This window comes from Pongo pygmaeus, chromosome 2 (genome assembly GCF_028885625.2).
Source record: "Pongo pygmaeus isolate AG05252 chromosome 2, NHGRI_mPonPyg2-v2.0_pri, whole genome shotgun sequence".
NCBI lineage: Eukaryota > Metazoa > Chordata > Mammalia > Primates > Hominidae > Pongo > Pongo pygmaeus.
The window spans coordinates 164,678,007-165,746,116 of NC_085930.1; the positions used below are offsets into that span (position 1 = coordinate 164,678,007).

At 40.1% G+C, this 1,068,110-nt stretch overlaps 9 protein-coding genes, 1 long non-coding RNA gene and 3 pseudogenes across 22 annotated transcripts; 4 read left to right on the forward strand and 9 right to left on the reverse strand.

Annotated features, from left to right (window-relative positions):
• Positions 1–8,302: 8,302 nt before the first annotated feature.
• Positions 8,303–79,306, reverse strand: C2H3orf33 (chromosome 2 C3orf33 homolog). Of its 6 annotated transcripts, none has more exons than XM_054479524.2 (5): positions 79,230–79,306; positions 54,549–54,608; positions 21,478–21,625; positions 13,173–13,333; positions 8,303–9,603 (listed from the first exon to the last, which is right to left on the reverse strand). In XM_054479524.2, exons 1-5 carry the CDS (start codon positions 79,296–79,298, stop codon positions 9,202–9,204), a joined length of 840 nt encoding a protein of 279 aa, XP_054335499.1. In that variant the 5' UTR covers positions 79,299–79,306; the 3' UTR covers positions 8,303–9,201. The 6 variants fall into 6 exon arrangements, with proteins under 6 accessions (XP_054335499.1, XP_054335498.1, XP_054335501.1 ...); XM_054479523.2 differs by lacking the exon at positions 79,230–79,306 and adding an exon at positions 58,146–58,339; XM_054479526.2 differs by lacking the exon at positions 79,230–79,306 and adding an exon at positions 58,079–58,105.
• On the reverse strand, positions 78,745–109,528 carry SLC33A1 (solute carrier family 33 member 1). 3 transcript variants are annotated; one of them, XM_054479521.2, is made up of 7 exons: positions 107,597–109,528; positions 96,945–97,135; positions 88,417–88,601; positions 88,028–88,145; positions 84,275–84,490; positions 82,775–82,970; positions 78,745–79,311 (listed from the first exon to the last, which is right to left on the reverse strand). In XM_054479521.2, exons 1-6 carry the CDS (start codon positions 108,369–108,371, stop codon positions 82,803–82,805), a joined length of 1,653 nt encoding a protein of 550 aa, XP_054335496.1. In that variant the 5' UTR covers positions 108,372–109,528; the 3' UTR covers positions 78,745–79,311; positions 82,775–82,802. The 3 variants fall into 3 exon arrangements, with proteins under 3 accessions (XP_054335496.1, XP_054335495.1, XP_054335497.1); XM_054479520.2 differs by lacking the exon at positions 78,745–79,311 and having other exon boundaries at positions 81,923–82,970; XM_054479522.2 differs by lacking the exons at positions 78,745–79,311; positions 88,028–88,145; positions 96,945–97,135 and having other exon boundaries at positions 81,923–82,970.
• A 12,877-nt stretch (positions 109,529–122,405) lies between these two features.
• LOC134739103 (serine/arginine repetitive matrix protein 2-like) lies at positions 122,406–128,185 on the reverse strand. The gene is made up of 2 exons (XM_063661326.1): positions 126,314–128,185; positions 122,406–124,376 (listed from the first exon to the last, which is right to left on the reverse strand). Exon 1 carries the CDS (start codon positions 127,678–127,680, stop codon positions 126,568–126,570), a length of 1,113 nt encoding a protein of 370 aa, XP_063517396.1. The 5' UTR covers positions 127,681–128,185; the 3' UTR covers positions 122,406–124,376; positions 126,314–126,567.
• GMPS (guanine monophosphate synthase) lies at positions 126,717–194,038 on the forward strand. The gene is made up of 16 exons (XM_054479527.2): positions 126,717–127,137; positions 150,139–150,320; positions 154,504–154,618; positions 160,465–160,562; positions 162,778–162,881; positions 167,308–167,501; positions 167,731–167,896; positions 171,031–171,182; positions 172,650–172,823; positions 175,887–175,992; positions 178,841–178,956; positions 181,879–182,004; positions 186,172–186,287; positions 191,317–191,447; positions 192,654–192,826; positions 193,916–194,038. The coding sequence occupies exons 1-16, from the start codon at positions 127,111–127,113 to the stop codon at positions 194,015–194,017; spliced, it is 2,082 nt and encodes a 693-aa protein (XP_054335502.1). The 5' UTR covers positions 126,717–127,110; the 3' UTR covers positions 194,018–194,038.
• A 52,937-nt stretch (positions 194,039–246,975) lies between these two features.
• On the forward strand, positions 246,976–287,959 carry LOC129032943 (vomeronasal type-2 receptor 1-like). Its single transcript, XM_054480862.1, is given in 8 exon segments — positions 246,976–247,060; positions 262,679–262,773; positions 270,307–270,539; positions 276,599–276,890; positions 279,130–279,322; positions 282,197–282,294; positions 284,162–284,294; positions 286,977–287,959. Coding segments are annotated over 8 exon segments (2,112 nt in total).
• LOC129034498 (small nucleolar RNA U3) lies at positions 259,586–259,665 on the reverse strand (annotated as a pseudogene).
• Positions 287,960–292,450: 4,491 nt separating the features above from the next.
• KCNAB1 (potassium voltage-gated channel subfamily A regulatory beta subunit 1) lies at positions 292,451–779,514 on the forward strand. 3 transcript variants are annotated; one of them, XM_054480674.2, is made up of 15 exons: positions 292,451–292,905; positions 366,908–369,583; positions 659,853–659,896; positions 691,102–691,139; positions 695,641–695,720; positions 698,015–698,059; positions 701,906–701,950; positions 703,831–703,874; positions 712,926–713,012; positions 752,704–752,789; positions 753,434–753,554; positions 754,646–754,740; positions 762,198–762,318; positions 769,793–769,881; positions 775,123–779,514. In XM_054480674.2, exons 2-15 carry the CDS (start codon positions 369,306–369,308, stop codon positions 775,210–775,212), a joined length of 1,263 nt encoding a protein of 420 aa, XP_054336649.1. In that variant the 5' UTR covers positions 292,451–292,905; positions 366,908–369,305; the 3' UTR covers positions 775,213–779,514. The 3 variants fall into 3 exon arrangements, with proteins under 3 accessions (XP_054336649.1, XP_054336650.1, XP_054336651.1); XM_054480675.2 differs by lacking the exons at positions 292,451–292,905; positions 366,908–369,583 and adding an exon at positions 391,725–392,185; XM_054480676.2 differs by lacking the exons at positions 292,451–292,905; positions 366,908–369,583 and adding an exon at positions 529,047–530,189.
• LOC129032797 (double-strand break repair protein MRE11-like) lies at positions 360,135–362,887 on the reverse strand (annotated as a pseudogene).
• Positions 687,288–694,053, reverse strand: LOC129032800 (uncharacterized). The gene is made up of 5 exons (XR_008501465.1): positions 693,870–694,053; positions 691,816–691,942; positions 690,743–690,816; positions 689,649–689,722; positions 687,288–688,968 (listed from the first exon to the last, which is right to left on the reverse strand). It is a non-coding gene; the product is annotated as an uncharacterized LOC129032800 (long non-coding RNA).
• Positions 779,418–793,425, reverse strand: SSR3 (signal sequence receptor subunit 3). Of its 2 annotated transcripts, none has more exons than XM_054480679.2 (5): positions 793,073–793,425; positions 791,771–791,897; positions 787,027–787,125; positions 782,421–782,552; positions 779,418–781,382 (listed from the first exon to the last, which is right to left on the reverse strand). In XM_054480679.2, the coding sequence occupies exons 1-5, from the start codon at positions 793,203–793,205 to the stop codon at positions 781,316–781,318; spliced, it is 558 nt and encodes a 185-aa protein (XP_054336654.1). In that variant the 5' UTR covers positions 793,206–793,425; the 3' UTR covers positions 779,418–781,315. The 2 variants fall into 2 exon arrangements, with proteins under 2 accessions (XP_054336654.1, XP_054336653.1); XM_054480678.2 differs by having other exon boundaries at positions 781,118–781,382; positions 786,988–787,125; positions 793,073–793,311.
• Positions 793,426–916,916: 123,491 nt separating this feature from the next.
• Positions 916,917–920,090, reverse strand: LOC129032944 (uncharacterized). The gene is made up of 3 exons (XM_054480863.2): positions 920,007–920,090; positions 919,268–919,896; positions 916,917–917,185 (listed from the first exon to the last, which is right to left on the reverse strand). Exons 1-3 carry the CDS (start codon positions 920,088–920,090, stop codon positions 917,059–917,061), a joined length of 840 nt encoding a protein of 279 aa, XP_054336838.1. The 3' UTR covers positions 916,917–917,058.
• TIPARP (TCDD inducible poly(ADP-ribose) polymerase) lies at positions 919,441–951,803 on the forward strand. 3 transcript variants are annotated; one of them, XM_063661324.1, is made up of 7 exons: positions 919,646–920,444; positions 920,704–920,812; positions 922,686–923,643; positions 939,056–939,224; positions 940,895–941,055; positions 948,455–948,733; positions 949,714–951,803. In XM_063661324.1, exons 3-7 carry the CDS (start codon positions 922,727–922,729, stop codon positions 950,159–950,161), a joined length of 1,974 nt encoding a protein of 657 aa, XP_063517394.1. In that variant the 5' UTR covers positions 919,646–920,444; positions 920,704–920,812; positions 922,686–922,726; the 3' UTR covers positions 950,162–951,803. The 3 variants fall into 3 exon arrangements, with proteins under 3 accessions (XP_054337480.1, XP_063517394.1, XP_063517395.1); XM_054481505.2 differs by lacking the exon at positions 920,704–920,812 and having other exon boundaries at positions 919,441–919,857; XM_063661325.1 differs by lacking the exon at positions 919,646–920,444 and having other exon boundaries at positions 920,628–920,812.
• Positions 951,804–1,052,471: 100,668 nt separating this feature from the next.
• On the reverse strand, positions 1,052,472–1,057,832 carry LOC129034274 (proliferation-associated protein 2G4-like; annotated as a pseudogene).
• Positions 1,057,833–1,068,110: the final 10,278 nt, after the last annotated feature.

Consider the following 1,068,110-nt stretch of genomic DNA (forward strand, 5'->3'; position numbering starts at 1 on the left):
CAGTGTTTGGTCAGGTGCGGTGGCTCACCTCTGTAATCCCAACATTTTAGGAGGTCAAGGCCAGCAGATCACTTGAGCCCAGGAATTCAAGACCAGCCTGGACAACATGGCGAAACCCGTATCTACAAAAAACATTTAAAAATTAGCTGGACATGGTGGTGCTGGTGCGCACCTGTAGTCTCAGCTATTCAGGAGGCTGAGGTGGGAGGATCAATTGAGCCCTGGAGGCACAGGTTGCAGTGCGTTTAGATCATGCTACTGTACTCCAGCTTGGGCAACAGAGCAAGACCCTGCCTCAAAAAAAAAGAAAAACAATGTTCCAATGTGTTCATTAAAAATGAACAAGAAGCAAAGCAGTAATACTCAGAACAGAACCAAGTGAGATCAAAAGATTCCCAAAGACCTACATCCTGCCCAGTAAATTGGCAAATCTCATAACCATATAAGATTAAGTCTCTGGAAGAATAAAAGTCCTTTGATTCTCAACTCTTTAGCCATTCCTGGGCTTCTCAACCTGTATCAACAGAAAAAGGTGGATCTGCTCCAATGGCTATTTTTGAAGAGGTCATGGAGGATAAGGATGATCTTACAGAGAACAGAACTGAGGCACCCAGATGGTATGACCAAGAAACGCACACAACTAGGACCTGGGGCTATCATTATTCCTCTCTAGCAGGATAAGACAGAGCTGTGGACTACTGACATTCTATTTTCCCTCACATTATATAGTGGATGCATTGACATTTGAACTAAGGCTTCCAGATCATGAGGAACTACCTCTAGACCTGACCAAAAGGGAATACCTCTCAGAGATCTCAAACAAGTGGATGGGCTTTTTGGATTGTAATTGGGTAATCCCACCCACTTACTTACTAGATAAAGCCTACCTTTTTTCCTGAAGTATAATAATGAACTCAAGTCATCTGTATCTCGGTAAAATACCACCTCATCATAATTTGCAAAATGTTAAAATATCTAGCTAATTAATGATACCTTTCCTGATTTTCCATCATTAATATCGTTTTTTAATTTTAATATTTAATAGTTTGATGTAATTTTAATGGGAGGAATGCAAGTTAAAGGAATGAGCCCAAATTGCCATCTTGAAAAAGAAAATATAGTTTGTTCATTTAAAAAGCATTTTTACTATTTTACTGTTAAATTTCTGTTCTTAACCTTTTTTTTTTTTTTTTTTTGAGACAAAGTCTGGCTCTGTTGCCCAGGCTGGAGTGCAGTGGCACAACAATCTCAGCTCACTGCAACCTACGCCTCCTGGGTTCAAGCAATTCTCCTGTCTCAGCCTTGCAAGTAACTGGGATTACGGGTGCCCGCCACCATGCCCGGGTAATTTTTGTATTTTTAGTAGAGACAGGGTTTCGCCATGTTGGCCAGGCTGGTCTCGAACTCCTGACCTTAGGTGATCTGCCCGCCTCAGCCTCCCAGAGTGCTGGGATTACAGCTGTGAACCATCTCGCCCAGCCTTGTTCTTAACCCATTTTAATTATTTGTTTGTTTGGTTGGTTGTTTTTAGACAGAGTCTCATTCTTTCACCCAGGCTGGAGTGCAGTGGCATGATTTCGGCTCACTGCAAGCTCCACCTCCCCAGTTCAAGCGATTCTCCTGCCTCAGCCTCCTGAGTAGCTGGGATTACAGGTGCCCGCTACCACACCCGGCTAATTTTTATATTTTTAGTAGAGACAGAGTTTCACCATGTTGGCCAGGCTGGTCTCAAACTCCTGACCTCAGGTGATCCACCCACCTTGACCTCCCAAAGTGCTGGGATTACAGGCGTGAGCCACCGCACCTGGCGTTAACCATTTTAATTTTAATCTTGAGGTTTTTTATTTTCTTCAGCCTTTTCTATTAATAAATTTGTATTAGTTTCTCCCTGTGATTTGCCTTCATAGAAATAGCTGCCTCGGTGGCTGGGCGCGGTGGTTCATGCCTGTAATCCCAGGACTTTGGGAAGCCGAGGTGGGTGGATCACCTGAAGTCGGGAGTTAGAGACCAGCCTGACCAAGATGGAGAAACCCCGTCTCTACTAAAAATACAAAATTAGCCAGGCATGGTGGCACATGCCTGTAATCCCAGCTACTCAGGAGGCTGAGGCAGGAGAATCGCTTGAACGCGGGAGGTGGAGGTTGAGGTAAGCCGAGATCATGCCATTGCACTCCAGCCTGGGCAACAAGAGTGAAACTCCGTCTCAAAAAAAAAAAAAAAAAGAAAGAGAAAAAAAATAGCTGCCTTGGTAGTGACTTTAGAGAAGCTCCATATCATGAAGAAACCATCTCCTAGGAAACCAGCTCCTCCTCAGCTATCCCAGCAGTGTAGCCAGTCCCTTAGTATAGCTGTCATTTCTTTTTTCTTTTCTTTTCTTTTTTTTTTTTTTGAGGAGTCTCCCTCTGTCACCCAGGCTGGAGTGCAGTGGCACGATCTCAGCTCACTGCAACCTCCGCCTCCTGAATTTAAGCAATTCTCCTGCCTCAGCCTCTGGAGTAGCTGGGACTACAGGCGCTCGCCACCACGCCCAGCTAATTGTTTTATTTTTAGTAGATACGGGGTTTCATCATGTTGGCCAGGCTGGTCTCGAACTCCTGACCTCAAGTGATCTGCCCACCTCGGTCTCCCAAAGTGCTGGGATTACAGGCGTGAGCCACTACGCCTAGCCCTGTCATCTCTTTTAATGGTGGCTAAGCAATACTGTTTCTGTCGGTGCCCGGAACGTCTGGAACACTGCTGTTTCTTGGCTTCTTGAACCATGTAGTCTCTTTATGTCAATGTGTTACCAGGAAGTGTGGGAATCTTCAGTTCTAGTCTAACTTGGAAGAAATAATTCAGCCAAGATACGCATAGCAAGGGTTAAGTAGCAGAGTTTATTGAAGGAAGATAAAGTACATTCCTAGAAAGGAGTGAAAAACAGCTCTAGGTTGCTCCAGCTGGAAAAACAGTAGTAGTAATGTTTAAGTAAAGAGACAGTACATGCTGAAATAAGAAGCCAGCAGCAGGCCAGGTGCGGTGGTTTACACCTGTAATCCCAGCACTTTGGGAGGCCGTGGCAGGTGGATCACTTGAGGTCAGGAGTTCAAGACCAGCCTGGCCAACATGGTGAAACCTTGCTTCTACTAAAAATACAAAAATGTAGCTGGGTGTGGTGGTACGTGCCTGTGGTCCCAGCTACTCGGGAGGCTGACGCAGGAGAATCACTTGAACCCAGTAGGCAGAGTTTGTAGGGAACTAAGATGGTGCCACTGCACTCCAGCCTGAGCGACAGAGCAAGACTCTGTCTCAAACAACAACAACAACAACAAAGCCAGCAGCAGCTAGTGCTGGAGGATTCTCTTTATGAGAATCTTACATGATTATTCACAAAGGGGCATGAGGGGAATGTTACTCGCAAGCATGTTTCAGGAAGTCTCTCTGGGCATGCATGCTCTGTGGTTGTTACGTGCCAGTACACATGTCGCACGTCTCATTAGCATTTAAAATCTCCACCCAGGAGTGTGTTTTTTACTATTATAATGAACAAAAGGCTACTCTAGGGTGAGTTTTTGGAGAAGTGCACATGCTCATCAGCAGGGAAAGTTTCTACCATGGTTATCTCTGGCTTGGGCCCTATACATACCCTTTAGGAACGGAGGAGACTAACCATAATGAGGCCAGAAGTAGCCAGTGTAGCCACTGGGTTTTTTTTGTTGTTGTTGTTTTTGTTTTGTTTTTGCTGACTGTGAGTGGGCAGTGCTGATTATTAGTGGGCAGCATCTCCAGGACTTCTTTTCTCAGAGGAGCTCCTTTGCCTGCTCATTTCTGGCTATCTGCCTACTTTAACAAATGGTAGCCAGCACATATAACCACTGGATTTGGGACAAACTGTGTCAACAATATGCCCCTTGACAGCACATAGAGTTTAATTACCCAAGGGAGGGTCTTAAAGCTCAAAGATGCAGTCCTTACATTGTTGAGGAGCCAAATGATGCTGGAGCAATTCAGAAGAGGATAAAACTCTTGCATAACATTATCTGCCTGCCTCAGGTGCAGTTAATTCTTTTTTCCTTTTTTTTGAGATGGGATCTTGCTCTGTCGCCCAGTCTGGAGTGCAATGGCACGATCTCAGCTCATTGCAACCTCCGCCTCCCAGGTTCAAGCAGTTCTCTGCCTCAGTCTCCCAAGTAGCTGGGACTACAGGCACCTGCCACCACGCTCGGCTAATTTTTGTATTTTTATTAGAGACAGGGTTTTACCATGTTGGCAAGGCTGGTCTCGAACTCCTAACCTCAAGTGATCTGCCTGCCTCAGCCTCCCAAAGTGCTGGGATTACAGGCATGAGCCACCATGCCCAGCACAGTTAATTCTCTAAAAGCAGGTTTGCAAGTGTATTAGGTTGGTGTGAGGTACTGACTGGGATCTCTACTAGACTCTAGGAGTTACCAGATATAGCAGGCATAACAGCAGCACTGTTGGGATCCATGGCTCTAATTTTCCTTTGAGCCAAGTTTTAAGAAGACAGTATTTCAGGTAGCAGTATCCCCAGATATCCCAGTGGTGGGAAAAGTCAAGCTGATTTAGGTTTCACAAGTACCAGCTATGAGAAGAGGTCTGGGAGGAAGGAGGAGTGGAAAAGTTAGAGTCTACAGAGCAGCAACCATCCCTTCCATTTCCTGTTCAAATGGGGGAAGAGATTTGACATGAACACTTCCCTTCCCTTTTTACAAGGCTGAGGACATTACATATCCCACTATCCTGAGAAATCATGATTGTCTCTCCTGAAATTTGCTAAGCTACTGGACCTGCCAGCACTTCATTTTCCTGAAACAAGAAGAAAGAGGCATGATTTAAGAAGTGAGGCAAGAGAGAGGAAGTGCCTGGATAAGAGCCGACATTCCCATCACTTAGTGTAAGAGTACCTATGTTTCCGGCCAGGCACAGTGGCTCACGCCTGTAATCCCAGCATTTTGGGAGGCTGAGGTGGGCAGATTGCCTGAGGTTAGGAGTTCAAGACCAGCCTGGCCAACATGGTGAAAACCCATCTCTACCAAAAATAAAAAAATTAGCCAGGTGTGGTGGCACACACCTGTAATCCCAGCTGCTCAGGAGGTTGAGGCAGGAGAAACGCTTGAACCCGGGAGGTGGAGGTTGCAGTGAGCCGAGATCATGCTGCTGCACTCCTGCCTGGGTGACAGAGTGAGACTCCACCTCAAGAAAAAAAAAAAAGTATCAATGGAAAATGAAAAACCCCAAAAAAGGAAACATAAATTAAAGAGAGACTGAAAAGGACCAAAAAATCCAATCCTTTAGAAATAAAGAACTAAATTCATTTGATAGAAACATATTTTAAAAGCAAGGAAGTCTAGATACCCAAGGTACCAAAAGAAAAGAAGGCCAAAAGGAAAACAAAGTGGGCATGGACCCTGTTGTTTTAAAGACAAGATTGTAGGGGAAAATTGTAATATATTTTCCTCACTCATTGCAAGGTTCATGACTGACATCCCTCATAAAAGACAGATTGACAAGAGAGAAACCTATAAAAAACTTATTTAATATAAATTTTATATGACACAAGAGCCATCAGAAATGAAGACTCAAAAACCCAGGGAAAACTGTGTATATTTATGGGCGATCATGCAGAGGACAAATGGGTATGACCTAATGGTATTAAACTCGGGGGAGCTGGCCGGGCACGGTGGCTCACACCTGTAATCCCAGCACTTTGGGAGGCAGAGGCACGTGGATCACCTGAGGTCAGGAGTTCGAGACCAGCCTGGCTAACATGGCAAAACCCTGTCTCTACTAAAAATACAAAAATTAGCCAGGCTTGGTGGCACATGCCTGTAATCCCAGCTATTTGGGAGGCTGAAGCAGGAGAATCACTTGAACCCAGGAGGCAGAGGTTGCAGTGAACCAGGATCGCGCCATCGCACTCCAGCCTGGGTGACAGAGCAAGACCCCATCTCAAAAATAAAAATACTTAAATAAATAAATAAAGTTGGGGGGGCAAGGCCTATTTGTTCAGATTCTTCTTGGCCTCTGGGGATAGAGCAGGCTCCCTCTGAAATGACAGTCTTTTGATCTACTTTCAAGAGAGGCAGGTCAGAGAATTCTTTTATGGCCAGCTTGAGGAAAGAAAGGTGGCAGAAGGTCAGAGAGTGACCTTCCTGCTTCTGCAGTGTTCTCAATTTCCTTCAACTTAAAATACTCAGTATGCCAAGCTACCACATTTTGGGGTTTCATGTTCTGAGCCCCAATAAGACCAACAAGTAGTGAATCCTCTATTTAAGAAAGGCAAAGAGCATGGGCTTTGGTCTGATATCCAGCCTAACATTGACGTTTTACTTTTTCAGATGGCCCTGTTATAACCATCCCAGTGACAAAGATCTAGCTTTTCTAAAATTACCCGGTTCAGCTTGCCCTTGGGTTATCCAACAAGCTGGTCTACAATACTAACCAGAGACAAGCTGAAAAAGTGAATGCCGGCCCAGAAAAAAGCTGCCAGCCAATGGAAATTCTCCACCCAAGAACCACATGATCTTCACGTAGGTGTTAATACTGCCACCATCTAAGTGGAGCACAAGAATAGTCAACAATGGTGACTGCGCATGAGAGGAGACCCCTTGATCTGCATTTCTTATTGCTCATCTTGTCCATAAAATCAGGGTTCCCTACTGCATCATCAAGGGAAAAGTTAGATGAAGTCACAGTATGACCTACATCAGTCTCACTTTTATACGGCTTAACTGGAAAGATAGTGGTATGCTGGCTGAGCTAGTAGAGGCCATCAGAACTAACTACAGTGATAACTATGATAAAATCTGACATCACTGGAAGACAATTACTTAGGCCCAAATTCTGTAATTCACAATGCCAAGTTGGAAAAGCAAAAGGCTCAAGAGCTTGCCACAAAACTAGTTTAAATATACTCCGTTAACTTCCTTGTAAATAAAAATAAAACATCCCCTTAAAACAAAAAGCTATTGAGGCATAGAAACCAGGAAATAAAAACTAGGATGTGACTTCCTATCCTATCCCAAAGAAAGGTAATGAAATAAAACCATATTCACCCACAAAATCTTTGGAATATTTGGGACCTCACTGAAAATAAATGTTTAATTTCTAAAGGTTGCAGAATCCATTTTCTTATGTTCTAGGAAGGAGTCAGGGCCAGGCACAGTTGCTCATGCCTGTAATCCCAGCACTTTGGGAGGCCGAGGCAGGCGGATCACGAGGTCAAGAGTATGGAGACCATCCTGGCCAACATGGTGAAACCTCGTCTCTACTAAAAATACAAAAATTAGCTGGGCATGGTGGCGTGTGCCTGTAGTCCCAGCTACTTGGGAGGCTGAGGCAGGAGAATTGCTTGAATCTGGGAAGGGAGAGGTTGCAGTGAGCCAAGATTGCGACCCTGTACTCCAGCCTGGCGACAGGGCAAGACTCTATCTCAAAAAAAAAAAAAAAAAAAAAAAGGAGTCAGGCAGCAGCAGCAGTATACTTCTCATTCTGTGCTATTGACTCTAACAGGAGTCAACTATCTGGACTAGATGATAAGTCTGACTTTTCTCAGTATCATAAACCATTAAAAAAAACTTGTATAGACTTTGTGGATGTAGTGGATTATTGCTGGCCTGGCGAAAGCAGCTTACACTGTCAAGATGATTTTATCAGCAAGTTTGTGTGTGTCAAATCCTAGAGCCAACTTCAATTGGCTTTAAATGTTTTTTTTAATTGCTATCTCAAATAACAAGAAATTGGGAAGCAGGGCAGTTCAAGCATTGGCTACTTCAAGGGCTCAACAATGTCAGGCATCTCAGTTTTTTCTATCCTCTGTGCTGCCATCCTCAGTATGTTGTTTTTTTGTTTGTTTGTTTTGTTTTTGAGACAGAGACTCACTCTGTCACCCAGGCAGGAGTGCAGTGGCACGATATTGGCTCACTGCAACCTCCACCTCCCAGGTTGAAGCGATTCTCCTGCCTCAGCCTCCCAAGTAGCTGGGATTACAGGTGTGAGCCACCACATCTGGTTAATTTTGTATTTTTAGTAGAGACAGGGTTTCACCATGTTGGCCAGGCTGGTCATTGGTCTCGAACTCCTGACTTCAAGTGATCCACCCACCTCAGCCACCCAAAGTGCTGGGATTACAGACTTGAGCCACCATACCCAGCTAGTACATTGTTTTCGTCCTCTGGATTAGCCCCCTCATCTAACAACAGGTAGAAATTAGCCATTCTTTATTACAAGGAATGGTCTAAGAGACCCTGCCCCCAAATTCACAAGCAATTAGAAAGCAGTTAAGAGAAAAAAGCTACTTTGGACATAAAGCATAAAGAATTCCTTTATTATAAATAGTGAAAGGTAATAAAACTGGAAACATAAACACATATCTTTTCTAAACAAAAATTCAATATGGCAATACAAAATTTAGCCAGGCTTGGTGGGAGCTCCTGTAATCCCAGGTACTTGGGAGGCTCAGGCAGGAGAATCACTTGAACCCAGGAGGTGGAGGTTGCAGTGAGCCAAGATCACGCCACTGCACTCCAGCCTGGGTGACAAGAGCAAAACTCTGTGTCAAAACAAAAAAAGCCAGGCTTAGTAGCTCACGCCTGTAATCCCAGCACTTTGGGATGCCAAGGTGGGTAGATCATCTGAAGTCATCAAGAGCTCGAGACCAGCCTGACCAACATGGAGAAACCCCGTCTCTACTAAAAATACAAAATTAGCTGGGCGTGGTGGTACATGCCTGTAATCCCAGCTACTCGGGAGGCTGAGGCAGGAGAATCGCTTGAACCCGGGAAGCAGGAGGTTGCAGTGAGCCAAGATCACACCATTGCAGTCCGGCCTGGGCAACAAGAGCAAAACGCCTTCTCAAGACAAACAAACAAAAAATTCAATATGGCTGCCCAAAATAACTAAAAACATAGTGGTGAAGAGTTAAACTTTCTCTTCACACATTAGCACTATATATGTAAATCATTTAGCCTGGTAACTTCTCATAAAGTGTTTCATCTTTCCTAAAATCATATTACATTAATTATAATTTGTTTAAATTAATTCTGACATTATACTTATAATAATCGTCTCTTTTTAATATTTAAATACCATTAGACTAACACTTTGATCATTTGGCAAAACTTCCATTTTGAGTCAATGAAAAACATCCATATATTTACATATTTTACTCTTTGGAGAAGGTTACCTCTAGATCTCTTGACCGTTTCACCCTTTTCTACGAAAGTGTATGCGACTTATAAGTTCTCTGAACTTCAGTATTAAGGAGTAGTTGTTCATGTTGTCTTTCCATGTTTCATAAGTCCTTTTAAGTTTGTCATAATAACTTTCTTTTTTCAAGTTGAAATCTGATCCTGTTGTTTTTAAAAAACTGTCCTTTTTCCATATTTCTCTCCAGGAATCTTTGAATTTTTCCAAATAACTTTCTTTTTCAGAGTCTTCCTTCCATATTCCTTCTCCTTTTTTTAAGGCTGTTAATTCGGCTTTAAGTAAGTTTCTGTGAACTTTCCAATAGATTTTAGAATCATATTTAAGCCCTTTAACAAGAACAGTTTTGCCAAGGCCTCTTCTTAAAATTTCTTCATTCAGATTCACGCTGAAATATCCACCCTTGAATTTAAAAATAATACAAACCAATTATTTAAGATAATTGTTGTTATACCCATCACATCTTATTTACTTTAAAAATCAGTCATTCAACAATTTTAGTCCTCCAAAGAAAAGGCAAAAATGGTCCCCAAGGCTCCCCCAAAACAGCTCTTGCTAAATCCAAGGATTTTTATTACTAGAAGAGACCCTTGCTCAAAATCAGTTGACTCTTTTATAACATGGAATTCTCCACAGACTCACTGTTCTCCTAACCCAAAGAGGTGAGGAAGCAATAAAGTATGAAAAATGTGTTTTTGGTCTGTTGGTGGTTCTGTGGAGGGGAAGTGGGACACACAAGATAGGCAGAGTGACAGTAGGACCAGCAAAAGAAACTAAGAGACGAAGAGAAACTAAACTAAAAGTAGCCAAATGCAAAATGAACTGAATCATCACTGAACTGTCAAATTAGGCTCAGAATTCCAGTGTTTTGGACAGCACTGGCAAGTAAATACATTTTTAAAAGACTTCCCTCAAAATAATTAACATAAAAATAGTCTTGGCCATTGAGTCTTCATCCTACAGGAAATTTCATTCGTGGAATACCTCACCTCCTAATGAAACTGGATAAATGGGATTTTTTTTTTCATTAATTTACTGTATAAAGGAGATCCTGGCGGGGCGTGGTGACTCATGCCTGTAATCCTAACACTTTGGGAGGCCGAGGAGGGCGGATCACAAGGTCAGCAGTTTGAGACCGGCCTGGCCAACATGGTGAAACACCGCCTCTACTAAAAAAATACAAAAATTAGCCAGGTGTGGTGGCAGGCGCCTGTAATCCCAGCCACTCAGGAGGCTGAGGCAGGAGAATTGCTTGAACCCGGGAGGTGGAGGTTGCAGTGAGCCGAGATTGCGCCACTGCACTCCAGCCTGGGTGACAGAGCAAGGCTCCATCTCGGGAAAATAAATAAATAAATAAAAGGAGATCCTGCCTAGGTATTTCTACAATCCTTGTGGGATTTTAATCTTAACAAAGTGTTAATAAAATTTTGTTCCTTCAAATTGAGAAATTTTTAGTACATGATAACAGTTACAAAGCAATTATCATATTTTTCTAAATCTTTCAAATCTTATAAGCTCATTCCCTTGAACCAAACTCAGAATAATTAAAATTCCACCTCACACATTAGCAAAATTCAAATAGGAGAAGTAAATTATCACTCTATGTGTATAGCATAGTTTGGTCACCCAGGAAGCAAGATAAAATAAAGATATGCTTATAAGATGAAGCGTAGGCTCAGAAGCCAGGAAGAGTTGGGTTTGGATACAGGCTCTTCTTCCAGGTTACCCTGACCAAGACAATCAGTTTCCCTAAAAGTCCTACCAGAAAGTGGGAATAAAAGCAACAACCTGTAGAGTGGTTCTGAAGATAAGTGACATAATATAAGCATGGCACCTTAGCTCAGTGTCTGGCACATGTTGACCCTCAAAATATACATAATGGCTACCTTTATCATCGTGATAATCATCTCCTTTTTTTGGTAATTATACTCTTTAACTTAAAAGCTAATATTTTTGTAAGGCCATTGGGATGTTTTATACAACTTTGTATTATTAACTTACTTTTTTTGTTTTGTTTTGTTTTTTTGAAGGGGAGTCTCATTCTGTCACCCAGGCTGGAGTGCAGTGGCACGATCTCGGCTCACTGTAACCTCCACCTCCAGGGTTCAAGTGATTCTCTTGCCTCAACCTCCTGAGTAGCTGGGATTCCAGGCATCTGGCACCATGCCCAGCTAATTTTTATATTTTTAGTAGTGATGGGGTTTCATCAAGTTGGCCAGGCTGGTCTCGAACTCCTCACCTCAAGTGAACTGCTGGCCTCGGCCTCCCAAAGTGCTGGGATTACAGGCATGAGCCACTATGCCCAGCCTTTATTAACTTACTTTTAAACTTACTTTTAAAATACAAGATACTTCAATCAATTAGTTTTAGATAATTCTTATTTTGAAAGTACTGAATATCATCTGGACACGCAAAAATTAATGAATTTCATTAAGCTTTCTATTAATATTTCAAAAAGCTTTTAAGAATTAAAATGGTTAAAATTCTAATCATCTTATTTTATTTAAAAGCAGGGGTCTCTCTCTGTCGCCCAGGTTGAAGTACATTGGTGCGATCATAGCTCACTGCAGTCTTGACTGCGTAGGCTGAAGCATTCCTCCCACCTCAGCCTCCTGAGTTGCTGGGATTACAGGCACAAGCGACTGTACCCTCATAATTATAATTTTAAAAGCTGAATATCATAGAAGTGATCAAGGTATGAAAACCTATCTGATGGCCCACCAAAAAAATCTGGAGTAAGGCACATCTACATCCAGGGATTCAGGACAGTGATTCAGCAACAAAGATGAAACTGTCATTTCCAGTTATCCAATGGCTATGGCCAATCATAAAGGTAAGAAAACTCTGAGGCAACATCTTTAGATGACTCATCACTGATCAGAACTAGTACTTAAGAATGTTCAACTTTACAGTTCAAAGATTTATACACTTAGACCTATCAACAACATATTGGACCAGACTAAGCAAACCCTCAGAAAACACCCTGGCTGTTTGTAGTTTCCAGCTGACAAGCCTCACTCAACAAGTGGTTTATAGTAACAAGCATGATGTAATATACCCACAGATAAATAAACATATAATGATACTCCCTAAATTAGCAATGCCCAGAGTCATTAATAATTTGAAGTTTATGGCCACGATGGCTCATGCCTGTAATGTCAGCACTTTGGGAGGCTGAGGCAGGCGGATCACCTGAGGTCAGGAGTTCGAGACCCGGCTGGCCAACATGGCAAAACCTCATCTCTACTAAAAATACAAAAAATTAGCCAGGTGTGGTGGTGTGCACCTATAGTCCCAGCTACTCGGGAGGCTGAAGCAGGGGAATTGCTTAAACCTGGGAGGCAGAGATTGCAGTGAGCCAAGATCATGCCACTGCACTCCAGGCTGGGCAACAGAGTGAGATTCTGTTTCAAAAAATAATAATCATAAATAATAGGCCAGGCACAGTGGCTCATGCCTGTAATCCAAGCACTTTGGGAGGCCGAGGTGGGCAGATCACAAGGTCAAGAGATCAAGACCATCCTGGCCAACATGGTGAAACCCCATCTCTACTAAAAATACAAAAATTAGCTGGGTGTGGTGGTGCGCATGTGTAGTCCCAGCTACTCAAGAGGCTGAGGCAGGTGAATCACTTGAACCCAAGAGGCAGAGGTTGCAGTGGCCGAGATCGTGCCACTGCACTCCAGCCTGGCAACAGAGCGAGACTCCATCTAAAAAATAATAATAATAAATAATAATTTGAAGTTTTCCTTTTTTCTTAATTTTATTTTTTTCTATATTAAACATATATTACATATGTAACTAAAATAAAATTTGTATACAAGACACCTATGCATAATCACTATCAGCAGCAGTTTAAAAGGCAAAAAAAGTCAGTCCCATTATATATCCAAAGTTCTAATTAAATAAGTGTTTACATATAAGTAATAAGAAGAATAAGATATTGCTAGTTATTTCTTCACATTGCTTACCTTATTCACCAAAAGATAGCAAAAGAGTGCTGAATTCTCCTTTCCAAGAAGTTGGAACCACAGTAATTGGGAAGGTTTCAGCTCTTTTTGTAACCATGCCTTCCCAGTTTCAGCGAGTTCTACTCCAGCCAACTTAACCAGCAAAGCACCACATGGCTCTTCTAAAAAGGTTAGGTAGAAAAGAGTTTAGCCTTAACAGCATGTTGTAAAAGCAAATTCCAGTCAGTTGGCCTCCAAAAAACAAACAAATATATTATGCTTATTTATAAATACCCAGTCTCTCTAACTGTAGACCCATTTATTTCTATATTCAAGTTTTCTTTTAAAACAATACAAGTATATATAACAGAGTAATTTCAAAAACTCATTTTTTTTCTTTTTTCTTTTTGAAACAGGGTCTCACTCTGTCACCTAGGCTGGAGTACAGTGGCGCAATCTCGGTTCACTGCAATCTCTGCCTTCCAGGTTCAAGTGATTCTCGTGCCTCAACCTCCTGAGTAGCTAGGATTACAGGCATGCACCACCATGCCCGGCTGATCGTTGCATTCTTAGTAGAGACGGGGTCTCATTATGTTGGCCAAGCTGGTCTCGAACCCCTAGCCTCAAGTGATCCATCCACTTCGGCCTGCCAAAGTGCTGGGATTACAGGCATGAGCCACCACGCCCAGCCTTCAAAAACCCATTTCAGTAAGCTTCAGAACAAGTAGTGAGATTTAACCAATTTAACCTTCTTTTTTCAACCTCCCATGCTTATTTTTACACATACACACATAAAGCTATAGGCCTTCAGTTTAATAATATGGGCTATTACCACCAAAAGAACCACAGAAACTGCTTTTTCGCTTAACTTATTGAAGATATCTTCCCATCTCAACAAAAATATTGATCTACATCAACACTGTTATGCTTATACATTTTGCAAAACTGACTTCTAGACAGGATTTTATCAATTGATATTCTAAGTAGCACGATATGAAGACCTGTTTACCCAAACCCTTGACAGAATTTTAACCAATGTAATTTTAATAAGATTTTACTTTAGAAAAAGTTTATAACTTTCCAAAAAGGGATAACAGCTGACAAAAAAAACTTAGTGTCTTTAAAAAAAATTATACACTTAACATACATTAAGCTCTTACATAATGGTTGAAAATATAAAGTTAAATCCATCTATTCTCCAGGAAAGAAATAATACTTTAGTTCAAGAAGATATCCTAGAACACTGTTATATTATTTGATAAAAAAATAAATTTTATTAGGATATGGGCTTCTTAAAACCTGTCCTAGAATTTTAGTTTGAGAAGCACCAAAAGCTATAAACAACTGCACTACTGCACTCCAGCCTAGGCGACAGGGCAAGAACTTATCTCAAAATAAAGAAGGTCAGGTGCGGTGCCTCACGCCTGTAATCCCAGCACTTTGGGAGGCCAAGGTGGGCGGATCACCTGAGGTCAGGAGTTCAAGATCAGTCTGGCCAAGATGGTGAAACTTCATCTCTACTAAAAATACAAAAATTAAGGCCAGGCGTGGTGGCTCACACCTGTAATCCCAGCACTTTGGGAGGCTGAGGCAGGTGGATCACTTGAGGTTAGGAATTCGAGACAAGTCTGACCAACATGGTGAAACCCTGTCTCTACTAAAAATACGAAATTAGCCAGGCATGGTGGCACATGCCTGTAATCTCAGCTACTTGGGAGGCTGAGGCAGGAGAATTGCTTGAATTTGGGAGGCGGAAGTTGCAGTGAGCCAAGATCATGCCATTGCACTCCGGCCTGGGCAACAAGAGCGAAACTCCCTCTCAAAAACAAAAAAAAAAATACAAAAATTAGCTGGGCGTGGTGGTGCATGCCTGTAATCCCAGCTACTCAGGAGACTGAGGCACGAGAATCACTTGAATCTAGGAGGCAAAGGCTGAAGTGAGCCAAGATCACGCCACTGCACTCCAGCCTGGGTGATAGAGTGAGACTGTTTCAAAAAAAAAAAAAAAGAAGAAGAAGAAAAAATAAGGTATTTGTAGAATGATCATACTTTTACAAAAACTTTGTGTTACAATAATACACAAATTAGATTAAGGCAGTACATCCAACAAAGATTAAATTATGTCAAATCATTAGTACATAATGAGTTACAGAAAGCCTGAAAATTCTGAGGTCCCTCTCCAATCCTGTAATGTTGCCAACACCACCAATCCTCTTCCAGTAAGACATGCTGATAGCGGCAGGCGGCAGTCAAATTCCCAGGAAGATAGGGGCAGGTGCCTGGTGAAACCTGACCTTCAAACCAAAGACAGTTTAAAGCCTAAAAACCGAGCTACAAGTCTCAGATAAATCCATCAACTGGATAGAGAGCCTCTCTTCTTATTTGGTGCTCTTTCCTCTGATTGATCCCCACCCTTCACCTATTTTACATATAGCTACCCTTCCCTAATTGGTTTTTGCGCTGTCATGCCCATCTTTTAGTGGTGCACTTTTTTTTAGCCTTTTTTGCATACTCACAAACCAATCAGCATGTACCCACCCATTCTGAGCCTAAAAAGCCCCAAACTCAGCCACACTTTGAGACTGCCTGTCTTCGGGCAGGGGACTACCTGACTTCAGGTGGCGGGGGTTGGGTTGCACAACTCAGGTTCCCTCTCTGCTGAGAGCTGTTTTATCACTCAACAAAACTCTTTGCCTTGCTCACCCACCAGCGATCAGCTAACCTCATTCTTCTTGGATGTGGGACAAGAATCGAGACCCACTGAACAGCAAGTGCAAATGAGCACAGGGTCAGACCAGGGTGCAAGCCAAGTGCAGCCCACCAGGCCAAGTGGGCAGAATACCTCCTGTGGCAAGCCTGGGGCCAAGCAAGGTCCAGGCAGGGGCATCACCAGCTGTGGATGTCTCTGGCGAAGCAGAGCCAAAAAAAATCCTGTGTCAACACCATAGTCTTTGAGACCAAAGCTTTTGAGACCAAAGCTTTTGGGACCAAAAACTTGAAGTGGATGGTCCATTAATCTAATGAAACACTATTGACCTAAATATTAATATCCTAATTATTTACTTGACAAAGGTCACTGCATTCCTTTAAATTAGCAAATTCCCCATTGAGTATTTAAAATATAATATGATCAATAAGAATTTAAAAATAAATCTTCCAGAAACAAATTGCTTTTTTGAAAAAGCAAGTGTTACCTTTATTTTTTATTTTTTTGAGATGCAGTTTCTTTCTTGTCACCCAGGCTGAAGTGCAGTGGTGCAATCTTGGCTCACTACAACCTCTGCCTCAAGTGATTCTCCTGCCTCAGCCTCCTGAGTAGCTGGAATTACAAGCACATGCCACCACACTCCCACCACCACACCCAGCTAATTTTGTATTTTTAGTAGAAAGGGGGTTTTGCCGCATTTGCCAGGCTGATCTTGAACTCCTGACCTCAAGTTATCTGCCCACCTCGGTCTACCAAAGTGCTGAGATTACAGGCATGAACCACTCTGTGTGTGTGTGTGTGTCTGTGTGTGTGTGTGTGTGTGTGTGTGTGTGTGTGTGTGTGTGTGTTGAGACATAGTTTTGCTCTGCCACCCAGGCGGGAGGACAGTGTGTGTGTGTGTGTGTGTGTTGTGTGTGTGTGTGTGTGGTGTGTGGAGACATGGTTTTGCTCTGCCACCCAGGCTGGAATGCAGTGGCATGATCATGGCTCACTGTAGCCTCAACCTCCCAGGCTCAAGCGATCCTCCCATATCAGCCTCGCAAGTAACCAGGGCAACAGGCACATGCCATCAGGCCAGCTAATTTTGTTGTTTATTTGTTTGTTATTTGAAATCAGCTCTCACTCTGTCACCAAGGCTGGAGTGCAGTGGCACAATCTTGACTCACGGCAACCTCTGCTTCCTGGGCACAAGCAATCCTCTCACCTTAGCCTCCCAAGTATCTGGGACTACAGGCCTGCACCACCACACTCAGCTAATCTTTGTATTTTTTGTAGAGACAGGGTTTCACCATGTAGGCCAGGCTGGTCTCAAACTCCTGGACTCAAGCGCTCCACCTGCTTCAGCCTCCCAAAGTGCTGGATTACAGGTATGAGCCATCGCTAATTTTAAATTTTTTTTGCCGAGACAGGGTTTCACAATGTTGCCAGGGCTGTTCTCAAATTCTTGGGCTCAAGGGATCCTCCCGCTACAGCCTCTCAAAGTGCTGGAAATACAGGCATGAGCCACCACACCTGGTCTTTGATTTCTAATCTATGAATTTTTTAGTTTTGTGTTACTGTGACGTGAATCCCTCTATCTTCTGAGCCCTTCAATAAATCTTTTATATAAACATCAAAAATAAGTAAATAAAACCCAATTCATAATAGATGGGATGACACAGTAGATGCTGGTGAGGAGGGGAGAACAACTTACGCTCCAGTGGAGTAGGCCAAGGGTACTCTATCAAAAAGGTAGAACTTGGCCAGGTGCAGTGGCTCAGCCTGTAATCCCAGCACTTTGGAAGGTAGAGGTAGGCCGATGTCTTGAAGCCAGAAGTTCAAGAAGGGCATGGGCAACACAGCGAGACTCCCTTTCTACAAAAAAAAAAACTTAAAAATTAGTGGACATGATGGTGAACTCCTGTAGTCCTAACTGCTTAGGAGGCTGAGGCAAGAGGATAGCTTCAGCTTGAAAGGAGGAGGCTGCAGTGAGCCATGATCGTACCACTGCACTCCAGCCTGAGTGACAGAGCAAGACCCAGTCTCAAACTCAATCAATAAATATAAAGTGGGACTTGGATGTTTCAAATAAACAGAGAAGCAGAAGGGAGTAGAGAGTGACTATGTCAAGTAAGGGAAGGATCATGATTATCTAGAAAAACTACAGACATGAGATGAAAACTGAAGCAAACCCCAACTAGGGAGTCTGTTATATTTCTCCCTCATGAGATGGGTGGGAAACTTTGTGGCTAAATATTTTTAAGGTTTTTAGAGAGATAGGATATAATACAAAAAGTGATTTTTTTGTAAACAACTCTGGATCTACAAAATACTATCAGTGGATTCATGACAATGTACAACTTCATGAGACACATGAAGTTGTATGACAGCAGAATCATCTACACCTGTGTCAAAAACATTTTTTTTTTAACCATCAGGGATAAGAGAAGCTTTGAATAATTTCCTCACTAGACAACAGGTTTTATGACTACCGTAGGCATGTGCCCATTTTCTTTGCCACTGTACTGAGACAGTAGCAATAGCGCAGGCATTCAGTAATAATTGGAGGAATGAAGTATTCTAAATGTTTCAGTTCATAAAATTTTTAGGGTGTGTGTGTGTGTGTGTGTGTGTGTGTGTGTGTGTGTGTGTGTGTGTGTGTGTGTGTGTGTGTGTGTGTGTGTGTGTGTGTGTGTGTGTGTGTGTGTGTGTGTGTGCCTCCTCATTCATACATACCAAAAATAAGATAGCAGGATAGCAGAAGGGATAGGTGGCACAGAATTGTCATTAGGAAGGAGTCTTAGAAATCTTATAACTTTCTTGTTCGATGGTGGTGGGAACCACAGACCAAAAGTAGAAACAGAACACAGCTCCACACACCAATCTGTGTTCTACTACACCATGCAGCCTCTACTACTATGTTGAGTCATTTGAACCAAACCTTCTTAGTAAGAGTGACCTCCATTTTTAGGACCTGGATCTTAGCCCTCCTCAGAAATAGAATAAACATCTATTTCTATTACATAAACCAAGAAGTAAAAATAGTGAGAGGAACACAGGCGCTTTTAATTAACTATTTTAAAATGAAGACTATGCTCTAGCAACTTATTGTAACATTCAAAATGGTGTTTGGGTAGCAACTTTCTAGCTCTAAAACAATTTTACAGGTAAATAGGTTTCATGTCTGAAAGTGCAAAATGATCTTTTTTCACATAAGCAGTTTATGTTAGTCATAAAACAGGCATTAGCACTATCATGACATTTGTAGTGGTTAATATCTGTTGAGAGGTATAAGACATTTAACATCTGTTTCTTTAACTTCTACATGTCTACAGAACATGCAATTCTGAACTAAGTGATGGAAAATCTGTTTTCTAGCTTTGATTTCATCATTATTAGCTAGATGGCATTTAATCTCTATAGAAAATATTAAAGTAAGTGGAGGAGAAAAGTGGGAATTTAAGGACTTCTAAGGCTCCCTTAGGCTCTAAAATTCAGATTCTATGTACCAAATTACATAAATACTTTATTATTTGTATGAGATCCCTTAATAATAAAAATCATACATGGCAATTACAGTGCTGTGGCATTGCATGATTTCAGGAGGCAGATTTCTATGGAATATCACCCCTGTAGACATGCAATGCATAGCCTGGACAACCACAAGTGATGATCTGGCTGGCTAAGCTCTAACGAGTCATTACTATCAGATAGGAGAGATTTAAATTATTACAGCAACTGAGAAGCTAAAGGACTTGTGAAGTGTAAATCCTGCTTAGAGCTGAGATGGCCAAAAAAGGCCATCCTTGGTAATCTCTCTTCAGGGAGCAACACTCATTAAAACTGTATAAGTTCTCTTTGGTTTATTAAAAGAATTAATTGTATCAAGTATGTTTGGGGGGAAAAATCAATCTTGTTCCTTTACAGTTGTACATTATTGAACAGAGTGATATTCGTTCATCTTGGGATTTTAAAAAAGCAAGAACTCCTTTCTTCATAAAATCAGAATATTAAGAAGGGCCATAAATAGAATTAAATTAATTCATTTGACAAATTTTACCAAGTCTCTATTGGCTAATAAGTCTTTTTCTAGGGACTTTGAATACCAAAATAAAAAGGAAAAACTCCTTGCCCATCAGGGGCTCACAGTTCAGTAAGGAATATAAACCTAAATACATAATAATAGCAGAAAAAGGTGAATAAGTACTATAATTGCAGTGTATCATAAATTGTTGTGGGGTATAGTAAAGAAAGAGGCTAATTCAGCTTGGCAGTTAAGGAGGCTTCACAAAAGAGCTGACAGTTGAGCCGGATCCTAAAGAATCAATTGATGTTCAACAGAGGCCAAGACACTCCAAGCAAAGAGCCAGGCCCAGGGTTATGAGAATGCATATAAGCAGCAGGAAGGTCTGTGTGCCTGGGGGCTTTGATGTGAAGCAAGGAGAAATGGGAATTGCACCAGGAAAAGTGGCATCTTACACCAAACTTGTCCAGTCTGCAGCCTGTGGGCCACATGCAGCCCAGGATGGTTTTGAATATGTCCCAACACAAATTTGTAAACTTTCTTAAAACATTATGATATTGTTTTGCTTTTTTTTTTTTTAGCTCATCAGCTATCATTAATGTATTTAATGTGTAGCCCAAGAAAATTTTTCTTCTTCCAATGTGGCCCAGGAAAGCCAAAAGATTGGATACCCCTGTCTTACACCCTCCTCCTGTGCCTCAGTCACAGGAGTCTTGGTATGTCTTGTCAAAAGCATCATGCTCTTTCTCACCTATCCTCTTCCTAGCTAGCCTCCTCTTAATTCTTCAGGTCCCTGATTAAATAACAACTCCTCAATGAGGCCTTCTCTGACTGCTCTCTATATATAGATTCCATACTGCCATCCCCAAGACCACCCAGAATTATCCTAGTATCCTGCTCCTTTTCTTCATAGCTCTTAGGACAACTTTTCATTTGTTTGTTGTCTATCTCCCACTTAGACTGTAAGCTTCAAGGGTTAAAGGAGCTTTGTTTTACCCAACATTATACAACTTTGTACAATTAGCTTAGGACCATAATAGGTGCTCAACATTTGTGAAATGAATGAATGCTTGAATGAATGATTGAATAGTTCAATTTAAAAAGCAGTGAAGGGGCGGGATGTGGTGGCTCAGGCCTGTAATCCCAGCACTTTTGGAGGCCAAGGTGGGCGGATCACGTGAAGTCAGGAGTCCCGAGACCAGCCTGACCAACATGGAGAAACCCTGTCTCTACTAAAAATGCAAAATTAGCTGGGCGTGGTGGCGCATGACTGTAATCCCAGCTACTCAGGAGGCTGAGGCAGGAGAATTGCTTGAACCTGGGAGGTGGAGGTTGCAGTGAGCCGAAATTGCACCATTGCACTGCAGCCTGGCAACAAGAGTGAATCTCCATCTCAAAAAAAAAAAAAAAAAAAAAGGAGCAAAAGAAGAAAGGAAATCTGAGCCAAATTAAGCACCTCCTTATATATAAAGCCAAGAATTGAGACTTTCTCAGGGACAATGGAGAGTTATTAGGAATTAAAATGACTTTTTTTTTTTTTGCTATTTTATAAATAACTTCTAATAAAAGAAGACCACAACAGTTATTTAGTTTCATTAATCTTGTACCTTACTTACTTCTCAATGAAGCTATAATAGGTAAAGTAATAGGTATATGTTCAATTTCTAAACCATTCTCAGTTATTCGGCGTAATCGTCCACGTAGTTTAACATTTCTTCTTATAAATTCTACTGGAATATCTGAAGAGCTTGTAAATTTTGATGTCTATTGATTTACAAGGAGAAAAATATAACCACTTATTATTATTGTCATTTCAAAATTTAAAATGCCAAATTATCAAAACATTTCACAAGAATACATAACCATGAACATTTTAAAATTTAGTTCCTAATTTTATATTACTTTAATATGATTTAATCAAAAGTGTTTATGGAAACATTATTTACAAATCATTATTCACCATTTTCAAGCCACCACATAAAGACATTAACAGACTCCTAACTTCTAAAAGCTTATAACCTCAAAATATGACACAATTCATCAAAAGACATTGAGTATCTATGTGTGCCTGGCACCACACAAATCTGGTTAAACAGTCTCTAGCTTATTCCACATAAGTACAATCTATTCATGCATATACTGATGGGAAAACTTAAACAAAGCTCAGTCAAATTAAATTAGAACCTTAACCAACCAGGTTTTTTTTACTATCATTTTTTTTATCTTGTAGGAGAAAAGGCACATTTAAAAAAGAAAAAAGAAAAAAAGGCCAACATTAGGAATGTACTACAATCTCTAACACTTACGTGATATCCTGGGATCGATCAACACTTTATGCCTATTTTTTCCACATTAACAATACTATAAGCTTTGTTCATAATTATGGCTAGTTAAGAGGCTCACATAACAGAAGGAAAAGCCAGGCATGATGGCTTATGCCTATAATCCCAGCACTTTGGGAGGCTTAGGTTGGAGGGTTACTTGAGGCCAGAAGTTTGAGACCAGCCTGGGTAACAATAGCAAGATACCATCTCCACAAAAAAATGTAAATATCAGCTGGGCATGGTAACACAGAACAGGAGGGTCACTTGAGCCCAGGAGTTTAAGGTTACAGTGAGTCATGATAGCATCACTACACTCCAGCCTGGGTGACAGAGCGAGAACCTGACTCTGTCAAAAAAAAAAAAAAAAAAAAGAATAAATTAGTACCCAACGTCCTATGACAGTAAGGTTGAACTGAAGATTTTTATAACCAAGAATAACGTAGGAGATAAACCCAGAATGTGGAATATACTATAGAATAAATCACTTGGTTTTCCCGACAAATCAATGGCATTGGAAAAAAAAGGGTGGCAAGGTATTATAAAATAAATGAGATTTAAGAAATAAATAAAATATATAGACTATTTGAATAGATTATCTATTTTTAAAAATCATAGTGACAATTGGAGGGGCGCGGTGGCTCACACCTATAATCCCAGCACTTTGGGAGGCCGAGGCGGGAGGATCACCTGAGGTCAGGAGTTCGAGACCAGCCTCAACATGGAGAAACCTCGTCTCTACTAAAAATACAAAATTAGCCGGGCATGGTGGTGCATGCCTGTAATCCCAGCTACTCAGGAGGCTGAGGCAGGAGAATTGCTTGAACCTGGGAGGCAGAGGTTGTGGTGAGCCAAGATCACACCATTGCACTCCAGCCTGGGCAACAAGAGCGAAACTCCGTCTAAAAAAAAAAAAATCATAGTGACAATCAAGATCTTCTGAATACAGACTGGGTATTAGATGATTCTAAGAGATTATTGTTAATTTTATTAGGTATGATAATATTAAAGGACAAACTAACATTACAGATCTTTTTTTTTTTTTTTAGACAGGGTCTCGCTCTGTGGCTCAGGCTGCAGCTCAGTGGCATAATCCTGGCTCACTGTAGCCTCGACCTCCTGGGCTCAAGTAATCCTCCTGCCTCAGCCCCCCAAGTAGGACTACGGGTATGCACCACTACACCTGGTTAATTTTTAAATTTTTTGTAGAGATGGGGTCTTTACTTGTCTCCCAGGCTGATCTCAAATTCCTGGGCTCAAACAATCCTCCTGCCTCATGAATTTTGATGTCATAAACTAGGAAGTACATATCATCACCTTCTTGCCAAAATGCTTAGGCTGAATCTTACAAGGAAAGCAACTAATTCAGATTATAGAACATATTACAAGACAACTGGCTTGGACTCTAAAAATGTCAGCATCATGAAAGACGAAAATTGTTTTTAAGTAGGGGTAATGGCCAGATGCGATGGCTCATACCTGTAATCCCAGCATTTTGGGAGGCTGAGGAGGACAGATCACGAGGTTAATAGATGGAGACCATCCTGGCCAACATGGTGAAACTCCATCTCTACTAAAAATACAAAAATTAGCTGAGCGTGGTGGTGCGTACCTGTAGTCCCAGCTACTCAGGAGGCTCAGGCTTGAACCCGGGAGGTGGAGGTTGCAGTGAGCTGAGATCGTGCCACTGCACTCCAGCCTGAGTGACACTGCATTTCAAAAAAAAAAAAAAAAAAGTAAGGGTAATATTCTAGATTAAAGGAGTCTAATGAGACATAACAACTAAATATAATGCATGATCCTTGATTGAATGTTGGATTGGGAAAAAAACAATAAAGGACATTTTTTAGAAAATACATCTGAATATGAACTTTATTTTATGTAAGATTGCTGTAGAAATGTTAAATTTATTAGATGTGCTAATATTAATGTGGGTATGTAGGAAAACATCCTTGTTCTTAGGAAGCACGCTATGAAGTATTTATGGATGATGTCTCATGATGTCTGCAACTTGCTTTGAATTGGTTTCACAAAGAAAGAGAGAACACAACTGTAGCAAAATGTTAACAACTGGTGGATCTAGGTGAAAGGAAAATGAATGTGACAAAATTTTTTAGGAGAAAAAGTTGGGAGGAAAAAGATTCTGGATCTACTGTCAATATTCATTCAAGAATGTGAAACATGCAGAATATAAACGAAAGAGAGGAGAAATGCTAAATCAAACCACAAAGAATTTGAATCACAGGACAAAGTTGCTTATGACAAGTTTATGGGAAAAACAGAGAAATACAGATTAAATATCCACATAGTCAGATGGTTCCCAACATGGTTTAGTGAAAACACTAAGGGAATACCAATGAATTAATCAATATCAATGGAAAGCGGTACTCTAGGGGTAATCTATGGAACTCTGACCTCCAGTTTAATAAGATCATGAATGACTTGAATGATAGCATAAGGAACAAACATCAGGATGGCTGGTTGTTTGGAAGGATATGACTGCTGGAAGTCAGGATAAGTATTCAAAAAGATTCTGACAACCAGAATAATGAACTAAATTGTAAAGACTCCTCCTGTACTCCCCAAAACTAATGAAGGATGGGAGAGAACAAATTAATACCTATAGTGCTTATATGGGTGATATTTAGAGATTTTAGGGAACTGTGAACTCAAAATGAGTAAAAGTATAACATTGCTGCTAAAAACAAACACACAAAAACAGAAAAAGTGCAACCTGGTCTCCTCACCACCAAAAAAAAAAGTTCAACCTAAGGTAACATTTTTAGGAACAAAATCTAGAGCAAGAGAAGTGAGAGACAGATTGTCCTAAAACAGGCCCTAAGGAGAATATATTGCACTACTCTGGAGGTCTTTTTTTTTTTTTTTTTTTTGAGACAGAGTCTCGCTCTGTTGCCCAGGCTGGAGTGCAGTGGCGTCATCTCGGCTCACTACAATCTCTGCCTCCCGGGTTCAAGCAATTCTCCTGCTGCAGCCTCCTGAGTAGTTGGGATTACAGGCATGCGTCACCACACCCAGCTAATTTTTATATTTTAAGTAGAGACGAGGTTTCGCCATGTTAGCCAGGGTGGTCTCAAACTCCTGACCTCAGGGGATCCGCCTGCCTCAGCCTCCCAAAGTGCTGGGATTACAGGCCTGAGTCACCGCGCCCAGCCATGAGATCATATTTCATAAAAGGCTTTAACAAACTGGAACAAAGCCAGAAAAAGAGAGAAAAAAAAAAAATAGGCGCCTGGAAACCATATCACCCAGGAGAACTGACAGTACTTTGCCCAGGGAAAGAAAGAGTTAAAAGAAGTAGAATGGCCATTAAAGATGTCTTCGACTACTAAAAGTGCATCCTTTTTAATTCTGGTGTGTTTTCTTACAATATACATAAGAAGGTCAAAGAGTGCCTTAATGTTTGGAGTTTTATAAATTATTAAGAAGCCGAGGGAGGAAATCAAAGGAGCACCAATGTTGCTGCTCTCAAGGAGCTCACAGTCTATGTGAGAAAGATCCCATTGCATCCATTTACTTTATATCCCACAACAACAGAAAGCTCAAAGTTGTGCTTCTGTAACACAGCAGGGACCATTTGGAAGACGAACAAAAAATATACATAAAACAACCAGAATATAACTGTAGAGCAATACATGAATAGGTTTAAGATAAAGCATATATCAAAGGGGACAAAAAGGGATAGATCCAAAGGATAAGAACAGATAAGGAGGCTGTCTTTACAGGAAGTAAATCCTGAGCTTGTGACAAACACAACCTACTCTCTAGGAGAGGCAGAAAGATGATGCTGCTACAAGGATGCTGTGTCTAAGCTTCAGACGGTGAAGAAGAAGTCCTAAAGGCAAAAAGATAAATGCTGGAAGCATCCTGGTAAAGACAAAGAAAATAAGGGTTTCAAATTCAAGACATAAATTTGAAATCCAGCTCTGCCATTTACTAGCTGGATGATCTTGTGAAAATTGTTTACCTCCTTTAAGTATCTACTTCGTCATCTATAAAAATCAACCTTGATCAAAAGATTATTATAAGCATTAAATGAAATTATGTTTATAAAGTGCTGGCACAATGCCAAACTCAATAATCTTTTTTTATTTTTTAAATATAAAATTTGCAATTATCAACCAGTAACTGAAGGAATATAAGAACTTGATAAATAAACTCTCAGAGGGAAGAAAATCAGCAATACAAAAAGAACACTGAAGCAAGACTAACACAATATTTATTGCTAAATCCCTTCTCCTTTGCCACCATGCATTTTAGGGATGGGAAAGCTAAATGGTCACTCTCCCTGCATCCTTTACAGGTAGAGGTGGCTATGTGATAGAAGATGTAAACAAAATTCTGCTGAAGGCTTCTGGGAAAAACGCTTTCCTGATAAAAGGAAAAGTTGTGGTTGGTACTGTCCTTTTCCTCCATTTCCTGCCTTGATCATGAATATGATATTTGGAGCTACAAAAGGCATCCTATGCAATAAGAAAAGGCCAAAAAACTACATAGACTTAAGCCCTTATGTCACTGAGGCAAGGAATCACTGCCAGCAGCCTACCTCTAGACTTCTTATGACTTGAGAAAAATAAAAAATTAACCCATTACATGGTGAAGCTGCTGTTACTTGGGGTTTCTCTTACTTGCAGCCAAACTTATCTGTAACACAACAGACGTTTTTGTTTGCTTGTTTTTGTTTTAATCACTTAATGTTTCAATGTTCTCTTCCTAGCACCTAGCTTGCCCTTCTCATCACTAGTAAGTCACTATTACTTAAAAATAGTGGGCCGAGGCTGGGCGCAGTGGCTCACACCTGTAATCCCAGCACTCTGGGAGGCCAAGGCAGGCAGATCACGAGATCAGGAGATCGAGACCATCCTGACTAACACAGTGAAACCCCATCTCTACTAAAAATACAAAAAATTAGCCAGGTGTGGTGGCACACGCCTGTAGTCCCAGCTACTTGTGAGGATGAGGCAGGAGAATTGTTTGAACCCGGGAGCTGGAGTTTGCAGTGAGCCGAAATCGCACCACTGCACTCCAGCCTGGGCAACAGAGTGAGACTCCATCTCAAAAAAAAAAAAAAAATAGTGGGCCAGGTGCAGTGGCTCATGCCTGTAATCCTAGCACTTTGGGAGGCTGAGGCAGGCAGATCACAAGGTCAGGAGATCAAGACCATCCTGGCTAACACGGTGAAACCCCGTCTCTACTAAAAATACAAAAAATTAGCCGGGTGTGGTGGCATGCGCTTGTAGTCCCAGCTACTTGGGAGGCTGAGGCAGGAGAACTGCTTGAACCCAGGAGCTGGAGGCTGCAGTGAGCCAACATGGCAAAACCCCATCTCTACTAAAAATACAAAATTAGCCAGGTGTGGTGGTGGGCTCATGCAATCCCAGCTACTCAGCAGGCTGAGCCGAGATCATGCCAATGCACTCCAGCCTGGGCGACACAGCAAGACTCCGTCTAAAAAAAAAAAAAAAGATAAATTATTGAGTCTGCATAACAGAAAGAAAAAAAAAGATTGAAGAAAAAGGAACAGGGCCTAAGGAATCTATGGAACACCATTAAATGAACCAACACATGCACTAGAGGAGTCCCAGAAGAAAAAGAGAAACAAGTGGGAGAGAGACTATTTGAAAAAAAAACCCATGACTGAAAACTTCCCAAGTTTGATGAAACAGACAAATATAAACATCCAAAAAGCTCAACAAACTCCAAGTAGGATGCACTCAAAAAGACTCACACCAAGATATAAGCAAACTGAATAAAGACCAAGAAAAAACTTTGAAAGCCGCAAGAAAGAAGCAATTTGTCACATAAAAGGATCCTTAATAAGATTATCTGCAGATCTCTCATCAGAAACTTTGGAGGCTATAAGGTAGTGGACTGATATATTCAAAGTGCTAAAAGCAAAAAAAACTATAAACCAAGAATATTATATCCAGCAAAACTGACCTTCAGAAGTGAAGAATTCAAGACATTTCTGGATAAATACAAGCTGAGAAAGTTTGTTACCACAGACTTGCCCTGCAAGAAATGCTAAAACTAGTGCTACAGGTTGCAATGAAAGGACACTAGACAGTAACTTGAAGCCATATGAAGAGATAAAGATCTTGGTAAAAGTAAATACACGAGCAATTATAAACACTAATATTATTGTAACAACAGTTTGTAACTCCACTTTTTGTTTTCCACATAATTTAAGAGACTACAGGTTGAGCATCCCTAAACCACAAATCTGAACTGCTCAAAAATCTGGAACTTTTTGAGTGCCAACCTGACACCAAAAGTGGAAAATTCCACACCTGAAAAATAAAAAAATCTGCGCTTATTTGTTATTGTTCTTGTTTAACAGCCAATACTGGTATCCTGCTGATGCTACTGTTCTGCTCAGTTAAATGCTTTTGGTCCCAAGAATCTTGGATAAGGGATACTCAACCCATTCTACATTTTTTTTTTTTTTGAGATGGAGTCTCATTCTGTCGCCCAGGCTGGAGTGCAGTGGCACAATCTCGGCTCACTGCAACCTCCGTCTCCTGGGTTCAAGCAGTTCTCCTGCCTCAGCCTCCCAAGTAGCTGGGATTACAGGCGTGTGCCACCACACTCAGCTAATTTTTGTATTTGTAGTAGAGACACGTTTTTGCCATGTTGGCCAAGCTGGTCTTGAACTCCTGACCTCAGGTGATCCACCCACCTCATCCACCCAAAGGGTTGGGATTACAGGCATGAGTCACCGCGCCCGGCAAACCTGTACTACATTTTTTTTTTTTTTTTTTAGAGACAGAGTCTCGCTCTGTCGCCCAGGCTGGAGTGCAGTGGCACGATCTCGGCTCACTGAAATTTCTGCTTCCCGGGTTCAAGGGATTCTCCTGCCTCAGCCTACCGAGTAGCTAGGACTACAGGCACATGCCGCCACACCTGCTAAGTTTTTGTATTGTAGTAGAGACAGGGTTTCACTGTGTTGCCCAGGCAGGTCTCAAACTCCTGAGCTCAGGCAATCTGCCCGCTTCGGCCTCCCAAAGTGCTAGCATTACAAGCATGAGCCACCTCACCCTGCCTATACTACATTTTTAAAAGAGACAATAATTAGTTTAAAACTTAGTATTATTGTAACTTTGGTTTTTAAGTCCATATTTTGTTTTCTACATAATTTTAAAGACTTGGATATTTTAAAAATTATTAGTTTATGGGTTGGTTTTGTTTTGTTTGTTTTTTTGTTTGTTTTTGAGACAGAGTTTCACTCTTGTTGCCCAGGCTGGAGTACAATGGCACAGTCTTGGCTCACCACAACCTTCGCCTCCCGGGTTCAAGCGATTCTCCTGCCTCAGCCTCCCAAGTTGCTGGGATTACAGGCATGTGCCACCAGGCCTGCCTAATTTTGTATTTTTAGTAGAGACGGGTTTCTCCTTGTTGGTCAAGCTGGTCACGAACTCCCAACCTCAGGTGATCCTCCCACCTCGGCCTCCCAAACTGCTGGGATTACAGGTGTGAGCCACCGCGCCCAGCCTAGTTTATGTTTTCTTTATATCCACAATGTACAAAAATGTAATTTTGTGATATCAAGAACTGAAAGGAGTGGGGATGATGTTCAAAAGGAGTAGTTTTTGTATTTTATTGAGGTTAAGTTGGTATGAATTTAAATTAGAGTGTTATAACTTTAGGATGTTAATGGTAACCTAGAACAAATAGTTATGCAATACACAGAAAAGGAAATAATATAAAATTAAAACACTTCAGCCGGGCATGGTGGCTCACGTCTGTAATCCCAGCACTTTGGCAGGCCAAGGCAGGTGGATCACTTGAGGCCAGGAGTTCGAGACCAGCCTGGCCAACACAGTGAAACCCTGTCTCTGCAAATAAAACAAAAATTAGCTAGGCGTGGCAGTGAGTGCCTGTAATCCCAGCTACTTGGGAGGCTGAGGCAGGAGAGTCACCTGAACCCGGGAGGTGGAGGTTGCAGTGAGCCGAGATGGCACCACTGCACTCCAGCCTGGGTGAGAGAGTAAGACTCTGTCTCAAAAAAAAGAAAAGAAACTAAATAAATTAAGTAAGTAAGTAAAATAAAACAAAAAATTCTACAAAATACAAAAACAGTAATGCAGGAAATAAGGGACAAAAAAACCTATAAGGCATATAGAAAACAGATGGCAAAATGACAGAAGTCCCTCCTTAACATTAATTACTTTAAATGGTAATGAGTTAAAGTCTCCAATAGAAAGAGAGAGATCAGCCTAATTTATTTAAAAATTATCATTCAACCATATGCAGTCTACAAGGGATACACTTTAAATCCAAACAAATAGGTTGAAAATGAAAGGATGGAAAAAAATATTCCATGCAAATAATAACCAAACAAGAGCAGGGGTACCTAAACCAATATCAGAAAAACTAGACTTTAAATCAAAAAAAGTTACAACAGAAAAAAATAGGACATTATATATTAATAAAGTATTCAAAAAAAGCAAGAAGACATAATAATTATAAATATTTATGTGCCAAATAACAGACCTGCAAAAATGGTGAGAGTTGAAGGGAGAAATAGATAATTTTGCAATAACAGAGACAACACCCCACTCTCATAATGAATAGAACAGACAGACAGAAGATAAGTAAGGAAAAAGAGGACATAAAGAATAAAATAAATTGTTTAGATCTAACAAACATATACAGAATACTCTACCCAATGACAAGAGAATATATATTATTCTCAAATGTACATGGAACAGTCTCCAAGACAGACCATTTGTTAGGCCACAGATTAAGTCTTAGTAAATTATAAAAGACAGATGTCATACAAAGTATCTTCTCTGAACACAACAGGATGAAATTATAAATAAATAACAGAAGAAAAAATTTGCAAATCTGTGGCAATTAAATGCACTCAAACAGCCAATATATCAAAAAACAATCACAAGGAAAATTTAAAAGTACTTAGAGATCAATAAAAATTAAAACACACCACGCCAAAACTGACAGAATACAGTGAAAGCAGTGCTAAGGGAGAAATGTGTAACTATAAATGCTTAACTAAGAAAGAAGAAAAAGAAAAATAGTCCAGATGCAGTGGCTCATGCCTGTAATCCCAGCACTTTGGGAGGTCTAGGTGGGCAGATCACCTGAGCTCAGGAGTTTGAGACAATTCTGGGCAACATGCCAAAACCCTGTCTACTAAAAAAATACAAAACATTAGCCAGGTGTGGTGGCACACACCTGTAGTCCTAGCTGCTCAGGAGCCTGAGGTGGGAGAATCACCTGAGGCAGAGAAGTCAAGACTGCAGTGAGCCATGGTAGTGCCACTGCACTCCAGCCTGTCTCAGAAAGGAAAAAGGGAAAGGAAAGGAAAAAGAAAGGAAAAGGAAAGGAAAAAGGGAAGGAAAGGAAAAAGGGAAGGGGAAATGGGAAAGGAGAAGGGGAAGGGGAAGGAGAAGGAGAAGGGAAGGGAAAGAAAGGAAGAAGGAAAGATTGATCTCAAATCAAAAACCTAACTTTATAATTTAAGGAAATGGAGGGAAAAGGCCACACTAAACCCAAAGCTAGCAAAAGAAAGGAAATGCTAAATATGAGAGTACAGACAGGAAAGAGAAAAACAATAGAGAAAAATTAACGAAACTAAAAATTGGTTCTTCAAAAAGAACAATAAAGCTGACAAATCTTTAGCTAAATGGACTAAAAAAAGAGAGAAAGGACTAAAATTCCTAAGTCAGAAATAAAAGTGGGGACATTACTACAAATTCTACAGAAATGAAAAGAACTATAAAAGAGTACTATGAACCACTGTACACTAACAAATTGGATAACATAGATGAAATGGATAAATTTGTAGAAACAAAAAACCAGGCCAGGCACAGTGGCTCACATGTGTAATCCCAGCACTTTGGGAGGCCGAGGCAGGCGGATCATCTGAGGTCAGGTGTTTGAGACCAACCTGGCCAACGTGGCGAAACCCCATCTCTACTAAAAATACAAAAAAAATTAGCTGGGCATGGTGGCAGGCACCTGTAATCCCAGCTACTCGGGAGGCTGAGGCAGGAGAATCACTTGAACCTGGGAGGCAGAGGTTGCAGTGAGCTGAGATCGTGCCACTGCACTCCAGCCTGGGCAACAGTGCAAGACTCTGTCTCAAAAAAAGAAAAAAATAATAACCTTCCAGGATGGAATCATGAAGAAAGTAAAAATCCAAATCCAAGTAGACCTAAAACTACTAAGGAAGTTAAATCATTAATCAAAAATCTCCCAACAAAAGGAAGCCCTGGATCTGACAGCATCACTGGTCAATTCTACCATGGATTTAAAAGGGGACTAACACCAATCCTTCTCAAACTTTTCCCAAAAATTAAAGAGGAGAGAATACTTCCTAACTCAGTCTATGAGGCCAGCATTACCCTGATACCAAGCCAGACAAAGACACTGCAAGAAAACTATAGACCAATATCCGTTATAAACATTGACGAAGAAATTCTCTACTAAATCATAGAAAACCAAATTCAGCCACTCTTTTCTTTCTTGAAACAGGGTCTCACTCTGTTACCCAGACTGGAGTGCGGTGGCTTGATCATGGCTCAATGTAGCCTTGACCTGCTGGGCTCAATCGATCCTCCCACCTCAGCCTCCTCAGCAGCTGAGACCACAGTTACGCTTTTTTTTTTTTTTTTTGGAGGCAGAGTCTTGCTCTGTCACCCAGGCTGGAGTGCAGTGGCATGATCTTGGCTCAACTGTGCAACCTCTGCCTCCCGGGTTCAAGCAATTCTCCTGCCTCAGCCTCTCGAATAGCTGGGACTACAGGTGCACGCTGCCATGCCCAGCTACGTTTTTGTATTTTAGTAGAGACAGGGTTTCACTGTGTTGCCCAGGCTGGTCTCAAACTCCTGAGCTCAGGCAATCCGCCTGCCTCAGCCTCCCAAAGTGCTATGATTACAGGCGTGAGCCACTGTGCCCGGCCGTATGCCCAGCTAATTTGTTTGATCTATTTATTTATTTTTTTGTAGAGATGGGGTCTCTCTATGTTGCCCAAGCTGGTCTTGAACTCCTGGGTTCAAGTGATCCTCCCACCTCAGCCTCCCAAAGTGCTGGGATTACAAGTTTAAGCCACCACACCCAGTCTTTCAGCCACATATTTAAAGGATTATACATTATAACCTAGTGAGATTTATTCCTGAAATGCAAGAATGATCCAACATATAAAAATCAACCAGTATAGGCCAGGTGCGGTGGCTCACGCCTGTAATCCCAGCACTTTGGGAGGCCGAGGCGGGTGGATCATGAGGTCAGCAGATCGAGACCATCCTGGTTAACACGGTGAAACCCCGTCTGTACTAAAAATACAAAAAATTAGCTGGGCGTGGTGGCAGGCACCTGTAGTCCCAGCTACTCGGGAGGCTGAGCCAGAAGAATGGCGTGAACCTGGGAGGCGGAGCTTGCAGTGAGCCGAGATTGTGCCACTGCACTCCAGCCTGGGCGACAGAGCGAGACTCCGTCTCAAAAATAAAAATAAAAATAAAAATAAAAAAATCAACCAGTATAATACACTGCGTTAATAGAATAAATTTAAAAAACACATGGTTACCTCAACTGATATAGAAAAAAACCTTTGACAAAATTCAATATTTCTTCATGATAACACTTAACAAACTAAGAATAGAAGGCAACTACTTCAACATACTAAGGTCACATATGAAAAAACCATATTCAGCCGGGCGCAGTGGCTCATGCCTGTAATCCTAGCACTTAGGGAGGCTGAGGCAGGTAGATCACGAGGTCAAGAGATCGAGACCATCCTGGCCAACATGGTGAAACCCTGTCTCTACTAAAAATACAAAAATTAGCTGGGCATGGTGGCGCAGCCTGTAATCCCAGCTACTCAGGAGGCTGAGGCAGGAGAATCGCTTGAACCCAGGACGCAGAGGTTGCAGTGAGCCAAAATCGCAGCCACTACACTCCAGCCTGGGCAACAGTGAGACTCCATCAAAAAAAAAAAAAAAAAAAAAAAAGAAAAAACCGTAGTGAACATTATATTCAATGATGAAAAACTGAAAGCTTTTCCTCTAAGATCAGGAACAAGTCAAGGATGTCCATTCTCACCACTTCTATTCAACAGAGTACTACTGGATGTCTTAGCCAGAGCACCAGAGCACATAGACAAGAGAGAAAAAATAAAAGGCATCTAAAATAGAACAGAAGAATTTAAATACCTCTGTTCACAGATTATATGATCTTATATGTAGAAAACTCTAGAAAAACTATTAGAACTAACACATAAATTCGACCAAGTAAAAGAATACAAAGTTAACACACAAAAATCAGTTGCATTTCTAACATTAACAACAAACAATCTGAAAAGGACATTATGAAAGCAATTCCATTGGCTGGGTGTGGTGGCTCACGCCTGTAATCCCAGCACTTTGGGAGGCCAAGGTGGGTGGATCACGAGGTCAGGAGTTTGAGACCAGCCTGACCAACATGGTGAAACCCTGTCTCTACTAAAAATACAAAAATTAGCCAGGCGTGGTGGCATGCGCCTGTAATCCCAGCTACTCAGGAGGCTGAGGCAGGAGAATTGCTTGAATCCAGGAGGTGGAGGTTGCAGTGGGCCAAGATTGCGCCATGGCACTCCAGCCTGGGCAACAGAGGGAGACTCTGTCTCAAAAAAAAAAAAAAAGAAAGCAATTCCATTTATAATAACATCACAAAGAATAAAATAATTAGGAATTAACCAGGACAGTGAAAGATGCATACAATAAAGCTACAAAACATTGCTAAAAGAAATTAGAGATGACGTAAATGAAAAGACATCCCATGTTTATGGACTGGAAAATTTAATATTGTTTAAATGTCAATATTACACAAAGTTATCTATAGATTCAATACAATCCCTATCAAAATCCCAATGACTTTTTTTTTCAGAAATAGGAAAATCCATCCTCAAATTCATGTGGAATCACAAGGGATCTCAAATAGCCAAAATAATTTTGAGAAAGAAGAACAAAATTAGAAGACTCACACTTCCTGATTTCAAAACATATTTAGAAGCTACAGTAATCAAAACAGGGTAGTACCGGCATAAAGACAGACATACAGATCAATGGAACAGAGAGGCCAGGAATAAATGCTCGATAGACATACAGATCAATGGAACAGAGAGGCCAGGAATAAATGCTCACATATACAATTAAATGATTCTCAACAAGGGTGCCAACACCACTCAATGGGGAAAAGACAGGCTTTTCAAAAATGGTGCTGGGAGGCTGGGCCTGTAATCCCAGCACTTTGGAAGGCCAAGATGGGTGGATCACTTGAGACCAGGAGTTCGAGAGCAGCCTCGCCAATACAGTGAAACCCCATCTGTACCAAAAAATACAAAAATCAGCCATATGTAGTGGCGCATGCCTGTAGTCCCAGCTACTGGGGAGGCTGAGGCATGAGAATCCCTTGAATCCGGGAGGCAGAAGTTGCAGTGAGCCGAGATCATACAACTGCACTCCAGTCTGGGTGACAGAGTGAAACTCCGTCTCAAAAAAAAAAAAAAAAAAAATGGTGCTGGGAAAACTGAATATTCACGTGCAAAAAAAAAAAAAAAAAAAAAAAAATGTCGGGCCCTTACCTAACACTATATAAAAAAATTAACTTGATAGAGCAAAGACCCAAACTCGAGAGCTAAAACTATAAAACTCTTTAGAAAAAAATATAGGGCAAAAGCTTCATGACAGTGGATTTGCCCATGATTTCTTAGATGTGACACCAAAGGCACAGGCAACAATAAAAAAAAAAAAAGAAAAATAGGGCAGAGAAAAATGGCTGAATCATGGATCATCCTCCCCACAGGAATACCAATTGAACAACTATCCACACAAGAAAGCACCTTCATAAGAACCAAAAATCAGGTGAGCAATCATTTCTTAACACTGAATAGAACAGAAAAGACAGTCTTGAACTGCTGACGCAACCCCCCGCCCCCATCCCTTTGCAGCAGCTGCGTGGCATGGAGACAGAGTCTATGCACTCGGATGGGGGAGAGCACATTGATTATGGGATTTTGCATTAGAACTCAGTGCTGTCTGTTACAGCAGAAAGCAACACCAGACAAAACGGAGCCGGGGCCCATAGGGGAAGTATTTAGACCAGCCCTAGCCAGAAGGGAATCATCCATGCCAGCAGTCGGAACCTGAGGTCCTTCAAGCCTCACCACCATGGGATAATATATTCTGGGGTCCTAAATAAACTTGAAAGGCAGTCTAGACCACAAGGCCTACAATTCCTAGGCAAATCCTGGTGCCGTGTTGGCTCAAAGCCAGAGAACTTGGGGAATACATGACCCAGTGAGACACCAGTGAGGGTGCCCAAGTGAATACTTGTGCCACACCTCTCTCCTAACCCCAGGTAGCATGGCTCACAGCCCCAGGAGAGATTCCTTCCTTCTACCTGAGGAGAGGAAAAGGAAGAGTAAACAGAATTCTGTCTTGCAACTTGGAAACCAGCTCAGCTACAGTAGGATAAGGCACTAGGCAGAGGACGAAGACGCCCATTTCAGGCCCTAGCTCATAGATGACATTTCTAGATACACCCTGGGCCACAAAGCAACCCACTACCTTGAAGAGAAGAACCCAGTCCTGGCAGGATTCATCACTTGCTGACTCAAGAGCCCTTGGGACCTGAATAACCAACAGCAATACTCAGGCAATACTCGCTGTGGGCCTTGGGTAAGATTGAGAGACGTGCTGACTTCAGGTGTGACTCAGCACATTACCAGCTGTGATGGCTATGGTGAGGGACTCCTTCTACTTGAGAAAAGGAGGAGGAAGACTAAGGGGACATTGTTATGCAGCTTAGGTATCAGCTTTGCCACAGTGGGGTAAAGCACCACATGGCCTCTTGGGGTCCCCAAGTCCAGGCTTAGGCTCTTGGACACCATTTCTGGATCTGCCCTGGGCCAGTGGGGAGCCCACTTCCCTGATGGGAGAGTCCCAGGACTGGCAGCATTCACTACAAGTTGACTGAAGAACCCTCAGGCCTTGAATGAGTATCAGTGGTAGCCAGGCAGTATTTGCCGCAGGCCTGGGATGGTGGTGGCCCCAGGGAGAGACTCTTCTGCTTGTGGAAAGGGGAGGGAAGAGTGGGAAGGACTGTCTTGTGGCTTAGGTCCCAGCTCAGCCACAGTAGCATATAGCAGCACCAGGTAGATTTTGAAGATTCACTACTCCAGGCCCTGGCTCCCAGATGACATCTCTGGACCTATCTGAGACTGGGAGAACTCACCACCCAGAAGGGAAGGACACAAGCCTGGTTGGCTTCACCACCTACTGATTCTGGAGCCCTAGGATCTTCAGCGAACACAGGTGGTGACAAGGCAGCGGTTACCATGGGCCCTGGGAGAGACGCAGTGCTGTGCTGGCTTCAGGTCTGATCAAGTACAATCCCAGTGTTGGTGGCCACAGGGGTGATTATGTCACCCCTCCTCCAGGTCCAGGCACCTTGACACAGACAGAGAGACTCTACTTGTCTGGAAGAAAGAAAGGGGAAGAACAAGAGTCTCTGCCTGGTAATCCAGAGAATTTTTGCAGATCTTATCCAAGAGGGTACATCTATTAGACTATAAGAGCCACAGCGTTACTGGGCTTGGGATGCCCACTAATACAAATATGGCTGCAGTGACCAAAAACTTAGATGACAACACCCAAGTGCATTCAAATACCTGGAAATCCTTCCAAAGAAGGACAGGTCCACACAAATCCAGACTATGAAGACTATAATAAATACCAAAATCTTCAATGCCCAGACCTCAATATCCACAAGCACCAAGAATATACATGAAAACATGACCTCACCAAAAAAAACTAAATAAGGTACCAGTCACCAATCCTGCAGAGACAGAGATATGTGACCTTTTGAAGAGAAAATTCAAAATGGCTGTTTTGAAGAAACCTACAAAATTCAAGACAACACAGTGAAAGAATTCAGAATCCTACCAGATAAACTTAACAAAGAGAGAAACAGTTAAAAAGAATCAAGCAGAAATTCTGGAGCTGAAAAATGCAATTGACATATTGAAGAATGCATCAGAGTCTCTAAACAGCAGAATTGATCAAGCAGAAGAAAGAATTAGCAAGTCTGAAGACAGGCTATTTGAAAATACACAGTCAGAGGAGAAAAAAATAAAAAAGAATCAAACACTCTTACAAGATCTAGAAAATAGCCTCAAAGGGGCTAATCTGAGAGTTATTGGCCTTGAAAAAGAGGCAGAGAGATAGGGGTAGAAAGTTTATTCAAAGGGATAATAACAGAGAATGTGCAAAACCTAGAGAAAGATACTGATATTCAAGTACAAGAAGGTTATAGAACACCAAGCAGATTTAACCGAAAGACGATCACCACAACACAGTTAATAATCAAACTCCTAAAGGTCAAGGATAAAAAGAATCCTAAAAGCAGCAAGAGAAAAGAAACAAATAGCATACAATGGCGCTCCCATACATCTGGCAGCAGACTTTTCAGTGAAATCCTTACAAGCCAGGAGAGAGTGACATGGCATAAAGTGCTGAAGAAAAGAAAATATATATATGGCAAAAAAAAAAAAAACTGTAATTACTTTTGCACCAACCTAACAAAATAGTATAGCCAGTCAAACATGAAGGAGAAATAGACTCTCCTAGACAAACAAAAGCTGAGGGACTTCCTCAACACCAGACATGTCCTACAAGAAATGCTAAAGTGAGTGCTTCAATATGATTTAAAAAAAAAAAAAAAAAAAAGAAAGAAAGAAAAAAAAAGGATGTTAATGAGCAATAAGAAATCATCTGAAGGTACAAAACTCACTGGTAATAGAAAGTACAAAGAAAAACATGGAATATTATAACACTGTAATTGTGGTATGTAAACTACTGTATCTTGAGTAGAAAGGCCAGGCGCAGTGGCTCACACCTGTAATCTCAGCACTTTGGGAGGCCGAGGAGGGCAGATAACTGAAGGTTAGGGGTCCAAGAACAGCCTGGCCAACATGGTGAAACCCCGCCTCTACTAAAAATACAAAAATTAGCCGGGCATGGTGGTGCGTGCCTGTAGTCCCAGCTACTCAGGAGGCTAAGGCAGGAGAATCTCTTGAACCCAAGAGGCAGAGTTTGCAGTGAGCCGAGATCACACCACTGCACTCCAGCCTGGGAGACAGAGTGAGACTCTGACCCAAAAAAAAAAACAAAAAACTAAAACAGCTTTTCTAGACATAGACAGTATAATAAGATATAAATAGAGACATAAAGTTTAAAAGTCAGAGACAAAGTATAGAGTTTTTTTATTAATTTTGTCTTTGCTTCAGTGTTAGTTTGCTTGGTGGTGGTGGTTTTTTTTTTTTTTTTTTTTGAGACAGAGTCTCACTCAGTCTGGCCCAGGCTGGAGTGCAGTGGTGCGATCTCAGCTCACTGCAGCATCTGCCTCCTGGGTTCAAGTGATTCTCCTGTTAGCCTCCCAAGTAGCTGGGATTAAAAGTGTGCCCCATCACACCTAGCTAATTTTGTATTTTTAGTAGAAACAGAGTTTCACCATGTTGGCCAGGCTGGTCTCAAACTCCTGACCTCAGGTGATCCACCTGCCTCGGCCTCCCAAAGTGCTGGGATTATAGGTGTGAGCCACTGCACCCGGCCTAGTTTGCTTGTTTATGCAGTCAATGTTGTCATCAGTTTAAAATAACAGGTGATAAGATATTATTTGCAAGCCTCATGGTAACCTCCGATCAAAGAACATATAACTGATATACAAAAACTAAAAAGCAAAAAACTGAAACACACCACAAGAGAAAATCATCTTTAGTAAGAGGAAGATAGGAAGGATGGAAAGAAGGAAGAGAAGACCACAAAACAAACAGAAAAAAAATTTTTTTAATGACAGGAGTAAGTCATTACTTATCAATAATAACATTGTAAATGAACTAAACTCTCCAAAAGACATAGAGTAGCTGAATGGATTAAAAAAACAAGACCCAACAATCCTTTGCCTACAAGAAACATACTTCTCTTAATAAAGATACACATAGATTGAAAATAAAGAAATAGAAAAAGATACTCCATGCAAACAGAAACTGCAAAAGAGCAGCAGTAGCTATATTTATGGCAGATTTACAGACAAAATAGATTTTAAGATAAAATAGATTTCAAGACAAAAATTATAAAAAGAGACAAAGAAGGTCATTATATAATGATAAAGGGGTCAATTCAGCAAGAGGATACAACAATTATAAATATATATGCAGCCAACACTGCAGCACCAAGAGCAATTAATATTAGAGCTAGAGCTAAAGAGATAGGTCCCAATATAGTAATAGCTGGAGACGTGAACACCCCACTTTCATCTTCCAGATAGAAAATCAACAAAGAAACATCAAACTTAATCTGCACAATAGACCAAATGGACATAGGATATTCATAGAACATTTCATCCAATGGCTGAAGAATATACATTCTTCTCCTTAGCACACAGATCATTCTCAAGGATAGACTCTATGTTAGGTCAAAAAACAAGTCTTAAAAAATGTCAAGCCATGTGCGGTGGCTCACGCCTGTAATCCCAGCACTTTGGGAGGCTGAGGTGGGTAGACCACCTGAGTTCGGAAATTTAAGACCAGGTTGGCCAACATGGCGAAACCCTGTCTCTACTAAAAATACAAAAATTAGCCAGACGTGGTGGTGCATGCCTGTAATCTCAGCTAATCAGAAGGCTGAGGCAGGAGAATTGCTTGAACCCAGGAGGCGGAGGTTGGAGTGAGCCGAGATCACGCCACTGCACTCCAGCCTGGGCAACAGAGCAAGACTTCATCTCAAAAATAAATAAATAAAAATAAAAATTTCAAAAAAATCAAAATTATATCAAATATCTTCTCTGACTACAATGGAATACAACTAGAAATCTATAACAAGAGGAATCTTGGAAACTATACAAACGCATGGAAATTTGAAACAATGTGCCCCCGAATGACCACTGAGTCAACAAAAAGATTAAGAAAGAAATTTAAAAGGCCGGGCGCAGTGGCTTCAGCCTGTAATCCCAGCACTTTGGGAGGCCGAGGCGGGCAGATCACGAGGTCAGGAGATCGAGACCATCCTGGCTAACACTTTGAAACCCCGTCTCTACTAAAAATACAAAAAAATTAGCCGGGCGTGGTAGCGGGCGCCTGTAGTCCCAGCTACTCGGGAGGCTGAGGCAGGAGAATGGCGTGAACCCGGGAGGCGGAGCTTGCAGTGAGCCGAGATCGCGCCACTGCACTCTACCCTGGGCAACAGAGCGAGACTCCGTTTAAAAAAAAAAAAGAAATTTAAAAATTTCTTGAATCAAATGGTAATGAAGGCTGGGAGCGGTGGCTTACACCTGTAATTCCAGCAGTTTGGGAGGCCAAGGCGGGCAGATCACCTGAGGTCAGGAATTCGAGACCAGCCTGGCCAACACGGTGAAACCCTGTCTCTACTAAAAATACAAAAATTAGCCAGATGTGGTGGTGCACGCCTGTAATACCAGCTAATCAAGAGGCTGAGGCAGAAGAATTGCTTGAACCCAGGAGGCGAAGGTTGCAGTGAGCCAAGATCGTGCCATTGCACTTCAGCCTGGGCAACAGAGCAAGACTCCATCTAAAAAATAAAAAATAATAATGATGAAAACACAACATATCAACACCCACAGGATACAGCAAAAGCAGTATTAAAAGGAAATTTTATAGCTATAAGCACCTACATCAAAAAAGTAGAAAAGCAAACAGGAATCCATTTAAAAGAATTAGAAAAGCAAGAGCAAACCAAACCCAAAATTAGTAGAAGAAAAAAAAATAATAAAGATCAGAGCAAAAATAAATGAAATTGCAGTGAAGGAATACAAAAGATTAGGGATATGAAAAGTTGGTTTTTTGAAAAGATAAATAAAGCTGACAAACCTTTAGCCAGACTAAGAAAAAAAGAGAGGAGACTCAAATAAATAAAATCAGAAATGAAAAAGGAGACATTAAAACCAATACCACAAAAATTCAAAAAATTATTAGAGGCTACTATGAACAACTATATGCCAATAAGTTGGAAAATCTAGAGAAATAGCTAATTCCTAGATACGTACAACCTACCAATATTGTAACATGAAGAAATCCAAAACCTGAACAGATCAATAACAAGTAATGAAAACAAAGCCATAATAAAAAGTAATGATATCAAAGCTGTAATAAAAACTCTGCCAGCAATGAAGAGCCCAGGACTCAATGACTTCATTGCTGAATTTTACCAAACCTTTAAGAGAAAAATAAATACCAATCCTACTCAAATGATTCAAAAAATAGAGGAAGAGGGAATACTTCCAAACTCATTCTACAAGGCTAGTATTATACTGATACTAAAACCAGACAAAGACACATCAAAAAAGAAAACTACAAGTCAATATCCCTGATGAACATTAATGCAAAAATCCTCAAAGAAATACCTGCAAATCAAATTCAACAACATATTAAAAAGATCTTTGACCAAGTGGGATTTATCCCAGGGATGCAAGGATGGTTCAACATACATAAATCAATCGATGTGATACATCATATCGACAAAATGAAGGACAGGCCTGGCACGGTGGCTCATGCCTGTAATCCCAGTACTTTGGGAGGCCAAGGCAGGCAGATCACCTGAAGTCAGGAGTTCGAGACTAGCCTGGTCAACATGGCAAAACCCTGCCTCTACTAAAAATACAAAAATTAGCCAGGCGTGGTGGTGGGTGCCTGTAATTCCAGCTACTTGGGAGGCTGAAGAGAATTGCTTGAACCTGAGAGGTGGAGGTTGCAGTAGCCGAGGTCACACCACTGCACTCTAGCCTGGGTGACAGAGAGAGACTCCATCTCAAAGAAAAGACAAAAACCATACAAACGTGAACATTTCAACAGATGCTGAAAAAGCATTGGATAAAATCAACATTCCTTCATGATAAAACCCTCACAAAATGCTACAGAAGGAACATACGTCAACACAATAAAAGCCATATACAACAGACCCACAGCCCTAGTATCATAAGGAATGGGGAAAAACTGAAAGCCTTTCCTCAATGATCTAGACTATGACAAGGATGCCCACTTTCACCACTGTTATTCAATATAGTATTAGAAGTCCTAACTAGAGCACTCAGACAAAAGAAAGAAATTAAGAGCAACTGAATTGGAAAAAAAGAAGTTAAATTTTTCTTGTTTGCAGACGATATGATCCTCCTGTATTCGAAAAAACCTAAAGACTCCACCAAAAGACTATTGGAACTGATAAACAAATTCAGTACAGTTGCAGGATACAATATCAATATGTAAAAATCAGTGGCATTTCTATATGCCAACAGTGAACAATCTGAAAAAGAAATCAAGAAAGTAATCCCGTTTACAATATCTGGAAAGAAAATTAAATACCTAGGAATTAATTTGCCCAAAGAAGTGAAAGATTTCTACAACGAAAACTATAATACACTGGCTGGGTGCAGTGGCTCATGCCTGTAATCCCAGCACTTTGGGAGGCCAAAGTGGGCAGATCACTTGATACCAGGAGTTCAAGACCAGCCTGGCCAATATGGTGAAACCCTATCTCTACTAAAAATGCAAAAATTAGCCGGGCATGGTGGCACATGCCTGTAATCCCAGCTACTTGGGAGGCTGAGGCATGAGAATTGCTTGAACCCAGGAGGTGGAGGTTTCAGTGAGCCAAGATTGTACCACTGCACTCCAGCTTGAGTGACAGGGTGAGTATCTGTCTCAAAGAAAAAAAAAAAAAAAGGCTATAAAACACTAATGAAACAAATTGAAAAGGGTACAAACAATGAGAAAATTTTCCATGTTAATGGGTGGACTGGAAGAATCAATATTGTTAACATGCCCATATTACCCAAAGCAATCTACAGATTCAATGCAATCCCTATCAAAATACCAATGGCATTCTTCACAGAAACAGAAAAAACAATCCTCAAATTTATATGGAGCCATAAAAGACCCAGAATAGCCAAAGTTATCCTGAGTATAATGAACAAAACTGGAACCATCACATTACTTGACTTCAAATTATAAGAGCTATAGTAACTAAAATGGCATGGTACTGGCATAAAAACTGACACATAGACCAATGGAACAGAATAGAGAACCCAGAAACAAATCCATACATCTACAGTGAACTCATTTTCAACAAAGGTGCCAAGAACATAAATTGGAGAAAGGGCAGTCTCTTCGATAAGTGATGCTGGGAATACTGGATATCTATACGCAAAAGAATGAAGCTAGACCTCTCTCTCTCATCATATACAAAAATAAAATCAAAATGCATTAAAGACTTAAATCTAAGACCTCAAACTATAACTCTCCTATAAGAAAACATTGGGAAAACTCTCCAGGACATTGGACTGAGCAAAGATTTCTTGAAAAATACCACATAAGCACAGGCAACCAAAGAAAAAATAGACAAACAAGATCATATCAAGTTAAAGAGCTTCTGCACCACAAAGGAAACAATCACCAAAGTGAAGAGACAACCCACAGAACAGGAGAAAATATGTGCAAACCATCCATCTGACAAGGAATTAATAACCAGATTATATAAAGAGCTCAAGCAACTCTACAGGAAAAAAATCTAACGATCTCATTTAAAAATGGTCACGAGATGTCAATAGGCATTTCTCAAAAGAAGACATACAAATGGCAAACAGGTGCATGATAAAGTGCTCAACATCACTGATCATCAGAGAAATGCAAATCAAAACTACAATAGGATATCATCTCACCCCAATTAAAATGGCTTTTATCCAAAAGACAGGCAATAACAAACGCTGGCAAGGATGAAAAGGAAACCTTCGTACACTGTTGGTGAAAAATGTAAATTATTACAACCGTTATGGAGAACAGTTTGAAGGCCCCTCAAAAAACTAAAAATAGAAGTACCATATGATCCAGCAGTTCCACTATTAGATATATACCAAAAGAAAGGAAATCTGTATATCAAAGAGATATCTTTAATCCCACGCTTATCACAGCACTATTCACAATAGCCATGATTTGGAAGCAAGCTAAGTGTCCATCAACAGATGAATGGATAAAGAAAATGTGGGCTGGGTGCAGTGGATCATGTCTGTAATCCCAGCACTTTGGGAGGCCAAGGCAGGCAGATCACTTGAGCCCAGGAGCTGGAGATCAGCCTGGGTAACATGGCAAAACCCTGTCTCTCCAAAAAGTACAAAAATTAGCTGGGCATGGTGGCTCACACCTGTGGTCCCAGCTACTCAGGAGGCTGACATGAGAGGATCACTTGAGCCCGCAAGATCAAGGCTGCAGTGAGTCATGATCACACCACTGCACTCAACCTGGGTGACAGAGTGAGATCTCGTCTCAAAAAAGAAAAAAGAAAATATGGTACATATACATGGTAGAATACTATTCAGCCTTAAATAGAACTGTTGTTTGCAACACCATGGATGGAATGGAGGTCATTATGTTAAGTGAAGTAAGCCAGGCAGAGAAAGACAAACTTTGCATGTTCTCACTTATTTGAGGGAACTAAAAAATTTAAAAATTGAATTCATGGAGACAGAGAGTAGAATAATGGTTGCCAGAACCTGGGAAGGGTAGCTGGGGATGAGCAAGAAGTGGGGTTGGTTAATGGGTATGAAAATATAATTAAATAGAATGAATAAGATCTAGTATTTGGTAGCACAACAGGGTGACTACAGTCAACAATAATTTATTGTACATTTTAAAATAACTAAAGGAGCATAATTGGATTGTTTGCAACACGAAAAAAGAAATGCTTGAGGTGATGAATACCCTATTTACTCTGATGTGATTATTATGGACTGTATGCCTGTATCAAAATATCTCATGTACCCCATGAATATATACACCTAGTATGTACTCACAAAAATTAAAATGAAAAAAGGAAAATATAGACAAATTGGACTTCATAAGAATTTAAAACTTGCACATCAATGAGCACTATCAACAGAGATTAGAAAAAGTAAACACATAGGTGGGGTGCAGTGGCTCATGTCTGTAATCCCAGCACTTTGGGAGGCTAAGATGGGAGAAATGCTTGAGGACAAGAGTTCAAGACCAGCCTGGGCAGCACAAAGAGGCGCCACTGCTACAGAAAAATTAAAAATTAGCCAGGCATGGTGGCAGGTGCCTTTAGTCCTAACTACTCAGGAAGCTGAGACATGAGGATCACTTGAGGCCAAGAGGTTGAGGCTGCAATGAGCCATGATCATGCCAGTGCACTCTAGCCTGGTCAACAGAGTGAGACCTTGTCTCCAAAAAAAAAAAGGCAACATACAGAATGAATGTGAGAAAATATTTGCAAATAATTTACCTAATCAGGGACTCAGAATGTAGAGAACTCCTAAAATTCAACAACAAAAAAACAACCCCATTCAAAAAGGGGCAAAAGAGCTGAATAGACATTTATACAAAAAACATATATGAAAGGCCAATAACCACATGAAAAGATGCTCAACATCACTAATCATTAGAAAAATGCAAATCAAAACCACAATGAGATACTACCTCAAACCCATTAGGATGACTACTAACAAAAAACCAGAAAATAATAACTGTTAGTAAGGATGTGCTGAAATTGAAACTCTTGTGCATTGTTAGTGGTAACGTAAAATAGTACAGCCACTGTAAAAAACAGTATGGCAGTTACTCAGAAAATTAAAAATAGGCCGGGTGCAGGGGCTCACGCCTGTTATCCCAGCACTTTGGGAGACCAAGGTGGGTGTATCACTTGAGGTCAAGAGTTCGAGACCAGCCTGACCAACATGGTAAAACCCTGTCTCTACCAAAAATACAAAACAATTAGGTGTGGTGGCAGGTGCCTGTAATCTCAGCTACTCGGGAGGCTGAGGCAGGAGAATTGCTTGAACCCGGGAGGCGGAAGTTATAGTGAGCCAAGATCACACCACTTCACTCCTTCCTGGGCGACAGAGTGAGACTCTGTCTAAAAAAAAAAAAAAAAAAAAATTAAAAACACAATGACCATCTTTTGGGGTGGAGCCAAGATGGCCAAATAGGAAAAGCTCCAGTCTACAGCTCCCAGCGAGAGCGACGCAGAAGACGGGTGATTTCTGCATTTCCATCTGAGGTACCGGGTTCATCTCACTAGGGAGTGCCAGACAGTGGGTGCAGGACAGTGGGTGCAGCGCACCCTGTGTGAGCCGTAGCAGGGCGAGGCATTGCCTCCCTCAGGAAGCGCAAGGGGTCAGGGGGTTCCCTTTCCTAGTTAAAGAAAGGGGTGACAGACGGCACCTGGAAAATCGGGTCACTCCCACCCCAATACTGCGCTTTTCCAACAGGCTTAAAAACCGGCGCACCAGGAGATTATATCCCGCACCTGGCTTGGAGGGTCCTACGCCCATGGGGTCTCGCTGATTGCTAGCACAGCAGTCTGAGATCAAACTGCAAGGCGGCAGCAAGGCTGGGGGAGGGGTGCCCGCCATTGCCCAGGCTTGCTTAGGTAAACAAAGCAGCCAGGAAGCTCAAACTGGGTGAAACCCACCACAGCTCAAGGAGGCCTGGCTGCCTCTGTAGGCTCCACCTCTGCGGGCAGGGCACAGACAAACAAAAAGACAGCAGTAACCTCTGCAGACTTAAATGTCCCTGTCTGACAGCTTTGAAGAGAGCAATGGTTCTCCCAGCACACAGCTGGAGATCTGAGAACGGGCAGACTGCCTCCTCAAGTGGGTCCCTGACCCCTGACCCCCGAGCAGCCTAACTGGGAGACACCCCCCAGTAGGGGCAGACTGACACCTCACACGGCCGGGTACTCCTCTGAGACAAAACTTCCAGAGGAACAATCAGACAGCAGCATTTGCGGTTCACGAAAATCTGCTGTTCTGCAGCCACCGCTGCAGGTACCCAGGCAAACAGGGTCTGGAGTGGACCTCTAGCAAACTCCAAAAGACCTGCAGCTGAGGGTCCTGTCTGTTAGAAAGGGGATTAACAAACAGAAAAGACATCCACACCAAAAACCCATCTGTACATCACCATCATCAAAGACCAAAAGTAGATAAAACCACAAAGATGGGGAAAAAACAGAGCAGAAAAACTGGAAACTCTAAAAAGCAGAGCGCCTCTCCTCCTCCAAAGGAACACAGCTCCTCACCAGCAACAGAACAAAGCTGGATGGAGAATGACTTTGACAAGTTAAGAGAAGAAGGCTTCAGATGATCAAACTACTCTGAGCTACAAGAGGAAATTCAAACCAAAGGCAAAGAAGTTGAAAACTTTGAAAAAAAAATTAGACGAATGTATAACTAGAATAACCAATACAGAGAAGTGCTTAAAGGAGCTGATGGAGCTGAAAGCCAAGGCTTGAGAACTACGTGAAGAATGCAGAAGCCTCAGGAGCCGATGCGATCAACTGGAAGAAAGGGTATCAGTGATGGAAGATGAAATGAATGAAATGAAGCAAGAAGGGAAGTTTAGAGAAAAAAGAATAAAAAGAAACGAACAAAGCCTCCAAGAAATATGGGACTATGTGAAAAGACCAAATCTACGTCTGATTGGTGTACCTGAAAGTGACGGGGAGAATGGAACCAAGTTGGAAAACACTTTGCAGGATATTATCCAGGAGAACTTCCCCAATCTGGCAAGGCAGGCCAACATTCAGATTCAGGAAATACAGAGAACACCACAAAGATACTCCTCGAGAAGAGCAACTCCAAGACACATAATTGTCAGATTCACCAAAGTTGAAATGAAGGAAAAAATGTTAAGGGAAGCCAGAGAGAAAGGTCGGGTTACCCACAAAGGGAAGCCCATCAGACTAACAGCGGATCTCTCGGCAGAAACGCTACAAGCCAGAAGAGAGTGGGGGCCAATATTCAACATTCTTAAAGAAAAGAATTTTCAACCCAGAATTTCATATCCAGCCAAACTAAGCTTCATAAGTGAAGGAGAAATAAAATACTTTACAGACAAGCAAATGCTGAGAGATTTTGTCACCACCAGGCCTGCCCTAAAAGAGCTCTTGAAGGAAGCACTAAACATGGAAAGGAACAACCAGTACCAGCCACTGCAAAATCATGCCAAATTGTAAAGACCATCGAGGCTTGGAAGAAACTGCATCAACTAACGAGCAAAATAACCAGCTAACATCATAATGACAGGATCAAATTCACACATAACAATATTAACTTTAAATGTAAATGGACTAAATACTCCAATTAAAAGACACAGACTGGCAAATTGGATAAAGAGTCAAGACCCATCAGTGTGCTGTATTCAGGAAACCCATCTCATGTGCAGAGACACACATAGGCTCAAAATAAAAGGATGGCGGAAGATCTACCAAGCAAATGGAAAACAAAAAAAGGCAGGGGTTGCAATCCTAGTCTCTGATAAAACAGACTTTAAACCAACAAAGATCAAAAGAGACAAAGAAGGCCATTACATAATGGTAAAGGGATTAATTCAACAAGAAGAGCTAACTATCCTAAATATATATGCACCCAATACAGGAGCACCCAGATTCATAAAGCAAGTCCTGAGTGACCTACAAAGAGACTTAGACTCCCACACAATAATAATGGGAGACTTTAACACCCCACTGTCAACATTAGACAGATCAACGAGACAGAAAGTCAACAAGGATACCCAGGAACTGAACTCAGCTCTGCACCAAGCAGACCTAATAGACATCTACAGAACTCTCCACCTCAAATCAACAGAATATACATTTTTTTCAGCACCACACCACACCTATTCCAAAATTGACCACATAGTTGGAAGTAAAGCTCTCCTCTGAAAATATAAAAGATCAGAAATTATAACAAACTGTCTCTCAGACCACTGTGCAATCAAACTAGAACTCAGGATTAAGAAACTCACTCAAAACCGCTCAACTACATGGAAATTGAACAACTTGCTCCTGAATGACTACCGGGTACATAACGAAATGAAGGCAGAAATAAAGATGTTCTTTGAAACCAACGAGAACAAAGATACAACATACCAGAATCTCTGGGACACATTCAAAGCAGTGTGTAGAGGGAGATTTATAGCACTAAATGCCCACAAGAGAAAGCAGGAAAGATCCAAAATTGACACCCTAACATCACAATTAAAAGAACTAGAAAAGCAAGAGCAAACACATTCAAAAGCTAGCAGAAGGCAAGAAACAACTAAAATCAGAGCAGAACTGAAGGAAATAGAGACACAAAAAATCCTTCAAAAAATTAATGAATCCAGGAGCTCATTTTTTGAAAGGATCAACAAAATTGATAGACCGCTAGCAAGACTAATAAAGAAGAAAAGAGAGAAGAATCAAATAGACGCAATAAAAAATGATAACGGGGATATCACCACCGATCCCACAGAAATACAAACTACCATCAGAGAATACTACAAACACCTCTACGCAAATAAACTAAAAAATCTAGAAGAAACGGATGAATTCCTCGACACATACACCCTCCCAAGACTAAACCAGGAAGAAGTTGACTTTCTGAACAGACCAATAACAGGCTCTGAAATTGTGGCAATAATCAATAGCTTACCAACAAAAAAGAGTCCAGGACCAGATGGATTAACAGCCGAATTCTACCAGAGGTACAAGGAGGAACTGGTACCATTCCTTCTGAAACTATTCTAGTCAATAGAAAAAAGAGGGAATCCTCCCTAACTCATTTTATGGGGCCAGCATCATCCTGATACCAAAGCCGGGCAGAGACACAACAAAAAAAGAGAATTTTAGACCAATATCCTTGATAAACATTGATGCAAAAATCCTCAATAAAATACTGGCAAACCAAATCCAGCAGCACATCAAAAAGCTTATCCACCATGATCAAGTGGGCTTCATCCCTGGGATGCAAGGCTGGTTCAATATACGCAAATCAATAAATGTAATCCAGCATATAAACAGAACCAAAGACAAAAACCACATGATTATCTCAATAGATGCAGAAAAGGCCTTTGACAAAATTCAACAACGCTTCATGCTAAAAACTCTCAATAAATTAGGTATTGATGGGACGTATCTCAAAATAATAAGAGCTATCTATGACAAACCCACAGCCAATATCATACTGAATGGGCAAAAACTGGAAGCATTCCCTTTGAAAACTGGCACAAGACAGGGATGCCCTCTCTCACCACTTCTATTCAACATAGTGTTGGAAGTTCTGGCCAGGGCAATCAGGCAGGAGAAGGAAATAAAGGGTATTCAGTTAGGAAAAGAGGAAGTCAAATTGTCCCTGTTTGCAGATGACATGATTGTATATCTAGAAAACCCCATTGTCTCAGCCCAAAATCTCCTTAAGCTGATAAGCAACTTCAGCAAAGTTTCAGGATACAAAATCAATGTACAAAAATCACAAGCATTCTTATACACCAATAACAGACAAACAGAGAGCCAAATCATGAGTGAACTCCCATTCACAATTGCTCCAAAGAGAATAAAATACCTAGGAATCCAACTTACAAGGGATGTGAAGGACCTCTTCAAGGAGAACTACAAACCACTGCTCAATGAAATAAAAGAGGATACAAACAAATAGAAGAACACTCCATGCTCATAGATAGGAAGAATCAATATCATGAAAATGGCCATACTGCCCAAAGTAATTTATAGATTCAATGCCATCCCCATCAAGCTACCAATGACTTTCTTCACAGAATTGGAAAAAACTACTTTAAAGTTCATATGGAACCAAAAAAGAGCCCGCATCACCAAGTCAATCCTAAGCCAAAAGAACAAAGCTGGAGGCATCACGCTACCTGACTTCAAACTATACTACAAGGCTACAGTAACCAAAACAGCATGGTACTGGTACCAAAACAGAGATATAGATCAATGGAACAGAACAGAGCCGTCAGAAATAACGCCACCTATCTACAACTATCTGATCTTTGACAAACCTGAGAAAAACAAGCAATGGGGAAAGGATTCCCTATTTAATAAATGGTGCTGGGAAAACTGGCTAGCCATATGTAGAAAGCTGAAACTGGATCCCTTCCTTACGCCTCATACAAAAATTAATTCAAGATGGATTAAAGACTTAAACGTTAGACCTAAAACCATAAAAACCCTAGAAGAAAACCTAGGCATTACCATTCAGGACATAGGCATGGGCAAGGACTTCATGTCTAAAACACCAAAAGCAATGGCAACAAAAGCCAAAATTGACAAATGGGATCTAATTAAACTCAAGAGCTTCTGCACAGTAAAAGAAACTACCGTCAGAGTGAACAGGCAACCTACAAAATGGGAGAAAATTTTCACAAGCTACTCATGTGACAAAGGGCTAATATCCAGAATCTACAATGAACTCAAACAAATTTACAAGAAAAAAACAAACAACCCCATCAAAAAGTGGGCGAAGGACATGAACAGACACTTCTCAAAAGAAGGCATTTATGCAGCCAAAAAACACATGAAAAAATGCTCACCATCACTGGCCATCAGAGAAATGCAAATCAAAATCACAGTGAGATACCATCTCACACCAGTTAGAATGGCAATCATTAAAAAGTCAGGAAACAACAGGTGCTGGAGAGGATGTGGAGAAATAGGAACACTTTTACACTGTTGGTGGGACTGTAAACTAGTTCAACCCTTGTGGAAGTCAGTGTGGCGATTCCTCAGGGATCTAGAACTAGAAATACCATTTGACCCAGCCATCCCATTACTGGGCATATACCCAAAGGACTATAAATCATGCTGCTATAAAGACACATGCACACGTATGTTTATTGCAGCATTATTCACAATAGCAAAAACTTGGAACCAACCGAAATGTCAAACAATGATAGACTGGATTAAGAAAATGTGGCACATATACACCATGGAATACTATGCAGCCATAAAAAATGATGAGTTCATGTCCTTTGTAGGGACATGGATGAAACTGGAAATCATCATTCTCCGTAAACTATCACAAGAACAAAAAACCAAACACCGCATATTCTCACTCACAGGTGGGAATTGAACAATGAGAACATATGGACACAGGAAGGGGAACATCACATTCTGGGGACTGTTGTGGGTTAGGGGGAGCGGGGAGGGATAGCTTTAGGAGATATACCTAATGCTAAATGGCGAGTTAATGGGTGCAGCACACCAGCATGGCACATGTATACATATGTAACTAACCTGCACATTGTGCACATGTACCCTAAAACTTAAAAGTATAATAATAATAAAATTAAATTAAAAAAAAAACACAATGACCATCTAATCCACTTCTGGGTATATAACTGAAACTCAAAATAACTGAAAGCAGGATCTCAAAGAGATATCTGTACATGCATGTTCATAGCAGCATTATTCACGACAGCTAAAATATGGAAGCAACCCAAGTGTCCATCAACAAATGAACAGAAAAGCAAAACGTGATATACACTTACAATGGAATATTGTCAGTCTTAAAAAGGACAAAAATTATGATATATGTAACAACATGGATGAATCTTAGTAATACCAGGCTAAGTGAAAAAAGCCAGTCACAAAAAAATACAATATAATGCCACTTACATGAGATATCTAGAATGCTCAAAATCATAGAGACAGAAAATGGAACGATGGATGCCAGGGGATGAGGGGAAAGGGAAGTTGGAGTTATTGTTTGTTTTGTTTTGTTGTTTGAGACAGAGTTTCACTCTTGTTGCCCAGGCTGGAATGCAGTGACACAGTTTCAGCTCACTGCAACCTCTGCCTCCCAGGTTCAAGTGATTCTCCTGCCTCAGCCTCCTGAGTAGCTGGGATTACAGGCACCTGACACCACACCTGGCTAATTGTTTGTATTTTTAGTAGAGACAGGGTTTCATCATGTTGGCCAGGCTGGTCTCGAACTCCTGACCTCAGGTGATCCACCCGCCTCAGCCTCTCGAAGTGCTGGGATTACAGGCATAAGCCACCGCCCTGTCCCCTGGAGTTGTTTAATGGGCATAGAAAAAATATTATGTCTATTATGCTACCAATAAAACATTATTGAAAGAGCTAAGAAAATGCGCTAACTGGAAGCACAAATTATTGAGTGCTAAGGGACATAATTCAACTGTGGTCTAAATCAAAAAGCACCACAAGAAAACACTTTAAGATATTCTACAGTGTTTGAAATGCAAATTTAGTGATTATAACATTCTAGCAAACTAAATCCTTTTCAGATTCCTTTTTAAGCATGAAAAAAAGTGATTATGGAAATATAAACCATGCAATTACTTTCTGTAAAATCCTGTGGATGTGTTACATTTAAACCAAGACCTTAAAATATGTTCATTGTTCTAAAATACTATTGAAAAGCTACCAATACGAGTAACAATATGATACACTGTTTGAGATAAAAATTGTCTGAAATGGGAATAAACTACCTACCGCTTGTTGTAATGTCTTTTTCATTTTTTAACTTACCAGTCGAATGCTTCTCAGAAGTAACATTATTCCAGCTATGGCCATTCCAGTGCTGATGTTCTACAGAAAGAGATTTAAGGGTTAACCCTCACTAATTATTAGTCCCAATAATGAAAGCACTAATTAGAAGGTGGAAAAAAAGAAGACTGTCCTCTCTATATCTAATTGTACAAACAATGTATGTCTTTCAAATAAAGGCCCACTTCTTCAAAAACTGTCCACTCGTTCATTATGATGAATTCTTTTAACTTTTATAGTACTCAAATTCTTTCCCAATCTGGCACACAGAGACATTTATATATATATTTAAACATATACACATACATATATATGTAAACATATACACATACATATATATGTAAACATATACACACACATATACACACCCACCCACCTCGATACACAGATACATATATGTATATAGTATTAGATGGTTCTCTACTGATCGTATTATTTAACTATCAGTTCCATCAATATATGAACTGGTCTAGTACTTCCTATACAGTACCCATAGTAATTAGTATAACCTTGCATCCATAGTGGGAATTTAAGTATTTGGTAGAAAATTTTATCACTAAAGCCTTAATATACAGTACCTTGGCAAATGTGGGTAAATGGCTGGGGAATACTAAGTGATGTTTTTTAAAGTGTTTCATTTAAACTGGGGTAGGCCTAAAGGAGTTAATGAAAAATTAAGAATCCTGCAACTCTCTCAGAAAGAGTAATAATCTAACACACTTTCCTTCCATCAGTACAACTAGGTATATAAGAAATGAGATTGGCTGGGCGGGGTGGCTCACGCCTGTAATCCCAGCACTTTGGGAGGCGGAGGCAGGCGGATCACGAGGTCAGGAGATCGAGACCATCCTGACTAAAACGGTGAAACCTCGTCTCTACTAAAAATACAAAAAATTAGCCGGGCGTGGTGTGGGCGCCTGTAGTCCCAGCTACTCAGGAGGCTAAGGCAGGAGAATCGCTTGAATCCGGGAGGCAGAGGTTGCAGTGAGCCGAGATTGTGCCATTGCACTCCAGCCTGGGCAACAGAGTAAGACTCAGTCTCAAAAAAAAAAAAAAAAGAAATGAGATTGAGGCCAGGTGTGGTGCCTCACACCTGTAATCTCAGCACTTGGGGAGGCCGAGGCAGGTGGATCACTTGAAGTCAGGAGTTTGAGACCAGCCTGGCCAACATGGTGAAACCTCATCTCTACTAAAAATACAAAAAACTAGCTGGACGTGGTAGCACACATCTGTAATTCCAGCCACTCAGGAGGCTGAGGCACGAGAATCGCTAGAACCCAGGAGGTGGAGGTTGCCGTGAGCCGAGATTGTGCCACTGCACTCCAGCCTGGGCAACAGAGTGAGACTCTGTCTCAAAGGAAAAAAGAGGCCGGGCGCAGTGGCTCGTGCCTGTAATTCCAGCACTTTGGGAGGCCAAGGCGGGCAGATCACCTGAGGTCAGGAGTTCGAGACAGCCTGGCCAACATGGTGAAACCCCATCTCTACTAAAAATACAAAAATTAGCCAGGCTTGGTGGCAGGCACCTGTAATCCCAGCTACTCAGGAGTGTTAGGCAGGAGAATCACTTGAACCCGGGAGGCAGAGGTTGCAGTGAGCTGAGATCACACCATTGCACTCCAGCCTGGGTGACAAGTGGGAGACTTCGTCTAAAAAAACAGAAAAAAGAAATGAGATTGAAAATATGCACAAAGGTACATACTCTGGGTTCTGTGATTGGATTATTTGTAATATTATAACTATGTTCTAATTTACACAACTTCCTCCCATAATCCTTCTGAAGTCATTTTTTAATTTGAAATAACCCATGCATCTATTACTGCTTAACTGGAAGAAATGAGTTTTCACCAATTAACACATATATTATTTACCATTCAGTGATGCTACAAATATTTATCTAGGACTTACTAAGTAGCAGGCATTACTCTAAGAACTGGGGCTACAATGGTGAGTGAAAACAGGCATGGCTTTGGACTTTGTGCTGCTTGGCTGCAGAGCATTTGCAAAGTTATCTTACTCAACTTTTCAGTATTATTTTTTAAAGTTAATGATTCCTTCTGAAAACATTTTCTTCACTTGGCTTCTAGAACACCTGGCTGTCCTGACTTTCTTACTACCTCACTGTCTGCTTCCTATTAGTCTTCGCCGACCTCCTCTTTACTCCCAGATTCTCAATTTTATAATCCCCCAAATTCTAGGGCTTCTTCAGTAGCTTTTCTCACTTGCTCTGAGATGTTATTCAAGCCCACGGCTTTAAATGCTACTTAAGGTTTATGCAGGTCATTCCCAATGTTCTACGTCAGGTTCTGATCTCCCTTCAACACCGGACCCCATATCCAGTTGCCAAGAACAGCATCTACAATTCTGCTTAGAAGTCTAATAACGATCTTCAAATTTGCACATCTCCATGTACGTGTCCAAAAAGTTCTCTAGATTTTCCCCAATAAATCATTTATTCCAACTCCTTCTCCTTATCAGCAACTATTACCAGCCTCCTTGGACCTCTTTCTTTGTACCTCACACCCAAACAATTCATATCACCACAATTCTGTGTCTTAGCCACAACCCTCTCTTGCCTGGTGGCCTAACATGTCCGTCTCTTGCTTCAACTCCAGAGGCTTAGTGCTTCACTTAAAAAAAAAAAAAAAAAGGCAGGGCACCAGTGGCTGATGCCTACAATCCCAATGCTTTGGGAGGTCGAGGCGGGCAGATCTCTTGAGACCAGGAGTTCAAGGCCAGCCTGGGCAACACAGGAAGACCTTGCCTCTACAAACAAAAAACAAATTAGCCTGGTGTGGTGACAAGTGCCTTGTAGCCCCAGCTACTCGGGAGCCTGAGGTGGGAGGATTGCTTAAGCCCAGGAAGTGGAGGCTGCAATGAGACATAATGGTGCCACTGCACTCCAGGCGTGACAGAGGGAGACCCCGTCTCAAAAAAAAGAAATCTATTCGGGAGGCTGAGGTGGGAGATCACTTGAGGCCAGGAGCTGGAGGCCAGCCTGGACAACATAGCAAGATTCCCAGTCTCTAAAAGAAAGTAGTCGATGGGGTAGCGCAACCTGTGGTTCCAGCTACTCGGGAGGCTGAAGTGGGGGCCGAAGGGGGTGGAGCAGCAGCAGTGAGCTATGATCGCGCCACTGCACTCCAGCTTGGGCCAGAGAGGAATACCCTGTCCCTAAAAAATAAAATTAAAAATAAATAAAAATTAGAAATGCTCTCTCCCAAAGCGTACAGGACTTCCCTGCTCTTCCTCGGTCTCCTCTCTGGGCCTTCCCCAAATGCTCTAATGGACCAGGTGGCATCCCCGAGCTGGGCTGCGTCTCACCCTTTGAGGTGCCCCCCACAGCCCAGCAAGGATCCAGCACAGTCCTTGTAATAATGAGGCGAACTGGCCCCCTGGCCCGCCCCCGGCCCTCTCCGCACACACGACACTCGCGATGTCGCCCTCTCGAGCTCACTCCCCCGCAGTTTTCTGTCGCTCCCCGGCCCCGGCGGGATCCACGCCTGAGGCCTCACGTTGTTCTCAGGGTCGCTCTGTGCCGCCCCGCGCCCACCACCCGTCCAGACTGCGTGGCCGCAGTACCCGGACTAGGCGCAGGTGGTCGTCTGCCCACTGCGAGATCCGAGCCACGACGTTGGTCTCCATTCCGTCCTTGTCGGCAGACGGCGAGCCAGTGGCCGCGGGCTGCCCCGCCATGTTCCCGGCCTCCTGCGAGCAGGCCCTGCGCTCCTCCGGCTGGCGGCAGGGGGCGCCGCGCACCTCGGGAAGGCGGCGGGGTCGCCTTCCCCGCGGACCGGGGTGGCCCTGCGACCTGCAGTCGCCAGTGGGCGGGCCCCAGGTATCAGACGTCTTAACAGTGCCCCAACCGCTTTTATGCAGGGTGAGTCCACGATGCAGGCGATCTCAGAGCAGCACTGCGGGGGCTGAAGCATTCCCGATCAAGTTAGTAGGGTGATTATCAGTTGGTGACTTCAATTCACCCAGCCGCAGGGCGGTTTCCGCAGGTGCCACACAAGGAAGGAAATTGAAGTAATTCATTCCTTCCACCTGCTCCCAAGGAAAAGCATATGCATATTTTTTAACCAAATACGGCCTGTCCTTGAAACCTATGCATATTTCTTATACTCGAATTGTGCTTTAAAGTTTTAAGAGCTGCTCTGAAAACCTAATATCGCATGCTCTAAATCTTTGAGCTGTTAGAAAACAGTAGTTAATACATTTTAAATAAAACAAAAATTAGATACAGAGCAGTGCAAATAATATGGTAACATTTGTGTAATAAATATGGTAACATTTGTGTAATAAAAATATATATTGAGGCCGGGTGTGGTGGCTCCTGCCTGTAATACTAACACTTTGGGAGACCGAGGTGGGCGGATTACTTGAGGTCAGGGGTTCGAGACCAGCCTGGCCCACATGGCGAAATTCCGTCTCTACTAAAAATACAAAAATTATCCGAACGTGGTGGTACGCGCCTATAATCCCAGCTACTCAAGAGGCTGAGGCAAGAGAATCGCTTGAACCTGGGAAGCGGAGGTTGCAGTGAGCCAAGATCATGCCACTACACTCCAGCCTGGGTAACAGAGCAAGACTGCATCCAAATAAATAAATAAATACTAAATACTATACAAGAAACTAGTAACAGTGACTACCCCTGGGAGAGCGAAGGTAGGAAAGGGCAAGAGGTTTCACAATTTGCCAGCTCTAATAAACATTTTTCAGTGATAGAAATGTCCTGTAGATTCATGTGGGTATTGCCTGCATGAAATGTGGCTACTGAAATCAAGGAACTGAATTTTTAACTTTATTAACTTTAATTAATTTAGTCACATATGGCTAGTGGCTACCATATTGGGGAGTGCAATTATACTACTGGAGCTTTTATTTTTTTTACTTTATGCAAATATTACCTTTAAAAGTCAAAACAGACTATGTTGTATTCCTAACAATACATATTATGAGTTGTGGCTTCAAGGAGTGTATTGTCTCTGTGTTATAGCCAATAGAAAGTAAACAACGGCCGGGCGTGGTGGCTTACCCCTGTAATCCCAGCACTTTGGGAGGCTGAGGAGGTTGAATCATGAGATCAGGAGATCGAGACCATCCTGGCTAACACGGTGAAACCCCGTCTCTACTAAAAATACAAAAAATTAGCCAGGCGTGGTGGCACGCACCTGTAGTCCCAGCTACTCAGGAGACTGAGGCAGGAGAATCACTTGAACCCAGGAGGCAAAGGTTGCAGTGAACCAAGATTGCACCACTGCACTCCAGCCTGGGCAACAGAGCAAGACTCTGTCTCAAAAAAAAAGTAAAGAAAGAAAGTAAATAACAATCATTGACACTTGGGTCTTGCTTGCTATGTGCCAGGTATTGTTCTAGGTGCTTTTCAGACATTAACTCTCTTCATCCTCCCAGCAACCTTATGAGGTAGGCACTATTATTAACCCCAGTTTTACAGAGCAAGTATGCACAGAATGATTAAGGCAGTAGCTAAGGTCACCTAGCCAAGAAGTGATAAACTGGGATGTTGTGCAGGCATTCAACTCAGCCAGTTGGCTCACTCTGTGCAGTTAACCACAACACTGTCTCTTATACAGGCAATTGTCCAAATCACAAAAATACCTACAAATTTCCATCAAGGGTGGAATACAAATAATATTGGGGAAAATCCATCTACAAAGATACATATTAATCCATAATCACTATTTCAAATAAAAATATCTCTGTGTTAATAGATTTAAAATAAATTTAGTTAATAAAAGGAAAAGAAGTGTGGATTTCTTTACGGGCAATCATTTGCCTAACATTACTCCTTTTGGTTTTCCAATGTCCCATACCTCTTATCTCCTATCTGCTAGCATTTTCACTGTCCTAGTTGAAGACAGGTTAGTCCATTCTCCCTACTTTCCATCCCAAAGTCTTTCTTAATATTTAAGATGTCAGCCACCTGGACATCTCTAAGTCCTCTAAATGTCTTTAAGTCTCCTTCAATAATGTTTCAGCATCACCTCACTAAGCATTGATGTGAGAAATGTAGTGCTTGTTCCAGGACTTCTGCAGATTAATCAGAGACTTATGCTCCTGAGTTAGCTCCACTAAGGAACACTCTTCCTTTTCCTACTGGTAATTTCTGAGAACTCACTGAATAAGATGATTACATGACCTCAACAGAGAGATATACATGAAAAGACACACTTAGATTCACTGCCCCATCCCTTAATTTCCTACTGAACATGAATATATCTGTAATAGACTCTTACTGAATGTTTGAAATTAATGAGGTGGAATTATCATTTAAAAAATTGATTGGAGGGGTTGGGCATGGTGGCTCATGCCTATAATCCCAGCACTTTAGGAGGCCGAGGCTGGCAGATCACCTGAGGTCAGGAGTTCAAGACCAGCCTGACCAATATGGAGAAATCCCATCTCCACTAAAAAATACAAAAAAATTAGCCAAGCGTGGTGGCGCATGCCTGTAATCCCAGCTACTCAGGAGGCTGTGGCAGGATAATTGCTTGAACCCGGGAGTCAGAGGTTGCAGTGAGCTGAGATAATGCCATTACATTCCAGCCTGGGCAACAAGAGCGAAACTCCGTCTCAAAAAAAAAAATTGATTGGATACTAATGTAAGTGTTCCCAGAGACCAAAGAAAAAGAAAAAAGTTGAATATTTCATGAGACTCTCACCCCAGTTTCTAGCCTTGGTTCCCAGTTTCAAAGTCAACCATTCTATTTTTCTTACACAACATACCTCAGGATCAGATGAGGTCATGATTTCCTTGCTCTTCAAACTATTATCACTTTTTCATCCTCTTCAGGATTTCATTGGGGCTGTGATCTTGTGATTTCCCATGACTCCCTCTTATTCACTGAAGATTTTACATCTGACTTAAAGACTTTATCTTCATCTCAATTCCTCTCATTATTCTGATCTCTTAGTTGTTTGACTGTCATGCCCAGTGACCTTTACTTCTTCCCCACTTCAGCCATCCACTTCTATAGTCACACCTTGGAACTTTTCTTCACCAGAAATTACCACATCCACAATCACAGTGCTAACACCTCACTCTCCTGCAACAACTTTCAGTTCTTCTGGCTCACTTGTAAAAATACCCGTTACAAATAATCCTTTGAGTTAATTGAGATGCCAGTCCACTGAACCACCATGATCTATTCATCACCTCCCTCTAGAATTCAGTTGCCATATTACCCAGCTTGGACTCAATAGTTTATCCTTACAATTACTCCCTTGAAAGTATTCTGACCTCCCATCTTCCTCTGCCTCTTTTGCACTTGCCTGGCAAAACCCCAACATGGGACTATACCCAACTTCCACCAGTTGGAGTAAGATATGGTGAGATCTTCAGCTTTTTAAAAGAGAAGCTGGGGCTGGGCGCGCTGGCTCACGCCTGTAATCCCACCAATTTGGGAGGCCAAGGAGGGTGGATCACCTGAGGTCAGGAGTTAGAGACCAGCCTGACCAACATGGAGAAACCCTGTCTCTACTAAAAATATAAAAATTAGCTGGGTGTGGTGTGTAGTGCCTATAATCCCGGCTACTTGCGAAGCTGAGGCAGGAGAATCCCTTGAACCTGGGAGGCAGAGGTTGTGGTGAGCTGAGATCGCACCATTGCACCCCAGCCTGGGCAACGAGAGCGAAACTCCGTCTCAAAAAAAAAAAAAAAAAAAGAAAAGAAAAAGAAAAGAAAAGAAAAGCTGGAAATCTAGATTTTTTATATGATATCTCCCTGTTTTAAAACTAAAATTAAGGGTTGGCACCATACTGCACTAAGTATGGATATGCCCTGAGGCAGAAACTACATTCTTTTAGTCTATTATCTCTGCTTTAAGGGTACTCCATTGCTCAAGACCGGCCTGACCAACATGGTGAAACCCCATCTCTACTAAAAATACAAAATTATCAGGGCATGGTGGCAAATGCCTGTAGTCCCAGCTACTCAGGAAGCTGAAGCAGGAGAATCGCTTGAACCTGGGAGGCAGAGGCTGCAGTGAGCCGAGATGCGCCATTGCACTCCAGCCTGGGCAACAACAGTGAGACTCCATCTCAAAATAAATAAATAAATAAATAAATAAATAAAAGTCAGGGGGGTACTCCATTGTTCTTTGAGTAAAATCAAAACTCCTCAGGTTCACACGCAAGGCCCTGCATGATCTAGACCCTGCCTGTCTCTCCAAGCTCATCTTTCCTACTCCCTACTTCATTCGTTATGCCTCAAACATACTGACCTTTTCTCTTTTCTTCACAATGCTAGATTCACCCCTGTCTGAAAGCCTTTACACTCACTGGTCCCTCAGCCAAGAATACCCTGATCCTTCTACCTTTATGTTTTCCCATAGCCCCTCACCACCACCACCATCACCAAGCTGCCTCATTATCCTTCATATCTCATTTTAAACATCATATCCACAAGAGGTGTTTTCTAGCACTCTCTCAAGTAAGTCTGCACCATCCATAACACAAATTTATAATTTTAGGATTGATATGCTTTTTTTCCCCCTTTCTCCCCCATTGTAGAACAGGGACTGTGTCTTTTTACTATGTCTCTCTGTCTATGACTTAATACCCAGTGTTGAGCATAGTTCCTGATACATAGGAGACTCTAATTAAGTATTAGCTGAATGAAAGAGATACTTTTCAATTATCTAAACTGCAAAATGTCTACCATCCTTCCTTCTCTTCTAAGATGAGTCTATTTCTGTCCTCATCCTCTTCCCTTCCATTCCCTTCCATTCTCTACAGCCATTAGAGAGCAGAGGTAGTAACTTGAATCCACACTAAGAATTAAAGAGTGCCAGTAGAGGTAACTAAACAGATAAATACAAAATACAGTATAAATGTTTTTGTTTATAGTTCTTTCCTTCTCCTATATGATCTAAAGGGCAACTGGAATAAAACCATAATCATAAAACTGTGTAGATGGGCTTATAATAAAGATATAATTTGAATGGCAATAAAAGCTCAAAGGATTGGGAGAGGGAACAGCTATATTGGAGCAAAGTTTTTGTATCTATTAAAATTAAGTTGATATTCATCTGAACTAGATTGTTTTAAGATAAGATGTTAATTGCAATCATTAGAGTAACCACTAAGAAAATAACTCACTCTATAATTACCAGAGTAACCACTAAGGAAATAACTCACAAAATTGTCATCACTACAGCAACCACTAAGAAAACAACTCACAAAACCACTAAGAAAAGGAAAAGAAGGCCAGGCTCGGTGGCTCACGCCTGTAATCCCAGCATTTTGGGAGGCCAAGGCAGATGGATCACGAGGTCAGGAGTTCAAGACCAGCCTGGCCAAGATAGTGGAACCCCATCTCTACTAAAAATGCAAAAATTAGCCAGGCCTGGTGGCGGGCACCTGTAATCCCAGCTACTTGGGAGGCTGAGGCAGAGAACCGAATTACTTGAACCCGGGAGGAAGAGGTTGCAGTGAGCGTAGATCACACCACTGCACTCCAGCCTGGGCAGCGGAGTGAGACTCCGTCTCGATAAAAAAAAAAAGGAAAAGAAATAGAAAGGTAATTAATTTGGCCTATTAGAAAATATCTTTTAACACAAAGGAAGGCAATAAGCCACAAACACTGTTCCCCTTGTCAGGGAGCAGAAGTTTATGATCCCTACGAATACTATCATTAACCTATCTTCAGCAACTCTATTTTTGCCTCACTGGGTATTTCTTATTCTCCTTCCTCTACTAACACATACATGGTATCTCTCCCATACAACCTTCTAAAAAACTATTGTAAAAATTGATTATATGAATTAGAATAACTCCTGTCACACTCAACTATACCAGAATCAAGGGACCAGGGGTAAAAAGCCCCAAGGCACAAAGCAGTTCCTCTAGGAACTGTCTGGCAGCCTCTCCTTAGCTTCTGAAACAACATATTATAACCTTAAGACTAATTTTACCTAATAGCTGCCAAAACAACCTGAGACTAAGTAATTGCAGTTTTTGACATTACTTTCAATGGCAATTACTTTTACCTACCGCCCTCACTCACCCATCAGAGCTTGCCAGCTCCCAAAAGACTTCGCCAGCACCTGTTAACTCTTTCAAAACATTTTATGTTACATTTCTCTTTCCCAATAAAACCTCAACATATTCCTTTTTTTTTTTTTGACATTCTGAAGACCATTCTGGTCTGTTCTTATGCCCCAAATTGCAATTCTATTTTTATCTATATTCCCGAATAAAAACTTTTGCTTAGAGATTCATTTCTATATTTTATTTTATGTTGACACTATAATTGGTCTAGTCATTGTCATCCCTATCAAGCAAAATTATCATGCCAGACCACCTAATGGGCTGCTAGCTGATCTATAAACTGGCTATCGTCTCTCAGGGGCTCACCCCTCCAGCACAATCAGCTTGGATCACTATGACAATGCCAAGTGGACAAGAACATGGCCACTTAATCTTTTTTTTTTTTTTTAGACCGCGTTTCGCTCTTGCTGCCCAAGCTGGAATGCAATGGTGCGATCTCAGCTCACTGCAACTTCCGCCTCCTGGGTTCAAGCGATTCTCCTGCCTCAGCCTCCTGAGTAGCTAAGATTACAGGCACGCCCCCACCACACCCGGCTAATTTTTTGTATTTTTAGTAGAAACAGGGTTTCACCATGTTAACCAGTTAGCTAGGCTGGTCTTGAACTCCTGACCTCAGATGATCCACCTGCCTCGGCCTCCCAAAGTGCTGGGATTACAGGTATGAGCCACCACTACAGGCCAATTTTAAGAAAAGATTAATCTTAATCTTAATCTTAAGAAAAAGTTAATCTTAAGAAAAAGTTAGAGTTGCTTTGCTCAACCTGGGGCTCTCCGCATGTCATTTGTCCTCAGAAGTGAGTGTGACACATATATAGAAGATACAACCTCCTCTGCAAGGCATTCCAGACAAAATTAATCAGTCTCCTTAGTTCTCTCATTGCCCTTTCTTTGCTCAGCAAATTATAAACCTCTAAAGGGTGAAGATATGTGAAGAAATTTATGTTCTTTGTACAATGTGCACTTTACAGAAAAGATAGTCAATAAATGTGTTGAATCAAAGTAAGATACAAAGATCTTCCCACCATGGCTTCGCAATGTGTTGAGATTATAGGTGTGAGCCACCAGGCCCAGCCTCTATTTCTTTAAGAGATAAATTGAGCCGGGCGTGGTGGCTCACGCCTGTAATCCCAGCACTTTGGGAGGCCAAGGCGGGCAGATCACAAGCTCAGGAGATCGAGACCATCCTGGCTAACACGGTGAAACCCCGTCTCTACTAAAAATACAAAAAATTAGCCGGGCATGGTGGCAGGCACCTGTAGTCCCAGCTACTTGGGAGGCTGAGGCAGGAAAATGGCACGAACCTCAGGAGGCAGAGGTTGCAGTGAGCCAAGATTGCGCCACCGGACTCCAGCCTGGGTGACAGAGTGAGACTCCATCTCAAAAAAAAAAGAAAAAAAGAGATAAATTGCAAGAAAAATAAAAAAGATAACAGGAGTACCTATAGATTATAAAACTCTTAGCACCAACCAAAACATCTGGATTATGATTCAAACATATACATGTTAATATACTTGTTAATATACATGCATAAATCGTGAGGAGACATCCAACAAACCAAATTGAGGGACATTTTTCAGGTTTCTTTTTTTTTTTTTTGAGACAGAGTCTTGCTCTGTCGCCCAGGCTGGAGTGCAGTGGCGTGATCTTGGCTCACTGCAGGCTCCGCCCCCCGGGGTTCATGCCATTCTCCTGCCTCAGCCTCCCGAGTAGCTGGGACTACAGGTGCCCGCCACCACGCCCGGCTAATTTTTTGTATTTTTAGTACAGACGGGGTTTCACCGTGTTAGCCAGGATGGTCTCGATCTCCTGACCTCGTGATCCGCACGCCTTGGCCTCCCAAAGTGCTGGGATTACAGGCGTGAGCCACCGCACCCGGCCTCATTTTTCAGGTTTCAAGAGCATCAAATACAAAGAATGACTGGGAAATTCCAGATTAAGGAAAACTAAAGAAACATAGAAACTAAATATAATTTGTAATCTTAGATTAGATTCTATACTTAGCCAGAATCTAATTGGGTCTATCATCAAAATTTGAATGAGGTTTGTAAATTAAATGATAAAAATGTGTGAATATGAATTTCCTAAATCTGGGGGTTGTACTGTGGTTACATAGGAGAGTGTTCTTGTTTTTTGAAAATGCACAGAGTATTAAGGGATAATTAAGATATTACAGGAGCCTCATTGGTGCAATGTATTCTGAATAATTGTGAAAAATAGTTCTGAAAAAATTATGTGTTTATATGTATGGCTAGATAGATAAAGACAAAAAGAGGATAAGGAATATGGGGTAAAATACAAAAATTAGGATATCCACATGTGGTCTTGATCCTATTTTTGCCATTTTACTATGTTTCTAAATTTTTGTTTGTTTGGAGACATGGTCTCACTCTGTTGGTCAGGCTGGAGTGCAGTGGTGCCATCATAGCTCACTGTAGTCGACCTCCTGGGCTCCAGTGATCCTCCTGCCTCCATTTCTCCAGTAGCTGGGGCTACAGGGGTGTGCCATCAAACCCGGCTAATTTTTTAATATTTTGTACAGACAATGTCCTGCCATGTTGCTCAGGCTGGTCTCAAATTCCTGGGCTCAAGGAATCTTCCCACATCGGCCTCCCAAAATGCTGGCATTATAGGTGTGAGCCATGGCACCTGGCCTCCACATATTTTTAATGGAAAACAATATAGAAAGGGAAGGTGGTTGGAGATATACTTGTTATTGAAGCTGAGTAATGGGTTATATAATATAGATTTTAAGTCAGGGCTGGCCTTTGCTCTTTCTTTGCCCCGGTAATCTCTAAACCCTCAGCATATCCTGCCTGATAAGAATGTCCGTTATCTTGGGAATTTGGATCACACAAACTCATTTACAGTGGAGGCTTTGAGTCTTGGGATATCAGTTTGACCTCCAGAGGAGCTAGAGACTGAGGTCAGCTGTATAGTCAGTCAAGCATGATGTCCCAATAAAAACTGTGGACACCAAAGCTTGGGGGAGCTTTCCTGGTTGGCACTGCTCCATGTGTCTTGTCATACATCATTGCTGGGAGGGGTCAGTGTTGTCCATGACTCTACAGGGAGAGGACAACTGGAATCTCCACCTTTAGAATCCTTCTGGCCTCTGCCCTATGCATAGATCAAGTTTCCAAATCAGTGCTAGATCCTTTGTAGATTTTAATCTGTATCCTTTCCCTGTAACCCACCATTACCATGAGTATAACAGCTTTAAGTGAGTTCTGAGTCGTTTTAACAAATTATCACACCTGAGGGTGGTCTTAGGCTCCCCTGAACTCTGCAGTTTGTGTCAAAAGTATTGGCGGTTTTGTGGACGGTTCTATTTAACTCTTCATGGGCTCATTGTTACTCTGTCTACTTTTATATGTTCAAATTTTTCCATAATAAAGTGTTAACGGGCCAGGCGCAGTGGCTCACACCTGTAATCCCAGCACTTTGGGAGGCCGAGGCAGGCAGATCACCTTAGGTCAGGAGTTCAAAACCAGCCTGGCCAACATGGTGGAACCCCCACCTTCACTAAAAATACAAAAATTAGCTGGGTGTGCTGGCAAGTGCCTGTAATCCCTGCTACTCAGCAGGCTGAGGCAGAAGAATCGCTTGAACCTGGGAGGCGGAGGTTGCAGTGAGCCAAGATCACGCCATTGCACTCCAGCCTGGGCGACAAGAGTGAAACTCTGTCTCAAAAAAAAAAAAAAGTTAACAAATAATTTTTAAAAAATATTCCTTATCCTACAGAAGTCAATTCAAAACACAATATTGTAGCTCAGTGGTATTCTTACTGATATGAATGAGATTGGTATATTAGACTCACTTGTCAAGTTTTATTTTGTTCTCCAAAATTACATGTCCAAATAATGTGCATATGTGTGTGGATGCACACATGCATATATATGTGTTAAGGGCATCAAATACAAAGGACGACTTGGAAACTGTTCTAGAGAGAAGTTATCTGAAGTAACTCTTACACCCTAATATGTTTTCTTGAGTGGTAAACTGACAGTGAAACAGCTAGTCCTTCAGGGATTACAAATAATTAGGTATGCTTTCAGGAGTGAATGTCTTATCTTGTCTCATCACCACAGAAATACCTTTGAGATCAATTGTTCTAGAATCTCTTGCTCCCATACTCCCGGCCTCAAGTGATCCACCCGCCTTGGCTTCCCAAAGTGCTGGGATTATAGGCATGAGCCATCTCGCCCAGCCCCCTTGTGCCATATCTAGAGGGCCAAGTACTATGGCTAAATCTTTTTAACACTAAGACTTCCCTCTTAGAAATTTTTTTTTTTTTTTTTTTGATATGGAGTTTCGCGGTTTGTTGCCCAGGTTGGAGTGCAATGGCGTGATCTCAACTCACTGCAATCTCCGCCTCCCGGGTTCAAGTGATTCTCCCGCCTCAGCTTCCTGAGTAGCTGAGATCATAGACATGCACCAACACGTCTGGCTAATTTTTTTGTATTTTTAGTAGAGATGGGGTTTCTCCATGTTGGTCAGGCTGATCTCGAACTTCTGACCTCAGGTGATCTGCCCACTTGGCCTCCCAAAGTGCTGGGATTACAGGCGTGAGCCACCATGCCCAGCTCCCTCTTGAAAATTCTAAGAATTGCTGGAAAAGGATCAGAAAACTAGGCTGACTAGTTCTACCTCCAGATCTCCAGATTATACTACCTAAACTCTAAACTCAGGCTTGATTCCTTTCCAGTTGATTCCTTCCCACTTATCCGTATCTCAAACCTCTTCTGTCCTTTCAGTTGAATCTTATCCTTCAGTTTCTTTCTGACCTTATATTTACTTATATCAAAATACCTACCCAATTTTTTTTTTTAGATGAAGTCTTCCTCTGTCGCCAGGCTGGAGTACAGTGGCACAATCTCGGTTCATAGCAACCTCTGCCTCCTGGATTCAAGCAATTCTCCTGCTTCAGCCTCCTGATTAGCTGGGATTACAGGTGCGAACCACCACACCCAGCTAATTTTTTGTATTTTTAGACGGGGTTTCGTCACGTTGGCCAGGCTGGTCTCAAAGTCCTAACCTCAGGTGATACGCCTGCCTCAGCCACCCAAAGTGCTGGGATTACAAGTGTGAGCCAGCCACTGTGCCCCTCCCCTACCCCAAATTAATTTCAACCTCTTTCCCCTCTCCATCAACATTTTCTTACACGTCCTCGCGTATTCTCCCCATCTCCAGGTTCAGAGTATATGTCTCATTTGGTTAAAATTCTTATCCTTGACAAGCAATTATCTTCAATAAAAGGCTACTTTTAAAAGTATTTCAGCTGGGCGCAGTGTAATCCTAGCACTTTGGGAGCCGAGACGGGTGGATCACTTGAGGTCAGGAGTTAGAGACCAGTCTGGCCAACACGGCGAAACCCTGTCTCTAGTAAAAATACAAAAATTAGCCAAAAATCGCTTGATCCCGGGAGGCAGAGGTTGCAGCAAGCCGAGATTATGCCACTGCACTCCAGAATGGGCAACAGAGTGAGACTCTGTCACACACACACACACACACAAAAAAGTATTTCAAATATAGGATGCGCCATGAACCAAAGGATATAAACTGGAAACTGGAGTATTAGTCCAAGAATTAGAGCTCCAACTATCCCATAAGGAACTGTCATTATTTGAGAATTTTAATTGCACAAATGGTTCAGAATAGAATAATGTTGAGCTATGAGGTGTAATGAGTGAGATGGTTATGGGAGCACAGCATTAGTGATTTAGTGGTACAAGTGTGAACCTTAGTTGGAATCTGATTCTGTTAAGCAGTCTGACCTTGAACAAATCACATACTTTCTCCACACCTTTGTTCTTGTGTAAAATAGAAATTACAATAATACTTACCTTTTGGATTATGAATCCTCAAGATTAAAAGATAATTTATGTGAAGAGTGTAGAACAGTGTCTGGAATGAAGAAAGTACTAAATAAGTGTTGGCTGTTACCGTTATTAATATTTTAGGAACCTGTAATGATCTTGACACTGGATTGCTGTGGTTTTGGCAACTGTCAAAGGAAGAGCCTTTCTTTTTATTTTATTTTATTTTTTATTTTATTATTATTATACTTTAAGTTTTAGGGTACATGTGCACAATGTGCAGGTTAGTTACATATGTATACATGTGACATGCTGGTGTGCTGCACCCGAACTCAAACAAATTTACAAGAAAAAAACAAACCCCATCAAAAAGTGGGCAAAGGACATGAACAGACACTTCTCAAAAGAAGACATTTATGCAGCCAAAAAACACATGAAAAAATGCTCATCATCACTGGCTATCAGAGAAATGCAAATCAAAACCACAATAAGATACCATCTCACACCAGTTAGAATGGCAATCATTAAAAAGTCAGGAAACAACAGGTGCTAGAGAGGATGTGGAGAAATAGGAACACTTTTACACTGTTGGTGGGACTGTAAACTAGTTCAACCATTGTGGAAGTCAGTGTGGCGATTCCTCAGGGATCTAGAACTAGAAATACCATTTGACCCAGCCATCCCATTACTGGGTATATACCCAAAAGACTATAAATCATGCTGCTATAAAGACACAGGCACACGTATGTTTATTGTGGCACTATTCACAATAGCAAAGACTTGGAACCAACCCAAATGTCCAACAATGATAGACTGGATTAAGAAAATGTGGCACATATACACCATGGAATACTATGCAGCCATCAAAAATGATGAGTTCATGTCTTTTGTAGGGACATGGATGAAATTGGAAATCATCATGCTCAGTAAACTATCACAAGAACAAAAAACCAAACACCGCATCTTCTCACTCATAGGTGGGAATTGAACAATGAGAACATATGGACACAGGAAGGGGAACATCACACTCTGGGGACTGTTGTGGGGTGGGGGGAGGTGGGAGGGATAGCTTTAGGAGATATACCTAATGCTAAATGAAGAGCCTTTCTTAGTTGTCTTCCACAGTTTATTTTTAATTAAAAAATTTTTTTGGAGACAGAGGCTTGCTCTGTTACCCAGGCTGGAGTGCAGTGGCGTGATCTTGGCTCACTAAAGCCTCTGACTCCCGAGTTCAAGTGATTCTCGTGCCTCAGCCTCCTAAGTAGCTGGGACTACAGGCACGCACCACCTCACCCAGCTAATTTTTTGTATTTTGGTAGAGATGAGGTTTCACCATATTGCCCAGGCTGGTCTTGAACTCCTGACCTCAGGTAATCACCTGCCTCGGCCTCCCAGAGTGCCAGGATTACAGGCATGAGCCACCATGACCAGCCTATAGTTTAAATAAACAGTTTAAGTTGTGGTGCTGTGGATAAGAGAGTGATTAAAAGCCCACCACTAATTTTAGAAGAGGAATGCCTTTAGGACATTGTCTTGAATTTGGGGGTAAGTATACAGTGATTCTCAAATCTGGAGTTCTCTACTTACTGCATTGGGATATAGAATGTACAATGGACAGAGTGTGTTGAAATGTGTGACTACATCATGATGATTGGTTTTAACACTGAAGGGTAACAATTGTTCTAAAGAAAGGAGTTCATATTTTCTGACTGCATTTGAAAAGAACTCTTTAATACCTGTCATAAGTCAGAAGAACCGAGAGTATAGAAGAACCATTGGAAGGCACAATTCTAGATTGAAAGGGAATCAGCATCTCAGAAAGTAATATTGACCATGAGGAATAGGAGTTTATATAACAAAACTCTTAACTTTCAATCTTATTTCCATCAGGACTGAAGTAATGAGTATACCTTTTAATTTTTTTACAGTAATAATTTGTTAAATTTTTTAAAAGGATACTATTATCTTCACACAGTCTTCTCTAGAATTTTGCCCTACAAATTGCCCCTTTCTCTTTTGCATTCTTACTGGCTTTATTTCCTTGGCTCACTACCTTGGTTCATTCAAGAGAATGCTCAAATTTCAACTTCTTAGAAATAAAGTATTTTGAAACAAGCCCCTATTCCTACCCATACTACCATCTTCTAAATACTATCATCTTTTAATTAACATGGAAAGCTACTCCACCGACATTTCCTACAATCAACTACACTCAAAAGCTCATGCTTCCTAGAGGCAATCTATTGTCCTTATAATTCACCTTTACACTCTCTAGAATCCATTCCTTTTCCTTTTCTAATGCTACCATTCTAGTTTAGTCTCTGTTTACTATACAGACCTTCTGCTGGGCGCGGTGGGTCACGCCTGTAATCCCAGCACTTTGGGAGGCCAAGGCGGGTGGATCACAAGGTCAGGAGATTGAGACCATCCTGGCTAACACGGTGAAACCCCGTCTCTACTAAAAATATAAAAAATTAGCCAGGCATGGTGGCGGGTGCCTGTAGTCCCAGCTACTCAGGAGGCTGAGGCAGGAGAATGGCGTGAAGCCAGGAGGCAGAGGTGCAGTGAGCTGAGATTGCGCCACTGCACTCTAGCCTGGGCGACAGAATGAGACTCCGTCTCAAAAAAAAAAAAAAAAAAAACCTTCTAACCTTACCTCCAATTTCATTTTATTAGAAATTGGCAGTGGAAGAAGTCATCATTAAAAATCAATGCTTATAAACCAAAAAATTTACAAGCTTTTGCATACTTTGGCAATATATAGATGATGACCCATGGACCAATTTCTCAGTGCAAGGCAGTATTTGATCAGCAATTATAAAAAATTGAGTTAGAACTAGAAATAAATGAATTTAAGAAGTAAAAATCTGACTTTTTCTTTGATCTTAAGTTAATAACTTAATAAAAATGTTCAAAAACCTGTAAAAGTGTTAATTTGAAATAGTTTCATTTCATTAAAAAAAAAAAAAACCACCACCAGCCCAGAGTGTTTCTTTCTGCTTTTGTAATAATTTACATTTCCTGACTTGCAGGGTATGATTTCTTCCAATTTTTGCATTAACTCACAGATTGCTACTAAAATAAAATTTTCTCTACTCATAGAAGTGGACTTTTTAAAAATTATCACCTTAACTTGAATTATTTGGATAATTTGCCTCATTTAGACTAGGAGAAAGCATCCAAGTTTTTAATTATCACAGGCCTCCTGACCATAATGTAATGAAAAAGTATGAGTTAACTAGAATACAACTTCAATAAACATCAGATAAAATGTCTATAATTTGTATTGTGCTGAAAGTAGACACGAAGTCTCTGGAGCAGGAAGAGACTTAATTATTATTACTTAAATTCTCTTTGGGAAGGATCTTACCCTTTGGAATATAAATGCATATCTCTAGGGAGAAGACAAGACTAGTGTCTCCGTAACTACAACAACCAGAGAAGTCTTCACGGTCCCAGGTCTCATCGCCCCTTGAAATGAGCATACTGGAGAAATAAATATCTCTGTGTAATGGAATGAACTGTGCTCCTCAAAATTTATATGTTAAAGCCCTAAACACCCAATTACTGTATTTGGAATTAGGATCTTTCAGGGGATAATCAAGGCTAAGTGAGGTCATAAGGGTAGGCCCCTAAGCCCACAGGACTAGAGGAAATATCAAAGATGAATGCACACAGAGGAAGGGTTATGTGAGGACACAGCGACAAAGTGGCTGTTTCCAAATGAAGAAGAGAGGCTTCAGGCTGGGTAGAGTGGCTCATGCCTGTAATCCTAGCACTTTGGGAGGCCAAGACAGGAGGATCATTTGAAGTCAGGAGTTCAAGCCCAGCCTGGCCAACAAGGTGAAACTCCGTCTCTACTAAAAATACAAAATTAGCTGGGTGTGGTGGCCGGCATCTATAATCCCAGTTACCTGGGAGGCTGAGGTAGGAGAATTGCTTGAACTTGGGAGGCAGAGGTTACAGTGAGCCGAGATCAAGCCACTGCACTCCAGCTTGGGCAACAGAGTGAGACTATGTCTCAAAAAAAAAAAAAAAAAAAAAAAAGAAATTCTTCAAAATTGTAAACATCAAAGAAGCCCATACCCAAACACAACTGCTTTAAAACTAACAGATTTTGTAATAAAAGTTCCCAGTAAAATTCTTTTTTTTTTTTCTTTTTTGAGATGGAGTTTCGCTTTTGATGCCCAGGCTGGAGTGCAGTGGTGTAATCTCAGCTCACTGCAACCTCCACCTCCCAGATTCAAACGATTCTCCTGCCTCAGCCTCTCAAGTAGCAGGGATTATAGGCGCCTGCCAAAACTCCTAGCTAATTTTTATATTTTTAGTAGAGACAGGGTTTCACCATGTTGACCAGGCTCATCTCAAACTCTTGACCTCAGGTGATCCACCCGCCTTGACCTCCCACAGTACTGGGATTACAGGCGTGAACCACTGCACCTGGCCGAAATTCTTAATAATTCCAAATAAAGAAAAAGCGCCATGCTTCTACCTGCTCTCCTCTTTGCCCAGACTTTTTTTTTTTTTTTTTTGAGACAAGGTTTCACCATGTTTGTCAGGTTGGTCTTGAAATCCTGACCTCGTGATCCACCCACCTCGGCCTCCCAAAGTGCTGGGATTACAGGCATGAGCCACCTCGCCTGGCCCCTTATCTTTTATTAATAGTCTGGGTGGTGGCTCATGCCTGTAATCCCTGAACTTTGGGAGGCCGAGGCAGGTGGATCACCTGAAGTCAGGAGTTGGAGACCAGCCTGGCCAACATGATGAAACCCCATCTCTACTAAAAGTACAAAAAATTAGCCGGGTGTGGTGGCACCCACCTGCAATCCCAGCTACTCCAGAGGCTGGGGCAGGAGAATCGCTTGAACCCGGGAGCTGGAGGTTGCAGTGAGCCAAGATCGTGCCATTGCACTCCAGCCTGAGTGACAAGAGTGAGACTTTGTCTCAAAAAAAAAAAAAAAAAAGATAACAACAATTAACTGAAAAAATAATTGAGGATGGCTTCATAAATAAAGAAAACAAAAGATTTGTTAGTAAGTGTAAGTTACTTGAAACTACTGCCGTTGGTTCTAATTATGCCAATCTACTGTAATTTTAACATAACTAATTTGAAAGTAAATTTAGCTACTACTTAATAAAAATGAAAACAAGCTATTTCATTAATGTTTTATTTTTTAGAGAATCACTTTAAGCAATTAGATAACTATTTATCTAAAACACTGGATAATTTATTTCAAATATATTCCAAATACTTAAACACTGCATAAATATTAAGGTTTAACACACATCTTTTAATAAATTAACCAAATATAACTAACAGTTCAGATATACTCAAAACATACCATACAAAACTATCAAGGCTAATGCTAGATATTCCAAAAGTGGTAACAGAAATAATTGTGTGCTGTGTATCTCTAATTCAAACCCGGACATAGGCACAATAATTTCATAAAGATCTCAACAATGACAGCTGTCAACATTGAGTATTTTTTCCAATTTTACACTAATTCTTGCAAAGGCAATATCTGGGGATGACAACAGTTATAGACTCACTAATATAATTTGACAGTGGTAATTTATCAATTTACCAAATATGCCACTTCCTTTTTTTTTTTTTTTGAGACAGAGTTTCGCTCTTGCACCCAGGCTGGAGTGCGATGGTGAGATCTCGGCTCACCGCAACCCCCGGCAGCGATTCTCCTGCCTCAGCCTCCCGAGTAGATGGGATTACAGACATGGGCCACCACACCTGGCTAATTTTGTATTTTTAGTAGAGATGGGGTTTCTCCATGTGGGTCAGGCTGGTCTTCAACTCCTGACCTCAGGTGATCCGCCTGCCTTGGCCTCCCAAAGTGCTGGGATTACAGACGTGAGTCACCGCACCCTGCCGCTTTTTTTTTTTTTTTTAATTGAGACTGAGTCTCACTCTATTGCCCAGGCTGGAGAATAGTAGCACAGTCTCAGCTCACTGCAACTTCCCTCTGCCAGGTTCAACTGATTCTCCTGCCTCAGCCTCCCAAGTAGCTGGGATTACAGGTGCCCACCACCATGCCCAGCTAATTTCTGTATTTATAGTAGAGACAGGGTTTCACCATGTTGGCCAGGCTGGTCTCAAACTCCTGACCTCAAGCGATTCTCCTGCCTAAGCCTCCCAAACTAATGGGACTACAGGTGTGAGCCAACACGCCTGGTTCAAATATGCCACTTTCTTAAATATCAAATTTTTTTCCAATCTTATATTTCTCTAATTTTATAGGGGCAGGTGATAAAAAAATTTCAATTTCACTAACTCTTGACTATAAAATTAAACTTTTCCAACATTTAAGATCATTTCAAGGAAAATAAGAATAGGCTTTATATATTTATATTAGTGACTGATTAATTGTAGCTGACTAGGGTATTCAATTTTAGAAATTTAAGATAATTCCCGCCAGGTGCAGTGGCTCACACCTGCAATCCCAACACTTTGGGAGGCGAGGCGGGCAGATCACGAGGTCAGGAATTTGAGACCAGCCTGACCAACATGGTGAAACTCCATCTATACTATACAAAAAAATTAGCCAGGCGTGGTGGCAGGCACCTGTAATCCCAGCTAATGGAGAGGCTGAGGCAGGAGAATCACTTGAACCCAGCAGGCGGAGGTTGCAGGGAGTAATGCCACTGCACTCCAGCCTAGGCGACAGAGCAAGACATCATCTCAAAAAAAAAAAAAATAGAAATTTAAGATAATTCCCTAAGGATTGTACCTGTACCTTGTGCATTTCAGTCATGCCATTTAATCATTATTCTTCACATAAAATTGTTATAAAGTTATATTGTCTATATTGACAATAAAAATACTATTAAACTGTAGCAACCTTTTTCTAAATGATTCGACTTCTTGTGAGCTATGCAAATTAATATTGCTGATATTTAAATATGATCTCTTTCATTATACATTTGGGCAAAATTTTTTTAGAGTAAAAGTGATTAGTCATAGAACTTTCTTTCTTTTTCTTTCCTTTTTAATTAAAAATAGAGATGCGGTCTCCCTGGTCTCGAACTCCTGAGCTCAAGCAATACTCCTACCTTGGCATCCCAAAGTGTTGGGATTAAAGGTATGAGCCACTACACCCAGCCCATAGACTTTCCACTTACTATATAAAGTCTTTTTCTCCTATAAAATATCCATTCTCCTTCCCCAAAATAAACAAGGCTCCTTAAAGGCAATCTTTAAATCCATAGTCAAATAAAAGTTTTTATTCACTTAAGCAGGAGGGAATGAGTTCAGTACATTAATTAGTCTGCCCTGCTATAAGACCTGCCTCTTCCAAAACATAATTCCAGTAAGGAAAATAAGCTATCCATGCTGACTCTACCTTGCTAACAAATTGGGGTAGTAACATGAAGACTCTAATAGTGGTCTGACTGGTAGAAAATGAAAGAGCTCTCAGTCCCAAACCAAATGGTGATTACATAAAAAATTTGGCATTGTCAAATCAGGCAGATACAATCTAAAGTAAAAAGAGCCAGGAGCAGTGGCTCACGCCTGTAATCCCAGCACTTTAGGAGGCCAAGGCGGGAAGATCACCTAAGGTCAGGAGTTTGAGATCAGCCTGGCCAACATGGCAAAACCTCATCTCTACCAAAAATACAAAAATAAGCCGGGTGTAGTAGTGCACATCTGTAGTCCCAGTTACTTGGGAGGCTGAGGCAGGAGAATTGCTTGAACCTGGGAGGTGGAGGTTGCAGTGAGCAGCTTGGGCAACAGAGCCAGACTCCATCTCAAAAAAATAATAAAATAAAATAAAGTAAAAAGAACATGGTCTGCAGTAGGTGTTTTTGTTTTGTTTTTGTTTGTTTGTTTTTGAGACGGAGTCTCGCTGTCACCCAGGCTGAAGTGCAGTGGTGCAATCTCAGCTCACTGCAACCTCCGCCTTCCGGGCTCAAGCAATTCTCCTGCCTCAGCCTCCCTAGCAGCTGGGATTACAGTCGTGTGCCACCCTACGCCCGGCTAATTTTTGTATTTTTAGTAGAGACAGCATTTCACCATGCTGGCCAGGCTGGTCTCAAACTCCTGACCTCAAGTGATCCGCCGACCTTGGCCTCCCAAAGTGTTGGGATTACAGGTCTGAGCCACCATGCCCAGCCTGCAATAGGTATTCAAAATCCTCCCTAAGAGAAAATAATTGTGCCTCGCTATCTACCAAAGACATTGGTTAATAAAAAGTCTCAGCAGTTACAATGTACAGTATCACCTTCCCTTCTGTAACCAAAATGCTTCCTATTAAAATATATGAATGCTAGTTATCAGATTATTTTAAAAGTTTATTTTCTTTCTCTAATAATAAGGTAAAATACATTTTGGAAATCTGCATGGAATGTTCCCAACAAGTTATTTCATTTTAACAGGGTCTATGATATACAGCTTTAGTCATTCTTTCAATTACTTGGAAACACAGGATTCTCCAAAATACAAAAATAAAATTTTCAGCTTTTATATCAAATAATGGTCTCAACCATTTAATACAAAGCAACATACTTTCTCGGGTTTCTGTTAATAAGGCAAAATAAAAGTCACTCAGAAAAAAAAGGTTAAATGATGAAGATTTCTCTTTTGTAGGATATAATTCACCCTTATGGTTTCTCTTCTACCATTAATGTCTTATCTACTCTAATTCCTTCAAAGTTTCAAGTTCAATACAGTACAACATATGCAGAGATTTTATAGTTTTTATCATAGATTTTTTTTTCAACATTGTTTTCAGGATGCTTTAAACACTTTCACAACTATTACCTCAGATTTGTGATTATGGCTTATAGTACAGTCCACTTTCAAAACCATGATTTTTCGATCATAGCCCATCCAAGATTTTACTCTGTTCAGAAAAAGAAAAAAAATTACATATCCAGAGTTTCACAAGCAATTCAGGGGTTTCCCACAGACACCTAGATAAAAAACCTTGCAATAAAGCGGTGAAATCCAACAATTACTTTAGATTTCAAAGGTTTAATATTTTTAAAAATTGAGAAATCTATTTAAGGTGTTGAATAAACTTTTTATGACTTATCAGGCAAAATTAAAATATTTATCATGGGCAGGGCACAGTGGCTTATGCCTGTAATCCCAGCATTTTGAGAGGTCAAGGCTGGACGACTGCTTGAAGCTATGAGATTGGGACTAGCCTGGAAAATATAGTGGACCCCACCTCTATAAAAAATTATTATTTTTTTTTATTAGCTGGGCATAGTGGTGTGTGCCTGTAGTCCTAGCTACCAGAGAGGCTGAGGTGGAAAGATCCTTTTTTGTTGTTGAGACAGGGTCTCGCTCTGTCACCCAGACAGGGAGTGCAGTAGCACAATCACTGCTTACTGAAGCCTTGACCTCCTGGGTTCAAGTAACCCTCCCGCCTCAGCTTCCCAAGTAGCTGGGACTACTGGTGTGTACCACCATGCCTGGATAATTAAAAAAAAAAAAAAGTCATAAAGATGGGTTCTTATTATATTGACCAGGTTGGTCTTGAACTCTTGACCTCAAGTGATCCTCCTGCCTTGGCCTCCTAAAGTGTTGTGATTACAGGTGTGAGCCACAGCACCCAGCCTAAAGAAGATCCCTTGAGCCTAGGAGTTTGAGGCTGCAGTGAGCTATGATTGCATCACTGTACTCCAGCTTGGGCAAAAGTGAGACCATGTCTCTAAAAAAAAATAATAAAATAAAATAAAGTATTTACAATGGAAGGAATCTGTGGTGTTACTTTTAGGTAATCTCAGAAGAACTTTTCAAACTCAGATGTATATATGCGGCAACCAACGTGCAAATGGAGATACTGACAGAGAGAGAGAAAAATGTTCAATCTAATATTAGCCAGTAAACATATGATGCATTTACTGGAGGAGTTAAAAGTCCATACTTGAAGGTACTGTTTAATTTATCAGGATCAATCAATCAAGAAAAACACCCACACATAAAAACAGGGTGGTATTTTTTAGTACTACTGATTTATAATAAACAGATCCTCAGATTTAGGTAGATCATTTTAAAATGCCATTAGTGATCAATGTATGCAACAAAGTTGCACATAGCTATTAACAAGTTATTTTGGCATGCATTACGAACATGTATTCAAATTAACTATAATTTTTTGTGTTTATTTCTAGAGCAAATTAATTAATGGCTTTCACCTTAAAGGCTTAAAATGTTTTAAAACCTCAAGTCATTAAAGATGTACTGACATTAAAACTATGTTGGAAGGCTGGGCGCAGTGGCTCATGCCTGTAATCCCAGCACTTTGGGAGGCTGAGGTGGATGGATCACTTGAAGTCAGGAGTTTGAGACCAGCCTGGCCAACATGGTGAAACCCCATCTCTACTAAAAATACAAAAATTAGCCAGGTGTGGTGGTGTGCGCCTGTAGTCCCAGCTACTCAGGGGACTGAGGCAGGAGAATCGCTTGAACTCAGGAGGCGGAGGTTGCAGTGAGCTGAGATTGCACCACTGTACTCCAGCGTGGGTGACAAAGCGAGACTCTGTCTCAATAAAAAAAAAAAACAAAAAAAAAAACTATGTTTGAAAGTATATATGATTTGTAATAATATACACGGGAAGAAATAAAAGGTTATTATGGCAATCTGAGTTTCTTAATCCAAAAATTAAAAATCAAAACACATTTCATATGTAAGAGTTAAGTGGGTTTTTTTCTTTATTCAAGTAATCATTTAGACTATAACACATGATAATGGACAACCATGTGACAAAGTACTGTAGTGTATGGTTTGGTGTAGCCTCCTTGCCTCTAGGATGGGATTTTTTCCAGGTGATTCTTCAGGATCTGACATCAATGCCCAACACAGGCTTTCCAATGCCAATGCATGAGTTCTAGAGGTCACTGCCCCATCTTTCTTCAGGTGCTGTGTGCCATTTTCTCCCACCCATTTTATCCTCCATTACTTATAAAAACCCCACTCTAAAATTCAACCTATGTTATAAAATTAACAAAATCAGGAGTTAGTACACATTTTTCCACAATGATAAAATTAAGACTCATAATGTACTATCTTGTTTCCTCTAACTTTTGAAAGATTTATATAATCTCTAAAGAGTCAGGGTAATACATAACACAAAACATGCAAAGAACCTTATCACTGGGTGTATGTAATATGCTGGGAATTGCTAAAGTACTCAAAAGCTTAATTTTCTTGGAATAGCAACTGTCCACTGAAAACTACAGTATTCAAACAAAAGGTTATGTGTTAATACATGAAAATACAGTACCTGATTTGGCATAAATTGTGAGATCTTTTTCACTAGTAAAGTGCTTAATTAAGAAACATTTTTCCATTATTAGATTTAATGTGTCAAAGGCACAAAATATCTTTGTCTCTCTCTTTAAAGTATTTGTTTTTTAAATTATGGTACTGCCCATTTAAATTTTACTTAATCAGAAAGCTTTACTGTTTTTTTTCTCTCAGCAATTAAAAAAAAAAAAACTACTTGAAGAAAAACGTTTAATTTTTATTTTCAAAACGTTGCCATAAACATACATACAACACTGAATTTGATCCCCTCCATTGGCTGGCTGTGTGCCATGAAGCACTTGTGACAGAAAACATATGTAAGCTTAGGGTAAAAGTTTATAAGGAATCAAAATATCTTCCAAAAAGACGGGGTAGGGGCAAGAGGAATCAATAAGTTTAAAAATCATAACTTTCATTTTATAAAAAATAGTTTGAATAATTTTCTTATAAATCTTTAATGCTTACAAAAGCAGGAAATACATTTAAAATAGTCTTTTTAACACAGATTCATTTGTACAATGTGGTCATAAGAAAAATAACTAAAATGACATTTCATTAGTCTATATTCTCTTCTCAGCAAATTCCACATAAAATTTAACTAATTTACAATTCAAAATAAGATTTTAACTGCCAACAATGTCAGACTAGTTGTGGTTAGTACCTGAATATCACGCTCTTCTCCATTTTACATATTGTACAAAAATTTTAAATATAGCTCAGCAGTGATAGGTACTAATAACAATACCTGACTACATGGTTACCACCCATGACTACTGCATTGCAGCTTAAAACATGCTTTGGTCAGTAAATTTAAAAGATATAAATCAAACAACAAGGCCAGAAAAGTTGTTTTAGAATTTCCTGACCTTAAGTAAACTTTAAATACATCGACAAGGCAAAAAAAAAATATGATCAAATATACAGAAAGGTTTCTATTTTTTCAACCATTTGGCATTTTATATTATTAATTTCGCCGTTTAAAACAATATTTTGTACTCCTGTGCACTGATTATCATTGCTCTCTGAATTAAAACTAAACTACAATTACCTTTCTAGAATGTCCAGTAGTGTATATATTAATTGTTCCTTCTGCATTTCCATGAAGATGATCCTTCATCCTGTAACTTTTTAAATTTTGGACCAAGAAAGAACCACCAACCAAATCCAATGAAAACACAAATAATGGACTCCACATAATAACCATCCAGGGCTGTAACACATGAGCCACCCAGTTTTTTGCAAAGCTGTAAAAATAAAACTATAATAAATACTCCACAATTTCAAAATGAAAGTATTTAGCAATTAACATGCTTCTACTTTATAAAGAATTAATAAAAATATATTTTTCTTAAAACATTTCAGTATTTCACTGAATTCCAATGACAAAATATGTTAATGTATCTTAATCTCTCTAATGCTACTAACAGGATTAAAAACAATTTTCAGTTCTTGCTGTAAACAATACTCATTTTCTTTTTTAAGACAGGGTCTCACTTGTGGCCCCGGCTGAAATGCAGTGGTGTGATAATGGCTCACTGCAATCTCTGGCTCCTGGGCTCAAGCAATCCTCCCACCTCTGCCTTCTGAGTAGCTAAGACCACAGGCATGCACCACCATGCCCCATTAATTTCTATATTTTTTGTAGAGATGGTGTTTCACCATGTGGCCCAGGGTGGTCTTGAACTCCTGGGCTCAAGCAATCTGCCTGCTTCAGCCTCTCAACATGCTGGAATTACAGGTGTGAGCCACCACACCCAGCCAAATATCTGTTTTTTTTTTAGAGACAGAGTCTTGTTCTGTCGCACAGGCTGGAGTACAGTGGCGCAATCTCAGCTCACTGCAACCTCTGACTCCCAGTTCTAGCAATTCTCCTGTCTCAGCCTCCTGAGTAGTTGGGACTACAGGCACACACCACCCCGCCCGGCTAATTTTTTGTATTTTAGTAGAGATGGGGTTTCACCATGTTGCCCAGGCTGATGTCAAACTCCTGAGCTCAGGCAATCCACCCGCCTCGGCCTCCCAAAGTGCTAAGAATACAGGCGTGAGCCACTGCATCTTGCCCGATTATCTATTTTCACGATGCAGCTTTCACATTCGGAAATGTGAAGAAATTTCCAGTCCATCTACTGTAGAAGTAGACTAATGTCACTTTGAAAGAATTTATCAACAAACAACTCACTAGTCAGGTTTAGTTATAACTGTTACAGGAACAGCCAATGGACATTCCCTTTTTCTATCACTACAAAACTTAAGCTATTAATTATGCATTTATATAGTGCCTGCTGTGTAGGACAGTGATCGTCAAGATGGGGGGAAAGAGAGATCGCCTCTCCTTTACTGAGAAATGCCTTTAAGGGAACTAGTCTTGCTGATTTGAATAATTGTAACCCTCAGCCTTGATGTGAAAGAAAAAATATATGTAGATTTCTATACCAGAACCTATGGACAGATACGATTTTTAAAAAAGATATAGTACTTCTAGAGACAAAACAAAAATATTAATATCTTAGTATTAGCTTAATGTTATCTAAAATTAAAACATACTTACCTCAACAGCATCAGGTGTTCGACAATTCTGGTTTGATGCTCCTACACACTCTTTTACTGTGAGGGGATCTACAAGCCAAAGAGCTACTGTAGAAGGCCAGTTTCCTCCCAGATTGGACACGGTATTTAAAAGGGTCATGTATGTTCCTCCAATAAGTGGATCACTAACCTTTGCATTGAAAGCCATTATAGAAACATACATGCTGTACACTGTAACCTACAGAAAAATGTAAAACATCTTTAGTATGATTATAAAGCTTATAAAGCTACAGTCTAAATTAAGAACATCAAAATCATAAACCTGAAAATTAATTTTCATGATATTTATTAAACTCAATTCAACAAATAAATCAAGCACCTACTATAGGCCAGGCTTTAAGATCACAGCAATACAGGCCCGGTGCGGTGGCTCACACCTGTAATTCCAGCACTTTGGGAGGCTGAGGCGGGCGGATCACGAGGTCAGGAGATCGAGACCATCCTGGCTAACACGGTGAACCACCTGCCCCGTCTCTACTAAAAAATACAAAAAAAAAAAAAATAGCCAGACGTGGTGGCTGGCGCCTGTAGTCCCAGCAAAAGGAGGCTGAGGCAGGAGAATGGCGTGAACCCAGGAGGCGGAGCTTGCAGTGAGCCGAGATCGCGCCACTGCACTCTAGCCTGGGCGACAGAGGGAGACTCCGTCTCAAAAAAAAAAAAAAAAAAAAAGATCCCAGCAATACAAAGATGTGACCTTGGTCCCTCCGTGACATTGAAGAATTTATTCTAGGCTGGAAAATAGGGAACAAATAATTACAAATACAGGAAGTATTGTAAATAGAAGTGCACACATTGTGTTATTGGGGCATAAATATAAACGAGAGATTAATTCTACCACAAGTAGTCAAGAAAGACTCCACAGAGAAAATGTTAGATGAGGTGGCATTAAAGGATACATAATGCATACAGCAAAATGCAAAACCTCATATTTGTACTGTACCTAAACATATATCATATATTGCATGTGTATATATACATATTTATACGTATGCCTTTATTACACATATAAATACTCAAATATTTAAAGAAATAGGAATATATATATTTTTCTCCTACATATACACAAGAAAAGTATTTCAAAATTTATGTGACAAACTGGAGAAAAACATCCTTAAGAGGCAAAAAGTACTTAAAAGGCAAGAATTAACCTTTAATTTAGAAAGATGGAAACAAACTGTGTTTCCATAATGGTATTCTTTGAATACTGTTTTTGGGGGTGTTCACAGAAAAAGGAGTTCCAAAGTCAAATAAGACTGAAAGACATTAACTTACACAAAATTGAAAAGGTTCCTTTCATTGTATGCCTTTTGAAATATTTACAACATAAACTCCTTGAGGGCAGGGATTTTGGCATGATTTATTCAGTTATATTTCAGTACTCAGAATGGTTTCTGGCAGGGAATAGGTGTTCACTTAATATTTGTTGAAGAAGCTGGGTGCGGTGGCTCACGCCTATAATCGCAGCACTTTGGAAGGCCCAGGCGGGCGGATCACCTGAGGTCAGGAGTTCAAGACCAGCCTGGCCAATGTGGTAAAACCCATCTCTACTAAAAATACAAAAATCAGCTGGGTGCAGTGGTGCTCATCTGTAATCCCAGCTACTTGGGAGGCTGAGGCAGGAGAATCACTTGAACCTGGGAGGCGGAGGTATCACAGTGAGCCGAGATTGTGCCACTGTACTCCAGCCTGGGCAACAGAGTGAGACTCTGTCTCCAAAAAAAAAAAAAAAAAAAAAAAAAAATTTGTTGAAGGACTCATTAAGGCACTACTTAGAGAAGGCTTATGTCATACATCATTTCTCGAATTTACTTGGCCTTGTACTTTTTTCCCCCATAAAGCATCTGGTTATCTGAGTTTCAGTGACTACACTTCAGGAAATTCTCAAATGAAATCCAAAGCCAAATAAATACTTTTTGGGCTATAACATACCGACAGAAATACTGAAGCACTGACTAGTTAAAGTACTTCTTTAACCTTCTATTACATATCTAGCCTTAACTAAGCAAGTGCAAAACAGAAAAAAAAAATTATATTTGACAGTTTGGCCTCAATAATTTTATAAGCATAGAATTTAGTCAGACATGATCCACTACAGATTTCTCCTAAATAATTTACTGTATGCACAAAACTACTGAGATTACCTGGTAGTCATATTTTTAGGTTTCAGTTAAAAATTAATTCATACATTAGCAAATATAACTTTCAAAGGATATAAGCTAGAAAAATCCAAAGTGATTCAGAAATATGCATTAGCAATACCTGCAGTTAAGTCCCAAAGGTTACTTCTGGGCCTTTGCCATTTACTTGAATCACTTGCATCCAGAACAAAAAAATCTCATTCTGGGCCAGGCGCGGTGGCTCACGCCTGTAATCCCAGCACTCTGGGAGGCTGAGGTGGGTGGATCACCTGAGGTTGGGAGTTCTAGACCAGTCTAACCAACATGGAGAAACCCCGTCTCTACTAAAAAAAATACAAAATGAGCCGGGCATGGTGGCGCATGCCTGTAATCCCAGCTACTTGGAGGCTGAGGCAGGAGAATTGCTTGAACCCTGGAGGCGGAGGTTGCGGTGAGCCGAGATCGCGCCATTGCACTCCAGCCTGGGCAACAAGAACGAAACTCTGTCTCAAAAAAAAAAAAAATCTCATTCTGCAACAGCAGCTTAGGCTAGAGCAAAGTGGGGATTCCTTCTTTTAAGGATTACAAACATATCTAACAAAGAAAGAAAAAGCAGCTTGACATAGCTTTCAAAATCATAAAGAATAAGTCATAACTTTCAATATAGAAGCTAAGCCAGGGCCGGGCATGGTGGCTCACTCCTGTAATCCCAGCACTTTGGGAGGCCAAGGTGGGCGGATCACTTGAGGTCAGGAATTCAAGACCAGCCTGGCCAATATGGTGAAACTCTGTCTCTACTAAAAATACAGATAATTAGCCGGGCGTGAGCAGTGGGCAACCAAGCCAGACTCTGTCTCAAAAAAAAAAAAAAAAGGAAGCAGAAGCTAAGCCAGAAACTAGGACCTCTACTATTTCTCAATACTTTCAGAAAGAAAAGATATTAGGAATTCAAGAAAGAATGAACTGAAACCTACGGATAAACTGAGAAATACTTAGCAAGAGTAGAATTTGCTAGCTTTGGAATCAATTCTAAAATGTAGCAAATACTTGTTGAATAATTTTTTTTAAATGAATGAATGAATAAGAAAGTCTCTTTCAGCCGGGCGCAGTGGCTCGCACCTGCATTCCCAGCACTTTGGGAGGCTGAGGCAGGTGGATCACAAGGTCAGGAGTCAAGAACAGCCTGGCCAATATGGTGGAACCCTATCTCTACTAAAAATACAAAAATTAGCCAGGCGTGGTGGCATGTGCCTGTAATCCTAGCTACTCAGGAGGCTGAGGCAGGAGAATCGCTTGAACCTGGGAGGTGGAGGTTGCAGTGAGCCGAGACTGCACCAGTGCACTCCAGCCTGGGTGACAGAGCAAGACTTCATCTTGGGGGGGAAAAAAAAAAAAAAAAAGAAAGTCTCTTTCTATGAACAGAACTCATTAAGTGAAAAGTCATAAAGTTTAAAGCCCACCGTCAATAATTTCTTCAGTGTCAGATTCATGCTTAAATCTTAAAATTTATTATCATTATTTTAAGGCAACTGTAGAAAGCTGTCTTCTTTATTTTACACAGAACAGTTTATTTCCTGAGAAAACCACTGCAAGCTTACCTGATGTAAAGCATAACTCAGCAGGACTATGATATAGTAATATATAGGGAATCCCCCTTGATGTTCTACTTTAGGAGTCCACCAAACCAGTAGTGCATATTCTAACCCAAGCAATAATCTATAGAGAAAGAAACATTGAGTTGACTTCCATTTTAGCTTAAATAACAACAACAACAAAAACAGAAATCCATGTGCCTACCATATGAAAGAAGCTGTATCTAAACCTGTTAGGAGGTTAAAAAGATAAAAGTGCATATAAATAATATTGAAAAAAGATGCTTTTCAAACCTTTTTCCATATATATAATTCTACACTCAGATATTAGTGATATTGATGAATGTTCCTCATTTTACCCTTTCTTATTTAGTAAGGTTTTATTTCATTTTTACCTGTAGGGCATGGCTTTGTAAAATGTGTTTAATGGCTGGGGACCTGCAGTGTATTTGCTGATAATCAGAGGCAGTATTATCTGCAAAGGAACCATTGGAACTGCCAATAAGGCTAAATGTTCTTTGGGTACTCCCTCTTCTACCAATTTCAGTCCTGTTACAGCATCTGCTGCTGAAAAACCAATCTGCAATATAAAAACAAAAAAGTATTTTAATTCGTGACTTATGAAATATTTTCCTCCATGCATATGTAAGTTCTTCAAGAACCTCAATTTTATTACTGACCCATGACAGTTACAAGTGAGCATCATATTATTATACCTGGTATAACAATCAAGTTATACGAGGCACATTTTGCCTTATGGTTTTCTAATAATATTAAGTGAAAACAACTGAAAATCCAGTACTGGTAGGGATGGTAGATGGCTATAAATACAACTAAATTTCCACTTCAAAAAGTCCAATCTGTTATAGTAAACAGGGCCAAAAATCCAAATTTACTGATCTGTAAGTTTTAGGTTTAAAAGAACTTAAGCCTTTAATTGACCCAAATCAATCTGGTTACAATGAAGCATAACTGCCATATATATATACATTTTTAATGATTTCTGACTGACCATAATAAAATTTCCTAAGTTCATCTAATGTTTCAAAAGTAATTCTGAGAAAACATATCTGAGAAATTGAATAAAATGAAAGGGATAAAGTATAGTTAGATTAATTCTTAAAAACAGCACAAAAAAGAGTAAGAATTAAATTAAGACTATTTAGATAGCCTCAAAGTATCTCCCCATGAGTCAGTTTTTAATTACAAAAGAAAAAATAGTACTTTTACAACAGATTAGCAAAGCAATTAAAGTTAAAAACAGCAGTTAAAGGGATAAAGAGACATGATATGGCTTTCAATATAATTCCCTGCAGACATCAAAACATTACTTCTTTGATCTTCCTGTCTTATATACCTGAATAACCTCAACCCAAACAAGAAGAAACGTGAGAGAAATGTAACTAGAAGCCCATTCTACAGAATAATTGGCCTGTATTCTTCAAAAATGTCAAGGATATTAAGGACAATGAAAGGTCGTACCAACTGAATGCAGTGTGTGATCCTAGATTAGATCCCCAACAAGAAAAAAATTAAAGTTATAAGGACTGTTATTGTGTAAAATTTGGATATGGACTATAATTAGATAATAATATTATATCAATTTAAAATTTCCCAATATTGAGTTGTGGTTTTATAAGCAGAAAACTTGTTCTTAGGAAATACATACTTAAGGTACTTATGGATAAAAGTGCATAATGCGTACAAATTACTCTAAAGTATTTCAGAAGACATATGTAATGGATATACATAGAAATAAAATCTACAGAATAAGGAAAGTGGAGCTAAATGTTAATAATTAGATAATCTGGATAAAGGATATAAAGGAGTTCTACTAATACATTTTCAAAAACTGAAATTATATTGATACAGTAGGCAGAAAGAAATTATTTAGGCAGATAGTGAGGGCAAAAGAGACCTCGGCAGAGCTTCCCTTCTAACAAAAAGCAGCCCCCAAAATCATTTCTTTTCTAACAAAGAGCAGCCTGAAAAACTTGAGTTGCAAACATAGATAAGCAAGCTGGAAGCTTGCATGGGGGAATGCCAGCAGCTGCACCAACAGAAAATGGCTACCTGGGAGCCAGGCATGTCCACCACGAAAGCTCCACCTTCTCTTTTTGGTTAGCATGTGTACAGTAAAAAAATGGGCAACATGGTGCAGCTCAGGCAGAGAACCTGCCTGCATAATAAAAAATTAAGGTAGGGGCTGCCAGAAATTCATGCCCTATGTAAATGGTGCACCTGGACCTTACCAGTTTTTCATGCCCTATTTAAATCAGACACCACCTCCCCACTAGCTCATCTAAAAAACCCCTTGCATTTCACCACAGATCTGGCAACGCATTTTTCCAGGACATCTCTCTGTAGCACAGAGCTATTCGCTCTCTCACCTACTAAACTTCTGCTGTTAACCTCACTCTTTGTGTGTCCACGTCCTTGATCTCTGTGGCTGTGAGACAACAAACCTCAGGTACTACCCTAGACCACGAGGCCACTTCAATATCACACAATTTTTTTTTTTTTAAGAAATTATAAGGCCGGGCGCGGTGGCTCATGCCTGTAATTCCAGCACTTTGGGAGGTCAACGTGGGCGGATCATGAGGTCAGGAGATTTGAGACCATCCTGGCCAACATGGTGAAACCCCATCTCTACTAAAAATACAAAAACTAGCTGGGTGTGGTGGTATACACCTGTAGTCCCAGCTACTCAGGAGGCTGAGGCAGCAGAATCGCTTGAACCTGGGAGGTGGAAGTTGCAGTTAGCCGAGATTGCACCACTGCACTCCAGCCTGGTGACAGAGTGAGACTCCGTCTTAAAAAAAAAAAAAAAAAAAAAAGAAAGAAAGAAGGAAATAAATTATAAATAGTATACACTGTAACTTCTTGGAATAGAGCCAAAGAAAATTTCACCATAAAAAAATTAAAGGTAACATATATTTCACTTAAGTCCAGAAAATAATTTCACGTATATTTTATTCATTCACTTTGTAAAAATAAGACATACAAACTGATTTTAATGTTTAATCTTAAAATGTTAAAAAAAAGTCTTAAAAGTTATATAGTAGGAGATATTTGTAATACACATATCTAATAAAAGGCTCAAATTCAAAATATATTTTAAAAAGTTTGGTCTGGCACAGTGGCTCACGCCTGTAAGCACAGCACTTTGGGAGGATGAGGCAGGAGGATTCCTTCAGCCCAGAAGCTCAAGACCAGTCTGGGCATCATAGTAAGAACTCTTCTCTACAAAAAATTTTTTTAAATTTACTGGGCATGGTGGTGGCACATGCCTGTACTTGGGCGACTGAGGTTGGAGGATCACTTGAGCCCAGGAGGTCAGGGCTGCAATGAGCTGTGATGGTGTCACTGCACTCCAGCCTAGGTGACAGAGATCTCATCTCAAACAATGAAATCTAAACAGAAAGAACAACTTTACAAATTTAAAGAAAAGGGCAACTTTGGATATTCAAATGGTCAATAATCACATGAAAAGATACTCAATTTCTTTTGTCATTAGGGAAATTCAAATTATGGCAATAACAAGATGCCATTACACAACCACCAGAAAGGCTAAAATTAAAAAGATAATATACGCCAGGCGTGGTGGCTCACGCCTGTAATCCTAGCACTTTGGGATGCCAAGGCAGGTGGATCACAAGGTCAGGAGATCGAGACCATCCTGGCTAGGTAAAACCCCGTCTCTATTAAAAATACACAAAATTAGCCAGGCGTGGTGGTGGGCGCCTGTAGTCCCAGCTACTTGGGAGGCTGAGGCAGGAGAATGGTGTGAACCCAGGAGGCAGAGCTTGCAGTGAGCCGAGATCGCGCCACTGCACTCCAGCCTGGGGGACAGAGCGAGACTCCGTCTCAAAAAAAAAAAAAAAAAAAAAAGATAATATGTGTTTCCAAGGATGTGAAACTCCTTGAAATCAGAACTCTCTTACACTACTGGTGGTAGGGAAAATTGGAACAACCACTTTGGAAAACTATTTGGCAGTACATAATACTATGCATCTTCTATGAACCAGCAATTCTATTCCTATATATTTACCAATCAGAAATGTGCACCTATCTTCACCAAAAGTCACATATGTGAATGTTTGTAGAAACACTACACATAATAGCTCTAAAAACCTGTTGATGGAATGGATAAATTGTGGCATATCCATACAATGGAATACTATACAGTAATGAGATAAACAAACTATTGCTATAAATAAAAATATGGATAAATTCCACAAATACAATATTGAGCAAAAGAACATACGCATCAAACATAAAAATATATACTGTATAGTCCATTAACATATAATTCAAAAGGAAATAAAATTAATCTATAGTATTAAAAGTTAGGAGAGATGTTATTAGGGGAGAAGTTTAAAAGTAGAAAACAGTATTAGAGATTTTGTAACTGAAGTACCTCCTTATATATTGCTGGAGACAGTATAAATTAGTATAACGTTTTGAAAAGCAATTCAGCAATCATATTACATTCATTGACCCACTAATTGCCTGCTTAATAATCTATTGGCCGGCCAGGTGCAGTGGCTCACACCTGTAATCCCAGCACTTTGGAAGGCCAAGGCAGGCGGATCACCTGAGGTCGGGAGTTCGAGACTAGCCTGACAAACATGGAGAAACCCTGTCCCTACTAAAAATACGAAATTAGCCGGGCATGGTGGTACATGCCTGTAATCCCAGCTACTCAGGAGGCTGAGGCAGGAGAATCTTGAACCCAGGAGGCAGAGGTTGTGGTGAGCTGAGATCACGCCATTGCACTCCAGCCTGGGCAACAAGAGCAAAAATCCGTCTCAAAAAAAAAAATCTATTGGCCAGCCTGTGTAGCAAAATGAGACCCCCATCTCCACAGAAAATTTAAAAATTAGCTGGGTGGGTCAGGCACGGTGGCTCATGCCTATAATCCCAGCACTTTGGGAGGCCGAGGCAGGCAGATTGCCTGAGCTCAGGAGTTCGAGACCAGCCTGACCAAAATGGTAAAACCCTGTCTCTACCAAAAATACAAAAATTAGCCGGGTGTGGTGGTGCACACCTGTAATCCCAGCTACTCCAGAGGCTGAGGCAGGAGAATCGCTTGAACCCGGGAGGAGGAGGTTGCAGTGAGCGGAGATCCCACCACTGCACTCCAGCTTAGGCAACAGAGCGAGACTTCGTCTCAAAAAAAAAAAAAAAAAATTAGCTGGGTGAGATGGCAAGCAGCTATAGTTCTAACTACTTGAGAGGCTGAGGTGGGAGTCTGTCTTAAGCACAGGAGTTTGAGATTACACTGAGTTATGATCATGCCACAGCACTCCAGCCTAGATGACAGAGCAAGACCTCATCTAAAAAAAAAATAAAAAATAGGCCAGGTGCAGTGGCTCATGCCTGTAATCCTAGCACTTTGGGAGGCTGAGGTGAACAGATCACCTGAGGTCAGTAGTTCAAGACCAGCCTGGCCAACATGATGAAACTCTGTCTCTACAAAAAATACAAAAATTAGGCCAGGTGCAGTGGCTCACACCTGTAATCCCAGCACTTTGGGAGGCCGAGACGGGCAAATCACCTGAAGTCGGGAGTCTGACACCAGCCTGACCAACATGGAGAAACCCCGTCTCTACTAAAAATAAAAATAAAAATAAAAATAATTAGCCAGGCATGGTGGTGCATGCCTGTAGTCCCAGCTACTCAGGAGGCTGAGGCAGGAGAATCGCTTGAATCCAGGAGGCAGAGGTTGCAGTGAGCTGAGATCATGCCATTGCACTCCAGCCTGGGAAACGAGTGAAACTCCACCTCAAAAAAAAAAAAAAAAAAATTAGCCATTTCACTCCAGCCTGGGCAACAAAGAGAGACTCTGTCTCCAAAAAAAAAAAAAAAAAAAGTCTATTGGAAGGAAATATCCAGAAAATCACAGACTTATGCACAAAAATATTTGCTAGTGCGTTTTTATAATTTAAAAACATAAGCAAAATAGACAACAGAAAAATGAGATTATAGAAAATTTAAATTTACACACTAACTATATCATGTAGCTACTAACAAGTATGTTTTCAAATACGTAATGCTATAGAAATGTTTGGTATAAGACAGAAGATAAAAAATTATATATGATTCAATTCCACTTTTAAAGTAAATAAGTAAATAGGCTGGGTACAGTGGCTCACACCTGTACTCCCAGCACTTCGGGGGTCTAGGCAGGTGGATCACTTGAGGTCAGGAGTTTGAGACCAGCCTGGCCGACACAGTGAAACCCCGTCTCTTCTAAGAATACAAAACTTAGCTGGGTATGATGGTGTGTGCCTGTAATCCCAGCTACTAGGGAGGCTGAGGCAGAATTGTTTGAACAAGGGAGGCAGAGGTTGCAGTGAGCAGAGATCATGCCACTGTACTCCAGCCTAGGCAACAGAGTGAGACTCAGTCTCAAAACAAAATAAAGTATATGAGTAAATAAATATATGAAGTATATGTATACACAGATACATGCACACACACATATATAGGGAAAAAAGGGAGGTTCAAAGGAAATATACCAAGAAGGTCAATACTGTTTTTTTAAAATTAATTAATTAATTTATTTTTGGGATGGAGTCTCACTCTGTCACCCAGGCTGGAGTGCAGTGTGCGATCCTGGCTCACTGCAACCTCTGCCTCCCAGGTTCCAGCGATTCTCCTGCCTCATCCTCCCGAGTAGCTGGGCTTACAGGCGCCTGCCACCACACCCAGCTAATTTTTGTATTTTTAGTAAAGACAGGGTTTCACCATGTTGGTCAGGCTGGTCTCAAACTCCCAGCCTCAAGTGATCAGCCCACCTCGGCCTCCCAAAGTGCTGGGATTAAAGGCGTGAGCCACCACATCCAGCAAATACTGTTTATCTTAAATGATAAAATTATTGAATGATATAATTAGATAATATTGTTTGGCCAGCTGGGCGGATCACCTGAGGTCAGGAGTTCAAGACCAGCCTGGCCAACAGGGTGAAACCCTGTCTTCATTAAAAATACAAAAAAATTGCCAGGCGCGGTGGCTCACACCTGTAATCCCAGCACTTTGGGAGGCCAAGGGCAGATCACCTGAGGTCAGGAGTTCAAGACCAGCCTGAGCTACATGGAGAAACCCCATCTCTACTAAAAATACAAAATTAGCTGGGCCTGGTGGCATGTGCCTGTAATCCCAGCTACTTGGGAGGCTGAGGCAGGAGAATCGCTTGAACCCGGGAGGTGGAGGTTGCAGTAAGCGGAGATAGGGCCATTGCACTCCAGCCTGGGCAATAAGAGTGAAACTCCATCTCAAAATAAACAAATACAAAAAAATTAGCTGGGCATGGTGGCGCACACTGTGGTCCCAGCTGCCCGGGAGACTGAGGCAGGAGAATCGCTTGAACCCAGGAGGCAGAGGTTGCAGTGAGCCGAGATTGTGCCACTGCACCCAGCCTGGGTGACAGAGCAAGACTTTGTCTCAAAAAAATATATATATATATTGTTATGCTCCTTGAAGTTTTCATATTTTCTGAACTTTCTATTCTTTTTTTTTTTCTTGAGACCCCTGTCTCAAGAGAAAAACAGACCCCTGGCTCTGTTGCCCAGGCTGGAGTGCAGAGGCATAACCATGGCTCACTGCAAACTCCACCTCCCAGGCTCAAGCTGTCTTCCTACTTCAGCTTCCCAAGTAACTAGCACTCCAGGCACATGCCACCATACCCAGATAGTTTTTTTATTTTTTGTTTCGCCATATTCAGGCTGGTCTTGAACTCCTGAGCTCAAGAGATCCTGCCTTGGCTTCCCAAAGTGCTGGGATCACAGGCATGAGCCAGCACATCTGGCCTTCTATCATTAAGAGGAAAAAACACTCACTATTTAAAGTGAAAACAATGAGGCTAATGGTTCCTTCAAAACTGTCAAAAGATAGGTGTAAAGTGTTTACATACATAGATTTAAGTACATAAAATGAAAATCCTATAAGATTGCAGATTTTAGAAATATTAACTCCAACACTAGCAATAGTTCACAGTAACAAAATATACTTACCTTATTCTAGCCTAACATGTTAAAAATATTTTTAGAACTATAAAATTGAGACACCTTAATATAGAATAAAAGTCACCAGTAATCCCCGTTTCTCTTATGGTATAATTTTCCTTTCAGTACTTAAATAATTCAATGGATTTTTAAAAAATTGACTTCTAATACTCATATACTTCTATATATTTTTATTTATTTATTTATTTATTTATTTATTTATTTATTTATTTATTTTTTATTTTGAGACAGAGTCTCGCTCTGTCGCTCCAGCTAGAGTGCCGTGGTGCAATCTTGGCTCACTGCAACCTCCGCCTCAGGAGGGTTCAAGTGATTCTCCTTCCTCAGTCTCCCAAGTAGCTGGGACTACAGGCACATGCCACCATGCCCGGCTGATTTTTGTATTTTTAGTAGAGACAAGGTTTCACCATGTTAGCCAGGCTGGTCTTGAACTCCTGACCTCAGGTAATCCACCTGCCTTGGCCTCCCAAAGTGCTAGGATTACAGGCGTGAGCCACCACGCCTGGCCCTATATCTTTTTACATCACACTCTAAGTAAATAATTGTATTACTCCAACATTAAATGTATATTCATTATAAGAAGACAGAGCTATTGATTTTTAAAGATATTAATCTCCATTCCAAGCATTAATATCATTAAGGTTCACATTTACTAACAATTCTCCAAATGGACATAATTCTTTACAATACTCCAAGACATTTAGCTTACTTTAAAATTAAAGTTGATAACATTATGTCTTTTCAAATACATTTAATAAACAGAAAATATTGTTTTTCATTGTTAAATTCTAATGGTAGTGGAAAGGGACCTGTGATATGAAAAAGGCATTGAAAGTATTCCATGATATTGATACCTATAAGAAAATGATAAATTTGATTTATAAATCTCTTACCTTTGCAGTTAGAATCAGAAGGCAAAATGTCAGAACTGCTGGCATTTTTATAATTGCAAAAAGCAGCTTGTAAGTATCTGTGATCCCTTGTGTTTCTTCTTTTACTACTGATACTTCTTTGTTTTCTTTTTTCAGAAGGGCAACCAATGTTGTTGTTATTAAAAATATAGTTCCCCAGAAAAGAAGGAAATCTGAAAATGTTTTAAATCTATAATTAATTTTTAAAATTACATAATTTCATTGATACTAAATAATTCTATATATAATAACTTTCAATTAAAATGTTATTTAAAAAATTAGCCAAGTACAGGGGCTCATGCCTGTAATCCTAGCACTTTGGGAGGCCAAGGTGGGAGGATTACTTGAACTCAGAAATTCAAGACCAGCCTGGGCAACATAGTGGGACCCTGTCTCTACAAAAAATAAGAAATTAGCCAGGCTTGGTGGTGCACATCTGTAGTCCCAGCCACCTGGGAGGCTGAGGACTACCTGAGCCCAGGAAGTGGAGGCTGCAGTGAGCTGTGATTGTACCACTGCACTCCAGCATGGGCAATAGAGTGAGACCTTGTCTTAAAAAAAAAAAAAAAAAAAAAAAAAAAAAGTCAACATTTAGGTACCTCTTTATTATATTCAAGGCATTGTACCAGGCACAGCAAATGAACAAAACAATCCTGACTCTTAAATGCAGAGACCCAAAATAGACAGTGACAACAACAACAAAAAAGGCAGGGGGTGGCAGGGGTGGGGGGGGCATTACATTTAGCGTACAACTGAGTTGAATGAACAAAAGCCTATCATGTCACTTTATTCAAGGAAAGTGCTAGGCGTGGGAAATGATTTTCATATCCCCTAAGGTCCATCAGTTATATTTCTTATGTACCCAAGCTTTTTCAGTTCTTTATTAAATTTGACAACAGGTGATTATTTACATCAGATTTTCTTCCTTGTATTTTTAAACTTTCTAATGCTTTCAATCTGTTTAAGAATAACCTTCTTATCTCAATACTATGATACAAAAGGCATTTGCTCACACTCTTAGGTGCAGAATGAGGACACATGAAGAGTACTGTCTGGGTTGTTTCAGTGAAAGATAGTTGAGCCATTAGCTATCACCTTGAACAAATTTAGTGGAGGGAGTGCATAATGGTCTGGAAGATTCTGCTAAACAGCTAAAAATAATAGTAATAATGGAGGTATCATTTATTGAGTGCATACCACGTGACAAAAATATGCTAAGCATTTTACATGTATCAACTCCTTCACCTCAACAACCCAATAGATCCTTTACTTCACCAGTCCAAATTTACAGGTGAACAAACTAAGGCTTAGGGAAGTCAAGCTGTCCAAGTTACATTCTAAGTCAGTGGTAAAATTGTGATTTCACACCTTATAAGTACAACTAATTTCAAAACTTGTATCTCATTAACCACCCTGAGAATTGCAGTTTAGTTTGCCACTAGAAAACTTATTAGATAACCCTGTCTTAGTTTCTTCATCTGTAAAAGAAGATTTGGCTAGAAAATCCTTGCATTATAGCTCAAACATTCTAGACTTGTGCTCCATTTTAGATGCTTTTACTTTTTATTTTATGGTGTATGTGGCACAGCTGATCAAGGACTCTAGTCACCTCTTCTCAAAAACAATTAGAATATTCTTCAGTCAGGGTTTTTCCTTAGATTGAATCTTGCTCTTGCTGCTGTGCTCACTGAAGGTGATCACTACAGTTTGAACCTCACTTATGAGGGAGAAATACAGCATTATTTGTTTAGCTCAATTTCGCCTTGGTATTTAAATATTCCTTTCTTATATGTTATCTCATTTGATTCTCATAGCAAACAGGATAGGCTAAGCATGTGTTATTACTAAATACAGATACAGGAAAAGAAACTCAGAATACTTAAATCTTTACCAAAGGTAAAATCACTAAGAGGCAGAGGCGGAGGTAGAACTTGAATCTCAACCTCCTGAAGTTGAGTCTTACATTCTTTTCACAATTTTACACTGCCTACATAAAGGTATATATATCTATATATAGATATATATAGATATATATACGTATATATATATCTATATATAGATATATATAGATATATATACGTATATATATATCTATATATAGATATATATAGATATATATACGTATATATATATTTTTTTGAGACGGAGTCTCACTCTTGCCAGGCTGGTGTGCAGTGGTGCGATCTCAGATTACTGCAACCTCCACCTCTCAGGTTCAAGCGATTCTCCTGCCTCACCCTCTGTAGTAGCTGAGATTACAGGCATGTGTGCCACCATACCCAGCTAATTTTTGTATTTTCAGTAGAGATGGGGTTTCACCATGTTAGCCAGGCTGGTCTCAAACTCCTGACCTCAAATGATCTGTCTGCTTTGGCCTCCCAAAGAGCCAGGATCACAGGTGTGAGCCACCACGCCCAGCATAAAATAACATCTTAACATAATTTCTAGCATTTTGGAATCTGGTTCAAAAGGAATGAACAACAATGTATTAATAACATTATCCTTATAAGTGAGGCTAATGTCCACTTTTTTTTTTTTAGTTTAAGTAATAAATGTTTAATCAAAGAATTTTACATATTATTAACAGCATTCACTTGGCATGTCCACTATTTATGCATTCTTAATTCCATCTGCAAAATGAGATGAATAATGACTTGTTTACAGTTTCACATTCAATATTATTCTCATTGAGCAGGGTTTTGTTCATCATCTGTTTTAAAACAGTTGTTTAACAAGCCCTGAAAAAAAAATAATTTTCGCTGTCACCAAAATTCCAATTAATGTTAAGCGAAAAGTAAAAGTTTTCCAGTTATATAAGACTTAAATAGTTCCATTTTTCTAGGCAAAAGAATTGTAAATTTGTTTAGCATAGTCTCCCAATTTTAATAAACACAGTCCATCTAAAATTTAAATTCTTTGATACCAATACCAAGAGAAAAAACAAGAAGAAACTAAACAGGTTTCAGCAATGTTTGCAGATAAGATTATTTCTTTTTTTCTTTTTTTGAGACAGGGTCTCACTCTGTCACCCAAGCTGCAGTGCAGTGGTGCAAACTTGGCTCACTGCAGCCTTGACCTCCTAGGCTCCAGTGATCCTTTTGCCTCAGCCTCCCAAAGTGTTGAGATTACAGGTGTGAGCCATGGTACCCAGACAAGGATATTTCTAATTTATTTGTGCTTTCAGGAGAAAATACATAAAAAGAAGGAAGTAGTGACAATGGGTCAGTCACAAAGCCCTAATTCAAAGGGTTTCCATGTCTCACACATGCAGAAGAATGAAAAAGCCTATTAATAGCTCAGAGAGGCCAGGAAATATATTAAGAAGTTTTATGAACACAATTATCACAAATCAGACCAGTGTTAATAAATGATAGCCAGTAGTCTTATTAGACTTATTAACATTGCTTTGATGCTAGAGACATCCATAGCCTGTTATGCCAACAACCATAAAGAAACATTATTACCAAAAACATGGAACTATTTCATTATTAACATTTTGGTTAATTTTGATTTATGTATTTTATCATTATTACCAAAAATATGGAAATATTTCATTATTAATATTTTGGTTAAATTTGATTTGTGTATTTTATAAACTTAAGCATACATGGTATATAAATGTATGATCAAGATATCAAAACTGATGTTCAAGTTTCATAAACATGATTTTCGAGTAAAGACCTAAAAAACAGACTAAATATTCTGAAGTGGCTGCAAGATCTTGTCCAGTGCTTTCATGAATGCAGAAATTAAGAGCATGTAACAATTCATTAGTAACCAATAAAGGTACAATAGCTAGTACCTGAGTGTCTATTACAAGATCTGGGAAAAAACAGAGGACATCTCATTTAAATCCCAAAATCACTTTCCAAAATAGGCATTATTACTCCTACTTTATATACAAGGAAACAGAATCACAAGCCAGAAAGTGCCAGAAATGGCATTCAAACTCCGGTCTAGTTCTAAAGCAAGAAATGTTTTCCATTATATCATCCAGATACTCACATATACCCACAGCAAGTAAGCTCTCTTTTCTATCAACTGGACACCGCTGAGGAAAAAGGTTCATATTTTAGCTCCAACCATGAGGTCTGGAACATAGATACTTTCCCACACTTCCCTTTTTTTTTTTTTTTTTTTTTTTTGAGATGGAGTTTCGTTCCTTTTGCCCAGGCTGGAGTGCAATGGCGCAATCTCAGCTCACCGCAACCTCCGTCTCCCGGGTTCAAGTGATTCTCCTGCCTCAGCCTCCCAAGTAGCTGGGATTATAGGCATGCACCACCACCCCAGCTAATTTTTGTATTTTTAGTAGAGACGGGGTTTCTCCATGTTGGTCAGGCTGGTCTTGAACTCCCGACCTCAGGTGATCCACCCACCTTGGCCTCCCAAAGTGCTGGGATTACAGGCATGAGCCACCGTGCCTGGCTCCCTCACTTCTTTAAACTGACTACTTGTATTCCCCCTTCTCACCTCCGTCTCCCCATATGGTGATATGCCAAAGGAAATTCAAATGCACAGGATAAACAAACTTGATGTATCTTCCTAAAGAATTCATTTTATTCAATAAATTATAGGGAGATTACTTTAATGAGAATAAATAGGCTGGGCACGGTGGCTCACGCCTGTAATCCCAGTACTTTGGGAGTCCGAGGCAGGTGGATCACTTGAGGTCAGGAGTTCAAGACCAGCCTGGCCAACATGGTGAAACCCTGTCTCTACTAAAAATACAAAAACTAACCAGGCATGGTGGCACATGCCTGTAATCCCAGCTACTTGGGAATCTGAGGCATGAGAATCGCTTGAATCCAGGAGGCAGAGGTTGCAGAGAGCGGAGATTGCGCCACTACACTCCAGCCTGGGTGACATGGCAAGATGCTGTCACAAAAAAATAAAAAAGGAATACAGTTTGTCTTTCTGAGAATGTAGGGTAACATTTTAAGCCTAGACATGAATGCTAAAGAATGTATTATAGCCTATATAAGAATACGTGGTCTATCTAGAAATGGGTCAATTAGTCTTTTCCAAATTCTAACAGGCATTTTGAGTCATATAAATTATGTGTTCTGAAAGCAGGACACAGAAATTTGTCATCAGGTAGGAATTAATAGTCCTGCTCTCTTTCTAATTTAAAGCATCAATGTCTTACAAATACTGTTTTTATTGTCATTAGTTTGGTTAGATTCATGCTTATAGCATCAACTTTTTCAAAGCAACACTTCTCTCATTTATTCCTGTATGTGCGTGCCTATTTACAAACAAACTGATTTATAAACTCTAATACCTTTAGCTCTCTTCTCTGTCATTAAACCATCTTGCTCCCTGCTCCTAAACCCAAATATGCCGCTCCCTATTCCAATCACTTCTAATTGTTACTACTGCTGCTAGAGGAGAGGGTCTCAATTACCAGTTTACAGGCTAGATCTGGCCTGAAGACATAGATTAGATAGATGACAGATAGATAGATGATAGATTAGACAGATTTTTTTTAAAGATGGGTCTTGCTATGTTGCCCAGGCTGCAGTGCAGTGGTTATTCACAGACACTATTATAATGCACTGCAGCCTCGAACTCCTGGCCTCAAATGATCTTCCCATCTCAGCCTGTCAAGTGGCTGGAACTACAGATGCATGCCCCTCTACAGATGTGTGCCACTGTGCCCAGCTAAAGACATGTTTTTATATGAGCCTAAGAAGTGTTTTTAAAATTAGGAAATAAAAAAGGAATTTCTAGTTTCTCTTGAGTACTCCTAAGATCTAGCAATCTTGCTGGGCACGGTGGCTCCCACCTGTAATCCAAGCACTTTGGGAGGCTAAGGCAGGCAGATCACAAGGTCAGGAGATCAAGACCATCCTGGCTAACATGGTGAAACCCTGTCTCTACTAAAAATACAAAAAACTAGCAGGGCGTGGTGGCGGGCACCTGTAGTCCCAGCTACTCGGGAGGCTGAGGCAGGCGAATGGTGTGAACCCTGGAGGTGGAGCTTGCAGTGAGCAGAGATCACACCACTGCACTCCAGCCTGGGCGACAAAGCGAGACTCCATCTCAAAAAAAAAAAAAGATCTAGCAATCTTGGGATCCTACTGTCACAAAACTACAACTTACTAAGTTGATGCTCCTCACCTTTAGAGGGGCATGGATTTCTCAAATTATCTCTGTCCCCTCCAACTCAGATAACTCATTTACATTATCTATCTACCCAATATATTCCATCTCCACTTATCTGTAACAATCAAAACTGTTAATTACAGACAGTATTTTATTTATTTTTTATTTATTTATATTTTTTGGAGATGGAGTCTTTCTCTGTCACCCAGGCTGGAGTGCAGTGGTGTGATCTCGGCTTACTGCAGCTTCCACCTCCCCAGTTCAAGTGATTCTAGTGCCTCAGCCTGCAGAGTAGCTGGGATCACAGGTATGCGCCACCACACCCGGCAAATTTTTTGTATTTTTAGTAGAGCTGGGGTTTCGCCATGTTGCCCAGAGTGGTCTTGAACTTCTGAGCTCAAGCAATCTTCCCACCTCAGCCTCCCAAAGTGCTAGGATTACAAGTGTGAGCCACTGCATCTAGCCAGAACATATTTTAGAACTAAAAAAACAAAAAACAATTATGCTTCCTTTTAATACTCGGATTTTCTAAACATTGCCTCAGTGTTTAGCTCCTCTTTAATCACCTAAGCAATTATATTTCCGTCATATAATTCTTCCTGTGCTACATAACTTTTTCAAAACCACTGGTTTTTCTTAGTTATCCTATTAATAAGTTCCAGAAAGAACAATGTTATAAATGTGGTATGTTCAGTCATAAAAAGGAGAATGAAACTACAGGAATTGTAACTTTCAACTAAAATGTTTGAACCAGAAACAGCAGTCCACTACAGATATAAACAGTTGAATTAAAAAGTAAGCTAGTTTTAGAATCTACTGCAGAACAAAGTTCAAATTCCACAGGAAAAAAAAAAAGGCAATTCAAAATAACAAGTGACGGCCAGGCGCAGTGGCTCACACCTGTAATCCCAGCACTTTGGGAAGCCGAGGTGGGCAGATCACTTGAGGTCAGGAGTTCAAGACCAGCCTGGCCAACATGGCGAAACCCCATCTCTACAAAAAATACAAAAATTAGCCAGGCATGGTGGCACACGCTTGTAATCCCAGCTACTAGGGAGGCTGAGGCAGCAGAATAGCTTGAACCCTGGAGGGGGAAGTTGCAGTGAGCTGAGATTACACCACTGCACTCTAGCCTGGGCAACAGAGCGAGACTCCATCTCAGAATAATAATAATAATTATTATTATTATTATTATTCACTGCCTAGAAATACTTTGTGAATGCATACTGTCTGTTATCAGTTTGTTGCTTTTTTCTTTTTTGAGATGGAGTCTTGCTCCGTCGCTCAGGCTGGAGTGCAGTGGCGCGATCTCAGCTCACTGTACCCTCCACCTCCCAGGTTGAAGCAATTCTCCTGCCTCAGCCTCCTGAGTAGCTGGGACTACAGGTGCATGCCATCACACCAGGCTAATTTTTGTATTTTTAGTAGAGACAAGATTTCACCATGTTGGCCAGGATGGTCTTGATCTCCTGACCTTGTGATCCACCTGCCTTGGCCTCCCAAAGTGCTGGGATTACAGGCGTGAGCCATCGCGCCCAGCCAGTTTGTTGCTTTTTATGTGTCTGCTTTTCATTTTGTCCTGGGACTGCTGTTTATATCACCACAGAGGATTAAGGAGATGATGTTACTTAAGATGAGAAAGGCTCAGTGAAATCAAGGTTTAAGAGGCTATGGAAACTAAATTGCTAATTGGCTAAATTGGAACTTTCTCGTAATGTAAGAGTGATTGGTAAAACATCATTCCAGAGAATGCTGTTATGAGTTCAAGAGTTATTATATTTATACTCCCTTAGCCACAACTGTTCCCTAATGGATCAAAATTATGCCACTGGATTTTAATTTACACTGACTTATTCTTTTTTTTTTTTTTTGAGATGGAGCCTTGCTCTGCCACCCAGACTGGAGGGCAATGGTGCGATCTCGGCTCACTGCAACCTCTGCTTCCTGGGTTCAAGCGATTCTCCCCACTCAGCCTCCTGAGTAGCTGGGATTACAAGTAAATGCCACCACTTCCAGCTAATTTTTGTATTTTTAATAGAGAAGGGGTTTTGCCATGTTGGCCAGGTTGGTCTCAAACTCCTGATCTCAGGTCATCCGTCCACCTCAGCCTCCCAAAGTGCTGGGATTACAGGCGTGAGCCACTGCACCAGCCTTGACTTATTTTAATTGTAAATAATTTATTTATTTTGGCTGGGCGCGGTGGCTTACGCCTGTAAGCCCAACACTTCGGGAGGCCGAGGTGGGCGGATCACAAGATCAGGAGATCGAGACCATCCTGACCAACACAGTGAAACCTTGTCTCTACTAAAAATACAAAAATTAGCTGGGTGTGGTGGCACATGCCTGTAATCCCACTACTCAGGAGGCTGAGGCAGGAGAATGGCTTGAACCAGAGAAGCGGAAATCGCAGTGAGCCGAGGTCGTGCCACTTCACTCCAGTCTGGTGTCAGAGGGAGACTCCATACAAAAAAATATATATATATACATATATATATACACACACACATATATATATACACATATATATACACATATATATGTGTGTGTGTATATATATATATATAATTTTAAGACAGGGTTGCACTCTGTTGACCAGGCTGGGGTGCAATGATTGGATCATAGCTCATTGAAGCCACAATCTCCCGGGCTGAAGCAATCCTCCTGCCTCAGCCTCCTGAGTAGCTAGGGTAACAGGCCTTCGCCAACACACCCAGCTATTTTTTTTTTTTTAATCTTTAGTAGAGATGAGGTCTTGCTGTATTGCCCAAGCTCTCTACCTCATCAGCTCAAGCAGTCCTCCCACCTCAGACTCCCAAAGTGCTGGGATTACAGGTGTGAGCCACTGTGCCCAGTCATGACTTATTTTTATTTTATTTCATTTATTTATTTATTTTTGAGACAGAGTCTCAAAAATGGGGTTTCGTCATGCTGGTCTCGAACTCCTGACCTCAAGTGATCCTCCCACCTCAGCCTCCCAAAGTGCTGGGATTACAGGTGTGAGCCACTGCGCCTGGCCAGCAGTGAATTATTCGTAAAGCAGGAGTGGAACCCCAAAACACTGAGACAAATCTACCTGGGTGCAAAGCAATTATCTCTCAACCAAACAACTGAGGAAAAAGTACTATCACTATCATTTCACCAGTAATAGTGGCTCACTCACTAGCAGTTTGAGGAGGGGTACATAAGGTTAGATGTGTGTGGGAATGAATAAGATTGCAGGAGATTGCAGGAAAATAGTGTAGCTGTGACACCTACTACCACCACCCACATACCTGGACATTTACTCTACTGGGAATTTCCAAGGTAGCACAGAAGCTGAGAAGTTCAGTTGCTTAAATTTCAAAATAGAATCCCCTAAATTCATCATCACTGACAGAATGAAGAATTTCACTATATTCCTGACATTGTTATTCCTGATATTGGTCATTTTACTTGTTTTCTAGTTGTTACAAAAGTTAAAAAATAAATAAATAAATAAATAAAAAAGCTTAGGCCAGGTGGGGTGGTTCTCACTTGTAATTCTCAGTACTTTGGTAGGCTGAGGAGGGGGAGGATCACCTGAGGCCAGGGGTTCGAGACCAGCCTGGCCAACACAGTGAGACACCCCCCCCAACCCCCAATCATCTCAATTAAAAAAAAGAAGAAAAAAGAGAAAAACTTACACGTGTTTTACTCATGCAGAGAAACGGGGAAATTTTTTAGAACTTACCCTCCATTACCTACAGGACAAACTTTAAACTGTTTTCCCATAGTAATTAAAGAAAATCTTACTAATTTAGTCACAGCCTTTCTCAGCATGATTTCCCAAACCCAGTTCCACAATTTAGGCAATGTCCTGTACTTTTTTGTACTTTCCTGCCTCAGTGCACTTTTACTTTGTGCATTCTGGTGTGCCATTTCCTGGCCTCGTGGAATCTTATTCAAGAACAAAGTCAAATGTTATCTGCAATGTGAAGCCTGACTCCCAAAGGCAGTTACTAACTGGCAACTCTGAACTCTCCTAAAATGTTCATCTTCCCTATTTCTTGAGTGCAGAACTCTGCCTTATTCATTAGAGGCCTTAGAATCCCGTCCCTTAGCTGACTCAATAATGTTTGAACGAATAAACCCTGTTCCATTCACTAGAAGGCTGGATTCTGGGTACAACGGTAGGGGTAGAAATGGATTAGAAAGTATAGAGGTAGAAACCTAAAACCAACAAGACAAAAGGAAAAATGTGAACCATATGAGCCACACTTTTTAAAAGTGTGCATTTGTGTATTAAGCAAGTGGCATGAATCCTTGGACTCGGTTGTGTTATTTGATGGGTTGCCTCTCCCTGTTAACCGCATAGTGATCATTTGATTGCTCTAATATCATTCATTTTGGCTTTAATATTTCAAAGAAGCTCATTTGGACGAAACAGAAAACTTACCTTGAGTTATCTCCCATACAATGATTTCCAGTAAATTAATGAGCTTCCCTCCAACGTCACACACTCTTTCAAAAGGATAAATAAACCCAACACCATAATAGCTTAAATACACTACCTGAAAGAGTAACGATTCCTCTGGGTTGAGGCTGAAACCGCAAATATTTGTTACAAAAGTCGGCAGATTCAAGGGCCAAAAACAAAACATTGCCCAAAAAGTAACCTGCTGTTTGGCCCACCGAATTGCAAGTAGAAGCATAACCCACATTTTCCCTGGATAACATAGTTAACGCCCAACCATCGACGGCAATGTCCTGAGTGGCGGCCAAGAATTCAAACAAAAAGAATGACACAGTGAGAGCAATCACGTCGGGTGTTCTGCCATCGGTATTCCCAAGCAAACGGTCCACCTGAGTGGATAAATAGATCATGAAGAGTCCTAGTATATACTGTGTCGGGACAAGCCAAGATTTGCGACGACCGAAGTTCTTAACGTAGACCGCATCAACCAACGGGGCCCAGAGTAATTTGAGACTGAAGGGCCAAAAGACAAAACTGAAGAAAGCTTGGTCTGTATAGCTAACATTTTTGCTTTGCAAAATGAGTGGGATGCTTCCCGCCAAGCCCAAGGGAATACCCTGAAGCACGTAAAGAAAGAGTAGCAGCAAAATGCTGCTTAGTTCGGCCCGGAAGCTCCGTGGGGCTTTTAAGAAGTCGCCAGTGCCGGTATCCCCCAGAAGAGCTTCTCTATCCCCTTCCCGGCCCGCTGAGTCCAAATGACTGTCATCCCAACCGCCTGGCGGCAGAGGACCGCTCTTCATATCCAGAGAGTGACTGAAATTCCCTGGCCGCCGTTGCCGACTGCTGTCCTTGTGGGAGATGGTGGGTGACATATCAGAGACGATGCAGAGCCCCGTCTGTGGGGGGCCGAGGCTGAGCGTTTTGGATCTGTCCAGTCCCAGGTCCAAGGCTGTCGCGCTGGACCAGGGTTTCGGTGGTTCACGGGATGGTGGCAGGGCTCAAAGCGATAAGGGCACTTCTTACTGCAGCCCGGAGTGCTGAAGCCGGGAGCCAGTCCTCTGGCTAGAGGCCCAGAGGATGCCTGGATAGGTGCCCCCTGGAACGGCGTGAAAGAGCCTGAAGGAGACCCCCGGGCAGTAGCGCCGGGCTCGAGGCTGGAGGTGTGTGCCGTGGTGCCGGGATGGAAACCAGCTCCTACCTGCGGCGGGATCGAACGGCCAGTCTCCCGACCCAACACCTCCAGCTCTCGCCGCTATCGATGCGGCAGAGAGCACTTTCTCTACAGGACTCCAGAAAAAGCATATAACTTCCTGCCTTGCGCTTCAGGAAGTGGTCCCAGTCTCTAACAGGTCCCTTCCCAGCCTCCAGAGCAAGCCAATCAGGGACACGCTCTCGTGGCCCAGTTCGGAAACAATGCTTGGTGGGAACCTGCAATCTTGGCTGCCGGAACCTTCGGGGAGGATTAACGCCGGCGCACCGTGCGGCCGGGGCGGGGCGCCGCCCAAACTCAAGCTCTGTGACAGCGCCTGTGGAGGTCTGGAAAGCGTGGGCCTCGGTCATTGGGCACGAGCGGTCACGTGACTGCGGGTTCCTCCAGGCCAGCGCCGGTGGTTGAGTGATGTAATCACGCGGGGTCTGAAGTCTCCGTGGGTGTAGGTTTCTTCGTTATGCTGATGACAGGCAGTGCCCGAACTCTAGGCTGGGAGTTGTGCCATGCTGCTGCTTTCGTGGGCTGACCAGAAAAGGGTAGAAGGATTGACGTTTACGAAGTTTTTGAATCAGGAGGCAAGGTCGCCTTGTGCCCCCAAAAGGGTAGAAAAAGGCCTGGCAAACTGGAGAATCGCGTCCTTACGGTGCCTACATATTTATGGTACGAATTAAACTGCTCAACGGGTGCTAGGTTTGTCTGCAGTCCGTTTCTCCCTCATGGTGGAAGACGCGTGGGGAAACTTGGTAACCAACTCTAATTACATTGGTGATTGGATGACTCGTTACATCCTGTTTTTATGTGGCAATAAAACGTCTTGTGGCCGGGCGCGGTGGCTCATGCCTATAATCCCAACATTTTGGAAGGCCGAGGCGGGCGGATCACCTGAGATTGAGAGTTCAAGATCAGCCTGACCAACAAGGAGAAACCCGTCTCTACTAAGAGACGTACAGGAATTTGAGAATCTGATTAATTTTTTTTCTGCTCTCTCACCTCTGGCAGAAAGATTATTTTTTTTTTCTTTTGAGAGGAAGTCTCACTGTCGCCTGGGCTGGTGTGCAAAAGGGCGATCTCGGCTCGCTGCAGCCTCCACCTCCCTGGTTCAAGCGATTCTCCTGCCTCAGCCTCCCGAGTAGCTGGGACTACAGGCACGCGCCACCACGCCCGGCTAATTTTTGTATTTTTAGTAGAGACGGGGTTTCACTATGTTGGCCAGGCTGGTCTCGAACTCCTGACCTCGTGATCTGCCCGCCTCGGCCTCCCAAAGTGCTGGGATTACAAACGTGATGGCAGGCCAGGCACGGTGGCTCACGCCTATAATCCCAGCACTTTGGGAGGCCGAGGCGGGTGGATCACGAGGTCAAGAGATTGAGACCATCCTGGCCAACATGGTGAAACCCCATCTCTACTAAAAATACAAAAAATTAGCTCGGCCTGGTGGCACGTGCCTGTAGCCCCAGCTACTTGGGAGGCTGAGACAGGAGACTCGCTTGAACCTGAGAGGCGGAGGTTGCAGTGAACCGAGATCGCTCCACTGCACTCCAACCTAGCGACAGAGTGAGACTCCATCTGAAAAAAAAAAAAAAGGGCAACTGTAAAGTCCTCTAATCTTTGTTAAGTAGAAGAATAGATTGCAGAAAAGAACAGTGTTGGCCGGGCATGGTGGCTCACATCTGTAATCCCAACACTTTGAGAGGCCGAGGCGGGCAGATCACTTGAGGTCAGGGGTTAAAGACAAGCCTGGCCAGTATGGTGAAACCCTGTCTCTACTAAAAATACAAAAATCAGCTAGGTGTGGTGGCTCATGCTTGTAGTCCCAGATACTCGGGAGGCTGGCGCTGGAGAATCACTTGAACCCGGGAGGCGGAGGTTGCAGTGAGCCGAGATCATGCCATTGCACTCCAGTCTGGGTGTCAAAGAAAAGAACGGTGTCATTTAAGTCCAATCAAGATTCAACCAAAACAACCATGAGTGGGATTTAGATTGTGCTGGATTCAAACCCTGGCTCTAACAGTAGTTGTGCCTTGGACAAATCACTTAACCTAAGCCTCCATTTTGATGAAAATAAAATAGAGTTCATAACATCTATTTCAGAGAGTTGTGGGAGTTAAAGGAAGCAGCCAATAAAGCCATTCACAGTCAGTAGGTGGGTTTTTTTTCCAAAAAAAGGAAATATTTGATGAGTTTGTATGTCTTGTGTTTGATTTTTTCCCCTTCTTTAATTTGAAATAATTATAGATTCACAGGAAATTGCAAATATAACAGAGTCCCATATACCCTTCACCCATCTTCCTCTGATCATAGCCTCTTACATGATTATATTACAATATTAAAACCAGGAAACTGATATCTGTAAAATATTGTTAACCAGACCACAGGCTTTATTCCAATTTCACCAGTTTTTACATGCAGTAGCTTGTGTGTGTGTGTGTGTGTGTGTGTCCTGTGTTACCCTTTCATAGTGCTATCCCTTATAGTACTACACATTAATAGTTGCACCAGTCCACTGTCCTCCTCCCTGTTCTTTGGCAATCACTAATTTGTTCTCCACGGCTACACTTACGTCCTTTCAAGAATATTATAAAGCGGAATCATATAGTATGCAACTTTGGGGATCAGCTTTTTTTTTTTTTCATCCACCAAAATGTACTTGAGATCCATTTAAGATGGTAATATATCAATATCAATGTATGTCCGTCTTTCTTTTAAATCACAGAGTATTAGTCCATTGTATAGATATCAAATCAGTTTTGGGTTTTTTTCATTTTTTTTTCTTTTTGAGATGGAGTTTCGCTCTGTCGCCCAGGCTGGAGTGCAACAGTGTGATCTCGGCTCACTGCAACCTCCGCCTCCCCGGTTCAAGCAATTCTCCTGCCTCAGCCTCCTGAGTAGCTGGGACTACAGGTGTGTGCTACCATGTCCCGCCATGTCAGTTTTTAAATAAGGAATCTTCTTGGAAATAATTGATTTCTCCCTACATATAAAAGTGATTCCCCTTTAGTGGTTCAAGTATCTTCCTACGAAATGTTAAATCTTTAGATCTATGCAGGCAAGAGTTACAAACAATAGGAAAAATTACTGGAGCCAAATATCAGGAAAAGTGTTTTTCATGTTACTCCAATTCCATGTGTATGCATTATTAAAGTGATAAGGTGGGCCGGGGCAGTGGCTCATGCCTGTAATCTCAACACTTTGGGAGGCCAAGGCAGGTGGATCACTTGAGGTCAGGAGTTCAAGACCAGTGTGGCCAAGATGGTAAAACCGTGTCTCTACTAAAAATACAAAAATTAGCTGGGTGTGGTGGTGAATCCCTGTAATCCCACCTACTTGGGAGGCTGAGGTAGGAGAATCACTTGAACCTGGGAGGTGGTGGTTGCAGTGAGCCAAGACTGTGCCACTGCACTCCAGTCTGGGCAACACAGTGAGAAGAGAATCCTCCAGCCCCAAGGTGAGCCACCCCTGCTAATGCGAAATGAAGAGTAGAGACAAGTATTCATTGCTAAGCCATGCCCAAATTGCTGTTGTCTTCTTAGAAGACTTAGTGGTAGTATCTTTCCAACACAAACTAAGACATTTCTATACAAACCTGGGAACACCACCCCCACCAGGCCCTCAGTGTCCCTCAGCAAATGTGGAACAAATGTCACTATCACTATGAAAACAAAACTGATACTGCATGGGACCTTCAGCCCATACTGTCATGAATAGCTGTTTTTGTTTTTTGTTTTTGTTTTTTTTGCATTTTCAACTCCCCTAACTCACTTCAGTTAATATCATTTCCCCTTTCCTTTGGAATACTGGTGTTCCCTGATTGATGTGTTTTGGGGAAGCTGGTGAAACTGCCAAATATAAAACCGTCTGGTGGTCGCTGTGATCCTTTCTTGCTTTTTTTTTTTTTTTTCTTGTCCCTTTATAGGTATTCTGTGTTTTCCAGTTGAAAGCCTGTGAAAATTCGCTTTATCCTTGAAGTTCAGAATTTTCACCAGGATGTATGAAGGTGTGTATTGTATAACACATATATGTTTTTCTATTAATCTTGTTCAACATTTATTAGGTCTTTTTTAACAAAGTTTCAAATCTTTCTTGATTTTAGAGAAATTTTCCTTAACAATATCTTTGCTTTTTCATTTTTTCCTCTTCATTAATTCCCCCTAAAAGTCCTAGTAAACTTACATTTTGTTTACTGGAATTACCCCTTAAGCTTTTTCTCATAATTTTCCTTTTTCTTTTTACTCTATGTTCTTAGAAACTTCCAAACTAGGTCCTTCAAAAACAAATTGAAATTACACAGTTAGAATTTCTGCATTTCAAAATACGTTAGAGTTTTATCTCAAAAAACAAACAAACAACTATAAAAAAACTATTTGCATGGGGATTGGTGGTCATGGAGGCTTGAATTTAAAATGGCAGATTATCAAAGACTATTGAAGCTTGGTGATAGGTACACTAAGGGTTCATATGAGACCATTCTGTTTATTTTGTACATATTTAAAATTCTCCATAAAGGAAAATGAGAACAAAAACAACAACAAAAACCTCAAAACAGGCCGGGCATGGTGGCTCACGCCTGTAATCCCAGCATTTTGGGAGGGTGAGGTGGGTGGATCACCTGAGGTCAGGAGTTCGAGACCAGCCTGGCTAACATGGTGAAACCCCATCTCTACTAAAAATACAAAATTAGCTGGGTATGGTGGCACATGCCTGTAAACTCAGATAGGAGGCTGAGGCAGGAGAATTATTTTTATTTTTATTTTTTTGAGATGGGGTCTTGCTCTGTCACCCAGGCTGGAGTACAGTGGCGTGATCTTGGCTCACTGCACCTCCTCCGCCTTCTGGGTTCAAGCAATTCTCCTGCCTCAGCCTCCTGAGTAGCTGGGATTACAGGTGCATGCCACCACACCCGGCTAATATTTGTATTTGTAGTAGAGACGAGGTTTTACCATGTTGGCCAGGCTGGTCTCGAACTCCTGACCTCAGGTGATCCACTCACCTCGGCCTCCCAAAGTGCCGAGATTACAGGCATGAGCCACCATGTCCGGCCAGCAGGAGAATTATTGAACTCGGGAGACAGAGGTTGCACTGTCTCCGAGATCACGCCGTTGCACTCCAGCCTGGGCAACAAGAGCAATACTCCGTCTCAAAAAACAAACAAATTGGTTAACCACCACTATTAATGCTGCTATTCAGTCTGTTTCAGAAACAAAACAAAACTGAAAGAGAGAATTTTACTGGAAGGATATTGATGGCCTCCCAGAATCAGTGGAAGGCCAGGACACCTGGCTTAGCAAAAACACAAAAATCAAGGTGACAATACATTAGGAATTACAGCAATAATCTTCAAGAACATTTTTCAAAAAACTACTCCACTGCCACGCCTGTGATGTCTTTGCTTCGTTTTTCTAGGCTCTTTTACAAAAGTTAATACCACCATCTAGTGGACCCTTCATATACCTATGTCTGATTGTAGATTTCTTCTCTGGTTTTCCAGTCATTTCACTAAGATCTGAACTGTATCTTCTATATATGCCTCAGAATTTTAAAATTGTTTATTTTTGAGGTGGGAATCAGGTTTATTGAGGTATAATTTATATCCAGTAAAATTGGCCCTTTTTAGTGTACAGTTCTGTGAGTTTGTTTTTTGTGTGTTTTTTGTTTTGTTTTGTTTTTGAGACAGAGTCTTGCTCTGTCACCCAGGTTGAAGGACAGTGGCATGATCTTGGCTCACTGCAATCTTCACCTCCTGGGTTCAGGCGATTCTCCTGCCTCAGCCTCTTGAGTAGCTGGGATTACAGGCGCCTGCCACCACACCTGACAAATTTTGTATTTTTGGTAGAGACTGGATTTCACCATGTTAGCCAGACTGGTCTTGAACTCCTGACCTCAGGTGATCCACCCACCTTGGCCTCCCAAAGTGCTGGCATTACAGGTGTGACCCATGGCACCTGGCCTTTTGTTTTCTTTTGAGACAGAGTCTCACTCTGTTGCCCAGGCTGGAGTACAGTGATGCGATCTTGGCTCACTGCAACTTCTGTCTCCCAGGTTCAAGCGAGTCTCCGGCCCCAATCTCCTGAGTAGCTGAGACTACAGGCGCATGACACCACACCTGGCTAATTTTTGTATTTTTAGTGGATATGGGGTTTCGCCATGTTGGCCAGGCTAGTCTTGAACTCCTGACCTCAAGTGATCTGCCTGCCTTGGCCTCCCAAAGTGCTGGGATTACAGACATGAGCGACCATGCCCAGCCCTATGAGGTTTTTGGGTGTTTTGTTTTGTTTTTTAATTTCCATAGGTTTAGGCTAGGCACGGTGGCTCACGCCTGTAATCCCAGCACTTTGGGAGGCCGAGGCGTGTAGATCACTTGAGATCAGGAGTTCCAGACCAGCCTTGCCAACATGATGAAACCCCATCTCTACTAAAAATATAAACATTAGCCGAGCATGGTGGCGCACACCTGTAATCCCAGCTACTCGAGAGGCTTAGGCGGGAGGATTGCTTGAACCCGGGAGGTGGAGGTTACAGTGAGCCAGGATTGCACCACTACACTCACAGCCTGGGCTACAGAGCAGGACTCAATCTCAAAAAAAAAAAAAATTTTTTTTTTATAGGTTTTTGGGGGAATGAGTGGTGTTTGGTTACATGAATAAGTTCTTTAGTGGTGATTTCTGAGATTTTGGCGTACCCATCACCCGGTTCTATGAGTTTTAACAAATAGATAGTTATAGAACCACCACCACAATCAAGTTATGGAATAGGTCCGTCAACTCCAAAAAGTACATACCCTTGTGCCCATCTGAAGTCAACCTCTCCACCCATTCCCCAACCTCTGATAACCACCGATCTATTTTCTCTCCCTGTAGCTTTGCTTTTTCCAAAGTATCATGTAAATGGAATCATACAAAATGTAGCTTTTGAGTGTGTCTTCTTTCAGTCAGCATAATGCATTGAGATTCATTGATATCATTGTCCCGCATCCCCACCTCCTTCTTTTTTCTCCCCAGTAATATTCCATTGTATGGATGTGCCAGAGTGTATTTATCTACTGACCAGTTGAAGAACATTTCGATTGTTTCCCATTTTTTGTATGAGTAATGTCACTATAAACATTTGCATACAGGTTTTTGTGTAAACATATCTTTTCATCTCTCTTGGGCAAATACCTAGGAATGGGATTGTTAGGTCTTATTGATACCAGTGGGTTAGGGAGGTCCCCAAATGCCGGTAGGGCCTCAACCCCAACCAGTGTCCAGGCTCTTGACACCTTCCCAAGAAGCAATTCAAGGATTAGTTGGAAGATAATGAAAGTGAAACCATCACTGCAAGATTATAACTGAGACAGAGAAAGAGATCTGACCTGACCAATTCCATCTTGCCTCTGACCATCAAGCTGTCCTAGTTCATTCCTGGGCATGGGACAAACTAGCTTTAGGAGGAACTTAGTTTGTAGTTTATAGTTTGAGGCAGAGATGATAACAGCCTTTTCCCAAAACAAATCCCCTTCTTGCCTGGGGATTAGACTGCCTTTGTAGGAGTAACATATTAGTCAAAAGATTATAAATTATGGTTTAGGAGTCATGCAGCTGGAGGCTACAAGATTCTGACACTCCCTAAATTGCTCCTGGGGATAAAAATCACTATTATAGGCTGGTGCAATGGCTCACGCCTGTAATCTCAGCACTTTGGGAGGCCGAGGTGGGCAAATCACCTGAGGTTGGGAGTTTGAGACCAGCCTGACCAACATGGAGAAACCCTGTCTCTACTAAAAATACAAAATTAGCCAGGTGTGGTGGCACATGCCTGTAACCCCAGCTACTTGGGAGGCTGAGGCAGGAGAATCACTTGAACCCAGGAGGCTGAGGTTGCAGTGAGCTGAGATGGCGCCACTGCACTCCAGCCTGGGCAACAAGAGTGAAACTCCGTCTCAAAAAAAAAAAAAAAAAGAAAAGAAAGAAATCACTATTATAAAACCTAAGACCATAAGACCAGTGCTTGGGATATTTTGTAGACCCTGTCCTCGATGGATCACCTGGCACCACCCAGATGGATAAACTGGCTCATCTGATCTTGTGGCCCCCATCCAGGAAGTGACTCAGTGTAAGAAGACAGCTTCGACTCCCTGTGATTTCATCTCTGACCAATCAGCACTCTCGGCTCACTGGCTTCCCCCAACCCACCAATTTGTTCTTTTTTTTTTTGAGACCAAGTCTCACCTGTCGCCCACGCTGGAGTGCAGTGGCGTGATCTCTGCTCACAGCAACCTCCACCTCCTGGGTTCAAGAGATTCTCCAGCCCCAGCCTCCCGAGTAGCTGGGATTACAGGTATGCGACTCCATGCCCAGCTAATTTTTGCATTTTTAGTAGAGACAGGGTTTCACCATGTTGGTCAGGCTGGTCTCAAACTTCTGACCTCGTGACCCACCCGCCTCGGCCTCCCAAAGTGCTGGGATTACAGGCGTGAGCCACCGCGCCCAGCCAATTTGTTCTTAAAAACTCTGATCCCTGAATGCTTAGGGAGACTGATTTGAGTAGTAATAAAACTCTGGTCTCCCACACAGCCGGCTCTGTGTGAATTACTCTTTCTCTATGGCAATTCCCGTCTTGATAGATTGGCTCTGTCTAGGCAGCGGGCAAGGTGAACCCACTGGGCGGTTATAAAAGTATGGAGGTTTATTGCAAAGAGAAAATTACATATTCAAGAAAGGGGAGTGTGAACATACTCAAGAGTCACACAGCCCGATTTGAGGTTTTTATCTTTATGGATTTCTTTAACCAAGGAATGGAATATTCACGAAGAATCCTGGAAAAAGGTGAAGATTTCTCAGAACTGTGGTGCCATCCATTTTTTAACCAAATATGGGACTGTCATGGCACTGGTGGGTGTGATTTAGTACGTTAATAAGCATATAATTAGGTCCTAGGTGAAACCTAGGTCAAATCCAGCGCCATGTTGTGTCCTGTCAGCCTTAGCGAGTTTGGCTCACACCCTGGTTTTTAGAGTCTTATCAGCCTCTACCTTATGCAGCTATTTTAACAGATTTTTTCCTTGTTAGTTACGTGAAACTGCTGCCTGGAATTATTAAATTTTTCTGCAACCACCTTGTATTATTCCTGTCTCATTTTCCCCTCTCAGAGATGACTACCTTTTATTTTTCAGGATTGATGAGGGAGGAGGTCAATCTTATGTATTTACTTTCTGTTGAATGGCGCATTAGCCCTGCCTATCGAGGGTATGGAAATCTCTGGCTGCTTGGTCTGAGGGTCCCAAGGGTGGATCATCAGGAGAGTCTGAATATGAGGCAGGAATCGGCTGCAATCTTTGTATGACCATTATTTAGGCATTGAACTGCGGCAACCTAGAAGACACAGACTTTACAAAGAGGTTAAACAAGCAAGGACCAAAATTAGTAGTAACAAGATAGTTATTAAAGCTCCTAGGAAAGGCAGGAACTATGTCACACTTGGTAGGTATCCTTTGATGAAGTCCCAGATAGTTCGAGTAGTGGAGCTATTGAAATTATGTAGCCAGGTAGCCTGTTGGTAAATATTTTGAATTTGTATTTTAACTAATACTGGTTTAACTAGTTTAATATTAGTTTAACTAATTTGTAGTTTAACTAATTGAGTTGTTAATATAAGAACAATAGGTGTGGTTTATTATTGTGCAAACCCCTCCTTGTTCAGATAAAACCTCTTTTTTTTTTTTTTGAGACGGAATCTCACTCTGTCCCCAAGCCTGGAGTGCAATGGTGTGGAATCTCACTCTGTCCCCAAGCCTGGAGTGCAATGGTGTGATCTCAGCTCACTGCAACCTCCGCCTCCTGGGTTCAAGCAATTCCCCTGCCTCAGCCTCCCGAGTAGCTGGGACTACAGGCGTGCGCCACCACGCCCGGCTAATTTTTTGTATTTTAGTAGAGACGGGGTCTCACCATGTTGGTCATGGCTGGTCTTGAACTCCGGATCTTGTGAGCTGCCCGCCTCGGCCTTCCAAAGTGCTGGGATTGCAGGCATGAGCCACCGCGCCTGGCCCAAAACCTCTTGTTTTTTTGACCATTTAAGTGGTTTATGCTCTGGCCTTGTTAGGGCCTTATACAACTGCTTAGGAATGAGCCCAAATCCTGGGATCCAAATTCTGTAAAATCCTGCCATATTCAGGAAAGTTCTGAGTTTTTTTTGTTTGCTTGTTAAAGTTCTGTTTTTTAAGATAGTCTCTTTTTTGCCTGATGGACAAGGTTCAATATCCTGGGCTCAGGATGTACTCCAGATATTTTACTTTCAGTTTAGAAATCTGGGCCTTGAGGCTGGGCGCAGTCGCCCACACCTGTAATCCCAGCACTTTGGGAGGCCGAGGCCTGTGGCTCGCCTGAGGTTAGGAGTTTGAGACCAGCCTGGCCAACATGGTGAAACCCTGTCTCTACTAAAAATACAAAAAATTAGCCTGGTGAGGTGGTGTGTGCCTATAGTCCCAGCTACTCCAGAGGCTGAGGTAGGACAATTGCTTGAACTAGGGCAAGGGAGGTTTCAGTGGGCTACTGCACTCCAGCCTGGGTGACAGAGTGAGACTCTGTCTTAAAAAAAAAAAAAAAAAAAAAAAAAAAGAGGCCAGGAGCGGTGGCTCACGCCTGTAATCCCAGCACTTTGGGAGGCCGAGGCTGGCGGATCACCTGAGGTTGGGAGTTCAAGACCAGCCTGACCAACATGGTGATACCCTGTCTCTACTAAAAATACAAAAAATTAGCCAGGCGTGATGGTGGGTGCCTGTAATCCCAGCTGCCTGGGAGGCTGAGGCAGGAGAATTGCTTGAGCCCAAGAGTTGGAAGTTGTAGTGAGCTGAGATCGTGCCACTGTACTCCAGCCTGGACGACAAAGTGAGACTCCGTCTAAAAAAAAAAAGAAAAGAAAAAGAAAATTTTCCCAGTGATGCTTGTGCCTTTTGAGATTGTTTGGTTAAGTATATTTGGAATGTTTAACAAACAATATAAAGGCTAGAACCAGTTAGCTTGGTTTGAATCTCAGTTTTGTGGCTTACTACCTATGTGGGCTCAGGCCTCAGGCTAGTTAATTTCTCTGTTTTCTCAATCATAAAAGGGTGACGAAAGTTTAGTAATATCTAGACCAGGCACGGTGGCTCAGGCCTGTAATCCCAGTGCTTTGGGAGGTTGAGGAAGGTGGCTCACCTGAGGTCAGGAGTTCGAGACTAGTTTGGCCAACATGGTGAAACCCTATCTCTACTACAAATACAAAATTAGCCAGGCATGGTGGTACACGCCTGTAGTCCCATCTATTCGGGAGGCTGAGGCAGGAGAATTGCTTGAACCCCGGAGGTGGAGGTCGCAGTGAGCCAAGATTGCGCCGCTGCACTCTAGCCTGGGCGACAAGACCGAAACTCCCTCTAAAAAGAAAAAAAAAGTATAATAATATCACCCATTGTACATGAATCTTGTGAGGATTACTTTTTAAATTATTTATTATTATTATTATTATTATTTATTTTTTTGAGACAGAGTCTCACTCTGTCGCCCAGAATGGAGTGCAGTGGCACCATATCGGCTCACTGCAACCTCCGCCTCCTGGGTTCAAGTGATTCTTGTGCCTCAGCCTCCCAAGTAGCTGGGACTACAGGCATGCGCCACCATGCCTGGCTAATTTTTATGTTTTTAGTAGAGATGGGTTTTCGCCATGCTGGCCAGGCTGGTCTCAAACTCCTGGCCTCAAGTGATCTGCCTGCCTTGGCCTCCCAAAGTGCTAAGATTACAGGTGTGAGGCAACACACTCAGCCTATTGTGGCTAATTTTATTTTCCAAGTATTGCACCATGATTTCAGTTCCAGATGTTCTTCCAGAACACTCTCCTTGAATCTGGGTGGGTCTTGTGATGCATTCAGTGAATAGAACGCAGGGAAGTAAACCTGTGTGATTTTTAAGGCTAGATTAGAAAAAAACACACAGCTTCTACTTAGTGCTTGATATCTCACTGCCCATCCCTCACCACTCACCCCCACACTTTCCCTGGGAGTCCTGAGCTGACACATAGGAAATGCAGTTAACCTGAAGTAGCTGTGATAGAGAGACCACATAGAGGTAGAGATGCCAGGAGGACTACAACTGTTCTAGCCCTCAGCTGTTTGAGTGTCCCAGCCCAGGTATCAGAGATGTGAGCAAGAAAGCCTTCAGATGATTCCAGTTTCCAGCCTTTGAACTACTCTAGCTGAGGCCTAGTGGGGTTGGGCTTTGGGCAATGCCAGCTGACACAACAGGATGAAGAAAAGCTGCCCCTGCTGAAGCCTGCCCAAATAGCAGCAAAATAGTGTTGTAGTTTTAAGCCACTAGGTTGGGGGTTGTTATATAGCAACAGATGAGTGGAACAATTACAGACTAGCTATTTTATGGATCATGGCTCAATTTGGGTTTGTCTAATGTTTATTCATGATTAAATTCAGGCTATGCATTTTAGGCAAGACACTACTAAGATAATACTGTGCACATCTCACTGTATCCATCAAGTGACACATGATGTTGATTTATTCCATTACTCTTGATGTTAATTTTGATCACTTGAGTAAAGACATGTCTTCATGTTTCTCCATTGTAAAGTTACTCTTTTTCCTTGCATAATTGATAATTATTTTGTGGGGAGATACTCTGAGACAACATAAATGAAACCTGTTCCCTCATCCATCTTTCCCCCACTAATTTTACTATCCATTGATGTTTACTGCCTTAATTTATTATGTTTATGATGGTTGCAAAATGATGATATTCTAATTCAATTATTCCTTATATGTTTATTAGTCAACATTCCATTATAAGGATGAACTTTCTCTTTCCATTTAATCTTTCATTTGTTTATATTGGCATAGACTGATATATTCCTAATTGATTCAGTGGATATAATATTTACTACCATCGTCTATTTTGACATATTGTTTTTGATTTGGCCAGTAAAAGCTCTTTCAAGCTAACTTCTGTGTCCTTCTGACATGTCCCCATGATTCCTTGAGTACTTCCTTACTTCTGGTACAAAAAGTTGTTCCTAGTCATCTTATCTCTTCCTTGGTCCTGAAATCAGCCATTTCTCTAAGAAGCCCTGGTTTCTTTTGCTGGAGAATGGTATTTAGAAACCAGTATTTGAGTGCTGGCTTTGCTTATTGCTATTGAGGTGATACTGTTGTCAGGGTCTCTCTGTGGACAGAGACAAGTGAACACATAAAAGCAGTAAAAGGAAGGCTGGGAATGGTGGCTCATGCCTGTAATCCCAGCACTTTGGGAAGCAAAGGCAAATGGATCACTTGAGGTCAGGAGTTTGAGACCAGCCTGGCCAACATGGTAAAACCCTGTCTCTACTAAAGATACAAAAATTAGCCAGGCATGGTGGCGGGCACCTGTAATCCCAGCTACTCGGTAGGCTGAGGCAGGAGAATTGCTTGAACCCAGGAGGTGGAGGTGGCAGTGAGCCGAGACTGCGCCACTGCATTCCAGCCTGGGCAACAGAGCGAGACTCCATCTCAAACACAAAACAACAAAAACAAAACCAAAAAAAGTAGAAGGTGGCAAGTATTAATGAAGAGGAAAGGGTTATGAGATCACAAGAGGAGGAGACATGTAACCCAAGACTTTAGAGTTGTGGGGAGGGAATCAGAAATATTCCACACAGAAGATATTTATGTACAAATGGCCCACGTCAAGAGAGAACATGTCATGTTTATGGAGTTGAAGCAGTTTAATATGGCTAGAGAGTAGAGTGATGGGGGCAGTGGTAAGAGAGCAGGCTGCAAGGTAAATAAGGGCTAGCCAAACCTCCAAGTGCCTAATAAGAAATGCTAGAAGTTTGGAGTTTTTCCTGAGAGCCGTGGGGAGCCATAAAATGATGACATTTGTATTTTAGAATGGTTGTCTTCAATTAAAAAAAATTTTTGCTGGGAACAGTGGCTCATGCCTGTAATCCCAACACTTTGGGAGGCCGAGGCGGGTGGATCACTTGAGGTCAGGAGTTTGAGACCAGGTTGGCCAACATGGCAAAGCCCCATCTCCACTAAAAATACAAAAAAATTAGCCAAAAAAATTAGCCAGACATAGTGGTGCACACGTGTAATCCCAGCTACTCAGGAGGCTGAGGCAGGAGAATCGCTTGAACCCAGGAGGTGGAGGGTGCGGTGAGCCAAGTTCGCACCATTGCACTCCAGCCTGGGTGACAAGAGCGAGACTCTGTCTCAAAAAAAAAAAAAAAAAAAATTAGCCAGGCATGGTGGTGCGCACCTGTAATCCCAGCTATTTGGGAGGCTGAGGCAGAAGAATGGCTAGAATCCAGGACGCAGAGGTTGCAGTGAGCCGAGATTATGCCACTGCACTCTAGCCTAGGCAACAGAGTGAGATTCTGTCTCAAAAAACAAACAAACAAACAAAAACCTCACATACTGCCCTAAAAGAATTTTGCACAACTGTGTACCTCCTTCCACATCTTAACAACTAATATTTTTCATAAGTTTAAAAGTTAATTTTTTGTTAATGGGAGGTTGAAAATATTAAACATTTTGAAAGATGAAATAAGGTAACCATGTATTATGCCTGAAATACATATTTTATGACATGATACATACCAAATCTGAAACATTGTATGAAATTTCTATCTGTGGGTTTTAGCAACTGTATTTTGAAAAAATGTATTGGTCCTAGAAATCATACAATTGCATTTAAAGGACTCAACATCACTATTCTATGCTGCCTAAGTTTTTTGAATTCAAGGCAACCTTGTCCCTTAACAAAAATATTTATATGACAGGTAAAGAAGGAAGACCTTGTAGGTTGAAGCTGCCTCCATGTATCATTAAAAGAGACTTCCATTCAGCAGGCATGGATCTACAGGAACAACAACAAAAAAGGTTTCCAGACTTCTGCTTCTATCAAAGAGGAGGCAACAGGGATTGGATTTACCCTCCTGCCTGAACCAAACAAAAAAACTCAGACAAAATATATGAAACAGGGCCAGGCACGGTGGCTCATGCCTGTAATCCCAGCACTTTGGGAGGCTGAGGCGGGAAGATCACTTGAGGTCAGAGTTCGAGACCAGCCTGGCCAACATGGTGAAAGGCAGTCTCTATTAGTAATACAAAAATTAGCTGGGCGTGGTGGCGCACACCTGTAATCCCAGCTACTCGGGAGGCTGAGGCAGAAGAATTGCTTGAGCCCAGGAGGTGGAGGTTGCAGTAAGCCAAGATTGCACCATTGCACTTCAGCCCAGGCGACAAGAGTGAAACTCCATCTCAAAACAAACAAACAAACAAAAAAAGCAACCATTGTAATTTAACACATTCAAAAACTGAAAAAAGAAAAGCTATATAGTCATTTGAATAGCCACAGAAAAAGCATTTGACAGCATCCATTCTTGACCAAAACTCTCAGCAAAATAGGAATAGAAGGAAACTTCCTCAACTTGATAAAGGGCATCTATGAAAACCTACAGGTTATTGGTGAGAGACTGAATGTTTTCTCCCTAATAAGTGTCAATGAGTAGCCAGGCGTGATGGGGGCGGGCCGGGGGAGGGGGGAGCGGTGACGCTGTAATCCCAGCTACTCGGGAGGCTGAGGCAGAAGAATTGCTTGAACTCAGGAGGTGGAGGTTGCAGTGAGCCGAGATTCGCCACTGCACTCCAGCCTGGGCAACAAGAGCGAAACTCCAACTAAAAAAAAAAAAGAAAAAGAAAAAGTAAGTGTCAATAAGAAGTTTGGGAAGAAGTTTTGTTTTGAACTTGTTGAGTTTGCGGCCTAATATGACATTGACAATCGAACTGAGGATGAATATAGTTATCTGGGTCTGGAGCACAGAACAGAGTTGTTAAAACATAGAGCATATTAAGGGTATTTTAACAACAAGTCCATATTTTATTTATTTATTTATTTATTTATTTTGAGGTGGAGTTTCACTCTTGTTGCCCAGGCTGGAATGCAGTGGCATGATCTTGGCTCACTGCAACCTCCGCCTCCCAGGTTCAAGAATTCTTCTGCCTCAGCCTCCCGAGTAGCTGGATTACAGGTGTCCACCACCACGCCTGGCTAATTTTTTGTATTTTTAAGTAGAGACAGGGTTTCACCATGTTGGCCAAGCTGGTCTTGAACTCCTGACCTCAGGTGATCCACCCGCCTTGGCCTGTCAAAGTGCTGGGATTACAGGTGTGAGCCACCGCACCTGGCCAACAAGTCTATATTTTTAAACAAGTGCTCCAAGGAAGAGTAAGATGAGAAAAGGATTAGGAATAGAAATACTGAAGAAATCCAACACTTAAAGCTCCTGAAGGACAGATATAGGAAAAGGAGCTAGCAAAGGCAACCAAGAGCAATCACAGAGATGAAAAGACAACTTGTTGGTGCATTTTAAGGAAAATCCAGTTTCAACAAAGAGGGATGGGTCAATAGAGTCAGAAGCTAAAGAGGAAAGAATATCAGGATCCTATATTGTGTGCATGCCAACATTCTTAGCCATTAAGCACAGGTGACCACTAGAATTTATTTATTTATTTATTTTGAGATGGAGTTTCACTGTTGTCGCCCAGGCTGGGGTGCAATGGCATGATCTTGGCTCACTGCAACCTCCACCTCCTGGGTTCAAGCGATTCTCCTGCCTCAGCCTCCCGAGTAGCTGGGATTATAGGCACATGCCACCACGCCTGGCTAATTTTTGTATTTTTAGTAGAGACGGGGTTTCATGCTGTTGGCCAGGCTGGTCTGGAACTCTGACCTCAGGTAATCCACCCGCCTAGGCCTCCCAAAGTGCTGGGATTACAGGTGTGAGCCACCACGCCCAGCCTAGAATATATTTAAACTAAGCATTGTTTAAGATAGATGGGATTTACCCAATCCTTAATGCCAGTATATCACATCACATTCCTTTCCATTAGAGGTGGATATTTATGTAAGTTGAGGTTCTCCTATTGGTTACTACACTCTTCTTTAGATTGTGCATACAGACCTACCCAGAGAAGCCAGTATCCATGGCTTTGGAGAGTTCAAATATTCAATTTTCCGTTCAAAAAAGGGTAAGCGAAATACTTGAGTCTCAGGCCCACTAGGACCTTAAGGCTATCGTTTTTGTAAATATTTCACTGATAAACTGTCTACACTTTCCCAGATTGGGCAGGCCTTACATTCTATACTGAGAGGCACATTATCTCACTAAGCCTCAATTTCCTCATTTGTAAAAAGGATAAGAACATCAATCCTACCTTACTACTTTCACGGGATTGGTTAAAGTTAGCTTTTAAAGTGTTTTCTCACTCTGGCTCCTTAATACCCTAACTACAGTCTGACACAAGAATGACTGCAGCAAAATGTTGGCTGTATTATAATAACAATATTTGTGGAAAGGCTTTGTTAGCTGGAAGCCATCTCAAGTATTATTCTTTATACCCCAATCTCGATTTAGGCCTCTAGGTAACCAAATTCAAAGTAACACCTCATCTTGATGGTTGCCAAGGGGTAGGTGGAGGGACTGCAGCCCCTTCCCCACAAACAATTCCAATAAAAACACTGTTGTGCAAACAGAGCTTCACGACCAGTTCCCTGGGCCAGCTGCTCACCAGATTACCACTCCCAAACTCCCTTTTCTTTGGAAATACTGCACCTGCTGTAGAACTTTTTGTGGGGAGTTGTATAACTTTTGAAGTATCTAAGTGATCAGTTCCTACAATGACATCCTTGAGACATGGCCACGGAACTTTCCAAAGCAGCCTTGGCCTCCCTCATGTCCAACAACCTGAGATAAGGCCACGCCACCAGCTAAGAGTCCCGCCAGGGGCCCAGCTCTCAGGAGGCCTCTTCGGTGCCGCCAGCCTCCCGCAGTCGTCCAAGGTAGCCGGCAAATCCGGTAGCAGCAAACTAGCTCGGATTCGGCTTCGGTTTTTCTCCTGGCCGGCGCCACAGGCCCCTCCTCCCGGGGCGGGCTCCTCGGTGCGAGGGCAGGAGAGGCGGAGCCGGTGGATGCCGCGGGCTCCTCCTCCCAAGGGCGGGCCGCCGGAGACCCGGCCGGCTTTGCCGGCGGGGACCGGGCTGGGGGCGGGGCCGGGCGCCGCGAGCCCCTCCTCTCGAGGGCCGGCCGGTTTGGCGGTGGCTGCGGAGGGTAGCTGAGGCTCGGCTGCCAAGCCGAACGGGCTCTGGCTCCTCCCAGTGGCCGGCCGGGGCGGAAGCAGGAGGCGGGGGCAGCGTGCGCGCTGCTGGTCTTCTCTCCCGCGGCGCTGGGGCCCGCGCTCCGCTGCTGTTGCTCCATTCTGCGCTTTTCTGGCGGCTGGCTCCTCTCCGCTGCCGGCTGCTCCAGGACCAGGCCTCCTTCTCAACCTCGGCCCGCGGCGCCGACCCTTCCGGCACCCTCCCGCCCCGTCTCGTACTGTCGCCGTTACCGCCGCGGCCCCGGCCCTGGCCCCGATGGCTCTGTGCAACGGAGACTCCAAGGTCAGCGTGGGGGTCCCTGCAGCACCGCATCCCGGCGGAGGCGAGGCTCCCGAACCGGGGAGCCACCCCGCGGGGCCCTTCCCCACCCCCTTCCCGCAGCCCGTCCGCGCAGCCCTGCGGCCCGGGCAGCCACGCGTCGGAGAGTCCCTGGTCGGGGCCTGTGGCATGTTTTTTCTCGGGAGCGGCGATGCTTTGTTGATTCTGTCTGCGTGTCGAGGTCCGGGCGTCGGGGAGGGCATCAGCTCCCCGTGGCCGCGTCGCTGGCCCCCGCCTCCCCCGCGCCGCTGTGGGGCGCAGAGCCCGCGAGCGCGGCGCGAGGGTGGGGGTAGGGAGGCGAGGGGGCTTGTGTGTCTGCGTGTCGGGGTGGGAGCTTCCTCGGCTCCCACCGCGTCCCTTTGGGAGGCTGGGGGCCCGTTGTGGCGATCCCGGGGCCCGCCGAAGGCAGGGCAGGGTCGGGGCCTCCTGTGCGGCGTTGGAGCTGGGCCGGCCTCTGGTCTTCCCGCCACCCCATTTCCCGCCTGCCCTCGGCGAGGCCCGCTCCATTCCCCCCGCCAGCCCTCCGCGGCGGTTAGGCCGGTTCTGGACGAACCCTGCGGAGCTGCACCGTCTTCCCCCAACCCCCACGCCCCTGCAGGCCCGCGTGAGGGCTGGTGGCTCCAGGGTCGCGCACTCCGTTTTCCCTCCCCGCTTCCTTCTCAGAGAGGAAAGGGTGTGTGTCCAGGTCCCGCCCCCGTCCAGCTTGCTCCCTGTTGAGCTTGCTGGTTTGCGGGGTAACCCGCTTCCCCGCCTTTGGGGTCCCTCCCCGGGACGCGAGCCTTGCCAGCTCGCCCGAGGGCTGGGCAGTCCGGAGTTCCGGAGGGCTGGGCAGTCCGGAGTTCCGGAGTGCTGGAAAAGTTACCGCCTTGACGTACCCGGCGGGGAGAGCACGTTTGACCGCTTCTGCTCATCTCGCCTCCAACTCACTTTTTTCTTAGACCGTTCCTCTTACTTTCGTCCCGCTTCTGAATTGGGCACCTTCGCTTTCACCTCTGTATTAAAATTTTCATTGACCTGGAGTTCTTTCCGACCTTCACTAAGTCAGTTTTGCCAGCGGGAAACCGTGCAGTTTTGAATTGCGATTTGAGTAAGATATACCTCCTCCTGTACGCTGTTGAGGGCCTAGCTTTAGGAAAAAACTTAATTAAATTTCATCCGGGGGGGTGGGATTATATACTTCGAGTGGGATTTGGTGCTCTACGTCAGATAGTAGTGCCTTGTTCAGGCAGAATTGTAACATTGTTTTTAAAAGGTGGTGCTCAAGGGTCACATCTTAGGAGGTCCTCTTGAACGGTTGCTTAGCACCCGGTAATCATTCAAAAAGTATTTGTCGAACAGTGAGTAAAAGATTATAAGGTAGCTGATTTTAACTCTTTTAAACCAAGGCACCAGTGGTGCTTAGGTCCAGGGAGCTCTTAAGACACAAACCTTTAGTTTCTGACCTAAGGAGCAAATGTAAACCCCATTGTCCAGCTCTTTCCCGATTACTAGTCGACTTGCAAAGCATTTTTCTGCCTAGTTTTGAGCCTTACAACTCATTGGAAAGATTCGTGTTTATGCTGATAGATGAAATAACTGGTGTTAGAAGGACTGAAATTTAATTTATGGGCTTTGAAAAATACATAGTGCATTTGAGAGGAGTATTTTCACAAAACTAAGTGACAGGAAAGTATAAGATTTGTTTCCAGAGTATATAAGAGGATTTTTCTTTTTCCTAACTGGTATTTTTTCTTTATTTTGCTCGAGTTGGAATGACAAAGATAATCTTATCAGTTTGCTATATTTGAGCCTAAGGTGAATTAATTTTATTTCAAGGTTCTTTATGTTTTATAGCATAATTAAACATTTTAAAAACTATGTTAACAATTAATTGTGGACTGAATTGGAAGCATTTTCAAGAGGAACTTCTGGAGAATTAACATATTTCATCAAATCTGTGACTATTATATGTACCCCTGAGGAATAAAGTCCTGACAAACCATAACATGCCATTGATCATGAACATTTTAAGTAAAGAGATATTAAATATGGGGAAATACCTTATATCACCTACTTTATTATGCCTATTTCTAAGAGGCCCACCTGGAAATAAGTAGGAGTCTTATTTTCCATAGCCTACCACTGAACCACCTTTCCCTTGGGAGGAAAAGCTTACTTTGTGCATTGATTGGGCCTTTGCTGTGTGTATCTTAGTTCATAAATTAAAAGTTGGGCAAGAGCTGGTTTTGATTCCTGTTTCTGGTACATTTCAGTTATCAGGATTTTCTAAAACAGCATTTTTGCATGATAGAAACTACAGAGGGGCCTAAAAGCTATAAAAGCATTTGGGTTATTTTAAGTATTTTTTATACACAATATTTTATTTAATTTTTAATTTATATTATTTTTTTGAGACAGGATCTTGCTCTGTCACCCAAGCTGGAGTGCAGTGGTGTGATCACAGCTCACTGCTGCCTTGACTTCTTTAGCCTCCTGAGTAGCTGGAAGTACAGGCGTGGATCATCCTGCCCTGCTAATTTTTATTTTTTGTAAAGACAGGTCTCGCTATGTTGCTCAGGCTGGTCTGGAACTCCTGGGCTCAAGCTATCCTCCCACTTTAGCGTCCCACAGTGCTGGGATTACAGTAGTGAGCCACTGTGCCTGGCCAGCATTTTATTTATTTAAATTTTTTATTTCCGTATGTTATTGGGGAACAGGTGTTGTTAGGTTACATGAGTAAGTTCTTTTTTTTTTTTTTTTGAGATGGAGTCTAGTTTTGTCGCCCAGTCTGGAGTGCAGTGGTGCGATCTCGGCTCACTGCAAGCTCTGCCTCCTGGGTTCACGCAGTTCTGCTGCCTCAGCCTCCCAAGTAGCTGGAACTACAGGTGCCCGCTACCACTCCCGGCTAATTTTTTTGTATTTTTAGTAGAGACAGGGTTTCACCGCGTTAGCCAGGATGGTCTTGATCTCCTGGCCTCGTGATCCGCCTGCCTCAGCCTCCCAAAGTGCTGGGATTACAGGCATGAGCTACCACGCCCGGCCATGAGCAAGTTCTTTAGTGGTGATTTGTGAGATTTTGGTGCACCCATCACCCGAGCAGTATACACAACACCCAGTATGTAGTCTTTTATCCCTCACCCGCTTCCCACCCTTTCCCCCTGAGTCTCCAGAGTCCATTGTGTCATTCTTATGCCTTTGCATCCTCACAGCATAGGTGATCAGCTTTTCTTTAAAAACTTTTTATTATGGCAAGGGTGTATTTGACATAGTAACTTGAGTTTTATTAAGGCAGCATTATCAGAAGAGTGCTTTGGGTGACTTGTCAAGTTTCCTACTCTTTTCCCCTGTCTAAGGGTGAAACTCCTCGTTGGAGTAAAGGTGGTACCTGTCCTATCACCTTCATTGAGAGGTTATCACTAGGTTATATCATACTTGGATGAAAGATGTTTTATAAACACTCCCTTAGTGATTGCATGTGATACAGAATCTTTAATGGCATTTAATAATGTTAATTTTAAGTTTGGAATTTCCAAATTTAAGATTTTGAATGGAATGGGAGTATAACTTGGGATTTTTATCTGGGATGTACTGAGAATTAAACAACTGTATCACCTTTTGTCACAACTTAGTACATTTTTTAGTTAGATAAAAGTTAGATTTTTCAGATTTTATTCCGTTAGGCTATTCATTTACAGTGGAAGAACTGCTGCAGACAAAAGGAATGGTTTTTAGTGTAGTATGTTCTTAGACCTGAAAGGTTTTGAAGTTTCTCCAGGAATCTCGGATGACATTGCCTTTAGCGTGGGCCAACTTGTCACTTAAGGAAAATAATTCAGTCTTTTAAGAATTTTTACAAAAAGTATAGACTTGTCCTATACTTGTACAAATGCATTTGATACTTTTTTAAGGTTAATGAATTACATTCCAAAGGATGTTGTTTGAAGTAAAGAATAATTATTTGCTACCCAGAATAATCAAATTTTACTGTTGTGGTACATTCTTAAACTTTCTTTTCTTTTTTTTTTTTTTTTTTTTGAGACAGTCTGGCTCTGTTGCCCAGGCTGGAGTACAGTGGCACGATCTTGGCTCACTGCAACCTCCGCCTCCCTGATTCAAGTGATCCTTGTATGGTCCTTGTACCTCCACCACCCAAGTAGCTGGGATAACAGGCGTGTGCCACCATATCCGGCTAATGTTATATTTTTAGTAGAGACAGGGTTTCACCATGTTGGCCAGGCTGGTCTCGAACCCCTGACCTCAAGTGAGTCGCCCACCTTGGCCTCCCAGAGTCGTGGGATTACAGGTGTGAACCACTGTGCCTGGCCTTAAACCTTGTGTTTTGTTTTGTTTGTTTTTGAGACAAAGTCTTGCTCTGTCACCCAGGCTGGAGTGCAGTGGCATGATCTCCCCTCATTGCAACCTCCGCCTCCCAGGCTCAAGCAATTCTCCTGACTCAGCCTCCCGAGTAGCTGGGACTAAATGCGCATGCCGCCGTGCCTGGCTAACTTTTGTATTTTTAGTAGAGATGGGGTTTCACCATGTTGCCCAGGCTGGTCTCGAACTCCTGGGCACAGGTGATCTGCCTGCCTCGCCTCCCAAAGTGCTAAGATTATAGGCGTGAGCCATTGTGTCTGGCCCTGACCTTAAACTTTGTTTTTATGCCTCTTTCTAACCTAAACCATATTTAGATGCTGAAAATGAATGAAAGTGTCAGGGTTAATGCATAATTCTGAAGCACTTTGTGAATCAACAGAAAAGTAATTGTTTCATAGAATTTTAAATCTTTGTGTGGCATATACAATTCTAGGTTGTGTAGAATATTTTTTTCATGCTTATTGTGGAATAAAGATGCTTCTGTATTTGCTCAAGAATGATGGCGGTTAGAAAAATTGCCTTATTATAGTAAAAACATAACAGTCAATTGGTTTTCTTGTTGGTGGATCCTTGCTATGGCTGAGGTTTATGGTTTTGAGGACCTAGGAGATTATATAGTTAAGTCTATACGCTCATTAAGATTGTTATAATGTGAAAGGGAATAAGATCTCTAAATTGGGGCACATTAGCATAAAAAAAGAAGGTGTGGAAAATTTAAATTTATAATAATTGCTGCAAAATAAAATATTACATACAAAAAATTGTAGATTTACACAATACAATTAGTAAGTTAATGGTAAAACTCCTGTAGCAAGAGTGTTCAGATTACTGTCTTCTGGACATTATACACAGGGACATATAACATCTCTTTCCTGCATGTGTTACACAAATACCCCATATTTCCCAGTGACCCAGCTTATAATGGCTTCGAGGCTCCTTTGCATCTTGCAAGGTGAGGAGTGGCTGTAACACAACTGGGAGGTACACTGAGTAGCCGGCAGGAACAGCAACTTCAGATATTTCTCCTGTCATCACCCAAGACTAGATAGAGTTAGCTATCCTTAATTGCCTGTGTCCAAGAGTACTTGATTTTATTAGAAAAGAGTCAGGAAAGATGTGTTACCAGTATTTGGCATTCAGACTGAACGAGAAGTTAAAAATGAGAACCATGTTTACTATGCTTGCAACCCACACAACACTAGACAAAGCCATAGCCGAAGGTGGTATTAGATATAAGGTGAAAGTTTAACAAACCTGTCCTATTTTACTTTAAGGCAGTTATTCATAGTATGTTGTTAAAAAGGAAAATCTGAGACAAATGTTAAGCTGGGTGGGATATCGGAATAACAGATGTACATCAGGAGAGTCCTGGGCAGACTGGACCATATGGTCACTCCAGTTATAGAGCACATATTGTTCTGAGTTTGGCTCTGATTTCTCCCCAGTGATGTGTATTTAAAATTTGGCTAAAATTTAAGTCTAGTGTGTATACATTAGCATTATTTTTCTGAGTGAATTATATAATGAGTATTATTCTAAAATTCTTGAAAATTGAGTGTCATTAATTATCTGTGTTTTAAAAGTGGTGAGCCAGCAGTACTGAACCTGACCGAAAGGTAAGATAATCTTCTCTAGTCTGCTATAACACTTGCAAGGGATGTTTCCCAAACCTTTAAAGCTGCCTGGACATGTGAAGTTTTCTGTTTAGTTACTCCTGTTTGTCACTGGAAAAACAGTAACCTTTTAATCTCAAAACTCACAGCGGTCCATGTAAATTTAATTTCTACCTCATTTGCAATTTGGAGAACAAGTCTCAGTAATTCTCCTGAATCCTATTATGAATGTAAATTTAGGACTCCAGATTTCTAAAATTCTACTTTGGACAAATTTTGGATCAACGATCTCTGATTAATTTGGGAAATTTTAGATGAACAAAAGTACCTGTAGATATATCATTATTTTGATGTTATTGGTAGTAGTAGAACTTTATTATACTTATTATTTGGCAAGCAAATTAAAAGAAATTTTAGTCAACATCCATGTCCACAATCTGGATTCTACCATTTACTTTTCCTAAAAAAATTTTTATAACAGCTTTATTGAGATATAATTGACACACCATGTACTTTGCTTATTTAAAGTATCCAACCCCATGGTTCTTAGTGTATTCACAGATTTGTACAACCATCACCCCCCATTTGTACAGTCAATTTTAAAACATTCTCATCCCCCCTCCCAAAAAAAAACCTCTACCCTTTAGCAAGGGTCCCCATTTTCCTGCAACCACTCCTCCCTCCCAATCCTAGTCAACCACAAATTCATTTTCTGTCTGTAGATTTGCCAATTGTCTTAGTCTGTTGGGGCCGCTAAAACAAAATACCAGAAACTGAGTGGCTTATGAACAACAAAAATTTCTCACAATTCTGAACGCTGAGAAGTTCAAAATCAAGGGACCTGCAGATTCAGTGCCTGGTGAGGGCCCACTTCCTGGGTCATAGAAGTGCTTGATGCTGTGTCCTCACCTTGGGGCTTTTTTTTTTTTGAGACAGAGTCTCACTAGTACAGTGGCGCGATCTCAGCTCACCGCAACCTCCGCCTCCTGGATTCAAGCCATTCTCCTTCTTCAGCCTCCCAAGTAGCTGGGCATGCGCCACCATGCCCAGCTAATTTTTGTATTTTTAGTAGCAACGGGGTTTTGCCATGTTGACCAGGCCGGTCACGAGCTCCTGACCTCAGGTGATCCACCCGCCTTGGCCTCCCAAAGTGTTAGAATTACAGGCGTGAGCCACCGTGCCCAGCCCCTAGGGCCTTTTTTATAAGGGTACTAATCCTACCCGTGTGGGCTCTGCCCTCATGCTCTACCCACCTCCCAAAGACCTCACCTCTTAATATTATCACATTGGTGATTAGGTTTCAACATACGAATTTTAGGGGGACACAAACATTCAGACCATAGCACCTATTTTGGACATTTTGTGACTAGAATCTTAAAATATATGGTGTTTTGTGGCTTTCACTTAGCATAATGCTTTCAAGGTTCATCTTGTAGCATGTATAAGTACTTTATTCCTTTTTATTACCTGCTAATATTCCATTGTATGTATACCACCTTATATTTATCCACTCATCAGTTGATGAACATTGGGTTGTTTTCACTCTGAATATTATGAATAATGCTGCCATGGACATTTCTGTATAAGTTTTTATCTAGACAAAAGTCTTCATGCTCTTGATTATATACCTAGGAGTGGAATTTCTGGGTCATATAGTGACTCTGTTTAAACTTTTAGTGAACTGTCAAAGACTGTTTTCCAAAGAAGCTGCAACATTTTATATTTCTGTCTGCTGTGTAGCAGTTTATGTCAGGATTCTCCAGAAAAACAGTAGGCTATAGATAGATAAATAGATAATAGATATGTATATAGAGAGATATATGAGAGGAAATTTGTTAGGGGAATTGGCTGACGCGATTATGGAGGCTGAGAAGTCCCACGATAGACTGTCTGCAGGCTGGAGAACCCACCAAGCTGGTAGCATTACTTAGTGTAAGTCCGAAGACCTGAGAATCGGGAGTCCATGGTGTAATTCTCAGTCTGAGTCTGAAGGCCTGAGAACCTTGGTGGGAGAGGGATGGGGGGAGGGTGATGGGAGAGTGGCTGCTGGTGCAAGTCCTAGAATCCGAAGGCCACATCCTGAAGTTCTTATATACAAGGGCAGAAGGTGTCCTAGCTCCAGAAGGGAGATAATTCGACTTTCCCCTGCCTTGACTTTGTTCTGCCCTAGTCTCAGCTGTTGGATAATGCCTGCCCACATTGGATGAGGGTGGATCTTCCTTTCTCAGTCTACTGATTCAAATGCCAGTCTCTCCTGGAAACACCCTCAGAGACATACCCAGAAATAATCCTTTACTAGCTATCTGGGTATTATTAGTCTAGTCAAGTTTATACCTGAAATTAGCCATCACAATTTCTCCACATCCTTTTCTGCACTTGTCTTTTTTTTTTTTTTTTCCGAGACAGAGTCTCTGTCACCCAGGCTGGACTGCAGTGGTGCTATCTCGGCTCACTGCAGCCTCCACCTACCCAGTTCAAACGATTCTCCCACTTCAGCCTCCCAAGTAGCTGGGATTACAGGCATCCACCACCACACTGGCTAATTTTTGTACTTTTAGTGAGTTGAGGTTTTCCCACGTTGGTCAGGCTGACCTCGAACTCCTGATCTCAGGTGATCCGCCTGCCTCGGCCTCTCAAAGTGCTGGGATTACAGGCATGAGCTACCACGCCTGACCCACTTGTCTTTTTGATTATAGCCATCAGAGTAGCTGTGAAGTGGGATCTCATTTTGGCTTTGATTTGCATTTCCCTAATGACTGGTTATGTGCATTTTTTTCACGTGCTTATTGGCCATTTCTGTATTTTCTTTGGAGAAATGTCTGTTCAGGTCTTTTGCCCTTTTTTTTTTTTTTTTTTTTTTTGAGGGGGAGTCTTGCACTGTTGCCCAGGCTGGAGTGCAGTGGTGCGATCTCGGCTCACTGCAACCTCCACCTTCTGAGTTCAAGCAATTCTCCTGCCTCAGCCTCCCAAGTTGCTGGGATTTCAGGTGCCTGCCACCATGCCCAGCTAATTCTTTTGCCCATTTTAAAATTGGATTATTTTTCTTTTTTATTGAGGTTTTTTTTTTTTTTTTTGAGACAGAGTCTCGCTCTTTCGCCCAGGCTGGAGTGCAGTGGTGTGATCTCGGCTCACTGCAACCTCTGCCTCCTGGGTTCACACCATTCTCCTGCCTCAGCCTCCGGAGTAGCTGGGACTACAGGCGCCCACCACCACGCCCAGCTAATTTTTTGTATTTTTTTTAGTAGAGATGGGGTTTCACCATGTTAGCCAGGATGGTCTTGATCTCCTAACCTCGTGATCCGCCTGCCTCCCAAAGTGCTGGGATTATAGGCGTGAGCCACCACGCCCAGCCTTTATTGAATTTTAAGAGTTTTTTTTTTTTAAGTATAGAGATAAGTTTCTTATCAATATGATTAGTGATTATTTTCTGCCATTCTGTAGATTATCTTTTTACACTTTCTTAATGGTGTTCTTTGAAGCACCAAAACCTTTAATTTTGAGGCTTAATTTATTTATTCTTTTGTCACTTTTGTTTTTGATGTCATCTAAAAAACTGTTGGCCTCATTCAATACATATCACAAAGATTTGTGTAATTACCTATGTTTTCTTATAAAAGTTTTATAGTTTTTGCTCTTATTTATGTCTTTGTTTCATTTTTAGATAATTTTTGTATCTTTTCTAAGGTGGGTTTAATCTGACTTAGGGTTTTTTAACAGACTGGCTCTTAGATTTGGATGATTGTTGGCCTTGTTATTGACCATGGCAGAGCTTGACCATGAGTGCCCCGAAGGCTGAGGGTAACAGTTGCTCATTGTAGTATCTTTTTGTATCAGTTTTTCATCTTTAGTATCAGTTTGTGGAGAGAGGTGGTAGTTTAAAAAACTCACTAATAGGTGTTTTGTTTTGCTTGTTTTTATTGTGGTAAAATGTACGTGCAGTGAAGTACATAGATCTTTAAGTATGTAGTTTGAGTTTTGACATATATATGTACTCATGTAACCATCACCCCAATCAAAATATAGAACATTTCTGTCACTCACAACATTCCCTTGAACAATAAATAGAATCAGAAGCACTCTGGATTTAACGAAGTTGTTTTTAAAAAATGCAAACTTGGTATTGGTGCAGTATTTTTAAGTTAAAAGTTTTTTCAGTTATTAAGAAAATCTCTATCGGTTTGTCTGTTAGGCGTATTATCTTGCCTAAGGTGGTACATCTTGGGTTAACCACGTCTGGCTCTCTAGAGGTTAATAGTGCTTCTCAGTGGTTTCTTTTCTCTGATGTCTTTCCTTCATTAGTTACCCTCTTATTAAAAGAAAAACATGTGCGTTTGTATTTTAATGTCTGAAGCTAAAGAATCAGTGTAATGTTTATCATAAAGACAAAGTCACAGAGAGATGACCATAATTATAGACATTTTGTACAGTTTTGACTTACATTCTTATGTATTTCTGTTAGCAAAGGCAGAATCAAAATATGTTATTAATATTTATTTATTGTATATACTTATGGGGTACAATGTGATGTTTTGACGAAGTGTTATTAATTAAGAGCCTGCTATGGATGCTTTGATATTAGTTTTTTGTTTGTTTTTTCTTTTTGAGACGGAGTTTTGCTATTGTTGCCCAGGGCGGAATGCAATGGCGTGATCTTGGCTCACTGCAACCTCTGCCTCCCGGGTTGAAGGGATTCTCCTGCCTCAGCCTCCCAAGTAGCTGAGATTACAGGCATGTGCCACCATGCCCAGCTAATTTTGTATTTTTAGTAGAGACAGGGTTTCTCCATGTTGGTCAGGCTGGTCTCAAACTCCCAACCTCAGGTGATCCGCCCACCTCGGCTTCCCAAAGTGCTGGGGTTACAGGCGTGAGCCACTGCTCCCGGCCTGATACTAGTTTTTTAAATGTTACTTAAGCTGGTGGTAGAAATGTCTTCACAAAGGCATATGATGATACTAGTTTTTAAAATTGTACTGTGGCATTTCAGTTAGCTATTGCCACGGTAATGCTGATTAACAATCACAAAATGTAAGTGGCGTACAAACATAAGCACTTATTTTTTGCTCATGAGTTTGTGGGTCAGCTGACATTGCTCAGCTCCACTTGATCTTGTCCTTTTCCTGAGACTAGTACACTCATGATGTTCTCATGGTGGCAGAAGTCTAAGAGGCAAGTGGAAACATTAAGACTGCTTAAAGCAGCACGGCCTGGTGGCTCACACCTGCAATCCCAGCACTTTGGGAGGCTGAGGTGGGCGTATCACTTGAGCTCAGGAGTTTAGAACAGTCTGGGCAACATGAGGAAACCCTGTCTCTACTAAAAATACAGAACATTAGCCAGGCGTGGTGGTGCACTCATGGGTGGTCCCAGCCACTTGGGAGACTGAGCTGGGAGGATTGCTTGAGCCTGGAAAGCAGAGGTTGCAGTGAGCTGAGGTCGCACCACTGCACTCCAACGTGGGTGACAGAGTGAGACCCTGTCTCAAAAAAAAAAAAAAAAAAATGAAGACTGCTTAAGACTTGGTGTACTATGACTTCTGCCCTCATTATATTGGCCAAAGCAAGTCTTGTGCTTGATCCCAGTGACAAAGGTGAGGAAGTATGTTCTATCTATAACAGGACAAGCTGCAGACTTAAGTGATAAAATCATGGGTACAGGGAATGATGAAGAATTAGGGCCAACGATGTTATATACGGAAAATTGAAAACATTTGCATAAGTACAGTGAAGAGTATAATGATCTCTCATGTCCCTATCCAGTTCAGCAGTTATCAACATGTGACCAGTCTTTCATTCATGTTTATGTAGTGCATCACGGTAAGAGAGTTACATATGTCTGGTTGTCTGTTTTTGTATGTTAAGCTGCACTGGTTTGAGATGTTACTAGCTTATCCATCATTATCAGTTTTCTCATTAACCTTTGACTTAATGGTTTTAATAGCCACCGTTCAGTGCTTCTCAAACATCTGCAATGAAGACCATGTAAAAAACATTTCCAGTACTGAGGACTGCTACTTTTGTAAAATACAATAAATTTCTAGACAAATGAAAATTTAAAATCTAATATATTTTAAAAGCTCCCAATTTTTATTATAGATGCAACAGAAATAAAATTACTTTGTCAACTTGTTATGCAAATTTATGGATGCTTATATAAAACTTATGGATTCTTTTTTTGTCATGAACTGGTAACAGTTTGCTTAAAAACGTTCCTTCACTAACTGTGTGGTTACCCTAGTAGAGTCAGAATACATGCTTGATTCATTCTCAGTATTAATATTATTTTACCAATTTTGTAAATAGTTTTTTCAGATTTTATTCATTATTTCCAATGATGCAATTAATGTATGCTGTATAATAGAAAGGGTCGTATGTAGAAAAGAGACTGCGTTTATGAAGTACAGAAACATCTTGAAAAATGGACCACATACTACCACATACTAAATATTTGTGAAATTGTGACACTCTATTACTTGAAGTTTAATTTTTTTTCTTTTTCTTCTTGAGAAAGAGTCTCACTCTGTCGCCCAGGCTGGAGTGCAGTGGTACTATCTCAGCTCACTGCAGCTTCTGCCTCCTGGGTTCAAGCCATTCTCATGCCTCAGGCTCCTGAGTAGCTAAAACTGTAGGCGTGCGCCACCACGCCTAGCTAATTTTTTTTGTATTTTTAATAGAGATGGGGTTTCACCATGTTGCCCAGGCTGGTCTCAAACTCCTGAGCTCAAGGGATCCACTCGCCTCAGTCTTCCAAGGTGCTAGGATTACAGACATGAGCCACTGTGCCTAGCCTAATTTTTTCTTAAGGAAAAAAATGTATAAATGTGCTAATATTTTAGGAATAGTGATCACATGATAATCAAAATTGAGAGTGTTCACCAATTCAGTATATTTAGAAAAATATAGCCCTTTGATTATCTTTCATCTCTTCATAAAAACTGTCTTGTATTTTAAGGTCATCTTTATTAGTGCACTGATAGTATGGGAAGACAAACTGAAAAGAACGAGTCAGAGTTTGGGTATCCATCTGTATTGTTTTCATTTCTTCGCTTCTTTGCAAGATGCCTTTGGTTCTTCATGCAAACAGGCTACACATGTGCACATACTTGAAATCACCTTCAAAAGTAATTTTTGTTAAAATACTAGATCTCAGTCACCTCAGGAATGCAGAGTGAGTCAGGACAACTAAAGGTGAATGTAAGAAAAAACCCGAGGAGTTTAACAGAACAACTAATCAGACTGAATATAGTTCAGAACTTTTCCTTCTAGTATTTTAATAGTTTGACAACAGTTTTTACTGAATGTTTACCCTTTTCAAAATTGTGTATGTTGCCAGCTTTAGGAAACAAGCAGGTTGATTCGGGCTGATTGATATTGGTTTAAACCTACCCAAAGATAACCTTGTTCCTCAGTTGGCTAATGCTTGTTATTGAATAGAAAAACTAGCTATAATAAATATTTTAATCTTTATTATATTAATATATTAATATTAAAAGGATTTAAATATCATGAGGCAGGCCAGGCATGGTGGTTAACACCTGTAATCCCAGCACTTTGGGAGGCTGAGGCGGGTGGATCACCTGAGGTCAGGAGTTCAAGACCAGCCTGGCCAACATGGTGAAACCCCGTCTCTACTAAAAATACAAAAATTAGCTGGGCATGGTGGTGGACTCCTGTAATCTCAGCTACTTCGGAGGTTGAGGCAGGAGAATCACTTGAACCTGGGAGGCGGAGGTTGCAGTGAGCCGAGATTGCACCACTGCACTCCAGCCTGGGCAACAGAGCGAGACTCTGCCTCCAGAAAAAAAAAAAAGAAAAAAAATCATGAGGCAAAGAACAGTATACTTTCATTTTAGTCAACAGTGCCAACTTTTTGTAGTTACTTGAGAACTGGTCACATACGTATATTGTGTCAACAAAATAGTATTGCCTTAACTTTCTGGAAAGACAGGTCTTAGGATAATTGAAACTCACAGGTCTTAGGATAATTGAAACTCGAGGGGAAAATAGGCTTTGATTTCAAAGATTAAAAAATCAGATTAGAAATTGTGGCCCTGGACCAACTTTAAATTTCCCCTCAAATTTGAAGAAAAAGATAATAGAGAATTGTTCTATTTTCTTACCCCTAGTGTTCATAATGTACACATTACATACAGTAGAACTGTATTCAGTTTACCTGAGAAGATAGAATTCGTCAACCCAATTCCATGGTTAGGGTATGTGTATGGGGTTCTGGCTGTCTTTAGGTGGGTGCTAGAACTGGTATCTAAGTTGAAGCTAAATTGCTTTTTAGTTCATTGATTTAGATAGTGCATTCAGCTGTTCGTTATATTCTGGGAAGGTGCCCACATGAACTTGAAAGGAGCTATTGGCCCTTTGTAGATAGGGTAGAAGAGAGTCTGGATTACTTTGAAAAACTAAGAGATGTGTTTGGTTAGCAAAAGAAGATGAAGCTGCAGTCAGAGGTACAAACTGGCTCAGTTAAGGAGGAAAAATAATTGAATTTGAAACAATATACATAACACGTAGAAACTAAATAGTAGTCTTTAACTAGCTTGAAATCTCATTAGGTAAAAGAGTTTTCTCAATGTATGAAGTTATTAACCAAGAGCAGTGAAAAGCTGAGATAACATATGTCAGTAGAGACTTGTATTTCCCAAGTCTATCAAACATTGAAAACTTAAACATAGTAATTTATTGAAGGCATTCCCATAGAATCCTATGTGTTGTGTACTCAGATTAAAGGAGATAGTGAAAATGAACTCAGATGAATTAAGTGATTGAAATTTTTGTTTATATTTAATATTTACACATTTGTTAATATAAGACTAATGGAACAAAAGTTAGTGATCATAATTTAGGCAAAATGAAACAGTTGGTAATTGGTAAGCATTGTTTATATGACCAAATGTAGATCTAATATTGTACATTATTACATCAGGGTATGTCTTGTGACTTCCAGATTTTTCTCAGGTATAAACACAGTTTTCTAAAGGCATTTTATACATTTGTTACCTAAAATGAACAACTGTGTAACTGTCAGCTATACCTAGAATTTTTTATCAGAAGTATTTCAGATTTTGGATTTTGGAGTATTTGTATTATACTTACTGTTTGAGTGCCACTAATCCAAAAATCCAAAATGCACCAGTGAACATTTCCTTTGAGCATCATATCAGTGCTCAAAATGTTTCGGATTTTTGGATTAAGGATGTTTAACCTGTATATAGAAAGAGACTTACTTAGACAAACTTGAAAGACTCATGTACTACTTACACATAGCGTTTTGTTTTGTTTTGTTTTATTCTATGTTTTGAGAGAGTCTCGCTCTGTCACAGCCCAGGCTGGAGTGCAGTGGCATAATCTTGGCTCACTGCAGCCTCCGCCTCATGGATTCAAGTGATTCTAGTGCCTCACCCTCCGGTGTAGCTGGGATTACAGACATGTGCTACCACGCCTGGCTAATTTTTCTATTTTTAGTAGAGATGAGGTTTTGCCACGTTGCCCAGGCTGGTCTCAAACTCCTGGCCTCAAGTGATCCTCCCATCTCAGCCTCCCAAAGTGCTGGGATTACAGGTGTGAGCTATGGCGCTCAGCCTTCAGTCGGTTTTTAAATGTTTTGCTGACTAAAATATTAAGGGATTGCACTTGTCCATTCATAATTGTAGGAATAATAAGTTGCTACACTTTTCTAGGGATCTTACTCAACTGTTTACAGAATACATAGAGAAATGGCGTACTTGGTGAGTTATATAAAAATCTAGCATGTCTGGCTGAGTGCGGTAGCTCACACCTGTAATCCCAGCACTTTGGGAGGCCGAGGCAGGTGGATCACGAAGTCAGGTGTTTGAGACCAGCCCAGCCAACACAGTGAAACCCCATCTCTACTAAAAATATGAAAAATTAGCCGGGCGTGGTGGCAGGTGCCTGTAATCCCAGCTCATCAGAAGGCTGAGGCAAGAGAATTGCTTGAACCTGGAAGGTGGAGGTTGCAGTGAGCTGAGATCGCGCCACTGCACTCTAGCCCGGGCTACAGTACAAGAGTCCATCTCAAAAAAAAAAAAAAAATTTAGCATGTCTATTCCTGATGACTTTTTTTTTTTTTTTTTTTTTTTTTGACATGGAGTCTTGCTCTGTCACCCAGGCTGGAGTGCAGTGATGTGATCTCCGCTCACTAGGTTTCACCATGTTAGCCAGGTTGGTCTCGATCTCCTGACCTTGTGATCCGCCCTCCTCGGCCTCCCAAAGTGCTGGGATTACAGGCGTGAGCCACCGTGCCCGGCCTCCTGATGACTTAGCTGGGCTCACCTCTGTTTCTTCCCTTGAAGCCTTGGGATGTCTTCCTGTTCTATGGGAAATTCCTTGAGACACACTGGGAATCCCTTTCCCTTAAGGAAAAGCTTTTCTGCAACTTTATGTAACTCAATATGAGTTAACATAATATTAACAATGGCAATGATAGTTGTGTCATTGGACTAGTGGAATTTTAAGATATTAATATTTAAGATATATTGTAATTTCAGAGATGTGTGGCTTCTTTCACTTGGCAAGTTTGAAATGATTCATTTATGTTTTGGGGATTTTTCAGCCGGAAAGGACAGCATACCACTCTGGAGCAATAGAGAATTTTAAAAGAGCAGTTTTGGCTAAAGAGTAGGCCAGGTTCTTATAGGTCTTGGGAAATATTTTGAGCTTTATTGAACAGTCTAAGGGGAAGTCACTGTAAGGTTTTGAGCAAAGGAAGATTTGAATCTGATTTTTTTTTCTTTCTTTTAAGCACACTGGCATGTTATCCAAACTCAGTATCACCAGTAATGGAACAAAATGACATTGTGTCTTTGCCACTGTATCATATCAACAGGAGGCATGATAACATTACCAATGTAAATTTCTTGTCAAATGTTTATCTAGAATCTGATCATGATACAACAAAGAGATCCAGTGTGGGACATTCTACAAAAAGCTGGTCTGATCTTTAAAAAAGGTCAATGCCATAAAAGACTATAAAAAGGTGAGGAGGTGAATGGTTGAAGGAGACAATGTATGACAATGTGTGTACTGTGTGTGTGGTCCTTGATAGATTATGGAATTTTTTAAAAACCATAAACACCTTGTTTTTGACAATTGGGGAAACTTAATATGTAGATAATTATCAATGTTAACTTTCTTGGATGTGATAACGATATTGTAGTTACATAGGAGATTGTCCCTGTTTGTAGGAGATGCATGCTGAAAAGGTTTTGGGGGAGTGAAAGGTATACAGTTTATTTTTAAGTCGTTCAGGTGGAAAAAAGTATACGTAGATGGAAATAAAGCAAATACAGCAAAATGTTACTGATCATTGATATAGATGAAGAGTGGTGTTTATTGTACCAAACTTTCAACTTTTCTTTAGGTTAAAAATTTTTTAAATAAAAAAGGATAGGGTAGAACAACAGAACTACAGAGTCTTACTTTTTGATTTAACACTTTAGGTTCCAACTTCATTCAGTGTTATATGTGAGATGATGGCCTCTTATGAAAAACCTCAGTAAAATTGACCAACATTCCTTTATTTTAATTATTAAAAAATTTTTTAAGAGATAGGGTCTTGCTGCATTGCCCAGACTAGTCTCCAATTCCTGGGCTCCAGTAATCCCCCCTCCTTAGCCTAAAAAATTATGTGTGCTTTTAATTTAAAATACCCAAAGGCTTTTTTTTTTTTTTTTAATCTAGTAATTTTGTTGGAGTATGTCTTAGGGTTGGTCATTCTGAGTTCATAGACTAATTTTGATTCATGTTCTCTCTTGCCTTGTGTAATTTTAAAAGTATCTTTTAGCTACTATAGAAATAGTAGCTAGTTTTGAGCTGAGGATGTCTTTCTTGCTTATTCTCATAGAGACATCATTGTGTTCTTTATTCCCTCTCTTTTTTATTTTTATTTTTTTGAGACAGGGTCTCGCTCTGTCACCCAGGCTGGAGTGCAGTGGCATGATTGTGACTCACTGTGGCCTCAACCTCCTGGGCTCCTCTCACCTCTGCCTCCCGAGTAGCTAGGACCACAGGCACATGCACCCACTCCCAGCTAATTTTTTTTTTTTTTTTGAGATGGAGTTTCACTCTTATTCAGGCTGGAGTGCAATGGTGTGATCTCAGCTCGCTGCAACCTTCACCTCCAAGGTTTGAGCAATTCTCCTGCCTCAGCCTCCCAAGTAGCTGGGATCACAGGCATGCACCACCACACCCAGATAATTTTGTATTTTTAGTAGAAATGGGGTTTTACCATGTTGGCCAGGCTGGTCTCGAACTCCTTACCTCAGGTGATTCACCCTCTTTGGCCTCCCAAAGTGCTGGGATTACAGGTGTGAGCCACAGCACCTGGCCTAATTTTTGTATTTTTTGTAGAGACAGGATTTCTTTATGTTACGCAGGCTGGTCTCGAACTCATGGGCTCAAGCAATCTGCCTCCCTCCACCACCGCCTCCCAAAGTTTTGGTATTACAGGCTTTAGTCACAGGGACGTGGCCTCCCTTTTTTTTTTACTTTTAGTAACTTTGTATGGGATTTAACTTCTATACTTTGTTTCCTTTTTGTGTGAATTTAGTTTTCCTCAACTTTTAAAAGGAAGCTAGTCAAGATAACGTTTCTAACTTCATATAACTTCCTCTTCTGTTAAAAAATTATGGCACTTGTCTGCTAAGGATTCCTGGCTCTGTCCCTGTGCCCCATGTTAGTCTGTTCCTTCTCTGTTCCTTCTCCTTTTTTCCTGTCCTGTTAATTTTGATCATCTCCCAGCAGTGGCTCTTCATAGCAGGCCCTCTCCTGGAAAGGATCTCTGACTGGTTAGTGTCAAGGGTTCATGGGGGTTAAACTCCTCTGGCCCCTTTATGTCTTACCTTGGGTTCCCTGCCACTTGTGTACTATTGGTGTGAGCAAACCTCCTCCTAGCGTGCTGCGGTTCTCTAATTGGGTGCTGTGCCTTCTGGGTTGTACCTCTTGGGTGTTGGGAATTCTCCTGTTTTCAGGTCCTTTAATAAGGCTGGATTGCTTCCCACATAGGTGCTATAGATAGCACTAGGGTTTGTGGCTGTGGTAGTTTGTCACCACCAACTTGTATTTTGGGGTTCTTGTAAATGTCTTTGCTATCTAGTTGTTCAGTGATTATGTGGGATCCAAGAAAATCCCAAAACATTTCCATAAACATTTCCATCTCCACTTTTCCAGAATCTGCTAGATCTTCTTGCCCTATTCTTAAAGAGTTTACTGTATATGGTTTAATTTTTTCCTTAATATTTTTTCTTTATATCTTAAAATGTATCTATGAATATTGCTTACTTTATTATGATGCACTCAGGGCAGTGAGGGATATTCACCTTAAGTCTTTAGGCATTTGTCTTTTTAATAGCTTTATGTAAATAGATATGGTAGATTTTTCTGTCTTGTGATGCTGAATTTTGTCTCTGCATTGATGTGACTAAGTTTCTTTTTTCTCATTAGGATGGTTTTCCTAATCTCTCGAATCTAATTATCAAACTTTACAACTGTGTGTGAAGTGGGAGCAAATAAATTCCAGGTTTTGAGGAAGAGGAAGTTTGCTTTTACTAGTGGGAGCCTTTTTGTTTTCTCCTGAATTGTCAAAGCTGTGACAGTTGCTGCATAGGCAAGGTCATACCCACGGTAGAAGGAAATAGGGCAAGGATTCAGTTTCTTCAGTAACCTCTTGTGTCACAGAATTGAACATTTATTGCTAAGGAAACAGGAAAATTCTTTTAAAATACATTTTTTGAGTAAAGATTAGTTTACTTAAATAAATACAGGCAGTCCTTGCTATGCAGGATAAGTAAAACAGCTAAAAATAATAATGCAAGCTGAAACCATGCAAAGCAATTTTAATAGTGGGAAAATTACAATTGTTTTGTGATCTTTAAACATTTTTGTTAAAACACTAAAAACTTTTGTCAATTACAAAAGTGTAGGGAAATAAATAGTAAAACTACTGTTTACTACAGTATAACTTAAAATACTAGGAACATTGAGAATTAAAGTATTTTATTTCTTTGTAAAAAGCTTATCAATAGTAGTTTAAACAGCACTTCTCTGTGTCTTTTCTGTGCCTTGGTTGCTTCCAACATTTTATCCTTTGCAGTTTTAATGTCATGAAATATCTCCTAGAGTTTCTTTAATGTGAAGTATTTTCCTGGAGTCACTTCCTTTGGGACGTTGCCATTCTTTCCATCACAACCAGTTTCCTCACTGATATTGGTAAGTTCTGTGGCTGTGTATCTAGAGGCTCTCAAACCCTGTCAGCCTTGCCACAGTCAGTATTTTCTTCTGTAACTCCATATATTCAAATTTCACTCCAGCATTATCACTTTTCATTTCTTTGCTGCACTTTCATCTTTGTTGGCCAGCCCCCTGTTTGGATTATCTGTATTTGTAAAAAGTCCTTTGGGGTTTATCACTGTAAGACAGGCAACACACTGCACTCTTGGCTGTTTGTTGTCCATTGACCAATCACCAATAGAATGAAAGAAGGGAGGTGATTGGTCACTGATCCTGATGTTCATCTGTTATTTACATGGTGGTTTGTGGACTAAAGAACTGGCAATGAAGTTTGTCCTTTATATAATTACTCACAGTAATGTATGATAACTGAAATTTGAGCCATGTTGTTGGGGACTGGTAATTAACTAAACCTTGGTATAAACCATGGTAATTGAAATTTGTGCATATTAGGATTATGCAAGGCAAGAACTCTGCCTGTAATGTAAAAAAGCATACTTAGATTTGGTAAAAATGGTAAAGATAATAATGGGACTGAGTCTGAGAAATTTATGCAATAATGTAGTGTTTAAAAATATTTTTTAAAAAGTTAAGATTAAGGAATTATAGAGAAAATCCATGAAGGGGTGTGTGTATGTGTATACATTAATACTAAGTAAGGGTAAAGGTTTGAAAGGACAAAGTTGTAGTTTGTTCTGTGATTTCACTTTTCTACATTATTAAATATTCATATGACCAAAACCTTCATTTCTATGACCTGAGTAATTTCTTCTGGCACTGGATTGGCTCCCTCTCAGAAATCCTCCTCTGTAGATGACTGACTTGCTTGTTACTTTTTGTTTGTTTGTTTGTTTTTTGAGATGGAGTTTCGCTCTTGTTGGCCAGGCTGAAGTGCAATGGTGCGATCTTGGCTCACGGCAACTTCCGCCTCCTGGGTTCAAGTGATTCTCCTGCCTCAGCCTCCCGAGTAGCTGGGATTATAGGCGCCCACCACAATGCCTGGCTAATTTTGTATTTTTAGTAGAGGCAGGGTTTTTGCATGTTGGTCAGCCTGGTCTTGAACTCCTGACCTCAGGTGATCCGCCTGCCTCAGCCTCCCAAAGTGCTGCGATTACAGGTGTGAGCCACCATGCCTGAACGCTTGTTCCTTTTTGCAGCAGAGGGAATAGTGGTGTTGTAGGTGAGGCCTGCATTTATTTTTTGCAGATAAATGGAGAAAGGAGGAATGATGGAAAAGATTACACAAGTGGCTAAAGGACTGACTTAAGGTTTTTATGTGCAAATTTTACAACTAGAGGGAGAAAACCTCCCTAAATATGTTTGTTGTAAACATTTAGGACATATTGAAGAGTATAAAGAAATAAAAATATAAAATCACTTATAGTTCCATTACTTAGATGAACTGCTTCATCACTCTTAATATTTTGGTGTATGTCCAGCCATACTCTTCCTTTTTTATACATGTATACAGACTTTTGCACTTTTATACAAGACATATTGAAGTGGCATTGTACTGTACATGCTTCCTATAAGTGGATTTCCAGGGTACACACAAACTTTTAAAGCGTTTCTTTATGTAAAATTTAAAATATACAAACAAACAAACAAAAAAACCCCCAGGATAGAAACCAGACTAGTACAATGAGCTTAATGTACCTATCACCCAACTTAAGTGATTTCAGTACACGGGCAATCTCGTTTCATCCATAGCCACCTACTTTTGCATTATTTTGCAGCATCTTCCAGGTATGTATTTCAGTATATTTCAGTTAAAAACTTGACATTTTGCCAAATTAACCTTCCAGAAAAGTGTTATCCATGTATACCTGACAGCGATTAGATTTAAAAAGTCTTTTTATTTTTATTTATTTTTGAGACAGAATTTTGCTCTTGTTGCCCAGGCTGGAGTGCAATGGCATGATCTCAGCTCACTGCAACCTCCACCTCCGGGGTTCAAGCGATTCTCCTGCCTCAGCTTCCCCGGTAGCTGGGATTACAGTGCCCACCACCACGCCCAACTAATTTTTTGTATTTTTAGTAGAGACAGGGTTTCATTATGTTGGCCAGGCTGGTCTTGAACCCGTGACCTCAGGTAATCCACCTGCCTTGGCCTCCCGAAGTGCTGGGATTACAGGCGTGAGCCACCGTGCCCGGCCTAAAAGGCCTTTTAAAAATCGTAGTGTTATGAGTTAGATGCATATATATCATTTTCCTCAGATAATACACAAAAATCCTAACACAGTGAATTTGGCCGTGCTTATACTCTAGCATCAAACTTCTAGTTTCCCCATCAGTATATATCCCTCATAAAAATGTCATGACTATTGATAGGGTGACCAAATAACTTATTGTCCAAACTGGGACACTTTGAGATTGAAAGGATGCACTGTTAATAATAATGCCCATGTAATGAACATAAACCAGGACTATATTTTGGCACAGCTGGATTGTATGCTCATCCTACCATTAGATCATGCATGTAAGATATATATACACATGATCACTATATTACATAGTCAATAAGTGGTAGCATTTATTAAGTTTAAGTGTTTAATATATGCCCATGCATGGATATATATTAAAATCTTCCCTTTAAAAGGGGTATTTTGAATTGGTAACTCAGAAAGTCCTAAGTTTTCATTCCCATGTGTTTTTGGAGCTGACAGTGATCATTAATTTTTTTTTTAAGTACTGTAGCTTTAATTTTCATAATTGAGACTTTGTATTTGTATTGATATTTGCAGCTGGAGAATGCTGGAGGAGACCTTAAGGATGGCCGCCACCACTATGAAGGAGCTGTTGTTATTCTGGATGCTGGTGCTCAGTATGGGAAAGTCATAGACCGAAGAGTGAGGGAACTGTTCGTGCAGTCTGAAATTTTCCCCTTGGAAACACCAGCATTTGCTATAAAAGAACAAGGATTCCGGTAGACTTTTCACTAATCTTTTCATGAGGAGATTGAACTTAGATTGTGGAATATTTTATTATTAATTTGCTTGAGCACTGAATTTTTCTACAAAAATAAGATATGGAATGGTTTTATGAGAAATTTCCCATGGCTCTGATTTGGGGAGAAAAAGGAAAAATTTAAGCTTTCAGTTTAAAAAGATTAATTTTAATTGCACAGTTAAAACAACTTATTATCATTTGAGTATTTTATGTTTTACAGGATTTGTGGGTCAGAGTTAGATGTAGCTGTTGTGGCCATTCATTCATTTACCCAAAAGCATTTCATCAAAGGAAAGTAGGAAGTCGGCTAGAATACTCCAAAGAGAAGAAATCTGTGTACAATAAGTGTTTTTGCTTCCTATCCCAATAGACTAGTTTCTAAAGTATGGAGAAGATTTCTTAAATCTAATATATGGGCTAATTTTGACAGCTTGTACCCTTAGAGCTAGTCAAAATAACAGCCAGCTTATGTAGTTTCTTCCTTTAACAACTATTTTTGGTTAATGTCATGCTTTCTTTTTTTTTGAGACGGAGTCTCACTTGGTTACCCAGGCTGAAGTGCAGCGGCACGATTTTGGCTCACTGCAACCTCCACCTCCAGGGTTCAGGTGATGTTTCTGCCTCAGCCTCTCGAGTAGCTGGGACTACAGGCGCATGCCACCACACTTGACTCATTTTTGTATTTTTAATACAGAATGGGTTTCACCATGTTGTCCAGGCTGGTCTCGAACTCCTGACTTCAGGTGATCCGCCTACCTAGGTCTCCCAAAGTGCTGGGATTACCGGCGTGAGCCACCATGCCCGGCCAATGTCATGCTTTTTAATGCTTTTTTTTTTAATTGTTGTTTTTTCTTAGATTAAGACTGTTACGTAGAAGCAAGCAACTGTAGTTTATGTCCTTAATTGGCTCTTAAACTCTAATATTAGATGTACTATGCTTCTCCCAAAATTTAAAATTTTATTTTTCTTAAAAGAATTGTCTTTCCAGTGTGAAAGTGGTTAAAAGAACTTTTAAAGACTTCACAGACATGTGTGCATTATCCTGTGTTTTGTTGGTTCTGAAGTAGAGTGAATTAGAAATTAGAAAAGGCGGGTTTAAATTTAACTCTGCTCTAGTGTTAGGATACAGATAACAAATGACTCTTTCTTTTAAACTATGGAATTTTAGAGTAATAAGGGACCCTTGAGTTTATCTAATTCAGCTGACTTTATTTACCAGTAAGAAGTAGTTTTTTAGAGGGATCAAAAAACTATATGATAAATCTGAATGGCTCTCTGTCAAATCAGAGCTCCATCATTCCCCTCACCCAAAACAAACAAAAAATCCCCAGCAAACTAACAGACTGAACAGATACTAGAATAGGATAGCTGAATACTTGGCAAGAGAAATCTAACGGTGTTTTATGTCACTTGATCATAAACAGTGTCTAGGTTAGCTTGTACCTAGAATTTCCCTTATGTAGTAGGAGAATAGGAACTATACTGCTGTGGCTTTTATTACTGTAATCCTTTCTCTAGAAATAACTATTTGACCACCCCTTTTCTAGAACATTTTGTGACATGAGAGACATCTTAACCTACCTATTTTTATTTTTATTATTATTTTTTTGAGATGGAGTCTCACTCTTGCTCAGGCTGGAATGCAGTAGTGCGATCTTGGCTCACTGCAGCCTCTGCCTCGCAGGTTCAACCTGGCAGATTCTCCTGCCTCAGCCTCCGGAGTAGCTGGGATTACAGGCATGTGCCACTACGCCTGGTTAATTTTTCTATTTTTAGGAGAGATGGGCCATGTTGGCCAGGCTGGTCTTGAACTCCTGACCTAAGGTAATCTGCCCGTTTCAGCCTCCCAAAGTGCTGGGATTACAGGCTTGAGCCTCCCTGCACGGCCCACCTATTTTTAGAAGCTTGATCTGCCTGATACATAAAATTGGTATTTGGAATGAATTACGGCTTATTGGGCCTTGTGACTGCAAGTTACTTTCAGAATAGCAGGGTAGAAATGGAAGACTCAAAGAGTGATTAGCTTTTAAAGATTTGTTGAAATAAGACTTTCTTAATTGGTTTAAGTACTGCTTGAGTTTTATCCTTAACTAAGTCCATGACTTTTTTGTTTTTTTAATAGCACTAAGAATCTTATATCCTTGAGTTCTTTAGCAGATTAAGGGGTACTGGGCTGTCCCATGGTGGTTATCCTTTGTGAAACTAAATATAATATAATAAAATCTAGAGGTCTTGATTATTAAGTATGTGTTTTATAGAACTTAAGCTTCTGGTTTTTTTTTCTGAGACGGAGTCTTGCTCTGTCGCCCAGGCTGGAGTGCAGTGGTGTGATCTCTGCTCACTGCAAGCTCCGCCTCCCAGGTTCACACCATTCTCCTGCCTCAGCCTCCTAAGTGGCTGGGACTGCAGGCAACTGCCACCATGCCCGGCTAATTTTTTGTATTTTTAGTAGAGACAGGGTTTCGCCATGTTAGCCAGGATGGTCTCGATCCACGTGCCTCCCAAAGTGCTGGGATTACAGGTGTGAGCCACCATGCCCGGTGTTAGCTTCTGTATTTTTAATGAGTTAGGTTATAGATCTACCCTTAGGGGTAACCCCATCCCCCTTTAGAATTGTTATCTTAAATATCTCATATTTATCATCTGAGTAGGTTGTCTTCCATCTCTCTTTTGCAGGACACACGCTAACAAATGTTTACCACATCTCAGGTTGCCCATACAAAGTTCAAAAGGTGCTTTTGAGCTCATTGAAGTTGCTGTTTTTTTTAAAAAATGATCTAGCTTGCTGAGTATTTTTTTTTTCTCTCACTGTTTTGGTTTTTATTTTTTAAAATTTTTTGTAGACATGGCGTTTTGCCATATTGCCCAGGCTGGTCTCGAGCTCCTGGGCTCAAGCAATCTGCCCGTCTCTGTGTCCCAAAGTGCTATGATTACAGGTTTGAGCCTCCATGCCCTGCCTTACTGAGATTTTTTTTTTTTTTTTTTTTTATAAATTTGACTTACGTTGTATTATTCTTCTGGATGTATTATAAATCTAGCAATATACTTTGTATATTTTTATATGACAGGGAATCACTATTTAAAAAGTGTGTTGCAGTCCAAATTTGTAAGTAAGTTTTGATGAGATTTTACAGTGCCTTTTTCTTTGAAATACAGATAAATCAGATTTATCTGCAAACTCAAAGTGAGTTAGAGAGTACCTTAAATTGAATAAAGGGCGCCTAAGTATACCTTCATTGTGTGAGTGGGCATGTGTGGCAAACTGGAGAGCATGTGTAGCTTGAAGATGCAAGCCTCTTTATGATTCCAATTCATTGTAGTTATGCAGGAGTGAAGGCCCAGTGTTTCCAGATTTTTTTTTTCCCTAAAGAAATTCCAGAAATCTGAATTTTTGTGAAATTCTTGATATTAAAATGTTTTAGTTTTTTTGAGTGAATACTGATGGCCAGTGTAGATGTATTAGTGGCCAGGAGAGGAACATAGGCCTCAGTTGGCAGTTTTCCCTTATTATAGTAGTTTGACTCCCAAGTTAACCCATGCTCTGCGAATTATAAGGTAGCTAAATTATACTACTGACCTGATTTCTGAGAGCAGGGCATGTGGGGCAGAATTGTTATTAGCTCCCTTTCCTGGGCTCAGGGAAAATTGTTGGGGATGGTGGATGCTGTAAACAGGCAAAGTTAGGTAATTTATACTTTCTATTCTGCCATCTTTTGTTGTAGAGTATTTTGCTCTGAGCCATCCAGGGCCTTCATAATACCTTCAGTTGTTGTTCTGTGACCTGCTAGGCTCTGAGAAGACCTGTATTTTCACCATCTCTAGAATTCTTACGTACTTCTTCCATTGATAAGGAAACAAGTAAAACAAATCCATGCTAAGTATCACAGATAGAAACATTGGTATTACCTATTTGGAAGTTTGTGCTTATTAACAAGTAAATGCTGAATTGATAGACTTCTAAACATTGCAGTAAAGTACAGTAAAAATAATTAAACCATGTAGGATGATAATTTGCTGTGATATAATTAGAATTTGCTACATTCTACCAAAAACAACGCAATTTATCGATCTGTGTTGTTTCCCTCAGTGGTACAAGGGAGAGAGGGCATAGACCTTGTATAAAAATTAACAGAGATTCTTCACTGTTCCTTAAATCACAGTGCTATTATCATCTCTGGAGGACCTAATTCTGTGTATGCTGAAGATGCTCCCTGGTTTGATCCAGCAATATTCACTATTGGCAAGCCTGTTCTTGGAATTTGCTACGGCATGCAGGTATGTCAGCAAATTTGTTTTGAAAGCTTACTTATATTTTATTCTGTTTGTGAGTCATACTGTATTAGCATTTTCTCTCTTTAGGATATTTAGGATACTTAGTTGGATGAGATAACTTGTGCATATTATAACTATGTGAATTGCCACACTAGTATGGCAGAACTGGCCTGATAGGGAATCTATTTTCAAAGTAGTAAGTACACTATTTCATGTAACAAAACACTATCCATTTGAAAAAACCTTGGACATGCAAATTTACATAAAATTTTCAGAAATAGTACACAGAGCTCCTGTATACCTTTACCCAGTACTCCAGTTGTTGACATTTTTGAACCATTTGAAAGTTGCACACATGATGCCCTGTTACTTATATTTCCTAAATATTAGGACACTCTTACTGCATAACCACAGTACAACTATCCAGGTCAGAAAAGTTAACATTTACTCATTGTTAGAATCTAATCCACAGACTCCTTCACATTTCACAGTTTGTCTCATTAATATCCCTTATAGGCCACAGATCAGTCAGGACTATGTGTTGTTTTTAGTTGTTGTTTCTTTAGACTCTTTCAGTCTGAAATAGTTCCTCAGTGTTTCCTTCTCTTTCATGACCTTGAAAGTATTTTTAAAAAGTATGTGTTAGTTATTTTGTAGAACATTTCCCAACTTTGGTTTCTGTGATGATTCCTCATTGTTAGATTCAGGTTATGAACTTTTGGCAGGAGTATCACAGAATTGGTGCTGTGCTTCTCAGAGCATCTTATCAGGAGGCACACGGTGTGGGTTTGTGGCATGACGGATGATGTTAACTTGGATTATTTGGTTAAGATGGTGTCTGTCAGGTGTCTCCACTGTAACATTAATTAATAAGTGTATGTACCTTGGTTTTATATCAAAAGTAAGAATAGGCCAGGCGTGGTGGCTCATGTCTGTAATCTTAGCACTTTGGGAGGCTGAGGCAGGTGGATCACCTGAAATCAGGAGTTCGAGACCAGCCTGACCAACATGAGGAAACCCTGTCTCTATTAAAAATACAAAATTTTGGCCAGGCGCAGTGGCTCACGCCTGTGATCCCAGCACTTTGGGAGGCCGAGGCGGGTGGATCACCTGAGGTCGGGAGTTCGAGACCAGGCTGACCAACGTGGAGAAACCCCCGTCTCTACTAAAAATACAAAATTAGCTGGGCGTGGTGGCGCATGCCTGTAATCCCAGCTCCTTGGGAGGCTGAGGCAGGAGAATCGCTTAAACCTGGAAGGCGGAGGTTGCGGTGAGCGGAGATCATGCCATTGCACTCCAGCCTGAGCGACAAGAGCAAAACTCCTTCTCAAAAAAAAAAAAAAGTAAGAATAAGTAGGACTTACTGAGATCTTGAGATAAGATACTCTTCTTTTCTTTTCTTTTTTTTTTCAATTACTTTGTTTTTAGAGGGGTTTTAGGTTCACAGCAAAATTAAGAAGGTACAGAAATATCTTTTATACCTCCAACCTCTACACATGCATAGGTTCTCCCATTATCAACATCCCACACCAGAGTGATACATTTGATATAACTGATGAACCTACATCAACACATTATTATTCCCAAAGTCCTTAGTTTAGATTAGGGTTCATTCTTGATTTTTGTACATTCTATTGTTTTGGACAAATGTATAATGACATATATCTACCATTGTAGTATTATACATAGTATTTCGACTGCCCAATCCTTTGTGCTTTACCTGTTCATCCCCCAAATCCTGGCAACCACTAATATTTTTTTACCATCTTTATAGTTTTGCCTTTTTCAGCATGTCATGTAGTTGGAATCATACAGTATGTAGCCTTTTCAGATTGGCTTCTTTCACTTAGTAATGTGCATTTAAAGTTCTTCCATGTCTTTTCAGTCTGGGTAGCTAATTTCTTTTTAGCACTGAATAATACTCCGTTGTATGGATGTATCACAGTTCATTCACTCACTCATTCAGTAAGTGACAGTTTACTTATTCATCTACTAACGTCTTGGTGACTTCCAAGTTTTGGTAATTATGAATAAAGCTGCTATGAACATCCATGTACAGGTTTTTGTGTTGACATAAATGTTCAACTTTTTCAGTATATTCTAAGGAGAGTGATTAGTAAGTTGTTAAGAGTATGTTTAGTTTTGTAAGAAACTGCCAAAACTGTGTCCCAAAGTGGGTGTACAATTTTGCATTTTATAGTAAAAGCCTCTTTTTTCCTTTCAAAGTTCTTTGAAAAGTGTTTGATTATGAGTTTGACTTGGCAAAAAGAAAGATTTTTTCCATCTAGTAGTCTTAGAAGAGCCTGCACCCTGATTGAGTTGAATATTGGATATTGGCTGGCTTCTTTTTTTTTTTGTCCCAGGGTGTAATATATTTATATAATTTATTGATTTTCTTTGTCAGAGTACTCAGTGTTAATCATATAGCACAACTTATAATTATATTAAATGGTTGTTAGTATATTGAGAAGCATTGTAACATTTTCTAAGGAAGAATCTCACAAGATATATTTTTAAGGCCTACTTATAGTGAAATATGTCTGAAAAATGCTCCTTTAATTTAAGAGATAATGGCTTAGTGTTTCCCCATTATGGCAGTTTCCTGATATAATTATAAGGCCAAATTGTTCTGTCATTCACTAGGATTTCTTATAGCCAAAGCCAGGCCTGCTGATGTTAAATGCGTAACAATTTTTGCCTTTATTATCATCTGAACTTTTGTAGTAAGATAATGGGATATGCTGATCTTGGTTATTTGGGCAGAATTTGTCCTTCCATAAAATAATGATATATAGATGATGCCATCTAGCTAACGTGTTGTTTGTAAAGGACTGCCACTTAGTGACTAGGTTGGGTAATTTTAGGACCTAGGTGTATACCTTTGCCTCCCATGACATTCTGAAATTTGAGCAATTTCAGTGTCTTATATACCATCTTTTCCCACTAACTGGACTCTCCTGACAGAGGCTTTCTAACTGCTTCCTGGTGATTCTTTGCTTTAGAAGAAAAATGTCTATACTGCTGCCTTTATATCTCTTACTGATTTACACCCCCCAGCCTAAAAAATAGAATATTGGTAGAGCTTTTGAAACTTTCTTTGTATGTCTCCATTCACATTCTTCTCTTCCTATCAGAGGTGACCAACTTTCCTGAATTTTGTTATTCATTCCCTTTCTTTTTTTTATAGCTTTATACATATGTTTATATTCCTAAATAATATGTTAGTTTTGCCAATTGACCTATATATAAGTGAAGTCATACTACCTGTATTATTTTCAACTTTGGTTTTGAGATTCATTCATGTTAGTACATTTTATTGTAAATTATTCATTTTCACTATTGAATTTGTTTGAATATAGCATGTTACTTTTACATTCCAGTGTTCATAATGTTGGCTTTCTAGTTTCTTTCTATTATAGACAATATTGCCATGAATATTTTTTTACTTGTTTTCTAGTGTTGTACATACACAAAATTTTCTCTAGAGTAACTGGCAGTAGGAATGCTGGGTCATAATGTACATTTTCAGCTTCACTAGGTAAATGATATTTTTTCCCCTCAATTTATGTTCCCACAGCAATATATAAAAAATCTTGTGCTCTATATCCCTGCCAACCCTTGACATGATTAGATTTTTTTTTTTTTGTATTTTCTTATCTGCAAAGGTATTAAAAGGGGGTCACGTTGTAGTCTTAAAGTTAATTTCCTTGTTATTGTAAGATTCATACGTTAATTTGCCATTTGTGTCTGCTTTACTATAGACACTTGTTCATTTTTATATTAAATTATCTTTGTTATTGTGTTGTGGGAGCCTTTATATATTCTGGATACTAAACTTTTCCCAACTATATATATTGCAGATACCTTCTGGATTGTGACTCGTCTCTTCACTCTTTATGGTTTACACTTGGCTTCTTTATGTACTCCCACAAGATTTTGTCAAATTATTTTTACTGGGCAGAATTTCCTTCCCTTTCTCCCTTCCCAATCTAAAACTTATAAAACTTTGACATATAAGAAAGATAAGAGGAGCTGATCTGATTAGGTGGTGGACCTGGAGTACTATATGGGTTTCTTTGAGGCAGTTAGAACCTTGGGGTTTATCCAGGAATCCATACTGGCCACATACTTTGCTAGGGCCCTTGGGCTGTGAAGAGACCTGAAGACATGGAGGAGAGAACATAGTCTATTTTGATAATCACTTTAGTTTGAATGGACTGGAGTAGGAAATGAGGGGGAAGGTGAATCCAAAAATTAGACAAGGGCCAAGTAAGGAAGTCTTGTGTTTAATATAAGGAACTTGGATTTTATCTTGTAGACCAGGCATCAGTAAGCTATGGCCTATAGACCAAATCTGGCCTACCACCTGTTTTTGCATGACCTGCAAGCAAAGAATAATTTTTTACATTGTTAAATGATTGGGAAATTGAATAAAAATTATATTTTGTGATGTGTGAAAATAAAATTCAAGTCTGTGTCCCTGATAAGGTTTTATTGCAACAGTCACACCCATTTCTTTATTATAAGTATTGTCTATGGATGCTTTTGAGCTACAGTGGCAAGAGCTGAATAGTTGCTACAGACACAGTAGGGCCTGCAGAGGCTAATATTTTTCTCTGGCCCTTTAAGAAAATTTACCAACCCTTGCTGTAGATGCTAGAGGGCTAATGAAGAATTTAATCATAGACTAACACAATCATCTTTATATTGTAGTGGCTAACATTGGTAGGTCTCTAGAATATTGCTGGAAGATGGGCAAGACTAGAGTCAAGGGAACTGATTAGACTGTAGCAATGTTTATTAAATTGCATGTTAGTTAATGTGCTACAGAAGAGAGTTTTGTTTCTGAGTCTTTAGTTTGACAAATACTGTGTTAAACAAGTGCTAGCAGGTGTTTTTACTGCTGGAGTGAGCTCAAACCTTTATTGTGGGACAGTTTACTGTGAATGCCTAAGAGGAGAATGTAGAGGGCACCATTTGCTAATGGTTTTGAAGAATATGCTACTCTGAGTTATAAGAATGAACATTTATTTAAGTCATCTGTCTTATTTTCTGTCAGGGGCTGGGTCAACCTGCATTACACATTGTTAAGGCAGATATCTTCTGATACCTGTTGTGGAACAGATGCACTAAGATGAGTAGGAGTGTTTATATCACTGCAAATTTAATGTTTGCAAAAATCTTGTGTATATTTATCTGATGTGGGAAGTTTGGAGCATGTAAATGATAAATAAGAAAAGAAGATTGATTAACAGTGGAGGTGCTGAATTGAAGAGACCATTTGAAATCAGTCTATAAGCGTGTGGGACTTGAACAGATGAGCTTAACTGAAAGGCCAGATTTTCTTGCTTATCCCATCTCTACAGCACAGCCTTCGGCAGGCTTTCAGACTGTTCCTTTGGAGCCAAAGATTAAATAGCTTGGAAAAATTTATTGTCTAATTCTTGTTCTGGTACAAGGTTCTTGTTGTCTGCTGTATCTTTTTCTAAACTCAGAATACCTTTTAAAATGCTTTTAAATCAAACTCAGATGTAGGTAATTAAGATATCTCTATTTTTAAGCAGATGAATTCATTAAAGTACACTAAGTGGAAAATCTGCCAGTGTTTGATAGAAATTAACTGCAGGTCAAATTTTGAATCCAATTTTGTTTTATAACAATGCCTGTTAATAACTGTATAGTTATATATAACAATACCAAATGATCTACATTTATTAAACTCCTTTTATTTTGGGGATTCAGGTATATCAGGTGTTCTGAAAAGAAATAATATAAATTATTAAATCAGTATAACAAAATGAGTATTTTTCTTTTGATTTCCATTAACATTAATTTTTTTCTTTGAACAGATGATGAATAAGGTATTTGGAGGTACTGTGCACAAAAAAAGTGTTAGAGAAGATGGCGTTTTCAACATTAGTGTGGATAATACATGTTCATTATTCAGGTATTACATTTTTAGATGAATAAGAACAATAGTAATTAATTTAAAGTTGATAATACTATTATTTTTAACAATTAGAGATTCTATAATTCATAAACAAAATTAAGGGTATAGTAGTGACCACAAGTGTAATTGTCATATTTGCCTTCCAGTTGAGTGTCAAGACAATGTGGGATGGTGGTGATGTTAATAGGGAATAAGGAAGGTATTTAAGAAATTTGGAAACACCTGTGCAGTTGTGGAACCCTACTTGGAATAGTATATTGTGATACCAACATTTGTATTTTCCCTTTTCACTCTTTGATCTGTTTTTAAAGATTATTATTTTTCTTTTTCTTTTTCTTTTTTTTTTTTTTTTGAGACGGAGTCTCCGTCTGCCACCCGGGCTGGAGTGCAGTGGCACCATCTCAGCTCACTGCAACGTCCGCCTCCTGGGTTCAAGCGATTCTTCTGCCTCAGCCTCCTGAGTAGCTGGGACTACAGGCGTGAACCACCATGCCTGGCTAATTTTTGTATTTTTAGTAGAGACAGGGTATCACCATATTGGCCAGGTTAGTCTCAAACTCCTAGACCTCGTCATCCGTCCACCTCGGCCTCCCAAAGTGCTGGGATTACAGGCGTGAGCCACTGTGCCCTGCCGAAGATTATTATTTTTCAAAGGAAGATTAATAAAAAAGCCAAGGTTGCTCAAAATAATTTTTTAAACTGAAGTTAGTCATTGTCAAAATGAGTTTGAAATCCAGTGCTTGTTCAGCTTCATAATGGAGAGGTGTTGACACTTACATTCATCCTTATTTCATGTGACTCATCTTGAGAAACATTTCAGGAATCTTGTATGTGATATACCAGAAGAAGCTTTAAACATAAAGATTTGGTTAAGATTTGACATTTTTCTGTCTTTCTAGTTCTAAAATTCTGGGACTCTATCACAACCTATACTATTCCTAAACAACGATGTCAACAACAAACCCCAAAATATCTTTTTGGCATTAATGTACTTTATCTTCTTGCTTTATTTTTAATTTACATTTTTATTCCTTAGTATTATTTATTTTTTTATTTTGTAATTTAATTTAATTTTTTTTTTTTGAGACGGAGTCTCACTCTGTCGCACGCCCATGCTGGAGTGCAGTGGCACGGTCTCGGCTCACTGCAACCTCCGCCTCCCGGGTTCAAGTGATTCTCCCACCTCAGTCTCCCACGTAGCTGGGATTACAGGCGAAATTTTTTGTATCTTTAGTATAGATGGAGTTTCACCATATTGGCCAGGCTGGTCTTGAACTCCCGATCTCAGGTGATCTGCCTCGGCCTCCCAAAGTGCTGGGATTACAGGCATGAGCCACCGCGCCTGGCCGTTCCTTATTATTATTTAATATCGAGTCCTTAGTCAGATTTTCCATAACGTAAACAGTATATTTTTATGGTTGATTTGTTTGAATCAAGGTCCAGAGAAAGTGTACACATTACATTTGATTAATGTTACTTAAGTCTCTTAAGTAACACTTTGTTAACGAAGTATCGTTAATTTGTTTGGCACTAGAGGTCCACATTGGTACTGGGTTGTAATTGTTTCTAGGACTTCTTGATAACAGAGTTGGGCAGTACCTAGTCCTTTAGAATTAGAAAACAGAATCGTTAGTGTATACTTATTTCCAGTTAAAATGAAAGATTATAGGGTTTTTACCTAACTCGTTTGATTTTGTATCTCTCTACTCTTAAGCTGAAAATGTTGATTGCTAATTATATTATTTGTTTTAACCTATGGTATGCCTGTATCTATACTGTACTTACACTTACAGGATAACAGTTTCAGTACTAAGTCCTATTACTACTTACATAAAACTACCGAATGAAGTGTTAAGATCTTTGAAATACCTCTGTTCTTAACATAAATCTCAACAGATATATAATGTTGAAATTATTGTTCTGTAATCTCTTGAGATTATTCCTGTGTGTCTGGTTATACTACCAACTTCATATATTTATTTGTTCTAGTTTCCTTCCAATTTTTATGGATTGCCTTTTTTAAGGTTTAACGTTTTTTATTGGCTTTATTTGTAATGGACGTAATATTTGAATTCTAGCAGTATTCCATTGTCACTTTTTTTTTTTCTGTTTTTCTAATCATGTATGGCAAGCTTGTGTTTCTAAAACAAAAGAACCCATGAATCATGTTTTTAATTAAGATATTTGTGTGTTTTATTTTTTGTACGTTTAGGGGCCTTCAGAAGGAAGAAGTTGTTTTGCTTACACATGGAGATAGTGTAGACAAAGTAGCTGATGGATTCAAGGTTGTGGCACGTTCTGGAAACATAGTAGCAGGTGAAAATTCTAAAAATTTTGCAGAGTTCATTTAAAAAACTTTATCTGAAGAGTAAGCATATGCTTCTGTATGAGGTACTCTTTGATTTTTCCTTTTTCTTCTGATTTTTCTTCTCTTTTTTTAAAGATAATAATGAATGTAGGATTAACTGTTATGAAGGGAATTTAATAATAGGAGGGTTATCCAGAAGTCTCTCACTTACTGGTTTACTGGTTTGCTTTGAAATACGTTGAAAAATGTTCATCCTAATATAAGCTTTTCAAACATAAAACACTATACTTTTATAACTCAGGAAAAATTTGAGAACTCGCTGTCTTCATACCATACTATATTCAGAGTTACTTGTCTTTTATTCCTTTCTTAAGTATATATAGCCCATAGCACCCAAATAAGTACTCAAGACATTTCCCTGAACCGGGGTTGGCAAACTGTGACTTGTGGGTCAAATCTAGTCTTTGCCTTTTTTTAATGTCCAGGAGCTAAGAATGATTTTTACATTATTAAAGGGTTGTAATAAAATACAGGGACTGTGTATGTTGCACAGAGCCTAAACTATTTACTCTCTAGTCCTTTGCAGAAAGTTTGCTGACCCATGCTCTTAAACCATTTTGTTCTCTAATTTTTTGAGGAAGGGGAATTGACTTTCTGGCTGATTGGGGTTTTGACTTGCTTACCTGAATAATGTAAATGGTCACTAATATTCCTGGAAGTTAGTAAAAGAAAAAGGTGGGTTTATCACTAAAGTTCTCTTTGAGATGCCACACCTAAATAATAAGTTGAAAAAAAGATTTGTCATGGATATGCTGAATTTAGTAATCTGCTTGCAGTTACTTAACAGACATTAGCATAATGTATGCTAATACATTAGCATAGGAATGCTCAAGAATGGCTTTTTACTAAAAAGTTTTTACTTCATAAAAAAAGATCAGCAGTGGTAGATAAGCTTGTGTATTTTTATTCATCCAACAAACATTTGAGTACCTATTATGTGTCATGCACAGTTCTAGGTGTCAAGGATTTAGCAGTGAATAAAATAGGCCAGGTGCGGTGGCTCTCACCTATAATTCCAGCACTTTGGGAGACTGTGGAAGGTGGATAGCTTGAGGCCAGGAGTTCGAAACCAGCCTGGGCACCATAGTGAGACCCCATCTCTACATAAAAATAATTTAAAAAAAAATTAGCCACGTGTAGTGATGCACATTTGCAGTCCTAGCTACTCAGGAGGCTGAGGTGGGAGAATCATTTGGCCCTAAGAGATCATGACTGCGGTGAGCTGTGGTTGTGCCCCTACACTCCATCCTGGGCAACAGAGGAAGACTCTCTCTCCTAAGAAGAAAACAAAACCCAAAACCAATATAGCAAAAATGCTTGTTTAACACTGGAAAAAGGGAAAGTAAACAATAAAGAAATACAGAATATGTCAGAATCAGATAGTGTTTACATTGAAAAAACGGGGGAAGAGGGTATTCTGGAATATGTATGATTAGGGTTGTTGCAATTTTATAGGCTATTCAGGGAAGGCATTCCTATAAGATGACATTGGACATGAAGAAAATAAGTGCTAACCTTTTTGGATATTTGGGGAAAGAGGAAACAACAGTACAGAGATTCTGGGTGGGGACCATATTTGAGGAGCAGCAGGCATCCATGTGGTTGGAGCAGAGTAAGCGTGGCAGGGAGAGTGAAAGAAGGTGAAGTTAGAGAGGTAGTTGGATGCCAGAACACAGGACCTTTGGGCCACTGCAATACTTTGGCTTTACTCATAGTGAGGTGGGGTTTTAAGTGAAGGAGAGATGTGATCTAATTTAAGGAGTAAGCTGGGATGAGGAGAAAAGATACAGGGGGAAAGAGAAGCAAGAAGACAAGCTAGGAATTTATTGTAGTAATCAGGAGAGAGACAGTGTTGTCAGGATCAGGATAGTAGTGATAGATGCAGGAGGAAGATAAAGGAGAGGGTACCTGGAGAATCTCCCACCAGCCTGCCTACTGGGAAAACAGGGTGGAGCCACAGGAAGTTCTCACCCTTTGCAGGAGGGAGGAGCCTGGCCTTTCCTGTTCCTGTGTGGTGACCTCGGATTCAATCTGTGAGATGGGGGCCTGTTAACAGGAAGCCTTCTCACTTTGCTGAGAGTTTTTTTTCCTTTTTTCTCAATAAATTCCGTTCCCCCTTACCCTTCAAAGTGTCTCTGTGCCTAACTTTTCCTGGTCATGTGAAAAGAACCCGGTTTTTTCTACAGCAGTAGAAGAGGAAGTTGTTAGGACCAGGGTGGCAGAGATGGAAGTTGTCAGGACTAGGGTGATAGAGGTAGACATTGTTAGGAGTGATTGGATTCCACTGTTTTGAAGGGAGAGACAGAGGATTTGCTGTTAGATTGAATATGGAGTGGGGAAGAAAAAGTAGAATCAAGTTTTAGCTCCCAAGTTTTTTTGCCTGAGGAACCAAAAGGAAGATGTTTCTATTTACCTGATTGGAAAGACCTCAGGAGTTTGAGTTTGCATATTAAATTCAAGATGGTTTATTAAACATCAAAACAAAGGTGCTGAGTAGGCAGTTGTATATATGAGCTTGGACTTTAGAGGAGAAAACTGGGCTGGAGGTATAAATTTAGGGGTTTACCAGCATACAGACAGAATTTTAAGGTGATGAGAGGATGAGATCTCTTAGAATATTTAGAAAAGAGATTTAAGGGCTGAGGACTGAGTAACTTCCATGTGTAGAGGTGGGCAAGATGAAGAGGAACCAGCAAAGAGATTCAGAAGGAATAGACAGTAAAATAAATGAACCAAGAGAGTGGTATGCTGAGAGCCAAATAAAGTGTGAAATACTGTGGTATAGTAGAATGAGTATGAGTTTGGGAGCCTGTCAGGCCTGATTTAGTTTCTTAATTACCTGAGAGTTCATATAAATTTCTTGATATCTCAGAGCTATAAAATAGGGGTAACACATGCACGTGTAAAATACCTAGCCTAACATCTATTGCCCCATAGGTAATATTTGCCAGAAACACATTAGTCAACTAGGTGAATATATATTTGTGGTTAATAGTAGTCAAGAAAGAAACAGTATATTCTGACAAGTCTAATGTATGAGATTCTTTTAATATAAGAACTTGGTAGCTGTACAATGCATTTGAAAGCCATGTGCAACTGAGAACCAAAATTGAATTATCAATGCACTAGACAGACAAGGCAACTGAAGTAACTTGGGTGGAGAGGTGAGAATACTGTGAAACAATCTCTGTGTGGGACTTAATGTACCGCCCTATACCTCAGTAATTGCTGTGTCAAGAAAGACCTTTATAAAGAAAGGTTATAGCAATGTAGTTTTTGTCTTTGTTATGTATTTCCTTTTCCTATAGCTAAAAATCCACTGAGACATACCAGTTTTAACATTTATAGAGGAAGAAGGCTGGGTGCAGTGGCTCACACCTGTAATCCCAGCACTTTGGGAGGCTGAGGCAGGAGGATTACTTGAGCCCAGGAGTTCAACAGGCAACAAGATAAACCACATCTCTTCAAAATATTTAAAAATTAGCTGAGTGTGGTGGCACGCACCTGTTGTTCCAGCTACTCAGGAGGCTGAGGTGGAAGGATCACTTGAGCCCAGGAGATTGAGACTATAGTGAGCTATGATTATGCCACTGCACTCCAGCCTGGGTGACAGAGCAGTAAATACCCTGTCTAAAAAATAAAATAAAATAGGCCGGGCGTGGTGGCTAACGCCTGTAATCCCAGCAGTTTGGGAGGCTGAGATGGGTGGATTACAAGGTCAGGAGATCAAGACCAGCCTGGCCAATATGGTGAAACCCTGTCTCTACTAAAAATATAAAAGAAATTAGCTGAGCGTGGTGGCAGGCACCTGTAGTCCAGCTACTCGGGAGGCTGAGGCAGAAGAATAGTTTGGACGTGGGAGGCAGAGGTGACAGTGAGCCGAGATCGTACCACTGCACTCCAGCCTGGGCAACAGAGCGAGACTCTGTCTCAAAACAAAACAAAACAACAAACAAATAAAATTGGCTGGGAGCAGTGGCTCATGTCTGTAATCCTAGCACTTTGGGAGGCTGAGGCAGGTGGATCACTTGAGTCCAGGAGTTTGAGGCCACCTGGCCAACATAGTGAAACCCTATCTCTACTAGAAATACAAAAAATTAGCTGGGCGTGGTGGCACACGCCTGTAATGCCAGCTACTTGGGAGCCTGAGGCATGAGAATTGCTTGAACCCAGGAGGCGGAGGTTGCAGTGAGCCGAGATCATGCCACTGCACTCCAGCCTGGGCGACAGAGTGAGACTCTGTCTCAAAAAAAAAAAAAAAAAAAAAAAAAATGAAATCATAGAGGCAGAGATTGTGAGAAATTAATTGTGGTTATTGCTTGAGTCTTTTCAGCATGAAAAAAATTTTAATTTGTGACTATTTTCTCTATAAAGGCATAGCAAATGAATCTAAAAAATTATATGGAGCACAGTTCCACCCTGAAGTTGGCCTTACAGAAAATGGAAAAGTAATACTGAAGAATTTCCTTTATGATATAGCTGGATGCAGTGGAACCTTCACCGTGCAGAACAGAGAACTTGAGTGCATTCGAGAGATCAAAGAGAGAGTAGGCACGTCAAAAGTTTTGGTAAGCAAATTATTATCTGGAAGTCTACAAATTTATATCAATAATACTGGAATCCAGGAGCTAGAGTCCTCAACACAGCCCTTAAATGTTCTACAGTTTTAGAGTGCTTTTCCAGTTACCATACATATCTTTGGTATAAATAGCACTTTTAGGTAAAGATTTAAGCTGATAGTGTTTATTTTCGTTTTGCTTGTTTTGCTCAGTTTGATTTTTTCATTTTACCCTGTAGGTTTTACTCAGTGGTGGAGTAGACTCAACAGTTTGTACAGCTTTGCTAAATCGTGCTTTGAACCAAGAACAAGTCATTGCTGTACACATTGATAATGGCTTTATGAGAAAACGAGAAAGCCAGTCTGTTGAAGAGGCCCTCAAAAAGCTTGGAATTCAGGTTAAAGGTATTGAAGAACCTCAGAAAAGTTAACTTACATGTTAGGACTTGTTTAATCAAATCTAGTCTTATGGTTTAAATGAGCACAGTTACAGTTTTCTCAGTATGCTCAAGGTTGAAAATGTTTTTTATTTTTACAATTACCTCTGATGTAAGAGAGGTCTCAGTATAAATTTTTAAACTATTGATTCTGCTAATTTTATACATAGATTGATAAATTAACATTTTCCAGCTACTGTTCAGTTCTCTTCTAGTCATTCACTTTTGAAATTATCTTTTCCTGGCCAGGCACGGTGGCTCACGCCTGTAATCCCAGCGCTTAGGGAGATCAAGGTGGGTGGATCACCTGAGGTCGGGAGTTTGAGACCAGCCTGGCCAACATGAAGAAACCCCATCTCTACTAAAAATACAAAAAATTAGCCAGTCTTGGTGGTGGGCGCCTGTGATCCCAGCTACTCGAGAGGCTGAGGCAGGAGAATCACTTGAACCTGGGAGGTGGAGGCTGCAGTGAGCAGAGATCATGCCACTGCATTCCAGCCTGGGCAACAAGAGCAAAACTCCATCTCAAAAAAAAAAAAAAAAAAAAAAGAAACAAATTATCTTTTCCCACTCTATTTAATGATATTTGTGTATGAGGCTACCCAAGCCCTCCTCAGGTATGGGTATACAGATTATTTTGCAAACAGAAAAGCTTATTGTGGGAGAGGTAAAGATTCTATACTTTTTTTTTTTTTTAGATGGCCACTAGTAAACTTCTTAGTCCTTAATAACGTTTACTTTTGTAGATACCTTTTATACTTTTTAAAAAAGGTGCAATTGATAGTTATAATGAAATGAGGTCAGTAGTTTAATAATACAAGTTATTGTACATATTATGGAATTAATTGGAGTTGATACCAAAAGGCTGAATAAAATGAAGACTTGTAGGTAAGTATGACGTGAACATGAGTCTATTTCTTTGAAACTTCTCTAAAATAACAGTAAAAGCATAAAACAGTGTAATACCATAAGGATGTGGGATAGAGGAGATGACAGAAGACAGATGGTTTCAATAAAATGTTGAAAAGTGGAAAGCAGATGGGTAGAGGTGGATTTTCTCTGTTTAAGCTAGGGGGGTCTCTCCCAACATCCTGGGAAGGTCCCCAATGGTATCTTCACATGGTGATATGTTTTTGTGAAATTTGCAGGATATTTTGATAATTTGTGGTTGTTTATTTTCTTTCAACTCTGACTTGTTCTCTGTTAGGTGGTGCTGGAATGGCTGTGGGCATTTTGAGATCAGGCTAAGACAAAGATGAGCTGGGGATGTGCTTAGTATGGGTTTAGTGGTATATGTGTGATTTGCAATTATTTCTGTGTATAGTTAAGTACTTGTTAGCCATCCCAGTATAACTTAACGATTTTTAGTATCTTATTTGTTATTCTGTTTCTTGAAGGAGTCCTTCAAATTGTAAAACTTGGATCTGTCCCTGGTAACTGACATAGCAGAATGGAGGAATTCACAACCTTGGGGTGGGATGGGAAGGAAGCCAATAAAAAGCAAGCTGATTTGTGCTGTAGACTTCTGGGGAGGCTCAGGAATTTGAAGCATTGGGTTCTTTTTGGGACATTGGTCTCTGGGTTAGCCTAAAACAGGGATTAGTTAAAAATCTGAGAAACAGATCCTCTTCCTTAGCACAGGAGCAAACTGCGCTCTCCTTCCCCATCAGAACACTGTGGATGTATTCTCTAGAGGGGCTAAACGAGAGGTTCTGGGCTTGAGCCTACTAATACCCAGGCATAGTTGAGGGTGGAGATAAGACTCTACATTAAGAACAGGATTAAGTAAAAGTCTCTGTGCTGAATGGTGATTCCTTCTTCCTACCACTTCCTCTGTTTAACTGCCAGAATGCCAGTAGGCAGGAGAGTAGATACGTCTTCTCTGGGTAGTTGACCAGGTACGGGAAAGACCTACAAATTCACTGGCTTTTCCACAATGAAATAGGCAGCTGCCTTGTCAATACGGTGAAGGCCTTCAGTAGCTAAGTTTTATTAGCAAATAGAGATCTTAGTTTTTAGTTTCTTGTCATTAAATAAAAAGCCAAGGATTGTTAAATGTATGTTCATTTAGTTTTACAAGACACTAGGGTGTGACTCCAACAACTTTGACTCCGTTTAGGAGCCGGTACTTTTGACTTCTTTGGGCCTAAGCTTCTTGCTGTGGCTTCTGCTTGTTGCTCTGGTGAAGCACTGAACAGAGGGAAAACAATCAGCATAATTTTTTTTTTTTTTTTTTTGAGATGGAGTCTTGTTCTGTTGCCCAGGCCAGAATGCAGTGGCACAACCTCGGCTCACTGCAACCTCTGCCTCCCAGGTTTAAGCAATTCTCTTGCCTCAGCCTCCAAGTAGCTGGGGTTACAAACATGTGCCACTACGCCCCGCTAATTTTTGTGTTTTTAGTAAAGATGTGGTTTTGCCATTTTGGCCAGGCTGGTCTCACACTGCTGACCTCAAGTGATCCACCCAACTTGGCCTCCCAAAGTGCTGGTATTACAGGTGTGAGCCACTGCACCGGCCCTAATCAGCATAATTTGTGATGTCATGGCCCTAGATCTAAATGCCAGGAGATTCTCACAGAAACAAAATTTAATGAGTGCCTGTATCTGAATTCTCTTACTCAGGATTTATTGATAGTTCTTTTTCTTTTCGAGACGGAGTCTCGCTCTGTCACCCAGGCTGGAGTGCAGTGGCACAATCGCTGCTCACTGCAAGCTCTGCCTCCCGGGTTCACACCATTCTCCTGCCTCGGCCTCCCAAGTAGCTAGGACTACAGGCGCCCGCTACCACACCCAGCTAATTTTTTGTATTTTTAGTAGAGATGGGATTTCACCATATTAGCCAGGATGGTCTTGATCTCCTGACCTTGTGATCCGCCTGTCTCAGCCTCCCAAAGTGCTGGGATTATAGGCATGAGCCACCGGGCCCAGCTGATAATTCTTGAATAATGAAAATTTATTGAAATCTGTAGGCAGATTTAGGGGAGCTCAAAGGACTGCTCTTCAGCCTGGGAAAGAAACAGCTTTTCTTTCTGTGTTTTGACTTGTTATTTTTGATTAAAAAACATGTTATACCAATTTAAAATGCTTCTCCCCTTTCCTCCAGTAATAAATGCTGCTCATTCTTTCTACAATGGAACAACAACCCTACCAATATCAGATGAAGATAGAACCCCACGGAAAAGAATTAGCAAAACGTTAAATATGACCACAAGTCCTGAAGAGAAAAGAAAAATCATTGGGGATACTTTTGTTAAGGTACCTTTGTTTTTAATATCCTCAACATGTACTATTTTTGATGTGAATCTTAGTATTTGTTTTTCCTTGTCACTATATCAAATAACCAAATTTGCTAATTTTAATCCTTTTTCTTATGTGGCTGAGAGTTTTATTGTATGTTGTCATTATATTGACCAGTAGAAACTGTTTTATGTTTTTTTGTTATTGTTTTTTTTTGGGTTTTTTTTTTTTTGTTTTTTTTGTTTTGTTTTTTTGAGACAGAGTCTCACTGTGTCACCAGGCTGGGCTGGAGTGCAGTGGCATGATCTCGGCTCACTGCAACCTCTGCCTTCTGGGTTCAAGTGATTCTCCTGCCTCAGCCTCCTGAGTAGCTGGGACTACAGGGGTGCACCATCATGCCCAGCTAATTTTTGTACTTTTAGTAGAGACGGGGGTCTCACCATGTTGGCCAGGATGGTCCTGATCTCCTGACCTCATGATCCGCCCTCCTCAGCCTCCCAAACTTCTGGGATTACAGGTGTGAGCCACTATGCCCAGCCAACTGTTTTATGTTTTAATAAACATGTTTGCTTACATTGCCAGGCTGTTATTTTAAGAATAGATGTCTTTAAGAATAGATATCTTCAGCTTATCATAGACTTTAATTCATTGGTTATCTCAATGGCTAATTTCAAGCTCTTGAATGGAATGTTCACATACCTTTGTTTTTTTTTTTTTTTGGAGGTGGAGTTTTGTTCTTGTCACCCAGGCTGGAGTACAATGGAGTGATCTCGGCTCACTGCAACTTTCGCCTGCTGGGTTCAAGCGATTCTCCTGCTTCAGCCTCCCGAGTAGCTGGGGTTACAGGCATGCACCACCATGCCCAGCTAATTTTTTTTTTTTTTTTTGAGATGGAGTCTCACTCTGCCGTCCAGGCTGGAGTGCAGTGGTGCAATCTTGGCTCACTGCAAACTTTGCCTCCAGGGTTCAAGCGATTCTCCTGCCTCAACTTTGTGAGTAGCTGGGATTACAGGCGTGTGCCACCATGCCCGGCTAGTTTTTGTATTTTTATAGAGATGGGATTTTACCATGTTGGTCAGGCTGGTCTCAAACTCCTGACCTTGTGATCCACCTGCCTTGCCTCCCAAAGTGCTGGGATTACAGGCGTGAGCCACCACGCCTGGCCACTGATTTTGTATATTTAGTAGAGATGGGGTTTCATCATGTTGGCCAGGCTGGTCTCGAACTCCTGGCCTCAAGTGATCCGCCCCACTCAGCCTCCCAAAGTGCTGGGATTACAGGCGTGAGCCACTGTGTTCGGCCTCATGTACCTTTTTGAATCATGTTAGAGGATATGTTCATAAAGGAGTTTATTTTGGGGATTGGTGGATTTTATTTTCCGATCAGTATTTCTAAAGGACTCTAAGAGGTTTAGCTGAAAGTATAAACTTTTGCTTTTAAAAAAAGTTATCTCTTACAAGGCTGTTTTACTCCTGTTGATTATAGATTGCCAATGAAGTAATTGGAGAAATGAACTTGAAACCAGAGGAGGTTTTCCTTGCCCAAGGTACTTTACGGCCTGATCTAATTGAAAGTGCATCCCTTGTTGCAAGTGGCAAAGCTGAACTCATCAAAACCCATCACAATGACACAGAGCTCATCAGAAAGTTGAGAGAGGAGGTAAAAGTTTATGAGAACTTTTTCATAAAGTAGATACATGGAAAGTCTTCCATTCTTCCCTCCTCTTCCCTCCTAATATTCACAGAATTGCACAACCATCATCACATCTAATTTTAGAACATTTTCATTACCCTAAAAAGGAACCTTATACCCATTAGCAGTCGCTCCTCGTTCTGCCTGTTGTTGTCATTGTCATCCTGCCTCCACCCCCCAGCTCCTCCTTTCCTCCTTTCTTGCCAGCTCTAGGCAGTTACCAACCACTAATTTATTTTCTGTCTCTATAGATTTGCTTATTTTGGGCATTTTATATAAATGGAATTGTACAATATGTGGTCTTTTATGACTGGCTTCTTTTTTAATGTTTTCAAGGTTCATCCATGTTGCTGCATGTATCAGAACTTTATTCCTATTTATTGCCAGATAATATTCCATCTTATGGGTATAAAGCATTGTATTTATCCTTTGATCAGCTGATGGGCTTTTGGGTTATTTCCACTTTTTGGCTGTTATAAGTAATGCTGCTATGAATATTGGTCATAAGTTTTTGTGGATATGTGTTTTTATTTCTTTTGGTATATGCCTGGGAGTAGAATTGCTAGGTCTTAAGGTTTAACATTTTGATGAACTGCCAAACTATTATTTAACATGACGATACAATTTTACATTCCCACTAGCAATCTATGAGATTCAAATTTTTCCACATCCTCACCAAGACTTGTTGTTATCTCTTTTCTTATTGTGAAAAACACATAACATAAAGTTTACCATCTTAACCCTGATTTTTCTTTTTTTTTTGAGACAGAGTCTCACTCTATTGCCCAGGCTGGAGAGCAGTCATGCGACCTCGGCTCACTGCAACCTCTGCCTCCCGGTTCAAGCGATTCTGCTGCCTCAGCCTCTCAAGTAGCTGGGATTACAGGCATGCACCATGAGGCCCGGCTAATTTTGTATTTTTAGTAGAGATGGGGTTTCACTATGTTGGCCAGGCTGGTCTTCAACTCCTGACCTCAGGTGATCCACCCGCCTCTGCCTCCCAAAGTGCTGGGATTACAGGTGTGAGCCACTGCGTCCAGCGTCATCCTGTTTTTAAGTATACAGTTCAGTAGTGTTAGGTGTATTCACATTGGTGTATTCACATTGTTGTAAAACAGATCTTCAGAACTTTTCATCTTGCAAAACAAACTCTATACCCGTTAAAAAACAACTCTCCCTTTTTTCTGGCTGCCACCCTCTGGTAACCACCATTCTGCTTTCTGTTTCTATGTTTCACTACTTTAAATACCTCATATAGGTGGAATCATACAGTATTGCTGTGGAATCATACAGTATTGCCTTTTTGTGGCTTGCTTATTTCACTTAGCATAATGTCCTTAAGGTTCATTCATGTTGTAGCATGTGACAGAATTTCCTTCTTTTTTAAGACTGAAAAATGGGCCAGGCACGGTGGCTCATGCCTAGCGCTTTGGGAGGCTGAGGCCGGTGGATCACCTGGGGTCAGGAGTTCGAGACCAGCCTGGTCAACATGATGAAACCCCGTCTTTACTAAGAATACAAAAATTAGCCAGGCGTGGTGGTGGGCATCTATAATGCCAGCTCCTTGGGAGGCTGAGGCAGGAGAATGGCTTGAACCCTGGAGGCGGAGGTTGCAATGAGCCAAGACTGCCATTGCACTCTAGCCGGGGCAACAAGAGCGAAACTCCGTCTCAAAAAAACAAACAAACAAAAAAAGCAGACTGAGTAATGTACTACTATATGTATATACCACATTTTGCTTATCCATTTTTGTTAATCTTTTGGATATATGCCCAGAATTGGGATTGCTGGATCATATGGTAGTTCTCTTTTTAATTTTTTTGAAGAACCTGTTGTCCATATCAATTGCACCATTTTACAGTCTAACCAAAAGTACATAATGACTCCAGTTTTTCCAAATGCTTACAATTTGTTATTTCCTATTTTTTTATGGTTGTGTTATCTGACTTTTAAAAATTTTAGTCATCTGGCTCAGCACAGTGGCTCATGCCTATAATCCCAGCACTTTGGGATGCTGAGGCAGGTGGATCACTTGAAGCCAGGAATTTTGAGACCGGTCTGGCCAACATGGTGAAACCCTGTCTCTACTAAAAATACAAAAAAATTAGCCAGGTTTGGTGGTGCATGCCTGTAGTCCCAGCTACTCCGGAGGCTGAGGCAGGAGAATTGCTTGAACCTGGGAGGCAGAGGTTGCAGTGAGCCAACATTATGCCACTGCACTCCCGCCTGAGCAACAGAGCGAGACTCTGTCTTTAAATAAAGTAAATAAAAATATTAGTCATCCTAGTGTATATAAAGTGGTGTATCTCATTTTGATTTGCATTTTCCTAGTAGCTAATGATGTTGAGCATTTTTTCATGTTCTTGCTTATTGGCCATTTGTGTATGTTGGAGAAATGTCTATTCGTATCCTTTGCTCCTTTTTTTAAAAAAAATTTTAAGTTCGAGGGTATAAGTGTAGGTTTGTTACATAGGTAAACTTGTGTCATAGGGGTTTATTATACAGATTATTTCATCACTCAGGTATTAGGCCTAGTACCCATTAGCTTTGCTTTTTAATTGACTTATTTATCTTTTTATTATTGAGTTGTAAATGTCTTTATATATTCTGGTTACGAGTCTTTTATCAGATATATGATTTGCAAATGTTTTCTCTAGTTCTGTGAATTGTCTTTTCATTTTCTCAGTGATAACATTTGGAGAATTATAATTTTGGAACACTAGTATATTTTCTAATTGCTTTGTATTCTAATGAGAACTAGATCAGAGATGATGGATTGGTTTACCCTGATTTATTTATATTTAAAAAGTTTATGTTTAAAATGTGCTTCGAAGAGAAATAATACCACTAAAATATTCATCTAATTCCTTATAGGCACTTAGGAGCAAATACTTTAAAAGATGCATTTTTAATAATAATCTGTTAGTCTAAGAAAAGTGGTAACAGGAAAAGCCAATAATTTATTATGCTTTGTTTTCCATGTCATCTTGGTTACTAGTTTATATTGGTTGGCTTCTTTCCTCCCTGTAGGGAAAAGTAATAGAACCTCTGAAAGATTTTCATAAAGATGAAGTGAGAATTTTGGGCAGAGAACTTGGACTTCCAGAAGAGTTAGTTTCCAGGCATCCATTTCCAGGTAAAAATTAGAACTGAATTTTGTTTGATTCATCTTTAGACCTTCATGTTGAAGAAAAATCAATTCAGACAATTCTGAAATAATCTGTCATCTCAGGGAATATGTAACATGAGAGAAAGGAAAGGATGGTTAGGGAATAATTGAAATCTTTTGAATATCTACTGTATTTACTTCATTTTATTAAATACTCATTTTCCATTGTATCTGCATTTAAGTGTTACATTATCCTTGGGAGTCTGGCATCTGATGTTGCCATCAGATGAGAAAACCAAGACATAAAGATATTTTAATAATATTGCCACACAGTCCTAGTAGTAGAGCTAGGATTTGTTATATTATTTGTACCATACCGTAGTGCGTTCCATGGAAGATGTGAGGATTTAAACTTAGCTCTTTAAAATCCTTGTCCTATGTCTGACTTGTTTGAATGGATGAACCACTTATTCTGTGCAGAGAATTCTTGGCACAATGTAACTAATTCCTGAACAAATAATACTTCATTTGCTGTCATATAGAAAAAAATTAGAGGTGATACTTGTTTAAAGTTAGGACTGCAAGTCTTAACCTATTTTTGTTACTAGTTCTTGAGAGGTTGGGCAAATCTGTACCTCAGGTTCTAGCTCACTGTAATAGTGATTAGGGGATGATTTGGGAGAATGACCTAATTGAATTGAAAAGCATAATAATAGCCAACATTTCTTAAGTACTTTCTGTGTGCTAGGCACTCTGCTAAATACATTTTATTGTCTTATTTAATCTTCACAATGGAAACTAGTATTATCCTGTTTTACAGATGAAGAAACTTAGGGACAGCGACGAATTTGCCAAAAGTTATGCAGATTGAAAGGAGTGGAGCCAGAATGATATCCCCAATAATTTTTATCTCAGAGTTTATACTCTTAACGATCATATTGGCTCCATAAACAGCTTTACAAATGTATAAACTATGTGGTGATTAGCACTTGTTCTCAAATCTAGTAATCAGATTGAGATCTTTAGTCCCTAACCTGCATGCCGGCAAAGAATGGTCTGTGGACCGGCGTGGTGGCTCATGCCTGTAACCCTGAGTCTACTAAAAATAGAAAAACTAGCCAGGTGTGGTGGCAGGTGCCTGTAATTCTAGCTACTTGGGAGGCTGAGGCAAGAGAATCGCTTGAACCCGGGAGGCAGAGGTTGCAGTGAGCCGAGATTACACCACAGCACTCCAACCTGGGCAACAGAGCACGACTCCATCTTAAAAAAAAAAAGGAAAAAAGAAAAGAATGATCTGTGAATGTAAGGGAGGGAAGCCAAGTGTTCTATGTCCTTGGTCATTATTTCATCTAGACTCACTTGATGTTTTAAAAATCTATTTTGTATGTTGAGTTTTCTATTATGTAAGATTTCATTGGCAAAAATGGTTTTGCTGCTTTAAAAACTATCTTAAATATGCTGTTTATTCTAAAGGTAAAGAATGGACTAGGGAATTAATTGGACATAGCTGAGGTTTTGCCTATAACTAGGCATCTCAAGTGATGCCTTTTCTGTTGTAGTAAAGCAGCAGGATCCAGTTTTCCATAGATCTATGCACACCTTATGTTTTTACCAACTTTTAAGTATTTGGTAAAATAGAGGTTGGGTGCAGTGGCTCATGCCTGTAATTCCAACATTTTGGGAGGCCTAGGCGGGGAGATCACTTGAGGTCAGGAGTTCCAGACCAGCCTGGCCAACGTGGTGAAATCCAATCTCTACTAAAAATACAAAAAATTAGCTGGGGATGGTGGTGCATGCCTGTACTAGGTACACTGGTGGCTGCTAGGGGAGGGTAAGGCAGGAGAATCTCTTGAACCCGGGAGGTGGAAGTTGCAGTGAGCTGAGATCGTGCCACTGCCCTCCAGCCTGGGTGACAGAATGAGAGTCTGTCAAAATAAAATAAAATAGAAATACCAGTTCACATTTTTTGGTATTAAAAACTCACATTATTTATTAGATTATGTATATATTTTAACAGTATAATACCATTCCTAAAATTAGATTGATAGTTGAAGCTGGATGATGAGTAAGGTAGTTAATTATACTGTCCTCTTTATGTATATGTTGGAAAATTCCCTTACTAAAAACTTTGAATAGATGGGCACATATGTTATAAACTAAAAATATTTACTGGATAATTTTGTGATACTTAATACATGGACTGTAAAAATAGGATAGGCCAAGTGCAGTCAGTGGCTCATGCCTGTAATTCCAGCATTTCCAGAAGCCGAGCTTCTGGAGTTCAAGACCAGCCTGAACAGCATAGTGAAACCCCTATCTTTACTGAAAAAATTAGCCAGGCGTGGCTGCCTGTCCTTGTAATCCAAGCTATTTAGAAGGCTGAGGTGGGAAGACTGCTTGAGCTCAGGAATTTGAGGCTGCAGTGAGCAATGATTGCACCACTGCACTCCAGCCTTGGTGACAGAGCAAGACTCTATCTCTTAAAAAAAGGGAGATAGGAATGATAGGGAGAGAATTAAACATACTGTCTTATTTGAGCCTCACAATGGAAACTATGATAGTATTATCCTGTTTTATAGATGAAGAAACTCAGGGACAGAGATTAATATGCCAAAAAGTTATGCAGACTAAAAAGTATGCATAACTTAAATGTTACAGCATTCTAAATGTTACAACATTTTTAGAATGTTGAAGCATTCTAAAAAATGCTGAGTTGAATGGGAAACTAATAGCTACATTTGGATACTTATGATGGGCAGATGGATTTTAATTTTGGAAAGGTTTTATATTTTGAAAATAGTGGCATTTTTATATTAGATTTTTATATTAGAAATATAACATTAATGTTAAATACTGTTGTTACTCTTACCTTTAGGTCCTGGCCTGGCAATCAGAGTAATATGTGCTGAAGAACCTTATATTTGTAAGGACTTTCCTGAAACCAACAATATTTTGAAAATAGTAGCTGATTTTTCTGCAAGTGTTAAAAAGGTAATCTTTGATACAGCTAATCATTACAAGAAATTGAATGGATTCTTACTATATACCAGCATTTATAATGAAATTTTTAGGGTTTTATTATTTGAAAATTTGGTGTAATATAACCTTTGAAATGACTGTGGAGAAAATATTCCACAGATATTCTTATATGCACATTTTTCTTTCCAGCCAAACAAGACTGGATATCCTGAGTCTCTAAAAATGTCAGATAAAGTATTTTAAAGCACTCTTTTATGTGTATTTCAAGATCGTAAGGGAAATCCTTTGAGTCAGGAATTTATTGGGAGCATCATTTCAAGAAACCAAAGCTGTCTGCTCCTCTGAGGACAGCTACTAATCCTTTGTGTGGTCTAGGATTTGGGTTTTAACAATTTCATTCATGTACAGGTGTCTCAGTATGAGACTGGGTCCAAGAAGGGCCAGAGATTGGATCAGATATCTTCACACTATGCAACCCTTTAGCTCCAAATTGAAGATGGATGGAAAAATTCCCCAGTCTACTTTATTCTACAGATTTGGGGTTTTAATTTATGTAATGTGTGTGGTCTGAAAATTGCAACATAAGAATTTTAAAGTGGATCTGGGTTGGTAGTGCTTATGGGAGTTAGACAAGGAAAAATGCAGATTCTCTTTAGAATATCTTCACCCAGGTCCCAAAGGATTCTCATAGATAGATTTCCAACAAATATGAGGTTATAATAAAAAATACAAATCACATATAGAAGTATGGCACCATGAACGAGAAAGGAAAAAACTGTCAGAACAAGACCCTCAAGACTTTACTGGAATTAACAAGCAATATGTAAAGTAAATAGAAATAAGCTATTCATAATAAGAATAATGTATAAGAGACTACTAAAAATAACTGGGCAGATTTGAAAATAATCTAAGTTCTGGGAATGAAAATAATAACTGAAAAACAGCTGAAAGAGAGAATTAATGAACTAAAAGAAAGTTGTTTAGAGATTTTCCAGAAATTAGGACAAATCATCATAAAGAAAATATGGGTAGAAAAGGTTAAGATAGAAGGATAAGGCAAGTGCTAACATATGTCCAGAAGGAAATAATAGACAAAAATGTATTAATTCCTCCACACTGGTAAAAGACATGATGGCTCAGATTCAGGAAATGTAACACATCTCAAGCAGAATAAAGGGAAAGAATTTGACACCTAGTAAGCACATCTTAGAGAAATTAAAGACTGCCAAAGACAGAGCAGCTGCAGAGAACAGATCAATTACCTACCCAGGAAATTATACTGAAACAGTAAAGGCAAGACTTCAAAATACCAAGAGAAAATAATTAACTGTGGTGAACAGCTAAACTGTCTTTTAAAAACAAGGGCAAAATAAAGTTATTTCGAGATTAAACAGAATTTACTACCAACAGTCCCTTACTTAAGAAACTAAAGGCAATGATTTTCAACGCTGGCTGTAAGAATCATCTGGGGAAGCTTTTGAAGTATACTATTCTTGACATATAGCCCTAGAATTTAATTGGTCTGAGATGGGACCTGGGCATCCCAAGTAATTTGTGCAGTTAGGGTTGAGAACCATTGTTTTTTTTTTTTTTTTTTGAGATGGAGTTTTGCTCTTGTTGCCCAGGCTGGAGTGCAATGGCACGATCTTGGCTCACTGCAACCTCCGCCTCCCAGGTTTAAGCGATTCTCCTGCCTCAGCCTCCCGAGTAGCTGGGATTACAGGCATGTGCCATCATGCTTGGCTAATTTTGTATTTTTAGTTGAGACGGGGTTTCTCCATGTTGGTCAGGCTAGTCTCAAACTCCCGACCTCAGGTGATCCACCCGCCTCGGCCTCCCAAAGCGCTGGGATTACAGGCGTGAGCCACTGCGCCCGGCTGAGAACCATTGTTTTAAAGCACTGACTTGAGGAGAAGCAGCAGGATGCCAGGAGAAAGTCGTGAGATACAGGAAGGAATGCTAAGCAAAGAAAATGGTAAATGACTAAAACTGAAACAAACATGGACTGTATAAAATGATAAAAATAATTATAAAATCGAGAGTAGAGGTAAAAATGATATCCACTTCTTCCTGTTTATTAGAAAATATGTAACAATGTTTAGCTGAAGTAACATGTAAGCCACAAAGGGATTGATTTGAGCTAAGGAATTCAAAGATGTCTGTGTTATTTGCCAGAAGGACTGAAGATTGATTATCTTTTAAGTATCCTTGTTAACACTTAAGGGCAACTACTGCAAGAACAGAAATAGAGGATTTAACTTCAAAACTGGTAAAGAGGAAATAAATGAGCTGGGAGAAATCACCAGTTCAAAAGACAGCAAGAAAGGAGTAAGAGTAAAAAATGGGATAAATAGATAATTACAGAAAAAGATTGTAGAATGAAATTCAACTATATTAACCTATAATTAATTAAAAGGACTAACATCCCTAGTTAAGACATAGACGGTCAAACTAGATTGAAAACTAAAATCTGCTTAGTATAGAATAGTAGATATGAAAAGTATAGTCTAGTCACAACAGGCATTACTAATACCTGGGGATAGTAGGAGTGAAAATTAAAGAATGGAAAAACATATACCAGGTAAATAAAAAAGAAATGGCTAGAGCTATATTAATTTCAGACAAAACTGACTTTATGGCAAAAAGCATTAGAGATAATATTTGACTCAGATAAGGTGCATCATTTGCTGGTGACAGGGTACTAAAGCCTGAATGTATGTAAATATAATCGGCATTTCTTATCCTAAGACTTCTTCATAGTCCTGGCCCTCAGGTGTGAATTTCTGGCATAGTGCATAGCACCCACAACTCAAGCAGATACCAAATACAATCCACTGCTAAAAACCAGTAAAATACATAAGATAGTAGTAGATAATAAAAGAGTGAATACCTTATTTCTTAAAACTGAAAAAATGCCTCTTTGGTTTTTCTCAGCCACATACCCTATTACAGAGAGTCAAAGCCTGCACGACAGAAGAGGATCAGGAGAAGCTGATGCAAATTACCAGTCTGCATTCACTGAATGCCTTCTTGCTGCCAATTAAAACTGTAGGTGTGCAGGTGAGTTGTGTGAATTCATTCACCAGTGATAGACTTTTTTTTTTTTTTTTTTCTTTTCTTGAGACGGAGTCTCGCTCTGTTGCCCAGGCTGGAGTGCAGTGGCGTGATCTCGGTTCATTGCAACCTCCGCCTCCCGGGTTCAAGCACTCTTTCTACTAATATTGAAATAAGGATTACTTAGGAAAATGAAATATGTAAGTATATATACCAAGTTTAGAGAAATAAGAAGGTAATTTTTTATAGAATGTTTAGGGAGTGAATAGTTACAGGAACTAAATAGTCAGGCTGAGATTTTGTAGTTTTGGAACATCTATGAACTCTAACCAAAGGTAAATATTGAAAGCAACCCTTTCCTATAGGGTTGGCATGCTTACTTCTGCCTTGTAGGGCAGGGATCAAGAGGTCATGTATCCTTCTAGGTGTGAAATATACTGTGGTTTTAGAAGTCTTTAACTGCAGGAAGGCCTCCAGATGAATAAGTTACACCATTTAGGTGTTGTTCTCAGCGTGTGTATTCCCTGTACTAGGGAACATGTTCTACTGATGTTTTTTGTGTTTATTCTGCCTTTCTAGTTGTAAAAGAACATGAGAATAATATCGTTCTCAATTATAAAATACTACTTGCAAAATGACTAATAACTAATAAGATAGTATGTTAATTTCTCCTCTTTTTTTCTGGAGACAGGGTCTTGCCCTGTCGCCCAGGCTGGAGTGCAGTGATGTGATCATGGCGTACTGTAGCCCTGAATTCCTGGGTTCAAGCAACCCTACTACCTCAGCTTCCGAAGTAGCTGGGACTACAGGCAAGCACCATCATGCCTGGCTAATTTTTAAATTTTTTTGTAGAGATAGGGTCTCCCTGAGTTGCTCAGGCTGGCTTTGAAATTCTGGCCTCAAGTGATCCTTCACTTTGGCCTCCCAAAGTGTTAGGATTGGAAGCCTGAGACACTGTGCCCGGCCTTCTTTATCTGATCGTCAAATGAGTTTTTGGGGAGCAAAAGTGTGGGAGGGTAGGGAAGAGGAAGGTTATTTTCTTTTATTTCAAGTTTGTGGGTAAATGGAGACACTAGAAGAGGTGTCAGGAGTTCAACTCAAAAATGGTATAAGTGCCAGTTATTGGGTTAATGTGTTTATAATGTCCTCTTACAGTAAAATTATGTGTAGAAAGAAATTCTACTGTTTCAGAGATTATTGTTCTAAAACCTAATAAGCATTTTTTCTAGATATACAAATCTGTCAGTTTAAATTCTCCTTTGCTCTGAATTCGTACAGTTCTGCCTGTAAATAAAACAAGATAAAAATTGATTGTTGCCAGGCGCAGTGGTTCATGCCTGTAATCCCAGCACTTTGGGAGGCTGAGGCGGGCGGATCACCTGAGGTCGGAAGTTCAAGACCAGCCTGACCAACATGCAGAAACCCCATCTCTACTAATTAGCCGGGTGTGGTGGTACATGCCTGCAATCCCAGCTACTCGGGAGGCTGAGGCAGGATAATTGCTTGAACCCAGGAGGCGGAGGTTGCGGTGGGCCAAGATTGCGCCATTGCACTCCAGCCTGGGCAACAAGAGTGAAACTCCATCTTAAAAAAAAAAAAAAAATTGATTGTTATTTTTAAAGTAAACTAAAATATTTTATTTCATGAAAGTGATAGAGCCAGCTATTGGGTTAAGGAACTCTTGCCTTCCTTTTAAAGGCCAAATGTTGTAAGCTGCTTATGTTGTTTTAAAATCACTATTGAAATAACCTTACTTGGAGTTACTGATACTTTCTTTCAGTGGTTTATGGATTATCTCATTCATGTATAAATTTATTTTGAAATTTGCAGTGATACTTACAGGCAGTATTACCCTAATATATAAAAATAGAATTGTGGACAGGTTATTTAATTCTTAAAAGTTTCCCAGTTTTAAGTAGATTTGTTATAGAGAACTTCCACGTCTGTGTGCTAACTGCTGCTACAAAGGGAGTTGAAATAGTTCCCCACTCTTCTTTCTAGAGAATTGTTACAAAAAATAGATATTTGAGATAATTTGATGAATGAATGATTTCTTTCTTGAAAATGAAACTTATTCAGGCTCTACTACTTTTCCCACCAAAATAAAATTTCCTTTTGTTATTGGATAACTGAATTTAGTCTCTTACCCTTTGAAGCTTAGACCCTTGCAAGCCCAGATGAAAATGATGGTTCATGGTTAGTATAACATTGCATTTTATTTTCTAAATACCAAGGTAAACCGTATTTGTAAAAAATGAAAATACATTAAAAAAAATTATTTGTATTTCTACTCTCCAGTTTTGTATGTGTCTTTCCAGAAACACTTTAAAAAGAAAATAAAAGAGGGGATTTGTGGTACACATTGTCAACTTTTTTCTTTTAACTGAACATCATGAACTTACCTTTCTGTGCCTTTCCAGGTAGATTGTTCTTAACTGTTCCCTCATATTCTATGCATACCATCATTTATTTAACTATTCTTCTAACCAATGGGCATTTAAACTGTTCTCAGTTTTTTATTATTATAGGCATCCCATCAGTTATCCATGTATTTATATAGGATCATTTTCTGTGCATGTGCATTTTACACTTTTTTTTTTTTTTTTTTTTTGAGATGGAGTCTTGCTCTGTTGCCCAGGCTGGAGCGCGGTGGCTTGATCTCAGCTCATGGCAACCTCCGCCTCCCAGGTTCAAGCGATTCTCCTGTTTCAGCCTCCTGTGTAGCTGGGGGTTACAGGCACACTCCGCCATACCCGGATAATTTTTTGTATTTTAGTAGAGACGGGGTTTCACCACGTTGCCCAGGTTGGTCTCGAACTCCTGAGCTCAGGCAGTCCACCCGCCTCGGCCTCCCAAAATGCTAGGATTACAGGCATGAGCTACTGTGCCCAGCCCGTTTTACACTTTTATAGATACTATCACATTAGCATTCACATATGTTGAATTTTCACATTCTTAGTACCTGCCACTCTGGGCATTAGGTACTTCTCTAATCTGTTACTTTTTAAAATTGCTTTTCATAAAAAAAGCAAATTACTTGGATTAAACAGGACACAGGAAAAGAGAATAAATTATCAGTTTTATTTACTTATTTTAAAATTAACTTTTAAGCTGATACTTAAACACGTTGATAAGTAAATGTTTATGAATTGTTTTTGTCTCCCACTTAAGAATTCTTTATCCACTCAAAAAACACGGGCAGATCTTGTCTGCCAAATTATAATTTTTCATAATTTTATTTTATTTTTTTGAGATGGGGTCTTACTCTGTTGCCCAGGCTAGAGTACAGTGGCATGATCACTGCTCACTATAGCCTCGACCTCGCTGGGCTCAGGTGATCCTCCTGTCTCAGCTTCCTGAGTAGCAGGGACTACAGGTGCATGCCACCACACTGCCCAGCTAATTTTTGTATATTTTGTAGAGACAGGGTGTTGTCATGTTGTCCAGGCTGGTCTCAAACTTCTGGGCTCAACTGACCCACCCACCTCGGCCTCCCAAAGTGCTAGGATTATAGGTGTGAGCTTCTATACCTGGCCTTGTCTGCCAAATTAAATATGCTGGTTATCCACAGTTATGCAGGTAATGGGAATGTTGAATACTTTTTTTTTTTTTTTTTGAGACAGAGTTTCACTCTGTCACCCAGGCTGAAGTGCAGTGATGCGATCTCTCAGCTCACTACAACCTCCACCTCCCAGGATCAAGCGATTCTCCTGCCTCAGCCTCCCGAGTAGCTGGGACTACAGGTTCATGCCACCTTGCCTGGCTAATTTTTGTATTTTTAGTAGAGACGGGGTTTCATCATGTTGGCCAGGCTGGTCTTGAACTCATGACCTCTGGTGATCTGCCCACCTCGGCCTCCCAAAGTGCTGGGATTACAGGCATGAACCACTGTGCCCAGCCTAAATTCTTGCTATTACCATGATACTTTATGTATGTCTTAACTGATTCAGGTAGGATTTTAATATGGGATTTTAATTTGGAATTTATTTATACCATTAAAGAAGCATTTAGTATATATTTTCATTCAAATTTCCAAAAATCTATTAATAATGTCACCATGCATAAGATATTTTTCAATGCATCTTTTTTTTTTTTTTTAAAAAAAAGCTTTGTCAAGTTAAACTGATGTATCTTTTGACTATTAAAAATTATTGATTATCTTTTTATTTTCAGGGTGACTGTCGTTCCTACAGTTACGTGTGTGGAATCTCCAGTAAAGATGAACCTGACTGGGAATCACTTATTTTTCTGGCTAGGCTTATACCTCGCATGTGTCACAATGTTAACAGGTGTGTTTCACAGGAGCTAGGGTGGGGGCTTGTGTAATGGAAGGATGTATTTCTTAAGGGCTTTCAATTAATGGAAGACCAAAAGGCTCAAATGTAGATATAGGTAGGTCATGTAGATAAGAGTAAATGGCTGTGTGTGTAATTCAAATATGCACATAGGTTGCAGTTAAGTAGATATTTAATATTATCTTGTGTTTTGACTCTTCATCACAATGTAATCATCTGTTAAAAATTATTTAAAGGAGAAAGATTTTTATTTTAGTGTAAAATATTAAAGACAGCTGTAAAACATCTTCTAAATTAGTGGCTTATATTAGCTATTGGTTTTATGGTAACATGTTTTATTCCAGAAGGACTGAAAAAAGTATGTCCAGGTTACAGAATTACAAATAAAGTAACACACACACACACACACACACACCCCCCTACAAAACAAACAACCCCCACCCCAAACAAAAATGGAGACTTGGTTAATTTAGTAGTAACCCCAAGGAAGAAAATCAAAGAAAAGAAATAGGTATGTGCCAGATAGCATTAAAATAGTTACATTTAAATATATAATTTACATTTAGATAAATTTTCCTTTAATTTGCATATTAATTTCTTACATTGGATGTATCAACAGCTGATTTATAATCTATTTCTAATCCTCAATTTCATCGTACCTTATATAGTTCAAAAATTCACTTATTTTGTACTAGATTGCTAATTAAATGTTCTTATTTCACAGTTATTCTCTCTCTTCAATTTTCTTCATGGGTGTTAGGCAGTTAACAACCAAAAAGAATTACTTGAGGTTTCATTTTACTCAAATTGCTGCAGAAATCAGAAGCTTACCTTTTAATATTAACCTAGCAGAGTCTGTATAGTTCGAGATAAGGAGTTACAGGAAAGCTGTGTTTTTACCGATGGGAACATGCTCATTCAAAGGCTTACTCAAATGAACGGAAGACCCTCAAATACAGAAGCATCTTTAATATGCTGAAAAATAGAATTATTACTATCTTCAATAATGGGGGCCAGGCATGGTGGCTCACGCCTGTAATCCCATCACTTTGAGAGGCCAAGGTGAGTGGATCACTTGAGCCCAGGAGTTTGAGACCAGCCTGGGCAACATGGTGAAACTCCATCTCTACAAAAAATACAAAAATTAACCAGGCATGGTGGTGTGTGCCTGTAGTCCCAGCTACTCAGGAGGCTGAGGCAGGAGAATGGCGTGAACCCGGGAGGCAGAGCTTGCAGTGAGCTGAGATTGCACCATTGCACTCCAGCCTGGGCAACAGAGCGAGACTTCATCTCAAAAACAGGAAAAAAAAAAAAAAAAGAATCTTGGTGAACTTTAGATTTCTTTGCTGGGGTCTTTTTGATGAATTGGAGTTTAAAAATATTCTTCCATGTTTGCCAGTTTTTTTCCTTTTTTTTTTTTTTTTTTTTTTTTTTTTTTTTTTTTTTTTTTTTTTTTTTTTTTACATATGGTGTGATTTCATTTATACAACATTTTTGAAATGACAGAATTATAGAGATGGAGAACAGATCAGTGCTTACTAGGAGTTAGGAAGGAGGGAGGTAAAAGGGATATGTGGAGTTACAAAAGGACAGCAGAAGGAATCCCTGTGGTGATGGACTTGTTCTGCATTTTGACTGTGATGGCCAGTACAGAACCTTTACATGTAATAAAATTGCATTGATGATTACATGTATAACTGGTGAAATCTGAATATTGTTGGATTGTGTCAGTGTCAGTTTCCTAGTTGTGGTATCATACTATAGTCTTCTAAAATGTTACCTTTGGATAAGGGTGCAGGGGCTCTCTGTGTATTCTTGGTTACAACTGCATGTGAATCTACAATGATTTTTAATTAGAAAGTTAATTTTTTTTTTTTTTTTTTTTTTTTTTTTTTTAAATTTATGAAGTATTTATTGATCGTTCTTGGGTGTTTCTCGGAGAGGGGGATATGGGAGGGTCATAGGATAATAGTGGAGAGAAGGTCAGGAGATAAACACATGAACAAAGGTCTCTGGTTTTCCTAGGCAGAGGTCCCTGCGGCCTTCTGCAGTGTTTGTGCCCCTGGGTACTTGAGATTAGGGAGTGGTGATGACTCTTAAAGGGCATGCTGCCTTCAAGCATCTGTTTAACAAAGCACATCTTGCACCGCCCTTAATCCATTTAACCCTAAGTTGACACAGCATATGTTTCAGAGAGCATGGGGCTGGGGGAAAGGCCATAGATCAACAGCACCCCAAGGCAGAAGAATTTCTCCTAGTCAGAACAAAATGGAGTCTCCTATGCCCACCCCATTCTACACAGACACAGCAACAATCTGATCTCTCCTTCCTTTCCCCACACTTCCTCCCCTTCTCTTCAACAAAACCGCCATCGTCCTCATGGCCCGCTCCCGATGGTCGCTGTCTCTTTGGAGCTGTTGGGTACACCTCCCAGACAGGGCAGCCAGGCAGAGGCGCTCCTCACGTCCCAGACAGGGCGGCCGGGCAGAGGCGCTCCTCGCTTCCCAGACGGGGCCGCCCGGGCAGAGGCGCTCCTCTCCTCCCAGACGGGGCGGCCGGGCAGAGGCTCTCCTCACATCCCAGACGATGGGCAGCCGGGTAGAGGCGCTCCTCACATCCCAGACGGGGCGGCCGGGCAGAGGCGCTCCTCACTTCCCAGACGGGGCCGCCCGGGCAGAGGCGCTCCTCGCTTCCCAGAAGGGGCCGCCCGGGCAGAGGCGCTCCTCGCTTCCCAGACAGGGCTGCCCGGGCAGAGGTGCTCCTCACTTCCCAGACGGGGCCGCCCGGGCAGAGGCGCTCCTCACTTCCTCCCAGACCGGGTGGCAGCCGGGCAGAGGTGCTCCTCACCTCCCAGACGGGGCGGCCGGGCAGAGGCGCTCCTCACCTCCCAGAGGGGGCGGCCGGGCAGAGGCGCTCCTCACTTCCCAGACGGTGTGGCGGCTGGGCAGAGGCGCTCCTCCCTTCCCAGATGGGGCAGCCAGGCAGAGGCGCTCCCCACTTCCTCCCAGACGGGGTGGCGGCCAGGCAGAGGCGCTCCTCACTTCCCAGAGGGGGCGGCCGGGCAGAGGTGCTCCTCACTTCCTCCCAGACGGGGTGGCAGCCGGGCAGAGGCACTCCTCACCTCCCAGACGGGGCAGCCGGGCAGAGGTGTTCCTCATCTCCCAGACGGGGCGGCCGGGCAGAGGTGCTCCTCATCTCCCAGACGGGGCGGCCGGGCAGAGGTGCTCCTCATCTCCCAGACGGGGCAGCCGGGCAGAGGTGCTCCACACTTCCTCCCAGACGGGGTGACGGCCGGGCAGAGGCACTCCTCACCTCCCAGACGGGGCGGCCGGGCAGAGGCGCTCCTCACCTCCCAGACGGAGTGGTCAGGCAGAGGCGCTGCCAGTTTTTTTCCTAATTTGGATGAGGGAATCTTTGTACAGGGAGGGACTGTTCCAGTTTTACGTTCATATATAGTGTGGGTAAATACCTGTCCCAGTACACTCTAGTGATTACTTTTGTTTGTAAGAAATGAGAAGGTGAAAAGAGCAGGTTGATGGCATTCTCTTAACTTTCTCCTGTAAAGATCTTTTATGAGCTTTAGGAACTATATTGTTTAGAAAAAGTATAACTTACTGTCTATACATGGGTCAAAAACCTTGCTTCTGTTGTAGTATGTTTGGAAGGAGACAATAAAGTAGTTGGTGATACTGGTGGTTTTGTGCTAATATGGTTTTCTTTTGTGTATTTTACCTAAGTACATGTTAAGAAAAGAAGAAAAAACGTTAAACTTTACCATGATAGTTGCCGGGGAGATTTATTTTCTTTGCTAAAAAGAGGACTAAGGAAAAGTGACAATTGTCTACTTGCTGGAGTAGGGAGAACTAGCTAAGTGGCACTCATATCTCTACCCTGATTCCCTCCTGTTTTCTGGGTGAAGATTGTGAAACAGATCCCTTCAAACCAGTGGCCAGCTACACTTCAAGTTGTTAAAATTGTCTGATTCTAATTTCCTCAAGTTATGTTCCAAACTGTACTCTCATTAACATGAAGATATTTGTGGTGTATATTCATGTCTTTCAAACAGACATTTATATAAAACAGTAATGAATCATTTTTTTGGAAGGAAGTAGTAGGATACTAAGTCCTATTTCAATGGCCTTTTTAATGAAGTGCAAATGAGAATCTCTCTAGAATCATTGTTTCTCAAGTAGAGAAAAAAAGATGAGTTTACTAATTTTGGGAAATTCACTGTAGTTTCCTCTTGGAGATTTCCAGTGCATGTTAGCATAGTATATTAATAGTTTCTGAAGTCTTGTCATAAAGACACCTATTTTTAAATTTTAACTAAGTGTATTTGTTTCCTAGGACTACCCATAACAAATTACCACAAACTAGGAGGCTTAAAACAACAGACATTTATTCTCTCACAGTTTAGGAGGCCAGAAGTCTGAATTCAGTGTTGGCAGGGTCATATTCTCTCTGAAGACCCTAGGGGAGGATCCTTCCTTGCTTCTTCCTACTATTGAGTGGTGGCAGCATAATCCAGTCTGTCTTTGTGTTCACATGACCCTCATTCCCCTGTGGGTGTCTGTGTATCCAAATTTCCCAGTACTTGGAAGGGTACTAGTCATTGGATTAGAGCCCATCCTAATCCAGTATTACTTCATTTTAACTTGATTACATTTGCAAAGACCCTTTTTCTCCCCAGAGATTCTGGGTGGACGTGAAGTTTTGGGTATACTCTTCAACCCAGTACATTAAGTGAAAAGAGAGTTGTAATAATCACTTATATCTTTGCACATTCTGAAATACAGAATATTCCAGAGAACACACTTTGAGGAAAGCATGTAGAACACAGACCTTCCTATAATCTTATATCTTGTCCTATCTGTCTGGGGAGTTGAAGTGGGCAGGAGAAGGGCCTAAAACTAAGTGGGAAATGGAAAGAATGTTACTGTTCTAAGTGCCTTGCTTCTCATACTAAAATGTAATTTCTACATTTAAAATGTAATTGCTCTATTATTTTTACCTCTGTTTCCAGAGTTGTTTATATATTTGGCCCACCAGTTAAAGAACCTCCTACAGATGTTACTCCCACTTTCTTGACAACAGGGGTGCTCAGTACTTTACGCCAAGCTGATTTTGAGGCCCATAACATTCTCAGGGAGTCTGGTAAGTTGCTCATGTTTTTGAATGCTACCCTCTGAAACTAGTTTTTGGAAGCTTGACATTAAGAGTAGGAGGATGTGGCTTTTGCTTTTTAGATGCTTTTGTTTTTATTATTTAAATCTTTGAATGTTCTATGATGTTGCTTTTTTTTTTTTTTTTTTTTTTTTGAGACAGAGTCTGTCTTGCTCTGTCACCCAGGCTGGAGTGCAGTGGCACAATCTTGGTTCACTTCAGCCTCCGCCTCTTGTTACCAGTGATTCTCCTTCCTCAGCCTCCCGAGTAGCTGGGATTACAGGCACCTGCCACCACACCTGGCTAGTTTTTTGTATTTTTAGTAGAGATGGGGTTTTGCCATTTTGGCCAGCTGATCTCGAACTCCTCACCTCAGGTAATCAGGTCAGGAGTCAGGTCAGGCCAGCCTTGGCCTCCCAGAGTGTTGAGATTACAGGCGTGAGCCACTGCACCTGGCCTATAGTGTTGCTTCTAAATAAAATATATTCACCTTTGTGGCCATTTGTGGACATGCACAGAGCAGCAGAAAATTTGAATTTCCAGACTTAGATGTTCCCAGCTGAGTTTGAACAAGGTGACGCTATGCCTTCTTGTTTCAGCTCTCATAATGTGAACAAGTCTTTTTCATGGTCTCCTTGATGCTATATCTTTTGCATTTTTATGTCTTTTGTTGGTGATTTTGCTGTTTAAAATGGATCTCAAGTATAGTGTTGAAGTGCTGTCTGGGTTCCTAAGCACAGGAATGCTGTGAGGTACCTTACAGAGAAAATCTGTGTGTTAGATAAACTTCATTCAGGCATGAGTTAAAGAGCTGTTGATTGTCAGTTTAGTGTTAATGAATCTATAATAAATATTAAATACAGTGTCTTAAATCAGAAACACATAAAACAAGGTTATATATTAATCAGTTGATGAAAACTATACTGCAAATTATAATAGAGAATAATGAGACCGGACTGTTTCTGTTTATAGCACATCAGTGAAACATCACTGATGTGATCAAATTCTGTTTTTTGCATTTGTGATTAAGTCCAATTAAAATGCTCTGCGAGTAGCTGAAATCAATGCATGATGACAGTCTTAACTACGCTGTGTGTGTATATGTGATTTCAGATATTGCCTGGGAGGATTTAATTGAACTGAGTTAGAGTGCTTTTCTATGGTGCGGTGATTGGTTCTACATATACCTTTCTCTAGGGTATGCTGGGAAAATCAGCCAGATGCCGGTGATTTTGACACCATTACATTTTGATCGGGACCCACTTCAAAAGCAGCCTTCATGCCAGAGATCTGTGGTTATTCGAACCTTTATTACTAGTGACTTCATGACTGGTATACCTGCAACACCTGGCAATGAGATCCCTGTAGAGGTAATTTATATATTTTTTTCTAATGCACGTTCTCAGTACCTCTTACATTTTATAACGTGGTGAATGGAATAGGCTATGCCAGTGCTGTATTTCTTATGTTGGTTTTCTGTTCATAAGATAGGCTTTTTTTTTTTTTAATTTTCACATATTTGATTAAGACACTGGGGCAGAAGAAGGCCTTAAGTTATATATGCTCTCCAAATGTCTGATTACTATATAAAAAGTAATTGATTGTAATAATTTTATCTAATCCTGCCAATTTCTACTTTACAAATAGTATTTCCCAAATAAAGAAGAAAACTCTAGGAGTGAAGAAGAGTTTGTTAGAAATAAGGATGCAATTTGATAGCTTTATGGCCAGACACCGAAGAATTGCCTAAATGTTCTCCCTACTACCAATTCCAACTCAATTTTTGATGCTTCTTTGTCTTCACCAGAACATTCCAAAGGAGCTACTTGCATAATAGCAAGTGAAAATCAAAGTGAGACTCTATTAGTTGGGCCACTGCCCTCCAGTGCACTAATGCGAGGCTGTCGTGATAGCTAGGTAGATGGGTTGGTTCGGAACGTGGCTTAGAGTCAGTTTTCTCTTAGGCTCAAATTTGCCAAATTTGACAAGTGAGCAGGCTATCTTCTCCTCCTGTATACTTGATAATGATTATTACAGTGTACTCTGTGCCACCTCGGTGGCCCTTAGAGTTGTATGTTTAAGCTGCAGATAATTTGCAGAGCATTGGCTGAAACACATAAAATCACATGCTTGGATGCCACAGCAATGTCAAATCGCTATATGTTCTTAAGCACTTGTGGCTCAGTCACAAACACAGCTTGCAGACTAGCACCTGTTTGTGGATCACACTTTGAGTAGTACTGAGTTTAAGTCACTAATATTTTAAACCTTAATAACTTAAACCTATCCCTGCAGAGGGGAATAGGTTCATTATATAAGATTAATCAGAAACCATCCCATATACATGGAGGACAATAGTGCAAATAGTCAAATTTTAATTTTAAATTACAAATGTAAGCCCTCTAGGACTGCTGGACATGCAGTGGATACTGACTTTTCTCTATAATTTTTTTTAATAGGTGGTATTAAAGATGGTCACTGAGATTAAGAAGATTCCTGGTATTTCTCGAATTATGTATGACTTAACATCAAAGCCCCCAGGAACTACTGAGTGGGAGTAATAAACTTCTTGTTCTATTAAAGTACCGTGTGCAGTTTAAATTGATTAGAAATCATTCCCATTATTGACATGCAGTACTGTGAAAAGAGTTACTGGAGCAGCTACATCACATCTGAGTTCTCCACAGCAAAAATCTACGGCTTAAGAGCTGAGTTGGGGATAACCAAAAGGGACTGAAGAGTTTGTACGGGTAAATAATCAAAGCACCATTGCCTACACTCAGACAGATTGATACTGCTTTTGCCTTTGCCTCACTTATTCTTTATGTATAAATTCACTGTTGATGTCTCTGTGAAGATATATGAAGGTGGGTGAGTTTGGGGGTAATTATGGGCTTCTGTCTCCTTACCAGTTTCTAAGAACTGTTAGAAACACCCATTATTTACCAGTGTTACTTAACTATGTATATATACTTTTTGGAGAATCAGTTTTCTTATAAGTAATCTTATTTCTCCAAAGGGTGAAAAAGAGATGAACATATCAGATAAAGGTATAGCCGAGCTATTCCAGCCACTTTTGAAGGACACTGAGGGTATAAAATGTAAGCTACCATAAGATGGAAAAGCACCAGGAATTTGTTGATGTACTTTTGAATTTTATTTCACAGCCTTGGGAGGAAGAAACTATGAGTGGTCTCAGATGTCTATGAATGGTCTTAAAATGTTCTCAAACCATGTTGCACATAGATGCCATGTTATGCAATGTCAGCTTGTTCATTAGTAAGGAGCTTTATCCTCCTAGCCTTATATTACCAGCCCTCCACAGCCTTGCATAGAAAGTTTCTGTTATCTCCTTAGAAGAAACTGGCTCAATGACATTTCTGGTGTAGTGCAGATAGAGGTCAAGAGGAGCATTTTCATCTCTTCTTTTGCTGGTCAGAGAAACAGTTCTGAGATCACAGAAGCCATGGTGCATACCTACAGCTTACAAATGGGAGAGGAAAAATGTTTATATCATCTAGTAAACGGTTGTAAAATGAGCTCTTTAATCTATAGACATATTATTCATTGCTCAGACACCTGTGAAGAGTCTTGATCCATGCAAGATGTTTGCCAAACTTTGTAATCCTTTCTACTAGCTATAAGAGAGGATTTAAGAACTGGTGCAGGACTTGTTGCCATTGCCACCAGTTTCTAACAGATCTTTTATAACATTCACATAAGTACTGTAGACAGTAGTAGACTTAAACTCTCCGTTTCTCTCAGTATTTTAGCTAAGAATGTTACCATATTTTTCTCTTAACAATTCCATCTCAGGTTGCTGCTGCTTTTCTAGTTTAAAAGGTCAGATCTATTAATCAGGTATGAAATTTTATTTGGGATTCAGTGTTAGATAAACAACAAAATGATGCGTGGCAGAAGTCATCTTTTTATTCTGGCTGGTCCAGGGAACAAGAAAACTGCTGCTAGACCAGCAAGGGAAGAGTTTCTGTCTGTTTTAACAGAAATCTGTCCCCAAGACAAAGGGGTACTTGACTCCTACAAAACTTAAAGGGTACATTCTCTATCCTGATGAGGAGGTACTCATTATGGCCTTCTGGAAAGAGGCTATGGTAGTGATCTGGTCTTTAGAGATTTAGAGTCATGTTATTTGAGAGCTAGGATAGACAACCTATAAAATGCTTACCAACATGTGTCAGTACACGTTTATGTTTATATGAAAAAAATTTTCTAGCCACAGTGTCTTATGATTTTGTGTTGAAGCAAACAGTAGGAATTTTGGAAAAATAGATAGTAAGAATGTGTGTTCTATGGAACACTGCTCCCCTGAGAAGGTCCATGTAAAAAGGATTAGGTGGTCATATAAGTTTGGGGAAAATAAGCTCACTTGTCCTTTCTTGGAGATTCATGGTATATAATATTCAAAGCTCTGAGAAATTCTGAAGTTAAAAACAATTGTTAAATTCTGCTTAATTTAGTGTTTTCCTGATATTTGTTTTTTGAACACCTTTTATATAATCCCTCCTAATATATACTTAGTATATACTTAATATAATATTGGGAAAATTGTTACTCCAAAACACATCTTGACATGACATAGTTTCTTAAAAATCTAAATTTTTTGGAATTCAGAAATTTCCTAATATTTAGCACACTGTCTTCTTTTGCACAGCACTTTTTGCTTTGTGCCATATAGCATTACTCTGTACCTTCACAGTATTTCATCTGAGCCACTAAGGAAAGTTAAAGGTTGCACTTCCATTTTACAGTTAAGAAAACAAGCTCACCTTAGGCATGGTTACTTAATTAATTTCAGAATTAAATTTCAGGTCTCCTTAGTCCAGATTGTCCTTTCCTTATGTGTATTCTGACACCTAAAATTATATAAACTTATGGGATGCTTATTTTTGACTAAGACTAGAATGGTGGCTACCTGGCTAATAACATGCATCATTGGTTATTCTGGGCATATCATGACTTTATTCCCATTGCTTACCATCTACCTGGGACACATCTCTCTTTAATTAAATATATTCTTTTTCTTTGTACCTTTTAGGTAGACAGAAGAATGCAGATCATTGAAAGCATTATTTATTCCTAAGATTGGCAGGCACAGAATCATTTTTAAGAACCAAATACCCAGTCCTGCCTTAAAGGCCCCATCTATGATCATCAGCTCTGTTAGAAATAACAGCCTGGCATAATTCCTAAATACAGGTCTGTAGATATATCCAGGAGATAGGGTTACACTGTTTTCCAACCTTTTTTAAATCCCTTAATCTTGAGGTAAACTGCATGCATTTAGTCAAACAAGCATCATAAAAGTTTGTTTCCTCACTGTTTGGGCTTAACCTCCTGATAGCCCGTTTTACTGAATAACTTGACCCTAACCTGTAGAGAATAAGGGCATTCAAATTAGGAAGGCAGGACTATCCATCTTTAGTGCTTTTCCTGCCGGTTTGTAAACAACAATGTGAACTTGGTCAAGTCATTTCTGTTCTTTATCTGTGACATGAGGTAACTATTAAATTTTCAACATCAAATCCAGCTATAAATTTGTATTTTATAAACAAGAAAAAGCAAAGCAGGAGACAGAATGGAGAAGCTGGATAGTGTTTTTTTTTTTTTTTTAAGGTTCTTTTATCATCAGATATGACACAAAGGGAAACATCAAAATGCACCGTAAAGTTAAATCCTAGTTACTTTTTTTAAAGCTGTTGGCAAGGTTTGACCACTTGGGGAATCTTCTGCTGTGAGATGACACTTGAAAAACACCCATCAAAGTTTTCCTGGTAGGAATCTCTCTTTACTGCGTGTTTTTTTGAAAAGCTGACAGAGAATATGCTTTGGCTTTGACACTAATGAAGTCACCCATCATCAATTACATACAGCTAATTGTTGGGAACTAGAGCTAGAATCCAAGCTTTCTGATTCTCTGCATGGAAGAGGTAATGCTCTAGGGCCCTTCAGGGCAAATCTTAAAAGGAAGTTCTTAGTGTCAAATTGACCATCAGGGATAAATGGGCTTCGAAAGTGTTAAATTATCTCCTTACTTACAGTGAGTTTCTAGAGATAGCCCTGTCTTTCAGAAATTCTCTGACATCTGCTTGCCCAATGTTATAACCACTTTTCCACACTACTCCCCTCCAGAAATCTCACTGATATGTGGCGAGGAACACCTTAGCTATCACCCCAATGGATGCTTCTTTCATTGACCCAAATCCGGAATGTAATGGGGAACTGAATACAAGTTGGATGTCTCCACGCTTGGAAAGCACATCTTTTGTTCTTACTGAAGTAGTTTAACACCACCAGATGATTGAGGGATCAGGGTATCTTTTTAATCACTGAAGGACTTTGACAGCAGTAATAGCGGCATTGTTGACTCTTAAATTTCTGAACTTTTCACTTAATGGCAAGTGAAGAGATATAGAATCCCCCAAAGAGTGTCAAGATGCTAACTTCCAACCCTATTTTATGTACTGAAGAGGCCTCAGTGACTCACTGAACTCTAACCTTTTTGTCAGTGTTCCTCAACACTGGATGCCTATTATTACATAACCTGAGGAGTTAAAAAATACAATAACCAGATGTCCAATTAAATAAAATTAGAACCTGGAGGTAGAACTCAAGCATTTACAGTTTTTTTGTTTTTGTTTTTTGTTTTAAAGACAGAGTCTCGCTCTGTCCCCAGGCTGGAGTGCAGTGGTGCGATCTTGGCTCACTCCAAGCTCCGCTTCCTGGGTTCACACCATTCTCCTGCCTCAGCCTCCCGAGTAGCTGGGACTGCAGGCGCCTGCCACTACGCCCGGCTAATTTTTTTGTATTTTTTAGTAGAGATGGAGTTTCACTGTGTTAGACAGGATGGTCTCGATCTCCTGACCTCATGATCCTCCCACCTCGGCCTCCCAGAGTGCTGGGATTACAGGCGTGAGCCATCGTGCCCGGCAAGCATTTACAGTTTTAAATCTCCCAACCAGAATAAATTCTTATTGAGGGCCATACCTAGCCTATCTTCATCAAACTTATAGGTGAATCTTTGTCAAACCTATAGGAGAGAAATGCAGGCCATAGAGATGGTCTTGCTGAAGGTCTTATAGCTAAATTAGTTCAGATCCAGGAACCAGATTCTGGAACTGATTGTACCTATATTATGTTGTGTGTCAGACACTTGCAGAACCTGTTTGGTAATAATTAGGACAGCTGACATACTTGTTGCTAATTTCAAGATCTGGGCAACAACTGTGTAGGCTGCTGTTTCAACCTTTTTCTTCCTACTTTACTTTTCCTTCAGAGAGGAGAAAGCCACCCCTGTTCTGTAGCCACCGCTCCAATTCTGACTCTAGCTAGGTCATGAAACAGACTGAGCTATTATTGCACCAACACATAAATCCTGTCATTTGGGTATTATTCTTTAGAGAACTAGAGATTACCTACCTGCAACCTAAGTTTCCTGAATTAGAATCATTTGAGCAGCACCATCTTAATTAACTCATTAACATTTGTGGCCAAGCGCGGTGGTGCATGCCTGTAATCCCAGCACTTTGGGAGGCTGAGGTGGGCGGATCTCTTGAGGTCAGGAGTTCGAGACCAGTGTGGCCAACATGGTGAAACCCCATTTCTACTAAAAATGTAAAAATTAGCTGGGCTTGGTGGCGCGCGTCTGTAATCCCAGCTACTCGGAAGGCTGAGTTGTGAGAATCACTTAAACCCGGGAGATGGAGGTTGCAGTGAGCAGAGACTGGCCACTGCACTCCGCCTGGGTGACAAGAGTGAGACTCCGTCTTAAAACAAAAACAACATATTTGTTCACTTTTGAACCCTGTGGTGTCTTTTAACTTTGTTAAGGGCCCTTGGTTAGCAAAATTTTGAGAGTTTAGGAAATTTGGCTATTTATTGGGTATATTAAGTACACCTACAAAATCCTCTTGAGTTGTCCAGGAAGCCTAAACCTTGAGCAGTATCTTATTCAAGTGGAGTATATATCTTCAAGAATACAGATTTTTAAGGTAAGTAGTTTTCCGTCTTTGCATCTCCTAAGACCATTGTTACAACCTTGATATTAAACGAAGAAGTGAATGTAAACCTCCTTTTGAACATATTTTTTATAAAGAAATATTTTGTTAATTGGAGTAAGTAGTATTGTTATGAAATCACTGTGTAATTGTTAATTGTAAACTGCAATGTCTATTTTGTGTTGTAACAATGTTGCCATAAAATAGCTTTGCTAAATGTGAAATGACTTTAATCCCTTTTGTCTTCAATATACTTCATAAAGGAGGAAATGATGATTTTCACAATTTGTCACGAAGCTTCCGTGTTTATGAGAAAGTCCAAGAAGTAAGAGCCAAGAGGACAGATATTATCAGAATATGGGACATAAGAAATTGCATATAGTGTCAGGGGTTTCTATATAACAACTTACTTTATTTCCCTTGCATATATAGGAGGGGTTAACATTTTGCTCAGTGTTAACGGGGGACATAATGGACATAAAACATTGGATAGCTTTTTATTTAAATGATGAGCTAAAGGTGTGCATATACACATGCATTTATAAAATTAAAGTCATATATATGTATATACACAGACTTATGTGACTTATTGCATATTCATTTACATTTGATCAAATCTTTTGTCAATTTCTCAAGAACAAATTAACCCTTATTTAATACATAAATCAGATCCTTTTAATTGTTTGGAACTATGTTATCAGAGTTGATTAAACCCATCAAAGTAAGTGTACTAGTGAGTCATCAATATGAAGATTAGAAGAAATAATCACGCTGAGAAACTGAATTCCATAGTTACTTTCAGGCAGTCATGTTACTGTGGTTTGTTTCCCTTCAAGTCAGTGCCCTTGCCTGGCCTTCTGCTATCTGAGGAGACTGTATTTGAGACAACTATATTTTGAAAATTTTTTTACTGTTTTAGCATAACTCATAACAAAAGTATTAGGTTTTTAATCTTGAACTCCTATATTTCAAAACTGACATTCTGTCTCTTAATACTCCTTTTATCAAAAGCTATTAAACACCACACAGCTGTTTTTGTTTTTGCTTTTTTTTGGTAGATTATTAGTTATTCTAATGAATTTATATAGATTATATTCTAAGAAAAGCAGCTAGGAATCTTATGTTAACCTCACTGTTTTCAAGTAGTGTGTCAAATTCTAACCATTAAATCCTTTTTTTATATTTCAGAATGCCATTCCATGTGTATATATTACTGTTCTTTTAGGCAATATGAAACCTGCCAAAACATTCTTTTTTAAAAAATAACATTATTAGAGAAAGCTTTTTAAAATTCCCACTTAATATGGCTACATAAATGGTGTGGAAAACACGAACCTTTTGTCAAGATGTCCTTATCTAATTGCATTAGGATGATTGATATTCTGAATAAGAAGAAAGTTTCAGTGGACTAAAAATGTATCTGGCTAAGAAAATCTCATCTTTTGATTCTTTTGGAAAACAGCTTCTATTTTATTGTGAGTAGTAGTGAGGATGTAATAGATTGAACTGCTTATTTATATTGCTTATTTTGTTTATGGGAGAGTACCAAGAATTATGTATATCATGATTATTAGGTGTTCAACGACCTTTTTAAAATTATTGTGAAAATGCTCAAGCAGGCTGGGCGTGGTGGCTCACGCCTGTAATCCCAGCCCTTTGGGAGGCCGAGGCGGTGGATCACGAGGTCAGGAGATCGAGACCATCCTGGCTAACCCGGTGAAACCCCGTCTCTACTAAAAATACAAAATATTAGCCGGGCGTGGAGGCGGGCGCCTGTAGTCCCAGCTACTCGGGAGGCTGAGGCAGGAGAATGGCGTGAACCCGGGAAGCGGAGCTTGCAGTGAGCCGAGATTGCACCACTGCACTCCAGCCTGGGCGACAGAGCGAGACTCCATCTTAAAAAAAAAAAAAAAAAAAAAGAAAATGCTCAAGCATACACAAAAGTAGAATAATGCAATTAGCACACCCCAGTATTCCTATTACTCAGACTCAAGAATTAGAATAACATGATTTCTTAGTGACTGAATTTGCCATATAGCACACGGTTGAGATTTCTGAAAAGTTGGCAATAAGTACCCAGAGATTTTTTGTTTTTTTCAGATGGAGTCTTGCTCTGTTGCCCAGGCTGGAGTGCAGTGGTGTGATCCCGGCTCACTGCAGCCTCCACCTCCCAGGTTCAAGTGATTCTCCTGCCTCAGTCTCCCAAGTAGCTGGAACTACAGGCGCAGGCCACCACTCCTGGCTAATTTTTGTATTTTTGGTAGAGATGGGGTTTCGCCATGTTGGCCAAGCTGGTCTTGAACTTGTGGTCTCAAGTGATCTACCTGTCTCAGCCTTCCGAAGTGCTGGGATTATAGGCATGAGCCACTGTGCCTGGCCAGTACCCAGAGATTTTTTAAAGAAATGAGATGGCTTGGATAAGTCATTTACTTAATTTAATGGTTATGCTGCTATCCTGGCCTATTTTCCGTTAGATTTTGCTTAAAGAGAAATTTAAAGATTCATCATTGAATAAAATACATTTTGAATGGCATTTTTTACTTGTGTTTTCTTTTTCTGGTCAGGCTGCTAGAGTACCTGATGTGAATTTAGTATACAGGTTCCCAAACTTTCTCCTTTGACAGTTGCCTTAGTAATTTTAGTAGTGTCCCTAGGCCAAAATAAGTAACAGTTCCATTTATTAATAGTTATGAAACAACTTAAAAATGTGCTAACAACATAGCCATTTGAAAAAATATTATATGTAAATGAAAAAATTCATTCTTTTCATTCTTAAACTGTGAATGGGATATATGCATCTGTTGAGCACTGTATAGCTTATCAAATCACTGCCATCTTCATTTTCTGTTTCATGCTGATTTTTGCACCATACATGTTTTTAATCACCACAGCCACTGAAAACCCAGCCAGCGTTGTAAACATGACATCATTAAATGGAATGTAGCATGATGCTGTGTTGAAAACTGACCACAAGCTAATAGTTCACTTCGTGTCTATGTGAGTTTGTTACAGTGGCTTGGAGTTGCATTGGTGCACAGTTTGGGAACCATGGTGTCTGATTATTGTGATTTTTTTTTCTTTTCTCAATTTTTCTTAACTTTGAAGGATATATCTTAAAATATATATGTGTCCTTGGCTGGCTGCAGTGGCTCATGCCTACTGTAGTCCCAGCGTTTTGGGAGGCTAAGGCAGGTAGATCGTTTGAGCACAGGAATTCAAGACCAGCCTGGGCAACATGGCGAAACCCCGTCTCTACAAAAAAACACAAATATTAGCCAGGTGTGCACCTCTAGTCCCAGCTACTTGGGAGACTGAGGCGGGAGAATCACTTGAGCCCAGGATGTCACGGCTGCAGTGAGCTGTGATCATGTCAACTGCACTCCAGCCTGGTTGAGAGAACGAGACCTTGTCTCAAAAGAAATATATATGTATCTCCTTAATACTGAAAGTGTTGTCTTTGCTGTTTTGACATTTAAGAGTTGGAATATTTTACAAAAGTATAGATACTTAAGAATCTTATTGCATCTTCCTGGCGTAGAGGTACAGACATCCCATATATTTCTTAAAGTAGACATGTACAGAATGTCCCTAGATCCACATTTAAAGCCTACTTAAATTCACTTTGGAGCTAGCTTTGTCAGGTAACTGGTATTACTACAGAGATTTAAAACTATCTCCTACCTTTTAGACCATTATGACAGAAGTGAATATTCTAATATACTGGATTTAGAAAAGGCCAGATATGCTATTTACAGTTTTGTTACTCTATTGGTTTCCCTTTGTAAAGTAAGGGGAAATGGTCACCACATGTATTTTTAAATTTTTCCTGTTAAGTAAACAATAATGGCCATCCTTTGGATATGTTTGAGTTTAGAGATGTCGTTCAGTAAGGCAGAGAGGGAATCAGCATTGCTCACATTAGTTTGGAAATAAGTTGCACTTCAAAAGCTTACTAAAGAAGCATAACTATCTTTATATTTTCCTCTTTGTGTGATTTCTTTACCCTGAATTTCAGAAGAAGACCATTATAGAAAATGTAAAAATTTTATCTCTGAGAAATAGGAATGAGGCATCTTCAGAGTATCAGTGACATAAAAATAAGATTCCTGGTTGAGTTAGGTATAATCTTGGGAATCTATTTTATCTAATATTTGTTCTAGTATGTTAGAATATTCACTCATAACATGTAGGTCTAAATCTGTTGGTAAAACATTGGCGTGAAATCCAGTATCTTATTTCTGACTGACTCCATGTAGCCGTGTAACCCTGGGTAAGGCAACAATCTCCTTGGCACCAAATCACTCATGTAGGAATAATACTGCCTCTGTGGGTCAAGTGAAAGAATGTATAAGGAATTGATTTACCAGTACATTAAGTATAAAAATATGCATGAGAATATGCTTTATGTATAAAATAAGCATAATATCTTATTTAAAACATGGCAGTGCAGATGAAACGAGTGCTGTAGGATTAATAATCTCATTGTGCTCAATTAGCTGGGACAAATCAAATAAATTTAGACTATGACAGAGTCCCAGATTTTGAAGGTGGTGTGGGGTCACTTGCTTTGAACTATATGGGGCTTATACTTGCATCATTATGAAATTTATGCCACATGATATTAACCCTAACAGAACAGTATACAGACTCCTGTCTCCAAACTTGCATGCTATTCTCCATGCTATCATATTTTAATTTACAATTCAGACAATCTGCCAAGGCACAGATTGTCTATGTAGAGTTCTGAAAACAAACAAACAAAACAGCATTGCACTTAGGGCTGTAACAGAAAAGGCTGAAGCTATACATAGGGAAAAAATATAAGTGGGTTTCCTTTTTGGTGAAGTGTGAAGCCAAGGATGCAGGCTAAGTCCTGCCCACGTTCAGCTTCTTCACTTAGGTGTCTAATACTTGGAATTCTACTATTAGACATTTATTCCTTTGATGTAAGCCTTGCCCTCTTCTTGCAGGTCTCTTTTAAAAAGCAGAAACTGCCAGGTGCAGTGGTTCATGCCTGTAATCCTAGCACTTTGGGAGGCTGAGGCGGACGGATTGCCTGAGTTCAGGAGATGGAGACCATCCTGAGCAACATGACGAAACCCCATCTCTACTAAAAATATAAAAAATTAGCCAGGCATGGTGGCGTGCGCCTGTAATCCCAGCTACTCGGGAAGCTGAGGCACTAGAATTGCTTGAACCTGGGAGGCGGAGGTTGCAATGAGCTGGGATTGTGCCACAGCACTCCAGCCTGGGTGACTGTCTCAAAAAAAAAGAAAATAAAAAGTACATAAAAATAGAAAATAAAAAGTACATAAAAATAAAAAGCAGAAACTCCTCAAAGAGATCATAGATTTGATCTCTAATACCTCACTGTAAATAAGCTTGTTCATTTATTCAGTTTTTACATTTTATGAACCAGGCTCTGAGAGTTCAAAGACAAGTAAATTACTGACCTTGACTTGAAAAATGTTTAGTTTAGTTTGGGCTTGGCATAGTGGCTGACATCTGTAATCCCAGCACTTTGTAAGGTCGAGAGAGAAGGATTGCTTGGGGCCAGGAATTCGAGACCAGCCTGGGCAACACAGTGAGTCCTTTTGTGTCTACAAAAATTAAAATATCCAGGCATGGTTATGCGCACCTGTGGTCCCAGCTACTTGGGAGGCTGAGGTGGGAGGATCACTTAAGCCTGGGAGATTGAGGCTACAGTAAGCCTGTTCACACCACTATACTCCAGCATGGGCAACAGCAAGACCCTGTCTTAAAAAACAAATAAAAATAAGCTAGGGGATTCTGAAACACTGAGTTATATAGGGGCATGAGAACTAAAAAAATCAGAGTGAGTCTTGAGAGGCCATGTTGGCACTGTGCAAGGTGAGGTTATGAGTAAGCAGGGTAAGACGGTCAAGTGGGAGCAGAAGAGATACACAGAAAGGGGCAAGGGATTCCGGGAGGAAGGGGATGGTGGTGGGAGAAAGATTTCTTGCCACCAGAAGACATCGTGGTAATGTGGGCTTTGTTGTTCTTACCTCTCCTAGGGCTGTGACAGTCTAACTAGTGTTAACTGGCGTGCTTCTCCAGACAGGGAATTACTGCAAAATTGTCTGCAGTGCAATTCCCGGATCCACTTGCCCCAGGACTCAGTCCTGTCAGCATTGGAGAGGAGTGGCAAGAGCAATATTTGTTCTTTCTGGGAGGCTCACATGTAATCACTTGGGGCACCAGAGTACAGGGTGCTGGGCTGGTGTATTCCAATCATGATTCCTGTGATGGGTGGGAACTTGGCATTATTATCCAAAAGAACCAAGCCAGAGAGCAAAGGATCCACAGATGAAGGAATGTAAGTTGACATTAAATGAGGCTGCAAGTGTTGAAAATGTGGGTGACAGAAGGAAAAAACTGAGTTTTGCAGTTTAGGATAATCAAACTCATCATCCTGGTGTAATAGTTAAGAAATAATGTTAAGGTTTACCTGAGTTCTCTTAGCACAAGAGTTAAACACCTCCCAAATCTCCAGCTCCTCCAGTGCACCCCTCCCCCACACCCTCCCGGACCCCCTTGCTCTAGAGAGGCACAAAACCTTACCTGCTTTATTTCTGATTCTACCTGGAAAGGAGTTTCCATTTTAATTGGTTCCTTTTCTTCATCTTTTAGTAAAAAGCCAGCCTGCCTTCATTTAAAATAAATTTGCACCACCGATATCTGAGGGGAAATAAGTGAAGTCAGGTTTTGTGTTTTTGTTTTTGTTTTGTGTGTGTGTGTGTTCTTTTAGATCTTTGTGGTTTCCTAGGAAAAACAAAAATAGGGTATATGAATTGGTGAGTGCAAGCTGTTGAAGCTAGCATAGTATGACTTGGTCCAATTATAAGTTTAAAGTGCGTTTTGGTATCTATCCATCTGAAAGCTATGCAGTCCTAATTATGCCCCGTGCCCTCTGTCTTCTTACTGCCTAGCTATTGAACTGCTCCTTTGTCACTGAGAAGGAAAGGCATGAAAACACAAGCTGTAGTTGATTCTTGAACAACATGGGTGTGAACTGCGTGGGTTCACATATCCCTGGATTTTTTTCAACCAAATGTGGATGGAGAAATAGCATTCTCAGGATATGAAACCTATGGAGGGAGGATTGGCTTTTCATATACCCAGATTCTTCAGGGCTTACTGGAGGACCTGAGTATGCATGGATTTTGGAATACACGGGAGTCCTGGAACCTTATATACACAAGCGTTGACTATAGTTTTATTTCTTTTTTTTTTGAGACGGAGTCTCGCTCCGCCTCCCAGGCTGGAGTGCAGTGGCGCGATCTCAGCTCACTGCAAGCTCCGCCTCCCGGCTTCACGCCATTCTCCTGCCTCAGCCACCCGAGTAGGTGGGACTACAGGCGCCCGCCACTGCCCCCGGCTAATTTTTTGTATTTTTGGTAGAGACGGGGTTTCACCGTGGTCTTGATCTCCTGACCTCGTGATCCGCCCGCCTTGGCCTCCCAAAGTGCTGGGATTACAGGCGTCAGCCACCGCGCCCGGCCTAGTTTTATTTCTTGATAACTTCAGCCCAGACATAGTTTGAGTGGGGGAGGAAATACACTATTGGCCTCAAGGTTATTTGAGGCTTATCTCTAGTTCTTTCAGATTTCTAAAAGATGGGAATTGGTAAGGACCCAGGAAAACCGTTTAGTTTTATCCCGTAGGGCAACTAAGTTTCCAGCAGTGGAAAGATTGCATTCTGGTTAAAGCTGGAGCTGCAAAGAAAACTCCCATCTTGGGACTCCTGCCTGGGAGCACTTACCACTATATTAGACCGCCTGCCGGGCTGCCCTGAAGATCCTAATGGTCAGGGTAGACTTCCCCCAGCCCCCTCCTAGCACATTTGAGAGCAAATACCTCTTTCCATTGGTCAATCTTGTCTATGTCTTGGGTCATTGCTATATTGTTTATATGCCTTTGCTTCCCCTTCCCCCCATCAAGTTCACTTTAAAAATAAACTCATTCTGCTTCTTTCTTAGAAAGACCAGCGTCCTTTTAGCAGACAAACATCACCTGAAAAAGTTTTTCTTCCCCCTTCAAGCTAATCTGTATCAGATCATAGGGACTGATTTTTCAATGTTAGAAGTCTTTTAGAAAGCAGAGTTCTAAAAAGAGTTTTAGAACTTTTAAAGTGTTCTTATTCTAACTTTTTAAGTGTTTGAAGAAAAGAGCAATTTAATGCCTTCAGAAGCTAATTCATTTACTTATTTAACCAACATTTGAATGCCCAACTCCATGCTTCAGTCACCTCATTATACTGAAATAGAAGAGTCATAACGTGGTTCTCAGATACTTTGATGCTGCTTTAGACAGAGCTATGGAGGAAGTGATGTTTCCTTTATTAACTCATGCAGCTTTTTGATGAGGCCTCCTGGGATCTCAGTAGCGGGCCTGGATGAGACAGAGATAAGCCTCCGACATGAGGGCAGGGTCAGCTTCCATAATTAGGGTTACAGAGAGGCAGTGTGGTTTGGTGGCTAAAAGAACGAACTGTAGAGTCAGACAGGCCTGGGTGCATTACTGTGTGGTACATTTATAACAGTTAAGGAACTCATATTTGTGCATTAGTAACCAGGCACATTTTATTAATAGTTCACTAGATTTTTCCTAATTTCCTTTTTCTGTTCTAGGATCCCATCCAGGACACTATATTACATTTAATTTTCATGTCTCTTCAGTCTCCCCTTGTCTGTAACAATTTCTAAGACTTGTTTATAATGACCTTGACAGTTTTGTTTAGTACTGAAGTGGCGTGGATGTCATTTGTCTGGGGAAATACCTGAGGATCGTTGTCTTATGCCAAGGAAATTGAAGACTTAGACACACAGGAGTGGTTTTAGGAGCAGAGGTTCAATAGGCAAAAGTAAAAGAAAGGAGTATAGCTCTCCCTCCTGCAGAGAGAGGGGTGCTTGAGTGGGACTTCTGGTCCACAGCTGAGAGTGCACAAGATTTTATAGACTGGCTTGAGAAGGCAGTGTCTGATTTACGTAGAACCCAAAGATTGGTTGGACCAGGTGTGATGTTTACATAGCACACAAAGAAGCTGCCCACCCAACCCTAAGATTTTTATTTTGCAAATGTGTTTTCTACCTGGCTGGCACCATGTTATCTGCTCCTTACTGTACACATGGTTGGCAAAGAAGAGGGAAGATGGAGCTGCCATGTTGAACATGCCTAACCCCCACATAGCCTTTTCCTATTGGTACAGCTGCTAGCATTCACCCATGCAAGCTTCCAGCTTGCTTATCTGTGTCAGCAGTTTGATTTTTACAGGCTATTCTTTGTTTTGGGGCAGCTTTTCATTAAAAGGAAAACCTTACCGAGGACTTCCTTACCCTCACTATCTACCTAAGTAATTTCTTTTTACTTCCTATATCAGTACTGGTCAGGTACTTTGTTGAATGCGCCTTGTTTTGTTTTCTTTTTAATAATTTTATTGCGATAGAATTTACATAACAGAATTCACCCATTTAAGGTGTACAATTCAATGGTTTTAAGTATATTCACAGAGCTGTGCAACCATTGCCACCATCAATTGTAGAACATTTTCTTTTTTAAAAGATATGTCACAATTTGTTTATTCACCAACTGATCGACATCTGGGTTGTTTCTAGTAAGGGGCTGTGATGAAAAGAGTTGCTATTGTAATTGCCCATCGGGTTTACCTTGCCTGCTGCCTACACAGAGCCAATTTATCAAGACAGGGGAATTGCAATAGAGAAAGAGTAATTTACACAGAGCCAGCTGTGCAGGAGACCAGAGTTTTTTGTTACTCAAATCAGTCTCCCAGAGCATTTGGGGGTCAGAGTTTTTAAGGACAATTTGGTGGGTAGGGGGGCCAGCGAGTTGGGAGTACTAATTGGTTGGTTGGAAGATGAAATCATAGGGAGTTGAAGCTGTCTTCTTGGGTTGAGTCAGTTTTTGTGTGGGGGCTACAAGATCAGATGAGCCAGTTGATGTATCTGGGTGGTGCCAGCTGATCCATCACATACAGGATGTGCAAAATATCTCTTGGGAGCAGTTTAGGAGGGTCAGAATCCTGTAGCCTCCAGCTGTGTGACTCCTAAACCATAATTTCTAATCTTTTGGCTAATTTGTTAGTCCTACAAAGGCAATCTAGTCCCTAGGCAAGAAGGAGGTCTCCTTATTTTTATTTATTTATTTTTTTGAGACAGAGTCTCGTTCTGTTGCCCAGGCTGGAGTACAGTGGCGCGATCTCGGCTCTGCAAGCTCCACCTCCCGGGTTCACGCCATTTTTCCTGCCTCAGCCTGCCAAGTAGCTGGGACTACAGGCGCCCACCACCACACCCGGCTACTTTTTTTGTGTGTGTTTTTAGTAGAGATGGGGTTTCACCATGTTAGCCAGGATGGTCTCGATCTCCAGACCTCGTGATCTGCTCGCCTTGGCCTCCCAAAGTGCTGGGATTACATCATCTTTGTTTTAAACTCTAAATTAAGTTCCTCCCAAAGTTAGTTTGCCCTATGCCCAGGAATGAACAAGGACAGCTTGGAGGTTAGAAGCAAGATGGAGTTGGTTAGGTCAGATCTCTTTGGCTGTCTCAGTTATAATTTTGCAATGGTAGTTTCACTATGACGTTATATAAGCTTTCATGGATATATTCATTCATTCATCTTGGGCACATTCTTAGAAGCGAAATTGCTGTGATATATGTTTAACTTTTTAAACGTTATCCAGTATAATTCTTATTTTATTTATTTTTTCTTTCTAAATTTTATTTTAGTTTTAGGGGTACATGTGCAGGTTTGTTACATGGGTAAATTATGTGCTGTGGGGGTTTGGTGTACAGATTATTTTGTCACCCAGGTAATAAGCATGGTACCCGATACATAGTTTTTTGATTCTCTCTCTTCCCACCCTCTACCCTCAAGTAGGCCCTGGTGTCTGTTGTTTCCTTCGTAGTGTCCATGTGTACTCAGTGTTTAGCTCCCACTTATAAGTGAGAACCTGCAGTATTTGATTTTCTGCTCCTGCCTTAATTCACTTAGGATAATGGCCTCCAGTTCCATTCGTTTTACTTCTGGGGACATGATTTCATTCTTATTTATGGCTGTGTAGTATTCCATGGTGTACATGTACCACATTTGCATTATCCAGTCCACTGTTGATGGGCATTTAGGTTGATTCCGTGTCTTTGCTACTGTGAATAGTGCTGTGGTAAACATATGCGTGCATGTGTCTTTATGGTAGAACAATTTATATTTCTTTGGGTGTATACCCAGTAATGGGATCGCTGGGTCAAATTGTAATTCTGTTTTAAGTTCTTTGAGAAATCTCCAAACTGCTTTCCACAGACGCTCACTAATTTACACTCCCATCAGCATAAGTATTCTCTTTACTCCATAACCTTGCTACTATCTGTTATTTTTTGGACTTTTTAATAATAGCCATCCTGATGGTGTGAGATGGTATCTCATTGTGGCTTTTTTTTTTTTTTTTTTTTTTTTTTTTGAGATGGAATCTTGCTCTGTCACCCAGGCTGGAGTGCAGTGGCACGATCTCGGCTCACTGCAACCTCTGCCTCCTGGGTTCAATGTCAGTATCCTGCCTCAGCTTCCCGAGTAGCTGGTACTACAGGTGCCCGCCACCATGCCCAGCTAATTTTTTTATATTTTTAGTAAAGACGGATTTCACTGTGTTAGCCAGGATGGTCTCAATCTCCTGACCTCGTGATCTGCCCACCTCGGCCTCCCAGAGTGCTGGGATTACAGGCGTGAGCCACTGTGCCCAGCCTCATTGTGGTTTCGATATGCATTTTACTAATGATTAGTAAGCTGTTGAGCAACAATGTGCTTCTTGGCCATGTGTATTTCTTCTTTTGAAGTGTCTGTTCATGTCCTTTGCCCGTTTTTTAATGGGGTTATTTGTTTTTTGCTTGTTGACTTAAGTTCCTTATAGATTTTGGATATTAGACCTTTGTTGGATGTATAGTTTGCAAATATGTTCTCCCATTCTGTAGGTGTCTGTTTTCTCTGTTGATAATTTCTTTTGCTGTGCAGGGGCTCTTTAGTTTCATTAGGTCCCATTTGTCAATTTTTGTTTTTGTTGCAATTGCTTTTGGAGTCTTAATCATGAAATTTTTCCTAGGGCCTATGTCCAGAAAGGCATTTCCTAGGTTTTCTTTTAGGGTTTTTTTTTTTTTTTTTTTTGAGGCAGGGTTTCATTCGGTCCCCCAGGATGGAGTGCAGCGGTGCAATCTCGGCTCACTGCAGCCTCTACCTCCTGGGTTCAAGCAATTCTCATGCCTCAGCCTCCTGAGTAGCTGGGATTACAGGTGTGCGCCACTATGCCTGGCTATTTTTTGTATTTTTAGTAGAGACGGTGTTTCGCTATGTTGGTCAGGCTGGTCTTGAACTCCTGGCCTTAAGTGATTTGTCTGCCTCGGCCTCCCAAAGTTCTAGGATTACAAGTGTGAGCCACTGCGCCCAGCCTAATTTTTTATATGATGAAAAGAAGGGGTCCACTTTCAATCTTCTGCATATGGCTAGCCAGTTATCCCAGCACCATTTATTGAATAAGGAGTCCATTTTCCATTGCTTGTTTTTGTCAACTTTGTCAAAGATCAAATGGTATGTGTATGGCTTTATCTCTAGGTTCTTTATTCTGTTCCATTGGTCTTTGGGTCTGTTTTTGTACCAATACCATGCTGTTTTTGTTATTGTAGTCTTGTATTATAGTTTGGGTAGTATGATGCCTGCTTTCATTCTTTTTGCTTAGGATTACTTTGACTATTCAGGCTCTTTCTTGGTTCTATATGAATTTTAGAATAGTTTCTTTCTAATTCTGTGAAAAATGTCATTGGTAATTTGATAGAAATAGCACTGAATCTATAAATTGCTTTGGGCACTGTGGCCATTTTAACAATATTGATTTTTCCTATCCATGAGCATGGAATATTTTTCCATTTGATTGTGTCATCTCTGATTTCTTTTGGCAGTATTTTGTAATTCTTATTATAAAGATAATTGTAGAACAGTTTTATCACCCCTAAAAAAAACTTCAGTAATAAGACTGACCACTTGAAAAAAATAAAAATAAATAAATAAAAAGAAACTCCCTACCCATTAGTGGTTATTCTCAGTTTCCCCTCAAACTTCCCTACCCTAGGCAACCACTAATCTACTTTCTGTCTCTATGGTTTTTAGGGCTGGGGCAGAAGATTGTCTATTCTGGACATATCATACACATGCAATGAGATATTGTGTAGTCTTTTGTGACTGCTTTCACTGAGCATGCTTTCATTGTTTATCCACATTATAGATTGTACCAGTATTTCATTTACTTTTATTGCCAAATAATATTTCCTCAATTTTGGTTTGCATGATATTTCTTTCAGAATGAAGTTATGGATTTTGTAAGGAAAACCACAGAGGTGAAGTGCCTTCATGATGTCATTTCGGGAGGAACATGCTATCTCTATGACTTGGCACTGGTGATGTTAACCTTGACTATCACGCCAAGGTAGTGTTGGCCAGGTTCCTTCACCATAAAGTTACTTATTCTTTCCTTTCTATACTCTACTCTTTGGAAGCAACTGGGGGAAGAGAGTGGATGGTGGGAGTATCTACATAAAGTAGAGTTCTCTACAGGAGATTTGGCTCTTTTCTCCCATTCAGTCATTTGTTTAGACCAGTATGTACTCGTGGATATTTATTTTATTATACTTTGGGACTATGTTATTTATTTTGCTGTTGAAAGTGTTCCAACTTTGGCCACTGGGAGCTCTTATAGGTTGGCACCTTTGTCGCTTTAACATGTCTGATCTTTTTTTCTTTTTGTAAAGCCTTTCTTTCTGTACTATTCCAGGTTCATCTTATATATTCCCTACCCCAGCCCTAAAATCAGCCACTTCTTCAAAGAGCTCTGGTTTCTTTTGGAGAATGGTATAGAAACCAAGATCTAGGAGCTTGTTGCTACTGGGGTGTGTGTTACTGCCTCCAGGCCCTCTCAGTGGACAAGCTAGGAAATATGAGTGTATATTAGCCCATGTGTATACACATGGTTCTAATTGTTTTGATATCTATCTAACTGTGTCTATCTTAAGGTAAACATGGCTTTGAAGTAACGTCACTTTTAAATAAACACATTGTGAGATGGGCAGACACCTCAAGAGAGGTTTAGTGTTTAAACGCTGTGGCCTCTTAACACAGGATAGGACTGTTCGTTCCATAAATGGAAACACAGTTCCAAAGAATCCTCCACCTGATATAACCTATGCATTTCACACTTAGCTGTAAAGGCACTGTGATTCTCCTCAATGGGAGAGAACTCCCATCACACCATGGGCTCCTGTTCTCAGGGTCTCCAGTGGGGTGTCTCTTCTAGGTGCAAATTCTCAGAGTCCAATAACCTGGGACAGCAGCATATTGGTTAAATGAATTAAAGTACATCCATGTAATAGATTATGAAAATTGATGTGATAGAAAATTGTAATCACAAGAAGATACTTTTCGTATATGAAACATTATGTAGTAGTTAAGCTTATTTCTACAAAAATATGCATATGAAAAAAATTTTAAGGATGTTCATTAAAATGTTTTTGGTGAGTTATTGCAGGATAATGAAATTAGAGAGTATTCCAATTTTCCCCCCTTTTTGGTTTGAATTTTCTAAATTCCCCACAACACATGCTACTTTCATAGGAGAAAAAAAAATATTCCCCAAATGATACTCCTCTGAGTATAATTTTTATTTTATTTTTTTTTGAGATGGAGTCTTTCTCTGTTGCCCAGGCTGAACTACAGTGGTGCGATCTCTGCCCACTGCAACCTCCACCTCCTGGTTCAAGCAATCCTCCCGCCTCAGCTTCCCTAGTAGCTGGGATTACAGGCACATGCTACTGTACCTGGCTAATTTTTTTGCATTTTTTAGTAGAGATGAGGTTTTACCATGTTGGCCAGGCTGGTCTCAAACTCCTGACTTCAAGTCATCCACCTGCCTCAGCCTCCCAAAGTGCTGGGATAACAGGCGTGAGCCACCATGCTCGGCCAACTAACAGCACTTTAAACCGTAATTTTGTTTAACCAGTACCTGAAGAAACCAGGAATAGGACTTTTAGATAGAATTAATGGTTTAAAAGTGATTTGCAGAGCCTTGGGGACATGTGAAAGGGAAGTCTTGATAAAAGCAAAAGATTTTGGTACTTGCAAGGGAGCATAAGTTCTTGAAAGCCGAAGAAAAAGTGAAAACACTACAGAAAAGCAGTTGCCTACCAGGAAACCCCAATCTTGTGGTTTGACTTAATGACCTTGTTGGACCAGGTGTTTTGAACTAAATAGGTCTCGGGAAGCTGGGCACCTTGTAAGGTGAAACGAGCTCCATGTTACCTAACTTGTATAAGTAAATCCACAACTAGAAGTCACACCACTGGGGACCTGTGTTAGAGAGGGGAAAACCATGAGTTATCTGCCTGCAGGAGAGACAGCTCAGGCCTCCAGGAGACTTGAACATGCATTCTGTAGCAGGTAAACAGTGACTCTTGAGAGGTGCACATAATTGGAAATGGATGTGTTTGTGAGGGGGTGGGGGGCGATGGTGTACACCTAACGATATACTACAACACTAATTGTTTTATCTTTGGTTAGTTTGTTTCTTGACTTTAATATTGGGTCACTGTCAATAATTAACATGTGATTAATAGTTACCCTAATCAGAGAAATTTATTCAGAAAAACACAAACTGGTTTACATTGATCTAAATCCATTGTAAGCTTCAGCAAACTTTCTTTCCCAGATATCAAATTTTGTTGTCATATGAGAGTTAAAGGGAAAAAGCTTTCATAGTTTCTCAAACTATTTTAAAAATTCCATAGTTTTTTCTTCTGGCTCTCCTAACTTTTTTAGGTTTTTTTTTCATGATAACATTTTAATTCAAGATTTAAATATTATTAGCCAGGCATGGTGGCAGGCACCTGTAGTCCCAGCTACTCAGGAGGCTGAGGCAGGAGAATAGCTTGAACCTGGGAGGTGGAGGTTGCAGTGAGCTGAGATCTTACCACTACACTCTATCCTGAGTGACAAGAGTGAAACTCTGTCTCAAAAAAAAAAAAGATTTAAATATTAAATTTCTTAAATCATAAATTTCAACTGAGCACTCAAGAACAAGTGCTAGAAAACTTGGAGACTAGTAAAGATGGGATTGGATAGAACTTCTAGGTCCCATCTAATCTCCATCATAGTGAAATGGAGGACTGAATGAACCAGTGGTTAAGGGAAACAGAAAAGGTTGAACCCAAAGAAGATGAAGCATGGCTAAGTGACTCTACCACGCAGTAGATACGGCAAGGTTGAACCCAAAGAAGATGAAGCATGGCTAAGTGACTCTACCACGCAGTAGATACGGCCTCAGACAAACTTACTTAACCTCATATAACCTCACAGCTCTGTCAAGTAGGTGTAATTATTTTCATCCCCAGTTTGCAGATGACAAACAGGCAATGAGGGCAAAGCCTTTAGAATACAGCCTGGGCTATAGAAAGTTCTACATAAGTGTTGTTTAAATAAATGCACACAAAAAGGTAATTGGTAGAAAAATTTAATGAGCCAATTGAGACCATAATGTGTCTGTGACCTTGTCTGTGCCTCAAAACTCTGCTTGTGACTCTTACAGCCTCCAAGGAGCAAAGATGGTTGATGTCAAGTTATTTTCCAGACTGATAAATTTAGATCCTCAGCTGCTTCCTGATGACTGGATACTGCATATTTTTATAAATGTAGCCTTAAAGGAATTCCAAGTTTGGCAACTAGTGCTGCAGGAGATGAGAAGAGAGGATAAACTATCCCTCATATGTGATATCTACCCTGGCTTCATACAAGCTGGCTCATGTATATAGACAAAAATGTAATGTACTTTCCAAAGTATTTTGTAACAACATTTGGCTGGGCATCGTGGCTCATGCCTGTAATCCTAGTACTTTGGGAGGCCGAGGTGGGCGGATCACTTGAAGTCAGAAGTTCGAGACCAGCCTGGCCAAGATGGTGAAACCCCATCCCTACTAAAAATACAAAAATTAGCTGGGTGTGGTGGTGCGTGCCTGTAATCCCAGCTACTCTGGAGGCTGAAGCAGGAGAATAGCTTGAACCCGGGAGGCGGAGATTGCAGTGAGCATAGATCACACCACTGCACTCCAGCCTGGGCAACAGAGGGAGACTCCATCACAAACAAACACACAAAAAGTATTTTGTAACAATATTCTAGAAGCTAGGGGATTGCAGGACAAGGGTATTGTTCTATGAAATTTAACTCCTGGTTTGTAAAATCTAAAAAGCCATTTTCTCTAGTCCACAGTGTGTGTATATATATTTAACTGAAAATTCGGAAAATAGGGAATTTGAGGAAAGTTTCTGCTGCTATATTTTAATATATATTATATATATTAATAAGTATATTTAAAATACACTAATTATACTTTAACTTCTGGGATACATGTGTAGAACATGCAGGTTTGTTACATAGGTATACATGTCCCATGGTGGTTTGCTGCACCCATCAACTTCTCATCTACATTAGGTATTTCTCCTAATGCTCTCCCTCCCCTAGCCCCCGACCCCATGTGTGTGATGTTCCCCTCCCTGTGTCCATGTGTTCTCATTGTTCAACTCCCACTTATGAGTAAGAACATACAGTGTTTGGTTTTCTGTTCTTGTGTTAGTTTGCTGAGAATGATGGTTTCCAGCTTCATCCATGTTCCTGCAAAGGACATGAACTCATCCTTTCTTATGGCTGCATAGTATTCTATGGTGTATGTGTGCCACGTTTTCTTTATCCAGTCTATCATCGATGGGCATTTGGGTTGGTTCCAAGTCTTTGCTATTGTGAATAGTGCCGCAATAAACATATGTGTTCATGTGTCTTTATAGTAGAATGATTTATAATCCTTTGGGTATATACCCAGTAATGGGATTGCTGGGTCAAATGGTATTTCCAGTTCTAGATCTTTGAGGAATCACCACACTGCCTTCCACAGTAGTTGAAATAATTTACACTCCCACCAACAGTGTAAAAGCGTTCCTATTTCTCCACATCCTCTTCAGCACCTGTTGTTTCCTGACTTTTTAATGATCGCCATTCTAACTGGCGTGAGATGGTATCTCACGTGGTTTTGATTTGCATTTCACTAACGACCAGTGATGATGAGCTTTTTTTCATATATTTGTTGGTCACGTAAATATAAACTTGGCAAATTTACTCATATTTTTGGACTTTCGAAAGCTGAGATGCTTTATTTCAGAAAATGTATTTCGAAGTGAATTATTAATACTGTGTCCATTGAACTTCTGAAAGTGTAAACATTTTATGTCTCTTCCTTTATCCCTCGCTATTTCTCCCTGTTTCTCTTTTGACTGTCTTCCCTATGCATTCCAGAGAAATGATGTCTGTTTTGACAATACTTTAATATATTTATTAATAAGTGTGTTTCTTGGTCTTAATTCTATTAGTACATTTCACAATTCTCTTTATAAAAGAAAACTATTCAGTTGACCTTAATTCTACATTTCCATAAGTTTCCATAATTATTCATAGACATGCAGATCCTTGATTTAGATAATGATGATTATGAAGCAATGTTCTTAAATAAAACAGGGTAGAAAAAAAAATCTCATTGTCCACAGAAAAATGGTCAAATAAAGTAGGGTTCATTTATAATCGAGTATACATGTAGCTGCTTAAAATAATACAAAGTTCCATGGGCTGATGTAAAAATGTATAGCAATCATATTTATATTTGAAAAAATATGTAAATGCCTAGAAAAAAACCATAAACTTTATAAAGTAGTTATCTTTGGGGTAGATGAGTAGAAGAGATAAGGGAATTGGGGCTTTAACATTTTACTTTGTATTCTATATGATAGAAACTTTAAGAGGATAAATTAATAGGTTATTTCTATTTCTGTATTACTTTTAAAGTCCACAGTAGCAATACAATGTTTCTGGCTTTTTGTGTAGATGGATAGAATGTGGCACAACAGAAGAAAAGTTTGTCTTCCACTTGAAATTCTTTTTCCCACCCCTTTTTCTGAGCACATGTGTCACTTTTCTCCACTGGCCTGTAGCTTCTGCAGATCTTCTTTTGTGATGTGAATACTTCAGATTTATTGCTGCATTTTCTCCCATCAAAATTTTACCTGCCCATTTCTCTTTCTCCTGAAGCTTTCCTCCCATTAAATGAAAATGGGAACTTAGTATCAACAAAAAGCTACCTCAAAAGCCTTTTGGAAACAGAGTGTCAATCAATAATATATTAAAAAATATCTTTATATGTTTCCTGGTAATGTTAAAAATTATGAACTTTCCTCAACCTATTTAAAAATTCCATGTAACACGAATGCCTGCTTTAGGCTGCACCAGGTTGGCATTTTGTGATGCTCCAGCTGGCTCAGCTACACCCACAACTTAAGTACAGATAGAGAATCTCCTCTCTGACCCCACACCCTGCAGTGTTTAAAAAATGGAGATAACAGGAAGAGAAAAGAAAAATATGATAACGATTCATGGTATTGAAAATGGAATGAGAAAGGGCAAGAAGCCAAGAGAAAAACACTGTGTCAGACATGGAAGAGAGCCGAAGAAACAAAAATACATTTCCAGGTCCTTACCCAGTGTGGGCACTAACACACTGATTCTCTTGAACTTCCCTGTGTGTAAAGGCTTCCTGGTGTAACCACGCCACCACTAGATGTGGGATGGTGTGGGTCATTTGCACCTATAATGCCTGGGAGCTGGGTGGCCAGGTCTCTGAGCATAGGCAGTTCAACATTTTTACTCCAGGAATGGCAACCTCTGGTAAGTCGACCTCGAAATGTGGGGTGAGAATCGAATCTGTGACCCTTCAGAGACTTTAGGCTCTGGGAAGTGGCTCTCACAGCTGCCCTCCCACCCTGCTCTCCTTGGCCTTTCTGCATAGCAGACTCACTTTCCCAGCTTCAGGGATGAGCTCCCTGGTAGTTAAATCTTTGGTTATCTGATCCTTTCTCACTCTGCCATTCCTTCTTAATTCCTCTTAAAAGCTTGATGTCCATCTTACTAGTGGTTTACTATTGTACTCTCCCAAGTGTTAGTCCCAAGCAATGACCCACAGTGCAGAGAGAGAGTCTTATTTACATTTTATAGCCAGTACTTACCTTGACATATAGTGGCCACTCCATGATTGTTAAAAGAAGGGGGAAAAAAAAAAAAAAAAGGAAGGCAGGAGTGGAGGAGAGAAAGAAATTTATTTTTATTTCTTTGGCTCTCTTCCATGTCTGACTGACAGTGTTTTTCTCTTGCCTCTTTGCCCTTTCTCATTCCATTTTCAGTACCACTAATCTTTACCATATTTTTCTTTTCTCTCTCTGTATCTCCATTTTTCTTCTTATTCTCAGTGTTTACTTCAAGTCTGTTTGTTTGAAGCTGCTTCTTTCTGTGCAATAAACCCTTGCTATGTCTCACCCTATTACCTTAAAACAAATTGTTTTTAAACTATAAGAATCAGACCACATGGAAAATATCATTTGACCAACCACAGGGGCAGGGCCCACAGCAACTCAATAGGTTGAAGAAACTAGTTCTTTCCTAACCTTGTTCTTTTGAATCTAATTGGCCATCTAGGTTTTGTCCTAACCCAATTTCTCTTTAGGCTTCTCTCTAGTCACCCTAAAGCTTTTCCAACTACCATCAACAAAGAAACTAACATTTTAGGGTACCAGATCCTTACCCAGTGTGGGCACTAACTAGCTGGTCCCTATAAATAATTGGTCATCCAAGTTTGGCCTACTATTTGATTCCAGTCTCATTAGTTATCCTAAAGCTCTCCCAATTGCCATCAACAAAAGGACCAACATTTTCTGGTACCCTGTTCCTCATTCAATGTGGACATAACCAGGCTTATCCCTATGGATAAAAATTTATCAAGTTTTGTCTTATCAAATATTTTGTAAGACATTACAGTGAAAAGAGTGCCAGTTTCCCCAATTCAACAGTAACCTTAAAACATTTCCGGTTATCATCCACAAACGAACTAACATTTTCTGACTCATCCCTATTAACTAAGATTGGTTACTGAAGTTTTGTACTGCCACAGTTTCATTCCACATCCCTCAGTAGTCTCTTTTACACTCCTGCAGTTAACAGTAATAGGTGAGCCAACATTTTCTAGGGTCCAGTCCTCACTAATGTGGGCCCCGCCTGGCTCTCTGGATTGAAGTATACCATTTTAAATAGGCAACCTCAGGCACAATTCTTAGCCCAGTTAAGATCCTAGTTCTCTACAAGGACTTCCTGCCCAACACCATGGCTTCGTTACATTCCTTATATTCCTATTCATGCTCAGAAATCAACCCATCAATGTTGACACTTGTCAGTCCAGTGTTTCTGGACTTAGTTTGGATGATTCCAATCTTCTAGGTATCCTCCCAATGGTCCCAGAGGTGATACTCAATAAGGGGTAAAACTAGGACTCTTGTTAAGTACCCATCATCTGGCAGTTTCTCTTTCTCTTTGTTATCTCATTGTTTTCTTATCTCACTGCTTTCTTAGCTCATTGTTTTTGACACTCTTGTAACTTTCCCTCCCTTTGCCTTCATAGGTTTCAGAAGTGACACCAGAGAATCTCTCCCATTACAGTGAAAAGAATGCCAGTTTCCCCAATCCAACAGAACAGTTCCTGATGTTCTGGTCCCAGACTTAAAAGGAAGTAGCCATCTCTCCAAAAGTTAGTCTGGGACTACTTCATGCTTTAGCTGTTTCTTATGATTCTCTAACAGCCATAAGTCTTATTCTATCCCCCTCCATCATCCCATATGTCTTATTCTATCCCCCTCCACCATCGCCTTTGTCTTCTCTTTATCATGAGTAAAGGCAAAATTCAGACACTTCATCTCCCTTTCCTGGCCCAGCCTACTGCTGCTGAGTCCACAATTATCCTATGGCCCTTCCTTTCCACAAAGCTATCTCAGATGCCTGGGAAGCTCTGCCTTCTTAAGGGGGAGAGGGGGACCCTAAGATTCTGGAGCACCAGCCTCCATGTCCTAAGGCTGGCAACACTTTTCCTCCTGGGGAGAGGGGAGCTCCTTAACCACATTATGTGTTCTGTCTCTCTCTCTCTCTCTTTTTTTTTTTTAATGTCTCAATACCCAGCTCAGGCCTCAGAATTTTTCTTCCCTGCTTAGAGAAGAGACACCTAGTGCTATGGTTTACATCTGTGTCTCCACCCAAATCTCAGTTGAAATGTAATCCCTAATGTTAGAAGTGAGGCCTGGTGGGAGGTGATTGGATCATGGGGGTGGATCCTTCATGAATGATTGAACACCATCCCTTTGGTGCTGTTCTCATGAAAGAGTTCTCATAATATCTGGTTGTTTAAAAATATGTGGCACCTTTCCCCTCTCTATCTCTCTTCCTGCTGCTCCAGCCATGTAAGATGTGCCAGCTTCCCCTTTGCCTTCTGCCATGATTGTAAGTTTCCTGAGGCCTCCTCTGTAGCAGAAGTTGCTATGCTTCCTGTACAGCCTGCAGAACCATGAGCCAAATAAACCTCTTTTCTTTATAAATTACCCAGTCTTGGGTGTTTCTTTATAGCAATGCAAAAACGGACAAATAAACACCTAGGAATCTCAGATCTCACAGGTAACGTTCTTCTACATCAGTCAGAGCTAAAGCAGCTTGGGTATGGAACTGACCATTAATATACATACACCCAGATGGTGAAGTGAATTGAGATTAGAGTATTTTGCAATGAATTCACTATTTACCATGAATCTCCTTCCTCTGGAACAGTTTTAATTGCAGTCTGTGGGTCTTGACCAGCCACACTCCGTCTAGTTCCAACTGCCTTCATCAGCCCAAACCTTATAACATTTCTTAGTTGGATATGCTGCTCCCTCATAAACTGTTGATTAAAAAGAAATCAATCTCTGCCTCTTCTATTGTTCCAATAGGAAAGATGGGAAGGACACTCACTGGAGGTATTGAGACCTGAGATATTCCCATTCCAAAGCCTGTAGTGTCAAGTGCAGTCCGGGAAGATGATTACAGGATATGCTTACAGTACCCTCTGAGATGACTCTCTCCTGGAAAAGTTGGTTTTCCACACATAGGTCGGTTTTCAGTTTCCAGGGTAAAGCGCTTTTCTGGCTGCGAGGTTCCAGCAGAACCCATAGCTCTGTATCCACCTCTACAGTCGCATGGCTGGGGCAGTTCCTGACAGGTTCCCCAGCAGTGGTCCTGGTCTAAGCTCCCTCAGAGAGTGTGTTCAGGCTTTTCCTGATTGGTGTTAGGGACCAGACGTCTTTTAAATTTTCCTTTAAGCTCTCCTTTTGCTGTTCTCTGAGCCAGTAAATTAAAAAATTTAAAAGATGACTGGTCTCCAGATTATCCTTGCCTCTATGGAACTCTCCTATCCCCAAAGATATACTCCGGATTCCATAGGATAGAGCTCAAGAAAACAATTATGGAATACTAGAGTCTACAGTGGCCTCCAAGGTATGAGAATTTGGAGGTCATTCAGCCAATCACCAACTCTACTCAGTTCTACCCTCTTGGTCTATTTACTTTTCCATCCCTCTTTTTTTTCATCTTGGGTGTAGAATCCCACTGACAACCACCCAAAATGAGTGGATCCTTTGAACGGCTGCATTTTTTATTCAAAGTTATTCTTCATTATGCTGTGTAATTTTGTAATAGTGTGAAAAGAAGGTTCTTATATAGTATTAAATGAAAAAACCCAATATTATATTCACCCTATCATCATGTCTGTATAAAAATGTGGATGCTGTTGGAGCAGATCTAGAAAGAAATACAAAACTGAACCAGGTGGTATGTTAGGAAAGTGGGTTTGTGAGTGATTGTATAATAGTACAAACTGATTATGCTTTTCTTTTGTGATTACGATTTATTCTTTTCTTTTTCTTTTTCTTTTTCCTTTTCTTTTCAAGACAGGGCCTTGCTTTGTTATCCAGGTTAGAATGCAGTGTCATGTTTATAGCTCACTGCAGCCTTGAACTCCTGGGCTTAATTGATCCTCCCACCTCAGCCTCCTGAGTAGCTAGGACTATAAGCATGTACCACTTGGCTAATTCTTTAATTTTTTGTAGAGACAGAGTCTTGCTTTGTTGCCCAGGCTGGTATTGAAATCCTGAACTCAAGTGATCCTCCCGCCTCAGTCTCCCAAAGTGCTGGGATTAAAGACGTAAGCCACCAATCCTGGCCTGATACAAAATCATATACAATGTAATCAGAAAATAAAATGGAAATAAGGGGAGAAGAAATTGGAACAAAAGGGGAAGGAGGTTGGAACTGTTGGCTAAGCTCTTGTAATTACTGCAGCTCTGCAGATCCAGTGAATGATGGAGAGCCATGAAGTACAAAGAGCACAGGACCTGGTGTCAGAAGACAGGAATCTGAGCCCCAGCTAAGTGAGAAACAAGAAGGTAGACCCTGACAGCTGTCAGCTGGGAGCTGGCCTGGCATGGGGTACTCTTGTTGAATGTAAACAATTTCACACAACACCAATATCTGATAAGGTCGTTGTGTGTCCACAACAATGGGAGATGAAGGACCACACTTATAATCATGTCTGGTCACTGACAAAAATAGAACATTGTACAAAATGCAAAAATACTAAACATCCCCTCACCTGGCTCACATGAGTGACCACTGCTTCTCTACCCATTATAGCATTAGCTCTGGCCTGCTAAATAAGAATTATCCAGATATCCAAGTATAGAATTGCTCCCATTATGTGAGAGCACCCAATCCAGAAAAAACAAAACACAATGTGCTTCATCAATACAAGCCCAAATCACAAAATAAGCACTTGCTAAGAAACTTTTATAAAAGGTCCCATGGCTTTCCATTCTTACAAGTATATCATTAAACCCAGTTTTGTTCAATTACAGGTGTGTTCTTGGCCATCTTTGGCTGCATTTTACTTGCTGTGGGTTCTTTCTTCCTTTTCTTTTTTTTTTTTAGACAGAGTCACGTTGTTGCCTAGGCTGGAGTGCAATGGCATGATCATGGCTCACTGCAGCCTTGACCTCCTGGGCTCAAGCAATCATCCTCAGCCCCCTGAGTAGCTGGGACTATAGGCATGTGCCAGCACACCCAGCTAATTTTTAAATTTTTTGCAGAAGTGAGGTCTCACTTTGTTGCCCAGGCTGGTCTTGAAATTCTTGCTTCAAGCTCTCTTCCCTCCTTGGCCTCTCAAATTGGTGGGATTACGGAAGTGAGCCACTGCACCTGGCCTGCGCTGGGTTCTTGAGCAAAGCATTCAACCTTGTCATTCTTTGCTTTGATCTGGCCAGTGGAAAAAAAGATAATCTCTGGAAGATAAAGTAAGAAATTGCATGTGTAGTACACTGTACACCCTACAATGTTGCCTACCCTTTACTTCCAGTTCTCTGAAAGCATAATGTTCTCTCACTTGCCTGGCTCTGCACATGCTGCCACTGCTTGCTCTGCCTGGAAAAACATTCCCCAGCTGCCTATAAAACTGCTACTCATACTTTGGCTCTAGGTGCTGGGAATATTAGTGTATTAATTTCCTATTGCTATTGTAACAAGTTGCTACAAATTTAGTGGCTTAAAGTAACACGAATTTACCATCTTACAATAGTGCAGGTCAGAAGTCTGAAATGAGTTTCAACGGGCTAAAATGAAGGTGTTGACGGGACTGTATGCCTTCTGGAGGCTCTGGGGGAGAGTCCATTCCCTTCCCTATTCTAGCTTCTGGAGGTTGCCTGCATTCCTTGGCTTGTGGCCCCTTTATTTTCCAAGCCAGCAGCAGCCAGTTGAATCTTTCTCACATGTTGCTGAGGGTGCTATTTTTTTTATTGGATGGCCATATAAGTTCTCTCTGATTGAGTGGTATGTGAACCAGGACCTGAATGAAGTGAGGAAAGAGAGCTGCATGCATATCTTGGGAGGAAAGATTTCTGGCATGGAGGATGGGGAGAGCTACAGGAGCCAGGTCAGGCAAGTAGCTGAGTAGGCCACATGCAAGCACCCTACTTATTTCTGAGTGCTTACCAGCAAGCTGACTGGAGGTTAATTTCTCAGGATCAGTTTCCTTGGTGCACTCTCCTAGCAAAGCAAAGCTTCACACTTCCCTGGAATCTATTCCTCCAACCCCCAGCCAGGCTGTAAACCCCCAGAAGTGGGACTGTTTTGTTTACTGTTGCATTTTGAAAGGTCAGCATGGTGCCTAGGCTCTCCATAAATGTCTGTTGTACAAATGGGAGACTATACTGATTCAATTTAGTGTAACCAGGCTTGAGGCAGAAATGGAACTGCTCTGGATGGGTTTGGATTTGAAATAGGCATGTGCCTCCTGATGTTTGTGAGACAGACAGGTGGGAAGGGCTCCCTGGCAAAACTCCAGTTGCCTGTGCACAGGGAGGAGTGCACACTGGGGTGGAACACAGAAGTTCATGCCCTTTGCAGCAAGAGGAGGAGCCTGGCCCCTCCTCTTCCTGGGTGGAAACTGGAATTCAAACTGTGAGGCCAGAAGTGCACCAGTGGGGACTCTGGCTATGCAGAGGGTCCCTGTTTACCTTTTTTCCCCTTTTCACCCAGTAAAACCTTACTTTACTCACCCTTCAGATTGTCTGTGAGTCTAAGTTTTTGTGGCCGTGTGACAAGGACCCTGTCTTTAGCTGAACTAAGGAAAAGTCCCGCAACATTTGGAGGACCAACTTTGCTCTGTCTGGATGAGGAGAAGGGCCCTAGGACTTAGGTAGAAGACAGTGGGTGGGCCTGAGGGGTGCTGTGGCCAGAAGCAGTGCTAAGGAACTGCCAGTCCCACTGCTGCCTGAGGTGGTAGCACAATAGCAGCAACATTGGTTAAGAGAGGAACAGGAATGGCTGCAGCCACAAAAATGGCAGCCACCTCGTGGTGGGGAGGCAGCCCTGTCAGCCATGGTGGCAGGGCTGGCAGCCAGAGGCACCATCCCAGACTCCATTCCAAAAACATAAGAGATGGTCACAGATAGAGAGGGCTGAGGTGACAAGTGCTGAAAGTCCCCCATTATGGAACAGAAGAGCCAATGGGTAGACTCCTGCATTCAGGCTGGTGGGGGTCAGCAAAAAGCTATAAATTTTGTCACCTTGTCTTAATAGCACCTTGAGATTACTGGTGGTGAGAAAGAACTAATTACATGAATAAGTTATGTCACAACCAGACTCAACAATGGGATCCTCCCTGTGACAGCCTACAAATTCCCCAGGCGTCATTGCTGGGAGAGGTCACTTGGTGAAAGCATATCTTATTATTCTAGTCTCTGCCCCCCACAATTCCTTCCCTCCCTCCCGTCCTCCCTTCTTTCCTTCCTTTTTTTCTTTCCCTCTTTCACTCAACCCACTGGTATGCTGAAGCTGGCTCTCGCAGCTGGCAAGAGCCGACTGTGCACATCTTTCTCCAACCCTATGTTCAGTGATGTCATATTGGTAGCTTGAAATTGGCTACCAGTTGGTAGAGATGTAAGGGGGAAAATGCAGTATTAGTATGGCCCCAGAACCAGGTTACCTCCATTTGAATCCTGGTTTTGCCACTGCTAGCTTTGGTATGTCAATGAAGTTACTTAATCCTTCTGTGCCTCAACTTCTTCAGCAGTTTAGTAGGGATAATAATAATACCTGTTTGGGGGCAAGTTTTGGTGAGTAAATGAGTTAATATGTGTAAAGTGCTTGGAATAGGGCATAGCACGTAGAAAGCACAGATACTGTTCTAGGTGCTGTGAGAGCTAGTGTTTGTTAGTGGTCATTTCATATTTTCACCTTATAATGAATACATTTCAGAATTTCAGCTGCTGGAAGCCTACTCCCAACAATGGTTGGAGATGATGGGCTTTGCTTGCATATGTGAATTCCTGGTCCCTGTACACAACATATATGTCTCTGGTCCCTTCTTGACACATTTTTTTCCCCAACATTGAGGAGGATGCATGGCATGGGCATCTTTTGAGCCCTGCCGCTGGTCTGTACATCCTGTAATTGCCCTGGCACCCCGAGGCACTCCTTGGCCTTCAGAGCTCTTAGAATAGGGCAGACGGCTGCCAACATCTGTACAAATATCTGCTGAACATTTGCTTCCTGCTTTCCATACAACAGGCTAAGATATACTTAGAATGACCTTCTTTTAAAAGGAGGGAGCCTGTACTCTGTTTAGAAGGGTAAGTCCAATATCCAGGTCAGCCTTGTTTTATTGTGGAACCCAAATTATTTTATTATGAAATTATAGGGAGTAAATGGTATACAGGAAAAAGCACTGTACTAAAAGTCAGCTTAATCCTGAAAGTTTAATTCTTGAGTCCTGGTTCTGTCATTCCTTGTGTATTTGATCAAAATTTGACCAGAATGTAAGTATTTGGTGGTTGAATTAACCCAGATTATCTTAAAGGGCTCTTTCCCTTAGGACATGTTTTTAGGAAAATCACATAAGTGGAATATTCTTGTTCCTTCAGTCAGACTCATTTAAATTCAGGATGCAAAACAATTTATGACAAAAATAAGAAATATTTCTTGTAAGGAAGCCTTAGATGGTGGCCCATATTTATGCGGCCAGTGAGTTATGAAGATTTGAAGCTATCGTGGAGTGATAAAGGTTAGTCTCTTAGTCCCTGAGGCTGGAGGGAAGGGACACACTTGCTGGGAGTATTGGGTTTGATCGTTCTGGGCAAAGCCTAGTGACAGTGGTCAGAAGATCGTTTGATAAAAGAGGAATTGAGCTGAAACGTCTCTCCCTTGAAGAAATTCTGGTACAGAATAGGTGCAAAAACCTGATCTTTAAACATTCAAATCATACAGTCAGTGGGTCCCAATTGGGGAACAGTTCTTACAGAGACATTGATTGTGACCCATGGTCCGGAGCCCTTGGAAGCTTAAAAGAGGCAGTGGGCAATATTCTGTGTGCTTTCTCTTTTGTTAATGCAAACGATTTCCTTCTCAGCTTTTTCTTCTTTCACTTCTGGAGTCCAAGTCATTATGTCTGTATTGTTTCTCCTTTCCCTCCACTTTTTCCTTCCCTCTCCTCTCTATCGCCTCTCTGCCTGCAGTTACTCATTATTGTTAATATGGTGCTAGTTTCTTTGAGTTATTTGGTGACCTGAGTTAGTAAGAGTCAGCCTTTGTACAATTAGCATCTTTATTAGTTTGCTAGAGCTGCTGTACCAAAATGCCTCCAGGCTGGGTGGCTTAAACAACAGAAATTTATTGCCTTACAGCTCTGGAGGCCGGAAGTCCAGGGTCAAGTGTCGGCAGGGTTGGTTCCTTTTAAGGGCTGTGAGGAGGAATCTGTTCCATGCCGCTTCTCTAGTTTCTGGTGCTTTGCTGGTACTTTTCGGCATTCCTGGTCTTGTGGATGCATCACCTCAATCTCTGCCTTCATCTGCACATGGCATTCTCTCTGTGTGCGTGTTTATCTCTGTGTTCAAATTTCCCCTTTTTATGAGGACACAGTGACATTGGATAAGGGCCCGCCCCAATGATCTAATTTTAACTTAATTACCTCTGTAAAGATCACATTTTCAAATAAAGTCACATTTTGTGGTACTGTGGAGGGATGAAGACTTCAACATGTCTTTCTGCAAGGAGACACAATTCAACCCATAACAGCATCTGAGGGAATATCTGTGCAGCAAATAGATGTCTAAATTGTTCAATAAAGTAATTACAAATGTTACTGAGCATTTCCTATGGGCTGTGTAAATGTATGAGATATATATGTTATCTTATTTACTTGTTAAAAAAATGAGATAGATACTACTGTGAACTTCGTTTTACAGATGAAGGGTGTGAGGCCTTGAATAAGTGATTTGCCCAAGGCAACACATACGTTACCTACCAATACAATGTTTCAAGCTTAGAACTGTCTAATTCCAGCATCTGAACTTGTAGGCACATGCATAGTGCTTCCAGAATAGACCACTGAGCCTGTCAAAGAAAAATGTCCCATGCTCCTTACTTAATTTTTAAAAAGTAAAATCTATTTTTCCCTTTCTCCAGTTCTGCTAGTAAAGTTGAGACCTGCTTCCCCCTCCATTATTTTGTTTATTAAGGTGTTCTTTTTTTTATTTTTTATTTTTTGAGACAAAGTCTCGTTCTAGTAGCCCAGGCTGGAGTGCAGTGGCGTGATCTCGGCTCACTGCAACCTCCGCCTCCTGGGTTCAAGTGATTCTCTTGCCTCAGCCTCCCAAATAGCTGGGATTACAGGTGTGCAGCACCACACCTGGCTAATTTTGTATTTTTAGTAGAGACGGGGTTACGCCATGTTGGCCAGGCTGGTCTCAAACTCCTGACCTCAGGTGATCCCTTCCTAGGCCTCCCAAAGTGCTGGGATTACAGGCATGAACCACTGCGCCCATCCTAAGGTATTCTTTTGATGGATTTTGGTAACTGTACAAAATCATGTAGCCACCACCATAACCTAGATACAGAAGAGGTTCCTTATCCTAAAAAGTTTCCTCCTGGTCCTTTACAATTGAAGCTTGCCCACCACCCCGCCCCAGACCCAGACCACCAATCAGCGTTTTGTCTTTGTAGTTTCCTACAAGCTGAGTTTTGCTTTATAATGATAAAGTCCTAAAAAGAGCAAGTCTTTGTTAATAACCAAAAGAGTCTGAGAAAGAGATGAAGAGGAAGTCTTCTCTTACAGTTACAATGGGAGGAATAACTTCCGTATATTAAAACTTGTTAAAATAATCTGATACGATAAGAGTTAATTTGCTAACATTCATGATATTATTATTATTATTATTATTTTATTATTATACTGTAAGTTTTAGGGTACATGTGCACAATGTGCAGGTTAGTTACGTATGTATACATGTGCCATGCTGGTGTGCTGCACCCATTAACTCGCCATTTAGCATTAGGTGTATCTCCTAATGCTATCCCTCCTCCTTCCCTCCACCCCACAACAGTCCCCAGAGTGTGATGTTCCCCTTCCTGTGTCCATGTGTTCTCATTGTTCAATTCCCATCTATGAGTGAGAACATGTGGTGTTTGGTTTTTTGTCCTTGCGATAGTTTACTGAGGATAATGATTTCCGATTTCATCCATGTCCCTACAAAGGACATGAACTCATCATTTTTTATGGCTGCATAGTATTCCATGGTGTATATGTGCCACATTTTCTTAATCCAGGCTATCACTGTTGGACATTTGGGTTGGTTCCAAGCCTTTGCTATTGATTCACGATATTATTAATTTTTCTTTTCTAATGTAAAATGGAGACTTGTAAGAACAGTCGTTATTGCTCAGTTGTCTAACCTTAGTGCTTAAACACAATGTCAACACAGGACAGACACTCAATAATTATTAATTCCATTAATGAATGAATAGGAATTAATGTTGAAGATCTTCCTATCTTTAAAGGAGCCAGATAGGAATCACTAGATTTTCTAAGGCTTTCTTTTTCTCTTTTTTGCCCCGATGAACTGGGAGTTTATAAGGAGTAAGAAAGTTCAGTTTATCATGCAAGCCATTTGCCTGGAAATTGAAAATACATACTTTGTTTTACATCAGAGGCTCTTAAACTTTTTTGGTCTCAGGACCAATTTATACTCTTTTTTTAAAAAAATTATTTTATTTTAAGTTCTAGGATACATGTGCAGGACATGCAGTTTTGTTATGTAGATAAACATGTGTCATGGTGGTTTGCTGCACCTATCAACCCATCACCTAGGTATGAAGCCCCGCATGCATTAGTTATTTATCCTGATGCTCTCCCTCCCCTTACCCCTCCAACAGGCCCCAGTGTGTGTTGTTCCCCTCCCTGTGTCCATGTGTTCTTATTGTTCAGCTCCCATTTATAAATGAGAACATGTGGTGTTTGGTTTTCCATTCCTTTGTTTAGTCTGCTGAGGATAATGGCTTCCAGCTCCATCTATGTCCCTGTGAAGGACATGATCTCATTCCTTTTTATGGGTGCATAGTATTCTATGGTGTATACGTACCACATTTTCTTTATCCAGATCATCATTGATGGGCATTTGGGTTGATTCCATGTCTTTGCTATGGTGAATAGTGCTGCAATGAACATACACGTGCATTTATCTTCACACTCTTCAAAGTAATTGAGAGCTCCAAAGACATTTTGTTTATGTGGGTTACATCCAGCAATATTTACTCTTTTAGAAATTAAATGAGGAGTTATAAAACTGTTTAGCTGTTAATTCACTTTAAAAAACAATAAACCCATTACATGTTAACATAAATAATATTTTTTCATTAGAAATAATGATTTTCCCCAAATAAAAATAAATTTACCAACAAGGGCAGTACTGTTTTACATTTTTACAAATCATGGGGTATTAGAACACAGATTCTCACCTCTTCTGAATTCAGTTTGTTGTGATGTGTTGTTTTGGTTCAAGTATATGAAGACAATGCAACCTAACAGAAATATGGAGGTGGAGGAGGCTGAGGCAGGAGAATCCTGGGAGGGAGGAGAACCTGGGAGGTGGAGACTGCAGCGAGCTAAGATCACACCACTGCACTCTAGCCTGGGCAACAGAGTGAGACTTAGTCTCGAAAAAAGAAAAGAAATATGGAGGTGGAAAAATTAGGCTTATTTTAGTGGCCTTTTCAATTAATTGTGGGTATTCTTTTTTGATACTATATCAAAGCTTGGCAAAGCTTGGTAGTTTCTTAAATGTTGGTTGTGATGTAGAATTTGAAATCATGTCATTGGCCTTTTCCTACTCTGTTACTTTAAAATTAATTGGTCTATTTTGCAGTTTGAATTGACGTTTTAACATCATGCATTGGTCATTTGGAAAATATTGGTTTGCTGAGTTATACAGATCATCCAAATGTGGCACAGTTCATTTTACAACATAAGAAAATTATATTTGTTAGGCCAGCCATGGTGGCTCATGCCTGTAATCCCGGCACTTCAGGAGGCCGAGGTGGGTGGATCACAAGGTCAGGACATCGAGACCATCCTGGCTAACACGGTGAAACCCCGTCTCTACTAAAAATACAAAAAAAAAATTATTCGGGTGTGGTGGTGGGCGCCTGTCATCCCAGCTACTCGGGAGGCTGAGGCAGGAGAACTGCGTGAACACGGGAGGCAGAGCTTGCAGTGAGCTGAGATCGCGCCACTGCACTCCAGCCTGGGTGACAGAGCGAGACTCTGTCTCAAAAAAAAAAAAAGAAAATTACATTTGTTAATATCAGCACTGATCTCATCAGAGAAGCCTTTGAGTATTGGGAAACTTTTCAAGTTCCTGGTAGCAGTTACAAGTTCTAAAATATTCTAATTTCAACTTTATATTTTGATTTGTATTATTAGGAACAAACACTGTCAGTTGTTTTCCTTGAAGTGACGGGCTCACTTAGTTCGTTTTTGAGAGAATGTCTATCAAATACCCAAATCTGAATGGCCTACTTTATCTGTCAGCTCTTCTTTCAAGTAAAAATAGTATTCCATGGGAAAAGCAGTTCAGCTTGCAAAGCAAACAATCGCACAAATACTCTTCCTCGAGATAACTATCAAAGTTGGATATGAAGCTGAAGGCTTCCATGTGTACTTCTCATTTCATCCCACAGAATATTAAAAAGACATGTACTAAACGGGTGAGATACAATAAAATGTGGTAGTTTTTACTGCTTCATCAAAGACATTTGTAAGTGAAACTGGCTCCTAGGCCTCATGCCTCACTCCCTGCTAATGCATGCTGGTGAAGAGTGCAGCAGCTACTGGCATAGTTTGCTCCTACACTGATTTATGCCAAGCCACCAATAGTTTCGCCCACCATTGCTGTTACACCACCAGTGCAAATGTCAACACAATTAAAAATGCAAATAATGTTTTAGTGTTATTATGGACATAGTTTTGACCTCACAAAATTTCTGAAAGGGTCTTGGGGCCTCCTAGGAATCTGAAAACCACATTTTAAGAACTACTCATCCAATGGAAACAGCAAAAACCAGAGTGAGCCTCTAATCAAACAATATGTTCTCAAGCCAGTAACACACATGATATATGCACATGCTTACTTGTACAAGATAATGTCATAGGTGATGAGCTACAGCATTATATAAAGAAGACATATTAAAATTCTCAGAAAACAGAGAAGAGTCACCTTATAACCATAAAAAATGTGATCAATTGAAGAAGAATTTTCAAAGGAAAAACAAGAACTTCTTACTTTATCAGTGGTTCTTAAAACCCTCAGCAATAAAAATTCAGGTTACAAGTAACAGTGATATGTTTCAAGAGTCAGGCCAGGCGTGGTGGCTTACACCTGTAATCCCAGCACTTCGGGAGGCCGAGGTGGGTGGATCACCTGAGGTCAGGAGTTCATGACCAGCCTGGCCAACATGGTGAAACCCCGTCTCTACTAAAAATACAAATTAGCCAGGCATGGTGGTGGGCATCTGTAATCCCAGCTACTCAAGAGGCTGAAGCAGGAGAATTACTTGAACCTGGGAGGTGGAGGTTGCAGTGAGCCGAGATCGCGCCACTGCACTCCAGCCTGGGCAACAAGAGTGAAACTCCATCTCAAAAATAAATAATTAAATAAATAAATAAATAAATAAAATAAACAAAAAATAAAGAGTCTTGTATAGTGAAAGATTGAGGAGTTGCCATTCTTCATGAGGATCTTTCAGAACTCAACTTCAGTTTGAATTTTCTCAGGTCCAGGCTATTGTCAATCAGAAGTCAATCTGATATTTGATTATATACAAACATAGAGAGCATAGATATAAGTTACATGACATAATAATAAAATAAACACTGATAAACCCACCATCTAGTTTAGAGCTGGAACTTGGCCAGTGCTCCTTAACCCATCCATATTCTTCTCTCCCGTTCTGTCCCTCTGCTTCCCCCACCAGGGGGAGACATTATCCTAAATTTTGGATTATTATCCTCTTGCTTTAAAAAAATGTTATATCACGTATATATTTGTCATTAAATCATATTTCATTGGGTTTTGTGATTTATAAATGGTTTTTGTACTGTATGTAGTTTTGTAAAACATGTTTTTTTAATTCACTGTATATTTCTATGATTTATCCATGTTGTTGCATATAGCTGTGATCCACTCATTTGCATTGCTGTACAGTATTTCATTGTATGAATATACCACAATGTACTTATCTGTTCTCCTGTCAATGGTCATTTGAGTGTTCCCAGTTCCTTGCTATCATAAACAATGGTGATGTAAAAATAATTGTACATGTCTCTTGGTACATCTGTGTAAGAGTTTCTCTTGGGTATATAGATGGGGTAGAATTGCTGGGTTGTAAGATACACACAGACTTACCTGTACAAGATAATCTCAAATTGTCTTCTAAAGTTTTTGTACTAATTTTAGTTCCATGTAGGAATGTATAGGAGTACAGCGATTTCCACTGGTCTACTTCCTTCCCGATACTTGCTACTGTCATTTAATCTAGTTGATGTAGAATGGTGTCTTGATGTGATTTCACTTTTTATTTTCTAGGGAAGGTTAAACGTCTTTCTACATGTATATTCACCATTCTTGCTTCCTCTTCCTTGAAATACCTATTCATATCTTTTGCACATCTTCCTATTTAACATTTTTCTTATTGATTTGTAGTTCTTTGTGCATTCTTGGTATTGATTATTTGTCCAATATCATCATGTGTTGCTTAACAATGAGGGTATGTTCTGAGAGATGCGTTGTTAGGCGATGTTGTATTTATATGAAGATCATAGAGTGTATTTACACAAACCTAGATGGCATAGCCTGACTATACTTATACCCAGGCTATGTGGTAAACTTTCTTCTTGGCTACAAATCTATACGGCATTTTACTGTCATGAATACTGTAGGCAATTGTAACACAATGGTAAGTATTTGTGTATCTAAGCATATCTAAATATAGAAAAAATACCATAAAAATAAAGATAAAAGATAACAAATGGTACACCTGTGTAGGGCACTTAGCATGAATGGAGCTTGCAGGACTAGAAGTAGCTCTGGCTGAGTGAGTGAGTAAGTGAGCAGTGAATGAATGAGAAGGTCTAGGACATTACTGTATACTACTGTAGACTTTAGTAACACTGTACACTTAAACATTTTTGTTAAAAACTAAGACACAAACACACACATTAGGCTAGGCCTACACAGGGTCAGGATCATTCATATCACTGTTTTCCACCTCTATATCTTGTCCCACTGGAAGGTCTTCAGGGGCAACAATATGCATGGAGCTGTAATCTCTTATGATAACAATGCCTTCTTCTGTAATACCTCCCAAAGGCCCTGCCGGAGGCTCTTCTTGAGGAAGTGTTACTCTTTTCCAAAATATGTCTGTGATGGTTTACTTGGTTTGTTTCTTTTATTTGTCATAGATTTGCTTGTAAGCAGATAATGCACCATGAACTTTCCTCTCTATTAATGAAAACCTTTTCGTTTGATGTCCGTCTTTTCAGACTTTTTAAAGAGCTTATTGAGGTCTGCAAAAGCTCCTGCTAAGCCCTATACTGTGAGTTTTCTCTTTTTTTCTTTTTCTTTTTTTTTCTTCTACAGTTCCCTTTTCTCTTGGCTCTTCTTCAGCTATGTATTCCTAGGTGATAAGAATTTTTCAGCTCCATTATAATCATATAGCATCATTATCATATATGCGGTTCATCGTTGACCAAAAAGCCATTATGTGGTGCATGACTGTATATGTGTTGCTAGTGTATTTTCCCAGTTTGTGGCTTGTTTGTTCACTTTTAAAGTTATCAATGTTTGGTTTTATGGACAGGACTGTTTTTTTGTTATTGTTGACAGTCTTTATCCTGAGGTCATAAAGTGTTCTCCTTTTAATCATCTGGCTGAGGTCTGCCATACAGAGTTGAATTGAAGCAATGGTTGAGGATATAGTAGCTACTGTGTTAGTATAGCTTGGGCTGCCATAACAAAACACCACAGACTGTGTGGCTTAAACAACAGAAAAGGTTTTTTTGTTATTGTTGTTTGTTTGTTTGTTTTTGAGATGGAGTTTCTCTCTTGATGTCCAGGCTGGAGTGCAGTGGCATGATCTTGACTCACTGCAACCTCCACCTTCCAGGTTCTAGCAATTCTCCTGCCTCAGCCTCCTGAATAGCTGAGACTACAGGCACACACCACCACACCTGGCTGATTTTTATATATTTAGCAGAGATAGGGTTTCACCATGTTGGCCAGGCTGGTCTTGAACTCCTGACCTCAGGTGATCCACCCATCTTGGCCTCCCAGATTGTTGGGATTACAGGCGTGAGCCACCATGCCTGGCCCAGAAATTTATTTTCTAACAGATCTGTAGGCTACAAGTCTCAATTTGAGGTGCTGGCAAATTCAGTTTCTGATAAGGATTCTCTTCCTTACTTGCAGACAGCCACTTTCTTGCTGTGTCCTTATCTGGCCTCTTCTTAGTATGCACAGAGGGAGAGTGAACTCTGGGGCTTCTTCCTATTCTTAGAAGGATGTCAGTTTTATTGGATTAAGGCCCCACTCTATGACCTCACTTAATCTTTATTACCTTCTTATAGGTCCTATCTCTGAATACAATCACATTGGGAGTTAGGGCTTCAAAATGTGAGTTTGTGGCAGGGGTTAGGGGTGGGAGGGGTGTATACAATTCAGTCCACAACAGATTCTATCTTTATTTGTTCTTTGAAGAGAATCCTTTTATCACTAAGAATTAAGTTTGTGCTTGGTATCTTTTATCAATGCAAGCAAGTTCTCTTTCCTAGTTTATTTTGGGAATAAGTCATGTCTGCATGTTTAATTTTGTCAAATGCTTTTTCTGCATCTATTTAAATAAGTATATGTAAGTTTTCTCTCCTTTAATCTGTGAACATGAAAAATACATTTGTAGATTTTCTAGGGTTAAACTACCCCTGAATTTCTGTTATAAACCAAACTTGGTCAAGATATGTTATTGTTTTTATGCCCTACTGGATGTGTTGTGTCAATATTTTGTTTAGGAGTTTTGCATTTATGTTTATAAGTGAGATTGGCTTGTAATACTTCTTTCTCATATTGTACTTCTCTTTTTTGATGTTGAGTTTATACTCACCTGATAGAATACATTAGGGGAGTATGCTCTCTTTTTTTCCTTTCTGGAAGAGGCATTATGGTACAGTGATAAGGAGCATGAATTCCTAAGGTGCCACAATGCGTGCTGATGGGTCATATAGCTGTAATTCCAAGGTACAGTGAGAGTAACTTGGGATGAGGCCAGTGGGCCTATGTTACCCAAACTCAAATTCTTTTACAGAAATACCTGTATGATGATGTCATCAAGTTAAAAGCTAGAAAAAATAATTTGTTTTTAAGCCCTTAAATAGTCAAGTTCTATTCACTGTTGAAGGATACTACTGGCTACGATCCCAATGGCCTAAATTTTCTCAATATTTCCATTTTTATCACGAATGTGGACTATTATAAACCTTAGAAATGTCACTGTAAAAATGTAAACATGATCTAGTATCCATATAAAATGGCTATAGAATGTAAAAATACTTACTCTAATAACTGGATGCCCACAGAATACCCTCACTCCTCAGGAGGCCAGATGGGAAATAAAGGAGAATTTTCGGAAATGCAAATTCGAGAAAAAACCTCACAGATATTTAACTTCACTTGCATGAGATTTCCTTTGTATTGCCCTGTGTTTCTCTGGCTGTCTAAGAGAAACCAAAATTGTACTTGTTGGCAAAATTGTCCTGAGCTTTAAAACTAAGTAGATGTTGGGGGTAGTATTGTAAGTTGCTTTACTAGTGTTTCCGGGCTTCACTTTCACTGTGTCTCTTGCTCCTTTACTTTAGAGGGTGACAAATGCAACAAGGGGAAACTTTACTCTCTGTTGTCAGGAACAGTTGTTGGAGTATTCAGAGCTGTAATTGGCTATGTTTTTCTTTTCCCCCAGATTTCTTCCATCTTATAATTTTGAATGAAGCTCAAAGGGAAGCTGCACTATAAAGCTAAAACTTTGAAACTCAAGGATTCCAAAGGGAGATGTTTCAGACTTGTGTATATTTTTACACTTAAAAACCCCATGCTGGGCATGGTGGCTCACACCTGTAATCTCAGCACTTTGGGAGGCTGAGGCAGGTGGATCGCGAGGTCAGGAGTTCGAGACCAGCCTGACCAACATGGTGAAACCCTGTCTCAACTAAAAAATACAAAAATTAGCCAGGCATGGTGGCATGTGCCTGCCTGTAGTCCCAGCTACTCGAGGGCTGAGGCAGAAGAATCACTTGAACCCGGGAGGCGGAGGTTGCAGTGAGCCGAGATCGCTCCACTGCACTCCAACCTGGGCGACAGAGTGAGACTCCATCTCAAAAGAAAAAAAAAACACACAAAAAACAAAAAACCCAAATAACAGGACTCTTGCCATGTTCTCAAACTCAGAAATTCTTTCCTCAGTTGTGCCTAATCTACCAATGAACCCATATAAGGCATTCTTCCTTTCCATTACAGTGTTTTTGATCTCTAGCAATTTTTAAATTTTTTCTTAAAATTTCTATCTCTCTGCCTTCATTACCTAGCTGTTCTTACATGTTGCCTTCTTTTCTATTAGGACTCTTTGCTTATTAATACAGTTGTTTCATTTTTATTTATTTATCTATTTTTTTGAGATGGAGTTTTACTCTTGTTGCCCAAGCTGGAGTGCAATGGTGCTATCTCGGCTGACTGCAACCTCTGCCTCCCAGGTTCAAGTGATTCTCCTGCCTCAGCCCCCCGAGTAGCTGGGATTACAGGTGCCTGCCACTACACCTGGATAATTTTTGTATTTTTAGGAGAGATGGGGTTTCACCATATTGGTCAGGCTGGTCTTGAACTCCTGACCTCAAGTGATCTGCCCACCTCAGCCTCCCAAAGTGCTGGGATTACAGGCATGAGCCACTGTGCCCGGCCTACTCTTGTCTCTTTGAGAGGTAGCATGAATCTCCAATTCTCCACATAACATGTAGGTGGATTAAAAACCTTAATATGAAAAGTAAAACTTTATAGTTTATGGAAGAAAATACAGGTTGCTGTCTGAGGACAGTCTAATTACACAAGACTCGAAGTAGTAGATACTATAAATTAAAAATTTATTTTCATCAAAATTAAGAATTCTTATTTAACAAAGTTCATCACAGACAAACAACCTACAGGGAAACAGATTGGAAAAGTTATTTTCAATGTATAAAACCAATAAACTATTTAGAATATTCAGGGAATTCTAGCATATAATTCTAACTTGTAGCAAGAAAAAGTCAGAAAACAGAATATTAATAAGTAGTTAACAGAAAGGGAAACTTATGTAAGCATTATATCTCTTAAGTGAATGTAATACGAAAAATGAGTTTAGAATAAATTAACTCAATTTTCTCAAATCAGGTTGACAAAAATGAAGTCAGATAATGTCAAATACTGGCCAAAGATGTGAGGACATGAGAATCCTCATCTATGGCTGGTGGAAGTATAAACAGTCATTCCAGTGAGCCATTTTAGCAGTGCAAAGTGAAATTAAGAATACATAAACACCATGCCTAGAAATTCTATGCCTGGAGAAATTTCAACATCTGGAGAATCACTCGCATAGAGTTTTACAAAAAGATGTCCTCAAACAGACACGTGATAATGTTCATAGCAGTATTACTTGAACTAGCAAAGATCTGAAATTACACAGGTGTCCATCTCTAGAGAAATGTTCAAATAAAACAAGGTACATACATTTAAAGGAATATTATGCAGCAGACAGATGCTCCATATAAATAAGATTTATATATCACAATGTAAATATATATGCATCAAAATAAATATTCATGAAAGATGGTTTGAAGATCAAACTTTAAATATAGTAGAGTGGGTGTCTATACGTGGAAAGAGATTGGGATTGGAAGGAGGAATAAAGAAAATTAACATAAAACAAATTGAAATAGAATACAATAGCCTTGCAGGGGCCACCAATGATAGCATACTGTGAATTCAGGAATATTATCCATTCAGTTCTGTAAACCTAAAGTTATAAAAGACTTCAAATAAAAAAAAAAAAAAAAGAGCTACTACAGTAGTCTCCCGTTACCTGCAGGGGATATGTTCCAAGTCTCCCAGGAGATGCCTGAAACCTTGGATAGTACTAAACCCTGTATATACAGTTGTACCTTGCTTTACAATGGGGATACATTCAGAGAAATGCATCATTAAGCAATCGCATCATTGCATGAACATAACAGAGTGTACTTACACAATCCTAGATGTCAGAGCCCACTACACACCTAGGCTATATGGTATAGCCCTTAGCTCCTAGATTGCAAAACTGTATAGCAAGTTACTGTACTGAATACTGTAGGCAATTTTAGCACAATGGTAAGTATTTGTGTATCTAAACATTTCTAAACATAGAAAAGATCCAGTAAAAAATATGGTATATATTCTTATAGGACCAGCATAGTATGTTTGGTCTGTCATTGACTGAAACATCTTTATGGGGTGCATAACTGTACTATGCTTTTTCCTATACATACATACTTATGATAAACTTTAATTTATAAATTAGGCACAGAAAGAGATTAACATCAGTAACTCTTAATAAAATGGAACAATTATAATAATATATTGTAATAAAAGTTATGTGAATGTGGTCTGTCTCTCAAAATACCTTGTAATGTACTTATCCTTCTTCTTTTTTTTTTTTTAGACAGAGTCTTTCTCTGTTGCCAGTGTGGTGACACAATCTGGGCTCACTACAACCTCTGCCTCCTGGGTTCAAGCGATTCTCCTCCCTCAGCCTTCCCAGTAGCTGGGATTACAGGCACAAGCCACCATGCCTGGCTAATTTTTGTATTTTTAGTAGAGACAGGGTTTTGCCAGGTTGGCCAGGCTGGCCTCAAACTCCAGGCCTCAAGCAATCCACCTGCCTTATCCTCCCAAAGTGTTGGGATTACAGGCATGAGCCACCACGCCTAGCCTTATCCTTCTTATTGTGATGAAGAGGGAACAGAGTGGAATGACATGAGATTTTATCATGGTACTCAGAACGGTATACAATTTAAAACTGTGAATTGTTTATTTCTTGAGTTTTTCATTTAGTATTTTCAGACTGTGGCTGACCACAGGTAACTAAAACTAAAGAAAGCAAAATCATAGGTAAGTCAGGGATTACTATATTTCTTTACATTTTGGCCAAAGACAACTCCTCTAGTTATTTTTTTCAAACTTGTGAAAATGGAATAATCCCATTGTTAGGCCTGATCTGAGCTCTCCAATGCCAAACATTAATCTAGTTGTTGCAGTTTCCTGTTACCCAGGGACACATTTGCGGTCTTCCTATTTTGTTTTCAGTGTGTTAATCATCTCCACTCAAAATCCTCCTGAATGAAACTGTTGGATGACCTACACCACCTTTGCCTAAAAAGTGTGTTTCTGGAAAGCCAGAGGGAAAACTCCTGCAAATGAGCCACCCTAGTGCTGCTGGATTTGAAGAGGCAGATGGTGGTTGGATTTTACAAGGCCCCTTTGTTCTCTTTCTTCATTTTCTGCCTGTTTTTACATAAATTGTCTTTGTGCAGATCTAGCCAAGTGTGTGAAGCACCTTCAAGGAGGTGCGTTAATGATAAGCTGAAATCTGGGTCACTAAAGAGTTTCACTGACTTTCATTTGCAGAGTCTGAGAAGCCCCTTCTGGCCTTTACTATATGAAAGTTTTACAGCAACTGTGATATTTAGAGAAAACACACACAAAGGATGGGAATGGAAGCCTCGTCAGTCTTCTCAGCAGAGGGCCTCCCAGCAGACTGGATTTATTGGACTTTTCATTTTCCCTCACCATTTGGATTTTCAAAGACTTTTTATTAGTTCAGCCTTTAAAGCAGAAAAATTCAGCCAATTTGTTACAAACCACTGCAGCTTCAGTCCCCCGAAGCCAAGAACAACCACTCAGCTCTTCCAACTTGGCTGCAAAGCAACATCTGTTAAGTCTCCTGTGCTCACCTCCCTAGCCAAAGAGACATCACACCTGCAGTGCTGGGATTTTGTGAAAAAAATGGAAATAGCGTATCATATACATCTTTTTTTCCAATATCTTTTGCTTTATGTTAATGCTTCTAGTTCAGGAGTGTCTGAAGTATTTCACAATGCTTAACAGAGCAGGGTTTGTCCCTTAGTTTTGGGTCATTTGTTAATTCAGTAAGTATTTGCTGAGCATATGTGTAAGACACATGTCTCTAATTTCCACCAGGTAGTTGTTAGGTTGGCCTCTTTCTTTTGTGATGAGATCTTGTGTTTGTATTTTTTTTTTGGACTGCTCTGATCATGGTTCTATCAGATAAACAAATGCTGGAAATTAGTTGCCAGTCTGGTCAATTTGTTAGGTGGCTTTTCAAATTGTTACATAGGGAGTTGATGTTCTTGGAAACAGAAGGAAGAAGTATGGGTGCCTTATGAACCATTAGGTTTCAGTAAATAGCACCTGCTTTTCACACCATGCTGGGGTAAGACATAGAATGAGGCATAGCATAGATATGGTATAGCATACCTGGTGGTGTAGGTCATCCAGCAGTTATGTGCAGGAGGATTTTGAGTGGAGATGATCAGCACACTGAAAACGACAAAATAGGCAGACCACAAATGTGTCTCTGGGTAATAATATACTATAGTATAGTGGGTGGATCTTAGATTCACCTGAAATCTTAAGCATCAACTGCATTTTCTAGCCTTGGGATCATGGGTGTCTCAAATTTCTGAGCTCGAGTTTACTGAAAGTAATAGGAATGTTTGTGCTTGGAGTTGCTGAAAAAAAATTAAGTGAGCTACTGTAGGTGCTCATTAAATGTTGGCCTTTGCTTATGGCCACCTAAGAGGAAAATAAAGGAAGTAGAAAGGTCATTTCTAGTACTCAGAAGCTGGCAGTTCAGTTAGGGAGATGAGACACAGACTCTACATAAAACCACCAGAGTAAATGCCTCTGAGACAAAACTGAAATGGCATGAGTTAACATATTCTGTCCCCTCATCACCGCCAATTCTGGAAATGAAAGACTGACCTTTCTTTAAAAAATGTGTTTATGGGCCAGGCGCAGTGGCTTACGCCTGTAATCCTAGCACTTTGAGAGGCTGAGGTGGGCAGATCACGAGGTCAAGAGTTCAAGACCAGCCTGGCCAACATGGTGAAACCCCGACTCTACTAAAAATACAAAAATTAGCCAGGCATGGTGGCGTGTGCCTGTAGTCCCAGCTACTTGGGAGGCTGAGGCCAAGAATCTCTTGAACCCGGGAGGTGGAGGTTTCAGTGAGCCGAGATTGTGCGTGGGCGACAGAGCAAGACTCTGTCTCAAAAAAAAAAAAAAAATGTGTTTATGCTTTTTTTTTTTTTTTTTTTGAGACATGGTCTCGCTGTCTCACCCAGACTGGAGTGCTGTGGCACAATCATGGCTCACTGCAGCCTCAAACTTGGGGGCTCAAGCAGTTCTCCCACCTCAGCCTCTGGAGTAGCTGGGACCACAAGTGCACGCCACCATGCCTGGCTAATTTTTAAAATTTTCTTGTAGAGATGGGATCTCCCTGTGTTTCCCAGGCTGATCTTGAACTCCTGGGCTCAACTGATCCTCCTGCCTCGGCCTCCCAAAGAGCTGGGATTACAGGCATGAGCCACTGTGCCCAGCTGTGTGTTTACGCTTGATGTCCAGAAAGCTTTTTATAAAGCAAAATCCCTTCTCTTTAGAGGAAATCAAATGCTTGGGTTTTAAATTAGGCTGAAACACACATCCTCACAAATGTGCACACAAATATTATAGTGACTTTAAGGCTCCATTAGGATGTTCAGCTGAGAGTTGTGCAAATGTTTGACCCATCTGGTGACAGCTCATAGAATGTGTTATTTCCAATGTTTGCAAATAACAATCTAAATAGAAATATGCTTGAAGAGATTCCATTAATGTGTGTGCACTGAAAAGCAATTTCCTTTCCATATTATATATTAAAAGAATTGAAACCCTCCCTTGTATTTGCAATTGTATAAATGTCTTCATGCTATTTAAGGTGCAGGTCACGGCAGGAGAGTGTGAATGTGTCATTTGATAGTTCTTGGTCAATGCGGGTATAGTCTCTAGCAGTGACCTCTTTTTGAAGTATTTCAAATTTTCATTGGTTTTATGCCAGCCAGTGGAAAAAGTAAGGGCTTTGCAGCTAGTGAGACTTAGGTTCTAATACATATCCTTTGGAACAAGGTATTCAAAATTTGCTGGGATAATGATGGTGACATTTGCATAGGAGACATGGAATCTTCTGCTACCAAGGATTGAGACCTTTTCCTTCTCATGTTAACTGCTATTAAAACATCTCTGGGGGGCCAGGCGTGGTGGCTCACGCCTGTAATCCCAGCACTTTGGGAGGCCGAGGCGGGAGGATCACGAGGTCAGGAGATCGAGACCATCCTGGCTAACATGGTGAAATCCTGTCTCTACTAAAAATACAAAAAATTAGCTGGGCGTGGTGGCGGGCGCCTGTAGTCCCAGCTGCTAGGGAGCCTGAGGCAAAAGAATGGCATGAACCCGGGAGGCGGAGCTTGCAGTGAGTCGAGATTGTGTCACTGCACTCCAGCCTGGGTGACAGAGTGACACTCCGTCTCAAAAACAAAGCAAAACAAAACAAAAAAACTCTGATGATTGAAATTGTTATTAAATGGAAAGCAGTGTAAAAAAGGCCACTTGAGACCTCCCCGGGGGGGATTTACCAGAAAGGCGAACCCCAGTGCCATGCCAGTGCCTCGGATATCTTGGGCGAAGGAGACAGCTTGTGTCTGAAGCTGGAATCTGAAAGTTTATTCTTAGGCAGGGAGCTTAGCAATGTTTTGGAGGAAGTCTTAATGACCAACTGGGGTGTCTGTTGACTTTACATCTCACAAAGTTTCTGGTCTCATACATGGGGTAGTGTAGCTGCAGGTTGTTAGGTTAATTAGCTTCTGGGGCAGTTGTGCTATTCTGAAGCCTCAAGGTGGTGCTCATGAGCTTTACTCCATTTGTGAAATTGGGGGAGGGATGTGGAGGTTGGAGGGTGAAGGGCTGGGAATAAGGTGGATCCTGGTGTGGTGCTAGCTAAAGAAGGGGACTGATGGAGTGTTAAAGGAGTCAGGGATTGGAGATGTCTGATCACTTGTCTTCTTGGAGAAGCAATTAAATTAATTAATAGCATTGTTGGAACTTGTTCTGTCATGAGTTCTGATTTTCTCTATAGTCTTGAACTCCTGGGCTCAACTGATCCTCCTGCCTCGGCCTCCCAAAGAGCTGGGATTACACTTTCTCCTAGGTTCATACATATATCTCATTAAATGTACATACATCTCATTCATCATCTCATTAAAAGTGAGATGATGTATGTATGAACCTAGGAGAAAGAAAAAGGAGTAAGTTATTTGACTAGCCTTCCACTTAATGTGGGACTGCCCATTGCTCAGGTGTCAGTGGCCACTATTCCTGAACCCATGTGCATTCCAATCGAGCTGCCCCTCTGGGAGCTCCTGCATCAGTCAGTGTATTTTTTGAGGAGATAAATGTAAATTTTTGGCCTTTTCATTGATCACTTTCCCTGTGTTAGATTGTTCTCAGGGGTAGAGAATTCAGAACTCGACATGGCGTTGCTCACAACTTTCTGAATGAACTCAGGCAAATCTCAACCTTAGAGAGTGTTGAGGACAAAAACATTAATTTTACCTGCTTTAGATGTTTGATGCTAAATTAAAGTGAGAAAATGCATATGAAAATGCATTGCAATATAACTCTTTATTAGACATGGAAGGACACAGAGCATGCAGAGGGAAGCATTTTTAAGCGTTACTAGAAGACCAGAATCAAATTTAATATTCCCTTAAAGTAAATAAGTATTTCTACATTAAAGCCCACCAATGAAGGACCATCAGGAACACATTTATTGTAGTACAAAGAAATTACATGTATTTTTCTTGCTGTTGCAAGACTGAAAGCACCTTAAATAAATGAAGAGGAGTTGGAAGAAGCTTGTCATAGTAGGTGAGTGTGTGCTGGATGATTCAAGGGAGGATTGAGGAGGTGGGGAGCAATTCCGAATTGGATGTTTCAGGAAGCAGGAGCAATTTTGTGACTGAATATCATAATGATTTTTATCTATAAGATAGAAGGACGACAGTGGATTTCCTTGGTGAGGTAAAGGAGAAGCAGTCACTCATGTTAGACAGAAGAGGGGGCTGTTTTACTATTTTTGTGGTTTCAGAGTGGACTTATCTGTGTCTCATTCCAAATACGGGCTTGGAATGGACTTGTTTAGACATTGTTTCTATTCTGTGATTGTGGTTTATATTCAATTGGAAATATCATGGCCTAGTTGCCAGCAGGTCTGCTCTTCATTTTCTTACCTGGTTTCAGGTATGAATATTTACTTTATCCCCTTTTCTGGAAGGCAAAGAAAGAACTCATATTCTAGATGGGGGCCAAGCCTGACCACTAAGATAGAGGGTCTCCACCTGGGCTTTGGAGATTAGTAAAGGATAAGAATTAAGTTACAAGAGCAAAATGGTAAACGAGTAATGGTAAATGCTCAAGGAGTGAAGCATACCAGAGAAGGTGCATGGAAGATGGCCCTGAAGAGGCTGAGTGTAGCTTCTCCTGCAGGTGTGTTTTTACACAGGTACGCGTAAGGAGCACATAGGTTCTTATGAGAACCACACAGATACATACAAGGAGCCCACGAATATGTACAGGGAGCACACAGGTATGAATAAGGAGGCCACAGGCACTTCTAAGGAACACATGGGTACATGTAAGGAGGCCATAAAGAGTGAATAGAGTTTTTGTTTTCTGACTTCAAATGCAACAACTAGACTCCCACCCCAATGCCAAAGTTTTTAATTTTACCTCCATATTACCTTCCTGTGATTCCTTACTTATAGTTTTTACCTATATATATAATGTTCATTTTAATCTTTAACATTGGTTGCTTTTGGGAAGTGATACCAAAGTGTTTAGGGAGGCGTCATCACTCTGCTTTATATACTTATACATTGTTTAAACTTTATGGGCTAATTTATTTATAATTAAATTAGTACACTAAAACCAAAAAAGAAACAATTTAATAGTGGTGGTGGTGGAGGATCATGTGATTTTTTTTGGTAATGGTCTCTGAAGGATGATTTTCTAATTAATCTGTTTTTTTTTTGAAGGGAAATTCAAAATTCCCTCTTATGAAGGGGGTGGTGTAGGTGTCTTGGATCTGTTGAAAAGACAGTTTTGAGGAGAATTATGATTATGATTATGATAAAATTATGATTCTAATACAAGTGTAAAATGAAAAATGTAAATGATTTTTATTTAATTCATTAATTAATAGGAACCAGTAACATGTACAAACAATTCAGGAGAATTCAAAGAGCAGACACATATATTGGCAATGAGGAATTCTGAAATAAATTTGCTTAATAAATGCAAAACTGGCTTCTTGGAAAATAATGGATGTCATTTTGCACTTCTCCCTGGCAAAATTCATTTGCAGTCTGTGAACAGGAGTCATTTGCATTGCTTGCAGTGACCTATGTTTACAGAGCTGTCTGGTTGCAAGATGCACCACTGGACAAGACACCCAGTAATCTTATTTGCCCATTTCAAAGTTTTCAACACTTTTTCCTGCCAGCGCAGAATAACATTTGTTAAAATTCAGTCATTCCTCACTGGGCGCAGTGGCTCACGCCTGTAATCCCAGCACTTTGGAAGGCTGAGGCGGGCGGATGACTTGAGGTCAGGAGTTGAGGCCACCCTGGCCAACATGGCGAAAGCCTGTCTCTACTAAAAATACAAAAATTAGCTGAGCGTGGTGGCGGGCACCTGTAGTCCCTGCTAGTTGGGAGGTTGAGGTGGGAGAATTGCTTGAACCCAGGAAGCAGAGGCTGTACTAAGCCAAGATTGTGCCACTGCACTCCAGCCTGGGTGACAGAGTGAGACTTCGTCTCAAAAAAAAGAAAAAAAATTCAATCATTCCTGCCTAATACCTGTACTTAAGATTACATACATAAAAAGAGAAAATGGGCCAAGTGTGGTGGCTCACGCCTGTAATCCTAACACTTTGGGAGGCCAAGGTGGGCGGATCATGAGGTCAGGAGTCAGGAGTTCAAGACCATCCTGGCCAACATGGTAAAACCCCGTCTCTACTAAAAATACAAAAAATTAGCCGGGCATGGTGGCACGTGCCTGTAGTCCCAGCTACTCGGGAGGCTGAGGCAGGAGAATGGCGTGAACCTGGGAGGTGGAGCTTGCAGTGAGCTGAGATCGTGCCACTGCACTCCAGCCTGGGCGACAATTGAAGACTCCGTCTCAAAAAAAAAAAAAAAAAAGAAAAGAAAATAGAGAATATTAAATGAAATAATAAATTGATTATTTGTTATAATTTTATTCTGATGTTTATTTCTGTTGATAAGTGACCAATCCAAAATGATTGTAAAAGAAAAATTTCACTGACTTCAAGGATGTTAATGACATAATTATCAGCAAATAGTTTTAAATTTGCTTGTATTTTCTCTTTTTATACTTTAAGTTCTGGGATACATGTGCAGAACGTGCAGGTTTGTTACATAGGTATACACATGCCATGGTGGTTTGCTGCATCCATCAACCCATCATCTACATTAGGTATTTCTATCTATCCCTTACCTATCCGTTCAATCCCTGATGGGCCCTGGAGTTCACTCCATGTGTCCATGTGCTCTCATTGTTCAACTCCCATTTATGAGTGAGATCGTGCCATGTTTTGTTTTCTGTTCTTGTGTTAGTTTGCTGAGAATGATGGCTTCCAGCTTCATCCATGTCCCTGGAAAAGATATGAACTCATCCTTTTTTATGGCTGCATAGTGTTCTATGGTGTAAATGTGCCACATTTTCTTTATCCGGTCTATCACTGATGAGCATTTGGGTTGGTTCTAAGTCTTTGCTATTGTGAACAGTGCTGCAATAAACATATGTGTGCATGTGTCTTTGTAGTAGAATGATTTATAATCCTTTGGGTATATGCCCAGCAATGAGATTGCTGGGTCAAATGGTATTACTGGTTCTACATCCTTGAGGAATTGCCACAGTGTCTTCCGTAATGGTTGAACTAATTTCCACTCCCACCAACAGTGTAAAGGCATTTCTGTTTTTCCACATCCTCTCCAGCATCTGTTGTTTCGTGACTTTTTAATGATCACCATTCTAACTGGCATGAGATGGTATCTCATTGTGGTTTTGATTTGCATGTCTCTAGTGACCAATGATGATGAGCTTTTTTTCATATGTTTGCGGGCTGCATAAATGTCTTCTTTTGAGAAGTATCTGTTCATATCCTTCACCCACTTTTTGATGGGGCTGCTTTTTTCTTGTACATTTGTTTAAGTTCCTTGTAGATTCTGGATGTTGGATCTTTGTCAGATGGCAAAAACTTTCTCCCATTCTGTAGGTTGCCTGTTCACTCTGATGATAATTTCTTTTGCTGTGCAGAAGCTCTTTAGTTTAATTAGACCCCATTAGTCAATTTTGGCTTTTGTTGCCATTGCTTTTGGTGTTTTAGTCATGAAGTCTTTGCCTGTGCCTATGTCCTGAATGGTATTGCCTAAATTTTCTTCTAGGGTTTTTATGGTTTTAGGTCATATGTTTAACTCTTTAATCCATCTTGAGTTAATTTTTGTATAAGGTGTAAGGAAGAGGTCCAGTTTCAGTTTTCTGCATCTGGCTAGCCAGTTTTCCAAACACCATTTATTAAATAGGGAGTGGTTTTCCCATTGCTTGTTTTTGTCAGGTTTGTCGAAGATCAGATGGTTGTAGATGTGTGGCATTATATCTGAGGCCTCTGTTCTGTTACATTGGTTTATATATCTATTTTGGTACCAGTACCATGCTGTTTTGGTTATTGTAGCCTTGTAATATAGTTTGAAGTCAGGTAGTGTGATGCCTCCAGCTTTGTTCTTTTGGCTTAGGATTGTCTTGGCTATATGGCCTCTTTTTTGTTTCCATATGAAATTTAAAGTAGTTTTTTTCTAATTCTGTGAAGAAAGTCAATGGTAGCTTGATGAGGATAGCATTGAATCTACAAATTACTTTGGGCAGTATGGCCATTTTCATGATATTGATTCTTCCTATTTATGAACATGGAATGTTCTTCCATTTGTTTGTGTCCTCCTTTATTTCCTTGAGCAGTGGTTTGTAGTTCTCCTTGAAGAGATCCTTCACATCCCTTGTAAGTTGGATTCCTAGGTATTTTATTCTCTTTGTAGCAATTGTGAATGGGAATTCACTCATGATTTGGCTGTTTGTCTATTATTGGTGTATAGGAATGCTTGTGATTTTTGCACATTGATTTTGTATCCTGAGACTTTGCTGAAGTTGCTTATCAGCTTAAGGAGATTTTGGGCTGAGATGATGGGGTGTTCTAAATATACGATCATGTTATCTGCAAACAGAGACAATTTCACTTCCTCTCTTCCTATTTGAATATCCTTTATTTCTTTCTCTTGCCTGATTGCCCTGGCCAGAACTTCCAATACTATATTGAATAGGAGTGGTGAGAGGGAGCGTCCTTGTCTTGTGCTGGTTTTCAAAGGGAATGCTTCCAGCTTTTGACTATTCAGTATGATATTGATTGTAGGTTTTCCATAAATAGTTCTTATTATTTTGAGATATGTTCCATCAATATGTAGTTTATTGAGAGTTTTTAGCATGAAAGGGCTTTGAATTTTATTGAAGGCCTTTTCTGCCTCTGTTGAGATAATCACGTGATTTTTGTTATTGGTTCTGTTTATGTAATGGATTACATTTATTGATTTGCGTGTGTTGAACCCACCTTACATCCCAGGGATGAAGCCGATTGATCATGGTGGATAAGCTTTTTAATGTGCAGCTGGATTTGGTTTGCTGGTATTTTTTGGAGGATTTTTGCATCGATGTTCATCAGGGATATTGGCCTGAAATTTTCTTTTTTTGTTGTGCCTCTGCTAGGTTTTGGTATCAGGAGTTGCTGGCCTCATGAAATGAGTTAGGGAGGAGTCTCTCTTTTTCTATTGTTTGGAATAGTTTTGGAAGGAATGGTACCAGCGCCTCTTTGTACCTCTGGTAGAATTAGGCTGTGAATCTGTCTGGTCCTGGGATTTTTTTGGTTGGTAGGCTATTAATTACTGCCTCAATTTCAGAACTTGTTATTGGTTTATTCAGGGTTTTGACTTCTTCTTGGTTTAGTCTTGGGAGGGTGTATGTGCCCAGGAATTTATCCATTTCTTCTAGGTTTTCTAGTTTATTTGTGTAGAGGTGTTTATAGTATTCTCTGATGGTAGTTTGTATTTCTGTGGGATTAGTGGTGATCTCCCCTTTATTCCTTTTTATTGTGTCTATTTGATTCTTCTCTCTTTTCTTCTTTATTAGTGTGGCTAGCAGTCTATCTATTTTGTTAATCTTTTCAAAAAACCAACTCCTGGATTCAGTGATTTTTTGAAGGGTTTTCATGTCTCTATCTCCTCCAGTTTGGCTCTGATCTTAGTTATTTGTTGTCTTCTGCTACCTTTTGAATTTGTTTGCACCTGCTTCTCTAGTTCTTTTAATTGTGATGTTAGGGTGTTGATTTTAGGTCTTTCTTGCTTTCTCCTGTGGGCATTTAGTGCTATAAATTTCCTGCTAAACACTGGTTTAGCTGTGTCCCAGAGATTCTGGTACGTTGTGTCTTTGTTCTCACTGGTTTCAAATAATGTATTTATTTCTACCTTAATTTTGTTATTTACCCAGTGGTCATTCAGGAGCAGGTTGTTCAGTTTCCATGTAGTTGTGCAGTTTTGAGTGAGTTTCCTAATCTTGAGTTTTAATTTGATGGCACTGTGGTCTGACAGACTGTTTGTTATGATTTCCATTCTTTTGCATTTGCTGAGGAGTGTTTTACTTCCAATTATATGGTTGATTTTAGAATAAGTGCTATGTGGTGGTGAGAAGAATGTATATTCTGTTGATTTGAGGTAAAGAGTTTGGTAGATGTCCTTTAGGTCTACTTGGTCCAGAGCTGAGTTCAAGTCCTGAATATACTTGTTAATTTTCTGTCTTCTTGATCTAATATTAACAAAGGGGTGTTAAAGTCTCCCACTATTATTGTGTGGGAGACTAAGTCTCTTTGTAGGTCTCTAAGAACTTGCTTTATGAATCTAGGTGTTCCTGTATTGGGTGCATATATATTTAGGATAGTTAGCCCTTCTTGTTGCATTGATCCCTTTACCATTATGTAATGCCCTTCTTGGTCTATTTAATCTTTGCTGGTTTAAATTCTGTTTTATCAGAGACTAGGATTGCAAACCCTGCTTTTTTTTTTTTTTTTTTTTTGCTTTCCATTTGCTTGGTAAATCTATCTTCCACCATCCCTTTAATTTGAGCTTATGCATGTCTTTGCACGTGAGATGGGTCTCCTGAATACAGCACACCAATGGGTCTTGACTCTTTATCCAGTTTGCCACTCTGTGCCTTTTAATTGGGGCATTTAGCCTGTTTACATTTAAGGTCACTATTGTTACGTGTGAGTTTGATCCTGTCATTATGATGCTAGCTGGTTATTTTGGCCATTAGTTGATGCAGTTTCTTCATAGTTTCGATGGTCCTTACATTTTGGTTTGTTTTTGCAGTGGCTGGTACTGGCTTTTCCTTTCCATATTTAGTGCTTCCTTCAGGAGCTCTTGTAAGTCAGGCCTGGTGGTGACAAAATCCCTCAGCATTTGTTTGTCTGGAAAGGATTGCATTTCTCCTTCGCATATGAAGATTAGTTTGGCTGGATATGAGATTCTGGGTTGAAAAACATTTTCTTTAAAATGTTGAGTATTGGCCCCCACTCTCTTCTGGTGTGTAGGGTTTCTGCAGAGCAATCTACTGTTAGTCTGATGAGCTTCCCTTTGTGGGTAACTCAACCATTCTCTCTGGCTGCCCTTAACATTTTTTCCTTCATTTCAACCTTGGTGAATCTGATGATTATGTGTCTTGGAGTGCCTCTTTGCAAGGAGTATCTTAGTGGTGTTCTCTGTATTTCCTGAATTTGAATGTTGGCCTGTCTTGCTAGGTTGAGGAAGTTCTCCTGGATAATATCCTGAAGTGTGTTTTCCAGCTTGGTTCCATTCTCCCCATCACTTCCAGGTACACCAGTCAAACGTAGGTTTGGTCTTTTCACATCGTCCCATATTTCTTGGAAGCTGTGTTCATTCCTTTTCATCCTTCTTTCTCTAATCTTGTCTTCACGCTTTATTTCATTGATTTGATATTGAATCTTTGATATCCTTTCTTCCACTTGATTGATTCAACTATTGATACTTGTGTATTCTTCACAAAGTTCTTGTGCTGTGTTTTTCAGCTCCATCAGGTCATTTATGTTCTTCTCTAAACTGGTTATTCTAGTTAGCAATTCCTCTAACCTTTTTTCAAGGTTCTTAGCTTCTTTGCAATGGGTTAGAATATGCTCTTTTAGCTTGGAGGAGTTTGTTATTACCCATCTTCTGAAGCCCACTTCTGTCAATTCTTCAAACTCATTCTCCATGCAGTTTTGTCCCCTTCCTGGTAAGGAGTTGTGATTTTTTTTGAGGAGAAGAGGCATTCTGGTTTTTGAAATTTTCAGCCTTTTTGCACTGGTTTTTCCTCATCTTCATAGATTTATCTACCTTTGGTTTTTGATGTTGGTGACCTTTGGATGGGGTTTTTGTGTGGATGTCTTTTTTGTTGATGTTGATGCTATTGCTTTCTGTTTGTTAATTTTCGTTCTAACAGTCAGGACCCTCTGCTGGAGGTCTGCTGGAGTTTGCTGGGGTTCCACTCCAGACACTGTTTGCCTGGGTCTCACCAGTGGAGGCTGCAGAAGAGCAAAGATTGCTGCCTGCTCCTTCCTCTGGAAGCTTCATCCCAGAGCGGCACCCACCAGATGCCAGTGGCAGCTCTGCTGTATAAGGTGTGTGTCGACCCCTGCTGGGATGTGTCTCCCAGTCAGGAGGCATGGGGGTCAGGGACCCACTTGAGGAGGCAGTCTGTCCTTTAGCAGAGCTGTCCTTTAGCAGCTACTTGATCCACTGCTCTCTTTAGTGCCGGCAGGCAGGAACGTTTAAGTCTGCTGAAGCTGCACCCACAGCTGCCCCTTCCCTCAGGTGCTCTGTTCCAGGGAGATGGGAGTTTTATCTATAAGCTCCTGACTGGGGCTGCTAACTTTCTTTCAGAGATGCTCTGCCCAGAGAAGAGGAATCTAGAGAGGCAGTCTGGCTAGAGCGGCTTTGCTGAGCTCTGGTGGGCTCTGCCCAGTTCCAACTTCCCAGTGGCCTTGTTTATACTGTGAGGGGAAAACTGCCTACTCAAGCCTCAGTAATGGTGCACGCCCCTTCCCCCACCAAGCTCAGCCATCTAGGTCGACTTCACAATACTGTGCCAGCAGCGAGAATTTCAAGCCAGTGGATCTTAGCTTGCTGGGATCTATGGGGGTGGGATCTGCTGAGCTAGACCACTTAGCTCCCTGGCTTTAGTCCCCTTTCCAGGGGAGTGAATGGTTCTTTCTCCCTGGCATTCCAGGTGCAACGGGGGTATGAAAAAAACTTCTGCAGCTCACTTGCTGTCTGCCTAAATGGCTGCCCAGTTTTGTGCTTGAAACCCAGGGCCCTGTTGGTGTAGGCACCTGAGGGAATCTCCTGGTTTGAGGGTTGTTGCAAACACCGTGGGAAAAGTGTAGGATCTGGACCAGAATGCACTGTTCCTCAGGGCACAGTCCCTCATGGCTTCCCTTGGCTAGAGGAGGGAGTTCCCCAACCCCTTGCACTTCCTGGGTGAGGCGATGCCCCACCCTGCTTCAGCTTGCCCTCCGTGAGCTGCACCCACTGTCTAACCAGTCCCAATGAGATGAGCTGGGTACCCCAGTTGGAAATGCAAAAATCACCCACCTTCTGCATTGATCTCGCTGGGAGCCGCAGACTGGAGCTGTTCCTATTTGGCCATCTTGCCAGCCACCCTAAATTTGCTTGTGTTTTCTTTCTTTTCTCCTCGTTTCCTTTCCTTTCCTTTCTTTCCTTTCCTATCCTTTCCTTTTTTTCTCTTTTCTTTTCTTTTCTTTCTTTTCTTTTTGAGACAGAATCTCGCTCTGTCACCCAGGCTGGAGTCCAGTGGTGTGATCTTGGCTTACTGCAACCTCTGCCTCCTGGGTTCAAGTGATTCTTCTGCCTCAGCCTCCCAAGTAGGTGGGACTACAGGCATGCACCACCACGCCCATCTAATTTTTGTATTTTTAGTAGAGATGAGGTTTTACCATATTGACCAGGCTGGTGTCAAACTCCTGACCTTGTGATCTGCCTACCTCAGCCTCCCAAAGTGCTGGGATTACAGGTGTGAACCACTACGCCCAGCCCTATTTGCTTGTATTTTCTATTTTATTTTTTGGGATAGGCAGGGAATATCTATTATGATAAACAGGATAATATACTAAAAAACTGCTCAACTTCTTTTTAATGATGACTTCCTCCTGTATTGAATTGGGCATGTTTTTCAGGGACAAGTGGATATACTACCCATTAAAATAAATGAACATTCTTATCGTATCTTATTCACTTAACCAGAAGAATTTCATTCCTTCCCTAGATCTGAAGATTATCCACATATATTTGCTTGGGTCTTTTTTAAGTTAGCGCACACACACGCATACACCAATCATTCTCCTAATGGAAGAAACTTTAGAATTTTTTATCCAATTGCAACCTGAGGGGTAAGCTGTGGGGTGGGAAGTGGAGCTGTTGAGGAGAGGTGAGTAGGGAGGGAGTCATAAAACAACACTTATGCCCAGCTGATCACTTTGAAAAAAATATCAAGAGATTTGATTTGTCACCCTTGCTTTTCCTGTTCCTTCCTTGTTATTTATTTGCTATTTTTTTATGTCACTGCAAGGCATGCATATTGGGTGCTCTAATGTTTGTGTCTATAGTAAAAAATTAATGAAATCTTATTTGGAAAAGAAAAATTAGAAATTTGGGAAAGGGATGGGAGAAAATGGGTAGAACAGAGATTTCATAATTTCTTCAGAGAGGAGCACTAGCCACTCTTCCCCCACACCAAACCAAACCAAATAAATGTATTACCAAAGTACATTGCAGAAAGGAATGTCTACATTCCCCCTGATTATGGAAATTTAAAATGAAGTATAAAGGACATATTTGAGTTAGTATCAGTTAGATTCTTCCCTTTGTTTATTCGCTGCATGGAGACAGTACCCCTATGTCCCAGCACTGGGTGGTGGGGTGGGGGCAGGGAGGAGCAGCAAAGTGTTTTTTTTCAAGTCCTGTCTTTGAAAGCATTTGCTTAGCTTTGAAAGAGTCCAAAGTTTCAGAAAGCTTTTGCTTATTAGATGGGATTTTGTTCCCACTTCCTCAAATGTAGACTGCAAAACCAAAACAGGCAGTGTTAATTCTGAAGACAGAGACCCTCCAGGGGAATAGCTCTGCCTCTGGTTCTAAATGCTATGAAGTCTCACTAATTTGAGCTCCACACATTCTTAATTGCATAGAGACTAGTCTGAGGTTTGCTCTGCAAACTCTGTTTTCGTAGAAGGTGAAGATTAACACTATAAATAAGACTCTGGTAATATCTGGGGTGGTAGTGCCTTATATTCATAAAAGCAACTATATTCCAAGCATCTTAGAAGTATCATTTAGATATTTAGTTAAATTAAACACATATGTATTATTTAGACTGACAAGCTCTGAGAGGAAAAGGGAAATTTTTGCATTCTGGTGTGGGTCATTGGAGTTGCAAATCCGGCTTATTTTGAATCTCTCTCTCAACGGTAGTTTAAATGAATGAACCAATGAAGAAAGGAATATTGCAGCACAATTTTAATTCCTATATGTATCTCACTAAATTTAATAAAATTTCTTTTATGACCAAAATCTCTCCATAATGGTAGTTTCTAAAGAGTTAAGTTGTTTCAAGGTATAGTTGTGTGATAGCATTTTGTTTTTCAGCAAGCATTTATTGAGAGGGCAGGACTATAAGCCAGGTAAATGTTTTAGCTTGTTTTGCTGAACTGTGTTTGAACAACCAGATAAATTACTTTAACCAGGTTTCAAAGTGCTTCTGATTCATTCAGAAGTGACTATTAAGCCACAGTAATCAGCTGTTACTAAACACTTGACAGTTGTATATAGAAAACTACGTACTGACAATGGCACTTTCTGAAGTATTAAAAGAGACATTTTCAATGTTAATAAGACATTTAGTATTAAATAGACCATTTAAAATGTGAAAATAGCTTTTTAGATATATTTTCTGGTTGATTTGAAGAGATTGTGGGCCAAGTGCGGTGGCTCATGCCTACAATCCCAGCATTTTGGGAGGCCGAGGTGGGTGGATCACCTGAGGTCAGGAGTTCAAGATCAGCCTGGCCAACCTAGCAAAACCCTGCCTCTGCTAAAAATACAAAAATTAGCCAGGTATGGTGGCTTGCACCTGTAATCTCATCTACTTGGGAGGCTGAGGCAGGAGAATTGCTTGAACCTGGGAGGCAGAGGCTGCAATGAGCCAAGATTGTGCCACTGCACTTCAGCCTGGGCAACAGAGTGATATTCAATTTCAAAAAAAAAGGGAGAGATTGTGTATATGTGTGTACGTGACAGACCCTAAATTTTCACCTAACATTTGATTAAGTGGATTTAACTATGCCCTTTTTCAGAAAGGAAGAATCCACTCTCCAGGGTCTTAATGAAACCTGCCCAGTGCAACATTGCCATCCAGTGTTAGGCATCTCAGCAATGATCTTCTGCAAGGGATCTAAAAAGCTGGAGGCAGAATTTTGTGGTTTTGCAAGAAAATAAAATAATGAGCATCCTTTCTTTGTTTAGTGTTCTATTTTGCACATGAAATTCAATAACTTAAATGAATGACTACCTTAGTAGCTAAGGGACAAAGAAACACCACTAATTTCTAATGTTAGCTAGGCATTTCATTGTATACTAGCAACTATGTCGAGTGCTACACCTGCTTTATCTTATTTAAACGTCATAACAAGCTCAGTGTTATCTATTTTTTTTTTTCACATAAGAGGATACTCAAGTGTAGAACAGTTAAATGACATATCTAAGGCTGGACAGTTAGTGAGTGGTAGAGCCATGCTTCAAACCCTAGAGACAGAGCCTAACACTTAATTACTGCTATTATTAGAAACTGATATTCTTGAAATAATTACTAATATATTTTCCCCTTGGTAATTAAAAACAAAAAAACTTCTGTAGTCCTTCTAGCATAAGGGCCAGATTATGAAGGTTTTAGAGTTAAGGAAGGGAAAAGATATCTACATGGAGCAAAGACACCCATGGAGTTGGTAAGAAAGAGGCTATTACATAGGAAAGTTGCTTACAGAAGGAAAGGGAAAGTGAACAGAAAGTCCTGGTGCTGGGAAAAGGGGGGAAGTTGAGAAAGAGAAGAGCGCCAGGTAAGAATTTCCTAGTTCTCCATGTCCTTAGGGTTGAGCATGTGGCAAGTGTGGTTAAACATCCAAACAGGTTTGGGGCTGTCAGAGACTCTCCACGCTGGAGAGATTGCAACAAGCTGAGGGAAGCCTTAGGTTTTTTGTGGTACCTTATTGAACATGGTGCCATCCTACGGGCTCGGTTCAGAAGTGATGTTGGAGAGAGGTGTTTCCATAGTTGGGCCTAAACTAGTTCCCCTATTCCCCATGGCCTGAACCATGGTGCAGTGGAGACTCACAAGTACTTGAAGGCTGTGTGTGATTCGAAAGGAACATGTGAACTGAGAGGACTGGTAGGCTAGAAGAAGCCGGCAGTCATGGAAAAAGGTCACAGAGTGAAGGGGCCTTGTACATGAAGTCATGACTAGAGATCTACAATCTTTTTTTTGGGGGGGGTTTCTATTATTTTACTTTTTTATCATTTTAATTTTAACTTATTATACTGTAAGTTCTGGGGCACATGTGCACGTGTGGTTTGTTACATAGGTATACATGTGCCATGTTGGTTTGCTGCACCCATCAACTTGTCATTTACATTAGGTGTTTCTCCTAATGCTATCCCTCCCCCAGCCCCCTACCCCCTAACAGGCCCTGGTGTGTGATGTTCCCCTCCTTGTGTCCATGTGTTCTCATTGTTCAACTCTCACTTATGAGTGAATAGGAGTGGCGAGAGAGGGGATCCTTGTCTTCGGTGCTCTACACATTCAGAGAAACTTCTCTAGTAACAAACTATAGAAATGATCCCTGAAAGTATAGTCTAGATATCTACAATCTTGTCAATGTCTATCAACATGGTAGCTGTGACAATGACCAAATGAATTGAGGCTGGCAAGGACACAGAATGTGGCACATGGACCAGAGGCTCTTCCCCACATTGTAATAAGCTTTCCATGGGACTCAGAGGAAGGGAGAATTGGACTGGGAAGTTCCTTAGAAGGAGAGAAACCACTGTTATGAAGTGTATAAATCTGAATTACATTGAGTCTTTATCTGAAGACAGTATTTAGAAAGAGATGCTGTTACCCTTCTTCAGCAGAATCAAGTGTTCCTCCTTGATATGGTTTGGCTCTGTGTTCCCACTCAAATCTCATCTCCAACTGTAATCCCCACGTGTCAAGGGAGGTAGGTGATTGGATCATGGGGGCCCGTATGCTGTTCTCATGATAGTGAGTAGGAGCTCTCATGAGATCTGATGGTTTTATAAGTGGCAGTTTCCCCTGTTCTTCTCTCTTCTGCCATCTTGTGAAGAAGGTGCTTGCTTCCCCTTAGCATTCCCCCATGGTTGTGTTAATAAGTTTCCTGAGGCCTCCACAGCCATGTGGAACTGTGAGTCCATTAAGCCCCTTTACTTTATAAATTACCCAGTCTCAAGTATTTATAGCAGTGTGAAAACAGACGAATACACTCCCCAACACCATTTCAACTGTACCTTGATGACCATCAGCAGGACTGTAGTCAGAGCCAGCTGGAGCAAGATGGGGACAATTGTAGAAAATAAAGTTGCATTTAGTGCACTTTGGAATTATTACAAATTCTCATTCTGCCACATCATAACAGTGTTTAACACAAATATTGTAAGTCACTTCTGGCAAGTTGAGCAGTAACCTACCTTTTTTTTTTTGAGACAGCGTTTCACTCTGTTGCCCATGCTGGAGTGCAATGGCATGATCTCAGCTCATGCAACCTCTGCCTGCTGGGTTCAAGGTGTGAGCCACCCATCGCACCCAACCTGGTTTTCTTAATGCCTTAAAAAAAGATCTGAGAGGCTGTAAGTGGATAGGACAATCAGTATTCTTTATGCTATTCTTTTTATTTGTTTATTTCATCTTCAGTGAGCCAAAGGCTTCATTGTTTTTGTAATAATAAAGGAGAAAGATCAATAAAAGAAACTTAAGCAATGAAAGGAACAATAAGAAAATACAAGGAAAGGATCTGGAGTTTTTAAGAGCCTGAGTGGATAGTATGATTTCTTAATTTCTAATTTATATGCATCCAGCTTCTCCTGTACTATTTGTTCCACAATGTTTTTGAGAACATTTCCATCTTGTAAATTGGTTGAAAATGAGTATTTCTAATCACTGGTTCCCATTTTTACAGCTTTTGTATGTACTATAAATACTATATAATAACCTCTACTACTATATTTATGTGCTGTAAGACAAAGTTCTTGCCTAGAAATGATCATTTAGATGGTGAGAATCAGTAAAACTAAGTAAAATAATTGGAAAATGAGGCAATCTGCAATAAAATGTTGAGTTACACATCTTGGATTTTAAGGGAATGATATGTGGTGGTTCATAAAACCATAAACATAGCTTTCCATGTGCTTAGATTATTTATCCACATCAGCATCTCCAACTGTAAGTTCAAAATATACCAATTAACAATTACATTACTAGCAATGATAACAGTACTATTAGAATAAAAGTATCTTATATGCCACAGTATAAGTGTCTCATTGTTCAGCAACCCTTACAAAAGCCATGTGCAGTAAACATACTTCACTATTATTTATACTTTACACATGAAGAAGCTGGAGCTCAGAAAAGTTTAGCAATATGATCAAGGTCACAAAGCTCCTTAGTGACTTAGATGACTTTTCTATTTAGTGACCTGCCCATGGGAGGTACAGATATCCCAGATCCCCATCTATCTCTAAGAATCAAAGATAAAGAGAATCACCAGTAGCTCCCCTACTCCACTGGGGATTTCCAGCGAAGAGGAAAATGTGGCAAGAACTTTCTGAGTGACAGCTGCTCAAAGCTCAAGGAAATTTCTTGCTGAGTTCATTGCTGTGATGCCTGACACTGGATGGCAGTGTTGCACTGGGCAGAATTCATTAAGTGCCTAAGGGTCACGAAGGTCCATTTGTTTTTTGTTTTGTTTTGTTTTTAATTGTATATATTTAAGGTGCACAATTTTTTTTATATTAGTCCATTTGTTTTTAGAAGTAGGTACTGTTGGCCGGGTGCGGTGGCTCATGCCTGTAATCCCAGCTTGGGAGGCCAAGCCAGGAGGATCGCTTGAGGTCAAGAGTTCGAGACCAGCCTGGCCAACATGGTGAAACCCTGTCTCTAATAAAAATACAAAAATTAGTTGGGCGTGGTGGCACATGCCTGTAATTCCAGCTACTCAGGAGGCTGAGGCACGAGAATCACTTGAACCCGAGAGATGGAGGTTGCAGTGAGCCTAGGTTGCGGCACTGCACTCCAGCCTGGGTGATGAAGAAAACCAAACCACACCTATTCGTCTGAAACTTATCAGAATCTATATAACCAGTTTCTTCCTGTGGGCATATAGGTTGTTTCCTACTGGCATGTTATTGTATATCCAAGTTGATTCCAACTAGCCCCTTTTGTTGGATGTTAGGTTATTTACAACTCATTACTATTGTATTACCTTTAGCTGCTATAACAGATTACCACAAATTTATTGGCTTAAAGCAACACAAATTTATTCTTTTACAGCTCTGGAGATCAGTTTCTGAAATCAGTTTCATTGGGCTAAAGTCAAGATGTCAGTAAAACTAGTTCCCTATGGAGGCTATGAGGGGAGAATCCAACTACGTGCCTTTTCCAGTTTGGAGAGGCTGCCAACTTCCCAGACTCTGCTTTCCTCACATTTTCTTCTCTTCTCTGTAGTATCTCTCTCTGTTTCCCTTCTATAAGGACACTTGTGATTTCGTCTTTGAGCCCACTTGGATAATCCCGGTTAATCTTCTCATTTTAAAGTCTTTAATTTAATTACATCTGTAGATTTTCTTTTTGCCACAGAATATAACATATTCCCAGGTTTCAGAGATGAAGACATGGACACCTTGAGGGGCCATTATTCAAACTGCATCAACCATTATAAACAGGTCCAACAGGTATGAACAGGTACAACCGATTGGAGGAAAATACTAGAAAAAAAGGAAGGAAAATATTTTCTCCAAATCCTGAACATTTTGTAAAGGTTATAAAAATGTTTAAAGACACAAGAATAGTTGTAAAACTGCCCAAATTTCTAATACTGCCTAAAACAGGGACTAGTGATGTTCATTTCAATCAAGACATTTCAACCAATTTGAAGTCTTGAACAATGTTTTCCATCAAATAAACTAAAGTCCACCATGAAAGAACAAAGGCAGGCAAGTCATGTAGACCATGGGGAGCTGCATATCTCAGGATGTGAGTCTCAGAGAAAGTGAAAAGGAACCTGAGACATGAAGGAAAAGAAGTGAATCAGGGATGGGGCACAAGGGAGAAAGCCCCTGACACAGAGAATGTGCAGTGTATGGGAGTGAGGACAGACCTGGAGATAAAAGAGAGCATTACATATTTAAAGAACCAAAGGCAGGTTTATGGCGGATAGTGTATTTTGTGGTGGCAATGGGAGGGGGTGCTGCCAAAGAGGCAACTGGTTACTTAACTAGGGGCTGGATCAAGATGGACCTTGTAAGACCTGTTGTGGGTGGATTTGATCTAAGGCAGATGAAGAGCCCTTGCAAATGATCTGAGTCTTCTGATACGTAAACTTAATATTAAGATGGCAACACTTCCAAAATTGATCTACAGATTCAACACAATCTCTGTCAGACTCCTAAGCTGGCTGAGGATTTCCAGAAATTGACAAGCTGATTCTGAAATGCACATGGAAATGGAAAAGACCTGGAATTGTTTAAACACTTTTGAAAAAGAATAAAATTGGAGGACTTACATTTCCTATTTCAAAAATCACAACAAAACTACAGTAATGAAGGCAGCACAACACTGGCAAAAGGATAGACATATAGAGCGGTGGAATAGAATTGAGATTATAAATCCTTACATTGGCAGTCAATTTATTTTTGTCAGGGATGCCACAATAATTCAATTCAATGTTGAAAAGAATAGTTTTTCCTACCAATGGTGCAGAGACAGTTGGTTATTTATAAGAAAAGGAAAAAAAGGGAAAAAAGAACTTAGGCTTTACCTTATATCACACACAAAAATTAAGTCAAAATAGATCATAATCCTAGATGTGAGAATTAAAATTTGAAAACATGTAGAAGAAGGCATATAGCGGCCGGGTGCAGTGGCTCACGCCTGTAATCCCAGCACTTTGGGAGGCCGAGGTGGGCGGATCACGAGATCAGGAGATCGAGACCATCCTGGGTAACATAGTGAAACCCTGTCTCTACTAAAAAAAAAAAAAAAAAAAAAAAAAAAAAATTAGCTGGGTGTGGTGGCACATGCCTGTAATCCCAGCTACTCAGGAGGCTGAGGCAGGAGAATCGCTTGAACCCAGGAGGCGGAGGTTGCAGTGAGCTGAGATTGTGTTACTGCACTCCAGCCTGGCAACAAACCTAGACTCCGTCTCAAAAAAAAAAAAAAATCAGAAAGCATATAGCTTTCTCTGAGTCATTAGCTGTAAGGGAGGTGCCAATCAGGACCACAATGAGATACCACTTTATAAGCACTAGAAGGGTTATAATAAAACAGGAGAATAACAAGTGGTGGTAAGGATGTAGAGAAATTGGAACCCTCATACGTTAGTAATGGGAATGTAAAATAGTGGAGCCACTTTAGGAAACAGTTTGGCAGTTTCTCAAAATGTTAAACATAGAGTTACCATGTGACTTACCAATTTTACTCCTGAATGTGAGAGAATATATGTTTATATGAAAATCAAAATGTTGAAAACATATGTTTACACAAATACATGTATAAGAATGTTCATAGCAGCATTGTTCATAACAGCCAAAGAGTGTAAACAATCCAAATCTTCATTAACAGATAAATGGATAAATAAAATCTCGTGTATCCATACAATGGAATATTATTTGGCAATAAAAAGAAATCAATAAAAAGGAAGAAGGTACCGATACGTACTAAGACATGAACAAACTTTGAAAATGCCATGTTAAATGAGATAAGCCAGTAATAATGACCACATATTTTATAATTCCATTTATATAAATGTCCAGAATAGGAAATCTTTACCAACATAAAAGTAGATTAGTGGTTATCTAGGGCTGGGGGTGGTAGTGGACAGAAAGGGAAATGATTCTATATTCCAAAATTAGTCCATGGTGATAGTTGCAACTCTTTAAGTGTACTAAAACCCATTAAATTGTACTTTTCAATTGGGTAAATTTTATGGTGTATAAATTATATCTCAATAAAGATTTTTTAAAATGAAGTACTAATATATACTACAACATGAATAAACTTCAAACTATTATGCTGTATCAATAAACCAGACACAAAACTCCCATATATTGTGTAATTCCATTTAAATAAAATGTCCAGAATGGACAAAACTACCAAGACAGAAAGTAGAGTAAGTGGTTTCCTAAGGCTTGGAGTGAGGGATGAATGGGACATAATTTTCCTTTTCATGATGATGAAAGTGTTCTAAAATTAGATTGAAGCGATGATTGCATAACTCTGTAAATATACTAAAACAATATTGAATTGCACATCCTAAATGGGTCTGGTGTGTGGTATGTAAATTATATCTCAATAAACTGTAAAAAATGTAAAAAGTGGTCTGAGATTGATGTGGTCACTTTCTTTCAGTGTTGGAATAGATTAAAAGGGAAGATTGGAGGCAGGCAGGCATGCTTAATTTTTTAAGTGATAATTACAGCTGGTCAGTTTTCTTTATTTCAAATTTTTTTAAAAATAGATGTTTATTCTCTACAAGGCTGTGATTATAACAGTTTTCCACCTTTAGTCAGTTGCTTACCATCTTCACGATTTTTGTTGCAGCCGCAGCACACTATAGCTCCATAACATGCGATGCTTCCAAGGAGAAAGAGGATGCTCTAAGTTCTGTGTGGTAAGAGTTGCTGTTTTTGAGTCAGCTGATATTGAGGTAGGAGATTAATCAGGCTGTCAAATTGTTTTCCTGAAAATAGATGCAGCAGACAAGGTAGTAACCTGCAGCTTTCTCAATTCATCAAGGCAGCTGTTTAAAGATTTTTATGCCTGCAGTGTCTGAGTGTCTTTCTCCTTTGCTATAATTGAGGGCTTTCTCTGTTTAGACACACAGGGCCTCTTCTGTAACAAGTGATTACTATTGATGTGTTAAAAAATCCAAAATCCCACTTTTTAGTAGGCTTTAACGAGAACCCCAAGGCCTCTCATTAATAACTTGAATATCATAATAACAACGCACTTATGAAAGCTGATTTATTTTTAGTCTTTTTTTCTTCTTACAATAAAGATACAGGCAAGCCATAATGTCATAATGTCACAAAATTCATATTATAGGTAAACATTTTTTAACTGTTGGAGACATACATCTAAAAAACCACAGTTGACTCTTGAACAACATGGGGGTTGGGGTGTTGACTCCCTCCCCTGTGCAGTTGGGAATTTGTGTATAACTTTTGACTCCCCCAAAACTTAACTACTAATAGCCTACTGTTGATTGGAAGCCTAACCGATAACATGAACAGTCAATGAACACATATTTAGTATACATATTAGATAGTGTATTCTTACAATAAAGTAAGCTAGAGAAAAGAAAATGTTATTAAGAAAATCATAAGGAAGAGAAAATATATTTACTATGTATTAAGTTGAAGTGAATCATTACAAAGTTCTTCATCCTTGTCATTGTCACACTGAGTAGGCTGAGGAGGAGGAGGAAGAGGAGGTCTTGCTGTCTTGGGGGTGACAGAGGCAGAAGAAAATCCATGTGAAAGTGGATCCATGCAGTTCAAACCCATGTCGTTTAAAGGTCAGCTGTAATATACATTTTGCCAAGAAAAAACAGCAATTTAAATACGTGTAACTAGGTGTTATGTTCACTTCTTGACTGGGTAGGATGGCTCTGCATAGGAAATAAAACAAAGTAGACTAGTGTGTTTATTCATCTGCTGGTATGGCATGAGCATTACCTAGGATTCCAAGTAACATAGAGAAATACAAAAGTCAAATGACATCTGACAAACTGTGCCTGACCGAATGACTGTGACCCAGCTGTAAGTGCACTGGGATGGCTGTAATGCCCCAGTTTCTCAGAAGCACTCAGCAGTGTTTATCTGCAGTAGATTTGGGGCTTGAGCTTTTCCTGGAAACCGTATAACAGCCTTTAAATAGTCTCAGCCTTCGTTAATAACATGGGTCCAGAGTCTTTAGGAGCTCAGGTGTTTTCTTTTGCTTGAAGGTGAAGACAAGTCTGGACAGAATGTGTTGTTGTCCCTGGAAGGAAGCCTAACTTTCACCAGGGTCCTTGGAGAACCACAAGGATCAAACACGTCTAGGGGAGTGAGGTAAAAACATACAGCTCGTAGTCTCAGGCCTAGGAGTCTTGGTGTGGACACATGGGATTAAACACCCACGGCCTTTTGCACCGACATTCGTCTGGTGTTTTTTGCCTTGATCAGGGGTCCTTGAAGTCAGAGTCGTGTGAAAATGGTAATTAGGTTCAAAGTATTCTTGAGAAAACAATTTCACCCAGATAGTCAACGAAACAACTTGCTACTGCTTGCTCTGGCAGCACACTATTAAGCTATCATTGAATTTGAGCCTTGGAATGGCTCACTCAGAACCGTAACATTGCTGACTCTGTTAGGACCCTTAAGAAAAAAAAGCTGTTTAGTCTGAAGCTCCCTATTTGGTGATGAGGGGCCTGAGGTCAAACAGAGGGAGAGAGGATCACACAGTGAAAAAGCCACACCTCCAATTCTTGCTCCTGGACTTAGTCCATGTCCTTTCTCTCTACCCCTAGGCCTCTGAAAGGATATGAGCTTTGGTGTCTGCACTTTAACATACGCTGGATCTGTGAGCTCATGATTCTTCACTCGTAAAGTGAACAAAAAAAACCAGCCACATAGAGTGTTATGAGGTGTGAATTATCCATCACCGTGCATGCAATAAAGACCTTCTGCCTAAGAGCATGGATGTTATTTTTCCTATGCTTTGTCTCATCTCTGATGAGTCCTACTACATTTGGAAGACGTAATCACCATGGCCCCGGTAAAATATACTATCATCCCAGGAATTACAAAAGCACTGGACACCAGATGCTGCTGCCCAAATCAGAAACCTCATCAACACTGAATTTAGTTCCTGACCTACAGGAATAATAAAGTATGTGAAAACAATTTGTAAAATGTAAAACTCAGTAAAAATGCTAGCTTTTTGTTCTTATTAATATAACATAAAATCATCTATTTTAATGATTTTTTTATAGGCTTGAGCACAGTTTTTTTTTACTAGAGGATTAAGACAAATCAGCTTTGGTGATAAACATACCTTTGTGCAAGGGTAGCCCTTGACAACAAGAGAGAATTGCTCAGAAACAGCTGCCTTCTGGTAAGAAAGAGAGATAACAAATGAGGGAGGAATAGTTCCAAATAGGTCTGAGAAAAGCCATGGACTAAACCCTTACAGCTCGAGAGAGGGATTCTCAGGCTGTTAAGGAGGTGTAGTCTATCACCCAGAGTGTCCTTTTATTCGGATGAAACCAAACTCTGAAGAGATTCCCCTGGGAATCAGTCTTTCCTTTAAGACTTGTCAGCATCATTTTGAAAGCCTGAGGGTGGAACCTGTGGAGCATCCACACTTTAGAAAACTGAGACTCGTGAGACACTTGACAGACTGTGATGTCACTCAGTCAGGGCCCAGGGCTATGTCATCTGCTAGCTCACTTGTAAAGGCAGATGGCTATGGGAAGACTGAGGCACAGGCCTAGGATTTCACCAATAAGTAGTAATGGGAGACCCTTTTTTGGGATTTCTCAGGTCAGGTGGAGATTACACTTAGACAACAAATAGGAAATCCTTCAGTGGGGATGAGGTGAAGGAGATGACCTTCCTGTGGAAGGGGAGGTAGGTCCCAGCTGACTGGTAATATTAATAGTATCAGGATGGTGAATAAGTGGGGAGTATAATTGTGTTGTAGAACAGATGGGGAATGTAGAAAAGTGTAAAGATGAAAAATTAAAATCACATAATATAGCACTAAAAAGCACTGCATGACTGTCATTTTGAACTGGAAACGAACATAGAAACGAAAATGATTGGTTTGTTAAGGTAGTGGGAAAGGTAATTTTTTTCCTTTCTTTTGACATCTGGTTTGCAGTGGTTTCTTTTAGTTCTTTTAATGGAAACATATAGGTGAAAGACAGCTATAAAATATTGCTACATTTTAGAAATGTAGAATGCCATTTTGTTTGTTGCTTTTAAAATTGGTTATCCTCACTTAAAGCATATTGTGAACTTTTCCCTAATGCATAAACATTTGTCCAAAATATGATTTAAATGGCTCCTTTGCATTACATCACGTGAATAAATCATAATTGATTTAAAAATTCCCCATTGTGTACATTGAATTTGCTGCCTTTTTACCATTATAAATCAAACTGTAGTCGATATCCTTATACATCATGTTTGTGTGGATCTCCGTTGCTTCCTTGAGATAAATACTTTGAGGTAAAATCACATGATCAAAGGGTATACAGATTTTTCATATATTGGTGGATTGTGTTCTGAAAATATTTCTGTGAATTTATACTCTGAGGAGAAATGTTTGAGAGGGGCAAAGAGCAAGACAAGGGACCGGAAATCCATGCTGAGTTGACCTGGAGAAAGATTGGGGGACACCTCTAGGAGAGGCCTGGCAAGAAAGGGAGGAGAGGGAGCTCTCAGGGAGAAACCCAGGGACATGAGCCTCACCAGTGACACACGCAGCGATGTGAGCTGAGGGCAACACTTTGCCTTAAAGTGTAGGTTAAAGAAAATGATGCATACAAAAAAATGTTCATTGACCTCTTATGGTCGTTACAAAAGTTTCTAAGGTAGTTTGTTATCCCCTAGTCACAGAGGCAGGAAGGGAGGCACAGAAATTAAGTAAGTTTCCCACCACCACACTAATGAAAGTGGCAGAACACAGACAAAAAATGATGTATTCCATTCCAAATCTCATGGTTTTCCACTCAACTTTTTCTATACTCTGAAGGAGAGCGATTGGCCTGATGTCACCTTTTTTATACTCTGTGATGAAGCAGGATGCCCTTCCTCACCTTTGGGGCAAGAGAAGCTCCCACAAGAGAGGCCGAAGTGAGAATGATTGAAGCTGACATATGTTAAACAAGAAAGGAACAATTTCTAGAAAATGAAATGACTCTTTTAAATGCAAAACCTACTATTATATTATTATATATTATTTCTACGTATAAAAGAGGCTTTTATGAGTCTCTTTTCAAAAGGATTGCTTAGCTCCTAGTCCAGATCCATACATTGCAAGCGAGTGTGAGGCTCTCTGATTGATTGAGACATGACAATTATGTAGCAAATAGCAGCAAACGGAGTCCCCCGGGATGAGGCACAGTCACTGTAAAGCTCTATCAAGGTGCCTCATTAAAACTTGTATAATTTCAACACTGGTCACTTCCCGCAAACTCACCTTATTAAAATGGCCGCCAGAGGAAATGCTTGGTTCTAGAATTTCTTGCATTTTTATGGGCTGAATTGGGCTCTGAAGCCAAAGAAGAGAAAGAAGAAGAACAGACCTGCCGGTTGCTGGGCAAGTTTGATTTGAATGGGTATGTAGATGCCGAAAACCATTCCCTTGTTATTGGAGGACTGTTTCCTATTGACTCCAGGACCATCCCAGCAAATGAGTCTATTTTGGAGCCAGTATCAGCAAAATGTGAAGGGTAAGCCATTCTTTAACTTTCTTTTTACATCAGTTGCAGGTGGTGGGTGTAGGGGGTTAGAGTCTGGAACTGGCACCTGTGATACTAGCCTGGACTCCGACCCTATCTCTTTGATGCAGGATAGGTACTTCCTGTTACTAGGCCTCAGTTTCCCTTAGGTGGACATTCTAGGATTATTTAGAAACTGGAAAAGCTTGGTCTCAAGTGGGTCATTTTCCACTTCTGTATTTGAGACAGAAAAAAAGGTGGATTTTATATGATGCAGAACCTTGCTCCTCAGAGGGTGGTCTGTGGGCCAGCAGCATCAGTTTCACCCAAGACTGTTAGAAATGTAAAATCTCAGGCTACATTCTCAGACCTGTTGAATCAGAATCTGCATTTGGACAAGACCTCCTGGTGATTCATGTACACATTAAGATCTGAGAAGCCCTAATGCAGAATTGCAGTGTTGCAGGTTTATTATTAATTGTTACAGGCTAAACTCTCATCAAGTGAAAATACACAGTGTGGGAACACTAACTTATTTCTGAGCTACTGTTAATGGCAAGATTCTTTCCGCTGCTGTGAGGGTTCTGCCCTGCACTCCCCTAACTCCAAGTTGTCATGTAAAGAAATGGGAACCATGACTGATAATCAGAATTTGCTAGTAATCAATTATAATAAAGGCAAACATATGTTAGATCACTCCCCAACTTCAGCTATAAAAAGAACACTAGAAATTAAAAATTAAACATTTATCCACCATTCTACTCACATAACAAACCAGATCTTTTCATTTTCCTATATGCTTTCTTAGCTCTTTATACAAATGCATCCATAATTTGTGCATAGTTGTGACCACAGCACAGACACAATTTTATATTTAGCATTTTATATTGTGTAGGAAGCATTTCCGTGATGCTGCATGGCTATTATAATTGTAAATGCATATTGTAAAAAAATTTAAATAATTTCTTACACATTAAATCTTTGCTAATTACAACTACAGTCCTTTGATTATCTTTTATGCTCCATACTTGAGATATCATTAGTGGATGGAACAACCATAATCTTGTTGGCAGAAAGGATTGTAATCAGTCTCTACTTATCTTTTTCCTAGATCTTTTAATTCTTTTCTTACTGTGAAGCAAAAAGAAGAAAGATGAGAAAGGCTTTTGTTTACAGCTACATTATGGTAGACTCAGTTCATTATTTATCACAGTTTTTCTCTTCTTTGATCCTTAATAACATAAAATGAAAACTTAAAGTTTGACAAAATATATGCACTAATATTCATAAACAGAATAATTTAATTTGTTACCTGTTCTGCATTGGAACTTCTGAAGGTTATTTTCCTAGAGGGTTAAATGGAAAAGCCAATACACATGTTTTAAAATTAAACTCCACTCCTCCTCATTAAAAATAATTTGACATATACATTGTGGTTGCAATAGTGATGAGAAGTAACTACATCCCATTCTGAAAATAATTCATTTATCAGGAATATTTTGGGATTTGCATAATCAATGCCATCAGGATTTGAGTGGCCACTGCTTGGCTTTACAATATGCATTTGATATATGTGTACATGAAAGAAAATACAATGTGCTTTTAATAAGTTAATAAGTGATATAAGACAAACCTACCTAATACAGGTATGTAAAACAAATAATAGTTGCAGGAGTTAGAAATTGTGAAAACAGGCAAAGTACCAAATTTCTAAGCTGTGACTTCTTGTTTATTGTCAGGAAGAAGTGGAGAGTAAGATACAGGAGAGCACTAAGAGTCAGCACCACAGCCTTTAAGCTGGCTTTTAGTGCTAAAAATTCTACAGTTTATTGGCAAGTGACCAGGGCAGACAGTGACTACTAGTTATTCACCCAAAAGGATGAGTTATTTTTCAGTTGGTCCTTCTCGCTATAAGGGAATGGAAATGTGGGGAAGGTGGACAGTGAGAGGAGGACAGGACATTTTTGAAGAGAATTTAGGGAGACAGCTTGCCTGATGAACTACCATGGTGGAAGACCAGAAGAGTCAGAGAATAGTACAAGAGGCAGAGGCATTTGGAATGACAGACAAGAAAGTGGTAAGCGCTAAGAGTTGAGAAAGAGAAAGATAAAAAGGCATTGTATGGAAACAATGAGAAGATTTACCTTCTTCAGAAATCTGTAAAGAGTTGCCTCTGCTTTCTCTCATCTTTTGAGAGATCACATATAAAGTTTTTCTCTTGAAAATATAACAAGAAAGGAAATGGAAGGATGCCAGTTTGTCCCATAGGATGGGGGCCAGGAATGGATACAGCTTCAATATTCTCCCAGAAGTGGATATCTGGGAGCAGGAAACAGAAAAGGTCGACAGTGAGGCCAGAGAGTCAGCAGGGCCCATGGAGATGAGGGCCTGAGCTCAGAACCTGCCTCAGAGAGGTATAAGTAAGGTGATTTCAACCTCTTCATAAAATTGTGAGAAAATAAGCAATAGCATTTATTTATTTCATGTATTTGTTATTTGGTTTTCTTGACACTCTGGACATTAAGAAAATAAAATAATAATTTGGATCTGGGCCTGTTTTTCTGGGATGAAGCTCTTGAGAAGAGAATGTTTCTTCAGTGCTAACTCATTCTTAGGTACAGAAGACATCCCATTTAATCTTAAAAACAGCTGGTTGAAGATGTTATATCCATATTTCAGATGAGGAAACCAAGGCTCAAAAAAGTTAAATGGCTTACACAAGATCACATGGAAAGCATAAGGCAGAGTTGTGGTTTTATTTCAGGCTCTCAGAATCAGCCAAGTGTTTTGCATGTCCACCTTAAGAATATTTTCCAAACGGATAAATTCTCCTTGAAAAAAAGATTCTGGGTTCGGATAAAATTGGGTAACTACCAAGACATCATAAAACATTTAGTATATGACAAGCATTGTGAATGTCTAAGAAAGGGCTAAGCATGCAGCACTTCCCAAATTTATTTGATATCAGAACTCTTCATTTGGGGAACTCTACACTGCCCCACATTGCCTCACGTATAGAAAGTTGGTTTAGTTGGTGCATGTGCAGGTGCAATGAGCTGTACAGAGGAGGTAGGTAGTAGAAGGAGTAAAGCAAGTTATCTTTACAATAGACAGGAGTTATGGGGTATATCAGAGCTCTTTGGGACACAAAGAGCACCTGCCATCGGGATTCCATCACAACAGAAGAGAAGGAGTGGAAGATGAGGTAGCGGTTGGGCTGGGCCTGAAGCTCTGCAGGGCAGATTTCACAAAAGGATGAACTAAGCTGAGTGGTCTTCCATTTCTAAATTTTTTATTAAAAAATAGCTTCTATTTCTTTGCTGAAACTTGTATTTTTACATTTGCTTTAAGAGGGTTTTCCCTCACCTTATGGAACAGTGTTGTAATAGCTGCTTCAAAGTCTATGTCTGATCATTCTGCAGCCCAGTCATCTTGGGGTTGGTGTCTACTGATTGCCTCATCTCTTAAGAGTGGTTGCATGTGGTCCGGGCAATCTAAAAAGCCAGATCCTGGTCCTCAATGTGGATCCGTTATGCAAGGCATTGTGTGTATTCTGCTTGTCTCCCAGCTTGATTTGTCTGAAACCCAAATTGCTCATCTTTATAAGACTCAAATGTTCTTCAGCATTTTAATCAATCCATTCTAAATATGTGTTATGAATATCAAAAACATTTCATGTCTTAAAAGTTTTTGATATAGTTCTTCAAAATTAGAGCCTATATAATTCATTTTCACATATAGGAGTCAACAGTTTCCTCCCATCTGTACCTTAGTGTTTTCCGAGCCTCTCTACTCCTCCACGAGATGCAGCTTCTCCAGTGGGAGAGTTCTCATGGGAGGCCTGGCCTACAAGGTACTTAGAAGCCAGGCTGGGCCTAAGCTGATAATTTCACTTTGGCATTGTTAACCTTCACCTATAACTGATCTAGAAATTCAAATTGGAGTTTGGAGAAATTTCATTCTGAAACCCACAATTTTAACAATATGTTAACTTTGACTGGCCATAAAAGTATGGCCAGACTTTAACTATAACTTTAACTGGTCTTAAATATGGCCAGAGAGGAAGACTTGCTATTATTTTGAAAATGTTGCTTAGAAAAGAGAAAGGCAGTAAAATGGAAGGAGGAAGGGAATATTTTAATTTTGTTTTCATTAATCTAAACAAAGGTAGGACATAGAGAAATTTCCTGAGGAAAAAAATGTAAGCATTGTATAATAATACTGTGAATATCATAATGGAAATCAATGAATCAAAGAAAAATTACCCCAAATTCCAAGTAATTATCTTGTGCTCATTTAAAAAAATTTCTCTGTTATCCTTATCCAAATGTTAGTATACTTTATACATGTAGTTTTAATTATAGTATGGAAACAACTTTACATACTGCACGTTTCACAATATTATACATATACTGCTGTGTAATTTCTCTAATAGTTTTAAAATAATGAAAAATGTTTCCATCATGTAAGTTCTTTCCAGTTTTTCAATATTATAAATAATTCTGTAATGAACAGTTGGGGCATATTACTTTTTCCTTTCGGAAAAACAGTTTGTTCAAATAAATTTTCATGGATGGAGGAATTACAGCCAGTGCGTATTTTTCTAGTTCTTGAAATGTATTGCTATTCTAATTTAAAAATGATATTGCTATATTTATTTCAAAAATGTATATTGCCATTAGTGTAAATTTGGAAACTAAGTATCTTAGGATGATAAAGCCCTTCATGTTCTGGCACCTTCTGGTTTTCCAGTTTCCCCTTTCATTGTGCCACAGCCACTCCCACCCTGACTCTTCCAAACATACTGGTCTTTGCATTCCTTGAATGTGTCATGTTCTCTTGTTGTAACGCCTTCGGGCATGCTGTTTGCAGCACTCTTCCCCTGTTCTTCTGTCATCCTTTAAGCCTCAGCTTGGCTGTTAATTCCTTCAGAGCTGGGTGCCCCTTCTTTGTATTTCATAGCTCCCAGGTTTAACCCATCACTGTTTTTATAATTTTGTGCTGAAATTGCTTGGCTACTTTTCTATTTCTTTGCTTAGACAATGCTGTGTTTATCTTGTTCCTGACTGTATTTACAGTGTCTATCACCAGAGGAACTCAATAACTACATATTAAATGAAAAACAAAACAAAACTAATAACCCAATTAAAGAAACATGGAGAAAAATTCCACCCTGCCAAGAGGGCTATTTGCTATCACATATTAAATTTAAAAAGTACTTATGGAATAGAAGACATAGAGTTAGATACTATAGCCACAGAAGATAGTAAGGAAAGAAAGTCTTGGGGAAATTGCTCTCAAATAGGTTAAGATTTGGTTAACACTGGGAAGATAGAGTTTGCAATTAAATGTTAAATGTTTTTTTTTAATGGAGAAGGAATTAAAAAGCAAATGTGGTGATGGACTGCAAGAGAAATACATTCCCCTTTTAGTGGCTAGGAAATGGAAAGGGGGAGGTATTTTATTTATGGTTATATCTAGGAGTGGTAGGAAAAAGACATTTTCAATTAAAAACCTCTTAATGTTAACAATGAAATCACGGATAGAAAAATTATTGTAATTGGAGTCATAGTATATATAAATTTTATGTACTGCTTTTAGGTACTCCTAGCATAAGTATTTCCTTGTATTTACATATTTTTTATAATTATAATTAATGTCCAGAAAAAAGCAAAAGAAGGTAAGTAGGAGAGAGAGAGGAGACTCATATGACACCAGGGACTTCCAATGAATGGGGAAAATGTATTGAGGGATCATTGGAGGCCCTGTTTGGTGAATAGAATTATGAATATAAGAATATTTTTGTGAAAAGATATAGGAGTTTAAAGAGATTATAGCATATGAAAGATATACAGAGCAAGAAAACATCCAAAAATTGTACTTTTCAGCCCAAATCAATCAACGATGAATATGATTCATACTTGAATCTTTCAAGTTTGTAATATCATTTAAGAAAAACTAACATACTCAGAAAAGTGAGGTGCCCACTGATGTTCTGGCAAAATGCTTCAAAAGCTGCTTTTCCCCTCAAAGACCCACCTAATCACCTACAAAGTCTATTTCTTTTTCAGGTTTAACTTTCGGAGAGTCCTCTGGATGAAAGCCATGATCCACATGATCCAGGAGATTAATAAGAGGAGGGATATTTTGCCCAACATCACTTTGGGCTATCAGATCTTTGATACCTGTTTTACCATCTCCAAATCAGTGGAAGCAGTCTTGATATTTCTTACAGGGCAGGAAGAAAACAGGCCCAATTTTAGAAACAGCACTGGAGCATTTCCGGCAGGAATTGTTGGAGCAGGTGGATCATTCTTATCAGTTGCTGCTTCAAGAATTCTAGGATTATATTATTTGCCTCAGGTATCTCCGATTATTGTGCTGGGTACTAACTTAAAAAAAACAACACAACCATGCTTGTGGAAACTGCAGCAGATAGCAAGGTGCTCAGGTGAGGCTGAGTTAAGTTGCAGAGACAAACAGGGATGGTGGTGATGCTGCTGTCCCTAATTACTATGTTCAGTCAGGCCTTAGCAAGTGTGAATTGATGTCTACTTAGAGGCGATTTGAGACTCTTCTACATCCCTTGGCATGCTACTTTAATTTTTGGCTTGAGATTGTGACCCAGTGATTTGTATGTTGACAACTCACTAGTCATAATACTCTATAGCACTGTGTGGAGCACAGTGTAGGTGATCAATAAATATGTGTTGGTTGGTCAATGGATGGTATTAGAAACTCACTTTGTTTCTTGCTTATATTAATGCTTATTATTCATGACCGTTATGATTCATGCACTAACATGCTGGAACGGGCCTGGGAATTATGCAAGATGGCTAGGGTTTTGAGGATGCTAACTTTACAGGTTATTTTAAATTCGGAGACAATGACACATTTCAACATAAGAAGAGATAATTTTAGGAAAAATTGATTATTAAGGAAATATAAATACAGCTCTATCATTATTTCTAAGGATGGATCATTAAAGTATCAGTTGTCATGACTTATTAATGTGAATGATGATAAGCTTATTTGTGTTGCTGAAGTAATGAGAGAATTTGAAATAATTGTATAAAGTAGCATTTCCAGAGTATTTCTTATAAAGCTGCAAATACGGATGTAGAGGGAACAGGAAAGTACTGAGAAATAGAACCAAGAAGAGAGGTTGGGTGACACAACTGACACCTTAGGTGTGGGCTTCGTGCAACTCAAACTGCTGCTGCTGTGAGCTCTGTCTTCCAGGCACTGGCTGGAAACCTCTAGACAGATTTTCTCATTAAATGCTTGCAGTAAATATCCAACAAAGGTAAAAGAAATCTGTATGATGAACATTTTCACATTTGTTATCTCATTGAATATATTGAGCAATCTTAAAATGTAGATATCATTACCCTGATTTCACTTATAGGGAATCTGAGGTTCAGAAGGTTTAAGTAACTTCTCTAAGATCTTACAGTGATAAAATATATATCCAGAATTAGGTATCAGGTGTCTCTGCTTCTTAAATAAGATTATTTCCTACATAGGGCTTCCAATGTTGCTGCCTGCATGGTTCCAAAGAAGAATGTAAACTTTAGCCATTGGAGTGAAAATAGGGGTAGAGGAAAACAGGAAATAAGAATATTCTGGTACTTATAAAGAAATTGACAATCTTGTGCTTTGGAATTATAATATGGGCAATCCTACTGAAGGTGGTGTGTTAATATTATATCATGAGATGGGAATGTGATGGGATAGGGAAAGATTGTCCATATGTTCTTAACTGTAGGGTCAGTGAGGTTGAGGGTAAGCTATAGTGGAAATGCATATAAAGTGGTAAGGAATTCATGATCACTTGACCTCTATTCTTAAGTTCCTACTATTGGAAAATACATACAGAGATCACTGGCAAAATGGGAAAAAAGTGTCTCTTCATTTATCTAGACAAATGCCTACAAAATTAGGGCTTCTATCTCTGTTGGATGACAGGGCTTAGATGCGAGCCTGAAGTGGTGCTTTCTACTACCTTTCTCAAGTTAAGTCTTGGGATCTACATACTCATCAGTTTTTCTCCTGGCAGAGAAAAACAAGGAAAGAAAAGTGGTGATAGGAGGGAGGGAAGGGAGGTGGAAGATGGGGGGCGGGGGTGGAGAGAGAGAAGAATTGGGCTTGCCAAATGGATTGTGGGTCTACTCACTCCATCATCCATGTGGATGAAAAGTAAAATCTGAGGAAGAGCCTGGATGGCTTGATTCACTCCCCTCGTCTGTGGGGTGCATAGAGGAAAAAGCAAATGGCCTCCTTTTCACTGCTGTGATCCCACTTGTGAAAAGTAGGGCATTGAATGTCTTATTAATAATCAGCTCCTCCGACTCCTGTGGGGCGTGGGGAAGTGGATTTGAAGGAGTCCATAGGGAGGCCCAAAGTGTTCCCTCCAACACTCCACACTCCCATCCACCGAGCAAGGAAAGGATCAGAAATCCTTTTGTCTAAAGAAAGATGTGAAAATAAAGGGAGAAGAACTGTTAAGTTCCCTCCCTCCCCAATAAAAATATTCTGAAAATGTGTAATTTGAGATTTGGCTATTGCTTTCTAATAACTGCATGAATATTTTCAATTGTAGGTGGGCTATGCCTCTACCCGCGTGATTCTTAGTGACAAATACCAGTTTCCACCTTATCTTTGTGTAATAGCCAGCGATAAGATCCAGTCGAAGGCCATGGTAAAACGTATCTAACACTTTCACTTTCTCACTATGTCGCCCAGGCTGGAGTGCAGGGGTGCCATCCTGGCTTATGGCAACCTCCGCCTCACAGGTTCAAGCAATCCTCCTACCTCAGCCTCCTGAGTAGCTGGGATTACAGGTGTGTGCCACCATGCCGGACTAATTTTTGTATTTTTAGTAGAGACAGGGTTTCACCATGTTGCCCAGGCTGGTCTTGAATTCCTGGCCTCAAATTATCTGTCTGCTTCGGCCTCCCAAAGTGCTGGGATTACAGGTGTGAGCCACTGTGCCTGGCCCAGTATTATAGAGCTTTGGATAATCCAGTTCCATGTTTACTTCCAGATAAACTGTAGAGTTACAGTAAAGCAATAGGGTAGTGAAAAAGAATTGGCAATTTCATCTTCCATGTGAATCTCAGAATGGAAGAACCAGGAAAAGTGAGAGAAATGAAAGTGATGTCAGCATAGCCAGAGAATGCTTTTTGTTTGCTGACACAGTACTTTCTTTTGGAGGAAAGGGTGTCTTTTTTCCATCTTGTTTATTTTTCATGTACCTTCCCTCTTGAGCTCAGATCTGAGATCCCCAATCAGTCTTCCAAATCATGCTGGGAAAGCATCTAAAAATAAGTGAAAAAAACCCTCAAGATTTCTGAGTTCCTATGCTGTACCAGACACCTATGAGATCTTTATCTGTCAGACTATTCCTCTCTGCTTTCTATGTGTAGCAATAAACATCTATAGACTTATATATGCTCACAAAAGAATACAGACATGCACACATACACAGTAGTTTATTGGTCTATCTTTAAGAAGCACTTGAATATATTTTGGCTAGATGTAAAAATAGCCACTTGTCAGTGTTTACCACTGTAGGGGCCAGAGCTCTCTGCAGCATTTTATGCCTTTGATCCAGAACCTGCTCTGCCCAATACGGTAGTGCCTAACCACAGATAGCTTTTTTTTTTTTTTTTTTTTTTTTTGAGACGGAGTCTTGCTCTGTCACCAGGCTGGAGTGCAGTGGCATGATCTTGGCTCACTGCCACCTCTGCCTCCTGGGTTCAGGTGATTCTCCTGCATCAGCCTCCCAAGTAGCTGGGACTATAGGCGTGCATCACCATGCTCAGCTAATTTTTGTATTTTTAGTAGAGACGGGATTTCACCATGTTAGCCAGGATGGTGTTGGTCTCTTAACCTTGTGATCCACCTGCCTCAGCCTCCCAAAGTGCTGGGATTACAGGCGTGAGCCACCACGTCTAGTCACAGATAGTTTTAAAATGCAAATTAATTAAGATAAAATAAAAGGAAAATTCAGCTCTTAGTCACATTAACTACATTTCAAGTGTTCAATATCCACATGTAGTTAGGGGCTATCATATAGAACAACAGAGATATGTAACACTTCTGTCATTGCAGAAAGGACAGAGCTGCCCTAAGTCTAGGCTATAAGCATCTTATGTGGCCCAGAGCTCTCTCTGAATGGTGAGCTACTTGATGAATGGACTTGAGACTTCACTTTTGTATTCCTTTTGGTAGGTATATAGTAGGTCCCCAATATACTGTTTTACATGAAAAAAGAAGATGTTGGCCGGGCGCAGTGGCTCACGCCTGTAATCCCAGCACTTTGGGAGGCCGAGGAGGGCAGATCACAAGGTCAGGAGATTGAGACCATCCTGGCTAACATGGTAAAACCCCATCTCTACTAAAAAATACAAAAAATTAGCTGGGCGTGGTGGCAGGCGCCTGTAGTCCCAGCTGCTCGGGAGGCTGAGGCAGGAGAACGGTGTGAACTCGGGTGGCAGAGCTTGCAGTGAGCCAAGATCGCGCCACTGCACTCCAGTCTGGGCGACAGAGTGAGACTCCGTCTCAAAAAAAAAAAAAGAAAAATAAGATGTTATTCTTTGCATATACATGGTTCAAAGAATGCTTGCTCTACTGAAAATTGACAGAAAAATAGTAAAATCTAATAGTAGATTTTTCTTTTAATAATCTTCATTAGGGTATAGTATTTTTCTTATCTTCTACATTAAACTTGGGATTAGGTTTGCATAATGAAATTGCTTCAAATGTAATTCAATACAAATTTACTAAGCATCTACTATAAATCCAACTCTGGGTTAAACATTGCAAAAATAAGGCCACTGCCCCTAATTAACTGAGCAAATATTTGTTGAGAACAGTAGCATATGTGCATAGGAACTGAGGATACGTCAGTGTACAAAACAGAACAAGCCCCGACCTAATGGGATCAACATTTCAGTGGAAGGAAGTAAGCAACAAACAAGACAAATAGAGACATTATACTGTATCTTAAAGGATGTTAATGTCAGGGAGAAACAAATAGTAGGACTGAGATAGGGAGTGCTGGGGGTGTGTTGCACTGAAATTCCATATAGTGTGGTCAGGTCAGGGAAGGCCTTGCTAGAGTGACATTTGAACAGAAATTCAAACGAAAGTGTGTTCATGCATTATCTAGGGGAAGAATATTTCCGGCAGAGGGAACAGCAACTTCTAAACCCTGAGGCATGCGTGCTTGGCACTTTGGAGGAACAGTAAAGAAGTCAATGTGGCTGGAAACAGTGAAAGAGAGGGAGAGCAGGAAACGAGGTGAGAGAGGTTAGAGAGGGACAGATCATGCAGGGCCCTGTTGGCTTTTGAAGGACTTTGGCTTTTATACTGAGTGAGAAAGGAAAGCTTGAAAATCTTGACAGAGGAGGGCCATGATCTGACTCAGGTATCATTCTGTTTGCCATATTGCAAATCGGCCAAAGGAGTAGGGTGGAGGGGCAAGAACAGAACCAAGGAGACTGTTAAAAGACCATAAAATCATCCAAAATAATGAAGGTAGCTTGGCCCAGGACAGATGTGATGGAGGTGGCAAAAAATCATTAGATTCTGGATATCTTATAGGTAGAAGACATCAAATTTGCTGATGGATTGGACCTGGAAGTGTTACATCAAACAATTAGAGGACAATACAAATAATGATTTAAGTCATAATGGTAAACTGAGTCTGGCGGTTGGTGAGAAGGTGGACTTGAGTGGAAGAGAGGGTCCATACAGGCAAGTAATATCAGGTTGGAGATGATGGATAGGAATGGTGGTGTTGATGACAGAAATGAGGAATAGGGTTTATGGGATAGTTTTGGACGTGTTGAACTTGAGGTGATGGTGGAATCTTAATGTAGGAACATATTGGAAGTTTAGAATATGGAATTAAATAGAGATCAGGTGGGAAAGGTTAGTGTTAGAGATCAAGATTTGGGAGTACTTCTATAGAGATACTGGTTGAAGACAAGAGAATGAAGGACCTGCTTTACAGTAAGAGAGAAAACCAGAGGACCAAGGACCAAACCCAGGACCCAAGGGAAGCCAAGGTAGCTTGCATTTCAAGGAGGGGCTGATCAAAAGTGTCAAGTGTTGAAGAAAGCTGAAGGAAAATGTGGCCAGAGGAAAATCTCTCAGACATGGCAACAAGAGTTTTAGTGAGTTGAGTGGGTTGGCAGCTAGATCACAGAGGTTGAGAAGGGAAGGAATACTGAGAAATGGAACAAAAAGGTATCAGCTCATTGTTAATGATACTAATAGGCCAGGCGCAGTGGCTCATGCCTGTAATCCCAGCACTTTGGGAGGCCGAGGCAGGCGGATCACAAGGTCAGGAGATCGAGACCATCTTGGCTAACATGGTGAAACCCCGTTTCTACTAAAAATACAAAAAATTAGCTAGGTGTGGTGGCGGGCGCCTGTAGTCCCAGCTACTCGGGAGGCTGAGGCAGGAGAATGGCATGAACCCGGGAGGCGGAGCTTGCAGTGAGCCGAGATGGCGCCATTGCACTCCAGCCCGGGTGACAGAGGAAAAAAAATGATAATAATAATAATAATCATAAGGGAATATTGAGAGCTCTTTCCAGAAGACTGGATCAGGGTAAGGAATTCTAGTTCATTCTGTGATGATTTTATTGTTCATCTTTCAGAATTTGAGAATGCCTTGCTATCACTCCTTCCTGTAATAGCTACTCCTTAAAGTGCATTTAAAATATGATTTTACAGATATATATGTATAAAACATATAAGAAGCTTATCTATTGTGTATACATACTTCTGTAATGTTATGTACTATAACCTAGCTCAGAGATTGGTAATATTTTCTATGTTATTTAATTCAGATTTACTCTGGAAAACTCAACATATGAAAATTCTGATTTCTAAAATAAATATAAATGTAATCATGCATCTTCCAAAATGATTCTTTGCCTAATGGAAAAGCATTTTATTTCTTAAACAGGAAACTCCCTAATGGATTAAGAAATAAACTATTTACAAACCTTGCATTTATTCTGGGTTTCAAGGTGCACATCCATGTAGAATGTAAAAGGAGGCCTGTGTTTACTACTGAGATTTTGAAATTCATTTAGCAAGAAAATATTTCAATGCTATGCCTTGTCTGCTTTTCCTTTTGCCCTCCCCATTTTTCTGATAAAGCAGATCTTTCATTGTTCTTTTCTACTGACCCTTCATGACACAGCTTTGATTTTAAGACTATTTTGGGATGACCTTGCAGAGGGAAAATATTTTTTAGGCTTTCAAGATGATTCTTGGAATCATAGGTCCTTCACAAGCAGGAACAGACCTGTCAAATGATCTCATCCCCAGAGTCCTGTAGGCATGGAGCCTGGTCTGGATCCCCAGAGTTAGAAAGAAGAGGCTTAGAATTAGCTTTGCATTTCTAGAATCAACAAGGAGACTCTCCTTTAGCAAAATTCTTCTCTAGGTTCTCCATGTTGTTATTTTCTTTGTTCATTATCTTCACTCAGGCATCCTGGGTTTCCCAGGAAATCGCAAAGCTTCCATGGAAATTCAAATGGGAACTTTCTCAGCCTCATGAGTACTAGAGAAAAAGGGCTTTGTCAATACATCATGTTTGTCTTTGCTAGCTTCCCCATTCAGTGTGTACTGATGTGTGTCCTCCTGGGACTTGGAAGGGGATTGGTTCGGGGGAACTAATATGCTGCTTTGACTCCATCCCATGTGCTGATGGACATGTGTCACAGAAACCAGGATGAGATGGTAATTTCTTCATTGATATGAGGATGCTATTAGATCAAACATGTTTTTGCAAAGAAGGCCTAAGGAGCCTTCTTTATAAATAGGTATGAATAACTTATAATAAAAATAATTAAAATACATCAAATTATTGGATGTTTTGTGCACTGTGAAAAAAACATAGTATTGTGTTTCAGTTCTAAAGCTTCTACAGTTGGGAAAATACCTACAACCTCGACGTTAATAGAGGAAAATGCAAAATAAAATATATGAAATGTGAAATATGAGTAGGATTCATAAAAAATATTTAAAATTATTTGTTTCTGAAATAAATTAAATGCTAGTTATATTCATAATTGGAAGACAGGGGACTTATAGTACTATGTTTTATTTAATTAGCTCTAATTTGGAGTTATAAGATCTAAAATTTCATCTCTAAAGGCAATTGGCTTAAGGTCATAAGTACTCAAAGTTTGTAGGACATATGATTTCTGTAACTACTGCTCTATGAAATCTTCACTATGGCCTGCCAAATTGCTGCTCTTTATGACCAGAATTTTGATTGGGTTTAGTGTGCTCGGTCTTGTGAAACATGTTGGAGCAGGTTTATTTTTATCTCTACCTTCTGTTAAAGATAACACAAAGTGTACTTGTCTTTTGTCAAATGGCCCTCAAAAGCAATTCTTTATAAAAGAATTTTGAGGGCTGGGCGCAGTGGCTCACGCCTGTAATCCCAGCACTTCGGGAGGCCGAGGCGGGCAGATTACGAGGTCAGGAGATCAAGACCATCCTGGCTAACACGGTGAAACCCCGTTCTCTACTAAAAAAATACAAAAAATTACTGGGCACGGTGGCAGGTGCCTGTGGTCCCAGCTACTCGGGAGGCTGAGGCAGAAGAATGGCGTGAACCCGGGAGGCGGAGCTTGCTGTGAGCTGAGATCGCGCCAGGGCACTCCAGCCTGGGCGACAGAGCGAGACTCCGTCTCGGAAAAAAAAGAAAAACAAAAAAAAGAATTTTGAAAATGTATCATTTTCCCAAAATGGAAAACAAGAACTATGTAACCTGAACAACTCCTTGGACCCTACACAGCCCAGTCTCTGCATAGAGTAACATCAAGGGAAGTCCAGTACAGCAGTCAAAAGTGATTAAACAGGAATTGCAATCTTTCCTGCATCTTTCAAAGACATTAAAGAGATCAATTTCAGTCTACTATAAACTCATATCAAATAGCCTTTTCTTATGTTCTGACATTCTCCCTTAGAGCCTCCACCCAGCTAAATGCTCCAAACCTTCTCAGTGTCAAGCACCACGTAGGTTCTTCTCCTTTTCCTTCCCCTTACCCATCTTCTTCTCTTTCTCCTTTTCTCCTTCTCCTCCTCCTCCCCCTCCTTCTTCTCCCCCTCCTCCTCTTCCCTTCCTCCTAGTTCTTCCTCCTCCCCCTCCTCCTCCCCTTCCTCCTCCCTCCTCCTCCTCCTTCTTCCTCTCCTTCTTGTCTTCCTCCTCCTCCTTCTTGCTTCTTCTTCTCTTTCTTCTTCTCCTCCTGCTCCTTCTTCTTCCTCGTCCTCCTCCTCCTTCTTCTTTTTCTTCTTCTCCTCCTTCTCCTTCTTCCTTGTCCTCCTCCTCCCTCCTCCTCCCCCCTCCTTCTTCTTCCTTCTTCTCTTTCTTCCTCCTTCCTCCTCCTCCTCCCACCTCCTGCTTCCTCCTCCTCCTTCTTCTTATTCTTCTTTCTTCTCCTCCTCCTTCTTCTTCTTCCTCATTTTCTTCTTCTTCCTCCTCTTTCTCCCCCTTCTCCTCCACTGCTGCTGCTTCTTTTCCCTTCCCTTCCCTTCCCTTCCTTTCCCTCCCCTCCCCTCTGAGTCGGAGTCTTGCACTGTCGCCCAGGCTGGAGTGCAGTGGCACCATCTTGGCTCACTGCAAACTCAGCCTCCTGGGCCCAAGTAATCCTCCTACCTCAGCCTCCCAAGTAACTGGGACTATAGGCATGCACTATCACTCCCGGCTGATTTTTTGTATTATTTGGCAGAGACAAGGTTTTGCCATGTTGCCGAGGCTGGTCTCGAACTCCTGGGCTCAAGTGATCCACCCACCTCAGCCTCCCAAAATGCTGGGATTACAGGCCTGGGCCACTGTGCCCAGCCTTGTTTTCCTTCTTATCCTCAGTTACTCTCTACCTATTCCTTCAAATCTGCATCTGGAGGGTGAAGAGGGGAAAAGCTCTGAGTAAGCAAAGACAAAATTCTCTTTCATAAGGGTGATATTGAATGAAAGAAAACATTTGTATTTTAATCAACCTTATTCCTGTTACAATTCTCTCCATTGTTTTGCCTCAGTAACTTTAATTTTTTTACATTTTTTTTTTCATTTGTGGATTGTTCTTGGGTTTATGAGGGTACATACCACTCTTCTCAATTAGCTAACTGGAGTAGTAAGAAAGAAGCTTATTACTGGAAAAGGCCAATGCAGAAAAGCCTGAAACTGAGAAGGGAAACTGACTTTCCAAAACTGAAAATAATTCTCAATCTGTAATATTATCTTTACACTCTAAGGTCATTTTATCACTATTTCTTTTGAGATATTATACATATTCTATATAAAGGGATTTTCAACAAGTCCCCACTCTAGAACTATGAGGGCTCTGGGATATTCACAGTGGAAGGGGACAATTGGATTTCTTTACAGTCAATTCTCTGCTCTTCGTTCAATAGGTGAAAGGGAGTGTGAACAATGTAGTGAATACTATTGGTCAAATGCACAAAAGAGTGAGTGTGTGCTGAAAGAGGTGGAATACCTCACTTATGATGAGGCCCTGGGATTCACACTTGTCATTCTTTCTGTCTTTGGGGCATTTGTGGTCTTGGCAGTCACAGCTGTGTATGTGATACACAGCCACACTCCCCTGGTGAATGGCAATGACCGGCAGCTGAGCTTTCTCATTCAGGTTTCTCTGATCATCACGCTGCTGTCGTCCATGCTTTTCATTGACAAGCCACACAACTGGTCCTGCATGGCCGGCCAGGTCACTCTGGCACTGGGCTTTTCTCTTTGCCTCTCTTGCCTTCTTGGAAAGACTAGTTCACTGTTTTTAGCCTACAGAATTTCCAAATCCAAAGCTCAACTTACATCCACGCGCCCCCTTTATCGGAAGATCATTGTGCTCATCTCTGTTCTAGTGCAGATTGGCATATATACAGCCTACTTGGTATTGGAACCTCCCATGGTGTACAAGAACATGGAACCTCAAAATACAAAGATCATTCTGGGATGCAATGAAGTTTCCATAGAGTTTTTGTACTCAATGTTTGGATTTGATGCCTTCCTAGACTTGCTACGCTTTCTTACAACTTTTGTGGCTCGCCAGTTACCAGATAATTACTATGAAGGAAAATGCATCACCTTTGGGATGCTTGTCTTTTTCATCATCTGGATCTCTTTTGTCCCTGCTTATTTGAGCACCAAAGGCAAGTTCAAAGTGGCTGTGGAAATATTTGCAATCTTGGCATCCAGCTATGGCTTGTTGGGTTGTATATTTGCTCCTAAATGCCTCATTATTTTGCTGAGGCCACAGAGGAACACCAATGAAATTGTTGGTGGAAGAGTCTCCACCACAGATAATTGCATCCAACTGACCTCAGCTTCTGTGAGCAGTGAGCTTAACAATACCACAGTGTCAACTGTTCTGGATGACTAGAGTTTTGATTTACATGTGTCCTTTGAAGCTGCAATGATGATGTGGTTCAACATTCCCTTTCAGGATGCTCCTACAGCAGCTGCCTAATACTCTCAGGTAACATTGAGGATTTGGGTTCTGGTGGTGTAGTCTTAGCATGGTACATCAAATCTTGTACTGTAAGATACCATTTAGCATGAACCAGAATACCTTTTACAATTGAAAAACTATTTTATTCAAACACTTCAAAATACTTTGGTGTAAGGACTATGTAGTAGAGGATATAGTAGGAACCAGTTATCTAAAATGATAGATAAGGCTGGGTGTGGTGGCTCACGCCTGTAATCCCATCACTTTGGGACACCAAGGTGGATGGATCACTTGAGGTCAGGAGTTCAAGGCCAGCCTGGGCAACATGGTGAAACCCTGTCTCTACTAAAAATACAAAAATTAGCAAGGAGTGGCAGTGCATCCCTGTAGTCCCAGATACTTAGGAGGCTGAGGTGAGAGGATCACTTAAACCTGGGAGGTGGAAGTTGCAGTGAGCCGAGATCGCACCACTGCACTCCAGCCTGGGAGACAGAGAGAGAGACATCATCTCAATTAAAAAAAAAAAGACAAAAAATTTAGCTCTTGAATGTTCTTGTTCTTATATCATGGATGTCTGATCTAGAAATTTACCTAAAACAAAATCACTTAGTGGGGACCAAGAGAGACATTTTGTTCTACATTCTGTTAATGTATCTCTGAAATACACAGCTTTTCTCTGATTGAGGTAAGAATTATAGCCCATGGAGCAGGGGGTTTGGAAGATAATTTATGTTTCAAAGGACTCTGTGACATACAGAGAATATTGAAGGAATTGCGATGTCAACAAAACTCAGTTATTTTCTTGAACACATATAGAAGTAGACAAGTTTCTCCCAGAGAGAAGGCAAGTCTACAAATCTATCTGCTACAGATTTTCCTGGGGGAGAATATGTGGTAAAGTACCTGAGTTTTAAAACATCCTTCTGCTTGAAAAAGAAAAACAAAGGGAATTAAGAGTCGGCAAAGCAATTATTAAGTAGATTAGATAGCGAAGACATGAACAGCAAAAAAACAGATGTTTACCTATGACATGCATTGTATTACAATGCAAGATTTTTTTAGGATAAATTGAGTGATAGATACTTGCCCTCTAATTACGTAGAGTTACCTGGAATTTAATTTCCATGTGAAAATGTTATAAAATATTTCCAATCTTTTTCTAGATATGAAACTTTGAAAATGACCTATATACATTTATGTGTATATGAATATGTGTGGAAAAACAAAATTTATAGAAATGCTGATAAATAAAAAATGCATGTTTATATTTAACTCTAGAAGTCTGACAGGATCAGAAAGAACTCTCTCTTCAAGATAACTTGATGCTTGTGAATTTCAGTTAAGAAATCTGGGCAGAGATTCCTGGAGGCTCATGGGAGCAGAAAGTGAAAGTGTGATGACTAGTTTAGCAGAACAAGTCTGTTGGGAACTTATTTACTGATTTTTTTTTTAAAAGAATGATCATTCTAGACCAGACAAAGGGAATGAGCTTCCTGTAATTTAAATAGTGAGTTTACCTCAAGGTTCAGCAAAGCTTAAAATGATCCCTTTATTGAAGAGCCAGTGGTAGTTCCAGGACTTTCTGGGCAAGCATCTATTCACACATCCATCTCCCAACACTTCTACAGCCCTTAGAATTGTTAGAGGAGAGCCTATATCACAGCATGAAGAATGGGGAAACTGCTTTCTTTGGCCCTTCATTTGACACAGGGAGGAACACTGGAAAAGAAAGAACGCTTTGTCAAAGTATGGGGCAATAGGAAAATGAGAATCCGTGAGTTAATTTCTTATTCAGGTATACATTCAGCTTGAGTATTCTCAATGATTTACCTTGAGATTATAAACAAAAGCTAAAAGATGGCTCGTGTCTAGTGACTTGGTTTACTTTTGTCTTCAAAATATTTTAATATCAGGGTAATCCTCTTCTTTTCTGAGTTGTTGATTATTGAACATATGGTCTCTAAAAAGATAATTCCAGAAGTCCATTTGGGTAATATCAAAGACTCCATTATCTCATTTCATTTAGCATGGCTTAGTAATACTGTCTTGCCAGACTTGTGTTCTTTGCATTTTTTTTTTTTTGATCAGCAATAGGTTTGGGAAATTAGAGAAAATAAATGTCATTGAAAACAAAATATCAACTGAACTTGCATGTTTAACGTTAATATTTACTTACACAACTTTACAATTCTAAGATACAATTTTCATCAAAATAGCTTGAAGTTATCACTTGTTGATTTGGTACTCATGTATTGTTATAGAAACTGGCTTATGGCAGTTAAAATGAATAATATTGTCAAAGGATGATGGTCTAATTTGTATTATTGTTTTATTCTTTGTAATTAATTACTTATTAAAATATTTCCCATAAATGGAAAAATATTTTCTCTTTGGATGAATGCATCATGTAAAAGTCATTTCTAGTGAACAAACAACGATAGAAATCTCTATTGGCACATGTTGCTTTGTAAGAGAATCTCATTTAGAAGTTGCTAGTGACACTCCCTGCTGTGGATGAGCACTTGCTGGCAACTACATACTGGGCCTTGGGGAGCAGCTCAGAATTAGTTTCAGGTGTTGCATCAAAATTATGTAGTTGCTGGCTTGGGGAGTAGTATAAAGATTAACTGCTTGGAAAAAAAAAAAGGATACTTTATTCAGGGCTGACATACACACATGCAGGATTGAGCTCTTTTTGGTAAACGAGATGTTTACCAGGGCTGCTCAAACCCACCCCATAAGATTAATTCTTTGCATTAAGGCAAAGATATTTCCTGATAGAAAGTGAATATACTTTCAAAAATGATAAGATATTCCCATTGCCAGGTTAATTTCCTTAAAACTCTGCTCTGATCTCATCTCTTCCCTGCTCATCAACTCCCAGTGGTTTTCCACTATCTACAGCGTGAGTTTAGCTGTCATAGTCTGACATTCAAAACTCTCAAAACACTTTTCCATTTTCTATGTTCAACAGTTGTCACCTGCCACCTTCCTGCCCATATCCTTTTAACACAATTCAACTGCACTCCTGCAATTTCTGAAACTCACCTCTTATTTTTTAGATTTCACGCTAGTCACATGGTTCCCTTTTTCCTCGAATGCTCTAATAGCACTTCATCCCTTCCTGCCTCTCTCCCTCCCTCATTCCTTTCCCTCTCTGCTTTCGCCCTTCCCTCCTTAAGGGCTTCATGTACACCAGACTCAAAGTTAGACATAGAAAATACACAAAGATGAGACATTGTTCCCCATCTCCAGGTGCTTGCCATCTTTTGGGGTGATAGGTAATAAACCAATTACACTATGATGTGATAAAGCTGTGATTGTGGTAGCATAGAGGAAAGGCAGGGCGAGTTAAGATCAAGGAAGGCTTCCTAGGTGAGGTGTCACTTGAACAAATTCCAGAAGGACAAGAAAGAACTAGCCATATTGAGAGGTGACAGCATGCTGGCAGCCCTGCAGCCCTGGCTCGCTCTCGGCGCCTCCTCGGCCTTGGCGCCCACTCTGGCCATGCTTGAGGAGCCCTTCAGCCCACCGCCGCACTGTGGGAGGCCCTTTCTGGGCTGGCCAAGGCCGGAGCCGGCTCCCACAGCTTGGGGGGAGGTGTGGAGGCAGAGGGGCGGGTGGGAACCGGGGCCGCGCGCTGCGCTTGCGGGCCAGCGCGAGTTCCGGGTGGGCGTGGGCTCGGCGGGCCCCGCACTCGGAGCGGCCTGCCGGCCCCTCCGCCCCCGGCAGTGAGGGGCTTAGCACCTGGGCCAGCAGCTGCTGTGCTCGATTTCTCGCCGGGCCTTAGCTGCCTCCCCGCGGGGCAAGGCTGGGGACCTGCAGCCCACCATGCCTGAGCCTCCCCAACCCTGCCGTGGGCTCCTGCGTGGCCCGAGCCTTCCTGACGAGCGCCGCCCCCTGCTCCACGGCGCCCAGTCCCATCGACCACCCAAGGGCTGAGGAGTGCATGCGCACAGCAGGCAGCTCCACCTGTGGCCCCGGTGCGAGATCCTCTGAGTGAAGCCAGCTGGGCGCCTGAGTCTGGTGGGGGTCTTGGAGAACCTTTATGTCTAGCTAAGGGATTGTAAATACACCAATCGGCACTCAGTGTCTAGCTCAAGGTTTGCGAATGCACCAATCAGCACCCTGTGTCTAGCTCAGGGTTTGTGAATGCACCAATTGACACTCTGTATCTAGCTACTCTGGTGGGGACTTAGAGAACCTTTGTGTCCACACTCTGTATCTAGCTAATCTAGTGGGGAGGTGGAGAACTTTTGTGTCTAGCTCAGGGATTGTAAGTGCACCAATCAACACCCTGTCAAAATGGACCAATCAGCTGTCTGTAAAACAGACCAATAGGCTCTCTGTAAAATGGACCAATCAGCAGGATGTGGGTGGGGCCAGATAAGAGAATAAAAGCAGGCTGGCCGAACCAGTAGTGGCAACGCCCTGGGGGTCCCATATCGGTACAGTGGCAGTGTTGTTCTTTTGCTACTGCTCACTCTGGGTCCGCACTGCCTTTATGAGGTGTAACAGCCACTGCAAAGGTCTGCAGCTTCACTCCTGAAGCCAGCGAGACCACAAACCCACTGGGAGGAACTAACAACTCCAGACGTGCTGCCTTAAGAGCCTTAACACTCACCACGAAGGTCTGCAGCTTCACTCCTGAGCCACCGAGACCACAAACCCACCAGAAGGAAGAAACTCTGAACGCATCCAAACGTCAGAAGGAACAACCTCTGGCCATGCCGCCTTTAAGAACTGTAACACTCACCGGGAGGGTCCAAGGCTTCATTCTTGAAGTCAGCGAGACCAAGAACCCACCAATTCCGGACACAATATGAAAGAAGCCTAACTAATGTTTGCACTCTACCTAACCTACTACTTGGAGCATGGTAAGTGTCAGCTTCCCATCCTCTTTTGTTTGTTTTGGGATTTTTTTTTTTTTTGGTTTGTTTTTTGTTTCTCCCTTTTTTAAAAAATGAAGCATTGTAGGACTTTATCTGTGATTCTTGGATGTCACTGACCATTTTCTGCTGCTTACTAGGATTATCTACTTTCATGTCCTGGGTCTACCTCTACATTATAAATTATTTCGTGAAGGGAACTTGAAATCTATTTAGGTATGCATCTATCTATCTATCTATCGTCTGTCCATCTTTCTTTGTGGCCTTTTCATATAGAATGTAACTTGTACTTAATTGGCACCTAATCTTTTTATATGAAAAATTTTTAAACCTTTATTTTTAGGTTCAGGGGCATGCGTGCAGGTTTGTTATATAGATAAACTCATGTTGCAGGGGCTTGTTGTACAGATTATTTCATCACCCAGGTACTAAGCCTAGTACACAATAGTTACTTTTTCTGCTCTTCTCCCTCCTTTCACCCTCCACCTTCAAGGAGGCCCCAGTGTCTTGTTCTCTTATTTTTGTCCATGAGTTCTCATCATTTACCTCCCACTTGTAAGTAAGAGCATGCAGTATTTGGTTTTCTGTTCCTGTGTTAATTTGCTAAGAGTAATGGCCTCCAACTCCATCCATGTTCCTGCAAAAGACATGATCTAGTTTTTTATGGCTACATAGTAGTCAGTGGCATATATGTACCACATTTTCTTTATCCAGTCTATCATTGATGGGCATTTAGGTTGATTCCATGTCTTCGCTATTGTGAGTAGTGATGCAATAAACATACGCATGCACATGTCTTTGTTATGGAATGATTTATATTCCTTTGGGTATATACCCAGTAATGGGATTGCTGAGTTGAATGGTAGTCCTCTTTTTAGCTCTTTAAGGAATTGCCACACTGCTTTCCGCAATGGTTAAACTAACTTATACTCCCACCAACAGTGTGTGTTTCCTTTTCTCTGCAACTTTGCCAGCATCTGTTATTATATTTTATTAACTTTTAAGTCAGGGGTACATATGTAGGTTTGTTATATAGGTAAACTTGTGTCATGGGGGTTTGTTGTACAGATTACTTTGTCACCCAGGTGTTAAGCCTAGCACCCATTAGTTATTTTTCCTGATCCTCTCACTCCTCCTACCCTTCACTCTCCAACAGGCCCTGGTGTGTGTTGTTCTCCTCTATATGTCCATGTATTCTCATCATTTACTCTCGCTTATAAGTGAGAACATATATTATTTGGTTTTCTGTTCTTGTGTCAGTTTGTTGAGGATAATGGCCTCCAACTCCATTCATGTTCCTGCAAAAGACATGATCTTGTTCTTTTTTAGGGCTGCATACTATTCCACAGTATATATGTACCACTTTTTTTAATCCAATCTATCATTGATGGACTTTTAGGTTAATTCCATGTCTTTGCTATTGTAAATAGTGTGTAATTAACACATGAATGCATCTGTCTTTATAATAGAACAATTTATTTTCCTTTGGGTGTATACCCAGTAATGGATTGCTGGGTCAAATAGCATTTCTATTTTTAGGTCTTGGATGATTTGCCACAGTGTTTTCCACAATGGCTGAACTAATTTACACTCACACCAACAGTGTATAAACATTCCTTTTTTATTTTTTGACTTTTAAATAGTAGCTATTCTGATTGGTGTGAGATGGTATCCCATTGTGGTTTTGACTTGCATTTCTCTAATGATCAGTGATGATGTTTTCTTTCACATGTTTGTTGGCTGCATGTAGCTGCTTTTGAAAAGTGTCTGTTCATGTCCTTTCCCCACTTTTTACTGGGGCTGTTTGTCTTTTCCTGTAAATTTAAGTTCCTTATAGATGCTTGATATTAGACCTTTGTCAAATGCAAAGTTGCAGAAATGTTCTGTCATTCTGTAGGTTGTCTGCTCACTCTGTTGACAATTTCCTTTGCTGTGAAGAAGCTCTGTGGTTTAATTAGATCCCATTTGTCAATTTTTACTTTTGTTACAATTGCTTTAGGCATCTTCATCATGAAATCTTTGCCTATACCCGTGTCCTGAGTGGTATTGCTTAGATTGTCTTCTAGGGTTTTTTACAGTTTTGGGTTTTACATTTAAGTTTTTAATCCATCTTGAGTTAATTTTTATATGTGGTATAAGGAAGGGATCAATCTTCTGCATATGGCTAGCCAGTTACCCCAGCACCATTCATTGAATAGGGAATCCTTCCCCCATTGCTTGTTTTTGTCTGGTTTGTGGAAGATCAGATAGTTGTAGGTGTACAGCCTTATTTCTGGGTTCTCTATTCTGTTCCATTGGTCTATGTATCTGTTTTTGTACCAATACTATGCTATTTTGATTACTGTAGCCCTGTAGTATAGTTTCAAGTCAGGTAGTGTGATGCCTCCACCTTTGTTCTTTTTGTTTAGGATTGCCTTGGTTATTTGGGCTCTTTTTTTGGTTCCATATGATTTTTTTTTCTTTTTTGAGACGGAGTCTCACTCCGTTGCCCAAGCTGGAGTGCAGTGGTGTGATCTTAGCTCACCACGATCTCAGCTCACTGCAACCTCTGCCTCTTGGGTTCAAGTGATTCTCCTGCCTCAGCCTCGCAAGTAGCTGGAATTACAGTCACCCACTACCACACTCAGCTAATTTTTGTATTTTAGTAGAGACAGGGTTTCATCATGTTGGCCAAGCTGGTCTCTAACTTCTGACCTCAAGTGATCCTTCTGCCTCGGCCTCCCAAAGTGCTGTGATCACAGGCGTGAGCCACCGTGCCCAGACCCATATGAATTTTAAAAGTTTTTTCCAGTTCTGTGAAGAATCCCAATGGTAGTTTAATACAAATAGCAGTGAATCTATAAATTGCTTTGTGCAGTATGGCCATTTTTATATTGATTCTTTCTATTCATGAGTATGAAATGCTGTTCCATTTGTTTGTGTTAATCCCTAATTTATTTGAGAATGTTTTGTAGTTATCCTTGTAGAGATCTTTCCCCTCCCTAGTTAGCTGTATTCCTAGGTATTTTATTCTTTTTGTGGTTGCTGTAAATGGAATTGTGTTCCTAATTTGGCTCTCAGCTTGAGTGTTGTTGGTGTATAGGAATGCTAGTAATTTTTACACATTGATTTTGTATTCTGAGACTTTGCTGAAGTTGTCTATCAGCTTAAGAGGCTTTGGGTGAGACTACAGGGTTTTCTAGACATAGGATCATGTCATTTGCAAACAGGGATAGTTTGACTTCCTCTCTTCCTACCTGGATGCCTTTATTTTATTTTCTTCCCTGATTGCCCTGGGCAGAACTTCCAATATTATGTTGAATTAGGAGGACATCCTTATCTTGTGCCAGTTTTCAAGGGGAATGGTTCTAGCGTTTGCCCATTCAGTGTGATGTTGGCTGTGGGTTTGTCATAGATGGCTCTTTCCTTAAATACCTATTTTACAGAGAGTTTTAAACATGAAGCCATGTTGAATTTTACCAAAAGCGTCTTCTGCATCTACTGGGATAATCATGTGGTTTTTGTCTTCAGTTCTGTTGATGTGATGAATCATATTTATTGATTTGCATATGTTGAACTAACCTTGCATCTCAGGGATCAAGCCTACTTGATCATGGTGGATAAGCTTTTTGATGTGCTGCTAATTTCAGTTTGCCAGTATTTTGTTGAGGATTTTTGCATCAATGTTCACCAAGGATTTGGGGTTAAAGTTTTCTTTTTCTTTTTTGTATCTCTGTCAGGTTTTGGTTTCAGGATGAGGATTTGTTATTTTCTTGACTTTTTTTTTTTTTTTTTTTTTTTTTTGAGATGGAGTCTCACTCTGTCGCCCAGGCTGGAGTGCAATGGTGTGATCTCAGGTCACTGCAATCTCTGCCTCCTGGGTTCAAGCCATTCTCCTGCCTCAGCCTCCTGAGTAGCTGGGACTACAGGTGCCCACTACCACGTCTGGCTAATTTTTGTATTTTTAGTAGAGATGGGGTTTCACCACGTTGGTCAGGCTGGTCTCAAACTCCTGGCCTCAGGTGATCCGTCCGTCTCAGCCTCCCAAAGTGCTGGGATTACAGGCATAAGCCACCATGCCTGGCCTTGACTTTTTAATGATAGCCATTCTGACTGGTGTGAGGTTTTATCTCGTTTTGGTTTCGATTTGCATTTGTGTAATGATCAGTGATGTTGAACTTGTTTTCATATGCTTGTTGGCCACATGTATGTCTTCTTTTGAAAAGTGTCTCTTCAGTGGGGTGTAATGGCTCACGCCTGTAATCCCAGCCCTTTGGGAGGCTGAGGTGAGTGGATTTCCTGAGGTCAGGAGTTCGAGACCAGCCTGGCAACATGGTGAAACCCTGTCTCTACTAAATATACAAAAATTAGCCAGGCGTGGTGGTGGGCGCCTGTAATCCCAGCTACTTGGGAGGCTGAGACAGAAGAATTGCTTGAACCTGGGAGGTGGAGGTTGCAGTGAGCCAAGACCATGCCATTGCACTCCAGCCTGGGCAAGAAGAGCGAAACTCCATCTCAAAAAAATAAAAATAAATAAATAAGTAAATAAAAGAGTCTATTCATGTCACTTGCCCACTTTTTAATGTGGTTGTTTTTGTTTTTTGTCTTGTAAGTTTGTTTCAGTTCCTTGTAAGATGCTGGATATTAGACCTTTGTTGGATGCATAGTTTGCAAAACTTTTCTCCCATTCTGTAGGTTTTCTGTTTATTCTGTTGATAGTTTCGTTTGCTGTGCAGAAGCTCTTTAGTTTAATTAAATCTCATTTGTCAATTTTTGCTTTTGCTGCAATTGCTTTTTTGGCATCTTTGTCATAAAATTTTTGTCCATTCCTATGTTCAAAATGGTATTGCCTACGTGGCACCCAATCTTTTTAATAGATGAAGAATAAAGTTATAAAAATAGGTAACCACTCATGTAGCAAGGCATAGGGACAGTGTGTCAACATAAGATGAGGAAGAAAGGCTTTGGGCCTGGAGCACAGCAGGAATGGAGGAAGGTGGAAAGAACCTGTGTTCAAGATAGTAGGGGCTAGCTTCAGAGTAACAGGCATTTCCATTGAGGAAAGAGGATGGAGAGTGGACTAAAAAGAAGGAGGCAAGTTGAAATGGAATAGTGAAGTCTTGAAAAGTTTTTCCGTCATATTCATTTAATTATTTTCCCACAGTATTTTCTATTCCTTATGTTTGCATTTTTGAATAAAAAAGACTTTTCTCATTTCCCCCTACTCTGACCTCCCACACACAGTGCCCTCCCTTTTAAGCTGCCATTGTAAACAGCAGCTCTTTCAAATATCTACAGGCAGAATAAGTAGCTACAATTTCAAAGTAGAATTATTAACAATTTATGTAAACAATCTTGCTAAAATTCACGTATTTACATTTTTAGGGGATTGTTATTTATTTCCCCTGATAGTTTTTGGAAAACCAATTTGGATACAAAAAGGATAATGCGAAAATCTAAATAGACCAGTTATATTAGTTAAGGCAGGTTAACTTTTGGAACAAACAATCTCTAAATCTTAGAGGCTTAGCAGATAACGCTTCACACACACTAAGACTAATGCTGGTGTTACTGGTCAGGCTACTTTCCTTGACACCCCTCCTCTAGGCAGTGACTCAGGGAGTCTGTTGGATGTTGTCTATTTGCCCCTTCTCTGCCTTCCCCTCTCTGCTCTATCACCTCTATGGACTGCATCACATAAACTCCTTTGCCTGTGGCTTCCAGTGGGTTTTGCCAAAGGGAGGCACTAATAGGAGACTGGAGGTGAGAGGAGAGGCCCACTCAGGTCTTTGTTGTTTCACTCATGGTTCATTTCTGTATCTGTGGCCACTCTCCCATGGCTACAGCTCTTACTAGGTGACATTTATGTGAATCCCTCCCCTTCTCCTTCCAGACTTGGGTGTGATAACACCTTCCTACTGTTCCTGGCCCTGGGTGTTTCACCATCCTCTGTTAAATCCTGTCACTTTGCCCACTCATTTCAATAGTTGCTTCTTTAAACTGTCTTATTTTTTGGGTGCCCCAGGTATTTACTGCTGGGATCCTAAGTCATAGAGTGATCCAAATTATTTTCGTTTTATGATACTGCCATCCTTGATGCAAGCCATACATGGTTCCTGCTAAAGGGGAAGAGGACCTGTGAGGTCATCTGAAATGAAAGTGTGAAGTCTTGGGGAAGAGAACATGAGCATGTAAGATACTCAGCCATCAAGGCCCATAAAGTGACACAGATCATTTTTGTTCACATTCTGTTGGCCAGAAGTCATCACATGGCCCCATTTTAAGGCAAGAGAGCTGGTAAATGTGGCCCCTGGTTAAGAAGCCATATTCATCAACAATTCCACATTATGGAAAGGGAACATGAATCTTCAGTGATCAGTTAGCCATCCAGAGAATAAAATCAAATAGCCTAAAATAGACAGAGGTATTCATAGAATGTTTCAAATAATGTACATAAAAAATAAGGACATGTAACAAATGAAGACATAGGGAGATATGTAGAAGATTTTGGAAAGATGGCAGCAGTCATAGTCGTTGAACCTACCAGAACACCACTCCCCAACAGAGTAACCAGAATAGCAAGGCCAAAACCCCATGAAAGATATTTACATCATGACTAGGTGATACGATATCCCCATGTACACCCACATACTACCAGGTAGGAGCAAAAGCTACAAGATCTGTGTGATATCAGAAATAATGTGGGAGGAAGTAGAAAGAAGTTAGAGGTACTCCTGATACTCTGAGAGCTTGGAAAACCCCACAGCTGCTATGAGGCAATCACTGGAAGCTCAGCAGGCCATTCTGAGCTCAGCAGCAGGAACTGCTGAAAGAATAGGAAATAGGGGTAAGACTAAATAAAAATGCAATGTCAATTGTCACTTTAAAAAGTTATTTGTGGTATTCACTGAAGAAGAACATGTGTATATATTCACTCCAAGGAATATACCTAACTAAATATACCTAACTAAAGTATGCCTGTATGCATACCAAAAAGATGAATACTAGAAGATTTGCAGTAGCATTAAACTACTCAAATGTCCATCAACAGTAGAATGGATCAATAAACTGACATATACTCACTCAATGCAATAGTGTACAGCAATAAGAATGAATGGGCCGCTTTGTAGAGAAAAGAGTATGGGGTGGTAAGATTGGAAGCTGGGAAGTGATTTGGAAATTGGTAGTGATTACTGTCATCTAGGCAATAGCTTGTGATGGCTTGGCCGGGAACAGAGCTCTCAACAATTTGGGGTGAGTTTAACCGTCACATCAGATTTGCTGACATCCTTTAGACATCTGACACTTGCACATTTGAAGCACATGTTCAAATAAAAGGGTACACATTAGCTACAATTTAAACACTTAAAATCACTTCCAAAAATAATCCTATTGAGAGGTGACAACGTGTTAGCAGCCCTCGCTCACTCTCAGTGCCTCCTCGGCTCGGCATCCGCTCTGGCCATGCTTGAGGAGCCCTTCAGCCCGCTGCTGCAGTGTTGGGAGCCCCTCTCTGGGCTGCTGGAGGCTGGAGCCAGGTCCCTCGGCTTGCGGGGAGGTGTGGAGAGAGAGGTGCTGGCGGAAACCTGGGCTGTGCACAGCACTTGCAGGCCAGCATGAGTTCCGGGTGGGCACAGGCTCAGCGGGCCCCACACTCAGAGTGGCCGGCTGCTGGGCAGTGAGGGGCTTAGTACCCGGGCCAGCAGCTGCAGAGGGTGCGCCTGGTCCCCCAGCACTGCTGGCCCGCCCGCACAGCGCTTGAATTCTCACTGGGCCTCAGCTGCCTCCCCACAGGGGCAGGGCTCGGGATCTGCAGCCCACCATGCCCTCCCCTCTGCCTAGCTCCCCTGCACCCCCTCCCCTGCCCCCCTCTCTCCCCCACTCCCTCCTCCCTCCCCCTTCCCTCTCCCTGCTCCCCACCCCCCCACCCCTCCCCCCTGCCTCCCACCCCTCCCCCCTGCCTCCCACCCCTCCCCCCTGCCTCCCACCCCTCCCCCCTGCCTCCCACAACCTCCCCCTCCCCCTCCCTTCCCCCCTCCTCCACCACTGCCACCCCACCCTCCCTCCCCCCACCACCCCACCCTCCCCCACCCTCCCCCCACCCCACCACCCCCCCACCCTTCCCCCACCCTCCCCCCCGTGGGCTCCCACACAGCCTCAGCCTACCTGACTGGCACCGCCCTCTGCTCTGCGGTGCCTGGTCCCATCTACTGCCCAAGGACTGAGGTGTGCAAGTACGTGGTGTGGGACTGGCGGGCAGCTCCACCTGTGGCCCAGGCGCTGGATCCACTAGGCGAAGCCAGCTGGGGTCCTGAGTCGGGTGGGGTCTTGGAGAACTTTTATGTCTAGCTGGAGGATTGTATATGTACCAATCAGCACTCTGTCTAGCTCAGGGTTTGTGGATGCACCAATCAGCATTCTGTATCTAGCTATTCTGGTGGGGACTTGGATAACTTTCATTTCTAGCTAAAGGTTTGTAAATGCACCAATCAGCACTTTGTGTCTAGCTCAAGGTTTGTAAATGCACCAATCAGGACCCTGTGTCTAACTCAAGGTTTGCAAACGCATAAATCAGTGCTCTGCATCTAGCTAATCTAGTGGGGACTTGGAGAACTTTTGTGTCTAGCTAAAGGATTGTAAATGCACCAATCAGCACTCTGTGTCTAGCTCAAGGTTTGTAAACGCATTGATCAGGGCTCTGTGTTTAGCTAATCTAGTGGGGACTTGGAGAACTTTTATGTCTAGCTAGAGGATTGTAAACCCACCAATCAGCACCCTGTCAAAACAGACCAATCAGCTCTCTGTAAAATGGACCAATGAGCAGGATGTGGGTGGGGTCAGAAAAGGGAATAAAAGCAGGCTGCCCCAGCCTGCCGCAGCCACCCATTCGGGTCCCCTTCCATGCTGTGGAAGCTTTGCTCTTTAGCTCTTTGCAGTAAATCAATACTGCTCACTTTTTGGGTCTGCACCCACCTTTAAGAGCTGTAACACTCACTGCGAAGGTCTGCACCTTCTCTCCTGAAGCCAGCAAGACCACGAACCCACCGGAAGGAACGAATGACTCCAGACGCGTAGCCTTTAAGAGCTGTAACACTCACCGCGAAGGTCTGCAGCTTCACTCCTGAAGTCAGCGAGACCACGAACCTACCAGAAGGGAGAAACTCCGGACACATCTGAACATTTGAAGGAACAAACTCCGGACACGCCATCTTTAAGAACTGTAACACTCAGTGTGAGGGTCCGCGGCTTCACTCTTGAAGTCAGTGAGACCACGAATCTACCAGAAGGAAGAAACTCTGGACACATCTGAACATCTGAAGGAACAAACTCCGGACACACCATCTTTAAGAACAGTAACACTCACTGCGGGGTCCGCGGCTTCATTCTTGAAGTCAGTGAGACCAAGAACCCACCAATTACGGACACGCTATCACATTGTATTAGCTTCTACTGCCCTTTGTATTTCTGATTAATAAGGAAATCATTTAACTTGATAAAGCCGTCTGGGTAGAAAATGATTTTGTCGAAATGGCTGCCTGAGCTTGCTAGTAGTTGAAAAACATAAATGAAAAACTTTCCTGCTGCTTCTTTCCCATTTAAAAGTTTAGAGTGAGTAAACAAACCTTTTTCCTTTCTGTCTTTATTTTGTTTAGTAATGCTTTACAAGTGCTGTTGGAGAAGACAGCCATATTCTAGGAGGTGTCAAGAGAGTAAAAATGGATATGGGATGCAAATGCTGTTTCTGTTCTTTAAAAAGCAACTAGCTAACCCAGAAACCATTGCTTGGTACACATGTGCGTGAAACAGAAAGACACAATCTCTTTGGGTCATTTATTGATATGGTGAGATGCAAAGCAAAGAAATTAGAGTTACAGCTTAACCAGCACCTGGCGTTTTCTTCCTCCCTAAACCTTGATTTCTAATTTTTATCTAACTTTATCTTTGAAGTTTCTCTTCATGATGCTCCTATTTTTGCGATGGAGTATATTGATTTATAGGTCAAGCACATGAGTTTCTTAAGGCAAAGCACAAATTACTTACTACTTTGTTGTTTTTTTGTTGTTTTTGTCTTTGCCTTACCAACTTCAGTTTAAAAGTAAATCTTTCCACAGTGTAAAGTAGACTGACAGAGTGGCCAGCATCCTCAGTGATGGTCTTGATTGGGAAGACAAACGCAAGGTGATTTACTTTAGTGTCCTGGTCTCAGAACTGGTTGGAGAAGGTGGAGCAAAATGGCTAATACCAATGATTTTAGAAAAACAATGGCTTGGCGCTGATTGTGTACTTTCTTGCTGTGTAATCGCAGGTCAATTACTTTACCTCTCTAAGCACTAAGCCTGGCACATAGTAAACATTCAACAACTGTTAGCTGGTTACACTAGTTGTAACAGAGAGAATTTGACTATCAGCTATTAGTATTGTTATTAGTAGTTGCCCCTATGTGTATTTATTCCAGACCCATGGATTGGGCATTTTATTTTATTATTTGAGACAAAGTTTCACTTTGTTGCCTAGGCTGGAGTGCAGTGGCACCATCTCGGCTCACTGCAGCCTCCGCCTCCTGGGTTCAAGCAATTCTCATGCCTCAGCCTCCTGAGCAGCTGGGATTACAGGTGCCTGCCACCAGGCCTGGCTGATTTTTTGTATTTTAGTAGATACAGGGTTTCACATTGTTGCCCAGGCTGGTCTCGAACTCCTGAGCTCAGGGAATCCACCCATCTCGGCCTCCCAAAGTGCTAGGATTACAGGCGTGAGCCTCTGTGGAATTGGGCATTTTAAACCCCAGTGGGACAATGAGCCCTTCCTTATTTCCTATGAGTGTTAGTGGCACTTTTGGGCCATATAGTTCCAGAAATCAGAAACCTGGGAACCATCATTAACAATTCTTTTTCCTTCCACTGTCACCTCCATTCTCCTTCCAAACCCCACATGTGGCACATGCACAACAGCCAGCGAATTATCTGCTAATTCCTGTCAAATTCCAGCTTTGATTTGGCTCCCAGACCAGGTTTTTCCTCTTTATTCACCCCATCCATCAGCAACCTTGGCCCCAGCATTGTTGTCTCTATTATCTTGGTTCTCTCTGTCTCTCTGTCTCTCTTTGTTTTGTTTTTAGAAACAAGATCTCACTCTGTCACCCAGGCTGGAGTGCAGTGGCACAATCATAGCTCATTGCAGCCTTGAACTCCTGGGCTGCAGTGAGCTATGATTGTGCCACTAAGATGGGAGGGCTCAAATGATCCACCTACCTCAGCCTCCTGAGTAGCTGGGACTACAGGCAAGTGCCATTGTTCCTGGCTTAACCTGGTTCTGTCTCTAACACTCATCTCTCTCTATTAGATATACACATTTTAGGCCAGGCGTGGTGGCTCATGCCTGTAATCCTGGCACTTTAGGAGGCCGAGGAGGGTGGATCACAAAGTCAGGAGATCGAGACCATCCTGGATAACACGCTGAAACCCCATCTCTACTAAACAAAATACAAAAAGTTAGCCAGGCGTGGTGGCGGGCGCCTGTAGTCCCAGCTACTCCGGAGGCTGAGTAGGAGAATGGCATGAACCCGGGAGGCGGAGGTTGCAGTGAGCCGAGATCGTGCCACTGCACTCCAGCCTGGGTGACAGAGCAAGACTCCGTCTCAAAAAAAAAAAAAAGATGTGTACATTTTTTTTTTCTCTCTCTCTCTAGTGTTTACTGCTGTATTCCCAGTACCTAGAATGGTGCCTGGAGAATGTTAAATAAACTTAAATATTACCTGTTGAATGAAGGAATGAATGTAGAGAGGAAAGGAATGAAAGAATAAATGCCAAGGCTACTCCCCTCTTTTAGGCCAATATCACATGCATTTGGATTTCTGCAGTCATCTCCTAAGGGTCTACCTGTCTCCAGGCTTGCTTTCTACCTTTTATTTTCTGCACTGTAGCCAGAGTTGTTTTTCTAAGAGGCATATCTAATTTTGCTACTTCCTGGCTAAATTTCCTAGCAGCCTTTGACCCTCTGCCCTTGTTCCTTATTTACCTTTCTTTCCTGGCACTCTTCTTGACCTTTTGTGGCCTCCCTTCCCTCCAGCTACATTATTTACCATTCCCTGAATTCATCTCTTTTGAGAAAAGGTGGCTCCTTCTTCCTGGAATATTCCTCCCTTCCCTGTGCCTCTCTGGTCAGCTACCTTCCTCCAGCCATTAATGACTCAGGGAACATACCACTTCTCTGTGGAAGCTTTCTGATCAACCTCTGTCGACTAAGTTGACATTAGGCACCTTTCTTGGTGTTACCGTAGCACTCTGGCTCCACTGATGACAGCATTTACCATTTTGTGTTGTAGTGGCCTTTGGAAGGGAGCACCTTGAGCTCAGCGTGCTCTGTGTTGTACGTCTCTGCATTCCTTATTCCTCGCAGAAAGACTGACACATGATAAGTGCTTAATAAATGCTTTCTGAATGTCACTATACCATATCAGGTGACTGCTGAACTGGGAGGTCAGTGTTTTGGGTCAGTGTAATCAAGATACAGATGGAACTGTACACGATTAGTTTTTGTTCATTTTTAAAGTTTCTAGGCAGTACTGGCATGGAGTTGTATATTAGTCCAAGGTTGTGGTTTTATTGAAGCTTTTTCAAATATGGCCATTCTCTCTAATAAATGCCATATGAAGGCTACTTTAAATACCATTACAGAATCTGAGATAACTTGCTTCTAGAGAAACAGTCTTTAGCCTGTGGACAGAGCCACCATAAGCCACAGCTACTCACCATGGTCAACACAGCATGCTGCTGGCTTAGGGCCTTCCATCCACTGGTGCAGGTCGTGATAGGTAAAGCTGACTTAATGTAACCACTAAGACCCAAATGCCTTGCCTAACCACCACAGCACAAGGTTCATGGACACATTTCCTGGCCCTATTTAATGCCTGTCTGCCTAAATATTTTGCTCTCCCCCAATTCCATGCCTTTGCTCAATTTTTGGTGTGGAATTTTCAATTCCAAACCTATGAGATGTTGCAGTCATTGAGAATGCACCAAACAAATTTTATCCTTATTTTCCTCCTGGGTGTATAACAAAATAGAACATAAGTCAAAGATTAGCAAATGGGAGGCCAAAATGCCATCTTTATTATGATAAACACTGAGTTGAAGCTGTAACTTATTGTGAGAATCAATTGGGTTTCCTAAATCTGATCCCAAGAATGAAGTAGCCTCACCCAGTCAGAGGTGATGCAGGACTTGGAAGGTCTCCTCATAATGAAGATGAGACATTGGAAAGCAAGGGAACGTTCCCATACCCTGTGGGCAGCTCACGCCTGAAGAAAATGCTGGACAAGGTATCTGGCTCAGCTATGTCACTCCACTTCCCCTTAGGCGTTGGTAAAGCAGTGGAGGCAGGCCAAGGGTGTTATCCTACTTGAGCTCCCTCAGTATGGAAGGAGTGAAGAGTGGGAAGAAGTGTTCCCACCCTGCATCATGCACATAATAAGGGCTGAAATAACTTTTATGACTTAATCAATAAAACATAGATTAGGAGGTGCTACTGTCCCACAATAGGATTTTGCTCCTTTGAGTTCCTATAGTTGCCTGCTGTACTGGAACACATATGGATGGTAATTTTTCACTAGTAAAGAGAAGACTGGGTGAATCATTTATGGATGGCATATAATGAACTCTAATGATGGTCACATAAAATGTCTGCTGTATTTCTTGACTGTATTGTAATGCTACCCATCGCAATACAAATTGAAGAAATAGCCATTAAATTGACTCAATTTATTTTCAAACTGTAATCCCTTTCAGACTTCTAAGTTAAAGGCCAGTAATGGATACATTGCTTTGACCTTAAGGCATTAATGTTGCATTTTAAAAGCTGGCTAATATGGGTCCATGTGATGTTTGTCAGATTTAGAAGCTTGATCACTTAATAATGTCATGGTCCCTATCACTGTACAGTATCAAATGTCCTGCTGAACTGGAGGCTGGTGTTTTGGGTCAGTGTAACCAAGATACAGAGAGAAGTGATGAGGATAGCTGACCTTTCAGAAAGTCTTAGGATCTGTGATGTAAAACTCTGCCAGCTTACAGGTTTACTTACCCACGGCTCCCAGAGAAAGTACAGGGGTAGTGAAAAAGAGGGAAACACCGTGCCTCTCTATTTGCCTATTTATGGCTGGTGGTCATTTCCATGGCAGAGTGGGATATAAAATCTAGGGTTGGGCCAGGCGACTCATGAGGCCCTTTTTGGCTGTTAATGGCAAGCGTTAGGAAGATTCCACTGTTCAGTTTAAAAAGCCACCAAGTCCTTGCTCTGTGCTTGATGTGACCCAGTGGTGAAGTCTATTGCCTACCTAAGGAAGGGGTACGGGGAAAGGAAGATGGAGAGATGAGAGAGTGCTGTGGAAGATTGAGGAAATGGCCTCATCTTGAGGAGTTCACATTTAAGCTAAGGAAACAGCAGATGCACGCAGTCATTTGAAGAAGACCAAAAGTTTGGTCAGTAAAAGAGACAGTTTAAGGACATATAAAATACCCTTGTCACATCACTTAAAGACCATCTCTGAGACTTCTTTCTGTATCTCTACATCCTCATTTGTTATCAGTACCTATCTTATGGAATTAAGAAAGGGTTATATGAGATGATGCTTACAAGTTTCTTACTGCAGTGGCTGGCCCATAATAATACCTTTATGAATGTTGGCTTTCAAAAATAATACTACCAGACTTGCATCCTTACATTGTTGTCAAACAGTGTGCCTGGATCATGTTTTCCTTGGTCCTTGAAGAAAAGTTTTATTGAGTTGACATTTAATGTTACAAGCATTTTGTACAGAGTTGGCATGAGAAACATTTACTTTCCCCAAAAACAGCGTTTTGCATTATCCATCATATGAGTCTTCTGTAAACACCTGAGTGATAAATCCTTCTAACTCTAGAAGTCAAAAAGAAGAGGATATGAAAAGGAAACTCACAAAAGAAAAAATACAAATGGCTAGTGAATACAGGAAAAAGGTAAAGATAACATTAGTAAATAAAAACTGAAACTTCAATGAGACATGATTTTCATGGATCCTATTGTAAAGATTGAAAGAGTAATTCTCAGTATAAAAGGGAGAAATGGGCCTTCTCATACTGGTTTAGGTAAAAATTGGTTCAAACTTTCTGGAAAAAAACTTGATATGTATCAAGTAGTCTAAGGTTTTTCTTGGCTCTAATCCAACAATTTCACCGATAGAAATTTATCCTTTGCCTGAGCTTAGGAGTTCGAGACCAGCCTGGGCAACACAGTGAAACCCCATCTCTACTAAAATACAGAAGAAAATTAGCCAGACGTGGTGGCGTGTGCCTGTAGTCCCAGCTACCCAGGAGGCTGAGGCAGGAGAATTGTTTGAACCTGGGAGGAGGAGGTTGCGGTGAGCCAAGATCGTGCCATTGCACTCCAGCCTGGGCAACAGAGCAAGACTCCATCTCTTAAAAAAAAAGAAAAAAACAAGTCGTGTGTGTGGAAAAAACCTATCTTCAGCATTGTTCTTATTTGCTGTTTCCTCCCCCAAACATCTTTAAATCTCAGATAGGATGTTGGTTAAATAAATTATGGTATGCAAATACAGTGAAATAGTACACATGTATTTTAAGAGCTATTCAATGGTGAAATGCTTTCTTGATATGTTGCATGAAAAAGATCGAGGGGTAATTGAGATTTCATTAAAAGTCTGTACTGGAAAATGACACTCATAATTAAGATTCCAATTATGTGGAAAAATGTTCATAATATGTCATGTAGTTAAGAAAATGGGTTACACGATCACATTACAGGACAATTATAATTTTACATAAAAGTATATTTTCTATGATACTGGAACTATACACATCAGATATGAAAAATGATTATTTTTGGAAGCTGGCATTATGTATGATTTAAATTTCATTATTTGTGTTTTTCTGTATTTACTGATTTCTCTTTTAAAATACGGTTTTAGTTACACAAGTAATAGCACATATTCACTGTAATAAAATATTGAAACAAAACAGAAGTACATACTAAAAAGTGAAAGTCTGTCTTCCATTGCACTTCCCCTAAGTTCCCCAAACACTGATGCCCTCTTTAGAGAAATGACCATAGTTTTGAGGTATGTTTCCAGAACCCTTTCTAGGGGGTTCAGGAGCTTCATGCTGCTGAACGCTCTCAGCCATTTATCCTGGGCTCTTTTGCATGTAGCGTGCTACTGAATGCCGGGCTCCTCCGAGAGGCTGTCAGTATCCTCTGGCTACACTCAGGGAATAGGGACTCTCTGGGAGTTCTTCTGACCCTCTCTACCCTTCTTTCCCCTCCATTTTAATGACCCTAAGAACATCTAATTGTGTGTCTGTTTCTCTCCTTCTCTCAGCAATACTCCTCCTTTTGAATTCTCTTTACCTTTGGATTTTGAAAACGTGATGCTCAACTTGCTGAGCCTTGGTTTCTAAGGAATTTTTAGGATAATAGAATTCATTGTCAATAAATCTTGGCTTTCAAGACTTTTTTCCCTCCCTTCCTCCCTCCCTTTCTCCCTCCTTCCTTTCCTCCCTGCCTCCCTCCCTGCCTTCCCGCCTTTCTCTCTTTCTGCCGCAGACTAAAACATCTTTACGTATAAGTCCTCTGCCTAACACTGACTCCTTTCATTTTGTATTTTCGCTAAGACAAGTTCCAGCCTCTAGCTGAATTGGGAGAAGGTCAAATATAAGGAGGGCAAAAGACAGAAGGATACAGTAATATATTTCTAAAAATTTCTTATCAAACTATAGATTTAAAAAAGTTACACTGTACATGCAGATTTTTTAGGTCAGATTTATTGAGGTCTGATTTATGGTTAGTAAAATTTACCCCTTTTAGGTGTATAGTTGATGATCCTGGTCAAAGACCAGCCCTGTAATCAAGACTACAGCCAATAGATAGAACGTCTCATCACCCAAACCCTTCCTTAATGACACTTTGTAGTGTCTCTTCTCCTCACCCTTGTTTCTGGCAATCATTGATGTGATCTAGTTTTGCCACTTCTAGAATGTTATGTAAGTTACAGTGTGTAATTTTTTGAATCTGGTTTCTTTCACTTAGCACAATGCTTTTGAGATATATCCACATTGTGTATCAGTAGTTCAATCTGTCACCAAGTAGTATTATATTTTATGAACATACAACAATTTGGTTATCCATTTACCAGCTGATGGACATTTGGGTTGTTTTTAGTTTTTGGCAATTATAGATAAAGCTACTATAAACATTCATGTATAGTCGTTTTTGTTGTTGTTTATTTTTTGAGACAAGGACTCACTTTGTTGCCCAGGCTGAAAAGCAGCGGCAGGATCATAACTCAATGCAGCTTCAAACTCCTGGGCTCAAGTGATCATCCCACCTCAACCTTCTGAGTAGCTGGGACTACAGGTGAGCGACAACATACCCGGATCAACATTTACATATATTCTTTCTCCAGACACATATTTTCATTTCTCTTAAGTAAATATCTAGAAGTGGGATTGCTGGCTAGTGTGAGTGTATGATTCAGTTCAAAATATACTAAAATTTTTTTTCCATAGTGGTTGTACCATTTTGCATTACTACTAGCAATATGAGAGTTTCAGTTACTCCACATTTGAACTAGCCCTTGGTATTGCCAGTTTTTTCTTTCATTTTTCCTTTAAAAAAAAAATCCTAGCTTTTCTACTAAGTGTGTAGTGGTATCTCATTGCAGTATTAATTTGTACTTATTTTTTATATTGAGCATCCTGTTATGTACTTATCTGTCATTCGTATCTTTTCTTGGTGAAGTGTCTATTTAAGTCAATGCCCACTTTAAAAATTTTGTTTTTTTTGTTTCTTATAATTGAATTTTAAAAGTTTTAAAAATATATTTTAGATACAAGTCCTTTATGTGTTTTGTGAATATTTTCTTCCATTCAGTAGCTTGTCTTTCACTTTTTTGGCAATGCTTTCCAAAGAGCAGTAGTCCTTAATATTAATGAAGTCCAATTTAGTAATATTTTTTCTTTTATGGCTCTTGCTTTTTGTATCATACCTAAGAAAGCTTTGCCTTGCCCATGGTTGTGAGCAATTTTTTCTCTTCTTCTTCTCTTCTTCTGGTTTCTTCTAGAAGCTTTATAGTTTTAGATTTTGCATTTAGGTGTATGACCATATTGAGTTAATTTTTGTATATATGTGGTAAAGTTTATGTTCAAGTTTTTGCATATAGAGGACCAGTTGTTCAAGCACTATCTATTGAAGAGACAGTCTTTTCTCTATTGTATTACCTTGGGCCTTTGTCAAAATTCGATTGACATGTAGGTTAATTTCCAGACTCTTTATTCTGTTCTGTTAATCTACATGCCCTTGTGCCAATACCACATTCTCTTGATTATTATAGCATCATAAGATGTCTTGAAATCAGGTGGTGAGAGTCCTCAAACTTTGTTTCTCCAAAATTATTTTGGCTATTCTAAGTCCTTTGCTTTTCTCTACAAATTTTAGTCATCTAGTCAATTTCTACCAAAAAAAGGCTGAAATTTGTATTGGGATTGCATTAAATTGATAAATCACATTGAAGAGAATTGATCTTTTAACAGTATATCGGGTTTTCCTACCTATGAGCACATACCTTCGTCCATTTATTTAGGTGTTCTTTAATTTTTTCATCATTGTTCTGTGATTTTTAGCATTCAAAGAGTGCACATATTTTGTTAAGTTTATCCCTAAGTATTTTATGATTTTTGATGCTATTATAGATGGCATTTTATTTAAAATTTAAGTTTCCAAATTTTTATGGCTAATTCATAGTAACAAAATTGACTTGTGTTTTTTAGCTTTGCTAAACTTGCTTATAGTTCTATTAGAATTTTTTTAAAAATTATACTTTAAGTCCTGGGATACATGTACAGAACATGTAGGCTTGTTACATACATGTGCCATGGTGGTTTGCTGCACCCATCAACATCAGGTGTTTCTCCTAATGCTATCACTCCCCTTGCCCTCCACCCCAGACAGGCCCTGGAGTGTGATGTTCCCTTCCCTGTGCCCATATGTTTTCATTGTTCAACTCCCACTTATGAATGAGAACATGTGGTGTTTGGTTTTCTGTTCCTGTGTTAGTTTGCTGGGAATGATGGTTTCCAGCTTCATCCACGTCCCTGCAAATGACATGAACTTATTCCTTTTTATGGCTGCACAGTATTCCATGGTATATATGTGCCACGTTTTCTTTATCCAGTCTAACATCGATGGGCATTTTGGTTGGTTCCAAGTCTTTGCTATTGTGAATAGTGCCGCAATAAGCATATGTGTGCATGTGTCTTTACAATAGAATGACTTATAATCCTTTGGGTATATACCAGTAATGGGATGGCTGTGTCAAATGGTATTTCTAGTTCTAGGTCCTTGAGGAATCGCCACACTGTCTTCCATAATGGTTGAACTAATTTACACTCCCAACTAACAGTGTAAAAGCGTTCCTGTTTCTCCATATCCTCTCCAGCATCTGTTGTTTCCTGACTTTTTAATGATCATCATTTTAACTGGTGTGAGATGGTATCTCATTGTGGTTTTGATTTGCATTTCTGTAATAACCAGTGATGATGAGCTTTTTTTCACGTTTGTTAGCCATGTAGATGTCTTCTTTTGAAAAGTATCTGTTCATTGGGAGGCTGAGGTGGGCAGATCACGAGGTCCGGAGTTTGAGACCATCCTGGCTAAAAGGGTGAAACCCCGTCTCTACTAAAAATACAAAACAAATTAGCCAGGCGTGGTGGTGGGCACCTATAGTCCCAGCTACTTGGGAGGCAGAGGCAGGAGAATGGGGTGAACCCGGGAGGTGGAGCTCGCAGTGAGCTGAGCCGAGTTCACGTCACTGCACTCCAGCCTGGGTGACAGAGCAAGACTCCGTCTCAAAAAAAATAAATAAATAAAGTATCTGTTCATATCCTTCGCCTGCTTTTTGATGGGGTTGTTTGTTTTTTTCTTGTAAATTTGTTTAAGTTCCTTGTAGATTCTTGATGTTAGACCTTTGTCAGATGGATAGATTCCAAAAATTTTCTCCCATTCTGTAGGTTGCCTGTTCACTCTGATTATAATTTCTTTTGCTGTGCAGAAGCTCTTTAGTTTAATTAGATCTCATTGTCAATTTTGGCTTTTGTTGCCATTGCTTTTGGTGTTTTAGTCATGAAATCTTTGCCCATGCCTATGTCCTGAATGGTATTGCCTAGGTTTTCTTCTAGGGTTTTTATGGTTTTAGGTCATACATTTAAATCTTTAATCCATCTTGAGTTAATTTTTGTATAAGTTGTAAAGAAAAGGTCTAGTTTCAATTTTTTCTGCATATGGCTAGCCAGTTTTCCCAACACCGTTTATTAAATAGGGAATCCTTTCCCCATTGCTTGTTTTTGTCAGGTTTGTCAAAGATCAGATGGTTGTAGATGTATAGTGTTATTTCCGAGGCCTCTGTTCTGTTCCATTGGTCTATATATCCGTTTTGGTACCAGTACCATGCTGTTTTGGTTACTGTAGCCTTGTAGTACAGTTTGAAGTCAGGTAGCGTGATGCCTCAGGGTTTGTTCTTTTTGCTTAGGATTGTCTTGGCTATATGGGCTCTTTTTGTTTCCATGTGAAATTTAAAGTAGTTTTTCCTAATTGTGTGAAGAAAGTCAAATGGTAGATTGATGGGAATAGCATTGAATCTATAAATTACTTTGGGCAGTATGGCCATTTTGACGATATTGATTTTTCCTATCCATGGGCATGGAATGTTTTCTCATTTGTTTTTGTCCTTTCTTATTTCCTTGAGCAGTGGTTTGTAGTTCTCCTTGAAGAGGGCCTTCACATCCCTTGTAAGTTGGATTCCTAGGTATTTTATTCTCTTTGTAGCAATTGTGAATGTGAGTTCACTCATGATTTGGCTCTCTCTTTGTCTATTATTGGTGTATAGGAGTGCTTGTGGTGTTTGCACATTGATTTTGTATTCAGAGACTTTGCTGAAGTTGCTTATCAGCTTAAGGAGATTTTGGGCTGAGATGATGGGGTTTTCTAAATATACAATCATGTCATCTGCAGACAGAAACAATCTCACTTCCTCTCTTCCTACTTGAATACCCATTATTTCTTTCTCTTTTCTGATTGCCCTGGCCAGAACTTCCAATACTATGTTGAATAGGAGTGGTGAGAGAGGGCAGCTTGTCTTGTGCCAGTTTTCAAAGGGAATGCTTCCAGTTTTTGCCCATTCAGTATGATATTGGCAGTGGGTTTGTCATAAATAGCTCTTATTATTTTGAGATATGTTCCATCAATAACTATTTTATTGAGAGTTTTTAGCATAAAGGGGTGTGGAATTTTATCAAAGGCCTTTTCTGTATCTATTGAGATAATCGTGGTTTTTGTCATTGGTTCTGTTTATGTAATGGATTATGTTTATTGATTTGCATATGTTGAACCAGCCTTGCATCCCAGGGATGAAGCCGACTTGATCGTGGTGAATAAGCTTTTTAATGTGCTGCTGGATTCAGTTTGCCAGTATTTTATTGAGGATTTTCATATCGATGTTCATCAGGGATATTGGCCTGAGATTTTCTTTTTTTGTTGTGTCTCTGCCAGGTTTTGGTATCAGGATGATGCTGGCCTCCTAAAGTGAGTTAGGGAGAATTCCCTCTTTTTCTATTGTTTGGAATAGTTTCAGAAGGAATGGTACCAGCTCCTCTTTGTACCTCTGGTAGAATTCAGCTGTGAATCTGTCTGGGCCTGGGCTTTTTTTGGTTAGTAGACTATTATTTACTGCCTCAATTTCAGAAATTGTTATTTGTCTATTCAGGGATTCAACTTCTTCCTGGTTTAGTCTTGGGAGGGTGTATGTGTCCAGGAATTTATCTATTTCTTCTAAATTTTCTAGTTTATTTGCATAGAGGTGTTTATAGTGTTCTCTAATGGTAGTTTGTATTTCTGTGGGATCAGTGGTGATATCCCCTCTTTTTTTATTGTATCTATTTGATTCTTCTCTCTTTCCTTTTTTATTAGTCTGGCTAGTGGTGTATCTATTTTGTTAATCTTTAAAAAAAACAGCTCCTGGATTTATGGATTTATGGATTCATGTCTCTATCTCCTCCAGTTCTGCTGTGATTTTAGTTATTTCTTGTCTTCTGCTAGCTTCAGAGCTTGTTTGCTCTTGCTTCTCTATTTCTTATAATTGTGGATGTTAGGGTGTTGATTTTAGATCTTTCCCGTTTTCTCCTGTGGAGATTTGGTGCTATATATTTTCCTCTAAACACTGGTTTAGCTGTGTCCCAGACATTCTGGTACATTGTGTCTTTGCTCTTACTGGCTTCAAATAACTTACTTATTTCTGCTTTAATTTCGTTATTTACTCAGTAGTTATTCAGGAGCAGGTTGTTCAGTTTCCATGTAGTTGTGCGGTTTGAGTGAGTTTCTTAAACCTGAATTGTAATTTGCTTGTACTGTGGTGTGAGAGATTGTTTGTTATGATTTCCGTTCTTTTACATTTGCTGAGGAGTATTTTACTTCCAATTATGTGGTCAATTTTAGTATAAGTGCTATGTGGTGCTGAGAAGAATGTATTTCTGTTGATTTGAGGTGGAGAGTTCTGTAGATGTCTTTGTTAATTTTCTGTCTCGTTTATCTGTCTAATATTGACAGTGGTGTGTTAAAGTCTCTCACTATTATTGTGTGGGAGTCTTAAGTCACACTGTTGGTCTCTAAGAACTTGCTTTATGAATCTGGTGCTCCTGTATTTGGTGCATATATATTTAGGATAGTTAGCTCTTCTTGTTGCATTGATCCCTTTACCATTATGTAATGGTAAGAACTTCTTGGTCTTTTTTGATCTTTGTTGGCTTAAAGTCTGTTTTATCAGAGACTAGGATTGCAACCCCTGCTTTTATTTTTTGCTTTCTATTTGCTTGGTAAATATTCCTCCATCCCTTTATTTTGAGCCTATGTGTGTCTGCATATGAGATGGGTCTCCTGAATATAGCACACCAATGGGTCTTGACTCTTTATCCAATTTGCCAGTTGATGCCTTTTAATTGGGACATTCAGCCCATTTACATTTAAGGTTAATATTGTTATGTGTGAATTTGATCCTGTCATTATGATGTTAGCTGGTTATTTTGCCCTTTAGTTGATGCAGTTTCTTCATAGTGTCGATGGTCTTTACATTTTGGTTTGTTCTTGCAGTGTCTGGTACTGGTTTTTCCTTTCCATATTTAGTGCTTCCTTCAGGAGCTCTTGTAAGTCAGGCCTGGTGGTGACAAAATCCCTCAGCATTTGCTTGTCTGGAAAGGATTTTATTTCTCCTTCACTTATGAAGCTTAGTTTGGCTGGATATGAAATTCTGGGTTGAAAATTCTTTTCTTTAAGAATGTTGAATATTGGCCTCCACTCTCTTCTGGCTTGTAGGCTTTCTGCCAAAAGATCCACTGTTAGTCTGATGGGCTTCCCTTTGTGGGTAACCTGACCTTTCTCTCTGGCTGCCCTTAACGTTGTTTCCTTCATTTCAACCTTGGTGAATCTGACGATTATGTGTCTTGGAGTTGCCGTTCTCGAGGAGTATTTTTGTGGTGTTCTCTGTATTTCCTGTATTTGAATACTGGCCTGTCTTGCTAGGTTGGGGAAGTTCTCCTGGATAATAACCTGAAGTGTGTTGTCCAACTTGGTTCCATTCTCCCCATCAGTTTCCAGGTACACCAGTCAAACACAGATTTGGTCTTTTCACATTGTCCCATATTTCTTGGAGGCTTTGTTTGTTCCTTTTCATTCTTTTTTCTCTAACCTTGTCTTCATGCTTTATTTCATTAAGTTGATCTTCGGTCTCTGATATCCTTTCTTCTGCTTATCGATTCAGCTGTTGATACTTGTGTATTCTTCACGAAGTTCTTGTGCTGTTTTTCAGCTCCATCAGGTCATTTATGTTCTTCTCTAAACTGGTTATTCTAGTTAGCAATTCTTCTAACCCTTTACCAAGGTTCTTAGCTTCCTTGCATTGGGTTAGAACATGCTCCTTTAGCTTGGAGGAGTTTGTTATTACCCACCTTCTGAAGCCTACTTTTGTCAATTCATCAAACTCATTCTCTGTCCAGCTTTGTTCCCTTACTGGCAAGGAGTCGTGATCCTTTGGAGGAGAAGAGGCATTCTGGTTTTTGGAATTTTCAGCCTTTTTGCACTGGTTTTCCTCATCTTTGTGATTTATCTACATTTAGTCTTTGCTGTTGGTGAACTTCAGATGGAGTTTTTGCATTGTCATCCTTTTTGTTGATGTTGATGCTATTGTTTTCTGCTTGTCAGAAGTAATAGTCAGGCCCTTCTTCTGCAGGTCTGCTAAAGTTTGCTGGGGTTCCACTCCAGACCCTGTTTGCCTGGGTATCACCAGCGGAGGCTGCAGAACAGCAAAGATTGTTGCCTGCTTCTTCCTCTGGAAGCTTCGTCCCAGAGGGGCACCCGCCAGATGCCAGGTGAAGCTCTCCTGTATGAGGTGTCTGTCGACCCCTGTTGGGAGGTATCTCTTTCTCAGGAGGTGTGGGGGTCAGGGACCCATTTGAGGAGGTAGTCTGTCCCTTAGCAGAGCTCAAGCGCAGTGCTGGGAGATCCACTGCTGTCTTCAGAGCCATTAGGCAGAATTGTTTAAGTCTACTGAAGCTGCATCCACAGCCGCCCCTTCCCCCAGGTGCTCTGTCCTAGGGAGATGGGAGTTTTATCTATAAGCCCCTGACTAGGGCTGCTGCCTTTCTTTCAGAGATGCCCTGCGCAGAGAGGAGGAATCTAGAGAGGCAGCCTGGCTACAGTGGCTTTGTGGCACTGCGATTTGTTCTGCCCAGTCCAGACTTCCTGGCAGCTTTGTTTACACTGTGAGGAGAAAACCACCTACTCAAGCCTCAGTAATGCTGGACACTTCTCCCCATACCAGTCTCGAGCATCCCAGGTCCACTTCAGACTGCTGTGCTGGCAGCGAGTATTTCAAGCCAATGGATCTTATATGGGGGTGGGATCTGCTGAGCAAGACCACTTAGCTCCCTGGCTTCAGCCCCCTTTCCAGGGGGAGTGAATGGTTCTGTCTCGCTGGGGTTCCAGGTGCCATTGAGGTGAAAAAACAAACAAAAACTCCCACAGCTAGCTCAGTGTCTTCCTAAACGGCCATCTAGTTTTGTGCTTGAAGCCTAGGGCCCTTGTGGTGTAGTCACCCGAGGAAATCTCCCAGTCTGTAGGCTGTGAATACTGTGGGAAAAGCATAGCATCTGGGCCGGAGTGCACCATCCCTCATGGCATGGTCCCTCATGGCTTCCCTTGGCTAGGTGGGTTAGTTTCCCAACCCCTTGTGCTTCCTTCCTGGGTGAGGTGATGCCTTATCCTGCTTCAGTTCGCCCTCCGTGGGCTGCACCCACTGTGTAACCAGTCCCCGTGAGATGAACTGGGTCCCTCAGTTGGCAATGCAGAAATAACATGCCTCCTTCATTGGTTTTGCTGGGAGCTGCAGACCGGAGCTGTTCGTTTTTGGTCATCTTGCCTGGAAAAATCTCTTATCAGAAATTTTGTAGGTTGTTTGGGACTTTCTTTGTAGACAGTCATTCTTTATTTCTAATCTTTTATTTTATCTTTCTGCTGTTTCTTACTGATGAAGCCCTCTAATACAATATACAATAAATATACAGTAAGAGTAGCAAGAGCAGACATCCTCAATATGACTATTATTACTCTTTTAAATTATTGTCACTTATTTATTTATTTATGTTTTGAGACAGGGTCTTGCTCTGTCAGCCAGGCTGTAGTGCAGTGGCATGATCATGGCTCACTGCAGCCTTGACTTCCTGGGCTCAAGAGATCCTCCCACTTCAACCTCCTGCATAGCTGGGACCACAGGCAAGCACCACCATGGCTGGCTAATTTTTTATTGTTTGTAGAGATAGGGTCTCCTTATGTTGCCCAGGCTGGTCTTAAACTCCTGGTTTCAAGTGATCCTCCTGCTTTAGCCTTCCAAAATGCTGGGATTACAAAATGCTGGGATTACAGGCATGAACCATGGCACCCAGCTATTGTCACTTTAGTGGATGAAAACGGTGAATTATTGTTAGCATTTGAATATTACTGGTTACTAGTGAAGCTAAATATATGTATTAACCATAGTATTGCACTGAATAATGATGTTTTGGTCAATGATGAACTATATATTAGACAGTAGCCCTGTAAGATTATAATGGATCTGAAAAGTTCCTTTTACCTAGTGACATAATGTCTTAGTGCAACACATTACCTTTTCTATGTTTAGACACACAAATACCTACCATTATGTTATAATTGCCTACAATATTCAATATAGTAACATGCTTTCCAGATTTGTAGCGTAGGAGCAATAGGCTATGCCCTACAGCCTAAGTGTACAGTAGGCAATACCATCTAGGTTTGGGTAAGTACATTCTGAGGTTCACACAATAACAAAATTGCCTAATGACACATTTCTTACAATGTACCCCTGTTGTTAATGTTACTGAATGCCAGCGGTTTGGTCTAGGTCCTGCTGCTGGCTGCACAGCAAGCCAATGACTGAGACAAGTATTGCCAAGGAAGAGGGCTTTATTGGGTGCTGCAGTCGAGGAGATGGGAGATCAGTCTCAAATCCATCTCCCTGACCCACTAAAATTAGGGCTTTATATAGCAGGGAAGAAATATAACAATGTATTGGAAAATAGAACTAGAGAAGTGTAAGGAAACAAAATGAGGGGTCTGGCATCTCATTGGATGCAGTGATCTGGTGAGTTTCAGTTCTTCGATTCTTTTTGAGAAGCCTGGGGGGTCCCTTCTTGAGGAAGGAACTCAGATAAAACAAATGTAAGCTTTAAGACCAGAGGGTCAGTTTCTATGTTTATCCAAAATAACTGTCTATGTGAGGGGTCTCCAACTCCCAGGCTGTGGACCAGTACCAGTCAGTGGCCTGTTAGGGACCAGGCTGCACAGCAGGAGGTGAGCAGCAGGCAAGCCAGCATTACCGCTTGAGCTCCAGCTCCTGAACAGTGGCATTAGATTCTCATAGGAGAGAACCTAGCAAATTCTATTGTGAACTGTGCATGCTAGGGGTCTAGGTTGCTCAATCCTTATGAGAATCTAAAAATACATTTAATGTGCTTGAGTCATCCTAAAACCATCCTTCCATTTCCACCTCAACCCCTTCAACCCCCCTTCCTGTGTGTAGAAAGATTGTCTTCCACAAAATCAGTCCCTGGTGCCAAAAAGGTTGGGGACTGCTGGTCTATGGGACTATTGGGGTTGTGTTCATTAAGTGATGAATGACTATATTTGTATTTTTTGATAATTACCTCCATATATCCTTCGTAAATTTTTACATTGGTTACTTAGTTGCTTTTATTTGATTTGTAAGTAATCTCTAGGTAATGAAGTTATTAATCTTGTGTATGTTGTAACTATTTTCTCCCAGTATGTTACTCATCTTAATTTAATATGGTGGGCTTCAGGGTATAGAAATTTTAAATATTGTAGAGTCACATGTGTCAGGTTTTTTTTCTTTTATGATTTCTGGGTCTGTAGCTCACTTAAGAGGGCCTTTTTCACTCCAAGGCAATACAAATATTATATTTTTTCTTATACTTTTATATTTTTGCTTTTCAACATTTAGTTTTTTAATTCATCTGGAATTGCTCTTTCTGTATGGTGTGTGAAAGATGTAGCTTTATAATTATATAAATGGCTTACCAGTTGTTCTAACACTCATTTAATTAAATGTCTCATACTTTTTTCACTTGTTTGAGATGCCATATTTATCTTTTACCAAATGTTCATATATTAATGATCATGTTTTTGGATACTGACTTTTGTCCCTTTGAGGGACAGGATTCCTCCTGTGGTGGAATTCTACTATGGCAGTTTCTGCAGAGGGGCTCTTTCAACATTGAATCCAGTTCCTTTCAAATGCGAGAAGGCTAAAAGCTACACTGCACAGCTTCTCTTGCAGTTGCAGTTCTGTTTGAGATTTAATATTTGGAAGGAGAAAATGGAACACAGTGTTTTGGAGGCTGCTCTTTGCCATCTGCTGGCAAGCACAGAGGAGGGTGCATTTGAGTTTTCTACCACAACTGTGGCGGAGGTGCCCTTGTCTGGCTCCACCTTGATATGGATTGTGACAAATGGGAGGCATTATGCAGCCAGTAACTTCCTGATTCTGCGAGGCGCAGCTGCTTTCTTGGTGGCTTGATTGAGGCTTTGGGAGATGTTCCTGGAAACTCAGCCTAAGTTCTGTTTTGTTCGCTTTCCCAATGGTTCTGGAACTGTACTTCATATCTAGAATGATTCTTCTTATGCTAATTAGATAGATTCTGTTTTCTGAAAATCAGCACTGACACAATACATCTGTCATCATGTTTATTTTTTGCCAGAAAGTTCTGGTTAGGCTGGGCACAGTGGCTCATGCCTGTAATCTTAGCACTTTGGGAGGCTGAGGCGAGAGGATTGCTTGAAGCCAGAAGTTTGAGAGCAGCCTGGCCAATGTAATGAGAACTTGTCTGTACAAATAAAGTGAATTAACTGGGAAAGTTGGTGGGCAACTGTAGTCCCAGCTACTTGGGAGGCTGAGGCAGGGGGATTGCTTGAACCCAGGAGTTTGAGGCTGCAGTGAGCTATGATTGTGCCACTGCACTCCAACCTGGGCAACAGAGCAAGACCTCATCTCTTAAAAAAATTCTTGTTATTCTAAAGTTTTTCTAAACTGATAAATTTTTAAATTATTTAGTTAGGTTCTATTTTAAGAAATATTGTTGGGTATTTAAGTGCCATTGCCTTACATTTAAGATTAAATTTGTGGAACTTATATCCTTCAAATACAAAAACTTTTTACCCAAAATATAGTATTGAGAGGTGACAGCGTGCTGGCAGCCCTTGCAGCCCTCGCTCGCTCTCGGCACCTCCTCTGCCTGGGTTCCCACTTTGGCGGCACTTGAGGAGCCCTTCAGCCTGCCGCTGCACTGTGGGAGCCCCTTTCTGGGCTGGCCAAGGCCGGAGCCAGCTCCCTCAGCTTGCAGGGAGGTGTGGAGGGAGAGGCGCAGGTGGGAACCCGGGCTGCGCGGGGTGCTTGCGGGCCAGTGCGAGTTCCGGGGGAGCGTGGGCTCCGCAGCCCCTCACTTGGAGTGGCCGGCCGGCCCCGCCGGCCTGGGCAGTGAGGGGCTTAGCACCTGAGCCAGCAGCTGCTGTGCTCAATTTCTCACCGGGCCTTAGCTGCCTCCCTGCGGGGCAGAGCTTGGGACCTGCAGCCCTCCATGCCTGAGCCTCCCCTCCCTGCCATGGGCTCCTGCATGGCCCGAGCCTCCCCGACGAGCACAACCCCCTGCTTCAGGGTGCCCAGTCCCGTTGACCACCCAAGGGCTGAGGAGTGCCAGTGCACGGCGTGGGACTGGCAGGCAGCTCCACCTGTGGCCCCGGTGCGGGATCCACTGGGTGAAGCCAGCTGGGCTCCTGAGTCTGGTGGGGACTTGAAGAACCTTTATGTCTAGCTAAGGGATTGTAAATACACCAATCAGCACCATGTGTCTAGCTCAGGGTTTGTGAATGCACCAATGGACACTCTGTATCCAGCTACTCTGGTGGGGACTTGGAGAACCTTTATGTCTAGCTAAGGGATTGTAAATACACCAATCGGCACTCTGTATCTAGCTCAGGGTTTGTAAACACACCAATCAGCACCCTGTGTCTAGCTCAGGGTTTGTGAATGCACTAATCGACACTTTGTATCTAGCTACTCTGGTGGGGACTTGGAGAACCTTTGTGTGGACACTCTGTATCTAGCTAATCTAGTGGGGATGTGGAGAACCTTTGTGTCTAGCTCAGGGATTATAAATGCACCAGTCAGCACCCTGTCAAAACAGACCACTCGGCTCTCTGTAAAATGGACCAATGGGTAGGATGTGGGTGGGGCCAGATCAGAGAATAAAAGCAGGCTGCCCAAGCTAGCAGTGGCAACCTGCTTGGGTCTCCTTCCACACGGTGGAAGCTTTGTTCTTTCGCTGTTTGCAATAAATCTTGCTGCTGCTCACTCTTTGGGTCCACACTGCGTTTATGAGCTGTAACACTCACCGTGAAGGTCTGCAGCTTCACTCCTGAAGCCAGCGAGACCACGAACCCACTGGGAGGAACGAACAACTCCAGATGTGCCGCCGTAAGAGCTGTAACACTCTCTGCGAAGGTCCGCAGCTTCACTCCTCAGCCAGCGAGCCCACGAACCCCACCAGAAGGAAGAAACTCCGAACACATCCGAACATCAGAAGGAACAAACTCCGGACACACCGCCTTTAAGAACTGTAGCACTCACCGCGAGGGTCCGCGGCTTCATTCCTGAAGTCAGTGAGACCAAGAACCCACCAATTCTGGACACAGTATGCCTATTTATTAATGTCTCTACAAGTTCTTCAACTTCAAAGTATTATAACTTTCTTCATTTGTGTCTTGCACATTTTATGTTGAGTTTATTATTAGGCATTTTAAAGCTTTGGTTATTATTGTGGATGGCAATTTTTCCTTATATTTTTGTAAGTAATTTTTCTTAGTATATTAATTGAAGTTAAATTGGTATAATAAAGAGACCCCAAGTAGAATAAAGGATCAAGTAAGGTAGAAGTTCATTGCTTTTTCACCAAACATTCTAGCTGACCTAGGACTAGGTTCCATGAAGCTATTTGTGGATCCAGGTTCCTCACATCTTGTTGCTGTATCATTTTCTAGGGTGTTATTCTCATTCACATGGCTAAATCTGAGTTGCTGCTTTGTGAATTTTAACACCAGTTTAGGGGTTGAAATGCACCCTAAAATGTCCAAGCCCAGTTAAAAAGTCCAGGGCCAGACATGTCTTTTTAATTAAATGAGATAGAAGTAGCCTGTAATATTTCCTCTTGGAATCCAATAGTGAGAAATTAGGCACATGGCCATAGCTAGCCATAAGAGACTTTGGGAATTGTAGTCTATAGCTGGGTTGCTCTCAGCAGTTAAAACTCTATTCATGGGAGAAATGGAGAGAAATAATTTGAATGGCAACCCTCCTAAAAACAATCCCTAAGACTAAGACTTGGGTGGGGAAGAGGAACTTATTTCGGAGGAGATTCCAGGAGGCAATGTGAAGCAATAGGAAAGAAAGAGAGGGTAGGAAACCAATATGAGTACATCTGCGAGTGGGATACTGCTTAGACAGCTGGGGCTCACCTCCCCTGGGAACACTGATAAACTGTGTAGAACACCCTCAGAATTGATATGCAAAGGAGAGGAAAAGCTCAGGTATTTATCCATGAACTCCCATTCCTTACTGGTTAAATGTGGCTCCTGGGGCATCAACTTCTGTGGCCCGACTGGTCCGTGGCAGAGAGCATCCTAAGGCAGACAGGCACAGGAAGCCATTGGCATTGTTGAGAGAAGTCAACAGAGGTCCTCCCGAGAGGGCCAAGAGGATGAGGATAGTGCAATAGCAGCATTTGCTACAGTCAATGGGGGCAGCACACCTTTCCTGTAAAGGGCCAGATAGTATTTTAGGCTTTGTAGGCCATATAGTTTCTGTCACAACTACTCAAATTTGCAATTGTAGAGTGAAAGCTGCCATAGACAATATGTAATATAAATAAGCATGGCTGTGTTCTGATTGTACTTTATTTCTGGACGCTAGTATGTTAATTTCATATACTTTTCACAGGTCACAAAATATTATTTATTTTGTTTTATTATTTTTGTGCATACATAATACATGTATATATTTATGGGGTACATAAGGTACAAGCATATAATGTGTAATAATCACATCACATTAGGGTAAACAAAATATCCATCACCTCAAGTATTAATCCTTTCTTTGTGTTACAAACAATCTATTTATACTCTTTTAGTTATTGAAAAATGTACAATAAATTGTTGTTGACTATAGTCACCCTGTTGTGCTATCAAATACTAGGTCTTACTTATTCTAACTATATTTTTGTACCCATTAACCATCCCCAGTCTTCCCCCACCCCTGGGCTCACTATCCTTACCAGCCTCTGGTAACCATCATTCTATGCTCTATCTCCATGAGTTTAACTGTAATTTTTAGCTTCCACAAATAAGTGAGAACATGTGAAGCTTGTCTTTCTGTGCCTGGCTTACTTCGTTTAACATAATGACCTCTAGTTCCATCCATGTTATTGCAAATGACAGGATCTCATTCTTTTTCATGGCTGAATAGTACTCCCTTGTGTATATGTACTACATTTTCTTTATCCATTCATCTATTGATAGACACTTAAGTTGCTTCCAAATCTTGGCTATTGTGAATAGTGCTGCAATAAACATGGGAGTGCAGATATCTCCTTGATATATTGCTTTTTTAAAATATTTTTTCCTTTTGGGTATATACCTAGCAGTGGGATTGCTGGATCACATGGTAACTCTATTTTTAGTTATTTGAGGAACCTTCAAACTGTTCTCCATAGTGGTTGTACTTAACTTACATTCCCACCAACAGTGTATGAGAGTTTCCTTTTCTCCACATTCTCACCAGCATTTGTTATTGCCTGTCTTTTGGATAAAAGCCATTCTATGAGATGATATCTCATTGTAGTTTTGATTTGCATTTTCTGATGATCAATGATGTTGAGCACCCTTTCATATACTTGCTTGCCATTTTTATGTCTTCTTTTGAGAAATGTCTATTCAGTTCTTTTGCCCATTTTTTAATGGGATTATTAGATTTTTTTCCTATAGAGTTGTTTGAGCTTCTCATATAGTCTGGTTATTAATCCCTTCTCAGATGGGTAGTTTGCAAATATTTTCTCCCATTCTGTGAGTTATCTCTTTGTTGATTGTTTCCTTTGCTGTGCAGAAGCTTTTCAACTTGATATGATCCCATTTGTCTATTTTTGCATTGGTTGCCTGTACCTGTGAGGTATTGCTCAAGAAACCTTTGCTCACTCCAATGTCCTGGAGAGTTCCCCACAATGTTTTCTTTTAGTAGTTTCATAGTTTGAGATCTTAGATTTAAGTCTTTAATCCATTTTGATTTGATTTTTGTATATGGGAAGAGATAGGGGTCTAGTTTCATTCTTCTGCATATGCATATCCAGTTTTCCCAGCACAATTTCTTGAAAAGATTGTACTTTCCCTAATATATGTTCTTGGAGCCTTTGTCAAAAATGAGTTCACTGTAGATGTATGAATTCATTTCTGGGCTCTCTATTCTGTTTCACTGACCTATGTGTCTGTTTTTATGCCAGTACTATGCCATTTTGGTCACTGTAGCTCTGTAGTATGACTTGAAGTCAGGTAATGTGATTCCTTCAGTTTTGTTCTTTTGCTTAGGATTGTTTTAGCTATTCTGGGTCTTTTGTGGTTCCACATACATTTTAGGATTGTTTTTTCTGTTTCTGTGAAGAATGTCATTGGTATTTTGATAGAGATTGCATTGGTATTTTGATTGTAGATTGCTTTGGGGAGTATGGACATTTTAACAATATTGATTCTTCCAATTTATGAACATGGAATATCTTTGCATTTTTTTGTGTCCTCTTCAATTTCTTGCATCTATGTTTTATAGTTTGCGTTGTAGGGTTCTTTCACTTCTTTGGTTAATTCCTAGGTGTTTAATTTTGTTTGCAGCTATTGTAAATGGGATGGCTTTCTGGATTTCTTTTTCAGATTGTTTGCTGTCGGCATATAAAAAATGCTACTGATTTTTATATGTTGATTTTGTATCCTGCAACTTTACTAAATTTGTTTATCACTTACAATAGTTTTTTTGTAGAGTCTTTATGTTCTTCTAAATATTAAATCATATCATTTATGAACAAGGATAATTTGACTTTTTAATGTGTTGCTGAATTCAGTTTGCTAGTATTTGGTTGAGGACTTTTGCATAAATGTTCATCAGGGATATTGGCCTGTAGTCTTTATTTTTATTTTTCTTTTTTAACGTTTCTTTGTCTGGTTTTGGTATCAGGGTCATACTGGCCTCATAGAATAAGTTTGAAAGTATGTTCTCCTTCCCTATTTTTCAGAATAGTTTGAGTAGGATTGGTATTAGTTCTTTAAATGTTTGGTAAAATTCAGCAGTGAGGCCATTAGGTCCTGGGCTCTTCTTTGCTGGGAGACTTTTTATTATGGTTCGATCTCATTATTTGTTATTGATCTGTTCAGGTTTTGGATTTCTTCATTGTTCAATCTTGGTAGGTTGTATGTGTCTAGGAGTTTATCCATTTCTTCTAGGTTTTCCAATTTATTGATGTACAGTTGCTCAAAGTAGCCTCTAATGATCGTTTGCATTTCTGTGGTATCAGTTACAACATCTCCTTTTATGTCTCTGATTTTATGTATTTTGGTCTTCTCTCTTTTTTTTCTAAGTCTGGCCAAGGATGTGTTGATTTTATATTTTAAAAAAACTAATTGTTTGGGGTTGGTCTTTTGTATTGTTTTCTTTACTTTAATTTCATTTATTTCTGTACTGATCTTTATTATTTTTCTTCTATTAATTTTGGGTTTGGATTGCTCTTGCTTTTCTAGTACTTTAAGATGCATTGTGAGGTTGTTTATTTGAAGTTCTTCTACTTTTTAAATATAGGCACTTAATATCTATAACCTTTCCTCTTAGTTGTGCTTTTGGTGTATCCCATACATTTTGGTATCTTTTGTTTCCATTATTATTTGTTTGAAGAAATTTTAAAATTTCCTTCTTAATTTCTTATTTTCATGTGTTTACTTAATTTCCAAAATTCCTGTTGTTACTGACTTCTAGTTTCATTCCATTGTGGTCAGAGAAGATACCTGATATAATTTTAATTATTTTTGGATTTTTTAAAGGCTTGTTTTGTGGGCTAACATATAGTGTCTATCCTTGAGAATGATCCATGTGCTGAGGAGAAAAATGTGTATTCTGCAGCCATTAAATGAAATGTTCTGTGAATATTGATCAGGTCTATTTGGTCTACAGTGCAAATTAAGTCTGATGTTCCTTTGCTGATTTTCTGTCTGGGAGATCTGTCCAATGCTGAAAGTGGGATGCTGCAGTCGTATTGTATTGTATTGTATTGTATTAGGGTCTCTCTCACTTTAATAATACTTCCTTTGTGTATCTTGCTGCTCCAGTGTTGGGTGGAGTGCCATCTACTGACACTCAAGTTACAAGACAAAGTCCTTCGTACCCTTCCATCCCCTTTCCAGAAGCAGAGGAGTCTCTCTATGGCTACCACCAAACAAGGTGCACAGTTAGTACTACCTGACTATTGGTGATGCCCATTTGATTCCCCCAGGCTCTTCAGTCAGCTTGTGGTGAATGCTTCCAGGCCTGGAGCTCTGTTTTCTGGCCATTAAACTCTCTTCTGGCCTTGGACCAGAAGAGGTCCTGGAATCATGGACCCTAGGAGCCCTCTCGGTGCTCTACCCCTATGTGGCTGAGCTTGTGCCTAAGCTGTGAGAGAAAGTCCTCCTGACTCTTCTCTCTCCTTTTATCAAGCGGAATGACTCCCTCCCATACATACAATATGTATGTATTTTATCCATATACAATACAACATACATATACAATTATATGTATGTTAAAATTCTAGAAGTAAACCTGGGTTTATATCTTACACTTTAATTTTGAAAATATGGCCAAATTCTTCTAAATAAATATTGTGCATTTTATGCTACTATCAGCAATGTGTTGATATATATATACAAAATGATATATATATATACAAGAATAGTCACTCTAGCATTATTTATGATAGTAAAAGAATTGTAAACCAGCCAAATACCCATCATATTTAAATATTAATAATTTATTATGTGACAGCCATATTGTGGAATATTATGTAGCTGTAAAAAGAATAAAACAGATCCATGATAATTATAAAAATAACAAGTGGAATGTTTGTTAAAGGACAAATAAAAATGGCATCTGTTTGTATCTTTCAGGAGGGGAACTTATTGGCTGGAGGATAGAGTGTGAGAAAGACATAATTATTGTAATGTATACTTTTGCCTTTTGTGCCAATGCATACATTATCTATTTTACTACTGTTAATAAAATCTAAGTCCGTAAAACATCTGTGAGTGTTGAAAATTTTAATGCAGATTTTGTAAGGAGATTTACTAGACTACTCTTTGCATACTTCTTGGAAAGATTTAAGCAGAATCCTCCAAAGAGACTTTGGTTCTCCTCCCAAAGTTCTTCTTCACTGTCAGTTCCCAAAGTCCTTTCACAGTCCTTTCCCCACTGGCCTGTCTTGCCTTCTGAATCTCTTAATCTCCTCTCCTCTTCTCACATGGTATTTGATTAAAATATTTCAATATTAAAATACTTCCAGATAAACAAACCCATAGAGAGATTTTTTTTTTTGGAAAAAATAAAATAAACCATACAGGTGTGCTCTGTTTTGAGTAACTGGTGTTTCTCAGCAAAGGACTTAAAACTCAAAGCAGTAGTTGGAAAGTGTCGCATTTCTCAAATTTGCATGGAAAGACAGAGGGCTGAGTCACCTTGCCTTATGATTAAAGGGAGCCAAGTGATTAGCTTTCTCAGGACGTCTCTATGCCAGTTATTAAAATATTGTCTTTAAGATCCAAAACCGTCACCTTCAGGTACACCAATCAAACGTAGATTTGGTCTTTTCACATAGTCCCATATTTCAGAATGGGAGAAAATTTTTGAAATCTATCCATCTGACAAAGGGCTAATATCCAGAATCTACAAGGAACTTAAACAAATTTACAAGAAAAAAACAACCCCATCAAAAAATGGGCAAGGTATATGAACAGACATTTCTCAAAAGAAGACATTTATGCAGCCAACAAACATATGAAAAAATGCTCATCATCACTGGTTATTAGGGAAATGCAAATAAAAACCACAATGAGATACCATCTCATGCCAGTTAGAATGACGATCATTAAAAAGTCAGGAAACAACAGATGCTGGAGAGGTTGTGGAAAAATAGGAACGCTTTTACACTGTTGGTGGGAGTGTAAATTAGTTTAACCATTGTGGAAGACAGTGTGGCGATTCCTCAAGGATCTAGAACTGGAAATACCATTTGACCCAGCAATTCCATTCTATGATAAAGATACATGTACACGTATGTTTACTGTGGCACTATTCACAATAGCAAAGACTTGGAAACAACACAAATGTCCATCAATGATAGACTGGATAAAGAAAATGTGGCATATATACACCATGGAATACTATGCAGCCATAAAAAAGGATGAGTTCATGTCCTTTGCAAGGACATGGATGAAGCTGGAAACCATCATTCTCAGCAAACTATCACAAAATCAGAAAACCAAACACTGCATGTTCTCACTCATAAGTGGGAGTTGAACAATGAGAACACATGGACACAGGGAGGGGAACATCAGACACAGGGGCCTGTTGGCGGGTGGGGGGCTGGGGAGGGATAACATTAGGAGAAATATCTAATGTAGGTGATGAGTTGATGGGTGCAGCAAACCACCAGGGCATGTGTATACCTATGTAACAAAACTGCATGTTCTGCACATGTAACCCAGAAGTTAAAGTGTGTGTATGTGTGTGTATATGTATACGTGTATATATATGTATATGTGTATATATATGTATATGTGTATATATGTATATGTGTGTATATATGTATATGTGTGTATATATGTATATGTGTATGTGTATATGTATACGTATATGTATATGTGTATATATATGATCCCAAACCATGCCACGCTTGTTTGCTCTGTGACACTGGGGCTGGGAGTGGTAACCCCATTTCTGCTTTGCTAGCTTAGCTGGCTCTCTGCTAGACTCTGTCGTTAGGTGATGCCTGGTAGTTGGAGAATGGAGAAAGACTTGGCTTTCTGCTTGCTTTCTGATTCTGAGAACATCATCCTAGCAATAATACATCTTTACCCTGGCAGGGAGAGTTTATTCCGTTAGTAGCAGTTGAGTTCAGTTTGCAGTTTTTCTAATATAAGCAAACCCAGTTTTATTGTATGCTCTCAGAGACACCAGTACCAGCTGGCTGATATCCTTAACTTGAGATCTGGGTCCTGTGAGTCTCATCTCTGAACTCAGGGGCACTAGCAGCAGCCAGCAGTACCTACTCCTCAGAGGCATGAGGCTCAGCTCCAAGGAGCCCCTCCTCTAATCGTCTACATATTAATAATTCCAACCTCTTCCCTTCATACCCTTAAGGCCTCCAGGTGGTAGCTTCTTACTATGTTTGCTTCCTTTAAGAGTGCTTGCTTTCTCTAAGACAATTTTTCAGTATCGCGTTAACAATTTTTTTTTTTTTTTTTTTTTTTTTTTTTTGAGACGGAGTCTCACTCTGTCGCCCAGGATGGAGTGCAGTGGCCTGATCTCGGCTCACTGCAAGCTCCACCTTCCTGGGTTCATGCCATTCTCCTGCCTCAGCCTTCCGAGTAGCTGGGACTACAGGCGCCAGGCACCACGCCCAGCTAATTTTTTGTATTTTTAGTAGAGACGGGTTTCACCATGATGGCCTTGATCTCCTGACCTCGTGATCCACCCGCCTCGGCCTCCCAAAATGCTGGGATTACAGGCTTGAGCCAACGCGCCCGGCCGAGTTAACAATTCTTTACATTAAATTCTCTCTATTGAAATAACTAGTGAAACTAGTCCCTCACTGATACAGCAGTAGTGGTGTGTCCAGGATCTGAAAGTAGAAAGGATGAAATGTAGGTTCTCACTGTGTTCTGCAAACAGTGTGAAGAATCTCATGTGAAACGTCCTCTCCATAAACTGTGTATAGTTGACATAGAAAGGAACAAATTCCTTAAACAAGATAGTGCTGCTGTTTTTGTAATGTCTCACTCCATTTTAGAGATACCACAATTTTCTAGTTTTCCCACCGTGGCAGGGGTCCCTCTCTCTCAGTCTGTGTTGCAGACTCCTCTCCACTCTCCCCAACCTATAGTGGTGGAGTACTTAGCACTAAACCACCTTCTCTTTTCTATGTATTCTGTTTCCTTAGGTGTTTTTATCCTGTTCTGCGGCTTTACGTAACATACGCATACCAGTATCACCCAAATCTGTATCTTTAAACTCTCTGGAATTCCGGTAATATATATCCATCTACCTACTTAGCATTTCCACTTGGATGTGCAATGGGCAGCTAAACTTTTGCATGTCCAGAATACTTCTCTTGACTTCCATCCTCTCAAACCCTTTGCCCACCATCTTTTCCTTCCAAGTATAATTACCCTGTTGCTCAAGCCAAAAACTCATGTGTCGTTCTTGATTCCTCTTGTTCATCCACATCACACAGCCAATTCATCAGAAAGTTCTGTCTGTGATGTCTCTGAAACACATCTGATACCCAGCCCCCTCTCTCCATCTTACTTGCCATCACCTGAGTCCAAGGCACCATGACCTCTATTCTGGACAGCCACAGTAACCTCCTGTTGGCGTCCCTGCTCCAATCATGTCTCCTAATAGTCTTTCCCGTATAGTAGTCTGAGAGCTGATAGCCTAATCATGCCTTCTCTTCCTTAAAACCCTTCCACAGCTTCTCACCACTCACAGAAGCAGATCCAAACTTTCTTCTGTAGCCTAAAATGTCCTCATGATCTCGCCCAACACTTTCTGTCTTCTCAGACCATTCTCTAGTCGTGTCTTATTTCTTAAATATGTCAACTTTATTCTTGCTTTTATTCTTTGCATTTGCTCTTCCTGTACCTGAGATGCTTTTTCTCCAGCTTTTTCCAGGGAGAAAAATATCTCATATTTTAGGTTTCAAGTCAAATGTCATTCCCTCAGAGTGGCCTTCCTTAACTGCTAAGTTACAACCCTTCGCCATCCCAAGGGTTTCCAGCATCCTGCTATTTCCTTCATAGGAACTTCTATCCTCTGACATTATGTTGTTTACTAAAGTATGTTACATTGTTTCCTTATATATATTCTTATTTTTATGTTGCGTGTCTTCCCTTTACCAGAAAAAGGGCAGAATATTGTCTGCCTTGTTCACTATTGTATCTCCAGCACCTAGAACAATGTCTGGCATAGAAAATGTGCCTAATAAATATTTAATGAGTTAATAAATTTAGACAGACCAGAAAATTGGTAGATTTCAAATATCAAAAAAGACCCTCCTCCCACAAATCCAGACACTATCTTTGGGGATTTGCACTAATCTTACAAAAGTAGTTATTAATTATCCTAGTTTTGGATGAGAAAATAAAGTCTCAAAAGACTTAAGTATCTCAAGTAACTTACACAACTTTACCAATCTTATAAACAACAGAATTGGGGTTTAAATTCTGTTTCTGACTCCTAAACCTGGGTTCTATTCCCTCTGTCCTATAACAACTGTGATATTTTAAAGGTGAAGAAGAGTCATTGACAAGGTATATCTATTCTGATGTTACACAATGTATAAACTAAGGGTGTATAATTATGAGGGCTAAACATTTCTTAGAAATAGTGGTACTATAATTTTCATATAGCAAGTGAAAACTAATAGAAATTGATGATGAAGGATGCTTTATTCACTCCGTGAGAATGATCAGCGGCATGCATTCTGGGGAGTCAGGAGATGTAGGTTCTATTTCTGGCTCTGAGGCTAATTAGCTCCATGACTTTGGGTATGCCCATGACCTCACCGTATTTCATTTCTCTTGTCTATAAGGTGAGGGAGACAGTTTTCTGGGACTTCTAACACACACACACACACACACACACACACACACACACACCCCACGCAGAATGTAGTATTGTAATTTGGCAATTCTGTATATGATATAAAAACGAACCAGCTTAGCTTATCCCATTCAGACAACGGGAGTCGTCTAAATATAAGTCAAATAATAAAGAAATGAAGGCATAGACTCACTATTCTTCCATTAAAATGTTAGTATTGCCACACATGAAAGCCTATTTTTATAATTTATGATGTGTGTTCTAAAAAGAAATTTGAAAAAAAGTTAAGTAATGTAACACTCTTTTTTTAAAGCTTGAGCTAGCTAGCTTGAGGGTGAAATGATTCCTTAAGGTCTGCTGTTTAGAAACGATTTATTATTCACATTGAAAAACAGAGGATTCTGTTTTCTTTTCTGTTACTTGCATAATGGAAGGAGGGCCTATTGGGAGATTAACCCAATTAAGTGAATGAAGTAAGACATCCTGTTTATTTTTCCTTGAATTGTTTCTAAAAGGAAGCACTTGATTAAATACTCTCCATTTTGTGGCTTTGTAATTCAGCTATTATTTGGGGGAGATATTAGAAAGTTTGAGAAAAATGACTCAATCAGTTAATTAAAAGGAATAGTCACACTAAAAATTAAACTCTATGAAATCTTTGTGCATTAGTTAAGCTTCTGGGAGACTCTTGACATTCTCATGGATTTAGGGATCCCCAAAACCTGTGACTGCTGTATAACACAGGTAGTAAAGATGCTGCTTCTCTTCCCCCAAGGGTTCTACTTCTCCTTTCCACCGCCAGGGGAGATAGTGGAAGGGAGAAGGGCAGAATTTCAGTGGAAAGGGCCCTGGGCTGGGACTCGGCAGTCCTGAATTCCTTTTCTACCTTTGCCAGGGATCTGCTGTTACTTTGGGCAAGTGACCACCTTTCTCTGGGCCTTATCTGTAAAAGGAAAATGAAAGCAAAATACCCCTGAGACTCTTGCTAAGTCTACTAGTCTATGATTTTAGAGATGAATTTTGAGGACCTGTGTGGTCCATAGAGACTGGATAAAGGTGCGGGTGTTTGAAGGAGCTGCCTCAATAGAGGGCCATGATGAGCGAGGAATATTTGAAACTGAAAAGATGGAGAGCCCACCACTGTGGAGTCTTCTGATGGCTGTGCAAGGTCCCCACTCACACACAGGCCCACAGTGCAGGGCTACCTTTGGTTGGCTTTGTGCTGCAGATAGATAAGGCTGTCTGCGGTGATTCTAACTGAGGCCTGTCTAGGCTTTTCCAGGGAAGGCAAGAGAGGGTTTTAATCTGACATAGGCTATTGGCCAATTAGCTTTGCAGATCTTGTTCTAGGTGTAGCAGAACAAGAACCAGATCTCCTAGGGGGCAGAGGTACTAATTTTTGAAGCAGTTATATTTAATAACGCAAGACCTCCTGGGACAGAATCTGATACAAGATGTTATTTATTCCTCCTTTACAATCCAAAGTATCACATTGTTCTAGGTCAAAACTTGTCGTTATTTTCCTCCTGATTTTAATGCAGATGATATCTAATATTTAGTAGTCTTCAAGAATCCTGCCTATCAAGGAGAGAAAGAGAAAAAAGGACTATACACAGAACACCTTAGCTCACACATTTTCAAATTACATTTTTATGGAGGTGTTTGATGCAGTGAAACTAAGTATTCAGATAATTATACCATTCATTTTAGATTTTTAATCCATTTGTTATAGTATAGTTAGTTTTGTTGAAGAGTCCTGGACCTTGGGGCCTTTCAGAGACTTTCTAATCCATGGTGTGCTGGCCAGCTGGCTCTCTAAAAACAAAAGTCCACATTTATAGCATCTGCTGATTTCTGTGGTGTACATACTTTCACCATAGCAAATATCAAAGTATCAATGTGACATTACTGAATGTGGAATTGGGGGAGGAGATGCATAGAAGTGGCTCTTGTGGTCTGGTAGGAGCTGGTTTCAGCACACCCCTAATCTTTGTCAATCAACAGATACACAGTTGCTGAGGATGTGAGGATGATGTAGATTTATTAATGGAGGATACCTCAAAACCCTACAGGATTTAGGGAGTGGGCAGCTTCTAGGAAAAGGACTGCAGGAAAACACAGAATCAGAATACAATCAAAATGAAAGCTGCAAGACTGAGCAAACCTGAGTTTCTGGGCCTAGACCTGCTAAATATCATCTTAGCTAGTAGGCAGATGAATGGAATCAACCTGCTGAGAAAAAGATGTTGGTATGCATCATATTTGACACAGGATGAAGGTGGTGTCCCAATCAGTGGAAAAGAGGCATATATATTAATCCCATATTATACATATTTATAATATATGTTGAATATACTTAAACTATATTTATTTATACCTTTTATATTTACATACCATTATGTGACAATTATAATAATTAATATGGCTTATAAATTTCTGTTTTCCCTGAGAGTAGAAAATGTAATCTGGTTACTACTAGGTAATTCAGTCACTTTTCATGTAAACTCAATCTCTTAGGGATTTTATTGCCTCTACTTTTCCTTCACACTGGGACCATAAAGTTCTCTCAGGCATGGGCATGGCATCGGGGCACAGAGGCCTGGATCTAAGCTCATCCTCTGTCCTGTTGGCTTCATTATGATGGAGTTTGCACTGCCAGTCTGGGTGGTTGATTTATCTGTCCACAGCATCTGCTCCATGTGTTCCTGGCTGAGGAAGCTATGCTCTGTCCTCCCAGAAACAGTCACTCTTCCATGAGGGGCGCTGTCCCTCTTTTGACTTGGGCCAGCCTCACTGCAGCTGGCATCCGGCCTGGCTGTCCATCCCACAGCCCCTGCTGCAGGCCGACCTTGCCGTAACAGCAGCGAGCCCTCAGCAGCCATGCTGGCCTTTGATTCTCATATCTTTTCAGCACATCTCTCAGAAGCCAATGGAAGGTATCTAAATCTCTTTTTCACCCCATCAGGAGCATTTGTGGAGGATGCTATTCTTAAACTGAGAGTGCTGCCATTTCTACTCTACTGTGGCTGCCCCAGGTGGCCCTGGGCACTGCAAACCTGCATCCTTGGAGAGTTTGCTTTTTGCAGACTTAAGTAAGCTTCTATCTCGCTACTCATTTTTTTTGAGGTGGAGTTTCACTCTTCTTGTCCAGGCTGGAGTAAAATGGCGCGATCTCTGCTCACTGCAACTTCCGCCTCCCAGGTTCAAGTGTTTCTTCTGCCTCAGCCTCCCGAGTAGCTGGGATTAAAGGCATGTGCCACCACATCCGGCTAATTTTGTATTTTTAGTAGAGATGGGGTTTCACCATGTTGGCCAGGCTGGTCTCGAACTCCTGACCTCAGATGATCTGCCCACCTCGGCCTCCCAAAGTGCTAGGATTACAGATGCTAGCCACCATGCCCAGCCATATCTTGCTACTCTTGTGATTGTCTTCGAGCTCCTCCCAGTTCAGAGAAACTTCTTATTTCCACCCTTATGAGATCTCTCTGGTGCTTCTCTACTTTCTGGTTCATGATTTAAAATCTGTGTCCCAAGTCTTTCAGGCTTTTGCTCTTTGAACCCAAAGCTTTTACCTCTTGAAATATTCAGCTCTTAAAAAATCTAAAGGACTTTCCCTTCAAGATTGCTGCTTCCACTCTGAATTTATAGAGCTTACTTTTGTATTCAAAGCCAAGAATTTGGATATTTTTTATCATTTTGTTTGTATTTATCTGTTTTGGAATCCTCTCTTGCTTGATGCAATAAGCCAATGTGAATTTTAGGTGTCAAAAAAAAAATAAAACTATACAAAGCATAAAGATCACAGAGGTGACTTTAAATGTTTGATCCCAGGATAAAAAACGGTTTTCTAACTTAAAAGCAATAGAAAAAAATCACAGGAAAAAATAGCGATAGTTTTGATTACATAAAAGCTAAACTCTTTAGTGTTAAGCAAGCACATAATATTGAACTAAAAAAAAATTGGCTGGGAAGCCCATTACCTAAATAAATATGAGAGACAAATGATTAATATACTTAATATATGAAGATTCATAAAAATAAATTATAAACACAAATGCCCCATAAAATAAATATGCAGAGCACATAAACATAAGAAGGAGATACTAATGACTAATAAAATCATAAATCAAATATATGCAAATTAGGAGAATATGTTAAAAATATATAGGTACATTCTCATATTGCTAAAATGTGTGCAAATTGATATAATTCTTTCTGGAAGGCAAATTGAAGTCAGGATCCTTGAAAAAATTCAGGCCAGGTACAGTGGCTCACCTTTGCAATCCTAGTATTTTGGGAGGCCAAGATGGGAAGATTGGTTGAGCCAAGGAGTTTGAGACTAGCTTCGGCAACATAATGAGACCCTGTCTCTACGAAAAATAGAAAAAATTAGCCGGGCATGGTGGTGTTTGCCTGTAGGTGCAGTTACTCAGGAAGCTGAGGCAGGAGGATCGCTTGATTTTCCCCAGGGAAGTCAAGGCTGTAGTGAGCTGTGATTTCACCACTGCACAACTCCAACTTGGGTGACAGAGTGAGACCCTGTCTCAAAAGAAAAAGTTCAAACTCTTTAATTTTATAATTCTAGGAAGTTGGAAGTTAAAAAAATAGATGGATATAAGGTAGAAATAAAAAGTTGGTGAGATAATAGTTCATAAATATGGAACATTCATTTGCAGAATATTATATAACTGTTAACATTTCTAGAGTTTAAATGACTTTACTTTTCAGTAGAGAAAAGAATGAATGATCATATATTGCTTTTGTAATTAGAAAAAAGTATTAAGCTAAGGGCGGAAAATTGTACTTTCTTTTGGGTAAACTTTGAATGAGTTTCTATAAAGTGCTGTTTTCTTTCAATATTCCAGTGATTAGACTATTTAGCTCTCTGTCAATAAGATAACCTCTACAATCTATAAACATAGAATAATACAAGCTGTGAACAATGGTACTTAAAATTACATGGGTGAGAAGATTTCAAAAAATGTTAAAAATGAACACCTTTTAAAATGTAAATGTCTTTGATATCTGAAAGAACAGTCTCAAATCTTCAGCAAGCTATCGAGTGACCCCATCTATCTGTCAAATTGAGCAGCATTTGTGTTTTGCTTTACCCTTTACAACACATGTGTGCACTCATGGTATCATTTCTTTGTTAATCCTCACAACACTCTGGGGCAGGAATAACTGTTATCATTCTTCAATGTATCAGTAGAAACCTGGCTCAGGGGTTAAGTAACTTGTCAAAGGACCAAAACACCTCTTAGGTGTAGAAGCGTGATTCAAATCCTAGCCTCCTCCTAGGGAATCCCCAGCTCACTCCACTGCACCATGTAGCTTCTCTACAGCTTTCCAGTAACCCAGTAGAGTCCTGGCAACAAAACAGAAGTGTTAAAAAGAAACATTTTTACAAGATTTTTCAGATTTGAAGCTCCGTTTTAACTTTTGAGAATGTGATGCCATCTGGAAGTGGTATCCCATTTTAAAGCTGAGACAGTGATTCATGATTTCCTGACCCATATATACTGTTTACTAGTTTTATTTTTCCTTCTTCCAAGACATTTTCTACAGACAGGAGACAGATGGCTGAAACACTGCAACATCCAAGGCTGCTTCATTGCACGACTCCAGGAGCTCCTTTCACATCATAAACTGTGTGAAGGGCACTGTCTGGAATTCTGCAGTGTCTAGCCTGTGCAGCTGTACATGGCCCTCTGCCTTTTGTTAAGGTACTCAGCTCAGGTAGTGTTAGTTCTGAGGATGGTGGCCAGCATAGGAATCTGAATCATCACATCCTGAATTTCACTCCATCTACTATAGCCATAGCACCCTCTCTGAGTCCTAGGTGATATATATAGCACAGAAGATACTCTAAGAAAACAAATATTTGATTATTAGCTAAGCTACAGCTCTCTTCCCCTAACTCAGTGATTTTCAACCCTGGGCACACTGGCAATGTCTAGAGACACTTTGGGTTGTCACAACTGAGGATCTTGTAGGTAGCATCCAGGGATGCTGCTAAACATTCCAAAGGGCATAGGATAGCCCCCTCACAACAAAGAATTAACTGGATCAAACTGTCCTTATTAATGCAGAGCCCTAAATGGACACCCTTTCCAATGAGTTGGGCTGATCCATGTGTGAAACCTTGAGGATTTTCTTGGCTCTTTCAGTCAGGTCTGGAATAGGAACAGCTTAGGGGCTCTTTTCCCTTAAGTCCACACGATAGTTTCCTCTTGAAAATTTTCCATTCCCTTTGTGAGAAAAAGAAGCAGGGTCCTTCCTGCAGAGAGCTTATCTAAATCATTCACCCAATGCCTTTTTTCCCTGTAAGGTTTGATGTAGCAAACTCCTTAGGGCAGAAAAAGCACATGGCTGGAGTAGAAGTCATGGCCTTGAGTATGCCCTGAGAGTTCTCTCTACTTTCATCCCCGAGGCACTTCTGCAGGGAGAGAAGAAGGCATGCACTCCTGTAAGGAGATGGAGAGCCTGGCCTGAAGCAGGTCATTGACATATCTGTTGCTCTTCTAGTTTTATCTCAAAAATATATGTGAATTTTTATTCTAGTCTGTAATATATCCATGTTAACTTTTATAGAATTGTTTTAAATGATCAGATACTTTCCACATTTTGTTTCTCCAAGCCTTTGAATAAAATGAAAACTCCATGAACATGCATGTATTTACCCTGTTGCTTTGCTTATATAACCATCTAGAGTTTTTCTCCATTGCCCTTCTTCTGGGGACTTGGCAAAAGGTCTTTGGACCTTGAACTCCTAAAGGATCCTAGTTGTGAGAATCTGAGGACTCCTAGACCAAGCCAAGGTTGTGATCACAGGCATAGAGGTGTCGAGCACAGATGAAGGTCTGGCCTGTGTATGTGTCTTAAGGAGGATCAATTTCAGCATCTCTGCTCTGCATACAGGAGCCATGAACTAGATTGTGTATCATATGAAAGACAAGAGCCTGAGAGAGCCACTTCCAACAAGGTCTAGCCAACAGACACTCAGGATGGGCCTGAGAAGTTTTGACTTCAGTGATTCCTCTGGTCCTGAGAAGTGGGAGGCAAACTAAAGTAGAAGCTACTAGGCAGGGGCAAGGGATGCAGCTTGTGGAAGGACATACAGTTTGTGGCAAGCATTACAGCACTGGGTAAAGTTACAGGACTGTGTTCCTTTTGAGGTGTTTTCAAGTACAGCTGCTCTATTAGGAATCAGTTATATAAGGAGAATATTATAAGCTTCATAATGACATTCCAGGGTCTAGACTGAGATAGATATGGATTTGAATTCTGATTCTGCCACTTACTGGCTCTGCAACTTCAAGTTATTTTGTGTCCCACAGACTCAGTTTCTCATCTATAGAATGTGAATAATGGTAATACGACATTTCTATTTATTTATTTATTTATTTATTTTTATTTATTTATTTTTGAGACAGAGTCTTGCTCTGTTGACCAGGCTGGAGTGCAATGGCGTGATCTTGCCTCACTGTGGCCTCTATCTCCTTGGTTCAAGCAATTCTCCTGCCTCAGCCTCCCAAATAGCTGGGATTACAGGCACCCGCCATCATGCCTAATTTTTGTCTTTTTGTAGAGACTAGAGATGAATTTTTGTAGAGACTAGAGTTGGGGTTTCAGCATGTTGGCCAGGCTGGTCTTGAACTCCTGACCTCAGGTGATCTGCCCACCTCGGCCTCCCAAAGTGCTGGGATTACAGGCATGAATCATCGCACCTGGCTATATTTCTTAAGGCATTTCTCCCTATCACTGGTAGGTAATGCTTCTCAGATCTTCTTCTCAGCTCTTCTCTCTGATATCTCTTTTGGAAACTGATACTTTGATGACATATGTTGGGTGGGCGCAGTTCTGTCTTTTAAAAAATGCCTCTATTCAATCCAGATGATGAATTTATGTGCTTGGCTCACGTAAAGAGGACTGGGTGGTATTCATAATCAAAGCTTGAACATCTCTGTGGGTCTGCAGCCTTCTCTCTTCCTGGAAAGGTTAGAGAAGAAATGAATTCAAATTTCTAAATTTAAATCTGCCTGTCCTCCTTATAGCGTTGAGTGGTGAGTGGGTCATTTCCTCACAGGGTATCAATGTCAAATGGCTTTTTGAAAGAACATTGAGAGATTTCTTCTTGAGTAGTCTAGTGTAAAACAAAACAGACTACTGGTCTATTTTTTTGTAAGTGGACAGACTCTTCTATTTGAACACCTCTCATTCTTTTAAATATTTGGAGTACAAACTAGACTTACGTACTTTAATCAATAACATGTCCTTTGAGGTTAGTGATTACACAGAATGAAGTTTCATTGTACCAGTTTTTGGATTGGAGATCATGAAGTCAATGAGAAGACACATCAGCATTCCACTCAGTGCTTTCTCACTAAAATCCAGTTTGGAATGAACTAAAAAAGCTTTTCTGAAATAATTATAAATGGCTATAAATACATTAAGGTGATGAAACAAGCTATCTCTTTGGAAAAGAGCAAAGAATAAATTAGTAAAGAACTGTCTTAAAATATCAACAAAGAGAATTAAAGTATGCTTCTCATTTTCCTTTGCTTTTTTGTCTCCAGTTTTTGTGATTGCTTAATGCCTTTTCAGCTTTAGATACTTGAGATTAAAGAAGTTACTTTCTATATTGTTTCTTCTGATTCCTTGACAGCTATTTCTCTGGGTTTCATTCCAGGAATTCTTCATTGTGAAAAGGAAGATTTGACACTATCAAAACAACATGAACAACATTCATTTAATTTATTTATCTCAAATTACTAAACATTTATGTGGATTCAGAGTTGCTTTGTTAAATTTGATCTCTGAAATGTAATACTGGTCTAGAGAATCTGAAGTTTACAAGAATTGTGTAAACTTCACATGTTTAACACTCTTTTGTCCTCTAAAAAGGATCCACATCAAGTTCCCAAGAGTCAACAGCAGTGGCCCCCAACCTTTTTGGCACCAGGGACTGGTTTCTTGGAAGACACTTTTTCCATGGACCAGGGTGGTGGGGATGGTTTTGGGATAATTCCAGCATATTACATTTATTGTGCACTTTATTTCTATTATTATTACATTGTAATATATAATGAAATAATTATATAACTCACCATAATTAGAATCAATGAGAACTCTGAGCTTGTTTTCCTGCAACTAGACAGCCATCAGGGGCTGATGGGAGACAGTGACAGATCATCAGGCATTAGATTCTCATAAGGAGCATTCAACCTAGATCCCTTGCATGCGCAATTCACAAAAGGGATTTTGCTCCTATGAGAGTGCTGCCACTGCTGATCTGACAGGAAGCAGAGCTCAGGTGGTAATGTGAGCAATCGGGGGGCAACTGTAAACACAGATGAAGCTTCACTGGCTTGCCCACCGCTCACCTCCTGCTGTGTGACCTGGTTCCTTACAGGCCAGGGACTGGTCCCAGGGGGTTGGGGACCCCTGGTCAACAGTAGCTGTTGCCTGGCTGCTAGAGCACCCGTCCAGAGTCCAGCTCACTCATGCTTTCTTTCTGCATTTGCAATTTTTTTCCTCTCCTCTTTCTCTAGCCTATTTAAGCCATCACCTTCTGCCCAATGTCTTAGCCTTCAAACCTTATAGTAGTAAACATTGCCTTCTGCTTTCCTGTCTTTCTACCAACCCAATTAGTCACCAAGCACAGTGTTACCCATCAAATATCTGTCTAAATAACAACTATATTAGAGCCATTCCTGTGAACAAAAAGTTTCAAAGTTCTATATTGCTTACACAATAATGACCTAACTTGTTTGCCTGGCATTGTGAGATCTCCCTGTATTCACCCTAGCCTACCTTTGTCTTTATGTCTAATTCACTCGTATATTTACTTTATGCTCCCAGGAAGCTAAGATTATAGAGGTTTCCTGATTATATCCACTGCTAACTTGTGCCAATTTCTACCATTTAATTTAAATTACTTTAAATTTAAAAAATTATACAGCAACACATGATGATTTTAGAAAACATAGAAAATGTAGATGAGCAAAATGAAAAAAATAAGTCAAATTCCAGAGATAATCATTGCCAACATTTTGCTGTATTCTCTTTCAGACTTTTATCTATGCATACTTATACATATGTAGATTTATAAAAATAGAATTTTACTACATATACTATAATCTGATGTTCAATAACTATATCATTGAACATAATTCCATGCTTATACTTTCCTGTCTTGTCTATCAAAGTATTGATGTGTAAAGATATGATCTCCTATTTTGGTCACTTGTTTTTAATTTACTCTTTTTATAATTTAAAATAATGCTTCTATAAACTTTCTTGTAGCTAATCTTTTGCACACATTCTTAATTAATATTTTTGGGTAATTCCTACTAGTGAAATTGTTTCTCTAATATCTTTAATGTTTTCTTATCACTCCTATCTTCAAATCTTAATAATTTCTATTTTTCTTCTTTGGGCCCCTTGTGACTTCATTCCATTTTTATGAAAGTTTGAAAATTAAGCTCAGACCTAGTAATCTAAGAAAGGATTGGACCAGAGTTAAGGACAAGATAGGAATGACTTTCCACCTCTTAGAGCTCATAATCCTTGTTAATTCTAACCAGAATTACATGAGCTAACAACAAAACTTACTTTTTAGATGGTTTATATTGAGTTGGCCCTCCATCTCCTCATCTCTTTTTTTTTCTTATTATACTTTAAGTTCTGGGGTACATGTGCAGAACGTGCAGGTTTGTTACATAGGTATACACGTGCCATGGTGGTTTTCTGCACCCATCAACCCGTCATCTACATTAGGTATTTCTCCTAATGCTATTCCTCCCCTAACCCCCCACCCCGTGACAGGCCCCAGTGTGTGATGTTCCCCTCCCTGTGTCCATGTGTTCTCATTGTTCAACTCCCACTTATGAGTGAGAACATGCGGGGGGTTTGGTTTTCTGATCTCGTGTTAGTTTGCTGAGAATGATGGTTTCCAGCTTCATCCATGTCCTGGCAAAGAACATGAACTCATCCTTTTTTATGACTGCATAGTATTCCATGGTATATATGTGCCACATTTTCTTTATCCAGTCTATCATTGATGGACATTTGGGCTGGTTCCAAGTCTTCACTATTGTGAACAGTGCCGCAATAAACATACCTGTGCATGTATCTTTATAGATTTATAATCCTTTGGGTATATACCCAGTAATCTCCTTTTACTGAATCAGCTCAGTCACTTTCCACAGAGCTATGGATCAAGTTTAAGTTTTGTTATGGTGACATAAACTTTATACATTTAGGTTTGCCTGGCTAGCTTCCAGAGGCTGTTTTTTCAAAGAGATATTTTGTCTATCATTCAGGTAATCTTCCACTGATTGGCTGTTAATTTTATTCTGTCCTATGTAATGAAAAAACATTTATTAAGCCTCTTTGGTGTAGATGGCTTTGTGTTAGGTGATGAATAGGACGGTTTCTCCCGAGGAGCTCATGGTTTAGCAGGGGAGACGGACTTGTAAATACCCAGATTCCTTCACTGTGACATGCAACAGAATCATGTGCAAGGTAGAGGAGCTAGTAACTCTTTCTAGAGGGGTCAGGGAAGTTGTCCTAGAAGAGGTAACAACTGAGTTGCATTTTTGTAAGATAAACAGGGATTCCACAGGTGATTGTGCAGCAGGAAGGGTGGGGAACAGAGAGCACTATTTTCAAATGTGATGGAGCCCAGAAAAATATGGTGTATTTAGGAAACCATATGCAGAGTGGTATGACTAGAAAATTCGCTATGGGGAGAGGAAAGGGGTGATGAACCTGAAGGGGAGGATAGTGATTAGGTCAGGAATAGCCTTGGGCTATTGTGCCCTTAAACTTGACTCTGGAGGTGTTAAACCCCTGACTTGATGAGATGGGTGTTTTAGAAAGATATACAGCAACGTGATGCCTGGATTTCAGGAGGAAGATATTGGAAACAAGGAGACCAGTTAGGAGACCATTGTAATTACTCATGAAAGAAATTAAGAAGATGGAGACAGGAGAGTGATGATGGCATAAAAGAAGAGATGCCCAGGGTGCTGGACCAGGACAGGGGCCTTGGGGGTTGAATGGCACAGGGCTGTGAGAGGACTTAAAAATACAGAATGCTTGAATGATCCAAGAGAGTTTAGTGGAGAAACCAAAACTGAGAGTCAGTTATTCTAAAAGAGGCATCAACAGGAAAAATATGAGTAGGGAGCAAAAGCTACATGAGATACAACAGGCTAGGCCCTAGGAACAGCAAAGAATATTCCAGAGATATGAAAATAATCAACAGATTTTCTAAGTAGAGCAAACAAATAACATTAACGGAATATTCACAAATAGACCACAAAGTAAAATTTTCCTCCAACCCAAAAATCTGGTAAAATCCCAGCAAAAGAGAAGTCCTGGAGGGGAAAAAAAATGCTGAATTGATTTCAAGTAATTTTGAACTGAATGTGAAAATCTCATTTAGAATAACATGTTCAAATTTCATGGGCAGCTCTAATAGGCACTAAACACTTCCCGTATTTTACTGGCTTTTTGTTCCTGGCAGGGAGGAATGTGTATACTTGTCCATATCCTTTACTGGAGAAAATAGGCAAAAACGTGTTATTTATAGATGCTGAAAACCATCCTTCTAAGTAATAATATTTGGCAGTTGTCCTCCTCTGTTTGACAGGAATCTTTTACATCCTTTGGTTTGGACTATGTTCTAGTTATGCAATGCCATGGAACAAATCACTTCAAGACTTAGTGGCTAAAGACACCAATATTTTACTTATGAATCTGTAACTTAGCCAGGGCTTGGGGAGAGCACCCGGTCTCTGAGCCACCTGATACCAGCTTTGGCAGCTGAAGGTGGAGGAATGAAATTATCTGAATGTTCCCTACTCATGTGTTTGGTGGTTGATGCAAACAACAGAGGTCTGGAACAATTGGTGCCCTATGGCCATCTGTCTCTCTTTCTATATGATTTCCCCAGTAGGGTGGCTTCAGAGTAGCCAGATTTTTTTCACATGTTGATTTGATTGGAAACTCCCAAGACATGTCCTTCAAGAGAGAGACAAAGCTAGGAGGGAGCTGTGTTGCTTTTCTAACCTACCTCAGAAGATACTAAGTGTCTCTTTTGCTACATTCAAGTTATTAGAAATGAGTTGCCAAAGCCAGCCCACATCAAGGAGGGAGAATTAGACTGCATCTTCTGTGGGAGGAGTATCACATGATTTGTTTTAAAACCACCGCTGTATGGATGAACAGTTTGAAGGAAGTCAAATGATCCCTCTCCTCCAGACCTATCATTGTAGACATAGTTTGGTTGTATACTCTTTATTTTAGGGACTTCTACCAGAGGCCTTTTTTGACTCCATTCTCTATTTGATTTTCACCTAATCCAATCTTCCCAAGTTCAGGTCTTTTTGACTTTTGATGGGCCCAGAGCCACATGGTATAGTAGAAAGCAGTGGTGTTCAGAGTCAGAAGGACCTGATTAGTAACCTCCTGATCTCAAGTCTGCTGTTGACTTGCTGTGATCACCTTGTGACTCAGACAAGCTTTCCACAGCATGTGGTATTAATTCAGACCACAAATAGTGTAGTTTTTCTTTTAATTAAAATAACCATAAGATTTATGTGTGGAACAGTTAACAAACTTTATTGAGCTCTTCTTACATGCAAAATGCTATGCTGGGATCTATGGATGTACAAAGACTGGCCTAAGGGAAAGTAGAGGCTGGTGTTTAGCAATAAGTGGAGACAGTTTGCAGATGGAGGTCAATAGTATGCTTAGACCTGGGCCACCAGGGTTTTTGCCCCAGGCTCCATGTCATCCACTGTCCTTCCCCCAAACCCCAGCCTCAGGGACTCCTGTGCTCTGAAGTCCCTTCGTCAAAGTTTTCTAAGTGCCCTTCTGGTGCTTAGAACTTGCCAGGGCTGGCAGTGCCATCTGAGCAGGGTACTCTGAACCCAGATGAGGCCCAGTGTAGGCCCTGGCCTTCCTTTCTCACCTTCAGGGTGCTCTCTGACTCTTCACACTCTCCTATTTGTGGGGTTGACCAGTTGTCTCACAGGAGCTTCAGGACTCACACCTATGGGGTTATTTCCCTCCATTTCTCAGTTCTAAAAGGGCATCCTGGCAAGCAGATAGCTTCCACTGGATGGCATGGTATCTCTCTTATAGGACGCCATGAGATCAGGCCACCAGAATGATGCTGACATGCTGATTCAGAGGTCTGATAATTTTAATTTCTAACAAGTTTCCAGGCGATATTGATGCTTCTGGTGAGGAAAACACTTTGAGAACCAATGATTTTTTTGTGAAACTGTGTGTCTTGTGAATGGTTGTATTCTTTGTAATCCTTTGAGATATTTTGTTCTTACATTACTGCAATATTGATAAAATGCCTAGCTCAAGAGCAATGCAGATCTAAATTTTATCATCTAAACACCAGATGCACACAGTGATATTGATTCAGGCATTGAGAGGTGACAGCGTGCTGGCAGTCCTCACAGCCCTCGCTCGCTCTGGGCTCCTCCTCTGCCTGGGCTCCCACTTTGGCGGCACTTGAGGAGCCCTTCAGCCCACCGCTGCACTGTGGGAGCCCCTTTCTGGGCTGGCCAAGGCCGGAGCTGGCTCCCTCAGCTTGCAAGGAGGTGTGGAGGGAGAGGCGCGGGGGGGTGGGGGGGGGGTGGGTGGGGAACCGGGGCTGTGCGTGGTGCTTGCGGGCCAGCGCGAGTTCCGGGTGGGCGTGGGCTCCGCGGACCCCGCACTCAGAGCGGCCAGTTGGCCCCTCCGCCCCTGGCAGTGAGGGGCTTGGCACCTGGGCCAGCAGCTGCTGTGCTCAATTTCTTGCTGGGTCTTAGCTGCCTTCCAGCGGGGCAGGGTGCGGGACCTGCAGCCCGCCATGCCTGAGCCTCCCCACGACTCTGTGGGCTCCTGTGCGGCCAAGCCTCCCCGGCGAGTGCCGCCCCCTGCTCCAGGGCGCCCAGTCCCATCGACCACCCAAGGGCTGAGGAGTGCGGGCACACAGCACGGGACTGGCAGGCAGCTCCACCTGCAGCCCTGGTGAGGGATCCACTGGGTGAAGGCAGCTGGGCTCCTGAGTCTGGTGGGGACGTGGAGAACCTTTGTGTCTAGCTCAGGGATTGTAAATACACCAATGGGCACTCTGTATCTAGCTGAAGGTTTGTAAACACACCAATCAACACCCTGTGTCTAGCTTAGGGTTTGTGAATGCACCAGCCTACACTCTGTATCTAGCTAGTCTGGTGGGGACTTGGAGAACCTTTGTGTGGACACTCTGTATCTAGCTAATCTGATGGGGATGTGGAGAACCTTTGTGTCTAGCTCAGGGATTGTAAACGCACCAATCAGCACCCTGTCAAAACAGACCACTGGGCTCTACCAATCAGCAGCATGTGGGTGGGGCCAGATAAAAGAATAGACGCAGGCTGAGGAGACAGCAGTGGTAACCTGCTCTGGTCCCCTTCCATACTGTGGAAGCTTTGTTCTTTTGCCCTTTGCAATAAATCTTGCTCCTGCTCACTCTTTGGGTCCACACTGCCTTTATGAGTTGTAACACTCACTGGGAAGGTCTGCAGCTTCACTCCTGAGCCAGTGAGACCACCAACCCACCAGAAGGAATAAACTCCGAACACATCCAAACATCAGAAGGAACAAACTCCGGACATGCTGTCTTTAAGAACTGTAACACTCACCGCGAGGGTCCGCAGCTTCATTCTTGAAGTCAGTGAGACCAAGAACCCACCAATTCCAGACACAGCATCATCCTCTAGAATACCTCTCTGTAAATGTCCTATCGGACTAATCTGCACTGTTGGTCACTACATAGTTAATGCAATGGCTTCTCATCGATGTAGCTCACATGAACACCAAGAAGGCCATTTGGCTTAAGGAGCAGAAAGGCAAATCTATAGCTCTGGGACTGCCTAATTCTTACTGTGGCTGAATACCACAGGAGTGGGTACGAATATCCCTTCCTTTATATATTGTTCCAAAATCTTTGGTGAAAATGAAATTTAAAAGAGTAAAATCTAATCCCATGTTTATTGAAGGAAGTAGTTCTTCAGAGGAAAATATAATGGATATTGGGGGTGGGGGATTGCTTTGGGAGTTTGGATTTTATAGAGGGGACTGATTATGGCCCCGATTCCTAAAGGGGCAGAGTCTGAAGTCTCCCAAAGGTGACCAGTAGGCCAAATGACTCATTAATAGATTTGGGAGTTTCCAAGGACATTTGTAGTTTCCATGATTGAAGACAGCAGGAGATCCTTAACAATCAACATTTGCTGCATAATCGGTGAGTGACAAGTCCACCCCGAGATGTGGATTTTGCAGAACGAATAGGCCCCCAGGGAGTCACATTATAGTACCCCTCTCCCCACATCTCCCATAAGCCACTAAGAAGCATTGATGAGCAGGGAGGGATCTAAAAAGGGTGTCAACCAGGCACCACTGAAATCAGAGGAGGGAGATGTGTGTAGGAAAAAATATTATAGAACATGGTAAGAGTTCTGAAACATTATCTTAGTTGGCTCCCAATTTCTATTTGGGAGGGAATATTATTCCTCCTTTAAAAATGGGGAAACTAAAGCTCAGAGACTTGCCCAAAATTATGCAGCTAGTATCACAGAGCCAGGATACAAATAATCTATACACATATGTTGTATATAGAAAGGTACATTAGGAACAGGTGATCTGTGTCAAATCATCACTCAATCATCTACTAGCTATAGTCTAGTTACTGAATTTCTCTGAGTCCTTAGTTAACTCTTACACAAAATAGGGCTGTCTTATAGAAACCAGGCTTACGGTGAAGAAGAGATAAGAAACAAAGTGTCAAGTTCGGTGTTGGTCACATAGTAGATGCTAAAAAGACTGACTTCCTTCCCTTCCTGCCTCATCTCCCCCAAGATGGCTCCATGCTGGAGGCACAAAACAGATGTTTCTCTCAAACAAATTACTTTACCTTTCCAAGACTTAATTTCCTCATTTATAAAATAAAGATAATGGGGGCTATCTACTTTATAGAGTTGTTGTGTCATTTATTTTATTTTTTATTTTTTTGAGATGGAGTCTCATTCTGTCATCCAGGCTGGAGTACAGTGGCGTGATCTCTGCGCTGCAACCTCCGCCTCCTGGGTTCAAGCGATTCTCCTGCCTCAGCCTCCCAAGCAGCTGAGATTACAGGTGTGTGCCACCATGCCTAGCTAATTTTTGCATTTTTAGTAGAGACAGGGTTTCACCATGTTAGCCGAGCTGGTCTCGAACTCCTGACCTCAAGTGATCCACACACCTTGGCCTCCCAAAGTGCTGGGATTACAGGCATGAGCCATGGTGCCTGGCCTGTTGTGGCATTTAAATGAGACGATGCACATTAAATACATAGAATAATGCATAGCACATGCTTAGTGCTCAATAAATGTTAGCTATCATTTATAATAACAGAAATGAACATTCAAGAATCTAGGGTTCTTGGAGTCAGAGGGACAATGTGGCTGCTCTTTGATTCTGTGCCTTGCAACTGGCAGCGCTTTAAAGCTGAGTTGGGGAAGGCCCATGCCCAGGAGGAAGTCTGGAGGCCCCAGGGTGAAATTGGGCTGTTTCGATCACCGTGTTTTATCTCCTGTGCATGGCATACAGCTCTTGCCAAGGAGATGGCAGGATTTTCTTTCAAATAAAACCGAATTTTGCATAGTCCTCAGAAGAATTTTTTCTTCTGTTGCTGAATAGAGCTTCTAGAGGGCTTTTTGCAGAAGTGAAGAGAATGAAATCGTTGACTTCTCTATCATAGCCCCTGGTTTAATAATTAGACATTCTGGGAATAACTGCTTTGGCAGAAGTCAGCTACATTTTATTTTGACAGGGAGAGTCTTTTGTTTTCCCTTTCCTTCCTGTTCCATCATACTCATGGAAGAAAATATTCGGAAGTTTGGAGTTTTTGTAACATATTTCACTGCTTAAGGCTATAGCGTATGGTAAAATATTCCTTAAAGGTCACAGTGAGAAATATTTTATGGTGGAGAGATTATTGGAAAGACCAGCTTCCAGTATAATCCAGACAGTATCTACTTGGGATATCTTAAAATTAAAGCTATATTATAACTCTTCTTCAGATTTTTATTCTATCTTTGGAATGGGGAGCTAACGCTGCAGAGTTTAAAAAAGGCAGGAGGGTGCAGGGCGTGGTGGCTCATGCCTGTAACCTCAGCACTTTGGGAGGCTGAGATGGGTGAATTGCTTGAGCCCAGGAGTCTGAGACCAGCCTGGGCAACATGGCAAAACCCTGCCTCTACAAAAAAAAAAATACAAAAAATTAGCCAGGTGTGGTGGTGAGTGCCTTGCCTGCAGCCTCTGCTACTCCAGAGGCTGAGGCAGGAAAATCCTTTGAGCCCTGGAGGTCGAACTGCAGTGAGCCATGATCATGCCACTGTACCCTAGCCTGGGTGACAGAGCAAGACCCTCTTTCAAAAACAAACAAACAACAAATGTGGGAGGGCATTGAAGCAGAGAGACCAAGGCATGCATTCCAGCTCAGCCATTAAATTGTCCCTGGCAAGTTATTAAAAATCTGTGATCCTCGGCATCCTCATCTGGAAAATGGCAGTAGTAAGCCCAGCTTTGCAGGGTGGTTTGGAGAATGAGGGGACATTTGTAAAGCTCACAATGTGGCACATGGTGATTGCTCAATACATTTAGATAAATATTAGGTCCCTTCCCCGGCCTCCTCCAGTGCTTTATAGTTGAGTGCCCATGGGCAAGTCTCTGAGACTTCCTGGTCTCAGTTTACCCATCTGTAAAATTAAGGGGCTTGGCCAGCTCTTCACACACTGTAATTTGTATCAGGCCTGAAAAGTCTCTGAGTCTCTGATTCTTTATGTTGTCATCATTCAATGACGCTGAATTGAATTAGCTCCAGGTGAAAGGTGGAATGACCACAGGTATCTGGGTGGCCTGGGTGGTCTTCATGGCAGAGTGACTTTCGACTGGGCCTGAGGAACTTTCAAGTTAGAGGGACTCAGGGTAGGTAACATCCTGAGTCCTTCTGGCCAGGAGAACAGCCCAGGGAGGTTCAGCCCAAGCCCTACATGGAGTTCCGAATAACCAACCAATTCCAGGACCAAGCTAGGCACTTGTGACAGGTCCAGACTATTGTATTACTCAGCTTCCTTTTGGTGAGAAGCAGCAGAAACCCTACAAAAACCAGTCGGAACCCTGTAAAAATCAGCATAAAAGGGACTTTATTGTCTCATCAATCTTGGCAGTCAAAGGGATAGATCCATACACTACTGGATTGAGGACCTTAAATGATGTTGTCAGTGCATTTTATCTCTACATCTTTTTTTTCTTCTTGTCTGTCTTTTTGAATGTTGGTCTTATATTTTTCCTCCTGTTTCTGACAGATTTTTCTCCACCTGAGAGCCAAGCTGGACCTTGGCAGACCTAGGCTTGCAGACTTTGGCTTACAGTGCCATAGGGATACAATACAGTAGAATACAATACAGTAGAATACAATACAATACGATACAATACGATAAGACACAATACAACAAGAATAGAGGTCTTCTCTCTCCCCTTGTCCACACGTCAGTCCTGTGGAAGGGCTCTGATTGGATTTTGTTAGCTGTGTGCTCATTCCTTGGATGAGCATGTGGTAGCATGTAAATGGCATGCTACAGTGCTCAAAATCCAATGCCCTGGACGATGTGGTCACCAGTGTGACTGGGAGCCAGGTGGGCATTGTGACTTATAGTCTGATGATACCTATGTGGAATATAGAAACTGCTGTTCACCAACACAAAAAGATGTGCCAGACAAAAACAAACCAACACGACCTGAAGAGATGCTCGTGACAGGAGGAGGCTCAGCAATAGAAATAAATCCCTGTTTTGGCCCAGTTTCCTGTCCACTCAGAGACGCTGTGACTCTCCATAGACTGCTGAGAAGCACAGCAGTGTACCCCTGGGTCTCACCTCCAGGAATTTGACTTTTTTTTTCTATTAGTAGCTTCTTCTTTTCAATATCTTATTCACAAACATTACATGTCATTAATGTCACAAACATTACATGTCCATCACTGTTATTTTTCCAGTGTCAAATTCCTCACCTCCACTGTGCTTTCATTTCTCCTGCTTGCAAAACTCCAAGTCAGCCAAACCATCCCATTTCTCCAGGCTTACAACTGGACTTCTGGGCACTCCAGGAGGTAGTCACAGGTCTGCACTGGCAAGTACCACTATAAATTCATGGCCTCCAACTTCAGGCAGGCTCCATTCCCAGGCAGCTCCTTCATCCACTGTGGAGACAGTGGCCATTTTAGAACATCCTCCACTTGCTGATTATTCAGTTTCTCCTGCAGATCCATTCTCTACCTATGTCTTTTCTGTGCCTTGATTGTCCAACCTCTACAGACTATCATCTGGCTCCCTTGGCCTCTGGCTTCCTGTTGGACTTGGCCAAGGGAAGCACCAGCAGAAGAATGAGAGGGCAAGAGGAGAGGAAAGTTGGGCTGCTTATTTTCTGGCTTCCTCCCTACCTCACCATGCAATCTCCACAGCCTCACCTCCTATTTGCCAAGGATAAAACATGTTCTGTCAAGCTCTGAATGGGTAGCATATCTGTTTAAAAGATCATACCAGCCAAGTGCGGTGGCTCACGCCTGTAATCCCAGCACTTTGGGAGGCCGAGGCAGGCGGATCATGAGGTCAGGAGATCGAGACCATCCTGGCTAACACAGTGAAACCCCGTCTTTACTAAAAATACAAAAAATTAGCCAGGCGTGGTGGTGGGCACCTGTAGTCCCAGCTACTTGGGAGGCTGAGGCAGGAGAATGGTGTGAATCCGGGAGGCGGAGCTTGCAGTGAGCTGAGATCACGCCACTGCACTCCAGCCTGGGGGACAAAGCGAGACTCTGTCTCAAAAAAACAAAACAAAAAAAACTTGAAAAGTTATATTTCAGGAAGAAAATGGATTAAGAAACTGATTAGTTTGTCAAACATTGTTAATGCCAACATTCCACAGTTACTTTTTAGTTATAACTCACAAAAGAAATCAATGGGAAAATTTAAATATGGTACATTAGCACTTAATAGAGGATGCTATGGTCAGAATGGGCATCAAGACAAAGGAAGGTATGTTTCATGTACCATTGAGGCAGGAAGCAGTGTCTTAAGAAGCTCAAGGCTAGAAGCAGGTCTTAGGGTTTGAGACAAGGAAAATTCACATATAGTCTTATTCTATTAATAGAAGAGTCTGTGCTGCATTATGGGGAAATTACTTGCCCTGGTTTGAGTTTTATTTCCATCCCTACTCCCACTCTCCCTTCCCCCAACCCACCTGGGACGATCTGTACTAATCCTGCTAACCACTATTTGTCTGGAGGAAATTTTATATAGAAAACATATGTATTCAACAAAATCAGGCACGTTCAGGGTGGTATGGCCGTAGACGAAGACATATGTATTCTTTAACAGGCATGCAGCTCAAGTTTGAAGAGTTCCTATTTTTTAAGTAATGAAAATTGTGGAATAATAGTGAAAGAGCATGGATTTTGGAATCATTCAGGGATAGGTGCACTTAGAAAAGTTACTAAAACTCTGTAGGTCTCAGTTTCTTCTGTACTACTCAAATTATGGCTTCTCCACCCTGTTCAGCTACTCCATACACACAGTACCCCAATATGTGCAGACTAAAGCCTCAAACTTCAATGTGCATACGAATCAACTGAGAAACCTTATTAAAATGCAGATCCTGATTCAGTAGGTCTGGGGTGATCCTGGGGTGATTCTGCGTTTCATTTTTTTTGTTTTTTTTGTTTTTTGTTTTGGTGGAGTTCTCACTCTGTTACCCAGGCTGGAGTGCAGTGGCATGATCTTGGCTCATGGCAACCTCCACCTTCCAGGTTCAAGTGATTCTCCTGCCTCAGCTTCCCAAAGAGCTGGGATTACAGGCATGCACCACCATGCTTGGCTGATTTTTGTATTTTTAGTAGAGACAGGGTTTCACCATGTTGGTTGGGCTGGTTTTGAACTCCTGACCTCAAGCAATCCGCCCGCCTCGGCCTTCCAAAGTGCTGGGATTACAGGCATGAGCCATCACTCCCGGCCAATTCTGCATTTCTAATAAGCTCCCAGGTGCTGCCCAGGCAGCTGGTTCTTGGACCACACTTTGAGAAGCAAAAAACTCCTTGTGTGGATAATCTGAGTGTGAAAATGAGCCAGTGTTTTTTTTTATAGCAACTGAAAGTTCCACAATGTGCCCTAGCCTTTTCCAGGACTCATTACAGGAATGGTGGAAGTGCTGTGAGCAGCTCTGAGGAGTCTGCAGCCCCGCAGATGCTTGAGTCCCTCTGGTTGCTTTATTCTTAGTGTGGTCAGGTCTGCTGCCACTACTGGCCCTGTCTCTCGCCTTCCCCTAATTTATGTCGTAACTAATCACAGCACCTCAGCCCTCTTATGGTGCCTTAAATAGTTATAGGGGAACCTCTATGCTTCCAGTCTCCTCACCGTTAACCAGCCTGTGCAAAGTGTATCCTAAATCAGGCCACTGATATTTTGGAATGAAGAGTTCCCTGGTGATATGGCCTAAACTTCACAGGTACTGGGTCATCACTGTACAAATCAGCTTTTAGAAGCTGGAAAAAAAATTGGGTCAAATGCTTCAGTGTGCATTACATTTAAATAAAACGTGTGGACGCTTTGACACATTTTAAAAACACTCTAGGTGTTAAAATGGAAATAATATAACAATGAATGACAAGATGTTTCATTTATCACTTACTATGACTGGATGCTTTATATTCAATATCTATAATCCTCACAGAAACATTGAATCTGTATTTTTCTCTCGTGCCAGTGGGGACACAGGAACTCAGAAAGGATCAATTACTTGCCTGGTTTACACAGCTCATATGCAGCATAGCCTGGGTCCACCCGCCTCTGTCTGATGCCTGTTAAACACCTTCTGCCTCTCCAGATTAACAGTTCTCTCAGGCACCCTTTTCATTAGACAACCGCTTCCCTGAACACATGCATTGTTTTAGTTTTGCTATTTACTTTTTCATTCCCAATATCTGTGGTTTTTATTAATAAGGTTCCCCTTAAGGCAATGTGATCATCATGTTGGAAAATATTAGTGGGAGGTTTCTTCGAAATATTTAGTCAAGTTTAAACCCTACACAAAATGATATTCTTCTATGTCAGGAATGGGTGACAAATGAAGTCATTTCTTTTTTCTACCAGGTAGCAAGGCAGTATCAGTGTATAAAGGATGGGAATAATGCATTCAAAATGTGGGTCGTTATTTGTTTTCTCACTGTAGGGCTGAAGAAATATTTAAGTTTGTACTGAGTCACACATAGCCTCAGTGTGTTATTTTTATTGGGAGTGATTGAATTTTTGTGACTGAATTTATTTGAGTGATTGAATTGTGAGTGATTGATCAGTCCCTAGGATTGAAACTAAGGCAACGTGACATAAACAATAACTGGACCAAAGTAATCACAGCATCAAAACTCTGACAAGGGAGAAACGGATTTAGATACTGGACCCCCAAAATAGTTTTTGTGAATTAGAAATGTCCTTCGAGTCTGTTAATAAAGGGCATTTCAAGTTTTGAAAAAAGAACTTTGAGAACATTACAGCAATAAAAGGGCATTAGTTGGGCCAGGCTTACTGATAGTCTGACATCCCAAATGTTTCCTGTAAGATGACAAAATGTCATCGATTCTGGTTGCCTGATTATTATCACAACTTGTCTACCTTTAAAAACAAGAAAATAATTTCTTCCCATTTTACACACTCTCTACTTTTCCTTTTTGGGATCATGCTCAGTTCTTTTTCTCTTCCAAAGGAGAGGAGGTGGTGAAGAAGCAGAGGATTTCTATAAGAGGCTGCTAAAGGCTCACAGAGAATATTATTTTTTTCTTGATGTTTCTTTAAAGCAGTGATAGCAAGGACAGCATAGCCTTTAGCACATATTTTGCTGATGGCTTCAATGTGTTTTCTTTATTTGCCAAACACTTAAATATTTTTAGAGAGAGTTGCTCCATGCTTTATAAATAGCGATGTTCTGAAACTTACCAACATGAACTGTGTTTTCTTTCAATGATGATGATCTAAAAGAAATGTGTGGCATATTTATGCAGCAAAAATGCTGTAAAAATACAAAGCAACTCCTTACACAGTGATAAGTATGTAAAAGGCGATAAAGATGACCAACAGTAATTCATGTTTAGCAAATTAACAGGAAAGAAGAAATCTTTTTTTCTTTGCCTGTACCAGACGGGTAAGGAAAAAATCCAAGGCATTAGCCGAGCAAATAGCCAGTGTGCTATCTACCAATACCATTAAGTGAGAGTGAAAGGAATTGATCTCTCAAAACATAGTTAATGCACAGAGTTCTTTCATGGCTGGAAGGATTCCATACTCTTTGTGTGGGAAAATACCCTTCTCTATGCTTTTGGGTGGTGGTCCTTGAGTCAGCAGCTGGGGCACCTGGAAGGAATATATGGACAGTGAAACACAGCATAAGGGTTTGGGTCCCTGAAAGCTGCTTAAAGTAGAGCAAGTCATACAACCTATTTGGGCTTCCATTTCCTCATCTAAAAATGGAGAACGAAATGAGAATACATGTAAAAATGGTTCAGATCCCAAACTAGATGGGTATTAGTTATTGTGATGATTATTGCTGTTATTCCGACTGTATGTAGCAGCCCTGGTTTGAACTTCTTTGTGCTGAGACTTGGAGGTCTGTATCGTCATGCTCCTCCCGCTAGGCTCTGCCCATCATGGTCTATATCTACAACCTGCTTGTCTGAAGATGTGTGTGTTTTACTTACTTGGGAATAGTCTGATGTTCTACCAAGTTCAGAGGATGCGGGGGACATTGGAAACAAATGTGGATCATCTTAGAACGAAAATTGAAATAATTTTACATTTTACACATCATGGTGGCCAGGAATACAAAAACATCACTCATTCCTCAGTGTCTAGCTCATGAAACCTTAATTCGCATTGATTACAGAATAAAAATTCTGGCAATTCAAGATAAACAGTCACCTTTGAAGGTAAACTCAGTCAGTTTTGGATTCTCTCCTCGCCTCCCTTCTCCATAGGGGTGATCTGTGATCTAGGCCGGGGCAGAGCACCTGGTCTCTGTGCCATCCTCAGTCCTCAGGTGCCCATATTACAGGGCTGCTAATCCATGCCCCCGGGATGAAACTTTCTCCCCTCACATCTGTGGGCCTCCAGGGCCCCATTTGTGCACTTTGTATCCCCTCGATCTCAACCCCAGCTTTCGCAGCTGCTGGCTTCCTCAGGCACTCCTGCACGACTTTTGATGGCAGGGACCACTGCTAGAGAAACTTTTGGATGCTGTCCCACATCATGCTGGGGGGATGCGTAGGATGATTATACCTCCTGGTTTGCAGAAGACTTTGCCAGTTTTTGCCTGTTGTCTCTATGTGACTATTAATAGCACTCTTCATGCTCAAAAGTGTCCCAGTTTTGCAGTACATTCTACAATTGCTCAGGGTACAGGACTCAGGGAGGCTGCCCTCAGGCCTACATTGCTGTAATCTTCCACTTCCCTTTCACTTGGATACTTCCTTGGACACAGGGTAGGTCAGGCCCAGTGGCAACTCAAACCTTATCCAGTCCACTCGGATCCTTTCATCCTGCCTCAAGTTTCTTTTTGGCCTAAGGGAAAGGAGAGAAGGAAAGTAATACTTACATAATCAAATATTATTCTCCACTCCATGCCTTTATGCTCTAAGCTTTCTCCTTACTATTTTTTTTTGTGGTTATTCTACTCTTTTAATAAAAACGTATCTGTTCAAACCATAAGTTACTTCTAATCATTCAGTCTTTTAGGAAGCATTAGAAAAAAACACACATAGTAATGAACAGTGAGTTCAGGCCCAGGTTCACATAGTTTGTTTTACTTTCAGGAAATCCAGAACCTCTAGGAAATTATTATATTATGAAGAAGTTAAATTTTATAAGCTCTTTCCCTCAACTTTGGCTAAATGCAACCATTTATATAGCTACATTTAGAAAACTAAATGATCATGAAGCAGAAATGTAAAATGGTAGATTTATTTTAATCTTTACTCAAGAATGATGTTTAGGGGTGGGGTGGCTCACGCCTGCAATCCCAGCACTTTGGGAGGCCAAGGCAGGTGGATCACCTGAGGTCAAGAGTTCGAGACCAACCTGGCCAACATGGTGAAGCCCCGTCATCTCTAATAAAAATACAAAAAATTAGCTGGGCATGGTGGAGCACATGCCTGCAATCCCAGCTACTTGGGAGGCTGAGGCAGGAGAATTGCTTGAAACTGGGAGGCGGAGGTTGCAATGAGCCGCGATGGCGCCATTGCACTCCAGCCTGGGCAGCAAGAGCAAAACTCTGTCTCAAAACAAAACAAAACAAAAAGAATAATGATATTTAAACAAAGCTCTTAATATAACAACCCAGTTAAAAAACAAGGTGAATCAATGCTGAGAAATTTCTTACTTACGGAGTCATGCTCAGGAAGCAATACTTAAAATCTTAAACTGTAAACTCTTAGCTTGCAACGTTTTGATTTTTCCTGTATCTTGCAAATTTCTCAGTGCCACTAAATATATTATCTACGATTTCTTCTTAAAGAACTAATGTTCATAAAAAGGATCATCATCGTCATCCTCATCTGATTCAAAATCAACCCCTTTCAATACTTGGGTCTGGGACATGTTTTTGCTGGATGATGTGCTAGACCACTTTTGATCTGTCTGTGAAGTGGTAGGAAAAATGTCTTCTTCCACATCTGATTCATCTACCTCAGTCACCTCTGAATAATTTTTAGTGACATTTTGGGAAGGCTGCTATCTTGTAGATTTAAAGGCCTCTATAATAGACATATTTCTAGATGCTGGCACAGTGGTCTTTGAGTTCCTGCTATGAGTAGAAGTCTCCAGACCAGTTCCTGCTGTTCCTCTTTGAGACCCTCCTCTGATGCTGAATTCTGTCCTCTTCCTCCTCTTCCACCTCTTCCTCAGCCTCTTTGTTGGTTGCTGCTGAGATGCTAACATCAGAGTCGTTAGCCATCTGTTCTGCTAAATCTATACTCATAAGGTCATCAGCACTAAAGGCAGAAGCAGGTTCCTCTGATTGAGATCTGAGAGCTCTGGCCCTGTTAATAGCCTCACGGACGTCATCATCTTCACTAGTATTTTTTTGTCTGTTTTCTCTGAAATGACATACTTCCTCATTGATTTTATCTTCTAGGGCATCAATATGACGTTCTTAAAGAAATTGCTGTGTTTTTTTTTTTTTTTTTTTTTGAGACGGAGTCTCTCTCTGTCGCCCAGGCTGGAGTGCAATGGTGCGATCTCGGCTCACTGCAAGCTTTGCCTCCCGGGTTCACGCCATTCTCCTGCCTCAGCTTCCAGAGTAGCTGGGACTACAGGCGCCTGCCACCACACCCGGCTAATTTTTTTTCTATTTTTAGTAGAGATGGGGTTTCACTGTGTTAGCCAGGATGGTCTCGATCTCCTGACCTCGTGATCCACCCGCCTTAGCCTCCCAAAGTGCTGGGATTAGAGATGTGAGCCACCATGCCCAGACGAAATTGCTGTGTTTTTTACAACTGACATTTCATTAATTCCTCAATGGCATCTTTCTCCTCCTCCTCCACAAATTCTTGTACTGCTTCACCCATCCCTCTTTCTGTTAGCAGTGAGAGTGGCACATTCTTCTCTTCAGTTTGAAAATACTGTTTTACAAGATCTTCTACCCTTAAAGCTGTTCCTTCTGAAGAAGGTTTTGTGGTAAGTTTCCCAAAGTTGATCTCTTCTCCTGTTTTTTCCTTTTGTTCTCTATGCCTGAAAAAATGGATAATGTCTTTTGGATTAGCTACCCTATCCACAAATTTCTGGCTAAAGCGAAGAACGTTGAAAGGTTCAAAACCTCCACTATAGTCCACTCGCAGTGGTGTAAGAGGCTTCTCTGGCTGGTGAGAATTACCTAGATGTTCCTGTTCAGCATTTTCAAGCATTTCTTCAATCTTCACCACACAGAAGCTTTGTATGGCTTGGTTTACTTTAGGATTATCTGGGTTAAAAAATGTCTGGATGATTAGCCAGAACAACATCCTCTGTGAAAAACTACCGCACTGTGTGAAGAGGAATTTTCTGCATATTCATTTTCCTCTCTTTAATACACAGCAAACCAACGTGTTTCTTTACAGCTTCTCCTGGGGAAAAAGAAGTAACCACTGAGTTTCCAGGTTGTGAGGTATAAAACAGTTGTTGTTCATTTTTGTTTTTTGTTTTTCTTTAGATGGAGTTTCACTCCTGTTGTCCAGGCTAGAGCGCAATGGTGTGATCTTGGCTTACTGCAACCTTTACCTCCCAGGTTCAAGTGATTCTCCTGCTTCAACCTCCCAAGTAGCTGGGATTATAGGCACGCGGCACCACGCCCAGCTAATTTTGTATTTTTAGTAGAGACAGGGTTTTACCATGCTGGTCAGGCTGGTCTCGAACTCCTGACCTCATGTGATCCACCCACCTTGGCCTCACAAAGTGCTGGGACTACAGGCATGAGCCATTGCGCCTGACCTGTTGTTCATTTTTGGTTGGAGCTATTTTACACTCATGTGCATGTCCCCAGATAACAAGATCAATGAAGTCATCCAAAAATTGTTCTGGACTGAAGTTAGTACTTAGCCATGTTTACTCCTGTAATCACAAATAATCACAAATAAGATAAACCAAGAGTTTTCATCTTCTTTTGATCTCAACATTGTTACTTTCTTATTGACAAACATTCGAGAGAGCCTTTCATCTGGAATGGATCCTAAATCATAGAGTGCAATCTTTGTGCTTCCTTTTTGAAGCAAAACCAGACTAATGTCTGTCTTCTCCATGGACATTGAACATCCAAAGTGATTTACAAATCCAACACAACTTAAAATGTCCAGGGCACAGCGTGCATCTGTCCCCATGGGGTCATCATGATTACCATGAATACTAAACACTGGAATTGAAATGTTGAGATTGCCATCTTGATAGTTCACCCACGGAAACTTACTGAAACCAAAGTTGACTGACTGATCACTGAGAATTTCAAACTGGACAGGCCTATCACCCATACCGCATTTTCTTAATAACTTGTGGCAGGTATGTAATGTTTTCCTTGAGGGCTTTTTTCATGAAAAAGATCACCACCTAACAAAATAAAATCCACTTCATTTTCCTGGGCAAGTTTTAAAATTTCATCAAGTGTTACACATGTATCATTTCCTCTGACTGCATCTTTCTCCATAAATCCAAGATCAATATCTGTTGCAACTAAGATTTTAAACGAGTTTTAATCATCAAGTGCTTCTGCAGGACTCATTTTTATGGTCAGTCAAGCTCCTCTGGGACCAAGTTCTTCTCCAAGAACTCCTGGGTCCTGTACTCAAATGTCAGAAAATTCACTCGATTCCAAATTCTAGAAATTCCCATTCCTGGACTCTTCAAAGCCCCACCCATCGGGACCCGAGGCTGTCTTCTTTCCAGGAAGAAAGGGTGGGATCTGTGAGAAGAAAACAGCATGGTCAGAACTTGCCTCTGAGAACCCGTAGGGCCATAAACCTGAATTCTCTCCCTACTATTTTAACAGAAGTTTCTAGAAATCAAACAAAACAAAACCTTTCTATTTCAGGTTTCTGGTTCCACCACCGGCCTTTAAGATATCTTGTTGATGTTAAGGGGAGAAATCCAACATCATGTCGAATGTTGCTTCAGGATGCTGAAAGTGTGTGTGAGAGGTGGACTAAGGGCAAGTGAAAGGGGCAAGGCGTACATTAAAGGAAGCAAGATAATCCAAGACAGCAGTAGATGACTTGTTACCAAGCCATGTGACCAAGGTGACCATATTAGTTCAGACAGTAAAGGGATGAGAATAGCAGTGAAGGAAATTCTTCCTCCATACTGTGGTGCTAGAGGAGGCCTTATGACAGCCTGGAACTTCAGTGAGAAAACTGTAAATTGGGTAGGTAGAGTTTTTCATGGGGGAAAGGAAAAGAAATATAAAAACAAGGAGGCATAAAATAATAGGTACTTTAAACGAACAGGAAACAAAGCAGAAGTAAACCAAAATAGTTGAAACTCATTCTTTGTGCAGAAAAACAGTTGGATATGGCCGGGCATGGTGGCTCAGGTCTGTAATCCCAGCACTTTGGTAGGCTGAGGCAGGCAGATCACCTAAGGTCAAGAGTTCGAGACCAGCCTGGACAATATGGTGAAACCCTATCTCTACTAAAAATACAAAAATTAGCCCGGTGTGGTGGCATGCTCCTGTAATTCCAGCTACTCAGGAGAGTGAGGCAGGAGAATCGCTTGAACCCGGGAGGCGGAGGTTGCAGTGAGCCAAGAGCCGAGATCGTGCCACTGCACTCCAGCCTGGACAACACAGTGAGACCCTGAAAAAAGAAAAATGAAAAGAAGGAAGGAAGGGAGGGAGGAAGGAAGGAAGGGAAAGGAAAGGAAGGAAGGAAGGAAACCAGTTAGATATAAAGTTGACAAAGTAGGTTGGAAGCCTTTAAAATCAGTTTGGTGGATTTCGATATTATTCTTGGGTACAAGGGAGCCACTGAAGGACTTTGAGCAAGGGAGAGAGACATATTTAGATTTAGATTTCCCTCACTCCATTTTTTAAAGGGAAATATGTGTGTCAGGTAGGTAGATTGAATACGATTTTGGTATAATTAGAAACGGAAAGAACAGATAAGGATTTTAAAGTCAGCTTTTATAACTATGCTCAATGACGTAAAGAAAAATATACTTGCAGTGAATGAAAGATAAGCAATCCTATCGGAATAATGGAAACTATAGAAAATAACCAGATGACAATTCTAGAACTGATTAATATATTATTTGAAAAAATTTAAAAAAGTCACTGAATGCACTTACCAGAATGGAGATGACAGAGTGAGCTTGAAGACAGATCAGGTATTATCTAATCTGAAGAATAAAGAAACAAGAATGAAAAAGATGAACAGAATTCCAGGTACAGAGTTGAAAAAAGATATTTTTAGATAAAGAAGAATTTGTTGCTCTTAGATATGTAATGCTAAGGGAAGTTCTTCAGATTGTGGAAAATGATAATAGATGGAAACTTGTATCCTCAGGAAGAAATAAAGAGCATCAAAACATGGTGAATCCGTGAACAAATACAAAACAACCCTTTGATTACTCCACACCTACCCAGAAAAATTCATCCTCCTGCATCTTCCCAGTCCTGGCAAGTGGCTCAGGCCATGATCCTTTGGGTCATTCTCAACTCCCCTTATTCTTTTGTATTATTTTTATTGTACCAATCAACCAGGAAGTCCTATCCTTTCTACTTGCAAACTATATATACACATTGACCTCCAGTGTTCACCAACCTGTCCTAAGCCATCCTCATCTCCACCAAGATCATTGCAGTAGCCTTCAAATCACCCTCCTTTCTTCTTCCCTTGACTCCCAATGGCCTGCTCTCAGCAGCATAGCCAGAATGATTCTTTGAATATGTAACTGATCGTTTCACTCCTCTGTCATAGCCTTCTAAGAAGCTCTCCATCTCATAGCTGGGGGTGGATACATCATCATTTTTATATTTATATTTAAAAATGTATCATTAACCTAGTATTAGATCAGTAGGGTTACTATAGTTTACAATAATGTATTGTGTATTTCAAAATAGCTGGAAGAGAAGAATTTCAATGGTTCTAGCATAAAGGAAAGAAATATTTAAGGTGATGGATGTCCCACGTACACTGATTTGATCTTTACAAATTAAATGAATGTATTAAATTATCACATGTACCCTGAATTGATGTACATCTATTATGCATCAATAATATATACATATATCATTTTAAAATGACACATCACTGTGATTTTTATATATATTTGAGAAGACTTTAAAAGAACTGAATGATTTTATTATAATAAGACAGTTCCATTTTTATTAAGTTATTTATGTAAACAAGATTTCTCACAACAGGTACTTTTAGAAATGAAAAAATAAAGGGAATAGAATTAATGCTTAATCCTACCTGTCTCAGTCTCCCAATAAATAACATGCCTCCATGAACACATGACCTAATTCAGAAAAAATATCGCAGCCCTATACAAGCCATTAAAAGACAGATTTCCAAAAAAATGTTATTTTTTATGTTGAGCAAAGTTTATCAAAATTTATAAAATCTGCATTTGATCAATTACGTCTGATTATAGTTGTCAAGATAACACGATCCCTAAGATATCTGATAACAATCTTACAGTCATAAAAAATAATTTAAATTTTTATTTATATTAATACTTTCATTGCATCAAAATTATTTGACAGGGTCATCTGTGAGACATTTTCAAGCATACAAATATTATATATTAAAATAAAATTCTGGGTGAGAAATTGACTGGAAAAAAATAGCTCAGGGAGAAAAAGGAAGAATGTTAAATTTCCAGCTGCTAAAGAAGGGCTTGTTCATGAATTTTTAAAATGGATAATGATAGATATCTAATAGCTATGGGATTTAAATTTCATTGGATACATTTACGATAGTGATGTAACCACTTTATTTAAAAATAATAGTATGTACAATATGCTAGACATTGCATCCTTTGCAACTACAGTCATGCATTCCTTAACAACAGGATTACTTTCTGAGAAATGCCTCCTTAGGCAATTTCATACTTGTGGGAATATCATAGAATGCACTTACACAAACCTAGATGGTATAGCCTATTCCATACCTAGGCTATATGGTAGAGCCTATTGCTACTAAGCTACAAACCTGTATATCATATTGCTGTACTAAATATTGTAGGCAATTATAACACAATGGTAAGTATTTGTGTATTTAATACAGAAAAGGTAATGGTTGTACTACAACATTATAACTATGATGTCACTAGTTTATAAAAATTTTTCAGCACCATTATAATCTTATAGGACCACCATGGTGTATGCAGTATGTCATCGACTGAAATGTCATTATGTGGCTCATGACTACTTAATTTATGATGAAAAATGTTGTTTGTATACCTAAAAGTGTTGAAGTTAATACTTAGCTTTCCAAATTTTTAAAAGGGAAGCAGAAGCAGAAAGTTTGCATTCTACTGATGCAATGGTTTCTAACCTGGAGAATAAATATTAATACTTATTGAATGTTAATAATGCTAGACATTGTTCTAAGTCTCACACATATATCATTAAATGTTTATAATAAAGATAAAAGTGTTCTTATTACTACTCTGCACTATAAAAAATCCCAAAACTTAATGGTGGTGTTAAAGCAAACATTATATTTAGCTCACAATTTTGTGGGTTAGGAATTTGGGAAGGGTATGAGTTGGTCATTGTAATTTGGGATGTCTTTTGCAGTTGCAGTCAGACATTGGCTGGGACCACGGTCATCTAAGGATAGTGCTCAAGCTGGCTGTTGTCTGGAAACTCACCTGGGGCTACTGATCAGAAAACCTGCATGTGGCTGTCCAGCAAGGCAATGTTAAAGGTAATCAGGTTCCTTACAGAATGAACATCTCAAGAGTGGTGGGTGAAAGCTGCATGGTCTTTCTGACTTAACTGTGAATGTTACATAGTATCACTTCCACCACGTTTTACATCAAAGTAGTGTGAAGCTCACCCAGATTCAAGGGACTGAGAAACAGGCACCACCTCTCAATGAAAGGAGTGTCAAAGAATTAGTTTTAAAACTGGCACAAGTAGATAATTATCTCTATTTTTATAGATGAAGAAAATAAAGCATATGGGAGTTAAGAAATTTGTCTAGGATCACCGAACTGGTACGTGATGGAGTTAGGATTTGAACCCAAGCAGTCTGACTCCAGAGCAGAGCTCTTAAACACAACAGCACTGCAAGCCAAGGACGTTGGGAAGCCCACTGTCTCCTTGGCTGAATGGGCATAGTGCCCTTTCCACAGTTCCAGTGCAGAGCCCCCTATTGAAACATCTCCAAGAATATTAAACTGGGGGGATTATCTCCAGTCTACACTTTGGGGAGTCTGGTTGCTATGCATATAATGTTGCCAGAACTCTTCAATGACTCAAGGGATGGGAGCAAAGAGAGTAGTTGAAGAGGCTGTCGCCTGCTGGTGCTAAAAGTTCCTAAGACCCCACAGCGTCAGATGGGACTGACCCTGCTAGTTGGTATCAGTTGCCTCCTTTGATCTATGCTTCAGGCTGCACGTTACTTGGTGGTCACAGTTGTAACCCTAGACTATCCTGGACAGTAATATCAAACGGGTTTCACCCAAATGTGCAAGAGCCCACATGGCTGTTAATTGGTTAATATTGATATTGGTTAATTAACAGCCATAGGGATCCTCAAAGACCTTGACAGGTCTTTGAGAGTGAGAGTGGACTAAGGGCAAGTGAAAGGGGGCAAGGCGTACATTAAAGGAAACAAGATAATCCAAGACAGCAGTAGATGGCTTGTTACCAAACCATGTGACCGAGGTGACCACGTTAGTTCAGACAGTAAAGGGATGAGAATAGCAGTGAAGGAAATTCTTCCTCCACACTGTGGCGGCAGAGGAGGCCTTATGACAGCCTATTGACAGAGTTTCCAGAAGAGCTAACTGCACTTTCCTATCTTTTTAAGAAGGCATGCTTCTTTCCTCCTTCCTCTCCTGTTCTTCTCAGGGACTCTAAGGCCTTGCTATAACTCTATAATTTTTAACTTACGGTTTTGTCCTGGAAAGAAAAATTCATGCACCTTCCCAAGTTCTTTACCTGCAGCAGGCACTGAGATAGTTGATCCAGAAGAGACTTAAGTTAATTGAGGGGGAGGGTACCTGGTGCTTAACGGGTCACTAAACAACTCTGTGATAGACCCCTAGGTGGACACTGACATCATTATCTCCTAAACTAAAACAGAGTCAGATCCATGGGTGTGTGTGGGTCAACCCCATGCATCTTAACCATAGGGCCATCAACTTGGTGTGCTTTCTTTCTCCCAAACTAGTTTTCACGTACACTGGGCACACACATACACATCCATGTACATACAGGTTCCCACCATTCCCTCCCACTCTTCGGTTTTTTCACACCAACTTTGGCCTTCATCTTCCCAATTATCAGATGATTCTCATGGCTTCCATTTGTCAGAAGTGCTGGGAGGGGCAGTTACTGAAACGGTTATGAGGGATTACCATTCTCACATTAGGAATGAAAGAGTGCCTGACATACATTATGTGGTTCACTGACATTCAAAGAAATATAAAATATATTTAAAATGTTAAGGTTTACACAAGAGAAATAATCTTCCCCTTGCACTGATACTGCTAAACTTATTTGAGGAAATTCACATTAAAACTTTTAAAACTCCAAAGGGACTCTAATCAGGAATGGCTAATGAGCCTCCAGAAATCTTTTATAACTCTAACATGATTATCAAATATAATTTACCAAACCCATATGACCAAAGGTTCAGAGTTGTCACTATTAAATAAAGCAGAAGTCCTAACTTTGCAGAAGAAACAGCCACTGCCAAACTTCAGTATTACATAGTTGTTGGGAGTTGTTTTTAAAATTTCCATGTTCCAAGATATCACAGGTAGTGGCCACCTTACCTCTTCATTAGGAAAGGTTAGAGATACATTTTCATCCCAAGCCACAGACTGGGCTCAGTTACAGCTTTGTGGCAGGATAAGGTTAAGAGAGGTGGAGTGGGCAGGGACGAGGGAGGGAGGCAGAAGCAGAAAAATCAATTCAGATTACTTTGATGACAGTGACTTTCAGTCTTCTCTGAAAGATCTCCATGATGCTGGCAGCCCGGACAGGGGCAGCGGGGAGTCAGATCTCAGAGGAGAACACCAAGTTAAGGAGACAGTCTGGGTTTTCTGTAGCAGGGAAAGACAAATCTCCCAAGAAAGCCTCAGAAAATGCTAAAGACAGCAGCCTTAGTCCCTCAGGGGAAAGCCAGCTCAGGGCGCGTCAACTGGCTCTGCTGCGCGAAGTGGAGATGAACTGGTACCTAAAGCTCTGCGACCTGTCCAGCGAGCACACCACCGCCTGCACCACGGGCATGCCGCACAGGTAAGCTGCCCCTGCTCTGCGCGGGCTTTGGGAGACGGCATTCGAAGGTGCTCTGGAGAGTGCTTTGATTTCTTTTCCTCTGCAGCTGGAAGTCTTAACGGCTCTAATTGCCTTAGAGATGATTGGCACTTCAGAATGTGTAACCACAAAGAGCAGGATCTTGGTGCAAATGGCAAATAATGTTCCCTGCATTGTTACTCAGAAAAGACCTCTTACGAGGAGGCAGTAGATGCTTAGGAGCTGACAGGACAAAAGAGCATTATGATTTTTCTTAAGTAAAAATCAGAGGAGTTAAGAGATGGTAGGAAAGTGCTCCCTTCCAAAATAACTACAAAAAAGAGTTTGCAATCTTTCAGCATTTCCTTTGCTCTGAGAACTTGGGGATGAGGGAAGAACATTTGTTTTTCCTGTTTGAAAAGTGTGAGTTGAGTAGTGTGAACTTGTTGAATGAGGGATCAGGCTGGCCATAGGGATGCAGAATGGGACATATTGACTACCAATATAGGGAGCTGAGCCCCGTGTCTAAGACAGATAACATCAGGAGAAAAAGGTACCTTTTAAAAAAGAGATAAATGTAAGGCAAATATCTATGGGTTTTCTTTCTGTTCTTTACTCAGCCTCAGCTTCAAATAAAGCAGAGGAAGGATAATTTCACAAATCCCAGTGTTGCAAGGCAAAATGTTCTGAGTAAAAAGTGTCTGGAGTCCTGAAATTTAAGGATGCTGTTTTCTATAATTTGTGCAAAAAAATCTCTTAGGAATGAAAGATAATTTTGAAAGAAAAAATACTGTGATAATAATGCCTAGAATAGCTATGTTATTAAATGGTAATAAAAATTCCTTTGAGATGAAAAATGGTTCCAATTACATGGTCAAAGTATGGAAAACTCCTTTTGTAGAGACTGTATGGTAGCACTGAAATTCTGCATTGCAGCCTGTATCAAAGCATCCAGTACACTCTGAGCTGCCTTTCTGTCTATATTTCTAATTCCAAAAGACACTGCAGAAAAACTTATTTAGTAATTGAATTAACTTGTGCATATAGACTAAAAACTTGTACCATACATTTTAAAAGTCCTCAACTAACTTTCATTTTCTCTTTTTCAAGGCAGCAATAAATAGATATTTTAAAACCTAAACTATTATTCAAAAATCAACATTTAAAAATTAGCACAAAATAAAGCTTCTGGAAATGTTCTATGAAATACATTTGGTATTCATGGCCAGAGTGGTTTGTCTGAAGCTCTTGTATATGCTGTTGGGCCCACATTTGGGGTACATGGGAGGAAGACCCAAGGAGAATAGTCTCGTTTAAAGAAAGTTTGAATGAGCTTGTTAGTGTTGGGGGTGTATCTCATTACATATCTCATATTTCTAACTATTACATATCTCACATCTACAAATCTTAAAGCTATTATTAAAGATCCTCTAGGAAAAAGAGTTAAGTGGCAAAGGAAAGTATTGAAAATGGTTTTCTTCCATAACGTTTTCCTTGACTTACGATACACCAGAAATTTCCTTTAAAGAGTCTAATACAAGACCACAGAATTCTTTATTATATGACATTGGAACAACATTGAACAAGTCAGAGTGGCATATTAGTTAAGGTAACCAGGTTTAGCAAGAAACTTTTGGGGAAAAGCAAATATCTGCTCTTTTCTGCTTCACTTAAACAATAATATTTTGTTCTGTAATCAGAAAAGACTAGATTAGACATGTTCCAGAATTAATGTCTCCTATGATAATCTGTGGGGTAGTGTTATTAATCACTGATTGACAAATAACATAGTGTTTCCTTGTTTAGTAAAAGGGTTGAGAAAGAGTGAAGATATGTCTGCCATACATGATCAAAAATTAAAAATATCTCATCCTCCTTTATTATTGCAGCATGATTATTTCCAGGAAGAAACGAGTATGTGTAGTTGGAACTAACTCTATAAATTAAATACATTTATTACAGAGTTCAATGTTTGCATAGCTCAGGAAATTAAGGCAGTTTTTCTCATCGCCAGCAACTTTTTTACCTCTCAAATGTTGGAACTACATTCCTCTGTTGAGTCCTTGACATTCCTGGACAGTGACAATGTCTGATGGTGCAATCTCTTCCAATTTTAATGTAAGCGATAGAATGTGCGATCCCCCAAGTCACCCAAATTTTTCTTTCATTTGTAAATGTCAGCGGTTGAGAAGTCACAGAAAATTTTCCTGGACTTCCAGTTGTTCTTTCTTCCAATAACATGGCCCATGAGTGATATCTCTATTAGAAACTTGTGTGTAGAAGATAAATATGATTAACTTATAAAATACTAACAAATTTGTCCACCTGTGAAGCATTACTTACAAGACAGAATATGAAATGTATTGAAGAGTCCTTGAAGACATCACACATTTGCTATTGGAAATAATTCTGTGGGTCTTTGGTTAATGTTCATCAATAAGGAATTGCTAGCGAACTCAAACTTGTTTCCTTTCTTGGAAGATGGAATTAAAATATTTTACATCAGGTTAATTCTAGTTCCTGAGGAATTGGAGGATTGCTTTATGTCCAGATTCTATGGTAACTTGTGTTTGAAACAAAGGATATTATTAAATGATTGGAAGAAAGCGTTAGAGATGGGGGAGATTCAGCAGTCCTGGTATATTTAAGAAGTAAAATTGCAGGCAGCAGGATAGGGAATGCACATTAGGTTTGTGGTAAGTAGTTCTGACTCCTTTTCTGGGCTGTATTTACATATGACTATATAATGAAACAATCTAATATACTTTACTTAATACAGACTTATTGTTCATCTAGAGTTGACTGATAACTCTGTGATACTGATTTTTTTAAGATGACAGCTCAGGGCCCTGCACCTTGAGGGAGGATGGGGCAGGGGCCAGAGTTCTAGAGTTGAAGGCAAAGGATTGGCTTTTCTTCTTACTGCCTGTAAGTGTGGGCATGTATTTTTAAAAAATTATTGTTTTTGAATAAAATTTTTTTTCTGTTTACAAAAGTAACATCTGAACTTCGTAAAAAAGTTTGAAAACAGGAAAATATAAAGCAGAAAAGGCTACCATTGTTGATATTTTGGCATGCTTTCCCCAGCGTTTTGAATTTGGGTCATGGGTAAAAGTCAGAATATGATCATATCATTCATTTTTTCACTTAATATTACACCAATCTATTTTATTATCTTAAACACTATTTAAAATTTTCTAAGGACTACATCTTATGACCATAATATTGCTTAGCCATTCTTCTTTTATATACTATTTATCATTATTAGATGTAATATTACAATAAATATCTTTGTATCAGATTTTAAAAAACCATATTTCTGCTTATTTTCTTAGGCTCTATTTCTTTCTTTTTTTTTTTTTTTGAGATGGAGTCTCACTCTGGTGCCCAGGCTGGAGTGCAGTGGCGGAAACTCAGCTCACTGCAACCTCCGCCTCCTGGGTTCGAGTGATTCTTCTGCCTCAGACTCCCAAGTAGCTAGGATTACAGGTGGGTGCCACTACGCCCAGCTAATTTTTGTAATTTTAGTAGAGTCAGGGTTTCACCATGTTGGCCAGGCTGGTCTTAAACTCCCGACCTCAAGTGATCCGCCCGCCTTAGCCTCCCAAAGAGCTGGGATTACAGGTGTGAGTCACCGCGCCTGGCCGAGGGTCTATTTCTAGAAGTGCAATTAATGGATGAATGTATTATATATGTGTATATTTACACGTATACATATACACATATACAGAGATATGCAAATACATATTTATTTATTCTTAATGAATATTATCCAATTGCTTTCTGGAAACATTTTTCTCATTATATCTTCTCACTGGCAATATTCAAGAATGCCTACCTTATTGCTTTCTCTGTTCTACATAATGTTTATATGGAATCTTTAACATTGAGTTTTATGGTTTAACAACTTGTTGGGTTATTTAATGAACTTTTCCAGGTCTCAATTTCTTTAACTGCAAAAGGGTACTAACACCATTATAAAGAAGTGTCGTAGGCCAGGCATGGTGGCTCATGCCTGTAATACCAGCACTTTGGGAGGCCAAGGCAGGCAGATCACAAGGTCAGGAGTTCAAGACCAGCCTGGCCAACATGAGGAAACCTTGTCTCTACTAAAAATACAAAAATTAGCTGGGTGTGGTGGTGCACGCCTGAGGTCCTAGCTACTCAGGAGGCTGGGGCAGAAGAATTGCTTGAACCCAGGAGGCAGAGGTTGCAGTGAGCCGAGATTACTCCACTGCACTCCATCTCAAATCAAGACTCCATCTCAAAAAAAAGAACCATTGCAAAACTTAAATGAGATAATGTGCAGTGATTTGAAAGAGTAATGTGCTTTGTTTTCACACTGTAAAATAGGGCTTGAGATATAACCCATACTGTACATGGTGTATTTAAGGCCTATGAAGAAAATTAAGGATGGATGATTCCAAAAATCCCCAACAAAAGTATATACTTCACCTAGCACCAAGAGCTGAGCATCCCGCTGTGCTCAATTAATATTTCATAAGAGACCTTTGTGTGTCCTCACTAAAAGCTTTTTAAGGGTTTATAGGATACCACCCTCCTGAGGAAAAGTGACTTGGAGATAGAATACAATGAGCTTTTACATACTATCAGTATTCACATTTCAAACGATAGTTGACTGAACCTATTAAATTAAAATTACTAGGAACATTTAGTAGGGCAAACTGACATGTGAGTGAAAATTTAGCTATAGCATTTTGATACTGATTTTGACCACCTTAATGAATGTTTCTTATTATCTAGGACAGTAGTTATACTGAGACTAGCTCCTAATATTTTCTCTCTCTGCTCTCAAAACTGCTTGACTTCCAAGAAAGTGTTTACTCACACTTGCTTCTAGAAGGCTGAATGTGGTTCTACGTGAGAAAAGGCAGTTAGTTTTCCAGGTGAGTTTGGTAGACTTGATTCCTGCCAACAGGCAGCAGGAGATCCAAGAGCTTAGAAGCTTTTGGCTGAGTTTATGAAAGAATCTGAATTGATGCAAGAAGTTTATGCAAGAAGATATTCTTGTTAAGAATCAAGCTGGAGGTCAGTGAGTAAACATTCGACAGCCATTGATTGAGATTCTTGTTTGTACAAGGCCCTGTAGGTGACACAAAGATGAAATTAGAAAAGATTCTAGTTGCTTGCAGCCTAGGGGTAATTGGGTATGGACTTGGAAGATGTGCAGGATTTGAGCAGGAGGAGATGGGGAGGGGAAGGCAATCCATGTGTAGGGAAGAGTGAGCAGAGGTGCAGATGAAAGGGGCAGGAAATGAAGACAGAGAGCTGCTTCTGTTCATGAGGCTACTGACAGCATCCTTCAAAGTTTCTTGCAGGCTGGATCTGGGAGTGTGGCCAGGAGAACAGGAGGAGAGGAGGCCATTTGACTACTTTGGAGACTGGGGAGTTGGGCAGAGAGCAGGCGTGGAGGAGAGGCAGTGTGTGCAGGCCACTCTCAAGAAGAGGCAATGCAGAGGAGGAGAGAGGTTGATAGTTGAAGTCTGTAATAGAGTCTGGGGGGAAATTTGTAGGAGAAAGCTGATCTGTGGATGTTTTTAGGCAAAGGGGAGGAGTCCAGGGGAGGGAGAATGTGTGTAATGCAAATAATAGAGCAAAATCGTCCGCATATCCCCAAGGAGGGGGAGCCTCTTGGGTATCAAATGCAGGTATTAGCTTTGGCAAAGTGAAGTGTAGTTGGGCCTGGTGATGAAAAAGCTCTGGAGTCTGGTGGCCTGCAGGCTGCATCTCAGCAGTATCACTTACTAGCCTGGAGGCTCTGGGTAAGCTCCTTGCCTGAGAGAAGCAGTTGGTTTTGGTTGAGGCCACAGATCCTGGAGCTAGGCTGCTGGGTTCAAGCCCTGGCTCTACCACTTATCATCTATGTGATTTAGTCTTCTCAGCTATAAAAAGTGGGTAATGATGGCAGTAATACCTTAGGGTTGTTATGGGAGCTCAAATGACTTAAGTAAGTATAGCTCACAGAACAGCAGTGGGCACATATAGTAGTAAATATGATATTATACAAAGGTCTTGGCATCATTCCTGACGCATGATCTATGCCCTTGCTATTATCATGAGACTGTTATTGGAGATGCCAAAAGTAGGGATGCCTCTCTTTTCTGGAGTGTGCTCACACTGGTACTGTAAATGGGCATAAAAATATCTAGCTCATAAGACTGCTATAAGGATTCCATGAAATGATGTAAATCATCTGGTGTAGATTAGACACTCAATCGATTTTGGTGCTCCCCTCTGCCACTTTCCTCCTTTTCCACATTCCTGGAACATAGTGGACAGTATCAGTAAGATGGTATCAGGGATGGAATATGGAACGGTGGAAGTGAGCTACAATGGAATAACTCTAAATTATTCAAACCAGTATTTTTTTTCCTAGAAAAAGCTATTAATTCATTTTTTGTTGTTGAAGAGAAAGCTCTTCCTTTTCTAAAAGATATCTATTTCTTAGAGCAGGCACATTCTCCCTAAGGCTGTAATTCTTGTCATGTTTGTATGAGCAGTCACATAGAAGTATTTTTTTCAGAGATACTGGAATATGAGGACATTTTTATGTAGTTTACTGTGATTTTAGTTATATGCTAGAAAGATTGCCTCCTAGCTCATCGTTCTGTTGTTTTGCATATTGGAGAAAATCTTGGACCACTGAATGATTGGGCTAGGAGTGGGAGGGTGAACCTCAACAGGACAGGATTTAGGTAGCCAGAGAAAGTTACAGCATCCTAGCAGCAGCCTCTGGGGAGGGCTAGGGTTGCCATGGCCACTAAAGATGGTGATGATGTCCTTTGACTTGGCCATGAAGCTGCCATTGCCCTGTGTAGCTGCACCACTGGGGTGGTGAGTTGGAAGTAGACATCCCTGGACAGGCACATCCACTCCACAGGAGCAGCCAAATGCACAGGGGCTTGGTTCAGTCTGCACCCCTGTGACTGCTTTTTTGGTTATTTTGACAAAACTGAGCCAGTTTCTCAGTTTTAGATTTCTCTTCATTTGGCGTCTCTGTGTGTGTGTGTGTGTGTGTGTGTGTGTGTGTGTGTGTGCCTGGTTTCTTCTTAATAACTGTGGACACCTGGAAGGCAGTGCCTCTGTCTTGGTCTTCTGACTTGCCCATAGGGTTCTTTCCTAACTGGACGTTGATAAATTAGGTAGAGCATCAGCTCTGGCTCCTCTTTCTCTGAGATCTGTCTGCCACTACAGGGAATGGGCTCATGTGACAGTAGGAAAATTGGTTGAGGGGCCAGGAGCCATGATTCAAATCCCATTTTGCAGTGTGGTCATAAGTAAGGTTTTTAAAGTTCTCCAGAACTCAGTGCTCCTCTGTAAAATAATGAGACTAGACGAGATGATCCCCTGAGCTTTGTCCAGCTTTGAGCCTGTGGAGTATGATGACATAAACCTGACCAAAGGGGCACACTGTGTTGTTTATAGAGACAGTGCAATTGAAGTATCTCTGAAAGAAGAAGAGGACGAGGTGATACTTTGTTTTGAAGTTGTAGGAGAAGGAGAAAAATTCTCTTTGATTTTCAAAGTGTGTTATTTTAGTGATTGGTTGATTACTGACAGATATGTTTAATTTTTTAAAAAGTGTTCTTTAGTAGAAGGAGACAGAGTAACACAAATACCTACAATTTGTAGTATCCTTGTTTATAAAATGTCTTCTTGTGCAATATCTCATTTGCCTTCACGCAACGTAGAGCAGGTGTTCTCCTTCTTTCCTATGAGGGAATGTGCCTCATAAAGGCGACATGCATGATCATCTAGGCCCAGATCCCAGGTCTCCTGGTTCCTTGTCCAGGCTTCTTTTACATGCTTTCAATGTTTCCCAAACTATGGCACTCTAATTGTGCCAAAGATAATTTTTGGGGGCATGTGGAAATTAAATCTTTCAATGGGTTAATAATTTATTTTCATGAATATTAGGAAGAAAGATATAACATACACCTAAAATCTATAAATTCATGGCTATGATAGCAGGGCACAAGGGTAAGTTTTAAAATAAATGAGTCAATTTAGAGGAAAACATTCACTAACTGTAAGTAGTGGTGCAATTGAGATCTGACAAAAATCCTCAAGGTGATACACAAAGGACTATTTCTTTCATCTCCTTCATAATTATCAAGCATTTATTAAAGCATCATGCCATCTTCCTGGGGCTTTTTATAGTCATTCTGTTTAATTATACAACAACCTCATAGTCTTGTTACAACCCATATCCTTCAGTGAAGGAGAGTGTGGTTCTGCCTATTCATTTCTGTCAATTGTTGATTTTTTTTTCTTCTTTTCCCATTAAGGGGATGAAATATTCCCTGAGCTACCTTCCTGCTGAGTATGCTTAAGTATGTTCCAGGTTATCTCTTTGAGCCTTTGTTATTCTACTCCATATCGAAGGTCAACCTTTCTAGTTCTGTCTCTATGTACCGAATACTCTGCTTCTCTGGGGTGTGGTGGTATCATACCATGAGTTTAAAATTTAGCCTTAGTTATACAGCTTAGTTGTATTTTATACAGCTTGGTTTATTAAGTTTTCACATTTACTTTTCAGGTTGTTGTGCAGTTGTGGTATTAGCCAGTTAGAGACATTGTGCCTCTTGCCTTCTCTGTAAGTCACCACAGATATATAAACTGGGGACATGTTAATATAAGTTCTGATGTCAGGCTGACTTAGGTCTAAATTCAACCCCTTACAATCTATGTGACCTGGAACCTCAGTCTTCTCACCAGTAAAATCAGAATAACAGGGTTACATATTCATAGAGTTGAGAAGATTAAATGAGATAATATCCATACAAGTTTCAGCACAATGCTGAGTGCATAGGAAGGGGCCTTCAGCAAAAGCCGTAATTACTATTCCCCTTTGAAGTGCCATCAGGCCATCTGTTATTTTGCCTCCCTGATCTTCCTTTAGCTAAGAGTCTCTCTATGAGCCCCTCAAGCTTGGGAAAATTCTCCAAGCCTTAGCAAATGGTCTTGACATGCTGCTTCCCTCCTTGCTTAACTTAGAAACTTGTTCTAAGATTTTCATTCATTCCCTGATTTAAAATCTTTTCTGATTAACATGGACCAAACGCCTTGTCTGTCTCACACTTCCTCTCTCCATGCACAGTGGATCCATCTCTTGACTCTGGAATAAAAAGGCCTAGGTTTAAATCCTAGCTCTGTTTCTGGCTGGTTGTGTGGATTTTACCAAAACACCTCTCCTTTCCAAGCCTTGATTTTGTCATCTATATGGTGGAAATGAAAACATCTGTGTTATCTATCTTCTAGGATTTTAAAGATTAGATTTTAAAGATTTTAAAGATTAGATCCAAAGTATATAGATCCAGAGTATAACTCTCTATGTTATATAAACCACTATCTATGTGTTCACTATTATTTTTATTACCTTCTGCACTGGACATAGGCTCTAAGTCAGCTTAGAACATGGCTTAAGAGCATGGTTACCCCTAATCTGTTTTTCTAGTAAAAATAGGGGTAGATGTAGCCTTCATTCCTTCATTCTTGACCTTGAACAAGCCTTTCTGGGTGAGCTGACCAAAGTCCATGACATATGCCTTCTTTTCCTAATATCAACAACTGTTTATTGAATATTTATTATACAGCTAGCACATTCCTTAGATAGTCCATTGATTCCTTCCGAATGATCCATGTGCATGTGATGCCTATTTTTATGATCTCCACTTTGTGGAAGGAAATTGAGCCTTAAAGATGATCCTGCCCAACGTTAGCCACTTAAGTATGTGATAAAGCCAGTACTTGAATCTGGAGAATCAGGCTGCAGACTGCAGATGCACATCTTAACTCAACAGAATGTGTCCCCCCCTAGTTTGGGTTGATTATTCATCACTACAAAGATGTCATTTTAGTAATTTCACTTTTCACCTTCACTTTCCACCACACTATAGGTTCTGTAACTCAGGATGTGGCAGTCATGTCTTCCCCTCCCATTTGAAGTCTTTGCTTCTTGCCCTGCACCTGTCTATCAAAAGGCTGGAAGGCTGGAACGTTGGGAAGTCACTCAGGTGGATAATAAAGGTTTGTGTCATAGGATGCACTATGGCTTTTTATATTTCCTCAGGCTTTTCTCCCACAGAAGCTGTTTCCATCGAAAGAGCTATGTAAGTGCAGAGGCCTGAAGAGGCAGCCAAGTGACATCCCTTATTAGATAAATGTAATTCAATTTCTGAATTTGAGTTTAAGTCGTCTTTGGCCATCTCCTTCTCATCCTAGCTCTGAGAGCTAGACAGCAATAGCTGCCCAGGTCTTTCAAATTGTAGACTGTGGTTGTCACTGAATGGCATGTGCTAATGTCCTACCAGGGATTTTTTTACCATTGTATTGTGTGTTTTTGCTGCATGGGAGGAGAAAACAACATGGTTTTGAGGAGCACTTACTCATATTTCTTTGGAGATGGCAGTTGAAACAACAGCTTTCCCCAGCAGTCTCCCCAGGTATGTGAAATGTCATCAGGTGTCAATTTTAGAGAAAAATCTCCATTCTATGGCAAGAGAAATTAGGAGCTTTTTGTGCATTGGTACACACATTGTGACCTAATTTCAAACAGAAACTTGCCAAATATTTCTTCAGTCTCCAAAAAATTAAACTAGGCTTCCCGCCAGATATCTGGCTCTGGTTCCTAATCCAGGAATGGCTCCCAAATGCTTATTGTGAATAGGCTGTAGGTGAATGCCTTTTACAAAATAAAGTGCATTGTTTTTATTAAAGGTAACCCTAGCTGCAAAATCCTGAAACCTTAATACATTGAAATCAGAAAGTTTATTTCAAGCTGGGTACAGTGGTGGCTCACAATGGTAGTCCTAGCTACTCAGGAAGCAGATGTGGGAGGATTACTTGAGACCAGGAGTTTGAGACCAGCCTGGACAGCACAGTGAGACCTTCTTTCAAAAAAGAGAAAGTTTTTTCTTACTTATGTAGTCCGACCAGGGATAGGAAGGGTCCAATCAGGTGGGACTTGGGCTGATGAAAATTCTGTCATCTTCATCTTTTGTTTTTTAAGCTGGCCCATAGCTGAGCATTGACATGGATCAAGAGAGGAGTATGGGAGGAGTAGGTGGAGGGCCCATTTTGTGGGCCAGACCTGTAAGTGGTACCTGCAGGCAGAGGCAATATTGACTGGAATTCAGCCACATGACCACATTCAACTGTAAGGGAGGCTGGGAATTGTAGTTATAAATGTATGCCTTGGAAGGAAGAGAAGTGGGCATGGTGAATCCCAGGTCCGTTTCTGCCACAGAGCTGTGTTTGAAACAGGGTTAGGGAGCTTCTAAGGTAGAGTTTGGCTATTTTCCATAACATGGAGAGACCAAGGTATTCCTTTACTTTCAATGTTATTCCCCTTGTTCAAACTGGACCCCTTGACCTGACCTTTCCTGAGCCACATGGTGGGTCAATCTCTTCTGGCTTCTTTGTTTGGATCTCAACTTTCCTGTTTCACTGAGAAGGCTGATGACACTTCAGAGACCTGTAGATGGTCATCTGATATCCACCTGGCAGTGCAACACTGATGAAGTAAGCAGCCTTCCTTATGTCAGTCTATGAGCATCAGCTCTCATTTTGAACCTGTCAGAATTTTTCTCATTGCCCCGAGACTCACTTATGGCTGGATGAGGCTCTCGGCAGCTCGTGTTTTATTCCTCCTGCATTCCATTGTGAGATGGAGTTGCTGCAAGGCCATCCCTTTCCATGGTAACAGCCACAGACTCTGGTGCCACAGACATGGGCTGATGTCTCAGGAGGCAGGATCAGGCACATGGAAACAAGGGTCAGGGAGCACTTGTGGAGAGCCAGGAGAGCTCACTAATTCAGTCTGTTATTTCAGAACAGATAAGGTGTGTGTTTTTAAGAGGAGCTTCTACAACATTGTGTTCATTTAAACAATGTAATCATTACACATGTTTTTCTATAATGTACTTCCAGGATTCATAACAACAGACAAGATAATCACTTTGCTCCCAGAAGCAGGAGACAGTGCGGTTTTGAATGTAATGTTGTTAAATAAAATTACATATCCTCAATGATATTCTGACATTCTTCTCTGAATCACTATCCTCAATGAAGGTATATTTACATTTTTGTGCAGAATTAATAAGGAATTTGGAGAATAATAGGTTAAGAAAATATGGTTTGTATACAAGAGACTTTTTATTACAAATATCTCCAATTTGAAATATTTCCTTAAAAAATCAAAGCCTAAGGTATATTTTGTAGCTTAATCTTCATATTTAATTTGATTACAGCAATGGACATTAAGTATGAAACAAGCTGTCCAAAGGGCTGTTGAATTATTTAATTACCTCTGGGATTAAGGAGATGAGAGTCAGCACAAACAATTCCACAAGTGGGATGTGTTAGAAAGATCAGCTCTTTCTGTTTCCAAGCTTAGTAATTTGAATGATGTGACTATCCAAACACCAGTTGCTGTTGAACAAAATATTAAATGCTTAAATCTGTTTGCAATATTTTACATTCCAGATAGTCATTTATCCAAAAGAAGTACTGAATGTGTTTTAAAAGTATTTTCAGTTAAATGAATTTTCAATGAAGTTAACATTCAGAATTAGTTTTTTAAAAGGAAAAAATATACTTACATTTAAGGACGTTCTTTCATTACCATATATGTAACATTGAAATAGTTTCTAACAATCAAACTAGAAAATTAAACAGAATTTATTAAGGAAGTTTGAGCACCTACCATGTTCTAGTTCTGAGGATACAGGGATGCAGAGTCAGGGCTTCTTGCCCTGAATGATCCTGGAGTCTGTTCAGGGAAGACAACACTACAGTCAAGTTTTTTGGTGTGATATTAGAAGTGTGAAGGAAATGCTATAAAATTCAGGTAAAAGGGCGATTAGTTATGCCGGGAGACAGGGAGACAGGGAAGAGAAGCATCAGGAAAAAATACACTTAAGATGCACCATTTCAACTAGACTTATACAAGAATGCATGGGGGTTTGTGGGAATGCAAACCAATGAGGAGGCAGGTAAGAAACGGCTGAGGGAAAGAAACATGTAATCGGCAGCTTGAGAACAAATTGGTTGACTTTTTTTTTTTTTTTTTTTTAGGCTAACCCACCAAATTGCTATTAATGGGAAAAAAGTTATGAGGATGGGCCTGATAACATTTCTAAATGCAGGAAATATTCCCAATTAAGCCTCATTCCTCTGACATTGTCAGAGAATGAAAATTTTCACCCAAGTGATTTTTCTAATACCTGAAACTTTCTAATTTAAGTGTCAAGGCTTTATTTTAACTTTCTAAACCTGAAGAAACAACTTGACAACTCTCATTTATCTTAATAAATGTCAACTATTGTGCTATGTTAAAATATCCTCAGGGGCTATTAAAGCATATGGATCTATCTGCCTTGAAAATTGGAGGCCTCATTTTGCTATTTTATTTTTAAATTTTGGCTTCTGAAATTTTTCTTCCTCTGTTATTTTTTTCTGTATCCTCACCTTGCTGTAAGCTTTTCATGCTGCTGTCAGGATGCCTGCCTTTAATAGTTCTCTTAATCTAATTTGCTATCATTACTTTAGGGAGGGGTGGGAAATAAGGAATCCAGTCTTGCTCAAATTATGACCAAGAAAGAATACATGGTTTATGAATTGAGGTACTCAACCAGGAGGTTTGAAATACAGGCTTTAGGATATCTTATTTGTTCATTTGTTCATTCTTGGTTGTGTTTTATCTGGCAAGGTTTCTAAAAAAGGTGATCTCTAAAAATTCATTGTTACTCTATTTGAACTAACATTTCAATCTGTTTGGGAAAATGTCAAATGCTGAAATTATTCAAGTTTATGTTTATCTTGGAATAAACCATAGAGATTTTATAAAAGCAAACCATGTAGAACACAGTATTTCAAAATATTGATGAGATGCTTGTAGTCTACATTTTATAAATTTCTCAGCCAAAGAAAACATTCTAGCACAAATAGAGTAACCAAAGTGAAACTATTCATTTGTCTTCTATAGCAGAGACACACTGAGGGCTTTTCAGTGGATTGTTTTTCAACAGTTTTGCCTTGGAACTTTGGCGATTAAACGTTTACAATTATTATACAGTGAAGTGGCATTTCAAGAGGCAGGATGGTATATTTGGGAATTCAAAATATATAAAATGATTTAGTTTTCTTTTTACATTTTTATTTTTTCTTCACGACGGAGTCTCACTCTGCTGCCCAGGCTGGAGTGCAGTGGCATAATCTCACCTCACTGCAACCTCCGCTTCCTGGGTTCAAGCGATTCTCATGCCTCAGCCTCCCGAGTAGCTGGAATCACAGGCTCCTGCCACCACACCCAGCTAATTTTTGTATTTTTAATAGAGACGGGGTTTCATCATGTTGGCCAGGCTGATCTCAAACTCCTGACCTCAAGCGATCCTCCTAGCTCGGCCTCCCAAAGTGCTGGATTTACAGGAATGTGCTGCTGCACCCAGCCTGATTTAGCTTTTTTTCCCCCATTTTTTTCCCTAGAGGAAAAGCTAATAACTCAGAGAGTATTCAAATCATGCAAGTATTAGGCTGCCAGGCAAAGATTTAAGTCCTTGTCCACTAAGCCCGTGCTCCTGGAAACTTACACTTTATTCCAGTCCTTACAATAATGACCGCTTAATAGCGCCAATTTACCTGGATGTCTATTACCTTATTTGTAAAACAAGATAATTAAATCAGTTTATGTTTAAGAGTTCTTCTAGCTCTAGTTAGACTCCTAGATGTTTTAGATTAATCGTAAGTGCCTGGAAGACGAAGAGAGAGATTGCTTGGATGGAGTGATCCCAGTGAGACTTCTTAGTGCATATCACAAAACTGAAAATATAAAATTTTAGGCTTGCTTTTGTAGCTGAGATTTACTTTTCATGATGCCATTCTGTACCCCAGCCTCTAAGGCCTTGTCATGGACAAGTTCCAGACCCCATAGAAATAACGTGTCAAAGAAGATAGATGAGCCCCATGGCAGAGCATGTGGCACCAGTGTCAAAATATGTGGAGTTCTTTGCAACTTTCAAAACTGCTTTCTGAGTAGGCACTTAAGGAGTGACAGAGGTATTTCTTGCTAGATGAGGAACAAATAAGCATCATTCAGATAATCTCTCATTTCTCTTTGGCAAGGGAGAAAGTCATATTTAAAGCCATCTCCATCCATTTTGTAGTCATGCAGCCTGTAGCATTGAAGTGCCCTGAACATTATTGCTTGTTAGAAGTCTAAGTCTCCCACGTATAACTGTGCATGTTGTGCACTGCACAACACTAGGGGGCACAATCCACATGGGTTAAAATTTGGATGGCAGTCCTTGGAGTTGTGCAGTGTATGTGGTAACCCTTAGACACTGACAGCCTTGCAGGCATTATAATAATAATCACCATTTATTGAGCCATTTATTCTATACTAGTTACATCAAATACAATATTTCTTATAAGTTTCACAACAACCTATTAGGTAATATGATGAGCTGTAGTTTCCAGGGGAAGAAACTGTGACTCAGAAAGTGCCCACTGGTAGGCTGTAGTGGCAAGATTTGAACCCAAGCCTTCCTGATTCATAGCTTGTGCTCTTTCTACCATACTCTACTCTCTGTGGAAATTCCCCTAAGCCAGGCCAGTGCAGACTGGAATAAAGGAGAAGGTGATCTCAGCACCGTGGAAGCATTACTTCAGTGTTAACTTAACAGCATGAGACCACAATACTGTCATGATCTCAAACCTTCTATGGCTCAACATTACTTAAAAAGAGAGCCTAGAGCCTAAATAATGCGACTGAGGCCTCATCTCCCATCCTTTCCACGCCGCTCACCTACCTCTCCTCCAAAGTAGTCATTGCTTCTAACTGCCACGTTTTGAGGTATTTCTGGCCACATTGTGCGCTTTTGCACATCTGGGCCCCATGGACCATTTCCCTTCCTTTAGCTTTGGACTAAGGCCACATTTTGGCATCTTTTGGGAACTTTTGAATAAAGAGCAAGAGAGTCATGCCCAAAGTAGGTGAGGAGAGTTTTTGCTACAAATGCCAGAGCTCTACTCAAAGATGCTTTCTAGTTGAGGACTGTGGGACCAATGCAGAATAGTAGTTAAATCTCAAGGGCCAGTCTTGCCCACAAATGTTCTATGCCAAGGTAGAGATCTATAGACGTAGTCACCAATAAATATGCTCATTTTTTTCTTTTTTTTTTAACTTTTATTTTTGGTTTGGGGGTACATGCAAAGGTTTGTTACATGGGTAAACTTGTGTCACAGGGTTTTGTTGTACAGGTTATTTCATTTTCTAGGTACTAAGCCTAGTACCAAATAGTTATTTTTTCTATCCTCTCACTCCTACTCATTTTTTCTAAAGCAAGGTTATAATGTGTATGTATCATACATTGGGGAGGGATTGTTTTTATGCTATAACATAGGAGTATACAGTAGATAAGCAGTAGGGATAAGGAAAAGGAATCAGGTGAGACTGAAGATGCTACCTTTGGGTCCAGGGAGAAGGAGCTAAGGCTGACTCAACAGGGGCTCTCCATTAGTCATGTGCTGTACTCCCATGCACTGTAACACGCACCCCCTCGCCTATCCTACCAGGACTGTTGTGTTGTATTCGCTGGGAAAATCTAGACTAACAGGAGATGTGAGGCATTGCCTAGAAAAGCACCAATGAATGATAGAGACATTTAACATTAGATTTCTTGATGGATTGCAAACTACTTCTTCTTCTTTTTTTTTTTTTTTTTTTGAGACAGAGTTTTGCTCTGTCACCCAGGCTGGAGTGCATTATCTTGCGTGATCTCACTGCGACCTCCGTCCCCCTGGGTTCAAACAATACTCCTGCCTCAGCCTTCTGAGTAGCTGGGATTACAGGCGCCCGCTACCACGTCTGGCTAATTTTTTTTTTTTTTTTGTATTTTTAGTGGAGACGAGGTTTCACCATGTTGGCCAGACTGGTCTTGAACTCCTGACCTCAGATGATCCACCCACCTCGGCCTCCCAAAGTGCTGGGATTACAGGCGTGAGCCGCTGTGCCCAGCCTGGATTGCAAACTTCTGAAAGAACTCCCTCCACTTCTCCCACCCTTTACCTTTACTGCTGATGTTGTCCCAGGGTATCTTCTCTGACCCTCTGCTCTTTTCCCAGACTGGGTTTAGCCTCAGTGATTGCTTCTATCTTTGCTCATATCACATCACTTTGTAATCTTTACTGGTTTCTCTCCTCTCCTCCACTGAGAGCTCCTTGAGGTCAAAGGCAACGTTTTATGCATTGTGTTTTGTTAACACAACACACACATACTCTACTTAGCTGTGGTCTCGCCACATACAGCTAGACCCCAAGGTAGCTCTGGCAAAGGTGAAGAGAAGATGGCAGTGACAGGAGGAGCAATTCCTCTAGATGGTTCCCAGTGAGATGAAGGCAGACGTCTCACGGCATCACCTGCAGAACACTAGTGAGCAAACACATGAAGAAGAGCAGAAAGATGAAGTTCCTGTAAATAATCAGAATAGAAAAATATGCTCTGGGCTGTAGTCTGGTGTCCCTTGTCCAAATTGACCTGGGTGGTCCCAATACTTCTCCACCCTGGCAGTGGCAGTGCATTCCTACTCCTCTAGCTCCACCAGCTCTGGCCTCAGTTTTTATTTTAGACCTGGATGTTCTTGGATGACTGCGACATGTCCAAGATATACACTGTTCAACAAATCACCTCCTTAGCCAAGAAAAAATTTAAAACTAGGCTATAAAGATGTTTGCTATATTCCAAGAATAACATAAATCTCACGAGCCTGGTATCTTTCATAACTAGTGAATAATTCATGGACTCCAAGTCTCGCCAGTTACACAGAAGGAAGGATCATCACCTCTATAGCATGATTAGAGCAATTACTTTTTAAGATACACAGAACATCAGATGTAGATTAGAAGAATCTTAGAGATTACCTAAGTCTGAGCCAGTAAAGAAACTAAGGGGTCAGAAAGGTCAAGACCTGCCCAAGGTCACACTATTGTTTATGAATCCTGAGCAGGTGTAGATGAAGTCTGCTTGCCACCCAGAGCTGCGTGAGCTTCTATATGTAGCTTCTGTGTCCCAGGCCTCCCGTGCCCCATCAGCAGGACCGGGTAGGCAGCACCTGTCTTATCACATGGCCTTGTTGCTTTTTCCTACACTCTATACTCTGCTGACCATGTGATTGCACAGTACTTAAATATTCTAAAAAGAATATGAAAATCATCGCTCCTGAGATACAGAAGGAAAGCAAGAAGGACATTAACTGTCCTTCTCAGCTGCTCAGAGGCATTTCTTACAGTCTTACCACATTGAGCTTAAAATTGATCTTAGTTTGTATTGACAACCAAAGAGATAAATAGTTCTTTTATTAAATATAGTTTCTATCCTCCACCTTTAAACTGGGACCTTTTATGACATTGACCTGCTTTTAGAACTTTATGAAAAGAAATTTCAGTTCCAGACAAATATTGGCTTTCTCATTGCTCTCTCCTTTCCTGGGCCCAGTTCCAAATTTAGAGGACAAAAAGAGAGGGACACATGGGAGAGGGCTCATGCCCCATGTTTTAGAAACTGCTTTCCTGGTTCACCTGTGTTTCTTCCTTGGCCCTCCACTGGCACCACTGCCTGAACCTCCAGGTGTTCTCAGCCCTGGAGGAACCACTTTCATGACTCACATAGTCAGATTGAACTGGTGGCTACCATAAGTGATGTCACTGGTGCAACTTTACTTGGGAATGCTAATTTCTCCCTAACTCCATTGTACTGTGGGTTTTTTTTTTTTTTTTTTTTTCCCTAGCTTTTCTGGCCTTTTCTTTATAAGCTCTTATTTCTTCTTTCATGCTCGGGGCTTTGGCTGCTAGGGTGAAAATGGAAATAGGTTTATGAGAGAAAAGGTAGCTATTGGGAGTTTAAAATTAAAGCAAGGAAATTGTTAATCTCTATGCAATGTTGATTGCGCACAAAGCATCATTCTGATCATTATAACTGGAGTTTACAAGCTTGTATCAGATACAGTCCCTTCTCTAAAAGAGTTTATAATCTGGATGGGGAGTTAAGAGGTACACTTGCAAGAGAGGTATCTCATACTCTGGAACAGCATATTATGTCTTTGTTTCCCAAAGGAGGTACAAGTACCACTCATACGGCATTAAATAACTGATTCACTTTGTAAATGTAGTATATTCCTGTTTCAATTTCCTTTCATTTTTTTCTCATTATCTAAAAAGAAGGGAAGAGAAAATCTCAGATTTGTGCTAAATTATCTTTAAAACCTCTCTAATATTTTTAAATCTTTGTCAATAAAAGATAAAAAGAGTTAAGACTCTGATCCCAAGCCTCTGGACACTAAGTATCCAGCTGCAATGTAATAACATTCTTCATTTTTATTGCATTTTTTACAGACTACATTCTATTTTATTACAAGTGATAAGGTTTTTCTGTTTATGGTGGTAGTAATATAATGTTTCCTGACTAAATGTCTTAGTTCAGGCTGTTACCATAGACTTAATGGCTTAAAACAATGCACATTAATTTCTCACAGTTCTAGAGGCTGAAGTCTGAGATCAGGGTGCCAGCGGGGTCAGGTTCTTGGTAAGGGCCCTCTTCCCGGTTGAAGGGCCACTGCTCTCTCCTTCCAGTGTTCTTACATGGTGAAAAGACGGCAAGCTACCTTTGGCCTCTTCTTATAAGGGCACTAATCCCATTCTGAGGGCTCCAAGATCACAACTTGCTCACCTCCCAAAGGCCCTATATCCTAATATCATCACACTGGGGGTTAAGATTCCCACATATGAATTTTGGGAGGAATGCAAACATTCAGTCCGTAACACTAAAAAAATTCATTTAGGTAGAAAAAGCAATTTAATTCCAAATAGTAAATAAATAATGGTATAGGATATACAAAAATATGGCAGAAATCACAGGGGGTGTGCAAGTGTTTGTGAAACAGTTTAGAAGTATCAAGTGAGGGCTTTAGGTTTGAATTGCAAGTGGAATTTCAATGAATAATCGTGTACTGGGGCTGGGAAGAATTCCTAGAGGAGGTGAGCTTTGAGGGAGCGTGTGTGTGTGTGTGTGAAGATTCATGTCAGCAGAGATGTAAGATGTGATGGCAGGTGGGAGGTGTGAGTGTGAAGCTATTAGACCGAATGAACAGTTTATGTCCAGAAGTCACGGTTGGAGGAGAGTCACAGCTGGAATCATGTGGTGGAAAAACCCATATGTGAGGAGTTTCTTTGCTTTTTTTTTTTTTTTTAAACTCTCTATTTTGAGATAACTGTTTATTCATATGCAGGTATAAGAAGCAATAGAGAGATTCCATATATCCTTTGCCTAGTTTCCCCAGATGATGGTATCTTGCCTTGCCACAGTTCAATAGCACAATCAGGAAACTGATGATGATACAAGCCCCTGCCCTTATTCAGATTTCTCCAGTATTATATGCACTCATTTTTGTGTAATTTATGTTTAGTTCCATGCAGTGTGGTTACATGCATTGCTTGATGTGACCACTACCATAATCAAGACACAACAGTTCCATTACAAGAATCCCACCTCTACCCGTTTTATAGCCACAGCCATCTTCTTCCCTTTCGTCTTTTCTAACCCATGGCAATTATTAATTTGTTCTTCCTCTCTAGCTACAATTTTGCCATTTCGAGAATGTTATATATATGGAATGATACAGATTCCAAAATGCGACCTTTTGGTGTTAGCTTTTTTTTTTCCCCACTTAGCATAAGGCTCTCGAGATTTATTCAACTTGTTGTTTTGACCAATAGTTCTTTCCTTTTACTTGCTGAGTGGTATTTCATAGTATGAATATGCCACAGTTTAATCATTCACCCATTATGGAATATTTGGGTTGTTTCTAGATTTTGGCTGTTGTGAATAAAGATACCATAAACATTTGTGTGCAAGTTTTCATGTGAACATCAGTTTTCATTTCTCTGGGATAAATACCCAACAGTGTGATTGCTGTGTCATATAGTAAGTTTGGAATGTTTAGTCTTATAAGAAACTTTTCTGGAGTGGCTGAACCATTTAACATTCCTACCAGCAATTTATGAGGGATCCAGTTTCTCTGACTCTTTGACAGCATTTAGTGTTATCACCATTTGTATTTTAGCTATTGTGATAGATGTGTAGTGATCTCTCATTGTGGATTTCATTTGTATTTCCCTAATGGCTAATGATCTTTTGATGCTCTTATGTGCCATCTGTATATCCTCTGCAGTGAAATGTTTGTTCATATCTTTTGCCTGTTTACCAATTAGCTTGTTTATGTTTTTATTGTTGAGTTTGGAGAGTTCTTTGTATGTTCTAGATATAAGTCTTTTGTCAGATATGTGGTTTGCAAATATTTTCTCCCAGTCTGTAATTTGCTTTTTAAAATCCCCTTCCGGTGGTATTTCATAGAGCAAAAGTTGTTAATGATGAAATCTAATTTATGAGTTTTTCCTTTTATGGATTGTGCTTTTGGTGTCAAGTCTAATAATTCTTCACTTAACTCTAGGTTCTGAGGATTTTCTCCTGTTTTTACCTACAAGTTTATAGTTTTACATTTTACATTTAAATCCATGATCAATTTTGAGTTGATTTTTGTATAAAGATGAGGTTTAGGTCAATGGTTCATTTATTTTTGTTTGTTGCTGTTCTGCTTTGCCTCGCTTATGGATATCCAGTTGCTCCAGCACCATTTGGTGGAAAAGCTATTCTTCCTCCACAGATTTGCTCTTCACATTTGTCAAAAATAATTAGCCATATTTGTGTGGACCCTTTGCCTTTTACAACCACTTGTTGATATTTTTCTATCATTTGACAGCAACATCTGAAAGAGGTTAATGGACCTTTCACCCAAATTAATCATTCCACTAGTATAAAAAATTATTTGATTACAAAATATTTAATAATTTAGAGAAGTCTCATTACATACTCATGAATCATCCCTAAGGCTTTATGGTCCTTAAAAAAACAGATTGGCCCAGATCCCACCAAAATATTTCCTTTTACCTAAATAGAAAGACATGGGAAAAAGTTCCCATATTTTTTTTCCCCAGGGCCAATACATAGTTGCTTACGTTTGACTCTGCATACTTTAAAGGGATGAGAAAAGTGATTGGCCACCAAAAGGCTCCTTATGCACAGGCCTGGGCAGGGACACACAACCAACAGCTCTGTTGGGAACTTAGGAGCCTGCTCGCCTACAAAAATGATAAGAGAGATCTAAAGAAAACAAGCTAATCCTTTTGAGGGACATACTGAAGCCAGATAACCCAATATTCACAGCAAGATACAGTGAGTCTTAAAGCTAAGCACCGTGCAATTAGCTTTGCTTCCTTGGGTTTTCGAAACATGCATCTGTATAAACCTGCCTGCGCAGACATCCCTAGCCCCAAGCTGGGTCTGCCAAAATGCAGTGAATCGGCTCTAAAATGTAGATGGCACCTAGCAGTGACCAAGACTCAGCCTCAGGCAGCCTGCAAACCTGTGAGGCCCAGTGGAGCAGCCGAACAGAAATATCTGGAAAAGTTTCTACGTGTTCATGGAATTTCGTTGCAGGAAACCACCAGAGCAGAGACGGGCATGGCATACAGGTACTGCTGATTGCAAAGTCATCCAACCAGGGCACTGCACTGATGTCAAAGGTTGTTATTAAAGAAATAAGGACTGAAATAGCAAGACAAAACCCTATAAGAAAAAGAAAGAAAAATGCAGTGAGCCCTTTTCTTGGGTTGCCTTGTTGTTGTTGTTGTTTTTAGCTTTAAGCGTTCTCTTTCCTCAGAGGGTTACACAAAAGACAGTCAAGTTCACCTGTGGAAACTCCTAACCATGTGCTGCCAGAAGAAGTATCTTTGGCTCTGAGTAGGGAGGTGATTTAGCAGGTCAAAATGAAGAATGGGGACTCCATTCTTCTTAAGGGAAAGAGAATTTATAAGTTAAGAGTAGAATTTTTTTTTTTTAATGCTGCCTGGGATTCAAGACTTATTTTCTTCTAAACTTGATTCATGTGGTCTGTACTAATAGCTAATAAAGTAGTTCAAGTTCTCCTTGAAATGACAGCACTTTATTTATTTATTTATTTTTAAAATCAATGTTGCCCAAGATAAATTACTGGTTGTACACTAAACTTCCAATACCATTATTTATTTTATGAAAGATTAACAAAAAGGAGAAATGTTTTCCTGGTATAGGGTTGGATGTGTAATCTTTATAAGTTGCTCTGCAATGGGAAGAATCTTTCCTTTTCAGAGCAATTATTGCTCCTGCACAAGTGCTTCCTTTACCTACGCCTGGAGTTTTAAATAGCCCAGAAGCTGAGTAAAAGCTATTCAGAAGGACAAGGGTACTGAAAACTGAAAAAACAATTTAGCAATTGTAAGAACAGTTGTCCTAGCTCAAATCAAAACTTCTGTACAGCATAAGATTGTTTTTCATGCACAAGATGTCCCCAGTGATTTCATTTTTCCATAATCTGAAGGGAAGGTCTATTTCAGTGTAGTAGCTGCTGTTCTAATTTATCAGCTAATTATATTCATAAAGCAATTTGCAATGATATGGCTCCTCTCTGGAGAGCAAAGTATTTTACACAGACTCTATGTAATAAAAGGCTTGTGCAGAAAAGAAATGAACTCTTCTCAATTTATAAGGAGGATAGGACAGCCTACCACATCCTGCTTTAGAAGGGGAGCTCACCTTTTCATGGTAGCTCATGGAATGAGGAGGGATGGATGAGGAGGAGATGCTGCTGTTTCTTTCTGAATCTGTCTGTCACCGGAAGGAGCCTACTTCTCTATCCCCCCACGTTCTCTCTTCTCCGTGTTTCCTCGCCCCTCAGTGGTGGTAGTGATGGTGATGTGAACACAGATTGGGCGAAGGGGAAGATGGACCGTTTCACTTTTAAAAAAGTCTGCCTCCATGTCTTTGTCATAGGAGTATTACCATGTATTACTTTGTCATAGGTGGTATTACCATGAATTGTTACATAAACCTTCAGAGGGCATACCTTTCTCTCTCAAAAGTCTAGTTTAAATAACAATTACAGATCTGTGCTGTGTGCCAATGTTCAGGTGAAGGTATGTTCTAGGAAAGTGTTTTTCAAAGGATTATGAAGTAGAGGAACACGTTCTTCAGACAGGTGAAAGCAAAGCTGCCTCAGCTAAAGGTGGGAGCTTGGAGCCCACCTGCTTGAGGGGAGCAGTCATCCCCCAGCCTCTTCTGAGACATCTATGTGGATTCCATATTCCACATAGGTTTGGGGCGACTCTTCATGATGCCTTGGTGGGTAAGGCTCTGTTACCTTGGAGATGCCTTGGACAAGGATGTATGCTACCATATCACACCCTAGTAAGAAATGGGACTTAGGGGAATGTTGCTCCTGAATAATTTGAGGGGAGAAAAGCACAGTTTAATTGATCATTAACCCTAAGAAATAGCCAGGGCTCTAAATTATGATGAGCTTGTGCTCTGACACATCTTCCTGACACATTTCTCCGTTACCCACTCCCCAATGTCCTTAGTGCTCTGTTTATTCTCCCTTTAAGACACTCGCTTACTACTCTTATTTAAGACATTCTCCTGCAACCATTTGGAAAGGATTTTTAGGAAAGAGAACCAGGGTTCTCTTGGTTCCTCCCCAACTTAGCTTTAGACCTTGATTTCTTATAAACATAGTTGGGGTTAAGAGAGAAGCTGACTTTCATATTCTTACTTCTTTATTATGATTTTTTCCCCCTCAGGAAAAAGAGGGTGGGCAGGGGACCATGGCTATGTTAAAAAAAAACCTCTGTTAAGCCTTGTTTTTTCTATTTTCTTTTTTCTTGTAAAGTTGAAAGAAAATGGGCATTGAAGTTAAACAGACCAGAGTTCAAATTCAAGCTCTGCCTGTTTTAGAACTGTGTGACATTGGGCCAGTCATGACATAGAAATGCCTAATACAGTAGGTGCTCACTGGGAATGGAGGTTTTCTTCCCACTTACTCTGTAGTGTCTGTCCATCAGTCTAAGTGGGGGAGGGATTGAAACCCTTTAGGTGAAGCATATAAAGGGATAAGAGAATATTCTCAAAAGGAAAAAAAAAGAATAAGACAACCCACAGTAGTTCACAATCTGTGTAGGTTTCCATGCTCAGCTTTAGAATTCTGAGAGGTCTGGAAGAGCCGGGTAAGCTGTTTTCCATTCCGAATTTGGTCAGACGCCATTGCAGACTTTAGCCCAATATCAGCTGCTTGGGTCCCTCGATCATCTGTGAGAGAGCATTATGTTGTGTTTCCATGGAGACTTCGTTTTATTTCTAACTAAGGTTGACCAGGAGGAGAAAAAAAATAAGTAAATATGCAAACACATGCATCAATTGAAAAGAAACTGGAGGACATTGAATGTGGTGTAGAAAGTGCCAAGTTGCTGTGTAGATCCTTCTGTTGGCTTAGAAATCTCACAAAAATAGAAGTTTTAAAATTCATTTTATCAGTGACTATAAAATGGTTACCTAAGAGGGTCTTCAATTTACTTCTAAGAGGCTGAAAATTAATTGTCTTTATTACATAGCACTGAACTCTAAGCCAGACAGTAAACATGAGCCTGAGTCAAGGTTAAAATACACTGAGGAGTAGTTTTATGAGAAAAACACCAAAAATATCTAGACTGAGTTAGGATGTAGCAAATACCTAGCTTTGAAGCAATCTTATGATACTAACATTGGCAGGAGAAACTTAAACAGATATAAAATGAAGCTCTAATCCAAGGACAACACTTTTCCTGTAAAAGGCTAGATAGCAAACATTTCATGCTCCAGGTTCGTATCTGCCTCTGTTACATCTACTGACCTCTGCTATGTAGGGTGAATGTGGCTATTGATGATATGCAAATGAGTGGGCACAGCCATGTTCCAATGAAATTTTATTTATGGACACGGAAATTTGAATTTTATACAGTTTTTGCATATCACAAATCTTATTTTTTCCTCCAAACCACTAAAAATGTAAAAATCATTCTTAGCTTGTGGGCCATACAAAAACAGGTGGCAGGCTGGGTTTGTTCAGCAGGCCATAGTTTGCTGACCCCTGCTTTAGAAAGCAAGGCCTTCAGTTGCTCAGGTTATTTATTTACTTGTTTGTATTTATTTATTTTTAAACCTTTTTGTTTCCAGAGGTATTTAAGGAACGCAAATGCATATAATTGAGAAAGATAAAAATAAATTATAAAGAAGATGGAAAAAACAGAGCCAAGAAAGACCAAAAGAGCAGGAAGGGAACAGAGAGCCGGGGGTGAGGGAGCAAGCTGTGTATAAGCCAGTGTGTTGGAAGAATTAGACCTGGATTTGGCTCTGTGCTTTCCAGCAGCATTAAATTGTGAAGAGGGAAACTGAGCCCTTTACAAAGTTACAGGGTCCTTGAGTTAGAGACAAGCCAGTTGCTCCATAATGGCACACCTCTTCCTGATCTGTAAATCAGAGAGAAGTTCCTTTTGAGGTTCTTCTTTGTGTAATGAATAATATCCTTGCAATATCCTTATAGCAAACACAGCAGTAAGGTTCCTAGAGGATCTTTCCTATGGAGCCCCTAATATTACTATCACATTAAATAGTAACTCAGTAAAGACAAATAGGTGCATAATGGAAAAAAGTGACATTGGTTAAATAGAAACCACATTGGCCACTTTGGGCTGTGCTTTAAGAATTTTCCAATAACAAAAACACAGATTTCTTTTTTTTTTCTTTCTTTAAGAATGACAGGGCTTGTCCAGGTTTGTGGAATGAAACAATTGTTTCTGGAAAAATAAGTGTTATTTGCCAATCAAGGATAAAATTTTCTAAAGCCTTGAGCTGATGGCAGGGAGAAGGCGATAAAAGAAGAAAGGGAAAAGTAGAGAAACTCTTGGAATTCTTAACTTGGGATGGGCCTTAAGGATAATCTGCTCCAATTTCTGGTCTTACAGCTGAAGAAAATTGAGGCTCAGAGATGTTGAGTGTCTAGCCTGAAGTTGCACATCTAGCTAGCAACAAAGCTAGGACTAGAACCCCTGTCTCTTGGGTCTCACTCCAGTGCTTTCTTCAAGCTTTTCATATTTATTCCCAGCTCCCCAACCTCCATCCCACCACGTGCCAAGACACACACACACACACATGCGTGCACGCACATACAAACACACACCGCACCCTGGAGATACTGCAGATCCAGCCATATTCACCGCCCTGCTCTGTCTACTTTTCCAGGCTCCCCGTTATTGTGCTTTGTGACCTGCTCAGTCCTGCTGCTTTGCATGCTTACCCTCCACTTTCTGCCAGAATCATTGAGTCTCTACTCATCGTTACTTTTCCTACCTGGAATATTCTTACACATCCCACTTGCCTAGGTAACCCCAACCCACAGGGTCTCCTTCTGCCCCTACAGCATTGACCACCAGTCTTTTCTCTATATAGGATATAGATTGTTAGTTATTTCTGTGTGTGTGTATCTTATTATCAAAATTGTGCATCATGACCTTGAGGATGAGGACTAAAACTTATAATATTTTATACTTCTTCAATGCCTTTGCACTTAGAAAGTGCTGGGTACATACTTGTTGCTTGATTGAGGTGCATCCATTCAGAAGCTGGGAAAGAGAGAAACCAAAGAGCAAGTAGGAACTTTCATTTTCTCTACTAATAGTGCTCTAGCCCCATCTTTTCTCCTGTATCTTAGGTACAATATGCTACTTAATCTTGTTAAGCCTCAGCTTCCGTATCTGTAAAATGGGCCTAATTTAACTTATTTCACAGTGGCATTGTAAGAAATCCATAGTCACATATGTGAAAGTGCTTGGCTCACTGCCTGCTAGAGTGGGAACCTAAGCGTTTCCTTGCTCCAAGCTCCTTTTTAACCAGTCCTAGGAATCTATCACTTAGGCATCTTTGGCATTTCCAAAAAGAAGTGTGTGTCTATCTATAAAGGATAGAGGGACAGAAAACACCTAAAATTGAATATTGCCCAGTTCTGAACACATCACCCTCCTTTCCTCACTTGCTTTTTCTTTTCTTTTCTTTTTCTTTTTTTTTTTTTTTTTTTTGCTGTTGCTATTAGGATCTACTCAGAAAGTGTTTGTTTTTCTTTCTTTTTATCTCACACATGGGCTCCTATTTAATCAGCTTGGCCTCAGGAAGTGTGGGAATAAATAACTCTTCAAACGATGTAATACGAAGGTATCTTTTATAAACCGCTGCATTTCCAGTGCCTGGCATTGTGCCTAGAACAAAAATATTTGAGCCAGAATGAAATGAAAAGGACTGAAACTTCCACCAGCTTGCAGTGTCTCTCCCATCAGCTTGCCCCAGTGTCCGAAGATCTCCCTAGACTGGAGACATCAGTTCTCAGAGACTTCTGTTAAAAGGGAAGTGTGCTTGCTGAGTGGTGGCCACGCTAATCTAAGCTACTAGATGGTAGACCAAGAAGGAAACAGGACATAGTCCAAGCCTGACCTAAAACAAGAGAAAATAGGAAGGAAGCTTCTAGGCTAGATCAACAGAAAAGCTCGAGTATCCGAGCATGGTACCTTGCTATGGACTATCCATAGAAGCAGGAGGGATGGAATTGAAAAAAAGGGGAAGGAAAACTAGAGAGAAACCTCACTCAGCTACCAGCTTTTCTCAAAGATGTCAGGGCAGAGAATTTGAAGGCATAAATGAGAGTTTTCATTGATCATTAAATGAAGACTCCAAAGATAAGTAGGAACAATTTTTCACCTGAACCCCTTTCTGTGGGTTCTGTCACAGTGCAAACATGATGTTTTAGCAGAAGGATTTAAAGACAAGCTTCCTCCCTCCTCTCATCCCCTGCTTCCTTATCTACAAAATGAAGCTGAAAAACCCTACTTCAAAGGGTAACACCATCCACTCAAAGAGGCATATAGTGGACACCCAGGAAAGACTATCCCTCTTGCCCTTTCTCCTTTTCATTGTATTACAGGGTTGACATATGTGGAAGTTGAAAATTATATTTGTTCCTAAATTGCACTTACTGTCATCCTCCCAGGACCCTCCAAACCCCACCAAAAACACCCTTTCATCATGTGTTCTTGTGACCTGCCCTTTTCATGAGACACTTGGCACACTCAGACCTGCTTGAAAAGTATTAATAGCTAGGGCTGTGACTGTGAAAATCAATAGCCTAGAAAAATGCTACTCATGCAGGGGGTTGTATTAAAAAATGTCCACATGATTTATTTTAGATGACCTAATTTGGTAAGTCTCCGGGCCTGTGCTAATTTGCTATGAGCTCTCTGGCTGTTTTTCTCCTTGCACCAGTATTTCTGGAGGAAAGTAGATGACACCAAGATGGCTCGGGCTCAGGACGTATGTGATGACTTGAAACCTGAATAGGCTGCTGGTGAAGGGCCGAGGAGGCGTAGTGAAAGGGGCTTATTCAAAACAAACAGAACGTGTTATTTCCTATTGAATGGAATAGAAATTCTAAAATAAGTATGTTTGGAAAGTGTCAGTTTAGATAGAAAATGCTTAGAATTTAAGCAAGAGTGAGAGATGAATGCTGCTTGGGTTTGAAATATTGTTGAGAGGGGCAGATATTCAATCTGTTTTGAAATTTCCACTTGGGGTTTTCCAGGATAAAAGTTGCTTTGTTTATACAGCATGACGAAAATACTGGAAATTCAGGGCTTGAGAACAATACTGGGTTACAGGGATTCATGCTTTCTTATATACAAGTTGTTGACAGCGGTTTCATCTGAAAAAAAGTGACCATTTTGAAATCTGATTTTCCTGACCGAGGAGTAACTGTAGGCCAAAGATGTTTTCACCCAAGAGAAAAACAATTCCTGAATTTCCCTGCAGTGCCTTTGAGTGCCACTAAGATGTGCTGTTTCATAAAGAAAAGGAAGCTCTTCTGTTCCCTGAAATGCTTCTAGCAGGAAACTATTCAGACAGTCCTAGACTCGAACTTAAATTTGAATCTATGTATTTACCTTGATTGTAATGGGAAATTTTATATAGTGAGAAAAAAATTAAAAAGGTAAGACCAGCATATTCCTAAGGTTCTGAGAAGCCTTGATTCCATAGCAAGCCTATGTTATTATAACCTAACCCAGTTAGATATTTTATAGAGCAAATTTTCTATGTCTGGGAGTTTTCTAGCGTAGGGGGTTCTGAGCTACACCACAGATCTCTGGGCATGGCTGGTGAAGAAAGGAAAAGTAGACATCTCATCCCCTACCATCTTTCAGAGAATATTCTGTTGGTGTCAGCCCCACCTCAGGTGCAGGCACCTTGTTGCACAGTTAAGATGGAGCAGACGTAGTGAATCTGGAACGTGTGTGCTATCTGGACTGCACGGGAAAAGGCCATATCAAAGCCTGTCAATGCTCTCAGAACCATGGTCTTGCGGACCTGGCTCACCACCAAGTTAGGAGATGGCCCTCCTCTGTACCCACTGTTTGTTTTCACTTATCACGTGTCACCTCTCCACACTGGATGCAAGTGGCTCCCATCCAGTGATTCCTCTTCCTCTCCTTATCTAGTTACCAACCAGTTCTCCCTAAGTTTTAAAATATAGATGCTTTTTAATAGAGTGTCTGCAAAATATATCATCCAAAGAAATGAATCCCTAATGATGGGAGTACAGGTAGTAAAGGAGTTATTTTTAGACAAACTGTCTAGTACTTAAGGCCAGAACTATTTTAAAATTTTTATCAGAAAATAATTTCAAACATAAGGAAAAGTTGTAAAAATAACATAAAGAACACATCTGGGCTATTTATTCCTTAACATATTGTTAACATTTTGCCTCATTTGCTTTAACTTTTGTTCATGCTCTCACATGCTCACTCCTTACAACCCACCTCCCCATTTATTTTTCCAAGCTTTTTAAAACTAAGTTGCACACATCATGGCTTTTTAGTCCTCAATATCTCTTAATAGTTATGATATTTTCTTATCTCCAATACAAGTAACAACTTTGGTAAAATTTACATAAATATGATATTTTAATCTACCATTGTATTCTAATTTTGTCAGCTGACACAATAATGCTCTTTGTGGCATTTTTTTACTCCAGTTGTACAGGATCAATATTGGATGGCAATATTTTGTTGTCATGTCTTTTAGGTCTCCTTCAATCTGGAACAGTTCAGGAGAAATTAATTTTAGTATAGGAAGGAGGTCAAAGGAAAGACTATGACTAATTGCAAGTCTGCCTTGGGATGGGAGGTGGCGCTGTGGTGCCACACAATTGTTATGCCTGCAGGAAGGTCTCCTGGATATTGTTACCATATCCCTGCCAACGACTGTGTCTCCCACAGCTACCCAACGAGGGCTACCACATTTTCTTCTGGAACTTTAGGCCCAAAGCTGAGGGATCTCATAGGCCTACTGACCTTATCAGCCTACATAAATCCGGTCCCTGTGCTCAGCACATCCCCTGAGTCCTGTGTCCCTGTGCTCAGCACATCTCCTGAGGGGTGAGTGTTAGTGGTAGGTGTGTTAAAAGAGAGTCACCAGGCGTTAAGAGAGGTAAGGCCCTCTGAGCACTGATGGACCACAGACATGGTTACCTCAGGATTGTCCAGCCCCTAAGTCAGGTGCCCATAAATGAACTGGGTTAGGAAACCATCCTAAGAGGCTGAAGCGGCAGCCAAAGGAGAGGCCTGATACCAGCTGGATTCAGAGCGACGGGAGTATGGATTCTGGCGTTAGCTTCTGGTGAACCCACTGTGGGAGGGATGGGAGCTTCCAGAAAGATGCAGTTCTCAGTAGGCTAGATGGAACATTTTTAGACAATGGATTTTGACCCAATTGTCTTCTGTCATTTTCTCCTTCATGATATTCCTCTTAATTTGCTAAGGCAGACAAGATAGAAGCTCTGACAATTGTAGAGTGTGGGTGTAAAATGTGCAGCTTATTAAGTATCCAAGCTCTCCGTTTAGCATTTGAAGGGTTTGTAACAGGTCAGTGATTCACCCTGCTTTTGGAATTTTACGGCACTCTATAACTCAGTGCATAGTGACAATACATGCATCTAGAAGCTGGTTATGGTTTCAAAACACAGCTATGATTACTTCCAGAGATGACCATTGTATAAGATGGGCACCTTTATACATAACTTCCCAAAAGGTTAACTCTCGTTGTAACTTCTTTGTAACATTCCGTGCTAGCACTTTCTTCCTCTACCTCTGTTTTTCCTTTTGGCACACTTATTTGTTTATTTCTGTATTGTCTGTCTCTCTCACTGGAATGTGAATTCCAAAAGGGCAGGGATTTTATCTGTATAGTTAATTACTGCATTCCCAGAATCTGACATCTAGTGTAGAGCTCAATAAATATTTGCTGAATAAATAAATTATTAAGCAGGAGTCTAACAAATAAACCTTCAATGTTCACTGGAGGACAAGCTGCTGGATATCAGGCACAGGGCACCACTTCACCAGGATCCATAGTCTCCCCAGCACTCACTTCCTAACTTTCTCTCTTTACCAAAAACCCAAGTGTCCTTATTTGAGAGAGTGGTACTTGAGGATGACATTATTCTCGTAGGAAATAGGTCCTTAAATCTTGGAATTTAAGATGCTTTGAGGCGACCATATCATACTCATCATGACATAGCCCACTGTATGTTTGTTTCTCCTGAGATATCCATTTTGTTTAACCTTAATTTGCTCATTTATTTCAATCATTCATTAAGTTTGTGATGGTTAATTTTGTGTCAGTTTGACTGGGCCACAGGGCGCCCAGACATTTGGTCAAACATTATTCTGTGTGTATCTGTGAAGGTGTTTTCGCTTGAAATTAACATTGGAATTGGTGGACTGAGTAAAGCAGACTGCCCTCCCCACTGTGGATGGGCGTCATTGAGTCATTTGAAGTTGAACAAAAACGCTGACCTGCTGACTTCTCACAAATAGGAGGGTATTCCTTCTGCCTGATTGTTGGATCTGAGACATCGGTCTATTTCTGCTTTCAGAGTTGAACTGAAACATCAGCTCTTTTTGAGTCAAGTCTTGAGCCTTCCGGCTTTTGGGTCCAAACTTACACCATTGACCCTCCTGATTCTCAGGCCTTCAGATTTGGATCAGAATTACACTATTGGCTCGCTTGCATCTCCAGCTTGCCAACTGCTATTCTTGGGAGTTCTCAGCCTCCACAGTTGCATGGTCTAGTTCCTTACAATCAATCAATTAATCAGTCAATCCCTATCTATCCATTTATCTATCAATTTATCCATCTCCTGTTAGTTGTGTTTATCTGGAAAACTCTAAGTAACATAGCTTTCTCACTGTACTTTCCTCCAAAAAAGTTCTCTGTGTGTTGCTGCCCAGCCCTATTCATAGTGGGGCCTTGAGTTACCTTGACCAGAATGAGACACTCGTTGCTTTCACTCAGTGTGAATTCCTGTTTCCACTTAGAGGTAGTGCTTTCTGAGGGAGGTTTAGCTGATTACAGTCTGACTAAGATCACCAGAAGTAGTGCAGATGTCTAACACACTCATATTACAGAGCCATGGGCCTCTCCTTCTCCACTCCTCTTACCACCAGCTAGCTCTTCTTTCCCTTTCTGCCAGTTGTCCCTCAGTTCCACTGGCAAGTCCTCTTTAAGTTTACTCTTTTCCTCATTTCGCATTTCCATCTTATTACAGGAGGGGTCATCATCTCATTGTAACAGCCAGTTGTCATCTTCCAAATGATGGGGGACAAGTGTGGAAAGCTAGCTTACCTGTTGGGATTCCTAGCTGACTCATCCTCCTAGATAAATGCACTAGAGGATTTTCTGTCTATTCAGTAATTGTGGGTGAGTATGGGTTCTGGTTAGACTTCTTGTTCTTGGTATAGATCAGACTTTCCCATCAACTATTTGACCTATAACTGAAACACTCTTTCACTGGTAATTAATAGTTGCAGGCTGGTCCTTGGTGGTATCATCAGATCCGTGGGTTTTCTTCCTTAAGTCTGCCCTACTCTACCACTTCTGCAAGACCCTGGCCCATTTGACTCAGCAAAGGTAGTCAGTGCTGCTGGGACTGGGCAATGGCAGTGGAAGGGTCATGCGTTTCTACTTCAGAGGGTTGGTTACCTGCAGGAGCCTGGGTGAGACTCATTACAGTGAAAAGAATCCAGCTATCTTCTTTCTGCCCCTTCTTCACAGGTACCTCTCCAAGGGCCTTCCATTTCTGACCTAATGTTCACCACTTCTTAGGTTCTGGATCCTGTATGGGTTAAATATTTTCCCTAATATGTCTCGTGACTGTCTCATTTAAATTGTTGGATAATCCAAAACATATTCTTATACAAGATGGAAAAACAGGTTCATGCAGCCAAATTTACTAATACATATTATATGATACATTGGTGACACTCTTTACAAAACTATTTTGTATGACCACTAGTCAAGCCTTGCTGTTTTTGGTACACTATCTATTTTTACTGAACCATCTACCTATTCCCCCTGCCCCGCCACCACCTCTCACACAGATTCATCCAGCAGCTCTCCATTGAGTGCTCACCTTGAGTTATGCACAATTCCAGGCATTGGAGATACAGCAGTGAACACCTAGGCTAAGTTCTCTGCTTTTTAAAGGATTTAATTCTAGTGGGGATGTGCCAGTTAATGAACAAAAATAAATAAATAAAATTTATAATACTTTAGAAGGATAAATTCTCTGGAGAAACACAAAGCACAGGAGGAGGATGAGTATGTGTGCCAGGGAGCAGTTGCAATTTTAAATAATGTAGCCAAGGAAGGCCTCACTGAGAAGACAGCATTTGAATAAGTACCTGAAGGAGGTAGAAATGACAATCATTGAAGTTTCTGGGGAAAGAGTATTATAGACAGAAGGAACAGTATGTGCAAAAGCCCAGTGTGAAAGTCTGTAGAAAGAAACAAAAACAGCCAGTGTGTCAAGGGCAGAGTGAATGAGTGGTAGAATAGTAAGAAGTGATGTCAAGGAGGTAAAGGGGAGAATTGAAAGTTCAGGAGGTCCTCAAGAATGCTCTCAGGTTCAGTGATTCACTAGAAGGACTCACAGAACTCAGCAGAGTCATTATGCTCATGGTCGTGGTTTATTACAGCAAAAAGATACAGATTAAAATTAGCATCAGGAAGAAGTACCTAGGGTTGGGTCCAGGAGAACCAGGAATGGAGCTTCCAATTGTCCTCTCCCAGTGGAGTTGTGTGGATAGTGCTTATTTCCCTCAGGAACTGGGAAGCTTACCTGAACCTTGGTGTCCAGAGTTTTTATTTGGGTTTGGCCATGTAGACACAGCTGACTACCTGTTTGACCTTAGTCTCTGGTTCCTCTGGAGTTCAGGCTGATACACTGTGGCCCAAGACTCCCACCACAAATTAAATACTTAGCCTAGACCATCTCATAGGGCCTTAGGCCCCCAGATAAACAAAGACATTTTTATTGGGTAGGGCATTCCAAGGGCTTAGAGGTTAACTCCCAGGAGTTGGGGGCAAGGAGCTAGATTTTTCTTTGGGCAAGATTAATTCTTTACTGCACAATAGCCACATTGTACAAAAATGTGTAGGCCATTTTAAAGGTGGTGGCTTCTAGTCTGAGTGAAATGGAAGCTTTTGTGAATACTGATCAAGGGTGTGACATGATTTGAATTATTTTTTAAAAGGATTGTCTGAATGCTAAGTTGGAAAATAGGCTGAAAAGTAGAAGTAGGGTTACTGGTTAAGAAGTTACCATAATTGCCCAGGAAGGAGGTAACAGCAGCTTAAACCGAATGGAAATGGTGAGAAGTAGTTGGATTCTGGATCTGTTATAAAAGTAGCATCAGGAGGATTTGAAAAATAAATGGATATGGTATGCAATAAAAGGAATACTTAAAGATGACTTTAAGCTTCTCAGCCCAGGCAATTGGGACCAACAAGTTGCCCTTAAATTAGATGAGAAAGATTTCAGGGGAGTGGATCTGGAGGGAAGAAGAGTAGGAACTCAGTTTTTAGACAGGTTGGGTCTAAATGCCTATTAGAGAACAGGGTCAAGTTGATAAAAGTTTGAAGTTCATGGGAGTGGTATGGACTGGAGATTCATGCTCAAAATATAAATATAAATATATAAATCTTGGAGCCATCAGTATATTGTGAGAACATAAAGCCATGAGATAAGCAAGTAAATGTAGAGAGAGATTATAACAAAAGCCCCAGGACTACAGCCTAGGCTCTCCAATGTGAGGAGGTAGGAGAGATGAAGAGGAACCAGCAATGGAGACTGAGAATGAGTGTGTAGAAAGGCAGGAGAGAAACAAGGTAGTGGGGTGTCAGGATCAAATAAAAGAGAGAAAGATCAACTATGTTCAATACTACTGCTAGGTCAAGTAAGATGAGGACTGAGAGAGACCATTGGATGTAGGAACATGGAGACCACTATTTATAAGAGCAGAGAGAAAAATGTATCTTACTTTATACACAGCACTTAGCTTGACAGGAGAAAGCAAAGACCCATATATGCATGTAGGAACATTTTAAAATTTAATTCCAAACTCCTACTTAACAGAACTCTGACTACCATCCATTGAGCAGCATCTCTGAATTTCCTACTTATGAACATATAGAAAAAAATCATAAGAAATTGGCCCTATCTATGAGCAGAATACAGAAAGGTTTTCCACAAATGATGATGCTTATAAAGCTGGATTATTAAAAATAATACTCATAAGTTATCTATGTTTGTCTCATGAAACAGCATCTCTGCCCCCTGATTGAGAATAGAAAGACATTGTGCTCTTTTTCTACTGTATATTTTAAACTATAGTGCTCCCTTTGTTTTGACAACTGGACATGTCCCTTTATAGGTTATAAACTTGCATTTAAATTAATTTTGTTATATTTTATTCAGGAATTCTATTTGCTTGAGGTTTGTATGCGTATGCATGTGTAGAATGTTCCACATCAATTAAATCTTTTATATTGACCCACAGTTCAATTTTTCAGTCAAAATACATAGATATTATGCTTAACAGTGAAAATGGATACCATTAAATTATAAAAGTCACAACAAAAAGAACAGGATGAAAAACACACAAATATTAGCAGTTGTTATTTTTAGGCATTAGAAAGGTAGATTATTTTTTTCCCTCTCCTCTATTCCAAATGCATGTGTATTACTATAATAAAAGGGCCGCCTGTAATCCCAGCACTTTGGGAGGCCGAGGCAGGCGGATCACGAGGTTGGGAGATCGAGACCATCTTGGCTAACACGGTGAAACCCCGTCTCTACTAAAAATACAAAAAAAATTAGCCGGGTGCGGTGGCGGGCACCTGTAGTCCCAGCTACTTGGGAGGCTGAGGCAGGAGAATGGCGTGAACCCGGGAGGCGGAGCTTGCAGTGAGCAGAGAGAGCGCCACTGCAGTCCGGCCTGGGCGACAGAGCAAAACTCCGTCTCAATAAATAAATAAATAAATAAAAGGGCCAAAAAATGTAATTAAAATAAAATTTAACATCAATTCTATTAGATTTTAAGAATTTAAGATATATGGTTTTGAAGTTCTTTTTGAGATAAAGTGAGATAGCTCAGATCTAAAACCAAAACAAGTATTGGGATTCGTTAGTCACATCTCAACTGAGGTTTACAAATAAATACTCTTGCACTGAAATTAACCCGGAGAAAAATTTGGGCTCTCATGTAAACAAGACACTGAAATGCATTCTATCAAAGTGCTTCTATTTTACAGATAACCTTGGATCATATAGACTATTTTTTTTTTATCAGATATGACTTGTTTTTTTGCAAGTAACAGAAGACCTAACACAAACTGGCTTATATAATAAAGGAAACTTACTGGCTCATCCAACTGAAGAGTCCAGAGGTAGGGAAAAATTTCAGATTTAAGATGCAAACAATGTGGACAGGACTCTGTTTCTTTCTCTCTGCATCTATGGACTTTCTTTCTGGATAATGGCTTCACTCTCAGCTCCACATGGTGGGTCTGTGGCAGCTTCAAGCCTTCCTCTCATCTGCAATGTGGCCTGTGACTGACAACTCTCAGGATTACACCCTACCTCATTCACTCCCAGAAAGAAAAAGCAAAGGCACCTTTCATTTCCCAGAAGCTCTGGCTTATGATTCTTTAGTTTTGATTGGGTTCATTGTTCATCTCTGAACCACTGACCTTATCTGGGAGATGGGAGAAGCTGAATGACTTCTGTAGCTTCTGTGCTCAACCCCTCCTAAGCTGCCCCTCTGAGAATGAAGACTCAGAATACTCTTGGTGGGAGAAGAGGGGAGTAGTTTATGGAGAGGCAACCTACATATGTCCACCACCCCCTCTAATAATTGAGTCTGGAGGGCACAGATGTAGATGAGCTAATGTGGTGGTAAACTCATGGTAGTGAAGATTCCAGGTGGCCAGTCATCTGGAAATTGGGAATGACACTACTCTATGCTACCTAGTTGCGTGTTGTTTCTATTTCTTGAGCTTTGAGTCTTATTCTTAGCTCTCTTCTTGCTCTAAAACTCTGACTTTTTAGAGGTAGGGGAATATTTTCCTCTATTAGTCTATGTCCCAAGTGGTTTGTGCTGCTTAGTCACATGACTAAAATGAGCAGAAATCTTATCTTATCTAACTAAAAGTAAGAAGAGAAACTGGCTTTAAATGATATTTAATTTAGCATGGAAAGTAATGCATTTTTAATAAGGAACACATTAAAAACTCATAAAGTATTTTATTTATAAGGCGGGTAGCCTCCCCTTGCCCATTGTTCCAATAAATACCATTAAGTTCCATCAACTCTTCAGTAAGTACAATTATACAAGTGCCACATTTCATTTTGCATTTGATTATGGCAGTGCCCCCTCCACATATGTTCTTTGTATGCGAAGACTAAGTGCACAGAATTTTAGAATCTGAGGAGATATTAGGAATAATTTTGCATACCCCATTCTACTAACTAATTTTACAAATAAGTTTTCTGAGGCTTGAAGAAGTTAAGCCACCTGCTAACAGTCACATAGATGGTTTGCTACCCTAGTTAAGAGTTTAATCAAAGGCTTTTGATCCACCAGTTTTCTCTCTGCACAATAGAATTGTTCAAATCAACAAGATTCACTGAGCACCAGCTGTGGGTGTGCCCTGGGCAATATCACTGAGTTTACAACAGTGAAAGACATAGTTCCTTCTCTAAAGAAATTCTAAGAGCAGTCCAGCAGAAGAAAGAGCCATGACAACCAGATAGTTAGAGTCTGGCATAATACATATAATATTGCTTTTAAAAACACAGTCATAACATAGTAGAGCAAGTGATGAATGCTCTCTTGATAGTCAGGGATGACTTCTTAGAGGCAGAAAATCATTCACAGGGTTTTGAAGGATGGATAAGAGTTCAACAAGTGGCCTAAGACTAGAAGAGAATTTGATGTAGAGGAAACAGCATGTTTGAAGGCCCAAGAGGTAGGGAACCAAGGCGATGGTAATAAGCACAAGTTTTAGAGACAGGCAGATCTGCACTAAATGCTTGTTTTAAGTCTTGCTAGGTGAGTGACTATACAATTTAAATATCCTTTCTGAACATTGACTTGTTTGCATCAGAAGTAGAAATAACAATACCTATCCCGTAGGGTTTGGAGAAGTTTAAATAATAGAACAACTATAAAACACATAATATAGTAGGAGCTCAGGAGCAGGTAGCCACTCTTCTCCATCTCCTCCTCCTCCTCCTCCTCCTTTTTCTCCTTGCTCTCACCCCACCCCTCAACCCTTTTGGCGAAGAGAGTGTTAGAAGATGAGGTTAAGAGGCAGGGAAGAAAGAGATCAGTGGAGGTCTTAGAAGCTGACCATGAAAAACTGTTGAAGGATTCTTAGGTAAGAAGTGACAAGATCAAACTGCCTTCCAAAAAAGGTATTTCTGGAAGATCTGTGCATAGGAAACTGATAGGAAGTGATTTGAATAATCTAGGTGAGAGAGCTTGAAGACGAGTAACAGCAGTAGAATGGAAAGCATGGATCGAGAGACATTGGGGAAGTTAAATTAGCAGGATGTGTTCTGCATAGCTTTGTTCGCTGCATTCTGGCTTTCATTTTCACACATACATTAAGAGGTTGTCTAGAAGGGAAAATGCTCATTGATCTAATTAGGCCCGGAGGTAGTCATTGTGGCATGAAGGAAGGAGGCAGAAGGGCAGTACTTTGCAGCAGCTGTAGCTGCTTTTGGCTCTTGTGTCTTTAAAATGCTTCTACAGAATCACTTAAATCATCCTCTTATTCTCATTCACATGAAAGGAAATCTCAGAGAGCCCTTGAACTAGAAAATCTTTTCTTTCTTTTCTGACTTTAAAGCAACTCCCTAAACCACTCCATTTCTGAGGCAATTATCTCTTCACTACAATTTATTAACTGAGAGTAACCTCAAATCCTTTACTTTTAAGCAGCGCAAAACTTTCCTCCAAGGCTGTCTGTGTCTGCCCTTTAAGAGGTATTAAAGGTCCCAGTGGGGGTAGGCCTGGCCCCTGGGGGTGCTCACCAAATCCTGTGGATCAACTGCATCACCTCCCTGCCTCGTCATTCACCGTGTACTTCCTTTTAAAAATCCTGTGGTCTTTACCACGTTTGTTTTTCTTGTTTCAGAATGATTTTAATGACCCCTTTTATTGATGAACTAACTGAAAGATGGAAGAATTTGTTCACACACACAAACCACTCCCATCCAGCCCCCAACCCTCCAGAGGACTGATTTCAAGAAGAATGTAGTTATCTGACATTTGTGATAAGCTCAGCTGACAGGGAGTTTCCCCTCACTCTTCCTCACTCCATTTCATGCTGATTTTGGATCTAACTAGTAATTCAGTTTCGTTCATATTTTCTTTTTGAATATAGATAACTGTCTATATATTTTTAAAATATTTTAATTCTACCCACATACGGGTTTCTGCATAATCTGTGAAGGCTGGTCCACATAAACAAAGTATTGCGACTTTACACTTTACATAAAATAACTGGTTGTTGACTTGTCTACAAAATACTTATGTATGTGAGCTCAGATGAAAATGAATGAAGAATTATTGATAAGGGATTTTAATTTTTATCCATAATAGTATGTTTACATAATAGTATTGTCTACAAAATACTGATGCATGTGAACTCAGATGAAAATGAATGAAGAATGATTGACAAGGCATCTTAATTTTTATCCATAATAGCATGTTTTGCTTATGTTAAAAACAAAACCAAAACCGAAAACTACTCACATAACATTCTTAAATATGACAGGGTTTTGAATTTTTTGGGCTCGATATTGAAAGCATTCTAAGAATTCACAAGACTTTAGAATAAACATTTAGAACACTGTGCGTGGGATGCCTGTTTTTTAGGGTTGGGCACATAACAGCCTTTGAAGAACTCACATCTGAAGTGCTTTCATACTTGAAATCATAGAATGGCTTTCTAAACATTGCCCATGGCCAAATTGAATAGAAAGAGTATTTAGGACATATTTATACTGGATTTTTTTTTTAATTTTTAGCAAGGAAGACAGAGAAAATGGTAGCAATATCACTATACCTGTTTATTTTTGTGCATTATGTGAATCTGATGTTTCTTCCCATTTTAGGTATTTGACCACCTGCTATGTAGAAAATATTAAGCTAGACACAAGTTAGGACTAACTACGTCTCGAAACAGAACCTTCCATTAATCAGTTGCCGTCAGTCTCCTTACTCCTGATGGTCTTGAGAGAACAGTTGTCTTATTTTCATTGTATGTTCAGCTGTATCTTGAGGTTGGAGAGAATCACAGATGTTATTGAGACATGGAGTCTCTTGCTTAAAAAGGATAAGGTAATTGCTAACATCTCTCATAGACCTGTGATGTCTGTGAAATTCCTTCAGATAATTTCTGCTGATGACTCAAAGTGAGGCGATTTGCCAGCCAGCATCATGACATCTTCAGTAACTCTTACCTTTGGTTTTAAAAAAAACAAACACCAAAGAGCTTGACCCTGGGACAGCCTGGGGAGAAATCTGCCCACCCTGCTGGCTCCAAATGCATGAAAACCACTCTTTACCTCCTTCATTTGATTAGCTGCTTCAAATTTACACCGAAGGAAGCAAAAATCCTCATTGACTTGACACTTGTTTTGGACAAAAATAAGATCAGAAAAGCAAGGGAAACCATTTCACAAAGCCAATTATATAATTCACAAAACTTCGGTGCTCTGAAGTCCGTAACTAATTGCAGAGGAATTATAATTAGGTAGCTTAGAAAATTGCTTTTAAAACTCAAGTTTAGGTGTGGTTTACCGAACAGTATTTGAAAGTAAGATTCGCACTATGCTATCCTATATGGTAGTCACTAGTCACGTGTAGCTAATTTAAATTAACATAACAGTAAATTAAAAATTCAGTTCCTCAGTGGCATTACCCATATTTCAAGTGCTCAATACCCATATGAGGCTAGTGGCTACTGTGCTGGGCCATGCAGATATAAAACAGCCTTATCATACAATAAAAGAGATGGGGATTATAAAATACAACTCAAGGCAAAAATCTCAGATTCAACATCCTTAAGGTTGTCTTTGTTTTATGGAATTTTTTTTAGGTTTTCAAGTGAGCTACGGCACTTAAAAACTGCCACATAGTCCCCTTACCTTGAGTCATGCCAGATAGTGGGACCTCTGGTTGTTACCCAGTGTCAACCTCACGGTAAATGTGTAGGAGTTATGATCAATAAGAATCAGATTACTACCTGGCAGTGCAGTTGAGTTAGTAACTTGTAAATAAAACTCAGTTATGGAAAAGATGTCAGTACGTACCTCACCAAAAAACATTTTGATGTATGCTCTTCTGTATATTCAGCTGTTGTTCAAGTTACTGAGAAGCATCTTGGTCTTGGTGATTAAATTTCTGCAATGAGCGTATTCCTGGCACCAGCTGAATCTTACGATAAGAGATATATGAATTTTGTCTTTATTCTTGTTGATTCATTTCCAGCCATAACCTTTTGCTGGCTGTAAACACAGATGAAGAAGCACTTCAAGTCAACTTTTATCTTGTTAATTCATTACCCTTTGTGGCAATGGCAAACTTTGTACAGAATTATAAATCAAGTCCAAATGTTGCACGGATGCCATGGCATGAAGATTCATTTAGTGTGGATACAACCTTGATGATCTACAAGGTAATTCATTGCTTTTTATCCTGTCTTCCAACTGAGGAGTTGGATGCTGGTGCATACTAATGTGCAAGAGTTAATGCTAGGCATCAAGACTGCAAAGTCTTGCATACTATCTTTCTCAGTTCTGTTTCTTAACCCACTGGCTACAGGGAGTGGTGCCTTTCAGAATCAATTACATAAATACAGTGAATTAATCTGAGTAATATGAAGAATGACTTGGCCTCCCTCCTCCCCTCTGCCTGTTGATGGTTTGCCTAACTTTATAGTTTAGATGTGACTAAATAAGAGAGGCAGAAAATGTAAGGTGAATGCTTGAGAGAATAAGAGAGCATTATACCTTTCACAGTGCTTTCGCAATATATTATACCCCATTTGATCCTCACATCATTCTGTATACAAACAGAGAAGGCTTAGATGTTACAAATGAGGCCGCTCTCTTGAGAAGAATTGATCATTTTTCCATCAGTGTCCCATTGGCTTCATTCCTTCCTACATGCCCCTGTTTTTAAATTATTTGTGTACATGACCATCTCTTTCACTAGACTTGAAGCTGCCTGCAGGGAGAGACCATATTCTTATTCATTTTGTTTTCCTGGCAAATAGTGTGATGCCTGGTGCATCAGCTATTTATTTTCCCAGAAGAAAGGCGAATGTAACACAAGATCCATGAAGGAATTATGATGTTTGTTCAGGGAGAAAAACATGCTGGATTTTGTCAGTTTGGGTGTTTTCCCTGTCCAAATTGAAAAAGATGTTATTTAGCCTGGTCCAGGCCTCAGTACCAGTGATGGAGATCTAGGGCTCAGGACTCTTTTCACAATATGTTTCTCATTAAAACTTTCTCTTCTTTTTATACCATTGTGCTTTATTTTAAGACACTCCATCTCTTTTTGTAGTTAGCCCAGCAAAAGGGAAAATAAATTTTACTTGCATTCAGAATAGAAATGGATTGCAAGTGCTTAAATAGGAAGAATTGAAAAGCTGTACTGCTGTTTACATTTTTGTTACTGGGGATGATGTCTAAAACGCTTTTGATGTTGAAAGAAGATCCTAATGAAGGCAAATAAGTGAGTAGAGCATTATACTCTAAACTGGACTATAAACAGAAACGGAGTGGTGAATTTGCTGCTAACTGATGGACTCAGGCCTGTGATATTGTGTGTGGTCAGTGGATGTGCAGTTTGCAGACCTGCACCAAAGGTCTTGCTCTGTGCTCAGTCTGGCAATTTGAGAGAAGAGGGAGGCAGAGCTTAGATGAACAAAGCAGAGGAGACTGAAGAAGGGAGCAGTCTCCACAATCAGCATTACTGTGTTTCATGTATTGAGTCAATACCCCTAACTAATAAAAGATAGCATGAAGTTTTACTCCATTGATCAACGCCTTAATTTGCTTACAGATCTTTTATATATTACATTTGCCTTTCTCTTCTAAGCAAATAATGTTTTGTTATAGTTAATGTTTTTATTTGTATTTATCTTTAACATTTTATCTATATTGTGGCTTTATTCGCTTTTGTTCTTCTGAGCTCTCCTGGTTTTTCTTTTCAATGTAAATAATTAGTTCTCACTTTTCAAATGTAAATGATTAATTCTCACCATTTTGAATCTCCTTAAATTGGGGACTTGTTTACTGTGTTCTCACAAGGGCACCTCTCCCTTCTTGTTGGATCACAGAGTAGTTCCTGGAAGGTGTATATGGGATTCTAAGGCTGTGCTCATGTGCAAAAGAAAGCCTTTGCGATGTTGGAAACTGTGGCGTGTGAATCACCTGATTTCTGGCTGGAGCTTGGGCCCCTCATTTTTTCCATATTCAGATGTTCAGCGAACATTTGTATATTACAAGAGAAAGAGAGAAATGGCCTTACTTAAGGGAAAGTAATATGCCACGATAAACAGCAGAAGTAAGGAGAAAGACTAATGTCTCAGATGATATGCTGGGCTTTACTGTTAAGTGTAGTGTTGAAAATAATTCTCAGTGTCATGCCATGGGCATGAGGCAGAGATGAGGCAGCACATCTCTCTTTTCTGAAAGTCCCAAGGTCTGTGGAGGCACACACTCAGTTTTTAGTACATAAAAAGGCTCTAGAAATCTTATCTTTGAAAAGGAACAGGGGAGCAAAGGATGCATTTGAAAACAAACAGTAATATAAGGAGCTATAAAGAAACTGTGTAGCAGTACTAGAGAGATACTAACAAATTAAGATTGAACACGCAATCCCAAAATAAATGTAAACATGTTATTTTTATCATTGTGCTAGACAAATTAAAAAATATATATATATACACACACACACAGGGAGGCAATATATGGTATACTTTAAAACAGTCCTTATTCATGAAAATCAGCAAGATCCTTGTGCTTCTTATATGGGTTTAAATCTTTTAAAGCATTTCCAGATTTCATTTGTTAGCTGTTTGCAAACATTCTCTTTGCTTTTGTGGTAATTGCACTATTGTACAGACTGTTTCAACTAAATGTCTAGTGGAATTGGTAGAATGTATGGAGTGAATAAATTGGTCAACAATTTTATGATAAGGGATTGTATTCCATTTAAGCATCTCCCCTTCTAATAAAATTCTCGTAGATGATTGGGCTTTTCATGTAACGTTTTGCGAAGGCTTTTTAGGATTTGTAGGAACCGGTTTATGTTTATAGCGGTTTAGTGTGGCAGGACATTTGAAGTCATCCTGGACATGGGCACCTCTTGGTTGTGCTAGACTGTCCCTGAAGGGCAACAAGTCTCCATCCCTGACCAGTACTGCTCTAGAAGTCCAGCACCCTACCCTGGCCCCAACAAGACAGAGTCTATGGGACCCCAGGGATGTGCCCAGCTATCTGCATCCCCTTTCTGTACCACCATCTCTACATGCCCAGAATCCTGGTATTCCCTCACTGAATGACTTACACAGCCTCTTTAGATCTCTTCCTCTAAGAGTGGACAATGCCCCAGACCACAGGTGGCCAAGCTTGAGGGTGTGGATGTGTGGGCTGGCATGGCTATCAGACGGTGGCGTGTGAGACTTCTTGCAAGGGCTGAAGGAGCAGGGAATGGAAAAGGAGGGGATTCCATCTACAGTTATGAGGCATGAACTGGTCCCCAAGCCACACCCACTACATGACAGTGGCAATACAGTTATTGTTATGATCAAATCACTTCTGGAAATTTCTGAAATAACCTCTGGGAAGCAACAGTGCTACTGTTTTAAGCAAGAACATTGGGTTTCTTTTTTAACAGATAAGCTTTCTCTGAAGATGACCTAAAACAAACCCCAAGGGTGTTTTATGCTATGACAACATCAATAGAATAAAAATATCATTTTTAAAGGTGCTTACTTTGAAGAAAAACTCATTGACATGTATAAAATATAACGTTTATTGAAAACGAAACAGCCAGTTTCAACAAACTTTTTAACAACAACAACAACAACAAAAATAAGTGGAGATTGAGATTGAATTATAAGATTTTTGTAGTATAAGGTGATATGGTGTGGGGTATTCAGCTAAGAGTCAGAAAAACTGTGCTTTAGTTCTAGCATTTCCATGGAGCAGCTGAGTTATTTGGGGCACAGCCTCTTAGGATCTCATTTTTGGTATCTATTAAATGAGAGGGGTTGGACAGAATGCTCTCTATACTTTCTTATATGTTTGAAAGTCCTGGCTGGGCATGGTGGCTTATGCCTATAATCCCAGCACCTTGGGAGGCTGAGGTGGATGGATTGCTCAAACTCAGGAGTTAGAGACCAGCCTGGGCAACATGGTGAAACTCTGTCTCTTCAAAAAATACCAAAATTAGCCAGCTGTGGTGGTGCACACCTGTAGTCCCAGCTACTTAGGAGACTGAGGTGGGAGGATAGCATGAACCCGGGATGCAGAGGTTGCAGTGAGCTAAGATCATGCCACTGCACTCCAGCCTGGGTAAGAAAGTGAGATTCTGTCCCACCCCGCACCCCCCCAAAAAAAGTAAGTCCTAAATGTGTAAAAACCATGTTCTCTGTTAGCTATACAGCATATAAAGTATCTATCAAACCAAAGATACTATCAATTGTGTGGTGCACCATTAATTTGTGTACTGTTAAGAAAGAGACACACTGCCTATTATCATTTAAAAAGACAACAATAAGAATACTGTTTTAAAATTTTAAAAATTTAAAAGACTGTAAGAAACATTCCAGTTTAGAAATGTGAAAATATAAAAAAGTATATCTTAGAGTCTCTAATACATAGTGATTATTATTTTATTCATCTAAATATTTTTCACAGAGTCTTGCACAGTACTTACCATATCTACTAAAAATCCATGTATTCATTCAACAAGTGAATATAAATTTGGTGCCTATTATATGTTAAGCAATACAACATGGATACATCAAAATGTACTGAATAATGGAATTTTTGAAGTACATTTGCTTTTTGTAACATCAATGTGCTCATGAATCTAGTGATGCTGTTGAGAAATCAGCTCAAGAAAACAGCGAGATGTTTTCTTTTTAGGATAGCAGAATTACCAAAAACTTGATCTCTAATGTAGACATTTGCTCCAAAGAAATTTGTACTGAGAAATGGAAGGCAGATAAACAAAAGTTCTCAGATCAGTTTCTTAGTCATCCAGGGACTTCTGTTACTTCTTTCACATTTCTCTAAAAATCTTGTTGAAAGAATCACTTCTTGCCTCCATGACTCTGATGAAGATATTCTTTCAGCTGTAATTTCTTTTCCAGTAGAAATAAGGCAAGGAATAATTTTCTATGAACACTTTGATGCTATATCATATGAAATATTTTTATATGATTTATTATTGTAATTTACTGTTAAATTGATTTTTTTTACACTTAAGAAATCTTCATATTATCCACTTGTATCTAATAGTATCCTAAGACATAAATAAGTTCCCAAAAGCAACATTTTTAAAGGAATATTTCCCTGATAAGCTCTCCCTCACAGTCAGAATCTTGAGTGCAACAAATGACAAATAAAGCTCATTTAGTCTCAATATCTTTATCTACAGGGGTTATTATGCTGAAGACCTTAGGAAAATGGCAAAATAATGAGTTGAAATGCTTGAGCTCAATCTGTATAATGGAAACCATATGCAATGTTATGCAGTGATTTTAAACCTAATTATATTCAACAGTGATGTTTGGACCCTCCTCAGGAAGGAACTGACAAGAAATTTAGTCAGGAATGACTGAGAGAACAGTTTTTGTTCTTGTTCTCTTTGGATTTCCCTTCTTGAGCCGTTCTTGCCTTATGGGCTATCTAGGTATTTCTGTTTGGTCTTTAACATGGTTTGGCTCTTTGTCCCCACCCATATCTCATGTGGAATTGTAGTCCCCACATGTTGAAGGTGGAGCATTCTGGGAGGTGATTGGATCATGGGAGTGGTTTCTAATGGTCAGCACCATCCCTCTAGTGCTGTCTCGTGATAGAGTTCTCATGGGATCGGACGGTATGAAAGTATGTGGTGCTTTCCCCGCTTACTCTCTTTCTCTCCTGCTCCGCCGTGATAAGATGTGCTTGCTTTCCCTTCGCCTTTGGCCATGATTGTATGTTTCCTGCAGCCTCCCCAGCCATGCAGAACTATGAGTCAATTAAACCTCATTTTTTAAATAAATGACCCAGTTTGAGGTAGTTCTTCATAGCAGTGTGAAAATGGACTAATACAGTTTCTGTTCTTTCAGTTTCTGTTCAAAGTTCATTTTCAGTACAGTGCCCTGATCAATCATATTCCCAAAGAGGCCCTTTTTCCCTCTACTGCCCAAGGCTACTCATCTTGAGACTGGCTTTTCTCTGGGCTCAGAAGGCTTCCCAGCTTCCTGTTTCTCCTGGGGCCAAGCACATTGTGTTTTCTGACCAGCTGAATCTCTTCTCCAAATTGGGATGAAGAGAGGAATTAGGATCAATTGAACAATTTGTTCCTATGGGGCCTGCGGGGCCAATTGTCGTGGGTTTCCCTTCCTAAGGAATCGTTTTTTTTTTTTTTTTTTTTGCTAAGTGCAACATTTCCCTGAAAATGTGGCTTTACCTATTCTTACGGTTTTATGAAGTCATAGAGAAAACAGCAACTGCAATTATTGGCATTCCGGCTACTGCTGTGGTTGATACCTACAATTTCTGTTGCGAAGTATGCTTGTCCAAGAATACTTAGAACTATATCCAATACAGCTTGGAGGTACAGGTCATTACTTGCAAATTGCCAAGTCCTGTTTTAAGTCACAAAATGAAGCGTCATCCTGGCCGTGCTCCAGAAAGGGCAAATATGGGTTTTTGTATGATAGATACTACCCATCAATCAGCTATTTGTTGTCTGGAAATTGCTGGTGACAATTGTATCCAAACTTTGCCACCTGTTTTGCAGTGCACGGTTCTGCCTGGTTCTACCGTTCCCTACAATTCATGGGTTACATATAATAATATTCAGCCTCTCCTTGGTTTCCAACATGCTCCAGTTAGACATAATGCTCCCAACTTCTGTCTCATGTCATTACTTGGCGTGCACACCCCAAACATTGAGTCCTATTGGAACAAATGTAAAGCAAAGTGCAAGACCACAAGAGGAGTTTGTCATGATATGCTGGACTCATATATGGCCAAATTTATGTGGTGTGATTGATTTGGAAATGTTTTCAATTCCCTTTTGCTGCACATAGCAGAACAATTTCCTGTTAACTAATATGATGTTTTGACTCTTGGTTTTAGTATGTTTTGGTACAAATATCCAAAGACAAATTTTTCAGTTGAATACATCTGAGAAACAAATTGTTCAATTGATCCAGGAATTACACTTTTTATGGGTGAGTGGGCTTTTACCCAACTATGTATGTCTACTTTTGTGTGAGCTACACGAGGATAAGAATTTATAGTTGATTAAATATGTTGCCTCAGACCATTTCTGTCAACTCAGCACTGGCTCATAGTTAGAAACTTCACTCACACACACACACACACACACACACACTGAAATCAGTTCCCATTTATATCATTTTAACCTGTGTCACCCCTTGCGGGAACATCCATTGTAAGAGTAAGAATAGTCTATATTGGTTTCTCTCTTCTATAAATGTTATTGAATAACTGCTTTCCTGAAGAACCCTAATCCATATGACTACATTTTAAACACAAATTTCTCCCCAGTGGTCCTTTGGCAATGGAGAAATTAGCATTAAATATAAAGCAGAGTGCTTGAAAGAATTTCCTTGAGGGAAATTGGGATAGGAGGAAGGAAAGAGATTTATACTTTTCATTTAGTGGCAATATGTACTTTATCCAATTTTATATCATTAGGACCATTAAAGGGCAGGAATGTGAAATATGTCTTCTCTGAAGACAGTTCTTCATATTTGTATAACATTTTCTGCTTTAAGAAGCCAATTGCAAGAAAGAGTCCAATGTGAATGTACTCTGCTCTTCAAAGTGTTTATTTCCAGGGCTCTTCATTTCCCCAACGCCCTCCAGAGAGTTAAAACACTACATGGCCTCTAATCTCTAAGTACATAAACAACTCTCTTCTCTGGACAGTCAGTTTCTGAAATTTCTTTTGAAATCAGTGACAAAAATGCCTAGCCTATTGGTGGATTCCATTTTGTAAGCTTATTTTTACAAATCACAGACTTCTCTAGTATCTTTGTAATTATTCAATCTGACCAAGTGATTTCTGGGAGTAAAATATATTTGAGGCTGTGTATATCAGCCAAGGGTGTTCTTTAATGAGAAATCTTATCACACACACCTTCTAAATGCATTTCAACTGCACACAGGACTGGGTTTTGTATTTCTTGGCATTATGCCAAGAAAAATCTCTAGGAACAAGGTGAGCATTTGATGCCCAGTGGATTCACACGTAAACTTGTCAGTTTTCTTTGTATCTGTATTCATCAGAAGCTGTTATTAAACCACATACTATGAGCAAACACACTCTAAGTCCCTCGGGTGGGGGATGTGTGACAGACAGAGGGACAGCAGAGTTTCATAACAGAATTTTGAAGCCTTGCCCTTCTGCATAATTCAGATGGCATTTTTTTTTTTTTTTGAGACAGTGTCTTGCTTTATTGCCCAGGCTGGAATGCCATGGTGCAATCTGAGCTCACTGCAACCTCTGCCTCCCAGACTCAAGCAATTCTTGTGCCTCAGCCTCCTGAGTAGCGGGGACTACAGGCACTCGCCACCACACCCAGCTAATTTTTGTACTTTTTTTGGAGACAGAGTTTCGCCATGTTGGCCAGGCTGGTCTCAAACTCCTGACCTCAAGCAATCCACCCTCCTCGGCCTTCCAAAATGCTGGGATTACAGGCGCAAGCCACCACATCCAGCCATCAAACGGCATTTTAAAAAAGGGAATGAGGATGGTGACATGATTGGTTACTTATTCCCAGGTCAGTGGTTAGTGGCAAGTGGCCACTGAGAGTAGATAGGGGCCTTTCTAGGTAATCGGAGGTGGTCAGCATGAAGTCATAGAGTAGACAAGACAAGGGGATAAAACCATAGGCCAAAGGACTGAGGTAGGTCCTGGAAAGTCCCAGGGGAGTACTGGAGGCAGAGAATACTCTCTGAGCTGGGTTTTGCTAGCCATGGAGAGAGCCCAGGGCATCTAATGCCTTTTAAGTTAGAGCAGTTCCAATCTACCCATGTGGCCCCACACAACTTTGCTAACACCTCTGGATGTAAAGGTCCTTCTGTCATCGGGCAGTTTCTTTCAGAAGCCAGTGTGGATATTTTATTGACTTGTAGACCTTCAACATTTTCCTTCTAGGGAAAGACATGTAAGGCTCATTGAAAGCACCTGGCAAGTGTTTAGAAAAGGCTTCTCCTCTGGAGAGAAAGAAAAGCCTGGAAGAAGATCTGAATGTCGGATGCCTCAATTCACTGCGGTCAACGTCTAAGAGGGGCAGGGACCCTGCTCACAAGGCCCTGCCACAAAATCTGTCAGTTGGGTAGAAATTGACTCAGCACTTTTCTTCTTCAGAAGCTCAGCCCTGATTTCACTCTCAGGGCAACAGAACCATTATCAAAATGGCCAGTGAGTTAACCAGGGTGTTTCCTAGATGAAGGAGTGAGGGTGTAATAAGACAATGGGAAGAAGAGGGTCTAAAAATCACAAAAAAAAACAACGTCTGGAAGTGAAACTCTTCCTAGTTTTAACTAATTAGTTATAAATGTTAAACACACTGGAAATGGGTTATGAATCATTCAGGTAATAACAGCAATTACCGTCCACTGGTCAGTAGGAAAGAAAATAGCATAGTTCATCTGGGTTTTACTTCCGTGTCTATCCAACTGTCAGTGGGAGTCTCAAGTCAAGCCCCTTAACCTCTCTGGGGACCTCAGTTTCCCCATCTTTAAATGACAGCATTAATTCTAAGTTCTTATCCAGTATTATTAACACTCTATGTAACCAAAAAAAATGCAACAAATTGTATGTGATGGTTAATTTTATATGTCAACTTGACAGGGCCACAGGGTGCCCAGATGTTTGTTTCAGTGTTATTTCTGGATGTGTCCGTAAGGGTGTTTCCAGTGAGATCAGCATTTGTACCAGAGGACTGTGTGAAGCAGATTGCCTTTCCTGATGTGAGTGGCCATCATCCAATCAGTTGAGGACCTGAATAGAACAAAAGATGGAGGAAGGCAGAATTCACTCTCTTTGCCCAGTTGATTGAGGTGGGACATTGGCCTTCTGCCCTCAGACAGTGACATATACCATTGGCTCTCCTGGTCCTCAGGCCTTCAGACTCATACTGGAACTACACCACCAACTTTCCTGAGTCTCCAGCTTGCAGACTACCGATTATGGGACTTTTAAGCCTCCATAATCATATGAACAAATTCCTTGTAATGATCTCTTTATATCTACCTCCTATTAGTTCTGGTTCTCTAGAGAACTCTAATACATTATACATTTGGGGACAAAGATATTGCTCAAGGCTAGCCTTCTTATCTCCAGTTTTACTCAAAATAATTTTAGGAATTAAATACTTGGTATTTTCTCTCTTTGTTCCCTTCAAGTAATAATTAATTTTTAGTGACTTGTTCTTGGGTAGGAATTAGAAACATTATGTAGCTGACAGACGGCTACATGCAGAGCTTATAAGGAGGAGCTGCTTTCTGCAGCCAGTTTCTTGATGAGAATTCAGCAGGAGGAGCTCTTTAGCTGTGTGAACATCCGTCAGAAGGGTGGGTAGTTAGCAGGATCTACAGTATTCAGCAAAATAAAATTCTCCCAGCAGAGAATGCCATGCTTCTTTACTCATTAAGGAATGGGTGAGCCCTTCCCTGACACCCTGACTGTTCCAGCCTGTAGTCAAAGTATCAATGGGAAATCAGGGACCCACATACCTACCAAGTCCTTTTTTAGGTCTCTTCTTTAAAGCTGGTTAGCTACCCCATACATCAGTGTGCCTGAGGTCGAGAAGAGCTGGAGGGGCTGATATTTAGCCAATGTGGTCGCTTCCACTGACCACCTTGTTCTCATAGCAGCTCAGCCTCCCATCAGGAGGCATGGAGCCACCAACGCAGGGGTCTAAAAGACCTTCTGTAATTGCCTGGGAAATAACTAATGTGAATTTGAATTTGTGGTTTGTTTGTTTGTTTATTTATTTATTTATTTGAGATGGAGTCTCTCCGTCGCCCAGGCTGTAGTGCAGCGGCGCAGTCTCGGCTCACAGCAAGCTCCGCCTCCCAGGTTCACATCATTCTCCTGCCTCATACTCCGGAGTAGCTGGGACTACAGGCGCCCGCCACCCCACCTGGCTAATTTTTTTTGTATTTTTAGTAGAGATGGGGTTTCACCGTGTTAGCCAGGATGGTCTGGATCTCCTGACCTCGTGATCCGCCCGCCTCGGCCTCCGAAAGTGCTGGGATTACATGCGTGAGCCACTGCGCCCGGCCGGTTTTAATTTTTTTGAGAATTTGTCAAAAGCCATGGATCCTAATCCCATTTAAATGTATACAGGCATGCATATCTTTTTTTTTTTTTTTTTTTTTTTGTGATGGAGTCTCGCCGCGTCGCCCAGGCTAGAGTGCAATGGTATGATCTTGGCTCACTGCCACCTCCGCCTGCCGGGTTCAAACGATTCTCCTTCTTCAGCCTCCCGAGTAGCTGGGATTATAGGTGCCCGCCACCATGCCCAGCTAATTTTTGTATTTTTAATAGAGACGGGGTTTCACCATGTTGGTCAGGGTGGTCTCAAACTCCTGACTTCGTGATCCACCCACCTTGGCCTCCCAAAGCGCTGGGATTTCAGGTGTGAACCACCGCACCCGGCCCATATCCAAATTTTACATACAATTTTAGGAAGGGTCACCAGACTTCCTAGAGCTTATCTTGGGATGCCAGGGTTAAAGAAAGTTTGGTATTTGAAGTAAGGAGACCTGGATTCGAGTTTCCACTGTGATTTTAGGCAAGCTTTCCGTGTTCCTGTGAACCTGCTTTCTTGCCTGTAAAAGGAAAACCATAGACTCTATCAGTGGTTTTCAACTAGATATAAAACTGCAGGAATATATTGATCCTCACACTCATTTAGAAACTGAGGTTGAGAACTATGAGGCAAGGAGACCTCTACGATGACCTCTGGCTCCAGCATTCTTTGATTCTGAGTTTTTATTCCAGAAATCTCCACAAAGTTGAGAAGACACTCCTTCTACCCCTAGTGGGGAAAAGAGAAGATGTAGCACGACAGAGATGCCCAGAAGCCTGACTTCACCTTTCTTTCCACTCTGCTCCATTGTTTCATGGGAGAAAATGGAAGAAAGGGAGGAGAGCCCTTCTAGAGTTAATTCTCTTTGCATTAAGAGTCCATTGGATTGGGGGAGGATTTATCTATTCAACCTTGAAAGGATAGAGAATCTAATTTATCTTTATTTTTTGAGAACCTACTTGGCATATGGTAGGTACAGAATGAATGTGTTTTTTTACTTAATAAAATTATTTCTCAAGATTTATTATTATTATTTTTTAACAAAGTAATTGTAATGAGCATCTGCTTCTCCACTCTGGTGATTCTTTGAGAATCACCAATATAATATTACATAAGGTTTTATTTTTCCTGAAGTCATTGAAATAGATACGAATTTATTGATGAATTGAAATTCAAGGAATATTTACTAAGCTTTTATTATGTGCTTGACACAGTTGACTTTTCAAAATAGTAAAGATTTAAGAAAAGGGTTTACAGTTCCATGCTAATACTATATATATATATATATATATATATATATATATATATATGTAAATACTACTTCTGAAAAAAATTGTAGTCCATTTATACCTTTCCTTTCCATTCCAGAAGGGGGGATATAAAATTTTATAAAATTAAAAACAATTTAAAAATATTCTTCATTATTCCCTGGTTTGGAACCACCCCCCCACCCCTCACCCGCCACGTTCTTCCCCTGCGTTCTTCTGGCTAATTACTCTTGTTATTTCACGTGGAAGGACCCAGCCACATATATGTGTTTTGGGGTGGGGAAGCAGCCCATTTTGGACTCCCTCAGAAGGCACCTGTCATGGAGCTGAACTGGCTTCACTAACAGCTTTACCTTCTTGTCTACCTTTGCATGAAATGACTCTGTAAGTAGAGTTCTGGCTGCATGCAATGAGGGATAACCCCAGGCACCAAAAGCAACAATAGAATGGACCGAAAGTGATGAGACTACATATTGCTCTGTCAGTGCTGTTGCTCAAAACTGTTTTCACTCAGGAAAAGACTGAATTGCTTCAAATACTGAACTTCTCCCTTAGAAAATGTACAATTGACTGAGTATAAGGAAAAAACCACTTTTCATTCATGACCATAGTTATGTTTTTAACGTAAATCATCCTAGTGTAAGTAATATTAATAAATATGATTTATTGTATATTATCTGTGTGGTATGGTAGGCTCTGTATTAGTCACTTTAATGCTGACATTGTATCGCATAACATATATTGAACATTTACTGTTTCAGATACCCAAGTAATTCTCTCAGCAGGCTTATTAGCTTGGTACTATTATTGCCATCATCCTCCTTCTATAATTGAGGAAATGAAGGCTTAGAAGGTTTAAATAACTTGTCAGAGGTCACTCAGCCGATAAATGGTCGAAAGCTGGGATTCCAATCCAGCTTCTCTAATCTTATTTATAATTCAATCCTCATGCCAATCCTATAAAGTAGTTACGGACATTTCCATTTTACAAATAAGGAAGCAGACTTGGAGAGGTGAAATAATCTGATAATGGTTATATAGGAAGTAAATGGTGGAGCCAAGCATGGAACCAGATTAGTCTGACTCATAAACCAATGTTTGTTTCATTGTGCCATACAGACTAGTTGTGGATTTAAAGCATGTTACCATGTAAAAAGGGAGTTACTTAGCTATTTAAACTTTTAAAAGACTAGACATTTATTTTGGTTTGCCTAACAACTTTCTTTTCTTGGATATTCAGTATCAGAGGAAAATGCCTGGTACCTGGAGAATACCAAAAACAAAAAATTATGACTTGTTTATTACTGCTTACAATGATCCATTTTCAATTTTTTTACAGTAATATTTAAGTGAATTATTCTGCAATAAATTTTTTTAATACAATCCAATAACTGCTTTTTGAACACCTACCACTTGCAAGGCTCTGAGTTGGGTGCAATGATGACGATAGAGATGAGTAAAACATCATCTGTCCTGAAGAACGAGGCAGGATTCATGCCTCACCCAGGAGAGTAGATAGGCAAATAAGCCATAGCAGAGTGTCATGCAGGTCCCAGGGAGGGAGAACAGAAATGTCACATGAAGAAGGTGGAAACAAAGATTGGCCTTGAAGGTGATACATTAGTTTGTTTGGGTTGCCACAGCAAAGTACCACAGACTAGGTGACTGAGGAACAGAAATTTATTTTCTCACAGCCCTGGACAATGAAAGTCTGAGATCAAGGTATGGGCAGGGTAGGGTTCTCCTGAGGCCTCTCTCCTTGGCTTACAGAGAGCTGCCTTCTGGTTGTGTCGTCGTCACATGGCCATCCTTTACTCTGTGTGTCTGTGTTGTAATCTCCTCTTCTTCAAAGGACACCAGCTATCTTAGATTAGAGCACACCCTAATGATCTCATTTTAACTTAATTACCTCTTTAAAGGCCCTATTTCCAAATACAATCACATTCTGATATACTGAGGATTAGGCCTTCAACATATGGGTTTTGAGAGGAACAAAATCCAGCTCATGACAGATGAGTAAACTATCAAGAGAGGGGAAGTCTAGGCAGAGGAAACAAAACAAGACAGAGGTTAGAAGGGAGCAGCGTGAAATGCATTTGGGGGAGAAATTAAGTAACCCAACATGATGGAAAAAATAATGGCATTTATGAGGGTCCCGAGTGCCAGGTTGAGGAGTTGATGCTTACATTGGTGGGCACTGGAGTGATTTGAAATTCTCTAACAGTGGAGTGATTTGATAAAGCTCTCCTTGGGGACTATCAATCAAACAATGATGTGTTGGATTGGCTGGAAAGAATACAGAGAGAAGGTAAGGATGCCCTCTAGGAGGCTTATCTGGGAGTCCAGTCACAAAGAGATGAGGGTGTGAATGAGCAGGCCAGTAATGGTGGTAGGTACATGAACACAGTGAATCAGAGGGACTCCATCTTTGAATGACTCCATGGAGGCTTACCTCAATGAACCTGGTCACTAGTTGGCTGTGTGTGTGTGGAGAAATGGAAGGAGGAGTTAAAAAAGGCTATAAGGCTTGATGAGTCAGTGGCTGGTTTCATCATTACCTGAAAGAGAAAAGGCAGTGAGGTGGGGGTAGGGGGAGTAAAGATGTTGAACTCAATTTAGGACATGTCAAGCTTGATGTTCAATAGACAGGAATTTGAATAGATGGGTCTAGAATATGGGAGTGACATTGGAGTATATAAAAGATTATTAAGTTATATGAAAAGTTTTACCAGGGAAGAAATTGGAGAGTTATTCACGAAAATGTTAAACTAATTGTATTTGGGAGGCAGACTACAGTTTATTTGTATTCCTTCTTTTTAGTTTTTAGTATTATTCAAAATGTTTATCATGAGCAACTTTAATAACTTTATAATTATATTAGTGTAAGGTATGCATGTTTCTTAAGTCCCTATATAAGATGGGTTTAAAATCCCTATTCCCTCACTCATCATGAGTCTAATACCTTCCGCAAGATATCTAAGACTTTAGGAGCCTTTCACCCAATTAGTTTGTGGATTGTCTAAAACTCACAGGCCCTGCTCCTATTTTGTATCTCATTTTTCCAGATATTGAATCAGAATTTTGCTTATTTTGTGAAGAAGAGATCATAAAAAGGCTCATGAAAATCCTTGGCTAATACTAGAATTTATTAAAATTCAGGAGAGATTGTGGGGCTTTACATTGCAGATATGCAAATAACCTAACATTGACCTAGGGGCATCCTTCTTAAAGAGTCCCTCAGCCATTTCTACCAACTTAGCCTAAGTTTATGCCACTCATCTCTACTTTTCCTCTGGTGGACACTTCTCCTTCACCCTTATTTTCCAAATTCCTTCCATTTTCTTAAGAAAATCAATTTAGCCTTCTTTATATTCTACTCCTTCTTTCCAGGGTTTTTTTTTTTTTTTTTTTTTTTTCCCCTGGGTCTTATCTTTTCTACCCAAATGTCCCAACAAGGTATCTTCCTAAAGTAAGACAATTTCTTTTCTTTTTCTTTTTCTTTTCTTTTCTTTTCTTTTTTTTTTTTTTTTTTGCGGAGTCTCACTCTGTTGCCCTGGGTTGGAGTGCAGTGGTGCCATCTTGGCTCAAGGCAACCTCTGCCTCCCAGGTTCAAGCGATTCGCTTGCCTCAGCCTCCCGAGTAGCTAGGATTACAGGTGCCGCCACTATGCCCAGCTAATTTTTTGTATTTTTATTACAGACCAGGTTTCACCATGTTGGCCAGGCTGGTCTTGAACTCCTGACCTCGTGATTCACCTGCCTCAGCCTCCCAAAGTGCTAGTATTACAGGCGAGAGCCACTGTGCCCAGCCGACAGTTTCATTCTTAAGAAGAATTTTAGTTCTGGCCTTTAATATGTTTTTTGCCATACAATAATTGATTTAAAGAGTACTTCAAAAATAACTAAATGTTGGACATCATGGAGAGAGATGAGACCATCTGGGAAGAGTATACAGAGTGGAAAGAAATGAGGCCTTGAGGAGCGCCCACGACGAGGGGTGGAGTTGGGGCATAGGGAACCCCAGGAGGGAGACAAGGAAACACAAGGTAGGAGGATCAGGAGGGTGCAGAGCCAAAGTGAGGGAGGTGAGGACTTTGAGAAGGGGTGGGAGATAAGTCTCAAGGGACAGGGTTCCGAAGAATAAAAATGGAAACAAAGTCATTGAGGCCATGGGATTTGGTACAGTGGTGATATTAGGACCCAGACCCAGGATCCCTGTTGGGATTGTCACATTCACTGGAGGACTTGTGACTGCCTGAAAGAATGGGGACACTCCAGAAATCCTACACTAACCGTATAAAACCGGCAGTGCGTGGTTTGTGTGCTGCCAGAGAACCCCTGAACATTGAAGTTGACTTGGCTGAACGTGTGCTCAGCTGTCCCTAGCAGCTCACCTAGTAGCCAGCCTGGCTTCGTGCCCTGCTGTTTGCCCATAGCAGCCTCAGATGCCAGTTTCTCTCACTCATCTCTCCCCAGTTGCAGGGATTTGTAGTACAGAACCTAGGTCCTTGACTCTGCAATTTCCTGACTCTGTGAACTCAGGCAACCACTTCATCTCCTGGACTCAGTTTCCTTATTTGTTAGTGGTAATGAGCATAATTGTACGTGTCATCTGGGCCTCCCAGGGTCATTATGAGAGTAACATGAGAAAAAGTATAAGTATAAATGCTCTGTAAGTGCTATTGACTCAGGCTGCCTGGGCTCGGCCACCACTTACAAAATACATGATCTTCAACAAGTTATTTAATTTTGGTGACCCTCAGTCCCCTTATTTGTAAAATGGGGATAATAATTATCCCTACCTCCTAGGATTATTGTGAGCTCTAAATAAGTTAGTATACACAATGACCATAGAGCAAATTGTGACGCTTAGTAAATGCTATACATGTGTTAGCTATTATTATACTATTACTATCATTGTACAAGTGGTGATGTATTTATCTATATACATACCATTTTTTTGTCCCCCATAGGATTCAAGACAGTCCAAAGCTTATACAATACAGAGAGATGACTTAAATTAGAATTGGGTGAAAGATGGTTATTCATGCTCCTGCCTCTATTCTGCAACCACCTTCCATTCTGTTTCCTGCCAGTTTGATTCTGCCCCTGCCAGGCCTGGCTTGGATCAGTTTGTAGCATCTCCAGGCTCCCTGTTCTACCAAAAAGAATCTTATATTCTGTCCAGCTCTGTTTTGGGCCAGAGTGTGATTAGTAAGGAAGTGGAGAGAGACCAACAGAGCTCTCAGGGCTGGGAGGCAGGCTGGGGAGAGTCTCTTAAGGAAGGAGACACTGCAGGGTGTTTGGAGGCTAAAAAGAAGTTGCCAGTGGAGACAGAGGAATGGAATATGCCGGCTAGACAGATAATCGATGGAAAGAGTGCCTGGAACAGCCAAAAGGGCATGAATTCAAGGACACACGTGTCTAAGAACAAAGTTGGCTGGATTTTAAAAACAGTCTTCATAAATCAAGTGAAACAAAGCTGTCTACCTTTGCAACCTAGGATGATCAAAATATCTTTCAGGGTAACTCCTCTTTGCCTTCCTCCACTTGAAGGTAAGTAAGGTCAGTTCTAAGCAAAACTGGGAAGTCTGCCAAAGTGTATCCCCTCCTTCCCCATACCTGTTTTTTCCTGTCTCTTGACCCATACTGGTTGGGCCATTTTCTCTCCCATCCCTGGGCTCCTATGCTCCACAGGCTCATGTCTAACATGCCAGGCTCCAGATCCAGTCAATACTGATGGAGACCAACTAAATGGCAGGAATTCTCATGCATGTTATTTAACATTACAGTACCTCCATATCTCTGTTCTCATAGAGGAGACAAAAAACTCAGAGAGGGTGGGTGTAAAGCTCAAGGCCACACAGAAAGAAAGTGGCAGGGGTAAAATTAAAACCCAGGATTCCTGAAGACTGGTCTAGAGGCCTTTCCACTATTCCCCACTAAGTCCCCACCCGTTGTCTTCAGTGACCTTCATTGACACTCCACCCACTTTAGCAAAGCTCTTCCCCAGCTCATGTGACCTTCAGTCTTCAGGGCTGAGCATCTTCTATGGTTCCAGGCTCTGATATCCCTTCTTCCACTCACAGCCACCTTTTCTACTAGCAGACCTATGCCCATGTCCCTGTTACCTCTATAGCCACCTTCCCGCCTCACCATCTCCGAATTATCAACAATTTCCTGGGCTTCACTTTCTCCCCTAGCCAGCCGGGGAGGCACAACTTTACCTCTATTCTCTTAGAGTTTTTCTGATTAGCCTGAGAATTAAGTTGATGTCAGATAGGAGAAAAACATACCAATGTATTTAGTGTCACTTTTATGTGGTATGGAAGCTTTCATAAGGAAATGAAGGCCCAAAGACCCAGCCTGAGTTGAATGCTTATATAATGAATTGGAGAAAGATCAGTAAATTGTGAAAATGTGACAAGGCTAAGGGGCTTGGGCTAGGGCAGTTAATTGGGTAGAGAAGTAACTAGGAAGATAAGGGTTAGTGTAACAAGGTTTGTACAGATTTCCCTCAGCCTCAACTTCCCATCCTCGATGATAGGAGTATTTTTTTTTTTTCTGGTATAGGGAGGACACCTTTCAGATGGGAATTTCATCTTCTATTTTTAAGAAGAGGAAGAGTGATCTTCTTGTACCTTCTGTTTTTCAAGTACCTTTAATTCAAGATTGTCAATATGCCAGTTGGTGCCTTTTGGGGGCAATGTGTTCTGAACTTCTGTATAACTAAACACATATAGGCCATCCCTGCAACTTCTGTACTGATATCTTCCCCACTTCCTTCCTTTCCTTCCTTTGGCCTTGCAAATCCCAAGTTTGAGAAATCTAAATATTCTCTTCTCTGCATCTACATAGGAGCAGCTACTGAGCATAGTGCAGAAAAATCTCACTTTGCCAATCAATTGCTCACAAGTCTCCAATGACCAGCCTTGCTGGGGGGCTCAATTCAAACCGATGGTCCTTTTCTTGAGGTCTTCAGTTCTGTTTTACTTGCTACTTTAGTGTTTCATCTCTCTTTTCAAGTTCCCTTCTTTTGCCCAACTCCAGGACTCCAATCTGAAGAACTTGCCTATTTTTTTCTGGGGAGAAATTAGAGCCCATCTTTAAAGGATTGCCTTTAAAATTTAGCTTTTTAATCCACAAAATTGTCTGTATTAGTTAGTCATTCCTGTCCTATTCCTTTCCACCTCTGTAGCATCAGTGGTTCCCTTCCTGTTCAAAGCTGACATCTCCCTCCCAGGCTGTGCTGTGGACCACATCTCTCCAGACCTGGCAGCCTCTGTTGTCTTTATTCCTTGTTCCTGCCTTCTGTCACTGCCCTCTCGGAATACAAGCCTGTGCAAGTGTTTCCTTTTTACAGACAAAACGAAAACTCCTCTCCTTTTGCACTCTCTCCCACTAGCTGCTGCCTGTCTCCTTCCTAGACCTGTCCTACCTGCTTCTGCCTTCTCATTTCTGTTCAACCTCTTACCTCCTTGCACCCTAGCTTTCAGTCTCCATCCCTCTAGGAACACTGTCCTCTACAAGGTGATGTGTACTTTTACTAATAGCTAAGGGAGAGGTTTCAGGCCTGGCTCTCCTTGTTCTTTGAGCCCTCCCTCCCTTTTATACTCCTCTCTTGACTTTTAGGGCATTGTTTTTCTGACCCTTCTTAGCATCTTTTTTTTCTTTCTTTCTGGAGATGGAGTCTCACTCTGTTGCCCAGGCTGGAGTGCAATGGTGTGATCAGAGCTCATTGTAGCCTCTACCTCCTGGGCTCAAGTGATCCTCCCACCTCAGCCTCCCAAGTAGCTGGGACCACAGGTGTGCACCACCACACCTGGCTAATTTATTTTTATTTTTTGTAGAGACAGGTTCTCCCTATGTTGCCCAGGCTGGTCTAGAATTCCTGGGCTCAAGCCATCCTTCTGCCTTGGCCTCCCAAAGTGTTGGGATTACATGCATGAGCCACCGTGCTGGGACATCTCAGTGTCTTTGACTCCATCTTTGAATGAGTTCTCTTTCATCACTGACCCTCCACCTTGGTATTTCTCAGAGATTCATGCTTGGCTGGCTTTCTTTTCCCTTTATACACTCCCCATGAGTTGACTCACTCACATTCTTGGTAAATGAACTACCACTTATAACTCATAGCTCTGAAATCTTTGTCTCTTGTCCATTTGTCTTTTCTGACTGCCACATCCATATTATCATTTTTACATATCTGTGAACTGGATAATTCTGCCTGGATGATTCACAGTCACTTCTATTCAGCATGTCTAAAACATAATATTTCCTTATCTCCCCATTCCATCCTGCTTCTTGAACCCTCCATCCCTATTTTCTGGAAAACAGTATGATGAGGTACACAACCACTCAGATTGGAAACTTGGGCATCCTGCTGGACTCATCCTCAGCCCTGACCCCTGCCCTCTGTGCATCTGGCAAGTCATCCAGTCCTATTGACTCCACTTCCTAATGATCTCTTGCATCCACATTCATCCTCATGACTTCTTACTTTAACCATCGCAAAGCCTGATCTCTTTTATTTCAGTTTTGCCTCATTTTACTCCATCACCCATGGTGAAGCCAGTGATTTCAAATGCCAATCAAATCAGGTCATTTCCCTACTTAAAATCCTCAGTGTCTTTCCTGGCTTACAGCTTCAAGTCTGGGTTTGCTAGCACAGTATACATTCCCCTTCATTGGTTCCCTAATTTATAGCTTAATTTCTCATCAATTTCACTCCTTTGTACTTCACAAGCTTATCATGCTGAACTATGTGGCATTTTGGGGACAGAAACATCTGTCTCCAAAATGTACAGGCAATATGGGACCCTTCGTGGGCAGAGCAATACACCATTCATTCTCTTTTATAGCTTCATGTCCTTTCACACATTGTTCCCTCAGAGAGCGTTCTCCCATTCCCTTGGTGAATTTCTGTTAATATTTTGGGCATCTCAAGATTACCTACTTGGATAAGTCTTTTCCCAGCTTCCCTTGGTAAGTTTATATTTTATGGGTTATCTCATTCTGGGTTTTTTTTTCTGATTATAAATGTCATCACTCTAGAAAATTTTGGAAAATATGGAAAAATAAAAAATAAAAATTGCCTACAATTCATTCCCCCAGAAATTAATTTCTTGGCATTTTAGTGGACCTCCTTTTGGTATATTTACCATAAATATTTACATATATTTAGAAACCAGTATTATACTATATATTGTTCTATAGCCTGCTTTGTTAAAAAAAAGTCATGGTAAATATTCTTCAAAGTCTTGACATTTAATTTAAAAAATTGATTCTTCTATTTCAAAAGAAATGCATGCTCATGTAAATAAAAATGGAAACAGTACAGAAATTTACAATTTAGGAAAGCAAAGTCCTTCATAATCCTGTCATAGGTTTTAAACAGTTTGTTAGCATACTCTTTCAGACTTTCCTATGCTTCTACTAATTTCAGTATACATTAAAAATTTATATTGTGGGACAATATGCTTCATCTATTTTGAAACTTTCTTTTAAAATATACTTAACGTATGTTTGAAAATGTAAAAAACGAACTTTAATGGTGTCTCAGTTGTAATCATCATTTTGCATTTTTCTCTTCTACTATACCCTGAGGCCTTAGAAGCTGTTTTCCTGCAAGTGAACTTAATTTACTGTTTTCTGAGTAATTTGGGAGAATATTAGACAGATAGTTGTGATCACTTCTCCTCAGAGAACTCCTTGCCCACTGGAGGAGGGTAAGTTGTGGTGGGCCCTGGGGACTGACCATGCTTTGCAGCTGCTGCTGGAGTTGGCTGACAAAGTCTCTCCTTGGATATGGAGCCTACCTTGACTCAAGACAGGTTCCTCCAACCACAAGCCCGAGGATGCCCTTCTCCTGCTCTCTAAAAGTGCTGGTGACACTTTGTCCATGTTGAATGGTCCTCTTGTCCCATGATTCCCTTTATTTGACACATTCTCAGCTTCTTTTTCTTACTAGGAGCTGTAAACTTATAATCCCTCTGTTTGGTTAAGAGGAGAATCACTGGAGCCCAGCTGATGGGATCACAGGGCTAAGGAGTCCAGAGTTATTTGAATCCCTGTGTAGTCCAGCTAACCTGTTCCATGATGAGAGCTGCCTGCCTAGTCCAGGGAGCCACCCCAGAGACAAAAGCCTTCCTTCATCCCAAAGAGAGGGTGTGTGAGGAAGCAGCCACCCACTGGCATTGCCAGAAGAAACAATGGATGGTGGGTGAGGAGCTCCTTGTTTCCACAATGGACAAAATGCTGTTATTATGGCCAGTGTGTGCTATATCACATTGCCAAACCCAGTGTTTCATTAAAGGGGTGTTGGGGGACAGGGTGTCGGGGATGGTGCTCATGTATTGATAAATCAAAGTGCTTCTTGCCCTTTCTAATCTTTTGCATCTCCTGTTCTGTTTTCCTGCCATTTAAATCTCTAGTGTACCCTAATATGACAGTGTGGTTAAATAAATGTGGTCATGAAATTCAGAGACAGGAAAGCTTATTCTTTTTAGTAATCGTTAGTGAAAATTGCACAATGATACATGCTTTATACTTTTCAGATACAGGTTAGGAAACATCTGTCTCCAAAAGGTACAGGCAATATGGGAGCCTTAGTAGGCAGAGCAAACACATGCTAAGGTCATTTTGTTGGGTCAGGGGTTGAGGGGGGCATTGTCATGGGCTTTTTAACAAAACAAATCACCAATCAAATATCTTCCAGATTCTGATACCCATGCTGAATTGAAGGGCCTTTTTGACAGATGTAACATTTGGCCAAATACTAAACCAAAAGCAATTATTAAAACAATTAATACTTTAAAAATGTTTATTTTAAGAAAATTTGTACAAGTATACAAAAGAAGTTCAACTACAATTAGTTTCTGAGTTATGTTGACTCATTAATCAAAAGCTTCAGTCCTGAGGAATTCTGTGAAGTTCACCACTGCACTTTCCCTGCATCGCTTTTGTGGTTTTCCCAGGCATCTTCCTAGAGCATTTGAAAGTAACTTTCCTTCCGCCTGCTCCCCCAGTGCCCAGGCCTCTTACCTTTGTATAGCTGCAAATGATTTGCAATTGCCAACCTGTGTTTTCCTTACCACTAGGACCAGTAGACTGTGATATTTTTTTTCTTATTCTGTGTTAAACATAAAAAAATTAGCTCTAAATATAATTGCATCCTTCATTTGTAGAAGTTGATACGCTCCTCATGACAGCTCAGAGACATAAGAAGCGTCAAAAGAAAAAAAAGAATCAGTGTAGACCATTTCTAAATATAGTCAGTCACTTATAAAGTACAAACAAGAAATAAAGTAAATAGCTGGTACTTACTGAACAATTAGGTGTCTTGTAGCTTATTGTGAGACGGAGGGCAAATCACTAAACGTCCTTGAGCCTGGTTCCTCATCTGCAAAATGAGAACAGTAACACCGGCCCTGCTGACTTCATAAGACCCTTGGGAGGCCCAAATAAGGTGATGTCTAGAAAATAGGAAAGCACTTTTAAGATTTTTTTTTTTTTTTTTGGACACAGAGTCTCGCTCTGTCACCCAGGCTGGAGAGTGCAGTGGTGTAATGTCGGCTCACTGCAACCTCTGCCTCCCAGGTTCAAGAGATTCTCCTGCCTCAGCCTCCCAAGTAGCTGGGATTACAGGTGCTACCACCGTGCCTGGCTAATTTTTGTATTTTTAGTAGAGACAGGGTTTAGCCAAGTTGGCCAGGCTGGTTTCGAACTCCTGACCTCAAGTGATCCAGCCATCTCAGCCTCCCAAAGTGCTGGGATTACAGGCTTGAGCTACCGCGTATTTTTAAATAATAAAAATACAAGACAGAGTGGTAATATAAAGGCATGCCTCCTCCAAAATGCTGGAGCAGAGGCTCATAATTTAAGGATGTTTGTCCTTGCTAGAGATTTGAAGAGATGGATTCACATGTAGAAATAAACAAATATCCACTGGTTAGATCACAGAGGAGAAGCCTCAGAACATCAGATCAAGAACATGTAGAACATGCAGAAAAGGCCTCAAGGCAAGAGTTTGCTTTGCCTGTGCAGCAGCCTTATAAGAGTTCATGGTTTTCCAGTGTCAGTATCTTAGATTCTGTGATCTGTCACTAGGGAAACTACTCTGCCATGCTGGCAAAGAAACTAACCTCCCATCCCAGGGCCAATTTGCTTTACAGAACATTAGCACTGTTCTTGCCTTGGGGCTTGAGCATCACTGGAAAATGGCTTCACGCACAGGAATGCTTCCTTGTACGGACTTTTAAAATGCTCTTTCGTCTTTTGTTCTTCAAACTGGCTATTCCTATCAGTAAAGCCTATATGCAACCCCCATGTTTTTCATGAATCCAATTTAAAGACACACAATACAATTCTTGTAAGTGAGAAAGTGAGAAAATGTCATAGAGGGGCTCAGTCAGAAGTTGACAAAATGTGCCTGGGTTCTTACAGCTATTGTGGTTTAAGGGCAATACTTAAACCACATAGTATTTTTTTGAAAATACTTTCAAAAAAGTCTTCTTTTTCCCATAGATATAATGCTAAATGAAGAGCTGCCAGCTACTGATGACATTTGCTTTTGCTGCATTTTTACCCCTCAATTTGCTTGTTCATTCCCTGCCTCATTTAATGCTATCCCCATGAACAAAGAGAGCCAAAGGCACAATCCCAGGTGATGCCCAAGGCAAGCCTCACAAACGAGACTGAATTTGATGTGAAGGAAAAGGACTCTGATTCTCCAAATGTTTTCCTTTACTGTTGGCTAATATCTAAGGTTTTACAGCTAGAACATCCTTTTTTTGGAATGTCCCTCTCTGTCCCTCTTCTCTATTTCCAGGCACCACTGATCTGCTTTTTGTCTCTATAGATTAGAGAATTTGAATTTTATAAAACTGAGTTTGAATTTTATAAAACTTTATATAAATGAAATCATACATGTGTACTCTTTTTTGGTCTGGCTTCTTTGATTCAGCTTAATAATTTTGAGACTCATCCATGTTGTTGCCTGTAGCATGAGTTCATTCTTTTTATTGCAGAGTTGTGTCCCATTGTATGGATCTATTGAAATTTATTTATTTACCTTTTGATGATTTGGGGTAGTTTTAAATTGCCATTAACATTCTTGTCTCTTTGAGGATTTTTAAAGAGATCTTGTTACTTGTTTTTAATTTAATTGCAAGAGGATTAGATTTGAATTTTTAAAAGTTTATTGAGACTTTTAAAATATAGCTTAGAATATAATTTATTTTGGTAAATGTTCCTTAAACACTTGAAAATAATGTGTTTTGCTGTTGTTAGGTAGGGATTTTTATAAAGGTCAAACGATAAACTGGTGGATAGTGCTGTTCAAGTCTTTGATATCACTGCTGATTTCTATCTCTTTGTTTTATTAAATATTAAAAGAGGGGTGTTAAGTTCTCCAAATGTGATGGTAAATTTGCCTTTTTTTGGCAATTCTATCAGTTTTTGTTTCATGCATTTTTGACGTTCTGTTATTAAGTACATGAATATTTAGGTTTGTTATGTCTAGTAAATAAATTGGCCCTTTTATCAATATGAAATGAGCTTCTATAACCCTAGTAATATTCTTTGCTTTGAAGTAGGCTTTTTCCAATATTAGTATAGCTAATCTGGCTTTCTTTAGATTAGTATTATGATAGTAAATCTTTTTCAGTCCTTTTAGTTTCAATCTATTTGTGTCTTTACAGCTAAAGTAACTCTCTTGTAGGTGGGAGATTGAGTCTTGGTTTCTTATCCAATTTGACAATCTCCATACTTTTTAATTGGGTTTAATTAAATGTAAATTAATTACATTTCATTGTTTTTAATGTAATTATTGATATGGTTGGATTTAAATCTACCATTCTTGTATTTGTTTTCTACTTGCCTTATCTATTCTGTGTTCCCTTTTACCTCTTTTTCTGTCTTCTTTATGGATTAATTATATTTTAATGATTTTTTTTCCTTTTTTAGTTTATTAGTTATAACTCTATTTTTGTTATTTTAGTCATTGCTTTAGGGTGTTTAATATATAGGTGGTTCTTAACTTATGAAGATTTGACTTACAATTTTTTGATGACACAAAAACAATACAAATTCAGTAGAAACCATGCTTTGAGTACCCACCATACAACCATTCTGTTTTTCACTTTCAGTGTACAGTATTTAATAGATTATGAGATATTCAATGATTTAATAGATTACGAGATACTTATTATATAATAGGTCTTGTGTTAGATTATTTTGCCCAACTCTAGGCAAATGTAAGGGTTCTGAGCATGTTTAAGGTGGGTGTATTAGTCTGTTTTCACACTGCTATGAAGAACTGCCTGAGGCTGGGTAATTTATACAGAAAAGAGGTTTAATGGACTCACAGTTCTACATGGTTGGGGAGGCCTCAGGAAACTTACAATCATGGCAAAAGGGGAAGCAGGCACATCTTACATGGTGGCAGACAAGAGAGAGTGAAGGGAGAAGAGCCCGTTATAAAACCATCAAGATCTCATGAGAACTCACTCACTATCATGAGAAAACATGGGGGAAACTGCTCCCATGATCCAAACACCTCCTACCAGTTCCTTTCCTCGACATGTGGGGCTTATGGGGATTAAAATTCTAGATGAGATTTGGGTGGGGACACAGCCAAACCATATCAGTGGCTAGTATGATGTTTGGTAGGTTAGGTGTATTAAATACATTTTCAACCTATGATATTTTTAACTTACAGTGGATTTATTGGGACATAACTTCATCATAAGTTGAACAGCATTCATATATCTTTAATTTATTATAGTTAACTTTCAAGTGATAATACACCACATAAAGCAAAAGAATCTTAAAAATATACTTGTGTTTCTTACCTCCCATCCTTTTGTACAATTGTTGTCATACATTTTACCTCTCTCTATATTATAGAACCCATAATATATTGCTATTACTTTTATGTTAAATATTAAGAAAAAATTTAATATTTACCTATAACAACCCTTATAGTTATTACTTCTCATGCTTGTCATTCCTTTATATAGAACCAGGTTTCCATTTTTTTTTTTTTTTGTTACTGAAAGGCTTTCTTTAGCATTCTAGTGTTGCAAGTCCGATGATGATGAATTATTTCAGCTCCTTTATAGCTGAAAACTTTTTGATTCTCACTTTGTTTTAAAAATAGATTTTCACTTAATATAGAATTACAGATTGAAAAGTTTTTCCTTTTGGTACTTCCACTATTTTCTGGCTTACATTGTTTCCTATAATAAATCTATTGTCATTCTTATGTTTCTTCCTTTGAATACAATGTGTTTTTTCCCTTTGGCTTCTTTTTAACATTTTCTTTTTGGCACGGATTTCAAGGAATTTGATTATGGTTTGACTTGGTATAGCTTTCTTTAAGTTTCTTACTTTTGGAGTTTATTTATCTTCTTGGATCCAAGGATTTACAGTTTCCATCAAACTGAAAGTTTTCAGCCATTCCATTATTTTTTTGATTTTTAAAATTCCCACATCCCCCAGTTTTCAGGGATTTTAATTATACATATATTAAGCTACTTGAATTATCCAACAGCTCACTTATGCTCGGTGCATTCATTTTTAAATCTTTTTAAAAAATTTATTATACTTTAAGTTCTGGGATACATGTGAAGAATGTGCAGGTCTGTTACCTAGGTATACCTGTGCCATGGTGGTTTGTTGCACCCATCAACCCATCATCTAGGTTTTAAGCCCTGCATGCATTACGTATTTGTCCTAATGCTCTCCCTCTCCTTTCCCCCAACCCCCAACAGGCCCTGGTATGTGATGTTCCCCTCCCTGTGTCCCTGTGTTCTTATTGTTTAACTCCCACTTATGAGTGAGAACATGCAATGTTTGGTTTTCTGTTCCTGTGTTAGTTTGCTGAGAATGATGGTTTCCAGCTTCATCCATGTCCCTGCAAAAGACATGACCCTATCCTTTTTTATGGCTGCATAGTATTCCATGGTGTATATGTGCCACATTTTCTTTATCCAGTTTATCATTGATGGACATTTGAGTAGGTTCTAAGTGTTTGCTATTGTGAATAGTGCTGCAATAAACATATGTGTGCATGTGTCTTTATAGTAGAATGACTTATAATCCTTTGGGTATATACCCAGCAATAGGAATGCTGAGTCAAATGGTATTTCTGGTTCTAGATCCTTGAGGAATTGCCACACTGACTTCCACAATGGTTGAACTAATTTACACTCCCACCAACAGTGTGAAAGCCTTCCTATTTCTCCATATCCTCTCCAGCATCTGTTGTTTCCTGACTTTTTAATGATTGCCATTCTAAGTGGTGTGAGATGGTATCTCATTGTGGTTTTGATTTGCATTTCTCTAATGACCAGTCATGATGAGCTTTTGTTTCATGTTTATTGGCTGCATAAATGTATTCTTTTGAGAAGTGTCTGTTCATATACTTTGCCCACTTTTGGATGGGGTTGTTTGATTTTTTCTTGTAAATTTGTTTAAGTTCTTTGTAGATTCTGGATATTAGCCCTTTGTCAGATGGATAGATTGCAAAATTTTTCTTCCGTTCTGTAGGTTGCCTGTTCACTCTGATGATAGTTTCTTTTGCTGTGCAGAAACTCTTTAGTTTAATTAGAGGCCATTTGTCAATTTTGGCTTGTGTGGTCATTGCTTTTGGTGTTTTAGTCATGAAGTCTTTGCCCATGGTTATGTTCTGAATGGTACTGCCTAGGTTTTCTTCTAGGGTTTTTATGGTTTTAGGTTTTATGCTTAAGTCTTTAATCCATCTGGAGTTAATTTTTGTATAAAGTGTAAGGAAGGAGTCCAGTTTCAGTTTTCTGCATATGGCTAGCCAGTTTTCCCAACACCATTTATTAAATAGGGAATCCTTTCCCCATTTCTTGTTTTTGTCAGGTTTGTCAAAGATCACATGATTGTAGATGTGTGGTGTAATTTCTGAGGACTTTGTTCTGTTCCACTGGTGTATATACCTGTTTTGGTACCATTACCATGCTGTTTTGGTAACATTACCATGCTGTTTTTGTTACGGTTGCCATGTAGTATAGTTTGAAGTCAGGTAGCGTGATGCCTCCAGCTTTGTTCTTTTTGCTTAGGATTGTCTTGGCTATACGGGCTCTTTTTTGGTCTCATGTGAAATTTAAAGTAGTTTTTTCAAGTTCTGTGAAGAAAGTCAATGGTAGCTTGATGGGAATAGCATTAAATCTATAAATTACTTCCGGCAGTGTGGCCGTTTTCATGATATTGATTCTTCCTATCCATGACATGGAATGTTTTTCCATTTGTTTGTGTCCTCTCTTATTTCCTTGAGTAGTGGTTTGTAGTTCTCCTTGAAGAGGTCCTTCATGTCTCTTGTAAGTTGTATTCTTAGGTATTTTATTTTCTTTGTAGCAACTGTGAATGGGAGTTTACTCATGATTTGGCTCTCTGCTTGTCTATCATTGGTGTATAGGAATGCTTGTGATTTTTGCACATTGATTTTGTATCCTGAGGTTTTGCTGAAGTTGCTCATCAGCTTAAGGAGTTTTTTGGCTGAGACGATGTGGTTTTCTAAATATACAATCATGTCATCTGCAAACAGAGACAATTTGACTTCCTCTCTTTCTATTTGAATACCCTTTATTTCCTTCTCTTGCCTGATTGCCCTGGCCAGAAATTCCAACAGTATGTTGAATAGGAGTGGTGAGAGAGGGCATCCCTGACTTGTGCCAGTTTTCAAACGGAATGCTTCCAGTTTTTGCCCATTCAGTATGATACTGGCTGTGTGTTTGTCATAAATAACTCTTATTATTTTGAGATACATTCCATCAATACCTGGTTTATTGAGAGTTTTTAGCATGAATTGCTGTTGAATTTTGTCGAAGGCCTTTTCTGCATCTATTGAGATAATCATGTGGTTTTTGTCATTGGCTCTGTTTATGTGATGGATTAAGTTTATTGATCTGTGTATGTTGAACCAGCCTTGCATCCCAGGGATGAAGCTGACTTGATCGTGATGGATAAACTTTGATATGCTGCTGGATTCGGTTTGCTAGTATTTTATTGAGGATTTTTGCATTGATGTTCATCAGGGATATTGACCGAAATTTTCTTTTTTTGTGTGTGTGTCTCTGCCAGGTTTTGGTATCAGGATGATGCTGGCCTCATAAAATGAGTCAGAGAGGAGTTCCTCTTTTTCTATTGTTTGGGATGGTTTCAGAACGAATGCTACCAGCTCCTCTTTGTACCTCTGGTATAATTTGGCTGTGAATCCATCTGGTCCTGGGCTTTTTTTGGTTGGTAGGCTGTTAATTACTGCCTCAATTTCAGAACTTGTTATTGGTCTATACAGAGATTTGACTTTTTCCTGGTTTAGTCTTGGGAGGGTGTATATGTCCAAGAATTTATCAATTTCTTCTAGATTTTCTAGTTGATTTGTTTATAGTATTCTCTGATGGTAGTTGGTATTTCTGTGGGACCAATGGTGATATCCCCTTTATCATTTTTTATTGTGTTTGTTTGATTCTTCCCTCTTTTCTTCTTTATTAGTCTGGCTAGTGGTCTATTTTGTTAATCTTTTCAAAAAACCAGCTCCTATATTCATTGATTTTTGAAGGGATTTTCGTGTCTGTATCTCCTTTAGTTCTGCTCTGACCTTAGTTATTTCTTGTCTTCTGCTAGCTTTTGAATTTTCTCTTGCTTCTCTAGTTCTTTTAATTGTGATGTTAGGGTGTCGATTTTAGATCTTTCTCGCTTTCTGATCTGGGCATTTAGTGCTATATATTTCCTTCTTAACACTGCTTAACTGTGTCCCAGAGATTCTGGTACATTGTGTCTTTGTTCTCATTGGTTTCAAAGAACTTATTTATTTCTGCCTTGATTTTGTTATTTACCCAGTAGTCATTCAGGAGCAGGTTGTTCAGTTTCCATGTAGTTGCATGGTTTTGAGTGATTTTCTTAATCCTGTGATTGCACTGTGGTCTGAGATACTGTTTGTTATGATTTCTATTCTTTTGCATTTGCTGAGGAATGTTTTACTTCCAATTATGTGGTCAATTTTAGAATAAGTGTTATGTGATGCTGAGAAGAATGTATATTCTGTTGATTTGGGGTGGAGAGTTCTGTAGATGTCTATTAGATCCACTTGGTTCAGAGCTGAGTTCAAGTCCTGAATATGCTTGTTAATTTTCTGTCCCATTGATCTGTCTAATATTGACAGTGGGGCGTTAAAGTCTCCCACTATTATTGTGTGGGAGTCTAAGTCTCGTTGTAGCTCTCTAAGAACTTGTTTTATGAATCTGGGTGTTCCTGTATTGGGTGCATATATATTTAGGGTAGTTAGCTCTTCTTGTTGCATTGATCCCTTTACCATTATGTAATGCCCTTCTTGGTCTTTTTGGATCTTTGTTGGTTCAAAATCTGTTTTATCAGAGACTAGGATTGCAAACCCTGCTTTTTTTTTTCTTTCCATTTGCTTGGTGTAAATATTCCTGCATCCCTTTATTTTGAGCCTATGTGTGTCTTTGCACATGAGATGGGTCTCCTGAATACGGCACACCAATGGGTCTTGACTTTTTATCCAATTTGCCAGTCTGTGTCTTTTAATTGGGGCCTTTAGCCTATTTACATTTAAGGTTAATATTGTTATGTGTGAATTTGATCCTGTCATTATGATGCTAGCTGGTTATTTTGCATATTACTTGATGCAGTTTCTTCATATTGTCATTGGTCTTTATATTTTGATTTTTTTTTTTTTTAGTGGCTGCTACCAGTTTTTCCTTTTCATATTTAGTGCTTCCTTCAGGAGCTCTTGTAAGGCAGGCCTGGTGGTGACAATATCCCTCAGCATTTGCTTGTCTGTGAAGGATTTTATTTCTCCTTCACTTATGAAGCTTAGTTTGGCTGGTTATGAAATTCTGGGTTGAAAGTTCTTTTCTTTAAGAGTGTTGAATATTGGCCCCCACTGTCTTCTGAGTTGTAGGGTTTCTGCAGAGGTATCTGCTGTTCATCTGATGGGCTTCCCTTTGTAGGTAACCTGATCTTTCTCTCTGGCTGCCCTTAATGTTTTCTCCTCATTTTAACCTTGGAGAATCTGAAAATTGTGTGTCTTGGGGTTGTTTTTCTCGAGGAGTGTCTTAGTGGTGTTCTCTGTATTTCCTGAATTTGAATGTTGGTCACCTTGCTAGGCTGGAGAAGTTCTGGATAATATCCTGAAGCGTGTTTTCCAACTTGGTTGCATTCTCCATATCACTTTCAGGTACACCAATCAATTGTAGGTTTGGTCTTTTCACATAGTCCTATATTTCTTGGAGGCTTTGTTCATTCCTTTTCATTCTTTTTTCTCTAATCTTGTGTTCATGTTTTATTTTATTAAGTTGATCTTCAGTCTCTGATATCCTTTCTTCCACTTAATCGATTTGATTATTGATACTTGTGTATGCTTCACGAAGTTCTTGTGCTGTGTTTTTCAGCTCCATCAGATCCTTTATATTCTTCTCTAAACCAGTTATTCTAGTTAGCAATTCTTGTAACCCTTTATCGAAGTTCTTAGCTTCCTTGTATTGGGTTAGAACATGCTCCATTAGCTCAGAGGAGTTTGTTATTACCCACCTTCTGAAGCCTGCTTCTGTCAATTCATCAAACTTATTATCCATCCAGTTTTGTGCCCTTGCTGGAGAGAAGTTGTGATCATTTGGAGGAGAAGAGGCATTGTGGTTTTTGAAATTTTCAGCACTTTTGCACTGTTTTTTTCCCCTCAACTTCCTGGATTTATCTACCTTTGATCTTTGATGCTGATGGCCTTTGGATGGGGTTTTTGAGTGGGCATCATTTTTGTTGATGCTGATGTTATTGGTTTCTGTTTGTTAGTTTTCCTTCTAACAGTCAAGACCCTCTGCTGCAGGTCTGCTGGAATTTGCTGGACTCCAGACCCTGTTTGCCTGGGTATCACCAGAGGAGGCTGCAGAACAGCAAAGATTGCTGCCTGTTCCTTCCTCTGGAAGCTTCATCCCAGAGGGGAGCCTGCCTGATGCCAGCCAGAGCTCTCCTGTATGAGGTGTCTGTTGACATCTGCTGGGAGGTGTCTCTCAGTCAGGAGGCATGGGTTTCACAGACCCATTTGATGAGGCAGTCTGTGCCTTAGCAGAGCTTGAGCGCTGTGCTAGGAGATCCACTGCTCTCTTCAGAACCGGCAGGCAAAAAGATTGGTTTGCTGAAGCTGTGCCCGTAGGCACCCCTTCCTCCAGGTGCTCTGTTCCAGGAAGATAAAGTTTTATCTCTAAGCCCCTGACTGGGGCTGCTGCCTTTCTTTCAGAGATGCCCTTCCCAGTGAGAAGGAATCTAGAGAGGCCCTTCCCAGTGAGAAGGAATCTAGAGAGGCAGCCTGGCTACAGCCACTTTGCTGCACTGTGGTGAATTCTGCAGAAATTCCCGAGGGCTTAACACTGTGAGGGGAAAACCGCCTACTGAAGCCTCAGTAATGGCAGATGCCCCTCCCCTCACCAAGCTTGATCGTCTCAGGTCAACTTGAGACTGCTGTGCTGGCAGCGAGAATTTCAAGCCAGTTGTTCTTAGCTTGCTGTGCTATGTGGGAGTGGGACCCGCTGAACGAGACCACTTGGCTCCCTGGCTTCAGCCCCTTTTCCAGCGGAGTGAACGGTTCTGTCTTGCTATGGTTCCAGGTGCCACTGGGGAACCAACCAAACATACAAACAAACAAACTCCTGCAGCTTCCTCAGTGTCTGCCCAAACAGCCAACCAGTTTTGTGCTTGAAACCCAGGGCCCTGGTGTGTAGGCACACGAGGGAATGTCCTTGTGTGGTCTGCAGCTTGCAAAAACCATGGGAAAAGCATAGTATCTGGGCCAGATAGCACAGTCTCTCATGGCATCCCTTGTCTGGGAGAGAGAGGCTTCCTAGCTTTTGCACTTCCTGGGTGAGGCAACACCCCACCCTGCTTCTGCTCACCCTCCATGGGCTGCACCCACTATCTAACCAGTCCCAATGAGATGAACCAAGTACCTCAATTGGAAATGCAGAAATCACCTGCCTTCTGCGTTGGTCTTGCTGGGAGCTACGGACCTGGGCTGTTCCTATTCGGCCATCTTGCCAGATTCCCTGTGCATTAATTTTTTATTAATAGATATAATTTTAGAACAGCTTCAGATTAATAGCAAAATTCAGCAGAAACCACAGAAAGTTCCCATGTACCCTATCCTCCCCACCCCAACAACCTCTTTCACTATCCACATCCCACACACAACAGTTAATTTGTTACAATCAATGAATCCACACCAACACATCATTATCACTCAAAGTTCATAGTTTAGGGTGAGTGGGTCTGCTGTAGCATAGTCAGGGTGAGTGGGCCTGCTGTTTTCCTTGCCTAGCTCTGCTCCAGCAGCAGTGTCAGTGCAGGGGTGGGGGACTAGCAGGGGCAGGGCTGACAGGCTCCATGTCCACCAATGCTCTGATGACAATGACATTGTGGCAGGGGAGGGGAAGTGCAGTGCACTCATGCCAGCAGCAGTGGCATGGTAGGCTGCATGCATACACTCATGCTGGTGGAGAAGGGAAGGCAAGGTCCATCCATACACACATGAGAGGTGGCCGTTGGTGAGTGCAGGTATGTAAAGTGGCATGTGGGAGGCTGCGGTGTGGGGAGGGCTCAGGCAGGCTAGTGCATGTCCATGAGGGCTGCTTTGCTGGAGCACTCTGCTGGTCAGGTGCATTTGCCAGCACAGGAGCTATGATCTAGGCCCCCAGGAGGTATCTGGGTGCTCTATTGCAAGCAGGCACAATTGGGCTGGGGCTCCCGCAGAGGCGAGCAGACCAAGGGGTTCTCAGGTTGGACAGGGCTCATCTCATTGGCAAGACTGCCCTGCAGAGTTCAGGTACAACAGTTTCTCTGGGGCTAAAGTCTCCTATGGGAGCAAGTTGAGCCTGTGGGGATGGCTATCCCTGGCCATGCTCCGCTACAGATGCTTCCGCACCAAACCCTCTAGGCTCAACACTGGCTGGAGTTCTGCTCCTACCACTTCTCTAAGCAGCTCTCCCTGCCAACTCAAGTGTCTGTCATGGTTGAGGAGTCTCCTCCTGCTGGGATTCTAGAGGCCTGTGGTGAGAGTGGGTTGCTTTTTGCCTGTTCAACTCACCTTTTCACCCCTTCCACAGAAGTCACTGGGGGCCAGGAACAAGTCTTGGGTGTGTAGTAGCCCTGTGCAGGGTTCTCAGCTTCCTCCTCCTTCAGCCTAGCATCTGTTTCTTCCCTCCATCCACTCTCAAACGCCTTTTCTCTAACGATCTGCTAGGAGTGCACCAGTCTTCCTAATGTCCCTGTTCCTCAGTGGGAGATGTTCTTTCTGGCTATGTCTAGTCAGCCATCTTGGAGCAGGAATCCCTGGCATTTCTTTTCAGTTCTTTCTTAGAATTTCCATCTCTCTGCTTACCCTACCTATCTGTTCTCGCATGTTGTCTACTTTGTCCGCTCAGTGCCCTTAGTATATTAATCATAGTTTTATTTATAATGTCAACAGTTTTTTGGTCATAGATATTGTCTGTCATGTTAAGGTAATATTGTTTATTCCTACTGTGCCAGTGGTATTATTTTTTAAATTGGAAATCAATGCTGAATTCTGAAAAAAAATTCTGAGTAAATAATATATCATTTATTTAGATTACTACAACTAACAGAGTTTTTAAAGTTTGAGTAAAAACCTCCTTACATTACTGAAATAAACTGTACTTGGTCACTGTGTACTAGTCTTTTACTTGCTATAAGTTTTAATTTGCAAAAATTGTATTTGTAGTTTTTACCACTATGGTTATAGTGAGATAATTTTTTAAAATTTTTAGATTATCTTTGACAAGTTTTGGTATTAGTGGTGTGATATTTTAACATACACACAAAAGATGATCTTTTCATCTTTTGTATGCACAGTTGGTAAACTATGGTATGACCCATATGACAAATTCTTCCCATCATTTGCTTTTACAAATAAAATTTCACTGGGAGATATTCATGACCATCCATTAATGTATTGCCTGTGGCTGCTTTCCCACTGCAGTGGCAGGGTTGAGTAGTTACAATAGAGATTGTATGGTACACAAGGCTGAAAATATTTACTCTCTGGTCCTATAGAAGTTTGCTGATCTCTGATTTAGCATAATTTAGATAGCATAGAAATGCTGTCTGTCTCTTGATGATCTAGAGGAGCTCACTCCTGAAACAAAAGCATGGGCTCTAGAGTAAGATAGCATTGGGTTTAAAACTCAGCTCCAGCCCACGTTATTAATGATGTGCTGCTGGGCAACATACTTAACCTTCCTACGGACCGTTTTCCTCAACTATAAAATGTAAATAGTAATATAATAATACTTGCTTAAAATAGTAATATCAAGAATGAAATATGTTAACACATGTTCAAAATACTTGTCAGAATGCTAGGAATGCATACATTCTTAAATACAAGTTATTGTTATGTTTTTCTTGGGAGAGTTTTTTGATACTGCCGTCAAATCATGGTTTGTTTTCTACAGTACCCAAAGGCTATTTGCGCCGAAGATGTATTCTTAAATTAAGTAAATTAGTTTTTTATCTGAAAGTATTTTTTCCAATCCAGATTCTTTCTTTTTATCAAATATCTTTTTCAAATCTTACAGAAATAATATTTTCTAAAGTTTACTCTGTCTTTTCAGCAAGTCTCTTTCATAGTTTTGTATTCTTCCTTGCTTTGATTCTTCAGATCCTCTTCTAAACTTCTGTGATTCCCCATATATTCAGTGATTGTTTTTCATTTGTGCTTCAGGGGGAATCATCTTTTGCTCATTGCTGGGATTGCAGATAGGTCCGGATCATACTTATTTGGGTCTTTCTCCAAAATTTCAGGTCTGGGCACAGGGTGAAAAGAAGAGCTCAGAGTAGAAACCAAGATGTCAGTGGGAGTAGGAAGACAGCTATTGTTTATTTAAGCTGTAAGGCTGAAAGATTTGCTTGTCCAAAAAAGTTTATTTTCTGTGACTATTGCATTCATAAGTTAGCTGAGCACTTTCCAACCACTGTATTTACTGAATTATTAGGAGCCATGCACTCCCAGGTGGTGCGGGATTGAGATTTTCCCTCCTACTGATTGCTGCATGGCCTTCTCTTGTCTCCAGCTCCTGTCACTTGTAGAGGTTTGGCTCAGGGTCTCATTTACTAACTTCCCAGGTGGGAAATTACTTTTTAGGTTATGACTCAGGGGTTGGTAAGCTCCTTTTAAAATCTAGTCTTACATGTATTTTATCTTATAGGCATTCTCAAAGTTACCAGCATGTAGAAGACACACTTCCTTCTGTTTAGAACTGACATAAATTCTCTATCTCTATCCATTTGAATAGAAATAAGGGGCAAGCTGGCCGGCCATGGTGGCTCACACCTGTAATCTCAGCACTTTGGGAGGCCGAGGTGGGTGGATCACTTGAGGCCAGGAGTTTGAGACCAGCCTGGCCACCATGGTGAATCCCCATCTCTACAAAAAATACCAAAAAATTAGCTGGACATGGTGGCACATTCCTGTAATCCCAGCTACCCGAGAGGCTGAGGCACGAGAATCGTTGGAACCCAGGAGCCGGAGGTTGCAATGAGCCGAGATCGTGCCACTGCACTCCAGCCTGGGTGACAGAGTGAGACTCTGTCTCAACAACAACAATAATAACAACAATAAAAATAAATAAATAAAAATAAGGGGCAAGCTAAGTTGGGCAGCTAGGATGATGGACTTGAATCAGATGTCAATTGATTTTCTTATTTTTAAAAGAATTGTGGTATTCAAACACAAGAGAAAACATTTCTATGAAATAGCCAACATGTAGAACACAAAAATTATGTATCTCTTAAATACCTTGGCAATTGATAATTATATTTTTAAGTGAGTTTTGTGAATTACTTGAAAAGATAATTGTAAAAAGACTTCTTTTCTTTGCCAACTCTGGGGTAAAGAAGGGATTCTTAGAAAGAACATTTTCATGGAGAAGGCATAATTCCAAGTTTCATTTCTCGAGCTTAATTTTTATAGATTGAGCTATATTGGTTCTATATCTGTGTCCATAAGTCAGTTATTCAGATAATGAAAAAACATTTAAAAATCCACCTTGGTATGAATTTTTGGTTACCGTGTTTTAATTTAAGCCAAAATATTTTGTGGCTTGAATTTCACCCCAAATTATTTCACTATTCCACTTTGCTTTGCATGTGTGAATTAAGCCAGTGGAAACTTCAGGTGTAATAGAATTTGATTGTGTTAATAAATATAAAAATGAATTTGCACAAAAAATATGAGATGAACAGTAGGAACACCTGGCATGAGACAGAACATCCTTGTTAGTATGCAGGTAATTCAGTTACTTTCATTTTCTGTTCTCCCCTATACATTTGTTGTCAGGTCCAATCGATCATCAAGTCCAATTTTTTCTTACACCTCGCTCTGTCCCCAAACTACCCACTCCTTCCTCTTCACTGAGACTTAGTATCTTGCCCCTAAATTCAGTGGCCTCTGAAGAGGTGCTTTTATACTCTGCCCTCCTCTAATCCCCATAGTCTGTCCTACATTGACTTTCTAAAATATGGACCTGGCCTTGTCAATACCCTGACTAGATGCTTTAATGCCTTTAAGGATAAGACCTGAAATCTTTACCATTGCAAAAAGTGGTCTCAATCATCTGTGCAATCTGAGACTTTCCCCAGGCCCTTCAGACCAGACACATGGAAAGTCCTGTTGTTCCTAGAAGACGTCATGCTCTTTTGTGCCTCTGTGCACTTGTACATGCTGTTTTGTTTGCCAGGATTACCTTTGCCCCTTTACTACATTACCGTGCACTGTCCTATCATATTCTACCTTCAAGAATCAGGTAAAACATCACCAAGCCCATTTGGGGAGTTTGCGCTCCCCAGTTTTTGGCCTCTGGAGCATTTGCATGTATCTTTATTTGATGATGGTTCCCTAGCATTCATTCCCTCTTTCTTTGACCAGTGGCTCTCAGATCCCTGGGGATCTGTCTCTCCTCCATTTTCAGGTTATGGGGATTGGCTTGACCTCACACTCAACCCAAATGATGGCTCTCACTGACTTAAGAGTATTTCACTTTCCTGGCTCCAGTGACTGGCTCAAGGGTGATCTGAGCCAGTCCAATCAGCATGAACCCAAAACCGTACTGTGGTTGTGACACACAGACATCACTTCTCTTCTGGGTTTGGTGGTGTGATGGTATGAGGCTTAGATTCCTATCATCATCCCCCTGCAACAAGGAGAACCTTCCTGAGGCTATAAACAAGCACTTTAAGGAGGAAGAGTTGAGAGAAGGAGCCTAGAAACATCAGTGAACCCCCAAATCAGGGCAAGGCTAAAGCTAGTTCTGCCTTCTAAACTACTCTTCATGAGCCAAAAACAAATAAAAGCTAACTAACTGAAACTGACTAACCACTGTTTTTTGGATAACCCAGCATAGGTAAAGATTGTTTATTTACATTTATCTTTGCATCTCAACATATTACAGCCACCTGGGGACATCATAGTTATTCAGTAAGCGTTTATGAAAAGATGGGAAGGAAGGAGACTTGTAGTTTTTCCTAAGTATTTTCTGCTTGGCTATGTAAGTAGCAAAACTTTGCTCTGATATTTTTAGATTTCAATCCTTTTGTATTTTATTTCTTGGAAAAAATATGGAAAAAATGTTTCAGTAAAAGCAAAGGACTTACACAAGAAAAAAATCAGGAATTTCTGTTTCTCATTTATTTTCACCAAGAAGCATATCAGAGAATTTGCAGGACGTGACATTGTCTGTCCCTGGAACGCACTAGAAATTGAGGGACTGTAAATTTGCAGAGGTTGAAATAAAGTGTTAGATTTTGGTTTTTAAATAATACTCTATTTTGTGCCAATTATCTTCTTTCTCCAGATGCACTCCCTTTGCTTCTCTGCCCTGCTCTGCAACCCAGAAGGCAGACCTGCATGGCCTACATCAATAGGAGGCCTTATCATTTGGTTTGGCCAATGGGAAGCCCCAGCAGGTGGCAGGGTGGGAGTAGTGGGTAGGAGTAGTGGGTAGGAGAAGAAGAAAATGTGGTTGGGGTATTTATGTCCCCATTGGGTATTTATACTCTCCTTGCAGGGGATCATCTAAGGCTGACTGTGTCTCTTGACCAGAGGTAGTTAGTCCGTGATAATGGGCTCTAGGCAGCCTACTCTTCATGACTCTCTACCTTGGTTCTAGCAACTACTCCCTCCTCTCTTTTGCAACTCACCCTAGGTTACTGCAGCAACCCTTACAATTCTTCTACACCTTTGCAAATAAACTCATTTGAACTGCCTAATTTGAGTGTGCCATCTGTTTTCTGGTGGGAACCCAAGTGATACATATATATTTCAGAAATAAAAAAATTAAACAGGAAAAATACAAATCTAATGCACTTTATGCTGCTACATGAAATATTATCTTTTAAGATTGGTGGAAGAATAGAATCCATGTTAGCCGTGCCCATATTAAAATGACTAAAAAGACAAATCAGAGAGGAGAAATGCTTAGAGGGCTTTCTTGGTTGTATTCAAGCAGGTCTTCCCATTGCACAACCTCAGGGGTGTCATTCACAGGATAATTCAGGCTAACTTTAGGAAATTTTGACAAGCAGAACTATTTCTGTTTAATATAAAGAGACTGAGAGGAAATCAAGTACCTTTATTTGGGTGAAATGAGGTTAAAACTGGTACTAACAAGAACCACAAAGAGAAAAAGAAATCTCCAAAACAACTCAGCTTCTTTTGGCCTTGGGTTTTGCTCCTTTAGTGTAAAACTTCTGAAATAATACAGACAAAGAGTTTGTGATTCAAAGTAAGAAATTTTGGTTTAGAGGTTTGTTCAGGTCAGAATACATGATTTTTTTTTTTTTCTAGCACCAATTGGCAAAACTACCAGTTTCCTAAGGCTTGTGCTATATCATTGTCTAATTCTTTAGTCATGACTGGGACCAAAGTTTGGGAACTTCCTGCATCCTAGTTTGGGAAAGGGTGGATCATCATGATTTCCCATTCCTGAAGGTTGCCGCTGCTCCGACTTGATCTTTGCAACAGTTGTGTTCTCTGAGAAGTGTTTCTGACTTCTCTCCCAATGTCTACCCTTCTTTTTGATGCTCCTCCTTTTTCACGGCCATGCTTCCCATCTTGTGAACAGGGCTGTGCCTCTATCTCAGCTTGGCTTTCTCTGAAGTGCAGCTGTAGCAGTGTGGAGTTAAAAATAACGACATCTTGTGAGACTAGGAAGGAGGGTGAGAGTGGGGAGCAGGAAGCATGTTCATTAATGGCTTTTAAATTTCCAAATGACCCCTCTGAGTCATTAACAGACTTGGCTAAGAACATCTCTGACAGCTTGGAGGGGGAAAGAGGTGTTTCTATGTTGTACTCTTGAGTGTGTTATGAGGGTTTATGTTAACAAGGAGGGAAAAAAATACTTGCCCATACTGACAATGAGCTGAATTTCATGCTGTGAGAAACCAGAAGAAACTGTTAATTCTGGTGTAAGTCAGCTGTCCAAGAATCCTGCATCCTGACTGCTTGCCCTGGTATCACAATGTTCACTAATTAGCCAGCATTCTTACTATGTGGGCACGTGTTCTATACACAGGGCAAGCCAAAGGTTCTATAGTGAAACCTCACTCATTCATACCTATTGGAAGTGGCCATCAGGCTTAATGAGAAATCTGTTATGGGATAGTTATTTCAGGTGTATAGTTCTCAAGAATACATAATAATATAAATGCATAACATAAGAAATGCAAAGACAGGTATTTTTCTAGCCCCACTTTAATGGATAAAAATCCAGGGTTATTCATGTATTTATTGTTAAAAGAGGCGTAAGATACTATGTTTTTTAAACTTAATTTTTTTTAAAGGCCCAGTCAAGTGGAGAAGTAAATTTGTATACAATCACATTTAGAGATGATGAGTTCCATAATCAGAGTGTGTATGGTATTAATGGTGCAGAGAAGACACAGCTTGGCTTGGTGGAAAGAGGGGCAAGAGCCAGGGAATGCTTCTGGAAGGAACATGGGAGTTGAGTTGGAGTTGGATTAGGATGGATACTCTAGGCAGAGCAAATAGCATGTGCAAAGGTACTATGGCAGGGAAACAGACTGTACTTATGTTAACTGGTATTTTGTTTGCAGTTTATTCAAAATAATGGAGAATGCTCTCCTTTAGAGAAGGTCGTGAAAGGGCTCCTGTCTATGTACAATACTTACCTTAATTAATAAGCCAACACTCACGTCAATGAACTTTAGTCTAAAAGCATAATGCTTTGAAGAAAAAAAAATTTCCAAATATTTCCTGAACATTAAAGACAGGTGTTACGGCTTTGATAGTTTAGACAAAATATAGACTGCATGCATTTCAGTTCATCTTGATACAGATACTTTCAGGAATCTGAAAATATCTGTACTTTCAGGTCACAGATGTGAACAGAACACAAGATGTCTGGAAAATTCCACCGTAGCACAGAGGCATAAGGAAGTATGTTGTGTGGGGGCTGACAAACATGCTCAATATTGGTGTGTCTGCAAGTCTACTATATTTATTTCAAAGAGTTTATTCTCTTATCAAGGTTAAACGCCTTCAGCATCTTGTTCAAACTATTTATTGCATAGCAAACATTTCTCCAGAATGGCAGAAAGATAAGGGCTTGGAGCAGTGATGGAAATCAAATGAGCTAATTTCAAACCAGTGGACTTGCATTCCACATTAGACATTAGAGACGATTTCTTGAAAAAAAGATCTTAAAACTGTTACCTTGATATTAATTTAAAACTACTAAATCATCAATACATTGTGCCAGTTTCCCTGCTTCCCTGCAGGACATGTACAGTGATCTGCACTCCTCATGGCTGCTCACTAAGCAAACTGTCAAACTGCACTGGGTTATTGAATTGGAGTGGAAGAAGCACAGGCTGAGACTGTCGGTGAGCTGAGGGTTGCTGCTCAGGAAGGCGTGGGCAGCTCGCTGACCAGAATGCCTCTGCCTCCCCTTTCTTTGTTTGAGAACTTGGCCCTGCTCTGTGGAGCCAGTTGTGCCTCCGTTTTGCTTGGTGTACATTTCACTTTTTCTGAAGTGTTGTGTAAAGAACAGAATTTAGGCCAGATATGAACGTATACAGATCTCATTCTTAGTTTTCACACTATCTTGGGTTATAATTCTGGATTGTATCTGTAGTACAGAAAATTTGAGTGATAGCCTATGCATTCTGTTTATGCTTTCTGGAGGTCAGAGGGCTCCAGCAGATAGAGATTATTTCCTCAGCCTGTGCTAGAGAGAGCCAGTCATCATGATATTTACAGAACACTCGCATCATCCATTCATCTCCGCATGCAAAAGGTAATTATTGATCACCATGATGTGCCTGACAGCATGCTGAGAGCAGCCACGCTAGCTAAAATGGCACCTCACCCATCACCAAACTGGGTCCAGAGATGGTTCTAAAATTCAGGAGCAAGTGGCAGCACTGACACTAGAAGCTGTGTCTTTTGATCCCAGACCTTGTGCTTTCTCTGCTCCCCACAGGGTTCCCTGGGAATGGGCTGGGACTGCCCCTGGCAGGCATCTGCATCTGGAAGCCATGCTTCAGTGTCTCTTGGCTGGGTATTGCCCTTCTGGAAAAATCCCTTCCACTTTCAAAGTTATTTTATTCTTTACCTGCTCAAAGAGGACATGGGGTAACAAATTAGTGGGTGGGTGCCTTATAGTATGATTTTCCACAGGGTTTGGTCCAGGAAGCAGAGTTGGCCAAATGCAATGTGGAGATTTCAAAGATTTTTTTAAAAGAGAGAAAAATTCCTTTGTGAATGATAATGAAATCCAAGCTGTCAAGCTGTGTTTGGTGTCAAACAGAGATTTGAGATGGTCCTCAGTATGAGTGTGGGCAGTGAAAAAAGGGGTGCAGTGGAGTGTCCTCTCGTCCATGCTGAGAGAATATTGAAGAGGAGTCAGAAATGAGAATCAAATTATCATGACTGAAAATTTTCATACCTTATTCTGGGGAACTGTATATCAAAGGGGGAGAACAAAAAAGGTCACAAAATGAATTACTAATTAGAAATTGTCTTCAAGGTTTGCTTACTGCCTGATGCATTCCAGCAAATTATTACTTTTGAACTTGTTAAATAATTATCTGCAATGGTTAATATTTGTAATATGCAAACATGCATTAGTTTTAGATATATGGCCAATGCAATGGGTTGGATTTCTGGGTAATCATCAGTTGCTTCGTCTGGATATTATCAAAAGAGGTAGATGCCTTTCAGCCCTAATATAATTGACTAAATTCTAAAATCAATCTCTCAGCTTAATAACCCCAGGTGCTATGCCAGTGCCCACACACAGGATGATCAATTAAGCACTATTGTGGAAAAGGCATTCAAAGGGCAGTTTGTTCCTTGCTATCATATTATGCCCCATGAAGATGGAAATAGATGATGCAGTAATGGGAAACTCAGCCAATTTACTTACCCATGGCCAAGAGACTGGCTTACTTTGACACTTCTCGTAATTCTGTGGTGATTACTCAAAGGAAATGAATGACTCCAGGAAACTGAGGGATACGTCTATCTATGTGACAATCCAGGTGGTATCTGAACTTGTGGCAGGTTGCCCAACAGAATTTCTTATCTGAGATCTGGAAAGCCCAGCAAGAGCTGTTCACAGGAAGAGGCTCTGAGGAGGAGCTAGAATTAGAGGAAGAGTTTGGGCTGTCAAGTCAAAACCGGAAGGGAAACAGGGCCAGAAAGGGTGATGCTGGCTAATGTGGCTGCACAGAGAGTTTTGTCCTCCAGATTTCAGGTATCTGATGATACTGATGAGCTCTTTACTGGGGTACAAGGAAACCTTGTAAGGGAACTTCATGATCCCCCACCATGTTAGTTCAGTGAATCAAGCATCTTCCTGGTTCCCGGTTTTAGTGGTAGTTCATCCTGTAGATGCAGCTATAGGAGGTGGAGTGATAGAAAGAACAGAGGCTGTGTGCAGACCAGGGAAGAGGCAGCACATTCTTCACCTGGAACACTCAAGTCCAAGCAGAGAAAAATTTTCTAACCTTTCCCAGGGGTATTTTCAGTTTATTGATCTCTCTAGAAAACTTGAAAATCCTCAAAGGAATAAAGTGTTAGTGATGGTTTCAGATTGATGGGGTAGATTTCTTTTATGAATAAAAAAATGCTGTTTCTCCTTCAGTCATTCCACAATCAAGAGCTAATTATGAAATCCCTACTATGTGCAGGCAGTAGGCCAGGCTTTAGAGATAGCTACAATGGAGCAGAAACAGACTGGTTGGAGGTGCTCCTGGATTTTACTGGCTATGTGGGGGATGCAATGGGAGACAAGCAGACAAATGATTGTAAACTCACACCCACTACAAGGTGGCAAAGGATGACACTTCTGACTCCTAGAGTTTATTGCAGAGGTCTGACCTAAGCAGCTAGGACCTCCAGGAAGTGATGATTGGGTTAAAATCAGAAGGGTAGGCACAGAGGGGAGGCGAGCACTTCACGCAGAGGAACTGCAAGGATGCACGTCTGGGATGGGAGGAGCTTGAGGAAGGCAAAGCTCTGAAAGTGTGTCACATGGAAAGGGCAAGAGGGAAGGTGGTGAGAGGTGCTGCTGGAGCATAAATCCTGGGACCTCGTAGATAGTGCAAACTTGTGACCGTGTCAGCAGAGTAAGTGGGGAGGCCGTGGAAGGCTTTTAAGACAATGGGGAGTGATGTTTCCAAACAAAGACACTCTGACCACTATTTGGAGAATAGATTTGGTGGGACGAGTGGGGAAGCAGGGAGATCTGGGCCAGATTGAACAGCTCACTTAGTAACTAACACCAATATGATCGGATGATGGGCTGAGTATGGGATAAGGAGGAAGGTGCTGTCCTCTTGTGTCTGTTAGAAGTGCCAGTATTCTCTTAGTTACCCAAATAAAACATTGTGGAGTCCTATCGGTCTCTTTCACTTTTTTTTTTCCTTTTGAGACAGAGTCTCGTTCTGTCACCCAAGCTGAAATGCAGTGGTAGGGTCATGGCTCACGGCAGCCTCAAATTTTTGGGCTCAAGCAATTCTCTGCCTCAGCCTCTGGGGTAGCTGGAACTACAGGCATGCATCACTATGCCTGGCTAATTTTTCTTTAGTAGAGACAGGGTCCCTCTATGTTGACCAGGCTGGTCTTGAACTTCTGAGCTCAAGTGATCTTTCTGCCTTAGCCTGCCAAAGTGCTCAGATTACAGGAATGAGCCACCTTGCCCAGCCTTTTTCCCTTTCTTAAGCTCCATCTCAGTTGCAAGATTCTGCCAAGGCCACGACACACCCACATTGCTAAAGTAGCTTCTGGGGGAAATGAGTGATGTTCTGCTGTCCTCCATGCAGGGTGGGGATTGTTGGGGAAACTCTTGTCAGCCTTGTCATCTGCCTTTGTTTTGGAGACTCTGGTCATATGTAATAAGCAGTATCCCTTATCTATTTCTACCTGTAACATAAGAAATTTATATTTGGTCTTTGCCCCCAGTTCCTGACACAGAGGTCCTAAAACCCTTGGAATTTCTGGAATGACAGGAGTGTCTTTTGTTCTAGTGAGGCAACTCTTTAGAGTTCCTGAGTAGCTTCAGGATGGGGCCCTTCACCAGGAAGGCTAAGCCATGATTAGAAGCTTGGGACTTTCAGGCCCATCCACCATCTACCAGGGAGGGGAGAGGGGCTGGAGATTGGGTTGATAATCAATCTTGCCTACGTGATGAAGCCTTCTTAAAAATCCCTAAATGAAGTGGAGAGCTTCTGAGTTGGTAAACATATCCATGTGCCAGAAGGTAGCACGCCCCAACTCCACGGGGACAGATACCCCTGTGCTTGGGACCCTTCCAGACCTTGCCCTGTGTACTTCTTTCTCTGGCATTTTATTTGTATCCTTTAATAAACTGGTAAAGTAAGTAAATTTCTTTTTTAGTTTTATGAAATGTTACAGCGAATTATTGAATCTGAGGAGGCGGTTATGGGAACCCCCAATTTGTACCCAAGTTGGATGGAAGTGTGAGTAGTCTGGGAAACTGCTACTTATGATTGGCATCTGAAGTTGGGGGCAGTCTTGTGGGACTGAGCCCTTAATCTGGGGGTCTATGCTAATTGCAGGCACTTAGTATCATCCGGTTGGCATCCACAGAGAATTGGAGAACTGCCTGGTGTGGAAAACCCACACGTTTGGTATTAGAATTGTTGTGTGAGTAGAGAATACTGAGTGTTTTCTTTTGCCACCCAAGACAAAAATGGAAAGACTCATTAAAAATCAGTCCCCAAACTTCCTGTATTGCTCTCGTTTTTGGAAGATGGAGAGATTTTGTCAGCTGACAGCAGGTAGTTACCTGACTGCAGTGATCTCAAGGCAGGGCATTCAGCTAAATGATTCCAAGGCCATCTACAGGCTGAAAAGGATCAGGAAACCACCCGACCATATTCTTGAATGGTAACAGAATGAAATGATTTAACAAGTTTTCACAGCTCAATTGAAGCCAAAACTCTAATTTCTCAAAAGTTCCGATCTAGTCATGTCTTCCCAGTGAGTATGATAAAGGTTGAAATATTCATTCTTGTCACCAGGGGATAGTGGGATTGACATGTTTGCACCAAACACATCAGGCTGTCACCCGCCACAAGCAGGATCTTCACACTCTGGTCTTTCAGGGTATACAGGCTTCTTTGGAAATGTCTATTCCTTATCCACCTCTAGCATTATTCTTTCTTTAAACCTATTACCTATGAGTTAATTGTTAAACAGATAATCATAATTATTATAAGAGTAACTAAATTGTAATTGTTCTAATTTCTGAGTGCTTACTTCATGACAGGCTAAGTATGTTTTCTACATTATTTCATTTAATTTTTATAACAATTCTGAGAAGTAGGGACTATTAGCTCATTTGTTTGAGATGAGAAAAGAGAAGCTATGGAAGTTAGGTAACTTGCAGAATGTATTCAGATATTAATGGCAGAGGTGGGAGTCAAACAAAACCTATGCTCTTGAGCAAGGCGTAAGTCATGGAGAGTTACCTGTGGCCCGCAAGCATCACTCAATTCAATCGACATGTAATGACCTCCTAGTATGTATGCAGTATAAGAGACGTGAGATGGATAAATTTAGTTTCTTCTTGGTAGGCCTTAAAATCTGTTGGGGAATTAAACCTATATGTCCAGTTAATAGAACAAGATAAGTTTTATTTCATCCTAAAGTAGAGGTCAGGCAGAGGTTATGAAAGTGCTGAGGTGGTGGAGGTAAATTTTGACTTGGGGGATGGTGGTGCATGAAGGCACTAGGGAAAGCTTAGGAGAGGTAGTGTCCTTTCACTTCCATCTTGAAAGATCAGCAGGCATTTGGCAGTTGGTAGAGACAGACAGGGAATTCCACATAGATGCAGCAGCTTGACTGAAGACCCTGAGGTGAGAAAATGCACAGCGTGTTCAGGGAACATCCACCACTGCAGTGGCATCACAGCCTACCTGGGGAGGAAGAAAGGGAAGGATCAGAGAGAGGCTGAACTGAGGTAAGAATGGCCTCCACTGCTGCCTACAGGATTCACGTAGAATGGGTGGCCGGGGAAGATTTTTCAAGGAGAGAGAGATGACATAATTCCTTTCATTATGTGGGAGAGTAAAGCATTCAGGGTTTGTTAGCTGGTGCTCAGTGTGGTATTAGATTGATTTATATGAAATTGCTGTCATAGGACCATTTCAAAATACAAAAATCACAATTTCATATGGTTCAACCTAACACAGTTCAAGATTTTGCTTTGCTTCTGGAAAAGCCTTTGGATATAGTAGGTAGCTACAAATTTGGGGTCTCCTGGCCCTCGCAGATCCTCAGAAGCACCGTTGAGGTCTGCTGACTATTTTATTATTTTACCTTGGGCAATACATCAATGAAATAGAATCTTATTTATTTCAAACTGGAATTTGATTAAGGATGGTAACCTTAGCTACTTCATCCTGATCCAAGCCCTTGATTAGTTGTAGATGAAATCATTATTTCTAGTATTTATAGGGAGGAGGTAGATGGGAAATGAAGATTTAAAAGGTCTCTGATGGTAAGAACTACTGGCTGCTGCAGATTGCTGCTGAAAGCCGGCATGAACATAGGCATGCCATGTTTCCAGGCAACCTTGGGTGGTCCTGGGCTTGCAATTACATTCCATCATTCTTCAAATGTTTTCTGAGTGCCTAAATGCTTTGTGAACAGTTCTAGGCACTGAAGAGATGGTTGGAAATAAGCTAGATAACTTGTTCATCTGGTCCTTAGGTTTTCCGCCCAAACTAGAATGAATAACATTTGACAAAACTGTTGTTAAGAAAGACTGTCTAGTACTAACCCTGTGCATGAATGGGGCAGAGTAGACTCTGGGGGAAGATAGGGTGGGATGGGGGCAAGAGGAACATTCAGTAGTCCCTACTTAGTGCCAGACACTGGGCTTTTAACTCATTTTCTCCTTTAAATTCCCCTACTTCTGGACAATTAGGTAGTTTTATCCCTGCTTGACAGATGAGGAAATTGACTCTCAAAGAAATTGAGAAAATTGCTGCCTGTTGCCCAGCATGAGGGTGGTGGAGCAGAGTTTAAGCCCACATCTGTTTGTCCAGCACCTGAGTTCTTTCCATCAGCATCCCCAGTATAAAGTGATTTTAGGTTTTACATGAGTGACCTGGAGGAGCAAATGCTTATTTGTTCAGAGGCTTATTTTCTTTTCAACTAGAGTTGAACCGTCCAAGTGTAATCAGGTCCATTTGTTGACAATGGCAAGGCAAGCCGTAGAGATGAAATTAGAGTGTCAAGGCCAGGTGACTGATGTTTGCCAAAGGCATGAAAACAGCATTTTACACCCAAGGTAATGATGCCACAGATTCCTGCGTGTCAAACAGACTCTATTGCTATGTTTAGAGAAAGTACGATAATATTATTCAGAGTCAGCAAAGATAATGTGCATCTGGTCGCAGTTCTGATGAATCTGTAAAAGTTGCAGTCCAGATATTGTGCCATTAATTTGGGTGACATGATTATTATTACTTTGGCCTCTCTTTTCCAAATATGTTCACAACAGCAACAACAACAACAAAAAAGTTAATATGATTTAAAGTTTCATGTCACATTATGTTTTGAGACATAAAATCAGGAAACCAGAGTGATATACGAAAAAAAATCACTTCCCTAGTTTTAAAAATGACTTTCTTAAGAGCTGAGTAAAAAGAGGCTGTCCTGATGAGCTCATTCACTCTCAGAGATTTTTTTTCTTTTGAAGTCATTGCATTTCCACTATGGGTTTAGTATGAACAAAGAAAATCAGGAACTCTTTTCTTACTTGAGTTCCAGGGGTGTAGAGACTATAGAGCTTGTTTTCTTCTTGTCATTTTAAAAATGTACAAGTCTTGGAGCTGCTTTGGCATTTATTATTGATATAGAAAGAGTGCTCATTATTTAACATGCCTGTGCCTCCCTCCAGGGGATGGCAAATACCTGTTATGGTGTCTCTGGAAACAAGCTGGTCATAATGTCCCATTTACAATGGAGAGTTGTGTGCCTCCAGTTACCTGGAACAGGTAACGCCAGTATCAGGAATTGAAAATCTCCAGTCTAGGGATTAAGATGGCAAATAGGAGGCAGGACTAGCTTGTAGCTCCCACTCTGATGGACTGAGTGGTATGTGGAGACTCACATCATAAACTTGCTCCAAGAACTACTGCAGGAACATACCAGAAAAGCTGAGGGAATCCACAGACCCTTTGAAAGAACAGAATCACTGCTGCAGGCTCCCTGAGATGTGGAAAAACTGAGTCGGCTTGCTTTCTTCACAGGGAGGCTCGTGGTCTGGGGCAAGTTCTCAGCCCTGGTCACCGGCTACCAGACTTGGTGCTGTTGTGGGGACATGGTGGGAGTGAGACTGGCCTTTAGGACTGTGGGCTGTGTGAGAGCGGGTTGAGGCCAGTGACTGCTGGCTTTTCCCCACTTCCCTGGTGACCTGTATGACTCAGCAGAGGCAGTCATAATCCCCCTGAGAATATAACTCCACTGCACTGGGAACCACATTGCCATCCCCCACAGCGGCCACAGCAAGCCCTGCCAAAGGAGAGACTGAGCTCAGACATGCCTATCCCAGCCCCTAACTGGTGGTCTTTCTCTACCTGCCCTGGTAGCTGAAGACAAAAGTTATAATCTCTTGGTAGCTCTATAGCCCTGCCCACTGCCTGAGAAACTTGAATACTTAACCAGTTGTCCCTAGGGCAAGTTTGCATCATCCCTATAGGACTGCAGCTGATGCGCTCTTAAAAGCGCCACCTCCTATCTGGAGGCCAACGAAAACAAAACCAGCACACTAAACAAAAACACAACCAAGGACCCTTACAGAGTCCATTTCACTTCCCCGCTACCTCCACTGAAGCAGGTGCTGGTATCCATGGCTGCAAGACCTGAAGACAGATTACATCACAGGACTCTTTGCGGACACTCTGCAGTACCAGCCTGGAGTTCCATAGCTCTGCAGGGTGGCTAGACCCAGAACAGCAATCAATCAATCAATCAATCAATCAATCAATCACTGCAGTTTGGCTCTCAGGAAGCCCCATTCCTAGGAGAAGGGGGAGAACACCACATCAAGGGAGCACTCTGTGGGACTAAAGAACCTGAACAGCAGCCTTTGATCTCAGGTCTTCCCTCTGACAGTCTACCCAAATGAGAAGGAATCAGAAAAACAATTCTGGTAATATGACAAAACAAGGATCTTTACACCCCAAAACGGTCATACCAGCTCACCAGCAATTGATCCAAACCAAGAAAAAATCTCTTAATTGCCAGAAAAAGGATTCAGAAGGTCAATTATTAGGCTAACCAAGGAGGCATCAGACAAAGGTGAAGTCCAACTTAAAAAAAATCAAAAACATGATACAGGGTATGAAATGAAACTTCTTCAGTGAAATAGAGAACATAAATAAAAAAGAATCACAACTTCTGGAAATCAAGGACACATTTAGAGAAAAGAAAAATGCACTGGAAAGTCTCAGCAATAGAATCAAACAAGCAGAAGAAAGAACTTCAGAGCTTGAAGACAAGGTTTTTGAATTAACCCAATCCATCAAAGACAAAGAAAAAAGAATTTAAAAAATGAACAAAACCTCCAAGAAATTTGAGACTATGTTAAATGTCCAAACCTAAGAATAATTGGCGTTCCCAAGGAAGAAGAGGAATCTAAAAGTTTGGAAAACATATTTGAGGGAATAATTGAGGAAAACTTCCCAGCTTTGCTAGAGATCTAGACATGCGAATACAAGAAGTTCGAAGAACATATGGGAAATTCATCACAAAAATGTCATCACCTGGGCACATAGTCCTCAGGTTATCTAAAGTCAAAAACGAAGGAAAGAATCTTCTTCTTCTTCTTCTTCTTCTTATTATTATTATACTTTAAGTTCTAGGGTACATGTGAACAACGTGCAGGTTTGTCACATAGGTAAACCTGTGCCATGGTGGTTTACTGCACCCATCAACTTGTCATTTACATTAGGTATTTCTCCTAATGCTATCCCTCCCCCAGCCCCTAACTCCCCGACAGGCCCCAGTGTGTGATGTTCCCTGCCCTGTGTCCAGGTGTTCTCGTTGTTCAACTCCCACCTATGAGTGAGATCATGTGGTGTTTGGTTTTCTGTCCTTGTGATAGTTTGCTTAGAATGATGGTTTCCAGCTTCATCCATGTCCCTGCAAAGGATATGAACTCATCCTTTTTTATGGCTGCATAGTATTCCATGGTGTATATGTGCCACATTTTCTTTATCCAGTCTATCATTGATGGACATTTGGGTTGGTTCCAAGTCTTTGCTACTGTGAGTAGTGCCATAATAAATATACGTGTGCATGTGTCCTTATAGTAGCATGATTTATAATCATTTGCGTATATATACAGTAATGGGATCACTGGATCAAATGGTATTTCTAGTTCTAGATCCTTGAGGAATCGCCACACTGTCTTCCACAATGGTTGAACTAATTTACACTCCTACCAACTGTAAAAGTGTTCCTAGTTCTCCACATCCTCTCCAGCATCTGTTGTTTTCTGACTTTTTAATGATCGCCATTTTAACTGGCATGAGATGGTACCTCATTGTGGTTTTGATTTGCATTTGTCTGATGACCAGTGATGATGAGCATTTTTTCATGTGTCTGTTGGCTGCATAAATGTCTTCTTTTGAGAAGTGTCTGTTCATATCATTTGCCCACTTTTTGATGGAGTTGTTTGATTTTTTCTTGTAAATTTGTTTAAGTTCTTTGTAGATTCTGGATATTAGCTCTTTGTCAGATGGGTAGATTGCAAAGAGTTTCTCCCATTCTGTAGTTTGCCTGTTCACTCTGATGATAGTTTCTTTTGCTGTGCAGAAGCTCTTTAGTTTAATTAGATCCCATTTGTCTATTTTGGCTTTTATTGCCATTGCTTTTATTGCTTTTATTGCCATTGTCATGAAGTCTTTGGCCATCCCTATGTCCTGAATGGTATTGCCTAGGTTTTCTTCTAGGGTTTTTATGGTGTTAGGTCTGACATTTAAGTCTTTAATCTGAATTGAGTCAATTTTTGTATAAGGTGTAAGGAAGGGATCCAGTTTCAGCTTTCTACATATGGCTAGCCAGTTTTCCCAGCACCGTTTATTAAATAGGGAATCATTTCCCCATTGCTTGTTTTTGTCAGTTTTGTCAAAGATCAGAGGGTTGTAGATGTGTGGTGTTATTTCTGTGGCCTCTGTTCTGTTCTGTTCCGTTGGTCTATATCTCTGTAGCCTTGTAGTATAGTTTGAAGTCAGGTAGCATGATGCCTCCAGCTTTGTTCTTTTTGCTTAGGATTGTCTTGGCTATGTGGGCTCTCTTTTGGTTCCATATGAACTTTAAAGTAGTTTTTTCCAATTCTGTGAAGAAAGCCAGTGGTAGCTTGATGGGGATAGCATTGAATCTAAATTAATAAATTACCTTAGGCAGTATGGCCATTTTCATGATATTGAAGGAAAGAATCTTAAGAGCTGTGAGGGAAAAGCATCAGATAACCTATAAAGGAAAACCTATCAGATTAACAGCAAATTTCTCAGCAGAAACCATAGAAGGGACTGGGGTCCTATCATTAGTCTCCTTCATCAAAATAATTATCAGTCAAGAATTTTGTGGCCAGGCCTGGTAGAAGCTCATGCCTGTAATCCCAGCACTTTGGGAAGTCGAGGCGGGTGGATCACCTGAGGTCAGGAGTTCAAGACCAGCCTGGTCAACATGGTGAAACCCCATCTCTACTAAAAATACAAAAATCAGCCAGACATGGTGGCAGGCGCCTGTAATCCCAGCTACTTGGGAGGTTGAGGTGGAGGAATTGCTTGAATCTGGGAGGCAGAGGTTGCAGTGAGCTGAGATCGTGACATTGCACTCCAGCCTGGGCGACAAGATCAAAACTCTGTCTCAAAAAAAAAAAAAAAAAAAAAAAAAGGGTTTTGTGTTCAGCAAAACTAAGCTTCATAAATGAAGGAAAGATACAGTCTTTTCCAGACAAACAAACACTGAGAGAATTTGCCACTACCAAGCCAGCACTGTAAGAACTGCTAGACGGAACACTAAATCTTGAAACAAATCCTCAAAATATACCAGAATAGCATCTCCTTAAAGCATAAAGCATAAATCTCACAGGACCTATATAACAATAATACAATGAAAAAACAAAACAAAACAAGGTATTCAGGCAACAAAAAGCATGATGAATTGAATAGTACCTCACATTTCAATATCAACATTGAATGTAAATGGCCTCTAAAATGCTCCACTTAAAAGATACGGAATGGCAGAATGGATAAGAATTGACCAACCAAATTTCTGCTATCTTCAGTAGACTCACCTAACACGTGAGGACTCACATAAACTTAAGGTAAAGGGGGGCCAGGAAGAAGATATTCCCTGCAAATGGACACTAAAAGTGAGCAGGAGAAGCTATTCTTCTATCAGACAAAACAAACTTTAAAGCAACATCAGTTAAAAAAGACAAAGAACACTATATAATGATAAAAGAACTAGTCCAACAAGAAAATATCACAATTCTAAATATACATGCATCTAACACTGGAGCTCCCAAATTTATAAAACAATTACTACTATACCTAAGAAATGAGCTAGACAGCAACACCATAATAGTGAGGGACTCTAACACTCCACTGACAGCACTAGACAGGTCATCAAGACAGAAAGTCAACAGATGAACAATGGACTTAAACTATACCCTACAGCAAATTGACTCAACAGATATATTTATGGAACATTCAACCCAACAACTACAGAATATACATTCTATTCATCAGCACATGGAACATTCTCCAAGATAGATAATATGATAGGCCACGAAACAAGTCTCAGCAAATTTAAGAAAATTGAAATTTCATCAAGTACTCTCTCAGACTACAGTGGAATAAAATTGGAAAGCAACTCCAAAAGGAACCCTCAAAACCATGCAAATATATGGAAATTAAATAACCTGATCCTGAATGATTGTTGAGTCAACAATGAAATCAAGATGGGAATTAATAAATTCTTTGAACTGAATGATAATAGTGACAAAACCTGTCAAAACCTCTGGGATGCAGCAAAAGCAGTGCAAGAGGAAAGTTCATAGCATTAAATGCCTACATCAACAAGTCTAAAAGAGCACGATTAGACAATCTAAGTTCTTACCTCACAGAACTGGAGAAACAAGGACAATTCAAACCCAAACCCAGCAGAAGAAAAGAAATAACGACGATCAGAGCAGAACTAAATGAATTGAAACAAACAACAACACAAATACAAAAGATAAATGAAACAGAAAGCTGATTCTTTGAAAAGATAAATAAAATTGATAGACCATTAGAGAGATTAACCAAGAAGAGAGAAGATCCAAATAAGCTCCATTAGAAATGAAACGGGGGATATTACAACTCATACCACATAAATACAAAACATTATTCAAGGCTGCTATGAACACCTTTACATGCATAAACTAGAAAACCTAGAGGAGATGGAGAAATTCCTGGAGAAATAACCCTCCTAGATTAAATGAGGCAGATATAGAATCTCTGAACATAACAATAACACGCAGTGAGATTGAAATGGTAATTTAACAATTGTCAACAAAAAAAAGTTCAGGACCAGACCGATTCACAGCTGAATTCTATCAGACATTCAAAGAAGAATTGATACCAATCCTATTGACACTATTCCAAAAGATAGAGAAAGAGGAAATCCTCCCTAAATCATTCTATGAAGCCATAATCACCCTAATACCAAAACCAGGGAAAGACATAACAAAAAAAGAAAACTACAGACCAATATCCCTGATGAACACAGATGCAAAAATCCTCAAAGAAAATGCTAGTGAACCAAGTCCAACAACATATCAAAAAGATAATTTACCATGATCAAGTGTTTTCAAACCAGGGATGCAGGGATGGTTTAACATACACAAGTCAATAAATGTGATACACCACACAAACAAAATTAAAAACAAAAATCACATGATCATCTCAATAGATGCAGAAAAAGCATTTGACAAAAATCCAACATTGCTTTATGATTAAAATCCTCAGCAAAATCGGCATAGAAGGGACAAACGTTAAGGTAATAAAAGCCATCTATGGCAAACCCACAGCCAATATTATACTGAACTGGGAAAATTTGAAAACATTCCCCCTGAGAACTGGAACAAGACAAGGATGCTCACTTTCACCACTTCTACTCAACATAGTACTGGTAGTCCTAGCCAGAGCAATCAGACAAGAGAAAGAAATAAAGGTCGTCCAAATTACCACTTCTACTCAACATAGTACTGGTAGTCCTAGCCAGAGCAATCAGACAAGAGAAAGAAATAAAGATCGTCCAAATTGGTAAAGAGGAGGTCAAACTGTCGCTGTTTGCTGATGATATGATTGTATACCTAGAAAAACCTAAAGACTCATCCCAAAAGCTCCTAGAACTGGTAAATACTCAGCAAAGTTTCAGGATACAAAATTAATGCACACAAAACAGTAGCTCTGCTGCATACCAACAGCGACCAAGCTGAGAATCAAATCAAGAACTCAACTCCTTTCACAATAGCTGCAAAAAATAATAATAATAAAATACATAGCAATATATCTAACCAAGGACATGAAAGACCTCTACAAGGAAAATTACAAAACACTGCTGAAAGAAAACATAGATGACATACAAATGGAAACACATCCCATGCTCATGGATTCAATATTGTGAAAATGACCATACTACCAAAAGCAATCTACAAATGCAGTGCAATTCCCATCAAAACACCACCATCATTTCTCATAGAACTAGAAAAAAAAATCCTAAAATTCATATGGAACCAAAAAAGAGCCCACAGAGCCAAAGCAAGACTAAGCAAAAGGAACAAATCTAGAGGCATCACTTTACCTGACTTCAAACTATACTGTAAAGTCACAGTCACCAAAACAGCATGATACTGGTATAAAAATTGGCACATAGACCAATGGAACAGAATAGAGAACCCAGAAATTAAGCCAAATACAGTTAACTGATCCTTGACAAAGCAAATAAATACATAAAGTGGGGAAAGGATACCCTATTCAACAAATGGTGCTGGGATAATTGGCTAGCTACATGTAGAAGAATGAAACTAGATCTCTACCTCTCACCTTATACAAAAATCAACTCAAGATGGATCAAAGACTTAAATTTAAGATCTGAAACCATAAAGATTCTAGAAGATAACATCAAAAAACCCTTCTAGACATTGGCTTAGGCAAGACTTCATGACCAAGAACCCAAAAGCAAAGGCACCAAAAACAAAGAGAAATAGATGGGACTTAATTAAACTAAAAAGCTCCTGCACAGCAAAAGAAATAATCAGCAGAGTTAACAGTCAAAAATCTCAGAAATCACCACTAAAGAACTTATTCATGTAACCAAGCACCACCTGTTCCCCAAAAACCTATTGAAATCAAGAAAAGGAAAAAAGAAAAGAAAAGAAAAGCTCATCTGCAAAGCTTGTGAACACCTTTCCATGTTTTGGCGGTGATCCTTTTATTCCAGTTTCAGAAAACACCCCACAGCCAAGCCCAGCACTCCTCCTCTCTCTTGTGTAAGCGATAAGCACCATTAATAGTCCTGTCAGTCTTGATTAATTCTGTGCACAATGATCAAGAGAGTATTTTGACTTTGGGGCAAATCAAACCATGGTGGACTATGACACAGACATAAGGGATAAACATTTACTAAAAGTAAAAAACACAGAGCCTGGAGCTTGTAAGGATTCCATAGAAATAAAAGCATATGAAGAATGAATTCCAACTATAGATTTTTTACAAAGCTACATGATGATTAAGTGCCTTTGGGTTATTCTATTCTATAATATTTAATGGTTTCTAAATCTAACTACTTCTTGGTCACAATGTTGTTTTTAAAAAGTTATCTATTAGGTCTTTGTGTGAACAAATGTAGGCCATTACTCCGCTGATCAGTAACTAATGCAAGGAAAAAGTTTTTTTATTCTTTTACAACATGAACTCCTGAAACGACTGGCCATTTGCAAGAATGAAACTAATTTAAAAAGCAAAGACAAAGGGCATTGTTCTCAAAGGTATTTAATAGGCCCTGAAAGTTTGACTTAGAAAAAAAGTGTTTGGAATCACAATCAATGTTGCAATAAAGTGGGACAATTCCAAGCAACTAAAAAAGACTTTCTCTCCGATTTCAGTGAGAATTGTCTTTTTCTCATGATAGTCTGAATCTAGTGTATGTGTACTATTTTTATATGCAAATTAGAATATGATTCTCTTGTTTGATTCAACAATAGGTGATGTAGGTAAAGTCGACATTATTATACTTCAGGAAAGAAGGCAAATGAGACCCAGAGAAGTTAGGAAATTTGTTCCTGGTCATGCAGTTAGTAAACAGGGATGCTTAAACATAAACCCCAGTCACTCACCAAATGATTCTCCTCTTCATGTAACAGGCTCAAGGACCCCACTAGCAGGCACAGTGGTAAGTTCTCACCCTAAACCCCAGAAACGCCCTTTTAGGGCACCATCCCGGTTCAGAGCTGTTTAGGCAAACTGTGCTTAAGGAGGGACCTCCTCCTACACAGCTGTTCTGCTTAGACATGGCTTTTCCTCCTCCAGCCCTTTCTGCCATGTCATCAGTACAAGGTCAGAAAGAGACACTGAGTCAGCAATGAATATGGGAATTATCTGCACATTTAGCAGTGGAATCCTAGAGGCACGGGAAGAGAGAGCAGGTAACTGGAAGGATCCAGTTTTAAACTTACCTTCTTGTTGCATACATTGAAAGTGAACATCAAAAATGTCTTCCACATTAAAATTTTGCACAATAATTTCTTGTACCAAATTGGTTCAGTTCCATTCTTCTCTTCATTCATTCCATTCCACACATCTTTATTGAGCACCTCCCCTTGGCAGTAACTGTGTTGGTGGGAAGTCAGATGCTGTCCTTGCCCTCAGATAGTGCACAGTCTTCCAATGAAAGGGAGAGGAGAAAAGAAGCAAGTGTTGGTTAGGAGGTGGGATGTAGCTGAAACCTTAGATGTTGTGATTCACAAAAAGCCATACACTTCTTGTCCGCAGCCCTACCATGTGCTTTGAACATAGGAGCAGCAGTTGATGGTTTTGCCTCCATTTGACTGTTACAGATCCCAGCCCCTGTGTTGTTTCCTCAAGCATTTCTGGAAGTTCCTGAAATGTATCTCATGTGTGGTCAAAACCAAGCCTGGTCAGTCTTCACACAGCATCTGCTGTTTCTTCCTTCTTGCTAGCCTGCCTCTTTGGGTTCTATCATCTTCCACTAGAGACCGCTGCAGGTGTGCTAGAGCTCGGAGGTGGGAAGTGGGGAGGGCACCTCTCCTTCTCATGTTGCCCTCCACTGAAAGGCTCCAAAGGTTTACAGAGTCTCAAGTGAAATAGCTTGTTCAGGTTGAGTTACAGGCCTTCCTTACCCTTGACCTAGGTTGGAGTCAATGGGGGATAGATCAGAGAAAATCCTCAGTGACAGCCACTATGTGATTCTCAGGATCGCTCTCCTCTTCTGACCACCCTATTTCTCCTTCCACTAGGACCAGTTTTCTGTCTGTGCCCACATGACCCTTTGCAGAATGGTTATTTCCTACTGTCCAAATTCTGGGGAAGCCTGCCTCTGAGTTCCATGGCATACCTGAACCCCAGCGGAGAGTAGGGTTTACACAGAGAGAAGGTGTTCTAGTGTGGAGTTTGGGGAGAGGGCACTAGACATACCCCAGAGGCACCATTCCTCTCTTCCTTGTGTGTAAAGGGGAGCCTCTGAGGGGTCTCAGCCCTGAACACAGTCTTTTTGAGGGAGAGGTTTGAAACTCTGTTTTAAAAAGAACAAGACTGTTTTTCTTTCTATGGTGTATTAGTTCATTCTCACACTGCTATAAAGAAATACCTGAGACTTAGTAATATGTAAAGAAAAGAGGTTTAATTGGCTCATGGTTCTGCAGGCTGTACAGGAAGCATGGCTGGGGAGGCCTTGGGAAACTTATAATTATGGTGGAAGGCAGAGCTTACATGGCCAGAGCAGGAGGAAGAGAGTGGGGAAAGGTGCTACACACTTCACAGATCTGTGAGAATTCACTTATAGTCAAGAGACCAGCAAAGGAGAATCTGTCCCCTTGATCCAATATCCTCCCACCAGGCCCCTCCTCCAACCTTGGGGATTACAATTCGACATGAGATTTGGGCAGGGACACAAATTTAAACCATATCATGTGGTTACAGATAAAAGATGGGACACAATTATGTTGGATACATTAATGGAAAGGACAACACTTATTCATCCTGAAGTGTAATCAATGGAGGAGTAAGATGATGTAGAGTCATTTCCTAAGCTGGTAAGAAGATGGGCTCAGAAAAGCAGGAGGCACTAGAGGTCTTAAATGAGGGGTATAGAGAGGGGTACAGAGAAGAGAGACAATGGATTAACACAGAAATGTATCAAAGACCTTCCAGTTTTGACTGTGCTAATTCCTCGCTTCCTCTCCAGTTGGGTGTTGGTAAATAGCAGCTGTGCCTAGAGGTACTTGTTTCAGTGGCAAGATATTGCCAACCCTGCAATTATAATTTAAAAAGTTTTTTTTTTTTTTAAGAGAAGACCACATTCCTATGTAGGAAGAGCCTATGTCTCAAACTGTGATAGTTGGTATAGTATGGGAAAACAGTTAGACATCTAACACATATTTATTGATTGTTTCATTATGTTTCAGGCCTGGTGCTGAATGTTCTACTTGTAAAGATAAGCTCACAGGCTTATTCTTTATTATATAAGCTTGACATCCAAAGAGCATGAGGCAAAACAATACTTAGAATTGTTATCATCCAGTTTTAAGTTTCTTAATGGATGCACTATTTTATCATATTTGTGGCCTTGTGTTCCTTTATCTGTTCATTTAACAATACAGTCATGTACCACATAATGACATTTCAGGCAATGACAGACCACATATAAGATCATGGTCTCATAAGATTATATTTGTGCTGCACCTTTTTATGTTTAGATACACAAATACTTACCATTGTGTTACAGTTGCCTACAGTATTCAGTAGAGTAACATGCTGCACAGGTTTGTAGTCTAGGAGCCATGACATGTACCATATAGCCTAGGTGTGTAGTGGGCTATGCCATTTAGGTCTGTGTAAGTGCAATCTGTGATGTTTACACAATGACATGACAAATTGCCTAACGATACATTTCTCAGAATGTATCTCTGTTACTAAGCAACATATGGCTGCATTTATTCAGAGATAGATTGTTGTGTGTAATATACAGTGACATTGGGTATAAAACAATTAATAAAGACAAGGAGCTTGACTTGTGGAATTTACGTAAGAGAGAGAGAGAAAACAAATATGTCAACATCCAAATAAAGATACACATACAGCTTGTGCTATGAAGTAAACGAGGGATGATGAGATAAAGAATAAGAATGTAGGGAGTGGTTTTTCTTAAGAAGTCAGAACCTCTCTGATCTAAGTAGTAGACACAGGATATGTTTATTTGTGAGAATTACATATGATTGTGTATCTTCTGTATGTATATATCAGTAAAAAGGTTTATTTACTTTTACAAAAAGTTTGCATTAAAATTGTATGCACACACTTTAGAGAGTCAACACACCCTGAGGATCTGTTGGGAGAAACAGTCTTCAGCCTCCCTCTTTTCCCTCTTCTGGAGAAAATTGCCTTTTACTAGTGGATCTGTTTGTAACTTCTGTGTTGATGATTTGGGGTATGATAGCTTTCTTTCCTCCTCTTGCTCTGGTACACAGGTGTACCCTTTCCATCCTCCTCTTACAGATTTATCTTCAGTTTGATTACAGCAATATTCAAGACTTGCGTCATTTTGACCACAGTTGAGGTGAGATTACTGGTAATCACATATGATTACTTTTCTTTTCCTGTACATTAATGAGGACTAAGCTCTGATTTTTTATTTTGCCCAAACTCCTATCTAAGGGGTCTGGGGAGTCATGTCCTACAAACCATAAATTCTCATCAGATAGGTTTTATTTGACTCTGTATATCATGACTTACTTTCCAGTCTGACTCTGGCATAACAAGGAAGAAAATAAAAAATGTTTTACCCCAAAATATATTTCCTTCCCATACCTTGAAATTGCCCTGCAAAATCTCTTGTGGGAAAAATCCACATTCTATAAAGAATCCCCTTTCTCCCCTTCCCTCCCCTTCCCTCCCCTCCCCTCCCTCCCCTCCCTCCCCTCCCTCTCTCCCTCCCTCCCTCCCTCCTTCCTCCCTTTCTCCCTTCCTCCCTCCCTCCCTCCCTGCATTCCTTCCTTCCTTCCTTCCTTCCTTGCTCCAGGAGATAATCAACTAAGAGCTAGGTACCCTTTTAAGTCTTATAAGAAACATTTTACAACCTGCTCTCTCTCTGAAGTCCGCTACCTAAGCGATTCCTCTGCACAATAAAACTTGGTCTTCACAATCCTTTACCTTAACCTTAACATTCCTTTCCATTAATCCCAGGTCTTCAGATAAACTCAACCAATTGCCAATCAGAAAATGTTTAAATTTACCTATAGCCTGGAAGCCCCCATTTTGAGTTGTCCTGCCTTTCTGAAGCAATCAGTGTATTTCTTAAATGTATTTGATTGATGTCTCATGCCTTCCTAAAATGTATAAAACCAAGCTGTACCCCAACCACCCTGGGCACATGTTCTCAGGCTGAGGGCTGTGTCATAGGCCATGGTCATTCATATTTGGCTCAGAATAAATCTCTTCTCATATTTTACAGAGTTTGACTCTTCATCAACATTAATAATTATATTGTTTTTGAATCTAATGTTATTTTCTCATGTATGTATCCCTTATTCAACATCAAACACTTCTTCAGCTGTCTAAATATCTAAATATCATCTAAATAATATTACTTAGAAAGTAATAGTAAGCATTAGCCACCTGAAAAAAGGAAGTTAGATTAATAATTTGCCTCCTAACCCCTCCCTTCATACAAACTCTCAACCCCATTGGTTAAGTAGAAATGTAGATTTGTTTTACATGGGTGGTGAACATATGAAAATGAAGTTAAAATGTAGATCAAACTATACTGAATTCTGATAAATATTAATTTGCCCTTCAACAAAGAAATACCAGATACTTACTTGTACTTCTGTTTTGGATTTCAAAGTCCAGGGAGCTAGACCTTTAGACAGGCTCTTATTTGCTTCTGTCCTGATGCTTTCGCACAAGCAGGCCAATTAGTTTCTTGTTTCTTGATCTATAAGAATAAACACAATTTCTCAGCTAAACTACAGGCTTGGCCAAGAGGGCAAGGATGTGGCCAGAACTTTTACTACTGATCAATGCACAGAAGCCCACAACAGATGAAGGCATAGAATTACTCTTCCTATCTTTGTGGATGTCCACAAGGCAGAAATGCAAAGGTGGTTTTTCACTCCAAAGTGAGACAATAATATTTTCCCCAAGTGTATAGGAATTTTAATCTGGGACTGTGATTTTTAAAATATAATGTATTATTAAGGTTTTATAAACCATTTGGAAAGAATGAAGGGCTGGTAGTAATACAGAAATACTAAAATGCCTTCTTAGTCACCATTCTAAAAATAAAATCAGAATATAAAAGTATTCAATTTTCAGAAAAACACAGAAATAGGAGAGAAAGTTTTCTTTCATTTTTTTCCCTTCCTTTCTGAATTCCTTTGCTTGAGCTAAGAGGCCGTGTGGATTATGATACCTTGGATTATTATACCTGTGGATTATTACACCTCTTCTAGAGGATGGTCCATGCCTTGCGGAAGTATGAAATCTCAAGGTCCAACTCTTAGATTCTTTCAAAAAATAATAGTTCTGCACTGAAATCCGCCACGTACTGTTTTAGACACCTTTTGGGGTACAAATGGGAATGAATAAAACAGATAAGTATCTTTGCTCCTGTGGAGCTTATGTGAGTAGCCAAGAGTACAGAAAATAATAATCATTGTCATTATAACAATTTAAATATGTAACATATTAGATACTGGTAAGTGCCAAGAAGAAGAAAAATAAAACCAGAATGGAGGATATGGGAGAACAGGGGGCTACAAGTGTAAATAGGGCTGTCAAGGAAGGTCTCGCTGAGAAGATGCTGTCTAAATGAAGACCTGAAGGAAACAAGCCACACAGAGGTCTTTGGAAACAGGAGTGTGTCTAATGAACTGAAGGACCAGCAATGAGGTGGGTGAGGCTGGGGGGAGAGGGCAGGAAGTAAGAAACAACACAAATGGAGTGATAGAGGCCAGGTTGAGTAGAGCCTTGGAGGCCATTCTAAGGCTTTTGCTTTTTTTCATAGTGAGATGAGAAGGCATGAGTAGAGTGTTTTAGCATACGGGGCTAAGGTTTGGATGAGGACCAGCAAGGGCAAAAGCAGAAAGGCCTGTTAGAAAGCTCTTGCTGCCATTCAGATGGAGAATGAGGTGGCCCAGGCAGGGGAAGTATAATGGAGACAGTGAGGAGTGGTCAGGCTCTGGATCTCTCTTCAGTAAAGAGCTGGGAAGACTTGCTAATAGATTGAATCTGAGGAATGAACAAAAAGGAGGTGTCAAAGATGGCTCCAGCGTTTGGAACCTAACATGCTGGAAGAGTGGCACTGCCTTTTCTTGAGGAAAGAAAGACTGTGGGAAAAGAGTTGGAGTAAGAGCAGGAGCTCAGTTTGGACTTGTAAAAGTGGAAATGACCATTATACACCCAAGCAGAGATGTCACATAAGCTGTTGGGTATGTGATTCTAGAGTTTACGAGAGACACCTGGGCTAGAGATGGAAATGTGGGAGGCATCAGCTCATACATGATTCTGACAATCCTGAGGCTGGGTGGATCATTGAGAGTGAGCGTGGACACAGAAGAGAAGAATTCCAAGAATTCCCCAGGGGCTGGGGTTGGGGAGAGGAGGAGGAACCAGCATTGAACAGTGAGAGGAACAGACAGTGAGGAAGGAGGAAAACCAGGAGAGGGCGTGTCCTGGAAACCAGATGAGGACCATACTTGAAGGAGGAGAGCATGATCAACTCTGGCAAATGTGTCTGTGTGCCTATGGGAAAGACCCTGTAGAGAAAGGAAACTTGACACTGTAAGAGGGAGAAGAGAGAACTGCTGCAGCAATTTCCGCAAGTACCCCAGAGATTTTAGGGGCTGGAACATAAGTGGAAAGCTTAACCCTACCTAGATGCAGGACAGTTCATCCATAGGAATAGGTGAAAGGAAGAGGAAATGGAGACCGATTTCTACGTAGGATGAGAAGAAGCTTCATATGTCTTCTATTTCTTAGCAAAATAGGAAGTGAGGTCAACACTGGGAGTGGGGATGGGTTGGGAGGTGTCCTGAGTGTTTGAAGATGGAAGACAAGGTGTGAAGAATGGGAAGATGAAAGGACTAGGGAAGCAGAGTGTGATTTCTGGGTACCGCTAGGGGCTCCTAAAGATTAATGTCATGAATTTAAAGTGAGGCTGATCAGTACGGCTGTGTGGTTTGCTCTAGTTGCATTTAGCTACACAGGTCCATGTACAGAGCAGGCTGAGTTAGACGTATACAGAGTTAATGTTTCTCCCAGAAAATAGACTCCTGATATCTTCACTCACATCAAAGGTCAACATATACCAGAGTTTGCTATAATAAAAAATGTGACCATAACTATCTGTGATCTTTCTTTTCATGTATGTTAGCACTGTTAAATGTGAATTTTCTAGTTTTAAATTTCTTCATGTGAATACTCACCACAAAAACCATGAGTAAGAGCAGCATGCTTACATTGAGATATAGCTGTGGTGAGGGAACTGGGCTCCCTCACCAGCCAAGTGTTTCACTCTGACCCACCAGCCTTGAGTGCAAGATTCAAAGTCATGCCTCAGAAAATTTTATTTGCTGGTAGAAAGGACAACTGCTGAATTCGTACACATCAGTCTCTCTACTCTCGTTCAAGCTTGCCATTTACCTTCTTTGATCAAGCTGATCCACTTGTGTGCCACTTGGCCTACACAACAAAAGACTGAGGACCCAGCAGCCTTGCTTCATTCATATCTGGCATCACAACCACGGTTCTTCCTTCATGTCACCTATTTTGTGTCCTACCTCTTTTATTCTCAAATTTTGTCCTTCATCTTTATCTCCTGGCTATAGTCTCATGTTGCTCGACTAAGCAGCACCTGACAAGGTGCCATAAACTTGACTTTCCTTTTCAGTAATGGATTACTCTTTCCCTCCCAAATCAGTCCACATTCAGCTTCCCTGGGTGACAGTGTTAACCCAGTGCAGTTCAAGCCTTGAGGTTGGTGGCCCACATGGCTGACCCAAATGTTTGGCCTTTTTGACAAGTCTTCCTGGAGCCTATGAAAAGAAATCATCATGGTGGATGCCTACCATGGCATACATTAAAGAAATACTAGCGTAAATTCTTTTACTTCTTACTTTTGAAAGAAAGGTTCCTGTGAGGTGCAGATTACCATTAGCTTGGTGGCATAAGGCAGAGGAGATGGGGTGGGTGGTTGTTCTGGATCAGTGTTTCTGGAGGGACAGTCCTTGAATTCTCTGCAAGATAACTCTTTGGGTTGCTCATCAAAAATAGAAATTCCTGGGTCCTTCTCCAAACTACAGAATCAGAGTCTCTGAAGGTGGGGGCTATGATGTTGCTTATTTGATTAGTACCCAAAAGGTACATATAGTCTAAAGTTTTAGGGCTACCAGTCTAGAGCAATTGCTCCCAAACCTGGTGGTTCCTAAACCACCCACTGGAGATGGTTAAAGTGCAGATTCAAAGACTTCATCCCAGATATATTAAATCAGACTGTGGTGTGGCCTGGGACTCTGAATTTAAAAAAATATAATAACAATAACAATAATCACAATAATAATTATAACGATTCTGATGATCAGCCAGGTTGGAAATGTAAAGCATCCCTTATGCCAAACTCCTTTCAGCTCATTTGAAAAAGATTCTTTGTGTTGGAAAACTCTCTCACTTCATAAGAGAGCACCAGCTCTGGATGCTGACTGCCATTCAGCTCCTGCAAAGTTACATCTCTGGGATACATGGCTAAACTGAGGGCCTGCCAGCTTTGCTCTTTTAAAGCTAGGCCTCCCAAACCTAGTCGCATCACCTGGGGGAGATTTGCAAGAACATGGATTCTGAAGCTCAACCCACACTTATTGAATCATGGTTTCTAGGAGTGGTGTCCAGAATCCCTATTTTGAGAAGCATTCAGATGATAATGAAGATGAAACAAATTTGGGAGCCATAAGTCTATGACCGTGGAGGGAACTGCCAACATAACAGCCATTTGGGGGTGCTGCAGCAGCTGAACGGTTGATGAAAACATAAACATGCTCTCAAACTACTGATTACATCAACTTGATACTTTGCACTGCCTCTTACGGAAAAACTCTGTGAACATATTCTGCAGACTTCTTCTTTTCTTGCCTCATCTCCTAGCCTCCTGTTTGTTTACCAATTCTGCTGCTGCTGCCTGCCTCTGGCATGGCTACTTCCAGTGCTCTGTCACCATGGTGTCTGGTTGCTGGCAGAGACCTGCCTGAAACTAGAATTGTTTATTTTCCAGAATTATATACCCACTCTAAGTCTGTAGGATTCTAGCTTTTATAGTTAGGCATGCATGACTTCTTAGTTGTTTTCAACACACTAAATTTAATAAATATAACAAAAGTCTTGGAAATAGGATCTAGTAAAAGGCTGAGTTAAAAGAACGTTTTTACAGAATTGCAGTGTTATTGCTCTTAAGTGTAGGCGAAGAACTGGGGTCAGAGACTGGGGCTAGGCTCTTTGTAAGGAGGGATGCATGTAGACAACTGTGTCCTCAGTACACACAATGTTTGAACAGGAAGGTTAGAAAAGAGTAGCTTGAAAGGAGTTTATTGGTTTTAGCCCCTCATATAAATCATTTTCTTTGAATTACTTCTAAATAATGTACTTTCATAGATGATAGCATGACATTTTCAGTCCAATGTGTCTAGAATTATCTCAGATTTTGAATTTTAAAAGTCTAAATGAAGTTTACTAAATGGACAAAATTGCCATTTTTTTCTTTGAATGTATATTTTATTGTTCTTAAGAAAGTAAACAGGGTTTTTCAGAATAGTTGCTTTTTAATTATATCAGTAGCTTAATGTTAATTGAAGAAATATTAGAAATTACAAGAAATGGAAAAACGAGAATTAAAGTTGCCTTTTTTTTTTTTTTTTTTTGGGAAATGACTGTTGACATTTTGGGGAATAGCTCTCCTGCTTTTGAATTGAACACCCCCACCCCGCTCAATTATATGTATTGTTTTGTAACTTGTAAACACAGTGATTTGGGGGATTGGAAGTTTTTTGCATCTAGCTCTACTGTGTCTATTTTCTCTTCTACCTCAGGGCCTTTGCACATGTGCTTTCCTTTGCCTGAAATGCTTTACTTACCTCCTCCAAGTGGCTGTTTTCTTAACATTTGTGCTTCAGGTTAGAGGTCACATCCTCAAGGAGGCCTTTCCTGACCACTCAATCTAAAGCTTCACCCATTTTCAAATCATTCCTCATCTTCTCTTTTACCTCCGATGTGACTTTCTTAATAGTTTGGTTTATTTGTTTCCTGTCTGTCTTCTCCACCACAGTGCAGGTGCCATCAGAACCAGGGCCCTTTCTGTCCTATTCTGCCCTATTCTGTCCTTTCTGTACACCCATTTCCTAGAACAGTGCTAGCCCAGAGTAGGGGTTGGATAGACATTTGTAGAATAGATAAGGAAATGACTGATAGACTGACTACTGAAGAGGATGAATGAGACCGTTGGCCTGGGAGGGTGGAAGTCAGAGCCACAGCTGAGAAGGTGAGCTGAGAGTCCATGGCTGGGCAAACAGACAAAGCAGGATGTTTAAAAATGGGTTGCTGGCCGGGCGCGGTGGCTCACGCCTGTAATCCCAGCACTTTGGGAGGTCGAGGCGGCGGATCACGAGGTCAGGAGATCGAGAGCATCCTGGCAAACACAGTGAAACCCTGTCTCTACTAAAAATACAAAAAATTAGCCGTCCGTGGTGGCGGGCACCTGTAGTCCCAGCTACTCGGGAGGCTGAGGCAGGAGAATGGCGTGAACCCGGGAGGCGGAGCTTGCAGTGAGCCGAGATCACGCCACTGCACTCTGGCCTGGGTGAAAGAGCTAGACTGTCTCAAAAAAAAAAATGGGTTCCCTTTTAACAAGCCCAGAGAGATCTTAAAGGCCCTGTTTGGACCCTAACAAATGGCAAATAGCAAAACCTGAAAAACATTTCTTTAATCTCAGATCCAAAATGAGAGTTTGATAGAATTCAAATGATTCTACAATTACCTCAGAGCTTTTAGATTCATAGCCTCTTTGTTTTTACTTTGCCTTTTTCAGTTTAATTGTTTAGACTGAAAGTTTGTAATTTCTTATCAGTTTTGAGTAGTTGACTCTAGAATAACATGAGTAATTTTTCTAAATGGCATTGCTTGTTGTGTCATTGATTCAGCTCACTGGCACATCCTTGTCTCTGATCTAAAATTGTGAAAAATGAACAATATGTTGAGATATGAAATTATTCATGAATCTTCAAGCTATAAGCCAGCTAGCTGACAGCGAGGTTGTTACTGTGAGAAATGTCTACAATAATACTTCGCTTTCATGTCACATAAGTCCTTGACTGCTAGGAAATTAATTAATTAAAGAAACTTAAGGTTCCTTAAGTTTCGACACCTTTGGGGAAAAAAGAGCAGATCGTTACCTTTACTCAGAGATAAGACAATTGAGAAACAAGTATTTTAATCAGAAGTGTTGGTGTGAAAAACCATAATAAATTTGAAGGATTTTATTTAATATTCAGATCTCTCTTGAAGGTACACACTATTTTGCATGTGGAATATATAATAAGTTTGTCATTCTGACAAACTTTTGATAGAATTCAAATATGGAATACATAATAAGTTTGTCATAATAAAATTTGTCATTCTGCTTCTTTCTTGGGTATTTTGTGGTCATTGGGCAGCACACTAAGTGTTTCTTTGTATTGGCTTTCCTTTCATGTTAAATGTAAAGATAGAAAAATGAACTCAAAGGTAGTAGTTTGTATTTCTCTATGCTTGTTAAGGAAATCTATTCTGTTGTTGTAGTACACAGGAGCTTCTTAGCATATAGGCAGTGAGTCAGTCCTTAGCAAATTGTAGAAGAGGTCAACTTTTCCGCATTCCTCTTCCCACTAAAGCTGCTTTTCTCTTCCCTTCACCTAGGTCTCCTTCTCCAGCCACTACTCTGTGGTGGTTGCAACCTCATCCATGTTGAAAAGCCCATTCTGACCTGTGGCTTTCAGTGCTGGGGCCTCTGGGAATGTCCAACCAGTAGCACCTGCAGTCCTTGGAAAGCCCACACTCACCACACTGTCTACAGCACCCTTTTGCACTTGCTCTTAATTATATCCTACCATTTATTCCATTCAAGGTATTTATCATAATTTGTATCTTGATTTCTAAAATTTGTTCATGTAATATCAGTCCTTGGGATAGGATGTAAGTTTCATAAAAGAAAACTCCATCTTCTTCATCTTTCGTGTCTCCTGTACCCCAAATCCATGAAGATTTGAGTCTCTTCCCCCTCACGGAGAGTATTTGCTTAGAAAAGGGATTAAAAACACCTGTGATGGGATGAGGGCGAAAGAGCTTCACAAGCTACAGGTACTTTTAAACTTGAAAGCTACAGGAAATACATCATGTTAGGGAGATTAAAAAAAAAGAATGAGAAACACATACACACTAATGAGGTCATTTACAACTTAAGTGACTAATGGAAGACGTATTTCATTGTCCAAAAATATTTCCTACAATAGACACGTTTTATGACTTCATGGTTCTCGAAAATAAATTTTCCTAGCTTTGGATTTAACATAAGCCTTGGGGTTAAGGAGTTACAGTCCAGCTGAGGAAAGACAGCTTAAAACATAATAAAACATTTTGACATTTCTAAGAGATATGGCCTCCTTTGTCTTTCTCCTTTTTAAATTTTCTTGCCCTCTTCCTCTCTGATTTTTCCTTCCTTCATTCCTTTCTTTCTATTTTTTCGTTTTCTTCCCTCAATTAAATTAAATCAAAATAGTACATACTAGTAGTAATGCTATTAAAATAGTAATACTATTAAAATGACAAATAATAGTAAAGGGTTTATATATGAAAATACGCAATTCCTGGTCCCAACATGTTCGTTCTCCCGACTCCCTCTCCCCAGAGACAACCACTTTTGACTCTTTAACCTGTTCCTTCTAGCATTTTATGATTTCAAATAATATGTGAATACTGCTCTCTTTTGATTCATCAATTTAGACATAATGTATTGAGTTTCTAATATAGCAGATGAGGATTTAACTCCCTTATATTACCATCCTATCTGCTTCTCCTCACTTATTCTCCTGATTTAATTATGCTCCAAATTTGGTTAAGTATACTCAACGTTAACATTACTATGCCTATCCAAGTTTTATTCACAGCTGAAAACTGTAATATCTGGGTTCCCAAGGATCAGGCCCTGAGACAAGGATTCAAGCACAAGCAGTTCATTTGGGAGGCACAGGAAACACCAGTAGGGGAGGAAGGAAGTGATAAGTGGAAGAAAAGGCAGTTATCAAGGGTGCATTATCAAGACGTAACCACTATAGGTAACTGGAGCTTAATTCTGTGAGAGAAACTCTGGGAACTGGTATAAAACTCACAATTCAGTGCCATCCCACCTGAAAGGTGAGGGAGCTGGGGTATTTATATACCAGTTTCTATCAGCCACTTATTGAAGGCTGCTCCCAAGGGTTGTTAATTCCCCAATACTTCCAGCCTGCCATGTGCAGGCAGCGTGGCCTTCTGAAGCTTTTGTGAAAGTCTTCTGCAAAGAGATGCCAATGCTGACAGTTGGAAGTTAGCCAAGAAGACAAACTTTATAATGCACCATGATTATGTTTTCCTTCTGTTTGTTTCTTTCCTGAAATTAATAACTGCCTTTTAAACTTTCCTTAGTGTTCTTGATACTTATTGCAAATCTTCCCATACCTCCTAATAGTTTCTCAGCACAATGTTTTATAAAGTTAATCATATCAGGTGATTTGCCAGCTCTAATTTCTTTTTCTTAGAGCCATCCTTGGAGGCCTCCATTATGCTGTATGGACTGTGTGCACTCAAGGTCTTCTACATAAATGACACCCTAGGACGGCTGTGCTGTCATCTCAGGAATATTCTTTGCCGTCTGAGTTGGATTCCTTTGTTTCCTGGTCTGAGTGTTTCTCTTTCTTGGCTGACTTCTGGGTGGACCACATCATTCTGAGTATAATTAGACTCAGTTCAGTGGTAGAGGGTCTGTCTCTTGGGTAATGCTCTACCCCTGGGGCTGCATGCTTCTGTGGTGCTGCTCTTCTAGCATTTCCCTTCCCTAGCACCTGGGAGAGTTCCTTCAGCACTCTATTGTTTTGAAGCTCCTTTTTTTTTTAAATTTATTTTTTATTTTTATTCTTTTTATTCTGTGTTTTCCTTTTTCTTGATTTGTTTCTTCATTTTAATGGAATAAACCTTCCAGTGTCTAAGAAAAGGTGACTGGGAAATAAATTTTTTAAAACCTTGTATGTCTGAAAATGTCTTTATTTTCCCCTTGAACTGATTGGCTGGATCAAGTTATATGTTGGAAATAATTTACCTTCAGAATTTCAAAAATCTTTCTTTTCTATCTTCCAATGTTGCCATTAAGAAATATGAAGCAATTCGGACATCAACACCCTCCTATTTGGCCTGTTGTTGTTGTTGTTTTTAAATCTCTGGAAGCTTATCGAATCTCTTTTTGGCTCTACTATTCTGAAACGTTATTGTGAAATCACTTAGTATGGGCTGATTTTTGTCCACTGTGCAGTGTGCTCTGTGGGCCAGGCCCTTTCAATCTGTAAACTCTCATGTCCTCAGTCCTGGGAAATGTTCCTAAATTATTTTGTTTTATTATTATTATTTGCTACATTTTCTCCATTCTCTTTCTGGTGCTTCTGTTATTCTTTTTTATTTTTATTTTTTAATTTTTTATTTCCCTAAGTTTTGGGGGAACGTGTGATATTTGGTTACATGAGTAAGTTCTTTAGTGGTGATTTGTGAGAGTTTGGGGTACCTATCTCCCCAGCAGTACACACTGAACCCAATTCGTAGTCTTTTATCCCCCACCCCCTTCCCACGTGCTTCTGTTATTCTGATAATGAACTTTCTGCCCTGCTTCTCTAGTTGTCATATATCCTCTCTTTTGCTTTGTACCTCTCTCTTTTATATACTTTTTTTCTGAAAAGTTTCTTCAACTTTATTCTTTAATTCTTCTATTGAGCTTTTCATTTTGGATAGCATGCTTAAATTTCTAAAACCTGCTTTTGGTTTTCTGAATGTTTATTCTTCTAAAGCATCTTGTCAGCAATATTTCAAAGATGCAATATTTTTCTCTTAACTCTAAATAAACCAGGGATTCCAGTTGTTATTGTTGTGTCATATTTTCTCCTCTGTGAACAGTCTCTATTTTTTCAAGTTTTTTTTTTTTTCTTTCTGTTTTGATACTGGCTTTTGTGTTTTGACATTTTTCATGTTCAAGACTTTCCCCAGATGTTTGATCATCCTTGATGGTGTGCTTATTTATTTTTTATTTTTTTGAGATGGAGTCTTGCTCTGTCACCCAAACTGGAGTGCAATGGCACGATCTCAGCTCACTGCAACCTCTGCCTCCTGGGTTCAAGCGATTCTCCTCCCTCAGCCTCCTGAGTAGCTGAGATTACAGGCACGTGCCACCACACCTGGCTAATTTTTGTATTTTTAGGAGAGACGGGGTTTCACCATGTTGATCAGGCTGGTCTTGAACTCCTGACATTGTGATCCACCTGCCTCGGCCTCCCAAAGTGCTGGGATTATAGGCGTGAGCCACCGCACCTGGCCGATGGTGTGCTTATTTTTTTTAATTTGTTATTTTTGAGACAAAGTCTCCCTCTGTTGCCCAGCCTGGAGTGCAGTGGCGCAATCTCGGCTCACTGCAACCTCCACCTCCTGGGTTCAAGCAATTCTCCTGCCTCAGCCTCCTGAATAGCTGGGATTACAGGCATGCACCACCATGCCTGGCTAATTTCTTTTTGTATTTTAGTAGAGACAGGGTTTCTCCATGTTGGTCAGGCTGGTCTCGAACTCCTGACCTCAGGTGATCCGCTTGCCTTGGCCTCCCAAAGTGCTGGGATTATAGGCATGAGCCACCGCGCCTGGCCAGTGTGCTTATTTTCAAGAGTGAGAAACTAAAACTTTGATGGAAGCTCTAAACATAGGAGTAGGGCCTGTGGACATTGAACTTTGTTGACAGGTGAGCTATCTGAGCCTTTTGTAGGGAAACTCCTAAAGCTGGGTTGTGTTTTATCACCTTAGTACTACTACTTCTATTTAAGATTAGGAATTGCCCTTTCCAGAACCCCATTTTCTCTGTGATTAGATTTGGCTAAGAGAAAAACTTGCACAAAATTTGGAAAGCAGAGGTAAAGCAGGAGCCATTACTTTCAGAGGGTCACAGTAATCAGGGAATGTGCCATATAGATGCAGAGATGCCTAGTAGGCTCTAGCCTCCCCTCGCAACTACTGACCCCACGGACCAAGAGTGACTCCAAGCCACCAAATGCTTGACTGCAATTTTTACAGAGGCTGTAGCTTCCACAGACCTACCGTAACCTCCTCACCCACTATTCCACTTGGGTGGCCAAACATCCAGTCTTTCTGAACATTTCCCTCATACTCCATCCACACCCATGCTTTAAGTTGTTGTAGGTGTTTCCTAGCGCTGCTGTAAACAAATGTTTAGTGGCTTAAAACAACACAAATTTATTCTCTTACCGTTCTGGAGCTCAGTAGTCTAAAACCAAAGTGTCTCCTGGGAGCTTCAGGAGAGAAATCCACTTCCTTACCTTTTCCAGCTTCTAAGGTCACGTGCATTTCTTTGCTCTGGCTCCTTCTTTTATCTTCAAAGTGCATCCCTCCAACCTCCAGTTCTGTCTTCACCTCTCCTTTTCTCACTTTCTTCCTCTTGTCTCTGTTTTATAAAGGCTGTTGTGATAACATTGGGTCCACCTAGCTAATCTGGGATTATCTCCCCATCTCAAGATCCTTAACATAATTATACCACCAAAGTCCCTTTTTGCCATGTAAAGCAACGTATTCATAGTTCTGGGGAGTAGGATGTGGATTTCTTTGGGGGTCACTGTTCTGACTGCCACAGTAGGTAATGACTTCCTTGGATCCTCTGAGTCTTCTCTTCCAGATTCCTACTTCCTCAGCTCTTCCCACACTTGTGCAAGCTCTAATTCCTAGACTAAGCCACTTACTCCCCTAATACACTTTCAGTGGCTCTGATTTTCTGACTTAACCCTGATAGATACACCCCCAATGTCAATATCTCTATGTATTTCCTCTTTCAGATTTTACCGAAGTTATTCTAGTTTCCAGCCTAGAGGATAAAGACTTGGGCTGCCAAGGGTCTGAGGGCCAAGATAATGAAAATAGTAGAGTGGTCTTCATTGGTCATATCAATTCATTGACTTTATTTTGCTATTTTCAGTTTGGTTCTACCTCATTTGCCTGCTGTAGGAATCCCCAGGACAGAGATCCTTTGCATTATCGCCTTTAGAGAGCATAGCTCCAACCTCTGGCCACGTACAGAAGAAGGAGCAGAATCTCAAGGTCAGGGAAAGGGGAGAAGCTCTAGGGATTTCACTGTTTTTAAAAGGGTCATTATCAGATTCTGCTTTTATTTACCATCACCCCTTCTTCACTCCATTTCCAGAAGCCTGTTGCTATCAGTTCCCAATGTTTCAGAGATTCTGTGGTTAAATAAGGTTGCTTCTCAACTGTCCTTCCTGCCATCTTAGAATTTACCTTCTAGAGTTAGCTAGGATAGGTGTCTCCTAGCGATCTGCTTGATTGCTTCTAAAATTTTTATCGATGTTATCCATTCTTTTTCTTCCTATTTTTACAGGTTTCTATTTTTTAATTAAACATATTATTTTGAGATAATTCTAGATTCACATGCAGTTAAAAGAACTATAATCATTCAGGGAAACCACATACCCTTCCCCTAATCATAACATCTTGCATAACATGGTACAACATTAGAACCGGAAGACTGACATTGATATAATCCACTGGCTTTATTCACATTTCACCAGTTTTGCCTGCACTCATTTGTGTGTGTGCACGCGTATGTGTATGTGTGTGCTCATGTGTGTATTTACTTCTATGCAATTTTGTAATATGAATTATATATGTATATATTTAAGGAAAAATTCCCTTTACTATAATATTTGAAACATGCAAAATTAGATGCTATATCCCATGTGCCATCTTCTTCTGAAAGCTGAATGACTGGAAACATAACAAAAAGTATCTTGAACTTGCAAACAAGAGCAGAGCATGGGTAAATTTTATCTTCTTTTACAACCTTGCCCGTGGACTGTAGGGTCAGCTCACAAGGCTCTTTGTTTAGCTCACTGTGTTGTAAACATTCTGTATCCTTCCTCCCCTTTAAAAAATCAGCCCAGAGAAAGGCATTTAGCAACAGAAAAGAGAATAAACAGACTTTTTAGGATCATGGTGTTGAATTGTTTCTGTGCCAAGCTTCTTATCCATACAGAATTATAACCGATGGGTTATTTTAATCAACATTGGTCAAAAACAGAGACTAACAGCACTTAAAAAGAATCAAATTCTCTTCTTGGAGAGAAAAATTATATTTTCTGATTTCTGCAGAGACGAAGAATTAATGAATCAACAGCATGTGTAAATAGAGAGGCGATGGAGATCTGTTTTGTAATATGTAGCATTCCTGAATCCCCTATAATCATAGCTGGTAGTTGGGCACTCAGATAATTAAATTGCCCCAATAGGTCATTTGCATCAAATTTAATGCAGTCCTGGAAAATTTGCAATATATGTTTGTACTCAGAATCAGGTAGTAGGAGTGAGAGCTGTATGAGACTATCAAAACCAAGCAACATCTAGTCTAAATGTTAATATAGGCCAGGCGTGGTGGCTCACGCCTGTAATCCCAGCACTTTGGGAGGCCGAGGAGGGCAGATCATGAGGTCAGGAGTTTGAGACCAGCCTGGCCAACATGGTGAAACCTCGTCTCTACTAGAAATACAAAAATTAGCTGGGTGTGGTGGCACATGCCTGTAATCCCAGCTACCTGGGAGGCTGAGGCAGGAAAATAACTTGAACCCGAGAGGCAGAGGTTGCAGTGAGCCAAGATCACGCTACTGTACTCCAGCCTGGGCAACAGAGCGAGACTCTATCTCAAAAAAAAAAAGTTAATATAGGCAGTAAAAAAAAAAAAACAAACCCAACATTTTATGTTAGTCATTTATGTATATTGTGCCATATTACAAAATGTATTTAGGTGAGAGAAAGGGATACTATTTTTTCCTATTCTCTTTTTAGTGGGCTCTTCTGGGAGGTTGTGTTTGTGAGATAACTGTGGTTTCATCTGCTGTATTTGATCAGGAACAGGCAAGGTAGGTGACAAAGGTAGTGAGCATTTATAAACAAGAGATAACAAGAACTTTTTGTGTGTAAGTGCTCTGTAACCTTTTGCTTCAGTCTATCTGTGGTGCCAATTTAGAGCATGAGAACTATATCATTGTAAATTCAGATTGGAAGGAGCTCTTTCAGTTATCTATCAGTGAATAAGAAACCATTCCAAAATGTGTTGGCTTAAAACAACCATTTATTCTTGCTTGTGAATGTATGGTTGACTGGGAAAAAAAACTAGTGATCTTGGCCAGGTCAGACTGATCTTGGCTGCACTCAGCCACGCATCTGCAGTCAGTTGGCAGACTGTCTGCCGACTGGCTGGTATAGAAAGGCTGTCTTCCTCGTGGTTGCTTAGTCTCCAGAAAGCTAGCCTGAGCTCATTCATATGGCGGTTGCAGGGGTCTGAGATAGCAATGGAACTATGCAAAGCCTTATGAAGACTAGGATAGCAATTGGCACACAGTCACTTCTGTGGCATTCTACTGGACAAAATAAATCACAATGCTAATTCATGTTCAAAGCTGATCACAATGGCTAAAAGAAAAATGCTAACAAAATTACCCAACCAATATGTTCACTTGGTTTTTTTTGTACCTGGTAAGAGATTTTTCTCTTACATTCTTGTGAAACTCTTACTCATCCTTCAAGTCTCAGTTCAAGCACCGCCTCCTCTGGGAATCTGGCCTGTCCTTTCTTCCAGCAGACTGAACCACAGTATTTTTTTGCGGGGGAGAGGAAGATAGTGTCTTACTTTGTCTCCCAGGCTGGAGTGCAGTGGCACGACCGTGGCTCATTGCAGCCTTGACCTCCTGGGTTCAGGTGATCCTCCCACCTCAGCCTCCCAGATAGCTGGGACTACAGGCATGAACCACCATGCCCCACTAATTTTTTGTATTTTTTTTAGTAGAGACAGGGTTCGCCATGTTGCCCAGGCTGGCCTTGAACTCCTGGGATCAAGTGATCTGCCCACCTCAGCCTCCCAAAGTGCTGAGATTACAGGCATGAGCCATGGTGCCTGGTCTAGGACAGTCTTTTTTTGTGTCACCAGCAACTGTGTTTCTATTGTCTGTTTACAGTTCTCAATTCCTTGAGGGCAGGAACCAACTCGTGTAACCATTTCTATATCTCCAGTTCCTAGCACAGTGCTTGGCTCAACAAATATCTTCTGAATAAGTGAGATGATAGCCATTTCTCCAGTTCTTTTATCTCCCCAGTTCATATTCTCTTGATGCTGTCACCTTGAGAAGACTTTGTCCCTCCTGTTAATTTCTCTTCCTTAAAGCCTTAACAAATTGCACTATTTGTTAAGTTGTAATCAATGCACCAGTGAAACTATATTCTATATTTTGCAGCTAGAGTTTTGAGCTTTTGTGATGTTTACTAATTGCAATGTAGCATTGTTGCTTTAACTGTTCTGTTTTGGGGTGGCTTCCTTTTATATCCTTTTTGTGGTACAGTTGCAAGTGCCTAGGTTCCTAGCATTTACAAACACAGAAATGTTTATGGTCAAATGTTCAAAACTCCCCGGTAGTTCTGTAAGACATAGCTCTTAAAGTACTTTTCTTTAACTGGCAATTTGGTGCCATGGGAAGTTGTTACATAGTTGTGGAGGCCTGTAATGAGATTTTTTTTTTTTTTGCAACAAACCCCTCTGTTTCTGAGCATTTACCTCTTATTTCATGTTATTGCTTACAGATGTAAGTACTATAGAATGAATGCCATTAGTTAAGACTCTCTGGGGTTGAGAGGAGAGATAATACGTAATTCAATATAATCTCATTGCATATAAATGACAATGGAGGCCCATGGAGGCAAAGTAACATACCCAAAGTCACATGTTGACTTTACGGTTTTAGAAACAGGATTTGTATGGTTAGAATAGTTCAGAAACATTGTAGACAAGCTTGCTGCCCAGCAAGATAGTATTTTCCCCCTGGTTAAGCCAGGTGAAGCTCCACGTGATATGAGCCCTTTCTTAACAGAGATTCCTCTTTGAAAATGCACCATTTACCTTCCAGGTGGCCGAGTGTAGAGGGCAGTACCTCTTTGGCTGGACTAGGAGTCCATGTACCTATCTTTGGTCCACTTGGGTTAGAATTATCTGGCTAAATGCAGATTACTGGGCACTAAGACCTCTTGAAGTCTTGGAGATTTTGATAGAAATCTAGTTGGGTTTTTTTTTTTTTTTTTTTTTTTCCAGCAAGTACTCAGTTGATTCTGATGCACCTGGAAGTCAGAATAAGAGAATATAATATAATATTAGGCAATGAAAAGTGCTATGGAGAAAAATAAATTAATTTGAGGGATGATGCTATTTGGATGGATTAGTTAGTGGGAATGACTTTGACCAGAGACCTGGAAAGAAGTAGCTGACCATGAAAATATCTATGGGAAGGGGGAACAAGTGTAAACACAGGCTGGGCGCAGTGGCTCATGCCTGTAATCCCAGCAATTTGGGAGGCCGAGGCAGGTGGATCATCTGAGGTCAGGAGTTCGAGATCAGCCTGGCCAACATGGCGTAACCCTGTCTCTACTAAAAATACAAAAATTAGCCGGGCATGATGGTGCATGCCTGTAACCCTAGATACTAGGGGGGCTGAGGTAGGAGAATCACTTGAACCCAGAAGGCAGAGGTTGCAATTGTGCCACTGCATTTCAGCCTGGGTGACAGAGCAAGACTCTGTCTAAAAAAAAAAAAAAAAGAAAAAGAAAGTAAATGCAGAGGACCTGACCAGAAATGAGCTTTGCAGTTTCAAGGAGGAGAACGGCTTTACTATAAACCACCCAGTTGCCTATCAATCTTAGAATAAAATCCAATCTCCTTTCCATGCTCTATAAGACCTTATACAATCTGATCATTGTCAAGGACTAGTCACATGGCCACATGTGCTTGTGGGGCCAGAAAGAGTTGTTGGAAAATGTAGTCTCTAGCTCAGCAGCCTTCTGTCAACACAGGCTCCACACTATGGAAAGGGGAGCACAAACATTTGGGGATATCTTCTTCAGTAAGACCTTAGCAAGATGAGCCAAAAACTGACCACTGGATTTGGCAAAATGAAGATCATTAATGATTTGACAAAAGCTGTTTGAATGGAGTCAGGGGAAACTGATTGGAGTGATTGGTAACTTTTAGAGACTTCCTATTATATATGAGTGAATAGCATGTTGGCTAGAAGGATGCGGGCTCTGGGAGATCTTTTTCTAAATTGGAGGTTTTATAGCATCTTTGAAAGCTATTAGGATGGATCAAGCTTGGAGGGAGAAACTGACATTGTAGGAGAGAGGAACGAACAAACATTTTGAGAAGGGAAGAGCAGAAGGAATCCAATGCACCAAGGGAGTTGTTGGCCCTAGAAAGCATCAAGGACAGTCCATCCTTTCTAACAAGGGAGGGCAAGTCCAGAGAGCTTATAAGGGGAGGAGTCATGATCCCAGTCAATTCTTCTTCAAAGCCTGTTTTACAAATTTGCCCAAGGCCAGCTGTGTTCAGGAAAAAGGGATTTCATTATTTTTCTCCTCCTCCTCCTATCCCTCGTCTTCCCATTGTGTGCCATATGGTCCTTTGCTCTCAGAACCCATAGTTCTAGCTAATACCATTTATTCATTCAGCAAGCTTTTTGTGCACCCACTCCAAAAAATGTGGTGTCCCCAAATGTATGGTGTAGCATCTGGGTTAGGGCTTCTTACCATCAGTGAGAAGTCATTCTCTTTTTTTACCCTTGATAGAGTAGTTATCAGAGTTCCTGGGAGAGCTGATGATTTTGACTATCTGGCCACATTCCTGGATCTGGGCCTGGAAGGGGTGTCCTCTCTGATGATTGGGTGGCCTCAGGAGATGATGTGGAAAGGGGGATTTGCCCTGTCAGCTAGATGAGCTAAAACACCCCAGAGATAAAAGAGTGACAAAGGTCATAGTCAGATCTCTCTCAATGCCCATGCTGTCTTCTGGTTAATGCTTTTATGTCATTTAACCAGAATATTCCTTTAAAGACTGGTTATCTTGCTAGACATTGACAATTGATTTTATGCATGTGGGAGGAAGCATTCTTTTTAATATGTTTTTCTTTTATCTGCCCAGGATTTTCTTAAGTCAACTTTATTTCATACCATTCTTTGATGCATAACTAAGAAGCTGGAAGGTACCCAGAGGGGAATTTTTATGAAAAATAGAAACTCAAATAGGATACCCAGCTCATCGAAGAGTTTGAGTTACTGATGAATAACTTAGTTATGTACCAAGTAAAAACCTGATGCTAGAAGACATGGCCAGCAAAGAGAATACTTGAGTATGCTTGCAAATATATGATTAAGTAGGCTTGTGTGAGATGGAGGCTGTAAGTAATTCCTGTGGTAAAATATGTTCTGAGTTTCACACAAGGGGCTTTAAACCAAAGTCCTGAAGTACAAATCACTTGAGAGTAAGTATGCTTGATTGTCTAATTGTCCTTATTACCAATATGTAAGATTATTAACAGAAATATATGAAGGTTTCAGGGTGGGGTAAAAGGATAATGAGGAAAGGACGACAACACCAGGGCTAAGGTTAGTACAGACAAATGTATGACAAGTGCTGAGAGTACTGAAACTATATGGAATATCTGGGTGTATATTATATGGCCAGCAGACACACGGAAACATATTTACCCCTGGAGAGAGTAACTGTCACGGCTCCCAGGAGAGCTGATGGCGTTTGCTCATCTGGTCACATTCCTGGGTCTGGGCTTGGGAGGAGGGGTATCCTCCTTCTTGAATGGGCGGGCTCAAGGAATGATGTAGAAAGGAGATTCCCACTCACTCATTCGGTAGCTTTATACTGACTGAAAAATTTAATTGTGTGTTCTAAAATACAAAGGTACAGCCAAAGAACAAGAGGAATCCCAGAATTTTCATAGGTATGCTCCTCGAGATGTTCTGTGCAATTGAAATTCAGGCTGCTAACTATATTTTAAACCTGTCTGTAAAGATTTATAGTTTTCCTGATCTAATTACATTGTAGGTCAAATGCTGCTGAATACCTGTCAAAGCTATGTCAGAGACCAAGTGCCTATAATTTTCAAGAAGTGACTGAGAAAGAAACTGTTACTTCCGGTCATGACTGCTGCATGTTCCTCTGTTCTTGCCCGGTCTGGTGACAGTTCTAGTTTCCTCCTGCTGATGAGTTGGGCCTTTTTCCTGGACTGTGATGACTCCCAGGAAATGGAGAGGTGTCTTACATGATGGGCATGGCAAGTGAGAAGCACCTGGCTCCACCTGGCTTCCCCTGACAGAGGGCATCACTGGGCCATACAGACATTGGGATATTGCCTTGGCATCTCTGATGCGGGAAACATGTGCTCAGGCACTAAACAGCACACATGTGAATCTGTTCCCTGGCACACGCTTAATGTCATTCATAGTAGAACCAAATCACTCGGCTGAAAGTGGTGGCTTTTCTTTTATCTCTTATTGCTATTTTTTCCCCCTGTTTGCTGGATGAGAGGAGAGTAGAACAATACTGTGTACATTTGATAAACCAACACTTTTATTCTTTTATTGTTTTTTCTTTTGGTGTTTCTAATTCTCCCTGAATCTACAGGAGAAAGGCACAGCTAATGGATTTGTTTTTGACAGCACTCTATTTCAAGAAGCTGATATCCTTTGGTTGAAATAAAGTATTAATATGGTATGCAATATATTTTATCTTCCATCAATATATGAAGTTTCTGAGGCTGTCTTCAAAGTTACAAGTTCCCTAGAATTGGCACATAGATTAGAAGTGACTGATGGCTCACCTCAAATATATAGGAAAAAATACCCACAGTGATAAGGTGGCTGTGGGAAGCTAAGTGCCCAAGATGCATTACTTATAACACTCCTCATACTAATCCCCAAAGCAGTCAGGACAGGCTTTCTTCTCAGTGCAGGAGCTTACACGGGGACTTATGGCAGAAGAGAGTCAGCAGCTTTCCAATGCGCATTGTCTTAAAAACTTTCATATCTAGCCTACTGGGCTGTGTGAACAAGAAAGCTCACTCATCAGCAATTTCACCTCTGAATTCTTTCAAATGACCTTAGGCATTCTTTCCTAACATAATCTGTAGTTAAACTCCAAACTAATGAGATTTAAAATTAGGCTTAGAGCAAAGATTATCTTGTGAGGAGCAGCAAAGAAAAGACCAAATTAACCTATTACTGAATGGTTGAGTATTCTCATGGAGCAGTAATATTTGGCCCAATTCATAGCATAGTTTTAACTAAATCCGTGGGTGTCATTGCATATACATAGAAGATATATAAAAGGTAGGTTGCTGCACCAGGCCTGTGTTTACGAAGTCTGCCTTAATTCAATTTAAAGAAATAGTTTAAGAGTAGCAGTTGTTTTGTTTTCTTTGTTTGTTGCACCATGTCATCTCAGAAAATGGAGGTACTTCCCCACAAGACACTGAACAGGAATGAGATATATGGCTGAAACAAAGGCTTTCACATCCCCTCCCCACAAGGTCCTTTGGGCTCCAGGGCTGATGAGCCATTGGCCATCTCCAGCGTTAGCTCTGCCTCAGTTCTATTCCTGGGCCTGTTAGGAGCAGCAGGGCTGAGTGCTATTAACCAGGTAAGCAAGAAGCCAGAATCAACACAGACCACAAAAGATTACCATTTTGTGAAGACAAGATTCAGTGGATTCCAACCCAGAAGATTCTGATGGTTGCCATTCATCAGCCATACACCCACTCTTTTCCTTGCTAACAGAACCCTGGTTTTATTCCCTTTCTTCTAAGCAGCCATGTGTTTGAGGGGAGGCTCAGCTTCTTCCCTGAACCTAAGAGTGAACCTTGCTTTGTCTAAGCCACATTGTTAATGTGTGGGCTGGTGGTGTCAACATCAACCTGGAAACCTGTTAAAAATGCAGATTCTTAGGTCCCATCCAATCCCAGACTGCTGAATCAGAAATTCCAGGGAAGAGGACCAAGCATCTGTTTTAACAAGTCTTCTGTGTGATTCTGATGCCAGCTGAAGTTTGAGAACCATCGGTCGAAACTAAACATGGAGGCCATGCCCCCAGCGATGTGATGGCTTTAAGTGGGGATATATCATGCATTTCTGGTTGATGAGATGTGAGGGGAAGCTGAGGCTTCTTAAAAGAGACAAAAGACAGGTATGTTCCTCTTTTCCCTTGCCTCTGGAGGTTGATGTGTAAGGACACAATGCCCTCTGCAACCAGAGAGCTTATGATTTTTACAACCAGAGAACTTATGATTTTTATGAATAAGAGGTATTAGTAAAGAGGTTTGACAAAGAGTTTTGTCTTTGAAATGATAAAATGTTAAAAATAAAAAGAGAGCAGAGGTTAAATGTAGTTTATGTGAATAATTTATTTGGAATATTCTGGCTAAGTGAGATCTTATTTAGCTACCTGCCCTCTGCAGGTATGCCTCAATTGGCCCAGAACCTCACTCATGGGATGTCATCTTGAGGTCAGGCACTGGCCACAGGAATGGGGCCATCCATTCTGTGCAGATCCCTTGCCAAACACTCTGTCTCTCACAGGAGCATTTTTCCCAGGATGGTGAGGAATGGTTACGCTTGGATGTCACTTAGCTCACCCATGCTAAGACAAAGAGGGCCCCCAGAGTTGTGTTTGTAGCTGCCCAATGGCCACTGCTCAGACCAAGAGCACTGTTTGCAGAGCTCAGCTATTTCTCATCAAGGATTATTTGCAGTTCTTTCCAGGCTTATGAGAAGTCTCATTGTGAAATCTGCAGAAGGGCGTCACAATATTTGATATTTAGTTACAAAGGCTCACAGTTGAAAATGTGACCTTTTGTTCAGTTTTATTTTCTTAACTGAGCCCTAAAGCACAAGAAGTGTTGGTTGCTGAGAGTTAGGCTAGGGACTTTGACTTCCTATCCATCTAAGTTAGAGTTAACTGTAATGGTTGGTCTGATTTCATACAACCTCCTTTCCATCCTCCAGTCTTCTGTAACATCAGAATCTCAAAGCATTTCCTGATTTGGCCTTTGGGCTTAGGTAATATACCGTATAAAGCAGGCAGACTGATTTTGTTTCTTTTCATTTTTAATACCAGTTGCCCAGATAAAAAGGAAACTTCAGTGAATTTTATTGCAACGGCAGAATGTGGAGATTAATTAGCAGGCTCCCTCTCTTTTCCCTGCCGAGTTGACTATGTGGGTAACACGTGGGCTCCCTCTCTGCACTCTCACTGATTTAGGGAGCATTCAGCCCATTAGTTGGAGGGCCTTTCAGCAACGTGGCCTATCTGTCCCAGTATGACTATTTATAGGCTACTTTGTTCCGACAAACCGCTTTCATTCTAGCTCCTTCATCTGAACTGTTTCCATTATCCAAGAGGGTGCTATGAGCTGGATCTTATTTTCAGTTTGAGGTCATTAATATCATTAGGTTGAAGTGATTTAATGTGGCACAGTAGGGATGAATGCACTACAGATGTTACTGTCATGGAAACAAATTGGGCACAGACTCAAGGCATAAGATAGAACTGCTGTAGACTGTGATGTTCAAAATAATGCATGTAACATTTATTCCAAATCAGATATGGCCCCTGTCAGAGTCCCTGCTGTTTCCTGAATTGAGTTTAGTAAGCTGGCATTAAGGTTTTTCCTGCTTTGACCCGAGCCTCTCTCCTGCTCCATCTTCCTCTTACACTCTCTTTTACCACTCCCTCAGAATGCCCCACACTGCCTGCTATGGTCAGTATTTGCCCAGTACTTCATGTATCCATGTCTCTGTTCATGCCCTACCCTGACTTGAAATGTCCTTGTTTTATCTGTCTAACAATGGGCTCATGTGTCCTCTGGCAATATTCTACTCATTTTTCAAGGTCCAGAGTAAACATCACCTCCTCCATGCAGCCTTCTCTGGTTTCCTGTCACTCAGAATGAATCTTTCCTTGGCACCCACCCAAACTCCCCAAGCAGATTACCTGCACTTCTTTTAGCCTGTATTTCATTTTGCCCTATATTGTGGTTAGCTGTTTTTATGTCTGTCTTTCTCATGTGACTATAAGCTGCTTAAGGGGAAAATGGGTCTTATTTATTTTGAAATGTTTCTTCTGTTCCTAGCACCTGGAGCAGCGCCCAGCGTGTGGTAGGTGTTCAGTAAATATATGCTTAATAAATGGAAGACTATTATGATTTTTCTTCCACATTAGATTCTCCCTAGAAAAAGGCAGAAAAAAAGCAGCCATAGTTTGACTGCTGAGTTTGAATAATTTCAGTGAAATTGTTTGTTTCTTTCGGTTTTTTGTGGATTAATTTTAAATTAACAAATGAAAAAGTGTTGTTTTCAGCACCTAATTGTATTCCTGATTTAACCTTAAATGCAAGACAGTGCTCCCAGAAATCTGGCCTTTCTCTTCTATAATATTTTTTTCACTTCTTTTCAAACACAATATTGTTCCACATTTTGATTAAAAAGAAAGGTATTTGACTGAAAGAATGGCACTATCCTGTTCAACTGTCTCTTAGGAAATGCCTGAACTGAAGGATGATGTGGCCCAGCATTTATGGTTGGTGCCACTTTACACAGAACACTCAAGACTGCCCTCCCTCCCCAGGGTCACTGTGCAGTGCTTTTAATGGAGGAGGTGGTTTCCCATTTCATGATATCCTCAGGGAGGACAGCTTAGCCCCACCAATATGAGTGGATGCTCACTGTCTCCTCAGGCATCGTCTTCTGTTTTATGCTAAAAGCAGCATTGAATCAGCCCATTCCACGGAAGACTTACCAGTGGGCCACTAGATTTTGAGATATTTTTGCCCACTTGAGGGAAAATGTAGCTGAAGTATTTTTTACCCCATGTGTGCTGAATATTTTTAATTTACTCCTCCAGATATACTTCCTACCATTTTTCTGCTCTGCTTTGTGCCCCAGGAGGCTGTCCTGTGCTTCTTTGGTCTCTGGCTTCTAGTTGGGTTCAGCCCACTGGCAGGAGATGGAGTAAGGTGGGGAGGGAGTTGGGTGTTTATTCTCTTCCTGTGGGCTGGCTATGTCCCTCCACTGAAGGTTACAGTTTCTGTGGTGGCCCCAGCCACAGAGCTCTCTATGTGTCTGGGTTCTGGTGACCACTCCTTCCAATTGCCCCTTTAGGCTGAGAGGTGGTAACAGACCCAGCTATTACTAGGCCTCAGCTATCTCTTACGTTTTAGGGATACTTTTACTTCCCTTCAGGGACATTCCCATTATACCTTGTCAATAGTCTTTGTATTAAACTCTCCTCATGACCCATGAGTGTACCATCATTTTCCTGCCAGGACTTGATTGAATCACGGTGTCATATCAGAAACACCTGGAGTGTCTTAGATTTGGTTTTGTTTTTAGATCTCCTTCTCCTTGTGAAAAACTTGTGCTCCAGACCTTAGTGAGACAAGAATTGGGTAGTAAGTGAGGAAAGGAACAAAATGCATGGGGCTTTCTTCTTAGTAACTTCCTGTATCAATTCTTCTGGGAAACATCTCAACGTTAATAAAACCCCAAACAAAATTTCTCCTTTAAAAAGAGAATTTTATAATAAAAAGGAACTGGAGAAACTGAAAATGGGAAAGAACCTTGGAAATTGTCTGGGGAGGGATCCGGGGTGCTTTGCCTGTTCCATGTCCAGAGCCCTACTCTGAGGACAGCTTCTACCCTACAATATCTTTACACAATAAAGAAGTTTGAAGCAGGTTCCTTTTGATAGATCTAAAACTTTTACTAGTCATCATGGAGCACTTTCACTATAGGCAGCACACTTTTCTTTATAATGTATCCCCATGATCATAGGGAGTTGGATTCAGGATTGATTCCTTACACAAAGAACGCCTTCCATCCATGGTGGCTGCGTATGAGAGTCATAGTTTACTGGGGGATATCACATGGATGGTGACTGGCTGGTGCAGTCTCAGGACCTGTCAATCCTTTCTCTTGGGGAATTTGAATAGGAGTTGTACAGTTATTAAGTCTGTAGACTGGGAGCAGTGGAAGAAGGGACCAAGTAGCTGAATCACTGTGACAGAATAACAACAGAATAGGAAAGAGAAGACATTATCCATGGAGGGAGACTACCAGAAGCAGTCTGCTACAGCATACATCCTTAATGACTTTCCAACTTATTCTCAAGCAGGTCCTTTCCTTGCAATAACCCTAGGCAGCATTAGGCTTAAGTAACTTCAAGTACGGAAGAAAGAGAGTCTCTCTTTTCTAACAAAATTCCCAGGATTGAGTCTTTTTGGACTGGTTGGAGTCACATGACCAACTCTGAGCCAATCACTGTGACTTGGGAAATGGAACACTGTCATTGATGGAGCTGGGTCACATATACACACCCAGAGCCTGGGAGGAGCGTCTGTCTTACCTGAACAATGGAATGCTATTTTCAGAAGAAAGGAGAAGCCTGGACAGGCCAAAAGAACAGACTGGGTCATTTTAGTACATTTCAGTTTCTTACTACCTGAAAGAGCCTGCCTAACATAACTACCATTCAGAAAAGCAAATCCTCTTTTTTTCTATCATGTACTGTCATCTAGTCCTATGGGCACAATTTGAATACTTCCAGGGACAGCTTACTACACCTCCAGGTGGGCAGCCTGATATGCTGTTGAACAGCCCACACCGTAGCAAGTCCCTCGTTCATATGCATCCACCTGCCTGCTGCCAATTCTCCTTGGTCCTGTTCTGTCCTATGCAACAACACTCCCAAATGTCCTCCCTCCTCCACATGACAGCCTTTTGAATTTTATGACAGTTAAGAATTAAGAATGATTACAGGGAAATTAAAATCGGGCCGTCATTTGCTGGAAAGAACATATTTTTCTCATTTACCTACATGCAACGTTAAATAATTCACTCCTACTCAATTAAAAGCCCCAAGCCAAAAACATTAGGAATCCAAATGCTCTCTCTCCCCTTCCCCCACATGGAAGATTTTATAACAGAAAACCACATTGCTATAAATAATGTGCCTTGCTGTTGAGTGAGCCAGCACTGAGCCTAAATAATGACTTTAGCTGTAGAATGGCAAATCCCCCTCTGCATGCAGAACATAACAGACAATCCAGTCTGATGAGCAGGGAAATGGAACGATTCTGCTTTCAGTTGGTCTTTGTTTAATGTTGTCTCTCTTTCAAATGTCACTTAAAGTGTCACAAATTGACTAATTGATCTGTAAATGAACCTAACAGCACTTAGAGTTTAAACCTTTGAACACCTTTGGGATCTAGTGACTCAATGCTGTAGAAGCAAACCATTTCAACACCCTGGCAGCTAGTGGTTTTGCCTGAGGTTAATAATGAGAAGATTCCAGTGGTAAGAAGACAGTGGCCCAGCCATTATCTCTGGGCACCTTGTTCACTGCCCTGACCCCCTTAAAGGGTCCTGACTCTCAAGGAGACTTCCTAATCTGATAAAGTGAGATTCCTTTAAACTCAGAAGAGTTGACTATTAATTAGGGATATAAAATGTTCTTTTTATCAAGTCAACCTGGGAAGCCTGAGATCAAAAGTCACATCAGTAACCCTCAGCTCACTGGGAGCTTTCCACACCCTGCAAATGTCTGCCAGCGGGCAGCAAAAGGAGATTTTTCTTTTTGTTTTGGACTGTCCTCATGTTGTTCTAAAGCTCTTAGTTCTGCTAAGGGCTGGGAGAAATAAACACTCCTAAACTTGCTGTTTCAAGGTAACCCATCCATTACCAAAACAGGAGCGTTGCTAGTTTAAAGTTCCAAGTCCCCAACACAGCTGACTTTTATGCCATTGCCTAGGTTTTGTTGCTTTCCTCTGAGTTGTTCCTTGCCCATCTGGACCTGTGTGTCCTAAAGCAGTCCTGCCTTGTCTTTGGGACACACTGCTGTGCCCATTATCTTTAACTAAAAACCTTGCACTGCTCAGTATCAGCTCTCGCTCTGTGACCTCCATGATGCTCTGGAGGTCCTGTTTATGCCTTGACTGGTTTGTCGCCCCATCCCACAATGTGGGCAACTCGGTGAGGCTGCCTCTGCAGCCATTCTCCACTATTGCTGCTCTGCCATCTCTGCGTGCCATCCAGACCCAGTGTCATGCCCAACGGGGAACGTTTCTGGATGCCCTTGGACTCTCCCTCACCCTTGTTAGGGATGTTTTGTATCTCAGCCTTGTAATGCAGGATACTCAGACTTTTCTCAAGAACCCCACAGCAACTAAATGCATTGTTCTTTCTGATCCTGCCTTGAAACTTCTGTCTAGGACTTCCCAGACCTCTGACCTCTTTCTACAGCAGCTTGTAATGAAGTCTGCGTTCAGAGCTCCAACCTTTGCTTCTAACGTGTAAAGGAAATCTGGGGCCTTTAAAAAAATAAACCTTCTCTCTTAGCAAACCATGTTCTGTTGTGTTGTGTTTTTTAAAAACAGTTTTATTAAGGTATAATTTATATACGATAAAATTCACTCAAAATAAATGTACAATTCAGTGATTTTAGTAAACATAGAATTGTGAAACAATAATCAAAATCAGTTTTATGATATTCTCCTATCCTCAAAAAGTTTGCTCATTCCTGTTTGCAGTTAATCCCTGTTCCCACTCCCAGCCCCAGCAACCACTAATCTGTTTTCTGTCTCTATAAATGTGCCATTTCTAGACATGTCATAAAAATAGAATTATAAAATATATAGTCTTTTTTGTCTAGCTCCTTTCACTTAGCATAATGTTTCTGAGGATGATTCATGTAGTTGCATGTATCAGCAGTTCATTCCTTTTAATCCTGAGTAGAGTTCCATAAATACAACACATTTTGCTTTTCCATTTGCCATTTGATGGACTTTGGATAATTTCCTGGTTTGGGTTATTATAAATGTTGTTATGACATTCATGTATATGTCTTTATGTGGACACACATTTTCATATCTAGAAGTGCGGTTACTTGGTTGAATGATATACTTGTATTTAAGTATTTAAGGACTTGCCAAACTACTTTTCCTAGTGGCTGTACCACTTTACATTCTCACCAGGAAGCATGAAAGTTCCAGTTTCCCCACATTTTCACTAATTCCTGGTACTAAAAAAAATTATTATAGCTATTCTAGTAAGTGTATAGAGGTGTCTCATTGTGGTTTTCATTTGCATTTCCTTAATGACTAATGAAGTTGAACATCTTTTCATGTACTCATTGACCATTCACTTATTCTCTTTGGTAAAATGTCTACTGAAATCTTTCATCCAGTTTTTTTAGTTGGGTTACATATCTTCTTTCTATTGAGTTATTAGTATTCTCCATGCATTCTGAATACACGGTCCTTTATCAAGCATAGGATTTGAAACTATGGCTTGTCTTTTCATTTACTTAATGATATCTTAAGTAATTGTTTTACTTAAAGTAAAATAATTTTTATTTTTAGGAAGTTCAATTTAACTTTTTTTCTTTTATGTATTTTCTTTTATTGGTGTCATAGCTTTGCCAAACCCAAGATCATAAAGAATTCTCCTGTGTTTCCTTCTAGATGATTTAGAGTTTTAACTCTTAACTTTAGGTCTATGATCCATTTTGAGTTTATTTTTGTGGGTGGTTTGAGGGAAGGGCCTAAGTAGTTTTTTTCTCACATTTGGATATCCAATTGTCCTAGCACTATTTTTTGAAATCATTATGCTTTCTCAATTGAATTATCTTGGCACCATTGTCAAAAGTTAAGTTATAGTCCATAAATGTAAGAAATTACTTCTGAAGTCTCAGTTCTCTCCTATTAATCTATATACTTATCCTTTGCCAATACCACACTCTGTTGATGACTATAGCTTTGGAGTAAGTTTTAAAATTAGATCATGTAAGTTCTCTTTGTTCTTTTTCAAATTGTTTTGGTTATTTAAGTTCCTTGCATTTCCATACACATTTTCAAATCAGTTTGTTAATTTTAACAAAAGCATTTTCTGGGATTTTGATAGGGATTGTATTGAATTTCTAGATCAATTTGGGGAGAATTTGCCATCTTGACAATATTGACTATGCCAGTTCAAGAATGTGAACGTTATTTAGATCTTTAATTGCTCAGCAATGTTTTGTAGTAGTCAGTATGCAAAATTTGTACTTCTTTTTAAAAATTTATTTCTTTGTATTTTATTCATTTTGATGTTTTTATGACAAAAATCTTTCTTTGTTTTTGGTTGTTCACTGCTAGTATATAGAAATATTGATCTTATATTCTGTGATCTTGTTAAATTCATTTATTCTAGTAGTTTTTTTGATGAATACCTTGAGACTTTCTACATAATAGATTATGTCATCTGTGAATAACAACAGTTTTACTTCTCCCTTTCAAATCTGGGCATCTTTAATTTCCTTCTATTTATTTTTTATTGCATTAGCTAGAACATCCTTTACAGTGTTGAAAAGAAGTGTCAAAGTGGCATTGTTCCCTGTCTTAGGGGAAAAACATTTAGTATTTTTTACCATTTAGTATGATATTAGCTGTGGATTTTTCATGGAGACACTCTTTCAGGTTAAGGAAGTTCTCCTCTAGTTTTTACTTGGGAAAGTTTTATCATGAATAGGTGTTAGATTTTGATAAGTGTTTTTTTCTTCATCTATTGAGCTGATCATGCATTTTTTTCCTCTTATTCTATTAACCTGGCACCTTACACTAACTGTATTTTGGGTGTAAAACCAAACTGCAAACCACTTAGTTATGGCCTATAATCCTTTTACAAGTTGCTGGATTTGATTTGCTCATATTTTGTTAAGGATTTTTACATTTATGTTCATGAGTGATATCAGTCTGTAGTTTCTTCTTTTCTGGTATCTTTGTGTTGTTTTGGTATCAAAATAATACCTTAAAGAAGAGGTGAGAATTGTTCCTTCTTCTATTTTCCAAAAGAGTTTGTAAAGGATTGTTACTATATTGCCTTAAAATATTTAAGAAAACTCACTGGTGAATTCTGAGCCTGGGCTTTTCTTTGTGGAAATATTTAAAATTAAGACTCAATTTCTTCACTCGTTTTAGATCTATTTAGATTTTCTCTTCTTGAGTCAGTTTTGGTAATTTGTGTTGTTTTAGGTATTTGTTCATTTCATCTAAGTTGTCTATTTTTTTTGGTGTGAAGTTGTTCATATTTTCTTATATATTTTTTAATCCTGTAGGGTCAGAAGTTTTATCCCCCTTTTAATTTCTGATTTGGGTAATTTGTTTTCAGCCAGTCTAGCTCAGTTTTGTTAACTGTGTTGATAATTCATAAAACCAACTTTTGATTTTATGGATTTTATCTTATTTTCCTATTTCATTGATTTCTACTCTAATCTTCATTAATTCTTTTCTTTTGCTTGGATTTTGTTTACTTTTCACTTTCTTTTTTAGTTTCTTAAGGTGACAGCTTAGGTTATCGATTTGATACTTTCTGATATAGGTGTTTAAAGCTATCAGTTTTCCTCAGAATGATGCCTTAGCTGCTTCCCATAAATTATTAAAATTTTATTTTCATTCAGTTAAATATTTTTAAATTTCCTCTGTTATTTCTTTGTTGAATCAATGGTTTATTTAGAATAGTGCTATTTAATTTCCAAATGTTTGAAAATTTCCTAGTTTTTTCTCTGGTTTAGATTTCTAACTTAATTTCATTGTGTTTGAAGAATATATTTTTATAACGTCAACCCTTTTAATGTAGTAAGACTTGTTTTCTGTCCTAGCATATGGTCCATCTTGGAGAATGTTTCATCATAATTGAAAAGAATGTGTATTCTGCAGTCATTGGGTATGGAGCTCTATTAAGTTTTCCTTCAGAATCCACCAGGGATTGGTTTTAGGATCTCCTGGTGCTCATATCACTTATATAAAATAGTGTAGTATTTGCATACATCTTATGCACATCCTCCCATATACTTTAAATCATCTTTAGATTACTTATAATACCTAATACAATGTAAATGATATGTAAATTGTTGCATTGTATTTTTATTGTTGACTTGCTATTTTTAATTGTTGATTTTCTCAAATATTTTCAATCCACAGTTGGTTGAATCTGCAGATAGGGAGGGCCAGTTGCATATTGCTACTCACATAGAGTTGATTGATGGTATTGCTCAAGTCTTCAATATTCTTGCAATTTTGCAGGGGAGGATCTGGTTGTTCTATCAGTTACTGAGAGTGGGGTATTAAAATCGCCAAGAAGAAGTGTTGAATTGTCTATTTTTCCTTTCAAGTCTATTGTTTTTGTGGTATTTTGGTGCTCTGTCTATAAGTCCATATATACATTTATAATTGTCATATTTTACTAATGTACTGGCAGTTTTATTTTTATAAAATGTCCTTATCTTTGATAACATTTTTTATCTTAAAGTTTGTTTTGTTTGACAGTAATATAGTTATTGCAGCTCTCTTATGTTTGCATGGTCTATCTTTTTCCAATATTTTTTTTCAACTTGTATTTTTCTTTAAATCTAAGGTGTGTCTCTTATACACAGCATATAGTTGGATCTTGATTTTTCATGGCAATCTTTGTCTTTTCATTTAGACCATGAATGTTTAATGCATTTATTGATATGATTTAATTTATGTTTACTGTGTTGCTATTTATTTTATAAATGTCTTCTTTCCTTTTTTGTCACTCTGTTCCTCTTTGCCTTCTTTTGTGTTAAATACATATTTTAATTAGCTTGTTCATTTTTAAAAATATTTCTGTGAGTTATTTTCTTAGTGATGTTGTTCTGGTGATTATGATATGCACTTTAACTTATCACAATATACTTCAGATTAACATAACTTGATTCTGATAAAATGTAGAAACTTTGCTCCAATATACTTCCATTCATTCCTTATCCTTTGTATTATATTTTGTAATATTATATATATATACACACATACATACACATGTATTTAATAATGAGAACACAGTATTAAAATTATTTATTCATGCAATGCTATGTCTTTTAATATTAAACTAAAGCACTTTACATTCCCTGCGAATCTTGTTTTATAGGGAATAAAAAGTTATTTGGTTTAACATTTTCAGAGTTATCTTTCCATTTCAGTGTCTGATTCACTTTGACCTCAGTGACCACTTAGCTTATTTGGTTCCCCAATTACTATCTTGAGTTGTCCAGATTCCAGGCTTTCTTTTTAATGAGAAACACTCAATTCTTTTGAATTTTAGTGTCTTTCCCAGCTCCTTGACATCACTATGAGTCACATGCCTAGAATCTTCTATATTCAGAATTAAATCTAAGATCTGAGTTCCAGTTGAATTTTGAGCCATTCTAGTCCTGGACCACCTAGTACTATGACTTCCAGATTTCAATATCTACATCTGGGGACATGATAGTTCAAGCTTTCACAAACAAGAAAGGTATTCATTTAAAAACTTGGGGTACTCTTGCTTAGGAAAATGGTGAAAATAATAACAAACCCATAATTTTTTAGGGGTTTTATCATTGCTTGCTATTTTCTCCACAACTTGGATGTTTATAGTTTCCATCCTGCTTCCATCTAGCTACTTCTTCTCCCTAAGCTTCCATCTGGCTACTTCTACTTCCTAAGTAGGCCATGTGTCATTATCTCCCCATCCCTGGGTCAATGCTGCTCCCAAAGAGGCCCTGATTCAGTGGGCCATTCCATTTTCACCATGAGTGTGGTGATTGGTGATCCTTTCATGTGGATTCTTTCATGTGGATGTGATTCTCCATACCTGAGCCAACACTGCTGTCCCTGGGAAAAGGGCCTCTATGTGGGGTATGGGCAGGCTCACCTGCCCTTATTCGATTTATGGGAATTATTCTATTTACCCATGCTTTCCCCAAACTGACTATAGTTAATTGGATGGTAGATCCCAAAAGATATGCCCGTATCCTAATCGCTAAAACCTGTGAGGCCGGGTGCAGTGGCTCGTGCCTGTAATCCCAGCACTTTGGGAGTCTAAGGTGGGCGGATCACGAGGTCAGGAGATTGAGACCATCCTGGCCAACATGGTGAAACCCCATCTCTACTAAAATACAAAAATTAGCTGGGTGTGGTAGCTCACGCCTGTAGTCCCAGCTACTCGGGAGGCTGAGGCAGGAGAATTGCTTGAACCCAGGAGGTAGAGGTTGCAGTGAGTCGAGATTGCACCACTGCACTCCAGCCTGACGACACAGCGAGATTCTGTCTCAAAAAACAAAAACAAAAAACAAAAAAACCTGTGAATATAAATAATATCCTGAACTTCTCCCAAAACTGACCAACCACCTCCCCTTGGAATTTAGTGAGCAGATTAAGCTTAAGCTTTATGCCTCTTTTCAAATCTCCTACATTTGATTTTAGCTAACTTTTTTCCCCATTGTTCCAGCCCCTTCCTCATTCCTACCCCTCTGCCAATATTCTGAACATCTACACAGAAATACCATACTGCATTACTCCCATTTTCTCTCCTTCATTACTATAGAACTATGTAAAATCAAGTAGAGGGAAGGGCAAAGAATAAAAGCAAAATACTGGGGACACACTAATGTTATTAGAGATAAACTAGAAATTTTAACATAATGATTCAGTTTCTACATAGAATATTCCCATCCAGTTATGTCACTATCCCAGAGGTTGGTTTAAATCCCTTTTTTCATTCAATAGGAATTCAAAAAGCACCTCTCTGCACAGCTGTGTGATAGATTGAGAAATGTCCTTTGCTCCCAAGGAGCTCAGTTCACATTACCTTGATTAACTATGGACTATAGCTTCTCTTTTCTTTACTAGAAGCCAACTATAGAGAGGGTTAAAAAGGCTCAGGTTAATAGAATTCACAAAGTCACTATTGCAGAAAATTCCTTTAATATTCCGTGCATAATTATTGCTGTCCTTAGTGGATCAGACTACTCCCTGTCTGACTTCTCAACAGTAATTCATATCAGATCTATAGAGAATCAAATAAACAGTGATGTGACTTGCTAAATTCTTCCACATCAGTCAGCAAAGCTCAGTGGTCATATTCTGGATAATCTGCCCCCAGATGCTTGTTTATTATAAAGTAAACTGAGTCTGCCTAGTGAAATTTATCCCACACTACTGGATGTGGTGAAATAAACAGAAAAAAGTCATTGGTCTTCCCTTCAGAATATGTAGACCTACAGGCTCCCCATTACAGAAAGCGTTATTTCTTTTTTCTAGGTATGACTTTCTTTGGTTCCAAATGCAAAAGTGATATGTACTCACAGCAGAAAAAAAAATAGAATACTAACAAAATAAAGGCACTAAAAATTGCCCCTAATCCCACCATCCACACGGATAACTACTGATAATATTTCAGTATATAGTATATCTTTTTTTCTCTGCAGAGATAAATATTTTTTGCCTGTGTCAAAACAGTCTTACACTGTACATGTTATTTTGTGGACTGCTTTTTCAGCTCATAGTGCATAGTGAACATTTTCCCATTATATTCCTGTTAGAACTGGCAGTAGAAGCATTGTTCTTCCTTTAACAGATTTTACCTTATGGCTGGCTGACTCTAGTTATCTCCTCCTGGTCTTCCTGCTTTGAGTCTTTTATACCCCCTGGCCACCCTATGCCTGTTTACCAGATTGATCTGCCTAAAATACTATTTGTACCCTTGACCCCCGACCAGAATCCTTGATAAAACTTTTTCCTTCATTCTGCACCAATTGCCTAGGGAGAGGAATTCTCACCCAGCCCTTTATTCCAGGCTGTCCTCAACAAGTCCAAGATGATTTATGTACATTGTTTTGCATCACTTATTACATAAATCCTTTGTCCAAATGAGTTTCCATCCCACATGGTTTGCTCATTATTCCCTGATAGACCAGTCAACCTCCCCATTGAAGCTGCTCTCTCTGCTGGTAGAGTCTCCCTCTCCTATTCTCTATCTTTGCCCAGGTTCTTTTCTGCCCTTACTGCCCAGATGTTTTCTTTGCTTTTTAAATTTTTTTTAAAAAGTTACGGGTACATAATAGGTGTATATATTTATGGGGTATATTGGATATTTTGATACAGGCATGCAATATGTAATAATCACATCAAGGTAATCACCTTGAGTATTTATATTTTGTGTTACAAACAATCCAAGTATACTCTTAATTATTTTAGAATGTATAATTAAATCATTATTGACTATAGTCACCTGCTTGTGCTATAAAATACTAGATCTTCATTCTTTCTATTTTTTATTATCCATTATCCACCCCCACTTCCTCCCCACCCCCCATTACACTTCCCAGCCTCTGGTAACCATCGTTCTATTCTCTATCTCCATGAGTTCAATTGTTTTAATTTTTTGATCCCACAAATAAATGAGAACATGCAGAGTTTTTCTTCCTGTGCCTGGTTTATTTCACTTAACATAATGACCTCCTTGTTGCAAATGATAGAATCTCTTTATCTTTTATGGCTGAATAAAACTTCATTTTGTATATTTGCCACATTTTCTTTATCCATCCATCTCTTGATGGACACGTAGGTTGCTTCCAATCTTGACTATTGTGAATAGTGCTACAATAAACATGAGAGTGCAGACATCTCTTAAATGTACTGATTTCCTTTCTTTTGTGTATATCCCTAGCAGTGGAATTGTTGGATCATATAGTAGCTCTATTTTTAGTTTTTTGAGAAACCTCCAAATTATTTTCCATGGTAGTTGTACTAATTTACATTCCCACCAACAGTTATAGGGGTTTCCTTTTCTCCACACCCTCTCCAGCATTTGTTGTTGCCTATCTTTTGGATAAAAGGCATTTTAACTGGGGTGAGATGATATCTCATTGTAGTTTTGATTTGCATTTCTCTGATGATCAATTATGTAGAGCACCTTTTTATATACCAGTTTGCCATTTATATGTCCTCTTTGGAGATTCAGATATTTTGTCCATTTTCAAAATCAGATTATTAGAATTTTTCCTCTAAAGTTGGTTGAGCTTCTTATATGTTCTGGTTATTAATCTGTTGTCAGATAGATAGCTTGCAAATATTTTCTCCCAGTATCTCTTCACTTAGTTGGCTGTTTACTCTGCTATGCAAAAAGCTTTTTAACTTGATGTTATCCCATTTGTCCATTTTTGCTTTGGTTGTCTGTGTTTGTTGGGGTATTACTCAAGAAATCTTTGCCCAGTCCAATGTCCTGGAGAGTTTCCTCAATGTTTTTTTGTAGTAGTTTAATAATTTCAGGTCTTAGATTTAAGTCTTTAATCCATTTTGATTTTATTTTTGTACACAGAGAAAAATAACGGCCTAATTTTATTCCTCTGCATATGGATATCCGATTTTCCCAGCAGTATCTATTGAAGAGACTATCCTTTTCCCCAATGAATGTTACTGGCACCTTTGTCAAAAATAACTTCACTGTAGATGTATGGATTTGTTTCTGGGTTCTACATTCAGTTCCATTGATATATATGTCTGTTTTTGTGCCAGTACAATACTGTTTTTGTTTGTCATTCAGGAGCATATTGTTTAATTTCCATGTGTTTGTATAGTTTCCAAAATTCCTCTTGTTGTTGATTTCTAGCCTTATTCAATTGTGGTCAGAAAAGATACTTGATATTATTTCAGTTTTTTGAATATTTTAAGACTTGTTTTGTGGCCTAACATATGCATATTGTCTATTCTTGAGAATGATCCATGTACTGGCGAGAAGAATGTGCATTCTGTAGCCATTTGATGAAGTGCTCTGTAAATAACTATTAGGTACACTTGACCTATAGGGCAGATTAAATCTGTTGTTTCTTTGTTGATTTTTTTGGTCTAGATGATCTGTCCAATGCTGAAAGTGGGGTGGTGAAGTCTTCAGATATTATTTTAGTGCTAATAATATTTATTTATATATCTGGGTGCTCCAGTGTTGGTTGCATATATATTTACAATTATTGTATCTTTTATCTGAATTGACTCCTTTATCATTATGTAATGACCTTTTTTGTCTCTTTTTATAGTTTTTGTTTTGAAATCTATTTTGTCTGATACAGGTGTAGCTACTCTTGCTCTTTTTTGGTTTCCATTTGCATGGAGTATCTTTTTCCATCCTTTATTATTTTCAGTCTATGTGTGTCTTTATATATGAAGTGCATTCCTTGCAGGCAACAGATCACTGGGGCTTGCTTTTTCTTTTTTTTTTTTTGAGACAGTGTCTCACTCTGTCACCCAGACTGGAGTGCAGTGGCGTAATCTCGGCTCACTGCAAGCTCTGCCTCCTGGGTTCATGCCGTTCTCCTGCCTCAGCCTCCTGATTAGCTGGGACTACAGGTGCCTGCCACTACACCCAGCTAACTCTTTGTATTTTTTAGTAGAGATGAGGTTTCACCGTGTTAGCCAGGATGGTCTCGATCTCCTGACCTCGTGATCCGTCCGCCTCGGCCTCCCAAAGTGCTGGGATTACAGGCGTGAGCCAGGCCATTTTTTTTTTTAATCCATTGAGGCACTCTATGTATTTTGACTGGAGAGTTTAGTCCATTTACACTAAATGTTTTTATTAATAAATAAGGGCTTACTCCTGCCATTTTGTTATTTTTTTTTTCTAGTGGTTTTGTGATCTTACCTTCCTTCTTTTCTTTTTTTCTGTGTTCCTTTTAGTGAAGGTGATTTTCTCTGCTGGTATGTTTTAATTTCTTGCTTTTTACTTTTTGTGTATCTGTTGTATGTTTTTAGATTTGAGGTTACCATAAGGCTTGCACTTAATATCTTATAACTCATTATTTTAAACTGATGACAACATCGATTGTATAAGCAAACAAACTAAAAAACAAGCAAAAAGAAAACTAATAAAACTCTATAATTTTGTCTCTCTGCTTTGTAACTTTTTGTCATTTCTATTTATATGCTATTGCGCTGTCTTGAAAAGTTCTCGTAGTTATTATTTTTAACCATTTCATCTTCTCATCTTTCTACTTAAGATATGAGTAGTTTATACACCACAATTACAGTCATAATATTCTTTGTACTTACTATTACCGATGAGTTTTGTATCTTCACACGGTTTCTTATTGCTCATTGATATCTTTTTCATTCAGACAAAAAAAAAAAAACTCCCTTTAGCATTTTTCATAGGACAGGACTGATTATGAAATCTCTCAGCTTTTATTTGTCTGGGGAAGTCTTTATTTCTTCTACATGTGTGAAGGAAATTTTCATCAGGTATACTATTTTAGGATAAAAGTTTTCTTTCCGTCAACACTTTAAATGTGTCATGCCACTCTCTCTGAGCCTGTAAGGCTTCTACTGAAAAGTGTGCTGCTAGACGTATTGGAACTCCATTGTATGTTATTTGTTTCTTTTCTCTTGCTGCTTTTAGAATTCTTTCTGTATTCTTGACCTTTAGGAGTTTGATTATTGGAGGTTTTGAGGTAGCCTTCTTTGGGTTAAATCTGCCTGGTGTTCTATAGCCTTCTTGTACTTGAGTATTGATATCTCTCTCTAGGTTTGGGAAGTTATTTGTTATTATCCCTTTAAATACACTTTCTACCCCTATCTCTCTATCTCCTTTTTAAGGCCTATAACTCTTAGATTTGCCCTTTTGAGGCTATCTTCTAGATATTGTTGGTGTGTTTTATTCTTTTTTATTCATTTTCTTTTGTCTCCTTTGACTGTGTATTTTTAAATAGCCTGTCTTCTAGCTTATTAATTCTTTTTTCTGCTTGATCAATTCTGCTGTTAAGAGACTCTAATGCATTCTTCAGCATGTTAACTGCATTTTTCAACTCTAGAATTTATACTTGAGTATTTTGAATTATTTCAATTTCTTTATTAAACTTATCTGATAGGATTCTGAATTCCTTCTCTGTGTTAGCTTGAATTTCGTTGAGTTTCCTCAAAACAGCTATTTCGAATGCTCTGTATGAAATGTCAAATATCTGTTTCTCTCCAGGATTGGTCCCTGGTGCCTTATTAGTTCATTTGGTGATGTCATGTTTTTCTAGATGGTCTTGATGCTTGTAAATGTTCACCAGTGTCTGGGCATTGAAAAGTTAGGTATTTATCATAGTCTCTGCAGCCTGGGCTTGTCTGTACCCATCCTTCTTGGGAAGGCTTTCCAGGTATTTAAAGAGTCTTAGGTGTTATGATCTAAGTTCGTGGTCACTGCAGCCATATCTGCATTAAGGGACCCCTCAGGCCGAGTAACACTGTAGTTCTTGTAGACTCGTAGAAGTACTGCCTTGGTGGTCTTGCATAAGATCTGAAAGAATTCTCTGAATTAGCAGGCAAGATACTCTTGTTCTCTTTCCTTACTTTCTCCCATACAGAGTCTGTCTCTCTCTGTGTGAGCTGTGTGGAGCTGGGGGAGGAGTGACACCAGCACCCCTGTGGCTACCACCACTGGGATTGTACTCGGTCTGACCTGGAGCCAGCACAGCACTGGGCCTTGCCCAAGGCCTGCTGTAGTCACTAACTGGCTACTGCCTATGTTTGGTCAAGCACCTCAGGCTTTACAATCAATTGGTGGCAAAGCCAGGCAGTTTTTTGTCCTTCCCTTCGGGTTGGTGGCGAGTTCCCCTGGGCCCCAGGTGGGTCCAGAGATGCTGTCCAGGAGTCAGGGCCTGGAGTCAGATACCTTAGAAATCTAGGTGGCACTCTATTCTACTGCGACTAAGCTAGCAACAAAAACACAAGACAAAGTTTTTCCCACTCTTCCCTCCCCTTTCCCCAGGCAGAGGAGTCTCGCCATGTTCACCACTACTACGGGCCTGTGCGCAATACTCCCGGGCTACCACCAGTGTTCCCTTAAGACCCAAGGGCTTTTCAGTCTGCTTGTGGTGAATGCTGCCAGGCCTGGGACTCTACCTTCATGGCAGTGAGCTCTCCTCTGACCCAGGGTAGGTCCAGAAATGCTTTCCAGGAGCTAAGGCCTGGAATTAGGGATGCCAAGAGCCCTCTTGGTGCTCCTCCCCACTGTGACCAAGCTGGTACCTAAGCTGCAAGACAAAACCCCTTTTATTCTTCCCTCTCCTTTTCTCAAGCAGAAGGAATCTCTTCTCATAGCCACCACTTCTGTGAATATGCTGGGTCACACCTAAAGCCAGCATGTCTCAGAGTCTTAATGAAGCCCATGGTGTATACTACCTGGTTACTGCTGCTGATTATTCAGGGTTCAAGGACTCTAGTCAGCAGGTGGTGAATCCTGCCAGGAGCAGATCCTTTTCCTAGAGGCAGCAGGCTCCATCCTAGCCCAGGGTTTGTCTAGAAATGGCATCTGGAAGCTAGGTCCCAGAAAGGGGGCCTTGCAACTCTGCCTGCTGCTCTATCTACCATGGCCGAGCTGATACCCTAGTTTTAAAACAAAGTTCTCTTTACTCTTCCCTCTCCTCCCCTCAAGTGAAAAAAACCGGGTCTCTTTTGGAACTATGAGCTACGCTGCTTGGGAGTGGGGAAGGGGTGGAACAAGTACTCCCTTAGCTGCTCTGGTAGGTGTCTCACTAGGTTACATGCCCTCCAAATCCACTGGCCCTGAGCACAGCATAGTACTTAGACTTGCCTAGGAATTGCAGGCTTTATGGCCTAGACTGCCTTTCAAATTTATTTAGATCCCCATAGCACTTTACCCCCTGGCAGTGAGGTTTGCCAAAAAGCAAGTTCCAACTGCTGGGATGGGTAATTACCCTCTGGCTAGGCCTAGTCTACCTCTGTGGGCATTGGCTGAGTTCTGCCCAGTGTAGCTTTCCGCTGTGACAGCACAGCACTGGGTTCCAATGCAAAGTTTTACAGTTGCTGCCCTCTTCCTCCCCTAAGCACACAGATTCTCTTTCCATGCCATGCAGCTGCTGCTGTGGGGTGGGAGAAGGGTGGCGTCAGCAATTCACGGCTGTCTTTCCTACCCTCTTCACTGCCTTTTTCAGCGATATGAAGTTAAAACCAGGTACTGTCATCTCTCAGCTGATGTTTGGTTCTTATGAAGGTGCTTTTTTTGTGTGTAGATAGTTGTCAGATTTGGTGTTCCTGTTGGGGAGGTTGATCAATGGAGGCTTCTATTCGGCCATCTTGCTCCACCTCCTCCAGATCTTTTCTGACATCACTGTAGTTTCTCTAACTGCCCCAATCCACAGTGGTCTCTCCCTCTTCCTCTAAAGTGTGTATCAGCTATAGCACTTATTCTGACATATAGAATATACAGCTAGTCATCCATGAATATCTGTGTACTCCCCAGGTAGGAAGTGAGTCCCATGAAGAGGGCTAAATTTTCCACCTTTTTCCCTACCAAGGTATAGAATTTGTCACCCGAGCAACAAAAAATGCATAAGGATGATGGCAATGACAAATATTAATAGTTGATTTAAGGATAGATGATACATAAAAAGGAAAAAACAAATGGACAAATAGAAAACAAAAGCATGGGGTAACTGATACATACCTTGAAAAATCCTCAACTACGTACATGAACAACAACAATATCAATTACAACAACCACAAAACTATGCATGGGAAATAAACACCAAAATCAAGAAGACATTGAAAATCTGGATTACTTAATGACATCTTCTCCTTCTTTCTTCCATGTATCCCTGTTCCTTCCCTGCTCTGTAACCAAGTTTCACACATGGTTAAGAGAAATTACCTATGCTTTCTCAATTTTTCCATTAGGAACTTGTGATACCCTTATAATAAAATACTTATTTTATTTCATTTGACTTACAAGAGTAATTACATGGACATTGTAAAAGCCAGAAAATACAGTACTTGGAGCATAAGGTAAGAACTTTTTTTTTTTCTTTTAACTAGGAAATTTATTTGACAAAATCTTAATGACAGATTTGAAGGTTTTAAATAAAAAAATAACTATCTCTGTGATGTAGTCAAAAGTGTCTTTGAATATCAGTCAGGATACCTGGATGATGGCTCAAACTCTACCACTAAGTAGTTTTGTGGAAAGTTATTTAACATTTCCTGGGTTTTTGTTTTACAGCTTTATTGTGGTATAATTGACAAATAAAATTGCATACATTTAAGGTGTATAACTTGATGATTTGACATATGCATACATTGTGAAATAATCACTACAACCAAGGTAATTAACATATTTGTCATCTCACATAGTTACCATTTTCTTTTTCTTTTATTTTTTTTCTGGTGAGAACACAAGATTTAATTTCTTAGCAAATTTCAAGTATATAATGCAGTATTGTTAATTTCAGTCACCATGCTGTCTGTGGATCTCCAGAACTTAGTGATCTTGCATAACAGAACCTTTATACCCTTTAACTAACATCTCAACATTTTCCTTGTCCCAAGCTCCTGGCAACCATCATTCTACTCTGTGCTTCTATGAGTTTTACTATTTCAGATTTCATGTATAAGTGAGATCAGACAGTACAGGTATACTTTGAAGATATTGTGAATTCAGTTCATACCACTAGAATAAAGAAAATATTCCAATAAGTTTGTTTGTTTCCCAGTGCATATAAAAGTTATGTTTACATTACACTGTGGTCATATTAAATGTACAATAGCATGTCTCAAAAGTAATGTACACACCTTAATTTAAAAAGACTTTATTGCTAAAAAAGTGCTAATGAATATCTGAGCATTCAGTGAGTAATCTTTTTGTTAGTGGAGGGTCTTGCTTTGATGTTGATGGCTGCTGACTGACCAGAATGGTGGTTGCTGAAGGATGGAGTGGCTGTGGCAATTTCTTAAAATAAGATGACAATGAAATTTGTCATATCAGTTGACTGTTCCTTTCATGAAAGTGTTCTCTATAGCAAGCAATGCTATTTGATAGCATTTTACTCACAATAGAACTTCTTTGAAAATTGGAGTCAATCCTCTCAAACTCTGCCACTGCTTGATCAACTAAGCTTATGGAATATTCTGAATCATTTGTTGTCATTTCAAGAATATTCACAGCATCTTTACCAGGAGTAGATTCCATCTTAAGAAGCTACTTTCTTTGCTCATTCATAAGAAACAACTCCTTATCTGTTCATGTCTGACCATGAGTTGCATCAATTCTGTTACATCTTCTGCCTCCACTATTAATTCTAGTTTTCTTTGCTATTTCTACCGTATCTGTAGTTACTTCCTCCACTGAAGTCTTGAACCCCTCAAAGTCATCCATGAGGGCTGGAAGCAACTTCTTTCAAAATCCTGCTAATGTTGATATTTGACATCCTCCCATAAATCACAAATGTTCTTAATGGCATCTAGAATGGTGAGTTTTTTTTTCAAGGAAGTTTTAAGTTTATTTTGCCCACATCCATCATAAAATCGTTATGTATGGCAGCTGTAGCCTTATGAAATGTATTTCTTAAATAATAAGACTTGAAAGTGAAAATTACTCCTTAATCCATGGGTTGTGGAATGGATGTTGTATTAGCAGGCATGAAAACAACATTAATCCCCTTGTACATTTCTATCAGAGCTCTTGGGTGACCAGGTGCATTGTCAATGAATGGTAATATTTTGAAATATGTCTTTTTTTCTAAGGAGTAAATCTAAGAAGTTGGCTTTAAAACATTCAGCAAACCATGTTGTAAACAGATGTGCTGTCATCCAGGCTTTGTTGTTCCATTTAGAGCACAGGCAGAGTAGATATAGCATAATTCTTAAGGACCCTAGGGTTTTGGGATAGTAAATGAGTATTGGCTCCAGCTTAAAAGTCACCAGCTGCATCAGCCCCTATTAAGAGAGTCAGCCTGTCCTTTGATGCTTTGAAGACCGGCATTTACTTCTCCTCTCTAGCTATGAAAGTCCTAGATGGCATCTTCTTACAAAAGAAGGCTATTTTGTCTACATTGAAAACGTGTTGTTTAGTGTTGTTAATAATTATCTTAGCTAGATCTTTTGGATAAGTTGCTGCAGCTTCTATTTAGCACTTACTGTTTTACCTTGCACTTTTATGTTATGGAGATGGCTTCTTTCCTTAAAACTCATGCATCAACCTCTACTAGCTTTAAACTTTTCGTCTATAGCTTTCCCACCTCTCTCAGCCTTTTGAATTGAAAAAAGTTATGGCCTTGCTCTGGATTATGATTTTTATTAAGGGAATGTTGTGGTTGGTTTGATGTTCTATCCAGACTGCTAAAACTTTTTCGCTATCAGCAATAAGGCTCTTTTGCTTTCTTATCATTTATGTGTTCACTAGATAAGCACTTTTAATTTCCTTCAGGAACTTTTCCTTTGCATTCACAACTTGGCTGTTTGGCAAAAGTGGCCTAGCTTTTGGCCTGTCTAGGCTTTTGACATGCCTTCTTCACTAAACTTAGTAATTTCTAGCTTTTGATTTAAAGTGAGAGATGTGTGACTCTTCCTTTCACTGAGAGGCCATTGTAGGGTTATTAATTGGGCTGATTTCAATATTGTTGTATCTCAGGGAATAGAAAGGCCCGAGGAAAAAGAGAGAGATGAGGGACTAGCTGGTCGGTAGAGCATTGAGAACACACAGAACATTTAACAATTAAATTTGCCATCTTATATGGGTACAGATTGTGGCACCCAAAACAATGACAGTAGTGACATCAAAGATCACTGATCATAGATCACCATAACAGATGTAATAATAATGAAAAGGTTAAAATGTTGTGAGAATTACCAAAATATGACACAGAGACATGAAGTGAGTGTGTGCTATTGGAAAAACGGCACCAATTGACTTGCTCCATGCAGGGTTGTCACGACTTTTCAGTTTATAAAAAATGCAGTATGTGTGAAATGCAATAAAGCAAAACACATTAAGATGAGGTATGCCTGTATTTGTTCTTCTGTTTCTAGCTTTTTTCACTTAGCATAGTGTCCTCCAGGTTCATCTGTGTTGTTGCAAATGGTGGAATTTTCTTCTGTTTAAGGGCTAAGTAATATTCTATTGTATGTATACCACATTTTAAAAAACCCATTCATCCATTGAGAGACACTCAGATTGCTTCCACATCTTGGCTATTGTGAATAGTGCTGCAATAAACACAGGACTGCAGATATCTCTTCAAGATGCTGATTTCATCTCCTTTGGGTGTATACCCAGTAGTGGGATTGCTGGGTGACATAACAGTTCTATTATTAGCTTGCTGAAGAACCTCCATATTATTTTTCCATAGTGGCTGTACTAATTTACATTCCCACCAACAGTGTACAAGAGTTCCCACATCCTTGCCAATACTTGTTATCTCTTGTCCTTTTGATGGATAGCAACAGGTGTGAGGTGATAGAACATTTATGTTCCCAAAATGCATTTCATTTTACCTGTGATGAAAAGCTGAGGGCGTCTCCTACATTAACTTTCTGTGATCTGACAAATTTAAGAACTTAACTATTATAGAATTTCATAGGATCTTGGATCTGCCCTTTTTACAACACTCTTCAAAAATGAATGGAATAAAAAAGAAGTGAGAAAATACCCCTATTTATAAAAATATATTAGATGTTATGAGATAAACAGACATGTAATAATGGCTTTTCTTACCCGAAGAAGATGAACAAATTTGAACAGAAACAAATAGATTTTGACTTATTAACTTATTTCTTGAAAGACCTTCAGGTTAGATATTTTTCTCCATCCCATCATGCAAGGTTAGCTTTATGTGGGAAGCTCTTCCAGAGTCTGGTTCACTGTAGTTTTCAAGGATGAAGATAAATGTTTATGTAACTCCACCTGTAGAATAGTTAGTTTTGAGTCCAATTAGACTAGCTTCACGAGTCTATTTTTTCCCCCTTTCCTTTGAAATGAGATAATGGATGTGGAAGTTTTTAACACAGTGCTTGCAACATAGCGGGTGCTCAAAAAACATTTTCTTTTTTCCTTCCCTCCTTCATTTAATTTGTAGTATTTTAGATTTAAATTGCCATAAAATGAGAGTTCGTAATATACCATTTTAGAAATCATCATAGTTCATCAATTCTTTGAAGCATATTTTTAAAATTTTGCTGAAATTGTGAAATCATTTTTAACTGCTGCTGGCCAGGCAGCTGTCATGATCTGGTTGCTAATGCCTGTAAGTGAGCATCAAAACTCCCAGAGTTGGTGTCACCAGATTGGAAAAAAGTCTCAGAGACAAAAGTTCAGCATGCTTTCAAAAAAAAAACGCTACATCATCAACACAAAGGATGGCTGTGTGGAAAGACATGGACGTTAATAATGCTCAGTAAAACATTCATAATTTCAAATTCTGAATGTAAACAAATTTGGGAATACTTTAACCAATATATTTCTGTTGTATTTTCCTTTTATATATGTACAAGAGTGAAACTGGAGGGAAGCAGCGTGAGTTTAAAAAGATTCTTTTGATTAATTGAAAATAAACAAGGGATAAGAAAGCATTACATCATAACTGACCACATTTTTTATCTTAGTGATATATAAAATAAACGTGTATTCGGGTTGACATTATTTTACAGTAGTTGAAATATAATAATTCCACTTATCTTTGAAAACAAATTCTCTGTGAGTTAAGGTCTTTAGATAAATCTCTTATCCAAAGACATGGCCAATATTTATGCCATCTTGTTCTAACATAAGACAATGGCAAAAATTATACTAATGACTAATAATTTAGGAAAAACTAATGACAGTTGTAAAAAATAAACTGACCATGTGTCCCTGTCTCCTCTCAGTGCTATGTCCAAGTTCCAGACAAGCTTATGAGAAGTTAACTACCATGAAGAGGCCTGAACAAAATAATCTGAATTGTGAATTTCTTTTTTGGTGGTGGGGATGGGGGTCTCACTTTGTCACTAGGTTGAGTCCAGTGGCATGACCTTGGCTCACTGCAACCTCCGCCTCACAGGCTCAAGTGATCCTCCCACCTCAGCCTCCTGGATGCCTGGGACCACAAGTAGGGGCCATCATGCCCAGCTAATTTTTTGTATTTTTTGATAGAGACAGGGTTTCACCATGTTGCCCAGGCTGGTCTCGAACTCCTGAGCTCAGTCAATCCACCTGCCTTGGCCTCCCAAAGTGTTGTGATTATAGGTATGAGCCACCGCACCCGGTCTGAATTTCCTATTTTTCACATTTGCTTCCTATAACACTATGGCACCTTGCCTTGAGCATATAAAGTGTTGTATAAATATCAGAGGTCTGCTATATCAGAGTGTTCAAATTCAGGAAATAATCATTAGTGGCTGTAGATATAGTTTAAATGTTAATTGGAAAGCACACCTATCCTTTGATTAATTATGCTATGGTCCTGGACATGTGGCTGGTAGTGTGAGAAAATCTGTATTAAGCCTGCCTTCAGAGTTTCTCAGTGGAGGTTCTCTGGTGAGCCTGCTTTTCCAGGGAAGTAGGAGGGTAGACATCTGGAAGTTTGTTCCATTCAGCAGAGCCTTGAGTGTTTCCAATATGGCCTCTCCATTTTACTTTGCCTGTTATTCAAAATGCTGTGCTCATGCAAATGTGGGCCCATACTAATTTTTATAGCTGGTTCAATTTCTCAGAATATAATAAATTGCTCTTCAAACCCACGTTTTAAGAATTTCTGATGAATAGCAAACTTGCATCCTAGAAATTCTTCTTTTAATCACAAATGATAGGCACAAAAAGTGGCTTGCCATCTGTATACTCACATGTTTAAAATTCTTCTAATATTAGCATTCTTTTCTGTTTTGGATAAACCCAATTTTGCCTGGCTGCATAATTGAGTGTTTTCTGTCCCCTGTTGGCTGTGGTTTCCAATAGAATATAAACCATAAGTTCTGAGTGGACCCAGTAAAAAATGTTTGGTTCTGACTTCACTGGCAACAAATTGAATCAATCAATAACTTGCCAGGTGATTGGAAAAAAATTTTTTTTGAGCAACAGGAATAAATTATCATGAAGTATTTGAAAATGTTGATAAAAGACATACTCAAAAGCATAGGTGATTTAGTTGTTCTAAAATCTTTAGTCTTTTTAAATGGAAATTATTTCTATCACTTATAAAAATATCGAGGTTTCTTTTAAACTATATTCATAAAGTGACATGATTTAAAGCCCCTCTCATAAGGAAGTTCTTGCAGTGGGGATCACTATGCACAGTGGGTAAGAACCACGTCTCTGGAGGTAGGCTGCCTCAAGTTAAATTCTAGTGTGCCTGTGTCACTTTAGGTAAGTTATTTAACTTCTCTGGGTCTCATGTTTCTTCATTTGTAGAATGGGGTTGATAACGATAGCACCTTTCCCGGAGAACCACGTTCTTGCACCATTTTATCTCTCTGAGGATACCGAGGCTTAGGGAGGTTAAGCATCCTGCTAAATGGCACACGAGAAGGAGGGGCAGAGTAGAGCTGGGATTCACACCCAACTCCTACTGACTCCACACCCTAAAGTCCTTTGAGTTACCACGAAGACTCTAAGATGAGCATGAAGAGACAGGGTATTGGCATGTGAGTTATGTAGCCTGTGATCTGTTCCTAACCAGCTCTGTCACCATGACCCAATATGGGAGACATTAATGCCAAAGAATTCCACATGTTACATAACAAATAGGGACCAGCTGAGACTCAGGCAAAGTGTAGGAGTAAGTCATTATTTGGCCCCGTGCAATGTTGCAATCTCCATATCTTTAAAAAAAAAAAAAAAAAAAAAAGTACCCCAGGGCATCCACAAAACAAGAGGAAATCAATTTCACAAAGTAATAAAGCCTCTATATGGTGACTCTTGATAAAAGAAGTGGTGATTTTCAAGCACTTTATTATTAAATAATGACAACTATCATTGTCATTCATGCTATACATCCTATATACAATGTGCTCCAAAAAAGAGCTCCAGGCTGGGCACGGTGACTCACACCTATAATCCCAGTTCTGTGGGAGGCCAAGGTGGGCAGATCAGGTCAGGAGTTTGAGACCAGCCTGGCCAACATGGTGAAACCCTATCTGTACTAAAAATACAAGGCATGGTGGTACACACCTGTAATCCCAGCAACTCAGGAGGCTGAGGCAGGAGAATTGCTTGAACCCAGGAGGCAGAGGTTGCAGTGAGCCAACAGCCTGGGTGGCAGAGTGAGACTCCATCTAAAAAAAAAAAAAAAAAAAAAAAGCTCCAAATACAACTTTGTATATAGGTTGGATAGGGTGGAATAATAATGATAGTTATCATGATCTAATAACTTTTAGAAGCACCTTCTTCAGTGAGCTCCAGTAGTTTCTTGTGAGCAATGATATAAGAATTAAAGTAAAAACAAACTATGTCTATATCTGTATTAATTTTTTATGGCTGCTGTAACAAAGAACCGCAGACTAGGTGGCTTAAACAACAGAAAATTATTACCTCACAATTCTAGAGGCTAGAAGTCCAAGATCAAGGTACTTGCAGTGTTGGTTTTCTCTGAGGCTTTTGTCCTTGGCTTATAGAGAGTCATCTTCTCCTGTGCCTTCCCATCGTCTTCACATATCTGTGTCCTAATCTCCTCTTTCTATATGGACATCAGTCTCATTGGGTTAGGGCCCACCCATATGACCTCACTTTACCTCAGTTACCTCTTTAATGTCCTATCTTAAAATACAATCACATTCTGGGGTACTGGGGGTTAGGGCTTCAACACATGAATTTGGAGGGAACACAAGCCAGTTGAAAACAATATCTATATCTATATTTACACCCACATCTATATCTATGTTTGTGGGTCTTACTGAAACCTGAAATGATAGCAGTGAAGACTCTTCCAAATCTTATGATGTGACAATGAAAAGATACATATTCCAGGTCTAATTGGCATGTGGCCTCTTAGCATAAACTTATTAGGAATGAGCATTTTCTCAGCCAAATGTTATCTAATTTCTGGGCTCCTGAGACCGACTGCTCCATTAACACTGGGAAGGGGAGCACGGCTGGGGGAAGCCACCAAGCTGCTGGCTGGCAGTCAGAATGCCCATGTGGTGTCAGATCTGAAAAGGTGCACTGTGGGCAGCCAGAAAGAGACTGGCACTGTGAGCATCCTCTGGCCTCAGGTCTTTGATTTTCTTTGAGGCATGTCCTAAAGGCTGGGACACTCATCTACACACAAGAGGTGCAGACATGAATGTGGGGCAATTATCCACTCCTTTCAAGTGAGCTGGCTGTGCTTAAACTGGAACGTGCAGGATTTTCTTTCTTTCTTTTTTTAAGGAATCAAGTTTATCCAAGAATATGGCATCTTCCCATCCACCTACCTTCCTTCCTTTCTTCCTCCCTCTTTCTTTCTTTGTTTTCTTATCTCCTCTCAATTATTTATAGAGTGAGGGCCTGCTATGCACAAGGCACTCTGCGTGGTCCTATGGGGGATAAAAAGGTGACTAAGAGGCACTCTGCCTTGCATGTTTCATTCTGATAACCTGCTCCCTGTTCTGCTGTTGGTTATGCTTTCAGGCATTGCTCTGCTAGTTCTTGGCAAGGCTGAAAGCCACTTCAGCTAACAGCGTCCAGACCTTCCCTACCCTCAAGGTCTTCTGTCCTCCCTGTGGAACTGACAGCACTCCACCTCATCTCTGAGCCACCTACACATCTCCTCAAGCTCAGCCAGTGTCCAAGCTGAAGTTCCTGGCTCCTGACCCCTCTGGACGGATGATTATCCATTCACTCTGTCTCGCCTCCCAGACTGCTTTATTTTTTTCCTTTTCTGAGCTGTTCCTTCTGATTCCTCCCACTTCTTCCTCTTCTCATTTTGACTCCTTTCCCAATTCACATTGATCATCTCTGATGAGCCGGCTGAGTGTGAAAAAATAAAGGTTCTAATGATCTGGCTTCCTCTCTGCCCACTGTTGTTTATCCAGGGAGTAAAGACATGCTTCAATGAAGTACTCCTCCCTCAGAGCTGAGAGTACAAGAAGGGGTCCCAGACTTATTTGTTCCTTTCCCCAACCCTCACTCATTCAAAGTTACTTCTCAATCACTGAACATTAGTCAATATGTTTATTTTTTAAAGTAAAGAGTGGGAAGGTTGTGGAGAGTGAATGATGAGATTCTATAATCTGATTTAAATCTTATCTGCAGGTTATAAAATGTTAAAATTCATGTTTGGAATAGAAGGCAACACAGGCACATATTCTACTTGAAAATTTTATTCCTGCAGTTTAATTTAGTTGGGAAGAAATGGTCAGACCAGCTATTTTTTAAATCACATAGATAGGGTTTATATCCTGTCCAAACCTGGCAACCCCTGGGATCACTGCCTTCTTCCTCTCCTGCTAATCAAATTCAACCCATTTTTCATGTCCCAGGCAAAGTCCCACTCTTCTAGGAGGGTCACCTGGCCACCCATGAGCTTCTTGAGGGCCCGACCTCTGTTTCAGCCATCTTTGTGGCCCAGCAACAAGCAAAGTCAGGGACTTGGTAGAAGTGAGGGGAATGAATCAAAATGAACAACTTTCTCCAGTGTACTTTCTCTAGTGTACTTAGTGTCTGTGCCACTCATTCAGATATGTTATAATATGCCTTCCAACATTGTTAGTCAGACCCTTTAAGGCTGAATATTTTGTCCTTCCCTCCCAGATGGCCTGTTCCTTGAGGAGGGGGACACTGCTTTCTTTTTTCTCCATATTGATATTCATTGACTAATACAGTGATGGTATTCAGAAATATTGTTGCGTTAAATACTGATTCTTTTTGCTTGACAGCAGTGTCTTTTGGGAACTACATTTAGAAAGATGATTTCGCAGAAGCCATAATTTTATTGTAATTAAATCTGTGAGAGGGGTTTGGTTTCCATACATTTCAAATGGAAAGTAAATTACCAGCCAACTGATGCTTAGTTTGGTTCAGTCACATTTATTGAGCAATTGCTTTGCACCTGACATCAAACCAGAAAATATTCCTGCCTCATGTGGGTTCAGAGTCCCCAGGGATGTCCTACTGCCCACCTGACCTGGAGACAGGATATAGTGCTTGTCCTTACAGCCGGCCACAGATGATCAGTGGGCAGCGTATGTGGTTTCAGCCACATGCCTGGACCTTCCTGGGTGGTACTATGGACCTGCTGTACACCTAGTGCATCCCCCTCCTGGGTGGTGCTGGATTGCTGCCCCTCCCCCATCGCAGTCCCTCCTCTGGTAGCCAGAATAAATTTTGCAGTAAGTTAGCAGAGTTGATTCCACAAAGTCTGCACTGTGGCATCTCAGGAAACTTCAAACTTATCTGCTTAAGAAATAACTTGCAGAGAGAAAAGGAACTCTGACAAGGCTAATAACAGGGATTTCAAGCTATGTTTCAGCAAGCCAGTCACAGAGTATTCACGTGTTAATTCACTGGCGTGTTCCGCGGCAGAAGCACCCCCTCTCTGCCTTCCCCCAGTTCCAACTGTTGTGCTGCAGCAGATTTGGTCTGAGTCTGGGCAGAGCCCCTTTTTATGGAGCAACCCTCCCGATTTGTTACAGCAAGAGTCTGGTGCAAGTGATCCTTGCCTTCTCCCATCGCACACAAAGGCAAAGAGCTCCTTAAAGGGACCTGCCTGCTCTTCCGTGCAGCTGCAAACCCGTGTCGGTGCAGGCTCAGCAACCCAAGCTTTCGCTTGAGGATGAGTGGGGAGGGGTCTTGAGGAGCCCCCACGTCCTCCCGGAGCGGAGGCGGGAGGGAGCTGACAGCCGGAGCGGATGGAGACCACCAGTCCGCGGGGACCCGCTTGCAATTAGCTGCTTCTTGGGATGCTCCGCGCGCCAGTTGAGCATCCTGCCTGTGGTCCAGGGGATGCTGGCGGCGCATCTTGCGGTAAGCCTGCGCTGATTTGAGCCATCGCCCAGAAGCGAGCCTGCATTCAGACACCGCGGACCGGCTCCGCGAAGGGCTGCGTGCAGTCACCATGAATGCTCAGCTCTAGGCTTCTGTAAAAACCTCCCCCACTGCATGGATTTGGCTGTTTAATCAGCCGAGATTACAGCCCGGGAAGATTTGCAAACCTGATTCTCCCTCCAGCTGCTGTGACAACTTCGGGGCCGTCTGTTTACTTCTCTGGGTCCCCGGGACTCTTTCCTGCATCGCAGCCCCTTGTGCCACTTTGTGGGCTTGGCTCGAAAGTCAGCCGCCAGGACTCCTCTGACGGCATCCCCAGGAAGGGGGAGCAAGGAGGGCTTAAAAGAAAAGCAGAAATCCCCCCAACTGCTCAACCTCTCGTGACTGCCTGTGTTCTGGGATTCTGAGAGGGACCGTGCGCTGCCTGGGGAAGCAATGCAAGTCTCCATAGCCTGCACAGAGCACAATTTGAAGAGTCGGAATGGTGAGGACCGACTTCTGAGCAAGCAGAGCTCCACCGCCCCCAATGTGGTGAACGCAGCCCGGGCCAAATTCCGCACGGTCGCTATCATCGCGCGCAGCCTGGGGACTTTCACGCCTCAGCATCACATTTCTCTCAAAGAGTCCACCGCAAAGCAGACTGGCATGAAATATAGGTATGCATGTAAGATTCCCTCTGCGCGGGGTATCCAGGTTCTATACAGGTGCAGTGGAGACAGTCCATCGGTTTTGAAAAGTGACTAAGTACTCATCAGTGGGTTGCTCACTTTAGAATTCTCAGGTGCTTCTAAAATAGCCCCTTAGGTGGATGAATAAACCCCAGGGTGGTTGTGTGTGTATAAGATTTTTAAAAATGTGGCCCATTTTGTATAATTCTAAAGTCCTATGAACATCTTAGGAACTATGTACATTCCAGTCCCCAGAAAAAAACACAACTGCTGGAACTGGTATTTAGATCAGGATAGTTTTTCAATAGCAAATGTGTTTGTCCTATTTTATGGTAAAGACAGTAGTTTCTGGGATTATACTATCAGAAATAGTTTCTCATCTAGTACTGCTCTCTTATTTATCTTTTGTTTGTTTTGTTTGAGACAGAGTCTCGCTCTGTTGCCCAGGCTGGAATGCAGTGGTGCGATCTGGGCTCTGTCGCCTGGGAAAGAGCCTCCTGGGTTCAGGCGATTCTCCTGCCTTAACCTCCTGAGTAGCTGGAATTACAGGCACCTGCTACCACACCCGGCTCATTTTTTATGTTTTTAATAGAAAAGAGCTTTCACCATGTTGGCCAGGCTGGTCTCTAACTCCTGACCTCAAGTGATCCGCCCGCCTTGGCCTCCCAAAGTGCTGGGATTACAGGAGTAAACCACCGCGCCTGGCCTTATCTTTTGAAAGACCCAAGTTAACAAAAGCTTTTTAAAGAAGCTTTGTTGCAGGAAAAACCACCTATAATGGTAAATTAGATTGAATAGCCATATTTAAGCCTAAATTACTGCTTGAAATTAAATGTAGACCTTGTGAAATATGGAGAAAATGTAAATTGTTGCAATTCTACTAGTTTCCTCATAAATTTTAAAGCTTCCTCATCCCCTATGTTGTTTTCCATAGTTGGAATCATCCTGGTAATAGTGGATGCTCTGTCTAATAGGGCATGACTTACATTTGATAAGTAGAAAATTTCATTATTCAATTATGTGACTCCTGCCTCCTCATTACATTTGCTTTGTACAAAGTCCCTCTGACTTTATGTCTTTAAAACTACTGTGCTTCTAGTTTTTAAAAGTGTTTGTGAATGTAGAGGAGAGAAGCTACCAACACATCTTCCAAAAAACTTTGGTTACTTCAGTTTGCAGATATGATTTTGTTAATTGTCCATATCTAACTATCTCTTGTCTTTGTTAGGAACCAGGTTTTAGGATAGGATGAAGTTAATTAAAATAATGCATAGGCAACATGTGTTTCTCATGTAAGGTTGCTGAAATAAGCATTTAAACTTGTTTTTATGAAAGTCGCCCTTGAAAAAAGTTTCTTTGCAGAGTTACAGGAAATTTCTCATTGCACAGACATCAAACACTGTTATTTTGATATATGTTTGAGCCATTAAGAAAAAAAGTCCTTGGGTGGGAAAAAGTAAAACAACCATAACTAAAGCTCTTTACCCCAGCTGCAGTGCAAATGTAAGCAGCCTGACTTAGGTCAACTCATTGAAGCATCAGCTGTGTGAGTGCCTTTGCTTTTCCTGATATCCCTGTGATGGAGAGAGTGAGGCACCACAATGACAGTTCTCTAAATGAGACTGTAGTCTTGAGTCCACTGATGTTTTCTATGGCTGCTGCTGAGGCACACACGCAGCCCCTGCCCTGTGGACACAGTGCTGCTCTGCATGCGCTTCAGCTACTGAGATGGAGATGAGCAGCTGCTTTCCTGGGCAAGGTCCCCAGGAACAGGACCCTCCAGGGTTAAGGCAGATCACAGAAGATGGTTTAAATTGTGGCCTCTAGTACTTTAGCAGCTCTATGAACTTTCTTTTTGTAAATCAGAAGAAATAAAAAGTAAGACCGCTAATTTCTTGAGGCAGAGTTTCATAGTTGGCTTGATGATTGTGTTGGAAGAGTTTGCTCTTATGAAGGCCTTTGGAAGTCAGGAGATTTCCATTAAGGTTTTTCTGGTGGCACAGCTCAACTCCTGTTGAGTGATAACTCTGCTTCTCAAAAGCTCAGAGTGTGAGCAAGGTTCGCTTGGGCACCTTTCATTACTGACAACTAAAGACAGTTCTCTAACAAAAAGTTAGCCATCTGGGATCTTCGGTATACGTTGTTTCTGAAGGTAACTAAACAATATGCCTCTTTTTCACTTGTGCTCATGTTCCAAGCCACTCTATCTGTAACAGTCAGGAGATTTGCCTGTGTGTGTGTGAATGTAACTTACTCTTCTGTTTCAGATTCTACTCTGAGTGACCTTTATGAAGGAGATTATGAGATTATGCCAAATGTACACCAAGCTTTTTTAGGGTTAAAAGGGGGAGGGAGACTAATTATATACTTTATAAAAAATGATAGAAGTAACTTTTATTAGCTAAATTATCCTTTTTACATTGTTTTTAGCTAAAGTATAATGTGCATATATGGACTATTTGTTAATGATAACAAATAGCAGAAAATACAAAAATAATGCCATAGAATAGGGAAGATAATTGGCTTAGGTAAGCAATCTGGAGAATGAAATAACTAAAATGGAAAGTTAGTAGCTAATTGTGGTCACAATTTCATCCTTGAAAATGGTTTTCATAGGCAGAGCTTTAAAGGGGATCCTTAAATCCAACAGAAGATTTTTTAAAAAGTATTTTTGTGCATTTTTCTGAGGAAAGGGTTTATAGCTTTCACCAGAATTTGAAAATGGTCTACAACTCAAAAATTGTCAAACAGCAGTGTTGCCTAGTGAAGAGGTACTCATTTAGTCAGCATAGTCAATAAATATTTGCTGAGCACCTATTCTATATCAGGAACCTCACTCAACTGGTATACAAAGGTGCAGAAGCCAGGTAAAGTCTGGGGCTAAAGTACAGGTTGAGGAAACAGACCATAAATAACAAAACAAACAAGCAAACAAACAAGTAATATAACTGTCTATTAGAAGATATTCCTATGAAGTTTTTTTTTTTTTTTTTTGGAGGGGTGATAGTCGTGCTTGGGCCAACTTAGTTGATCCATTTTGAAGTTACCAACTCTGCTTCAGTTCCAGAATTAATGATTGCATCTTGGGGCATGAGTAATTGTGCCTATGTCTGCCACCCATTTTGCTATCCAGAGACTTCTTTAAGGTATATGGTGCTACCTGGCAGCTGAGGACCTACTTGTAACCCTGATAAATAGGTAGAATGCCTTCTACTTATATAATGCCTTATGATTTTTAAAGCCAACTAATATAACAGCCTATGTTTACCACCCATTAATCAATAACTCACAAAACTGAGATTTTAGAAAGAATTAATGTATACTTGTGCAAAATATCTGAATTCTGCAAGAATAAAATGCTTAAAGCCACTATTATATTCATACCATCATTGTATAAGAATCTTGCATAAGACTGGTTATTGTTTGAAGGCGGAAGATACAAAAAATCTACTTGAATATTCTGGCATTCCAAAGCCCAAGAGAACAAGATTCCATCTAATGTTTATACTGAGGACTATCCTGTATGTAAATAACACAGGATTATTCCTTTCCTTAGAGGGTTTTTTTTCCAATACAGATTATTTGTATATATTTATGGGGTACATGTGATATTATATATTACATGCATAGAATGTGTAATGATCAAGTCAGGGTATTTAGGGTACACATTACCATCAGTATTTATCATTTCTATGTATTGGGAATATTTCAAGTCCTCTCTTCTAGCTATTTTGAAATATACAATACGTTATTGTTAATTATAGTCACTCTACTCTGCTATCAAACATTAGAACTTATTTCTTCTATATCACTATATGTTTCTACCCATTAACCAAACTTTTCATCATTTCACTCTCAGAGTTTCATAGTTGTGCTTTGTTAGTGCATGAAAGTTCCTTTGTTCTATTTTTGTGTCTATTTTTAATCTCAGATTTCATTACACTGTGTTAGTTTGGTGTACACTCTACAACCACACATGTTAGATTTACACATGATAGATGTAGGTATATACATGAACCTTTCATCCTAAGAAGAGCAAATCATTCAGAACAGAAGTTAAGGCACATTGGGTTGTTTTTGTTTGGTTGGTTGGTTTGGGTTTTGTTTTTTTAAATAACTTTTTAGAATGATCCAGCTACCAGTGTTTGACATGGTCTCAGAGCTTCTGTCATTCAGAATTGAGCATGTTTGTACTGATAAACTCCCTCCTCTTCATTCTGAAATTGTTATTTTAGTTTTAGAACATTGGCATATGATGGGCCCCATTTCGTTGAAAACAATCTTTAAATTCCACTAAAAACTTCAACTTTTTCCCCTTTTTTTTTTTTTTTTTTTTTTTTGAGATGGAGTCTTGCTCTGTAGCCCAGGCTGGAGGGCAGTGGCGCCATCTCAGCTCACTGCAAGCTCCGCCTCCCAGGTTCACGCCATTCTCCTGCCTCAGCCTCCTGAGTAGCTGGGACTACAGGTGCCCACCACCACGCCTGACTAATGTTTTATATTTTTAGTAGAGATATATATACTAAAAATATCTAAAATATATATACTAAAAATATATATACTAAAAATATAATGTTTTATATTTTTAGTATTTTGGGTTTCACCATGTTAGCCAGGATGATCTCGATCTCCTGACCTCGTGATCCGCCCACTTCGGCCTCTCAAAGTGCCGGAATTTCAGGTGTGAGCCACCGCACCCGGCCAACTTTTTCCCCATTTTTTAAGTTAACTACTATTAAAATTGTTTTTGAAATAATTATAAATTCACAGAAGTTTGCAAAGAAAAGAAGTACAGGGAATTTCAATATGCTCTTAATTTCTCCAGTGGTAAACATCTTGCTTAACTATATAGCATGATAGCAAAACCAGGAAATTGATGATCCATATGGATTGGTACAATCCATAGGATTTATTCCGATTTTACAAGTTATACATGTATTCATTTTTGTCTGCATGTTATATGTCTATGTATTTTAATCACATGTATAGATTTGTGTAACCACCACCACAATGAACAATCAAAATTGTTCCATCATCACAAGGCTCCCTCATGCTATCCATTTCTGACCACATCCACTCCCCCTTCTCCAATTTCTAACCTTGGGTAACCATTAATCTTCAAGTCATCTCTATAATTTTATTGTTTCAAGAATATAAATGGCATAATACAGTATGTATTGAGGTTGGCTTTTTTTTTTTTTTTTTTTTTTTTTTTACTCAGAGGATTTGTACAGGGAAGTGGTGAGAAAGAATCCTGTAGTGGTAAAAAGAGATTGGAATCTGGCTCCATGGAGTGTAAGCTATTTAGACACGAGGGAACATCGACAATGGAGGGAACAGTAAGGATTTTTAAGCAAGATGTCTGCTTACAAAGTTCTGTTAAGAAAGGATTAATCTGGCAGTTGTTCCAGGAAAAAACAAAACTAAGAGTTGTAGCTATGGAATAAGAAAATTTATATTAAATTCCATGGCACTCTCTACTTTCCTATAGAGAGTCAGGACTATATGCAAAAGACTCAGACCAGATACCAGATGCCTTTCCCATGCCATTCCTTTCAGAGCCTTTTTATTAAAGCACATGTCACAGTCACCATTCTTTACCTCCCACGAATGGTGGGTAGTTTTTGAATTAAAACAATTCAACTGAAAGATCAATCTTGTCAGCCAATTATGTAAAAGGCACTTAGTGCATATGTGTGTGCGTGCGCGTGCGCTTGTGTGTGTGTGTGTGTGCATGCAAGTCTCCGTATGGGGAAAAGTGGGAGGAAATAGGTGGGCTGAAGAGGAGGAAAAGGAGAGCCAGTTCTGTGGCTGTGTTTCAAACAGAAATATTTGATTTTAGTCCAGAAAAAAAGAGCAGTTTGGTTATTTGAAATGCCAAGTTTCTTGGCTTATTTTTGGGTTTTGTTATTGTTTTTTGGTAAAGAATACCGTTGTCATTTCCACTGACACCCATGGGTATGGGCTTTCCTCTCTGCCTCAAAGTAAAATGGTGAGAATGGGGAGGTGGAAGAGCCTTCCTAAAAATTAGTTGCTGATTCAATCTCATAGAGTTTATTCCACCTCTGCAAGGCAGCAGTCAGAAGTCTGGCATCCATGGGATGGTGAGAAAATGGTAGGAGGGGAGGGAGCCTCCTGGAAGTTATTACGCAAACATTGTTCCAGTTCTATGGTTCTGGAAGTGTGTGTGGGGGCTGTGGGGCTGTGTATGTGTGTGTGTGCATGCATGCATGTGCGCACGTGGACGTGAAGGAGTCCGAAGAGTTTCCGGAAATGGCTAGTTTTCTAGCTGCAGTCCTCAGTTTGGTTGTTACACATGGAGTCCTTAATCCCACATCCACTCAATGATCCTCTTTAAAAGTACACTCATTTTAAAGAAATTCTTTTTTAAAAATTCTGCAAACATTTCAGTTTATGGTAATTTGAGAAATATTCTGAAAGGAGAAAAAAATCCCATCACATTCAAAAGGAAAATCAGATTCCTAAATTTCACTTTGATTTTTAAAATTCCTTTCATCAAATTCATAGTCTATCTTTAGTATATCAATTTATGAACAGTATGAGATTTGCATTCAGTGAATTTGATCAAAATATAGGACTCTTAATTTATTTGAGTATCCTTTAAAAACTTTTTTAGGAGAGAAAAGTCTCTTATGAGAAGAATTCAGAAGCATCAATTCATACTTTTTCTTGAAGAATTTCAAAGCCATTCAGATAAATAGCTATTAGGCATCATAATAAGATTTGATATTGCAAGTTAATCATATTGTATGCTTGAAGACATTTTTGTAACCAGTTTTTCACTTTTTTAAGAATTAGAAATAGAGTGATTGAGTCTGAAGAATTCAAGGCAAAAGTCCTTTAAAGTTTCATTTCAATATTGAGAATTATTAATACTATGTGATCAACAGAAATAAGAGAGTTAGCAATGGTTGTTGGTGAGGGAACTTAAGATGCCATCTAGTACAGTTACTTTGTTTTATACAGATTGGCCAGTTCCTTGGTCAGAGTTACCCATGAAGTTGGGCAGAGGGCCAAGGCCAAAGTGAGGTCCTGACTCCAAGGGCAGAGTTCCTTATGCTCCTTTCGCTTCCACATTGCAGCTTCTTGGGTAGGCCCCATTTTTCAACACAGGAAAGAAGCACAGCACATGCAACACTTCTAGAAAGGACAATTCCCTTCTCTACATATGCACAATTTGCAGCCCAAGCTTTTATCTCTGGAAGAAGCAAAGCCATGCTGTGTGCTGAGAGAGCCAGACCAACTTTCTCCATCTCCTGTAGAGCTGTGAGGACACCACAGTGCTGCCACAGAGGCTCTTCACCGATATATGTTCTGAAGTTGGACATAAATTAACTTCCAGATGATAGCGTGCTTAGCATCACAGTGTCTAAAGCACAGGCTTCTCAGGAAGAGATCTACAAAACCATGGGCACATATGATTGAACATTGCCACATGTCAACACTGGACAGAAAATGCTCATTTGGGCATTCTGTGCTGAACATACTTAACTCTCCTGTATGCATTTAGAGATTACTTTGAAAGCTTGCTCCTGAAAGTCAAAACCAAAACACATTTAAAATTCCTTACTGAAGGTTGATTTTCATTTACCCAGATTGGAAACCAAAACAGAAGCCCAGCAGTGATTTTTTTTTTCTTGGAATCGACAGCTCGGGAGGACTCTGAGAGCATTTACACAGGCCATCTGGTCTAGCCCTCACGAGAAATCTGTCCTGTTTTTCCAATTTGCACTGTGCAGCAACTACTTGTAAAGGCCTCTAAAGAAATATTGTATAATCTTTCACAGCAGTCATGAAAAAATTTGGCTCTTCTTTTTGAGAATCAGAATCATTCATTAAGCTCTAAAGTCCTCAGAGGAAGTGATAAGGTGAGGGTTTTCAGAATTGTTGGCTATTGCCTGGACTCCAACAGTCAAGTCAGGGAGAAAAATGAATATAAAAGATTAAAAAACAAGAAACCAAGGGCACAGCAACAAGACAAAGGAGGCACATGTGGCATACAGAGGACTCCCACTTCCTTCTGATACCTGGGGAGGGAGATTCTCTCCCATTCTCATCCCAGCACCTGTTCATCAGATCTAGCCTGACTGTTCTACTATGAAACCATCCAAGAGTCAAAAAATACTTCCCAATCACAAAATTCCTCTTTGCAATTGACTCGGCTTCTTTAAAGCTACATTGGAAACTTCTTGTCCTGTCCTCTGTTGACATGAAAATGAGCTAACTATAATTTTCTGCCTCATAAGGTTGCTGGTACTTGAAAACCATTACTACGACTCGGCTTCCTAATTTCCAGAATGATTCCAGCAGTTTTCTCCTAGATGTCATTTTCTGACTCCCAACTGTAACTATAACTCTCATTCAAACCCTCTATACGATGTCTACCTCTTCTTTGAGTCACTCAGTGCTGGATACAATTCCAAGTCAAAGTCTAGACTTTTCAGTATAGAATAGCAAGATTGGCTAATAAGAGAAACATGCTATGTCCTTTTGTCTGCATGCCCTGGTCATGCTTCCTGTTTTAGAAGGAAAAAAACTGTTTTTCATATTTTGAATCATTCTATGAAACAATTTCTGTAAAACATTAAAAAAAATCCTAACCTATTTATTAGCATAATGGGGGATGACTATGCTGACACATAGCAATTCTTATGAGATATCAACTCGAAAAATTATAATGGTGACAGTTGAAGTTTCTTGGGTTAAAGAAATACGAAAAGGCCAAATTTGATGTATAGGTTTCAATGATAGTTGAGTATCCAGGTAGGAAAGCTAACAACTTGTACTGTGATTAATTTGCTTTTTGATGTATTCTTATAGATAATTTATTTTTAACATAGGAGGTTTAAATATAAATGCAACTGTATATGACTGCTATGATTAACAAGAAAAGTTTTCTGTATCGGTAATTAACATCTTCCAGGAGAATGCCCATGGAGGGGCTCAACTCCAGAAATTACAAGCACAGAGCTCCTCATGATTAGTTCATATCTACTGGAAAGCCCATCTGGTTTAACAGAGCTCTTATGTAAGAAATGCAAGATTTTTCCTGAGGAACACATGCTAATAAGCTTCCTCTTTTACATTAGCTTCCTCTTTAAACTAGGTTTTTATGTTTTGGTTTTTTTTTTAAATGTCTTTGGCCTGAGACCACAACAACAACCTTGTTATAAAAATCAACTGCGTAAATAACATGGCTTTAATGAATGCTACTCTCTTTCAACTCAAGAATCAGCAAAGAATTCCTCTGAGGCATTTGAGAAAAATAAACCTTTTGACTCACTACTCAATTTCCTATCTGTATATGCACAAGCACGTCTGCATGATAGTGTCTGTGCATTTACTTTAAAAAACTGAAAATGTTCAGAAGAAATCTTAGCAGCCTGATTTCAGAAGGTTTTCATCTTGATGAAGAACATATTTGTTTCATTTTAATGAAGAGAAAATAAATGAACTGCTACTCTAAAGAGACCCAAATAGAAAGAGGGAGTTGGGAAATCCATGGTCTAACATACAACGTCTCACTCAATAATGGCTTATATTTCATTTCCAAGGAAGGAGTTTAAGATTTCACTTTCACTCAAGTACGGTTTCTCCAGAAGTGATCTTTTGGAAATCAAGAGGCTTGGATCTTAATTCATAAAAGTTTTGGATAATTCCTTAATGAGAAAAACAAGTGGACATTTGCCAGAGAACTCCAAATTTCACCAGACATTTTTTCCTGAGGGCTTCAGCAGGACCTTCTGTGGGTTCTGTTTCAAAACAAGAGGTGATTTTTTAAAAGGGGGTGCAGCAAGTATCCTTAAGAAGCAAAGCTGTACATTTAACACTGTATTGGTTTCCTCTTGCTGCTATAACAGATTTCCACAAAATTAGTGTCTTAAACTAACACAGATGTATTCTTTCATAATTCTGGAGGTCCAAAGTCTAAATTTAAAGTGTCAGCAAAGCTCCTTTTCTCTGGAGGCTTCTGGTTGGAAATCCATTTCCTTGCCTTTTTCGGCTTCTAGAGGTTACCTGCATTCCTTGACTCTTTCCTCCATCTTCAAAGCACATCATTCTAATCTCCAGTTCTGTCTTCACATCTCTTTTTTTCTCACTTCGATTCTCCTGCTTGCCTCTTAAAGGACTGCTGTGATAACATCGAGCCCACCTAGGTAATCCAGCAAAGTCTCCTCACTTCAGAATCCTTAATTAATTCCACCTACACTGTCCCTTTTACCATAGAAGGTAATATGTGCGCAGGTTCCAGGAATTAGGACATAGACGTCTTTCATGGGCCAGTATACAGCCTGCCACCCATATCATGCAAAAAATGTTATATGGGAGAGGGGAGAGTTAAAGGAACCCTAAAGTACCAAGCATCATATCCCCATCACTTTTTCTAGAATCTAAGACTTGTCCAGGTGAAGCAAGGCAACAAAAAGAATAATGGGATCATTGAAAATGCTGAGTGCTGGGGATTTTCTCTGAGTAAGGCTACAGCTTGGATTTTGAATCAGAAATTCTCATTTACATTGTGTGGCCACAGTGTGGTAAAGTTTAAAGTTTTATCTTGGCCTTTGCAATTATTATTACAGCAGCTACTGTCTGAATCTGCTCTGCTTCCCTCAGCCCCTCACTAACACCTACGAGGAGTATCTCTTTTTTCTTTTTTGGCTACCAAGACCTAAGTACAAACTAGATTAAGGGGTGAACATTAATTGAAAATCAATGGACAGCCACAAAGACCAAGCTGTAATTAAAATGCTCATGACTTAAAAAATATATCCACCTCCAAATTTCGTGACTGTGATCAGTGAGATATGGGAATAGAACTTCTTTCTAGCACTTGGGATCATGGGAGATGAAGCAGCGCATTCCCAGTGCATCTGGGAGGCTCTGTTCACATCACAGAATAGACCTTAACCCTTCCATAAAACTCACACTGTCCCTGCTTTGTTCACATTGTCATAGCAGTGTTGTGGAGGAGAAAAGAAGGAGTTTATTATGACACACATTTTCAAATGTTTTAAATCTGATGTAGCTTCCCCTCTGTGAAGTTCTGTCTCACACACCAATAGAAAAACCTGGGTGTTCCCCAGTGTTTTCCAAAGACCTACAGCTCTCCTATCACTGCCTAGAATACTGGGCTTTGAAGGTTATACTCTTGATTTCAAATCATTTAAGTCTATATACTCTCTCTTGGCATGCAAGCAAAAGTACCAGATTGCATTATATCTGGGGAGAAATATTAGTGGTTACAAATCAAAGTGAGTTAGGAAAAGAGTTTTCTGGAAATTCAGAAATCAGGAGAATCAAGAGTTAAAACTCAACCTTTGCCTATAATTTAGTCTCTTGTGGCCAGGTATTGTTTCCTGGAGGCTGTGAGAGACACAATGCTTGAGTAAGATGCAAATGAGGAAATAGCTCCTGGGGGACCTTGCTGATTGTGAACTCTGCTGCCACCCTGACCTATAGTCTGGGAAGCAAAGCATGGGTTAGAATGCAGTAGTGGAGGAAGTCCTTCTAAAATAGGGATAGGAGGATATTGCTATAGAACCCCTCACAGGGCTAGGTAACTCCACATGCACTTTTAGCTAGGTGGCATTATCTTTATATAGACAGGGCAGTGTATTTAGAGTCAACAGTGCACATCAAGCCTCTCTAGTACTACATTGAGGATAGTAAGGGGAAGAGCCTGACCTAGTTTGCAGTCTTCCAAATTACTATCACCGGGGTCTGTATTCTAACTTAGAAAAGACATTTTGCTTGGGCCTAATGCAAATACAACAATGAAAATGTTGGTTCATGTTGACAGTAGAAAAGAAAAATAAGCAAATCAAAGTCTGCATATTTATTCTGCAGATGGATTCTGCCTGATTATAAGTCATTGATGACCATTAATGAAGCAAATGTGATGAGGTTAGTGTTTTTCAATTTCATTTCTTAGCAGAAAGGCAGTACTATCAGATGACAATATCACTGAGAAAGTATTTGACCCTACTTTGATAATGATTAATTTTAGAAATAGAACATTCGTAAAATGTTAGTTTATCATTTTGCTTGTTAGTATTCATGTTAAGGATATTAGCACAGTCTCTACTTATTTTGAGATAGAAATACTTTGGGGACAGGGTTTGACAAAAGACAAATGCTAATTATCAGAATGTCTGAATAACATTCTTTGCCAGTAAAATCATTCTTTATGTTGATTACCTCATGTCAACATCCAAACTAAGGGATTGAATAGTTTAACGACTATTATTTTTATCCTTGAGAAAAACTCTAAAGGGGGTAGCAAGCGATGTTATGCCCATTTTAAGTTACAGCAACTGAGGCACAACATAAACAGAACTTAATGGTATATTATGTAGTCTAAATTATTGGACTTTTGATTTCAATTCTAAGTTCAGACAGCTTCTGGCCTACTTTCTGTTATACTGACCAGCGTATGTTTATACCAATAGCGACTCAGGATTAAAAGGAATGTAATATTGGCAAGTGACATTTCTGAACAAGGTTTTAATTTCCCTTGTTGGCATGTGGCAGTGGAATGTCCCCCATAATTACTCTGCTGAGAAAACCAGGGCAGAGGCAGGACTGGAGCAGTGTGGTGGTACAAAGAACATGCACTAAAGAGTTCAGGACTGATGCCAGAATCCAAAGGCTGATGAGGTTCAGCAGCCATTGCGGTTTTTTGTTTTTGGCAGTTCAAGCTATTAGAAATCTGCCTCAAGGGAGGAATAAAAGCATCATCAGGTGTTAATAGGTAAATTAATATCAAGCTTAAAGAAGTAAGAGATATTTTGAAGATGATTTTTATGGCAAGTATTTATCCTACATGTTTAGTCCATAATTTATATTGAGTATGTGAATGTGTGTGTGATGTGTGCTAAGGTGCACACACATACATGAGGTCATAGGGGTGAATGGCTCAGTGGAAGCATGGCATAGTAGCTAAAGGGACTTGAGTATCAGTTTACTTCCCTTTGTCTTTACTACCAGTATCTGTAAGATGGAGTTGGTAATCTTTTTCAAGAGTTTCAGGATTGTTTTCATAATTGCAAGCGACCATATACCTGAAGTACCAATTACTATCCATTAAAATTGTCATTAATATCAGTATTAGCATAGAATGGGACAAATAGACAAGAAAAAAATTAAGTTCTTTGAACATGTGATATCTTTGCAATAGGTCTTTTATTTAGCTTTGTATGTGCATGGTTTCAAAATATTCCTGTTTTAATCATCCGCAGTCCTAGCACGGTGGCTTGGTATGTTGTAGGTGATCAATAAAGGATTGCAGGATGGATGAATGGATGCATGAGTGATCCAGTTTTCATAAGCTTCAAAGTCTTCTGTGGGATTGCATTACAATACAACCCCTTTGCTTTCCAGTGCAGCCTTAATTCTCTATGAGACTTGTCCTCTTCACATTCATGATGGGCTTCTTTCCTTTGGAAATAGGAATCATATCTGTTCTTGACCTTCGTTACTGAATAGCCTGACCTATCCTTGGTGTCCCCCAAATTATTCTGCCATAATGACTGGAAACTAATAGTTGTACATAGTTTCTGTTATATCTACTTACACCCAGCCTTGTTCCTGAAAAGAATTTAAAGTGGCTCTCAAATTTGCATAGGTTACAAAAGAAAAGAAACCTAAAAACAACAGAGACAGGAATCAAGGATGCTTTAACAATTTGTCCTACTGTTTAGACACTAAAGAGCACACATGTCCTCAAGAAACATTTCCTGGTCATCGTCTGGGTAGTTGCAAAAGAGAAAGTGGAGCTGTGTGCGGGGTCCTTGGGAGACAATTGTGCAGGGACTGCTTGAGTCTTTGTTTTTGTTGGTCTGCTAAGAATATGGGTCAGCATAAGGTAGCGATTCCTGAGTTATCACTTGATCCTTTACAAAGAGGGGGCAATGGAAGCAACATGGCTTATGAAATTGTATTCCTTAAAGTAGTGAACAGATCAAGTACAAAAAGAGAATATCTGCGTGGAAGCTATACAGTGGGGGCAAGTTATTTATATTGATACTTACAGGTTAGTATTGATCAATTAGCAAAAGTGATGTAACTATTCCAAAACTCTTAGAATAACGTGGATTTTGAGTGTTGATCAGATGTGGTGCACAGAAGGAGCTGAGTTTTCCCTGTGTGGCATGTTCAGTGACTCTGGCCTTTTCTCAAGGGGTGCAGTAGCCAGGAGACTGAATAGTCCAGGCCTAGGCAGCGGGGCCACTTGAAATCCCAGCTCCAAGTCCATTCACCAGGACCTGCAAAGAGCTACAGCCTTTTCTTCTAGGTTGCACGAAGAAAGATGGGATCCTCCAGTTTGGTTGTACTGGGGCAAGTTTGGTGAGACCATTTGAAGATATTAACATGTGGTGTTCCTCCCTGCATCTCTTCACTTTACTACATTCAAGCAAGTAGCTTATGTAGTATTCTGCAAATACGTTCTTATTTGCAGAAAGTGTGTTTTCGGTTTCCAGATGTCTAAGTCCCTTACAGAGAGTCAGGTTTGAAAGAAAAGGCATTTCCAAGATTAAGCTGAGATTCTGCTGGTTTGGTGGGAAGTCTGTGGGTCCCTGAGCCTTGCTCCCTGCAGCGTCCAAGGCACATGATGGCACTATGGACATGGCCCTGTGATAGTGGAGAGACTGGATCCCCAGCTAGGGGTTTCCAACCCCTCCCAAGGTCTGCGAAGCCCCTGGAGTGGCTTGAAAGCAGCAGAACTGAGGACCATGTGATCTGGGACAGCCATAGACAGATGACCAATAATGGGCGGAATCATCTGTAATCATGTGGTAAACATGGACAGAATTCCCTGACACTTAAGAGTCTAAGACCCTGGGACCTTGACCCAATCTCAGCAGCATCAGCATGGAGGGGGTGGTGAGGGAGTTAATATTGTGTAAAAATTAAATTTCCTTTTGGCTCGGTAGGAGGGAGTCCCTGGGTTGAAATTAAGTTAATTCATAGAAAAATATTAACATGTTATATATCTTGCTACCTAAGTTTGTGACCTAAGATTCTAACTTGCTTCGTGTACATTTTGGAAGATGGAAGAGGAGAGCAGGAAGGACAATTCAGGCATCATTTCAAGATAGAAACCAGCCAGCCAAAGCATGGAGACAAAGATGAGGACATATGCTTCATACTGCAAAGAGACATGAGTCTCCAGACTTAGCCATTCAGAGACTATACTGATTTGATTTTAGAACAGAAGAGATTATTTTTATGAAAACCAGGAACTTCTTAAGTTTGGATTCTTTTCATCATTTTTTTTTATTGTTGGTCTACCTCCACAAGAAAAGAAATTATTTATTATGTTAAAAAGTTCCTCTTGCCAGTACACTTATTTCTCAAAAGAATGGTTAAATTGCTTTTCCAATTAGAGTTGGAACATGAACAAATTTTATTAAAATTGCAGTTGAGTTTGGTAGTGCAGGGCCAACTGTAAAAAGAAAATTAAGGGCTGTGAAATCATTCTGATGCTGTCATTTCCCCTCTGAGAGAGGAGAACCCATTCATCTCTGGGCCAAGGAAGGGGCAGATGTGTAAATGGGAGGCTGTCAACTGAGCACATTATTATTGAAATGTCATTACTCCAACCACGATGGAGCAGGAGTTACAGGACAGGTCTGTCTAATTAATAAACTATTGTTATTAAAACTTTTTTCATATTAATTTTGATTTTTCAGAATATAGTAAGGCTGTACAGAATATAGTCTCTGAGCATCATGCTCAGAGATATGAATTCTTAACCATATGATTTGGAGTCAGTTGATTCATTCAATAAACATTCCCTAAGCAGGCACTGTGCCAGGCAGTGTTGTGGGTGTTGAGGATAAGGGAGTGAACAAAATAGCCTTGGCCTTTGAAAAGCTTATATTGTAGAAGAGGAGAAAAAGAAACAAGTAAATGTTTAGCATGTCAGGAGGTGATACCTGCTATGAAGATAAGCCAAGCAAAAGGTGGAAAGTTGTGGAGGGTGCTATTGAAAGAGATTGGGCAGGGGACATTATTTGATAACTTTCGGTAATAGATCGGAAGAAAGTGAGCAAGTGAGCCTTTGTGTATCTGCGAGATCAATCCAGGCGGAGAAAAAAGCAAGTGCAAAGGCCTGAGTGCACATTTGAGGAAAAATCAGGAGAACATGAAGGTTAGAATGGGCCAGATATTGAGGGCCCTGTGGGCCATGGTGAGGACTTTTCATTTTATTCTGGGTGAGTGAGATGGAGCAGGATTTTGAGCTGAGGAGTGATATTATCTGACTTGGGCTTCCTAAGGATTGCTTGGGTTTCTTGGTGAGGAATAGACTGTAGGGGCACAAGTGTAAGCTGAGAGGTTAATAAAAAACAGTGTATAGTCAGTTCATGAGGACGATGGTGGCTTGAATTGTGGAGGCAGGGATGGAAACAGTGAGAAGCTGTAGATAAGCCCATGATGATAATGATGCAGTTCTCTCATATATGGAGTTTCTCTTCTGGGGCTGTCCACTGTAGTGTTTAGCCTTGAGTTTGAATCCAGCACTGCCACTTATACGTTCCTAATGCTGGCCAAGCTTTTCATCAGTGAAATCAAGATCATTACAGTATCTATCTTACAAGTTGTTAAGAGGATTGAATGGAAGGCTTTGCACAGCACTGACTTTAGCATTCTGACACTTTAGTTTTATCATGTTAATGTTAGAAAGCATCAGGAGTTTTGTCATCATGTTTCTTTGTTCTGAACAGCTATTTTTAAATGCATGGTGCATTTTTCAACTGATGGAATATTAGAATTTAGGAAATATGTAATATAAAAATAAAAAATTGGTGCACACACTTGTACTAGGATAATTTATTAGCATTAGCTTTCAGATTTTCAATAAAAATTATTTTTTCCCTTTTAATTGGGGGTCCATTACTTATTTTTTCTGCTTTTTCTTCTTCTAAAAAGAAAAAGTAATCTTCCCTCCAATTTCAAAACTGGAAATCAAACATTTCATCTGGAAATATATTAGAAATGTATTTTTTTCTTGTCTTACCTACTTCTCTCTGGCTCCATACTGAGTTGTAAATAATATATCAGTTTTTTTAAATAAAAAGAAAATACCTAATCATGTGGGTGTTTTGCATCTCTGACACTGGAAATATAAATTTTAAATCTGACTTGTCTGAGTTTTTGATGAACAAAACTAATATTGTGTATCATGTATATACAGCTTTATTAGCCTGAATGAAGCTGCAGTTGTCTTTACCACAGAGGCCTCAGCCCTCTCTAGCTTTTATGTGGCAGTGGGAAGCCAACACAGACGCCAGCACTGGCTCTCAGGGCCTATAAGCCCATGCTGTTCATGTTCCATTCAAGTCAACAAATCTAGTTTTTATCTGTTGTGTGCATAGCACCATGATAGGGTTTCTGTGTAAAGCAAAAGAAATATTGAATGCTACTCCTTTCAGCTTTAACCTTTATTGGAGAGACAAAATTTACCTGTTTAAATGAGTCGAGAACAACGTTAGATAATATAAAGTAGATTGCCCATTAAAATTAAAATAATGTATCAAACGGAATGTTACAAACCATGGATACCAGCTCACCTAATCTTTGTGATCAGCATCAAAGAAAGAGCTGGCCTATGCTTACAAAAGAAGTGGTGTAAAGGCTGGCAGTCCTCGGTCCTGCTGCCTTCTTTGTGATCAACCAGATTATCAAGTGTCACAAGCCAGAGATTGCAGGGGCAGAAGAATTCTAGGAACTAAAGAGAATTAGTTCTAGAATTGTAGAATTGTGGGACTTCACAATTCTAGGAACTAAAGAGAAAGCCAAGTGCCTAGTGCAGTGTTTTCTGTTGTTCAGGGAATGAGATTAGTCCTATGCATTCTGTTCACACAGCTGCCAAGTACCTCCAACAGGGCTTGTTGAGTGATGAGATTTCAGCAGAATCAATCTTGGCACCATCTCCATCTTCTACTCCGCCAATTTAATACAAAGAAGAAAACTGGAGAAAGAATGAACGAGAGGACTCTTTGTGCAGTAGTGCAGTGGTCTTTCTCCCCTCACTAATCCTCCTCAAGAAAATGGGGTATTTCTCTCCCTGCCCCCAAGCCAAGAGGGAGACTCCAAGATAATTACTTATAAAACTTGCCATGACTGTACAACATCCTTAAAATCCAAGATGGTGATGGAGTGCCATCTTGATAGTTTTCAAGCCACTGGCTGCTGTTAGGGTGTGGAGGAAGGGTCAGGAGAGAGATGAGTGGTGTGACATGGGGCAAAGGCATAAGTATGAAGAGGTGTGAAAACAGGATCCCAGTTGGTCCTGCAGGCCCTGAACACTGAGCCCAAAGAGATGAGTTTGCAAGCTACAGACTTCTGGGTGGGACAGGGTAGGTATGCACCAGAGGAGTTGATAAGAAGCTATCAGCTTATCTGCTGGGCACCGTGGCTTATGCCTGTAATCCCAGCACTTTGGGAGGCTGAGGGGGGCAGATCATGAGGTCAGGAGTTCGAGACCATCCTGGCTAACACAGTGAAACCCCATCTCTACTAAAAAATACAAAAAATTAGCCAGGCGTGGTGGTGGGTGCCTGTAGTCTCAGCTACTCGGGAGGCTAAGGCGGGAGAATGGCGTGAACTCAGGAGGCAGAGCTTGCAGTGAGCTGAGATTGCGCCACTGCACTCCAGCCTGGGTGACAGAGCGGGACTCCTCTGACTCAAAAACAACAACAAAAAAGAAGCTATCAGCTTATCTCATAAAGGGTCCCACCTCCTAAGAATTGTCCACCAGCATCCACTGTTGGGCTTCAAGAAAATGAGCTAGGGCAGCAATTAGGGCCCAGATGTGGGGAGGACTGGAACTCTCCATGGGCAGAGCAGAAAGGAGACTCCTCCATTTTCTTCATTTTCTTGGATCAACACCATAAGCAGGTTCAAGTGAAAGAGGAGATGGTGTTTGAGGAGCAGAAGACCCCCCACCCTTCTGCTCTTATGTGCCAGTAGCACTGGATTAGGGTAGGATCAGGGATGGAAAGAGATGGAAATATGAATTAAATATGAGGTCAACATGTTAAAAGCAGCAGGGCTGAATCTTAGAACATGTTTTAAGAAAAGTGATTTAAACGTCATGGAATTGAGCCAACAGAGGCTCAGTGGAAGCTATCACCTTGTGGAAAAGAGAGAGAGGGTTCCAAGAAGTTGAGTTGAAAGTTGTGAGTAGGAAAATAAAACCAATTGATGTTTATACCCTAACAAGTTAAGGCAAGAGTATGTGTGGTAAGAAAATAGGAAAGGGAAAGATGAATTTTGACAGAGTTATCAAGAAGGCTTCAGGGAGAAGGTGGGGGTTGGGTCCTACCACTGAAGGATAGGTCGTGGGTGAGTGAACTGGGGAGAACAGGTGAGTTGTGTGAGGTGGAGGGAGGACCAGTCTGCCTGGAGCAGAGGCATGGGGAGTGTGACAAGTTGCACCCATGCGCAGACCTGGGCCAGCGGTGCCCAAGCTTCCACAGGAGGAATTTGGCCTCCATCAGAAAGACAATGGGAGTCATTGCATTTTCTTTAACACTGAGTGAGTGGTCCAATAGGAAGAAGGGTGCCTTAGGAAGATGACTGGTGTGTAAGAGAGAGAAGAAGCAAAGGTGCTCCTTAGGAAGTTATTCCAAACCTCTGGTGTGGGGCTAAGGGACATATCAATACGACTGTGACTTGTTACTCCTGAATCTTTCCTCAGCCCCATTTATTGACTGCGAATAGTGCAGTGTGCACTTAAGGCCCTTCGTTTTAAGTATTTAAAGGGTTCACTGGGTAGACAGGCTCTGTAGCCTGTTGATGGCTATCCATTCATAAGCTGCATGTCCCTAACTGGGCAGCAATCAGCTTTGGAGCACCCCACTCATCACACATTTTATTTATGTAACTTTCGTTCTCCTGTTATCTATAATTTTAAACTGCTGTGTGCTCCCCCAACCTTGCCTTGAAATGCATTAGTAACTATGGGAACATGATGCTATTAGAACGAGCAGAGCTTAGTGACATGCACAATTGCAGGGTTAAATTGGTGTTATGAGATGACTGGCAGTGTGGATGCTATTGCTGAGTAAAGTAGACGACAGGTATTGTGACTACATTAACATAGACCATCACCTCTGGTGGAAGACATGGATATTAAACTTAAGACAGAAATCAAGGCTACATCCTTATCTTGAAGAAGACATGTTCCCAGAGGTTTTAAATAGCGTGAAAAGTGAACTATTGAGAGTTCCAGTAAGAAGGAGACTTTTCATATGCTAAAACCAACAAAATTTCCCCAGAATATGTAAGTATGAATGCCCATTGTGGCTATGTCAAATATCTCATAATCCTAGCACTTCGGGAGGCCGAGGCAGGTGGATCACTTGAGACCAGGAGTTTGAGACCAGCCTGGCTAATATGGTGAAACCCTGTCTCTACTGAAAATACAAAAATTAGCTGGGTGTGGTGGTGCTTGCCTGTAATCCCAGCTACTTGGGAGGCTGAGGCAGGAGAATCGCTTGAACCTGGGAGGTGGAGGTTGCAGTGAGCCAAGATAGCATTACTGCACTCCAGCCTGGGTGACAGAGTGAGACTCTGTCTCAAAAAAAAAAAAAAAAAAAAAACTCATAATAATGAAATTAGTTCTATGTGCATTTGAGTGGTCAAATTCTACTATAAGGAAAAAGATTACTGCAAGCTCAAAAGGTGCAGGTTGACTGCCCATTTGGCAAGGAAGGTGTTAACAACTGCCTCTTCTGACAGAAATGGCCACTAGCCTGGCTCCAGCTGGATCAACTAGCCCTGAGGAATTTGTCCACTTTGTGAGCAGTTCTCTCCCTGTCTTGTGTCTCCTCAACCCTGCACCTCACCCAGTATTGCAGACTGGATCTTTTTGTTTCACATTTCTGTTTCTTAGGAAGTATCAATGATCTTATACTTCCACAGCATTAGTAGCAAACGGCAATAGCTCAGATTTGTACATTTAAATGAAATCTAATGAAATAATTTAAGCAAATTCTGATTAACAGTAGACAGTGTAAAAAATAGTATATTATTATCAATTCACTGACACATTTGCTGGATTCAATATTAAAATGGACTAGAAAAAAAATCCAAGTGTTCTGAAAACATTTCCTCCCACCCCTATTTTTTGGCTACTGTAGTAGGTTGAATAATGATCTCCCAAAATCCCTGGACTCTGTGCATGTTCATGGAAAAAAGGACTTTGCAGATGAGATTACATTTAGGATCTTGAGACGGGAGATTATCCTGGATTATCTGGGTGGTTCTTAAGTGTAATCACAGGTATCTTTACAAGAGTGAAGCAGAGGGATATTTGACTACGAAAGAGCCAGACAGAAGGCGATGTGATGATGGAGCAGTGAGAGATTTGAGGATGTCACGCTGCTAGCTTTGAGATGGAGGAAGGGGCTGAGAGCCAAGGAGTGCAACTATGGAAGCTGGAAAAGGCAAGGGAAATGGATTCTCTCCTAAAACCTCTGGGAGGAATCAACCCCGTCTGCATCTTGACTTTAGCCCAGTAAAACTGAGTTAGGGATTCTGCTCTCCACAACTGTAAGAAAGTAAGTTTGTGTTGTTTTAAGCCACTGTTTTTGTGATAATTTGTGATAGCAGCAATAGGAAACTAATAGAGGCACCTGTCATCATGTTAAAGCATCAAGTTAAAACACAGAAAATGGAGGGAAAAGTATTGTCAGTGTTTGAGTGACCAGAGTGTGGAGTGAAATTCCTTTTTTGAGCACAGGCTCATTTTCACAGTATTGATTTAAGCTCAAAGCCCCCTTTTCCATGTAGCCTTCTTTCCCCATCTGGTTAGAAGTATTCTCTGTCTCTCGCCTCCGTGTGTAACACTCCCATTCCACCTATTTTCTGCTAGGCATAATTACTAGGTATCTGGCATATAAACGTCTTATCTGCCAATTCATTAGTAAACCCCTGTAGGGCAGGGATCCCAACTATACTTTCCTTTGATTCATTCAACCAATATTTATTGAGCACATGCTATATACTGGGCACAGTTGAGAGCACTTGAGGGGCAGAGTTGGAGGTAAGAGTAAAAAGGCAAAAATGTAGTACATGTATTTGGTATGTTAGGTGCTGTGTCAAAAATGTACAGGGGTTGGGGGCCAGTGTTAACATGCATTGGGTTGTTACTATGTATCATGCATGTTACCAAGTGCTTATATTTATTCTAATATAACGCTCCCAACTTCCCTATGAGGTTAGTGCTATTATCTCCATTTTATAGGCAAGTAAACCGAGGCTCAGAAAGGAATTCTATCAAAGGCCACCCAACCTGCCTGACTCCAGGGGCCAGCCTCCCCGCCATTCTGCATTACTGCCTCGATAAGCCTACCCAGCTAGGAAGCAGTATGGGCAGGATTGCCGAGGATGAGGAAGCCCCATGGCCCTGAGCCAAGATCTTTTACATCAAAAACACTCAATGCCAAATGCCTATTATCTGATTAAAAGCTGGTCATAAGTTAAAGACATATGACAAGTGCATAGGTGACTTTAGCTCAAGACGCAAATAATTAATTGCCCTTCAATTTCTATTACAGGCTGAGTGCAGTGGCTCATGCCTGTAATCCCAGCACTTTGGGAGGCCAAGGTGGGTGGGTGGATCACTTGAGGCCAGGAGTTCAAAACCAGCCTGGCCAACATGGTGATATCCCCATCTCTACTGAAAATACGAAAATTAGCCAGACATGGTGGCACATGCCTGTAGTCCCAGCTACTTGGGAGGCTGAGGCAAGAGAATTGCTTGAACCCAGGAGATGGAGGTTGCAGTGAGCCAAGATTGCGCAACTGCACTCCAACCTGGGTGACAGAAGGAGACTCCATCTAAAAAAAAAATTATATTGCAACATTTTCTCAGGTCTCCAAAAAATCTGGCATCATGTAAGCAAGAGGCAGGAAACTGGTACATACTTTGTCAATAGGACAATTACATTACCAAATAATTACATGATATTTCCAACATCAGAGAATGAGTCAGAACTATGGCCAAAGGAAGGTGAGGCTTGTCTCAGTGGTGCTATGGGTGTGCCTGCTTTTTTCTCTTATGGTGGCCAGCCTGCCTTGCCAATGGAAAAGGAGGTCATCACCATCTGTCTGTAAGCAGGGGGTGGGAGTACTGGAGTATATAGGCTATAGCACGCTCAGACACTCAGGGGCTCTGGATTTGCCTCTGCTTGATGATGTGGCATTAGTCAAACCCCTGAGGTTCTTTGGGAGCCCGTCTGTCCACCACTTCCACAACCAGGAGTACCTTGCTCACTGAGGTCCCTGGAATTCCTCATGACCTGAGGCTTTACAGATACAAACACTGGTTCTCATTCCAAGGACCTGTGTCCTGGAATATTATCTAATATCTACTTACCTCCAAGCTGATATAAAGGAGTGGAATCCATGTTTTTACTATCCCTTACAAAAGCTTTTTTTTTTTATTTCAATCATGACTACTATGTATTTGTATCTCAACTGTAGCATAAATGAACCCATTTAAGAAAAACGTTTCTCATTATCTATTCATGTGGGATACAACCACTTTATAAAAGTGTATCTTCATATCTGTATTATCATATTCTCTAAAGTTATAGGTATGTCTTGTTACACAGAGAACTGATAATGGTGAATACAATTTTCTTACTTTCTAGAATGGTTGAATGTGAATGTGGGGTCCTAATGTTTAGAACATATAAAATTTGAACTGTACGTTCCAATATGGGAATATAATAGTAGATAACCTGAAAACATGTTTGTATCATAGAAGAATAATGGTATTCTAATCTACAGAATAAATAAAAGAGAAATTCCGTGTGTGCACATGCACACACATATACATAAATATATACAGAGAGATCTATATCTTAATACTGTTACAAATGGTACAACTCAAAAAAACTAGTTTACATTTATGTAGCAGTCACATCCTTTTAAGGTTGTTTCACATCTCTTTTCTCATTTTTATTCTTACAAGAATCTTGGGGAGTTAAGTGGAACAAGTCTTATTTCCCGCATTTTATAGATGATGAAGCCAAGGCACAGAGAAGCCAGGTGGCTTAGAAAACCAACACCCACCCCCAGCCAAGCAGTGGTAAAGTCAAGTCAGCTCTTTACTGGGCTGGAAGCCTAGACTCTTTTCTTGACACCTCTGCAGAAAATCAACATAGTAGTGACTCTGTTCTAGAATGTATACCATATTGGTTAAGAGCCTGGGCTGAGGTAAGATCTAAGATCAAATCTTGACTCTAGCATTTACCAGCTGTGCAATCTTGGACGTGTCCCATAACAGGTCAGTCTCAGTAGTTTTCAATCTATAAAATGGGAACTGATTGTACTGTACTTTTCAGGGTTCATAAAATAGATGACACATTCAAAGTAATTGAGAAAATTTAATAAGGGATAAAAGTGTAGGCAGAGTTAAGGGCAGTCAACAAAGGACAGTAAAGCATCCTGTGGATAGCAAAGCAGCTCCCAGCTCTGAAGAGGGGAGCAGCTGCCAGCAGCTGAAGAGAGGGTGGTGCCTGTGGAAGAGGGCCCGTGCCAGGAGGCAGGTGACAAAGAGAGGTGCCAGTCCTCAGCCCAAAAGAGCTCAAGTTGGGAGAAGAAATACCAGACTTTACTCTCATCTTACTCTGGGAACCTGACAGAAGCCAGAAGACATGGGAACGCCAAAGATGAAATCCATAAAGGTCAGAGCCCAGGGCACAAAGCAGGGTAAAGAGAGATGGAGAGTGGATCTGCAGAAGCAAATGGAGAATAACCTGCACACGAACCCCGTCGCAGGGTGGAGGCTGGGACGATTATATGAGATAAGATGAGAGAAATGACTAGCACAGGGCCCAGAGCATAAGTTCTTAATAAATGTTAGTTGTTAGAATGATTCTTCTTATTATTATTCCCATTAATATTTGGTGATGTTTTTCAGTTTCAGGGAGATATTTTTAGAATCTTGGCTGAAAAGAACCGACTTTGATCTGGAACCTAGAATAATTATTCTACTCAGAGGTGGGATAGGTTTGTCAGCAGTTAGAAATACAATTCTAGACATATCCACAGGACTAATTCATAGGCTTATAAAGGAACTTTTGCATGTACATTTTCACATTGCGTCTGGTGACAGTGTAATTAAGATTATGTCAGGGTTTCCATTGTGTCTTGCTATTTTCAAGCTTTTATAACTTGGTTACAAATTTTTGCCCTGGCAAAAACTTGGCTTACTATATCTCAGCCTTTAGATGAAATTTTTTACAGAGAAAAACAATCTTTTAATTGTCTTTCACTTGAGTAATGGAATATATGTGTGTTCATTGTGGGTGTAGATGTGTGTGTATATCCATCCATTAATACGTGTGGTAATAGCTTTGATGTTTTGTCTTCCTTCTTCCCTATCTTGATGCCATTAACCCTGCCACTTAATAAAGGAAATGACTCAAAAAGATGATTCATCCACAATTCCACCTAGCGGAGGAGAAGAAACAAAGAGCAAAAGAGCAGGAAAAGGCAGAAGGGAAAAGAATGGCTATATGACAGATGATTTACAATAGCTTTGCAAATAATTTTTTAATGTATCCCAGCCCTCAGACTTTTCACAAAGTCAGTTCCCATTGGAGCTGAAACATGTAACCATTACTCTGCACCCATGTGCCTTCTTGGATTTACTGGGAAGGAAGACAATGACCGAGTTAGCAGATAACATTGTAGAGCAAACAGGACCTTCCAGCAATATTAGCATATTGCTTCGATTAAAGCAATATGCTAATTCCCATTCAACTACTCAACTGAAATTTTAGGCAGGTAGTTAGATATCTAAGATACCTAAGGTAGAGGTATTCCTGGTTATTTACAAAGCTAATCTGCCTCTCCAGAATAAAAAGCCTGCTGGAAAAGCAGTGACAGAGAGGTAAAAGGAACAGGAAGAAAGCCAAGGAGACATCAAGTGTGCTGGGTGTCTTTCTTTCTGGAAGAGTTCAGTCAAGTGAGAGACAATAGGACTAAGCAGGATAGGGGGCAAAAGCCTTTGCTTTTTAATATACATCCATAGCTCATGATTTTCTATAACATATTTGAAAATGCTAAGTTTTCATTTGGGTTGGATATAAATTTAGAATCATGGTTGTTAGAAATAAAGGTCTCTGAGGGGTCTTCACAAACTCACAGGCCCACAGGGTCCAGGCAGGCAGAGTGAGTGCCCCCGTGGGCCTCTCTGAACCTAAAGGAGCAGACCACATGCCCCATCCACAGGGAGTGGACCCCAAGCTTCCCAGCAACTGTTGCTTTGTTGGAATATGGACCCTATGTTGCCAGATCTTCCAAATATTCAAGAGAAGCTGGAAATCTTCTCAAATGTCAACTCCATGAGGGCATGGAGTTTTTGTCTGTCTGTAAGTGTGACCCTGGTGCCTGTAAGAGCATATGGCACACAGTAAGCTCTCAAAAAAGTTTTGCTGAATAAATACATGTAGAAAAGAAAGTAGACAAGCAAGCAAGCTGGATTTTTATGTGAACGCTCTTGAATTTTAATGTTGACAAATAGATTTTTGTTTTCCATGGCTTAATTAAAAGTAGGAGCCCACTTCTGGGAGGACCAAACAAAACTAATCTCAGGGCTAGGTGCGATTTATCACGACATGCTACTTTGCCATCTCATGTCTAATTCAAGTTCTCTGTGCTGCAGACAAGAAAACCAAGGCCCCAAGACATTAAAGACTTGTTTAAGGATCACACAGATGATTAGTGGCAGAGCCAGTAAAGCAGTTAACTAACCTTCATCTTTAAATTTCCCATTTATAGCTTTTCTTCCTTCATACCTTGCTGTTATTTCAAAAATAAATACAAAAACAAAAGCAGATTAATTAATAAAGTTATATTCCTTTATAAGATTTCAAAGTATAGCCCAAAGCTTTAAAATTAAAAGAGAAGTTGCAAGGGAACATGGAACAACTTAGAAAGATACAGGAGGAACCATCCCTCCTGTGATTTTCATACAGTCAGCCTGGCAGTGAAATAAGCTCTCCTTTCCAATATTTTGTCAGTTAGAGTAGTCCAGGTTATGCTGCAGGTGCAAATAGCCCCAAGATCTCAGCAGCTTTAAGCACAAGGTTTAGTTTTTGCTCATGCTACATTTCCTTCATGGGTCCACTGGAAGTTCACTCTGCATTGTCCTTACCCTGGGACCCAAGGTGGCATTGTCCATTGCTGTGGCAGACTAATTAAGTGAGCATGGCAGATGGTACACTGGCTGCTCAAGCTTCTCCCAGAAGTGATGTTATCACTTCTATTCATAATATTTTTGGGCCTTGTAAGTCACATGGCCATGCCAAACTTAAGAAGGGCAGGAAAGTACAATCCTACCATTTGCTGGGAATGCAGGGGGCCAGAAACACTGGTGAACAGAGCTGTTGATTACCACGCACAACTTCACCTGCAGAGCTCAAGAGCCCTGTGAAAAGACACTATTTTCCCTCAATGCATTCTTAGTTTTAGATGATGTCATGAAATGCACTGACTATATCTATATTTTTTCCCTAAGAGTAGTGAAAGGAAAATCAAATGTTCTGCTTATCCACATCTCCTATTGGATATTCTCTGTTTTGCCCTCTCTCCTTTAAAATTGTTCCAAATAACCTGGTAATCAAGTGCTTAACCAGATGGAAGGAAACAAAAACTTAGAAATATAGCTTAATTGTAAGTACCATGTTACTATTCTGGGTTTCCAAGTAAGTATACCATCTGCTTTGATGAAGTCCAGTTTTAATGTAGATCATACAGGCCCTCTCCAACTTCGTGAGCATCCTATCCACATAATCAGCCTGCACACTGTGGGCAGGAGCAGGGCTACGTCCATCCTGGAAAATGAAGTGTTTTCAGGTACATTATATTTCCTTTCTACATTCTCTGAGGACTCCCCAGGCCATCAGACAGTGCTGTGCACAGGGTGTCAGGGAGCCATGCTCTGTAGACTGCAGGCTTAGCTACTGTGTCCCAGCTGCACTGATAAGAAAAATTTTGATTTGTTAATAATTGAGTTACCCTCAGTTATGCTGCCCTGAATCAAAGCTGACTATTTTCTCTCCTTAATCTAAACTGTGAGCTCCTCAAAGGAAGTACATTTTCCTTAAACAAAATAAACAAAGGCTTACTTGTTTCTGTACTCTTAGAATCTACATAATCCTACACAAAAGATTTATTAAATGAATGAATGAATGGTGCAAGCAATTGATATGAGCTTAAATGCACTGAAAGAAGTTCTTCGCTCGAATATGTTTTATTTGAGGACAGCTTCCTTGGAATTGAGGAAGTGGTGAGGGCCCATACAGGATTCTTGGTATTCTCACTGTGTACAATTCATTTTCTTTTGCCATTTTCCCACAGAGAACATTTGGGAGATCTCAGAGGAAATCTAGAAAGTGGGAGGCTACTGCAGCAGGACTGTGTCCAGTGAAAGACTGGCATGGTGGGAGGCAGAGGGGAGAGTACCAGGAATGTTGCTGAAATAGCTCTTGCTCATCCCTCTGTCCTTATTGCTCTGGGCTGGCCTACAAAGACACCTCCACAAGGCCTGTCCAGTGGGCTTTGGGAAGCATGGGGAAGTTTTCCTCTCCTCACCATCACATGTCCACATCTGCCTCCTGCTGCAGGCATCCCTGGATTAGAGGAGGGCATGCTATTTGCTAATAATAATGGCAGAATAAGTCAGCGCAAGTGCCTGGCCCAGCACAAGTGCTTGCTTGTCTACTTTTTTTTTTTCTACATGTATTTATTCAACCAATAGTCTTTGAGAGCTTACTGTGTGTCATACACTCTTATAGGCACCAGGGTCACACTTACAAACAAACAGACAAAACTCCAATATTATTTGCTAATAATAATAGCAGAACAGGTCAGCACAAGTGCTTGGCCCAGGAAAGAGTGGATGCTGGAGTCCAGTAAGAGAAACTTTTCCCAGACCCCTCTCTGTAGTGCACACTTTTCCTTTCTTTTCATTCACATTTAGATAAAATATTCTTTAGAGCGAATGTTTCTGTGCTGGGCATGGTTTTTTGGTTAAGATTCCTGAATTCCCTGTCTCAAGAATGGCTGCTGTTTGGAGAAGCATAGGGAGTGAAAATCACACCCAGAGGAACCAGTGCAAAAGCAAACACAGAGCCCTTTTTATGTGCAACATGGGTAATATTGGCCCATTATATCCTCAAGCACATCTCTGAGGCAAATACTCTATTATCTCATTCTAAAGATGCACAAACTCAGAGTTCAACTTGTCAGGACCAAAAGCTACTGAGCGATGGTATTTGAACAGAAACAGCGCTGCTGTAGCATTTTCAGCTGCGGTACTAGGCTTCCTGCTCTATATCCTTTTTCCCTTATGCTTCCAGTTTTTCTTTGCAAGGATATACATTTCAGAACAAAGATTTATGTGGGTATTTTGGGAATGCATATACCTTTTATACAATTTATAACATTGTTTTAATATCAAAATGCATTCTGAGTTCTAAACTCTCAGCTTGCAAATAAACTTTTGGGCCTCACTCTATTTGTAAGCTGGATTTTGTTTTTGGTTTTTTAATTTCATTTTAAATTTTAGGTAGTTAAAACTGTGTTTTAAAGAAACCAGGCAGTCTGGTTCCAGAAAGTCAAGATCCTTTAACTTACCTTAGAATTTAAAAGATAGATCTTAAGAGATGCATCTTACTTGTTTGTTACATTCCAAAATCATTGCATACAGAGAAAACCAGGTGTCAAAACTACCCTTGAAAATAGGAAGGCCCCACACTAGAAGCCAACTTAACCACCTCCCATGTGGGAACAAACTATGGTTACTTCTGCTGAACACTAGGTGAAGTAGCCAGCATTTAGGGCCACAAACAAGTGCATAACTTCAGGATCCCTTCAGCCTAGTGAGATGCTCACTCTCACAGCAACAGTCACAAAGGACTGGGTCCAGCTGAGCAAACACAAAGGGCAGATTCTCCCAGCTCATACTCGTCCCAGAACAGTTCTTAGATGAAGGAAACCACCAACAGAATGGTTTTAATTATTCTCCTGTCACTTTTCTGCCCCAGTGTGTTTTGTCAAATTTGAATATGTTAAATGAACGTTTGATGTGACTGAACTCAAAATATGTACAGTCAGCCCTTTGTAGTTATGGGTTCTGCACCCAGGGATTCAACAAACCGCAGTTTGAAAATATCTGGGAAAAATAAAAGAATAGTTGCATCTGTACCAAACAAGTACAGACATTTTTCTTGTCATTATTCCCTAAACAATACAGTGTAACAACTGTTTACATAGCATTTACACTGTATTAGGTATTATAAATAATCAGAGATTATTTAAAGTATACAGGACGTTGTATGCAAATACTACACCATCTTAACTTGAGCTTCTTATATCCATTGTAGGTCCTAGAACCAGCCTTGCACAGAGACCGAGAGATGACTATATATAGTGATGCAGGTCAATAGGAAACTTAGGGTCTGAGAATGATTTTAAGATAATCACAAAAGCATTCTAATTCTTATTCCTTTACCTGCTTCTGTAGAACATTTTAATATTTAACAGAACCACTGGTTTCCAAGGGATTCCCTTTAGAAATGCAGTATTAAGAGACAGAGGCATTACTAACTGCTCCAAGTACTTCTGGGGTTCCGATATCTCTTGCCTAATGAGCCTCTTAGCCCATGTCAGGCCTCAGGGTTTTTAAGTCCACATATCTGAGGAGACTACACTATAGAAGAAGCTGCTTGGATTTTGAGTGATCAGCTCTTCTTTTATTAGAAGATGATGCTACCGATGTGCCAAGAAGAAGCTCACCTTTTAAATTATTTTTCCAAGAGTGTGAATCTGCACCAATCAGCAACACCTTTCTACTAGCATCCGCTTGGTACACTGATCAGCAGGCCCTTTGACTTAGTTGCGGATTTACCTTCTATTATTTGACTCCTAAATTCTTCTTAATTTTTTTAAGATTTGGGGCTCACCTATGTAGGAAATTAATTATTTTGTTACCCATATTGGTGTATAAATATAAGTGGTTTTCAGGAAGATTCTTTAGGTAAAGTGGTAGATATGAAGGACCAATGACTCGAGTGGGTTTTCAAAGTGTCCTTTGAAAAAGCGTAAAACTGAAATACTTGTACTGTTTCATTGGTGTTCAGGGGGGAAATGACACTTGCATTGATTAGACTTCTCCTTTATCCAGTGTATACAGATTTGTGTTTATTTACATCATCCCAGTAGAACTCCATGTCATAAAACTGTAAAAATGCTTAACTCAATCATTCATGTACTTGGTTTTATTTTCATTGTGTCTTTACATTGACCCCCACTTCCTAAATCTTTCAACCATTAAAAATAGTATTAGAGAAGTATTTTTTAAACAAATCCCTTGATCCTATGTGAGATCTGTGTCATTCTGAAGAGAGGATGTGAGGTGTTTCTTTTATGTTGGTAAAGGTTGAGTTGCCATGGTAATGACTTATTGTGCAATATTGGGAGACATGCTCTAGGAACATGGCATGTGGCAACCCTATATTGCGTTCCTGTTATTATAGTCTTGTCATACCTTGACTTTTCTTGGTCCCAAACAATCTTACCATCTTTTATACTATCCGGAATTTGCATTTCTAGTCTAAAGCTTCCTTTTTACTGCTTCCTGTTGCTTTTAGAACAACCAAAAAGAGAATTATTATGGAAATGGCTTTTATTAAGTATGATAGAGAAACAAAGTTCCCATGATTTTTACAGCATTTTCAAACATGTAGAGTGCTTTGCTTCTAATTTCTTCAGTTATGCATTGTTACTACTTCTTAAAACCAAGGAACATCACATAGAACAATGATCAAAAACCAGAATAATTTATTTTGCTTTTTTTTCTCTCACTTCCTCAGGACTGCACATACGTTTGATGAAAATACATGAAGAATTGGGTGTGCTTTTAGGGTATGATCAGAAATGTGAGTCTGAATTAATAGAAAAATTGAAACTATAATCTAAGTCCTGCTATACCAGCATCTTTTTTAGCTGAATGGATAGACATGTATTTTCACTAAAATAATTCAAGTTCATCCTGTCCTTGGCAACAGTTTGGCTCTCACAAGCCTTTAGAGTCCAAGCTATATTTTCTATATTGGTCTATATTACAATGTGCTTCAATTAGGAAGCATAATAGATAAGTAGAAAGTGGTTTCATTAAGACCTTGCTCTATAATTTTCATTCATCTCCAGGTAAATGTTGCCCATGTATGTTTCCCATAAATCGGTGCCATTTTAGTGACTATGTTGAACAGGTTTTTCAGAGGACGCCTCATTTATTCATGCATTTACTCATTCGATAGATACTATTGAACACCTACTTTGTGCCAAGGATGATAATTTGATGCCACACACTCACCTGGCTGATGGAGTTCTCAAGTTCAGAACTGATACCAAGTGGGAGCCAGCAGTCACAGGCCTCTCATGTTTCCCAGGCTTTGCTAGTTTGGGGACTTTTCCTCAGACCCTCACAGTCATATTCATTTTTCAATGGCTCTTTATCACAATGTCACTCATTCACTCAACTGGCATTAGTTAGGCCAGGCTTTCTACCATGCTCAGGTAATAAAAAGACCAGGGTAGTCCCTGCCCTAAGAGGCTTAGTCCAGACCCTTTGGAATCCTTACCAGCAACAGAACAAAGCTGGACAGAGAATGACTTTGACGAGTTGAGAGAAGAAGGCTTCAGACGATCAAACTACTCTGAGCTACAGGAGGAAATTCAAACCAAAGGCAAAGAAGTTGAAAACTTGGAAAAAAATTTAGACTAATGTATAACTAGAATAACCAATACAGAGAAGTGCTTAAAGGAGCTGATGGAGCTGAAAGCCAAGGCTCGAGAACTACGTGAAGAATGCAGAAGCCTCAGGAGCTGATGCGATCAACTGGAAGAAAGGGTATCAGTGATGGAAGATGAAATGAATGAAATGAAGTGAGAAGGGAAGTTTAGAGAAAAAATAATAAAAAGAAATGAACAAAGCCCCGAAGAAATATGGGACTATGTGAAAAGACCAAATCTGCGTCTGATTGGTGTACCTGAAAGTGACAGGGAGAATGGAACCAAGTTGGAAAACACTCTGCAGGATATTATCCAGGAGAACTTCCCCAATCTAGCAAGGCAGGCCAACATTCAGATTCAGGAAATACAGAGAATGCCACAAAGATACTCCTCAAGAAGAGCAACTCCAAGACACATAATTGTCAGATTCACCAAAGTTGAAATGAAGGAAAAAATGTTAAGGGCAGCCAGAGAGAAAGGTCGGGTTACCCACAAAGGGAAGCCCATCAGACTAACAGCGGATCTCTCGGCAGAAACTCTACAAGCCAGAAGAGAGTGGAGGCCAATATTCAACATTCTTAAAGAAAAGAATTTTCAACCCAGAATTTCATATCCAGCCAAACTAAGCTTCATAAGTGAAGGAGAAATGAAATACTTTACAGACAAGCAAATGCTGAGAGATTTTGTCACCACCAGGCCTGCCCTAAAAGAGCTCCTGAAGGAAGTACTAAACATGGAAAGGCACAACCAGTACCAGCCACTGCAAAATCATGCCAAAATGTAAAGACCATTGAGACTAGGAAGAAACTGCATCAACTAACGAGCAAAATAACCAGCTAACATCATAATGACAGGATCAAATTCACACATAATATTAACTTTAAATGTAAATGGACTAAATGCTTCAATTAAAAGACACAGACTGGCAAATTGGATAAAGAGTCAAGACCCATCAGTGTGTTGTATTCAGGAAACCCATCTCACGTGCAGAGACACACATAGGCTCAAAATAAAAGGATGGAGGAAGATCTACCAAGCAAATAGAAAACAAAAAAAGGCAGGGGTTGCAATCTTCAAACTCTTTCATCTCTTCAATTCTCCCCTCCCTTTGCTCCTCCAAACAAGGCCTTATGAGGGTACAATTCCTGAAAATCATGGCACTGAACTTCATTTGCCCAAGGGTGCCCAATAGTATATGGGATAACAACTTTCATTTATGGAGGGTTTGTTATATGCCAGATATAGTGTGAAATACCTTACACCTACTGGCTCATTTAATCCTCACAAAACCATGTGAGGTGGATACTACTATCATTTCCGTCTTTCTTATGAGAAAATCAAGGTTCAGAGTAACTGTTCTGAGATCTCTTAGGTAGATAAGCAGAAAAGCTGAGATCTAAACCCAATTTTGTCTGACTCTGGGGCTCAAGCTCTTAAACTTTGCAGTACAGTCATAATTACTCCATGGCAAGTTATGGGTCCCACTGTAGTGTTCATTCTCTTTTATAAACTGATATCCATGACACTATTTTTGTTATACTTCATTGAGAAGCACATGTCTCACTTTTAAATCTCTTCCAAAGTAAATGTGATTCATAGACCTAGGAAGAGGAAGTGGATACTATTATTTAATGGATTTCAGAAAGATTTAAAAATTAAGTAAAGAAAATAACTTATCTTTCCTTTGGATACTTGTTCCATGCTTTTTAAAAAATATTTTCTATATTAATAAATGTATATTAAAAATAACGTTTCTATATTAAAGAATGTAAGGGTTCAGCATAACATGAAAGTCTGAGATATGTATTGCCAAATTAAAATTATCATACTGGCCAGGTATGGTGGCTCACACTTGTAATCCCAGCTCTTAGGGAGGCAGAGATGAGAGGATAGCTTGAGCCCAGGTGTTCGAGACCTGCCTGGGCAATATAGCAAGACCTTGTTCTCCACAAAATGGAAAAAAATAAAATAAAATAAAATAAAATTGTCATACCAACTCAGGGATGCACATATGTTTTATTTATTTAACCTAATTAGGTTTTATAATTGCACAAAACAAACTTCTCCTCATATTTCCTCAAGTAAGTTGGGGTTTACAAAAAGGATACTCATAAGATAATGAACCATGGATGACAGGAATCTTACAGGACTCCAAAGAAAATAATCATAGAATAGCCAGTTCTCCCCTAGAGTGGATACTAGGCAGCTCTAGAAACTTCAGAAGCAGGGGTTAGTTCATCATGCCTTGGGTGCTTCTCCATCAGTCACGCCTAGCTACTCTGGGGGTCTGCTCCCCTCTCCTGCATCTCTGACTTGCTTATTCATTTCTTCTTTCCTGTATTTTTGCCCTATTGCATTGGATGTGCTTATTTATAACCCCTAACTGTCTTTGACATGGCATCTCTATACATCTCTTAAACTTCTGCCCTACCTCCTAACAACTTCGTTTTCTCAGGATATTCTAGCTAAAATTTCTATGAGAGAGGATCAGATATGCCCAGCTTATAACCATTATCTCTGTCTAGGCAGAGTTCTGACCATATGTCATAGAATATTGGCAAATATATAGATGTCTCAAGCCTGTAGGGAGGTGCCCACTCTGATCCCAGATACTTTCAGTGCACAAGAGTAGTAATGGCAAGGAGTGGGATTCTCATGATGAAAAACATGACATTCTCAGTAATCCTTCAACAATATGCTACTCTGACTCTATGAGATCTGGCATCTGGCAACTTCTCCAACCTCAATTCTTATCACTACTCTCCCCATTCAGCATACTACAACTGTGATACAGCCTCACCATTCCTCACTGCAGCATGCTCCTGCCTGAGGACTTTTGCACTTGCTGTTCTCTCTACTTGGAAAGCTCTTCTCACAGCATTTGGCATGGCTCCCTTCTGTACTTCATTCAGTTCTCTGCTCAGATATTTCTTCCTCCTTGAGATCTTGTCTGGAAACACTGTTTAAAGTAGTAATCACTGTCATTGTCTATCTCCTCACCCCATTTATTCTTCTTTATAGTATTGACCACTACTTGGTATAACTTCATATGTTTATTTAATTATTTGGGGTCTTTTTTGTCTTCTCCCATTAGAACATATAATTAAGAGTAGAAACAACATTTATCATGTTGTAGCTCAGACTCCATGCCCTGAAAAGCAGATAAGAAACAATTGACAGGAATACTGGCTCGCAAACCTCTCCGTGTCTCAGTAGGATTCTCTTTGCAAAGTTTACCACACCAAATTAAACATATTTTTAAAAATCTGGTTAAGGCAAACGTTAAGAGCAATAATAAAATAGCATGTTTCTGTGGTTGTGTTTCTATGGTTGTGATTCAGCCCACTGACATATTCAATATTTGAAAGACAGCAGAAGAATTTTGTGTTAATATCAGTCACTTTATTTCCTTCTTGATCTGAGACTTAGAATTCACCTTAATCTGCCTGAAATAGACAGGAGTGCATGTGTTGAGGCTATACAATCCAAATGCCTTGTCTTTGAGTAGATATGACTACCTTGGAACATGGCTTGAAAGGCATTTTCTCAATAATGTATTTTTTTAAGGATGATTCGTAATGAGATAGATCAGGATATATTAATTTCTATATGCTAACATTAGCATCATACTTTGAGAAATATGATTTCAAGCCATATTTAACAAGTTAGATATACCATTATTTTATTAACCCATATATAATGTGTACTGTGTGTCACATATTGTGTTACTGTTGCAGATATAGTACTATGGGCTAGATCCGGGGCTTACATAAGTAAGTAACTCATGGCCCTATCATCAAGCAAACATTCATTGTAGCATGGGAATTGGAAATATGAACAAATAACTGAATATCTAGGCTTATGGGATCTATTAGAGAAATATCCCAGGCACAGAGTTGGCACAGAGTAGAAAGTGGTCAGCTGTATCTTGGAGTCAGGGGAAATGGAGAAGACAAAGATTAAAAACATTTCAGGAGATGATTAAAACAACGGGGGCAAGCATTCCAGATAGGTGACCTTCTTCATTCCTGCTTATCTCCCTTGTTTCAAGTTCTTGACTCTCTACCATAGCTTTCATGTCTCCCTCTGGTGCTCACCCAGCATTTGTTTCCCCAGTTCTGCATAGCTCTTAACTTTGCCATCTGGGATCTCATGTTGTCTAACTCCTGACTCCATGGAATTATGCTCCCTACACCTGCCCACCACCCCAAAATTCTAGCCCAACAGCCAACATTCCTTCCCATCCACACTTCTCCATACCTCATAACATGAAAGTTTAGGCAAGAACAACATGGACAAAGAAACAAAGACACAAAAATGCTTGACCTATCAGGGAGCTGCATGTCATTTGCAGTGAGATAGCAGATAGGAAACAAGGACGATGGTAAATGAGGCTGGATAGTGGAAGTAGATGATGAAGGGCTTGGTATACCACTTAAAAAGAATTTGGGCTCTATTCTACAGGCTGTGATGAGCTGTGAAATGTTTTTGAGGAGGAGCTATAGCAGAAGCTTGGAGGATGGATTGAAAGAACATGTCATTTCTAGGAAAACTACAAAGAGATAAACACCTCTTATGGACACTGATCTTATATTAACACCTCCAAATCCACTAGATTTCCCAAAATGTTGTCTCATCTTTGGCACATGTTGCTATTGTGGTTAAGTCATCTGGATATGAATTTGGTGCTCCTTTATTATTTAGCTGGGTCACCCTTATCCTGTGGTTATGTCATTATTGCATTAAATACTACTAATTTATAAGACATGTGTTATTGAGTTTCATCAAGTTAGTTTCAGCTCATTGTTGCAGCTTGTCTGTCCTTTCTACCTGTAGGCCAGGTACGAATTCCATAATTGCATCTTCTGATCTCTGTAGAATTGTTAATAGAGTTGTTGAACAGAGTGCAGTATATAGCATAGAACTGCATTGCACAGCAGCATTAAGGATTTCCTTCCAGGGAGAAATTGATCTATAATTCAATAGGCTTTGAGTAAGTTCTTCAGTCAGCTACAAAGCCACTTGGCTCCACAGTCTCCCTGGTGAGTCTTTGCCTTGTTGAAATGGAATTGTTTGATATTTGTATTATTTCTATAGTCTATCAACTTATTATAGTATATCTAGACATTTGGTATCCAAATGGGAAATGAGTCTACCTTTTGATATTATCAAAATTTTCTATAGTGAGTTCTTTTCTAAGTGGGAAGTTACAGTGAGGTTTAAAAAAACTTCCTTTTGCTGCACTTATCTTTTTGCTGGTGACAACCTTGTATTCAGCCAGTCAACTTGAGATCTCTAATATCTTCAGGGTGAGTGGAATTGAAGACCAAAAACATGAGATTCTTGACTTTAAAGATCAAAATATCAAGAGGCAGGGCAAAAATTTGAAATGCCTTGAGATCAGACAGAGTTTGTTCCCATCTTTCCCTTCCTTCCCCCACCCCCTAATGTGGACATAGATAAAGGCACTCTGAGCTGGAAATGAGATGGAGAAGTAGGAAACAAGAGAATGAGATGCTGGGGCAGGGGTCGGGGAGCAGGGTATGATTGCCTGCCTACAATTCTTCAAGTCAAAGAAAAGAATGGAAATCTACTGAACTCTTCTACCTTTAGAGATCCAAGAGTAGAGGGGTCCCTGGAGAGAACCCCCCACAGCTGGGCCTTATGCACCAGTGGCATGAGATGGGAATAGGTTGGATAGTAGATTAGGAATGACTACAAGGGGTATCTTGGACAGAGCATCCTAAGGGGGACACATGGAGCCATCTGTGGCCTGAGAGGAGTGAGGGAGGGCAGCTAAACTCTCTCAGTGTCCCAAGTAATGTGGGAATTTAGCTAAGGAAGAGAAAGAAGCTGAAAAAGGAAGCCGTTTCACTCTTGCCAAGAAAAAACATCAGAGAAGAGAGCCACAGGGACCAATAGAAGATGGTAGAAAGACCAGACTAGAGACTCTTAGCAGATGTAGATGTAGACACAATTCTCCATTGAATATCTTCCATTAATTCCACATTTCAAGGGAGTCTAGACCAGGCTGGGTTAAGATTTAGAAGTAAATGCTTTCCTTTTTCAACACTTGCATTTACATAAGCTCAGAGTTTATAATCAACCCCATGGAAAATGGGGTAAATAAAGAAAGGAATTCTGAATGAAACAGAGTTTCAATTTCAAAATAACTTTGAAATCATGAAATTTCATTGATTTCCCCAAATATAATTAAATTTTCTGAAAATGAGGCCTACAGAAAAAAATTTAAAACTTGTTTTTTCACAAACTTAAGTATATAAAATATATCCCATCCCCCCTTTTATAATAAAGTGAGGAAAAACAATGAAAAGTGAGGAAATTGGACTTTCTATGGCTTATGATCAAATCCATGTTGGTGGCTAATTATAAATTATAACCTTTTCCTCAGCTAAATGCATAGCCTTAGCCTAGGAATCCGCATTTGCCTTATCAGTGTTGTTTCCAGGGCCTATTTCTTCCGATTAAAAAAGAAAAATCAGAGCAGCATCAGCCTGTTTCCTCCCTTTAGGCACTTCTCTTTACCATGATTGCTCTCAGAGCCCTGATAGTTTCCACAATCCAGGTATCTACACTCATGGAAGAAGACCAGGAAGGCTTCCAAAAAAATTCTTTTACAGCCACAAGGGCATTTTACTCTGTTGCCCCCAGTGCTAGGTCTTAGTTCCACTTTGAATCATTTCTTCTGACATTTTCACCTTGAGACTATTTTCACTTAATGGAGGAAGATGAGCTCAAAAGGACAGCTCAGCAATTCTGTTCCGGTTGTCACTAATCACATTACATCACCTATCCCAAGCAGTGAGCATTCTTTCATCATTTCCCTAAGACAATGCCTGACCCAGGTAGATGCAAAGAAAATCTCTGTTGAGTGAACGGAGCTCCCAGCATGTTTTCTGTGGTCCCTGAGCCTTTTTCTTTTGTCTTTTAGTGCTTTTGGTAAGCCTCAGCTCACTTCTGTCCTCCCAGGGCACGCTGCATGCCTTCTCAAAGCTTCCAGGCCTTTCAAGCTTTATAGCAAAGCCCTTGGCATTCCTTTTCTAGGTTGCTATTTTGGTGTTCCTCTTATGGAATGTTCCCCTTATATCTATTAAAACTACTTTCTAAAAACAAAAAACAGTTGTGTGCAGGGTAGGGAGACTGAACCTCCTTCTCCTCATCCTGAGCGTAGCCATCACCTTAGCCCAGGAAGAGGTTCTTGTGGGCAGGGGATGTGGCTCTGGCCTCAGGCTGGAGAGGGGCTGCTTGTCCATCACTGATAATCAGTCATTGGAAACCTGCTCCTAGGACCCTTGAAGTGATTGACTGGCTTGCAAACAATATTTTCTAACCAGTTATTTAAAACTATACTAAGTTCCTTTTCTGAACACTTAATAGCACCAGTGATCATGTAGATGTTCTAACAGTAGGAAACACAGTCCCGTTTGGGATGGTATTCAGACACAACTAGTGAAGAGTGGAGCTGAAGAATGGAAAAAACCAGGGTTGGTTATTGTGCAGATCAGTGGTACGCAATTGCTGGACAGAGGTCCAAGCTAGTTCAGACAGAAGATTCTAACAGTGCATGGCAAAGTGAGTAAAATAAAAACAAAGGAGTCAGTTGTTTTTTAAAGCTAACATTCAATGTAAAAGAATACCCTTTCATTTCTTCTTAAGAGAATTTAAAAAAATTTTGACATATAGACACATACATAATTTTACATAAATGAGAGCATATAAATGATTTTTAAAGTAAAATTCAGAGTATTTTCTTTCACTTTTTTATGGTATTACAATGGCTTTTTTTTTTTTTTTTAAATTATGAAACCCTGATAATAGCAGATAGTGGTGGGCATTTTGCTGCATGTTAGCTGTGTCCATGTTTGGCAAAATAAATTTAGCAATCTTATGTCTATTTCCCAAATTCTTTTAGATTGCCTACTTGTCCTTGAAATCCAGACACCTGGAAGCCCCTGGTGTTGATGAATTCCCCATGACCCAAGTTTGGCGGCAGGGGGTCAAATTTTCCAAACGGTCTTGTGTTCTGAAACCTACCAGGATGAGCCAGACAAACATTAAGAAAGGGGATGTATACCTACACACAGGTCAGCAGTGGCCTGGAAATTCTCCCTGCTCTTGTCAGAAGTACCTGAGCTCAGGATATCTAAGGCTGGGATGCACAGGACTTCCCTGCAGCCTTCCTTCGGTTCATCACATGTGAATATCTGCTATAACTTGGTGCAATACTCTTGATTGGAATGACTCTTGACACATTTTATACAAAAATAAACCATGAATAGTATGTGGGTTTTTTAATTAAAACGAGTTTGGTTACCAAGAAAATTATTCATTTCTGGGCTTTATGTGTTTGAATTCTTATTTGAATGGTATGTTTTGTAATATAAAACATTAATGAAAGTTTACACATGAATTAAAAGGTCAGGCATAAGTAGTTTGATGCCAAGATTTTCTTGCTTTCATACAAGGATCCCACCCCTTCACCAAATTGTTTTTATCAAGTTTAGTCATCCAATTTCTTTTCATGAAGTGAAATCCTTTATACTCGAGTCTTTTAACCCTCTCAATTGTACCGTATTTACCCATAAACTTGTGCGTTACATTTACTTGGAACTGGTCTGTTGTAGAATAGTGCTCCCCCTAGTGTATGTGTTAGTTTCAACCAGTATTTGCCAATGTTCACTGTGGTACAAGCACAGTTTTTCAGAGTGTCTTGACATCTGCTATGAGGAATGTCTCCACCTGCCAAACGGGACCAAGGCTTCCATGCTCAATAAACTTCCACCTGCCCTAGAGATGCAGTAATTTCCCTCCAGCAATCAGAGCACAGTCAGACCAAGATGTCTGAGTTTTCTTTTTGAAAATATGGCCATTGTGATACAAACCCGTTGGGTAAAATTTTAAAGTAATAATAAAATTGTGGTTGATTGTTGTGAAAACTTCCTTATCCTTAAGTACTTAGTACTATGTATGATCTGAGATTTCCCCTGGGGAGATCAATTTTTCCCCTGGATTTTATGATAATTTCCTAGTTTCCACAACCAAGTTTATTCAGAAGCTTAAATGTGAAACTCTTCTCAAAATTCTTTATCTTTTCCTTGATTTCTTTATTAACACTTTGTGGAGTTGGCCTTGCCAGTTAAAGCCTCAAGGAGCTTTGAAGCTGGCCTGAGATAAAATGGGAATGGAGTGAAAATGTGTCTGGGTAGTACTCCTGCAATCCAACCCCACTTAGGCATCATTTCTCACTCCTTCATCCTGTCTTACCCTACCCTTTTTACTTTGGAAGATGGAATAAATGCACATACAGTGGGACAAAACTTCAAACAGTGAAAAAGAATACATAGTCACAAGTAAGTTTCCCCCTTTTGGCTGTCCTGAGTTCCTCCACGTTGGACTGTAACCAGTTTTCTATGCATTCTAACAGTCCATGCACATACCAGTATACAAATGCACACAGAAACACACACACACACACACACGTGTATAGCTTTTTCTTATAAAATGGTGACATACTATACACATTGACCTTCATCTTGCTTTTTTATTTAATAATATATCTTAAAATCTAGTCATATCAGTATGTATTGCCTCATTTGTTTTAGAAGACTATTCTTTGTGTAGCTATATTATAATTGACTCAGAGACTTCATATCAATGAATATTTAAATAGTTCCTAGTTCTTTTCTGCACACACGCACAAAAGTTGTACTGAATAGCACAACACATGCATTTTTATATACAGCTATGAGTATATTTATAAGAGATGTAAAATTGCAGGGTCAAAATGAATGTCCATTTTAAATTTTCATGCACATTGACAGATTATTCTTTAATAAGATTAGCTTCCAAATACACTCCTAGTGATAATGTTTGAGAATGCCTATTTGCCACACTTTAGTAACTTTTTGATATTTGCTAACATGACAGGTAAAATGTGATATGTCAATGAAGTTTTAATTTTCATCTTTTCACATATTTAAAATTCACTTTTGTTTTTTTTCTCTTAACTTTCTGTGAATGTGTTCATTTTTCAATTAGTTGTTGGTCTTTTCATATTAATGTGTTTGCACTCTTTATAAAAAAATTTACCTTTCTAGATATCAGGTGGAAAACAAATGATATTTTCCCAGAAAAATTTAGTTTGTATGTATTCAAATGTATTCGGTTTTCGGGTTTGTGTCATGCTTTAAAAGCCCTAAAAGCCCTTCTAGATTAATTTTTAAATACCAAATTTTCTTCCAAAACTTTTATGGTTTTATTTTTCGCATTTAAATTCCTGATCCATTTGGAATTTATTTTGGCATAATGAGTGTCTTTCTCCCTTTATTTTAAAGGAAAAAGAACATTCCCCATTGTGGCAGCACAGGGTCAGGGAAATAGAAATACAGAGTCAAGTGGACAGCTACACCACCAGTAGGTAACTTTCCCTGACCCGTGGATTTATCTCCCTGGCTCTAAGCTTTTTGACAAATGAATGTGTTGATAGAATGATGCTCCCCAACATCAAGGAGTTGGATGAAGGAACCGCCTTGGAAGGGCCTTCTCTTTCATATCAGATATTACTTGCAGAATGATCTTGAGTCACTTGGACCTAGGGGCAAAACCTGGATTTACCCCTGTCAGTTGTGATGAGTTGTTTTATCTCAGCCTCAGTTTCTGTATCTGTGAAAGTTAAGGACAACAGTTCCAACACATCGCGGTTGTTATGAGTTAAATGAGAAAAAGTGTGTGATATTTCCTGGCACAGTGCCCAGCATCTAAAAGCCGCCCAATAAATGTGCATTTAATCCTTAACTTTCTTTTGTTTTTTTTTTTCCACTTAAGTTTTTCTCATACCAATAGAAATCAACACCAGTTGGAAATCACAGCCCCAGCTTCCTGTTTTAGCCTTCTTCTCTCACAACTTAGCCCTTTCACCCACTCTTCTGGTATCTGGGACCCTGGCCTCTATACGCATCAGAACTCACTGTGGAATCATGTGGACTTTAATGTGAACCACCAAGCTTGAACCTGAAATTACACCTGGATTTCCCCAACCTCAGGCTTTCTCGTATCAATACTGCCATCATTGCACTGGTTTCCTGATCATTTCCTTGACTCCAGCCTTGCCCTTCTTTCCCAAATGCATGCTAGAGCCTGCTGCAAAATTGGTCTTCCAGAAACAAATTGGATCACAATGGTCTCCTGCTTAAAGGCTAAAACCCCAGTGGCTTTGCATGACAGAAAATGCCCTCCATGATCTCCCTCCTGCTGGCATCTGGAGCCTTTGGTTTCTTGTGGATTTCCTGAACACACTATTAATTTTCCTGTCTCAGTGACTTTATCCTTGGCATTCCTTCAATCCAGGATGCATCTTGCCTTATTTTTTAGTCTAGAAAATGCTTATTCCTCAAGAGCCTACTCCAGCTTCCTCCTCCTGTGTGTTTGCACACCCTCCCCTTTGCCCTCTGTCATTACCTTGCTTTTACTTCTGCCTCTAACCAAGGAAAGTGGCTACTCCCTCTTTGAGTCACCACTTTATACATACATCAGTCACGACACCAGCTGACACCTCCATTACTCCTCACATAGTATGAAATTATTTACATACGTGTCTGGTCTTCTCTGGACTGTGAGTTCCTTGCCATTGAGGACTACAGCTCTATTTACTCCTATCGCATGTCCTAGCACATATTAAACACTAAAATTATTTGTTAAACATATTAATCCATCAATATCCAGACATTATCTAGATTTCCAGGTAAGGAAGTAATTGTGTTAGGATTTCCAGACTCTGGAACATATCATTTTCAGCTAACACTGAGATACCTCAAGAAAAAATCTTTCATTTTTCTTTTCCTTGTCAACATTTCACCTGTCATTCGGTATTTTATGACATGAGCTTATAATAAAACAATAATAAATCAAAATTGTGCTTAGATAGAAAGAACACAATGCCTTCAAAAAAACAGTCAAAGTGGGATTCTATAAAATTGTTTGGGTTTTTTTTTGCATTACACAGATATGAAAATAATAGCTTGAGGTCCTTTTGGCTAACATTGTGCATTTTATATTTTCCTGTGAGATGTCATTTCTGTGAAGTTGATTTGTGGTTATCTACTTGGGAGTAAAAAGTCAGAAACATTGGTTACAATTCTAGGAACTATAATTATTGGTTTAATTTAATTTTTGGAATCTAGAACATATTTAAAAGTAACAGGCTAGGCGCGATGGCTCACACCTGTAATCCTAGCACTTTGGAGGGCTGAGGTGGGCGGATCACTTGAGGTCAGGAGTTCGAAACCAGCCTGGCCAACATGGCGAAACCCCGACTCTACTAAAAATACAACAAATTTAGCCAGGTGTGGTGGTGGGTGGCTGTATAATCCCAGCTACTTGGGAGGCTGAGGCAGGAAAATTGCTTGAACCTGGGAGGCGAAGGTTGCAGTGAGCTGAGATCGTACCACTGCACTCTAGCCTGGACAACAGAGTGAGACTCTGTGGGAAAAAAAAAAAAAAAAGAGTAACAATACTTTTAACCATATGGCTGTTACTGAATTAGTTTCATAATGTATGGGGAATAACAACAAATACTCTTTTAAGCTAATCTACAGCCATAACTCTAAACAGTACCTTGAAGAGAATTTGGAGTTTAATTTTGACTGTCCATGAATTGTACATGTTCAGAATGGCATGGATTAAGGACATTTGGGTGCTGATTTTTATATTGATGAAAAATCAGACTGGTGTATTTGTACATATGTGTTCATGGTAAATTTCCAGTGACAAACCTGGAGATGCCTTTTGCAGATTCTAAGAGAGTGTTCTTTCTTTTGAACAAGTGTTTTATCTTGAGAAAAAAATAAAAGGAGCAGGAAGGAAGAATGGACACCCACTTGGGCAGCCCAGTTAGCTGAACCAGTTGTGGAGTTTGGTGAGTTGCTACATCACAGCTCAATCATGCCCAGATTCATAAGCAAGTTTCATACAAGAAATCCAAAGACTATAATCTCAAAACTAGATTTTTGTGATAAATGCAGATTAGATTAGCATTATATGTTTATAGCTACTTGAAGTGCAAGGACTAGACATAAGACCTACTGAAAATGCTATTGTAGTGTGCAGAATTGGTCGGCAAGTAAAAATCAGAGTTTTATAAGTGACTGTGATTATTGTTACCTTATTATCCCAACTTTCTGCCTTTGCTACCGATTGTACTAAGTTTACATAATTCACATGGCATTTAGATGCACAGACATTCAAATCATCTGTTTCTACCTGAAAGACCAATAACTCCTCTTCTAGAAATAAAGTTGCATTATATACAAGTGAGATAAGTTGGATATAAATCATCACCTGAGAACACTGAAGTTGGGGCGGGTTGGAGTGAGGAAGTTGCTATTTTGAGGAGTAGAGGGCTGGTGGCTTTAGCACTATTTGCCAAGAGAGACTGGAGCATTTCTCATAGGAATCAGAGAGCTAAATAATAATGGTTTGACTTGTTTCATGTTCTTTTTCCCCGCACTTTCTTCTTTTTTCCTTTCTGTATCTTCCTCCTCATTCCTTATTTTTTCTTATTCTCTCATCCTTCCCTTTTCATTTTCCTTCTTCTTCCTCCTCCTCCTCCTGGAGCCAGAGTTCACTTTGCCTAGAGGCACCAAGTGGGCACTGCCTTCTCCGCCGATGAGTCCCCTTTGTAGAGCCATAGTACATCCATCCAGAGTGTGAAAGTACATTCACTGTGTATGGTTGATAGTACATTTCACTCTATTCTGGAACCTTAAAGGAAATCACAGTGAATGTAAAGATCACAGTCTCAGAGTTAGACAAATCTGGGTTCACACCTCTCTCTCCACTTAGTATTTGCCACTAGTAACCTTAGGTAAGTTGTGACTCAGCCTCATGTGTGAAAGAGAACAGTGATCCATCCCTACCTGAAAAAATGATTGTGACAATTAAATACAGTGATAAATTTCAGTATCTAACATAGCAATAAAGCACGTTTGATTAATACTATTTTCTTTCTTTATGCTGTGTCACATTCAAGTATTATCTATTTCTCTGTTCCAAACACGCAGTATGAACTAACAGCAGATCCTATTGTTAAGGAGTTTATAGTCTGGTGGGGACTGCGATGTATATACAAGTAACAATTTTGCTGATGTATGCACAAGTAACAATGTTGCAAGCCACTGGGTGATATATGTTGCTGGCCTCCAGAGATGAGGGGATGGTCCATCTCTCTGTGCCTCTCCCGGTACTGCCTGCTTCAAGGAAGGATTCACAAATCTGGTTGATCAAGTTCCAAGGTCACATCAGTCAGTCTGCTGTGTTCAAAGGTTTTGCATATGGAGACAGAACTCTCTTTTCTTCCTTTTAGGTTGAAAACAATGGCCCACTTTCCCTTGGGGAGTCACTCATCTTATACTTTCTTTGGCATTTGCACTTTTTTTTTTTTGACAGAGTTTAACTCTTGTTGCCCAGGCTGGAGTGCAATGGCACAATCTCAGTTCACCGCAACCTCCGCCTCCCGGGTTCAAGCGATCCTCCTGCCTCAGCCTCCCTAGCAGCTGGGATTATAGGCATGTGCCAGCAGGCCCAGCAAATTTTTGTATTGTTTAGTAGAGATGGGGTTTCTCCATGTTGGTCAGGCTGGTCTCGAACTCCCGACCTCAGGTGATCCACCCGCCTTGGCCTCCCAAAGTGCTGGGATTACAGGCGTGAGCCACTGCACCTGGCCTAGCATTTGCACTTTCTCTCATTTCACTAAGCATCCCAGAGTGTGGTAAATTTCAAGTGTAAGTTTAAGGGAGAGAAAACAGACCCATTGGGTCTCTATCCCTGACCATGTCCCAGCTTCCAGTTCCCATGATTCTGCTTTTGGGAGTGCCAGCAAACTCTGGCTAGCAGAGGAGAGAGCATTCTCCTCCTTGCTCATCTCAGTGAGTCGTTGTCCTGTGCCTGTATCTCCCTTGGCACCTCATGGGGCTGTGGCCAGGTGGGCAGTGTCACAGGCAGGATTGGGGCACTCCCGGTCACCTGACCACAATACGGCCTCAACACCACCAAAATTCCAACAACACTGCTAACACATATCTTTAGAAACATACAGTCAAAGTACAGAGAAATTCCCAGGAAAGGCAAATTATATCCAGCGAGGGGCATGGCGAGGGTTGAGTAGGCAGCTCAGATTGACAGGGGAAGGCAGGAACTTGGCCTGCACTCAGGGGTCAGGAGTATGAATGATTCAGTGACTCTGGTCCACACACTAAATGATTGTGAAGTTTCCCCCTAGAGGAGGAATGCATGTGTAGTCCAGGTGTATGCATGGTATCTACATTTTAGCAATAGTTACTAATGTTTTGTTCCATAGCCACTCTTTTCTGACATCCTGGAACATAAGGACTATTTTATTTACCTCTCAGAATAAAGTTTGCAGCAGTAAGGTCTATTCTTAGTGCACCTAGTTGGGGCCCAAGATAATAACACCCCCCCGCCACACACACACCCCCAAATTTAAGTGCCTACTCTGTGTTTATTTCTGATCTTTACAACAACCCTGGATGGTGACTGTTACCTCATTTTACAGAGGAGTTGAGGTTCAGAGAAGTGAAGTGGTCTGTCCAAAGGTGACAAGTTGCAGAACCATGGTTCAAACTTCAGATCTGTGGCTCGAATGCCTATATTATTATGGCTTCTGCTCACAACTTTGCCTACTTCAATCCATGCAAAAGGCCAGCCTGTTTTGTGATAATAATACCTGTGTCCATTGTCTGTCGATTGTTTACTCAGGCAGGCAGCAGGGCACGTGCCATTGAGTTTCCCTGTAATAGTCATGGCTGGGCTGAGTGGGTACATCCTCTGGCCATTGCACCTCTGTGACCTGCGTGACCCATTGGAGGGGGAGGGGGCTCCCACGTCTTCCAGGGATAATGACCCCACTACTGGCGTCCTGCGTGTTTTGTCCTCCCTCTGTATGAAGTCCCAGAAAGAAGTGGTACTGGAAGACAGGATGATCCAGTTCATTCCTTGTCTTTTCTGTCACATTTCTGTGTCTGTCCTCTTGCCTATGATGGTTGATCATAATATTTGTTCAACTTCTCTCTCAAGATGATCATAAAGATCAAATATGATTATGGATATAAAAACAACTTCTGAAGTTCAAATGCTAGTATTATGGTTTGTGTCAAAGAGAAACTGGAGGAGGCATTGTGTCTCAATATTAGTAGCAGAAGCATTTCTGAGGGATCCACAGAGAATCATACATAGCTTTTTGCCTGGATATCAGCCCTACCCCTCAGTATCCTTTCCTAGAGTGCAGTGGAAAAGCCCATCTTGACTAGAATTCAGCTCAAGTCAAAGGAAAAACCCAATGGAAAATGACTTCTAGATAAGCTGAAAAAAATAAATAAATAAAACCCCCAAAGTCCTTAGCAGTGATTCAGTTTTCCTTCTGAAAGAGAGAAAAATTATTCTACTAAATGCCAAATTCTCACTACACCTCTCTTCGAGTGGGAGGGGCATTGAGACCATCACAGCGCACCATCCTCAGCCAGAAGCACCTTTCTTGAGCATGCCAGGAGCAAGGTCCTGGCAGATGTAGCTGAGGGGCACCGTGGCAGATGGACCCCTGGTTCCATCTCACCCTACACTTTCCTTTGGACTTTGTGACCAAGTTTGGGGACCATCACCCATCCTTCCTAACCCATCTTGGGTAGTGCTGCTGCTGCTGTCTGCTGACCACGTCCTTCCCTTTCCAGATGGTCTGTCTTTCCTGCTGCCTTGGACAAGCTGATCTGAAATAAACAGCCAATGTAGGGACTTTGCAGGCAGAATCACCACCTGTGTCTTCAGTGGGTCTGTGATCATCTCAACAGATTGGTCAAGTCAGTGTGAGGAGAGGAAATGGGTTTTATAATTTGGGTGCCTGCCCAGACTTTTATTGCTATGTCTTTATTGGCCATCTTTGTTGCCAAGGTAGAGTTATACCCTCCCAAAATACAATGACGGGCTATTCTACTTGGTTGTTGTTTCTTCCTGAAAGTATTAGACTCCCTCAAGACCTCCCACCTCTATCACTTCCAAAATTAAGGTGAGTAATTAGAGAAATATTGGTTTTATCGAATGACTATCAAAGAAAAGAGACACTCCTCCCATTATGCAATACGTTGGTCTAGAAAATGAAGCATATTTTTATATTTAAGTATTTTTATGGCAAATTTAATTATTTGAAATACACTTTGAAATCTCAATGACAGCAAAAAATACAGAACTTCTTTTATGATGTAAAGTCATATTTATTGATATAGATGTATAGATATAGATATTAGATTCTCTTAGAGTACCATACCTACATTCATGGATAATTCGTAGCATCAAATGCTGGTAGTAAGTCATTGACCCTCAAATGAGAGAAACATACAAAATAAAACCCAAATCTAGACGATGAGTTAAGTTCTTCTGAGGCACATAAGCCCATTAGACTGCCTTCCAAGTTTTCCAAGAAAAAGCAATACCAGAAAACTCAGTTCTTACTACCTTAACCACACTATCAATGCCCTAAATTTACCTTAATTTGCACTGCTATTGAGGCCTGACACATGTCATTCAACACTTGCTCACATGCTGTCATTCCCCCCTCTTGCTACTGTTGTTCTCAGAGCCCAACTGGTCTCCAAGCTGTGTTAGGATGAGATCATGGCTTATTGTCCCTGTGGTCTGTGTCATGGTGCTACAGAGTGCTGCATCCAGGCATCCAAGCTGTGTCCATTAACATCTAATTTTTATTCTGCTACATAGAAATATAATCCAGTGGTTCTCAAATACTTTGCCCACAATCAAAGAAAAAAATATGGAAAGAAATACATTTTGTATGGTGACCTAGTGCATACATACATGTACATATTATACCATAAACTAGAGTTTCACAAAACAATAATTATCTTTATATATGAGATGGACCGAGAGCTCTGATATTTTCTATTCTATCCCATTTCATTCTGTGACCTTTTATTCTATTTTAATATACTGGATGTGACATTTAAAATAGATTTCATGACAAACTAATGGGTCACAACTATCAATTTAAAAAACAGTACCAGGATATGTCTGGAAAGGTTTATCCGCTGCCCACACCAGAGCCACTCCCTGGCAGCTTCTCCTACCTCCTACACCACCTCCATGTTCCCAGGTGAGCTTGTGCTACCTTCGGCTTCATTGTGGATGCCACTTGGAATGCCTGGTGCCTTCAATAATATTCTGTTGCCAGCAAACAGATGAATGGCAAAGAAAGTGTGAGTGTGGGGAAGCCACACTTCCTTTCACTTCTGCATTTCTTTTTTCCTCTATGCCACCTCAACCACAGGTGGTGCTAGAGGTAGACTACACTTCAGGGTTGGGGAGACCTGGAAGGAATTTAGACGTTCAGTTAGAAAAGTTTATCAATGCAAGCTTCACTGACTATCATCTTAATCCGACGGTGTGCACCAAAGAAAGTGAAGTTCTTCACGTGGGGTCTCCTTAGGACAAATCTCAGTGCCTAGCCATGGCCTCCATGACACACCATATAGTTCCCAATACAAAGTTAGTCAGCCTGGCCAGCAGATGCTGAGAGCTTTTAAAAATACCCATGCACAGAGCTGCACACCCAGAGATTCACATTGAACTGGTTGGAAATGGGGCTTGGGCACTGGAATTTTTGAAAGCTCCCTATGTGTTTTTAATGAATTACCAGGGCTGAGGAACACTGGGATTGATTGACCTGACTGGGGATCTTCAAGAGGAGAGTCCAATGGGGGGCTTTTCAAGATGTTCTCACCCCCCTGAGGTGCACAAGAATTCTTCTTGAGCACATAGATGTGAGCTATGGAATTAGATACACAGATAGTTCTCCCCAAAACAAATAATCATTAGAGTCAATGAAGTTTACATACATGTCAAGGAAGAAAACTGTCATAGGTAACATAATTTGCACAGCCCCTTTTGTTATTATAAAAAATTGTATTAGCCTCCCTACCCTCACCTCCTTATTCAATCTCTACTTCCCGGGCTGGAAATTTAGATCTTCCTGCATAAAATGGATTTTAATCGTACAGCTCTCTAGTTGCTTCAGCTTTGGAGTATTTTCTTCTCTGTATCTTAGGTTAGTGTTTCTCTAATTTTATTATGCACAGGAATCACCTCAGTTCTTGCTGAAATACAGTTTCTGATTCTAGTAGGTCTGAGGAGGGGCTCTGGATTCTGTATTCCTAATCAACTCCCAGGTGATGCTGTTGCTGCTGGTCTACTCTTTGAGTTTAGGCCTTAAAACAGATTGGCTTCTGGCCACAGATCCCCTACCTGACTGCTATAAGCAGGTAAAAAGCTATGTGGGAGTTTGTGATGGTTCCATGAAGTATACTCAGAGACCTGAGGTCGAGGGAGAGGGAGGGATTGCTCCTCTGGCTATAGAGAAGCTTCTTTCAGCAAATTGGCCTTCCGAGTCAGAGCCTTTTCAGCCTCCCCAGCTTGTGGGAGGGTATGGGGCTTATTGGAAAGGCCCCAGTTCTCACTGTAGCTGAGACCTTCCCTCTTTGTCTCCCCTTGGCTGGTTGACTTTGATCTTGGATCTGATAACATCAAAAGCAACATGGTTTAGGCACCAGCATCTTTAGGATTGGAGAGTTTAATAAACCCAGTGAACAATCACCAGTGACTACACAAAGAGCCTACTTCTTTATAGTAGCAACTTAACAGCTAATTTACATAAATATATAAATGAAGAAATACCAAGAAGTTAAAGAAAACAAAGAACTTCTAAGCAGAAAAATGTGTATTGCTGTTCCTTACTAGAATGTGAAGATCCAATTTGACACATTTGGCTCCCTCTGGATTTCTTTTAGCAGTTAAGATCCTGGCTAGTTTATTATATTATTACTTTCCTATTCAGTAATTTGCTAAAACCACAACGTCTTGATTACATGTCTTCTTTTTTGATACCCAGTCAGTCTCCTATCTGATAAGGCTCTCTTAGCAGCAAACCCCCTCCACGCCTTTCAGTTCTTTCAATGGAGCCTGCCTTGGCCACAGATACCCCACCCCCACAATGTCTTTTTATCAGGGAGCTCAATATCACTATCATTTGAGCTCAGCTCTTTCTGGCTAACTTCCTAAAGGATCTATTAGGATTATAAAGGACAGGATCATCTCCCTCAACAAAATCAAACATAGTCCTCTAAGGTCCTCTCTAAGGAAAAGGGGAGAAATTTGCCTTGCGACAAAGAACCGCTCAACTTCTCAGCGCTGATTTTTTTATGCTCTCTTCTCTCCTCGCCTGCCGAGAGCCATTTTCCTGTTCTGAAAGCTGCTGCTGACTGCCTACCCCTCACCACAGGTCTTAGATGCTGCGTACCTCCCTCTTAACATTCTTGCCATGTGTGTAAGCACAGGTGAATCTACAATCTGCTCAGCGCACAGCTGAGAGAGGGTGGTAATATTAAACAAGGCTTTACTAAAAACTAGAGCAGTGAATCTCAAACTCATATGTCTAAGAATCCACGGGAGGATATTAACCGCTTTAATATCAGATAATAAGTTCCTAAACCCAAAGATTCTGTTTCAGTGGTCCTGGGATGGTTTTGAGTGATTCTGAACAACATGGTCCAAGGATTACATTCTGAGAAACACCAGCGAAGAGATTTTTTTAAATGAGGAAAAAAATAAAAAGAAAGAAACTGAGAGAATAGCATACAACTAAATGGGATCAGTTTGTAAGTTTGTGTTCTGAAGCTCTAAGATCCCATGACGTCCTATCTCCAGGAAAATGGAACATCAACCTCTTGGGCATCCGTGCATATGCATGGTACCCCAGAAGGTATCGCCTCTTCCTCCCAGAGTTCACATTCTAAATAGGCAAAATAAAATCAAATGACCCTAAGCATTCTCCTCCCAAATAACAATGAGCTGCTTAAAATCTTTTCTGGAATGAGAGCTACTCATATAAACAGATAAGTAACATAATTTGTTTTATTTACTTGTACCTTAATTGCATGCTGTGTTCAGCAGGCAGTGGATCACATTCAAGAGGCTTAGTAATTTCCCTTTTCCTAGTGGCAAAGGTGAAAAACTGATCTCTACACTAATAATGTTTGTTTTGGGGTGAAGGAAATGGATTGACATTTCAGAAATAAATGTATCACTTCGAAGTTGCATTTTAATTAGTTACTTTTTAAAATTATGGTCTTAATTCTGTAAGTTTAGCATATAATTGAAAATAAGGAAATATTCTATTTTTGTTCAAGTATAATCTTAATACAAAGAAAAACTCAAATAGCCTGGAATTTTAGATAATGAAACTGGAATTTAAAGCAGATTGATGGATTTATGGTTGGTATCTGTCTCCGAGGTTAACATTGTATTATGGCCTACAAAGCTAAAGTTTTAGTTTGAGGGTATTCCATTTGAGAACCTTGGATTCAAGGCAATGAGAATGAGAAAAGTGTTTGTATGACTACATTTGGCTGGGACAAATTCTATCGGATGCGGAGCTGATAAGTTAGCCCATGTGCTATAGCAGAGCATTAGCCATTTAGTTGTTGAATAGTGAGGACAGATAGAGGGACAGGATAGTAGCTGGGACTTTGGTGGCTGGGGACAGCTTGAGGCAGAAACTCTTTCAGAAGCAATTCAGAACTGATTCAGAAGTACAGTGTTTGAATATTTTCCATCAACTCCAATTTGCACTAGAAACAGAGGAGAAGAATGATCAATTCCAGCCTCTATATGAAAGAAGAGAAGGAAAAGATAACAAAAAGAGAAAGCAAAGTAAATCAATGAGGATGTCTTATGCTGTGCTACTGAGCAGCATCTCACTATAGAATACTGAATTGAAATAAATACAATTTTGCTCAGCTTAATTTTTGGAGCCATCTCATTGTTCTAAAGAAACAAATGGGAGGAGTACAAGCCTAAATTAGATGAATATTTAGCATTTACCTGAAATCACAGCATTATGTATTCATGGCTATCATGGTCTGATGTGTAAGTTTTCCGTGTTCATACAGTTAATTACATTTTTTGGAACTACTCCAAAAAATGTAATTAACTATATGAACACGGAAAACTCTTCTATCAGACACCTATAGGGAAATGAAGAAGAGCAAAAAATCTCTTTTTGCAGACACCTAAAGGGAAATAAAGCAAATTAACTATGGCTTAAGCCCTATTACTTTTGAACTGGTAGGAGAAAAACTCAGAAGAAATAATGTAATTTGTATGTATGAAGTACTGATGTATATGTGGTGGGAGAAAAACTCAGAGGAAAGAACATAATTTGTATGTATGAAGTATTGATGAATATGTGGTCTATGACAAGTATGGTAATATGAAAGTCCACAAAGAAATCAATTAGCAGAAGCCTCATGTCTCCCAACAAATGTGGAACCACTACACTTCACTAAAGAGAGTGGCGCCTGGCGGGCAGGGGCATAGAATTTGTAATTGGCCAAGATTAAAATGCAAATCATGACATTGTCTCTTAAATGCTTTATAATCAGAAGAAAACGTATTATGTACCAGTTTTTCTTTCCTAAAAAACAAGTATCATAAGCTTCAGGTTGGTGTGAGGATTAAATTAAATAATATGTGTAAATTGTCTTATTCGTAATAAGTAATCAACGAAAGCTAGCTACAATAATCATCAAAAATTAAGTAGTCAACTATGGAAGCATCTAGGAAAAATCCAGAAGTTGATTAATTTTATGGAAATTTTTTTTTCCGTTATAGCCTTTGTATTTATTTATCAGATGAATTTTCAGCAGATGTTTGTCACACATCTTGCTCACTCAGTTCTGTTCTTGTCAGCATGCCATTGTCAGAAAATTTATGAGTAGAGTGATATTAGAGCAATAGAATGAACCCACCTCAGTTACTGAGATAGTCGAAGAGATAGAGAGAGAACCTAAATGATATTATTTTCTTTTCAGAGTGTATTTGCTTATAAGCTATTTCTGGTCTGTGGCATAAATATGTAAAGAAAAAACCCTGAAATATAAAACATGTATTTATTAATTTATTACCCTTAAGGTTAAAAAAGGTAACACAAATTTTAATTAGTTTAAAAGACAAAAAGGAAAAGGAAAAAATGTTTAGCCTCAAGTACCAGATAAAGACTCTGATCCAGTATTTGTGTTGAGACAAAGGAAACTGTAGAGAAAAGAAAAATAGAGCAGCAAACACTGAAATAATCCCAGGAGAAATGAGATCACTGGTCACATCCAACTCAGCTGCAAATGCAGCTTCCAACCCCAAGAATCAGCCCTAACAGGTGAGTTGAGGGCTTTATTGCTTGCTGTGTGAGGAAAAAGTTACCTTTCTGAGCTTGAGTCCTCTGAAGACTGAGAAGACACCTCTGTCTTTCTCTCATGGTTTTGCCATCAGTGAGAACCTAAATCATTGGAAGGAGCTAGAGAATCAGTAAGTTTGGACTTCCTCAGTTCCATATTATAAAAAACTCATCCACCAGTTAGCACATTTTATTCAGAAATGTGCCCATTATAGTATGTTATTGCCCCTGAGAAAATAAATCAAAACAGTACTTAAAGAATCTGGGGAAGCCCAGTCATCAGGTTGTTTGATAGACTCACATTTCAACTAATTGGGAGAGCTTGTTCATCATTTCTGAGTGGTATTTTTCTTCCAAACATCATTTTCAAGCTCTTCAAAGTTGTACCCTTTAAATTTTCTTAAAATCCACTCATCTTTGTGTACTTCAAACTAATTTGGTACTTCTGTGAGTTTCCCATGGAAAATTCTCTAAATTCGCACAGTATGGATCTGGCAGGGCAAAATCAATGAAACCAGAAACAGGGGGATTAGTTACAAGGATTCTTGTCCATTCTCCATTCATTTTTAACTAGGAAATATATATGAATCATCTGACAAGGGTCAGGCATTGTTATACACACTAGGGAGATAGGGAGAACAGGACACACAGGGCCCCTTTCTACTATATGCAAGCAAACAAAAACAGACACAATAAAATAACGTAGGCTAGGATAGGAGATATGAAGGGAAAAAAACACCAAACAAACCAAGGGGTTTAGACAGAAAGTCACAAGAGAGTGACTTTTAGATAGCGTGATTAGTGTGGTCTTTTGGAGGCTATGACATTTAAGCTGAGGCCTAAAAAGGAGGGGATAGTAAAGAATGAGTGGAAGAACATCCAGACAATGAGAACAGAACATGCAAAGGCCATGAGTTGGGAAAGAACTTCGCTTGGGTGCAGAAGAAGCAGACAAGCAAGGGTCTGTTACAGCATTAAGGCAGTAGACACTAGTGATCAGATCAGGGTGGTGGCAGCAAAGGTTCAGGGCAGTGGGTGGAGTTGAGATATATTAGGGGTGGGACTGACATTTCTTGTCCGTGGATTGGGCATGAGAGATTGAGAAACAGGACTCCTCCCAGGTTGCTAGCCTGAGATGCGGGGATGGTGGTGCCATTTACTGAGTAAAGGAACAGGTTTTGGAGGAAAAAACTTGTGTTCCATTTTAGACATGTAAGGTTTGAGATAACTGCATGACATCCAAGTGGAGTTATAAGACAGACAGTTCTGTACCTGTATCTGAAGCTCAGAGAGGGGAGGGCTCTGATCTGAAGAAATAACTGGGAATTGTCAGCCTAAATTCAATATTGTTATTGAATCCATGGGAATGGATGTGATTTCCCAGGAAGCATGTATCTAGGACTGAGGCCTGGTTTGAGTGAATGTAAAGAAGCCTCTATATATGGTACCCATCCTTGATGGTTCTCTCCATTCTCAAAAGCTCAGCTGAATAATTGGTATTTAGGAAGAATCCTCTGGACCCTCTAAAATTCTTCTCTGGACTAAGCCAGGCCACTGACTGTATTTTGATGCTGTACCTGAACGCAGAATGGCTTTTATTAGGTCATGCTCTCAGCCTATACTGAAGAATCTTATAAGAAATCATGCAAGAAACATCCTGGTGTTTCGCAGCAGGAGCTACTGTTTCCCCTACTTTACAGAGGAAACTGAGACACAGGGAAGTTAAGGAACACACGCTTAGTTATGCAGCTTCTGAATTTTCAATCACTTTATTATATTACATCAACTAACAGAAATGATAATCAGTCTAGAGGAACCACTTAATTTGTCCTTCTGAGGTTATTTAGGGGCAAGTGGAAGAAAAAAAAGTGGAGAAATCTGGAGACTGCATTCACATCATGTTCCCACCACTGATGGACTGCAACAGAAACTGCCCTTCCTGTCTCTGGCCCAGCCCTATGTTGGAAAGCCAACCCATAAACAGTTCAGTACAACTCCCAGAGGAGGTATTAGCAAAGTTCTCTGTATAAATACCTGTCTGCTTCACAAGTACTTTCTAATGAGAGGAAGATAATCAATAGCAATGAGGCAATAGTTGGTCACCTTCTATCTTATCACTTCTACTTTTCTGTTTTTCATTTCTTCCACCTTACCATTTCTACCAATTCTCCAGCTTCTTGTCTTCTTGCCTTTCTCCTTCTTCTTGTTCTTTGAGACAGGGTCTCACTCTGTCACCCAGGCTGGAGTGCAGTGGCACCATCACATCTCACTACACCTTGACCTCCTGGGCTCAGGTGATCCTCCCACCTCAGCCTCCTGAGTAGCTGCGACCACAGGCAAGTGCCAGTAAACCCAGCAAACTTTTTTGTATTTTTTTGTAAAGATGGGATTTCACTATGTTGGCCAGGCTGGTTGTAAACTCCTGGGCTCCAGCAATCCACCTGTGTCAGCCTCCCGAAGTGTTAGGATTACAGGCATAAGCCACTGTGCTCAGCTGTTTTTCTTATTTAATTTTCATTTTCTACTGAGTTCTTTTCTCCTCTCTGTAATTCCTTTTTCTTATTTCCTGTGAATGTTTAGCCTATTGGTGTTCTCTAATCTGGATTTTCTTCTTAGCCTAGGACAGATCTTTTCAAATTTTGTTCATCTTTTTTCCAACTAGTTTCAAAATGCAGAGCTGAGTGTTCTATTTTACATATACCAACATTTGTATGCATGACTTGTTATTTTTATGCTATTGTTACCTGTGTCTTTTATCATTGTATTCTGAAAATCCATAATGACAAGTGATCATGTCAGGAAAGCTTTGGTTCAGTTCTGAGCACATGAGTACAGATGTTTAAAAAATGTCAGATAAATGAGATAAAAAGCTGAGTTGATCAGATTAGTTAAGAGAAAAGGCCAGGCACAGTGGTTTATGCCTGTAATCCCAGCACTTTGGGAGACAGGGATAGGAGGGTCATTGAGCCCAGGAGTTCAAGATCAGCCTGGACAATATAGTGAGACCCCAAAAATAAAAAATTAGCTGGGCATGGCAGAACGTGCCTATAGTTCCATTACTTGAGAGGCTGATGTGGGAAGTTTGCACCACTGCACTCTAGCCCCGGCAACAGAGTGAGATCCTGTCTCAAAAAAAAAAAAAAAAAAAAAAAGAATGATTATTTTCCTCACAGGGAAAAATTCTTCTCCAAAAAAGAAGTGCTCTGAATATATGTAGATTTTTGTTTATAGAGTGTTTTACTTGACGAGAGAGGTCAAGAGAGGAAAAATGGAATTCTAAATTGCTTCATAACCTTTGCCTCCTGAAGATGAGCAAGAAATAAAAATAAAGCATTTCAGAAGTTAAGACATGACTCCATGAAAATGTGTTTTGATTCACCGAAATTTTCAGGGAAGCATTGCTTGTGTAATGCCAGAGATCCTATATCACAAAATTCTGGTTAATCATGAAATAATATCTTTTTAAATTAAATAATACCTAGTACTTGCTGTGTCCCTGGCACTAGGCTAGGTGCAGGGGCAGCCTCTGCCCTCACCCAGCTGTGCAGGGAGCATGAGAGCAGGGCTCAGCAGCTGAGACACCGTGTGTGAAAAGTTTCCTGTGAGATTTGCACAGTTGTCATGGGAGGGACATAGTGAACGGAAGGAATCAGACAGATTAAAAGATAGTGTGGTGGGAGAACAACCTAATTTGGGGATCATCTAGTATGGAAAGGAAATGAAAACTTGAATGCAACTAGAAAGATCTCATAAGAAAGATTGCTGACTTTTTCAAGTAATCTCAGAGCAACCAGTGCTTTTGTTATTCTCTTGGTTGGCCACACTGAGTGCGTCTCACGCTGAATCCATCAGGGCAGGTAAGCAAAGAAATCAAACACGGAATCCAGTGAACAAAAGAGTTGGGGCTAAGCAGACAGCTCTGTGATAACAAAGGGAAGCTCCACATCAGGGGTTCATGTGAGCTTCTTGGGAAGAGGCAATAGAGACGTAAAGACAGGCATGCACAGATGTAGGCTCTCTCTCCCACTGCCTGGCATGCTGGGCTCCACCCAGTCTTTCAGCATCCACCTGATGTTAATTAAGGCTCCAATTCCTCTCCTTATTCCAATTCCAAACCTTAGCGGTTACTATCCAATTGTTCATTGCCCCCCAATTTCTTCTTACTTTTTAATCTTCATTTGGCATCTAACTGGCAGTGCAAAACTTCTGGACTCACACAGAGATTTCTTCCAGCCTGTTTGGAGGTGGAGAGGCCTGGGATAGTGGGTTCTGGCAGAAGCTCCACTCAGTCGCTAAGTCCCCTCACTGGCCCTCCTGACAAATGAAAGGCCTTGAGATGGGTAAGAGTCTTGCCTCACCAGCTGAGCTGTGCATTCTTTACTTCTGGGTTTACTTGTATTTATTCTAGTAGACGTGGGAAACAACCTCAGGCAATTCAGGGTCTCTCTCCCTGCCTTCCTCTGGGGCAGTGCCTCTTTTGGGGAGAGTCACACAGAGCCAAGGTGAGTTTAGGGTGGGCCACCCTTGCTCCCGCCTGGCCTTGAGTCTTCATCCATGCGGGTCCACACTGCCCTATCCTACCAGTGGGGCCTCCTCAGGCTGTCTCTCAGGGCATGTTCTGAAGCCCCCTTCACTGTCCTGGGACACTGCTGAGCTCTGTGAGGCTGGCTCGGGCTGCTGCCCAGGCTTCCTGCAGCCATTTCAGCTCAAGCCCGCTGTGAGGCTCGGGGCGGGATCTGGAGTCGGAGGTGTCAGGGAGTACATTGCGACTGTCCTGGGCCACACTTCTGCCCCTAGCTCACCCTAGAGTACCTGCCAACAACCCGTCTTCTGTGGGCTCCTCCCAGGGACCCGCGTCAATGTCTAGTTCTCTTCCTTCCTCTGGCTGCTTCCCTTTCCCATTGTAAAGACTGTTGTTATCTACAGGCGGGGAGGATCCTGCTGTGCCTGATCAGATTCCTCCAAAGCTGTCAGGTATGCCCAGAGCTCTTTCCCATCAACTCTGAAGGTGAACTTCTGCATTCTGTGGTGTCACAGCCACTCTAAGCAATGACAACTGCAGGAATTATAAGGGACAGAGCCTCAGTGAATATGCCATACTATATTGTCCTCGCAGAGCTCACACAGTTGAAAAGGACTTTGGAGCTCATCGACCCCCAATCCTCAGCTATGTTTGGGTCTTTCTATAGTATCCCATACTTTAATGGCAGGAACCTTACTCGGCCCTGGACAGCCCATTCAGTTGCTGAACAGTGCCATCTTTACCAAAGTCTCCCTGTGACATCTGTACCTCAGTAGGTCTGTCCTTGGCATCACACTCAGTGGGTCTTCTCCATGTTCCCTTGATGCTCCTGGATGCTCAGGCCCCAGCTGACCAGCCTGGAAAGGAAAGGACCGCCAACCACAGGAAAAAGGCTTTGGGCAGAGGGTGTCAGCCTGAGCCCAGCTGAGCCGTTCCTGCTGCCTGCCCTGTTTCCTGGCAGGCCTCTGCCTCAGGGATTCTGCGCAGTGGGAAGTTGGCTACCTGTCGTCAAGCCCGTATGTAGGCTTCCCTTGTGCTAACAGTGCAGCCTCTGGCTTCTCAGCCAGGAGCAGCACAGATGCCTGGGCTCACCCCAGACATCTAACGGAGTGGATCTGGCATTCTATACTCACACATTTGACAAAAGCTCTTTAGATGATTGTAGCACATACCAAAGGAGAGAACTCTGCTATGAGTGATTGTGAAGCAATTTGCCAATTGTAAAATTAAATTAGTAGTAGAGGTAAAATCTGTGCATTCAGTGACAGTTCTTCATTAGCAGCCGACTGTTAATCCACAGCTTCCTGTCAAATGAACTGGAGCTTGAGTCTTCATGCTTTCACTGATACCTACCTTTTCCTTTTCTCTCTCCCTCTCTCCATCCTTTTCTCCTCCTCTTCCTTCCTTCCTTCCTTCCTTTCTTAAACATTTACCGAGTTCCTATATGTACAGGCAGTGGGCTGGGTACCAGATAGAAAGTGATGAATCAGACCAAGACCCTGGCCTCAAAGAGCTCACATTCAGACCAGTGAACATATTAAGTGTTGGAGGTTGTATCAGTTGTCTATTGCTGTGTAACAAATCACTTCAAAACTTAGCAGTTTCAAGCCACATTTAATGTCTCACAGTTTCTGGGCACCAGGAATCCAGGTGGCTTAGCTGGGTCCTCTGGCTCAGGGACCCTCACAAGGCCACAGTTAAGGTGTTGGCCTGAGCTGCAGTCATCTCAGGGCTCAGAGGCAGGAAGAGCTACTTCCAAGCTTATGTGACTGTTGCCAGCCTCCTTGCTGGCTGTTAGCCAGAGGCCTCCCTCAGTTCCCTGCCACGTGGGCCTCTCTAGGGAGCAGTTCACAACAGGGAGGCTGGCTTCCCGCAGGGTGAGCAAGCCAGAGAGCCAGAGAGGGTGAGCGTGAAAGCAGCCAGCACTTTTTTGTGTGACCTAATCTCAGAAGTGACATCTATTACTCTTGCCACATTCTATTTGCTAGGAGTTATTGGGTCCAGCCCATGCTCAAAGGGAAGGGGTTACAAAAATATCTTAAACAAATTGCATTGCAGAAGCTATTTGTGTGACACCTGATTAATGAATATCAGGACGTGGGGGATTTGGGGGCATGTTAAAGGCCCCCCGCAGTAGAGGTATTGTCATTATATATATATATATATATATACACGTGTATATATATACACGTATATACGTGTATATATATGTATATATGTGTATACACATATATGTATATATGTGTATACACATATATGTATATATGTGTATACACATATATGTATATATGTGTATACACATATATGTATATATATGTGTGTATATATATGTATATATATGTGTGTATATATATATGTATATATATATATATATATTTTTTTTTTGGTGGAGATTTCTCTTGTTACCCAGGCTGGAGTGTAATGGCGTTGGTGTGATCTCAGCTCACCGCAAACTCTGCCTCCTGGGTTCAAGCGATTCTCCTACCTCAGCCTCCCAAGCAGTTGGGATTACAGGCGTGCAACACCACGCCTGGCTAATTTTGTATTTTTAGTAGAGATGGGGTTTCTCCATGTTGGTCAGGCTGGTCTCGAACTCCCGATCTCAGGTGATCCGCCCGCCTCGGCCTCCCAAAGTGCTGGGATTACAGGCATGAGCCACCGCACCAGGCCCATAATATCCTTAAAGACATTTAAGCCTCAAATCACTGAGCCCAAACACAGCAAATTAAAAACATCAATTACCCTTTCTTTAAGATGCCATAAGGAGGGTATGTGAGGAAACTTCCATAGGATTAGACTAAAGCCCCAAATAATAAAGATGGTTCCTTATTCATGTTTTCCTACTTTGCTAAAAGGTACACTCAGATGCTGTCTCTAATGGAAAATTGGTATAAATTTCACCAGTCCTGCTTAATCAAGTATATCTCCCCTCCAAAAAAAAAAAAAAAGGAAAGAAAGAGACCAGTGCCAGTGAGACAGTGAGACAGGTAGGGGATATTCAACTGTCCCTATTTCGTTCCAGAAAAACTAAGACATTACAACTTGCAATGTATCTGGTTTGACTCAATATGTTTTGTATTCAAGTTTCCAACCAGCAAAATTTGTGACCTTATTAAGAATACTAGTTCATACTAAATACCCAAGAGAAAGATTTCCATTCCAGAATCTAGTCTACTAGCTTGGTTATTATTCATTTATAGTGTCAGATCAGAGAAAGATTGAAGGCATTCCTAATTATTTGCCTTGGGATATAACACATTTGAAATAATATCAATTGATATTTCAGTGTCTGTTAAGCCTGATTTATAGGGACTTGTGTTTCAGTCTAAAAGATTAATCATGTGTCACACAAATGGATCCTGCAGTGTAATTTGTTTAAGATTTTTTAAAGTATATTCACATGTACCATCATTTTTACAGAAACAAATGCAGATTGGAAATATCTAAGTATTTTATAAAGGACATATGATACTTCACCAAAGAATCCCATTATTTTAATTAACATAATTTGCTGACATTGACATGAGACCCACATGTGTAGATTCTAACTCAGTCTAACAAGCATAAGTGCTTGCAAGTCCTCCGAGAGAAAGTCACAAGCCTGAGACTGAGTTAAGGGAGATGTCCTCATTGCCTGGCCAGTTTCCTCATTGACATTCAACATTCCACTTGCCTGCTTGCAAAACAAAAAACAGTTAGCCCTGCATGTTGACCTACCTGAAAGGTCTTTGTTAATTGAAATACTGCTGCAAATTCATAGTGGGTTTTTTTTTTTTTAAGTACAAAGACAAAATAAAGCCAAATCATACTTATAACTCAAAAGTTAGAATTGTTTTGCTAATTTTGTAAATGAGCAAATTTATCTTCTTAATCAAAATTCAGTTTGGAAATATTCCATATCATGTACAGGTTTCTAATACTCAACTACAGCTACTTTTGAGGGACTCGATTTTGAATCTTCAGAGTATCAGATATTGTTTTTCCTCCCATCGCATTATTTTATTATTCTAAAGTGCTTGTAATTTCATACTAAAGAAAATGTGACCCCAGGGCTGGTCATGGTGGCTGAGCCCTGTAATCCTAGCACTTTGGGAGGCCAAGGCAGGTGGATCGCTTGAGCCCAGGAGTTCAAGACCAGCCTGGAGAACATAGGGAGCTCCTGTTTCTACAAAAACTAAAACACAAAAATTAGCCAGACATGGTGGTGTGCACCTGTAGTCCCAGCTACTTGGGAGGCTGAGATGGGAGGATTTCTATAGCCTGGGAGGTCGAGGCTACAGTGAGCCATGATCATGCCACTGCACTCATGCCTGAGTGACAGAGTGGGACCCTGGAAAAAAAAAAAAAAAGAGAAAGCAAGCAAGAAAAAAAGAAAAAGAAGAGAAATGTGATCCCAAATGAGAGATTACTGAGAAGAAATGCTTGGAAACCTGTCATAATGCATAACTTATGGAGGAATGAATGTGAACATGAAAACGTTCATTCTGCAAGGCTAGTTTCCAAAAGAAACACATCAAGTAAGACCACGGTGGAGACCACAGAAATAACTTAAATTCTGTTTTCTTTTTTTTTTTCAAGAACTTATTTAAGGTTTAAAGTTTTTCTTTGACCTCTGCAGGGGCAGGGATCATCCACCCAAGTTGTTGATGGGACAATAGAACCCCACAGAGGGGCGGTGACATCAGCAGTCAGATACCAATTAAACCCACGTGCTCTGATTTTTTCCTCACTACATTTTGTAAACCCAAGAGCTTCCTATTTTTCAAATTTAGAAATTAAGCAACTTTTGAAGCTCCCTTTCTCTGGGCTTTCTGTACAAATAATATAATAAAATGCAGCACAAGTTAAATCTACAATTAACTTGGGGATTTGTCATCACTGGCTCCACAAAGTACACTGTGGGTTTCTAAATAAACTTCCCTTACTGGCTGCACAAGTTTCTGCAGAAGTGTCTTTTAGTAGCCTAAAAAAGAAAGGCTGGAAGAGCAATGTTTCTTTTGAATTCTCTAGCAATTATGAAATCCTAAAGAAACAGGTCCCGGTTACAAGAGAGGGACTGTGGTGTCAGAAGTAAGTCCCAAGAATAATTACTCTAGTTGGCTCTGTCTTTCCAGAGTTAACAGCAATAGGGAGTTCCTTGAACTTCCCACTCAACTGGCAGATGCCTCTGGCATGTTGTGATGTGGTGGGTGTTTTATTTGAAATGGTGAAGTGAAAGAAACAAACAAACTCTCTATGGCCAAAGTCACAATGAAATACAAATTTATGCATGAGCATGTACTCATATCACACATTCTCTCTCTCACACATACACACACAAACACACACACACACACACATACACACACACCCCTGTTCTGAAACTTGATTATCTTACCAAGACAGGATAGATGTCTGGTGCTTCTTAATAAAAGTGTTGAAAGTTTCCACAGTGAATTCGTTTGCTGGTCAAAAAATGAGCTCATACTGCAATGGGTGGAAACTTTCAAGTGGGGACAGTTAGAAAAGGAAGTCATAATTTTTGAGCTATAAGAGAAAATTTTTTATGAGACCCTCAGGAATTCAGTTTCTTGCTTTATGTATGACAATGTAATGTTTCACATACTTAGTGACTGCATGACATGTAGTACAAGATTCTGTTTTTTCTTTATGTGATTCCACCTATTAAAAAAGCCACCAGAGCCTATCTAATGCTTGGAATACTGTTTCAAACTTTTAAATGATAGACAGTACTACAGCAACTTTCTCCAATAGAAGTATAATGAAGCTACATATGTAAATTTAAATTTTCTAGTAGCTGTATTTAAAAAGTCAAAAGAAACAGGTGAAATTAATTTTAATAATACATTTTATTTACCCACTGTAGCCATAGTATTATCACTTCAATATGTAATCATATATCATGATTCAGATACCATATCAATATATCATAATATAAAAGGTATTATTTTATATTTTTATACTAAATATTATATATTTAATTATATATTTAATAAATACTATATTTTTTATACTAAATCTTCAAAATCTGGTATTTTATACCTAAGGAAAACTCAATTTAGATGCTAAAGTTTTATGAAAAATCCTTAATCTGTACTTAGATTTCATAAAATTTACTATTGAAAAAGTTGATTCATGTTTCCAAGTTGTTCCAGACATAGTTAAAATAATTTTTGTGCGTAAGTTAATTAAAATTAAATAATATTAAAAATTCAGTTTCTTAATTATGCTAATGAATTATTGTTGTTTCAAGTAAACAACGGCCACCTGTGGCTAGTAGCTACCTCATTAGATAGCGCAGGTTTACATGAATGAATCCTTTTCATCTTTGAGCCACCATAGATCTCACTGGAGATGGATTTATTTTAAAAGATTAAAACTTTTGGCAGAATGATGCTTGAGAATTTTTTGATTACTTCGTATCATCCCTCCACTTGAAACAAACTACCATCACCAACAACAAAGCTAAGGTCATGACATAATTTGGGGTGGTCATTTCTGTCCTTCCATCAGCTAACAGCAAGGAGGGAAGGAGAAAGGGAAAGGAAGAATTATGCTCTGAGCCCTGCTGAGAGGACAGCAGGGAAGCCAGAGCAGGAGACCAGAGGAAACCTGCTCACTCACCAGGTCTCCTCTCTGGCCATGGTCTTCTAGTCTCCTCCCTCATCTTGCCTTCCAATCACTGCAAACAGCCTTGCAGCAACTTACATCTCTGCAATTTTCTTGGGAGTCTTTTGGGAAAGGGTAGAGGTTTTCAAGAAAATTAGAAAACATTGCATATGCCTGTGGAAATTATTATATTAGTTATCCCTGGTAGGGTTTTTCTCTTTCCATTTTTGTTTTAATTGAAGGGAGAGCCTGAACTGGCTCTGGGCTGGAGTTCCAGCTCCCTTTCTTCCCAGCTGCATTGCCCCATGCCAGAAAACACAGCTCACTTTCCCTATCAGTGAAATATGGTTTCAATGAAAGTTAAGTAAGTTGATATTTAAAACATCTAGAAGCATGTCTGGTGAATGGAAAGCCCTCAAGAAACAGTAGAGTTTATTATTATTGTTTTACACTATGGATTCCTATAAAGTTTTTCGACAAAGAACTGTGTAACTACTATATATAAAATATGAACATTTTAAGCACAGCACATCCCACAGTGCACAAGGGAGTGAATGTCTTTTATAATTTGGCAAAAAGCATTTATTTTTAAATAAACAAATATTGGGCTTTTTAAAATATGAATGTGCCTCACAGCACCATTCTAGTTTTATCCAGAAGACGCGTATATATTACTTGCAGAACTTCTTTCAAAATCATACTGTTTGAGTCATTCTGTTGGTACTCATTAAAAATTAATGTGGCCCCCTGCATTGCAAAAGAAAAAACATGATTTTTTCCAGTGGTCACTCATCTGCTTTTCTGTATTAGCTTATGCTTTTTTCCTTATTTTTTAGCCTGTTTCTCCTCTCCTCAGCTCACCAGCACTTTATGATATGATAGTCCTCAGTCTGTGGCTCAGAGGGGACATCAGAGGCCAAACGTCCATGACTTTAAGAAAATGTGCAACAATCTACACCTTGTCCATCCTCCCCCATAACCCATTGCCACTGGTTTTGAAAGGAATTTCAAAAGGTGAAGCCCTATGACTAAGCAATCATTTCCTCCCAGTTTATCATCTCAGATCGATTGACTGTTGTTGTTTTGGGACTAGTAAGATCAGTGACCTTAAACCAGGATCCAGGAGATCAAAACTGAGCCAGGACACCAAGAGAACAATGAATGATTTGCTTATGTAATGCTGATGAAATCATCACTGTGGTGGGTGTGCATCATTATGTGAATTTATGTCATCTGTAAGTGATCAGGTTAGCTAGAAGCTTGGCATCGCCATGTTATGTGATGTGTACAGCATGCCATTATAGATTCTACTTTGAGGCAAGATCCTGAGATACTTAATGGATATTTAGTTGCAATGAGCTTTCTGTAGATTTGTCAGAGTTCCAGAAAAGTGGAACTGGAAATGCTATATTAAAGGCAATGGTGGTATGGTAGAAAAAGAATCTTAGAAAAATCCAAGTTTGTGTCCTATCCTCCCACATACTGGTGGACCATTTTACTCCATTGGAGCCTCCATTTCTTCACATGTGAATGAGCATCAAAATAGCTATACCATTGTGTTTGTGTGAGGATTAAACAAGATAATAAATGTGGTTTTCTAAGACTATTCTTAAGCTTCAGTGTTCGATTACTATTCATTTCAAATTTATGTAATTTTATTTAACCAGATGAGAAAATGCTCATAATATATTGTTAAATAAAAACAGTATATTACCATATTCAAAAATTATGTAAATTTTGTAATCAACTATTCACATCATTGCATCGAGCCTGAGTTTCTCCCAGCTCTGGGGCTCTAGATATGTACATCCAGTTGCCCATTTGTCATCTCTACGTGGATCTCAGACTTCACATATCCAAAATCAAACTCCTAACTCCTGACTCACCATCCCAACCTAGCCTGCCTTTCTGTAGCCTTCCTCACCTCAGTTAATGACAGATAATTTTTCCTCATGCTTCCAGTCAGGAAAGTCTAAACTTAGCTGGGCACACTGGCTCATGACTATAATCCCAGTGCTTTGGAAGGCTGAGGTGGGAGGATTGCTTGAGGCCAGGAGTTTGAGGCCACCCTGGGCAACATGGCAAGACCCCCTTCTCTACAAAATAAAAATAAAAAATTAGCTAGGCATGGTAACACTTGCCTGTAGTCCTGGCGGCTCAGGAGGCTTGAGGAGGGAGCATTGCTTGAGCCCAAGTAGTAAGCTACAGTTATTCCACTGCACTCAGCCTGGGTGACAGAGCAAGATTCTGTCTCTGTCCCTCTATTTTAAAAAAAAAAAGAAAAACCAAAATGTTGGAATCATTCCTAATGCTTTATTTTATCTTCTGCCTAACATCTAATCTGTCAGCAAATCCTGTTGACGCTCCCTTCAAAATTATCCGAATTCCAGCTGCTCCTCACCTCCTCCTCTACTACCATCCAGCCCAAGCCGCCATCTCTCGCCTGGGTTACTGTCACAGCCTCCTAACCGATCCTGCTGCTGTCTCCCTTGTCCCCTTGGCCCACTTGCAACACAGCAGCCAGTGATGCTTTTAAACCTGAAGTCATTTCACATCACTGCTCTGTGTAAAACCCTCCAATGACTTCCCAATACACTCAGAATCAAAGCTAAAGCCTTCACAATGGCCTAACATAGCCCTACATGCTCTGACACCTCAATTCCCCAGAACTTTACCGCCCTCATCATTCTTCTCATCTCAGCTTACTCTGCTCCTGCCACACCATCCCCCGGGATGTTCCTCAAACAGACCAAGCCCCTCCTACTCCAGCGCCTTTGCACTTGCTTCTCCCTTCCTGCTCTTCCCCAGCCATCCACGTGTCTGCCTGTTCCCCAGTTTCAGGTCTCATCTCACAGGGCAGGTTTTCAGTGAAGCCATCAGCACCAGGTCCCTATTCCACATGGCCACCCCATTCCTACTCCACATACCCCTTCCCTGCTTCATTTTTTCCCATGAAGCTCATCACCACCTGACTTTATCACCCCTTGATATGTGTGTGTATATATGTGTATGTGTGTGAATAATATATACACACACACTAATTTATTTATTGTCAGCCACTCCCCACTGTCATGTATACTCCATGAGGGCAGGGATCACTGTTTTCATTGTGATAGCCCTACTGCCCAGAGCAGTGCCTGGTGCAGAAAAGGCTCTTAATAAATATTTTTAGAATTTTTTATTTTATTTTATTTGAGATAGGGTCTCTCTCGGTTGCCTAGGCTGGAGTGCAGCCTGAGCAACAGAGACAGTGCACACAATTACGGCTCATTGCAGCCTTGACCTCCTGGGCTCAAGGGATCCTCCCACTTCAGTCTCCCAAGTAGCTAGGAGTACAGGCTCATGCCACCACACCCAGCCAATTTTTAAAATTTTCTGTAGAGACAGGGTCTCACTATGTTGCCCAGGCTGGTTTCTAACTGCTGGGCTCAAGTGATCCTCGCACCTCAGCCTCCCAAAGTGTTGGGATTACAGGTGTGAGCCACTTCAATGAATGAATTATTTGTCTATATTTATTCAACAAATATTATTAACCCCTCACCCTGTGCCAAACGTTGTTCTAGGAACTTAAAATACAATTGTAGAAAAACTAGACAAGAATACTGTTCTCATAGAGCTTATATCTGTATCTATAGCTCTATATCCATCTATATCTATATATCAACATCTATATGCACATCTACATATATCTATCTAAGACTGAAAAGTGTACAGTGAAAGGATTATGGCTGATTTTTCATTATTGATGCTCTTCTATTCATTCCAAATTTTCTAAATTAAAGCATAATTTTTAAAATTTCTAGAATGACATGATTATTGTAATGAGAAACAATTGTATAAATAGGAATGAGAAGTGAAGCAACAGTTAAATGCAAGAGAAAACTTTGACATCTATACTGTGCTCATGTGAACTTGATCAACATCTGATTAAGTATCACAACTGTATATCACTGCTGTTGTTGAGGCAGTGTGGCATTGAATTGAAGAGTGGGATTGCTGCAGACAAATTGCCTGGGTTTTAATTGTTTATAGTTACATGACCTTACTTAGGTTCTCTAGCTCAGTTTCCTCATCTGAAAATTGGAAGTAATAATAGTATTGTTATTACTAATACTAGTTTATTGGTTGATGTGAGGATGAATTGCGTCAATACATGTAAGGTGCTTAGAACAGTGTGGGACACAGAACTGATAATCAGTGGTAAGTACTATTATTGTTTTTGTTGCTATTATAGTTATCTTTATTATTATTGAGTGAAAAAAAGGGAAAGTTGTATTCTCTAGACCATTACACTTAATTATGAATCTGCTGGCTCCTGGAAAAAAATACTGTTTATAATTTTATTCTCATATACAAATTTGAATAAGTTATCTAAAGTATGGTCTTCTATTGGTAAATTCATCAGGAATTAAACAACAATTCTGAGAATAGAAGCAGTCAACCCTGATGAGCCCAGCTCAGTTCTCGGAACTTTCTCAGGCATTGTCTGTGCCAGCAGATTTTCTGGCCATGTGGAGAAGGGAGTCAGGATGCTGCCTCCAGAGCTGCCACAGAAAGATCAGTGGAAATGGCTTAGTGTGATTGGCACTCCAGTGTGAATGCCTGGGTGCCCAATGGGAAGTTAATTATATTAAAGCTAAAGAAACCATTACATTGCCTCAGAAAAATAATTAATTTCACCCCAGATCACATTTGAGATTAATGACATTATTATGTGTTAGGTAAATACACATAATTCTTTGCAAAGCATATTCAAATGCCATAGTTTGACAAGTGGTTATGCCTTATTATGTCTAACCTTGAAGGTTTTAGTATTTTGGTTAGTCATTTATTTGTTCATTTGTTCTTGCTACTATGACTGTATGTCCAGCCAAAATGAATTATGTTATTAGTTGAAAATATTTTAATGGAGCATTTATCATACTCATTCACAAATAATCCAATTAAATCTGATCAAGCATATTGCTTAATGCAGGAATAAGTGTAAGACATCTGCAAATTCTGCACTTCAGCAATCTTCTTTTTTTTTTTTTTTTTTGAGACAGAGTCTTGCTCTGTTGCCCAGGCTGGAGTGCAATGGCGCGATCTCAGCTCACTGCAATCTCCGCCTCCTGGGTTCAAGAGATTCTCCTGCCTCAGCCTCCTGAGTAGCTGGGATTATAGGTGCACAGCACCACACCCGGCTAATTTTTGTATTTTTTAGTAGAGACGGGGTTTCACCATGTTGGTCCATGGTGGTCTTAAACTCCTGACCTCATAATCTGCCTGCCTTGGCATCCCAAAGTGCCGGGATTACAGGCATGAGCCACTGCACCTGGCCTCAGCAATCTTATTTATTATAGTTAGGGATGTTTACAAGGCAACTGCATAAAATGGTGCAGAATCTCAGATTAACCCAACCCGTTTTCTCCCAAACTGATGACTAGAAAGCTCCAAGACAAGACTCCGTGTTGCTAGATCATACCATTTCCATTTTAGCCGCTAAACGTTAGTGACAAACAAGTTCAGTGCTGTGATTTAGGTGCGTTATGCTTATGTACTTGATAATTGAAAAACCTTAATTTCCTCTATTCCACACAATACTTGGCACTCTCTCAAAAATCTTTCAGTCACTACTACTCAATTCTTGTCATATCAAGAGAGACTGCCAGGGTAGGGTGGCATGCCAAGGAGGGCACAGGATTATCAACCTGAAGGAAGTTCCAGAGGTAATCTGTCCCATTCCTCTGGATTCAGACTGAATCGTAGAATTAAGAGTACAGATTTGCATCGACCTTTATTCTCTCAGAGCAATTAAGATATATCTATGATAAATGAGGTTTATTTGAACACCAGGGTAAAGTGATTAGTTCTAGTTAAGATCAGTCCATTTTTCATGTCAGAAATTCTCTCTTCAGACCTCAGCTAAGCATGAAACCAAGTCCTTTGATGAATATCAAATGATGGTCAGCTCATAACAACACATATTAGCAATTACTCTGAAGGAGGTGTCCCTCATACAGCAATGGAGATGCCTCTGTGTGGTTTAAAACTGCAACACAAAGCTGGGCGCGGTGGCTCACACCTGTAATCCCTACACTTTGGGAGGCCGAGGTGGGCGGATCACCTACGGTCAGGAGTTTGAGACCACCCTGACTAACATGGAGAAACACTGTCTCTACTAAAAATACAAAATTAGCCGGGTGTGGTGGTGCATGCCTGTAATCCCAGCTACTCGGGAGGCTGAGGCAGGAGAATTGCTTGAACCTGGGAGGTGGAGGTTCCGGTGAGCCAAGATGGCACCGTTGCACTCCAGCCTGGGCAATAAGAGTGAAACTCCATCTCCAAAAAAAAAAAAAAAAGAAGAAAAAAAAAACCTGCAACACAAATACGCACAGACACTTGAATGGGAAAAGGGACAATGTTCAAAAATCAATCTCATTAAAAGTAACTGTACACTTATTTTCAGGGAAAATGTGGCAGAGGGAGGTCATAGGAGAGATGACATCCAGGAAAAAGGCAATAACAAAGCTAAATATCAAGCACAACCCATTACTAGTGAAGATGTGGATTGTCATCTCCAGAAACGAAGTATAGCATAGGTATTTGAGGGACTTAGATCCGAGCTGGGGAAAGGAAAGAGGAAATTTAGTTTTTCTAAGTGTTTTTTGTGCCAGAGACAGAACAGGGCTTAAGAGTTGGGCTTTGGACTAACTTGGCATGGTTTAAAACCTTGTTCTAACTCTTACTCACTGTGTAACCCCAGCCAATTTGCCTGACCTCTTGGTTTCTCATTTTAAAAATGGGAAAAATGGAGATGCTGGTAGTTATAGCACCTACCTCATAAGGTGGTTGAGCTATTTAATGACGGAACATGCGTAAGTTGCCTGGTAAATAGATACTGTCAATAGCGTTAGTTTCTATTTTCTGTATGGAGTAGATGTGCAAGAGGCTCATCTTCCTCTTGACTAAGGAGAGTGCTAATTGCCACTGAACTTCCCTTTAGCCTCATAGAATGTTAACATTAATAAGGCATTTTAGTGCCTCCAAATTCTCCTAGTTTGTTGCACCCCCTTTCCAGTGTTTGCTCTTATCACTGGTATTTTTCACAGTTGTAATCATGGTGATTGCACGCTTTCATAATTCAAATACTTTCTTATCATTTACCTTTGAGTCTAGGCTCCTGCTGGGCTGTGTGTTGTGCTCTTTTGTCTGTAGTGATTTGGGGACAAATCAAACCCTTTTGTCTGGAAGCCTTGAGCCTCTTCATCTTGAATTTTTGCTTGCTATTGCTCATTATCTTGCAAAGCATTTGGTCCTGGCTTCAGCCTTTCCAAACTGAATTCAAATAAACAAGATTCTAAACTCCAGGAGTTTACAGCCTCATACAATCCAAATGGATGCAGATCAGACATAATCAAGGCAAACAGGTTTTTAAAAATTGCAGAAATGAAATTGTCAGACTGCAGAAGTCTAAGAGGTAAAGACTGTGGCTTGGAGGGGTGGGCTCACTGTTTAGAAAGGCTGGGACCTGAAGGAAAATGTTCTTCTCCTCAGCCTTTATCTTTTCTCCTACACTTGGCCCTTACACATAAAAATTAATGAAAGAAAGTAGAAGTTTTGGCCCTCAAAAAGTTGATAAAAATTATTACAACTAATGCACAAATATCGCAATATGTGCAATATGAATGCAATCTGGCATTTTCATGACTACTGAAGATGGGAAATGGCAAACTGATGGTTTGCAGTTTCTTTTTTGAAACTATATGTTCACTCCTTCTCTCCTATAGAGTTTAAAACAAATGATGGGATGAAAAAAGAGTGAACTTTGAATAACTGAACGTATGGAAGGCTGGTGCTAGAAAATGGTGAAGCAAGAAAATCTGGAATCATGCATTATATGGCCATTTGTCATCTGTCTCCTCCACTGGAACTGTTAAGGACATTGTTTGCTTTGTTTATCACTGTGCCCCTGGCTCCTAGAAGAGGGCTGGGCCATACTAGGTGCTCAATAATCACTTGTTAAGGAATGAGAAAATAGAGGACAGAATTTTGACCCCTAAGCTTGTGGGGCTTGATAAAGTCAGGCGTGATGGCCCCCACTGAAAAGGTAGCCATAACGTGGAGCTCCCAGCTCCCAGCTCCCAGGTCCCAGCCACCATGATACCCTTTAAGGTCATTTGAGGGATAACCAAATCAGGAATTGAGAATTTCCTGCATCCCATCCCTTTAAGACAAGGATAATTCTCCAGCCTGCAGCAAAGACTGCTGCATCACCACCTAAGCCATGTTTAGAGCAATAATTTGGAATCATTATCCAGTTCATAGGGGAATCCAGTATCTCTGCATCTTAATTTTGTCTTAATAACATTCAAACAGGGAAACCACTTTGCTCAACAGTGACCTGTCATGCAGTTATAGGTTACATATGTCTTATTTTAAAGGATTGCTGCATTTAAATTTAAACCACATAGCTCCCAAGAATAATATTAGCTACTGAGAATAGGCGTAAAGTTAACAGAAGGAAAAGACCTGGTCCCGGGAGTATTGCAAAAAACCTGCACTAAAAGCAGAAAGTCATAATATTGTCAAAATGGCTAATCTAGTACCTGGGCAGGTTGATTAGATCCTTGAATTTGAATGGAAAATTTCAGAGAGTTTTGTAGTTCATAAAAGTCCTTTGCATGAGTTATTAGTGCCGCTAACAATTCACCTCTCTGCAAGTGTTATCTCAGAGTAATCTACCTTTTTTTTTTTTTTTTTTTTCTGAGACGGAGTCTCGCTCTGTTGCCCAGGCTGGAGTGCAGTGGTGCAGTCTTGGCTCACTGCAAGCTCCACCTCCTGGGTTCACGCCATTCTCCTGCCTCAGCCTCCCGAGTAGCTGAGACTACAGGTGCCGGCCACCATGCCCAGCTAATTTTTTTTTTTTTTTTGTATTTTTAGTAGAGACAGGGTTTCACTGTGTTAGCCAGGATGGTCTCGATCTCCTGACCTCATGATCTGCCCTCCTTGGCCTCCCAAAGTGCTGGGATTACAGGCTTGAGCCACTGCGCCCGGCCGAGTAATCTATTTTAACACAAATCCTTTATTCACAGAAAAACCTGTTTGGAGAATATGAAAAAGCAATCTCCCTCTATCCTTCCAGCCAAAAATTGATAATTCAAAAATTGCAGCTGGTACTGTTTTAGTAGCTGGCAATTTTGAGGAGACTTTTCATTTTTCTTAACAAATTGCCAAATGGAAATGGCTATAGCAGCAACATTGTGCAGTCCTGAGAGGGGCCCAGTGTTTAACCCCTTTTCTTTCCCCTTCTCCCTGCCTTGCATGCTGCGGGCAAATAAGCCAGAAATGCAAAGGAACTCTGTCACAAATTCATTTACAAAGCAAAGAGATCTTTTCTTTTTTTCTATTTCTGAGATCGGAAGATATTTTAACAAAAAATAAACAAGACAAAAATCTGAGGTTGCAGAATTTCCCTACAGGATCTCCTTCCCTATCCCAAACTCCAAACAAACAATGTCCCGTTTCCTCCTCAAAGCTGCTTTCAAGGTTTTGTTTGTATATATGTTTGATTTTATGCAGTTAAACCTAATTCCTGTTTGTGAAATGAAAGGCTGTAGGATGTGCAGTTATCACAGAAAAGATGGAATGAGAATGGATAAGGTTGCCAAATTTAGCAAATAAAAATACACAATGCCCAGTTAAATTTGGATTTCAGATAAACCGTGAATAATTTTCCAGTGTAAGTGTCTTCCATGCAATACATTGGGCATACTTATATTAAAAAATGTATCCGTGATTGATCTGAAAGTCAAATTTAACTGGGCATTCTGTATTTTATCTGGCAAACCTGGGAGGGCTGGGAGGTGGTATTCTGAGTAGGGAGCAGTTCTCTGTGCCCCCAAAATCTCAATGAGTGCATCTGTGTATAAAGCTCACCTGGTGATCCGTTCAAAGGGGGTGATGAGCAACAGTTTCACTCTTTGTCATTGTTGTTTAGAGGAAGTTTCACTCTTTATTTTCTTAATGTTTTTTAGAGACAGGGTCTCTCTCTGTTGCCCAGGCTGTAGTGTAGTGGTGCAATCATAGCTCACTGCAACCTCAAACTCCTGGGCTTAAGCAATTCTCCCACCTTGGCCTCTCAAAGCATCACCCTTTGTTGTTATTTTCAACTGTTATTTGCAAATAAAGCTTGCCTTGGAATAGCAGCATGGTAAAATGGCTTCAATGTGCCTTGGATATAACTTCAACTCTGACATTTATTAATAAGTGTGACCTCAGACTCATTCATATTTAGTACCAGAGATGATAAATACCTGTTCTGAATACTTCCCAAGTTGAAGTAAGTATTAAAAGGTAAAATAAAGTTACTAACACAATGCCCCGTGTACAAGATGACCACCCAATGTCATTCCATCTCCTGCAACGCTTCGTCCCTTAGTAAAGGAAATGCTGAAATAATTATAGCCCCAAGCTCCTTGGTAAAGCATGGATGCATAGGTTTTGGCTATAGCTCTTTCTTTGCTTGTTTCTTTAATACTTTCATTGATATATAATTTGTATATGGTAAAATGCACAAATCTTCAGCGTACAACTTGATAGTTTTTCATATGCTCATGTAACCACAGGCAGGTCAAGATCTAGAACATTTCCACCGCCACCCGCTGCCTCCCTAGAAGATTTTCTCATATCTGTTCCCAGTCAATATCACCTCTCCATAGGTAACCACTATTCTGATTTCTTTTACCATAGATTCATTTTCCCTGTGCTTAAAATTCACAGAAGTGGAATTTTTCAGAATGTGTCATTTTAAGTCTGGCTTCTATCATATATTTGAAATTCATCCGTGTTTTCATGTATACTAGTAGTTTGATCTTTTTCATTCCAGTATGATATTCCATTGTATGAATATACCACAGTTTGTCCATTTCATTGTTGATGAACATTAGGGATGTTTCCAGTTTGGGGTTATTATAAATAAAGCCATCATGAACATTCTTGTATATATCTTTCTGTGAGCATATGTATTCGTTTCTCTTAGATGTATAGAAATAGCTTGACTGGGTCATAGAGTTCTCACTCTCTCCAACCCCAGGTGGATCAAAAGCACACAGTTTGCATAGCAAAGTCGCAAATATGTTTTTTAAAGGGGAGAGAAGCAGCAAATAAGAAAGGAAAAAAGGAAGGAACTGCTAACCTATCTCCCTCACCAAACCTCACATTCCACTGTAGGAAAGTCTCCTGAATTTAGGGGAAGAGATTCTTTGACACAGTTCAGAAAACAGAATCCAGAGAATCTTGGGCCTTATATTCTTAGCCACATATGAATGATGTACTTAAGCTTAAACAAATGTCACTTAAGAAGAAAACTGTAGTTTCTTCTAACATAAAATGTATGTTCAAATCTTGTCATTTGTTTATCTTACACCAATCTTAATGATACTTTTGTGAATCCTTAATTTGCTCCAACTGTCACATCATGGAGATTAGTTCTTAGACAAAAAATACTTCCCAAACAAGTCAGTTTTTAAAAGCCAAAGATAGACTAAATGTCATTAACGTTGCTTCCATTTTGGAAAGAAATAGAAGACTAAATTTCATGCACAATAAAATGTTCATAAAAAGGGACAATATAATGCTTTCACTTTCCACCCTCTGGACAGTTTGTGCCTTCTGCTGCAATTTCCCAGTATAGGTCTAAAATTCTCCCTCTTGTGTTATGACAGTGAATACAGCTACATTTTGACACTAGGATAAGAGAGGAGTTGAGCTTCAACTGGATCACTGCATGCAAACATGCTCCTCGGATGTCAGCACTAAAACATACAGGTCTGGGCATTCTATTGTTGAAGCTACTCAGGGAAGGAGGTTTATGGGACAAAGTAAGGGAGAAGAAGCAGAGCCCACCAAAGCAAGAGCTCTTTCAGATAAAGTGCCAAAAAGTTAAAAATGTGGTTGTAAAGTACAATCACTTATAAAATAATGTGAAATGTATTATTCTGCCTGAATTTTTTTTTAGCACTAAGTGAAATAATCCATAATGCCAAAAGTCCAGTGCCAGGATTATAAAATTAAGCCTTCAGAGAACATGTTCATAATGCCCCAGGACACTAAGAGGGATGAGGGTTCTGATGTGGCATTTGTTCATTCAAAAACACATCTTAATGCAAACTGATGTATGAGACTGAATCAGGTCACTGGAAAGGGAAGGGGATACGATACAAAAGGAGTCAAAGGGTTGGCTCCCGAGCTCCAGAATAGAGGAATTAAAGCCCTCCCTGGATTGTATCTCTCCCACTGTTGTGCCGAACTTCTGTTAAACTCAATAGAGAATGCACAGGTTAAAGAGGCCAAAGAGACCCAGAACCAGCAAAGGAGATGTGGGGTTCTATTAAGGGCTCACGTACAGGGGAGAGATTCAGTGGTGGCAGGCTGGGCAGGAGAACCGCCTTACACATGGAAACGATCCAGTGGTGGCAGGTGACACAGGAAAACCGCAATGGCTTGCGAACATCATGCAGTTTATATAGCCTTCTCACTCAACAACCTCCACCTGGCCTCCTTCATTTAACCCAAACTCAAGGCCTCGATTCCCTGGATGGTCCTGTGTTCCATGGTACAAACCAGGGGCTCAGATGTTTATCATAGATAAGGAATGAATCTCAGCATTGGTCACTTCCAGATTTTCCAGCTTGGAACACACATTCAGAAGTATCTGCCATACAGAGTCATTCTAAGGATATGCTTAGATTATTGTTTTTAGGTGTCTTTCCCCTACACCCACCATCTGTCCTCAAGGGGTCAAGGAAATTGCTTAGAGAACAGTGTGGGCTTGGGAGGCAGTGGGTCTAGGTTCAAATCTTAAACTTGTCACTTACCAGCTCTGTGACCTTGTGAATATTAACCTGTTGAGCTTCAGTTTTCTTATCTGAAAAAGAAGCTACCACAGGGTTATTGTGAGGGTAAAGTCAAACAGCAAAAAGTTCAACAAATGTTTGCTTCTAACATCCCCAACCTTCCCCTATTCTATTTTTTCTGCTGAAATATCCTGAGCAGGCCAGTGCATCATTTCTTCCTCTTGAAATTGTCTTGACTGCTGATATCGTTTTTTCACTTCCTGAGACATGATTCTATTTAGAGAAAAATAGGATACTGCAGACTAGGGTCTAAAACAGGTTTTGAAAAATTACAGAAATGTAATCTTAAAGGAGGGGGCTCAGGGTACATTTTTTTCATGTGAAAAAGAAACCAGAGGAATTGGGGCTTGAATTTGCTGCAGTGATCATCAATTTTAGTAAAAACCAATTAAATCTGCCCCTCAGTTTTCTCAGTATTTTGCATATAAAAATACTCGGTATAGCCAATAGATGCTGAAATGAATTACAATGGTCAGTCTAACTCTGCATGTAATATAAGCAGAGCCCAAGCTAATTTTCCTCACAAAAACTACTTTAACAACCAGAAGGCAATAAAATGTGGATTATGAATCCATAAATCTTTGCTCCTTACAGCATACTGAAAATGGTTTCAAACTAATTTTATTGTATCAAACCGTTGATAAAACCTCGTGACTGGTTTATTTTTTTGTTCATTATAAGCAAATAGTCATCAGCCGTCTACCCGAGACCACATGTGCAGTTAAAGATTAATTACTTGCAGCGTCCCTGGTTTAGAGGACCTTACTGGTCTCAGGCAAACCAGAGACTTAAAATTATTTATTAAATAATACAATGTGAAAAGGGAGATTGGATACAACATACTGGGCAACACAGAAGCAATTTAGGCAGAGAGGAATTTCCTCACGGAGAAAATAAAATTCTGAGAGTAATACATTGAATAGTAGGATATGGTGTGGTTAAGAGCGTGGCTTTGGCCTTAGCACTGTGGCCTTAGGTAAGTTACTTAATGTCTCTATCCCTCAGTGAACTCAGTTGTAAAATGAGGATAATAATATTATTCACCTCATAGGACCTCATAGGGTTGTTTTCAGGATTAAGTTTAAAACAGTGGTTCTCAAATTTAAGCCTGCATCAGAATCACCTGGAACCCTTGTTAAGACAGATTGCTGGGCCGCACCCTGGAGATTCAGATCCAATAGGTCTAGTGTGGACTCTAGAATTTGCTTTTCTAGCAAGCTCCCAGGTAATACTGATGATGCTGGTGGACAGAGTGCTACACTTTGAGAACCACTGAATTATACAAGTGTGGAGTTTGAACAACTCTGGCACACGGCAAACACTCAGTAGGTGTGAGCTATCATTTATAAGCTTTGGAGCTGGGTTTGCCAGGTAGAGGAAGATGCTTCAAGAAGAGGACACTGTAGACAAAGAAACAGCATGATGTTTCAGAGATAAATTGGAAATTTGGTATAGCCAGAATATAGAATGCCTTGGGGTTAGGGAATGCCAAGGCGAGGCTGGAAAGAATATTACAGGATAGTTTGTGAATGCTTGGGAGTGCCACAGAAACTTTAAATGATGACTTGATGAACACTTAGGGCTACAGTCCTCTCTCAGGTCCTCTCTCTTATGAGACTTTGGCTATTGGAGGACTGGCAGAGGCATCGGCACATGCCAGACATACAGTGAACATTTACTAAATGTTTCTGGGCTAAATGCATGTAAGCAGAAAAGGTAAAATTATGTGTAAATTATAAAGGGCATTATAAAATTATGTGTGTAAATTATAAAGGGCAGCAGATGACCAGTTAGCAACTTCCTAAGTTGGAAAACACAGGCAGCTCTGAGCTTCTTAGGTCAAACACAAGATTTCAAGGCAGCTGAGCAGCTGAAACTGTCTTCTTTTGTTATTTCATCCCAACACAACCGGGCAAATCCACAAAGCAATCTCATCTACTGAAAAACAATTACAGCTGGGCCAGGGAAAAACACCACAAAAGGCTTGGAAACTTCCTGAGAGCCAGGGTATATGAAATCTAGACAGATTTAATCACTTTTATTGCAGCCAGTCCTTAAATGGGGAGCTTAATCTCATTTTCATTTTCCATAAAGGATAATTTGGAGAGACTTCGCGGAAGTGAAGAGTCAAGGCCTCTAGGGTTTCAAGAGAGACCTCACTGTTTTTAAAAAAGGAAGAAATGCAAAATGAAGTTACAGAAGCTGAAGTGCATTTTAAATGTTTATTATCCTGTAAATACCCTTTTAACAGGAAATGTAAAATGTGAAATAGTTGTCAATCACAAGATAACGAAATAATTTTTTTTAAGAAAAAACAACCCACAGTTTGTAAGATAAGCTATGTTTTCAGTCTATATGGCAAAATTTATTTCCACTTTTTCTATGTCTCTCTGAGACTATGCATGGCCTGGGTAAGAAGAATACCAAAAGGCTAAATGTAAGGCCCTCCACGGCCATCAGCCTTGTACCAAAGGCCCTTTCTGACCTGTACTGTGGTAGTCCCTAGCAAGCAAAAACAAAACAATTGATCCTACCTCAGGTATTGGTCAGAACAGGGGATCATAATGGTCTGATCCATACAGGCCAGGCAAGAGGCTGGCTCCCCGACTGTGTCTGTCCTGTGTGAAATGGGGTGGCTCATGAAAGATCTGGAGGGAAGCAGGTTAAGAGGAGCCAAATGGCCAGGGTTAGATTCTTGGCTCTGTCTTCACTGGACAAGTCATTCAATCTCTCTATACCTCAGTTTCTTCATCTGTAAGATGAGAGTGATAATAGCACCTACCTTATAGAGTTATTGTGAATATTAAATGGGTTAGATCTTATGTGTCCTCTACTCCATAGGGAGTGACCAGGCGCCAGCTGCCTGCCAACTGGGTGGCCTCAGGAAACTCACATAACCTCTCTAGGTCTCAGTTTTCTCAGAAAATGAGAGAATAAGATGAATTTACCTCTGAGAACTTTTCTGCTCTTAAACTCTTTGATCCTGTGACTCTGTCCTGAGTGTCTATTGTGAGAAATAAAGGAATGGAGAGGAGCGAAAGACTAACTTTGGTCTCCTCACTAATTTTGGCCATGAATTCCTGAGCTATTTTAGTGTTTGAGCCATACCCTAGAGTACTTTATTTGCTTGGGAAGCTTGATTTGTTCATGGTAGTTTGCACATACAAAGTGTTTATTTGTCAAACATTATTTTGTAGAAGGTACACCAATATTGAGGCTTAATTTCTAGCAATAGGTAGTTCCAGTCCAAAGACTTATGGAAATTGCAGCAGAAATAGCAGCCTTGGTGGTTGCATGGGTAGAAGCTTGACCTTTGCCCTTCCCACTAGCGAGAGGTGGTAGAATGCAGAGGTGAATGGCACAAACTTCAGTTTCATTGAGGCAGATGTGGTCCCATGCCCAACTCTGCCACTTATGGCTGTTCGGCCTTAGTTAAACCTCGCTTTCCTTATGTATGAAGTGGGGCTTAGGAAAGTAGGTATTAACAATACTTACTTTAATAAGTTGTTGTAAAGGTTAGATTTTAAAAAAATACAGATTAAGTGCCTAGCATGATGTTCTGAATATAAATGATTAATAGACGTGAGTTCTCATTATAGAAAACACAAAGAAATTTAAAATGTTGAGCCAACATCATTCTTTGATATAAATATACAAGGACTATATTCACTATGTAAGTCTCCCTCACTTCTTCCTTTATTGACCACTGCACTGATATTGTTTGATTTGGTTTTATGTTCAGAGTAGGTCAGTTAAGGTAAACGATGATAAAATAACAATGCCTTGCATTAGACTGTCATGATTTATAAAACAATTTCACATGCATTATCTCCTATATTCATAGTCCAACTTTCTTCAAACAAGAAACTTGACCCTAGTTAATAGAGCTGGTGAGTGACAGAGCAGAAAGTAGAATGCAGTTTTCTTCATCTCTGTTCCTTGCAAAAGGCCACAGTCCTTCTTTGTAGAGTTTATGAAGCTCATCCCTGTGCAGCCCCTCACTCCCAGCCACTTTTGTGGTGGAAGCTGGGCTGGTGTTATTATCTCCATTTGTTAGGTAAGGAAATTGATGCTATGAGAAGTTTAATGACATTCCTGATGTCACAAAGCTGGGAAGGGGCAGAGAATAGACCAGAACCTGCTCATTTTCTAGTGACACAGACAGAAACATAGGTAAGCAAATCAAAACAATGTTAATACATGTTATAATTCTTTAAAAATGAATTATCAGATGGCATTTGGTCTCAGAGGCAAAAGAAAATAATTGTGTCTGTGTGGAGGCACATGTGCATGTGTGTGTTGTCCAGGGAAAGTCTCTCAAAGGAAGTAATACTTGAATTGATATTAGGAAGAAAAGTAGGCAAGCAAAGTAGGCACCTAAAGAAAATTAGGCAGTGGAAAAACCATATGCAAAAGAACAGAGGCACAACATAACTTTGCCAGTATGGGAGGAAGGTCTGTATGCCTGGAGTTTAGTGTCCTATATATTGAAGATTTATTCTTTTTTTTTTTTTGAGTTGGAGTGTCACTCTGTCACCCAGGCTGGAGTGCAATAGCACAATCTCAGCTCATTGCAACTATCCCCTCCCAGGTTTAAGCAATTCTCCTGCCTCAGCCTCCCAAGTAGCTGGGATTAAAGGCGCATGCCACCATGCCCGCCTAATTTTTGTATTTTTAGTAGAGACGGGGTTTCACCATGTTGGCCAGGCTGGTCTTGAACTCCTGACCTCAAGCGATCCACCCACCTTGGCCTCCCAAAGTGCTGGGATTACAGACGTGAACCACCGCACCCAGCCTTTCATTTATTCTTTTAACAGTTATTAACTGAACATCTACTATGTGTGGGGCTTTATGCCAGCTTGAGGTCCCCATAACCTGGTCCATAGGGTACTCAGAGGAAGTTGGAAATTCCCAGATGGAATTCAGGAGCAAGAGAGAGGCAGTGTGAGAGCAACAGTGGATGGCACTGGAGTAGATGAAGAAGTCGTGCCCAAGAGGAAAGAATGGTAAGAGGAGGGAGAGGAGCAGAGGATGAGCCATGGAGTCCAGCATTTAAGAGAGACAGAAGATGCAATGTAAGCGAAGACTACAAAGCAAAGTTCAAAGACTGAAGAGGACAATTTGGAAAGAGAATGAAAAATGAGGGCAAGGCCAACACTATAACACATAGTGGAGTGAAAAAAAGCAAGGACCAAAAGTCAACCACAGGGAAAAACTATTGGGAGGTTACTGTGGTTTTAATGAGCACAGTTCTAATGAAGTGCAGGGAAAAGAAGCTACATAGTTGTTGTTTGAGGAATAATACAGTTAAAGAAGGGTAAAGAAGATGTAAGCCCCTGAGATCAGATGACTTTCAATGAGCTTGGCTGGAAAGAAAAGGGAGAATCTGCAGGTAGCCAAGAACTTATGGAAAGGCTGAGGCTACAACCAAGGGAGGGTTGCTTAGTTGTGTTTTAAGAATGCAAGGGACTTGGGCTTATTTTTAATCTAGAGGAAGGAGTCAATGAAGAGGAAGACCCAAGGCACTAAAGTTGAGAGAGAAAGTAACAATGGAACAAGGACTTGAGGAGATGAGATCGAGGACACAGGTAGATAAAAGGAGGGATATGCTTTTCCCATTTAGGAGTGGGACTCTTATTTTGTGTCAGATAGCAAAAAAATAAAATAAAATAACCATTGGTTTGCAGAATGAAGCAATTCACTTAAACAAAATGAGGCAAGTTAACTGAGTCATTAACGGAAAATTCTAAGGATGGATCTGGTTTTAAGGGCAGCTGAATCATGGACATTAGGATTTGATATTACTCCATTTCTCAGCTCTTCATTTCTATTTGGCTTCAAAGACATGGAGATGCCCAGGAGGCATTCTCTTCGCATCTGAAAAAAAATTCTCAAAACTAACTCTTATTGGCTACATTGGATCATGTACCCCTTCCTGACCAATGATTCCAGCTGGAGGGAAAGAAGAGCAGTTTGGCTTGAGCAGGTCACAAGCCCATCTGTGAGTTAGAGGAGGGATGAGCCCCTCCTGAGCCACGCAAACCAAGAGCTAGGGAGCTCTCAGGGAAGACCAGGGTGCTGCTCGTGGAAAACTGGAGATGAATGCCAGGTCAGGGAGAAAACAGACCAATGGTTGTATACTGCCACTTGTGACAAGGAGATAAGGATACTTCAGAGGAGGGGGCACTGAGGAAATCCAGGCTGGTGGACTGTATTGTGTGTGAGGTGAAGGTCTGACTTGTCAATGCTTAACGAGCTCTGCAGTCACTTCACGGATCCCAGCACTTCTTCCCCCAACCCCTTTTCCTCATCGCCACTGAAGAAAGGAAATGCTTATTGTGAGTTGGAAAGAGGTCCCATGCAGGAGGTAAATACCTACAGGTGTGATATGAGAGCGATTGCTAAGAAAACTTTATCCAAGCCCATCTGGGAAAATAGCTTTTCAAGTTCATTATGAAAAGAAAGGCCCAGTAAAGCTTCCATAAGAACAAGCTAAGTTTGTGGAAAGTGCTGAGAAAAGCTGATTTATTCTCGGTGTGCTTCCCTGTTTTTATGGATTGCCTCAACTTTTCTTCAGACAGGAACGATTGGTTCCAATAGTGTCACATGTAGAGAGACACTGTCAGTGTAAATACCATGGGCAAGTCTCCGGGGAGGTGCTATGGAAGGTGTGGTATGCGTGGGGAGGAGCCCGCCTGACTTTCTGAACAAGAATAATTAATGTGTATGTGGACATGCAGGGAGCCTTTATCTTCAGAACACATTTCAGAAATGAAAAAGCAAACAAAGAGGATGATGAGGAAAATGGATTTGCTGTAACTAAGGAACAGACCTGGGCAGAGAAGTAAAGACGAGAAACTCAGCTCTTCATGATTAGAATGCTCCAGAGTCCAGAGCTTAGGAGTGGAGATCACTCCCAAGTGTTTGGGTCTGTAAACTAGGACACTTAGTTTACACCTAGTCCCAGAACAAAGGGTGGAGGAGGTAGGATTGAAAGCCACTATTTGGTGGAGCTTCTGTGACCCTTACAGTCCACCCAGAAAAAAAGGCAGACACCTCCAGCCTGGAATTTGGAGGAAACCTCAGAATTTTTCCCCTTAAATTTGGGCACTGAACTATGCATGCATGGTTTGTTTTCAGAAAGCCTGTTTCTTAAGGTGGCCTGTCTATCTCCTCTTAGCCCTTTTTGGCCAGTTCACACCCTTCCTTCTTCCTCAACCTTTCTCTGAGCATCTATGTTCAAGAAATCCCTCACCCCCTCCTCTGAACTCTAGTGGTGTGTCATTCATTCAACGTTAAATCAGGTCCTGCTTCCCTGTTTTCCTTTCTATGTGCATTCACTTCATCTCCCCAGTGTGGCCATAGAGTTCTGGATGGCGGGCTTCATGACTGGTTCGTCTTGCGGTCTCTAGAACCCAGCATATTGCCTGGGTTGATACTCCAAACATGTTTATTGGTTGGGTTCTCTCTTGCCTTAAGGTGGCTCCAAGCCCAGGAACAAGAAGGGTCATAGCCAAGCCGAACTCCACAGAAGCCAGGAGCAGGGACCCAAAAACAGAGGGAGGAGGGTCTACAAAAGAGAAAATGGAATGTCCTCCAGTGCCTCAAGCTGGTGTGGGAACCATTCCAGGAGTCAAAGGCTGTCTCTGACAGTTTCTGCTGAAAAATCCCCAGAGCTTTGGGGGCTCCTGCCTGCAAGGATCATGCTTCCTGTGGGACTTACAGCCAACCAGTCCCTAGGAACAGTTTGAGGGGGATTTTCTGATTCATCTGTTTTAATCCCTCTGGGAAGAACTCTGTGAGCATTGTGTGGCAGCAGCACTCTGAAGGCAGGTGATGATCCCGCTGAGAAGAGTTGGGATCCTGTCTGTTTCTGAGCTTGTTTGATTTAACAAATATATACTGGGGCCCTATTACGTCTGCAAGCTCTGTTCCAGGTGCTGGGGACATAGCAATAAACAAATCCAACAAACATCTCTGCCCTTGTGGAGCTTACATTTTAACTGGGGAAGAACAGATAAATAAGATGAGGAAATCATGTACTGTGTTAGGTGGTGTTAAGTGCTGTACATAAAGATAAAAAAGGAAGGTGGATGAGGGTGTTGGTGTGGGAATTGTATTTTTTAAAGGGTACTCAGGGAATGCTTTCTTGGGAAGGTGACACATGAGCTGGAGGAGGTGAGGGAGTGAGCCATGTGATAATCTGGGGAAGATTTCCAGGTACAGGGAACGGCCTGTGCAAATGTCTGCAGTAGGAGTGTGCCCAGCATGTTAAGAAAAAGCAAGGAAGCCCCTGTGGAACCACAGAGTGAACAAGGGGAGAAGAGTAGAGCAGGTCAGGGAGATAGCAGGAGCCAGACCTTGCAGGCCTTTGCATGGAGGGAAATGGGAATTCACCAGAGGGTTTTGAGCAAAGCAGTGATGGGATCTGATTTGTGTTTTAATAAGATCACTCTGGCCACTGCATAGAGGCTTAGGTTAGAGGCACAGAGACTCTTGGGAGGTGATTTCAATGATCTAGGAAGAGGTGGTGGCAGTAGAAGTGGTAAGCAACAATTTTTTTCCAGACATACTCTAAAGGTAGAGTAGACGAGATTTACTTCACAATGCGGTGGATGTGGTATGTGAAATGGAAGAGTCAGGACTAGTGCTAAGGTTTCAGCCTGAATAACTAGAAGGATATGGCTGCTCTAAGTCCTCTTTCTGCAAGTTCCCTTTCCTACACCTCATAATTCTAGATATGGGGCTTCTCACCACAAGCACATGGAGGCTACTGAACAGTCACATTGCAGCAAGTTGGCTTTCTGCTCCCTGACCCCTCCCCATCCATCAGCTGAGGTCTCTAAACAAACCTGATCCTTCTCCAGTGCTTTCCCCTCTATCTTCCATTGCCAGGAAGAGAGCAGAAAACCAAGATGACAACATGTGGCAGCTTTGTCTTCTTAGTTGGTTTGGATTATAGAAAAATATTCACCGTGTTCTTCTCCAGTGTACCTTGATTTTGTGAATGTTTCGTTCTATACAATGACTGATACTTACTTTTGATAGCTATATGCATTCCTTGGTGTACTGAGCATTTATTTGGGAAGTCCTGAATGATATTTTGAAGCCTTTCAATTTAGATTTAAGAATACTTAAAACCTAAGCCCTCTAAAATAACACAACTATTTCATAGAAAACTAGCATTAGATTTCAGTCTCCAGATTGAACAAATTTATAGAGCACTTATCAGGTAAATTTCCAGGTAGAGGGATTGGCCTGTGCAAATATTTGCAGCAGGAGTGTGCCCAGCATGTTTAGTGAAGCCATTACTAAATTTGGTGAGGTTGGGAATGAGGTATAATTTCAAAGATGAATAAAATATAGCCTTAGGGAAATTAGAAACTAGGGAGAAAGGTAAAATAACCTACTTTTTCTTCCTTCCTCCCTGAAACATGTATTAAACATCAAATAGGTTCAAGAATTACACAAGATGCTAAGGGTACAAATACACAAAATAGATCTGGTTCCTGCTTTTGAGGGGTATAGTCTGCTGAGGGAGACATCAGCCTCCGACTAAACTCACTATAACAGAAGATGGAAAATCTTTCAGAAGAGAGCCATAAACAAAGAGCCATTATAATAGTGCATTAAATATTTCAAATTTACTAAAAGAGTAGATTTTAAATGTTTTCACCACAAAAAAATAAGGATGTGAGGTGATGCATTTGTTAATTCGCCTGATTTAATCATTCCACACTGTAAACATGTATCAAAACATCATATTGGGTCCCAAAAACATATATAACTGGCATTTCTCAATTAAAAATAACATTAAAAAACAAACCAAAAAAGCGCCCAAAGAGCCATTAGACCACAGATGAAGGAGTATGGAGTATTTAAAGCTGAATCTTGGGATTAGGGAATTTTGCAGATAAGTGGTGATATCTGAAGTGGCCGGTTAAAGGATGGACATTTCTGCAAAAGGAGAAAGAACATTTTTGCCTGAGGGAACAGCATGAGATCCTCCAAAGTGTGTAGCAGTTTTAGAGAAGAGCCCCAGTAGAGGATACTGAGGGGATTCTGGTGATATTGAGGAGATTAGGAAGTGAGCCAGGGCCATGTGGTAAAGGAAGTGAAGCCTCCAGTGTAGAGAGAATAGAGCATTCACTCCTTCACCAAGGCTGGGGTCTTCTTGCCCACAAGCAGGTGTTCTAACATGGGTGTCTTCCAAGTGAACACAGTCAGCAAGAGCCTTATCACAAGTTTCTTTAATAGGCTCTTCAGGGAAATTTACAGAACTTCTCACTGAACTAAATCAGTGGACATTTTGAAAGCTAGAAGGCAATTATAAGCTGGGCCAGAAACACAAAATGAGGAAAGGATCTTGTTGTGGAAAATGGAGCTGTTTCAGCAGGCAGGAAACACAGGGAAGTGGTTCTAACACACTACTACTACCTAGTTCCTTCTCTGCTCACCTCCATATCCTGTGGCCCCTGGAAAAGATGAGACCTGGGTAAAACTGGTAATACCCATCCAGTCATTTGACACGTGAAAGGTTCCCAAGACTCAAAGAACTGCCACGTTAGCCTTGCACAGACGCTTAACATTTCATTATATTTACTCTTTTAGCTGCAAAGAAAAAGATGAAATGCAGACTCTTTGGAAGGAACAGTGCAGCTAAGTTGAAAGAACACTGGATCAAGAATCAAGAAACCTAACCTCATTTTTACTTCACCTGAATAGCTGTGTGGCCCTAGGTACAGTAGGGCCACACAGCTCATCTGTAAAGTTCCCCAACACACTGCCCATTCCAAAATCTTGGGGAAATTTAAAAGCTATATTCATTTCTAGGTCCCATCCAGATCTACTGAATCATAATCTCCAGAAGTGAGATCCAGAACCTGCATTTTCAGGCTGGGTGAGTGGCTCACACCTGTAATTCCAGCGCTTTGGGAGGCTGAGGCGGGTGGATCACCGGAGGTCGGGAGTTTGGGACCAGCCTGACCAACATGGAGAAACCCATCTCTACTAAAAATACAAAATTAGCTGGGCGTGGTGGTGCATGCCTGTAATCCCAGCTACTCAGGAGGCTGAGGTAGGAGAATCTCTTGAACCCAGGAGGTGGAGGTTGCAGTGAGCTGAGATCACACCATTGCACTCCAGCCTGGGCAACAAGAGAGAAACTCCATCTCAAAACAAACAAACGAAAACAAGAAACAAACAAACAAAAAAACCAACCAACCAACCAACCAACCAGAACCTGCATTTTCTAGTCTTTTTTGTGATACTGGTTGGCGCCATTTACTGACTATTTTTTGTCCCACTAGCTTCTGGGAACCAAATAGAGTTGCATTTTGTGGCCCCCTTGTGGTGAGGTGGGGTCATGGGAACAGTTCTGGCCACTGAGTGGAAAGTAGAAGGGGCAAGTGTCTCTTCCTGACTGGAGCATGGAATTGCCAGACTGAGACTGTCCCAAGTTGTTTTTCCCTCTGGCTTTGCAGGCAGCCACTTTGGGATCTCCAAGTGACCACCATAACAGAGCACCCTGCCTACCTGCAATGAAAAAGAAGCCTGAGGGCTTATTATATGTCGCTGAGGTGTGGAGCTTGTTAGCACAGCCTAACCTAGCTTAGACTGACTGATAACCATCCTCTGATGATTTGTACACAGTCAGCCTGATGCCAGGCTTTGACAAACTCAGGCTAGATGATCTTTCAGGTGCTTTCTACATCTGAACTTTGTTGGTTCTGTAAGCAGATTATTAGCTATTAACTTCTGGTAAGATGCTTACTGGCCATCCGATGGGAAAAGCCCTTGTCAGGTCTTTCTGAGAGCTGCTCTTGCAAAATAGGCAGTGTGAAGAGATTAGATTGGGGATGGGGGCATGGCAGAGCTCTCAGAGAGAGCAGCTATATAGTTGGGAGCAAGGAGTAGGTACATTCCCAAGGGTCAATTCACCTTTGGCCTGAAGGCCAACTTGGCAGCTGGAATTTCTATTTCTTCTTTTAACAATTCAACATTTCCTGCCACTAGAATTTGTATATAAATGAATGGGTAATCTGCTTCAAGGGTTTTCATCCTGGGTGAAGATGGTCCCTTAAAATTTTGCTTACCTGGAAACCCTTTTGTATGAGGCCTAAACTCCTTAGCACTGTAATTTAGGCCACTTCAATCCACTCTTAGGATAAATACCCATCCTGATTTGCCCAGAATTATCCCAGTTTTGCACTGAAAGTCTGGCATCCTAGGAATTCCTCAGTTCTGGGCAAACTGGGACAGTTGGTCACCCTACAGGCCATTTTGTTTCTTTCTAATAACATCACTGTGAAGATAAATTCTCCTCACCCCACCCTGATAGTTGGCAAAGTTAGGTTTCAAGCTCTTCCCATGTGCTCTGGCTCAAGTCAGAAAAAAATAAAACCTCAACAGCTTCTGTTCTGCAGAAAGAGGTTTACAGATTTCAATATGCTAGCCAAAAAGAAAAAAATTATTCTCAGCTTGATTCTTTTGCCAGCTTGATAGGCATCGGCAGAGATGGGTGGTTTCCAACAGCGTTTTTCGCCCCTGAGCTGGTTTTGAGCCTCGCAGCTCTGCCACTTGACGGCATCCAGGTTTCCAGACGCTGGCAGGGATGCTACAGTCTGTCACCATCAGGGCTGCGTTGAGTTTTTCTGTTCTGACAGCTAGACAAGATGTCATTTGAAGGGTGTTTAGTACTTGGGTGGTTGTTTTCAGGGTGGATGAGCCCCAGAGTAGATTTGATTCAGGAAACATTAAATGTTGGAGGCTGGTATGTATCCTACTTGAAGAGTCAGATTAAAGGGTTGTATAAAATTAGGTACTTTTTATTCTGCAATTAAATAAGTGCACTGACCTTTTGCTAAAAATGGATAATGGACAACTGAATGGCAGCTTGTTGGAAAATGGTGAAACCCAGAGAGGCTAAAGCTGATACAGCATTTGCTTCACCACTGTCTTTTTGCAAGATATTATGAAGTGACTAAGGAGAGTATATTCAACTTTCAGAAAATACTTCTGAGTGAACTCTTTGCCTGAATATCCTTTTACTCTGCAGCCTAGTAGCCCGATAGTAAAGAATGATTTGCTGAAAAGCCCGATTTTCTCTTTCTTCATCACTCTCTTCCCTCCTTTAGCTCTCAAAAAGTCCTGGGTCTCAGACCAAAGGTTGTTCTAGAAACAACTTGCTCTTGGAGAAATGTACCAAAGGAAAATAGAGTGCAAAAGCAAAAAAGTCTATTTCTAGGGAGACCAAATTAGGAAGAAATGAGAACATGAGATATGAGTAGAAAGAAAGGAAGGGAAATAAGGACCTTTCTAGAGGCAGGGATGGTTCATGAGGTAGGCAGTCATTAGGTGCCAGGGAATATAGTTGAAGATGTGCTGGGATAGGCTTCTTGTTTCATATATTCACACTGGCACAGGAACCGCATGAGAACTTGTACTATTTCTTCTTTTAGATGAAGTTGGGTCCTCCTCAGAAAACTTCCATTCTGTGAAAACTCCCTTGGAATGGATTCCTCAGAGAGGTTTTGTTCTTCTGGCAGGAGAAGGAGGGCACCTGAAGGGGTAGGGGTACCTGGAAGGTGAAAAAGCATAGGAAGGAGGGTAAAGGCAATGAATATTACTTTTTCTGCTTCAATACCTTTCCAACAGCTGGCCCCATGGGAAGGAAAAGAAAACAAGAAAGAATAAAATTGTTTGGATTGGACTTTTCTCCTAACCAACCTCCTCATGAATTTAATCTCAGTAAGATTTGTGCAAGTAGATTTTGCCTTAATGTCATTTATTTCTTTAAGACTTTGACTTTTCCTGCCAATGCCAAAGTGCCAGTCAGAGTACCTTTAGGGCTTTGTAAATCTGGGGCTTTGAGAGAGGCACCCTCAAACCCGTGTTTGAGAAACATGTGCCCTAAGGAAGCTCAGAGATGAGGATGATGATAAAAGTGCTACCTTGGGAATCTTGTCTGCTCCAATAAGCCACATCACTCACAGTCTCCATGGCCCCCACTCCTTGTTTCTAAAATGCCTGGTTGCTTAGTGCCTTCTAGATCTTTAAGTCTATTAGCTTAGAAAGAAGCTTATCAGAGAAGAAACCAGTCTGTGTTCTGCTTTAGACAAAAGGAGGATCTTGTTGGATGGAAGAAAAAGAAAAGCATCCAAGTTAAAAATATACATATTGCTTACAATAAAAATAATTATTTTAATATACTTTTCAAAAAAGCATATTTAAAACATTATTTCAAAATTAAATAAAATGTCAGATATGGCACAGTTACCTAATTTAGAAGAAACAAAGGCAAAATAAATTATACTAAGAGAAACTTTTGTAGAATAATATTTTAAGTAAAACCAGAAAAGGAAGTTTAATTTAGGTAATAACTTTATAAATGAACACAGCAAAATACATTTTTGACACTTTTCTGAATGTTAGACTCTTTCAGAAGTTTATTCATTCTCATAAGCAATGATTTCCCTGTGATTAGCTCATTAAGTATATCTATAAATTAAAGTGAGCACTTTCTATTTTGTGTATTTGTTGTATTCTGCAGATAGGATTTCAATTTTTTTAACGTAGTTTTTCTGATTATAAATCATGAAAGATTTAATCACCTCTTTAGGTCAAAGAAATTGTATGGCTCTTCTTATCGCCTTCAAGCTTCTAAGCAATGGGTATTTCAAATAATTCAGTCATGATTGTTACTGGTGGAAGGTATCCATGTTACCAGCAGTGAATCCATACAGGTCTCTAGCAATCTCAATTCTTGCCTCCTCAGAAGAAAGAATTTGACACAAGGGCATAAGGCAGAAAAAGAGACCGAGGCACACTTCAGAGTAGGAGTGGACGTTTGTTTTAAAAGGCTTTAGAACAGAAAAGAAAAGGTACTTTTGGAAGAGACCCAAGTGAGTAACTTGAAGAACAAGTGTGGTGTTTAACCGTGATGCTAGGACTATACGCTGGCCCCTTTTCCATGATTCTTCCTTTAGGGTGGGATGCCTTCATGCGCAGTGCCCTCCTTGCTGTTGACAGATGAGCACACGCAGTGTGTTTAGGAAGTTGCACAAATACCCATCTGAGGCTTTCTTCCCTTTTCCAGTGGTGTGCCCTTGGAAGGTCATTCTCTGCCATTATGTCTCTTAATGCACATGACAGGGAAGTTGCATCTCTCTGGCATCTGCATTCAATTGACACTTCAGTGCAACAGGTGTGGACCATCAGGAAATGACCTCTCCCTGGTACTGGCTGCCAATTTATCACTTTTAGAGAGGCAATGTGATAATTGCCAAACCATCACCCGACATTCCTAGTGGGTGGGGAAAGAGCCCTTTCCTGCCCTGCTCATGCCTGTCTAACTACCTGTAACATGATTATCAATGTAAGTGTAAAATTAGGTCAAATTTACTTCTTAGACACAGGGCATTGTTTAAAGTCGCCTCACCTTATCTCTGAGGAAATCTACCAATTTCTTTACCAAACTGGGGCCAGATGCTCAAAGGTTCCCTTACCTGATAATGGTGACCACCAACAGTCTTGGAGCAAATGGGAGAGGTCCCAAAGGAAAGATGAATCTTTGAGAACCAAAGCCAGGGCTGCAAGGCCCAGCTTCCCTTTCATGTCAGCTCCTTATCCTTTGCTGATCCTAGAGGATCTGAGCTTGATTCATTCATTCTTTCTCTCTCTTTCTTTCTTTCCTTCTTTCTTTCTCTCTCTCTCTCTCTTTTTTTTTTTTTTTTTTTTTTTTGCCTGTATGCTGCTCTACAATCTCTGTGGACTTACAAAATTTTCCTCTTCAAATTGAAAAGTACTATGCATTCTAGAAGGTTGGCTGGGTCAGGGCAGATGTGGCCAGGGTGATTGACACAGAGATGAAGTCCCAGGAGTCAAAAGGGTGTGGAGCTGGGTGACTGCTGAAGCAGCCCCGGGCCAGAAAAAACAAAGAATGACCACCTTTGTGCTGTAGGGATTGCCCGAGGCCAAGCCAGGGCGCTGAATGTTGTGCTCGAACCTTAGGGAATAAGCACAGAGCTGGACAGAGAGACAAGCCTAAAGGTTAGAATTGGCCTAGGGATAGAATGGAGATCAAGAGCAAATAGAAAGTGATACAGGGGATTTAATGGGGTTTCATGTTCTCAGATAAAAATGTACAGTCCTATCTTTTAATCCAGTGGCATTTCCCATTATTTAGTATAATTTTAAAACATTTTTGGTGGCTGCATATATTCCATTATAGCTGTAGTGTAATGTCTTTAGCCATTTCCTTATTGTTCAGTTACAGTGATTGATTTTCAAGATTGATTCTCATTTTTAATACATTCAAAAATTAAAATGGAAAGGACAATTACTAGACAGATCTGTATTCACCAGTGTAAGAAGAAAAATATAGATTTTTCGTCGTTAACAATATAAACATACTTAACAAGCAGGGGCAATCTTGACGCCATTAGGGTGTTTTAGACCAAGCAACTCTGAATGCTGAAAATGGTGTGAATGAGCGGGCACTCTTGGAGATGTGTGCAGGATATGGACTTATTTTTTTAAAATCCAAACCGTTATAGAAGAAAAGAGTTAGAGATTTTTCTTAGAAGAATAAAGTTAAGACTAAATTAAATGGTAAAGAAAGTTCACTGCATATTTGTTATTGTACTTTTAAAAATTCTTCTCTAAGTTCAGGTTCCATTTGTTAATTTAAAAAACATATCGGTGCTATTTATACTGGGTTTCATTTCTGTAGAAAAGACATAACTGTCTTATGGTCAAGGTGTCACTCCGTTATCTATGCTTGGAAAAAGTCTGGTCAATTTGTTCATGAAGACCAAGGGAGGCATCACGGATCACCTGGCAACTGTTAATTGAAATACGTGTGATAAGGTAACCAGTGCCAGAACCCTGAAGACCCAGCAAAAATCAAAGGAAGAAGAACCTTATATCTGGAGCTAATCCTATAAAAAAATTGCTTCTGAAATAGGATTGGAGTGAGGTCTTTAAACAGGAACCAGGATTGAAATTAGGTTCGAGTTCCTGGAAGGTTGATGAAGGCTCTGAGCTGGGACTTGTGAGAGCCCTTTCAAGGAGCAAAGAGTCTCACAGAGCAGAGTCTCGCAGAGCAAAGAGCAGTATAGCAAGGACAGTGTTTCTTCTCCCAGTCTGGTCCTTAGACATCCTAATAGTATTCTAACACTGTGTTTCCCAACACTCTGTGACCTTGAGCTGATTCTCTTCAGTCTGTCTTCTTGGGAAGTTCTGGTGTGGGCCCAACCAAGACTGCATCCCTGTGATACAAGTGTGAGTTGCATAATAGTCTATTTCTTGCTAAGGCCAAAGTAGAGGAAGTCGAGGTAAATTTTCAAATGCTATTTGAGCAAGTGGCCATGGAAATAATTATGCTCCATTCTTCACAACAGAAAACGCAAGAGCATGCCTCACATGCCTCACATCCTGTGGGCAGCTCCACTCACAGTTCAAACTCTCTGCAGCATCTGTTCACCAGCTGCGCAGCAAATCTCTTGAGAAGCCCACAACAGTTGAGGGCTTAGTATCCAAGCTCTTTGCACACCAACCTCCAGCTTTGACAAGTCTGTCCTTTCACATCAGGGGCATTTAATGATTAAAGAATCTCATCTCTCCTAGTCTCGGGGAGTTGGAAGTATTGGCAGGTAAGAGAGACTGGGCTGTGATGGTGGAGGTGTTTTGGTAAGTTCCCTCCCACCAGATGTTTCACTGAAGCCTCCAGTTCCACAGCCACATGTCTAGTAAGTCAGTTCTGAAGGTATATGATCTGACATCACAGCAAAGTAGTGGGGTCCGGTGACACTGCAGCCTCTCATGACAATCGAGGCCTTTATAAATTTTCCCTGTGTCCTCCTCACTTGGCTCAGAGAATTCCCCTGTCCTCTCCCGTGCCTGGTCAGAAACAAAGGCAGCCAGCCCAGGCCAGTTTCAGCTGCAGTGAAAGGGACAGTACAATTCTCTTTAAGTTTTCCTCTCTGAAGAGCTTCCTGGTGACAACAGCACCAGAAGCTCCTCGCCTTGCCATGACCTTGGCTCCTTTTGCCTCCTTGGCTGTCCTACTCTCATCCCAGCAAGAAGTCAATTAGAGGAACAAGCAAGTCTGAATCTCCCAACTGCTCCTCCTAAACCAGCTCCTGCCACTACTGCATTCTTATGACTGTATGCCCGCCACCCCAGATCCCATGTACAGGAAGAGATCTGTTTATGGCAGTGATTCTCCAAGTGTGGTCCTGGCTGCAGCATCCGTATCATCTGGGAACCTGTGAGAAAGGCAAATTGTCAGACCTCTGCCCAGACCTACTGAATCAGAAATACTGGGATCGATGCCCAGCATTCTGTGTTTAACAAGCCTGCCAGGTGATTTAGATACATACCAAGGTTTGATAATTTGCATTTCAAACAGTTTTCTCAGATAATGCTGATGCTGTTGATCTTAGTACCATGTAGTGAGAACCACTTACTTATGCACTTGGGGAAATGGTTATTCTATACTAGTGGTTGGCAAACTATAGCCACTTGTCCAAATACAGCCCACCACTTGTTTTTGTAAATAAAGCTTTATTGGCATATAGCCACACCCATTAATTTACATATTGTCTATGGCTTTCTTGCTATAATGGCAAAGTTGAATAGTTGTGACAGAGACCATATGTCTTGCAAAGCTGAAAATATTTATGAAAAACGGGTGTCAATCCCTGCTTACACAGACATATCCTTTTTGGACAAACTACATACCATGTTGCCAAATGGAGTTTAGGCAAAGACAACAATAATAACACGAAGGGGAACTGGGCACTTGCATACTTTTTCTGTCTGGAAATGAAAGGGCTTTCTTCAAACCTATGAAAGCAGCTCTAGCTGAGATCAGAAGCCTCTGGTAGAGACTGTTACTAGCAGTGTACCTCCCACCCACCCCAGGTCTGAGGGATAGACCAGAGGAAGAATTTGCAGGTACACAGGAATGGAGAGGCAGGAATGCTGGGGTGCCAGTTGTGTAGAGAAGAGGCTAATTTTTAGTAGTCTAAGCATTCCTTGACTTTAAAAAAAAACACTACTTTTTTTTTATGGCAGCATACTCATGACTTTTTCAGATCAACATGTCCATAAAATGAAAGGTTTTATATAAAAGGTATATTTGATTAGTTTAGAGTCTTAAAAAAAGGAGGGAGAGTGTTTGAACTCCTTTCCTTGGCAGCTAAGAAACTCCACTTTGAGGATTCTTTCTTTCTTTTTTTCTTGAGGTGGAGTCTCGCTCTGTTGCCCAGGCTGGAGTGCAGTGGCGCGATCTCGGCTCACTGCAAGCTCCACCTCACGGGTTCACACCATTCTCCTGCCTCAGCCTCCTGAGTAGCTGGGACTACAGGCGCCCGCCACCACACCCGGCTAAATTTTTTTTTTGTATTTTTAGTAGAGACGGGGTTTCACCGTGTTAGCCAGGATGGTCTCTATCTCCTGACCTCGTGATCCGCCCGCCTAGGCCTCCCAAAGTGCTGGGATTACAAGCATGAGCCATCACGCCCGGCCTTTCTTTGTGGATTCTTTCTACAGTGATTGAATACACTTTCCCCACTCTTCCCAGTTGCAAGTGTTCCCAGAACAAGAGCAGTCTGTAAATGTCTAAACCTGGGGAGTATCATCGTTAAGTCAGACCTCCAGTTTAGATGTATGATTCCATTTCTGATACTTATCTGGCAGGGAGCAGGACAGGGATATGCTCCAGGGGAGGGATATTTAAGATATACAGATAATGAGAATAGCCATTCTGGGACAGCAGTCCCTGAAGGTCAACAATGTAATGTGGTAGAGTGGCGAGAAAGTTTCTGGAATTTGAATACCCAGGTTGAAATTTCAGCCCTGTCATTTTCTACTGGAGTGGCCTTGGGCAAGTTACTTAACTTTAACCCTCTGAACCTTGTATTATCATCTATAAAAAAAGGATAATTATATCTACATCCGAGATTAACTAAAACATGATGAATTCCTAACATGGTATAAGGGTACTTAATCAATATTTTCATTTGCCCCACTGGCCCATTGTTAAAATTTTTCCCTTTGTTTTATGGTCCTTTCATTTTGTTATTTTAGAAAATTTAGCAGAACTCAGAAAAGAGTGACTCTTTGGCAACAAATTGTGCTGCTTTAAGAGAGCTAGAAGAACTTCCCTCATTTGAGGAAAGTGCTTCATTTATTTATCTCCACTGAGGAGCTGTCTTTGAAATTGCTTCTTCCTGGGTTTAATACCTCTACAAAATGTGGGAGGGAGAATTGTGGGCCAGAGGACAAGGATTCCAAGCATAGCCTATCACCTATGGGGAAAATAAAACGAAGTAGAAAGATGATTCTAACAGAACGGAGTTCCAGACCTGCTTGAGACATTGACCAGGCAAACATTTTTACTTCACATTTCCCTGAAAGTAGAGCAATCCCAACTGTATTTACCTGTTTCAAAAAGTCATGTGACTTAGATGGCACAGAGGAGGGGCAGAGTGATGGCACATGGGAGAAAAAGAGCTCCACAGAGATCATCATTATTAACTAGTATTTCAGCCTCTGTAGTTTGCAGATGCCCAAAAACTTATGGATCACTAGAAGAAGAAATGTTTTGATCTTCAGAAACAAAAATAGGTAAGAAATATATCGATTAGCTTGGAGAAAAGAACTGAAGTGTTCTCGGTATAAAGCATGATTTCTCATTCCGGCCCCACTCACAAGACATCTCCTCAGAGAGGACTTCCCATCCACCGTAGCCATTCTCCTACCCCCGCTCCCGCCCCTGCCACCAATCACTGTAACATCATTTGAAATTCTGTGGCGTATGTTTCTGATTACTTGTTTATTGTCAGTCTCTCTATCCAGTAGGAAAAACACCTTTCCCTTATTCACTGCTGTATCCTCAGGGGTTAGAGCAGTATCTGACAGGCACTCAACAAGTATTTGATGAAAGAATGCATAAATTATTCCTCCCAAAACATTTTTTAAAATCTGGCTAGAATTTGTGTCCTATTGCAAAAGGTAGATTTCAAACCAAACTGACTCAGTAGTCTCTCGTTTCAGAAAAACTCTCCCCTATTTCTGGGCTCAAGTTTATCACTCACTAATTTCTGATGCTTGTGCTTTCTACTCCTACACTTACTGTACTGGTTCAGTCAATACAACATTGAATATAATGATAATAATAGCCTTCTTTTTCTTGTTCCCGATCTCAAAGAGAAAGCTTTTAACATTTCACCATCAAGTATAATATGTGGTGTAGAATTTTTGAAATATCCTTATCAGATTAGGGAAAATCCCTTCTATTCCTAGTTTACTAAGATGTTTTTTGTGATGTATGAATGTTAATATAAGCAAATAATTTTGTGGCAACTATTGGAATGATCAAAGGACTTTTTTTCCCCTTATATTATCTAACTTTAAATGATCCTTACGTTCCTGATGTAAATCCAACTGGGTCATGAAATATCCTTTTCATATTTTGCTGAACTTAATTTGCTAATATTTTGCTTTGAATTTTGGCATCTATGCTCATTAGTGAGGTTGGTCAGTAACTTTACTTTCTCATAGTTTCTTTATCTAGTATTAATATCAAGGTTATGTTGACCTCATAAGATAAAGTGGAAGTTTTCCCTGTTTTTCTATTTTCTGGGAGTTTGTGTGGGATGGCTGTTATTTGTCTCTCCAGTATTTGTTAGAATTTACTACCAAAGCCATTTAGGCCTGGAGTTTTCCTGTGCTGCTTTCAGAGGTTTGGGAAGCAGCAGATCACATTGGAGTTGGAGGATCACCCCCTCTAAGAGGGGCTCCAGAACAGACTTGCGCCAGGCAGGATGGTGGGAACTTGTCTCCCAAGGAGACTGCCTTAAAGGAGATGGCACGCATCCAGATGAACACAGCTGAACTTATTTGTCCTGTGCTGCTTCTTATAATGATTATATCAAGTCAGGATTTCTGTCTGACAACCTATAGGGCAGCCTTTTTCAACATGAGAGTCCTGCTTCCTATGCTACTATTCTTGCATGGCACATCAGTGAACACATACTCTGTGTTAATAAATGCTTATAAATTAAATAATATCAGCCAATATATGACAGATTAAGTGGCAAGGTCTTACTTCTTCCTCCATTCCCTCTTTCTAGGGAGGGTTGAAGACAGGATGTTCAAAATAAAATAGCTAAATCTAGTTAAGGAATACATGATTAATCTATTCATCTGCACAAATTGGAACCTGTCTTAAATTGCCAAGCTGAAAATGGTTACCACAGCAGCACCAGGAAGAAGATGCTAAAGATAAAAGCCTTTTTAAAATATCTTTAATAAGTTTCCTTTGCCAGCTGAGAGAAACACCATGGGTTAGGGAGAGACCACAAATGCAGGAATTAGATGACCCGTGTTGGGGACCTGACTCTGTCCTTCCATTTCTTCTTTACAAAGTCAGTTATTGGAGCATTAATTAGACACCATTAAATGAGAACAATATGTACCCTGCCCACTTTAAATGAGAATAATGAATATAGTGGGTTCAAATGAGACAGTGCTATACAAATGCACAGTTGTCTTACAGAGACAGGATTTGGCTTATGCTGGAGAAGAGAAACCTGGAAATACAAACTCCATTTGTATTAGCTTCACCATCTCCCCTAGAATATCCTAGAATGGAGCTCAGCAGTACTGAGGGAGCTGGAATAAGTCAAGTGTTGATTCTGCCATGTTCTAAAAATGGGCCCACAAGAGTGAAGTCTATTTTCAAAGGTAGGGACCAGAAGTGGCGGGGGAAGTTGGGCTAAGATAGAAATGAAAAGCCTTGGAGGTGTTTCAGCTTGAGAGCTATCACACAATGTTGACTCTGGGCAGAGGAGAGGTGAACAGGGACCTCTTCCTCAGCTGACTTGTGCAAGGGAGGTAGCTGCCACCACAACCATTTGTCAACTCCCCATCACAGTTGAACATAGTGAAGACAAGCTCTGTGGGGATAAAAGAAAAAAAAAGAGAATGTTTGAGGCTAAATCACCTACAGAAGTTCAACACGTTTGTCCCATATAGATGAAGTTAAGCTGTTCAGCCTTCATGTTACCTTCAGCACATGTCCCCAAGCACAATTGCTGCACTTATCCTTGTAACTGCCGATTAATTTCCAGTCTTTGCATATTTTTGTTTACCAGCTTTGTTCTTCTCTCTTCAACTCTGAGAAAGAATGTAGCAGGAGTTTTTTTTGTTTGTTTGTTTGTTGGGTTTTTTTTGAGAGGGAGTCTCGCTGTCGCCCAGGCTGTAGCAGGAGTTCTTGCTCCAGTGTTCAATGCAAACTTGGAAATGGTCCAGGATATGAATGAATGTAATGATTAATGTGTCAATCATCTAGTGTTATTGAAAGCAGCTCATTGCAAACGTGGAAATATTCTTAAATAACCAGAGATAATGATTTGTGAACTTCTAAAATGCAGGCTCTTCTTAGTATTGTGCATTCTATTTCATATAACCTTCAGACATGAAGTAGAACTTCCCTAAATTAATTTTCTTAAGTTTCTTTGGTCAAACTATTGAACTAATAGACCTGTGCTTTTTAATCCCAAGAGTGTTGTGATCATTTTTCCAGACAAGTGCTCGCTGTACATAGTACAATTTTCATTGATCGAAACAAATGGCTTGTTCTTCTTTTTGTGTACTTAATCAATAAATTTTCAGCTGTGTTGTAACGTGCAGTCTCAAAATCAGACATTGTTATTTGTGAAGGCCATTGGTTCCAACGTACTGTTTTCAAAAGGAAGCTAGTGCTACAAATTTTATTGTTTTATTTATTTATTTTTTTCCTCCTAAGGGAACAATGGATTCTGGATTTATAGTGAACATTTCCAAAGCAGAATGCTTCATTCTGGGAAGCTCGCTCTCTTTGGATTTAAATATGTATTCTGAAAATGGTATGTGGAGAACATCTAAGAGACCAGCCATAAACGGACAGATTTATGACTGTGAAGAGACAGATTCCTCCAGTGTACAGGAAAAGCAGCCACCTTCCTTCCTATTTCATACCTTGTTACCGTATGTAGAAAATACCTACTCAGTCCTGCCCAAGATTGGTGCTTCTAAAAGATAGTCAGACCAAACTAAATTGTTACTTCAAAGAAGTGTAGAAGTCGAAACAATGTACTGGTGACTGTTAATAAGAACGTTAAACAGTACAGTGACCCCAAAAGGTTCTTGTAAAACCATCTGGCTGTGTAAACCTTGTTTTTAGCTAACTCTGAAAGGCTTAAGAACACTCCTGTTTGGACAGGTCTTATTTGTTTTTCTTCTCTGAAGTCACCTTTGATCATCCTAATGGGTTGACTGGCCCCAGATGATTTTTTTATGCATAGCTAGCACTAACCTTGCTATTTGAAGGTCAGTAGAGCTAGCTCAGGTAAATCTTTTAACATATAGACTATGCAAGTTCTAAAAAGAAAATAGAAACAACATTTTGTTTCCATTTTTAATTTAAAAACTATAAAGTTAAAATGCAAAATATTAACATCCAACAGGGCAGCCACTTTCATCCTTCTATACTTAAAATGCATCTTTTCAATCAGTACGAGTCATTTCTTACCAAGTTCTGCTTATATGTGGCCTCACTTACCAAAGAGCTCAATCACGACACATCATTATAAGTCAACCAGATAAATCATTCAGTAATTCAACTTACTCCTCTCTGCCTCCAGTGACTCCATCCTCTTCCACCAATTACCAGACCCAAAGAACATTGTAAAGGGCTTAAATCTTTCTGACAAATACACTATTTAATAAAGCCTGTTGCTCCTACTGCCTCAAATTTTCTGGGTTAGCTTTATCTGCCTGGGTATATATTTGGCAGCAATATTCATTTTTCAACATTTCCAGTGACAATTAATTATTCTAAAACTGGGGGTGGACCACAGTCATAGAATCACTCAAGAAGTTATACAAGCCATGCTGGGGCTGGGAAACCTGAGCTTCATGAGGATTTTGTTCTAGTGGCTCTGGCATTCACATAACCAGTTACTTCAGTTCAGATGCGTTTCTTCTTAATTAGGACAGGCGATGTAATGACACAATCAAACACATATGGTAAGAATCATAAAACATTTGGGCTTGCTGCTGGCTCCTGCTCTAGTATTTGTGATTGATGTGTACATGTAAAAATATTGGACTGAGGAGTAGTAATTGCCACTGTTCCTTGAAGCAAGAGAACACGCTTGGCTACCAGAAACTGCACAGGGTAATCAGAGCGAGGCCTTCTTCTATAAAGTATTTGAGAACTTCATGACATCATGAGTAAGGCAGAGTTATGTAAAATCCCCACTTCAAAACTCACTAGCTAAGAGACTTTGAATCAGCCACTGAACTTCTCTATGATTCAGTGTTCTCCTCTAAAAAATGGGGGAGACAGCAACTTACATGTGTTGCTTATCGGGAGTCAATGGGGTAATATATGTAAAGAAATTGGCCCAAGTTCTCTGTAGAAAGAGCATTACTGTGAATACCTGGATACCTACCATGCAGATTTGAATCTCTTTATTTTGCAGATGTCTGAACTGTCTGCACATTTAGTTGATACTAACTGGAAGAAAGACCTCAGGAATGGCTCATGTGGGAAATTAAGCTGTCTTTCTGAAGAAATGGAATTATTGAAGTTTTCAATGCCTTTCTCCTATGCTATGTAACAGTGCTCCCTGCCTCCTGGGAAACTATAACAGCTTGACTCACAGTCTATGTGAAGATGCATATGTTTCCTTCCCTTTTCTTTTCATAGAGACATTAAAAATTACTTTACTTTGGTGTATTAAGAATCCTGCCCACAAAAGAATTACAACCTCAGCCCCCAGAGACCCATCCTTTTACAGGGTAAATGGAGCTTCTTTGTTCCTTATATCCATTCTACTCATTCTTTTTGCCACATCTGTCATGATCATTGAGAACCATTACCACACTCATTGTGTGTGTATATCTGGGGAAAAACAACTAATAATTGATTGTTTACATAAATATATTTATTCAGCTCCCTAATTAGAATGTAAGCTCTTTGGAAATAAGAGCTTTAGTGTATGGATGGTTTGTACTATAGTAGATATTTTCAAATTGCTTTCATTGTGTGTCTTAATATGAAAACCAGGCACCTCCAATGAACAAATATTTATTTTAAAAATATATACATGTACCACTATGCTCATATTACAGTAACTATAAAGTTCATGTCCTTTGCAGGGACATGGGTGAGGCTGGAAACCATTATCCTCAGCAAACTCACACAGAAACAGAGAACCAAACACCACATGTTCTCACTCATAAGTGAGAGTTAAACAATGAGAACACATGGACACAAGGAGGGGAATAACACACACTGGGGCCTGTCAGGGGGTGGTGGGAAAAGGGGAGGGAAAGCACTAGGACAAATATCTAATGCATGCGGGGCTTAAAACCTCGATGATAGGGTTGATAGGTGCAGCAAACCACCATCAATGTATACCTATGTAACAAACCTACATGTTCAGCACATGTATCCCAGAACTTAAAGTTATATATATATATTTACTAATTTAAAAAAAGAACAGAAAGTAGAAATTTTTAAAAGAAGGGATTAGAGATGCAAACATGAGTGCTCCAAATATTTTCTTCCTACACCATAGTGGGTTGTCTCCTGGCGCATATCCATCCCATTTTGGAGACGGCTGTCCCCTAGCACTGAGGAACAGGCCAATCTGTTTCAGGACTGAGCAGCCACACTGGCCACCCACTTGTGTTCTGCCATGATTGGCCACCCAGATGTGTTCTCTCATTGCTTTTTTTTCTCCCATCAATCTCCTACCCACCAAGCTCTCTCTCTTTAATGCCTCCCTCTTCCATTCACATTGCCTTAGCAGGTGTTTGGGGTAACATTTGGGCATTGATTTTTTACTTAGCTTACACTCATGATTACTTTATTGGATATAAAAGATACACCAGCAGCCTTCATTTTCCCCTCACCCTAATAAATACAAGAATCTCCCAGGGGCTGCTTGTTCCACAGTCTGTCTGGTGTTTCAGTCATGTTAGATGTGCTGTATGGAAAGGCCACCCACAAAAATTGTGGAAAATGTTCTTTCTAGAAAAAATAAAAACAGTTTTTCATGCCAGTATGCAGATGGTAGTGTCGTAAAGAGGTGTTGGGGAAAGGCTGGGGTATGTGTGACATCAAGTCTGGGCCATTTGTGGGTTTCCGGTGAGCCCATACAATAGCTTTCTCACCAAATATGTGCTAGGAATGCCTAAGACAGGGTGTTCTCTTTAGAGAGTTTTTAGTCTTCCTAAATATGAACTAAATTACAATGCAAGCAGCTGGCATTGACAGGACATGGCAAAGTTATTCAGAGGAAGATCTGTGTGTCCAGCCTGAGTCTTGACAACACAGCCTATGGGATCAGAGCTGCCCGAAAGAGACGACCAAATTGCTTAGAGATGGAAACTCATACTGAACAGGGTACTGAACACACCCTTCTAATGCTGCTGGAAGCCATTCTTGATGAACTGAATCTGCCTTGAAAGGTAGATCACAAAGTAAAACTTAAGAGGTGGGCAGGTTTTATCACTAGAATTTCCATCATTAAAAGCAGAAAAATAGAAATCATTCAATTGTAAAACAGCCTGCAATCATCCACTTCAGAAGCAGTATAAAATTACTGCACCACCTTCTCCACCATAACTCTTCCTTTGGGCTTTTGACTACCACCATCTAGTTCAGTTACCAGCATTCTTGGTTATTCTGCACACCCCACTGAGGCCATACCACACCCTTGCACACCTTCCATATAAGGGGGTCCTCTTTATGGTGGCCACAATTCTAAACACCTGAGAGCTGAGATGAATCCACAATTAGTTTTCCATTTGATTTCCAAATGTGAGCCTTTCATTTGTTTTCAACACTTCCTAGGGGGGAAAGTAAGATATCTGTCAGTGATATAGAAAGCAGAAGAAAATATTACAAAAGTTTGATGTTAATGCTTTAAAATTTCTAAATTTCCTGAGGATATTTCCAGGAGTGGTATTCCTTAATTTGCTAAGTGCACAGGCAATGTGTTTAGTGCCTGTAAAACCCTGCAGCCTGCAAAGATAACCACCACTGTGCCTCAGGTTCCTTAGAGAGAAAGAGCCTTTGTCAATCGAAGGCAGCTGCTGTAGTTTAGACTCTGATACTTTTTTCCTTAGATGACTGAAATCGCCTCCTAATTGATCTCCCTTCTTCCAATCACAGCCTCCTCCAATCCATCCTCCACACTGCTGTCAGTATCTTTCTGAAATGCAAATTGGATGATAATTTATCCTTGCTTAAATTCTCTGATAGTTTTCCATCACCTACAGATTACATTTCAAATTAAACAGGACGTTCAAGCCCTTATCACTCTAGTTCTAATAGATTTTTCTAGCTTTGTTTCAGGATCTCTAGCTCTACTATGACCCACTGGTTCATCTGTACAATGGTCCCCGCAATGTATATAAAATGTACTTTCTTGTTTAGATATGGCTGTCTATTCAAATTTATTTCTGATGTCCCCACTTTTTCACCTAGTGAACACCTTCTCTCTACTCAGGTCTTAGCTCAAATCCTTTCTTCCTGGGAAGCCTCTTTCAAATACCATCAAGCAGAGTTTCTCACTGACTTCTCTGCTCCCATCCTACCCCTACTTAGCTCTGTTATGTACTCACCATGTCATAGAATGATGCTTATTTACTTGTCCTCCTGGCCTCTATACCCTTAGAACCTGACACAGTGATGCCCAAGGGCTACTCAATAAATCATCCATGACTGACTGCACCGAAGAGAACTTATTGAACTTTTAGGTTTCCTAATGAGAAAATCTCCTTCTTGGGGGGTTTATATAATTCTTGTTTGCAGGTGGCCCAGTCCTCAGGTATCTTGACATGGGGGTCTCAGACCTACTCACCACTTCTCTATAAACATCTTTAATCAAATTATGGATTTTTGGTAAATAAGCAGAAAGCCTCAAACTGAAATAGAATGTAAACAGAAACAAGTGTCCTTCATTGCTAACTCTTCTTCTCTCCACATATATTGGGCCCTTTATACATACGTATATGTGCAAACTGTGCAAGTCCCGGACGAACCAGCTGCAAGCTGGGTTTCACCAGCAATTCTGCATCTGATCCTCTATGATTGAACCAGTCCTTGACGTTGAAAGTGTACATCATGAATCACTGAATTGGGTCTTAATTATAGATTTTTTTCCTTTCTATTTTTATAGAGAGGCAGTGAAATTCAAGTTAAGAATGCCTCAGCTAATAGATGCATCTTGGTGTTGAAATGTGGCTGTTCTGGCCCCTCGATGTCCAAGTTCATTCATTTAGTCCATGGAAAAGCCAAAATGAGGGTCTGAGTCTAGATTTCCATTCTCTTTGGCTAACAATTAGAACTCAGTTTCCCTCCAGTTAATGGTTCGCTACACCAAGGCTACAGCCACCCAATGAAATCTGCCTTTTCTCTTTTTTCAGAACAGCAACAAAGGCCTGCAGCCAACTTTCCAAAGTACTTTCTCCAAAATGAGCCAAATTAAATTTAAAGATCATTCTAGAATATGTTCTTCTCTACATTTGTAAAAGAATGATTGCTTGGCAAGGCAGCATTAAGAGAAAAGGTCAAATTCTCTCCAAAGATTTCCAAATTTTTTTTTTTACACTAGTTAGTAGTGTTTGGAGAAGCAAATTGTGATTTGACATTTTTTAAAAAACAAAAAAGAGAAAAGAAAAGAAAAAGTGTTACAGGGCGGGGAACATTACACACTGGGGCCTGTCGGGGGCTGGGGAGCTGGGGGAGGGATAGCATTAAGAGAAGTACCTAATGTAAATGATGAGTTGATGGGTGCAACAAACCAATATGGCACATGTATACCTATGTAACAAACCTCCACATTGTGCACATGTACCCTAGAACTTAAAGTATAATTTACAAAAGAGAGAGAGAAAAGAAAAGAAAAAGTGTTGTGGGTGGGAACATATTAAGAAATGCAACAATCTTAGTGTTTCATAATCCTTTGAGACCAATGTTAAATACTATCAGAATCTAGTATCTCTAAATATAGAAACAGTATATTTACAAGTTGGTCTAAAGAATATATTTTTCTGTTCACTTAGAGAAAGAAATGGGTCTATTCCCAACCTTCACATAAGCTGTCTTTGTAAACATATACTTTTGGTCTACCAGTGTTTTCATCGAAAATGTCTTAGGGAATTTTAATGTAATTATCATCAAACTGCCCAGAGCTAAATAAATAGGTTCTCAATAACTGAATCTACATTCCTCCAACACCTGCTATTTTAATGATAAATCTAGAGGTTTCCTTTCTCCCTTTGCAGAACAGATGAGACAATGATATGTGATTATTCAAAATGTGTTTTGTTTATCTGATAAAGATTGGGATGCTGGGATTTCCTTATCTGAGTAAGATCAATAGAGACTACAGTCCATATTAGCTTACCTCTGGCAGTGGCCTATGTAAAATGCCATGAAGGAAGGCTAAATCTTTATATGAGACCAGCTTGTAATCATACCACAAGGAAACTAATCACTGTTGAAGGCTCAGTAGTCAACAAAGATTATTCTCTAAATTCCTTTGTTAGTTTTTTCCTCCCCCTATTATGGTAACTATAACTATGAATATTATTTCAGGAAATGTTTTAATATTTTGGTAGAATTATACTAAAATAGTCTGGAGTTTTATTGTCCATTTTATGATTTGAAGCTTCATTCAACAAACATTTGTTGAGGATTTACCTGCCCCTGACCCTATGCCGAGCTCTGAAGATATAAGTACAGACGGGATAACATTTACCTCTACTACTTAGATATGGGGAAAAAATCTATTTCTTGCTGATGGTGGGTGAGAAACCACTTAAAATATTTCATTCAAAGCTAATTCCATCTCTTCTGATTTAAAAGGTGAAACTCTCTATCAGGAGCCTCTCTTTTCTTTTTCCCAAAATGGTGTGAGGAAGTGGGAGAAAGTGTAGGAAACTTCCAGGCTGCCAGAGTGAAGCCTGGTCACCATGCCATGTTGCCCTTCTGGTCAAGCCATGCTAATGGGGAGCTTCCATCCAGGGCTTGGAATTATTCTGGGCATCCAAGGACCTGAGGAACAAGCACTCAGTCTGAGATTCCCACAAACTTCTCTGGTTATTTCTATTCTTTCTTTACCCTCTGGAGAGTTTTAACCATAGTGGGCAGGTAGGGGGAAGGGGTGAGCCCAGACAATTACTTCTGACTTATTTTTCTCTTCTTTCCTGCAGAAGAGAGTTCTATTTTCCATCTGGTATAAGGCTCAATGACACATAGCTATTAATTAGACTTGATGAGGGTGACCATATAATTTGTTATCCAAAATGGGAGGCTTTTTAAAACAAAAAGGGTGGCTAGGCATGGTGGCTCACACCTGTAATTCTAGCACTGTGGGAGGCCGAGGCGGGCAGATCATGAGGTCAGGAGTTCAAGACCAGCCTGAGCAACATGGTGAAACCCCGTCTCTACTAAAAATAAAAAATATTAGCTGGGCATAGTGGTGCACGCCTGTAATCCCAGCAACTCGGGAGGCTGAGGCAGGAGAATCGCTTGAACCCTGGAGGTGGAGGTTGCAGTGAGCTGAGATCATGCCATTGCACTCCAGCCTGGGCGACAGAGAAAGACTCTGTCTAAAAAAAAAAAAAAAGGGAGGTGGTCCCATGCATAATTGTGTACCAAACAACAGGTGCGATTAGAGCCTGACCTGGGTTAACCAAGGTGCATGGCCTCCAGTTAGATGGGACCAAAATTCACCTACCTCACTTCTAGATTTAGGATTCTTTGCTTTATATTATAATGGCTCTTCCTAAATACAATGCATAGTTGATGTAGCAAGAGATTTCCCCTGTAAAAACGTGTATATTGGAGTTTAAAGAAAAGTTTAAAGTGAAATTACTTCCTAGTACCTTTTTTTGGTCTGAATTTGAGTGAAGGTCTCAAAGCACAGTGACTGCATAATAATTTTCTTTTTCACAAAACATTTGTCTCCACTTCTATTAAAAATATTTCTTAGTCTGTTCTTAGTCTGTTTTTTTTTTCTTTACTGCATAACTGGCTACACAGAATGCTTCAACCGAGTTCTTAACAGTGTGAATAATTTGATTTTACTACAAAGTCTGTCCATCAGTCCATGGAACTGAAGGCTATTGTTCCCCTTGACAACATACAAATGATGGATTGTCTGTCCCCCACTTGTTTCAGCTTATGCAGCACCTTCTGAACAATTAATCTCAATAGTTATTATCATGTTAATAACTAATGTAGGTAAAGAATCTAAAGCTCTGCAAACCTTTTCACATGCCTTATCTCACAACTACTTTTTGTGAGATAAATAGGTTAAGGCAAGCATTAAATGTGTGCACATTTTATACATGAAGACACTGGGGCTTGGGGAAGTTAAGCAACTATCCCAGCATCCCAGTGCATCCTGGTATGTCCTGGTGCAAGCGACAGGTGAAGTCCAGCCCCAAAGCCAGAGGTCCTTGCTGCTGATTCCAGCCTCCCACTACTATACTTCCCTTTCTCCAGTTTTACTTAAAATCTTTTTTTGGGAGTAGGAAGGAGCGGAGGGAGAGTGGCCAGAAATTACTTGATGCAAAACAATTTGATGGCTTTGATGCTGCATGTATCTGTTTTGGGAAAATGAAAAGAAAGGAAGGTATCAGCCGTAAAAGAGATGTACTGAAGATTCAGGAGCAAAGCTCAAGAGAGCTCAGTTATAAACTTTCGAAAAGCCTAGAAGGCTCAGCACCTAGTAATGAATGGCAAGTTAACATTGCTAGATGGTGATAAACTCCTCTAACTGAGACTTAACTTAAAAAAATGGCAAGAGAAATATGAACCCTGCTGAGGTTAGAAGCTCCCTCTACCTGTAAAAAGCAGGCACAGTGAGGGGCTCCTGCTGAGCCACGCAATCAGTCTTGGACAAGAGCCTTTGTTCCATTTGTCCAAACCCTGAGAAGTCATGGTCCCATCTTAGGCTCAGCCTAGGCGAGATGAAACCACCCCAAAACATGTCTTCTATGCCTTCCCACCTCCTGCTATCCAGTCTTCCTGATTATTACTGCAGGGGCCAGAGCCCTCAGACTGCCAGCCCAGCCCTCTGTGTCCATCTTCACAAGGGTTCATCTTACCCATAAAGTGGTCCTGCCCCGTCTCATCCCATTCCGTTTGTGTAGTTGACCTTAGCAACTGAGAGGAGGTGGTTCTATTTTCTCAGTACAATGACTTTCTCATCACAAAAGCAATATGTGCTCAGAACAAAAAGTTTAGAAAATATAAATATGTAAAAACTAAAAATCAACCACTATTTTACCACCTAGGTGGACAACCATTACTTATATTTTTAGTGACTATTTTTAGGCTTTTTTATCTATGCATTTTTAAAGATCATACTGAAACCAAATTTTTATCTTGCTTTTTTTCATTTAACATGGTAATGCAAGCATTTTCTTGTTTTAATAAAATACTCTTTTAAGCATAATTTCAAATAGTTACATAATAACACATCCTATTGACAAAACAATTTGAATCTCGTATTACTGAATAGTTTTCTTCCTTTCAACCTTATAAATAACTACTATGATCCATATTTTTGTACATAAACCTAATTTCACATTTCTGAAGTTTTCTTTTAGGTTGATTATTAAAAGTAGAATTATCAGGTCTTGACTTGGAGCTCTTGATTCAATATATGGAAGAAAACAGCAGTTTTTTTGTAAGCCCGTTAGTATCTTGGTGAGAGTGATGGGACGGTGTATAGCACAGAGTAGATACACCATAAATGTTGTAAAAATGAATAGGCTTAATTCTGTTAGGAGTATCTGCATTTTAAAAGATGAAATTTATTAGCAAATGCATCTTACATTGGTATAAATTCAGAGAGCAATATTTATAAAATTGAAGAAATAGAAGTTATAGTGAATACAAGACTGTAGAGGAGAATGGGGCTTCTAATAAGCATTACCTCAATCCTCATTGTGAAAACCATAGCCTATCATGGTCAAAGTAAGTGCAGCTCTTATGACATTCCCCAGCTCCTTGGTCAGTCAGTCTGCGTGGCCTGGCATCACACTAGGGACTGGAATCTATCCTCAAGAAGCACACAAGCTTGTGGGAGAGACAGATTTGCAGACGACACACAAAGAACCATGAGAAGGGCAGAACTGAGAGGTCTGAGCACAGCAGTGAAAGAAGTCACCAGCTCTTCCTGGGGAACCCCCCTTGGAAAGGGGGATTTTGGAGCTGGATCTTGAATAAGAACATGTGAGAAAAGCATTCCAAGCAGATGCAAATGCAAAGACACATTCTTCCTAATCCAGAGAATCCTAATGATGGGATGCTAATCTCCCCTTTCTTTCCCCACCCCAGTCAGCACCTTGTCATGTTGGTCACTTAACATTTTAGTGAGAATTGGTTACTCTGACTTTCCTCAGAGCAGAATTTGATGAAGAGAAAAGAGATAGAACCTGAGAACTGGAGGTACTTGGGATCAAAGGGGCAGGAGAGAATACCATTAAAAAGGGCAGGGGTACAGACGGGAAGTAGGGAGCCTGAGACAAGACCACTGAACTATTCCATAGGGAAAGGGAGATTAGGCACATAGAGCTGTACAACAAGGCGATGCCTAGGTTCCAAATACCAAAACCCTCACCAGTATGGGAGTGTGACCTGGCCCCAAGTGAAGGTTACCTAACCTAATCCACAGAGTATCACTGCTCTTCTAAAAGTCCTCTAGCAAAGGTTAATTCCCTCTCTGTTATACAATTCTATTTTATTCACTCTTCACATAGAGTCTGTAGCAGCTTTTGGATCTTTTCTGTCTACTCTGTCGTGATTGAGAGGGGTTAAGCTGGTTGCTAGCAACCTGGCTCCTGTCTCTCTCTCTCTAACCTCATCTGGTCCTGCTCTCCCCTCACACACCAAACTTCAGCAGACTCACCTGCTTTCTGCTCCTCAACCTTGTCCCTACCTCAAGGTCATGTTATCTCTGCCTGAAATTCTCTTCCCCAAGGTATTTCCAAGGCTGGTTCTGTCCCTTCCTCCAGGTCCCCGCTCAAATGCATCTCCTCTGTGAAGCTGTTTCTGGCCACCTTTTCTTTGCCTTTCTCCTGCATTTAAGTTTTCATAGCACCTATCATTCATTGAAGTTATTTCTGTGTTTACTTGTTTACCATGGGTCTCCCCCACTAGGATGTAAGCCTCATGAGTCAGGAACTTGGCCTGTTTTGTTCACTGCTATAACCCTAGCACCTGGAACAGTGCTCAATAAATATGAATTGCATGAATGAATAATCAACCTTTGAGATATGGTCTATTAAAGTTTATGTCCTTAGCTCCTTGCTCATAGCAGCTCCAGTGTGTTCATTGAATTGAATTGTGCTGAAAGTCACTATTGATTCAGCCTTTTTAGGCAATGTTACCTCAGTTCTTCCGAGTGTTCCTTTCCATTCCCCTTCTCAAACACTTAACCCCACATGCCGCAAGCTGAGAGCATGATCTCTTCCAGCCACATTGCTCTTCCTATCTGCAATCAGCAGAGCACACAAATAACTTCATTTTCTTCTCTTTTCAAAACTGCAAAACAGGATGAAATAAGTTCTGATAAATTTTGAACCAATGTGAGTTGTTAATTTCCTTCTGCTCTATTTTCTTACCCTGTTGTTTCTGGCTGAGGGCTGATGGGGAAGGACTGAGATGAGTGACAGTTCACCAACTCCCACCACTGCCATGGCATCAATCACACAGAGATTGTGGAAGGTGACGGGGGAGGGGGTGCAGCGGCGGACGGTGGTGGCGGGACACGGAAGAAACAGGGAGGCGCTGGGAGGGGGTGTGCATGAGCTAGCTCAGGCAGCAGAAACTTTTATTTTTCTCCTTCTCTAGGCCTCCAAAAATGGCCGAACTCAGCAGGGACCCTATCCCCAGGTCTCAGGGCCCTTCTAGGCCTACTTGTTTCTCTAGGGAATAGCTAAGAATTGGGTCACTCCAGATGCACGGATCATGTGAAGGCAGCAAGGGGCAGAGGAAGACCACACACTTCAACATCACACCATACTCCATGCCATCTCTGCAACCTGCTGGATGTGCGGGACCCTGGCCCATTACCTAACCTCTCGCAGCCTCCGTCTCTCTTGTGGATAAAATGGGCACAAGAGTGCCTACTCAGAATGGTTGCCTGTGCTTCTGTGTATGAATGGTGTATAAAAGCACCTAGAGGGCTGGGCGCAGCGGCTCATGCCTGTAATCCCAGCACTTTGGGAGGCCGAGGTGGGTGGATCGCTTGAGGTCAGGAGTTCGAGACCATCCTGGCCAACATGGCAAAACCCCTTCTCGACTAAAAATACAAAAATTAGCTGGGTGTGGTGGGGCACACCTGTAATCCCAGCTACTCAGGAGGCTGAGGCAGGAGAATCACTTGAACCTGGGAGACAGAGATTGCAGTGAGCCGAGATGGTGCCACTGCACTGCAGCCTGGGTGACAGAGTGAGACTCCATCTCCATAAAAAAAAAATAATAAAAAAAATAAAGAACCTGAGTTCAGGTATAGGCAAAATAAAGTATGTGTTTATGTTCACCCACTAAGTGAAAAAGAAAAAATATATTATGATTGGTTGTAATTTTCCATTTCAAAAGTCAGAGACGTGCTTATAGACGCTAAACATTCTAATTAATGGATTCAAAGTAGATACAAAGCTTTACTCAGTTGTTCAGTTTGGCATTATACTGTCCAAAAATTAGGCATAATTGGAGTTGTGACTAACCAGCCACAGTGTAGGAAGCACCTACTTTACATAATGATTTTCACTCTCATTATATGGTGACACTAAAGTTGAAAATTGACTTCTTTAGGGCTGCACCAAAGAATTCTCAGAGCACCAGCTACTCTGCCATCAATATTGGGCTCTAGCCTTGAAATTCTGCCATCTAAATCTTGCTTAGAACCAGTCAAGTCATTCAACTCAAATAAAGTATCAGCAGTGATTTTAACCAACTGGAATTAATTACTTTAATTTTCCGGGATGGATTAATTCACAAATGCATAAAGTAAGGTTATTTCATAGGATTCTATAGTTGCCATGCAGTGATTAATTAAAAATGCCTGAAGTCAATTAAAAAACTTATTTGCAGTAGTAAAAATTCGCCCTGGCCCAAGGAGGGGTAGCTTTGATTTCATTTTCGAGAGAAATTCAATCAGGTTTTATCTTAAGGCCCTAATGAATATATTCATCTGGTGCCTTGCTGTATCATGAGAGGACAGTCTTTTCACCTTTCCTCCCTTTCATGTGTTTATGGGAAGGAGCTTTCCTTTTATATCAAATAAAATCAGGATTGGCACCAAGGGACCTCTGCATTTAGAAGGGCAATTCTCACTGCTGGTTGCAGGTATTTCCTAGTCACTATGAGAAGGCACAATGCTTGACACTCTAGTCAGACACCGCTTCACTGCTGGTCACTGCACACAATGAGATATATACAGTACCTTCACTTTTGAGACACAACAAACTAAAAAATGAAGAATAATAAAAAGATCAAAGTAGAGGTTCGAGAATAAAGATAAACTAAAACCAGAACTCTAGCCTGACCAAGCATTTGTCATATATAACAGGGCTCAAAGTAGTCATGGGCCAACTGTATTCAATGTTATTCTTCTGGAGAGAAAGAGCATCATTAACTTCAAAGTCATTTACTAGCTCTTGATGCATCTTAGTAGCTACTGAGTAAGCATGTGCTGGATTAGAAAAGAAAACAAACAAAAAACAGAAACAAACCAAAACCAATGTTCTGGCAATGTGAGAACGTTTGTAGATAAAATGAAATTAAATAATAAAAGGATGTTGGCTTCAAGAGATCTTCAGTTTTCTTCTGCTTTTATTTAATTTTTGGGTCTACTGTTCAAGGCTTCCTTACTACATTTTTTATTTGTCAACCCTAGTAGTCAACTCTAGTTTCAGAATTGTTAACTCATAACCCTGTGAAAAACAAATTTGCCAGGTAGAGTACCGTGTTTGTGTATAGTTTTTTGTTATTGTTGCTCTTAGCTTTACAATAGCCAGTCAAAAGACTGTTTTCCAAAATTATTTGTCAGGTGCTTTGCCCCCATCTCCTTCAGTGTGGTATGCCATTAATCTGTAATACAGTTAAATTCATTTCTCATAGTCTGTATTTCATCTTGGGTCCCTCCAACATTCTGGTAGATATTTTTAAATTTGCATAGAGTGAAATTCACTTTTTGTGTTTCTACAGTGGTATGGAGTTTAATAAATGCACAAAGTCATGCTATTGCCCATTCAGAACAGTTCCATGAGCCCTCAAATTCCGTCATACTGCCACTTTGTAGTCAAGCTCTCCCCACCTCCAAATCCTGGTAACTACACACCTGCTTTCTGTCCCTCTAGTTTTGTCTTTTCTAGAATGTCATGTAAGTGGAATCATACAATATTGTAGCCTTTTGAGTTTGGTGTCCTTCACTTAGCAAAATGCCTTTAATTCTTTTTATTGCAGAGTAGTATTCCTTTGTATGAATGTACCCAAATTTGTTAATCCATTCATCCGTTGGCAGATATCTGGGGGACTTTCAACCTCTGGTGTTTGTGAATAAAGCTGCTATGATTATTTATATACAGTTTTTTTGCGTGAATGTAAGTTTTTAATTCACTTTGGTAAATACTTAGGAATGGAATAGCCGAGTCACATGGTATAGATTGTTGAACTTTGTAAGAAACCTTTAAACTGTTTTTTAAAGTGGGCTGTACCATTTTGCATATCAACTAGCAATGGAATGAGATTCCATTTGCTCTGTATGGAATCAGAGTATGGAATCTGTATGGAATCAGTAATCAAAGAATTCCTAAGTTCTTTGCCAGTACTTAGTATGTTTGTTTGTTATCTTACACTTTCTAATAAGTATATAGTGGTATCTGATTATGGTTTTAATTTATATTTTCCTAATGGTGTTGAGCATTTTTTTCATATGCTTATTTGCCATCAGATATCTTCTTTGGTGAAGTATCTGTTCAGTACTTTGGCTATTTTTAAATGAGTTTTTGCAGATATTTTCTTTCAGCATGTAACTTGTCTTTTCATTCTCTTAATAGTATCTTTCTCAGAACAAAAGTCGTAAATTTTTATAAAGTCCAATTTTTAATTTTTTAATGGATCATCTTTTTTATGTCATATCTAAAAACTTTGTCAAGCCCAAAGTCACACATATTTTCTCCCATTTTTCTAGAAGTTTTATAGTGTCATATTTTACATTTAGATCTATAATCCACTTTTCATTAATATTTGTATAAGATGTGAGGTTTGTGTCAAGGTTCAATGTTTTTGCATATGAACAATTATTTCATTTGCTCCATCACCATTTGTTGAATAAACAATCCTTTCTCCATTTAATCACCTTTGCACCTTTGTCAAAAATTAGGTAACTGTACTTGTGTGGGGCTATTTCTGACCTGTCTATTCTGTTCCACTTACTGTCTATTCTGTTTCATTTATATGTGCTTTGTTCCTTTTAACATATACCACACTGCCTTGATTACTGTAGCTTTATATTAAATCTTGAAATCAGATAGTATGAGTCCTCCAGCTTTACTCTTTTTCACATTGTTTTGAATATCTGAGTTCTTTTATCTTACCATATACATTTTTGATCACTTTGTTGCTGTCTACAGAGCATTTTGCTAGGATATAAATTGGGATAATATTTAGTCCTTTGATCAAATTGAGGGGAATTAACATCTTAGCCATATTGAGTCATGCAGTCCATGAAAATGATATGCCTCTCTATTTAGTTAGGTCTTTTTTCATTTCTTTCTTCAATGTTTTTTAGTTTTTAGTATATGGAGACTGCTCATATTTTAATAAATTTATAAACAAATATTTCATTTTGAGGTTGCTATTATAAATAGTATTGCTCTTTTAAATTTTGAATACCAATCAGTAATTTATTCCTAGGAATACAATTGACTTTTATATCTTGATCTTATATCTCACAAACTTGCTAAATTCACTTATTAGTTCTAGGATATTTTTGTAGATTCTTTGGGATTTTTTTCTACATAGACAATCATGTCTTCAATGAGAGACAGTTTTATTTCCTTTTTTAAAATATGAATGCCTTCTGTCTTGCCTTATTGTACTATGACAGTGAATAAGACAACTGAATTGTAATAGTCAATCTAAACGTAAAAGAAAGAGGAATAAAATAGAATATCTAACTGTGGGCTCCACATCAGAAAGTTAAGAAAGGCTTCTCAAACTTTTATTGGATCGTTCATTTAGTCACTGAAGTATTGAGTCGCACTTCCATGGTGCTAAGTATTACGAGGAAGACAAATATAAATCAGGCTTGGAGTCTACAATCGAGTACTTTGCAATTGAGGAAAGGTAACAGGGCATGAATAATAGTGGCTACATAAAAAGAAAGTGGTAAGGCTGATCAGAGATCAGAGAGAGAACAAGATTGAATCTAGAGGCAGAAGAGCAGGCCAGGAGCTATCTGTCACCAGAGTCTGACCTAGTAGTGGCTGTGAAGAAGTCAGGGTGGTGCTGAAGGAAGCTGGCTCTTCTGGATTTGCTGGCTCTTCTGGATTTGCTGGCTCTTCTGGATTTGCTGGCTCTTCAGGATTTGCTGACTGGCTGTAGAGACCAAGGGAGAGGAAGAAGACAAAATATCCAGGTTTGAGCTTCATTGTTTTGATGGGGGCTGACCCACAGACTGACATTCTGAATTTGAAATATGCACTGAAGATTCAGATGAGGTGACCAGCAGGTGGTCTAAAGTGCTGGAGTTACTAGAATTAAAAAGTAGGGTCAAGCCTGAACATAGGAATAGACCATGGTAGGGTTCCCCCTTTCACCTCAGCCCCAAGCTCTAAGGTTGCAAACACTTGGGACCTGGGACTTGGCTCTTCCATTGGAACAGTGACCACAGTTAACTGGAAAGGTAGAGGGACAAGAAGGGTCTGAGTGGGGATAGAAGGCATCCTGCTAAGCAGGTTCACGAGCTCCAGCCTCTTGTAAAATTAAAAGAAGAAGTCCTAACGCCTATGCTGGTTAAAAGAAAGGCCACAATGTTTACGATGTTCCTCCACTCAAAGCAGGGTTAGAAACTCACTTATGGAGGCAGGAATCTGTCTTCTGAAATAAGGTGAAATGAGTTGCCCCTAAGTACCAGGAGCAGAGCTTGGATTCAATCTGTGTTTGTCTAATAACAGCTTGTACTTACAGAGCATTTACCATGTGCCAAGCCCTATCTTAAATGCTGCAACCCTCACATTGAATCCTCACAACAACCCTATGAAGTAGTTTCTATTATTATCCCTATGTAACAGATGGGACACAGAGAGGTTCCATACATTTCCCAAGGCTTTTGCTGATAGTAAGTGATAGAGGCACTGCCGCACTATACTGCATTTCATCACTGCACTCAACTGCCCCGTGTCTTCTGGCAAACCAGAGAGCCTCCCTGGCCAAGAAGAAAGTCGCAAGTGAGTAGCAATACTTTCTTTATCCACAGCAAAGCGATAGCATTACAGCACCCACTGTGAGCATCACTGAACAGCTGTTATGCACCCAGCACTGTGCTAGGTGGTGGGAATATGCAGACACCTTAGACACAATCCCTGGCCTCATGGATCTCAGTCTGGAAGGGGAAATAATCTCGTACACAATAAGCATAAGATGCACTGTGATATATCGCACTCTGACTGCAGATGTAAAAGACATGGCACATAGAGAAACAGGCATTAATTTTCTGTTCCTCTGTCAGGGAAAATGAAAGGCAGACTAATGCATTATGGCTGAAAGCATTTACTTTTGATTAAGTGTATATTTAAATATCACCCTCCTCCTCAGTCAGGCTCATTCCTCAGTCTCTGCTACATTGCTGACTTTGCTTTCTAAAGAGAAAGTGAGATATTCACCCACAGTAAATGGAATAAGAAAGATATAAGGCATAGAAGTCCTACCTCAGATTTTTTTTGTTTTTGTTTTTTTGCCTTTGAAAACTCATCACAGTGAAAACTAATTACAGCTCTCATCACAAAGTGAATGCCAGAGAAGGCTTTCCCTTCATTTTGTGGAAAGAGCTTTAAATAACATTACATAAAATACACAGGATTCCAGTTAATTTGAAATATAGTTCAAAATATGTAAAAACCAAATCTGTGATCTAGTAATACATACACTTCTTTATTAATGTATTAACAAGTTCTAGGTGTGGGTTAATTACCACAGTTTCCAAGTGGTAATGAGTGTAAATGGTGAGCGTCAATGATTTTTTGATGTCTCCAACTTCGAAGTGATACAAAAACACCTGTAGTTTTTGATGGTGTCAAAGTCACAGACAGTAACATGAATACTTATGGGGTTTCTTGCCTACACTGAGAATGGAAGGATATGCTAACTTTCAGTTAAAAGGTGGTGAAAAATAAAGATGTATTTTTCCCATTCAAGTTTATGTATCCGCAAATTATATGCCCTTGAGACAGAGGTTCCAGATTCTTCTGATTTAAGACTTTTTGAGTTACTGATGTCCAGCTTTTCTGCTGCCTTAGATGCTTGAGACAGGAAAAGCAAAGAATAGCTCTTATTTAAGGGCTAAGTAGACATGAGTGGGTACTTCTCAAGCCCCACCTCCACAGAACACTCAAGTTTGTATGGTTATATCCACACAACTTTATGTCACAGCTCCATTTTCCCTGCTCTGGTGATCATGGAAACAGTTCTAAACACCTCAGACTTCTACCATTTCTCCAAAGTGCCACCTTCTTCTTTGCCTCTTTTATCTATCTTCATCCTCTCATTCCCACTTTTTCTAGTGACTCTAGCAAAATAACTTACAATTCACATATAATAGATTCAGGCTCTTTGCAATGTCTAAGCACAAATTTATCTAGGCTGGAAGATGGTTAGGGCAACTGAGAGGATCATTAGGTCGGGGAAGTGGATCTTGAAAGTCACAGAGGCAGCCTTCTACCAGATTTTGTACCCATACCAGAACCAGATTCAGTGTTTAAAATAGCGCTTTTCTTAAGAAATAAGAAAGGCAGAAAGCAACTAACACTAATTGAACACTGAAATATGCTAGGACTGGTACTGCATTTATATTTTCTCACTTAACTGTCAACAAAAGTAGTGTGCTATGATTACCTCCACTTATGAATGAGGAAAGAGATTTTAAAAAGCCAAGCAACCTGCCCAAGGTCACACACATCTGGTGAACACCATTTCTACACCTTTCCTCTCCTTGGCCCACTCAGCCCGGCTTCCCATCCATGACACAACTGAAATGGCTGCCACAGAAGTCAACAGCCATCCCCACAAAGCTAAACTTTCTCCACCCCACTCACTGTGCTCTTCAACACTGCTGCCCACTCACTCCCTGCTGAAACCATCCCCTGCTTTGGCTTCTCCACAGACACTTTCCTGATCTCCCTGTACACCTTTGCCGCCCCTTCTCAATTTTCTTTGCCGATGCAGCTTCCTCCCCATCATCTGTGGTGCTGGAGCTCCTCAAGGCCCTATCCTGGGCCCTCTTCACTAACAGAATCGGTTCCCTCGGCCGCTGACCCAGCCCATGGTGCCTGTTACCCTGGACACTCAGAAAATCCCTCTCCCCATTCTGAGTTCTAGACAATTAACCTTGGATGTCTCATGGATGTTCAGTCCCCACGAGATTGCCCAAAGATTCAAAACTGTTGTTTCCCCAATGTCCCCAATGAACACTCTACTTCGGTGAAAAGCACCCCTCTTCACCCAGCTGACCAAATCAGAAACCTGAGAATGGCCTGTTATTCCTCCTTTTTCACCCTCATATTCAATCAAAATACCAAGTCCTGTAGATTTTACCTGCTGGGGATATCTGGAATCTTCCCCATCCTCTCCACTCCACTAAATCTGATTTCAAGGTAGCACCATTTCTCGTCAGGATTAACTAAGCAGCCATCTAGCTCCTCTTCTTACCTTCCTTCAACCCATTTTCCCTGCTAACGTCTTCCATTACTCCATATTAAGGTCAAAATCTGCAACATAATCTTTAAGGCACTGTTTGATCTGGCTCCTGCCACCCTATCAGACTCATGTAGAACCACTCAACCCTTTGTTCTCCCCTCCTCTATTGCCTAGAATGTATTTCAGTTCTTCAATTACCCATGCTTCTTCCAGTCTCTGAGCCTTTGCACATGCTGTTTACTCTGTTTGAAATGCTGATCCCTGCTCTCCTTACTAAGTTTCTTCCTACTCTTCCTTTGGATCTCAGTTTAAATATTACTTCCCTGGAGAAGCTTTTCCTAACCACGCATATTAGGTCAGCTTTCTCAGGGTCCCAATTTTGTATTTAGGGCCTACTGTCCTTTTATTTAATATTATAATCAAATAATTAATCTATTTAATACCTGTCTCCCCTCCTATGACATAAGCTCCACGAGAGCAGCAACTATCTGCCACTCAGCCCAGGCTCACAGCCTAGTCTGAGGCCTGGTACATAGGTAAAATTTGGTACATCTCCTTTGACCTAATTAATTAATTATAGGAAAGTCTCTTTTTTCCACAATTCTCTAGACTTTTCTAGAAAGATACAGATCATCAGGTGTTTTATTTGTCCAAAGAAAATTAATAAGAACCTAGTCGGAATTTGCAATTAACAAATGACTTAAACTTTTAAATCAAAGAATCTGGAAGAATCCTGTTCTACTTTGTTGCTATTTTTAAAAAGGTAAGAATAAAATTTCCTTGTGCCACCTGTCAATGTCTGTCCTCAAAATGCCTGGCTAAATCATTTATGTGCCTGTTGAATCCCAAATGAGTCATTATTTACTTACCAACAATGATGAACAGTGCCCTCATAAGAAAATGTTATTACTATTTGTAGCCACCTTCATGGCTGTCAAAATGTGTGTTACCTTGTAACTATCAAAACCAGCTGGCTGGCAAATGCACATGATTTCTGCTCATGTACATTATTAAATGTGCATTTCTTAAAAAAAAAAAAAAACCCAAATCTCATATTTGATTAGTAACTTCCAGGTAAGGCAGAGTATGATTTAGAAGGATCAGAAAGATGTTCAAATAGAGTGAGACAGCAAATGATGTAATTCTCTGACCACATGAAAACCAGGTCAAACCCAGCTCGTTTCTGCCAGCCTGACACAGCTGCTGGAGCCCCTTGCATATGCTTTCCAGCTGTCCCTGTTACGTCAACCTTTAAATCGGGGATTTTGCCCCATGCATATGCTTCTTGCTTGGTCAAATGCAAGGCACATATTTTTGCAAGCTACTTTTCTCAGCTGTTTAAAACTGTGAATAAAGTCTAAGATACGTACGTCGAGAAACAAGCCATTTAAAACAAATTTGGGTTACTAATCTTCTGCTTTTAGCCTCTTTGATTTGTAAAGAAACTGTGAGCATCAGAGTGGCCTGCAAAACTGAGCCTAAGTGATGCTTGATTTCGGTTCTCACTACTCCAGTATTGCCTTAAAAGCAAAAAAAAAAAAAAAAAAAAAAAAAAGCCTGGTGGATGCTCCATAAAGTGAGGCTAGGAATTACATTCAGTGCCTCTGCCATGGAACAAATCATTGTCCTGAAATAAGGTCAGCCATGTATTCACTGAGTGGAGAGTCTGCCTTCAGAAAGAAAGGGGAATCACAACCTTTGAGCTCTCAAGAAGCTATATCCCTTCTCCACATAACTCTTTACTGACGCTGTAGGATTTCCAAAATTTGACTGACAAAACTAAGTGTTCTGTGCCTCCACATTTATGTCATTTGTTTCTAATATTAGCAGCAGAGCAGTTCAGGTTCACCTGAGAAAGAGGAGCTTTTATTTTGAGTTGAACAGGAGCAGATACTAAAAATGAACATGGTGAGACTTGTTTCTGATATCTCTGACATAGATAAAATAGTTAAACCTGTGCAGTGAAACAGTTTTGAATCAAATGGAAAAATAATTCATTCTAATTGGCAATTTGATGTGCTTACAGAATTTTTATGTAGCCTCACTTATGGGAACACTGAGGAATTAAGAAATAGAATGAGATCATATAAAGTTGTTTTTCTGCACAATGTCACATAAGATTATGAGGTATTTGTGAAAATTCTACATGAGTGAGATAAAGGTTCCAGGGTATGTGTTATAGCCCAGCATGATTAGTAAACTTGGTCATTATTTGATGTTAAAGCCACACAAACAAGCTACTGAAATCATTAGATCAAATGTGTCAAGTATTTGGGCTTCTATTACACAGCAGATCTTAAGTGGCTTAGAGTAACTGGACAATAGCTACATCTTCACTTAGTACTGCATAAACATGGATAGAGACAGGAGGATGCAGATGTGCCATTTGGAATAGCAGAAATCGTGTTGGGATTTCATGCCCTGAATTGGAGGTAGCTAGTTCCTCCTACCTTCTCCAGCTGCAAAGTGAGTGGCACCATCCTGTGCTGGGAGTGCCTTAAGTGGTACACGTTTCACAAAGAGACTTAAATCTGGACAAAGTTAGGGCAATGCACATAGAGACCCAGATATATCTCATGCAGAGAAAATGCCTCTCACTTTAAAAGTGACCACCTGAATTTCATAACTGTTCTCTCTAGAGGATGAAAGTATTTAGAAAAAGAATTCAAAGTATTAAAGAGTTAAGGGAAACAAAAATATCAAGGCTTAAGGTGGGGACCTATCACCACTATAGCAGTATTAGTCTGTAATTGAACTTTTCTTACATTTTAAAATCTTGTAAGGCTTTCATTCCAGAAAGGCCATCTTGGGTGTTTAAACAACAGTGGCAAGAAAATGGGCCATTAGTACTTGCTAGTTTGCAGTTTGTTTTTGCTGACAGTTCTCTTGTTTGGTCTTCAAAACCCATAACAGAGTGATCATTATCTTCAGTTACTGCCATAAGGAAAATAGGACTGTCATAAGGAAAATGGGTGCTGAGATGTTGCTAAGTACCCAGTGATATAACTTTGTCTTATTTGAGTTTGTTAGAAAAATCTCTGAACTGGCGGGGCACGGTGGCTCACGCCTGTAATCCCAGCACTTTGGGAGAATGAGGCGGGCGGATCACGAGGTCAGGAGATCGAGACCATCCTGGCTAACACAGTGAAACCCCATCTCTACTAAAAATAAAAAAAATTAGCCGGGCACGGTGGCGGGTGCCTGTAGTCCCAGCTACTCTGGAGGCTGAGGCAGGAGAATGGCATGAACCCGGGAGGCGGAGCTTGCAGTGAGCCGAGATTGCACCACTGCACTCCAGCCTGGGCGACAGAGCGAGACTCCGTCTCAAAAAAAAAAAAAAAAGAAAAAAAGAAAAATCTCTGAACTACAGAGACTTAGCCTTAGAACTGTCTTGCTCTATAGAGTTTTCTACAAGTCACTTCTCCCTACTGAAAGACATTAAAAATACATGAAAACCCTTTTTCTAGATCCTTTTCTCCATGATACCTACAAAGTTATGCAAATATAAGCCTGAGGAAGCCGCCACCTCACGTGTTCCCAAAGATCTCCACGGTAGGATGTATCCCATGTTACTGGAATTACATGTTGGTTTTTCTGTGTCCCTCACTGGACTCTAAGCTCCTTGAGGGTACAGCACCATGCCTTGTTCTTCTCTGTATCTCCATGACTTTTTAAAAAAATTCTCCCTACAATATAGCATTTGCTCTAGATTCCTACCCCTTAAAATCAGTAGACTTTTGGACTACCAAGAAAAGTCTTCTCTCTGTACATCTATTGATTTCTGAAAAGCTACTAAATGAACAATTCCTTATAAAAATTATTTTCACTGGAGCAATCCAATTATTTTTCTCCCATTTAGTGGTTCAAAATATTTTCCACATGCATCTTTATGCAACAGTTTTCTTCCAGTTGGACATGTCCAATTCATGTGGGAAAATTTAGCACAATGTCTGTTGGAGGGTAGTAGTCAGAAAGCACCAGAAATCACTAGGTCTTGCATTTGTTTACAGTGTAACACTTTAGCACACATTCTCACGCTCTGGCCCTACAAACAGTGATGCTACGCAAATGGCATAGACATCAACACTACATCTTCCGAATGAAGAAACTGAACCCCAGAAAGAAAAGGGAGCAGTTCCTACAAGGTCACCCAACTAGTTGTGACAACAGGTCAAAAGCCCGGGTCTTTCAACTCTTTGCATTTTTATGCATTTTTTATTATGTTGTGCAATTGAGTGTGTTGCTTAGGTGGCATTTTATAGACAACATTAATAAGCAGAGGAAAAACATGTGATGCAAAACTGGGAGTACTAATTGCTAAGTCTAAAGAAACCAAAACTGATGACAAATCAAGGGAGAACTTGGGATAGTTCAGCTGTGCCACTGATTTGGAAGTTTTATTTGTGTTGTTTCCTTTGATGTGGGAGCAAGAAGGGAAACTGTATTTTTATGAGAGCCTCTTATCAGAGGATAAGGGTGCACTTTTCTACAATGTTAGTTATTTCAGCTTCGCCTGCCCATTCTGGACCCTTACACTAATGCTATGAGGCACCCTGTCTCTGAGAATTTGTTTTTTTCTCTAACAGCTGCTAGTCCGAAGACAAAAATGGGTTGAGTCTGGATTTCCACAAAGACTTATAGGCAAATGCATACTAGAGCTCCTAGTTCTATCCTTATTTAGAAAGCAAAAATATATTTCTTTTCCTTAAACTTTTGGGAATAAAGAACTATCTGATGTTCCCGTGGTAATTTTATGTAATCTTGAATTAAATATATATATATATATATATATACATACACACACACACACACACATATATATATAATATAGTTAAATATATATGTATTATAATAAATATAGGATATAGTTAAAATAACCTAAAAGATAGTTTTATATTTGTTATTTTAATAATTCACATCCATTAGAACTAATATTCTGTTTTAGAAGTCAGTTTGTTAGTCAATAAGTCAAAAATATTTATTAAGGCTCTACTGTGTGTCAGGCCATTCAACACAAATCAGAACTATTCTGTGACCTAAGTCTAGACCAGGATGGTAACTGAGGAAGTAGTGAGAAGTGGTCAGTTGACAAATAATGAATGAATGGTTGGTGAATAAGTTAAAGAAGTTTACCCTCAAGAAACTCACATTCTAGAAGGAGAGAGAAAGCCAGTAAATGGGTAAACAAGTTAATAAAGAAGACAATATGAGACTGAGAAGCTGTGTTCTGTGAGGGACATTTTCTGTGCTGCGCCCGAACAGATTTTGAGCTTCCTGGTGCCTGAGTGGTCATGCAAGGGAGACTTGTCTTGACAATATGCCGGCATCTGTGGCTCTGCCTCTATCAGGACTCATCAAGAATCATGCCAAAATGGAGATACAATGTCCACTTATGCATGTACAGTTTCACCTGAGGAAATGATGACCAAGTGTTGCTTTGTTTTTATTATAGGAATCTTGGAAAATCAGGACTCAGAGTTTCTTGCTTGGGTCTTGGTAAGTACTGAGGGTGTGGCATGGGGGTGGGCTGGAAGGTGGGAGACTGGGGAGGGCACCAGGGAGTGACTGTGGTCCAGGCCAGGACCTGGTCTCAGATGAGGAGGAGGCTTCCTGGCCAGTATTGCCCCACTTCTCCTTTGAGCCTTTCTCTTCCCATCATGACCCTCTCCCATGGAGCCACCGTGTTCATGATTCCTTATAGGGGCCCATCGAGCATAAGGCAACCTGATGCTAAAGCACACCTCAGAGAAAGGGACTCATGTGTCACTCCCATTTAGCAAGCATGAAGGACTGCATGGCATGCATTTTATAGGTTCAGTTCACCACTCCCTCAATTCACCTGAATTTTTTCTATCTATCCTTGTTTTCCCTTTGCCTAATTTCCTTACTTTTCTATATTATTATTATGCATTTTATATACTTTTATAATCTGCCTTAAATATTTGGGGGGGGCAAGGTGAGATACACACAAACACATGTACATTAATGTGCATTAATAAATAAAAATTGTTATTCCTCCCAGTCAATATTTGGAAAGGATTAAATAGAGATGGCAATTCTAACAGCATAAAGATGAATCTGAAGTCATGGAATCTGACTGTGAGACTTGGGGAGGCTTGAGGCCTCCAGACATCCCTTAGGCCCAGGAAAAGGCAGCCTTGACATTCCGGCCATTCAACACAAATCAGAGCTGTCCTGTGACCTAAGTCTAGACCAGGATGGTAACTGAGGAAGTAGTGAGGAGTGGTCAGATTGTGGCTATGTTTTCAAGGTAAAACCTGAAAGATTTTCTGTTGGGTTCTATGTGGAAGATGACAGAAAAGAGAAAAGTCAAAGATGACTCTAAGGATTTTTTGCCTGAGCAGCAGAAAGGGTGAAGCACGAGTAAATGAGGTAGAAAAATGAGAGAGAAATTTAGGGAGATTAGGAGATTGATTTGGGACATACTAAGTTTGAGATATCAATTAGGCCTACAATAAAAATTGTCAAGTATGCAAATAGACATATGGCTCCAATTTACAAAGGAGAGTTAGATGTATTAACTTGGGAATCATCAGCAAGTAGATGCTGTTTAAGCCCGGATCCTGGATGAGAGCACTAAGGGTGTGCGTATAGACAGAATAGAAAACAGAGGCACATGGTCTAAGACCTAGGGAATCCAACATTAAGAAATCGAGAAAGTGAGGAGGAGCCAAAGAAAGCTGAAAATAAAGCAACCAGGTCAGCAGGAGAAAAATCAGAAAGAAATGGAGTCCTGGAATCCAGGTGAGCATTTCATGGAGGATGGGGTGACCAATCCCGTCAAGTGGTGCTCATGCATCAAGCAAGATGGGGTCCAAGACTTGACCATCGGGTTCAGCAACATGGAGGTCCTCAGTGACTTTTACAAGGTCTGTTTGGGTGGAATGGTAAAGTTTAAAGCATAATTGGAATGGTCACCTGGGAGAATGGAAAGAGACAAGCTGAAGGCTACTCTTTTGGATGATGATTGCTATAAAGAAAAGCAGAGAAATGGAGTGGCACTGAGCAGACAAGTGGGATCAGAGAGGTTACTTTTGCACGTGGAAGAAATGACCACATATTTATACACTTATGGGGAAATCCTTTTGAGAGGAAAAAATGATGCAGAAGAAGGAGAGAGAAGAATATCTGGAATGATTTGTTGAGGACATGAGAAGCACACAAGGAGAGAGTACATGAAAGAAGGCAGAGTACATGGGCTTTGAGGCTAGTAGGGTGATTGACGGGGTGGTGGAGGGGGAGGTATTTTGTCAAAGTTCTCTTCTATTGCTTTTATATTCTCAGTGGGAATCAGAAGCAAAGTCGTCAGCTGTTAGTGAGGATGAGAAGGAAGTGTTAGAAGTTTGGAGAGAAGACATGCAGGAGAGAAGAAAAGTGAATTGACCAGGGCTAGGCCACACAGTGACAAGACAGCATTAAGGATCAGCTTAAGATCAGTATGATTAAATTTGAAGTGAGACCATGTCCATAGTTATGTGTTTTTCTTCTGGACATGTTCAGCTGTGCAAGTTCAGGTGGTTTTGTTTTTTTAAATAAGATGATAAAAAGAGGGCAAAGATGCTGAGGGCTTGTGTTGGGCAGTTATTTTAATGGTGGAGTTGGCATTTAAACTGAGTAGAAAGGAAAATGAGGACTAGAGTCAGGAAAATGAGCCAGGAGCTAAAATGAGGGAGCTGAGGGACTGTGAAAACTGGATAGGATCAATAAAGTATATATCCCAGAGGGACCAAAGAATTGTTGAAGCAAAAACATTAGAGATAGTGGTTGGAAGGATAGAAAGTGATTGAAAAGGGAAACATTTGAAATTGGGGTTATAGAGGGGTTCAGTTATTGTTAGTGACATAGTCTATGGTGTGTCCATTGGGAGAGAATGGTGGAGGTTGTATCGAAGACAAGATCAGTGAAAGAGAGAAGGTTAAGAAACTTGGAGGTGAAGGTGCAGGGAAGATCATCTTTGGGGTCACTGAACTCACTAAAAAGTACAGCAAAACTAACATTGGAAAGTGGCAATGAGAAGTGAGCTAAAATTTTCAAAGAATGAGAGGGAGTGACCAGGGTGGGTCAGCAACTACAACATGAGGGTCCTGATGATGTGTGAGACTCAGAGCTGGCATGTGTGAGGGGGTATTTCAAAGACACTGAAAACCATCAATGTCTGAGTTTTTCTGATTCTTCCTAATAATCTGACTTGGGAGGTGAAGGCAGTATTTGTTCACCATAAGTCTAAGGTAATTTGACATTTGCTTAATTTATGGCTCTGATATTGTTACTATTTACTCATATTTGAAAGACCCTGGAGATTCATTACCAGGGACACTCTGACCTTAGTTTTTTTTTAAGAATATCTTTACAGTAAATAACTATTCAGTATTCATTATTGAAAGGAACTACCTATTAATGTAAAGTAAGAAATATATGTAGTGAAAAAGCATTGGCCAACTATTTACAAGCTTGTATCTACGGTGGAAAATAGTTTAGTCATTAAGTACACAGAAAACTCAGCTGAAAGCTCTTAAGACAATAACAAATTCAGGTGCCATGCAATCCCAGTCTCCAGAGGCCAGTCTCCAGTTTTTGTTGATTTTTGTTTTCTTTAAAACTGCAGACTGTGTATGAGCTGCAGGCATTTTAGTGAACTTTGAAACAGGCTTGATTCAGGAGCAGCAAGTTCTGATTTGAGCTTCAAGTTTTTTCAAGAGCCTGAGCACTTGTAATAAGACACTGCATGAAAAATAAGAGGAAACAAGGAAGTTCGTAGGGCTGACTTGCTTCCTTCAAAACAGGTAACAAAGCTTGACAACTTGAATAAGCACTCTTTGAGAACTTTTCTGAACTGCCTCTATAAGCCAGAGGAGAAAAGAAATTCATAGAAAGAAATAATGCACCAGCCTTAGATAATTTGTCAGGCTCTGCAGACCCCAGCTGTCAAATCCAAATGGAGCTGGGTTTACTGCTGTGGGCTTAGAATGTCAGCTCAGTCAAGACCCATGTTCAACTGAGGCCTTAGTAATTAAGTAGTAAAACTGCCAGGAAATCAGAAACCTACAGATTCTTTTCTTGAAATACTCTAAAAGTGATAGTTAAAGCTAACAATTCTGACTTTCTTCTCTACCAGAGAAGGGGCAGCCGGAAATTCCTTGCCCTGCCAACTTTCCTTTTGGTGAACTAAGAGCAAATGTGTAAATGGGAGTAGAAAGGTGAAGTAACTTGAGAGTGAACTGATGGTACATCCGAAAGAACACAGCCCTGCCAAGGAGAGAAATGGGAAAAAATAATATTATGTGGCCAGTCCTACCTGTGGGTTGCTGTGGCTGGCCTGTTCTGTAAATATACTGCCCATTATTGTCAAGACTTGAAGTCAAAAAACTCATGGGAAAGAAATAAACTCAGAGTGACCAAACTCACCCCGATCTGATAGGAGGTGGAACTGTCTTACGAGAGAAAAATGGTAGAATTTACATTAATTCACTCCTTCATTTATTCACCTTAAGCAAACATTTATGAAGCCAGACATTGGTTACAGGAGATACAAGGACAAGAGCATGGAGTCTGCCCTCAAATTTATCATAGTGCAGTGGGAGTTAGGCTTGCAAAAAAACAAACTGATAATATATCTGACAGATGCCGTAATGGAGAGTACAGGGCAAGTGAAGCGTGAAGAAGGTCTCCTGGGGGATTTGGGATAGCTTGATGGGGGAGCAGGGGTTGCCACTTGGCTTGACACTTGAAGAGAGAAGTCAAGTGGAGAGGGAGGGCAAGAGGTTTAAGACAGGAAGCAATGCAAACAACGGCGACTCCAGAGGGAGATTCCACCGAAGGGAGGTACTTGTGGAAACGGATCACATGTATAGAGTATTATGAGTACAGGATATTGGGGAACAGCAAGAAATGACCCTGGAAAGAAAGCTAGGTCTGATTATAAGAACCCTTGTTTGCCTTGCTAAGCCATTTAGCTCTTGTCCTCTATGTCTCTGGAATTCCTTCAAATCCAAAGGTCCCCAGGTCTCAACAAACACTTCGGGGACAAGGAGGAGCAAAGGCTCCATCTCTCTCCACTCTCTTCCTTCCACCTGCCACAGCTTCCATCAAAGCAGCCCACTTTTTCCTCATATTATTATTATTATTTTAAAAAAAAGACTATGTTTTAATGCAGTTTTAAGTCCACAACAAAACTGAGCAAAAAGCACAAGGAGTTCCCATACACCCCTATCCCTACGCATGCATAACCTCCCTCATTATCAGCATCCTTCACCAGAGTGGCACATTTGTTACCTCTGATAAACCTACAGTGCCACAATATTATCAACCAAAGCCCATAGTTTACATTAGGGTTCACTATTGGTGGTGTACACTCTATGGGTTTTGACAAATGTATAATGACTTGTATCTACCATTATAGTATCATACAGAATAGTTTCACTGCTCTAAAAAATCCTCTGTCTTGCCTATTCATCCCTCCCTCTCCTCTAACTCCTGGAAATCACTATCTTTTTACTGTCTGCATAGTTTTGCCTTTTCCAGAATGCCATATAGTTGAATCATATAGTATGTAGCCTATTCACATTGGCTTCTTTCACTTAGTAATATACATTGAAGTTTCTTCCATGTCTTTTCATAGCTTGATAGTTCATTTGTTTTTAGTGCTTCATATTACATTTTGGAAAAAAATTCATCCTATGCCAAAAACAGTTATCAAAACCTTGCTCAAGCTTGTGATAAGCCATTGAAAACCTTGGGTCGGGAATAAAACTTGATCAAAGGTATTAGAAGCAACATGAAGGCTATAATGGAGGGAACAGGGTTGAGGCTGGAGGCAGGGAAATTAATTAGGAGTTGATGATGAGGCAGTGGTATGAAAGATGTAGAGGAAGGAGGTGATTAGGGGAAAGAATGAATAGGACTGGTGATCTCTGGATACAGAATAGGAGGTCTTCCTGAGTGCAGGAGGATGCCCAGACTCCTGGATTGGGCATGGGGGTAGATGAGCTGAAATCTCAGAGACAGGAGACACAGGAGGGAGCTGTGAGGGCAGACAGCACTGTTGGGGAGTGGTGACCAAAGAGCTGTGACCTCCCAGCTTCATATATCTAGAGAACAAGGGGAACTCTGTGGAGATCTCTAGGCTGGAAATACAGACCCAGGAACTTCTCACAGTGATGACCCTATGATTGTCATTGAGATCACCTGGAAACACAGAGGACTGAGGTGTTTGGACAGGTTTAGGACATCTGGCTCATGGTGTCTGCCTGACTGTATGCTCCCTGAGAGCAGGGACTGACTATTTTTCTACACTCCTATTGCACCTTTAGCAGATCACAGTATCTGGCTAGTAGCAGGTATTCAAAAATATTTTTGAGTGAATGACTGGAGAGATTATCAATTGCTAAGAAATGACAAAAGGTCCACTGAATAATAGCAAGGATCCAGCTGAAGTCAGAAATCATGAATTGCTGAGGCCCAGTCCAGTTCTTTGACTTCCTCCAGTGGCATATCAATGAAGAGACAGAAGTGTGGGGTAGGGAGGGGAGATAGAGAGAGGCCCAGCATCAGAGATTGTCCTAAAAGAGGGTTGGAGACCGGGGAACCTACCACATACACAGGTGACGTGGGGTCTAGGCTGGGTTTAGACCCAGAGCTGTTTCATCAGGGCTCTTGCTTCTACAGTTAGAAAGGAGCATCTGCCCACACTGACTTGCTCCAAAAGTCTCATATTAGGAGCAGTAGACTGGTCTGATTCATTCCATGGGAGGTAACACACCACAATGTCCAGCTCACCTGTGTGTGCTTGAAAGGGGCTGACTTTACCTTCCAACATTCACTCTGGAATGGGCATGCTTCCCAGCAGGCAAGATGTCTGCAAGAAAAAAGGCACATCATGGTTAATTTGATGTGTCAACTTGACTGAGCCATGGAATGTGCAGATATTTAGTCAAATTTTATTTTGGGTGCACCTACAAGGGTGTTTTGGAATGAGATTAACATTTGAACTTACAGACTGAGTAAAGCCGATTGCCCTCCCTAATGTGGGTAGCCCTTTCCCAATCAGTTGAAGGCCTGAATAAAACAAAAATACTTGCCCTCCTGTGAATAAGAGGAAATTCCTGCCTGACCATTTCAAGCTGGGACATTGATCTTTTCTTGCCTTCAGACTCAGACTGAAACATCAGCCTTCTTGGATCTTGAAGGCTACCAGCTTTCGGAGTAGAGCTATACCATTAACTCCTTTGAGTCTCTAACTTGCCAACTGCAGATCTTGGGATTTCTTGGCCTCCATAATCACATGAGCCAATTCCTTATAATATATCTCTCTCTGTCTCTCTATATGTATACACACACACACACACACACCCTATTGGTTCTGTTTCTCTGGAGAACCCTGAGGAGTGATTTTGTTGATTTTTTTTTCAAAACATCATGCAAGTGTATGTGGCCAACCAAACAGAGTCAAGTATTTGTAAGTGATATAGGTAGAAAGATACGGAAAACCCAAGGGAGGAGGAATGTGGTCCCTTGCTCATTTTTCAGCTGAGCACATATTGAACCTAATGTAAAATATCGTCATCCAAATGGAGCTTTCCTGGGCTGTTCACAGGTCAAGAGGACAATTTATGCAGCCCTGTCAGATAGGGTTTGATCTGGACCTAAGCAGTGAAGGAGAGAAAGAACACCCCCATGCCTTTGGGTCCCTGTTTCACACATCCTCAAGGCTCTAATTCTTGGGGAATGCAAACTGATTCCAAGGAAATGTTCTGTGTCCTTTTAGGCAGCTGCTTCATGCTTCGTCCTTGAAGAAATAAAGTCATAAAGTAAAATACTTCTTAATACCTTGGAGGACTTATATGAGTCTCTCAAAAGGTGTTTCTTCTCAACTCTGGCTGCTCATCGGAGTTACCTGTTTGATTTAAAATTCAGATAATCATGTCTCAACCTAGACCTTTTGAATAAGGAGCTCCACATGCATGTGTTTTTCAAATGCTGCTCTGACGGTTCTGAGGCAGTATCAGGGTTGGAATACATTGTCTTATCTGGATGGATTAAGATAGAAAAATGTGTGAACTGATATCTAGTGTACCCAGTGCCAGCAGCCATGATTCTTATCTACGTGGTAGCAGCTGCCCCCAGATCTAGGCCTGGGAGCTGGCCTGAGGCATTTCCAACTGGACTGGAAAGGCTCCAAAGAGGAGAATCTGCCCTGCTTAGGGCTGGCCTCAGGGCAGGTGGGGTGAGCTGGCTTCCCTGCCATTCGACTCCTGCCATCTGGGTGCCAGTCTTGCCTTATGCCCCTCCCTAACCAAGAGAACTTTCTAGAGCAAAAGCAGTGAATCTTAAGAATGAACTGTGTGGGCTTCTTTTTAATGCATTCATATGTGCAGAATGTAGTCCTGGCTCATCTCCCTCTGCCTTAGTGATGCTCTCACTGCACTAAATATTTTGACACTAGGAGAACACGATATTAAATATTTAACATGGATGGTATTATTTTTATGACACCCTTCATGATTCCCATTCTTGTTGCTTAGGCCGATATAAACTAGCTAGCTCACCTATTATAACAACATAAGAGCAGCAATAATAAATATTTATGAAGTGCCTCCTAGGACACTTGAGAGGTGGTTTTAAAATGCAAGCTTTCCCTGAAAGAGTTTACCAATTTTTCTGCATAACACAAACAGAGTGAACTATCTTAACTCCAGAATACCCATAGAGTTTAAATGGTGTATGAATATTAAACATACGAGAGTGTTTTAGGCATGTCACTCTTTCTGGAAAGTCTAACTTGAATAAATGTCATGATGCATACACATTAAAAATGAGCAGACCTTTGTATTTTTCCAAAATCGTCTAAAAATATTTCTTCCTAGTTTCCTATTTTTATGGATAAAATCCTTCTTAAGAATTGCTGACAAAAAGAAAGAAAAAGAAAGAAAGAAAGAGAGGAAGAGAGAAAGAAAAGAACAAAAGAAAGAAAGAGAAAGAAAGAAAGAAATAATTGCTGACAAGTGGTTGCCCTCTGAATCAGCAGGGACTGCTGGCCACATGGCTTTGCCTCTGCTCCCAGGAGTCTATTAGGAGTGACGATATAGCTTAGGTAGGAGTGCGGCAACGTAATATTTCACATGCTATCAGAGTTGAGGCTTAGGGGAGAACTCGAGGAGAGAAAATAGAAGGGTCTGTACACAGAGGGGTTTATTCAACAGTCTGGGCATGCAAACAACCCATGTGCATACATGCACGCACACACCTCATCTCTCTCCATGCAGCCACAAAGGGATAAGTAGCTCTCATTTGCGAACCTGTGATTCAAAAATGAAACAAATGGCTTCAAAACCATTAGTAATGGCCCAGATGTGGGCAATTTGCTGAAATTAATCATTTATAAAGACGATCTCACTAAACATCATCACAGCCATGAGATGGAGAATTAGTCCTTGCAGCCACCAGCTCCATTATGAGAAAACAGGGTCAGGAAGAGGCGATATGTCTTGTTCAAGGCCAATGTTAGAGACAGCAGACTCCCCCATTTTCTATCCCTCCCCCCTCCACTAGCAGCCTCGTCCCTTATGGCCCATCTACTTCCAGCCTCCAAGCACACACAGCCACTGCTGTCACCCACATCTCTTCATGTCCCGAACTTCCGCTCTCTCCTTGAAATGAGAATGGCTGCACCAAATGTGTAGGGCCCCTTGCATCTCTCACATTCAGGCAATAGTCAGGTGATGTCATGATCAGGTTTGGCATGACTCTGGGTTGGCAGCTTGGTGAAAATGTCTTTACTTTTGAACTAGAAAATGTCAGAACCTGAATGACTCCTGGCATCCATCTCCAGAGTTAGGGTAGACAATGACTTATGAAAGCTCCACAGACAGAATGGGGACCAGAATCCGTGTCTCTTGGCCCACGATCAGGTGTGCTTTCCCCATGAGAGATTTCAAAGTAATGATGCAATTGAGTTCAGGCATTTTGGTTTTTGTGTAGACACCATCAATGAAGCTCCTAATGCCTGCCTTTCCCTCCTTTGCACACTGCCCTAAAGGCTTCACGAGGTCCCCATAGTTCCTGTACTCTAAGCAGCAGCCTGACTAAGGCACATCTTGTGTATGTACAAGTCTATTCATATTGTTTACCTCGGGTTTGCCTGTGCATTCTACATTTATATAAAGATTATTTTTCTAAACTCTGTGCAGCATAAGAACCCAAATGAAAGTTTTATAATTTCAATCAATAATGCAATTAAGCTTATCTAACAGTGAGGCAAAAAATGGAGAAATCATTTGAGTCCTGTCTGCCAGTGGGGTGAGGCTGTGCCTGTGCTTGCCTCTGGTATGCCCAGATGAGGAGAGCACAGGGCTACAGGCAGTCATCTCTGAAAGTACAGCGTCCATGGCTGAATGACCCTCCAGGGGCCAACGCACTGAGGATGACTGTGCAGACATTCATAGGAATACCTTAAGGGCCTCAGATGGATGAAGAAGAATAAAATCTCAGTTCTTTTCAGGGCTATTGAGTATGAATGAGTCAGAAACCTTTCACAGTAAGCCAACAGAAAACCCAGCTCAAACCAAGTCAAAACATCAGCTCTAGCGAAAACACAAATTTCTAGGCCCACATGGAAGAATTTCTAGGCTCACCTGGACAGTGGACCCATATGGGTTTATCTGGGGATCAAACTATGAATTCTGTGAGCTGCAGGTTGGTTCTATTCTCAAGCTGTCCTGAAATTGGCAAGAGGGCTGCAGAGGCTTCATGCCTCACATCCCATTGGCTCTGGTTGGTTTATGTATCCATCCCTGAGCCAATCATCAAAGACTTCAGTCTCTCCAGACCCACCCTGACACTGGGGAAGGGTACTTTAAATCCACCCAAACTGCATTCTGGGAGTAGGGAAGTGATTCATTCTCAAAAGAAAATTAAAGAACTCTTACCTAAAGAGGGGAAATAGTGGCTGAGGTAATAAGCAGATGACCACCATGAACAGTTAAGAAGAAAATATATTCCTGGATCTGGGATGCCTTCCCCCACTTATTTTAGCTTATCTGAGCCCCTTCTATGTCGCTGGTAGCGATAGTTGAAAATTGAAATTCTCCCAGCTTTTTCTATGGCATGAGGTATGCTCAGAGTTTTGTGAGTCAATTCAATTTGCCTAACTGACAAAATTTTCCATTGCAGGGTAAATATACAGCTTTGCCTTTTTAATGTATTCTCTCCTTTCTATGTTTTTAATAATCTCAAAGGATTAGTGAGACCTAAGGCTCATTTACAAATAAAAGCTTCGTCCTAACACCTGGATGATGAAAATATGCAAAGAAGGACCTCCATGAGAGAGAAGCAGAAAATACCATCAATACTCATTTCATATCTGACAACTAATTACAATTAGAGGAAAAAGAGGCTACCAACACATAATTATAGGAGACGGGTGATGAGGTAATGAGCAATAGCTAAATTGGAGCTGACAGTCTAACCATGGGGATTTCTTTAGCTGAAAAGAAGGAAACAGGACCTGATTTGGTTCTGTGGCTGGAATTAGTTTCATTTTTTTCATAGTCTCTTACTTTGCCTCCCTTCCCATATCTCCACCTTATGCTTGACAATAGCCTTTCCTTTGGCCCTTGCTGAGCTGTTTCTTTTGGCAGCAATGTCTGTAACTGCTCTCTGAAGAATAGAGGACACAGGACTGGTCCTGAGACATGTTGCTACAGGTGACCTTCTGTCTGACTTCGTTACCTACCCCCACCATTCTCAGGACAAAAGAGAGGAGCACAGCAGCCCCCCTCCTTTTCAGTGCCTTCCAGGGAGGACTGGTTGGCTGTCCTGGCCCTGCTGATGGATTTGCTGCCTCAGATGTTGCCTATGTTTCAGTTTGTGAACTCTTAGACACTGCGACTGACTCGGTCATCCCTGTAAAGCACGGCCAGGCACTTTTTCTGTCATTTTTTCATGTGTTCATGGATTTCACAAAGATGCAGTAGACGCTGTGCTGGGGAAACAGGGAGAAACGACACACAGGTACCTGCCCTCACAGAGCCTGTCTAGGGGGTGGAGGAGACATGGTTCTCAGGATGAATCAGATCCTTGGGCTATGTGCCCCTAAAGGACACCCTGCATTTTTTACTTGTGTTTGATGGTGATTAATTTTTTAGCCTGACTTATTTCCTGCTGGATTGTCAGTTCAGAACACATGAAGAACAGAGAAAAAGGTTCTCAATATACACTCATTTATGGAATGACGAATGAATGAATGCAGCACCACACAGTCAGTACTCTGAAGGAAATATAAAGCATCATGGAAACACGTACAAGGGCTGCCTAAGCTAGGGTTAAGGGAGGTCATGGAAGGCCTCCTGGAGGAATAGTAGTAAAGGATAGATTGGGAAGGAGCCAGGTCAAGGAGAACACAAGGAAAAGAACAATTAAACAAGAATGTGATAGAAGTAGAGAGGCAGAGAGATAGAGGTATAAGACATAGAAATGGCCCAGGTGAGGAAGTGACCATCTCTTTTGGGGGAGTAGGGGAAAGTGCTGCTGGAAGCCACCTGATGTTGAAGGATGAATAGCAATCTGTCAGCTTGACAAGTGAAAGAAAGCCACAGGCGTAGCTTGTTAAATTTTCTATTTACTCCTCACTTGGGTTTTGGCTTGATTGTTGCTTTCCTGAACATTCAAGTCTGGGCTAGAGGCTTCCTACAAGTTCCCATCGCGATCCCTCTTATCAATATGTTGCCCTGTGGTTGTATTTATTTTCGTATTTGCCTGCCTTACCACTGGATTGAGAGTTCTAGGAAAAAGAGACCATTACTATCATTTGCCATTTTGACACTACCATCTGGCATGGCTCTGGGGGAACATTGGGGGTTTAATAAATATTTTCTAAGTGAATTAATACATACAGTTCAGGAAGAGGAGAAGCTTGGAAGCCTCAATTAGCATGGCCTGGAGAAGGAGCCATGTGGGAGAGAAAAATGATAAAAGATGACCTCAGAAAGATTATGAAAAGCACTGAAGCCATGTCACAAAGCTTGGTGTTTACCTGTTGTGTGATTGGGAATCATGGAAACATTTAACTCCAGGAGTTACTTGGCCAGATACATTTTAGTCAGCTCATCCTGGTCATAGTGCAGATGGCAAGGTGGTGAGGGTTGAGAATAGAGACGGGGAGACAGGCTCAATGACTTGAGTATTCTCACTTTTACAGAAGATTAAATGTAGCAATACATCAATTGCCCACTCACTGTAAGCCAAGCTCATCATACTGTGAGCATATACAGATAGCCCATACAGAAGGTATATCAGGGCAGTAAGGTAAATGAGGCTTGACCAAATTGGCAAAAGCAGGTAGAGAAAATACAAAAGGAAATACATTTAAAAGCGTAAAGTAACATATCAGAAAATGATCTCTAATATAGGTGTTAACATAGTGAACTACAAAGTCTCTGAGATTGGGTGGGAAAAAAATGCTAGTTCCTAGATATTTTCTGTAAGGAAAAGGTCAAAGATAAATAGAAAATCAATAAATGGGCAAATAGACAAATCAAAGAAGAAAAGGAAATCAAAATTGAGATGTAAAATTAATATGAAATAAACAAACTAGAATTCAAGGCAAAGAAAAGACATAGTAGTGAGAGGTGACAACTGGTGGAGTGGAGTCCCTGAGAAAGAGGAAGGAGATGGGATCCATAGGATAAGTGGAAAAATAAGCATTGAATAGAAAGGACACCCTTCCACAGTGGCAAGAAGAAAGGAGGAGAAGACGGTACTGTTTTAATTTATGTTCTCTTTGAAGCAGGCTCTGAAACAAGGATTTGAAGGCAGGTAGTTCGATGATTTTTTGAGATGTGAGATTGGAAACGGAAGGTGATAAAGGGCATATAATCGAGTCAGTGCTAGTGTGGGTAACTGAAGCTGGAATTCCCCTGGGGCTCTGGAGCCAGTGTGGAATGCACAGCTACCTGAGAGTGAGGGAGATGGGGTGTTTCCATACCAGAGAGAGTCGTCAAGCACCTGGAAGCCCCAGGGAAAATGGGCAGGGCACCAATTGTGTCTGCTATGGTTCAGATAGTAGATATAACAAGAAGTAGAGAGGGTTATAGTTTGTCTTCTTTTATTTTCTTTGTGAAGCAGGAGCCACTGTTACCTGCTGAGGTTAAAGGAAGAGGAGGTAGGACCTGAGGTTGAGAAAAGTGGGGCAGGTTTGAAATGCACACATTGGAGAAAACTGACTAGAAAACAGAGGACTGTTGGGGGTCTATGAGGGACTAGAGACAAATAATTTACACTGTGTCAGTCTCTATAGTTTGTTATTTTCCCCAGCACAGCTCAGCACCTCGGTTATAGGTGATAAGCAGCCAGACAGTCAGATTTATAAGGATGTGGGTTTTTGTCAGGCAGGTGCAGTGAAAGGACAGTGAATCAATGGACTTGAGAATAAAGCAAGAGAACCTTCTAAGTGGTGAACCACATCATCTAGCCACCCTGACCCTCCTCAATAAGGAAGGAATTGAAGACAGACATTAGATAGAAGAGAAGGGAAAGAGTTTGAAGTCAGAGTATGTGGGGAGAATGTACAAAATCTGCAAGAGTGAGATTCTAGCACATGGAGATTAATGACCAGATCTTACATATATATAGATATATTTGGAATTAAATAAGGCATATAACTTCACCCAAGTTCTGTTGTGTGCATGTTCAGTTCTATTTTTCATTGCAGCTTTGCTATCTTGTAGTATTTCCACCCCATCAGCATTTTCTTCTGCTCCATCTAAAAGTCAATGTCTGTCTTTTTATTTTATTTTAGTTCCAGGGTACAGGTGAGGATGTGCAAGTTTGTTACACAGGTACATGCGTGTCCTGATGGTTTGCTGCACCTATCAACTCATCATCTAAATATTAAACCCAGCATGCATTAGCTATTTTTCCTGATGCTCTCCCTACCCCTGCCCAGCCCCAACAGGCCCCAGTGTGTGTTGTTACCCTCCCTGTATCCATGTATTCTCATTGTTCAACACCTACTTATGAGTGAGAACACGTGGTGTTTGGTTTTCTGTTCATGAATTAGTTTGCCGAGGATGATGGCTTCCAGCTCCATCCACGTGCCTGCAAAGGACATCTCATTCCTTTTTATGGCTGCATAGTATTCCATGGTATATATATACCAGATTTTCTTTATCCAGTCTATCATTGATGGGCATTTGGGTTGACTCTATGTCTTTGCTATTGTGAATACTGCTGCAATGAACATATATGTGCATGTATGTTTATGATAAAATAATTTATATTCCTTTGGGTATATACCCAGTAATGGGGTTGCTGGGTCAAATGGTATTTCTGGATCTAGGTCTTTGAGGAATTGCCACACTGTCTTCTTCAATGGTTGAACTAATTTGCATTCCCACCAACAGTGTAAAAGTGTTCTGATTTCTCTGCAGCCTCAACAGCATCTGTTGTTTCTTGACTTTTTAATAATGGCCATTCTAACTGGCATGAAATGGTATCTCATTGTGCTTTGATTTGCATTTCTCTAAAGATCAGTGATGCTGAGCTTTTTGTCATAGGTTTGTAGGCTGCATAAATGTCTTCTTTTGAAAAGTGTCTGTTCATGTCCTTTGCCCACTTTTTAATGGGGTTGTTTATTGTTTCTTCTTGTAAATTTGTTTAAATTGCTTGTAGACTCTGGATATTAGACCTTTGTCAAATGGATAGATTGCAAAAATTTTCTCACATTCTGTAGGTTGTCTGTTCACTCTGATGATAGTTTCTTTTGCTGTGCAGCTCTCTAGTTTATTTCCATTTGTCAATTTTTGTTTTTGTTGCAATTGCTTTTGATGTTTTTGTCATGAAATCTTTGCCTGTGCCATGTCGTGAATGGTATTGCTTAGATTTTCTTCTAGGGTTTTTATAGTTTTGGGTTTTACATCAATGTCTGTCTTGCATATATTTTTTTAAAATTGAAGTTTATACTTGAAAGTTTGTGATATCCACGTGACCTAAATGCATGTAATTTCTATAACCAGTGTAAATTTAAGAAGGATTGGTCTTTTATTCAGGGGGATTAGTGGCTGCTGTGTTGCTCTTCCAATTGACCCATTGGAACCACATGAAAACAGTGGATTTTCAATTACCTCTGCTAAGAGAAGGGAACTGTGAAATCGAAAATCTAATTGTATTTTTGTTTGTCTTTGGAATGCACTTTCTATTTCTATTTGAATCTGGGTGTCACAGGCATAACATGTCAGTGGAAAATCAAGAGTCATCTACAGTTAATAAAATATGTAGGAACAATATAATGATCTAGTACCCCATCTCAGGGGTAGCATTCAGTTAAGCTTTTAGATCTCCATAATAAATTAATCATTCTGCATGGCACCAGTGGCAGAAATTCCACTCTGACCCCATCAAAGTGATGTGTCCCACTTGCACCTTACTCTAGCAGGATTGGTGGCCCTTGTAATCTTGTCCCAGAAAATGAGACTGCTGATATTATTTTTCTATTTCACATTTTTAAAAAGTTCTGCTAAGCTTCTTTTGCTACAGTCACTTGCTGCCACTGGGATTTTTGCAGAAGGTTAATAGTACTAATAAAATGAAGGGCAAAGCACCAAAGAGAATCTTGAAGGAATAGTCTGTAATTCTTTATTTGGTCAGGGCGAAAGACCCTGCAAGGTATTACAATCTCCATTTTGGGGTCAAGGCCACCTTCAACCTTCCAAATTGTTCTTCATCTTCTAGGACCAGTATTTATTGTCTCTCTTCCTGTCACTCCAAGGCTTCTCACTGTATTGGGACCTCATAGAGGTCATTCCTACAACATCCCAACCCACTGCTTAGACAAGTTGTCATCTCGGCTGCCATTACAGTCACAGGGGGAGCTTTTAAAACATACCTGTGCCTGGGCCTTACCTCAGACCAATCAAACCAGAATCTATTGCTTTGGAGCACTACATCAGCTTCCTAGGTGGTCCTCTTAATTGGGCCACAGTTGAAGATCACTGGCCTGGATAAGGAGCTCCAAATTCTGGCTTCCTGTGCAGCTGAAAGGTGGCCTGGCTCCCCACCTAAGTTACTTGCTCATCCAATGACTGAGTCCACTGGAGGCTTTGAGTACCTGGGAACATTTTTCTTCCCAGGCAGCTGCAGCAAGCACAGCCAGAGAGCAGGGCAGATGCCACTTTTGGTGACCAATGCAAGAAGCAAGGGGCAGGTGAGGTATTTGTTTTTCACTTAGATTTCGTCCCCAGTTAAAATTAAGAATTTTGAATAATGTTTGAATGTTTTAGTCTATTCATCATTCTCCACGTGTCACTTCAGAATAATCCATAATAAATAATACATTTTTCTAAGCTTTGTTAAGATGGGTATGTGGTTAGAATTGATACTTTCCAATGTCGACTGTGGCTTTCACTGTGAGTTCTGAAAAAGTCATTTATGTTCTTTTGGAACTTCTGCTACTTCATATATTATCTCTTTGGAGATAATAAGGAAAGTAGCATTTAGTGAGCACCTGTTGTATGCTTGTACTAGTACTATTTGTCTAGTACTATTCTAGACACTGACATATACTATTGAAATCATTGACAGTGTAGGCTGACCGGGCATGGTGGCTCACACCTGTAATCTCAGCACTTTGGGAGGACGAGGCAGGCAGATCACGAGGTCAGGTATTCAAGACCAGCCTGACCAACATGGTGAAACCCCGTTTCTACTAGAAGTGCAAAAATTAGCTGGGCGTGGTGGCGTGCGCCTATAGTTCCAGCTACTCAGGAGGCTGAGGCAGGAAAATCGCTTGAACCCGGGAGGTGGAGGTTGCAGTGAGCCGCGGTTGTGCCATTGCACTCCAGCCTGGGTGACAGAGCAAGACTCCATCTAAAACAAAAACAAAAACAAAAACAAAACCAGGATAGACTATGTCATCAGACTACCTGGACTCATCCTGGCTCAATCACTTACCAGCAAATAAACTCAAATCACAGATTGGTCATGGGTTTTAAACAAGATAATGTCTATAAGGGGTATAGCACTGTGCTTGGAACAACGTAAATTCTCAAAAAAAGAGTGTTAATTTGCATCATTGTGATTTTTTTTTTTTTTTTTGGTTCTCACAATACTGTGAGTAGGTATCATTATCCACTTTAGAGATGAACAAGTCTCAGAATGAACTAATTATCCATGGGCATGATCAATCTCAGGTGTATTGGAAGGAAGATGAAAAACTTACCTTTCAGAATTGTTGGAAAATAAAACAAATAATTTCAGAATGTGTTACTTAGCCTGGGAGATAGTTAATCTGCAAAGCTGGACTCTGTTTTGATATTGGAGAGACAGCGATGAACAAGACAGACAGCCCTGTCCTTGCCAAGCGGACCTTAAAATCTCCATCCGACTTTGACACTATCACGCAGTGTGCACACAGGCCTTTTGATGGCACAGTCTTCACCACAGATGTATACTCTTTCCAAGTTAACAGAAAGTTCTATTCTCTTATCGTAAGCAGTCCTGAGGTTCAGGCCAGTCACAAAATAATGAAAAATGGAGCATCACCAGACGAGATTTTTGCTCTCCAGAAGTGCCTTCTGGGAACATTTCCCTCGTTTCCCACAGCCAGGAACCCTGGTGCCAGCAGGAGGAGAAACAGACGCCATCAGTGCTTTAAGATGGCAAATGCAAGCTTTATTCTACCATCATAACTCCCTGGATCGATGCTGACCTCCCAGCCACCCTCCAAAATGTTCTCCCATTGTGTATTCAGGTGTGGTGGCTGGTGAGTACCCAGACCACAAACTTACATAAAGGCCAGGAATGGATTCATTTAGATTAACTTATTTCCAAGCAATGAATTAATTAAGAAAAAAGCAACTGCAGGCAATACATGAATACATTGGACGTTACTTCTCTGCTCATCACTTCTCCTCTGCTGGTTCTTGAATTCAATCATTCATATAATATTTCATAAGCACATCCTCTATGCCAGGTTTTATATAGTCTCTGGGGATACAGAGTTCATCCTGAGATGTTGTCAATCTTGAAAATGTCTCAAGAAGGCTTGCCTTGTGTATTTGAGAACAATCCAAAATACTGTTGAGATAAAAATACAACATTTATATTCTTTGATGTCTCTAGTTACCTAAATTTCTGGATAACTTTTCATACAGCTTGTTAGGAAATGTCACTTCATTCCTGTACAATTGGGACTATGGTTATAACATCATCACCTGTATGCCAAAACCTGGCTGGGAATACCAGCATTCTTACAATGGAAACTTGTCCTCAGGCCAGGCTGCCAGGAGCTGTTCTTTGCTTCTCCTGAACCATAATTAATTTATAGTCTATCATTTCAAAGGAGAATGACTCTGTAGAATTTGGACTAAGTGCAATCTCCCAAGATTGAAGATGTACCAACATTGTTTTATGATTTACTATTGCTCCGTTTTCTTCTTTAACATGTTAAATTGCATATAATTACTGCAAAGGGAAGAAATAGACTTAGAAATAGACTAAGAGTCAGTGCATAAAAAGAGAATCTGTGCGTAGTCCTATGGGTGATGCAAAAATATCCTGTCCACTTGATACAGCTATAAATTTTCTTTAGTAAAAGGACATTACAGATTTTTTTAAGCCAAAATCATTAACAGTTGGTATCTATCAGACACAGATGAAATAAGCTAATCCTTATATGTAAATCTGTAAATCTACAGGTAAACATGAAAATTGGGTAAATTTGAGTGTAATATGGTTGGGAACTTTTTAAATCTTTGGGTTTTTGTTAAATTATCCCTTATATATTCCCTCAGTTTTAATTTTTCTATATTTTAAAAACTTCTTAGTCAAAAAGTACATGAATCATTTTATATTCCTCTTTGAGTTTTTATTAATGATATTTAATACTCTAAATATCATGAAGTTCATACATACCTCAAGAGGAATAATTTGAAAGGACTGTTGCAATATATTTTTCATTCTTTTTTACAACGTATTATCTTGTTTTCACTAAGAGAGTTTATTTGCCTTGCCATGGAATTAAAATTTATTTCCTCACAGATTCTGACAGCTCTATAAGCACACACTGTGTTTTTTATGTACAGATAGAACCAGAGTTACTCAAAATTATTACTGTTTGGGAGAGAACAATTCACTGAACCATCAAAAAATATATCCCTGCACAAAGATAAAGATTTGACATTAGCTTTTCACAGACAAAAGAAAGCATAAAGGAGGTCACATTGACTTTCAAACTTCTTGACAGTAGCATTTTTCCAGACTTCTTTTCATAGTAACTTACTGTGGAAAACCAAAAGATAAATAAAAAAGAAATAAAAATGTATATTTGAACACATACTACATTCCAGACACTATGCAAATAATTCACGGGAAAAAAAAAGAATTTTCAATCTTAATAATAGTTCCTATTTTAGAAGAAGATATTGAAAATATTTAAATTTGTTTTAAAAATCAGAAATTGCCATTTAGTCCTAGTGTCACATGGAAGGTGTCTAATTTTATTCTAACACTGGGTTATTTTATCTACATTAACTACTGGATATATTTACTACAGGAGTTCTTCAAAAAGCAAAATTACTAAGGCATAACAATACAGATTGTTTTAAAGGCCCTGGAAACTTTATTGTAGGAAATAATTTTAAACATTTAAGTGTCAGCAGGAGAAAATATGAGGAATTTTGACCAAGACATTTAGGACAAAATATTAAGAAAATGTAAACACTGCCTCCTTTTCATCTTCAAAATGTAGGAAGGGCTGTGACTTGTGGAAACTCTTGTTCAAGAATGGATTTTCTAGTAACAAGAATATTTTTAAAATAAATTTTGCCTCTGATTATAAAAGTAATAATATTTATTTCAATAATGTGGGCCAAAAAACTAAAACATGCAGAGAAGAAAAAATTTATCTAGACTTTTTGGCTTTATTTTATTTTAAATTTCCCTATCAGGCTCAAGGTGCTAACTTAATCAGTTTGGGAGTGTCATGCCTACATCAGGAAATTTAAGGAGATTAAGCCAATAATTTAAGTTACTACATATCATGAATTCTAAGATCCAAGTATGGAGAGTAGGTCATTGTTTCTAGGGGTAGATTTAGTGCACTGAAATTTCATTCCTGTTTTGCCCACACAGCCTCTAGAGAGCAATGTCAATCCTTGCAGTCTGCTTTATAACACAAAACTGCCTCTTCTAAACTTCACATCCCCACCGTTCATCCTATTTCCAATGTCACGCCCTTGTCTTTAAACTGTACCAATCAGATTAATGGAAAAACAGAACAAAATGGTTCCAGACAGATTTGCCCTGAAACAAATCTTAAAACAAAATGGAGCTAACAGTATTCCTTGGCACTGAAATACATAAACCTTAAATCTAAGAAAGAAAGAAAATATCAAATACCTGTACATCTCTATAAGCATCATGAGGAACTTTAATCAATCCCAGATGTTTAACCCTCAAAACCTCAAGCTATGCACAGGTATTAGAAGGTCAGCCTCCAACTCCCCACAGGTTTTTCTGGGAGGCTCAGCCAGCCATCCCCATCCCAGCCTTTCCTAATGAAAGACTGGGCTCCCCTCTGCCTCTGCCCTTCCAGCTGCAGACAGCCTGCCCTAGGATCCCTTCAACAACAATCACATCTCATTGTTGCCCAGCTCTCTGCCCTGATCCAGAGTTCTTAAAAGGGTTTGAGGGCTAAAAGTTGAGGATGGCTCTGTGCATGAGGTTGGAGACACTGCTCCTCAGATGACAAAAAACCTGAGATAAATCCTGATCTCAGGTGGGACTGAGAAAATCTGAGAGCAGGGAGGTGGCCCAGGAGAGTGAAGGCAAACATATGGAGTTCTTCATCTAGACAGCCAGTTTGGGGGCAGATATAGGTGCAAAGCTTTTTTAAAAAATTTCATTTTTAGTGCCGGGATACATGTGCAGGATGTGCAGGTTTGTTACATATGTAAATGTGAGCCATGGTGGTTTGCTGCATCTATCAACTCATCACTTAGGTATTAAGCACCACATGCATTAGCTATTTATCCTGATACTCTCCGTCTCACAGCCGCCCCCTCAACAGGCCCCAGTGTGTGTTGTTCCACTAAACAATGGGAACACGAAGCTTATCATAAGGAAGGAAGGTTAGTGGGGAAGGCATTCAGCAGAGGGAAGAACATGGGCAGATTGTAAAGCAGGATGTTGTTACAAGCATTTAGAGCAAACGCTGGGCCATAGCATTTGGCTGGAGTAGAGCATAGGGGCTCGGGGGAGGTAAAGGAGCATCATCACCAGGAATCAGCATGGGGCTGTGGAGTGTCCGCTAAGCAGCTGTGGCAAGTCACTTCTTACCACTCACTGTCACTTTCTTATCATTTCCTCAGGTGAGGAAAATAGATGGAATCATTCAGACCCTGTAGTTGTGATAGGGATTAGAGCTGATGTATGTAAAGCACCTAGCACCGAAGGAGCTAGAAAAGCACAATTGATCTACATGGTGGAGGCTGAGGATGTCTTTCTCATTTGGCCATAGTTTCCTATTTTATTAAGTGCTGACACAGAAACTTTAAATAGTGGAAAGCGTTCTAAGTAATATTTAGTCCTTACACACACACACACTATTCTTTACTTGTAAATAGAGATGCTGCTTACACTTCACCTGCCTGAGGAGGCCCACCTTTATTTCTCCTGGCCTTTACCACTTCCTTACCTACTTTTATTGCTATTTCAAGCTCTTTTGTAAAGGGCAGGTGTGAAAGCATCCCACCCCTCAACCCCCTTGAGGACCTGGGTGGCATTACTGGTTCTTGTAAGAAAAGGTAATGAAAGTGAAAAAGAAAAGGCTAAGTTGCTATCACATTTGTCAACTCTGGCCAGATGCTCATTAGCAACAGGCTAGAAGCCAAAAATGAAAGACCAGGCTGCAGCTTGGATCCAAAAATAAGGGCCAGGCTCTGTGGAAAATACTGACAGATGCGAGCCAGAACAAGGAAGAATGCTTTGTCTGCGTCATTTGAAAAAGAACACGTCCAAGCACCCAGACACAGGTCTTCATGTAGTTTATCTTAGTGGCCACAGTAGGGTTGCTCAGAGCATTGTTTTGCCTCCAAATCACATGGGATGCTTGATAAACATACAGATGCCCCAGTTGCAGCTCATATCTGCAGAATAAGAATCTGTGTGGGGGTCCTGGGGGATTCTAATGCACCCTGAAGAGTAAGACCTATTGATCTGAGATTGGGAATTAATGCTTGAGCTATGATGGAGGCTGGTAAGCACTTAGGAAATTTCACTGCATTCTCCTAAAAATCCTGTGAACTAGTTATGATTATTACCATTACCATCCCATCTTGCTAGTGAGTGGTGGAGTCAGAACTCCAGCCCAGGCCTCCTGATGTCCCTCTGCTTACTTAGCCTTTCATTCTAGGCCTCACCAGCAAGAGGGTATCTTCATTGCATGCCCTTCAATTGGTAGAGAATGCCAAGGGCAAGAAGCCAATTCTTCACCTCCATCACCTGTCTTTACATCCCAGCCCCATCATGGGCCTTCCCCTCAGGCCAGATTTCTAAGAATTTGGTTCTGTTTGTTTTGTTTTGATTCTGCATGAAGTAAAGAAGGTTAAGGTAACTATGTAACTTACCTCTCTTATTGAAATAGCAGTGCCCTCTCTACACCACCCCGTGATTGCCGGGGTGCAGGAGCATGTCTGCTGCATTTAAATCCCAGCTTTTAATCCACCACTTACTAGTTATTTAAACTTTGGGCATGTCATTTAACCTCTGGAAAATAGAGATGGCAGCAACTGAGTAAAAGAAGAAGAAAGGCAAGTCAGGGTGTAAAGAAAAGGATGGGCTGGGTGCTGTGGCTCACGCCTGTAATACCACCACTTTGGGAGGCTGAGGTGGGCGGATCACAAGGTCAGTAGTTCAACACCAACATGGCCAACATGGTGAAACCTCATCTCTAATAAAAATACAAAAATTGGCCGGGCATGGTGGCACACGCCTGTAATCCCAGCTACTCAGGAGGCTAAAGCAGGAGAATTGCTTGAACCTGGGAGGCGGAGGTTGCCGTGAGCCGAGATCTTGCCACCGCACTCAGGCCTGGGTGACAGAGCAAGACTCTATCTCTGAAACAAAAACAAAAACAAAACACAAAGGAAAAGGATGAGATGCTACCAGTATGAGAAGAATCTAAACTGTGGTTCTCAACCCTGACTGCAATTAGAGTTATCTGAGGATCTTTTAAAAATACTGATGCCAGGATTCCATTTCCAGAAATTCTGATTTAATTGGGGTCTGGTGAGGAATCAGGTCAGCAATACCATTTATATCCCCCCAGGATATTCAAATGTGCAGTTGTGGTTAAAAACCTCTTGTTCAAGATAGTGAGGAAAACAACCAACGTTCCACAAATGTTCTCTGGTTAGAGACACTTTCTTAGTAAGGGTGAGAATGCTTACTGATTGAACAAGCAATTATTACTCACCTACCCTGTGCCAGGCTCCAGTGCAATGGCTAAAATTTAAAATTTAAATTAAACTTAAACTTAGTCCCTGATCTCAGGACAGCTGCAGTCTAATGAGGAAGTCAGAGGCAAAAATAAATTATGTGGTTACAATATAGCGTGGTCAATATGGTAAAAGCAGTTAGTTCAAAATGGTAGGAGAAGAGTAAGTGGAATGACTTCTTCTCCTTTCAAAGAAAAACCATAGAATCATGAAATAATAGAGATGAAGGAAGCTCAATGTTTCTAATTTTGTGCATAAGGAAATAAGAAATCAAGAGGTTGGAGGTTTCTCAGAGTCACAGAGTTAATGCAAGAGAACCTAAAAAATTCTAATGATGTAGCAAGACATACTTTAACTCACCAGGGGAAGTGCTAAGAAGCTATGGCTTAGCAGCACTGGACTCTGAAGCTGGAGTTCTGGGTCCTGAAAAATAAGTGGAATTTGGACATAAAGGCATGAGGAAGGTTTAGATTTTCAGTGGAAGGCTCAGCCCATAGCTCAGAGGAGAACGTGCTCACCAGGGCAATGACCTGGAGCTTAAGGATCTCAGGTGGTGGCCAACAGCTTAGGGCTCCCTCCTCCACATCAACTCTAGTTTTGGGCTTACACCTATTTCTTGCTAGATATGCAATTTAGAGGGATGCTCCCAACTCCAGTTCCACTCCTCTTTGGGGGTTATACTATACAACTGAGACATTGAACATGTTAATTTTGCCTGGTGTATTGCTTAATTTCAATGTGACCTAGGGTTTGAATCTCTTATCTTAAATTCTTTAGTGATGTAACAGATTAACACCTCAAAACAGATGAAATTCTCTCAATTATGACTACATTTGGTCAGTCTTGAGTATATTAAGCTGCAGTTCACATGTGCTCTGTTTACCAAACTTAAAATTATTCAATCTATATTGAAATGTATTGAATTGGCTCTCCATTCTCCCCATACTCTGACCTTGGTGTTCTCCTAGAGGTTTCACCTTCTCTCACACCCTGCACATCCTTTTACACCAGTAAATACTATTGCCTCCCCTTCAAAATTTATCCAAAATTCAACCACTCCTTGCCATCCTCACTACCACCACCTTGGACCAAACCACTGTCATGTCTCAACTGGATTATGGGAACAGCCTCCTAACTGGTCCCCCATGTTTCAGCCTCGCCTCTGCAGTCTATCCTTAGCACAATAGCAGAGTGTTCCTTTTAAAAAGAAAGTCAGATTGTGTCACTTCTGTATTCAAAATTCTTCATTAGCCTTTCCTAGGTCCTTCCTATGATTGACGTGACATGATCTGGCCCCCATGAACCTCACCTTCTCTTCTCTGGCTACACTGGCTTCCTCCTTGTCCTTGCTCATGTTGAGCAAGCCCCTACCTCACTGCTCCCTGCAACTGGAACACTCTCCCTCCAGATAAGCGCCTGGTGAGCCCCTTCACTTTCTTTAGGTCTTTTCTTGAAAGCTCCTTTCTTAGTGAATCTTATCTGGCCACCCTATCTAAAATTTCAGTACTGATCCCTAGATGTTTCATATACTGTATACCTGCTTTATAAAATTGATTCTCTAACATTCATCAGTCAACACTATGTATTTTATTTTACATTTTATTTATTTGTAAAATTAACATTTATAAATAAACACTATATGTTTAACTTATTTTTGTTATTCCTTTTTCTTTACCCATATATCTGTTTCACGATGGGAGAAATAATTACCAGTTTTGCTCACTGTTGCATCCTGATAAACTAAGTACAATACCTGGCACATGGTAGACTCAATAAATACTTGTTGAACGAAAAAGTGAGGAAATGTTAACTGTGGCATAATAAATATTAATATTATAATTGCATTTACGTATTCTCTTCTTGATAGCTATAATAATATATTCAAACCATAGGGAGACCAACCTGCAATATAGAATTTTATAACCTTAAGATGATTTAGACCCAAATCAAGGGACATTCTACAGAATACTTGATGAGTACTTTTAAAAGTGTCTACATCATGAACGACAGGGAAAGACTGAGGAACTGTCACGTATTGGAGTAGATTAAGAAAGCATACAATTAAATGCAATGTTGGATGCTGCTTAAGATCCTGGAAGAGGAAAAATAGACAACGAAATTCCAAAAAGGCCGATTGTATTAGTACTGTACCCATGTTAATTTCCTGGTTTTGATAATTGCACTATGGTGATGTAAGATATTAAAATGATCTCATCTAAATGTCTAAATATCCTTTATACTCCAAGCAAGGCAGTCATTTAAATGATAAACATGTTTTTTGAATGAATACGCAAGAAGTAATTACCCTATTAATCACCAAAAGATAATGATGTAACCAAGATAGATGTGTGTGGGTGGCAGTTTTCTTCTTTTTACCTTTCATCCATCATTTTTCTGTGCTGTGGTAGATTTACTCCAAGGAACCTAACACAGGTTTTCAAAGCAAATATTCCTTGGTGCATAAAGGGGTTTAATCAGAAGACACAAAATAGTTCAAAGAGTTATCTTTATACTCTCCCTTCTTTTAAAAAGTTAGAAATAACAATTGTCAGTTTAGTAAAATCATCTTGTAAATAACATCCCACTAATTTGAAATTACACAGTGAAATAATCGTATGCCATTCTAGGTCTCAGGAAAGCATGTTCTCATTAGAGGGAGAAAAATGGTTAAGAAAACTGTCACAGAGGGTTTTTGAGAATCATATTAACTAACAAGTCACCTTAGTTCTTCTGGAGTGGAGCACAGTAGAAAATGAAATCAAAGAAGCAGAGTTCTTCTGTCTAGAAGGCTGTTGCCCCATTCCTTTCCAGCAGCAGGGGATGTGTCCTGTCTGTGAGAGGCAACTCCTCCTCAGGAGTAGAAAGTGGACCCCACCTACACTGGGCCACTTACCCATCTGCTTGCTGGAGGCATTTCAGCCAAGGAGCAAGACTTTTCTTTGGCCTTTTTCCATAGAGGGGCATAGCTGGGTGGGTACCCAGGGATAGGGAGAAACATTTCAATCATCTAGAGACTAGAAGAACTAAAGATTATTGATGAGCATTATTCATTTTTCTATAAGTCATAATAAAGATGTTTGTTTGGTAGGAAATTATCCCAAAATTTTAAAGATTAATAACAGTCAACAAGGCAATGTAATTCAATTTAACCAACACTTACTGACCATGTACTAAGAACCCACTTCTATTCTAGGGCTGTGGAGATGCAAAGATGAATGAAATAAAAGTGTAGCCCTCAGACAGCTTACTCTCTAGTAAAAGATATAAACTCTATAAACAAGTAGCTAGAAAACAAATGAGTAGCAAGTGTTGAAAGGGCCAGGGAGGTAGTCATCATGAACAAAATAAGCTGAATGTAAGAATGACAAACTCCAAGAAATGGAAGCAAACACTTTATTCTTATTAAATTATGGTATAGGTATGTAATAATGTAAATATATATAATATTTGTATGCCATTTTATATTAAATTTTAAAAACTAATTGTAAAAGGAAAACAATTATTGCTATATTTTTATTTCATAATTCATTACTGATTTGACTTGGAATCAGAAACCTCACATCTTTTTTTCTGTACCAAAACATGTTTCAGGCCCTGTATTTTTCACTGTGATGTACAGAATGCAGCCTTAAACACTTAAGCCAGGAGGGTGGTTGGTTTTTTTCAGATTAATTTTGGAGTCGAGCTGCTCCTAAACATAGGCTCTTCCTAACATGGATGGAATTACTACTGTAAATGGTTCTTATATCTAGAATCACCTCTTCCAAAATGTGTGTACAATCCTGGCTTTCAGCATTGTTCTACTTAGACTTCAAATAGACTTCAGTACCATTTTTGCATTACAGTTTGATAACGTCTAATCATAGCCCAACATAGGTGCTATCAAAAAATAAGGAAGGTAAGCTAGATAATATTATTTTATTTTCATAAAGTTTGAAGTCCGAGAACATTTTTAGAAGTTGGTTTTCAATGGCATAGTTTTAGAGAATAAATTTTACGGTATCATCTTCATTTCTGGAAACTGATCACAACGTAGGAAAGTAGATGAAATTATTCCTTTACAAATGAATTTCCCAAAAAGTTAACTTTATCTGGACTGAGAGAAGCTCACAAATGAAACATTGGTGCAATACTTGTGACTGTACCTATAGAAAAACAGTCAAAAAATATAAATAAGTTGTAGAGTCAGCAAAAAGCTCAGGACTTTGGGCTAATCTTCACTGCTAAGCAGAGATAGGGTTATCCCCTGTGATGACATTAACAGTTAAAAAATCTCTTCTGCACCACAGTGCAAGTAAGCCAGCCAATTTATTAAGCAAATGTTGACCTGATTTTGCTCAAAGACATAGAAGAATAGCCAATTAGTGGTGTTAATTACTGAATCCATGGCTTCTCCCATTTTAGCTTTGTGCCCAAAGCAATTTCTGATGAATAAGGAAATTAATGGACTTAGGGATAGTGTACCTACAAAATAGAGCCACCTATGGGCTGTTGCTTGACAGGCCTGACGTTAACTCCACACATCCTGAGAGCTCCATCTATAGTAACACTTGGTGACTTTGACCAATGCATTCTACATCCAAATGGTCTGAGACCTTTTTCATAACACAGAGTCAGCCATTTCCTGATGTTTTGCCTTTCATGGGCTCCTGTTTCTGAAGTTCCTTGACCCCTTCAAAATTCTCACCACACCACAAATAAATATAGTTAACAGTGTGCTATTCTCTATATCTGTGTTCTCATTTGCTGCAAGAGAAAATGCCACCCATAAATTAACTTGTCCTGAAAGTTCTCAATCTTATTTTTAACATACCAAGCTACAAAGTTGCTCATTAGACTAACATTTACAAATGCCTGTTGAGGCTCTGGACACATAATTTCTGCAGCATTCAAAAGAGACTCTTTTATAAACTGTGTTGTCTGTAAAAAGGTTTTGATACCCAGGCAATTTTTTCACTTAATAAAGAACTGTATTTCACAGCAGCTCACTTATTTTATTCTCATTCAAAAACAAATGCTGCCATTTCTTCAGTCCATTAAATTTTCCAACACCCATCTTTTCTGTGTAGCAGTCAAGGCTGATTTTTTTTTTCAATGGTGCCTTAAGATGTAATTTTTCTTTGCAAACATTCTTTGTTTGGATACTCTTCCCATCCACCCCCCCCCCCCAAAAAAAGTTATGCTCCTATTTTTTTCTTATAATAATTGTTTTTTAGGAGATGCAAAAGTTCATTTTCCTCTTCTTTTTACAGTAAGAAAAATATCAGTAAACACATGGTGGTGAAAAGCTACTACTCTTTGATTTCAGTGCTGGGAATACAACAGGAAGATGTGGAGTCTTTAATTAACTGAGAGGGCACAGTCCTCTGATTTAGGGGCTGTCTACCTGGTGAGGACATCAGCTCTTTGCTGTCAAAGGCAGCTGGAAATCAAAACATTTCAAGAAAAATCTTCTAATTGTTTAAATGTTGGCAACTTATTCAAAATTTATTAAAATACCAAGTGGATCAGCACCATTCTAGTCAAGCAAAACAAGGCACCCTGTGGGCTGCCCATCTGCAACCTCTGGATACATAGAGTATAAAAGTAAAACAATTTATGCCCTACTTTTCTTTTAGTCCCTGAGAAGTAAGAGAAAAGGTACAATTATATCAACGTATTTCCATGGAGTATGAAATCCAAGTGCCATAATTAATTTGGAAATGGTCTAATAAGGCAGTGTGGTGTGGTGAAAAGGATACCCTTCTTGAAGCCAGTCCTTTTGGGGAATCCTGGGTATTTCACTTATCGAGTTGTTTAATTTTCGATTCCTCATCTGGAAATAAGCATAAAGTGATCTGGTAAGCTTCTTAGTATACTGTCTGGCATTTGGAAAGTGTTCCATAAATGGTAGCTAGGACCGTTATTACAAAATGCAAAATATGCGTTTTCGACCACATTTCTTTGTATGCCTCCCAAATATCACTTGTGCCCAGGCCCTACTGCTCTCACTTCTGCCATCCCTCCCTGTGCTCCCACATTTCATCTCATGGCCTGATGGTGTAGGTCCCTGCTCATCAGCACTCTCTCGAGTTTCCCACCTCCGTTCCTGGCCCTCTTGCCTCTCCCTCCGTGCTCTTGCCTCTCCCTAGAATGTCTGTCCCTTTCTTCTTCGTTCAGTTAACCCCTGTGAGACTCGACCTAGCTGTCACCTCTTCTAGGAAGTCTTCCTAGAATGCCACCACCCTCCAATCTAAATAGAACACTCCCTTTTATCTGCCTTATGTTCACCTCAGTCATAGCATTTGTCAAATGGTCTTATAAACCGTGAGCTCCTGGGAGACAGGAACTGGGCCAATCATCTCACTGTCCCTCACACATGAGTGCAATGCTTTTATGTGGCATGTAATTAGGAATCAAAAGAATTCATTCCCTCCTTTAGGAAGGGAAGGGAAGGGAATAAATCCTCCTTTTAGGAGGATCTATCCATAAAGGATGGAATGAATAAATGAGGTGACTGGAGACCAGCATAGCAAGTGCCCACTCCACTTCAGCTTCCCTTCTGCTTTACGAAGTTTCAAACGTCTTTGGCTCCCGAGTGTGCATCTCTCCCCTTGCCTTCCTAAACCTTACTCCTGCTGCTGTCTCCACTCTCACCCAAACCAATGGAGATTTCCATTCTGGAATGGCAGGTCACGACAGAGAAGGCACATGAATGTCACCTCCTGAGTCTTGTAAGTGGGCACTGGAAAGACCTCTAAGAGGGTTTCTTTTGAAAAGTAATAATGAATAAAAAATACAGCCACTATTTGGAGGCAAAGAAGGGGAGAACCATAACCATAACCCAAGGTCTTACCTTCACTTTCAGAACATGTGGCTTCTTAGCTCAGTGGGAGCAAGAATGGATCTTGTACACTAGCATCCATGGTCCTATAGCAGAAGAGAAATCATCTTCTAGGATAGGGCTGCCAATAGCATGTATGGTGGCTTTCAGTAAAGAAACGGCACCCCTTTCTCCAGAGGGACACAGACCCCTTCTGGAATACTTAGTGAGAAGAAGACAGACTAGACCACAGCCCACATGTGCCCCTCATCCATGTACCTTTGTGAACTACCCATACAACCTATTGAGGTAGTCCCAAAGTAAGAATTTCCCTTATTATGCACAATATTAGAAAAATGATGATGAATAATATGCAAATATTTATTTTCTAGGAACATGGGTGACATTTGGAGGTCAAATTTCAGATGAGGTAAGTTACCTTTGGCCTCTATTATGCTAATGAAAGAAAATGCAGAGAGAGCTGTATAGCAGGAGTCCTCTTCCTGGGACCCTGACACTCTACAGGAATAAGGTTTAATTCACAGGAGATGGTAAAATTGACTCAGAGATGATTGTTGATTTTATTTTTCCTGTTGTATTTTTTACATTTAGACTATTAATAGCCCTTGAAGCTGTACATTATATATGCAGGTAGAACAGTCAGAGAATGAAACAATTTGGAATAAACATTAGTCACTTTATGAAAAGATTGTATTGCTGTGATGTTGTTTTGCTTTATTTATTTGTTTATTTTTAGCTGCAACTAGGATGACTAATTGGTCTCAGTTTGCACAGAAGTTTCTCAATTGTAGTATTGGAAGCCCACGTTGCAGAAACCCTCTCAGTCCTGGGAAAACTGAACAGTTGGTCACCTGGCTTGGGCGACTTAATCTAACCTCTCTGAGCCTCAGACCATCCTATATAAAATGAGATGCTAATGCTAACCTTGATGGTCTGTTGAAAGGATTAACACATCATGCTTGTCAGATGTTTATATAGTCCTCTGACTAGTAGGTAGCAGACACTCAATAAATGGCAGCTATGGTAATTATATTTACAATAAAATTCCTTTAGATCATCATTTGCACAGTCAAAACAGTACTCACCAAAGTGATATTTTTATCGTTTCCTTTAAGGAATACCTTCATGGCATAAGTGAGGTTTGCAGGCATTGAGCACCAAGAGCTCCCCTGAGGGCAATGTCCTGAGTCCCTCTGATCCTTCCGTGTCTACCTGCAAGAAGAGTCAGGGATAGTGTCTCTGAGTGGGTGCACTGAGTGGCATCCAGTCCCACTCTACCATTGACCAACCTGGTTTACTAACATTTACGTGTACTAATGATGGCCACATTAATAAAATGCTTGTACCGTCTACTCAGCAGGATGGTGGTTAAGATTAATGAGATGATGCCTGTAAAGTGCTTAGTGGGGTACCTGGCCCAGAATAAGCCCTTTACAAAGGTAGTTCTTACTATCATTCCTAACGAGACACTTGGGAAACAGAGGCTTTTCTCCACAGCTCCCAAAATCACCAGTGTTATTTAGCAGATCTGAGAGAGAAGTCTTAACTGTATATTCTTGTCCATCCTAATGCCTGTTCCCTGTATTGGGCACATGTCACCTTATAAGGCTTGCCTCATGGGGGCTCCCCAGGGATGCAGACTTCAAGCTGGAGAGTAGCATGCAGGACAGTTATTAGGAAGTGTTCTCAGGATCAGCATAGGGCAGGGAAGAAAGCAGCACTGGGCAGACAGAGAACTTGGGTCATGATGCAGCCTCAACAATGACCTCAGCCGACTCCATGGGGATCTCCAAAACTAAGATGCTTCTGCAGAGTTGTCTCAGTTTGGGACAACATAAAGGACTGGGCCTTTATGTCCTTTTACTGACCAGTCATTGGACCAGAGGCTGATCGGGAAGCAGGTCTGACCTTGGACTAGGTGACTTTCTCTAGCCAAGTGCAATTTCCAGAGAGGGCTGACAGAGGAAGGCCATTTGATGGCAGCATTCCCAGCAGCTCAGGGAATAAGTTCCTCAGTTCCAAAGGAGAACCTGAGGGCACATCCCAGAGTTTGCTATAGGACTCTCTCTGACTGGCACCAGGAAGGGGTGTATGGAGGAGGCACAAAGGCAAAGCCACAGAAAGCAGAGCACAGGCTATGGACTTGAAGTCTCATACAAAATAGGTGGCAAGCAGGGAGGGAGGCCTACAGTTAATAATCCACTGTATCCAGCACATGTATAACCTACTACTGATGGTGCTTGGAAGGGAAAAAGACAAAAATATCTTCCCTTTCTGAGCAGAGGGGCCAAGTAAAGTGCATTATTTCCCCCTAGTCTTCACTCTCCTCTTCACAGTGTCTGCCCTCTGCTGCAATGAGCCAAGCTTGCCCGGGTTGTAGTGTGAAGGGGTGACCTCGGAGATGAATAATTTCAAAATTTCAAGTCTAAAAACTACAATAAAGCTGTCATGGATGGCTGCTGAGGCGCTCACCTCAGATGCAGACCAGGAAAATAGCTATTGTACTTCCAGAGAGCATCTGTGGCCTTCCCTGGGTCCCTGAAGAGAGAATACCAGCAAAGAGAAGAAGGGAGACACCACCAGATTCAGTCTCACCCATCATAGAATTCTTTGAGCTCAGTGCTTTCCGTGTAGCAAAAATGCGGACCAATAGCAATAAGTTCACCTACCTCGATTTTCCTGCTTTCTCTCTGGCTTCAAATAATCTCAACACAAAGTACATGCAAATATGGAATACTAGGGCTGGCCACACCACAGTGTGCTGAGTTAATTGTTGACAATTACATCACTGTCAACACTGTCTCAGGAGGTGGGGATGTCCCCATCACTGGGAGAGTTCATTTATTGAATTACCATTTGGCAGGGATATTATCAAAAGGATACAAACACCAAACTCTGTAAGGTGCCTCTCAAAGATGATTTGGCTTCATCAAAAAATAAAGATAGATGTTACTGATATGAATAATTATTTATTTAAAATAATGATGAGAGCATATTAGCATCTTGTAGCACTTAATTTTCAGAGATTTATTTACTTTTTTTTTATCTGTAAGGTAGTTAAGGTGCCTTTAACTATAGGTAACAAAAGCCTAACTCAAATCAGGTTAACCCATACAAGAAAAATTATTTTGACTTTTACACTAGAAGTGTAGATGAAGAGCAAGCTTCAGGGCTGCCTCAGTCAGTGACTCCCAATCTGCTTCCCAGCGAGTCTCTGGCCCTGTGCGTCTTTGTGTATCAACTGCTTAAGAAAGGCAGTTGGCAGAAACCTAGGCCTCAATTAGAACAGTAACTCCAGGGAAAGGGTGTTGCTCCTAGAAACTCAGTAGGAACAAAGAATAATGTTCCCAGAAGTCTCCAGCAAACTTCTCCTCATACCTCATTGGCCAGGGTGTGTCACATGACCCTTCCTGAGCAACCCACTCGTAGACTCCCCCGCTAGAGGGAGGTGAGGTCAGCTTTGCCCGAGGCCTCTGGGCTTCATGCAGGAGAAGGAGATCCCTGAACAAAATCAACCCCATTTTGCAAACAAGGAAGCTGAATCTACAGAGAGGTCAGATGATTTGCCTACATTTATTTTTCTAGTAAGTAGGACTCTCAAGGCCAGAAACCACTCTTCAGACTTAGTTGGTGATGTTTTTCATTATTTCACATTCAGGCCTTCAAGTCCAATGATTGGGAAACATCTCTGTCATCGTTTAGTTTAAACTCCATCCAGAATTCTCCATCTTATCTTTAAAAAACTCTCTAGATTTGTATACATATCCAATAATATACCAGTATGTCATATGACATACACAGGCTAATATAAAATAGAAGCACAATAATTTTTAAAACACAGGACAGTCATAATAGGGAAAACTTGTCTTAACTTTTAATCTCGTTAGGATATAATTTAAAAATTATAGGAATATAAGATAAATGTTTTAATGGTAGTAAATTAAAAGCAGTAATAGCATACTATTATGCTAAAGAATCTGGATGGACTCCATTTTGCTAGCTTAACATTTTTCTTGGTAGGCTAATTTTTAAAGCAACAGAAAAATAGTTTATTTTGGAAATGTGGATGAAGCAACTTTAGCCTCCCATCAAAACATAATGGAAAAATCAATTAAAATTATTTGTGAGGTGTGTAATTTTTCAAATGACTAGTAAGTCAGTCGGCAAAATGAAAAAATGGCCCCTCTCCACTGTTGTTTATGGCTGTCCCTCTCTGGCTATTCCTTAAGCTGTGTATAGCTATTCTGTACTCTTCTGTCATACTCACCACTTGCGTTCAGCAGCACAAAGCAAGGAACAAGGAGCTTTGAGGTCTGTTCGCAGGCAGAACAGTGAGGAGCCGGGTTCCTGGTGAGTCAGAGGCACGCTGCCCCCTCTCTGTGTTGATTCAATGGCTGCTCTACGATGGTGCCTGAGATTTTGCTGAACTGTGGGTGGCAGGAGTTTTACAACAGTCACAGCTCTGTCTCAGCCTCAAGGAAAAAGTCATAAGCTTTCAGGTCAGGAGTCACCCAGCTGCCAAAACTTATTGTCTTGGAGAAAGGAGTTGAGGAATGGAGTCACACAGTGATACAAATGGCCCTCTTTGTCAGAAAGATTAAGATGCCATAAAGAATGTTGTCAAACCAGCTCTTCCCAGCAGAGTGAGAAACACAAATCTATCCACTTTGGGCAGGCTAAATCCCAGCCTTCAAGTAACCCCTCAATGTCCTATGTCTGAAGGAAAGAATACTTCTGTCCTATGGATACTGGCTGAGACTTCTTTCTTTCCCTCTCTTCACTAAAACTAAGAAAAATAAGGAGTGGTTAGTGAGAGGTCAGTGTTCCTAAAGACCAGTAGAGGACTCAAAGTTGCTTCCAGGTTTGGAAAGCATTTGGCTTTTCTGAGTGACCTTTCTCTCCCCTTGCAGGTTGCTGAACGGCTGATGACCATCGCCTATGAAAGTGGTGTTAACCTCTTTGATACTGCCGAAGTCTATGCTGCTGGAAAGTAAGTCAGTACCTGTTTGTGTCACTCAAATGGCATCTGTAGCACCAAAAGAATCAGCCCAGACCATTTCCACCATGTTGGTGAAAAGGTTCTGTCCTTTCTCCACATGTTGGTGGCTCTGCTGTGTTCTGCCCTCTACCGCCATTACTAGAATTGGGGATATTGACTGTCTCTGGCACTTTCTGCTCACCCAAACCTTCCTGCTTCTGGTCCCTGTATGAAGAATGGGCTGAAGGGGTATATGACCAGGAAGCAATTGCCATGTCTATGTGAGGGGCAGCAGAGTCTGATGCCAGAGTAGTGGCAGCGGAGATTGAGAAGTATTACTTGAATACATGAGTGACCAGATGAATGAACAGATTCCAAAATGGTTGCTCAAAAGTTAGTCTTTTTATTTCATAACCATGTCTCATAGTTTTTCAGCCCCTGAGGAACTGGAACATCCTCCTTGCAGGGAAACAGGAGCTCTCACTGTTTACCTGCCTGTCCCTACACTAGCATTACAGAAAGATCAGACGTCAAAGTCAGCATCCCCCAAGATGCCAAAGAATCTATTATCTTTTGTAAGAGGGGATCTCAGAGCCCATTCTGAGGACAGGAAGGGCTTCAGAGAGTCCTCGCTTCTTCTGTGAAAGGAGTCACATCCAACTGCAACCTTCCTTTGAACCCAAGGCAGATTTGGAGCCCTAAGACAGGGCTTGTTAAACCAGAACACATAGGAAATGTGCCAGGCCAGGCCTCAAGGTTCAGGCCATCCAGGTCCCAGCCTAACCAGCACATTTCAGAATAGATCTGGGGCTCCCTGGCCTCCTACTGGGAACATGGATGTCCAGCTCTCAGAACCAAGGAAACTAAATAGCTGCCCAGCTGTTTGAACAGCTCTGCAATTTTCTAACTGGACTGTGAGGTATAATCACCTGCAGGCCTAATTCGCCTCCTTCCAGGTGACAATTACAATCAAATTGCTGGACTTGCTAAATCAGGATGATCAGTGGATGGTCCCAGTGCATTTTCCTTGCATGAGTTTCCTTCTTTTCAAGAAGAGGTCTATGTTTAAGGACCATCAAGGAGGTTCAGAGCTCACATTCTTGATGCTTTCTGTTGAATCCAAGAGAGAAAGTAAAGGTTATAGGGTCTTGCTCCTTTCTGCCTTCTACCCCTTTCCATTGTTTTCTTCTTGTGGAATCCTGCTTAGTACCAAATGGCACTAAGGTAGAAAAAGGGAGAAGTAAGTAGCAAGTCTGTTAGAGTCCTGTTTGTATTACTCCTGGAGGATAATCGCTCTGATTAATTATTGATTGTCGGTCTACAATTGAGATAGGTTTCAACTGTGAAATGCAAGATTGCAAAAGGTAAAAGAGAGATAGGGAAAAACAAAAGCAACACCAATGTAAGACTCAATGCTTGTCTCTTTGGGGCATACTCCACAGCTAACCCGCATCATGGCTTTTTGCAAGCTATACACTCTAACAAAGACAGAACTCTCAGTTAACACCAATAATGACTAGCCATGACTCCCATCCATAGCATCCTAATTGACAAGGTGCCAATTCCACTGATCTCCCATTCACTAAGCATCTGAGACCCCAGCTGCTTCTGACAATGTTGGTCTTACTGGGAGGGACATAGAACATTTGTCTCCTCAATCTTGGGTCCCAGCCTGGGTAGGTGGAAGAGGAGAGGATGGTGGATGCCTTCAGTATGCCTCTGCAACCCAACCTTAGGGGCAGGAAGGACACTTCGTTATGTCTTCCTCTGTTTTGCTCCTATGACAAAGTTTATCACTAGAACCTAGGATGTTCTGTACGCGAGTGTTCTCTATGTGGGACATCTAAACCCACACATCGGTTCTCAGTTTATACCTGGGAGCAAGTATTTTTTATCTAAACAATGTGAGGTGTCATTGTTCTCCATGGTCACAATTGAATTGCTTCATAGCAATTAGAAGGAAAACTTTGACTCCCTTTGGACACCACCAAGCAGGACATTTATATATGGGATCATTGGTTCAAAAACACCAAACTGCAAAATGACTGCTGCTGCTTAGTATCAGGACTGCAGGCAGTCTCCTGCCAGCGTGTCAGGATTTGGCAGGTGCTTCTGGAATGCTCCGGAGCAGGATTCTGCAGGCACAAGCAGAAACAGCGGAAACTGTGCTACCAGCCGAGAGCGGCTTCTATTTTCGGGATATGTAGGCACTGAGAGTTCAAACAAGGAATGGTTCTTGTGTTCTGGATTGACTCCTGCTTTTCCAGGACACTGCATCCTAAGACATTATCTGTTTCCCCCTCCAGGGCTGAAGTGATTCTGGGGAGCATCATCAAGAAGAAAGGCTGGAGGTATTGCATTCGCCATAATTATTTGTTTTTAAAAAGGTATTATTTTGCACCAGAGAAGGAAAAATAAAATTATATGACACCTGACCAAAAGGCTGTCAAAAAAAATCAACTGTTGTTAAAGCAATGATTTATAGTGGCTTGAAAATAAATGCCGGCAAGTTCACTTCTGGAGCTTCAAAAATTATTGACTAGTTATTGATCACAATGAATTACCAAAGAGTTGAGCAGAGAAGGGGGGGATGTTCATGAAATATTTGTGCATAAAAAAGTGACAATTTCATGGCTTCTGACTGCCATTTGTGCTAATCTCTTGCAGGAAGTAACTTGACATGAAGCTGATTATCCCCACACACATGCATTTATGTTTGCTGTTTATTTTATTAGCTCTGGATGCAAAGAAATGATGAAACAAGAAGACTTTGGGATAAATACCCTAAAGCTTTCTTATCTGAACACATTTAGTCAGCATCTCTCCTGTGTGCCCAGGAACCCTGTTATCTGGCTATTCAGAACAGTGCTTCATCTGCTATCCTTGAGAAACATAAGGGGCTGTGCTTACACATCGTTTTCCATCATCTTCTGTAGCCAAAGATATAGTGGTAATAAGGGAAGCTATAACATCTATGGGCAGTGGGGAGGTAATACTTCCCCATTTCACTATAGATTTCAGCCCCAACAGCCACTACTTCCCCAGCACAAGCACAGAATTAAGCAAAGCCCAGCAAAGATTCCTGGACAAGTTTGGGGTCCTCCTCTGCCCTGGCATATCTGCTGATTACCAAATAAATACAGTGTAATTGTAGTAGTGAAGACAACTGTGGAAAGAGCTGTGTACTCATGCTTCAACACTTAGCATGTATTTTCTAAAATTTAGTCTAGGGAAAATGGACATTCTCAAAGAGTTCAAGAGTGGTTTTATTATGCTTTTGCACACATGATTTAAACTCTCTCTAGGAAGCGAAACTAAGAAGGTGAAACAGACCCATGTATTTTTAGGGCTGCTTACTCCCCACTCTGAGATAAACTTTTGGTAGGAATAGAGGGCCCTGTGGAAATGGAAAACCAAACATTTATAGAGATATGAACAAATAAACTTTGATGACCTACTTTCTCCTTCTCCCTTCTCCCTTCTCCCTTCTCCTTCTCCCCCATCCCAGGGAACTGTAAGGATGTTAATAGAAAACTATATTCCGCCTTATATATGGAAAAACATTCATGTTCCCACTCAGTCCTTCACCTTGCCTGAATTACTTTCCCACTTAGAGTATTGGTTTACCCATCGCTGCCTAAATAGAGACTGTATCCATTCCCTATGGTTGCTGCAACAAAGGACCAGAAACTGGGTAACTTAAAATAACAGAAATTTATTCTTGCATGTTTCTGGAGGTCAGAAATCCAAAATCAAGGTTTGACTTCAAGGTTGGCAGGGCCATGCTCCCTCTGACATTCTGAGTAAAGTTCTTCCTTGCTTCCTCTTAGCTTCCATTCCAGTGGTTGCCAGCCATCCTGGGCACTCCTCGATCTGCAGCTGCAGCACTTCAGCTCTTCTCTCATGTGTCTAAGTGTCTTCTGATAAAGACACCAGTCATATTGGATTAAGGGCCTACTCTACCTGTTAACTAATTATATCTGCAGTGATCCTATTTCCAGATAAGCTCACATTCTGAGGTTCTGTGGGTTAGGACTTTAACATATGTTTTTGGGGTACACACTTCAATTGTAACAGAAACCTTGGAGATAATTACACTAATAGTACAGTGAGGTCTGCAACAAGGTGTAGGCTGCTGGAGTACATCTAAGGAAGTAGGGAAAGCGTCAGTGCAGTAGCTCTTTTCTTTCTTAACACCCAGAGAACATTAAATTATCACTCTCCATAGCTGCAGAACCTATTTTGTATACCTTTTGTAGAAAATGGATTACCATGCATTTTCCACAAACTGCCTTTCATTCTTGCAAATAAAAACTCAAGCTATTATTATACTCCATAGCGTTTATATCAGTTCACAGTTGCCCCCATGAGACTGGTGAAAAGATAAACCATATCATCATAGCTTTGAGCCTATAAAAACTGTTTTTCAACTAGCACACTTCACTTCTGGTCCTGGTGCTACCACTTGCTAGCTGTGTTATCCAGGACAAGTTATTACACTTCTCTGATTCTCAATTTACCCACCTGTAAAATGGACAGCATAACAGTTCATGAAGTGTCATGCTGACAGACTGAGATAAGGTGTGCAAAAGCATTTTGAAGGCTGTGCTATATCACTGTAAAATACATTATCATTCTCTACCCACTCAGAAGAGTTGCTCTAACAGCCTCTGTGGGAGTCAGTGACAATTTGCCAGGCTGCTGTCTACTCTTACTCTTTGAACATATATGTTAGTGTGCATATCCATATAGGCCAAATATTTTACAGGAAGCCTAACTTTGAAAAACTAAGTCTGTGGCAGTGTTTGTATAGAATGGGCAGCTTTGAATAATCAAAAGGACTGCATTCAGTTTTTATAATATTCCATCCAGCTTTTTGTTGAAGGTGGAAAGTGCTAAAGGAGACCGGGCTCCCCTGTGGCAGATTGCTATTATAATAGGTATCATGAGGTTGATGTGTTAACCTGGAAAGTACATCAGCCCTTTCAGGTTGTGTTATCTCCAGGTACATGTATTTATCGACCTTCCATTATAGTGATTCAAATTACTTTTGGGGGGATTAACTTCAGTGGGATGGGGCTGCTAACATTTTCAACAAATTTTTCTTGTTGCAACCAAGTCGTCAGAGTTGGCACCGTCATTCCCCATTGGTTATCATTAATCATACTAGGCTTTTATACCCGAGAGCCCTGAGGCGTTGACTCTACAGATGATGGAATTATAAATGCCTTATTTCAAGCGCTCCTGAAGATTGGCCTTAACCTTTGAATCTCAAATGATTTTTTTTCTAGACCCGTGCAATCAAATTACATACCGAGGGAAACCAAATTGCACTGAGATCTGTTTCCCAATTTTATTGTATACCTGTAGTTCTCAAGACATATTTCTTATTCCATGATCATAATGCTAGGATTGCATTTCCTGCCCTTGGTTCTGGCTTTCAGAAGGTAATAAGTTTGCTGATGAGATTTGCACATTTCATTCCCTTAGCAGTAAAATGGTAGAAACTTGAGCTAAGGACTTTAGGACTGTTTTCCTAAAATGACATTTCCATTTAATAAGACACTCAAAGACATTTTTTTCCTGTTTGTTCTAAATATTTACTATTATAATTCACTTCATCATTTAGATGTCTATGTAGTCAGTTCCTGCCTGTGAATGTGATATTAGAAGAGATAATAACCCGGAGCCACAAGGGTCCATGTTCCTTGGCAGAGTGGAGTCCTCCTGGGAGGAGTTCACATGCAATCAGCGTGAAGCCAGATGCTGAATACGTGTTCATTGGTGTTTGTTCGTTTGACTTACTAAAGCAATTCATCCCCTCAGTCCTTTTACTTCCATCCCCACACGCCATTTCTGACCCTCCATGCTGGCCCACCACTCACCTTTACTTTGCTATGTCGACATGGGCTTGCTGTCAGTTCCCAATCTGACTTGTTATCACTGCCCTCCACCTCCTCCAGGCAAAGATCTTTTCCATTCAGCCTGTTCCTCTAGGATCCGACTTCGAGTCCCCCCTCACTAGCTTCCCTTTGTCTTTATTTCAGTGAGATGGATTAACAAATTTACCTCTTTACCAATTTTTAAAATGTGAGGTATAATAACAAATTCTTTCTGGTGCTATTATAATAATATGACTCGGTACAACAACCTGCATTTATTTACTACTTCTCTGTGTTTGTCTTTTTGATATACAGGAGGTCCAGTCTGGTCATAACAACCAAACTCTACTGGGGTGGAAAGTAAGTTATTTTTCCTACTAAACAGACAACAACTAGTAGTTCATGCTTTTTTGCTATTAGGCAGTTATTTTACATATAACATACCGAGATTAACTGGCTTAGAGAGAGGGTTTTTTGTTTTTTTATTTTTTTTCTCACACTAAGGAAATAGCAATTAGCCCAAGATTTCATTTTAGCAAGGTACTCCCAAAGAAATTTAGTGCAAAGCATGTGGTCACTTGTTACTAAGTGATTAATGTAGATTTTTCAAATACCAATCTCATACTTAGAATCATTTCCAAAATAGAGTTCAAATTTGAGGAAAGAAAAATAGGCACAAAGCATCACAGAATAAAAGTCACTCAAATCTGCCAAAACTCAGAGACTTATACAGAATGCAAAGATAAAAATATCTTGTCTGGCTCCATGTCTAAGTCTCTGATCATTTCTGCAGAGGGCTCTGAAAGTGCTGATCAAAAGGACCATCTCATTGGAGAATAAGGACCAGCTCATTGGAGCTACCTGTATCACTCGCTGTCAGGCCAAATGAAAGAGAAATGCTCTCTGTTGTGGGATGATTTCACAGGATGAATTGGCTTCTTATGGGCCTGCTGGCATTTGAACTGGTACTTACATTATTCAGCAGGACTTAGGCTGGCCTTTTTGACAAACATGTAAGAAAACAGCAAGCTATTCCATATACCAGAGCAATCATTGGTACTGTGCTTTTCCATCTTTGAGACAGAAATTGCAAAAAAAAAAATAATAATAATGCTGGAGTTTTAACAAAAAGCAAAAACAAACAAAACCTTATTTACCTTCCTATAATTGATAGGGAATTTTTTTTAGTTGGAGGCAGAGGCCAATTCTTCTTTAGGAACCTTCTAATCAAAATGTCTATGTGTATATACACACTTGCAAACATATACTCTATTTTGTTGTTGGTTTTGAGCCTATTTATAATGATATAAAGACAGAAATATGGAATTTAAATTTTCATTCCTGTAGTAATCTGTACAAAAATAAAGCAACATCATGCCTATGAGAAATGTGGATTTTCATTGCCTGTGCTTTGATTCACAGTGCCATTGCTCAGTGCTTTCAAAATGCTACAAAACCTTTCAGGAAATGAGACAGTCTGCAAGAACCGTTATATAGTAGAATATGTAGTAGAATACTACCTACGGTATTACTAATGTACTTATTAAAAATACCAAATAAGAATACATTCACAAAAGTGAATGGTAAACATTATATTTAAAAAGAAGCTGCCAAAGGTATTGATGTTGAGGAAACATGTTATGGATGCTTTAAAATTCAAGTACCATATTTCATTCTAATTGGCCAGAGCTTGAGAATTGGGAAGGCAAAAGTCCTTATGATTAAGGGTCTGTCTTCTGGGGTTACTAATTTAAGGAACATTTGCTTTATCACATTTTAATTTAGTTTTAAAATTTATTTTGGAAGTCAAAAGGCACTTCCAAATTTGCTTCCTTTATCAGAAAAGCTAACAAAAAAGTTCAGCAGCTTGGCAATCTTACAATAAACTCACAAACCTATGTCAAGCCTTTTTATTTTCTCTAGATTGGTGAAGAACAAGGTGAAAAGGTTGTACAGTGTCTTGAATTAAATATGGACAGAGTGTACGTGGCTGAGTTGCTGTTAACTGGAGCCTGGTGTTGAGCATGTTAGTGGCATGGTGACAGTCGTGGATAATTTATCTACTGAGATCTCCAAAGAAAAGGGGTTCAGTGTGTTGCCCACCAGACTTCTCTCCTTAGCCTCCAGTGGTGTAGCATTTGATAAGAACAGGGTACAAAATTAGCAATTCAGGCCAGAGATTTAGAGAAGAAAAGAAAGCACACTCTCATTCAAAGTTATTTGCTTCTTTTTCTTGGCAGAGCTGAAACAGAAAGAGGGCTGTCAAGAAAGCATATTATTGAAGGTGGGTGCTTCTGCTTCAATTTTATTTTTGGTTGTGGGCCCTTCATTTAAGAAAGGTATCAACCAAACAAATTCAGAACACACTGGAAGAAGAAAAAGTTCTATATGAAAAGTGCCACAATCAACCAAGTTTCTTCTTGGGGTTAAATATAGGGAATGCAGAGATGTAGAGGAGAGAATGGGAACTCAAAAGGAAAAGGCAAAATTGTATAGAACTCTTCTCATTTTCAGCTATTACTAATATTAATAAAACATTCTCATAAGACTTTTTAAAAGAGCTTTATTGAGATATAATGTACGTACATTGAAAGTTTACCCGTTTAAAGTGTACATTTCATTTGTTCTGAGTATAATTACAGAGTTGTACACCAAATACCCTAATCTAATGTGAAAACATATTTATCCCCCCTAAAATAAACTTTATACCCACTAGAAGACACTCCCTATCACCTCCTCACCCCCTCCCACAGTCCCAAGCAACCATAAATCTACTTTTTATCTCTATAGATTTGACAATTCTGGACATTTCATGTAAATGAGATCTCATGATATATGATATTTTGTAACTGATTTCTTTCACTTAGCATAATGTTCATTCATGTTGTAGCACATGTCAGTATTTTATCCCTTTCTTTGCCAAGTAATAGTCCACTATATGGATAGCCACATTTTGTTTATCCATTTATCAGTTAAAGTGCGTTGGGCTTATTTTCACTTTTTGGCTACTCTGAGTAATGCTGCTATGAACATTTGTGTGCAAATTTTTGTGTAGACATATGTTAAGACTACTATACTTTTTGGTTTTTATTTTATTATTGTTTAGATTTTTTCACGTATATATATTTTTTATTTCAATAGCTTTTGGGGTACGAGTAGTTTTTGGTTACATGATGAATTGTATAGTAGTGATCTCTAAGGTTTTAGTGCACTCATCACTGAGTAGTGTACTATACTTTTTTAGAAGGGTATATACATATGCATAGAAAAATGTGTAGAAAATTACCGCTAGGTAATTGATTCCTGGTGCATTACTTTTGCAAGGCACTCAAAATTTTGTATAATTTAGAAATAAACAGGAAATAAAACAGTCAACAAGAATCATTATGTAATAAAGTACTACTACTCTACTTAATCGTGAAGATTGTGAGAATTGTGAGTAATTTTTGTTTATTTCCTGCTTGGCTATATAAAATTTTACACTTATACTTTTTGCAGTAAAGAAAAATGTTAAGAGTTTATACTAGTTTGTGAAGTACAGATGCTCCCCAATTTATGATGGGATTACATCTCAATAAACCCATCTTAAATTGAGAATATCTTAAGCTGAAAATACATTTACTACACCAAACCTACTAAACATCATAGCTTGGCCTAGCCTACCTTAAATATGCTTAAAACACTTACATTGCCCTACAATTGGATAAAACCATCTAACACAAAGCCTATTTTATAATAAAGCCTATTTTATAATAAATTAAATGTCACATGTATTAATAATTTATTGAATACTGTTCTGAAAGTGAAAAACAGAATGTTGTATGGAAACTTGATGTACAGTTTCTACTAAATGCTTATCACTTTCACAACATCATAAAGTTGAAAAACCATAAGTCAAACCATTTTAAGTTGTGAACTATCTGTATTTCAAAAAAAATCTAAGAATTTTGTAACTTTAGATTCATGATTGATCATTGAAACAATGATTTTCTCCTTTTTAAAACATAATTTCATTTAGGAAATACTAACATCACCAAAAATGTAAAATGTGCTCTAATCTCACCACTTCAAAAGTAAAAATAGATAAGGAAGCCAGGTTCTCCATTTGCTCATCCAATCTCATCCCATCCTAGAGTTTGACAATCTGGTACACATCTTCTTCACCTTTTCTCTATGGTTGTACTGACTTATCTGTCTATCCATCCATCCAAACAGTGGCTTATATTTTAAATATATATATAAACAGTAGAACCAGGCTACAAATATTAACCTAAGCCTTGATTTTTTTCTTAATTAAAATACACAACTTACAGATTATTTTCAGTTTTTAGCATTATAAAGAATTATACAAGTGACCATCCTTAGGTAAACGGGGCAGATTCCAGAGTGGCATTGCTAAGTCAAAGAATTATACAAATTTTAACACGAAATTACTTTCTAAAAGGAATATGCCATCCTGTTAGATGAGCTGGTCTTATTTATCTCCTTATTTATATATTTATTTATTAGTGAGTTTGAGAATTCTTTTAATAATTTTGTTCTTTTTCTGGAAATTCACTCTTCATGTTGTCAGGCTATTTTTCTTTTGGTCTGTTCATCTTGGTCATAATAATTTGCAGGAGCTCTTTGATACTAGTGATGTTCACTTTTTACTTGGTTATATGTATTGCAAATATTTTCTCCCAGGCTGTCATTTCATTGTGAACTTTTTTCTCTCCTTGAACCTAAGAGATAATGTTTCATTTGAGTATTTTTATTCCAACTTGGAAGCTGAAGATCTTTATTGACCTATAAACAACATTACATTGAAATATCTTAGACTTGCAATAGAAAAAAAATGGTTTCAGTATTCAATCACTGAATTTAAAATGAAGACTTTTGAAGCCAGATCTCAGAATGTATATATGTATTCTTTCTTGATTGCCAGTGTGAACCATATGTGTGTGCATGCATGTGTGTGTGTGTGTGTGTGTGTGTACATAGATATATACCATAATAATTTTATCACCCCATTGTTTCCAAAGTCTTTGTATAGGTTTGGTATCTCTCACTGACTGTTTTTTAATATAATTTTAAGCATATGGGCTTTCAAATCAGACAGACCTTTGTTCAAGTTCTAACTCTGTCATTTATGAGCTGGTGACTTTGTGCAAGTTACTTAACCTACCTAGCCTCTGTCTCCTTAACTATAGACTATAAATATAAGGGTTACTATATGGGGATAAAAATTATGTAATTCACATTGAGCACAGTGTCTGTCACATAATAAGCACTTAACACATGTTATTTTTGTCATCATCATTGTCCTTATAAGTAAAACTGCTAGTCTTCATTCCATGGATACGGATACTCTTTACTAAGTAGTGACATTCTGAAACAGCTACAATAAATGACAACCTTCTAGCCCTAAGAAAAGCATCCAAATTCCTCACCCAAACAGTATCCCTTCTCAGGCCTTAGTGTCCCATTTGACATTGAGAAGTCAAAGCTAACCTGCCTCTCAAAGCTGTTACTGCCCTAGCATTCCTGCAGCATTTGCCCTCATGACTTGTGTTATCTTCCATGGAGTTTGCCAGTGACAAATAACTCACGTCAGCTTACAGAACCACGCTGAATGAACAGGGCAGCAGTATGTTTCCTGAAAAGTTCTTGTTTTTTGTTCTTTTCTTTTTAATCTAATTAATTAGAAAAGAGAGATTCAGAAAATGGTTCACACTGGCAATTAACAAAGAAATATAAAATCGAAGAGAAAAAGAATGGAGAAGGTCTGCTACTATGCTCCTCACTGAATCTCCATTGCTTTAATATTTACCAGAGTGTGTACATAATTTCAGGGTTCTCTCTTTCTTTCTTTCTTTTTTTTTTTTTTTTTTTTTTGAGACGGAGTCTTACTCTGCCGCCCAGGCTGGAGTGCAGTGGCACCATCTTGGCTCACTGCAACCTCCACCTCCAGGGTTCGAGTGATTCTCCTGCCTCAGCCTCCCAGGTAGCTGGGACTACAGGCATGTGCCACCGTGCCCAGCTGATTTTTCTGTATTTTTAGTAGAGATGGGGTTTCACCATGTTGGCCAGACTGGTCTCAAATTCCTGACCTCAGGTGATCTGCCCGCAAATAAGCATTTTTTCAAGCCTCATATGACATAGTAGAAATACCTTAAATTCCTCCACCTTTAAATAAGTCAGGAATTCTCTTGGGAACTAATCACTAAGGCTGGATAAACCAGTTCAGCCCAGTTCAGCTGGAATTCAAGCTGACCCAGATTCAAACTTTAACACAAAATTTCAAACTTTTGAGATGGAAGAAGAATTGAGATCATTTGTTATTATGTTGGTGGTGGTGGTGTTATTTTATAGTCCATAGCTTCTGCCAAAGATAAAGCCTTGTGATTACAAGAGAATTAGCTCAAAGTATTTTCTAGGCAGGCTGAAATTAGGGAATTGAGTGAGTTTTGCAGAAAAGCAAGGACATGAGATGAGACCCAAAATAAAGTTTAAAAAAGTTTACAAGTCATTATCCTTGGGTTTCATTGGTACTTGGTTCTGTGATGAAGGTGACCTCATTCGACATTGGAGATTTGTATACAAATTAAATTAGAGAAGTACCATTAGAGGATAAGACAGAAAGTTCAAATTGATACAGAGTTCAGGCCACTTCTGTGCTGGGTGACCTTAGCCACCTGAGTTAGTTTACAGAGTATACAATGAGTTTGATTTGTGCATAATGTAGGTTTGAAAGAATTCATATTGAAAGGCCTTTTTAATGAGCCCAAAGTTCTTGACTTAGATCTGCTTAGGTGTAATGCTCTCCTTAGATTCACAAGAAGGAGGAAGAAATTTCACTAGTAGATTGATTACACTCATTTAGAATCCCAAAGTCCCCTCAGGCTCTAAAATCCAATTTACTCGTTCAGCCATTCCACAAACATTTTTTAAACCCCAATTTGAGCCAATCTTAGAAGTTAGCAGAACAGATTCCTTTGGTGCTGGCTGGGCATGGTGGCTTATGCCTGTAATCCCAATGATTTAGGAGGCTGAGGTGGGAGGATGGCTTGAGGCCAGGAGCTTGAGACCAGCCTGGTCATCATAGTGAGACCCTTGTCTCTACAGAAAAAATTAATTAATTAAATTAAAATAAAACACATTCCTTTAGTGCCTAATGTAAAGGAAAAGAAATAGTTTGGTAGGTCACCAAGTAAGAATAAGTAAATCGCTTGTGTATTCCAACAGCCAAAAGCTGTGTCTGACTCTACATTTGCCTTTCAGGTAAACAGTTTTGTTATGCAATTCAAAACACAAACCCACTGCCATTGTTTTTGGAGTAGGAGAGGAAAATAATCTGAGAAAGCTCTGCTTGAAACTTTTTAATTAATAACAAATGTTAAACTCTATGAACTTTAAAAGAAAAAGACAATCTATGATTTTTCAATTAAAGAATACATTTCTGAACAAATGGATTTGCCACAGGATTTTTTTCAGTGTACTACGTTCACGTAAACTTACATCAGCCATCAAGGATAACCACGTTTTGTAACAGGAGGCACAGCCACATGCTGAATATGATTCCAATACAACCCAGCCTTTAAAAAAGAAGCAGATGTCTCAAATTATGATGATAGGTCTGCTGAGAAAAAACTAGAAATTATATAAACAATGTATATTATTTAAGGCAACTTTTTTTGCAAGCTAGATAGAAAAGCAAGTGCGTGGTAGGTGTAAAAGGTGACGACACAGCATGCTTAAATAGAACCCTTGCAGAATCTCCAAACTACTGATTTCCTTGCTTCCACACAGTCAAACCTGCAACAGTGAACACCCCATCCACCTCTAACTGTGCCAGTCTGCTGACTGTCTGGAATAAACATATTTCTTTAGAAACCTGTGAAATACACTTAAATTGAATTAAGATTGCCTTCTAAACAGTATGGTTCTTGTTAAACTTTGGAACCTAAAAGAAAAATGGACTTAGATTTTTTTGACTGTAGTCACTTGACAACTATTTTCTTTGAGTAATTTATTTTCCTGTGGACTTTTGAGAAATTGCTGGTTTACTTCTAATTATCTCCTCAAGGTCAGGGAGCATTTCTCCTGCTTCTCCTGTTTTCCTCTTTCCACAGACACTGGGTTAGTGCGGAGGCACAGGCTAAGGTCAAATTGCCTTCAGCAAGTGCATTTACTGCACTGGAGCACTTAACTCCTTAGGTTAAGATTGGCTGCCCAGCTGCCCTTCTGGAGCCAAGGTTAATGCATTTTTGCGTGTCTACTTAAACTTAAAACAATACCTGGCCCTAAGCCAGTGCTCAACAAACATTTGCTAAATGGAGATAGAACATGATGACTTGTTTTTTGAAACTAAACGTAAATGGCTCTTAAGGAGATACTCATGAAACATATCTTAATATTGATTTAATTTATGTATTTCTACAAAATTAAAGCATCCAGATAGGAAAAACAGGAATATCTGATTTGGTTTGCAGTCACATGAAAGACCAAAGCAGGAAGATCACCAAGCACCATTTTGTCCTTTGACAGATGAGGAAACTGAGGCTCAGAGAGGCTAAGGGATATCACAGGGTCATTCGGGACAGCCCAAATCAGCACCCTGAATCCCAAACCCTGTGCCTCACCTGCTCTGAATGCCAGACTGGTCCATCCAGCTGCCAAGAGCTCCATGTAGTGACTGAGGTGCTGCTTAGACTCAGCTTGGCTCCCCAACCACCTCTGGTTGGCTCTCCCCCTGACTGCCCCATTTAGTTAGAGTCACTTCACTTCTCAGGCCAAAAATCTAGGAGTCATTCTTGTTTAATCTCCACACCCTATAGCCAGCATACCAGCAAGTCCATGTATTACTATTTACACAACTTGTCCCAAATGTGTACACCTCTCACTAACTTTGAGCTGGATGGGCTGTGGTGGCTGTGCCTGCCTTCACTCTTGTGCCTTCAGGTCCCTCTCAGCAGGTGGAGCCATCGGTTCAAAATGGAAATCTGATCATATTATTTCCTCTGCTTAATCTCCTCCTCACTCGACCCTCCCCCACCAACGTCTTTAAATCTCACACAGAATCCAAAGTTCATACCATGGATTACAAGACTTTATGTGATTGAGATTTTTAAAGTGAGTGGATACTGTCCTTTAGGGGGACAGTTTCCTTTCACTCCACTTCAAAGTCAGAGGAGGGATCACTGGCCTCAGATACTTGAATTTCTTGCCAAATATCAAGAAAGAGTGCTTTTCAGAGAAAGAATTAAAGAGGTGGGAATGACCAAATACCATGAGGCTGACCTTAGTATCAAGTCCATATCATTAGTTCCAGGTACACATTACGACCTTGAACAAGGAACCTGTGCCAATAGACGCTCTCAATATGCACTGTTAGTGCTCCTTGGGATGAAGACTGTGTCTGTGCATCTTTAAACCCCGAGAGCCTGGCACAGTCTCAGGATGAAATTGGAACTCAATACATGCTCATGGGATGGAATAATAAATGACAAAAGTCACACCTGTCTGTGACATGCCTGATCACACAGTGCTGTAACAGTGCCAAGTTATTTGTAGCCTCTTCTGCTAGTTACTCTCAGCCCACACTGAGCTGTTTAGAAGAGAACGGAGAGAGAGGGCCATTGTCAGAAAACAAGATACTTATTTCCTCTGCCAGGCATAGGCCAGAACTGTCATTAAATGCCCCTTTCCAAAACAGGGGGTCTAGTGAAAATTTTTGACATTTGGTCTTTTGCTGTCTTCCCCCTGAAACTTTCCAGATGTGAACACCATGGTATAATTTCACATTCTGGTTCTGTAGACTATGTTACACAGCTCTCCCAGGAGCAGCAATTCTGAAGGTGTCAGTATTGTTAGGCCCACTGCAGACTAGAGAACTGAGTCTCAAAAAAAGGTCAAAGAACCCAAGTGGGGTCCCTAGCATGCTAGGGTGCAGATTTCTGACCTTTCAAACCTTATGATACCCTGTTATTTGTTTTCTTAGCATTCTTGTCCTTTCCTTACCTCCTCCCTGCATACAACTGTCCCCAAAAGTGGCTCGTATCATGATACTTTTTCATGTTAATTTAATTTCACACTGTTTCTTGAGATAGCTGGTGATACCCTGTGCCTGAGCATCAAGGAAGGTTTATAAGAGCAGGCATTAGACCTCATAACATCTGTCTGCCCTAATCTCTTCATCAAAGCTTTTAACAAGCTACCATCACAGACAATCCTTTCTCAATGGATGGAAAACATTTCCGGAACAATATTCAAGCACTCCATTTTCCTGTCAGAAAAGTAATTGTGGCTGTCTGATAAACCAGTATGAAAAATCAAATTTAAATGAACCAAATTTAAATTTATAAGAGCCTCATTTAACATGCAATTAACTTTATGCCTATAATAAAGAGAGTAAAGCCTCTGGTCTCCCTGAGGAATTAAAGAGGCTGATAAGAGAATGCTCAATGCTGTGTGCCCCATGGAAATGGGGTAACATGATTCTCGAACACTGTCATCCTTTTGGTTGCATAATATTATATACAATACATTCTATTTCAGGGAAGTATTAATTTTACTAAAATTAATATTTTTCTGAGTATTCATAGAAATGTGACCAAATGGTTAGGGCTGAAACATAGGCGGTTGGTTCCTGACTGCCTTTTTAAGTTCTTATTCTCTCCTTCATATTACGTCTTCAGTCTTTATAGCGTTAGCGTCTAGTGTTTTTGTTTCTTCCCCCAAAATAGAGAATAATAGAAATGGTAGAGCTCAGCTATATTTTATGTTCCTTAAACTTTGTTCCAATTAGTAAAATGTTGAGCAAAGGCTTCATTTGCTAACCTCTTTATATTACTATTAAAACCAACATTTACATTAAAATGGGGTTGGGGCAGTCATTTATTTCTGATTTAAACCATTTTAATGAGTTTTATGTGTAATAAATGTACCTCTAGCTCACTATAAGCCTATCAAGTGATCCAAAACATAAACATTAATTTGCATTGTTCAAGAAGAAAAACACTAACTGTTGGAAAGAAGCTGCTTTTTATTCTAAATTTTGCTTCTGGATATTGCCACATACGGGTCACTGTGAAGGTCGTTCCTAAATGTATATTTTCCTGTGAGAGTGACAATATTCCTGAAAAAGCTCTAAGACTTTTTTTACTGGGGGAAGTCCGCCTTTGATATATTTTTAAAACATTCTAGAGTCAATTAACAATCATTGTATTCAACGCATTTTTGAAACTGTTCCAATTCTATTTTTTTAAAGTAAATTCTTGAAAGAAACCAAACTTCAACTCTGAATAGTGCTCATATTTCGATTTTGGGGTTTGTTTCCTGCTTCTGCTCCCAGGATTGAAGGGTTCCCTCCAGAGGCTGCAGCTCGAGTATGTGGATGTGGTCTTTGCAAATCGACCAGACAGTAACACTCCCATGGAAGGTAAGTTAAGAAAGTTAATAAAATACTCTAGAATTCTTGATTCAGTTTGAGGGCTTATTCTGCTCACAGTAGGAAATGAATTGTATTCAGACTGATCGAAATGAATGTGAAAAATAAAAATGTTTCCGACCGATGCCTTTTGGCCTCAGCGTTTACCCCCAAAACCAATGCTCTGCGTGCTGCATCTTCTTTTTTTAAAGCAGTTGAAGGCACTGGGCTCGTGGCTCCCGCTCGTTACAGTGCTCACCCTTTCCAGGTTCATTTCACTTTTGTGATTTCATCAACTAAAACAATAAAGTTAATTGGAAAGGGGCTTTATAACTCAGCCGTCATCGCTTCACAGTAAATCCTTTGAGGGTCTTCCTATTTTATAATGGCTCTAAGTCTGATTAGTTTCCAGTCTGTGGTAGCAATGCTCAGTGGTGCCACCAGCAGGGATTCCACAGGAGCGACTGCTTCAAAATAAGATTTCATTGACGTTTTATTGTTGATTCTCAAAGAGCTGCAACATTTTATCCCCTTTCTGTTATAACTGTTTGAGGACCACAGTTTAAGCTTCTCCCTGTGGAAGCTTTCAGAATGTTTCTAAAACCAGATTTTCTTCAGTTTACATTTATTTACGGAACGTGCTAGGATGTTTGAGACAGAAGATAGTTTGGGAGGCTGAGGATGAATCAAAAAGAATATTCCAGTTAACTGAAGTTCAAAATCATATGGATTATCACTTACCTGAGGTGACTGAGTATGAAGATATTTGAGAAAAAGAGCAAAAATGAATATTCTGGTTATTTGAACAATATGATATGGATTACCACTTTTAAAATAATTAGAATAGTTTGATTCACATGATATTACACTGAAGGTAACTTTGTCCTTGATGATTCAAAAGGCAGGATCTTGTAATAAATCAGGTTCTGTAAAGAGTGATTCTTGTTATAGGGTTATAGAAGGGTTATAGTAATGGAAAAGTATAAATGATTGACATATTGTGAATTTTTCTAGGTTGTATTTCTGACCATAAAAAAGTTATGGAAATTATTTTCCTTGCCATTTATCTCATTCTCAACTACAGAGAAATGTAAAATATATATAGTCATATCTAACTTTCTCCTACAGTTTTCTTCTTTCTCGAATCTGGGTAAAATTAGGAGTTCATTATAAAACAGTATCAGTGTTGGAAATTTTCCACGGAAATGACAGAAAACTGCATATTTTTTGTCAAAGCAAAGATTAGGTGTTTGATAAAGCAAATCATAAGCATTTTATTAGTATAAGAAGTGTTTATTGCAAGGATAATATGATGTCATACAACTCTTTTTTATTATTTATTTTTTATCTTATTTTTCCATAAGTTATTGGGGTACAGGTGGTAGTTGGTTACACGAGTAAGAGCTTTAGTGGTGATTTGTAAGATTTTGGTGCACTTATGACTCGAGCAGAATACACTGCACTGTATTTGTAGTCTTATCCCTCACCCCTCTCCCACTCTTCCCCCTAAGTCCCCAAAGTCCACTGTAGCATGCTTATGCCTTTGCATCCTCATAGCTTAGTTCTCACATATCAGTGAGAACATACAACGTTTGGTTTTCCATTCCTGGGTTACTTCACTTAGAGTAATAGTCTCCAGTCTCATCCAGGTCACTGCAAATGCTGTTAATTTGTAACTTTTTATGTCTGAGTAGTATTCCATCATATATATATATGTATATATGTGTGTGTGTGTATATTTTCTGGTAGTGGCAAAAATATATATATATACACACATATATATATCTCACAGTTTCTTTATCCACCCGTTGATTGATGGGCATTTGGTTTGGTTCCACGATTTTGCAATTGCGAATTGTGCTGCTGTAAACGCACATGTTCTTTAAGGAATATTCACACTGTTTTCCACAGTGGCTGTACTAGTTTACATTCCCACCAGCAGTGTAGAAATGTTCCAGTCAATTCTTAATGACACATTAAAACAGAGCACTAATGTTATTTAGTCTGCAAAAGCGTCAAGTAAAATGCCATTTAGTGGGGTCTACGAAAGACTGGAATTGCTTCACATTTTAAGTGCCTAGTGACTATTTTCCTCTTTTAGACAATGTTCTTTGCAATTATACCATGTACAGGATAGCAGAACATCTGAGATTTTTAAGGATTTTTTTCCCATCATACCCCTACCTTTAATTTTAGGAATATATTTTAGGAGTCTCTCAAACTCCTACATAATGCAAAACATAATTTGCATTATATTTATAGAAGGAGGAAATCCTCAATTAGGAGCCAAACTATGTGATACCAACAAGATAATGATGTCTCTTGTATCAATATTTATTACATGTTGAAATTTATTAAAAGAAATCTTCAAAGTGTTTTAAAAAATAATTGCTGCTGCCTGGTGGAGTTCGTAACTGCAGCATTGTTTAGCCTTTGTGGGAATCAGAGAAAATTTACATTTTCCCTGAGTAGTTTCTTATATACAATTCCACAAAGCGGAATGGGAAGCTATTTTATCCTGAGTCATTTTCCAAGTTCAGAAGCATAATGAATGGTGTCAAACAATGGAGATTTGCCACTTGTTGATAAGGTCAAGGCATGTGGCATTTTGTAACACAGCAGCAATCGACCACCTCATGCTGGAATGTAGCCTGCTCCCCCTCACCAGGAAGGGGAGACTCACCCCAGCAGGCCAATCAAGCTCTGAGGCTTATTCTTCTGGGAGGACCTAGCAGGGACATTCCACAGGCAGCTCCTCATGAAGGACTTGTTCCAGATTGAAATCGCTTCCACCTGAGTTTTTCCTAGCTTTCAGAAAATGTTTATCCTCAAACTTAGTACACTCATTTGTTCCGAGGTGGCCCACTGGAACAGCCAGAGTTTGATATAAGTCTCTGGAAACACATCTATACAGATGGTCTTTTCTACTTTACTGTACCAGGGGAAGGTACTGATCTGGGAAATAAAGAAGAAATAGGAAATAAAGAGACAGGACTGTCAGGTGAACTTGGGTACATTTGGCACCCTAAAAATGGGGGAAAAACAAGGTGCCTGTGTTAGTTCTGGATTCCATGTTGTTGAGAGTCACCTGTGCAACAATTTTGTAAATCATACAGTGTGTGTATGGGAATAAAGTTGTCCATGTACAATGGGGGTATACCTTAGGAAGACTATCAATGTTTCTAAAAACATTACGGAAGGCAAATGTTATTTATAATCAAATTACCCTTGAAAACACTACAGTAACTCTGTTAAAGATATTCTATTGGCTTTAATTAATTATTCAATTTATTTTTCAAATGTGGTGAAAAAATCATCACAACAGATAGTTGTCCAACCTTTTTTTTTTTTGGTAGTAGCAGAAAAATCCTTAATATCAAATGATATTATTTTTTTTCTTGTTTCAGCAACTTACGTTGGCTATTTTAGGTTCACTTGCATCTATTTCTGTTTAAGTGACACAACAGTGGTTGCCAAGTATATATTGTTGAGTATATATTAAATCTACATTCATTAATACTATAGACCTTTAGCATTTGTAAATCATTTTTCTTGATTTCAACTATTATTTGCCAACCCCATGGAGTCACAACACATGCTGACATAATTCTGCTGAGGCACCTCTTTTAAACACAGGGGACATAGCACTTTCAAATGAGTTCAGCCCAACTCAGTGCTTGCTCTTATTTGTCACTGATTACCAGGTAGAGTGGAGTTCAAGAACTTGGGGACACTGAGAGTCTACAGTCATAAACTATGCAAATGTCAAGGGTCATGTGTGTGCCCACAATGAGCATCGCTAAGATACATTTTAAACAACTTCCATTTAAATATTATTAAAATGCCAATTGCATTCATGTGGTTTCTACCATGAAATGATATTAATTGGGAACATTTTAAAAATAAACCAAGATGAGCTTCATCCAGTTTCTACATATCGTATAGCAACCATTTGAGCCAGAAAAAGATTAACTGCAGCATCTTTGTAATATATTGGCATCATATATCTAATTAGTTTTTTCCTTCCCTTATTTCTTAGAAAATCAATAGACAAAAAGCGAGTCCTCTCAAAAGAATGGCTGTAAATTCCAAAGGTGCAATCAGTGGAGAAAGGGGTGAGATGCTTCATTCGCAATCTGCAGCCCCATGGAATACAGTTAGACATTTTCAGGCTATGGGAAGATGTTCCTGACAACAGAGGGGAGCTTGTGTACTTTTTCCTCTGTCCCTCTTGTTTATTTTTTCTGGTTCACCTAGTAGTAAGTCATTTTTCTTTCACAGCATCTGCCATGCCATCTGTCTCTGCTACAATATCTGGCAACGATGGCATGTTTTCCAGTCCTAGAAAAAAATCAGCCCCACATCCCATTTCTTCCTTCTTATGGGTCTATGTTCCTCCCAGTAGAGTCACTGACAGTTCTTTATGCTCTATGAAGCTCATATCCCTAATTCTCTCACTTCCACAAATCCCTAACGTGTATTTCAAAATCTTCTCTTGAGCTCATTAGACAAGAAAAAGTTCAGGCGATAGAGTCAGTCTGGACATGGATGGACACAGAGCATTTGTGTGTCCAAGGAGCTGTATGAGGAGTTTTTTGTTTTTTGTTGTTGTTGTTGTTGTTTTTATTTTCTGTCATTCCCAAACACCAGGCTAATGTCTCTACCTATACTCTTCTCACTGCTTCAGGAAGAAGAGATTGAGCCTAACTGTGGTCATGAAAGGAGGGTATAAGCCTGTACCACTTGTAGCCAACAGCAAAAAGAGGGGACACACTAACTTTTTGATCTGAGAATGTGATTTTTAAATTAAATTAAATTTTAGTTTTTTTATTTTAAAAACACTTGGATTTGAGTCCTTACTTTTCATATAGAGCTTGTTGCTAAAACTGATTATTCTTACAGAATTCCTGAGTCATTAAATATTATTTCCATGCTGATTACAGTTCCAGTTATTTATTTTTTCCTGCCAGCAGATCAGCACAGACATAAAGCAGCCCAGATGTCTTAATTTCAAATAAGAGAAGCAAGACCAAAGTTAGCTTCACTTATTCCCATAGTATCATCTTGTCAAATAACCCATTCCATAAGTATTTACTTCTTTCTAAGCCATCTTTTTTAGTGTTGTCATGTGAAAGCAGGCATCTATGGATATTCAGGGATTCAGGATATCCAGTGACAACTCAGAAAATGCCAGAAAGCAAAAAACATTGCAGTATCCCAAATTTTCTACATTTTGAAAGTTCCAAAATGCTGGACCTAGATATTTAACTTCCAAAGTAAAAAGTTTTCAAAACCAAAATTAACCACCTAAAACCTAGAAACATCATTTAACCACAGTAGATCAGCCCTTCCACCTCTATCTTTTATTATCTTCCCTGAAAGTTACCTTCAAGCCATCCGAAAAAACATGATATAGAAGGAAGAAATCTTCTGCAAATATTGTCACAGAGCTGTCCAATAGAAATATAATGCAAGCCACATATATATAATTTAAATTTTCTATTAGCTATATTAAAAAAGTAAAAAGAGAGAGGAACATCACATATCGGGGCCCGTTGGGGGGTGGGGGGCAAAGGGAGAGAGAGCATTAGGATAAATACCTAATGCATGCAGGGCATAAAGCCTAGATGGCGGGTTGATGGGTGCAGCCAAGCACCATGGCACATGTATACCTATGTAACAAACCTGCACATCCTGCACATGTATTTCTGAACTTAAAGTAAAAAAAAAAAAAAAGTGAAAAGAAACAGGTGAGGTTATTTATTATATTTTATTTAATGTGATATATCAAAACTTATCACTTCAACATGATCCATTGGTATCCAGAAGTTACTAATGGCATATATTACATTCTTTTTTTTCCCTACTAAGTCTTTGAAATCAGTTGTATACACCCTAATTTGGAGCAAAACATTTCAACTGCTCAGTAGACAATTTTAATTAGGATCAGCCACATTTCAAGTGCTCAATAGCCACATGTGGCTAGTAGCTACTGTACTTGACCACACAGGCTTATAAACTATATTCCCAGTCTAACAGAGCCGCAGGCACATAGTAGGTGCTCAATAAATATTTATTGAATAGCTGGATGAATAACTGAGCAAGTGTTTGAGTGATTGAATGAATAAAGCTCCAAAGTTAAATAGCTCTAACTTCATTTTCCTCTACTTGAAAACCTATCTTGGTTTCCTAACCTCTATAAACATTCTAGTACCTGGTTCAACATATTTCAAGGAGATGTTGACAGGTTGCTGCCAAACAGCCCCAGGACACTTACATGCTGTTTCTCATCTGCAGTCACAGTAGCATCCAGATGCACTGCATCTCTCTTTAGAAATCTGATTGATATCTAAATGAGCAGAAATGCATAAAAGGACAATTCTTTGGCAATACAGTTGCCCCCTGAGTATTACTATATCAATTAAGGTTATTTAATGCATTTCATTTATTACCCTGGCCAGGACGTTCCCAAGGCCTCTGGGGTACATCAGATCAATTTAACCCCCTGGCTTGAAGGCCTGGGACAGTTGAGTTTTCGAGAAATTAATTTGGAGAAAATGATTTTCATATCCAAGAAGATGAGCCAAACCCAGCCAAGCTTGTGGCAAAAAAAAAAAAAAAAAGTGTTTCAATTTTAAAAAACAGTTTTGTTTCCATTTTAACTGCAAATTCACCAAAAATTTTCCTGATACTTTAGGCCTATTTAGCTGATGTTTTATCCTGTACAGACCAAAAAAATTGTGTCATAAAAAGACAAATTTATTTCATCCATCCTAAGAAATGACAATGGGGGACAGTTGGGTTCACTTCAGGTTCTTTCCATCTCAATTTCATCTGTTTAGAAAATCTCATGTTTCTGTTCATGGTGGACCTCCTCATTGGAACAATATTTCTGCAGAGTAGACTAGGGCATTAGACAGACACAACTTCAAATTCTGGCTTTGCTACCTATCAGACTGTACACTTGGGGCAAGCTACTATCCTCACAGAGGCTCACTTTCCTCACCTGAAAACAGAGGAAACATAAAGCACCATCTGAATGAGTTAACAATGTGGTTGCAGCACCTCACTCACAGCTGGGGCAAACAAACGTAAGCTCCATTTCTAGAATGCCCTAGGTAAGGCATGTAAAACTCTCCTTTCTCTGGATCTCTCCTCAGAGGTAATCATGGGAGAAGTCCAAGGCCCTGAAATTACAATATGATGAAAATCTAATGGAGATAGCCAAGCTGCAGGGCTGCACAGGATCTGTGGTGAAGTCATGTAAGATTCAAGCCATGGAGTTGGCAGTGTTATTTTCTTATAGCCCTTTTTTTCCTCCTAAAATTTTGCTCTGAAACTCTTTATGCCCTTTAAGCTGATTTAATCATAAATTTTCCAGGGTTAATCTATTCAGCCTGAAAGGTGATCTGGTGCCTGTGACTTTATTTTCAAAGATGTCTCTAGAAAAAAAAACAACTCAATAATAGGATTAACTCATTCATTCAGTTGATATTCACTGAATACTTACCATTTAAGCACTGTTTTGGGCACTTGGAGAAGCAGAAGTTAATAATCAAACAAAAATCCTATCCTTAGAAAAATCACATTCTTGTTGGGGAGACAGACAAAAAGTTAGTAAGAAAGTTACATTAGATGGTGATAATAGAATGGAGAAACAAATTAATCATAGGAGGGGGCTAGGAAGTTATGGGGGTAGATTTTAGTTAGGATGACCTAATAGGAGGGAATGGTGGGCAGTGGGGAGGGGCTTTGGAAATAGCTTGGCCTCCTCCAAAATAGAAAGGGTATAGCATTAAGAGTCAGACCTCAATTCAAATCCTCTTTCTGTTACTAGCCAATTGATCTTAGGCAAGTTACTGAACTTCTCTTGTCCCTGGTTTTCTTATCTGTAGAATGTAGGTAATAATATCTGCTCTATAGGGTTATTGCGAGGATTACTTGAGATAATATACACAAAATGCTTAGGATGTTGCCTAGTAACTACTCGAAATTTAGAGCTACCATTTTTGTTATTGTTACTGTTTGCATAGTACTGCTGTAATTTTTTTATGTAGGAAATTACCTTGATGCAATTGTAGTCTCCAAGTCTACTACCAGGTTATCCTAGAGGTCTCAAAGAAGAAAGGCTAACACAACAAATTAAGATGCATGAGTCACATGGTTTATCAAATCAATTAAAACACATTATGAGAAGAAAGAGGGGAAGAGATAGGGACAGTTAAAATAATTACAATAGAATTCACACAGGAGAAAGAACCCAGCTACTTAAATCTTGGGACACACAGTGCTCATGTGACCTGCCCTCTCTATCTACCACATTGACCTTCCCCATGGTGTGATTATATAGGTCAAATCTGAGGTTTCAGCAAGGGGCTCAGCAAGGAAAAGATGCCTGGGTCAGTAGTATACTTGGATAGACTCAGGGACAAGCCCACCTGGCCATGACCTGTAGCTCATCATTTGGCCTGATGCACAGCTAAGGACTATTTGCATTCCTTGCACAGAGGATTTCTGTGGCTAGAATGGGGGTCACCAATGGGTGGCTGACTGAAGACTTCACTTAAGTTCTCATATTTTATGTATTTATATTTACTATATTTCAAATGTTTGGTGTCATATGCATATGGATATGTTGTCAATATCACCTCTTTCCATTCCTCCCTCCTATCTGTGTTCAGCATGCACATTCTCTACTTTGTTGATGGCTACTATGACTCAGGAGTTACTAATCCACTTAGTTTTACCAGGCTCATCATGTAAATTCTGCCTATGTCTCACAGGCTACTTGCGTCTCCACCCAGTTTCGTTTATCCTCTTTCTTTGTTTCACTTTCTTTCTTGAGCAGAACTGAATAATCTTAAGTCATACAGCAAAGGCACATTACAGAGTTCACCACTCTCAGTCGTTGACATGTTGCCTCAGGTCCGGCAAATCCTCCAGGCCTGTTGAAAAATTTCCAACATTAACAAGAGGCCCACAAAGTTCTGACTGTGGATCATTCTGATATGCATCTGTAAGAACAGAGCCCCTGGTTAACAAACAATCTTTTCCAACTGGGTTCCATAGAAAGAACAAGAGCTTCAGAGAAATTACCTTTACTAGAAGTACTGAGAAGTTAACAATTGCCAAGGCTGCAGAAAATATGTGGAGAGCTGGCTTTAAAGAAAACTATACTCCAGAAAAACAATTGTACTCATCTGGTGTTTTATTTTCTGCTTTCTTTGGAAATCAATGATTCCCAACCTTATTCCATAAAGTCCTGGTTTGAAGGGAAGATTCTAAAGAAGGATATGCTTATATGCTATGCAGTTTACTTCCTCTATTTTCTCTCACCCCCCGACCGTTTTTCTCTTTCATGACATCTTTACTCAACAGTGAAGGCAGAAGAGATTCAATCTGTATCATTAGTAAGTTAAAAAAGGAAAAACAAGGTGGGCCAAATGTTTGGGGGACTGTTGTACCTTCTTACAACAAGTCTGTGGACTTCACCAAGCTCCAAAAGGGTGCTTTTTTCTTCTTCTTCTTTTTCCCTTAAGTTGTTTTTAGTTAAGAAAAAAGAGAGAGAGAGAGGGAGAACAGAGAGTGCTTCTGCTCACCCCAGCTGTCAGGTGAAAAACAGAGCTGCTTAGTATTCTGGGGCTGTGGGTTTATGACTCATGTGCACTTCCTTCTGTGAGTTGTCATTTCTCTGAGAGATATTTGGAGTTGTGACAAAATTTAACTCCATATTCTGAGGGGATGTTGACTGGATCTCAGGAGAATTCATTTCTGTAAGTTCCTCGATCTGCTGCAGCAGATCTGCAGTGACATGCAGAGGACTTGGAGACTAACATTACTTAGCAGCAACACACTCTGAGGGTTTACTGGCATGCTGATTGAATGCAGTGAGCAGAGCCACCTGTGTCAGGGTAATCGAAAATTCTCAGACAGCCGGGGATAAACAAATACCCTCGAGTCTCTCTCTTACTTTCTGTGCAAAAGGAAGTATTAATAATGAGAGTAAGTGGTTTTGTTAACCCCCCTCCTGAATATTTAATATGTGTCCTGAAAAAATATGACGTCTGCAATCAGAAGGTGAGGGCGTTAGTCTTAGGTATATAAACTTGGCTGAGTTGCTCAGACCTTCAACTTCGCAATTTTTCATTTGTAAAATGGGAAGAATAAAAATATTCCAGCTATTTCCAAGATTGTTGTGAAGATAAAATGAGATAAGTGGAAACGTGTTATAAATTGTAATTGTCCTGCACAAATATTTTGAGGTTGTTGTTGTTACATATGTTTACACTTTTAGGAATATATAAACCTTGGAAGATATAATAATCAAAGTTTCAGCCAGACACCAAGAAACAATTGAAATGAAATTTTAGAGTGAGATGCCAGTTCTCCATTTGTACTTTCAAATGAAGTGTGCAAGAGCTTGTTCCATAGCTCTTTCTTCCCCCAACTGTTTATTTTGAGAAATTAAAAACTTATAGAAATGGTGAAAGAATAAACACCCAATACTCTTCACCCACATTTACCAAATTGTGCCACATTTTGCCTTTATTTTTCCCTCTCTTGTTCTCTGCCATTGTGACATTTCATCCATAAATATTTTCTCCAGTATCTCCTGAGAATAAGGCGTTCTTCTATATGACCATAACACAATCATGATACTCAAGAATATACAAGCCATATTCAAATTTTCTAAAATGTCCTTTATAGGATTTATTTGTTTTGCTTTTTTTGAGGGGGCATGAATCCTGCAGTACATTTAATTGTCATGACTGTTAAATTTTTTTATTTTATTCTATTTTAGATTCAGGGGGTACATGTGCAGGTTTGTTACATGGGTATATTACATAATGCTGAGCTTTGGGCTTCTAGTGAACTGACCACCCAAATAGTGAACATTGTACCCAATAGGGAGTTTCTTAACACTCACCTCCCTGCCACCCTCCCCTCTTTTGGAGTCCCCATTGTCTAGTATTTCCATCTTCATGTCCTTATGTAGCCCTTGTTTAGCTCCCCCTTACAAGTGAGGACATGAGGTATTTGATTTTCTGATTCTGAGTTATTTCACTTAGGATAATGGCCTCCAGCTCTGCCCATGCTGCTGCAAAGGATATGATTTCATTCTTTTTTCTGTCTGCATACTATTCCATAGTATTCTCCACACTGTTTTCCGAGGGCCCAGGAGGGTTGCTGCATCCCATTGCTGGTCCTGTTCAGGTTGATCACTCGATTCAAGTGATGTCTGCCAGGTTTCTCCCTGTGACAGTACCTCTTTAACTTTCTAATTAATAAATAACCTAGAATGTGATTATTTGAGACTATGTGAATAGACTGTCCCCCACAACCAAGGATCCCTGCCTGTGTCCGCTTTTATAAGGAGGGCTGTGAGACGGTGCTTTCCTGATTCCATCAGCTCCTCTTTCTTTAGGAGTTGGTTTTCTTCTACAGAGAGAAGCCTTCCCATCTGCTCTTCCCCTACTCTCTGTTCAGTGACTCTGGAGCTCCTCACTGGCTTCAAAAATATAAAAGTTGAGAGAGGGGAGTAAAGGGGATCTAGTGAGAAGGGCACATATGACGAAAACTGCTGTGAGCTCCATCCACCCCAGCATGGGAGAGAGCTGCCTCTTCATTGCCACCCTGGTTGGGATGGGGGTTTCAAGGCCATTCAGATGGTTTAAAACATTACCCCCATGACTGGGGAGCATAGTGGCCTAGGAGCTGATGTGTGCCTGGAAAATCCAGGGGTAAAGAGGTGGGCTGACTATCTGTCTTGGTGGCACCACTGGGGGAGTGCTGACCTCCTGGGACTGGTAGGGAAGGTAGTTACGAATGTCTGCTGTGTGGGGTCTTCTTGGGTCCTGCCCTTCAGGGCCTCCTGGAGGATGGAGGCTGGAGGACAGGGGTTTGAGGGAGAAAATAGAGAAACAGAAACCAAACGTACCTGACACTCCTGTAGTCTTCTAGCCTAAACAGGTCCCAGCTTGGGCAGAGGAAAAGAGTTTGAGTTTGAAGTTTTGATTGAGATTGTTGGAGGATGTGCTTATGACTTAAAATGACTTTAGGTCTCTGTATTACCATAGAATGAGCAGAAAAGCTGTGGGACCAGTCTGAGTTTTCATCAAGGCCAAAGGATACTTGCTCTACTGAATGTTAAGGACCAGTAGGAGATTTTAAACAATTCAGCTGAAGGATTACATTATCATTAGTTATGCTTGTTACACATGTTTAAATACCTAGGTTTAAATCTGACTTAAATTACACATGCACATGCCAAAAAAATTAACTCTTCGTTTCAGAAACAAATTTGTTTACTTTATAAGAAAATACCATTAAGTCCAATATAACTGGAAGTTTAGGAAAACCTTGTGTGCTTAAGATTTGAGTCTCTATAAATTACAGAATAAAGTACTTGGCCCCCTGTATAAAATTCATACATTATACAAACACATCCCTCATACTCCAGCACTACTCCACCCCAGATACCCTCATTGGGAATCTGAAAACTTTTGAGGTGTCACTTCAACTTTGGGAAGTAATTATTTGTTAATGTTCAAACAGTGGAAAATATTATATGCCACAAAAGCCTCAACCTTTGCAGTTTGGAATTTACCCATCATTTCTAAATGTATCCCCATGTTAAGTTTTATGTATTTGTTTTAAATTCAAAAGGGAAAGCGTGTGTTGTGTCTAGCTTCAATGAAGCCAATCATACAAAATTGCTGATAATTAAATAAGATACTTTTAGACTTAAAATTTTGACAATTCAAATATAGTCAGCTGAGAATTTGCTTATTCAAGAAAACCATTTTGTTTGTTTTTAAGGGCCAGTGGATGGAACAGTTTGTACAGGGAAGCAGTAGGAAGGGAAAGAAAGCTTAGTGTTACCAATATTCTTCTGTATTAAGGGCAAAAAGGAAAGCATTGTATCATTGCCCTTGAAACTAGAAGCAAGTTTGGTAATTAAACAAACCCAATTACCATTTTAGAATGAATGTTTTTATCTAATGAGATAGGAGATAAACCCGTCTGACAAGAGAATTCACATAAAACTTAACAAAAAGCCAAAAAAGGGAGATAAAAAAACAAAAAGAAAAAAATGGGTCAAGGAAAGAATGAAATTTTGTTTCTCTCATCCATTTTGCCTGCTGTCTTCCTGAGCAGAGATCAAATGTTGCAAGACCCTGTCTCAAAAAACCTGCATAATGCATTTTCAGTGTCACCATATAGTACTCAGATGACCCACAGAAGAAACATGACATAGTATAAACACTCAGGTGCAAAACCTGGCCTTGTGCATTTATTCATATCCAACTAATATTTATTGAGTGTCTACTGTATACCACAGCATACATAGGATTTATTAGAGAACAACATAGGCAAAGATCCCAACCCCTGTTGGGCACATTCTTTCTGGCAGGAGAGATAAGAAACAATAAAATAACAAAAAGTTAAATTGTATAGAATATTAGATGTTGATAGGTGCTATGAAAAAAAAAAGAAAAACTAAAGCAGGGAAATGAGAATGGGAATGCTTAGGAAGTTGGAGTTGGCCATTGAGAAGGTAAGGTTTGAGCAAGGACTTGAAGAAGTCAGGTGAATAGCCATACAAGAGATAAGAAGACTGCTTCTGGCTGTAGAAACAGTGCAAAGGCCCTGAGATGGGAGCCTTCTGTCATGTTTGAGGAACATCAAGGACATTGATGTGGCTGCAGCAGAGTAAGGAAGGGGGAAGGTAGAAGGAGATGAGTTTAGAGAAATAAAAGAGGCCAGATCTTTGGGCTCTCTGAATTTTTGACAAAAAAGTGATGTGACTTGACTTACATTTCAAAAGGATACCTCCTCCTTGGATTGAGAATACATTATAGGGGCAACCTTCTCAATGGCCAACTCGATTCCTAAGCATTCCCTCCTTGGATTGAGAATACGTTATAGGGGCAAATGTAGGAGCAGGGAGACATGTTAAAAAATGGTTATAGCAATCTAGGTGAGAGAATAGGGTGCAGATGAGGATATTAGCCGTGGAAGTGTAATGTGGTTAAGTTTGGGTAAATAATGAAGTTAGAGGCAACAGAAGTTCCTGGTGACTTAGATATGAGTGTGACTGAAAGAAAAGAGTGAAGAATGACTCCAAGGTTTTAGGCCTGAGTCACCGAAAGGATGGAGTTGCCATCAATTGATATGGGATTCATAGCTGATATGGAACCAGCTGTGGGGAAGCTCAGGGGTTTGAGTTTAGTCATCTTGAGTTTGAAATGTTTATTAGGTGGCCAAGTGAAGATGCTGAGTAGGGAGTTAGACACCAAAGCTGAAACTCCATCTTGGGATGAATACATAAATTTGGGAGCTGTCTGCATGTGAATGGTATTTCAACCCTTGAGAATTGATGAAATCACACAAGTAGTAAAAGCCAAAAAAAAAAGAAGATATAGAAAGAAAGGACTGAGGACTGAGCTCTGGGACTCTCCAATGTTAGGAGGTTGAGAGGATGGGGAGAAGCGTTTAGTGTTCAAGAAAAAAATAAAGAAATCACATCAAAGAGGAAGAAGGGATCAGCTATATCAAATGTTACTGATAGGTCAAGTAAGATGAAGACTGAACATTGTCTATTGGTGTTAACAATGTGGAAATCTTTAACAACATTGACAGGAGAGTTCTGGTGAAGTAAGGAGGGAGTGGGTGAGTGAAAGCCACTTCGCCTCTGACTCACAGTTTCCTCATTTGGAAAAAAGTAAGGAAACATCTGGAATTAGCAGGACAAAGTAAAAATGCTTCTACCCTTTCCTTTTAAAAAAATAAAAAGCTACCCAATACACAACACAGAGACAAAGAAATAGAAACTTCATTTCTCATGAAAGTGTCAGTAAACTGAAAACCTAGACCAATATGTATGAAAATGGAAAAAGGATGGAGGATTATAAATGACTTAGCAGAACTGAGGAAAGATTTTTTTTAAGTGCCTGCAGATGAGTAACAAGTTAATGTACCACACAACCTCAGGATGGTTCATCTATTAGAGAATCCAATGTCACAGAAGATGGGGGTGAGGCAGGAACTAGGAACAAGGTAGTTCTTTAAAAGAGGATACAGAGCTACTAAAGCTCATGTCCCCAGGTCTGCAGTCAGTGTCTTGCCTTTCTCCTCCAATGAAGAGGAGTTTTATTAACTGGAGACATTGAATTGACAGGCTCTAAGCTGAGAGATATCAGGCACAGAGCAAGGTGGAGCCAGGCTGCAAATAAAAAGACTATGAGACTTGAGACCCCAGACCCCTTCTCTCACCCATGTCCAGGTCACCAGCAGCCAGGTCACACCCTCCCCATGCAGAAGACAGAATATCTCTTAGGAGAAAATTAACTGTCTCAGGAAAAATTCTAACAGATATTGACATTGTTGTGGAAGAAAACCCTATTGGAAAATTACAGCATGAATGGCACTAGTGGACAAGCACTGTTCAAGCACAATTTTAGTGCTCTATTCTTAAATGTGAACTGAAACTCAAGGATCATCTGACATTCAAAGAAAGTCTCTAACAGGAAAAGAAGCTCAAATAAATAGAAAAAAGAAAACAGAGTAATGCAGAGAGATACAGAAATGTTCAAAGAAACTATAATATACTTGGTGATATAAGAGAAGGTACTACATCAATAGAACAGAAACAAGATGGAAAAGAGCAAGAACAACATAGAACTAGAAAAAGATTTTAGATATTTAAAATATAATGGCTAATTTTTAAAAGTAAATTAGAATGCTGGACATTAAAGTTGAGAAAATATTCCAGACAGTAAAAGAGAAAAAGGAATGGACAATAGGATAGAAAAGATAAGAAAATTAGGTTCTGTCCACGAGTCCGACATCTTTTCAACTGAAGGATCTCTTGAGAGACAACAGATAAAATGGAGGAGGGAGAGTTATTGCAAAACAATACAAGAAAATTTCCAGATTGGAAGAACACAAGTCTCCAGATGGAAAGTGCCCACTCAGTACCCAATACAATGAATAGAGATTAGCGCAAAGGAACATTATCATGAGATTTCACAACTGAAAAGAGAAAGAAAAGCATCCTAATACATTTCAGAGATTTAATTGAATACACACATGAAGAATCCAGAAAAAAGATTGCCTAGGGATTCTCAACAGCAACATGGGGAACCAAAACACCATGAAGCAGGCCTTCAAAATTCTAAGCAAAAAGATGATGGGCAAACTACAAACCAAGGATGAAGAAGTAATGCCATTTTGACTTTCCTGTCTCTCAAACACAGTTTCTCCACAAGCTGCTGGAAAATGTGTTCCACCAACACATAAAGATAAAGCCACAAAGTGGAAGCCATAGGATCCAATTCATTAAAGGGAGGAGAAGAATTTTCCAGATAATGGGAAGGAAAACGCCAGGAGGACAGCTATGCAGCAGGCACAGAAAGTGACCAGCAGAGACTACAGCAGGACGATGGAGGGCTCTAGAAGAAATGTTGCCAGGAAAACAAAAAGGAACTGAGTTTCTTATCAGCTTGACCATGTGGAAAACTATATTGAGAGATATTTTGCACAAAGTGTGGAAGACTCGACTGTAGCTCCAAATCAAACTAAATTAATAAAGCAATTGTTTAATGAAAGGTAACATGAAAATATATGGGAGAAAGGAAATACAATCATTATAGACTACTTTGCTCAGCCATGGATATTAAATACTTAGTCATAAAAATGAAAACACAATGAATTATATTTACATTTGTGAGATAAACTTAACTTGCTTATGATGTATTATTTTATCATTTTAAATATCATACTGTATCTGGTAAGCTAATATTTAATTTAGGACTTTTATGCCTATATTCATAAACAAAATTAGCCTGTAATTTTTCTTATATTGCCTTTATTTGGCTTTGGAGGTCTTTTTACTCCTCTTATAGGGCCACAGGACTCTATAAATAATGAATATTTAATACACGCTAGCTATCTAATATTATTCCTTGATGAAAAAATAGGAGGTGATAAAATTAGGAAACAATAAAAAGAACAGAACTAGATAGAGAACTCTTAAGTGTCCTGATTAGCACTGCATAGTATCAGAGAAATTACTGGATTCTGGAATGTAATTTGGCTAAATTTAATTACACCATCGTCTTTTAAAACATCAGGACACAGACAAGAATGCAAGTCATTTGTTTCAGGTCTCATAGCTAATTTTTGGGGGAACTAGAACTAGAATCCAATTATCCAGAATTCTGACTCCTAGCCCTAGTGCTCCTATAAAAATGTATATTAATAGATACTAACTATGTCACCTCTAATTTGGTTGGTGATAGGTGCATTCCATTTCAAAAAATAAAAGTAAATTAAGTGTTTCTTTCTTACCTACAATAAACACAGGACCATGTTAAGTGCTATAAAGAATAAAAAAGAAGATAAAAGCCTTAACAGATTGGTTACTTCTTTTAATTGCTCATTCTGAAGTACAAGCCCCTCCCCTTGAATCTGGACATGCTCTGTGACAGCTTTAACCAAAACAGTAAGACACAAGTGATGTTATATTAGTTTGGGGGCCCAGGCCTAAGAAGCTGGCAGTTTTCATTCCACTCTTTTTTAGCACTCACTCTCCAAGCCCTGAACTGCCATATGGAGACACCATATACACAGAGAAGTACCCAGCCAATCCTCAGTTGTTCCAGCCATCCCAGCCCAGGCACCAGATATGTTAGGGAAGAAATTCAGATACTCCTACCTCAGCTTCTGTATGACTACAACTGCAGGAGGAGTCACAGGCAACACCCAGCTGAGTCCAACAACCCCAAAGCTGTGAGAAATAAAATGTTTAAGCCACTAAAAAAAATGAAAACACAAAATATGAACTTAACCCAAAGTTGAGATATGAATATATTAATAAGATAGTGGGTGTTGAAGGATATATGAGAGGAAGCTAAAGCTTTCACCTCCAGGAGAGGTCAATAGATAATGTCTCAAAAAGCTGAACTAAGAGAGCAATACATAAATATTATTGAGAAATACAGAGCTTAATACCAGAGTGCACCGCTATGTAAGTTGGAAGTAGTTCCTTCTGCAGTGTATGGAAAGAGTTCAAGGGACTGCTGCTTTTTGTTGCAAGCCTTTGAGCACTGACTCTTTAAATACTGTGCATGTATTACTGTGACAAAGCTAAAGAGTAAAACAATAACCACACAAATGGCATAAAAATACCAGTGGTTTTGAGTGGTCAGTATTAAATATGACTGTGTCTGTCAAAGTCCAGACACAGTCCTTAGGGTTTAGAAACACACAACCAATGCTAGTTTTTCCAGCCCAGATTCCTTGATCAGATGCCAACCCATCTCTCACCAGATCCCTCCAGAAATATGCCCACACCAGAGCCCCGCCCACCTCTTCCTAAACAAGCTGTAGGGAGCCTGACTTCTTCCTCAGTAACCACCAAAGTGGGCTGTGCCAGATAATCCATTGCAGGATACAAAGAAAATATTACTATTTCTATTTTACAGCATCCTTTTTCTTTTTTAAAAAATGAATCCTTCATTGAACTTATATTATCCTTTTTGGAGTTTCTATTTGTTGTATGTATTTTTGTCTATTTTTAAACTTTCCACTGATGTAATTTCAGACATAAAAAGTAAGGAAAATAGTACCAAAAACTTCTATATGCCCCTCACCCAGATTCCCCCAAATGTTAACATCTTTTGTAACCATTTAGAATTATCAAAAGATTAACATTAACACAATATATTAACATTAACACAATAATATTAACACTTTATTAATGTGTTAATTAATTAATATTAATAAGATTAACATTAACACAATAATATTATATAATCTGAGTCTTATTCATGTTTCTCCAGCTGCCCACTAATATCCTTTTCTGGCCAAGATCACACGTTGCTGCTACTCATCATGTGTCTTTCGTCTCCTGTAAGCTGGATCAGCTCTTCAGGCTTTGTCTTTATAACTTTGACACTTTACAAGACTATCGACTACTTTGTAGAATGTCCTTCAGTTGGAGTTTTTCAGGCATTTTCTAGTGATTAAATTCAGATTAAGCACTTTTGGCAGGAGGACCACAGAGATAATGTTGTATCCTTCCCAGTACATCATGCTAGAGGGTGCAGAATGTCTAGTTTTCCCATTACTGATGATATTAACTTTGATCACTTGGTTTTATGGTGGTACCTACCAGGCTTCTCCACTGTAGAGTTACCTTTAGTAATTAATAAGTCTCTTTGGGGGAGACACATTGAAACTATGCAAATATCCTGTTTCTCATCAGGATGGTGCTTAATTTTAGCGTTCATCAGTGATTCTTGCCTGAAACCAGTGCTGTTGTGCTTGCCAAGGTGGTTTTCTATTTCCATCACACTTTCATCATTTGCAGGGGAAGGGGGCAGATTGGCATTCTGCTGTAGAAAAGAGCTCTCTCTTCTTCCCCATTTATTTGTTTATTTATATCAATATAAACTCATAGATTTTGATTTTGTTCTATGACTTATAATTCATTACTAGCATTATTTTGTTATTTATGTCCTTTTGTGTTTGACTGATTGGGAAGCATAATAAAAAATTTGGAAGAGCATGGCTCTTAGGGCTGCCAGTGTTTCCCTAGACTTTTCCCTGGGAAGCCATCCTAATGCCCTTAGTTAAATTTAAACACCCTCCTTTCTCACCTGTTCTGCATGGTGCCTCCTTCTCTACTCAGCACTTATCTTTTCCTCCTTTATTGTAGACAATAGCTTATGAGTGAAGGACAGCTTGGGAACTAATGACCTCTTTCTCCACTGTTCTATATCTGTCCTGTCAAATTCCTATGTTGAAAGAGATTCATGTGTGAAAGTTTCAAGGCAATGAAGGCCAAGTAGGGAAAAGAGACTCTTCACATTGCTGTGTCACAGAGGAGTGCCTTGTAGTCACACACACTGAGCAGCCATCTGTATGAAGTAAGTGACCTCAGGAAGCAGAATATGGTTCCTGTGGGTTCCCAAAGAAGTTCAAGAGTTAACATTTCATTCATTCAATGTAACCTGTTATGTTCTGTCAAAGCTTCTTGATCTACCTTGCTGGTTACAAGCAAGTTTGCCAATATTTTTCTTTTTTTTTCGAACTTTTATTTTAAGTTCAGGAATGCATGTGCAGGATGTACAGGTTTGTTACATAGGTTAACATGTGCCATGGTGGTTTGCTGCACAGATCATCGCATCACCCAGGTATTAAGGCCAGCATCCCTTAGCTATTCTTCCTGATGCTCTCCCTCCTCCTACCCTCAGCTCTTCAACAGGCCCCAGTGTGTGTTCCCTGCAGTGTGTCCATGTGTTCTCATCATTCAGCTCCCACTTATAAATAAGAACACATGGTATTTGGTTTTCTGTTTCTGCACTAGTTTGCTAGAGATAATGGCCTCCAGCTCCATCCATGTCCCTGCAAAGAACATGCTCTCATTCCTTTTTGTGGCTGTATAGTATTCCATGGTATGTGAGGTTGTGAAGAAAAAGGAATACTTTTACACCATTGGTGGAAATGTAAATTAGTTCAGCCATCGTGGAAGACAGTGTGGCAATTTCTCAAAGACAGAGAGGGAGAAATACCATTCAACCCAGCAATCCCATTACTGGATATGTACCCAAAGGAATATAAATCATTCTATTATAAAGATACATGCACACATATGTTCATTGCAGCACTATTCACAAAAGCAAAGATGTGGAATCAACCTAAATACCCACCAATGATAGACTTGATAAAGAAAATGTGATACATACATACAATGGAATACTAAGTTTGCTGATTTCTAACTTGCTGAAGTGTTCTCTGTGAACAACAGCAGACTAGAGCCAGACTGCCTGCTATCAAATCCCAGCTCCATCACTTACTAGCTGGGTAACCTTGAACAATTTACCCACCTTTGTTGTGCCTCAGTTTCCTCATGTGCAAAATAAGAATAACAGTAATAACCCTATTCTATAATATTGCTGTGAGGAATAAAGTAGTTAACATGTAAAGTGTTTAGAACATTGCTAGGCACATTACAGGTGCCATATGTGTTAACTGTCATTTTTAATGCCCCAGAAGGTAAAAGACCCTTAATATTAATGTAAGGGGGCATCTCAAAATGTCTCATGAAGATAACACAAAAGTTCAGACCATAAAGAGTTAGGGTGAACTAGGAGTCTGGAGTCTGTGCCTGATGAATGTGTAGTCCCTGAGAAGGACAATACATTACACATTTTCTGTCACTGACTCCTTCCTACTGCCCTTTGCCTCACAACCAGGCAGGTATTTCCCCTGAAGCACAAGGAAATGTGTTTGTGTGTGTAAGAGGTGAGTTTGGGAGGCAAGGAGTGAGTTGAAGAAGCCACAGAGTAAATATGTGACATTTTTCTCCATGTCAGTTTTGTAAAGGCACAATATTTGTAAAGATTCGTAAAGAAAAATATTATTATTGTTTTAAATCAATTTCTTTCTTATGGTGATATGGTTTGGCTGTGTCCCCACCCAAATCTCATCTTGAATTGTAGCTCCCATAATCCCCATGTGTCTTGGGAGAGACCTGGTGGGAGGTGATTGAATCACAGGGGCAGGTGTTTCTGTGCTGTTCTCATGATGGTGAATAAGTCTCATGAGATCTGATGGTTTTATAAAAGGCAGTTTCCCTGCACATGCTCTTTTGCCTGCCACCACGTAAGACGTGCCTTCGCTCCTCCTTTGCCTTCCACTATAAGAGTGAGGCTTCCCCAGCCATGTGGAACTGTGAACTCAATGAACATTAGGAAAACTATTCTTAGTGAGTATGTTGCCTAATACATCACATTCTGATAGGCCCAAAGGCTTGTTTCTTCAATTGATATAGATACAAAGGGTCTTCGAAAAGTTTGTGGAAAAATGTGTATTATGAGAAAACTGTGCATGGACTGCATATTTATTTTGCGCCAAAATAAACTCACACTAATTTGGTATAGCATATCCATTAAACCTCGTTTTCTTTATAAATTACCCAGTCTCAAGTATTTCTTCATAGAAGTATGAAAATAGACTAATACATATGGTATAGAATGTTTGCATACATTTTTATGCTAAACCCAAAACTATCTAATACTACTTGTTTTTGTAGCCACTTTAGTGGGTCATGTAGTAGAAGCAATGTCTTACCATGATAAACTTTGATGAATCATTCCTTAGCAGAAGATTCTAATGGAGAAAATAAGGGAAAACAGCCAACATTGTATGGGGAATGGGGAAGAGCCTCAGAAACAGCAAGGAAAGTCCCAAAGAAAGAGATTAAGGGCCCCAGATACAACCAGACAACGTGTGGAACAGTGAAATAGGTACAAGGAAATAAAATGGGCCATCCTAGGGAAGACCCATGGAGACAGGACAGCCTCTTCTGTAATGGCCCTTGCAGTGACAGTTGCCCAGCCACTACTGGGCCAGCCTCACATTTTAACATATAGAGTGACAGATGCTTTGTTTTAAAATATTAACATTAATATTTAAAATATTAAACTCCTCCTTACTGGGTAATTCACTGTTGAAAAACTAAGAAAAGCAGTCTATTCTAACATATCAAGTTTTAAACTTACCTTTTGGTTAGTTACCAGATATCTGACAAATATAAATAAGCGCTGCAGAGCTAAAATGCATTTGAGACTGCCAGTGAGCTGCATGAGTTAAGTGGAGGTTTTAATATCATTAACATTAAGAAAGCATCTCCTTCCAGACATGTGCCATGGCACAACCAGGAAGGAAGGCCAGCTCTACACTATTAAAGGAGCAATGAAGATTGCTTCCTGTTACAGCATGAAACTGGATTTACCAGCAGAAAATCTCATTAGGGTAAATTTTTTTTTACTCTTATCAATCCTCTGCTAATATTCTTGCTTTATTCCTTCATCTACAAGACAGAATTCCTTTTAAAATAGTTAAAAGCCTGTCCCAAGAAGCTGATACACAGACAGCTGTATAAATAAAAATCTCCAGACAGGATAATAGAATAAGAAGTTATGGGTCAAGATTCCACATCCGTCTGTCTGACCAATAAGGATGACATTTACACAATTTAAAAGATCAGAAATTTAAGACTTGAGTCAGATATCTGCAGTGCAATGACAGATGCTTCCAAGTATAAAAATAACTGTTCCACTAATGAATATAGAAATATTATATGCCATGTAGAACTGGTGGGGTTTGGTTAAATTTATTTTTTAGCAACTCAATGAACATTAGGAAAACTATTCTTAGTGAGTATGTTGCCTAATACTTCACATTCTGATAGGCCCAAAGACTTGTTTCTTCAATTGATATAGATACAAAGGGTCTTCGAAAAGTTTGTGGAAAAATGTGTATTATGAAAAAACTGTGCATGGACTGCATATTTATTTTGTGCCAAAATAAACTCACACTAATTTGGTATAGCATGTCTAAACAAGATCTAGTTTGAGGCACTGAGAAGGATAAGATGGCAGTTTGAAATGAGCCCCTGTCAAAGCAACATGAATTCTGCTAAAATTGAAGCAAGTCAAACATCAGATTTATAGTGAAGCTTGGGTGAAAGAATGGTGAAATTATTGATGCTTTATGAAAAGTTCATGGTGACAATGCCCCCAAAGAAACCAGCAGTTTAAAAATGGATAACTCATTTTAAGAATGGACAAGACAATGTTGAAGATGAAGCCCACAGCAGCAAACCATCCACATCAATTTGCAAGAAGAAAAATTCATCTTGCTTATGCCTTGATATGGTTCAGCTGCATCCCCACCCAAATCTCATCTTGAATTGTAACTCCCACAATTCCCACGTGTTGTGGGAGGAACCTGGTGGGAGGTGACTGAATATGGGGCAGGTCTTTCCTGTGCGGTTCTCATGATGGTAAATGAGTCTCATGAGAGCTAATGGTTTTAAATACAGGAGTTTCCCTGCACAACCTCTCTTTTCTTTGCCGGTTGCCATCCATGTAAGACATGACTTGCCCTTCCATGTCTTCCTCCCCAGCTATATGGAACTGTAAGTCCAGTAAACCTCTTTCTTTTGTAAATTGCCCAGTCTCAGTTACGTCTTTATCAGCAGCATGAAAACAGACTAATACATGACCTAATTAAAGAAGACCGATGATTAACAGCAGAAAGAATATCCAACACCGTAGATATCTCAATTGGTTCAGTTTACACAATTCTGACTGAAATACTGAAGTTGAGCAAAGTTTTCTTTCCGTGGGTACCAAAACCATTGCACACAATGCTGCTGCAGACAAGAGCAGAGCTTTCAATGGAAACTTTAAACAATTGGAATCAAGATGCTGAAGCATTTCTTTGAAGAATTGTAACAGGGGATAAACATGGCATTTCCAGTATGATCCTGAAGACAAAGCAAAATCAAAGCAATGGCTACCAAGAGATGCAAGTGGTCCAGTCAAAGAAAAAGCAGACTGGTCAAGAGCAAAGGTCATGGCAACAGCTTTTTGGGATGCTCAAGGCATTTTGCTTGTTGACATTTTGGTGGACCAAAGAATGATAATGTTTGCTTATTATGAGAGTGTTTTTGAGAAAGTTAGTTAAGGCTTTAGAGGAAAAACATCTGGGAAAGCTTTATCAGAGAGTCCTTCTCCATCATGACAATGTTCCTGCTCAAACAAAGGCAATTTTGCAAGAGTTTTGATGGGAAGTCATGAGGGATCCATCCTGCAGTCCTGATTTGGCTCCTTCTGCCTTCTTTTTTTTTCTTAATCTTAAAAATAATCTTCAAAGGGGACCCATTTTTCTTTAGTTAATAATGTGAAAAGACTATTGATATAGTTAAATTTCTAGGACCCTCAGTTTTTTAGGGGTGAACTAAATGGCTGGTACCATTGCTTACAAAAGTGCCTTGAACTTGATGGGGCTTAAGTTGAGAAATAAAGTTTATACTTTGTATTGTCATCTTTTAATTTCATCTTTCCATGAAATTTTTGAGGTCCCTTCATATTGTTAACCCTCTATGTGCTTCAAATCACATAATCAAAAGAGTTTGCATGAAATACAAATGTGGATGAAGAAAAAGGGATAAAGATATTTTGCTTCATTCTGTTTGATCTTGGGGGCTAGTGGGTGGGGCTGGTTTTAGAGAGAAATTTAAAACTGGCTTCATCAAATTTTCATCCTCCTGAACCTGATTTTTTCAAACATAAAGTGGGAATGTAATAATACCACCTCATAGGGCTGTGGCAAAACATAAATGCAGTAATGGAAAAATTTCCAGCACAGAGCCAAGCACAAGGTAGGCACTCAATAGAGTCCATGCCCTCTCTGTCCCTCTGTTGCCATGTGGCCTAGGGACCCAGCTCCCTGGTGTGACCCACAAGACCCAATCTAAGCAGAGTAGAAATTGTTGGTTGTCTACCCAGCAGCCACCCTGCTTTCTCAGGTGCCCAAATTTTCATATGAGGGTGACTCTTTTCCAAGATTGCCAGTTGACTCAGAGGAAGGCTGCATTACTCTCTCCTTGCCGCTCCTTGGTTGCAAGGTAGGCTCTGGGTTGTAAGCTAAACGATCCTTTGTTTTTTCCCTTTGGCCAGAGTCATTGGTTTATGTGACAAGAACAGCCTAGAGTAAATCTCAGAAGTCTTTCTTGGAATGATGAAGCAGAGGGCCTAGCTGAATAGGTACAAGGAAGCACATGACCTCACACGTTACTGACAGCCACACCAGTGCCACAAGGGAAACCAGCCTGGGGATAGCAGAGTGGAGGGTTAGACAAAAGATTGGTCCTCAGTGATTTGTTGGAACAATCATTCCTGAAGCACCATGTGACTGCATTTCCAGTGACATGAGCAGATAAATCTTTTACAATTTAAGACTTCCAAATGAGTTTTCAATAACTTACTCCATTTAAAAAGAAAAAAAAACCTAATTAATACATCAAGAAGTTAGAGACATCTTTATTTCTCAGTAAGAAATACTGCAACCCAAAGCTCAAGAGAATTGCAAAATAAAAAACTAACAATTCTTAAAGATATTATCTTTAGACATTTTTATATATTATTGTTAAATGAAGGGTAACAACAACTTATATCTTTCCACATGTTGCTGATTAGGTTTATTAATTGTGTCTGATATACAAAAAAGTCTCATTTAGCTATTCTAAGTTAGAATAAATTGGCTCTATCAAATAAACCTACAGAGTAGGTTAATTTCCTTATTTATTTCTGTATATATTTTGTAGATCATTCATTCTGGTACATTCACTGGAAAAATCAGGTTATTGAAAATCAGATGTTTGTGGAAGTATTGTCATCAATGGCAGTGATGAGTAACTGGTAACACCTGCTTTGAAAATTTTCTAGGTCAAAACTATCTTGACCACGTTCTATGATAGAATTTGAGGGGCTTCACTGACTACATGTCAATATACTAGCATAGACTGCAGCAGTTGAGTCTCATACAGGGATAAGATAGCCTTCTAACCAGGCAAATGTCCTGAAGTACGCCTTTCCATCTCTACTAGAGGCTGCTGTCATTGTCATCTGCTCCTTTGATTTCTAAAATATAATTACCCTCAATACAGAACACCAGTATGACAACGGTAAAACATTAATAATGCATGAGATTCCCTAGTCAGCTTCCATTCTCCTCCTTGGGGAACTGCTATTTACCTCCATAGAAACAAAAGGAAGGGAAAATTAGAGTCCAAAAGCCTGTACAGGCAAGAAGAAACCATTTAGAATATTTTTTATCATGTCAAGTAAGTGGGAATAAAAAGATTTTAAAAGATGTGCAAGAAGTATATGGTATATGAATAAATTTATAAAACTTTACTGAAAGACATTATAGGAGATTGAATAAATGCAGATATATCCTAAGTCCATGGACAGAAAGACATAGTACCTTTTTTTTTTTTTTTTTTTTTGAGAGGAGTCTTGCTCTGTTGCCCAGGCTGGAGATCACAATGGTGTGATCTTGGCTCACTGCAACCTCTGCCTGCCAGGTTCAAGGGATTCTCGTGCCTCAGCCTCCCGAGGATCTGGGATTACAGGCATGTGCCACCATGCCTGGCTAATTATTGTATTTTTAGTAGAGACGGGGTTTCACCATGTTGCCCAGGCTGGTCTTGAAGTCCCGGCCTCAGGTGATCCACCCGCCCCAGCCTCCCAAAGTGCAGGGATTACAGGTGTGAGCCACTGTGCCCGGCCTGACTTAGTACCTTAAAGATGCTGTATTAGTCCATTTTCATGCTGCTGATAAAGACATACCCGAGACTGGGAAGGAAAAGATGTTTAATGGGACTTACAGTTCCACGTGGCTAGGGAGGTCTCAGAATCATGGCGGGAGGTGAATGGCACTTCTTACATGGTGGCAGGAAGAGAAAATGAGGAAGAAGCAAAAGCAGAAACCCCTGATAAACCTACCATATCTCGTGAGACTTATTAACTATCATGAGACTAGCACGGGAAAGACCAGCCCCCATGATTCAATTACCTCCCTCTGGGTCCCTCCCGCAACATGTGGGAATTCTGGGAGATACAATTCAAGTTGAGATTTGGGTGGGGACACAGCCAAACCATATCAGATGCCAATTCTGCTAAATGTGCCCTATTCCAACCAAAATCCTTCCAAGCTTTTAAAATAATTTGATAAGCTAATTATAAAATATATAAGAAAGGGTAATTGGCCAGGAAGAGCCAAATGACTCCTGAAAATGGATAAAGTGGAAGGGAAGGACGTGCCCTATCACAGTACCAGCACTCATTATGAAACCTCAGTAATTAAGAAAGGTACTGGCTATGGGATAAATTGATGTAATATAATATTAGTCCCTATAATAGAGACTCCAGAAACAGACACTAGCATTTATAAAACATTGATATTTGACAAAAGTACTCTAGAACATCAGTGGGAAAAGAAGGGACTATTCAATAAATGGACATGGAAAAAGTGGCATTCTATTTTCTATAATATGAAAAAAAAAAATGAAACCAGATCCCTACCTTACACCACACACACACACACACACACACACACACACAAATTCAAGATGAATCAGAAACTTAGGTGACAAGAACAAAACTTTACAAATTTTAGAAGGACAAATAATTCTTTTTCAAATTTTAACATTTTCATTTGTGTCAGGGAAATATCCCACATCAGGGTAAGACCCATGTTCAAACTATAAAAGTTGCTTTTTTACAGACTGAGTTCAGTAACATTGCCAAAGGAAACCCCAGGATACTTAGAGGACCAGTGTCCTACAACCTAGTAATGATAAAACTTTTAGCTTCACAAATGAAGATATAAGTCAGGTATCTAGGAAAGTTGCACAGTCCTGTAATTTCAGTTCACTTAGGTTTGTTTGTTTGTTTGTTTAAATTTGTTCATTGCCTTGCTCCAGATAAAATTTAAAGTGATGGGTTTACTTTCATTTTGAGTGTTTTTAAATGAATTCAAATTCATTGCACTATTCACAAATCCTATAGAATTTGACATATGCAATAATAGCATTGTACTCTATACTCATTGTGGATGCCACCTCACTTTTACCAGGATAGAATAACCTCTTTCATTACTACCATTTAGCATTAACCAAACACAGCAAACTGATTACTTGGAATCACCAGGTTTTAGTAGAAAATGGTGGGGCTATATTTAGATTATGTTGAAAGAAAAGGTGCAATTTTGTGAACCATATTCTACATAATTATTTCTTGGAGCATGTCAGCAGGCAGTGGTAAGTCTAGGTGAGAAGCTGGAAAAACTGGGGGTGGTGATAAAAGAATTACAGGGAAATAATGAGGATAGAGTAGAAAGCTCTCTTATTGCTTTGGGCAAGTCACTTCACCATTCTTATCTAAATGTAAGATGAACAACTGCTGTCTTGCTAGGATTAAAGAGTACATGTCTGATGGAGCAAGAAATAATATTAAGAGGATATAGCATCCCATAGCCTCCCCTTGTAGGGAGAGTTGTACAAGGAGTGAGCAGAGTTCCCAGGACAGCCTATGTCTGTCTGTTTGGGAGAAGTCACAACAAGGTCAGGCTGTCGATTCAGGGAACTGTTCTTACTTGCAAGTTCTACAAATGGGAATTTTAGGTTCTAAAGTTTTATTTTCTTAGAGATGAGGTGAAAGATAGAGGTAGACGGAAAGATCACAGGGGCAATACCACAAAACTCAAACAAGACCAAATAATCTCTCAACCTCCATTTATTTATTCTCTTATTATTATTTTTAGTTGACACATAAAAATTGTACATATTTATGGAGCACAGTGTGATATTTTGCTACCCGTATACAATGTGTTATGATCAAATCAAAGTCATTAACATATCCATCACCTCAAACACTTATCATTTCTTTGTGTTGGAAACATTCAAAATACTCTATTCTAGCTATTTGAAAATATAGAATAAACAATTGTTAACTATAGTCTCCCCACAAAGCTACAGAACACTAGAACTTATTCCTCCTATCTAGCAGTAATATTGTGTTTATTAACCAAACTCTCCGTATCCTCCTTTCCCTCCCACTCATCCCAGCCTCTAGTTACCACTATTCTTTTCTCTGCTTCTATGAGATCAACTGATTTAGCTTCCACATATGAGTGAGATAAATATGAGTATTTATCTTTCTGCGCCTGGCTTATTTCACATAATGTAATGTCCACCAGGCTTATCCATGTTGCCACAAATGACAGTATTTAATTCTTTTTTTATGGCTGAATAATATTCCATTGTGTATCTATACCACATTTTCTTTATCAGTTCATCTGCTGATGAACACTTAGGTTGATTCCATATCTTGGCTAGTGTGAATTGTGCCGAAATAAACATGAGAGTGCAGATATCTCTTCAACATATGATTTCCTTTCCTTTGGATATATAATCAGTAGTGAAACTGATGGATCATATGGTAGTTCTAGTTCTAGTTTTTTGAGAAACCTCCATACTATTCTGCATAATAGCTGTACTAATTTACATTCCTACCAACAGCATATGATTTTCCTTTTCTCCACCTTCTTGCCAGCATTTTTTTTTTTTTGTCTTTTTGATGGTAGCCAGTCTAATGGGTAAGATGGTATCTTATGCCTTGTTTTTGTTTCTTTAGAGACACGGTCTTCCTTGTTGGCCCATTGTATGTCTTCTTTGGAGGAATATTTATTCAGATCATTTGCCCATTTTTAAATTGGATTACTTGGTTTTTTTTTTTTTTTGCTGATGAGTTGTTTGAATTCGTTGTATATTCTGAAAATGAATTCCTTGTTAGACGAATAATTCACAAATATTTTCTCCCATTCTCTAGGTTGTCTCTTTACACTGTTGATTAGTTCCTTTGCTGTGCAGAAGCTTTTAGTTTAAGATAATTCATTTGTCTATTTTTGTTTTTGTTGCTTGTGCTTTTGAGGTCTTTCCCATAAAACCTTTGTCCAGACCAATTTCCTGAAGCATTTCCCCTGTTTTCTTCTAGTACTTTCATAGCTTCAGGTCAGGTCTTACATTTAGGTCTTTAATCCATTTTGAGTTGATTTTTGTACATGATGAGAAATAGGAATATACTTTCATTTTTCTGCACATGGATATCCAGTTTTCCCAGGACTATTTATTGAAGAGAATTCCCTTTCCCCCAGTGAATGTTCCTTGAACCTTTGTCAAAAATCTGTTGGCTGTAAATATGTGAATTTATTTCTAGTCTATTCCATTGATCTAGGTGTCTGTTTTTATGCCAGTATCACACTACTTTAGTTACTATATCTTTGTAGTATATTTTCAGGTCAAGTAGTGTGATATCTCCAGCTTTGTTCTTTTTGCTCAAGATTGCTTTGGCTATTCTGGGTCTTTTGTGGTTCCATATAAATTTTAGGATTGTTTTCTCTATTTCTGCAAAGAATGTAGTTGGAATTTTGATAGGGATTACATTGAATGTGTAGATTGCCTTGGGTAGTATAGTTGTTTTAACAGTATTAACTCTTCCAATTTGTGAACATGAGATGTCTTCCTATTTTTTGTGTGTTCTCTTCAATTTCTTTCGTCAGAGTTTCATAATTTTAATTGTAGAGATTTTTTACCTTCTTAAATTAATTTATAGGTGTATTATGCCATTTTTGCATTGCTATAAAGAAATACCTGAGGCTAGGTAATTTATAAAGAAAAGAGGTTTAATTGGCTCATGGTGCTGCAGGTTGTACAGAAAGCATGGTACCAGCATCTGCTTCTGGTGAGGGCCTCAGGGAGCTTACAATCATGGTGGAAGGCTAAGATGGGGAGGGGGAGTGTATTACAAGGCTAGAGGGAGCAAGAAAGAGAGAAAAGGGAGATCCCAGACTCTTTTAAACAACCAGCTCTCATGTGAACTGAGTGAGTAAGAACTCTCTTATCACCAAGGAGATGATGCCAAACCATTCATGAGGGATCCACTCGATGATCCAGTCACTTCCCACCTGGACCCACCTCCAACATTGTGAATCACATTTCTACATGAGATTTGGAGAGGACAAACATCCAAACCGTATCACTTGGTATTTAATTTTTTGTGGCTATTGTAAATGATATTGCTTTCATGATTTCTTTTTCAGCTAGTTTGTTGTTATTGTATAGAAATGGTACTGATTCTCGTATGTTGATTTTGTGTCCTGCAACCTTAATGAATTTATTGATCAGTTCTAAAAGGGCTTTTTTTTACTCATTTATTTTTTCAAGGTGAAGGCTGGGCTAAAGATGACCAAACATTTTTCACCATGGTCTCCTGCATAGGTGGTCTAGTGCTTCACTTTGGAACTCAGGGGTACTTAAAAACAACAGTTGCTGTTCAGAGCCTTTGGACTTGAGCTAAAAGTGAGACTAAAAGTGTCCCATTTCAATAACCTATTTCACATTTTAGAATAAGTTTCTGAAATCATATTTGGGCAATATCAAAGGCTCACTTCAAACTGTCTAGAGTCAGGGAAAACCAGTGTGTAGCAGAGAGGAGAGGCTGAGGACCATATGCTCTTTAGGGAGGGTTCTCTCAGGGTAGCTACAGGTTGGAAAATGCATTGCCTTCGGAGACATAAAGCCCCATTCTTGGGTCGGAGTTTTGAAGAAGGTTCAATTTCTCCAGATAGAAGAGGTTTTATTGACTTGGCTCAGTGCATGAATTCCTTTCTAGTCTCTTGAATCTGTTCTGTTCTGATTCAGAATCAGTTTGGCCAGTGCCCTGATCCAGAAAGCGTATTCCCTATAAACTGCCCTGTAAAGACCACTCTTTCTTTAAGCTTTGACAGATGAGATGCAGACATCAGCCCTTTTTTGGCCTCTCTTTTCAAAGAGTCATCAGATTTTAGTCTTTCTTCAAAAAAAAAAACACAAAAAGAAAGCTCATATTTCCCAAGTCATTTATACTCATCATGAACTATAGCCATCTGTGTATTAAATGCAAAGGGATGGATGGATATAACCACACAAGGCATCACATGTTCACAAACACACAATGAGGTGAATTAAGTAAATGCTCTGTTAGTTTTCTCTCCCCAAACCATCTTCTCCCTCAATGCACTATGCAAAGAGCCTCTCACGATGACCAATCACAGAACTTCAAAGCTAGATGGGGTCTATAGACTATCTGCTGAGACCTGGCCTAAGTGATTTTACCTTTCTGAGTCTCAGGTTCTTCCTCAACAAAATGGGATTCAAATATTCCCACCCAAACAGTTATTATCAAGATTAACTGTAGGCTTAATTAATATCAATCTGCTCATTTGCATTGAAGAAACTGAGATCTCAGCAAGGACAAGAGATGTCAAAGGTTAGTGACTGTGATGGGGCCAAGAAAACCAATGTCTCCTGCATCCTAGTACATGCTCTGTAAGGCAAATGGAACCAGGCTGTCCTCAGACATTCAGCAAACCTTTAAGACATGTGACTTATGATCCATACTAAGGATGACATCATTTCATTTATGATTATAAGTTTCCAGTCCTCTGAAGAATGATAGACCTCTATCTCCAGGCATCAAGCTGACAGCATTCTCCGCAGCTCAGAATATGAAGGACTGATCAAGATTCAAGAGGATTCCTCTAAGCTTCAAAGCAGTACAATTATAAACCACCACCACCACAAGCTTCTGAAGTTAAATAAATAAACAACTTAAGGTAGATAAATCACAAACAGCTGACCTGAAGTAAAAATTGTGCCTAGGTCTAGGCCTATTTTTTATTAGTGTTAACAGCAACTTCTCTGATGAAACCAAATTCTTGCATTATACCAGTTTTGTAGCCTCCATCTTGATCCTTGCCTCTTAAAAAAAAAAAAAAAAATCTGGTATCAGCTGGGTTGAACCATAGGATACTACCAATATTAAACTATTATGGGGCTCTAAAAATAGCAATTTCATTTGGTTAAATATATAACATGTTAGTGTTTAAAGTGGTGCCTTTGCTTGTTAGATAATCGTTCTTCTTTTTTACATAAAAGTACAACACGTTTACTGGAAATGTGAAAAATTAAGAACAAAATTACATGTAATTCCACTAAATAATACAATTATTATTTTGCATGTTTTTTCTCAGCATTTTGCAAGCATATTTAAAATATTTATAATTGTTAATAATAGTCAAGCTTTTAATTATGCCTAAAAACTTCACTCCTAACCTGTTTCCTCATCTAGCATAAGAAGGAACTGCACTGGATTACCTCTAAGGTTTCTTTTGCTTTTATCTTTTTTATGTTTTGCTTTTATGTCTATGGCCAGATTAATTTGAGTACATTTTATATGATCAAAACACTAATTTCTAATAAGGATATTTTTATCTTTACCCCTGTGGCTTACTGTTCGTGCAGTACAACTATTGGCTTACAGCTTTCAAAGTTCTAGGGAACATTTTGCAGGAAAAAAGTTTAATGTGAGCTACCACTTTTGGCATGTGATCCAATTTAGAAAACTAAAATATTGATCAACCAAAATTGTTTTCACTCAGAACAAATAGTTGTGTTAATTTCTTTGACATAAAATGCATATTTTTTAAAACATTGATGGCCTACATTACTGAAACAACTGTCCCCAAAATTTAGAATCTGGGCCTATTTGAGAAGAAACCTGGGCCATTTTCAGTTTGTGTTACTGTTTCAAATTCACAAATTATTCTACACCCATTATCTCACGTCAAGCTTTGAAAGAATTTCACAACATCCATATCATTTCTCACTTTACAGAAGGAAATTGAGTACTCAGGGAAACAAAATGGACCCGCAGCATTTATAGGGAGCCACCTGTGTGCTAGGGATACAGGAAGTATGTGCGAGAGCTGCCTGTGGCGGGTGAGCGCTGGGGAGGCATCACTAGGTTAAAGAATAATGATTATTTCAACCTGGAAAGGAGCGCAGAGGGAGGACTTAACAAAGTCTTTCAATAGTTTAGTCAGTTTTTCTAAAAGTTTGTGATTGAGAGCTAATGAAAATCATACGAAGGCCCTGGCTCACTGAAAGAGGCTAGGACCTGGACCTCAGCATTTTTATCAAATTTCCCAGGCAATTCTGATTCATAGTCGGGGCAGGGGGCGGGGGGTGGGGGTGGGGGGCGGGGGGGGGGTGGGGCGGGGGAGCACAGGGGAAGAGAGGGAGAGGGAGAGAGAGAGAGAGTAGATATCATACTAGCTATCTGTTTGCTTATGTACTAAGGCAAATAACTAAAGATTATAGCATGAAGCACTTGGATTAGATAAAAAAGCAAAAGAGGAAATGTAGGAAGATGTTGGTACCCATTGAAATGGCTTGCTTGGGAATAGTATAAAGCAGTGTGTATCAGCATTACTTGAAAGGCTGCTTAAAACACATATGCAGACTTTGTAATTTACTAGGTCTGGGGTGAGGCCCTGGGATTTGCATTTGTAACAAGTTTCCAGGTGCTGCTGCTGCTGCTGGTCCAGGAGCTACACCCTGAGACCATTGGTGTAGACAAGCACGTTGGTGTAAATCCTGGCTGCACACTAGAATCATCATCTGGGATGAGTTTTTAAATTATCATCGATGCTGGGGCCTCACCCCCAAGAGATTCTAATATAATAGAATTTCAGTGGAGCCTGGGCATGGATAGTTTGTGCAGTCCCCACTCCAGGTGTTTCTAATATGCAGTCAGAGTCGAGAACCACTGGGGTTAAGGCTTCTGGAAAACTGGGGAAGCAGCCCAGACCAGGAAAGTCACATTCAGTACTGGGTTATCAGGTTTAATCACATTTGTCTGAGTCTCCTTTCCTAGAGGCAGGTGATGCAGTGCACTAAACTATCTTTCTAACCATCTTTTCCCCACTCAGAATTGTTATTCTGCCTAGGAGGCTTTTAAAATGCATCTCCATGTTATGCACTTAACAGCATCTAGAAGACAGTTGATTTTTCCTTTCAGCAATGCTGCCCTCTAGTGTTCTTAATTATTCAAATCATGTAAAAACCCACCTCGGCCATCAGTATGGTTGTTTCCTCTTAGTAAGCTAAATGAATTTTTCTCTGAAATAGAATTAAATTTTAATTCATGGCAACATGAATCTCCAAAACTGCAGCCTCTTGGTTCTCCTGCAATTTCTCCCTGCTTTTGATGTTGCAGCCTCCTTCCAGGACAAGAACTCACAGAGTTCTCTTTTCCCAATTCCACCAAGCTTTTCTCTTCAGAGTCAAAAGCTAAACAATGAGGAAAAAACTACCAGCAACAAAAAGACCTGGGGCATTGTAGCACCTCACAGAGGCTCTCCTCACCTTTTTCTCATTTCTCCTACACATCTCATGCCTCCTTTTATACTTGGTTCACAGTTTATTGAGACTAGAATTCATCAAACAGGTGCTCCCATGTCTTCCCATGATGAGTTCTACAAACCTCCCTGGGTCCCATCATCTTGACAAAAGTGTCCTTCTTACCTCTAGGGGCTCTGTCCCTCCTCCCTCTTCCTTTATCAAGTCTCTCTCCCTCTTCCTTCCCAGCCCCCAGGCCATTTCATCAATAACTCCCTCTTCCTAGGTCACTCCAATTGGCACACAGGCTTACTCTTAATGTCCCGTGACCCTGAATATCCCTTCAGCTCCTGTCCTGTTTCTCTTCCAAACTTATTGAATGCATTGTCTTTAAGGCCTCTCCTTCTTCCACTCATTCTTCCATTGAGTGGCTTCCAATGGCTCCAGCCTTGCTTGATCCCATCACATCACTGACACTGAAGCTGCTTTTCTCACGGTCTGCAGTGGTCTCCCTACATATGGCCAAATCCAATGGACACTGTTTGGGGCTGTTCTGACACAAATGTCCATGGCGTTCCACCCTGTGGGCATGGCTCCCTCTTGAAGTGCCCTCTGCTCTTGGTCTGACACATCCCTGTGTGCCAGCTTCCCTCCTGCCCCTTTGGCTGCCGGCTACCCAGTATCCTGCATGGGTCCTCTCTCTAACCCCTGGGCTGGCCATCAGAAACTCTTCTCTTTTCTCTCTATAGACTTTCCTTACAAGGCTCATCCATTTTCATGAATTTAAATATAATCAATAGACTGGTAACTAATAAATGTATATACACCTCTGGCCCAGATTGCTCACTGTCTTATTTATCCAACTATTAAATATCCACTCGACATCTCCCCTTTATTTTTTATTTTATTTTATTTTTTGAGATGGAGTCTCGCTCTCTCCGCCATGCTGGAGTGTAGTGGCGCGATCTCGGCTCACTGCGAGCTCTACCTCCCGGGTTCACGCCATTCTCCTGCCTCAGCCTCCTGAATAGCTGGTACTACAGGCACCCGCCACCATGCCCGGCTAATTTTCTGTATTTTTAGTAGAGATGGGGTTTCACCATGTTGGCCAGGATGGTCTCGATCTCCTGACCTTGTGATCCACCCGCCTTGGCCTCCCAAAGTGCTGGGATTACAGGCGTGAGCCACCGCGCCCCGCCCGACATCTCCCCTTTAGTATCTCACATGCGTCTCCATTTTTCGCATGTCCAAAGAAGAACCCTTGATTTTTCTCCCAAACTTGTTCTTCCTTCAGTCTCCCTTATCTCTGTAAACAGCCAGATATCTGGGAAACAGCTTTAATTCCTCCCTTTCCCTGACCACATTCAGTCCATCTGTAAGTATAGTGGATTCTGCCTTCAACATATATTTTGAATCCATCCACCACTCTCTCTCTTTGTCATCACCACCCTATTACAAATCACCCTCATCTCCTGCCTAGAATACAACAATACCTTCCTCAAGCTCTTCCTAGTTCCTCCAGTCCTCCCTGTTACTAATGATTCTCCACAGCACAGAGACTGTTCTGAAATGCAAACTATAGTCTACCATCCCCTTACCTGATAAAATGTTAATGCCTTGATTAAACCTTGAATAACATACAAATGACATGGTTTGCCCTCTGCCAATTTTATCTCATACCCCTGTCCTCCTTCCCTCCCATTGCTGGGACTCGCTAAGCTCTGTCCTTCCTCAGGGCCTAGGCACATACTATATCATCTGCCTCGAATGCTCTTCCACTGTTCTTCACAAGGATGGTTCCTTTTTTCTTTTTTATGCCTAAACATGATTGCTCTTCAGTGAAGGATGGTTCCTTTTTTCTTTTTTATGCCTAAACATGATTGCTCTTCAGTGAGACCTTCCTTACTCCACTAAATACGTCTTCTCTTTCATTTCCTGTCCCAGTCCCCTATGTTATTTTCTTTATAACACTTTACATTTTATAATGACTTACTTGTTTACCCCTCCATCTCTCACTCAACTTGAAACTCCCTGAGTCCAGGAAATTTGTGTCTGTTTTACTCACAGAAGAACCCAGCAACCAGCACAGTGACTGGCAAATATTAAGCTTTTAATACTTGTGTGTTGTATAATTGAATGCATGTGCAGGAAGAGTCACAACTTCCACTCCATCTTCACTGCTCTTGTCAAGGACTCCCACTTGTCCAAGCCACCTGTCAGCATTCTGTGCCTGTCTTACTTGATGGCAGAGACAGAGTTAAGGGAGAGGCCAGGTCCAGTTTATTCTCTGTTAACCTCTTCTGTGTTTATCAGTATGTTTGATTCATCACAGTATCTCCAGCACCCAGAACAGCAGACACCTAATAGATACTGTTGATTGGCTGAACTCCCAGCTCTGAGTGACACAGGATGTGAAGGGAAAGGGAGCTGGTGCAGTGATGGAAACATCTAAAGACAGAATCTTTCTGGGGCAGAGATTCATATCATTGTTTGCAACTTCTAGAACTGTTTATCATAGGCACGCATCTCCATTTGTATAATAAAAGAGAAGAAAAGCAGTTCCTTACACTTTCTTAATCATATGTTTTATAAATGGAGAATGAACTTCATAGTTTTAGTTGCTGGGCAATAATTTGATATTCTACAGTCTTTCTCCAAGAAAAAGAAAACTATTTTGCTTATAAGCCAGCTTTTACCTCTGTTGGACACACAATGGTGAATGAAAGCATTTCCATCTTCCAAAAAAGAAATCAAGGGCAATTAAAAATAGTTTACAGAAGGCCGGGAGCGGTGGCTCACGCCTGTAATCCCAGCACTTTGGGAGGCCAAGGTGGGCGGATCATGAGGTCAGGAGATCGAGACCATTCTGGCTAACACAGTGAAACCCCGTCTCTACTAAAAATACAAAAAGTTAGCCGGGTGTGGTGGCGGGCGCCTGTAGTCCCAGCTACTCGGGAGGCTGAGGCAGGAGAATGGCGTGAACCTGGGAGGCGGAGCCTGCAGTGAGCTGAGATCGCGCCACTGCACTCCAGCCTGGGCCAAAGAGCGAGACTCCATCTCTACTGCAACTCTACTTTGAGACAAGGATTTGCTTCTTCTGAAGGGCATTTAACTGACTGGTATTACTGAGAAATAAAAAAGCCCAAGGCCTGTGACCCTTTGAAACTGTCGAGTGACCTGGCATCCTGAGTGTTTAACTGACCTGCTTTGTAGAAGAAATCCAACCCTGTGAATTTTAACTAAATTAAACTTGAGGGTCTCCATGCTCTCTTGCTCTGCAGCACATCTGGCTGGTGCCAAGAGGATTTGCTCAGCTCCATCCTCTGGGGAAGGGATTCATTTTCCTGTTTAGGAAATGTGATGTCGAGCTGCATGAGGCTGATGAGCACACTGGGTGGGACCACAAACAGGCCCCAGTGAAATCAATTATGTGGGTGTCTTAGGACAAAATTTGGTTCAAAGTGATAAAGGACAGGGTGTGTCATTGCAAGCTGTGAGCCACGGTGGCTTCAGCTGTTTGTTCAGCATTTAATATGTTTATCTTTCTGCTAAACACATTGTTGTTGACTCACCTCTCTTAGAGACCCATTCTGAGTGAGGCCCAGCTCTGCAAGTCCAATATACAAAGACAAGCCTTTCACCCTCAATAACCTTACATTCTACAAAGTTAAAACAAATGCCTTCTCTTACTTCTCACTTTAGTGAGAAAGGTACTCAGGCTCTTAAAAAGGTGAATCATGTATTCTTTATTAGGCCAGGAATCATCAAGCAATAAAAGTAAAGGAAGAACTTAAAGTGGTCATTATATTTTCAATATCATTTAGTGTTGTTGCTGCAAATGGAAAATGGAATGTCAGTTTACCCAAAAGTACCATCAGCCTCCAAACCATCAATATTTCATGTCAGACTATAATGTTGTCACCAATATTAGGCTAATTTTATTAATCAAACAAACAATTGCATGCATTAAGCTTCTAAGCTTTGGCTAGAGGGGTAAAAATTGCATAACTTTGAAAAGTAGACAAATTCATGAAATGCTCTCTGTTTGACCTTCCACAGAAATTGTCCGAGCCATGACACATGTGATAAACCAAGGCATGGCGATGTACTGGGGCACCTCGAGGTGGAGTGCTATGGAGATCATGGTGATTTAACTTCTATTTTTAAATGGCTATTGAGTACCTTATTATTGCTTTTCAGATGCCATGCATAAATTGCAAGATCTTTCGCAAACTTTTCTCACAATCACTATGGTACTGGAATTCTAGAATCAATTCCATCATTACAGAGATGGATATTGGAGCCGGAGCTCATCCGTTCAGAATACAGCAGAGAATACAGTGTTCTTTGGTGGCAAGAGGGTAAAGTGAATTTCACAGCTAATGAGATATATTAAGAGTATTCTAGTTTTCTTATAAAAAACTGTATTAACTATACTGTTTATACCAAGCTAATTACAGATACTTTTATGTGTTAGTCTAAGTCTTATTTCTTTAGGAACTTAAAAATAGTTAAACTACATTTTATCATAGCGTATAATTCACACCTTGACTAATTTGCCCTGGACTTAACTCAATCCAAATCCTCCCAAAGAATTAATAAGGGTTTCCTACATTTCATATTGCTCTTAGTGAAATTGGTGGTGACAAATTTGCTTATTATTTGGCATCCTACATGTTTCTTGGTTTGTACTGATTTCACCAAAGTAAACATTTCTCATGCATACAAATTACAGCGAAGCCTTATTTCTTATCAGTATAAATTTGGTTGTAATCTCATTCCTCCCTAGGAAGCCTATTCTGTAGCAAGACAGTTCAATATGATCCCACCCGTCTGTGAACAAGCTGAGTACCATCTTTTCCAGAGAGAGAAAGTGGAGGTCCAGCTGCCAGAGCTCTACCACAAAATAGGTAATCTTCAAAATAAAAGCTACGGAGGATTTTTAACAAGAGAAAGATCACTGATTTGGGGAAAAAATAAAAACAGTGTTACTGAAATGCTTTCCTAAGTGTCCGTAATTAACATATAGACATTGTAAGAACCATGCATTCCAGAGATTGTAGCAGAATCAAAATGTAGCAGAATCTGCATTTAGTCTACTGGGTATCACTGATGAAAGCCAAGCAGAGTTATAAATTGTGACTGGTGTTTCAGCTGTACTCAGCAGGTATTCAAAAAATGCATACTGCATAAAAGGAACAACCAATGAATAAGTTCATTTTTCATTGGTGCTTGCTCGAGTAAACAATGACTACCTTTCAAAAAAAATTGTGGATATATACAACTGTATCTACTACCCTGGCCCTTGCACTGAGTTAGAAATGGGAAATTCAGCAACTAATAAGTCAGGCACTATACATTTGTGCAGATAGAACTAATGCCTTCAGAGAAAGGGGAAATATATATATATATATATATATATATATATATATATATATATATATATATATATAACATATACCCAAGAAATTTAGACATTAGGAAAAGATGAACAAGCCACACTTTCAGGCTTATTTATCAAAAGTTTCCAGAGATAACTTTCTTACTAAGAAACAGAGGTTCATATGAGCAGGAAAATTCTGGGAAAAGGAGAAAAAGATAAAACTTCAACAACAGCAATAATAATTGTTATTACTGCTCTCACTTATTGAGTGTTTACTGTATACCAGGTGTGTGCTCCTGCTGTGTACCAGGCACTATGTTAGGCACTAAATGGACAAGGACAACAAAAATTCATGGATGAGCCACATTTTTCAGGCTTTCTTGTATGCACTCCCAAGAACTGACAGTCCATGTTTAATTGGTTGATTAAAGAATGAAACACAATTTGTAAGCTCCTAAATTGTAATGGAAAAAAATGCATGCTGATATTAACTCATTTATCTGGCCAGCTTTTCCCTATAACCTACCAAATTCTGTTTAAACACTACTGCCCAACCCCCGCCCCCCACCCTTTGATCCCAGTTTGCACAAGCAACTTTTTAAGTTTTTTCTTCTGTAGGGGTTGGCGCAATGACATGGTCTCCACTTGCCTGTGGAATCATCTCAGGAAAATACGGAAACGGGGTGCCTGAAAGTTCCAGGGCTTCACTGAAGGTATTTTTCTCAATGTCTAGAAAAAAGCCTGGGGGTAGGAAGGAGGGAAGAAGATTGATAAGAACAGCTCTGCAGCAGCCTAGGGCTTCCCAGCTCAGGCTGACTGTGTTGTCCAGGCCAGTGGCCTCTGGCACGTTCCCCTAAGCCTTCTGGAGGTCTTGGCTCCTGGCCATGTATCAGTCAGCCCTTCATAATCTGACTGCGTTGAATATTCTCTTCTTCTGGGGACTGGGAAAAAGTGCCCAGTGACCTGATTGGACTTGCAGGGCTCAAATTCCTACATTGTTATTTATTCTTATATTAAAGAAAACATTCCATCATTTGAAACTGATAAAATGCAAAATCTCTTTTCTATATAAGAGGATTCTTACATTATTTCCTTTTCTTGACAAAACAAAGTGTAAGCCATAAAGGCTTAATCCATATGAGGCCAAAAGTTGTAGCTGAGTATGGTTGACACTTTCTATTGTGTGTTGGGGGCAGTGGGTTAGAAGGGGAGACTTCAGGAGACAGATACATAGCAAAGCTTCTATCACTTAAAGCAGCTTAAATTCTGCTGTGAAGCAAAAAGATATTCAAGATCATTGACACAAAATTACCTCCATTCAGGACATCTTGATGACTAATTTATTGGAGAGTACTCCAAACATCTCTCCTTATTAATAACAACATGCCTGTTTTTAAAAACTTGAGAGAATGTGTAATAACATTAGAATCACAAATTACTCTGTATTGTCAAGGGAGAGAGAATACAGGCATTTAAAAAAATCAGATAAACCAGAGTCCTTCTAAGAGGAAGTATAAGCGTGACACAACCTCTTGCCTCCATCAGCACTAAATTATTGGGAAAACAGCTCAAGTCAAGTCTGAACCACCAATCCTTTAATCGTTGTGGCTGTGGCCACTGTGAGCTTCCCTAATCAGAACATTTTCAAGGCTCTAGGCCTTTGACTTTCCTTTCTGTCTGTAACAGTTGAGCTTTTGCTTGTTTGTTCTGTAAAATAATACAACATAAATATGTCCTAAAGCATGATGACATGGTCCTATTTCTAGTTTTGTATTATTACAAAAAACAATTTTCCTAGAATATTAAATAAGGTCTTCCTTCTGAAAATTAAAGATTGTTCTGAAACAAGTCTAAACAAGTCAACAAAGACAGACTAAAAGCATCTTAGGAAAGAAGGTATAAAAAGAGGAAGGCAAGAAGGGAGTGAAGAAGGAAGGAAAGGAAGAAGGGAAGCACTGAGAATTACAATTTTACTAAGTACCTACTATGTGCCAAGCACTGAGCTAAGTGTTTTCATTCATCAACTTTTATTCTCACAAACAGAATGGATACAGGTGACTTTTAGTCAGTTGAGCTAAGCATGTTGTCATATGTTCTTTCAGAGGCTTGCTGAAAAATTCAAAGCATTTCTATATATGCTGAGTGTTTGTTCTCACAATAACCTGCTGAGAGGCAGACCATTTTCAGATGCAGAAACTAAAACGTGAAGACCTTAAATAACAATCCAAGACCATAAACTCATAACAGAAAAGGTTGATATTAGAACCCAGGTCTCCTGGCTCTCAGTTAATTACCTCCCTCAAAGACATCTTTATTTCTCTTTAAACCCAGGTTTTTAAAGGAGGAATAAGTAGCTATGCTGTATTTGGAGCGCATGATTGTCTAACCTCCATCACTGTTTGAGAAAAGCTTGCAAACAGCTGAAAAAGCTTTCACAAATTCACTAGTGAAAGGAAAAAGAAAAAAAAAAGAAAGAGTAATGAATGTTTGAAGGTGGCTAAGCCCAAAAGCGGCTTGGGAAGTATTTCTATTGGTGACTTTTATAAAGTCAACTCTGTATCTACTGGAACATCCTTAACAATAAACATTAAGAGTTCTCAACAGATGAAAGCTGGCTGATCACAAAGTATGCTTCTTTAGAGCTCTGCAGACTCTCAAGGCTCTACATTATCAACCTGAGTGCTTTCGGCGTAATATATGTGCACTTAGGAAAGCCACTTGAGTATAGTTAGCAGAGCAAAAAAATAAAAAGTAAAGGAGGCAAGTATCAGAGCAACCTTTGGAGTGAACGAGGATGCCATGAAAGAGAAAGAAAAGAAAGAAAGAAAGAAGGAAGGAAGGAAGGAAAGTTAAATTAAAAGATAGATATCTGGGCAAATAGATAAATAAATTGGTAACATTCATCTCACCCTAAAAGAGAATAAGTAAATAGTTTGTGTTTCACATTGGCTATTGTTATACTGATAAGATTAAGATGTTAATATTTTGCATCCGTTGTAGTATTGAACTGCACTTGAAGGATAAATTAACTCAGCATGAAAAATACCTATCTAGGGCTCTTTTAGAAAGTAACACTCTTTTTCTGGATTTTCTGGGCCCCCTCATCTGGCCCCACTACTCTAACAATGATTTCTAAATTTGTGTTATCAGCTCTGACTTCACTGCTGAACTGCACAGCACTCTTTCTTTGTGTCTATTAGACATCTCCAAGTGGAAGTCCCATGGGCATCAGTCATGCCTAATGCAATCTATCCTCACCCCCAGAACCTGCCATTCCTTCTTGCTTAACAGTGCCTCCACCCATCCATCTGGTTATCTCAGTCAGAAGCCAAAGCATTATCTCAGGCTGCCTCCTTTCCTTTCTTATTCCTGTTCAACAAGACACCAAATCCTCCAGACTCTATCTTGACTAAGATCCATCTGGTGCACAGCCCTTGTTTAGATCTTCATCATTTCTTACCAGATTTACTGTGGTAGCTTCCCATCTGGACTATGATTTCCTTCCCTTTTCTCAACAACCCACCATTGTGACCACTTAATCTTTTTAAAATATTAATCTGACCGTATCATAACCCTGTTTAAAATCCTCTAATGATTTCCCAATCATTGCTTATATGACAAAGCCGTAACTCCGCAATAAAGTATTCAAGGAAATTCCCTTGGGATCTAAGTTGAGCCCATTTTTTTCATTTGTGTCTCCCATATCATACTACTTCATTTTCCATGCAAGTGCACTCTACTTTCCTTTGCCTCCCAGAAATGTCCTTCTTTTCATTCTCCTGTGGAACCCCTTCTTATTGCTAAAGACAAAGCTTGGTTGTCTTCTTCTCTATGAAGACTGTCCTAACTTTACAAAACTGAGCTATTTGTACCTTCTCTATTATTCCATGAACACTTCTTACAGAGTCTTCTAATTCTCTGGTTGCAAGTAACAAAATCTGATCAGAGAATGGGGACTCTATTGGTTCACAAAGACAATCCTTGGGAAGTATGGAGTGGCCTCAGCAATGACTCCATCCATGGACTTGTACATTGTCATGACTTTCCATCTTCTCTATTTCTCTCTGCATGTGGGTGTCATTTTCTTCCACTATAAATGAGGCCAGGAGCAGGAAAACTGGTGGTTGCAGGCTTGCATTTCTAAAGGCATGTAACCTAAGATAAAAGCGATCTTTTCTTTACCAACTTCAGTCCAGAGATGACTGGCCAAGCTTAGGTCATGTGCCACCCTGTGAGACCAATGACAGTGGCCAAAAGGGTAAGGTACTATGATCAGCTCAGGTTATGCACCATCTTGTCATGGCATTTTCCATTAGAAGGCAATAAAGACATAGCTTGTAAGGAAATCATTGACAGGAGTGGAACCCCAACAAAAAAACACTTCCCATGTTACTAGGTAATGATTTGTGAATACATCTAGGAGAGAAACTGAAACCTGTTCATCTGACTCATCACAGAGCCTGATGAGTACGTAAGAGGTACATAAGTCTTTGTTAAATTAATTTGATGAGCCATAACAATATCAATAAAGTCTGATCAAGAGACCAGGTGTATAGCTTTTAAATAGAAATAAATAGTGCAATAAAATTTATTGGCAGCTCCTCCCTGTTGATGGCAAAATGCTTTCTAGAAAAATTATAGGCCAGGTGTGGTGGCTCATATCTGTAATCCTAGCACTTTGGGAGGTGGAGGTGGGCAGATCGCTTGAGCCCAGGAGTTTGAGATCAGCCTGGGCAAAATGGCGAAACCCCATCTCTACAAAAATACAAAAAATTAGCCAGATATCATGCTCACCTGTAGTCCCAAATACTCAGGAGGCTGAGGTGGGAGGATCACCTGAGTCTGGGAGGTCAAGGCTGCAGTGAGCTGAGGTCATGCCACTTCCCTCCAGCCTGAGCAATACAGTGAGACCCTGTCTCAAAAAAATTACAAAAATATGTACCCCTCTGTCAAAGAAAAATAAGAAGCATGCACACCTCGATGAATCAAAGTTGGGAGAGAGAGGTGGTCCAAGTACATCAAGTGTTCATATTAAGAAACTAAGCATATTGTACATTATGGTAAAATTTCAGAAGGCAAGTTTTCGGCTCTAGCATTTTACCTAGAGATCTCAACCTCAATAGTAACTTTGTTTTTGTTTTGAGTCAAAGACTTTGATGTTTAAGCAGAAATAGTCAACGATCTTGGTTGTTAAATTATTCTAGACAGTGTTCAGAACTGAAATGTGACTGATTCTGTCCATGGCTCCAGTTTCATCCTGAGTTCAATCCAAGATTAACTAACAACTAATTAGGGATTTGGGGCAAGTCTCACAGACTATTCTCACCCCAATATCAATACCTATGAAATAGGGACATATAAAATCATCATAGCATTGGGAGAGGGCAAAGAAATAGGCTTTAGGAAAATTTAGAGTTTTGTAACATACATAAAACTAATAGCCAACTAATCTGTGGAGAAAAGCTCATTCAATTGTCCCTTTGACAAATATTTAGTGAGTATACTCAGACTTTGTGCTGGGTGCTGAGGACACAGGGATGAATGGGACAGTCTCAACCCTCAAGGAGTAGCTCCGGGACTTGTAATAGGGACAGACATATGAAGGGGTGAATTATGAAATAATATGGAATCCACAAGCCCTGTGGAGTCCCACAGGACTGCTGGCAGAGTCACACTGCATTGGGGAGGAGGTGTCATGATCAGTCTGAAAAACGGGAAGAGATTTATTTTGACCCCATGGAACTCTGGTTTCTCTGACTCCTCCCTGACCACCATATTGGTTGAGCCCCTCCTCCTTGCCAGCCATAAGTGTCAGAACTGGAGATGCTGACATGAACAATGAGCCATCCCTGGCTTCTACCTGCTAGGTTTAGAAAAACCAACATGTAATCAAATCATTGCAGTGCAGTGGGGTGATAGGATAGGGTTGGATGAGGAGATTTCACCTTTTGATTCATGGATTACTGCCCCGTCAGCAAGCAGGGTTTATTACTGCCACAACTACACCCACCCCCAACCTTCCTACAAAACACACTTGTTTGCTTCCATACTTAATTAACATTTTAATTAAGCCTCATCTCCTATCTCTGCTAACATTTTCTCATTTGTAAAGGAGTTAAAGCTGTTTATTTCCAACACACTTTTGTTTCCTTTGGTGTGAGGAAGGCAGTATAAAAACTATGCATCTACTTTTTGAAAACCCTAATCTGCTTGTATTTCCTTGGTTAAAGCAACAATGAGATTTATGGTGTTGAACATGGAGAGATAGGGACTCAATAAATAATTGCTTGATTTTTACTTTTTAATTTTTTTTACTTTTGGAAGTCTGTCTCTGAAAATGGTGTGTGTGTGTATATGTGTGTCACACACATACACATATACATACACACATAAATAGAACTTGTAACCCAATCCTAAGAAAGAGAATGCACTGCATACAAGATTTCAAAAACGGAAAAGTTACAAAAGATTGATTGATAAACCAACCACTCTTTACATGCATGGTATATACTGAAACTCAGAAATTCTAATACTAATAAGAAGCAATTGTTCAAAAAGCAGTTGGCTATTAGTTTTCAATCTTTGTTAGTTGGTTTGAATAACATTCAGAGATATTGGTCCTCTGAAAGATGTTATGAAACTTTAGTGAGGATTGGTGATGTTTTTCCCACTGAGGACACCAAAAGTAAGTTCAGGGACTCTCTGACATAGACAGCACTCTGGCCCAGGAAGTCTGCCCCGGCCCCAAGACAGTGTCCATTGTTCACAATGCCCACCTCATCACCACTGGCACCAACTGTCATCTCTGGAGAGATGCTCCAGGCCGCTCTTCTTTTTGAAGAAGCTGAGGCTTCTCAGAGCTAAGGCTGGGAAAACTTTAGCCATCTCCCCAAGCAGGCTACCAGGTTAGGAGCCAGCCCATAAGCCTTTGAGATTTAGGAGGCACAACTGGGGTGGCTTGCCCTTCTCCTTTTCTCATTGGCAAAATAACTCAAAAAATCACAATAAAACATAATGTGGTTACCCTTTTCTTTGGAAATATTGTCTTAGAATGATGAAAAAATGCTCAAAAAACAAAAGCCAGCAGCCTATTGAAATCATGTGGGTGCAGTGTCCATGGCCCACTGCCTGTTGCAGAGCATTCTGCGGCCTCTGGGAAGATAAAGATCTGCGATGGCGATTATGTCACAATTACACGCAAGAGAGAAAGTCCACATTGCCACACAGTGTGATGATTTGTAATTGTTTTCCCTAAAACAGACTAACACTCTTACAAATACTCTTTTCCTCTGGGTGTTGCTGCTTTGTGCTCACTTTACGTAGAAGAGTCTATTGTTCCCTTTCTCATAGTAAGAGCAGAGCCTTCTGGAAAGTAGGGCATTGAGAAGTTCTAAAAGATTTTTCGCTTTATATTTAGGAAATTAGGTTCATTTTGTAGTCTATAGATCAGGGTCAGTTTCTTCTCATTGGCTTTAAATAATAGTTTCCTGTTTTGAGTTTCTTTACTTTTTTAAGTTTCAATAGTTATACAATGGGTAATAACATTTGCAGAGTCTTTATCTACTTTAAAATTTTAAAAATCAACTCAGTACCTATCAGTTATGCCATGTCTGCTTCTAGGAAGAAGCTGCAGAAGCTAACAACAAAGACCCATTATAAAAAGAATAAGAGATTAGCAGTGAATTGAAGGCAAGGGGGACAAAAAGAGTTAAACAAAAATGTAAAATAATGGTTTTATTTGAGCAGAAAGCTTGGCACCCAGCTTTCTTAATAAAAAGAAGACATAATAGATCTTGGTAAAATGTAAATGCGCTTTTTTTTTTTTGCTACATTCTAAAATTGGGCTATCCCAATAAGAAATATTACTTCTTCTATTGGACAGGCTAGGATATAAGTGCTTATATGTCACGGTCAGGGTTATAATAACTTCTGTGCAGGCTGATCAATTTGATTGGTGAATATTAGTCAAAATCAATCTGTTTTGAACCAATAAACAAGGAGCAAGATCGTGAGGAACATTTCTTTGCATGAAATCATCCCTGTCAGTGTGAAACATAAGGGTCAAAAAATTCAGAAAATCATTATGAGGTTCACATATTTTATTGAATTACCATTCTTTGACATCAGATCTTTACAGACATTAACATTTCAATGTTATGCTTTTCTCCAGTGCTACCAGTGGTTGAAAGAGAGAATTGTAAGTGAAGAAGGGAGAAAACAACAAAACAAGCTGAAAGACCTTTCCCCAATTGCTGAGCGTCTGGGATGCACACTACCTCAGCTAGCTGTTGGTAAGAAAATTACTAAGCTATGGGGTGGTAGAGGGACTTCTGCTGAGATCATAGTTTTCTATTGCTGACCACACCCTTACCATGATAAAATGTCTATTGTAGGGACAGATGATAGCATAAACTCCTGCTAAATATCAAGTGAGTTATTTGAGGTTCCCCAGAATTTTCTACATGATAGCAAATTTTTCTTACTTCTTTCCCCTTGCCCTTATAACATAGTTTAAATGAGAACATCTCAGTGATAACATACACTATCACAGATGTCAGGGGTGAACTGTGTAGTGACATCCATTTCTTCTGGCTCAAGTTTCTGTCTCTGTTGAAAACTAAGCCAGGGTTGGTGAGAGGCTGAGACACAGGGCTGTGACAGGCCCAAGGCTACTGCCACATGAAAAGCTGATCCTAGAGAAATAGCTTCACCCTGAAAGTTCTTGAAGGCCGTAAACATTGTTCTTCTAATGCTGTGGAGTCCATGAAAGGTCATGATTGCTGGTAACAATTGAAAACCACATGCGGCTGGGCGCGGTGGCTCACACCTATAATCCCAGCACTTTGGGAGGCCGAGGTGGGCGGATCATGAGGTCAGGATGATAGAGACCATCCTGGCTAACACAGTGAAACCCTGTCTCTACTAAAAATACAAAAAAATTAGCCGGGCCTGGTGGTGGGTGCCTGTAGTCCCAGCTACTTGGGAGGCTGAGGCAGGAGAATGGTGTGAACCCGAGTGGCGGAGCTTGCAGTAAGCCCAGATTGTGCCACTGCACTCCAGCCTGCGTGACAGAGCAAGACTCTGTCTCAAAAAAAAAAAAAAAAAGAAAACCACATGCACTGTTTGAGAGAAAGATAATATGAACCACATTCGATCATGGGTATTTCAGTCAACGATGGACCACATATATGTAGGTGGTCCCATAAGATTATAATGGAGCTGAAAAATTACTATTGCCTAGTGATGTTGTGGTTCTCCTAAGGTCCGAGTGCAATGAATTACTTGTGTGTTTGTGGTGATGCTGGTATAATAAACAAGCCTACTGCACTGCCAGTAATATAAAAGTCTAGCACACACAATCATGTACAGTACATAATACTTGATAATGATAATAAATGACCACATTACTGGTTTATGTATTTACTATACTATACTTTTCATCTTTACTTTAGAGTGTTACTCCTTCTACTTACTAGGAAAAAAAAAAAGTTAACTGTAAAACAGCCTTATGCAGGCCCTTCAGGAGGTATTCCTCAAAGAGGAATTATTATCACAGGCGATGACAGCTCCATGTGTTTTACTGCCCCTGAAGACTTCCCAGAGGAACAAGATGTGGAGGTGGAACATAGTGATGGTCCTGACCCTGTGTAGGCCAAGGCTAATGAGTGTGTCTGTCTTAGTTTTTAACAAAAAAAAAAGTTTAAAAAGCTACAAAAACACTTTTTAAAAATAGAAAAAAAAGCTTATAACAATATAAAGAAAATACTTTTGTACAGCTGTACAATATGTTTGTGTTTTAAGCTATGTTATTACAAATAAGTTGAAAGGTTTGTTTGTTTGTTTGTTTTTTGTTTTGAGACGGAGTCTCACTCTGTCGCCCAGGCTGGAGTGCAGTGGCGCGATCTCAGCTCACTGCAACCTCCGTCTCCCGGGTTCAAGCGATTCTCCTGCCTCAGCCTCCTGAGTAGCTGAGATTACACGTGCGCACCAACAAGCCTGGCTAATTTTTGTATTTTTAGTAGCGAAGGGGTTTCACCATGTTGGTCAGGCTGGTCTCTAACTCCTGACCTCGTGATCCACCCGCCTTGGCCGCCCAAAGTGCTGGGATTACAGGTGTGAGCCACAGTGCCCGACCAAAAGCTTTTTTAAATTAAAAGTTTATAAAGTAAAAATGTTACAGTTAGCTAATGTTAATTTATTATTGAAGAAAGAAAAATCTTAAAAATAAGATTTTTCTGTGCTACTTAGTGTAGCCTAAGTGCACAGTGTTTACAAAGTCTATGGTAGTGTACAAGAATGTCCCAGGCCTTCACATTCACTCACCACTCACTCACTGACTCACCCAAAGCACCTCCCAGTCCTGCAAGCTCCAGTCATGGTAAGTGCCCTGCACAGGTATACCATTTTATACCATATTTTTACCATACCTTTTCTATGTTTAGATACACAACACCATGTGTTACAGCCACCTATAGTATTCAGTACAGTAACATGCTGTACAGATTTGGAGCCTAGGAGCAATAGGCTATCCCATATAGCCTAGACATGCAGTAGGCTATAACAACTAGGTTTGCATAAATACCCTATGATGTTCACACAATGAGGAAAACGCCTAACAATGCATTTCTCAGAACGTGTCCCTGTCGCTATGGGATGCATAACTGTATCTTATTTTAAATTTTCTAGTGACCACATTAAAACATTAAAGTGAAACAGGTGAAATTAATTTTAATAATGGATTTTCTTTAACCCAATATAGCCAAAATATTATCATTTCAACATGTAGTAAATATGAAAAATTATTGAGATATTTTACTTTGTTTTCTACAAATCTTCGAAATCCAGCATATATTTTACACCTAAAGCAAGCACATTCCAATTCAGGCTAGACACATGTTGCATGCTCAATAGCCACATGCTGCCAAAGGCTACACACTGGGCAGAAAAGCCCTGAGACTTCTGGTTCCCTTACTAGGGGATATTTGTCAGGTTCTATGGTAAGCACCTCAGGCTCACTCTCACTGTCTTGTCTCCTTCATCATCAAAACAATCTGCAGAGGTATATACTATTACTAGTCATATCTTACCGATGCTAGTGGAGGATTTTCTATTACTATCTCCACTTATAAATGAAGAAATGAGATAAAAGAATTCATGTGGTAGCTATGAGAAAGGAATAAAATGGGTGCTGATTCTAGACCAAAAAAAAAAAAAATCCTAAAGATTAAGAAATAGCAGGAATTGGGACATATCAGAAACACTAACCCAATGAGATAAAAAGCTCAAGATAAGGTCTATGCAAATAAAATAATTTAATAGAATATTTGTTGGTAGCTTGACTTTTCAGAGGTTGGAAGGCAGAGAAATGTTAGTTGCAATTAGCAGTCGTAGAAAGATAGAAATGGGAGGTGGTTTTAGAGGGGGGAAAATGCCATGTACCGAAGTATATGTATGATTGTTGCTTTAATCCTTTCTTCAAAAAAAATAAAATAAAATCAAACAATGTATTTAATGTTATTACTTAGCAACCCTACAGCTTTAACAAGCACAGTAAAACATATTAGCTATTTGACCATAGGCAAGTTACTTAACCTGATAACAATTTTCTCATCTGTAAAATGGGTATAATAATACATATCTTACAAACTAGTTGAGTAAAGGGAAATTATATATATAAAGCAAAAAGTAGGTGCTCAGTGAGTGCTAATAAAGATGATAATGTTCTTGCAAAGAGTAGACATGCAAAACTTGAAATTCTGTCTGCTCTTAGCCATGGCAAGCAATCAGAGTAATATGCAGAGAAACATATTCTGCACAATCATATATGGTTTTTAGATAGTAACATGAAGTATTAAACTTAGCCCTGAAAGACAGGGAAGAACACTGTCTTTCTAGAGAGGAAATCTTTACAAGATTTAGACTCTCACTAGATATTAGGTATACATGAAATGCCTTCTTTACAGGATCTGAGTTTAAATTAAAACATGCTTTTTTTCCCCTTTTCCTCCTTCTGTCCTCTCAGATGTCTTTCTCACCTGTCACTTCTTTCTTTGTAAATAAATCATTTTGTTTATAGCCACAAAACTCTCAGAATCAAAAGGGAAATTATTTCCAGGCATGTTATCTTTGATCTGCTAGGAGAGTGTGGGAGAGGGGAGATCCTCCGGCAGAAAGCAAACTACTTGAACCCAACTGTGTGCCTGCTCCCCAAGTCACACAGGTATACTGGAGCCAGCATTCACACTTTGTTCTTAGTGAACAGGCACTCTGGACATACTTGCTGGTGACACTTGGTTAGAGGTGCTAATTATCCAGAATCAGCTGCAGTTGCTACCATGGAGGTGACCAGCTCTGCCCTGTGGGTTCTCCTGTGCCCTACAGGCCCATTAGGGGAATCAGCTGTTGATGACCTCGAGTAGTCAGGTAGTTTATGGGCAATAATTTACCTAGAACCTGCTTTGTCCTCAGAACTACCTTTAAGGCCAAAAACAGTTCTCAGTGCAAAGCAGGAAATAATGCACTCAAAAAAAAAAAAGAGAGAGAAAGATTGGATTGGTACTTTTATACGGCACTATTTTGTATTTTGCCCATGTGGAAATTCAGTGATTACCATAAAAGGCCTGGACATGGTAACAGCTTAAGAGTATCAGTTGACAATATGGCCGTCCAAATGGGGTCAGAAGACGTGCTTGGGGACATCCATCAGTCATCCATGCCTATGTTTATTCAACAAACATTTAATAAGTTCCTACTTTGTGCAAGACACTGGGCTGGTGGCTGAGCATCCAACTGCAAATAAGACACATCTCACAGCCTGGTGGGCAAGTCAAGAAAATAAACAGATAATTTTAATACAGGTCATAATACTGAGAAGGGAACAGGGGATTAGGGAATTAGAGTAGGAGCTTGGAATTCAGGGAAGTACTTTAGGAGCAGGCAATACCTTTGGGGAATCTCAAATGATAGGTAAATATTAGTGAGGCAAAAAGAAAGGGGAAGGCAAAAAGGACATTCCAGGCAAAAGGAACAGCTTGAGCAATGCGCCCCAGAATGAAGGGAGAGGAAGAGGAGAAAAGCAGCAAGATACTTGGGGATGGAGAGGATTTAAAGACAGGTGAGTGCTCCTGAAGCACAAAGTTCAAGGCAGGGAGCCATGAAGCTGCAGAGGTAGACTAGAAAATAAGGTTTGCCAAGGTAAGAATTAAGAACCTCATCTTACAGGACAATGAGTTATGTCAGGCACTAGCTAGGGAAGTGATATGATCAGATTTGTGTTTAGAGACACTGCTGCTGGCTGGATGAGAGCTGTATGGGGGAAATATAAGGGGACAATTCAAGCAAGAGGTAGGAAAACCAGTTATCCAGGAGAGAGATGGTGAGGGCCTGAGTGAGGGCAGCAGTGACCGAGGTGGAGAAGACAGCTGAACCGGAGAAGACAGCTGAACCAAGCAGTCATTGTCAAACTGAGCCCTGTATCCACACAATGGAATACTCTTTAGCAACAAAAAGAAATGGTATACGGGTACATAGTGCAACATGGAAAAACCTAGAAAACATACGCTAAGTGAAAACCAGACACAAACGACCACCTATTGTACGATTCCATTTAGATGAAATGTCCAGAAAAGACAAATCTGGAGACAAAAAGTAGATCAGTGACTGCCTGGTACTTGAGGTAGGGATCTTATTAGGGTGATGGAAATCTTATAAAACTGCATTAAAAATGGTGAAGGCTGCACCTTAAAAATGGTGGTCAGTAAATTTATAAAAATTATTTAATGTACACCTAAAATGGGTAAAATTTTTGATGGGTAAATTTTACCTCAATAAAGTTGGTTTAAAAAAAAAAAAAAAAAGAGCACGGTCCCAGATCAGCAGCATCAGCATAAGCATTACCTAGGACTGTGTTAAAAATGCGCAGACCGCACCCCAGACCTGAATCAGAAACTCAGCGGGTGAGCCATAACAATGGGTGTTTCACAGGCCCTCTGGATGATTCTGATGCATACCAAAGTTTGAAAACCACTTGATTAGAGGAATATTTAGGAGGAATAATCAACTGGACTTAGCAGTTAAAAGGGAAAAGGGGGTCAGAACATGACAGTTCTTAAAGATTACTCCCAGGTTTCCAGATTGGGGAGCCACATTGCTGGTGATGCCCCCAAATGTGATTGGGAATGCAAGAGGGCCAGGCATCATAGCAAGAAGTTTGCGGTGCCTGTGGGGCATCTAGCAGGAAGGCCCAGCAGACACTGCATCTACGAGTCCAGCAACACTGAGTTCCAGGCAGCTAAGGACTCAGAAGTCCACTGTAACCACCAGCAGGCTCCTGGGGACCTTAGCTTCTGGACACAGCAAGAAGGTGACTGGGATGTGAAGAAGATCAGTAAGGGAATCTGAAATGACCTTTTAGAAGTTTAAGAGGGGAAGAAGGTTGGGGCAGTATCTAAGCAGGTAAAAAGGGTCAGAGGAAGCTTATTTTAGAATGGGAGAAATTTTAGCATGTTTTGTTGACCGAAAGACACAGTAAGAAATTTTGAAACGGGGTTGTGGGGGCGGTGGGATCATGTATGAATCAAGTCCAAGAAAAGGCAAAAAGGAGATATCTCCAAGGCAGAGTTTGGTCTTGGACAGAAACCGCACACATCCTCTTCTGAAACTGGAGGATATGGATGTGGATTCTTATGCAGTAGGAGAGTGGGGAATTAAGGAATATTCCAGCGGAGGGACTTGATTTTCTGTAGACATTAGGACAAGGTCATCTACTAAGAGTGAGGGGACAGGGGTTGATGGGATGGTTTAAGAGTGCAGGTTTAAGGTCATTTTCGGGAAAAGAAAGATGACCAAGGGCAAGAGTGAGGCTGGCCAGGCTGGCTGAAGCCAGCTGGGAGGGTAGACGTGAACGCATAGGGGCACCAGACCATGAACTGTGAGATTCTCTCCAGCATGCTCAGCTGCCCTGAAGTAGCAGCCAAAAACGCAGATGCAGTACTGATGGGGATTTGCTAAGGAAGGAGAGGAAGTGAGGGGTGTGAGGGTTAGTAAGAGAGTAATTTAGATCATCAACACAGGATGAATCTTGGGTTAGGAAGAAAGGGAGGTCCAGAGAGGGCTGCCAGGTAGGTGGGAACCAAGGAACCAGAAACCTAGAGTCTACAAGGGCTACAAGCAACAGATGTGGAAAATGAGACCATGAATACAATGGAAAGACAGGAGGTTGTGGGCCAAGGTAGAAACAGGAATCCAGCCATCTGCTGGTGAGCAGTGTTAGGTGTTTCCAGGAACAATGTGTTTCTAGGGTGGGTAGCTGGATTGAGTGCCCCGGTTGTGGTGACAGGGCCTTATGTGGAAAGCAAAAAGGCCTTAAGCCCCGAGTCAACCCAAATGCATTGAGTGTTAACTAAGAGACATATAGTAGGCTAGCAACTGGAAAACCAGCGGAGAAGCAAGAAAGACAGCAGTGCATCTGTGTTTTCTGCTTCTACTTGAGGGCAGCTGAGCGTGCTGGAGAGACTCTTACAATCCATTGTCCAGCGCCTCTATGCATTTGCATTTCCCCTCCCAGCTGGGCTTTGACAGATTCTGTCAAATCTTCTACACAACAGGGGGTGTTGCTCAGGTTTTTAATCCTAGGAAGCACTGTACATCCTCCACAAAAAGAAGTTAATAAATTTTGGCTGCAACAAACAGCTGTAGCAGGTGTTTATAAGCTAATCAATGATTGGAAGTGCTTTGATAACCTGACCCAGTGTCCTCTCCTCCCAGCGTGGTGCCTGAGAAATGAAGGTGTGAGTTCTGTGCTCCTGGGATCATCCACTCCTGAACAACTCATTGAAAACCTTGGTGCCATTCAGGCAAGTATTGCAGCCCCTTCCAACACCAGGGAATTTAATGGTGCCTTTGAGGCTATCTCCAGGCAGTGTCCCATCTCTCCCCATCTCTGTCCTTCTGGGTGGGGCAAGAGTAGGGGGAACAAAGGCAACAGAACACTTTCCCAGTACATGGATCCAGGGTTGTCCTCTGCCTGTGAACAGGCAGTATTCCCAAAGCTCATTTCTTGGGATGGTTTGTTTCTGTGGAAGAGTGCATTCCAGTGTTATACCTGGCAACTGACTTCCCAGGCCTCGCCATAAAAGCCTGCCTGATAACTTGCTTGGAAATTTAAGTCACAGGACAATATACATACATCATTTACTCGTTTGTTCTTTCCACAAATATTGCCCACCTGCTGTGTGCTGAGCCCCTTCTTGCTGTTCCCTGAACATCTTGTATTCCCCCTCCCACGATAGCTTTTATGATAATGTAGTATAACTGCCTGTCTCTCCTGCTAGACTGCAAGCCCTGAGGTCAGACCTGTGTCTTTGCTTTTCCACTGGTTTTCCAGTTCCTAGGGTACTTACTACATGTCCCTTAGTTAACACTCAAGATCTACTGAATAAATATTTGCCATGTTTTCAGAGAAATGGGCTCAAAATTCTATTTTGGAGTTCCAGGATCACATCTCCCTAGAAGCAAATTTAGGAGGCCCATCCCCATTCCCTATCCCATGAGGATGGCCACTGGTCCAGGGCACTAGATGGGGCCTGCAGCCATATTCTGGGGAGGCTGAAGTGGCAGTGGGTGGGTTGAAAGGATGTTCCTGGGAGCTCTAAGTAGACGGGTGGAGTTTAGTATCTATTGTGACCACCTCCTTTCCCCAAAGGCCACAACTAGTCCTAAGCCTGTCCTACTCTCAACCCCGCTAAAAGCCCTAGGAATGATCCTGCCCACAATTCCTGCCATAGCCACTACCTGCTAAGTTCATCTATTTTTCTCCTGCTCATGGAGGAAAAGAACTCACAGCTTCTTGCCTATCTACCTGTCCCTGCAACAAGCACATAGCCCTGTTACCATTACCAAAAGGAAACAGGTGGAGGTAGGGACAAACATGACTTAAAATCCTTTTTAAAAATAGCCCAGAATACACTGTGGAATAAATGGTATAGATCCCTGCCCACTCCCCCAACCTTTCTTAGGACTGTGCAGCCGTGTAATCACCTCTGCCTCTCTGCTTCTAACAACTCCCATATCAGCCCCGTAACTCCTACTGGATTCTGTGAGGTTCCCTGTACCTACATGAGGAATTCTCCCTCTTATGAATGCCACCTCTTATGTTCATTTATGCTCTGGGAAAAGATAAGGGTACACAGTGATGAGGGGACAGAACAGTTTGTACAAAAAAACTGAAATTCAATCCAATGATTTCAGTTTCACTAATATTTATGGAGCACTTATTCTACGCCTGGCATCATGCTAGGCAGTGGGAGGACTGAGATGAGTAAGAACAGGACCTGGCCTTCAAAGAGCTCATGTATTGGCTGAGAAACAGTGAATTAAAAAATCTATCCCTTAATTCATTCGACAGATCTTTGGGAGCCTATTGTATACCAGGTACTGGAGATAACACAGGAAAGAAGAAAAACACTGTCTAACCTTCAAGGGGTTTTTTACATGCCAGTAGGAGAGACAGATAAATATGCAAAATGATTTCAGGTTGTGAAAAGGGCTATTAAGTAAATAAATGTTTATTTTACTGAGACTGAGAAATGGGTGAGCCTACATTAAATGTTTTTGCAAAAAGCCCCTCTGGAATATGTTTATTCCGAGGGCTTCACATACCTTCATTTTTTACATTCTTTGACAACCATTCACATGTCTTCACACAGCATGTGAAGAGTCCAGGAAAGTGCATTCCAGGGACAGGGAAGAGCAGTGGAAATGCCGTGAGATGGGAAAGACCTTGACTTTTCCCAGGAACTGCCAGCTAAGTCCAATGTGGTCAACACCTAGTTGAGCACAGGGATAGCAGATGCACTGACGTGGAGAGACAGGCAGGGCCAGGTCTCACAAGACACCATGGGGTTAGAGTTCATGCTACATGTAACAGGTCCTTGTGGAGGGTTTTAAGAGGAGGGACATGCTCCTGTTTGAATGTTTGAAGGTCACTCTGGCTGCCATGCGGAAAGTAGAATGAAGGGCAAGAGCAGTCATCCAGGCAAGAGGCGATGGTGGCTTGAATGAGGGTAGTGGCCATGGAGGGGGAGAGAAGTGGATGGATTCTGCAGGTTTGGGAAAGAGACACCATGGCTTGGCAGAAGAGGGAGGAATTGAGGATTCTTATCATGCTAATACAGGGAGATCACTGCCATTTCTGGGGGCAGTCATAGTGCCTAGGGATGGCATATGAGGCAAGTCTAGGGCTGAGTTTTAAAAGCTGTGGAAATAGGCAAGGCAGCTGACAGGGAAGGGGACACATTTCAGAGGAAAACTCTTGAGTAATTTTTCTTCCCAAAATATTTCCTCCCTAGCAAGGCTTTGGCTGGCAGCAGAATGAGGCTTTGCCTATCCTAAAGGGGACGTTATCCATGCAGCAAGACTGCTACCATTGCGGGCTTACCAATCCTCCCCTGTTCTACTTCACCTCCCCCGTACCCAGCACTGAAGTCCACCCAAGACGAGTTGTGATTGGGCCCCACAACATGGTGAAAAGCAGACTGGGTGACTAGGAGTGCCCAGCAGTGGTGGGACTGGCTGCAGAAGGATGGAAAATATGGAGCACCAGCAGTTATAAGAAAATATTTCTAGTAGGCTGGGAAGGCAGCTGCTTCAAGGGATGCCATGTGCCTAAGATGCGCAGGAACGAAGGAGCGTATATAAATCGGAGCCCGACAGGTGGGAGAGACAAGAGGAGAAACCACAGCGGCAGGCAGCCCACCTTCACCCGCACAGGTTCCATCCTCTCCACTCCCACCTAAAAGGTGGGAGAACTGCCTCTCCCCCTCCTCCCCACATGCCTTAAAACCCTTCTGAGGCTCCCCATCACCCACTCAGAGAAGGCCAGGCTCCACAGCAGTCGGGCCTCATCACTCCTCACCACACCTTCCTGGAATCTGAATCTTGAGCCACTCTCAACCACTCAGAGCTTTGGCGATAACAGTGGCCCTTTGCCTACAAACTGACCACTACTCCAGCCTAGCAAAATCCTACTCCATCCCCAAGTTCCAAATCAATAGGAACCCAATCCTGGGAGCACTTTACTAATGCCCAGCCAGCCCCAGCAACATTAGCCAGACCTCCCCCTACCCCCCACCTATCCCAGGCAGTGTAACATCAAGTTTGCAAAACTAGTAGCCTGTGGGGTGTTTGTAAAATCTGTAGTAGTTTACAATGTTTCAAAGTGGGGCTTCTCTTGAAAATTCTGGTCTTGTGATACTATGTCTTGTTTTATTCGAGTACTTTTATGGTTTCATTTTTTTAATGTTTAAATCTCTTTCCTATAGAAATTTGTTTTGGTGTAATGAATGAAGGATTCTTCTCCTCACGTGGCTAACCCGCTGTATTTTAGACAAAAAAAAATCCAACAAATCCAATTTCTAGGTTTTTGGTCTCATTGTTACAATCTCATTTTAAATAACACATTAGCTGTTTGGACACTGAAATTCCAGAGCTAGTGGGAAACCAAATTCTTCCTTCAGCTTCAGACAGTAAAACATTAACCAGAATGAAGTTTCCCAGGCTGGCAGCTCTATTTTGCCAAACCCTAAGGCTTCTGAGGATAGCACTTGAGTGGAGACAAGGTCACCTTGGCCAGCAGGATTGCAGCAAAGGAAGAATGAGGTTGAAACCTCAGAATTGGTCGTCAGAATTGTATTTCACCACAGTCTCCACACAGGGTCAGACTTTTCCAGTGAGAAAGTCTGCCTTTGTCCCTTGTCTTATGGTGTAATGTGTACCCTTGGCCCACTTCTCACAATAAATGCTAGCCTTGGATGAGCTCATCCTTTCCCGGGGCTTCAATCAGCATGTCGGTGCAAATGACTCACAAACCCTCAACTCCAGTCCTCTGGCAGCTACTAAGCTCCACAGCTGCACTTGCAGCTGCTCAGTCACTCCCAGGTGGATATTCCACAGGCACTTTACACTCAACACATCCTACTCCCTCCCAACTTCTTATTCCCCAAACTACTTCTCCTTTGGTTTCTAATCGCAATAATAAATACCAATATACTTCTAGTTACTCAGTCTTGAAACCACCATCATCCTCCAAAATGTCTCTCAGGTCCACTTTTCTGCCCCACTGCCCTAGTTAAGGCCCTATTGCCCAGCTTGGATTGTAATACATACCTAACATCTGTGTCCCCTTTTAACCTCCTCCAACTCATCCTTCAAACTACCTCCAGGTGTCTGATAGGGTTACTCCTAGATCAGAAGTCCTGACAGGTTCCCCACTGCCTAAAGTGGGGACTCCATATAATGGCATTCAAGGCTTTCCACACTCTTATCCCGTTCTTACCATCTGTATCCTGTTCTTACCATCCCCACACCTACAACAATCCTGTATATTATCACTCCAGTTCACTTTTCCGTGCTATTCCATCTACCTGGGATGCCTGTTAAACCCCAGCCATCCTTCACCAGGGTTAAGACCACCAGTCAGAATAAATCTCTCCTTAGTCTCTAGACCTGTGCTGTGTACTACTATAGTTCTAGCCACATGTGGCTACTGTATGCGGGAAAGATGGTGAGTCCAAACAGAGATGTGCTTTAAGTGTAACATGTTCACAAGATGTGACTTAGTACCAAAAACAACTGTCAAGTATCTTTTCTATATTAATTACATGTTGAAATAATGTTTTGGACATAATGGAGTAAAAACATGTATTAATTTCACTGTTCTTTTTAAGGTATCTAATAGAAAATTTAAAATTACAAATGTGGCTTGCATTATATTTCTATTGGACAGAGCTGCTCTATATTTCTGAGCCTTCACTTATGCCTTTATGCCTTGCCTTCCATTATATTTCTATTGGATAGAGCTGCTCTATATTCCTATGAGCCTTCACTTATGCCTTTATGCCTTCATTTATGCAGTCAATCAACAAGGCCCCTGACCTCAAGGAGCTTATAATGTGATGGTGTCTGTGAGGGGGGCTTATATTTCAGCTGTGGTTTATGAAGATAAATGATTCTAGATTACTTTGCTAAATATAGAGCACAAGAAACCGAATGATCAACACTGCTAACAATATCCTTTGTACTTCTCCTCCTGCTCTCAGGTTCTCCCAAAGATGACATCACATGTGGTAAATGAGATTGATAACATATTGCGCAACAAGCCCTACAGCAAGAAGGACTATAGATCATAAAGCAATGCATGAACCACAGAAGCTGCATGGTTACAATAGCGGCCTGTGCCCAGTACAGAAAGGTGTTACTAACCAGTCTTTTGAATCACTTAGCAGCTTGCTGCTCAACCTCTAGTGTCCCTCCCTGGATTCTTTGAGGTGTCTGCTGTCGCTACCACTGTGCACATCTGAAAACTCACAACCAAGAAAATCCATTCTATTTTCTTATCTTGGACTGGAGTCACCTATTCTTGCATTGCTGTATACACCTCATGCTTATGCAATGGGAAGAATATGGGGGCCGGGGGTGATGTACTACCTTCAGGCATTTGGTAACTCAAAGAAGGCTGTACAGATATATTTTTTCAAAAGAACAAAATCCACAGATGCAATGTGAGTTGCATAAGAAACAGACTAGATAGACTAAATTCAGTGAAGGAAAGGAATTGAGAGATTTTTCTTAGGAAATAGATTACTGTTAAGTAAATAGTTATTAAAAATATATCTCACTAAAAAAAAACAGTATCTTCACTCAAAAGTCTTGCTTGGAAGAATAAGCAGAAAGAATTTTATATATTTTTTTCTATTTTCACATTCATACTAACAAGTTTTGTTCCATTTGTTATTCAATAAAACAAAAATTTCTAGGTATTTGCTTTATTACCTTTCAAATATTTACTGTTGGTTGGCCCCAAGAATGGCCTTGTACAACTTATCCAGAATGTCTATTAAGATTCTAATGTTATGTCCACTTACAAGTAGAGACAGTAAAAGGATGAATACCCCAATCTTTAGTGACACTGCAGCTGATTTATAAAAGAGAGGGCTACACTGCTATGGAAACTTAGCTTCGAAGCAAATGCAATGTATCTGCAATTAGGTGTTCATTTTTTACTACATTTTATTAAAACTTGCTTTATACTTTCAACTGCTTGTAGGCACAACTGCAAGTTTAAATATTTGAGCTTTACAAGTAAACATACATATGCTCAGTTTTTTAAGTAAACCTGTAAAATACCTAGAAAGGCAAATGTTCATTGTTTAATTAGCACTGGGATTTTACAATATAATGTTTGGTATTTTTGAGGCGTTGTTAACATGAAAGTCAACCACTGGCTTTGTGGAAAATGCTATGTCACTATTCAGAATATGCTGGGTAAATTAACTTGCCTAGTGAAAAGCAAAATGTTAAAGAACTTCTGGTTCGATAATCATATTATATGCACTAAACTATATGCATGAAAGTTCTTTGCATGGATTAATGGGGCTTACCCTTTTGCACTCAAAATCTGAGGTATATCTAGCCCTGCCACTATTGGCTACTTACTTACCCTAATTAATTAATATCCCACTTGAGAAAAATTGTGAGAATATACTGTGTCAATATCTGTAAAAAGAGAGAAAACATGCTTTTTTTTTTTTTTTTTTTTGAAGGGGGTGGTGTGGGAGTGGCCCTTTAACTCTATTTGGATATCTGAGGATGTACAAAATCCTAATTTAATTTTCTGGTCAGCAAGTTCCCCACACAGAAATCATTCTGAGGTTTACAGAAGAACTGTAATATTATTTTAAAATGCGATTTTCTGTCATTATTTCTAGATATGTACTTCATGGTTAAATTCTAAATCTGAAAATGCTAGTGGGCGACATCAAGACATTTTCTTTTTGATTACTAGTACCTGTATTCTAACAGAGAGTTTGAATTTTTTGCCCGAGTATCAGAATGATGGAAATTGATCATTTTTTTCAGTTGTTCATTGTGTACTCAATCCAGCAAACTGCTGTATGTATAGAGGAGCTGAGGTGCTAATGGGAAATGTGATTTGATTTACTTGCTTAGAGTAATAAAAGCATTTTGTGCATTCAATCTCACAATAGATTTTATCTGATCTTTCACTGTAAGGCTTATGTATATTTTCCATATATGTAAAACACACATGTAAAATGTATGTGGCCATAAAATAGGCAATAATCATCTAAATAAAAATTATATTGGCAGCTAAGCTGCACTGAATACTCAACAGAAATAGTAGTGATCAAAAGTCAGTCTGAGAGTTAAATTGCAATCCAAACATTTTCTATCAATGGAGATGATTAACTACTGAAGATATCATTTCTCACTGGGTTTTAGAACACTCTGCACTAAGGTTAAGGCTTCACAAATTCACTTTTAAAAACTTGGAAATCAAAACCAAATATAAATATTATGGCTTAGCTGTGGGAAGAGCCAATTTTTTTATATGCAAATCTGTCATGGTAAATATACTAATGTATTTCACAGTTATGTCCTTAAAAAAAAATTCCACGCACTCTTAATTAATTTTCTTTTCTCTTCTGAAAAGAATTTCCTGGCAGAGAATCTATCATTCCAAAAGGTAACCTGGGTACCAGCCATCCCTATATGGAAATCTCAGGCAAACTAGAAACCCTGTGTCTGGCTTCCCACTCTAAGAACTGTCACTTCATCTTCATGAAGAGAGTGCCAAAGTCATGAGGCAGATGTCAGAGCCTGAAGGAAACTTAGCCATCTGCAAAGCCATCCCTCTTTGACAAATGAGCAAAGCAGGCCTGGATAGATGAAAAAACTTGCCCAAACTCACTCACACACTGCTAGTTGATGGCAGAACCAGGCCTAGAACCCAAGTATTTTGTGTTCTAGTTCAGTGCTCCTTTAGGTAGATTTTTTTAATCTTTAAAGTTTTATGCAGAAGTTGTTTGTGAGAATGTTGAAGTTAAAAAACTTAAGTATTAGTCCAAACTCAGAAATCAAACAGGGATAAGTCAGCGAAAAGATATATTGAAAATTCATGAAGGCCAATGAGAAGTTAACCTCTATCTCCCTGAAAATTTAAACCAGCCGCCCAAAAGACCCTCCTAATCTATTAATTCCTCTGCTTGGGAGTCCCAAGGACGTGAAAGAGAATCCCTTAGAGCTCTAATAGATACATCTATAAATTGGTTTTCTCCATAAATGTACACATACATGTATCCTTCCACCCTGTCTCCAGAAGCAGCAGTGACTGGCATGCACACTGAAAACAAAGAAAGAGGGCAGGCAGGAAAGCACAACAGGTACATACTGGCAGAGGCCTGATGTCTGCCCTTTACTGTAACTGCGCAATGCCTTTCACTGCCTCACATACATTTGATCGTAACTACAAAGATGTGCATTTACATGTGTGAGCTATTAAAATGATGGTTACATGTATACCTATGTACCAAACCTGCACGGTCAGCACATGTATCCCAGAACTTAAAGTAAAATAAAAAATAAAACAATTTGGAAAAAAAAAAAAAAGATGGTTAATGTAAAATAATATAATAAAGATTATGTACTTCATCATAGGATTCTTATAAAGTATAGGGAAAATACAAATTTTAAAAAGCAAAGTTTAATCATACTTATTAAGCAAGACTTTTCACAAGAATTGAGTATAAATTCAATCTCCATATTTCAGTTAACTTCAAACCTTGTTTCAAATTATCCTTTCCAAGTTTCAATAATATGCCAAATAGGACAACCAGTAAACTTTTATTGCTTAAGAATATCAATCCAAGATTTTTATTAAGTTAAAATGAAGGAACTAAAAATAGGTAAATGAAAATGTTGTAACACTTTAGTGCTATTTATGAGTATGAACAAAGGAATTTAATCACTTTGAATCTCAATTACAGATGAATCTTTTATTTCATGGGTGCTGGGTATGTGGTCTTTTTAAGACAAAAATTCTACAGCATGGTTTTACTAAGTCAGACTGAGTAGGTCACATCTCTGTGTGCCGCACAGAACTTTTAGATGAGAGTAGAGGGGAAAAAGTTCTGCAATTCTTCACAGTAGAGTACTCACACAGTAAATCCTTAACGAAAACTACTGAACTGTGAGTATATGCCTTATAATCTTATGCACAGAAATGTATCTATTAGTACGGAAAGTTGGAAAACATCAAGATTAAAAACAGAGTGCTATAGGAAAAATTCACAGCAGTAAACACATTTTGCTCACTCATTTTCCTACAAATCTTCAGTTTATTAATTCAAGAGAAACTATATTAGGAATATTTGGCTGATACCCCTATTTCACCACCTCATCTAAGCTACACTGTATTACACCAAGAATGGTGGCGATTTTTTCCCCATCTATACAGGCACTGCCATCTAGTGGCAAGTTTTCACCAGCAATTTTAAAAGATAGTGGCTCAACTCTGGTAACAAATAGTAGACACTGATGGTTTGTCAAATAAGCAAATGCATTTATTTGATACACAAATTCCATGCCACCAGTCAAACTACGGTCTGGCTTTTTTTTTTTTTTTTTTTTTTTTTTTTAAATCAACAGTAAAGAAAACTTTTTGGGTTTGTTTCTTTTTTGAGATGGAGTCTCACCCTTGCCACCCAGGCAGTGGCACGATCTCGACTCCCTGCAACCTCTGCCTCCTGGGTTCAGGCAGTTCTCCTGCTTCAGCCTCCCGAGTAGCTGAGATTACAGGTGCCCACCACCACGCCTGGCTAATTTTTGTATTTTTAGTAGAGACAGGGTTTCACCATGTTGACCAGAAGTTCAAGAAAAGTTTTTTAAAAATAATAAACCTCTTAAGTGTTACCTTAACTGTACCTTGCAATGAATGTGACTTCTCTAGTCACTCCACATTATCCAGTGATGGCACCTAGATAATAATGCATCAAAGAAAAGTAAAGAATTGCAGACTTCTAGAAGCAATGATGAAATATAATTCTCAGTTGCAGAAAATGATGATCTGGGTCATTATGCAAATGCATTCCTGCCTGTTTCTCTTCCAAGTTCTTGGATGAAGCCCAACACATCTGATAGCATGGAAGTGGAAGTTAAACTCCTGATGAATAATTTTTATAAAATTATAAAGAAAACAACTAATAACATGTATGAAATTCACATTAAATTTAGAAGTGGATACTAAAGATTAGGACTATATTTCCTTTGGGGTGCTGCTTGTAGGAAATTACTGAATGACAACTGCTATCACCTGTGATTTCATATCCTTTTAGCTGATATTGCTAAAGAGCTTCCCAAACTTTTTCAAGTCATGGCATACACAAGAAATGATATCTGTACATACACGGGTAAAAAAATGCAAGAGATTGCTCTCAGCTGGATCCCCAAGGGCTAAAGAGATAAATATTTTGCTCACAATCAATGGGAACCTGTGAACTAAAGAGTCAAATGTATGAAAGTCCTCATGGAAAAATGCTGACAAGCACTAAAATCACTGTAAATTCCTTGGAGAGTTCTCAGAATTGCAGAAGTTCAGAAAAATTACTTTGGTCTTTTACATGTCAATATTCAGGAAAGAGGTTCTTTCTCTTACTTAACATTCCTCCAGGGTGTGAGACCCTGGTCAAGGAAAACAATGATTCCTGTGTCTTAGTAAGTCAAACCAACATGGCAGGGTCAAGTTGACCTCCCTGGCCACTCAGGGCCAAAGCCATACAGCGGAACAGTGTGTTCTTTAACCTCGTAGGACAACTCTCATATGCCTGGGCACTATTTTTAGGTTACTACCTTGGCTGCCCTCCTTTAAAGAAAAAAAAAAACAGAACTTTTCCACAAGTTTCTCTTCCTCAAGTTGGAAAATTGGAGAAATCATGTTTTTAATTTTGTGTTATTTCAGATCACAAATTCAAACACTTGTAAACATTAAGCTTCTGTTCAATCCCCTGGGAAGAGGATTCATTCTGATATTTATGGTTCAAAAGAAGTTGTAATATTGTGCTTGGAACACAGAGAACCAGTTATTAACTTCCTACTACTATTATATAATAAATAATAACAGCTCGGCCCAGGTTACTGTGACCTCTGACAGATCAAGGAAACAAGTTATTTTCTCCTCTTGTGATTACAGCACATTGCAAGACATTTTTTTCCTTTTAATAAACGTCCTGGTACTCTGAGTTTCCCTTTCAACTCATTTAATTTCAACAATCTGTCAAAAACAGCCAATAAACGAATACTGAATTACATTCTGCTGGGTTTTTTAAAGGCTCTAGACTATAAAAACATCTTGTGTCTCCCACCCTGACCACCCTGCTACTTTTCCATATACCACAGGCCACCCATAGACACACAGCCAGGGGGTGAAGCTAACATGGTCTATTTGGAGCCAGTAGACAGGAGGGCGATGAGTCCTGATGAAGCACTTATGGACAAAATGTAGTTCCTGTAAGAAATTTAATGTTATGGAAAAATGAGTAACTCCAAATTAGTTTTTCGAGAAAATAAAGAGCCCATCTCTTTGGAATGTACTGCTTCCTTCCTGACACTTGGTGTAATCATAATGATGTGCAGCCCCATTGTCTGCAAACACAATTTGCAAGACAGAAGACCAAAAAAAAAATGGAAAAAATTCACAGGAAATGTGTTCCAATTTAAAAAAAACACTTAAGGCAGAAACCCAGAACACATGATCACAAAGAATAATCTGAATTCCATTTAACCTTCACGAAAAGAGCTGATCAAAGAACATGGAGAGAAAAGAGATTTGTTTTCCTTTTCTCCCCCTAAGAGCAATGGAAAAATAAGTCTTCCCTTCGAATCAGTGTTTTGCTGCAGTTGGCTTGCAACAGCAAGGAGGTTCTAAAAGTTCGAAGCTACTCCCAGCCTCAGAACTGTACAATTTTCAGCAAACCACTCCAGCATTCCCAGAAGGTACACGTTGCAGGGTATCTGATATTTTATTACATCATAATCACCAATTGTTAAAATCTTGGCTGCACATTCCTGGATAACACCTTTAATAAATTAATAAGAGAAGACTGATTCTTGCCCAAAAGCTCAACTCAACAGCAGCTTGAAACACGATTAAGATACACTGGAATGAACCTATTTAACTGCATTGGCCATCCACCCAACCCCCAGAGCCCAAAAATAACAGATACAGGGGCTTATTATTTCAGAAGCTATCAAAAATGACAGGTTTGCTTTGGCTCTTTGGAGCTTTTTTTTAAGGAGGCAAGGACACATATTCTCATAGACTACTTTGTAATACTTTATCATACAGTCATAATTCATAAACTTAAAAGAATCTTAAACCAGTAGCTGTTATTTTAAATGTCCAGAAAGTTATCTAAAGTCAGCACTATTTAATGGACTGACTCCCAGAGCAGTTTTTCTTTCCACTAAAATATCCAGACAAGTCAAAACCAAAAACTACTGTTTCTTGACTTCTAAAAAAGATAATCAACCTTGAAAAGGATACACTGTGGGGTTGAAGTTCTTCAATATGAAGAAGGAAGCAACAATGACCACGACCAGGAACAGAGTGTTGTTATAGAAGATGGAAAATGTTGTAGCTTCATAATCAGCAACTTCATTCTTCTTCCACAAGATTCTAGAGACACAGAAACAAGTCAAACAAGCTTATAAATATGATTTTAAAAAAACTTTAAGTACCATATGGCTCTAGTTCATCATAAAACAAGTTTTTCCTTGAGTGTTCTAGGGTAAGAATATCTTTGTAATATTAAATTTAGTCAGAATTGTCCTCTTTCTTCCACTGAAAAAAAATATGTCACTCTATGATAGTGAAGAAAACATCATGCTGGTTATGTTACCATTTTTCCCAGGCAACCAGGGTTATGGAAGAAAGGACTCATTAATGGCAACCGGCACGGTTTCATCAGCAGCTAAGTCAAATATCTTTCTCTTGGCCCTTACCTAAAACTCAGACTCCATGATTAGCAGCCTGTGGAGTTTCCTTGGCTATACCTTGGGCTTGAGGCTTTCTATAGCCTACGGATTTCAGACTTCAATATCACACCTTCAGAAGACAATCCCAGTGACAAAAATTACCTGTGGTCTCACAGAAGTAGGCTATTGTTAGCCATCTTTATTGATTCAAACAAAAAAAAGCGCTTAGTCATTAGGAGGACTTTTTAATGCCTGTAAAATCCTTCTACTTTTTATTCTATTTTACTTGTTCTAATAGTTTATCTTATTAATTTATTAGTATTTCATCCATCTTTTCTTTTACCCCTTCACACAGGCAAAAGGAAGTTATAGGATGCCTGTGAATAAGGGAGCCTTCATTCTTGTTGGTTAATTAACTTTGTAAAGCAGTTTTTAAAAGTGTAGGTTGTGACCCATTAGTGGGATGTGAACTCAATCAAGTGGATCGAATGCCCACAGAAATTAATTGAGTGGGTTGAGACCAGCATTTTAAAAAAATGAAATAGGAAAGAACAGAAAAACATCAGCAGCACATTGCACAGAGTAGGATAATTATTGTTTTATGAAACATGTGCATATGTCCACGTGTGAGTTTATTTGGTCAAAAGGTAAAATACATATTTTTTACTGTAGGTCATTATCAAAAAGGTTGAAGGCCACTATTGTAGACACTTCATCTCCCAAAAAGATAAACCTACTCTGGAGTCAGATGACACATCCCTTCAACCCTAAGGACATCACTTTAAGTAAGTCATTGGTAACTGACACATTTTATTCATTAAGTATACTAATTCAAAGACAACAAGTGTTGCTGGAAAGGAGCTAAATGAAGGCTAATTAACATCTTATGCTCATCTTAAGAAATCTGTAGTCTCTAACAGATGCCATATTTCCTCAATTCTACAGACACCATCAACTTAATAACTCTTCCATTTACTGTAAGTTTGGAGAAAGGGAAGGACATTACATTAAGTGCAGCCATCAACTAAAAAACACCTTCTAATTTCATAGAAGTTTAAATGTAAATTTTTAAAAAACATGAGTTGGAGTTCCAGGAAACATATCATTCTAACACTGATCAATGAGACCAGCCTAGTAAGATGCATAGTCTCAACATGGTTTAACACTAGAATGAACACTCAGGACAACTGCCTCCATTTTTCAGACTCTGGCATGAGACCCAGTGAAGGCAGGTTGCTTACGTAGGTTATTAGCCTGACCTTACTCTAGATGATAAAATTATCTCACTTGCATCACAGTGCTTCTCCTTAACTTCTTTTCTGTCAAGCCCTAAATAAGAAGTGATATGGTTTGGCTCTGTGTCCCCACCCAAATCTCATCTTGAATTGTAATCCCCACATGTTGAGGGAGGGAACTGGTGGGAGGTGACTGGATCACGGGTGCGGTTTCCCCCATGCCATTCTCATGACAGTGAGGGAGTTGTCACAAAATCTGATGGTTTAAAAATGGCAGTTTCCCCTGCGCTCACTCACTCTCCTGCCACCTTGTGTAGAAGACACTTGCTTCTTCACCTTCCACCATGATTGTAAGTTTTTTTGAGGTATCCCCAGTCATGCAGAACTGTGAGTCAATTAAACTTTTCTTTGTAAATTACCCAGTCTCTGGTAGTATCTTTATAGCGCTGTGAAAATGGACTAATACAAGAACTATTTTCAAAAAAGTTTTAATGAAAGAAGTGGCCCAATCCTTTAGATTTCCCTAGATCCCAATATGAGCACGTGTTAGTTACATCAGTGTATAAAGTCAGGACTGCCTGACAGCCTTTAGAACTTTTTCTGAGTCCACCCATATCCTGTTTTTTTTGTTTCTGTTTTAAATTTAGGAACCCCAAATGCCCTCATTGCCAACGGTTCTGCCTAGTAGAAGACATTTTCTTCCTAGTAGGAAACCTGATTTGGAAGAGCACTTCCCAATATCTTAAGGATGTTTTCAGGAAGAGCTTCCTACAAGAGAAAAGTTGAGACCAAGCAACTGTTAAACGATAGATCACCTGTAAATCATGAAGAAACCACACTAGCACTCTGGAATGAATGTTAATGAATCTCACATTCTCCTCTGCTTATTTCCATCCTTGGATAAATGAATATTTTAAAGTACTTTTAAGCGGCATGGAGTATATATTCCAAACAAATGTAGACAGAGCTTTGAGAGATACACATCTAAGCAAAGAAATGCTGATAAGCCTTCTCCTTACATCAAATCTCCTGGAATTCTTTCAGAGAGAAACAAGCTAGATCTTAATGAGAGGCTCTGGTCCCAGTTATCAAGGTCAATCAATACAGTACAAACTGTATAGCATATGGCTTTTATGGTGGAAATAAAAACAGCCAAATTTCTACCAATGAAGAGAAATTTTATAATGTTCTGACACTCTGCACTTATATATATATCCATGAAACCTCCACCTCACCCGACTTTGAAATACCTAATCCAGCAAATGGCAAAGGTTTCATTCCCAATTTAAACTGATTCACTAGCAGTGACTACCTGAACATTAAACTGAGAAAGATTCTGAGACATAACCCAGGATCAAGAACAAGTGCCAGACCAAATCTGTCCAAGACTGCAGTGGGCAGAGGAAACCCATTTACTCTCCCTGACATAATTAATCACTGAAAACCTTTAAAGGCTGTACCAAACATTTTGAAATTTAGGTAACTATGCATACCCTAGTTTAAGAAACACCATTGTAATGAAAAATTCAACAAAAAGTTTTTTCTAAAACAGTGATCTAGATTCTCTAACCTTGATCCCTATGCAAAAAATAAGCAATTGGAAAGCTATGCAGCCCGACCTCATTAAAGCTGCTCCATGCAGAAAGGCCTCCATTGTCATAATACTGTGCCTTCAGTTTTATAAAGGAGCCATAGGAGATAATCATTTTAATAATGTTTTGGTACCTTTCCAAAACCACTATAGAAGACATTGTTCAATAAGTTACTCAGTGTCCCTTAAATAAGGATCCACTTGATAAAGTATTTCCAAGATCCAGTGCCAGGAAAGTTTCTTTTCAGAAGGACGTGCATGCTGCTTCTCGTCAGACAATGAAAGCTATGTGACCTCAGATGCTTCCCCTGACACCTGGAAACCCACAACTAAGTTCAGTGCTCAGTTGCTGTAACTAACTCTACGGTACTTGCTCATCCACCTTTTCTTCCTTTTAAATGGTTTCTGGTCCTTTAAAAGTGTGTTACTTGTTTTATATGCATTTTAAGAAAACCATATTAAATACAGAAAATATATACACTTTAACACTGGAACTTCACACGAAGTCTTTCTGGAGCAAAGTGGGGTAAAAAATATGTTCCAACAAAGCACCTTCTTGATACTGAAACAAAAGATCCATGAAAACAAGCAGACTCACAACTATTAAACTATGTGGCAATTCTTCAGCACAAGTTTACTCAGGGACTTCTGCTACTCAGACGTTAAGATTGTCCAATAAGCCTTCTAAGAGCAGCTGGCAGAAAAAATTGGGACTAGGGGCTAACAAATGTGGCACAGAATTGGGCAACAGGAGAAAACCCCAGTTATTTTCTTTTTCCCAACCAATACAGATAACTAATTACTGGATATCCCTCGGGAAGCTCAGGAACAGAAATACCACCACATAGACATGCTAACACATAAACCCTTCAGACCCAGAGGGGTTAGGCGATATGTTCAAGGTTGTGCACCTATTAACAGACAAAGCCCGCTCTGTACAAAGCTCTGTTGCCTCCTCAATTCCAGCAGACAGTTACAAGCACAAGCTCTCAAGTCAGACTGCCTGTGTTCTTATCATGGATCTACCATGTACTAATTCAGGACCCTGGGCAAGTTACCCAAGCTTTCTGTACCTTTGTTGCCTCAGGTATAAAAAGGAGATAAAAATAGTACCTACTTCACAGGGCTCTTTAGAAGAATAAATCAACTATTGTACAGCACAGATAAAAAGTATCTGATTGTAATAAAAACTCTAAAAGTCAGCTATTACTATTTCCATTACTACTACTACTACAATTTCAAAATTTACCTTAGACAATTCCAAAATCCACATTCTTTAAGCAAAAATCAAAAAAATTTCTTCAAAGTACCCCCTTTTATGATGGCCATACTTTAAACAGGAGTCAAACCTTTCATCTTTCTCCTTCCGAGACATCTTTCTATTATCAGCTTCAGAAAGTTTTCGAGTCACTTCTTTGGAAACAGCATCCTCCCTCTTCTGTGCTACTCTGGAAGAAAAAGAAAAAAAGAAAAAGTTTCCATATGCTACAGAGATGAACATGACACTCTCTCAGAAACACACCGTACTCATATTTCGTACTGGCAACAGAATGATATTTCACATTTCAAGAAAAGAAGCTGAGCAGAAAGTTCCAAGTTTATTACACTGCACTAGCCAAAAGAGAAGTTCGAGAAATGTCCAAGGTGTGGTTTATTAGTGATGTGTTTTGATTTCCCCTTAAAAATAAGAATTTTCCACAGTTTAGGAATTAATGTGGCTAATAAAGTCAAATGCTATTAACACAATTTAGTTAAGAATCATTTTAACTACATTTTGTTTTAACCTATCATCTAACTGTTCAACAAATAAATTTCATAAGGCATTAGTAAATGATGTATTATTTCAATTCCAAGTACATAACAGGAGCGAAAACTAGGCTTAAACAAAGTGGAAATAATAGCTGTAATATCTTAAAAGTAATTATTTTAACTTTACTCCAAAGGACAATTTAAGCTGGGTGTGATGGACAGAAAGCCCCAGGTCATTCAAGGCAGAAGTTTTCAATCTTTCTTCAACTACAAGGGTGTCTGGGATACAAGTTAAGCACAAATTGCAACTGATTTTACCTATCTTTTTACCTGTCTCCATCTTTGGCTCTCACTCAAGAACTGAGTTAGAATTGACATTGTTATTAATAAAAAGAAAACGTTTAGTCAGTTTCAAATAATGCATTTTTTAAAAGGTTTACAAAGTTACTTTTTAAACATTGTTACCCCATACAAATTGGTAACTGGAAAGAGGAAAAAACAGTTATAAAAACAAAACAAAACAAAACAAAACACACACAATTAAGAGGAAATCAATTCTGAAACCTAAAGAAAAAGGCTGCTAAGGGGGCAGACAGCTGTCTTTTTAAGAGACACTTTAGGACACTAAAATGAACTTTTTACTCTGAAGATCCAACTTCATTTGATTCATTTCATTATATAAAAACTATCTTTTTTCATATGCTTCTTGCATTTCAGATACACTCAGCTCCAAAGGCAGAGATTTTTCTCTCTGAACCTCTTTAGCAGACCAGGCACTAAATATGTTTCTTCATGAGAACAGATTGTGAGAACAGGAAAAATAAGAAAAATTAAAAATAAATAAATGTGTTTCTTGAACTTAATTAACATCAGACAACTTTTTTTTCTACAAAAGACCAACTGAAAAGAAATGGACACAGTTTACTGCAGAAACCTTTCTTAGCTTAATATAAAAAATACATACACACACCCCAACTATCAAGGTGTTAGGAATAAACTACTGCATTTTCAAAAGAGTTGGTTGTCACTATGTGTCTTTAGGACGAACAGTCAACCGATTGTCCACATGACAAATCCTCATGAAGACATTACACCAGATAACTAAGCAATTTCTCTTCTAGGTCTAGAATTTTATCCTCACCTACCAGGGGCATAACAACCACACTGCAGGTTTACTGCAACTCAAGAGGAGGAAGCCCTCCCCTCTGTCTTAGAGCTCTCAGAAAATAAACCTCACTCAGTGCTGAACACTCTAAAACAAAACAGAGGTCACGCTAGTGACCTAGCACTTAGTCAACTAAGATAACCCATAAAATCAATTGTATTTTTCTTCCTTTACTCTTTCACATCAGTATTTCAGAACACTTACAAAATAAAAAATAAAAAGACACTACCTGATTTCTTAAAATAAAAACATCTTTGCAAACATGGTTTAAATTATGCCACGAAAACAAAAACAATTTCTAAGGGCTCTCTTAGCCCCAGCCTCTTCAACCCTGCACATAAATATTTATTATGTGCCAGACTCTATGCTTAACATGTATGATCATAATGAATCCTCACCACCCTCTGAAATTCCACTAGCATCCCCAATTTATAGCTGAGGAATCTGAAGTCTACATAGGTAAAATTATGCCCACGGCCATACATTTAAGAGTGGCAGACCTGGCACTGGAACCCAGACTGTCAACTCTGAAGCCATCTTCCTTCTACTGCCAACAGCTACCCACACTCACCATCTTGCTGGATCTTTGAACCTTAACCATCTTGCAAATCTGTAGGAGTTTCAAAGTCAGCACCATATTTAATATAAAGCCAAAACTATGACTTAAAAAAAAAAAAAAACATTCTGAGTCTATTAAGTCAGTAAGTCATAGAAATTTTACTGAACTAAATGTACCATTAACTGTTTTAAGGAGTATAAAATATGGCGGGTGTCTTCAAGAAGCCTAAAGTAGAAATGAAAAGATAAAAAGAACATGACTTTGATTCTAAAGAGATGAATGAAAAATGATATGAAGAATAAGTAAAAAATGACGAGTCTCAAAGGGACTGAGTTCCGAGAGTATTACAAAGGATGGGTCATACAAGATGCCCACTTGTGAGGGCTTCCCGATGCACAGATGGCCATGCCTCACAAGAAACAGTCCCATACAGTGGAGGCGCACATGAGCTGAATCCTGGAATAGCAGCTGGTTGAGGGGCTGCCAAGCAGAAAGGTAACAAAGATAACCCAATTTCTCTGCTGGTCCATCAGAACAGCAGCCACGAAACCTGAGTTCCTTTGTGTCCAGAACAATAGGGAGGAAACTGCTAAGGCCACTTCAGCCACTGAGGCCACTGTGGGCCATTTCTTAAAATAAATCCCTGTTAACTGAGATCATCTCAACATGTTTCTATTCCTCATTCCCCGAAAGAATCTAACACAGGGACAACAAAGCAAAGGAATGATCAAAATCATGAAGGATTTCTCTGGAAAAGATTCCTAGGTCTCGAAATAAAACACAGGTAAGAATGGAAAGGAAGTAAGTTAATCCTAAATGGGGGAGGGCACAAGACATATTCAAAGGATGATGTGAGGGCTGAGTCAGAAGGGTTAAAGCCTAATTCTGAAAGATGAGGCCAGACTCATAGGAAGGAAGCAGATGACTTGCATTCCAGGGGTCTAGAAGAATTTGGCTTTAATACATTTAAAAAAACAGGCCATGGCTGGACGCGGCAGCTCACGCCTGTAATCCTAGCACTTTGGGAGACCAAGGCAGACGGATCACTTGAGCCCAGAAGTTCAAGACCAGCCTGGGCAACATGGCAAAACTCAATCTCTACAAAATATACAAAAATTAGCCAGGCGTGGTAGTAGTGCGTGCCTGTAGTCCCAGCTATTTGGGAGGCTGATGTGGGAGGATCACTTGAGCCCAGGAGGCAGAGGTTGCAGTAAGCCAAGATTAGGCCACTGCACTCTAACTTGGGCAACAGAGTCTCAAAAAAAAAAAAAAAAAAAAAAGCCATGATGAGTTGTTATGAGAATGACATGATAAAAATGATGTCACACAAGGAGAAATACATACTCTTCACTGGATAAAACAAGGAAAATACCTGCACCTCATATGGATGCTATAAGGATTACATAGGGTAATGTGCTTCATATAGTGCATGGCAGGGTGGGCCCTAAACTTGTTTTAAAAGACCAGATGGAGGTTGTTACAGCAATACAAGTAAAAACAGTGTCCAAACTAGAGTGAGAACTGTGGATGAAAAGATAATGCATATACAAAGTATGTTCGCACTTCAAGTCTCAGTGAAATTCCAATTGCCTTTTAAGAAATTACTTCCAAAGCAATACAGCACCTAGATGACCCTATCAACGAAGGAGGGAAATAATCCTGCTATCCCTACCCAAATATCACGGTTTACATGAAAGCAACATCAAAGGGCGTCAATTAAACAATTTATACCACTTCCAATGAGACAATGAGGACCATGACACTGAGAAATAATAAATGTTACCATCTTTCCTAAGTCTAGATGATCCTGCATTTTAACCTCTATGAAACTAGAATATTTAATTGCTTATAATTAAGGTATAAGTTTATTGTGGTGAGGCTTGAGTTTTCTTCTCTAAAAGCTGTATTTTACAATATGTGTGATCTTAGAATATGTTAATCCTTTACATTTTATACACTTGTATGAAAACAAATGTAATTAGCATTGAAAATGACAGAGTTAAAAAAAAAAAAAAAGCAATAAAATAAAAAGACCAGCCTGGTTAACATGGCCTGTCTCTACAAAAAAATTAGCTGGGCACGGTAGCCTGCACCTGTAGGCCCAGCTACTTGGGAGGCTGAGGTGGGAGGATTCCTTGAGCCTGGGAAGGTTGAGGCTGCAGTGAACCATAATCATGCCACTGCACTGCAGCCGGGGCAAGAACTAGACCTTGTCTCAAAAAACAATAATGACAAAAAGATCATTTCTTTAACTTCCAAAAATAGTACGTCAAGAGCCCAGAACAATTCTCTCCATAAAGAATTACATTTAGCTTCTGAAATGTTAATTTACTTGGTGGGTTTGTTTCTCTGATGAACCTCATATTAAGGCCAGTGCTTAAGTGTTCTAATTCCACCCTCAAAATCTACTTCTGTAGCCGTGTCAGAATGATCATTGTCCCTACTTCAGTTGGTTAATAATTCTTCCTAGCATCAATGTTCCTTTCCCCCAAAATATGTTTATTAATACATAGATATCTCAAATTAATGCTTATTAAAACCAACACACACAAATGATCTTTAAGAAGACATATAAAAATACAACATGTAGTACGTACTTTCACTTGAAAAACATACTTACTTGTGCTTGAGAACAAATTTCACATTCTTGTATGCAAAGGCTACCAAATATGTGCTTACTAGGGTCATCACACTATACAAAACAGCAGACTGAATAAGATCCATATGCCATATTCGCCAGTATAACCCTGAATTAAAATAAAGGAGGGAAGAGTATAAAAAGAAACAAAACATTACAACCCCGTAACAAAAGCCTGCGAAATTAATTATAGCTAAGCCTGGTAAAATACCAGGTTATTAGTTATGCAATCCAATAGTATCTGAGGATCTTCAGAAGTGAGATAACCAGTAACAGTACAGTCTCAAGCTTTCCAGTTCAGAACATTTGAAAAACATCACCTTCCTATTACTAGTCCAGATGAGATTTCTGCTTCTAAAATGAGAACAAACTCTGGCTCAACGTAATCACAAGTCAGACTTCAAATTTCATTCATCAGGGTACTAGCATGCGAAATACAGGCCATTCCAAAATGCCATTTGCAGTCCCAAACCATAGTTTCCTTGCTGATGTGGCTGTTATCAGAACTCCAAGCAGTGCTATGTCGAATTAGTGAGCCATCATATGGCTTCACATCACGTTAATTGCACGCTGGGTTGTATATGGACAAAAGAGAAAAATACATTTAGTTTTAAATGCCCAACAACAGTGCAGCAAAAGACAGGAATTCTGGAACCTTGAGCTCTACTAAAAACGACCTTGTCCAAGTCTGCAGTTTCCCAACCAAGTGAGAATTCTAGAATTGATCCAGTAGGATTATTAAAAAGTCTAAACAAGGTAGATCGCCAACCCCTGGCACTTCAACCTCTCTCTTTTTGCAAAAACCAGGAAAATTATGCAGTGGTGTGAAGTAGCTCACGTAAAGATGCACTTATAATTCAGTGGGTTACTTCATGGGTTTCTCACCTAATTAATTTATGCAAAATAAGTAATAAGTTTAAAATTTCGTAACGGCAGGCAACAGTTGTATGGAAAAGGGCACAGGCAGTATGCTTGAGTTTGTCTGTTTAAATACAGATTTGGGGCCGCCACCCCAGAACTAGTTAACCACCTTCTCCCGGGGTGGAGCTCGGGAACGTGCGTACTTTTAACAAGTGACCTCCCCGAGTGCTTCACAGGACAATCCCAGGCGACAACACTGTGCCCAAAGAAGAGGCTCAGTGCCTCCCCGAGCTCAGGAGAGCTGAAGAGATTGCCGACCCCCGGCCGGCACCCGCGCCTTGACTGCTCGCCGGGTCCTGCCACGTCCCCGCCCAGCCCGACCAGCCCGCGGCCTGCCTAACCCGCCTCGCTCCCAGCACTCACAGATGGGGATGGCAGACACGATGAACGCGTTCCCGAAGAAGAGCGCGGAGGACTTGGCCGAGAGATTGCGGCTGAAATCCTGCAGGAGCAGGTCCTCCTCAGACTGCTGTTTGCAGCTGCCTTTGGGAGCCATGGCGGAGCAGGAGGCGAGAACAGGGAACGTAGAGCCGGCCGCCAAGGCGGGCAAAGGACCCTGACTCCGCCCCTGCGGCCGCCGTATCCGCTAACGACCCGTCAGCGCGGCGCGCGGAGGCGGGACCCGCTTTGGCCAAGAGCAAGCGTCCCCAGGATTGGCCAGCCTGGCGCTGCTGGATAGGCTTCCGGGCGTGATTGGGCGAGCGGGCCAGACTTCCGGATTCCTGACAAGCCACGTGACCCGCCTACCTGGAGGAGAGAGAAGGGATTTGTAGTTTAGTCGGTGCTTTAAAAAAAATTAACAAAACTTTATTGATATTCCACTTCAGAGGTGCTGACAGACTCACGAGTTCTTAGTTCTTCAGAATTCCAAAATTAAAAGTTCTTCTGGCCCCACGCCATTAGTGCCTTCTGTGCGTACCCAGGACTGAGTACATTGAAGAAGAAAGAAGAGAAAGGTATAGCTAACTCATGTAAAATGCCTTCTCCTTTACACATCCTTTATTTCATTAAATACTTTGAAGAATCTTATGACGTGCGCATCATTACCGCCATTGCAGATGAAGAGCCTGAGGGTCGTAGACCTGCGGTGTGGGTCTCCAAGGCGTGGGCTCTTTTCACTACACAATAGGCCACCTCTGTAGGAAGAAGAAAACGGGACTCTTGCTTTTAAGAAACTCATGATCTCATTGATGAAGGCAATATTTAATATATGTCTGATACAAGTTACTACTATTTTATTTTGTTTCAACTAGACCTATAGAGTTTTGTGGCTTCCAAAGCCATGCTAAATAAAACATAATGCTAAGAACAGGTTGGCTAGGCAGGACTCCTTCTCTGAAGCTCAGAAAGATTAAGTTATATCTATTAAAACAGCTAGATTCCATTTTTAACTCAACACATTATCATTTTTTCTTCAAAAAAAATTCAACCACATCACTCCCAGCAAATGCTGCTTTTGATTACTGAGAACACTCCAGTGCATTAGGCACAATTTCCTCAACCTCCAGCCTCCTTATTAACCGTTTGGTAGATATCTTTCTTCCTCAACAGTATGCAAATTGTAATCTACCTCCACAGCTTCCTATTACTAGTCCTAATTGGGCTTTTGTCTTCAATCTTTTCCAATCTATTCTCTATACAGGTACCAGAGTGAGTTTTCCTGGAATATAAATCCTTCCATTATCTACTGCAAGTATTCCTTAATGCCAGAAGTTTTCATTAATTCACCACAAAATGAAAAAGAAAAAAAGACCATCTAGTGAATTTTTCAGAAAATCAAAAGTATTCATTTTAAAATATCTGGGTTTATGTCTTTTTTGATGTTAAAAATGCTCTTTATTTTATTACATGGTAGTGATAGAAAAAGAAATTAGTATTTTCTCTTACAACATACTCCTCCCCCAGTTTTTCCTATCTCACTAAGTTGCATTCTTTTAAACTCATTTGCTCTGGTTAAAATGGTGGGTTTCAACACTAATTATTTTTTTCCTTCTCCATCTATGACCAATTCATAAATAAAACTTTTTGGATCTGTCTCTATAACTAGATTTTCTTCTGCCTATTTATAAACAAACCAAGGATATAAAAAGAAGATAAAAGATAAAAATCAGAGGCTGGGTGCAGTGGCTCATGCCTGTAATCCTAGCACTTTGGGAGACCAAGGTGGGTGGATCACAAGGTCAAGAGATAAAGACCATCCTGGCCAACATGGTGAAACCTCACCTCTACTAAAAATACAAAAATTAGCCAGGCATGGTGGCGCACGCCTGTAATCCCCAGCTACTCAGGAGGCTGGGGCAGGAGAATCACTTAAATCCGGGAGGCAGAGGTTGTAGTGAGTCAAGATGGCGCCACTACACTCCAACTTCAGCCCGGCAACAGAGCAAGACTCCATCAAAAAAAAAAAAAAAAATCAGAAAACTAAAAGATCCAAAGAGACAATAATCATCTTTCTTTTAAAAGAAGAAAAGAAGAAATGATAAGGATGAGATTAAAAAGAATTATGCCTGAGAAAAATATTTTAACAACTAAAATAGGAAAGATAAAAGTTTGAAATGTTTAGTGGATATAAATGTCACAATTGATGTAATCAAAAAAAGCTAGCAGAAAAAAATTAATACATTTTGTAAAGCTAAAGATAATTATAAACTATAATCTAAAATAGGAATTTTAAATTATTTTCATGGGGGTAAATTAGAGAAATACAATAGGGAATGATACTTATGATACAACATTTTTGATAATGGCAACAATTACAATTATGAAGGTAGCACACTTGGAGTACTGAAGCAGTGTTTTCTTGCACCAGAGCTACCTAGTTCCCTTTAAAAAGCAAGCAGCAAGACCTAAGGATCACTTCTATGTGGCATATATAGCCATGGCACACTGGACAACCAGGGTACACAATGTGCTAAGAAACAGAAGGAGAGGTGGGTAATAAATTCTACCCAAGCAAAGATCTACAATATATTTTGCCCATTTAAACATAGCTTAACTCTGAAGGAACCAAATGGACTTGATTCCATACCAGTCTGAGTCTAATCTACAAATTTCAGGCTTTCTTTTATATTTTCTATTATATCACTTTATTCTTTTCAGATTGGAGGAAAACCCCCAAGCAATAATATTTATTGCTGTCAGGTATATGGATAAGAGATTACTGATGACTTTGTGAAAGAAAATCTGGCATGCTAAAAATTAACATATTTTTCTGTGTCAGACACTGCAAGTTGCCCAGCCAATATAGAAAGCCACTGCTAGCTTTTCACTGGGACCTTTAAAGAATAACAAATGGATCATCCAGGGCTACTGTGGGGAGGGAAAAAAAAGCTCCTCTGTTTTAAAGCCTACTTGAAATGCAAATCTCATGATGGGAATAATTTTAAAAGAGGTGGAACACTTATATTAGTCCCTAAGTATAATGTTTTAAAGTATCACCTGAAAAATGATTTACTCAGCCAAACTACATATTTCACCCACTGATATTTGACTAATTCATTAGTTCATGTACTCATTCAGCAAATATTTATTGAGAAGCTACTACATGAAAAGTACTGTGCAAAACCTGTGAAAGTATCCAAATAATAATCATGATTATTTTGATTATAATAACCAACATGAATTAAGTCCTTGTTATATGTCTACCTCTGTGCTTTGTCCTTCACACGTATTGTCTGATTCATCCCTACAGCAACCCTAGGAGGTGGTATACGTTTCTGTTATCCCCATTTGTCAGATGAAGAAACTGAGACTCAGATTAGTGAAATAACTCATTTAGATTCCACAACCAGTAAATGGTGGAGTCAAGTTATGAACCCAAGCAATATGATTCCAGGATGTATGCTCTTAACCACACATGAATTCTGGTCTCCTCCATGCAGTGGAATCTCTGATTCTGCATGCCTGCTCACAAAAGCCCTACAATGAGCAAGCAGCCAAAAGCAGTTTCTTATCTACCAATTATCAGGCACAGTCCTGTCACGTTGCAGCTCTCTCTAGTGTATTTTTGGACAGAGAGGGTAATAGGCAAACCTTGGGGAGCAGGCCTTGGCTCTCCATACCTGATTCTCTGTCTCAGGGAGTTTGAAAATGAAACCCCAGAAAAAAAAAAAAAACAGTTAATAGATGTATACAGAACAAGGGAAGCAAACTGAGAAGAGGTGGAAAGCACAAATCATAACTCCCCAGCAGCCGTAAATTAGAAAAGGGAAAATTAGAGAGATGCTCCAAGGGCCTTAGTGCTTCCTTATTTATCTCTGTAGACCTGATAGAAACCCCCATTACCTACAATAAAGCTAAAATACTTGTTCAAAAAATAAAAGCTAAACAGATCTGGAATCTTGTAAATAAATAATATAAACAACCTCTACATATAAATGAACATCTAGATGAATAACTGTACTCTACATAATTTGTTAATTTATGTATCACTCCACCCAAAATGTTTAAGGCAAAGGTAACAAGATCAAAATGTCTACAAGATTCAAGTAAATAACTTCAGGGAGTGAATTGTGCCAGGCATAGGACATGAGATAGTGGTAGGCTCAATACAACTGGAAAGCTTACCTTTCCAAAAGCACTCAAAATGAAATAGAGACATTAAACAGAAAGAAAACTAGAATCAACAGCAAATATTCTGTAGGCCAAACTCAACAGATTTGGGGTTTAATCTGCCCCATAAATTCCCAGGTTTAAGGAGACAGACTCAAATGCAAATAATATAAAAAAAGTGAAGTGTAATTTAAAAAAATAAAATCTTACCATTTCAGAAGAAACTGTGCTTTTTTGGAGAGAATGCTGGAAGTTGGCCCTTATTGTTGGTTAGGCCTCCTTCCCCAACCACCCATTCCCTTACACACATATGCTACTGTTGACAGGAGACATTTGCCAGCTGCGGTTTTTTTTTTAATAAAGATAAGGTTTCAAGAATTCTAAATGTGTACTTTACTATGGAATTGATTTTTAAACTCAATGAGGCATTAAAACACTTGGGGAACAAGCATTTGTCTTTGAGCTTGAAGCTTATACTTTTCAAGATAGATATTGTTTTCCTTTTTAGGAAACACTGATGTGATCAGTGTCAATTGGGGATTGCTTCTGAAGCAGTCAGAAAAACCTGTTCCCTTTGTGCCTAAGGATATTCATAAAGTCACTTACTTCTTTAAGAAAATGATACATATCTACAGAAAATATATCATTTTAATAACCACTGATAGAGGCCATAATACTTTAAATCTCAAAACTCCCCCCAGAATCTTCTAAATGTGAGACTTATCACACATGCATCATTCATGCAGCACTGCAGGGCACAATAAAAATTAAGATTTACACTGGAAATCAATTTTCTTTCGTTACACATTTAACCCAGGCACTATGGCAACAGAATGTGAGATAAAGTAGGTCACGAATTTCAGCTGGAATGGCTTAGGTGGTACAGAACCCAGCTGTAATTTGTTGCTCATCTTTTAGGACTCTTTCTTTTAAAATTCTTCTGTTTCACAGCCCCTAGTCAATGTTGTCTAACAACTTACTAGATGAAATCATGAGACCAAATGCTAGGGTGAGATTTATTCAACCTCATTATTTATTTCACTTGGTTTACTAATTGACTAGTAAAATCCATTTCCATACTCACAAATAAATAAAGAAAGCAATTCCAGGAAAAAGGAACAATGCATGTGATATCGTTTGGCTGGGTCCCCACCCAAATCTCAACTTGAATTCTATCTCCCAGAATTCTCACGTGTTGTGAGAGGGACACAAGGGAGGTAATCAAATCATGGGGGCCAGTCTTTCCCATGCTATTGTCATGATAGTGAATAAGTATCACAAGATCTGATGAGTTTATCAGGGGTTTCTGCTTTTGCTTCCTCCTGATTTTTCTCTTGCCGCCACCATGTAAGAAATATCTTTTGCCAGACACGGTGGTTCAAGCCTGTAATCCCAGCACTTTGGGAGGCTGAGGCAGGCGGATCATCTGAGGTCAGGAGTTCGAGACCAGCCTGGCCAACATGGTGAAACCCTGTCTCTACTAAAAATACAAAAAATTAGCTGGGCGTGGTGGCGGATGCCTGTAATCCCAGCTATTCGGGAGGCTGAGGCAGAAGAATTTCTTGAACTCGAGAGGCGGAGGTTGCAGTGAGCTGAGACCGTGCCATTGCACTCCAGCCTGGGCAACAAGAGTGAAACTCCGTCTCAAAAAAAAAAAAAGTGTCTTTCACTTCCTGCCATGATTCTGAGGCCTCCCTAGCCATGTGGAACTGTAAGTCAAATTAAACCTCTTTTTGTTCCCAGTTTCGGGTATATCTTTATCAGCAGTGTGAAAATGAACTAATACAGTAAATTGGCAATCAGTACCAGTTGCTGAAAAGATACCCGAAAATGTGGAAGCAACTTTGGAACTGGGTAACAGGCAGAGGTTGGAACCATTTGGAAGGCTCAGAAAAATACAGGAAAATGTGGGAAAGTTTGGAACCTCCTAGAGTCTTGTTGAATGAATGGCTTTGACCAAAATGTTGATATGAACAATAAGGTCCAGGCTAAAGTGGTCTCAGATAGAGATGAGGAACTTGTTGGGAACTGAAGCAAAGGCCACTCGTTATGTTTTAGCAAAGAGATTGGTGACATTTTGCCCCTGCCCTAGAGATTTGTGGAACTTTGAACTTGAGAGAGATGATTTAGGGTATTTGGCAGAAGAAATTTCTAAGCATCAAAGCATTCAAAATGTGACTTGAGTGCTGTTAAAAGCATTCTGTTTTAAAAGGGAAACAGAGCATAAAATTTCAGAAAATTTGCAGCTTGACTCTGCAGTAGAAAAGTAAAACCCATTTTTTGAGGAGAAATTCAAGCCAGCTGCAGAAATTTGCATAAGTAGCAAGGAGTCTAATGTTAATCCCTAAGACCCTGGGGAAAATGTCTCCAGGCCATGTCAGAGACCTTCAGGGCAGCCCCTCCCATCATAGGCTCTGAGGCCCAGGAGGAAAAAGGTTTCATGGGACAGGCCCAGAATCTCCATGCTATGGGCAGCCTAGGAACTTGGTGCCCTGTGTCCCAGCTACTCCAGCCACGGCTGAAAGGGACTAATGTACACCTTGGGCTGTGGCTTCAAAGGGTGGAGCCCCAGGCCTTGGCAGCTTTCATGTGGTGTTGAGACTGTGCGTGGGTGCACAGAAGTCAAGAATTGAGGTCTGGGAACCTCCATCTAGATTTCAGAAGGTGTATATAAATGTCTGGAAGCCCAGGCAAAAATTTGCACAGAGGCGGGGCCCTCATGGAGAACCTCTTCTAGGGCAGTGCAGAAGGGAAATGTGGGGTCAGAGCCCCCACACAGAGTCCTACTGGGGCACTGCCTAGTGGAGCTATGAAAAGAGAGCCATCATCCTCCAGACCCCAGAATGATAGATCCACCAAAAGCTTGCACCATGCGCCTGGAAAAGCTGCAGACACTCAATGCCAGCCCATGAAAGTAGCTGGGAGGGAGGCTGTACCCTGCAAAACCACATAGGCGGAGCTGCCCAAGACCATGGGCACCCACCTCTTGCATCAGCATGACCTGGATGTGAGACCTGGAGTCAAAGGAGATCATTTTGGAGCTTTAAAATTTGACTGCCCTGCTTGATTTTGGACTTGCATGGGCCCTGTAACTCCTTTGTTTTGCCCAATTTCTCCCATTTGGAATGGCTGTATTTACTCAATACCTGTACGCCCCTTGTATCTAGGAAGTAACTAGCTTGCTTTTGATTTTACATGCTTATAGGCAGAAGGGACTTACCTTGTCTCAGATGAGACTTTGGACTGATAATGCTGAAATGAGTTAAGACTTTGGGGGACTGTTGGACAGGCATGATTGGTTTTGAAATATGAGGACATGAGATTTGGAGAGGCCGGGGATGGGATGATATCGTTTGGCTGTGTCCAAATGTCAACTTGAATCATATCTCCCAGAATTCCCACATGTTGTGGGAGGGACCTGGGGGAGGTAATTGAATCATGGGCACCGGTCTTTCCCAGGCTAGTCTCATGATAGTGATAAGTCTCACAATATCTGATGGGTTTATCGGACGTTTCTGCGTTTGCTTCCTCCTGGTTTTTCTCTTGCCACTGCCATGTAAGAAGTGCCTTTCATCTCCTGCCCTGATTCTGAAGCCTCCCCAGCCATGTGGAATTGTAAGTCCAATTAAACCTCTTTTTGTTCCCAGTTTTGGCTATGTCTTTATCAGCAGCATGAAAACAAACTAATATAGCATGCACGTTCACAGTCATAAAAGGGCCTAGTATTACAATTTTCAAATCATTCTATGAAGTATTTAGGGGAATAATCAAAACCAGACACAATAAGGGAATAAAAAAAGAGGAGTATGTGCTTCTGTCACCATGGGATCAATGGAATCATCAACATCTCATAGAAACCTAGCCGGACACCTATGCCAGCTGCCTAGTCTACTGTGTTTTTATCTAAGAAATAAAATGAAATTCCGTTCTAATCCCTTTACAGCATTTCCTAATTCCACCTTCCTTTGCCTCTGTCTCAAGAACCCAAATTTTTTATTCCAACTCCAACCACCTCCCTCTAGGACCTTTCTGTACTAAAATCCTTTTCTCCATGCATATAGCTTATAGATCTTTAGAATCAGAAAGACCTGTCTGTTTAATCTGTCACAACAATAGCTGTGTGCTCTCAGGCAAATTGCTTACCTTCTCTGAGCTTCACTTCTCTCACAAGGTTCACAAGGTTGCTGTAAGCATTACATGAAACAAATCATGTGAAGCCCTAGCACCGTGACTGGTACAGGGTAAATTGTCTTCTTTTTTCTCCTGATGTGTTGCCTCCTGCTGAACTGTTAAGCCTACACAGCTTTCTCATTTTCTCCACAAACACATTTCCTACACATGCACAGATGCATGCACACACTTCCCCTCAGCTCTATTGCATACCTAAAGTTTCCACCTGCTTTTGGCTAACAAAGAAAAAAAGAGTTTGTTCAGACTCAGTTCCCAATCTTTCCTTACCATATTGCAACCTGAATTCCACTCCTGCCCTCTCTTCTGAATCTGCTCCAGAAATGACCTACTAAATCACCAAATCCAACCTTCTTTCCTTCATTTTTAACCACTTTACCCGTCTTCAGCATTTAGCACCATTGAATATTTCATCCTCTCAAAAGTTTCTGTTCTTTCATCTCCAATGAAACTGGAGGAACCCCTGGTTCTTCTCCTACCTCTCTGACAGCTCCTTCTCTGGCCCCTGCTTTGACTCCACTGCCCCTCTCTGATTCTTGGGGTGGGTCTGCCCACTCATACAAATATGAAATTGTCAGGGGTAAAACTCTGGTGGCTCCAGTCAATAAGTAGTACCACACTGGCAATAATTTTGGCAAAATGGAGATAACTTATTCAGATAGCTTTAAACACTATGTTGCTTCCTAACTAACCAAAACTGAGATAATCCTTAAACTGCTTCACACCCTAGCCACACAGAACAAAGTGAAAGGAAGCAGGAAAATGTATACAGAGCTTTACAACAAGCACATTAGGCAATATATTTCCTTGTCTTCTTTTACTACATAAATGTGTACAGTAGCTCATAGAAGCAGAAATATCTAAAACCACACACTGCTGAATACCGTATATTTAAAGTCTGAGCTCCAATCAATTGCAGATAAGTTCAGCTTTTTCTATAATTACTTTTAAAATCCGTGATCCAAAGAAGGCTTCATTTTATTGTACATCACCTAGGAATGTTATAAAGATGAGCACCAAGAAATGATGCAGAATCAGATAATTAACAAAGAAAAGGAACTGAGACTTTTCCCCTTAGCCACCCTTTGCAAGGGTTTCACCAACTCTCAACTAAGAAGGTATTGGAGTTATTAATAATACAAAAATCTTAGTGCATATTATCACAGTTTGTCATATACATAGTGATTAACAGCATAGGCACTTGAGTAGGAGTGCCTTAATTCAAATTCCCTTTCTATGACTTACTGATTGCATGAAGTTGGGAAAGTTATTTTATTTTTCTAAGACCAAATTTTGCTAATATATAAATTAGGAGAATAATTATACCTATTTCACAGGGATTTTGTAAAGATGTGTGCATATTCTTATGTACACAAAGTACTTATTACAGTTCAAGACACATGGTTTGCATTCAGATCATCATATAAATATTTTTTCTTTTGCTACATTCCCAGATTTAGCTTCTCCCTTTCTGAGAAATTATTTAATTTGTCATGATTATTTTAATTTGTATTATTAATTATTTATAGATAAATGTGTGTGTGTGTGTGTGTGTAGATAAACTGGGAGATAAAGCAAGGGAAACTTGGTGTCAAGAAGACAGTCATTCCTGGTAAAATTTTAAAAGGTCTCAGTCTCTGCACAGCACAAAAGGTAATCCCTTCCCTAAAGGGGATCCCTGAGATCCCTAAAGACAGAGGGTATTTCAGCTCCTGACCCAAGGAGAAGATGAAAGGTGTCCAAATCCTATATTAAAAGGGTAGCAGGGAGGAACAATTACCTTCTCAAACTCATTCCCCACCAGAGTAACATTTTACTGTTTTATTATTGTGATCATTAACTTTATGTGTCACCTTGATTGGGCTAAGGAATAGCCACATAACTAGTAAAACATTATTTCTGGAAGGGTCTGTGAGATCAGCATTTGAATCAGTGGACTGAGTAAAGAAGATTGTCCTCACCAATGAAGGTGGGCAGCATCCATTCTGCTGAAGACCTGAATGGAACAAAAAGGCAAAGAAAGGGCAAATTTCCTCTCTCTTCCGGAACTGGAACATCTATCTTCTCTTGTCCTCAGATATTGACGCACCTGTTTCTCAAGCCTTCAGACTCACACCAGGACTTACACCACTGATTTCCCTGGTTCTCAGATCTTTAGGCTTGGACTGGAACTCCACCAGCAGTTTTCCTGGGCCTCCAGCTTGCAGACAGTAGATCGTGGGACTTCTCAGCCTCCATAATTGCATAAGTTAATTCTATAATTAATTAACTAGTTAATTTGTGCATGTGTGTGTATCCTATTAGTTGTTTATTTAGAGAACTCTAATACAATTATTATTATTAAGGAAGAATTCTGATTCTGAAAATTGTAAAACACAAACACATGTAAAGGAAAAAGGCCAGGCATAGTGGCTCACACCTGTAATCCCAGCACTTTGGGAAGTCAAGGCAGGAGAATTGCTTGAGCCCAGGAGTTCAAGACCAACCTGGGCAACATGACAAAATCCCGTCTCTACAAAAAATAGGACAACAACAAAAATTAGCCAGGCATGGTGGCATGCACCTATAGTCCCAGCTACATGGGAAGCTGAGGTGGGAGGATTGATTGAGACTGGGTGGTTGAGGCTGCAGTGAGCCTCAACCAGGGCACCACTGCATGCCAGCCTGTACAACAGAGCAAGACCTTGTCTCAAAAAGAAAATAAAAATAAATAAAAAAGAAAACAAAAATTAACTATGACCTCACAACCCAGAGATAACCTTTATTAATATTTTGAAGCAATTTCTCTAGTCATTTCCTATACATTTATTTCCACATCTGTAATCAGTGCTCTATATAGTTTTGACTACCTTTCCAATTATTCCATTATGAGTATTTTTCGATGTCACCAAAAATGTCTTCAAAGTATTCTTTACAATGACTACAAAATTGCCCTTTAGATGAATATACCACAAGTCACGTATTTATTTTAATAACTCATTTTCTAATCACAAAATAATTGTGTCCATTTGCAAATTAGAAAATGTAATATATAAATCACCCATAATCTTATTGCTCAGATATAGCCACTATTAATATTTTGATATATTTCCTTTTAGTATTTTTCTATGATTAGCTATTATGTACTTAAAATAATTGAGGTCATATATTACAAGTATTTTCCAATGTCATTAGAAATGCTTTCAAAATATAATTTTTAGTGCCTGTAAAAAATTATACATGTCTGATATCACTTCCTTACTGGTAAGAATGAAACACATTTTTAGCCAACAAGGACAGAAAATGTCCAGAAATAGAAGGAAAAGGCCTGTATAAGGCCATGCCTCCTAAGTCAAGAGGTTCTTTAGAAAAAGAATCCAGACTTGCTTGGCATACAAAAGCCGGTGGTTCCTTCTAAAACTTAGATCACCAAATCCAAGGGAGGGTACCTGTTTGAGTCAGAGCTCTTTCACTTACAAGTAACAGAAGCCCTTCCCAAGCAAGCTTAAGAAAAAAATCAACAACAGAAAAAAATTCATAGAGATAAGAAGGATAGAAAGGGAGGTAGAGAAGAAATTTATTAGCCAAGGTAAATAATAAGTTCCATCACTGCTGAATCCAGAGGCTCAAATGACATCTTTATGACTTTCTTATTCATTATCTCTCATCTCTGTCTATGTTGGCATCATTCTCTCTCAATATGGACAATGTGAGTGATATGGTATGGTTGTGTTCTCACCCAAATCTCAACTTGAATTGTATCCCCCAGAATTCCGACCTGTTGTGGGAGGGAGCCAGGAGGAGGTAATTGAATCATGGGCTCCAGTCTTTTCCATGCTATTCTAATGATAGTGAACAAGTCTCACAAGATCTGATAGATTTATTAAGGGTTTCCACTTTAGCTTCTTCCTCATTTTCTCTTGCCGCCACCATGTAAGAAGTGCCTTTCACCTCCCACCATGATTCTGAGGCCTCCCTAGCCATGAGGAACTGTAAGTCCAATTAACCTTTTTTTCTTCCCAGTCTCGGGTATGTCTTTATCAGCAATGTGATAATGGACTAATACAGTAAATTGGTACCAGTAGAATGGGGTGTTGCTGAAAAGATACCCAAAAATGTGGAAGCAACTTTGGAACTGGGTAACAGGCAGAGGTTGGAACAGATTGGAGGGCTCAGAAGAAGACAGGAAAATGTGGGAAAGTTTGGAACTCCATAGAGACTTGTTGAATGGCTTTGACCAAAATGCTAATAATGATATGAACAATAAGGTCCAGGCTAAAGTGGTCTCAGATGGAGATGAGAAACTTGTTGAGAACTGGCACAAAGGCGACTCTTGTTATATTTTAGCAAAGAGATTGGTGGCATTTTGCCCCTGTCCTAGAGACTTGTAGAACTTTGAACTTGAGAGAGATGATTTAGGATATCTGGCAGAAGAAATTACTAAGAGCAAAGCATTCAAAATCTGACTTGGGTACCATTAAAGGCATTCAGTTTTAAAAGGGAAAGAGAGCATAAAATTTCAGAAAATTTGCAGCCTGACTATGTGATAAAAAAGGAAAACCCATTTTCTGGGGAGAAATTCAAGCCGGCTGCAGAAATGTGCATAAATAGCAAGGAATCTAATGTTTTTCCCCAACACTATGGGGAAAATGCCTCCAGGCCATGTCAGAGACCTTCATGGCAGCCCCTCTCATTACAGGTCCTGAGGCCCAGGAGGAAAAAGTGGGTTTGTGAGCCTGGCCCAGAGTCCCGTGCTGTGTGCAGCCTAGGGACTTGGTGCCCTGTGTCCCAGCCACTCCAGCCAGGGCTGAAAGGGGTCAGCATATAGCTTGGGCTGTGGCTTCAGAGGGTGGAAGCCCCAAGGCTTGGCAGCTTCCACATGGTGTTGAGCCTGTGCTTGGGTGCACAGAAGTCAAGAATTGAGGTCTGGGAACCTCAGCCTAGATTTCAGAAGATGTTTGGAAACACCCGATGCCCAGGCAAAAGTTTGCTGCAGGGGCAGGGCCCTCATGCAGAACTTCTGCTAGGGCAGTGCAGAAGGGAAATGTGGGGTCAGAGCCCCCACACAGAGTCCCTAGCGGGGAGCTGCCTAATGGAGCTGTGAGAAGAGAGCCACCATCCTCCAGACTCCAGAATGATAGATCCACCAACAGCTTGCACCATGCACCTGGAAAAGCTGCAGACACTCAATGTCAGCCCATGAAAGCAGCCGGGAGGGAGGCTATACCCTGCAAAATCACAGAGGCAGGGCTGCCCAAATCCATGGGCATGCACCTCTTGCATCAGCGTGACCTGGAGGTGAGACCTGGGTCAAAGGAGATCATTTTGGAGCTTTAAAATTGGACTGCTCCGCTGGATTTTGGACTTGCATGGGCCCTGTAAACTCTTTTGTTTTGCCCAATTTCTTCCATTTGGAATGGCTGTATTTACCCAATGCCTGTACTCTCATTGTATCTAGGAAGTAACTAGCTTGCTTTTGATTTTACAGGCTCATAGGTCGAAGGGACTTGCCTTGTCTCAGATGAGACTTTGGACTGTAGACTTTTGGGTTAATACTGAAATGAGTTAAGACTTTCGGGGACTATCGGGAAGGCATGATTGGTTTTGAAATATGAGGACATGAGATTTGGAGAGGCCAGGGATGGAAAGATATGGTTTGGCTGTGTCCCCACCCAAGTCTCATCTTGAATTGTATCTCCCAGAATTTCCATGTGTTGTGGGAGGGACCCAGGGGGAGGTAATTGAATCATGGGGGCTGGTCTTTCTCATGTTATTCTTGTGATGGTTAATAAGTCTCATGAGATCTGATGGGTTTATCAGGGCTTTCCACTTTTGCTTCTGCCTCATTTTCTCTTGCCACTGCCGTGTGAGAAGTGCCTTTTGCCTCTCGCCCCGATTCTGAGGCCTCCCCAGCCGTGTCGAACTGTAAGTCCAATCAAACCTCTTTTTCTTCCTAATCTCGGGTATGTCTTTATCAGCAGCATGAAAACAGAACTAATACAGTGGGTATTTTCCTGAAAGACAGCTTATCTTATGACTCTCCAGGTTATAACATCTTTATAGTTATTGATCCCTTAAAAAGAGTATTTTATTTTTTTCTAATGGCTCCTAAAGAAAATTGCCTGTGAGGATTCTGGTTGCTTAAGGTGAACCAATCACTGTTCTCAGGGGGAAAGAATGCCAGATTGACAAAGGTGGTTCCTGGGGACCACACCTGGTGGGGTGTAGGAGAGTCAGTGCTACTAAACTGCAGAGTAGGAGAAGGGGAGTTCTCCAAGTAAGGAATAAATGCTAGCAGAGTCACGTCGAAACAGGTAAGAGATCAATGATTACACCATCATAGGCAGCAGGATCATGAGAGGGGAAAGGGAAGCAGGCAAGGAGTGATTCCAACATTCACACGCATTCAGGAGCCAGGGGCAGGAATAAGGACCTCAGTGGGGATGGACCCTACAAATACACCTGACTATTTAACCATGCCCCTACTGTTAACCATATAGATTGCTTTCCAGCTTCCTTCTACATCAGTTACTGATATGGTTTGGCTCTGTGTCCCCACCAAAATCTCATCTCGAATTATAATCCCCTTGTGTTGAGAGAGGGAAGTGATTGGAGCATGGGAGCAGTCTCCCCATGCTGTTCTCATGATAGTGAGTGAATTCTCATGAGATCTGATGGTTTAAAAGTGGCAGTTTTTTCCTGTACTTTCACTTCTCCCTCCTGCCACCTTGTGAAGTAGGTGCCTGCTTCCCCTTCTGTCTTGATTGTAAGTTTCCTGAGGCCTCCCCAGCCGTGCAGAACTATGAGTCAATTAAACCTCTTTCCTTTATAAGTTACCCAGTCTTGGGTAGTATCTTTATAGCAGTGTGTAAACAGACTAAGATTGTTACTCTGCTAAGAATTACTTTCTTTTTCATTTATTTTACAGTCATATTTCTTTCTTTATGATTGTAAAATAAACATGTTCACAATAAAATGCAGATATGTTCATAATAAAATGCAGATGTGTTCATAATAAAATGCAGAAAGATAAATACCTATATTTTTGCCATCCAGGAGCAACCAAATGTCTGCATGTGTATAAACACATACATACATGTGTATATATACATACACAAAATTAATATCATACTTCAAAATTTTTTGTGTATGATTTTATTTAAAACTAAACCAGAAAGATTTTCTGTCATTGAATAGTCTTTCATATCAGAATTCTGATAGCTACATATTTCATCATATAACTTTTATCAAAAATGTTTAACCATTTCTTGATTTGGGGACATTTAAGCTATATCCATTTCTCTACTATTATATCTACATTAGGTATAAATACATGTCTGCATCTCTAATTATTTCTTTCGCATAGATTTCTGGGAGTGGTGAAACTGGGCCGAAGTATGTGAACAATCTTATGAGTACAAACACGGACTAGCCTGGAGCCAACCATAGCAAGGTGTAAGGTAAGGAGAAATGACTACATTCTACAAAGGCTCAGACAACGGGCATGGGGATGATGGGGAGCCAAGAAGAACTAAGTTGAACATGAAGGCTATAGCACTTGCCTCATGAGGCAAAAAAACAAGATTTGTTTAGGTTGCTATTCAACTGGATTAAATCTTGTTAATAGATGAATTTGGGGGTTTCTTGTTTTAGTTTAGACAGCTGTCCCTAGTGGATTGACCCATAGCAAAACAAGCCCTGCTTCACCCCTCACCCTCATTTCACTTCTAATTCAAGTTGAGTCTCATCTACCCCCAGCTACTCAAGCTGTCCTCAAAGAGAATTACCCCCACCCAGGAATGCATATAGAACAAAGTGAAGAATTTTATTTACCAGGAATATTTCACGGTCTTTTTTCACACCACAGTCAGAGAAAGGGAGCACTTCTCAGAGCACTCCACAAACTGTTTTGTGGGAAGTAAGGAGAAACAGGGGTGGGGACAAATAAAGAGCTCTCCAGTGTCCTAGGGCAACCTGGCAGAACTGGCAAGAAGGGGCAGGAACTCAGTTAGCTACAGCTGGGAAAGTAGCACTGGGGTGAAGGAGGAGGTGAAGAGGGACCACTGTGTGGACCAAAGGAAGTAGGAGAGATTTTTAGGGGCTGCTGTGAATGAGATTTGAAGAAAAAAACTATGGCTGAAGAGGATTTATGGGATGCTTTCTGGAAGGTGCTATGTCTGGTCTGGTTCTTTAGGAACACCAAGGGTAAAGATATGCATTAATCTTCAAGGCTTCCAGAGGCAACTTCATGCTTCTTTTGAATATGACTCTGTACAGAGACTGGCCCACATGAAACCTGGAATAAACTTTTAAAAGTGAGCAAAATATGAACCCACCATATTCTCCTTGGAAAGAGGAACCTACTCTGTTTTTCATAGGATATGTAAAATTTATTCACTACACTTTCTTCCTCTGTAATATTCCACTTAAACTCTTAATAGATGTCTATTTTGTGGTTGGATTGACTTGTCATGTAATTGTGGAATAGGTATTCTTTTGGTCTTTGCTCTATAAGTTTCTTTCCTCACCTTACCACATCTGTTAACTAGTAATAGCCCATTATTATGGCAAAAACCTTGCTTTACTTGTCCTTGTATACTCTACAGATTTGATCCAGAACTTTGTACCTAGTGTTGCAATATTTGTACTGGCTTGGTTATAGTGAAGGCAGAAAACAATTACAGTGACTGGAAGGAGAAATTTTTCAATTATTAAAGAAAAGAAATCTGCTTTGTCTTCTTTTATTCATCAAATCCATAAACATGTATTGAGGATTTAATACAGATGAAACTCTTATTTCTTCAGTCTATTGTACAATCTGTTATCCTATTCACCTCAAGAATATGACTTTTCATCTGTTGATCATTTTAAAATTGGTTCTAAGTAAAGGACTTCCTGGAATGAAGAAGAAAGCAGAGTTTTGCAAGAAGAAAGTAGTTTTTCTTCCAAAGTCATGGCCTCTATTGTCCTGGGGAGTTCTAAAGGGCAAAGCACCCTTTTTGTATTGAGATGTTTATGGTTCCTTAATCAAGAAGTGCTGTGGCTGGATAATTAAGGTATGTACTTGACTTAGTTTATCCTACCTGAGGATGAGAGAAAAGAACTGCAGAGGTCCAAAGGTTTGAGAAGGGAGGAGGCCTTAGGATACTAGCCTCAAGATGAAACAAGGCATCTCAGAGGCAAGAGATGTCAGAATACCCTCCTCAAAGAAACCGTGGTCCTGAAGAAAACTGGGCAGGGACTTCAAGAATTAAATATGTGTGTGTACTCTACACACTAGAGTAAGAAGACAAATGGAGTATGTATTAGTCCACTTCCATACTGCTATGAAGAAATACCTGAGACTGAGTAATTTATAAAGAAAAAGAGGTTAAATGGACTCACAGTTCCATATGGCTGGGGAGGCCTCACAATCATGGTGGAAGGTGAAGGAGAAGCAAAGGCATGTCTTACACGGTGGCAGGCAGGAGAGCATGTGCAGGGGAACTGCCCTTTATACAACCATCAGATCTCATGAGACTTACTATCAGGTGAACAGCATGGGAAAACCCACCCCCATGATTCAGTTACCTTCCACTGGGTCCCTCCCACAACACGTGGGGATTATGGGAGCTAGAGTTCAAGATGAGATTTGGGTGGGGACACAGCCAAACCATATCAGAGTAGAAGGAAGATAATAGAGTAGTGCTGTGCTCTTCAAATAATTATTGGTGTCTCCTTTCACCACTTTGGCTTCCCACCAAAAACCTGGCACACAAAGCAGACATCATCCTGTTTTCTGCTAGTCTCACAGGCCATATGAAAGCAGGCACTTTGTCCCTAATAAGAGAATTAGGATTACTGGCAGAGAGACAGGGGGATATTGTAGAGTGATCAATCCTTCATGTTTGCCTGGGACTCTCTAGGCTTTAACATAGAAAGTCTAGTGTCCCGGGAAACTCTCAGTTCCTTTGAAAACCATACAGTTACTCCTCTCACCTACCTGGAGTGGTCTTACAGAAAATTCAACTATGCATGGATTCATATACATACTTTTTGATTTTTTACAACTTCAAAATGTCTAGATTGCATCTGCACAAATATCAGTTATTCAGTTATAAAACCAGAAAGGCAGTAAGTATTGGACAAGACCAAATATGGAAAGTGTGGGAAATCAGCTTGTGAATGAATTTGGAAACATCTCATTGCAAACATGGAAGGGGGATATCTTGCCGTGTTTTGAGGAAGCAAATACAAAAATATAGAGCATTTAATTTTTACTCATTTAAAATATGTTGAATGCAGTTGATATTCTCTTTATTATGGATATAAGTTTTAGTATCAATGAAGGTTTTTGTTTGTTCATTTTAGATATAATAAACGTAACTATTTACAAGGGATTTCCTTGGTTAGTTTGCAACCAGAAGCCAGCCAGTGCTTCTCATAGTCTTCACTTTTTCAGCTTTGAATTATACTAACATGACATGAAGAATGCAAACCCTGTACTTAAAGAAGTGCTGTTTTTTCCTAATGTTCTGCCGAGAACCATCAGCTTCACATACTGCTGACACTACATGTTCAGGGCCTCTAACCTAAACCAGGCACTCGACATTGCCAAGTCCTCTCCACACTCTCCTCCAAATGCTAACCGTACCACTGCCTCCCCATCTTTTCTATAATAATTCACAGAGAACACAGTATGCACTAAAATGTCACCTCCTTGCCCTCCTACCAGAAGACCCTCAACCCTAGCACCACCCACACCCGTTTCACCCTTGCTCTGGTCATAGTAAAATAATGCTTTTCCTGTCCAAGGCTTATCCCCTACCTGTGCTGACTATACTGGCCCCCATCTCGGGAGCCCCAAACCATAAACTATCATCATCTCTGCATCCATATACTTTCAGCTGCTTTTTCTCTATGGCTCCTATCTTCAGCATTTGGACATAAGCAACTCACTTCCACCTGAAAAGAAATTATTTTTCTATCCCAGTTGTTTTCAGCTCTGTCTGCTCATTAGAATCATCTGGGTGTTTAATACACTTATGGTACCCAGACTTTACCTCATAACAATCAAGTCAGAATTGCCAGGGGTTGGGGTCAGGCATCAAAATTTTTTCAAGCTCTTCACATGATTCTAATGTGCAGCCAGGGTTAAGAAACACTGATCTAACCTCATCTATCCCTCCACCTACCCTCATTTGTCCTCATTCATCATTAAACTTGACTTGCTGCCTCCTTTTTCTGACCACGTATTCATGCCTCTACCACTATAATTTGGCTCAGTGCACTCCACTCCCCAGTGCCTCCCAATGCCTCAAGGTCACTGAAGAACTTTTCATTGTTAAATTCCTCTTTTCAGTCATTACCTTATTTGACTGGGCAGCATTGACCTTGCTGACCATTCCTTCCTTCTTGAAGCATTCTGCTTTTCTCTGCTAGCTTTCCTCTTATCCTCCTTGCCCTCTTTTATTCTTAGTGTCTCAGAATTCATCCTTATCCTTCTCTCTATATACTTTCTTGTTGGGCAATCTCATTCACTCTCTGGGCTTTCACTGCCATCCGTATGTTTATGACTCCCAAAAAGCCTAAACAGCTTTCTTGGACATCCCTCTATCCAACTGCCTTCAAATAGCTTTATTTGGATATCTCTGTAGCACCTTCAATGCTATGACTGAAACACATTATTTCTTCATTGTTTCCTATTTCAATTTGTATCCAGTTGCCCAAATAATGTTGGCATTACCCTTGACTTCCTCTCACAAACCCCCATCCAGTCAGCCATGTATCTTCATTTAGAAATGCTGACTAAATCTAGAAGCCCTTAGACCTAAATGTGGTCTACAAATCTAAGCATTTTAATTCTATAAACTAGTCAGAAATAAATAACCCTAATAAAAACTCTTGGTGTGTCTGTTGCAAGATTTATTATGTATTTGTAAATACTATGGGCATATTAAATACTTGAAAATGTGTTATGATTTATTGTATACTGCTTACAAATTCTACTTGCTTTCCCTTTCTAAAAAGAATCATGCAGCTGTTCATTGAAGGAGGCACATATTTTAGTTTTCTTGCACTGTTTCAGCTAAGACGATGTGGTCCATATGTGATGGGAACCCTAAAGAAAAGATCAATTTTGGGGATGATACTATACTCCTGGTTAAAATTCTGTGACCATCAGATGTTTGTTCTCAAAGGGAACAATGCAAAAAAAAACTTATAAAAGCTGTTTTTCTTATGCTTTTACTAAACCACAGTTACTGAAATATAAAATAAGTTCCAGTTACCAGTTCTAAGAGAGGCTGCTTTTCCACAGGACTCCTATGTGGCTTTTAGGAATTCTTGGGGTTAATAATTTGTCTTAACATCAAACCCTGCTTCATTTCTTTTTGCCCATCTGCACATTTTGCATGCATAGAAGCTGTCAGTGAGCATATGTATCCCATCCTTTGCATATGGAATGAATATGCTTTCAAAAAGCAGGCTTATAAGAGTTCTAAAGGAGGCAGTGAGTACTTGGAGGGGTTCCAGCCTCATGCTGCAGATGGTGCCACTGCAGTGGGGAGGGAGGTGTAGTTCACAGCTCCAGATCAGCTGGTCTTTGCTCCATGGACCCTCTCTGCTCTTGAATGGATGGCAGCAGTTCTGTGCATTTACTATGTATAAGATGCTTTCACATGGCACTAAGTAGTAAATTCATGAAGGAAAACACAAGGCTATTTTTAATGAATGCAGAACAATGTCTGCTCCTCTTTATTTGAAACTTGGAGCAAAAAATTTCGTGTAAAGGTTAAAACCAGTGTCAGTGTTTGATAATAACGAAGAAGAAGAATAGTGATCATCAAACTTTCTAACTTGCTGTTAAAGGGGAAACAAATAACAATGGGCCAGTTATGATCTTGGGAGCGTCTCAATTTTTTTCACTTAGCTCCACAGAAAGCCAGTTGTCTGTGAATGTAATGGTTTATATGGGTTTAAGTCATGCAACTGCCTGAGAAGGCTGCTAGATGGGAAGGAAGAGGGAGGGAGGATTTGATGTAAGAAAGAACATTTCTTTTTTTTTTTTCTTTTATTATTATTATTATTATTATTATTATTATTATTATACTTTAGGTTTTATGGTACATGTGCGCAATGTGCAGGTAAGTTACATATGTATACATGTGCGATGCTGGTGCGCTGCACCCACCAACTCGTCATCTAGCATTAGGTATATCTCCCAATGCTATCCCTCCCCCCTCCCCCCACCCCACAACAGTCCCCGAAGTGTGATGTTCCCCTTCCTGTGTCCATGTGTTCTCATTGTTCAATTCCCACCTATGAGTGAGAATATGCGGTGTTTGGTTTTTTGTTCTTGCGATAGTTTACTGAGAATGATGATTTCCAATTTCATCCATGTCCCTACAAAGGACATGAACTCATCATTTTTTATGGCTGCATAGTATTCCATGGTGTATATGTGCCACATTTTCTTAATCCAGTCTATCATTGTTGGACATTTGGGTTGGTTCCAAGTCTTTGCTATTGTGAATAATGCCGCAATAAACATACATGTGCATGTGTCTTTATAGCAGCATGATTTATAGTCCTTTGGGTATATACCCAGTAATGGGATGGCTGGGTCGAATGGAATTTCTAGTTCTAGATCCCTGAGGAATCACCACACTGACTTCCACAAGGGTTGAACTAGTTTACAGTCCCACCAACAGTGTAAAAGTGTTCCTATTTCTCCACATCCTCTCCAGCACCTGTTGTTTCCTGACTTTTTAATGATTGCCATTCTAACTGGTGTGAGATGGTATCTCACTGTGGTTTTGATTTGCATTTCTCTGATGGCCAGTGATGGTGAGCATTTTTTCATGTGTTTTTTGGCTGCATAAATGTCTTCTTCTGAGAAGTGTCTGTTCATGTCCTTCGCCCACTTTTTGATGGGGTTGTTTGTTTTTTTCTTGTAAATTTGTTGGAGTTCATTGTAGATTCTGGATATTAGCCCTTTGTCTACTCATCTGACAAGAAAGAACATTTCAAACATTAGGATGGGATAGCTGGGGGGCATTTGGAATGTCTAATCTTGAATTCAGTCTTTTTTTTATGCCTAAGTTTGTAGCTGTAAGTTAAAGTTGTAATAAAGGTTGGGATTGAGAGCAAAGTAACCAGCACTGGCTCCTTACTGGTTTTGACACTGAGCTCCAGCCACAAAACAATTGTATTTGGGAATAGTGGCTGACAGCTCAGGTCAGGCCTGGAAACCAGAGGAAAGGGACAGAATTACTTTGGAAGATTCTTTTTACTTTTATCTTGCACTCCTCAGTGCCAAGCACAGCTCTTCATACATAGTTGGCCCTCAAAAATGTTTGTTGAGCTGATGATTTGCTACCAACTGGACAAAGACAATAAAGGGAGGGGATAGAAGACATGGAGATACTTAATTGAGCTTGTGCAGATGAGTGAGAATTGCCCAAAATAGTTAAGAGTGACCCCAAGGAAGGGAAAGAGGAAGGAGAAGTGGCTGATGTGCCCTGTCTCAAATCTTTTGATGGGATGACAACACAAATGCTTTGATTCTCAGATAAGGCAAAGCAATGAGAATCAAATGTGATCTAAACCATTTACAAGGAAAGGCACAGTTTGCTTTGGAAGGGTAATTTGGGGATGTCATATTTATACATACATTCATCCTGGGAATGGACACCCTACTCAGTAGGGGTCACCCTTGATCCCTCACTAAGGTTTAGCCAGCTAGGAAGCAATGGAGTGGCTGCACCCTCCAAGTTACTTCTTCAACGTAGGGTATTTCTCAATGGATTTTTTGAAGTACTACATTGATTTGGCAGTTGTTAAAACTGTGATGAAGTGGCTTTAGAGGAAGTACATTGAAAGCAAGACATAGTCTGTGCATCTTAAGACTGAAGCATCAGCTGTCAGACAGTCAGAGTGGTGGAAAGGGTCCTCAAAGGTTAACACATTGTTTTATATGCTTATTCTTTGATAATCATTTTTAAGAATTATCTGTTATTCAGAAATGAGGCTGATGAAAACTTTTATATTAAACTTTTTTATAAGCCATCAAGTACCAACTCTGAGGGGCTGTTGAAGGGTGATTCATACACAGAGGTTCACAGCAACTAATAGAGTAAATGAGGTTCTCCCGGGGAGGGTACAGAGAGAAAAGCATAGGGCTTGGGACAGACCAGCTGAGCTTGTACCTTTTAGGGAAGCACAGAGTGATAAGCCTCAAAGAAGAGAGAAGGAACAGCCAGACAGAATCACAGGAGAACCAGCAGAGGCCACTGGGGGATACAGAAATCATTGGAATTTCCAAAAAGAGGGAGTGAATTTTAATAAATTATAATAATAATGTTTTTAGATTTATTCCATTATAGTATTTTATTTTGCTAATTAACTTCTTAGTTCTGCACTCACCTAGATATTTTTGGGCTTAATGATCCACAAACATATGAAACCTACCCAGATGCTTCTTGAGCATATACATTTTGAATAAGTCTACCATGACATGACTCCTGAATCAAATATTGAATCACATGGTCTGACAGTGAGCCAAAATATTTGACATTGGGTGGTGCTGGAAACTGTGAGTAAAGGCCAGCTATGGGTGTTTCCTCCCAGCCGTTGCTTTGACACTGAGGAATCATAATCATGATATCTTCATGGGGAAGCCTCTCGATCTCTCAGTAATTTTTACTTCCTATATAAAGACTACTTCCCAGGCCTTTATTCCTTTTTTAAAAATAAAGATTTTTAGGATGATTTCTACTCTAAAGTACTACCAATTAGAGAAAATCCTCATTACAGAAAATATAAGAAATTGGAGAAAATTACTCATTATACCAAGATCCAGCCTCTGTTAACATTTTTAAGTGCATTTCTTTACTGTTTTTTCTCTATAGACTTAAATTTTTCCCTTTTGCAGTTCTGCTTCTTATAAATATTCTATAGGTCAATTTTTTTCCCACTTGACATTGTATAATACAGCTTCCCACTTTATTATAACGTCCTCATAAAGATTGTTTTTAATGTGTGCATTACATAATTTAATGAGGTCCGTATGGTTAAACATTTGTATTAATTTCTGATCTTTACTATCATAAGGAACTCCGCCTTTCATGTATTTATTCTCAAAGCTTTTACAATTTGTCACAATATTTAATAGATTAAGAAATATGAAAGTTTTTGAGGCTATTGATTTAATTTGCTAAATTACTTTCTAAGTCGATTCCCTGTGGTCTGTGATGAGCACAGGATTTGGAGTCACATCAGGTTGAATCACAGCTCCCTGGGCTGGGGAGAGACACTTAGAGGCCCTCAGCAACGATAAATGTGTGGGGCTACTTACCCACTCATTTAGGAAACTGAAATACAACACCTAGCTGAAAATTGGTTGTGAGGGTGGCTCATAATGAATGTTTCCCTGTGGTATCTACTTTAATGCTTTTATTTTTTAACATGAAATGCAAATTCTATTTAAAATTTTTTCTCAAAAATATTTTTGAGGGGGCCTCTACTTGACCAGTGCTATTGGCACATGTTTGGTTCATTTATGGAATCATCTTTCCACAAAGGGTCCTTTGTACCAGTGAGACCTCAGCAAGTCAGTGGGTCTCTTTAAACCTTATCCTTAAACTGCAGATAATAATAATACTCATTTCACTGGAATAAGGGTTAAATCCATTTGCTTGCTTCGCATACTGTTTGCCATGTAGTAAGCACTCAATAAATGATAGCTGCTGTTATTATTTTTAAAGAGCTATGGGAGTTTACATTCTCAAATGCCAGCAAAGTATGGCAGTACTCACCATTAAAAAAATCTTTTGTCATGTAATAGTTTTTTAAAAACAGATTTTCAATCTTGCTTAATTTACCTTTCTTTGCTTACTAATGAGGCTGAAACTTTTCCATATGTTAATTAATCAGTTATATTCCCATTTAGAATTGCCGAAACTTCTTTTCCAAGTGTTAGTTAATTGTTTATATTACCATTTAAAATTGTGTGTTCTATGGGTTCAAACCTCAGTTCTTCAATTTACTTGCACTGTTTAGGCCTTTGGCAGTGAGCAATGGAACACCCAGTTTCCACAGGACTAAATATTAAGGAAATGTACTATCTCCCAAAAGAGGAAGTCCCTAAATAGAGCTGCATGGGGGAAGGGATGAGTATGATTAGGGCTCAGACCTTTTTCCCTGAGATGGTGTGGCTCGGCCCCACCCACTTGATCATGAGATCATGCACTTGCAAACATTCAGTTAAAAAAAAAAAAAAAAAAAATGCTATAAGGTGGACATTTCTAGTTGACCCAGGTAGAAACGGAGGGTCAGAGATGTGTAGAGGCATGCCTAGTCACTTATCTAATGAGGCACCTTATGCTTTTGCCTATGAGACAGCTATTTCTTCCCAGCCCCACCTCAGCCAGGTTCATAATCAAACTCTGATTTCCTTCAGATGGCCGCTTCTCCATCCTCCATCACCTTGTATTCAGGTGAAGACTTCCATATATCACACGTACACACAACAGCATCCAGAAACAAAAAAAGGCACTGTCTGTTTATAAGGTCAAAAAATTATTTTAAAAAGCCCCTGAGATGATTTCTCCCTCTCTTGTTTGCCAGAATTTGCCACATATCCACTCCTAATCACTGGAACCACACCTTTCATTCCACATTGAGACCATTCAGAACCCACCTCCTGGTCTGGGGAGGGGGCCAGACTACCTTGAACACAGGGAAAAAGTACCTGCAGGGAATTAGGGTTCAATTATGAACCTGGCTGCAGTGGGGCTAGGAAGAAACAGTTATTTAATAGGAAAAAACAAAAGATGCCCCATTAGGTGAATTACTATGCACACCCCTATATAACTCTGACCCTGAGTTTCTACCTGGGTTGACTGGACACATCCACCTTGAAGTGTTTTTTTAACTGAATGTTTGCAAAGTATCCAGCACAGACTTGGCCTGGGGTAGATGTTTAGAAATTATGTTTCTGCTGATTTCAATTCATATGCATGAGTATTTTACATAATAAGCTGTTTTTCATATTGATGCAAAAGTTATTCTAAGTTTATTGAGAATGTTTTAATTGAGGGACTAAAACACTTATAGAAATTCATAATGTTTGTGTGGTCAAGTGCACTATTTTTTTTCTTTTTTACATTTCTTCCAACACTTTCAAGTTTAGAAACTACCCCCGATCCCTTTTTACTTCCTCTCACTTACAACTACTACAAAGGCATATATTTTTTCATCTTGGTATTTTATAATTTGATTCGTTATGTTCTTTTTACTCCATATTGGATTTGGTACGATGTTAACTATAAAATGAGGATCTATTCTGATTTCTTTCCTAAACGTGTATTCAATTGTTTCAGTATCATTTACTAAATAATGATTTAACTCATAGATTTTGATGCCTTCTTTATGACAGATTATATTCTCACAACATCTGTCCTCATGAAAATCAGAGGAGTAGGGAAAAAGCACCCCACCCACACCCTCCTACACACACTGCAACCAAACCTATCAATTTAATAATTGACAGTTGTATAAAATTTAGTCTTTTCACCTGGTCAACTATTCTTCATTTTCTCAAATCTTCCTTTAGTGCATTCAGTAGATTTTCTGTAGTTGTGAGCCAAGCTTGAGTATTACCTGGACTGTGAACAACTTAACCGGGAGAAACATCCAACATCCTGCAGAAACCCCATGACCAGCCACTGCGTGCCACTTCGCCACTTTGACACTAGCACCAGAATTTGAGAACTCCTTCAAACTACAGAAAATCAACTGAATGCACGAAAGGAAGTCCTCACAATGCTGAGTCAGATTATTATAGTTATAGTAATTCTTCCTAACACTTGTAATTTGTAGCTCTTAGAACAGCATGCTGGAGTTTCCATGTGGCTGCCCCATGATTTTGTCCATGACAACTTCCTTATTTTTTTTAGCAATAAATATAGTACAAATTCGCACACCTTTTTTCATGTTCAGCTACCCTGTCATTAGTACACTATGCAGCAGAGACTCTATTTTTACAGCTATTTCTGTTCCCACTATTCTTCAAGTCCAGCAGAACGGATTATTTGTTAATCCTTAAACACGCTGTGTACTTTCTCACCTCCATTCCTTTTTCTGTGCCATTCCCTGAAGCTGACAAACACTAAGCTACATCCTCTCTCCTCATCTTCTGTCCAAATCCAAACCAACAATGTTTGACATACTGGAAGTAACCTAATAAAGATATTTAAATTCAATAGAATATTATACAATAACCAAAAATGAACAAGAGGGAAAAGAGGAGGAGAAATGTTTACTAAAATATGCATAAACGAATTCTATGAGTAACTTAATTATAAATAGGTATGTTGGTCAGGCTTTGATCAGCATGACATAAGGGCTACAGGAACTAGGGTAGCCATGTCAGGGCCTAGATCCTGAGACTTGTCCTTGCTAAAACTGACTCTCTGTCTCTCCTATCTCCTCTTCCATTTCTCATTGTTACTTTTTTCTACTTTACATAAGTCTCTTCCATCACAGACAGACTTTCTCCTTAGAGATTAAGGGAGGATTAAGGCAGATAATGGCTACCAGAATTCACAACTCTGTGAGCCAGTCCTAAATTTTAAAAATCCCCAGGAAGACTCTGACAGGTCTTGACAGAATTGACACACAGCTTAGACCAATCACCATACTCATAGGAATGGCTACCAGGAGTGGTCAGACCTAGAACGAGAGAGCTTTCCTGTCATCAGGGATGAGGGTACCATGATTGACAGGCTCATCAGAATCACCTGTTGGAATGGAGAAGCAGTAGCTTCCCAAAGAAAATGTGTGTGTATTGGAGTGGAAAGAGGGGAGCAGAAGATTAGAGGAGAAGCAGCCAAGGTGCTGAGCAGACAAGAAAAACAACAGTTGCATTCTACAAATTGGCATGCAAGGCCATCTGTGAATTACCCCTGCCACTGCTACAGCCTCCTTTTTCATCACTCTGTACGTCTCATCCTGTGTTAGGGATATTCTGAACTAATTAGAGTTCTGCAACTTCTGGACTCCACCTTTGCACATGTTGTTCCTTCTTTCTCTAAGCCTTCCTAGTCTTTCTGCCTCTACCTCGCTAATTCCAACTCATACTTCAGCTCATATTGCAGCTATCACCTGCTCTAAGAAGCCTACAAGGATTCTATACTTGCCCCCACTCAGAGTTTTAGAATCCCACGTGTGCTTATAGTGCTTGAAGCTTACCTCTAGCACAGCTCATACCATGTCATATTGTGATACACTCCAGCTAGTTTAAGCAGAACAGGACTATTACAGGATCCAAGTTAGCTTACAGAATTTCTGGGAAGCTGGAGAGCCAAGCTTGGGTATTACTCGGACTGTGAGCAACCTAGCCAGGAGAAACATCCACAATCATGCAGAAACCCCATGGCCAGCCACTGCCTGCCACTTAGACACTTCAACACTCCACCAGAATCTGAGAACTCCTGCAATCACTGACCCTAGAGAACTGAGCATCTCTACTGCCCTTCTGGCCACCAAAAGAACCTGTGGCCACCACCTCATAGTAGTCGCTTTCATCTTCCAAATCTCTGCTTGGCAGAAGCTCGGTCATGTGAAGAATCTAGATGCAAGGGAAACTGAGAAATGTAGTCTTTTCCATGATAAACAGAAGGCTGAGTCATTTTGAATGAGCCAATTTCCCAGTCTTCCACCAAACCTTCCACAACAACAAATTTGTTGTTAAGGGTAAACCAATTTATGGTTGTCCTACTGTCTTGGTAAGTAGTTTCATTGTCTGTATAAGAACTTGGTTCCTAGAAATACTTTTAATTTAATATCCATTTTTATCTAGTACTAGTACTGCTAGGCCAGCTTTTTGTTGTTGTTGTTGTTGTTGTCACTAATTTTCTGGTATGTCTTTTTTCATGCATTTATTTGTAATCTTTCTGTGTTATTTTGTTTGAGGTATATAACTTATAAACAGATACATACCTGCATTTTTGAAAAGCCTATCTAAAAGTCTTATCCTTTAGTAGGTAAGTTTAAATCTGACAATTTATCTCTGACATTTTATATTCCCCATTTATGAAGTTCTTTTTTCCTCCATTTTTTGTCTTCTTTTGGATTATCCTAATTCCTTTTCTTTTTCTTCAACAGGTTTGGAAATTACACATTCTAGTTCTAATCATTTAGTGGTTTTAACAGACTTAGGTTTATATATTTTTAACAAAGTCAATAGTTAATCCATATATGTAGCTTCTTCCTGCACAAGACAGAGCAATGTGACTTCCCTCCTGACTCATCATTTTCCCCAAATGCTCATGTAATTATTGTCTAGATTTTGTTTTAAAATGTTTTTCTCTGTGCTTGAAAAGAATCACACGGAAGACACCCTTCTGTGTGATCACTCCATCATCTTGATCTGGATATTACAATAGCCTCTTTATCTCTTCCTTTCTCTGAATTCTTCCTGGCTTCATAGCCTTTTACCTCCATTCTTGAGTCCCCATTCTGCATATCATTTCTTCCACAACTTACAAAGACCCCTAGTTCCCTCACTCCTTGTCTTGCCACTGCACCACCCTGCAAACCTTCAGTTTGGGAGAGGTGCCCATATGTATCAAGAACAAGAAAGCACTGAAGATTCTCAAGCCTTCTAACCTACTCCTGCCTTCTCTGTTTTAGCACGTGATCCTGCTTCCTACTTTGGAGGAAATAGAAACCATCAAGTAAGAACTCAACATTTTCCACTTCCTCCACCATAAATTTATCTGTATCCCCACCCATATTTCCCCCTCAGTCTCACATGAAGGAATGACCTTCCTCCACTCCTAGGCTAGCTGTAGGACACAGTCCGAAATTACTACTCCTGTCTGCTGTATTTTCAATTCTCCTTTATTGTACCCCAGACAATACTAGCTAAATCAATACCTTGCTTGTAGTGAACATTTGATAAACATTTATTACATTAAATAAATATAAATAAATGAATAAATCTGTCAGGTAAGATATTTACAAAATGGTCATAATAGCTACATTTTCATCTGAGATATTGTTAAGAATATGGGGATATTGTAAACACTCAGCAGTGTTATTTTTGCAAATATTTGAAGATCATATCAATTTATGGAACAAATATCTGAGTCTTACAAGTGTCTTATTCTGCGTGCTGGGAAAAGAGTGTGAATAAGACAGACAAAGACTCCACTCTCATGAGGCTGACATTCTAGAGCAAGAAAGCAGGAAATAAATAAGTAATCAAATAAGATCATTTCAAATGGTGGAAGGGGCTATGAAGAAATTAAAAGAGGATAACGGTTAGGGAGTGGCATGTGTAAGGGAAAATTAGAAGGCCAGGCCTGTGCAGCAAAAGCATAAAGAACAAGGAGGAATAAAGTGTGAGATGAGAAAAGGAAGGCAGTCGCCAGACCATGATATGATTTATAGAGTCAATTGTAAGTGCATTGGGATGCCACTGACTTTTTATAACTGAAGAAAAACATTCATAATTATAGTGTGCACAAAAAGTGTACAACTTGATCACACAATCACACACACACACACAGACACGCGCACACTGCTCATGAAACAACTATCCAGCCCAGTTCAAGATATAGAACAGTTCCAAACCTCAGAAGATTCCCTCATGCCACTTCTCAATCTAACCACTCCATCCCCAGTCCCTAGCAAAGGTAAAGTCCAGTAACCAATAATTGGCCTTCTGTCAATGCAGATTAGTTTTGCCTATTCTTGAACATAAATAAATAGAATCATACAGTACAGACTTTTGTATATGTTCACTTGCTTAATCCGGGAGATTCATCCATGTTATGGGATGTGCCAGTACTTCATTCTTTTCTATTACTTGTTCTATTTTGTTGTACGAATATACCACCATTTATCTATTGTACTGTTAGTAGACATTTAGGTTGTTGCCAATGTTTGTCTATTATAAATAAAGCTAGTGTAAATAGTGTTGAAACTATGGATATAGGCACTCATTTATTCTGGTATATACCTAGGAGTAGAATTGCATATATTTAGCTTTATTAGATATAGCCAAACAATTTTCCAAATGTATCATATATTCCTTTTTACTAGCAGTGCATGAAAGTTCTAGTTTCTTTACATCCTCAACAGTATTTGGTATTGTCAGTCTTTTTAATTGTTAAAATTTTAGCTATTTTGGTGCGTGCATAGTACAGGTTGAGCATCCCTAATCCAAACATTTAAAATCCAAAATGCTTCAAAATCCAAAACTTTTTGAGCACTGACATGACACCACAAGTGGAAAACACTGCAGAAAAATCACCTATAGATGACATGGTAAAAAATCTATGATGGGCTTATTGAAGGACTAGAGAAGTGTGCATTCCTAACAGAATAAGAATTCATGTCAATGTATAAAATCAGACTTCTAACACAAAAACCATAGTTAATGAGGCAGATGACTTTGGGGGAAATATTTTTAAAAGCCATCCAGCAGAAAGCCTCCTCATCCATAGAGGACCCACTTGCTGGTCTCTCAAGTGCTTCTGATGTTTCTTCTCACCTTTAAAAAAAGTGTATGTAGTAACCTTTTAAACAGAACACAGCATCATCGGTAGAGACTGAAACCCTGCCATTGTTTGTTGTTGCTGTTGTTTAACAGCTAATACAGATATTGTGTTGATGCTACTGTTCTGCCTAGTTTCTGTAAACCACATTATTTTTTCACTGTATTAATATTATGTCATATTTTTACAGTTAAGTGATTATGTGTAAATAAGTGCTAGAAAATGATTACTTATTGTTAGCATATAAATTCAGAGTCAGGAATATTGGTGATGCTATGCAACCACAGATTGTCCACATGGGTGGCCAAGATAGTGACACCTTTCCTTTTTGATGTACACCTTGGCTTTCAATGTACACAAACTTTGTTTCATGCATAAAATTGTTTAAAATATTGTAAAAATTTATCATCAGGCTATGTGTATAAGTTATATGCACAAAATTATTAAAAATACATAAACAAATATTGTGTTTAGGCTTGGCCTCATCACAAAATATCTTATTATGTATATAAAAAGATTCCAAAATAAAAAAAAAGTCTAAAATTCAAAATACTTCTGGTCCCAAGCATTTTGGATAAGGGCTACTCAATCTGTAGTATCTCACTGTAGCTTTAAATTTACTTTCCTTGATGATTAATGATGTTCAACACCTTTTAAATATTCTAATCATATATTTGAATTTAGACCATTGATGGTTTAGGCAGAAGTTTGATCTTATTCATATTTCTGGAGATACCTCTTGTTGCTCCATGGAGAATTGGCTGTAGGGAAATACAGTGGAAGTAGAGGTAACATTTAAAAAACTATTGCAGTAGTCTTTTCAGTAGATGTAAGTGGCTTGGATAAATAGTGGCAAAGGAGTTAGAAAGAAGTGAAAAGATGCAAGATATATTTTGGAGGAAGCCTAGCAAATGTACCTACTCACTGGCCATGGGGGAGATAAGGAGGAATCAAAGGTGGCCTAAATAGCAGAATGAATGCTGGTATGTTTCCCATGATGTGGAAACCCCAGAGTGGGTCCATTGAATGTTAGGAGGAAAATTATAGGAGATGAAAGAAGAGACTGAATCATACTGCAGCAAACTATGCCAACCCCAAAATAAAATTTAAAAAATTCCAGTCACAAACTGTGCTCAAAGAAACATTCTGGGCAGAGAACTGCAATGGACTTTGACTTGCTTCCCTGTCTTGCAAATGAACTCTGTAGCACTGTGCAGTATGAGTTTGCCAGCAAAACTTATATGACTTATTTTATCACTAATGTCGGGTTTTTTGTTCTTTCCTTCCAAGAATAAATATCTCTACATAATGAAATGAAAAATCAAGAAATTTAAAATTAGATTAGTTTGGAAATTACTGGCATTTTTCTTCTTGTGTAAGGTCACTCTGCCCTTGCAGGCCAGTGCTGGGGAAGTGACACATTTCTTTCTCCATCCCACACTTCTGCTTATTTTCATGCCATAAAAAGCAGATCTTCAACATTTCAAATGCTTACTGCATGTGGCAAATATTTTTCTCCTCATTTAAGACTTTAAGTTATGTTATGTAAAAAGTAGCATGCCAGACTGCTAGCTTACTAGGCCATTTTCATACAAAAAACAAAATTCTGTCTTTGCAGAAATAATAAGCTGACTCTTCAAGTTGCCTGGTATTAGCCTGCCTGCTGCTTTTAGGTAGTGCTTTTCAGTTCTCAAACCAGAGATAACTCCGCATAAAGAAGGACCTCATAGTTGTTAACAGCTTACTATAGATAGTCCCTGTGCTAAACATCAATCCTGTGAGGTATGCACTATTATTATCTCCATTGAACATATGAGAAAACTGAGTTCAGTAGCCTGCCCAGGATCACTTGGCTGATAAATAGCAGGGATGAGATCAGAACCCAGGTTTATCTGAATCTAAAACTGAAACTTTTGATGGTTCCCAAGCTAGGACAGTGTAGGCTGGAAATTAAGTGAGTGTGTGCCAAAGCCAGGCCCCATGGATTTGCATCACAGCCCTACCATTTACTGGCCATGTGGCCCTAGGCAGTCTTTTCTGGGGACCTTCATGGTACCTATATCACTGGATATTGTAAGAATTAATAGGTTAACATATATAAAACACTTAGAACTGTGCCTAGGTTATGCTATGAAAGTGTTAGCTATCACTTAAAAAATAGCTTTATTGAGATATAATTCACATACCATTCAATTCAAACATTTATGGTCTACAATTCAATGGTTTTTAGTATATTGAAAGAATTGTACAATCAGGCTGGGCGCTGCGGCTCACACCTGTAACCCCAGCACTTTGGGAGGCCGAGGCGAGTGGATCACGAGGTCAAGAGATCGAGACCATCCTGGTCAACATGGTGAAACCCCATCTCTACTAAACACACACACAAAAAATTAGCTGGGCATGGTGGCACATGCCTGTAATCTCAGCTACTCAGGAGGCTGAGGTGGGAGAATCGCTTGAACCCAGGAGGCAGAGGTTGCAGTGAGCCGAGATCATGCCACTGCACTCCAGCCTGGTGACAAAGCGAGACTCCTACTCAAAAAAAAAAAGAAGAAAAAAGAAAGAATTGTACAATCATCACCACAATAAACTTTAGAACATTTTATCACCCCCAAAAAGAAACCCAGTACCCATTAATAATCACTCCCTCTCCCATCCCACCTCCAGCCATAGGCAACCACTAATCTACTTTGTGTCTCTATAGATTTATAGATCTATAAGAATCTATAGAATATAGATTGCTTATTCTGGACATTTCATATAAATGAAATCACGTATGTGTCCTTTTGTTTCTGGCTTCTTTCACTAACTTAGCATTTCAAAGTTAATTCATATTGTAGCACATATCAATACTTCATTTCTTTTTATTGCCCAATGATATTGCATTGTGTAGATATACCTCATTTTATTCATCAATTCATGGACATTTGATTTGTTTCCACTTTTGCCTATTGTGAATAACGATGCTATGAACACTTGTATACAAATTTTTATGTGGACCTATGTTTTTATTTTTCTTGGGTATATATCTGTGAGTGGAACTACAGCTATTGCTTGTCACTGCTTCTGTCTTTGTATATGTGAATATGCAGATGTAATTCTCTCATATAAACACAAGCCTTGGGGTTTTTACTCTAAATGACCTAATGTGGTAAGTATCCTTCCTGTTTCATATCACAAATGAAGAAACTGAGACTGGGAGATGTGCCTTACTGTTTCTTGGTCTGCAGCTTTGCCCAGGCTATATCCCCTTTTGAGCATGCCCCCCTGACTCTTCCCCTTGTCAATCCTTTAGGTTTGAGCTAAGGCCTTACTTCTTGCTAGGAAGCCTTGCTTAGACCCCCTGGCTGGGGCAGGTACCCTGCTCTTTGCCTCCACGATGTCCTAAGGGTTGCTTTACCATCAACTTTGTCACATTCTCCTGTACTACCACAACCAACCAGACGGTAAGATGCTAGGGAAGGGGCACTGTCTTCCTCAACTCTGTCTTCCATGCTAAGCACAAGGGCTGGCATGCCGTGGTTGTTCAATGGATGTTGATAGAAGTTAAGAAGGGAGGAAGGAATCTGGCCCAGATACATGCTTAAAAGTGACATCTCTGGTCTATCAGACTGATAAAATATTTTCTGTCACATCATATGGCCCTAGTTCGAATTGATAAAAAAGAAAAGCCAAGGAATGATTATTCAGATTGGAAAAAGAGTCTTTCCTTTTTTTAAAAATTTTTTTAAATTTATTTACTTATTTATTATTATATTTTAAGTTCTAGGGTACATGTGTACAACATGCAGGTTTGTTACATATGTACACATGTGCTGTGTTGGTTTGCTGCACCCAATAACTTGCCATTTACATTAGGTTTTTCTCCTAATGCTATCCCTCCCCCACCCCCCCATCCCACGACAGGCCCCGGTGTGTGTGATGTTCCCTGCCCTTTGTCCGAGTGTTATTGTTCAATTCCCACCTATAACTGCGAACATGCGGTGTTTGGTTTTCTGTCCTTGCGATAGTTTGCTCAGAATGATGGTTTCCAGCTTCATCCATGTCCCTACAAAGCATCCTTTTTTATGGCTGCATAGTATTCCATGGTGTATTTGCGCCACATTGCCTTAATCCAGTCTATCATTGATGGACATTTGGTTTGGTTCCAAGTCTTTGCCATTGTGAATAGTGCTGCAATAAACATATGTGTGCACGTGTCTTTATAGTAGCATGATTTGTAATCCTTTGGGTATATACCCAGTAATGGGATCGCTGGGTCAAACGATATTTCTAGTTCTAGATCCTTGAGGAATTGCCACACTGTCTTCCACAATAGTTGAACTAGTTTACACTCCCACCAACAGTGTAAAAGTATTCCTATTTCTCCACATCCTCTCCAGCACCTGTTGTTTCCTGACTTTAATGATCGCCATTCTAACTGGCATGAGATGGTATCTCATTGTGGTTTTGATTTGCATTTCTCTGATGACCAGTGATTATGAGCATTTTTTCATGTGTCTGTTGGCTGCACAGATGTCTTCTTTTGAAAAGTGTCTGTTCATATACTTTGCCCACTTTTTGATGGGGTTGTTTGATTTTTTCTTGTAAATTTGTTTGAGTTCTTTGTAGATTCTGGATATTAGCCCTTTGTCAGATGGGTAGATTGCAAAAATTTCTCTCATTCTGATGGTAGTTTCTTTTGCTGTGCAGAAAGTCTTTTGTTTAATTAGATCCCATTTGTCAATTTTGGCTTTTGTTGCCATTGCTTTTGGTGTTTTAGTCAGGAATCCTTGCCCATGCCTATGTCTTGAATGGTATTGCCTAGGTTTTCTTCTAGGGTTTCTATGGTTTTAGATTTAACATTTAAGTCTTTAATCCATCTTGAATTAATTTTTGTATAAGGTGTAAGGAAGGGATCCAGTTTCAGCTTTCTACATAGGGCTAACCAGTTTTCCCAGCATCATTTATTAAATAGGGAATCCTTTCCTCATTTCTGGGGAAAGGTTTGTCAGGTTTGTCAAAGATCAGATGGTTGTAGATGTGTGGTGTTATTTCTGAGGCCTCTGTTCTGTTCCATTGGTCTATATCTCTGTTTTAGTACCAGTACCATGCTGTTTTGGTTACTGTAGCCTTGTAGTATAGTTTGAAGTCAGGTAGCATGATACTTCCAGCTTTGTTCCTTTTTCTTAGGATTGTCTTGGCAGTGAGGGCTCTTTTTTGGTTCCATATGAACTTTAAAGTAGTTTTTTCCAATTCTGTGAAGAAAGTCATTGGTAGCTTGATGGGGATGGCATTGAATCTATAAATTACCTTGGGCAGTATGGCTATTTTTACTATATTGATTCTTCCTATCCATGAGCATGGAATGTTCTTCCATTTGTTTGTATCCTCTTTTATTTCGTTGAGCAGTGGTTTGTAGTTCTCCTTGAAGAAGTCTTTCACATCCCTTGTAAGTTGGATTCCTAAGTATTTTATTCTCTTTGTAGCAATTGTGAATGGGAGATCACTCATGATTTGGGTCTCTGTTTGTCTGTTATTGGTGTATAGGAATGCTTGTGATTTTTGCACACTGATTTTGTACCCTGAGACTTTGCTGAAGTTGCTTATCAGCTTAACGAGATTTCGGGCTGAGACAATGGTGTTTTCTAAATATACAATCATATCATCTGCAAACAGGGACAATTTGACTTCCTCATTTCCTAATTGAATACCCTTTATGTCTTATTGCCCTGGCCAGAACTTCTAACACTATGTTGAATAGGAGTGGTGAGAGAGGGCATCCCTGTCTTGTGCCAGTTTTCAAAGGGAATGCTTCCAGTTTTTGCCCATTCAGTATGATACTGGCTGTGTGTTTGTCATAAATAGCTCTTATTATTTTGAGATATGATCCATCAATACCTAGTTTATTGACAGTTTTTAGCATGAAGCGCTGTTGAATTTTGTCGAAGGCCTTATCTGCATCTATTGAGATAATCATGTGATTTTTGTCTTTGGTTCTGTTTATGTGATGGATCACGTTTATTCATTTGCGTATGTTGAACCAGCCTTGCATCCCAGGGATGAAGCCAACTTGATCTTGGTGGATAAGCTTTTTGATGTGCTGCTGGATTCTGTTTGCCAGTATTTTATTGAGAGTCTTTGCTTTATTAAACCACTTAGAACAATCTTCTTGTAAATAGTAAGCCCCTGGGAAAGTGTTACTTGAAAGACAGGGTGTGTGTCACAGTGATACCCAGGATGCTTTTAGGGGTATACGGAGGACATTTTTTACTTCAATGTCTATTATTTATTTCATGTGAATATAGAATATAGCTATATTATATGAATATAGCTAGGATATAAGACCCACAATATCATTTTTAGGAGCAGGCTAAGGTCTTTTTTTTTTTTTTTTTTAATTAAGACTATCCTCTTTTTTTGTTTTAATGGAGTCTTGCTTTGTCACCAGGCTGGAGTGCAGTGGCGCCATCTCGGCTCACTGCGACTTGCCTCCCGGGTTCAAGAGATTCTCCCTGCCTCAGCCTCCAGAGTAGCTGGGATTACAGGCGCCCGCCACCATGCCCAGCTAATTTTGTATTTTTAGTAGAGACAGAGTTTCACCATGTTGCCCAGGCTTGGTCTCAAACTCCTGACCTCAGGTGATCCACCCTCCTCGACCTCCCAAACTGCTGAGACTATACAAAATATTTATTAAGTAAATAATGGTCCAGATGAAACACAGATATAGGAAATCTTGTATAGGTGGTATAAAATAATTCAAGTTTTAGAACACCATTTAACATTTAAAATGTGAAAAGTTCTAATTACAAAGTATACTTTATAAAGCAGTGCATGTCCAGGTTGACTGAGCACACAAATCACCTCAAATCTTGCTACAAAGGAGATTTTGAGTCAGCAGACCTGGAAAGGGCTCTGAGGCACTGTATTTCTAATAAGTACTCAGGGAACACTGATACTGCTAATCCTGAACCATACTTGGTTATAAAGCACAAATGAAAGTATAAAGTAATAACAATAATGCTACCTGCTACCTTTTGAGTTCGTCTATGCACTAGGTACTCTTTCTCTCTCTCTCTCTATGTGTGTGTGTGTGTGTGTGTGTGTGTGTGTGTGTGTGTGTGTGTGTTTTATAGATGTCAAACTTAGCAGTATTCACAAAAATCCTGCAAGGTAGTTATTAATATCTCCAGTTTACAAATGAAAATTTAAAAATCAGAATAATATTACCTACTACCTTTTAAGTTCTTCCATGCACTAGGTACTCTTCTAGGTGTTTTGTAGATGTCAAACTTAGCAATGTTCACAAAACTCCTGCAAAGTAGTTATTAATATCTCCAGTTTACAAATGAAAATTTAAAAATCAGAAATGGCTTGACTTTTAGACACAACTTTTTTTCCCCCACAAAGCAGGATACACAAGCAGCAAGGAAATGATAATATCCTTGTCCCTATTATTGTCATTATTACTGTAAAAGAAATCAAGCTAGAGGGGCCTGAATTACTGCCTTGATTTTGGCCAGTGCAAGTTCTCAGCATTTGTTCCATTCACATGTCCTGTCTGTGACCTCAGTGTGAGACAGAAAGTAATCTGGTCTAAGGATCAAAGCCTGAAGTTTTCCCATTTCCCCACATTCAAAACAAAATAGCTCTGGGCAAGGGATACATTTCTACCCCATGGTTATAATAAAGGAAAAAAAAACCTACTAAAGTCCAACTTGGATTAAAAAACATTCTTAAAACAAGTAAAAATAAACATATACACACATACACATAAACATATATATGTTAATGCTCAGAACAGTTTCAGCTGCCTGCAGGGAGTTTTGTTGTTGTCTCCGGTTAATACTACTAATTCATTTTCACATGAGTACTCTGTGAGTTAAACACTTTACATTTATATGTTTTTTTTTTTTGTAAAGATTCCAACATGTCTAATTAAGAATAAACCCAAGGGAAAAAAAAGTAAAACCAATGATTTCCTTTCAGAGGGTTCCAGGGCCCTTTGTGGTGTGGTAGGAGGAAGGGAAGGGAGTCTCTATTGCTAGTCACAGGCTACTAAGGTGCCTTCCATAAAAGCCTTCATGAGGGAATGTTATGCCCTACCTGGGCATAACAGATTTCAAAAACCTAAGGGCTTGGGCTCAATCTGGCCTGTTTTGTGTTTTTGTGTTTTTTGTTTTGTTTTGTGTGTGTGTGTGTGTTTTTTTTAATTGGGAAATGTCCTTATAAATCCGGGCATCTGGGTTTTCTGGAAAAATTGGAAGACCTGGAAACAGTGGGCCCAGATTCCTGCAATAGCTTCAGTTACTTGCCACAAGGAGCAGCTGTTCCTCTTCACTTTCCCAGCAGGCTTCACTGATTTCCATTACCTGCCTGGCCCTGGAGGCTACTGAGTTTGGAATCCCTAGTTTATAAGTAGAGTTTATGAACAGCCAACCTTTGCTCTCCTCATCATTATCCTAAGAAAAATCTGTCCAAGCAACTATGTGTTGGAACAATGAAAAGCAGTGTCCTTTTAACAAAGTGAAAGCAGCTGGTTCATGCAAGAATTATTCATTGACTTCGTGGAAGCCAATGTGTCCAGATTTTAAATAATCTGTGTTGTTCAGATATGGAAGTGATAAATCCCCTGTGTTCCCCTCCGTGTCGTGCAGCTGGTCGTCAGTTGGTATACTCTTGGCCCATGTTAGGGTGAGGATCATGTTAAGTGATGGGAGTCTAGAGGTGGCTCAGCGATTATCCTGTCTAGTTTGCTGGTAAGTGGGAGTTGAACTCCCCAGGTCCAAAAAGGTCAACAGAATGAATGGATGGTATATAGGTATATGGTGGGGAGAGATGATACCCAGAAAACTGAGATACTTTTTTTAAAAAGCAGATACTTTCTCATGCTTGATTTAGAGGTGGAGAACATTACAGCCCTCTAATCTGTTATTCATTCAATAAATATTTATTAAGCACCAACCGTATGCTATGCACTGTGCTAAACAGGGAACACAACAATGAATGAGACTGAATCCCCTGCCCTGGAGAAATTCAGTCTGGAGGTGGTTATCCAAGTATATGCACCTTGATAGCCACGTGAAAACTGACTGATGCCACCTTATAGGTGGAGCAAAGACCTGTCCATTGTGTTATATTCCTAATCCCAGAGAGATTCCACAATATTCCCATCAGTTTCATTCCTGCTTCTACAAACAGACAGCTATATTTTGCTTTGAAAAAGCAGTAGCACAGGTGGGTAGGGCAGACCAAACTGGGGTTGTGCTGAACTGCGAAGGAACTGTCACTACTCAAGTACAGCCAACTCTTAGTAGGCAGGAACGCTGCAAGGTTGCCAGAATGTTGGGGTTTGTGAGGAAAGCCAGAAATTGGATTTTTTAATATGACATCTTCTTTTTTGATAGTGTTTTAAAACATTTTAAAACTCAGTGTAGATTTAAAAAAGTGGATTTTCACGCAGGTTTAATTAGGGAGTCCCAAGATTATGACCTCTGATTTCAGGAGTCTCTGTGCCTAACCTTTTCATTGTATTTAACATCGCATCTTACCAAGAACAGGAAGCCTGGAATTTGCTTTTTCCAGGAAGTCCCACTGGGTCTCTCATGTTTTTGAAAATCCAACACATTGAAATACTCAGACTTCCTGTATATCTTTCATTTCTCTCTCTCCTTCCTCCTTCCACTGCCTCTCTTTCTCTCTCTCTCCCTTTCTCTCACTCTGTTACCTAAAAATAATTATCTTAATTAAAAGAGTGGTAATTTGAACACATTTATCAACAAGTTATTCTTTAAAAGTAACCTTTGAAATATATAAATAGTTAAAGACATCATTTGGTTCTTCTGACATGAATCTTTAATTTTTCATATTCATGTCACTCTGGCTTGGAATCAAAATCCTTCGCCAGACACTTGTCCTTTACTTTTGAACTGAGCTTGAGCTAAAATGCCCCTGAGTGACTTATTGTTCAATGCTTACAAAGACTTCATTCTCTATTATTCACAGGGTTCCATTCACCTTGCCTAGACAGTATAAGGTAATTACATGAATGGTTTTGTTTGTATCTCCCGGTTCTCAGAGCTGCTTCCTTTTCATCTGACTGTAGCTAAAGAGAAATAAGATAGAATTGAGAGGGTAAAGCCTCCCTGGCTTTTCTTTTTATTCAGAGAAAATATTTTCATTCTTTAACTATTCATTGCAATTCCTCACCTCATTAGGATCTAATTTATGGACAATAGGTAGAATTAATTTTACTTAGTAGCCCTGGATTTCTGACTTTCCTTAGCAACATCCCAGAAAGTCTTCAGTTTTAATAATGCTTCGCCTTCCTTGCTTTTCTAGAATCATGTTCTAAAAAGCCAAAGCAAAACAGATAAACCAGTGTCCTTAATACAATATATTCATTTAAAACATTCTAACATCTTGGGATGCTCTGATATTTGTTCTTATTTTTCTAATCTCCTTATATTTGCCATCAGAAGTACATGTGTTGAGCATGGTACTAGTATAAAAGCACATAGACCAATAGAACTCAGAAATAAGCCCAAATACTTACAGCCAACTGATCTTCAACAAAGCAAACAAAAACATAAACTGGGGAGAGGACACCCTTTTCAACAAATGGTGCTGGGATAATTGGCTAGCCACATGTAGGAGAATGAAACTGGATCCTCATCTCTCACCTCATACAAAAATCACAATGGATTAGGGACTTACATATAAGACCTAAAACTATAAAAATTCTAGAAGATAACATTGGAAAAATCTTTCTAGACATTGGCTTAGCAAGGATTTCATGACCAAGAACCCAAAAGCAAATGTAATAAAAACAAAGATACATAGTTGGGACTTAATTAAACTAAATAGCTTTTGCACAGCAAAAGGAACACTCAACAGAGTAAACAGACAACCCACAGAGTGGGAGAAAATCTTCACAATCTATACATCTGACAAAAGACTAATATCCAGAATCTACAAAGAACTCAAACAAATCAGTAAGAAAAAAAAATCCCATCAAAAAGTGGGCTAAGGACATGAATAGACAATTCTCAAAAGAATATATACAAATGGCCAACAAACATATGAAAAAATGCTCAACATCACTAAAGATCAGGGAAATGCAAGTCAAAACCACAATGTGATTTCACCCCACTCCTGCAAGAATGGCCATAATCAAAAAAATAAAAAAAAACAGTAGATATTGGCATGGATGTGGTGATCAGGGAACACTTCTACACTGATGGTGGGAATGTAAACTAGTACAGCCAATATGGAAAGCAATGTAGAGATTCCTTAAAGAACTAAAAGTAGAACTACCATTTGACCCAGCAGTCCTACTACTGGGTATCTACCCAGAGGAAAAGAAGTCATTATACAAAAAAGAGACTTGCACACACATGTTTATAGCAGCACAATTCACAATTGCAAAATCATGGAACCAACCCAATGCCCATCAATCAACGAGTGGATAAAGAAACTGTGGCATATATATACGATGGAATACTACTCAGGCATAAAAAGGAATGAATTAACAGCATTTGCAGTGACCTGGATGAGACTGGAGACTATTATTCTAAGTGAAATAACTCAGGAATGGAAAACCAAACATCATATGTTCTCATTGACATGTGGGATTTAAGCTATGAGGATGCAAAGGCATAAGAATGATACAATGGACTTTGGGGACTTAGGGGGAAGAGTGTGGGGGGGTGAAGGATAAAAGACTACAAATAGGGTGCAGTGTATATTGCTCGAGTGATGGGTGCACCAAAATCTCACAAATCACCACTAAATAACTTATTTACGTAACCTAATACCACCTGTACCCCAATAACTTATGAAATAATAATTTTTTTAAAAAAAGGGAAAAAAGTATATGTGTTGAGTATTGCCAACACTGACTCTCCTCTGGAAATACCTTGTCCGTCAGGAATTTAAAAGTGATGGTTTTACCATTATGACTTCAAGCTGAGGCCTTAGTAGTTAGTAATGCCTAAATGTGATCTAATTTTCTGATAATGAGGAAAGTGACAATTTACAGAGCCCAAGACAATAATAGCAGCTGGCATTTTTTAAGTTGCTTACTACATGCCAGCATTTTTCAAATCACTCTGCCTCTCAGCTCATTTAACTACTGTTATCATCCCATTCTTATAGGTGGCACAGCTGAGGCATGAGGAAGCACTGTAACTTGCCCAAGGTCACAGAGGTGATGGCAGAGCATGTATTTGAATCCAGGCCTCTGGCCCCAGTCTGTAGCCTTAACTAGTTGGCTGCCCTACCTCCTGGAATTGGGATAAAGCAAAGCAGAGATATGGTTAAAGCTGATGTGTTTTTCCCTTACAAGTTTGCCTTGAGAACATTTAGTTCTTTCTTTTGTCCCAAATTCTTCATTTGTAAATTCCAACAGTCTATTTACCAGAATGTTGTGGCAGCTCATTATTTAAATGTGTTCATAGTTCCTTGCAAGAAAGGCTACATAAATATTACAGAACTGTTTTAAAAATATATGAAATGTGTTCACCTGAATATATGACGGTTGTATTTCTCACTATAAATAAATAAATGAGTGCTGATTTTCTGAGTCCTAAGGATGTGGTTGCACCAGGTCCCTCTTCATGAGCCCACAGTCCAGGCTGCTGAGGCTATGGGGCTGAAGGTCAGACTCTGTCCCAGGTGACAGTCCCCTGAGGCCTCAGGAAAGTGCCTCCAGGGCAGGGGCTAGGCCTCCTCATGCCTTTGCGTTCAAACCTTATACAATGCTGAGTGCCATGGGAAAAATATGAAGAAGCAGCGAGAAAATGGATAAATTGTGGTTCACTCACACAGCGACATACTAACTCAGCAAGAAAGAAAGAATGAATTAAATAAATGTACAACATGGATGAATTTCACAAGCATTGATGTTGAAAGAAGCAGGCATAAAATAATACATATTATATAATTTTATTTATATAAAGTTTAAGAACAGGGAAAACCTGGAGTGGTAAGTGGAGCATGTACAGACTAAGAAGGACACCAGAGAAATTTGTGGAGTAGAGAAAACATTTTGTGTATTGACCTGAGTTTGGTTACATACAGATTCATACATATGTAAATATCATAAGGTTGTACCCTGTTGATTAGTATACAGTATGTATATTATACCTCAATAAAAAATAAAATGAAATAAAAATTACATAGAAGACTGTCAAGCTGAAATCACCTTGGGATTTGAGGCCAGCACTGAAGGCAAGGACCAGCTCACAATAGGGTTTGAATGCCAAGCTAAGCGGTTTGGACTTCATTTAGGAAGCCCAGGGGTCTAGTGAAGAAATGACAGGATTGATTTCTAGTGTTGAAAGCTCATTCAGCATCGTTCCGTATAGAGGCAGCCCTGTAGCTGGGGCAAGGCAGAAAGCAAGGAGACGAGATCACCCTAAAATTCCTCTTCTGGGAAAAACCTAATTATAATCCTATCAATTTGGTGAGTGCACACTTTCTTTAAATAGAAAATGTTCCCCTCATGAAGCTAGGCCAGGAGAAGGAGGTAGCTACATGTATTCACCTTGCCACACTTGGCACGCTGACAACTTAGAACTGTTTTTCACCACGCAGGCTCATACAGCCTTCATGCTCCCCAGGGCAGGCCTTTCTGGCTTCTTGCCTTTCTCATCTTCTCACACTTCCCAACCCCCAACCCCTGTCATTGTCACAGTTGTCTTCCTTTCCTCACAGCAATTGCATGGGGAGGACAAGGTGGTAACTGCTGGCCATGCTGACCTAAATAAAATGCAGGGGTCACAAGGTCATTTCCATGGGGATGGTGTACAATTTGCATACTCTCAGTCAGACATGCTGCCAAAATCCAAGCAATTTTCCATATTAAATATTGGTCACTTAAAAATTAACATTATGAAAAACGGAACTGGGCATAGATAATTTTTAATGTATCTATATCATAGCTGCAGGTCTTTTTACTTTTTTATATTTGTTTGGAGCTGTTTCCATTTATTTAATAAACATTTTTAATATAAAACTGCTTAAAGAATATCTATGCATTTTAAAGACATACACATAGGAGAATGCTATATCAGTAACCTGGGCTCTTTTCTGTGAGCTACTTCAGGTACACTCTCGTATTTTTCATCAACACTAAAGTATCCACTTACAGACCATTAAATGAAGTAGGATATTTAGACTTAAAATCAACACATTTCAGCATATGTAAGTCTCTAATTAAAAAAATGGCCAGGTGCAGTGGCTCATGCCTGTAATCCCAGCGCTTTGGGAGGCTGAAGTGAGAGGATTGCTTGAGCTCAGGAGTGTGAGACCAGCCTGGGCAACACAGCAAGACCTCATCTCTAATAAATATTAAAAAAAAAAAAATCAAGCATGGTGGTGCTCACCTGTAGTTCCAGCTACTCAGGAGGCTGAGGTAGAAGGATCACTTGAGCCTGGAAGATTGAGGCTGCAGTGAACTACAATTGAGCCACTGCATTCCAGCTTGGGTGACAGAGTGAGACCCTGTCTCAAAAAAAAAAAAAAAAAAAAAGTGCGTGTGTGTGTGTGTGTGTGTGTGTGTGTGTGTGTGTGTGTGTGTGTGTGTGTGTGTGTGCATGCACTGGGAAAGACAGGATAATGAGAGAACTGTGTTGAACTTGATTACATCCCTAAGAAGGAAGAAAGAAAAAATTGATGGTAGGGGGTCAGCTTTGTGGACTAGCCACTAATTGATACTGTACTGTTAATCTAGCATGACTTGGTCACTGCCTAGATTGATGGAAATGGAAGGAAGGTTGAAAGGCAATTTAGGTATATAAGATGGTTTTTTAAAAATGAAATTAATGCAAATATTCAATGATGAACAAACTATAAAAATTTAAATAACAGGTTCTAACCCTGTATTTGCATGACCTTGTCTCATTTGCCTCACCCTAATCCTGGCCCTGGTTCCAACAAAACTTTATTTACAAAAATAGGCAACTGACCTGTGAGCCATGGTTTGCCAATTTGGTTTTTTAAAGCATTGCATTAAAATACAGTCATGAATTGCTTAATGATCGGGATACATTCTGAGAAATTCATCACTAGGTGATTCTGTCATTGTGCAAACATCATAGAATGTGGTTACACAAACCTAAATGGCATCGCCAACTACACACCCAGGCTATATGGTATAACCTATTCCTCCTAGGCTACAAACCTATACATTAAGTTACTGTACTGAGTACTATAGGCAGTTGTAGCACACGTGTTGTTTATCTACACATATCACTTAGGCTACACTAAGTTTATTATAAAAGTTTTCTCTCTTCAATAATACATTGACCTTGGCTAGCTGTAACTTTTCTACTTTATAAACTTTTAATTTTAAAAAACTTTTAGATGTATTTATAACAACACAGCTTAAAACACAACACGTTGTACAGCTGTACAAAAATATTTTCTTTATATCTTTATCTCACAAGCTTTTTTTTTCTATTTTTAAAAGCTTTAAAAAAAGTTTTTAAACATTTTTTTTTTTTTTTGTTAAAAACTAAGACACAGACATACTTAGCCTTGGCCTACACAGAGTCAGGAACATCAATATCACTACCTCCCACCTCCACATCCTACCCCACTGGAAGGTTTTCAGGGGCGATAATACACTTTGAGCTGTCGTCTCCTATGATAACAATGCCTCCTTCTGGAATACCTCCTGGAGGACCTGCCTGAAGTCATTTTACAGCTAACTGTTTTTTAATAAGTAGGAAGAGTACAAAGAGTACACTCTAAAATAAGGATAAAAAGTATAGTGTGGTAAATACATAAACCAGTAACATGGTCATTTATTATCATTATCAAGTATTATGTACTGAACATGATTTTGTTGCTATACTTTTATATGACTGGTAGTGCAGTGAGTTTGTTTCCACCAGCATCACCACAAATACATGAGTAATTTGTTGCACTAGGACATTATGACAGCTACAATGTCCCTAGGTGATAAGAATTTTCAGCTCCACTATAATCTTAGGGGCCACCAACTGATAAAATATATTTAAGGTATCTTTATATTTTACATGTGGTTCATCATTGACCAGGATGTTGTTATGTGGACTTATATTTTTTATCTTGATTACTGAGTATTTTTTGCATTACCTTAAACTGTGTGTCTAAGATGAGTACTTTACTCACCTCACCCTAATCCTGGCTTTGAGTGGAACTGGTAAATTGTGACTTCCTTTCAGGTTAAATGACAAAGAAGTTTGAATGTAAAACAAAGTTATGCAAAATGTATCATGTAAAACAAAATGAAGTTAGACATGCATTATGTTTATGTAATTCCTCTTACATATAACTGCCTTAGACACCAGATAGCACAATTTTTATGAGTGAGAGAGAAGACGGACCCCATGGTACCTTCTAGTCCCAGGTGCAGTAGACCTAGGCACAAGAATCCACCAGATCAAAAGCTCTTTCAGCCAATCAGGAGCAAAGGAGCAGTGCCAATAGATCCAGAGCTGACACTAGCGTTTCAGCAATTCCCACATTACTTTACTGTATAGTATCCTCTAAGCTCATATTTTTGTGGTATGTCTAAGGTTTGTGTCTCCTGAAGCTTCATGTCAGAGCTACTTGATAGGTCGTAAGCACACATTATGGTTCAAAAGCAGCTCCGGGTTTCAAAGAAAACCACAGTCTACAGATGAGGTCAGAATTTCTTCAGGGTGTAAGTGGTGATTTGTCTCAGTCTCATGATTTTCATGTACTCATTTCCCAAATAACTCCAGTTTCAAAGAGCATATCTGAAATGTTACACCTCTTGCAAGAAAGTAAAGTACAGTGATTCCCTGTTCCAGGACATTATATGCTTTAGTGAGTCATTAACAGGATATTTCATTTTCCTACTAAGGTGTCAACTAAACTCATAATCCCTTCTAGGGTCAGCATGATTTCCTTCTAATTGATTTAGTACATACTTAAAGATTTCCTGATGTCCAGTTCTGGGAACATCACCATCCATGGGGTCATCATGAAAATGGTCACAGTTGTCTTTAAAATCTGCAAACAGTTCTCAGAACGGTTAATGTGGTGTTTATGCACATCTACCCCTAGAATACCAAACTATTAATTTGCTTGTGTGGGAACATGTTGGGCTCATCTGTACAGTCATTTATTTTGAGGCAAGTTCATTCCTTGCCATGAGAATTTTAACTATTTATATTATAGTTTTTAGACTTAGTTGTTGTCAATTGGGATAACTGTGTCCAGTAAAACTTTTTTTCTTCTCCCTTTTTTTTTTAAAAAAGTTTTCTTTTGTTATTATTGTTGTTGACTTTTTGAACATACGGTGAGGGTTTTTCTCTTTATATTTTACCAGCTAACTTATTTGATATATTACAAATAAGTAACACATAGTACATAGTAATTTACTAAAGAAGATAAAGTTAAGTCACAATGAGTTTCCTGGAGACAAAGAACACCCCTTTCTTTTCTCTCAGGCCATTTGGGATATAAAATTAGAACAAATCTAAGAACATGTTGGTATGTATCTTTGTGCTTTGGTTGCCAAGTACAAGAGGTGAAACATGTCTCCAATAAATATCTTTGGGGGTACACACTCATGCTGGACAACCCGAAAACAAGCACCCTGTGCTGCAAAGAACAGAGTGCTCCCTTCAGTAATTTAAAAGCATCTTTTCCTGATTGTGGCTGCCCATACATGCTGGTAGTTCAGTTGGCAGGATCATTAAGTACTAAATGCTCCACAGGAGAGAACAAGCCCAAAGTGCTCCAGGAGTGCAAAAATGGGAATGCTTAGTGCAGACCTGAGAAGAGAGAGTCCAGAGGTGAGCCCAGAAGAGCCAACCACATTCTGGCAGGATGGGGAGCAGTCTGGCTAGCAGGGCCTCCCAGAAGTTAAGGGACACCAGGGCCACTTCCATTTTTTTAAGGGTCCTGGTATATTAAAAAATAAAAGCTGAAGAGGGTGTTAAGATTGTGGTATATTTTGGGTGTTTACAGCAATTACAAATTGAATATATTTATATCCCACTGATATATTTCCAGGGTTGTTCCACCTCATTGCAGATTACAACCAAAGTCCACATTTGAGGCTACCAGTGAACGGTAAGCCCCAGCTAAACACCTTCCTGGCTGCCACTGCCACACAGTTCACCACCAGTTTGGACCAAACAGTCCAACTGGCAAGGTACATGCTGTCCTTAGAGTTTCTTTCTTACCCTGTAACCTGGAAGGCCCGTGTGCCAAGCAGGCCCTTAGTAAGTACATGTTGAATAAATGAATAGACCAGTCTTGAAACATCAGCAAGACTGTTCTCATCTTGTTCCATTCCTAAAATGCTTCCCCTTCCCAAGTTGACTCCCCTCAACCATGTATCCTACTCACCCTTGAAGTTCTAGCCAAGCACCATGTTTTCTGTGAAGTCTGTCTGCTGCTGTTACTATACCTGCTTTACTCCATATGCTCAAAAGTCCTCCTGCGTTTACAGTTAGAACCATGTATAATAGTTTAGCACCCCCACTCCCACCCCAGCCTAGAGAATTCAAGCTCTTTACATCCAAGGACTATGTCTTACTATTCTTTTGGATCTATAGTGTAAGGCCTAAAGTTTTCTGTGCTGCCTTGACATCTTTGAACTTCCTGGAGCCCCCAAAGACTAACTGTGAGTTCTGCTTTTGCCAGATATGCCCTCCCCAGTGGAAAAGACTCCTCACCTGGCTAGTTTCCCTATTAGCTAAATGAGCTGCATGCTACCTGGTCTTCAACCTAAGGGGTTCTACTTCCCTGCCAGCCTGTGAAATTATTCAAATAAGCCAGTCATCCTCCAGTGGGAACCATGGGTCACCCCAGCCTGTGTTGCTACAAAACTTGCCTCCCATAGGCCATGCTTGTCCACTCTACTCCTGAGTGCAACCCCAAGTGACCCTGCATGGTGTCTTGTGTTCTCCCCTAGGTTGTGAGCTTATGTGAGTCATAAACTGCCATCAATTTCATCTGTCCAGTTTTGGGTGCTGGGTGTTCCACCATCTCATACTATTTAGGGTGGGGAATTCCTCTTTCAATAATGGAGTGAATAGAAGATGATCAGAACAGTATCCCACACAGCGGTGTCACTCAATAAATTTGTGCTGATAGCATCATCTTCATTTGATGAAGTTCCTAGCCAAGTAGAAGACTGGAAATTAAATATTTGCTGTAGATGACTACAGATTTTTCTACAAATAATCCATTTGAAACATATAGCAACAGCTTCTATTTGCATAATTATGCTTCAAGCAATCTTTTTCTTTACTGCTCACCGTACTGTTAACCAATAAAAGCAAAATTGCCTAAGAGCAAATCTGTACTTAATTTCTCTACCACTGATCTGACATTTACATTGCAATTCTTAATAACTAATGGAGGTAAATTGTAACTGTGTCCAATCATGGAAATAAGATTCCAGTATCAGTCAACATTGGGTATAATCAAGAGACTAAAAACAACTGAAAGTGCATTAGAACTCAGACTTTCCCCCCACAATGACCTACTTAATGTATTTCATTGTCTCCCTTTATCTCACTTCTTTGTAAGCAAAATGGCAACACTTGGAGGCACTGAAAGAGAGACTTGTCCTAGAATCTGCAATTAGTTTTCTTATTAGTGTTTCAGAGAGAGTTTCATTCGCATTACTGTTATTTTATCACTTGGTTTCCAAGGTCCAAGAGGAAAAAGAAAAAAAAAAGCCACGTGTTTTCCCTTCTGGGGGCTCCTGCTTTTTATCTTAAAGCAGTGCGGGTGGGGGGAAATGTACACCAGCAAGCAGTTCTCCTGTCCAGTTTCCAAGTCACACTCATTAGTAACGGGCTTCAGCCCCTCCCAGCACCCGGCCACTTCTCTCCTCTGCTGAGGGCTGGAGAGGGTGGGGACTGGGGCGCTGAGACGGACCAGGGGATCAGGAAAGCTCAGATCCACGCCTTACCGCTTCGTGACTACACTGGAATGTGATGACTAGCTTTTTTCAGCCTGGGCTCTGCATGACAAAAGTTAGTGGAAAACGGTCATCAAACATTTCCAGCAAGCTTCAGACTTCCCCAAAGGACAGGGCCCTTCTCCGAAAGACCGCCTGGCGCCTGGATTAGGCCGCTCCTAGCCTAGCCTCCCTGCTGCTCCTTTTTCCGGAGTGGTCGGTACACAGGACGTGCCGAACGTGCGATTATTATAAGGCTATTACCAGAAGCAAGGGGATGTGCTCAGGGTGAGTCGCAGGCAAGGAAAAGACATTTCCAAACAAGCCAAACAGCTTGCGACTGGGGACAAACCATTTCACCAGGGCGGTGGGGAGCCAGCCGGCCGGCCGGTCGACCCGGGATGCATGTGTCCAGAAGCTGTGCGGGCTCAGTGTGCAGACGCTTTGGCTGCGCAGCGCGCGTGCTCAAGTTCCAAAGCGCTGCTCTCCACGGCGGCTGGAAAAGGTGGAAGAAAGGACAAAATACAACGAAATTTCCCCACACATCGCTAAAGGGAGGGGGCAGGCAGGGGGCCAAGCTCTGAAGAAAAGCTCTAAGAGATCTGTGGTGAATGGAGGAGAGGCCCAGGGCAGAGGCTGGTGCTATATTTGTGTCCAAAATTTGCCGGCTTTCCTGCTGTTTGCTGCTGGCTTGATTGGCCAGAAAAAGTCCCCACATTTTACCCCTAGATATGGAGGCCTTTCTCAATACTCCATACACACATTTTCCAGATTTATTTAAATAAGAAAAAAAGCAGAGAGAAAAATATTTTTCATGAATATCTAGTACTAATAGTTTCGTGTGTAAACTGCCAGTAACTGCATATATACATATATGTACATGTTTTTAAACCAGAACGTACCATAGTTGTGTAATCTATTTTAAGAATAATTTTACTGTGGTAGAAAACTCATAACTTTAAATTTACCATCTTAACCATTTTTCAGTGTATAGTTCAGGAGTGCTAAGCATATTTACATTGTTGTGCAACAGATCTCTAGGACTTTTCCATCTTGCAAAGGTGAAACCCCATTAAACGCTAATTCGCTCTCCCCTCCGCCTTAGTAACTGCCTTTCAACTTTCTGTTTAATTTTGACTATTTTAGACTCTATATCTGAGTGGAATCATGCAGTATTTGTACTTTTGTGACTTTAGCATAATGTCCTCAAGGTTCATCCGTGTTGTAGCAGGTGACAGAATTTCCTTCTCTCTTAAGGCAGGGTAATAGTCCATTAGATGTATATACTATTATACATTTTCTTCATCCATTCATCTGTTGGTAGACATTTGGGTTGCTTTCACCACTTGGCTATTTTGAATAATGCTGTGATAGACCTGGGTGTGCAAATATCTCCTCAAAATCCTGCTTTGAATTCTTTTGGATATATACCCAGAAGTGAGATTGCTGGATCATATGGCAATTCTATTTTTATTTTTTTGAGGAACTTCCATATCATTTTTATTATAGTGGTTGAACCATTTTACATTCTCACCAACAGTGTGCAAGGATTCCAATTTCTCTGTATTCTTGCCAACATTTGTTATTTTCTGTTTTTCGGATATTGGCCATCCAAATAGGTATGAGGTGATATGTAATTATGGTTTTGATTTATCTTTCTCTTATGATTAGTGATGTTGTGCATTCTTTTCATATGTTTGTTAGCCACTCGTACATCGTCTTTGGAGAATTATCTATTCAAGTCTTTTGCTCATTTTAAAAATCAGTTTATTTCTGGTTTTGTTATTGAGTTATAGAAGTTCCTTATATATTCCAGATATTAACTCCTTATTAGGTATATAATTTGCAAATATCTTCTCCCATTCCACAGGTTGCCTTTTCACTCTGTTGATTGTTTCCTTTGATGTGCAGAAGTTTTCAGGTTTGATGTCCCACTTGTCTACTTTTGCTTTTGTTGCCTGTGCTTTAGGTGTCATAGCCATGAAATCATTGCCAAATTCAATGTTCTGAAGCATTTCCCTTATGTTTTCTTCTAGGAGTTTCACAGTTTTACGTGCTAAATTTTGTTCTTTAATCTATTTTGAGTTAATTTTTGTATATGGTATAAGGTAAGAATCTAACTTTATTCCTTTGCCTGTGGATACACAGTTTTCCCAACACCACTTTGTTGAAGAGACTGTCTTTCCCCAATTTTATCACACTTATCTTTTCGTGTTAAGAAATATATTCAACTTCATAATTTTTAAGGCTGCATAGTATTTCATACAAGCGGATACATCATGATTTACCCAACCAGTCTTCCATTATTGAATAGCATAGATATGTTCAATTGTTTCTGGATCATAAAATAAAATTTCTCTCTCTATGTAATTGGCTTCTAGAGTTGTCACTTTAGCCAGGCTTTTTGAGGTTTCCACATTCTTTCCAGCACTGCTGCTCACGAACTCCCACCTCCACGCCCTTACAAATGCTACTTTTTTTACTGCTAAGAATTTTGTCATCTCCATACAAATATTATGCAGAAATTCAGTATTCTTTTCATTGTGGTAAGAAAGTGCAGCTGGGAGTCAGGAAATGTGGGTCCTAAACTGAGCTCTAGCATTGTGGTAAGAAAAGCACAGGGTAACAGTTACGGGCTGAATTGTGTCACAACGAAGTTCATAAATTGAATCCCTAACTCCCAGTGCCTCACAATATGACAATATTTGGAGATAAAGTCTTTAAAAAGTGATTAAGTGAAAATGAAGTCATTGGGGTGGGCCCGAATTCAATCTTACTGGTGTCCTTAGAAGAAGAGGAAATTTGGACACCCAGAAAAAGTCCGGGCACTTGTGCACACAGAGATACCATGTGAAAACACAGCCAGAAGTTTGCCATCTGCAAGCTAAGGCAAGAGGCCTCAAAAGAAACCAAACCTGCTGCACCTTGATCTCGGACTTCGAGTCTCCGGAACTGTCAGAAAATACAGTTTTGCTGTCTAAGCCACCCAGTTTGTGGTGTTTTGTAAAAGCAGCCCTGGCAAATTAATACAGCAATGCTTGAGTAAATTACTTGAATCTGCGAGCCTCAGTTTCTTTCAAACAAACTAGAGGATGAGATTATGAGATCTGGACTATTCTTAAACCTTAACTATGTGATTTATTTTAATGGGGTTGCACTAAAGAGAACACTAGCACACATAACCGAAAGTACAGAGAAACGACAGACTTCAGGGTTGATTCTGTGGATTAATCTTTCAGAGGCCCAGGTGTTTGTTTGTTTGTTTGTTTGCCTCTTTGCTCTGCACACCACAGTGTGGACTTTTTCCTAAGTCTAGGTATCTTTACGATGCCTAGATAGATGACTGCCAGCAGCAATAAGGGCAAAATCCTTTCTTATTTACATCTAAAAGAGGCCAGCACACTTCTACTCGTATTTCATGAGTCTGAATGGCTTAAACATGTCCATTCCCAACTCACTCACTCATTTAGAATTAAAGGTACTGTGAAAGGCTTGGAGCAATGATCTGGCTGGAAAGGACATAGAGAGGCAATAGTCACGTCCACTAACGCTAGGAATAAATCATTTAATTTCTGGTTAGCTGTGATTTCTATGTAATCATCATGCATACTCAGGAAAGTGAGATCATAATCTACAAATACATTTCAAACATAACATTTTATGAATACCAACCTTAACAGTTAATATATTAAGTGTATTTTGTAGAGATACTTAACTAAATATTTAATGATTTTTGATATCATTGTTTCCTTTGTGCAGTTAGAAACCAATATATTATTTTCAGATCTTAAATATTCAGGCCCTGGAAAGCTCTTAGACTTTAGGCATTGTGTGCAATGAATGAAAAGGCCCTAGAGGCAAGACTGAAATGTGATGGTAATTAAGAAAATCCAAAATGTGATAAACTATTTTGTTCTTTGCTAGAAGAAAAACTATGTTTATGGGAGAAACAAAGTCCCTCTGGAAGCTGGGAAAGGGGAAACAAAAACTGTAGCAATTTTCAATGTGTATCCAGCACCATCCACTGAAATAAATTTTGACTAAAAAATCCAAGAAGTTGTGGGCAGGCACTACTAGAAACCCATTTTCCTTACTGATACATCCCTGCAGCTATGTGTCCAGCAAAACAGAAACAAAAACAAAAACAAAAGCCAACAAAAAGAGCAACAAATAACAACAGCAACAATACAACAGGAAAAACAGAAAGAACTGTATTCTTCACTTTTACAAACCTGGGTATCATTTGACATAATACTAGCCAATGAAATACAAGTGAAAGTCTGCTGAAGATTTCTGGAAATTTTTGCTTTACTATAGATGTCTCCTTTCCTCCTTGTTGCTTTCTTTTTCTTCCTCTACCTAAAATGCAGACATATGGCTGGAAGTGGAGTAGCCAGTCTTTGACTAGAAAGTGACCAGGAAGAGAAAATCCCCACCCCAAGGATGGTGAAACAGGAAAGGCAGAAAGAGTCTGGAGGTTGATGATGTCGGGAAGCTGCCACTCCAGTCCAGGAGTGCCCACCTGTAGACACATGAGAAAGAGAAATACCTATTTGGTTGAGGTACCTAATGCGGTTTCTGTTACATGCTGATCTGATTAATGTAACCACATGGAAAAAGTTTAAAAAAAAAAGGTAAAATTAATTTAAATAATACATTTTATTTATCCTATATATACATGTCATTTTTACATGTAGTCAATATAAAAATTATTAACAATGTATTTTACAATTTTTCACTGGAAGTTTTCAAAATATGGTATGTCTTATAGCACCTCTCAATTAGGACCAGCCACATTTCAAGTGTTCAATAGCCCATGAATGTGTCTAGTGAGTACCATATTAGACAGTGCAATTTTATAGCCTTAAGTATCATATTCAAAAGTTTTGAACTTTAACTACAGAATATAAACAGAATCATAATTTAACTTCTAAGAAAAATGAATATATTCAAAACATTAACAGCATTGTGTTTATTTCAAATTGTTATGGCTTATAGTTTTTGAAGACAAAAACCAAAAATGTAGTTAATTTTCAAGATGTTAACCCAAAGTCAGGGATATCTGCTGAGTCCTCTTAACCTTAGGTTGCTTCTTTTATAATAACATTTTGGGGTTATTGGAAAGGAGAAATAGAAATCAATAAAAAATAAAACTAAATCAGTTACCACAAATAACTATAATCAGCATGTTAAGAAACTGTCTTCTTGATTTTTTTTTTTTTTTAACAGAGTCTCGCTCTGTTCCCCAGGCTGGAGTACAGTGGCATGATCTCAGCTCTCTGCAACCTCCGCCTCTCAGGTTCAAGCAATTCTCCTGCCTCAGCCTCCCGAGTAGCTGGGATTACAGGCATGTGCTGCCAAGCCAGGCTAATTTTGTATTTTTAGTAGAGACGGGGTTTCTCCATGTTGGTTAGGGTGGTCTCAAACTCCCAACCTCAGGAGATCTGCCTGCCTTGGCCTCCCAAAGTGCTAGGATTACAGGCGTGAGCCATCGCACCTGGCCCTTGAATTTTTTTATGTATCAATACTTTTTCCCCCCTGAGATGGAGTCTTGCTGTGTCACCCAGGCTGGAGTGCAGTGGCGCGATCTCTGCTCAATGCAACTTTTGCCACCCGGGTTCAAGCAATTCTTCCTGCCTCAGCCTCCCACATAGCTGGGATTACAGGGGCCCACCACCATGCCCGGCTAATTTTTGTATTTTTAGTAGAGATGGAGTTTCACCATGCTGGCCAGGCTGGTCTTGAACTCCTCATCTCAGGTGATCCACTTGCCTCGGCCTCCCAAAGTGCTGGGATTACAGGCATGAGCCACCATGCCCAGCCTATCAATACTTTTAAGACAGTTGAGTTTACACATTTTATACTAATTTTTATTTTTAACATTATTTCATAAGCATTTTTTATATTAAAATTTTTTCAAAAACATTCTCAATGATTACCTTATACTATGTCTTCATATGATAAACTATAATTTGTCTATTACTTTAATGCAGATACTTAGGTTGTTCCAAACTTTTTATTACCGTAAATAATTTGTTCCACTATCTTCATACATAAAACTATTCTCACAACTTGCTTTATCTTCTTAGGATGGATTCCCAGAGGTGAAATTACTGAGACAAAATGCGTGAACACTTCTTAATCTTCTGATATAGACTTGCCTGACTGCTTCCCAGGAAGATTTGAACCAATTTACCCTCACAGCAAAATTGTGTGAGCCTTTATATCCCTACATACTGTTACAAGCATTCTGTATTAATCCTTCCTTCCTTCCTTCCTTCCTTCCTTCCTTCCTTCCTTCCTTCCTTCCTTCTTTCCTGCCTCTCTCTCCCTCTCTCTTTCTTTCTTTTTTCTGAGATAGGATCTTGCTTTGTCACCCAGGCTGGAGTACAGTGGCATGGATCAAAGCTCATTGCAAACTCCACCTCCCTGGCTCAAGTGATCCTCTCACCACAGCCTCTTAAGTATCTGGGACTACAGGTGTTGTGCCACTATGACCAGAAAATGTTTTTATTTTTTGTAGAGAAGTGGTCTCACTGTGTTGCCCAGGTTGGTCTGAAACTCCTGGGCTCAAGCGATCCTCTTGCCTTCCAAATGCTGGGATTACAGGTGTGAGCCACTGTGCCTGGCCCCGTATTAACCTTTTAGAAAAGGTAATGGGGGAAGAGAAGAAAGGTGCTAATTTATGAGGAAACTATATCTCAGTGTGCTTTAATTTTGATTAGTTGATTACTAGTTAGAATAAACATTGTTTGCTTTTGTTATGTAACAACTGCTATTTGTCTTATATTTTTTATGCAGCTTATGTATTAATATGAATACTTCATCATGCTTGTTTTAAACACTTTTCTAGTTTGCTTACCTTTAAATTTTATTTTTTAAAGTCAAGTTTATTGTGGTATACTTTACACACAGGAAAATTCATCCTTTTTAGTATAAAGTTCTATGCGTTTTCAAAAAATGTATAAAGTTTGATAATTAGCATCACAATCAAAATACAGAATACTCCATTGCTTCCAAAAATTTTCCCCATGACCTTTTATAGTCAGCCCTTCTCCCACCTCCTGCCCCTGGCAACCACCCGTTTTCTGTCCCTATAGTTACGCCTTTTCCAGGATGTCATATAAATTGAATCATATAGAATATAGCTTTTTGAGTCTGGCTTCTTTCAATTAGCATAAAGCATTTGAGAAAAAATCCATGTTATTTGTATATGTCAGCACTTTGTTCTTTTTTATTGCTGAGTAATATTCTATTGTATGGAATCCCACATTTTGTTTATGCATATACCAATTGAAGGACATTCGGGTTATTTCTAGTTTTTGTCAATAATGAATAAAGCCAATATAAATGTTCACATACAAGTACTGGAACACAAACTTTTATTTCTCTTGGTAAAAATCTAGTAGGATTACAAGATTGCATGGCAAGTGTTTATTTAACTTCACATAAAACTGTCAAACTATTAAAAAAAAAAGAAACTCGTCAAACTATTTTCCAAAATGGCGCTACCATTTTGTATTCCCACCAGGATTGTATGAAAGGTTCAGTTGTTCTACATCTTTGCTGTCTCTTGGTATTGCTGGTGTCATTTTTCATTTTGGGTTTTTTAATTGTCATTTATTTGGATTTTTTAGCTATCCTAATAGATGTATAGTGGTATTTCATTATAAATTTAATTTGCATTTCCCTGAGAATGCAAAAACAAGCAAATAATATCTAATGAAATAAATATCCTAAAGAAATTAACAGTGTTTGTTAATTTAAATTTATTGATCTTTTAATATATTTTTCCACTTGTTTTAGATTAGGAAGTTCTTTCTCAATGAGAAATCAGAAGAAAATTTAGCTATAATTTTAGGGTTTTCAAAAATTATTTGCTCTAAATTATCCACATTTTAATCTATCTGGGTATACATTTATTTAATTAGCTACTTGTATGATTATGGTATCTATATTCATGTTTTTCCCAAAAAAAAGGCTGATCAGGTTTTCTATAACTTTTATTGACCAATCTACTCATCTAATTTACTTGTGAAGTCTCACTTATTAAAAAATAGGAGCTGTTTCTAGGCAATCAAGTCAGTTACAGGTATCTATCTGTCCATGCATTCAACAATTACGTATTAAGCACTTACTATGTGCCAGGCACGATTCCAGTTTCTGGGACTATTACAGCTAAAGAAGTAAAGCCCCTGATTACCTGGAGCTTGTACTCTAGTCAGGACAGACAGGTAATAATTAAAGAAATTAGTAATTGTATAATAGTTTGTGTGGTGATAAATGCTAAGAAAGAAAGTAAAGAAAGTAAGAAGGTAAGAGGCACGTAACGACAAACAAGCACCCTTTTGGGCAGGTTGGTCAGACTGACCTCTCTGAGAGAGATTTGAGTAGAAACCTGAATGTATTAAAGTAGCAAAACATGGAGATATCTGGAGAAGAAGCATTCTGGGCAGAGCCACCCCAAAATGTAAAGACTTCATAATAGGAAGGAGGCTGGCACGCAGGGGAAACAGCAAGGAGGCCATTGTGCATGAAGCTAAGCCATGGAGGTGGTGAACAGAGATGAGGTGAGAAGTGAACTCTGAGGGCTCAGATCACATACAGCTTTGCAGACAATTTTTATACTAAATCAGACATAAAGCTACTAGAGTACTGAGCATAAGGTGATGTGATCTGACTTACATTTTTAGATCACCCTGGCTACTGTGTGGATAATTGTTTAATACATTTAATTTAAATAAGAATGAGTCTATTGAAGAAAAATAATAAGTCAATGATAGTGCAAATGGTACTTGGATACAGTAAAAATGATGAAGGTAGTATGTCAATGCCCAAAGTGTGGGAAACAGTGGTTTAACTGGTTACTGCTACTATCCAGGCAACTGCAAATTCCTGCAAGATTCTCTTATGACCAGCCATTTTCCTTAACCTTCTTGAAAATTCTAAGAGTTCTCCTACTGATTCCTCAATAGGGATTTCTCACCTTTCTGGTGTTCAAGTCTGGTTCCAGGACTTCACACTTTACAAAGTTATTGCACATTTATTATTACAGCAGAGCTTAAGGGAACTCACCTCAGAAAGGTCTGAAATCTTGAAGTGAATGAAAGCTCTCTCAGCCTCCATCAGTGATCCAGCTGTGTGCTCTCAGGGCACCAGAGAGAGAAGGCTGCATAATCACAGATAAACTGCCTTGAAGGCACATTTAGGCACAACTTCCTCAATTATAGCACCTGTAGTTCTGGACTGGCATTATCAACAAGCAGTTCAGAGAGTTGTCGTGTGATTCCAGATGTGTCGAGGAGTACCATGCTTGGACTGACTACATAAAGATTTAAGTGAAAGAAAATATAAAGTGAAAGAAAAATAAAGTTCTATCTTGTTGAAGTTACAGTTTTTCAGGTCTCTATTACTCACATCTAGACTTAATCCTGACACATATCTTATTTGTTTCACCCTTCTCAATATCAGAACCCTTTATTATGAGCTAGAAGATCTGGCATGCCACATATAATTAGATACATGGACAGAGTCCTTATAAAATCCATAGTTTTAATTGTTGCCACATTAGGGTAATAGGTTCATGGGCATTTACATTTTTCTTTTATGACATGTTTCAGTTAAATTAGGACTAAATAGTAAGGTCAAATTGATTATTTAAAGAATATCCAAAATGTCCCCTTTTAAAATGAAAATAAAATAACATGAATAAGTGATGCCTGCCACATGCCAGGATCTGTGTGAGATGCGGGCCCCTCTGTGGTGCATGAAGCAAGCCCTGGGCCCTCAGCCAAGGTAACTGGAGTCTTGGGACTAGCTGATTGTACCTCACCTATGAGCCCTTCTAGCGTTTGGCTCAACCTCCTCCCCATCACATCACACTGTCAGGCTGTCTTTCCTCATCTATTGTTCCTAAAGAACTGTGGCAGAACTATAACAAGAGGTTGGAGATTTTTCTTTCATTTAGCACTTAAAATATTTGAAATTGTATGGGATGACTCAATTCCAGGAAACTTCAAGTATCCTGTGACACTTGTTCAGTGAAGTGTTGAAAAAAGGCCTGCTCTAGGGTCTTGTGGAAAGATGTGAGCAAGCCAACTTGTAGGAGGTAAGAACAAAATGTAACTTCAAGAGTGTCTCTTTCATTCCCTTGTGGTTTGCAACATCGTCTTCTCTGCCCTACTCCTACAATGTTCTCTTGAGCCAAGCCTCTGTGTGTTGGCATCAGAAAAGCTCTGCATCCCTGCCACTGGCTTCCCCATAGCAACTGGCTAGCACCCTCCTCCAAATTCTATTTATGAAAGTGTGTGTGTCTGTGTGTACTTTAATTATAAACTCCTTTGAAGGGAATACTTATCAAATAATTTTTAAAGCCTTGATATTAAACACTATCTTCATTAGTTCTTTTATCTATCCTTTAAGGTTGGCACTGTGAGGCCCATTTTATGTACGGGAAAACTAAAACTCAGAGGTTAAGAAACTTTCCCAGGGTCCCAAAGCAAGGATGTATTGAAGCTAGGCATTAATCCCAAATTCATACGATTTTCTCTATTACCTCCCTCAGCCATGCCAGAAAGAAACTGGGGTATAAATGTCACTTGCTGCCAGCAAAATGGAAAGATCACAGGCTTTGGAATCCAACATACCTGGGTTTAATTTCATTTTGTTATTTCCTAGCTACGTGACCTTGGATAATAGACTTAAACTCAGTTATCTCATCTATAAAATGGGAATAGTGCCTACTTGATTTGATTGTCAAGAGAATGTAAAAAAGAATTTGACACAGGCTAGATGCTACACTAGCAATGACGGCTCTTTAAAATTAAATTTTAATCTTCAAGATAATGGCTGAGAATCTGGCACATGCCAGGCCCAGGAGTTCCACTTTATTTTATTTAATTTATGTATTTATTTTTAGAGACAGGGTCTTACTCTGTCACCTAGGCTGGAGTGCAGTGATGTGATCATAGCTCATTGCAGCCTCAACCTCCTAGGCTCAAGCAATCTTCCCACTTCAGCTTCCCAAGTAGTTGGGACCACAGGCATATGTCACCTTGCTGGGCTAATTTTTCAATTTTTTTAGAGGCTGGGTCTCCCTAGACAGCCCGTGTTCATCTTGAACTTCTGTACTCAAGTGATCCTCCCACCTTAGCCTCCAAAAGTGCTGGGGTTACAGATGTGAGCCACTGCACCCAGACTTGATTATTATACTTTTAAAATAGCATTGAGGAAATATAAATTAATTCCTTCTACAAATGTTTATTGAACACCTACTCTAGCCCAGGACAATTTGAGGGACTAGGACTCCTGGAACTTATATTCTAGCAAGGTACTGGTAGGGAAAACAGTAAAGATAATAAATAAGTTAATTATATAGTATGATAGAAGATGCTAAGTGCCATGGGGGGAAAAGAAAGCAAAGGCATGAAGGAACAAGTTGCAGAATTATACAGAGAGGTCATAGCAGGCCTCGCTGACAAGGAAAGATTAGAACAAAGCTTTGAAGGAGGGAAGGAGTCAGCCAAGCAGACATTTGAAAGAAGAAAGTAGGTACATTTACTATTGAAGCTAGTGAAATTTACATTTCAAGGTCCCCAACTTGCAGGGGCGCCTTCAAGGCCTGGAATCTAATTTTGTATTTGTGGTTTCTTAATGAGGATCCACAAAATTGCATATGTTTCAAGATTTATCCCCACAGGAACACATTTTTTGGCAGAAGAAGCAGTTAGAGCAAAGGCTCTGTGGAAAATGTGCCTGACCTGCTCAAGAAGTAGCAAGGAAACCACCATGGCGGGAGCAGAATGAACAAGAGAGGTGAGAGGATCATGGAAGGTCTTGGAGGCCACTTTACGAATTTTGATTTTTATGAAGAATCATAAGAGCTTGGTGCAGAGTTGTCATACGATCTGACTTACATTTCAAAACATTGCTTTGCCTAGTATATTGGGATCAGACTTAAGAGAGGCCAGGGCAGAGCACAGGAATTGTTGGGGGCCATGGCAGTAATCCAGGAAGGAGAGATGATGGTGGCTTGGACCAGTATGGAGGCAATGACAGTGGTGAGAAGTAGCTGGATTCTGGATATTTTGAAGGTCAAGTCAATAGGACTTCCTGATGGATCAGATGTGGGTTGCGAAGACAGATGAGTATTAAAAGTGATGAGACAGCATGAGGTCACCAACAAAGTGAGCCTAAAGGAGAAAAGAGGACCAAGTTCTAAGGCAGGAGGCATGCAAACCTTTCAAGAAAAGAGTTTGGAGACATTATCCTTATATGTGATTGAAGTAACTATTTCAGGTAAAGGTATATTGAGATTTAATTCATTCAGTATTATAGCTTTACTATACAGATTGTTTAATTACATTAAACAAAACTGTAGTGTGTATGAGGCTCAGTCTTCCCTCTCCCACTCTGTGAAATTTAACTGAGAAAACGTGTTACGTTAGGTCAAGGAATTCGAGTCTACGTACAAGGGTTCTAGTACCAGTTATACTGATAATCGGACTGCACGCCAGTCATTCAAACCGTCTGTTCTCAATTGCCTCATCAGTGAGATGTGAATTGGAACAAATGTTCTTTCTTTTACTGCATTGATGTACTCCATCTTGAGGTGAGTCTGTACCCGATCATTTTGTTTTGTTTTGTTCTTGCTATGGTGTAAGGAAGATAATTTTGAGCAAAGGCAACTTGAGCGCTTTATTTCCCTCCTTCACACCCATGTTGGTCTGTAAGGGAAGGACACACTCTGAACTGAATGCTTCAAGCAAAACTGAGTCAAAATAGAATCCCCTGTCTCTTTGCAGGATTCCTCCGACAATATACAGCGAAGCTCCTGAAGTTCAATGCAGTAAGAAGTGCTTCATTGGCGCGGCAAAGTGGGAACCTTCTACAGGTATTTCATCAGATTTTTGCCATTAAAGAGAGTACAAGGCTGAAGCCAGAGGCAGCAGCTCTTAACTGTGTTGGATCATGAACCCCCTTGAGAGTCTGATGCAACTACTCCTCTATCAGGTCAACAGGAAAAACATCATGACCACCAAATCTTAGAAATGGAACCCTCATTTTTTTTTTTTTTTTTTTTTTTTTGAAATGGAGTCTCGCTCTGTAGCTCAGGCTGGAGTGCAATGGCTCAATCTTGGCTCACTGCAAGCTCCGCCTCCTAGGTTCACGCCATTCTCCTGCCTCAGCCTCCTGAGTAGCTGGGACTACAGGCACCCATCACCACGCCTGGCTAAGTTTTTGTATTTTTAGTAGAGATGAGGTTTCACCGTGTTAGCCAGGATGGTCTCGATCTCCTGACCTCGTGATCCGCCCACCTCGGCCTCCCAAAGTTCTGGGATTACAGGCGTGAGCCACCGTGCCTGGCCGGAACCCTCATTCTTTAATAAATAAGGAGGCTGAAAATAGAGGTTAAGAGACTTGCCCTAGCCCTTGCTGTTAGTAAGTAATGACTGCAAGCTTAAAATCTAGGTCTTGACTCAACGTTCTTTCCTTTATACGACATTGCTTGGTAAATTTCATATTTCCCCTATTTTTGCTACAAAACTAGTTTCCTTTTTTGGTCAGTGGGTGAGGGGCTATGTTTTGTTCTTAACAGCATTATTGAGATATAACTCACATACCATAAAATTCGACCATTTAAAATGTAGAATCCAATAGTTTTTAGTGTTTTCAAGTTGTGCAAACATTGCCCCTATCTAATTTTAGAAACTTTTTTCTCCTACACAAGGAAATGCCATACGTACTAGCAGTCATATGCATTCTTCCTACTCCCCAGTCCTAATCTACTTTCTGTCTCTGGGGAATTTTTTATTCTGGGGATTTCATATAAATTGAATCATATAATATGTGATCTTTTGTGATTGATTTATTTCACTTAGCATAATGTTTTCAAGGTTCATTCACATTGTAGCATGCATCAGACCTCCTTTTGATTGCCAAATAATATTCCATTACATAGAATGTTTTGTTAACCTTTGGGTTAACAAATGACAGACCTTTGGGTTTTGTCCACTTTTTGGCTATTATGAATAATGAAGCTATAAACACTTGTATACAGGTTCTTGTGTGAACATGTTTTCATTTCTTTTTGTATATGTCTAGGAGAATTGTTGGGTCATGTAATAACTTATGTTTAACATTTTGAGGAATTGCCAAACTGTTTTCCAAGGGGGCCACATCATTTTACATTCCTACCAGCAATGTATACAGGTTCCAATTTCTCCACATCCTTGCCAACAGCTGTTATTTTTTAAATTATTTATCATCATCATCATTATTTTTATTATTATAGCTGTCCTAGTAAGTGTGAAGGGGTGATACATGTGGTTAGTGGCTACCATATTAGACAAAGCAGAGTCAGGGGCTAAAATGAAATGAAAAAGCCACATCATACATTCTACACTAGTTTTTTTTCAAGCCAACACTTATCGAACTTTTACAATGTGGCAGTTACTATACTAAGCATTATCTTGGATTATCTCATTTAATTGTCACGATATATGATGGAATAAGTACTGTTACTGGCTATAAGGGAAATGGCTGCACTTTAGTCAGGAGTAGGCTGAGGTGGCCTTCAGTCGCACCATGACTCAGCGGGTTTGGAGCACCAGCGCACAACCCTGCACATTATGTCATGTGAGGCACATTAGGTGATCACCCATTTGAGCTTGTGCTTGGCTCAGAGCCACTATTGTCTGTAAAAGGTATAATTACTCTGCTGATGTTGTACCTATGGCTCGCTTGTGCCCAGAGAGAGAGTAAAGCCATGTCAAAACTGTCTATGATTCCTTGAGTGTTTTTCCAGCTACCCACCACTCACCCAATGACTCTCCTCAGACATCAATTAGAACCTAACAATTGGCATCATGAACAGGATCCTGAGGTGAGTGAGCCTTCGGTCCCCACTGATTCTGGGTCAGCCATGTGGCCACAACGTGGGTTATGGTACCTGGTGGCAGCTGTGCTGCTCAGATAGGCTCTGGTGGAAACCTGAATGGTAGTAGATGGGTCTTCCGTGAGCATGAAGAAGGCACTGAAGCAGCTGGAAGTGCAGAGCACCAAGAAGGAGCGAGCTTTTGCCGGCAGAGTTGGATGGGCATTTTTGACTGCTATGAGAAGTATACACACAGTTCCTAAGAGATGCAGCACAGCATTTGCAGGTGAGCAGGTGGCTGGCATAGGGCAAGGTGACCACACCCTGATTGAGTGGCTATGGGCAGCCATACAGACTGTGTGGAAAAACACCAGTGAAATACCGAAAACAGTGAGTAAATGGGAGTTGTATGCTGAGTTGGTGCAAGTCATCTGGGAGATGGGTATGTGGCAGGGTATGTTTGACCTGAATACCCAGAGGCCAGATGACGAATGTTTCATCTCCCACATGAGGGATCTCATGTTGGGTTCTGTGCTCCGGAGTGCCTCTGGCTCCCTAGCTGCTGTCCTCACCCTGTACGTAGGGCACCGCATACATGAAGTGACCACTGCTTTGACTGCTGTTGGGGAAGCAGAAGGCTGTCAACGGGACTGAGGGGTCTATGCCATAAAGAAGGGGAAAACGCCCTGCCCACAGGGCTCCCCCATGGGAGAAAAGAGGGCCCCAACAAGTAACATGCTCATAGATGTGGATAGATTTGATTTTGGCCGGGGTTGACTGAGAGAAAATCAATAAGCAGCCCAATGAAGTATTCTTAACTTTATGGAGACAGTTGTCTCTGGAGTAGCAATTCCAGAAAATGCCCAAGGGGGAAAAGGACATTGCTGCATGACCCAGTCCCACTCAGGCACTTCAGCTCAAAGACTACTTGCTGCAGCCAGGTGGAAATGCAGAGCCTTTTTTGTTTGATTAGGGAACTGGCTGAGGTGCCCATCTTGGGGGGACACCAGACAACCAGCGGCCACATGTGGAATTAGTGATCCACTGGTCTTCCACTAGTGTACAGTGGGGTGCTGGTGCTGGTGGATACTGGCACAGATTGTGGCCTTGTTTATGGGGACCTAGATAAGTTTCTGGGCTAACCTCCTTACATTGGTGGATACGGAGGCGGGTCAGTGGAAGTAAAACCTGTATCTCTGCACCTTGGTATCTGCCATTTGGCTCCCCATTTATATACTGTGTATTTCTCTCCCATACCAGAATATGTTCTCAGGATGGACATTTTACATGGCCTGGCATTACAAACCACACCCAGGGAATTCAGACTCTGAGTGCTTGTGGTGAAGCCAATGCTGCATGGACATACACGTCACCAGCCTCAGGTCCTGCCACAACCCTGACAGGTTACTTCCACCCATCAATACTGTTTGCCAGGTGGGCATACAGAGATAACTGAGACAAGTAAAAAGCTGGAGGAGGTGCAGATAGTGTGTGGCACCCACAGCCCCTACAATTCTCCAGTGTGGCCAGTTAGAAAGCCTAATGGAACTTGTTGGATGATGGTGGACTATTGGGAACTGAGTAAAGCCTAATGGAACTTGTTGGATGATGGTGGACTATTGGGAACTGAATAAAGTAACACCCCCTTTGCATGCAGCTGTACTCTCAATCATGGATTTGATGGACTGTTTGATGACAGAACTGGGACAGTATCACTATGTAGTGGACTTGACCAATGCATTTTTCTCCATTGACATTTCTCCAGAGAGCCAGGAACAGTTTGCCTTCATGTGGGACAGGCAACAATGGACTTTTACAGTGTTGCTGCAGGGCTATGTGCATAGCCCCACCATATGTCATGGTCTAGTTGCAACAGATTTAGCTGCCTGGCAATGTCCAGAAGGGGTCCACCTATTACATTATATTGATGATATTATGTTAACCTCTGATTCTCTTGCAGATTTACAAGTGGCGGCACCTCTCTTGCAGCAACATGTAGCAGCATGCGGTTGGGCCATCAGTGAATCCAAGGTCCAAGGGCCTGGATTAGCTGCCAAATTCTTGGGAGTTATCTGGTCGGGTAAGGCAAAGGCCATCCCAGAGGCTATGATTGATAAGATTCAGGCATATCCCCGGCCCACCACGGTGAAGAAGCTGCAGATTTTTGTGCGGCTCCTGGGATATTGGCGGGCATTTGTGCCCTTTTTAGCTCAAATGATGAAACTGTTGCATTGGTTAACAAAAATGGGAGCTCCGTAGGATTGGGATGATGCAGCTGAGACCACCTTCCTGGCAGCCAAGCGGGCTATTCAGCAGGCACAAGCCCTATGGGTAGTTGACTTGGGGCACCCATTTGAGCTGGATGTGCATGTGACCACAGATGGTTTCGGCTGGGGGCCTGTGGCAGTTCATAGAGTGCTTGCAAGTGCCAGTAGGCTTTTGGTCCCAACTATGGAAGGGAGCTGAGCTCCAGTATTCCCTGATAGAGAAACGCTAGCAGCTATATATGCTGCCCTTCAAGCTTGTGAGAGTGTGATAGGATGGGCTGCAGTCGTCGTGTGGATAACTTACCCAAGTTAGTAAGATGGGTGCATTCATGGGTAACGACCCCCCGGACTGGGACGGTGCAGACATCCACTTTGGCAAAGTGGGGTGCTTACGTGAAGCAGCAGAGTACACTGAGTACAAGCCCTTTAGCAGCAGAGTTGCAAGAGGTCTTGGGATCTGTAGTTCTAATGCAAGATAAGGCCATGGGGCCTGAGGCAGCCCTAGACCCTGAGCCTTCACCATTTAAGGAAGGGCATCCCTCCATTCCTGGTGGGGCATGGTAAACAGATGGGTCTAACTGAGGTGCTACTGCTGCCTGGACTGCCGTAGCAGTCCAACCTAGTACTGACACCATATGGTTGAAACCGGGTGTGAACAAAATAGCCAATGGGCTGAACTTAGAGCAGCATGGATGGTGATCACAAAGGAGGTGACACCTATGGTAATCTGTACCAATAGCTGGGTGGTCTCTTGAGGCTTAACTTTGTGGCTAACTACCTGGCAAATACAGAAGTGGCTAGTTGGCCACCCACCCATTTGGGGCCAAGCCACGTGGCAAGACCTCTGGGAAATGGATCATCAGAAAGAGGTAACTATTTATCACGTGTCAGGTTGTATGCCTTTGGCCACCCCTGGCAGTGATGAAGCAGATGTCTTGGCCAAGGTCTGATGGTTAGAGTCAGCACCTCCACAAGATGTGGCCTTGTGGCTACTCTGGAAACTGGGACATGTGGGGGGTAAACTGATGCAACATGTCAATAAGTGTTGGGGTCTGTACCTGCCCATACAAGATATTTGGGAGGCTTGTCAGAAATGTCTGGCATGTACTCAGGCATACCTTAAACAGAGGCAGCTGCCCAGTGTTACATAAGTGACGATAGGGTGAGTGCCCTTGACCAGGTGGCAAGTAGACTACAAGGGTATATGCATGCACTACAGCTGTGGACACGGCTGCAAGCCTGTTGTTCACCTACCCTTGCAGGATGGCCGACCAACAGAACACCATCTGGCCTCTGCAACACTTAGGTGCCCTGTATCGTCACCCTCTGGCCATTGAGATTGATAGGGGAGCACATTTCACTGGAAAACAGGTATAAGAATGGGCACAAGAAATGGACATAAAGTGGGGATTCCATGTGCCATGCAACCTGCAAGCTGCAGGTATGATTGAGCGATATAACAGGCTCTTGAAGAATGGGTTACGCTTGCCTGTCACACCCTCGTCTTTGTGGGGCTGGAGTTCCAGGCTGGACCTGATGCTCCAAACCTTGAATGAATAGCCACAGAAAGGCAGCCTGGCCCCAGTGGAGGCTTTGTTACACCGGGCCACCACCCTCATTCAGTTACAGATACACACCAAGGATTACCTCCTCTGACCAGGTATGGGGATGAACAGTAACCTGCCATGATGAATGTTGCCTGCCCCAACACCCCTGAAGGCAAGGGAACAGAAAACCTGGCTGTGGCCATGGACCCTCCAAGCCCTCACTGTGGTGGTTGGCCGTTGTAGCTCCCTTGGGGGAGGGCCTACAGTATGACTTGCATGTCACTCCTTGGGTGTTCAATGCATAGTCCCCACGGTTGACTGTTCATAGGGGAATGGCCAGGGAAGGAACCCTCCTCAGGGGACATATGTACTGTCTGTGTGGCCTTTTATGAGCTCCCTCGTGACTTTTGCATGGAGACCGGACTCAAAGGAACCACGGGGAGCTGAGAAAGTACGGTACCATCTCCCAGGGCAAAAGCCCTTGGTGACCACGTTGTTATCCAGGGATGAAAGTTTAGCTTGTGTTTGGCCTGAGGGACGTGATTTACCTCTGTTAGTACCTGTGCCTGCTCTATCATTTTGGCTGTAGGTTAACATGCTCCAATTGCATTGTGGACTGGGCCCACACCTATGCTGAGGTGACCAATGTTTCCAACTGTTCGATCTGTACCACCCTTCTAGCAGTAGCTGCGGACCGCTTGCCTTGGCACATACACCCTGCGTCTTCAGTGAACTGGACATGGTTGGAGACTTGGGGTCCCATGGCTGATGCCTCGAATGCAATACAGCAAGCTTTGGACAAAGGATGCCACAAGGCCCATGGTGCACCCACCCCCTGGCTGGCCCATAGTGTTTATAATGGGTGGAGCTGCCTAATGGGGGAACATGTAGTACCCCCAGCCCAGGTGCCATGATGCATAGAGCAACATTGGGGTAACACCACAGTGAGATGCCTACCCATCACAGCCTGTGTAAACATAACACATGTCACCATATCGAAGGTATGGTAGAACAAGTGGCCCCACCAAGGTTGGTCCCCAATAGATGTTGTGCCCCCGGGGAGTTTATGGATCTGTGGGGACACAGGGTGGCCTTACCTACCAGCACACTGGACTGGACATTGTACCTGGGGGTGGCCTCATGTACCTGCCACCCCCATGCCACCTGCCATGTGTTTTCCCCACATTGCCCAGATACCTGCATAAATGGGAGGCACTACACTCTCAGTTTTTGTGAGTGCAACAAGCCCCCTGATGGTTCTACCCCTTGGCAATGACTATCTCTGGAGCAGGTGTCATAACTGTAGAAGCACAAGTTACTGTTCTTGCAGAGCACAGCATTCAGGCTCTGAATTACCACCCGAGTGGCCCTCCTGTTAACAGATGAGGTTGATCAGATCAGAAAGGTTTTGTGGCAAAATCGAATGGCCTTAGACATAGTAATAGCTGGCCAAGGAGGCACCTGTGCCTTTTTAGGAACACAATGTTGTACCTTTATCCCTGACAATTAGCAGAACATAATAGTAGCTCTGCAACAGGTCTCATGGGAGATTAAGGTGGTCCAGAGCCTTACTGACAACCTCCTGCAGAAATAGTGGGCATCCCTAGGCTCTGGCCTACTCTGGGCCCTAATAGTCATAAGTAGCATAGCTGGGGTCCTAGTAGTGAGCTGTTGCTCTCTGTATTGTTGTTATTGTTATTGTTATGGATGCAGGGCTCTGCCCTACAGGCGCATGTCCCTGCCCAGAAGGCACCCTCAGCCTGGGGGTAGAGTGTAAGGGAAATGGCTAAGCTTTAGTCAGGAGTAGGCTGAAGTGCCCTTCCAGCGCAGCATGACTCATCCGGTTTGGAGTACAGGTGCACAACCCCACACATTATGTAACCACACCATGTGAGGTGCATTAGGTATCACCCACGTGATCTCGTGCTTAGCTCAAAGCCACCGTTGTCTGTAAAATGTGTAATTACCCTGCTAACGCTGTACATATAGCTTGCTCATGCCCAGAGAGAGAGAGTAAAGCCACGTCAAAACTGTCTACGATTCCTTGAGTGTTTTTCCAGCTACCCACCACTCGCCCACTGACTCTCCTTGGACCTCAGTTAGAACCTGACATTTTATAAATGAGGAAAGCAGTTTAGAAGTTTAGTTACTTATGGCTGGTAAGTGGCAAGGCCAGGATTTAAGCTTAGTTCTGTTTGTCTCCTCAACCAAAGTCTTTAACCACTACACTGTACTGCTGAATATTTTATTTAGTAGATTCACTTTTGCAAAATGATTCTAATCACTCATTACTTTTCAAATTCAAAGTTTTACCCTCACAATGTGTTCTGTCTACCGCCTAAGGATATCTAGTACAGTTGTTTTCAAACTTGGTTAGGTATCAGAATCACCTACTTGAATATGCTTCATTCACTTTGTAGGTGTTTCTGATATATACCAAATTTTGAGAACCACTGAGTCTGTTAGAATAAGGTTCAGGTATAATGAACAGAAATAGTTCTATAAACTAGTTTCTTTTTCTCCCCCATTAAGAATCCCAGAATAGCCATTCTAGAGCTGGTATCAAGCTTGGTGTGGGGAACCAGACTCCTATGTTCTTTGTTTTGTGTGGCTTCCATTCTTCTAAAGTCATCTCATTGACCAATTGCCTGTTGGAGCTTCAGCTATGTCTGCATTCTAGCTAGCAAGGAGGTGGAAGGGTGGAAGAATACATACCTTCTTTTTAATGATTGTCAGGAATATGCACCACTTCCACTTAATCCCATGGGTCAGAATTGAAACATACAGCCGTGCCCTCCTGCAAGGAAGGCTGGGAAAAGTAGTCTTTATCTGTGTGGCTACGTAGGCAGCTAAAAATTAGACATTCTCTTATGATAGAGGAATTAGGAGGAATAAACCTTCAAGAATAATTAATCTCTGTCACACTCAGCAGGGAGGAAAATTTACCTAATCCTTATATCTACATTTGACCATGAGACCTAAGAGAAATTCTTTCTACAAGAGGTTTTTAGATCTCATAATGAAGGTGACTAAGGCAGTGGCTCTCAAACTCTGCTGCACATTAGAATCAACTGGGTTCTTACAAACTAATGATGCCTGGCTTCCACACCCAATCATTCTGACTTAGTTGGTATGAAATAGAACCTAGACGTTAGGGTATTTAAAAGCCCCCCATAATGATTCTGATTTGCAGGAAAAGTTTGGACTAAAGGGGGGAAAACACTCCTAAATCTTTTCCTTAACTCTATCACAGGATCTTCAACCTAAGATACAAGTAGTGTGCATAAGATCCACTGAGTGTTGCTTTGCTCCATTGATGAGCTCCTATTTTTTCCTGTACCATTGACATCTCAGCAGTTGAACTAGTGAATGTTACTGGTAATAAAGTTACATGTGACCAGGGAAGATTCATTATCGGTATCGCAAAAGACAAAGACAACTCAGACGATATGTCCTACTCACAAAAGCCAGTGACATTTTCATGTACAAAGAACACATTTTAGTTGTAGCTATATTTATACACATGTTATTTGTATGTGGCATGAAAATAGTTATTTTGGTTTTCTGTGTGTGCACGCATGTAGCAGGACTCAGACACAGTAGTGAATCATCCTTAAGTACAGCATTTACATTTTAAACACAGGAACCTATTCAAATCAAATAAGGAAGGCGCTCTCTATTTGGCAGTATATTTGTCATCCAGAAGCTCAAAATAGCCTTTTAGAGATCTAAGCAGTTTGAGCTAGTGGCATCTCAGCCTATTACTAGCTGTCAGATATTTTATCCATTCAAGCAGATAGGTGGGCAAAGGTTATGTTTTCTTTGAATTTCTAATTCAGAGGTCTGCCTTTTAAGTTGAGATGTGAAATGAGAAGAAGAGGAGTAAAAGAGGAAATTCTCAAAGACGAAAGCTAGATAGGTCATTTCATTCACCTCTTCACCTTCAGAAAGAATGACATTAAAACATTCTAAACAGATGAGAATCTATACTATTTTTATAGCTCTTCAATGACAGGATTGCACAACCACATTCCTACCATACCACATTTCACTGCAACAATTTGCAGCTAGGAAATTTCTTTTTACATCTAACCCAAGGATTCTGACCAGGTTGATCCCATTTCCTCCTCGCTGTTCTTCAGTTCAGAGGGACAACACCATTCTTTATAAAATTATCTTGGTGCTTACATAATTAAATTAATCTTCAGGTTTCTCTTTTACAATCCAAATATTAATAACATCCCTTCACACTTTCCTTTTAAATAGTTTTCGAATATAATCATCTTTGTAGCAATCTTCTTTTAACCTAGGGGTTCCCAGACTTGTTTGCACATTAGAATCAGCAGAGGAGCTTCAAAAACTACTGATGCCTGTGTCCCACCCCCAGAGATTCTGATTTAAGTGTCTGGAGTATGTACTAAAGTGGGGATTTTTTAAAAAGATTCCCAAGGGCTTCAAAAGTGCATCAAGTTTGGAAACCACTATCTGAACCTGCTGCAGCCTATTACTCACTTCTCTTCTGTTTGCTAATAGAACCTTGATAATAGTCCCAGATAAGAAATCATGACTGACCTAAAACTGTGGTTTCCAGTTCTGCTACCATTAGAATCACCTGGAGAGCTTTGACTGTAAGGAAGCCTGGACTCCACCAACAAATTAAATCAGAACATGTGGGGGTGGGACCAGGAAACGGTATCTTTAAAAATGCTCTCCAAATGTTTTTAATGCACCACCAGGGTTGAGAGCCATTGGTGGAGGTCAGCGACTCTCAAAGTGTTTTTTAAAGTCCGGAAGCATCCGCATCAACTGAGATATTTAAGTAATACAAAATCTTAGGTCCAAACCCAGGCCCACTGAATCAGCATCTCTGGGGCTGATTAAAGCAATCAGTGTTTTAACAAGCCCTCCAGGGGATTTCAATGCTTGCTAGAGTTTGAGAAGCACTAGTCTAAGTCCATTACGATAAGCCTGTTCCCTGATTTCCCAGCCTTCCTTCAACAACAGGTGGCTATGTGACCCAGTTCAAACCAATGCCACCCAGCAGAGTTCTACTGAGAAAAGGTGGTTTCTGGGAAAACTTTTGCTTTCTTCGTACAAGGGAACACACATCATGCACTTCTGCTTCTTCTTTCCTTACAGTCTTGGGGGTAGGTAGTCCCTGAAGCCTCAGCTGCCATTTTGGGATCATGAGCAAACCACACTTGTGGAAAGTCCAAGAAAATCACAGCGATGCTGCCCAATACTAGCAGTAACCTACCAGCAGACTTCTAGTTATAAGAAAAACCCTACTTGTTTAAGCAATTGTTAGTAGAAATTTATGTTGCTTGCAGCTGAACAAAATCTTTATACAGAGTCAAATTTCCAAGTATCTTTTACATGGAGAAAACTCAGAACTGAACCCAATACTTTTACTTGGAGCTAGTAACACTAAATTTCAGGGAAGGTCGTCTTCTAATTGTGATATTCTAAACACTTCATCAGTAGATCCTAAACCTGGCTGCCTATCAGGATTACCTGAGGAAGCTTATCTTAAATGATTCGTGGACCTCACCCCAGATATACTGAATTTGAATCTCTCAAATTTGGACTGGGAGACTCTGTAACTTAATAAGGCAATTAGTATGCCCTCAGCTGACCCCAGTCCACAGCATGGCTGAGACTAGGGTGAGGCAAGTAAAGAGCCCAGGGTGCAAAATTTAAGGAGGCACTCACTCTCAGGGTTGTGCAAGCATAGGGTCAACAGTTGCATGTCCAGAGAGTAGATGCCTTCTTAAATTTTGTGTCCTAGGCACCTCATTTGGCCTCTTCCTAGCCTCTACCCTGATTCAGATAAGGTAGATGTAACAGGTGGTGCCAGTCATTTGTCATGACATGGTGGCAACCCCAGCCAAATATTCCTTTACAAAAATTCACGGATTGTTCCAACAGAATTATTTTTTAGTGGTGGTTCCTGCATCATAAAGACATAGCCTATACTCTATAAATAATGATAATATGTACTTTATTTTCAATTTGGGTTATGCATCTAGGTGTCAAATGACAACAATTTCCTTCTGAGTTGAAAAATAACTACAGCACTGATTGTCTCAGTCCCTGTTCACCCACATAAAAACAGGAATGTGATCGAGAGAGAAGAATTTAATTAGGTGAGTCAATAGGTGTCAGATGTCAGCATGCTGGTGGCAGAATCCAGGGCTGCCGTCCTCATGTAGCTACTAAATAATCAAGTATTGGTTACTTGAATTAAAAGTGGAAACTAGTAGGTGTTGGTAAAATTGTGTTGAGCTTGGCTACTCCTGTTTTCCAAAAGCATTTTAGGATACATATCTGCTGCAGTATCCCAGAAATAGAAGTGTGGGTAACTTAACCCAAAGTTGTGGTTCCTGTGTCCAGCCTGTGTTGGATGGTGTGTCAGCACAATGAATGCTGAAGAATCTCTGTGGACTGTCATTCTAGAGCTTCCTAAGAATGCCTCACTAGGGTTGGCAGAGAGGTAGGGGTGCTGGCCAGGCAGACGAAGGGAAGTCCACACACGGCTTTGGTTGAAGCAGTGCCAAAGGCCAGGATAAAAGCTGTAGACCTGTTTAACTCCAGATTTTAGGGCTCTAGCTTTTGACTTTATAGATGTAGTACTGATGGGAATAGCTGGTGGTATGTAGCGGGAGGACAGCCTGAACAAAGTGAAATATATGAGGTTCCTCTCATCATCCCTCCCTACTTCTGCAGAGGTGGCATTAGAGCACCTTTCATCTTAATGTGACTGACTGGTGAATACCTCGGCATCAGGCAGATATTTCACACATGCTTGCCAAAAATAATAACCACTCTTTTCTGCCCGATGGATGCTAGACATTCTGATTCCTCGATCTATGATTGTCCCTCAGGTCTATGACAGCAGGAATAGATGTCCTGCATCTTACCATGGAGAGGGAATTAGTTACAGTTCTACTGGTGAATCAGGAATTGAGTTACTCTCCTGGAGGCAGCTTCTCTACCTCCTTTCCTGACAGTCGTTAAAGCAGGCAAGGTGGCACTCAGCAGCAACTGACAAGCTGGAACTGAATTAAATCAACACCTGAATGGTCAGAGGGTTTAGAAGGTGCCAAAAATGTGTTTTCCAGCCAGGATGATTGAGAACCCACACCTGGTGCCAGAGTACAACACACAGGTGCCTGCCAGGGCACCCAGGCAGATATGCTATGCTCCTGGTATAGGGTGGGTGGAGGGGGTTCTGCCTGCAATGTCACACTCCTTTAAACACAGGTCGGGTGTTGCTACAAGATGCATCCTGAGGTATGAAGAGAAGAAATGACACAATGCCTGGGGCTTGTTTTAACATACTTCAATTTAAGAACTTCAGCAAAGAAAAATAATAAAGGAGGCCAGGTAAAGCAAATGTAGCAAAATTGTGATCATTATTGAATCTGGATGTTGGATAAATAGGGATTTTCTATTAGGGTAAACAAGATTATTCTATTGCCCCAATAAGACAAAAAGGAATAGAATAATTTTATGGCAAATAGGATTATTCTAATTGTTCTTATTTTGTGTATCTGAACACTTTCATAATTAAAAGTCTGTTTAAAAATTCCAATCAATCATTATAAAGCTTGTAAACCTTGCATTAAATTGATGTACGCCTTTGAATACTACTCATTTCTTTCAGGTGACAGCAAGCAATAGGGAGCCAGAACTGCATGGAATTTGGTTTGAAATGTCCTCCTCACCCAGCCCCATCCACCACCACCTACTTGGGCTCAGAACCCTTATTTTTTAGTGAAAAGATGGCAGGACTGGGGCTTGTGAAATCTGAATATGATTTCTTGTTTGTTCATTAACAGTGAGACCTGAAACAACTCACTTGCCTGCTTGGAAGCCTCCTTTCTTCCTCTGTAAAATGGGGATGATCCTTTAATACCAGCTTTGCAGGTTACTGGAGAATCACATGAAATAACGTACACTGTGAAGTGTGAAGGCAGTGTTGGTTGTTATTAACACCAGCAGCCTGATCTTGAACCAGGCAACCAAATGCTCTGTCTCAGAGCCCTCATCTATGAGATGAGTGAGGGGATTACATCATGGTACACAGGCTCTGTGAGAACCACTTAGAGGCATGTTAAAATTCAGATTCCAGGCCTGCTGTGGTTTAGATATTTGACCCTTCAAACGTCTTGTTGAAATTCAGCCCCTAATATTAGAGGTAGGGCCTAATGGGAGGTGTCTGGGTCATGGGGGCCGATCCTTCATGAATGGCTTGGTGCCATTTGTTGAGGTAATGAGTGAATTCTTGCTCTATCAGTTACCATGACACTTGATTGCTTCCTCTCTGGCTATGTGACCTCTGTATACAGCAGGTCCTCTTCCCCTTCTACCAAGAGCTTGTCCCATGGTGAGCTGAAGCCCTCACCAGAAGCAGATGCTGGTACCATGCTTCTTGTACAGCCTGCAGAACTGTGAGCCAAATAAATTTCTCTTCTTTATAAATTGCCCAGCCTCAAGTATTCCTTTATAGCAACAGAAATGGACTAAAACAGGGGCCCACCACAATCTACTAATCAGGATTTCCAGACGTGGGGCATAGAGAAATTACACGGCTGATTCTGCTTTGCAGCCTAGTTGGGGGCAGCTGAATTCAGTAACTGTTGAGGTCCTTTCACACTCTAACAGCCGAAATGGCTGTTTGGGAATTTCGAGTTGATTGAGCCAAGTTATTTTGATGGTTAGGTGCAGATCACAGATTTGGGATAATTTCATGGTGATAAATAGTGAAAGAGAATCAGAATAAACAAAGGAGAGGAAGCTGGGCACTGGCGTGGTGGACTGAGGCCTTCATAGCTAGGAGTAGACACACACATTAATAGGGTGGAGGGGGCCAGCTGTTCTGCCCATGCAGCTGTCATATAAAAACGACTGGTGACAGGGGCTTCCCAAGCCACCTGAAAGAGCTTATAGGAGAGTGAATTGTCTCAAGTCACCTATAACTCATACAGTCTGTGGGACTCTTAGGTTGGCTTGTCCAGGCAGCAGGCCACATGTGGGAGTGTGGCCTTGAAGTCCTGGCTTCAGGCCTGCAGCTCCTTCATTGCCAGGCCCACATGATTGGCTGTCTACCACGCCTGCACTCATCCTACTGGCTGCTCCTCTGCTTATCCTCACAGTACATTCCAACATTTGTGAACGCTTGCTCACAAGTCTCTCTTCCCACGTTCTAACTTCTTTCAGAATTCTTGTTTGTCTCATCTGAAAAGCAATCCAGTTCAGTATTTGTTGACTGCCTGTTATATTCAAGGCCTTGTGCTAAGGACCTGAGTTAATACAAATAAGAGGAGAAAGGAGTTGTGCCCTTGAAGCATCAGTCAAATGTGGGGAGAGAGGAGAGAATCAGACAAAGCACACAGATAACCCAAACCCCAAAAAACTAGCAAGTACCCTGAGAATAGCGTAAGTTGTGGAAGGATTTCAAGGAGGATGATCACATTCAAAACCCTTCATGGCAAAAGTGCTATTAGAAATGGGTTTTAAATGGTAAGTAGATTTTTACCAGGCAGGGAAGGATTGGGGGACAGTGGGAGCAAAGACACAGAGGTGGGGAAAGAGGATATGTGTTTGGAGAAAAGCAAGCAAGGACATCTTGACGAGGTCTTGGAAAAAGGAGGAGGCCAAAGGACCCAAAAGTAGGCTGGGGCCAAACCGAAGCAGCACTTACTGCAACTTGGTAAATAAGAAAGGTTCCTGAAGGTTTTTGAGAAGAGGCCTGACATGATCCAAGCAGTACTTGGAGAATTTTGACTTAGTGCCAGTGTGCAGACTAGAGAGCCAGATGGACTAAGCAAACTAGAGGGGATGGGACAAGAGAGTAATGGGCCACAGGGTTTCCCCAACACCTCAGCTCCCAGAGTCCAAGAAACCATGGAGTCAGGGCTAAGAAGGAGGGTGTCATGAGGTGTTATTCTTAAAACTCTTAGGATAAGAAGCCCTCCACTCTAGACCTATACCTGAGGTCGGGAGAGGTCAGCGTTTTCCTGCTGTAAACCAAAGGCATACAATCACCGTTCCTGAGAGAGCTTTTTTTGAACATTGGCCAATTTACCTTCCACTAATATTAACAGCCATTCCATGGGGATCTGCAAAACAAAAACAAAAACAAACAAAAGTGATTGAAATGAAGGCTAGGGCACCTTGCCTTCTTTGCATCTCAGAACTTCTAAACAGTCCCTGAGTGTAGATTTTACTCTTTCATGGAAGTTTCTCTCCTCCCCCTCTTTATAGGATCTGCAAGATCACCCTTTCTGATGGCTTCATCCCCTAGCATCATCTGGCTACTTCTCCTGCTCCAAACCACCACTCCTCCTGCTCCAAACTGCCATCTCTCATCTAAACTACTGCCAGAGCCTTTTAGCTGCCTGCTTGTACTCATGCCCTCTCCCTGTTCCCCCTCCAAGTCACAGACAGCCAGAAACAAACATCCAGTTCTGTTAAAGCATAAATAACACCATATCACTGCCTGGTGTCAGCCCTCCAATAGGCCTCTCATGCTTAGGTTAACATCTGAAATCCTTAGTGTGACCCACGCGGTCTTCAATGATCTGGCCCCTGTGTCCCCGTTTACCCTTACTCTCCAGCCACTCTGGCCTTTCTGCTGTTTTCACACCCACTGAGCATGTGCCAGACCCTTGCTTTCCCTTCTGCCTGGAATGCTCTCCTCCAGATATTTGCATGGCCAGCAACCTCACTTCCTTTAGAGTTCTTTTTAAATGTCACCTCCTCAGAGAGGTCTTTCTGAATCCTCTAGTCCCTCTCTACCCACTTGCCCTGCTTCATTTTTCTTCATAGAGTTAACCACAGTAGACACTTGTATAATGTCTGTGTGCTCCGGTAGAATGTAAGATTCCTGAGGATAGCTCTCCATTCTGCCCACCTCGGTTTGTTCGGGGCCTGGATAAGGGCTAAGTTCTCAATAAATAGTTGTCAAATGAATAAATTGTAGCTCTTCTCTCTAGCAAACACCTTCCTCTGGCTCTGCCTTTGTTTCTCAGTCCGCATTCTCTTTAGTCTTTGCAGAGTTTGATCTAACTTAGCACCACGTCTTTCCCCTTGATCAGCATGGAGCTGAATTCATCTATTATAGCTCTGATACTTTCATGGGCTCCCTAAATATAAATACGCCTGAGGATTCAGTCCTTACTCTTCAGCTCTTTTCTCTACTTCCCTCCCTCTGCCTTTCCTCCATCTTCATCTCTTCCCTCTGTGCAGATGATATCCTAATATTTACTTTCAGCCTAGACTCCTCTGGAAAACTCTCCTTCCAAATGCCCCCTGGGCATTCTAAAGGCACCTTATGTCTCACATACTTAAAAACTTCATTCTCTTCTTCACTTTTCTATCTCTGTTAATGGCACTATTATTTTCTTAACCCCTGAGTTAGAAGCCTTAGTGTTGTTTTTTCCTTCCTTCTTCAGATCCCCTTTCAATTAGTCACAAAGTTCCTATTGAATCTTTCTTTTAAATGGCTCTTACATCAATCCCACTGTTTCCATTGCCACAGCCATGTTCCTGGTCCGGCCTTTACCTATATGGCCAGAACCAGCTTGACCTCTTTGTTGGTAACTTTCCCTATTCGAGGACCCGTTTTCCTATATCTCTACTTCAAGGAACTCCAGGCTCTGAGCCAACTAACCTAACCTCACTGATGACCATGCATTTCCAGTCCAAGTTTGGTTCCTTGTTCACCCCTGCACTGCCCAAACCTGCCAACCCTGATCTTAATGTCTAGAAGCCACGTGGGCCAAGCCCACCAACTCCACAGCCTGCGCCCAGCTCCTAGCTCCCATTTCCCCAGGTGTTTTACTCTGTTTGTGCAGCTAACGAAATACCTGAGACCAGGTAATTTATAAAGAATAGAAATTTATTCTATTTATGCTATTCCAAGGAGGCTTGGAAGTCCAAGATTAAGGCACTAGTAGGTTAGGTGTCTGGTGGGGGCCAGGTCTCTGCTTCCAAGATGGTGCCTTGAACTCTGCTTCCTCCTGAGGGAATGAACACTCTGTCCTCGCATAGTGGAAGACATAAGTGCAAAAGGGCCTACAGTGATTCCTCCAACCTCTTTTATAAGGTTGCTAATCTATTCACAAGGGTTCTGTCCTCATGACTTAATCAATTCCTAAAGGCCCACCTGTTAATACTATCACATTGGTGATTAAGTTTCATAAGAATCTGGGGGAGATACATCCAGACCATAGCACCAGGCAATGAGGTTTGAACTCCTTGCCTTTACTTTCCTATCCTCATTCCCAGCCTCAGATAAAAATCAGAATATTTTTTCAGAATCATTTTGAAAGAGCTGTTTGAAGCCTTGGCTTCTCTCCCCAAAAATTATTAATGGGGCTGGGTGTGGTGGCTCATGCCTGTAATCCCAGAACTTTGGGAAGCTGAGGCAGCTAGATCTCTTGAGGTCAGGAGTTTGAGACCAGCCTGGCCAACATGTTGAAACCCCGTCTCTACTAAAAATACAAAAATTAGCCAGGCGTGATGGTGGGCGCCTATAATCTCAGCTACTCGGGAGGTTGAGGCAGGAGGATCATTTGAACCCGGGAGGCAGAGGTTGCAGTGAGCCAAGATCATGCTACTGCATTCCAGCCTGGGCAACAAAGTGAAACTCTGTCTCAAAAAAAAAAAAAAAAAAAAAAAAAAGTATTAATGGCTATTTCCTATAGAATGAAGACCAAATTCCTTAGCTTGGAACTCGAGTTTGACTACAATCTACCTTTTAAGCCATAGAATTCATAAAACAAGCGTAAGACTCAAATGCCAAGTCCTACCCCAGGTAGACTTCAGAGGGGCTGGGAAGATAATAGAAGTGAAAAATATGGATCCTATATAAACAATAAGGAGTAGTATGGACTGTGGCAAATGGGAGAACATGTGTCGTATTTAAAGGTGAGAGCTGGCTGTTGCTATGAAGAAATTTGGGCTGAAGGTTGCCAGATGTTCTATTTATTCAACAGAGGTTAGAAATCTGAATTTTTAGGCAAAATTTCCTGAGTTTTTAAATGTTGGCTCAAAACAAAAAGTAAAGTGCAGTGCAAATAAATCATATCTGCAGGCTGGATCCAGCCTCAAAGACACCTTTCTGGAATTCTGCCCTCTATAGCAACCAAATTGGTTTATTCACTGTCTATCAAACACTACTTACAAGTTTTTTTTCACTGTTCCTGATCAACCTGGCATGCATTCTCTGTTGGTCTTCACTTGGAAATCCTGGCTCCTTCTAGTCCCTTTACTTCCTCCATGAAGCTTCCTTGGGCAACTCTGACTCTGAGTAATCTTTTACCTCTCCTGTCATAGTACTCATAGCCCCCGGCCAACACAGAGAGTGAAATAACTAAACAAAGTGTCAGAGGAACTGGGTCACACTGCTCCCTGCTAACCAGATAGGTGACCTTGGCAAGGACCAGCATCTTTCAGAGAATCAATTTTCTCATCTACAAGTTGGAGCCAATAATTTTTGTCCTATCCCAGGTAGACTTCAGATGAAATAACACAATTATAAACCGTAGAACATAATATAAATTAATAATCATAAACCTAAGTAGTGCCTTTTATATGGCCTGAGAAGCATGTTCCACTTCCCTGATCCATTCAAACTTCTACTCTCCTAGATAACTATTTCATACCCTTCTTTCTCTCTTCAAAACTTCATCCCTCGGCTAGGCTGATAACCTTGTTTCCTATTTCACTGAGAAAATGAAAACAATCAAGAAGAGAATTTCTACAAGTTCCCACCAACACATCTACCACCCACCAGCATATGCATCCAAACTCTGCCCTCTTTCATTACTGTGGATGAATCTAGCAAAGATCTAAGTGTGCACTTGATCCTATTGCTTCTCACCTACTGAAGGGCACTTCTTCAACAATTCTCCTTTGTTCTGCATCATCAGTTTTTTTCCTTTTTACTAGATCTTTCTCATCAGCTTAGATCTTTCTCATTGGCCTATAAAACTTAGAGTAAACAAAAAAAACCCTCTGTCTTGATTCTAATGCTTCCTTCATGTATCTCCTCGATTTTATACTGAAATTCAAGAGTTGTCTGTGATTGTTGCCTCCAATTCCTCTCTTCCCATTTCCTCTTCCCCACTCCCCCTGTCTTTCTCCCTCTGTGTAGAGCCTACCCTAATCAGGCTTTTGCTCCCATCCCTCCACCCATATTGCTTTTGTCAAAATCTCCAGGCCCCTCTACACTGCTAAATTCAGTGGCAGCTCTTAGACTTCATCTTATTTGACTCGAGCAGCATTAACAAAGTTGATCATTAGGCTTCCAGAATACCACACTCACCCGCTTTGTCTCCTACCATGCTTCTGACTGCCTCTGTTGTCTTTGCTGATGCTTTCTCATCTCTACAACATCTAAATGTTGAAGTGTCCTAGGTCTCATTCCTTCAACACCTTATCATTTCTTTTGCATTAACTCTCTTGGTGATCTCATCTAATCTCGTGGCTTTTAATGCCATCTCAATACTGCCAATACTGATGATTCCCAAATTTATAGAAGTCTAACCCTTCACTACACTCCTAACCTAGAAATCAAACTGCCTATTCACTTGATGCTAATAATGATCTCAAACTTAGCACGGCCAAACCTGAGCTCTAGCTTCCCTTCATACCCCCAAATCTCTCCTCCCAAAGTATTTTCTTCTCTGGCAGTGCCCATTCCTTCATCTATTAAATATTTATTGAGTACCTATTCTGTGCTAGAGCCTGGTGCAGATGCTTATAGGCTTACTGACGGCCCAGGGGTGGAAACAGCAAAATTCATATAGGGTTGGCATCACTCATGATGCCTCAGTTTTTCATGCTCTCAGCTTTACTTTCAAAACATATCCAGGGTTTGGCCACTTATCATCACTTCTACTGCTGTGATTCTGGTCCAAGCTGCTTTATCTCTCACGTGGCTTATGGCATTACACTCCTAATTGCTCTCCCTACTTTTTTACTCTTGGTCTTCTATGGTCCATTCTCATGCCAGCAGCCGGAGTGATCCTCTTAAAATGCAAGTCAGAGCATTGTCACTTTGCTGCTCAAAATCCCCTGATGGCTACTCATCTCACTCCACACAAAGTCAAAGTCACTGAAATGGCCAACAAAGTCTTTCCCACATCTTGTAATTTCTGATTGCCCCTCTGATCTCATTCCCTACAGCCCTCTCTCTTACTTACTGTGCTCCAATCATTCTGTCCTGTTTGTTGTTTGTTGGTTTGATTCTTTCTTTCTTTCTTTTTTCTGTCTTTTCTTTTTTTTCTTCTCTTTTTTTCCTTTCTTTCTTTGGGAAGATGAAAGAATAAATGAAAGAACTGGATAAATGAAAGAATGTCTACATGCCATTAAAAATAAAAACACTGTGAAGGGCTTTCCCTCCCTCCCTTCCTTCCTTCCTTCTTTCCTTCCTTCCTTCCTTCCTTCTTTCCTTCCTTCCTTCCTTCTTTCCTTCCTTCCTTCCTTCTTTCCTTCTTTCTTTCCTTCTTTCCTTTCTTCTCTCCCTCCTTTTCTTTTTCTTTCTTCTTCCTGGAACCTTTTTGGCATGACCCTGTCTCAGGCCTTTGGACTTGCTATTCCTTCTCCCCACAAGGCTATTCCCCCTCCCCACAAGGCTATTCCCCCAGATATCACCATGGCTCACTCCCTCAACTCCATCACATCTTTACTTAAGTAGTACCTTCTTAGCAAGGCTTTCCCAGGTTCCCCTATTAAAACACTAATTTCCCTTTCTCCGTCATGCACAGTTCCTTACATTCCATATTTTCTTTTTATCTGTTGTTAGATGGTATCAAATCTATTGCATTTGTCAACATCTAACATGCTATATATTCAGTTAACTTGGTTTTATCCATCTCCCACACTAGAACGTAAGCTCTACGTGAGCAGGAATTTGTTTCTTCATTTGCTTGTTTGTTTGTTTTCATTGATCTGTAGCACTGAAACAGCACGTAGCATATAGTAGGCATTCAATAAATATTTTGGGGAATGAATAAATGAATTTGGCAATTGATCTTGTCATCTCTTTGTATTTTTTGTTGTATTTCATGTACATTTTATTAGCCTTTCCTGTGAATATTTTAAAACCTTTTGCCAAATTATAAAATCATGAATTTACATATTTTTGTTCCATAACCCAAATAGTACTTCCAACTGCACACAGAAGGTTCCTTTAAAATGGGAACAGTTTCAGTAGTTCTATTCTTCCCTAGACTTCAACTCATGCACTATTTCTTTCTTTTTTTTTTTTTTTGTTTGTTTGTTTGTTTGTTTGAGACGGAGTCTCACTCTGTTGCCCAGGCCGGAGTAGAGTGGCATGACCTTGGGTCACTGCAACCTCCGCCTCCTGGGTTTAAGCAATTCTCCTGCCTTAGCCTCCCCAGTAGCTGGGACTACAGGCAACTGCCATCACACCCAGCTAATTTTTGTATTTTTGAACAGGTGAGGGTTTCACCATGTTAGCCAGGCTGGTCTCCTACTCCTGACCTCAGGTGATCCGCCCACCTTGGCCTCCCAAAGTGCTGGGATTACAGACGTGAGCCACCATACCTGGCCCCTCATGCACTATTTCTAAGGTCCAGTGGCTTGTCTTCTATTTTGCACTCAGCCATGGGTAGCCCCAGGTCTACTCAGTATTGGGAACAGGCAAGGGGATTTCCCATTTGGGTGGAATGGGCAGATCTGTTCACCAAGACAAAGTTGCAGTCAGAGACAATCCAGGCAAACAAAAAATTGTAGAAATGCAGCCTTGTTAATTTACATTTGCAAATTGTGGCTAACAAATTCTCACACTCCTGCTTGTCTTCATGATGGCCTTGTGGAAAATAAAAAAACTAAACTTCCTAGACTGGATTATTGCCATGATGGATGTTAAAGGCCTCCCTCAGAAGAATTTTAGCCATTCTGGCTAATGACCATCCTCCACTTGCTTGATCCAGGGACAGCAGTGCCCACCTCACCCACCTGCCTTGAGGATATCTCTCTGAGGCATTAGAGAACAGGGAAGTGCATGGGATTAGCTCAGTACTGATTCTATTACATTACATTTCTATTATATTTAGACTCTTAGTCATGGGTCCTGACAACCAATTGCTTTGTAATATATATTCTGTCTTCTGTATTACATTATAAGCTTCCTGGGGTTTTAATTAATTTATTTTTAACTTATCTCTTATTATAGTCATCCTTTTCTACTCTCCTCAACCCCTACCTCCTGGGGTTTTGTGTAATATCTTGCACAAAGTAGATACTCTCTGTTGGATAAATGAAAGAATATCTAGATGGTACTAAAAATAAAACAACTGTGAAGGGCTTTCTCAACCTGGGTAGGCCAGTATTCCCTCTGAACTATCTTTAGGATTAACTTACTTGATTTTGCTTAGGCAGAACTCGCCTTCTGCTTCCAAAGTGTGATGGAACCAGGATCAGTTGCTCATATCTGTAATCCAAGCACTTTGAGAGGCCAAGGTGAGAGGCTCACCTGAGGTCAGGAGTTCAAGAAGAACTATGTTCGCTGGCCAACATAGCGAAACCCCATCTCTACTAAACATATAAAAAAATCAGCCAGAAATGGTGGAGTGTGCCTGTAGTCATCCCAGCTACTCGGGAGGCTGAGGCACAAGAATCACTTGAACCCAAGAGGCGGAGGTTGCAGTGAGCTGAGATGGCGCCACTGCACTCCAGCCTGGAGACAAAGCGAGACTACATCTTAAAAAATAAATAAATAAATAAATAACAAAGTGTGATGGGATGCTGGTCCATGGGGGGGTTGTAAGAATTCTGTGGCAAGGTAAGTGCAGAAACAGAAAGTAAGCATTTAATAACTTATATAGCAACATGACATTGTCCTTAAACCCAAGCACATGATAATATTTATAATAATTCATTTTTATTATATTTTACAGCAGCAATTGGTCATGATAAATTAAAAACGATTAAAAAAAACCCTAGTTGTTCCCTATGGGTAGCAAGAAACACTGTTTTAATGAGTTTGCTTTCAGTATTTTTCTTTATCAAGTTGCTCTATAACATGTGAACGCTGGGTTTCCCAAATTTTTGAACATGCTTTTGCCACGTTGCACAACATCATAACTATTTCTTTCTTTAAACAGAACTTTTATGTCTGACTTAAGTTTATTTTTTAAAATACCTGATCACAACATAAAGGGAAGATCAATATGAATGGCCATGAACAGAAGTTAATTATAAAAATAAATGCAACAAAAACAAAGCAAACAAATTAAATTCTAGCCAGAAACCTGCCAAAAAGCTCTGAACATATGGCTTGTTAAAACAGTAATAATAGTAACAAGCAAGTGTTGGAAAGGTGTTCAAATCCATCAGCTCCAAACTGAAACAACCTCCTTCTTGTAATCAGAAGGAAAGAGAATTAGAGGGTCTCACTGTGTAATTCAAGGGCACTTCCTGCCCTGTCATTGTACATCCCAGAGCACTAGCTGCAGTGACCCAGTTTATGAAAGCACTGACAGTGTTTCCAAGCCTGGCATAGGATGCATGAGACATGTTTGTTTTAGTAAATAGTTGGCATTTCCAGAGGCTACAAGACATTATTCTTTAAAGAGTCTGTGTTTCGGATGTTTGTTTATCAGGGTTTTTTTGTTTTGTTTTTTGCAACATAGAGCACACTTTCTCCAGAAACAATGATATAAATAGGACCACAGAAGCAAGAATGCAGATGGATTACTTCACATTTGCAATGAAAAAGAGTAGCAAAGAAGGCTGTTGCAAATGTGTGGTGAGGCATTTCAAACTCACAGGCTTCCTCTGCCCTGGTGGCTGCTGGTTCTAAGCTTCTGGCAGGGAGTCCTTTCAGGAGAGTGGACAGAAGGGCCAGGGACAGTCTTTGGCAGACCACAGGGTTTCTGAAGTCCCTGGGAGGGAAAGTGTCAGCCCTCCAACCACTCCCTGGACTTAGCAGTTGTCACAGGAATGGCCCTTCTTTGAAGTTGGGGGGCTTAGTGGTTATGGCCAGAGCAAGGAAGGTGAGCGCATACTGTGAGGAGCATCCCTCCTGCCAACCTAGAGCTTCAGGGAGCCATGGGACAATCCTACTGTCCTTCCTGACGACAGCTAGCACAGCGAGCCTGAGTGTGGGGAGGGAGCACAACCGGAAATATCTCCAATTTATTCAGGGCAGGGGTCCCTCTCACCTCCCTACACCTTCTTCCCAGTACTGCCTCTGCCTGGAAGCCGGCTGGAGGCATCTCCTTTACCTAGTATTTCACTCTTTCTCCAGAAGCTCAGCAAGTAGAGCTGACAGTACCCCAGGGGACTCCTACAATTTCCTCAGTCTCCAGGGAGATGCCTCCTGAATGAAACGATCTAAGAAAAGAAACACACACAAATACACACTCCTTCCTGTTCTCTCTCAAGCACCAGAATATTTTCTGCACTGGGCTCCCACACTCAACAGCCTCATTATTCTCTCTGAGATTTTCCTCTCCTTCCTCATTCCCCTGCCTCTGCTACCACTCCCACCTTCCACGCAAACACATGCGTGCCTGCACATACACACACACTCACGCGGTTTCCGCACAGCTGTCTCTGAGGGTAGGGACAGCCACTAAACAGAGAGGAGAAACTAGATCATCTATCTTGAAAATTTGCCTCAAGCTCAGTAGGTGAAAACTAAGAAAGCTGTTCTCGGAGGTACTGGAGGGCACATAACTCTTTTCCCATTCCCCTGTTGAGTGTGGGAGCCCAGAGCAGAAAATAGTTTCCTCCCCTCAACCCATCCCCCTCCGTCAGTGAGCCTATAACTCATTTCAAGCCTGCTGTTGAAACCTAACTTTCCTCAGCCAGGACAGCCACAAGAAGTTATGGCTTCTCTTCCGCCTCCTCCCTTGCTCTGCTCTGCCATCCCCCCAGTTTAGAAGACTATGTCTGGCTTTTCTATTTTTGCTGTTGATGAGATAGATACAGTGCTAAGGGTAAGACAGTGTGTTCAAAATAGTGAGGATACATAGGATGAATTTGTTTTAAACAATATTTTAGTTATGTTTCCAAATAATATGCTGAATATTTTTTTCTTTAACCTCCAGACTCCCTTTCAGATGAAGCGTCTCTAAAAATAATGCAATGGGTCCAATTGTTGATCTGAAAAAAGTAGAATAAAAACACTACAAGAGCATCCAGAAGTCTGGAAACACAGGTGAAACTGTGCACTTGTTGTTTCAGATTTACAACTAAATCCACTGCCTTAAATGTAGAGATTCATCACCTGAAACATAGTTGAAAACAAAAATATATTGAGTATTTTTTAAATGTGAATATCATAATTTTAAAATGCCAGTTTCTCCTATGCTTTGTCTTGTAATTTAAAAAATTTAACAGGTGGACACTATGATTGGTGTACATTCCTGCCTATAATCTTCCAAGTTAATTGGATTAATGTAAGAGCTACTTATCTACACATAAACCATCCTATGAAAAAGACTGACCAATTCAAATTAGGAGTGAGCTTCTAATAATATATTTGTCAGAAAATACCAAAACTGAGCATGATTTGGAACTTTGCATTTTAATGAAATCCTGAAGCCTCCAATAAGAGTAGGAAAGGGTCACAGTATCCTATTTCTCTTTTGTTCTGAAAATAAAATTCTAATTACATAAATATTCTGTCTGTATTACACAATAAATCTAAATAAGTGAGAGAAAACTTTTGCCTACAATCTTGTCACCTCAGCAGATCCAACTTTTTGTTTGGCCCTGATCTTTTCTAGCCATTGTGGATAATCACAGTGGGTGCATTCTGCCATTTTCAATTAATACAATTTCAGAAGCATGTTCCATGTTGCCGTGTAGTCCTTGTAATCTACATTTTAATAGCTACATCATCTTTTACATTATTTTCCTGTTGTCCAACATACATTTCATAATCTTTTCTATAAGAAATAATGCAGCGAATCTTTGTTTATTTGGCTTTTTTTCCCTTATGGATTACTTGTTCAGAATCTATTCTAAGAGGTAGGATCAAAGGTCAAAACCCTGGATATGAGGAGGTTTTTATTTCATCAGTGACTGAGGAACTCTGAAGGTTCCACCCACAGCCTCCCACCTTTTACATTTGAGATAGACATTTCTCCATCAGAAATGTATCCAGCCACTGCAGCAGCCCCACTGGAATGCTGGGACAAGCTCAGGGTTCATTTTCGGGAAAGTAGAGGCTTAAACAGTATGATTTAACCCATACAAGCTTGTTATATGTTACACATAGTTCCTACAAGGAGTATCACTAACACTTTAAGATTATAACAATTTCACTGAAAAGACAACTCGTAATCAAGTAGTGACATTGAAAGAGTTGTATGCCCCTTTAATGAGTACAAAATAGTCCGCACTTTTGTTTTAATTTGCATTTCTTTTACCACTAGTGAGGCTGAAATCCTTTCCATGTATTTGTTTACTGGTTATTTCCTCTTGGAAGAGGCATCTCTTTCCTTAGCTCATTTTGTATGAGCATTTTATAGAACATAGATTTTAAGCTTTTTCATTAATGCTAGTGATATTTTCCAGTTTCTTTTCCCACTTTAACGTAATTGTAAACTTATATTAATGAGGTAAATTCACCTTCCGTTCTCACAGAATTGCTTCAGAAAACTTTGGATACTGGTTTTTGTTCGAAGGGCAGATACAAATCACTAATATGCATGTTTCCAAAGACAACAATAGAAAAGTATCAAGTGTTTGCATTTTTATAACACGCCACATATAAAGAATAGAAATGTTTTTGTCAATGCTAAATTTATGTGGTTAACTCACTTTTTTGCACAGTATAAAAAGAACAATCAATTAAAATAAGACTAGGACTCTGGGGAACCTTGAGGTAGGTCATGGGGTTAGAGCCTTTGGAATGTGGAGAGACAGGAGCTGGGCTTTCTTGGGATGGCATAAGATAAAGGCTTGTGATGCAGGATGGATATATGCAGGTGGACAGGCAAGCAATGAGGTAAGAGAACGTTTTCCTTTCTCTCATCTTTCCCATTTACTTCTCCTTATCCCTTTCTTATCACTGCATCTGATTTCCTTAAGAAGTAGTTTGTAATTATTTTTAATATCTTGCTTCCTTTCCTTTCTTTCTGCTCATTCCTTCCTAACTCCTTTCTCTTCCTTTTCTCATTTGATGGCAGTATGACACAATTACACTAGGATCAGACAATCTGGGTCCAGGCCTTACTATTTCATATTGTTTGACTTTTGCCAGGTTACTCTCTGAGCCTTAGTTGATTCATCTCTAAAATAGAATAATAATAGTACCTATTTCTAGAAGGCTGTTATGAAGACAAAAGGAGAAAATATTTGAGTGCTTAGTACAGTATAGTGGACTACTTTATTGTTCACAAATATTTGTTGTTTCTCCCTGGGGGAGCATTAGACTTCCCAACCCCACTGATGTCAGCCTCGGCCATGAGACTTGATTTAACCAATGAAATATGAGTGAACGTGACACATGACATTTTGAGGAAGAAGATTGAAGAGCCAGTACACCAATCGCCATGTTTCTTTTTTCCCTCTACCATAATGACCTGCAATGTTCCAGACAGCTATTGCTCCATTCCTCAAGGTCTCATAGTAAAGAAAATATAGACTAAAGTCAGAGCCAGCGTATAATAAAGATCTAAAATAGCAAGAAAGAAACCTTTGTTATTACAAGTTATAAGTCACTGAACTTTGGAGATTGCTTATTATCACAGCAAACCTAGGCTATACTGACTAATGAATGGCATACTGAAAGTGCTTAATATTCAATGCTAATATTATTCATGATTATTCTCTTTTCTCCTTTTATCCTCCTACCATAAATCCTAACTCTGCCTCACGGGGTGAAGTAAAAATTGAGGAAAGAAGTAGATCAGAAGCTTTGAAGAGTTTTTTTTCCAGGTGATGGTAGGAACAGCCACTGGGAAGGAGTCATATTCAGCAGACATAGGAGAGAAAAGAGAGTTCCTGAAGATTCCATTATTTATCTGTAACTAATGTATGAAAGTTTGACTGGGTTTTTCTGAACATTCACATAATGCAAATATATAACATGGAATATATTTCTGCTTTACATCTATTATCCCTGGAGAAAGAAGATGAATGAATGCATACTAAATTATGAAATGGGTCATAATTAATGTGAGATATATGTAAATGTATTATCTATGAATGAATAAATAAGCACTACTTGCTGATATCCTAAAAGCTGACAAGAATCATTAGAATCCTTAGGAATATTAGCTCTGGCTTAATTCAAACAGAATAATCAACCCTTGATGTCAGGGGTACTAGTTAAACTATTTCTCAGAGTTCCTGAAACTCTCGAAATCTAAATATTTCCAGTATTTTTCAATGGATTTTCTCCTCTTAAAATTCACCTTAGTAGGGGAGGAGCCAAGATGGCCGAATAGGAACAGCTCCGGTCTACAGCTCCCAGCGTGGGCGACGCAGAAGACGGGTGATTTCTGCATTTCCATCTGAGGTACCGTGTTCATCTCACTAGGGAGTGCCAGACAGTGGGCGCAGGTCAGTGGGTGAGTGCACCGTGCGCCAGCCGAAGCAGGGGCGAGGCATTGCCTCACTCGGGAAGCGCAAGGGGTCAGGGAGTTCCCTTTCCAGGGGTAACAGACGGCACCTGGAAAATCGGGCCACTCCCACCCGAATACTGTGCTTTTCCGAGGAGCTTAGGAAACGGTGCACCAGGAGATTATAGCCCGCACCTGGCTCAGAGGGTCCTACGCCCACAGAGTCTCACTGATTGCTAGCACAGCAGTCTGAGATTAAACAGCAAGGCGGCAGCGAGGCTGGGGGAGGGGCGCCCGCCATTGCCCAGGCTCGCTTAGGTAAACAAAGAAGCCTGGAAGCTTGAACTGGGTGGAGCCCACCACAGCTCAAGGAGGCCTGCCTGCCTCTGTAGGCTCCACCTCTGGGGGCAGGGCACAGACAAACAAAAAGACAGCAGTAACCTCTGCAGACTTAAATGTCCCTGTCTGACAGCTTTGAGGAGAGCAGTGGTTCTCCCAGCATGCAGCTGGAGATCTGAGAACGGGCAGACTGCCTCCTCAAGTGGGTCCCTGACCCCTGACCCCCGAGCAGCCTAACTAGGAGGCACCCCCCAGCAGGGGCAGACTGACACCTCACGCGGCCGGCTGGGTACTCCAACAGACCTGCAGCTGAGGGTCCTGTCTGTTAGAAGGAAAACTAACAGAAAGGACATCCACACCAAAAACCCATCTGTACATCACCATCATCAAAGACCAAAAGTAGATAAAACCACAAAGATGGGGAAAAAACAGAGCAGAAAAACTGGAAACTCTAAAAAGCAGAGTGCCTCTCCTCCTCCAAAGGAACGCAGTTCCTCACCAGCAACGGAACAAAGCTGGACAGAGAATGACTTTGACAAGCTGAGAGAAGAAGGCTTCAGACGATCAAATTACTCCGAGCCACGGGAGGATATTCAAACCAAAGGCAAAGAAGTTGAAAACTTTGAAAAAAATTTAGAAGAATGTATAACTAGAATAACCAATACAGAGAAGTGCTTAAAGGAGCTGATGGAGCTGAAAACCAAGGCTCGAGAACTACGTGAAGAGTGCAGAAGCCTCAGGAGCCGATGCGATCAAATGGAAGAAAGGGTATCAGCCATGGAAGATGAAATGAATGAAATGAAGCGAGAAGGGAAGTTTAGAGAAAAAAGAATAAAAAGAAATGAGCAAAGCCTCCAAGAAATGTGGGACTATGTGAAAAGACCAAATCTACGTCTGATTGGTGTACCTGAAAGTGACAGGGAGAATGGAACCAAGTTGGAAAACACTCTGCAGGATATTATCCAGGAGAACTTCCCCAATCTAGCAACGCAGGCCAACATTCAAATTCAGGAAATACAGAGAACGCCACAAAGATACTCCTCAAGAAGAGCAACTCCAAGACACATAATTGTCAGATTCACCAAAGTTGAAATGAAGGAAAAAATGTTAAGGGCAGCCAGAGAGAAAGGTCGGGTTACCCTCAAAGGGAAGCCCATCAGACTAACAGCGGATCTCTCGGCAGAAACCCTACAAGCCAGAAGAGAGTGGGGGCCAATATCCAACATTCTTAAAGAAAAGAATTTTCAACCCAGAATTTCATATCCAGCCAAACTAAGCTTCATAAGTGAAGGAGAAATAAAATCCTTTACAGACAAGCAAATGCTGAGAGATTTTGTCACCACCAGGCCTGCCCTAAAAGAGCTCCTGAAGGAAGCGCTAAACATGGAAAGGCACAACCGGTACCAGCCACTGCAAAATCATGCCAAAATGTAAAGACCATCGAGACTAGGAAGAGACTGCATCAACTAACGAGCAAAGTAACCAGCTAACATCATAATGACAGGATCAAATTCACACATAACAATATTAACTTTAAATGTAAATGGACTAAATGCTCCAATTAAAAGACACAGACTGGCAAATTGGATAAAGAGTCAAGACCCATTAGTGTGCTGTATTCAGGAAACCCATCTCACGTGCAGAGACACACATAGGCTCAAAATATAAGGATGGAGGAAGATCTACCAAGCAAATGGAAAACAAAAAAAGGCAGGGGTTGCAATCCTAGTCTCTGATAAAACAGACTTTAAACCAACAAAGATCAAAAGAGACAAAGAAGGCCATTACATAATGGTAAAGGGATTAATTCAACAAGAAGAGCTAACTATCCTAAATATATATGAACCCAATACAGGAGCACCCAGATTCATAAAGCAAGTCCTGAGTGACCTACAAACAGACTTAGACTCCCACACATTAATAATGGGAGACTTTAACACCCCACTGTCAATATTAGACAGATCAACGAGACAGAAAGTCAACAAGGATACCCAGGAATTGAACTCAGCTCTGCACCAAGCAGACCTAATAGACATCTACAGAACTCTCCACCCCAAATCAACAGAATATACATTTTTTTCAGCACCACGCCACACCTATTCCAAAATTGACCACATACTTGGAAGTAAAGCTCTCCTCAGTAAATGTAAAAGAACAGAAATTATAGCAAACTCTCTCTCAGATCACAGTGCAATCAAGCTAGAACTCAGGATTAAGAATCTCAATCAAAACCGCTCAACTACATGGAAACTGAACAACCTGCTCCTGAATGACTACTGGGTACATAACGAAATGAAGGTAGAAATAAAGATGTTCTTTGAAACCAACGAGAACCAAGACACAACATACCAGAATCTCTGGGATGCATTCAAAGCAGTGTGTAGAGGGAAATTTATAGCACTAAATGCCCATAAGAGAAAGCAGGAAAGATCCAAAATTGACACCCTAACATCACAATTAAAAGAACTAGAAAAGCAAGAGCAAACACATTCAAAAGCTAGCAGAAGGCAAGAAATAACTAAAATCACAGCAGAACTGAAGGAAATAGAGACACAAAAAACCCTTCAAAAAATTAATGAATCCAGGAGCTGGTTTTTTGAAAAGATCAACAAAATTGATAGACTGCTAGCAAGATTAATAAAGAAAAAAAGAGAGAAGAATCAAATAGATGCAATAAAAAATGATAAAGGGGATATCACCACCCATCCCACAGAAATACAAACTACCATCAGAGAATACTACAAACACCTCTATACAAATAAACTAGAAAATCTAGAAGAAATGGATAAATTCCTCAACACATACACCCTCCCAAGACTAAACCAGGAAGAAGTTGAATCTCTGAATAGACCAATAACAGGAGCTGAAATTGTGGCAATAATCAATAGCTTACCAACAAAAAAAAGTCCAGGACCAGATGGGTTCACAGCCGAATTCTACCAGAGGTACAAGGAGGAACTGGTACCATTCCTTCTGAAACTATTCCAATCAATAGAAAAAGAGGGAATCCTCCCTAACTCATTTTATGAGGCCAGCATCATCCTGATACCAAAGCCGGGCAGAGACACAACTAAAAAAGAGAATTTTAGACCAATATCCTTGATGAACATTGATGCAAAAATCCTCAATAAAATACTGGCAAACAGAATCCAGCAGCACATCAAAAAGCTTATCCACCATGATCAAGTGGGCTTCATCCCTGGGATGCAAGGCGGGTTCAATATATGCAAATCAATAAATGTAATCCAGCATACAAACAGAACCAAAGACAAAAACCACATGATTACCTCAATAGATGCAGAAAAGGCCTTTGACAAAATTCAACAACCCTTCATGCTGAAAACTCTCAATAAATTAGGTATTGATGGGACATATCTCAAAATAATAAGAGCTATCTATGACAATCCCACAGCCAATATCATCCTGAACGGGCAAAAACTGGAAGCATTCCCTTTGAAAACTGGCACAAGACAGGGATGCCCTCTCTCACCACTTCTATTCAACATAGTGTTGGAAGTTCTGGCCAGGGCAATTAGTCAGGAGAAGGAAATAAAGGGTATTCAATTAGGAAAAGAGGAAGTCAAATTGTCCCTGTTTGTAGATGACATGATTGTATATCTAGAAAACCCCATTGGCTCAGCCCAAAATCTCCTTAAGCTGATAAGCAACTCCAGCAAAGTTTCAGGATACAAAATCAATGTACAAGAATCACAAGCATTCTTATACACCAATAACAGACAAACAGAGAGCCAAATCATGAGTGAACTGCCATTCACAATTGCTTCAAAGAGAATAAAATACCTAGAAATCCAACTTACAAGGGATGTGAAGGACCTCTTCAAGGAGAACTACAAACCACTGCTCAAGGAAATAAAAGAGGATACAAACAAATGGAAGAACATTCCATGCTCAGGGGTAGGAAGAATCAATATCGTGAAAATGGCCATACTGCCCAAGGTAATTTACAGATTCAGTGCCATCCTCATCAAGCTACCAATGACTTTCTTCACAGAATTGGAAAAAACTACTTTAAAGTTCATATGGAACCAAAAAAGAGCCTGCATCGCCAAGTCAATCCTAAGCCAAAAGAACAAAGCTGGAAGTATCACGCTACCTGACTTCAAACTATACTACAAGGCTACAGTAACCAAAACAGCATGGCACTGGTACCAAAACAGAGATATAGATCAATGGAACAGAACAGAGCCGTCAGAAATAACGCCACATATCTACAACTATCTGATGTTTGACAAACCTGAGAAAAACAAGAAATGGGGAAAGGATTCCCTATTTAATAAATGGTGCTGGGAAAACTGGCTAGCCATATGTAGAAAGCTGAAACTGGATCCCTTCCTTACACCTTATACAAAAATCAATTCAAGATGGATTAAAGACTTAAACATTAGACCTAAAACCATAAAAACCCTAGAAGAAAACCTAGGCATTACCATTCAGGACATAGCCATGGGCAAGGACTTCATGTCTAAAACACCAAAAGCAATGGCAAGAAAAGCCAAAATTGACAAATGGGATCTAATTAAACTAAAGAGCTTCTGCACAGCAAAAGAAACTACTATCAGAGTGAACAGGCAACCTACAAAATAGGAGAAAATTTTCGCAACCTACTCATCTGACAAAGGGCTAATATCCAGAATCTACAATGAACTCAAACAAATTTACAAGAAAAAAACAACCCCATCAAAAAGTGGGTGAAGGACATGAACAGACACTTCTCAAAAGAAGACATTTATGCAGCCAAAAAACACATAAAAAAATGCTCACCATCACTGGCCATCAGAGAAATGCAAATCAAAACCACAATGAGATACCATCTCACACCAGTTAGAATGGTGATCTTTAAAAAGTCAGGAAACAACAGGTGCTGGAGAGGATGTGGAGAAACAGGAACACTTTTACACTGTTGGTGGGACTGTAAACTAGTTCAACCATTGTGGAAGTCAGTGTGGCAATTCCTCAGGGATCTAGAACTAGAAATTCCATTTGACCCAGCCATCCCATTACTGGGTATATACCCAAAGGACTATAAATCATGCTGCTATAAAGACACATGCACACGTATGTTTATTGCAGCATTATTCACAATAGCAAAGACTTGGAACCAACCCAAATGTCCAACAATGATAGACTGGATTAAGAAAATGTGGCACATATACACCATGGAATACTATGCAGCCATAAAAAAGGATGAGTTCATGTTCTCTGTAGGGACATGGATGAAATTGGAAATCATCATTCTCAGTAAACTATCGCAAGAACAAAAAACCAAACACCGCATATTCTCACTCATAGGTGGGAATTGAACAATGAGAACACATGGACACAGGAAGGGGAACATCACACTCTGGGGACTGTTGTGGGGTGGGGGGAGGGGGGAGGGATAGCACTGGGAGATATACCTAATGCTAGATGACGAGTTAGTGGGTGCAGCGCACCAGCATGGCACATGTATACATATGTAACTAACCTGCACATTGCGCACATGTACCATAAAACCTAAAGTATAATAATAATAATTAAAATAAATAAATGAATTAATTAAAAAAAGAAAATGATCAAAAAAAAATTCATCTTAGTTTACATAAGCTATAATTTGTGAATATTGCAGTACTTTGGTCTCTTTTCAAAAGTTACTGACTTCTGTTTCTAATCATGATGGAGTAACTGGGTCTAGACATACCTTCCCACTCTAAGCAAAATGTATGAACAATTCTTTGTAGTCATTGAACAACAACAGGTAATTCAGTGCTCTGAACCCTGAGAAAAATGAGATGAGCTCTGCAATAGTGCTAGCTTTCTGCCTAGGATACTTTTCATATGGTGGTGTGGCATGGCCAAGCAGAGTGTGGCAGTCTTGCCAAGTTGAAAGATTAGAAATTCAGAAGGTGGAAACAGCTGGGATTGGAATAGCAGAGTTGCAGGAGGGGGAATTCTTCTAACAAAGGAGAGAGAGAGAGCTTCAGAAAATTGAGTAGGGGTAGGGTTGCCCTTGAGATCGTTGCTGAATAAGTCATCATGAAGACATAGGGAGAAATTCCAAAGAAGCTTCATTATGAAATAACTGGGGAGTTGTAAACCAAACAATTCACAGTGTTCTCAAAGGCCTGGAAGTCATTTGACTTCTTTCCAGCTGGAGAAGTGTGTCCTTAATGACACCTAATAACACAGCTTCCAAATACATGAAGTAAAAACTAATAGAACTGTGAGGAAAAATAGACAAATCCACAATTATAGTCAGAGGTTTCAACACTTCCCTCTTGATAATCAATAGAACAAGTAGATAAAAAATCAGTAAGGACAGAAGACTTGAACAACGCTACCAACCAACTTGATCTAATTGACATTTGTAGTCTACTTTACCCAACAACAGCAGAATACACATTCTTTTCAAATACACATAGAATAATCTTCAAGATAGACCATATTCTAGGCCATTAAACAAGTGTCAATAAATTGAAATCATTCAGAGTATAATATCTGACTACAAGGGAATTTAATTAGGAATCAAAAATAGATATCTGAAAACTTCCTAATTATTTGGAAATTACACTACACACTTCTAAATAATTTATGCAGCAGAGAAAAAAATACAAGGGAAATTAGGAAACATCTTGAAAATAATAATAATGAAAATATGACATATCAAAATTTATGGGATGCAGCAAAAGCAGTGCTTAGAGGGAGATTTATAGCTCTAAATGCTTATATTGGAAAAGAAGAAAGGTCTAAAATCAATAAAGCTTTCAACTTACATGATAAAAAGAGGAAATAAAACAAAGTAAGTAGAAAGAATAAAATAATAAGGATAAGAGCAGAAATCAATAAAATAGAACACAAAAGACAAAATCAATGAAATCAAAAGCTGGTTCTTTGAAAAGATCAATAAAACTGTTAAGTCTCTAGTTAGACTGATCAAAAAGAAAAACATACCAACATTAGAAGTTAAAGAGGGAACATTACTACAGATTCTATAAATATTAAAGGCATAAGAATGGAATATGAACACCTCTGACAATAAATTTGACAACTTAAATGAAATGAACAAATTCCTTGAAAGACATAAATAACCAACCTTGATTCAAGAAGAAATAGAAAAACTTATTAGCCTCATATTTATTAAAGAAATTGCAGTTGTAATCTGGGTTTTACTACAGGCCCAGGCGGCTTTAGTGGTGAATTTCATCAAACACTTAAGGAAAAAATAGTATCAATTCTTTACAAAATTGAGGGGGCAAATTTCCCAACCCGTTTTGTGATGCCACTATTACTGTGATATCAAAACCTGATAAAGACATTACAACAAGGAAAGGAAAACACTGACTAATATCTCTCATGAACATAGATGCAAAGATCCTCAGTAGATATTAGCAAATCATATCTGGTAGTATTTAAAAGGATGCTGTATCATAATCCAGTGAAATCTCAGGAAAATGAGGTTGATTTGGAATTCAAATGTGATCAATGGAATTCACCATATTAACAGAAAAAAGGAAAACACTATATGGTCATCTCAATAGATATAGAAAAAGCATTTCATAAATGCTTCATTTATGACAGTCTCTCAGCATATCAAGAACAGAAGGGAACTTCCTTAACATAGTAAAGGACATTTACGAAAGTCTGCAACTAACCACATACTTAATCATAAAAGACTAGATGAGAAAACATGGGAGAAAATTTTTGTGAACTTGGGATAGGCAAAAGTTTCTTAGAATAAAAATAAAGACAAATTATTAAGGAATGATAAATTGGACTTCATAAAATGAAACCCTCTGCTCTTAGAAAGACAAAATTAAGGAAATGAACAGACAAGCCGCAAACTGGGAGAACACATTAGCAAAATATATATTTGACAAAAGACTGATATCCAGAATATATTTTTAAAAGCCCTCAATAGTAAGTAGTCAACTCAATAATAAGAAAAAATAATCTAATGAAACAAGGGGCAAATGATTTGAAAATAAGATATATGAATGTTGTGTAAATACAAGAAAAGATACTCGCTATTTATCTTCAAGGAAGTACAAATTAAAACCACAGTGTGTCACCACTGCATATCCATCACACATTAGAAAGGCCAAAATTAAGAAGACTGGAATACTCGCTGTTGACAAGGACATGGATGGTCAGAACTCTCATACGTTGCTAGTGGGACCATAAAACACTACAACTGCTTTGGAAAACAATTTGGCAGTTTCTTTTTTTTTGAGACGGAGTCTCGCTCTGTCACCCAGGCTGGAGTGCAGTGGCGCGATCTCTTTTCTCTGCAAGCTCCGCCTCCTGGGTTCATGCCATTCTCCTGCCTCAGCCTCCCGAGTAGCTGGGACTACAGGCGCCTGCCACCATGCCTGGCTAATTTTTTTGTATTTTTTTTAGTAGAGACGGGGTTTCACCGTGTTAGCCAGGACGGTCTCCATCTCCTGACCTCGTGATGCGCCCACCTCGGCCTTCCAAAGTGCTGGGATTACAGGCGTGAGCCACCGCGCCCGGCCGCAGTTTCTGTAAAAGTGAAATACATACTATATAACCCACCAATCTCATTTGTAGGTATTTATCCTAAATAAATTAAACCCTACATTTGTTTATATTAGTACATGAATGCTTACAGCAGCTTTATTCATGGTAGTCAAAGATGCAAACAACCCAAGGGTCCATCAACAGATGAACTGATAAACAAATAACAGTAGTATATTACTCAACTGTTAAAAGAAACTACTAACACCTGCAACAACATCAGTGATCTCAAAAAAAGTTTACTGAGCAAAAGAAGCTAGACGGAGAGCAAAAGAAGCTAGACGGAAAGCAAAAGAAGCTAGACGGAAAGAGTACTGTTTGAATCTATTTATATGAAATTATAGGAAGGAAAATCTATCTAGTCTATAATTAAGCAGTTTAGTGGTTGCCTAAAACTAAGGGTTATGGGTCATGGAGCACGGACTGCAAAAGGACTCAAGGGAACATTTTAAGGTGATTAAAATGTGCTATTTCTTGATTATGCTATGCATGGTTGCAGTCACTTGTTAAAATTCATTGAACCATAACTTAAATTGGATGCATTTTATTGTATGTCAGTTATACCTCAGTTAAAAAAATTTTAAGTTGCACACAGTGCTTAAGTGGTTAAGGGTACATACTCTGAGTGTGTCAGTCTTGGTTGGAAACCCAGCTCCAATTGTTATTAGCTGTGTGACCTTGAGCAAGTGACTTAACCTCCCTTTGCCTCAGTTTCATCACTTGTAGCATCAGGATAATAATAATAGTACCTGCGTCATAGGGTTGTTGTAAAGATTAAATGAATTAATATAACTAAAGTGCTTAGATAGTATTAATATTATTACTGGTGTTTTAGTTGGTCGACTGGCCTCCAGAGGCACCAATTTCTGAAAATGGGCCACTCTCTCCATTGTTTATTCTTTTCATCTCACATTGTTCTCATTGCTCATGTCTAGTTTCTAACAGAGGGTTACACCAGTGGTAGATACTTGATAACTATTTGTTTAATGGATGAACTATTTCTTAATGAATAAACATTTATTCAACATATTGCATGAAAAGTGTACCTGATGATAGAGTTTCTGTTTGGGGTGATGGAAAAGTTTTGGAAATAGTGGCGATGATTGCATAACATTGTGAATGTTGCTAATGCCACTGAATTGTATACTTAAAGTGATTAAAATGGCACATTTTGTTATAGATATTTTACCATAATGAAATAAAAAGTTTATATATACCTAATGGAAAAAAAAACCCTACAGCTTTGTATTCAAGCTTTGCAGAGACTTTATAACCTCAGAAGAGTCAATATACTTGTTTCATCTTGCCTATGGCTGAAACATTCAGGAAAATGACATTCATTTGTGAAGTTCTTTAAAGTCTTAAGGTGGGGGATGTTTGTGAGCATCTCGACAGGAAAAAGAAGTGAAATTTGGATCTATTGTGAGACACTTTAAGTACCAAAAATGCTTGATCTATCAAGCATTTGTCTAGTAAGATAAAATTGCCACCAACTCCACTACAGCTTGCTTCCCACACAAAAGCTATAAAAATATAGAAGATTCTGCACCCGTTAGCAAATTATGAATTGAAATATCTTGAGTTCCGGTGTTAAGTTGCTCCATAACTATATGATTAACACCCTTCATCTTCAGAACTTATATAACATGATTTACCTGAATATCTTAAATACCTCTATAGAAACACTGATTTTGCTAATAATGGTCAGTTTTTAGGAAATGTTCTCAAAGTGGCAGCTTGAAAAATATCATTAGTTTGATTATATCAGACCCGTTTAAAGCACATGGATAAGTGTTCATCTTATGTATATAAAATATTTACATATTCTTCCTTTCCTTGACAAAAATTACTTCTTGAGAACCCATGCTGTCTGAAATGATTAAAATTACATATACATGTTCAAAGGAAGAACAAAGAGCTTTAGTAGTTAAATTAGTTTGGACTAGTGTGTAGTGTTACTTCCTACCATTAAGGCAGGATAAAAAGAAATCCAATAGTTTCACTAAAAAGGAAAGTTTTGCTCATTTCTTTCTCTTCATTTCTCTGTTTACTGCTGCATGACAAGTAGAGAAAAGATGAAGCATGTTAGAATCCATGGCAGAGTCTGCTATGTATCTTGGCTCTGGTAGACTATCAAAACCTCAATTAACTCATTTTCAAAATACCACTATGATAGAAGTTTCTCTCCCTCACTTCTATAAGTCTCTCCCTCACTTCTCTTCTCTTCTCTTCTTCTCTTCTCTTCTCTTCTCTTCTCTTCTCACCCCAAACTATAAGTGAACCCAATTCGCTTATAGTTACTAATCTGCAAAAAGACACAGGCAGACTTTCATGAAGAAAAAAGATACATATGGTAAACAAACCCATGTATTATTTTCTTTACAAAATACACAGGCTAAAGCTTTGAAAGAAACACCAGGTGGGGGTTGGCAAGATATTTTAAATATTTCGAAAAGCTCAGTAAAAATTTTATTGACATTAAAACAAAAGTACCTGATCTTGCTTTTGGCTTGCATTGCTATGTTGACTAAATGCCCTAATTAGGGGTTATATATGTCTAATTGGGGATTACATATGATTTAAAGTGAAAAATAATTATCACATGGTAAATGTTGTTTGTTTAGTAGGCAAATGTTTTCAAAAATATGAGGTCCTTGTGGGAAAAGCATAATGAACAAATCCTTACTGATGCAAATGTTGGAAACCATGAGCCTGTACTAATCATTTGGCAATTAATTGTCTTCTGTACTGCTGCTGCCAGTATTTATTATTTATATCTTAACTTCTGCTGAAAGTATTTACATAGTCTCACACTACATATTGTTCTTTCAATATTTTGATTATTTTTTAATCTGCCCTATGAAATCATAGAATCTTTCAGGAGATATAGATATCTATAAGAACATTCTGTTTTTCTAACAGGCAGTTTCTGGCACTTAGTGAGTGGTTTCCCTTTGTCCTCCTCGCTGACCAACAGGTTGTTGGTAGAATTTTTCCAGTCAGATCCATTTGTTGCACTCATTCAACAAATACTTACTGAGAGCCTACTATGTATCAATTGCTGTACCAAATGTTAAGTGTAGTTAGGCAAAGGATATATATATATATATATATGGAGTAGGCGGAGAGTGTTCAAGGAAAAGGAAACAATTTATGCAAAGCCTTGAAGCAGGAAAAAGCTGGGCTAGCCCCAGGAACTGAAAGGACAGCAGGTTTAAGCTCTGTGGGCAAAGAAGAGAATGGAATGAGATGAGCTTGGAGAGACTAGCAAAAGCCAAATCATGCATGGCCTTGTGGGCCACAGTAAGTTCTTAAAAGTTTACTCTCCAGCTGTTCTCAGTGAAGATATTGGGGCAGAGTTGGACTGAAGATGTCAGGAAGTATATCAGAGAAATCAGTTTGGAGGCCATTTCCAGAGTCCAGGTGTTGGCTTATATCAAAGTGGTGAAAGGATAGTAGGAACCAGAGAACTTACAGATGAATTAGATGTGGGAGATGAGGGAAAGGGAGAGATTTCTGATCTGTATGAAATGGAGTGCCATTTACTGAGCTGGAAAGACTTGGGATTGACAGAGCTGGGAGGCTTTCAAGGGAATCTAGAGTTTGATGGAGAGTATGTTATGTTTGAGATACCTGAGAGACATCGAGAGAGAGAGAGAAAGAAAGAGAGAGAGGAAGTTTGAGTTACTAATTACATTTTCAGGTCTGGAGCCTATTAGAAATATAGTTTATCAGCATATATTGATAGTATTTAAAGAAATGTCAGAAGAACTCTATATTTTAGAAGTTGAAGAGAAGAAGACTATATAGAAATAGCCAAAGTAGACGGGAAACTAGATGGGTAATGTACCAGAGGTCAAGAGAGGAGAATGGTCAGCTGAGAAGTATGCCGCTTGAATGCTGTTGAGCAATGAGCATGAGGACAAGCAAAGAGACTATTCAATTGCATGCTACCAGGGTCACTGGAGGCTTTAACCAGGCAGCTTCAGAAATATCTAGGATGCTGAAGACGGATCAGAGAACATGGGAGAAGTAAAGCATTTTGAGACAGTACAAGCAGACAACTCCCTTTGGGAGTTCGGGAGAGTACATAAAAAGAAAATCAAGAGGAGGAGAGAGATTTGAGGGAGGGAGATGGAGGTGAGATGTGAACTAAGTTTTTAGGTATGATGAGCTTCATTCAGGTAGCTGCAGAGCATCCAAATGAAAATATCTTACAGAAGGCTGGATTATGACTCGAGAGAGAGCTTGGAAAACATGCATATGCAGCCAAAGCTGGGATAAGAATCTTTAGCCTGGCCGGGCGTGGTGGCTCACGCCTGTAATCCCAAGACTTTGGAAGGCCAAGGTGGGCAGATTACGAGGTCAGAAGATAGAGACCTTTCTGGCCAACATGGTGAAACCCCATCTCTACTAAAAATACAAAAATTAGGTGGGCGTGGTGGTGTGCACCTGTACTCAGGAGGCTACTCAGGAGGCTGAGGCAGGAGAATCACTTGAACCCAGGAGGCAGAGGCTGCAGTGAGCCAAGATCGTGCTACTGCACTCCAGCCTGTGTGACAGAGTGAGACTCTGTCTCAAGAAAAAAGAAAAAAAAATAGAATGTTTAGCCCAGATCCCCTTTTGACATTACCCTGTCTGCTCCTATAGTCCACGCTCAAGGTCCTGACATAAAAAGGGAGATTTAACACAAAACCCCTCTTCCAGGCATAAGTCCTGGACTACTCCGCTCAGCTAGCAACCATTGGCTCCATCTTCTCTCTAGAATCTATAAGCCACTCACTCCCTTTGACTTTTTTTTCTGAAAGCTAAATTTCTACAAGTAGCATTTCTGGACCACAGTATGTTTTGATCTGATGGGTCACAGGCAGCCGTGCACCCTCTTAGAGACTACTGGACGTTGAAATGGGATGTGGTATGTTTCTATGTTCTTGCTCTGAATGGCACGTCACTTCTGCTTGGTTTCTGTAGGCTTTGCTAAATAAATTAGAAACTTAATATTTCCTGAGATCAATTAGTGTGGTCTGTTGGGCCATCTGTGGCCCAAGACTTTCCTTCAATATTAGGGAGAGGAGAGAAGTTATGAAAGTCAAAGGAGGTGGGCGGACTTTTGAAAGTGGAACCCATTATGTATGACAGCACTTTTGTGAAAACTGGTTTAATAAAGATTCCTCATGAGAAGTGCTTTCCCATGAAAGTAGCATACAAGTATATTTATAGGCTTATTTTCCTTTTTTCAAAATAACTTTAGCATACACCTACTCAAATAAGTTACCAGTCTCATATGAACTGACTCATTTGTCAATAATAAATGCAGACGCCAGTGTGGGGGCTGACTACTCCATCAAGAACACATAAAGTATATTGTGTTTTTAGCTTAAGCATGTTGGGAAGCAGTAGACTTTTCTTTTTCTTGTTGTTCTAATGGCATCCGCTGACTCAAACATGGTTTCTCTGTCCTGAGAGAGACTGTAAGTTCATTGCAAAAGAGACAAAAACACAACATGGGCAGAATGTAGGAGAGATGATTTATGGCACACCAAGAAAGGAATATCTCAACTTTATTGTATTAGTTTCCCAGGGCTGCTGTAACAAAGTATCACAACCTGGGTGACTTAAAACGCACAAATGTACTGTCTCAGTGTTGTGGAAGACAGAAGTCAACATTAAGGTGTCAGCAGGGCCATGGTTCTTCTTAAACCTATCGAGGAATCCTTCTTTCTCCTTTCATAACTTCTGGTGGTTTTGGCCTTCCTCGGTTTACAACTGCATAACTTTAATCTCTGCCTTCATTATCACACGGCATTCTCACTGTATGTCTCTGTGTCTGCATGTGGCCATCTTCTTATAAGGATGCCAACTATATCGTGTTAGGGACCCATCTTAACTGATTACATATTATTTCCAAATTATCATGACTCTATTTCCAAATAAGGTCATATTCTCAGGTACTAAAGGTTAGGACTTCAATAGATCTTTTTCAGGGGAGATACAGTTCAATCCACAACACTCATATTCACAAGAAGAAAAAAATGAAAAAGAATAGTTATGGATAATGGGTTGAGAGGCTAGTTGACCCTATTACTGTTCTCAAACTACTACTTCTTTACCCTCATGTAACAAAAAGAAAAAAATTGCTTTCTGGGTATTCCTGCTATTTGGCTAAATTGCCCTCTCTTCCTTTCTTCAGGTAGATGTGGTTATGTACTTACTGATCACTTACTACTCACCACTAAATATTGGGTAGAGGTTCTCAAATTCTGTTGTGTATTTCATACTACCTGAGAACTTGTTGAAAACATACAGAAGCCCAGGCCCTATCCTACTTCAATAAGCCTGGGCCCCTCTGTCTTCTAATGGCTCTCCAGGTGGATTTTAATACGCTCTAAAGTTTAAGAACCACTGGCCTTGGGCTTGCAGTCTTTCAACCCCAACCTTTGCCAGCATCATGGAAGAATTCATTATCTACAGAGATGACTCAGCCATCACCACGTCTTCTCATACCTTGCCTTTTTCACCCTCAATGACCTTCTAGTCCACTCCATCAGAGCCAGCTACTTCCACAGCCACACTCTGGACCTTGTTATCATTATTTTACTAACCTGATGTAATCAATATTATAGTGAATGAACAGAATGTTATACAGCAGAATGATAATACAAGGTTTTTTTTTCTCTAAATCACTCTATTAGTCCGTTCTTGCACTGCTATAAAGAAATACCAGGGACTGGGTAATTTATGAAGCAAAGAGGATTGATTGGCTTATGGTTCTGCAGGCTGTACAGGCAGCATAGCAGCTTCTGCTTCTGGAGAGGCCTCAGGAAGCTTTCAATCATGGAGGAAGGCAAAGGGAGAGCAGATATCTCACATGGTAGGAACAGGAGCAAGAGTGGGGAGGTGCTATGCACTTTCAAACAACCAGATCTCGCAAGAACTCACTCACTAACTTAAGGATAGCATCAAAAGCAGTGGTGCTAAACGATTCATGAGAAACCACCAGCATGATCCAATCACCTCCCACTAGGCCCCACCACCAACATTGGGGATTGCAATTGAACATGAAATTGGGGCAGCGACACAGATCTAAACCACATCAATCACCCTTTTCCAATTCCTCTATAGGCTAGTTGTTTTTTTGTTTGTTTTCCTTGTTCCTAGTGCAGACTTACTTTTCTGGCTTCTTTCAGGTCATAAAAATTCTCCTGGTAACTCAGCCACAAGAATGGTCTCAGTTCAGTAATTAAAATGTTCAATAAAATTCGAATGACACTCATAAAATTTGAGCCTCCCCACCCCCATCTTGTTGCTGCAGCAGACTGGAAAACCTAGGGGGTGGGGAGAAAGGATGGAAATACAGATGGCTGCTTCTTCCCTCTCCTTGCTCTCTGTCCACCCACACCCACCTTCTTAAACCCCCAGTTAACTACCTCTGTGTCCTTCAGGGTTGGATCAGCAAAAGGGAGGAGAGGTCATCAAGGTCCCACTTGGTAGGCACAGACACAGTCACCTATGGCAGCCTCTTGGTATGGCAGAATCCTTTTGCTCACTCTTTACTTCACTGGGTATTTTTGTGAATTTCAGGGAGATACTCCCCTTGGAACATCCAACTATGCTCCCATTGTGAAGGCAATGTCTCTCCTCAGGCTGGCCTTCTACAATTCTCTCCTCAGCCCCTGGCTATCTGGTGGCCACTCCCTTCCATGTGGTCACATTCCCCCTCCAGCCAGTTTTGGAATCTGAGGTTGCCCCAGGCAAGCTTCTCCACAGGCCCACATCTGGCTCAGGAGAAACAGTCACCCACCCTTGCCTCACTGCCTGTGGATGTGCAGTTTGCTCCCAGTGCCCCTGCCCACTTCTCCCCTTTCCTCCCTACCTTCTCTAACCTGGATGATTTGCACAGAGCTACTTGTACCAGTCCTTAATGTTCTTCAAACTTCAGAGGCCCATTTAAACCTCTTCAGGTGGTTTCGATAAAGTATCCTTTTTATTTGAGCTAAGGAGACAGGGACGCCACTACCTTTCCCTGGGAGAGAAGGAAAGAAACACCCAAGGCACTCCAACAATTCTCCAAAGAAAACAGGTCCCCTCTATTTTCTCCCTCATCACTAGCCCTCTCCTACTACTAATTCCCTCCCAGGTTAGATTTCATGGTACATACTTTCAGTAATCTCCTTGCCAATACCATAAATTCTCTTGTCTATCTTTTCCTCACATCCATCTGGAAAAACCTCAATCCTGGATGAACTCAACAGCCCACACTCTCCATGCCTGCACCAAGGCAGCTGAGCCACTGGCAGCTAAAGTAAGAAACACAAAAGGGCAGGCTGAAAGAACTATAATTTTAAGGCCAGTAACTCTGGGCCTTCCACACTGCCAACAATGCTGTTATAGTTATTTGACCAGCTGGCTCTCTTATTCTCTGCAAGAGCCATCTCAAGTCTTCCACACTCTCTTCAACCTCTAATCCCCTACTGTGCTGTTCATGCTCAGAAAATGCCTCACCTTTTATTTCTTGGCAACTACAAAATTAAATAGCTTCTTCCCCCTAGCAAATTTACTATCCAACCTATACCTTCACCCATCCTATTATCTTTCCCTCCTGTTAAAATAGAGAGGGTCTTAGTGCAAGACCAACTCCTCTGTTTCTTATTTGGATCCCCAACCCCTCCCACCTTCTTAAGAAGCATACACCACTAACTATCTCTTCTCCTAGCTTCAACCTCTCTCTTCTGGATTCTTATTAGTACCTAAAGGTAGTAAAGTCTACCCATCTTAACACATCTGTATGCTTAGAATTACTTCATATATGAAAGTTATTTAACCATCCATATTACCCTATGAAGTAGATATTCTTTTAGCCCTAATTTTTAAGAGAAACAAGTTCAGAGATATTCCGTAACTTGTCTGAGATCACATGGCTGATAATTAAAGTGAGATTCAAACCCAGGCGGTTTGATTCCATAGCCTTTTCTAGTCTCTGGATTCCTTGTTTGTTTTTATTATCTTTTTTTTTTTTTTTTTTTGAGACGGAGTCTCGCTGTCACCCAGGCTGGAGTGCAGTGGCGCGATCTTGGCTCACTGCAAGCTCCGCCTCCCGGGTTCACACCATTCTCCTGCCTCAGCCTCCTGAGTAGCTGGGACTACAAGCACCCGCCACCATGCCCAGCTAATTTTTTTTTTTTTTCTGCATTTTTATTAGAGACAGGGTTTCACCATGTTAGCCAGGATGGTCTCAATCTTGTGACCTCGTGATTCACCTGCTTCGGCCTCCCAAAGTGCTGGGATTACAGGTGTGAGCCACCGCGCCCGGCTTATCTATTCTTTCTCTAGATTTTCTATTGCATTGTCTTATCTCCTTATGATCTGCTTCCTTCCCACCCTCCCACCCCTAAATTTTATTAAGATAAACTTGAAAGTGACAGAAAAGCTGCAAGAATAATACAATGGGCTACCTATATAACCTTTTTCTACATTCACACACATAACTATGTGTATATGCATATACACATACATACACAAACGAAGGCAGTTACCCAATGACATGATTCAAATTTCAGTGACTATGCTTACTAAATGTAATTACACAAAGTATAAACTTCACTGCAAGAACTTCAGTCTGCCAATCACTATGTAATTAACAAATGTGCATCATGATCAATGACAGAAACCAATCATTCACTGCTTTCAAAATCTGTCAGCAATTGATCACTGCACATCTGTTTTTCAGTTCATGCACAGACAGCAAGGTGTGAAATTGTGTTACTTCCTTGTCTCCCAGTGATAAACTCACAAAATATTTTACAAAAATAGATATTAAAGGCCAGGCATGGTGGTTCATGCCTGTACTCCCAGCACTTTGGGAGGCCGAGGCAGGTGGATCACGAGGTCAGGAGTTCAAGACCAGCCTGGCCAACATGGTGAAACCCTGTCTCTAATAAAATTACAAAAATAAAATTAGCTGGGCATGGTGGCTCCTGCCTGTAATCCCAGCTACTCAGGAAGCTGAGGCAGGAGAATTGCTTGAACCGGGACCTGGGAAGCAGAGGTAGCAGTGAGCAAGATTGTACCACTGCACTCCAGCCTGGGCTACAGAGCAAGACTCTGTCTCAAAAAAACAAAACAAAACAAAACAAAATAGATATTAAAAAGAGGAAATTGGCCAAGAATAATGAAAGTGAAGGAAAAACATGAAAAGTAGTAACACTGGAAGTGAAATTCAGATCAAACATAGAGTTACAGAAACGACAGTTGGCTATGGCAATGTTGACACTGTGATCATTAGAAAGACTCTAGGTATGCAGTCAGGGGAACTTAGTAAAGGTGGAATTATTGACATTAATGAAGAAAGTGGCTGTGACAAAAAAGGATGAAGATGTCCCAGAGGAAGTGACATTGCCAAAAAACTTCACAAAAAAGTAGGTAGATTGATAGAATTAGAAAATCTCTTTAGAAACATTTCACAACACTGAAAATGCAAGGGATAAAATAATGCAAGCTAATCTAAACTTAGAAAGGAATATGATGATTTGTGAAAGTGGAGAAAAGATGCTTCATCCATAAGATAAGTTATATAATCAGAAGAAGTAACACTGTTCAAATTATTCTTGGTAAGCTTTTTGTTGTTGATGTTGTTTGTTTGATTGTTTGTTTGTTTTTGAGACGGGGTCTTGCTCTGTCATGCAGGCCAGAATGCAGTGGCGTGATCATGGCTCACTGCAACCTCTGCCTCCTGGGTGCAAGCCATACTCCCACCTCAGCTTCCTGAGTAGCTGGGACTACAGGCACACACCACCATGCCTGGCTAATTTTTGTATTATTTTTGGAGACACAGTATTTCATCAGGTTGCCCAGGTTGGTCTCAAACTCCTGAGCTCAAGCAAACCGCCCATCTTGGCCTCCCAAAGTGCTGGGATTACAGGTGTGAGCCAGCACGCCTGGCCTTTGGTAAGTTTTAACAAAGAAATAAAACACTTTAATCCTCAATATTTCTAATGTTTTAAATTACAGTGCACTAAATACAAATTAGTTTTGTTTTTTTGTTTGTTTTTTTTTTTTTTACAATTTTCTGCTTTTATGACTGACCCTAAGAGTGTTCTTAATGTTTTGGTAAACATTTTTAAAGGTGATAGAACAACTGTGATTTTCCCCATTGATTATTAAGATCACTTTGTAGTTTCAGCTTGCATGGTCATTTTTATAATCTTGTACTACCATATCTTTTTACAGTCCTGCAAATTGAAGACTGCATGCATATGTATAGACATAGATATTACAGAACCATTTGAAAGTCCTCTATATATAAAATGATGTTTCATTTCCTACACATTTCAACACGTATCTCTTTTAAGAACAATGATATTCTCCTACATGATCACAATATCTCTCTTATCACACTCAAGAAATTTAACATTGATACCATAATATATCTAATATTCAGTACATATGCAAATTTCCTCAATTACCTAAATAACATCCTTTATAGCATTTTAAAATATCCTGTATCTATATTAGGTTTAGGCATAGCTTTTACTTTCCTTTCATCTAGAATAGTTCCATTGCCTTTTTTTCCCCTGTCATGACATTGATAGTTTTTAAAGAGTTCTGTAGAATGTCTTACTATTTGGATTTGTCTAATGCTTAGGTTTAGATTAAATATTTTGGCAACAACACTACATAGATGATGGTTTGTTCTCCTTTATTCATTAATATCAGAAGGTTCGTAATGTTCATTAGTCCCATCAGTATTCATTTTTAAGTTTGATCATTTGGTTAATGTGATATGTGTTGGATTTCTCTATTGTCAGATTATCTCGTTGTGTTATTAATGAGTAATGTATAAGGAGATACTTGGAAACTATGACTATTTTCCAACCTCTCACCTAGTGGGATTAGTATCCATTGATAATCCTTTCATTGTCAATGAAGAGCCATCCCTGGCTCTTCAGTTTACCTCATATACCATTATTATTACTTTTGTGATTGCAAAATGGTGATTTTCCAATTCTATCAATCTGTCCACATTTATTAGCTAGCATTCTTCTATAAAGAAAAGCTTTCCCTCTTTTTTTTGTACCCCCTCCCTCTCCCTTTTTTTTTGTTTTTTTGTTTTTTTTGTTTTTGTTTTTGTTTTTGAGAAAGAGTCAGGAGTGCAGTGGCTGCGATCTCAGCTCACTGCAACCTCCACCTCCAGGGTTCAAGTGATTCTCCTGCCTCAGCCTCCCAAGTGGCTGGAATTACAGGTGCATGCCACTATGCCCACCTAATTTTTGTGTTTTAATAGAGACAGGGTTTCACCATGTTAGCCAGGCTGGTCTCAACTCCCAGCCTCAAGTGATCCACCCACCTTGGCTTCCCAAAGTACTGGGATTACAGGCATGAGCCACCATGCCAGGCCCCCCAACTTTTTTAAAGTATTTTTATAGACTAATGGATTTTCTTTTTATTCACTATTTTTTAATGAATTACTATCATTATTCTTTTTATCATTCAAATTGCCCTATTTTGGCCTGTAGGAGGACCTTCAATTTGGTTTCTTTGTCCTTTGACTTGTCCCACCAGTTTGTGAATGCTTTCTTGGTTATTTTTTATGAGTGCTAGATATTGCATTTGGATCATTGTAAAAATAGTTTGAGACAAAGAAGAATGTTATCTTTCTTCAAGGAATTTTTATATGTGCTTCTGGTAAGAGATTAAGGCCAGTAGCAATCCTACATCACCTTAATTCATTCCAGTTGGAAGGCCTCAGAGAATCTGAAGTGGCTGGTTCAACCCTCCAGGAGGGTTGGCCTATTTCTATGTTACCCTTACTCTCATGTAGTCCTTTGGGTCCCAACCCAAAACCTGGCATCACTCCCCTTTACCTTCCTTGAACTTCAGTTTTATCTCCCTATCCTTGTTAGTCTGCTAAAATTTCTGTTCAGCTTCTCAGACTCCTCTTCGGAAAAGTGGTTCTAAATGCTCTACTCACCTCTCTGAGTTTCTTTCTCCCAGATATTATCCCAGATGTTGCCATGTTAATCTCAGAGTAATTTTCAAAATATTTTGTCCAACTTTTGTGGTTTTACTTGGTAAGAGTGTTAGCCGAATTGCCTAATTCATTACTGGAAGTGAAAGTTCCCCTCATTACAGCTTTACTTTTAAAAATTAAAACATGATCATGTCATTTTCCTAATTAAGCACTACAATGACATCGATTTTTCTTCAGAATTCTTACTTAGGAGGCCTGAAGGTCTACATTCCCAAATAATCTCCAGCCACTCTCCTTCTCACTTTCTATTTTGCAGACACAGTGGCTCTCTTTGGCATGCCACAGCTTCACAATTCCGGCTTTGCACTTAACATTCTGTCCCCTGACCACCATTAGCTGCTCCCACCCATATCCTTTTGACCTAGTTCATGCTTACTCCATCATCAGAGCCAATCAAATGTTTCTTCACCAGGAAAGGCTTCTTCCAAAGCACTTATTAAAGTTTACGGTTGTAAGTTGATTTGAGTGATTATTTGAGTTAATACGTCTTCTTCCATATGCAACATGAAGGCAGAGATCATGTCCGTTTTTTTCGCTACTTGCGTGCCCAGCAACTACTTGTAGCAGGCATTCAACAAAATAGAGGAATAAATAAAAATTATGTCAACCAACAAGTTCTTTTCTGGGTCACTTATCTGTGTAACCATACTATTTATTTTCACCAACTCCCTGTACCTAGGGTTCTGTCAACGCAGCTAACATTTCCTGCCTTTCAACTTGAGGTCTGATAAAAAGTTTTGGTTTCCATTTCTCTAATGCTGACATTTATTTCATTTCAATAGAGAGTTATTTTTAACCAAAGTAACATTGTTTTTTGGTGACTTTGCAAAACTTTCAAACCAAGAGGTTATCTTTGTTTCAACGTAAACACACTCATAATTGAGAAAAAGCCATTCAGAGCCTTGATGTCTAATTTAGCTAACTCTTCAGAAAGTGAAAAATAAAAACCAAAGAGTCTCAGGCAGGTGATGAAGTAAAAATAATGCATACAGTAAATAATGCTGCAAGTGTTTTATTTGGCTTAGTATAGATTTCCCTGGTATCATAAATTTCCATCTGTTTTGCATTTGAAAATAAATGACAGCTGCTTCTTTAAAGTCTGTAGGCAAGAAGCCAATAAATAATGGGAATGCTAATTGATACTATAAGTTTTTGTTTTAAGGCCAAATTTAGGCTTACATTACTAGAAGCTTGCATGAGCCTGTATTGATTTTTTATTTTCATATGCTTGGCCTGACTATTTTTTCTTTCTTTAGTCACATAACATACAAGTATCAACTGTTTGATTTCTTTAGCCTCAAAGTCATTTCTTAGTCAGCTTCCCAGAATGGGGTCATGAGGTCACAATTGGGTAATGGGAACTTTAAATTCGCTCATGTTTATAGGGATTACAGCTTCCTTCTGCTAGAGAAATATGATATGAGTGGACACACTACTGGGCAACACCTCACTCCCAGACTTTGTGAAAATAAATCTCCCTCCTCTGCAAATGCAGAATATGGCCCACCGCTCCTCTTTTAAAAAACACACTTTTAAGACCTCCTAATTAACCTACATGTAAAATGGATGAATGAACATGTTTGCTATGTAAGTTTGGCAATGGGGACTTTCTTAGGTATGGTAGCAAGTGGCTCCAACGTCTCCCCTAAACTTTAGACTTAATTATGCAATTTCCTACTAAGTTTCCCACTTAAATATCTAATATGTGTCAATCTTAAGAAGTCCAAAACTACATTATTGTTTCTCCCTGTTCCCCAAAATGTGTTCTTTCTACAATCTTCAGCATCTAAGTGAAGGACAGATCCATTCTTCTAGTTGCTCAAGCCAAAAACTGAGGACTCATTTCTGGCTTTTCAGTTTCCCTCATACACCAAATCCGCTCAGCTTTACCCTCAGCATGTGTCCAGAATCTAACCACCTCTCTCTATTATCATGATCCAGGCCACCACCATCTCTTGCTTGGTCTATTAACTAATCTTCCTGTGTTCACTCTTTCCATCCTCTCCACACAACACCAGAGTGATCCTTTTAAAAGGCAAATTATATAGATTTCTGTCTCAGGGTAAAATCCAAAGTCCTTACTATGGGCCTAGCCTAAAAGATCTTATGAAATCCGGCCTCTGGTCATCCCTTTGACCTCATCAACAGTACTCTTGCTCATTCCACTCCCATCAAACTGGCTTCTGTGATTTCCCTCTAACATGCCAAGCTTGTCCCTACACATCCTATTCCATCTACCTGGAATGCTCTTTCCATAATGGCTGTGTGACTTACGCCTTCGTTTTCCTCAGGCTTCTGCTTAAATGTTTTCTTTTTGGGGAGGCCTTCTAGTAACAGCACATCAGATTTTTTAAAAACACTTCATTTCCTTTTCCACAGCACTCTCTAACACCTTATGTAGAGTGACCACACATCTTGGTTTTTCCATGACAGTCCTGATTTCAGCTGTACTGTATTGACATAATTGTGAATAATTAGTCTCAAAGTGTCCTTTTTTGATAAAGTATGTGGTTGTCCTACCCTTACCATGTCTTATTTTATTTTTACAGCTTTCATCGCCACCTGATACCACCTGTCTTCCTCTTATTAGAATGTTAAGAGTTGACCATTTATTTTATTCTCTACTGTATTCCTAGCACTCAGAAGTACCTAGAACACAAATGCTCAAGAGTATGTGTTGAATGAATAAGTGAAGTCATTGATTACCTGATGTATGTCCAGTGCTCTACTGGGAACCAAAGAGGAGAAGACAAATACAACACAGTCCCTATTCAATGCATAAGGCCCATGAAATTTAAATATATATATTTATATATAATAAATATATATTTATTTATTTATATTTATTATTTATTTATATAATAAATAACTATTAGTTATATAAATGAATATATTTATTATTATTTATATGTATTTATTTAAAGTGGCTCAAGTGATTCTCATGTGCAGGCCAGTTTAAAAACCCAGGAGCTATCTGCCTAATGGAGGAGCCAAAGATGAAAGGCAGGTGAGCATCAGAATGATCTCTCTTTAGTGAATGGCTAGGATGTCCAGTCTGCCAAAATCACCATATTGAATTTGGACATCAACATGAAAACATATGCTGTGTACAAGAGACTGCACAGTGAGGCTGCCAAGGGATATTAATGAATTGAATTCCTAAATTCTGTTACTGTGCTGGGGAACACAAAAACAAAAACCAAAAAAAAACCCAAAAACCTTCTTTACTATAAAAACAGAGTATTGGCTTTTCAGTGCCTGAATAGCAAAAATGGGAACTCTTCATGGCCCAGAATATCTTTGACAGTATAAGAAGTGGGGAGAGGAAAGCTTTCCCACAGAGAACTGTGTCTGGGGCTGGATTAAAATGAGCACTCAGTCACAATTTATTTGTTGTAGGAAAGAGATTTGTAACCAAACCCATGCACATAAACTCTAATTATGTCCTCAGGATAAATTCATACAAGTAGAAGTGCTGTTAACTCAGATGATCTCTGCACATGATTATCAAGATCTTTAATTTTAGTTGGGAATTCACTTGTTTTTTTAAGTAGAGGTTTTAAATTTTTTTTCTATTGGATTTTAGATGTACCCCAAGTAAAAAACAGCTGAGTCTCTTAACATTCTAAAGAATAATACTTCTAGCTACTTTAAGAAATCTGCTGATGGTAATCCTCCTCTCTGACAATATAGTTAGGCTTAATTCATCATCTCTATGCAACTGTTCCTCAGGGACATGGTTCCAGGAACCCCCAAGATACCAAAATCCATGGATGCTCAAGTCCCCCATAGAAAATGGCATAGTATTTGCATACTATGCACATCCTTCTATCTACTTCAAGTAATCTCTAGGTTACTTATACTACTTAATAAAATGCTATGTAAATAGTTGTTATATTGTACTTTTATTTGCATTAATTTTTTTATTGTTTTCTTTCCTAAATATTTTTGATCTATGGTTGGATGAATCTGTGGATGTGGAGTATGCAGATGCTGAGGGCTGACTGTATTTGGCCTTGCATGTAAATCTCTATTATGGCACTTACCATGCTAGTGTGTTTGTTTTCCTACTTGGCCACACCCGTAAGCCACCTCCTCCCCACTCCCAAGTGTTTTAAAAGACTATGAGCTCTTAAAGCAGTAGTGCCTAGAGAATTTCTGCAAAGTGCAGATTCTCCTGACCTGTTCTCTGAGATTCAGGAGGACTAGGGTGGGACCGGGGCATCTGCAGCAGGCTTTCCCAAGTGATTCTGGGTGGTCAGTACACAGACTTCCCTACAAGAAACTGACAAGTGGAGACTGTCTTAGTCACCATTGCATAACTACCACTAGATAAATGTGTGTTGAATCAATTGATTGAATGATCAGGAAAACATCTGGGGATTTCTCTGAGGAAATCATCTCATTTAAGATACTGCAATCTCATTTGAGATTGCAGTAATGTGGCCACGGCTCATCGCCACCTCCTCGGCTCATGTGATCCTCCTGCCTCAACTGCCTAGTAGCTGGGACTATAGGTGCATGCCACCATGCCTGGCTAATTTCTTTTTAAAAATTTTTGGTAGCCGGGCGCGGTGGCTCACATCTGTAATCCCAGCACCCTGGGAGGCTGAGGTGGGCGGATCACGGGGTCAGGAGATCAAGACCATCCTGGCTAACACGGTGAAACCCCGTCTCTACTAAAAAATACAAGACCTAAAGCCAGTTAGATCAGACAGTATTTTCAGTATGTGCTGCAAGAATTACTCAACAGGTCCAAAACTGAAGGGGATTCAAGAGAATACTTGACTCTTAGGGATCTTGAGAAAACAAAACAGTCAAGCAGATGATTAGGCAATTTACAAATGCAAATCTTAGATAATCAGAACAGTTTGTGATCTTGCTTAAGCATTTTAGAACTTGTCCTATTCACACTTCATCTGTTTCATTTTCTACTAGGCCTTTTAACCCTCACCTTTCCTAAAAAGAAGCACTCTGCTGCCTCGTCAGAGGCAGAGAAAAAAGTGAGTTTCAAGAGGGAGGAAACTATAACTGAGAGATATTTTTAAAACTTGGAAATGGTCTGCAAGGTGCATGTTCCATCACCTTATGAAAATATGAATTTTAAGTTTACATTTATCAAAGCATGTTCATGACAGGCTCCAAACCAACCTACCTTTGAGGTTACCTTTAATTCATTAATTCACGTTTGTTAACTTCCCTACCTTGTTCCTTAACATATTCCCTAGGAGCATTTTCTAATCTTCCCCACCAATATCATATTTGAAGTAAATAAATTACAGCCCAAATCTTATCTTGTTCAGGAATCCCACGAGTGCAGAACTCCTTCTCAGGGAAATAGGAAATCTTCCTTTGGGTAAGTTCCAGGAGTTGGTTCATTATAACAACATCAAGACAGTATTTTTAATAATAAATTTTATAGGTTTAAAAACAACAGTACTTCAGTTGCCTAGGAAATAATAGTTACATTTGATTGATTGATTGATTGATTTACTTATTTATTTAGACAGGGTCTTGCTCTGTTGCCCAGGCTGGATTGCAGTAATGTGGCCATGGCTCACCGCCACCTCCTCGGCTCATGTGATCCTCCTGCTTCAACTGCCTAGTAGCTGGGACTATAGGTGCATGCCACCACGCCTGGCTAATTTCTTTTTAAAAATTTTTGGTAGCCGGGCGCGGTGGCTCACGTCTGTAATCCCAGCACCCTGAGAGGCTGAGGTGGGCGGATCACGGGGTCAGGAGATCAAGACCATCCTGGCTAGCACGGTGAAACCCCGTCTCTACTAAAAAATACAAAAAATTCACTGGGTGTGGTGGCAGGCACCTGTAGACCCAGATACTCAGGAGGCTGAGGCAGGAGAATGGCATGAACCCAGGAGGCAGAGCTTGCAGTGAGCAGAGATCATGCCACTGCAACTCCGGCCTGGGCGACAGAGCAAGACTCCGTCCCCCCCAAAAAAAAAAAAAATTTGGTACAGATGGGGTCCCACTGTTTTCCAGGCTGGTCATAAACCCCTAGCTCCAAGCAATCCTCCTTCCTTGGCCTCCCAAAGCACTGGGATTATAGGTGTGAGCCACTGCATCCAGCCTCTTTCACTTTAGATATATGAGATTCATGCACATACGCAATTTTGAGTTAAAGAATAAATTACTCTTACATATACACTCATAGGAAACGTTATAGCTTGGACTTAGCTGTCTTAGATAAGGCGTTGTCAGTCTGCCATTTATGCAAGTTGGCTGTATTTCCCATATACAGCATGGGGAATACTGTCTTTTAGTACAGCAAAGCTACTAAAGCCTTTGTTTTCAAATCTCAGGTTTTTCATTCTGCTCTGAGTCATGTTATTCACTGTTTCCTTATGTGGTAACCAAAAATGATTGTCTTTCCACAAGAAGGATGTTAGGAAATTAACTAACAATTACAAAAACAGAAAGCAATAGAATATTGGTATTTACATTTGATAGCACTTACTGTTACTGAAAATTAAAACTGGAGGCCTTGGGTCACTTGAAATTCAAGTAAGAAGGAATGGCTTTTATACTAATAAACTGTTCATTGTAAGTACTCTACTGATAACTGATCAGTCATGCTAAAGAGAAATCCAGCAGATAAGAATGACAGAAATTATCAATAAAAGGAATTGGAAATTAAAATATTTCCATTCTATAAGCATATTTAAAGACAATTTGGCCAGGCACAGTGGCTCATGCCTGTAGTCCTAGCACTTTGGGAGGTCCAGGCAGGTGGATTGCTTGAAGCCAGGAGTTTGAGACCAGCCTGGCCAACATGGTGAAACCCTGTCTCTATTAAAAATACAAAAATCAGCTGAGCGCAGTGGCCCACACATGTAATCCAAGCTACTCAGGTGGCTGAGGCAGGAGAATCACTTGAACCTGGAGGCGGAGGTTGCAGTGAGTCAAGATTACGCCACTGCACTCCAGCCTAGGGGACAGAGTGAGATCCTGTCTCAAAAAAAAGAAATTAAAAAAATAAAGATAATTAAATAGCTTATTAAATAGCTTAGAGTCACATATAAAAAGTATACACATGCATATGCATGTACATGTGTCTTTTGTAGTTTTGAAGAGTGCTCAGGGAGGAGCCACATCTTATTCATCTATGTGTACTTATAATATTTAGTCCAGTTACTAGAATGTAGTAGATACGCAGTGAATAAGTTATGAAAAAAAGTGAATCGACATGTGCAATTAGAATGAACTAAATAAGCAAAAAATATTATAATTACTTGGAATATTAAACAGCTATTTGTTTAAAAGACAATATTAACATGGAAAGCTGTTTATGACATGTTAGGTAAAATAATATAGAAAAATACCTTGAATAAATAAGACAGATTATAACTATATCAAAGTGTTAAAATGAGATTTAGACAGGGTCCTGTTCTGTTGCCCAGGCTGGAGTGCAATAGTGTGACCATAGCTCACCACAGCCTTGACCTCTTGGGCTCAAGCAATCCTCCTGCCTCAGCTTCCGAGTAGCAGGGACTAGAGATGCATGCCACCATGCCCAGCTAATTAAAATTTTTTTTCCGTAGAGATGGGGGTCTCACCATGTTGGCCAGGCTGCTCTTAAACTCCTGCCCTCAACTGATCCTCCTGCCTTAGCCTCCCGAAGTGCTGGGATTACAGGCATGAGCCACTGCGTGGCCAAAATGAGACTTCAAAAGGTTCAACGATGGGCATCGTTATTTCTTCTACTTCCTGTTTTTAATTAACATGTTTCTTAATCTTACAATAATTTGGTATGTTTACAGAATTATCAGGAAATGTTACAGGAGTTGTATTGCTTTGTGACAGTTCTTGTATTTCTGATATACCAACTCACATTACTATCTAACTGGTAGAACCTAGAAGACTAGTTAGGAGACATGATAGTTTATTAGCTAAGAATGTGTTCATATATACATAACATATAACAGTTTAATAAAATTGGGATTTACTTTTTAAACATGTTAAGTCTAGAGGCAGCCAGTCTAGGATGGCTGCAGCAGTTTCAAGATGTCATGAGTAACCCAGGTTCCATCTTTCTGCCCCAGCATCCTTAGCTTGTTGCTTCCATCTTTGTATTTTCCACATCATCTTCACCTTCATTTTTGTCATGAAACTCCATCTCCATCCTGTTATTATTCTAGAAGAAAGAACAAAAGGAAGAAATTCAAGGGGTGACTCTGTATTAGGAAAGGAAATGCTTTTCTAGAAATCTCCAGCATGTGTCTAGAAGTGTATCCCATGGCCATCCGTAACTCCATGGGCTCTAGGGAAATGAATTTTTCAGCTAGGCACATTGTCATCCCTCCTTCAAAAAAAGATGGGCCACATCCGAGGTAGAGATTGTAGAGGATACCTTTTCTGGAGCAGTAAAACTTCAACAGTCTGAGGACCCTAAATGCAAGATTTTGAGTCCAGAATTTGGTGCCATTTTTCCCTTTGAGGCAATTAACATTCAGAAAGCAGTAATTGGGAGAGGCTGAGAAACTAGCCAGAGTTTTCAACTGCCTCAAGGCGAGTGGGTGTGGGATTGGGTGGGTAAAAATTTTGAGTTCAGGACCTAAGGAGGAAAGATTTTAAGTTGGAACTGGGCTATACCCTGGAAGTAACTTTTAATTATTCTCTGATTGGATTAAGGTGGTCTGTCCCTAGCCTAAACGACTACCAATATGTCACACCTCCCAATATTCACAATCTTGTGTAGTTCCTTTCCACACTGACGCTGAGCTTGGCCATGAGACTTGCTTTGGCCAGTGACACATTAGTAAGCATGATAAAAGTAAAGGCTTGCACATTGAGGCTTGTCTTTTTGGAATGTCCCCTCTTGCAATCCTAAGATTATGATGCTGTGAGGAAGCCTAAATTAGCCATATGGAGAAGCCATGTAGAGAAAAACCAAGGTATGTAGCTAACAGCCTTCTTTCTGTTCCAGCATCCTTAGCTTGTGGCTTCCATGTCCACATTTTCCACATCATGTTCACTTCATTTTTGTCATGAAACTCCATCTCCAGCCTCAAGTCCCAAGACTTATGACCCTAGTTAAGCCATTCCAGCCAGGCCCCAGTATGCCCACACTAATTGGAGCCCCAGACATCATGGAGCAGAAATGAGCCACCTGTACTATGCCCTGACTGAATTCCTGTGCCAGAGAATTCAGAATCATGAGTAAATAAAAGAGCCATTGTTTTAAGTCATTATATTTTGGGGGTGGTTTGAACACAGCAATAAATAACTGAAATACTACTAAAAGCATAAAGAATATATAACAACCTAATTGTTACAAGGGAGTGGAATTAATAATCTACAAGAAGGCACAAAAGGACAGAACAGAAACAGAACAAAGGAGAAAAATAGAAAGCCAACAGTAATACGGTAAACTCAAATATTAGCTTCTAGGCAATTCTATGTATGAGTAGACACTGACCAAGATCTTGTCTCAATAAGATTTTAAATGTAAAGATTTTCATCTTTTACCTATTGTCCTCTGAATTCCGCCCATATCATTCTCACCTTAGTTTAATGGCCCTGCCTTGATGCAATTTGAAATAAGCTGCAGAGGAGATAACACCCTTAATCTATTCATTGCTGGTGCGCTTACCCAGTCTGGTTTAGAACAGTTTAACAAAGGCTTAGAATCATGTCTACGATTTTTACCTCTTAGCTCCTAGTTTTACTGACTTCCATGTCTGGAATTACCAGCACTTTTTTTTTTTCGTACATATGGATTATATGAACTAAATGTATTGTTTCTTCCCTCACCACTGAAAATCTATTCAATATATGGAGTTACAATTCAAAGCATTTTACAACCCAGAAAATACGGCCATTCCATATGTGCTGTGTATTTCAGAGGTGCTCTGCAGGCTCCATGAGGACAGGCATGAAGTTCAGGCTACATGCCTGGTACGTAATAGACGCTCTGACAGACATTTGCTGAATGAATAAATTAGTCACTACGGCGTTTGTGGGCTTTAAAACACAAGTAAATGCGCTTCTATCGCCAAAACCTCAGAGCTAGGTTTCCCTTCTGCAAGGTGGCGTACAAGGCCCACGAAATAGGCGGCCGCCGCAGGTGCGCGGCCCGTCCAGCCTGTCCGGCTCGGGGCAGGCGACCTCGTCCGGTGGCAGTGGCGGAGGCAGCCGTTGGCTTCCTCACAGGGTGTGCCGAAATCAGGGGCTGGAGGCGTCTGGGGAGGAGGCAAATAAACAACGCCAACCGCACCGAAACCGGTCGTTCCGTTTCACATCCTCCCTCGGGTGCCTGGGTCTTCTCGGAACAAAGTGACCCTCCATCTGTCCGCAGGCAGGTGGAGCCCGTCCCACGCGGCACGCGCCTTCCTTCCTCACAGCCGCGTGTAGACGCGGACCCTCAGGGACACTGCGGGCGCGAGAAAGGACACGCCCCCTCGCGGGGGCACAAGTCCACCGCACACAACCCGCGCGCCTCCCCTCGAACGAACGCGCACGCGCGCGCAGGGGGCGGGTCTTCTTCCCGGCACCCACTGAGCGCCCGGCCTCCTCACCCCACCCCACCGAGCTCCGGCCGCCCAGGCTCCGCCTCCGCGACGGGCCGTCGGGAGGAGGCGACCGGAAGCCACTTAAAGCAGAGATCGAGGTGACAGGCGAGCTGGCTGGACTCGGAGCGCGGTCGAGTCTTTCTGCGTTCGCGGCGGCGGAATGGCCCGTGCGCGGCTCGCCGCGTCGCGGCTCAGTGGTCCCTAGACGCCTGCTCCCGCCCTCGGGGCTGACCTCCGGCGCGGACACTGCTTTCCGCTCGGCTCCTGTCGTCCGTTCTCTCAGGCTCCCGTTCAGGTAAAGGGCTCCGGGAGGGCACTGAGGGGCTGAAGGACCCTAGCGGGGAGTGCGAGCGCCGGCCTCGCGGCTCCGGCCCCGGCCCCGCGCCGGCAGTGTGCCGGGCTCTCGCGGATCGGGGTGATTGATTTTGAGACTGCCCTTTGTACCGAATTCACTCGGGTCCCGTCAGCATCAGGATGGAATTGGTTTACACTTCTTAGGCACTTAGAGCCTCTGGCAGGTGTATACATCAGACCGAGGCGCCGAAGGATTTAGTTGGGGTCGCCGGCGCCTGCCCCTTCCCCGTTCGTCAGGGTGGGGGTGCGTCTATGCGGCCTCCCCCGCGGGCCGACCCCGGGTGCTCTGAGGCGCCTAGGAGCCCTTCCCAGACCCCGGGGGAGGGCACGGCAGCTACGGGAGCCTTCCGGCTACCCCGCGTTTCGGGCTGCAGCCCAGAAGTTTGGAAGATGTTTTCACGTTAACTTTGAGAGCGCACAAGTCTTCGTCTTCCTCCCCGCCGCCGCGGGAAGTGCTCGCCGCCTTTCCCCGGCGTTTCGCGGCTCAGTTCTGCGAGCCCCCAAGACCCGTTGGACGCTCCTCGGGAGGTGAGCTGAGGGGTAAAGAAGAATTAAAGAGAGAAGGCGCTGCGAGTGGTCTCTGGGATGCAGGGAGGCCGGGGCGGGTCGTTGGTCCGGAGGAGGCTGGACAGGGGTTGGGGGGCGCCCAGGCGCCTGCTGAGGGGAAGGCGGGGGCGGGGACGCCCGGGAACACCCGGAATTGCAGAGCCGGGCGGCGCCTCAGCTGCACTGCGCGGAGTTGGCGCGGCCCAGGACCAGGAGCTGAGCAAACCGCCGCGGCCAGCAGGAGGCGTCGCTCGGACCCGGGCTCGGCGCCGGGCGAGCAGGCTTTGGAGCGGCGGTTTCTTCGGAAAGTGCATTTGGCCGGGAGTGCCGCAGAACCCCGGCGTCACGAGGTGAGGGGTGTCGCGGTGTGTCGCCTGCCGCTGGAGACCAGAGGCTGTGTCCTCCTCATCTTTATTTTTCTGTTACGAAAACTAATTGAGGAACTACGTTCTAGTGGCTTTCCCCCTCCAGCCACTCCTCCAGTTCTCTGCTTCTTCCTCCCAGTTTTGTTTCCGAGTTTGATGAAGGGCAATAATAGGAAAAGTTGCGCGCGCGCTTGCGTGTGTACGCGCAGACACACATACAAATAAAATCGATTTAGTGTCTATTTCACCTTGATTGGGCTTGATAGGAGTGGTTAGAGTGTGTGCGCGTGGGGAAAGCACAGGCCGGTTTGGTATGGTGGAGAGGGAATACCACAATCTGTGCCAATTGTGCCTTGAGGCAATAGCACCAAATGATGAATAATAACGCCTGGCTTGGCTGCTTTCCCGTTGATTTATGTCTCATGTCAGATCCCTCCTTCTTCGTGAAGCTTTCCCTAACAATGCCAGCTCACAGTGAACTCTCCTTTTTCTGCCTTTTTCTTTTGTACTTATCATGTAAATTTAATACTTTATCAACTGCTTTGTATTTTACTTTTCTGAATTTAATGGACTTCTTACACATAGATTTATGACTCTCTCCAATTAAATTTTTAATATTCACTTTTGGGGACACTCAGTTTTATCTTTTGTTGTTGACCCACAAACAACAAAGAACTAAGCATTTAATATGTGCTTTTCTTAACTAATTCAGCCAACAAAATATATGTGGAACACCAGCTGTGTGCATTGTGGTAGCTAGGCACTTTACTGGGCACCTAGGATGCATATTTGATTAAGTCATGGGATCTTGCGTCACAGATCTCTTTCAGTTTATTGGACAAGAGAGAAGAGGATTAATTGCTCATCACCATTCGTTTCTCACCTGGCACAATCTCAGTAAATGTTTTCAAATTTCAGTTTTTTTCAAGGGGTCTGATTCTTGGAAGAAAGGACTTTTTCGTCTCTTTCAGTAGTGGATTAGGAATCTGAAATTTGGTGTGTGTTTTATATTGTTGTTTTATTTTTCTGTAGTATGCCTTCATTTGCTCTTTAAAAATGTATATATGTAACTTTTCTGAAGACAAGAACTAGGAGGCTTTTTCTGTGTTACCAAGTTGTGCTTGTCTTCTGACACAGCGTGCAGTGGTTGTTGCTAATGGGGCTTCTGTTACTAAACACACCCTTGTATTCCATCAGTAGTGGTAATGTTTTTGGGGGTTGCAAAAGTAGACTCTTAACATTCTTGGATAGTATATTAGAGCTTTCTGAATATAGAAATGCTTAACAGACTCCTGGCTTTCTCCCATATAACATTTCAATTGAGAGCCCCTGTTTCTTGTGTATATTCTTATACCCTTAAATTCACTCACTGTTTTAAGTTTGAAGTTTATCTTTCATTTGATGAACTTTTAAAGAAACTTTTTGTCAACTCATGAGATAGGTGATACATAAACAACTATGAAGAGAACCGCAAAGCTGAGTGGAAATGTGGTTTCCCTGCTGTCATCATCTAGATACAGTTATTTCTACCTCCCATTTCCCACCCCACTCTAACCTTATAGTAAAAATTCATAACCTAGAAGAATTGCAAACTCTTATGTATTCAGCCCACAAATGCATGCCAATGGCCTATGAAAGACTCTTCTACTTTTACCTGCTGTGTGCTTTTGAATAGCCTTGGATGCTTTGGAGCCTTAATTTCTCAGTAAAATTTAAAATTGACCTGTAAAAACTAAATATAGTATAAGAGGAATGGTTTCAGGGAATCAGTCAGGACAAAAACAAAACATTTTAATGAATGAATGAAATCCAGTTGCTGTCAGTTTGTAAATGATCATCTTCCTTCCTTTCCTCCTAGGATTTTTAGACTCTGAGGAGCAGTTGGAGCTAATCCACATTATGGAAATGGAAACCACCGAACCTGAGCCAGACTGTGTAGTGCAGCCTCCCTCTCCTCCTGATGACTTTTCATGCCAAATGAGACTCTCTGAGAAGATCACTCCATTGAAGACTTGTTTTAAGAAAAAGGATCAGAAAAGATTGGGAACTGGAACCCTGAGGTCTTTGAGGCCGATATTAAACACTCTTCTAGAATCTGGCTCACTTGATGGGGTTTTTAGATCTAGGAACCAGAGTACAGATGAGAACAGCTTACATGAACCTATGATGAAGAAAGCCATGGAAATCAATTCATCGTGCCCACCAGCAGAAAATAATATGTCTGTTCTGATTCCTGATAGGACAAATGTTGGGGACCAGATACCGGAAGCCCATCCTTCCACTGAAGCTCCAGAACAAGTGGTTCCAATCCAAGATCACAGCTTTCCATCAGAAACCCTCAGTGGGACGGTGGCAGATTCTACACCAGGTCACTTCCAGACTGATCTTTTGCACCCAGTTTCAAGTGATATTCCTACTAGTCCTGACTGCTTAGACAAAGTCATAGATTATGTTCCAGGCGTTTTCCAAGAAAACAGTTTTACAATCCAATACATTTTGGACACCAGTGATAAGCTGAGTACTGAGCTCTTCCAGGACAAAAGTGAAGAGGCTTCCCTTGACCTCGTGTTTGAGCTGGTGAACCAATTGCAGTACCACACTCACCAAGAGAACGGAATTGAAATTTGCATGGACTTTCTGCAAGGCACTTGTGTTTATGGCAGGGATTGTTTGAAGCACCACACTGTCTTGCCATATCATTGGCAGATCAAAAGGACAACTACTCAAAAGTGGCAGAGTGTATTCAATGATTCTCAGGAGCACTTGGAAAGATTTTACTGTAACCCAGAAAATGATAGAATGAGAATGAAGTATGGGTATGTATTTATAACAACTTGTAGAACTGTTGTTAAATGCTATAGAGAAGGTAAAGAAGCTAAAAGCTTAGTAGGGTGGTTTCTTTCAGTAGTAACAGGTTTTCTTTTTTTCCGCTATTATTCTTTTGACTATGCTATCCTGATTTTTCATGGTGGGTGAATGCAGGCTATTAACTCAACCGGACAATGAAAGTTTTATGATTTGAACAATTCATATGTCACTCAGTTCAACGTGCGTGTGACTGAGAAGTTGCACATACATTAAATATTGTGAATCAAATACTGTTTTAATCACCCAAGGAAAGCTGGCTTTTGAAAGAAAGTCTGGCGAATCTTACTATAACATAAATAATGAATCACCTAATTTATCTAATTTTAAAGCTCTGCACATTGAGTAGCTGTTATTTTTTAAAGAAAAATAGTATTGTCGAGAGATGTTTGTGGCCCTCTTCATTTTGAATGGTATAAACATCTTTTCTGTGAATGATTCAGAAGTTCCTCCCGTACTTCTGGATATTTTATTAGTTTCCTTGGAACTTTTCACCATTAAGTTTATATTATAGATAAAATAAGTTTTTCCAGAATTTAGGGTATTTTTTTTTTTTAAGCTGGAAGAGTCCTTTAACAGTCAGTGAAGGGATGAATTTATGGTAAGGTATGTTTAATACTCAAACAATTATCCTTGAGTTTTGGTACACAAGATGTGTGTATATACATAACTCAGTTCTTTTAGTATGGATGTCTAAGCAGCATTCACTGGCAGGGAACTGGTATTTCCACATCTGAATTCTTCTTTAATTAAACTTTAAAATGAAGAAAATGATAGTTGCCTCATGTAAAGTTGCTAGTGCAAAAATGGCTATATAATAAGCATTAATCTTTGCATCTCTAAGTTATTTCTCCTGTAGCATAGAAGGAGCTAAAATGTGTGGTGGTAATAGCTATTTGTGTATGACCAAGAGTAAGGATTAAAATTAAAAGGGAGAGAAGAGCACTTCTGTCCATGCTCTCTGATTGAGGAGGCCATGAAGGCAACCTAACAGCTTCATACTAATGAATGGCCTGGTATAGTACTGAGATGACCCATATTGGGGGGGAAAATACACTGAATATACCATCCCACAAGTCCAAGAGAAAACAATTCCTTGAGTCATCTTTGTTCACAGATATGTTGGTTTATACTACCTATGTATCTAGAGAGTCAGCAAATGGTTGCAGTAAACCATTTCCAAGTTGTCTGATTCTGGTAGTCTTCATGTCAAACTTCTGAATTCTGACTGGTGCCAGAGCTTGTTTGCATTACAGAAACATGGTTTTTTTTTTGTTTTTCGTTTTTTCCATTTATCTCGTTCCCATTCAGTAATGGGTAAATGGGTGTCTTTTAATAATTTTAATATTTCAGTTAGATAGTACATAAATCCATGTGTCTTTTTAGCAACTTAATTATCATGAGACTAGAACTTTGCATCTTGTGTTTCAAAAGGGAAGTGCGGAACAAGAAGAGAAACAGTATAAAGCCCAAATTCAAAAGTATTACATAGAAGACCCTATGAAATAAAAGTAAGGTCATATCAAGAGTGTAGTTCTCCTGACTATAAATGTATTATCTTGATAATATATTACACTCAAGATTCCACCTTGCTTCGGTAGTGAAAATCTTATAATACAGCTAAGTACTTTTAACTTATTTTTTTAAGCCAGTATTGGAAGAGAAAAATGTTTTTCCATTTTATCTTAAAAATCTTTTTATTAAGGTATTTTCCAAAATCTCTGTTGCCCATGAGCTAGCAATTCTAATTGCTATGTCAAGGGTAATTAATTTTATATACTCTCAAAGCCACTCTAATCCTTCTATCTCCAGATTGCAAAACTCTGCAGAATAGCGGCTCCCACTTCACCCTCATGAAGCAAATTTCCAGTCTGCTGAGTACTTCAGCATCTTGGTACATAAAGTTTGTATCTGTTTGAATTGATCAGGAAGAAACTAGCAGGATTATTGGCCAACACATGACAGTCTGTTACCATGAGAACAAGGCAAGATGATCATTTTGATCCCAGAAAATCCAGGAATTCTTAGGTCAGGAGCATATGGGTGTTTTTTGTCCTTTGGTAAGATTGTTTTGCTTAAGAATAGACATAGATATAGGCCCATAAGCCTGCATTGTTGTATTATGAGGTAGTTGCAATGGGTGCTTGATTTCCACATCAGTTTTAATGAAGTAAACTAATGTTTATCTGACACTTGGGAGAAGAAAAGTGTGAGCGAAGTATTATAATTACCATTGCTCCTACTACATTGTTAGTAGTAATAAGTGGTCCTGTCCTAGGAAAATAGCAAAAAGTATTAACTGTTAAATTACTAGTAAAGTGAAGTTCTCTGAAGATTACAGAAAGAAATGTTGTAATATAGTAGATAGCTAAGTGTCAAAAATTAGCTTTTGGGAAGTTGACTTGTGGTCATTGCAACCTGGTTTTCCTTGTATTCCAAAGCGATGTTGTGTTTCCTGGCAACAAGATGCAGATAACGGCATGTTGAGCCTTGCTGAGAGATTCACAAACAAGCTGGAGCAGCCCAGGTTCACATGGTTACCACATTATTTGGCTAAAGCTATTAATCTCTGTGGTCAGGCCTGTAAAGCTGGTCTATCTGTGCAGATTGCACATAACCAGGAAGTGTGTGTTCAGCTGTGTATATGTCGAAGTTGGAACCAGCAGTCTTTGGATTAAGAAATAATGAATGGCAGTTGTTTATCCCACTGTTTTCAGTAGTTTATATGGCTTGGTAAATCATTATCATATTCTATATCCATAACATCTTCATTGTTTGATACTTGGGGAAAGTTCATAGTTCTGGGTCTCTAGCAGAGATGAAAGTTCATAGTTTCAAACTGTACAGATAAAATTTTTCATTTAGCTTTGCAAATGTATTGGATTTAATACCTAAATCTAAATTATATGTATAGTGTTCATTTTGTTCTCAGGAATGAAATTGGAAAGGAAGTTGAACTAGATAAATTCACAGGACCTTTCCAACTTTTTAGTCAAGATGCTTAGATACTAAAAGCACATTAAAAAAGGATTTCAATAATACATGCTTATTTGTTCCTTGTAATGAAATTATGATGTAATCCCACTTGGCTTTCTCATTTTGCTTTTGTACATCTACAAACGTTCATTGCCAACATCAACTGCATACTAGTGTGTATGTACTTCCCAGATATAGCTGCTGAGGCTTCTTTTTTGCACACGAGATGAGCCTTGGAGAATTTCCAAATTCCAAATATACAGTTGAGAAACAACATTGAGTGTTGTGTTTTCGATTAAGAAAACAGAGTCTCGAACAGTGTAGGCGCTCATCCTTAGTAGACGATGACATTGGATGGCAGAATTAAGCAGTTTTAAAAGAGCCTTGCACACTGTGGAGTACTGTTGTGGATAATTGAAATTATGGAGGTTGTGCAAATCTCTCTTTAGCAAACAAGATCACCACTAGTTTCATATTACATTCATTTTAAATTGAGCCAGAACAATTTTCTAGTTATTTCCACCTATCAAGAAGGGACACACTGCAAACCTTATTTTGGAGGCTACCTGCAGGTGCACATATGACCAATGATTATTTCTAATTCTGAATTTATTGAAAGAGAGTGGAGGTGAAGAGGAAGAGGAAAGTTGCAAACCCTGAATCTATTATTAATTTTTTTCAGAGGACAGGGTTTTTTTCTTTTGGGATTAATGCTCACTGATAAAAGAGGGAGCTTTAGTTGCTTTAAGGCTTAAGGCTAGAGTGTTGTCATAGTTTTAGTTGCTGAGTGATTTTGATTGCTAATTGCCCTTAGAAGTCTATTTTTAAAATCTGTCCAAGGGACAATACCATTAGATGACTTCACGGAAACTCTATATAAAAGAGAAATGTATATTAATGATCATAAAAAGCATATACTGTTATAGTCCCTATATGACTTGCATAGTGAATTAGCTAAACTAGAGCAATCTCCTGACTGAACTCTACTGGAGTAGTTAAATTAGCCAAGTTAGCTCTGGCGTGCACAGCTGTGATGATGTATGAACTAACTCATTATGTGTTATTGATAACACTGGAGAGAGGAGAACAGCTGAAACTTACTATGCCTTGTGACTTTTTGGTAGTTCTTGAATATACACAGCTGGATGAGTTTAAATTTATTTTAAAAATTTCTGCCTAAGAGAAAGACAGCTCCATAAGCAAGAACTGTGTTTGAAGTGACTTTCGAAATGTGTGCCTTGTGCTTTAGGATAAAGCAATCCAATGAATTATTTTTTGTACTTCTTTATGCTACTATTTACATATGAAATAAAACTAATTGGCTTCTATCTATACTAACCCAGAGAAGTTACTGGATCTGTGTAGAGCTATCATGGGAATCAATAGCAATCATTTATTTATTCCCTTTTTGGTTTTTTATCAATAAGCAGATTAGACTTTTTGAAGCAGCTGCCACCTGGCTTCAGGTTGGGGTCATTGTTTTCCTGATGTATTTATGGTAATGAAAATGAACCTTGTCAAAATGATTTATAAGTTTTAAATCAGACAGTTGGAGGAAATAGCTTGTAAGTTTATGTGGCATTCCCTAAAAATAATTGCATGATACATTATATATTTTATCATTGAGTTGAATCCAAAGCTCTTACTTTTTATTGTAAGTAAGAAAAAAAAGGAATACGAGTTGAATATCCCTTATCCAAAATTCTTGGAGACCAGAAGTGTTTCAGATTTTGCATTTTGGAATATTTGCATAGTACCCCAGTTAAGCATCTGAAATCCGAAATGCTCCAGTGAGCATTTGGGTATCATCTTGGTGCTCAGAAAGTTTTGGGTTTGAAGGATTTCCGATTTTCAGATTTGGGGTGCTCAATTTATAGTAGTAACTCCATTCAGCATTTAAAACTTCATTCTGCATATAGTGGGCATGCAAAAAAAAAAAAATGCTACTTTTGACTGATAACTCTGTTGTGTCCCTGTAAATCTATTTCCTATTATATTAGAATTATCCTATTATACTAGAATTTCTAGATCATAGATTTACAATCTACCATAAAGCAAAGATAAACTTCATAAGTTCTGTGTATTTCTAATCATGGTCAGTGATCCTCAGTTTTATTCTAGGTTTGGGTGCTATTCCTAAAGGATAAAGCAGTATGTAGTGCATGCAAACCTTGACTACTCAAGGAATGCTACAAAAATACAGCCATTTGAGATTATGACTTTTTTCCCATGGTCTCTTTTATTTTTATCTCCTGATTTGAGACCACCAGATTCTGCATCCTTTGTCTGATGGTGATGATTCTGGATTGCATTTAAATTAGGACCTTAAGTCCTCTTAACCTTAGCCAACAACCTTTAATAATTATCAGTCTCCATTTTGTGAGTTGCAGTTGTCTATTTGTGGAAGGAAAACTTAGTACATGTGTATATCATTTTTTGCAAAGGAAAAAAAATGTATTTCAAATTGCAAGATAATTATTTTGGCACAACTTGTATGGCTAGTTCAAATTGGACACTGTAAAAGTTTTGAAAGAAACTCACTTTGTAAAAGTAGTAGAGTTTCTCTTTTATAATAAGATTGGGGTCTTAAGGTAAAGTGAGTTCGAGAGATTTTGTATCTTTGAAAAAGACCACAGTGCTGAAGGTTAAGCCATTTTCCCTTCGATTCTGGGTTTGAAATAGGTGATAGCCTGAGATCTTGGTTTTACCTCTACTTTGCAACACCTTAAACAGAAACTGTACAAGGAATAAAATACTTCTGAAGTTCACCATTTCTAGGAGCAAACAAGCCACATTTTAGATGTGAAGGAATTCCTCTTTTTTTTTTTTTGAGACGGAGTTTCAGGCTGGGGTGCAGTGGCATGATCTCTGCTCCCGCAACCTCCGCCTCCTGGGTTCAAGCAATTCTCCTGCCTCAGCCTTCCTGAGTAGCTGAGATTACAGGCATGTGCCACCACGCCCGGCTAATTTTGTATTTTAGTAGAGACAGGGTTTCTCTATGTTGGTCAGGCTGGTCTCGAACTCCTGACCTCAGATGATCCACCTGCCTCAGCCTCCCAAAGTGCTAGGATTACAGGCGTGAGCCACCACGCCTGGCTGATGTGAAGGAATTTCTTTAACAAAACTAAATAGGGCTTATTTTTATATTTATAGATTGTTTATGACAGTGCTTTCTAGGGACTGAGAATTATACCGTATACAGACTCACCACAATTTAAAATTTCTTCCTTCAAACGTTAAACCTAATCCACCCCAATCCCTGACACAGTAACTGAAAGCTTCAAATTTCTGAGATAGGTAATTCCTTGTTAATAGGGAATTTGAAATTACAAGTGGTAGGTTCTGAAATACATTTTAAAATTTTTGAAAATTAAGGATTTTATGTATAATAAATTCTGTTTGTAAAGATTTATATTCAGTCTGTGAAGAGGACAGTATTGCAGACTTGAGCTAAATATAATCAATTCAGTGATTAGGAACTCAAATTTTAGAATTTGATGACATTAATAAACTTCTAATTGTCATTTGTGAAACTTCCAATTTTCCTTGCTGACTTAGCTAGTTACTGTTACTAAGGCAAGCATAGAAGAGAGTTAACTAAGCATTCCTATTTGCCGTTTCCACACAACAAAATGTGTCTGTCTCCTGGATCTTTCTCTGCTCTATGCTGTTTACTTATTGGTAACACCCACTTGACAAGTAAAGAACCTTTGCATGGTCATCACAATGAAAGGATAAGTTCTTACAAGAGTGAGAATGCTAGAGCAGCTATTCCTTTTCACCTTCTACAGAAACCAGTGACTTTCAAGTATGTGTACCACAAAAAGTTGTGTAAGGAGTGTATTGAGAATCTCCCATGACTAAGTTGTCTGAGAAAGAGTTCAGTAAATTTGTATTCTTCATGCAAATTGAAGTCCTCTGTTTTGGTGCTATTGCCTCTGAGTATAAGGAAGGATTTGTGAGTAATCTTAATGTTGAAACATAGTACTTCTTGTAATGATTAGAAAATATGTTTAGACCACACTTACAAGAATTTCTCTTTATTACATTAGCTTTTCTTTTTGAATTAATTGGAGAATTCTTAAATTGTCCCACTTATATGACATAGCCAAAGAGTTTGGGTGATCGTCTTTGGTCTAAATTTTCACTAGCACTTGAATAGTCAGTGAAGAATGGCAAGGGTGAGGACCAAAGGGTGAACTTTGCTTGCAGTAGTGCATGTGCTTTCAGAATCTTGCACGCACCCTGTGATCTTCACAGTTCCTGCAGCTGATCAAGGTGTAGAGCGGGCAAACAGCACCAAATACTCTAAATAATTTCCTGCTGTGGTTGGTCTTTGGTTTCTGACTGTCACCTGGCTTAGCTCTTTCATTACCGGGCATTTAGAAAGTAAAAATTAGCACAGGATAAACAGTGGGTTTGCCTTCTAAGGTTTAGTTACTCATCCTAATAAAGACATCCTTGAATCTGGGCAGAGTATGTGAAACAGAGTCAGGGTAAAGTATGTGAAACCGAAGGAACTTTGCTTGCTTGCTTTCTGACATTTGGATTATCCAAATGCTGGCAGACATCACAAGCATTATGTAAAGTGTTCTACAAATTTGTTACTCAGAAATAATTTCGACTCTCTTAACTAATTGATAAAATTGAATCTATCATAGAAACTTGGCTTTGTAGAATCCAACTCCCTCAGAAAAAGTTACCAATTTAAGACTGTTTGAAAGGTTTTGTTATAGCTTATAAAACCTAGACAGTAAAAAGACTCTTTGTCTTTTCTATAGGAAGTCTTTTTCTCTAGCAATTTGTTTAAAGAACTATCAGAGTGATGAATTCTCTATATATAGTTTGCTTGTATGCATTCAAATCTCTAGTCTGCTGAAAGCTGTTTACTCATCTCTGGGTTCTTAGCATCAAATACGTAATAAGTCACCAATGAGTATATTTCTGAGTCTTTCATTGATCAGTTAGTTCATCTGGACTAATTGGGGAAAAAGCCAAAGCTAAATAATAGAAAATTCTGAGTAAAAACCTTTTTATGGGGATCATTTGTAATTTAAAAGTCAAAGCAGAAATAAATTAAGCTAATAGTTTATATCTTACTAGGCATTATTAGAAAATATTTTTATGATAACTATAACTAGTATTTATGTGTAAATGAGTGCTGAACTGAGGTATTTGAAAGCAACTTATTTTTAAGTAATTTTATCATTTACATATAGTATTATATTTATGTAGAAAAAATTATAAAAACATTTATTTTATCCCTTTTTAAGGGATGTCAAATTCTATATTCAAAAAATTGAATTAACCACTATTTGTGCCTTGAATACATGGGAGGCATTTTTTATTGTTTACTTTGAGATAAGATAGAAACCTCTCAGTTTTAAAAATATTTTTCTTAACAGAGGGGATATCTACTCTTTATAAAAATCAGTGATTGCATAATTTAAGGTAGTATAGGGCATGCTACCAATTTATACAAACTAACCTGTGCCCTCTATCCCAGCTGTTCTTACAGAAATTAAGTTTCACTTTCTCATCAGGCCATGGTTGAGAAGTATGTCTCACTTATAGTGCCTTCTGTGATCTTAGGACATATGACTGAACTTGAATAAAAGTTAAGGCTGTATGACATTTCTGGTACCTTCATGATGCAAAATTTAATCCCACACTACCATAAATAGATGGCAATGAGATCTTCTGATCTCATAAGTGTAATTTTTATTTATGAAAGATTTTAGACTTATCCACATTTTATTGGAAAGTCTTTTTGTGTTCTTTGCTTTGATCTGTAGTTTTGTAATAGAAAACAACAAAAAAGCCAGCATAACAATATTTTAGTAGGTTCTTTTCCTTAAGTAGATACTGTAATTTGCTTTTAGTGGTTGCATTGGGGCCGGTGGACTCCATTGTATGGTATTATTTATTAGGGGTTTAGCAAACATCTAGATGTATTCAAATGGCCATGTCTTAGTATCAATGTGTTTTGAGAATAAGCTGTGTTATGTTTGTTTAGCTCCCCACATGCTTTTGGAGAATATACAATTAAAAAGCTTAAAAACAGATAATCTTTTTCATTTAGGAAACTTACCTGCCTCTCTTTCTTTTATCTCTTATCCTTTATTTTTCATTTCACTGGGTTCACTTCTAGAATGACTTTTAAGACTACAGATGTCTAACAATTTATGAATCAGACATGAGGTTTGGCACACAGATAAATGTGATTTCAGACAGCATCCTTCTCACTAACTTGCTGCCTTCTTGGAATAAGAATTTCCAAGATGTCTCAGGAGGTACCAAGGGAGCAGCAACATAGAATTTTGCCTAATGATCACTTCTTCAAGAATTTATCCCGAGAAATGCATTGTATCTTAAGGTGGGGAACACTTTTACCTACCCAAAAATCTTTTGAGGTATTCAGATAAATCCATGATCTGAGTTTTATGTTAATAGTTTTACAGTGTCATAGTGTGGTAATTAAGTGTAGAATTTTAACCTCTGAGGCTGGGCGCAGTGGTTCACGCCTGTAAACTTAGCATTTTGGAAGGCTGAGGCAGAAGAATTGGTTGAGACCAGCCCAGGCAACATGGCGAAACCTCGTCTCTACAGAAAAATACAAAAGTTAGCTGAGTGTGGTGGAGCGTGCCTATAGTCACAGCTACTGGGGATGCTGAGGTGGGGGGGTAGTTTAAGCAAGGGAGTTTGCGGTGGCAGTGAGCCTAGTTGGCACTATTGTACTCCAGCCTGGGTGACAGAAGAAGACCCTATCTCCAAAAAAAAAAAAAAAGTGAAAGAAAAAGAAATTTAATCTCTGGTGAGTATTAAAAGATGTTGCTTTGGATATAAGCATTTATGAATAAGTTTTATTGCCGCCCCCCGCCAAATAAGTAGCCCTGTGCTACTTATTTGAGGCAGTGTTAGCAAAAATCTTAAGTAGCAACAGAATAAACGATAGTTTTGCTTCTAAAGAAGAAAGTTACGAATACATAGTTTTCTGAAGTTTAATAACTACACTGTTTTCACAAAATGTGTTGGTATTGTGTATGCCATGGCTTTGATTCTCATCACCTTGTAACATATTTGAAGGGATATAAGCTGCCAGATATTCCAGCATTGCTAAATGAGTCCTGGAAATATCAAAGCCAGGTATCAAAAGCCAGCTATATTTTGTTCGCCAGTGAAATTTCTTCAGCAGCAGCAAACATATCCTATCTGCTGTGCCTGTCTCAAGCCAGTAGCAGAACCTCAAGTACTCTCCACATTGCATTTAATCTTTATCTATCATTATGACATTCCGTGTTGGGAGATATTTTCACTTTACATCATAATAATAAAATAAAAGGACACTACTAATTGTGTATGGTGAGTCTACCTGATTAGGGTGTGTGTTAATTAGTTTGAGGTCACAGGCTTATCCTTGGAGAAACCCGTTAACTCTTATAGGCAGGAAGCCAAGGTTCTGAAGTCTAACTGATCTGGTTAAAACTGTACAGAGTAGGATTCAGAAAACTTTGTATTTAATCAACCTATGCCAAAGTCTGAGTTCTATGTTTTATTTCTATCACCTTCCCACTTAAACCTGCTGTACGTCTTGTAATTTGTCTTGTTAATAACACCATTATCCAACCACCCAGACCAGAAACACAGGACACATCCTAGACTCTTTTCACTCTCTTCTGCCCCACATGTAATTATCCTTCATGCAGTTAAATTTTAACTCTTAAATACTTCAGATCATTCCTACATTGCCTCCTTAGTCCTCTTTCATCATATGTCTCATGTGCAGTTCTAATAACTATAGATGGCTGTTCATAGAATAATATTGATAAATATCCTAATATTTAGCAGATGAATGGTTTTTCTCTACCTGTCCACTGCCAAAAATAAATAAGTAAATCATTCTTCTATACCACTACAATTGGAGTGACCTTTATAAAGGCAAGTCTGGATTTTGTTGTAAATTCACTGGTGTTTCCTACTGCCCATAGAATCAGGACCTAACTTCTTAACACAGTAAACAAAGCTCTTCATTATCTGGCCCAAGCCAACTTATCCAGTCCAGTTTTATCCCTTATCTCTCATAGATACATATACCCTAACCTCCCACATGAACTGGGTGTGCCTCTTGCGCACTATTCTTGTGTGCCTTGTTTGGTTAGCTTCTACACATGGAGTCACTCTGCATGTGGTGTCCTGCCTCCCGTTGTTTGCCTGGTAGCTGGACCTGGCTCACATTTTATCCACTCTGGGACAACTCCCTTGACCACCTTTCTTGACATCTTTCCCAGCAGAGGTAAGCCATCTGCTTCTGACCACCTTTGTGCCACACTTCACACTATGCTGCAAGGTTTCCTTTTCCCACTAGATTGGTGCTCTGTGTCATTTTGCCTTTTTCATTTTCTTATGGCCAAAGCAGAGCCCAGTACCAAATTAATGTGTCTACTTTAAATTACTTTGCTTTTTTTTTGGTCTCATTTTCTTCTTGGTTACAAACACTTTATAAACAGAGAGACTGCCTAAAATGGTTACACTCTTTACTGAGCTCCCAAGTGTATAAACCCAAGAGCTATTTATCTGAGAAAGAAGTCGTGTTCTTACTATTTTGTTTCATTTAGCATCTTTTTCTTTTTTAGTTTTGGTTTGCATTCCAACTGTTTATTATTCATGACATAGGTCCTTTTTACTTTCTTTTCAGGATCTTAAATACTAAGATATTAGTATACTTATTAAAGAAATGTGTGCGGCATACTTTCTGACTTAGTGTGGGTGTTGGTGCTCTATGCGTTGGTAATGTATGTCGAAAAATGTTGGCTTAATTGATATGTGTAGATATTTGTTGAATAAGAGGAGAACCATTGTTATAAAGCATCTAAATTATGAGAATGGGCGTCCTTTTCAGCATTTTAAATTAGTGTTGTATATGGATTCTTATAGTGGGATGTGTGGTGGTGAGACGTGCAAAAACAGAATTGTTAATATTTCAGCAATTCAAGTTCATTCTTCCCTTAATAGCAAAAATCAGCAGTCTGTTCACAAGGTTTTGTTTTCTTCTGGTTCATGATAGGGCTGTATCTTAGATAAAACAATACTGATGGATTTAGCCATCTGATACAAATAGCAAGATATAAATCCTACTGTATCAGTGGCTATCACCCATATTCTTTTTTGGCCATCCCTCAGTAGAGATGCCTTTAGGCCAGATGGGGTTTTCATCCACAAGGATTATTGCACTTTGCTTTTACAGAGACACCCCCAATCTCTAGCACTGTCTCTCTTGCTCAGTTTCCAACATCCTGTATTTACTGCTTTGACTCTAACTTCATCTGCTCAATACTGTAAATTCCTAACCTTGTATCTTAAGGCTCTGACACCCTGGACTTAAACATCCTCAGTTTGTTGCCTGAAGTCTCTCACATTGCTTGTTTTACCCCCTTATAGGAATTTACAAGTTCCCATTTCCTCATCTCTCAGATACCCCTGTTTAGAAGGTCTCCTTTTCCAACTACTTGTACCAATCCTGTCTCCACCCGTCTTTCAAGAAGCAAAGTGCTTGGAGACCTCTTCTTCCTTGTTCTTACAGCTCTTTACTTACAGTGATATTTCCTGTTAAACTGCTCCTAAGATTCTTTTTCTTGCAGAAAGCTATCTTGGATTGATAAAGTAAAACCTCTTAATTTTCCTGACCTTTATCCATTACTGGATGCCAATAACCACCTCCTCTCCCATATTGCTGCATGTTTATTTGTCTCTTATTTCCTGAATGTACTTGCCACTGATGAATTTAGATAGGCAGATGTACTGCTTCTTTGGCTTACATTTTGTTAGTTATTCCTTTCTTAACGCCTCTATAAGACAGGGACTACATCTGTTTAATTCTTGTATTGCCCAGTAGAGCCCACCATCATGATTATCACACATAGATGACTCATAACCGCTTTCTGATAATAGGAAACAATAGTTTGATAAAGAAGAGTGTGGTGGCTGTTGAAAATTTGGCATCCATATTGCACACATTTATGCTGATGCAGATTGTGGAGAAAAAAACCTCTTGGCTTTAGATTTTTAAAGCATTCCCTGTTTAAGGGAGAGCAGGTGGTAAAATTAATCTTACAAAAAGATAATTTAATGTTTTTCAAATTTGTGATTTTGTCTCTGTCAAGTTTAGAAAAAGCATATTGAAAATCAAATAGAGCTAAAACAGTACTTTGATACATCAATCCAAAGAACAGTTGATTGTAGTAAATTAGGATTTGTCGTAGAAACTTCATAATGCCCAAAGGACTGACATGCACAGAGAATGTAGCAAAAGCTGCAGTTGTAGATGTCTTTCTCATGCAAATCATTATCTATGAAGTCTCAGTAATACAGGCTTAAACAGAAATTGCTAGAGTGATGTCCAGAATAAAATCTGACACTAAACAGCAGAAAGCATTGGCTGTTTATATTATAATGCATGTTAACATAATAACTGCTGTTCTAAGAACTCCTTAAAGGAAATACTGAGGATTTGTGACTCATAATTGGGAACAGTTGCTGGGCGATAAGCTTAAAGGGGGAAAAATATGTTTAGAAACTTGAAACAATCTTAACAGGGAGAAAGTTTTTTATCCCACTTCCCAATCATAACATCAGATTCTCCTAAAGTTAATGAAAATTGCTTAAGGCAACTCAATATGAAGTTTAATTTACGCATAGGAGTTCCAGTTTACAGGACTTTTTTGTTTTTTTGTTTTGTTGTGTTTGTTTCACTTTTTAGGATTTCCCAGAAACATTTTTCTATTTGAATTAAATATTCCTACTTACCATAAATCATTTTAAAACAGCGGCCAAATATTATTTTAAACTACATTATATTGTCTTATTTCATACTTAATAAAAATTATATGTTTTTGAGACCATATCCAACTAGTTAGTACTCTTACTAGGCAAGAAGTTTGGGGTTTATTGGCAAGATCTTTAGGAATTTTAAAGGAGTATACTGCTTTTTGTAAGTTCCATACTTTTTGGCTTCATCAGTTGGTTACATGATTGTTTTTTCAGTGTAGAACCTGATTCATAAATTGTGAACATTGGGATAGAGGATGGCAAGTATTTATATAATCCGTTTTTCAAATATTTGACTGCAGAATTTTTTGTGCACAGAATACCTGTTAATAGTTTTTGAAACAAGTATTCCAAGAGCAGATTTTGGAAAATGTGCTAGCTAGCAAAACCCGTAGATCAAATTTTTTTTTAAGACAGTTTTGCTCTTTTTGCCTAGGCTGGAGTGCAGTGGTGCAACCGCAGATCAAATTTAATATCCTTTTCAAAATCCTAATTTACAGCAAGGAAATAAGTTAATTATTGGGAAAATCTTTCTCAACACCTAGACTTCACATGTACCAGTCTTTCTGAATGCCTGTAGATCTAGAGTATTTCCTGTGTTGTAGACATCCATTTAGAAGTCTGTGGTAGACTATGCTACAATGTCTATGCTGCTATCATATATTTAATTTTTTATATTTTCTTATAGTAACTTTCAAACATACACAAAAAAGAAAAGAGAGAAGAGTATAATGACCATTATGCCAGTTATTTGAAATAATGGTTCAAATATTTCAAACTCTAGGTGAAGTTCCATAAAAGAGGAAACACAAATGTTTTTATTGGACTACCTTTTATAAATTATTAAATGAGTCTGATTCATATAGTGGGACTTCCCTCCAACAGTATGGAGACATTTGTAAAGGAATGATTCAGCAGCAGTCAACCAGATAATAAGATGACCAAAATATTCTCAAAGCTAAACCTTATAATAATCCAAACTATTTTTTTCTTCATGTTTTGTCAACATTTTTCAACCCGCAGGATAAAAGATAATATTGATGTTGGGTGGATTAATACTGGCTTTATCTGGATTCATTTTATTTTTCCCTTCTTTTATTCTGTCTTTGATCAGGCAATACTGTGTATTCCTGTATTGGCTCAAGTAAACTGATGGCCTCTGAAAAAAAGATCAAGCTTGAAGAGAAATTTTCTGTCTATGTTTAGTTTCTACATAGCATCATAGTAAAACTGACTCCCTGATTGGCTGAGGCCAGCCCACTGTAGAGTGGAGGGTGGGCTTATTTTGATTGGGTTAGGCCAGTGGTGCTGTGGGGTTAAATCAATCTTACTATAACTCCATGGCCTAGAAATTTTGGTCTTGATTAGAAAGGGCATGTAGGAAATGGATGCTGTGGAAACAACCAGCAATAAATATGCTTTTACTCCAAGTAAAGCAAGTTTTGAAAATTCTACAACAGGCTATGCTATATATTTTTAATGTCCAATGATATTTTTAGATATTTTTGTTTTACAAATTTATTAACAAGTTTTTTGTTTTTTGTTTTTTTTTTTTTTTTTTAGAGGACAAGAATTTTGGGCAGATTTGAATGCCATGAACGTGTATGAAACAACTGAATTTGACCAGCTACGAAGGCTGTCCACACCACCCTCTAGCAATGTCAACTCTATTTACCACACAGTCTGGAAATTCTTCTGTAGGGACCACTTTGGATGGAGAGAGTATCCCGAGGTATTTACAGGTTCTTTGTTGACAAGTACATTTTTCAAATTTTTTTTTCTTCCTGTATTCTTTTATTCTTTCTTTACAACAATGACTAGGCAGAACTATGCATATAATCAAACAGCTTATGAATATAAAATTGACTCATTGATACAAGAGAACTTTTCTCTTTTTCTTAAAATTTATTTCTTTCCATTAATTTGAAATCCAAAGATAGCATACCACTATTATCAGATAAATAAAATGCTTTCCACAGAATCTTACATTATAGAGATGAAATACTTTGACCTGTTGCCACCTGTGGAGTAATTTTCACGACATGAGAATTGGTATAACTTTTGATTATATCTGGCTCCCGGGCTTATGGAGATTGGATCAAGTGTTACACTTAGCATTTTAGAAGCCCAATGGAAACAATCACTCATGTCTGTGGAAGAAGTACTTGAAAATGTTTATTGAGCTGTGGTCAGGGAAATCAGTTATTTACAATTTTCTCCTATGTGCACTTGCATCCTTAGTCTGAGACAGTGATAATAGCCCTTCAGTCTCAAAGCAAGATTTTAAAATGATGATGGTTTACTTTGCTTCTGAATGACAATTCTGAGTCGTTTAAACACCCTCAAATGGCCTTTAGAGATTAATTTCACATTCCAAATATGTGACTTTTTCAATTTAAGTTCATTTCCAGCATTACAAAAGGGGGGAACAACTTATCTACCTTTCATTTTTAAAGACAATAGCAAAAGAAGAAAACCTAGTATGTTAATTATTGTAAAACACAATATTAAACTAAGTAAGCTTAAGTAATCACTAGTATCTACCTTCCAAAGAGAATACAAGGCTGTTTAAAATGTACTCTCAGAATACTTGGTAATCACTAGTTATCTACCTTCCAAATAGAATACAAGGCTGTTTAAAATGTACTCTCAGAATACTCAGACTGATCCTGTGTTTTTCCTCTGAGAAGTTTTTTGGGTTTAGAGCTTGAACTTTATATACCACCACCTTTTCAAATTTTATTCATTTATTTATTTATTTTGAGAGAGAGGCTCTTGCTCTGTTGCCCAGGCTGGAGTACAGTGGCACAATCATAGCTCACTATAATCTCGAACTCCTGGGCTTAAGCAGTGCTCCTGCCTCAGCCTCCCAAATAGCTGGGACTACAGGTGCATGCCACCATACTCAACTAATTTTTAGTTTTTATTTTTTGTGGAGACAGGATCTTGCCATGTTGCCCAGTCTGGTCTGGAACTACTGGCCTCAAACAATCCTCCTTCCTCTGCCTCCCAAAACGTGGGGAGTGGCTCACAGGTGTGAGCCACTGATACTGGCCAACATCACTATCTTTAATTCCTCTTTTGAAAACTCCCTTAAGAAATATTAACGAAAACTCTCTATGATATTATTAAGGCTCAAAATAGAATAAAATAGTTCCCTGGGCCCCACATGTTTTGTAAGGTGGAAATCCATGCTTTATGAACAGGGAGCATCTTTCCACCCTACATACTTGGAAGGAAAAAAAATCTTAGCATATAAAGGGAGTTATTTAGACTCACTGTACTTTATTGAAATTCCTGTGAGGTTAACTTTTGCCTTTGGTTAATTTTCATTTTTAACCATGATTATTAACTTTCCTTTTTTTTTTTTTTTTTTTTTTTGTTCTGTTTTCTCCTCCATAGTCTGTCATTCGATTGATTGAAGAAGCCAACTCTCGGGGTCTGAAAGAGGTTCGATTTATGATGTGGAATAACCACTACATCCTCCACAATTCATTCTTCAGGAGAGAGATAAAAAGGAGACCCCTCTTCCGCTCCTGTTTTATACTGCTTCCATATTTACAGTAAGTGTCGAGTATAAAGTCTCAATATTTACTCTCATTTTATGTAAATGCATTCCTGAATACTAGAGATAAAAAATAAATTAAGAGTCTACCTTGGTTAGTACCCCTAGAATGTGAAATTCCAAATTATTCTTTGGATTTTAATTCCTCAACAAGTTGGGTGTAAATAAGCTACAATAAATCCAGTTAGACTAGAAGAATGAGTATCTTATTGGATTTTTTAGAGTTAACATTTTTCCACAACTAAATATAATTGTGTCTGGAATGAGGCACAGAACTTGCATTTACCTCCTTCATGGAAGATTTTTTCCTTCCATGAAACTACTTTCAAGATGAGACCCTTCTATGTTACAGGACAACTTAGCCAAACTGCCAGGGCAAGTGAGGAGAGTCCTACAAGGTGATTTCTTGTTTTCCTTTTACTTGAGGGAATTTGAATGGGGAAAGTTCACCTTTTCAAATAATTTACATTCTCATTTGCTAGGTAAGCCACCTCTTCTTGTGATACTCACTAAAATTACTTGTCATACTTACTAAGAATACAGTTTCTTAATGTAAGGTTAGGACTGAACTCACCCTTCTGAATTGTAGGTGAGCTTTTCTTCCATTTTGCCAAGAGTTGTTTCTTCCTTTGGTCTCCAGACAACCCAGTGGCACATCTTTATAGATACCAAAAGGTGGGGCACATTACCATTCGCATGGCCACCTTTGAAAATTAGTATCTCTAGGGAAATCATTATCTACTCCAGTCAGATATGCTATTTTTAGAGACTGATTTTGGAAATGATATAGGTTTACTTGGTTTTATGAACTTTAGAGGTCTAGCGTAATAGTTGGTTTTTTTGTGCTGATCTTTGAGGAAAAGATACCATTTTTATATTCCTGTTTTTATTTTAGCTCAAACTGTTTTCCCTAAGTTGTTATGGCAAAATCTTAATGATTCTAATCCCATGTTTGGAAGGGGAACAGTAAAAACAAAATACAAATAAAAATCCCTGAAATGATCAGTATCCAAAAGAAATTTGTAGTAAGATTAATCTTAGAAATATATATTGGATTGGGTTAAGTGTGTTCTTTCTTCTAAGTGCCAGTTTGAAAAATTTTACCTTATAGGTTTCTTAAAAAATTAGAACTAGTAAAAATGCCATTTCTGTGATTTTACTAGCACAGCTGGAGATAGTGTCAGTGTCCAGTAGTTAGGAATATATTGTCCTCATGGTGAGATAGTAGAACTCATTAGTGAGACCAGCAGCTTGGCATGCTGAGCCAATCAAGCAAGATATAACTTCTGTGTGAGGGTAAGAATGCAAGTTCTGCATTGTTGGAAAGTTTCAGTGAACGGTGAAAATGCATCTGTTTTTATCTCATGATAAGTAATTACGGAATATGCCCTCCTCCTCTTTTTTTTTGGAAACTTAGGCTTGTTTTGTAAAAGTATGAACTATAAAGATAATATAAGCAGCAATACAATTAATGCCACAAATATGCCTTCATGATACAGGCATATCTTGTTTTATGGTGCTTTGCTTTATTGTACTTCACCGATAATTGTGTTTTTTACAAATCGAAGGTCTGTGGCAGCACTAGGTCAAGCCAAATCTATTAGTGCTATATTTTCAACAGCGTGCGCTCATTTTGTGTCTCTGAATCACACTTTGGGTATTCTTCAGATATTTCAGGCGTTTCATTATTATTTTATCTGTTACGGTGATCTGACGGGTGATCTTTATGTTACATTTGTTTTGGGGTGCCAAGAACAGCACCCACGTAAGACGGCAAAGTGTTCAAGTGAAAGGAATAGTTACACATCTCTAACTTTAAGTCAAAAGCCAGAAATGATTAAGTTTAGTGGGGAAGGCATGTCGAAAGCTGAGATAAGCCAAAAGCTAGGCCTCTTGTGCCTTAACATTAGCCAAGTTGTGAATACAAAGGAAAAGTTCTTGAAGGAAATTAAAAGTGCTACTCTAGTAAGTACAGGAATTATAAGAAAGTAAAACAGCCTTCTTGCTAATAGAGAGAAAGTTTTAGTGATCTGGATAAAAGATCAAACCAGCTACGACATTCCCTTAAGCCAAAGCCTAATTTGGAGCAAGGCCATAACTTTTTTCAGTTCTTTCAAGGCCGAGAGAGGTGAGGAAGCTGCAGAAGAAAAGTTGAAACCTAACAGAGGTTAGTTCATGAGGTTTAAGAGCCCATCTCTGTAATATAAAAGTACAAGGTGAAGCAGGGAGTGTTGATGTAGAAGCTGTAGCAAGTTATCCAGAAATCTAGCTGAGATCATTGATGACGGTGGCTAAACTAAACAAGAGATTTTCAGTGTAGACAAAACAGACTTATATTAGAAGAAGATGCCATCTAGGACTTCATAGGTAGAGAGAAGTTGATGCTTGGCTTTAAAGGACGGGGCTATCTTGTCAAGGGCTAATGCAACTGGTGACTTTAAGTTGAAGCCTAGGGCCCTTGAGAATTGTGCTAAATCTACTCTGCCTGTGCTCTATAAATGGAAAAAGTGTGGATGACGGCACATCTGTTTATAGCATGGTTTACTGAATATTTTAAGCCCACTATTGAGACCTGCTCAAGAAAAAAAGATTTATTTCAAACTATTACTGCTCATTGACAATGCACCTGGTTACCCAAGAGCTCTAATGGAGATGTACAGATTAGTGTTTTCATGCCTGCTATACAACATCCATTCTGCAGCCCATTTATCAAGGAGTCATTCTGACTTTCAAGACCTCCTATTTTAACAGTATATTTTATAAGGCTATAGCTGCCATACGTAGTGGTTCCTTTAATGGAGCTGGGCAAAGTAAATTGGAAAACTTTTGGGAAAGATTTATCATTTTAGATGCCATTAAGAACACTGTGATTCATGGAAGGAGTTTAACATACCAACATTAACAGAAATTTGGAAGAAGTTTATTTTAGCCCACATGGATGATTTTGAAGGGTTAAAGACTTCAGTGGAGGAAGTCACTGCAGATGTGGTGGCAATAGCAAGAGAGGTAGAATTAGAAGTGTAGCCTGAAGATGTGACTGAATTGCTACTATCTCATGATAAAACTTGGATGCATGAGGAGTTGCTTCTTTTAGATGAGTAAAGAAAGTGGTTTCTTGAGATGTAATCTACTGGTGAAGATGCTGTAAAGATTTTTGAAATAATAAAGGGTTTAGAATATTACATCAACTTAGTTGATAAAGCAACAACAAGGTTTGGGAGGATTGACTGCAATTTTGAAAGAAGATCTGCGGGTAAAATGCTTTCAGATGGTACTGCATGCAACAGAGAAATCTTTCATGAAAGGAAGGGTCAATTGATGTGGCAAATTTCATTGTCTTATTTTAATAAATTGCCACTGCCACCTCAACCTTCAGCAATCACCACCCTGATCAGTCAGGCCATCATGAAGGCAAGACCCTCCCACCAGCAAAATTACTGCGACTCACCAAAGGCTCAGATGATTGTTAGCATTTTTTTAGCAATGAAGTATTTTTAAATTAACGTATAAATATTGTTTTTTTAAAGAACGAATGCTATTATGTACTGAATAGACTATGGTATAGTGTAAACATAACTTTTATATGCACTGGGATACTAAAAAATTGTATTACTCACTTTACTGTGATATTTGCTTTATTGCAGTGGTCTGGAATAGAACCCTCAATATCTACTAGGTAGTCATATATTCATAATATGGGCTTACAAGATAACAAAAATAGTTACTCTTTATTTTCCTTTTTCTTTTAAAAATTTTCTATTTTAATCTTTCTTTCTAAAACTGATAATCAAGTATAAAGTAAGAGATCAGCAAATCAAAGAAATATTAGGCAGATAAACTTCAGTGAGAAAAGAGCAGAGAAATAGCCAGTCCACCAGGGTGGGATGGGTAAATGCAGTGATCCTGTCTACTCTAGAGTGTGGGGCTGAAGGACCTAGTAGGGAGAAAGATGAGGGGAATTGGTTCCAAAAAGCATATTTTAGAAGTAGATTCCAGAGGCTATGATCTTAGCCAGGGAAAAAGTTTCTTTTTTACGTGGTTTTTGTTTTGTTAAATTTTTAAAACTTTTTTAGAGACAGAATTTCCTCTGTCGCCCAGGGTGGAGTGCAGTGGTATGATCATCATAGCTCACTGTAACCTCGCACTCCTGGGTTCAAGTGATCCTCCTGCTTTAGCCTCCCAAGTAGCTGGGACATACAGGTAGATGTTGCCATCCCCAGCTAATGTTTTCTTTTTTTTTCTTTGGTGTAGAGACAAGGTCTCACTATGTTGCTGAGGCTGGTCTTGAACTCCTGTCCTCAAGCAGTCCTCCTGCCTCAGCCTCCCAAGTAGCTGGAGTTACAGGCATGATGTTTTGTTTTTAAGTGTTATTAAATGCAAAGGGTCAAAAAAAAAAAAAACATAGGTGTTAAAGAGGCCACAATTCTCAAGGAATCAGATGTCTAAGAGTAGAAGGGGTGGGGTAGGAAGTTGACTTAATTAATGAATTTTCTACAAATTCAGCTGTTTTTAAAAGGTTTCTCCTGCTTTTTAATGGGGCTGATAAACAGGAGTTTATTCTTTAATAATCTTAGAATACTTGAACTGAGACTGTATAAGCAAACAAAGCTCAGGGGTTTGGCGGTTCAGTGCTTTCAGATGAAAGAACATTTATCCCATGCAGTCACCTCATGGTCATGAGAATGCCTGGCACAGTTTTCTTTAATCCCCCCTGAAAAGGATAAAATGAATTAATTTGTATTTCATCGCTGAAATTGGTTTAGTAAACATCTTTCAAAATGGTAAGGGGAAGGAAGGAGAGTAATAAAAGGTGACTTTGGATTCTGAAATTTCATTCTTCAGAGATCCTTGTGTAGAAGCTCAATTCCCTTTGACTTTACCTCTCTAGAGAAGGCTGGTGTCGGTCTGTGAAACATGCAGTATATCTTTGGAATACCCATGCAGTGAATACAAACTCATTCTCAGAAAATAAAGGCACATTTGTAACTGCGCTTGAAACATTTTTTTAACCCATGGCTACTAGAGTGTTGAAGCCCATCAGACAGGATGTGTATATGCATTTTTATGTTTTAGGCAAGTTAGGATGTTGGCTTGTTACAAGTAAGCATCTATGGGTTGGAATGGATGTTAACCATATACATCGTCCAGTTTAATATCTTAGAATGGATAGGATTTATTTATCTCGGCTCATCTTCAAGCATATGTTAGTAATAACAGACCTCCATCCCCCGCAAAAAAGGAAAAGCTATATTTGAAGATTTCATTTTATGGAACGGGTCCATAGTAGTGATATCAGAAAGAAAAGGGGCAGAATCTCTTCTGTTGTCATGGCTAGGTTTGCTGTACAGGCTGACAGTCTAAAACCTCTAGAGGAGAGTGTTTGTAGAGACTCTTACCTTTCTCTTTCAAACCAGAAGCCTGTGTTGGTAACTTCAACCTCTGATAATAATAGAAAACCTAGTGGGCTGGGGACTTACCCTTTTCTTTGCAAAGCTGGATAGAGGGAGGAGCTATTAAATAAAAATAAGGGGCTTATATTCTTTGCTTCCCCACCATTCCTCCAGATTAGTGATGGCTTTTTAAGGAGTTACAGATATTTGAGAATCTGATTAAAGCAGTGAGACCTCTCTTCAGGAAAGTGTAGCAGTGAAAAATGTACCATTGTACCAGAAAAATGTATCAGTACTGAGGATCCAAAGGAATCTGTGTGGGCTCTGAGAAAATGCTACAGAGGACAAGGACTGTTGTGCCTTTTGTTGTGAAGGTTGGAGAAACCAGCAGCACTTTAAATCTCCCCCTGTACTTAAAAGCACCTCGCAGATTCAGTAAGCCCTGGATCCACCCATCCATCCAGGACTCTGTCTCACAAAGAGACTTTGAGGCACATTAAATTGAAGGCACAGTCACTTGTAGAAGGCGGGGGTTAGAGACGGCAGTCATGCTTCCATTGCTTTTAGCTTCTTGAAAGTCATCTCTTAAAAGACTATGTGTTGATGATGATAATGCGGTGGTGGTGGTGGTGGTGATGGTGGTGGTGGTGGTTGTGGTGGTGGTGGTTGTGGTGGTGGTGGTGGTGTCAGGCAGAACTAGGTTGGAATCCTAGTATCCTGTCGATCACTTTCTAGCCTTGTTTTAAAAATATATATATATAAATTGTGAAACATATGGAACTGAAAAGAGTATGAGATTAGAAACTATCTAGATGGGTCTGGCCTAGATTCAAATTCTGTCTTTGCTCTTTGCTAGCTATACTCGGGCAAATTATTTAATCTCTCCAAACCTCAGTTTCTTCATTTGAAAAGTGGGAATAACCAAGTCATCTTACAGGGTTATTGTGACAATTAGTGATATTGTATGTAAAATGGCTGGCACATAGTATTAATTGGTTATGATTATGATGAGAGAGATGGTCAGCTATGCTCTTTGGAGATGAGACACACAAAGTTGTAGTCTCTGTGTCACAAAGCTCTTATGAAAATTTCAGTTTCCTAATCCATTTTGGCACACATTATTACTTCCTTGTGACCAGTATGTGCCAATGAGTGTTATAGCACCTGGCCCTGAACTAGGTCTCAGGGTCAGGATTTCCTTGCTCTCCACTTCTTCTCTTTTTCTCCATTTTGAAATGGCCAAGAAATATGATTTAAATTTAAGCATTTAACTAGGCAGGAATAAGTAACTTACCAAAGCTGCTGCTTATCTAAAATCATTGTTCAAAGTAACAGACATGAATTTAAAGGCTCACGGATATGCATTCTGGTATCTAGAGTTTATAGTAATTAGCTCCATCTTAAGCACACTCAAAGCTATAAAAGTTGAATAGTATTGGTGGTTTTGTTTCTATATGTGATCTTAGAAAATGAAGCAAATGTCAAATATTAGCATTCAGGTCCTGCTCCATGATTTTTGTTTGTTTTTATACAGAAATTAAAGTAGCTTTTTTTTCTCCCTATAAGCTCCCTCCTTGCTGCATGCCTTACTTTGTCTCCCACCCACACATCCTTTAGTAATGAAATCTTTTCTGCTTAGTATCAGCACATTTGGAAGAAAACATATAACAAAGTTTCTTTAGCTATAGGTAATAAAGAGGAGTCTAGGATTCAAAAGTAAAGGTATTTGTGAATTGGCTCTTGCTTGTTTGCCTTGTAGCTATACATTCCAGAGTTTTCTCCACAGGAAGGAGGCCCAGAGAAGGCTAATAATAGGTTATTCATGTACAGGCAATGTTTGCTCCAAGACTTTTTTTTTAATTAAATAGATAGCATTTTTTACTTTTTAAATAAGTACTTAAGCTATACAGATTATAATATTAAGTAGACACTGATATAGAGCACTATAATGTGAGGTGTACTTATTTCTTAATGTTTTACATTGATGTTTCTTCCTCTCCATTTTAGGACACTTGGTGGGGTTCCCACACAAGCTCCTCCACCTCTTGAAGCAACTTCATCATCACAAATCATCTGCCCAGATGGGGTCACTTCAGCAAACTTTTACCCTGAAACTTGGGTTTATATGCATCCATCTCAGGACTTCATCCAAGTGCCTGTTTCTGCAGAGGACAAAAGTTATCGAATCATTTACAATCTTTTTCATAAGACTGTGCCTGAGTTTAAATACAGAATTTTGCAGATATTGAGAGTCCAAAACCAGTTTCTTTGGGAGAAATATAAAAGGTGAGTCAGATGTATGAAAAGTTCAAGACGGCCGGGCGCGGTGGCTTAAGCCTGTAATCCCAGCACTTTGGGAGGCCAAGGCGGGCAGATCACGAGGTCAGGAGATCGAGACCATCCTAGCTAACACGGTGAAACCCCATCTCTACTAAAAATAGAAAAAATTAGCCAGGCGTGGTGGCGGGCGCCTGTAGTCCCAGCTACTCGGGAGGCTGAGGCAGGAGAATGGCGTGAACCTGGGAGGCGGAGCTTGCAGTGAGCCGAGATCGCGCCACTGCACTCCAGCCTGGGTTGACAGAGCCAGACTCCATCTCAAAAAAAAAAGAGAAAAGTTCAAGAATCAAGAGAGCTTTATTGTAGCCAGTGTCAAATGAGGAACATAATAGTAAACATTTGCACAGAATTTATGTTCATATTTTCTATTAACTGACATGTAATCCTCATAACAGACATAAGTAGGATTATTACAATTTATATCCTACAGAGAAGAAGAAACTGAGTCACAGAAAGCTTACTTTGCTGCAGGTCATGCGGCTATTATGATATGGTGCTGGAATTTGAACCCAGGCAGTCTGGCACCAGAGGCCTTGCTCTTAATCCCTTTACTGTGGTGCCTCTGAAGTCAACAAACTAATGTAGGACAAACGGAGGGAATACATTTAGATATCAGGAATCTCAGAATCTAAGAGACCCTCAGATTGAAGGAATTAGGCAAGGAGGGCATCCTGAGGAAGGAAAACATAGGAGAACTCTTAATAGATTTAAGATGAAAGAGAAAGCAAGTGAATGATTGGTGGAGAAAGAAGGAAAAGGCCTTTTCTACAGTGGAAAGATAAGTTTCAACTTTTAATAGGATCTTTGATGGCATTTTGCCCTTGGTAACTCCTCATTAAAACCATAAAGAGAAGTTTATGACTACATCATGCCTGTTAAATTGACCTGTATTTCATCCTTCTGAATTCCCTGTCTGTTCTTTCCATTAGGAAAAAGGAATATATGAACAGGAAAATGTTTGGCCGTGACAGGATAATAAATGAGAGACATTTATTTCATGGAACATCCCAGGATGTGGTAGATGGAATCTGCAAACACAACTTTGATCCTCGAGTCTGTGGAAAGCATGCTACAATGTTTGGACAAGGCAGTTATTTTGCAAAGAAGGCAAGCTACTCTCATAACTTTTCTAAGAAGTCCTCCAAAGGAGTCCACTTCATGTTTCTGGCCAAAGTGCTGACGGGCAGATACACAATGGGCAGTCATGGCATGAGAAGGCCCCCACCAGTCAATCCTGGCAGTGTTACCAGTGACCTTTATGACTCTTGTGTGGATAATTTCTTTGAGCCTCAGATTTTTGTCATTTTTAATGATGACCAGAGTTACCCTTATTTTGTTATCCAGTATGAAGAAGTCAGTAACACTGTTTCCATTTGAAAAATCTTGGTACTGCTAAATTATTTGATATGAACTCAATCCAGCATTTGTAGCAGGTTTTGAATGGGTGGGACTGGGTGGGGAACAGCCTTGGACATTAATAGGGCACTTTTCAGACCCATTTTTTAAAGTGCTAGAAAATGCTTTTTTTAAAAAAAAAATACAAGTTTTAAAATGACCACTTACTCTTTAATTATTTACTAATTGTTAGTGTACTCAGTGTGGAAAAGACTACAGATTACACACTCTTTTCATTCACACTTGTACATATAGACAGCAATGTTATTAGGAGCATTAAATTAAAAAACTGAACAGCCTAATTTAAATGTGGCTTGGGCCTGGTAGAAGTTTGACCAAATGGAATGGAGGCTGTGAGCAATGTGAGGATTCTATTTATTTATTTACATTTGATAAAACTTACTGGAACTAGTACTACCATGCATATTCCCTGTCCAAAGCATCACTGCTTTGGTATAGTATAAGTTCATGAAATTCTGGTGGGTAGAAAGAAATTTTTATTTCTATCAGCAGTACTAAAATATATCAGCCAACCAGAGAACATCAGTGACTTTAACTTCTGTAGAGTTTGCCCCAGAATTCAGAGTTCTATTTAGAGGAAGTTAAAACAACAACAACAAAAAACAACCATTTGAAAAATTTTTGTCACCAGCAAAACTTTTCACTAATTAGTGATATGAAATGTGATTTTTGTGTTGTTAAACTTCAGCTTTGGAAAACTCAGTCTCTTTCATTATCATCCATTCCAATTTGAAGGAGTTGGGCAGCTAATTTGGTTAAAGGCAGTCTTGAGGGTTAGAAGTATTACTTTCTTTTCGGGTTCCAGACCTAGCTTGTGACTGAAAGTTTTAGAAAAAGGAAGTACATCTATAGCCAAATTGATAAGGTTATTACTGTGTTTTGCACAAAGTATATTAGCAAAAGTATTTGCTGGAATTATTGGTAGATGGCAGTCCCACTCCTACACCTGCTTTGTCAGATACAGCTGGGTTCCCTGGCTGACTCTGTACCTTACTTACACTACTTACTTAATGGAAACACAAACTTGGAAATTGTGCCAGTGGTCCAGCTGGAGCACAACGTTTGGTGAATATGCTGTTTCCTCAGTTCAGAGAGGTAGCAACTAGGTAAACTCCTTATAAAAAGCAAATATGTGGATTTACAAAAGTGAAAGTAGTTGTTCACAAAAGAATTCACCATGGAATTCTTTCAGATACCAAGCTCTCCTGGTAATGTTTGTGGTTATATCATTTACACAAAACTTTTCAGGAACTTCTGTGTTGTTTAAGCAAGATGTATCTATACTGATGTCTCAGTGAATCAGTCTGTTTATTAAGCACTTATCAGGGCTTCCACACAGTTATTTATTTTGCCCTAGTTAATCCTGTTGTTTGCTGCCATTGGCATGAAATGGCCAACTGTGGCTGTTACAGTTCTTTCATTCAATTATAACTTGTAAACCAGTGACTCCTAATCTTTTTCAAGTTAAGACACCTTACCATTGCTTATTTGGTTTTATGAGACTTGTTCCTTTTTTTCTCCCTAAGGAAAAAGAAAGCTTTATGACATATTTATTTTTTTAATAAAACTAAGCAAAAATAAAACTTATGGGAATTCTTTAAAATTTGTTGTTGTTTTGGTTCCATTTAAGATTACTGGATTAATACATAGTTGGTGATCTGTGAATGTTGATTGGTTGGTTAAATGTATGATTGAGTGACTGAATGAACAGACCTAACCAGAACTTGCTGCTTAAACTTTTCTGCAGTGTGAATCTACAGAAAGTACATTATCCAGCAGTCCACTATCATTTACAAGAGAAGAGTCAATATTTTATTTTGCGGGTAATACTTGGAGGAAATGGACAAGTTTTTTTGTTTTTTTTTTTTTTTTTGAGACAGAGTCTCGCTCTGTCGCCAGGCTGGAGTGCAGTGGTGCGATCTTGGCTCACTGCAACCTCCACCTCCCAGGTTCAAGCGATTCTCCTGCCTCAGCCTCCTGAGTAGCTGGGATTAAGGCGACCGCCTCTGTGCCCGGCTGATTTTTTTTTATTATTATTTTTAATAGAGACAGGGTTTCATCATGTTGGCCAGGCTGGTCTCAAACTCCTGACCTCAGGTGATCTGCCCGCCTTGGCCTCCCACAGTGCTGGGATTACAGGTGTGAGCCACTGCACCTGGCCTCCAAAACTTTTTGAGCATCAACATGATAAAGAAAATGCTCATTGGAACATATCAGATTCTGGATTTTCAGATTAGGAATGTTCAACTGGGAAATAACACAAATACCTAAAAACCTGAAATCCGAAACACTTCTAGTCCCAGGTGTTTCCCATAAGGGAAACTCAACCTGTATCAGCAGACAGCTGCAGAGAAAAACATAAGCAGGTTGTCCCCTTCACTGGGTGTGAAGTAAATATAAAAAGGATTTCTATGGCCAGGCGTGGTGGTTCATGCCTATAATCCCATCACTTTCGGAGGCTAAGGCTGGCGGATTGCTTGAGCTCAGGAGTTTGAAACCAGCCTGGGCAGCATGGCGAAACCCCGTCTCTACAAAAATAGAGAAATTAGCCAGGTGCAGTTATGTGTGCCTGTGGTCCCAGCTACTTGAGCCCAGATGCAGAGGTGCAGTGAGCCGAGATTGCGCCACTGCACTTCCAGCCTGGGCAACAGAGTGAAACTGCCTCAAGAAAAAAAAGTGGGGGAATGGAATTGTAGAAGTCTCATCAGCTCTCAAAGCCCCTTAGATTTCAGCCAGCTAGAAAAGTCATCTGATTAGTATACATAAGCATTTCTAACAGTGCTTTTAGCCCCAGTGTAATGATTTTTATATCCCTGTAATAGTATTGTATGTTGTTTTAACTAAGTAATAACTACTGAGTCAGTCTAAATTTTGTAATGGTTCTATGGATTTAAAACATACTAAAAGGCATTCAGTAACTTCTACCCAGCACAGCTGTAATTTACACCATTTCAAGAAGCTGGAACTTGCTCTTAAACTATGGTTAAGATATCCAGGAAAAGAGAGTCTACAAACTCCCTGAGATTCCAGAGTCATACAGTCCTATAGACAGGAAGATTTTTGTATGTGTGCAAATTTTATAAATATTGGATCCTTGGTGTTACGAATCTAATACCCATCTCTGCACCTTGTTACAAACCTGTTTGTTTTAGTAAACCATTAGTTGGTTATAAAAACAGTCACTAGGGCCTGAAATACTTGTAAAGAATTTTTATTATATAAGGTCTGAAAATGACAATAGAAATCCAATACCATACTGTCCGTTTAAAGAGAGGTTTTTTCTTCCTTTAAGGGAAGTAAGATTACTGCAAGCTGTTTCTAGATTTCCTTAGTTTGAATCTAACAGTCAAAACACATTTTAGAAAATCCTACATTGTACTTTTCTGGACTCTAATCCATACCACGTATGTTGTTGCTATTACCATGTGGTTTTAAAAAAATAAGCTCTTCTATTGTAACTAAACTATACAGCCTTGAACAGATCACTTAACCTTACCACATGGTTAGTTTTCTCATCTTTCTTGTCTTTGACTTCTTTAAATGACTATAAATGATGAGACTATCTAACTTTAAAACAGTACAATGCAAAAATTTTTTGTAAAGTGCTATACAAACAACTTATAGCATGTACTTACAAATTAAAAGCCAGATACATTTTCCATTAAAAGATAGTTTTAAAAACAGTCCCATCTAGTTTATTGATTTAAGTACCCTTATTACAGCCAAGTTAAAGAAATTAAACAGTGCTTTTTACCTTCTTTAACTTTCTAATCTTACTTGTAAGCTATCATTATAGAAAGAAAAAGATGCTATTGAAAGATTTCATTAGCATTAATTAGTTGGTCTTATTTTATTGCTTAACTCACTTCTTGACATATCTTTTGGAAGACTTAACTCCTGTATAGAACTGTCAGATGGCAGCTCTTTTGAAGCTTTAATCTTACATGAATGGAAGCGTTTGTGTGGTAGAAGTGTTTCATGAACACTTGCCAAATTCTTCAAGCTAGAGGAGCAGTGCCCAGCCATTTTAAATATGTCAATTTCATCCATTATCATAGTAATTCTTAATTACCTAATGATTTATAAAATGCAGAATGACCAAAAGCTACCAAGAATTCAATGATTTTTTTTTTTATCAAACTTGGATTACTCGTCACAAATGTATATATCTACATTTGATATGTGTGATATACTTAGTCTATAGACATATATGATGCTTAAATGGATTAATGGTTCCTTATGATAATTCCCATATGCTGCTGGTGTTCATAGTTAACAGGCTAGAACCACTGGGCTAGACTATTTCTATATTCATGTTTAAATAATTTCCTTTTTTAACTAGGTGCATGTCCTTAATTATATCCAATCTTAAAATAGCCTTAAATCAGATAGCTAATAGGTTCAACCCAGTTCAAGAGCCTCTAACCCTTCTAATGCTTAGCAAGTCTTAGGTGCCGAATTGTCCATTTAGTAGGCCTCATGTTAGATACATCAGAGCTGCTCTTCAAAGTGTATCACGGTATATTAAGGATCTTATTTAACAGATTTGAGTGGCAAGAGTACACTAAACAGGTGCTACACAACTACATGATAATATAGTACTCTTCAATAAGAGTAAGAAATTCTTGTGCAACCATCAGTTTATAAATTGTTTTTTCAACAGCAGTGATAGATTTGGGGCATTAACCTACACTTTTTTGTCAAAGGTCTCACTTGAAGGTCGTGCATTTTATAGTATTTTGGATAAGAGTTTAAGTCATAGTTTCTAAACTGGGTGTAATTAACTATTCCCTATAGAAGTAGCAATCATGAATCTAATTAGCATTAGTCTCAGTGGTCTAAGCTAATTGAACCCAGTATCTATAAGCATTAGTTCCAACCACTCCTAAATGTAGCTGGATTTCTAAATGCCAGTTTCTATCCATTACTATAGATTTATGACTATATTTTTCTAAGCTACAAGTTTGCAGTCTTATTTATAATTATTAATAACATAGGCACATACAAGTCAGTGCTAGACAGGAGTGGGAATGCAGATTTTGTGAGTCATTGTTAGGGGAATTCAATTTTGTGATAAATTAGTGTCATTTACTTATCAGAAAGCAATGGCTTAGTCACAGCCTGCCCAAGAAAGTTATTTGCACAATTTGAATATGTGGCTTGTTGGCTGAGATAAAGAATGTAAAGCAGAAGAGTGCCTGGCTCTTGATATACAATCAAATTTTAATGAGTGGTAGTAAGAATAGCAGTAGTAGCAGCAGCAGAAGGAATAGTAAGTACTGTGGTAGGCTGAATAATGGCCCACAAAAGTGTCCAAGTCCTAATCCCAAGAACCTGTCAATATGTAACCTTATATGGCAAAAAAAGCACTATTGATTAGGAATCCTGACTCCCAAGATAGGTTATCTTCTAGTGGGCCTAGTGTAATCACAAGGGTCCTTATAAGGAGACAAGTCAGAGATGGAAAGATGCTCTGCACTGCTGGCTTTGAAGAGGGAGGCTGAGACCATGAGCCAATGAATGCAGATGGCCTTTAGGAACTAGAAAACGTAAGAAAACACCTTCTCCCCTAGAGCTTCTAGAATGAATGCAGCCCTGCCAACACCTTGATTTTGGGACCCTGACCTCCAGAACTGTAAGTATAAATTTGTGTTGTTTAAAGTTGTTAAGTTGTAATTTGTAATAGCTGCAATAGAAAACTAATACAAATAGTAAAAATAATAGTAATGATATTGGAGAATCATCAGAGAACTGTTCCAATATAAATTAATAATTAAAACGAGCTCTACAAATGTGAAAAATTCAAAAGCTTGTTGAAAGTTAAAATTTATGTGAAATTCCAAGAGTAGACTACCAGTGGCTTTCCAAAAGTGGTATATCTACATGCTAAAGATAAACCCCATTTAAAGTAAGGTTTCTTCAAAGGAGCAGTTAAATACTGAATAATGGCAAGCACTACAGTTAGTCAGATAGCCCAGTAAAACAGATCTCTTGTGGAAGATGAGGGAGAATGGAAACTGGTTCGTGAAAAAGATGTAGGATGGAAAATCTTAGCATTGAGATTGTCTAATAGTAAGTTTACTTTGCAGATTCAAGCGTCCTTTAGGTGTTCTTACGTGGGGAAGAGAACCAAGCTAGTTAGAAAATTATTTATTAACTAGCTCAGAGCCCAGGAAATTCCTTTCTCCAGGATATAAAGTAGCTTTCTTAAGCTTAGCAAGGTACAGAGTTTTCTTTAGCCCCTTGTTCATAAAGAATATTATCTTTCATAAAGACGTTGTTAAGGTCTCAAACCTGATTAAGAATAATCCCAGCTCTAACCAGCTTTTTATTGTTCATAATCAGGAACTTCTTACCAGAGGACCTCATTTGAAGCTTTGCTTTGAAGGATGGGACATCCACTTAACTTTGTTCTCTATTGTACCTTTCTCCAAAGAGTCATGTGGAGAGGGTCAAGGTGATCAGATTGTTTCAGTAAAGACACATAAAAATATCTTAAATTATAATTAATATAATGAATTCCATATGTCTCCTAACACAAATCTAGAACAGATTAATTCAAGACTGATTAATTCAAAGGTGCAACATTTCCAAGGAATCTGTGTGATTCTCTTGGCTCTTCCCTCATGATTGCAAGGACTGCTCTGGCTTCAAATACCACATCTCATTTGCAACATCCAAATGTAGAAAGGGATGATCCTCATGAAGTGCCTTTTTTTTTTTTCTATCTTATAAGAGTTAGAAAAACCTTACAGTAACACTCTAGTGGACTTTCAGTTATGTCTTACTATTCCGGGTTGCATCACAAGACCATGCCTAAACCAATCCCTGGCAAGGGGAACAGATTGACTATGAATGCTTTGAACTAACCAACATTCACTCCCTAGGGAATAGGAGTTATCCATTAAGCAAGTGGTCACCCATACCTGAACAAGATTGGGCTTCTGTTTGTAAGGGAAAAAGAAAATACAGTTTGGCCTACAAGCCATAATTTGCCAACTCCTATGCTAGTGCAACATTTTACAACTTCCCTGAGCCTTCTTATGACCACCTGGGAGTGTGAAAACTAGATTGTGGACCCTTTCTCAAACCTCCTGAATTTTGACAAGCATATTGGATGATGCTTAGACAAGGGAAGAACCCTGTTCTCTGTGAGGCCTTCTCTCTCAGATTGTGTGATGGAAAAGATAGAGGAGCCCTCCACACTAAAGTAGATGCATCGGCTCTTTCTTATCCAGACATGGGCTCAGAAGAACATTAATGCTATGATTGTGTCTGAAAAAGCCAAGTGACATATAACTGAAACAACTTTTGGGATAATAGAACTCATAGGTGCCAGACACTGTTCTAAGCACTGTTCATTCATTAACCATTTTAAGCCTCATAACTTTGTGAGGTAGGTACTGTTATTATTCCCATTTTACTGATGGACAAATTAAGGCCTCAAGAGGTTAAGTAACTTAACCAAGGTCACATAATAAGTAAGCAGAGGAACTAAGTTTAAACTCAAGCAGTTTGGTTCTGGAATGTGTGCTTATAGTCATTGTAGCCTGCTTCCACCTATACTATATACCACTTTCATTCAATCCGGATAATCAAATCAAAAGTTAGTTTTAGATTTGTTACTTGAGATGTTCAGGTACTGTTTCAACTTTTTGCTTCTAGCTCCTACTATAGAAGTGCTTCTAACCACAGGGAAAGCATTATTTTTTTATTTTGTTTTTGAGACAATCTTTTTCTATTGCCCAGTCTGGAGTGCAGTGGCGCTATCATGGCTCACTGCAGCCTTGACCTCCCGAGTCAAGCATGCCTCCTACTTCACCCTCTTGAGTAGCTAGGACTACAGATGTATGCCACCACACCAGGCTCATTTTTAAATTTTATTTTGTAAAGATGAGGTCTCACTATGTTGCCCAGGCTGGTCGCCAACTCCTGGGCTCAAGCGATCCTCCTACCTTGGCCTCTTAAAGTGTTGGGATTACAAGCATGAGCCACCATGCCCAGCCTACTTTTTAAAATCTGATTTCCATTCCCTCTCTTTTCTATATTAGACCATATTCAGTTTAAAAAGAAAATGGAAAGCCTTTAGGAAGGCTGTTCCTTCATGGCCAATGTTGTTTGTTAAGGCATGCCACAAGGCTTATATTTTCCACTCAGGGATCAGTGATGGATCCTGAAGCTACGGCAAGAAGGCTTCCACCGTTGCGCTGACACATCCTCCAAGTGAAGGCATTCCCAACCCTGCTGTTCTTGTTCAACAGAAATCTCCCATTTCTGGAGGGGGAGAAACCAACTGGCTCCAAGAGTGGCAGATGTTCAGTCTCTTACTGGAGTGCCAAGTGGATTGAAAATTTTTCTGACTTTAGAGTTTTCTGTCACAGGATAGCCAAGGACCTGAGGGAGCCGATAAAGGCAAAGGGTCACTTGTAATTACCATTACCCCTTTTCACAAGTTAGAGTTGTCTGGATGGCACTAGGTCCAGGAAATAGAACAGGGAGTTTTCTCTAGAGACAAAAGGAAACAATAGGATGAAAAGGGTAGAAAGAATAATACGGAAGCTTGGTTAATTGCTTAACAAAGCTCAGGATCAATCCCAAACCTGAAGATGCCAATGTCAGAGCCTACAGTTGGGCTGGGTGGAAGCAAGAGATCAGGACTTGGACATGAGTTTTGTTCTATCCTTTTCTCTAGAAATGGGGGGAAAGGGTATCTGGCTAGTACACAAAGTCAGAAGCAGACAGCTGGCAGACATGTATATAGAATTCCCAGGATAAAGAACTTTAGAGAGCTTTGGCAGCTTTTCAGACAATTGCCACAGGGCCTCAGAAAAGCCAAGTAGGTAGTGATGGCTGTAGTGATAGTGATCATAATTGTTGGGGTGATGATAGTGGTCCCTCATGTTGATGGTGATTGTGATGTTCATGATAGTAGTGATGGTGATACAGTTGACCCTTGAAAAACATGGGAGTTATGGACACCCTCACACAGTTGAAAATCCACATATAACTTTTGACTCCCCCAAAATTTAACTACTAATAGCCTACTGTTCACCAGAAGTCTTACTGATAGTGTAAAGTTGATTAACATATATTTTGTATATGTATTATATACTGTATTCTTAGAATAAGCCATAGAAAAAATGTTATGAAGAAAATTATAAGAGAAAATATATTCACTATTCATTAACTGGAACTGGATCATCATTCAGTAGATGTCCATCAGTAAAATGGGAATAATAACAGTACCTACCTCACAAAGTTATGAGGCTCATCATCTTCACGTTGCGTAGGCTGAGGAGGAGGAGGAAGGGGGGGGTTGGTCTTGCTGTTTCAGGGGTGGCAGAAGCATAAGAAATCTATACGTAAGTGAACCTGCACAATTCAAACCTGTGTCTTTCAAGAGTCAGCTGTATAGTGGTGATTGAGATGGTTATGGTGGTAGCGGAGGTGGTGATGTTCATGGTCAAGGCGATCATGCAGGTCATGATGATGGTGATGGTAATCATACTATTGTTGCTATTGGCAGCGGTGGTGGTGAAAAGGGGAGGAAATCTAGACACACAGGAGTTGATTGAGAAAGGGGTTTAATAAATGTTTTATTGACCCAGTTCCAGCATAGAGATTTATAGAAGGGAAGTACAAAAATGTTGACCTTGATCTCTGCCTAATAATTCAATCTAATAACTTTGGAGTTAAAAGCTTTTATTAATTGTTTGGGGAGAGATAGTGACCTATAGTGAATGGCATTTTTATTTAATATCCTCTTAGCTAATGGGCTTCTTGATTTTGAAAGTGAAGTTTTTGCATTCACCCCATTCTTAATGGAAAGAGGCAGGGCTATCTTACTGTACAACTCCAGGGAGCATTCATTATTCAGTTGTCAGTGTGAATGGCACCCCCGGAGAAGTTTAGTGCCCAGACTGAAGCTGTACTCATGGCCTTGGCATAACAGAGTAGCCTGCAGTAGTCTGAGAAACTGGGGGCTGGGCTCTGAATTCAGGAAACATTTAGGAAGGCAGAAAGTTTTCTGAAAGGAAAAGAATAGTACCAACAACAGGGAAACAGGCCAGGCTCAACACTGGACAGAATTATTAAGACATTCCCAGCAATGGGCAGCAGTGCATGAACTTAGGAAGGGCATTGTTTGATGCCTAAATTGTAAATTCTTTCCAGTTCTTAACTGCATTTACCCTGTGTTATCCACAAGTCTTAAGGAAAGTCTTACAATAGTTACTCTTGGAGTCATGTAGATAAGGAATAGATAAGCCTGCAGGTGATAGAGAACTGAGCCAAGAGAGGGACATTAGGCAACCAGAAAAAATGTAACATAGCAGAAGAATTCAAGTACTGCTCTAGGCTGAATGTTTATGTCTTCCCAAAATTCGTATGTTGAAATCAATCCCCAGTATGATGGTATTTGGAGGTGGGGCCTTGGGGAGGTGATTAGGTCATGATAGAGCACTCAGTGGGATTAGTGTCTTTATAAAAGAGACCCCAAAGAGCTCCCTCTTCCCTTCTGCCACGTAAAAACACAGCGAGATGATACCTGTCTTATGAACTAAGAAGTGGGCCCTCACCAAATCTGCCAGCACCTTAATCTTGGACTTTCAAGACTTCAAACTGTGAGAAATAAATTTCTGTTGTTTATAATTTCTCAGTTTATGGTAACTTGTTACAGCACTCTCAATGTACTCGGACATGACTTTCTACAAAAAAATCAGGGGCATATACTAGCTTTCCCATAAATGGGATGGGAGAAGTTGAATTATTTTATTGAAATATTAAAGAAAAGGGTGACCCTCGAAAGCTGGAGAACTTGGAGATATATAGGTACAATAATTATATTTACTGATATTTATTGAACATTTACTACGTGCTAGGCTTTATATTAAGTGCCTTATGTGCCTTATCTCAATTTACCATTAAGAAAATAAAGCATACAATAAATTATTTTAATCAAGAGAATGTAGTCAATAAGTGACAGAGCCCTATTTAAACCTAAATCTACTAAATTTCAAGTTCACACTCCAAATTATTGATCACTAAATATTTTGACTATACATTTCAAATAAATATTTCACTGAAAACTTTGGGAGCATCCACTCCAATGTATGTATATTTATATATTCATATATTATATATGTATTTTCTCCATTAATAAATTAAATACATTATAAAACAAATACAAAAATAGAAATAAATTAAGAAATAGATTTATAAGTAATATAAAATAAAAGATAAAAAGATTTTTTAAAAAGAAATGTTAGTATTTTTATATTTATTAAATATGCACAAAATACTTTTTTGTTCTCACTAAAAAATATTAATAGTAGCTGGAAAAAGAATATCCCAAAGACACATCTGAATGGAAGAAGCCCATCACTGGCTGAGCTTACTAAATCATAATACCACTTTTTCATTCTTAATCTCCTTAAGCAAAAATTTCTGTTGAAAATCAGCTGGGAAATATTGATAGTTCTAGATGTCAATCAGTTGTTCTTGCAAACTAATAGAAAAATGTATTTTTATATTTTTAACATATCTCTTCAAATTTTACTGAAGCTCTTCATTTAGATAACATTTAAATGAAAATTCTGCTTCCAAGTGTTTCTAAGAATGCAGATGTGGACATTTTTATGTGATAATACTTTTTAAGAATTACATAAAATGGAAACATCAAAATATTATTTTTCAAAATTTTTCATAGTAGGTTTCTTGTGAAATTACATATGTTTTTCTCACTATTTAAAAAATGTCCTTTTACCTTGAAAAGACAGTTTAAATTTTGAGTCTTTTTTCATTTTTCCCCAAAATATCTTCTAGGTCACTAGAATCAGCTACTTGTCGTCAGGGGAAAAAAAAAGGTCAGCAACTTGGAGATGTGTGTTTTCATAAATAAAAATATCGTGAGATAACCTGGGTGTAATATAAAGATTTTCATGGGTACAATTCTCCTTCCCACTCTCATCACCCCCCCTCCCTCACAGTCTTATAACATTTTGCAAAAGTGGAACTATTTAGGACAAGGTTTGGCAAATGTTTTCTGTAATGGGTTTGATAGTAAATCTTTTAGGTTTTGTGGGACATATGGTCTCTGTCACAACTACTAAACTCTGCCATTGTCTGAAAGCAGCCATAGACAATATGCAAAAGAATGAGCACGCTGTGCTCCAGTAAAACTTCATTTGCAAAGATAGGCAGCAGGCCAGATTTGGCTCAGGGAACATAGTTGGTAGACCCCTAATTTAAATTATATAATCCTAAACCCACTTAACCAAGAACCAACAAAATGCAATATGTTACAACACCCTGAAAGGGAGAAAAGGGTGGATACCTCCCTCTGCTCCAGGAACCTCTCATTCTTTCTGGAGGATACTATGCCTACTGTACATGATATGTGCTCATTCAACAGACAGCCCCAATGAGAGTGTTAAAATATGAGGAAACAGCATTTTTTCATTTTTTAAAGATAAAAATAAATATAAACATGTTATAATATTTGTGTCTTTCATCTCAATTGATCATTATATGCACCCCACTTTCAAGATACTGGCTTAAAGCTACTGCACATTTGCCTGCAAAAGCAGGTCATTGAGGTAAAAATGGTAATGGTACACAGGACCTTTACTGTCTTTTATCCAACTTTCAGATGTGAGGCACCAGTGTGATAGCTTGGTGCCTTCAAGGATGAAGTTCAAGTGTTTCAGAGATGAAACAATGGATGAAGAAACAGAACAGGGCTGTGGCTCTTGGACAAACTTGTTAATCACCATCCAGACAAGGTCTATCTAGACAAGGTCTAGAAACCAGATGTGTCAAACACTGAATAAATAATGTTTCCTTAGTGAATGACTGCAGAGACCACAGCGAGGTGCAGAAAATTTGGGACCCATTCTTAAGGAATAAGTTTAACTTTAGATGAACTAAGACAGACACATCAAAATATAGTCTATACCTGCCAGAGTGTCACTGTGCATCACAGACCCACTCCCAAGTGAAGGAGGGAGGAAATCACTCTGACTCAGCAGAATGGTGTATTTCACCATCTCTAGGAGATGTGTTACCTGAGAAGATATAAGGCACCAGATTTTTTAAATTGTGTTCTTTCACAGATAGCCACAGTGGCAATAATTTAGTTGATTTGATCAAGATAGACTGCCAAACTGGAAAATTCTGGTACAACATGATCTACTTGATGTAAAATGATGTGGTTTGTTTAGACTTATTGAACTGGAAAATGCCAAATTTCTTTTTCCTTGGCACCACATGAGTATTGTCTGCAATTACTAAGTGCAGAATCCCAGACCAAATCAAGACATCACCGAGCTGACGATGCATTATCCTTAAGCAGCCATGGCTTCCCCTGAAGACAAAGGTTAACTCTATCTTCTCTATTTCATAAGTTTGAGCTGGAGTCAGTTTCTATGTGTCAAGTATTTGTAAATCTGGACATTATTTGTCAATGAAGATTCCTCTGATCACATTAAGTTTCGTAGGCCCTTGTAGGCCCCCACCCCTAACCCCGTCTGGAAATTCCTGCTGAATTAACATATTCTGTTCTCTTTGGGACAGAGAAATGGACCACACAGTTTGAAACAAAATGAATAGAAATGTGAATAGAACGTGAAAGCAGGAAAGTAATGTTACTTTTCAAGTAGCAAAGGACTCTGCCTAGAGAAAGCTTGAATTCTAGTCTCAGCTTTTCTGAGAGCTTTGACCAAATCACGTAACCCCTCTAAGTCTCAGTTTCCTGATCTTTAAAATAGTGGGGCAGATCTTTACTGTCCTTTCCAACTCAATTTCTCTTACAAGAAATTGTAAATCTGTAGCTTAAATCATTAGTAGTAAAGACTTTGACCTTAGAGACATAATAAGCTTCATAGGGAATGTCATCTGATTTCAACTGAGTGACTCCAAAGAGGGATGTCAGAAATAGAAGGTGGAAAATACAAGTCAAAATTCAAGATTATTCATAATTGTCACACAGATCTCCACAGGACTCTCAAGGCATATTTGCTGCCTGTATTAGAGCAGTCCCTCCTTGGGATGGAGCTACTTTCAGAGTCTTGAGTTCTAGAATTCTTTCTGAATTATTCTTTCTCTCTCTCAGGTTTTTCTCTCTCCCCCTCTGCTATCTAGTGCCCACATGGCATCACTTTCCCTCCCTCCCACAAGAATACTAGAGGGTGTGCGTTGTTAAGAGCCACAAAAATAAAAGCCTTCCCTGAAACCTGATCATGAGGACAAGGGACCCTGATGTGGAGCTAGCCCAGCCTTCTCTAGTGACTCACTTTTTGATAACTTCCTCCCCTACGACCAGGTTCTGTCAGCACACATAACAGGCCTGAGTTTGGAAAGGCCTGCACTGGGAAAGGCCTGCACCTGGAAAGACCTCTTGCAATATTGACTCTGGCTTTCTCCCCTGGGGCTTGTGACGCAGTGGAAGACCAATGGCCAATGAGCCGGTGTTCAGAAAGACCTTTCATCTATACCCTACTTCACAGAGTGGGTAGACTCTGCCACCAACTGATAGCATTCATTTCTTGAATGGAGTGTTCAAAGATTCTGCCAACAAGATGATGAGCAGTTTCTGTCCTCTTTTCCCCTTCTTGGTCAGGTTGTGCTCTCTGACTCAGCTCCAAATGCAGCTGCTCTCTGGGGTGTTACCATGGCTTTTTGTAATGAGCCATTTCTCCTTCCTGCAGCCCCAATGGGACTCAAACTGTAGGCCACTCTGCCAATTCTCCAAGCTCTGCCCCTGTGCAAATTCTCACATCCAGCTTGTAGTAGATGGAAATTTTTACAAGTGACTTAATTTCTCACAATTGACTAGATACATATTTAATGCATTTTTAAAATAGATACTGAATGTCATTTCCATGGCTCTTTCAGATTATTGATGGGACATTTTCAAATAAAACTTGTGTGTGCTTAAGTGCTTTATTTAATAGGAGACAGATTTTATTTCCACAAGAAGCAGAGATTGTAAGTATTATTTGGTGTCCTTCCCTGGCACAGCATTGTAGGAAACAATCGAGATTGTGCTCAAAATACAGACAGCTAAAAAACATTTGATTTCCATTGTGTTTCTTAAAATTTTACTGGTAGCTAAAGGCTCTTATCAATCCGTAATTTTAAGTGGTCCAGAACATAAATTAGCTGTGAGAACTGAGAAAAACATTTCTGCTGGAGCAAGTTCATTCTTAGAAACCAAGGCCTACCCTGCCTTAGAAGAGGAAAAATTACATATGCATTGGAAAGTTTTTCAGAAAAAAATCAACTTTTTCCAATTCTCTATCAGAACATTGGTCAAGTTAGTTATTCAAATCTTTCAATGGATCAGAAATGAGTGCACTATCTTCCAAAGAGGATATCTATCCTATGAGAAAATGCCTTTTCTGAAATGTTTCCTAAGCTCAATCTTACAAAGACCATCATACTCAAGCTCAGGCTGAGAAATGCCTATATATTGGGCCAGCCAAGAAGGTAACTACACAACTGATTTTAGGAGCTTTTCCCCTTTTAACATTTAAAATTTATTCCAGCTGAAAATGTGATGTGTAAATACACATGGAAAGAACTTTGGATAAAATATATCTGTAATTATTTATACTGCAATGCTTTATTTTGCAAAACATCTGTTTATTTAAATAGCTAATATATGCACAAGTAAAAACAATGTGAAATTTACAGAAGGACATACAGAGGTTGTAAGTATTGTTTGATGTCCTTCTAATTCTAATTCTCCCCTAACCCCTGCCGAGGCAAAAACTGTTATCAGTTTTTTTAATATATCCTCCCAAAGATTATAGCATATTAAACAAAACACATAGTTCTTGCACCTTGCTCTTTTTCACTTAACAATTTATCTTGGACCCCAACCTCATTCTGTTTAATGGCTGAAAAGTGTTCTCTCATATGGATGTTCCATAATTTACTTAACCAGCCCCTGACTTGCATATGTACCATTCTTTCTACAGATTTAATTCCTAGAAGTGGGACTGTTGGATCAAAGTATAGGGCATTTTAATTTTGGATAGATACCACAGTGTTGCCCACCTTAGAGATTGAACCAATTTACCAGCATTCCCTGAATACGTCTGTCCACCAAAAAAAAAAAAAAAAGAAAAAATAGTATGAGAGGACAATGGTTTCCTAATCAGTCTCTTTGTTCTATTTGACTTTATATCCTTGTGGATTTGCTTTAAAAATAGAAAAGTAAATGTAACAGAATGTGATACAGTTAGCATAATATTATCATTCAGGTCTCAAAATGCTACACCCTCAGCAAAGCTTCCCCAACCACCTCAACACTCACATCCCCAGTCACTCTCTAGGCCATTATCCTTTGTGCTGTGTTAATATTGCTTGCCACTATCAGCAATTACTTTGCTTCTTTGTTGATTTGCTTATTTTTCCCCCTACCAGCCACCCACCACTAGAAGTCTTGGGAAAGCAGGAAGCATTCATATTGTTTGCCCAGCATTTTGAACAGTACCCTGGCACTAATCAACACTCAATAAATGTATGTTGAATGAAACCCTGGGTCCAAAGATAATGTTGGTACCAAAAGATATGAGTTTTCTCTGGAATGATTTTCCAGAGCCCTCCAAGAAAGACACAGGCTTGAGGCTCAGAAGAGTTTCTAATACATTCTGAGTATATTCTACAGGGTTTGGGAGAGGAAAAAGAGGTTCCCATCAATTTCAAGGAAAACAAATGGTGCTGGTAGAAACTATCCAGTCCTTTGATTAGGACCTGAAGAAAAATAAACTGCATTATTCTTGGTTCTGAGCAAACTATGAGTCAAAATGAAATATACATTAATATTTGTAAAGTGGTTTGAAGAACAACATTTTAAAATGAAAAAGCAGAGGTCTTTGACTTTTAGTCTATGAAGCACTGTGTTTTGAGGAAGTTCCGTCAGGCAGTATCTGCAGCAGAGTGATTCACAGAATACAGGTAGTAATAAATGAGTGTTTGTCGAAGGGGTGTTTCTAAATCCTGGAAAGGTTATTCAGCTGGGTCCTGGGTGTGGCTGACAGGTTTAGCTAGGCCTAATTAATTGGATTCAGCCCTGTGGGAAACTTTAGTAATGACTGTTGGTATAAACATTTCACACCACCCATTCACTGGCTCGGCACCAGAAAGACATGAAAATGTCATTTAGCTTTTTAGATGTTATATATCCTGAGAGATAGAGGAGACTCTATGTGAATTTTCCCACTGGAAAATATTTCTCAGTTTTGATTCATTAAATACCTGAAGCAGGTTCCTCTTAATTGCTGAAAAATGTGAATTTCTCAGACTAGCGAGAGAGTCTGCTGCTCAGTTTCTTACGTAAAAATTGCAACTAGGCTTTTAGGCATCAGTGCCGTGCCAAGGGGTGGCTTTGGGACTTTAGGCCCACTTTATCACCATTGGGCCACCTTCCCCAATTCTTTATATGAACAATTGGTGTTTTCTTAAGCTTATATGAAGTGCTACGAAAGCATGGCTTCAAGGTCCAGCTGGCACCCACTTCCAGCTGAAATGCTGTTCCTAATCATCCCTATAGAGAAGACACTCCTGGGCATGGTCATCCAGACTTGAAGACAAAGGAGAAAGCAGCCATCCCTGCACTGTCTAAAGACAGCCTCCTTTGTCAGGTTCTTCTGACAAATGAGGTTCTTCTAGTCAGACATACCACCTCCAGGAAATTTATTCTTAGTAGCCTTTCATAGAGTTTTCTGCTATAATCTCAGTGAGCCCAGCCATCTAAGTGAACTTCTGACTTTGTGGAAGAATGTGGTGGGACTGGGTGATCCTGTGTAGTACAAACCAGCAGCACTTGGTTTAGGAGAACTCCTCCAAGTCTGCCAAGTGGTTTCTTCTCAGGCTCAGGCTCTACAAGTAGAAACTTCCAAATATTAATATTTAACACTTAGCAAAAGGGCCTGATTGTCACACAGGACCATCACTCTAAGGGCTGTACCAAGTTCTGACCCCTCTAGACCTGGGCACTTGAACAGCTGCCCTCTCCAAAGCTGGGAAGAAAAGACAATGTAGAATTGGGAGTGACCAGAGGCATTTGGGGTTTGTTTGAATCACCTGATTTCTAAGATACAAGGACCAAAGTGGATCCAAAGGGTTGATACTTTTTCACTTAGTATATTTTCCCTAGCTCTTTTGTAAAATACCCTTCCCAGAAAAATGAGCTACACATTTGGATTTGAGAAATGTACAAGACACTGAAAAGAGATAATGCTAGAATTCTGCCCTAAGATTCCCCAATATATTTCCATAGAAGTTATCAAATATCTGTCTGCCTGCCTTAGATTTTCTATCCAGAAAATAAGAATTTTCCTACAATTAAGTTTCCTGAAGAAAGAGGAGGAGAGAAACACATACTTCCTAGCATGTGAAATGGGGAGCACTCTTAGATTCTCACTCATACGAACCACCAAGATTGTTTCTGAAACAAAATACCCTCTAATTGAGTTGCCCCTTACAAATGCTCATTTTGCCAAGCCTGGCTTAGTCTTTACAATGTCTGCCCTTCAAATGATATCTCATAGCAACCTGTGTGTCCACTCAGTTTTCCAGGGCTGAGGGCACAATGGTGAGGATAGGGCTTTCTCTGTAGTTTCTAAATCTTCTGCATAACTGTTTAGTCCAGGACCTGTGGACAGCCAGCGTGGCTATAGCTATAGCCTAACCCTGAGGCAAAACTGTATTTTAAAACCCAGTGTGGGGTATCAAGTCAGGAGATCTGAGATTTTGTCCTAGCTGAGGGAGTGTGAACAAATCATCTGACCTCTATATATCTGTACTTTGTCTGTGGCATAGAGGCCATTCTATGAATGGCTATAAATAGGCTTGTGACTGACTGTCTCTGAAGAAATCACAGACGATCAGATCTTCTGTGATTTCTTCAGAGACAGTCAGTCACAAGCCTTTTTAAATGTCCTTTCTCACTGAGGTGGGTAAGAGGAGTGCAGGGTTCTCAGGGGTACCAACCAGGCAAGGCCCAGCTGTTATCCCCAGTGGCTAACATAATGTAGTCAAGGTTCATTCATCACTCATCTAGTACTTATTGAGTCCCTACTGACCTGAGCCATGCACGGGTCTAGGCACTGAGGATAGAGCAGCCAAGAAAACATCATCATTTCCTGCCTTCATGAAGCTTCATTCGCATATGGCACGAAAGGCTGGCCCACAGTCATTCTGATACAGAGCTAGAGCCTTTAGAGAGCTAAGGGGCTAGCCCTCAACCAGTGCTTCATTTTTCATATGTATATTAATGTTTTCTCCCTGTCAAGCTTGCAAGATACCCCAAGAGTATGTGTTGTCCAGAGGCAGTAGAGCCATCCAGGGTGGGAGCAGATGAATGTGAGCCTAGCCTCAAGAGTAGCACTTGACCCTGTTGCTGACACACTTATTGTGCACCCCTGGACCAGCAGCTCCCACTTTGGCCCATTTCTTTGTTGACAAAGTAGGGATGATGCTATGTGCTTGTCTCCTAGGGATGCCTGTGAATCATTCACCAGTCACTATTGGAAAAGTCCATTTCAGACGTAAGGGCAAGTCAATGAAATGAGCTTTGCAACTTGCCTCTGCACAGCTAACTTGCTGGTAGCCTTTCAGGAGACCCACGTGTAAACACAGGACCATGTAATTAACCTGATGTCAACACCAGCTGTACAAAGGCACAAGGCTAAGGGGAGTCAGGTGGCCCAGGAGAGAGATAATCAGCAAACTTTGGGAGAGAAAGAGCCCTTTTCTCTGGCTCTTTATTCAGATCCCTTTAAGGGAGGAATGACCTACCAAATGTGTGTAAACAGTTTCCGGGACTGGTGAGTTCCATTCACACAAAAAGAACAGAAAGTTACCCTGGAAGGCATTTATTTTCTGAGAGGCCATGGGCAGCCAGCGGCTGTGGGCACTTATCCAGGTTCTTCAGGTGGAAGCCTGAATTGCCCCCAGCAAATAATTTGATATGGTGGTGTCTGTTGTGCTAAGTAGGGCATGGAAGATGCACTGTGTTTGGTCCTGGCGGCTGCTGACAGAGTGGGGGGAGAGGTGGAATTTAAGGGTTAAATTTCTATCCCCAATTTTTCCCAATGCTTTTCTTCACATGGGAAAAACCTAGATATTTTGATGAGATGATTTATAGTGAATAAAGCAACTTGAAAATTGAAGGAGTGAAAGAAAGCCATGTTGTTATTATAGCAACAAAAATTGTAAAAGTGAATTCAACATGAGGTTAAAACATAAAGAGCTTTGAAGAATATCAGGGCAAGATGTGGCATTGCTAAGGGATTCTTGTTTCCACAGTTTAAAGGAAAGCTTTTTAAATCAACTTGTTATCCCTCTTCCCCTCAGAAATAATGTAAAGCTTATCTTGAGAAAGGTAAAGCATCCTAGCAAAGGAGGAAATGTTTTGGGTTTAAGCTAATATAAATTAGGAGCCAGACCTCTTGCTTATTTGTGACTAGTAGCCAACTGCCCACCAACCCTTCCTGCCTTCATTTCTTTTCTTCTTTTTCTTCTTGTCCTTACTCCCTTCTCTCCCCCTCTTCTAACCAGGATTAACAGGTTTTAGTAGTTGAAGTAAAAATGGACACATTTTTGACCTCTCTGTCTTCTAAGATGTTCAAAGTGCATCACATGCCTAGCATGACTGAAAAGTAACAAGACAGAGTTCCAGGTCTGGCTCTGGGAGATCAATCCCATCACTTTGTGGTCACAGGGCATTGTTTGGGGGATTATCAGCGTCCAGAGAGGGAGTTGGGCAGGCAGGCGAGTGACCCGGCAGGAATGCGAGTATGTGGCGAGCAGTGCTCTGAGTTAGTTTCACAGTAAGCTGCCCTCATTGCCTTCACTGTGGGAAAGCCATCCCTTTAGAGCACCTGGAAGGCACAGGGAAATGGCAGAGGGACCAGGTGCTGCACAGCCTTCTCAGGACAAGGTGTCTGGCTGCAAGGTTTCCTGGCAAATTCCACACAGTAAGAACAAGACAACAAAACCAATCACTGCTGCCATGGATTGAGCCCTTGTGCCTTCTTTCTCTCAATCCCAGACTTCCTGAGACTTCAGTGGGTGCCTCAGAACCTGCTGCAACATGCCATTCCCAACAGCACACCCCCCTCCAGAGGAGCCGTCTTTTGCCCTGGGTTCATAGAATAAGAACTAGATGATGATGATGAATCCTGACTTCAATTCTGAACAGTCAGCAGAGATGAACTCTGAACTACATTGGTGGTTGTGTGTTTTTTCCCTTCCTTTTCATATTTTGTTTGTTTGGACTCTGGTCATTCTTTGTGAAACTGATCCATTTTTTATTCAACAGTTAACTTATGAACAAACAAACATTGGGAGCTGCAAGTTCTCACTGGGGTTGTTAGTATATTAGAGTGATGATTTAAGAGCAACGAGCCTTAGAAACGCCCAAACACAAGGACCACATGTCACCTTGTCAACATGCTAACACCTGCAAGGTCTTTTGGGAATGGAGAAGTCACAGATGAATGTGCTTCATACTCTCAAATGGCAAACTTTTGACCCAGCACACCAGGCCCAGGATTTCAGCCTCACAGTGCTTTCTTCACTCCGACAGGAGCTTCTTGGACACGTAGGTTTCTGCACATGATGTGCAATGGCTAGAAGGACGTGTTGGATGTGACTCTGCTATGTGGTTTTTCCAGTATCACACTGTTCCTGTGCTCAGACCAGCAAGGTTCCTTTGCTTTTTGTGAAAACACATCTGTTGGACTTAACCTTACAATGCCACTGATAGCATGTTACCACAGCTGTTAGGAACTATCTGGCCCAGGCAGTGGACTTGTTTGTAGATACACCACACAGACCTATGGGACTGCCTTGGGATGAATTTTGTACAGTTAGAACTTGGGGAAAAAGTCATTACTGCTTATCCATTTGTCAGGGATAAGTGCTGACTTACACGCGGTTTTCCTAGTGTATTTTTTTCCTTCCCCAAAAAGGTGGCATTATCTTTTAGAAGGTTTAAAAAATACTAAGCATAGGTTACCGTAGAAATTATTATATTTCTTACCACTTAAAAAAATTAAACAATTACAAGAAGGCAGAGCAATGTGTTGATAATTGTAGGAGCTAGGGAATAGCTATGAGGAGTGCTATTATGCTATTTTCTATATTTTTATGTATGTTTGAAAGCATTTAAATAACATTTTTTAAAGACCCTTAACACCCAATTGAAATGATATAGAGACAATTTTTTTCTTTATTCAACTCAACTACTATTAAGAATTATCAGGCCGGGCACAATAGCCTGTACCTCTAGTCCTAACTTTTCAGGAGGCTGAGGTACAGAGACCATTTGAGGCCAGGAGTTTAAGACTGTATTTTGCTATGATTGTGCCTGTGAATAGCCACTGCACTCCAACCTGGGCAATATAGAAAGACCACATCTCTTTAAAAGAGAAAATTAAAGGATTAACTGAACGCTTGGAGGATATTAGTGCCAGGCTTTTGTATGCATGATTTCTAAGCCTCACAACAACCCTACAAAAACTGGATAATTGATCCAATTTACAGGTGACATTCATGGGAGCTAAATGATTAGCTCAAGCCACTTGTCTAGTAACAGAGTCAAGAATTAAACTCAGATCTTTCCATAAGAAGAACAACTCTCCACAACTCCATTCTACCTTTAGCTTTGTGTGAATGCAGAGTAGATGATCACCTAGACCAGTGATTTCCAAGCTCAGCTGGTCACAAGAATGGTGCAGAACACAGACTTTTAGGTCCCTCTCCTAAAGAGCAAAGGTCAAGAGTAAGGCTGGGGAAAGCTGAGTTTTACCCTCAGCTGATTCTCATGGGGAGAATTTAGGAAATGACTATACTCCAGTTCTTGATCGCTGAGTCTTGTATTCCTCCCTCCCCTACAGCCAAAAAAGAAACTTGCTCCCTTCAAAGTGTCTTTAGAAGTTGTCTTTTAAAATGTATTGCTTCTGGGCAGCATAGACCATTACAACACAGTCTACTTCATTTCCTTTGAATTAATTCCTTACATTGCTGCTTTTCCCCTGTTGGGAGAGGACGTAACATCCTAAGAGCATGGAACATCTCCTGCAGGGGAATTATTAAAAGATGATAAAAGGTTGCAAAACAGAGGGTGTGGAAAATCCAAGGTCCTTTCCTTTGCAATTTCATCTAAGACCAGCCAGCACCACATGTTTATGGGTGTACATTTGATCACTGTACATTGTAAAGTCTGAAAATAAAAGAAATTTCATTGAAAGAGAGCATCATGCCCCCAATTTCTATGGAATATTTGAATCCAGTAATCAGTTCTGTTTTGCAAAGGCCAATTTTGATATCTGAATTTTCTTCCTCACTGCCTATTCTTGACTAGTGTAGTATTTGCTGAACGGATGCAACAGTCAGTCCCAGGCCAGAAAGAACAGTGGATGTATTAGAATTGCCAAGGATCAGAAAGAGAAGCATTTCACATAATAGGTCTGAGTTCCAGAAAACCATGAAATTCCTGAGCTCTTTGGAGATGCTGGCATTCAAAGAGGGATGGATTATCGCAGCTTCTTTTCATGTCTCAGGGGACTACATTGGGTTGTGAAAATCTGCAAGAACGAACACACACACACACGTGCGCGCACACACACACACACACCACCTAAGAAAACCACGTAATCTCAGTGACTCCTGACAGTCTTTGACAAAGGTTTATCCTTCTCAATACCATATCCACCCCCACTGAGAGGGATCCAGAGGGCTTTTTAACACACCACTGTGAGAGATGAAAACACACACAGGCTTTTTTTCCCATTTGTTTGCTTCTCAAGGCTAAGAAAACGTTCCAGCTGATGGCTTCTTCTCTCAGCCAGATGAATCAAGGGCAGAGGGATAGTGAATAAGGTCTGCACTGACCTCAAGTCCAAAGATGGCAGTCTTCTTCAAAGAAAGACTTCCTTGAATGTGTCTGTGTAATCTTGAAACGGGGGATGAGGGTGGTTTATGTCTGTGGGAACCCAGAGTAGGAATGGATCTTGTATCCTTCCAGCCAGCATGCTAGGTTGGCTGGGGAAATGACTCAGACACATCACAGAGATGCTGGGGTTCACTATTAGCGATCACTCTGAGAAGAGACTGTATGGCCAACTGCTGTCACAGTCTTCTACTCTTGGGCCCTGTAGGCATCCAACGGGGACAGTGGCTGTTCCAACAGACAATCTCCTCAGAACCATTTATATCATTATATGACCTTAGAGGCCCAGGCCTCCATGCATATAAAATTTTCGGCCTGGAAAGCACCCTGGAGCCACCTCACTGTTGTGCCTGCTCATAGGAAAAGACAGATTTTGTAAGTGAACTTTCCACTTATCCCTTTAAGCTCTAAAATGTCTCTGGTAAGTTACTTTTGAAGGAAACATTTCTAATCTAGGTTATCTACTATCCTGTTTGATTAAATAGATGTTAAACATAACTCAACAGTTTCGTAATAACTTGATGTCACCCTTAAGCTTCAGTTTTCCCATCTGTAAAAATGGATAAAACAATAGCCCTGACTTTATAGAGTTATTGTCAGGATTGAATGAGACATAACATATAAAGTGCTCAGTCTGGAGCCGTATCCACCAGCAGTGTTAAATAAATAGCAGCAAGAATCAGGACACCAGAAGTCCTGGCCAGAACAATCAGAAAAGATAAATAAAGAAAAGGCATCCAGGTAGGAAAAGAAGTAAAACTCTCTCTGTTTGCTGACAATCTGATTCTATACCTAGAAAACTCTAAAGACTCCACCAAAAGGCTGCTGGAATTGGTGAATGACTTCAGTAAAGTTTAAGGATACAAAATCACTGTACAAAAATCAATAGCATTTCTATATATCAATAACATTCAAGCTGAGAGCCATATCAAGAATGTAATCTCATTTACAATAGCAACACATACAAAAAATAAAATACCTAGGAATATATCTAACCAAGAAGGTGAAAGATCTGTACAAGAACTGCAAAACACTGCTGAAAAAAAATTATAGATAACACAAACAAATGGAAAAATGTTACTGCTCATGGATTGGAAGAATCAATATTGTTGAAATGATCATACTGCCCAAAGCAATCTACAGATTCAATGTTATTCCTATCAAACTACCAATATCATTTTGCACGGAATTAGAAAAAAACTATTCTAAAATTCATATGGAACCAAAAAAAGTGAATAACCAAAGCAATTCTAAGCAAAAAGAACAAAGCCAGAGGCATCACATGACCTGACTTCAAACTATACTACAGTTATAGCAACAATAACTAAAACAGCATGGTACTGGTACAAAAAGACACATAAACCAATGGAACAGAAAAGAGAACCCAGAAATGAAGCTGCACACTTAACCATCTGATCTTTGACAAAGTCAACAGAAATAAGCAAGGTGGAAAGGATGCCCTATTCAATGCCTTTTCCATATACAAAAGTTAACTAAGTCATTGAATAAAGATTTCAATGCAAGACCTCAAACTATAAGAATCCTAGGAAAAAATCTAGGAAATACCCTTCTGCACCTTAGCCTTGGGAAAGAATTTATGGCTAAGTCCTCAAAAGCAACTGCAATGAAAGCAAAAATTGACAAGTGGGCCTGATTAAACTAAAGAGCTTCTGCATAGCAAAAGAAACTATCAATGGAGCAAACAGACAATCTAAAGAATGGAAGAAAATATTCACAAACTATCTATCTGACTAAGGTCTAATATTCAGAATCTATAATGAACTTAATTCAACAAGAAAAAAAACAACCCCATTAGAAAGTGGGCAAAAGACATGAACAGACACTTCTCAAAAGAAGACATACAACAAGCCAACAAACATATGAAAAAATGCTCCACATCACTAATCATCAGAGAAATACAAATCAAAACCACAATGAGATACCATCTCACACCAGTCAGAAGGGCTACTATTAAAAAGTCAAAAATAACAGATGCTGGCTGGGCTGCAGAGAAAAAGGAATGCTTATACACTGTTGGTGGGAATGTAAATTAGTTCAGCCACTGTTGAAAGCAGCTTGGAGATTTCTCAAAAAACTTACAACAGAACAACCATTCAACCTAGTGGCTCCATTACTGGGTATATATCCAAAAGAAAATAAATCATTCTACCAAAAAGACACGTTCATTCATGTTAATTACAGCGTTATTCACAATAGAAAAGACATTAAATCAACTTAGGTGCCCATCAATAGTGGACTGGATAAAGAAATGTGGTACATATACACCATGGAATACCATGCAGCCATAAAAAGGAATGAAATCACATCCTTCGCAGCAACATGGATGCAGCTGGAGGCCATTATCCTAAACAACTTAATACAGGAACAGAAAACCAAATACCGCATGTTCTCACTTATAAGTGGGAGCTAAACATTGAGTACTCATGGATATAAAGATGGCAACAATAGACACTGGGGACTACTAGAGTGGGGAGGGAGGGCAGCAAGGGTTGCAAAATGAACTATTGGGTACTATGCTCCTATCTGGGTGACAGGATCATTTGTATCCCAAACCTCAGCATTACTCAATATACCCATATAACAAACCTGCACATGTACTCCCTGAATCTAAAATAAAAGCTGAAATTATATATATGTAAATTTTATATGTATACATATATATACATTATATATACACACATACACACACACATACACACACACACACATATATGTGAACCAGGATACCATCACAGTTATGGCAAACCAAACTATCAGATATCATCTCTGTTGGCAACACACTGACTGTCTCTAACAGCTCCTGGCCACATTCTCATTCAGATTGTTGTTTCTTATTTGCTGCATACTGGGGAACCAGAAAAATCAAACACGTCCAGAACTATCTGTTTATATGATCAATTAGAATTAATGCAAGTCAAAGTGAATGCTTCGATATGTAGCTGTGTGTGTTATATTTGATCTGGAGAGACTTCCCCCAACCCAGGGATAGGGTCTGCATTTTGAAGGGTTGAATATATCATAAATTAGTTATCCATGGTCTAGTTATCCATGAGCTATTACTATACTTATTACTCCCTGCATATACAGGGCCATATTTCTCTTTAATAAAGTAGTTTTAATCACATATCTTTGAGATCTTGTTTGAAGTTTGTGTTTTCACCTTCTGGCAGAGACATGCTAGAGGACACTGGAAGTGATGTCATCAATATAAAACAAAGCCATGGCTCCTTGGAGGACCATCCAGACATAGAGATACTAGATGAATATCAAGCCAGGAGAAATCTCTAGTCTTAACTGTGCAAAAACAAATCTCACAGAGGAATAAATTTACCTCTGACCCTGTAAGAAGGGTAATGGAAAATAATATGTTTCTGGGTTGGAAGTTTGGCATTGGCTGCCTTCATCATAAGGGGATCAGTGTAACATCATGTAAGTGTCCATTATGAATCCAGATAGATATAGATGTGCTTTTGCAGTCAACTGTGGTTGATTATGCTAGCTTAGCACCATTCACTCTTCTTTTGCTAACAGCACTCCAGTCCAGAAATGGGTAAGTGACTGAAGCCTGGCCAATCAGAGTAACCTATCCTAAAGGGCTCACAGTGATTGTTTCAGATATAAATATTCTAGCCAGTGAAAGCTTACTGGGATTTTATTGGTGCTAACAGAAAAGTCTCCCTTTAAACTGGAGATGCAAGCCTAAAGCTGCTTGTGGCCATCTTGCTGATCTGAGCATCAAACAGAACCCCATTTAAGCCCCTTTATCGAGCAATATCAACACTTTTCAATTATATATGCAAGTTCTCTTTTGATTTTTTTTTTTTGAGCTAGCTTGAGTTGGGTTTTGGTCACTTGCAACTGAGAGATTTCTAATAATACAGTCTGAACACTTCTCAAAAGAAGACCTTTATGCAGCCAACAACAACAAAAAAGCCCATCGTCACTGCTCAATAGAGAAATGCAAATCAAAACCACAATGAGATACCATCTCACGCCAGTTAGAATGGCGATCATTAAAAAGTCAGGAAACAACAGATGCTGGAGAGGACGTGGAGAAACAGGAACGCTTTTACACTGTTGGTGGGAGTGTAAATTAATTCAACCATTGTGGAAGACAGTGTGGTGATTCCTCAAGGATCTAGAACTAGAAATACCATTTGACCCAGCAATCCCATTACTGGGTACATACCCAAAGGATTATAATTATTCTACTATAAAGACACATGCACACACATGTTTATTGTGGCACTGCTCACAATAGCAAAGACTTGGAACCAACCCAAATGCCCATCAATGACAGACTGGATAAAGAAAATGTGGCACATATACACCATGGAATACAATGCAGCCATAAGAAGGGATGAGTTCATGTCCTTTGCAGGGACATGGATGAAGCTGGAAAACATCATTCTCAGCAAACTAACACAGGAACAGAAAACCAAACACCACATGTTCTCACTCTTAAGTGGGAGTTGAACAATGAGAACACATGGACACAGGGAGGGAAACATCACACACCAGGGCCTGTTGGGGGTTGGGGGGCTAGGGGAAGGATAGCATTAGGAGAAATACCTAATGTATATGACGGGTTAATGGGTGCAGCAAACCACCATGGCACATGTACACCTATGTAACAAACCTGCACGTTCTGCACACGTATCCCAGAACTTAAAGTATAATAAATTTTTTTAAAAGGCATTCTTATAGTACATTTAACATGAAAAAAATACAGTCTGAAAATTTACAGCTCTTATCTCTGTGTGTCCTCATGGTAGCCAGCCTCCAAGATGGCCCCCAAATGAACTTTGCTTACTAGCATTCATATGCCTGAGCAGTCCCCTCCCACACTGACTTATGGCTGGGCTGTGTTACTGTTGAAGACAGCAGAAGTAATAGTGTGTGACTTCCAAATGTAGGTTAAAAAAAATGCACTGCAATTTCTACCTTGACTATTTGAATTGCTCATCCTGGGAGAAGTTAGCCACAGTACTGGAAGAACACACACACACACACACACACACATACACACACACACACAAACCATGTGAAGAAGTTCATGTTGAGGAAATTAAGATCTCCTACTAATAGCCAATATCAGTTAGCCAGCCATATCAGTGAGCCACCTTGGAAGCAGATCCTTCAGCCCCAGTCAACCTTCACAAACAACCTTGCGGTCGTGACCGTAACCTCATGAGAGATCCTGAACTAGAACCCCCGCCTACCAATTAGAGTCCAAATTCTTAACCCACCACTATGAGAGATAATAAGTAATTGTTGTTGTTTTAGGTCACTATATTTCGGAGGGATTTGTTACACAGCATTAGATAACACAGACTTCTGCTACTTCTCATCCCCTACCCCTGATGGGAAAAACAAGACTCTGTTGTAATGTGTACTTCCCAGGCTTTTGTCCCTCCAAGTCTCACTCCGTTTCTGAGAGTTCCCAGAAGGGAGGTGACTGCCACAGTGAAATCCCTCCCACCATGTGCCATCACCTTCTCTGAGGATCACCATCCTCTGTCTGGGCACTGCCATCACTTCCACAGGGATCGGTACCCAGTGACTGGACTATCCTCTGGCTCCAAAGCCTCCTCCATAGCAGCTCTCAAGTTTCCAAAGCAGAGTTCAGGCCTCATGGACTTTTGTGAGCCTAGGGCTCACCGTGTCCCCTGCAGTAATGGGGCTTCTTCTCTTCCTCTTTCTGTTCTATCACTTTAAACTTTGACTTGCCCATGAAGTTTGGAATGTGAAATTTTGTACATTCTAAATTATATCTTGGCAGTCCGTCTTGGTCATGATCTCTTTAATCATTGGAACTAATAGCATTTTCTTTCACACAGAGCTGCCTAACAGAATTTTTTGTGAAGATGGAAATATTCTGCATCTTTCAATATACAGATTCAATACAGTAGCCACTAGGCACATGTGATTACTAAGCATTTGAAATGTGACTCTAGTGTAATATAAGAATTGAATTTTCAATGATATTTAGGTAGCCACATGTGACTAGTGGTGTCTGCATTAAACAGCACAGCTTTAGATGCAGTGGTTGGCAAGCAAAAAAACTTCCTCTTGACCGGAGTTTGCAATAAGATAAATGTGACTTGAGAGCAATGCTTTAACACCAATGTTTTATCCAACTTTAATAAAAGTGGCTCTTTCAGTTATTTCGGTACCTCCTCCCATCTTCTTCGCAGGACTCAGATAGGAGCCCAGGGCTGACTAATCCCACCATCCTCCAGACTTGTCCACACACAACTGAAGCCCAGTGACGGGTGTGACTCTCTTTCAAATGGATACTCTGCTATAGCTACAATCAAACCTAGAATCTCAGGGTGGGAAAGGATGTGGAAGCACATGTAGTCCACACTTCCATAGGCCCCTCGCTATTTATGATTCTGGAATTGTTCACTGGGCAGTCCCAACTCAGCAGAGCCTAAACAAAATGGCTTTACTTTTTCCAATCACTATCTCCCAATTTGATTTGCTCCTAACAAATAAAAAGCAAAAGTCTTTTCCCTTAGCACATTGTAGATAGATTCCTTTACTCTTGTCACTTTCAAACACTAAACTGAGGTTGATTCACTCTAAAACCTCTTTCTCATATCTAATTCAGAATGCTCTCTGGCCTACTTCCCTCATTTAGTTTTAAAATCCTCCAGGTGTTGGAGTGGGAAGGTGTAGGAAAGAGGGGACCACACCATTCCCTGATGTGGAAGATCCAACTTAAAAGGATGTCTTCTGCCACTTCTCAGCAATGCTCTGGTAGCACACCCCACAGCCTATTGTTTCTGGGTCCCTATGCCCAGTGGGCAGGCCTCTTGGGTAGATCTTGACAAGAGAGTTCAAGACTCACACTTTCTCCAGGTGCAAACCACTCCTCAGCTGCCCTCTCTCTTCAGTTCACTTTCTCCTGCTCAGGTAGGCAAAGGGGGAAACCTGCAAGTCCATAGCTGAAGCAGATGTCCAGCTGGGGAATGAGGTGCCGCTCTCCCCTTCTTGCAGCCCCTCCCCCATTTCTTTTGCCTTGGGGCAGAAGTGGACAGTGGGGAATAGGAAGTCTCTTCCTACTATAAACCTTGTCCAAGGCTGTTGACCTAGATGACTTCCTTCTGCTCTTCTCCATACAGAAGGAGCAGTGAGGTGGTAGGGATAGGAGCAGGGTTGACTGTGGAAGCCTAATCAGCTGCCTAGGGAAACAGTATCTGACCCTGGTTTCTGACATCTCTTTTGAATGTGAGGCATTTAGCACCTCTTCTTTTCAGCTAGGACCCTAGATACCAGGTCCAAAGAAGCAGAAAACCTCATTCCACCAACCGTACTTATTGTCTTGGGCGGGAAGTGTGGATCTTGGTAAGCTGCTTATGGTCTTGGGTGAGCTTCTGGCAGAAGGGCTATAGGCAGAAGCCGGCTTTGGTGGGGCATGTCTGAAGATCAGAAGCTGGACAGAAACTCCAGCACCAGGAGTAGCTCCCTGGATTCTCAGGCAGTATCACCCCTGTTCTGTGGTCCTCACATTGGGCAATGACTGCCCTGCTGCCTTGCTAGTGAAAGGTGACAGTGTGCTGACAGTCCTCACAGCCCTCGCTCGCTCTCGGTGCCTTCTCTGCCTGGGATCCCACTTTGGCAGCACTTGAGGAGCCCTTCAGCCCAGGGCTGCACTGTGGGAGCCCCTTTCTGGGCTGGCCAAGGCGGGAGCTGGCTCCCTCAGCTTGCAGGGAGGTGTGGAGAGAGGCGCGAGCAGGAACCCAGGCTGCTCGCGGTGCTTGCGGGCCAGCTGGAGTTCTGGGTGGGCGTGGGCTTGGTGGCCCCGCACTCGGAGCAGCCAACTGGTCCCACCCGCCCCGGGCAATGAGGGATTTAGCACCTGGGCCAGCGGCTGCAGAGGGTGTACTGGGTCCCCCAGCAGTGCCAGCACACAGGCTCTGTGCTCAATTTCTCTCCGGGCCTTAGCTGCCTTCCCGTGGAGCAGGGCTCGGGACCTGCAGCCCGCCATGCCTGAGCCTCCCATCCCCTCCGTGGGCTCCTGTGCGGCCCAAGCCTCCTGGACGAGTGCCGTCCCCTGCTCCACGGAGCCCAGTCCCATCGACCACCCAAGGGCCGAAGAGTGCAGGCGTAGGGCGTGGGACTGGCAGGCAGCTCCACCTGCAGCCCCGGTGAGGGATCCACTGGGTGAAGTCAGCTGGGCTCCTGAGTCTGGTGGGGACACGGAGAACCTTTATGTCTAGCTCAGGGACTGTAAATACACCAATCGGCGCTCTGTATCTAGCTCAAGGTTTGTAAAAACACCAATCAGCACCCTGTGTCTAGCTCAGGGTTTGTGAATGCACCAATCGACACTCTGTATCTAGCTACTCTGGTGGGGCCTTGGAGAACCTTTGTGTCTAGCTCAGGGATTGTAAACGCACCAATCAGCGCCCTGTCAAAACAGACCACTCGGCTCTACCAATCAGCAGGATGTGGGTGGGGCCAGATAAGAGAATAAAAGCAGGCTGCCGGAGCCAGCAGTGGCAACCCGCTTGGGTCGCCTTCCACACGGTGGAAGCTTTGTTCTTTCCGTCTTTGCAATAAATCTTGCTACTGCTCACTCTTTGGGTCCACACTGCTTTTATGAGCTGTAACACTCACTGCAAAGGTCTGCAGCTTGACTCCTGAAGCCAGTGAGACCACGAGCCCACCATGAGGAATGAACAACTCCAGATGCACCGCCTTATGAGATGTAATACGCCCCGCCAAGGTCTGCAGCTTCACTCCTGAGCCAGCGAGATCACGAACCCACCAGAAGGAAGAAACTCCGAACACATCAGAACATCAGAAGGAACAAACTCCAGACACACCACCTTAAGAGCTGTAACACTCACCGCGAGGGTCCGTGGCTTCATTCTTAAAGTCAGTGAGACCAAGAACCCACCAATTCCGGACACACTAGGGCAGGAGGACGGGCTCTCAGCATGCTGGCCATCACGTCTGAGAGTAAAGCTCTTGGCTTCCTTTGTGGACTCACAGGTGGGCAGTGGAGGAAGTTCCAACCTAAAGTGGCCTGACCCCGTGGGATCACAGACACCAGGGGCAGCTGAGTTTCCCTGGTGAAGCAAACCTTGAAGGTGGGGTCTAGGGGGCAAAGCAAGAGGCTGGGTGCTCTGCTGGGCCGACTGCCATAGAGGACTGGCACAGCTGCTAGTTCACAGTGATTCTTGGGAATGGATTATTCTCCATTGTCACACTCCGTATCTGGCTCTTGCGCATTATTAGGCCAAATGCCAAGCTACTGCCATTCTTAGTGACCTGCACAATCAATCTTTGTGCACAGATGCCTGTGGAGGCTAATGGGAGTGGTAGCTGAGGCCAGGTTCTAGCAACTGCTGCCTCCCCTTGACCTAAACCACTGTCCTGTCCCAGATATGCAAACCCTGTTCCCATCTACCCAAGAGGAAAACAGCTCCTCTGTCTTTCCTTTTTTTTTTTCTCTCTCTCTCTCTCTCTCTCTCCTTCCTTTCCTTTTTAGACCCAGGATAGTAGGGACAACTCACTGCATACCTACTATTCTTAGGGAAGCTTGCTGCATTGATTCTAAGGTGGTAGAAGTATCTTGTGCTTCTCTCACTAAAGAACAGAAAAAAAAAAACACAAATTAAATCTCCAGGACATGGTTCTGATAGAGTACCTGCTCCCCATGTACAGAGGAGACAGAGAAAGAAAAGAGCACCATTGCTCTTAAAGCATTAACCTCAAATCGGCTTTTGGCAGTCTTTTTGTAGCCTGAATATGTCCCCATTCTCGATACCATCTGTTCTCACACACCTGCAACCTTTAAATAGGCCAAACATTCCTATGACAGGTGAAAGATTACCATAAGCAACATAGCCTATGAAGGAAATGTGTTCTTTAAACTCACTGAATTCTGAAACTTATAATTCATAAGGAAAACATCCAAAATGAGTGCATAATAAAAATTATAAAATATGATTGCCTTGTCTCTGTATTAAAAGGAAGATATAGAAGCTGAAAGCTGGGTCAGCCTTTCCTCTATTCCCTCAACTGAATTGCTTTTTCCTTGTGGTTTGGCCAACTTTCAGAAGACTTTTTTTCTAAAAAAAAAAAAAAAAAAAAAAAATCTATTTCTTTCTTTTTCCTTTTCCTATTTATTTATTTATTGACAGGGACTCACTCTGTGCCCAGGCTGGAGTGCAGTGGCATGATTATAGCTCACTGCAGCCTCAAATTCCTGGGCTCAAGCAATCCTCCCACCTCAGCCTCCCAAATAGCTGGGACCACAGATGTGTGCCACAACACCTAGCTTCTACTGGTTCTTAAAGATGAGGTTTTGCTCACTGCACTCAAGGTAACATTTTAATTGGAACTGTGGTGGCAATTTAGGCTATTCGTTTTCTCATAACAGAGCCATGAACAGTATTGTTCCATTGTATTTATGAGAACATTGAGGCACAAAAATTTAGGAAAGTTTCTCCAAGGTTATTATAGATTAATTGACCCAAGATTTTAAGTCATCATGCTGCCTCATATAAGCAGTTCTGCCACTGTTGACTTTCTGATAGGCTATTTTCCTTTAGTTCTTGATGCCAACTCCTTTTAATTTTGAGTTATCTGATGGTAGGTTTAGAATGATAAGCATATTAACTGGAAGTGTCACAATTTTTTTATAGTGGCTTAACAAAATATATGGGTAAAATGTGCCCAGAATTTTGTCTCAATTTCTATATATTGTTTCAATTATCTTATTGGCAAATCTTATTTCTAATGCTTGTTTTAAATGAGTCCTTACTAGCCTCTTCGAGAAAACATAGAAGGGGGTAATAGTTTTAAGTTACCACATAAAATCCTCTTCTCAATGTTTAACTTTTATATGAAGGGATCTTCTTTCATGCTGTATTTTCATGTATATTACTACTTGGTCTGTGTGTTCTTGAATTATTTTCTTAGTTTGTTGTCTTTGTTTCCCTTAGAACCACCAAGATTCCCCTCTTTTTCTACAGGTAGCCAACTGGTTTCTCTCATTGTTTCTTTTTAAACTTATTTTCTTTCTTTCATCCTTTGGTCACGGGCAGCACTAACATCGCACATCCAGAGAGTAAATGTTTGTATTCCCTGAGTGCTTGAATGTCTCAAACATGTAGGCCAACAATGTAGGCGGGAGCTTGTCATTCTTGGTCACAGGAGTAGGAACTTAAGTTGGCCCTCAGTGGCCCTGTGTGCGGCAGCTCTGAGGAGCACTCATATGCCCGTCTGCTTCCCTAGAAACTGGCAGCACTCTTTTCTTCCCTTTCACCGGACGCCTCTTCGTGCGGCCACTAGGATGTGCTACTTGAGGAATTCAGGGCTCTGCCTCACCTACTTGCTGTCCTTTGACCCAACTTGTGAGAGCTTGCCATCAGCTGACTTCTATGAGACTCCATTTCATTCTTTTAAATGAAGAAGGTACTTTAAAAATTATCAAATGCACATGTCTTTTAGACTGAAAGGTTTAGAATGTAGCACGGAGAGTTAGGGAGTGAAGCCATGTGAACCACCTAGAAAGCACAGAAGCTTCGGTAAATTAAGTGCAAACTAGTGAAGTGGTGGGGTGATAAAAAACCTGACATTTGGAGAAAGAGAGAAAAAATCTAACATTAGGCTTGACAAGGACCTAGAACCCATCAACTCTAGGTTTTGGTTCCCAAAAGCCTATCTCAGCACTGCTGTCTTAAAATGCCCAGTGGAAGGAAGTGGTGGAAAGAAGACTTTGCTAAAAATGTATTTCTGGTCTCTAGTTGTGTTAGTCCATTTTGCATTGCTATAAAGGAATACCTGAGACTGGATAATTTATTAAGAAAAGAAGCTTATTGGGCTCACAGTTCTGCAGGCTGTATAAGAAACATACTGCCAGCATTTGCTTCTGGTGAGGGTCTCAGGAAGCTTATATTCATAGCAGAAGGCAAAAGGGGAGCCAGTGTATCACATGCGAGAGAGGAAAGCAAGGGAGAGTTGGGAGAGGTGCTGGGCTCTTTTAACAACCAGCTCTCACGTGAACTAATAGATCATAGATCAAGAACTCACTCATTACTGTTGGCATGACACCAAGCCATTCATGTGGAATCTGCCCCCATGATCCAAACACCTCCCACTAGGCCCCACCTTCAGCACTGGGGATCACATTGCAACACGAGATTTGGAGGAGACAAATATCTAAACCACATCACCAGATCTATGGACCACTGGAAATTTAGCCGTCTCTCCAATCCCCATTTTACAGATGAAGCCCAGAACAGGAACATGACTTTTCCAGTATCTATGGCCATTTAATGGCAGAACTAGGATGCAAAATCTCCCAACTTATTGCTCCATCCCTTTTTCTAATGCAACACAGAAATAATGTACTAGAACTGTGCTTAAGGGGAAAAAGGTATTTTACCAACACAATAATAAGAGCTAAAGTACTGAGCAAATGTTCAATGTCAAGGTAAAAGGAGTAGCAAGGGTAGGGATATACAAGGCCAATCACCAGGAATATTGTAGAGGTTTGACTGCATGTTCCCCACTGCCAAGTCTGAGTTTACATGCACACTCAAAAACACCAAGGCCAGGCATTTTACACAGAGAAAAGTAAAATGACCTAGATATGGGGAAAAAAATTGCCTGGCGTGTGTTTATAACCCCTGCTTCCTCCTCTTTCCCTTCCAAGCTTTGGACTGGTCCTGAGGTGTAGAGTTTGATGAATTCACTATGAAGATTTAGAGGCCCAGAGCCAAGGACATCATTACAACTCCTGTGTTTCCAACACAGAGCACAAAAGTGAGGGTAAGAATGTGTGATGCAGGTGTTTTTTTGTGTTAGGAAACAAAAATAAAACAAAACAAAAACTCCAGGGAGGCGCTGAAGGAAAGAACATTTTAGGTCAAAAATTAGGAAAAACTTGATAAAACTCAGTCATTTCTCTGATGATCTAGGGAACTTATTTCCTTGTCACATTCAGATCTCAATTTGTTTTGTTTTGTTTTGTTTCATAGCAATGCAGTAAGACAGAAACTATACTCTGCAGAACAAGTTCATGTCGATCTTTTGGACTGTCTGTCTTGCTTCTGTGCTTTAAGAAATTATCTCAGTAAATATAGCAGGCAAGCAGCATGACTGGCCTTTTCCCTAATTTGATTCAGGCCTCAGCATCACTGCTAGTAAGGAATAGGATCCTTTTCTTTAACCCTTCAGAAGGCACCAGGGCAAATTCCACAGTGCATTCATGAGTCAAGGGACAGTATCTCCATGTGAGAGATATCTGCCTGGCTAGAATTTCTAGATGGCTTTCCCACTATAGGAATCCAAGCAAACCACTGTCATTCTTCCCTCTCTAGCAAGAGAAAAGAGAATCTTAGCCATTAGAGCATTCGTTCTGACTCAAGAACATGGGTTTTCTTTCCTGGAAACAAGGACTGGCTCAGTGAGACCTCGAAAGTTGGTGCTTTGTGGTGTTGCCAAAATGCCTGTTTCTGGCAAGCAATGGGGGGAGGTACTGCTTGAGGGAATCTTGTTGCCCCTCCGAGTGAAACAACACATTCATTATTTAATAGTTACTCAGCATCAGAGAAATTTTAGCCCAAGAAAAGGCTGAACTTTGAAGACTTCACTAATAAGAGTACTTTAAGAATTATAAACAGAAATCAGACTACATTAAATAGTGCATTTCTAAGCTGAGTACAGGATAAATTACCTAACAGGCTGAAGACGGAAATAAAGAACTTAGTTGTGGATTCACAGACTTGTGAACGTGTCTGTAACTGGTAGCACTGGGTGAGCCCATTTGCTGTGCCCTCCAGCCTAAGGCCTCACAAGCACCTCAGCACCCGGATACTCCTAGGACTCCTCTGTTACCAGCCCCATATGCTGGCAATCACTGAGGCAATAGTGACATTGACCCAAATAAAGGAGTCAGAACCATGATATGGCACATAATTCAGTCTCTTCCAGGCCTCAACAATAACCATTTTGTATCCATAACTTCTCCTAAGAGATTTTGTTTCCCAGGTAATCACCTACTATAGCAGTTCTCTAAGATCCCTGGGGAGGCCAAGCCTACTTCGGGTGGTCCATTAGATCAATCTATTTCCATAATCACACCAAGATGCCATTTACCTTTTTCACTGTATTGACACCTGCACTGATGATGTCAAAGCAATGATGATGAAAACTGCTGATGCCTTAGCATAATTCAAGGCAGTAGCACCAAACTATATTAATAGTTACTGTATTCTTTACTGCTACCCATTTCCTAGTACTCAAAAAAAGACCTGCCAGTTTCATTTAAGAGTGTCCTCAATGAAGCTGTGAAAACTACTCATTTTATGAGATCTCAACCCTGAAGTATACATGTTTCTAATACTCTGTGTTATGAAATGGGAACATGCATAAAGCACATACATCTGTTGCATATGAAAGTACAATACTTGCCTCAAGGAAAAGCACTTGTGCAGTTGTTTGTGTTACAAGCTAAACTAGCCGTTTTTGTCATGGAGCATCACTTTTACTTGAAAGAATAGCTGTGAGACAAACTACAATTACTCATACTTGGGTAATTTGCCAGGCATTTATTGATTGAATAAATATTATACTATATTCAGTGTATCAATGAATGCTTTTGGTTGCAAGGAACATAAATGACTTTAACAGTAAGAAAATTACATCTCATAACTAGAAGTCAAGAGACAAAAGAGCTCAACAATGTCGTAAGATCCAGGTGCTTTCCGTCCCTCTGCTCTGATCCCTCAGTGTTGGATTTCCTTGTGTTGCAGGTAGCAAGACAGAAGCAGAATGTCCAAGGCATCATGTTTAGGCAGGACAATGTCCTGAGACATTTTTTTCCCCTCCTGTGGCTTTCTCTTAGGAAAGAGGACACTTTTTCTAGATTGCCCCTGCAGACTCACATTTTTTGAGCTGAATTTGGTCACATGTCTATCCCTAAACTAATCCCTGGCCAGGGGAATGGGATATGTCTTTGGACTACTCAGGCCCAATATGGGGTCTAAAGGTGGGGTCAAGCTTCCCTGAGGCAAAGGCCTGGTGGGTGAAGGGCTGATCACCCTTCCAAACAAAATTTGGGCTTTGTTAACTAGGAAGAAAAATGGGAGACTAGAAGAAACCTGTAGGCAATCACACAGGGACCACTCCATTCAGCAAATGAAGGTCTAGAACAGTGGTTATGAAATGCGGGTCATCAGCCGGGCTACAAAGGAATCACCTGGGAGCTTGTTAAAAATATAGCTGAAAGTGTAATGTGCATGTGAATTGCCTGGGGATCTTGTTAAAATACATATTCTGCATTTGCAACAAGCTCCCAGATAATATAGCCACTGCTGGCTTATGGACCACACTTTGAGTAGGAATGATACAGACCTTCAAATTACTGACTCAGAATCTCCCAAGTGATCCTGGTTTGAGAACTGGGTTCAATGTGGTGAACATCAACAATGTACAAGATTGGCATTCATTCATCCATTCACTCAATAAGTATTCATAGAAACCAAGCCCTGTGCTTACTGCTGAAACTACAAAGGGTCCACATGCTATTAGGGAGGAGGAGTGGGCTGACCTATATACAGTTATCTTTAATGTAAAGTGAGAAGGGCTCCAGTAGAGATATGCACAAAGCATTCTTCCATCTGATCAACGAGCAAGGAGTGACTTAGTAGTGAAGGTGGGATTGACGGGAAAGGTTTCACGGAAGAGGAGAGGACATTGGAGCTGAGCTTTCCTTAGGTGCCCAGAGTCAGACAATGTGTGTGCAAGAAAGCCTGGAAATATGAATGAGCCAAGTACATTCAGAGAACAGTGAGAATGTCTCTGTGGCTTATGTACAGGCTGAGATAGGGTGGGGGAAGGAAAAATTAGGCTGAGGCTAGATTATGAGAGGCTTTGAATGCTGTATTAAATCACACTATAGCAGCTGTTCTCAACCTTGACTGCACTTGGGGAGCTTTTAAAAATCCTGATGCCAGCCAGGGGCTGTGGCTTATGCCTGTAATCCCAGCACTTTGGGAGACTGAGGCAGGTGGATCACCTGAGCTCAGGAGTTCAAGACCAGCCTGGGCAACACGGTGAAAGACCGTCTCTACAAAAAATACAAAAATTAGCCTGGTGTGGTGGTGCGTGCCTGTAATCCTAGCTACTTAGGGGGCTGAGGCAGGAGAATCTCTTGAACCTGGGAGATCGAGGCTGCAGTGAGCCAAGACTGCACACTGCACTCTAGTCTGGGTGACACAGTGAGACTCTGTCAAAAAAAAAAAAAAAAAAAAAAAAAAAAAGTCCTGATGCCCAGGCCACACCCTAGAGCTTAAAATTAAATTCTACTTTCTTTAGGGGCAGAGGAGGGAGGAAAGCAGGCATCAGTACCTTTTAGAGGAGGTTATCCAGTGTGTTGCCAAAGCTGAGAACCACAGCTCTACAAGAGCTGGTGCTTACCCAACCTGTTTGCATAGAGCATGTTCTTCAATAAGGATAGAGCCCTTCCTTCCTAAATGGACTTTTCACTTCCATTTGATATTCAAAATCAGAATTATTAAAAAGCGTTTTGGCCTGAGAGGTCATGTGATGGGCACTGAAATGGAACTCCCCTGCGCAAGGGCCTGTGGGATGCAGGCAGATGAAGCCTGCCCTTTGTTCCCCTGCCTGCATTGGTGAAAGCTGATCCCCGTGAAGCCGCTGTCACTGGGCAGAGGGCACGTTTTTCTCTCACTAGCCTAGACCACAGGGATCTTTGACTAGAAATATCTGCAAAGTGTTTGCTGAATGAGAACACATTTCATCACCCCACCCTCTTTTCCTAACTGAATGCCTGTTCAAGAATTTGGGTATTTTTTATTTGATAAGATGAAAAGATGAACTCTCCACATTGTGAAGGCTAACAGAGTAATCTTTTTGTACGTGCTTCACAATATGAATTCGAAATGCTCGCTCTTGTTTTGATCTCTGTACTCAGGTGCCGAAATGTTATAGTTAGGAAAAGTTGTCGCTTCTCTCATTTATCAGCATTAAAGTTCCTGAAATAATCTTTAAAGTGTCCAAATGTTGCCATTAAATGTTTGTCACTATTGTCTCCTCAAGTTCCTGAATTTCTGGGGTGTTGTGAATTTTTAAAATACATTTTAAGCACTTCAATACATAAAACAAACATAACTTAAAAAACAAAAAACAGTACTCTAAACTTGTTTACCATCTAACTCAGGCCCCCAGTTTTCAGTCAATAAATTATTCAACCCCCGCCCGCAACTTTAGTGGAATGGAACACACTCTTCTGCTGTGTGACAATGGAGAAAGGAGGTTGACGGTGTGCAACTGCCATAGCCCCCCAGCCTCCTGGGAATGCTCGCCTGACTTTGGGCAGACATTGATGTGGCCCTAATGACTATTTTGACTGTGTTCTGTTTTACAGCTCTACCCAACACACAAGAGGTGAAGTACTGCTTTGTTTTCAGAATTAAACTGTCTCCCAGGAGGCCTTCTAGGGTCCCCTTTGCTTTTCCTTGGAAAGGCTCCAGATAAGAGGCAGGCTATTGTTCCTCCACAGCAATTCACAGGCTTACTTTTCAAATAATTTATCCAATCTCTTCCCTCCATGATAGCCTAGGCTTTCCCTACAATCACATGATTTGACCTGTAAAGAAAAATAAAACAAACACTTATCTGGAGTTCTGACTCAAAGAACTGGATTCTATGGAAATTACAGGCTTTTGCTCTGGCTGTACAGATGTGAGTAGGAATCCATGCCGTGGCTAATGCAGGAAGGGAACTAGCCTCCATGTGCACAGGCCTGCCAGTGTGTGGGTGGCCCAGGATGAAGCCAGCCCCTCCTGGGCAAGCCTCAGCTGGGTTTGAGTCTCCGAGCAGGAGGCCTGGGACTCACACCTGTCCACTTAAAATGTGACAGCCCCCACTACTAAGCTTGCATTCACACAGCCCCAGAAGATGGACTGTCCCCCGCATCCTCACTTGTGTGGTGGCCGCTTATTCCTGTGGCCACTTTAACAGAGCTTGGCCCACCCAAGACCCTGCTTGGATACAAACAAGCTGGCCTTTGATGACAGGAAGGGAGTGGAGATTCCCTCAACGTCGGAGTTTTAATTTTGGTTCTGGGAGACATTACCTCCCTCTTTGTGGATCGCTGATTGCTTTCAAAACACCAGGAATCATTTTACCTTACAGGGCTAGTGTGTGCTATGATTAATTTAGCTAAGGCTCTTAGAAAACAGTAAATGGTGAGCAGCCCTATTAGTTCCCTTTTTAGAAAGCACTTTAACACCCCTGGGCAGCTAGTTTGATGAGAAGCGCTACTCACCGTGACTCTCATGCGCATTCCTTTTTCTTGACTGATTCTCGAAAGGCTTTTCAGTACCTCTGATAAAAATGCACTGCTTCCAAATGAGTCTAAAAATTAAGCAGGAATACAAATTTTATCTTTAAAAAAATAAATCCTAATTTCTAATGAAGGAAAAAGAAGAAATAATTTCATGCTAATTAGGAGGGAGACACATAGCCTGCATTTTGGAGATAGATAGGACAAGCTTTTGAGTTTAAAGTTTAACTGGAAAATGTCTGCCTCAAAGGAAAACTCAATTTGAAGAACTTGCTCACAGCTTAGAGATCTCACTCAAGCCATCCTTACCCTTTCCCCTTCTCTTTCCTTTCCTCTCCCACCCCCTCTTTCAATGCCGAACTCCACAGGCCACAGGAGTGAGTCTTCACAAGGCGCATTAGTACATCTTGGGTGGTGCCGAAAAGCAGGGATTACAAATGCTGGAGACAGTTTGGCAGCGGATGTGCCTCAACCCAGCTCTGCGGATTCCACATTCTTCCCTTGGAGGGGAGCCGTCGCCGCGGTTGCCTGAAAGCCCATACTGCCAGCAGCCAGGGGTTCAGCAAATGCCTGGGGAGCTAAGGGTTTTCTAGAAACCTGTCCAATCTCTGCCTCTTTCTCTGGGGTTGCACAAGGATGTGCCAAACTCAACCCGTTTGATAGTTTTAAACTTGCCGCTTACATGTGTTTTTAATTTTTATGTAATAAAGGAATGAATGCTTCATAATTAAAAACCAGTTGGTGATTAAAATCAGTTTCGTTGATGACTAACAAACACAAATAAAACCTGATATAAATCTTTATGAGATCTGTGAGGCCCACAGCAGCGACAATTCCTCTTCTCCTGACCATATTTTCTCTGAAGCAGCATGTCTCTCCACTCTCCCTCAGCTTTGTTTTGGCCTGGTAATTCTCTCTGGCTTCTACAATTGCCTATCCTTTAACCTCCTGTTTTTGATTACTAACTCGTGTTTATTTTAAATGTAGTTACTCGCCAATTAAATAGAAATTAGCTACATTTAGAGACAGGGTTCCTGATTACTGCTTTTCCTTTGGCAACTGTTAATTCTTCTTTAGGCAATCCTGAAAGCAGAAATCCCAAGGTCCAGATCACTTTGCTGGGGCACCTTAGGGTAGCTACCTGTGAAATCCAGAGTTGAAGGAAGCAGGGATGAGATGCTCGCTTCACCCATTGGGACCTGGAGCAAGCTGGGCTGTACTGGAGACGTTTCCTGTTGTAATTCAGTTAACCCTTTTTTTTTTTTTGACGGAGTCTTGCTCTGTTGCCCAGGCTGGAGTGTGGTGGTGTGATCTTGGCTCACTGCAATCTCCGCCTCCCGGGTTCAAGCCATTCTCCCACCTCAGCCTCCCGAGTAGTTGGGATTACAGGTGCCTGCCACCACGCCTGGCTAATTTTTGTATTTATAGTAGAGACAGTGTTTCACCATGTTGGCCAGGCTGGTCTCGAACTCCTGACCTCAAGTGATCCACCCGCCTTGGCCTCCCAAAGTGCTAGGATTACAGGCGTGAGCCACTGTGCCCGGCCAACCCATTTTTGATTCAAGACAGACTCTCCTACCAGTAAGTCAGGCTTATTTCACAGAAGGAGGAGGAAGAGGAGGAGGTGGGGGCGGGGGAGGAGTGGAGTGGAGGTGGGGAGAGGAGGAGGAGGAAGAGGAAGAAGAAGAAAAAGAAGAAGGAGGAGGAGGAGGGAGAGAAGGGGAAGAAGCCACCTTCAACTTTTCTTTGTTTTTTAGGGCAGCTGAAATCCATCTTCCTTTTCACCCAAACACTGATACAGTTGCCTGTTTGGGTGAAGGAGAGGCTCCCTTTCTGGGTTGGGTAGAGCACATAGGCTATAGCAGTCAGCCTCAGGGAACAGTCAACATGTAGGCTTCCTACTTTTAAATCAAAGCCATTGTGCTAATCACCCAGATAATCTGATATGGATATCATTTATTCTAAAATGAGAACAAGAAACACATCTATGACAGAATTCATTAGTGCAATCCTTTTTTCAGTCCCAATATGTGCTTCTGCAGATTGCATAATGTCTATATAAATTCTACAGGTTGTATTTCAATTTATATTGCTTCTTCATGAGGAAATGTCTTCTCCCGTTGCTATGGTTTGAATATTTGACCCCTCCAAACCTCATGTTGAAATTTGAGCCCCAGCGTTGGAGGTGAGGCCTGGTGGGAGGTGTTTGGGTCATGGGGGCGGGTCCCTCATGGGGGCTCTCTTGCCATGGGATCTCTGCACACAGCAGTTCCCCTTTGCCTTCCACCATGAGTAGAAGCAACCTGAAGTCCTCAACAGAAGCAGATGCTGGCACCATGATTCTTGCACAGCCTGCAGAACCATGAGCCAAATAAACCTTTTTTCTTTATAAATTACCCAACCTCAGGTATCCCTTTATAGCAACTCAAAGATGCCTACAAGGGTCCATTAACTTTGTTTATAATAGCAAAAAGTGGAAAATTGCCTAAAGGCACAATAGTAAGTGATTGGGATTGGTTAAATAAAATAAATTACATATTCATTTAATGAAATACAGTTTAGCCATTAAAAATGGAAAGAAAGGACTTACCACTCTGTAGAGAGATAGAAGAGACATCATTCTTACACTTACAATGAAAGTAACTGAGTTAACTTCAAATTCAGAACTTTCTTTGAACTTATCAGAGAGCTAAAGTGTCAGAACAAACAACAGGCTCAAAATCTGAAGGCACTGGGGTCAGCCTGATGCCTGAGGACACAAAATAGACCTGGTGTTGGAGCATCTTAAAAGTTTTGTCCACAATTTCCAGCCTGGAGACTGGGACCATGGGGGCTTGCAGGGCACCAGGTTTCACTGGGGCAGATCTGGTGCTGTTTTCCAAAGTTTCTTAGGGAAGCTGAAGGGTTTTCTGGAAACCCTTACTTAGCTGACCCTTACTCAGGTCAGCTTATTTCTTCCCTATCCCTTTCAGAGAAGTTATATGATTAATTTGTAGCATAGTAAAATGCATTTATCACAATCTGCATTCCATCTTTTCTCTTACATCCTGGTTGAGGTTTTGTTGTTGTTGTTGTTTTAATTTTACTTTAAGTTCTGGGATACATGTGCAGAAACTGCAGGTTTCTTACATAGGTATACACGTACCATGGTGGTTTGCTGCACCTATCAATCCGTCATCTAGGTTTTAAGCCCTCCCTCCCCTTGCCCAACAAGGGAGGGAGACAGGCCCCCAACAGGCCCCGGTGTGTGATGTTCCCCTCCCTGTGTCAATGTGTTCTCATTGTTCAACTCCCACTTATGAGTAAGAACATGCAGTGTTTGGTTTTCTGTTCCTGTGTTAGTTTTCTGAGAATGATGTCTTCCAGCTTCATCCATGTCCCTGCAAACGACATGATCTCATTCTTTTTTATGGCTGCATAGTATTCCATGGTGTATATGTGCCACATTTTCTTTATCCTGGTTGAGTTTTTAAAAAAATTTACATGTAATAAAATTCACTTCTTGTGGTACAGTTCTATCAGTGTTGGCAAATGCACAGAATTGTACTCTGGACCACTATAATTCTATACATAATAATTCCATGACCCCAAAGTTTCCTTGTGCTACTCCTTCATAGATAACCCACCCCCCAACCCCTGAGCCGCTACCTACTCATCTATTTTCCTCCCTATAGTTTTGCTTTTTCCAGAGTGCCATATGAATGGAATCAAACAATTCTGGGTCCAGCCTCTCCACAATTTGTGGTACATCTAGGTTGTTTCCAATTTTTAAATCAGCTACAAATATTTACCTATAGGTTTTTGTATTGTAGGAGACCAGAATAAGCCACCTCAAAATATGCTTCTTTGGCATATGGATTATTTTGTGCTAATCATTTTGAGAAACTGTAGACGCAGAAGATCTGAAAACAGAGCAGAAGTTACCCTTTTATAAAGGACATTTATGTCTATAAGGGAAATCTCTATTTATAAGGGTGTCTCCCTATGTACTATGAAGAGAAGGATGACATTACATCACTAGAGACGCTTATCAATGGACAAGGCACCAGACTTAAATCTGTGTAAGAAATCTTACCCTTGTTATCCTGCTTTCCTGGGCATCTCCTTACGTTTGTCCTTCCTCACATCCTTCCCTCTTTGTTTCAGTAGACAATTGTATTTAAGCCTGAATTCAAAGCCACACCTTTGGGATTTACTTATTTCTCTGGGTATCTCCCATGTATACACATAAGGTATACATGCTGTTAAATTAGTTTGTTTTCCTCTTGTTAATCTACCTTTTGTTATAGGAGTCTGTTCTAACTAAGAATCTGAAGGGTAGAGAGAATCCTCTCCTATAGTTTGCACATCTTTTCTTTTGTTTTGGATATATAGCTAGGCATAAGATTGCTGGGTCATATGGTAGGTATATGTTTAACTTTATAAGAACTGCCAAACTGTTTCCCAAAGTGGCTGTGCCATTTTGCATTCCTACCAGCAATGTATATGAATTCCAACTGCTCAAAATTCTCACCAGCACTTCGTATTGCCAGGTTTTAAAATATAGCTATTCAAATAGGCACGTTGTGGGTTTTTTGGTGTGGTTTTAATTTGTATTTCCCTAATGATTACTAAAGAGCATTTTTTATTATGCTTATTTTACATCTAAATATGTTCTTTTTTTGGGGGGGGGAGGAGGGGATGGAATCTTGCTCTGTTGCCCAGGCTGGAGTGCAGTGGTGTGATCTCAGCTCACTGCAACCTCCACCTCCCAGGTTCAAGCGATTCTCCTGCCTCAGCCTCCCAAGTAGCTGGGACTACAGGCACGTGCCACCATGCCTGGCTAATTTTCCGTATTTTTAGTAGAGATGGGGTTTCGCCGTGTTAGCCAGGATGGTCTCGATCTCCTGACCTGGTGATCTGCCCACCTCAGCCTCCCAAAGTCCTGGGATTACAGGCGTGAGCCACCATGCCTGGCCTAAATATGTTCTTTAGTAAAAACTCTGTTTCAATTTCTTGTTTTTAAAAATTGAGTTTTTTGTTTTCTGGTTGTTGAGTTTATGAGTTCTTTATATACTTTGGATATAAGTCCTTTGACAGATGTGATTTTAAAATATTTTCTCTTAGTTTGTGGCTTGTCTTTTTTATTCTCTTAATCAAAGAGCCAAAGTTTTTGCAGAACAAAAGTTTTTTAAAAATTTAATACAGTTTATCAATTTTTTCTTTCATAAATCACACTTCAGGTGTCATATCTAAAACCTGTTTTCCTAACTCAGGATTTCTCAACAGATGCACAATTGGCATTTTGGACCAGATAATTATTTGTTGTGGGGACCTATTCTGTGCATTGTAGGATGTTTAGTAGTATTCTTGGCCTCTACCCATCAATGCCTGTAGTGTGCATGTGTGCATGCACGTACAAACGCACATACACAGGCCCCAATTATAACAATAAAAAATGTTGCAGACATTGTCAAATGTGTCCTGAACTACAAAGTTGAACTTTGTTCAGTGGCCTAACCCAAGGTCATACACATGTTGGACAGGCTGGTCTTGAACTCCCAACCTCGTGATCTGCCCACATTGGCCTCCCAAAGTGCTAGGATTACAGGTGTGAACCACTGTGCCTGGCCTGACTTTCTCCTGTTTTTTTTCTCAAAAAAGCTTTATGGTTTTATGCTTTATGTTTAGGTCTATGATCCATTTTGAGTTAATTTTATATGAGATGTGAGATACAGACTGGAGTTCTTTTTTGTCTTTTTAGTATATGGACTGCTATGGTTTAAATATTTGTGTTTCTCCCAAAATTTACAAGTTGAAATCCTAACCCTCAAGGTGATGGTATTAGGGGATAAGGCTATGAGAGGTGGTTAGTTAATGAAGGTCCTTATAAAAGGGAACCCAGAGAGTTCATTGGCCTTTCTGCCATGTGAAGACATAGCAAAATAATGGTTGTCTATGGACTAGAAAGCCGGCATTCCCTAGACAGTAAATTTTCCCACACCTTGATCTTGGAATTTCCAGCTTCCAGAACTGTGAACAATAAATTTCTATTGTTTGTGAGCCACCCAGTCTATGATATTTTGTTATGGTAGCCAAGATAGACTAAAATGTGGACATTCAGTTGTTCTCAGGCCATTTATTTGAAGAGACTTTCTTCTCTCTATTGACTTGCATTTGTATCATTGTCAAAAATCAGTTGACTGTATTTATGTGGGTTTATTTCTGGTTTCTCTTCTCTGTTCCATTGATATATGTATCTGTTGTTTCTACATTACCACAGTGTTCATTACTGTAGTATTACAATAACACTTTAAATTAGGGAGCCCTTCAACATTATTTGTTTTCAAAAATTTTTGGCAAGACTAGTTCCTTTACCTTTCTGTATAAATTTTTAAACCAGCAGTCAACATCTACATAAAAGGCTGCTGGAATTTTGATTGAAATTTCACTGAATCAGTATAACAAATTGGGCAGAATTAACATCTATCTTAACAATACTGAATCTTCTCATCTATGAACATGGTATATTTCTCCACTTATTTGGATCTTCTCAGATTTTTTCTTCAGTGTTTTGTACTTTTCAACATACAGATCCCACATAATTTGTTTCAGTTTTATACTTATGTGATTTTTCGTGCTATTATAAATTATATTTTAATTTTGAATCCCAGTTTTCCTGGTATTATATAGAAATACCATTGATTTGTATGCATAGACTTCATATCCTGAGACTTTATTAAATTCATTAGTTAGTTCCAGGAAGTTGTATGTAAGTTGTTTAGAAATATCTATATAGGAAATCTACATAGTTATGTTATCTGTGAATAGAGCTGACATCCCCTTTATTTCTATGTCTTGTCTTATTATAATGGCTAGTATTCCTAGGGTGATATTAAATGCAAATTGTGAAAGAAGATACCTTTGCTTTGTTCTCCATCTCCAGGAAAAGGTCTTCAATCTTTTACCATTAAGTGTGATGTTGCGATGTTAGATGTAGATTTTTTGTAGATATTTTTTATTAATTTAAGCAATCTTTCTTTCTTTTCTTTTTCTCTTTCTTTCTCTCTCTCTCTCTTTCTCTCTTTCTCTCTTTTTTTAGATGGAGTTTTGTTCTTGTTGCCCAGGCTGGAGTGCAATGGAACGATCTTGGCTCACTGCAACCTCCACCTCCCAGGTTCAAGCGATTCTCCTACTTAGGTGGGATTACAGGTGTGTGCCACCATGTCCAGCTAATTTTTTTTGTATTTTTAGTACAGATGGGGTTTCACCATGTTGGCCAGGCTGGTCTTGAACTCCTGACCTTAGGTGATCCGCCTGCCTCGGCCTCCCAAAGTGCTGGGATTACAGGCATGAGCCACCACGCCCAGCCACAAGTTTTCTTTTATTTCTACTTTGCTGAAAGTTTACATCATGAATACAAATGGAATTTTGTCAGATGCGTTTTCTGTATCTATTTTCTTTTGTAATCTGTTAATGGCTTACAATGATTGATTTTTTAAAAGTTGAACCAGTCTTACATTCCTTAGATCAATGCCAGTTGGCAATGGTGTATTATCCATTGTATATATTAAATTTTAATTTTAAAAATTAAAACATACATATACATATAAATATTTACAGAAAAAGATATATAGATAGATCTATGTGTATGAGTTAGTGTGTATACAATGTGTGTATATATATGTATATATGTGTATATATATATGTGTATGAGTTAGTGTGTATACAATATGTGTGTGTGTGTATATATATATATACACACACACAGATATATATCTGCATATATCTCCAAGCTGTATCCACTGAAAGGAGTTAGAAACAATGATATCTCAGTTAAAAGGAGAGCACCTAACTCCTAATGATACTGGTTTCTAAATACTGTCCTCCAATAAAAGGAACCAGGAATCATTGGAGAACTTTCTGATTCTAGGGCCAGGGCAATGAAATAAATATGAGTCTGGATATCTTGTGGTGTTTCAACGTAAGGAAATTTAAAAAAAATAAATAAAAAGAAAAAACATAAAAAATGTGCAGGAACCAATCTGAAAAAGCTCCCATGAAACAATTTGAGCAACAAAATAAATAATAAGAGTACAATGTTAGTTTATAAGGAAAAGAATAAGAGTACAATGTTAGTTTATAACTAAAAGAATAAATTAAATATCCATGATCCCACAAATAAATGAATAAATGATTAAATAAATACATAAGTGGGAGAAAGGGAAAGCTCTTCTTTAGAAAAGAATCTCAGTTATTATAAATATAGAAGGCCTGGGGGAAATACAAAAGTACCGTTAAACCCCATAGTAACCATTGCTGCAGGTTAAATCCTCCAAGGATGCTAAAAAGAATGGGTGAATGTTTAAGTAGAAACAGAATTTTGCATAGTCACCAAGTATCTCTGTACTACTTTTTATGACTCTTCTTTAACTTCAAAACTATTTCTAAATAAAAATTAAAATATAATAAGGGAGAGAATACTTAGTGATGTGGAAAAATGTTTATGATCTATTACATTTTACAAAGCCATTAGATTCCAATTTTATGCACCTACACACTTATACACACATAAACACACAACCAATTAAAAAAATTAAAATTTGATTTAAAATAGCTTAAACCAAAATGTAAAACATAGGTATATCTTGGTGGTAGCATAGAGTGCAATAGTAGTGATTTCAGTTTTATAGCATCATTATTATTATTATTGCTTATCAATATTTTCTAAAATTTTCTATCATGACCATGCATTCATATTAGAATAAAAAATATATTTAAAACATTCCTGGAGGATATGTTTCATGCTTCATATTCTGCATTGTGTTGAAAACAATAGTGGGTGCTGTCAAAGCGAATTGTTGAATTGAAGCAGTGCCTTGTTATTTTCTTTTGCAAAATAGATCATCATCCACCTAATTTATATTTGTATACAGAACCTATCTTAGTGCTTTGGATAAAATACTCAGTAATAGTTGAGTTATAAATATAGGTTTTGCTCTATTTAAGTTAGTATGAAGTTAAGAACATCTGGAAAAATAACATGTATAGCATCTGATAAATAGAAATCACAGAAAACATTTAGTGCTAAACATTATCCTAAGCACTTTACATATCTTAATTTATTCAATCCTTAGCAGAACGCAGAGAGGCAAGGATAGTACTATTACCCTCAATTTACAGATGAAGAAACCAGGGCACAGAGATTAAGTAATTTGCACAAGGTCACACAGCTATAGCAAGTGGCAAGCAGTGATATAAAGCACTTCTATATTTATTGTTATTTAACTTCTCACAGCAACTCATTGAGTTAGGTGTCTTTATCTCCAATTGTCAGATGAAGAAACTGAAGCTCAGAGAAGTAAGTGACTGGCCTAACTAAAAGTGTCAGGGCTGGGACACTTGACCTCAAAACCCTTGCTGTTTCAGCTATAACATGCTGCCTCATGCATTAACATGAAGTGGGCAAACCAAAACAGGATATTACCAGAGAGCTGTCAAAACACATCTCCAGTGGAGAACTCCACATGTGGATTAGTTCTTTCCCAAGTCTGCTTAAATTTCACACCATCCACCTACTTGTTTTTTTTTTTTTCCCTACCAGCTGAGAATGGTGACATTTCTTCTTCTCTGGTCTAAATCAGAAAAACTTGCAGCATTACAACCACCAAAGAAGGTATATGTTAGCTTACAGAGGTTTTTTCCCCCTCTCCCTTAATTTAAAGAGGCAGAAAAAAAAAGAAAGATAAATCCTGCTTCCATTCCTGTCTGTGAGAAAGTGACTGTGGGCATTCTCAGGCAAAAAATAAAGTAACTTCATTTTTAGAGTAACTGCCCTGTTGACAAGTTGGCAGGGCTGCCTTGTTTGGAAAAGAATGTGCAGAAAACTCAAAGGATAATTAGTGTGTGGTAGCCTAAGAGCATGCAGCAGGGCCGTAACGTGTCTGGCAGAGGCAGATGTGGCCACACAGTTCATTAACGCTGTATAGTTTGTTTAATTCCAGTTGGGGTAATTAGAGAAGGCTCTAGAACCTGCCTAGAGCTCCAAAATAGACTCTGATTTCAGCAGCAGTGGGGTGGATCTAAGCCACCACAGTGGGCCCCAGGAGATTAGAAGATTAGAATTCCTCACAAACGCATTTGCTTTTCTTTGACAATCATCTCTGCACTGGCCATGATGACAGAGGAGAGGAACAGCACGATGGTCACAATAAAGGAGAATTTTTAAACTGGCTTTAAAATGCACGCTATGATGATTCCATTATTTAGCTTATCTCTTAACTTATATTTTGCTTAAGTGTCCATTAAAATCACAGGAGTTTCTCATTTTTATAGAGTGAATAAATTTTAGTAAAATTGTTTATGAAGTAATTTTTCTATTAATGTAGTTTTGTCTTTCTAATAATTTCTTTTAAGAAAATTAAAGCTGTTCCATTGGAGAAAAAAAATTAGCTAGGTAATATTGGATGTTTTGTTTATAAAAATACTTGATAGGCCTTTGAGAATTGTATCACTTTTCTGATTTTTCTCCTATCCTTACTTTCTTTTTTCTCCCTTCTTTTCATATTGCTCTTCCTCAGACCATGGAAATCACACCTGTGCCCAAGATTCTCTGTCTCCACATTCACAACTCTTGAAATTCAGCTCTAATAGATCTCTTTCTGCTTGTGTATTTATACTGCCTAACAGAGCTAGGATGCACTATTACACATAGCCAATAGATGCCGCTTTAAAATATGAAGGAGCCCTGACTTGATGTATCCACTTAGTAATTCTCTCGTGCAAAGGAGTATTGCATTTTATAAGTTCATTGGACCTGAAAAATCTATCAGATGAATTTGTTTATAATGCTACACTTGCAGTGTATACTTTCTGATCCTAGCAACTGATGTGAAGGAAGCAATACATCTATGCTGAGCAAATAGGGAAAGCTGAGCTGCTGCTAGATATTTTTCAAAAGTCTTCCTCTATGTGGTTAATTGGCCAATAGATAACCAAGTGGCTTTGAGTCTTTTTTAAAAAAAATTAAATAAGAACAGATTTTTTTTTCTAGGCTACATTTGTAGTCTGTCAGAAAAACACAACTATTTGCCAAATTCCTATAGCCCCTGTCTTTAGCAGAAGAAAGAGAACATGTGTGGCTTTTGTTTACAGCTGTAGGTCAGTGTGGTGTGCCACTGATCTGATCAATGCTACCATGTACCCTGGGCATGACTCCAGCCTCCCAGCAAAGGATTGCTGTATCTTTCCAGGATTTGCATTGAGACATTACGTATGTTTTCTGTGTCTCTTTTTACCTGTCTTTTCCTGACTGCCTAGGAGGGGTAAACTTGCTTCACTTACCCATCCATCACCCATTTGGACTCCCACATCTATTTTTCTATGGAGTAAGGCAAAAATAATTGTGAGACTTCTCTCCTACCACTTCAGAGGAGTGGTGACCAACATCCCCAACAGAAAGCTTATTGTTGGTACCATGCCCAGTCCGGCTTCTCATCCCTAGTGAAATTGAGTAGTTCAATGAGAACAAGATATCACCCAAAGCCAGCTCCATTCAGCAAATGGTGTAGGCTTGCTGGCTTTGTTTCCTCAGCTCTGGAGTTCATCACACCATAAACCACAGGGACTTTGTAGGCATGTTATTGTATTAGCACCATACGGAGACTACTCATGGAACTCACATGCAGAATGTGTGATGTCAGAGCAGTTCACATGAATCCAAATTTTGTGCAGCTGTTAGACACAGATGTTTCATTTCATTTTTTATGTCAGCACCATCCCAATAAATCCACTGATCGTGAGATTAAAAAGTAAAGAAAGCTCTGTATGCTCACACATGTTTCAGAGCCAGGAAGCTCTATACCACTTATATGTAGATGTACACTCACTACCAGGGGTCACATCAGGCTATGGCTCTCATGCTCATAGAAGGACAAACATAGCTGTGGAAATCAATAGGAAAGCAAATGCAAAAGGGCAGTAGCCTTCACTCAAATCAGAAACTATTATCTAGAATCAGATGCACTCTTTGCAATAGGTGCCTCCAAAGGAAAATTTCAGGATGGACATCGCAGTTTCTTCAGAAGACATTTGATAAAAATCATTTATCAAAATGAATTGGCTTCTGAAAAGTCTTGGCTAATAAGTCTCCCTGACTCTACCTTACAAGGCTGTCTTGGGTTTGCCTTCATCGGGGCAAGATATATCACTGTCTTTTACCAGTAAAAGAAAACCTTCAAAGATTGCCACCCAAATAATGCTCATATTCAAAAATAAATAGCTCTCAATGTTTCCTTGGATTTTAGAAGGCTACACACATGTTTTTAAATGCCTGAATTTTTAATTTATATGTATTTATGACTCCCCATAATATGACTAGATGAGTTATTTAAAAATAAATGCTGAGACTGGATTTTCTGTGATTCATTTTGGATAGGTTGTGGTTCTTAATGACTTCGTAAAGAAATAGAACTTTGGGGATAAAAAAAAAGAGGGCAAGAATTCTCTGCTTTTCTGGACTGGTGTGGGCATGCTTTCTGGCCCCAAATTAAGACTTTGTTTCAGGTTTTTTTTTCCCTCTTTGCCTCATCCTTATCACCTCACTCCAGGGACTTTTACCGAGTCATCTTCTTGCATTGTGAGATGGCAGAGTAAAGCCTTGCACACATATTGCCCTGTCTGAAAGTGGCTCATGCACAAGAAACATGTGGAATTGTTTGTTTGACTTGTCTCCCCTCCCCATCATGTTTTGTTGTACTTTTTTTTTTTAATCAGAGAAAACAAAACAAAACTACTCCAGCTTATCTTTTGAAGAAGATAGAAAACATTCAACTGCAACATGCTGTGAACATTTTAGGGCATGCTTCTCATTTCAGATGCATGGCGTGCCTAGCTACTTAAGACAGAAAATCCCCTGCTGTGTTCTCTAGGCAGGCAGTAGAGCAGATTTTGTGAGATCCTGGACTCAGTTTAGACTCTGGCTCTTAATGCTCAGTCATTAAACTGCCATAGGAGATGTAACTCTATTTGGTATTTTGGGGAAGATCCACTATGTGGCTCCTCCCAAATTTGGTGGGGAGAAGAAATGGATTTCAATTTAGCAACAAGGGAAAAGTGTGCTTGAAATGTGGCTTACTCAATTTGATTTGGAAGATATTGCTCTTTGAACAGAAAGTTACGCTCCATTGCACCATCAACTTCAAAGATTCGTTTTTTTTGGTTTTTTTTCTTTTTGAGACGGAGTCTCACTCTGTAACCCAGGTTGGAGCGCAATGGCATGGTCTTGGCTCACTGCAACCTCCACCTCCCGGGTTTAAGTGATTCTCCCGCCTCAGCTACTCCCGAGTAGCTGGGACTACAGGCACGTGCCACCACACCCGGCTAGTTTTTGTATTTTTAGTAAAGATGAGGTTTCACTATGTTGGCCAGGCTGGTCTCAAACTCGTGACCTCGTGATCCGCCCATCTCGACCTGGGATTACAGGCCGAGCCTGTAAGTGCTGGGATTACAGGCATGAGCCACCGTGCCCTGCCAACTTCAAAGATTCTTAAAACTCTCTGGACCTGGTAAAAGATGCTAAAGGGCTCAGGGTCCCTTTTGAGTACGGTGCTGGCTAGACTGTCGTAACTCAGGGGAAGGGAACTCATGTAACAGCCCATGCCTGACAAGAAACTGCTGGAAATTCTTACCTAGGAAAATCAGAAAGTTTGCATGAAGACCTCATGACGATCATAACAATTACACAAATGCCTCAAGTCGTGAAAGCTAAACCTTGTGAAAGGTTCAGCTCTTGGTGAATGAGACTCTTTTGAATGTTTTTTTTACTCATTCTTTTCGTGACTCATACCACTCAAGACTAAGCTGTCATCCTTCTATTAATAATCATATTGTTTTCCCTGTGATAAATATATATCCATTTAATGAGTTCATGTAGGAATTTGCAGCATAAAACAAATCTTATAAAAAAGTTGTATTCTTTTTATATATATATATATATTTTTTTTAAATTTCCTTTTGAGACAGGGTGTTCCTCTGTCACCCACGCTGGAATGCAGTGGTGCTATCTTGGCTCACTGCAACTTCTGCCTCCTGGGCTCAAGCAATCCTCCCACCTCAGCCTCCAGAGTAGCTGGGACTGCAGGCACACACCACAATGCCCGGCTAATTTTTTGCATTTTATTTAGAGGGGAGTTTCACCATGTTGCCCAGGCTGGTCTCAACTCCTGGGCTCAAGTGATAGGCCTGCCTTGGCCTCCCAAAGTATTAGGATTACAGGCGTGAGTCACATGCCTGGCTGTACTCTTATATTATTGCTGTTTTCTATATCCCTCACTCTCAACACCTCATTCCCTGAAAAGATAACTCATCTCTGAGTTGAAAAAAAAATCCATTAACTCTTTCACTGCAGAAAATCCTCTAGACTGTTCCTACCAAGGTAATGAGAGACTTAATGATCAGATATTCAAACGCATGTGATGAGAATACATAAAATTTATAGGTGGACTAACCAACCTCCTTTTTGGCTTTATCCCAAACCAGCAGTTTATATGTCTGATAATCTAATTTACCAAGAAATATTTATTTCAAATATTTGATCATAATTTTTTGTTCTCTTATCCTTCCAGTATTTTAATTATGCATATATTACCCCTTTTGACATTGTCCACAGTTCTTCATTGTTCTGAGTTTTTGAGATTCTTTTTCCTCTTTGTGCTTCAATTTGGGAAGTTTCTATTTAAACTATGTTCAAATGCACTGGTTCTTTTTTTTCTTCAGCTATGTCCAGTAGGTAAACCTGTTGAAGACATTCTTCATTTTTGTTACAGTTTTCCATTTCTAGTATTTCCTTTTGTTTCTTATATTAATAGTTTCTATCTCTCTTCTGACATTATCCATTTGGTGTTACATGCTGTTCATTTTTCCATTTGAGCCCATAACATATAAATCAGTAATTTTAAATTGCTTGTGTGATAATTCCAATATCTGTGTCATATCTGATTCTAGTTCTGATGATCTCTCTGTCCCTTCTTCTGGCTGTCCCTTTCTTATCTTTTAGTGTGCCTTGTGATTTTTTGTTGAGAGCCAGATATTATGTATTTCTTTTTTTTTTTTTGAGATGGAGTCTCACTCTGTTGCCCAGGCTGGAGTGCAGTGGTGCAATCTCAGCTCACTGCAACCTCCGCCTCCTGGGTTCAAGTGATTCTCCTGCCTCAGCTTCCTGAGTAGCTGGGATTACAGGCGCATGCCACCACGCCCAGCTAATTTTTGTATTTTTAGTAGAATCGGGGTTTCACCATGTTGGTCAGGCTGGTCTCGAACTCCTGACCTCGTGATCCTCCCGCCTCAGCCTCCCAAAGTGCTGGGATTACAGGCATGAGTCATTGCACCCAATCAATATTATGTATTTCTAATAGGTACTGAAGTAAACAGGCCTTTCGTGTGAGGATTTATGTTAATCTGGCCTGGAGTTGGGTTGTGTTTAATTATTGTTGTAGCTGTAAGTTCCAGAGGCTTCAAATTCCTCTAGTGTCCTTGTTTTTTTCCTCTCTCTTGCCTTTGTGGTTCCCTTTGTATTGCCACTCGGGAAGAGTCTGGATCATGCAGTTCTTTCAACTGTAATCCATTGAAAGTATATTGGTATGGTGGTGAAGTATGGAGGAGGGGAGGTGTTCTATAATCTTCTAATTAAGGCTCTGTCTTTCAGTGGGCCTATGTCTCAGGGCTGTGGCCTTCACAAGTGTTTCTGTCCCTCTTCCCTGATATAAGATCCCACATCACCCGACCCCTCCTTCTCCTACCATACTCTATTCCTAGTGCCCTACTATGTTTGTTTTGGTTTTCCTTTTGTTTCTTTTAGGTTAGACAAGAAGGCTAGTAGGTGGAGTAGGGTGACAATCCACTCCACCAGGTGGAATAAGGCTTCAGTATTGCCCTATACAGTAGTCTCCACTTATCTGTGGCTGATACCTTCCAAGACCCCCAGTGGATGCCTGAAACCTCAGATAGTACTGAACTCTACATATGCTATGTTTTTTTTTCCTATGCACCTGTGGTAAAGTTTAATTTCTGCATTAGGCACAGTAAGAGATTAACAATAACTAATAATAAAATAGAAAAATTATAATGACATACTGTAATAAAAGTTATGTGAATGTGATTTCTCTCTGAAAATATCTTTATAGTATACAATACTATACTATACTATACTATACTATACTATACTATACTATACTATAGTATACTTTACTATACTATACTACAGGTAACAAACCATGAAAAGCAAAACTATGGATAAGCAGGGGGAGACTATTGTAGTAAAGACTTTACCCTTGGAAAGTAGGATTTTTTATAGAGAAGAATCTGGGAGGGTTACACTATTGTTACTCTTTCTATCTCCCTTCCAGGGCCACAAGGGGGGTTTTCTTAGCTCCTTACCCTGAGAACCTGGTGGGATTCCGAGGGAGAAAGACCTTAAAATTGTGGGAAGAAGTATTTAATACCCCTATGATTGAGGATAATGTGTTCTCACTGTCAGATTAGTCCACACTCAACTTATAGTAATTCTTCACATTTACCAGTGAAGTAAATGTTGCCACTCTTATTCCTCCAGTGGCTTCTGCTGTATCTCTCTGGATGCACCTGTCTCCAGATCTCAGGGTGTGGTTTATTCTGAAAGTTCAGTTCTCTCATAGATCCAAAAAAGTCATTGAGTTTTAGTTTGTCCAGCTTTTTCTCATAGGGATAGGAATGGTGACTTCCAAGCTTTTTACACACATCAAAAACAAAATTACCACAAATTTAGTTATAGATCTAATTGACTCTTATTTTCAACTCATGAATTTGGGCATCCTCCAATTCTACAAAAATAGAACAATAGCTCACCCTGGGCAATGATAGAACAGTGGGTTCTGTAAAGTGGCGACAAGGAAACAGAACAACAGAAAATAAAAAAACTGACTGAGCCCATACCTGGAATCCCAGCACTTGGGATGCCAAGGTAGGAGGATCACTTGAGGCCAGGAGTTCAAGACCAGCCTGGGCAACATAGTGAGACCTCATCACTACAAAAATAAAAATAAAAATAAATGAGCCAGGCATAGCGGCATGTACCTGTGGTCCTAGCTACTCAGGAGGCTGAGGTGGGAGGATGACTTGAGCCCAGGAATTAGAGGCTGTAGTGAGTTATGGTCATGCCACTACACTCCAGCCTAGGTGACAGAGCCAGACTGTGTCTATAAAAATAAAAATATTAAAAGCTGATTGGTTAATGTCAGATTACTTTTTATGTAAGAGTTAAAGAAGATGAGACTTCCTTAAGCTGACTCAGGTAGACTGGAGTCTCCCGTTTTCATGAAAAACTGGTCTGTTTTGTGATATGTCTGCTGCTGTAAAATTTCAATTTGTTTATGTGGCATTTAGCATGAGTGACTCCATTTTGATTTGGTCTGGTTTGTTGGAGCCTAATGTGGGATCTCAGTCCAAAACAATGGCCTCCATAATTTTTGTTTAACATATGTCAGAATGGACACCAGAAATCTACAAACTAAAATAAAATCCCAGGCTGGGAATGGCAGCTCACACCTACAATCCCAGTACTTTGGGAGGCTGAGATCAGAGGATCACTTGGGGCCAGGAGTTAAAAATCAGCCTGGGCAACATAGTGAGACCCCATCTCTACAAAAAAAGAAAAAAATTGGCCTGGCTTGGTGGCATACACCTATAGTTCTAGCTACTCAGGAGGCTGAGGTGGGAGGATCCCTTGAGGTGGAACGAGTTCAAGGCTGAAGTGAGCTATGATCATACCACTGCACTCTAGCCTAGGTGACAGAGTGAGACCCCCATCTCTAAAAAATAAAATGAAATCTTATTTTTTGCCTTTCAGATTGGCAAATATTAAGAATGATAATAATATTCAGTATTAGAGAGGGAGGGAAGAAATGGGCATTCTCATATTGTGCTAATATTGCCTTTCTTGAAGGCAATTTCACACTATCTGAGTTTAAAATGCACAACCCCTTTGACGCAGCACTTCCACTTGTCAGCTTGTAGGAATCCATCCTACAGACAAGCTCACATAAATGTGAAAATATATGTACAGGGCATTTACTAAATAATTATCTATAATAGCAATACACTGGAAACGATCTAAAGTTCCATCAGTAGAAGAATAGTTAGAAAACAAACTATGATTTATTTATTCTATGGCTATTGTACAGTGCACTAATGAAGTAGATAGATTAATAAACAAAATAGTAACATGTTCATGATATATTGCTGTGTTAAAAATCAAGTCATAGAGTAGCATCTAAATGCGATATTATCATGGTAAAAACAAGTACTATATGTACATGTGGGATGAGGGTGAGTATCAAAAATAAGTATTTGTATCTCCTTAGAAAAATGTCTAGAAGTATAGACATTAAATTCTAGTGATTAATAGCTTCTCCTCTAGTAAAGAGAAAACTTCCATTTTAAAGGAGATTAATACATTTTAAAACAAGTGTGCATTATTTTTGTAATTGAAAACATGCACACACAAATCAAACAGGTTCTATTCTTTGATTAAAGAGAAAGCCGTCTGGGAAAAGATGGCAATAACCTTTGGTTCATGTTTCTAAGCAATTCTAGGAATCTTAAACAAGTTGCTTTTCTATCTGAGTAAAAGACCTCTTAGGAATTTAGCAGGGGAAGAAAGTCATTTCTCTGCCAGTGGAATGGGTTGGTGAATCTTGGCATGTGTAACAGTGAGGGCAGGGACTGTGTCTATTTTACGTATCTTTGTCACTTTACTGTCTATACCATTTTGGACACCTAGCAGAGTCTCAGTATATACTGGTTGAATTAATTATGTAAAAAAGTTACAATGTTTCTGTGACAAATTACTATACTATGTGCAACAGGGAAATCTGGCAAGCAGTTAATAGGAAGTTTCTCTGTTCTTAATGAGTATTCTAGAATTTAAATACTGAAGTTACTAGCACCACAGCAATGTTGAAGAAATGAACCAGACCTAGAAAGAATGCTGCTCACTGACTGAGAATCTTTCTCAAACTGAAATAGCAATGAAATTGCCTGGGCAATTTTCTCTCTGCCAGCTCATAAAAAGGACCACAGACTCAGGAAATGACCTAAAAGTGTAACATTTTAGCTTTAATTTTTGCATTCAAAAAATAATGTAGCCAATGGGGCCACAGTTAGGATTTCTTGGGGTTATCATAGGTTGTAGTGTTTGCCCATGAACTATTGAGATTAAAAGACAGAGAGGAGACCAGAATTTATTAAGCACCTCCTACCTACTCATTGAGGAACTAGGCACATGGTACCTAGTCTAGTGACACTAGTCAGTCAGTATATGGTACCTCATTAAATCTCACAACAAGCTAGTGAAATGTTGTCATCATCCTACAGATGAGGCAACTGGAAATTGGAGGACTTGGATAGCTTGTCTCAGGACACACAGCCAGAAAGTGGCAGAGCTGGGATTTGAACACAGATGGGCCTTGCTCCAAACGCCATACTTGCCGCTCAGGCAAGCCAACCTGGACTGGTTGGCTTTGACATGCCTTACTTATCATATTAACATGAGAAAAGTTCCTGTAGAAGACTCCTAAGGGCTTGGTTACAAAGAACTAATTAGACTGAACCATCCCATCTGTAAAACTAATCCAGAGATTTTACACCCATATGTAAGATCCCCACCCCATCTTTAACTTCTACAAGCCATGGGGAAATGACTCAGTATTACTGAACAGGTCTCTCAAAATCTTGAGTAAACACAGGTGTGCTGTATAATTCTTTGAACCCATCCCAGGATGCAGACACCCCCATACTAAGACAAATCACTGTCTCAGTGAAGAACTGCTTACGAGGTCATCAGTGATACGGAGACGATCACTGGTTATAAACACCCTCATGGAATAAAGTTCTTCGTTTATTTTTCCATAATATTTGCTAACTCAGATGAAATGATTTTCATCTTTATTTTCACCACAGCAGAAAGTTAACATGCCAGAGTGCTGCAGCTTTCAGCATGTTTAGGCAACGTTTGAGTCTTTCTCTCATGTATCTTATGCCTGGGGTTTGGCCTGGCCTCCATTTAGAGTACATTAAATGCTACATCTATTTCCTTGACACACTCTCCTGGGCCTCTACATGTTGGAATGCCTCACATTCTCTCCTTCTGCTGCCTGCTTTTCTCTCCTCCCATGGCTTTATATATCTTTTACACACCAATCATATCCACTTTTATTTCTCCAGTCTTCATATCTCCAGTCAGATGTCCAACAGACATCTTTATATCTCCAGTCAGATATCCAACAGACATCTTTATATCTCCAGTCAGATATCCAACAGACATCTTTATATCTCCAGTCAGATATCCAACAGATATCTTTGTAACAGAGCTGCAAAGAATAATTCTTGATTCCTACCTTCATCTCAAACCTGTTCCTCCCTTGCACCCTGAATTCGGTTCTCCATCTCAGTAAACATCACCACCAAACCTGAACATTTTCCTGGTTTCCTACCTTTCCCTCACCCCTATATTTAATTCTTCAGCAAGTTTGCAGGTTCTACCTCCAAAACATCTCAAATCCATCCACTTTATCTCATGATATTGCCAACATTAAGCCACCAATCTCTTGCCTCAACTACTCTAAGCTGGTCTTCTTGCTTCTATCTGTTTCCCATAAGGCAGCCAGAATGATACATTTAAAACATAGGTAATATTGATCTTTTGCTTGAAATCACTCAATGTTTCCCAGTTGTATTTTACCAATGTTCTATAGGACTTGCATTATCTAGCTCCTACCAATCTCTACTCCCCCACCTTGTATGTCTCTTCTAACTTGCAACCCCACAGTCATGTTGTCCCCCTATTCTTTGAACATACCAAGGTTATTCTCCTTGGGGTTTCCCTTGCTGCTCCCCAGGTTTTTCCCCCAGACTTTCCATGGAGTCTTCTCATTATTTAAGTCTAAGCACAAATGTTACTTCCTCAGTGGTTCTATGACCATCCTAAAGTAATTATCCTTTACTTTATCAGTCTCTATCACTACATCCTGTTTTAGTTTCTTCGTAGCACTTACAGTTATTTAAAGTTATTTTGTTCAGTTGTTTATTTACATGTTTATTGTATGCTTTCCTCTGTAGAATGACACCTCCATATGAACAGGGAGCTTTTCTCTTTTATTCAGGACTGTATCTCCAAAGCTAATTTTTTAAAAACTGAAATAGCAGTAGACGTTGCCTGGGCAATTTTCTCTCTGCCAGCCCACAGAATAATAGATCACTGAATCGCAAAATAACCTAAAAGTATAAAATTTTAGTTTTCAGTTTTTTGTTTTAAAAAATAGGGCCAGAATTAGGATTCTGAATCAGAAACAGACTAGCACATAGTAGGTGTTCAATAAAAGTTTGTTGACTGTGGAGTGCACAATTGCTTGAACATGATTACAAAGAAGTGAAATGCTGCCCTTAACTAACCTGAGGCTATAATTATGATAAAAAGAACACTGTGATGATTTTAAGCAGCATTCTAACTAAATGACAAATTCTGGCTTCTATTAAAAATTTGCATTACATTGTGTCATGACTTGCTGGATCATTGATCATATCAGATGGACATTGTGAAATATTCTCCACTTGAGTCTATCCAAAGAAGAACAGTATGGGGGAAATCTGCATTCCTAATTGTGAGTAGTTACCTTTACTGAACATTCCTGTTTGATTTTCATCACTTCAGAGGTCTAACATAATTTCTAAAGTGCTGCGATGGCCAAATAAGGGCTGCCCTGATTTGTGACCTCCATCTCCCCTTCAAAACAATCCCTCTCGTTAGTTAAACTGGACCCTGGCAGTCTTGGCTTCCAGCCAATGAGTCAGTAGTAAAGAGGGCTGATTGCCTCTGAACAGCACTATTCTTCAGCAGAGGTCCATGATGAGGACCCCGATCCCTTTTGGGGGTAGTAGCATCATTTTGCTCCTTCTCTTTCTCCTTTCAAACTGTAATATATTATTTATTCTCATCACTACTTACAAACGTTGTCTGAAAGCAAAGATGCAGAATGCCAACACTCAATAGAAGCTTAGGGTTTCCTTTTGCCTCCTAAGGAGAACTTCTAAATAGAGGCATTTTATAAACAGCTTGCATGTTCTTTTAGAGAGGAAACTGGAGGAACTGGCTGGCTGAATGAATATGAAACATGGGGCTGTATGAAAGCTTTTTCGTCTGATAAATTGTGGGTGAACCTGAAGGAGCAGAGGAGACAGTAATTCTTTTATTATCTGCAAACTGAGCCAGAGACATGTCAAATGGCCTAGAGTATCTTCTTCAAACTGAAGTGGATATTCTTTAACTCTAGGTTAAACAACAGCAACAATATAAAATTAAAAACAGTCTCGAGAAGTTGCAAGGAGGGGTCATTCACTTCCATTAAATTAAATTGGGCAAAGTTGTCTTTTGCAGAGTGTAAGAGATTTATTTCAGAAGTTTATGTCAACAAAGAGTGCAAAATGAGTTCAAGTCAGATTCCACATAGATTTGGAAGAAGGAGAACATACAAATCATGACGAATGAAGTAAGGAAAGGTTTCCTGAGAAGTCACAGCAGTTAAATTCTTTGGGTTATTTTTTCATTTGATCTGGAGAGGGGAATGCAAGATGACTTACACCTGCAAGGGAGTTAGGCTATGCTGTTTGTTCTTGAGACTCAGGAAAGTCAAAATCTCATTTGAGCTTAGTTGAGGTTTGAGTATTTTTTAGGACTAAAACATGTAAAGTCATGGAAATTCAGAGTTAGGGAGGTCCTTGGGGATCTTCTACTCAATTTATAGATGAGGAAACGGGTCTAGAAAGGTCTATGTCTCAAAGCTAAAAGTGAAGTTCATTTTAGGCTTACACCATTCTCCTCTTAATCTCTTTCTTTTTTTTTTTTTTTTAATCTGCTTCTCTCCCTTCTTCAATTTGGAAATTCTAAGCCTATTTGAAACTATGTAGTAAGAAAACACCTTAGAAAAGGATAATGGGCTGGACTTCATATCATAGTTGGAAACACATCTCCAATTGCCAAAAGAAACACAATTAGGAAAACAAAGTGCAATAGAAGAACTTACTTCTACTTAAGACAAATTTTCATGAGTGCTTCTGTTTTATGTATCAAGGTATTCCTTTATTTTCCAGAGGTTTCCAAATGAAGAGAGTAAAAAAAGCTTTGGTATGATTTGATGATGGTAATTTAAGTTCTATTTTAATTTCTATTCCTCAAATCTATACCCTTCTACTCCCAAAGTCAAACACCACCTATTTGAATTCTACCTCTGTGTACTCAAAGAGAAGCTGGAGACAATGAAAGTTCAGGCATGTAGACCTGCATCTGGAATACTTGGACATTGGCATCTTGATTTGCAAGTCATTAAGGAAATATTTTAAATTATTGTGAGTCAGATTATGTCACTGGCCTTCTAAAAACATGATGGCCTCAGAAGTATCCCCTAGACTTAGGCCCGCTATCACTGACATGAACTTAGAAACATAAAAATTCCTTTTTTTTTTGTTTAAAAATAAACCTCATGCTCTATCCTTCTTTTAAGAAAAAAAAATTGTAACTCTCTTTACAAGAAAACAAGCACTTGTACAAAAAGTGCTCTCTTGAATTCTTTTTGTTTTTTTGTTTTGTTTTTGTTTTTGTTTTTTTATTATAAGTTTTAGGGTACATGTGCACAATGTGCAGGTTAGTTACATATGTATACATGTGCCATGCTGGTGCGCTGCACCCATTAACTCGTCATCTAGCATTAGGTATATCTCCTAATGCTATCCCTCCCCCCTCCCCCCACCCCACAACAGTCCCCAGAGTGTGATGTTGCCCTTCCTGTGTCCATGTGTTCTCATTGTTCAATTCCCATCTATGAGTGAGAACATGCGGTGTTTGGTTTTTTGTCCTTGCGATAGTTTACTGAGAGTGATGATTTCCAAATTCATCCATGTCCCTACAAAGGACATGAACTCATCTTTTTTATGGCTGCATAGTATTGCATGGTGTATATGTGCCACATTGTCTTAATCCAGTCTATCATTGTTGGACATTTGGGTTGGTTCCAAGTCTTTGCTATTGTGAATAGTGCCGCAATAAACATACGTGTGCATGTGTCTTTATAGCAGCATGATTTATAGTCCTTTGGGTATATACCCAGTCATGGGATGGCTGGGTCAAATGGTATTTCTAGTTCTAGATCCCTGAGGAATCGCCACACTGACTTCCACAATGGTTGAACTAGTTTACAGTCCCACCAACAGTGTAAAAGTGTTCCTATTTCTCCACATCCCTTCCAGCACCTGTTGTTTTCTGACTTTTTAATGATTGCTATTCTAACTGGTGTGAGATGGTATCTCATTGTGGTTTTGATTTGCATTTCTCTGATGGCCAGTGATGATGAGCATTTTTTCATATGTTTTTTGGCTGCATAAATGTCTTCTTTTGAGAAGTGTCTGTTCATGTCCTTTGCCCACTTTTTGATGGGGTTGTTTGTTTTTTTCTTGTAAATTTGTTTGAGTTCATTGTAGATTCTGGATATTAGCCCTTTGTCAGATGAGAAGGCTGCAAAAATTTTCTCCCATTTTGTAGGTTGCCTGTTCACTCTAATGGTGGTTTCTTTTGCTGTTCAGAAGCTCTTTAGGTTAATTAGATCCCATTTGTCAATTTTGGCTTGTGTTGCCATTGCTTTTGGTGTTTTAGACATGAAGTCCTTGCCCATGCCTATGTCCTGAATGGTAATGCCTAGGTTTTCTTCTAGGGTTTTTATGGTTTTAGGTCTAATGTTTAAGTCTTTAATCCATCTTGAATTAATTTTTGTATAAGGTGTAAGGAAGGGATCCAGTTTCAGCTTTCTACATATGGCTAGCCAGTTTTCCCAGCACCATTTATTAAATAGGGAATCCTTTTCCCATTGCTTGTTTTTGTCAGGTTTGTCAAAGATCAGATAGTTGTAGATATGCGGCGTTATTTCTGAGGGCTCTGTTCTGTTCCATTGATCTATATCTCTGTTTTGGTACCAGTACCATGCTGTTTTGGTTACTGTAGCCTTGTAGTATAGTTTGAAGTCAGGTAGCGTGATGCCTCCAGCTTTGTTCTTTTGGCTTAGGATTGACTTGGCAATGCAGGCTCTTTTTTGGTTCCATATGAACTTTAAAGTAGTTTTTTCCAATTCTGTGAAGAAAGTCATTGGTAGCTTGATGGGGATGGCATTGAATCCATAAATTACCTTGGCCAGTGAATTAATTATAGTAGTGAACATTGGAAACTATCTTAATATCCAATAATAAAGTAGTGATTAAGTAAGTCATGGCATATAACCTACATAAAATACATGCAAAGATCAAAAGGGATCATTATGGAAACTGCAGCAATATGGAAATGCTTACTTAATAATTACACATTAAGTATATACTACAGGACTCTTCTGGGTGATGGAAATAAAGGAGTACTTCAAATAGCTTGCAATATACTAGAGGAATTAGACATGAATAAGCATTTCAGGAAGAAACGATGGTGAGGACAAAGATGTGGGGGTGTATTCTGGGAGCTCTAATCCATTCAGTATGATTGGGATGAAAGAGATAGGAGAGAGATGGAAAGGCAGGCAGGAGCCAAATTAAAGGGGCCTTGGAATTTATTCCGTATATAAAGAGTGGCCATTTTAAGTTCGAACAGGATACAATGCATGACTAATCTATGTATATAGTTATGTTTTCCTTAATTAATTGAATACATTCATATTCATATATTCATTAATTCATTTGTTCATTTAATTTAATAGTCATATATTCATTAATTCATTTGTTCATTTAATTTAAGGATCACTTACTGAGTTTGTACTCACTTTGATGAACACGGATGATGGAAAAATAAATAAAATACAATCTCTATCTCTGAGCCCTAACAATCTAGTGTTAGGATACTGTCATCTAAGAAAATACTAATACAGTATGATAAGCACTTCAAAGGAGCCCTCTGCAAGGTGCACAAAAACAAATGCTTTGGCAGAGAGTGGACAAAATGGCTTAGATAGTCTTAATGGAGAATGATTATAAGTCTGGAAAACAAAAAACACATTAAAAATTTCAACCAAGAGGCCAGGTGCAGTGGCTCACACCTGTAATCCCAGCACTTTGGGAGGCCGAGGCAGGCGGATCACAAGGTCAGGAGTTCAAGACCAGCCTGACCAACATGGTGAAACCCCGTCTCTACTAAAAATACAAAAAATTAGCTGGGCGTGGTGGCAGGTGCCTGTAGTCCCAGCTACTTGGGAGGCTGAGGCAGGAGAATGGCTTGAACCCGGGAGGCAGAGCTTGCAGTGAGCAGAGATCACGCCACTGCACTCCAGCCTGGGCGACAGAGCGAGACTCCGTCTCAAAAAAAAAAAAAAAAAAAAATTAGCTGGGTGTGGTGGTGCGCACCTATAATCCCAGCTACTTGGGAGGCTGAGGCAGAGAATTGCTTGAACCCGGGAGGTGGAGGTTGCAGTGAGCCAAGATTGCGCCACTGTACTCCAGCCTGGGCAATAGAGCGAGACTCTGTCTCAAAAAAAAAAAAAAAAAAAAAAAATTCAACCAAGAAAATTTAATATAGGAAATTGGTTAACCAGGTCTGGAGAACTAAAAAGGCACAATGGGCACACTGAGGTTTACAGAGGCAGTAACTTCAGGAAGCAGCTGCGTCCCCCTAGTTCTGAGTAAGCAAAAGGAAGAGATTGGGGTTATCTGAATTTAGAAGCTTGAAGACATCCTCATAGACATAAGACTCAGACCTCAGGGAAGGGGACATTAGCCGGTGGTGCTTGTGTTTCTGAGGAAGGTGGGATGAAACCTGGTTATGAGTGCCAAGAAGCTGGATACTGGAAACAGCTGCTGCTGTCAGGATGAAGGGTCATTACGGGGTAACATGGACAGGAACAGCAAGCAAATAGAAAGGAACGAGTCCCTTCATCCTCTCATGCCTCATGGTCTTTCTTTAGTGTCCCACACAGACAGAAACCAAAAGGAATTCTGCTGGAAAAAGAGAAAGGTGGTTTGCATAGTCCCAACCCCAGCATCAAAAACAAGGTAGACAAAGGTGGGTTTGGAGATGACAGAAAATAGCTTAATCTCTAGCACAAGAGTTTAAAATCTTTTAAAGTGAGGAGGCTGGCTTAAGGGAGGGCATTTCAGGCAGAAGGAAACCACATGTGCAAAGACATGATGCCATCCAAGTGCTTGGTGCTCTTGGGAATTACATGTACTGAAAGCAGTTGTAGCTGGAATACGAAATAAATTGGGGAACTATCGAGAAATACAATTGAAACTATAGAAAGGGACCTTGTGTTCTGAGGGGCAGGGAATTCCATGTTAAGAGGAAAGCAGGATAATATTTTTAAAAATCTCATTGTATTTTTCCTTTTCAGTAATTCAGGATTTTTTTCAACCTTACAGCCATTAAAAACAGATAGATTCTGAGGCTTTTTATCATAGAAAAGCAAAGTATTATATTTGATACAGCATAGAACAAAGAGGTCATTGCTTAGATTTTTGAATTTCAAAACAGTTTTTTAAGTCTCTAGGGATACAAAATATCCCGAGGGCAAGCTCTTTTGGCTTGCAAAAGTCTGACTTTTTGAGACAGAAAGATTGATTCAAACTCCAAAGTTTTATCAAGAGGAGAAATGAAAACCAAAGTTTATTCTCAGTATCCAGAGTAGGGATACACAGGATAGGATATAAGGTAAGTTTCTTTCTCACAGGACAAAAGAAAAGCCTTCAGCAGCTGAGGAGGAACCAACCACAATGTAAAATTCTAGTGTTGTCACTGTGTTCATTTCTGCACTCCACCTCTGGGCTAAACCTGGTTGGGTTGAAGGAGTGTGTATAAGGATGTGAAAACGTCCTAAGACATTTAGCAAGAAATCTCAGAATAAAAAGTGTATTCCTCAATCCCCCAGCTGCAGTCTGTTTGAAATACCTGCTCCTCAGAGAGGCCCTGTGTTGACATGGTGTCACAATGGTACCTTAAGATGGGTATAGGTAGTGGATCACCAGACAACATATGCATTTTAGAATCAGTCTGCTGATTTTAAATGAATATCCTATTTGGATTTTTACTAGAATTGCATTGAATCCATTCAATCTCAACCCACTTCATTCTGGCTTCAGTTGCCAGGATGCCACTGAAATTGATCTTGTCAAAATCACCAAAAATCCCCAAAAACGCCATATCAAATGCAGTGGCTTTTTCTTCATTCTCATTTTACTTGACCTGTTAATAATATGCAACACAGATGAGAATGGTCTCCTTTTTTTGACTAATTTCATGCTCAGGGCTGGGGAAACATCACACTGTCTTGATTTTCTTCCTAACCCACTGAACTCTTCTCAGTTTTTATAGCTGGCTCCTTCACTTCTGCCTGATATCTGAAATTTGGGGTACCATACGACCTGGTTTTCAATTTTCTTGTCAACTTCACTTTCGCCTTAGTTGTTCTCTTCTGGTCCCATGGTTTTAAATGTTACTATGTGCTAATTACTCCCAAATACACACACACGCATGCACGCACACACACACACACTGATCTAAACTTCAGACTCATATATCCAATTGCATACCTCACATTTCCAGTTGGGCTTTTCTTTGCAAACTTAATGTACATTAAAAATAATTTCTAGGTGGGAGAATCATTTGAGCCCAGGGATTAGAGGCTACAGTGAGGTAGGATTGTGCCACTGCACTACAGCCTGAGTGACAGAGCAAAACCTCATCTCTAAGGAACTCTTGAGTTCTGCTCTAAATAATTGATTTTCTCCCAGTCTAAGTAAATAACTCTATCATACACCCAGTTTCTTAATCCCAGAAAACTAAGATCCGAATCAATTTGGAGCCTCCCCTTTCTCTTATCCTCTGCATCTAATCCATTAGCAAGTTGTAGGTGCTACCTCCAAAATATATTATGAATCCATCTTTTTTTTTTTTTTTTGAGAAGGAGTTTCACTCTGTTGTTGCCCAGGCTGGAGTGCAGTGGCGCCATCTCTGCTCACTGCAACCTCTGCCACTCGGGTTCAAGCACTTCTCCTGCCTCAGCCTCCTGAGTAGCTGGGATTACAGGCACGTGCCACCACGCCCGGCTAATTTTTTGTATTTTTAGTAGAGACGGGGTTTCACCGTGTTAGCCAGGATGGTCTTGATCTTGTGACCTTGTGATCCACCCGCCTTTGCCTCCCAAAGTGCCGGGATTACAGGCTTGAGCCACTGCACATGGCCATGAATCCATCTTTACTCCATCTTCTCTGCCATTTATCCTCATCTAAGCCACCATCCTCTCTTGCCTTGACTACTAAATAGCTTCATAATTGATATCTCTGCTTCTGTTATTACCTCACCGTAATTTACTCTCCACTAGGTAGCCAGAATAACCTGAGTTAGAAAAGAACATGTGCTACCTCTGCTTAAAATCTTCCAAAGGCTTCTTGTACTTAGATTGAAATCCAAACTCCACACTATGACCTACAAAGTCCTACTGAGCTGACCCCCACCTACCTCTTGGTTCCCTGCTCACCAAATCCATCCCCATTAGCCTCCTTTTACTTCCTCAAATATGCTAAGCTCTTTCCCATTTTTTAAAGGCCTTGGCATGTGCCCTTGGCTCACTGCATGACTTTTATCTCCTCATCATTCTGCCATCAGCTCAAATACCCTCAGAGGGGCCTTTCTTACCTCCTAATAGTGCCACCCACCACAAAACATTTGAAATTATTTATTGGTTTACATGTTTATTTCTTAGCTTGGAATTAAGTTCTTTGAGGGCAGGGCCTTGTCTGTCTTAGTTATCACTGTATCCCTAGAACCTGGAATAAAGGCTGGCACCAAAGAGGTGCTCAATAAATATTTATTGAATGGATAAAAGCCTCTCTCAGAGGGAGTGTGTGCTGCGATAAAGAAAAAGAACAGCTGACTGTGGCTTGTAGGGTGTCTTGCTTTTTTTTTTTTTTTTTTTTTTTGTAAACCACTATGCAAAAATGGGCATGCAAATGGACCTGGTAGAGAAAGGGGCAAAGAAAAATGAAAACAACTGATGTTAGGAATAAATGTTAATGTCATTTCTTCCCACTATTGTTGTTTTACTATTTGTTTAATAAATCAAATTAGTAGAGAAAATTAACTTTTCATTCATATATTGTCATATTGAAATGGGCTACAGTCAGCTTATAAAAACAGAGTATTTATGATTTTGGAAGAAGAAATAAAACCTCATCTGAGTGTTCCTTTTCACCTTGTCTGATAATCTAATTTATGTTCAAAACACTAAACTAACACATTTATTTTAAAATCTTAAATAATACTCCATCTCCACTGCTACCATAATTTATAAATACATATTTCATGTCTAATCTATTTTGAAGGAGAGATTTGAAAAATTCTCAATATTTATATTATTTTTCTCTTGGCTTTCATTATTGTTTTAGTAATATTTTATTTGGATGTATGAATGAAAATAGACCAGGGCTAATACTCTGCTTAACAAACAAAATGTATTGGAATAGTCAATAAATGATAATAAATATGTGCCCTACAGTTGGTTAGTGTCTAACCATCTAAAGTGGCCCTGCCAGTAGCCTACAGATTTACTGGCTATCTCAGAATATGACTTTCAACTGGGAGCCCCTCCTCTCTGCATAGTCCATTTTTATTTATATAGCCATCAAAATTTATTGCTGAGAGTAGATTAAAATGCCACTTTGTATACTCAATAATCATCATTTTGCTTTTTCCATTTTCAGCTTACTAGAAAAAAAAATGCTTAAATGTTTAAATGTCTCCATATATGGAACTATAGAGTTTGTTTGTTTGTTTTCCTATGTGAAGTATAATGATTTTCAGTGCCTTTCTGGGTACTTTTGGAGATGACAACAAATCTAAGCCAAGAATCCACGAAACGCCAAATTCTTCCTTGGTCCATTTGCCTTTGGACAATTTTAAGAACACTCTTATCAGTTTCTCAATTTTGTTGATTAGCAATCAGCTGATTTGGCATTCTTGGTCCACTAGGCTTATCCCATCCCCAAAAGGTAGGCACTGTCATTCCCAGAAAAGTAGTGCTACAGGCATCATGGGCACCTGGGACCTCTGGCCCTCTAGCCTAATTTTTCTTTAGGCAGATGAAGAGCCTGAGATAGAAAAAGTTGATAGAGGTAGTCCAAGCACACACAGCTCTCAGCTAGTTGATGGTAGGAACAATATTGAATCTGAGATTCCAAGCTCTTACTTTTTTTGCTTTTCTCTGTTATATCTTACTACATATTTTACTGCTATTGAAAACACAGACATTATCTTGTATGAATACATTAAATTGCTCTGTCCCAACCTTGTTATTTACCCTTATCCACATTCACTGGGACAATCAGTAGAGTTCTTTGAGCATTTAATATGATCTACTACATCTTTAGGCAGGGAAATTCATTACTAGCTCAGAAATACAAACTGGTGGTTTATTGGACATTGCTTATGAATCTGGGCTTCACCACTAATTGTGTGAATTAATTAACTGGTCAACTAATTGGGCATTCTCCAATATGAAATAAGTGGGTTGGATAAGCGTCCTATGATGTATTACCCAGCTCTTGTACTCAGGGTTTTTGTGAACTATCATTGCGCCTCCCAATTATCTTGTCTGTAGGTGCATTTGGAACACATAATAATCCTTTTAGGTCTCGATTAAAAGAGATCATTTTTTTTAGTGGCTTAGCCAGTTTTGCTTCCTTATTTTTCCCATGTTGCTTTCAGTGCTTAGTACCCTAACCCTCTAATACTGTTTTTTTCCTCCAAATTACCACTAAATATATGGTGACCTGTCATTCTGTTCTGGCTAGTCTGGTCATTTTGTTTTGGGTCAGGGAGAGGTCTATTGCTAAAATCAGTAGAGAAGAAAATCTCCCAGGGGTACTCTACAGCATCCCAGGGACCAAGTCAACGGTTGTCACACTTAGGACAATCAATATGCCTCTGGTTAAACTAGGTGTTGGTGCCTGGTCCTAAGGCCCTATGAATCCTTATGGGGAAACTGATTTCAGAACTTAAATAGATGCTTAGGACAGATCCTCTTTCTTGGAGCTTTAGAGTAGAGTCACAAAAGGTGGGTCACAGACAGAAGAGAGCATCAGAGACTCAGAGGCATGATCTGTAAAGGCTTAAAACAGAAGCAATGAGGTAGGAGAAGACATGAAGTGGAGAAAAGTTAAAAAAGAAGCAAAATAAGGAAGATAAGAGAATGGCTGAGTCACAGTAATTGTACAGTTACTAGATAGATAAACAAACCCGAGGTGATGTCCAGATGACCAGAGCTCTTGTCATACTGTGAGAGCTTCAGAACCATTATTATACCATGTTCTAGTTCTCTGTGAGACCGGGCCACCAAGAGTCTTCTTGTAGCTCCATAGTTTTCCATGTGTTTTTCTAACAATTTCTGTCTCCTCAAGTAATCTAAGTATGCCTCTGTACCTTGCCAAGTAAAAGAGCCTAAGTAACACGGTATCTTTGTCAAGTCCACACCCTAAACTGTTGGAGTGCCTGCATATTGCAGCACTCCATGCTGCATATATGCGTGTATGAGTAAGCACGCATACAGTGAGCCAGCATGCAGTAAGCCTTCAGTAAAGTTTGCTGAATAAAGCTGAGGGGTGTGCGATTACTTTGGGAATGACTGAGTCCATGTTAGGCTGGCAAAGAGTATTTCCATATTTGGATAAAGGTGTACCCAAAGTTATCTGAAAACTTGCGGGCTGGAGCAAAAGTGAAGCCTTGTGAGTAAGTGAAGGAAGAAATAGTTTAAGTGCAACATTACCAAGAAGGGCCTCAACTCAAAATATTTTTGCCTCCAACTTGCCATACTGCCTAAAACATAGACACGATATTAACTCCTTCAATGGAAGGCACTGGCTATCTAAGTGCTCGCTTATAAAGTATTTATGTTCAGGAGTAACACGTAAAACTGTTATCATATTTCATATCTTAGTGTGCATTCATTCAGCAAATGCATTTCTAGACAGATTTTTATCCTAGGGACTGAGGAAATAGGACTCTTGATGGTGTCAGGTCATGGAGTGTTGGAAGGTGGTACTTTTGGAGCATGGAGCACTGCTGAAAGAAATTAGGATGACCGTGTGGAACAACATAATTATTCTGGTTACTCCTAGTGAAGGAAGAGGGAAGGAAATGGTAGGGATGTGAAATTCTTCCAGGCCTCATTCTAGATGACCCCAATTACCACATACAATACAAAAAGTGTAACAAGGATGACATGTGTTGTATGACAAAGATTCTAGGTTTTGGAATAAGAAGATCTGAGCTTTATCCTCCACTGCTGTTTAATATATATGAAACTTAGGATTTCTGGGCTTCAGTTTCTTCATCTATAAAATGGGAGATAACAATATATCATTCTTCAGAGGGAGGTGGTAGAAACCATCTGAGAGAAATGGTGGCCAAATGATTTCAGTAATTGCAAACTGCATGTGTTGCAGTTCAGCCTGGAAGAAGCAGGGATATAAGAGTGACCTTAGTTGAGAGCAGGCCCTCCCTGCTACTAAGGCTTCCTACCTCTCCTAGACCCAGGGAGAAGTACATGGATTCACTTTTCTCCCATCTCACTTGACTACGGTGGTTACTCATCAAATCAAAGTAAATCTAGAGGTTTTTGCTGAGGAAAAGTTATGCTTTCTTTCCTGATAGACAAGAGCACTGGCATTAAAGGCACTTGAGACATTTTTTCCCCCTCATCCTTTTCTCATCCTTTCTTTTCTAAATCTCTTCCAACAGATAGGTATGGCAGTTACAAAGCTTTAGTTACAAGTTACAGAAAACCTGAATCAAGCTGGTTTAAGTAATATTGGAAAGTTAATGGTTTATATTACTAAATGGTCCAGTGATAGATTTTCAGGTAAAGCTTGATCCAGCAGCAAAATGATGGCATCTAGGGCCTGGTTTCTTCCAATTGTTTCTCTGTTCTGTCCTTCATAGTAATTGCTTTATTTTAATGCTGCTACTCATCATGATCCTAAGATAACTGCCAATTGATTCAGTGCTCTTGTCTATCAGGAAAGAAAGCATAACTTCTTCCCAGCAAAAACTTCTAGATTTACTTTGATTGGATGAACTTAGGTTACACATTCCCTTGGAACAAATCTCTAGCTAGAGGAGATAATATATTGGATAGTTTAACCTAAGGCACATTATTCATTCTGGGGCTGAAGGTGGATTCAGTTGTCCTAAAACCCCATGGATCCCAAAACGGTTTATGGGCTGATAAAGTGAATGGGGAGAAATGGATACTGAGGAGGTGCCACTAACAAAGGCCACTATTATAGGTTAGAAGATGCCATCCTTATATGTAAAGCTGCAGTGTCCAAATGCTTAGAGACTTTGTCATTTGAAAACTAGAGCACATATTGTTTAAACCAAATTTGATGTGTCTACTGTAACAGAAATTGACTTTCATCAATACGCATGAAAAGCAATCATTAACCTTTGGATTTTGTGATTTTATAAAGCATTGAAATCTATACTTCTGTGCTCTCAGGAAGGAAGCTTTTTTGTTTATACATTTTGGCCATTTTCAACATGCTCTAAATTGAAATGGAGAATGTACTTTTTTTTCTTCTAGTGTAAAATTGAATAAGCAACAGCACAATGCAGGAAGTCAGTCTAGCCACAGCAAATCTGTACTTGTTTTTGTGAGAGGATGGGAAGAATGAATATTTGCCCTGTGGCATCAATTTCCTGTTTAATGTTCTCCAAGAGGCATTTGGAAAATGCCCAGCAACACAGATGTACGTAAATGCCACACATAACTTGTTTTCGTGAGCGGAAAGAGGATCCTATAAAATTATGACAAGGCTGGTTTACCCTCACCTCCTGAGAGTTGGTGAGTCACTCTACCTTTAACTTAATGATTTGGAGGATGGATTATTCCAGAGTTTGGCACTGGAAGAACAAGCAGTATAGGAATAGCATGGCTTTTGGCTTCTTAGCCCAAGTTCTTATTCATTTAAGGCTACTTTTATCCTAAAGTTTGCCATATTCCTGCTGGAAATTGCCTGTAAGTAATGTATACGTGGCCGGGCGCGGTAGCTCACGCCTGTAATCCCAGCACTTCAGGAGGCCGAGGCGGGCGGATCACCGGGTCGGGTGATTGAGACCATTCTAGCTAACTCGGTGAAACCCCACCTCTACTAAAAATACAAAAAATTAGCCGGGCGTGGTGGCGGGCACCTGTAATCTCAGCTACTTCGGAGGCTGCGGCAGGAAAATGGCGTGAACCCGGGGGGCGGAGCTTGCAGTGAGCCGAGATCGTGCCACTGTACTCCAGCCTGGGCGACAGAGCGAGACTCTGTCTCAAAAAAAAAAAAAAAAAAAAAAGAAAAGAAATGTATACGTACCAGGAGGACAGGCTTTATAAAGCAAGCAAAGAAACAAAATCCCTCCCAAAACAGAAACCTATCTTTAAGATTTGCAGACACAAATTTGTTTTCAAACCACAGAAAAACGTATGTACATGCCACGTAATATCTCTTAAGGCATGGGCAGATATGTTCTTACCCCAGACCACTCACACACCATTTTTGGACATCTTATTTAAAAGGTCATGATGTGGTTGAAGAATCAAAACCTATTTTTGTTCAACAACTAATCTCTAGGGTTACTATAGAATTTAAAACCTTGACTCCGAAAATTCAGATATAAAGAATCTGTCCTCTAACTTATCCTTTTGAGCTACCTCCTGACATAAAGATGAGAAATAATAGTTATGATCTATTAAGCACCTAGTCTGAACAAGAAATATCCTTCTATATGTTAATGCTAATCCTTACAATACCTTACTATTTGTTCCATATCCCCTCATCTTATAGATGAGGAAATTGGGACTTAAAGAACATAAATAACAGTCTAAGGTCACTCTGGTAGCTAGTGGAGCTGCATTCAAGTCTAGATCTGTCTGGCCATAAAGCCCAAGCTCTTTTCTCAAATTTAGAAATTGTCAATCTAGAATTCCTAAATGGGCCTCAGAAGATTCTCAAGAGCCTAAAATTTGGTGCAAATCTGTAAGTGTATGTGTATATGCATTTTTCTGGGGAGAGGATCTAAAACTTGTATCAGGTTTATCAGCTATATTTACAGAGCCTATCACAGTCTTGAAGACAGTAGGCACATGACAAATATTTGTTCAATAAATAACATGGGTCTGTGACACTAAAATAGGTCAAGAACCATTGCTTTTATTATGTGTCCCAGTACTGCTGTAGCTTGTCCCATTATCTATGCTATGATTTAACAGATTTGAATTTCCAGTGCTACTGCCTTTGTTTTGGACACATACATTCATTCTTTTTTTAAAAAAGAAGATTTAAAATTCAGAATCTAGTTGATATGCCATTTACTATTTGATATTTATATTAAAAAATTAAAAACTTTTAGACAGTATTGTCCAAGGATGATTTTCCTTAAACAGATCACAACAGTGAAAGGACTGCAAACTATTTAGACTAGCAGTACGGAATAGAAATATAATGTGAGTTCCAAATGCAAGCCACATTTGCAATTTTAAACTTTTTAGTAGTCACACTTTAAAAAGTAAAAAGAAACAGGTAAAACTAATTTTAATAATATATTTTATTTAAATCACTATATCCAAAATATTATCATTTCAACCTGCAAGCAATATCAAAGATTATTGAGTTATTTTACATTTTTTTTTCATGCTAAGTCTTGGAAAGCCAGTGCACATTTTACACTCAATTCAGAAGGCTCCCTTCTTCATACTTGGTGGCCACATTGGCTCATGGCTGCCATACTGAACAGTGCACGTAGAGACTCAGGTGACTGAAAGAGGTGGACAAGGTTGATGAAGGCCGCAACAAAGTAGGAAGAAAGTGCAGCAGGTTTTGGCATGTGAGGAGACACTTCAGTGATCCAAAGTACAATGATGTTAGGTCAGGCTGCCAGCTCATATTGCCAAAATTGCAGCTTTGTAGATGATTATTAAGACGGGCCCAAAAAAACAGTATAACATTCAGCATTTCAGCAGAAGTCTTTTCCTACAGTCACCTTTTCTTGGAAACAGACACGCACATGGGTGCACACATAGGGGAAGATGTGATGCAGAGTGACTAAAGTTACGCCTAGTAATTATAATAATTTTGTTCTTTTAACCACACCTCGAGCAAAGGATCTGTGAGGTGTTTTTTTATTTTATTTTTTTATTTTTTGAGATGGAGTCTTGCTCTCTCGCCCAGGCTGGAGTGCAACGGTGTGATCTCGGCTCACTGCAACCTCCGCCTCCTGGGTTCAAGCAATTCTCCTGCCTCAGCCTCCCGAGTAGCTGGGATTACAGGCGCCTGCCACCATGCCCGGCTAATTTTTGTATTTTTTAGTAGAGATAGGGTTTCACCATGGTGGTCAGGCTGGTCTCAAACTCCTGACCGCAGGTGATCCACCTGCCTCAGCCTCCCAAAGGGATCTGTGAGTTTTATTGTGTGGGGTTTAGGCAGTCTCTGGCCCCTTAGGAGAGAAAGGAGGAGTAGAGGTCCAGAGTTGCATTCCTCCATTTCACTGATAAAGGAAGGAGGCTACAGAAAGCCTGAGAGTATAGACTGCAAGACCAGACCATACCTTAAAAGAGCCCAGGAAATTCTGTTCCACACCCTGACCAAGCTTAACTCACAGATCCTGTAAGTGCTTTCTGAGGCCCAACAAAGGCTTATCGTACTCTGTGCTGTGGCTTGCCTTTTCTGAGGCCAGACATATGGCACACTTAAAACACCTTCTGCTACCAGGCAGGGCAGTTGTGTTATCTTGAAACCCACTTTGTTGGGCCTCAGAAAGCACTTACAGGATCTGTGAGTTAGGCTTGGTCAGGGTGTAGAATTCCCTGGCCTTAAATTAAAAGCATTTATTTTAGACCGAATGGTAGATGTTTTAAACTTTAAAAGAAAAAAAAAATATGAAGACCTATATACAACTTGAAGAAAACTGAGACACTGTTTACTTGGGAATCCTCAGTTTTAACAATCTCAGCATCCTGATAAATTATGAAGCATTTATAAGATAAATCCAAATTATCAGAGAGTAGACTGGTGCAAGGTTCCATGTGACTGGAAAAAATTTCTCCAACACCACTGTTACTCACCACTACTATTACCAACACCATCACCAGCATTACTACTACCATAATTGTTACTATTATAGGCGGTCTTCCATATCCACAAGTGCCACATCCATGGTTTCAACCAACCACTGATGGAAAATATTTGAAAAAAAATAACAATGCAACAATACAAGTAAAAAAATACAGTGTAACAACTACTTACATAGCACTTACATTGTATTAGGCATTATAAGTAAACTAGAGATGATTTAAAGTATATGGGAGTACATGGGTAGATTATATGCAAACACTACATTATTTTACATAAGAGACTTGAGCATCGCCAATTTTGGTGTTGGGGAGGTGGTTCCTAGAACCAATTCCCTGTGGATACTGAGGGAAAATTGTACCACCATCATCACCATCAACAACATGCCTCTCCTTCCATTTATCTGCTCCATGTGGTTGGGAAAAGGACCTAGGAAAATAACATTTTATGGGGAGCTTCTTTTGCACTTAGGGCTACATCTTCCCAGCAGGTTACAGGGTCATGGTGTGGTAGGAATTGGAAAGTGCAGCATCTGTAAACCAATCCACAACCCAAACAATTTTTTCCTATTCTATAATGATGAAAAGTTACTTGCTGAGCTACCATCAAATAGCAGAATAGAAAAATCTAAGAAAGCAATTAAGTAGCAGGGTGAAAATACAAGTCAGAGATGACTGCTGCTGAAACCCCATGGGGAGTAATGAGATAAGAATTCTTAGGACTTAATTCATAACAGAGACAGTCAGAGTGTGGAGGAGTGGATGGGTAGGCAATGACTCATGTTCCCTGCCCAGGGTACAACCTCAAAATAGTGAGACTGATCCTACAGGCATATATGAAAACCAGTCTCAGAACTGCACTCACTAGTCATGGATGATCTTTGTGCTGGTTAATTTCTAAGACTGCTTTTGTAACAGAGTGGTGCCCTGCTCATAGCTAGTTTACAATCAGAAGCAGCTGAGGAGGCTGGTTCTTCAACATGTATGATCTTGAGAAAGCTTCCTAATTCTCTGAACCTGTGTCTTCATCTGCAAAATGAGAATAATTCAGTATAAATTAGAAAATGCATAGTTCATTACATAGAATCTTCAAAACATATTGGGAATGATGGTGATAATGTGGACCTTGTTTACTAGCAGAATGCTTGCCTTATCTCTATTCATCCCCTCTACATTCCTAGGAAATAGGTACTATTATTATCTCCATTTTACAAATGAGCAAGGTTACTAAAGCTCAGCAAGGTTAAGATCACACAGCTTGCAGAAAGATTTCTTCTACTATACAACTTGATCTCTTTAACATGTAAACTGTGTAATTTGCAATAGTTTGAAAATCAATGGAAGATGAAAATGATCCAAACCCCAAAAATAAATACATATGGGAAAAGTCACTGATCTGGACCAACTGCATTCACAGGAAATGCAGTTTTATTAGTTTCAAGGACATACAGTAACCAGAAAATGACTAACAAGTGCTGGCAGTTCGGGCCCAGACTTAGGAAATAGATAAAAATGATTAGCATATCTAAGAAGTTCTTGTCTTGCTTTCTATAATGGTTAATACTGTCAACTTGATTGGATTGAAGGATGCAAAGTATTGATCCTAGATGTGTCTGTGAGGGTGTTGCCAAAGGAGATTAACATTTGGCAACAGTCAGTGGGCTGGGGAAGGCAGACCCACCATTAATCTGGTGGGCACAATCTAATCAGCTGCCACTGAATATAAAGCAGGCAGAAAAACGTGAAAATGCAAGACTGGCCTAGCCTTCTAGCCTGCATCTTTCTCCCATGCTGGATGTTTCCTGCCCTCAAGCATCGGACTCCAAGTTCTTCAGTTTTGAGACTCGGACTGGCTCCCCTTGCTCCTCAAGCTTGCAGACAAGCCTATTGTGGGACTTTGTGATTGTGTAAGTTAATACTTAATAGACTACCCATTATATATATCCTATTAGTTCTGTCCCTCTAGGGAACCCTAACATACCTTCATGTCGAATAGAATGTTTTATAAATAAAAGAAAACTGAAGTGTTGGAAAACAAATTATTTTCTCTGGTAAGTAAATGTTTTTCAACTATTACTTAAAATGTTTATTTACTTATTAAGCTTTTTTTTTTACAGATAGCATAAAAGTACACTTCAATCCCTGCAGAAATAATAAAAAAATTAGAGATTAAAAATATCCAAATTGTTTTATTGTAAATATTAAAATTTCTAACCAGCTTGTGTTTTAATTCTTTAAAATATAATGTTCTAAATAAATGTAAATTTCTAAAATGTTTTTCAAATCTCAGTTATCCAAACTTCACAAAAAAGATTTATTCTGGTATCACCTATGTCCTTTGTTATTTTACAGTTTTTGAGAAATGCAATTTTTTTTAAATGAAATACTTAGGTAATTTCTGAGTACTCTTTATAATAGAAAATGGAAAGACAGAGAAGAAAGTGTTCAGACTATACGCTTTGACAACACTGGTGGTAAGTCTGCCCTCAGTCACGAACCCAAGACTTCCATTCACTTTGGTGTCCCAGACATGGCCCAACTTGGGTGTGGAATCTTTTAGCTATTGCTGTTAATCCATGTAAACCATCTCAGTGAAATGTGTTCTCTTTAAAAGTTAATGAATCATTGCAAAAGAACAATGAGTTTTTTTAAACTAGATATAGTGATCCCAAACCATGCCAAATATTTTGTGGTTTTCTGGGAATATAGAAAATATAGTTATTGGTATTGAAATAAATGCAGATCTCAGTAAGTCCCAGCTGTTGAACATATGATCACTACTTGGGAGAACAAATAGCAATATTTTTTCCATCCCTGGAGTACATTCTGCTCTTGATATGCATGCATAACTACAATGGACAATTAATGGGAGTTACAGAGAAAGGAGACTAAAGGACTACATTTCTTTTCTGTTGCCTAAATGAAACTTCATTTGGTTGATATCTGTCTAGAGTTAGATTTCCATAAGATATAAACGGTGCGTTAGTATTTTAATTCCATTTTGATAGGATGTCTTTCTTTAAAAAAGCCAACGAAACATCTGTAATAAATTTTTATGAGGTAGTATTTGTTTTTTATTATGTATTTGTGGATATAACTAAATTTAATTTTAAACAAACAAGTACTAAGCACCTGCTTTATGACCAGCACTATAACCTGGACAAGCAAAGGAGAAGCACCAGGCACTGCCCTTGAAGAACATTAAGTTTGAGTAGACAGGTAAAACATGTTTATCCAAAATCACAGATATGTAGAGTTGGAAGGTACCTCAGAGATAATACAATCTTGAGTTTGCATATTGAAATTCCAACACAGAGTTAACAGAAACAAGTGAAATATCTGAACAAGTTGAGCATCATATCATGTTGGTGTCTACACCTGATGTTAAGGGACAGCTGCTTTCTTTCTCAATGAGCTTTCTGCCACCCCAAAATGTGGGTCTATTCTGATCTTTTTCAGAATGTATATAATTCCAAGCTTCCCAAAATTTCTCAATTTTTAAACATTGTCAACTAATTTGAGTTTTACTAAGTCTGAATGAAACACATAGGTGGGCCTTATCCAACTAAGACAGAGCAGGACCCCTCTTAAGGGTCTGCTGGGCACCTCTCACCCTGCGCTCCAAGCATGGAAATAAAGGAAAATCTTGAGTTCCTTCAAGGGAAATTCCAAGCACCTAGCGAGCCTCCAGAAGTAAATGAGCAATTTAGCCCTGGCGCAGTGGCTCACTTCTGTAATCCCAGCACTTGGGGAGGCCGAGGCGGGCGGATCACCTGAGATCACGAGTTCAAGACCAGTCTGCCCCACATGGTGAAACCGTCTCTACTAAAATACAAAAAATTAGCTGGGCGTGGTGGCATGCACCTGTAGTCCCAGCTACTTGGGAGGCAGAGGCAGGAGAATTGCTTGAACCTGGGAGATGAAAGCTGCAGTGAGCCGAGATTGCGCCACCGCACTCCAGCCTGGGTGACAAAGCAAGACTGTCTTAACAAAAAAAAAAAAAGTAAATGAGCAACTTGATAAGCAATAAGGTAACAGTAACTTAAAACAACAGCCAAGAAAGTTATTCATTACATGTTTGATTCCCTATAGAAACTAAAGATACTAATAACACCCTAACATACGTCCCTGAGTTATTTTTCAGGAACTTGGACACTATTAAATTGAAAATGCTGTCTGCTGGCATGTAGACTTCAGATAAGGGGGAACTGAGGACTGAACTATGACCTCTGTTCTTTGTTCTAAATTTCTTCCTGAGGAGCCTGGAGGAAGTCACATCCACAGGCTCAACATTCCTTTCTGCAGGCTCCAAATTTTTAGACAAAGCTTCACCTCCTTAACCGAAAAAAAATCAGAAAATCTTTGAATCTACCTATGACCAGTGGGCCCCTGCTTTGAGATGTCCAGCCTTTTTAGGTCAAACCAAAGTATAGCCTTTATGTGTTCATTCATGACTTTGCTTAAAACCTCTGCCTCCCTGCCTTTAAAAACCCCTACATGCAAGCCATCGGGGAGTTCAGGTCTTAATCATGAGCTTCCCAATTCTCCCTGCTTGGCACCCTGCAATAAATGCCTTATTTTCTTTCACTGCAAATCTCAATGTCAGCGTTTGGCTTCGCTGCACCGGGCAGGCAGACCAAAGTTTGGCTCAGTAACACAATCTGTGGCCTGCCATTTTGCAACCTCTGGTCTGCAAATGAAAGGCCTAACCCCTTGATTTTACAGATGTTGAAAATGGTCTGTCCAAAGTCTGAAATTGTTAGCCAGGACTCCCAGTCCAAAGCTTTTTTCACATAACTATATCCTCTCTCAACAAGAAAATAACTAGATGACTCAAAAAGAAAAACACTATGTTATAAAGCAACATGTTAAAAATAAATTAAAGCACAAGATAATATAATGAAAACTATAGGGGTAAATCCTGTGGGGAGGAGAAGTAATGTAATGCTCATGGCAGGAAGAATTTGAGAAGGCCTTTTTTTAAGTGGTCTTGAGCTAGATTTTGAAGAAAGTGACTAATAAAAATTGACAAAAAGAAAGAGTGAACAGAATTCAGTAGAGGGAAATAGAATGAAGAAAACACATGTCTAAGGATTGGCAAATAAATATGCAAGACATCACAGAGAATTGGTTGGCTTAATCGGAGAGTAAAAATTATGTCAGCATAATTCATTCAACAAATATTTATTGGGTTCTGTGTGTCGGGCACTGTTCTAGGTCTTACGAATACAGCAGCCAGCAAGAAAGCAAAATTCTAGGCCCTTGTGGGCTATTTATTCTAGTGGCACAGATAGATAATAAGCAAGTGAAAAATAATATGAAGTACTATGAATAAAATACAACTAAGAAATGTGACAGTGGTGGCTGTACGTGTACAATATTAGACAGGATTGTCAGGGAAGGCCTCGCTGAGGAGATGGCATTTGGACTGAGTCCCAACAGAGGAGAAGTCATGCAATGACCCATGTGAAGAGCTCTCAAGGCAAGAGAGAAGCTAGCACACAGAGCCTGGCTAGGAAGGGACAGGAAGAACCGAGCATGGCTACAGCAGAGTGAGCTGTGGTGAGGGTGGTAGGAAATGAGGTCAGAAAGACAGGCAGACACTTCTTAGGCCTGGGTAAGAAGTCTGGAATGAAATGAGGTTTCCTACAGGGAAGCAGCATAAGTTGATTATAAATGGAGAGTTTCCAACAAGAAAGTAGCATTATTTGATAAGAAAAGGAAGTAGATAATAGAGATCCTTGAATTGAAGCCGACAGAATATAGTCAATTTCTGGGAGATGCTATAATTTCAGTGGGCAGAACAAGAATGAAAATGGTGAATGAGAGTCTCTTCTGTTTACTGAGTGCAGAATGGGTTGGGGTCAGGAGCTCTGGGTGAACCCTGTTGTAGATACCCAGGTATAAGGGAGGATTATAATTCAGTCAGGAGTGGTGGAAATGAAGAGGAGGAAGTATCATAAACACTAAACAGAATGAATGGATGTAAGTCGGAACAAATGAAATTAAAAAACTGTTGAGAGAAACATGCACGTTTCAGTGCTGGGAGGCCATTTTAGGAAGTGGCCTTAGTAACTAAGATGAGAGAGAACTATCAAGATGTAAACTTTTAGGGAATCACAAGACATGTATTACAAGCAATTAGAAATATAAAATTAGAGGCCTTGGGGGTGACAGGTCAAGGCAGCAGAGAGGTTTGGAACTACTCTTTGTATCAATAAAAATGGAAGCTAACAAGAGGTTTAACTCCCAGAAGGTAATGGAAAGGAAAAGAAAGAAGTCAAAAAAAAAAAAAAAAATCCTAAATATATCCACAGCGAGGGTGAGAGTTCAGTGTCGCTAGGTGTTTATTCTGTTTTATTTTTTAAATTGGTCTGTTCAGTCAAGGAAAAAAGAACAAAGCCCCTTTGTGAACTCAGCACTGGAAAAAAATAGCTTGCTGGAAACAGCTATTCTTTATCAATGTAATAAACACTAATATGTTTTATTGTAAGAAAGTGTTATTTGAAACAAAATTTAAAGACACTTAAAATTTACACTCAGTTGAATGGATTCTCCATAATCTTTACTTGCTATTGATGATTACTCAATGTCTGAATGTAAACTTGAGTCTTTTCCTGGATTCTCCAGCCTTCCTACACAGTCTAAGGCTGATAGTCCTGAACTTGAAGGCTCTGAGTTTACAAATCAAACTAAACAAAACTTCAGCCAGACTTAAAAAAACAAACAGCTCTTTACTTTCACCATAGAAAAGCATTAATTTTATCTTTCAACAAAAATAAAATTTGATAAGACCTTTAATAGTAGAGGAATAACTGTTTTAGCATAGCATAGAGCAGGAGATCATTTAAGGAATAAAATAGTTGATTGTTTTGTAGGAAGACCCTTGACTATTGTCAGTTCCTCTTAAAAATAAGAATCAAAGGCCAGGCGTGGTGGCTCATGCCTGTCATCTCAGCACTTGAGGTCACAAGTTCGAGACCAGCCTGGGCAATGTGGAGAAACCCCATCTCTACAAAAAAAAAAAAAAAAAAAAAAAAAGCCAGGCATGGTGGTGTATTCCTGTAGCCCCAGCTACTCGGGAGTGTGAGGTGGAAGGATCCCTTGAGCCAAGAGGTGGAGATTGCAGTGAGCCAAGATCATGCCAGTGCACTCCAGCCTGGATGACAGAGTGAGTCCCTGTCTCAAAACAATAATAGTAAGAATCAGCACTGTAAAATGAGTATAGAGAAAAAGAGCAAGGACCAGTTTTGCCATTCAAAATGCCACATTGTGCATTCCCTGAAAAAATTCTGAGAAAATTATACCATTCTGAAAAATTCTAAAGGAATTTCTTTAAACTGTTTTTAAAATGCTTCCACTTTTGTGTTTGTTTTTTGGGAAAATTACTAGCATTGTTTCTGTAACATTAAATATGTTCACCAGTGCTCATCATCAAGAATTAAAACAATACAAATCTGAACATGAAAAAAATCATTTCACTTTTCACCACGTATCATTAAGAGTATAAAAACTTATCCAGCCGGATGCCGTAGCTCACACCTGTAATCCCAGCACTTTGGGAGGCTAAGGCAGGAGGATCACGAGGTCAAAAGATCGAGACTATCCTGGCCAACATGGTGAAACCCTGTCTCTACTAAAAACACAAAAATCAGCTGGGCATGGTGGCGTGTGCCTGTAGTCCCAGCTACTCAGGAGGCTGAGGCGGAGAATTGCTTGAACCTGGGAGGTGGAGGTTGTAGTGAGCTGAGATCGCGTCACTGCACTTCAGCCTGGCGACAGAATGAGACTCCGTCTCAAAAACAAACAAACAAACAAAAAAACAAAAAAAAACCATATCCAGATGCTTTCTCCGCATATATGTAAATGAGAAGATAGGTAGACAGAAGGGTAAAAATGTAGTATGGAGATAGAGAAATACTTTAATGAAAGTTAGGTACCGTGTTGCTATTTTTGGTAAACTGTATTGCATTTCATTTGACCTGAATTTCAGTAGAAGAAAAGGCAAAAAATAAAGGAGGAAAAAGAAGGAATAAAATATCAGAAAACACAAAAAGCATTATAGTACTTTGGCCTGTGGTGCCATGCAATTATCTATGAGGTGTGCTAATACTTTGATTTAGTAGACATTTATTGGCTTTATGTATGTTATGTTATGTATGTATGTACATGTTTAATACTTCATTTTGATATATTACCCTGATTAATCTTTCATGTTTAACCCATTCAGTTATAATGTATAAAATGGCTTTCCATCAAGAGAACATATTTTCCATTGATATATGCTAAAAACTAAGAGAATGTAGTATAGGCAATCCTCTCTTTGCATAGTTCTGATATGCATGAATTTCAGTTACCACATTTTAATTAAATAATCCTAGTCCTCCATTAACACAGCTCAAGTTTCAGTTACCATGGTATATTAACTGTAAGTAATCATATAAAGTACAAAGTTTGCTCCTAGCTCTTGACAAATCGCTAAGTAAATAACAGACACATATCATGATCCATGACCAATTACATCACTTCCTTCACAATAGTGTGTGATTGGTCACTGCACATCTGTTATTCAGTTTACCCTCAGAGAGCAAAGTGTACAGCTGTGTTGTCTTCTTGTCTCCCAGTGATTAACCCCTGTAACATTTTCTAAAAATGGGTAATCAAAAAAGTGAACTGACTAACAAAGATGGAAGTACAGCAAAGAAATGAAAAGTGAAAGTGCTGGAAGTGAAATTTGAATCCAATGTAAATGGAGTTATAGAAGAAAATGCTGACTGTGGCAATGTTGACGCTGCTGGGGTTTCAGAGCTTCTAGATATGCAGCCAGAGGAACTCATCAACATCAGTGAGGAAAGTGGTTGTGATGAAAAGGATGACAATGTCCCAGAGGAAGTGATTCCAGGAAGATATTTCACATTAAAGAAACTCTAGGAGGCCAGGCATGGTGGCTCATGCCTGTAATCCCAGCACTTTGGGAGGCTGAGGTGGGTGGATCACCTGAGGTCAGGAGTTCGAGACCAGCCTGGCCAACATGGTGAAACCCCATCTCTACTAACAATACAAAAATTAGCCAGGCATGGTGGTGGGTGCCTGTAATCCCAGCTACTCAGGAGGCTGAGGCAGGCAGAGGTTGCAATGAGCCGAGATTGCAGCATTGCATTCCAGCCTGGGTGACAGAGCGAGACTCCATCTCAAAAAAAAAAAAAAAAAAAAAAAAAAGAAACTCTAGGAGATATTTCATGACATAAAAAATGCAAAGGATAAATTGTTGGAAGCTGATTTAAACCTAGAAAGGTATATAAAATTCGCCAAAGCATAGAAAAGATATGGTAAGTTATACAATGAGAAGAAGGCAAATACTATTGAAACTACTCTTGATGAGTTTTTTACAAAAAAGTAAAATACTTTGGTCTTCAATGTTTCTAATGTTTTATAGTATATTAAATGTTAATTTTTACTTTTTTTTTCATTTCTTTACACATTTGTAATGACTGTAAGAGAGTTTTTCATGTTTTCTCAAAAATTTGTCAGGGACATGGATAATCATGTCCCACTGATTATTAAGATCACTTCCCATGGCTTCTGCTTGCAGTCTTTTTCATGTCCTGTGCAAAAGTGAGGTCTGCCTATACCTAATTATATCATGCAAATTAGCACTTAAATATATTTTGTCTCCATTTCATGTATCTTGACTGCCTAATTTTAAACTACTTAATTGCAGAAATAAGGCACCCTCTAACTTCCACATTGCCTACCTCATCATTGAATATTTGGTAAGTGCTTAATTAGTACTTACTGATTCACTAATTATTATTATATTGAATGTTAGGGTGTTGATAGTGTGAAGTCATAATAATAAACGTTATTTTCTTCATTAGAGTATAAACTTTACCCATTCTACTTTCCACTGTTAGGGCTACAAATATGACCTCTAGATTGTGCCCTGCTAGCTCCAGGGTGCACTGTTGAAAACAGTGGCCTGTGGATTTGCTTCATGTACAACCTTTATAATCCCACAGGCAGCCCTGATGCACATTCCCAGAACCTAGAACAAAGGCACAGAATAAATATTTGTTGATGAATTTAATAAATAATTACTGTGACTGCACTGCACATTACTTTATGCCAGATGTTTTATATACATTATCTCGTTTTATCTTTACAACAATAATCCTATGACCCCAATTTTATAGATGAAAAAAGCTTAGCTCAGAGAGATTAAGTGACCCACCCAGGAAGGCCATGTTAGAGCTGGAATATGAATCCAGGGCTGTCTTATTCTAATGTGTCTCAGCCACTACACTGATGAAAAACTGACATCAGTGCCATCAAATGATGTGGAAATGGATTATACAGAAAGATGATGCAATTAAAAATCTCTTCAAATTCATTTCTTTTTTTAAATCACAGGCCTATTTTGACAAGGTGAGTACTTCTCATCAAATTTATGTTTGCATAATTTTCCATTTATAATTTCCCTTATGATATTCCTTTTTAAAAAAACTAATTCTCAAAAAGAATCACAAAAATGTATTTCTTATAATATTAGCCGTAAGTTGGAAAATATGAGACATAAATGGTAAAAAATTATATTATGATTATTTAAGACAGCCTCTATATTTATAGGTCTCTTTAAAAAGTTCTTCTGTTGTATAAAAGCATGTGTGAGTAACATCTGTTACATTTTCAAAAGTTCATGTTTTTAAAAAAAATTGGTTTTCTGCTTTGATATATCGCTATACAAACACTTGATAGACACTTCTGGCTAATAAACTATTGATTGCAGGGGAGAAGTATCACTGTGGTACTATACAAACTATAAATATCTATTCATTTTAATTTCTTACCATAGTAACAGCACACCAGATCAACCACAGTAGGCTTTTCACGGGAAATGCCAGGTAGCACATGAAACTTGAAGAGGCCATCATGGACTGTAAGAGGCTGTGATGGAACTGGGTAAACCCACTATTACTAGAGGGCTGTTATCACTGTCAACTTAGCAATGCCACTGCTTCACACTTGTTTTCTTTTACTTTGTATGTAATAAAATATGCTTTTGACTATCCTTCTCCCCAACAAATAGATGCATATATATTATTTGGTGGAAGTTTCCATTTGAATCCACTGCTGAACAGATATTGTGCCTTACTATCTAATTTCTGCCCCCCAGCCCCTTCCCCTTTCTTCTCTGAGGAGTCTACGTTAAAACTGCTTTCTAAAATCAGGATTTTATTCTTTGAATTTATTTCTTTGATATTTGTTCTACTTTTAGACTCTTGCTGTGTGCTATTCACAATGCCTTTTTCTGGTAGTTCACTTTGCCTTCCTTCAAACCTTCACAGTTGTCCTCCTTTTCTTTAAACAAGAAGATCAATTCATTTAGAAGATCAATTGCATTTAGTAGATGCTCAGGTAATGTGGCACCTTGGCCTGTATTTGGGACCTAAAATGATTATATCAATAGTGGTCAGTTAGTGGGGCTCTTCTGTTGACATTCTCTATCTCAGATATCTCAGCCTCCTTGGGGCTTAAATCATATCACCTTTGTGCAGATTCAATCATTTAACAACTATTTATTGAATACTTACTATATGCCAGGCCTATAGATACAGTGGTGAAAAATAATCCTCTTACTTTCATTGAGCTTACATTTTCATGGGGAGGATATTAAACAAAAGAGTAAGTAAAAGTATAAGCAATATAAATTCTGATAGATAAGTGCAACTGTAGGGGAGGAAAAAATTTTCCTCTACTCTTTTAGTTTCTGTACCTGAAAACTGTGAATTCACTGAAGAAAAGCATACACATTTTATTTGATGTTAATAGTATTACATGGTATGGGAGCTTCACGAGAAAGACATGAAAATCCCAAAGAAGCAGTTGGACTCAGGGATTATATACCATTTAAACAAAGGGCAATAAATTGTGGAGAAGAAACTAGACAAAGGAAAGGGGTTTTGGTTCATAGGGGTGGTAAACTGTGGGAACATGACTAGGAAATATATGGGTGAAACTAATAAAATTTAAGGGCCATTCTTAAATTTTATTCCTTGTGCACACTCATCTCAGTGTCAATGCCTCATCTCTGGTGACAAGAATGTTCTTTTCTTCCTGGTACCAGGAATATCAGGAAGACATTTTTTCTGGAAAAAAAAAAAAAAAGGCAGAGAGCCTTTTGCATCTGCTGTCTCTCGGTTACCTTTAGATCAAATAGTTAATGTGTCAAAGCAGCTCTGATCCCATTCACTATGAAGGCAGTAAGTGGGTACTATGGTGGGGTGGGAATGCACTACTTTAAATGGGGTGATTAGGGATTAGGTTTTTAAGAAACGACATTTGCTCTGAGAACTGAAGGCGATATGTTGGTCAATCAGCCAAAATCCCAGGAAAGACATTTTCAGGAAGAGGAAGCAGTACTGCTACCCTGAGGTAGCAATGAGCTTGTCCTGTTTGAAGAGCAGAAGAAGGTCAGGTGGCTAAAGAGGGGTAAGCAAGGGTGAGTGTGGAGGAGGTAAGGCCAAGGAATAGTCAGGGGCTGGATCCTGTGAGGCCATTGTGGGTCAGGGAAGGCATTTGGGTTTTATTCCAAATGTAATAAGAGGGGGCTCCTGAAGGATTTAAAGAGGAGATAGATATAAGTCAATGTATATTTTTAAAAGTTCACTCAGAATATGTGTGTAAAATGGATTTTAGGAGGTAGGATAGTGTATTTGTCTGTTTTTGTCTGTTCTTACACTACTAATAAAGACATACCTGAGACTGGGTAATTTACAAAGAAAAAGAGATTAAATGGACTCACAGTTCCACATGGCTGGGGAGGCCTCACAATCATGGCGGAAGGTGAAGGAGGAGCAAAGGCACATCTTACATGGTGGCAGGCAAGAGAGCATGTGCAGGGGAACTCCCCTTTATAAAACTATCAGATCTCGTGAGACTTATTCACTATCAGGAGAATGGCATGGGAAAAACCTGCCCCCATTACTCAATTACCTCCCACCCATCCTTCTCATGACATGTAGGGATTATGGGGGCTACAATTCAAGATGAGATTTGGGTGGGGACACAGCCAAACCATTTCAGGTAGTAAACATGGGAAGAACAGTTGAGAGCTGAATGGTGGCTTAGACGAGGTGACAGCAGTAGAAATGGGAAAAAGCAGATAGATTCAGAATATATTTTGGAAGTAGAATCACCATGACTTGCTGATGAAGTAGATATAGGAGAAAGAGTTAAGCAAGGAATTTTAAAAAGACTGTTAGGATTTGACTTGACTACTATGGTGTGTTTACTGAGAAGGGAAGACCAGGGAAGAACAGGTTGGGAGTGAAGAATGAGGAATTCTGTTTGAACATGTTCAATGTGAGATGTCTATTAGATATCCCAGGGAGATGTGTATAGTAGAGCTTGAATTTCAGGGGAGGTTGGCATCTTGCTCCTAGGTTTGAAGGGCAAACAGTTTAAGAAAAAAATAAAATATCTACCTTGAAATCAGACATGCTGGGTTCAGTAGCTCATGCCTGTAATCCCAGCACTTTGGGAGGCCAAGGCAGGCGGGACCTCTTTGAGGTCAGGAGTTTGAGACCAGCCTGGCCAACATGGTGAAATGCTGTCTCTACTAACAATACAAAAATTAGCTGGGCATGGTGATGCAATCCTCCTGTAATCCCAGCTACTTGGGTGGCTAAGGCAGGAGTATCACTTGAACCCAGAAGGTGAAGGTTGCAGTGAGCTGAGATTGAGCTATTGCACTCCAGCCTGGGTGACAGAGTGAGACTCTGTCTCAAAAAAAAAAAAAATAGATTATATCTTCACTAATTAATGTTTGGGTCAACTGCCTCATTTTGGAAAACAAAATGACTGATGACAGTAGGTTGATACTACAGGGTACTTTTGACATTTGCTGTCAACTCAATGTAGACAGTATTTCTCAGAGTAGCGTTTTCAAAGTGTGCATCTGGGAATGTTCCAAACAATTTCCCAATGGATTCTAAAGTTAGACTTACTGGATTTAAATCCCAACTCCATCACTTACTAACTTTATGACTGTGGCAAATTACTAGATTCTCCATGTCTCAGTTTCCATGTGTATAAAATGGAGATAACAGTGGCTTCGCAGGGTAGATTTCATCAGAGGCCTCTTAACAGTCTTATGTGGAAATTACATGGAGGGAGATACAAGAGCAATGAAGGTTATGTTGTCTATGGGTCCCAAAGCTGACTTAGGCTGGAGCTGGATTGGCCCAGGAGGAGTTGGTTAAGGTGATCAATTCGGCAATATAAAAAGAACTGAGCCCTTTCTATGGCCTCCTCCATTTTGAGATGTACTATAAGATAGTGAGGCCTGCTGCCAACTGAGGAGGATGTAGAACAGTACCAGTCTTGGCCTTGGGCTATTAAGACTTGCCTTAAGAAAGAATGCATGTTTGTTGTTCAAACAGATACCCATAATGCAGTGGTTCTCAAACTTAAGTGTGCATTAGAATCCCCTGGAGGGTTTGTTAAAGCTGAGATTGCTGGACCCTACTCACAGAATTTTACATTGAGTAGGTGTTGGATGCAGCTGGAACAAATTTCCAGGTGATATTGATGCTCCAAGGACCACACTTTCAGAATCACTGCCCTAATGCATCTTAGAGACCTAGGAAGTTGCTGTGACTGACCTCATAATCTGTACCTGTCACAGGCAGGAGTTATATCCATATTGGCAACAATGTTAATAATGAATACAAAATTCTCAAACTATGGGGAAATCCCACCTCTAAATATAGTCTCTCAGCTCCAGAGAGAAAATTCCTGGCTTCCAACATCAACTAGATCAGAAACACGGTTGACATAAAGTATATAAAAAAGGTAAGAAACTTCCCTAAAAAGCACCTTTCCCTGTGTTGTACACCATCTGAGGGCTTGGCTTCCCTAGCTGGGACCCCTGCATTCTACATAGGTTGCATTAACTACAGAAATTGGGACCAGACAGTAGCCTGACCAGAATTACAACCTCCATGCCTCATTTGAAATGGCACTTCCCCATGGAGATTTGTGTGATCTATCTTAAGAATTTCATCTGGGGCTTTCAATCATACCTTAGGTGGTCAAATTTGGCCCAGAAGAAAGAAAAGGCTGGGAGTTTCTCATAGTCCTAGTCCCAAAAGACTGTTTCATTTCTACTTTACAGGCAACTAAGAATAAGATAGTTTTTTTCTTTAATTCATTCTTTTTCTCCCTGTGTTGGTCTATATGGACTTCTATTGACAAAAATACCATAGACTAGCTGGCATATGAACAGCACAAATTTATTCCTTACAGTTTTGGAGACTGGAAATCCCAGATCAGGGTGCTAACATGGTTGACTTCTGGTGAGGTCACTCTAGGCTGTAGACTGCTGACTTCTCATTGTATCCTCACATGGCAAAGAGGAGAGAGTAGCACGCTCTCTCATGGCCCTTATAAGGGCACTAATCCCATTCATGAGTGCTCTTACATCATGAGCTCATGTAATCTTTACTTCCCAAAGGCCTCACCTCCTAATACTGTCACACTGGGGAGTAGGGTTTCAAGATATAAATTTGGGGAGGGGAACACTTAGTCCATAATACTATCCTCCTATTTCCTGAAGGAAAGTTATTGTGCAGATTTGTTCCATTTGGATCCTCTGGTCCTTAATCTTCCTATCAGAGCCTGTATTATATCCTTTGGAGGCTTTCTTGATGTCTAATTGGCAGCTAAATCTCCTCTCTCATGTTGTCACAATCTCCTTGACTTTTTTTCTCCTCTCAAACATCCCTATTGCTGTTTTCCCTTTGCTTTCTGGAATTAATGGGTGGATTAGCAGTCAGGTCAAGCTAAGTTATGCTGCAATAACAAGTGACCCTGATATTTTAGTGGTTTAAAACAAAAGTTTTTTTATTTACATTAATTCCTCATTCATGTAAATAGCAGGTCATCTTCAATTTCATTCCATTCTACTTATTTTTTCCCTGTCATCCAAGCCATTAATAGTTTCTTTGGAATCCACAAATGATCTGAAGCCATCTTTAGTTGAAAAATCGAGAAACAGAAGAAAGAGGTTAAACAGGGAGAAAAAAAAGATGCTCCTCTCTTTTTAAGAAGCTTAAACTAATGGACTTCCCTACGTATCCACAGAACTATGCTTCAGAGGAAAATTTCATCTGTCCTGCTCAGCATAGGCTAATGACATTACCATTTGTTGGTGGTCATTTTAGTCATTGATCCTGTTTGCTATGATTGTGTATAGATCTCGGGGTACTTTATGAACACTCTTAACTCCATTGTGTCCAGAAAGTAGAAAGGCTTAAGACTGTTTGAAGACTTATGAAGACTGTTTGAAGAGGATGCATATGCCTATGATGGAAACAAAAGTGGAGAGAATAAACATTTTAAGTGAAGAGAAAATGATGACAGTTGCACGTGTGTAAGGGATGAATTATTTCACAGAAGAAATAGTTTTGAAGGACAAAGAGAATCAGGAAGCAATTGAAGAGCCAGGCTTTTGCAATCAGGAGTAATTAGCAAGAGATGAGGCAAAGTGATTAGCAAAATGGAAAGCCTGGCACTAGGAGTTAGACAATCAGAATCAACACAGATGTCCTTTAGCCTGTGTTAATTCAAAAGGCCAAGTGTTTGAGAACTTAAAGGCTAAATATGTTTGTGGTAGACCAAGGGCAGGCCTGCCTGCAAAATAAGTGGAAAACTACACCCTGCTGCCCAGGTGTAGATACGGAGAGATTGCACCAGGCTAGGCACAGCAAGCATTTTCACGATCTGGAATCTGAACATTAGCCTCAATGAAGCAGCTTGCTGAGTAACCTTTTTGCCTCATATGGTAGCATAAGTTGTTCCTGGTTGCTAATGTGGCTGGAGGTATGAAAGATAGTAAGCCCACACTTCTGGGCTCCCCTGACCTCCAAGACATCTCATTCTCTCCAGTTGCCAAGACCATCAAACTTATGATGTCTCTGGAAAACAAAGGAGGCAATGGACAGTTGCATCTGCCTTACCTCATGTCTATCCTTTGTACTGCTTACATGCGGCCTTGGAAGTAAATAAATCAAAATAAAGCATCTCTGAACTGAACTCAAAATGTCATTCTTGCCCATTCTCTCACCTAGACCAGACTCTAGTCTGACTGTATAAGGTGAAAGTGCTGCCAGGGAAGCTCTTGCTAAAAGCCATGAGTGGTCCATTAGTTGAAGATCTAGCCCCATCTAAATTGTCAAATACGTGGTAAGTGTGGATATTATATCTGCTGAGGTCAAGGGATTACTACCTCAATAGATTTTCAATTCTCTATTTTGGTAGGAAAACAATGCCCAATAGAGAGAGAGAGAGAGAGTGTGTGAGAGAGAGAGTGTGTGAGTGTGTGTGTGTGTGTTGTGTATAATCAGTAGAGAGAAAACAACTAATCTGACTTAAAAGGTTTAAAAACCATCTAACTCCTAATAGGTGGAAATCTGTTCATTTATTATAAGCTTGAACTTCTCTTAGTCACATTAGACAGTAACAATGTGTCCCAAATCCCACCTGCTTGGCTTCTTTTTCCCCTCTAAATGTCTCTCCCTAGGCACGTTTACAAACCTCCAGGGCTCCTTACAACACAGTGTGAACTGACCCACCTTATGCAATATTAGTAAATTATAGTCCAAACTGGAAACTTAAGAGTATGAAAGGGAGCACTATTAGTAATCAGGCAACACACATAATGGGGACTGTCCTGCGAAAACTGGGATTATATTTGCCCTTATAGATATGATAATCCAAGTGTTTGACTGTCCTAGGCTCCTTCCAATAAGACCCTGTTCAGTCAACAGCCCCTGTTAGAGAGGCAGCTCTAGGCACATGGTGACCCTGAGCCACCAGACTGGACTTTAGTTGAGGTGGTAATAACCAAAGTTGGTAATAAGCCTGGGCTAGTGACTTTGGGAGACCCTGAGGAGGCTGGGCTTGACATGACGAGCCTGGTCAAGCAGATTCTCTCTTTGATGAATAAAAAATACTGACTAAAAGACGCTGGGGGGCCAGGGATTCTATTTTTTCTGCCTCCACACGATTCACATGTAGAATATACTCTCCCATTGTCAGTAATATCTGTCATTATATTGCAACAATTCTCAACTGCTAGGGAGTGCGGAGGGAAAGTGGCAATACAAGAATCTCCAGCTATTCTACAAAAACTACAAACGTACACACCCTTGACCAGGTAATTCCAAGTCTAGAAATTTATCCTCCAGATATAATTGCACACTCATAAAATGATATATGTCAAAATTATTCATTGCAGTCATGTTTTACTAACAAAATGTTGGCCAAAAAAATCCCTAAATTTTGACCAACAGGGAACTGATTAAATTATGGTACATCTATAAAAATGTAAACAATAATTGTACTAAATGGAATGACCTTCAAGATATATTAAGTGAAAAAAGGTACTAAGAATGAAACATTTGGAGAGGAGATCCACTGATTCAGTATTATCATGGAAATCTGTTAGAACCAAAGGCACACCCATGTCTTTTGCATGCTCTCATAAGCTTTCTAGTAGCTTTGGTGTTTATTAAAAAAAATTCCACTCCAAGAACTCCAAAATATGTGGTTGACCTCTTTCTGTTATTTCTGTTGTTTAAACCTCCTTATGCAGTGAACAGAATTATCGTCAGACACAACACAGAGAATCAGTCCTCCACACTAAGGAGAAAAATGTATTGATTTGAGGATTAAAATATGTGCAACAGCACATATTTTATTCATTTGTTTCCTTATGATTTAAAGCAATTGTCAAGAAGCCTATATGCTTTTAGAGCAGTGGCCTGCTTTAAATGCTCGTATGTATTCTATCATAATTCAAGTATGATTTGGAGGGTTCAACAGTATTTTAACTGAACTGAGAACATGTCAAAATACAACTATAATTGGGAAAACTTTTGGGGAGAGTTTTTTACTTCTAAGCAGAAATGGTTCAAATATGACAGTGTACAATTGCTTGTTTACTTTTATGAAATGCTTCTCTCTGGCCTATGATGTTCTGCTACAACTTTGTTATGACCATTGTTGTCTACACACACACGCGTGCACACTACTCCTCCTCCTCTTCCTCTTCCTCCTCCTCTCCCACTTCCTCCTCCTCTCCCACTTCTTCCTCCTCCTCCTACTACTTCTTCAGACATTTCTAAGATAATTTTTCTCCCCTAGGGGAAGATAAGACTTAAATGTTAAAAGGGGAATGAAAGATCATGGGATCTTCGCTAGAATTATAGAATATTTGTGGCTGAAATGGCTTTAGAAAACATTTGTCCTAAGATTTCATTTTATAGATAAGGAAACTGAGACTCAGAGAGGCCAAGTTACATACCCAAGGTCACACAGCTGGATGGTCAAAGGCAGGACTGGAATCCATTTCTCCTGACTCTCAGGTTGAAATATTGCAGATTCATCAGAGGGAGCAAGACTTAAAACAATTTATGAAAAAAGTGCCACTTTGAAAAGATGTTCCCTTGCTCCTGGATACCTTCTAATCCTTCCTCCATTTCCTTATCAGTACTTTTGGTTGAGACCCATAGCCCAGACATTTCTGTGCCCTTTACTTGCTGCCAACTTCTTTTTATCTTCCCCCAACTCTACACCAATTCTTAAGTGTACTGATGCTTCTTCCTAGTAGGAAAATATTTTACAAACCTGCTCAGAACTCAAAGGAGGTCACTGGGAAATGGACTGCTTAATGCAAAAGACTAATGGTAGAAATGTAGACAGCAATGGAAGAGGAGCTTTTATGTTTTAAATTAAGTAACACAGGTTGGAAGGGGGGAGAGCTCAGTTGGTAAAGTGATTCTCAGCCTTTAAATAACGGTTTAAATGATGGTTTAAATAAACCATCAAGGCAGCAATCAACTGCCTAACTCTTCAACCATCTGTGTATAAAGTGAAGCTTAAAATCTATAGTAAATATAAGAACTATTATTACAGGATTGCCCTTTAAACCTGTAAAACAGCTAACATTTTCAAAGTTCTTTATAGTTTATAAGGCACTCACACATCTATTATCTTCTTTGGGCCTTAACCATGTTAGCTCAGTGAGGCAATCCATGTTGTTATTTAGAGGTAAAAACAGAGGTTCAGAATTATACAGATGTATTCAGAGTAGAGTCAAATCTAGGTTTGATTCTACAAATCTCATGTTCTTTTCACTTCACTACTTTATCCCCCAGGAAGCCTGACAGCTGACCTTCACAGTTTTAGAAATTATGGAAATTGCACCAAAGCAGTTTAGAAGGTTATATTAATATCATTTTAAGACATCATTTCTTGGGTGCTGTGACAGATGAGGTCAGAATATGAGGCACACGCATACATACTGGATAGAACATGGCTGGTTTTAGGTGGTTCAAATATGATAGTACCAGTTGCTTAGTTTTATTTTTATGAAATGCTTCTCTCTTGCACAAACACACATTGAGATTTTATTGATGAGAGAACTGATACCTATGGGAAAGTGGGCTTCCTAATTTTAAACCCCAGTAGGAGACCTGTCTACCCTATCGCAAGATCTGAAGAGGACTCCTGCTCCTCTTCTCCTTAGGGCCTGGAAGAGCAAACCTGAACAAACATTCCCTTCAGACAGCTCAGTCCCCCATCACCCAAAAAAAAAAGAGAAGGGAAGGGGCTGGATTACTCATGCTCTGTTACTCTTTCCTAACTCAGATAAGTCACTCTCCCCTTGGGTAAAGTAAATGAGGCAACAGAGAGGAGCCAGGATTATTATGGTAATAGAGCTCCCTACACACAGGAGGAGACATCGGGAGTGGGAAGGCATGTTCCACCTTACTCTAAATTAGTGAAGGTTATATGACTTAATGTAGGTGAAACACTCAGGGTCTGGTATAGAGTCAGTACTTGATTAATGGAAGTCTTTTAGTTTGAAATCTAGAGGCTCATTTCTGGTTCCAGCTCCTCCATTAACTTTTTGGTGATTCAGGGCAAGAGACCACATTTGTCCTGTTCACTGCTGAATCCTCAGACTAATACTAGTGCCTTGCATAGTACTGGCAATAATAATAATAGTATTTTAAAAATAAATTAATTATCCTGTCTGAATTTGTTTCTTCATCTATAAAATGAGAAATTTGATCTTCATGTCATCTAAATTTCTTCATGGCTGTAATGATATGATTTTATAATAGAGAAACTCAGAGAGTCTGATAGACCTCTGCGATTTTTCTAGTTTTTTAAAAAAGACAAAAGGATTTACTGCCAACATTGACATTTAACTTTTGTATATTGAATTCCAATATTCAGAAAGGGCAATTCAAGCAGAAAAGCAACACATGTATACTTCTCCAATAATGTTAAAGTTAACTATTTTTTTTGCTATCCCCCAAATATGCTGGTCAATTTTAGTGATAGTGTTAGCATTTTCTTTCATTTCTTAAAACTTAAAAAAAAACCCTTTCATTTTGGGGAGATAAAAAGCTAGTCTCTATGAGTAATGTGTCCATAGGTATGCTGCTCTATGGTCTTTTCACTTCAAAAGTTTAGGGTTTTTAGGGAAAATTTATATTCAATGTTGCCAAACATTCAGATAATTACTTTAGAAAACAATCCTTTTCTTGCCCATTGATCCAAAAAGCAAATCCATTTTCCAATTGTTACCATAACAGAGATTAGAAAAGGGATTCAAATGGTAATGTATCAGAGCACAAAGCTAGTAATTTGCCTAGTCTAATCCAGATCACTTTTTTTTTTTGACTCTTGACTTTATTATTCAATTTCTTTTTTTCATTTAAAGTAGTCTTCTGTGGTTGGGAAGCCTCGCCTCCCAAGACCAGAGTCAGTTGGAGCTGGTTGTTGTTGGAAGGGAGTGGGTTGGGGAACTGGGGTGGGGGCAGGGAGACCCCCGCTCTGCTGGTGGTCCTAGGTGGAGAAGAACTGGGCTTCACAGAGTCTGGGGTGTGGTGGGAAGGGGATGAGGCAGGAGCAGCAAGCTGGGGAGATGGGACCCACCTCAGTCCCCAGCTTCATTTTCTTCTAATGTTTCCCCACTGGCAACATTCTCTGCAGTCTTGGAGGCCTTCTTTTTTTTCTTTTTCTGGGTTTTTTCGACTTGTAGAACTCTGGGGGAGGGCCTTTAGCTCTGCATCCTGGACCTCCATCTCAGACTTGTAGAGGTCAGGCTCGAAGGGACCACTGGTTATCCGCATGGGGCCACTGGGCATGAGCAGAACTGTAAATTTAAACTGGGCAACAAATTCACCCTCCTTCTCATAGAGAACATTAAATGGTTGCAGCAGTTCATGTTTGGCGCACTCCACCACACCCATCTGAGCCTTCTTCTCATCTTCAAATGCTCTTAAAGTAAACGGCATGGCATCAAAACGCCTTTCCACCTCACTGAAGAAGGCACGTGAAGTTTTCATTTTCAGTCCATACTGTTTAGAGGGGTCTTATTTGTAAATAGTGGTTCTCTGTCCTGCATCCTTGGCCTTGCCCTCTTCTGAGCTGACGAGAACATCCACAGCATACACTTCATGTATGTCAAATTCAGCTTTTTCATGGTCCTTCTTCTGCTGGTCTGTGGGATTCTGGATAATGGTTTTTTCTCCATCAATGACATGCTGCTTCAACTGGTGTGACAGCATACCTTCTATTGGTGTGCAGTTAAATGAGTGGGCAACTTTGTTCCAGGCTTGTGTCACTTGTGTGTTCTGATTTCCAGGTTTGACCAGGCGTAGGGTAGCTTCAGCACAAAGGTGGGCTGCCTTAATAACATCTGCCTTCCTCCCTGTTACTTGGGTCCCCTGAGCTACATCAACCACAAAAGTATGAGCTACATTAGCGATGAAGCCATCCACATGGACCCCAAGTTCAATTTTTACCAAGTCACCTTCCTTGAGAATATAATCCTGGTCGCTCTTCAAAGGGGAGAAGTGACATACACAGTTATTTACTGAAATGCTGGTGGGAAAAGCAATACCTTTCTTCATTTCCTTTTCTTTCTTGAAGATTTTCCCTGTTTCTTCCATAATCATGGCATCACCTTTCTCACACAGGCTCAGTACTGACACACCTGAGCTAGATGCTTCCACCAAGGACCGAAGTACCCCTGTTGGCGATGTCGCCCTCCATCTTATACTTGGTCACGACCAGGTCCTCAGCGATAGTTTGCTCCTGCTGCTCATCCTTACCCAACATCTTCCTACTACCACCACTGCAGCCTCGTTTCCCCTGAGCCGCCGCCGCCTCTGTCTCCCTTCCCAGCCACAGGCTGTGGTCAGAGTCCCCTCGATCCTCGAGGAGAGGGCGAGGGAAAGCGCGAGCAAGCAAGGGAGCGAGCGGGTAGGCAGGCGAGAATGAGAAGCTGCCCAGATCACTTTTTAAGATGCCTTTGTGTCTTATTATCTTTACAATTGGGATCTATAAACATGGGCCCTATTATCCACCATGCAGCTAGAAAGTTAATATGCTTCAGAACAGGGCATGCACGAAAGAGTAGAATTTAGAATTTTTTTCATTAGGAAATATAAAATTTTTATTTATATTTGAACATATTTACTAACAAAGGCAAATATCATAAATCTAAAATGAACAGCCTCAAAAAGCACAATGAAAAATACTGCACTAGCAATACTGAACTCAGCAACTCTGAAAGCAGAGGTTCTTCAAGACTCAGATCTCCTTTATGCCCTGCTGTTTCAGTTTGAAGTCTAAAAGACTATCTACTTTGTGTCTGACTTATTTTCCTGTCAGACAGGAACTGGAATTTGAACTTTGCTCTCCAAAAGCCAAAGGCCAACTAATTTAGAAGGAGACTCTCACAATCAATGATGGTTTCTTCTAGTTTCATTAGTTCTGTCTAAAGTGATTAAAGGATTTGATTCCCAGATAATCATGATCCTTATTGCTATTTTTACAAACCACATTTATTTCTATACTTAGTTCTGATCACTTGTGGCATTCCTGAGACAAGTCTGGATTCATGTAGCATTCCAACCCTGAGTGCCTTTTCAAGTTTCCAACAGAATCCTGCGCTGGTAAGTGATGATACCTTTATTGTAGTAGCCCCAAGGTGTGGAAGTTGTTTCCTGTGACCTAGACTCAGCCCAACCCCTCCACTTGTTGAAACATCTGCAAATACTTTGTTCATTTCAGAGACATCTGACCACAGCTACGCTCCCATCCGGATTGCTTCCTTTTTCCTTATTGCTCATGCAAAGTATCAATAATCTGGAAAGGCATTCAGTAAGAGAAACAGGGAGGGTCTAGGGATTAGAATGGGAAGTTAGTTCTTATGGGTTTTCTCTCATGCTCATTCATTAATTGATTCATTCAACCATTATCACTTATTGGGTAGTATGAACAATGCAAATATTAATAAGCAGCAGTATCTCTCCTCAAACAGGGAACAATATATTGCATGCTACATTTATTGTTTTAGGTGGGGAATTATATTAATTAGTTTAGAGTAACAAACTATATTTACCAAGTATCTTCTATGAGTAAAGTTCCACAAATGCTTTAATTCTCTTACTTTGGGTAGATACAGTATTTATGGAATATTTTGCTTAACATCTTTAATCTGTCTCCCCACCTTGAAACCACATAAAAGTAAAAGCAACACTCTCAAAAGCCTTTTGTAAATAATCATTAATTAAAAAATCTCATAGGAATCTTTACTTAAGTGAAATGACAAACTGCATAGTGCAGAGCAATAAGATTCCTTCATATGTTTCATTTTCTTTAGGCCTTTATGTTAAGCTACAAAATGAACTGTTTAACTATTGCTAGGAATAAACTATATTTTAAAAGGTGTTAATCTAGTTGGATCATTTTTATGCCCTTGTAAGACATTAAGTGCAAGTTTGTTTTATCATTTATATTATTCACACATTTGTACATTTTTAAAAGTTACATTTAAAAAGTTACATTTATGATAATCACATCATACAAAGATCTAATTAACCTGGAGTTGTTGAGCAATAATTGTACCTTCAGAGTGCCAGGAGATTTAAGGTGTATGCAGGGTGTGGCCCATCCACCCAGAATTTCAAAACCACGTGGTTCTTCAGGTCCTGTTGGGGCTCATCTATTTACACGTCTCCCCTGCAGGAGTTTGGACTAATCAGGTCACTACACCCTGACACGGCAGTCTCCAGTCTCTACCACTCATTGTTTGCAACATGACGTAATGTCAACAGACCACAGAGAAGTTAGCAACAGGGAAGGGAAAACACTTTAATCTCAAGGTCATCCCCAGGGTTCAGCAGGACATATATCCTATATCAAATCATCTGATATCAAATCCTACAAATGAGCTCGGCCAAAAGGTTGAGCCACGCTGTCTGACTGTATCATGTTCTCCAGTTGCAATGCAAGACTGAAGCAACCTGTTGTGAGCTGAAATTCTTCCTGTTTGCTAAAATTGAAAAGGCAGGTTGTTGTCTATCATTGCTTTGCTTTCTTTTTGCTGCAAAACATTTCACACAGCATCATCATGCCTTAGCTAGTCTTCATTTATCTAGATATTAGACATCTTGGAAGCTGATAGGGCTTGGTTCACTTCTTCAGCCTTGGCTTCTCCTCATCCCCCAATGTTCCCTGTCTTGCAATTCATAGCAGAGCAATGCTATTAAATACAACAGGAAAATACATGCCAAAGGGCAGATAGGGGTTAGATGTCTGAGAACTCTGAAGAACAAAGAGAGCTACTGTGGCCCCATGGTGCTTTTATTCAAGATGCCCCTATCTCGGGAGGATGCAAAACACCTGTGTTGGCACATGAAGCTAGGTCTGGAGTTTTATGCCCACCTATCTCCTCCACCAGGCACCACCATGCAGTCAGCAAACTGCATGAGTGCCTATGACTCTGGTAAAAATTATACACATAGACTTAATATGATAGCAGAGAGAATTAAGAAACATGAGGCCAACTTTAGTGGGGAGAACGATGGAAAGCAAAGTATTGTATGCTTTTGTCTTATGATTTTCTAAACAGGAGACCTTGATGAAGGACTGGTATCTGCCTTCTGATTCCAGTTAAAACTGCCTACCACTGTTTGGCCTTCAACTCCCTTTCCAGAAAGCCCCTCTGTCATTACTTTTCCAATCCCTCTTAAGGACCCTCTACCAAGAGCTTAGAACAGGAAAGGGTTTACGCAAAGATGTGCACAGTGCATTACTATTCCTAAAGTAATGTACATTAAATAGAGACCAAAAACATTTAAACATTAAGTAATCAGTTTTGTCCGTTATCTGCTCTATCTCCAACGCCTAGACCAATGTCTGATAAACAGTGGGGCTCTTAATATATTGATTATATCACTAGACTTTCATTCACTCGGGAATAGAAAATTATACCAAGAAGGTCCCTTATCTTCAAGATTCCACGCATCAAGTTTAGAAAAGTCACCAACAGTTCGTTTTCTCCTACGCACTTCATATACCAGAGATCTCCGCACTCAGAAAATACCATCACCACAAATACTACTGTAATAGTATTTAAGTATATAATAGTATATTAATACATTATAGTATTATACATATTACTAATCACTATTATATCATTATTAATTAAATATGCATATTATTAGTTAAGTATAGTAGTACTGATTAAACTTCCATTGCACATTGGTCCAACGACAAAGATTCTATAAGCCAAATATTTTATATAAAGGTGTGCAGCCTCCTATACTGTATTTCGGTACTTGATGGACTACATACAAATGAAAAAAATTGGTGGCACTACTGTATTTAAAATCTATACTTTTGTAACTTTACATGTGGGTTGTCCTAACAGTGGTGTATTATTTTATAATAGTTGAACATATCATCCTCCTCCAAGGATCTCGAAGCACCTGCAATAAGTAAGGAACAGCTCCCTTCACACCTCTGCCAAGGTAGGTATGTTGTAAGCATTATTTCTACCATACCAAGATCACACATGAGTCAGTGGCAGGGCTGGCACTACTCCCTCATGACACTTCAGTTCACAGGTCTAACTATTAGAGTACTGCCTACACATTAATTCATTCCTTTCTTCATTCATGATATTAATTTGATGCAGTTTGCTAGGCACTAAGGATCAACTCCTTATTTCCTACTGAACTCACATTATATGAACATTACGATTTGTAAAATAAATAAATAAAGTAAAATAAAATAATTCTGGTCTGGGCATGGTGGCTCATGCCTGTAATCCCAGCACTTTGGGAGTCCCAGGTGGGAGGATCGCTTGAGCCCAGGAGTTTGAGACCAGCCCAGACAACATAGGGAGCCCTTACCTACAAAACATAAAAAATTAGCGCGGCGTGGTGGCGCACCTCTGGTCCCAGCTACTGGAAAGGCTGAGGTGGGAGGATCGCTTGAGCCTGGGAGATAGAGGCCGCCATGAGCCCTGACCACCCCATAGCACTCCAGCCTGAGCAACCAAACAGACTTGTCTCAAGAGAAAAAAAAAAAAATCTGATAAAAATTTTAAATTCACAACAGAGTTTTTTCTGTACCTGGTGATTAATCCTAATTGTTTTATAGTAACATACCTATCAGTGAGCCAAATGTATACTAAGGAAATGACTGAAATACAGAATTTTAAAGATATACGCTCTTATGGCCGGGCGCATGGCTCACGCCTGTAATCCCAGCACTTTGGGAGGCCGAGGCGGGCGGATCACGAGGTCAGGAGATCGAGACCATCCTGGCCATCGAGAAACCCCGTCTCTACTAAAAAAAAAAAAAAATGCTGTTACGTTATAGATGTTATTCATGTGTCTGTCTCTAACATGAGGCTTTTTGATGCTTGCCCGCACAGCTAATACTTGCGTTTTCTGTGTCTAATTAGAAGTTTCCGCTGGGTATTATTGTTGAGTTGGTACAAGATGTTCAAGACCATGAAAAGATGAATGTAATAGCTTCCTCATGGACCGATTTTTTTTTTTCAGTTCATCTGTCCTTTTAAGTAATCTGGCTGTTTGTATTCTGACTCTTACTGAATTCACAATTATTCCTCTTGCCAAACCATGCTTCCAGACTTGACTGTATAAATTAAATTTCATGCACGCATATGTAAGCCGTGTGTACTGCCTGTTAAACTAAGTAATATAAACAAATTGAAGGCACATTTGAATGACCTTTGAATTCCGTGTTAGAGTAGTTTTTAAACAGTTATCTACTGGGCAAAGTGTAACAACCATTTACAGAGGTAATTTTCAGTGTGCTTCTTGAAAGCCCATTTGCTCATAGAATTCAGCCTCCTAACCATGCAAGCTGCATTTTGTATGGTTTTCTTCTCTGGCTCCCCACCCTCTTACAATAGTTCTGACGCCCCCACTGGCGACCGCCTGGAAGGGGCTGATCTACCCCCACCTCCCTCTGCGAAGCGCGGGGCGGCTGCGGCTACCCGGCCAGAGCCAGCGCTGCGCTGCGTGACTGGCTGCATTTCTCAGCCCCGACGCTGTGGTTATTCAAACTAATCTCATCGCAGGTCGTCACGACACGCGCTTCCCCTCGCCTGCACGCGGCGTGGCGTGAGAGGGGCCCTGGCAGCCGGTGCGCCCACCCCTGATCCTTTGAGGCCCACGATGAAGCCCATCCTACTTGCAATAATGGCCCCATTCTCATTCTTCAAAAGACGGCTCTCAGACGTCAACAAAGAATCTAACCTACACAGCGCCGGCCCTCGCTCCTTTCAGCCTCAGCGAGCGCTGCCCCTCATTGACCCCCAGCGCACTTCTGGACACTGCGCCGGGTCGCCGGGGTCAGCCGCCCGGCCACGAAAGTCGCCCCCAGCGTGCCCCAGGCGTCAGTGCACGCCGGGCTCCCTGCTCCAGGCAGGCGGGGAGAGGCAGCTCCGCGAAGGCCACTCGCTGGGGACCCCTTCCCGGGTCTCCTAGCCCTGGGCGGTCTGCCCCCGCGCCCGCCCCCGCCCTCGAAATCCAGGCAGTGCGCGAGGCCGCCTTGCTGCTCTCTCCGCCAGGACAGGGCCGCCCGACGGAGCGGGCAGGGAGCAGGCGCCAAGGAGGCCGAGAGGGGCCCAGGGGCGAGGTCGACTCCCCGCCCGCTGTCCCCTTCTCCCACGTTTCGCAGCCTGAGGTGTTTGCTGTATATCGGGAACGGACACTTTTCGGCGTTAAAATGAGGGCGTCACCTGCTCGAACTAAAGTCGGTGAGGGCGTCGGGAGCCGGGCGGAATCTGGGATTCCTCGCCGGATTACGCGGCGGGGTCGGCACGCGAGGCAGGCTCCGGGCGCACCAGGAAGCCCGAGCGTGCACTAAAGCGGCGGAAGCAGGCAGCGGGGGCGGGGCCGGCGGGCTGCAGGCACGCAGGCGGCGGGGCGGCCTGGGGTTGCGTGACCTGCCGGGCTGTGGTCGCACGCATTTCGTGCTTCAGGCGGCCGTCGCCGGGCGGGAGGTGCAGGTGCTGGAGGGCGGCGCCCGGCTTCCACTTTCAAAACACCGCCGGGGAGGGCAGTCACGCTATATTTCTGGGACAGGGAGTGAGTTCACCGGGGGAGGACACAGCGTCCCCTTGTTATCAGAACGTGGGTAACATTCGGTAATAAAACGCGCTCGGACAAGATGTATTAAACGAATTGGGAACCGGAGCTGCTCTTTCCATAAGCAATCAAGCTGGGGAAACTTTCCAAGGAAAGCTTTAAATTGCGGTGCATGGCGCAGAAGTGTGGTTCGTGTGACATGCTTACAGAGAAAGGAACCAGAGCAAGGACGGTGGCTTTGGGACGAAATTTCTGTCCGCTCTGCACAAAGAGTAATTACAGAGTCGTGATTTGGGGCATGCTCTCATTCCTCCCGGAAGCTTTCTTTGCAGTGTTTTATTTTAAAATCAGAGGTGCCTGATCTCCCTGGCATACTAACTTGAGAGACCTCATTTATATGGTGACTCAAAAGCCCCAAGGACATAAAAAAGGTGCCGCGTTTTTAAGACGCCAGAAACTAAGTTCCTTCTCAAGATCATGTGAGCAAAAAGTGTTTTGCCCGCACAGATATCTATTTACATAATTAAAATGTTTGTAGATTTGCAGATAAATCAAGTTTAGAGGGCAAAAGAAAAAATGTTAACACCACGGTGGTTTAACACAAGAAGAGCACCCCAGTCAACTGAAAGCTTGGGAAATTCCACATTAGTTTATTTTCTATGTACTTAAACTTTGATTTGGTGAATCTATGCTCTCTTACACACACATTTATAATCTAGTTACACACACATTTATTTTTGTGATATATGTAACATTATAGGAAAGGGGGGATTCTCTAGGGTTAGAATAGACACAATAAACTCCTAGGAAGCTTTCTCAAAAATACATATTCTCATCTCAGCTTACCATATGTGGGAAAAGACAGCAAGATTCACTGTTTAATTTTAAAGTGTTCTCCCAGCTGACTCTGATTCTCACGTGAGTTTTTTTTTTTTTTTTTTCCTGGTCTGCCCAGCACACTTAATTTCTTTTGGGAAAGAACTGCCTACCCCTCCTGCCTGGATTGTGCTTCTGCCTTTACTCTTGTAGAATGTAGTTAGAAACGGAGGCGTCATTGTGTGTGGCCTTGCCTACTTGGTCCCCACAGTTGGTCGAGAGGCATATACCTGACTCAAGGTGAGCCAATGACAAACAGCACTTGACTCCTCCTGGCGTCAGTAATTTGGTTAAAGAGATTGCATATCATTCAAGGTGTGTCAAAGAAAGTCATTTCCTGGCAATTTTCTAACAGGAGGGTGGGCATAGATGCCTTCTTGCCAGTTCCTTTTGGTGACAAAATTGGACTGTCAGCCACCACTGCTCTGCCATGTGCGGAGACTGCCAACAATAAAAGAAAATGGAACCAACTTTCATTAAGTGGTAGATTCTAAGGGCTGAGCCTTTTTATGGCTTTCGCAAATTCCACATTGCATATCTGAGGTTCTCAAAGCAATACTGGCTCCTGCTTTCCTGAAACTTGATTGTTTACCTCTTCTGATTCTATGAGAAGAGATATATATTTATAGAAATAATAAAATGTACATTTAGAATGCTGTTTAGAATACTATGGGTTTTTTTTTTTTTTTGTAGTTACAACACTATTTTTAACTTGCTTTTTGTCACAGAACAATCTATTGAGACATTCTACCACATCAGCAAAGAACCACATCATCATTTCTAACAGCTGCACACTCTTGTTTGAGTAAATCAATGTATTTCACATTTTAGTATTTCCTATTTTAAAACATTATAAGACTGTGGTGAACACTGAATATATGTGCTAATAAGAAAGAATTTTCCTAAAGCTTCCGATAAACGTCTCCTGGAACTTATAGTTATAATTGGATCATAGATGCATTCCTGATTTAATCACTGGTAAAGGGGAAGGTGCTAACAGAATTGATCTAATCTGAACTCACTTCTGGACTTGGGCTGATTCATCCATGCTTGGGGGTAGGACAGGGGGCGGGCAGTACAGAGGTCTGAATTCCTGAACAAAAGGAAGAAGGAAGATCACATGTCAACTATAATAGTTTTGAACATTTTAAGGGGTATAAAACATAATAAATGTTCTAATTTTTCACCCCAACAGCAGTGTTTAAGATTGCTAATTGCTCTACATCATTGCAAACCAGGGCTACTATACTTATTTTAATATTTTTCCTGTGGTTGATAGATCTCATAAAATGCTTGATATTTGATATCAGTAGTTCCTAAGAAAATATCTTTAAGATGATTTGGAACTCATTTAATGGCATTAAAAACACTATCAATGGAGGCAGAACAAAATGACAGAAAAATTTTTATACTTTGTTTCCTGTAAATTCAGTAGCTACTTAAAATAATAGGTATAGAAACATTAACTTCATCTTTACAAAGGGAGAATGAAATCACTTTTACCAATCACTTATCAAAACAAATGTGAGTTGGAATCTTAGATTCTTCATTAGAATCCTATGAAAATCTCAGAAATGAAGCAATAATTTCACTAAACAAGCAAATAATAAACTACAAAAGTTGTTTTTAAGTGCATAAGGCAGTTATCAATTTTCAGTCTTTGAACTTATTAGCATTTATTAAGTGCTTATTATGGGCCATTTATTGGATACTGAGTTTAATAAAAGGAACTTGGTTAATTTACATTACAGAATAATCTAAGAGCTATCAGTACCACATTTTTAGCATCAAATTCATTACAAGAGTGTTAAGTTAATGCCATTAGAGCTTTATTCTTTTTTTTTTTTTTTAATTGAGACAGAGTCTCACTTTGTTGCCCAGGCTGGAGTACAGTGGCGCAAACTCGGCTCACTGCCAACCTCCGCCTCTGGGTTCAAGTGATTCTCCTGCCTCAGCCTCCAGAGTAGCTGGGATTACAGGCACGAGCCACTGTGCCTGGCCTATTCTTTTTGTTTTTAAAAATATATTCATGTAATAAATACTAAGTTGTATTTGGCACATAGTACAGTTTTGGATAAAAAGCTCTTATCAGTAGTGAACTTGCCACAGGAAATACATTGATAATAATCAAAGGTTTTGCTGTAGTGCTTGACTAACCGTTAATATTTGAGGATATTTATCATTTAAGGGCCTGACTTGTCTCACTGGAAATTTTGTTCAATAATCATATTCTGAGGGCTAAAAAGAATTCAGCACACAATTTATTCCTGCACAGATGACAAAGCATTTGAATTAAAGAGAAATGCTATTTAAACATTGTGACATTTATTAGGTACTCAGGTTTACACTGTACATATAATGGATTTAAAAAGATACAGAGCTTAAACCCACAAATAGTATTTTGTGGTCTAAGCCACCTCCAGATTAGAGTTATTTGTGGTTCAAAATATGCAAAGCAGCTTTTTAAAGCAGTTTAAAACTTTAAATGTTAATAATGTTAACAGCAGTTTTAACAAACATAAAATGTTATTAAGAAAGAAAATCCAATCCACATCTTGGTGGGAACAAAATGTGTTGGGGTAAGTAAAACAAAGCAAGTGGTCCCTTGTAGCTGACCATTTTTGAAAACTGGAAGCGACTTCAGAAAAGTCATAAAGACAGTAAGCATAAGACAAAGTTAGGTTTACAGAATAAATACTTTTTGGATATTTACATGTTACTAATCCACTATAGGCTGATGTCTCCTGGGTACTGGCTGGCTGGCAGAGTCAACTGACACTGTATGTGAGGCCCAAGTGCTTCCTCTTACATTCGGTCCAAGTACACTTCTGTACTCATGTTAGGCCATGCCCTCAGCCATTTCCATTATTTGTGTGAAAATAAACAATAAGTAGGATATGACTTGAGTTATGTTTGGAAGGGTTCTCAATTGGATGAGACATTGTGTATGAAGTGCCTGGCAAATAGAAAGAGCCCAATAAGTATTAGCTTTTCAAAAATGTTAGGTTTTTTCTTTTGTGCACTTGTGTTGGATGGAACCCAGAAATATTAGTGAAAGCTGTGGTTGCTTCCAACCTGGGAGGCCTGTTTGTAACTATTTAATTTCCATTTTTGAGGGGACAGAGTTGTACTGGGTTCTGGTTTGCAGGATGAAAATAAAGTTGGGGCTAACTGTAATTTTGCCATGCTCCCTTTGTACAGTTTTAAGCTCATTTTAAAACTAGCAATCTTGGGCCTAGTGCGGTGGCTTATGCCTGTAATCCCAGCACTTTGGGAGGCCGAGCCGGTTGGATCACCTGAAGTCAGTAGTTCGAGACCAGCCTGGGCAACATGGTGAAACCCCGTCTCTACTAAAAATACAAAAATTAGCCGGGCATGATGGCAGGCGCCTATAGTTCAAGCTACTTGGGCGGCTGAGGAAGGAGAATCCCTTGAACCTGGGAGGTGGAGGTTGCAGTGAGCCGAGATTGTGCCATTGCACTCCAGCCTGGATGACAGAGCAAGACTCTGTCTCAAAAAAAAAAAAAAAAAAGCAATCTTGTGTGTCCGGAATTGGTGGGTTCTTGGTCTCACTGACTTCAAGAATAAAGCCGCGAACCCTCGCGGTGAGTGTTATAGTTCTTAAAGGCGGCGTGTCCGGAGTTTGTTCCTTCTGATGTTCAGATGTGTTCGGAGTTTCTTCCTTCTGGTGGGTTCGTGGTCTCGCTGGCTCAGGAGTGAAGCTGCAGACCTTCACAGGGAGTGTTACAGCTCTTAAGGCAGTGCCTCTGGAGTTGTTCCTTCCTCCTGGTGGGCTTATGGTCTCACTGGCTTCAGGAGTGAAGCTGCAGACCTTCGCAGTGAGTGTTGCAGCTCATAAAGGCAGTGTGGACCCAAAGAGTGAGCAGTAGCAAGATTTATTGCAAAGAGCAAAAGAACAAAGCTTCCACAGTGTGGAAGGGGACCCGAACCAGTTGCCACTGCTGGATCAGGCAGGCTGCTTTTATTCTCTTATCTGGCCCCACCCACATCCTGCTGATTGGTAGAGCCCAGTGGTCTGTTTTGACAGGCTGCTGATTGGTGCGTTTACAATCCCTGAGCTAGACACAAATGTTCTCCACCTCCCCACCAGATTAGCTAGATACAGAGTGTGGACACAAAGGTTCTCCAAGGCCCCACCAGAGTAGCTAGATACAGAGTGTCGATTGGTGCAGTCACAAACCCTGAGCTAGACACAGGGTGCTGATTGGTGTATTTACAAACCTTAAGCTAGATACAGAGTGCCGATCGGTGTATTTACAATCCCTTAGCTAGACATAAAGGTTCTCCAAGTTCCCACTAGACTCCAGCCCAGCTGCCTTCACCTGGTGGATCTCGCACTGGGGCTGCAGGTGGGGAGCTGCCTGCCAATCCCACGCTGTGCACCCACACTCCTCAGCCCTTATGGGACTGGGCGCCGTGGAGCAGGGAGCCGCGCTCGTCGGGGAGGCTGGGGCCGCACAGGAGCCGACGGAGGGGGTGGGAGGCTCAGGCATGGCGGGCTGCAGATCCCGAGCCCTGCCCCGCGGGAAGGCAGCTAAGGCCCAGCGAGAGAAATCGAGCGCAGCGCCGGTGGGCTGGCACTGCTGGGGGACCCAGTACAATCTCCGCAGCCGCTGGCCTGGGTGCTAAGCCCCTCATTGCCCGGGCCGGCAGGGCCTGCCGGCTGCTCCGAGTGCGGGGCCCGCCAAGCCCACGCCCACCCGGAACTCCAGCTGGCCCGCAAGCGCCGCGCTCAGCCCCGGTTCCTGCTCGCGCCTCTCCCTCCACACCTCCCTGCAAGCTGAGGGAGCTGGCTTCGGCCTTGGCCAGCCCAGAAAGGGGCTCCCACGGTGCAGCGGTGGGCTGAAGGGCTCCTCAAGTGCCGCCAAAGTGGGACCCCAGGCAGAGGAGGCGCCGAGAGCGAGCGAGGGCTCTGGGGACTGCCAGCATGCTGTCACCTCTCACTTGGATAGAGTTCCTACATTTTCATCAGAATTGCAGGCAACATACCTCTTCTTCTAGGAGGAAACAAAGGAGGGAGCATAAAACTACTTTTTGAAGTGAAGAACGACATTTCCCTGCTGGATACATATTTTATGTAAATTCACAACAGTAACAAAAGCACAGACACTGTGTCCTCATAAACCAACAAAGTTCTGCAGACCATGTGGAAAGCCCTAGGTTACTTGCTTTAGAGCGTCTCTATTCCAAAAACTGAGAGCATTTCCTTCCCCCGGGGTCACTGACAATATGGGGTTGGAAGGGTCATAAAAAGAAGTTAACAGCAGCTTAATTTGGCTATTACTGGATAATTTTTAAAAGTCGAAGTGAAAATTAGCTCAATTAAAAACTAATGGGATAACCCAAAACTTTATTTAATATGCCCAATGATGGGATTATTTTAAATTGTACTTCAGTTCTAGTATGGACAGTAATGGGGTGGGAAGAAGGAGGGAGGGCAAGTGAGAAACCCGAAAAGAGAGAGACCAAGACAAAACACCAACACAGGGCACAGGATTCGTGGCTTTTTTTTTTTTTCTTAAACCTATTTTGTAACATCTTGTCACAACACTTCCTTTGCGCTATCTTCTTTCAGGAATAACACTTTCTGCTGCTACCCTTTAAAAAATGTCATTCATCATAATTCTTATCCTTTGAAATTCTTACTGGGGTCTACTGCTTTCCAACTTTCTTTTTCTTTGTTTTCTTTTTTTAAGAGACAGGGTCGGGCTCTGTCACCTAGACTGGAGTGCAGTGGCCAGATCATAGACTGCAGCCTCAAATTCCTGGGCTCAAGTGATCCTCTCACCTAGGCCTTTCTGAGTAAATACTACAGGTGTGTGTCACCACATCATGCTAATTTTTTTTTATAGTGACAAGAGTCTCACTATATTGCCCAGGCCAGTCTCAAACTCCTGGCTTCAAGGGATCCTCCTGCCTCAGCCTCCCAAAGCTCTGGGATTATAGGCATGAACCACCATGCCCAGCCCAACTTTCTATGATAATGAAAATGTTCAATATCTATGGTGTATCATACATTACCTACATGACTACTGAGTACTTAAAATGTGGCTAACGCAATATAGCAATGGAATTTTTAAACATACTTCATTTAGTGAAATTAGTTACATGAGGCCACCTTACAGGATAGTGCAGGTCTAAGGGAAATTTATAGTGGAAAGGAAATTGGTCTCAAAGGCAATATGCAGACAAATAAACACAGATGAAATTAAACCAAGGAGTGAACTGCAGCCTTTGAGCTGGATTTTCTCCCATCCTTAAAGCGTTGCCTTTCCTTATCCTATACACAAAGTACTCAATAAATAAAACTAGCCTCAGAGCAGAGTGATCTTGCATTAGGTGTGCAAATTCCTGTCCCAGATAGGTACTGGTTTTGGTGCCCTATATCTAAACTTCCCTTATTACAAAACGAGAGCAGTCCTACCTTCACTATCCCTCAGATAAATATGACGAGGATGAATAGCTCTGAAAGTTATTTGGGCTTCTCATAAGCATGTTGTACTTGACCACTTGGTTGACTGTCCTCTAGGCCTCTTAATCCTTTCCTCTTTGAGGGAGTGGAAACAGAAAATCAAGGTAGGCATTGGGGTAAAATATCAGTCAGGTTAAATGTACAAGACACATCCACTAGACTTTTATTTTTTATTTATTTATTTATTTTTGAGACAGAGTCTCGCTCTGTCGCCCAGGCTGGAGTACAGTGGCATGATCTCAGCTCACTATAAGCTCTGCCTCCCGGGTTCACGCCATTCTCCTGCCTCAGCCTCCCGAGTAGCTGGGACTACAGGTGCCTGCCACCACGCCCGGCTACTTTTTTGTATTTTTAGTAGAGACGGGGTTTCACCGTGTTAGCCAGGATGGTCTTGATCTCCTGACCTTGTGATCTGCCCACCTTCGCCTCCCAAAGTGCTGGGATTACAGGCCCGAGCCACCACGCCCAGCCACATCTAGTAGACTTTTTAGTGCCAAGGAACAAGGCACTAGTGTTCAGTACTTCCTGGTGTCATTA

Excerpts from the sequence above, each read along its gene's own strand:
- LOC134739103 (XM_063661326.1), bottom strand. The coding sequence starts at position 127,680 with ATGGAGCGGGCCTCGCCGAGGGCAGGCGGGAAATGGGGTGGCGGGAAG.
- KCNAB1 (XM_054480674.2), top strand. The coding sequence starts at position 369,306 with ATGATGCTGGCAGCCCGGACAGGGGCAGCGGGGAGTCAGATCTCAGAG. Across the intron at positions 754,741-762,197 it reads GTTCCAGGGCTTCACTGAAG|TGCTACCAGTGGTTGAAAGA; the intron begins GTATTTTTCTCA and ends GCTTTTCTCCAG. Across the intron at positions 762,319-769,792 it reads ACTACCTCAGCTAGCTGTTG|CGTGGTGCCTGAGAAATGAA; the intron begins GTAAGAAAATTA and ends CTCTCCTCCCAG.
- C2H3orf33 (XM_063661327.1), bottom strand. Across the intron at positions 21,626-23,661 it reads CCAAAATGCTGGGATTACAG|ACATCAAAATTTACAAGCTC; the intron begins GTATGAGCCATC and ends GTAAATCAATAG. Across the intron at positions 9,604-13,172 it reads GCTATCTTTTGGTGAATAAG|GGTGGATATTTCAGCGTGAA; the intron begins GTAAGCAATGTG and ends TTTAAATTCAAG.
- SLC33A1 (XM_054479521.2), bottom strand. The coding sequence starts at position 108,371 with ATGTCACCCACCATCTCCCACAAGGACAGCAGTCGGCAACGGCGGCCA. Across the intron at positions 88,602-96,944 it reads TTCTGATTCTAACTGCAAAG|ATTGGTTTTTCAGCAGCAGA; the intron begins GTAAGAGATTTA and ends TTTATATTGCAG. Across the intron at positions 82,971-84,274 it reads GAACACCTGATGCTGTTGAG|CTTTGCAAAAAACTGGGTGG; the intron begins GTAAGTATGTTT and ends TTATTTTTACAG.
- GMPS (XM_054479527.2), top strand. The coding sequence starts at position 127,111 with ATGGCTCTGTGCAACGGAGACTCCAAG. Across the intron at positions 178,957-181,878 it reads TTTCTGCAAGTGTTAAAAAG|CCACATACCCTATTACAGAG; the intron begins GTAATCTTTGAT and ends GGTTTTTCTCAG. Across the intron at positions 192,827-193,915 it reads GCAATGAGATCCCTGTAGAG|GTGGTATTAAAGATGGTCAC; the intron begins GTAATTTATATA and ends TTTTTTTAATAG.
- SSR3 (XM_054480678.2), bottom strand. The coding sequence starts at position 793,205 with ATGGCTCCCAAAGGCAGCTGCAAACAGCAGTCTGAGGAGGACCTGCTC. Across the intron at positions 782,553-786,987 it reads TATGGCCATCATAAAAGGGG|AATCTTGTGGAAGAAGAATG; the intron begins GTACTTTGAAGA and ends CTGTGTCTCTAG. Across the intron at positions 781,383-782,420 it reads AAGAACTTCAACCCCACAGT|GAACTACATTTTGTCCATAA; the intron begins GTATCCTTTTCA and ends AATTTCTTACAG.
- LOC129032944 (XM_054480863.2), bottom strand. The coding sequence starts at position 920,090 with ATGTATACACCTGCCAGAGGCTCTAAGTGCCTAAGAAGTGTAAACCAA. Across the intron at positions 919,897-920,006 it reads ACGGGACCCGAGTGAATTCG|GGTCCTTCAGCCCCTCAGTG; the intron begins GTACAAAGGGCA and ends ACTCCCCGCTAG. Across the intron at positions 917,186-919,267 it reads AAACGGAACGACCGGTTTCG|AATAATAACAGGATGGAGAT; the intron begins GTGCGGTTGGCG and ends TCTTTCTTCTAG.
- TIPARP (XM_054481505.2), top strand. The coding sequence starts at position 922,727 with ATGGAAATGGAAACCACCGAACCTGAGCCAGACTGTGTAGTGCAGCCT. Across the intron at positions 923,644-939,055 it reads AGAATGAGAATGAAGTATGG|AGGACAAGAATTTTGGGCAG; the intron begins GTATGTATTTAT and ends TTTTTTTTTTAG. Across the intron at positions 941,056-948,454 it reads ATACTGCTTCCATATTTACA|GACACTTGGTGGGGTTCCCA; the intron begins GTAAGTGTCGAG and ends TCTCCATTTTAG.